General features: G+C 39.0%; 22 protein-coding genes, 4 long non-coding RNA genes and 2 other non-coding genes across 83 annotated transcripts; 17 read left to right on the top strand and 11 right to left on the bottom strand.

Annotated features, from left to right (window-relative positions):
* Window positions 1-4,196: 4,196 nt before the first annotated feature.
* On the bottom strand, window positions 4,197-94,066 carry EVI5 (ecotropic viral integration site 5). Of its 14 annotated transcripts, XM_090146345.1 has the most exons (23): window positions 93,723-93,995; window positions 85,459-85,593; window positions 85,064-85,171; window positions 83,757-83,933; window positions 64,514-64,743; window positions 61,082-61,271; window positions 57,932-58,156; window positions 56,881-56,955; window positions 56,180-56,305; window positions 55,459-55,602; window positions 54,336-54,425; window positions 54,144-54,241; window positions 52,847-52,907; window positions 51,056-51,109; window positions 48,950-48,982; window positions 48,250-48,396; window positions 41,451-41,585; window positions 39,071-39,211; window positions 38,472-38,630; window positions 36,771-36,917; window positions 33,241-33,336; window positions 22,728-22,823; window positions 4,204-5,953 (listed from the first exon to the last, which is right to left on the bottom strand). In XM_090146345.1, exons 1-23 carry the CDS (start codon window positions 93,774-93,776, stop codon window positions 5,648-5,650), a joined length of 3,027 nt encoding a protein of 1,008 aa, XP_090002471.1. In that variant the 5' UTR covers window positions 93,777-93,995; the 3' UTR covers window positions 4,204-5,647. The 14 variants fall into 14 exon arrangements, with proteins under 14 accessions (XP_031470678.1, XP_090002471.1, XP_090002464.1 ...); XM_031614818.2 differs by lacking the exons at window positions 83,757-83,933; window positions 85,064-85,171; window positions 85,459-85,593; window positions 93,723-93,995 and adding an exon at window positions 71,925-71,999 and having other exon boundaries at window positions 4,197-5,953; window positions 36,855-36,917; XM_031614817.2 differs by lacking the exons at window positions 83,757-83,933; window positions 85,064-85,171; window positions 85,459-85,593; window positions 93,723-93,995 and adding an exon at window positions 71,925-71,999 and having other exon boundaries at window positions 4,222-5,953.
* Window positions 72,091-79,734, top strand: RPL5 (ribosomal protein L5). The gene is made up of 9 exons (XM_031614822.2): window positions 72,091-72,126; window positions 72,289-72,762; window positions 73,561-73,630; window positions 73,729-73,844; window positions 75,239-75,373; window positions 75,965-76,167; window positions 77,145-77,322; window positions 78,932-79,020; window positions 79,571-79,734. The coding sequence occupies exons 1-9, from the start codon at window positions 72,091-72,093 to the stop codon at window positions 79,668-79,670; spliced, it is 1,401 nt and encodes a 466-aa protein (XP_031470682.2). The 3' UTR covers window positions 79,671-79,734.
* On the top strand, window positions 76,853-76,948 carry LOC116243571 (small nucleolar RNA SNORD21). The gene has a single exon (XR_004170002.1). It is a non-coding gene; the product is annotated as a small nucleolar RNA SNORD21 (small nucleolar RNA).
* A 130-nt stretch (window positions 94,067-94,196) lies between the features above and the next one.
* MTF2 (metal response element binding transcription factor 2) lies at window positions 94,197-139,210 on the top strand. 6 transcript variants are annotated; one of them, XR_016469235.1, is made up of 16 exons: window positions 109,965-110,105; window positions 121,699-121,897; window positions 122,045-122,126; window positions 123,515-123,610; window positions 123,972-124,072; window positions 124,386-124,534; window positions 125,261-125,356; window positions 126,600-126,668; window positions 127,425-127,548; window positions 129,976-130,043; window positions 130,422-130,592; window positions 131,267-131,375; window positions 131,543-131,601; window positions 131,743-131,847; window positions 133,331-136,821; window positions 138,898-139,210. XR_016469235.1 is itself a non-coding variant. In XM_090146348.1 (15 exons), exons 4-15 carry the CDS (start codon window positions 123,535-123,537, stop codon window positions 133,686-133,688), a joined length of 1,485 nt encoding a protein of 494 aa, XP_090002474.1. In that variant the 5' UTR covers window positions 94,197-94,333; window positions 121,699-121,897; window positions 122,045-122,126; window positions 123,515-123,534; the 3' UTR covers window positions 133,689-134,217. The 6 variants fall into 6 exon arrangements, 5 of the variants coding, with proteins under 5 accessions (XP_090002474.1, XP_031470694.1, XP_090002473.1 ...); XM_090146348.1 differs by lacking the exons at window positions 109,965-110,105; window positions 138,898-139,210 and adding an exon at window positions 94,197-94,333 and having other exon boundaries at window positions 133,331-134,217; XM_031614834.2 differs by lacking the exon at window positions 138,898-139,210 and having other exon boundaries at window positions 133,334-134,217.
* Window positions 94,566-101,082, bottom strand: LOC149916844 (uncharacterized). Its single transcript, XR_016469236.1, has 3 exons — window positions 98,932-101,082; window positions 97,755-97,928; window positions 94,566-96,149 (listed from the first exon to the last, which is right to left on the bottom strand). It is a non-coding gene; the product is annotated as an uncharacterized LOC149916844 (long non-coding RNA).
* A 3,038-nt stretch (window positions 139,211-142,248) lies between the features above and the next one.
* TMED5 (transmembrane p24 trafficking protein 5) lies at window positions 142,249-147,951 on the bottom strand. The gene is made up of 4 exons (XM_031614836.2): window positions 147,702-147,951; window positions 145,866-145,963; window positions 145,025-145,208; window positions 142,249-142,617 (listed from the first exon to the last, which is right to left on the bottom strand). The coding sequence occupies exons 1-4, from the start codon at window positions 147,879-147,881 to the stop codon at window positions 142,399-142,401; spliced, it is 681 nt and encodes a 226-aa protein (XP_031470696.2). The 5' UTR covers window positions 147,882-147,951; the 3' UTR covers window positions 142,249-142,398.
* Window positions 147,952-148,011: 60 nt separating this feature from the next.
* Window positions 148,012-175,433, top strand: CCDC18 (coiled-coil domain containing 18). Of its 7 annotated transcripts, none has more exons than XM_031614850.2 (28): window positions 148,012-148,160; window positions 148,507-148,649; window positions 148,817-148,967; window positions 149,194-149,361; window positions 150,087-150,196; window positions 151,049-151,177; window positions 152,453-152,549; window positions 153,197-153,318; window positions 154,534-154,843; window positions 156,082-156,182; window positions 156,293-156,453; window positions 157,070-157,290; window positions 158,037-158,147; window positions 159,198-159,329; window positions 160,060-160,194; window positions 160,718-160,795; window positions 162,236-162,352; window positions 163,565-163,732; window positions 164,203-164,345; window positions 164,963-165,126; window positions 165,894-166,107; window positions 167,063-167,162; window positions 168,196-168,312; window positions 168,729-168,872; window positions 169,879-170,082; window positions 171,170-171,307; window positions 173,476-173,625; window positions 175,260-175,433. In XM_031614850.2, exons 2-28 carry the CDS (start codon window positions 148,522-148,524, stop codon window positions 175,272-175,274), a joined length of 3,828 nt encoding a protein of 1,275 aa, XP_031470710.2. In that variant the 5' UTR covers window positions 148,012-148,160; window positions 148,507-148,521; the 3' UTR covers window positions 175,275-175,433. The 7 variants fall into 7 exon arrangements, with proteins under 7 accessions (XP_031470710.2, XP_031470711.2, XP_090002461.1 ...); XM_031614847.2 differs by having other exon boundaries at window positions 148,014-148,160; window positions 173,476-173,673; window positions 175,260-175,432; XM_031614848.2 differs by lacking the exon at window positions 148,012-148,160 and adding an exon at window positions 148,167-148,325 and having other exon boundaries at window positions 173,476-173,673.
* A 1,910-nt stretch (window positions 175,434-177,343) lies between these two features.
* On the top strand, window positions 177,344-185,235 carry LOC116243565 (retinol dehydrogenase 8-like). The gene is made up of 6 exons (XM_031614853.2): window positions 177,344-177,987; window positions 178,773-178,934; window positions 180,169-180,348; window positions 181,470-181,563; window positions 183,084-183,267; window positions 184,157-185,235. The coding sequence occupies exons 1-6, from the start codon at window positions 177,891-177,893 to the stop codon at window positions 184,391-184,393; spliced, it is 954 nt and encodes a 317-aa protein (XP_031470713.1). The 5' UTR covers window positions 177,344-177,890; the 3' UTR covers window positions 184,394-185,235.
* A 700-nt stretch (window positions 185,236-185,935) lies between these two features.
* Window positions 185,936-196,891, top strand: DR1 (down-regulator of transcription 1). The gene is made up of 3 exons (XM_031614852.2): window positions 185,936-186,509; window positions 191,340-191,503; window positions 194,761-196,891. The coding sequence occupies exons 1-3, from the start codon at window positions 186,290-186,292 to the stop codon at window positions 194,905-194,907; spliced, it is 531 nt and encodes a 176-aa protein (XP_031470712.1). The 5' UTR covers window positions 185,936-186,289; the 3' UTR covers window positions 194,908-196,891.
* A 9,222-nt stretch (window positions 196,892-206,113) lies between these two features.
* On the top strand, window positions 206,114-258,600 carry FNBP1L (formin binding protein 1 like). 3 transcript variants are annotated; one of them, XM_031614720.2, is made up of 16 exons: window positions 206,114-206,313; window positions 231,194-231,309; window positions 239,043-239,096; window positions 240,567-240,714; window positions 241,108-241,170; window positions 242,263-242,367; window positions 242,885-243,013; window positions 244,720-244,866; window positions 245,486-245,689; window positions 248,062-248,220; window positions 251,297-251,311; window positions 253,237-253,346; window positions 253,635-253,767; window positions 254,197-254,291; window positions 254,777-254,925; window positions 255,294-255,759. In XM_031614720.2, the coding sequence occupies exons 1-16, from the start codon at window positions 206,290-206,292 to the stop codon at window positions 255,470-255,472; spliced, it is 1,830 nt and encodes a 609-aa protein (XP_031470580.1). In that variant the 5' UTR covers window positions 206,114-206,289; the 3' UTR covers window positions 255,473-255,759. The 3 variants fall into 3 exon arrangements, with proteins under 3 accessions (XP_031470580.1, XP_031470579.1, XP_031470578.1); XM_031614719.2 differs by lacking the exons at window positions 248,062-248,220; window positions 251,297-251,311 and adding an exon at window positions 256,511-258,600 and having other exon boundaries at window positions 206,116-206,313; window positions 255,294-255,452; XM_031614718.2 differs by lacking the exons at window positions 248,062-248,220; window positions 251,297-251,311 and having other exon boundaries at window positions 206,116-206,313.
* On the bottom strand, window positions 237,138-341,748 carry BCAR3 (BCAR3 adaptor protein, NSP family member). 9 transcript variants are annotated; one of them, XM_090146328.1, is made up of 14 exons: window positions 340,648-341,748; window positions 328,715-328,831; window positions 300,478-300,805; window positions 291,206-291,245; window positions 269,170-269,298; window positions 267,591-268,033; window positions 267,166-267,266; window positions 265,175-265,815; window positions 263,300-263,415; window positions 262,041-262,212; window positions 261,740-261,851; window positions 260,767-260,976; window positions 259,901-260,067; window positions 237,139-237,638 (listed from the first exon to the last, which is right to left on the bottom strand). In XM_090146328.1, exons 2-14 carry the CDS (start codon window positions 328,785-328,787, stop codon window positions 237,429-237,431), a joined length of 2,742 nt encoding a protein of 913 aa, XP_090002454.1. In that variant the 5' UTR covers window positions 328,788-328,831; window positions 340,648-341,748; the 3' UTR covers window positions 237,139-237,428. The 9 variants fall into 9 exon arrangements, with proteins under 9 accessions (XP_090002460.1, XP_090002454.1, XP_090002455.1 ...); XM_090146329.1 differs by having other exon boundaries at window positions 328,715-328,828; XM_090146332.1 differs by lacking the exon at window positions 237,139-237,638 and adding an exon at window positions 245,770-246,542.
* On the top strand, window positions 340,454-340,539 carry TRNAR-UCU (transfer RNA arginine (anticodon UCU)). The gene is given in 2 exon segments: window positions 340,454-340,490; window positions 340,504-340,539. It is a non-coding gene; the product is annotated as a tRNA-Arg (tRNA).
* A 1,398-nt stretch (window positions 341,749-343,146) lies between the features above and the next one.
* DNTTIP2 (deoxynucleotidyltransferase terminal interacting protein 2) lies at window positions 343,147-352,606 on the bottom strand. The gene is made up of 7 exons (XM_031614767.2): window positions 352,492-352,606; window positions 349,842-351,568; window positions 348,582-348,717; window positions 347,820-347,915; window positions 347,278-347,442; window positions 346,155-346,264; window positions 343,147-344,812 (listed from the first exon to the last, which is right to left on the bottom strand). The coding sequence occupies exons 1-7, from the start codon at window positions 352,576-352,578 to the stop codon at window positions 344,719-344,721; spliced, it is 2,415 nt and encodes an 804-aa protein (XP_031470627.2). The 5' UTR covers window positions 352,579-352,606; the 3' UTR covers window positions 343,147-344,718.
* A 482-nt stretch (window positions 352,607-353,088) lies between these two features.
* GCLM (glutamate-cysteine ligase modifier subunit) lies at window positions 353,089-363,213 on the bottom strand. The gene is made up of 7 exons (XM_031614721.2): window positions 362,939-363,213; window positions 360,401-360,463; window positions 359,715-359,799; window positions 358,980-359,036; window positions 358,224-358,426; window positions 356,942-357,056; window positions 353,089-355,194 (listed from the first exon to the last, which is right to left on the bottom strand). The coding sequence occupies exons 1-7, from the start codon at window positions 363,056-363,058 to the stop codon at window positions 355,025-355,027; spliced, it is 813 nt and encodes a 270-aa protein (XP_031470581.2). The 5' UTR covers window positions 363,059-363,213; the 3' UTR covers window positions 353,089-355,024.
* A 665-nt stretch (window positions 363,214-363,878) lies between these two features.
* LOC116243504 (very-long-chain enoyl-CoA reductase-like) lies at window positions 363,879-385,908 on the top strand. Of its 2 annotated transcripts, none has more exons than XR_016469232.1 (13): window positions 363,879-363,999; window positions 373,194-373,244; window positions 373,679-373,730; window positions 374,129-374,173; window positions 375,457-375,560; window positions 377,507-377,622; window positions 377,738-377,843; window positions 381,806-381,878; window positions 381,967-382,010; window positions 383,374-383,431; window positions 384,172-384,260; window positions 384,862-384,988; window positions 385,096-385,149. XR_016469232.1 is itself a non-coding variant. In XM_031614762.2 (13 exons), the coding sequence occupies exons 1-13, from the start codon at window positions 363,973-363,975 to the stop codon at window positions 385,221-385,223; spliced, it is 939 nt and encodes a 312-aa protein (XP_031470622.1). In that variant the 5' UTR covers window positions 363,879-363,972; the 3' UTR covers window positions 385,224-385,908. The 2 variants fall into 2 exon arrangements, 1 of the variants encoding a protein (XP_031470622.1); XM_031614762.2 differs by having other exon boundaries at window positions 384,943-384,988; window positions 385,096-385,908.
* ABCA4 (ATP binding cassette subfamily A member 4) lies at window positions 383,439-463,303 on the bottom strand. Of its 3 annotated transcripts, XR_016469231.1 has the most exons (51): window positions 459,146-459,232; window positions 456,081-456,174; window positions 452,163-452,256; window positions 451,673-451,814; window positions 449,611-449,750; window positions 447,385-447,512; window positions 442,191-442,388; window positions 439,296-439,385; window positions 438,678-438,915; window positions 437,610-437,749; window positions 436,320-436,436; window positions 435,395-435,592; window positions 431,955-432,160; window positions 431,021-431,197; window positions 429,381-429,603; window positions 428,216-428,437; window positions 426,516-426,720; window positions 423,818-423,916; window positions 419,729-419,953; window positions 417,091-417,268; window positions 415,750-415,881; window positions 414,912-415,051; window positions 413,841-413,978; window positions 413,413-413,600; window positions 412,574-412,664; window positions 411,757-411,962; window positions 411,297-411,345; window positions 410,548-410,786; window positions 410,006-410,130; window positions 409,296-409,394; window positions 408,115-408,304; window positions 406,013-406,107; window positions 405,214-405,246; window positions 404,068-404,173; window positions 403,885-403,959; window positions 403,234-403,403; window positions 402,146-402,323; window positions 400,781-400,896; window positions 398,136-398,283; window positions 396,884-397,007; window positions 396,028-396,157; window positions 395,008-395,134; window positions 394,120-394,182; window positions 393,892-393,998; window positions 392,735-392,876; window positions 391,037-391,171; window positions 389,303-389,406; window positions 389,127-389,219; window positions 388,538-388,787; window positions 387,422-387,596; window positions 383,439-383,578 (listed from the first exon to the last, which is right to left on the bottom strand). XR_016469231.1 is itself a non-coding variant. In XM_090146324.1 (50 exons), exons 2-50 carry the CDS (start codon window positions 456,144-456,146, stop codon window positions 387,474-387,476), a joined length of 7,002 nt encoding a protein of 2,333 aa, XP_090002450.1. In that variant the 5' UTR covers window positions 456,147-456,174; window positions 463,213-463,303; the 3' UTR covers window positions 385,927-387,473. The 3 variants fall into 3 exon arrangements, 2 of the variants coding, with proteins under 2 accessions (XP_090002450.1, XP_031470617.2); XM_090146324.1 differs by lacking the exons at window positions 383,439-383,578; window positions 459,146-459,232 and adding an exon at window positions 463,213-463,303 and having other exon boundaries at window positions 385,927-387,596; XM_031614757.2 differs by lacking the exon at window positions 383,439-383,578 and having other exon boundaries at window positions 385,927-387,596.
* On the top strand, window positions 440,029-442,334 carry LOC149916843 (uncharacterized). Its single transcript, XR_016469233.1, has 3 exons — window positions 440,029-440,113; window positions 442,085-442,164; window positions 442,251-442,334. It is a non-coding gene; the product is annotated as an uncharacterized LOC149916843 (long non-coding RNA).
* An 884-nt stretch (window positions 463,304-464,187) lies between the features above and the next one.
* On the bottom strand, window positions 464,188-538,888 carry ARHGAP29 (Rho GTPase activating protein 29). 3 transcript variants are annotated; one of them, XM_090146325.1, is made up of 25 exons: window positions 538,734-538,888; window positions 538,584-538,638; window positions 512,861-513,205; window positions 491,022-491,165; window positions 481,738-481,834; window positions 481,331-481,403; window positions 477,648-477,708; window positions 477,043-477,180; window positions 476,699-476,763; window positions 476,184-476,294; window positions 475,980-476,060; window positions 475,500-475,688; window positions 475,136-475,273; window positions 474,455-474,645; window positions 472,564-472,730; window positions 471,953-472,081; window positions 471,682-471,780; window positions 470,764-470,927; window positions 470,318-470,506; window positions 470,017-470,154; window positions 467,946-468,178; window positions 467,015-467,321; window positions 466,822-466,930; window positions 466,392-466,511; window positions 465,152-466,050 (listed from the first exon to the last, which is right to left on the bottom strand). In XM_090146325.1, exons 3-25 carry the CDS (start codon window positions 513,120-513,122, stop codon window positions 465,152-465,154), a joined length of 4,104 nt encoding a protein of 1,367 aa, XP_090002451.1. In that variant the 5' UTR covers window positions 513,123-513,205; window positions 538,584-538,638; window positions 538,734-538,888. The 3 variants fall into 3 exon arrangements, with proteins under 3 accessions (XP_031470729.2, XP_090002451.1, XP_090002452.1); XM_031614869.2 differs by lacking the exons at window positions 538,584-538,638; window positions 538,734-538,888 and adding an exon at window positions 515,055-515,189 and having other exon boundaries at window positions 464,188-466,050; XM_090146326.1 differs by lacking the exons at window positions 538,584-538,638; window positions 538,734-538,888 and adding an exon at window positions 514,967-514,996.
* A 179-nt stretch (window positions 538,889-539,067) lies between these two features.
* ABCD3 (ATP binding cassette subfamily D member 3) lies at window positions 539,068-568,268 on the top strand. The gene is made up of 23 exons (XM_031614735.2): window positions 539,068-539,262; window positions 550,264-550,300; window positions 551,015-551,113; window positions 551,333-551,421; window positions 552,595-552,664; window positions 553,523-553,620; window positions 554,273-554,396; window positions 554,804-554,860; window positions 555,791-555,933; window positions 556,250-556,319; window positions 557,626-557,695; window positions 557,807-557,904; window positions 557,983-558,074; window positions 558,564-558,652; window positions 558,729-558,801; window positions 559,710-559,773; window positions 560,182-560,259; window positions 560,351-560,416; window positions 560,513-560,602; window positions 560,816-560,935; window positions 561,348-561,452; window positions 563,095-563,151; window positions 563,877-568,268. Exons 1-23 carry the CDS (start codon window positions 539,147-539,149, stop codon window positions 563,952-563,954), a joined length of 1,983 nt encoding a protein of 660 aa, XP_031470595.1. The 5' UTR covers window positions 539,068-539,146; the 3' UTR covers window positions 563,955-568,268.
* An 8,060-nt stretch (window positions 568,269-576,328) lies between these two features.
* Window positions 576,329-582,617, bottom strand: F3 (coagulation factor III, tissue factor). Its single transcript, XM_031614797.2, has 6 exons — window positions 582,479-582,617; window positions 581,379-581,493; window positions 579,397-579,581; window positions 578,800-578,981; window positions 578,513-578,672; window positions 576,329-577,420 (listed from the first exon to the last, which is right to left on the bottom strand). Exons 1-6 carry the CDS (start codon window positions 582,549-582,551, stop codon window positions 577,281-577,283), a joined length of 855 nt encoding a protein of 284 aa, XP_031470657.1. The 5' UTR covers window positions 582,552-582,617; the 3' UTR covers window positions 576,329-577,280.
* Window positions 582,463-671,848, top strand: SLC44A3 (solute carrier family 44 member 3). Of its 3 annotated transcripts, none has more exons than XM_090146316.1 (16): window positions 582,463-582,594; window positions 633,974-634,081; window positions 636,358-636,500; window positions 637,081-637,217; window positions 638,566-638,659; window positions 640,152-640,321; window positions 640,749-640,838; window positions 641,456-641,580; window positions 643,096-643,282; window positions 650,264-650,429; window positions 656,300-656,456; window positions 658,724-658,807; window positions 668,155-668,292; window positions 668,785-669,021; window positions 670,618-670,710; window positions 671,596-671,848. In XM_090146316.1, the coding sequence occupies exons 3-16, from the start codon at window positions 636,358-636,360 to the stop codon at window positions 671,599-671,601; spliced, it is 1,827 nt and encodes a 608-aa protein (XP_090002442.1). In that variant the 5' UTR covers window positions 582,463-582,594; window positions 633,974-634,081; the 3' UTR covers window positions 671,602-671,848. The 3 variants fall into 3 exon arrangements, with proteins under 3 accessions (XP_090002442.1, XP_031470621.2, XP_090002441.1); XM_031614761.2 differs by lacking the exon at window positions 582,463-582,594 and adding an exon at window positions 633,607-633,763; XM_090146315.1 differs by lacking the exons at window positions 582,463-582,594; window positions 633,974-634,081 and adding an exon at window positions 635,004-635,672.
* A 3,081-nt stretch (window positions 671,849-674,929) lies between these two features.
* CNN3 (calponin 3) lies at window positions 674,930-696,673 on the bottom strand. Its single transcript, XM_031614845.2, has 7 exons — window positions 696,516-696,673; window positions 679,891-680,012; window positions 679,363-679,429; window positions 677,903-678,040; window positions 677,343-677,459; window positions 676,541-676,687; window positions 674,930-676,039 (listed from the first exon to the last, which is right to left on the bottom strand). The coding sequence occupies exons 1-7, from the start codon at window positions 696,570-696,572 to the stop codon at window positions 675,692-675,694; spliced, it is 996 nt and encodes a 331-aa protein (XP_031470705.1). The 5' UTR covers window positions 696,573-696,673; the 3' UTR covers window positions 674,930-675,691.
* Window positions 696,674-707,510: 10,837 nt separating this feature from the next.
* ALG14 (ALG14 UDP-N-acetylglucosaminyltransferase subunit) lies at window positions 707,511-730,668 on the bottom strand. Of its 2 annotated transcripts, none has more exons than XM_090146323.1 (4): window positions 729,694-730,286; window positions 728,760-728,911; window positions 724,508-724,630; window positions 707,511-710,154 (listed from the first exon to the last, which is right to left on the bottom strand). In XM_090146323.1, exons 1-4 carry the CDS (start codon window positions 729,737-729,739, stop codon window positions 709,924-709,926), a joined length of 552 nt encoding a protein of 183 aa, XP_090002449.1. In that variant the 5' UTR covers window positions 729,740-730,286; the 3' UTR covers window positions 707,511-709,923. The 2 variants fall into 2 exon arrangements, with proteins under 2 accessions (XP_090002449.1, XP_031470706.2); XM_031614846.2 differs by lacking the exon at window positions 729,694-730,286 and adding an exon at window positions 730,408-730,668 and having other exon boundaries at window positions 709,613-710,154.
* Window positions 730,654-772,707, top strand: TLCD4 (TLC domain containing 4). 3 transcript variants are annotated; one of them, XM_031614764.2, is made up of 9 exons: window positions 730,654-730,891; window positions 738,452-738,630; window positions 740,285-740,506; window positions 750,988-751,153; window positions 755,188-755,277; window positions 759,195-759,253; window positions 760,971-761,065; window positions 763,165-763,238; window positions 766,635-772,707. In XM_031614764.2, the coding sequence occupies exons 4-9, from the start codon at window positions 750,999-751,001 to the stop codon at window positions 766,948-766,950; spliced, it is 789 nt and encodes a 262-aa protein (XP_031470624.2). In that variant the 5' UTR covers window positions 730,654-730,891; window positions 738,452-738,630; window positions 740,285-740,506; window positions 750,988-750,998; the 3' UTR covers window positions 766,951-772,707. The 3 variants fall into 3 exon arrangements, with proteins under 3 accessions (XP_031470624.2, XP_090002448.1, XP_090002447.1); XM_090146322.1 differs by lacking the exons at window positions 738,452-738,630; window positions 740,285-740,506; XM_090146321.1 differs by lacking the exons at window positions 730,654-730,891; window positions 738,452-738,630; window positions 740,285-740,506 and adding an exon at window positions 745,806-746,350.
* Window positions 772,708-774,432: 1,725 nt separating this feature from the next.
* On the top strand, window positions 774,433-781,774 carry HCCS (holocytochrome c synthase). Of its 4 annotated transcripts, none has more exons than XM_031614777.2 (7): window positions 774,433-774,517; window positions 774,946-775,096; window positions 775,784-775,932; window positions 776,564-776,712; window positions 777,830-777,949; window positions 779,082-779,168; window positions 779,413-781,774. In XM_031614777.2, exons 2-7 carry the CDS (start codon window positions 774,979-774,981, stop codon window positions 779,609-779,611), a joined length of 822 nt encoding a protein of 273 aa, XP_031470637.1. In that variant the 5' UTR covers window positions 774,433-774,517; window positions 774,946-774,978; the 3' UTR covers window positions 779,612-781,774. The 4 variants fall into 4 exon arrangements, with proteins under 4 accessions (XP_031470637.1, XP_031470636.1, XP_031470638.1 ...); XM_031614776.2 differs by having other exon boundaries at window positions 774,511-774,650; XM_031614778.2 differs by having other exon boundaries at window positions 774,511-774,650; window positions 779,082-779,209.
* A 5,067-nt stretch (window positions 781,775-786,841) lies between these two features.
* RWDD3 (RWD domain containing 3) lies at window positions 786,842-792,848 on the top strand. 3 transcript variants are annotated; one of them, XM_090146318.1, is made up of 5 exons: window positions 786,842-787,117; window positions 787,664-787,774; window positions 791,022-791,506; window positions 792,214-792,329; window positions 792,428-792,848. In XM_090146318.1, the coding sequence occupies exons 1-5, from the start codon at window positions 787,033-787,035 to the stop codon at window positions 792,540-792,542; spliced, it is 912 nt and encodes a 303-aa protein (XP_090002444.1). In that variant the 5' UTR covers window positions 786,842-787,032; the 3' UTR covers window positions 792,543-792,848. The 3 variants fall into 3 exon arrangements, with proteins under 3 accessions (XP_090002444.1, XP_031470647.1, XP_090002445.1); XM_090146319.1 differs by having other exon boundaries at window positions 787,051-787,117; window positions 787,664-787,790; XM_031614787.2 differs by lacking the exon at window positions 787,664-787,774 and having other exon boundaries at window positions 786,850-787,117.
* A 19,964-nt stretch (window positions 792,849-812,812) lies between these two features.
* LOC116243558 (uncharacterized) lies at window positions 812,813-931,197 on the top strand. 7 transcript variants are annotated; one of them, XR_016469227.1, is made up of 8 exons: window positions 812,813-813,305; window positions 829,995-830,130; window positions 902,989-903,081; window positions 905,997-906,131; window positions 907,853-908,007; window positions 918,708-918,867; window positions 922,011-922,168; window positions 929,985-930,349. It is a non-coding gene; the product is annotated as an uncharacterized LOC116243558 (long non-coding RNA). The 7 variants fall into 7 exon arrangements; XR_016469225.1 differs by lacking the exons at window positions 812,813-813,305; window positions 829,995-830,130 and adding exons at window positions 861,666-861,754; window positions 931,137-931,197 and having other exon boundaries at window positions 929,985-930,111; XR_016469229.1 differs by lacking the exons at window positions 812,813-813,305; window positions 829,995-830,130 and adding an exon at window positions 841,212-841,333.
* A 15,376-nt stretch (window positions 931,198-946,573) lies between these two features.
* Window positions 946,574-963,378, top strand: LOC149916842 (uncharacterized). The gene is made up of 3 exons (XR_016469230.1): window positions 946,574-946,714; window positions 960,814-960,923; window positions 963,227-963,378. It is a non-coding gene; the product is annotated as an uncharacterized LOC149916842 (long non-coding RNA).
* The last annotated feature ends 34,522 nt before the right edge of the window (window positions 963,379-997,900 follow it).

The raw sequence follows: 997,900 nt of genomic DNA, 5'->3' as shown, positions 1-997,900 counted from the left end.
CGTCGGCCCGCGCGCACCTCAGGCGCGGCGCCCTGCGCGCCGGGCGGCCTCGGGCAGCGCCGCCTCACGGCGCCACGAGGCCGCGGGCAGCGGCACCCGTCAGCGACGACGGCGGGGCAGCGGCCGCTCGGCGCGGCACGTCTGGAAGGATGGCCGCGGCAGGGGCGTCGGAACGTGCGAGGAGAGCACGTGCCAGCGGCCGCGTTCCGCGAAGCGCAGAACCGGCCCGTGCCCAGATCCGCTCCCGGCGGCTCCCGCGGGCCGGCAGCACGCAGCTCTGCCGCCGGGAGCGGGAGCGGCCGGCAGCGCTCCGGGCCGGCGGTGGCCGCCGCGGTGCCGCCACGCGGAGGTGTGCGGGGCCCCGGCCCGGGGCTCGAGTCTGCCGCGTGCCGGCGGCCGCGCGAGGCGGTCGAGGCGGGAAGCGGCCGCGCTCCCTTGAGGGGCCGAGACCCGCAGAGCGCGGGAGGAGAGCGGGTTCGCTGCGAGATGGCTTTACGGGCACGAGCCTAAGAGCGAAGAGCTCCCGGATGTAACGCGTTGCGCTGCTCCCAGCAGCCGCCTGAGATGTCCGTTAAAGCGGAGAAATCAGATAAGGAAGGAAGGGTGATGGGATGCAGATGGGATCTTCGTGGTCAGGAGTGATGAGGCTGTGGCAGGAGGATGCAGCTGAGCGCAGGTGGGGGAGGAGAAGCGTTTTTGTACGTGTGGAAGTCAGGTCCGGGAGCAGCAGCAGTGATTATACGGGGAACTCATGAGTAAGGTGCACGGTTCAGTGTATTGAAAGCTGAGATCTCCATAATCCAGAACGTTTTCACTGGGAGAAGCTGCTAGAACACGCTAACTTGTAGCACTGTGCATTCTCTTGGGAAAGGTGTCATCATTTTTCATATTTCCTGCTGATTGTACTATTTTTGTTTTGTTTTGTTCTCCTAGTGGCTGCTCGAGACCTTTGTGCGTTTCTCCTTGTGGCATATAAATGTGCTGTAAATACATCAGACTTCAATTCATGATTTCAATAGAGACTCACTGGAGAAACAAAAGCAATTTCATCTGCTGCTCTCAGAGTAATGATTTGTGCCAGCACAAACTGGAGACAGAAAGTGGCAGTAGGCCAGCCGGGTTGCTGTTGAAGGTTGAGGTGAAAAACAGCATTCCAGCTTTGTGAGGGAGTAGGCCCAGAACTTACCTGTGCCATTAGATATGAAGAGGATGTTTTTAATGCTGCGTGTGGTGGGACACTGGAGCGGATCGCCCAGAGAAGCAGTGCATGCCCCATCACTGGAATTGTTCAGTTTGGACTTTGACCAACCTGATCCAGTGGTGAAAGATGTCCCAGCCCATGGCAGGGGAGTTGGACCGGGTGGTGTTTAGGAGTCCCAGCCTAACCCATGATTGGATTGGAAGTTGAATCCATGCATTATGGAACATAGACTATGCAAAATTTTCTCAGGAATTTTAGTTCCCAGAGTGGGACAACAGAAATTTCAGTCACTTCTGCAACAGTGTATGTACAACTCTGAGAATGTGCTGCTTTGCTTTTGTATTTCATGATTCTGGAATGAGGTATTGGAGAGACTCTTGGGAGTCTCTTCAGAATCTCTGGTTCTGATGGCTACTCATTCGTTTATTTCATTGATTTATTTTATGTCCTGAACTTGTTTGTAAAAAAATAATAAATAATTTAAAAATTCCTCAGAGAATTTAAAAAATATATCAACATAATTATACTGTTAAGAGTATTTCATAGAACAAAACAGAACTATGAAATCCAGAAATCCATCAGGTTCTACATAGCTTTTCCATTCCATCTCAGCACACACAAATTCATTAGCTGGTGCACACTTGAACCAAACACTGTGATTTTCAGGTGGATTGTACTAACCTCGATATTATAGTTTGTTGGTTGGTGGTTGTTTTTAGCCTCCAGGACTAGCCTACTGACTGTCCTAGGAAATCCGCATTATCCTCTATTCTTTGCCTTCTCTCAAAATGAGCAACACTTCTTTGATATCTCTGCAGGTAAAGGAATTAGCAGCATATCCATGCTAAACTGTGGACATTTTACGCTAACAAATCTTTCGTCCACTTTGGATTTTAAAGTATGGATTTGGAACGAGCATCAAATTTCTCTCAGCATCACTAACATCATCTTTTATTTAGAACAGTGATTACAGAAAATCAAAATAAAAACACGCATCTTCTTCAGTGTTGCTTTTCCACAAAAGAGCTGAACAGTGACTAAGTACAGTATTACATTATTTACGACGTGGTATTGTAAAATTTGTGCTAGTCACTTTTATTGTCTTATAAGAATTTATATTTAGTGAATATAATTAGTGAATATTTAGTGAAAATAATAGAGGAATTTATACTCACAGTTGAAATTTTAATGTAGTGGAAGATAAAATATTTGTCAAAACATAAAATCGTGGGATATCCTGAGTTGGAAGGCACTCGCAAGAATCATCGAGTCCAGCTCCTGGCTACACAGGACCACCCAAAAAGCAGACCGTACGTCTGAGAGCACTGTCCAGACACTCCTTGAACTCGGGCAGCTCGGTGCTGTGCCCGCTGGTGCAGAGTCTGGCCCTCACCCCCAGCTGCCCCTCCACTGACACAGCTCCGTGCCGGTCCCTCGGGTCAGCAGAGCTCAGCGCTGCCCCTCTGCTCCCTGTGAGGAGCTGCACACCAGGAAGCCTCCCCTCAGTCTGCTCTGCTCTGCGCAATCCCTGTGACTGCAGCCAGTCCTCATATGCCTTGCCTCCTAGGCCCTTCTCCATCTTCACTGCCCCCCTTTGGGCACAATAGGACCACGCTATCAGATCCTACAATATTTGTACCTTTAGCCTGAAGGAAAACAAAATCAAAAAAGTAAACATTCAAGCTTTTGTAGCTAATGAAAGTATTTGATTATGAGATGGGGGAAATAACCATTTTTTACTACCAAACATAGAATTTAAATGGAAACTGTGTATGACACTACCTGAATTCAGAATTCTTGAATATGCACATATTGAGGCTAACTTTTCTAACACTCACCCTGGGTTTCTGCAGCCTGAATGTAGCAAAGCAACAAACTAAGAGAGCTATGAAGTTTTTTAGAAGGTCACATAAGTAAGGTCATGATGTGTAGCATAATTAATATGCCTTATTTATTGACCTACTAGTAAATGTACCATCTACACTGTTAATATATTGCCATTATTCTGGTATGTATGCAGATTGTAACACACGTAGGCAAAGAAACTAGCTTCATTTGTAGCAGAATGCCCGAAGAGAAAGTGTGATTATTCTCAACGGCATCCTTTGTGTTTTCCTCTGAGGATGCTCCACATAAAACTTCTGAAACTGCAGCATGTTCAACCACTGACCTTCATCTCTAAAATGTAGTAGTTGAATAAAGCCCTTTACTTTTCCCTTGATATTTTTATATGTGCTGTTATTCAGCGTTTGCAATTATACTATTAGCAATACACAAAAATACAAAAGTTCAGGAAACAACTCCTGTTAACTGATCTTATTTACTAGCACTTGAACAGTAAGGCAGTTAAGGTAAAATTATAGCAGTCAAACAGCATTTATACAGCCCTCCAACTGAATTTTGCTCCTGCCACTTATTATGGAACATTACATTTAAGAGAGGCTAACAGCTGATATTGATGACAGGCAACAAGACCTTATCACCCATCATCTTAGGTAACAATTATTCAGCTGCAAAATATGTCACTGGTTCCTCACTGGAAAGAAAAAAAATGTAACTGTTGCTTGTTAGCAAACAAAAAAGCCATGACTTGTTTTTACACATGAGATTTCTAATAGTGATTAGAATCAAAGTCAAGCTAATCCTCAGAGATGATGATTTCCATGAGCTATACAGCATATGGTGTAGGCAGCAGCAAGATGTGGGAATAGTTTGAAGAAATACTGAGGCAAGGCAGAATTTGCAGAAGTGGGTAACTTAAAATTTTTCACCCTCTTGAGATTTAAATTACATTGCCTAGACAAATAAAGCAGTTGAGAAACCCAAAGGATGCTTCTTCCGTTCAGTCTTCCTTGTTTGTTCTTTGAAATGTTCTTCCTCCTCCCTTTTGCTGTTTTCCTAGGGGCTCATTCAGATGTTATTCAGCACTATGCTTCCACAGTTCCATGATTTTTAATAGCTACACTGCTTCTCACAATAAGACTTAACATACATGCTATTACTAACAACATAGCCCTTCTTTATTCTTAAATAAAATACAGTTGCCAATACTACTTGAAAACAAATTCCAAGAACTGTTTATGTATGTATGATAAGAATATTCTTAATAATGGTGAAAATTGCTAACTAGCTTGTCTCAAAGGGTGTTCATATGACAATATTAGATGAAGTTCTGTTCAAGAACCAAGGCGGGGGCTGTGTTACTGGATCTTAGTTTACAGGAGAGCGTGAAAGCAGAATTGCTCAGCACTCACCACTTTGGCTAACAATAGCTATGCTGGTGACAGGATCTATACTATTTCTCAGGTAACGGCAATATAAAACTGCAAGAAAACTGAACGTAGATATTTTCACTGCACTGATACCTTCATTAGAACTGTTAACTGGAATACGCAAATAATCTTCTTATTCAAAGTACCACTCTAATTCAGAGCCAGAGGGTAACTAAAGGTTGTAGCTTAGAAGTGACTAGACAGTAAATGCTGTAACCTTGTTAAATTGTGAAAAATTTATTTTCATTACATATATATGAAGGTAAAAGATTTCAGTCATAGTGTTTTGAACAAGCATTTCAGTTAGACAGGAATCTGTTAGTGTAGCTACCGAAACTAAATGTAAAGTTAGTGTTTTGCTTTTATTTAGCAATTCATTTCTAGTGTGTATATACAGAATTCATTTTCCAGGTGGAATATGAGAGACGGTCATATAGCAACATTTACATTCCTCGTATAAAATGGTATAATATACATTTTCAGCTTGGTGCAGTTATATAAATATGTACAAAATAAACATTATTGTAGTTAATATATTCAGACCAGGTATTATTTAGCAACATCAAAAGCAGATGCACATAAATCTAAGTGAAAAGGGTGAAAAACACCTTTATGACATTAGTGACCAGTACTTGTATATAGGAAGTAGTAGAGATTATGGCTCCTCTTTCAAGCCTTCTGTGGGCGTTTGGTAACTTTAATAAAACAGAAGTTATTGAGAAGCATAATTATATATATGCCATATGATCAGATGGTTAGAGTCCATCTTAATCACAAATGGATAATGATGTAAAACATACACATTTGTTCAGAGCATAAAATATTGCACAAGAGCAGTTTCTTTTGAGGAAAATAATTCCCAACCTTGTGAACAGCAAAAAGGTTTCTTACACATTTAAAGAAATTATATATTTGCAGTTTCTAAAACAAGGAACATTCAGTAATACTGTCAGAACTGTCATCCATTAACTTCTTCCCAGCCTCTTTCACAGCAATGGTACATCACTAGCAAGATTTGGCAAAGAGAAGGCAGATGGACAGTGCACATGTGTATTTATCACAGGCCAGAACAGATCCAATAGTTACCTAAACCAACTGCTGGATGCCTTCAATTATCTGACAACTTAATCCTTAAATAAACACAGAAGTCCTCAAATGCTAGTCACAGTGATCATTACACAGTAGTAGAGTAAGATTCCATTCTCCTCTGTTTGGAAACCATCTTATCCAAGTTTCCAGTCTGGAGCGTGCTTTCTTCAGTCTCACTGTCACTGCTGTCTACAACTGTGTGATCCAAAGCCATCTGACCAGTCCTCCTGCGTAAATGAAAGTTTACCCCACTCTCCTGTATGGAGTTAGTTATAAAATCTTCATCAGAAGAATGAAATGACTCATCATCTCCTGTGAAATGGTTGACAATGTGGATCCCATCAAAAGTGGGTTGGTCTGAGAAGTCTCTCTGGCCTTTTAAGCATTTGATCTGTTAAAAAAAACACAAACAAGTGGGATTTAAGTTAATCAGAGCTAAAAAGGCCAGCAGCAAAATCAAAACAAAACCACTCATTTCCAATAATCTCTCCTCAACCAATTTAAATTACATGTTAGATGTAGAATATTTCCTAATCACTTCTGGAAGCAGAACAAAATGACTTCTCATTTCTGGCTGTCCAGAGAACTTGAAGGAATGTCTTAAAAGAGTACTTTAAATATTCCAAAATTCTTCTCACACACCTGGACTATTTCAGTTTTAAAGCTTAATAATCAAGGTACCTAGAATCACAAATGACAGATTTCTCCAAGCTACTTGCTGCATTTTTAGCACCCCCATGAGAATGGTTGATTGTTAGTTTTCTAGAGTGGACAATTCATTTTGACAGTGCTTTTGGCCTTCACATATACCTTTGAAGTTTCATTGTTTCCCCATCACTAATTTCTCAACTTGAGAAAAGCCCTTCCCTACTCCTAAGCAGAAGGATCCAGATGTAGTATTGTTAGTTTCATACAGTCACAAAAAAAAAAGCACACAGCAAACACATTCAGTTCTGTCCACACTGCAAAAATCAAGCAACCTTTCATTATCTAGTTCAGAGCTAGTGATATTTCAAGACAATAAGAGAAACTTCTCCATACAGCACAAACAGATCGTAAGTTCAATTTTAAGAAACCAAACAAGAAAAAAAATGATTATTAGGCTGTGGACAGATACAATAACAGTAGTTCAGAATGCAATTTGGAGTTATAAGCTACTTAATCATGTATTCAAGCTACTCGAATGTAAAACCTGAAGCTCTGGCAAATCCCCTGTTCATTAAATCAAAAATAACCATGGCTCCCAGAAGACTTCCCTGAGATAATTTTTCTTTAGAATTTCACTGGTCTTAACTTTTAGTACCAATCGTCTCAGAGTCAGACAACTGTTAAGTATTATTGTAAGAATCCTAAGGAATTACAGAGACATGGAAATGCATTACAGAAACCTCCTAATATCACTCGTCGGCTTAAAAAGGAAGATGCATCAAGTGCTATTTTGTAAGCAACTCTTAACAGTATCAAGATCTGAAAAGTAGAGAGAAAAAGCTTGAGAAGCTACTTGCATCACAGACATATTCCACATTTCAGAAATTTGAAGTGATATTCAGCTTGATAAATAAGAAGAGCATGCAGGTCCTTGCTGCTTATATCAGTAACAGATTTTACTGTTCATTTGGGGAAGAAGGAATTTCTATATTCACACTGGGCTTATGTAAGAGATGCAAGTAAAACCATTCGGAAAAAAGGTTGCAAGAATCACAATCATTCTAGAAACCTCAAATCAAATGTAAATGGTATGCAAAAGCTCCATATATCTGATCACTTTAATGTTTATCAGAATGTTCCTGTTAAGAACATAGGTTCATACTGCAGACCTAAAACTTGGATGCAACTATGTGTACTAACCATATTGGAATGTTCTTGTATGCTTAAGTTGCAGTTGTTTCACAAGGAACTCACTTCTTTAAAGACAAGCAAAACAAGTTTCACACTCACACTGCATAGTTCATGATGCAACATCTCCTTGTTGCTGTCTAATATCTAACACATGGCACATTTGTCAAGAACAAGCAACTCTTACTACTTCATATACCTGGATACTGAGATACTTGCATTAGTTAGAAATATTGTCCCTAAAAATATCTTGCAATATGATTAGCTGCCACATGGTGTTTCCAGCAGTTTTATTAACTAAAAGATTTACCCCAGAAAGACAGAACAGCCCTACAGCTCCTGTCCAACATGATCAAAGGCTCAAAAAAGCTCACTGTACAAGTGACCACAAATTTCACATTTCAGTAAGAAATGAATGCTTCTATGTCTGCACACTTAAGCCATTAGTTCATCTGAATTGTAAAGGTGATATTCAACATCAGTTGAACTCTGAGAGCCAAGTTAGTGACCTTGAATGTTTTCCTGAAAGCTTCAGCATGTGATACCTTTAGATGAACACCTTTAGGAAACACGACAAACATCATGGCTTGGCAGTTTCAAGCAGTAGCCTTTTCAAACACCAAGTATAAACCTAAGAAAAAGGCTCTCTAAGGAAAAAATGGTAGTACTGGCTATGCAAAATCCTAAAGAGTGTGGGAAAACTGTAACACGTATTTTCTCATTAAGGCAACAAAAAGACAATCTGTTGCCCTTAAGAAACACTTCTTTTGGCCTGCAGTTTTACCCTCACCAGCCATCTTTTTCAACTACTCACATTCATAAGGAATTAGATTGCTAGGAAGAAACATGAACATATTGCAGAGAATGTGTGACAAGACTGTGCACAGTCATGTAGTCCTGTGACATCTGTCTGCTTGAAAAATGACTTGCACAGTGAAATACAGAAACATTGTAGCACAGAATTTGTATTATGGGGACAAAACTAACTCTGAATAAGATTTTGTGGGAGCCCTGATACACGATAGGCTCAGAGACAGCAATATCTCCAAGCAGCGAGCAAGGTTAACAGCACAGTACACTGTATGGACAAAAGCACAGCCAGTACATTATAGGTTCTTACTTCATCTGATACACAGACTGCACCCGACTTTGCATTTGTTACCTTAACTACTTCCTCAGCACAAGAAGCTGATGAAAAGACTCACTGGAGATCACCAAAAAGTTAGAAGGCAGAAGCTCATGCCATAAGGTGACTGAAAAGCGTGCTCTTCACTGAAATGTATGATGGGAGAAGACAATGATCGTAACACAGAACAGAAGTTAGTTTGAATATGAAGGGACAATAATCACTATAAGGCTAATTAAGACTTAGAGTAGGTTGCTGAGAGATTGAGCATCTCCATCTTCAGTGGTTTTCAGCAACCGCATGAAAAAGTCCTGAGCAACCTGTTCTGAAATCATTGGCCAACACTGTTCTGAGCAGCTGGTTAAGCAGACTCCCAGGGTCCCTTCCAACTTGGAAAGATTCCAGTTCAGCCATGTGCAAAAAAACCCACCTTGATACTTGCAAAAAAATCACCACACTTGTTAAAGTGTGCATGCTGTCATTCATATAGATTTTTAATTGTAAAACAGAAGTAACATGCTGTTGATACACAGGTTTTTGTGATCATGCACCATAAATTGGAAACAATGAAAATTTCTCAATTGAAATATATATTTAAGACTTGCATCTTAAACTCTTTCAAATATGAATGTTAATAAAATGAGATATTGGAATCAACTAGTAAAACTAGTTTTACTGCTATTCTTATCATTTCATCTAAAGAAAAATAACAGCTTTTTTTCTTGCAGCTGTGTTGAACATAATATGGACTTACACCCCGGGTACACACTCGGATCTGTCACTTATGTTCTCGTTAGTGGAGAGACAATACCACTTTATCCTTTCAGTCCTAGGTCTGACTCTACTTCTCATGAAGGGAACTAGACATGTCTCACCCCAATTACCCCAATTCAGATGAATTTTGGTTATTTCTAATGCTTCAGTTTTGCAACAACCTCAAATCTCATCAAATCTGTAAAACTAGGTCTGGTAAACCCACAGGTCTTGCTTTAATTCTCAAATTCAGGTCATATCATCTAGATGACTGCAGCTTTTAGCCAGTTTTCACTATAACACATGAATATGATCTTCAGAATATTTCAAAGAGTTAATAAAAATATGTAACTAAAATATACTTAACTGTTATTCCTTCAAAAGCCATCTGAACCCAAAACACAACAGTCACAAGTAAATGACTTAGTATTCACATGTACACGTCTTTTTGGGCTTAAAAGATTCAGCATTCTAAAGAAAATCTGCATGTCCTATTGGTCAACGTATTAAAAGACTCATGAATAATGGGGTACTTCCACAAGTACAAAAAAAAAAAATCTCTCAGTATTAGCAGTCAGATGCTTGAACCCCGATAAACTTTCTTACCTGATGCTGACTGCCTCATCGAGCCAGGCATAAGGGAGAGATAGTAAAGAGAAATTCAGAAGTTTTAGTACAAGACAATTTCTTAAACATTAAATGAAAGGTGATTATCAGAAACAATTTGCTTGCAGCTAAGTCCCTTTGTTTTTTTTTAAATATAAATGGTAGGTTGAGGTTTTTACAATTAAAAGTTCTACTTAACCCCTAGGAAATGTTTTTGCTTAACCCCTGAGATTTTCTGTGTTTTTTTTTTTTTAAGCTTGGAATTCATGGATGGAAAGAAGTTGAAGATGCTATTCCCTTCAAGAGGCTTCAGGAATCATTCTTGAGATTCATCCAATTCTGAAAAAATTAAGGATTCTAAGAATGATTGTCAGTACATATTCAATCTACTCACAAGGTAAGTAAACAATACACAAATTAGATCAAAATATGATAAAAACACGACCACTTACGTGGTTGTTACAATGCTGTTATTGGCAGCAGACAGTAAGTTAAGTTTGTTGCACTCCAGTCTAATGCACACACTAGCACATTACTGTTTCTTTTTAAAAGACTCCCAGCAACTTCCTTTGGAAAAATGCTCATATAAAAAAATGAAGCAGTCACAGCTTTTCAGAATGAACAAATGGGAAACGTAACTTGAAAGACAAATATCACTTTATGTCTAGTTGACATATGTTGAAGCATTTCTATACGTACATACAAAAAGAATAAACAACGTTAACAAGCCTTTTCATGCTATATTTTCACTTCCACGAACACTAGCACCTCCTTAAGACATCTTATGCTTTCTGAAACCCATTTTTAAATATGAGTTTGTACATCCACAGTGAGCCACATTCATAGTGAAACCATCGCAACATGAACTCTACACAAATGAAGAAATCATGAGCTAAACTAAACAGATGCAGAAACTAATATTAGCAATCCTTCGTTTAAAAGGATTCTTAGCAAGTTTAATGGCTGTACAGCTACAATGCAAATGCTGGTTGTAAAGTTCCCCAATAAAATCAACTTCCTTATACAAGGACTGCTTGCTATGTACTGCAACAGAACTGCATCAGAGCATTTTAATGAAAACTTGTAATTATTGCTCTCTGACAAGTCAGATTTAAGACAAGCAGAACAACATCGTGCAATAAACAGCTTAATGTAAAAAATATATATTTGAAAGGCATCCTTCATTTTCCTCAGTTATGATGCAGCTTATATAAGGATTGTATGCGAAAGGCAGTAGTTTTGGTTTTTTTGAGACCTTCCTGATAACTCGCACAACCTCCAAGCAAACATGTAAAATAATTCAGCAATGTGTATCACATCAGGTTTTCTTTGTGTTAGAACTTAACAGTTGCTAACAATTTTTAAAATAAACTTTAAATATTTGCTAAGTTAGAATTGCACTGTCAGTATAACCAAGACCAGGCTCAAGGTTGTGGCTTTTATTTCAGCACCAGTGAATTTCCTGTTTCACATTACTGAACATTAAATTCTTTTGCTGTTGTTGTTTGTTTTTGTCCATCACCACTCCCCACCCCCACCCACCCCAAAACCATACTCATAAACACAGCTACCAGCAATGTCAGACACAAGGGTCATTCCTGGAAATTACTGATGATTCAAGAAGCCCAAACCAACCAGGACAGATGCCAAATCCAGGAACTCCCATTCACTCTGCTTACTCAAGTTCACCTGATTGTTGCTGTTCCTCCTGAGGGAGAGGCCTTAATAACACAGACTCATTGTTTAGAAGACAACAGTGGAGAAGGACCTGCATGGGATTCTGTTCAGTGAGATCCATATGAAAAGTTACGGAAATGGCCATCTTTACATCTCTTACAAAAGCCATTTTGGGTTCTCCATTGCTCCATCTACCACTAGATTTAGAAAATGAAGCAGAAAAAAGTACATTTTGCAGACCACAAAATATTTGTGAGAAATACACAAAACCAAGAAAAAAATGAAAAGAAAGAAGTGAAATTGTTTTTTCTTTCACTTTGAGGCAGATATGGAGAGCTGCACAGATATTCTTAGCAGAGGAATTCAGGAAATAGGTTACATCTTCATGTTTTCAGACAGCTTTTATTTGAAGTATTATGACTTAAGCTATAAGACTATTCCAGAACAACTTGGAGTTTTAACGATTTACTTAAGTTCCACTTCAGCTCGAGCTACAACATACCAACATTGTAGTACCACAACAGACAAATATGTTCTTAAATAAGTAGTATTACTAAGATGCCCTATTTACTTCCTCTGAGATTTAATTTCACATTAAAAAAAACAACAAATCAAAATCAGGAAATTGTCGAGATTTTGTTGAAATGCAAATCCTTCAATATGCTCCAGTGTTGTTGAAGAGATAGAAACAGAAACGAGTGAACACATTTGAAAGTGCATTAAGAGACTGCAAAACTATTTCAAGAAAATTTTAACACAGTATTTTAATACATGGACAAAAACCCCATTATTTCTCTTTGTACTGATAATAAAGTTAGCATGAAGTGCAGACGTGAGGGCTTTATATAAATTTGGGTTCTAGCAGATTGAAATCATCATAACATAGCTCTAGGATTCATGTTTTCTTCTTCTCCATACCCTCAAGGCAGGACAAAACTGGAGCATTCAATAAACTAATAGCATAGGAGTTTAGCAGGTCTCTTTGAAATCATGGTGTTAGCCAGTCACTGCAGGAGAATCTAAACCATGCCCAAGCATACTTAGAATTGCCTGGGACTCAGCACATTTGACTAATTGAGACAGAGTTTGGTGTGATTAAAATAGAAACTCTACAAAATTCACAATGGACATTAAAAGTTAGTGATTCTAGATAAAAAAAGTTCAGTGATTTCTGTAAAATAGCACTCCTTTTTATAGGTGTTTCCTGAAGAAAATTAACATTACTTTATATGGATGAGTTCAAGCTGTTATGTGCCTCCTGTTGGGCACTTCCTCAACATTCTATCCCCCAAGAACATTATAATGTATATACAAACAAAAAAATAGCTGACAAGTATAAAAACTAATCTTAGAGAAAAGATTTGATTTGTTAATTTTTTTTCGTGGGTTTGTTTTGGTTTTTTTTTTTTTTTGATAAGCAGAAAGCAGCAGATAGAGAAAATTAATTTTATATTACATTTAGTACGGCATGAGAGTTGAAACATGGCCAATTTGCAGCACAGCTTAATGGTAGAAAGATGCTCTGTTTGCCTCCAGATTCTCATGTGACTGAGCTTCTTGATCCACAGTACCTCAAAAAAGTAAAACTGTTTCTAGAGTTTAGCCTACCAACTGGCTACAGCAATTACAGCAAAACTGCAGTTTTCAAACTGACAGGAAGAGAAATTGAAAGACAAAGCAAATATCAAACACTAGGTTTAGTATTTTATTGTGGGCCCAAACAAGAACAATAGCATTATTTACCAGAAAGGACATGGGCTGCTTTTTGGTTGTACAACTATGGCTGCTGTTCTTAAAAGACAAAAGCCCAAAGATTTTTTTTTTCTAGATTAATCTAGATTATTTGAATTTTAAATTCATTATGTGATTAACTACAAAATTATCCTGTTTAAATAGTTACCTTCGGGTCACCCTTTAACAAAAGAAGGGTTAAAAAACAATTTGTGTGCAAACATGTTGCTTTATTTATCACAAACGAATTTTGCTGACCATACTGCTAAACAGAATTTAAGCCGTTGCTTAATGTGTCACAAGTGCAAAGCAAAACAGCAGCAAGAAATTTCCAAGACTTAGCCATTTCATGCTTTTAAACATATTCTCTTATAGCGCTTAATATGTGGACTCTGTTTTAAATTGCTGGCTTCTGTGAATCATGTTCAGTTTCACTGTAGTGTAGAAGGCTTGATAAAAACCCTACAGATGCCAACAAGGTGAAATAAACTAAGTAGTAGCTTTAATGCATTAAAGCTCATCTCTAGTTGTTTCAATATGCATTCCACATTGCTCTGAATATGAGAGTACATCTTCTGCCTTGTTTAAAATAAAAGATATATTTTTAGTATTTTAATTAAGGAGCTATAGATTCAAAAGGAAATATGGTAAATGTATGTTGTATATCGGTTTTAGTAAAGACAAGATTGCTGTGTTGTAAACGTGACAAAGATTAAAACTAGCAACAAGCATACAGACCAGAAGGTTTCCAGTGAATCAGAACAGGAAACCAATAAACCGATCAATGGGAGGTCATGACTTTTTGATCACTGCACTATATGGTTAAAGACTGTTTTTGATCTGCTGCCACGTAATCAAATTAACCTTTGAAATTCTGTATCAAATACGAAATAAAAAACAGTGCTAAGAAAGTACTTAACTTTTAAACTATGTATATTTTTTAAAATTCAGTCTCTGGTAACTAAGTAATGTTCTTACTGTTGAGGGAGATCTTGACAAATTTGTTGTAATGAGATCATATGCAATTCCAAAAAGTTCTAAACTATGTTAGCCTTGGGAAGTTTCTATAAGTAGCTAGTTGGTAGGTGGAAGGAAAGTTCCCAGAAACTCTTCCCACAAGAAGTTCTAATGAAAGTGTTTATTTGGAGGACATGGCAACAAAAACATTTTAAAACAGCAGCATGATCACATTGAATGTACTGTGATTATCATAGGCTTTTACCCAAGGAGCTACCTAAATCTCACTGCTCCTTTTCCCTAGAGCATGTGTCTATAAATAGAAAAATGACTGAAACCTCAAGCGTTAGCTAGAGCATACTTGGCTGATACAGAGACTGAAAACGTACCCATAATGCATACAGTTACAGGAAATGATCATTTCGCACTTTTACTCTATTCTTTTAAAACAGGGAGTTAACCTCAGCATTTTTAAGCAGACAAAATGACATTTATTTTTGCCTGATACCTGAAATTACTTCTATCTGTGCTGCCTGCCTTTCTGAGAACAATAAAAATTTCGGGAGGGGTAGAAACATGCTAACACACAGTGTTCTTCTCCTGAGCTATTTCTCAAGTAGGAAATAGATGGCACCTGTGTATGGTGGCTAACAATTCTTTCCAAGGAGCAATTACTGTAAGTTCAACCAGTACTTCACTTCTTCCACTTCTGAATTCCTAACAGAACTTGTTTTATAAGCAGAAACACACAACAGATCCTGATAAAGCTCTATGTAGTACAGCAGACAGGTCACACTGCTTAAAAGCAACAACAAAAATGACTCGAGCATTACTGCCTCAATATTAAAAAAATATTACTTATGATCAGTTTACTTCCTTTGACAACCCAGATAAACACCAAACGGGGACTCTGTATAGTTCAGTATAGGTAGGTGCATTCACTTCTATTACTGCAATCAGTAACTAGTATATTTCTCCACAAGACAGATCTGGAGCTTAGATGCGGTAGGATACAATCAGGAAAAAAGAACACATGAAAGGGAAATGTTTCTACAATCACCAAACTTCATTTATTTTATCATCAAATCTGATCTGCCAGTAGTGGCAGTGAAAGCTAAGATTCGTATCTAAAACTGTTGCCCTCATCCTCTAGTCCCACCATAGTGAACAAAGTCATACCTGCTCTGAGAGGAGACTGCATCACTGTTCCTGGTTACACTGTTCATCCATCATTTTGTTCAAGGTGTTACTGAGGAGCGAGTAGTTTGAAATCATTATGAAATCAATCCTACCTTTTTGGACAAGTGTAGCATGTCTGGTCTAGACTACAAATACCTATTCAAAACTAATCAAAATAATCCACCAATTTTCACGAAATAGACACAGCAACAGTGCTTTCACTTGTTCACCGCTTAGTTAAAGCCAGACAGTTTTTAAAGCCAACTCTTTTATGAAGAACAATTTAACTGAACTGGATAAAGTAATGTGAAAGTACTAGGACTCCATTTCTGTTCAGCATCACACTTCTGTAACAATATTGGTATTATCTAGCCAGTGTAACATCTTTTGATTCTCAAGGAGAGGCTGAATTAAAGGAATAAAGCAATTCACTTTTCTAAAGCACACAGTATATATTTAACTATCCTGTGTAGACAAAGCTGCTACATTAGACTTGGTGTTCACAAACCACATGACCTCACAAACGCTATCTTATCACATCACAGGTTCCTCAGACTGACCACAACCACTTAAATCAGACTCCACCAGCACGGAGGCTCTGTATCTTTGACACGTACCAGTAGACCAACTACATTTTTAGCTGTCCAGAAGCTTTGCAAGAACTTCACTTGTGGGGAGGGAAAATCTGATGGTCTCTTGTCCAACTGTGCTTGCAAGATATGGAAGAAGAAAAGCTCTTGATTTATTGTGCTATAGACTTCTACCACAAGTTGAAATGCTTTGTAAATCTGAGGGCTAACATATTTCCTTTCAAAGACAGCATTTCTTATCTAGTAAGAAAACATTTACAGAACCACATATTTTGAAAGCATTCATCCAGTAAAGCAAACTACTAGAAGGTGATAATGTGGTTCTAGGCAGTATTGAGAACTACTTTGCATAATTTAATACAGTATTTCTAGCAAGCATAGTGAAAACTATGAATTAAGAACAGTAAAAATTGACAAATCATAGAAATTAGCTGCTTCTACAAAAGCAAGAACAAAAAAAATGACAGTCACGAAGAGCCCTATGCATATCTGCCAGTACTATGTGAAAAATAAACAGTACGCTTCTTCCAACCTTTCCTGAACCTCATTATCTCCAATAGAAAAGAGGGGAAGTTGACAAGAGACTGAGTAAAGAAGTATTATATTCAATGTAAATATTACATGGGACTTCCCTATCTCTAGTTCTGATGAAATTAGTTATGTCTATTTCCAAGATCTACATGCTGATCCATTTGATTTCCACTTATTAACACATATGATTTGTTACACTACAAGTCACCACCTTATAAATGTCTTCAGTGAAGAACTTTGTTTCTAGTAGTTTGAACTAGAATTCACTTCCTCCAGTTAATCCTTCTATGTTCATTACCCAAATCTACATACAACCCATTCACAGCTACAAATGCCATTTAAAGATGTGCCCACACTGCAGTCATTTATGATAAATGCAGCATAGGCATATCCAAACAGAGTAGCTGAACAACAGTAGTTTAAGCACATAAGAACAAAGTTCAGAATTGCTTTCCCTGCTTCTAATCTAGAGGCATTTCAGAATACAGAGCATCTGATTTGCTAAGCACTGAATCTGACTCAAAGGAGAACTAGTAATAAAATAAAGAGGAAAGACAGAATGCTCCTTGGTAGTATGCCAGCAATATGGAGGAAATAATTTGGCAGTTTTTAAACACAGCTTACTTACCATAGAACTTCACATATTTTAAGACCAAAAGAAATTGTTAACATGGTTTGAACTTCCCTCCTGCGTATTGTAACACATCAAATTTTATTGATTGTTGTATATGTGACCAGTATGGGATTTTTCATCTTTCATGCTGATGGCTATTGCTTACTTTCCCTTCTCCAATCTAGTTTCGGCAGTGAAAGTCTAGAAAGCTACACTAAGTTGCAAAATGTAGCCTTAATTCTTAGCTTTAGCCATATTACCAATTACTCCTTTGGTCGTATCTTATGCATTATCTTCAAAGTAATTACCTAAAGTGTCTTGAATTTTATTACACAAGCAAAATCTTTTAAAAGCATTGTATGTAATCTCCAACTTTTATATCTTTTTTCATTAAGGCAATCTTAAAATGTAAGCTCACCAGAAATGAGATCACACCATGAGATAACATCTATATCAGAATCTTACTGACTGCATTAGTTTCTTACAATGTATTATCAGTTCCATCCCTAGATAGAATTATAGAAGTGGGAAAAGTCAGTAAACTACTAGTCTCTACTTTGAGAACTCATCAAGTTTTTAAATATTAAAAAAAAAAGGGAAAATACTTCAAAAAAAATCCCCTTTTCTTCACTGTCAAGACACAAGAACTTAAATCACCATAATTTCTTTTGAAATCATTATAGTCTTCTAAAAAACCTCAAAAATTTGTTTTGGAAAATAACGCTTCAATCATCTGTCATCTTTTCCACTAGCCATGCTGAAATGTTGCTAATGAGGGCAGTTGGCAGAGGCTTTTCTAATTTTTGAACACTAACATTCATAGCACACTAACATCAGGATTTTTTTTTTTTCATTCTCATACAGAAAACACACGATTTCTGCATTGGAAAGCTTTCTTGTTATTCCCCTCAAAATATGTTAAGCAATTATTTATAAAAAGCATCTCATATAAGAACAGCTACCGCAAAATTAGCTCCACATACTGTCTCTGACATTGGTCAATAGCTGGCACCTCATAAAGACTATAACAAGACAGAAACACTTTAGTAATTCTTCCTAGCTTTCAGTAAGTACTCTTATCAGTGATAAAAATGACATTTGTACATCTGCAGGAATTTATTTCTCCCCCCTTCTCCCATTTCACTTGATCTTAATTCATGCCCTGGAAGAGAAGTGAATAAATGCACAGCAAAGGCAGGTAAGTAGCAACTAGTTGATCTCCCTCCTTAAAGGAACAAGTTATGTTGGCTGCTGAAGGTGACTAGACAGTATAAGAAGTGAAGTGAAGGGCACCAAACAGGTTATATATTCCAAACTTGTATTTTAACTCTTTTCTGAATTTATTATGCTTCCAGAATTAGTTAACAGCCAAGTCCTAATTTAGTCTTTTACAGGGGATACGTGTTCCCGGGGAATGGGAAGTGATGACAGTAAGAGACCATAGCATCTTTTGAAAGCTACAGTCCAAAATGACAGATAAGTTCACAAGTTTCATTGACCCCACAGATGTCTCAAACTTTTTAAATCTGGAACTAATATCTTCTATTTTCCCCTTAAGAACACAGATAAAGATTAGAAACTGAGAATTTTAAACAATATTTTATAGGCCAAAAGTGCCAATGACTTGTCTTACATAAGAACAAAGAAAAAATGCATCATTCTGTTCTGAGTATTCTTTGGCCACATCTGAGCTAACAACTACTAGATCCCTCAAGTATAAGAAAATGTTATTAAAAGCAGAGCTTAAGACAAACAAAACCCTTCCACAACCATCTAAAATGCGTTGAAACTGCATTAAAATGATAGGAAGTGAGCAAAATCAACATCTTAAAAGTGAAATTTTAGATACATCATAGTATCTCACACCAAATGCTAGTTGTTTGAAAACAGGAACTTGATCCCACGTGGACAATACAATTTCCACTTGCACCTAAAAAAATGTAATGATTTCTTCAGTTAGACAAACAGTGCCATTCTTTTCTTCTTGTATACTCTGAATTTTATACTCTTGTCAGTGATTATCAAATATAAAGTGAAAACCTCACATTCAGGGAAGGAAGCACCAAGTTCCTGCATGTTGCTACTCCTGCTTCATGAAACTTCCTAGTTTCCTAATGCAGCTGTAAAAGTACCATTCTACTGCATGTTGAAGAGAACACTCTACAATTTGTCACAGTAGAAACTGCTTGCTTTAGGGTACTTCAACACATACTAGGCCTTTAGCTTACTATGACAATTGTGCTGAGTTTAAAACTGAAGACTACACATTTGAAATAAATCAGCAATAAATAAAAAACTGAAATCTAACAGGAAAACTAACTCTTCAGAACAATTCAAGAGACAAAGTCTATCCAGCAGTATGACAAGGACAAATTTTACAAAGATTTGTTTCAAATACCAACTTAACATTCAGCATTTCAGTCCTAAATCACAAAGTCTTACAGACAGGAAACCACTTGCTTCTGTCTCCAAAGGTGTCTTGTGGTCTGCCAGTGTAGTTTGTGGGTACACAAGTTAATTCTAATCTTTCATACCACTCCTGTAATCTAGGTAATACATACGAGCCTTGCAACATCCAACAGGAAGTAGAGACAGCTGCTGTGTAATATATATACAGTGACTGTATGCACAAAGGGGTAGTATATGAAATGAAGAACTTAACTGTTTGTAAATCATTTAATTTCATTCAGTTTGAATTAAAAGTAAAAAAAAGCAGCAATTACAAAGTACCTCTTCCCCTTTCCTCCCTCCAGTAGTTCATTTCAACAAAAGTGACAAACTTAGTTTATGACAACTGTTTTCCTTAAGCCCTCGAACTTTACTTAATGCAAAATGAGAGCAGCCCAAGCTTTCCACAGCTCTCACCCCTCCCTTCAAGTTAGCTGCTTACTTTAGCACTACTTACTGAAATAAGATGTCTTTTTTCCGTAAGAATTGCTTCCACCTAACAGGTTAGCATCTAATCAATGGGAACTTCTCTGAAGTCCTAGTGCCCAGTGTACAAGTAGTATGCAAGCCGAATAAGAAAGTTTGCAATGCCTGCATACTCCTGTCATTTACATTGTATCAGAGCAGGTTAAAACTGTAAGGTCAAGGGACAGAGTATAGATAGCATCATCAGATCTTACTTCTGTACCAAAGGCAGGTGAGACAAGCTGACAGAATTTACTGACAAGTAACAAAGCTGCTTGACAGCAATTGCAGCCTGTCAGAGCTGTGCAGTATGCAACAGCACTTAAAAATCCACTTAAAAATTACAGGAGGTCAGGAACATTTAGGTAGAGATGTAAGAAAGTACAATGGAAGAACAAAAGTATTGGCTGTGAAGACTAATAAAAATTGCAATAGAACATGAGAACATGCAGAGTCTAGTGGATTTTAAAAGCTCTGAAAAATTAAGGTCATAACTTCCTATCTGCATCTGTGGCAATTCTAAAATTTCAGGTTTTCATGCTAGGGTTTCAGCCTTCAGTGAGAAAGCCATACGACGAGATAAGTGGCTAGCTTTGTGTCTAATAAAACAAAACAATCAGTAAGAAGGGAAGCATAACTCTAACATGACACTAAATATACATGACTTCTCAGATGAATCACTATTGCAAACTACTGCAGTCTGAATGTCCTTTCATCATGCAACAGTTCTTTGAATTTTGATTGGCTGTGTAACACAAAAGATGGCTGTCAACTTTCTCAGGAATCAACACTGATGTGACTGACATATTTACTAAAGTTAAAATTGCAAGTTAATAATAATTGATTCATAGGCACATGAACTCAGTTTGAAAACTGCCTTGAGGAAATTAAAGATGAATGCTGCATTTTACTGAAGACAAAAGAAAGCATTAAACTTGCACTGAGAAGAAAAAGTCATTAACAGTCCCTTCAGGATAAATTTTTCTCCTTAAAGCAAAATATGCGAAGTATCTGGCTTTTTGGGAATTCTACAGGTAGCTTATTTTCTCATAAGAAACAAAGTAAGCTGCTTATTGTCCTTCAATAGAAAATGTCTGGTTATTGATTTTTAAATTTGTTTTTAGTGAGCTTGCTGATTGGTAAAGGTGCTGGATTGAGGGCTCTCGAGACCACCTTCTATCTAGAAGTGAGAGCATTCTGAGATCCTCCGCTCTACTGTAGCTCCCAAAGGACAGATCCTAACAACCTGATGCTACTGGGATTTTACAACACTAAGCACACAAAGAATGAATGTGCTCTAAAAAGAAATATATCAACAAAGCAAACAAAATTAATTACTTGTATTTATTTATAATACACAGTCTGCTCCAGAAGTAATGCCTCCCATTTTATTATGTTGGTCCACAACATTACAGGCACATGTTGGAGATAGGGCAGCAGAGGTTTTGTACCTTCCCTCCAATACTCCATTGCATTCTGTTGTTGTGCAACAGATGGCAGCAGGAGGGCACTCTGACAGAATAGTGTCTGCAGATGAAACAAAGGTGAGTCACTCAATTCCTCCATGTGGGAAGAAAACAGCACACAGTGAAATTCATCAAAGCTTGCTGAACACTTACAGAGACTAAACAGCGGATGTGAGAACAGTGAGAAAGTGGGTGGTGTCAGCAGGGGTGACAACACTGAAGACGAGCCACGTTCCAGATGGTCATACACGTTTATAGAAGCATGGCATGCAAGCTCTTGTTCATCACTGGTAAAAATGCATGGCTACTGGCAGTGAGTATGGTAAACAGTAGTGTTTTGTAGCTGAGAATTCACTCTAACAGCATTATCTGTATATCCATGGAAATAAATAGGAGGCATTACTTTCAGAGTGACTTACTTACTACAGTTTTTTAACTACTACCAGAGCTGAGTTCTACGGGACACATGGAAGCAGACTATAATGAAAAGGTGACCAGACATTTTGCACATAGTGCAGTGATAAGATATTTCTTCATAACGCAGGATGAACTGAAATAAGCCAGTGAGCACAGAGGTTACATAAGCCATCTCGGTTTCAGGACCCTCTGATCTTTTTAACTAACAGTTACTACAACTATTAAAGCAAGGAAGTTTGAAGATAGAAATTTCATAGGTCAAAGGTTTTGGCAGTTAAAAACTGTATCTGTTAAACAGTATTAAGCAAGCATCCTTTTTCTTTTTAAGCAATCCCAGAACACTACCACAAAATTAGTCCTCATAATAGCAAACATCAAAAGAGATCTCTACAGACTCTTCTGCATATGCAAACAGTTTATTTTCTAATTGAATTAACCTTAAGACCTGTACCAAGTGAAAACAAAGGAGCTTGTTTTCACGCTTCCATCTCTGAACACAGCAATGTATGATCAACTCGTGAAATCAACAAGATGGAAGAAATGCCATTCTCAGTAATATCAAATCATATAATTAAGCATGTTTTGGTTTTCTTACACATGAGGTTACAAGGACAATGTGCATATACAAGTATTTGTTTTATTGCATTTATTTCAAATAAATTAGCAAAACCAGGTAATGAAGCTTTAACAGCTAGTAGAAAAGAAAAGCCTGCTATGCTTAAAAGATATGACAAAAGGTACAAGATATCAGGCCGTATTTTACCACTTACCTCATGATGCAGCTCAGCTATCTGATCTTTCAGTTCTCTGATATACTGGTTAGAATCAGATTTATTAAGCTGCCCTTGAATCTTTCCTTCTTCTTTCTGTTTTGGTTAAAAAAAGAATCTTATTCAAATTGTTCACAAATATACAATCTTAAAATGCTATTTTAGTTCTCTGCATATTTTTATCATGCACAGATATTTACACACTTCTCAGCATTTTTCACTTGGATGAAGTTTTCTGCAGGTATCCAGGGGCATTAGCAGCTCAGAACAAGTTGATCCACTAGTGAACACTACGTATGACAAGTTTAGATTTCTCTTGAGAAGTTTTAAAATACAGTGATACTTATTGTGTAGGAATATTACAAAGCAGAAGGGAAGAGAGGAATGTTCCCTGATGTCACTGCTGTAAGAGGTACAACAATAAATTGTACAATGATAAAGAGATGAAGAGGACATTTATTTGTCAAGTAAATGCTGTTATTAACTGCAGATGACTTTATCTTGAAACATTAAGCCTCCAGCACTAACTTTCAGCTTGTCTCTAAATATCACCAAATCCTTGGTAGATCTCAAAAAAGATTCTTTTTTTCCCCCCAGATACATAATTTCTGAAGCAGTCACCAACTGCGGCAGAAATCTTGTAAGTCTTTGCACCAATTGCAAATCACACACAACCAATATAATACAGAAATCCAACTGTACATGGAACACATGGCTTTCTAACAGTAGCTCATTTCGCTGAATTCCTACGTAAGCTTGAAGAAAGTAAACAATGATTTTCAACAAGCAAGCTCAAAGTAATTTGCAAACAGAATTTCAGTAGAATGAGAAGTGTCAACTATTCTTCAAAATACAGAACAAAAAGCTTTAACTGAGAGCTTTCCCTGAAGCGTCCCCAGGACACAACATGTGCCAGGAAGTTAGTGGCAATGCACTGCCTTCCAAACCATTTTACTAAAGAGAAGAGCACTGAGTAGTGTCAGCATTTGCTATTTCAAAGACATTTCTCTTTTAAAGCTGTTTTTTTTTATTGCATCAGAGTACACTAGTTAGTTTGTGATATTTACTATTAACTCACGTAAATTACAATGAAATAGTAGTGCATTATACCACACTGCATTCAGTTCCAAGCCAATCCATGGCTCAAATTCACACACACCAAGTAAGAAGTATCATTATTTTTCCTATGCTAAAGAGGTTAAAAAAATGATGTATATAAAACTCATCTCCCTTCACAAGAATAACTATTAATTAATATTCAGAGTTACAAACAGAAGGAACATAACTTACAGATCAAAAGTGAACAGTTTACACTCATCTACAGAAAAAGCTTCACCAACGCTAAGAATTTAGACAAGAATGATTTCATCTCTTGTGACAGCAGGAGTACATGGAAGAAATGTTCATTTAAGTCCTTCATTTGAAATGGACTTTTCCATTTTAGCATGTTGTTCCTTTGATTCCAAATTACTACATAACCACAAAGCAAGGTGTCAGAAAGCAAATCTGAAGCCAGCTTCTTACACCAAATATAAGACAGGTGCCACAGTTTTTTTTTTTTTTATAGTAAACATCTGAAAGCTGCTACTATATACCATACAGAGTATACATTACTGGGAATAATATATCATTAAACTTAAATGATTTTTATTCTAAATAACACTGTAAGGTTAATATGTATCACAGAACAATTTAATATTAAGTTTGCTCATAGAAAAACAGTCTACCTCCAGTCAGCTTAAACTGAACATCAATACAATCCTGGCTTGCAAGGTCCTTGTCACTAATAAAGATCAAACACAGTTTCAGTTTTCCTTTCATAACTTATATTTTGTAAAGGTGACAGTTCATCAGAATGTGTTTAGCACAGGAACCCTGCAATGTGATTTACTACAACACATTTTTTAAAGAAAATTTCTGCTGCAACCTCCTCTTGCAACATTCAAAACACTAGAGGTCAGAAGACAATCCTTTTACCTAGCTGCAAAAAATTTAGAAAGCCACAAGTATTTCTAAGAAACTGTTTGAGTCCACGTTCTATAAGCTACAAAGCCTACTTTCAGTGGGTAAATTGGAAGGGTGCCACACAAATTTTAGGCAACGTATCAGAATCCTCTTCATAGCCACTATTCATTTCTCAGAGCAGCAAAGACTTTTTTTCTACCTATTTTATTTTTTCCTTCCAAGTTGTTTATGTCATTACTTCTTTAAAAGGCACTCATGCAGGTGCACAAGCAAACCACTGGAAAACATGCAGTTATCACACGTTCTAGAATTAAAATATTTTTCAGCTTTTACAAAAATATTATTTGTTCTATAAATCAGATAAGCAGACAGTTGAAATTCTACACCTGTCAGATAAAAGCAATTTAAAATATTTGTGAATATTTGTGTTCATCTGACAGTGTATGAGCCTTGTTACTCTTCATTATTTAGAACTCTAAGGGACTGATGTTTCTCTTCAATACAAAACTGTTTTTCTTTTCAGACATTTTGTATTTATATTGAGTTCACATTATTTCCTAGCAATTTTCAGCTTCTAGTAAGTATTTGTTAATCAAAGGCAAATTTTAGTTTTTGTTGTAACATTCTTTAACACTAGTTTTTCATTGTGACAATTGATAAGAGATCAAAATCTGATGACAATATGTGCAGTCCCTTTTAATATTCCAGAAAGCAATAGGAATGTCTTCCCCTACTATTATTTTTCTGGTATGTCACAAACACAGAATGCTTTCTCCTAACAATTCTGTAGTTCTAGAGCTCATCTCAACCTACACAAGGTAATATATACAACAGTATCTTGCACTTCCTGACTACTATTAAAATAAAAGAAAAAACACCAAGAACTTTATTAATCAAGGGATCTTGGTAATGACCTGACAGCCTCTTTTCAATGACCACTGTCACTGTGCACATATCTTTAAATAGCAAAAACCACCACTACCTAATATAAACCCCAATTCTGTCCCCCTGCAGGTTAGATTCCCTCCTGTGCATCATAGTTCTAGATTACATTAGATACACTTGGGCCCTAATTTTTATGCCACTGTGACTACTTAGAAGTGCATACAGTAAGCATACTAATGCTTGACACGTTTGTCTCGCACAAGAAAACCACACATGGGACTTGAAGTTCATGCTGAACTTAGTGGCTTATTAAGAAAGGTTTAGCAACTTCAGCTTGGCTTTTTTTCAGCCTCAAATATGGCACTATATTACATAGATAAAATTTTAACCCTTCAAACTGATCTAGCCATGTGGCATAGGGCAATTTGATAGAGCTCCTTGCTCTCAGTTCTACATGTGAATTAAACTTGCCCTGAAAAGAGGGACAGGGAATTAGTTAGGCTGCAAGTGACATGGAAGTGGGAAAGAAAGTGAGAAGTGAAGACAATAACAAGCACTGAAGAGAATTTGAAACAATTCAATACTTCAGGCAGCAATACTGGCGCACTCTTGATGATTACATCCTCAGCATTCACTAGAAAACACCTTTTTTTAAGAATAACTTGAGTTGGGGAACAGAGGACCACCTGCCCAAGAGATCATGGTCCAAGCCCAGCAGCCTACAATCAGAACAGTTTCGATGCATTTCTTCTTAATCAATCCTATTACTATTGCTACTTTCACGTTTCAAGTGTTGAGCCATGCAGATGTGTGCTGGAAGATGTGTGTTTTTAGTATGGATTGATCTGGCAAGTCTTCCACAGGAAAAAAAAAAGAAAATCCTAATCTCATCTGTCTTAAATTGTAAGAGTGCTCAAGCACAAAGGAAATAAAACTTATCTTGTGTAAAACCTCCTAGAAAAAAAAAAGGGGGAGCTAACTGCTCTACTCACGGTCTTCCTTTATTCTAAATCCGGTTTTGACTTTCTTTAATTAAGAAAAGGTGTACCAACAACAAAGTTCTCTGTTTTCATTAAATCACATTTCCATATGCTTTGACTTCCTCATTTGCTAGATGGTCCCACTGACAGAAAAAATAAACTGCTTTCACAAGTTATTGAATGCTTCCTGTTGTACCATTTAGTTCAGTAGGAACCAAGCATTTAACTCAGCTGGTTTTATGTTGTGCTTCAGTAGGTTTGTCTTTCTGAAGAAAACTATCAGATAACTGGACTGGTTCAAAAATGAATGTTAAATTTTAAGTGGTATCTTAACATGTGTTTAAGGTATGGATATCACACCTTCTAAAAGGAAATAACATAAGCAATTAGTACTCTTTCTTCACAAGAGTTTAAAGATCTAATATTGTATGCATAGGATGTGGTTAATTGTTCCTTCGTTGTCTTTTTTTTATTGAGCTAGAACACAATTGCAGAAAATCTGTGGTATTTGGAGAGGTCACAATACAAAAATGCCTGGCCTCCTGACAACTAATAGACACTTTAAGTTCAAAATAATGTTCTTAAAGAAACTAGGTAACATCAATAAGCAAAAAGGATTAAGTAATTGAAATAGCGCAGGAATTAAAGTTAGGCAAATGGAGAATCAAGGACTTCTTGAGTAAAAACCCCCATCACAAGTAAATCAATCTCTACATGAATTTCCACAGTATATTGCTTCTGCACATTGGCAACACTGCAGTGCCCATCTCCCCTTCTCAGGAAGGATTTTAGAAATGTAATACTAGTTGGTGCTGTGTCATTCAAAAACCATCATTCCAATTTTATCCACTCCTTGTCTTACTGTATCTTCAAATGGACCAGCTCCTTCAGCACTGACACAGTTACAAGTCTCTGGGGGGGGGGGGGGAGGGGAGGGAAACAAAACCTAGTGGGCAGGAATCAATTCTGCTCAAGAAAAAAGTACCTGCAACAGATGAAGCAGCCACATGTAGTCCAAACTGACTTGAGAGGCTACATAAGGAGGGAGTAGCACAGGCAGTGGAAAGGCAGGAAATGAGCCCTGAAGACTAAAAAGCAACTGCTAAAATATTTAAGCCCCTTCACTTGTGGCACTCTCACCTCCCTCACTCTGCTCTGAAGTACTAGAGTTACTGCACTTGTCTGCACACCAAGATCTACTACAAGAGCACCTGAGAACGTATCTTTTCCTCAAAGTTTTGCTTCTTAGACTGAGTACAAATTCTGCCCACAAACAAGTATAAATTGAGATACATGGCTGTAGTATCAGACTGAAGTCCTCCTCTGGCTGACTTTTTAAGAGAAAACCATTTTTGTATCTTCCCAAGAAGCAGTAGTCTTTAGCAGCATGTTTACCTGATGTATACAACAACTATTGAGTATATGGAGCATCCAACCTCTGGTCCAAGATACACAGCTGGCAACTCAATAGCATAGAGACAAACTGCTTCAGAGAATGTTAATCTTAAATATCTGAAGCTGTTACTGTATAGTAACCCCACATAAAAATTAAGTATAGTTAGTAGTTATGATAAAATGGAGTTCAAATTAGAAATTCACCAAAAACATCTGAAACACCCTGGAGAACTTATGCCTGCTTTTGCTCTTTAAACTAAGGAATGTTTAAGACAGTCAAAATAATAGAATTCCAGTTGCATTCCCACAGTAGCAGTTTTCCAGTACTCTTGATGACCACAGTATGAAAATAAATGTCAGAAATTACATTATTTAAGTAAGAGAATATCTGGGGATCTTTTTTACTTTAATAATAACTATGAAAAACACAAAAACCAAATCACTGGTTTTACTGGTAGTCAAAAATGAAGAGACACGAGACAGTTGTTCCTCAGATAATAATCTATCAGCTTTACTAAAAATATCTAAGGGGTAGAATATTTCCTCAATACCCTTGATTTTTTCCCCTACCCTTAAAATATTTACTTATTACCAACCTACCTCAGACTCTTTTCAGGGTATGCTTTTAAACTCTTACCTCTGTGGCAAGACAGAGCACTAAGATGTAAATGAAGTTTATTCAGAAGGGTAAATGTGGTAACTAGTGTCCTTTCAGTGACTTTACAGTGACTCATTCTAGACTTTCAAAAAACACATCACTAACATCACATACCACTATTGATAAGAGAAAAAACGTTTCCTGTAATTTGAAAAGATGGAAACAATTTCTTTACTCAAGTCAGTACTTGGAAAACTTATTAAACAGAGGCCATAGAAAGGCTTCATTCTAGTGAAATAGTGCTAAAAGTTTAACTGTGGGAGAGAGAACCAGAACAATCATGGACTTCCTTTACAGTTGTTCTCAAAGCAGCTCTGACATGGTTAAATATGGGTAAATGTGACAATTCTCCGAATCTGCCAGGAAACACACCAAGAAGGAAGTGATGTTACCCCCTGACCAGATCAACCTAACCAACAGAAGAGTTTTCCTACTGAGATTACTCACATGTAAAATTAGTTTTCTATAACAAATGTGCTCTGTATCTCCACATCCCAAACTAGCCATGGACTATTTTAGGATAGCAACAAGTCAGTAGTTTGAATGGAAATGGAGAGAAACAGATCAAAATGCAGAAGAGAGTTCCACAATCTTCCCAGCTCTGTTTCCCCAGTGTTCATGTTTCGCTGGCACCATGATTATCTTGGCCAGCTGACTGACATTAACTGATAACTGCAGCTTAATTTAACCTTGCCTGAATTTCTCCAAAACTTTTTTTTTTCCCTCTCCCTCTCATTTTTAGCCTGTCCTGCCTTCAACTGTTTCAAGGAAAGCTTTAAAAAAAATAGCAAAAAAAAAAAAAAAAACAGCAAAAACCCTACTAGTGTTGAATAACCAACAGGACAAACTATACATGACCAGAAGGAATACCTACTCTTCCAGACCAGAAATTAGTGAGGCTTGCTAGAGATCTTCCTGAGAGCTCTAAGGAAGTATAGAGACAAACCACAAGTAATACTACTTTAAAGGCTGATATTAAGAAGTTAAAACATTTGCTTGTTGCAGTTTGTAGCTATTACACCAGATCAAGTGATAAGAAGGAAGATTTATTCTTTGATGAAGCAAACCCAGGAATTTACTGATGGGCTACAGGCGTAAAGAGCGAATATCCATTCCTTGGTCTTAGCTGCCTATATCTTACAAAAGGATGAAACAAAAGGGGTTTGTACCTCCATACTGGGGATAAGCTGTTCTCTTCATATGATGTTTCACTTTCTCACAAAAGTGAGACCTGCATTCTATAGTTTGGCCAAAACTAGTCAGCTATCAGCCTAGACATCTAGAAATACATCATTTAGTTTTTAAATGATCAAGTAAAGCAGAAGTCTGCTAAGTACTTGATGCCATGCTTGCTTCCTAAGGGTTTTATGACTTGAACTGGTAAGGAAAACAAGAACAGAGGAAAACATAGCTGACAAAGGACACCTTTGCTTATACATAGCTTCAAGGTTTTTTCTCCATCACTTCCATGAATTAGGTATTCCAATTAGGTTATTATCATTACGGAATGTGTCAGACTTTTGAGTAAGAATGCCCGTGGATTATTTTTGTATATCAACACATTTACACAGAAGTCTAACAGGTCAGCATCAAGAGCTCAATGCCTAAGATAAAATGATATTCAAAATACATAAAAATAACTACTTAATATCACAGCAAACTGAGATCTTGCTACAAAGTTACATCTACTATTAAATGATAAAACTACCTCCTTGTCCTTGTCATTATTACTAACCAAAACTAAGAGTGACCTCAAACTGTGATTTAAATCTAGCATTTGTGTATGTCAGAACAGTTTGTATGTGGGAGTAGTGATACTCTGCAGAAGTTAATGCCAATGTCTCACACCTACACCTACACAAACATTTAAAAAGAAAAATGATTTAAGTCAAGCATTGCTATGGACCATGTGGACCTTGCACTGAATCCCTAGGTTTTCCCCTGCTTCTTACCAAGTTTTCCACACACAAAAAATGAAGGTTATGTGGTAAGCTTCATCAGCTTAGAAATAATCACAAGCATATTTATTTACGATGCTTCTTATTCAGCATAATCACTTTGAGACATCTACGCTCCAAGATTAGTTAGAAGCACTTTATATTACATGTTGTATTTCAAGTCATTAAGGCAAGTCTCAATTAAAAGGTCCTCCACTGCTGACATCAGGTCACAGCATTCCAGCAGCAAGCTGAATGGAAAAGAATGAGGCAGCTCTTTCTCTGATGAGAAAAAAGTTATCTAGTACCTCATCCCTATATTGAGACTTGCTGGTTCCTTAAAAAACAGGTTTTGTTGAAGCAGTAGGATCAATAGTTTGTTTTAGCTTGCTAGCTTTGAAAGTAAATACTTCACAACTCCACGAAGTACTTTTGTTGTTGTTGTTGCAGGTGCTTCAGACACCTTTGAGCCTGAGCACCTGAAAGGAACTTTTGATCTTAAGTTTCATATATTTGCTGTCAAAACACCAGTCAAATATCTGTGTAAGGTTCTATAAGCAGAAAGAATCTTTCACAGCACAATGGAAACTTTTCAAGACAAGTCTGCAGTGTGAAAGAAGACATAAAAGGAACTTATTTCTATTAAACCACTGCTGTTTTAAATGTATGTATGAAGTTAACACTCAAAACATGTATTGCACAATTACACAAGCTATATTTCAGACTAATATAAGCTTGAGATCAATCAGTAGTTCAAACTAACATGGAAACTCCTAGTACATACCACAGACACAGAATGACTTCATGCTCTGATTATACACAAAGTACAGTCATTCTCATTTGTACAGAAAACAAAGGATCTTGAGGCTACAGATGAAGAAATCATTAACAGGTGATCATCTGTGGTGACAAAAAAAGACTGGAACTTGAAATGCACTTCAGTAGGAGACAAAAGAAAGCAACATAATTGAGAGAAGTGGAAAAACCTAAAGATTGCATCATGCAAAGAAGTGACTGTGAAAAGGAAGGAGAGAAACAAGTGAACAAGACAGTGAAATATCATGACAAAACAGGGACAGTGAAGTCTTTGCATGTATAAAGCAGACTTAGGAAAGAGTTTACCTTCTAGCACCTACATTCTTTAAATACCCATGATATTATAAAAATTGTGTATAATTTGACACTCATAGCTTAGGCAGAAGCATGGAAAGGGAATAGGAGAGAGCTGTAAGATGATTATGCACTGATGATTTATCAGTCAAACCATAGAAAATAGACTTGTTTACTGAAAAAATTGTAATTCGGTGAGAGAAAAAAAACAGATTGTTGGATTCCCTATTTCATAACACCAGAACTACTACTGTGCTTTCTGGAAAAAGCATTTAAAGCCAGTGTTACAGTAGAAAAAAGCAAAAAAGTGCAGGTGGTTCCTCACCTGCAAAACCAGATAGTTTGAAATGAATATAAACAATTATTTTACAGATAGATTGCTAACATAGAAGCCTGACCTGAACTCAGCTATTCTCTTATTATCTTTCTAGAAGATAACTGAGTCATATGCAATACTAACTTATCTAAGTAGTTCTAATGTACTCATCTCCGCATTATCTAAGCATTATGTGATCAACTGATTGTTTTATCTTTTAATAGATTTGGTGCCCGCTTCAATACAGGAAAAAGTATTCAAAGTGAAAACTCTTTATGCAAACTCCATCAAATTTATTTGTACAGTCATCTACATAAAACAAGACGATCTTATAGAAACAACATGCAACCATGTTACTTGACATGTTCCTCATGCAGTTAGCAAAACGGTAACCAAGAGTTAAGAAACAAGGAACTGTTTTACGAAGCAAGTTCATACCATACATGAAGATTTAAAAAAAAACACAAGTAGTTGAACTTTGACACCATAAAATGAAAGTATCTTGAAGGAGAAATTTCAGAGGGAAATCTGACACTGCATTGCCAGCTTAAGAGAAGAAGAAAGGAAACTAGACAACAAGTAGCTTTGAATCCAGGATTAATAACCAAAAAAACCTTTGCGGACAGACAACAAAATTCAGGTAGGGAAACAGTGTGCGAGTACATGAATGACAGTCTGCAGTAACGCATCAAGACTTCTCCAAGCCAGAAAAATAGAAATCACTTATGGGTCTCTCATTAAGGGAGCAGTGGGCTCAAGACAAAAAAAAAAATGGAACAGTACAAGGAACAGCACAAGGGCTACAGAACGCATCTTCAAATCCTACAGCGATACACAGCATTAAACAGAAGGACTGGTTTAAGTAAATAATGGAGGTACGTTTTACAACAAATCTAACTCTGATCATGGCAGAAAATTACATGCAGACAGGAATGTCTGCTGAAATCAAAACGTGGATTTTTTTGATGGTATGCTTCCAACCTGATATAGCATTGAAAATTACTGATTACAAGTAAAAACAAAGAGAAGTCACATGGTGCTAGTACAGAAACAATTATTAAAAGCTCACCAGTGTGCACAGAAGGTAAATGTAAGACCTTTGCTTATAAAGGAAGCACACTATACAAAGATAGCATTATCCCATTTTGCCAAGTAGTGTCTTGTATTCACAACAGGTTAAAAAAAAAAGAAAGAAAGTGAAGGACAGGAAAAAAGGTACAAGAAGTAGGGAGTATGAAGCCACACATTTAATATCATTATGTATTACCTGGATTTCCAATTCAGCAATGTGCTGCTGGAGTTCAGCCACAGCTGCTATGCGGTCTGCCTCACGGAGCCGCACTGCCATCACTTCTTCTTTACTCTGGAAGGAAGAATAAATTGAAGATAAGCCATAATACCAGTTTCAATTAGCAACTGTGCATTTTTTTTTTTTTACTCAGAACTGCATAAAGAGAACTTACGCTGCTGAAGTATAACCATGCCTACCAATAAAGTATATTCTAAAGAACCCCCAATTTATTTGTTTATTTTTAATTCTATAGTCCATAGAATTCTGTAAACATCTAATACTAATTCCAAACTACAACCACCTAATACCCATGAAAAATATTGCCCACAAAGGTCCAGGTCCAAGAAACAGATACATTTTGTTCCAGAAACACTATAATGTAATTTAAGAAAGAAGCATCAACAATTCTTCAGAGGACCACATTTTTCAGCTTCTCTTCTGTGAACAGACAGCAAAGATACACTAAAGTTACTTATTTCACCTTTATCTAAAAACAAGTAAGAAGAGATATACTCAACCTCATTTATGTTCAGCTATCTTAGTGACGGTATACAACAAAGACCATTTAGGATAAAACTAACGCCTGTAACTAACAAACAGATTCCTGCTGTAAGTTTAACAGTGATTTGCAATTTGAGTTTTGACAAGAGAAGTAAGTTTCCCTACTTTCCGTTTTATGAGATAAGCCCTGAAGACTTGAGAACACAAATCCACCAGTGTTACATTGTCACCAGCTTGGTACAACCGAAGAGAAAAAAGAAATAGATTATGAGTCAATAATACTTCCAGGTAGAGTGCAACTTCTGGAAAAGACAGGTGAGTCCCAGGTATAGCTTTCGTGGCAGAATGGTAGAACTCCACAAAGTATAGTTACTGTAGGTTAGTTCAAGTATCACAGTTATTTTAATGTGTACTTCATTTAATGTGCGTATCTAATTCATAATATTTGCTATTCTTACTTTTTTAGACAATTTGATTGAAACTGAATTTAACTGCCAAAACTTGTCCACAGTAGCAACCTGAAGAGATGCTGTATGTTTTCAAAAAGAGCCCTGTAATGAAACTGCATTTTCTGCAGAATCTAATTAACAGAATTTGTAGCCACCTAATTCCATTTTAGAGAAACCCAAAGTCAAAGCTCAGCCATTATTGCTAAATTCTACTGTGTGATTGCCTGCACGAAGCCAAGCCCACAAGTCTATAGGATCACACGTAGTCAACTGCAAGCTAAGTGACTCTTTGGCTTGGTTTGACTTAAATATCTGAGATGAGTCAACAATGTTGCTCTAGATGGCACTGACACTTTATCACTGAAACAAGGCACATGCTCAATAAGTACCACAGGATTTGATAGGAAAGACAACTGGGGTAAGGACATAGTTCTTCTGTTGTAAGTCCTTTAACACAACTGATTAGAGAGATTATTGCTGTGTTTCAAAAAACTGTTTGAAATGAAGTCCTTGCTGAAATCAGTCCTTGCTGATAGCAATCAGATAAAAAGAAAAAACCAGGAAGTAGTACAGACCAGAGACAGAAAACAGCAACTGCATAGGCATAGGATACAGCTCGCTACACAAGTTTCAATTCCTACTTAACTATAAGATACTGTTTCAAGAGAGACAAGCTCCAGAATATACTAGTAGGGTTTTTTGTTTTACACAAGTGAACTGGGGAGTTGAAGATGTGTTAGAAAGATTTACTTGGATTTTTAAGTATGAATATTGCTACATAGCAAAACCATAGTGACAAACAGCACCAGAGCACAGCTTCAGATGTCTTGAAATAACAGGAAGAAAAATATACTCGAACATCAGCTTCCAGGGAAATCAGGATAAAAGAACTTGGCAAATTTAGGGAAATGCAAGTGTAGCTTAAAATCTTTAGTGCTACATGAGCTTAACATTTGTTTTGCTCCATTATATTATATGAAAGACCACTGAAACTTCAGTTTTGATTATGAAGTTGTTGCATCAGTGACATCTGAATTATTTTAACTATTTTAAGTATTTACAGAGCAAAACTATTTTTTCAACTCAACCAACTCTATATTCTCTATATTTCAAGCCAAATCAAGTCGGTAGCAACACTACTTAGTAGAGTGACACTGAAACTACTTCTGGTAGTACAGTAGGTAAGACAAGTGTTGTTACTGCTGTAGCTTCATTTTCCTTATGGAAAGAACTAAGGGAAAACTAGCAAAAAGTTGCCAATTACAGATTTCACAATATGGCTTTGATTAACGAAGACAAGATGAAATCTTATTACACAACTGAACTGATTACATTGATGCATTACCTTGAAGAGAAAGGCTTACAAGAAGAAATCAAGTTTGTAAGAACAATACATTATAGGAAAATTATGCACAGAGTGCCAATTCCTCTGCAGACTTAACTTTGCGATAAGCCACTCAAGCTACACTCTTGACACTATTTACGTTATCAGCAGAACCTTTAGAGGGGAATACAGCCAGTCCTTAAGTTATATATTGTTAAAATAAAACACATGTACATTGAAAAAAACACCCAGCTGGTAACTGTTGTATATGAGCAAAAAAGAGAAACGAATGTCTGGATACATCATGGACATAACTAAGATGTGATCAACTTACATTATGTAACAGCATCTGCTCTCAAGTTGCTAAATCTGCAACCGCAGTACAATAAGCGGAATTCATTTTGTTACAGGATGAATGTTAACACACTAACAACTCATCTATTTAGAAATTACTGGCCACGCAGCGCCAGGCTGATTTTATAATAACCTCCGCAAACACCTTTTGGAAACAGAGTAAAGTTGAAAGCTGTTTTAATGTCTCCAGTACATTAGGTCTTAATTATAGCAATTTCCAACTAATATTGCACTTTGAGATAAGTATCAATAGTCATTTCAGGAAAAGTTTCATCCAAGCTAAAATAAAACTTTGTTTTCTTTATTGCTTTTCCATATTGCATGCACATGACTGAAAGAGAAATTATTAGGGACCGGTTATGTATTTAGTTATGAAACTAAGTCTGGGATGAAAACATCAGGTAGAGCTCTGGTGCACTGACGTTAATGAACACTTTCTTGCCCGGTATTTTTAGGCTGATCTTTTTTAAGCTGTTTACTATTTAGGTGGTGAATACCCTAATACTCTTCTCTATTCATCTTTCCATTCAAAGAGTTTTTACTGCCATTTCTGAACCCAAGCTAGTTCTGTAGTAATAGCATTGAAGTTGTCTTCTGTCACTAAGACAATCAGAGCACACAGCGATCAGAATCTGTTGAGTAGAAGAGTCTTTTTACTCATTACACACAGACAGCAGTAGAGAGTAGAGCAGAACTACACTTTGAAGTCAAAGTTTATCTTTGTGAGACCACAAAGAAACAGCTCTGTCAAAACCTCAAATGATTCTGAGATGGTAAATTTAAGATGACTTTGTCAAACTGGAAAATAAAGAAAGTAGTGGAAAACACTACAAATTACATATATAAAAGCATGCAAATAGTCTATTCATGTTGTTTACCTTACATTCAATCTCCGCTTGTCTACGTTTTGCTTCATTCAGCTGAGCAAGAAGTCCTTTGTTCTGTGCAGTAAGATACTGTACCTTTTCTTGCAGGCTGGTGACCTCCAGCTCTGCCCTTCGCAAATGGTTATTATTGATCTGACTCTGACATTTATGACAAGAAAAAAAAAGAAAGCACATCAATGAGAGATCTTTCATATTAATTTACCTCCCTAAAGTCTGACAAGACAGACTCAACAGATCATTTACTATAAAAAAAACTTGATGGAAAAACATTCAGAATTTTTAAAATGCAGACAAAAGTTTGCATGATGTTGTTTTGTTTTTTTTTTTACAGCCATGATATTTCAAGGGTTCTTAAATAGAAAATTCATTTTAAGAACAAGAACATAAAGTTGCTATACATGTTTTGACTCATCTTGTACTTATGTAAGTCAAAGACTTTGTAAACTTGCACCCCAATTACAATTACTAGCTGGTGCAACCACAAAACATCAAGTATATCAGAAATACTACATGCACACTTCTCTGACCAGTGAAATTCTGGAAGTAATACAATACAACTAAGATCAGTGCTTTAATACAAGACATTTTTTACATGAGGCCGTGCATAGATCAACACAATCTGAGAACCACTGCGTTTGTTTCAAATGACAGCTCAGCAGCATAAACACATAGACTCGATGTTCAACACTGAAATGAGAGAAACCTAGAGGTCTTGAGGTTATTGCATGTAACCCAGAGTGCAGAATACCTATGCCCCCTACTGACTACAACAAATAGAAAGGAAAAACAAGAAAACATACATAACAGTATTAATGTTTAAATACAAGTTTTAGAAGGCAAGAAAACACTTTTATCCAGTTACTGTAGAATAAAGTGGCGCCTCTACCAGTAGTAAGCTACCACATATTGTGTAGCCATTCTCTCCCTCTTCAGTACCACATCCTGATACATGGGAAGATTTCTCAGAAACCTGTTACAAACTTACCAGTCAACAGCACATTCAATATCACTTCAGTGGAGAGCTCACAAATTAATATGAATGTACCAACTGTAGTGCACTTTCAGATTTGACCGGTTAACTTGCACTAGTTACATAAAAAGGACCTTAGCAGATAAGTTACTTCTTGCCTATTCTGCACATTTCAATAATGCTAAAATATACTTTTTCTTCTTAGCAGGTGAAAGGTAAAGCTTCTGCTGAAAAGTGACAATAGGCTATAGTTATACCAAGATTCCTGCTTAGTAACCATATTCGTGCTTTCAGTAGATGATCTAGTACTGGCAATTTCACAAGAAAAGCAGTTACTTTAAGACTTGAAATTACAATATGTGAATCATCAATTAGGTAAAGGTTTGTGAAGGTGGAAATACCTTAAGCATACTTTTGTTAGCATCCCTGGAACAACTGAACAGATAAGGATTCACATGCATTCAGTTTACCAGTTAATCCAAGTAAGAAATTCTGAAAGCTTAGCCCTGTAAGGGACATTAAAGTATGCTAGATTGATTGTATGCATTTGATTCTCCCTCCTAACCTAAGATATGAAGAAAAAGAGCAGTTTAAAAAAAAAAAAGAGACTGACATTCTAGAACTAAAGTCATCCTTATAAATGGTACAGACCATTAAATGGCATTGGTCATCCGATGCTAGTCTGGCACCATTCAGGTCAATTCATATGCTAAATATCATACCTGTGTTTCCATCTCCATCATTCTTTGTTTGGTTTCTTTCAATTCAGCCTGAGTTTCTGCTTCTCTCAGTCGGACTGTCATCAGCTCATCCTGTAGTTCATTCACTGTATTTTTTCTTGGAGGATCTTTCCACCTCCCAGTGGTGCGAGCTAGGTGACGCTAAAAAAAACCACGTCATTGCTGGTATCTCATCTTTCCCGATGTTCTCTAACTTCATTTAAGTAATCTCCTTTAAAGAACTCCTTGATGTCTCAGCTGTACAATGCAAAGTTGCTAAGAATGCTACTTTTAGGTCTAAAAAATCTAGAAATCTATACAAGTTTTAAGAATAGAGAATTAAAAAGCCAAAGACAGTGACTCCCAACTAGATTAAGTCAGAGGATTTCAAGTACATCTTGAAAAACATCTACCAGGATGGCTGGTTGTTAGTACAGGCCTCTCTGTCATCTGCAACAGCTAGAGAACAACTTCCAATACACTTCTGAAGTCTGTGATATTTCACAATCCACAGTCACTAGATCATAGTTAACATGTCTCAAGATTTTCTTGCCTTGTTATCATCCAAGAAGAAAAAGAGAACAATGTCTTGGTACCCATACCTGCCAGTGTTCCTCCAAGTCTTTGACTTGCTGCCTTAGTTCTTTGAGACCCATCAAAGCTTCTGCTTCTCTTAGTTTTACTGCAATCAGTTCTTCTTGTAGTCTAGCAACGTTTTCCTCATCAGGGAGAGCGCTGTTCCTCTGGAACAAGGAACATCCTCTTAAACATGCATTTGAACAAAATAATGCTTAGCAAGATCCACTCCAAAATACAAATATGAGAACTCCTATTGCTAACCAAAATTTCTTAATAATGCATCTCTTATAAAGTCCCTAAAAAAATATATCTAATGACTACAAGTATGTTTCAACTGCCTATTTCACTGGATATTATCCCTCACAAAGATTATTTACACTACTTTTAGCACATTAAAAAAAGAGGAAAGATTATGAAATAATTGACAAAAATAAAGCAAATGAGAAACAAAAATTACAACTGTAGAGTTACAGCTCTTACTCCTTTTCCTAAATGGAAATTTAGGTTTTGGAAAGTAGATAATTTGCCTTTGAAAAAGAAAAGGTATGTTGACAAAGAAACAATTAATATTTACAAATAATAATCAGTCAAGAAAGCTCTTAAGTGAAAGTTCATGGATGTATACAAAGACATGAAAAAAGTAGAAAGACTGGAAAGAGATAAACAAAACAGCAATCCACACTACAGAAGTAACTTAGGAAAAGTGATGAAAGGATGAAAGTCTGGAGAAAAACAAAAACACTAGAAGGAAAGGAGGACAGTATGCCCAACTAAAGTTTCCTTTTGTTGAATCATTGGTCTCCAAACACTCGAAGTTCAATTGTGCTTCATCACTTTCTACTATACTTCTCAGTAGTAATTTCTAGCAAAATCAAGTATTTTGTAGAGACACAGTGTTGGGAAAGCTTCCAGGTTTTCCTGAGAGTTGAGTGAAATATTTCAACATTAACACAGCAAAACCACCATTTACTAGCATGTTCCAAATCATGGGCTGTAAACATTAGAAACCAAGAAACTGACTGTTTCTTAATGTTTACATTATGGGCAGTATAGCCATTCAGGTCTCAGGCTACCAAGCAGAGTTTTTCCAGACGACTGTTAGTGACATGCCACATAAAGAGTTGTATTTATAGAAATTGAGGGGAGTTAACTTGAGTCACTTTCTCACGTGCCTAAGTTCATTAAGGACTGACTAAAATATTTCTTGACATCCAAAGTTTGCCTGGTACATCAATTTTTTCCCCACAATTCCAATATCTTCATATTTACAGTTTTCAGTATATGCTACTTCCTATAGCTCAAGAGAAGTAGTATTCTCTTTCTAAATTTTTAGAGAATCACAGGTATACAACCTTCTGGCTATCCCAGGCCACAGTGAGTGACTGTCCCAGGCTACAGGGACTGTCTTGGGCAGCATATAAAATAAATACATAACATAGTTTAAATATATCAAGTAACAACACATTTTAAAATGAAATACTAAAACAAAGAGGACAGTAATAACACATTTTAAAATGAAATACTAAAAGAGGACAAAAAAAACTAGCAGATTGGACATGGATGCTAGATTCTGACCTCTTACCAGCGTAACTACAACACTACTATTCTGTCAGATTCCCAGTCAAGCTTTTTAAGTAAAATCTTAACTAGATGAGTCCTGTGAAGTTAATAAGTTTTGTCCACATTCTTGAATATACAGCTTTTTCAAGTTTCCATAGGGAAATAATCTCACAAAACAACATATGATCTGAAGAGTGTGCTTTAAATAAGGTCAACTGTATTTTTCTGTTTTCTGTGAAGAAAAACCTGACAGCAAATAGAATAAAGTGTCTGACAGATTGTTTGAATACAGCTAGGGTTCTGGTGTCAGAAAGCTACAAAATGAACTGGCACCTGAAAAGCAGAAGAGTTTCATGCTAAGGACAGCAGACACACTTTCCTGCCCATAACAGAAAGTGGAAGAGACTCAAGAACTCAAGACTGGGGAATGGCAATTTTGAACTCCTCTTTTGTGTTCACTCCAACTATTCATAGTTCCACATCACTTCAAGGCTTACCACAGGCTTGCTACTCATTGCAGAATATAGTTTTGAAACAGCTGATGTTTGCTGTTAAGATCCTACCAGAATTTGCATTTTCTAACACAGGCACAGGAAAAAGCAATCATAGGCCCTCCTCAATGTAAACATCTTGTTTAGTTTGTATTACTGTTTTTTTGATACTTCTGTTTGGTGTGGCTTATTTTTTGCTGTTTGTTTTTGCTATAATCAACTTCAAAGTTGAAAAGCATCTTGCGACCATGAAAACATATGTCAATATAGAGCGCAGTACCACGAAGAACTACAGGGACCTGCATTCCATCTCTAGCACTATTTTATACCGAAGATCCTGGGCTTGGTTTACCTTTTCCATCTCTAGAACTTTATCTTGCATCTCCTTCAGGGCACAATGGGATTCTGCTTCACTCAGCCTGGCTTGGACCAGCTCTTTTTCCAGCTGTAGCACAAAGTCTTCACTGTATCGTGAACTGCATTTATGCTACAAAGTTTGCAGAAATATATTTAGTATGAAGCACAGATAGCTCAAAATGGGTCTTACGTGTCAGATTTGAAGTGAAAAACATACATTCAAATGCTTAAGATTAGAAATACTTTTTTAAGATACAGAAGGTCTACTAACATGTCTATCCCCGCTGGTATGCGTACAAACTCTATTACTACTCTTCACAAACAACTTCAACCATACAAGACCAAAGGATCAGACTGAGATCCCTCTGAGTACTCATGAGCAATGATTCATGCTTTCTTTTCAATGTTATCCAAACTGAGGAAAAAAAAGAAGGATCTGTGGCTATTTTGTGGCATGTTGAAAAAAGGCTTAAGGTTAGCTATTTACAAGGTTAATCTGAGGATTTCTCTTGATCCCTACTCAAACTTTGATTCAGCAGAAGCCTTCCATAACCTTGGATTTAAAATAAGTCACATATGCTTCAAAGCACTGTTACTTGGGTTTGCCTCTTTATTTCACTCCAACCTTTAGGCTCTCATTTACTCACGCAATATATATTCTTCCTTATAATATATTTTTAGGATAAGCCCTATGGATTTAAGAGGAAAAAAATATAGGACTAAAGTAGTAGTATATCCATTCTAGATGGATGGCATACCAATAGCACAGGTCCAGTCTACATCAGATTGGGTACACACAAAACTTAGTCCAAGTCTATTACTACTCAGCATTACACACTTTAACACAGTACTTCAGTATTAAAATATCAGTTCAGAATTTAAAGCTACTCTTTCTGAACTTTAGGGGAAAGAGAAAAATCTCACAATCGGAGTCAAGTTAATTTATCATTAACTTATTTGATTGATTAGTCAGAGCTTAAAAGTAAGAGCCATCATTACACCTGCTTAAGTACAATTTTGTAAAAATGCGTCTTTCAACAGATAATTTCAACTGAAATCATATTCACTACTTTTTAGTCCAGTCAATAGTTCAAAAACACATTTATTTTCCCCAAGTGACTTTAACATAACTTGAGATTTGCCACCACTGTCAGATCTGCATGACTTGTCATGGCATCCTATATCAGCATTTAAATTACTGTTATCCAGTACTGTTACAATACTAAAACCATAGCTGTCCAGTTACTGATTATGCACAGCTACCCCAAATGTTTATATCAAGAGGAATTAACTGAATACATCTTTGATGCTGTTAACTACACTGTGACAAATTAATACTATACCTGGATTCATAAAGAAAGTTCTATTCAATCTACAAGGCAATTTAAGGAATATTCCATGAATTTCTATAAAGCCATATCTTGCTTTGCTTTTGCCTCAAACAACTTAGTTCTTCATATAAAAAAAAACCTCAATTAACAGAAAAGTTTTCAGTTGTATGCTGCTATTAGGATATAACATTCCCTAACTTTCACTGCACAAACTTCACTAACAGAGCAAAATAGGAATTTATCACACATGATTACGTGGCCACAGAAGTATTTTCTTATTTTTATACTTGTATATGTCAACTACATCTAACCCATATCTACTAATCAAACTTACCTGTTTACTGATACATTTTTATTACATTTCTTAAAATACACAGGATATGAATCCACAGAGTTACAACAGAGGGGTATACACAAAACACTGGAAGACAAGTGTAGCCTATGCAACCAGTTTTCAGCATCACAGAGACTATCCATTTAAAAGTGCTTGACCTACTTAGCTGCACAGTTGAATGCACCAAGAACAATGCACAAAGATATTAACTTTTCCTTACACAACATTGATTTAATACGTACTGTTTTCAATCTGCATATTGTCTTCACACAGCAAGTAGCAGAGGTAGCCCTGAACTGAAACGTCAGGCGAGAATGGATGGACAATGCCAGTGTGTTTCTAGAATCACTGCACATGACAGGAGAGCATATGTAGCGCATGAAACAATATGCAGAGACATAGAATAGGCAACAGCTTTCTTCTTCCTTAGCTGTTTGAACAAGTTTATCAAATGACATAAACAGCAACTTAGATGGAGCGGCGGACTCTCAGTTTCTTGTTCCAGATTCCACAAGCAAAAGAATAGGAAACAAAAACGAACACAGCATGCTTTCTTTGGAGTCCTTCTAGACTTTCCAGGAAATGGAGTGGAAATAATGGATCTGAAGAACTAAATGCATCCTGATTTGGCAACAACAAATGTGAGTAATGTAAACAGCTTTGGGCTCACAGCTTTTTTAAATCTGCCTTCAGACTTGGCCTACTCAAGACACAGTCAAATGCTTCTAACATACCTAGCCACAAAGCAAACATCAAAAACAGCCATGCCACTCCTTTAAACCCAGTCTTGACAGATTGGCAATAAGGTATAACCAAGATCAAAATAAATTCTTAAAAATATTCAGAAGCTCAAAGCTGTGATTTTTAATTTTAAAAACAGAAGGTTAGGTTAAATTACTAAAACCGACAAATTTATAATCAAATTGATGTTAGAAAATCCTACTTTGTTTGCTAAATATCTGTCTTAATAGCCTTTATATGTTTGCCTTAAGCCCTTGTATTAGTGTCAAAGAACACCACAAATCCACATTTCTGAGCACCATTCCAACCTTTTCACTATAGAAACACTTTTTCTTGACATATCTTGAGAAGATGCCTCTATAACCTAGAATACTAAAAACCCAGTTTTACAGTCATTTACCCCTGAATTAAATCCTTGTGCTTAGCCTCACATAACTGATTTATTTTTTTTCCAAATTATTCCTTCATGTGCCACATAGCAAGATTGCCAAACATTCTTAATATGACTTTTGTAATGTATATAAATGTATCTGTTTACAAAACACCTTTCCAGTTTCCTATACTGCCCAATTAACTTACTTATACATTTAAACACTAACTATAGTGCTTCAATGAAGTATTTTTGAAAATTCAGAACGTAAAGTATATTGTAAAATAAAGTGAATGAAAAAGCAAAACCTTTGGTAAGGTTGCAATATTCATTATAAGCTTATTCTCCCTATGTCAGTTACCACGCTCTTCGTTATTAGTAACTCCAGTATGAGTTTCTGAAATGAAACTATTGAGAATGCAGTTGCTGCAACTATAACCAAATATATGGCTAAGTTACCCTGCAAAATGCATATGCTTTCATCAGAATATTTAGTCAATTAAACTTCCGACATTTGTAAAACACCTGGTGGGCTTTCTCAAAATTAAGAAATAAAGCACCTTTAGCTTCCCAAACTGCCTCTTACTCGGTAGATTCAATTCTTAAGCATTCAGACCAATGATCAGGCTGATCACTAAGAATTCAAGTATTGCTAGGAAAGACTGATATTTGTTTTCTGGAGGTATGTTTAATGGCTGAAATCCTTAGATTATTTGTTTTTATATACCCAACAAAAATCTCTTTTTAAAAAAATTTCAGAAAAAAAAACTGCAAAAAAAAATTACCTCCAGGAGCACATTAGAACAGTCTCACTGCCCTCACACCTAATCCCTCAAACACCATTGCCCTCAGCATACCTGAGAACAAGATCTGTCAGGCACAACTTCATCTATAAAGATCACAGTTGACCAGAACTACTGAGAAGAAACAAACTGCGTTCCTCTTAATCTTCCAGTTGCCCTCCACATGGAAAAGTCTGTGGCAGATTTCTCTATTTAAGACCTCACTTGCCACAGCAGCAGATTGGCAATCGTTTTCTTCAGAGGCATTTAGACAAATGAACAGCTGAAGCAGTGAACTCCAATAGTACTTCAGAATGGTGTTTTAGCTTTAAAAATGTTTCTCCTAGGTAGCAATATAAAAAAGTATATGCATTATGCACTATCTTTAAAAACATTACACTGTTAGTTGCTCCACAGAAAGATATAAAAGTAAAATGATACATGAAGTCTCCATCTCAAGCCTTACTATTTTATGCTTCCTTCCCCTCCTTTTCTACTTCTGTTTCCAAATGACCTAAAATATATTCATAAATATGTAGAACATATTTGATGACTCTTAATATGCAATTCATTATATGAACATCAGCACAACTTCCAGGTCATCTGAGATGAGAACTATAGCAGAAATTCCATTACTTACACTTCAAAAAAATGGTAACAAATACCTCTAAATAGATTTAAGACTTCACTGTTTCAACTAAAAAACTCCCTACAAATATTGCAACACAGAAAAAATTAAAGCTGCATGTAATTTGGACTTCAGTTGTTGGAATACAGCCAGAAAGATGTTCTTCTACCCATCTCAATTCCCACCCCTCAGCAAAAGCATCAGAAGGGAGCATTTCTTCAAAGGCACATACATACTCTGTAAGATCTTCAACATTTACCTTTTTTTAATCCACCCACCCATTTTGTGCTCTCACAGCACAGCTATAAATAAGCCCCAGATAATATTTAAACACAAATCATTACTTTTTTTTTTTTAAAGTAAGGATAGGTTAACTTTCTTACAAGTACTGTGGCTTGTACAATGTTCTTGCTACCATGATGAAACAGAACTCATAACTGGAAGAGATTCAGGTTACCAGGTATGAGTGATAGATGCTGCACCTTCAACTGATAGACCAACTATGCAGCCATCTATCAGTACAGTCTGCAATCTTTTTTTTTTTTTTTGCTAACCATAAACAAAATTGAAGTAACTGGAAAAAAAACAATCAAAGCAGCTATGAAGACGATATTGAAAATGCAGACTGCCAGGAGCCTCTGGCATTAGACAGTGGTAAGATTTACTAGGGGATTCTTGAAGCAAATACCAGAATTCAGACAGAATTCGTGGCTTCCCACTAGGTGGTGCCCGAGGTGCAGCCACCTGCCACCCCCCCACACGTAGTTCCCATTGCTTAGGGCAGAAGTTTCACCACCTTAATTCAGTTGCTGTCTTTATCACCACAGTACAGTTTCTTGCACTTCAAAAATGTACCATCTAGTAAGTAAAAACCCCTCTGTAACCCCAGGAATTTGCAGCCTCAGCTCCAAACACACTCAGACTATTTCCTATTGTCACTCTCTCGCTTAAGTGGAGAAAAACAAAGCTGCAAGCACACAGGTTAGGAATTATGGCTTAAATTAGTTGTTCACTCTTGCATTGCTTTCTCTCTATTCCTGCAGTACCTAATCAATATCTTGTACCCACAGATCCAATATAGAAACAATTTTGCAATTCAGTTTCCCATATCTTTTCTCAGATTCCCATGCTCAATCTGCCAGGCTTCCCCATTACTGCCATCCAATAAGGCTTCCCTTTATAACTAAAAGCATTAGCTATCAATGTCACATTATTCATTAACTAGCAGATACAGTTGAATAATTTAACTCTGAAGAGTCACAAACTGAAATTTTACCATGGTCTTTTGGTCTAACTTGTTAATGAGCACAGGAAATAACAGTCACTAGGATTCCTCCACTAATACACACTCCAAGTGTATTATTGTATGCTTCCAAATTACTGTCATAATTAGACAGTAGGAAAAGGAATATTTCTAATCTATAAACATTTGTCATGCTACAATCTTTGAAGTGAAATAAAACTTCCTCAGTCATCATTTTTCCATGCTTTTTCCTGAAGAAAATATAGCTAAAATTAAGTAATCAGCATTACACATTACAGTGTCACAGCTCAATTACAGTGCCCTGCAACTATTCCAGAAGATGCATCATTTGTACAGCTAAATGCATTAAACAGAAATAATAAACTACTGTTGCATCTAAGTTAACAGTAAATCTGTTCTCCACCTCCCAAAAACAAATATAAGTGCCTCCAGAGTTTTGGTGCTGGGTAAAATAAACCATTGTGCTGCCCAATAAGGGAAATCCCTTAAGTAGCTACAGAATGCTTTAGTTCTAAAACATCACATTTCATATACCTGAGGTGTCTAGGGCTCCAAACAAGTACTTTCATACTACTTGTTTGAAGCAGTACAGGTATACTCACACCAACAATGCAAACACACAACGTATCCAGCAAGTGAAGATGGCATAAGCAGCCTCCCTCTATTGAAAGAGGATACCAAACTCCTTGCAAGTGACTTAGGGAAAGTAACTTCAGCCTCACAGTAGCGGTCTAAAGTCCTGCACACTGCACAACCTAAAATGCATAGTACATACAAACACAGTATTTGCTCAATATAGCAGCTAACATGTATTTTCCCGTTCCACCTGCACATAAATCCATACCTTTTAACGAACTCCTGTACTGACTCCAAAGCAAGAGATAGCTACTTCACTAATGTTTTGCAAAAAGAAATGCCAGGAAAATATGCACATATCCAGAAAAAATAACATCAATATTGAAGCACGCAACTTAAATGAGAAGCTAGGAAATGGCATCATCAACTCTCAAGTTTGAGTATTCAGACTGACGTAGTTTGCCATGGCTGGAGTTCTTAGACATGAAAAGGTTGTGTGCTGGTTTTGGTTGTTTTTTTTTTTTTTTTTTGCTGTTTTGTTGTTGTCGATTTTTTTTTTTTAAACTTACATTTATCCAGGGTATGAATTCCATCATCTATCAGTAAGAAGAGATCAAAATAGCATTTAGTCCAATTTGTATACTTCTTAAGAAGGGAAATCACAATACACAAGCATTTGTAAGGACAGCACAGACACCATGTCACAATGAGGAAAAACAAACACGAGTGAATGAAAAACATGAGATGATGTGCTGCCAGGCTCCTTACCCATTGCTGCTGCTGTTGGAGCTCCCTGATGGTACTCTCAGCTTGCTCCAGTTTAGTATTGGCCTCATCACTCTGCTGTTTGATGGTGGCCAGCTCCCGTTTTATGAGGTAGTTTTCCTCAGCCTCCTGGGCCCTGGTCACTTGTCCCTTAGGACATAATTATGTGGGTTTTTTCCCCTCAAAAGCAATTGAGGACAAATCCAAGAAAGACTGCCTTTGCAGTACTCAGGTGCATATTTCAGATTGATTTTGCAAACAGCATGGAATACAATTAGTAGAAATTGTTGGATGATGTAGTACTAAGCAGCTGCTTTAGTACTTTGTTACTAAGCTTGATATCCTTTCAGCAAGCACAATTGTGTACCTGCATTCAATAGAAGTCAATTCATGCAATATTACTCAGTTGTACATGCAAAGATTTAAGTTTGCAATATTCAATTGAAGTGTTAATAACGTTTCAATCCATTTGAAACAAAAATTTCCACCAGAATTACATTAGGTTAGAAAATTATTATAACGTGCAACTACTGGCTTTATATTTTTTAATATATTAAACAACTTTCTAGTAAGAGATTAGCTATATATTTATTCCAAATCAACAAGGCAAGGATAGAGAGCAGCATGCAAGTATGCATGCATTAAAGCAGTCTTTTTTCTGAAAGTAGAAAGAGTCATACAGTAGAAGACTAGAAGACTATACCTGTATCAATCTATCTGCCAAGGAAGCACTTTCCTACAAAGGAAAAATTCAGATAGGAATAAGGAAAAGAAAAAACAAAAGAGTGATAATAGTGACAAAAAAAAAAAGACTAGAGCAGAGAAAGAAAGTGTCCAAATTCTACCCATTTTTCTATACAGGCAACTTGTTTTTACAAAGTTAACAGCTCTTATGTAAGTTAAGGCAACACAGGCTGGAAATTGCAGGAAGCAGCCTTTTACTGCAACAGATGTAATGAGTCAGTCTTTGATACAAGCAGGTACCAAAGCCAGACTTCTGTTATGCTTAGAATTCACTTACAGGAGATTGGTTATTTTTATCTGAACACTACAAAAGGAACAAAGGCAACTCCACTAAGTGCAGAAATATCCATGCAGAACTAATGCTTCCACAAAGATGAAGCAGGGAAATTAAATGGTGCAAACTGAAAGACCTAAGTAGCAAATTTCAACTATGACAGCTAATATTTTGTTCTAATGAGCTTTAGCAATAACTCAAACAGTTCACAGAGTCTTTTCCCTTACCGAAGTACTATAAGAAAAGTGTGCATGCTGACAAGCACTGCATTTCCTTCACCTTGCTATAATTTCATTAAAGACATCTCCACTCTATCACCCTTGCAAGCACCCAATTCTCACAGATTCGATGGCATTCTATTCAGAGATGGTTAAACCAAGAATCTTATAAAAATTCCAAGGACAAAGTTTGAACTGGTTGATAGGAACTACCAGTTAAATGTAGTAAGGTTACATCTTAAGGTGTTTGCCATTACAGTATGCTAAGAAAATCACAAGTAAATCATTTGCGAGGATGAGGAAAGAAATTTTAAAAAGTTCCCAAGAGAAGAATTATATGAAGTTTTTTTTTTCTTTTTTACTTTATGATCTGTTCTTAGATGCTTTGATGACAAGAATTTTGGACGAGGATAATTAATATAAATATTTTTTTTCATTTTGAAACATTTCAATTCCAATCAGACCAGGATATTCTGAAAATGAATCTTGAAATTTAAAACACAGGATTTACAGGCACATGAGTTGTCTGGTGGCTCATCATTGAGTTCTTAGCAAAAAAAAAAGTCAGACTTCGATCCTCTGCAAATCAAGCATAAACCAAGGATATTTACTATTGTAAGTCCACGACAAAAACACTAACATCATCTGCTACAGAATTAAACATATCAGAGTCCATTCCCTTCAGTTAGCTTTACCTACAATTCAAGATCTGAAACAACTAGATTCATAGAATTTTTGGTCACAACTTCTTTTCACAAGATGTCCCTCACACCATGCATTTTTTCCCAAACCACAGTTCATTTGCTGAAAGGCAGCTGTTATTTGCAGTCAAAATTGGTAAGAATGTTCTCATGCTACAGCACACCTTCTTAGATTCAGTCTGTCACACGAAGCATGATATCAACGCAGGAAAGCCAAAGTACAATGCTTGCATGCTATCAGTACATAAGACAACAGTTATCGTGCACACCTGGACATTATATCCAGCTATAAAGAAGCCTAACAAAACCCTATTTTAGACTATATCCATGAGAAATTATTTTCCCCAGCTGCCTGTATCTGTAATTTCTACAAAAATTCCAAATCATTTAAGATGAATTAATAGCTGACAGCAGCAGACTTCTGTACCAAACGTGAATGCTGCAACATCCCTCTGCTATATTCAGTGACAACAATCTTTCACCTTCACCTCTCTGATTATTTTGCTCCTACATAAAAACACCTAGCAACTTCAGATTATCAGAAGTGAAGATTCTCTCACAATAACCTCTTTTCCACCCAGACATTACACTATTCTATGAAATCTTCTGTATTTTGATACTTCCAGTTGAGGAATAAAATGCTACAGAAGTCAGATATACCAAGATGTTCAATTTCAAATAAGACAGACAAACATTTATAAGCACTGACCTTAACAGCTTTGTTATTGCCACGCTTTTGGCTAAGCACTGTTAGTGAACGTTGTAAATCAACCACAAAAAAATAGTAAGTTATGAGACCCATTTCATATAAGATGACTAATCGATATAATGAATATGAACAACAGATTAAATTTGGTCACTAGCTTACTTACTTTTTCTAGTGTTTCAATGCGCTGCTTTAGGAGCCTATTTTCAGTTCGCAACCTCTGAAATGGAAACAGTTCAGAACTTTAATTCTCAGGTTATGGAAGTCTGCTAAGGCCAAGCAGGTTAACTTAAGAAAATGAAAACCAAAACATCTTATCACAGCTGCAAGAAATCAATATGAATACAAACATGAGCAGTGACTCTCATTTTAAACATCCTTTTTATTTGATGTACTAACTCAAAAGGCGAGTTTGTACAGCTTGACAGAACAAAGACAAGAAAGGTATCGTGCAACATGAAAGCAACTGTATTGGTGCCCTATGAAAGTCAGTGAACCAAAAGGCTTAACCACACAACACTATTAGCCTCCTCTTCATAAACAGAGCAGGACACAGTCCTCATGGTAAAGGGATGTGAAAAAGTAATCCCTTCACTAGGACAAGTTAGTGAGATGCTACAGAGGTTCCCCTTCTTTTCTTCTCAATAAAAAATTAATTTTACTTGTTAGAAACTATATGAACAATTATTTACCTCAAAGTAAGAAATAACTGTACTTTTTTTTTTTATCTGATGTATTTCATACAAATCTTAACTTGATAAGCCACCCCAACAGACCCTGATTGCAAGTAAAGAATGCTACCTGTCTTACTATTTGTTTAGAAGGGTAAACTACAAAAGCATGGAAAATTTCTGTACTCTCCGGTGCATGTCACTGAATTTTTCTGAAGAACTGCTGTCTGAAGTTGACATTGAAAGACAAACGACCAGAAATGCATGGCAAGAAGGAAGGATACAACTCACTACCTCTAAAAAGCTTAAATGTGAAAAGAAAACACAACATAAGCTTATTTACATAACAAAAGCAAATAAACGTTGCCATTAAGTATAGGAAGCAGGTCAGTCAGTAAAAGAACCTAAGCCTGTATGAGCAGATCTTAACTTGCAGGTTTTTTGACCAAGATCTCCTGAACCCCACATTATGTATCAAATATTCTGCAATCATTCTGTATTGCAGAATCTCCATAAGGAGAAGTGAATGCAGACAGGACACCTAACCTTATGTGCAAGGCATAAGAGAAAAAATAAAGGAATCTCAAAACCAGTCTTGAAGTAATTGAGAGAACTGTGATAAATTCTTCCTTAAAATGTTTTCCAAGTCTTCCACATGGGATATCCACATCTTAAAACAGCGTTGCGAACCTCATAAATGAGGTTGTCTTGTAAATCATAGTTTAGTAGCAGAAACTAACAAGAACTATGTACAGCAGGTCTCCACTGATCCCCTTCAAATTTGTTCACCAGAATTCTTATAGTCAAGCACCCTTTATGAGCAAACAGTCCAATACAAATGCTGAAAACAACAAAGTGGGAACCTCAATTACATGTTCAGCTACACGTCCTTCCTTCTAGTACTTAAAGAGGATCCACAAGAAAACTAGAGAGGGAATTTCTATCAGAGGCAATAGAAAGAGGATAAAGGGTAATGACTTTAAAGGACAGATTTAGATTAGATATTTGAAATAAATCCTTCATTCAGAGGGTGGTAAGGCACTGAAACAGGTTGTTCTGAGTCACTGTGGATTCTCCATCCCTACAGGTATTCAAGGCTAGACTGGATGGGGCCCTGGGCAACCTGATCTATTGGAAGGTATCTCTGCCTGTCTCAGTGGAGTTGAAGCTAGGTGATCTTCAAGAGGTCCCTTCCAAAACAATTCTAAGATACACAGATCAGACACATAATCCACATCTAAGAACTGAACTTAACTCTATAAGTAAATTTATAGAGGCTCTCTTACTTTAATTTCAACTTGTTCTTCCATTTCTTTTGTTTTTATTGTAGTGTATTCCTTTTCTAACCTAAAAAAATAGAAATAGTAAAGGATAATTAGAAAAGTTACTGACAAATGGTCTAATACCTAACAAGCAACAAGAAAATAGATTAAATTTCCTCCGTTTAAACAACCACTTGAAAGTTGCCAATACAATCCTCCTGTAAATACTTGGACTGGACATTAAAATTAGTTTAAGCACAGAAATACTTCTGCAGACATAAGCAGGCTGGACTACATCTGAAATGTGGGTGCTTGCTCATATAATGTTTATGAGATACAGATCTGAAATGGCAACGATTTGGAACAACAATAACCACTCAATGCAGTTACACAACAATCAATTCAGTATAGTCAGTCAAAGGAACACATTGCTAGGAAGGCTTAGAGGACAGAAGGATGCAAAGAGCTTTGAGGCAAGTCTTTTTGGTCTGTCTCATGCAAGCTCCAAAACTGCCCCAGTGAAAAAAATGGCAACAAGAAAAAACACAAGCTGTGATATTCAGTGCCTCTACAAAATGCAATCAAGTAAGTTTAGCCTGAATTGTAGTGTTTTAAACTGCAAGCTTTTATATTAGTTTTCAGAGAAAGCTTTTGCCCTGCAAGTTTGGGCTCTACTTCTTACTCTGATAGTGGACAGGAGCAGTAAACTTATTTTGAAAGACCCTAGAGACCTTAGCACATCCACTCTCCTTGCACCGCAATATACTACAAGCTGCCTGCCTTAAGAATTGCCCAACTTAACCCTGGAAAAGCACAAGAAGGGTAAATTGATTTATCAGTACGATTTACAGACGGCAGAAAAGTGAAGACATGCAACTAACCTTAAGTAGCAGTATTATACTCAGGATTTCAAACTCAGAATCAGGATTACCCTTACAATTATCCTCCCCTCCCTACTTCACCCTCAAAAAAACAAACAGAAAAAACATCAAAAAGCTACATACTACACACCTAACACCACCCCATCCCACAACAGACTTTCTATTCAAATCCTCCAAAATCCAAATTTTCTGTAACATGCAGCTTCCCTCAGAAGCTTTAGTTTTTAAGTGAGATTTGATTATATTCGAGAACAATAGTAAATACCACTTTAGTAGAATTCTCTTGCAAACAGTACTTCAGTTTTTAACTCTTCACAATATAAAACCCCCAAAAATTTAGACATGGAAAATTCAAGGTGAAGTAATGAGTAACTAGTTTTGAACAAACAAACAATAACTCCAAGCAATAGTATGACCTTTTCTCAAGATGTTATACCTACTTTTTCATCTTTTTTGCATTGTATTTGACTTGGTAAGATGCTTGGATTAATTTGTCTGGACCACTGTCAAACTGATGTGGAATGACCTTTTGAAAGTGCTAAAAGCAATCAGAGCACAAAATTACATATAAGTAACAGCTGCAAATAAACACACACCATACACATCTCTTAAAATATTATAATCTAACTTACCTGTAACATCCCTTCCATGTCAAGTTGCAGTAATTCTGCTTGGTTTGTCTGAAGTAGTGCTAAACCTACTCGAAATACTATCTCTAAACCCTGTAAATAGAAGTTAAAATAATATTCAACAATTAATCATAGTACTGTCAACGCTACAAGATGATTCCATTATTTAAGAACATTGGAAAGCTTACCCAGTTTCCCAAACAAAAGAAAGGGAAATAAAAAAAATCTTTAAACAACAGATTGATCCTGGGTTCCTTGTTTTGTACTGAAGACAAACAGTCAGGCTACTTATCCTAACACCAGATCCTCTTCAGAGTGCTACCACAGAATTAAAAATCTCTTGAATGACAGTTCTTTACATGAGCTTTACCAATAATTTTAAATACATTTGGTACTAATATACAATGAATAAAAAAAGAAACCAGGTACTTACTTCTCAAAAAAGGCATTTTTGTTTCAAACAAGGTATAACACAACTGAACAATTTAAACACATTCAAGGGAATGCTTGACTCAAGAATATCCTAGATACTGTACACAATCTGGAAGGAATCCACTTCTGAGTTAGTGTTTTCTAGAACATTATTGCAGAGGAAAAGCATAAATGGACTAAAAGCTTTGGTTTGTTACTACTTACATTCACCCAAAGCTCTAACCCTAGATACACCTTAGGCATCAGTGATAATTCCACTGAATAACTCCATAAATTCTTTTGGCTACTATCCATCCTCTAAACAGAAGCAGCTCTTCTATACTCCCTCCTCCTCATCTGCTTGTCCCCATGAAGTTTTAACATGGGCCCAAAAGATTTATTTTCCACCCTGAACTACTGAAAAATAGATGCCCCTGTTGCATGATGCTATCATATTACATCCAGAACTTCTGGCAGATATGATAACTCCTCAACAGGTTTAGACTATAAAGTTGCATACAGCATCTATGCTCAAATAAGTAGTTGCTTTTCCTTAAACTACATGTACAGATATCTTCCCCTACCAAACAACTGATAAACATCTACAAAGGAAGGGTATTTGAAATTTGCCCATCAGATCAGTCTTCACAGTACTACTGAAATAGCTGCTCTTAACCATTACTCTTGAAACAGAACATAAGTATTGAGTAGTTACCTCAGACATAAAGATATCAAATATTCTTGTTGCAATTGGTAGTGGAAAAGTTGTAAGAAATATAGTTAAAAACCATGATGATGCATACATAGAAGTGTGGAAACTCTGAGACTGAAAGTGCACATAAAGTTCTGGAAGATGCTCCTGGAGAAAAAGATGAGAAAAAAAATGTGATACATTTTTGCAAATAGTTTTTATTGTGCAAATGGCTCTGATATATGGGGAAAAATAACGGGTATTTGCCACAGCCAGCAGTTACGTAACACACAACTAGAAGAAATATCACTTGATACGGGATATGAAAGTTTATCATTATGAAGAACCAAGCAGCAGACATGGCAGTATAATCTGTAGTATTTCTACACTGCACGGCAGTAATTTAACATTTCCATATCACAAAATTAAGCCTACTTGTTCCTGTCAGCCTAACTTTTCTTCTACTTTAGAAAAAAAATCAGCTATAAATTGAGTACAAAGACATTTCAGTCAAAGTTCTCAGTGCAAGCTTTACAATTCATAGGCACGAAGTACAGCAACAAGTCCTCATGACATTGTCAAAGGTTAAAAAGTACATCGTACAGACACAGACTTTCTCCTGCAGTCTTGAAATCAGCTATTGCCAGATAACAGTCTATTATCAACAGACAAGCCTGCTCTTGAACTGCAATTTCCAATTTCACTATCCTCAGTTACTGAAAAGTTTGACAGATTTTGTATATACCTGTATCATGCACTCAAACTGGTACATACAAAGGCCCAGTTCAGCCATGCTTGGTTTGAAGAGTTCTCGTAGTCTGTAATCTTGCATTAATTTAACAAACACACAAAACGCTTCTTCTTCTGGCATCTATATCAAAAATAAAACAACAGAAACAAAAACTCAGGAAAAGCATAAGGACAGAATGAATGTTTGGGAAGATTTAGTGTTTTGCTTTTTCTCTGTAACTGATGATTGCTATTGTAGTTTTCTTTGTATATGCTGGGTCCTATCAAGTGACTGCTAAACTGAAATGGAGGCCTGAAAACTTCTTATATTATAACCTGGTTTATAAAACTGAATAGTAATACAAAGACACCTTTTAAAATATGACACTTGTGAACTGAGAGGTTTAGTGTAATAGATTTGGAATGACTAATCAATAGCTGAAATAACATGTCCTCGAGTAACTTGCAAGACTGCGATCCCACCTTAGCTTTAAGAAACAAATGCATTCTCTCACTCAGAAAGTTAGTAGCTTCTTGACAAAAGACAGAAACAGAATACTCTCATTTGATTTGCAGAATAAAAGACAGCCCTTCACTATTACATTTTAACAAACAGCAATTAAGAATCGCCACAAAATTCCTTCCAAACCATTGTGACACATTATGCAATCTAGCAGGGATTTTCAAGGTTCATATATTTCTTAATACAGTGTTTACCTGCATAAGTAGTAATCCAACAATAAAAGCACTTCCTTGACAGTATCCAACTTCACGATCCACCAAAGAATAAGCCTACAAAATAACATTTGTAAGACTCCAAACTATTAAATCCTCATTGCTAATAAAAATATATCTTAGCCCATGCTGTTATTTCGATAACAACTTTGTCTTGCTCTTTCAAATCCACAGCAAACAGACACTCCCTACAAAAAATGTGATCAGATATTTAGTTGCTACCTGCAGCTACACAGAGACATGAACTTCGCTCTCTGTTGGCCTTCAGTGCACTAACACACACTTAAAAAGGCTTGCAGTTCACAGGAATTTGCCAGGTCTTAAAAGATAAGGAGGTTTCCATACCAAATGCACAGGATTACTACATCTACAGAAGATCTGACAAAAGAAACAGTCTTTTTCAGAACAATTCAGAGCAGTAGTTTTATTTACAGGTGGTTTCCACACATTCTGCATGTTTCCATGTGTATTTTAGAATTGGAAGTTACTATGATTTAGAAAAGTGCTGACTTCTCTGTTGAAGCTACATATACATATGTTGAAGCTATGTTGAAGCTTACAAATATAAGCTCTAGTAGAATGGGGGCAATACAGTGACATTTTATGGCAATCTCATTTTGTGCTTGTGCACTAACATCTGCATATTAGCTCGCACCTACCATTTTCTTCTACCACGCACAGGCTCACCAACACTTGAAAATGGAATGCTTGTTTTGATTTACTCTGTTGTCATCTGTCAGTATTGTTTATTTCATGGCACACTTTTCTCCATTATGCTATCAGCAGTTACTACGTGAAACTGTTTTAATGCAAGTTTAGTAAGCAAACGTTTTAAATCTCTTATAAAATCATATTAAATAGGAATACAAGATTTGAAAGCTACCTTTGAAATGTAATTTGGAAAGCAGAGTAAGTTTAAAAAAACAGGACACGTGAAACTGACACAACACATTCAGAATGTAAATTATTTTCTAAACCTTTGTGCTTGCTTACCCTCATTAATGTGTTTTCAAGAACAGAAATGCTGACTTACCTTCATTACATTAAATAAAACCTCCTGCCCAAGGCTGTCTTTCTCTTTAAAGAAATCATGCTCTGGATACGTTCTAGCAATGTCCCTTCTTATTAGTTTCTCACAAGGAGATGTCATTTTCAGAAGCTCTGAATACTGATCCTTTATTGGCATGCTTTGAGCACTACACAGAAGCTGCCAAACAATTGCTCTGAAATGATGAGGTATCCCTTTTCGAACAAGTTCCTAAAGCACAAAGAGGGACACAAAATCATTAATATTTCCTGAAAATAATACATTATGTCACAAACCAGTTATGAAGTTCATAAGGTGTAAGCCTCAACTGCAGTCTGATAGATAAGTGGCAGGTAATAAAAATTAATGATTTTTAATTAGCTAATTTAGACAATTAAAATAGTTTTTGTTTTGCTTTAAAGTAAATAACCGTGAAAAAAGCTGAATATTAAGAAAACATTTTTAACAAGAACTTCTCTGGGCCAAAGAGTAATAGTAATTTTTAATATTTCACAAAACGTTATTTAAGAAAGTAATCTTAATTATATTTCTAGTTTAAGATATAAGAAATTATTGCTTAAGAATAACTTTCAAGACAAATAAATGGCAAAAAAATTGAAAAATAAATGGAGCACAGACAGCCAGAAAAAAGTGCACAAGATTTCTATCAGAAGTCATTTGACACACACTTCACAAAAATGTCTAATTTCTCTCTTGTGCCAGTATTTCAGTTTTCTTTCATTTAAAGGAAGTATTTAAATGTGATTTCTGACACCAGACCAAGAATACATTGTTTACATCAACTGAGCTTGCTTCATTTACTTGAAACCCCCTGGAGAGAAAAAAATAAAAATCAGCTAGTTATTATACAACTCAAACCTTCTCAGATCTATTTATCACATTCCAAGTATGTTACCTGTCTTTTCAGAACAGACAAGTAGAAAAAAGCTTTGTTGCTTAACCTGAAAAACTGAAGGGAAAGTATGAGTCAAAGTTAATAGGTTTAGTAGTACTTTCTGCAACTAGAATCTGCCTACAAGACTGTCAATTCAAGACAACAGTGTTCCTTTGTCATTGGCAGGTTTTTTTTGTTTGTGGTGACTTTTTTTGAAGCCTTATGAACTACTATCAAATACTGTCTCCTGCAGGTCAGTTTATTTTATTTTGCTGATATTTACTCTGAGGTCAGAACCATCTTCTATTCTATTCCTATTTGTCCAAGTACCTATCCTACTACTCCAAATATTAATATTTTTATACTAATATTAACTAATCTTTTGAACTTGGTAACATCCATAGACACTCTTGTTTCAAATTATTTGTTAAGCCTGAACTCTACCGCAGGAGTTTTGCAGTACTATCTGTAGCTTTCCAATATACTAAAGATCACCAGCTTTTTCCAGAACCTTTCTGGTAATGTCACTGCAACTATTTGTTCAGATATGACAGTGACATTAAGTTATTTCTCAAAGGATGTCCAACTCCAAACCAACAAGCCTAAGACAGCTTTCTGCATTTATCTCTAGCTATTACATCAACAACGCACTATCAGATTGCAGTTCAGTCACTTAAGGCCTCAAAAAGTCTAAAAGCATAAACAAATCATTAGTTAGTTTCTTGCATTAAGTTATCATGCGCTTGCTTGACCAAAATAACAAGGTTTAATTCCACCAACACTCTTAGAGGAATAGCAGGAAAACACACCTAAGTATCACTAAAGTTATATTATCTTACACAGTATCGGAACTTGCGTCATCTTTCAGGATCTCTTCAGAAACAGGAAGAGTTCCAGAGAGGATCAAGGCACATGGATAGATCATATCACATATCATACAAGGAAAGCACATACAGCCATGACTAACACTTCAAAAACTTGCCAAGTATCTAGTAACTTAAGGCTAGCTTTCATAGTCAATATGAAATGAAATTTAGGCTGCTAAAATCATAACTATTGGCACAACCAACAACAAAGTATGGATGTTCAAGCATTCCAAAGTTTAGCTTGATTTTGGCAAACAAGCAAAAAAAAAATCCACACACCTGAGAATTATTTCACCACTGAAAAACTCACTAAAAGTACACTTAATCGACTAACTTTCAATAAATGTTTATTCTCCAAACAATTCTTGAGCAGCATGACACTTGATTTACAAAGCCCACATGCAAGCAGTTCAGAAAGTGAATTCTATCCAATCTGATCTAGATATTACCAATCTGCTTCTCCTTGCCAGGTTCACGGGTCTTTTTTTTCACAGCTTTTTGGGAACACCTTTCCAGAAACTGTTTTCCCTATGCAAACATAGAGCCTTGAATTCATTTTCATCCCTTGTTTCCGCTCTCAGGTCATGTTCTCTCCCCACAACTGCTTCACATAAAAGACACTTGCTTTAGCCCATTGTTCTGCCTTCCCACAACCTATTCACACACATGAACTTCGAACTATTCAAAAGACCTTGAAATTTGTATTCTGCACATAAAACTACAGACTAAAGCCAATAAAGAACCAAAACAGAATAGGCTACCCACGAATAAAAATCCTACATTTCCAGTACTTTCTACCTCTGAAACACAAATGTTAAATGCCCTAAATACTTTTTAATTTAAATATAAATTATTGTTGAATTCTGTTCCTGCACATGCCCACAACTTAGACTGGACATATACAGGCCAAAATTTCTCTAATCTTCTAAAACAGTTTAGAAACTGTTTTCTTCCACTTGATGTTATCCCAGGGGTCAGCAAACTTGGCCTGAACAATTGAACTTAATTTGTATCAGATCCTCATACGATATAATGATCTGCTCCTCTAATAAGAATGCTTTTAAACAGACTGTTCAGAGGGGGAAAAAAAGATACCACAGCATCCAGCTGCAATATGATCCTAAGCAGGTAACTCCATTTTGAAAACATCAATTACGTGATTAAAGGGAATCTCTCATAATCAGACAGAAAGCTTTGGTATATTCATGATATGCAGCTGGTTTTCAATAAGACATTTGCTAGACAAAACTGAAGTATAATAACAGTTACATAAGAAGCACTAAGGCTTCAGGATTGAAATAGATACAGTTAGAAGCTTCTCTTACTTGCTTATCTTAAAAATTGAGCCAAAAAGCTATCACATTACAAATCCAGCCTACAAATGTGTCCAACTACCTTAACTTGCTTTTCTTTCTTTTTCCGTACATCTTCCCATTCATTCACAATTCTCCCCCACAGGATCCATGAGTCTTCTTCAAGATGGCTGAGATTGCTAGAAGCTGATGAACTAGATACAAGAGAAGATCCACTATTTCTTCTTGACCCATTTACTGATCGCAAGGATTTGCTATCTGTTTCTAGGAGCCTGCAAAGAAACCACGCACAGACACACAAAAACAAGAAGAAACTACATGTTCTTAACATGCTATTGCCACACTATTGTTTTTGTTTTGGTTTTTTTTTTTTTTTTTTTTTTTACAAATTTGTGCTTCCAGCATCATTGCAAAGAACAAGCATAGAGTTCCATCGGTGGAGTTTTTCCAACATCCATCTGTAATAAATTTAAATAGAACTGTTCAATGTTACCATTTATAATCACTCAAGTATTTCTGCAGCCGGAATAGCAGATTACACTGCAGCCTTTTAAGGAACATATAAAAAGTGTCACATTATGCATAAATAACAGAATGTAGATTTTAATCAGCGTCTTACAACCTCCTGAACAAGATCTTAATAAAGTTGGAGAAAGCACAGAAGCATCACAAATCAAACTTCTTCCACACATTTACCAACTGGAGATTAAAAGCTGAACACAGATGGTCAGCAGGTTTCGAGGTATAAATACCAGCAAGAGGGTTTGACCTTACTAGCAACACACACACACAAAAAAATCAAGGGCTTTCTTGCATTGAGTTGACAAAGAGAACACAAACAAACAAGTTAAACATTCTCAACAATCATTCTGAATGTCAATGGTACTGGAAAAGACAGTAATTTTAAAGGAAAGTCAAAAATCTCCCCATTAACACAATACACATTGATAAGTTAAATACAGACATATAATAATGTAAGTTACAGTTCTGTAATGCCTGAATTATGCTGACAACTGTTCAATGTGTTGCTTTTATAATGGATGAGAAAAAACCTCAGTCCTAACAAATGGGAATTGGGCAACAAAAGCTAATGGATGGATAAAGCCCAGCACTTGGATATGAGCACTGGGATTATCAGGTAGAGAGACTTATACAAACATTTCATGAAGTAGAGAGATCTGGATCAGTAATTTTTCATGCACTTGCACAAAATCTAAAAGCCTGGCAACATTTTAGCAAGCTTGTTTTAAGTACTTATTAGATCATAACCCTTTTACACAAGTCTCAGGATACCTGCAGTTTAAGCTCCCAGCTAAGAGATACTTCTATTAGCTTTCCCAGTGCCCAGCTTTCACCTAAGGTTTCTAAACATTAAAAAACAAAATACCAATGCATAATGAAAACTTAACTCAAAATTCCTTCTATCAGTGTGAGTCAGTGTCAAAAGAGCAAAGTAATTACTGATGAAAAACAAGCACAGAAAAAATACCACAATTATAAAAACATATTGATTATAAAAGGCTCTGACTGGTTAATTACCAAAGCTCTTTTTATATAAGTTTCACTAGATTTCAGTAGGTTAACCTTACCTGGATAAATTCATTGTCCTTGGATTTGAAAATGGGAAGTTCTTTACAAAGTAAGTAGTACGCAAGTTCCGCGTGGTTCAACAACTGATTTCCTTCACCTAAAACTTTATAAATGATTTACTAATGCCAAACAGTTACAACAGGACTCTGGACTGAGCTACCTCATTATTTTGAGGAGACTTCCAGTAGAACTGGATTACAGAATGTTTAATACATTCACAGCCTGACATAGTTTGAGTTTTTTCAGTTCCTAGCCTGTTTAAATAATTCACATTGTTCTTGTTCATGTTCAAGTCAAGAACATAAATTAAACCTTTACAACTACCCAGCACCAGCTATTGTACGCTAAACACAGGGAACAATTCCTTCTCACTGTGTTAAAATGCAGATTCAAACTTCCAAAACTACAGTGCACTCTCCATGATAAGAGTACCACATTTTAATTTACTTCAAGTATTGGGTCTCACAAGGAAAGTACATCTGGTGTGAGATATCTGATAGGACAACCTCTAATTACAATTCATATACAAAACTAAATGCGAGAATGAACAACAAATCTGTCTTAAAAAAATTAATCAAATGAAAACAGGTAAGTTAATCTAAATTGTACTAAATCAAGAATGCAAACCTGAAGAAGAAAACCTAACAAGCCCAAGCTCACGTGCTTTGAAAAAGCAAACTAACTTAACTGCAGGGCTTAATATAACTACTCTAGATGAACAAATCTTACGCCCTAACAAAGATAAGCAGTCCAAAGAACAGATTACAGTTTTTCAAATAAAAATGAGACCCTTGGTCATAAACAGAACTGAAAGCTTCAGATTAAATGCAAATTAGCTTTCTTAAAAGCACTCCATTTACCTCCTTTTCTTCTTTCGATAAATTTTAAATGGCTACTAGCACAGCAAAAATCACAACACACCTTCAAATGAAAGATAATCCTATAAACCATAAGGAAAAGAGCATAACGTGGTTAAAAGCTGACCTCCATTCTCAGACATGAACTAGACAGCTACAATTTCCTCGTAAGTTACTTTACTATCAGGCTGCAGAATCAGAACATTGAGAGAAGACATGCCAGGAGACAGTTGGTTTTACTACCTCTTACGGGAGTGTATAAAAAAATTCAGGACAAACAGGAATGACTGATTAAGGATTTCTCCTTCATGAAATTAAGTCATTGCATACCTGTCACTATTAGCATAACTGCAGCACGCATCTATTATTCCTTGCAAATAAAAGATGCTTGAACACTGCTCTATCTGTAAGAATACGCCTCCAGCCATAACACTGAAGAAACTGCAAAGCCTCCTTTATTAGCTGTACCTGTATGAAATGACCCGAGCTGCAGACTAAATTACAGAATATAAACTGAAGAACTCTGCTCAAACTCTTAAACTAAATAGCAGAATAGCAGCTTCTACTTTTCTAGTATTTCCAACAGAAAATCCTGTTCCATGTACATCATCATAGCTAAAAGGGTAACACACTAAAAGGCTACATGTGAGCAGGTTATACCGTGAAAATCAAGAAGGAAAACAAAGGAATTCTGAGGTAGTTCACATTTCAAAAAGCCTATAAAAATACCATTTTTATCTAAGAATGTGAGGAAATTACACAGAGGTCTCATTCCTATGATATTCCATTTCAGTTGGGATACTGAATATCATGTGACTTCAATGTAAATTTCTAGAATAAGCAGCAGTTACAAGCACTTCTTTAAAACCAGAAAGCTAACTCTTTTGAACGTTCTACAAAAACAGATTCTTCAAGAATATACACCTCTAGAACATTAATTCTTAACCTTAAAATTAAGGCATTGCACCATGAACAGCAACCTACTTTAACAGTCTCAATGTTGAAGCTACAATAAACCAATTCAATCTTATTACTATAGTCTGTAGATCGAGAAGTTTTGCATTTACCTGTTCTGCTCCTCAAGTTTAGCCAGTAATTCTAGGTCGTCTGGACTCAGCTGTGCCGGCGAGGATGGTGATAATGCAGGTGTAGACAGAGTGGTAGAGGAGGATGTAGTGTGTAAGGAGGCAGATGGACTTGCCACCTGACTGGCCATCTGACTGACGGTGTGCGATACAGTGTTCTTCACCCATGAGAGAGTAGAGCTCAGCTTGCCTGCAACCTTGTCTGTCGCCACCTGTGACAACAAGAAGAGGCTGCAACAGTTGTGTGTAGTTTTTTTCATCTTTTCAGTCAACCTGCTTCCACTGAACAGGGAAAAGATACAATATGCATAAACTGACATTGGGATTGTTTATTTCCACAGAAGACCCAAAACTGTCAGAAGCAATACAAGCTGTATAGAAATTCAGTATTACAGAAGAAATAACATACAACTATATTGCTAATACACAAGAAAGATACAGAGGAATTTGTTCAACACAACTGGTTTCTGCAATACAGAAACACCACAGGTCAGATCAAACTTCCCACTACAGAAAAAAAATCCACTACTTTTTAAAACATATTGAGAAGATAACAACAGCACAGGACATGCAGAAAGATAGATAAGGAAGCAGTCAACTACTTCATAACTGATAGAGAAGCAGCAGGAATATATCAGCGTAAATCCTAAGCTCCCCTGATTTCTGTTTGCATATAACAGAAATCCTCTACAGTGTGAGGCAGAGGAACAGGTGCACCACAATTCTGATTTACACCAAAGTAAAGGATTCATTAGCATCTGCCAGCACATAGAAAAAAGTTAAGTTCTGTACGCTTAATATTGTCTCTGAAAAGCATAATGGGTTTTGCTAGAAATACTCAGATGCAGGGTTACAAACCACAAGTGTGAACAGTAAGGCCCTGTAATGCCATGTGATAGAACACAGCAGTAACAGGGGGGTGCAAAGCTCCACCCCTCCCAGTCACTCAGGTGCATTGCATGCAGCTGAGCTCCTCTGGGTTGGCCCTGCCTTCCACCAGGTGCTCAACCACTGTTTCAAGCTGTGACTTAACATTTCTGCTACAGACCCCCCAAAAAAGCATCTGAAACGTTCCAGTTGGTTCCTGCACCACTTAGGCTTTCCTATGCAACTCCTTCTGTCCTTTCTAGTATTACAATACTAAAAAAAAAAAAAAATTTTAAAGCTCACTTGGAGATTCACTTTCAAAACTGGTGTTTCAACACCACTTTTTATAACAAAAGAAGATAAGGTACATAGTTCAGACTCAAATTTAATATAGTCATTAATATTTCAGTCTATTGCTATTGAAGCGCAAATTATTCATGTTTCATTTTAAGGAACAGATTTATGATACAGACAACACATGCATGTCACTTGGTGAGAGGACTGAGTATTTTCTCAAAGGTTTTTTACTGCTTCAAACATGACAAGCAACACAACTACTCCAGAAATAAACATTGGCAGAAACAGGAACAATCTTAAGAATACAGCAAACAACTGCCAGAAGTCACACTTCTGTTTTGAGCAGATATCCACATATAAATATTAGAAAAGCATTGTTTTAGAGTTGCACACTGTGACAGAAGCAGGGAGAAGTAAGGAGATACAAATGGATTATATACTACAAAGCAAAGTAATTAAGATGACTTAAGGTGAGAAAGTAAATTCAAGCTGAGTACCACTTACACAAGACTCACACTCTGAGTTCAGGGATCTGAAGGGGATGGGAAGGTAGGAAAAAAACCCTAAAATTTACTTAGCAGCAGAGCACAGGGCATTAAAAAAATCACGTAAAAGTCTGTAGGAATAGATTAGGTGAAGAATACTAAGAGAAGGTACAGTAAAGAAAACAAGACAGCAGTTAAATCAGCATTTTTCAGATGCTGAATTTCAAGTTAAATTTGAAAAGCAGAAAAGATAATCCACTACACCTGGGATGCACACCAAATCTAGAGGACTGTTCAGATGACCAAAACATTACTGATCATCATTATTTCTGCATGAGCAAAACCACAGACTCAATCAACTCTGAGAACACATTTGCTTCCCCAAAGAGGTCTCCCTTAAGAGCCCACCAATTAATCACACTTCAAACACAAACTGAGCTCTCAGCCCGCACCAAGGAACCCCCCAAACCACTTGGCTGGAGTAGATTTTTGAGCACAGCATGCAGGTTCTCGTTCATTGCTGGTTAAAACACACAGCTAACAGTGGCAACTGTGTTGAAAAATAGCGTCACTGTGCCACTGCAGTTTCCATGGAAACAAACAGGAGGCATTACTTTCAGAGCAACCTATATACACACTTCTGCAGACACTGAGTTTGACCAATACTCTGCATTCCCCTGAAAGAAACATGTATTAAAGCTATGGGTGTCTCAATTATCAGAAATGCTGTTTCAACTATTGTTGCTGTACGACAAAGTAAAAATAACTGCAAGCCTTAACAAATACTAACATTTTTATGTCTGCTACATATATCTCATGTGTTCTCTACCCTTTCTGCTCTTCCTAAGGAAACAGAAGTAATTCTCATACTACTCCGTATATAAAGAGGAAGTCTAACACAACTATGGTTGAAGTTATATACACAGTTTTCAAGCAAGCTGTACAGCATTCCACAAACCCAGATCCCTGCTTGCTTCAAGAAGTTAGTAACGTTCTAATACCTGAATAACAAACTGAACCGACTGAGCAAAGGACATACAGAAGCAGCAGCTGGTGAATCAGGCTGTTTTTGTGCCTCCTGACAAGCTAAAATCCTACTTTAGGACTCGAACATGGTTCCACTACAGGCTGCATCTGCATCTTCTATACTCCCAGTTCTTTCACTCAATTCAGATCAAGACTGAGAAGAGTGCTGGTTTGCTCACATATTCTTGATTTTTCTCATATTATCACCTACCAATAGTCAGAAATACCACTGCTAGAGCTCACCAGCTTTCACCTCAATCACCAACTTCCCAAGTCTTTTCAGTAGGACAAGTCCACTAATAAATGGAAAAAACTGCAAGAAAGGTCAACAAAGCAAAGATCATCCTTAGTGCCAGTGAGACAAAAAAACATTATATAAAACTCCCAAGTCTATATGGTGATTGGTATGTACTTTATTACAGAATTTTAACTTGCAGCCATCATTTTGTCTTTAAAAATATCTAGCAATTCTTTGCCCAAATGTCTAAGAAATACTTGCTAAAGCTGGAGCAGAACCCTGAAAGTTCCACCACTAATATGTTCCAAGACAAAATAAAAATTAAAATAACATTAGGAAACACAACTGCTTTGCTCAATGAATTTTAGCTCTGCTGTTTCAGAGGAAATTAAGTTGGAAATTCTTTCACTATGTCTGAAAGTAGTTTTTTACTCGTCTGCCATTCAAACTATATCTAAGTCAAGCACGTCAGAGATGTAAAGCTAAGTTCTTACATACATCACTTTACACAGTGGAAAAAAGCACTTTCCACATGTTTAGTTGTGACTAGCTACTAGTTTTTGATGCCCATTTTAAATGACATACAGTAGTTTTTCCTCTCATAAAGGTAACAGTAAGCTCTTCCCATAACATCTTGCTAGTTACAAGTGCACTGCCAAATTCTGACTAGCAACCCACTAGTAAAAGACAAGCTCCATCTGACAGTCTGAAGAAACCATATTTAAAAAACAAAAACAACCCACACCAGCATTAATGCAGTGTATGATACTGGTGAATCAGAGACCTGTGTCATCGCAATATTAATATTTTCTAAAATTAAAAAAATATATATCAAGAATGCTTTATGATGTCATCAAGCAGGCATTTAATACTATACTACAGAGACAGACAAAATTTGCTCAGACAAAAAATAACACTCGATAGCAGCTTTTGGCTGTTTCCCAAGTTAGGAAGGAATACAAGCAGATTAAGTGTCCACAGTTGCTCTCTAAGCCAACATCTTCGTTTTAGTCCAAATGCCCAACCCCGGTACTGCACTTCAACCCCAAATACACAGTAACTGCCTCAACCCAACTTGGAAGTGTTAGTTTTACAGAAAACTAGCAAGCAAAGTTGACAGTTAATACAGCCTGTAGTAACAGCCACTGCAGTCTCTCTCAACATGACCAAAAGGAACTCATGTTCCTCACCACTCAAATCAGAACAGATATTTCCTATGCTCTTCCCAAAACACTCCTTCCCAGCTAACTCAATAGTTTCCAGAGTTCTTAGGCTGTTAAACAAGTTAACAGCAATCAAGGATAAGTCAGACTTCACTAAATCGCTTCTGCCTCTACCTTGTGGGCATGCAGCTTTTGCTAAGCGTGTATGTAAACAACAGGAATACCTCCCTGCTGAACGTGAGCTGAGCAAAGCTAAGTCCCCCTCCATTATGACTAAGCCACCCTCCCAGATGCCAACCCCCAGTTATCCCAACCACCACTTGCAGCAGAAGGACAAGACACTCTTTAACCAAAGGCAGATGACTACAATGAAGACAGTATTCCCCATTTAAATTAACCAAAAATTTACCAACAGACGATGTTGGTTTTCACAAGGTAAATAAGACATAGGGCTTTAATTCAGCACGCCATCTTAGAACACCATCACATAGTTAAAACCTCAGAGGATTTATTTAACAGATCAAAATTATAAACTTATGTACTGACAGTTTGCTTTTATATTTAAAAACATATTTTAATTATTAAAAAAATTGGGAAAAATACTGAATTCAGAGTATAAAATAGAGGTAAGGAAAAAAGTTGTTTGAGCAAAGAACCACCATGTTTTCTTTTTTCCTTTTACATGACTGTTTATGAGAACACTGAATTAGCAAGATAGAGCCCTGCTTTTTCAAAATCCACTGAGAAGGGACTTCGCTTCCCCCTTTTTTCATTTTTCAAATACTTCTCCCTCAGCCTTATCCAAAGAAGCAGCTGACACTAACTACTTAAGCACTTCACTTTCCCCCACCCCTTCTCCTGCCAACTTTGAAAAGCTTCTCCCACCTCCTCCTCTTCATAAACTCCATTTCACCTATTCCATCACCATTCACCAGCCATCTCCTGCTTACTTTCTCAAAACCCATCGGACAAGCCTACAGAAGGCAATGAAAAAAAAAAAAACACAAAGAATCCAAAACACTGACCTCTGGCTCAGGAAGTGCCTGAGCCTCAGACTGCTCAGAGATCTGAGGAGGAAGCAGATTCTTGTTTTTAGTTGTTCTTCTGCAAACATCTGCTACTCTCAGAGGCACTATTGGGCTGGATGGACCTCAGGGATACTCACCACAGCTGTCCTCATCCCAGCTTAATCAAATTCAGGCAATGCTGATTCATAATAGCTAATGTTTTCCTCCTGATTGTGTCCCCCTTTCATAATCCTCTATTTCCTCTCCTAACCTTACTTGAAATTACGCTTAGCTATCTCAAAATATTCTTAAATATTGACACCTGTATGTAAGTTCAGAGCTGCATAACCATAGAGGCTAGAAGGGAGAATAAATACATGCATTTAAGCAAAATATTCGCCCAGAATCCAATTACCTTATCTTTTAGCCACCAAAAGAATAAAAAAAAAATGTTGGGGGGGAAAAGAGTTTTCTGACAAATGCTTTCAGAGATAAGTAAAACACACTAAATGCTGCCAGATCCTCTCTGTACAGATGTGACTCCTTCCTACACCTCCTGTAGGCCACCTGTTACGAAAAACTGACCCAAGACAATATGAGAATGTTTTAAAATTTGCTGTTTATTTCGGCTCATACTGACAATTCCAAACACCATGCCAACCTCACACAAATTGCTCTCTGATCAGCAACACAGGAAACGAGCAGGAATTCCGCATGACTACAAAACACCTCTGGATACCGAAGTTGAAATGAACCCTAAATAGCCACCACACCAACATCGACTTCTCGCCCTTATTACACAACCGAGTCGGTGCAGATGCAGCACGAGGTGTCACTAAGACAGACCTCTGAAGGACCCTTTGAAAACTCCTCACCAACCACGCACCCGAACGCTCCTGCTTAACAATACCTCCGTAAAAACGTGACCGAGAAAAATCTCCCTTCACAGATAAACCCCCACGAGCGCACCGCAGACCAAAGGCGAGCGCTCCTCCTTCTCACCACCCAGCGCCGCCGGCCCCGCGCAGTCACGCTTTCCCCACTCGCACCGCAGCGCCCACCTTCCCGCCCGGCCGCGCCGAGGCACACGGACCCCGCAGCCCCCGGTCCGGCCGCCCTTCGCAGCGCGCACCCCGCGGCGGAGAGAACCCGACGCCAAGCGGCTCGGGCCGCCGGGGACCGGGAGCGGCGCCGCCCGACCCGACTCTCCGGGATGGGCGCCGCGGCCGGGCCGCCGCACCCCGCCTAGGCCCCGTCGCGCCCCGCCCCCGGCCCCCGCCCCGGCCCCTCAGCGGCGGGGGCGCCCCGCCCGCGCCTCACCTTGGAAGCGTCGCCCGCGGCGGAGAGGTGCGAGCATCGGCGTGCCCCGGAGCCCGCCGCCGACCTCCGCCGAGCCGCCTCCCGCCCCCCCTCCGGCCCGCCTCCCCGCCGTCCCCGTCGTCCCCGGCAGCCGGGCCACGTCCCTGCCAGCGCCGCGCAGGCGCACTCGGCGCGCAGCCGCCGCGACGGGCAGCCCCGCGCCCCCGCAGCGCCGGGCCCGGCCCGCCGGGGCCTCTTTCTCGCGCCGCCGCGGGCACGGGCGCGGCCGGCGCCGGGCTCCCCGCGCGTGGCCGCCGATGACGGGCCGCGCTACTTTCGGCGGCCGGGAGCCGCCCCCGTTCGTTCGCCGCGAAGCCGGGTGGCGGCCGGGTCCGCCGAGCCCTCCCCTCGGCTCCGCGCCACCCCGTCACCGCGGCGGCAAAACGCGACGCGGCCCGGCCCTCCCCTCGGCCCGGCTCTTCCCGCCGCCGGCTCCCGCGTGCCGCCCGCCACACGACGCGCCGCCTCCGTCTCGGCGCTCCGCGCCCGCTCCGTCTCGGTGCCTCCCGGTGCCGATGTAGCGCCCGCCCGGCAGCCGCCACGGTGCCGCCCGCACCGCGGTGACGCTCCCGGCGACCCTGCGGAGCCCGGGGCAGCTCCGGCGCGAGCTCGCCTGCCGCCGCGCTCCCACAGAGAGGCGCGAGCAGCTCCGGGCTGAAGTCGGAGTCCTTGTTTGACAGAACTCCCCTCAAAGCTTAAAACACGGAGCCGCAGAACGCTACCAGCAGACGCGCGGCTACTCCGTGGGACGCGGCTATTCGGGCCCGGGCGGGCAGCGGGTTTCCGAGGGCGCAGCCGCAGGCCCCGCGCCCCGAGCTCACCAGAGCACCGCGCCGCAAACAGCGCGGACTGAGAAACCGCGCTCAGAGAACGCACGCGTACGCTCCTCCTGCTGCTACAAGTCACCTGCAAGAATTACGTCAGCACAACGTCAAAAATCGGAGCTTTTACCTCAGCGAGTCCGGAGCCCTTCCGAACCGCAGCCATGGCTCCGGCCGGCATCGCGGGCGGGAGTGCGAGGCCTCGAATTTGTGAGGGCGGGGCGGGGCGGGGCGTGGGAGCTCGGCGGCCTCCCAGAGCGGGGCGAGCGCCGAGCTGCCGCTGCGGGAGGCGAGCGATGCGAAGCTGCGAGTGCGGGATCGCACCGCTTCCTGTCTGACCGAGGAGAGCTTCCTCCTTCCCTCCTTTCTTCCTTCCCTCCTTTCCGTCGTTCTCCGGCTGCAGCTGTCACGTGCTCTTGGTTTCCTCGACCAAATACCAGCAGCTCTATTTTAGCAATAGCATTTCATTGGTTTTGGTCAGCTTAACGCTCTAGCTATTTGCTGATCGGACAGCCGCGACAACGTTCCCTAGGGAAAAAAAAGTGAATAAAGTACTTACTATTTCTACGACAAAGATTTTTAATGTCAAGACCGTTGCTTTTTATCCTGTGCTGCCACGCGCCCCGTGCCGGCCGCTGCCGAGGCAGGCGGTAGGGAACCGCGGGGCGGCGGGCGGCGCTTCTTCCCGCGCACGCCACACCTGTGGCGCTCGAGGAGCGCTCCCGCCCTCGGGCCTCGCGGCGGTCGGACCCCGTCCCAGGCGGCGGCGCGGTGCGAGCGCCCCTCCAGGCCGGCAGGGGGCGCGCGCCGGGCTCAGGGAAGGCCGTGCGGCGGCGCCCCGCCTCGCCGGGCAGGCTAGGACCTGCGGCTGCGCAGTGGGAGCGGCCTTTTCCCCCCTGCAGTCGTTGCAGTCGTCGTGCGGAGCGGGCCCCGGCCTAGGCCTAGACCGGACAGTACCTGGCACGATGGTCAGTACCGGCCCGTACGGGACCCCCGCGCCGTAGGAGAGCCCCGCCCTCCGCCCCGCGCCCGCCGCGCGACTCCGCTCGCCCGGATGGAGCCCGATTGACCCGGGCCCGCCGCCGGCCGCCGCGGCTCCAGCGTGGCGATGGCCGCCCGCGGCGGCTTCGGCGGAGCCCTGCGGGGTCCGGCACGGTCCGGCTCGTCCCCGCCGTCCCCGTTCCCCTGCAGCCCCTCGCCGCTCGGCCCTGGGCCGCGGCCGTCGCGGCGCTGGGTCGAGCCCGGGCCTCGGGCGCGTGGCGGCGAGCGGGAGCCGCGGGCGGACGGGCGGCAGCTGGGGCCGGGCCCGCTGTGACGCGGGTGGCGCCCGGCTGGGGAGCGGGCGGCTGGCGGGCCGGCCTTGTCCTGCCGCGGGGTGCTGCTCTGAGAGCTGCGGGCGTGGGGGGCGGCTGAGTCGGGGCGGTGCTAGGACAGCTCCTCGGGGTTTTGGCTCGGGGAGTTCGCGTGAAAGGGCCGAGGGACCGGCCCTGGGGGAGTGACCGGCAGAGAGTAGTTGTGGCGGTCTGTGCAGACAAACGTTTCGTTAATAGACACGAATTTTCTTTCTCTCTTGAAAACGTGAAGTCATGGGCGGAAAAGTTTGTGTGAAGGGTAAAAATCCTGCTTTCTCTTCCTTAAGATGGTTTTAATCTCATTGTGTAGGAAAATCACTTTATTTCTGATCCACTGCAGTTTTATTAATAACGATTCATTTAGCTTGGATGGCCTTGGCTTACGTTAGTAACATCTTATTTTTCTTATTGAAGGGGTTTGTGAAAGTTGTCAAGAATAAGGCCTACTTCAAGAGATACCAAGTAAAATTCAGGAGAAGGAGAGGTATGTCTCAATTCCCTATATTGCTGAATTACATTATATTGACAAATATTGTTACTTCTGTTTAACACGTTTTCCAAACTGTACCTGTTGTTTTTCAGAGGGAAAAACGGATTACTATGCTCGCAAGCGTTTGGTAATTCAGGATAAAAACAAGTACAACACCCCAAAGTATAGGATGATTGTGCGTGTTACTAACAGAGACATCATTTGCCAGGTAAGGTCTGTGGTGCTTGCTGCTTATTTGTCAGCCTCCCGGAAATGAACAGAAAAGGGGGATTGATGAGGCACTTGCTGGTTGTTTTGATGCCTAAGCAGTTCTAATATTGCTCTTTGGCTTCTTGGAGAACGATCTTTAAGGTTGACACGGTGTCAGTAATACACCACAGTCACAATACAGAGTAATTTTACTGATGTCAACATTGTAAAATAAGGTTGTGATATGAGATTGCATTCTTCTAATCGTGCTGAAATATGTTGAAGGTTTTAGGGAAAAACTTTTTTATCTTTTCTGCTGTCTTTGAAGTGCTTTGAAAAGAGAGATTTTTTTTTTGTTTGCTTGAGAACTGCTGTGTGACCTGTCAGGTCACTTCTGTTATGTAGTATTTGAAGGTGCCCTCACTTTCAGGACTTCTTACTGTGATATTACGTGGGTCATGTGAAGCACATAGGCCTTAAGATCATTTCACTGAGATTAAAGGAGACTGATAAATAAGAATAGTAAGCACCTTTTTGTGGTACACGGTTGTATGTTGCATCACATAATGCAATTTCTCACTGTGATTCATTTTCCTGGTTCATTTCCAGAATGTTCTAGCATAACACATATTGTTAAGCTTGAAGATGGAAAGTTTTCTTGTTTCTTTCTTCACTAAATAGTTTTATCTATGGAGAATAGTAAAGAAGTGCCGTTTTTAATCAGCTCAGACTAAACTATACGACCTTGATGAGCTTGCTTTATCTTTGAAATTCAAAACAAAAAGTGGTGGCAGGTACCATCGGACCAGTTGTGCCTTTCCAGAGGTGGGAACTCTGGAGAGAGGGGAGCAACTTTTAAAGGCAGAGGAAGAGTGGAAGTCAAACGGAAGTGGTTCTGATATTATCACTGTCTCACAGGAGACCCCCAAGATTACCAGGATCTTATATCTTAATGCAGTCACTCTGGAATGAAGTGTCCTTACAAACACTCATATTTTTGCATTTTTCAGAGATGAGTTGCATTCAGTGTTATTTGAGAACTACGTGCAGAAACTAGGACAGAATCCATCTACATATGTAAAAATTCTTTGAAGTGTTGCTTTTGTTGGCAGTTTCCTGGTCTCTTGTTTTATATGAAGACTTAAATAAAAGTGGTTGCCATCATTTACTTTCTCAAAGCCAAATATGGATTTGAATGCTTCAGTACTTAAGGAGTTAATTACGCCATAAGAAATTTCTGAAAAGAAAAATGAAACAGAGCTCCTTGAGCTCTCAAGAAAAGCAGTTTGCTGGACATTTCTATACAAAGTTCCTATTGGCTTAAGTAGATATCAAAGAAGTGGTAAACTGAGCCCACAGTTTCATTGAGAAAACTAATGGTTGTTTTGTGTTGTTTTTTTTTTACGTTGTCAGATTGCCTATGCCAGGATTGAAGGCGACATGATTGTCTGTGCTGCTTATGCCCATGAGCTGCCAAAATATGGTGTGAAGGTTGGCCTGACCAATTATGCAGCAGCATACTGTACAGGTCTGCTGTTGGCACGCAGGGTAGGTATCTGTCAAATTGTCTGGAAGTAGTTGCTCTGTTTTTCTTAAAAATGGGAAAGCTAGCTCACTGTCTTAAGTGGTATTGGTAATATAGATATCAGATTCTATGGGCTTGTCTCAATGCTAACTTGTACTCTTTACCGTATAGATTTGATGGCCTCTTGTGACTGTCAAATCACAAAGAGAAGTATGACAACATGCAGTTTCAACTCCGGCAGCCCACTTTTAAGTCTCTGCACTTAAGTTTGGTGGAGGGAGGGAGTCAGGACAAAAATGTAAGAAATGTACCTTCAGTAAGAATTTAAATACGTGTGAGCTGTATTCATCCATTTTCCTATGAGCTTGGATAGGTCTGAAGTTTATTAGTGTGCCTGTTGAACAGGAGATTGCAATAAACATGCCTGTTATATTTCAGTTGTTATAAGCATTAATACTAGTATAGAATGCGTAATTTTTGTAAAGAAATTTGTTGAAAGTACAAAGATTCTGTTGCAACTTTTGTGTTTTAATTTGGCGATTCTCCATTTTGGCTTTAAATGGGCAGAATTTCAGAAGTGTTCCTATTGTTTTGGCTTTCATTTTTCCCCACAGCTTCTGAATAAATTTGGTCTTGATAAGATCTATGAAGGCCAAGTTGAAGTGACTGGAGATGAATACAATGTGGAAAGCGTGGATGGAAAGCCTGGTGCTTTCACATGTTACCTTGACGCAGGTCTTGCCAGAACTACTACTGGAAACAAAGTTTTTGGTGCTCTGAAGGGTGCAGTGGATGGTGGTCTGTCCATCCCTCACAGGTAACCATCTCTCTGGAAAAACTACTTTAGAGTTACCTGAGATAATTGTGTGTGTGACAGCCTACTTATAGTGTCACTTTTATGCTGAAATAGCTATTTTTATAATCTGGTAATGATTAGCATGGGTTCTGGATTTTTTTTTTGTTTAGTTGGGCTTTTTTTACTCAAAGTTGCAATTCTAGTAGCACTGCAATGAATCTTGTGACTTTAAAGAGATGCTGTTAAATTTTCAGAGACTAAGGAACCACTTCACTGCTTTCACTTAGAATCATCTGGTGTTTGAATGCACTTCAGTAAATATTCATTAGTTTTCCCATTGTTTCAAGACTTCAGCATTTTGTGTAGGTGTTAATTTTGCTGTGTGTACATATGAGATCCCAAACCAACCACTGGTGTTTCCCACATTTATCGAGACAGTAGCAGCTCTAAGTAGTCCTCCCGCACTTAAAAATTTCCATTTGAGGTTTGGTCATTCTTGTCAGAGGTAACACGTGACTGAATCAAGATTTTTGGCAGTAGCAGTAACACTACACTTGCTTCTTTCAGACAGCAAAGTAGGGAAAAAACATCTGATCTCTGTTGTGGATTTCTATATTCTCTCTTGCTGTCCTGGAGTTGTGTTTTCTTATTTGTGTTTTTGTTTTGTCTTTTTATATGTTTTTACTAATTCTTTTCTGACCTGGCTGCTGTGTGATGATACCCCAATGACTGACCACTCTGTAGTAGGTCCATGGTGTGTAAATGATGGACTGCATGGTTTCAAGACGGGACTGATGGCAGCTGAGATGAACTCCAAAACTTCTGCTTCTTTTTTTTACTTTATATTCATTTTCTTTATCTTTCCATTTTTAATTAGTGTCCTATTTCTCAGTTACCTATAGCAGACTATGATCTCGGTCATTTCTTTGTGGAACCTGTCTTTGAATCAGAGTGTTTGAGGAATATGTGTTACTCAGAATTTAACTGCTCTTTCACAGTACCAAACGTTTCCCTGGTTATGACTCAGAAAGCAAAGAATTCAATGCAGAGGTTCACCGCAAACATATTATGGGCCAAAATGTGGCAGATTATATGCGTTACCTGATGGAGGAGGATGAAGATGCTTACAAAAAACAGTTCTCCCAGTACATAAAGAACAATATTACACCTGATGGGGTAAGATTTATCTGTCTGGCTCTTGTCCATTAGTAGCAATGTAGATCTTCACGTACAGGGTTTCTCTAATAATGCAATTAAGTTCAATTTGTAAAATAGTAATGTGATTATTTTGTATGTTCTCCAGACGGATGAAAATGTTGTTTTTTTTTTCCTTTATTGAGGGCTCTATAGCATATAGTGGATTTTTTGAACATGAGGGCTTCTTTCCTGTTTTGAAGTTTAACATCCTGCTTATTTAGGACTGCATCCTAAAACAGACCGTATATTTTTTTCTGATACAGAAATTAACACTTAAGTTTCTGTGCATGGCTACTCACTTGTTCCTAATCCTGCTCTGCAGCTGTGATTTCTCAGAATCTGCCTTCTGTCAGATCTGTTTTAAACGTGTGACCTTATTGGTAGCTGTAGGCTCCAGGCAAATACAGAAAATCCCAACCTAGTTCTGTTGCAGAACTCACTATCTTAAGAAATACACCTCGTGTTATATGTCTTATGTCAGCATGACTTGAAAATTTTAAAATATCACAGAAAACACTAGAGAATTGGTAAAATTACCATGGTGCTTTTTTAACTTCTTTCAGATGACTTGTCTGCTGTTTGGTTTCTATTATCAGCCACTCTGAAGTTTGGAACATTTTTATGTTGATTTTTTGGGTTGTAAAAAAATAAGTAACATTTTACTGTAAATATCAACTTTGTATATATTACTAAACAAGTATTCAGAGAAGATTTTCCTATTAAGTGTCTAAGTGTCTTAATTAGTCATCAGCAAAGATACTGAAATTGGGGAGAGGCAGAATAGGGTCCTCTGGTAGCTTCAGCTGTTGATCTATGTAACTGGACAGATTGGTTTTCCTGTTCACATGTTAAAGAATTATTTCTGCATACTGACCTACTTCCCAAAGGCCTGTATGTTACAGTACTGTATTAGCTGTCAGAAATGACTGTTTCGATGTAACCTTTGCTAATGTATTTCTGAGGTTGCTAGCAGACTGCTGCTACTGAGGATGATGCAGGATCTCATGTGATTCATTAATTAAAAGCTGCTTTCACACAACTTTTCTTACTAAGCAGCTTTGTAATGTATACTGGGGTAGAATCTTACAGGTGGTAAGATAGCATCTGATGAAAAGGTTCATGTAAAATAATTCTGGTTAAAACTAAGTTTTCAGAGCACTAAGCTGTATAAGGAAAGTAAATTATTTTCTTTTACTCAAGGCAGAAGTAGAATAAGATTCTGTATTGCCTTTCAATTTAAGTGTAAGGAAACTAGACCCTAGGAAGTAAGCTCTTTCTCTGCAAGATGCTAGCCTGTACTTAGGAGACCTGAAAGTTGTCTGTAGTTAAGGATAAAAGTAATTCCTCAGTTTTGTATCCAAGTTGTTATTTTTAATATTTAAATGTTTATATACTTCTTGTGATGGCCAGGAATTCTAGTAGGTTTTAACAGTGATGCACATGAAGAAAGCCTATTAAAGGGAATAATTGTAAGCTGTATTGTGATGATAACTGGCTCCTAGTGCCCTCTTTGCTGAGAATATCTTACAATTTGATACAATCTTGCAATGCACCACTGGATAATTGTAACAACTTTTGCTTTTTCAAGATGGAAGAAATGTATAAGAAAGCCCATGCTGCTATACGGGATAATCCAGTCCATGAAAAGAAACCCAAGAGAGAAGTCAAGAAAAAGAGGTAAACATGAATATAACTTCTCTGAAGAGATTTTAATTAATGATGGCACCAAGTGGACTGATGTCCATGGCACTTGTGTCAAAACTCATTTTTAGGTCAGATTAAGATACAATGATTTATATGTAACTTTGTCAGGAAAGAAAAAGCTTTTAATTGTGCAAAAAAAAAAAAAAAAAACAACAACAAACGAGCAGTAAAGCATGTCTTTGGCCTGAATAGCTGGAATTCTTTCAGTGTGTATTTTAACACTTGAATGTTTTCAGGGGCAAGGCTGACTTATGTGTCAGTACTAAACTATTTCAATTTTTTCAGAAGTGGCACAGATATTGGAATGGACATGATAGTGCCTAGTCACCTAAGAGCTTACCTTCTGAGAAACTGTTTTTTGTGGTGCCTTGACTAAAGAACTTGAGAAATAGAGCATGATACAGAAGTGGTACTATGTTCTAGCACAGAATTCTTAGTCACAGTTCTGCTATCTATCAGCTTCTTTCATCACCACTTGTGCCTCTTTCTGCTTTGGTTAATGTATTGTACTGTGTGTTTGCAGAGTGAACAGTACTAAGATGTCCCTCGCCCAGAAGAAAGATCGTGTTGCTCAGAAGAAGGCTAGCTTCCTCAGGGCCCAGGAGCGTGCAGCTGATAGTTAAGACAACTTCCACAGTTTTCTATGAAGCTTTGGAAAAAGTGGCAATAAATTTATTGACTAAGCAACTGTGTAAGACTGGCTTATTAATACAACTTAAAGATCAGAATATTTTTTATAATCCACGTACTCTGGAGCCTTAAAGTTTTTTGTTTTTTTTAAAATATGAACTCATTCAGTGAAGGTAAGTGGTAAAGACAAAGCTACTACACTAGAATTACTTCCATAGCAAGGGGAAATAATTTTGATTAATTTATAGTGTGACTAGGTGGAATTTGTTCCTTTTAACTAGAGGATGATTTAAATTAAAAATAAATAACCTTTACAGGCACTTGACAATTCTGTACAATTTCAGTGTATGTAATGCTATGAGAGATGTATATATACCTTAAGGAAAACAAACCTCCATTGTAGATAGCCTTAAGCTTACATGAACAGTAGTGCTTCCCAGACTGAAAATGAGTATAGCTGACAGCAGTACACATTCACACATTGAACATTCCTCCACAAAGTGAAATAAGTACTTAAAGGTTCTGGCTGGTACTGAAGCAGGTACTATCTTAAGATGAAATATTTTCTATTATTATTTAGGGATTAAACAAGAGAACTTACTCTGAAGTTGAATGTATTTGCTTAATTATAGAGGTTGTAGCTTGCCTTATTCTACAGCTGTCTGTGACACTGAGATACTAAAATTGCTTGCATACTTTCACGAAGTAGGATACACTGATGAACTCTTAGCTTTATGATACTGATAGATGGGAAGTATAGCTATTGGAAAAAAAAATAGGAAGTCAGTTATTAATTGTAAACAAAAGTATATATATATATATATTTTTTTTTTCAACAAAAGTTCCAGCTTGGTGCAACAGCAATAAAAATTAAGGTTCTGTATAGTAAACTGCACTATTACATGTTTTCCAGTTTTTCCAAGGAGCTGTTCAAAATGCCCACCAGTACTTTGGGTTCTGTAATTTTTTTTTGTCCCAAACATTGTAGCAATTAGTTGTGTTTTCACCAAGAATATCCTGCTTTAGATTTCAGTGCATTGCTAGTTATAAATACTAAATTAGATAATAGTTAACAGTAAGTAATTTTTCAACTAAAAAGCTGATTACAAACAGCACACCCTTAACCCAAGCCACACATTGTTACATATGGTGTGGGGAAATTCCCTGATGTTGGTCAAGGAATGCATTTAGTATGGAACCTTCAAGCAACTACACCATGTTTTAAATAATGAAATGAAGCTCATTTTTACTATGCTGTAACTGATTAAAGGGGCCAGCTACCTGAAGGGATAAGGACAATTGCCATTAAAATCACTAAGGCTTTTTACCTGCTTCATCCCTAAAACACTTACAAACATATGCAGCAAGCACAGCATTAAGGTGTTTTGTTTCATAAGATGAAAATCTGAAGAACAGTAGGGTCGGTGATTGAAGGTGGTGCAGTGGTCACGCTCTGTACAGTGCCTGGATCACAGTGTTTAAGACTTGAGAGTTACAACTCATATATTACCAGGAAAATAAAACAGCAGAACACTGTTATTCCACCTTGCTTCTAACTGTTATGAGTCACAGGGTTCCCATTTAGCAATATTCCTGGGTCCTGAGCAATCCACCTTGTCTCACAGTTATGGTCTAGCTCTGACTTGCATGATTTCTGCAATAATTCAGGAGGATTTAAGTACAAGCATGTAGTTGTATTTCTGTGGGCAGTAATAAGACTTCATCCACAACTGTTATTTCTTTCACTTGTCATAAACGAGCATCCTACTGCGGAGGGTTTTTTTGGTGTTGATTGTTTTTAAAATTTAGGATGATTCTGTTGTCAGTATTCAAAAATAATTTAGCATTAATGTGTTTCTGAAAATGTAAAATACATGTGTTCTAACAAGTAACATTCTAAAAATCCTGGCTCTTAACATGGTGTACTGTATCAGGACTTCTAAAATGTTGAAGCATTCAAGATGAAAGTATGAGGTAACAAGGTGTAAACAGAATTCAATTTAAATCTCATATTACAATCTATCATTTCCAGAATAAAATTTTAATTTTTCCACAGTTTAAAAATGTTTGCTAATGTGCAAATTCTGCCATGCCAAGGTATTAGTAAACAACAATCTCATTTCATTTTATTCATAACAGCAACTTGGACTCAGCCACCATATTTGCAATAGTGGTGGTTCCTCATAAAACTACTGGGCATAGAAATCTTTTGCAGGTATTTCACAAGTGAGCAACAGTTTTCACAGAATTTTAAGATGTTGCATTACTTGATGTGATGGCACAGTGAACACTGTCATCCTGTTCAAGCTCCAACAAAGTGCACAGAGCAGTCAAGCATGCAGGATTGTTTTTGTTTCCAAATAGTGCACTGGAACACCACAAGTGCTTTTGGCTTCTGCCAGGTCACTCGGTGTTAAGTTCATCCTTTCAGAAGCCCTATAATAAGGAACTGACTGAAGGGAAGAGTTGAAGAGCCATTCATGAAATCTGTGTACACGTCTTTACAAAATGCTGCAGACCATTTTTAGCAAACGTGGTAGGCCACCTCGAGTGGCACAGTATCTTCTGCTGGTGGAGAAACTAAGAATCCGTTGTGTGGGAAATTTTCTTCCATAGTAATGTTTTTAAGTTATTGAGTATTAAAGAATGTTCCATTTCCATCTGGTTTGCTGAGACTTTAAGGGCAATACACAAATACAGTTGTTTTTCTAGTTCTTCGTGGATGTCTGAAGGAGCACCACGAAGCAGATAGTCTTTAAGTAGCTGACACACTTTTGCCAAGTTTGGCTGAATAACCTCTGTGGTACACCGCATTTTACTTTGGTCACATAGAGTTCTACAGTCTGTACCATAAACACAGTCCATATCTGATTCACACGGACGATCTTTAATCATTTCCTTTAAATTCATTTCTGGCACAATTTTTCTCATGTCCATCATTTTCAAATCATATTTATCATTATATCCCAAGTTTTTGGCACTTGTATCACACATAAGAAAGTTACCATAAGGTCCATGAAAAATATCTTCCACAAATTCTAAAAGTCCAATAGCTATTTTTGCCTTCCTTGGCCACGATGGAGTAAACCACTGGTCCATGCTTCTCCTGAATCCAGAAGGAATTAGAAGTTCGATGATCCATGGAAGGCTGACTCCGTAGAGAGAGGTATATTCAACTCTTTCGATCACATAGAGATCCCCACAAAAACCCATCAGCTTGGGAGTATGCTCTTTATCCTGCAACATCACCATTAACAGAAACTCATCTAGCTGCAGAAGTGCCCATGCAGACTTTGCCTCAGGCAAAGAAACTCTACCATCTTTGTTTCCATCGGCAAAAGATAGAATGATGTTTACCAGTTCTGAAAGATTTCCCTGTTCACCCAACTTTGCCTAGAAACAAACAAAAAAGATCATATATGATTTCATTAACTACCACCAATCCACCTGTAATTCACCATCTTTTTTATTCTTTTAGTATCAGGGAGTATATCATCTTCTAGTTCTTATTGCTTAGAGATGTCTGATGAGCTTCCTTTCTGTTCTGTTTTCCAAGGCATCTGGTGTATGATCTTAAAGTAACAACATTCTTTGCATTTCATCATGCAAGGACTAGAATTCAAAGACAGTCATTTTCTAAAGGCTGGTCTGATGAAAAACAGAGTAGCTCGTTAAATATTTTCTTACAGTAAGTATGTAGAATTCAGACTGAATTTGGTTTTCAGCTGATTAAGCCTCTCAGTTGCAGAGAAATAACACTATCAACTACACTTCATACAGAGTACCAAGATATTTGGCACAAATCTCAGACTAAATGTACTGAAATACTTTATTCTGCTATTTGATACAACCATTTCCATTGTAACAGTATAATGAAAAAAGCCATTGTTGGAATCAGAAGCATTGTATTTCCTACTTTTACCAATGCATGCAGAAGTCACGCAAACATTTCCTAATTTCTCCTAAAAAACAGTCTAAAAATCTGTTACACACCCAATCTTAGAGACAAAGCCACTTTAACGCGTAAACAACTGTTAAAAGCCCTTCAGTCAGAATAGAATAACTAGGCATATACTTACTTTAAAAAAACCATATACCATTTCCTTGAATTTCTCTACAGTGGTTCCTCTTGTTGGTTTATCAAATAGGATTATTTCTTTTCTTGGTTCTGGATCAGTACCAAAATCAAGCTGAGCAGCTTCTTCCATCTGGCATTTTATAACCCCTTGCAGATTTCCCCAAATTCCTAAATACATCTATGCAAGAAAATAGGGGAAAAGATAAAATCACTGTACAAGTCCTTCACCTAAGTATCATCCAAACTGGTCAAGCAACAGCACAGATTAGAAAACCAAGTCCTGCTAACAGACAGCAAATTCAACAATGGCAGCTTCACATACATTATGCAGGGACTTAGGAGACACTGCCCTATCGAAATATGAAGACAGCTTGAGAAACAGTATACTGGCATTACTATATTCTTTGTTTGGGCAAAGAGGCTGCTGATTTTGTTTGAGAAGCAGGATAGTGCAGAAATGGTATGCTGTACAGAAGTATAGTTACTCTGTCCAAGTGTGCAAGGATCTGATCATCTCCCTGGAAACTGGATTCTGTAACTATGAAATTAAAGAGTCTTGATGGCAATTATAGATTTACTGCTAGTTTAAAATATAGGTCCACGAGGATCCAGTCAGTGGAATATTTCTTTGTTTACAACTAAACAGAAATGATCCATATAACACAATTATCAAATATTTACCTGAATACGTTCATGAAATATATTCAGAGAAAAAGAGCAACTAACAATAACATATCTGTGCTATACTTGGGCTTTGATGTGAAACTGCAGTTAGGTAGCTACAGCAACTTACACAGAGGCTATTGCTATGGCTGCTGGTTCTTGTTCCTGAGTATGTCTTGATATCCTCACATCTCTTTCTGCAACTGCATTATTCACCTCATGAGAAAAGTTGCTACTGCTTAATGCCCCACAAATAAAAGAAAGCCTGCAACACTTCTAATCACATCTGCTGCCTTAGCCAGCTTGTCCAAATCGCAGGGAGGTGGGCCAATGTAGCTATCACCAGCTTCAAACACTCTCAGATTGCAGCACAGTAGTTACCATCCATAAAGCACAGCCACGTTGAAGTCCAAAGAGTGTACTAGGAGCAGAACAGCATTGCTTCTCACTGTGATAGAGCTTCTCTATCTAAGTGCCTATAACGACAACCTGCAGAAGGGAAATGCTACATTACAACCTCTAGCCTCTCAGCCATGCAGTCTGTTTCTCATCGAAGCCAAGAGAAAAAAGCTGGTGCAACACTTGCATACAGGACTCGATTTCAGTAGGAACTGATAAAGCTAGGATGGATGATTAAAGCCTTACCTGGTTACTGGGCTTCGTTGACAAACATTTTCCAAAATACAGTGTCTCTTTTGCACAAAGACTACTACATGCTGATCCATCAATAACTCCCGTCTTGTATTTATCACACTGAAACAAACAAAAATATTTAACAAATCACTCAAGTAAGCAGTAACCACCTCTCTTCCAACATCTCACTCTTGAAATAAAAAAAAAAAAAAAAAAAAAAAGAAGCGGAGCAGGTCAAAGAAAATTTTAATAACTGTATTAAAACTGTGTTAACTGGTGTTATCTGTAATTGAAGGTATGATTTCAGTATGACAGAATAGCAGCATTAGATGAATTTATGCATGGCACTGACCAAAACAGTAGTCAAGGCAAACACTTAAGAAGCAAATTGTGCTAAACATACTTACTATTATTTTCCTACAGTCATGTCCTCTGCATAGTTCTGTGTAGGTAGAGTACTGGACGTACATAACCCAGCTGCCAATAAACACCACTAACCAAGAGATGAAGAGATACTTCATCCGCATATATGAGAAACGTACCTAGGGAACACAAAGAGAAAATATTTTGTTCATTCAGCAGTAGTAAGAACAGTAAAAGCAAATGAGTTTGACTTTCACAGCGATAAAAATAAGCAGAATGCCAGGGGAGTTCGGTTTGACTTAGTTAGGAGGAAGAAAAGACCAGCACCATTTCCATTTGGAAGAGGTAAACAGCTAAAGGGCAGATCCACAACACCCAGAGGTGATGCCAGCCCATGCAGCTGCAGTCCTGCCCACCCCTTTCCTGCATGGTGGCTGTGCACTGCTGTTCCTCCACACACACTCACTTGACTGTAGCCTAAAACTACCTATTTAAAAAAGATTCAACTAACTACTTTTTTTTCCTGGGGATTCATCTTGGCCAGAAAGTTCCTTCAACCAGTTTTTCCTTGAAGGTACGTTATTGGGAGTGTTGTAAGAGAGAAACAACTTAAGCTGTTTTTACCAGAACCACGAAGACCCTACTTGGAGTGACATGTAATTTCCTCTGAAGTTATCCACAACATGGATATGATCTGAACATGGAAGATCTGAACTGGATGAAGTACAAAAGGAGACCAACAATAATGCTGTGTGGTTTACAGCACATTTAGAAACAATTTAGAAAACCTATGAGAAAATGGGCTGGTGAGGACAGAACAGCCAAGAAAAAAAAATACTGGAGGCAAGGGGTTGGAGAGAGTCAAAAAGAAATACCACGCTCCCTTTGAAAGAACACTACTAAAGTGACAGAACTGGAAGATTTTAACATAATTTCCTACCCTAACAATACCACATCTACAAGTTTGCAATATTAAGAATCACAAACCTCGCAAACCACACTACTTGAACAGACTGGTGAGAAGCAATAAGAGCCATCTGAGATGTGAACCAGCAATAACAAGAATGGATACTTTGCCAATGGGTTCAGGAATAATTTCCTCCATACGTAAGAGAACTACAGTATCTGCATTCATGCTCAGCTGAAGCTCAATCTCTTTTGTACTCCAGTCCATTTTCTGTATCATTCACCTATGATTTTCACCTAATATTTTTTTCCTTTTCAACATCAATCTCAAGCTGCTTGCTCAGGCACACACATCTGCTGTTCTTTCTTCCAGCCATTTCCTGTCTATTTCTACACCATCCAACTCTGCAATATTAGCCTCAGGTCCCAATATTACTCAGCACCTAGCCTGCTTCTTCAGTCTTCTCAGCACAACTTGCCTATTGAAAAATTCTTGTCCTGAGCTACTGCCCAGGTACAGAATCGTCCTCAGAATCCCTCTTTCACAGAGCTGGGAAGCCAGCAGAGACAGCACAGCAAAGTCTTCAGGGGCGTCTCGCTCCCTGTTCTCACCTCAGAACCAAATGAAAGCTGTAAGCAGGGCAGATGGATTCTCTGCATAGTTTACTTTTTACAGTCAGGCATGTTATGTTGATACACAAAATAAACCAAAACAACAACACAGATCTATCTTTCCTCAGCAGATCTGCACAGGAAGCCCAGCTTACCAGCTCTGAGGCAATCCTCCAGCAGAGGTCTCTTGAAACACAGGTTTGAATGGAGAGGTGAATGGAACCAGCAGAGCCAAAGCATTCAAGGCACAGCATGGATGGCTGCCTCTTCTGGCTCTGCTGTGCATACACAATCACATTTCTCTCAGACTGTCTGGAGAACACAATGTGTTGGGCTTTCTCTGCCACCTTCATGCTTTCCCCTGGTTGAAGGGCAGACACTACATAGTAGCTGTAGCACTTACACATAAAAACTACCACAGTACAGTCCCGCAAGTTTAAAGACTTATGCAATAATTTACTTTTTTTTTATTTGTCCTTATATCCCACTAAAACCTATGCATTCATAATCTAAAGTTTATTTGTACTGGTTTTAAGCATAGTAATGAGTGCCCATAGAGCAGTTCCCAAAATCACCTAGGTGAGTCTCCTGCTTATTTTTCTTTGGCCTAATGGTTCTGTAACCCAATACAGCACAAACAGAAAGAACAATTTTCCCCTTTGCAAGGACAATGAGATACAGCAGTACCTGAAGAGAGGTACAAAAACTTTTTATAACTAAAGTGTGGTGTTTCATTCGTTTTTTGTACTTCTCTTTTTGGTAGGATTGACTATTCAACTGATTCAACTTACAACTCAGCAATGCTAAAATTACATTTGATAGGAACACGTAATGAATGCCAATGCTTATAAACATGCTGTTAAATGTTCAGTGTTACATTTACTTAGCTTTCTTGGGGCAGCCCATAGACCTATTTCATACAGACTAAGTCCATGACTACACCATACTGCATTCTACAAAGGATTCCAACCATTTCTTCTAAGTTATTATTCAAGTTTTACAAGGAAAATAAGGGGGGAATCACCACTCCCACCATTTCTTTCTGAAATCCATGGGCACAGCAAATTATTTAGAAACAAAACATCTTCACAACCTCCAGTATTCTCCCTAAGGATGGCTAATCCTTTTGTAGAGAATTCAATTTGGTCTAGTTTTGCAGTCCGTCTTTATCTCATTATTCTAACACAAACTTTGAGGATGAAGATTTGTGTCAGTGCAATTTTCTCAGAAGACAGAGATCATGACTTGGTGTAGAGCTGCTTCTGGCTTTTCTCTAAGTGCGAGCCGTCCTGCTCATCTCAGAGCCTAACAGAACCTCCTCTGCTGCGACATCAGCATCCTCACTGAAATGACTGATCTCAGAACCTCTGCTTGATAGTAGTGTTCAGATGAAACAGCTTCACCAACTGCCACTTCACACGCAGGATAGGGAGCAGATTGAAATCCTATTCCTTCAAATGGGAAAGTTTAACTTACTCAGGGCTCATTTTCCTGTTCCCATCATGTTAAACATTTCTTAAAAAAAAACCTCATCTCACTTTTTTGCTATAAAATGGATACTATCCCAAAGCAAAGTAACTGAATAAAGGCAGAAGCTATAGCAAGGCACCTCTTCTGCTGAACATCAGACATTATGGCAGTTCCATGTGCTTTCCCTTAAAAGCAAATTTTAATTTTGTTTGCCCAAGAAGTACAACGTGCCAGAAATGGTTATATTTTGAAAAGCATTCCACATTTAAATCTCCAATATCATGCACAAGAACAGCCCATGATTAAAGCTGCATCAGCACAGGATTTCTGGATGTGTTTACTTCAGATCACCAGCATGTCTTCCTGGGCCTCCAGGCTCAAAGCAGCCCCAGTTTGGATCTTAAACTCCAGTATGCACACTTTCAGAGAATCAAAGTAACACAAGAGCTTCTTGTGTCACATGAAACTGTACCCACAAACAAGAAAGGATACCAACCATTCCATGACGTAGTTTTCAGTGAGTCAAGCAACATATGAGACAGCAGCTCATAAAACTTCTGAAAAAACATGAGTTGCAGATGATTATGAACAAACAACCACAAGGACACAGATGTGATTTACAGATTCTAAATGAAAATGTATAAGGGATCACTGCTCCACAGCTGTGAATGGGATGCTTGGGGCAAAGTTTGAGGAAGAAAAACAGCATTCGACTCCAAAATTGATTTTTGTTTTTAGAAGTAAACATTTCATAAGCGTTTAGTTATGCAGTCCTTAATAAAACACTGCAGAACACCTACAGGGAAAACTGATTTTATCACTTCCTCATTTCTACAGACAATTCTGACAATGTCGTTCCTACAGCCTAAAGGGTCACAAGACCCTTCTCTACCAATTTTTTCTTCTATTAATAGAATTACAAGAAAAATTCTAATAATTTTCTTTATTCCTTCTCTCCTCAAATAACACGAAGTTCCTATGAACCAAGAATCACAACAAGCAAATGCTAGTGATTATCCCCCAACTATATGTAAGAAAAGACAGTGATTTCATTTAGAGAGACAGCCCAGAAGAAAAGCTACTTCTAATAACTCTAATACCCTATGGCAGGGATACAGCACACCAACACAAAGTATTGCAGATAAAATCTCATACAGATTTATTTGAGATAAATTTGATTTTTTTCAGCAAAGCTGTTTCATTTGTAAACAACCACTCCCAGATCTTACTGGGACAACAAACTGCCCCCTTTTCTCAAAGCTTCTTGCTGATTCCTCCTATGCACATTTACAATGCTAAACTTTCCTCCCAAGCACTATTTAAAGCAGTTCTGCACTACAAGCATAGCATTTTGTATAATCTGAGGCTAGCAGCCGTCCACAAGCCTCAGGATCACTGCTGAGTAACAACTGTATTCATAGCACAGGAAATAATCCTCTGTATCTGGGTTTATCCAAATTTGTCCTCCTTCTCAGGAAAACAGAGAATGTATTTGGGATAGAAAACCCTCCCCTAACGCCATCTGACTACATCATAGACTTGGCATGAGGTTCTGGAGGAGCTGTGTTTATTTCAGGCTCAGCACTGTGCCAGTGCAGGCACACAGCTTTTGACTGACGGGTCTCCAGCACTACTCCCCATTACAAGTTACACGCAGCTGCTCACAGAGGACCATGAGGTTCTGCTCTCTTCAGTTCAGAGCGAATTACTTATTATGTCCCTTCCACAAATTCTCTAAAAATTTTGCATTTTCTCCCTAAAATCCATGAACATAGGCTCATCTGAGAAGTGCCAGAACTGATGTGCAGCATTAACGCAAATGAGGACACAGACTCAGTAAGCCTGGTTAGGCCACATATGTGCCAGTACACCCTGAATGCACCATACTTACTGCACACGTCGTGCAGATTTTTTTAGCACATTTCTGAGCACAAAGTCCCAGATGGAAATTAGGGAGCAATTCTTATAGACAAGCTTCATTTGGAATCACAACAAACTCCTAGAAAACTGTTAATAGTTTATTCAGGATGCCAGAAGGACTGAGAGTTCTGAAATAATCAAAAAAGGAAGAAAGTCCAAAACCAGGAAATATAATTTCTCTTTTCTGCTCCACTCTTCCATCAAGACATGAAACACGAGCCAGGGAACACAAGGATAAAGGAAAGCACTTGTAACACTTAAAAGGTTATTACAGCGTCAACTTCATCCATCACTTGTGCATTGCACTGAGTCATGTGCATTGAATAAGAATTAGACATTCATTCCCTGGAACAGAACTGGAAAGCCACTTCTGGCAGAATTCAAGCCTGGATGCACTCCAAAGCATATGGAAAGTAGCAGATCCAGACGCAATGTAACCATTTGCCAATTTTTTGATAAGAGTACTTCTTACTTAAAACATTTTTATAGTGAGGAAGTATGGAAGTGTTCATTTATTTTACACTACAGAGAACTTCATTCAGTCAAGTATTTCATATAACCATAGTTAAGTAATCAACTCCAAACTACTCACACAGTTTGTTCAACATACTAACAATAGGAGAGAACCGAAAAATGGTATGCTGATCATGTTACAAATCTATTTATGTTCAGGTTGATTTATGGTTTATAGCAAGCATTTCAGGTTTCTGAGAGCTTACAATACACACTTCGGATTATACTGTCTTCTTCATTTACTTGTATCCTAAGCAGTCAAGCTGAGCAAACAGCATAGGATGTATCTTTTGAAACAAAGGATAGCAATCAAGAAAGAAAACAGGATGTTTCCACTTAAAAGGTTAAACAACAAGAAGAGAATTAAAAGCTTGGAGGAAGTGACGATGATGATATGTTAAGGGGACCTTTGAAACCTGGGCCTTCAAAGTGTCTTCTACATTACAGGCAGCTACACGACATCCCGAGAGTCTGTAAAAGAGGTCCAGAATCTCTAGTGGCCAGAAAGCTCCCAAGCATAGCAGCGTTCTTTACAACATTACTGATGTGTGCATCCTATTGGCTTGACCTCAGACTCATCATACAGTTATTAACTACAGTTATCAGAACCAGGTTTCCTGAATTTGGGACATTCACATCTTTTCAAGAAGCATTAATCACCACCGCAGAACAGTGTTAGTCTCCCAACTGTAAGATCCAATAAATAATACTGATATTTTTGGGCAGCATTTAGGTGTTTAGAAGTTTGTCAAGTTTGGAGCTTTTTGCTCTAGTTTTATTTTGTTTACTATTATTGCAAGTCTTGCAGACTAAACAGTGGGAAAATTCTGTGTTTCACAGTCACTGCCCATTTTGCAATGAGGTTTCAGCACTGTTTTTTGGACCCCAACCACTAAACTTTGAGCTGAGGCAAGATGTCCTCAGAGTTTGCCCTGCTCACTTTATATGAGCTGAGGCTGTTTGACTGCCTTTAGCTAGAAAGGCTGAGTGATTACCTATGGATAGTGCATACTGCAAGCCAGCTAAAGCGCGTGTCAAATAATAACAATAAATAATAATAGAACACTTGGCACAGAACACTGGTTGCAAACCAACCGACAGCATCTTGCTCCCACTACAGGAGCAGGAAAGCTAGAGGAGGTATAAAGTTCTTAGTCACAGAACTTGATGTTCTCAACTCATTCCACAGCACAATTTTCAAAAAGTATGGAACACCAGCCAACAAAATTTGGAAGTCAGTCAGCAATGCTTTCCATTGTACAACCCTCTTCCCTGGTCTGCCACATTAAATATTGCATAGCAACACCACACAAGTCTTAAAACTTCCATCTCACTCACAGCTACATCTCAGTGAGTTAAGTCTAGCATTTACTTAGAGAGCAGTCGCCTCTTTGGAGGCAAAAACTCAACAGAGCACTCTGTGAGTAATCAGTACAGCTCAACCATGAATGCATTTGCCACGTACCAACAGCAACACGCAGTCACAAAAGTCAATACACTGACAGCCTGCTGCCATTCTGTGGACACATCAACTACCAGCACACATTCAACTGTGTAAGAGAAAAGAAAGGTCATTTTCATAAAGCTCATGTTAGCTTCTCTTCCAGACAAATCTGTAGAATATTCCAATACAGTTTTTAGTGTGAGAAAGCATCAACAGAAATACTTTTTCTACATCTTCAACTGAAACAAATATTTAACTTTCTGACTTGACTAAGAAATGATCTTGGCAGAAATCATACATTTTGCTAAAAATGCCTTTAATGTCGAGAAGAATAAATGAAAATGAACAGTTATCCAATATCACCATATTATGATAAAGTAGGACTTACAGGAAGGTCAACAATTAGCAGAGTCCTAGTTTGGAAGCTGCTACAGGCACAGGGAGCTCATTTTCACTTTATGTGTACCAGAGACTTCCTCCTATGGGAACTGAAAAGTGTCTGCTTTGTTAAGGAGATCAAGGACGACGTTTCCTAGTCTAAAATCAAGTGATGCGTGATCTACATTTGCAGACAGAAATGCTGAGGGGGCTGAGCTTACACCTGTACCTGCACACTGCTCCTCGGCTGTGACATCCCATTCCAGGCACTTCGAAAAAGAGAATGGCATCAGCAAAGCTCCAGATGAGAAGGAATTAAAGCACCCGGGCTTTCACAATGCATAAGGATGAAGTCCACACTTTTTTAATAAACCAATTACTAGAAAGCATTTAGTAATACAGCAATAGGTGACAAACACAAGCAGCGCATGTAGGTAAATATGACATCTACCCCCTCGGCACACTCAGCTGAACCGCAAATGAGTTGAAGCACAGCGCAACAGACAGAAGGAAACCCGGCGAACATCCCTCGGCGTACCACCAGGCCCTCGCTGACGTCTCGCAGCAGAACTTCCTGCTGCACCGCAACCACGGCGCTTTCGGCCAGGGCACCGTTCCGCGCTCATCTGCGTACACCGAGGCAGGAGCGAGGCCGACAACGCGCAGGCGAACGCCGCCAGCGGGCACCGCCGGGCAGCGGAGGCGCGGCGCGGGCACCGGCGCGCTCCGGGCGCGGACAGGACGGCGCTCCCCGACCCTCCGGAGCCGCGCGGCCCCGCGCCCGAGCGCTGAGGGCCGGCTGACGGCTCCCGCCGGCGGGCAGCGCTCCGCGGCGGCGGCACGGGAGGCCCGCGCGCGGCGCCCCGCTCCCGCCCGACACCTGTTCCGCGCCCCTCCGGCCGCGCCGCCGCCGCCCCGGACCGACGGCACGGCGCGGCCGAGCCCCGGCGGAGGGGGGGGAAGGAACGGCGGCCGAGGGACGCGCTGAAGGCGCCCGCCCGTCAGGGGACGCCGCGAGGGAAACCGCCGCCAACCGCCTCCCCGGGCCGCCCGCCGCCGGCCTACCTGCGCGTGGTGGGGTTTCCTGAGCCAGGCTCCCGCGAAGAGCCGCCTCGCCATGGCAATCGCACATCCCCGCGGCGGGCGGCGGGCGGAGGCGGAGCGCTTCCCCGCCCGGCCTGCCTACGGAGCCGCGTCGCCGGCTCGGCCGGGCGCGCTGGCGGCGAAGGGAGGACGAGGAACGCGCGAGACGCGCAGCGCCGAGCCGGCAGCTGTCAGCGTCGGGGACGCGCCGAGCGCCGGCCGCACCACAGGGAGGGGAGGAGAGGAAAGCGGCCGTCCGGGGGCAGAGGGGCGAGGGCGGGAGGGGCGGGGCTTCTTCTATCCCCGCCCCCCGCCTGTGGGGCGGCCGGTGGGCGCCAAGAGGTGCGCGGGGGGCACCATCGCGCGCTGCCCCGCGGCTCCCCGCGTGCGTCCGCCGGAACGCGGGCGGCTCCCGCGGCCGGACAGCGGAGAATCACGAAGCCCGTGAACGAATAACGCGTCCCACTGACTGCGAGCTGGCCGTTGGAACCAGCCGAGAGCCTACTGGAGCCCACAGAGTTAAGGAGGGATCCCCGGCCCTCGGCCGTACCCGGCGGCGGGACAGCGCTCCCCTCAGCCCGCTCTGGAGGCAGGTGCGTACCTTCCTGTCCCCGCGGTACGAACTCGCACCGTGTTCGCTAGCAGCAACAATAGTGGGTTTGCTGCTGGAAGAGAAAAAAGACATGATTACATTTGTCATAGCAACAGCCTCTGACTGTAGGGGCGGGCAGGCCGGGCCGCTGGGGAAGAGTACGGCACACTGGCCCGGCCTCCAGCCTCGCCGCGTGCCCGTGGCAGCGACCTGCAGCGGGGATTCTGGCAGGGAGGAGTCCTAAGGAAAGATGCGTATCTGGAAACCAAATGTGAGGAGGTCACAGAGTATTGAAAATCTGCAAGACGTAAAGAGACTCTAAGATTCAGGAATAGACCATGATGCTTTTTGAATAATAGAATCACTGCCAGGCTCTCACTGAAGAATAAATCAGAAAATTAATTAGTAAGATCTGGCACTCTTGCAAAAGCAATCCTGGCTTTAATAACACTCTTGCAGCGAGTGTTTTCTTCTCTTCCTATTCAGCAGGCCCAGATGGCTGTGCTTTCTGCATCACTTCCCTCTACAGTTCAGTAGTTCGCACAAGCTTAGCAAGATTACGGGCATGCAACGGAAAGGTGACACCAGGAAGATACAGAGCAGACATTTAAATGTTTTGCTGAATAATCAAGTGATTTTACTTCAGCCTGTGCTCTGTATCAATCCTAGGAAGGAGAGGCTGAGAGTAATCATGAAATGTGGTTCTCCCATATGGCAGGCAAGGACATGAATGTTTCATCTCTGTTAAGACTGGATCAAAACAGTTCCTGACATATGTTCATTAGGGGATATATTTTTCACTTAGTGCATGTGATCTTAGTCACGTGTGAGAGCAGCTGCTTTACTCCAGCATTGAAGTGTTTAGCTATTCTTTAAGTACTCTTTGTGTCCAGGCTTTGCTAGATGATAAAAAGGCAATTTCAGCCCATTTTTCAGCTTATCCCTTAAACACCAAATACCCAGTTAAGCTTTGGTAAATGCAAAGCCTGTGACATTCTGCATGTGCAAATGCAAAGGGATATTCTAAAGACTAGGGAGTAGACACAGCAACGCAACAGAGGTAGAGCATAAGTCATACTGACGTTTTTACTGAACCATTTTTCCATTCGCTCATGCCTTTCCATTCTGTAGTTCACACATTATTCATTTTTGTATGACAATACCACATCTCAAACACAAAAGCAGTTGAAGTTATGCTGATTTATTGCTACCTGTTAATACTTGCTTCCTATCCAGCCACGTAAAGATTGGAGAGACAGAAATCCACTGATGATTATATACATGCACTGTTTATCACTCAGTGTTAAAGGTAAGTGTGGCCTTAAAATAACTGCATACCACTACTTTCAATTCTGTGACAACACTCACTGCATACTAAGTATGACTCAGGAAAAAACTAAGAGCTGTTATGTGTATTGAAGCATCCAGGAATTTTGGATAAGCAATACTTGACTAATAAGGATAATAGAGAACTACAGAAAAATCTATAATCAGTACCTTGAAGAATGTAATGTGCATCTTTATGATTATAATACACAATTTTGTCTAAGTTTCTTTGACAGAAGTAGTATCTGTTACTTGATCAAGTAGTACCAGTTTTAACATATTTAAAAGCAAAACATTAATTTGTTGCAATGTAACCAGGCTTGATTCTAGCATGGGAGACTCCATGGGAAATCCTCAGGATTCACACATTTTTTCTCACCATCATATTAATGCAGGAAGCCTCTGGCTAATGTTCATAATTGCAAGACTTCTGATGTTAATAATCACTTCTCTTCCTCACAGCAGCTTTACAAGCTTGCAGTTCATCACAGCTTAAGCACCAGTAGAAATGGAATGTGTTAGTATTTGCCAGTTGCTTTTTTAAGCTAAATTTAATAAATGTATTTACATGGTAGACAATGTGATAATGATTTAAAAAAACTACTTTTCCTAAAATGAAGCCTATAAAAATGTCAAAGTTCCGCTCTTTGCACTGCTCAGCTATCAAGATGCATGCTCAGAGATCTAGCCAGAAATTTGTTTTTATTCTGATTCCATCATCAGGTTTGTATTTGTGGAACAAAACGAAGATCTGAGCACACAATCTTCAGACCTAAACTCTTCCTCATGTTCCTTTCAGAGTGAGATTCTTCTCCTCCTGTAAACTTATCTGAACCCAAATTTAATCAGTAGATAACATTTATTTTATCCTTCAATATTATTTCCTATTGCATTCAAATTCTTACTAATTTTAGTGTTTCCAGTGATAAATAGGTGAAGCCATCTCTCACTCAGAAAGCAAACAAAGCCTGTTAAGGATCCCCTCGTGGCTTATCTTGTTATAAACAAATCATTAACCTATTTGAGGAAGCATCTTCTAGCCAGTGAGTTTCATTTCTAAGGCCATACATATAAATCTAGCCTGCTGCTGCAGCAGCATGCACTTCTCTTGCTGCCTACTTTCATTCTTGGGTTGGCACAGCAATTTCTGTTATTGTGTGAAGAACCAGAACAATAATTTGAACTATGAACTAATTGTACTTCATTTTTTCTCTGGGTTAGGTTAGTGGCAGTCCAATTCCTTTCATCAGTGCCTTGGATTTATGCCAAAATTGAAGTGGCTGTTTCTAACCACTGAAGCTTTTGTCTTAAACATATCTATATCAAAAATCGTGTTTTATTACAGATAAGTGATAAACACATGAGACTCATTACTAGCTCTTCACTGAGATCCTACTATTGTTAAACATTCAGAAATGCTGAATAAGTTGGAATAAAAGCCCTCCAGTCCTTGCTTTGGAAGACAGTGTCTACTAGCTTTTCGGGTATGTTGTTTAAAATTCAAAATATAGTAGAAAACTTAAAATGCTTACAGTAAATAAGTTTTAATAACATGCTTACGGTAAATAGGTTACAGAGAGAATAAAAATCTTTATAAATTTAATTCCTTTATGGATCAGAAGACTGAGAGAACTCCCAAGATACTCCATTCAGAAGATTTGAAAGAAAGCACTACCTTGTTAATGTTCATTCATAAGCAAACACTGAAACAGTTAGCATTTTCCTCATTGTTTGAAAGTCCACAAAAACACAGTTCAGATTCAAGCAATAAAATGAATTTTCTTTTGTATACACAATTTCAAGTTTTCTTCCTCTATTAATTGCTGTCATTATGATATCCAACATTTTTTCCTTAAGATTAATGGGGATTAAGTGTTAAAATGTGTGGTCAGTACACACTAGCATTAATCTTATTCTACTTGAGAAATCATTTTATAATTTTTATAATTTTTTTTGAAAAAGTAATCCATTTGATGCTGGAAAAATGTTGATTAGTTATCCCCATTTCTTTGAATTAACAGTGTAATAAAGCCATAATCTACTGGGAACTTCTGATCTAACTACTTAAAATAAAATACTTCATTTGTTCTGCTTACCTTCTGATTTAAAATCTGAATGTTAGTCTTCAATTCCACAAATTATTATTTGTGGAATTTTCCATAACAGTAAGAAAACAGACTGTTTTAATTCCATGCTGCCATTTTCCAGAATGTCTTACCCTGAACCAGTGCTTCCACTTTCCTCCTTATTCTATAGTGTAGTTTAGCAACCTAGAAAACATCTGAGATTTAGTCCACACTCTTACGGTCTAAATACTAAGTTCCAGTACTGAAATTAGACACTTAAAAACATAAATAACTGGAAGGAGATAACAGCAAAATTCAGTTCAGAAAGATAATATCTATTTGTAACTCCATAGGAAGTTTAGTATTGGAACAAATTATTTAGTGGTAAGGTAAAGTTTAACTTAAGAGCTCTTAAATGCAATGAGAAACAGCTACAACATTTAATACATTGCTACACCCAGCTGTCCTGCCATCCCCTCTGCCCACGGACATTTCCACAACAGAACTGCTTAGTTCACAGTCTAGCATATTTGCTTTCAATTGCCTGTGAAAGTTAGTTCACACCAAAACACTAGACTGTGATCCTCAGATCCACAGCTCTGCCTTCCCTTCTGCCAGTTACAGTATGGAGAAGAAAAATAGGCAGAAAAGCAACTACAGATAACTGAGTTGCTTTGTGAATCCCTTTCCTTGTCCTCTACAGCTTAAACCTCCTCCCATGTGGTTCCCTCTGTTCTGTCATATAACTGGTTTGTGTAGCTGAGTGGTGAACTGTTTGATGAACCCAAACTAAAAATAACCCAGAAAAATAAAAAAGTCATGTTTTCCTCCAGGTTGATTCTGCACACAACTCAAAGGAGTTGCTCCAAGGACTGTGATATCATAAAGGTAGAATAGTTTGACATTTGGATTAAGGAGCTGTACAGTCAACAAATATACAATTAGTAGAGTGGCATGGTTAGGCTGGTATTTTACAGGTCACATAACTAGAAGGAAAGGGGTAATCAAAACTAAATGAAAATGCTCACCCATGTCCTAGACTCACAGAAAAAACTCCAAAGGGGGTGATCTCCAGAAAGAGATCCTTCCCCAGTGGCAGTCAGCCCTTAAATGGGGTCTAGGAGAGGTGCAGCCAGACTCCTCCCCTTCCAGTCACACAGGTAAATTGCCTTCACACCTGTGCTCCCACAGCTGACTCACTGCTTACCTCAGGTGATCAATCAGTGGTTCAGGCCATGATGCAACTGTTTCTATAAAGAAGCAGAACCAATAACTGCTTAAAATGTGATAAGAAAAGCCCTTCAAAGTCTGCCCTTAGAAGGACATCTCCCTAATATACATATATATATCCCAGCTCAGTGATTTGTCAGGCAGTGTGAATGAATCATTGTGTTATGTTGGAATTTGAACTGAAGAAATAATTCCTTCAAGCCTTAACTAGTATATGTCACTCTACTTCAGTTTTTAGTCTTTAACAAAGCTGAGAACTTAGACCTATATGTGGGAATTAATACAATGCACCAGAATTACCTAGCAGCCTTCATGTTATAGGCAGAATAACTCAAAATATAGCACCTCTCTTACTAGTTTTGCTCCATTCAGAATCTTTGTACGTGAAGTGAAGCAGCTCAGTACTGATTGTTAGATGATTCTGAAAGCGCTCTGCAAAAGCACTAATGAAAGCAGAAATACTTAGGAAACTGATGTTTCCTTTTTAAGAATTCTTTAATTGTAAAGATTATACATTTGTTAGGTCTAAATCTTTTTTAACCCTATATTTACTCAGAGTTGGTAATTCTAATGTCACTTTTATTAGAAGAACTTTCTTTAAAAGCTTATCATCATAAGTAGTGTCATCGTCTTTAAATTCTGAGCAGTTAACTAAGTACTAAGTATTCACATTGAATTTCTAGTGTTGGATTTTTTTTTTTTTAATTAGATAAAAGTTTTGATTTCCCTTTAAATTACCAGAACAGCCAGGCAGACACAAAGCACATGCCTTTCATGATCTCTGGAGTAGGCAGTCTATTGATTGTATATTAATTAACTTCCATAGCCTACTTTCTATGAAGCACTGGTGAATTTTTGATAGAAAGTCTCAGTAGGCATAAAGTATCTACTGAAATATTTAAATTTCTACTGCAATTAGGAACAGTTTCAACTATAAACACCATTACTTATAAAGCAAAAAGTATTTTTTCTTAAAATTAAGTTTGTTTAATAGAAACTTTGTGTTAAGCAAAATAAGGAATCACATTCACATATTTTCCTACAACATTAATCACATGGAAGCAAAATAAATTCAGTAGTCTAAGTGATATTGAGTGTGATATTTCTCATTCTGAACAGATATTTTTGTTCCAGCTGTATAAAAATCTAAATGAATAACAACACTGACTACCAGGCATTTCTAAAAGTACTTTTTTTCCCCAGTCATATGGTAGAAAGCGATTTGGAGCAGTAATATTTTGAAGCTATAAATATATGACCAAGCTTATGCTAATATGGTACATGGAATTATTTTTTCATTAAACTGGAACAATAAGAAGGGGTCACAGATTAACTGCAGCACATTGATTGGCATGCTGTAAAAGTATCTTGTCAGAAGAGGCTCATGCCCTGTTTCTGCAAGGCATAAGCCTGGCTCCATACAATGCAGCAGCTCACACTGACCAGTTCTAGAGTGCTAATTTCCAGAAGCTTTTAAGTTCAGATCAGAAGTTGTTTTCCCCAAGGCTTAAATGCTATGCAAGCTTTATTTCATGTGACTTTTTGCCTCTTACATAGATTTAAATCTCAGGGAAATAAAGTTTTTTTTTGTCTGTACAAAGAATAAATTACTTTAGTTAATGAATGCTTTTATTAACTCAGAAAGAACTATTGAAATATAACCTTTATGACTATACTGAACATACTGATTGCTGTCATAGTGAACAGTGCTGCTGCTGTACCTGTCTTGAGATCACTTCATATGCATACTCAAAACCTTCTCTCTAAACAGAGCATTAAATTCTAACACCCTCACACCCAAATAGTAGTTACAACAGATAAAGCATTTCCTCTTGACTTTGCTAGCAATCAAACCTTTTTCTGGATCTTCTATATCACAGAGTAGCTACACAAAATGAGATTTGATTTACAAACCTACATCTCTAACTGTAACATAATAATAATGAAAAACAGCAATAACAGCAAAGCAACAAGGTCCTAGGCCACAGCAAGTAAGGGCTTGCTCAAATACAACAGTCACATACTCAAAAACAAAGAAAGAAGCTGTTTACCTACAGAACACCTCAGATACACGTGGATCTCCAGCAAAATACACTCACCTCCACTGCTAGCCCTTAAATGTGGTCTGGGAAGGGATGGATCTTGGCTCCACCCCTTCCTGTCGCTTAGGGACATTGCATGCAGCTGAGCTCCCCTGGCTTGGCCCTGTCTTCCCACCAGGTGCTCAATCACTGCTTCAGGCTGTGACTTAGCACTTCCGTTGCACCAACCTATAAAAACAAATTGGGCTTAGGAGTATGCCTCCAAAACAGCAAAAATAAAGGAAAAAAAAAAAAAAAAGCTGCAGTGAGCAAGGTAAGACAAATTGCTTTTTATGAGATAAAGGGTCTTTGCAGCACTTTTACATCTTTGATAATGTTGGATTGAAGATGGATTCTAAACAGAAGAAAATGATGTAGTCAAGCAGTGATTAATTCAAACTAAATTTGCAGATTCTGACCTAAGTTTATAGGTTTAGTAAGTAAAGATGCCCTTTTCACCCCAGGCTATCAGCTGGTGCTTAAATCACATCAGTAATCTAATACAGCATTAAATCTGGACTAGTATCACAGCATTGTCACAGGCATCTTAAATTACAGAATCTGCAGTAATTTTAGAAGTCCTTTAGGCTATTGCTACCTGACTGTCAGCTTGTTTGCTGAACTAAACAGAAGAGAAAAAGAATCAGTTCTATTCTCAGTAGTCACCTAACACGTGAACAGAATTTCTTAGAATTTCTTACTAATTCTTGCCTGAATTTCCTTATGTTCTTGGCAAGTATGGCTCTAGAATTGTTCCTGACTGAGAAACTTGAGATAATTTGGTAAAGAGGCAAACTTTCAGCAGTCTATTGTAACATGAACAAAAATTAAACTCTCACAAAATAAATTCTGAATTAGATAATCCTCACCCATAGTTACTGTGCTTTACCTTTTGTGCATTGTCCTCATACAACTAGTTTGCCTCAGCTTTTTAGGGGTGTTTGTTTGCAGGCAGGCCCTTTGAATATGACACTTCTCATCCTGAAGTTGTCCTCGCATCTGTTTATGCCAGGTCTGGATAATCCCTTTGCCATCCTCAGGGGCAGGAGGATGGACTTGGATTTGTTGCAACAGAGAGCTGTCAGCACCCTGCTGCAGGCATCAGTCCTGCCTGCATTGGGAAGGTGCATGGTCTTCAATTCCATGGTCTTCAGTTCAATGCTGAGGTTTCTTGGCATTAATGAATTCACAGGGTCATCTTATTTACTTGGCAGTCCTGCTTGGCAAGCTTCTGCTTTCCTGACTCAGGAAGCAGGCTGCCTGTCCCATGGTGAGAAATATTTCAGTTCTCACCTCAAAATCTGTCTGTGACCATGGAACGTACATTATGCTCCCTGAAGGAGAGATGGCAATCCACAGAAGAAAGCTGGAAGTCAATTTGTATTTCTTTCTTGGCTTGTTCTTGTTGAATGCTCCATTCTGTAACTGCAATGGCAGAAGAAATAAGCCTTTCCTCTTTTCATTTCCATTTTCTAAAACTAATATTTTCATGACCTTTTGTGTTGCCTTGGTTATGTCCTCTTACCTCTATTTATACATATTGACAACTCCATAATAAAGGTAGCACCCCTCAATCCATTTTAAAGCAACAAATTTACTGCAAGATGATATGACTGAAAACAAACACATTCTTATGGATACATATGTGCTCTAAATATGTAAGTGCATAAAAGTAATATTTCTCATCTGGAGCAGCTAACTGATCTAGCCAGTACTGTGGCCACGTGTGTGTGGCACTGGCAGCAGAGCTGACAAGGCAGCTCCCCCTCAGCAGGAGGAAGTGCAACCTTAGATGGCAGCAGCTGTGGGATGTGTTTGGCTGGGACATGAAACTATACCCTCAGCTCCCACTGCAGGAAGAGCCAGGCTCCTCCTTTGGCCCAGCACTTCCACAGGGAGTAAGCTTTGAGTATAACAGGCAGGAAAATCACCAGGGTTTGGGGGTTGGTTTATACTGCTTATGAAGGTTTTCTGTAGCACCAGAGGAGCCCTGCCAGGCACTATCTGGTTGACAGTATGTTTTTGCAGCCCCTTGTAATCAAACATGCTGTTGCTTTGATCTTATACTAATCTTCAGCTAATCTTTTTAACTCACCTCAGGATCACCTAGCACTAAAATTACGGAAATATTAAGGGGGGGAAAAAAAGCTTTCTGTCTTGACAGCCCCAGGTGGAGCCAGGACTATATACATAGGGATACCAATGCCTGTGTGAAGGCTGTCAAAACATTAAAAAGTCATGTCAGATGTAATGGCAGAGAATTAATTTTGACCTGATATTTGATTTTGGTCTTTCTAGCTGAATAGAAATAAGCAGTGCTGATTTAGAACAAAATCAGGACTTTCAAGCTGAGATAACATGGCATGAACAAGGAACGATTACGGTGTAAGCAAGAAAATGTATTATGTTTACACTAGCCAAAACAGTGATACTTAGGTTGCATCTTTCACTTAAACGTATCAAAGTTAACAAATATAACAGTGCCACTATTTTATAAGCAGTGGAAAAATGATGTATGGAATTCATGACTGGACCAATGTGTCAGCCTGGGAACACCAGCTTTTGTCCCACTCAGCCCTCTTGCACTGGCAGCAGCAACAGAAAGGATTACTGCTGTATCTTCACTGCCTGCAGCTGAGTTTACAGGAGTGTGAGCAGCTCTGAGTGTTACAAGGATTCTGTCATTCTGCAACATTCAGAAGCATTTTGTCTTCATCAGACACAGAGCTGCTATTAAAAAAAAAAAAAAAAAAGTGAGGGACTTTCCATCTGAGTGAGACTTGGCAGGTCTGCTGAAAGATTGTGAGAAGGCCCATGCTGCATTCCAGCTGGTGGGAGTGCAGAAGGAATGCTGTACTAATTTTCCCTCTGGCCAGACTGATGTCCAGAACAGACTTTTCACTGCATGCAAAGCAGCAATATTCTGCCATGTAACTTTGTCTTGAGGGGATGTTAAACTTTTTTCTAATTCAGTTTAGAGTTGAGAGGTAGGTCTCATCTGTACTGCTACAAAATTTAACCACGCAAGAACTGGAAATTCTACTCTAGCAGACGTTTTTACAGTATACTTAGAAGCAGACAAAACCCTGCCATTAAACTGTCTGATGCCACAGTTCTCAAGAAGTTATATTATAATCACTGTGAAGTAAAATATTTCAGACTGTAGTTAGATTTGCAACTATGCAGAACAGAGCTGAAGAGAATGATTAAAGGTCTTGCTTAAACTTACACTCTGAAATGCTGACTACGGATTTTTTTTTTTTTTTTTTTTTTTTTTTACTCAAGTCACTAAAGCTTCAGTAGCTGCTTTCAGAGCTGTGCTTAGAGAGCAAGCAGAGGAATGGAATGCATCGCACCGTTGTATGACTGAATTCTCAGAGTCTTTGGGAACCGGAACCTCTTTCAGATCCAGGCAATTTACCAAAATTTCTAGTCTTGGCAGCTGTTGGTTTTCTGAAAGAAGCTGATTATATGACTAGGCAACAAAGCAACAGTGCAGAGAATTAAACCTCTCTTAAATTCCAGCTCTGAGTAATAAGCTCATTTTTATGCACTGGCCTCAGGAAGAAAGATTACTTAGGACTACTCTTGCATCTCTTCACAGAATTCCCACTAGCTAGAACAGTAGGAAGATACGGTTCTCACAGCTATTTTCAGGAGTTAAGACAATGCTACGTACGCTCGTAAGTCATCAATACAGAAAAGGCGCTATTACCAATAAGAACACAGTGACTTGCCCTTAAGCATCCTCAGTGCAGATGCACATATATAGGTGGTACTTTTTCCTTTCACTCACTGTCTTTAGGATAAAAAGAATTATAGTATATCCAAGGTTGATGTCAGAGGCATACTTGCAGGTACGTCATAATGAAAGCCTCTCACTCTTCAGCTAGCACACTCAAATATGTTGTAAGTAACACAGGAATGTTATATGTCAACCCCCCTACTTCAGCTCTGAAACATCTCTACCTACTAAAAGCTTTGTATCTTCCACTGTGTGTGTGTATGTGTGTGTGTACATATATATATATGTAAACTGAGGGACTTCTTGTTCAGCCACTTCCAGCAGGGAGGTTTCAGTAGTGGTAGGCTATGAACTGCAAATTAGGAATAATTAGGTTCTTATATTACAATTATGGGAACATTTAACAGTGTCTAAGTGCTTTGAATTGTGAACTACATAGCAACTGAAGAATCACCCATCACTTACCAAAGACCAAGCAAACAGAGTCCTGATTTAATGTTTTACTAGAAATTTCAGAAAGATTATGCATCTGAAAGCAAATTAAGAATTCAGGTCTTTTAAGATGTCATTTTATTTTTATAAGGCATCTTAGGTGTACTTTGTTACATGCAGAGCTAACATCTATAGGTGTGTCCCAGTTTGTTTTTTGAGTCCTCAGTACTGTATCTGATTGTGTTAGGGAAAGACTTCCGGAACAGATTTATGTTGATAAATATTAGTTTGTAGAAGGTAAATTAGTTCCAGTTCAAGATTAAATGGACTTAGTTCAAAGGCAAATAAAGATTGTGATACAAGCTATACAAATATATACTATCCCACAGGGCAATTGCTGTTCCGTGTGTATGGTGTAGAAGTGCTTTACAGACTTGCCATCTAAAATAGGACTGAAGTACTCTATGGGTATTCTATCAGCAAAAGATGCAGGCAGAAGATTGCTTTAAAAAAAAAAAAAAAATTATATATATATATATATATATATAAGAATGATGTAATATATAAAGAATTACCTAGGAAGCAAACGTGTTACTTTTATGAGACTCAGTGGTCTGTTAGTAAACTATGAGTGTGATAGTGAATATATATTTAAATAAATGTATTCAGTTTAAGATTCGTCAAGCAAAATCCCAACAATAATGAGAAGGTGAGGGAGTAAACGGATTTTTTTCAGGAATTCTTTCCTGCAAAGATGGAAATGATAAAGTGCTTGAACTAGAAAAAAGCGTTTCTATGTGAAGACTCTGAAAGTAATGCTCTGAAAGTAATGATTCCTATTTTATTCTGTTGGCACACGATGTCAGATGTGGATGTTGGTGGTATGGCAGTAGAGCTTGAAGCTTCCCATCAGTATTCCATTACAGTTTGTTGCCATGTGACAGATGGCAGCAGAGGGGCAGCCTGACAGAATGGCATCTGACATGGAATGCGTATGAAGCAAAGGTGTGTCACTGAATTCCTCCACGCAGAAAACATGGCACCCATTGACATTCACTGAATTTGCTGAATGTTTATGGGAACCTAACAGTGGATGTGAGCACGGTGAGGCAGTGGGTGGTGCATTTCAGCAGTGGTGACAGTAACAGTGGGTTACCTCTGGTGCAGATTTGTACAAGCATGGCATCCAGGCTCTCATTTGCTGGCAAAGATGCATAGCTAGTGGTGGTAACTATGCTGAGAAATAGCATTTTGTAGCTGAGAATTTGCTCAAATAGTGTTATTGTGCTCTCTGCATCTGTTATGGTTTCCATAGAAACAAATAGGAGGCATTACTTTCAGAGCAGCCTATATACATCCAGTGACATCAATTTATTTTCCTTGTTATTGCTGTTATATGAAGATGAAAACAATTATTCACATTGTTATCCATCTAGAAAAATATTTACAGGTGTCTATTTTTAAATATTTTCAGTGCTATTTTTGTATCCTTAGTGTAAAGATTGAATAATTGCTGTAATTTTATGATAACAATTGCTACTTGATTGTAAGACAATATAGAGCACTTTATATCTTAAAAAATCACTTGCCTATTCTTCAGATTTGTAAAATGAAGACTCTTTTCTGAGTCAAGCCATAACCAATGCACACAGGTGAACAGTCTCACTAATTATAAAGCTTATGTAAGAACAGACGTGCCATATTTATCTTGATTTAAGATTAGAAGAACCCAGGTGAGCTTTCTCACTGTTCCCATGCTTTAACAATGCAAAGTAAGTGGCCTGGGATCTAATTTTCCCTCCTTATTGAATTGTGGTCATGACAACCGTCTGTACAAGGGTAAACTTTACAGTATTGTCTTGTTCAAGGGTATCATGTCGGTGTTATGCTGTGTGATACAGTGAGCTAATGGAAAATAATACTGTACAGCTGCTTATACCTTTTAGTGCATTTTCCTTTGTTTGCTTGATATTTACGTGGCTGTTGTGGCAAGGAAAGTATATAAACACCACCAGCTCTGAAAAAAACAAGCTAACATTCAAGAGAAGGGCCATTTGCTTAGAAAAATGCCACTGTTTCTGACTCTTCAAATGTGTCCAGTTTTACACACTATATTTATGTTTTGAATACAAGATTATTTTTTTTTTTTCTGCTGTGTTATCAAGCACAGAAAGCCCTTGCTTTTGCTTGACTTTACAGCAAAAGCTTGCCTTACAATATGTGGATAAAAATAAACAAAGGTAAAGTCAGTGACAGGTCATTATTTTTGAGCTCCCTCCTGCAATGGAGCTGTTTGCAAAATGAGATGGTATAACGCTGAACATACCTGTTCAACAGCATCTCATAGGTTATCAAAATCTGGTGTTGTTCCCACCCTCCCCCTCCCCAAAATTTCTACACAAGGAAGCCTTTACTGACATCAGAGGGAAGGTAATTTAATTTGGCTTTGCCTCCTCCGTGGCAAAAACTACATGCATATTATGTCTCAAATTGAAAACACAGCAGTGGAGATTGTATGTTCAAGTACTTTGGAAATATTATGAGAAGATGAAAAAGAAAGGAGGGCAAGAGAGTTCCTTCTGAAGTCATGACATACAGTCTTGCCATATGTTAACAGAAGAAGTAACTGCTTGTTTCACTGCTAGTGCTGGATAGAAAGCAGATGAAGATACTTCCTCTGAGTTGGGTTAACTGTACATGTCTCATAGTACAGTGATGGGGATTGTGTAAGGAGCATCTAGGCTCGTTTGCTTACTATTGCTGCTGATTTCTTTGCCCCACACATACCAGTGATAACAAGGATCCTTCTACTGCTGCAAACTTAGGCTTGCTGATTTGAGTATTTTAACTTTAAATCCATCTGTAAAGGGTCATTTGCCCATTTCTGGTGAGATTTCCAGTCCTGTAATCATCTAGTTGGCCTGGGCAAGGGAACAATGATAGCAACCCTTCAACACAGATCTCTCCTCCTGGTTTATCGGCAGCTGTTGATGTGCACCCCTGTCCTCAGATGGAGCAGGCTGGTGGCAACTGCACAGTCCTTGCTCTAGAAAGGCACTTCCTCTCAGATGGAGGTTCTGTGACCCACTGAGCTGATTATAAAAGGATGTTCTGAGTTAATGAATTGCAGCAGGAGGAGGTGGTGAGGAGTATGTGTGAGGTTTATGCCTTGGAATTCTTCTAGTTCTAAAAGCTGATCTGAAAGCAAAGATGGAGAGTTTTAAATGGCTTTATTTGGGGTTTGGCTATAAGCTCAATTGTTACTTCTTGGATATAATAGAAGAAAATTATTATGTGGAATCTAGGTTGTGGGAAAATATTGATGCATTCTGTTGTGCCCAGTGAAAGAATGAATGGAAGCAACACTGGTCTTGCTAGCATAATTGCTGTAATAGCACACTAATCAACCCTAATTATTCTTCTGTAATACAGGGATTCCTCGTTTCTTTCAGCGCTGCTTTCTGATAACGATAATGCTACAGCAGCAGTAACTTCTGGCTTTGTGGCAAGAGCAGCTTTATGGTGGAACGTGGCCACGCAGCTCTGCAGCCATGCTGGGGTTGAGCGTGTTGGTTTTGAGAACTATTCTCCAGAGAAAGGATAGAGCTGGCATGTGCACGTGTGGTCAGCAACTTGTGTGTGACGGTGATGCTGGTGCCAAAACAGTGTAAATCAGAAAGGAGGGATTTTGAGAAGTTTTTATTGGAGTCATTTCAGAGCCACAGCAGGACGAGAGGCTTTCAGCTGCCCGGTTCTCCGTGAGTTGGCCATGCGCGATCACAGCTGTGGTTGCTGCCTGGGAAGCTGGCTGTTTAACTTCTGCTAAGCACTGCGGCTGACACGTCTGTTGTGATTACAAACTACGCCTTTGCACGCAGGCGCTACTCGCGTTGAGTGCCATTTATTTTCTACTGACCTCCGCCTCCGGCACCAGCGGAGCCCAGCTGCTGCTCTCACGAACGGGCCGTCTGCCTCGTGCAGCTGACTTGGGGCCGGGGTAGAGCCGCTCGCTGGAGCTGGGATTCGGAACGCTCGTGGGCCAGCCGTGCAGAGCACGAGCGCCGGCTCACAACGGCTCACAACGGCACACCCGGGGCGGCCGGACGCCTCAACCGAGGCTGCCCTAGCGCTCCAGCCCGCGGAACGCGAGCTGCTCGCGGCTCGTTACGCCCGGTCGTTCCAGCTACGGGAACAGAAGCCGCGGTCGGGCTCCGCTCCCAAAATGGCAGCGCGCCGCGGTGCCCGACCGAGGCCGCACGCGCCCCGCCCCGCCGCCCAGGCCCGCCGCCGGGCCGCGCTCGGCTCCCGCCCCGCCTGGACCGTTCCCCGCGCGCCCGAACGCCGCGGCGAAGGAGCCCGCGGCCGCGCCGCCCGGCCCGAATCGCCGCCCTCGGCTGCCGGGGAACAATAGGCGGCCGCCGGCGGCGCAGCGCGAGCCCCGGCACTGCCGCAACGAGGCCCGGCCGCGGGCAGCGATACCGCTCGGAACGCGAGCCCGAAGTAGTCCCTCTTTGTTCACCAGCGGCGAAGGTTCGCTTCCACCTGTGTCCTTCCGCCGCCGCGCCGATTCCCCCGCCCCCCGGCCGCGGAGCCGCCTGTCGGCGCAGGCGGGGCCCGCCGGGGCGGGGCCGCGGCTCTTTGTGCTCCCACAATGCACCAGCTTCTCCTCCGCGGGAAACAAAAATGGCGAGGGGCTGCGCCGGAGCCGGGCTGGCCGTGAGGCGGGTCTGACCCCTCCCCCGCCGCCCTTCCTCCGCCGCGCCGCGGGCTCCGCGCTCGGGGGGGGCTCGCCGCGCACCGAGGGCCCGGCCGCAGCGCGGCGCCGGGGGGAAGCTCCCGAGCTCGCCATTTCCCTGCATGAGGCGGTTGGCACCACTGGAGAGACCGAATGAGGTGAGGGGTGGGGGGGGGCGGGGAAGGACGGACGGAAGGAAGGGAGGGAGGGGCGGCGGCGGCTGCGTGGGGGGGGGGTGGGGGCGCGTCCCGCGGCTCGGGCCGCCGGTACCGCATCGCCTCTCCTCGGCCCCGCTCCGCCGCCCGTAGGGCGTGGGGTCCGCTCCGGGCCTCGGCCGAGGGCTCCCCGCGGGCGGCGGGGCCGTTCCGTCACCGACACAAAGGGAGCGGCGCTGCGACGGCCCGGGGGGCTGCGGCGGGGGGTACCGGCCCGAGCCGGCTGCGGTTCGGCCTCGGCTGCGGGTGTTGTTCGAAAAGGCGACGGCCGCTCGGGTGCGCGGGAGCGCGCGAGGCGCCGCCGGGTTCTCTCCTCGCTGGGTTCGTTGGTTCGTTTCAGCGCTTTACCTCGCGGTCTGTCAGAGCGGAGCCATTTGATCGTGTTTTGAAGCTCGCGTTTTAAGTTCGTCTCAGTACGGTGGCTGCGGCCGCCTGAAAGGATGCGCCGCAACGCGTTAGCTCTCCTTTCCTTCTGGGGTTGTAGGAGGGACGGGTTGGTGCCTCTGGTACCCGAAGGGCACGGTGTGGTGCCGCGGCGGTGCTGTGCCCGGGGCAGTGGTGCGGGGCCCGCACAACTCTGGAAGGCCCTACGCACGGCTCTCTTCTGGCTTGCAGCGGGAAGGAAGGCGATCTGCGTGTGGTGCCCAAGCTGTCAGAAGCGTGAAATAAAAGGAAAGTAGCTTGCCTCGTTTTTGTTGTTTGTAATCAGGTTGCTGAAAGCCAACATTCCGGTGTTTGTTCTGAGAGCTCAAGTTACAAAAACTCGGGAGTGTTTGAGGTTAAAAGGAAGGAGGAAAAAAATGTAGTTCAGGAGTATTAGAATACAGGTTAAAATATGTATGCCTTCTTAATTTAAAGACAAAAAAGAATAAGGAGACATACAAATACAAAAAATAAAGTGTGTAGTAAAGTACTGAAAGGAGTGTCTGCAAGGAGCTATGTGGTAGTGTGATGTAGGTCTGAACTGAGGCCATTACATAGCAGTGTTTTCTGAAGTTAACTCGTGCTCAGTAGGATATGGGAAGGAACTTGTTGACGAGCTACAGAGTTGCTCCATGAGAAACTCTTAAGAGAAGTGTTTGTTGCTTCTGAAAGGTTGTCTTTTTGTGGCTGGCTACCAGTTGCTGAGAGGTGTATGTATGCATTTATATAAATGTGTACATATACATAAATACACAGCAGTTGAAGATGATGTCAAGACTTGAGTTGGATGTGTTTGTCCTTCAGTGCAGTAGGAGATGAGGTGAAATGTACAGGAAGGCAGCCATAATATGTATGTTGCAGTTCCTTTACTGTGAAGAGTGGGCGTATGAATTCTGTGGAGATAGATGCAAATGAAGATAGTACAAGAGGCACCTGAAGTTGCTTTAAGGCACGTTTTACACAACAAAATGAGGAATAAAGGAGAAAGCTCAATTGGAAGAAATAAGTGTAACTGAAAGCCAGCAGAAATCGTTACTTAGTTTGGAAATTGACGTTTACTCTCTGTGCAATTGATCTCTGAGCTTACTGCAGAATTGGTTTTGCCATCTTTACAGACCTTCTTTGAAGGAAACAGAGGGAAAGTGTGTCTTTGAGTAACGCACACCAGGAGAACTACGAAACCATGAATAGTGCTGGAGGGTCATTGGCAGAGTGATATGTGTTACTGGAAGTACCGAAACTTGTGTAATTTGTTTTAAACAATCTGCATATCAAGTTGATAGTTTCTTCCTAGAAGATAGAATCTCTTGTGAAATGAAATGAAGAGGCATCATTTGCTCTGTGATACAAAGAGCACAATAACAGTCTTTGATAGAGCAAATTTTCAGCTACAAAAGGCTGTTTTTCACTGTGGTCATCAGAAGCTGTGCATTTTCACCAGCAGTCAGCAAGAGCCTGCATGCTGCATTCGTACAAATCTGCACCAGCAGTTGCCACTGCTGAAATGCAGCACCCACTGCCTCACTACTGCCTCACTGCTGCCTCACTGGTCCCCTATCCATTGTTTGGTCCCCATAAATGGTCAGCAAGTTGTGATGAATGTCAGTGGGTTCAATTTTTTTCATGAAGCTTTTCAGCAACTCACCTTTGCTTCATATGTACTTCCATGTCAGACACCATTTTGTCAGGCTGTCCCTTTGCTGCCATCTGTTGCACAGCAACAACATGTAATGGGATATTGGTGGAAAGGTTCAACCTCTGCATCCATACCTCCAACATTCACCTCTCATGTTGCAGACCAACATAATAAAATAGGAGGCACTACTTTTGGAATGGCCTTCATAATACTTCATTCTTTGTTTTAATTTCATGCAGTGCTCATAAAAATCATGGGTTTTTGTAAAATAAATAAATAAAACCTGTTAAGAAAGAGATTTATCTTCATGAGTTTTGATCACCTCTGATTTTTATTTTATTTTTTTTCCTTTCCAACACAAGTCAGTGCATTGTTTGTAATCTCAGCTGCCTGTACAGGTGCTCATCCCATGCTCTTTTAGCTGTGTTGCTGGGTGTGCTGTGTTTGGATACTGCAAGGAACCAAAAGGCAGTTGTGATCAAGGGGATGCTGCCTGAATATTTAAGGGAAGATCTCAATACGGTTGTTCTCTCCTTAATATTACCTTCTGCCTCTTTTTGTGTGTAAACACATGATCCATCCCAAACAAAGTGCTACCCTGCCCTGTTTCCCTCCGTACTTCACTATGTAGGGAAATATGTTCTGTAATGGTCTTTTGAAGACTAATCTTTTGGCCTTGCATATCAAGTAGAATTTGAAAACTTCCAGTTGTTTCTTGATGGTGGGCTTGAGCAAATAGAACCTGAATCACAAATGATTGTATAGCTAGATAGCCACCAGGATAAGTGTGTTCTTCCCTTTTGTGGTATGAATCAATCCTGTTTCAGAGGGTCATCAGATCAGGAAGTAGAGGTCATAAGGCATCTCAAGAGGTCTTTAGTTCTAAGCAGTGCGTCTTCAACCACCACACGGGGGTGTGATCCAGTCAGCCCTTGAAAGGCTGCAGTGATGGAGGCACCCAGCACCTCAGGGCCTGTTCTACTGCCAAACTGTCCTCATGGGAGAAAAAACACCTACCCCTCCATCTGTCAGAACATATTTATTTAGCTTCTGCCGTGCAGTATTGTGAATTGGCTTGTCCCATGCTGGTAATCCTCTCATAGGTTGCTACTAGACCTCCATAAAGCTATTTCGTGTCTGGTCTGAACAAGCCTAGTTCCCTCAGCTTCCTCTTACAGGACAGGCACTCCAGTGTTTTTCCTGCACTGGGAGACCCACCACACAATACACTATGCACTGTCTGGTGTATTCAGAGTAGAAGGCAATAATCATTTCCCTTCAGTCTTCCTGCTTGACTTCTTTCTAGCGCACAATGTATTCATGAACTTGACTGCTTATCAGCTGGATGAGTTGCTGGTTCTTAGTTCTTATTACTGCTTTAAAAAAAAGAAAAAAAAGTACTGTGTCTATCAGGTAATGTGATATACTTTTGAAAGCGTAGAACTACTAAAAAAAAAACAAAAAAACAGAAATAACAAAAAATCCCCCCTAACAAAGCAACAAAAAAATATTCCGTGGTGAGTGTGCAGTTCTTTAAAGCATCTAACCAGACAGAAAAACTCAGACCAAAATCTTAGCCAAAATGCTAAGTCTCTTTCCAACGATTTAAAAAGAAAACAAACAATCCTATTCAGATAGTAATGTGTTGAATGAAAAAAACTTACTATCATGGCGGATCTATTATGATAGACCTGAATAATAGTGAGAATTTAGTGAGGTGAGAAATTTTAACTTGTTTACAAGGAGCACCTTGTATAGAAAGTGGCTACCCTGAAGTCTCTGATGGTGATTGATAAGTCTTGCTGCCCTAAACAGTATTTAACCTATCTGTGATTGGATCTGTTAAGTGTTGCTTACTTGAACAGCATTTGAACTGGCTTTTGCTGCACAAGTTTAAATGAACATGTGAACTTGACTCATACCAATCCATGGGACCAGACAGGCTCCTTACAGGAGCACTGCAATAACTGTGTAATGTTCTTGTGAGACTGCTCTTTATCATCTTAGGCTGTGGGGAACAGGGGTAATCAGTAATGACTAGAGAATGGCAAGTGTTCAGTGTGTTTTCAGAACTGTCCAAAAGGTCAAGCTAGGGAAACATGGCTGGTTAGGCTCCTGTTGGCCAGTGGAGCAGGGCCCTGGGAGGAGGGTGTGTGACCGCCATCACCGCAGGCCTTCAGGGCTGGCTGGGTAAACCTGCAGCAACCTGGCCTGCTGGCTGAACTGAGCAGAACGAGGGACCTCTGACATCCTTTACAACCTGAATTATTCCATTATCTTCAACATCTGCAAAAACTGAAAGGAAAAAAAAAAAATTAGAATATATATCTACTCCTTAATCTCTACTGTTTGTCTAGGTTGAGTGATGCCTATGTTAATAGATGATATGGCTTAGGTTTTTTATTGTACTAGAATATGAAATAGTATGAAGGTGGGAAGCTCAAATCTATCATATAGATGTTCTGTGTCACTGTAAGTTTGAAGTAGCATGAAAGGATAGGCTATATCCAGACTTACATTGGATCTTCTGCTTAAAAAAAAAATTAATAATGGCGGCTTTTTAATTGTGTGGTAACTGTTGAGTCATGGTCTGAACCACTGATTGAGCACTTGGGGAAAGGACCTGGTCAGCTTTGGCAGCACACAGGTGAACTGCCTTCACCTGTGTGACCGGAAGGGATGGAGCCTGTCTGCACCTCTCTTAGACCTCATTTAAGGCTGACTGCCACTGGGCAAGGATCTCTGGTTGGAGATCCCTGCACCCTTCAGAGATGGGTGAGCACTTTTCCTCTTCCTTTGTAACACTTTTCTGTTCGCACTTGTCTCTTTGTTATTACACCTCGTGTATTGTCATTCAGCCACACTGATCTTTCTGACTGTTGCGCTAATATAATAGACTGCTCCCATATAACTGGAAGAGTGACTTCGGCAATAAATTTGCTGTTAGGACAAAGAAGCAATAACAAGAGAACTTGTTGGGTTTTTGAATCAAACTGGTCCTAAGTTTGGGTTTGGGGCAGTCAGAGGGAAGTTTCCTGCTCAATCTTTTGTCCCTGTTGACCCAGCAGGATCAGTCTGTATGGGGAAGGTGTATTGCTGGCATGGTGAAGGGATATTGTTCAACATGAAATCTGATAAATGAGAGAGATGATACAAGAAAGGGGAGAAGAAACATGGCTGGGATCCAGTATCTCTAGCTGCAAAGAAGGTGCTGGATCCCAATATCAGGCTAGCAGCTGCAGCAGGAGCACAGATTTGGACTTGGGTATGCAGCCCTGGTGCTGGGTAAACAAGTATGCAGTTTGCAGAACAGCTTGGTTCCCCTTTTCTGCCGCCCTCTGGCTGTGGGCTCCTGCTGCCTGTCTGGTATTGGCTTGTCTTGTCACCCAGCCTCTCTGTAAAGTGCCTTGACCTGTTTAAAATACCAGAAAATGAATCCTTATTAAGGGAAAGAAAGGGATAGAAAGCTTATGGAGAAGTCAGCCTATCATTCCAGAGCTGGTGGGAGGGAGTATGAAGTGCCCTCAGCTCTGTGAATTCTGTGTCTTTGTTAGGCTCTCCCCTCCTTCCTCTACTTGTGTTCGCTATGACGTGCTAACAGTACTGCGCTATGAAGAGCAGAACAGGCTGCTGGCATTTTACAACCCTTATTGTGGTTTGGGGTGTTTTTTTTCTTGTTGAGTTTAATAGAAGTATACTTTTCCTGTAACATTAGGCAGGATAATTGAAACTGAAAGGGTGAAGCTACTTCTCATCAGAATAAAATGCTTACCTCTGGTTACTCTAAGTTCATTCTCTAGATCTTCTGTGTAACACCATGTTTGCCAGCTTTGAGATAGCTTTAGGATCTTCGTGAGTTGCCTCAGTAGGATGCAGTGTGTGCATGCATAAAAATAAGTGTTAAAACTTCTCATTTCTGAACTGAATTCATTTCTTCTGAGCCTGCTGGGCTCTCCAGGCTTCGTTGTGCTTCAGTGTGGTTTGTATATTTACTGGGAATAAACTAATGATAAGGTCCTTGTCTTGACTTCTCAGCAGATGAAAATGGTCTCTTAATACATTTTGGGCACTTAGTTGTTAATACTTAATGTTTTTAAATTGACTTTCAATGTCTGCCTGTGCTTTTAGGGTAGCTATCATCTGCAGCTGGTGGAATATTTGTGAGTTGCACAGTCCTCGTGGAAGAGCACTTAGAATGGCACAGTCTGCCAATGAAGGGCTCTGTAGTTCAGTGTGTGCTCTGCAGTGCCAACTGAGAGAGTTCCTGTCCCTGGCTGCTTGTTTGCACTGCGCTGGTGTGCTGACAAGCCATCCTGCGAAACAAGGCAGAGAACTGAGCTGGCTGATGAAATAACTATCAAGGGAGTAGTTCTTAACTGGGAGAGTCTCAGAGCACTTGTTATGACTGAAGGAGTATGGGAATATGAATGACCTATCCTGGCATTCCTGTATTTGGAACAAGATGTTAATCCGCTTGGATAGGAGGAGGTGAATGTTGCTATCCTCTTTACATGCTTTTCTTCCCCAACTTCTCTGCTTCTTTTACAGGACTTTGTGAAGAAACAGGAGTCGGAGATATTATGTGAACAATCAGACTTGCTAATCTCCAATAGAGATATTTGAGACATTCTCACACAAAAATCTAGTTTTGATTTTATTATATACGATGTTGTGCGTAGAGTTTCATGGTTCAGTAATGAGACTGAGACAGGATTTAGTAGCTCGCTTCTGGAGGGAATTTGCCATTCCTGTTGACCGAGTGACAGCTGTCTCCTCCTACTGCAGCGTGTGACTGTAACTTGATTCATCAAGTAGATGAAAGAGTAAAAGGTCCTCTGGTTGTCTTGCTTGAGGATGTATTTGTGCTCTAAGCCCTGAGGTGAAAGAAAAAGAAGTGAGTGTTGTCAGTATTTGATGAGACTACCTTATTAAGGAATGATGAAAGTGTATTTCCATTTTGAAACATATTTCAACGAGCAGACAAATTTTACTGAATCCTCACACTGACTTCTGAAAAATTGCATGGATTCTTAAGTACTTTCTTTGTATTTTAAATGCTTAAATGCGAGCACAGCCACAACATAGACAGTGTTGCATAAAGCACATAAAGCTTTATATGTGGTTAAGTTGGACGTCTTGTGTGATGTGCTGTGTAGCTTAGCTGTACAAGTTACATGAGACAAGGTAGGTTTTTCTATCAGGTGTTTCTTCTTTTTCCTAGAAAGACACTTGTTTAACACTTTGCCTTGAGCAGGGCTGGGAGAGCAATTTTAAGGTGGTGGGTTAAATGTTACTAAATTTATTGATAGTTTTCTAAATGAAATGGTAGGAAGGTACTGTGGAGGTGGCATTAGGCAAGACTTGGGAAGCGAGTTCCTTAAAAAATGCTTATCACTTGGATTAATTTCAAAATTGTTAAACAAGAAATTAACATCAGTTATTTTCATTTAACTTCCTACCAAAATTGTTTTTAATGGTTGGTGTGATTTTTCTGGTAATGGTTTGTTAATTAAAATCAACCCGCTAAAACAGGATTTCTTGCTGCTTCATCTCTTATCAAAGCATGAAGGAGTGTTTTGCTTAGAAGGGTTTCCTGATCCTCATGGAAAGGAGCTGCTGAGCTGGCTGAGATTGTCAGCATACTGCAATAATTAACTCTCTTTATTCAGTCTACACATTATATTAAACTGGAAGCTGCTGGAGCAGAAACTGCTTCGTGAGCCATTGTCATCAGTGCAGCAGTGCTGCTTTTGCCAAAGCACTCAGTGTGGGGGTAGAGAAGTGCCTGCTTTACCGCCTCCCACCTGCATGGTGTGTGAGTCAAAATACTTCAGTAAGTTTCTAAGTCCTTGTAGAGCTCCTCGTGTCAGTGCTTTGTGCCAGAAAAAAATACACAAGGCATTTTTGTTACACTTTGGTTGGTGTTAAGGTTCAAACTTCTGTGTTTAAAAAGTGTTCAAAAGCGTATGATGTTGTTTTCTTAAGTAAAAGTCAAAATATTTTGCTTATTGATTTTTAATTTAAAAAAATAAGAAAATGTGTACTGGATAGTATATTAGTAAATGAATTGATTGCATCTCTTTACTTCGCCCAAGATCTTTCAGATTTTTTTGTGTACTGGGGAAAAAAAAAGTCACCAAGACAGCTTTCCAGCTGCTTTCTCTAGTTTCGTAAATAAAACTGAAAAAAAGCTGGAAAGAACATCTTTGGATGTCTAGAAGAGAATAGTCTGTCAAAACACTCACTGAGGTGTTTCAAGCCTAGTCAACGTACTTTAGATGATTTGAAATGCACACTGCAGTTTGTTGACCAGTTTAATAAGCTAAATTCATAGGTGTAATTTGAATCATAGGCATGGGCATCCACAACCTCCTTGGGAAACCTGTTCCAGTGCTTCACCACCTTCTGAATAAAAACTTCCTCCTAATATCTAAACGAATCTCTTCCTGTCTTAGTTTAAAACCATTCCCCCTTGTCCTATCACTATCCACCCTCCTAAACAGCCATTCCTCCTTCTCTTTATACACTCCTTTCAAGAATTGAAAGGCCACAATGAGATCTCCCTGGAGCCTTCTCTTCTGCAAGCTAAACAATCCCAGTTCCTTCAACCTTTCCTCACAGGAGAGATGCTCCAGCTCTGATCATCTTAGTGGCCCTCCTCTGGACCCGCTTCAAGATTCCACATCTTTCCTGTACTGGGGGCCCCAGGCCTGGATGCAGATGGGGCCTCACAAAAGTCGAGTAGAGGGGGGACAATCACCTCCCTCTCCCTGCTGGCCACTCATTTTTTAATGCAGCCCCAAAACACAGTTGGCCTTCTGTCCTGCAAGCACATGCTGCTGGTTCATGTCCAGCTTCTCATCTACCAGGACCCCCAAGTCCTTCTCCACAGGGCGCTCTCAGGGGAATCTTCCCCCAGTTTGTATAAATATCTGGGATTGCCCCGACCCAAGTGCAGCACCTTGCATTGGCCTTGTTGAACCTCATTGGGTTCTCATGAGTCCACTTCTAGAGCCTGTCCAGACTGAAGTATTCAAATACTTTAATACTTCCTGATGATGATTCCTTTCTAAGAAAATAATTGCCAACAGAGAGCAGGGTATAGTTTCATGGCTGTTTCTAGGCCATTTTGAGGAAAACTTGCCAGCCTTTGAACATCGTGAACATCTCTTTATGCTCGCTGGAGTGTGTACTCAGGTTTGAGGAGCTGATGGAATTTAAAACCTTTCCTTCCTGTGTTCACTGGCTGACTTCAGATGTATTTGTTTATGTGCCTATTTGGTGCTTTTTTTATGAAAACAGTTGTACAGAAAAAAAAAAGAGAAAAAAGGAAGGTGCTTGCTCATGTGTTGAGGGCTGGGGCCTGTTTCAAAGGCTCTTCTGGAACTTAAAAGCACTGCAAAATTTTGCAGTGATGTACAGAATATGGTAAATTTAAAATGTAAAAATGTTCTAAGGATAAGATTCAGAATAGTGCAGAAGGTAGCTGTTCAAACATCAAGAACTTCAAGCTTCTAAGGGGCTTGATAATGAAGGAGATCCAGGTTGGACACTAGGAAAAAATTCTTCTCAGAAGGAAGTGGTAGTGCGCTGGAGCAGACTGCACACTGTTCTTGGAGGTTTCATAAAACGTGTAGATTTGGCATAGAGGGATGTGTTTTAGTGGGCTTGGTGGTGAAGTGTTAGTGGTTGGATGACATCATCTTAGAGGTCTTTTCCAACCTTAATGTTTCTATGAAATGGCAAATGAAATCTGATGTGAATAGAGTACACAGTGGGAAGAGAAGAAGTTGCTATGGGATGCCTGTTTGTAGTTAGAATGAGAATCTGGAGTTTCTAATCAGTCTCTGACATGTTTAATTCAATGCCTCATTGCAGCATTGGGGGAAAAGGCTGCAAGTGTTATTCCTGGGAGAGAGGAGAGAATAAAAAATGATCTGGGCTGCAGGCTTAGCTACAGCTCTTTTGTTGTAAATTTGAATTTGGAATCTACAGCTGTTGTCAGAAGTTGCAACAGGACTTGGGAGAAGCAATGCCAATGTTAAGTAGCTTTCATGTGAAAAGTGGCAGAATTCATGGGATGTTATTTGGCAGATATGTCAGGATGGGTCTAAAAATTACTACTGGGGCATAAAGGGACAAGCTGGAAAATGATGACGGGCATCAAATAAAATTAAGTGGTGCTGGTTGTGACACAAGGCTGAAGTTTTGCTTAAAGTATTGAACAAAACAAGGAAACTTGCATAATAAAATTCCATTAAAAATGTGGAAGAAAAATGAATGACTATTCCTGTTTTATTTGAATATTATAAGTAAATAATGAACTTACGGAGAAAGGATTCCTGTCTCCTTGAAACTTTAATGTCTCTAATGTCTGGGTATAAATTTTCATCAAACTACATGGGACACTGGTTCATTTAGTTTTTCTTGCTGCTCTGTGATTAGTTCTGTTGTTACTGCTGTTTATAATAACATACCTGTGCTAACCTGAGTGAGGTGAAACTTCAGTCTTTCGATAGACTTTATGCCATCTAGCTCCTTCATTTGCTTTTATATCCTTATCATAGTGATAGGTGCACTTTGTTTTGAAAGAGAAAATACGGTTGGATATGGGATTGGTAACTGATTCTGCTTAGTAAGTATGAAGTTTCTTCCACCTGCCTTTTCTGGACCTATTTTATAATTCACTGTATTTTTTTTTATATTTTGCATGGAGTGTACTGTTCAGTTTGAATTTTGCGTCTGAAGAAAGATTAAAAGAACTCATGCTTTCTTTTTTTTTTTTTTCCCTCCCTGACTGATTCTAATAGAGGACAAAACTGTAGTTTACATTAGACATCTAACACATGGGCATTATTCTTGTGCTAGAAACCTTGACAGCTATGTTTAGTAGCAAAGCATGGTGCTGAATTGGATGTGCTTAAATTAACCTAGACCTTTGGGTAGTGCAATGTTGTTTTTTTTCCCTCTTATATATGTTTATGTTTGTTATATTATTCCAAGTAGCTAACTGTTGAGCACTATTTTTACAGTAGACTGAAGCTTTCATTACCAAAGTAATAGGGTTGGCTTGAGACCCTTTCAACTTCCTTGGAATTCTAGAGATCTGTCAATGTCGTGAGTGGTGAATGTTTTGCATATGTAATCCTGCATCAAATGTATATGGTGAGTTCTGGTGACTTCATGAAGAGACTGGTAGCTGGAAGGCTTGTCTCCCCATCTCTGTTTACATTAGTTAGTTTCGCAGAGTATTTCTCTCAGATGTAAACTTGTCTCTTTTTCTCTCTGCATATATTTGAAGAGGTACTACTTATTACTAAAGCTGTTTAAGTCTGAAGACATGACCAGGTTTTTAGTTACCTGAAGTTCTGGAGATTGCTAAGTGAGTTACAGTTGTGAATCATTAATATTGAAAATAGCTGCTTTTTTATTTGATTGTTTTTTACTTTACCTTTTCTCTTGGTTCTCTTGTTTTAGAGACTCTACAGCGGTGGGTAATTCACTGGTCCATAAGCGGTCTCCTTTACGTCGAAGTCATAAGGCATCAGCATCCTCACCCAAACTGTCGTTACGTGATGGACAGAAAGCCAAAAAGCCACTGTGTAAATTTGAAGAAGGTCAGGATGTCCTAGCTAGATGGTCAGATGGCTTGTTTTATCTTGGAACTATCAAAAAGGTAAACATTTGTTCAACTTCACTGCAGTCCTGTAGTATGGTACGTTGGTTAAGTAAGACCACACTATTGTTCCACTTAGTTAAGATTAAATATGTTCTTTTACTTAGACCTTCTACTCATGGATTCCATTGTATTCGTGTTTTCCAGATAAACAAACTGAAACAGAACTGCTTCATTATATTTGAGGACAGTTCCAAGTCTTGGGTTCTCTGGAAGGACATACAAACAGGCAAGAACTTCAGTGAAGTAGTCGTTGTTTGGTATTTTATCTGTTTAGATTACTATATCTGTTAAAATAAATTGTTGCATTGTATTCATTTTTCTAAAAGAGCGATGTAGTTTAAGGTGATGCAAGATAATGCATTAGGCAAATTAATAAACAATTTCTTTTCAAAAACTCTTACTTTGTGTAACTGTGTAGTGGAGAACACTTCTAAAAAATAATTGCATTTGTTTATTTTGATGGTAGTGGAGTGTAATGTTGTCTCAACTGAAAACTCACAGAACCTCATTTGCATTGAATTTGTTCTGTTTTCAATTGAAACAGCTTAGCACAGAAAGAAAGCAAGGATTTGAAAATGCTGAATTTAAATGGAGTTATCATATTTAAAAGTAACACCATAACTGCAACAGAAATCATTACAGATTTGGGGGTATTCATGTACTCTAAAGAAATGCTCAAATATCAAGTGAGATGTCTGTTTTCTATTAACTTCGGTTTTTTGGATGTTTGGAGGAGTAGCAATTATAAACATTTTGTTAGCATTAGATTATTGTAATGACAATTTCAGTGATGGTTTGATTTGAAAATCAGTGAAAACTTGCTTGTCAGATAAAAGTAATGGAAGTAATGGAAGCTCCTTCTGATTCTTGATTTTTAAACAGACATTCTGACTTTTAATGAGAAAAGCTTTGCATTCATAATAAGAAAAAAAAACAAATGCTTCATTTCTGAGAACCTTCTAAAGTATTGCTGTTTGTTCTCTTGTTCTATGGCACTAATGGTCACTAATACATTTATGGTAAGCTGAACATTAGTGCACGAGTATGATAGCACGTAGACTAAATAACTTGTTTTAATTTAGACTGTTATACTGATATGTGGTGTCACTGAAGCAAAACTAGCTTTCCTTTCCAGTCATTTTTTTTCTTTGTGTGTTTGGGCAAACCTATCAAAAAAGTATGCATGAAGTTGTGTATATTATGTATTGAAAAAGAAGAAGCTGCTGCTGCAATGCCAGACATGTCTATCATTTGTCCAGATAGGATTTGTTGATGCAAATTTTTTAGTCTACACTTGCGTTCCTTATTCACAGTTACTTAATTTTTATTGTTGTTGAGGAACCATGAAAGTATAGTAAATAGACAACATCTAACCTATATGAATCTGGTGACCTGTCATAAATGATATAAATGCTTACAACATATGAAGTCCATTCAAAGTGTCTGAGTTAATTTTTTGATTGAGCGTTAGCTCTGTAAAAATCTCTATCTGCAACGCGTGGTTCTGTAACTCATTTTTAAAAACAAAAATCATATGCATGGTAATGGATCTGACTGCAGCTGTAGTCTGGAAATGACAGCGACAAAAGAAAACACACTTCTGTCTTTTTCTAGGAGCCACTGAAAGTGGGGAAATGGTCTGTACAATATGTCAGGAGGAGTATTCAGAAGCACCGAATGAAATGGTTATCTGTGATAAATGTGGGCAAGGTAACTAGATTTTTTCCTATTTCCTGCATTTTAAAAGACTTTTAATTTGTTTTCTGAAGGAAGATGTTGACACGGCTACCACTGACTGCTAAGCTGATCTTAAATTTCATAGCTCTTAGAGGCTATTATAGGTCAGTGAATAATGATAGTCTATGTGACTATCATATATTCCTTATGTAAAGTTACTTGTTTTACAAAGATGATTTAAAAGATCATTTTGTTACTAATCTTTTTGATCAGGTGTTTGGTGCTTGGTCAAGGATAATGCATTGTAGTTGCATTAAAATTATATATAGTTACTTTTCCTTAAGGTTTTCTTTTGCCATTGTTATGACACCTTGGTTAATTATTTCTAATACAGGTTATCATCAGCTGTGTCACACACCAAATATTGATTCCAGCGTGATAGATTCAGATGATAAATGGCTCTGTCGACAGTGTGTTTTTGCGACAACAACGAAGGTGTGTTACTGGAAGTAGCACCTGATACATATTACTTACATAATTGTTTCAGTTTGAAATCAGAAATTCCTCTTCTTAATCTGATGTGAATGGGAAAGTTGTGTATTTTGGAGATAAATATTAATTTTAGAAATAGTTGACATTTGTCTTTGAATTAGGTTTTAAGTAAATATGCTGGTATACTAAAGCATAAGTATGTATGAGAGCATTTAGTTGGATTATAGACAAATTTTGGTAACTGTAAAATTAAAGTATTTGAAAGTTTAAGGAATGTGTTGTTACTTTTGTAAACCAATGTATTTATTTCAAACAGAGAGGTGGTGCGCTTAAGAAAGGACCAAATGCCAAAGCACTGCAAGTCATGAAACAGACTCTACCGTATAATGCAACAGACCTTGAGTGGGATGCGGGTCATAAAACCAATGTCCAGCAGTGTTACTGCTATTGTGGAGGACCTGGAGAGTAAGTAAATAGATGATCTGTGTCAACTTTTCTCCGTAAGGCACCTGCAAACCTCGGTTCTGATCCTGAAGACAAGCACTTCTGAATTTCTTTGAATGTTTTTAGGAAGGCATGCTTATAAAACATAACCTGTTAATTTAAGTTTCTATGGATATAAACAGTGACACTCTGAAAAAGAAATGGGAATATTTTGTTGCTGTGTTATCATTTAGATTTGCACAGGTACTTCACTGTTTGTTCATTTGAATAAAATTATGTTGAGTTGTTCCCTTGTGTTTGAGTCAGGTTTAATATTAAGGATAGTGTTACATAGAATCCTGTCTGTTCTGCAACATTATGCCTTATACTGTAATTATTATGAGGGTGGGGGAAAAAAGTTTCTCTTTCTTGAGAGTAATGTGAGGAAAAAGGACACCCAAATAGGTGGAGCTTGAATACTCTGGTATCTGTACGAGTGAGTGGATGAGTAAAGTAGCACTGAGGGTTTGAAGTCAGGGCAAGTCAGAGTTGTAGAAGAAAGCAAAGTATTAAAATTTCTACTTAATTTATTCCTACTCGTTCTTTACTAGTAATTGTTCACTGTAGAACTAAATGTTGCTGAAATGTTCTTTCAGATAACATTGAAAATTACTTTGTGTCAGAAGATCCCTTGCTATTTAATCTAAGTGTAATGAAGAGCCATTTTGAGTAACTTACAATGCATCTTGTTTTTCTTTGTTGGTGAAGCTGGTATCTAAAGATGTTGCAGTGCTGCAAATGTAAGCAGTGGTTCCACGAGGCTTGTGTGCAGTGCCTCCAAAAGCCAATGCTTTTTGGTGACAGGTAAGAACACTTGTGCTGTACTTTATTGTAGTTTTCATTTTAATTAGGAAGTAGTGTCTCATACTACTTTTTAATACACTTTTTAATAAAGTGTAGTACTCAAGTGTTTTTCAAAAACATTGTGGTGAGTTTAACGTAGAAAATTACAGAAAACAAAATGTGTTCAAGTACCAGGGAGGTGCTTTTTGTTGTTGAAAAAAAGAGAAAAAGAAAATTAGGGTAAGGTAAGCAATCAATCTGATTTCAAACTTATTGTTATTGACTCAACTGTTTGTGGAGGTTTGTTATGCCATAGGCTGCTGGGGGATCGGAAGTGTTAAAGCAGAACACCATAGTGAGCTTATAATATAGATAAGGGTTTTCTAGATCTCACCATGTGGTACATTAGTAACGGCACTTCTTGAGTGAGCTTTGAAGTAGGTTGTTGGTATGTATGTGCAGAAGAGAAGATCTAGCAACTGTATGAAAATGTGCCATTAGTGGAATGTGGTAGATAAAATGTTTTCCTGCTTGTTCCATTGCTTATAATTCATCAGTGCTTCTGTTTCCATCTAACTCATCTAGGTCCCACTAATTGTTTTCCTGCTCACTTGGAACTACTAGTAGAGGGAACTGGAGAATCAGGAGGGATAGTCAGATGACAACTCCGTATATTCTGTGTTCATGTGTGACAAATGGAGCAAAAAGGAAATGAGAAAGGGCATTGGTCTGTGCTTTTGTTTTAGGAAGAGCTTGGAGAGAGAAAACTGGATTAAGGAATCGAGCGTATAATTTGTGATCTGTTGTGGTTTTGTTTCACCCTTTGTTGTGCTGAATGTTTGTATAAAGAAATTAAGATCTAGAAAGTTCTCCTTTTAGATACATACTTGCTTAGGCTTCTACATTTGAATGAAAGGAATAGGGACACTGGGGAGCACAGTCACCAGTCAGGGAAGAAAAGAAGGAAGATGTGGAATGTAAAATTTATGAAGTAGAGATCACTACTGGGTCAGATATAAGACAGTACACAGGAAATTGATAGCAGGTGAAGGGACTCAAATGTCACGTGGCTGGGTTTCTGGCCTACTTGATTTTTCATTTTTCCCCAATACATCCTTGAAAAAAAAACCCACGAAGAGTCCTTTCTGGAATTATGAGGTGACAGTTTGTAATAAGTAGCATGTTAAAACATCGTGTGTGTGTGTATGGACACCCACCGCCTAGTCACACATACATATATACGTGTATTTTTTTTTTTTTTTAGGTTTTATACATTCATTTGCTCAGTTTGCAGTTCTGGACCAGAATACCTCAAACGTTTACCCTTGAGATGGTAAGTGCAATTAAAATAAATAATTGAATATGTGTGCTGCTTTTCTGGTTAGTATTTTGATTAGTCTTGTTAAAAAGAAAATTCACATGCTGTCTTTTGTCATTTCCTGAGTTCTTGTATAAACAGGGGCAGTTTTTCTTTCAGTGTTTATTCATAAATGCACGTGTATTTGCACTTGAGTTCTCTTGGGATTTATTCCTAGAATTGTTCAGTAAAGTTGTGCCTAAGTACTTTGTTGTCTACTTAAAGATTGAGATACCTAAGCAGAATTCCTTTATTCAGGCTTTGTCTCACTGTTAAATTAAGTGAAATGTGTTAAATATAAGAGTAAACAGTTCAACATGCTTTATAGTGGTTTACTTGATGAAATTCCATGTTGTAGTTTGAAGTACATCAACTGCAGCTTGTATTAAAAATACTACCAACTGGGACATATGTGCTCACAAATGTAAGGTAAAAATTACCTTGCTAAATTTTAGTTCACCAGGATACTTACATGAATTCAGAATTGTTTTGGATTTTAAAGGAGCATAATGAGACGTGAGGTGAGACAGACATGCATGTACGATACAAAGCAGCAGCAGCCACATTAGGTAGAGAAATGATAGGAGATAACATAATGTTTCCTGAGTTGAGTGTTTTATGTTGTGCTTTATTTGTCTAACTACATTATGCTATCTTAAAAAAAAAAAAAATTATGTCAAAGAAAAGCAATTGGGGATTTTTTTGGTGATTCTATATATTTCTGAATTCTAGGGTAGATATAGCACATCTATGCCTTTACAACCTAAGTGTTATTCATAAGAAGAAATACTTTGATTCAGAGCTTGAACTCATGGCATACATAAATGAGAACTGGGATAGATTACATCCTGGTGAGGTAAGTAGTTGCAATGTTCTTTCTTCCTCACCTTTCACTATGCATGTGTCAGGGACCTATGAATTGTTTTATCTAGGATATTAAATTTATTACCTTAACACCTGATAACTCCAAATGATAAGGAGATCATCTTCAATTTCCTTGCAGAATTAAAATATTTAAGTTGTGTATATTTTTCTGAACTGTAAAACTTCATTGTATTGTTTGCATGGCAACTTTATTATTTAACTCAACTATTGATTCTGTAGCGTATGTATTCTGTTTTTTTTAACTGTCTGATTGTTGCTTGAATATTTTCATGGATGCAGACTAGTAAACCTATGCGTATAACTGAATGCAGAGTGTATTGAGTATGAAAATACCAAGGTTTCTAAGGTGTAATACGTAACAAATCACTGTACACAAACATTTCCTCTTTGCTCCCTGTTCCAAGCATGAGTGTGAACAGTTTGTCTGTTAGTCTTGAGGATTTTGACTTTTTTCCAGCCACTTGGGCTGCTATCAGGAAAATATGTAGGAAATCCATTTCCCCAAGCAAATTGACTTCATGTTTAATGTAGAGGAATGATGTAGGTAGTCTTTTGGTTCTGCATTTAAGATTGAATGCAAAAATTTTAGTTGAAGTGACATTGACGTACTGCAAGTGGCGTGTGTGCTTCTCTCTTGTGTGAATGTTCAAGTTTTGAAACTTTTAAACGTAGGTAGTATTTAAATAGTTGCAACTTCTCCTAATGTATTCAGTAAATTAATCCATTCATTTTAGCAGATACAACATGAGAATGAAATGTGTTCTTGGTTTAGATGATTGACACGCACTATTACTTCTGCTAAATAATGAAAAATACAATACGTATGTTCAGATCATGAGTGGTCTACATGGGAAAACCCACAAATAAGTAGGTGGGAAGAGAGAAAAAGCCAAAATGAGAAAGCACGCATGCTTACGTGGTACTTGGAATTCCTTAAGCAATATTTCTGTACCTCAAAGAAACTGCTTTTTTTTTTTTTTCCAATCAGGCTACTTGGTTTTTGGTTTTTTGGGTTTTTTTTTGAAGGGCTGTATTTTGAGTAAGCAAATAAATGCTGTGTTGAGGAAATGTTCAAGGTTGTTTATTTTGATAAGTTTCTAAATGTCTCTCATGACACTGGGGAAAGTTGTGTCTTAAAAAAAATAAAGGCAAGTATATTTTACCTTTTCTGATAATCTGTCGTCTTTGAACAGAAACTAGTCACAGAATAACATACAGTACTAATAGTTTGAGTTTTCTGGTAATACTCTTCACTTGCTGCTATGAGGCACAGTACATCTTCCTCTAGATGGTTAGAATTGAATAAGTATTGGTAGAATTGAATTAGTAAGATAGGAGTAAATGGTGGAATTATTAGAGTTCTTAAGCCCATATATTCTAATTATGTTACCATTTGTGATGCGGTTAAATATTGTAGTTTTCTGTAGCTATGTGCTGAAGAATTGCAAAACTTGTGGATAGTAATGGATTGTGTGAAAATATATGAAAAAATACCTTAAAACAGCTGTTACTTTGCAAAAGTTGGTCAGATTTCTCTTGACTTTGGCAATCAAGTGGTTTTACTGAATCTTGCAATGTTAAAAGCTGGGCTTTTTTTTGAGTATGTATTGAGATTTTAGAAGTTGTTAAACGTGTTAGCTTTCTTTTTTAATGAGAATTGTATTATTTACAAGTATCTGAGGGCTTTTTCTTGATCTGCAGTTGTACAGTTTGCTCTGTAGTATCCTTACTAGTATTCGTGCTTTGTGAGCTGTTGGCCAGCTTTATAATTAAAGACCAGTTGACTGCAGATCCAACTAGGTATAAATTCTGGAGCATTTTTGCATAGCAACTGAAAATGTGGTAGCTACACTACCATATTTAAAAATACTCTAAATTCTAATATATAAATGTTGTGTCCACCTCTTGAAAGTTATCAATGCAGACAGAAATGGGAATTAAGCCTTTGAGCAAGATTTCATTAAAGCAATCTCCAATAAAATAACTGAAGTTCTTGTACTCTTCTTGCAGTCTCTTACTTTGGGTGTACTTAATGCTACTGAGGTACTCATGTTAGTGATCCTAGGAAGGCAGACTAGTATCCTTCTTCTATACTAAAACAGTTTGAAATTATTTTTCTTATACTACTTAAACAGAAAACCTAGATTCTTTGACCAGGGCTTGTGCCTAATGTAAATTCTGTGAATGTGAATCACAGAACATATGGGGATTTAAAAAAAAAAAAAAAAAAAAAAAAAAGACTAAAGGACTAACACCTTTTAAGGGTTAGGTAGTTTCTACAGGTAATGTTTTTTTTTAAATGTACTTCACACCCAAATTGATAGTTTTAATGACTCAGTAACTGGAAGCTTTCTATTACTGAAGACGTAGACTGGCTGAATTTCTTAATTCTCCACAGCTGGCAGATACACCAAAATCTGAAAGATATGAGCATGTACTGGAGGCATTAAATGATTACAAGACCATGTAAGTTTTTGGTATTTTTATTCTAAATACTTTCAGATTTGTTATTTGTAGTTGTCTGTCTCCTTTGCTCAGTTTATCTGATAATCACTGTGGCTGTGTTAACGTTGACGTTTTGAATACTGTTTCTGTTTCAGAGTATAACACCCCATACCTATTTGAGTGGATCCCAGATCATGAGAAAAATTGTTTTAATTTCCATCCTCTTCCCAGTTCTCATTCTGTATTTCAGATTGAGGATTGTGTTAGCGGGAAAAGGTGAATAAAATAGCATTAGGATGAGTATTGTAATTTGCATAGATTTGTTTTGCATGAACATTTTATTTTAAAAGCTGCTTTCCCTGGTTTCAGAATGCTAACAGTGTATTTAAAATCATCTAGGTTTATGTCTGGAAAAGAAATAAAGAAAAAGAAGCATTTGTTTGGCTTGAGAATTCGTGTTCCTCCTGTGCCACCAAATGCTGCTTTAAAGGCTGAGAAAGAACCAGAAGGAACTTCTCATGAGTTCAAAATTAAAGGCAGAAAATCATCCAAACCAATCCCTGATGTGAGGTAAAATAATCCCATGATTTTTTAGAAATGTTGTGGTAAATAGGAACTACTTCAAGTACTTCAGTGCCTACAAAAGAAGTCCTGCTCATTGTATAATGTCCATTTCTAAATAACTGTAAAGGTGGACTGTTTGTATGTTTTAAAGATACTTTAAAGTTGTAAACTGATGTAGTTGCATGTTCTCTTTAAAGGTGATTATGAGAGCAGAGTCTTCAAGTTTATTAGTTTCCTATTATGAGCCTTTTGAAAAACAAAACACAAACCATAACAAGCATCGTGACATTTGGCAGTAAGAACAATACAGGCTATCTGAACTTCACTGCCACTGGGGGGGAAAAAAAAAAATTCCTTTCCGGAGCTTTTATGCAATGCTGTTAACTAGGTTTCTAAATAGGAAATATGATATGCAGTTCTAGCTTGCAGTAGATGTGCTGTTTCTTTAACCAACGCTTGTTCATTCCTCTTCAACGTTAAGGAATTGGTAATGTCACTAGAAACAACTTTATCTGTGTGATATTATACAGGCAAATTATTTAGCTTTTACATGACAGCTTCGATTTGCCAGGATCTCGTTTAGCACAATGTGTATTCATTGCCAAAGGAAAGCATTTATTCTTTGAAAATTATCTTCAATAATTTTCTTCAATAAGAAAAAAATATAAATTTTCTTCTAGGGAATTAAGTAATGGTATAGAAAGAAAGGGGAAAAAAAAATCAGTAGGTCGTCCACCTGGTCCCTATACAAGAAAAATGATTCACAAAACTCCAGAGTCGTCTCCTCTGGTAAGGTTTTGGATATGTTTCTTTTATTTTCTCTAACTGGATTATCATTTTTGAAGAAAAATATAATCAGTTAATCTAAATTGTGATATTCCTCTCCCCATTTGCCCTCAAACCAAGCTGAATAAACAATTAAAACTTAATCTGAAGTACTCTTCCTTTTTTCTTAGGATACTGAACCAGTTCCAGTGATAGAGACCCCAGCATTGGAATTACCCTGCTCTGTTGGGTAAATTAAAAACAAACAAAAAAAAACTTAAGCTATTTTAATATAGCATGTCACTTTATTTGTTTGCTTCTGAAATGTCAACTCAATTTTTACTATAAGATTACTTTCATTACATGGCAACCCTGTTATCTTACATATCAGGAAATCCGATGGAACTGCACATTCGTCCAATACCTCAGATGTGGAATCCACAGGTGCTGCCAGTATAAAAGAAACTACCTCATCTAGCATATCCAGACATTATAGGTAACAGTTGAATTACTTTATCTACTATATTGATTAAGGGTTTAATATGTTAATTTTCACAAGATTTTTGAAGGGGGGAGACACAAAGCAGTAGTTCAGCAGTACTTTACCTGCAATAAACAGAAGTTACAGAAATCGTATGGGAATTATCTTGCCAAAGAATTACTTCTAATGTTTTATGCCTAGTTTCTAAAAACCTGAGGTTGTATTAAGCTAATACAAGTGAGTTTGGAGCCTTTCAGCAAACTTCAGCTAAATTTGAGCCAGGTACTTCCAGAGAGATTGTATTTCAACAAGCTTTAAGAAGATTCTGAGAGAGACTCAAAGCAGCAGCTCTTTAAGAGAAGAAAAAGACAAAACAAAAAGGCAATTTTGCAGTCATCTGCAGTCTAGTCACTGCCAGTGATGTGTGATGGGGTTTTTTAATTTGTTTTTGTTTTTGATTGAAGCTTTGGCAAAGCAAAGATAGAAGATAAGGAGACTGATGCAAGTTGTGAGGCGACTATAGTAGATATGAAACAGATAGGAGTATTCCAGAATTTGAAGGAGAATGGACAAGCATTTAAGATGTTGCAGAGGATATGGAATATCTGAGAATATGGGATTTTGCTGGTAATTGTTATAGCGAGCTACTGAGATGTGAAGTAGAGCTGTAAATTGATCGGGAATCTAATGAAATAGAACAGAAGAAAATAATTTCTTCACAGCACGGGTGCTAATTATTGTTCATTGTTAATGTAAAATGCACACTTAAATTAATTTTAACAGGAGACAGGTAAACTCCTTAAACACTTCCTGAGTTTACCTTTCTAACAAAGGTCACAGGAGAGCAGATGTGTACCCTATGTTAATTTTGGCAACTTTAGTTTTGGAAGGTTTGTATATTCATTTTAAGGAATAGTGAGTATGCTGTAGATTTTACAGTCTAAAAGTTTGACTCAGTCTTCATAAATAATTATAATTCACCTTTATGCAAAGGGGTGGTGATCCTTTGCATTAAAAAACAAAACAACAACAACAAAAAACAAAAAGCAACTTCTTCAGATAGTCCTTTTTAATTATAGTCTTCACCAACATAAGATTCCAAACTTTTACAGTTCGGCTTTTTTTTGTAATAGGGGCTTACTGATGTGATAAGGCTGTATTTTTAATTTACTATTCGAGGCACTTCTGGGGCAGAATTATTGAAAAAAATTTTTGAAGTTTGCAGAAGATTGGAATTCGTCTGAGTCGAAACAGTACTCTAGAGATACTTAGGCATAAGCTAATGTCATTTAACCAAATTTTCTGATATGGATTAACTTGTGCAACTTCTATTATGTAAGTCTCTTTTGCAAGTGTCATATTAATCATCTATATACAGGTAACAAGTATTGAAACTGAAAACTAGAACAACAGTAATGAATTGAGTTTTATGTTTTACCATTTCTGTACGTTTTGAGTAAATGTTTCTTGGAGTTAATGCTTGTGTTTATTTTTTTAGTAGTTTATCTGATTCAAGAAAAAGGACTCGTACAGGAAGAACTTGGCCTGCTGCAATACCACATTTGAGAAGAAGAGGTCGCTTTCCACGAAAAGCACTCCAGACTCAAAATTCAGAAATTGTAAAAGATGACGAGAGCAAGGAAGATTACCAGTATGATGAACTCAATACGGAGATACTTAACAATTTAGCAGATCAGGAGTTACAGCTCAATCATCTAAAGAACTCTATTACTAGTTATTTTGGTGCAGCAGGTAGAATAGCTTGTGGTGAAAAGTACCGTGTTTTGGCTCGTCGGGTGACACTTGATGGAAAGGTGCAGTATCTTGTGGAATGGGAAGGAGCAACTGCATCCTGACTGTAGGACTGAATATTATGTTCACTGCACTGTCATCTGTAAGTACAGCTCATAATGCAGAGCCATGAGAGAAGTGTGTCTTTAAATGTTTCTAAAAACAAAACAAAACCAATTTAGCCTTAACATGTAATTGTTATCATTACAGCTCTTGTGATAAAAGACTTATCTTTTTAAAATCTGATCTGAAACTTAAATTTTTTAATCTGAACACTGTTAGATTGTTTTAGGTTGGGATATTTTGGGTTACAATTGCTTAAAAATGTGCATGGTGTTTTAAAAAAAGACGTTTTCTAGAGAACATTCCATGGATACAGTTATTGTGATTTAGAGAAATATTATGTAGATAGCACAAATCTTTGAAATTTTTTTGGTTTGTTTTCTTACCCAAATGTTTGCAGAAATGTATTTCTATTTCAATACTTTCTAGATTTCATAAGTGCAGTGTATATAATGCCTACTGAAGACTGTAAAATACTGAAGTTTTCTTTCAAACAAAGTGTAAAAAAAAAAAAAAAAAAAAAAGGAAAAATATATTGAGCCTGTAAATTGCTCTGTGACCAGACTTCATTGTCTTCTTAATATATTCTGTGTGTGTGCGCATGTGTTTGTGTATATACATATGTATATATGCACACACATACGTGTGTGTGTATATATATGTGTGATTGTGACCTATGCAATACAAATTATGGGATTGGACAGCTTCTGAGTATGCATCCCATAATTCTTTTTTCAGGAATAGTTGCCAGTATTTACACAGCAGCATTTCTTCTCAGGCTTATTGGGTGCTGTTGGTTTCTGTGTACTAAGGAAAATGTCAAACCAGTGCATTGTGTTCTGGCAGTGTGTGCAGTCATTGATGTTCATATGCCTTGGGGTAATATATTCCTTTCTTTTCATGTGACTTAACAGTTTTAAAAAAAAAAAGCGCAGGATTAGAACATTAACGACTAGAAATAACAATTTTAAAGCTATTTTGGCACACTGATTGTAAATTGTGTCCCAGTTATAAACTGAGTTGATGGGAGTTGCACAAGATTCCTACGTATGTGTAGAAACGGTCATATTTTGATAAAGGTAGTATGAGCAAAGTATTATTGCACAGGGTCAACAAAAAATATGTTGCCATTTGAAGTAACATTACTCATTTTAATACAATATTACCTCTTTTGTTTTTATAAAATGTACCAACTTCTAAGCTGATATGTTCATTTTGATTTTTTTTAATCAAAAATGTCTCCTGCCAGTATTACGTGTTCTTTCTGATAACTTTTGAGGGAGGATAGCCAAAGAGTGGATGGAGGAAAAATACTTTTACGCTAGTGGTTATTCAGTGTACAGCATAAGCTTTCTTCTCTTAAGATTACAGTTGACCACCAAAATAAAATTAAATAACGGAAATGACGGAGTGGCTTAAAGTTTACTACCTGAGTTAGTATTTTCTTATCCCGTTACTTATTTGACTCCTTTTTTTTTTTCCTGCTCTCCTTGACAGGATGATTTTTTTTTTTTTTTTTGGTCACCTTACAGCCAAGGGAAGCTTTTAATCCTGTGCTTGGTTTATGACTGGCTGGGTAATACTAGCTTTATAAAATTGCTAACTAAAAGCTGCCGCCTCAGTTTATTTTCACTGAAATGTTTTTTTTTTCCCTCATACCCTCAGCTATTAATTTAATGTTGCCTTGCTTGTAGCTGCAATATTTTGATAACACGACATCTTCATGTTAATTTTTTGAATGTTTATACATTGGGATAATGCAAAATGTAAAGCCTTTGTAACCTTACTCACACCATCTATATTTGTCTATTTCACTTTATTCAAGTCCTTTAATTCTAACTGAACACCAGCAGTATTTTCAGTAAAGCTTCAGCATTTGAAGATAAATATTGGAATGTACTTGGGGACTTTAGCTGGGGGTGTGGGGAGGGGAATATTTGTCAAACTGTCCATAGGCTTAATATTGTGAATGTCATTGTTTCATTTTATTATTATGGTTGAATTGACTCTGATGTTCAGTTTGTAATTTTGGAATTGCTTTTTTCGTAGAATTAAAGTCCAACTTTAAATGTGTGGGATTTTTTTTTTTTTTTTTTTGAAAGAGAGAAGAATGAATTTTGAGTCTGTATTCTCGTGCAATACATACTTGTGATTTCCTCCTGTCCATGGTTCCTCTGCTCTGGCTTGCCTGTTGCTCTCCTAGAAATTCTTGCTGTGCGCATAGATACTAACTGGTCTTCCAGCTGCACTTGAGAGATGCTTTGTTGCAAGGTGTCACGAACTGGAAAATGCTGCAGTGGTGCTGCTGAAGCTATTACTAGAATAATACAAATGGCTTTCTCTCATTTTGTGTGAATCTTATTGTATGGTGATAATGGAGTGGAAAAATACAAATGTTGCTGTATGTAATAATTTTCTTTTAGTTTAACTTGATCATTTTATGTATGCATGTGTGTAAATATATGTAACTCAGCTTTGTTGCAGTCACTGATTTAGAACCTTTCCCTTGTGTACCAAATATGATATTTTTTCCACTTTATATTATTTGTATTACTGTAATATTTAGATAGGAGAACTCTGTTTTGAGGCCACCCTAAAAAATGTAGGCATCAGATAAACAAGAAAACAAAGAAATAATGACATATTGCTGGTCCAAACTGAAATAAACATCATAGCAAACTATTTGTCAAATCCTTGTTCGGAAAAGAAAATTGAAAAGGCATTTTTTTGTCTTTGCCATGAAGAGGAATTTTCTGTGCTTTTCTGTTTATAGCAGGCATTTTGTATGAGTTTACTAAGGAATTTTGAAAGGTCTTTCAGTGTGATAAGTCAGTGTTAATATTTTGTTTTAATACAAGAAACCCAAATGAAATGTTGAAGGTGAAGAAAAGCAGCTTATTGTCTTGCAAGCAGGAGGAAAGATAAGTAGATCAATAGAAAAGTTCCAAGCTTTTGTAACATCTTACTGAAGTGATCTTTAGTGTTGTATTTTAAAAGGAAATTGATGTCTTCAGATGGAACATACCAAGGCTGGAGATGGAGCAGTAGTCAGAACACAATGATAAGAATGAACTGGACAAGAGCATCCATTCTGTGCACTGAGGGACAAGGATGGACCTTGCAAATATTATGCAGGTAACATTTTCAGGCTTTAAACTGTGTCACTTCTCTAGTTCCCAGATATCTACCTGAATGAGAAGTAACTTTGCAGTTAAACATATGATGGCAGAAAACGTTTTCTAGAAATGGAGAAAAGGGTTTAGTGTAGAATTTTGCATTTAGTCAATGTGGAACCTTATGCCTAAGTACCTTTGTGGAGGTGTCAGGTCTGTTCAGATCCTAGTTAGGACAGAAAAAAATGGGAATGAGTGAGGAAAAATGTTCAACCCAAAGTTCACAGGAGAATTGTTTTGGAAATTGGATTAATCACCTGTAGGTAACTATAAGAAGAAAAGGGGACAGAATCCTTCGAAGTTGCTGAAGAAAGTTGAAAGGGGAATGACCATCTTTTGAAAAAGACAGTACAAGGCAATTAGACAAAAAGATGAGTAGAAACAGAAGCTGTGCGTAAGTGAATGAAGTTGGAATTCATTGTTTTTTGGTACCTCCACCTTTCAGCAGTTATGAAGTAGGATTTTGTACTGTCATTTCACTTGAACTTCTATGGTTTTTATCCTGTCATGAATGTGTTGGGTGTAGAGTTGTTTTTGTTTTTGTTTTTTTTTTTTAGTTCCTGTTACATATTTCCATTTCTGCTGTTGTTTTGGGATTGTTCTTGACATACATTGAAACTTTGGTCTTTCATTTGGGGCATAATAGTGATTTGGCCATGACATTTAGAAATGCAGAACTGAAAGCTAGCTCATCTCTGTTGTTTTAAGTTGGTTGGTGAGGTTTTTTTTCCCCCGATTTCCACAGTGATATCCATATACCGTGAGATAAAGTTGTTCTGATTTTTGTTCATATCAACATACTTTGCTTTGCATCTGTGTGCATTGTATGCACATACATACATACATGTGTTTGAATACCCAAGTCCTAGAAACGCGAGAACTTAGTTTGTATTTAATTAAAATGAAAATTTATTATTATTAATGAAGTCTTTAAGTGGGCTATGAAATACTTATTAAAAAGCCGTTGAAGGATTGTTTAAAAAAATAAATATCAATTCAGTTTTTACCTTTCCCTGTTTTTTGTTTTTTGTTTGTGGTAATGAGCCTGGCTGTTGTATATGCTCACATGCCCCAGAGTAGCAGAGATGTGCCCACTGGCACCTCAGTGTGCTTCATCTTCCCAGTCTTGTGCCTGTGTGGAAGGGAAGTTGCTGGGATGAATGCTTTCAGGAGCGATAGCACAAGTGAATAATGATTGAAGCATCATTTTTGTGTGTGTTTGTTATTAACTCTAGTATTTCAAACTAGAAGAAACAGCTGTGTTGTTCTGCAATCTTAAGAGCTGCAAAATCACGACAGTAAGGTTTCAAAGCTTTTTAACTTCCTTAACGTACCGTGGTCATTTTGCATTGGTAACACTACTTAACTTGGCTAGCCCACTTTTAAGTGCTTTCTACCAGCAAATTTCTGCAGTTTGCCTCATCAATTTTTAAAATCTGGTTCATTGATTACTTAATTTAAGCCACTGTGACTTTTCTCAAATGTAAATGTAAGGTTTTTTTTTTTTAAACTGGAAATCTGATTTTTAACCAAGACTATTTTTGTCATCTTTTTCGGAAGACCATCTACAACTGTAATCTTTATGGCTTACCTAGCATTATTTTTTAAAAACACTGTCAAAATTTCTTGTTTCATAGTAATTAAGTGAACAGTAAATTCTTCATCTGTCTCAAGCATTTAGTTGCATTTTGGTTTTTCTTAATTACGGCAGCTGCTAATAGGTGCTGAAGGTCTCACTGCCTGTGTAAGTGGAAGCCATTCAGTTCTGGGTGTATCTGCAGGAGCAATATGGGTACAATTATTTATCAAGGAACAAACTTAAAAAATTAAGACATATATAATGTGCCTTTAGTAACTTCAAAACTAAATGTTTCTGTTGCTAAGATTAGAGGTTTGTGTCAAATTTTGATCTGGTATTTGCACTGATGAAGTTGATTTTGGGTTATGCTGATGAAGAAAAGAATTTGAACAGTGCCTTTATTCATCAGTACGAAGGTTAAAATGACCTGTAAAACAGCATGATGATTGATTCCAACAGCTGATTAAATCAACTGCCTGCTGCCTGTACTTACTCAAGAAGTAAATGAGGAAAAGGAAGGACACTGCTAATTCTAAATGCTAGTCAAGAATATTCGTTTTCAGCTATGCAAGACTGTGATCTGGAGTATTTTTTCAAGTTGTGGCCACCTCATCTTTGAAGGACAGCAGCTGCGGATCAGTACAAAGAGAAGTAAAATTATTTATGGGTTAGAGCAAGAGTTTAGTTTAAGGGAAACTAAAAGAAAAATACCTAACTGGCCTGGAGAAAAATGAGTTACTGAAAGTTTTAAAAAAAAAAAAAAAAACAAAAATCATGAAGGTTGTGGATAAAATGGATACACAACTGTTACTGATCCAGTCTTACAGCACACAAATTGAAGCTAGTAGACTAGTCTAAAATGGAATCTAGGTGTATCAGATGACAAACATGCTAGGCTTGCATGTGCTGTATAACAGCACCTTCTGTTTTTGAGACAGGAGACTGAGCTACATAAAACATTTCCTCTGAACAAGTGGGGCTCTTCAGCCCTTATGGTCCCCTCTGTCTTTTTGGCTATTTGAACAAGAGAACCTGGAGATTTGAACCTGGAGAGGCTGTGGATACCTCATCCCTGCAGGCATTCAGGGTAGAACAGGGCCTGAGGCCCTGGACAGTCTGATCTGCTGGGTGGCAGCCCTGCTCATGGCAGGGGCTTGGAACTAGAGGGTCTTCAAAGTCCCTCTCCATCCAAGGCATTCTGTGACTAAGAAATGCAAAAGCTGCATTATGAAAAGCTAGGTTCCTTTTAGAAAAGCTTAAGTTTTTTGGCTTAGCACATTTGATCTTTTGCAGCTTACTTTCTTGTAAGATGAAGAACGCAAACAGGTTTAAATGTCATTTATTGAAAATCTCAGGGGTTTGCATAATTTCATTCAACATCCGCAAATCTTAAAATTTTGTTTAATTTTGAATACAAATACCATTAAGAAAAAAATTATAGATACACGTCCTTTCTAAATTTTATACAGTCAAAAGCAATCTACTTCTCAAAATCTGAATGAAATGTTATTTCATGACAAGTTTAAATGCCACATCCTTCACCTATAATACACATTCCAGCTGCCACTATCAAAGCAGTTATAGCTTTTTGCTGTATGGTTTTCTAGAGCAAGGCCTGAAGAGGGAGGAAATACAGTAAGCTTTCTTAGTTACAAAATAATTTTATATCAACTCTGCTGACAGTTGTGTTTTCCTTCTACCAGAGACTGCTATCTATATTAAGAGAAAGTGTTGAATTTTGCCTTATCAGAGAGATCTTCATTCATGAGCAGATTAAGGCAATAAACCAGACTGAACAAAGAGAAATGATGTGCCAACACATGGCCTATTTTGCTAATGGATATATAACCTCTATCAGAGAGGCACAGCAGAGTTCCTGGGGAACGTAATCCATTGAAGTGTCTCCAAAATGTGGCAGAGCTTATCTGTTGGAGATCTAAGCTGAAAGCTGGAATCCAGTAGCTTTGATGTAAGAGGTAGATGTCTTGGGTTAGAACTTCACTGAGCTGGTTCAGCATTTTGTAGGTGGTTTGTAGCATCATGCTGTGATGCAAGTGAAGATTCTTTTAGCAAAAGGGACAGACCCCTAAAAATCTTTATTCTTTTACCCTGATGGGACCTGATCAATAGCTCGGAAGTTGACTCCAATGAGCTTTGGCTTATGTCCTAATGCAGCTATGTGTATGTATTGGTGGTGGGAGATGCATGGGGAAACAGCAGTACAATACTATTTGCTACTTCATCAGAAAGAATTAACATTTCTTAGACTTTATTTTGATTGCAGGAATAAACTTTCTAATTCACAGCATTATGGGGAAAGATATGCAGCATGTAAAGAGAAACACACTTATTTTGGACACAGCTTTACCACAGGAAAAGGTAGCTCAATTGGAGTTCTCTAGAAGAAGTTTGGAATGGAATAATACTTCTAGTGATAAAAATTACTTAAAGATATTATTGCTGGGTCCCACTGTCTAAAGCTGAAGTGGCATTGCTATGTACTGTAGCCCTTACTGCTTCATCTGAAGCAAGTGTTTCTTTGTCTAGTGACCCTGTCTTTTCTTCATTAAATCACTTCTATTCACAGGAAGTGTTAAAATTGCAATTTTGCTGTTCATGCCTAGAACCAAGAACAGGCATAATGCTAATACATATACTGTCTTTAACACATTTATACAGGAATTCAGTGATTTGGCACACTGTAAAAATGAGTAAGTTTGAACTCTTTAAAACTAGTTAACTATCACACACCAGGGGTTTTTTGCAGAAATGCTCCATAATCTTACTATGCTTTTTTTTAATCTGGAAACTATACAGTCATTAGAAATTTGAATCCTGTATTTATTGCTCACTTAATGTCTTATCTATATAAACAGCTGGATATGCAAACACTGCTTAATTGATTGAGTGTACTCAGGCATGTAGAAGAGTAGTTAAGGTAAGCAAAAGGAAAATGCATAATTGAACAGCTTTGGTTTTTGAAGCCTATGTAAGTCACTTGATTAACTGCTGAATTAGTCATAGGCATGTAGTAGACAAATAAAAAATAAATTGGCAAATAAAAGGGATTTTGAGACTTCAAAAAGTTTGTTTTCATATACCGTGACCCCTTTCCCTTTATTAAAGGGAAAAGAAATAACAACTGAAATATCTACTTGAAAAAATACTATTACAGGAGGTTACAATTATGTAGAAGTTCATAACCCACACTTCCAGGTGTGTGTGCTTTTTATCTGTATACAATATAGTTGTCTCTCAAATCTCATGTAACAGAGAAAAAAGAAATAGGGCTGTACAACTATAGAGGAGTTTTTCAACAGAAATCACTTATTTTCTCCAGTTCCCTTCAAGATCACTTACACATTGACAGTGCTTCTTTTAAAGTGCTGATGTTAATCATCTATATATTAAAATAATAAAGAAAATCTCATTTTGTTCTCCCAGTGTTAGCCCAGTGTTTCTATGTGACACTTTACCCACAAGCTGAAGATTTTTTAAAACATGTAACTTTGAAAATAAGTGACTGTCACCGGGCTACTCTCATGGGCTACAATTTTTAGGCACCTAGAAATTTGTTCGATGTTAACCAGCAAACCAACTCATATCTAAAGTTACCATTTAAAATTTTATGTGAACATGGAAAAAAAAAACCCCACCAATATTAACAATACTTTGCATATGTACCAAGCATCCTGTGCACTGTCAGTAACAATCATTAACAAATGCTATACGCATAAAAAGTGTTAATAGCAGCTGCAAAAAAAAAAAAAAAGGAAGAACATGGGACAAGGCATTCTCTTCATCTTAAAAAAAAAAAAATAATAATAATAATAATTTGAAAACCTGATGTGGCTACTGCCTGTTCAAAGGACTCTCAAAGAGGTTTCTCTTTTTCTTACGTAAATCAGTTTCTTGCTCTTTCTCCCTTACCATGTTACACTGTTACAATTGTACTGAATGTTAAGTTCTACTTTTCCTCTTATCCTCAAAGAGACTTTTCAACATGTAAACCTGAACAGCTGATACCACCACCATTACTCCCAAGTTGACCATGGACCAAAAATTCACTCTGTCAAAGTTGCTTTCTTGTATATTTCGGTCACGAGCTTCAAATGCTCTGAGTAGGGTCTGAATCTGGACGCTTTTGCTCAATCTGGCTTTGACACTGTTGATGGATTCCTAGTAAGTAACAAAAGAATATTTTTAGAAAATAATTTAAAAAGCACCTTACATTGATAGCTTGCAATTCATACGAAAAATACTGGATTAATACTTTTAATTTCTTGCCAAGAAGTCAGTTAATTTAATATCTGTACTTCTTCAGAGTTTTGATTAATTCATTTTAGACTGTTTATCATAAAATTGAAAGGAATTTCTAAGGGCTAGCTAGTCCAAATCCCCTGCAAGGAACAGGGACATCCAGAGCTTGAGGTGCTCAGATCCCTGTCCAGCCTGGCCTTCAGTGTCTCTCAGGAAGGTCTCCCACTGTCACCTAGAAAGACTTAATTAACATAGCACTAAGGTTATATAGCAATGTCTTCCACCCTTAAAGGTGGAGGGGGAGGTAGAAGGGGAATCAAACCTAATTTTTCATTTTTTATTTTTAATAATCCATTGTATCGGAGGGAAGTGCAATTGCAGGTAGTTAGAAGTAAATTCTTTTTACTTTTCCAAGACAGTAATCTCAAAACAAGCACCTATTCCAGTAATGTTAGAAGTTTAATCTGGAGCCTAAATGCTGATTTCATGAAACTCTGATTTATATTCCTGATACTAAAGGTTACTTGAGAGTCGAGTCCTCCAGTAATGAGTAATGGGTACAGTTGCTACAACAGGATACTTTAAGTCAGTAACACTTTCTCCATGGATTTTTTTCTTTGTTTTGTTGCAAGCTTAACAAATATTTCAAAAGTGTTACTTTTAGATGCCAAGTTATTTTACAATGATACTGAAATTCGTAAGTTACACAATAGTGAATATCAATGCCAGAAAAGTGCTATAAAAACAACCTTTTCCCATTTCCCACAGCAAATACATTGTTTCAGAAGCTACTAAGTATTCTTTTAAGTCCAAAGAACATGGAAACAATGTCATAGTCTGAGTAAACAATAGCATCATGGAAACAATGTCATAGTCTGAGTAAACAATAGCATCAAAACCTAACATTAACTTCACAAAAACTGTAAGATCTGCAAAGCCCTCAAGGACAATTCCTGCATTTCTTCTTCTGGAAGAGATACCTGTATGTATGTGAATAGCAAGTCCATTTAAGTACTTTTTGTGATTACTGTAGGAGGGATTTTCTTCACATTTGCCTATATAATTTTTTCTCCAGTTGTCTGGATTAGTGGCTTAAAGAACATCTGGCTTCTCAGATTCTCACTACTTAAACATCATACTATACATGTAAAAGATTTCACATCTTTAACATTCTGTTCTATTGCTTAAAAATTTTGCATTATTGTTTAAAAATATTACGAGGAATAGAATACCATGTAATGTTTTATACAAGTGTCTTCAGTCTTTGTGGATACTGTTTTGTCTTTTTAAAAATAAGTAAGCAGATCATCTCTGTTGTAAGTTTGCCACCAGCAGAGAAAGTTCTGCATCCTAACAAACATTAAGAACAGTTCTACAGGGAAACCAAACAATTCTCTGCTTCTAGAATAACCTAAAAGCAATCATTCAGTGATGCTTGAAGGAAATAAAAACCTTGGGCAGTAGTCTTCATCCTAGATCAAACAGGACCAGTGTACAGTACAGTTTAAGCAAACATTACCATTCATAATAACTGAAAATCCTAACTGTGGCTGCTGTGATTGCAGACTGGAACTAGCTTGACTTGAGCGTGCTTTCAATGTGAAAAAAAAAAATCAGAAGCAAAGCAGCTAGGAGAGTAGGTTTCATGTTTTCTTGGGGTCATCTGAGAAGTATAAGCTCTTCCCTAAAGCTGCTTGGTGCCTTGGGACATTATGTATAATGTCTGCTACATCAGGAATGTACAGCACCTACTTCTCTCCGTGTACCGCTATGCTCAGCAGTCCTATTAATGCTCTTCTCAAGGTCACCAGAATTGCACAGATTACCTCCTGATGTGTTTATGAATCAGAAAAAATGCAAATAAAATTTGGAAAACCAAACTAGAAGAGAAAAATTAACCCTCCTGCTGGCTTCGGGTATTTCTGGAAAGATGGGAATGAGAAGCTTAGCCAGTACTTTGTTTTTAAACATAGATGAAGAGATCTATGCACATTCCAACTGTGTTGTTCAGATTAAGTAATACTTAAATGGAATACATATCTATTTCTTTGCTACTAGGGAAAAATGTCCAATTTTAGCAATGTTAAGAAAGGAAGCTGAATAGAAAAGGGGATTATTTTGATAGACACATGGACTTTTCTTGCTGATTAAGGATCTGTTTCTAAGGTATTCTCAAATTTCTGTTTGGAAATAAGAGACTTGTGGTGCTGGGCTTCATTTGTAGCAGAACAGTTTCTAGGGTGATGTGCCAGATCAAGGCAGAAAGGCATGTATATTTTTTTCCAATTATTCCTATGTTAAGAAGAACTAAGTATCCAGTACTAACCAGAATGTCTTCTAGTTTCATATCTAGAAGATCTGTGCCAGTAACATACTTCTTCCAGTCCTCTTGATCTTGTCCTTCTTCCCCCATATTGTCCAGGATCAGTTCAAAGAAAATCACCTTTTCAGAAATGGTACTGAACGTATTGTCAAAGCAGAACATGTAATCCCCCTCTTCTGTCTCCACCCTGTGTATAAAAGCATATAATTGAATTAAGTACGCTTTCTGTGCTGGTTCTAAAAGAGCAAGTTTTATAAGCAAGCTTTCCTCTTCAAAACTAAAATTGTGCACTTAAAAAGCTTATTCATTTTTTACATGAACTTAACAACTCTACTGTTAGTTACAGCAAAACCACCCCACTGACTTAAGAGCTTAAAATCATCAAGGTAACAGCTTACTTTCCTCTTCCTTTATTTGAATTTTGAATTGTTAATGATTAAGAAGTATCTGTAATATGAGTAGAATTCTTGTAGTCTATACCAAAATACCAGTAATACGTGCCTTGATAAAAGGACTGGGAAAATGGGGTGCTTTACAGCTTACTGTTCATATGACTATAACAAGGTCTTTTGGTATTAAATGTGATAACCGCACCATTGTTTTTGTTTAATGACCATTAGTATTTATCATTAAAACACAAATATACTTTATTCCATGGTAAAGTCCATATAAAAAGCATTAAGTGTTTATAAATAGGTAATTGATATTCTCAAACTGTTGTAGTAAAAAGCCTGTTAAACTAGTAAGAAATGAACAGTAGTTCATTCAGCCTTGATTTTAGCCATATTTGCTAAAGAAACCAGAGCAGTGCTTTGACATAACACTTCTCTTGAGTTAAACTTACGTGTGAACTCCATCTGATTTTCTTTCATCAAAAACTAAAGTTTCACCTTTTGGAGAAAGTAGATGAAAATCAACATCTAATCCTGCTCCATCTAGAACCTGTGAAACAAACAAACTGTTCACACTGCTGAATGCAACACCTTTAGGGAAGGAACTGACATAGAAAGAATTCTAAATTAGTTAATTAGATACAGATTAAAAACAGTTTCAATCCAAAAGCATTTTAAGTTTTTAAGAATGCATGCAATTTCATTAAGGGACAACCTTGCAACACCAGAAGAATGCTAAAGCCAGCGTTTCTGTGTCGTCATGAGTAAATACCAGTGTTAGTTCAGTGGTGGAAAAAGATTTTATAACAAAGGTTATGTGTAAACTCATGTATATTTGTAAAAGAACACAATCTATGCAGCACCATCCCCAAGATCTGTTGGGTGAGTTAATGGTCAGGACTGGACTTGCTATGCCCATTACAGATACACCACTGACCTAATGAAGATAACAAGGTCTAAATTCTCCCAGGACATTCTCATTTCCCAGAAGTAGTTGGAATTGAAGGCTCATAATAAGCATATACAGTATTACAAAGCTGTGCTGCTTTAACCACTGATGTGGCTACATCCATATCACTGTAGAAGTGCAGTTCTTATGCCATGACTTCACCCATTTACTTTCCAGGAAGCTGTTGGAACACAGCAGCCTGCTCCAGTTGAAGTGGAGAGCAAAGTTTAAACTGGCTGAAAATGATCTGGAGGCTTACCAAAAAGAGAAGGGCAGCAAAGATACATAGCTAACATCTGATCAGAGTTGAAACACAGACAGTGATACACCTTCAGGGCTATGGTACGACCCAAACATTCTGGGACAACACTTCCTACCAACACTGTATTTATGGCATTTTACTGGCAGGTAGCATTAAGCTTTAGCCACTAAAATTTCAGGATAATTAAAAAAAAAACACACACACACACATGCATTTCCAATAATATATGGAGCTTCTTTTCTACACATTCAGATAGAAAAATAAAACATCTCTTTTAACAGTATTGCAGAGAAATTTACGCCTGGCTAAAAGTAAGTTTACTGTTTAAGACTTCTTTTTCCTTTGTGTAATAAGACTTAAGGACTGCTGTAATTACTTTATACTGACATTTTAAAGCAGGATTTTATTATTTTAAACTTGAGCTTTGCTTTGAGCTGCTTTGGAGCTTTGTTCACCCATCGATCTTTGATTCCTGCTCAGTGCTGCACGGAGCAAAAATAATTAGAAAACTTCCGGGATTTTCAGCTTTATGTTTTTAGGCAAGGGGAAAAAAAAGGGGGGGGGGGTGGAGGGTAAGAGCCTGCACGCTGCTGCGATCAGCGGGTATTGCAGCACGAAGGGCACGAGGCCTCACGAGAAGCCCATTTTTTAAGGCTACATCTGGAAAACTTTCGTTGCAGAGATAAAGAGGCTTCCTAGGAGCGCGGAGCGCAGGCAGGCAAGGGGTAGGGCTGCTGCTATGCAAGGTCACAGCAGCTAACGTTCTGCTTTAAAGAATGGCAACCTCAGACCTGACAGCGCACACAAAGGCGCCTATTAGTATAAGACATGAAAGAAGGAGCGCCGTAAGCCTCTCCCTCCCCCGGTGCCGCAGCGGGGTCAGGCCGGCATCCCGGCGCGAAGAGGCGGCTGAAGGGCCGCTCCCCGCGCAGCCCCGGAGCCCCGCGCCAGCCCGCAGCCCTCGCGGGACGCAGCCGGAGGGACTTGGAGGGGCTCGGGGCGGGCGGAGCTGCCCGGAAGGCTGCGGCGGGGTCGCGGCCGGATTCGGAGGGCCCCGCGAGGCCCCGCCCGCCCGACCTGGTACTCGAGCTCCAGCGAGGCCTCCTTGCGCATCGGCTGGTAGAAGCACTCCTTGCGGCCGGCCGGCAGCGTGAAGGTGAAGTCGCTGTCCAGGGACGGGCTGAACTCGGCGGCGCCGGGAGGCGACAGGAGCGGCGCCAGGCAGCCCAGCAGCAGCAGCAGCCGCGGCGGCCCCATGCCGGCAGCGCGGCGCCTCCGGCTTCCCGCCCACGCCTCGCGAGCGGCCGGCCCGCCCCCACGGCGCGCCGCCCCAGCGTGCACCGCGCCGGGAAGCACCGCCCGCCAGCGCGGCTCCGGGATGGAGGCGGCCGCGCGTGCGCCTCGCCGCTCCCGGCAGGGACGGCGGGGGGCGGAGCTGCGCGTGCGCCTTGGGGCTGGCGGAAGGGGCGGGTACTGCGGTAACGGTCCGCGTCGCTCGGAGCGGTGCGCGTCGAGAGCTCGTCGGGGTCTGCTGAGGTACCGTCGTTCGGGATACCGGGAGCCGGCTGCCCGCCCGCCCCTTCCCGCCTTTTTTCCCCTCGCTGTAGGCCGGAGCTCCTGGCTGCGTTTCTGCTCTTCTCAGAAGCGGTAGTTCTGGAGCTGCTCGTGCTTCGTGAACAAACGCGGAGCGCTTTTCCTTTGGTAGGGCTGTGAGTTAAACGCGGCATTTATCTGCTGAGTACCAGAAGCGTATTAAACGTATCTTTGTGTTTGGGAATAAAGTATTTTCTTCTGTTCTTGTTTATTTCATCATCTATAAAACTCTAAAATATCTCTGTAACTGATGTTTGTGTACGCTTAATGATGTTTTAATGTTTTGTAGCCATATGAGGTGCCAATGGAGTGCAGCATGTGGGCTCGTTCTAGAAGTGACGATGAAGAACTGCTCGTAGCTGTGGAGTCGTTACGGAGTCAGCTGAGGAGAACTGAAAAAAGCCTACAGAGCGTAGGGGCAGAGCTTTCCAGGTGCGTGTGCTTGGGTGTGAGAGGGGCTGTCACTTGTACTGTGAGTCCGTTGTATTGAGCGTGATGGATTGCTGCGATTCCTGTTGTGCTGTGCTCTGGGGTGCTCTTCGTGAGCAACTGAAATAACAAAGAAAAGTGGGGTAACAGCTTCTTGTTCCTCCTCCTAGCACGAGGGAACATTCTGACCACTGCTTTGATGAGGCTGCAGACCTCATCCTGGAGGACCTTGTTCAGCTAAACTGCAACAGTCGGTGCTCTTCCAACTGCAAGAAGACTGCTGGTAAAACGTATTGCTGGGATTTTCAAAGAAAATTCAAAGTAAATACTTGTCAACGGCACTTCATAGGCAGTTTTTGCTACTCCTGTCCGTTCTGTATTCTGTATTTATGGAATTTTCTTGCTCTCAGGTCTGTGATACACTTGATTGTTGACTGAATAGTCCTTAAGCCTAATGAGGCTTTATTTATTCCGCAAAGATTCCTGTGATGTACATGTTGTTCCATGTGTGTATGTATGTGGAAATACATATTCATTTTTTGTCTAGCCGGACTTAATGCCTACAGCTTTTGATAAGGCTGTGGAAGAAAATGAATGTCTTAAGGAGAAACTGAATGATCTTCATGAGCGAAATGCATCTTTGGCTTCTCAGAACCATTACCTAAAGAATAGAGTTGAAACAACGAACTTGGAATTGATGGAGTCAAAAACGAGAGTATGTATCTTTAATGTATTTCGTTCTATTAGTCTTTCATATTTAAACTTTAAAGTTTAAATATTCTTTACAGTTTTTTAGTAGTTCTAGGATCATTTCATACTGTTCAGTGATATTTTGGAACAGAAGAGTTTGTAATCAAATTGTTCATGAACAAATCATATACATATTAAGTATAAATTCTATCTATTAATATGTTCCAAAATTAAATTATAAAGCCAGTGAGACAGGTAAGTTGGAATGACCACTTGGTATACTAAGTGATGTGTCAAGGGGGGAAGAAAGCTTTTCTTGCTCCTCACATCATAAATCTTAGTTTACTAGTAAAGAGGTGAAAGAATAAACTAGTTAATTCAGAGATGTAGTTAGTACTGTACGCTCATGTGACTAAGTATAATTTTCACAGTGCAGTTAAGTAGATTAGGGAAGTATTTGCCCGTCTGACTTGGACAGAACAAGTAGAAGGTAAACATTTGGGAAAAAATGAACAAGCTCAAGATGTAAAGCAATCATTCTATAATGCAACATATCAGATGGGAGCGGTGCTAAGGAACTGATGTTAAATTAGCAGAAAGTTGGAGTTCATTTTGTGTGTATGGACACAAGCATCTTCTACAGCAAATTGAAGAGCAGTTTGTCACCCAGTAAGTAGATGGCTCGTGTGTGTCTCATCTAAATGTGTATATGCAAATGTTAATGAAACCATAAATCTGTTTCTTTTTCAGATTTCTTATCTTGAGTCAACTTTAGGTATGCATTTAGTCAACATTCCTAAGTTAGAAGAGCGAATTGTAACTTTGGAAGCAGAAGTTACAGCACAAGATAAAATTCTAAGGTAATAAACGCACTTTTTGGCAGTCATGAGGTCTGTTTGAGAGTTGAGTCTCTTTTTCAAGGTTGTGTAATTTCTGGTTCTCTGTGGGTCATGTAATCTGGGGCTTGAAACTTTCATTTTGGGGCCATGTATAGGAAGAGTGAAGTGTTTATTTTGTACCTATGTCTTTTACATGGAGAATGCACATGAAGAAGCAGAAGAACGTAGTAAAGGTAAAATAAACCAGTTTACAATTTACATTTAAACATGAATGTCCTTATAATGAGATCCACTCAAGACTGATTTTGTCCTATGTGACCGTACGACTTCTGTAATGAACAAACATTTATAGATGTCTGTGTAAAAGAGTTTTTTCTTTATGAATATATTAAGACAAATGATCAAATAAAACTAATGTAACCAGTATCCAGAATGTGTCAGGGGGACACAGCTGGCTGTCAGTTTATCTTAGAACTTCATGCTAATAATATTAAGTAATGCCTCAAAAGTCAGTTCTCACAACACAAATAAAATACCTTAAATATCCCAAGCAGCACTAATATATGTGTTGTCCTGTCAAACCTGTTTTTAGAAAAACAGTGATTTTAGTGTTTAGGTGTTACAGCAATAACCCAGTTGTCTGGCTTCTTGGCATCCACAGCAGCTGATGTCTGCTGATGAGATTTGGACACCGCTCCAGGTTTTTGCTTGGAAGTCTTGAAACTATTGGTGTTCCAAACCTGGTTTTGAGAGCTGCATCATATCTCAAACACGTGAAGAAAAAAAATCCACACCTTTTCACCACAAAGTGGAGATAAATAATTCTTAACCGAAATCCTTCTATTTTTAAATTATACTTTGCTTACTTGCCAGAGATGCAGAAAATAAACTAGAGCAAAGCCAGAAAACAGTAGTGGAAAGAGAAAGCGTGTTGCAAAGATACAAAAAGGACTATGAAGATCTGAAAATTGAGTTAATTGAACGAAACGAGCAAGGAAAAAGGTGACTAAGTGTTCTTAGTATTCCTAATAAAGTGAATATAAAATAGTAATGCTCAAGTGTTTCTTACATGTACTTACTTTATGGAATTAAATCTTCTCTGCTTTATAAATATTCCTTTAAAAAATACATGGAGGGGGGAAGAAGTCTTTCTGTTATGACAGTATTAGCTTTTTTTTTTTTTTTTAAAGTCTAGAAAATTGCTAGTAATTGCAGGTTGATAATATACACTAAAATGTAACTTAGCTACCTATCCAATTTAGTGCCTCTATTTTCTCTCCAGAATAGAGGCACTGCAGTGGAAAGCAGATGTTGGTCCATAATGTATTTTTCCTGAATTATTTTTGACTTTGTTTTGCAAGGATCTACAGTATATACTTTTTGTATTTCAGGTATATTCTGTTGTAATGGACAGAATTAGTCAACAGTACTGAGTGCTTTATTTTTGGTGGGAAGTAATAAAAACACAACTTCCACAAGAGATTTGTGGAATCATAGAATGGTTCCGGTTGGAAGTAACCTTAAAGATCATCTAGTTCCAACCCTTCTGCCATGGGTAGGCAGACCTTCCACTACATGAGGTTGTCTTTGTTATCTTTAATCTTATCTATCTGTATGTTATCTGTGTGTAATTCTTGCATTTCATAACTGCCCCTTCCCCCAACTCCCTCCCTTTCCAACCTCTGAAATGAGTAATGGTGGAAGAAACTAAGAAAGAAGGGTGAGGAGGAACAAGATACACGCATGATCTGAAATAGTCCTTGCTTGCTTCTTTTGAATGCTTGTTTGTGTAATACCATCTCAATCTATTTCTTTTACATATTGATGTTGTCTCTCCAATATCCCCCAAATAATTTATCCTTTGATATGTTTCTATCAGACTTAGCGTAATTCCAGTTACAGGAGCTCCCTTTTGCTCTTTGAATTTTGCTTCCTTATCATGGGTAAGGGCTCAGTCTCTCACAGGGACTTTTACCTGGAGGAAAAGGGGGGGCTAGGAGGATGACTTGAAAAATTAATATTTTTTGAAGAGCATCAGAAGTATTTTTTTTTTTTTTTAGTCCTTAGTATTATTAGAATTTTATTTTAATACACTAAAATGACCTGTAAAATGAATTCATGCCATGTGGCATATTTTTGTCTAGGAGCTTAATTAATTAGGTGGCAAAAGGAAATGACCTGAAGCTGTTAATTCTATTTTTTTTCTGTTTCTGGAGGAAATAGTTACCTAATTACTGAAATCCTGATTTTTTTTAAAGCTGGTATGTTGCATTGCAGAGCAGAACAACAAAGAAATGAAGCTTTATTGAATGCTGAGGAGCTAACAAGAGTTTTCCAAAAGTATAAGGAGAAAATAACTGGAAGGTTTGAAAAGGTCAGATTTTATTTTATTTGTTTTTTTGCTACTCAATGAGGATTTTGTTTCTTTTTTTATGTTGGGCAGCAAACAGCTATGTTACTTATGGATCACTTTTTTTTTCTTGTTAGTGGCAAAATCTGTTTTTAAATTCTTTGCACAGTGTGGTCATGCATTCAAGAAAATGTTTGTTGTCTCTTTCTAGCTGGCAGCCATGCATTTTACAGGTGCATGATCTTTTTTATCAAAGCGTCATCTTTGTAATTTGTCCAAAGAAACATATGCTAGAGAATGGCTAAAATGAATACCCAAATGATAGTCAAAAATGTTTGCTGCTTCATATGAGAATAAGTCTTGAGACCATTGCCTCTGATGGAAAATTTTGATTTGATTTGACTTCTCTTCTTGTGGAATGAGGTTACCAATTTTAAACCAAAGTGACATAACATTCTCTCAAATGATAGGGGAAAAAGACGAAACTTTTCTGCCACTTTTCTTTTTCTCACAACGGCAAGCAATATGTATGTGCTTAGCAGTAGAAAGTAAGGGAAGGAAAAAAAAACAAAAACAAAACAGCATTGTGTTTATAGTAATTTTCTAAGAAGCCTGTTGGCTTTCAAAGTTTAGACTATTTTTATAATGAAAAAAAAAAATACCTTTTTAAGGTTCAAGCTGAAGGAGCACGTTTAGAAAACTATATAATTAATTGTGAAAAGGAAAGAGAGAAGTTGAATGAAAAATGCGTCAGCTACAGAAAGCATCTAGACATCCAAGATGAGCAATTAAGGTAACAAAGTCTTTTTGAAGAAATCTGTACAGTTATTTGTGAAGAAACTTCATATTAATCTGTTAGTAGGAAGCTGCTGCTCAATTCACATAGTTCAAACCAAATCAGGAGGACCAGCATCACTGAACCCTTCAGGATTTCTCTCTGTTGCTTGTAGTGATCCTAGTACTAGGCAGTTAAAAAGTAAACAAATTAAAGGCATAAACCTATACATTTTTAAGTGCTCTTCTGTATCTAATTCTTTAAAGTTTTAATCGCACACACTGCTACATGCTCTCAGTTAAAAGCACACTTCTATGGCATGGGAGCATGATTTACCCTGTTCACACATGGTTTCTGTGGGAAATGTGGGTACTCTGCCCCTTCTTATACCTGATCTTCTGCATTCAGTCAGCTAATGTACATGCTGGTGAAAAAGCACCCTAAGAGGTCATCTGCACTAACCTCCAGGTGAGCACCTATTTGTGCACTATACAGTTAGTCCCTAGTTGGAATGAAGATTTTCATCAGCCTACAGCGAGGAGGCTGCACTCAGATGTGAGGGCCGGCTTTAATGTTGGCTGCAATTTCAAGCAGTGTTTATCTTGCTAGTTTTTGCCCTCTAACATCCTTTTCGGCTGTTGCACACTTTCAGGCTCAGTGACCATTTCTTTTCAAGGTTTTTTTTTCGTTGCTAATTTGTGCTGGAGTTGGCACTCATCAGGACATTTAAGATAATACAGTTTGTTAAGCCAACAGATAGCTAAAAAAGTGAGCAACTTGCCAGTGGTCAGAGTTCTATTCCTTCTCATCACTAGTAATAGAGCATATAAAGAATACTAAATAACCTTGGTATATGACCCTAATTCTTTGTCATTTTAGGTATAGTTTTTTATCCTGTTTTTAAAATTCCTTGGCTTTAGCACATTTAAAGCCTTAATCTATTCCTTACCTTTGTGATGATGCTTAAAACTTTAAGTTGTTTAAGAATAAGGGGTACTTTATTCTCTAATTTTGTTTTCTGGTGGCAGTTTATATTGTGGTCCTTATGAGAAGTGAAGGCTGAGTAAAGCAGTGAAAACTTTCTGTCCTTTGGAGTTGATCCTAGACTTTGAGAGGGAAGAAACTACTTAGCAGTGTTATTACCTTGTTTTCCCCTGGTACTTCTAATGATGAAAATCCTCATCTAATTATCTGTATTGAGCTATACCTGTTGAATAGATACACTTCTTTTAGGCAACTAAGGGAAGAGAATCACAATGCAAAAGAAGAAATTGTAACTCTAGAGGCAAAGAACAGTGAAATGATGTTAACGTTGAATCGGTCTAATCAGAAGATCCTTGAGCTTGAAAAGGAACTTAATGAAAAGAAAAGAGTACTTAAAGAGAAAAATGCTCTTGTCAGTGAAAATGCAGAGTTGAAAGCACTTAATGCACAACAGCATAACAACTTGAAATTATGCCATCAAGAAATGGAGAATTCAAGGCAAGAGCTCAATTTACTAGAAACCATAATTTCCCAGTTGTCTTCAAGTACATCTGAAGAGGTACAGTAACTGATACATTATTCTAAATTGTGTTTTGTATCTTAAATAATTTTAACTGATATTGCATGGAAGTCTTGTGACGTTGTTGAGAAATCATCTGAGTATAATATCTTTTTTTTTTTCCCAAGATGCATGAATAAAATGTTATTTCAGTTGAAATATTTAGCTTTCATCTTTGATTTAAGAACAAGGAACAGGTGCTTTGGAGTTCATTAACTAGCGAGCATTTTAAATTACATTTTCTGTTCCTCTGTTGTACATCCTGATTCTTTGGACAGAAGTATGTACTCCAAAATAGGATGTCCAATTACATGAGACTGTAGTTCTTCTTAGTTGAACATTGTGACATTTCTGTGATGGCAGATACACCGTGTTATGCAGCCAGAGTTTGAGTCAACCTCAGTAATGGAGAAACTAGAGCAGAAGAGAGGTATTTTAGTAGCTTACTTTGCTTGACAAGTGAAGACACATCTTTCTTGACCACAAGTATTTTTTATTTTATCAAGATAAACCTTGGCTTATTAATTTTGCACTAGTGAAGTTTATCAGTAGCCTGAATGTGGTTGTGGATGTCAAAAAAACAAAACAAACAAACAAAAAAACAACATTCAGGGCTGCAGAGAAACATGCAAGGTTAGGAGAGTGGACTGCATCAGTTCTCCTTACTTTCAAAATATGAATGTGAGTAGCAGTATTGAAAACAAAACTAAAAATATTCTTTCTATATGATTGTGGAATTGCCAAAGTGAAGTTGGCCAAAGAATGTAGTAATTTCAAATAAAACATGATGTTTTGGGCTGCTGTGACTGTGGTCGTATATTTGGAAGATCCTCAAAAGTTGTTTAATGGCCTTATTTGGAAAAAAATTTCATTGTAGAGAAAAATTAGAGGCTATTCTGATAATTTAATACAATCACTGGAATTGGAAAGGAAGCACAATGTTAGATGTTCATCAAGTAGAATTTCTGACAGTATCTCAATGTATTTAAATTCTCGTGGCAAAAACGTTCATGTTTCTGTGCTTGTACAGAGATGAAGGGCTGAGGACCTTAATGCCTCTAATTTCTACTAATGTGAGATGAGCCTGCAGTGCTCTGCAAGCACTTAAGAGAATAACTTTAAAGTTACCCAAATTTTTGACATCCTGGTATGTGACTCATAAAATGGTGGTATAGGAAGTGAACTAGTCATACTGTTAGGCAGTAAAAAGTTGATTTTGGTTTTCCTTTAACTTTTAGTTTAATTGGCATAACTTGAAACGTCAGCTATCCAGTTCATCCACCAAAGAAGCTGTCTCTGAATCTTATGAATCAAATAAACCTTTGACTGCAGGCCTAAGGTATAATTTTCTGGTTACTGAATTATGGTAAGAGTGGGCAGATATATAGGTGGTACTTTAATTAGCCTGTACAAAGAGTTACTAAATAGTTATCTCCTTCTGCATAATAGCACTGAATTAGCAACAAAGGAAGCAGAAACTGGAAAGCCTCCCACAAACTTAACTGCCTGTAATACAGTTGAGCATTTATTGAATGATAATGAAAGACAAGAAAAAAGAGGGCTATGTGGCCTGGAAATAGAGCCTGTCAAATTGATCAAAACTCAAGAAGGTAAGCTCAACAAAACATCTGGCAGTTCTGTCTGATTAATCTGCAGACAAGGGATTTTGTTTTTGGTGGAGTTCAAATTGTTTCTTACTGTGTGTGTATTTTTTTGTCTTTCTGTCAACAGATGTATTTTAGTTGAATAGGGAGCACTTTGTCATCTGTAAGTTCTGTAAATTGCCAGATTCTCTAGGCACACTATTCTTTTAGCTCGTTATGTTCTGCAGCAATATACGAGGTACAAGTTGTGTTGAAGCCATGTATGTTTTCTTTTCACGGGTTATGCTAATGTCTCCATGTTATCTTTGATTTGTCTGTGTCTTGCTGCTGGAGAACTTCTCCAGTTGCCTCTGCAATTTGTTAGAGCGGAAGGAAATGACTTTAGGGCAGATATGTAATGACTCTTCTTTGTTTGCTTTTTTTTGTTTGTTTTCCCGTGAGACACAGCTTGTAGTTACATTATAGATAAAAAATAAGTGTTCTTGTTTCTGAATGCGATGTGTTAGTTCAGTATTCTGTCATTAAATTATATTTCTCCTTTTTGGAATGTATCATTATTTCAGTGCTTGTTTGCATGTTTGTTTTTTTTTTTTAAAGCTTGAATTTATTTTTTTACTTTGAGAGAGAAGAAAATGTCAACAGTTGGAACTTGTCAGCAAACAATTTGAAAAGGAGAGACAAAGATTCAAGAAAGAGATGGAAAAATTACGTGTTAAACTGGCAAAACTAGATAATGAGAATTTGTCTTTGAAGACCAGCATGGCCCAGAGAACCAGTCAGTTTCAAAGCATGCAGGAAGAGCTATCAGCGAAGACTTTAAAAACTAATACCTTAAAGCAAGAAGTAAGCTTCTAACAGAAAGGAAAAAGTGCCAGGCTTTGCTTAGTTCAGTCGTTAGAGAGAGTTAAGATAATTGCCGTGGAGAAAATGCAGTTGTCATTCTAATTTTAAAATTTGCCTCTTTTAGAAAAACTTCAAGATGGGGTGACTTTAAGAGAAAGCAGAGAAACTTAAAGATAGATGCCTCGGTTTATTTGTTGTCAGAAATCTCTAGTTTTTAATTAGATGTTTTTAGTGGGCTTTACTTCTGTTTTGCTTTGCTAAATGGAAGAACAGTTAGCAGTATTTTTTCCTCACTAAGTGTCAATACATTTTCCAGGGATTAACATCATTAACGTGAGGAAAGAAATTAATCTTCAGCTAGCTCTTCTCTGATTTAATAAGTTAAAGTTTTAATATTTACGTTCTGATGACAGTGTGTTAGTTACAGCATAATTTTATTTGCCATATTTCCTAATTATGACCATATATATTATAAAATGCAATTAATAATTACAGTGTATGTTACTGATAAAATAATCATGTATTGGACGAATTTGAGGTAAATTGTCCCAAATTCTACAATGATTGATGAAGATCATTAGAGCATATAAAAATAAATGAATGATGCCTAAAATTTAATAAGGAATAAAAGTAGCTAAAACAGAATCTCTCATAAGAAAGCATAGGAAAATACTCGAATTAGCCAATGATATCTTAATGTTTGTTTCTTTGGGTTCTTTTTTTTTTTTTCCCTTATTTAATTCTAGATAGCAAAGAAATCTACTCAGCTTTCTGCACTTAAGAAACAACTGGAAGAAAAAGCTGCTGCTTATTCTGCTGCTGCAGCACGAAGTACTGAATTGGAACAGGAACTCATGGTATGACATGTTCAGTGAAATACTACATTTGTGTGAAATGGCATAAATGAAAATCAAAGTTGAAACTGAAATGGTATTATTGCATGTATTTAAAACAGACTTTGAGATCTGCTAGGTTATCTGCGTGATTTTTAGAGAGCACAGTTTAAAATTATATATGTACATATTGTATCAAATAAGATATACTTTTTCCTTGCTCTTGAGCATGGTAAGTTCTGAATTGACATTTTGCTGTTCCCTTTTGATAACACATACAACAAAAATCTAGTTCTCATGAAATGAATTGTAACACTACTATTTATTCTGAGGAGATCAGAATTTCATCTGTGCTACTAAGAAAAACCTTAAGATTTTCCATCTTTTGAGCTAATTTTTTAAATTAAATATAGAAATTACTATCTTCTCCTCCTCAGTAGAATAAGGCTTTTCCTATAGTAGAGTATACTGTGTTTGGTGGTGTTATCTATTTTTTTCCTAAAGTTCTCAAGGAGCCTTTATGAAATTCTTAAGAAGTAGCAAAGATGGATTCAAAGTGTTATCTGAAGTGTTGGACAAATCACTTTCATTTTCTGCTGTTGTTCTTAAATTGTGAATTCTTAATACGTGTAGACCTGTGAATAAAATTGTCTTGTAAATGGGAACTTGTGAAGAAGGTAATCTGAATCTTCCAGTGCTGGTATTGTCATATAAACTTATTTGATTTCTGGGAAGAGGTCTAACGTTGTTAGTGAAGTAAACAACTTTCAGATGAAAACCCATATTTTAAAAGATTCCATATATCCATATAAAAATACCATTTATTTTTGTTTCTTCCTGGTATGTTCTGATAGTCTGCCTTGGCACGCATCCTGTCTGTGTAGAGGCAGCAGTGGGTGCCATTCTGTGTCTTTATTGTAGGCATGATGTTCTTGGAGAAGAAACATGCTATGTATAACTTAGCATTTCCTAGGTTGTTTATTAATGAAATTTATGAACTTGATTATCTGATAATAACTACTGAATATGAGAAGTAAACATTTTTATTAAGTCCTTGCTGTTGTCATTTCCTAGGGAAAAAACAAACACATTCGTGAGTTGGAAACAACTGTCAGTGAAGAGCATAAGCAACTAACTTCTACTTTTGAAAAAGCAAAATTGATGCATCTTGAGCAGCGCAGAGAGATGGAGAAGCAGATAGAACTAGTAAGGCCTTATTTATATGCTAATATGTATGTGTGATATAGGTGGCAACTTTTCCACATAACGATTTCTTTAATTAGTAGTTCTGATGCCGATACATAATGAGAAATGTTTATTGTCTTCTTCCTACATTTCTGGATTTTAGTTCGTTTTCCATCTAATACTACACAATGTCATGACTTCCATTTGGGTATGGATATCCTTTTTTCTGATCAACTGAAGAAAAACACAGGCTTAGAAAGAATGCTGTGGCTCTTTGCTCCAAACACCTAGCACAAAAAAAAAGTGAAGTTTTAACTTCTAATCAAACTGTTACTTACATTGTGAACATGTGTGTTTAGGGAGAGCTGTCAGGATTTTTTTTTTCATTCTTTATAGAAGAATTCATTTGTTTTATGCCATTAGAAATACAGCTTTGGCTATTTCTAACTGTTAAATTCTAGCTGTTAAATAAATTTGTTATTTTTAATGAAGATGTATGTATGTCTTAGTGCCTTAGCTGATGACAGGCAATTATACTTTACCTTCCCTCATGGTCTTGCTTCTCTTTTTACTTTTAACTATTATGGATTTGGTATTTCTTGATATTTTTGATACTATGCAATATTGCTAATGGCAGAAACGTACTTCTCATTTTTAGTGGTGGGTGAGTAGAATTAAACAGTATGTTTAGATGTATAAGTTCTCTGAAACTGTTTATTAAAATAATAAACTATAAATTATTTATGGGCAGCTTCAGACACAGCTAGATAAGAAACATCAACAATTTGTAGAACAAGAGACAACAATATCTGTTTTGCAACAAGATATTATACATAAACAGCATCACATTGAATCATTGGATGGACTACTGACGGAGAGCGGAGAGGTAAGGCTGGCTTTTGACTTAAGTTCAAATCTGTAGAGTGACTAATGGTGAAAAGCATATCCACAGACACATGGAAAAAGTGAGAAAATGGAAAGATGAACGTATATGTTTCATAGTTCTTGTTTAACTCATTGACTGAATCTGTTGTACTCCCCATACTGTTCTAAATTGTTCAGAACTCTTCGTTATTTACTGTCTCATCATTCCACTTATACTTCTGCTTTGCACCATTAATCAAAGGAAAGGAGTCTGGATAAAGATCTATTGTATCTAGTCTAGATGAGGTCAGCAAATCAGAAAATTATTCTAGGCAATCCATGTTCCTTTAAATAACTAATTTTGCTGCTGAATATGAAGGGATGCCTCTTAGGAACCATATTCACGCAAAAAGAGTATGCAAGCTGTGTACCTAAGTACACTGTATACTTCTTCACCTGTATGATTCTTGCTTGCTAAGATTTTATTATTCCACTCTATTTACTTTTTTCTCTTGGGGTGGGGGCGGTTGGGAATTTACAAACAGGAAATGAAGAAGCAAGTTCTCAAGAAAGATGAGAGACTGAAGATCCTGGAGAGTCAGTTAAATGAGCAAACAATCAAAGTTAGTAAACTCTTTGTAACTTTCAGTTCATAGGTTTTTTTAATTCTTATATGAGTTTTTTTTTGATTCTTAGCCTCTGTGGACAGGCTACATTTAGGCTACTTTACAGAAATCTCTCTCACAGATACTTCAGAAACCTGAAGTCGTCTTAGCATCTTTTCCTTGTTTTTTATTAAAAATTTTGGTGAAACCTGACCTTAGAGATCATGCAGTGCATAATCACATTATGAAATGACTGCAGTTATAAGTAAGGAAGATTTGTACCTGTGCTTCTTGAAAAAAGAATTGTCTAACAAAGAGTGCTATGTAGGGTTTTTACTCCAGTTACTACGTTCTAGGCATGCAATAATGATATTTGTTACCTTTTTATAGCCATCTATACCTCTTATTAGTGTTGGCTTGGTATCTTCCTTGCAGTACTTGCAACAGTAGTGTTATTAAACTTTATCATGTAGTTATTTAACACTATCAGATTTATATGACATTAAATTCTCAGGATGTTGCCAGGATTAGGTACTTAACTGATAGTATGTACTTTCTGAATTTGTGCCAGTTTTCTGTTTGAGTATCTTTCTCGTACTTGGGTTGTTTTTAAAATACTTAAAATTAGGATCTGTAATAGCTTCTTTTCAAAAACCTCTTCGTTTTGGTGAGGAGGGAGGTATACACTCCAGTATCATTTAAGACATCAGTAGCATTGAAAGCATTGTACATAAGCATGTCAACATAATTCATGTTGATGAAAAGTTTCTTAGCATTGAAATCAAATAGTTAAGTTACTATTCCTGATGATCTCTGGAGGTTTGTTCTTTATAACCTTGGGCAGACAACAGTCACAAAATAGTTGTAGGGCATAATTAAAATCCATATTACTAGTCTTACCAGTAAATAGCAAAATAAATTAGCAGTGTTGATACTGTCTCTTTTAAAATAAAACTCTTCCTTTCCATTTTGGTAGAACTTGGGAATTGTCTCTCAAGCTCAGAAAACAAACAAAAGCTTTAGCAGCTTTCTGAGATATATTAAGGTATTACTAAGATATGAATTCTATTTTTGACTTCTGACAACTCAAGTGATATTTCCAAATTTATTTATAGAATTCTGTATGTAAATTTTAATTTGTAATAAAGTATGGGAGTCTTATAATTTGATGTTTTAAATAGGTTCATTTGTAAACTGTGGCTACTGACAAATACTGGACTTTGTTTTTACAACTGATAGTCTTATCCAATTTAAACAATCTAAAATATTGTAACTTAATTTCACAAATGTTCATCTTTGCTTATAATAGGAGTTCTTTGCTTTTTTCTTTTGTGCCTGTTATTGCACTCTTTGTAGTAAAATGTAGCTTTTCAGACAAAGATAATTTAAACATTTTTAAGCTATTAGCAAGTTAACAAGAAATATGTGAATTTAAAGTAATCTGTGACATTCAACTAGGTGAAACAACTTGAGTCAGCACTGGATGTATGTAAGGAAGAACTTGCACTGTATTTGAGTCAGACAGAAGAAAATAAGGAGATGTTTCAAAATCAGCTGAAAAAGAAGTCTAAAGAGGTAAAAGCTTGTTTTGGCAACTTTTCTGTATTACAGAAGAAGTTATTGTTCTGATTGCTTTATCCTGAAATTTTGTGAAATGTGAAACAAAACCTCTGGAGTGTGAGTTGTGACTGTGAATTAAGCTGGGAGGAAATACTATATATTTTGTGATGATCAAGAGGAAAAGCATAACTAAGAAACATTGGATAAACTTAAGGAAATACCAAGAGATTGAATTGTTGAAAGATGTAGCAAAATTGAGATTAAATGGAAGAAATCTTTGCCTTAAAAAATGGGGGGCACGTTGTTGCAATATAAACGTAAATTTACAGAACTGATTTGTGTTGCGAGTATCTTAATGGGGAAGATGTCTGAGCATAATCAGTTAAAACATTCATGTGAGGTTTTTGTCTAGTTCCTTCTCCCTTCTACTCCTTCCCCCCCAAGACAATACTGCCTTACTTAATGATAGACAGGTGTTAGTCAAATGGAGTTTACAAGAATAACTGAGTGGAAATCTGTGTCCTGCATTATGCACAAGCCTGTGATACGTGCTGTTTCTTTCTACATCCTAAAACTTGTTGCTCTTATACTGTGCATGGAGAGACTGACTGCTGTGTGCTATGGAAGGGTAGCAGGTGAGACTTTGGTGATGAATACTTCCACACATAACTGGCAGGGTCATTACCTCCACTTTGGGGTGAGCAGCTGTGTTTCACTTCTCTTAGATGCTGCTTGAAGAATGTGACTTTTTAGATAATTCCTGGCTTTCTTCACTAAGAAATCAGACTCTTCAACACGTGGTGAAGCTAGATACTCAAAGTACATGGCTGTTATTGGAATGACTTGTCATAGAAGCAGGAAGAAATACAGGGAGAGACTGAACTAAATTTAATGGGGAAACAGGAACTTCCTGAGAAATTAAGTAAGAAGAGTGGCAGAAAGAAAAGTAGTTCAGTAATTTATAAATGAGAAATCTTTGTTAACTTTGTTGAATTTGTTCTTAAAATGTTAGCAGTTCAAATGTAGTTAAAAAGATTGATGTTGATAAATGGCTACTTTGCTCATTTTGTAAAGCACAACTGAATGATGTGTTACATATACTAAACTAATGCACAAAATTCACAGTCAAAATCTTACAGATTTTTAATAAATCTGTGATTAAGAACAAAGGATAGATGAGTGTGAATAAAAATGCTTTATAGTGATGGGAAGCAAATGTATTTTCAGGTTTGTTATTTGCAAAAAGAAATAAAACTAAAAGGTCGTAATCTTCAGGACACAAGTGAACAGAACATTCTCCTGCAACAAACTTTGCATCATCAGCAGCAAATGTTGCAGCAAGAAACTATTAGAACTGGGGAACTGGAAGATAATCAAACTAAGCTTGAAGAACAGGTATAGTGCGGTCGGAAGTCTGCATAGGGACAATTGTTTTAATTATTTAATGTGCATTTTTGTAATACCTTTAAAATCAGAATGTTCATAACTGATTTGATTTTCATGATTTCAGATATATCTAAAATAAAGGATTAACAGTTTGATTTGTGTTAAAGCAAGTTCTGTGTTATTAAAAACTTCAGCAATTCAGTGGCTACGTGCTTGGTAAATTAGGCCTTAGACTTTAACTAAGGATAAGTGTATTGAAACTCAAAAGATAAGCCTAATTATATTTACTCAAAACCATTTGTCTTTCAGATGTGACTGCAAAGTCCTAGCCTTAAACTATATGCAATTGGAGACTGTAGGGATAACCGTTTTATTACAAGTTACAGTGTGTGTGTTTGTTACAAGACAAAGATGTATTTTTCTGTGTTGTTTAACTTTAAAAATACTGTTTGTTTGTTTTTTAATACAATCTTAAATAGGTATCTATTTTGGAACAAGAACTTCAGAAACAGAAAGTATATGCAGAAGATGAGTTGAGAAAGGTAGAGGAGAAACTCTGTCTAGCTTGCCAGGAAGCAAATTTATACAGACGAAAGGTGGATGAACTTAATAACATAATCCGGTAAGTTCTGAATAACTGAGAAGAACATTCTGAATATTAAATATCAAGAAGAAGGATTGTACTCTGAAGTGTTATTCAGCTGTGTAGTTAGATCGTTCATTGTTTGTCTGAACAATGGACCGGAAGTTAGACAGAAAGTTTCTAGCTAGTAGCAGTGTGAGGTTCTGTAACAGTCTTCAGATGGAATTAATTTGTGTCCAGGCAACCTATTTAGTTTAAAAATGGTGTCACAATACAAATTCATAAATACACCAAATTGCTTGTAATTCATGGAGGGCTTGGTAAGTTTAAAATAATGCATTGGTTTTATTGCAGAAAAAGCCTTCTTGACTTTTTTTTTTAATGTTGATGCTGACAGGTCTGTTATTTGCATAATTGATGGGAATAATAATATCTCAATAGGATTTTTCCATAACCTATTTTGTTTAACTTTACTGCTTCAAATGAAATTGACAGGATCTGTAGTATACCTGTGACATATCTGCTAACAAAATTCCCCTGGATTCCACAGTATTCACTATTTATGAAAGTATTTGTCTTTTCAGAGCTCAGGGATAAAGATGTGTTGCTTTTGTTGTCACAATGTTAATTTTGTTCTGGCTGCATCTTTTATTTAGACAAAAAACACTGGAGATGGATGAGTGTAAGAATGAACTTACTGGTATGGGAAAAGAAGTAGTGCAATTAAAACAAGACATTGATGACAAAACGATGCAAATAAGTCATTTGGACATCACTTTGAAGGAAGCACGATCAGAGCTCAGTGCAAAGACGAGTGAGGGTAACTTAGCTGTTCTGTTTTTCAGACTTCCTTTAATCGTGCTGTTTTGCATGATTAAAGTGTATTAGCTTTGATGTTTCCCCATTTTATGTACTATTAAGCACAGAAGAGTCAGACTATGATAATTCTGCAAATTTTTCATACTTGCATTTTTTATGTTGGGAATTCCATTAAAAGACAAACAAAATCCCATTGGCTTTTTTTCAGAGGAAATCTGCAAAGCCTCATTATTGTGGGATATACCTTTATCCTGTGTGAAATGACTAAGCAGATTGCCCACAGATGGTGGTAATGCAGATTCTTAATGTGGTAATCAAACAAGAAGCACAATTATAAGAAAGGTATATGCTATTCATGAAAATTCATCTCTTGTTTAAAAAATAAAAATCATGGGAAAGCTTATGGAAATAACAAATTTTCTAACCATCCTTCCCATATTTAATTTTACCTTTCTTTTCAACAATTTTTTGTGTTTTTTTGTAGCACTGTGTATTAAGTTGCTATGTTGTGTATTTTATGATTTACGGTGTTTTAAATATATACTGAAATTTCAGATCAATCACAGGTTGTGGTCTTGATTTTAAAAAAAGAAAACAAATAGTCAAGACTTAGATGGCCACATATTCATGGCAGCTAACTTCAGAAGTCACTGTTTTTCTGGATTTTACTATGAAAACAGTGATACTGAAAACTGATTGAGGCCACCAATGCTAATAGGCAGTGATGTTGTGTAACATTTTGTGATTTGTTTTGTGTGTGTTAAATAGTGACTGCTTTAGAAGATAAACTGCTTCAAAGTGAGACTTGCCACAAGGAGGCATTACAGAAAATAGAGGAGCTAGAATCTGCATTGCAAAATGCCCATGGAGAATTGAAAGTCATTTCGCTGCAGTTTCAGGGGTTGCAAGATGCGTTACAGAATGCGCAGTTGTCTCTGGAGGAGAAGCAGGTTGCTATCATGAATCTAACAGCTGAGCTCAGGTAAGTGAGTATCATTTCAGTCATGAAAATTTACTTATGTTAATGTTTGTTTAGGAATAGTGTGTAGCTTGGATGGTCATCTTAAATCTTAACAGCTGTCTCTGATCTCTAGGTGACTTGTGGTGTGCTTGTTTTATTTGTTTTGGTTTTTTTTGAATTCCAAAGCCATGAAATAATATTAATTATGGGGAATGACTTTCTTATATACTGTAGTTGATCAGAGGACTGGAGCACCTCTCCTGTGAGGAAACGTTGAGGGAACTGCACTTGTTTGGCTTGGAGAAGAGAAGGCTCCAGGGAGACCTCGTGGCCTTCCAGCATTTGAAGGGAGCATAGAAACAGGAGGGGATATGACTGTTTACGTGGGTTGATTGTGACAGGACAAGGGGGACTGGTTTTAAACTAAGACAACGAGGATTAGGTTAGATATTAGGAGGAAGTTTTTCACCCAGAGGGTGGTGAGGCACTGGAACAGGTTGCCCAAGTAGATTATGGATGCCCCATCCCTGGAGGCATTCAAGGCTGGGCTGGATGTGGCTCTGGGCAGCCTGGTTTGGTGGTTGACAACTCCACACATAGCAGGGGGGTTGAAACTACATGATCATTGTGGTCCTTTTCAACCCAGGCCATTCTGTTGTTCTATTCTATGATTCTATGAAATTGTCCAGTTTCCTTTCTGACCCTAAATTAAAGTCTGTTTCTTCTATGCTATTGTTTTTGAACAATGTTAATGAAATCTTGTCTTGGTAATCAATTAAAAACTTGAAATTCTGCAGGTATTTGCAAAAGGAAAATAACCCAGTTATTTCATTTGGGTTTCCTCTTTTACTAAGTTAGTTGAGTTGCATTGTAGGGATACTTGGCTTTAAGTAATAGATGTGATTGTTTTTAAGTTGGATACTTTAAGCGAAATAAATGAATGTGCATTAGGCAGTTAAACATGCGTGGATTTCAGGTATTGCAAGGGAGAAATTGAAGACAAAAAACAAGAGCTGCTTGACATGGACCAGGCATTGAAAGAAAGGAATTGGGAACTGAAACAAAGAGCAGCACAGGTCAGATAACTTTAAGTATGTAACTCACAATTGTTCTTATTATGTATTAAAAAAACTGCTAGATTGAATTGCCTTATCACATCATTCCAGACTACGTTGTTAATTTAGCCACAGTGTCAACCTGAAAACTGGCTCTATGTTCTTGAAGCCTTATGGCAACTGGAAGATCAAATTGTGCCTTCCCTAAGGATACACAGGCTGTTGGTATTGCAAGTCCATCCCATAATTCTAATAGTAGTAAATGTACAGGACATAGGTTGTCATCTTGATGTTTGATAAAAGAGAGTAGTAGTCTTCACTGAAGCGCGCTTTGAGATTTTAGATTCACTTCCTTATTTGTACTGGAGCACTTTTCTTCAGATATAAGGAAATCTCTGAAACAGCATCTTTACTGTGAAGAAATTTTTGTAGCCGACAGGAAGTGTTTTCAGTCTTTTGGTTTGACTTCAGGATTTTGTATCCCTTATGGAGAAACTATTCTTCTGTCAAGTATAAGTTAGAAAACTAAAGGCTAATAACTACTACTTGCAGGGGCTAACAGCTTGTGTATCCAAGAATATTTGAAGGGGTAGAGGGGTGAGGAAAAACATAGGAAGAGCTGAGACTGTAAGGAGGTCAGACCTTCCAATATATTCTTGCCACAGTACTCTGTGAAGTGCTCCAAGAATTCATCGAAGCAACAGGATCTTTTTTTTTATTTTCTGCTCTGGCAAAATTTGTACTTCCTACAATGACAAGTACATATAATGAGCTACTAATTAAATTCAGATTAAACTGAGAATTCGATTATATTTTGTGTATCTAAGCGTTCTGTTATAGACTTCTTTTTCCCTCGTTTTTTCACTCATCTCTTTGTTTACCTCTTTTTTTGTGTGTGCTTTAAAATGAGATTCATTTTTATATTGACTGTTCAGGAGAATATTTTTTCTACACTACAAGAGGTTTAATTAATTTTGCTATATTTTGTAATATTGCTACTTAAATTTTGCATAGTAGCTAAAAATATTTTCTTTTTTCCTTTTTTTATATCTAGATTACACAGTTGGATATGACAGTTCGAGAACATAAAGGAGGAATGGAACAACAAATAATTCAGTTAGAGTGCAATTTAGAGAAATCAGAGTTAGAAGTTAAGGAATGTAATAAACAGGTAATTCTTGCTTTAAAACAGTTTACCTAATAAATGGCAGTTGATTGTATAAGAATATCTGCTCCTGGGACACAGAAGCTGGCCAGGTTAAACTCAGAAGAGTGTAACTGATGCTATATTTAAGGGAAAGGAAGGATACTGTGATATTGTACCAGCAAAAATATTTTATATTTGTCAATATAATTAGATTTATATTTGTCAATTATATTAGAGTTCCTAGTATTAAAATGAAAATTTACTTCTAGTTAATATGATAATTCCCAAACTGCTCATGTAGTATAGAAAAACAATGGCAAAGTGAATCAGAAATCAAAAAAGAACACAAAGTCAGTGTTACTGCAGGATTTGTAAGGTTTCTTAAATTGTTCTGGGTTTAGTAAAATATCTATTCTAATGCAATTGAATTTTCTGTTCAGATTGAGAGCTTAGAGAACAAACTCCAGCATTCTAAGGAGGAACTTCGTGAAAAAGACTTTGAACTGCTCCAGAGAAATCAAGAAATAAATCAGCTGAAGAAAAAAATGGAAAGACAACAACAGAGCCTAGAAGTTCTTGAAAAGGTAAAATGTTTCTTGGATTTCAATCTGTCTTTCCCCTTGCTGTTACTCACAGTGCATTGCACAATTCTTAGTACTGTTGCCTGTGTGACTGTTTAAGAAACAGTGAAGGTTAAATAGCCTTCTCCATAAACAAAATGGCTGGAAACCCTGTGAAACTCTCCTTTTAAATTTGTGGGTAGAATTCATTTAAAAAACATTATCAAATTTTAATGCCATTACTGTAATTGCCTACCAAGAACTGTACAGTGTCTTTTAATCGTGTCATTACTACTCCCCATGTAATTATATTGTATATCCTGGTGTTTATGGGATCTTAATTCTCTAGCCAGTTTAATGATTTTAAAAAGACAAATCTAATGCATACTCTTAATTATTTGCTTTGTGAAGAAATCAAAATATCGACAATATTTAGTAATGTGACGTTCTGGCTATGGAGCTGCTCTCCTTTGAAATGATATTAAAAAAAAATTGCCATATGATGAGAGTTTCTTATGTCTGAGGTATTTATCTTGTGGAAATAATTGCCTCAAAGAACACTGAAAGCTGGCATGCTCATAGAAACTGGAATGGTTGTTCTGTTTGTATTTACATTTTAAATGGGAGCATACAAATAAAGAGGACAGCAAATTTTATTTGATGAATTATACTAACACCTGTTTTCAGACATTAAATCAGTCACTAGTGAATGTGTTAAAAATACACTTTTTATGGATGTTTTTCTCTCTATAAATGTATCTGTCAAGAAATTTTGTTAAAGCTTTATTTTAAATGTCTACACTGGCTGTTGAGAGATACAACACAGAACTTAGATGGACCACAGGTGTAGTGTGACATCTCTGCACTGTTCTAGAGACAATAAAAACAGAAAGTAATGTTGGAGCTTTGTGTTTGGCTTGTGTTTTTTGTTGTTGCTATTGCTTTCTTTTTCCCCTCAGGAAGAGAAGAACGAATGTAAATGGTTTGGTATTTCTGATCTTTGAGGTTTGATGTTATTTACCTGTTACAGACAGTGAAAAATCAGGAGAATTGCATTGGAGACCAGTACAGGGAAGCATTGGATTTGGGTCAGCAACTGAAGCTGGAACGAGAACAGCTGCAGCAGACTCACTCAGAGCTACTGGAGGCTCGTCAAATGCTAGTGCAGTCCCAGAGAGAAGCAGACAAACTCGCATGTGAATTAGAAGAAGTAAACTATCTGTCCCAAGAGAAGGTGACCTAACATTTCAATTCAGAATTGAAATTTGCTCCGTATGTTCATTGTTAATATAACTAATCATTGGAAATATATATATTTTTTGAAAGGATGCATTTACTTTAGTGCTCAAAGTTTATAACATGCATTACAATTCTGTTTGAAATAGTTGACATGGGAATGTCTGAGTTTTGTTTTCCCTTGCCATTTCACACTAAGTAGCAGCTGTTCTGTAAGAAGAAAATTTTAAAATCTCTTCTATGTATTGGGTAATGACAGGCAAAGAAAATGCCCAGATTTAAAAATGCAGTTGCTGCGTTTTTAATTTTTTTAGTAGAGTTAACCAAACCGTTAACCAAAAGATGATATTTCCTTTGATGTATGGAGCAGAAATGGGAAATAGCTGGTGTATTTCCATAACTAAGTATCTGCAGGGAACCTACACTTAATGAGAACTCAGAAAACAGGTATCTTTCTTGTCTTTCTTTTCAGTGCGCAAGTCTTACCCATTTGCTGTTCGTGTTCATTGAAAATTCTCTTTTATTACCAATTATTTAAAAAAAAAAAAAAGTACAGTCAGACAGCACTCTAGGTTAGGAAGGAGCATTCATTTGCACAAATGTAATTTTATCTTTGCCAGTTTTGATTATCTAGAAATATAGTGCTGCAGCTGTACAGTCCTGTGTAAGCTTTAGAAGTGTTCTCATAAAAGGCAGTTGTGGGTGGTTGTTTTTGTTTGTCTAAAAAATACAGGAAAACAACTTAATTACCATCTATTTTCTGTGTGGGTTACTCCTAGGAAATACTTTAAATTATCTAGTTTCCTGCTTGAATGTGTAACCACATTAATGACCAGCAAAATCCTCCCTATTTAAAGGACTCTACCACTGTTACTCAATAACCTTATATTTGACTTAAGACCCTGTTCCACTGCTGATTCCATATGAACAAATAGAAGAAATGGTTAACCTTGTTATGCTTCTTTGCATTAAACTGAGAGAATCTGATTCACTTATCTATAATTTTTCAAAAGTAAATAATGTGTTGCATTTACAGTGTTTTTCAGATACAGATATGACTTATACTATGTCTTTCTGTCCTTCAGGAATCTCGTGCAAACCGTCTGGCAGAAGAACTTGGTGCTGCCAAAGCTCGTGAAGCTCAACTAGAGCTACAAATGCAATCTGAGATAAAGAGGCTTTTTGCAGAAATAAGTTCATTACAAGACACTTGTCAGATAAAGGTATACATCAGAACTGAAACAGCTCCTGCCATTTCCATTATTTTATTTGTCTATTTCTTTTCCTAGATTGAGACACCTGAGAAGTCATATGTGAAGTCACTGAAGGCATTTGATGTCTGTGTGTGCGTGTGGGCGGGGAGGGGGGACCTGCTGTGTCCTAGCTGAATAGCAAGGTTCTTTAAGTGCAGATAAAAGCAGTGTCAGCTTTTCCACATTAACTTCTGTTACGGAGATGATATGGGATAGTCAAGGTCTGGGTAAGAAAAGGACAGTGCCTGCTGCTGTCCTTGAGACGCGTCACTAACATTTCCAGCTTCTTCAGAATCAGCCTCAGAGAGTTAGGTGTTTCCTACCTAGTGCCTATAAGAGCTACTGGCTAGACACATTCTTTCCAGACAAAAAAAGTAGTCTGTTAAAAGAATTAACAGATGTGTTTTTGATTGAGCAGCTGATACAGTTAATCATAACTGCTTTCAATCAACTAGTTATATTCTTTCAATCAACTAGTTATATTTGGACAGGGAGAACGTAACATAACTTAGGAAGCCTTTTATCATTTCTGTGTTTTTATTTATCAGCTGAGATGCCAAAGGTACCTATTAAGTTTATCTGAATTCTCAAGGAGTTACCTAGTTGCCTATGTAGTTCATTCTAAATATCCAAGATGGGCGTTAGTCCAAAAGTAAACTCACCTGTCATTTCATGTCATTAAAGGACTAAGCTTTAAGATAATGAATCCACTATATTACCAGATTCTTCCTTCTCTCACAGTGAGGATGATGTGAATGCACTTAAGCTTATTTTCCTGTGGTATATTCTGTCTTTCACACTGGAGACGTATTCCTGGATAAAACTCTGAGCTGGATGAAGGTTGCATAAATAAAATGTCAGAATTAAAAAGTAAAATCCAATGGAGTAAACTGGATACACAAAATGCTGATGAGATTCTTTGTGATAGGAAATTTTGGGTGTACAGGACAAGGTAGAAGTTTTAGTTCTTGTAGATCTCAATAGTTCACCTAATGGAGGGGGTTTACTGTATCGGTTTAAGGCTTATTAATCACCCTTTGACATCAAGCTTTGTAAAAGCAGTTTTGCATAGGGCATTTGTTTCTAAAATTCTGTCCACTGGAGTGCAAAAACCCTCATACTTTTGAAAATATTAACATGCTTATTTCTAATTAAAAGGAACCTTGGAGATGTCTATGTTACAATACTCCATATTCTGCATTAAAGTAGGGAGTTATTTCATACTTAGATTCAGAATAACTTCTCCTAGCATTCAGAAAATTCCTTTTATTATTTTTGCAAAGGAAAAATGAGGCCCAAGAAAGATATGAAGCTTTGTGAAATATACCTACTCTAGCTGTATTCCTTCAGAGATTTACAATGAAATAAATTAAATTTCAAGTTTGTTTTCATTTTAGTTATGTGGATAGAAAACTAAATTTTAGAACCATTTTGCATAAAAATATGCCAAAGGTTCTAGCTCCATCCTTAATATTATAGGGTTGCCTCCATGTTTGAAAATGTTTTATGTATAAACAGAATGTAAGAAAAACGTTCTGCACTAGTAAAACATTTTTATTGCAGACTGACTGACTAATCTTCCACAGAAACTTTGTGCTAGTTCTAAGAGTTCCCCAGATACATAGGTAACTGAAAGCTATATGGGTGGATGTATTTTGCTGGGGCCTGGTGGTATGGGTGGGTTGTCATCTGTTTTTTTTTTTCCCTTAATATGCTACTTTCCTGATACAGGGGATATATCAGTACAGGTTAGAAAGTCTGTTACCTTCTAAAGTTGATTTCTCTCTTGGTTCATTCTTGTCCTTTTGAGATTCATAAACTAGCAGAATCTCAGATTTCTTCAGTTAAAGTTTTATTTTTTGCTTTAATCTATGGTGAAGATCTTGTTAACTTCAACTTCCCGGAGTGCTTTATTTTACTTTCTTCATTTAAAAGATTAAAAAAAAAAAAAAAGAGAATTTACAATGGCAGAGCACTCTTACTGCAAATCAATCTTCTGTCACCAGAGTTTCTTACTGAAATGAGAAATAAAATTTTATTCGTAATACCAAGAGAAGTACAAAAAAATTAAGGTATGTTTTCCTAAATCAATATTTAATTTTTACAATTGTTTTCTTATATTTCTTAAACTTGAGAAGCTTGCTAATGAGAAAGACCAAGCAAAAAGACAGATATCAACAGAACACCAGAAATTTGATTCTTACCATCTGAGTGAACAGTTGCAGCAGGTGAAGGTAGAGTTAGAAGAGGCTCAAGATAATGTCACTAATCTGCAGTTACAGCTTCAGGTGAGAGATGAAATGGTTCGTGCTGCAAGTGAAACATTGCTTGTTAAGGTAAGCTGACTTACCCACCTGTTATACATAAAACATCTAAGACAAATTCTGTGCACAAAAACAGAGGATCTTTTACCAAGAGAATTGAACAAAGTGACTTTAATCATCCAGTTCCATTTTTATATTTATCTTTTAGTTTGTTTTAAGTAATGATGGAGGAAAGAGGAATAACTACAATACATGTAAACTCAAGTCCTTAAGGTCTAAAGTGTTCATCTCAGCCAACCTCATAGATATGATAGAGGGTTCTTTTTCTTATGTGAAAGACACTGAAGGACTACAGAATGATTCTGTTGTCATCTAAGACTTGGGTGTGTCATTTCAGTCCCATGCAGTGTATGTGCATCGATGTGTTTTATAGCTTACTGTTTAAAAAAACTTTGTTTTTTTTTTTTTTGCAAAAAAAAAGTCTGCATATTTGTGATTCTAAAATGCAGGAAGCAATGGGAAAGATGAGATACATCTAATACATAGTATAAAAATAACTAGAAGTTACTATAATAGTCCTTTATTCATTAGCTATAAGCTTATTACGTACTACTTGAAGATGTGTACTCTGTTTACAGCATTCCCTTTAAAGAATAAGCATCTAGCTAATATTTAATAGATGCAAGGTAATGGCTTTTGTATGCATGATTAACAGGAATCATATTATAATGTGATATTACCAAATATTGGGGTGATCAATACAGTACATGGTATTGACTACTGTAAATGCTGTTGCTATGCATTATATACTGGAGGGATTGTTTTGTTGATCACCTCAGGCTCCTTTTGTTTTACTTTTTTTTTAATAAATCAACTGCCAAATAATTAAGTTTAGAATGCAAAGCTATTTTAAAGGTGGAAAAAAGCCAAACCCTTAAAAGTTAACAACAAAAAAACCCCACCCTGTAATAGACCATATTTCCTGGAATCATAGAATATCCCAAGTTGGAAAGGGACCCTTAAGGTTCATCAAATCCAACTCCTAATTTATTTATTGTATTTATTTTCTGTTTACTTCATAAAATCCAGAATACTCATGAACTGGGTAAAATTTCATTAACATATCGTTACAAATTATAGGCTTTTTTCTTTCACATGACAGAAATACTTCAATACTGTTGATACAGGTTTTGCAAACACTTTCTCTGTTTCCAGAAACTTAAGTTGTTAATAACTTAACAGTCTGGCTCACAGTAAAACCTTAAGCCTTATGTAGAGGATTTATTTCAAGAGACGGTACTCCTTGAAATTGTACAAAATTATTTTTGTGTTAATATTTCCCTTTCAAAATATGCTGTGTAATAATTTCCTACTTAACTCACAGAACTTAACACATTTTGAAAAATTTGTAAGCAGAGTTTATTTTGAAAGGAAATCACTTCTGTTGACAGAACAGTAAAGGAGTGCATTAATAATTTCAGTCTAGAAGACAGAATTTCAGAAAGAAGCCATGGACTTGAGACCTGCAGGTAGTTGGCTTAATTTGTTAAAAGTAATCTTCAAAATGAAAAGTAATATCTTAGTGCAAAAAGATTTAGATATGGTAAACTAAACTCAAACATTTTAAAGAGGCTCTGATCACAGTTCTTTTGTTCTAGGTTAGAGAATTATGAAGGAAGAAACCATTGGACAACACCAACTCTTGAATGCTGTTGCTGGCAACATTATAATGTATTCTAAGAAGAAATTTTAATCCAACATTTGTAAACAGTGAATGTATCTGTGCTGGTGCAAAAGCCAGACTTAATTTTCTAACCATTTTTGTGATTATTGTCTTAATGTATTCACTTATTTATTTTTCAGAAATAAAATTTATTTTTTAAGTATGTTGAGTTGCAAGACCTAATTTCAGGTTTGTTTCTTTTCCCAATGGTTTCAAATGGCATTATTGTGTTACACATCTAATTAAGAGCACAGTGGTATTACCTTATTAACCTTTTAAGATTAACCTTTTACCTTTTAGGATTTTCTTAAGGAATAGATTTCTTTTTGTTAGTTTCTGCAACTTTGTATGTTCAGAACAGTTATTAAAATGGGCCTCTTTGTAAGATGCTTTAGAGCATTTGATCATAAATAGACTGTAGGAAAATATGCTTGCTTTATTCCAGCAGTGTCCTTCACATGTAAAGATGTGTGAGACATGGCTAGAGAATTTTAATGCTTTTTTTTCCAAACTAAAGATCATAGTAAAAATATTATTGATTCAACTATGCATTCCAAAACTTTATTTGCAGGTTTTCCAAAAATGTTGTACTGTATAGCTAGTATAAATGGCTAGTGACTCTCTAACACTGGTAATGGCATAAGCATCAGAAAATGGTTATGAGCCTAAATTGGAGTCAGATTGGTACAAATATGATTTATACACATTAAGATAGGTTTATAATTCGGAAAATCCAGCTAGCAAAGTTATTTGAACTAGTGAGGTACAAAAAATAATGTACTGCAGTTTAGGTCTTAAGCCTAAGTTATGTGTTGATTGTACTAAGAGTGCATCTCAGCCAGGAAAAAAAAAAGGCTGGCTCTGTTATTTCAGGAGCTCTGCAGGTAGAATCATGCTAAACTTCTTGGTAGCAGGTAGATCACTTTAACTAGATGTGCAAACATGCTCCACGAGTCCAACTACTCAATTTCCAGTGATTATACAAAATCTGGTGCACATTTCACAACTGTAGACAAGTTGCACTCATATCTATTCTGTGGCTTCAGGTTATTTTTCCAGTATGAAAATCAGGATGTTGTGTAGTTTTTTTATGGAAATGACTGTATTGTGTGTTTTAAATCAAGTTCTTTACTCCTCTAAATAATAGTAAATGAAGACCAGTAGAATTAATTGGGCCAGTGTAATAATTAAAAAATATATTTTCCTCTTATTAAGCAGATCATTTTGTCCAGAAATTTGTGCATCAAAATTCCAACTGATCTTTTAAAACAAAGAAACATGAAATCCTGGTTTGAGGGACTTAAAAAGAGAAAATAACCTCTCTGTAATTACAGTTGTCACCACGCTAGTGGAATTCCACTAATGTGGTGTTGCATAAAGCCTCACTTGCCCCTCCCACATGCACTAAATATAAATGTGCATGAGCAGCAAAAGCAATTTTCCAAATAGCTGGATCAGCCAAACAGTGTTTGTACATAATTATGTATGTGAATGCTAAAAGCTGTGGTCACACAGTGTGAGAAGCCTGATAAATACAAAGAATCATAATTATATTTTATTACAAACTTTTGGTGCTGTGCTGACTTTCTGTTGGTCTGAGAAATTAATAATTTAACTTGTTGTACTGTCTACATTAATTTCCTCATTTGGAAACTAACATAATTTCAGGTGAACGTTTCTGTGGAGTCCTACTCTTCTTGAGGTACTAACTAGTTTACATCTGCACAAAGCCTGGAAAGTTCATTGTTGTGAACTGTGTTGCACTGACGTGTAGTTACTGTTTCTTGGAAAACTTTATTCTTGAATCTGTGAATCGAAATAGTTCAAAGATGTCAGTGGTTGCAAGAATGTAGTAAAGCTGACGTGCCCAGAGCCTTCCTGGCTGACTGTCACTGCTGGTGTACTTGCTCACTTTCTCTTGTCTTGTATGGGAGCAGTGCCAGAAAGCAATGTGAGGAATGTGTCTAAACAACTTGTCTCCTAAATCCACATCACATTTTTCAATTTACTTTTTTTTTTTTTTTTTTTAAAGCTTGTTAGGACTCTAAGTTACAAATATTTCCATAAGAAGAAGGGAATAAAATGATGTGTTGCTCTATTTCAAAAGAACTGTATGTGCTTTAAACATAGGAAGTCTGAACACCTTTAGCAGAAGGATCATGTTTTGAGCATTTGATATGTGTGGCAGACTCAACTCCAGAAGCTGGTTGTGATTGTGGCAAGGTTTTTCCTTCCAGTGGTGTACAAAATAATTATTCTACTACTTTAAAAAAAAAAAAAAAAAAAAATGTCTTTTGTAGTTTACATGTCTTATAAGACTCATCTTGTTTTGTATTAAATATAGTCCATATTGACAGTGCAGATTATAAACTCATGAAGGAGCATGTGTTTCTGTTTTTGTCTAGTTGGAGATTATCCCTTAATCACACAGGGTCTAGGTGTGCATTTTTGGATTTGCAGACTCAGGAAAGCTTGAGATAGCATTAAAGGCCAATGACACATTCTGCAGCTGCATTTAGGCTGCTGCTCCTCTGAGCAAGAACTCTTGCTTGACCCAGTTGAAAAAATGGCAAGAAGAAATGTCCTTATTACAGGTTGTTCCTCAGGAATTGGATTGGCCTTAGCTATAAAAATGGCAAAAGATGAACAGGAAAGATTTAAAGGTAACAACATTTCTGTTATTTATCTTTGTTAAAAATACATATCTTTCAATGCAATAGTTTTGGTTGTCATTCCCCATTACTTAATAGATTATAGTATTCAATCTGACTCTTTTCTTGTCAGTTTTCCCTTCCTATCATCGAAGAAATACAGTGCAGTGAAAATATACCACTTCTTGTAAGCAAACAGTATTTTAGCTTGAATACCTGCATCAACTGACCAGTCTCTTTCTCTCTTTCTCTAATGCTTGTAGTTAGCTTCATTTCTGGCTATTAAAATTTTGTTGAGTGAAATGTTTATGTCAAAGAAGGCCAAAGAAATTTGTTTAGAAGAAAAAATAATAATCTTGTAATTATTTTCCCTCATCCTTATTCTTATAGCATTTTACTGCAAGGGAACTGGTTGCACATGCATAGTTGTATGGATAATTATGGTACAGTAACAAAACTAGACGATCATTATAGTCCTTTTCAACCTGGGCCATTCTATGATTTAGACTCCAATATTATGTTTGGAATATTAAAAATGACTCAGCAGCATGGCTTGTACTATGCTGTGTGTTTTACTTTGTGCATAGTGGTTTAATTCTTGTTTTTAGTTTTTTGAAGGTTTCAGAACCAGATTCTGGGGAATTAGTGCTATTTTATGTTGAAAATAGGATCTTCCTACTTCAAGATTTTATCTAGATTCTATTACTGACATTTAAGATATAGATGAAAAAATATTCTTTACAGTGCCACGGGAAAGGTTTTAGTTCTGATCGACTACGGCTTCTGATTTGTTGCAGTGTATGCCACAATGCGGAATCTGGCCAAGAAAGATGCACTTGAGGAAGCTGCAGGTCATAATCTGGGCAAAACCTTGGAAATTAAGCAACTGGATGTCTGTGATGAACAGTCCATTAAAACTTGTGTGAATAGTATCCCTGACAGAAGGATTGATGTCCTAGGCAAGTACAGGGTGTGAACAGATAAGTACTGTTTTTCCTCCTCAAATACACTGGAGAAGCTTCATTGGTGCATTTTTTCATGTCATTAAAGTAATAGTCATTGCATAGTTCACTCTGTTCATGGTTCTTTAGGCTTTGTGCAGACATGAATTAAATCTCACCGTGCTTCTGTGAAGTTGGGAAGCTCGTTTTCTTTATTTACAGAGAAGAGACCTGATTGCAGAAAGTGTTGGATAAGATGATGCAGTTCTTTATAATAAAGTGTGAGAAGAGAACTTTTGCCCAAATCTGCATCCTCGTGTACAAGACTTAGTGCCATGTAGATCAACCACAGCCCTGTTACTCCTGTCTAATAAGAAAGCAATAGCATTTGGAAATCAGGAGTAAAATAACAAATGCAAAGTAAGAGTTCTTTAATTAGGTGTGGAGAACTATAGTTCTGCTGTGCAAATAATCCAGCAATTAGTGTTCTTAGACTCTTTTGCTAAAAATAAACACTGATATCTTAGGAAGCACTGGTATCTTAAGATGGCAGATGCTTACACCCTCAGTGAAATCTCTGAGAGAAAATCATGGACTTGCCTTTCTTTTGATAAAGCTTAAACTGTTTAACAAAATACTAATACAAAATTTGTAAACTATATTATAATCTAATTTCTAAAATGTGATAGTTTTATTGTAGAACACCTGCTCTACCAGTCATTCCCAACTTGTAAATATTTGGGAGACAAGAAAAAAAAAACAAAAAACTGTGAGAATATTGAGTGTGTGTGGGTGTTTTAAAGATGTATATATTTCAAACAAACAAGTGAAACCTAAAAGACAGCCTAAAATACCACCTAATCCATCTTCTTTTGGAATACATTGAAGACTTAGCCAATTCCCATAACATGGAGCAGTAGACTCTAATTTTTGCTACTGAATGATGAACAAACATAGATGGTTCTTGACTCATTTTCCTGTAATCCCTTTCTGATTTAAAAAAAAAAAAAGGCTGAAATTAATTGGTTGGAGTGCAAAAGAAAATTGGATTAAAAGTGTAATTAAATAAAAATAAAAGTGTATTTGCACAGCTTGAGTTAACATTTTTTTGTTTTAACCTTTTCTTTAAAGATTATTTAAGGATTGTTCAATGCCTAATCCTTTTACTTTCACTTTTAAATGCTTTTCAGTGAAGATGACAAGTTAATGTGTAGGAAAGTTATTGGTCACTATTGTCTTCCATTTTGTGCAGTTAGCAATGCTGGAATGGGGCTCATCGGACCAATTGAATGTCAGACTATCGATGAAATGAAAACTGTGATGGATACCAACTTCTTCGGACTGGTTCGACTCCTAAAGGAGATTTTGCCTGACATGAAGAAAAGAAAGAGCGGGCATATAGTTATAATAAGCAGTGTTATGGGAATACAAGGCAAAGTGGTGGTTCTTTTTTCTTTATTCTTAGAGTTCAGTATTCAATATCTAGGGCATAACTTTTAGCTGGAAAAAATGCAGGAGCTAGCGTATCTGGCTACTGTGCTCTGTAACACTGAAGTTCCAGCTATTCGATGGACAGCATTTGGATGATGATTTTATGCATTCCAATAGCCTACTACTCTGCACAACTACTCAAGACCTTTAAACAAGAAAATCTGCAGTATTTTTTTTCCATGGGAGTAAGGCTATCAGTTTTAACTCCATTTCTTATTTTGTCATTTTTTATTTATTATTACTAGAGATTATCTGAAAAAAAAAAAAAAAAAAAAAAACCAGGATTTAGTAGTATGAGTTTTTACTGTTGGAAAAGGTTTGATACACTACACCCTGCAGTGTGGTAAAGGAACAAAATTAAATAACATCCTGCACTACGGTACCACCTTTTAGTAAAGTTTCCTCTCATAAACATCTGCAGAGCTAGTTTTAGCAAAGAATAATCATGTTTCTTCTCTTGTGTTTCATCTAGTCTAACTATATATATGTTGCAATTACTAAGACAGTGGCATTATTTATGCCTGGATTGTTCTGGTGAGACGAATCCTAAGCAATAACAACCCTTACAGTTTTCCTTAATACTGTACTTCTCATTCTCCTAAATAGACTGTTACACTTCTTTTTACAAGTCCTCAAGTGCAAGCGGGATCTCTTGCATAATCAAATCTCCCACACTGCTCAGCATCTGTGTTTACTTACTGTCTATTAAAAGTTTTGCTGGTAAATAATGTGAATGGTATTGTGTACATAAGTGCATATTGTATATGCACTTTAATGCATTAGACTACAAAATACTTATGATCCAAAGAGATCACAGCATCAGCTAGGAGGAAGAAGAGTGTTAGTCAGCCATGCTTTCCTAGTATAAGCAATTTGGAGAACATATGCAAATAAACCAATAGTAATTAGTATAGTTAGTGTTGTTTCACTAGACCAATATACACAGGTGATTTTTTAATGTTCTCCCAGCAAGACTACAGAAATTCTGGGAAAATACAAATGTTTGTAAAAGTAAAATAATTGTTGAATACAATTCTCAGGATGTTCTATTTGTACCATCAGGTATCTTATTTAATGATGTTTATGCTGCGTCTAAGTTTGCGGTAGAAGGATTCTGCGAAAGTTTAGCTATACAAGCACTCAAGTTCAAGCTGCAGTAAGTATTGATCCACAGATGTAAACTATTCTTGAGACAGTTTTAGATATGTTCAGAACTACCAAACAGATCCTTAAAGCTTGCTGCTATCTAGGAGAAACAGACTGAGGAACCCATGGAAATTGTACATCATGAAAAGCATAGAGATGTCCACATTCTTCACATGCACAATCAAATAAAGTTTTGATACTAAGATAAACATACTGCCATGGCAATTAAATGCTTTTATCTATGAATAGTACTTTTGAGAACAGATTCTTGCATATACTAAAAATAATATTACAGTAGAAATAATACAAACCTGTATTTTCCTTTTGAAAGGAATCTAGAGATAAAAAAGGTGAAGGACTCAGGGAGACAGAGAAGGGGGAGTATGATGAGGGAGGGGAAAAAGGAAGATCACACAAATTCATCAGAATGGAACACAGGGTGAGATTTCTACTGGGACAGGAGGTTGAAAGGGAAGCAGTAAGAACGAGGTGTAGTATTTCTTACTGTTCAAGGCAGCATTTGAGAGAATGGACCTGTTCATTGTGGTACTTCAGTGTTGGATTTGTCACACATACTCACACTGAAACTATTTTTTGTGTCAAATTCAAGAACTGTTAAGCATTGTTACATCTGTGTGTGCTTGAGTGCTTAGCTCTTGTGCTATGGGAAAAGAGACAACTGCTGACATGGAATTCCAGAGACAAAGCTGCCTCCAAACTTTGATTTTACATAAAGCTCTGAACAGTCTGGAGGGATTTAAAATAAATACCCTAATGAGATTATAAGACTATAATACTGCATTAGTTCTGAAGAAAAGCCTGTCTGAAATTCAACTCTGGAAAGAGATCCTATCCCAAAGAGTGTTTTGGGATTGGTTAATTACTACCTGAGAGCTGAACTAAATAAGAGCTGACCAGTAACTGTATTCCTATGACTTGCTGCAGTTCCTACTGATCAAAATCAGATTTTTTGTATTTGTTAGCAACTAAATCTGTCTGTCAACAGCAAAATTCTCAGTATTTTATGCAGTAATGTAGGGGAATCTATGTAACACTGACAACTTGACAAAAAGTTCACGTTTGGGTAACTCCATTCTCTTTCAGCTACTATCATCATGGGAAAACTATTAACAAAAACAGATCATGTGGAATTTTGTCCAGAAAGTAGAAAGTAATGAATTTTTTATCATCTCTAAATTATTTTTCTTTGTGTTTCTGAAGTGCTTTTGGATAAATAATCATCAGATTCCGCAGTTCCAGATAGCAAGTAGCAACTGCACTTGATTCTGTCATGAGTTAACTTACAGTGCCTTCCTGAAAGATATGCTGTGCAGATTTTTCTGCTCCATGTGGATGGATAGCAGCTTCAGACCAATAATGTGATATGGGCCACCTTGCTAAGACATACTTCCTATTGATTACCAGCTCAAACTCAGATTGCAACTCTTCAGTATACATTTTTAAGAAGCATAGAAAGGTACATTTTACATGGAGAACAGTAACAATCTGTCTACCTTTGCTTTTGGATAGGTTAAGTCTGATTGAGCCGGGTCCAGTGGTTACAGAATTTGAAAGAAAAGTGTTTGAAGATGGAATGAAAATGGATCTTTCAGCTGCAGATGAGGAAACAGCTGACATGTTTACTAATATTTACCTTAAAAATTACAAACAAATTTTTCAGAGCCTTGGACAAAGTGCTGAGGAAGTTGCAGAGGTAACTCATCAACGATTCCTGTTTTTCTTCTTAATTTAAGAATGCACTGGTTCATTGGTTGTTTTTGTTTTTATAATTTTGTTTTATATTTGTTGTTGTTTTGTAAAAATGATAGATTAAATTAAACTGTATTTGTGCGACTTAAAAGAATTTTAAAAACTTAAGAGAATTTCAAGAATTTTAAACAAGACTCACCAGAATGTTAAGGAATATTTTTTTTCCACTTAAAGGCAGTTGCTAACTAATTTAAATACCCTTGTGGACACATTCTTTTACACATCATCTGGTCAAATCTGGCCATTCCTCGTTGTTATATTTGCACAGGGTTTCTGCCTGTTTAAATTCTCTCTCCTCTGTCTCACAAGTGAGGTGTGAAGTTGACTCGACTACTCTAGACCACAAAAGGCACTATATAATATATATAAATACTTGGATGTTGCTTTTGGTGTTCAGGGCTTTCTTTGGGAAGACACTTGGAGGCAAGTTATTGAAAGGGACAACAACTTCAGATGCTGACTGCTAACACACAACACATGCTGACAGTGAAGCTTCCCTTGCTGTGAAGTGCACTGTTCTGATCCTTTTCTAGTAAATTCAGTTTAACTACCTATTGTGAGCATATAGGGATAATTTTGGAGGGCTGTGCAGGATTCTTTGTATAAAGTGCCATCACTGTGGAGTAGAGGAATAGAAATAGGTCTATGAATAAATAAGAAATAATTCTAGCCTTAAATATTTGAAGAAAAAATTCTAATAAAGCTGCATACGGCATTTCACACAATTCTAGCATTTTATTCATCTACTTTTCCTCTACTTAAATGAAAACTAAATTTTTAATTTACTGTTTTAGTAGAGGTCCTTTAACGACTCCAATTCTAATTCTTGGCAGCATACAGTAAAGATAATACTTGCGGAAAATCCACCTTTTCGTCATCAGACAAATACCTTGTATACACCTATGACAACACTGAAATATGCAGATCCAAACGGAGATCTACCAATTGATATATTCTACAAAATGGTTTTTCATCATGACAAAATCTTCAGTGCGAGTCTTAACTTCATCAAGTTGCTGAGGTGGAGAAGCAGAAAAAGCTTTGACCTGGGAAAATCCTCATCACAATAAGTATGAGATTGTACAAGCTGGAATATTAGTTACAGCTACTGCTAACACCATGTTGTTGTTTGTTCTGTAACTGTATAAAGGCATTCAAGATCTCTGAGCTTGCTTAAGATAATTCACCTCAGTATGTTTATCTTTAGTCTGCGAGACCTTGGAATTAAAATCCTCTATCTACAGGTTTAGTTAGCAATTTAGCAATTGCTATTTATTTTGTGCAAAGATAAACATTAAATTCTTAAGTATTTACTATCAACCTGCTTCTCTTCAATTATAACCTAACACACACTGAGATGTGTACTGCATCAGAAGGCTATTAAGAATGTACAAATAATTATATTTGATATGTGAAAAGTTTCGTTGATCTTAAGGTGCAACAACTAGAGTATTTATTATTTCCATTGAAGCTAAGGTATTCTGAACGCTTCCTTCAGATGCTCTGACAAATGTATTACAGTGGAGTGTTGTTTTTTTGTTTTCCTCTGTTTTGTTTTTAACAAATTACCATATTATAACACCTTGCTGTCTTCCTAGTGGTTTGGTAGTTTTGTTTTGTTTGTTTGTTTTTAACAGAAGTAACTATTTTACTGAAAGGAGACAAGGGCTTTTTATTGCTGACAATTTTTACAAGGAAAAAATCAGCAAATTCCTTAGAATTCACCTTTAAAGTAAATAAAAATGCCAGTCAATACAGCCGAAGCAGCTGAAGGTGTAGCACAGACTTTTCTTGCCCAACTTTCCTACTCTGCATTTACTCAGCTGCAGTTCTAATATAAAGAGAGTCTCCTCTCTTCATCCACCAAGGACCTGTGCTTCACCAGGGCTGCCTGCTCCCCAGTTTCACATCATTCCCTGACGTCAGCCCTGCCTGGGACTAGAAGCTCGTGCCCTCAGCAGGAGGCACCCAGCACGTTCACACTGCGGCTGTGCTGTGCCTCGGGCGTTGCCTCCCTCCCTCCGTCAACACTCTCACTCTAATTCTCCTTTCGTGCCCAGACTCGCAGCAGCCCGGCTCCCCACATGTATGGACCGAGCCCGGCGCTCGCCCCGGTGCGGGCAGTGGCTGTGGTAATGCAGTGTCTTTCACATCCAGCCGCGGCCTCCCCGAAGTGCCCGAGCTGCCGGCTGCGCCTGGTTTGGAGGGCTGCGCTGGGAGCCCCACGGGCATCCCGCTCACGCCTGTCTGTCATCACGGGGCCCGGTGGTGCTCAGAGCACGGAACTCTAGAATCATTAACGTTGGAGAAGTCCACCAAGAAGCCGAAGTCCGACCGTGCCGCTAACCACGTCCCTCAGTGCCACATCTGCGCGTCTCCTGCTCGCTGCCAATGCCGGCGGCTGCACCGCGCCCCGCTTCAGGCAGCGCGCGCACCTCGCCGCGCGCACGTGGCACGGCCTCGCGCCCCCAGCACTTCCGCTGCTCGCTGGAGAGCGGGAGGAGCCGGGCGGCGGAAGCGCGTTACGACTTCCGGCGGAAGCGGCGCTCCGCGCAGGTCGAGCCCGTAGAGGGTCCGTTTCCGTCTCGCGGCAGCCTTTACCGGCGCCGCCGCCCGTGAGGAAGGGATCCTGCCACGCCGGTGCCCCGGGGCTCGCCTTCCCTCAGGCCGCTCGTAAGGCGGCGGCGCCGGCGTCCCAGAGGATGTGGCGGAGGCGGCAGTGGCAGGCGCCACGGCCAAGGGAGCCCTGAGCCCGAGCAGCGCTTCCCGGCCCCTCGTCCCGGCGCCTCGCCGGCAGCTGCTTGCCCGTTGCTCTTCGTTCCCCTCGCCCGGCGCCGACCCCGGCCGCGTCGCCTCCCGCTTAACCTCGCCGGTTCTCACACGCTGCAGCTCCGCGCGGGGGCCGAGGACAGCTCGAGAGCGCGGGAGCGGGGCGGGGCGGCCCTCGGGGGCCGGTGGCAGCGAGGATGGCCTCGTCGTCGGGTAACGACGACGACCTCACCATCCCTAGGGCTGCCATCAACAAGATGATCAAGGAGACGCTCCCCAACGTCCGCGTGGCAAACGATGCCCGGGAACTGGTGGTCAACTGCTGCACGGAGTTTATCCACCTCATCTCCTCTGAGGCCAATGAGATCTGCAACAAGTCGGAGAAGAAGACCATATCCCCGGAGCATGTCATACAAGGTGAGCTTCCGGCAGTGCCGTGCCGTGGGCCGCGCCCGTCCCGCTCAGCTTCTCCTTCGTGCTGTGTTCTGACGGTGTGAGAGACAACAGGGGAGCCTTAAGGGCCTTGGGGATGCAACGTGTGGTCCGGCCGGTCGGTGCCTTGCGAGGGAACGGTGTCTTTGGTTTGACGGACGGCTGTGTGCTCAGCACCGGCTCTTGTCTTGTCGTTCAGAGAAGTGTGATGTCTGGAGAGAGGTCTCCGAGTCCAGCAGTCTTTTTCAGGCTTGTGATACGAGGGCTGCTCTTTGCAATGGCAGTACAGCTTTCTCTTACAGCGTGTTTCAAGGTCCTGAGCTTATTGAGTGCCTTTCTAAGGAGACTGACAAAAGGCCCGTGGTTGGGCATGTGGGGCTTAGTCTCCTTGCATGGATTCCATAAAAAGTGAGATACTTTGCCTGAAGTGTCCTTAGAATTCAATCATTTAAAATCAGCTATTCCTATCTGTTGTGGGAAACACGTAATAACGATATATTCCTTTGTGTCGTGCACAGCTGTTGCCTCCTACTTCGCCTTGTTGAATGAAAGCTTTCTCAGTACATCTCGTTTGCTTTTCTTTATGTTCGTTCTACCATGAGTAGGGAGGTTCCTTGCCTCGCGTGTAAGTCTGCAGTAAGCATGTTTTGTCACGAACCATTCACTTTGCTGCTGAAGTAATGGTTGTTCCATAAAAAGTGGACCACTGACTACTGCAAACAAATTGATAACATTGATCCCTAGAGTGCTTCATTCTGTTGTTTGGTAGAGCTCTTGGCAGTAGTATTTGCCGTAGAGGTATTTCCAACATTATAATGGTGTCAAGTTAGTTTAAGAAACAAAACAATAAGATTTTCTGTTGATAAACAGGCAAATTCTTTTTTCTTTCGCTGGTCGCAGCTTGCTCACCAGGAGAGTTGCAATTACTTGACAGGATTACAAACAGCAATTTGGTAACAAATCGAAATCAATATGCGTATACATGGTTGGAGATCAACTGCTAATGTTATACATACAAGTATTTTGCTGAGCTCTGTGTCATTGAGTTTGAAAACTGCTTTTGTATTAGATCTGTCCATTTTAGTCAAATATTGCTGATGAACGCTCTGGAGAGAGATGCTTTTTCTGATACTTTCAGAGGCAGAATGGATTGTTCCTGGATTTACTGCTCTCCTCACCTGCAGGAGTGTGCTTCCTCCAGATGTGTTCTCATCAGCAGATGGTACTCATTTCAAGGGTGACGGTCCAGGCTGTTCATTCTGCAGGCAGAGATGTGTACAGAGGATAGCATATCAACATTTCCATTCGCCTTCAATGTAGATATTTGTATAACACTGTAGATATTTGTTGCTTTAACTGTACCTTAATATAGCTTCATGACCATGATGCTAACAAATTCAGTAGTTGAAATACATGTTTGTTGTGATCATTAAGTTAACCCTGTCCTTTAATGGTTTCACTTAAGTCCCTTAGAAATTATATGGACATAGCATCACAGCTGAACAGGCTGCTGCCAACAGGAATCCTTTTGCATCCTCTCTAGAGCTGGATGTAGCTGTCTCTTCTCTGATACTGGCTTTGTGAAAACTTGGCCGTCAGGGAAGGTAGTTCACTGTCACATGAGGTTGCTGATATGATTGTTCCTGTGAACAAGAGGTTGCTAGGTTAGAAGCAGGGGCTAGGGGAAAAGAGGGGACAAAGGCACCCTTTCAGCTGGTGACATCCTGCCACTGGGCTGTGTCAGAACTAACCTGAAACTGCAGCTTCATTGTTGTAGTTCCGTGTCTGGAGCAGTGGTACAGAGGACACACCACTGCACTAGGAAGAAATGGCTGCGTGGCCACATACTGGGCTGGAATGCTTTCCCTCACACTGCTGGGTTGTTTCAGATGAGTGAAGTCCTTGCAGTGTTCTTTTGTGTGGTAACACAAACACTTGACTGGCACAGTGCCTACGGACAGCATAGGGAAAGAAAAGCAGAGGCTTCCTGCATCCTGAGAGAGATCTGGTGTGATAGATTTACTTGGGCTGAGCCAAGCGCTCACCACTAATGATAAAATGTGCATCTGCTTCCTGGAAAGTGCCCAAAGACTTCAGTGCTGTCATGGTCTGAGTGGAGATGGAGAGCTTTTGCAGCAGTTAGAGATACTGGGACCAGCTGTGGAAACAGAAAATAGGCTCACTTGGTAGCTCTGTAAGTTGTGGTGAGGAGGGCTTTTTGGGAAGCTGGCCTTCTGTTGGATTCTGAACGTGGTGACGTAGGAAAATATTTTTTTAAGCTGACTGCTTGAATTACTTTGTCTATGTGAAGCTGAGATGCGCTAAGGTGGGCTGAGAATTGATGACAAATCCTGTAGCCTGTCTTCATGGGCTGTTAGGATATTGGCACTGTTTAGTTAGTGCTTTAATGTAAAATACTTGAGTTTTCACTTTGGAAGTTTCTTTTTTTTGGAAGGGCTATGAAGATAAACATCTCAGATATGAGTGACCTGATTGTATTAAAAACAAGTGTAGAACTACAAGTGGTTATGCTTAATGGATTAATCGGACATCTTTGTCTTCATGCAGTCTTTAAGGAAGCTGAAGAAAAAGGATAGGTGTGATTTGACATCTGTAAAAGTTTCCTTCTCCTTACCTTTCAAAAGCACGCTATTTTGGGATCCAGCTTTTGAAATTTTGTAGGATTGTTCTAACATCTGTAATATATCAAGCTTTCAGCAATCTGATAGACGTGTAGACTTAACACTCTAGAAATAGAAAGATTCTGGATTTTGGTGAACGGGTAGTTCTGCTCAGGTAGACGTTTATTCAGCATTTGAGTACCATGCTGAACGGTACTCAAAAAGATATATATCTTTCTTTAGAAAGAGAGAGAGGCTTATTCCTTCCATGCATGTGCTCCACAAAGCCACAATATGTTTCAAGAGAGTGAAATTCTGAAGTTGTTTCACTGCCAGTAGCATTTCTTTGCAGTGGGCATAATGTTATTGCTTATTTTGTATTCAGTATGTAACTGTAAGTTCTTTCCATTAATTTCCATTCTCTTAAGTTGCACATACAACTTGCTGTTGATTTGGGCTGCTGTTCATACTCCAGTGCAGCAGATTTCCAAGCCTGATCTATCAGCATTCTTTTGGTGAACATCTGTGCATTCACCATGATAGTTCATCTTAGTGAAATTTGACTTAAAGAGTTCTTAACACCTTAATGCTAAAAAGAAAAAGCTTTGAGTTTGAAATAGTTGAATGAATTTACTGTTTACATTTTAAAATTAAATGAGTTCCTTTATATTAATAGGCTGCTTAGAGAACCAGTTCTGCACCATCAGACGTGTTTGCCTCCTCTCTGCTGAGATTGTATTAAACAGGTTAGAGAAGGCTTTTGGTGATTCTCATAGAAACTGTGGACTAATTTGAAATGGTTCCAGTGTCTGCGTGGGCTGAGGTTGAACTGGCATGCTGTCTAGAGTAATTTAATTATCTCTAAATTGGTTCATCTCTTTCTTAAGAGATAGGTATTATGTAAAGTCATTTGTAAAATGTTTGCCAAATCTCCTAAAAGAATGGCAGTCCCGCTGCAGTGTTCTACTAGATTGAAGGCAGTGTATTAATCATCTCCCTGTATGTGTTGGAAGCCACAAGCTTACAGGGTGGCTTTGTGTTACTGTGATGGCGTGCCCCTCAGTTACGGGTAGGAAAAGAACACTTGGAAACACGTTAGAAAGTAGTCTGGCCTTCTGTAAATCAGAGTTTGTTTATTATGTTGTTCATATTTACTGTTATGTAGTTTATTTTAGTGTGATTTCTTGGAAAGCTTATTATGTAAGGTTGAAATAAAGTAAGATAAATATTAAAACAAGTATCATTCTATAGGGAAAACTCAGACCTGCGTAACTACTGGAAGTGAACTGGCTGTTGAATGAAACTGGGGCTTGTTTCTAAGAAGTTGGTGCCTGTGTAACATTGCTAGCCTGTTCTGTTTTAGGTTCTGCTTGTGGGGTGGTGTGTGTATGTGTGTGGAGGCATATGGTAGCAAGTGGCATATCAAAATATGCCTTTTATCATATGTTCTGCCTGTTTTGCTTTTAACCTTTCTTAACCTTTAAAACCTGTTGCAGAATACAGCTATACTTCAGATCTCCCTGGGCAGGTTAAAATGCTGTTTTAGCTTCTGAACGCATTTTCATGTAGTGATAAATACAAGGATTTCCATTCCAAAACAATAAGGAGTTGTGTGTAACTGTATATGTAAAATACACATCTCTAGCTGGTTGGCATCTGGAAAATGAATTCAGATATTCAGATACAAAGCTAAAGCATATTTCTATGGTTACGTTTATTATTGCTGTCTTAATGAAAATTTTCTCTGTTATTGGTAGCTGATTTAACTTTTTCTGAAGACTTGCAACAAAAATGAAAGATAGAATCACTGAGAGATTAATGGATCACAGTTCAGGTAGGAAGGGCATCTTGGTTCTGTAGTTTTGTATGAATCTGATATGCAGAACATGAAGATAGAGGCCTTCTAAGTGTAATGCCTCTCTAGCAAAATGAATCTGGAAGTCCTGAGTGCTTTGCAAGCCAGGACTTTTTGTACTTCAGTAAACTTTATATTTCTAGTGTGCACTCTGAGAGGGCATAGGAGAAGAGGCAGTGAGAGTAGCTGTCAGATGTTCTCATGAACACAGCTTTTCATCACCAAATGACAAAAATGATCAAACGCTTTCTGTTTTTTAGAAATGTATGTTTAGAATAAATGTATGTTGGTATCTGATATCAAAAGCTTTCTAAAAGATAAATATTTTATTTTTTCTAGCACTAGAAAGTTTGGGCTTTGGCTCCTATATCAGCGAAGTAAAAGAAGTCTTACAAGAATGCAAAACCGTAGCACTAAAGAGAAGAAAGGCCAGTTCACGCTTGGAAAACCTCGGCATTCCAGAAGAAGAGCTTCTAAGGCAGCAACAGGAATTATTTGCAAAAGTAAGTGAAGCAATGCAGCACTTACACAGATGAGGTTGTAATAATTAATGTGGTGGATCTAATGCTGCAAAAACATGTACACACACCTAGAAGTATTCCTTTCCTTGTTGACTGCTGTAGCATCCAAGGTGCTATTGATCTTCTTGTCCCGATTGTGTTACACAAAGTCAGGTCAGTAAGTAAGATACTGTTTGTGGTTACGCCTCCATACAAATTTTATACTCTAGATTTAGAAAGGATTTTTTTCCTTCTCTACTACTGAGACAGGTACTTCCATTGTATTGTAATAATACATAAAGAACTACTTAGTTGAGGAAATAAAAAATGGAGGTGCTATTCTAGGAATTACCATTTTTTAAAATTGCATTTAAAACATGAATATCTCTTCTGTTTGTGGCCATCAGTGCACAAATCAATGAGGCTTTGAAAGAAACAATTAATTGTTAAAAAATTCTAAATTGTCCTTTCTCATCTTTATTTACTTGTGGCAAGATTCTATTTGAGTTAATTCATGCATAAATTTTTAAGGAGGCAGTTGAAGCACAGGAAGAGAATTTGCCTGCAAATACTCCTTCATCCCAGCTTTACCTGATAGTAAACATTTCCATGTTTGAACAACTAAAAGCTAATTTTATTTATCCTTCTACGCTGTGTTTCTGTCTTATTCTTGGTATGACAAGACAGTCTTTCTCTAAACTAAATGATGTGAAAATAATCTTTGCTTTCTGTTTTCTCTTCCCAGTTCTTGAGTCTTGTTTTCTCTATTTACATAATTTTATTTTCTCTGAAAATGCTTGTTCAGTTGTTACTATGCCTGATTACTGTGACCTCCTTTCCCACCAATTAACTATATTTATATCTTGCTGAAACACTTCATAACTGTTGGTTTTGTGGTATAAGGTGCCAACTATGTTAATCTTATTTGCATGATTAATTTTTTTGCCATCTAAAGCTTCAGCATGCATAAGGCTCTTATCAGCATGCATTGAACTAATTAGGACTTCTTTTGATTGTACTACTATTAGAAAGACCAATATGGCTGCTTCTGAGTTAAGGTTTGATTTATATATGTCAGCTTGATTTGTGTTTTTTTTTTTTTTAACTACTGTTCAAAAACTTCGTATGGTCTACAAAATAATGATAGATATATAGAACAACAAAGATAGTTGAGAGGGTACATCCTCCTAAGTAACATAAAACAAGAATGCTAAAACCATTACTACCTTATGTAGGCCACACTTTATATACAGAATTGACCACGTGAAATATGTTTGTGTTTTTTTTAATTCTATAATACTGTGCCTTAAAGCCTAAATTAAAGACAATACATGCAGGTTTAACCAAATTGTGTTAATTTTTATTTGATTTTTAAAAGTATTATGTTACAACGTGGCAAATATTACTTAATAGTATATTAAATTATACTTATTTTACTTAAATTAAGCATAATTGATTTATACATAAGTCTGTACTAGGATGATAGTGAATATTTGAAGTCAGTCTAATGGTTCCTCTGATATTCACACGTCTAAAAGTATTTGTAAGATGAGGTCATCAACAGAAGGGTTTTGTTTTTTTGAGGCTTCCTTACTAAAGATTGCTTATAAAGTTCCTGTGTAAATGGGTTGCTCAATAAATGAGTTCAGTTTACCCCAGGAGCTGATAAGGCTTCTTAGTCAATACAACTCAGTGGAATTTTTCATTGCTTCAGTTTTTGAAAAGCCTTAAGAAAATGATCATGGAATCATAGAATCACCAAGGTTTAAAAAGACCTCCAAGACCATCCAGTCCAACTGTCCACCTGCTGCCAATATTTCCCCTGGTAAACCATGTCCCTCAGTACCACATCTAAGTGGTTCATGAGCACATTCAACAACGATGTCTCCACCACCTCCCTGGGCAGCCTGTTCCTGTGCCTGACCACTCTTTCAGAGAAGAAATTTAAATTTTTCCATATAAATGGAAAATCCATGAATTTTTCCATATAAATGATGTAAATGATAGACACAGACAAAATGATCCATCCAGCGAGAAGTGCCAAGCCTCTGATTGCTGGTGTGCTCCTGTGTATTGCTTCACTGAATGTGCAGTAAACTTAATTGTAGCAAGGTTAGTGGGGAGGGCTATTAGTTCATATGTGATCAATATTTATGCCTCTGCTATGGGTACAGATGCTGCAAATTTACAATGCCTTGTTTTCCTTTTTAACTTGACTACCACTTAGAAATACTGAAAAGTCCTCTTTGAGAAGTGCTGAACAGGCTGAGAAAGTGTGGCACTTCTTACAGTATAGGAAGACTTCTTTTTTTCATGTATACTAAATAGGTAAACTGGTTTTGATCACTGTTTTCTGAAGCACCATCTTTTGGTGTCTTGAAGTCTGGAAAGTTGATTTGTTGATGCTTTGGAAAAAGAAAGGAAAATTTGGTGAGCAAGTAAAGAATACTAAAGGCTTTTAAATTAAAAAACTTTCTTCTAATGTTCATTCAGAACAGAAATCGAAACTTTAACACACTGTTGAAATCAAAAATAGTTACTGAAAAAACAAGAAAAAGCTCTAAATGGGAAAATGGGAATGTACCATGTGAAGTACTTGAAGGATTTGGTTAGAACGTCTTGTACCTTGAAGTACAGATAATGTACCTTTCTGTAACAAAGACATCTCAACCTGCCTGTCGTTATTTAAGAAGAGCTTAGATTGCTCTCTTCTCAAAAGATGGCTTAGCAAAGTAAGATAATGGCTTTCTTCATTTCATGATTATTTTTGTTGTTTTGGGTTGGTTTTTTTTGTTTGTTTTGTTTTTGTAATACTATGTGTTGTGGGGGAGGATGACTTTGTGATTGCAAACTTTCTATTTGTAATCAACAGAGTAGGACTGTTCTCATCTCTGAACGGTGGTTGAATGCTAACAGGCCTTGAAACTGAACCCTGTATTTTTTTGTTGCTCTGTCGTGCTTGATTTTTCCATTAGTAAGAGGTTCAGCACAATCCTTACAATGAAACTAAAGAGGCATGGACTAGTGTACTTGTTCTGGAAAGTATAAATCCTCTAAATGTTGGCCTCTTCAGAGGAAGAGCGAATGTAGCTAGTATGAATAATAAAGGTATTTCTAGACATGTTTTTGTGTGAACAGTTAATAAAAAACTATATAAAAGGAATCTGCAGGTGTGGATAAAACTGCTTTTATAGCTAAGGTGTGCTAGAGATTCTTCACAAGTTATATTATGACCTTAACAATTAAATTCATGTCTTTAGGCTAGACAACAGCAAGCAGAACTGGCACAGCAAGAGTGGCTGCAGATGCAACAAGCAGCTCAACAGGCACAGCTTGCTGCTGCCTCAGCCAGTGCATCCAATCAGGCAGGATCTTCTCAGGATGAAGATGATGAAGATGATATCTGAAATTCACCAGCTGGGTTTCTGTCTTCACTAAGAAATATTTTTCCTGCACAATGAAAACAGTGAAATGAATGCTTACCTGTAAGTTTGTATGCATCATGGACTGGCAGTTGGTATTCTAGGGGTGTCTGCTGTTGTGTGCTGTACATGTATAAACTGTCTTTTTTTGAACTCTTGGAGATTTAAGGTTCAGTATCATATCGACTTTGGATTTTTAATGGTGTATATGGAAATTTTAGATAGCAGTGCGTCACTTATTTGATCAATAAACAGTGTTACAATAAACAACAAGTTTATAAAATATAGTGAGATTTATACAAAAAGCTCTAAATTCACATTTGCATTTCTTCCCTTTTAACTAAACTATGAAATCTTACTTAGAATTTTTAATTGTTTTGGGGGGGAGTGGTACAGTACCGTTAATGGGGAAAAAGTCAAGTTCAGCATAGTACAGTTTTGAATTCTTTGTTCTTTTTAAAATGCGGATATATATGGCAATAAATATTATAAATGCTCAAATACCACACTTGTTACAATTTGAAAACAGTATCTTTCCTAGCTTGGTGAAAATGTATGTTTAATAGGAGTTGTACAAATTGAATCCTTTTTGGTATGGGATGGAAAAAAATAAATCCATGGTTTTATTACTGCATCCTTTGACAGTCAGACCCGACTGAATATTTTACTTGGAAGACTGCCCCTTTTGGGAAACTAACTCTTCTTATTGTTTTGCTCCAATTTAATGTTAACTGTTGATGTTATTGCGTAGTCCAGATATGTTCATATTGTTGAAATATAAAACTGGAACTTGATGAAACAGAATTGTTCTGGTTCCACTGATGTAACTGGGAATGATTCAAGCCTATGAAGGCAAAAGCTGAAGCTAAGAGCATGCTTACAATAAAAGAGGGATTTTATTTAACCTTGATAAGTCATCGTTGTCAGCGTAATGCTAATGTTTTCCACACTAGGTTGCCGCTGGATTACTAAAATACTTTGAAAGATAACATTTGCATCACTCAAATTGGTTTGTAGGTAAGTCCAGGTTTTTGACAAAGTATTCCCCAAAAGTGATCGGTAAGACACGGAACAGAACTGTAGTAGTCCTTTTGATAGTTGATTTGAAAATTCTGTTGATTAATGGATGAGCGGCTGTTCTTTGTGTTGAAATAAAGCACAGTAGTGTCCATTACTGGGTTTTAATGTGTTACTTGAAGTAATACTGGCATATCTCCTGGTACTCTAATCTGAGCAGACTAGAAAAGCCACTTGAATACTGCTGTAGATGATCTCATAGCTCTGTAATAATGCAGTTTGTTTGTTTTAACCTAAGACCTCAGCAGGTTGCTCTAATCACAGATCCTGAGGAGGGCAGCAAGTCTGTGTAAGGATATAAATGGAAAACATCGTGTCCATTTTTACATAATGATCTGAACAAGGTACAATTGGCACATATTCAGGTCTGAGTCCCTTAGTGACTTTTAAGTGTGAGATGCATTAAGTTTCATATAGAGGAAATGTGAACACTTCCTTAAATGCATTCATGCAGTGAAAACTCAGAAACGTATTTTAATATTTAAGTTAAAATGAACGAAAAACCTTTCACAGCTACTATATGATATGTGTTAGGCAAGGTTTGATTAAGGAAGTGGTTTTCTGTGAAGGTTTAAGTACCAAAGGTAGAAAATCTAGTCTAGTGATACAATGTTAATGTGCAGTGTTGGCTTTTCTAATTTGTACTGTAACACCTTCACACCTTTCTATTTTAAATGAGTCTTTTTCTTTTAAATAATATTAGGTATATTTTCACCCCTCTATTTTCTGATGCAGAATTCAGGTTAACATTTTACTGCATCTGGTATGTGTGGTGTAATATGTTTGGATCCTTGTGACCTTTCTTTTGGACATTCTTGTGCTTTTTTCATATGCTGTATTCTTCAAGCAATAAAATTCTGATGTGTTTTTATAAAATTGCTTTTATATTTAATGAATAGTCTGCCTTCTTCATTGCATTTATAAAGAAGAAATTTAAGACTACTTAAGCTCTCCTGTTACTTGACCCACCGAAAACTTTTTGTGACCAAAGACTTTTCAACCTGAGTGCTGCTGGATGGCATTGCTGTTCACTGGGGTTGCTGTGTGCTTGCAGAGAACATTTCTGGGCTTGTTTTGCTCTCTTGGGTATTGCATTTTATGTATATGCATCTTCGTTAGCTAACCTTCATGACTTGGAAAGTTGGCCCCAAGTCCCATAGATCAGTTAACATCCTGTTAAAACTGAAAGTATTTCAAAGGGAAGACCACAGACAGAGGCTGGGGAAATAAGAATGTATGTTAGTTTTCTGTGGAACTGATTTTACGTAGATAGCCTTGCTTTAAAATTTGAGAGCGATTCATTTATTCATGCATTTCAGCTCGGGGATGAAAAGTCAACTAGCAGTGGTAGACGGGAGAATCTTCACTGGTCATTCAGTAAATTTAGGAATTTTGTATTACTTTGCTCTCGTGCTTCCATGCGCTTACTTTTCAGTGAAGATGAGATTTGTGAATTTATGGTACTGCTGAGTTTTGATACTGCAGATATTTATAGCGTAAATTGGATTAGTAAACTGTGTGGTGGCTCTGTCTCAGAAGAAACATGTAATGATGTGTCTTCCTTAAATGTTGAGTTTGTTAGATCATCAGTGGGTTTTCCATAATTATTCTGACAGTCTGTTTCAGAGCGCTTTCACTAACTGACCTCCTTGCAAAGGCTTTATTTTGTTCTTTTAATGAAGTTGTATGTCTACATCACGTTGTGGATGTGTAAATGAGGTAACAAGTATGCTAGGGTGATACACTTCTGTAAAGGAATAGATCCATTAAATGCTTTATTTGGAGGTGATTTTGTTCTGTGCACCTATGCTAGAATGCAACTAAGGTTTTGCAGCAAAATGTTGAGACAATGAATCTAACCAGGTGCAGCAATTTCCATGCATTGATCATTTGTGCATCCAACAGAGCAAAGATTCTCCTGTATTGATATGCCAAATCCTCTACACTTATCAGTCACTGATCCAATAACATGGGTTTTGCTGTACGGATAGTTCCGGTATAAATTTGAATGATATAAAGAAGAAATGCATTTCAGATGATGTTTTGTTTGTTGGGGAAGGGGAAATTTGTTTTTCACTCATGGCAGTGTTTTATTGTAATGTCAACTACAGGAATACAGAATGAAAACTTCTATCCCACAGCCTGAAGCAAATGTTCAGGTAAGAATTGACACTTTTCCCATTTAAAGTAAAGAAAAGAAGTGTAAGAGTTACTATGCCTTATATATGTGGGATTACCATTTATAAGAAGCATATTAAATCAGGTAAAGAATGCATTTAGTTTTAAGGTTGAATATTCATGTGATTAATCTTTATAATAAGTTAGACATGTTTCTTTGTGAGAAAAGAAGAAAGAACTTAAAGTAAAGACAATGAACTCTGTTTTCATTTGGTTCAGAGGCAGAATTCTCACCATGCAAGGTCTGCATTTGATTTATCCCCTCCCCTCCCCTCCTTGGCCGGCAGCTGGAGTAATTAATGCATTTGGAGCCATATTGATGTGTGGTATACCTTACAATGATTTCCATACCCATTTCAGTGGGAATTATTTTACTATCCAGTTTTGGTTTTAGTTCAGTACTGTTACTGGTCAGTTATTGTAAACTTTTATACATGTTCAAAGCATTATATGGGTATTAATTAGGTTTGGGCAATGTCTTGCTGCCCGGTGAAGTAATGTCAGTATCTGAACGGTCCATGCTGTGATTTGAAGGTAATGCTTTCACATGGTACAGAACTAAAAGGTGCTGCACTATGCAGAGGTACAAGATGTTATCATCATGTCAAACTCAAGGAATGGTGACTCATTTAGAGAGAGTAAGTGATAGGAAAGACAAACAGGCTTGTTCTGAAAGTCATTGTCGGAGATGAAAGTATTTATTTGCAATAGCACAGTACTTGCTGATTATGGGGCAGGACTCAGTTTGATTGATGTTGTGTTCAGGTTTCATTCTGTCACCTACAGAGTGAGAACCCACACCTCAATTAGAAATAAATTTCCATGTTCTTTTGTGTACAAATTTAGGTTTTCTGAGGTAGCAGTGTAGTCTGTGAAAGAGTACTAAATTTATGGGGATGCTGACAGCAACGTAAGAAATCTGACGGTATTCACCATCCTGTCCTGCTGTAAAGGAAACCATTTTCAAAATTATTCCAAAATCTGTGTGATGAAGGAGGAATCTGAGCAGGGGAAAAAGGTGTTTTTTCTACTATAATGCAAGCAGCAAATCGATGCAAGATTTCATGCATGAGTGATTATTTTTCAGGCAAGTAAAATTCAGATCTTTTAAATAAAGACACAGGAGTAGTTGATTCTTGCTTTAGAATATATTTACATGTTTAAGAACACATGTTTTCTGTATTCTCTGATTCTGTAAATTACTTGCAGTAATTTAGTTGTCTGGGGCTGCTGAGTGAATTGTATACAGCTGAACTCATTACCCTTAAATTATGAATAACTATTTTTTGCTTACAGTATGTTGGAATGTTGTAAAACTTGAAATTGTGGGAAACATAGTTTTACAGGTTTTTGTTTTTTTTTTTTCCAGTTTTTGAATGGTTATTACATTGTTTTTCAAATACTTAGTTCTAATAAAGTTTAATTAAACCAAGCTAAGGCTTTACAAACAGGAAATTAGTTTAGGTAGTCCTGATTTTTCTTCCCTGAAATTAGTACTGCCTTTCCCACTCATTACTGTTCTGAGGATCTGAAATCTAAGGTAGATGCCCCAAAGTAGTTCATCTAGCCCTTTTCATGAAGACTTTTCTCCTGCTGAGTGCTCTGGCAGCCAGGAATTGACCTCTTCCCAAGCATCTCCTGGATCGTACAGGCCTTCTTGAATGGGAGCAAAAATCTGCAGCTGCTGCCTGAGTTCTCTAAAGCTGTTGTTGCAAAAGGTTGCTTTCCATTGCTGTAGGTTCCATACGTGGTGGTTCATCCCCAGCAGTCTTTCTCGCTTTCTTTCTTTTGATTATTGTGAAGTGTTACATAATATCATTAAAATCAAGGGATACATTTTGGACTAAATGTGGAAAAAAGTACATAATTATATCTCCCTGCAGGATGCGATAATACAGGGCCAAACTGTCTGTAACCGCTGTTGGTGAGTTCATCTTTCTCAAAATGTTGAAAAATTCTGCATTATCTGCTTTGAGTGTTGATGTTCTGAGACCAAAATCACCACTTGAGCTTTTCTTTCAGGAAGATGATGTGCATTTATTACCTGACTTTCAGAGATGAAGTGATGAACTTCTGTACCCAAATGGGTGCAGAACAGCATGAGCACAAATAGAAATGGTCCGTCTCAGCATGTGGCAGAATATATCAGGAACGTACACAGGTAGAAATGTTTACTCTAGCCTCCCTTTATAGATGAAAAGGTTCCAGGACTTGAATCAAACAGCCATGAGGAAGAATTATGATAGCAGTTCTCTTTGGACAAAGACTTTTCATTGTTTTGAGGGGTTTTTCTTTAATCAGGTGAAAAAGGATTGAAAACTGGACATTGTCCTAAAATGAGATCTCCAGTATTGACTGTGGAATGAGAGCACGTTTTAGATCTCTTTAAGTTAGTTAGTTCTCTTTAAGAACTCAGAATAAAACTTCTGAATGCTGAAATATTTTCTTATTCATCTGTGTTCAGGTATACTTTTGTAGCTTCCAATTCCAATTTTGTAACTTACAAATTCCAACCAAGAGAGTCAGGTTAGTTCTCAAATTTTTGACTTGGTAACTTTTTTGTGGACTTGGCTGTTGAAGACTTTGAGTAGCTGTTGAGCTTTATGTATAGGTAGGTCAACAAGCAACAAGGTAAAATGAGTAAAGAATTCTGCATTTGATTTGGTGCTTGCATGATTTTTAGATGCTAGAGAATCAAAAAGACAAATTTTGAAAACGAGACTTGAAGCCCTCTGTAGAGGGCTTTCTCTATAGAGAAAGAGAAAGAGAGAGTTAGTATTAGAGCTAAAGGTCACTGTTTCCAGTACTTTTGAGTTTTCAAAGCTGATTGTGGAATAATGATGCTGTAAATCAGTGGCTAAGGTAGCAAACCTCTTGCAATTTTGATGGTTTTGAATTTAAAAGGAAAAATACAGAGTCCCTAGGGTTTGTTGAGAATGTAGCTTATAGGTTGCTGTGGTATGATTGGGAGGATCCTGTGTGGCCTCTTTCTTGCCAGCTCCCCAGGTGGGAAACTCGTTTGTGAACCTCTTCAACAGGCAGCTTATTTGCCAGGCTAATTGGCAAGAGCTGTGCTGGCCTCCGGCTCTGCTCCAGAGGTTGAGTTGTGTGGGTTTTGGGGCCGTGTGTATGGTCTAATTAGCAAACTATAAAGCCAAATTTATGTGGATAATGTGTTGAAGCCAGACAGAACCTATAATTAAGTTCTGTTCTTAGTTCTTCACTTAACTTAATACTTGATTATTTTTTGTCAAGATTGAGTCTATCACTTCTCTCCTAGTATTTGTATGGGAGAAAACCAATGGTATTTAAGATGAAGGAAAAAGCAACTCTTACCTAGGGCTCAGTTTGCTACCTTTCTATCTAATCTGCATCTCAAGTCCAAAGAGCAGATGTTGGTCTTGAAATTTAGCTAAGTATAGCTCAAAAAATGTAATGTGAAGGAAGAAAAATATTTTTGTGTGTGTGACAAATGGCTTATTTCTCGTTTTGTCTGTTTGGAATCACTTAAATTTAGGCAGACAGATTCTAGTCAGAATCCCACCTTGGAAGAAAGGATGGTGAACAGAGTTGTAGTGTTTAGGGTTTTTTTGGTTTTTTTTTGGTTTTTTTTTAATTAACGTGAGAGAAAGACTTAGGGAGATAATTGCTGCATGGAATAGAAATGTCATTAAGCAAATCAGTGGCAGTGTCGGTTTATTTACATTCCTGTTCTTACAAATGATTAATAGTGGAAAGAAGAGGATGCTCTTGCATATGCAGATTACTCTGAGTTTCCTTCCATATTCTGATACTTTGCCAGTTTTTGCATGCAAATTTGTTATGCAACCTGGACATCCACTTTCTCATGAGAAAAGGAGGTACCACCACGGGCTTACAATAACAAAGGAAAGACCCTTTGACGGCGAGCTGCTGACCGCTGCGGTCCTGCGGAGGAGAGAAGCTGAGGCCTGCAGCGGTGTGCAAGGTAGGGCAGCCGAGGGCTCACTGCCCCCTCTGAGTTTCAAATTAATGCAGCTGATACCGATTCAACGAAACGAGATCTGATGAGCTACAGCAGAAACGGGTCGGTATTGTTCCCCTGCTCGTTCCGTTGGCTGCCGGCAGGTGGCTGTCAGGCTCAGGGAATGGTTTCAGCTGGGAGTCCGGTACTGCTGCTGGTGCGAGGCATGGTACTGATGCAGCTGTGACTTAAAGTTCCTGTAAGGAGACTAACTGCTGACCCGGAATATTGACTGTGATCACATTTTATGCCAGGTTTTGCACAACTGTAAATACATTTTTTCTGAACGCGATTCAGTCAGATGTTAAATATTTTAACAAGCCTAAAGGTATGTGGTGCTGATCTGTAGCTGCTCCTTCCTTCACTCCTCATTTTCCTGCAGCTTGAATTAATACCGTGACAGACTCTCCGTGTTTAGTATTGATCACAGACATTAATCTGTTATGCTCTGCTTGAAAGCAGCTGGCTGACCAATGCAGGTGGAAGTTGCTATGCATGTCTTGGTTTATTATCTTGGCACTAATAATCTTTATGCCTGTAGATAATGTAGTTTGTGAAATAGCTTGTTGATCAGAACTGACCATTCCTATTCACCTAATTCCTCTTGCTAGACACTTAGCTTAATATTCTTTTAGTGTAGGGAGATGTACATGGAGCTGGTAGGAGAATGCAGAAGACTTGTTAGATGGATGGAGGTAGCACAGCCATGGTGGTGACAGTATTCAGGGAGATAATTCAAACATTAACAAGTTCAAAGTAACATTTTAAGATCATGACTTACAGACATTCCCTGATGTTCCTATAATAATTGTCCAGTTTTCAGCTTGGGCTACAGTTGTGTGTTATCAAAAGAAACTGTCAAATTATCATGAGTCTCTCTTCACTGAAAAAAAATCAGAGGATGTTTGTGGTTGGCATGTTGTCAGTTTATGCTGATTGCCACCACTTTCCCTTTGCTACACATGGCTTGGAAAGATGTGCTCTTAGCTTAGGGCAGGCAAATAGAGTGAACACAGGATTTAATAAAAGCAGATGGAAGTTCTTATTTTTCTCCTCCTTACAGCTGGTGCAAGTTGTGTCCTTTTATCCTGTTATCTGATTGCTGGCAGTGCCTTTAGTTTGTTGGCTGGGGAGAAAAAATACACTTCTGCTATCGAAAAACAAAAGAACATTTCAGTATGGTCTGGAAATGATGTAGGAGGAGGGGATGCAGTTCTTCCCACAAAAATTCAGAGGTAGGGGAATATTTAGAATAAGGTCACTAAGCTCTGGCCAAGGCTGTGCTACTGAGTGCAGTCATACTTCTGCCTTAAAGCAAAGGTGGTGTGGTCTAATTCAGCTGTTTTTCTGCTTCAAAATTTTAAAAATTAAAAAAAAAAAAAAAAAAGCTGAGCCTAGTAGATTTGAATATTTTTTTCTTATAGTTGAAAAAGGAACCCAGTGGCAGTAAGCCCCTCATCAAGTGCATAACTATGGATGTGTTGGAAGCTGCTGGGTGCTGTTGACCATTTTGGGGACCATGTGGAGACAGCAGTGCAAGGAAAGGTGTCAGAGTTCCTTGTCTCTGATACTTAGCTGTGAAATAATGATCGTTTGCTCACCACATAGAGGTGTTGTTAATGCTAATATTTTTAGAAATTAGAGCACTAGGAGTACTGATGATGGAGGGAAATGCATGTATAGATAAAGGGATGCAGCTAAATTCTTCTGGTTTCAAAGCAAAAAGAGATGATGAGCTTCTGCAACATTTCTTCATGGAGTAAAAATCCAATTTTGGTATGCCAGAGACTTCTGGTTGGCAGAGAAAAAGATTAGTGGCACCTCACACTGAGAAGGGAGGTATTTGGAAATAATTTGTTGGCCGTGCTGCTTTCTGTGACCATGGGAAGTTGAACTGCTGCTCTGTTAGGATGCATGCCTGTGGGGAGTGCCAGACAGAGCTCTGCTGCTCCAAGTTAATCGTGCCGGTTGCGGCTCTGCCAAGATAACATCCTGTGGTACACTTGTAAACCCAGCTAGCTTCTGCTGAGAGGTGAACAGGATTAATGAAATATATACCAGTTGTAATAAGTAGAATGATGTAGGTTTGGCCTAGACCAAAATTGGGCGGTTTTCTGTTAAAGCCTGTGTAATTACTCAGTGATGGGGAAAACCAGCTAAAGGCAGCAGGGAATTTACTTCATTGTTATCGTGTTCCAGAAAGTGATAATGGTGTACAAGGATATCAGAACAGTGCAATTTGTCATGGAGCCTGTGCTGCATGCTATTTCTTCAATGCGTCCTGAATGTATTTCCTTTCTTGAGTCCATCGGGTGAGACTTTTATGAACTTTTTTTTCTGAATAATCTTGTTTTCAGAGATGCAACTAGGAGGGAAACAATCTGCAGGATAATATTTGTTTGGTTATGTCTAGGGCTACTGCCAATTTCACTTGTGGGAACATCCAAATCCCTGATGACTGACAACAGTGTTTCTGACAGCACCCAGCAGAGATGCAGTGGGTGCTCTGCTCTCCCCTTTCAGTCAGAGAGGGGTGCAGTATGGGCAAGCATCTCTCTGAGCAGGGCTGCACCTGGGACGCTGGCTCCTAGCTGAAGGGGATGTGAATGCACACCTGTGTGCACACCTCAGGTGCACACATGTATCTCTTGGTCAGGAGGAACTGTAGCTTGAAAGCAAGCAAAAATCAAGGACCAGCTGTGAAGTGTTGTTTTTCAATGCAAATACTCATACAGCCTCTCAAGTATGCTTTTAACACATAGGCTTTGCATTTGAATTTCTGGAATCTTGTAGTATGGAAAAAAAAAAACTGCATTAGGTCATAATGAAAGCCTTTATCTTGTGCAGCACAGGGCAAACACTGACTTTTTCGATGTATTAACACAGGGTCCCAATGAGATGGAGAAACATGTTGGCTCCCCAGGAGCGATGGAGGCACCACTCGCTCTCCATTTCCCTGCAGGGCTGCACGTGCCCAGCTCTCCTCCTTCTCTCCCCATTCTGTGGCCCTACATTCCGTGTGGCACAGAGGTTGCTGTAGTAATGCCTGTCCTGTTTTCTTTATCATTCCCATGCAGGAGTGTGAACAGGGAGCACGGCACTGGCCGAGGCGTGCAGTGCTTAAAAGTGATTTGTTCTTCCTGAGCTCCGTGCAACAATACGCGCGTAGCGGTCGGCTCTGTTCAGCAGTGCTGCGTTGCCAGAGCCCTCCGTGCAGCCAGCGCGGTGCTTTCGGATGGCACAACGTGGTTTGGGTTAATCTGCGTGTGCAGCTGAGCGCGCCCAGGTGCGTGGTGCTGAGGGCACTGCCTCAGAGCACCCTGTATGACGAGAAACGATTTCCGAGAGCGGTTGTGGTGGCTATGTCTTTACCTTCTTCCCAACAGCCATCTTGGTGGAAAAAATTTATTCGAGGATTTATCACCCCCTTCTTTTCCAGGTGCCGTCGTGCAACCGCGTGAATCACTGACCCGCTCCGAGGAGGACGGGAAACGCGGGGCTGACCTCACGGGGAACGCAGCGCACCGCGCGGGTTTATCGTTCACCGCTGGGACGCAACGGGCCGCAGGTGCGCGGCGCCGCCCCGCGCCGTGACTCAGCGCCGTGCAGGGGGCGGCGCGAGGCCGCCGCGCGCACAAAGGCCGGGGTTCGCGCTGCCCGCGAGGCGCCCCCCCTCCTCCCGCCGCTCTCCCTGCGCCGACGGGCGGCCGCCGCCCTCGCGCCCCTTCCCGGCGGCGGGCGGCGCCTCGGGCCCCGACCCCCTCTTCCCTCCCCGCCGCCGAGAGGCGCTCCGGGGACCGCGGGGCGTCGCGGGCGGGCGGAGGCCGGGAGGAGCCGGGCGTCGCGCCGGCCGCCGGGCCGCCCTGGGGAGCGGCGCCTCGCCCCGTCCCGCGCCGTCCCCCGCCGCCTGGGCCGGGCCCGCCCCTCTCCCAGCCTCCTCCGCGGCTCTCCTCCCTGAGCCGGGCGGGGCCGCAGCTCGCCGCGACGCCGTCCGCGCTCCGCCGCTTCTCGCCTCTCCCCGCTGACCCGGGGCGCCGCCGCCGCCCGGCGGGACTCTCTCCGGCCGCCTCCGCACGACCCCGATCCCGGCCGCCGCCCGCGGAGCCGCCATGAGCTGGGGCACGGAGCTGTGGGTGAGTCCCGGCTCGTCTCATTGTGTCTGGGATCCGCCGCCTCCCCTCGTCTGCCGCGGCGGTTTCCCCGGGGGCGCGGAGCGGCCGCGAGGCGCTTTGTTCGGCGCCGGGAGCGGGCGGGGCAGGGCCGAGGCGGGCAGGGCGGCCGGGGGGCGCCGGGAAGGGGCGGCGAAGGGGGGGCGGCGGCGGCGGCGGGAGGTGGGGCGGGCGGGCGGCGGGGAGGGGGCGCCGAGGCGGGGCGGGGGGTCGGGGCAGCGCCTCGTCCGGCTCTGCTGCGCGCGCCGCCGGCGCGGCCATGGCGCTCGGGGTGCGGGCCGGGGGCACGCGCCGCTCGGCGGCCGCCCGGGGTCCGAAAGGCCCCTCACGTGGGGCCGCGCCCCCCGCCCGCGCCGAGGGAGGCGGCCGCGTCGTGCCCGGAAAGCACCGAGCGGCTCCGGAGAGTAAATCGCTGCGGGCGGCCCCCTTAATTGGAAGCAGCTCGCGCGGAGCTTTGTCTCTGAGCGCGGCCCGGAACGTTGGTTGACGCCGTATTGTGTTGCCTTTTTTTTTTTTTTTTTTTCCCCCTTGAATTACAATTTGCTCGCGGCACGGGGACGCTGCGCTCGCAGTGCCTGCGCTGCGTTGGCTCCCAGCTCTCCGGCGGGGCGGCCTGGCCGGGAGCTGCGGGGCGGCGCCGCGGGGCCGGTGTCGCCTTCGGGTTCCGGCCGGGGCCGGCGGCGAGAGCTGAAAGGAAGGGGCTAAAAAGGGTGCCGGGGGGCCGTGCTGCCCCGGGTTCAAGGCTGCCGCCCTCCGTGCGTCTGCTCTCGAAGACCGTGAAGCGCGTAAGTGCGCACCCGGGGCGGTTTTACGGCGCCCGAAGTATTGCGGCTTGAGTTCGTTCGGAGCTAGCGGCGATTGCTGGCTGTGAGGCTGCGCCCGCCTGCAGCGTCGCGGAGGAGCAAAGATGTGCCCGGCACCCGGCGTGCCGCCGGCCGTGCTGTGCGGGGCTCCTGTGCACGCTTTGCACGCAGCTGGGCTTTGTGGGTGAGGGGGGAGCTCGGGTAAAACGCGCTCGTGAAATACGGACGGCGGTGCTGCGATAGAACTGAAACGTGAAGCTCGTGTCATTAACTCTAGGGAGTAAAAAGGCTTCTCGTGGGCGGCACAGGTGTGTCTGCCTTTGGTGCCTGTGCGTGCCTCGGGCAGGGGGTCACAGGTTGGTGCTGTGCAGAACGTGGAACGTTTTGCTGTGTGTTGTTGGTCTGCTTTTTCGGTTGCCTCTTTAATTTCTTTGTTCAGCTTTGAGTGACAAAAATCAAGACGTTAGCAATCTTGTAGCCAGTTTTGCAAGAAAACGTTTAAGAAACGCATGCAAAAAGGTTTCAACTTCAGGTTTTATTATAATAGCAGACATTTATTTTAGTGTCAGGGAATTACTTTAATTGTATCTAGTTTTTTTTTTTTTTTTTTTTTTTCCCAAAGTCACTAATTTGAATGTGTTGGTTTGAAGAAAAAATGCTAGCATTTTACCTAAAAATATTACACTATTGCTTTTGTTTCAGTAAAATTTAATACCTCTTTTTCTTGATATTGGGAGATATCTGCATTTCCACCTTAAGAACTATCTGTATACCGAGCTGTCTGTTTGTAAGTGTGTCACTGGCTGCTGACAGCACAGGTTTTTACATCTATGTGCACCTTTTAAATGGGTTTCATTTATTTGAGTTTGATCACGCTGTTTGAAAAATTATATCTTAGAACTATAAAATTATTTCTTAGCTAGAAAACCGGTCACTGTTTCTTGTATCAGTTGAAAAGAATAGGAAAGAATTCTTTTGGTAGTTAGGCAAATACTTTTTTTTTTTTTGCCAGTTTATTAAAAATTAGATTCTGTTGAGTCTAAAAACACAAAGTCAGTGTGCTTGAGCTTTGAAGATGGAGCTGCAAAGGAAGAGTGGCTCAGTGTTAGATGTGCTTGTATTATTACAGCCTTCCCTTTCCCTGTCCCTCTGCTGCCCCACTTGGCAGCGGGCTGCTCGCACCTCTGGGCACTGCAGGTCACCGTGGAGCCTGGAGCTCCCCTTCGTAGTGCCCACACCTGTGCTTATGCAGTTGGTCAGGTTAATGCTGGCATCTAGGTGGCAGTTTTTCTAAGTGTTGCACAAACATTTGCAAACAGGCATATAGGCAAGTAAGCACTGTGGGCTTCGCTTCTATGTTGATGATTTTGCATCGGGCTCTTCTGTATCTCTTCATGTGGATTGTTGGTATTTGGTGCTGATTTGAAGTTCTCATTTGTTTTCGATTTCTTTTTTAGTGGAGTCTCTATGCAACTTCTTATAAAGTAAGAAGTGTATGTGGATATTCAGGGAGAAATTGGTATCCATGAGAAGATTTGGGGGATTAGGAAAAGCAACTTATATCCAGTACTTCCATGGTACTCTTTGATGTCAGAGTGCTGCGTGTGCTACTTATATTTCAACTATATTCCATGGTTGTGTCAGCGACATGGCAATGGGAAGATGTCCTTTGGTTTGCCAGTGTTTCCTAGCTCTTAAATTCCGTAGTTGCTGTTTCGTATGATAGATTATTGGGCTTTTTGCCTTCAAAGCAGCTGTTTTTAGAAGTACACCACTGCTGTCCGACGCAGGTGCGCAGTGGCTGACACTGTTGTGTTCTGCGTAGGCTGAAGCATTGGAGGTGTGTTGTGTTTGCAGCATGTCTTAGCTGAACAGCATCCTGCCTCTCATGTTACTGCTTCCAGGTATGAATGTACTTTGTTTGGTAATGCTGGGTAAAATCATGTGAACCAATAATAATAAAATGAATGTTGATTTGCTTAAGCCATTCTGTTGTTGGAATTCTGTCGCTTTGTTTTACATTTTTTTTCTATGCTGTGTGAAAGATGTTCCCCTTCTGCACCTTTCTTGACACAACAAATTTTGATGAGTTTTGAAAGTACTGTTTCACGGAGAGTTTTATTCTTTTTGGTTCCTTTATCTCTGCGGTCGCTCTGCATCGTGTGCTTTGTGATATGTTCACATTAAATCCAAGATACTTCAGTGGGCTGCCTTGTGTGACAATCTTCTGTTGGTGGTAGGAGACAGTATTGAGAACAAGAAGTTCTTGGCTCTTGGTGTCTGTAATTCGGTTGAAATTATATTTTTCTGAGGCTGGACTGCTGTGCTCTTAAGATTTCCTGTGTGTAATTCTTAATTGTTTCATAGGTGATAATTGTAAAGCAATAATCATCTGATGAAAGTGAGTTCACAATAGCAAAGCATCACATCTGTGTTTTGTTAGTAGTAAAAAATTGCTGCTGTTCTTTAGGTGCACCTTCCAGCATTTTAGCTTTTTAAATCTCCCCCAGTGTGTTGTGCTTACGATTGCCTCATGGGCACGCAGAGGGTGCATGTGTTGCTGGGCAGGATGGTGTGGTGCCCCGGACTGATTTCTGTCCAAGAGCACTGCATTTCAAAGGCAGGAATAGATAAACGGAACTAAAATTGTTTTTAGCAGATTGAAGCTTTCAAAATGGTGAGTTCTGATTCGTTAAAGAATCTCCGCAGCACAAACCTCTGCTCAACGTATGTGTTTCTGTACGTCTGGAGTTGTTCTTGCAATGGGCATGAAGTGTGCCAATAATATTAACGTAGGTTTAACAAAACATATGTGGTTATTGTCATCTTGGGTTTTGGTTCAGTTCAGTTGAACGTCCAGTGCATTTGTTTTGGCACTGAAGGCTCACTGTGCTCTGAGACTGGAGGGTGGTTGGTAATGAAATTCTTGGCTTAATGAGTGGAAGCAAGCAAAACTCAGTGTGTGATTGGCACGTTTGTTATTGGAGTAACTTCCCTGGAAATTAATTAAAGAGGTTAGTGCTGCCGCCTGAAAAATAAAGTAAAAATAAATCAGAAGGGGTGTTTTTCAACTTCTGATGCGCATTCTGTGTTTGGAGCCTCTGTGAACCTCTTAATAGCAGTTGGCAGGAAAAGAGGTTGAATACCATGTCAGAGCATTTCTAGTCTGTAAAACCAGTCTAGCCATCTGTTTCTCACCTCTTGATAAATATTTAAAGCAGGAGTTTTGCTGAGGGCTTTTGTGCCCTTAGATTTTATAAGTTGAAGAAAATAGCTACTGAAGATTTAATGATGCTGTTGCTGTGAGCTCCTTGGGGCCAGAAGCACATCATCTTTTATAATTAAGAAATGACTGGCATCGTAGGGTACTGTTTTAGAAATTAGTTACATTTGACCAAAGAAAGATCAAAGTATATTTGATGATGTGCTCTTTCTAATCATCCCTTAAACTTCATCTATTCCGTGCCTACCACAGAGTTCTATTTACTAAAATAGTGAATTACGTCTGTTGCAGCAGTAGATTTTCAAAGCTGTTATTTTTATTTTTTCTTGTGCTTTCAATGCTCTTGTTTATCAATGATCTATTTGTGTAGAAGAGGTTAAGTTGTATGGTTATGGTGTCTAATCTTAAATGTCACCAAATTACAACATCACAAATTAAATGGAAAACATCAGCAGAATGTAAATAAGAAAAAAATTGACTTCAAAAATAACTGTTATGTTGCATATTTTTGTTCTGATAGTTTCTCTTTGGAAAACTGGTTTTTGATGTAACTGAAGGTTTTAGTTTGTGTTTTAAGAACAATTTGATACTGAGAAGCCTTTCTGTGTGGTTATGTAGTCACTGAGTTGTTAGAACTGCTAATTTGATTTAACAGCTAAAAAGAACCCAGGTCATTGAAAATAATTCTACATTGCAGGCCGTGTTCTATGAGGAAATTCTTTTGTGGTTTTGAATCTTAATGTTTCACAAACTGGTTTTCCAATGCGGAAACTTGTTCTGTGTTTAAGATGATACTCTGTTTAATATGTAGATGCTCATGAGATGAAACTTGTTGCTTTTCTCAGATTTCTTCTTTAACTCAAAGAGTGCAAGCAGTTCTCCTGTCGAATTCAGTGCTCTTGTTCACGTGGTCTGTAAGTGTGTGCAAGGAAAGTGTCTTGTGGCTGAAGTACCAAATGGTGCCATTTTCCAGATGCGTGAGAGGGACGTGCGTCTCCTCTGCCACGCGTGAGGTACTGCGTAACCTCTGTGAGGTGACAGTGTGTTTCACAAGGAGTTGTGCAGCTTATCTCGTTCTTGTGAAGACCTCTGTGATTTCCAAGTGGGAACTTACGTAAGGGTTGAGTGGCTGGTTATTGAATATGTGGTTACCTCAGGCTCTGGAATGAAAACAATTGTATCGAGTTTTAGTTAGAAATAATATTTGTCTTTATTTTTCCAGCAATTGTCTGGTTCCTAAACATCTGACCTTTTTACTGGTTTTTCCAGGAAGGGGTGAGTCACTGTCTTGAGACTTTATCAGTTTGGCTTTCATGTTGAACATGCTTAAATTTAAGGAAGCATACATGTTTGCACCCTCTAGTATCTTTAGATAGCTTTTTTTTTTCACTTTTGAAAACTGTTTATCATCTGATACCTATTAAAGTGGCATGTATTTTTTATTTATGGCCTCATTTCTACATGTACTAAGAGATATAAATGCTCCTCAAGGAAGTGTTTGCAAGCATACTTGGACTTCTTTTTTAGAACCTATGCAGTATCCTTATTCATAGCACAAATTATGAAAGTTGCCTGTATCATAAATCCAAGTGCCGGCAGTTTGATTTCCTCAGTGAGAATGGCAGGAGTTGTTTGAAATTACAAGATTTTTTTGCCTCAGCCAAGCAGAAGATTTCTTTGAAGACTGTACCTGGCAGAACACAGTGCCTGCAACAAGATTGCTTGGAATCACGAGTCTGTCAGAACTTGAGGTGGGCAAAAGCATGAATAGAGACAAGGCTGTTACCAGTGTTTTCGGGTTGCTCTTGGTGAGGAATGACCAGGTGGGTCTGAGTTAGGCTTTGAACAGTTCGCAGATAGATACTCGGAAGCAGAAGGTTTGTATTAATGTTTCTGTAGAGTTGTCAGTGGTGCTACAGACACCGAAATAAAATGTAGTGCCATGGGAAAATGTTGCAAGTTTGTGTATTGAAATTAATTCATATACTGGACCAATCTAGGTGAGACTCTCTTATTAATACTGTGGTTAAGTGCTTCAGTCCTTAAACTTGCTGAGCAGTTTTTTTAGCATGCTTGGTGAAGCCAGTAATTGAGTAATGCAGTAATGGTTTTACGGAGGGAAAGTCTTCAGCACATTTCAGTTTGAGTGTTCGTTGTTTGTAGTGCACATGCATGCTTTTCCAGCAGCTTGAATTCTTTTTGGTAGAAAAAGAATCCCCAAAGTCCAAATGTGATCAGCTTTTTCCTTGTGTTGGTGAACAAATTGTTCAGTGAAAGCTGAAATTCCAATCAGCTTGTTTCATTTTGCCTCTAGTGACTTTACGTACCCCAGTCTCAGAGCTCTCTTGGCAGAACGCTTTATAGGTTCATCCTCAGAAGCATGTCAGTGTTTCAGCTGGATGGAAGGAGAAGGGGAAAAAAAGTATAATAAACCAGGAGGATTTCATTAAAACGCTGACCCTTTACACGGACTTTGTTCATAGAATTACTTACAATAGAATTGTTAGTCTGGGTTGCTTTTTCTTTTCCCACTACAGGCTCTGTTGTAAGAAGAGCAGTAGCTGTATAGTATTTCTTGCTAGGTGAAGGACGGCTTTAATTTCCACTGTAATTATCTTTCTGTTTTTATGTTATTAATACTCTTAGCACTGAAATTTGAAGTACTTGCTCCTTGATATTTTCTTTGGTCAGAACTCATCTTCTGCCCTGCAACTAAAAAGGGCATTAAGCTGCTTTGACTGCTTGCTGGAACTGTGCTTTGCACATTTGTGCAGTGTTGTGTTACGTCTTTCAGAGAAGAAATGTCATCTTGCAGGCTTAAAAAGCCTTTGAAACTTGAATTTTTCTTGGGCTTTAATGTGGACCTCTTGTGGTAGTCTCGGGCAGGTAAACTTATTTTCTATCTGTTAATTCGGTTGTAAAGCTGGAATAAAGTTAGTTTGCATTAAATTATTATTTCATCAATATCTTCATTTATATAATACTTCAAAGTTATTTAATGTGTAAGTAAAAAATAATACAATGTTTTTAAATGTAAGCAAAACCAAAAAGCAGCAAATTCTAGTAAAACTTCCTCCTTGTTCTTATTTGCCAGACTGCCTACGTGAAGTAACCGTTTAAAACTCTTCATTGTAAAGCATAATTCCCTCTTAGCTACCTGGCTAGCTGTTGTCCAAAAAAGCTGTGTCTAAGTTGAAAGAAATGTATTTGCAGTATTTGATCAGACATCACTTGGATGGGTAACACCTGCTGTACACTGACAGGAAAGTTCACCATTGATCATGGTACTTATTTACGTAATGCTTACTCTTGCAAAGTGTTTGCTCAGAAGGCAGGTACTGTGCCTTGTCGTTGGCTGGTACACAAGACGTAGTGCAGCATGCTTTTTTTTTTTTTTTATAGTTCCATGTTAGATAAACAATGTTTTTTCAGCATTGTGCAATGAAATGGCATCCCCTTGATTGGAGTTTAGAGTGTTAACCGTGTGCTGAAGAGCTTCTGAAATACAGCAGCAGTTGCATTGGACGGTCAAGAGGCAGTCTTCGTTTTTGCAATATTTAGGGGAACCAGATATGTGTGAAGGTGATGAGGGAGAGTGTGATGGAGGTGATGACCTGAGAGACCTCTCAGGTCTTTATCCCAGCATTTGATTTTTGGTGTCTTTCTTATACAGTGGGTGCCTGATTTAGGTGAATGTGACAACCTCTCTCTGTAAACTCTGGTTTTGCAAACTGACTGAAGGAGTTTAAATGTGGGGAATATTCTTGCTCATTTATTTTCCCCAGGTGCTTATTTTTTTTTTCCAAAGAAGCTAAAAAAAACTTAATTTTTCCAATAATGTTTTCAAATAGTTATTTGATCTAGGTGGCATTAGGGTGTTTTTGTAGCAAGGAACATGAACATAATTGATATGTGTGAACCAAAGGCATTATCTTTGCTGTGCTGCAGTTTGATTTCTCTGCAGTAGAGGAATATTCAAGTTCAGGAAATTTTAATATCTAATATCCAAGATTTTTTTTCCTGTTATAAATGTATTAGTTGCTCCTGTCTTAGCTGCCAGTTAAGACATTTAATTGTCTTGAATTTTTTTTTTTTTGCTACTTACCTGAAGTCATTCACCCTTAGAGAAATATTTAGGACGTCTGGCATTTTTAATCAGTACTTGAAGTGTGATTAATCTTGTTTGCTTACTTTATAGAATCACAGAAAGGCTAGGGTTGGAAGGGACCTCAAGGATCATGAATCTCCAACCCCCCTGCCACATGCAGGACCACCAACCTCCTCATTTAATGCTAGACCAGACTGCCCAGGGCCCCATCCAACCTGGCCTTGAACACCTCCAGGGACGGGGCATCCACAACCTCTCTGGGCAGCTGTTCCAGTACCTCACCACTCTCTCTGTAAAGAATTTCCCCCTGACATCCAACCTAAATCTCCCTTCCCTCAGCTTAAAACCATTTCCCCTTGTCCTGCAGTTATCTACCCTTTCAAAGAGTTGATTCCCCTCCTTTTTGTAGGCTCCCTTTAGGTACTGAAAGGCTGCAATGAGGTCACCCCACAGCCTTCTTTTCTCCAGGCTGAACAAGCCCAGCTCTTTCAGCCTGTCCTCATAGGGGAGGTGCTCCAGTCCCCTGATCATCTTTGTGGCCCTCCTCTGGACCCTCTCCAACAGCTCCCTGTCTTTTTTGTACTGAGGGCTCCAGACCTGGACACAGTACTCCAGATGGAGCTTCACAAGAGCAGAGTAGAGGGAGACAATCACCTCCCTGTCCCTGCTGGCCACTGCTGTTCTGATGGAGGCCACTCCTCTTCTGATGGAAAGAAGGCATCTTACTTGATGCCTAGAGCCATCAGTGACACAGTGGATTTGAGTTGTGCTGTGTTCCACAGAAGCACAGAGCTTCCCCATCCCCAGTAGGGTTACTGTTGAGTTCCAGCAGAAGATGGTTCAGTTACTGGTCATGCCAAGTGACAGAGCAGGACTAGATGCTGTGCAGCACAGTGGACACTGATCTCAGGATAGAAGGCAGGTGCACAAGTTAACGAGTTAAAGGTTAAGCCCCTACTTTATAAAAGGTAGAATGCAATAAAGTGTAATTGCTGTTAAGAGGTTGTACGTGTTAACTGGATTTTAATAAAACGTGTTTTATCTTAGTTTTTCCCTGAAAATGAGTTCAAATCTGTGATTAGTAAATGAAATGTTCAATGAAGGTCCATTAAGGACTGATTTAAAAAAAAAAAAAAAAAGTAGTTCTGAAGAATCAAGAGTTCCCTCCCCTCCCAAGTCTTGCAGGATCAGTGGAGCACCTGGCTATTTTTGAAAGTAAATAGTGTATATATGGAACTTCTCAGAGCAGGTACTTTTTTAGGAGAGGGGATGATTGGAAAGCTAATGAAACCTGAAGATACTGTAGTGATATTGCAATGATAATGGAGTCTCCCTGGTGATCTTACAGAAGAGTCTTTCATTTTTCCTCTTGCCCAGCCCCCAAAATGTACTGCAATATATTCTGAGCCACCGCTTTGCATCTGAGTTTCTTGGTTCTACCTTTAGGTTGTGGTTATTGCACTGCACCATTTAAATTGACAAAAAATGCTGGTGTTTTATTATTTCTGTTAATTATTGTGAGATCTCATTTCAGACTAATGAGCTTTGATTGTTGGAAGCTGTGATTTAGTAGAACATAGATATAAGTTGGTACTTGGAATTTCTGTGTGATGAAAATTGTACTTTCTAAGTATTCAGAATTAACCTCATTTAATAGTTGTGGTTTTGGTGTTTTTTTTTTTTACTGTCTGGGGCAGTCATTAGACAGTAGGCAGTGACATTTGAGATTCATGCAGTATGATCAAGAAGGTGGTTATCTACTTGGAGGAGAGGAAGAAAAGAGTGAACTTCCTGTTGAAAGGGAAAACAAGAAAAATTAGTTTCTTGAAGAAAAATAGTAACCTAGGAAAATCCAATTGCTTCCTAAATCATGTGAGAGAACCGTATGGTATGTAATAACATGAAACTTCAAATAGAAGTGTCACCATGTGAATCTAGCCAAGGAATTTTATCAAGTGTCCTCAGTCTTCAGTGTGATACTCAAATATTTATTCCTGTAGCCAGAGGTGGGGTGGTCCGATTTAGTCTTTAGGCTGAGACTAAGGAATTAAGGGCTGAGTGTTATTTGTTTTGTTTTGTTTGATTGCTTCTTTGTTTTGTAAAGGTGGTGAGGCTTCTCCTCCCCCTGAAGTACTGCATTCATAGAATTACTGAATTACTTTACCTCCCTGGATTTGAGACACTATTAAGTAGTTTGTTCCTGATGGCGATCTCTAGTAACTTATTTCTAAAATTACTTCTTAAAAAAAGTTTTTCCTTTGCTAGTGGTACTGCGTAGTTTGATGGTCTGTTTCCCAGAACGGTAGTGCAGTTCTTCAGGGCAGCAGCCTAGCACTTGAGAGGCTTCATTCTGCGAGTTGCACTTTTATCTTTTGCATTCCTGAAATGGAAAAAGTGAGATCTGAGTAGCTGTGCATTGTATGAGGCGTTAGTGAGAAGATGTGTCCTAGTGGTGGAGTCCAATAAATCGGTGAATTGGCTCTGTGTGTTAAAAGCCCCACAGGTACAACCAAAAGCAATGGCAGGCCACTGGTGCTTTCTGCTCTCTCTTTTTGTGGCTGGTGGTGCTTTCAGTTACTTTGACTCTCAGGCATTACCATTTGAATGTCACTGAAATTGCAGTAATTGAAGTTATTTTCTTAGAGGTTTAAAATAATTTATTGGCAGTCAGATATTGGTGGTATTTATGCTTAGTGATTGGTAGATAAAATATTTTTTGGTATCTGTCTGGTTTATACTGCAGTTCCGTAATTGTGGGCTGCATAAGGAGTACATCCTGACTTTTAATGAAATGCTTTACCATTTTTGAGAAACTGTATAATCAACGAGGGGTTATAATACTGAATGGACAATATTCATGCTTTCTTTTCAGTAATGAGATGAAATGGATTGCCAATGCTTGAAACACAAGTTTTGATTTTAATTCTGAAAGAACAACTGTTGTTAATTCTCTGAACAGACATAAGGTGGGAGTGATGCTTTTACTTTTATCTATGCTGGATGCTGGGGAACTGAAAACAATCGATTTCTAACAGAGACCCTGCATATAATTATTTCTTCTCATCTTGGTAAACTCTTCCTAGTACTTTGTACTTAGCATTCTAGACGTCTGTCATGGAGGCCGTCAGACGTAAGTCAGACCTGAAGCCTGGGGCTTTCTGACTGCTTTACTTCGTTAGGTCTCTGGAAAAGAGGCTTCATTATTTTTGCTGACTTCTGTTCATCTGTGGAAAGAGGATCATGCTCTTGTATCTCCAGGTTAATCTAACAGTTGTTTGGATGCCATGTGTAATAGTTAGGAACTAGGAGCAGTCATTCTGATAAGAAAACAGTGTAGCTTTTCACTATGCCACTTCTTCCTTCTCTTGCACAATACAGTGCATTCTCAAACTTGATAGTAACGTCAGTAAATACATAGGTAGCTGCCTTATCAGAAATTAATTTTGCCTTATGTCTATTGTGAAATACTTCCTTTTCAGTTTTAAACATGAAGGAGTGATTCATGCATATTTTTAAACCTTCTGTAAAGTTATGGCTTGGTGCCTGTTGGGATGATGAAATACAGAAGGAAAGACAGAGCACTTGTGGGCTTTGTTTGTCCTAAAGCAATCAATGCAAAACAGCTTTCGTATGGTGTCAGGTTTTCTTCTTCCTTAAATACAAGAATTACCCAGTCAGGTATGTGCTCTAAAAATACATAGCAAAAAAGGCTTCTTGCTCTCCAAATCTGTAATTTCAGACAGGATGCGTTTTTCTGAAGTACTTAACCCATTTCTTTCAGTTAGTTACAGTTGATTTCAGTTATCTCAGAATAATAGAGCATGCAGTTAACTGCAGCTTCTCTTGTGTGGTTGTTTTTGAGCTGTATTTTATAGAGACCTGATGAGGGCACATGGAAAGTAAAAGTTTAAGTTTTCGTGTCACACGAGAAAGTTTCAGGAATTTCTTAAGGTTGCATCTTTGGTATATCAGTATTCTGTGCCATAAGATAAGGTAGTGCTGTAGGTTTATGCAAAGAAATGGCACCTAATGTATTCAGTGCTTTTTTTTTTTACTGTGTGTGAAGTTCTGTTCTTTTTCCTGAAAACAATTTCTTTTTGTCTTCATTTGTTAAAAGTACTTAACATTTCATTTGCCATGTTTTTCCCTTTGTTTGTAGCCTGTTTTCCAGGCTATCCTCTTATGCTATTTTCTTTTATAATCTTTTCTGTCTTCAGGGTTACCAATTTTATCTCCTGGTTAGCATTAACTTTTGCTTTATGAGGAAGGTAGAGTGCAACAAAGAGTTAGCCTGACAAGTTAATGATGAAATAGTTCTGTGAAGTTAGGTGTAACAAGGTCTAAATTTGGTGCACAGCATGCTCTCCAGTGTGCAGTTTTCTTTTGGTGTTTGTGTGAGCTGAGGTGTATTTTCTGTATGCTATACCATAAATCATTGTGTTTAAATATCTGTTGCTTCGTAAGGTGTTGCTAGCAGAGACTTTCAGTGTTAACGTTTCAAAGTCTTTCGAAATTAGCAGTTCCAGATGAGGAATGTTTGAGTATCCATTGCTTTTTTTTAAAAAAGTGGAAAGAATGGTAGACATATTCATAAGGTGCTTATGAATTGTATGGTTTATGGATTTACTTTTTTGACTTTAATCCTGGAGTGCAATATATGAAAGACATTCCCATTAATGCTTTAATTAATACTGACACAGAAGGTAGCAGGTCTCATCAGATTACATTCATGTGCCTGGAAACGGTTTACTGTTTCAGCTGCAGGTGGTTTATTTGGATTGTACTTGGTGTGCTGTTACCTTACATCAGTGCATGGAATTCTTCATTATATCCTGAGAAAAGTTAACAGTTCAGTTTATTGTTGAGTTTGGAAAGCTTGACTAGAGATGTTTGCAGTTGTCATGAGTAACAAACTTTGAATCTAAATGCTTCATATAGGCTTAAGATATTCAATTTTTGTATCTCAGCATGGTGTTAAAAGATTGAATGAAAGTAGCCGTGCTGACAGCTGAGAATCATAGCTGTTTAGTTAAATTAGTTTAAAATTATTTTAAACCTCGTTGAGTGTATTTTGATAAGTAATCTTTCAACTATTTTAAATATGTAGTATTTTGATGAGGTTCATGGGCATGATAGTTCCAAATAAAGTACGTAACGGTGTTGTGCTCCTTTGCCAGAATGCTGTGCAGCTGTCTTTGAGCTCTTTTCTTGGGATTTTCTTACTTCCTTTTCAATCCATTCTCTTTGGAAAAAAATGGGTGCCTGGAGACTGTCTTTACAGACTGTCTTTAACTTCCCGTTACATGCTAAAGATGCCCTGAACTCAGGTACTGACACAGATAAGAAAATGTCTAATTCCATCTTATTCTGTTTTTGTTTGTTTCTGAAAAGATAAGCATGGTTTTTATACAATGATTTGTAATGAACTACAAAATAAATCATGTATTAGGGAAAAGTTACTTGCGTTCTTTTTCTGCTACAAATCCTGATGTATTTTTTCATTACAAACTGTCAGGCTTTAATCAGTGGGTTGAAAATGTTTTTGCTAGGATGTAAAATGTTATGGCTCCTCAGGTAACAAAACATCAATTTTCAGTGTTTTTGTTCTTGTCTGTTTGAAACCAAGGTCCTTCAGTAAGGAGTTACCATTTTATAGGAGTCTTTGTTTAGAAGTGCTGTAATTCATAGTGATTGTGTTGATCTGCATTAGAATTATGAGCTATACCTAAAAGATATTGTTGAGCACTGTTCTGTTGTTTTGTTGTATTGTTTCTGATTTGGTAATACTGAAAAGTTATTAGGAGAGAGACCTAATCATTATTTACTACAGGAGCTTTTTTTTTTTTTTTTGTGGATGCTGAACAAGCTTCTTTGCACAAAGTATAGAGTTAACTTCAGTGCTTCAAACGTTGCAATTAGATGGCTTTTTCAAAGTGTGTGCTTTAAAAACCATAGTAGATGAGGGATTTAATCATCTTCTAATCTTATATGTAAAACTTAACCTGAGAATTGATGAGAGGGGAAAAAATGACCAAGGTGCTTGCTTCAGCCACAGGTACAAGTACCTGGATTTGATGCTTATTTATACTTTTTAGTTATCTACTGTATTTCAGTATCAGTATCCTTGTATTTCTCTTAGTTTATGTAGGAAGAGAATAATAGCAGAAGACAGGCTCCTGCTGAAGTACTTTTTAATTTCTACTTTGGCTGGTTTTTTGGTCTTTCAAAAATAAATTGACTCTTCAAAAAGGAATGAACGCTGTCTGGTGTCACTGTTGCCAGATGTGACCCCATCATTCCATGTTTACTTCATAGAACTGTAGAATAACTTGGGTTGGAAGGGACCTTAAAGATCATCTGGTTCCAAGGCCTGCCTTGGGTGGGCTGGCCCTGGGCGCCTGCAGGGCTGTGGCACCCACAGCTCCTCTGGGATGTGCCAGGGCCTCACTGCCTCTGAGTAAAAGATTTCCTCCTAACACTACTCCAGGTCTCCTCTGTTTCTGTGTAAAACCATTGCTTGGAAGTCTCGCTTCTGTCCTGAAAGCAATTGCTTCAGGAAACGTTTGTCTCTTGCACTGATTGTGCTGTAGATTTGCTTACTTTCAGTATTGAACTCCCACAGCTTTGTGGAATATGCTTTACTGATGTAATTGTTATGCTGGGTGACAGAAATGGTATGAAATCAAGATGTTTCCAGTCTGAGTTTTGTATTTATATTAGACTGAGAAATGTAGCTGTGATAGTTTATAAATGTGTGGGGTTTTTTTTTGAGTACCCTGAAGTTTGTGCTCTACTTTTGTGTATGAAACTTCAGTGTCTAAATATGCTGTACTGGAGTTTTTTTCCTGTTTTTAAAACGTGGATCTTCTAACAAAATGCATATGCTTGCAGTTAAATTATGTCACTGATCACATTCCCTGAAATTTAAGGTATATGACAAGAAAAAACAATAGCTTGTTAACCTGGAAGAGGCATAGCATTTGTATTGTTTGATCTCATAAAATACATTGACTTACAGTTTTCTGTGGGTAATCTTAATAATGTATTTTGTGTAATATAGTTTCCTGAAGTCTCTCACAGTGAAGCATGAAAGAATGTTGCAGTATGTTTTCTTGGCTTATATCCTAAAGGCTTGGAGTTAAATTGATATGCAACAGAATCATCTTACGTTGTAACGTTAGTTATCTGAATCGGGAAGCTGAAAAATTCCATGCTTCTAAAGATGCCAGTAGTGACATCTGTTTTTAATTTAAATTCTTTATTCAGTTATGTTAATGTTATGCAAATTTTGCTTTAAAAGCAGTAAGTGCAGTAGCTTCCGTATGAAATAGGATATATATAGGTGGTGGGTTGTTTGTTTTGCAGGGTTTCTCTTTGTCTGAAATAATATTTAAAAGAAGACAGGCTGTAATTTACTTCCCTGTGTATCTCCTGCTAAGTATGTGCATCTGGTTTTAAAGTCAAGTTTGAGAAACACTTCCTGTTGTTTTCAAAGATATTCATGAAGGGAAAAAGGTGTGGCTTCTGTTCTTCCTTTTGAATGCTGGAACATTCACAGGTGATTCTAAAGGGGAAATTCACCTTAGGACAGGGTGTTGAAGAGAAAATTCCCCTTGTCTGTCGAGCTGGCAAGTCAGCAGGCTGGTCTCCTGGTTCTGCCAACTGTTTGCCTCATTTGCCTCACCGGTCCTCCGTGATGTCTGAGCTTCTGAAGTACTGAACTGTGCCTGCTCCCTTGTAAGGGAAGCGGGTCTGCTCCGGGCTGGGTCTGTAGAGATCAATTCTCTTAACGTTTGCAGCCTTTCATAAACAACAAAAGGCTAATAACTGTTAAGAAAAAATTGAAGAAGTGGTCAGAACTGTTAAAGGGGTATCTTACTCTGATTTAGAGGAGCAAAGACTTACTGACTATTTAGTACGCTTGTAATATATGAATATGAGGAGCAGCAAAGGGAAGGTGTATGCTTTCCTCTTTGTGCTGATGCCTACTCATATTGGACTTCCAACACTTTGTATTCTAGTGGTGTTCACTGTGTTACAACGCACCTATGATGGGAATTGTGACATTAGTTGAAACAGTTTACACTGTGCTAACTTAAGAGTTGCTGTCTGGATCTCTTGTACCTGTGTTTGAAAGATTGATGTGTGCCTGAAGGCACAATATTCAGTATGAGGGCTGATCATTTTAATCACATCTCTTGTGAAAAGTGACCTGAAAGTTAATGTCAGGATGGGTTCACTTTGTTTCTGTGTTACAAATTTTATGTTAGGTATTCATAGTTCTTCTACAAACTACTGTTCAGGGGTAGTGCCCTGAAAGGTGCTTAAAGGAATTGGTGAGTCAAGATTAACATTCCAAAGAAGCTGTACCTTTGTTAAAAATCCAGTGTGATAAAACCAAACAATTTATTTCTATTTATTCCACTGAGGTAAGACTTAAATGTTCAACTTCAATTGCAAAGCACATCAGATTGACTGTTCTGCATGGGATTTGTGCACCCTACTTGATAAACACTATCTGTTTTTTATGTCAATTAAAAATTGTATTTTCAGAGCTTTCTAAGTAGCTGAACAGCAAGTAAATGTAAGGAAGTGATACTTGGATTACAGGGAAGTTGATACTCTTTCCCTTTTTTTCCCCCTACCCCAGCTGGCAGAAAGTACTTCCTTGTTCTAAATTTGTATCACTTGTTATCACTGTATTCTTGGCTTCTAGTGACTTCAGAACTATGACTCCAAGTTATATGCAAGGTAGTAGTTACTTTACCCATGTCAAAATTTGAGTTCAGTAGAACTTTCACTAAATAGCATTAACTGGATTTCATGGTAGTACAGTTGAATGAGCATAAATAAATACAGCTTGTGCAGGATTGTGTGTGTATGTGTAAGGGATGAAGCTTCCTTGATAAATAATGAATGTGTCCTGCAACGCAGCGTTAGGCAGCTGCATTGCAACACTGTGAGCAGCAAAGCTGGTGAAGCTTCTTCTGAATTTATGATGTGGGGCACCTGGGTATTTTGTAATAATAATCTCATTACAAAACATATAGCTTGACCCTGTTGTCTCCTCTGTACTTCTCCCCTTGCCTATTTAATTCCAGGGTAATTACCTCCTCCTTTCAGAAAACACTTTCTGTTTGTAACATCTGTACCACTTCTTTCTTTTCTTGAGTACACTGTCCTAAATTCACTCCTTACTGCACTGGGAAAAAAGCAGTAGGTCTCCTTGTTAGATGCTGGGCCAGGATGGCCAGAGCAGGAACTTAGGAACTTCTCTGAGGAAGCTGACAGCTGCTAAGATCTCTTCGCTGCTTCCACAAGACTTTAGAAGACTGATGCTTTTGAATGCAGGATTAGTTCTTTAGGTCACATACACAAGAACTGGAAAGCGTGAGGGTCTGCCTGCTCATTTGGCCTTGTAGGGATATGTTTTTAATAACACTGTTGAAGTATGTATAATTTTTAGAGAGGTATTTGTTAGTTTTAAATTTTAAGTTTTCAATAGTTTCATCAGTAGCGCTTAGGAATATGCTAAAATGTTCATGTTGTACACTGAGGTTAGAACCATGTAACAACCTTTTCTAATTGAGGAACAAAGTGATTTTTTACACAATTTTTGAAAAGTCAGAATCTTGCAGCGTAGTTTTCCAAGTCAGATATTTGCCTATTTTTTCAGGTTGTTTACAGGCTAACATTAATCATGTGGTAGCACACTGGTTTTGTACAGCACTGCTTCACCTGAGACCTTGTGTGGCTGTTGGTCATGTAGGAGGTTTAGAATTGTGCTGCTCCACTGATACAGAGCCACAATGCTTTATAGTCTGTTTTATTCCACTCTTGCTGTAAAGGTGGGATTTTCTCCTGGTCCTTCTTACAATGAGCAACAGCCATCTCTAAGCGTTGTATAAACAGTGATATGTTTTTACTGTGATGTATCATTTCACATTTAGTTAATTTATAGTTAAACTTAGAAGTCTTTCTGGTTCCTGTTACAAGTGACATAACCAGGACTAAAATCTACTTATGCTTCTGTCTACTGGTATCATTCAAGGACTCTGAAGGTGCCTGCTTTCAAGTGGGCCTACTGGTAAGCTCAGAAAGAATTAAGGTGTTCTTCTCTTATGTTTAGATGCTGATATAGTAAGCACATCACTCACTTGATACGAAGATGCCTATGCATTAAATGAAGAACTTGAGATGTGATTCACAAGCTGGACAAACTGCAGTGTTTGTTGAGGAACTCTGGCAGCTTTTCCTTTGTTCTCTTCTATTAATGTTGCTGTTCAGTGTCCCTACTGTGGGCTGGGACAGTCAGTTTGCTATGCTGGCAGAAAACTAATGCTATTAATATCTGATCATTAGTGCAGTGGATGTAGTCAGTGACACAGGTGACTGGGAGTGCATAGCTGTAATCTGTAATGACAAATGGTGTCTTCAACATGGAGTGCTGTGAGATGGCTGAGCTAATTCAACTTTGCTTCTGAAAGAGGTGGTTTGACCCTCTGCAGAAGTACTTCAGTAATTCCTTGGATTCTGTCTTACTCCACCTTGAAATTGGTGTCAGTGCTTGTACTTCCAAACGTGAACAGTCTCTGGTAGTACCATAATACTGTCTGTATTTACCTACTTGTCTTTCAGTTGATCTCCAAATGCAGAACATAGTTTTCTTCCAGTTCTGACTGCTCATTTCAAAAGTAGCCACAGATATTTCTTCTCCTTTTCTGTCTGATAGATGCCTGTCCCATCCTAGAAAGTGGTGGCCAGGAGTACATCATGCATGTGAAGTTGCTAACAGCCAAACAAGGCATCCCCTCCTGGTAGACCTGGCAGGAGAAAGTTCCCAATGCAGTTATTTTGTTGCAGGTCTGAGGAGATCTTTGCAGGGAAAAGCACAGACTTAGACTGCTATCTGAGTCTGTGGGGCCAGGTGACATGCATCACAGGGTCCTGAAGGAGCTGGCTGATGTGGTTGTGAACTCCATCATGTTTGAAAAGACATGGCTGTCAAGTGAAGTCCCCGGTGACTGGGAAAAAAACTGTAACAATGTTTAGTCTTTAAATTTGCTAACAGCCACATTTCTTCCACTCTCTTAACTTCAATGCGTAAATATTTTTAGAGAGGAATGAAGTGTAATTTGCAGGTTAGTCTGTTTGGAAGCTATTGCACAGAACTTGTAAAGAGCAGAAAAGAAAGACACTATATTTTGTTCTGTATATAGAACAGCTCTTTGTTAGTTTTTAGATTTAAAACTAACAGGAAGTTTAAAAAAAATAAACTACTGTTTAGCTGGAAGTAGTTCTACTCTGCCTGATAAAAGGAAGCAGATTGCAGTTGCAAGAAGAAAAGAAGATGAGAAGACCAAATAGATAATTATAAAAGCGGGCAGGAAGAGAAGTGATAATGAGTTCAGCCAGTAAAATAGAAGAGTTGTTATACTGAGAGAAAAGGAAGCAGGAATGTGTAAAGATAGAGACAAAAGGGAAAGGAGAAAAAAAAAAAAGCACGGAAGAGGTTTCAAAGATCAGAAAATCTGAAATGTGTTGTCCAAATTAGATTACTGTCGCATTCTCTCTAACTACAATATAATTTTTTAATCTAATTTGTGCTGAAGACAAGTGGAGAAAGGGACACAAAGCTATATTGGTAACTTGTCATTATTAGGTAATGGTTTCCATAACTTCGAATACAGCAAGGCAGGTAGTTCTTTGCACAAACAATGCAAGTTAAAAAAGAATAAATCAATGATAAATTGACCTTGAGTTATCTCATTGATGTAAAATGTTGACCAGCTTGAACTTAACTCAAGGCCTTCATCTTCATTAAAAATAAAAATAATAAGAAAAGCAAGTGCAGTGTTTCATACAAATACCATCTATTTCAAGGGAGGGGTTTGATAATATGTGATATGTGAAGTAGTTGCTTTGTAATTTAACTTAAAACATGTAACTACTTGAGTACATTTGAGACTCTGTCTTCTGCAGTACTGTGGACGCAGGAAGGAAAGTTCATTTGAGAAACTCTCATGGGTATAAATTCAGTAAACAATATTAGATTGAGTTATATAATCAGCGCCCGTTTCTCAGTTGGATTTCTTTAGACTTGCGGTTTTGTGGATTATTAATTTGTTGCTTTTCCTAAAGCAGTATAAAATAAAGCATTTCTATCTAGAGCTGCACTGGGGATTTTTTTGATACCGAATGGTTTGGGGGCTGTTTGTTTTTTGACCTGAATCTCATTCCATGCTCTGAAACTCTCCTTATGGAATCTCATTGGCCCCTAGTCTGTATTTCCTTATGTTAGACTTGTAGAAGTGCTAAGAATCGTGGTATCTTAATGCAGAATTGAGCTTTTAAGCTCCTGCTGACTGACTTGGAAGTTTAGGCTAGCCATGCTAGACAGCCTGGAGAGCAAAGAACTGGAAAAAAGCCTAATCCTGTGCCAGTGTTCCAAAACTACAAATAAGGTCGCTTATTTGTCACTGCAGAGTAATATTGTGGGTTAGATATTAAGTTATGGAAATGCTGATGTACAGTCATCAAAAAATAAAATGATGGTAGTATACATGTGAAGTGTCGTGATTTTGAATAAGATGTCTTACTACATGTGTTTTTGAGGGATTGTGGATTTACTTATTGTTAGTTGAGGTAGGTTGTCTAAACTTTCAAGTTGATGCAGTTTTGTGTCTGAAATGTTTCCTGAGGCTTAGAACTGAGTTGTCTGGGGATCATCTAAATGGGAATCAGGGAAATAGAAGATAATGCACATTTAGATGTTAATCTAAATTAACTAAATAAATGAGTTTTTTGGAAAGGAATAATTACTAAAATTCTTCTATTTAGCTATTTACTTACTTATTTTACAGAATTTGCTACCACAGTTCTAGCTCTTAATGCATGTATAGCTGCTTTCCAGCACCAGTGGATGTTGGAACGTTAGCTGTTTAAAAATTGCAGACTGGGCTAACATATTTTATTTGAAATTCTTCTTATGTAAGAACAGTGGCCGGACTTCTGGCCGGACTGGCTATAGAGATTGCTTTTGGATGAGGAAAGGTAAGGCTTTTATGCAGTTGCATTCCCTCAGTGTTCATTGCTCCAAACAGAAAGGGTTCCCCCTCCCCCCCTGCCTTATATTTTTTACAACTCTTGAGGTTTGCTTGGGGAAAAAACCAGATGTCCGTAAGAGTTGGAAGAGCAATTCCCACATTCACCCTGAGAAATTACGTTTTTGTTTTTTTGGTGCAAATACTGTTTAGCTCAGCTTTTTGCCTTGATTGTTCACTGCTGTTGTCACGTTCCCTGGTATCTGCAACAATGTGATAAGTTAAGAACCACATAACTAAAAGTAATAGCAGCATTCATCTATTGTTCCAGTAATAATCTGGAAGTAAAAATTAGGGAGGTAACGCTTGTTTTGAAATAATCTTTATTGATCTACTACAGATTTTCTTGAAGTCTTGGATTTGTTTGCAGCAACTTGAACTGCAGTCTGACTTTTGAGTGGGCAGTGCCTCTGGCCGTCATCCATTAGCTGAAGTTAATTAGTTTCATAATAGTCAGCTGCAGTTTTAATTTTGTTTTTTTGTTTTGTTTTGTTTTTTGTTTTTTTACAAAAAAACTACTTGCTCAGCTGTGAAGGGTGGTGGGGTGTTTCTGGACAAGCAGTGATTTGTTTGCTTTGTAATATTGTTGAAAAAATACCTTGCTATCGAAGTAGTAGCTAGCCAGATCTCATAGGATGTATTCTTTTATTCCATAATTTTCCTTTGTTGATCTTTAGTTAATGCTGTTTCCGCATTTCTTCAAAGGAGCAGGATGTGTTAATGCAGTGACATATACATTTATGTATGTATAAAACTGTGTTTATTTATGAAAGATCCAGGCATATATTCTCTTGCATCCATTTGGTTCACTTTCTCCTCTGTACAATGTTGGCTTTTTTTTCTTTTTTTTTTCCCTCCATTCAAGATACTTCTTGGCTTGGTTTGCATGTCAGTGCATAACTTGACTTCCTCTTTAGCAGTATGGAATGTCTTCTGCTTGTGCTCCTGGACAAGAAGGAAGCCTTTGGCTGAATTGAGGCCCAGAGCTTAAACGCGGATGCTACTTGAGAAGGTGGAAGGGCCATGAATAAATTTGTGACTCACATATAGAAGCCTGTCTTTTCAAGACCTGTTTTTTTTCTCTCTGCTAATTCATTGATCTTACCTTTCTTTTTTGCTCGTTTATCTCGTTGTTACTGAGCAGTGTAAGGATTCTATGTGTGCAGACTTTGATTCCCTGGTTTGGAAAAATTGTGAAGCCAGATGTATTCTCTCAACATATTTTTAGACTAGATATTAGGAAGAAATACTGTGAGGGTGGTGAGACACTGGAACAGGTTGGCCAGCAAGGTTGTGAAAGCCCCCTCCCTGGAAGCCTTCAAGGCCAGGCTGGATGGGGCTTTCAGCAACCTGGTCTAAAGGGAGATGTCCCTGCCTGTAGCAGGCGGTTGGAATTAGATGATCTTAAAGGTCCCTTCCAACCCAAACCGTTCTATGATTCTGTGATTATGGCAATCCATGGAGTGGCAACATGTTAACTCCCCACTGAAGAGCAAGCTTAAAATGCCGCCTTCTGCAGCTAAAGTGATGTGTGCTGTTTTTGTAGAATAGGGAAGGAGTGATCCTTCTGGATTTCTTCAAACATGGACGTCAGCTCTGGCTGCTTTCTTGCTGACCAAGCTGGAGGCTTGAACTTCCAGAGTCAGTCCAGAGAAGAAGACAACCTTTCTCTTATAACATGGTAACACCAGCCCTATATTGGTTTGAAGGCCTTGGAACACACTGCCATTCTTAGCTGGACTCTACTACTACACCCAGTATAGTATACTGTAATCCAGTATAGTGCTGTGTGTACTGTACAGTCCAGATTTGACACCTTCTGACTTCATCTGTTTGGATTGATGAAAGATGGGCTGTATGGGCAACATTTCCCTAGCAGTGATGCTGTCATAGCAGCTGTGAAACAGTGGGTCATTTCTGCTGGTGCAGATTTTTAGGAGCGTGGCATGCAGGTTCTTATTCATCACTGGCAAAAAATGCATAGCTAGTGGTGATGGCTATGTTGAAAATTGGTGTTTTGTAGTTGAATGTGCTCTACCAAATAGTGTTGATGGGCTCTTTGTGTTTGTTGTTGTTTCTGTGGAAATAAATAGGAGGCATTACTTTTGGATTGACCTACGCACTTCCTGAAACTATTAATTTTAGGCATCGTATTGTATGCTTGATAATGCATAATATGATAATGCATAATATAATTGGTGGCCAACAAAAGACAGCAAGCAAACTGGCTTTGTGAAGCTGTTTCAGAAGAGAACATACTGGTGCTACCTTTGCCCCTTCCAGCAAAATGTGGACTAATGGCCCACTGAATCAGGGTTTCCATTGCTTATCTACCAGATCATTAATGCATTCATGAGTAATTCTGTAGCCATCAGTAACAGTGGAGGAGCTGCACTAATACAAAGATATATAAAGAGTGGTGAAGATAAGCAATGGGTTTTAAGTTTTGAGCCCTGCGTTAGAGCAACTTCCTTTTTCCCTTCGTTCTCAGTGTCTAATGTATGTCCTGTGTGTGCTCCTCATATTGAGGGGGAACTAATTCTTTCTTCCCTTCAGCGCCAATGGTATAATCCTACAAAATTGTCTTTGCTCAGAGCCTACTGCTTATAGAATTGTCTGAAGGAACAGAGTTGTGGCAGAGTTTGTGGCATTTTGACAGTGATTAAATATTGTGTAAAATGTGATGTGTCAGATGTACTCAGTTCTTCCAGTCCAGTTTCATACTGGTACCTGAGAAGAAATTTTCACCAGTGGAGTCTTTTTTCATTTGAGCAAAATATTTGGAAAGCCGTCGTCCCTGATTGTGTATTGTGAAACTCATTTGTGAAATCAGTTGATCAGTAATGTTAATTACCACAGAAATACAGTGATAAATGAGTTTTGGAGAAAATTTATTAATAATCACCACTTATTTTTTTCAAGTTAAGCTTATTTTTGGTCTTCCTGCTTCCCTTGTGCATTTGCTTTCCTTTAACATTTGTAATAACCATTACAAGGACAGGTTTGCTTTCTTTAGAATCTCTCGCTAGAACTGATGATACACTTTGTGTATAGATTTACTTTAATAAATGCTCATATGATGCCTATGATTAACTTAGTCATGCAGCTATCATTTACGTTATTTTTGTTTCAGTAAACAGTCTTATGAGTAGAATTACTTTCTCATATCAAAATTACTACTGCTTGTGTTTTTCTTTAAAAAAAAAAAAGTATGTCATTTTAGTTGAACAGCAGTCTGTTAGTTACCTAATACTTATCTCCGCTTATGTCTTAGTTGGTGGAAAACTTCCACTTGTGAATGAGAGGATTTTTTGGGGAAATGAGATGTGTTTGCATTGTGGAAATGATGAAAGGCTGTATACAACTTATATGAAAACATCTAGGGCTGTTTTCAGAGAAAGAGCTTGATCAGTACCTGGGCATACAGCTTTCTGTTCCTCTGTGTGGCCAGCGTACGTACACACTTTGGGCTGATTTGTAGTTTTAATGACTCCAGTTCAAACAGCAAGCATTCCCTCGGAGCACAACTCATGAATTACATGTTGTTTCTGGTGTTGGTGCAATTCTTCGCTCACTCTCGGTATTCTTGTTTCCTTTTGTTTTTAAGGATCAGTTCGATAACTTAGACAAGCATACTCAGTGGGGCATTGACTTCTTGGAGAAATATGCAAAATTTGTAAAAGAAAGGATAGAAATTGAGCAAAACTATGCAAAGCAACTGAGGTAAGTTTATTATTATTATTCTTTTTAAAAGGGTCTTACCAGTTACTTAAAATCAGATTATGGGCAACTGTGTAATTTCATGATTAAAGAGTATTTTTTTTCATTTGAAGAGTGAATTAAATCATTAATTCTTTTTATGACAGATGGGATTTTCTTTAGCAACCTAAACCAAAATTATTTTAGGGTGTGTGCTTGTTTCCTTGTTTGTTTTCCTCTCTGTTCTCCTACCCCTCCCACCTACCCTTTGCATCTACATTTTCTTTGTTCGACCACTTCAAGCCTCTACTACTAATTAATTTCTTATGTTGAATTGGCAAGAGCTTCACTACATTTTGTTTAGAAATCTGATTGAAATCATTGAAAAAACTTCAGAAAGCAGCAGATCTTCATGTCCCTAAAAGATGACCTTTCCATAGCGAGTCATCCCTTTTGATTCAGACCCTTTCTTATCTCGTTCACTTCCTGTTGTTGCCAGATGAAACATAATGTAGGTATAACTGGAGTTTCCCCTCCTAGTGAAGGAGATCATACAAGAAGTGTAGTAGCAATTAAATGGCCCAGAATAAAGTGGGATTTTTTTTTTTTTTTACTAAAAGACACATGATACTTGAGGAGCAAGATCTAAATTAAGATACTACTATAAAATTGGCTTTAACTGTTATCCTTGTGTTCCTCTGGGGACTCAGGTGAAGCTGTTGCCAGGCCCTTGACAAATGAAAGCTATACAGCAGCTTCTCTTTGGTGGTGTCTTCTATTATCTCATCATTGTCAAACTAGATTGTCACCGGATACAGAGCTGAGGAATCCTTCCTCATAATCACGTTTAAGAGGTTTACAGCTGAGAGGGTGATGTTGTCTCCTGTTTGATTTCTGTATTAGTTTCTTTTGATTCAGTAGTGTATGTTCACCAAACATAATATCCTCTTACTTTACTGAAGGAGTTTTTTTCCTTAAGGAAATAAATACCACTTTTCCAAAGCTGACATAGAAGAACTTCAGGAGGTAAAGGAAAGTTCGAAGCATGCACAGCACTAATGCACAGTGTAGTTTTGATCTGTTTTGAGTTGTCTGTTTAAAAATGAAAATGTTTTATTTGCATGAGTCTACTCAGTTTCCTTAAATATTATGGAGATGTTGCTTTGCTTTGTTCTATTTAAGAGATCATTTTCCACAGCTAGTGAGATGATATTAGTACTCCAGGATATGCTTAAAAATGAGAAATGTATTCTGTGTAGCGTTTTATTATTTTGGGTGGAACTTTTGATTTTTCTCAAAGCACTTTTGAAAAGCAAGTTATGTCAAGTACTCGTTCTGTCCGATGGCTGGGCTGCTTGTGTACGTGCAGTAAGTATGACAGCTTTGCAAAACACTGGTCTTGCTGCACACTTGTACAGTGCATGCACGCACTTCCTGCCTGCTGCCCACGAGGGTCTGGACAACACACACGAGAAGGTGACTGATTTTCTGCCAGGAGACTGGTTCACTAATCCACTATCAGGTATTCTTGCCTCCCTTTTCCATAGGGGAGAACTGATGGTTAGTTGTGAGTTGTCATGTGATAGCTCCTTGTTTTCAACCGTCATTTCTCTTGAGGACACTCATTGGTGTTAACTGTAAAAGGAAGCAGTCATAAGGCCCCGTGGGAGATTGAGATCCGTGATGTTTTCATCTCCAGAAAAGTTATTCATCCTGAGATTGTGCCTTAGAAGTTCTGAGAGAGAAGATCATAGGGTTAGACTGTGGTTCTGGTGAATTTTAATGCTAGCAGCATGGGGCCTGTAAGCTGGATATCTCTGATAGCAATTTCTGGGTTTTATCTTCATTTTTTTTTCTCTTGTAATGGGTTGCAACCTGACAAACACACTGCTGAGAATCTATATAATGAACTCTGATACTTATTATGCTTACATAGCAGTACATAAACAGTATAAAAAGTGTTGAGCTCTTGGTAGTTCTTTGACTGTACTTGTACTTGGATGGGACGTTGAAAGGAAATTAAAAGTTCAACAGGAGATACAGAGCTTCAGTGCTAGAAATTATAGATTTTCTTTCTGTGTGGTTTTTTTGGTTTTTTTTTGTTTTTTTTTCTGGTGGGCTGTATTTATTGTTGATTGGATCTTATTCTCATAGGCTTAAACCAAGGATGTGAACTTGAGTTACTTTTTCATAAGTTTTCATAAATCAGAGTCTATGTCCTGGCAGAAACTCACGCTCACATAGCATATGCCCTTGCCTAAGGTATTTTTTTGTATTCCATCACAGCTTAGTGATGTTTCCAGGTGGCAACAGCTGTTCCAGATCTTTAAGGAGATGGCAAGCAAGTGATGCATATAGAGCACATAAAGAGGTGTTTGAATGAACTCACTATATTGATGCTGAAACTGATGGTTTATGGTTGCTGGGTAATTGCAGAAATGATAACTTGTGAACTAGGAAACAGTATTTGGCACAGAAGTCTCACAAGTTATTTATTGTTGCTCTCTGATGCACAACTGTTGATATCAAGAAAAAAAAAAAAACTTGCCACCTTTCAAGAAATGTTTCAGGATGGAAAAGAAAAATTGTGAAGTTTGTTTTATCTTTGAAATATTCTTTGTTCTGAAAAAAGGCAACCATAAATTCTTTTTTTTTTTTTTAATCTCAAAGGAAGTATCTTGAGTTTTGTGTAGCTTTGTTCTCAATTAACATATTGTGTTGACACAAGGAATGTAGAGTTTATTATAGGCTGTTACTGATTTACAGAGATGAGAATTAGGGCAAACGTATACAAGACACGTAGATTCATAGATTTAAGTTGGATTATACAGCCACTTTATTTGTTCTACTTTATTACAGGGAAAAAAAGATGTAGTGTTTGCCTAATTACTGGGCACTGGGCTGACTTCTGTAGTTGAATTCTCAGATGCTGCTTTTGATCAGCATTATTGCTGAAGGGGGGTGAGGCAAAATTCTATTTTGTTTACTACCAGATTATCACACAGAAAAGACTTCTGAGGGTTTTATACCCCTTTTGGTTCTGCCTGAAGCATTCCATCATTTGATAAGATGTAGGAGTTCCATATTTTTTAACATTTGGTAACAGTGGTAATCGTTATAAATGAAGCTTCTATGCAGAATAAGGTTTCTGAATTTGGTCAACTTTTATTGCTAGTTTAAGTAAATGGTGTTGGTTGTTCTTGAACTACTGATGTGTTTCTCTTTAAAATTGTTATTTTCCTAATTGATCTGAGCAAATGTATTTTTAATGGGCTTTGTTACTTCCTTCTGCACACCAGTAAGTGGCTGTTTTTCTAAATAAGATATCAGTGTATGCACACGTCTAGTCAAATTGAAAATGAGTTCCTGCACTTCTGTATGTGGAATCTTGAGGTGTGATTTAAAATGTGTGTAAGCTCAAACGTGAATTTGGTGACACAAATTATCACCGTATGTATTTGTTTCTCAGATATTTTCTTTGATTGAAGCTGAGAAATTAGGTTGATGATGATCTAAATATGGATGTGATAGGTTTTTTCTTAATGATTCCAAGGATTTTCAGCTTTGGAAACTCTAATTCTTACTTGGCTGAAAGCTTTTTCTGGTGAGAAGATGTTACTAAATCGAATTCACTGTCATTACTTTAACACAGTCTGTATGTTGATAAGCACTCACAGAAACCTATTTGAAATTAGTGCCTTATGTGTAGATGTGAAATGCCTTTAAGTTCCTACTACAGTGTAAAATTCATGTCTGAAGAAAGAATTGTAAGTTTGCTCCCAGTCACTTGTAGGATGATGTCGGTACTGCAGAAGTTTAATATGAACAGATGTCACAGCTGTTACCTTGGCACAAATTCTGCCCTGTTGATGTTGCTGCACCCATTCTTTACATTGTGTTATTTGAGTGAATAAATCTGAGTTTTGAGTTCATTAGCATGTTTCTGTATAAATGTACAACTGTAGACATCTTATGTACATGCCTATATATAATGTAAATGTATTAATTAGGTGCTTTTTGAAACTTCAGAATGCAGGATTTAAAATGAGTAATAAAGTCCAGGCTGCTTTCTCAGTGGTGTTAACCTGAGACCAACTTATACTGAGAAGAGAGATTTGATAAAATCACACAGCATGCAAAACTGAATGTTGTGCTGTATGAAATCTACTTCCAGATGCGTGTAATTCAGGATGTGATAGAATTCTAAATTTTATTTCCAGAGTATTAAAGTGTCATCCCTCTGCACTTCTCTGAAGAAACACAGAGCAGTTTATCCACTTCAGTTATTTGGTTCAGTTCTCTTTTATTTTGTTTTTAATTTTGAACCTGACAGTACTGTTGCTCAAATGTGTTGCTTGCACTTTCTTTTTTTTTCTTTTCTTTGCTTAAAATGAAAGGAAAAATTGAAGGAAAATGAAGATTCTGCATTTAGTTTGAATTAAATTATAAGATATCTATAATGCTGACTTGGCCCAGTGTATTTGTGAGTTTGTTTGTTGACCTTTGGATTAGATATAAAAAGAGGCATTCTAAGACTGTTATATAAATTGTGCTCTGAGAGAACCAGCTCACGGTATTTCTTCAGAGACCTTCATCATCTCCAACATGTCAACCAAAATTGCTAGGTGAGATTAAAAATTACACCTCGGTTGTTGAGTCTGGGTGTTGATCTGCTCAGGGTAGCTTATCAGAGTCTGCCTGCTGGTCATTTTTTGATCACTGCTAAAAGTGGGATTTATACTTGTGAGCAAGGAACAAAGTTATTCATATTCTAATGGTAGGTCTTTTTTTTTTTGTACAATTATAGTAGAATTAAACAGGACAACTTAGCAGTAGCAAGGATTAGTTGGTGAAGTAAGCAGTTGATTTCTTTTTAAACTCTGATTTATCAACCAGTGCATACATATGTATATGTATTACTCAATATATTTTCTATGTGCTGATACATATACACATATGCACACATAAAAATTAATCTGTGTTATTGGGGAATCAGTACAAATCTGACTGGGAGTGGGGATACATTGTTTGTGGCTTCTCCTGCTCCAAATAGGTTTTGCAGCGACTCCCCTTAGTTTAAGCTGAAACATTGTCAGTCCAGCTGCTCTAGTAAGAATTAGGTGAGTCTGCTAGTTTGGGGCAGGAATGGTCTTCAAGAAGGAATTAGGTGAGTTAAACCCACCTGTGGTCTGGTTCTCTTGTGGAAGAGTCTGAAAACAGGCAAACTAGATTTCTTCTCGGTGAATCTGAATTGTGGGAAGTGAACCTGTTCTGTAAATTCTGGTGGGTGTTTAACTGAGAGAAATCAGCTAGAACTGGACTGGACTAAAACCTCCAGAAACTGGTATGTGAGTGCTGAGCCCTTGGTGCTGTTGTTTTGGTCTCCTTAAAGATGTAAACTACTTTAATTGCTGCTGTAGACATATGTAAGGTTCCCATAGTTTGGAGAAACTGTTCCAGAGCCATGCTTGGATCCTGAGAAACAGGCCTATGTTTAGGTAAAGATAAGATCTTTCTAAATGTTGATACTCACTTGTAAATGAAACAAAAACAAACAAAATCCATTTATGCTTAATTGTTCATGTGAACACTACTTTTTCCTTTAGCTAGAAATTTTGCATTTGCTAGCCACTTTTTATTTATTAACTTTGGTTGTTGTACTTTGTATTGTTTATTGGACCTTGAAGCCCTTCACTTTTGCAGCTCTAAACTCTGTGGTGGTGGATTTTGTTATTTTTTGCTTTTTAAAGTGGCTTACTTTCTCTTTTGTAACACCCCTGAAAATCTTCCCTTGAAAGGACTTGCATGGTTGCTTAGCTACAGCATTGTGTGCTTGAGATGCAGTTCACCTTCTGAATATTAATAAGGTGAATTTCAGGAGTTTGCCAGTCGTTAATAAGCCCTGAGTAGCAATGCAGAAGTGTAAGGAAATGTGAAACATGGGAAAGTTACTTAGCTAAGAAGATTATTAGATGGCTGTTTTTTTTTTAATCTTCTGAATTTTACAATCAGAAAGTCTCCTTTTATTCCTTACCAAGTTGAATTTAACAACAGGCAGTAGATTCTGATGATGGTGAAGAACAATTCTTGTTTTGACTTTAGTGAGAAAGGTGTTACACAATTTGTAGATGCATTTTTAAAAGTCAGTGTTTATTCTTAGTGTACAAATGAATGTGTAAATGGTGTGATGATCTTACAGTAGTTCCTTCTGGCTGTAGACTGAGTGTATGGAAAGAGACAAAGGATACGAGCCTGCTGTTTCCACTGACTCCCAGCTCATATTTTGTTATGTATTTCATGGCTGAATGTGGTCTCACTGCTTGTACCTTAGAGATGCAGGACTTCCAAATAACCTGATGGGAAATTGCAAGAAGGTTATTTTAGATGAAGGCAGGACTAGCACTCTTGTTTTAGTGATGAGATGGTTTATGGTTCATAGCGATGAAGTCACAGGCAGCCAGTGGGAATGGGATACAAAACATACATGCAGGATTTTGTTTCATACAATATTTTGTAGCATTGGAGATGCTGTTTGCTTTTTATCAGAGAATTGCAGAGGTTGGAAGAAACCTCTGGAGATCATCTAATCCAACCCTTCCGTGTGGCTGCTTCCGGGAGAAGGTATTTTGGTTTAGATTAGATTAGTAATGGATTTAGACTACTAATTAGGAATTAGTCTAAGATGTGAAAGGCCAGTTGACTCAATTATTACTGGACAGACAGTTGGAAAAGTTATATTTAACGGCCGTTTAAAATACAGCTGCTATAGCAGTTGTAAGAATTGATATTTCAGACCTGATTTCTTTCTTGGATGGATGTGTAAAATAGTTTAAATACACAATATTGTCCTTTTGCACAAAACAGAAGTTTGAACAAAGTGTATTTTATATCGATTAAAAAACCAGAACCATTATTTGCATAATCCAGATTCATTGCTCAGGAACACACTTGGAAAATGCTTCTTTGACCGACTCAAAGTGGACTTTCTGCTTCTTGAATTTTTTTTTTTAATTGAAGGTATGATTTTATTAGAGATGTATGGTAAAAATTGTCAGCATTCTGTTGCTTCTGTTTATGGGTTGTAAAGCAAATAACTGGCATGCCTTATGGGAAGTTAATTCTCACTTTAAAATATGATGTAGTTAATTTAAAGGAGAGATATTCAGAATGGGCAGTCTGTTCTACAGTTTGAACCTTATTGGCTAGATTTTAATGATCTGGTTCCTATGTTTGGAAAATACGGGAAATTTTGTGAGGGTGGACATTGGTCTTTATGCACTGGTCTATTTAATTAGAGTAGTATGGAAGATTGAGGGGAATTGTGGTTAAAACCACTGATCTGAATGTACACTCAAAAACTTAATTCAGGCATGGAGAAAACCTCCATGGGTTCATGGGTATTGTGTACAGTGTCCAGTATGTGTGTGATTAAACAGTGAACCATTTGTTTGCTTGTTTCTAATTTGTTAGAATTTGTTGTTTTACACATACATATGAAAAACCTGTTAAAGAACACTTTATGTCTAGTCTCTGTGGATTAGAGGTTTTAAAATGCTTATAAATGCATCGTTCAAGGTCAGAGTGATTTAAGACATTGGAAACACTGTAGATTTCTACCCTGTGTTAGGTTAAGGGACCCTTAGATACAAAAATGAGGTAATTGAAAAAGAAATTATTTGTTCATGCACCTCACTCTGTGTTCATCTTGTCAAAACACACTCTAAAATAACATCCTTTTTTTTCTTCTTCCTTAATAGAAATCTGGTTAAGAAGTACTGTCCTAAACGTTCAGCCAAAGATGAGGAACCCAGGTAAAAATGTGCACTTAAAAGTTCTGCATATAAGAAATAAGGGCTGCGGTGTACTTTGTCCATTTTTAAATTTTTATTTCTTCTAAGATAAAATACTTAAATGTTTAAGAGAACAAAAGCTGCTTGGCTTCTCAGTTCTTAACCATGGTACATTAGATTTGTTTCTGTGGTATTTTAAAATAGTAAACGTGGCAGGTTGTACTTGCTGTGTTCCAAAATAATCTTCATCTCACTGAAAGTTTGAAAGCAGAAGTTTGTTCTGTTGGGTTTTTGTTGTTGTTTGTTGGCTTGTTTTTATAATAGGAGAGCAGCGATTTACCACTGGGCTGTGATTTTTCTTAGCATAGTAGACTTTCCTGCAGTGTAGTTAGGTGTTCTGATCTGACACTTGAGTGTAAACCAAAGTGCCTTGACCTTGGCAAGAAGAGCTTATGCCTCTTAAGCTTGCTGTCTTTCTCTGACTCCAGAGACAAAATAAGTCTGAATGACAAATAATCATAAAGTTGTTTAGCATAAACTGCTCCTCTACAGCTGTACAAAGAGAGGAGCTTGTTCTGTGGTCCCTATCCATTACCTTTTTTATTTAGAGAAGTTTCCTTCAGAGATAAACATGAATGAAAGAATGTGGGCTAAGGTTCAGATTGTGACCAGAGCACATGCTGTGCACAGAATTCCTGGAAATCCACACTAGGGTTTCCTCTATCTCTTTTGACTCTATTTAAAGATCCTGGGCTACAGGGAACAGGAATCCTAGTTCTAGGATGGCATTTAAATTGTACAAAGCCAAGCCAATGGAGGTGGCAGTATTCCACAGTTAAAGAGAGAAAGATGTATATTTTAATGTGGTGCCTGTTTTTTTTCTTTCTTCCCTTCCACACACACTTTCTACCCTTTGCCCCTCCTCTTCCCCCCTTTTTAGTGCCAGCCATAGTGGCACCTTACTTCCAGCCAAGAGGTGGGCAGGCATACAGGCAGCTGTCTTCAGAGCTGATAGCAAGCTTGTTCTGTAGATCATCCATCGGGATGCATATGAGTGGTATGATTGGCATGTTCCACCCTCAAGACTACCAAGTACATCATCTCTGCAACAAGTTCAGCCTCCAAGCCTAGGGGCGTATGTATCCGTTCCCAAGCTCAGGCCTCTCAGTTGGCAGCTTAGGAGATACCACTATACTACAGGGCTTTCCAGGTAGTATTCTTCTTCTTTCTTTTCCATCCACAAAAACCTATATTATAAAATGTATTTGAAGAGACGTTGCAACAAGTAGTACGTGCTAGGCTCAATGTAGGCTTTCCCTACTTTCATTTGTTGTAATTCAATCAGCATTAAAACAAGGTTTATTGTAAAATATATCTGATATCTTTTTAATTAGGAGCACAAACTATGTTAAAGGAAATCTATTTAAAAAAAGAAGCAAACACAAAACTGTCTCACTTGTACTTCTGTTGTGTGTATGTTCCCTCTGCCAGGTTTACTTCATGTATTGCCTTTTTTAACATCCTTAACGAGCTGAATGACTATGCAGGACAACGCGAAGTAGTTGCAGAAGAAATGGGACACAGAGTCTATGGAGAATTGATGAGATACTCACATGATCTAAAAACTGAGAGAAAGATGGTAATTCCTATATCTTGATTTTATAATGGGATATGAAATCAGATGTGCCTCTGAATGAACCGATGTATTTCTTTACCCCATTTCATGAACTTGTCAATAAGTAGGTTTTATAATGCATTTATAGAATACGTGTTTAAAGCTGTTGTGGTATTTTTATGTACTGTTAACAGTTACTAAAACCTGAGGATGAAGATCTTGGGATACTGCTTACTGGTAGCTTTTTTGCCAATCTAAGTTTTTTAATGTGGTACTGTTCTTGCACAAAGTCATGTCTTCAAAAGGGTACTGGTAATGTGCTAGAAGCATATATCATAGTGTGCCAACAGAGCACAAACTAGGTAATGGTGTTAGTATTGAATATATGTAAATCAAACTTATTTGTGGCGATTTTAGCATCTTCAGGAAGGACGAAAGGCTCAACAATATCTGGACATGTGCTGGAAACAGATGGATAACGTGAGTTTGTGTTTTGTTTATTATTAATTAGAATTAAGCCTATCTGTAAATGGAACTGTTAAAATCTTCCTTGCTTAGAATTTAGTGTTTAGCTATATTATTAAATGGCCAAATCAGATTTAGCAACACTCAAAATACATTCCAATGTGTTTGTGGTCACTGCTGAAAAGAAAATTAAAAATCTCTTGTAAACAGCCAGTGTGCATACATAAAGCCTTGGTCTTTATCCAGAGTAAAGGAACCTGGTTAAACAGTGGGTTCAGGCTTGAGTGGCTTCTCATTGGGTTAGAGGGTAATTAGTAGGGATGATTTATTTCTGTGAAGGTGAAATCTTAAGTATTTGACTTGAGTTTGTAGTCTGCTGCTGTAGGCTGTTACCCTTCCAGGAGGCAGGATTATACTTTTACAGAGAAATGCAGAAAGTGCATTTCTCTAGAATAAATCACAGACGTTGCTTTTAAGGATTAAAAAATGCAGAACAGTGTGTTCACAATGCATTCTTTGTTCTTTCTGTGTCTTTGAAATTTATTATCTTTGATCCAGATTGTTGTGAAGCAAAACTGGAAAAGTGAATTTCTATTTTGTTGCTGTGTACTCAGATGATTGATGTCTCGGTTCAGTGTCAAGTCACAGAGTTTTAATTCATGGTCAGATGATCAGTAGAAGCAGGTGTAGTAGTTCAAGATGCTGTTACCTTTCAGACAGATAATCCCCAGAGTTCACCACAAACAACCAGTTGTCTTCTGTGTGCTGTATTTTTGTGTGCAGTGAGTCCTTTAAAAGGGACATGTTAACCTCCGTTGCCTGACTCTTCTCTAAAGCAGAAGAGTAGTACTCACAGTGTGTTTCCTGTTCCTCTCTAGAGTTACTAACTTCCCAACCTGCAACGGTTTTTCCTACAAGTTATCTTGAAAGCAGATAGAATTATTGAATGTCAGGTATACTAAATAATGTTAACAGTGTATTTACTTAAATAAAGGTATTTAGGGAATTTAAGGTCTTAAAGGGAAGCTTTGATATTTAAAATTCAGAGTTGCTTTACAAAATTAAAATGGGATAGTAGCTGAAGCAGTAAGTTTGTGGCTTTTGTAGAGTAAAAAGAAATTTGAGAGAGAATGCAGAGAGGCAGAGAAGGCGCAGCAAAGCTATGAAAGACTGGACAATGACACTAATGCAACAAAGGCTGATGTTGAAAAGGTAAGAGCAGTGCCACGTTTGTCTTCTACTCTCCCTTTATTATAAACAAATTATGTTTGTTTATTTATCATACTGGAACAACATCCCTCAAAATTATGTATAAAATATGCTTGCTTATTGTGTGCAAAATGAAAGGGTAAAATGTACACGGAGTCTGCTTCATCATCCTTGTGATGATGCTGAGTCAGTTTTCTTCCTTCCGTTGGCAAACTCACTGGTATTTGGTATTTTATACTATGTATGTAGTCTAGTTCAGTCTCTTTCATGTTTTTTTGCATATGTATTTAAGCAGTGTGGTTGAGGGAGCTTAGATAACCAGTACTCTCTCTCTGTGTAACAAATTATGTCTCTTGGCTGTCTGTATAAATTAAAGCTCACGTTCCTTGTACTGTAAGGATGGAAGTTTTGATGATGATTTTGGTTAGTGTTTTTACATACTGGCAAAATAAATTATAATACTGCTGTGTACCACTGAAAAGCTCAAGACATGTTTGAACCAATAACATTTTCTTACTAGGCTAAGCAACAGTTAAACCTGCGTACACACATGGCTGATGAAAACAAAAATGAATATGCTGCACAACTACAGAATTTTAATGGCGAACAACACAAACACTACTACATTGTCATTCCTCAGATTTATAAGGTAAAATAATTAATGAAGAAAGCATGACTGGTGTTTTTTAAAGGAGAAAGTAGAATTTAAAATGTCAAATTTCTCTTTTATTGTAAAATAGTAGATAATTTTATCAAGAAATTAACAATCTCGCGGATACAGTCGACATTTATTAAAAGTTTTTCAGTAATTATGCTTACACTTGCACTGAAAATACTTTATTTTCTATGAAGGTTTTACATAAGACTTGAAGTATTAATGAAACAGCAGTAAAATAAAAATTTTGGACATCTGCATGAGATCAGATGTTAAAACAATTATTCTAGCAAAGTTTGATCACTAGTTCTCTATTTTTTTCATGCACTGACTTGTAGAGACGTAGGAAAGCACATAGCTAATGGTGACAGTGTGGTTTAACGTGTCTCATGTAGCAGGTTTATACTGGGTAGATCTGGAGGCAGAAGTGCTTCCTGCACACTCAGGTGGTCATTGCTTCAGCAGTATTACAAGCAATGCACAGAACCCCCTAAAATATCACAAATGCATGGAATACATGGAGTGTGGAAATGGAAGTAAAAACGTTGACTTCATTTGAAGGTCTATCAGTTTAAAAACGTTTGATGTTTTCCTGGCTGATTAAGGAATCTTATAATATTTTAACTGGTAAGCAGTACTTAAGTAGATCTGGCATTAACACTGATGGAATAATTGCAATGATGTCCCAGGAGAAAGTTTTGTTTTTGTAGCTCAGTCCAATTTTTCTAGTGTAGAAATGGCTTATGTTTTCTAAAAGTCTCCAGTAAAAGCAAAAAGCCCTGGTCCTACTTTCTCCTGGGACTATGTTTTCTAAATTATTTCCTTGCAAGTGTTTAGTAACTTTGTATGGGAGTGCCTGGGGAGAGGTGTTTAGCAGGTCTAAGGTTGTTGCTTTGTTTCACTGATGAAATTAGACGCTATTTGAGATACCTGCCTTTGTTAGAATAGATACAGGAAAATCCATCTTTTTAACCTGTTTTGATAACCTGTTTATGTATTTATTGCCTATTGTCTTCTTCTCTTTGTCACGTTAATTTAGGTGAAAGGTTCTGGGCTATTACCTTACTAGTATTTCTCTTTAATTTGTTCTTTTCTGTTGGTAATCTTTTTTTTTTTGTTATTTTCTTGCACATTTGTGAAGGAAATGGTTTGTATTTGAAAGAGAAAATTTAAATGCATACATTTTAACTTTAATATTCTGAACCTTTCATACTTTTTGTTAACCATAGGTTTTTATTGGAGAGGATAAAAATAAGCGCAGAGTTAAAGAAGATGAGATTTCAGGTGGCTATACTATTACCAGAGAGGTTGTTTGGAAGGAGGGAGTGAGGAGATGTAGAAATTAATAGAATTTTATCACTATAGTTCCCATTTTTGCCTGAAATATTTTAAACTAAGTAGGAGACTGTAGGCTCTTGACACAGGCTTCAAAAATAAGGAATAGAAAGTTCAGTCCTCCAGACACCGTTTTATAAATTAAAAAATATGAACTCTTCAATTTCTGTTACGGGCATCTCAAATCTATGTCTGACAGGAGGACTTCCTTTTTTTAAAATTTAATTAGGTTCTGTTTTGTTAGGTAAGTAGTAATACTGGGGAGGCACAGAAATTCCATACTACATTGTGGAGACCACAGTAACTACATACATCAGGATCAGGAAAAAATGTCCATAAATATTTATCTTTCTTTGTGCTTGCAGCAACTTCAAGAAATGGATGAAAGAAGGACTATCAAACTTAGTGAATGTTACAAAGGCTTTGCTGACTCTGAGCGCAAGGTTATTCCAATCATCTCTAAATGCTTAGAGGGGATGATCCTTGCAGCAAAATCAGTTGATGAACATAGAGTAAGTAGAATTGAGCTACTTAGTAAATGCATTTGAAGAAAGTGAACTGATGTGTGGAGAGCGGGAGAGAAGAGGAAAATGACTTAATCCTGTACATTTTGAATTATTTGCCATAAAAGTGTTAGTCTAAATGATTGTTTCCAGTATTGCTGGTATTTATTCTCTTCATGTTTTATTGTTTTACTTTGATCTGAAGATGTTTAACATCATATATGATTTTGGATGCACTGTTTTGCATATCCTGAAACATCCAAGAATACCAACATGATTGGTGTCTTCTATGGCACATAGCATTAAATTGGATAAAGTATAAAAAGATGGAATCTAATTTGGGTATAAACCGTTGCCCTGCCTTAAATTCATGAGAACCTGTGGGGACTGTTTGCTGGCTTCTGAATAGCAGTGTATGTATGCTTTGATTTGTGCCACTGGTAACACTGCTGAGAAAAAAAAATAGCATATTTTATCTTCAGTCCAAAAGAATGCATTTTGTGTCCTCTGTGTTTTCCACCTGTGCATCTTTTCACTTAAAGGGAAAACTTATGTCTCCAGGTTTCTCTCCTTTTCTCTCTTGATAACTGCTTGATTTTCTTTTTAAACTCACTCGTGTCCTCTTCAGGACTCCCAGCTAGTGATAGACTGCTTCAAATCTGGTTTTGAACCTCCTGGAGATTTTCCATTTGAAGACTACAGTCAGAATATTTACAGAACTATCTCTGATGGAACCATCAGTACACCAAAGCAGGAAGGAATGAGAATTGATTCAAAAACTACAGTGGGCAAGGCGAAAGGAAAGCTGTGGCTATTTGGAAAAAAGCCAAAGGTAACAATTCTGAAATTACTACTTGGAGAATTAAAATATGAAGATTTGCAATACATAGAAATAGCAATTATTTATTTTAAAAAATAAAATACTCCTTTTACTCCACTGTTTTTTGATGACATAACAGTTTGAGTAAGGTTGGATGTTTTCAGGTTTTTGTGGAAGGAAGTTTTGCAATTCTTCTAGTGATCTGTGTTCTGTAATGTTTTTTGATGTTCTGCATAGGTTGAAATATAGTAAATAAAAGTAGCTTCCAATTTCCCTAATTATTCTGAGTTGCTGTAAAGACTTTCTGTAATTGCATAGAAAAAGTGTTGATTTGAACGTAAAAATAAGCAAAACAAGTCGAGAGGGTGTGTTTTATGCTTTGGAATCAGGCAGGCTTCAGATCTCTTTAATACTACAAAAAGCAACCTTCTTTAAAATGTCACATTTTATATATGTTTATCAATAGGAATAGTACATAGATCTTTTTTTTTCTTTAATTTAGTTTTGAAAATATTAAAACTTACAGCTCCATACAGGTAAATATCCCAGAGGAAATGTAACGGTGAAAAAGGTAAAAATATGCCTGTGCTCAAGAAAAAATTGAAAGCAGGTACAAATTTAAATTTTATGCTAGGATTTTAGCTAGTATTAGAACATGTGAGTCTTTTAAATGATTCCCTCAGAGTTTGGTGAGATTGTTTTAATGTTTCAAATTGGTTCCTGCCACATTGTAGAAAGCTGTTCTTACAGCTCATGAGGGCTGGGATTTATTTTCCAGTTGATAGTATTCCAAGCAAGCAGATCTTTGCAGAAAAGGTCCAGCTGATTCCTTTTCTCCTCCTCACTATGTTATGTGTAACTGCAGCTGTGTTAAAATGAAAACTGATTATTTACCTTTCATGCAGTATAATTAATGACTAGTAAGTAGTCATAGTAAGTAGTTTATCATTTCAACATATTACCATCCTTATTGCATTTGGCTGCAGTCATGACTACCAGTTTGATAATAAGCCCTGTGTCCAAGAGTTTTGTGTGCGCGCGCGCACACACGCATACACACACACACACACACACACACACACACACACACACACACACACACACACACACACCCCCTCCCCCCTTCTTCCCCCCCTCTTCCGCACACAGTAAAGCAGTGACAATCTAAATGCGCTTCTGGATGTTTTCTGTAGATCCAAGTTACTCCATAGCATGATGACAGCTGAAGAAAGCTGTCAGGACTATTTCCCTACTTTTTCCACAGTTTGTTCACTTTAGAGAGGTGACTATGAATGCTACATGCTATTTCCTATATGGAATCACAGACACAAAAATATGTATAAATTCTACATATTTTTCCTTAAGTACCTGGAATAAATGGAAGATTATGCTCAGTTTTTGTTTTTGGAGGGGGAGGGGTGGGAGGGAGGGATTTATGAACACACCTTAAAAAAAAGAAAAAGAAAAGAAAAAGCAGCTGGAAGCAAAATATACATCAGAATATATATATGTGTGTTTGGAATTGTATATATTTTATATAAACAGTATGCTATTTGTAATATTTCCTATAAGAATATAAGTACATAACATTATTAAAGTATTTCAAAACATTAGCTGATAGAAAAACAAAGCAAAAATACTAACTTACTGTATTTGTGAGGTATTTGTGGTGACATTTGGGCCTTCATTTAGCTTGAGCTGTGGCTGGTCTTGACTTCCTTACGTATGTTTACCTATTTTTTGATGTTATCAGACAGAAAAGCCTTTTGGAAAGGGAATGAATTGTGTAGCAGAGAAAGTGGAAATATTGAAATAGGTAAAAGCAGCAAGAACAGGAAAGAGAAACCATCAGAGAAGCAATTTTTTAGAAGTGGAGGAAGAAAGCAGGGGAAATTGTAGTGATGATGTTGATTAGGAACAGTGTGCAGCCATTTTGCAAGTCCAGTTTGATTACAGGAGGTCTCAGTGGACCTCTTTCTCGGTCATTCTCCATGTATGTACGTATTATTTCTAACTTACCAGATCAGGTGCATCAGAACGTAGGAAGAAAATGTAAGCACAGTTGCACAAGTTTCCAGAATGACCATAACTAAAGTTGGAAAAAGCAATATTTCCTGTTCTAAAAGAACAGAGAAACAAGTTTGGAATCTTTTTGAGATCTTACGAAAGTTGAGTCTAGAGCTTGCTTAAATATCCCTCTGTCTCTGAAGATTAATTTGTGGCAGCAACCTCTTAAAACCCATACAGTGATAGCATAAATGTGTCTGTGAAACGTTAAAGGTGATTGTGATAGATGGAAATTTTGCTTTTATAAGACAGAATTTTCATTTTAAAATCACTTTGAACATTTGGCTTATTTGTTGCTTTCTTTATTTCCACATTAGCCACAGTCCCCACCCCTAACCCCTACTAGTTTATACACATCCAGTACTCCTAATGGGTCCCAGTATCCCATATTCTCCATTGAACCAGTGCATTATTGCATGAGTGACATAAAAACAGGGAAGCCCAGAATTCCTTCTTTCAGAAGCCTCAAAAGAGGGGTAAGTTGGATAAAAAGTTGAAATGCATGATGGGCTATGAACAGTGTGTTGTGATGTGGCTTTTCTAATGCTCTTCACCCTCATTATAAGGCTTACTCTTTTTTAAGTAATACTCAGCTATAAGGTCACTTTTAGGTACTGTGGTGGTTGGTTGTGGTTTTTTTTTCATATTATACAGACCATACCACCAGATTAAAATTAAAACAATATAAATACTTGTTATAACATTCCAAATGCTTGTGTCTAAAATAAAGGTGTTATAAAGAGGGTGCTCAGCATGTGTTTGATACCTTTTTTCATTGTTGTTCACATTCACAAATGTTTTCCTACCATCATATACCATATTTTAGCAGTACATCACAAGGTATAAATAGTAACCATAAAAAAAGCATACAGATGATCACTTTATTTGCTGACTTCTAATTGAAATAATAGCAGTTGATGCTGAGACAGAACTAAGAATGGAGAAGTTTCATTTATTTTTTATACATCAAACGTTTCAGCACACAGTGCTTGCAGATTTTGCAATCCTGATTTTCTGAAAAATTACCCTCTTAATTTTATGATTAACAAATTGTTTTTCTTTGTGCAAGGTACTTTTGGGTAATGGTATTGAAAAATTACTACCAAATGCTACTTTGAGATTTATGAATTAATTTATCAATTATTAGTGGCATATTTTGCAAATAGAATTTGTTTGGAAGACAACGGAAGAGAATTGTTAAGTGGTTTCTTAGCAACATTTACAGTACAAGTGATAAATGTATTGCCACTTTCCTGTTATTTCAGTGAAATACAGGCTGCCCAGTTTGTGTGTTTTAAGATGCTTAATGATCTTTATAATGAGATAATTGGATGTATCTGATTATATTTATTTAATTCATGGTTTTCTTGTATTTGAAAACAAAAACCAGCTTGCTATCTCACGTGCATCAGGAATGGCTGGTTACTGTAATGTGGAGATCAAAGTACAATGTAGCAGTGCAGTAAAGTTAATGATTTAGTGGCTCCCTTGCTATCATTCAGAAATGAGTTATGCTTTAATGTACTTTCTTTAAATCATGTTGTGGCATCTTATATCAGACCCCCAGATATTTTGTATGTATTGATGAAGGGAAGCTTTTCCTTTTGCTTTCTGAATGGTATTATAATCTATTTTGGTTGTGAAGATAATATTCCTTCCTTACCTACTCAATGAAGAACTGAATTAGAGTTGCTGAAATAGCAGAGATCTTGATTAACCCCCACCTTTTTGGGTGGATTGGATATATCAACTCCTCACAAATTGACACCTTTAATCTTTATAGATCTAGAATTTGTTACTGAAGCAAAAGATAATTTCCTAACAACTGAAAAATACCCATGGAAAACAGAACAGTATTTTAATTTTTAAGTATTTAATTTTAAGTATTCTTAACAATTTATTGATCATGTTGTAAAATAGAATGAACTTACTTAATACGGAACAGTATTCTGTAAAATGAATAAGGATTGATAGCATCATCCAAATGTGGATGATCTCAGTTATCCGGCAATATCAAATGTTTTGAAATTTCTAAATCTTCCAGATGAATATTTTGTTTTATGTGGTTTGAAATACCTTGCAAACATTTAAAGACCTCACATATCAAATGTCTTTAAATGTATACTGTAATTGTAATAGATTTTATGTCTTTGACAGTTTTATCTTTGAAATACTGTTTGTTCAATTCTTAACAGTTCCTAATACAAAAAGTGCTATGTTTTCCATGGTTTTATCCCTGGAAAACTATGTCCAAGTAGAATTGTCAGGCAGAACTTTCAAATGATATTTTAATTTGCTTTGAGATTTATCCATGAGCAAAGATCAGATAATAAGCATACCAGACATGCTGCTTTTTATGCCCCAGATGTCATTTGAAGCACTAGAGATCACAAAACCAAGCTGCTCTCATTCTGTGCTTCACGCGTTAGGATTTTTCCTGCCATCTGCTGTACAGAGAATGTAGTGTACAGTAGCTGAAGTTCTCTCTCTATACAAAAAAAGTCTCTCACTCGTATTGAAAAAAGTCTTAGCTGTAGCCACGCCTCCCTTTCATTAATACTGTTACTCCATGCAGCTTATTATTTTCAAAATCATCATTTCCATTTACTTATGAGGTCTTTCTTTCCTCACTGCTACTTGATACGTGGATGGTTGTGTTGTGAACAGTGATACATAAACCTTATTTTGCATTTTCTTAGAAGGCTCTTTGTAGAGAGAAAAAGTAGTTTATTCTGTAGCCATTTTATATCTTTGGACTTCATTGAGGTTTCTACCATGGTATATCATTTGTGAAGGATGTTCATTTTCTTTATTGCTAGAAATTCTAATCAGCAACAGTCGTAACAATTGCTGAAGGTCATACAAATGCAGATATGTTTATCTTCTGAGTTTCTTAGCCATTCTCTGGAAAGGCTTGTAAAAGGTCATGGAAAGCATAGTGAATGTTAAAGCAAAGCTGTGCTTTTGTTTATTTACTTCTTCCAGATTGAATAACTAAAACATTTTAGGGTAGCAGTGCTGACCCAAACGTTTGTTTACAAAAGTTAAAATCATTAACTTGAAAAAGGTCTTAGTTTATTGTAGCCTTCAGTGATAATAAGGTGAAAACTACCTTTGTAAAGGAGATAGTAGCGGATTGCTATAAAAAGTTATTTGTATAAGGCTGATCAGTCCTTCATCATCATCAAATTCTGCTATTTTGTGCAGTGTTGGCTGTGTGCGTGTTTCTTCTCCCACAGTAAAAGCTTGTTAAGTGTATTCTTTGAACACTCAAATCTAAAACTAGTTTAAAGAAGTTGTGTGTTATACTTTTGTAAGTTAAACTACCTATTCTCATCTACTGATTTTTTTAAATCGGTAATGCTTAACGCAGAAGTGCATTCCTGATGGTCTTTTGCTGTTCTTGTGCTCGTAGTAAAATACGTTTTTATAATTTAAAATATTAATGTTTAATACTTTAAAGATACATTTTTAGGCATTAATCATTTTTGTAACTGGTCGTTACATGTGAGTAATTTCCCGTTTCTTTCTGTTTTCAAATGAACTGTGCAGTGGTCGGTGAAGACGGTAAGCCCGTGTGCTGATCTGTCTGCTGTACTTCTGCTAAGATAGCATGAAAGTAATCTTCTGAAAGTGTTTCCATATCATAACTGCTTTAAGTCAGGCACTGGAATACATCTTCAGACTTTCCACTCTCATACACGATCATGTTCTTAATCATCCACATGCTTAATGTGAGATAATGAGACTTGTGATCTGTCTGCAATTTATTCTGTGGTTTTGGGATTTTAAGGTTGACCAGTATTCATCAGTTGGTGATGATGGAAATACTTAGTGCTTTCTCTGTATCAGAAATAATTTTTAAAGCAGCGTAAAATAAGAGTATACAAAAAGATTACAAGGCTTGTTTGAAAGAGGAATAGTGAATTTGCAAAATTCGTGCACTTGAATTTAACCTGACGTTTACAGTGGAGATGATCCTTTATGTTTAGGAGTACCAGAAAGCTTTTATATTAAATGAAAAAATGCCCCTTAATCAATATTGTAACTTTGCAGAGTAAAACAGTAAAATTCACATGAATAACTGTGTTCCTCTGAATATTACTCACTGGTTTTAATTAATTGACCTGTAAGGAACAGTGATACAAAGGATGTGTTATCTGTTTTTCTGTAGTGTGTGGAAGCACCTGAAAGCCTTTTTGTTTCCTAAGAAACACTCTTGCTTTGTTTTTGAAACACCATACTTTGATTTCCCCCTTTTTTTTAATGGGGTCATATATTTCCATCTTAAAAAGTGGAGAGATCAGGATTTTAGAAGTGGAGAAGAGCCAAAAATTTGAGGGGCAAGAAGAGCAGTAAAATGGGGGAATCTAGAAACTCAGAATTGCATCTGGACCTAAGGCTGTTTGTGTCAAAATCTTGACAGTAATGTTTATCAGGCTGCTTCTTGTCAAAAGAAATGCTGTCCAGCTCATTTTACATCTGTGGAGGGTCTCTGTAATGGCAAGCAGGTTTTCTTGACCTATAAATACTTGTAAGAAAGTAATGTAACTTTGTCAGTATGTGTACTATATTTCCTCCTTAATAAGCAGTTTAGGTGTCTATCACTCACGGAGGAAAGTTGTTGGCACATCAAATTCACATGATTGGTAAAAATCTCCCATGCTTTATTACATGCCAATTCTACCATACTATTTATAGTCTTAGCACAAGCTTGCAATCAAACCTTTGCAAATTTGGGCTCATAACAATATTTGGCCTTAAGTTAAAAAAAATAATAATAATTAGCAGGTTTTTTTCCCTCCCTTGAAATGTTCTTTTTTTATAATTAAGAAGGTTACTTGGAATATAGGAGCAGGTTTTGTTTGATTGTATAAATTCTATGCTCTGTGAACTGGTTTTACTCTAGGTAAAATGTGTCAGAACTTTGTAAGTCTAATTGAGATTCTTTTAATATGTTTTCTAGCAAGATTGATGAACTTCTGAAAGAGAACTATATTATTAATATTTTGGAACAAAGGTCCAAATGACAGTGTTCTTCTTTTGACAGCATCCAAGTAGCCATTGAAAACATAGTCCATGAAAAGATTCAATTATGTATGTGCTATATATAAGACATGTTAAATTTTTCTTCTGACTGAAATAAACATTCAGTAAGTAATGTTGGTTTTGCTACATCTGCACTGGGGCAGTGGCTAAAATAGGGAGTTTCATGGCTCAGCTTCTTAGACTAATTAGTGCTTAATCTACAAAGTATTAATTGCAACACCAAGCCAGCTGTTACAGAAGGTAGAAAGAACCTTGAATGAGTGACTGCAGGATAGCATCAAAAACATGCATTAATTCTGTTGTGGTCTTTTTAAGAGCTGTGTGTCAAATAGAGTTCTAAGAAGGTCCATCTTGCTTCCAGTGAACACTGTTCATGTGTGGGTATGTCAGTTCAGCTGTCTAGATGTGTGTGTTACTTGTGTAATAGTATTTATTTTTTTCAGGGCCCTGCACTGGAAGACTTCAGCCACCTTCCTCCAGAACAGAGACGCAAGAAACTTCAGCAGAGAATTGATGAACTCAACAGAGAACTACAGAAGGAAACTGACCAAAAGTGAGTGCATCATAGTTAAAGTCCTATGCTTTAGCCAAAAACTTCAAAAATTAGGAGAGAATAAGCTATTCTAAGCTATTTTTAATCAAAGCATTTTTAATCAAAGATTTGCCTTATGTAGATTCTGCTACCATTGCATCCTCCTGCTTCAGTACACTATCTTTGTTTAGTATCTGTGAACTCTAATCACAGGCTAAGATTTCAAACATAAACATTAGTTTTGCTTTAAGGAACCAGTACAAGTATGTATAATTTTTATAATCATTGTGGGGTTTTCTATGTTGTTAGAGATGCCCTCATCAAGATGAGAGATGTTTATGAAAAAAATCCCCAGATGGGTGATCCAAGCAGCTTACAGCCAAAATTAGCTGAGACAATGAGCAACATGGACCGTCTGCGGATGGAAATACACAAGAATGAGGTTAGAATCTAAAACCATTTCTTAGAAAATATGCCTTATGGGTTATGTATCAGCTGTGAAACTACTTGATTAAACCAACATCTCCTAGTACAGTTTTCTGTGGGGTGCTCTATTTTCAGGAGTTAGTCTAGCTGGAATGAAGATGTAAGATGTTGAGAAGAATTTGTGAATGAATTATTCTGCAAGTCTTAGATGGTTACAGATTTTTTTTCTGTTACTTAACACTAGTACAGAGTATAGGCTAAGCAGAGGGGGTTAGGTTCATGCTTCATATAAAATAATTTCAAGATTTCATAGGTGAATACAGTCTCTCTGTGGCTGTACACCAACAACTAAACAGTATGTAGTTAAGTGCATTTTAAAAATTGTAGTTGCTGGTTTAGAATCAGCTTTCATCTTGATACCAATATTTGTCTTCTTTTCTTCAAGGCCTGGCTCTCTGAAGTTGAAGGAAAAGTAGCAGCCAGAACTGACAGGCGACACAGCAGTGATATCAACCACCTTGTAACACAGGGCAGAGAGAGGTCACTATTCTATCTCTACTGCTTTTATATCTATGCTAGAATCAGTATATCTCTCTGATAGTTAATAGAAGGTAATAGTTTGCTCCTTATCCTCTGAAAGTTTATGTCCTTCCGAAGGATAATCTTACTAGCTCTAAATTCTAGAGGTCACTTAGATCATTATGGTAATGTAGAAAAATTGAGAGTTGAACTGTAACACCTGCACGTAGTACCTTTTAATGCTGTCTTCTTCCATTACATTACACTGACCTGTTTTCCATGTTTTGCAAAGACAGGTATGTCAGATTTCTTTGGTTTTGTAAGAGAATTTGGTCCAAACCTTTGTTTTTAGATCAAAATACTTTCAGAAGATCACTTCCAGAACTTTTAACATGCCTTCCCAAAGAAATATCCATGGTCTTGCACTTTCCTATGATGTACATATGTTCAGAGTTTCAGAGCTGAGAACTCTGAAGAATCCTCATGCTGCGATCATTGCATTATAGCCCTGAAGGGAGCTACACAGATGATGCAAATCAGGAAGTCCGAGGCCCACCACAGCAGCATGCGCATCCAAATGAGTTTGACGATGAGTTTGAAGATGATGATCCATTACCAGCTATAGGACATTGCAAGGCAATATATCCTTTTGATGGTAAGGTTAACAACATATACTACGGTTGCTTGACTGAAAAATAATTTGACTGTAGGGTATGGATGTTTTGCTGCAGAGAATTCAGGGTAAAATAATTTAAATTTTTATGAGCAACTATTGCTTATAAGAGCAGTGGAAATAAGTTTGATTCATAAGCACTACTTCTCTGCTGTTTATTCAGTAAAGTTAGCACAGCTTTGGCAAATATTCAGCTACAGAGATTGGATTAAGTTTGTGTCTGTCTCAGCCTGTTTGACCATATGTTTGCTTCACAGATTTTTGATACTTCCTGTTTATATGTAATCTGGAAGCTACATACTGAGAAAAAAAACTTGAAATTCTGTTGTCTTTGCCTTCTGTTTTCCCAGGTCATAATGAAGGCACTCTGGCAATGAAAGAAGGGGAAATTTTGTACATTATTGAGGAGGACAAAGGAGATGGGTGGACAAGAGCTCGAAGACAGAATGGAGAGGAAGGCTATGTACCAACATCTTATATAGATGTAACGCTAGAGAAAAACAGCAAAGGTGCAGTAACCTATATCTAACAGTAAATTGGCAACTTTCAAGTGTACATTTTCCAGGGAAAATAGTGGAAAAATAGTAAGTCAGGCAGGTTCATGGAAAGCAATAGAATAACAGAAGTCAGGAAGGGTCTTTTGTTTGCAATGTGAGTTTGCTGTAGCTTTTCCAGAGATAACAGCATTAAATTGGTCCATAATTCTGGCTAATGCTTTCTGCTTTGTTTCACTGATAAAATGTTCCTGCTCTATGAAGCACTAAATCCAATTCAGCTATAAAATGGAGAAAGACCAGGATTCCTGCTTGTTCTGTACAATACTTTGTCTTTACAGAGAACTGAAAAATTACTTATGTTTTGAAGACCTCTAAGATATGCTGTTCACTTAAAAATTATATGCTTAAAATGAGTGTTTTATCCTCTACTAACTGAATTCAGTTACTGAAAATTATTAATTTCCTCCCTTAACAAATACTTGGCATCTTTCACTTCTTAAACAGGAAGATCTTTCCTGAATCAAAAAGCTCAACAAAATTACTCAGGAAGAAACAGTATGATTAAAAAGGACAGAAGGTCCACTGACCTGCCTCTCCTTCCCTTGCTGTAGTTCTCATGTAGAACGTTGTGTATGGGACACAACTGCATTGTTTTAACTATAGACACCTTGAACCAAAAAAAATCCAACAACAGTAAAAGCCACATTTAATTAATTCTTGGTGTTTCACTCAATTTTAACCTTCATTTGCTCCTGAAAAGGGAATGATTTTAGATTCTTAATCTGTGCCTGTAAGTTGTCTTTGAATTATATCATGTTTAGTTTGAAATCAAGGTTTTTTTTAAAACTAACTCTGTTCCCCTCACTGTTAAATCACTGAGGCTTGGAAACTGCATTGCACTACTTGATTTCATCTAGAATCTATTGCTGGTATTTCTAATGTGAATTTATGAGAGTAATACAAGGCTAGAGTATAGCCACTGAGAATGGCCTGTTAGAACTGAGCACGCTTCTCTGTCTTCTAAAGGCCTTCAGTAACTTTGTTCTTTTCTTTTTCCTCTTGGACTGCAGGTTCCTGAAGCGGGTTTCTGAGAAAATGGGCGAGATCTTGAAGGAGGTTACATGCAGCTGCTTGGGGCGGGGGGTGGGAGGGAGCTGTTAGACTGGGATGCCCATTGAACAAGGGGAAAAGGTAGTTGCATGAATGCATGCAGACATACATTTAGTCACTAACATTCTTAGCATTTTCATACATAATTAAGGATGTATTACAAATTCTTAAATTTGTGCAGGAAAATAGGATTCCATTACCAGAGTAAAAAGGCATCTCTTCCTAAAATTGCATTATTTTCATTGTCATAGGTGATCAGAGAGGCCCAAACTATATTTTAGCTCATGCTACATTCTGGTTGGTTTGGTTATACTCTTTCCTACTCATTTTAAATGGCAGTCATTTAGAACCATGTCAGCTACCAGTCTGCCTGCACCACCTCCATGCTCGCCCTTAACCTCCTCTTGCATGCCTAGGACAGTCAGGCACAGCTGCATAATGCTTGTTTGACATCATTGCTTCTCTTATTTTGTAACAAATCATTTTCTTTAAATACCTTCAGTACTAGAGTTTCATCCAGTATCCATGTATGCTGCTATAACTTTTCCACTACAACCATCATTACATTCCAGTTTTTAGCACAACTGGTAAGAGACCGTAATGTATTTATGTTATGTTGATTCGGGGAAATGATACATCCCAGCTCTAACCTACAATGCAGTCAAGAGAAACTTCTAGACCTGTGGTCCATCTTCAGCACATCAGTAACCTACTGTCAGCACTGAAAACCTGGAACACCGCCAGAGAGATTCACCACTGCGAGCTAATGACTATTTTCAGAAGTCAACCACTTGCCATTCTACTGCTGCCTTAAACTATAGTGCCTAAAGCTGTTGTTGCCAACACTACCACTTACAGTATCTCACAAAGGGCTTTGTGTCTCAGCTCTTTCCACAGTGCTGCAGCTGCTGAGGTAGACATGGTAGGTGTTTTGTAGAGCTCAACTTTACAGGATACATGGTGCATCATGAATTTTATACATTGGGATGTGTATCTCTTAATTTGATTTTAATATTTTTAAAACTATTTTTATGGAAACTGTCTTTTAGTTTTTTGACTATGAAGTTCCAATTTTAATTAAATCACTGCAGTGCTAGTCCATTTCTAGGTGATGCTTCATTGTATGGACCAGTTGAAATTTGAGTGATACTTCGTAATGATCTATGTGCACTTTTACTTGTAAACAATTGAAATTTGGATATGTTTATACGTGTAAATATAGTTGTCTGCAGTGCCCCTGTTGGTTATGTTGTCTTGCCTCCCATTTGTGGTTCTATTAATAAATACATCATATCTGATCTACTAGGGTGATAATAATTAGATTAGAGATTTTGGGCGGGGGGGATATTTGCATCAAACAAAGCTTGTCAACCCAGCCAACTGCTGTTTGGGAAATAATAATCAAAACATCCTGGTTTTGTGGAGTCTGAAGCAATATTTGGATGCAGAAGTGCTGGATTCTTTTTAATTTCAGTGTTATTAGGAACTGTACTACCAGTAAAACTGAATTTGAGTGACTTGTGTAGAGCTTTATTCATTTTATACCATTATTACACAGCTTGACCTAGTGTATTATGGGGGCTATTAAATGCTAAAGTTTAGATTTTTGGAGCTTGTATACAGGGTTATTTATATTATAATGTGACAATACTCAATACTGACAAAACTATTTACGTAGGCTGTCTTTTTTTTTTTTAAATAGTACTTTTTTCATTTTAAAACTAGAGGAAAGGAAGAAATGTGATCTGTGTATTTTCTGCTAAAGGGCCTGTGGTTTGCCTGGCTAACAGCTGTACAGGTCAGTAATAACACTTCCTGGGAAAGGACAAAACGTTCTTTTTACACTACTGTTTGTTTTTCTAAACCCAGGATTTGCTTCCATTGAAGGCAGGTTGCTTTTACTAGGGATAGTGCAACTTGTGGGAGGGTTATTAAGCATAGGAAAAAATACACCTGTCCTTGCATAGCTAGTTATAAATCACTTGTTCTAAAATTCTGAATGTGAGGTGTCTAAAAGACTTGCCTTTTCCAGTAATTTTTAATCTTCTTTTTGTGCACATGTTGATTTCCTAAATGTTAAATGCTTTGTTTAAAGATAGTGTTCTCTGTGGAGAATATTTTCATGGAATAAAAAATCTTTTCATGGTTTAAAAAAAATTAGCTTCAAACCTTTTCTTAACATTGATATAACATTGATAGGGAAACTTGGCAGCATGACAGCGTAAACTGGAGCTCTGTTACTTCGTGGTATGGTTGTAGAACCTCTGCAGTGACTATAGCTAAAGGGGAAGAGATTGCCACCATTCTGGTATTGGTTGGTTTGCTCATTTGCCTGCTTATCTTATTCTAGTACTTTCAAACGCTGTAACATGTTACTCCAGAAACAGACTTACTTACAATGAACAAATGCAACTCTGTAACTACAGTTCTTGCCTAACTATTTATACAGTTTCTGAGAATGCTTATACATCAAGTCTGTACATGTTCATGACAATATAATATTTGCTGCTGAAGCATTCTTTATATTAACATTACGCACTCTGATTATCTATGAAATCTGAAGTAACTCTTCATCCAAGAAAAAAAATGTAAGTACTGCTTATCGTGATTCACCTCAGAATGTGAAGTAAGTTTTAATATATACGTACACCCACCTTTACTCATATATGAAAGCATTTTAATTACCTAGGTTGTTTGTTCTTGCCATTTCATCATTCATTTCCTGGCAGCATAGCTGCCCAGCCTCCAGCAAAAATTAAAGTGCTTCACATGCTGTCTGGAAAAAAAAACTTTCAATTGTCCCAACTCATACACAACTAATTTTCCACTTCCATAGGTAAAGTGAAATTTGAGCCTTCTGTTGCAGTCACAGATCATTTCTTCAACTATAGCGTGCAAATTATTTTGCATAAAGATATACTTTAATTCACAATTCTGTACACAGTGTTTTATACCCAGTTAAGGAGTATTATACAACTGTCACATAGTTAATCTATCACTTTATTTACACTATTTGCTTCATTTAAATATAATTATGATGCAGATGCCCCTATTCTTAGGCATTATCAAAAGATTGTAACCTTAAGGAAATGCAGAAAGCTAAAGTAGTACTTTACAGGGGTGACCTACCTGCATAAAGGATCATTTAATGATGTACTGACACAGTAAATAAATAATTTGTTGTAGAAGTCAGTAGTTTTAAAACAAGTGTGCATTGTGCAATTAGAAGTTCTAAACATCTTGTGAAATGCAAAAAGTAGGTGCAGTATCAAATTACTGAAAGCAAGCTACAGTTATTTCAAGTATATCACTTAATAGTGTTTATAGTCTTAGATACTTAATTGTTCCACCTGCTTCACTGGAGGAGGTTCCAGTTTTCGGGAAAGTGCAGTTAAAATCTGGCTGAACTTCTCATATCTTTCATTCTGATTAACTTGTGCTCCTTTGCTGCCCCAGAGCAATCTCATTTGAAATTCTGTCTTGAAGATTTCACTCATCTCTTCATCTGGCTGGAAACCTAGTAAGTAAAAAGAATCCCACAGTGTCACCATCAAGCAAGTTTTTTACTTGGAAGAATTGCCTTTTAAACTGCATTCCCTGCAAATAAGAGCTTTAGTCTGCTCAGTTTCTTTTGCACAGATGTTTTAACAAGCTAGAAAAACAATGAAAAACTTCAGCGTGTTATATTCTAGTAGCACTAGAATGGGATAAGCTGTCCTTTGCTCAATTCTAATGGTCTAGAATTGTTACACATATAATTGTCAGTACAGTCATTAAAAACTAATTACTGATGCATAATTGCTGTAGAACTACATTTCTTCCCCCTCTCAACTTTTTCACTGCAATCTTAAACTATAAAAGTCACATTACTAACATACTGTTCCTTTCTAGCTGCAAGAAGTCAAGATCTTTGTGTTGCATCTTGGCCTCCTGGTAAAGAATCTTGCTATGATAGATGGCAACTTATTTCCAAAAATCAGAGTGCAGACATTAATTGCACAGGAAGCAGTGAGTTTTCCCTGATTCTTCCTGTACTTAGATTCAGTTACAGAGTTTTCTGCAGGACCTTTGCTTCTATATCAGCTCCCATGAAAGTTGAGAAGAATTTATTGTAGCAACTATTCCTTTCACTTAAGCAGAAATCTTATTCTTACATGGGGGCATAACCCCCATGTTCTGTTAATATGCAGAAGTTTCTCCTGTAGGTGCTCCCTACCTTCCAGCATCCGTTGTGCAGTTAAGCTGTACATTTCTGCATTCTGTGCTATCTGACGAGCTGTGGTCAAGTGCTTGAACATTATTTCACAGCTTTGGTCACTGCTTTCCCACAGATCCATCCCTTCAAAAATGACAGCTTGTCGCTCCATCAAGGTAACAAGAGGCATCAGCAGTGGCAACGTTAGGTTCTGTGGAACACTGACCACCTCTGGAATAGAGAAGAACAAACCATATCAAACATGAAAATGGTAATTGAATCAAATACTGTAAATGCAGTATTTTCTAAGTCAGAAACTGGCATTTGACTTGAATCTTATAAAATTAGCACCTCACTTCTGATATATTCTGTCCTGCCAGTTTCTAGTAAGTTGCTTGGCTTGGGGGAGAGGGCCAAGATGAGATAAACCACAGCAAGAACTGTGGGACTAAAAAGTTCTCTCTCTCTACCTGTTCTCTTAGCCACAGAAGTGTTCAGAGAAACATCCCTCCCCCTTAAAGCCCTATGGAGATCAGAGCTGCTAGGAGCACCTGATGAAGTGATCAAAGGAATTACGTGACTGACCCATTCTTTATATTCCAGAATTCATCCTCTGATCCAGTAGACAAAGCACATGGAAAACAAATCTGCCCAAAATAACTTTCCTTGGAGAGAGAGGGAGATTTTTATCCCATCTTTGAGGCAAGATTTTGCAGTTATTCTTGGTTTCTGCTCCACTGCATTTTCTGCAAAGGAGGAAGGGCTGAGCAGACAATGTTATGTTCTGCATGGATGCATGCACACAATCACATACATACTCATGTTTTGCTTGTGCGCTGTTTATTTCACTGTTTTACTGCTTTAAGTAGCCTTTTTAAATAATGATACACAGCTGTCAAAACAGCAGCTCATCTCCTTCCACAGGCAAGTGGCAGGGGCAGAGTTAAAAAGCTAAACCAAACAGCATCAAATTCATGCTCAGTATTCCACTCACCTTGTCCTTCATGCAAAGCTTTGCTGAATGGCTTCAGCTGTTTTTCATACATGATGGCAGTCTGGGTGTAATGATGTCTTAAAGAAGTCCACGTTTGTTCTAACCTGGTGACCTGTTCAGAAGAAATGAGAGGAATATACACATTTTTCACTCTAGCAAGTCACAGGAAAAATGCTACCACTGCATAAATTAGTTTAAATGAACCAACTAACAACTCTACTTTTTGGAATGTAAAGAGAAATTTGATTATTTTTTTTCTTTTTATTTTTATTTATTTATTTATTTATTTATTTATTTTTACCTGTGGCATTTCCAGTGCTTTCATAATGGCAGAAAATGCATACAAATCTCCCAGTGAATCCTTTAGCTCCACTGCAACTTGGATGATCTTGTTTAATGTTGCAGCTCTGTCTTGCAGATTTCCTGTGCAACCTAAGATATCCACAGCTATTCCTATTGCCATGGTATTGTGCCTGCAAGTGAAACAATTCATATTAGTGGTTACTAATTATTAATACATTATGATGTACATAAGTTCAGAGATCAACTCAGGTATATTTCAGTATCATTTGCTCTTTACAGCATCTTCTTATCAAGAGCTGCAGTGCCATTATATAGAATGTTTTTTTGAGTTTATGTTCTAGTACATTTTCTTCAATGCTATTAATTACTGGTCAGCCAGATCTGTGGTACTCCATTCAAAAAAACCTGGGTAGCGCCCTGTCAGTGTTGTAGAATGTTAGCTGCATTCAACATCAGACACATGGAGCATGACTGCCTCAACCAGCCAAATGAGTTGCTTTTCTGTTTTACTCCACTTGTGAGTAGGACATGAGCTGTCAATAGCTAGAAATCAGAGAGAGATCAGTAATGCCTAATGGCATGCTATCTGGCTGGCTGAATATCCCTAAAGTTTTGAACGCAAAATTTTGCTTGTGCAGTGAGTGACCAAACTTCTTGTGGATAATAGCCCCAGTTCCCATTGTGCTCCTCCTTGAGGCCTTCCCCCTAAATTTCAGCAACCAAATCTGAAGCAGAGAAACTAAATCAGGATAGAAGATCCCAATTACTCCCCCTTAACTTGGACAGTTTTTACAGAAAACTTTGCTGATAAAAAATACTAATAATTAAAAAAAAAAAAAAGAAAGAAAACCAACCACAAAAACATCTCCTCCCCCCCACCTTTGCTAGTTCTTCTTTTGCTCTTTTCTCCATCTGCAAAAGGCAATTACCAGTATTCTTTACCAAAAAAACTGCTTGTGTGGACAGCTGGAATGTAGGTCCTCTGAACTTTCCTTAATAGGAACAATTAAAAGCAAGCTGAAGATTTTCAGCAGTTCTAGGATCCTGCTTTCCATAGCATCCACCTCCCACAGAGTTGTCCTATGACCTCAAGGAATTTACTTTTGCAAAAAGAAGTGACAAACTATCTTCTGTACACATAAATTCAGAAAATGTACAAGAAAGCATTCTTTGAGAAGATGCTGAGTACAAAGTAACAATGCCCTGTTCTTTTCAGGGCCATCTGCCTTGGAAATAAGGACTAATAGGAACATTTACCTTTCAATTAGGTCCAGGCGCAATTGATGTCCATAAGGCAAAGTAATCAGTTCAAGACCGGAGTTCACTCCCATAATCCTCCTCATCTCTTCAGAAACTTCTAGTATCCTTGCCACCTGAGAAATGAAAAATTTGACGATGAATTTTGAAACTACTTAAAAAACCCACAAACTTTCCACGTAGTGGCACTCTAGGTTAGTTCTAGGACATAAACAGGAGCGCATGACAATAGAGTGCAGTAATCCAAGAACAACTCAACTCTCACACAGCCACTGTCTCACACAAAACCGGTAAAAAAACTTTCTGCCAATGATTCTATAATAAGACAGCATAAAAGGTGTGACCAAAATACTTCGTCAAACTACGTCCTCTGCTTCAGAAGGAGATCTATATGCAAGCTCCAGGAAAGGTGCTCCCTTGATCTGATGCTTATCAACATGGTGCTGCTCTTGGGCCTTTAAGATTGCATTTGCTCAGCTTTCCTTATTTCTAAGAGGACAACATTGCTCAGAATGTTTTAGATTACACACAGGGTTCTTTAAGGATTAACCAGTAAAAGGACTTTGGGGAGGACAGAGTGTTGAGTGCCTAATGAAATCAGTGTGTGAAAACTGGCACCTTCACCAATTTGCCCCTGGTTTTTAACCACACTGTATTAGCTAATGGTTATAATCAGCAACAGTTACAAGCAGAGCTAAATTAATATAACGTGAGGTTATCTGCCAGATTAAGGCCTATACATTGACATGTTTACAAACCAATCTGCCTCTTATTTCTAATACATATATCAACAGTCTTTTTTGGTTATGAAAAGACAAAAACAATCTGCCATGCAGCAAGCCTCACTGGTGCAATATCAAGCACCATAGAGAAACTTTTCACTTCTAGAGAAGCAGGAGTGATACAAAGGCCCTGGATGCATGCAGATCACAACTGCTTCACAAAGATTCCTCTCCAACATGCAAGTGGTAGACTCACTCTACCACTTAACGAAGAGGTGCTTCCACAAATGAAAGTTTCTATAGAACTGCAGATGTTATTTAAAGGCAAAACTTCTGATGCCACAAGAAGGCCTATCATCTTCAGCCTTGACACAGATCTCAGTACAAAGATGTATTCTGGCCCAGGTGGCATGCCAGTCTCACTGTAACTTAGCAGTTTTTACCAGTGTAATAGTATCCAGCAAGTTACCCATGAATGACTGTCACTGGCTCTCAACTCCACAAGATGAAGACAACAATACAGAACTTGTCTTTGTGTGCTAGCTAGTCACTGTTCCTGCTCCAATGTACAAAAATCTGAATATTTAAGACACTCCAGCCCCACCTTATTGTACAGGTTCGCATTATTTAGTGTCCTTAGCTGGCTATTTAGTGTCCTTAGCCCCAGTCCAAAGCTTACAGGATTTAAAATAAAGAGGCCATCACTGGAAGAAGGCTTCAAACCATGTGACCTCCCCAGGAAAGCATCCTAGAGAGCTGCTGTCTTGCTCTGAGTTAACATACTTGCCCCTACACCAAGTTTTCCTAAGTAGCCATGTCTCCGTGAAGCCTCACCTAGCAGCAGCCACCACTAAGTGAGAATCAGAGAACACATAGCAACTGATAGCAGATTAAAGAGATGTATGGAACACTGAGAATTTGAGCCTGAAGCCAAGGCTGATAGGAGACACATTTAGTCCAAAGGGATTTGGAATATTTTTGTTCTTCAAATAGGGAAAAAAGTCACCCAAAAATTCCTGGGTGTCAGTACATTTAATATTCTAGCTGCAAATCTACCCATTAATCTTTTCAAATCTAATTCTTTGAAAAAAAAGCCTATACTTGCACAATATAAAGTATAGTGAAATATATATAAAATATTTATTTATTTTACCTTGCAGTCCATTCTAAGAATATGCTGTGCAATAACCTTTGGGTTATTCTTCGTGAAAAGCTCCTTAATTTTTCTTAGCATTGATGTTTCCAAAGGCTTGTTTTCAGAAGGAAGTAGTTTGGATTCAAAATCATTTGGTTTAAAACTAGACAACGTCTCAAAAAGAGGTGCAGAAAATACATTGTTTTCTTCAGCCGTCTCAGTTGAAACATCTAAAGGACCTGCAGAGTTTGTTGTATGGTCATCATCCAGGATCAAATAACTTGTTTCAGAGTTCCTGAACGATTGTGTTCCCCTCTCCTTTTGTGTCAGATGCTCCACGTAGCTGTTTTTCTGGCATAAGTGTTGTTTTGTTGCTGCAGAATCTCTGGCAAGGCTTAGCTCACAATAGTGTCCTTCCGAGCTGTGGGAAGCCGTAGGAGAATCTGGGGTCTTCAGCAGGGTTGCTTTGCTGGGTTTAGGTGGAGGCTTTGGATAAAGCTGGCTGTCTGATCCTCTAAGAGCTTCTCCTACTTGTGAATCACAGGTTACTTTCTGAACAACCGTGGGGCTTAAAGAAGGTTCACTGCCTGTTCGAAACGCAGGAGAGCTTGGGCAGGAGTCAGCATCTGCTTCAGGTAATCGAGAGGAATGTCTTGAACCTGCAGAAGAAAACAAAAAGAAAAAAAAAAATCTATTTTGTTGATACATTAAGTTAGAAGGCCAAAACACACAATTCCTGGTGCCTATATCCCAGGGTCTTTTCTTAACACTATTTCCTGAGGAAATTATTGTCTGAACACACAAATTATTCACTGATTATATGTATATGAAGTTAAATTTTGAGGAGTGAGCTAACCAACAAATTCCATTCAATTGCTGATCCTCCCAAAATCCCAAGTACACAGAACAGCTGCACTGTGTTATTCTGTGGGAATGCTGACAGTAACTCCAGTCCCAGCTGCATACATAGGCTGTAATGTCAGAGCTGGATAGTCTTCATGGCTTGGAATAGGAGGTTTCTTTGTAACCTGATCTATGCTACAAAAACAGAAACTTCCAGCCACACTGCATAACAGATGAGTCATTTCTGAGAATGATAAGTTTGAGATGAAAGAAAAGCTTCCCAAAGTCAAGCCTGAGCACATGCTAAGGTATGGAAGGAATGAATTTCAAGGATGCTAACTTTTTTGGCTGAATAGTAGCTAATTTGAACAGCTGGAGAAATGCATCCAAGCATTTGTGTGTTGAATGCTTACGCCTCATCCTATGTTCATTGTGTATGCAAAACTCAATATCCAATATGGGATTTAAACCTTTGTCAGACATTCCCAATCTGCAATTCTCAGTGCATTTGCTGCTACCTACAGCAAAGTGTTTTTTACTGTTTGTTTCACTTGACTCTCAATTCATGTATGAGTCAACAAAATACGCCCATCACAGCCCATCACCTGTAAGTGCTATGATGTCAGAACCTGCTCAGAGGACCCCATGACAAAATGCACAGAAGTACTTTTTAGATTAATACCAAATTAAAGATTCACAGTACCAAAGTGAAGATTTTGCAGCCATAGATTGGAATAAGATAATCAATTTAATTACAGATGGACAGAAACTTGTTTTCTACATGTCTCTGTCCACCCCACTGTTAAACATGGAAGCACATCCTTTCTATCAAAATACAGTTTCATCATACAAGTACTTAGTATCTTTTTTGTCTCATGTAGTCTTCCCACAATGAGCAGTATAATTTTAAGTTATCATATTCAAAATGACTGGCAGCCTTGAAAGGCAAGCACTAGAATTTGCCCAAATCACAACAGATGCATCACTGGTAACTAAAGAACCTATTCCAATGACTGTACTTAAAGTGCAAGCAGTATAGTAATTCAGCGTATATAGTAGTAACTGTATATACAGTCCTCAGAGTAGTCTCACTTTTGTCTGAAGCATAACAGAAAACTCAGGCACTCGCTGCTTTTATGTGCAAAATGTTTAATCACAAAACGTACCTATCAGCAAATAGCTCTCCGACTGGTGAGTCTTAAGAGGGAATTTCTTGTCCAGAACGTGATCCAAACTAGCTGGCTGGCTACCACTTTTTTCTTTGTTTCTAGGGTAAACAAAAATCCAAGCAAAAACATAAATATACTCCACAATCTTAACACACATATCTGAGAGAACATACTGTAACTAGGGCAAGGATCGTTAGCTTTCTACTCAGGCAGCTTGTATGATTAAAAAGATACTTCATGCCATCATGGGAGCAATGAAATGAGTTACAATATGTGTGAATTTCCAGCATTTAGGATTGCATTTGAATGTTGAGAGTTCTTAATATGACATTGATCTGAACACTGTAATTAGTATCTGTTATCAGCTGGGAGCTGATAGAGCTCCCTCATTTCACCCCATAAGGACAGAGAAAATAAAGTACCTCAAAAGATTTCCTCTAGGTATGCTCTGTTCCTGGGACTGCATGCTGGATATACCAAGACTAAGTCTTTTTGCAATTTCTGTTTTTCCTTCAGGGATACTTTGCTCTTTTTGTCGGTCTGGAGTTATGCCATACTTTTCTTCTAGACACCTGAGAGGCACAGTCCTGTTGATAGGCTGAAAAATAATTGCTCCACTCTGTTTTGATATTGGTGTGCGATTCCCAACATAGTATCTGACTAAGCCAGGGATACTGTCAAAACTTTCAAGTTCAAACTGATATTGAACACGGCAGTAGGCTTCACTTAATCTTAGAACTTTTCTGTTGATTTTAAAATGCTGAGAGGTATTCTTCCACTGACAGGTAAGAACAAAGCTCCCAGGACAGGAAAGAGAATCCCTAATCAGAAAATCTCCATCCCTCTGAACTAGGTCTTCTGCCACCTGTAAGGAAAAAGATTACAAAAAATACTTTTAGAATCAGGGAGCAAATATTCAAATACCAAGTACCACCAAACAACAAAATATTCTTAAACACAGGACTTAATTTGGCTACTCTAGAAGGACAGACAAAATCAGAAAATAGAAAGCAAAGTACAAAGCATGGTAGAAAAATTCTATCTCCAATTCTAAAAATTATGAGGTCATCCCACGGCAAAGATCTGGAGGGACTTCTTGGAAAACACCCAGCAATCAGAAGAATGTATACACTTTTGCATGTATAAATTTCTTCTAGTTTGCTACTAGAAAGCAAAATATGAAAGAAAGTAAATGACTCTTTATTTTACAGTTTAAAGCATCTGAATATACAATCACGCAAACATTTAGAAATAATTACTATAGGACCCCAGAAATTGTGCTTTCATTATTACCTGAAGTGATAGAAGCTTTCATTTTTTATTCTTCATGAATGCTGCATAAAACTAGGAAGGAGTCAGAAAAATCCTGTTTTGCTGTATTAAATTAGTCCTTTCTATATCATAAGCTATGAACATGAAGTCACAAACATGGCTGCTATGTCTGCACTCCTTATTGATGGGTCAGCAGGCAGCCGGTGGCTCCCCTGAGAACCGGGTGCGCAGAGGGGAAGCCTGCAGGGGGAGCTCCAGGCACTCCTGGAAGTTGAGCTCCAATACAACGGCTGTTCTAACACATTTCTAACCGCGGTCATAACGATCAGAATAAATTTATTGAAGAGACTTTGTGCTTTTTTCTTCCCCAAAATCAAAGCACAAGAAAGAAAACAAAGAACATTTAAACTTTAGTTCAGAATACTGAATCAAAGTATCGTCTGAACAATATGTGCAGATACTGTTCTGATAGAAAGTTTAAACTCAATTTCTGCCTTTATTCAGTGAAAAAAAATCCTGAAATCGTTATAATTTCCACCAGGGTCTTCCCGAATCCTTTCTTAACTTCATTTTGCACCAAGCTGTGATAAATACAACTTTCACACTTAAAAAGTCCTATGTTTCTGCTAAATTAATGCAGATATTAGAGGTGTGTGTAATTCTTCAGTGCAATTTTGCCTATGAAAGCTCAATACACTGTTGGCAACAAAAAGATAAAGAATACCATACCTGCCGAGGAATACGTCCGTGGTACCAGGCATGGCTACGCAAATCTTCACTGCTGAGCTGTAGTTCTTCCTCTAGCTCTTTCTTCAGTTTTTCTGGGCTGTTGTCCATAACTTGCCGCTCCTTAGAAAACTGCAATAAAAGATTAAAAGCTTTGAGTGTGCCAAGTTTAGTCATTAACATTTTACCTGGGTAATAACTTCCATCACATGATCTGCACTAACCACTGGAATGCAGGTGCTGCTTTCAGCAGGCTGGCCCGGCTTCTATCTCTTGCTGTATTTGGAAAAATCCAGTGTTTAGTGAACATATTATTGTTATACACTGCACAGAATACAGAGGTGTTCTTTTTCTCCACCAAATCAATACTACTACACCTGCAAAAACACTTCTCTTACTTCCTCTTCCTAGTAAAAATTCTAATTACCCCATAAAGTAGAACTGGATCCACATACCTTGCTCCAATATTCTCCCTCCTCTTTAACATTCCATCTTAAATTTGGATTCTTTGGAGTTCTTGTGCTGTTATTGTTGTAGTTGTTGGTTTTTTATCTAATCCCTTTGGCCCATCCAATTAAAAACATTCCATACTCAATATTTCTGTTGCACTAAACATAAGCTGACTCTACCAAATTAAATTTCTATCCTTAAAGGGTTTGCTTCGAAGGGTCACTAAATCTGTACATCTAGTTTTCTTCCTTCTTGAGGGAAAGCGTTCTTGTTGCCCCTTTGCCCAGAAAGCATGAGATCCTTCTAACACCAAGAAACAACTACTGTAAGATGTTTCTGGAAACTGTCTATCATTTCTTCTTGGAAGACAGTTTCCATGCTGGAACGATCCCACCAGGATTTGTTAGTCCTTCCTGTGAAACTATTAGTAGTATTATAATAACAACACAAGGTGCAGCATTTGCTCTAGCAACATTTCAAGTACTCTTTTGTAAGCATTTAGAGGAGGGAATTTCTTTGGACTTTCTTACACTTCTTACACTCCCCCTTGAAGGAAAGTAATAATAATAATAATAAGATAACTTTAAAGAGAGAGACAACATAGGTCTCCAGCAGTGAAGTAGATTAAAATGAAACATATTCCTCGTGGCATTACTTTCTTTTTTTCTTTGGCTCTGGATATAAGCCAAAGCTTAAAGGTTCCCTTCTCTGACACACTGATGTAAATATGCAATGCATGCATTATTTTAAAAATAACTGGTCACACACAGGTCCTGTTGTTTTCATGAACACTGCTTTCTATAGTATTTTTGTCTTTAAACATTCATGGCACCTGACTGTGGGAGCAGGTGGCACACATTTAGCACTTCTCTCAGCAATCCTCCCAGCAATTTAAAGTAGAATGAGTTACAGCAGACTACTAGACAGCAGATTTCAGGGAGAGTAATGCCAGAAGAGGCAACCTGCTGCCAAGACTTATTTAAACATGCTGAGAGGCCTGAGAAATTCTGAGATAAATTCTCTACTTCTCTGCTCTCGTCAGAGAAAATTATGGATTTATTTATTTATTTATTTGAGATGAGCACAAGTGAGAGTGGTTGCTTAAAGACAAAAAAGAAAAAAACCACAACAGACAAGAACATCCTTGTAAAGGATCACTTCTCATCAGTTTTACTTCTGTGAGCTACAACCGAGTTATATTTGTCTACACAAATGTGGTACAAATTTGACAACCATTTTCAACTCTTTAAACTCTTATACAGTCAAGGCCTTTCACCAATCCTTCACAAGTCTTTTCAGAAGAAAAACTCTGCACAGATACAATCCGCACCACAAAGGCCATCTTCCCTGCATGGACTTTTACATAAAAACATGCCCAGTATGAATAGATGAAGATATGAAGCCCAGAAAGTCACATAAGAGGCTGTGGTGAGGTCTCAAATCTAAAAGTGAATCCAAGTATCAACATGTAGTCAAGTAAGGTCAACAATTCCCCCTCCACTCCAAGGCTCACTGAGCTGTCAGGCTAAAATAGCTGAAATGACCTGTGGGACATGTTTGCCACGTTTGATTTCCCAACTCAAATAGCTGGCTGTGCATTTAAAGCTGACCAGCACTGATTCCAAAATTAACAGCTAGCTATTTCACTGCCACGTTTGACAAAATTGTAAGAAGTATTATAATATTCACAAAAGCTGAGGAAGCAAAGGCAGGGCACACAAATAGAGAGTACAATTTTTCAGGAGCACCCAAGCCACCACATTTTCCATGACTGCACCGGGAAGCAGCTAGAGAGCTTTCAAAGTCCCCTCTCTGATCTAAGCAGGATTCAGTTGCAGTGGTACACACATCTTTTATATTCGCACCTGTGTATCTTGTTGACTTTCTGAAAAAGACTAATACTTTTAGGTGAACTGTACATATCACAAAAACATTTCTGAAAGATATTTTTACTGAGTAACTAGACTAGAGGTATTAAAAAAAAAATCACCAGACTGCTATAGCAAAATGTTATTAATTCTAAAAGCATCTCACTTTGTCTCAGGGGTAGGCAAAGCTATTGTAAACGGAACAGACTACAGCACACAAATACAACAACAGTTTGCTTAGGAGAACTATTCTTAGCCAACAGAAAGAGCTGCAGATCTTCACATATCAACTAATTTCATCCACACTGCTGACATGAATTATCTTAAAAAAACAAACAAACAAAACAAAACAAAAAAAAAACCAACATGGGTTAATCCAAGTTACACTTGCACATGAATTTCAAAAACAGCAGAAAACCCTTGAACTTCCCCCAGTGGTTAAAAGGATATTTCACTACTCAAATGTAATGAGACATTTTGCACTTGAATTACATCTAACACAACAGAAAAACATTTAAGGAATCCAAACCAACTAAATTGTTAACATTCACAGTTATCGATCTCTTATAAATCCACTCCACTGTGGTTTACCACACTGAACATACCTGCCTGCCAGAGGTCAGCCATCTCCCTAGATAAAGCAAACATGCTGAAATAACCCTTATGCAACTCTGAACTCAGTGGAAGATCTTCTGTGGCTAGCAAATATTCCACAATATGCAGGGGACAAACTGCCTAGGTAAGCAAGTTCAGTACTAACATGCCTTCCTGGACAGTTTTTTATTGGCTAAGACATTTCTTATATAACCTGAGTGCACTGAAGGGAAAGTGCAAGAATGGGCTCAAAAAATGAGCCCAGGCACAACATACACAATCACGTTAGTCCGTAATCAAGAGAGAGAATCAGCTAGGAACAGCACAATTAGCTATTTCAATGGACTTGCAGTTAAAAAGATGGCTTATTCCATGCAGCATGACACAGAGACTTCAGCCTCATTTCTGAATACGTCACAGCACCTAAGTATCAATGGACAGCAGCAGTATGCTGCAAACTTGCACCAACTTCATAGTGATAAACTTGCATTTAGCAGTACACTCTCAGTTGGTGTATTTGCCTTACTGGCTCCTGCCCAACTACAAGAAAACTCAATTTCTATGTACAGCTGGAGAGTGAAGTGGATGGTAAAAAGAAATAAACAACAAAAAAAAACAGGGCTAAATTAAATGCTTCATTATATATAGTGCAAAACACATTTGAAGCAAAATGGAAAAGCCTCCAGTTCAGATACATTACAATTTCCAAGTAGTAAAAACTCTTGAAAAATCTTTGGAGTATGTAAACAAATTAAGCCAGCAAGTCTTCTTTCCAAATACAGATGCTTTTATTGACCTACAAAAAGTGATGTGCTTTCCAAAACCTTTTGTTCATGTTTTAGTTGCATTGTTTTCGGTCTAGGTGTTATTTTAAGGCTGATTTTTTTTTTTTTTTAAGCAGGTCTCTATAAGAAAAAATGCCAATCTACCTCTCAACGTATTGTCAACTTCAAGCAAAAGCCCTCAAAATCCTACCTATGCACCTAAAGAAAAATCCAAATGCCAAAAGCTCAGAGAGAGGAAAAGAACGAAAATAGTTAGTACAATTATTTTTGTGCTTTTAATAAATGCCACACCAGTTGATTACATTTCACAAAAAAATTCTGCTTCAAGGCCATTACATCTGTAAGCACAGCTTGCTTTTGGTTTAGCAAGCTACTCTTGTATTACATAAGATTTCACATTTTTCAGGCAAACATTAGCCTAGTGGACTGAAGACTGGGACATAAAGTTTAAGGAAATCAAACCAATTGCCAAAATATAAACTTCTTGCACGTAAATTTAAAAAGGTCTTGCCATTACATGCTGTTCCTAAGGAGCTTGTGAACACATCTTAATGGACACTTCTCACAATAATCTGCTGTTCAGGCATTTGAGACATTATTTTCATTTGAGACTACGGCACTCTCCGAAGGAAACCTGCTATATCAAGCTTATTTCAATCATTCTAGCTGAGTTAATCACACTAGATTAGAATAAATTTTAATTGTGCTGAATAGTCTACTGAGTTTGGTGATTAGAATAAGAGTCCCATAGTTATTTCTGTTTGCTACTCGCAGTGGATTGTTTCTGCAGTTCATATCTGCATCAGCTCCAGTGAAGTACACGTATCAATGGTCTACATATATCCCTGAAGTTCTATCTCATGAATCCTAGCTTTCTTGGCTTACCTCAATTTCTATCCCAAACTGGCATACATAAGCATGATTGAATTGGAGCACTGATCCAAGTTCAGATCTTCTCTTTGTATTTTCTATTATCATATAGAAAACAAAGCAAACTTCTGCTCCTGAGATCCTAATTTAACATGCTATAAGTACAGCAAAAGGCAAGTCTTCAAGCGCTGCACCTTCCTGTGCTTTGAGGGGGCATGACGGTCCCTTGAGATAGCAATGACCATGGTAAGTTCCATCGTGACTGCAATGGCTCTTCAAAACCAAATTAATTTAATTTAGTGTAAGCCTTCAGATTGCCATTACGAAAAATCTAACTAGCCTGCCATCTACACACAGTAGCCATTTTTAATTAGTGAGATATGTGTTTGAAAGAGAGAAAATAAAAAAGACTTTTCATACCAAGTTTAGTCTTATGTCAGCAGAAGGCAATGGAAAAAAATCCACATATTTTCCAGATGTCCACATTCAGAGCTGGGAGGACAGCCTCATTTCTGGAATATGCTCCTGAGAAATCCTGAGTTTAGAGTTAGTCAAATCCTAATCTCCTCACTCAGCAATCCCTGGGATACTGACTACCAAATCTAAGAATTTTAGAAGTTGGTTACTTTTTACTTTTTCTGTTTTCAACTGAGAAAAAAAAAAATAAATATAATACAAAGTCAGATGCAATGCACTGAAGAATATCCCCATAGCAGTGAACAGGAATCCCTTATAGAGCAGCGGTGGAGTTCATACTATCCACACATATGTGAAAGAAAGCATACTGCAATTTAAAAAAAAAATAATCAATTGTGTAAAATTAACATGGGGATTTGAACAATATCATAAGATAAGACTTAAAAAGTCAAACTCTGCATCAAGACAGCAAGGTATCAAAGCCCAGGGAGCTACACAAAATTTCACACAATTTTGGTAGGTTGATCTTTCCCATTTGGGAAAATCTCCCTTCAACATCCACAAACCTAATGTCAACAAGCAGATTCATACAGATGACTTGTAAACTCGTGTTATCAGTCCAACTGCCTCCATATACAAGCCAAAAATGGATACATGAAGCCCAAGGATGCCAGTGAAACAGATTTAGATAATCACATACTGAAGAAATATTAATTAAGATCTACTATGTATAAAAAGTGTTTATAGTTCACCCAAGATAGGAGATGGCACTTGAAATAAGTAGCTGCTTATAAAAGGCTTCTGATCCATGCCACATTCATAGCATTAGTACATAACCCAGTAGTGAGATAAATCAGCATGTTGAAAGTTTTAAAACTTGGCAGCCCTGATGAATTGAGTGGCTTTCCCCTTAAGCACAGCTTCAGCTGAGGGTGAATCATAGTCAAGAATTAAGAATGAAAATACTTGAATGTCAAGCTGACTGTACTAGAAAACTCAAACAAACAAAAAAACAACCATCCTTCACTTTTAGAAACACTATTTTACCATTGATTTATTCTTAACTCCCCAAAAAGGCAAAAATTAAAGAAAAACAAAGTCACAATACATCATTCTCTCTTCACAGTTCTCCCTCACCAACATAAACCCTGTGCCTTAAAGTTTCCCTTTATTTTCCTCAAATGTAGAACATGACCTTTACTCTGAACAGCCATTAGAACCAAATGGGATTTTAAAAGGTACTGACAGGTCATGACTGAAGAATAGGTTGATCCAAGTTCAGATCTTCTCTTTGTATTTTCTATTATCATATAGAAAACATAGCAAACTTCCGCTCTTGAGATCCTAATTTAACATGCTATAAGTACAGCAAAAAGCAAGTCTTCAAGCGCTGCACCTTCCTGTGCTTTGAGAGGGCATGACGGTCCCTTGAGATCAGACACATATTGCTTTTAATTATGTTAGATAATACACTGAACTTATCTTGACATGGGGGGGAGGAGGAGGGGAGAGGAATTGAATTCAGAGGTAGCTGTTGACTTCAGCATCTTTATCATCAATGGTACCTTTATCATCAATTTGGTATTTAAATGCATGATTATTTCCTATTAAAACTAAGAATGAATCCCATCTAATTACACAGACTGATTTTGCTTGAAGTGTTATGTTTCCACAAATTAAGTAAGAAGATGACTTACACCAAGTTGTTCACACAGACCTAGGCACTTTGTCACCAAGTGGAATGTATATCAATTGGCCTCAAGGTGCAGACCTTATTTGCTTTCACAACCAGCTGTTTCTATACCTACAGCCATTTTCTCCAAAACAAATGCACCCCAGTTTCCGACTGTCAGAACTTCTTAAAATAGCAGTTCATCGGATTCAACTAAAGCTAAATCTGCATGATGGAACAAATGTATTCAAATCTATTTTAAATGCTGCAAATCCCTTTAAATAGAACCTTATTTTTGAAAGAGCCCAGCTGTAATTTTTTTCTACATAAAAGGTTTTATTTTTTACCCTCCATACAGCAAACACTATTAATGTTTCAGTTTCTCCAGAGAGTGTATGGATTAGACCAAATGGAAAGTTGCTATGACAACATCACCGTTATTTTAGGTATTAGGAATTCATGCCAAGTTAAACAAAGGGCACACATGGTCAAGAACAACAGCTCTGACATCCAACAAAAAAAGTCCATTTTTCACATTCTAGAATAATAGAATGTTAAGCCCTATATTTAAATTTCCAATGAAGTTCAAGATTACAGTAACAGGACAATATCTTTAGCTCTCCATCCTGATGGTAACTTCTGATAATTGTCACAGTCAGAGAGAGGACAGTCTGATCAGTCACTTTTCCAGCAGCACTTCCTAGAAGACTGAGCCCCACAACCCACTTTCAGAATTTAAAGGGCTGAACCATTAGAGACAAGAGAGGTGAGCAATGACTGTTCCCAAATTTAAGCTCCTGCATCAAAATATGAAAGTCTACAGGCTATGAGATAGCAACCTTCACATCCTTGTTGCAAGTGTGTCAGAAAAACAATACACATTAGACAGTGACTTATATAGCTGGCACTAGATATTCAAAGAACTATCTAACCATAAATCTTAAATAAAAAGATTTTAAAGTTTAGATGCAGTTCGCAGATCCCCATAAGTAACTGGATAACATACCTGATTACAGTTCAATCACCCCTTCTAAAAGTATGGCTCTAAATGTTTATGAAGGCTTGCTCTTTGCAATTAGGACACATTTTCTGAACTTTGTAATTTAAAAAGTTCTAAAATACAAGGTTAAATACTAAATTGTCTAATGTGTTTTCAAAAACTGAGCTTCTGAGCAAAACTGTCTATACCTTCATTAAGCAAGTGAAAAAGTTAGAGAACCAAGTGGTTTGATTTACATTCTGAAAGCTTGAAACTTCGCTAAAATTATTCTCAGCAAGACCAAAATCATTGGCATTTCTTTTAACCCTACTGCTTAAACATGAAGACAGGCAGCTTAAGACTCATAAAACTGAAAGTTGCTTTCTCCTTGAAATGCTAAAGATTTTCTTTAGAACAGAAACACACTGTATCCATCCATCATATAAAAACAAACCCTTCTGAGCAGAAACCAAGAGCATTATCGATTAACATTTTGTTTATTTGGTGTTATTGAAAAAGGACACCTACCTTGACTCTGATAATAGACTTACGGTGATAAAAGCAGCAAAGTGCTGCAATCAGCATTTGAAAAACATTATAATCCTTCGGCATGTTCAGTTCTTCTGTTTGTATGTCCTCAAGACTGAAGATGAATGGTCACTACTACTAGTTTCAGAGATTTAACAAGCTCTTCAGTACGACCACTGTGCCTGCCAGAACTGACACACCCCCCTGCTCACATATCAGACAAGGACACTTTCCACAGCTGAAGCTGATACTATCAATGCAGCAACCACGGGCATCCTTGCTTCCAGTATGCCACACAGAGTATGCCAGAATCCTCATGTGATCTGCCCAACTCACCAGTGAAATTCTAGCTCCTCTATCTTGGTGTCGAGTCAGAGCTGCAATAAGTCACCAGCTCAAGACAAACTTCTCCTGATGAGATACAGAACCCGACTGTCTCCCTGCACTGATAGGAGTTTAAACAGTTGCTTCAGCCCAGTCATGCAGCATTTTCTATCTGCATCATCAATATCTTTCAACATATAGAAGATAAAATCAAAGACGAAAAGCAGTTGATCAGTGCTTGCTGATTGTTGCTTATCACATGTGAACAAGATATACATCTTTAGAGCTTATGTATAAAAGGGAAATTATGAATCTCTTGATTTTTAATTAGGAAATTTCTGGTGATCAGTCCTTGAAGAAAAAAAATGCTACAAAATCAACAATGCCAGCATGGTCAGTGTTAGGGGTGTAACCAGAGTACTATCAGCATTTAAACTATCACTAGACAGTTCTAGCTTGATGATAGTCCCATGGAATAGTGCAAGTTGAAAGAGAAAGAAAAGATGCAATTTTAAAACCTCTGCTTTGACAAAGTAAAAATTTACACCAAGCAAGTTATATTTTTATGCCTGCGATCCTATTTTCTTGGATGCCAAAGTCACACACAGACACTGCCATTGAGACTGTGATAACTAGAATATTTTACCTGCTACTCCACAGCATAGAGAGATTGAAAAAAAGAGAACTAAAAACTGCCTAACAGATTCTTCTATGCCATGCTTTTAATCTTCCTGCCTACAGTCTGCATTCCAGTTTAATTACCACAGTATCATACTCTAAGGATACATCACAAATTGTCTAGAGAATGAGATTGGCACATTTCTGCATTATCTGCTTATGCAGCAGACTTCTCAACCAGATGAAAACTAAATTCTTCAGCTGCGTCTCAGATTTCTTACTACTAGGCAGGTTGCATAGACTTGCCTAGTCCAGAAGTTACAGATAATTCAGATCTCAAATTATGAGTTAGCTCCAAGGACTGTTTAAAAGGAAGAGTTACTTACTTGTCCTTTTATGTCAGCAATATATTCCATAATTAGGAGGATGAATATATTCAATGTTTACAGATGCCCTCAGATAATACTTGAGAAGCAATACTTCCTACCTAATAACAGAGTACCTCCTTCCAACACTGAACAACTGAATGAGGTGAAATGGCCTCAGTGTTCAAATCAAACAATGAAACTTGGCACATAAGCTAAGCAGCAGCACTGAGCAAAGAAAATAGCACAGCACACTAAGGTTTCATTTGATATATCATGAACAGAAACTATCGTAACAAGAACTCAAAACTATACCAGGTGACAAGAAGAGCTATGAGGATGATTAAGCTATTTTGGCAACAGAAACCAATGTGTTTAGCAGTGCAAAATCAAGTGGGACAGTTATTCCAAAAAGCATCAGAAATAAGTTTAGAAAAGGAGAAAAGTTCTTTAAGGCAGAGGGGGAATGGGACAAAATATTTTATGACCGAGCAATGAACAAACATACTTTGGAATTTAGACAAAGGTTCTCAGTCGTAAGACTTTCTCAAGAATTGAGGGCTGGAGCAGCAGATCTAACAAAATTCAGTAATAAGCACTTAACTGAAAGAAAAAAAAAACCAACATCCAAATCCCCATAAGAGCACAGTATGGTACTTTGACAATAGGGAGGATGCAGCACCCTTTATGTACTTGTGCTTTCCTCCCTTACCAAGCTCTAGACTACAAATTCAACCAGCTGTTGCTGTGGTTCATCAGCTAATGCACGTGTATTTCCCCAGGCCTCAGTAACTTCACACGTACATTCATGTCTTACAGAGACCTGCTAGTTTTGCTGCTGTGTGTGTGACTCATTTACCCAGGGAAACTTCCTGGTATAGTTTTAATGGTCTGGTTTGAATGATACAATTCCTGACATGGTTGCTTCACCTGAAGCAACATGTGAAAATACAAGGGACGTATAGAACATCTTCCCAAACATTTTCAACAGGACCTGGATACCTCCTCTAGTCTTTTCCATACCAACAGCATAGAGACTGAACGATGGCATCTTCACCAAACACCCTTCACTGTAGGCACAATCTCTTTACTTCAGTGCACAGCTCAATTGGAAAAATATATTTGGCTTAACATGCACCTATTTTTCATTCGAAAGGCTTATTATTAAGCACGAGTAAAAAAAAAATTTGCAGCTGCAGTTCAACATGAGCAGTACTGTATAAATTACAGATCATAATTGTCAGTTCTCCATTTCCTATTTGTAATGGGATAAGAATCAAAAACTGTGCATGTTTTTGGAATGAGAGAAACAATTACATTTACTCTTAAAAATAATACTGTACAATTTCACAGAGCAGCTGTTGACATTTTTTTTTTTTTAATCAGCATCGTATTGCTGACAGAAAAGAGTGCTTTATCTGGATATTTAGATAGTGCAACAATTCTTTTTTAATATAACAAGATTTTTTTTTTTTTTTTAAATGTAAAGGTAACATGTGCTTTGCACCTACAGTTCAAAGAACAAATGATGCATTCTTAGGAACCAGAGTCAGAACTGAACCTTTGTATGACACTGTGATACAGTACTATGAAAATCAAGACTAGTGGAAGAAATCACAGAGTACACAAGAACTCTCTGCATGACAATATGATAATTCGTGCTCTGATGGCTATCATGGAACTGCTTTCAGCTAGCATGACTAAGGATACCCCTCATGCCACTCCAAATTACACTACATTCATAGCTAGGAAATACTGACTCAGGAGCAAAGGATGGTTTAGACACATTCACTCTTCTGTCCTGCAGCTTTTACTGATACTTTGAGTTCTCACACTCTGTAGAAGAAATAAACTGTCTCATACACAGCAGAAAAATAGTATTTGATATTTCCGAGAAGCCAAGCTATCAATGTGATTCTAATGTTCTCCAACATCAAGAGATCAACTGTATTCCTTTCTTTGTTTTCAAGGATTCTTGGCAAGCATTTTAGCATATCTGATAACATCTTCATTTCTTTCAAAGGATGGCTGGCTAGAGTACTTTTGGTAGCTAAGTTTACTTAGAAAAGATTTCTAAGCTCATAGATCTTAAAATTACGAGATTAAGGACACTTGATCATATAAATGTTCCAAATCAACTTCCTAATATCAAGAAAATAAATTGAGGTGTCTCTGCCAGTCCCATCTGCATTACTACAAAGCCTCTACGATTACTTTAAGCGTTTCATGATCTGATTTAAATTACACTTATTTAGTACCACAGATCAGGACTGTTCTGACACACCTGAACTTCTTCCAGCTCCAATCACAGCACAAGGCATAACGCAAGAGCTTGAAGTGTTCACACTGAATAACGTGTATCTGCTCTGGGGAAATCCTTCTTGGCTGCCTTCATCTTTCTGATTTCTTTTAATCTTTCTCTCTTTTTTTTTGAGACAGAATGTTGTGGGTTTCTTTTTCTCTCATTACAAAAACAAAACAAACAAATAAACAACAGCAAAGAGATTTCTTTGGCTTCAAGGATGCAAATGGCTCAAGTCAGGCAACTGAACTCTGTAAAGATCTGAAGTTATCAAAGTCTGCAGAGCTAAAAGAAGCTATTTTGAACCAAATAGCACCTGTGTTCATGGAAGTGCTTGTAATTCACACAAGGATCTATGATTACCAATTTCACATTACAAAGTACTAAATTCAGACCAGGGCTCATGAGGGGATTGGTGACTTGTAATTATTATCGGGTACTACATTAACAAATCATCAAAGCATTTAAATCAGCTTAACAATATTCAAAGGATCACATGTGATGCTACAGTAGATTTCTTTCCACTAAATGAAAGTAAACAATACACCCAGAAAGTCAACCATAAACCACAGAAGAGATTGTGTACTGTACAAGGATCAGCAGCCTAAATCTGATATAGCACCCAGTCAATTCAAAGCATGCTGCTCACTGTTACTGGACTAATAACACCATAGAAGGTACAGAGCCTCTTGACTGCACAGCGCATATGCACAGACTATCCTGGGTTGTGACCATGAAATGGCACCTGTAAGGTTGTAATAAAGTACAATAGGAATAAAACTTGAAAGAAAAAAAACCCAAAGTATTTGAATTTTAAGTTTGGAACATTATTCTTTTTATATGTATGTTTTTTCTCTATAGCTAATTATTTGTGGTTCTGATGTGAGAAAAAGCCAGAAAATAGTGACATCAGATGACAACTGATAAATTATTTGTTCACAGAAACAGCATTGTCGCAACACCCACTGCCACTTAAGTGCCAGTACTCAGTCCTTAGGACAAGGCCTAGCATCTCTAACTGAAGTTCTGTGGGGAATGCCTCCAAATACTGGTACTTCCTACTGTTCACAGCTGAACAGTTTTTAAAGTGTAAAATACATAGAGAAAAGGGGATGACAACATTGAAAATGCTACTTATTTTTATCTGTCCTTGACTCAACTGTCAGTGGGCACATAATGTCCCACTACCTAGCTCATGTCATACTATTCCTGTGTCATTTCTTACTAGAACTGACTCCTTCAAATACTAACCTCACTTCCTGCAAGCTCTTGTTGGTGCAGTTCCTGATCATAAATCAGAAGACACAGCTGTAGCTGTTATTACACTTGTTTGCACTGCAGGGGTGCGGTATGGGAGAGGTCAGCCAAACTCCTTCCTTCTCTCTGCAACAGTTCCGTGAGGAAAAGTCAGGAAATACTCTGTAATTATTGTACAGGAACAGTAAGAAAACAGATTCCATTTATTCTGCATTCAGTTAAACCTTTGGTAATTGGAGTCATCTAAAAATATAGATTGGAAACTGCAAGAATAGGTGTCCAGCCTTCTTAAGAGCTTCCTGCTAGGTCCTAATGTGAACTTTAGGACATCTAAATACCTTTAAAAAATCTGCTCGTTTATAACTAAAACACTCAAACCTCACAGACAGCTGGTAATAGGCATAGTTTTTCTTATAGCCATTTATTAAGAAGCTACCAGACACTACTATTGATCCTACCAAAACCAAGTCGTCTTATGCTTGAGCTCCATCTACTGTCTGCCACTTTGTGTATAAGCATTAACCTATTTTGTAAGGTCTCATCTGTCTTTCTTTCAACTCATTCCTTATACTGGATAAAATAAGGAAGTGAAAAAGCACACATTTCTTTTTTTTTTTTTTTTTTTTTTTTTAATTTTTTGTTCGGAGTTAGTTCACAACTTCTGGCTCATATTTTCTTCCCTTTTGTGTTGATTTAGCTGTCACTAATCTAACTTCAGTTTTGCTGAACACTGTACAGGAGATCTCTTGCACATAAAAAGGACATACTTATACAATTACTAACTGCAGATTTCTGTTTTTGAAAGTCTCCCCACTCCCATCAAAGTAAAGTGTTTGTCTGAGATCTGCTCCAATTCCAGCTATTTCTTAAAGATGAAAAAATTCATTTACTTCACCAAGGTAACTGAAAGAACCTCAAAATGAACCATTAATCAGAACTCCTGAATACCCTAAAATACTTGCCTTTTATAGAAAGAGATTTTGGATGTATAACACTCAAAAATTAAACCCAAAAGTCACAGGGTTCTGCTGGAGCTCAGTTTTTCATAGCTTTTAGCAGCACATATGAGTTTGAGAAGGCCTATTTTACCCCACATTTCTGCATGATACACTTTCATAAAATTGAGGAATCAAATAAGCAATCTCACATCAACTCACATGCTTCCCTTTACTAACTGAAAGACTTGAGGACAAGGAGGCAAATGATCTCAGAGTATTCTGCACAGCCACTAAAATTGTATTCCCTGTGCTTTGATTCTAATAGCACTTGACACGTAAAACCCACAATCACCAAATTCTGCTCCTTTACGAGTATAAATGTGTAGACGATATCACAACTGAAATGTACTTCCAATACTCCTTCCCTCTCTGCAGGCAGACTCGTATCCAAACAGTATGTTTCCAAAAAGAGGCAGGACGCACAAACACACACAGTATACTTGTCTTATCCTAATTAGAAGCTTCACCTCCACGTGCTTTGTCACTAAGAATTCCTAAAACGTTTATTAATAATTTGACTCAGCTATATACACATTCCCTCTTGCAGTTCATGTATGTATAAGTTTGAAAATCAACTTCAGTAAGGTGCTGCTATATACAAGTTTAATATAAACAATTTCACGTACCAGTAAGCCTTTGCTCTTAGTCCACCTGCAGATTAGAAAGAGAATCTAAACACATAAAACTGTTGTTTTTAAAGCTTAGTTCCCATGGAATACTAATGAAGTCTCAAAATGAAAAGAAGTATTCCACACAAAACCACAGCTCAGCAACTGTTGGGAAAAGATCAACACAAAGGATCGTAAACTGCAGTGAGGCCTCTATTCCATTAATAGTTTAAGAATCTCACATGAAAAGGAATAAAACTGTGTGGCACTCATAGCTTTCATATAGATAGATAGATAGATACATAGATATATATACACACATACACACCTATTTACATAGGTATATAAAAGTCTGCCGTAAGCTGTAAGAATTCCAGCTGATGCCCTCACACAGACAGCAAGACACCTTTTTCTTCCCCTTGTCTTAACCAATGCAGTGTTTTTACAGAAATTGGAAAGAAAAATCAAAGTCAATTTACAACTAGATTAACTTGTACGCACTTACCACTCAAATCTTCAAATCCTTTTCATTATGCATGGGGTTGCTCTTAAGAGTATATTAAATGTACACTGCAAGTGAGGTAGGACAAATTATATGAGCAATACTGTCATTCAGGAACTTTCTTTCTTAGACATAGGCAGTACTTTTTTGGGAAATGGGATACTTTTTTTTTTTTTTTTCCCCCCAAATAAGGCAGCATAAAAGATTGGGTGCAGTATTATACACAAAAGCACTGCTTTTCCAGAAATGATCTCTCACTTCAACAGTCACAACATCTAATAAAATTAGACATTTGCACTAAAAATGAATCACAAATCAAGGAGCACCAAAGCCTAGAAACATGAAAGCTATTTCACACACGAAGTACTGTAAACTCTATTTCAGCATCAGGGAAGGGAAATGCATGAGCTACTGCTATAAGACTTTACAATAAAGGCCAGATTAATTAGAAAGCCACTACCCACTTCACTGAATTCATATGAGGATTATCATTCACAAAGAAAAGGAAAAAAAAGCCCTCTGCTCTCAATATACTTAAAAAAAAAAAAAAGAAGAAGAAGAAGAAGAAAAAAAAAAAAGATGAGACCACCAGATCTTAAAAGCTTAACAGGTCATGCAAGAATGGGGGGTTGGGAGAAAAGCTCTGAACACAGTTACAGGCTAATCTGAGGCTCTCTCTTCTGGGAGACATGCCCTAAGACAGCAGACTGAAAAACGCATCGTCTTGTGCAGCAGCAGAATCGCAGCTCCTACATATTTACTGGAAATATCTGCTTAAATTTTATTCATCACTTCACACCCAAAAGACTATAGAATTGCTGACTTAATCACCTTCCCACAGAGTAGCCTGTTAGCCAAACAAATCTCAACATTACTAATTATTGAAGCTTGGATGTAAGATCCATCACTAATTACGGATAACAGTTCTATCAAATGAAACAAGTTTTCATTAAGTCCAATAAAAGGGGACAAGATTATCATAATGATTTCAGGGAATTATCTATTTAAGAGCTGCTGAATTTCAACTACATATGCAACTCACACAAGCCAGGATGCCATGAAAGACAATGACATCCTGGCCTCTATCAGAAGTAGCATTGCCAGCAGGAGCAGGGAGATGATTTACCCCTGTACTCAGCTCTGGTGAGGCCACACCTCAATTCAGTTCTGTGCCCCTCACTGTAAAAAAGACACTGAGGACCCTGGAGCATATCCAGAGAAAGACAACAAGGCTGGTGAGCAGTTTGGAGCTCAAGTCTTACCAGGAACAGCTGAGGGAACTGGGATTGTTTAGTCTAGAGAACAGGAAGCTCAGGAAAGACCTTATTGTCTTTTATAGTCTTTAACTACCTGAAAGGAGGTTGTGGCAAGGTAGGGGTTGGCTTCTTCTACCGCATAACTAGTGATAAGGCTAGAGGCAATGGCCTCAAGTTGTGCCAGGGGAGGTTAAGTGTGGATATTAGGAAAAACTCCAAAAGGGTGGCCAGGCACTGAAACAGGCTGCATAGGGAGGTGGTTGAGTCACTGTCCCTGGAGAAGTTCAAGAAACATTTAGATGTTGTACTAAGGGATATGGTTTACTGAGGAAATACTGTTAATAGGTAGACAGCCGGTCTAGATGATCTTGGAGGTCTTTTCCAACCTTGATGATTCTATGAACTCCTTAAGTCTTGAATTTTTTCTTGGCTGTTAAATGGATTAGATCAGTGATATCAGTGATATTCAGAAAAAGTTGTATAATTTAAGAGAAAGAGTTGATGGGGAAAAATCTTTCATCTCTATTCTATGTCTCTGAAGAGAAAAAAAAAAGAGGTTACAATGAAGGTTATAATGAAATTATTATGAAAATTTTATTTTTAATAGCAATGACAATTAAAAAAAATTCACAGTAACAATGTTTCTCTCCAGCAGAGGGCGATGTATAACTATCAGCTACTCAGCAAGTCTCAGAAGGAGGACCTTACTTAATTATGAGGTGGATAAGTTTATGCATTTTACATTAGATTAGATCTAGCAGAGTCTTATCTTTATGAATTACACACAATTTATATAGAAGAGGCATCTGCTGTGGGGTGATGTTTGTGACACTAAAGATCCTACTAAGCAGAGGAACATAGAAAACTATAAACATCCCAATAAAACATCATTTAGTTCAATGCCAAGGTCAAGCCAACAATCTTCAAGTTGGATATCAATTCCATAACAACAAAAAGATAGGTAAACTGAAACTCAGATATATGGGTGTACTCTTCATTAAAATACATTCTGTCTGACACTTCTGCTTTCTGTGATGCAAAAGGGAAAAAAATGAAGGAAAAAAGGATCAAAAGGAACCTCATGATCATTTGGTGCCTTAGCGTTAGATAATCTTCTGAGCAAAAACTTAATGTGTAACACAAAACCCAACAAACCTTCTATTCACAAGTCACAACTTGCATCTCAAGAGACAAGTCTGCACAGGAGAATGATACACAGTGGATCATAAACAAGTATACATTGTACTGGCAACTTTTCCAGTGGGCTGGGAATTTCTCTAATATATTTCTATGTCTAAAAAAGTTTCCTTGCAATGAAATCTCAGTGTCATCAGGAAAAACTCTTTCCCAAACTGCTACTACATGTTATGCTGACAAGCTTTTCTTTTTTCTAAACCATGCCTAGTACACATACACACGAACTAACTTCCATTTTGACAGTACTCTTCCCAAATTATCTTCCTGGTACAGCCATTAGAGTGATGAACACCCACACATGTGACTGGTGTCAAGAAGATGAACTTTTTCAATGAATCACACAAGCTGTCCACAAATAAACCTCACTGCTGAATCAAAGTTCCTCCAAGCTAAAAAGCTCGACAGGATCAACACTTCAGCATGACATCAAAATTTTATTTTCCGGTTGCATTCACAAGAGCTGTCATAAATAACAGTAATAACTATGGCAGCCTGTTCTCTAACAAAATCAAGGAGGAATAAAACTAGGGAGAAAATGAACACGGTGGGGTTGACAAAATCTAGTACGCTTCAGGAAATGGAATAATATTTTTCTGCAGCTCTAACTTCCTTGAACCAGTAACTTCTTTTTTCCAAGTCTGAAACTAAATATAAACTTTTTCCCCTCATGATCACACTCAGCAGGCAATCAGTCATAAATTCTGTAATTCTTCCACTAATAAATTAAAACATATCTCTAAAATCTCTGGCTATAGAACTTCTCTGATGAGTATTTTTGCCATTATTAGCACTTTTCTCACAGGAAATGCTTGAAAGATTTCCAGAAAACAGAAACCTGTTTCTCTTCCTTTCCATCCTGATAGAGCTTTAATGATCACAACATAGACTTCTATTGAAAGTTCCCAAAGTATTTACAATGCATAGGAATGAGACAGAAAGCTGTTTTTAGTTCACATGAACCTGATGAAAACGACTCTCAAGTTCTCCAACACTCTAAAGCTGCCAGCACTTGATCCTTTTCTCCCCTGCAGGAGTCTGTCCCCTGGAAGTGCAGACTCTGGGTGTGGGAACAACCTGCTGAGACTACCAATGGTTCTATTATTTGACTCATAAAACTTGTAAAAATCTCACAGAACGTACAACGTGCTATTGTGTTCGTAAATCTCTTTCATGACTTAGTTAGCAGCCTGTCTGAAAGCAGTCTGGCCTGTTTTTGCTGCTACCATAAAAGGATTTTTTGAAAGAGCCATTTAACTGTGACCATGGTTTCAGAAACGCTGAGAAGACAAAGGAAGGGCTGAAGTCATTCAGACACTTCAGTGCTCAGACTCCATCAAATCAGTGTATGTCGTTCCCTCAGAAGGAGCTTATGCATAATTAGCTCTCTTTGTATACTGAATGAACAAATACATCAATATTCAAGACGCATAAAACTGCCACTTGTGAGCTGTAGTTTAGATTTAAGCATTAGAAACCACAGTGCACAACCTATAGAAAGCAGGCTATCAAAGAACACCTTCAGAAGACTGATTTTATAATCACGTACTTTCTGTCTTGTGTCTTGAAAAGAATTAAAAGAAAAATAATGTATTTTGTATTTCCCATAGCCAGAGTATTTTTAAATACAAGCAATTAATATTACTTCTTGTCACCTGCAAGGAAAGAATTGTATAAACAGAAAATTGATAAAAGTGGCTTCTGAGTTTACCATCCCTCTCTGTTCTTTGTAGCAGTGCCTGTGGGTAGTCACTACTGCATGACAAACAGCACAAGATTCTCTGCACTGTGAAGCTGAGTAGAATGAATCAAAAGATATTTTTTTCTCATTCCTGAATGAATTATTCCCGTTCTATGTAAAGGAGATGCTGATAATCTTCCAGCAAGAGCACATACTGAACAAGTATTGATTAAAAAAAAGTATTGATTAAAAAAAAAAAAAAAAAAAACAAGTAAGTCTAGCCAGTCTAAAATTACCTTCCATGGATTAAGTGTGCCCAAACAACCCTACACAGAGCATCAGACATGAGGATGGCACACATTTGATCGTTTCTGATAGATTGTTCAACACAGTCGGCTACTTGCTGCACAATATGGAGCAGCTCCCCAAGGGAAGCGTGGGAAATGAGCTCACCAACAAAGGTGCAGTCCCACATCACCAAGGTACAAGCAAGCTGAAGAGGGTGATGACACTGACATGTGCTGTCACAGACCAGCGAGCCTCAGGCAAGACAGGATAATGGACCAAGACAAAGGTCCATCTAGGGATTCTCACACAACAATTCAGAAATGGGGCTTAGGGGCAGCCACACCTAAGACAACTCAGGAATGGCCTGAAGCCACCAGTCTGAGCTTAAGCAGAAGTTCTGCTCACCAGATGTGGGTAGGGGCCCTGAGTGAGGCCAATTAGTGCCTTCAGGGTACCGAAATAGTAAACTTCATTAAGGACTGTAACTTGGTAGAGACACCAGGAGCCCGACTGCCTGAATACAAATAGACATTTGCAAATGCAAAGTTGCTACAAGCAAAGTGAGATGCTACAAAAAACCTGTTTTAAAGCTTTGTAACTTGAGTACCTTAATTTTCAGCAGTTCATACTTGACTTCATATGGCCTTCACCATCTATTCAATGAGCTGAAAATTCTATAAATCCAGAAAGCATTTTCTTATACTTCTTGAATTTGTGCCTTAAGACTTCTTCTCCAGGATTCCTATTTTAAAACCACTGAACTGTGGACCAAGTTTACAGTTCATTAAACTAAGATATATAGACAGGAAAAACTTTGTTAAAAGGGAGTTGAAGGAAAGGATAGTCCTTGTCTTCTTCCTTGTAAGCCTCTTTTCCCCAGGCTTTTCATCCTGACATCAAAGTTTTAATAAGTAAATTTAGCACCATGGTTTATTGACAAGAATCCAAGACAAGCTTCTACTAGAAAACTGAAAAGATGAGAAACCACATTTATAATATATAAAACTTGTTGCAACAAGACAAGACACATATTGATAAATTGGCACATGATGCATCTGCCTTTCACTTGGCTATATTATTAAAACTGTAACAATGTACACTGTTCAGAACAGTGCAAGATGTACAGCAAATTACATAATACAGTCAACATGTCCACCACTGTTGCCCTTGGCATCCTTTTTTTTTTTTTTTTTTTTTTTTTTTTTTTTTTTTACAGTGCTCTCCAGACAGCTCTTGGCCTCCATCAAAGAACACTACATCATCATATCTCAGCATTAAGCTGTGACTAAGGTCAGGGACCTTGCAACACTGAACTAACTGATGTTTAGAGCAGAATTCTAGCAGCAGTGCTACGAGTCCTTTGGCAGCCCCTTTCCCCTTCTTCTTCCCTTCCCATTCTCTTCATCCCTTTTCTTACTCCAAACCGTAATTCCAGGTTTCACTCCAACCCTCAGCTGAGAGTGTAGCAGAAGACGCCTCTCCACATCACCATTTCTCCTAGTTTACTACTTCTATCAACCTGGACCCTACCCCAGGAACCTCTCAATTATCCTCAACCACGAACACCCAACAAAGGGAACTCTAACATCAGAAATCAACTGACTCTGGAATTTCCTCTTCAGTCTGTTACTATTGGCCCTCCTCAGTCTCTTTGTCACCAGAATTCTAACCTAAAGCAGAAATTCAAGCATCTGAGAAATTTAGACTGTCCACATGAATAGCTACAGACACATCCTATAGTCAAGGATAACCTGCGCTTCTCAAATACTTTCCAGAACATTATAATCTCCTAAAAGACAGAGGAATGGAACACAATAATTAAAGAATGTAATATCTGAGAGAAGTGACTTATACATCAGTTCTTTCAAGGTTCAATAAAAGAATATTCACTCAACCACAAAGGTATCAATTCAGTGGAAACTACAGATGTTATGTACAGCAAGAGGCTCTTGCTAAGGAATCACATTCCTAAGGTTTCTTCCAGAGTTTCTATACTGCCAATTCAGGATTGACTTTTATAAGATTTATGAATGCTTCAGAGTATTTGTGATTTACACTAACATAATACATATTTATGTATTTTTCAGCACTCTGATATGTACAAAAGGAAAACAGGATATACAATTTTGCCAAGATTTCAGCTGCTTTTCAGATCAGAAGTGAATTTTTAACTGTAGCATCAAGTAAGTATAGACCTGACTTTTTGTTGGTTTTTTTGTTTTTGGTTCTTTTAAACTGTTAACAAAGACAAGTTCATGGGTAGTCACCACTTAACTGAAAAGAGGCCCCAGTATCCAAATGAAACACAACACCCAGAAGCGTTTCACCGAACCACAGAGAAAATGGTCTGATATATTTATAATAGTTTCTCTATAGCAAAAGACAGACAGAAGCACCATTTGCCTACAAAAGACTGGAAATACTCGTGAAGTTCAAGTTCCATACTGAATGAAATATTTGAAGGATAAGAACTGGTACCTTACCTTAACATACTCCAAAGTAGGATCTGGAATATTCTGATCTCTAGAACAGAATGGGGCAAGAGGGAGAAGAGAAACAAACAAAAAAAAATGGTGAGTCCAAACATTTCTAGTATTACTGAATAGATCATGTTAAAATTCTTGCTAAAAATTGCCTCTGTAAAGACAGATGGCCTACCCAATCATTTAAGAAATATATTAAACATCAATTCCTTCTGGAAAATCAGTAGAGGGCTACTGTTACTGAATTTTGGAAATAAACATCATTACACAGGTTTAAGTATAATGATGTTTATCTATACAGATTTAAGAACTAAAATTTCAGAGGGCTGAAAATAATCAAGTTACCTAAAACATTTCAAGTAAATTAAAGAGAGAGAACTCTCAAGCTTTTCAGTTTATTCCTTTCTTGTATGTTTTCCCATTTAGGTTACTGGTAATGACAGGATTGAGAGGGCACTCACTGCTAACAGAATAGAAAGTAAAACACAACATTCACTTTTTATATCATCAAAGCAAAGAATTAATGGGTTTGCAAAAGTATAATATTTTACATTTTGAAAAAAAAAAGGTTCTTGTACTCTTTCACAAACTTCACAAAATTATCGTAACTTCAACATTACAATTATTTGAAAGTCAAGTAATCAAGCCATTGCTCTGTCTTAAAAATAAAATCTGTTTTTGCATGTTGTCTATACATGCACATGACAAATATTCCCAAGGGCATAGAACGCTACATTATAAGCCTTGTTATCAATTATAACTCTAGCAATAAATAGGAATAAAAACAAATATTTGTTTTCAAAGGCTTCTGTATATTTGTTTTTGTTTTGGAGTGAGAAGGTTACTAGAATTTGCAACATAGGCTAGGATGATTTCTACAGACTGAGATGACATACACAGCACTAATTTAAACACAAACACACAAACATGCAACAGACACGATGAAAATCTTGCAGACTCATAAAGCCATCAGGAGCCTGTTATGGCAATCCAGTTTGCCACGCTGCCAACACATGCCCAAAAATTTAGAAAGGGAATTCTGTTCAAGTGGAAGTTGCTATGATGTAACACTGGAAATTTCAGCAGGTTCAGACAGGTAGAAAATGGGTTACATTGGAATCAACCATCTCAAAATACTGTTTCAAACTTCACATTCATTTGGAATGTAATTGCTTATCATCAGAAACTAAGCTTTGTTTAATACTCAGTTTTAGGTTGGATTCCCTCACAGCTCTTAATCTAAAAGCAAAACAGAGCCCTTCTGCTTCACAGCCCTGCCTCCAAAGAATATTGCAAAGTTCAGTTGTCCAGGTTGGATTGCATGTTGCTGTTTCTCACTATCCCAGTACTTATCAACAATCAAATTCCATTCCCAGTTAAGTTTAAGAAATAAAAAAACACCAATGATGCCAAATCCAGTGGAAGTAGAATTTGGTCCATTTGAAGTATTTTCTTAGGCAATATCCAAAAGAGAGATATTTGGGCAACCGTACACACACAAAATACATGCAAACATATCAGAGAAAACAGGTGAAACACAGAGGAAAAAGGAAGCTAGTGTAGAAAAAAATAAAAAAGAAAAAAGTTTTCTTTCACAACATTTAGCAATTTAAGTGGGGAAAAAAATCCCATTCTTAATCAGTACAGCAAAGTTCATAAGCATGGCTAAACTTTTCTCATACCCAAATGATCTGTGGAAAGTTCTGACAATTCTGAAAGCTGTGAAAAAAATTAACAATTTATTTTGCAATTTACTCATCCCTTGCCTGTGGAATCGTTCAGAAACAGGATCTAACAGTGCTGTATTTATACTATACTCCTAAACAACGAACCTAAGTGATAAAACTAACTAGTTAACTGCTACTTTAGCAGTGAGAACGGTTTCTTCTGGTATTCACAAACTTTAGTCCTGTACACTGGCCTTGCTATGGACTCTACTGTTCCCACTGTCAAATGCAAAGCAACAGATCTTTAGGACAGATCAAGCCAAAGGAAAATAAATAAAAGAAGTAGAAACACTCCAAGACAAAGCAGTCTGTTTACTGCCATATAAAGCAAAGAAACCAGGACTGAAAGAAAGCGACCTACTTTTCTTTCACTGTTCTTACCATCCACAAGAGAAAAGTGCTTTGAAAATTTTGGGCTTGGGAAAAAGACGCTGCATGGTGCCCTACAAAAGCACCGTAATATTTAATCTGATGAACTGATACACAATAAAACATAGCAAATCCTACAGTGCCCCACTACTACAGCTTATGGAAAGGGATGCTTATGCTGTAAACCCTCCTCATCTCAGCCACGTTCTCCTAACAGATCTTCCCTCTTTTCTCCCTACCTTATGTTGTCTAAGTCTCCATCTCTGTGCAATTTTTTTGAGATTATTTTCAAGGAAGGTAACTTTCACTGATGTGCAATAACTAATAGTAAATATTAATTATTTCATGTTTATATCTTGCAATTCCAGCATAAAGCTGCCACACTAAGCAGTTGGCCAAAACAACTAGGAACTGAGCACAAAACTAACTCCTGAGTCTCAGCTCTCAGTTAGTAGTGACGAAGCACCATTTATGTCACGTGCTCCCAGCAAAGGAAACCTATCCTCTCAAGACCCTCAAGAAAACTAAAAGCTCCTTTTTTTTTTTTTTTTTTTTGGTAAGTCATCTTAATAAAAAGGGCAAATTCACAACCACACTATTTGTATAGGATAGTCTTCAGGAAAAAAACAACACAACATTTTAAGATAAGTACTTGCAGGCTCTGCTACGTCTCAAAATCAATTCAATTGAAGCTTTGTTTTGATAACACCAAACTTTTCCTCTTTTATTAGATTTTACTACATTTCAAGTAATGCTAATGTTTCTCTTCATAATGAGCTTGACCTTACAGCTTTGTTCATTTGCATCCTTACCCACAATATGTACAAATTAGAGTCTGTAAGTCAACCATTACTGTGTGAACTGTGGGTTCACAGGTTGGGTGTTATTACATATTCTGGCTTCCTAATAATCAGATAAGCTCAATTTTCATTCAGCCAAAAAGCCCATTAAATGCAGAAAGAATCTGGAATATTTTCAGAATGCCTCAAAGGAAGGCACTGGGTAAGTGCTCAATAGGTCATACAGAATTGGCTTCATACTCTTTTCATACTCAGACTGTCACAAAATATAATTTAAGATAGAGATGTGAATATGTATTCCCATATCTATTTTGGGTATTCACAACCTTGCCATTTCATTTCAAGAGCTAAAAAACACAGCCTCTCTCCAGAGTGTTTAACCCTTCTCCACATGTACAAATAGCATACATGTACACATGTACAAGTCCTCCACACATCAGTGTTGAAACTGCAGTAGAATAAAATACTCCTCCAGTAACAATTCACCAGTACAAGTAAGCAGTTAATCATCGCACTCTTAACCTCCACCATTCTAAGGCTGTCCTGGCCAGAAGCACATTCTTTCTTGAGCTTCCCTTGATACGTCTGAAAACATCTTTCTCACTGCTGGAGCACAAACCCCACTCTGATCATTCAGCTCAGTGGGTGCAGAATGGCCAGAATTCGCAAGCAGCTTCTCCTTTTCTGCAGACTCTGAGGTTTGTTCAATAATCTTTAAGCAGATATCCTACTATTTTTTTCTATCCATTTTAAGAAAACCTCCATCTTTATACGATTGTATGTTACCTTCCAACCTCTTTGCTGCTGTGAAGAGCCCTACAGCATACAGACCTGCACAGACTAAGCCACGTTAAGCACCTGCTTTCTCTGGTCCTTTGCCACCCTCATAGCCACACTTATCAAGTAACTGTGATAACTTCAATACAATTTAAGTGTGGACATAACACACTTAACACACGTAGTATTATCAGAGATGCCCAAATCCTCATCATCATTCAACTAGATAATAATTCCTACAAGTTATGAAAACTGCTGACAGTCCCTTTGTCAGTACATTACATTACAGTACATTATTTGCGCTACTAAGTGCTTTTATAAATGTTCTTGTGGGGAAAAACATTAGCACACATTGCTACAAGAAAGCATGTTTCTTTGTTTTACAGAGACCATTGCTAGTGACATTTTTTAAAGCAGCTCCTTTCTTCTACATTGAGAAAGCAATGCTGAGAAGAACAAATTTTTCAACAGTGCCAAGGCTGCTGTCTGACAAATCAAAGTGAAGACAGTAGAGGCTCAAAGGAGCCCAATAAACTGAAAAATGCACCAACCTGTTGCATGGTTGGTTAGACAGACAGAACTGCTATAGAGACCAGATAGGATTTAGAAGCCTTCTTCAATTTGCCTCCAAATTCCTTCCATCTACATAGATTTAAGAAATACACAACTACTTAATTTTAAAGGTACAAGTCTGAACACGCTAGACAGGCTGTATTTAAGTATACATACTGCAGATTAATGTTATTTGCACTGTAAACTAGAGTAAAAGATGTGGTGATTTTATCCTTGAGCAGCTTCTGCATAACACACACACTCCTACTACATTCCTAACTTCATTCCTCTCTTCTGTCTACAGCTGCACAAGGCTATGAACATGACTCACCCAAACACCAGTGGAAACAAGTGCAAACTGCTATGTCTAACTGCATAATGACCTACAGTTCACACAAGAACATCAGGGACTATTCAGTAATTAAAACTCAAGAAAAGATAAAACATCCTTTTCTCTGAAATTAAGTAAAATCTTCACTCATTCGTATTTAGCTTCTGCTAATATTATAGCCATTTACTGTCATCACTTCCATCTTCTGCAATCCCTTCACTTGGTCCATTCTACCTATCAGAGCAGAAAATCTACCCTACTTTTATCACCTTTTCCAAGTCAACTTCTAATTTTGAACCACAGACAGTACTGTTCTCTCTACAATTCAAACAAAAGCCCAAAGTAGGAGCTTCCATTATTCTATTTTCCATAACATTTAGAAATCCAAGAGCCAAAGTTTGCTCTTTAAAGCTGTTCTTAAGCATTCTTTTTCCAGGACAGTCACAATGCTGTGAAAGCAGTGGTTGTGCAGCAGAACTATGGCTTATCAAAAACAGGCATGGCTTTTATAAATTTTTCTGCATACGTGCTGCCATCTGTTGATTTATACCTTCGTCTGGCAACTCTGTACAGTCAGTGCCTTGTTTGCTGTAGTTCCTCAGAATTGAGTTATTCAGAAATTTAAAATCATTTTAAATTTATTCAAATAAAGAAAGAAGCACACTCAATAGTATCACAGATTCTACCAAATTATCTGAAGCTCATGTAAATTGAGGTACAAAAATTACTCACAAAGGATGATTATCACCTAGCTGATGTGCTTTCAATGAGTTTGACCTGAAACAAAGGAAAGCTAATTCTTTGATTTGAGGAAAAGTTGTCCTACCTGACTGCTTCTTTAATTCAGTTTAAACTCATTGCATCAGGCACCAGATGTTTGCTCACCAGAGGAGAGCAAGCTATACAATATACTGCCCTATGTGACATTTAACTCTGCTGCATATATTTCACTCAATTTCATTGATTTCCTCCTTACTAACAGATCAGAAATTTATAACCCTACAAAATTGCTTGATTGCTCATCTCCCATCTTCACATCATCCAACTGGGTTGTACTTTGACAAGTTGGTACTAGTGAGTTGCTCAGCACAGAGCTCCAAGAATATGCAATCTCATCATCACGTAATAAACTGTGGCTTCTACAAGTACTTTCAGAAGCCAGTAGGTATCTCACAATCTATCATGAAAATACATATCAGACTGCAACATAAGAAAAATCACAATGCAGAGTACCTTTCACAATGCAGACTATCTTTCACTAATCAACATTTTTTACTAGAAAGTAGAAGTACAGACACACATAGTTTCAGCCAGAGTGTGACAGACAGGTTCACGGCAACAGACATACAATTAATAAAACTTATGATACAGAAATGATCAATCAAAGGTAACCAGAGGTATCGATCCTTCTAATGATCTTGCAAATAGTTTCATATCTGAAGAACTGTACTGCCACATTTAAATTCAACACACACTATTATCATATCAGTCCTTAGAGTTGGAAGGGACCTTTAAGGGTCACCTAGCCCAACTCCCCTGCAATGAACAGGGACATTCTCAGCTAGATCAGGCTGCTCAGAGCCTGGTCCAGCCTGGCCTTGAACATTTACAGTAACGGGGCTTCCACCACCTCTCTAGGCAACCTGTGCCAGTGCCTCACCACCCTCACTGTAAAATACTTTTTCCTTATATGCAATCCAAATCTACCCCCTGTCCTATGACCTCAGATGCTGCTAAAGAGCCCATATCCTTCTTTCCTGTAGCTTCTCTTCAGATACTGAACAGTCAACTCTGAGCCTTCTCTTCTCCAGGTTGAACAGCCTCAGCCCTCTCTGTCCTCACAGGAGAGGTGCTTCATCCCTTGGATCCTTTTTGCAACCCTCCTCTGGACATGCTCCAACAGGTCTACATCTCTCTTGTACAGAGGACCCCACAATCTAGAAGCAGTACTCCAAGTGAGGCCTCACCAGTGCAGGGTAGAGGGGCTGGATCACCTCCCCTGACCTGCTGGTCACACATCTTTTGATGTAGCCCAGGATATGGATGGCTTTCTTGGCTGCGAGGGCACACTGCTAGCTTATGACCTTGTTAGCTTCCAATCCACCAGCACTCCCAAGCTCTTTTTGGCAGGGTTGCACTCAATCCTTTCATCTCCCAGTTTATATTGCAGGTGGGGATTGCCTCGATCCAGGTGCAAGACCTTGCACTTGGCTTTGTTGAACCTCAAGAGGTTCGCCTGGGCCCACTTTCAAGCCTATGTATAGATCCATCCGGATGACATCTTGTTCTTCAGTTGTGCCAACTGTATACCGCAGCTTGGTGTCATCTGAGGATGAACTTGCTGAGGATGCACTTGACCCACACTCAATGTCATTGATGAAGACACTAAAGAGTACTGGTTCTGGCACTGACCCCTTAGGGACACCACTTATCACTGACCTGCATCCAGACACCGGGACACTGACCAATACTTCCTGGGTTTGATCCTGCAGCCAGCTCTTCGTCCATCAAACAGTACATCTACCAAATCCATCTCTCTCCAATTTGGAGAGAAGGGCACTGTGAGGTACTACATCAAGGACCTAACTAAGTCCAGATTGATGACATCAGTGGCTCTTAGGCCGATGGTTGGTCAAGCAGGATTTGCCTTTGGTGAAGTCATGATGGTTCTCTCATATCACCTCCGCCCTGTCTTACATGTGCCTCAGCATAGCTTCCAGAAGAATCTGCTTGATGACCTTTCCCATCATAGAGGTGAGACTGACAGGTCAGTAGTTCCCTGGGTCATCCTTTTTACCGTTTTTAACACAATGGGTGTGATGTTGTCATTTTTTCCAGTCACCAGGCATTTCACCTGACTGTCATCACTTTTCAAATATCATTGAAAGTGGCTTGATGACTACATCAGCCAATTCCATCAGGACTCTGGGATACATCTCACCAGGATCCATAGACTTGTGGATGTTTAGGTTCCTCAGGTGGTCACAAACCTGATCTTCATTCACAGTTGAGGGATGTTGTCCCTTCTTTCTGAACCAGTCATTCAAGGGCTGTGTGATGAGCAGTTATCAGAGAAGACAGAGGCAAAAAAGTTGAGTACCTCATCCTTCACCTTGTCTGTCGTTACCAGTTTGCTGGTGTCACTCACTGGAGGGTACACACTCTTGTCTTTCCTTTCCTGGCTGGGTTATATGTAGAAGGGTATCTTTCTTGTTCTTCTTGGCACCCCTTGCTACGTTTACTTCAAGTTGGGCCTTGGCTTTTTTGACACCATCCCTACGCAGCCTAGCAGCCTCCTTGTAGTCTTCCTACAGTACATGTCCCTGTTTCTACTGCCTGTGTATTTTCTTCTTGTGCTTCAGTTTGATCAGCAGGTCCCAGTTCAGCCATGTCAGTCTCTTGTTTTCCTTTCCTGACTTCCTATCCCTTCCAGGGATGGAGAGCTGTTATGCCCCAAGGAAAGACTCCTTAAAGATGTGCCAGCTCAATTATTTACAAGTTTTTTCCTCCATACAGAGGAGGGAAAAAAAAAACAAAAAAAAAAAACCACAACAACCAAAAACCCTGTAAAACACTTAATTGATACAATTTTATTTTCATCTTAATTTTCAAAGTGTATCCAACAATGTACTTTAACTGCAGACAGAACAGACCTACAAAAAAAACATTCAAACTGAAACTGATCAACAAATAGCATTTATATAATAAATATTATATTATTCATTTTGAATGATTAAAAACGTTATCAATATAATGTTTTTTAAACAAATTATGAAGCTTAAAACAATGACATGCCTGAGTCTCAGTTCAGTATAAGCATATCCATATACACATGAAGCACTGTAATCCTAAAAATGGTTAGTTCTGGCCTACTGATGTCAAACACAACATTACAGTTGAACAGCACACCATGAAGTTTGACTAAATCATTCACACTTCTAACTTTTGTGAGCAGCATGAAAGCAATGAAAGACTGCTTTACTCTTAATTATAATAAACATTATACACATCTCTATAACAGAATCAAAATACTACAAGGCTATTTTGATAAAACACAGATAAGGTAGTGTGGAATTTCCTATACTATAGTATAACTGATGCAATTAACCAACCAAACAATCTGAACGTGAGCCTAAGCATTAGAATATATACCTTAGCCTATATGGCAGAATGTGTACCACAGGAAAATAAGACTTACTCTCTCATTTTTTATTTTTTTTTTAAACAAGCAAAAGGTGCAGAGTCATCACAAGAGGACTCAAGAAGTGTAAACTTGACAGCAAATATGACGAAGACTCAGAAATTGCTACCACAGCATTGTGTGTATTTTAGTAAAGCCCCTGGGAGACCAAACAGAAATAGCACTTGCTGTTATGACTCAAAAGATGTAAATTCTACTAATTGACATTACTGCAAATGGAAAATTATGTGGAAATCTGAAATATTCAGTAAGTTTAAAAAAAAAAAAAAAAAGATTCTTAAAATTCCTGAAATCTATCCATCAGATTCCATCCTACCTCAAATATTGCAAATTTTACACTTTTTTTGTTTGGTTTCCTCTCATCAAGAAGCAAACCAAGTACTAGACAGGAAATCAGCTTCCATTAGCACACAAAGTTATAACAGCTGCACCTGTAACTAGACATTTAGAGGCCTTGGAAAACATCTAACAATCCCTATGCAACAGGCAAATGTAAATTAAGACTTCATAAGTACCTGGTATGGAGTTTGTTGCTCTTCCCATTTTGCAGAGGGTACTCTTCTATGACATCCTGTACAAAAGGTGGCTGTTGCCTTTGTGTTCTGGTGTATGGTGACATTCCCACATGGCTAAACATATCACAAGCCCTAACTTTAACTGTTCCTTTCTTCTTCCTGGGGAGAGTGCCATGGATAGATATGTCTTGAAAGGAGTCTGAGTGATGCTCAGTTAGTGAAGGTTTGGTGGTCAAAAGGTCCATGGACGATGCTAATGAGAACTGATGGTTCACTGAGACATTTCTGGGAAGACTTGCAAATTTCCCTGTGGCTATCATTCTTGATTCTGGAGGAGGGGGAAAAAAAAAAAATCAGTATGAATTAAAGCCCCATTTTAATGGAAATTAAATATCATGATTAACAAAAGCACCTAGAACTGAACTTCACTTTGCATTAATGCAGCTCCTTCAAGGCATAGCCTGTATTACAATCAAGTCACATTCTGCCCAACTGCATATGTCAAGTACATGTGTTTATTAACTTTTACACATTCCACTTTCCACTTTTATGTACCAACTTCTTTTTAATTCTTTACATCCTCTGAGGAGTCAGACACCAAATCAAAATAATTAACAAAAAGCAAAAGTTTTAAGAGCATTTTGACAAAGAATAAGGAACACAACAGATTGGTTTGGAAGAGAACATTTCTAAATCCAGTGAATGGCACACTGTTAGGAAAAATCTTCCTGGACAGTCTTGCTCATGTAATAAATCTAGCAAAGAACCCATCACACATTTCTTACTGGCTGAAAACTAAAGGGCTCTATCCTAGAGATAAAGGCAGGAGCAGATTACTGGAATTCTATTCTGCACCATGCGCAGCCTGTTTGCTCAAATCATTGTTGACAGTAGGGATTTACATAGCTGTCAGTCTCTTTTTCAATCAATTATAGCCTGCTGTACAGTACAGGATTTTCTGTTATCGTGAGCAAAAAACCTTGTGAGACAGACACTTCAGACACACTAATGGATCCCTCTTCATCAAAAGGAAGAAAAAAAAAAAAACACCCAAAAACCCACTCCACCTATCTCATGCTCACTTCACAGTGTTATATTAGAGAAATCAAGATGCCTTATCCTATCCACATATATTAGCCTACAAAAGGCATTCTATGGAATGAACAACACAAGGTCAATCAACCCCACACTATCTGACCCAGATGGTAGCCAACCAGGTGTCTCCTGTGCAAACTGGAAAAACCACACAAGCAGCACAGACTGATAATCAGAAGGCAGGAAAGATTTTCTGAAATAGCTGACTGAGAGAATCTGTTCTGACTTGGTTTTGTTTCGTGTCAGGAAAACAAAACAAAACAGAGTAGTACCTCAAAGGCCTAACAGTCTGGAAGACAGCTTCCAGCTACACAAGAATTCCTCTGGTTCTGGGAAACGCACAGGTGTTGCAGCAGAATCAGAGCTGCGTTGAATAGTCCTGCTGGCTTCTCCAGCCTGAGCACCACAGATACTAGGAAAGTGAGGCTGCACTGATACTATTGTTACTTCTCTCAGAGGTTGTTGTAACAGGCTTAGTTTTACAGTAACAATAAAACTGATCTCAAATTTATTCTGCTATTTTCTTCCAGCTGTGTTGCAGATTCACAGGTTTCCAGAATTCCATCTCAAACTCTATCCCACTTCTCCCATATTGAAAGTCCTACAATAAATACTCAGTTATGATAAATAATACTTAGACTATGATTTTTTTTTATCTTTAATTTGCCAAGGCTTCCAGCACAGCTGCAATATACTCTAGCAGAAAAGCCTCTGGACATAGCAGTTCTGATTATCTGTTTGACTTTGCTCAGGTTTCTTGTTGCAAAGAATAGAAAAAGAGCTGAGAAGTTAAAATGAAATGATTTTGTTAGTTACATAGATCCAAATAATACTCAACACTTGAAAGAAAGAAAGCCACATACTCACAAAAGTCCTTAATAAATTATAATACGGGCCCTCGGTGTGAAATACTGTTATCAAGTGCCTTGAGGGTACAGTTTCTGATTGTTATTATTAATAATATCACATGATCATTTTCAAAATAAAACGAAGTGCTGCAAGGCCTTTGTAAATACAAATATTTGTATTTACTTGTAATATATTTGTATTTATTTGTAATACAAATATCCTAAGCAAAACAACCGGTCCACAGATAAGAAGCTCCATAATGCAAGTGTTTACCACAAAGCTACAGTTTCCTAGCTAGAACAAACTGACAGAGTTCCTTTCCAGTAAAATCAGCTTTATTATTACAGAGGAATAACAACATTGATCTCAAGCAACAAGGGAGTAAAAAAATCAAATTAAATTAAGCTTCTTAGAAGTCACACAATCATTTGAAAACCTCAACCCTTGTGTGCTTAATGTAAGGAAGCAAATATCACTTATAAAGGAACTGAAAAAATGGAGGTCACCTCGCTCATATTTCCAAATGCATTGCTATTTCCTTTTTGGGCTGAGATTCTGTACTTAATAATCATATTTTCTTATTGATTTATTAAAAAACTCACACCTTCAAAACTCTGAATTTTGACTACATAAATGTAGATCATCTAGTCAGAAGGAATTTGCTTAGGCTTTCCTGCAAGATCCCACCATGCTGAAACAAAACATAGTATTTCATATAAATTGGTAGTAAAATTGAGTAGGCATAAGCATAACCAAAGGAAGCTTCAGTTTAATAGTACCAGGTGAGTCCACAATAGGACTTATAATGGCAATACACTCTCAACAACTTTTATGGATCCTGTTCAACGATTCATAAAGATAATTATTCCCTCTCCTAACCCAATCCCAGGATAATTATAGCAATCCAATAGATTTCCAATTCAATATTCACCAAATAAATGATGACTCTCTGAAATCCACCATTTTCCTTTTAATTTCCCCAGAAACCCTTCTTAAAATAGAAAAACCAACTGTACTTCCACCAATTATGTCCTAATCATTGTACCTTTTATAAAACTCACTCCCTCAGTAACATCCTACATTTCTCATATTCAACACCTAATTCCCAAATTCGCATTTCTTAATTTTTTTGAGTAATCAAGTTAAAGTTCCCCACCTAAGAAATATCTAATATCTAAGAACTTCTAGGACACTTTGCCACAATTGTGTGCACACAAGCTTTGAAATGTCAAGCAATACTCTGCTCAAAAAAAACAAAACAAAACACAACAACAACAAAAACAACAAAAAAACAGCCCAGATCTGCTAACTTCTACCCAAAAAATTATCTGCCTATTTGCTGTTTTATGTATTCTTGACAAATGGCAACTGAAATTACAGCAACTAACTTGGTAACAAAAGTCTTGCCAAACTTGCCATACATTTTTTCTTGTATTGAATGTAAACAATGCAAGGAGGGAGCCTCTTCAGCTGAAGAATCTGGAATGTCTCAAATACTTCAGCATATGATTCAAAGAATGTCTGTCTTTGTTCGACTAGAGATAGAGCCCCTTTTAGTTTTACTTCCTAAAAGACACAGCACTTAAAACATCTGCAATCATGCATTCAACAATGGAAATGGTAGAACTAATAGCAGACAGATAGGCCAAAAGTCACTTAGATGAACAAATTCCTATTTGCCAAAATGTAGCATTTAACAAAACAGAGCACTTCATGAGTTGTGCAAGTTCCCTCTAACTATGTACAAACAGTTTATTTCTTGACAGTATACTGTTAAAAAAAAAAAAAAAAAAAAAAAAGCTAGATTTTGGTGGGTTTTTTTGTTTGTTTGTTTGTTTTTGTTTTTTGTTTTTGTTTGTTTTTTAATGGAGAATGGGATTTCCCTTCCTTCATTCCATAACTGAGGGAACTATTAGGGCAGAAGTCAGATTCTAAGTTCAGAAAACTGGAGGGCATGAAGTGTTTCCAGCTAACTTCTAACTTGTCTTTTGGTTATGAGTGGGGAGAAAAGGGAATGAATACAAATTAAGTTATTTTTAAAATCAACATGGCCTTTACAAAACCTTATGAGATTATGCACAGAATGACATACATATCTGGTGGGCAAGATCAAACATGAACAAAGCTTGAACCCAGTGGGATGGGTATCTCTTCATATCATTGCTCCAAACCAAAAAAAAGACATGAACAATGAAAAACTTTGCTTCCTCCAAAATTATACACAAAAATCTATTCATGCCCTCTTGGCTTTGGAATGCAGGTGTATATGCTGCTCTGAAAGTAATTCCTCCTATTTCCAATGAAACTACTACAGATACAAAGAACACAATGACACCACCCTATAAAGAAAATTCTCAGCTACAAAACACTATTTTTCAACACAGTCACCACCACGAGCTATGCATTTTTGCCACTGATGACCAAGAACGTGCACACTGTGCTCATAAAAATCTGCACCAGTGGAGACAGTCCACTTTGCTGACATCACTGCTGAAACCACCACCCACTGCCTCACTGTGCTCACATTCACTTTGTGGTCTCCATCAACGTTCAGCAACAGGCGATGAATGTCAGTGAGTGCCTTTTTTTTTTTTTTTTCCCCACATGGAGTGGAAAAGGTGACACACCTTTGCTTCACATGCACTTCCATGTCAGATCCCATTCTGCCAGACCATCCCTTTGCTGCCATCTGGCCCACAGCAACATATGTAATGGAATATTGGTGGGAAGCTTCAACTTCTACTGCCACAGCACCAACATCCGCCTATGACACCGTGGGCGAACACAATAAAATAGCAGGCATTGCACAGTAACAGCCCTCATACAAACGTTCTGCTTCAGACTTCACAAAAAATTTTGGATGCAATTCATAGGCTGAAGTTTCACTCAGGTTTGACATGGATGCAAAAGTAGGCAGCCTTTCCATCCCACAAGGAAACAAAACCAGTGCCATTGGCCATATCTTGCTTTCATACCTTAGATGAGGGGAAGAGAAGGAAATTTCTAGTTTGGTGTCAGAGATTTGTGAATGGCATAACCAACAGTCCAAGGCTGTATATGGACATGAAATATCATAAAAGGTAACTGAAAAGCAATTTTCAAGCTCTGAATCAGACTCTCAAGGTATATCAAAACTCTGAATTATATCTAAACCAGTTTTAGATATCAAATCAACAATATTCTGAGAGAAGTGTGAATATTCTAACAGGGAGAACTAGCATGACTTCAGACGCTCTGAAGTCTAGACTTGGCGTTATCACATCACCATCAGTCACTTCACTCACTTCTTTATCATTATGTACACTATAAAGCTAAGAGGGCTAGAAAATGGTTTAGTATATCCAATCAAAGGACAACTGCCTTATGTTCTTACGTCTTTAATGAAGACGACTTTTGTAAGAACCCCACTTACTTCTGACACAGCAAGTTTCCTTACAACCGTCTTCCACCTTCCCTCCAACCTTACAAAGCAGTAACAGCAAATACAGAGGGATACAGAACTTCGATCTTACTGTAGTTACCAGGTATGTTTGCACGTGCTACACAGATTTTGTGTTAATCATTTGCTGAGAAGCAATATAGAGTCATCTTCACTAGTATAGAAAGAAACAAGAAAAGACTTTTTCTTCTCTCCAAATGGCTACAACCTGTATTTTTTGGGTTTCTGTTTGTTAAACAAGATAAACTTACGCAGTAGCTGCAAGGGGTCACAGGACTTCGAGAAGAATATGAAGGCTCAAGAACTTCTGATAAGCAGAAATAGATTGAGAAAGCATACACAGTAGTACAAAGGCTTTAAGCTGCTATCAGAAAACATGCAAGTCTGTCAAACATCAGAAACTCCCCACAGGATTAAAGACAGGTCAGTGCTTCCAAAGGGCCCTGGGGAGTTACCAAACTGTTTTTGCTCTCTCCCTGTATATACACACGACTTTCCCCATAGATCCCTGCACTGTAATCTGACAATCTTAGATATGCTTTATAACCAGCATTCTAAAGCAACTGAAAGCACGTAGGCCAGGACATGTTATCTTTGAATTTGATCTGTTTCGAGATGAAACAAACAGATAGAACCCATGCTTTTCTTCCTGAGTTTTCACACTCAATGCCCCCACCTCTATCAAAAAAAAAAAAAAAAAAAAAAAAAAGCCTTAAAAAGCAATCAGTGAAGAGGGTTCAACAAACAAGTAGATCTCATCATTTGCTATAATCTCAAACTTCAATACCCAACCAAAACCAACAGAGTTAGTTCTGTGCTGCTAGAGCCTTAATTTGCACTGAACATTCTAGCTCCATTTTGCTGCAGAAAGCAGAGCTCACCACGGTTACACTCCAATCTAAGTGTCTCTCAGCTAATGCTTCAAAACACAACTTTTGTTCCTCCTCTAGGAAGTAATTTATTATTTTCTTGCTATTGTATTCCCATGATTTTAATAAAAGAAAATCCTACACTAACCGCAAATTAAATACTTCAAAAAATCTTTTTCAGCAGCAAGTACGTGCTTTATGATTTTGAACAACCACCTTATCTACACCGCAGATTTGGACAGAAAGCAGCGCTTTTGTACAAACTCCTCTTTAACGGATCAAAGAAGACGGCAGCAGTATTTCCTTTCTCCCTAGCGAAACACCTCGGTACCCCCAGCTCATCGATTTGTACACCTGCGAGCACCCGCCGCATTTCCGCGGCCGCCGGCTCACGTACGGCACCGGCCCGCGGCACCCGCAGCGCTCCGCCTGCCCACGCGGCCGGGCCGGGGAGCGCCGCGCTCCTTCGGGAGCACGGGCGCACATCAACTCTCGCACAAACCCCGCTCGTCGTTCTCCGCCCCGAAGGAAAACGCCGTCCCAGCAGCCGCCGGTCTGATCGCTCCCGTTCCGGCTCGGCTTCGGCTCCGCTCGCGGCCGGGCGGTCTCCCTTCGGGCCCGCAGGGCGGCCGGGGCGAGGGGGGGCCGGGGCGCCCGCAGTAACCGCCCGGGGCGTTCTCGAAGGGCCCAGGGTTTCGCCCTGCCGCGGTGGAAACCGGAGCGAAGACTTGCGCCAGCCCGCCCCGAAGAAGAGCGGATCGCGATAACTAAAGGTGACTCAACCTCCTGAGCGCCTTATCGCTCGCCCGTCGGCAAGCACAGACGGCGCCCCGGACCCGGTCGCGGACCTCGGTTCCCGGGCTCCGCGACCGCCGCCCTCACCCCAGCGCACAGCCCGACTCCGGGCGCCACTCACCTGCGGGGCTGCGTGGCGCCGCCCGAGCCCGGCCGTGCGGGAGTCCGGCAGCGCGGCGACCGCGGGCGCTGTGAGCAGCGGGGGCGCTGATTTACGACGCCCCGCCCCTCGGAGAGCCGCCGGGACACACGGCCGCGTACGCTCGGTGACCTCGCGCTGCTCCTTTTCCCTCGGCTTTAAGAACTTGGCTTCCGTAATTTCTTCTCTCAAATTAGCACTGCAAAACTAGAATTAAGTTTCCCAAATCCACCCTGCTGACGGACAGTTCAGAGTACGTTGCTTACATGCCATTCACCAATTCCTTACATCGGCAGACTTCCCCCTCGTCCCACCACGTCACAAGCAGTTATCTGGGCAACAGGTTTGGCGGATCGGAACAAAGACTCAAACATCTGTAAGGGGATCAGGCAGAGCAGCTGAAGGCAGCAAACTCACCACCCTCTCTTTCCTCAAAACCAGAAATGCTGAGCTAGTTCCCTCAAGCTACCAAGAACAGCACAATCTGACAGTGCATCCAGACAACCATCCCATTCGCCCCTACATTTTTAACATCACTTCTGAGATACACACTCAAGCCTTACATCTCCTTTCCCCAGATTATTCCATTTATTGCCCGTTTCAATCCAGCCATGGCCTGTGCACATCTGGCATGCTGCTGTTCACCACAGTCTTCCCTGCAACAAACAGTATTGCTTCTTAGAGCCTGACACAGAAGCTAGGCCACCACACGGACTACTTTGCCTTGCCACCCGTCACTGTGAGCCAGCCAGCAGGAAATACCCTTAGCTGTCAATGCCTTTCATTTATGCAATTGGTTGAGCTCTTCACTTTAAAGCCAGAGGCCTTAATATAGACTGGTTGGGAATTCTTTCTTGGCATGAGTAATGGCTGATTACGGTGATTCAGAATAGCTTCTGGAAACACAGGGCTCATAAGGAAAAACTGCTTCATAAGTAGAAGATTCATGTTCAATAATTTTGATAACACTTTCCCTTTTAAGCCAACATTTTGGAAACATCTTCACAGCCAACCTATTAGCATTTACATATCAGAAGCAAATATTTATCTGCCTAACTAAGTATCTTACTGATTTTGACATTAAATACTGGCTGTACAATTCCTCTGTTTTGGGAAATCCCTTGCACGCATTTTCTTCTTTTCACTCTGAAGTCTAATCCTCTCGCTCTCTTCCCCCATCCTTACCAGGACTAGCTTTAATAAGCTTCTAAAGTATCTGCTTCAGGGGCTGACCACACGATATTACTGAAGTTGTGGTCCCTAAGCTGTCTAAATAACTACGAACATTAAGAGGGAGATGATTCATCCGCTACGACCTGTGTATTATCAAAGCACTCATCAAAAATAAAAGGAAGTTTTGATATTCTCAGTCCAAACAATCTGTATCCAGTAGTGACAACAGCAGGATTAAACTGCTAAACACAGTGGTGACTCCCCATAGGTGACATCTCTGGATATTTGGGAGAACTGGGATATCTACCTCTTTGTTATTTGTTGTCATGCAGTGACCAGAATACTGCATCTTGCAATCTGAACTACCCAAAATACCTTACAGAAAAGTGAGATTTAAACAAAAGGAACAATTCAAGACAGAAGGAGCACAGTACCTTCCTTTGAAGCATAGCTGGATCTTAATGAATGTTTAGCTTATCAAGACAAGATTATTTAGCCCTCATGTGTGTTGTACATATTGGGAGAGGAAACTTCTTGGAAAAAAATCTGACAATTTATAGATATGAATAGAATAAATCTCAAATAAGACGGTTAGTATAATATAAGAGAAAGAAAAAAAAAAGAAAGAAAATGTAGAGAGATCTCCAATATACTGCAGAGAAAGAAGATAAAATAAAAGATCAGAAAATTATTAAACTTATCCAACACATCGATGTAAAGGAAGATCACAGTGGCACTTCTGACGTGCTCTCCTGCTCATGACAAACTCACTTTGGTTCCTCTAAAGAAGGCATGAGCAGGAGGAGAATACAATTGATGTATTGCCATACACCTTTTCCAGTAACAACTTCTGTAACAGTTAAGTTCAGGTAAAAAATAAAAGACAGCTGTTTCCCAAAGGGTAAATTCTCTGTTGATAGGACATGACCTGTCACTGGCAGCATGCTGATGGATGCAAACTTCTACACTTGCCTGTCTCTCCCCAGATTACAGGATGTTCTAACATTATACAGACACTGAATAAAACCTTGAAGTTATGATCTGACAGCACTCTGCAATGGTAACTTCTGACATTGCCAGCTGTGCAAAAATCAGGTGAGTGAGCGTCTGAGAATAGATGAAGAGATGTATCATAAATGTTTCAGAAACTGTCAGTTTCCAGAAAGTCATGCCACAAAGAATAACCCTTGGAGATTTTCCATAGGATAATTCAGCATGATCTTTCTTCAAAATAAAACTGGAGAAGGGAGGGGAAGAGCAGGGTAAAGTAAATTAAAACAAAAAGACCACAAACCCATCCTGGACAACAAAATGTCTTGCTATGGCCTGTTCAAGAAAACCAAAATTTGGGCAGAAAACAGAAAAAGAAGTTGAGGCACATGGATTACACTTTTAGTATTGTGAGCCACGTACTTTCTGTACGACCTATACTTTCACTTTTGTAACACATATCACAGTGGTAAATATTTTCACAGGAAAGACCTTGCTTCTCCACAGTTCAGTGAAAAATATCCAAAATCACGCAAACAATTCAGATCAGTTACCACGTAAGATGGTCTCCATTTACGACACTAAAAACTCCAGGAAATTTTCAGGCACTGCCATTATATAGGAAGTAATGTCATGGTTCGTTGTCATGTTTTATGAATAAGACTTAGAAAAGAAGTAGCAATTTCCTTAGTAACATGACTGAGTGCTCAGTAATGGGACTGGTAACTGGGCAGCCCTGCATAAACTGTGATTACTCTCGCATGAGTCATTACATCCTTTTCCTAAGAGTTGACTTTGCCTTCAAATCAAACTGAGAATTGGTCTTCTCCTTTACATACAACACTTTACACAACATGTCCTTGTACATATTTTAAAGATTTATCTGCAACCTATAAGAATGAAGAATTCATAGGACTGCCTATGCTAGCTGCATTATGTTACTGTGAGTTACTACAGAAAGCTACTGAGAGTTAAACTGAATCACGCTAGATTAGAGTCCTTGTTGTCATTTTTGCTGCTTTCACACTGTATTAAATTTATTTCAGAAATGGGTTTATTGAGATGTTGTTAGACCTCTGAAAGCACTAGTGCCCTGAAACAACTACAGCACCTCTGCCAAGCCCTTTCTATCAGTATTCTGACCTGTCATAGCCCTTACTCATCTGTTTATCTACATAGCATCATGTTGTCTGCCCATCACCTTGCTGCAAAACTTCTAGTGGTGAATCACGGTACTTCATGATATCAGATTGGGGAGGCTAAGAAAACAGTGGTGTGCAGAGCATTTTTGGCCACACATCACACATAGCTGTGTCCATGTATGGTCACCATAGACTTCTGCTTTCAGAAGGAAAGGAGTACATACACTTGTTTATGTTCGTATCAATGTCTTTGCATTAGGTGAAAATATACAAGTGGAGGACATAACTGACAATTAAGACAGTCCCAAGAACTGTGCTGCTCTAGGCTGCTTACCTTAACTATGCTAGGAGTTGAGTACTTGCTAGTTCACAAGAGATCATTTACAGAATGTCCTTGGCTCACAGTTAGAAAAAGAGATAATGCAATGAAACAAGGGGATTCACTGGAACTTTTCAGTTTAATCTTAAACATCAGAATTACAGTCCTAAAATAACAGGGAAGAAATCTATCTACTTTAAAAGTGCTGCTGTTTATCTGTAAAGATAGAACCCAAATTAACTACACAAGATGAGTACAGGGGATGCTTAGATTGCTCAGATAGCAGTTCTCATAGATTTTTTAATGAACAAAAGCTAAAGCAAGTTTCTACTCTAGGCTTGTCTTATAAGAGAAACAGTCCAAACAAGCAAAATGTTACATGCCCTCAACTCCCACAGATGCCCCATGGAAAAAATAATGCTCAGCTAAGAAATCAAGTTAATTTGCTGGTGATTTTTAAATTTTAATTTTGAAACTGCAATAGTGCTTTCTAAGATTTGCCCTGGTTGCTAACCGAAATGACCAATTTTAGCCATCATCTCTGCAGACCTCCACGAGAAAGTTACCAACATCCAATTTTGCTGAATGTTCTGTCTTAGGCCTGGAGACATGAGGTCTTCCCAAAACTTCAGAGGGCTATCGGTTACGAGTTAGAGTCAAGAAGCCTTGCAATCTCTAGCCTCAAAACACTTTGCAAACTATCAGCCCCATAAATGATCATCCTAGAAATAATGCTTCAGTAAAAGCAGAAGAGTTTGAGGAGTTACAAAAATCTAAGCTCATTCAGTGACAAACTGAAGCACGAGAATGCTCTGGTTTGTTGCAGTTTCAGGCAACAGCACATTTAATTTTTGCTAACCTAGAAGAACACAAACTGGGTTCATGTAACGCCTGATGCCTGAGCCTCATTCACTACTGGATAAAAACTTCAGCTCTGACACATCAGTATTTTCCAGTAGGAACTGGTTTACTGTTAGACACCTCTAATCTACAGCTCGAGAAAGTGAGTCTTAAATCAGAAAGAAGTTGAAATGTTGGGAAAGATTTTCACTGTGGCTATCAGAAGTTTTTACAGCTGCCCGTTGCTGAATTCTACGTGCCATAAGTCAGCTAATATCAGCCACTCTTTGAAGCAAAAAATAAAAAAATAAAAAATAAAACACAGCCTTTGTCAGAGAAAATAAAAATTGAAAGATTACATATCATATCATAACAGCTACCAATTAGTAAATCCATTCTATGCTACAAAAATAAATTACTGCACATATCTTATGACAGTAACATGTTCACCAGCACCACCTCCAACCTTCAATTCAGTATTGAAAATTACGTTAAACAACTTGTGTTGGTATAGATTAGACAGACCAGTTTCAGAAGTCTGAAGTATACATTTAAAGCTGCATTTAAACCACTTGTTGTTGGCTACTTTTGACAAATGACTAATTAAACTGGAAGAAAGTATTAGAAAAAAAAAGTTACATAAGGTTTTATGAGCTCCTTTTTACTAGAGGGTATATTTTCCTTTTTTGTCCTAGCAGTGAAAAAGCTATTACTGAAGAGATAAGACTTCCTCGTGTGCTTTTATTTTTTTCATGTTTCTGTAAAAAGTCTCAAATACAAGAGAGCTAACAACACCTCTGCATGTGACAAATGTTGAGTTTTGGTTGTTTTTTTTGTTTGCTTGTTTTTTGTTTTTCCCATTTAGAACATAACTGATGTAGAAAACAAGGATAAACAGAAGGCTAGAAAGCAGGCACAGAATTTGGAACTTTCAGTGGATTAAATAATACGGTCAGAGGTTTATAACTTTGTAATAGCTCCTACATTGCTGAGCTCCTAAAACGGAAATGGCAAAACCTTGCAAATCTTTCAGTGAGGGGAAAGCAGACCACACAGGTAGCAACACCACCTTTATTACACAAATGAAAGTTTTCAAAGCATCCTCCTCTCCATCTGTTGGCAGAGCTACTAAAATACTTCAGCACTAGTCTGGAATCTGCCAGGTTAACACTACATACCACTGCCCCAGAGCACTCTGGTTGTGTTTGCACTGAAATAGAAGTAAAAAAGAATGAGCAAAAGAGTTTTATCTGAGTGACAAGAGGCAAGACATCTGTAAACTAGTTGTGGCTTTAATCTAATCATTTTGGCCTTCTAATAAAAGTACATGAGAGACTCTCAGTTATTTTATGATGATTTTGAATACATAGTGTTCTCTATTTATGCTGTCCCTAGCACAAGTAAGCATCTGCACTGCTACTCATCTTCCTTCTCAACATCCTAAGTCTCCCTCTCATTCATGAGACCTAAGATCCGTATGTCAAGAAATTACTCACATTTAAATTTTACACAATTGCAGCTGGGCAAGAAATACAATATATGCAGGAACAGTTATTTAAAAGTCTAAATGAAAAATACCTTTTCCCCACCAAAAATTCAAACTTATTGTGTGTAAATTACATTTACTCTAATTCACATTTTGTGTATTATTTTATACTCACTCACAGTAAATTATGTCAATGTCTATATTTTATTAAATTGCACTAAGGCTGGGCTTTATAAGACAAAATTATTAAAGTTCCAAATACATATCTATTAATAGTGCCATCTGTTTGTAAAGGAAAATCAATATAAGACAAGGAAAGAATATTTATACCATTAGCCTCCCAAAGGAGGATCTCTAAGATGTTAATGAAATCATACCATACGAGCCATACGATGCTATTAATCAGAATCCAGCTCAGTAAGGAGAGATACTGGAAAAAGTATCTAGCTCTTAGAATGCGTCATAAAAATCTTCTTGTCACTTCGCTTTAACGTATATTTCCACTTGTAATACAACCAGTGTACAGAAATATACACCATGAATACTTAGAAGTGACATTTAAAAAGCAAAAAAGAAAAAAAAAAAAACAACCCTATATTTGAACTCACAGATACGAAGGAACCAAGAAATACCTTTTTGTTTTTTTGATGAAGCTATTTCCAGAAAAGGTTATGTTATTTCCTGACTTATTTACAATGCTAAACAAATTACAGAAACATGCTGGATGACAGCTGAGAACATTCACAGCACTGACAGAAGCGCAGTCTATAGTTTGTAATATCTGGGAGTGCTACCCAAATTTTGGGTATGTCTTGATTCCACACTGGGACAAGCCATGGCAAGCAGCAGGCCCCACCCTCTGACTACAATTTCTGGAACAGGAAAACAAAGGTACATCTCCAAAGAGTTACAACCTGCTATGAACACAAAAATGCATGCCAGCTTAGATGGCAGGACACCGCGGTCCAGAACATGCTGTAGAGCACATCAAAACATAAGTCAAGACAAAGATAAGAAGTGTGTGGAAAGAACATTTGTGGCTCTCAGCACTCACACTTTGTTACTTCATTTTTATTAGGTTCTCAGAAAGTATTCTAGAAAAGCATCATTATGGGCCCATGTGCTCCCTTGTGTTTCACTTTCTACTTTGCCACCAACAGATACAGACACTGGACCCAAGTGTAACTATCAGTTCGATTTGGTACACAAGTCATCTTTTTGGTCTTCCATTTACATATCAGCATTAGAAAGTAGGTACATCACCAGTAACATTTTTGCACTTAGGAAGATTGTCTGCAGAAACTGGAAGAATCTTTCCACTTGTGTACTTCAGTTTTCAAGCAAATAAAATACAGTGATAAGCCTCAAGCAAAGATTTAAGACTGTGAAGGATTTAGAAAAGAGGAAACACTTCTTTGACATTTGGAAGGCTACACTTAAAAGAAGAAATTTAACATTCCAGGACAATAGCAGATGTAGCTCTACAATCAACAAAAACAGATACATCTACTGAAAGTAATTCAAAATTCAGAGTGCTCTGAATTATTGCTTGAATTTGTCCGTCTCTTACTAATATCTAGAAGAAGCATAGGGTGACTTGTCTCCCAGTGCAGTGCCCTTGGCTGTGGTTTCACTGTATGAAGCAGGGCTGTTTTGGCAACCAGTGCTCAGCACTTTTTTCTTCTTTGGCCATCCACATTTGTATGAATGATCTTGCAGCTGAATTTTGAATTGGGATTGTGACTTGATCTGGATGAATGAGGTGAAAAAGTTGTTTTCTTCTGTCAGACAAATTTCTTAATTGGGTTCACCACACAGCTGTAGCATAGTTTTACTAACAACTAAAGGGATAATAGAAATGGAAAAAAGCAGCTAAAGAAAAGCTGAAGAGGGCACCAACTGCTTTGTTTGGCATTTCAAAATCTCAGCCTCATTCAAGGTCAGGAATCAATGGCAGAGCAGCCTTTCAGCTCCTAATACAGATAAAGAATACCACAGCCCAAGGATGCAAAGCACTGATTCACTGTAAAACTCATACTGGACTGAAGTGGTTTAACAAGTCTGAATGGTTATTTTTGTACTAATTAGCTATTGCCACTCATATCAAATCATTTATTCTGATCACTTCCCTCCCATTGGCTGGTATAAAGATATTTTAAAGCCTAAAGGTAGCGAACTTTGTATTGTGTACTCTGCTTAATTCAACAGATACGTGATCATGTGCACACATTTGATCCAGGTCAAATGTGCTGCTGGGAATTATGCCAGTGTACAGATTAATTACTGATATTAATTACCATGGAACATGAGCTTGAGTACCTGAAGTTAGATTAGATGAATCCAAATTTCGGTGTACTGAAAAAAGTTCTGTTAAATATGATATCAGATACGATTTTAGAAAGCAGAAAGTGTTTTAACAAGATTTTCCAAAAGTTAATTTCACTATACAAAGAAATGCTTAGTCCTATAAAACTAATCTTGTGAAAGTGCTTGCATATTGAAGTGACTTATCACATGAAGCACTATCTGGAAACTGTTGAGCCAGCAACAAACACCATGCCATTGTTTGAAGTTCAGATTAACAGCAAATAGAATAGCATATCTTTTCCTCTGTACTGGTTTAATATTTATTTAACAGAAAATTTCTTTAAAAATGCATTTTCTAATGCCTGGCTTCAGTGCTGAAAAACAAGCATTGCAGTGCAACTGATTAGGCACTCTGCACCTAGACACAATACTCTGTCAAAAGACAGACACAAAACAAAAACATGCCATAATAGGCTGGAGACTAGATAACAAGTATTAGTCCCTATTGTGAAAACAAAACAGTCTGCAGTTATGTTTGACTGACTGAACTGTTCTGTGGCCTTCCCAGAATTCTTTAATACAACAGGCAAATCCATCTAGCATGTAAACATCCTGGTGTAAACAGAAGTCAGAGATTAACCTGGCACAATTTTTCAAGTGCATAACTCAATTATTCACTTGTTTCATCAGCCAAAATGAGAGGCTGAATGAAAACACTGCTCCCCAAGACACATGTAAGTGCCTAGAAAAAAAAGAAACTGCACTACTTCAATGAAAGCTTCACTTAAAGAACTCAAGTGCTTAACTGCAAATAAACAGACAGCATCAAGCTATCAGCTTGCAAGACACATTTACAGGAATCATAAGATATTCCCTGTATTTTGGGGACTGATTTGATTCAAATACAAATTTATCAAAATTACCAGCAGTACAGTAATGCTAGATCTACCTCAACGCATCTACCTGAAGCTTCACCGTTAGAAGTTGTAGTTATACTAGTAGAATTGGGAACATTCTGGTCAGCTGATCAAACTGTTATGTAGCTATCTATAAATCAATTTGTCAGGTGAAAGGACTGTTCAAATTGTTATTTGCATGAAAAATGTTCCATTGTTGTAACGTCCTCATTCCAGATCCTGAAAAAACTACAAAATGCAATCCCAAAAACAGGTGAAAATATTCAAATTGAAATATGTCCAGTTCCACTGCAGTGATCAACTTGAATCATTTCCTAACCTGCTCACAGTAGCAGTTACAAAAGTCATATTTATATTCATATTTTAATGAAGTTAAACCAATGAATTGTAGAAGCTTATTAAACCTTTTTTTTTTTTTTTTTTTTAACTTCTCAGAAAAGATTGAGAATACACTCATCTACTTGAACACCAATAGTTCAAGATTCTTCTGAAGATTTGCAGTAGCTAAAATCATTTAATGAATATTTGATTTCTACATAGGCTTGAAAAGTCATTACCTTGACAGAGAGATGGAAAAAGCAGAAACATTATCTAAATAAATCAGAATCTTACATTAAATTTATAAAAGCTTCAGTTACTGATCTTAAGAATTATTAGGCAGGCTGCACAATAATTGCATCTTGTTATCTTACTAACTATTCTCCAAATATCCCGTACAGTGAGTCATAGTTGAAGAAAATCTTACTATGTTCTTTCATTCAGAATGTAACACCTTACAGGGCTTGTTCCAGTTCTTACAAATGCAAGCTGAATTTTGATATTGAACTGATAAAAGCATCATAAACGAAAAAGAGACGTAGCAATCAAGTCTTAATTCATGGCAAAGTCCAGAATGGAAAAAGAGGGCAAGGGCTGCCTGCACAAGGGCTTTTGTACTCTGTTCAAAAGGATAAGATGGCACATAACACAAAATTACTTGGTCTTGAACTTTGGCTATGATCTTTCCAAGTGAGGAAGGCAGATTCATTGCTGTTGGAATTGCTGTTGGACCCCTCAAGGGTAAAGAGGCCTTGCAGAAAGATACTGACAAATTAGGGGGCTGGGTAATCACCAACTCATGAAGTTTAACAAGAGCAAGTGCCAGATTCTGTACTTCAGTCCAGGGCAACCCTAGATATATGTACAGACTGGGGGATGAAAGGCTGGAGAGCAGCTCCATTGAAAGGGATCTGGGGTTTCTTCCTGATGGCAAGTTGAACATAAGACAACAGTGTGTGCTGTCAGCCAACAGGGACAATTGTATCCCGGTGTGCATCAGGACCAACACTTCCACCAGGCAAGGGGAAGAGTTGTCACACCCTGCTCTGAGCTGGTGCCTCACTTCGAATACTGTGTGCAGGTTTGGGTGCCACAATATAAGAAGGATATAAAATTATTCAAAAGCATCCAAAGGAATGTTACAAAGATGCTGGAGGATCTAGAGAAGTCGGAGGAGGAGCAGCTTAGGTCTCTTGGTTTGTTCGGCCCAGAGAAGAGGAAACTGAGGGGAGGTCTCATGTCAGCCTACAGCTCCTCACAGGGAGTGTAGGGGCAGCCCTGAACTCTGCTCTCTGTTGACAGCAACAGGACCTGAAAGAATGGCAAGGAGCTGTAACGGAGTGGGTCAGGTTGGGGATTAGGAAAAGGTTCTCTACCAGTGAGTGGTGGACACTGCCTGGGGTAGCAATCACAGCATCAAGCTGCTGGAGTTCAAGAACTAATTTGAACAATTCTCTCAGACTTAGGGTTTTATTTCAGGGCTGTCCTCTGTGCAGCCAGGAGTTGGACTCAATGATCCTTGTGGATGCCTTCCAATTCAGGATATCCTATGATTCCATGAAGGCAGGAGACTCTCAATTTGGATTGGGAGGCACCCACAAGGATCATTGAGTCCAACGCATGTAAGGTATTCCAAACTAATGCCTGACAAATTGAAGTCACCTACCAGGACAACGTCAGCTGATCTATAGGTATCTCTTAAATAATCCTTAAAGAATAATACATCAGTGTCATCATCCTGTTCTGGGCTCCCTAGTACAAAAAAGACAGGGATCTCTTGGAAAGAGTACAGTGGAGGGCCATAAAGATGGGAAAGGGCCTGGAGCACCTCCCCTCTGAAGAAAGGCTAAGTGAACTGGGTCTGTTTAGCCTTGAGAAAAGAAGACTGAGAGGGGACCTGATCCAGATCTATAAATATCTAAGGTGTGGGGGGCAGAGTGGTGAGGCCAGACTGTTTTCAGCAGTGTGTGGAGACAGGACAAGGGGAAACAGCCAGAAACTGCAGCATAGGAAGTTCCGCACAAATGCATGCAAGAACTTCTTCATGTGAGGGTGAAGGAGCACTGGAACAGGCTGCCCAGGGAGGTTGTGGAGTCTCCTTCTCTGGAGATATTCAAGACCCGCCTGGACACCTACTTCTGCAACTTGGTGTAGGGAACCTGCTTTGGCAGAGGGGTTGGACTCGATGATCTCTGGAGGTCCCTTCCAACCCCTACGATTCTGTGATCCTGGCAAGGTCACTTACAATAGATTCCCACAACATCTTTATTTGCTGGTCCCTTAATTCTTACCCAGAAGCTCTCAATCACATCATCACCAACTGAAAGCTCTGGACAGTTCAGCCCCTTCTTCACCCAGTGCAACCACTGTGCCTTGCTTTCCCTGCCTATCCCTTCTGTAGATCCCTACAATCATCCATTGTAGAGTATCAGTCTCTTCCCATCAGGTTTCACTTATGCCAATGAAGGCATAGCTTCTCATGCTGGGTGCACCAGTGTAGAAACATCTCAGAAGTGCTTCACTGTGTCTTGCAACTTGTGGAGGATACTGAAGGATCTCATAAGCAAACAGCGTCTTAGATTTTGCCTAGCTGTCCCATAGCTTATTGATGGCAAGCCTGGTTTTATTCCTTTTTCCCTCTGAAGCCCTCTTGCTTCATTCATCTATCTTAAGAACTGGCTAGAGCAAGAACTCTTGCATCTACTGCCATGAATGTACTACTTAGCTAGGAATAATTTAATTCAAGATGTAGGGTTATCACTCTCCTCAGCAAAATGGATACAATAATCTTATCTTCCACTGCAGAGATTAAAAGAAAAAAACAAACAACAAAACACCATGTAAATAGTTGTCAGTAATTATTTTACAAGTTAGAAAATATCAAAGGCTTAGACTTACAAGAACTTAGAGACTTAGATCAACACAGTTGCTAAGCATATGCCTAACATAAGGCAGGTTAGTAAGTATGTGAAGTCAGAGTAAGTCAGGCATTTGGTGTAATTAAATTTTCAATTCAGGAAAATATTCACTTTGGCAGAGGAACTAAGAAATGATATGATTGTCCATGGAATGAAATTTATAGATATTGCAGAAATGAAATTCTGACTCATGGTCTTGAACTTAAAACAAGTCTACTGTATCCAAAACAAAACAGTAGGCCTATGTCTAATGTAACAGCAAGAACTTTTAAAAGCCAGCTTTGAAGGCTTGGTTAGATATGAACTATTTTTGCTAGGTCTTCTTTTTTTTTTTTTTTTTTTTAAAAATGTTTCTTCTTCAGCTTGTTGGTTGTCAGAACAGCTTTTCCAAGGTTCCATATTAACATCTTCTGAGTTACAATGGTAGTGAGTCACATAAAAGCATTTCCTAATGTGTTTCTAAGTCTTACAGACTGAATCCATTTGGGAAAGTAGAAAATGCAGTTCTTTTCCTTGTTGCTACAACTTATTTGTACTTGAAGAACTCTGGTATATAAGGAGCACTGATATGACACCAACACCAATTTTAATTAAATGAAAATTTGATTAGTGATTCCCAAAAAATTGGTTGAAAACTTGTTTAGAAATTAATCTAAGGATATTTTGAGTTTATGAGAATATTCAGTTAGATTTTTACATTTACTTTCTTAATTAAGAATACAGAGATTTAAAATATATCAAGGTAGCATTTAATAGATGTTATAGTGTGAATAAACGTGTACACTGATGGTAAGAACTGAAATCATAGAATGGACAATAGAGAGATAATTTTGATCAAGTAAGATCTGTGAGAAGGGGGCTTCTAAAGAATTTCTAAATAAGCTTCTAAGGATCTTCAAGATGACTTCTTTAAGGTCTTCCAAAAATGTGGTATTTGATCAATAGTGAAGACTACTTTTAAGCCATATAGAATCCATTTACTTATAAACAGCTTAAGATAGCAATTAACACATTTCTCAAAATTCCTAACTAGATAAAATATAAAGACACTTTTTTGGTTTAACAGTAGAACCAAAAGTTCTATAGAACAAAAATTGTGTGTTCTTGCTCTGGTAAACATACAGCCTGAGGCACCCATGCCCAACACTGGAGAAGCAGCATTAAAAACAATAAAACATTAATTTTATCTAGCTCGTTTGTAAGTGACTCTATTTCACTGTGAACACTATGCAAAAGATACTGGCTTTATTTTCCCCTTTCCTGCATTATCTTGCACTTGTTTCCTTCAACATCATATGATGGAACATAGATTGCCATAGCTGAAATTTTCTCAAGGATTTTATTGAAAAAGCCAGTTCTTACCTCTACACAACTGTATTGTTTAAAGAGCCTGCAATATTCTACAGAACCAAGCTGTGCTAGCCAGTTAGAAGTGAGTAATTGCTTCATTATCTATTCCTTCACCTTACAATGCATTGGACTCTGAAAAACAAAACCTCCACTACAATACTATTGCTCTTGAATATTGATATGACTGAATAACACAGAAAGCACTTGGTAGCATGCAAGTCCTATTCTTATGGTCAAAGAAATTACTAATTTCTTGGTCAAAGTGTATTTGGAAGTTGTATATACATTATTTTTATGATTCTGTGGAGGGTGTTTGTCCAAGATGAGAACACAGTAAAAGTCAACAACTAACAGTGCAACCAAGTATGTCTATGACAAAAGCATATGAGAGACTGCTAGAATTTGGAGATGTTGTTCATATTTAAAAAAAAGTAAAATTCGAAAAAAGTAAAAATATTTGTCACTTTTTCTTAAACTTCTAAAATGAAATAAAAAGACAGTCAATAAAAGACAAGCATGACAAACAGGAAGACAAAAAAACAGGCATAAAACGTTATCCAAACTTCAGTGCTCTGTTTAAGCAGTTATGTAAGATCTACATAAACAAACACTTAAACTTCCAAAAACTGTTGAGTTTGTGAAGAGATTTCTAATTGCAAGTTTGAATGTATGCTAAACAAATTCAAGAACGTCCATATCTAAATCTATAACTTATGTGCTAAACATTTCAATTCAGAGCACTGATGCCAGAAGCAGAAACGGTAATGTTCTGACATGCAGCAACTTCAGTCTTACATTTTTGATACTACTTTGTATTTGAAAAATTTCCTCTCATCCACTGTTCAGGAAAATAACTTGCTCATTAGATCTTTATAAACTAACTGGAAGGATGACTTTCCAGCAACAAACCGCTTGTTCTAACACATGTCTGCTCTGAACATATGAGGAAAAGCTGCCTGATGGCTGATGCGTTACAGTCAGAAAAGAGCCTGCGTTGCTTTGTGTCAGACAGTGAAGCTGTTTAGTCTTTTTGTAAGTCTTGGAACACTGGAAATAAGTTTAAGTTGTTTATATTTTTAAACAAACAAATTATAAGGTCCAAAATACTTGTCCTGCAGAAAGGTAATGCATAACAGAGATATTACCAGTGTTAAAGTATAATATGTACCTAGAAATATTTTAAAAGTGTTTAAATTGGAATAAGTTTTACCGAGTCCCAAACATTATTTGGAAGCCACTATGAATTTCAACTCAATGGTCAACCCTGGAAACGTGTCAAGACTCCGGAAAAATACACATGCATCATTTCACTGCAAAAATTGTTGGAATTTACCCACTTCACAGTTTGTTACAAAACAAACTGGCTAACTCAGATCCTGTTGTGAAATCCCTCAACCTCCACTAGAATACACCAATATACTGCTTCCTCTATTCTAGGCTGTTTTTTTTTAATTGTCAAAATACTGCAGACTATGGATGACAAGTAGTCACCAAGGAAGTATCAAAGTGCATCTCGTGCCATAATATCGATCAGAAAATCTCAGCATGTAATGTGCACACCACAAAAAAATTTCTCTGAGGAATCTTCCAGGCAGAGAAAACATTCTTATGTGAGGAGGGGGAACAAACTCAGGCATTGAAATCTTTCCTTTACTGGTTTGCTTTAAACAGGTACTTTCAGATCACAATATTCTCTGAAAAACATGAAATTCAAAATAAATTGTAACTTCCAGGAAGTGCATTCAGTTTTTGACCTAAATGCAAATGACAAATGTAAGTTTGCTTTTCCACTCTGCAAACTGCATTTCACATTTATATTGATACCATTTAGCAGTAAGTAAAACAATCCAGTCATATACACCCAAACTTCACAGATCTTTCACATCATAATTGTAATTACATTTTCCATAAATATTTTAAATAACTATAGCACAAGCCTGACATTCTTACAGTGCAAACATATGATGACAACTCCTCCTAGCGGAGGCACATCTGATACAGCAACATTCAGAAAAATGTAGTTTTCCTATGTGGAATACCAGGTTTTTGCTGGTACTGGTTAGCTCTTCGTTTTTGTCTTACCCTTGTTACTGCTTTAAACTAGACTCATGCAACTTCTCAGCACTAAGGCCCTTTAAGAAAGATTGAAATGAAAATCACTTTCAAGTATGCTGTTAGGTTTTAACATTATTAAACACTTTTTATTTGCACATACAAACAAGAATCAGGCTTCAAATGAACTTGAAGTAATTTCACTGTAAAACTATGATTCACCACTACCTCCTAACATTTTGGGCCAGACTGATCTGATATAAAGTAATTTACACATATTACAAATAACAAAGCTCTGCTGACTCTTGCTGGCAGTGCAGCCCTCTGTGCCTCCTCTCAGTTTCTTCTTACTCATGCTTTGTATCAACCGTGCCAAGAATGATTTCCATGTGAATGAGTCCCCTGCATTTATCTGAATAGACTGCTCTGTTCAGCCAATTCCATCTCAAAGAGCTCAAACCCTCACGGACATCCAAGTTCAGCCTGAACCTAGAGGAGAGGCCTTTTTTTTTTTTTTTTAAACAATAATAGTTCAGAGCAGACAATAGGAGTATGCAGTACTGTCATTCGCTTATTTTAAACCCGTTCTTCCTTCATGTTTCCTCGTTCAAATTATTGTTTTATCTTTCGGAATCAAAATATTTTTTGGTAAAATTTTGACCAAATGTTGTGAAGAAATTAAGGATATGAATTCTCTGAAATCGTTAGTGTAAATACTGTTGGCAGCCTAGGCTCTAAAGCGACGCTTAAAACCTGAATTTTTAGTTCAGTCTGAATTTGGCAAATCTATTACAGACTATACAGAAAGAAATATAAAACATTACTCGATTTGTTTGTATTATTCTGGCCAATGTTTATGTAAAGATAGAGTCTACAAAATACCAGTAGGGACTTAAAAGCATACTGACTCAGCAACCACACTGCAATTTAAGATCATCATCCATAACTAATTCAACAGCATGCCCCTAACATCTACTCAGACTATTTTGTCAGAATAACTCAATTATATGGAATATATCTATTTGTTTATCTTCTGGTGATACACTTCTGTCTTCCAGACCTTTCACAAATAATGCTACAAGGACTTAGTTGCATCAGATTTCAAAACAGGTATTTTCTGTTGTAGCCAATACCTATCACACAAGAGACAACTTTTTTACCAAGATAGCGCTTCATCATTTTTAACGTAACGCTCATGGAATACACAGACTAACTGTTCCTCATTTATATTCCTTACAAAAGAGAAGTACAACTTTCTCTGTAACAACTGTGTTTTTTCTAAGCAGAAGTCCTAGAACAGAAGCAGCAGTACTGCACACAACTCACGTTCAATGAGGGAATATACTGCCACAGATGCTCTAGGTAGCAAAAGTATAAACAAGCCAATATGCACAGGGGATATACAAGCAAGACAATATGCACAGGGGAAACAAATAAGTAATAGTGGACTATTTGAAATGGAGACATAGAGGCAACAACAATCTCTGAAAACCCTTAAGCCATGAATTACCAAAAGCTGGGGTAGTAATTTCTGTATACGTATGTTGTTACATCATTTTTATAAGCACAAGGTTGTACTGTGAAGACATTGATACACTTTTGGTCTAATTCCACACAGATGCTCTTTGCTCTTGCAGAGTTTAATCAGCTGACTGAACCAGCTACCTCTGTGACTTGAGTTGTTCTTGTACATCCTCCCACAACTAGCCTAAAGTTAACATGAATGTTGTACAGCATATGGTTGTTGATTGACAGAAATGGTAGGTATTCATGCAGATCAGACTTGCCCTAGCAGGTGATCTGACAGCAATCACATGACCAAGTATTAATGAACCCAACATCTCACTAGAAAAGATTAGTCCAAATTTCCAAATTCATTCAGTACATCCATCTTAGCACATAGTTTGAAGTCTAGGACTAATTGTAATATTTATGTAACACGGATTCCAGTTAAATGAATTATTACAACTAAAACCATCAAGCTCTTCAATAGAAAGAGTTAATAACTGCAGCCTAGTTCGTCTTTCCTCTTTATGTCTATCTGTGTAGTCTTCTGTAGGTAGATGAAAATTAATTCCACCTGCACCTGAAGCTAACTAGAAGCAGCCTGACTGCTGATAGTGCCATGCTGAACCTGAGCCAGCATACACTGAGGGAAAGACTGCACAGCTGTTTCTCAGCTTGAACAGTCTGTAATGCACCTAACAGTAACAGGCTGTAAATGCATGTATCACTCACTTAATGAGAAATCTGGTTACAGCTGGCAAGGCTCTCTGTGGAGTGAGGGGCTCAAGAGAAAAATAAAAGAACAGTTGCGATTCCAAGCTACAATTCCACTGTAGATTAAACTAATTTGCAATGTTCCGGCCCTTCTCTTTCCAATTCCTCAGCTATACCAACTCAGAAGTTATTAATCTCCATTGTGCAGAGTCAGTGTTTGATCCATGAAACTGTAGAACAGTGTATGTGACATGGTCCTCTTTTAGAAAACAAAAATCAGTTCCCCTGTCCATAGTGTTCATTTGTTTTCTGATGTTTCACTCAAATAGTCAAAGAAAAAATATATACTATTTAATAATAAATATATTCTTTTCATTTGCTTTCTGGAGCTTCAACTTTTTATGGTAAACTTAGATCTTTCAAGTTGCCCTACAAGAAATGTAACTTTAAATCAGAAATTATCTTGTGATGAATTAACTCTAGGAATTGAGTGCTATCTTATCTAACAAATTAGACTTACGATAAAAATCAAACTGACAGCTGTATAATTAATGAAATAGTGCTCAGGTAAATGTTTGCTAAATTATGGCTACTAGCCAAATATGTACACATTTCACAAGATGTCAATCATTATGTTCCTATGTAGCTGTCTATTGCAGCACAACAGAAGAAAGCTGGATTGTGCTGGCACTCTTCATGCACCTGTGCTAGATCACCCATTTTAGCTTAAGCTGCTGTTAAATGTGGTTTGAACAAACCCAGGTGATTTTGCAGTGAAGTGGATTAGAACAAAATTTGAATTTAGCTTGGTTTCTCTTTTCCTGCAATAGCCAAATAGTTTTTGGCCTCTCCACTCTGCAAACACCCACTGGTCTCATGTACATTTACTCTTACTGCTTAGCTGCTCCAAGCTCCTGAGCTATGTGGTTAGCAATACTCCCTTCCTTCCTTCCCTCTCACTCATCTCCATTAGCCTGGTACCCCAAACTGCAAAGCCATGCCCAGTCCACTTCCCTAAGCCATTTGTACACCAGTTTTGTTGATTTTTGTTATACAATTTTAAGAAGAGACCCTAATGTAAACTTCTTCTATTCATTTAAATAATGGATTAAGCAAAAAAGACACCAGCCAGAAGACTGCGTACTGATTATTCACATAGATAACTCTTCTAGTTACATACCAAAACTCATAAAACCAACAGAATCCTAGTGACAAAATACACCTCATGATAAGACTTAAAAAACATAATATACAAATTTCTACTGAGCCATGGTGTTTTCATTTTAATGTAAAAGGCTTATTTTGTAACTTTTTATAGTACACTGTATTACGTTGATTCCTCTGAAAGTAATGCCTCCTATTTATTTCCAAGGAAACTACAACAGATACGGAAAGCACAATGACACTATCTGTAAAGAAAATTCTCAGCTACAAAACACTATTTTCCAACACAGGCACCATCACTAGCTATGCATTTTTGCCAGCAATGACCAAGAACCTGCATGCCACGCTCATAAAAATCTGCACCAGTGGAGGAGACTCACTGTTGCTGTTGTCACTGCTGAAATGCACCACCCACTGCCTCACTGTGTGATCTCCATCAACATTCAGCAAGAGGCAATTAATGTCAATGGGTGCCATTTTTGCCACATGGAGGAATTCAACAACACACCTTTGCTCCATACACCCTTCTGTGTCAGACACCATTCTGTCAGGCTGTCCCTTCTGCTGCTGTCTGTCACACAGTAACAACATGCAATGGAATACTGGTGGGAACTTCCATACTGACATCACTGCCCAACATAATCAAATGGGAGGAAGCCATCTTACTTTGAAATATTTCTTCCTTGGAGAATACAACAAGCTGAAAAGCTCTTTTCTTAAATAAAAATCCCAACATTATTTCTTATAAAGGTGAAAGGCAGAAAACCTCTGCTGCTCAAGATGCCCAGTCACGTAGCAAAGATAATAAAATGAGAACTATCTAGGAAAAATAATTTAGCTGCAAATGCAATGCCCTTAGAAAGTGAAGTCATTGTCCACTTTTTTTTAATCAACTTCTAATTACATGAGAAAAGGAGCTGAAGATGATCAATAAGCAGGCTTATAAAAATAAATTACAGTGTTCAGTGATCAGTAGAAAGAACACTGGTCACAAGTTGCAATAAATGTAGGCTTACACTAAATTCTGTTTTAATTTTAGATGGAAGTTCTCTCACTCCTATAAATGGAAACAGGACATTTAGGGCTAGAGCTCACCAGAACAGGTTAACTAGCATTGAGAGAGCTAACGGTAAGAAATAATCCTGAGTAACATTAAAGCTTGAGCTAACATCTGCAACAGTTTAAAAGGTGCTTTATGGGAATCTCAGCCATGAAGATATTTGTCAGTCTCAACCATCTTAACAAGTCAATAAGCTTATAAGAGTCAGAGCCTCTACTACTTCCAGCACTGTGCATGCAAAACATAACAAGTTATTTTTCTATTATTATCTCCGGATGCAAATAGCTAGCTAGCTAAGATGTTATTATATTTGGGTTCTCTTTGGAGTAAACATTGAGAATCAGGAATTTCTTTGAATCAACAGAATTTACTTGCAAAAATGCTATCAGTCATATTTTTGTGAACATGAGGCAACTCTAATAAAAAAACAAAGAAAAAACTGTTCATTTTCCTTTTGAAGATACATAAATGCAGGACCAGGATTCCCAAAGCCTTACAGAAAGATAATGCAAATACTAAGCCAGCCTAAACTTGCTATGCCAATTCAAATTTGTTCAAAGTATTTTTAATTACTCTTATGGTAGTAAACTTTTGCCTTATAAAGGGGCTGACTACACAACACACTTCTGCCAGTCTTTCTGCAGATAGCCCAAAGGATATTTTTTTCCCATCCATTTCTGTTTTCCTCCTATATTTTGGTGCATTGTTACTGCATTCAAATTACAATTTCAAAAAACAGAAGCTTCAGGTGTGATTCCATCAATTTCACAATCACCACTGTTAGACTTCCCTTACCTGCTAAGTTCTGTACTGTGGCATGCTCCATAGCAAGCTTCCCTTCATAGTGCCGTGCATTCAGCCTCTTCATCAAAAGCCTTTCCTGCCTTGCCTCACCATATTGTGCAGCATCTGCTGGAGTAGCAGCAGAGATAGAATGATCTCTACCACTGCAATATAGGACATCATCAAGTAGAACTTCAGTTAAGTGTAATATAAAGAAATTCAGGAGTGAACAAAGTTCACTGCGTCAGCCAAGCTCTGCATTTGCTCTAATATATAAATACCTGTTAAGTGGCACAAGTGTATTCTGATTGCACTAAACTCCATGCATTTCAGGTGTAGCACTGGGCTTCTAGCACCTGCACTACTTTGCTCTTGATTACACAACACCTGTAATCTTGCAGTTACCGGACAAACTCCTCATCAGAAATTCTACGTTATATCAAGTAAAACTAAAGGGCTTTTTACTCTTGTCTTTTTTTATTTTCCATGTTACAGGTTCATGGACTCCTCCACTTCTAATGAATTCTTTCTAAAATCTAACTAGATACCTTTCTAGCAGTATTTTTGAAGAGTAGGAAAAAACACCATTGTACAAAGAAAGGTGTAGTGAAATGCAGAAAGCGAAAGAGAAGCTAACAAAAGATGAAAAAGTAATTAAGAAGCTTTTAAGCTGAAGTTGGTAAAGAGTGAAAAAGAAAAAATCTTTGCCAGAAGTAAAGGATGATTACAGGAAAAAATGATGAATGATTAAAATGATGGATGATTAAAATTTTCTTTTTTTTTTTTATTTTTATTTTTATTTTCCCCCACCACAACAGCAGTAGTGCAGTTTTACAAGGGGAAAAGTCTGTAAAGTTGTGGCTAGATAATAATTTCCCTTTTTTTTTTTTAATAAACATATTTTGTCTCAGTTCTTAAAAACAAAAAGAAACTAAACTCACTCCATGCTCAGATTAGATCAAGTTGACTGAATCTCTGAAGTGATGCCTTCATCAAGACAGTTTTAAAATTTAATGTTGTTAGGTCTTAGTAGACAGTTAAGAGCAGAGTTGTGGGTTTTTTTTTCATTTTCTTTTTTTAATTATTTTGTTTTTTAAATCATTAATATTCTGAACAGTTATGATGCTGGATGAGAAAAAGACAGGAAAGTAAATTGCTGAAATACAACCTTGAGGATTCAGACAAGCAAATGGATCACTGATTTCAAAATAACAGATCAGCATCTCAATCCATTCTTGACAGTGAAATTTTGGATTAAAAATCTCCCCACTTTTTAACTTTTAACTGATTAATGAAACATCAAAGTTTCTGCCACTTCACATCCATGGTGCCACAAAACTTCCACTGGATTTTCACCAACAATCCCAAAAAAGCAATCAAAAAGACATCAGTCCTCAAACGTGGGTATATAATACTGCTGAAGGAAAAGCATCAAATGGAGATGTGAATGGAAATGAGGTGATTCTGGATTAAAGACAGATATTAAAAGCCATTTTGGTATTTCTATTTAAACTTTTACTATCCAAAAGTTAAAAATTCTGGATGTCTCTCTCTATAGAAAAGAGGCACTGTTATAGAGACCAGCACAAAAGATCTCCGCTAGAATGGAATATTCAGTTACCAGTTTAGAGGACTGGTGCAGCTATCCTATAATCATTGTTACAGTTCATTAATGACAGCAGCTCTCCCTACAGGTATATGGCAAGGTTTCCACACATTTTTCAGTGCTAACTTCATTGATGCTCTTTCTCTGTGCTCAGATGGAGACAATTACTCCAGCTATCAGTCAATAATGTGAAGTGTAGACACGCACAAGCCAGCTCATACATTTAGCAGGATCTTCAGTGGATAGTTCAGTGGAACTTCAATGATAAAAGGCTTCATGGTAAATAATACGTTTTCTTTAAAGTGACTGGTAATAATTTACTCAAATAAAATCAGTTACGTTGTAATAAGGTGATACAGGTTATTGCCTTGCTATTTCTTGGATAATTAATTCAAGAAAGGTAATCTGTAAAACTTGTTTGTTCTGTCCTTCCAAAAACTGTCTGCACAGTGCATTCTGTAAGTGCACTCACTAACACAGGGTTCCTTTACTTTCTTAGCAAGCTATCCAAATCTAATATGAAGTTAATAAATACAAGGCAGTTCTATGAGATAATCCAGTCACAGATAATTGCACAAAAGATGGCTCTTCCCTATAAAAGAAGTGGCATGTATTCCCACCAGAGAATATTTGAAATGGAGATTGCTTCTTACTCTATTAACAAAATGTGCATCAATTAGGTTTCTACACATATTTCTGAATCTGCAAATTAGTTTCACAGGCAAATCAAAATACATGTATTGTAAATATATACTTAGAACCAGAATCTACATGCAATTTCAATTGTCTTAGTAAAATCACCTTCTCTTGGGTCTAATTACAAACTCAAATTAATTGTTTTAATGGAAAGCCTTTTAATAATTACGTATAAACTCTTATCAGTGCTCTATATGTAGCAAACAAAAGACACCATCACACATTTGGAAATTGGATAGTTTAATGTGGGATAAAAGTATTTTTCTTTTTAAAAAGTATCCGCCTTTTAAAATAATAATAAATAATAAAATAAACAGATAAAAAGAAGGAAGAAAGACCATTTCTCAGTATACTTTACCATTTATATCAGTGTTAAAACAAAGTTTCAGATAGCCCTAATTTCAACTGTGTGAGACAAGGAAAATACAAAAAGAGACCAAGCAAACTAAAAAAGACTATGCTGATGAAATGAAATGTGATGTTTCCTCTCATTCTAAGATACAAAATACTGCTGATGATAGCTTCAAAATCACAGCTATACAATACTCTGTAAATGTTGGCTATTGTTCAAAACCATCAACTTTTACTGACTCTCCAAAAACACTGCTAGTTTCTATAGTTGAAAAAATATTCATGCAACAAGGAGCTCCTGTAGCAACAACGAGGGGACTAGAAAGGAAAGTGAGAGCACTGAACTTTCTTTTCTGGCAAAATAGTTCAAATCCCAAGTGAGATAGCAGGATAAATATGCCAGAGGGGCTTCATTCATTCTCCATCAAACAACACACCACAAAAGATCCATACATTTTGCCAGGAAAATACTGGCATAAAGAATGAGCAGCCTTGGAAACAGAAATTCTTGACTCAAAGTCAGGTTGAAGGTCACTGCTCTAAATGCTGGAAAGTTCACTTGATTTGCATTTGATATATTGATATCTAAATGATTTTCTGAGTTGTTTACGATCTTTTATTTCCTGCAGATGATCCAAGCAGAAGTAAATATTAATCTTTTTGATTTCACAGCCAGATGAAAGAGGTCTAAAAGAAATGCTTCACATTATTGAAGAAGCTAGAGAAAATGTCATCAAACTTTGTTCCAATTCCTGTTAAACCAAACACTACTAAATTAAAAACATGCCTGTATGAAGGAAAACAGACTCAAAGTTTCCAATTTCCACACCAACCATTCCCTATAAATTAATAAGCTTACATCTAATTTGATAGTTCAGATCCTGTTTAACCTCTTCTAAAAATTACTGTTAACAATCAGGGTGATGATGAACTCACATACATTGATTTGCTAAAATAAACAAATAAAAATTGTTTCAAAACAAATCTACGCTGATTTTTTCATTTCATGATGCTTGAATCAAATGAGATTAGATGCAGTTGAGAAAGCAGCACTAATCTGAGGATACTATTTCAATAAATGAAGCAACAGGCCTATTATTAAAAATATAGAGAAAAGTCTCCAGCAGCAAGTAAATTGTTTTCTTCCCTTCCAGAAACCTTTTTATATGACAGAGCTCTTAGCAATACATCTAATTATCATTCCAATCAAATAATCCACTGCAAAGGATTATATAATCTGCACACAATTTGGAGCTGTAACTTCCTGCAGGAGCTAACAGTGCCCTTAGACACCTTTCTTCAACACCAGTCAGGTAGGTAAGAGTCCAAGCATTAAAACTCTTAATTGCAATCTGCTGCTGGGGCAGAAAGAACAAATATTGGCCTGAAATTAATGGTTGCTTTTAAGAATTTTAGTTGTCACAGTTTATTATTTGAACTCAGTTTAACAGTGAGTGTGGCCATAGAGGAAGACACAAAGAAGCATTTGCTCCCTGGCAAGAACTTGATCAAATTTTTGCACACAGGGCACTTTCAGTAGTCCACCCTGGCAATACAGCGAATGTAAGCTGCTGAATAATTTTACGTCACTCAAGTCTGACAAATACTGTGTCAGAGTACTCTTCAGCCAAAGATTGCGTTTTCCTGTGGCTGATTCAAGAACTAAAACCAACTTTAGAAATACACTACTGTTCTTCAGCAGAAAAGACAATGATGTATGGTATTTTTTACCTCTGAAATGAAAAAATAGTAAGAAACAATGTTTATGTAATTCAAAGCATCTTCAATCTTTGGCATTCAAGGAACAAAGGCACAACATCCATTTCCTGAAGTTAAATTTCCAGGCCCCCAAAATGCAAATGCCTCTGTCAGTAATACTTGCACTTTAGTCCCCCTTGTTCAAAGCACACTAGCTGCAAGACTTTGAAGAAATGTGAACAGAGGAATATGGGTGGATCTGACAAAGTCATCACAAAAACAAGTAAATTATAAAATTAATTGCACTATGACGTCTTACTAAGAACGATGAATGCATTTCAAAGTTATTATTACTAACTTCTTTTGCTCGTAAGCATGGCATGTAGAAACAGAAATCCCAGCCTCTGACCTCCTCATCCCCCCCTAACTAAAGACAGAACAAGCAAGGCAAGGACATGACATGAATTGTGGCTGTAGCTAAGCAAAGTTTATCTGCATCCTTGAAAATTTGTCTTGGATGGTGCCAGCTGCTGCTGAGAAGAATGCTTTGCTATCATTACACAAAAATCTCGAATCAGGAACGTTCTGGTACTACACTATAATAGTTGTGTTGTGAACACACAAACAAGAAATGGCTGAGAGGATCAAAACAGTCATGTTTAGAAAAGGTACATTACGTACATAACACTACTAGGAATTTCTGAAGATTGCGTTGCCCTTTGGCACCTCTGGCATCGACTGGTGCTGGGAATTAAAATTCAAAGGAAAAAAAATCCACTCTAACACCACTAGCTGTTGAGATGCTCATAATGTTAAAAAAGAATACAATTCTATTATTCTAACACACCAAATTGTTGCTGCAAATCAAAGAAATACAGAAAACTAGAAGCCAATCCATCTATTATCTACAAAAACCTTTGTATTTTTGACAGGCTGGTTAAAGTTACTTCTTAGCACTTGTCACTTTGCTTAAAAGTAATTATTTACCATTTTGTTGACATCAAGTTATATAATTGTGAAGAAAATAAGATCATTACTGCTGTAACGTTAAGATGAAAAATTGTTTACTATGACTGCCTACATCATCCCTCACCTGGAAGTTGATGCTTGTGCCATATTAGCAACATTTTCCCAAGAGCAGAAACAAGTACAGTCATGCAAAACGACACTGTGACAGACGGCACTTCTTTCAGGCTTTTCCAGTTTATTCCTCTGGATTTCATATCTTAATGGTTGCAAATTGGAGTATGTACAATATTACTCACAAACACATACTGCAATAAAAATAATATTTATTTCCACAGAGAAAAAAAGAAGGCAAAAAAAGAACAGATTGCTATGATTTCCAAATACCAAAGAAACTGGAAGCTTCTTGTTTTGATTTGCTGTAGTAATGACTGGTACACATAACTAATTCAAACAAATAAAGATGAATGCATATATAAGTAGATAGCACTTCCACACACACACACACACACACAAAAAAAAAAAAAGGCAAATTCCAATCAACTCAACACAGACTTTTTTTGATAAGTTGTTAGGTCCATGCTTGCTGTCTGACAGTATTTTTGGAAATAAAATTAAAGCTCCACAAAAGAACAAATGGACATTATTTTATTGCAACACTAGAATTGAGGAAAACTCAGCACTGATTTAGAGTGGCAGAGCTAAGTCTGCACATTCATCACAAAGAAGTCTTTGTGTCTGTGCTGTCAGCACAGAAGAGCCTTTGATGAGCAGCGTTTTGTTTCCTCATACTGTAACTTCTGCAGGGCAATAAGTTGTATTAACTTCAGTGAGTGATTTTATGAGACAAAAATTGGAAGGAAGAAAGGACATGGAACAACCATTAAGCAAGGTTTAGCTATAAATATCACTTGCTAGTTTAACATTCTTTCACTATGGCTGTTAAACCAGAAAAAAAAATAATTCCTGATAGATAGAAGAGCAGAATTTAAAAAAAAAAAGAAAAAGAAAAAGACATTTTCAAAAATTTCATAAGAAAAAAACGCACTTGCCAAACATGATTTTCTTTCCCAATCCACACAGAAAATAGCTAGCTGTAACACAAATAGAAAGTACACCAAAATATGACTGTATGGTAGATGATCCTGGAGAAAAGTGGAGCCACATTCCAGAGAAAATATTAACCAATATGGTTAATATTAACCACATTAACTAATACGTTGTGCACCACTCTCCTGTCAGCCTGAAACTCCTTCACTCTCACTTACTCTTCTTCCAAAGTACCAAAAAGTACTTTCTCATCACCCTATCAGTATGCTGCCCATGCTTCTGCTTCACACCATTTGTCACCTTCACATCCAATTTGTACATAACTTTTAGGAACGTTTTATGCCAAGTGACATAGGATTCAGTCTATTCCTGCTTTTTTCTTGAACTGAAACTTGAACATAAACTATATTAAAATAAATAAACGAACCAGAAGACTTTGCTGGCTAAAAAATAATTTCTGATTTCTACCTGCATAAAGAGAATGCTCATTTTCACAAGAAGAGAAGTTTCTGCATACGCTGCAAAATGGGGCAAGCTTTGTTTGCCATTTGGCAGATCACGTGCAGCAATGCTGCAGACTTAAGGCAGCAGTGATGTCCCTCTGGCAACACCTTTTCATCTGAAGAAGCCGCAGCATCCACAGATAACTCCTTTGTAACACTCAAGCTTTGTCATCTTCCCTGTTGTTTTCTTTGGGGATGTGCCATGAGCTGCCGAGCATCTTCTCTGCCTGTACAGAGCCAGGTGCTCAGCCCTAACTGCAGCACGCTCCATCACTGCCTGCCAGGTGGGGTGAAAGAGTGAGAAGAACATGCATGTAGATTTAGAAGGCTGCAGGCGTTGACTGGGGAGTTGGCCAATTCCTCAGGCAAACCGTGAGCTACGGCTCCTGCAGAACACTGAGCTGGGCACATTCTTCTCTCTTAGCGCAAGAGAATGCAAGCAGCTTGCTGAGCCGTGCCGTAAGCAAAGGACAAGCACAAGAGTAGTGTTTGAGAACTCCTGGCTCCAGGTCCTACGCCACTCCATTACCTCTCATTACACACTGTGAATTTAGCTACCAAAATCAAATTCACAAGTGGTGATACAGCTCAATTAAGGTAAATTTCAAAGAGAAAAGCCTATTTACAAATAAACCTTCAGAATACATTTGCTGGCTCCAAAAATCAACAGCAAGATAACTTTCTGAAAGTTTCCAGTACAGTCAAATCAACGTATATTTGAAACAGATCAAGTAAAAACTTGCTGAGGGAGAGAGAGAAGTGTATCTGTACACAGTTCTGGGTAATGTTTTTAATTAAAGAACTGACAAACGGATATGATTTTTATATGCCATTGTTTCTGCAATTAGACCAGATTCAGTATTCACATATTCTGCTGAGTCAGTCACTTATATTCACAACTGAGTGAAAAGCAAAATTTAATTAAGAATAAAAGCTTTTCATCGTTTTAGAACATGCTTGGCAAGTTTTTTCTAGCAGTAGTGCTGAGCACACACAGCCAATGTTAGGGGCACACTTAGCACCCAGCTGGCAGGACACAGCAATCCAACTCTAGCTTTTAGCTGTCAGGATAAATAGCCCACACAGCCCTCGAGTGAAAAATGTAGGAAACAAAGCAAATGCCATTAATATTAAAGTATTCTCTATCAAAGAAACATGCTGCACTTTATCTTCCTATCTCTATTCATATGGGGTCCAAATCACTAAAGATTAAAAGCATTTTTTTCCCAGAAATAATGGTAATAACAGGACTTAAAGCTTGGGTTTATTAATGAGGGACTTCTCCAAAGAAAAGATTAGCAAAAATTACCCAAAGTGAACACTTTGCCACTCTGTTGGCAACAAAAAGAAAAGAAGCACTACAGGCCAAATTTTACTATCATCAGCATAGCCCTGAAATAACTTCACGAAGCTGATTCAGTATGGTCATATTCAAAGTGCTTCAGATGAAAGCAGAAGTTAACCCAGCATGTTTATTTAAAAAACATTCCCAGTACCTGCACTGCAGCACTGCTTAAACCCTGCACTTGTTGCATACATGCACATCATTCAAAGAGCACGTGAGTGAGGAAGGAGAATAAATAGTGCATTTAAACAGTGTGGCAGAAGGCAAGGATTGGTTCTGATTGTCTCAGAATCAGTATCTTTTAACTCTATTTTCAAACTCTTGTTTTTAATCCTTTATGAACAAAATTTATATATTAAATATTTTGTAATACTACAATAAGTGCAGAAGCTAGAGAAACATGTTCTATTTCTTGAATATTCCTTAAGTCTTGAGACCGAATCTGTACTCTTGCTGGGGGTTTTCTATTTGTTTTGTAAGTAAACTATGTCAGAGACAGCACAATTGGTATCAGTGTGTCAGGTCTATTTAGAACAATACAACTGCATCGTTCTTACAAAGTGAACAATCAAGAAACTGAGTTGAGGAAGCAACAGAATAAACAGGGAACAGGAGAAGCTCCTCCAATAGCATTCATTGAAATCATATGAAAGAGAAGGAAAGGTTGCTGAAAAGCAGCTAAGCTCTCTGGATAGATTCCATCATACATCTTTTGTCACTCAGGTTTGATAAATGGAAACTACCAATAAAATAAGGTATATATAAAATAAGGTATATACAGAAAGGTTTTTCCAGAGGAAGTTTCATCTCAAAATGTTGAAGTTACCTCACAGATGACCAGCTGTGCACAAGAGAAGCTGAACTGCAGTGACGTCTACGAGAAGCTTTAGAGGAACAACTGAATTCTGCAGGTATTCGTTAGCTTGATGTTAATTTACAAATAAAAAATTAAAAATAAAAGCCCAGATAGTTACATCTAGGTTGCAAAACAAAAGGCAGGAACAAAACTTTGTACATCCAGCCTTTTCTTTGGTGATGATTAACTAGGCTTGTTACACTCTTTGGGACTGTTTTGGCCCTTTGGGGCCAATCTGAGGATTCAATTGAGACAAAAATATCTGTTTCTCATCTCTTTGTTCACTCTGAAAATAATGAATAGCAAAAGAGAAGCTAGGTGAAATCTCATGAAACCGAAGAAATAAACTCAAGCAAAGAAGAACAAATGCACACTGAACAATAAGGTAAATGAAATCTAGGATTTCATTATTCAAAGCAAATAAATGAACAAAGCAACAACAACAAACAACAACAACAAAAAACAAGCCAACAAATACAACTAGAAGTTGAACTAGAAATGGAGAGCTGCCAGGCAAACAGAAATCCCAATACACAGAGGCCAAAGACCAACAGGAGCTGGTGTAGTTAGGAACATTCATTACTAATGCCTCACAAGTACTTTGCTCAGTATGCAGCTTGAGGAAAGTGCACAAAAGAACACCGAAAAGAGCCGCATGAGAAAGTTGGGGAAGTGACAAACTTTTGCTTGTTATAAAAACGGAAATGTTAATGCAGAGGGAAAGAACTCTGCCTTTCTAGAATAACCTGGGCAGCTCTCTATCCTTTTGCAAAAGAAATGCAAACGAAAAGCAATGCTCCTGAAATACAGCACCAATATAAGATGAGTGAAATGCTGCAGGACTACACAGCAACACACTCGTAGCTCTTTGTCACAGTGTTAAGCTATGTGAACAAGAAAAAAAAAATCAAAGCAGAAATGGTTTATAAATCAAGCATGAAGTAATTCTATGAAGCAAATACCCACTGGAGAACAGTGCTGAAACCAAAGTTTTTGAAAGTCTCTTGAAGAATTTCATCATTAACATGTGGATTGTTTTATTATCAACATAAAAGTGCCATGGGGCGCTGCTATTTTTAGCCTGCCTTTGATCCACTTGCTTTCTCGTGTCAAAGTATTACTACTGCAGTTTCTTCTTGTATCTAAAATTAGCAAAACAGCACCCAGTTTAGTTCAGTGAAAACTGCCAGTAACTAAAACCAGTGCTGCCAGACTCCTATAAACACCTAAAACTCCCTGAAAAAGAGCATAAATTTGAAGAGAAGCCAAGATGAAAGACAGCTTGCAAGAGAACTGAGCTTCAGCTGGCCACAGGAGAGCTAAAGTCTAAAGGACCCATCCAAGTCAGCAAAGGTTAACTGGTCGCGTTTGCTCAACGTAAGCCATTTCCTTAGCTCATGAACGGTTTCTGATTCAGCAGCTCCATCTGCTGTCCAAAACAAAACGTTGACTTTGCGACTGTATTTACAGCGGGGAGGCTACATCCAACCTCCTGTTCTACACTGTCTAATCATTTAATGATATGTTGTTCAAAGTTGCCATCGTATCAAAGCACGTTGGTGGCGTGTGGACACTCAGTCTGCCCCACAATAAATGCCAGGAGTTTTCAAACTACAGAACATTCACGGCAGTTCATAGTTGCATACGAGTGGTTTATTTCAGTAGAACAGACATGAATTTAAGCTTGTTATTTCAAGGATCGTGTCAATTCTTAAAAGCAAAAGTTCTGTTTCCTTTTTGAAGCACAGGGCCTGAGTCATTACAGTCTGAGGACACAAAAGAAACTTAGTAAAGAAATGAACTGGTGCATTCTTTCATCTGCAAATGCAGAATGTTTCTTTATCAGGAGTAAGCACAACAAGTTCAGTCCAGAATGGAACAGTTGTGGCAAGACTGCACAGACCTAGAGCCTGTAAATCCAGTCAGACCTCCTCTGACTCTTGTACAGCTTTGACTCGTAGATGGTCTGTTGGCTTCTTTGGACCAGATGGCCTTTAAAGGTCCCTTCCAATTCTAAGATTCTACGATTATCAGACTTTATTACCCTGAGGGCTGTAACTCCAACATCGTGCTTCAAAAACCAAGACCTTTCTGTCATCCCCTCACTCCGAGCAGAAGCAGTGTGAAAACCAGCCAGTCCATAACAGCGCTGGCTCACTGCTGCCCGCAGGTACACCGGCTGACTCTAGGGCAGCAGTGGGGCACAGCGCACAGTGCCTCACTGCCTGCATCCCCGTGGTTGTGTTTCACAGGGTACCTCAGCCCTTGATGCTACGGCAAAAGAAGCACGTATCATAATGAGCTTATTCTACACCAATTTCATTTGCTTCCTGGTTCCTCACATGTTAGACACTGAAACTTTTTAATTACTGTTACACAAAATGTGAGATTCAAACAAAAGCGGTGTCCCGCGCAACACCGGCTGAGGTACAATAGAGCAGTTCTGCCTCCAGCCGCGACCCGAGCTCTGTGCCACCCGGGGCCTGGCAGCCTCACTGCCTGGGCAAGGACAGCGCAGCTGGGGCTCCCTGCACAAGAACCATCGCACGAGTACCATCACTACCGCGCGGAACAGAACGCGCCCGAGGCGGGGCGCGCCCAGCCCTGCCGCTCCCTCCGCGCTGCCGCCCGTGCCGCCGCGCGCAGGCTCCATAGGCGGTGCGCGAAGAATCCAACAGGTGGCTCCGTGGCGCAATGGATAGCGCATTGGACTTCTAGAGGGTTGAAGGGATTCAAAGGTTCCGGGTTCGAGTCCCGGCGGAGTCGTAGCTTCTCTTTTCATGCTGCTTTTTCTTTCCTCCCTTTTCCCACCTCAACTTTTCACCTCTCTCCTCCGTCCCTTCCCCCACCCCAGCAGTAACCGGGTGTGCCTACCTGCCGCTGCCCGGCGGACCTTTCCGGGGCCGCCTCCCGACGTGCCTGGCGGAGCGGGGAAGGCTGGGAACGGGCGGAGACAGCGGCGGCAGCCGTCTGGACTCGAGCCTCCGCCGAGGAGCGACGCACTGAAGTGCTTCACCGGCAGCAAACGGAGAGTTGCCGCGCACCGACGCCGCGGCGACCGCCGATCGCCTCCTCCCTCATCCGTTCGTCGGCGGGCGCGCGGCCACCAACGGTCGGCGGCGCGCGACAACGGAGCCGCGAGGCGCGCGGGCAGAAGCAGCGGCCGGCCGTGCAGATGCTGAGGAGAGGCAGCGCGCAGCCCCCCTTGGATTGCTCGTGCAAAGAGCGGGTATGAAAAAAGAAAGTAAAAAGCAAGCCACCAAGCAAACCTCTACATCAGCACCATCTTTGGCAAACCACCGTAAGCTACTACGTTTCCAGAACAGCTTTCAGAAAGCAGTTTTGCACAGCAATCCAAGCACTGCTCGCCCACAGCACTGAACGCCTGAATTAATCAAACCTACACCTACCCTCTAAATAAAGGGCCATTTCAGTAACAGCAGAAAAATGAATGGAAAGCGTGGGCAGGAAACAGCCGACAGCAGCAGCAAACCAACCTTGACTGTATTCGACTGAAATACGCGTACAATGTATTCGTGGCTGATAAAAACATTCGTGATTTGATTCATGTTAGTATATTTGAGAAATATTAAAAATGCATTCCTATCCTGCATATGTGCCTCTGGCCTCTTATTCAAAGTGAAAAGCATGCTATTAATAACATTAACCGTTGCTGATTTACAGCAGACACCGGTTCTGGAATGTTCCCTAGCTACAGAATACATGCAGCCTTTTGCAGAAACATTCGATTTTGCCAGAACCTACAACAAACAGCCATCACCGATCTCCAACATGAATCCCATACCAAGCAGCAACACCAGCGAGACAGCAAAGCCCTCCTCCCTGTTCAGTCACCGCCAGCAAACCTCAATGCTATTCCTGTCCACTTTTCTTATTTAAGGACAGTCTCATCCAACTTGCCCTGTTCCCAGCAAAAAAATGGAAGGTGGAGGCTTTTACATACACACCTTTGCATACTGGAAGCGATATTTAAGTGCCACTACGTGACAAAAGCCTAACAGACAGAACTGCATGCCGAAGAAGCAGGGAGCTCCTGGATATTAGCACACGGGGTAGAGCAGCAGCACAGGGACACGTTCTGCGAGACGTGTGTGCAAAGCGTGCTCTGAGGAATGCTAAGGCAATACACTCACTGTCTGAACGCAGTAAGAGAATCAGTTGGAATACGAGAATTGCAACAAGCAATATAAATGGGACAGACCATTAGAAAGCTTCAGTCCTAAGGAGACTAAGTTGATACACGGAGGTTATCCCAAAGAATGGAAAAGGAAGACACGTGAGCAATGAGCACAGCAAAGAAAAACGGTAAGTTTTACTTCTGCATGCAGACTAAGCATGTCTAGTGGTGGTACCGCACCAATAACAACAGCTCTGTCACCTCAGCCTAAGCCCTCTGGACCCCAGACAGCCCCAGCTGCAGCACCCAGCAGACAGACTGAGCTAGCTGCAGCAGCAACTTCAGCTGCTCTCTGCCCAAGGCCATGGGAAACACAGGCTCAGCCAGGGGAGCGTGAAGCAGAAAGGAATTCTATCCACACACAACATCCCAGTGACATCCAAAACAGCTGTCATTGCATACATAGACCTATAAACATTCCAATTGCTCTTTAATCCCCAGAGAGAATTGTCAGTGACATTTTATATCAATAAAATGCAAGTATTTCTGACAGCAGTTACAAGAAAATACTTGTAATTTGTAAGCAAATAGTTTCTCAAACTACATCAATGTTTCACAATATTTTTTTTTTTTTTTTAGTATTGTCAGAGACATCTGATAAGTTTATGCAATCTTTTTTTTTCCCCAGCAACTTAAAATTTGTCACTTGTAAACAAATTCAATTAAGGGTAGCCTGAAGCATTATGTTCCTATACTTCTACGAAATCAGTAGCTGGGAGACAACACACCACCAACACTCTCCCTGAAAGAGGATGAAGTGCAAGCTGGGGCAACGACTGACAGCAAGCAGGCAACCACTGCACACGCTGGCCAGCTCAACTCACCTCTTGCTCACAGAGAACGCAGGCACATGCTGGGCACAGCACGTGGCACAACAGATGTTAGAACATCTGAAGGAACGGGAAGGATACAGAACATAAAAATCCCTCACTAGCAACGTTGAACATAAATTGTTTTAAGATCTGCAGTAAGCTATTGAGCAGACTGAGCAACAGACACGAAGCTGTTGCTTGCAGTGTACAACCAAAGCTCACTTCTCTTTCTGAAGGTCTTTCAGAGCAGTACATTGCTTTCCTGAAGTTAGGGATGCAACAAAATGACAACTACTGTGGTGGCTTGTTTTCTTTCCTCAGTGTTCAGTATTCCTTATTTTCTTCTTCCATTTCCCATCCAGAGAACAAGACACCATAGTTGTTTTTATTGGTTTATCATTTACAGGTTCAAGACTGTAGCACACATGACTGTATTGAAATATCTATGCATTAGTTAAGACTTGGGGCCAGGTGGTTCTACTTCTTATGTGTTCAACACTTCCAACAAATTCACTTCACTTTGTGCACAATTTATCTCCAGGCAACTAAGGACTTATAAAAATCCAGATTCCCATCTGTGTTTGACAGCATGATTAAGGATTTACGATTAGCTTCAGAGAAATACAAGAAAATCTACACGATCATGGGAAATTTTCTCTCGAACTTCAGCTGGTGATCAATATATGCCAATTTCATCTCTCTCCAGCACAAACTGCTGACTGTTGAACGAACACCCCACCCCCCAACTACTTACTCTGCAGAGTGAAAAATTATATGGTTAAACACTGGTCAAGAACATCCTTCTTGTGTAAAATCTGCAACCTCTGAAATTCATTCTTCTTATAATAAAACAATGAACACTGCTGGACTTTTGATAACCTTGTCTAAGTTTGCCTCACTCAGTTCATCCAAGATAATGCAGCGATAGTTCTCCCTCTTTAGTTTCTGCTATCTAAGGAGAGTAACTGAGTTGTACTAACTGAAACAGCAATGCAAGAACAAGGTCATTAAAAAGCAAACAAACAGCACAACATTTAGCAGTCACAAGAAGTTATGAACTGACACAGAAAAGAAACTGAACTGATACTGTCTTTAGTTCTACCAAACTCACCATATTCATTTTCCTGAAGAACTATTCCAACAGCTATCAGATCAGTCTGGATACTGTACTCTAGAAATGGACCCAACTACTGAATTATTGTCACTAAAATCATTAAACAATCATATGGTAAGGCTTAAGTGATGTAAGACTGGATATTAAATTTTTATGTATGAATACACATTATTTATTGCATATATTTATCAATTTATTAATAAATGTTATTTATTTTATAATTTATATATATTATTTATATATGTGTATGCATGTAAGTATATGCATTTATGCTGAATTCTGGGACATTCTCAGCTCTGCTATGTTCACTGTTGAAATAAACTCTCTACAATGAAATAAACTCTCTACAACCAAGCTAATACTCAACACCCTGTTACAAACTTGGCCAGCAGCATTCTGATAAGATGTGGTAAAATTTTCTGTAATACATAACAGGTGCCAAAGTGAACTACGCACCTATCTTAAAACTAAATTTGCTAATTCATTCATGTTAAGACTGAAAACTGATCAGGCCGTAACCCATAAAGTTGGATGTTGTGCTCAGATTAAACAACATGCTTTCAAATCGTTAACTTTTAAAATAAACATTAATTTTCATCAGTCTTTCATATAAACACAATTTTAGATATCTGATTAATTTGATAAAGCTTCTACCAAATTCCTACTGCAATAAATTCCTTAACTCTCAATTTACATCACCCTTAGTTTTAAAATAAAAAAATAAAAAATAATAAAAAAAAAAATCACACCACAAATCAAAGCAGTCTGAGAAAAGATTTATGACAAATAAGTAGTTCCAGCTTGTTATTTTTCTTCAAGTCTTAATTGTGAAATTTCTTCTTCTTCCGATTCTTCTTCCCTGCTGCATAAGCTGCTTTTTCACTCATGATCTCCTGATACTTCCTTTTATTATATCTGAACAAAATAGACAATTTACTTTTAAGCATGGGAAATCAAAGTTCAGGAAAAGATAATATGGACACTTATGCATAGATCAAAGGATATTGACACTTGGATTACAGATAAATGCAGGTGAATTTGTTTTGGAAATAATTTGATTGAAAACTCAATAACTCTGATATAATCGCTGGTTTTTCATGGCATATATAAATCACATTTTGGACAGCATGCTAAAAAGCTGCTCTTTTTGTGGACAGTTCACAATGGGAAGATTCATCAATTTTGACAATGCAATGGAGAACAAACCCATTTCTCTCAGTGAACTTACTATCAACATTACTCTATTCAAGACCGGAGACGGAGGTGAGACTAACAGAGAACAGGATGTATGTATTGCATACGAGCAGCTAGCTCCTCTAATATAAGGGGTTTTTATGTACCTATCATAATGGATCATTGCACAGTTAGTAGTGCTAACACTTAATTGCAAGAGTAAACTCAAAAAATTTGCACTAACACTAAAATCACTAGTTAAAGCCTTAACTAGTCATAACAGAAATTAATTGATCAAATTTCAGACGCATTCTTTTTTTTTTTTAACACTGCTCCTAATAATTCCTTATGAATCAGTCAAGCCACAAAACTAAAGTTAAGAAGTAGCCATATTAACTTCCGTTAAAAATGAAACTACAAGCCCATTAATGGCCACCTTATTAGACAAATCACGTATTATTTCCAAGAAAACATGTCATTATGGTGAAAATGAGAAATGCACGTTAGCATCATGTAATAACCAATATGCAACTGGACCAACTCAGGGATCGCTTGAAGAAATCTGGCAGTGAGGCAGACATGAATTCATCCAATCATACTGTATAGTTTTAACTCCTGTGACAGCTGGCAGACTGATGTGCTCATGAAATGAAATCCCACCAACAACTCCTACAGAATTATAGCCAGAACTTTTCTACAATTTACACCAAGAACAGTTAATCAGTCTTTAAACAAACAAACAACAAAAATGTTGATGCATATGCATAAAGCACTGGTTCAGGTTTCTGGCACCTGCCTGCATGGACAGTTAATAAGGAAACCAGAACAAGTCTGAGTGTTTTCTTTCCAATGCTGACTATTTTAAGAGAGACTGTCAATAGTGATGATGCCTGAGTTGGATCAAACCCTTTTATGATGATAAAAAATATGTCCCTTCATCTTCTCAATTGCAGTGCTAAAACAGACTACGTTTTTTATTTGAACTTGAAAAACATTTAAGCTGATCAGAAATGATAGGAGAGTTATATAGTTAAAAATACACCTCTCTTACATGTGGTATTAGAATTACAAAAATTTTAAATACCTTCTAAACTCAGAATCCGCAAGCAGCTCTTCAACAATTGTTTTCTTCCTCTGTTTCTTAGGAATTCGACTATGGTAAAAGTCTATGGGAGAATCAAGCACAGTTCCAACCTAGGAAATAAAAATTATGAGCATTCTTACTGTAATAGCAATATGTGGATTTTTTTTTAATCTTTAGTTACAATTCTAAAGACACAGAGAAGATCAAAATGATATTATTAAAAAAAAGCACAAAATATCAGAAAACAAAAACTATGTTTTGCATGCAAAATTGCTTTTTGTCTCACATTTACTGCATACAGGAGAGTCTGAGCTTTAGAACTGCACAATTTTCAACATTAGACTACTGCATCAATTCTTACATTCACTAAAAAAATTCAGTTCTTAAGTTTCAAACATTGTCCCAAGGAGGAAACCCCACGAGCGATGACTGTCTAGTAGTTACACTGCTAGACTCTCAATAACCCAGGTCTAATAAGGACTTCTGGCTATAGAGCCTCCCGTTTCTCCCAGTTTGCATGTTAGCAAGTTCTGATGTAATTTTAATGTCTTATACATGCAATAAAATTCATCCTTTAGCAAGAAGTGGAGATGCAATCAATTATGTCAAGAATACTAACTATTCAAAGACTTAAGTACATACAACCAAATCTACTTCTACAGTTTCTGTAGTAATTTTCTTTGTTTTCCTTCTTCTTGCATGTTTTCTTTATGCAAAGCATTTCAAAGATGAAAGCTACAGTAGCATAAATTCCAGCGGATCACAAAACTAGTCGTCTCCATTCAAACTATATTAGCTAAGAAGAAAATAAATGCTAATTATCTATGCACTTGTTAAAAAAGCTAATACTTTAAAAAACAGTGAACCTCCAGTCACTGAAGGCTCAAAATAGGAATTAAGCCACGCGCTTGTTCAGGCCTGTGAGACCAGCCAAAATAAAAAATAGCATATACACCTACACAATAGAGTTAAGCAGTTGTAAACTCAACTGTACTCAATACACTTACTAATTTAGCTAAGGAAATTAAATCAACAAAAATAGAGACTATCTAGAAAGTAGGTTGAGAGTAATAGTTCAAAATGGCAGAAAGTAGTACAGCGCCTTCTTTTGCTTTTTCCTTACCTGGAAGTATTTGGGCAGACCATCTCTATCATTTTTCTTATAAAAATGTTTGGGGTCCAAAGAAGCTCTCATCTTCAACACCTTAAGATCATTTTTCAGTTCACTTGTGATTTCTGGGGCTTTCATACCAAACCAGCCATCACCTGTTGTCTTCTCTCGCTCTGCCTATCAAGAAAAACAAAGTTGCATTCAGTTACCAGGACAGGATACAGTTGGGATCCCCCCCACTTCTACCTACAAAGGACTGATAAAGCACTTAAAACTTAACTGTGTACATTCAAAAATATTTGATGACTCTTTTAACAAGGTCATCAGCACTATATTAACCACAGATTTGTATAATGTGAGCACATATTATATTGCCCTTCACTGCCCTGATTACTAAAAGGCTGAAAGGATGGCCATAAACAGCACGGCTCAAGGAATAAACTAGACTGTAGTTCATCACTCCATTTCCTGCAAGCCCTGTACGCAGTCCCAGTGTGGGGCTTTCTACTGAGCACCTTCTCTTGTCACCTGAGGCATTATGGCTCTTTACTTACTCTGCGCTGTTTCTTTAGCTGCTGAAGCGACTCCCTGAGGGGTGGGACACATTCCTTTCTTTCAAAATCCGGGGTTATTATACTCTTCTGCAAGAGCTGCAAGAGTTATTTTTTAAACATCAGTCAGAGATATCAGTTTTACCATTCACCTGCATTTACAGAGCATACCAAACGAATGATGCAGAATCTACATAATCATTGTAATAAAATACTTCAGTTCAAACTCCCTCTTTAGTCTCCACCAAAAGAAGCACAGACACTCAAAACGTATAGGCAGAGCAGAACCCTGGCCAGTAACAGTTAATTCTGGAAGAAGCAAGGCAGCAAACGCTCCAGAATAAAGAGGGTTATTGTCGATGTCTAAGAAAACACTCCCAATGAAAACAATGGACTTTCTTTATCTCAAAGGGTATTCTGAAATAAAACTACTATCTCATACTAGTATGGTACAAACCTGTATTTGCTGAAATTCATTCTTGCTATGAACTACAGATCTCATTAGCAGACCTTCAGTTTGTACCATTAGGCAAAATGTATGCACAATTAACTTCTTATTTTACAAGACAACACTCATATACAAGCTGGTTTTCAGTTTCTGAAGTGTCATATGTATTTGAATTCTAACCATTGAAACCAATTGTTAACACATGTTAGCCAAAAAAAGTACAAGTTCTCAGCAAAGCAGAAAATAAGATACTTCTTTAAAATAACAACTCTGTATTACCATAGTTGTAGGCAACTGCAAAACTGTAAACACATTACCTGGTCCTTCTTTTTTTCCTTCAGTTGCTTAATTACACTTGAACTAGCTTTTTGTTTTTTTCCATCAAAGCTAATATATAAACCTCCAAGCTTCCTGATATTCAAACCAGGGTCTATGCTGCTGGAAAGATGCAAACTAAAAAGGGAAACAGTAAATGATTAGAAAATTGTATCAAATCTCATAATGCCCTGTGAGAGGAAAAAACAGAAAAAAATATTTTTCATCTTTTTCCAACTTATGTTCAGCACTATAGAGACTTTTAGGTCTCAATATCTAGAAGAAATACATCATTAAACTGTGACAAGTTCACTGATGCCATTATACCGAGTGAGGACTGGATAAAGAGCAACTCCTGTGCGTTCACTTCCACAGATCCTTCACATTTACTCCAATGCTCTATTCTATCTTAGATATTTTTATCCTCCATAAAATTTAGTTCTTAGTTTGCTTAACCATGCCAAAATAACTTATAACCAGCGTCCTCCTCCTACACATTTAAAAGCTTGCTAGCTGAAGAGGAGGGGTAAAAAAAAAAAAAAAAAAAAAAAAAAAAAAAAAAGAGCCTGAAATTATTTTCAGCTCTTAGTGAAAAATATGAAGGTACCAGAATTCATCAGAGAAACGTTGTCTGGAATGACAAGTAATTGTACAACAGAGCTAGGAACTACGCTATTAAACAATATATGATGGCTGACTCAAAAAGAGCCTTCAAATAAGAAGAACGCATGGCACCTATCAAGTACTATGGAAAAATATGATGATATTTAAACAGGTGTATCAGATAGCTAGAATGCTTAGATAGATAAACTTTCTTTTAAACCATGAACATAAGAGCAACTTTTACGGATTAAAAAGGATGATCTAACTAAGCAATGTGTAAGTCATCTACTGGATTTCTATTATTTACATTTGAACTAAAAGTAATATAAAAATAAAAGATTAGCAAGAAAACTGTGACCCGAGTAAGCAATTAAGTCAGCCTGACCAGTTTAAACCAGTTTCACATTTCATTTTTAAGCTGAATGCATACAAGGCCTCAAGATGCCTACATATTTCAGATATTTCTGTTCTGCTACATGTAAAACTGAAAAAAATAAATGAATTACAATTCTACGTGATAATCAGAACAACGCAATTTTCCAAATCTGTGACAACACTACTCCCTTTTATTCTGTGCCGTTTAGTGTGTAGCATGCATATCTGATGCATATATCTAATGCAATGCATGTTTTTTTAGTTATTCCTGGAAAGATACTTACACATCAATTTTATTTTTCATCAAGTCATCATCTTCATCTTTCTCATCTTCATCTATTAGTTCCTCTTCAGCCTCCTCTAGATCTGAGGATTCTTCAACTTTTTCACTCCCTTCATGCTTACTTTCAATATCACTACCATGGTCTACCTGATCTAGGTAATACTTTTGGCTGGAACCCATGCCAGGCTCAGTATCAATTACAAAAAGCCCTTCAACGTGCAGTGAATTCTTTTCTAAAGATTTGTTCACAGAAGGAGTCCTCTCTTCTGCCTCTGTGTCACTCAGATTCTCTTCTGTCGCATCACAGTTCTCAGATTCACCACTTCCATCTTTGCTCAGTAACAATGCAAAGGAATCATTTTCATCACTGGATCTTTCGCTGCTGCAGGATACAAATTCAGCACGTTCTCTTGTTTGGTTTTCACTGCTGTCTACACTGATTCCAACCATTCTACAGCTACTAACTATGCTATCAGTCATTTGTGCAACAGACACATCCTTCCCTGAGCTGCTCACTGCACTAGACTGTTCACCCTTTCTTAATTCACAGGCATGGGTGGAAGGTCTCTGAACATCTGCTTCAGCATCTAGTCTTCTGTTTCCTGGCACGGCTTCATTTTCATTTGGTGTTATTTTCCCTGGGGATTCTAAAAACAGTTTGGGACTCATGCAGTCCATCAAACAAACATCCATATTCTTCAATGTCACCTTTCTGGGTACTTTACTGCGCTCTTCCTGCATCTGGCCACTTTCTTCCTCTGAATCATCTACCCCAACAACCAGAGTATCTGTTAATGCTTTTTTTACTGGTGATTCAGTAGTACTTTTTTCTTCCATTTTTTTAGGACTACTGGGTGCCATATCATTCAAAAAGTTCTGTTTCACATCTTCACTTGGGATTACATTAGCAGATTTGGGAGAACATTTGCTCTTAGGCGAACCAGATTCTTTATTACACTCAGTGACAAAGGAAGCAACTTCTGTGTTACATTCTGCAGCAGGGCTAGAGTCAGAAATTAGGTCTGACTCAGAATTAACTGTGTCCTCAATTATATTCTCAGGTTTTGAAACAATTTTGTTTACTTTCTCAGCATGCTGAGTATTTTCTGCTTGCAGTTTCATTCGCATGCTCCTAGTAGTTCGTTTGGCAGCAATGGATGGCTCCATATGAAAACAGCATGACTCTGCATCAGAGATATCTTCACTCTGGACTTCACAAACTAGATCTGATTGCAACTTTCTCCTGCTTTGCCTGTTTCTTGTAGTTCTGGTAACACTAGGCATCCGGACATCAGAAACAGCAGAGGAGGAAGACTCAGCTTCAGAAACATCATCTTCATCTACAGTTCTGCTTAACTCGTTTAGAAAAGCAGTCCTGTTATGTCTTTTTTTGGAAGGAGAAGCTGGTTGATAAGGAACTACAATTTGTCGCCTTCTTGTTACTCTTATAAACAGAGGTGTCTGAAGACCAGACACAGCAGAGCAGTTTGATTCTGCCTCTGACACATCTCCATCAGCCTGTGGATCGGCAGATGATTGTGCTGAATGAACAGCTGTATTCTCATTTCTACTAATCTGCATCTCTGTGCTATCAATGACATCTGGTTTTGTTCCTGCATGGTCCACCTCTTCCAGCTGAGATTCCCGAATTACATCAGGTTTACAAACTGCTTTACTCCTTGTGGACATCCTTGTAGATACTGAAGTACCAATTTCAGCAGATACTGTCTAGAAGAGGAAAACAAGATGTGGTATTAAAGGATAAAATAATCACATAAAAGACACAGCACACAAATCCCTGACAATCCTTCTTACACAAACCTTATTGTGCCGATACCATGGTACACATCTCCAAGGAGCCCCATCCATGTGGAAGAAGCATTACTATATCATCCCTTACTTAATTATTTGTTTATTGTCTCTTGTTCAAAATCACAGAATAGAGAAAAACCATAACATCAAGAACATAAAATCGGTACTCTGCCTCAATCCATAAGTTCTGGCAAGCTGTCACAGGAAGCAGGTCCAGAGAAGACATTCAGAAACGTGCACACATTGCTCAGCGATGCGGCGTGTCAGCCCAGCCACAGGCAGGGCACGCCTGAAAGCTCTGCCTGTGCCAGCAGCCATAGGGACGGTGTCTGCACCGCAACTGCAATGCCTGCTTCTCCAGTGCTTGGAAGTGACCCTGCAAAGCGGACCAAGATGGTGGAAACGCTTCCCCTGCTGCAGAAAGAGCATTCTCGGATTGCAAGGTATTTCCTAACGGAATAAAGCCGGATCGACATAAAACCCGTCACCTGAACGCTCCGCGTTCGCACGACTCGCTCCATACCTTGCGAAAAGGCCTCAGAACGGCGCTAACGCAACCGCCGTGCAACGGGAAGAACAAAACCAGCCGACCCGAGGCCGGCTCTCGCCTCCAACCCGAACCGCCACGCGGCCGCTCGGCACACGAGGACCTCGGCGCCGCGGGCGGCGGCACGGCCGGAGCGCGGCGGGACCCCGCGGCCCCGTGCCGGGCCCCGCGCCCGTGCCGCGCAGCTCCCGAGCCGCCCGCGCCGACGCGCGAGAGGGAAGATGGCCGCCGCAGCCCCGCGCCGGCACCCCGCGCTGCAGGCAGCGGCCCGCCCGCTCCCGGCCCCCCTCACCTCCGTCGCGCCGCCGGGCCCGGCGCCCCCGGCCGCCGCCGCCGCCCCCGCCTCCCGCCGCCGCGCCGCCCGCCTGGTGGCCACCATGGTGCGGGCCGCGCCGCCGCCCGCCCCTTCCGCCCGCCCTTCCGGCGGCGCTCCGCGGGGCGGCACCCCCAGCGTCCGGCGGGCCGCGGCGGAGTTCCGGCCCCAGCGCGGAAAGACGGCCGGGAGGGGGGGCGGCGGAGGAAGGAAGGGGAAGGAACGGCGATGGCGCAGCCCGCTCTCTGCCGCCCGCCGCAACGCACGGCGCTTCAGGCGGCCCGAGCTTCCCCGCATTCACATCCCGTTCGTTTTAATGGCTGGTGCGAGCAGGCAGGCCCCGAGAACCAAGTCTGGAGCAAAGGTGAAAGCAGAGAGGGGGAGGAACGCGAACTACGACGCCTCTTGAGTAGCGACAGCGCTCTTTTTTTGTTGTTGTTCTTCCCCTCCCCGTATCGCACCACGCAGCGCGGCGATAAACGCCATTCTACGGTGAGAGCTCAGCTTAAAATACACGTGTTTGCACAAAGCCTCCGATACGGTGGAAAAGGAGGGCAATGAGAATTCATACAACACCTACAAGAACTTCAGTTTTTAATTCGTCTCTGAAAGAAATGCCACCTCTCAGCCTTCTGCACCGAAAGTAACATTGAGAAGCTGATAAATCGTTATGCTATCAGGGACATCACAAAAACAAGATTGTCTTAAAGGGCGTTTTCCTAAAGCAAGAGAGTTTGTTGATAGCTGGAAAGTAAATAATGACACCATACGGGCAACGTGCACATTGTTTTAGCACAGCTCTTATTTTAGGGAATCATTTACAGAACACACATGCAATCAAATAATGGCAGCAATCAGTTCAGAGTGGTTAATCAGCAGCAGCACACAACTCAGAGCCATACACAAGGTACAAAGGAAACACCTCCTTTTCCAGATCTGATGCACACTGACCCAACGTAAAAAAATCCTATATTTTGTTTAGGAGGAAAAAAACCAGAACATTTTATTGATGCATTACTAGTTCAAGTTCTCTGCCTCTTGTTTATCAAAACAACTGAAGCAGTAGTAGAAATCCACATGTTCCTAGGGTTTGCCATATACATGTAAGATAGTAACGAACTCAAAGGTATCTCAAAGAATCATCCTGTAACTCAGTGGAATGGTTCATAGCCAGCTGGTATTTCCACACAGTGCCTACAAGCACACAGATTCCACTCACTGCTAGCACAATAGAATTTAAAAGATGGTGGAAATTTGTTTCCTCGCAGCCCAAAGTGCAAAATAAATATGTACAAATAATGTAACTAGAACTAGTAAGAAGTACTAGCAACTCCCACCTGAAATCTAGAGGAAAATGAGCATTGGAGTTTAGACACTTAGAGCCCCTGCTGAACAGACAGAGCTTTTTTTGCCATCTATTCTGATTTAAATGCCAAGGAAATTTAAAGGCCTTTCCAATAGAGCACATTAAACCAGCCTTAGCTGCAGCCATTTCTCCTTAAGACTTCAAAGCCAGAGCATTAAGCTACTTCCAAGCAGAAAGATATCTAAGTCTAAGACAATTTTTGTCTCCTTTATTTCTGAATGGCACCCAAGCAAGGCTGTTTCCAAGGCAATCCTCAGAATTATCATCCCTTTTACATGATCACACAGTCAGCAGCCTGAACATTTCCCACTGTTTTTGCCATGGCTGATTCAGATTGCATAGCTCCTAAATGTTAGAAGAACAAACACACGCAGCTGAGGACAAACCAAGTCCTATTTGATTTCTGATCAACACATTTATCATCATTCGTTTCCAGTTCTTATTTTAAACACACAATGAAACATTTTCTACTTGAAGTGGCAAAGATGCCATCACTTGTCAAGTACTAAAAGCACACAGGCACAAAAGACAGGAAGAAAGGAATTCAAGTAATTAGCAGTAAAGCAATTTGGAAGATGCATCTTTTCTAAATCAGAGGATTGCTTTTTTGTTTTAAACATGATATTAAAAATAAACCAATTTTTCCCATCCACACAAATTAAACTAATTTGCCTATATACATAGGAAGTAAAGATAGTTTATTTAGAATATTTTTTCCATGAAAGATGACAATTTTCTATAAAAATCAGTCCTTGAATGTTTGAAATCTATGTACCTACCAGATTAGTAAATATTAAAGAGAAATTAAATTTAAAAATATATGTTTCTCTATACTGCCTAGTGGTAGCTAAAATATAATCAGAACTCCTACAGTGAACTGGTCATAAAAAGAAATATTTTAAGCTCTTTCTTTATAGATCATTTCAACAGTAAAACCAAAACATTTTTAATGAACTGCTCAGTACATTAAAAAATATATCATTAGAACACTGCAGATCCTCCTTCTGACATCATACTCAATAATTACAACTTTTGGTCTTTGTTATAAATGATGTAAAAGTCTCTCTATGAAAAAGGCATGTTCCTCCCATCCCCCAGAAATTAAAACAGTAGGCCATTTCAAAGAATAAAAAAAGATGAAGTGTTTTAAGAGGCATTTCTTTTAGCTTGCATGATATAGCCTTTGGACTTGATAATTCCTCTGCTTTTAACAATGACTGAATACCGCAGAATCCATAAAGGAACCCATTCGCGTGCTTTGACGTTCTGGATGCTTTCCTGAAGAACTTCTTGAAAACTTGCTTCACAAAGTAATTCTAAAGTTAAAAAGGAAGATTCAAGCTTTAAATAATGCCAGATAAACAGCTGCAAAAAGCAACACTTAGTAAGAGAATCTTTTGCCTACAGTGAAAACCTTCAGCAGTGTCAGGTACTCCACTCCTTCCAAATACATGCAAAGGAAATTCCATTCAACATTTCAGAAGAAATCTTCAGGACAGTTTTTCCCTTTCAACAAACATTATTTTCCATTGAACCAATAAACAGAGAATTCCACCACATCTAATGGAGCTGATCAGCAGAGCTATTATCAAGAAAAAGCAAAAATTAAAGTCGAGACACTAGCTAGACAAATCAGAGGGCAGTAAAGCATAAGGCTGAAATCAGCAAAGTACTGAGCAGCAGCAGAGTTCCTTTTGCAGCCACAGGAAGCTCAGCCTTTATAGCATCTCCCATAATGGGACTCAGGGGTATAAGCTCAGAAAGCATCAAGGAAAACAGGGATAATTGCTACAAAGCAGGATGAGCAGGAAAATACAAGTTCTCCTAGCTTCCTCTGGAAAGTCAGTCAAAGCAACAGTCTGATGAGGAGCATTCCCAAAAGATAGTCTCAAGACTTTTCAGCTGACCAAGACAGAAAAACCAGGCCTTGCAAATAATGCATAAGAAACTGTCTCTTTGCCTTATTTTCAATCAAAATTCTCTTCATTTCATGGCTCTTGACTGAGATTAGCTATTGAATCACAGGTTGTGTTTTGGACATGGAACTTGCCACATTGAATGGCAATACATCTTGTAGCTTGCTAGGGTGGAACTGATACTCAAGCACTGACATAATTCATTGGTTCTGACGGTGATACTATAAAGCATGGTGATTAGATAGCATTTCATACAGGGCTGGTCTTTTTTTTTTTTTTTTAAACTTAGGGGGGAAAGGGAGAAAAGGAGAAAAAGGAAAAATATGATCACTGTGAGCTGTTGATCATGAAGAAAAAGGAAGGAAGGAATGAACAAAGTATTGTTTAAGACTTCAGGCTTACAGTTCCAGCAAGATATTTAAGGTATCATTACAGCAAAGATCATCTGATGAGTTTTGAGAGAAATGAATTCAATATTCAGGTATATTCTAGTGAGCTAATAGCTCAGAGTTCTAGAGAATACAGAAAGTCTTAAAGTCCTTCAGCCATTTTATAAACTGTTCTAAACAACTGAAGAATTCAAACAGTTACAAAAAGAGTTTGTGAAAGTCATCACAAATGAAAGAATCCATCATGAAGTATAATAAATTTCCTGTTTCTAACATTCTGCAAAGATCAACTGACCATCAACACTCTCACGCAAGATACTCCGCAGAAAGATTCTGGGCAAGTGGACTTCCATTTGTCACTTACTGTCCTTCACCAAGAACAAAACGAGTTTGTGATTTATAGAAATAAGTTATTTTTGAATGAAGCATAGTAAAGAAAAATTCAGTACTTTGTTCTTATATTTACATTGTTTTTGCCAATTAAAACTATTTCAAAAGACTAACCCATGGTGGAAGACTTGATCCCTTTGCACCCTCTCTCCCTCCCTTTTCTGGAAGGGAAAGCAAGAACACAGTACAAATATTTTGTAGAGATGAACTTTCTAAAGTTCTTTGTTCAGGAATTAAATGTAATGAAGTTTGAAGTGCAGAGAAAGATCATTCCTAATTCTGTACTGAATATGGGCATGTAGAAGCCTTTGGCTACAATTACACATCTGAACATTGCAGAACTGTTACGCTGTCTTGCAAAGTCTTACCTTTCGGGTCATTGTGAGTTAGCAGCTGTATGTCAAACTGTTTTGCAAATGCTGTGAGATCAGGCGGCATCACACAACAGGAAGCTAGGTTCACCTGATTGCTACTTGGTTTCACCTGAAAGTAACAGAATGCTTTTTTAAGAAAGAAACATTGTCATTCTTTGCACTTACATCTGCTAATATAATGCTTGGACCAATCTGCCTTGACCACTGTTGTGAGACCTGAGCAAGGACAAAAGTTTCATGTGTCGCTCAACAACCAACTCCAACACCTGCAACTTCCTGCAGCATGGGGCACAAAACAAGCATGGGATCTCACTTTAGGTACTATCACAGTGAGGCACATTCTAACCCATCATGGCTTCCTGTCTATTGTGCTCCCTAAGTACTAGAGCATTTCTACCCCCTCTCTGCAGGGAGAATATTATAGGGGTGTTACTTTGAAAAAGATCTCAAAATTCAGGTTTATTAAGGATATATACTTTGCAGTTTTTCATATATTCAAATAAAAACATATCAAGTTAAAAGGGACTTCCCACTGACTGATCACCACAATCTACATCCCTGATCACCATGCAGATGGTTATCAATTCCCTGAACTGTCTCAATATATAACAGAGCAAGGAGTATAAAACAGGACTCACAGCAGGACTTCTTACACAGATGCAGTATGTTCACATATCACAAAAGAAGTGCAAGAGCAGTGTTCAAAGAACTGATATAGAAACAGTAAATCCCTAAGCTTCCAAAGCATGGTCAGATGCTAGTACAGACCTCTGGCACTCAAGTATGACAAGGCAATTAGTCACACTGAACAAGCAAACATTATGTTGCTTGATTCAGTCTCTCTTCCTCTTTCTGTTTATGTTTAGCATTCAAGAAGCATTTTCCAAAGGGAAACCCCTCCATTCTTTGAAGTCCAACTAGCTATAATCAAAACATCACTACAATAAACTTTAAGGTTTAAGAGTACTTTTTATGGTCCTGTTCGTAAGAATGTTCAAAACTAAGCCCCTGACTTCTTAAAGAATCTACTACTGAACAGACCCATGGCCTACAGTCCTCAGGGACCTGTTTAGAAAAACACTGAACAAGTGACAATCACATCTTGAGCATTCCCCACGTTGAACAATATTATGACAGTCAGTAAGATGCTGAAAATAACTGGAGCCATTTTCTTTTTTTAAACTATTATAACAAATCATATACACTAAATTATTACAACATGGCAATCAACAAAATTCTGCCTTAGAAATGCTGCAATTAGGAAGTTTGTTCTCACCTGTGCCCATACATACAGCTGCTCTAGAAGTGTTTTATCAAGGTCAGAGGTGCCTATGGCAACAATCTTTTTGTTTTCAACTAGAGTTTCAAGTTCTTGCCAATAAGGTTGCAGATACTCCAAGGAGAGGTTAGTTCCATCTTCAATAGGAGGTGGAGCAATAATGACCGAATCTAACTGAGCAACTCCAAGGGAAGAACACGCTGAAAAATAAAGACAGCATTTTTTTTTGTGAGGTAAGAACATAAGCAGCATCACATCTCAAATCCAGCAAAAACACAGCTCCTGCTTCACTGCTTCCAGTTCACCATTTGAGAATTCTCTATCAGAAGCCAAACACAACAACACAATTTCTTTAACCAAGAATCAAACTTACAGATCTAAAATATCAGTTAACAGTGAAATTCATAGTGTTGTTAGTTGCCTTTTTTTTTTAAACTGGTAAAAACTTATCGTATCACTGTTACAAAAACACCACATGCTTCTCACTATTTAATAACATCTGTGTGAAAGAATAAAAACTTCTCTGCGTGGAGCAAAGAATCAGACTCGAGTTTTTACAGGGATGCACATTTGCTAAGTTTACTGACTGAAATAATGCATAAATTATACTTGACTACTTATGCTTCTCTTTAAAAGAACAGAGCATATACTTGTGACAGTCATTAAATACGTCTCCAGTAGAAAAAATGTTCTAATTTTAGATCTAAATACTGAAGTAGAAGAAATAAGAAAGCCTTCAAGTTTCACACTTACCCATGTCAACTGCATCTCTGATTGATGAAGAGTTTGATCCAACAATGAAAAGTTTTGCTGTTTTCAAAGAAACAAATCAATAGCTGAACATACCAGCAATTACTAAATATATAGTGTATACAGCAATAGTAAATAACTATTTAAGACCTCTTGGTAAGAACTTTTAAGAGTATTCATCAGTTCAAAAATTCAAAGAAAATCTGGAACATAACTGCCCAAAAACACTGGTCTCTTAAATTTGAGAGTTGTACAGTCTGAGAATAAGAATTCCTTCAATTAGATGGTGCAGTAAGCTGTAAAGCTAGGACAGCTGTACAAAGATTTCTTCAGAACTTACTGAGCCTTGGGATGTACTAGTGTTACTTTGGACTTCCTCCAAGTTCATCACATTTGACCTGGCACAATAATGCAAATAGAGGTGCTTCCAATGTTTTTTCTTCACTGTAGCATTACCTGTGATAATTTGCTACAGCCAAGTCAAAAATTCACAAAATATTTTTTAAATGTCCCAATGGGATGGAAATTAAAGTAGAAAAATGATGAGCGGCTTTAAAACCTGAAACATGTTTGGGTCTTTCTCAGCTAACTGATGTAAGCATGACAGTGAGCACTGATGACATTTGACTTTGCCATTACAAAACAAGAAGAAAATACATACATATGAAAACTTCCTACTAAAAACAGCATACGAAACCCTTTCATCCAACCAGATTTTTTAAAGATCTGCATTCTTACCTGTTACTTTCAGTTCATCCCTCTCTTCGGGATTCATTTTTTCCACAGCTTGAGCTATGGTACATTCCAGAACCTCTGCCATTTCCTTTAGAAATCACATGAGAAAACTTGTCAATAGGTGACAGTAAGTTTCTGAACAATATTGTTAATTAAAACACAATTCCACAACAAAAATATTACATAAACAGGAGTGGCATGAAAGTGCAGTTACACAAAAAGAAAATAACACAGCACCTCTTAACCTATGTGAAGTCAGAGGAAAATACTGTATGACAAAAAACAAAAAAAAAAAACAAACCAAACCAAACAAAAACCAACCACACACAACATATATATAACTTATTGATATGAATTACTGAAACAACATTTAGAAGTAATTTGCTTTTCGGATGTAAAGAGACACCTATGGCAAACTACCTTCCTAAAGAAAGCAAGCAAAGAAACCCAACAACTTCCTCAGCTGAGAATTCTTATTTCCCCATCAACAGGATTCTTTACTTCAGTGAATCTCAAGAGGCTAAGAAATATCACACGTGAAAACAAACAAAGAAAAAGAACCAAAAAGGATTGAGAAATACTATTTTAAGGCATATGGAGCTGCAGACATTCATAAAATTTCAGTAGATTCATTCATATTTTAAAAGAACATATTTGTGTTCAAATGTAACATGTGCAGTCTCTCCTACCTGATTCTGATCTCCAACCTTTGAGCTCCATTCAGTCAGTGTTTTCTGAATGCAGTCCCGCACCTAAAAAATATTTTGATATTCAGGTGCGTTTATGTTTCAGTTGCATAGAAATACAATGATTCATAGGCATATGGCAGACAGCAGGTAAACTCATGACCCCATTCCTTCAACCACAGATGATTCTTTTTCCATAGTTTCCATATGAAACTTGTTCAAACAAGCTAACTCTAAAAGAACTCCTCTCCTCTTTCAAAGAGTTTTAGCAGTAAGACAAGTACTGTACTTCATTTATTTCTCTGACCAACACCATCCTAAAAGGAATTGTATGCAAGAAATAGAGGCCTACATTGTTTTGTTGTTTTTTTTTTTTTTTTTAATGCACAGATTATTAAGTTGCAAAGTAGACAGATAATAGCATACATGCTGTAACAACATTACAGTCACTTATTATATTCATAGCTTCTTTCCAAGGTGCGACCCTTTTCCACCTGCCTATTCCACTGTACCAAATTTATAGGAGGATCCTTCAGATCCTACCTTCAGTTGCACTTTTCCTTCTTCCATGGATGTGAAATAGATCTGATAACAATTCTGACTATGAATATGAGTAGGTTTGCCTTGCTACACTTGTTAAGTCTTAGTAAGCTAATTAACAAACGGAGTACTGCACTAGTGCTTCAGCTGTACCTGTACCCTTCCCTGTAACACACTGCCCTGCAGACTAAAGCTATGCACCGTCAGACAGTATCTGCTGTGAGAGGAGCACATCAGAAACCCATGTTGCTAAAATGGCATCTTATATCTGTGCAAATACCTTCTTATCTCTCTGAATGGCAGTTTCCTGGGACAACTAACACGAACTCAGAGCCCATCACACCCCACACCATGGCTCTACCACCATCCAGGAATTGGGCACCACAAAGATCAAGACATAATCCTGTAAGAACACTTAAAACGTGAAGAATAAAGTAATTGACTCAAAAGTCAAGAACTGACATCATTAAGCAGCTATCCATGATGCTAGAATTCTTTAACATTACGTTTCCATCAACACAGCCAATCTTCTGTCTGAATAAAAGTACAGGACTGCTCAAGAAGTATATCCCATTTCTACTACTTTGCCACTCCCTATGGCTGCTGCTGGATTGAACAAAGCTCTGTCCCCAGGGCACACAGCGAGGCACACAGCTCTGAGCAGCACAGCGGTTACAGCTCACTATTACCAGCCCTACGGTTCATTCCTCACAACCCTCTGACTTCTGTTCTCACTCTAGGAATCTCACACACTGCCACGCTAAGCAGAATAGATACAAACTCACTTATTTCCAATAAATTATGCTGTTTTTGGAATTCCAGCAATGCCAGCAAGTTGGCAGCCTTGTGTTTAAATGAAAACATCTCTGTAATCAAACGCCCAGAAATACCCTAACAGACCAGCTATGCACACTGCCATTCTTTATTTAATGACCTTCCAGATGGTACCGACACCAGTCGCTGGTGATGCTGCAGCATCCTCTTAGCTGAAAGATCTATTTCGCACAGGCCACAGCTATCAGTAACGGGGCCAAAGAAAAAGCCGTTACTTCACAACAGCCAAACAGAAGTATGAGGAGCTCTTCCTTGGTACTGCACTGCCTTCCCGAATGGTCACCACTCCCATGGTCTGCACGCAGTCAACACACTCAGCCACCTTCTAACACAGCATCATCTCAGTGCGGCCCTAAGCAGCTCTGCTGAGTGCACAGGGGCAATCTTCAGGCACCTGGCCGGACAGCAAAGCAGCAGTTCTGTAGTCCACAGCCACAGGGCGGCCCCAGTTAGCGAGAATGATTGCAGTGATGACACACAGCGCTAGAGGTAATGGGTTTAAAGTACTAATCAAAAGTACATTTTTAAAGACAGCAGATTGCTTTAGTCTTCAAAGAAGACATCAGTGACCGCACTTCACCTACACTTGTCACCGTCACTGAAGCATTAAAATGAATTCTAAGTTGGAAAGGAGAAACCTCACTGCTCGAGTTTGCGTCACGTCATTCTCCTGAACGAAACACGAGGATCCCCCTCGCCTTACAGCCCTGTAACGCCCGATTCCCCGAGACCAAACGCAGACGCGGCTACGTCAGGCACAGCTCCAACAGCACCGCTTACCAGCCCCGGCGCCCTCAAGGCGGACAGCGCTTCACCGGCCGCTCAGCCCGACGCGTTTCCGCCGCCGCCCCAGGCGCACAGGATCGGCCCGGCCCCAGCCCGAACGCCGCCGGGCCGGCCGGCCCGCACCGCGCAGCGGCCGCCGCGGCGTCGGCGTTTCTCGCGGCGGCGGCGGCGAGCCACGGCCTGCCGGCTCGCGTCACCGCCGTAACGGGAGCCGGGCGACGCCTCCGGGCGCCAGGAAGGCGAGCGGACGAAGCCCCGAAGGCCGGCCGGATCGCCGCGGGCGGCCCGCACGCGCCGCCGGAGGGCCCCGAGCGCTTCCTCAGGCGCCGCCCCGCAGCCCCCCGCCGCAGAGCCCTCGCCGGCCCGGGGCCGCCCGCTCACCTCCTCGCTGGGGGTGGCGGGGCACTTCTTGCGGCCGCAGCCCCAGCTCAGCAGGTTGCCGGTCTGCAGGTTGAGGGTGCCCGCTCGCTCCAGCAGAGCGCGGGCGCCTCGCGTCCCCATGGCGAAGCCTCGCGCTGCGGCGGCGCCGGGCGGCGCCGTGACTCAGCAGGCGGAGCGGCGGGCGGCCCGCGCTTTGTAACCGCCCGCGGTCACATGGCGCGAGGACAATGGGCGGCGGGGCGGGGCGGCCCAGCCCGGGAGGCAGCGCGCGCCGAGCGCCGCTCGCTCCGCCGTCGTCGCCTCGCGCGCGCGCCTGCGCGACGCCGACCGGCGCCCTCCGCGCGCCGCCGCGGGGCGAGCAGCGCCCTCTGGGCGCCGGCGGGGCGGAGCGAGCGGTCGAGGCGGGCTGCTCCGCGCCCTGCAGGCGGGGCCCGGCTGCGGCCGCCGCGCCGATGGCTCTCGTTTGGCTCGCTGAAATCACCGCGGCCGTGCGAGGTTCGGTCGCGGCGCCGTGAGTGATGCGTGGGGATCCAGAGAAGGCGAGCAAGAGGCCCTCAGAGGAACCGAGTGCCCGTTTGGTTCTGTCGTGCCTTCTTTCGGACGGCACTTAAAACGCAATGCCGCGACGTCACGGCGGTTCCGCAGCAGCCGTGTCGGCGAGCGCGCCGCTGATTTGCAAAAGCACGGATTTGATTTCCTAAGCCACGAAACCCGCAAGCCACGCGACCCGGGACTGCCTGCCGCCCCCAGGACGGCCCCCGCAAGGAGCGCGCCCCGCAGCACCGCCCCCGAGCGGTACCCAACGTCGCGCTGGCCGCACGGCCGAGCGCGGGAAGCCGCGCGCCGCGGGCCCGGCCACGGAGCCGCCGCCTCGCGCTGCCCGGGGCGGAGCGGGGCGGGGCGGGGCCAGAAGGGGCGGAGCCCGACGGGGCGGGGCCGGGCGCTCCCGCTCGCCGCGGGTCCCCGCCGCGGGGCCGGCGCCGCCCGATCGGCAGCGGCACGAGGCTGGGGACGGCGCCGCGGCGGCCCGCAGGATGGGCGGCAGGGCCGGCTTCTTCGAGGTGGGTGCGGGCGGCGGCCGTGCCGGGCGGTGAGTCCGCAGAGAACAGCCGCCGGCGAGCGGGCGGCCGGGAAGCCGGCGGGCCGGGAGCCGCCTCATCCGCAGTGAGGCGCCGGGAGCCGGAGCCGCCGCTTAGCGGTGCCGCGCGGAGGTTCCGGGCTCCTTGCGGGGTCCCGCGGGACGGATCGCGGGGTCGGCCGGCCGGGCCGCCTCGGGCGGCGATACCCAGCCGCGCCGGGCGGGCCGGAGGCGGCGAGGAACGCTCTCGGCAGCCGACGTCCTCGAGCCTTCCGGCCCGGCTCGGCGCGGGGCTCGGCTGCCGGGAGGCTCCCAGCGCCCCGTTGCGGGGCCGCGTTCGCGCTCTGAGTGGGACGCGCGGGGCCGCCGGCGGGCGCTGCGTCCGTTCGGCCGCTTGTGCGTGCGGGAGGTGCGGGGTGAGACGGACCTGGAGGGTCGGAAGGGAGACGTGCCCGCTCTCCGCTAGGACGAGGCTCGCTAATGCAAAAATCCCTAGCGGTGCCCGTATTACACGGCGAGGCGGTGCTGGCCAAATGCCAGCTGCCCTGTGGTTCTGCGGGCTCGCGCTTCGTGCACTCCGGCACGAGATTCAACTAAAAATGAATGCATTTTTTCCCAGTGCAAAATACACAAAATAACAAAACGGTCGTTACTGTAACGTTAACGGGCTCTAAAACAAGTGAAAAGAACCTGCTTCTGCACAGCCTGAAAGTTGAGATGTTGCTTTTCAAAGGGATAAAAGTTTCTTGGATGTCACGCTCAGCACACTGAGCTGGCTGTAGCTGCAGTGGGAGCGAGGTGGGCGCCCGCTCTCTGCCTTTCCTCTGCAATGCTGACCTCCCCAGTTTTTAGGAAAAGTGCCCAACCTTGTCACCGCCTCCTGCATTTCTACTGCTGTCCCACGGTCTTGAGAAATCCAGATGCAGGAGTAGGCACGCAGCTGATGCCTCTCAAAATCCTTACTGTCTGACCTGCAGGTTTGGTCTCCTGCTCCCATTGTACTGAGCTTCTTTATAACACCCATTACTCTAAAGCGGGGACATTATTGTTTTTACCTCATATTGCAGATGGACAAATGTGAGAAAGTGGAATGATTTGTTCCACTCCACCGGGCAGAGCAGAGCAGCAGAGCCTGCTCTTGGTGTCTAATCAATATCCTCTGTCTAAGCAATGCTAATGTAAATTCGGATGTCTCATGAATTTACATGTCAGCTTTGTGTCTTAGTCCTGTTCTCTCACAGCAGATAATGGGCAAAAGCCGATGTGCCTAAAGTCATGCAGTGTGTCAGAGCAGACCCAAGGTGTGGCATTGGACAGGGCAGCGCGGGGTGCTGTCGCCTATCGCTTCCTGCGCTGTTCTCCTCACTTATTTGCTTTTGCTTACAAGTTCAAGATAGCTCGGTATGCTGAACTGCACTTCCTCAGCAAACATCTGAAACTGAGTTATCAAAAGCAGAAGATGAATGTTCCACCACTCCCAAGACTTCATAAGAGAAAAAAAATCTCTACTGATATCACAAGTGGTAATATCCCCTATTTTGGATTAGTGTGCAATTCTATACGTATCTCTGTATATCTCAAAACCTATTGCCCTTTATTGATTTTCTGTCGTGCCTCCTTGTAAGAATTACAGAGCACTTTGCAAACACCAAACTCTTGCTCTCTGACCTTTTTCTAATACGACGGTTACAAGTTTAGCAGAGATTTATCAGAATTGGAATATTCCTGTTTGGGGGCATTTTATCAAGGCCAATATATAATCAATTTCATATTGAGTATTTGGGAAAGTCCTCTCTCTTACCCATGAATGGACCTACAAAAAGATGGGCAAGAGCATGAGACTACACATGACCAGACACTGGCTGTTCTTTTACGAGAGTATTTCTCACTGCTGCTAAAGACTTCCAAAGTAGGGAATGTATTGGCATGACTTTTAAGAAGCCAGTGGTAGAAAGGTAGATGGAGCTTTGGAATCACCTTCAACTTTTTTCTTCGAGTTGGCTGTGTTCAAAGTTAAGTACCAAGAACTATGAGCAACAACTGAATTAAGCCCAAGTATGCTGGGTCTAATGGATCAGCACAAAAAGTCCAGACTAGCAGAATGATTTGCCTCTACTTACAAGACGTCTGCATTAGAACTGATAGATGGTCAGGTCCCCTGCACTCCTAGACCCACGTCTAGATGACTGCCTGCATGCTTCTTGTTCTGCAGTAATGCTACAGTGGGTCTTGTTTGGGTGCTGGTATGTTTATCATTTCATCTCACAGCTGTTTTATCACTAATAGCTCAGAAGAAAAGTAGCAAGAACAGCTTCTATTCGGAGACATGTGCATGCCTGATGGTACTGGAGAGATTCACTGCCCAGAATGTAGAGATCTATGATAGAGACTGGTATTTAGATAACTGATGTTCTCTGGGAGTGCTCATTTATCTAAATTGATTAGAAAATACCTCTTCTGCCTATTTAAGATGTGTTTCAAAACTTACGATATGGCTGATCCTGAAAGTGCCAGCTTTTCTCCTTTCCCTACAAAGGGTTTATATGAGATGCTCAGACATAAATATCTGTAGCACTGAGCTCTGAAATTAGGCTGATGAATTCTACTCCTTTTTTTTTCTGTTTGACAGGTTTAGGTCTTCAAAAGCATCGCATGTAGGAAAAATAGAATGGTCCTCTGTCTTCCTAGAGGAAATATGCTTAAGCAAATACTGTAGAGAATCAGTGTCATAAGAACTTCAGTTGTAATTTTGCATCCTTAACTGCTTTGGACGGGAAGTGCCTTTTGTAAGCAGTTCTACCCAAAAATGTTTTGGAGTCTTCATTCCCTGAGGATAGACTGAGCTGACATATGCAGTACTGCTAAAAGCAATAATGTACTGCCTCCCTCCTCCCCCCTGTCCTTGCTGGCATTTAAATTTTCTCCCCCTTCTGACTGTGATGAAAACCTTCTGAATGCAGGGGGATGGCTGCTGCCTGGCCAGCATTGCTGAGATGTCGCAGCTCCTGTTACAAAGGCTTCTTCCACTCAGAGCTATGCTGTCTAAAGACATCAAGTAGAGACACTGAGAGCAAGTGCCAAAAGCAGGACTGCAGAAGATTTTAAGATTCTGTATTCTCCAAGAGCTGCCCGAGCAAGACAAGGCTGTGTGTGAGATGTTTGAACAGTCATTTAAAAGGAGACTGCCGAAAATTGCCCTGCCATTTGAAAATGTCATCTGCTTTCACAAGTAACACATACAATTATCATCTCAGAAAGAGATAAGAATATGGGGAAAAACATTCTCCCTTTCTCTTCCTTCATCACTTTTCCATATCCCTAACACTTTGTACAGACAGCTGTGTTGCTTCATTTAAGAGATGGGCAATTTGTTCTTTTTTTTCCATGGAACTTGAGAGAGAAACTCTAAATTTTGTAGAGGGAAATGTGACAATAAAATGTTACTTGGCAGGGCGTACCTGGAGTCATTCAGGGTTTGAAGGCTGCTTTTGAAAGGTAAGGTCTTATTTTAGAGAAAATAATGGACTTCTTTGGAGTATATTTTATAAAGTAGATGTGAGTAAAAAAAGTACAACCCCCCCCCCCCCCTTCAGTCTCTTCAGTTCCATGTTTGAAGTGTACCCTGGATTTACATTTTGACATCCATCCACCAAATGATTCATGAAAAGTAGTAATGGAACTATAGATACTGAAGTTCAATATTGCAAATCACAGTGCTGATTCAAAGAAATGATTGTGTTTTCACAGAGAATTTATAAGCCTCTTCTACCTGAATATTGCCACTGTGGAAAATAATCCCTTTGAACTAGAGCCCTGAGCTATAGATAGTCTCTTTTTCACACATAAAAGGCTATGAAGTGCTGTTGAAAAACCTGGATATCTACTTAGTATTGCATCAAAGCTGACTTAGATTCTCAGATGGAAGCACTCCAGCCTGCTTAATAGTGACAGTGATACTCAGTGAATGATGCGAGTCTTCAGCATGACTGGGAAATTGGCAATGTGCAGCCCTGTGTTAGCCAGGGCAAGAAAATACCCACTGAGTCAGAATTAACTGGTGCAGGTCACTTTCCCATCTTGTGTATCCTCTTGGAACATATCATGGTAACAAAAACTGGAAAGCTTTCATAGGCTTTCAGGAGTCAGAATTCACTGTAATAACATCTAACACAAACCTCTAACAGCTGTTTTTGTTTGTTTGTTTTTTGGAGAGGGGACCAAAATTCAGCCTGCCACTCCCAGGGAATAAACCGTTATTTTCCTTCCTGACTACTCTTACAGACTCTTTCAATCAATTATATAAATGGATTTCTCATTCTGAAGGATGACTGTTTGTAGCCCTACAATTGTTACCACTCACAGGTCCAAATCAAGAAAGCAAACTTGCCATGCAGTCACGTTAGGCACCCAGCTCCAAGAGTGGTTATGACAATTTGCTTAAGCTATCCATCCACGTTTACTTCAACTCCAGCTCTTCACTGGGTGGTATACCAGAAGGCATCAGCCACAGGGAAAGGATGCACAGAATGACAATGGAAGGAAGTGATGCTTAAAGTAATCCAGAAAGATGGGGATTTAGGATTTCTCTTTGGTAGAGATTCTGGCTTTTTACTGGGAAACATTCCTGTCCTTTCCTGTCTGAACTTTTTGGTCTTCTGAATCCTTTATTCCTTGATGGCCCAGATTCTATGAAAGGAGTTGGTAATGGCAGAAGACAGGCCATAGCAGATTTCCACTTCTTGGCCATGTGTCTAACCATTATATATAAAGCATGAAGGACTGCATCACCTCCTTTGCGACGGCTTAGTTTCATTCACAAGTAATTTAAATGCTGTGCTTTGTGCTGACCTTGGAGTGAAGATGCTACTGGATCAAGGTCCTTAAGGATTTACATGCAAGCATGCCTAGCTAACAATCTGAAACAGGTGGAAGAAATAAAAAGATACTGAGTTTCAGTACATACCAGATGATCGTTCCCATGGGCATACATTGGAGCACAATTTAGGAGGCTGAGCAGTAAAACTCCTGGTGTGTGTTTTGTGAACTTGTGCATGTTAGACATCTGCTTTATGAAAGAGAAATTTAACTGTCCAAGTATCACTGCATCTCCTGTTTCAAACTAGGTGAAATAGTAATAAAATGCTAGTTTCATGAAATATGAGCTCTTCAGAGAGGTAAGGCTTTATGTAGTTGGACTACTGACAGAATAATTGTTCTTAATAGATTATGAGGAAATTTGGCTTTGTGATAATGACTAAAAATGATAGCAGTTTCCCCTTGGCTTAACTCTAATGACCTAAAGGAAGTTATTTCCAATATGCCTTAGTGAGAAATCACACTGAGCCATGTCTGCTTCCCTCATAAAAAACACAGTATTCCAGAAAATTCTAAAAGAATAGAGAAAATGACTGATACTATAGGAAAAATAAAATGTTTAGAAAGATATAATTGGGACTGTGGCAACCCCTGATTTTTGTGTGTGTGTGGTTAAATTAAAGGAACCTCACTTATATAAGCAGTCCAATAGTTCAGGGGTTATTAATTCATTTTGCATAGCTTTCTCTTGGGCTGCTTAGTTCCTAGGCTGTAAAATAAGCAGTTTTGGTGGTTTTTTTTTTTTTTTTTCCCTAACTTAAAAATAAACCAATACAATATATGCTTACGTTGGTGTTAAAAAAATCTCTCTAAGCTGAAGCTTGGAGTTTACTGAATCTGCTGAGTGCAAATGACTGCAAATAATGCTTCCAACATGCAGAAACATTATGTGTCAGTATTTCTTTAAAAGTTACTACATCACTTTTGAATATCTGTTGATTAATTTTAAACGGAGAGAATTTGATTTATTGTATTTTTTAATCCTATTAAAGAGACACCATCTTTAAAAAATAAAAATCAAACAGTTTGCTCAGCCATTTTTCCCCTATGGATAAACTTTCTAACCCTCTGAATAAAAGTCTGACACTTGAAAGTAGTTTTCTTGGCTTTTATCATAAATTGATTACTTTGATCTTGGCCTGTACTAAACAGTAATTCCGAATTTTTCTCTGCCTTTCAAGACACTATCAATCTTTGCTCCTTATTCATGAGAACAAATTTGTCTTCTCAACATTGAAAATATGTACCTGTAGTCACTTCTAGAAGTGTTTTAACTAACAGGTATCTTGCACAAATCTGCCTACTGATTAAATTCTATTCAAAACAGTTTTAGAGAAGTGGTAATTCAAAATGCCTTCATAAATTCACCAAGTAAGTGATCTGCAAGTCGCACCATTCTAGTGCAAATCGACTGTCAGTGTCCTATTCTGCTAAGCTCTTTAAGAACACTCCAAAATTAAAATTCCCTGAGACATAGATTTATGTTTAAAAGGGCTGGTACCCATCAGTAAGCGTTCCAAGAACAGATTGCTGGGTATCTAAAGACTGTTGCCAACCAATACATTAACTGACTTGGTGCTGTGCCTGAAGACTGGAAACACTGTGTTCAGTGCTATCTAGGTTCATGTGGCTGGCCATTATGTTCAGAAAAATAACATTTCTTAGTTTGGATCAGTCTTTTCTGTCTGTTTTGCAGGGAACAGCTAACTACTGTGGGGACTTCTTGTCACAGATAAGAGGCATGATAGTTAAAGGAAACAGTTTACCTTGCTTTCACTCTGTTGTCACACAGATTTCTGCAGGCTGGAATGGGATCTACAGCTGTGTTCTTGTGTTCCTCTTTCTGAAAGGGGAAAGCATGTATGATATTTGCTTAGATCCTGAAAGTTAGAAACCAAAATATTTCAAGTTCAGGAAGGACTGACCAAAAATACCTCAACATTGAATAATAGAGGTTGCAAAGGATTCCTGGAAGTCATGTAGTCCAACTGGTGCTCAAAGCAGATGCAGCTAGATCATACTGCACTGGGTCTTGTCCAGCCCAGTTTTAAATACCTTGAAAGACAGAGATACTACATTGCCTCTATGTTACCTGGTCAAATATTGGGCCATTTTCTTTGTATCTGATTGAAATTTCCCATATTGCAGCTGTTGACCATTGCCTCTCCTCACTGACACCACACCATCAAAAAAGTTTGGATCCATCATACAGGCTTCTATTACGTTTTTGAAGAAATGGGCCAATATAGGAGGTATGCCAGTTTGGCACTTCAAAGAGACATCTTGCAATTAAACCAAATAGGAATACAGAAGATCCTGGATTATTTTGTTTTTGTTTATTTGTTTGTTTTTGTTTGTTTTTGTTTTTTCCCATACTGATTCCAATGATTCACAGAAATACCAGAATTTCTGCACAGCTGCCCCCAAGAAAAACACAGAGCAAAAGAAAATGTTTTGTAATTTTCTGTCTGGCCTTGTGCAAAATGAGAGTAAACTAATTAGAAGAGCATAAATTGTTATTGTAAGGCTCTGTAATTGGCCTGGAGAGGACTTCTCTAATATGGACATATTTCCATAATATGGAAAGTCATAGAGTAAAACTGCCTGGGGAGAGAGATTCCAATCCAGTATGCACATGCTGTCTGTGGGTATGGAATGAGGTGGAGGCTTCTAAGCCAGTCACTGCTGTAGTCAGTAGGGCTGCCCAGTGGTGTTCTTTGATACAAAAACTTTGAGATACACCAGAGATTTCAATAAACCTTGTAGCAACTCAGCATTTCAAGGGACAAAAATCAATTTACAGCCCCCACAGTGCCTGTTCTGTGGGTTGTGAGAGCCAGAGTACTGTAGGTCAGTGTTGCAGAATAACACAATTCACTTCGTTTGCTTTCCCACAGGGATCTCCCACAGAGGCAATAACACTTGTAATTTACATTGTTTCAAATATATATTTAAACAACGACAACAACCAACAACAAAGAGAGAAATACATAATATCCCAATGTGGCATATATTCTCTATGAATTGCAAAGGAGGAAAAGTGCTTACCTCCTTTGGCACCTCCTTTGGAACTTACAGGGTGCAGGCAGAAAATACTATTGCATTATCCCTTGTGGGGATCAGATCTGATACTTCTGGCTGGAGCTGAAGTGCTTCATGGCTACACTAACAGAGAAAGAACAATTTGGGACAACTAAAAGGAGGAAACAAGACACTCTAACTGAGTGATCTCTTCAGAGAAACTGTCAGAAAGATACTGGACTGTGCCTCCTATTTTTAGTCAGGAGTCATATTTAAAGCCTACTGTTAATCTGTCCTCTTGGCCAGTTAATACCAAATGTAATTAATGGTAGACATTTATTATAAAAATAAACAAAATCAAAGAGCAAAACCCAAACTGAGTAATGATAGTCACAGTCATTTAGTGTGACAGATAAGCTTTGATCCTTCAATCTTAGCTGTACCATTACTAAGTGTTTGATGAAAACGAGTGTAATTAAAACACAACCAGTGTATTGTAAGAGCCTGCTGCAACTGGACTTTGAAACATCTTGGGACCTTCCTGCTTGGCTGTTGATTAAAATAAAATCTTTTGCCAAAATGTCATTTGATCATCAAAACAGTCTACTCTATCCTCGTCTCAGCTGCTTGGAATATAAAATGCTGATATGCAGTTCGTAATACAGGTGATCTGAGAGGCAAGAATAACACAATATCGCATACAATACTGCATATGATGTGTGACGTCTCCATTTTTAGCTGCATTTGTTCATTATGTCTGCTGATGTTTTTCACTCTCTTCACAATTAACAAATTCTGGGAACAATGCACAGCAATCTTCATGCTATACATATTCAAAATATTTGCTTACATGCACGTATGTGTACATTTACATTTCTTCTCAAATTGTCTTTCTAATTTTACAAATCAGAACAATTCTGAAGACAGATTTGTTCCTTAATGATTTGTGTGAAACTTTTCTTTATTTGTTCCTTTTGTTTTAGCTTAAGAGAACACCCCTGAGTATGCATATTTTGATCAGTAAATTAGCTACTACTGCTTCTGAATTTATCCGTGAAGACAACTTATTTGTCAAGAGTGTTACTTTTTCCACAAATTGAGTTATTTGAGAACCTGCCTGTGATTAAAACTGTCTCTTGAGCACATTAGAATTGCTTCTCACATGTAGATCAGAGAAAAATGGTGTCTCATTCTGAATAGTGATTGTGAATTTGAGAGTCAACTAAGAGTTTAGATATTATGCAGTCAGTAATTAATGATTATTGTTTTGTGTCCTATCAGGTGGAAATCCTTGACTGGAAGACAAAGGAACAGCTATGCTTCCTAGATAAGGTAAAATAAAAACCTGCTCAAAACATTAGGTGACTATTTAAAAATTGCTAACTCTTTTTAAAGCAAAGTTAATGTTTGTGAAAAGTATTTTGATAGCCCTCCTTTGGCATTAAGGAGACAATAACTGTTCACGCTTCACATGCTTCATACTCATACCTCTTTTCACAAAGGAGCTCTTGTGCAAAGAGCACAATTTCACTTGCTTCTCTAAGATGGTGCCAGTTGTCCCTTACTCACTTAGAAGCCATCAAACTGTCACTGCTGCTGTAGTAACACTTTGAGTACTGCCACAATAGCTGCTTCTGAAATCAGGTCCTCCACTTTTCCTGTAAGAAGTGTTATGAATCATTCATACCAATCCTAATAGCTGTCTTTAAAAATATGCATCTTATATACATATGTACATAAATATATATATGTTCTTTTTTGCCTAGGTGGAACCAAATGCTACAATTAGGGAGATAAGATCAATGTTCCATAAATTATGTGAGTATAACTTTTGCAACAGTTTGTATTACATCAGAATATCCAGTATATAAATAAGAAAAAAATTATATAAGGTGAAACGTGATGCATACACACATTAGAGGCTGGAACTAGATGATCTTTACAGCATCTTCCAACACAGGACATTCTATGATTTTATGACAATGTGAGGTAACTTGCACATGAATGTAATCACAGTGAGATTTCAATACAATTTTTGTACTAGCCTGATACACCTTTGCATTTTTCCTGCTGCATAATTTCTCATGGATGTTCATATTAGATTAATATTCCTAAATATCTTCAAATAAGTCTTACTGTGTTGTGTTTCATTCATTGTAACAGTGGATAATCTAAAAGAAACATTGTATATCACAAAATTCTTCACGGTTTTACAGATCCCCAGTGGTATCCAGCAAGACAGTCAATAAAACTTGATCCAAGTAAGTACCTGTGAAGACTAGAGTAATAAAGCTCTGAGCAGTGGCCTCACATGAAAGGTGTACTTTGAATGGGTATTAGCTCTTAAAAATGAGTTTCCAGCTATGTTATGTAGCACTGTGAAGGCTGAAGAGGCTCCAAAACAAATTCAATTCTTTCAAAGTATTGAAAAAAGTTCCATCCATGTGTTTGGCACTTGGTAATTAACTCAGGAACCTGCATATTATTCCAATGCATTTTCTAACTACTGTGAACATTTGCTTTAAGGGCATGTAGCACAGATTCTAGACAATAACTTCCCTTAGCTGCAGTGAAACGATCCCCATAGTGATGCTAAACTGGGAGTAGTAAGGAGTTGCAGATATTAATTCATATAATCCTCTGCTTTCAGGCAGGAATTAAAATTCCTTTGAAGTAAGCAAATACAGAACATACTGACATGAATTTTTGCTGATAAATCTTGATGACAGGTGGTTGACTGGATTAATGTAGTTGCAGGTATCACTGCTGGAAGCCTCACAGTACATGGCCTGGGTGCACAAAAGATAGTCAAATTGACAAATTACATTAAATCATCTTAGCATTCAGTATAAAATGTATCACTTTGTTCTTCTGCTTCTATTAAGCTTAATTTGATTTATACATTTCCTTTAAAATTATGCTGGTGATGATTAGTTCATCATGTAGAATCTGTCCATGGAAAACATATATCAGTGCCTTATTTCCTTCTTCAAAGATCGACCATTTCAGATTCCTCCAAATCCAGGTATTAAAAAACTTGAGCTCCAGCTTAGTTGCTGTGGAATCGTCTCTTGACTGGTTGTTTGGAAAAAACAAACAAACAAACAAACAGGTAGTAAAATCTCTATAGGAGGGCCTTCCCTTTACAGCTTATCCTATCTTGGTGTCTGTTGATGAGCAATGAGAAGCAGGCAAGAGAGAGATGGAGGTGAAGCTGACTAGGTCAGTGAATTATACTAAGGGCAGCGTCCTATCAGCAAATTCTGCTGTAGCAGTGATGAAGCAAGTCTACCAGACTAGGCAGACAGATCAGACTGGGAATTCTTCTGTCTTGGTGTGAACAGAGGACCTAGATTTACATGTGATCCCAGGGATAATTCAAAATTAACTGTAAACTTTCTTAATATTTTTTAAAACTTCGATTCCAATAAACCTATGTCAGGTCAAAGAATCTCATGGACTTCTAAAAGCACAATATGAAGCTAGTTTGCTAGCGTAGTTGATTTGAATTTCACTGAGATGTAATTACCTCTTTCCTTCTCAGAAGGAAAGTCCCTGAGGAATGAGGAAATCCTGCAGCACCTCCCTGTTGGCACAACTGCTACTTTATACTTTAAAGATTTAGGGCCACAGATAGGATGGACTACGGTGAGCTATGCTTCAAATTTGAGCCAATTTAATGGCTGTTTTTTCCATAATTAATCTTTACATCACTTTTTGTCTCACTCCAGTATTTCTGCATGATGCCTGCTCTGACAGTGGATGCAGGCAATGAACCCTCATTGCTTCAGTTCATTTTATCCAGGGAAAGCAGCAAGAAAACATTTTGAATGTCTAGTTCCCTAGGAGGGCAGCAGAGGAAAACTTGCTACCGCGTTAGTTCGGTGGTGCTGAACTAAGGTGCAGGTTCTCAGATGGATTTAGATGTCTCATCACTAGGAACTAGGTATCTAAATTCCTGTGCAACTCTCCTGACAGAGATCAGGATTATATTCCAAGTTTATCCTGCAAAGAGGCATCTGAGAAACTTACCTGTCAGTAATTGAGCTGACTTCAGCAGGGAAATGAATGAAAGTAAAATTAGTTAGTCGTATATGGCTATGTCCCAGGATACTAATGCCAGGCTAATGACAGCTGATCATTTCTGTAATCCATGAAGATCTCATGTTTACTCTCTCAGCTCAAAGACAGGTCCCATCACAACTCACTCAGCAGGTGACACTGCATTCATGTTTACGCAATGAGGAGATCAATGACTTTTGAAGGTTCTTCAGAAAGTCCATAGTGCACATATTAGCACCACTTCTAATGAAACAGCACAGCACGAAGGGAAAAGGTACCCAGTAATTTAAAGACACATTTACTATTTCTTATCTATGAAATATTAATAAAATATTGTGTCAGTGACAGATAGATTCATAGGAGGCAAAAAAACAAACAAAAAGCCCTACAAGTCTGAATCTTTAGATCAGTTCTTTGGATGCTATGCTGATAAGTAAGGAAGCTGATACACAAACCATGAATCAGTAAGAAGAGCAAAACTAATGACAGCGTAGACTCCAAGACACATATACTTGAATATATACCAAAATATCATACACCAGACTTCTTCCAATCCATTATTCTTCTTTTACCCTTTTACCTCTCTCTCCTTCAATCTACTTCATTCAAATGTAAGCCAAGAAATGCTTTGATAAAAATAAAATAAAAAAGACATTCAAATCCTACCTTTGCCACAGAAAATGCTGATTCTGTAACAGAAGTTGATACAAAAACAACTTTTCTCCCAGTCAAAATAACTGAACACATGAGAAAAGTGATGCATTTTGTGCTTTCCTTCAGTTTTCCTTTTTTCTCTAAAAATGAGGTGTTGACCTACCTTCCTCACTTAGAAAAGTTGAAAATTCAACTGTTAATACTTAGTCCAAATACTTAGTCTCAATACAAAATGATCTCATGAGAAATACACACCTTTCTGGAATGAAATTAAGTTAGATAATAGCTTATTTAATTTCCTCCAGTTGTTACTTTATTCTTGGTGGTGTTTGTTTTATTTTTCCAAATGAAAGATTATTTGAGCATAGAATGAATTGTTTTCTGGAATATCTGCTGTGCTAACTGTTCATACACATGGGGTCACCTGAACACTTGCAAATTATGTTTCTAGTTTAAATGAAATTCATTAATTAGAAATAAAGCACATATCTTTCAAGATAAATTCTTCACCTAATTTCATTTTAACCCAAATAAGTAAAAAAAAAAGTAGGTTTTGAGGGCAAGAGGAGGGTGAGAGCTGCATAAATGTAACCTGCATGCCCATTTATCACGATCTCTGGGCTACCATGATTACCTTTTCATACCCATGCTGTGTCAGCTGCATTGGCAATGGCTGTTTGTATGCAGTTGAGGCAAATGCATTGCAAAACATTTATGTGCATGTCTACTGATTTCATAGCTGCTATTCTCCCCGTGCATCTCTAAATGCCATTTTGGGTCAGTGGAAGTATTTATCCCACTGCATCACTTATTACAAAGAAACCAAAGCAGAATCACCATCTAATTCAGCTGTCTAATTATTTTCTCTCTTTTTGCAGGTATTTTTGATAGAATATACAGGTCCATTGTTCATCTATTTTCTGTTTTATTTCCGCATGCCTTTTGTGTATGGACTGGATGAGAGGTTTACATCAAGCCCACATCCAGTAGTTAAGTAAGTCCGTTGCAGGCTTGAGCTGTATTTCTTGTTAGCATTGTAGTCTTATTCCAAATGTCTTGCCACACGTTTTTTTAAGCACTCTTAAATGCTTTTGTCTTGCTGTTTCTAGCTTGGCATGTATCTGCCATTCTTTCCACTACATCAAAAGGTTGATTGAAACAATATTTGTTCATCGGTTCTCCCATGGGACTATGCCTCTGAGGAATATTGTGAAGGTAAATTGTGACAGAATCTATCCATAGCCCCTTACAAATCCAACCTAGCCAACCTATTCTCTGCCTCTGCAGCACAGATTTTTTTGGATGTGGCTTTTTTAGTAATGAGCAGCAAATCTTACCCATGAATCTGTAGTTCCTTCAAAAGATTTCTTAATGTCACTTTGTATAATCCACATGTTGCTGTAGAGTTATTCACATTATAGTTTTCTCATTGCTCTTTTATAATTTGAAACTTTCAGCACTCCCTTTGTTTTACTCAGCTAGCTCCCTGGGTGTGAAGACTTTAGTAACAAAGTTGACATTTAAGGTAGCACAGATAGGTACAACACTGAGAAGTTTGTTGCTTTAAAACCATTTTTAAAAGTCATATTCTTCCTACCCAATACCGTCTTTGTCGATAAGCAACTGTTAATTTACCTTTCATTGTTCCACTGCAAAGTAGCCTGGTTGTTCAGTATTTTCTTCTCACTCAGGAGCATCCCCTGATGTTGTCAGTGCTGCTGTGGCATAAGGCAGCCATCAAGATGCAGATCCCCTATTTCCTAGTAGTCTACAGAGATGCACGCTTATGCATGGGCTGTGGTTTTTCAAAAATGTTAGCAATAGAGTATGAACTGCTATTCAAACATACTCTTTATACTCAAGAGAACAAAAGCACATTGTATAGCATCACCATTTGAGTAATTAATATTTTGTATTTAGACTGTCCCTTGGACTTTGAATTATGGCAGTGATACTCCAGACTGTTTAAACTTTACATTATGGCTAACTTCTTAGAGCTTTGCAGTGGCTCTTGTAGTTCTGGCAATAGCTTCATGCTTTCTACATGGAATGAGAAAGTTGAGCCAGTGGATCCCAGAAAGAATCCTCTTCAGACCAAACAAAATGTCATTTGTATCAGTCATTCTGATCACATTTACTTTTCCTCCTTTTCAGGTTGGTGGTACTTTCTTTCATCTGTAAAGTTGCTCAAAGTTCTTCTCCCTGCTTAACATTGCCTGGATTTGATTTACTTCTGTAATTTCCTTGACTTTGATGGTGTTACTCCAGAATTCCAGTCAATACCAGTCAAAAAAAAAAAAAAATCACATCCTCTTCCCTTCTTTCTCTCACACACAGATGGTAGCCAAAGCTTCTTACTTTAAGTGTATAATCACCCACAAAGCAGATGCTTATTTCCAAAGCAAAACAGAATGCTATGTTTAAAAGGAGACACTCCAGTTTCAATAAGCAGAGACTTGAGACGATATAATTTGTGATTTTCATCCTTTGTCCATCAAATTAAATAAATGATGCAGTAAAATGCAACAAGGGTTCACCACACAAGCAGTTCATGCTATACTTACATAGTATAATTCTAAGATGGTTTTCTAGGCAATGTCAAGATAGAATACCTGCCTTACTTGGATTTAGAAAATGTCTCAGTAAGAGTAAAATAGGGATTAATACAAAAAATGTGTGATAAAAGAACTAACTAAAGGAAAGATGATAATGGTTGTGCCAGAAGAGGTTCAGTCACACCTTCAATAGTAGTTGAGCAGTGGAATTCCTCAAAGGTTAAAAAAAGGGTAAAAAGACAGGATATTTTTGCTTCCTATGATCGTATCTGGAGGAAAGAATATGCTAGAACTAAAGAAATACCATTTAAATCAGCAGACTATATACTGAGACAAACAAAAGAGTACACATTGGCTATGAGTAAACATAGGCAAGACAATAAGAAATAGTTTTGATCATTATAGGAATAATGATAAATTGGAGGGGAGAGAACAAAAATCCTAACTGGAAGTTTTAAAACTTAGGAATAGTTTTTTTTTATGGGATCTTAGCAGTATCTGGACCTGATGGCTTTTTACTTACCTGGAATAAAAAAGATGCACAGAAATAATTCCCTTCTTTCTAATGAATTTATTAAGTCTGCACGTACCGTGCTGTTCCTATCTGAATCTCACTGGAGACTTTTGTATGAGCAGTAAGGCTTCTAGTGACATCTTGTCACGTGCAGTGTTAGTGCTAAGGGTGGAAGACTCCAGTCATCTTTAAAGCTCTTTTTGTTACAATTGAGATATAACTTTTAATTCTTGTGGTAAATCGTGTTCTTTGGATGACTAGTATTTGTTCAGTTTAATTACAGCATGTATTTCTGGGAGCTGAGCCATGATCATTCACTTAATTATACTTCACAAAAAATCCATTGCCATATGACCCATCTTGTGCCAAGCCCGAAGTTATAGAGAGATTTTTCATAAATTGCCACTCCAAGATTACAGGAAAGTGTTTTCACCTAAGTTTGTACAGCAGCTAATACACTGAGGATGATGTCAGAAGAAATTAGCATTGGGAAGGAAGCAGTAGTTTATGGATAGGATACTGAGTAGACTGATCCTCACTGGAGTTGTTTCTCCAGCTCCGCTCCTTTTCCTAGTTAAAAAAAAAGGAAGTAATCACAAGGAAGTTACTTAGTCTCTCCCTTATTGTCCCACCTGATCTGTAATCATTAGTTAATAGTTTGCTCTTTCTGATTAGTTATTTATTAATATATAATCCCAGAGCAAGGAGTAATTTGTTTGTACTACAGCATATCCTGAGGGGTCTCCATTTTGTCTGAGGTCAGTGGTCACTTCAGTGGTTCACTTAATTCTGAAAAGAAACTGGATTGCAACAGAATGTCTGATGAGGATAGGGAGTGGGGTATTATTCCTAGAATGGCAGTTCTACTATTTATAAGATAGAAAGACTGCAAAATTCAAAGCCAGAAAAAGAGTTTAAACTTTCAGGACATGAAAGACTGCAGCCTTGGATAAGAATTTGTCTATGTGAGCAAGAATGGAAAGCTGTGAAGGAAAAAGAAGATCTAGAAATGTCTAAGGTATGTGAACCTATTGAAAGGCCAAGGAAAAAGCATCAGCAGAGCGAGAGGATCATAGTTTTACTCATGAAAGAAGAATATAAACGGGGGAAGAAAAATAAAGGGCTCAATTTTGCTTTTGTAGATGTCTAGGTAATAACCAAACACACCCTAAAACATGAAAAATGGAGGAAATGGGTTTGATAAATGAAAAAAAATCTCAACCAACAGGAGGCAAATGTATGAGTTGTCAAGAATGGCACGTGTAGTTGAAAGCATAGAGGAAAAGGAGGAATAGTACAAGAAAGGCCTTCCCTCCTACCAGCAAATATAGAGAGAGGAAAAAGATAACCCGTCATCAAGAAAGAGCGAGTGTCAGAAGAAAAACCACAGGAAGAAGACTAGGAAAACTAAACAACAGGTAGAGAAGGCAATTTTCAGTAGGGTTTTTTCTTTTTGTTTTTAATGGATAAAGCTGCGGAACAAGCTCTGGAATTGGTCAGGAATGAATCAGTACAGTGAGAGCTGTATGGAAGCTGGATCACAGAAAGCCAGGAAGAGCACCAAAAGGAACAAAGTAAAGACACCACAGTAAAAGGGGCAGAAGGAAAAGTCATGCGTGATTTAAGGAAAGAAAAGTTAAAACACGTGAAGGTGAAAAGCCCTGATGGGACAAAGGAGAAGAAAAATGTCAAGGAATTGGACAATACAAAGAAATAAGCAGAGAAGAGAGCACATAGCCAAAATAAGGTTTTATAAAGGCTGAAGGGTTAATAAAACAAGTCTCCCTTTAACATAAAGTCCATATGGCACATCATCTTTGGACGGCTTGTGAGACAAGAGAAATCTGTTTCCAAAAATAGATTAATATTTTCTAAAATCCTTTATAAACTTAACAGCTCTAAGAATATTTGAGGAAATCTTATCCTATGAGCACTACTTCTTCCCTCTCATTTCCTGTTTGCTCCTGCCTTACCACACCCAGTATCATCACTTCTTGTTGTATTATCAGCAACTTGGAGGATCAGCCCAATTGATTGTTATCTGTGGTCCTCATAGTGAATTCTTTCCAAGATGATACTAAAACAAAGAAAAATTACCTGTTTTTCAGAACTGTTTGTATTACTGGGGATTTGCAGCTTGGCTTGCTTATTACATCAATCATCCTCTTTACACTCCTCCTTGTAAGTAGCATTACAGCTCTCAGTATGATTTAAGTCCTTCACTGGTTGTATTTTATAGCTAATCACATGTAAACATTTTGTTTTATAGCTTATGGGAAAAAACAGATTAATTTTGCTGTGATCATGTTTCTGGTAGGTCTATTGCTCTTTTTATAAAATTCTATAACTTGCTAGTTTATTTATTATCTTGTATAAGTGGCAGAATGGGTAGGATAAACAGATACTTAAAACTAGAATACTTGGGACAAACTAAAGCTGCCCACCTGTATGAAGAGCAGACACATCTGTCACATTTTAATATGATCTTGTATACAAAGGAAGATTCTGATTAAGTATCTATTCTAAGACTAGAATGGGTTATTGATCTGTTGGGATGATCTCCAGTCTCTAAAAGAATCCTGGCATGATCAGTTTGTGACAGTGTTTAAAGCCACTGAGTTTGTCTTGTGAAATATTTATTGAGTGTTAAGAATCAGAAGAGGTCATAAAATTTAGAGAACTGGCCAACTAAAACAGTACATTACTTACTTCTAGGGGAAGATGTTCCTTTAGATGCAACCATTTGCAGCAAATGAAGCAAGGGGAAGTACGTGTTGCAGGGGCATTTTAAGCCTTTTAAGGATTTTTATGAAACAAAATTCTTAAGACACTGTCTGTTCATCCTCACATTTCCTAGGAACATTTCTATGGTTGCATAATGTAGCCAACAAAGATGTACCCATTTTTCCCACTTATGCCTAATTCATTTAAAACATCAGCTGTTCACCTGCTTTGAGAAACTAATGCTCAGTTAGCAGAGGCTCTCAAAGCATCTTCCCAGTATGAAATTTCTGTGAGGTAGTAAACTAGTACCATTTTATAAAGAGACTACATGAATATACACAGAGTTTGTGATAGCACTCAGGAGGTCTGACCACCAGCCATTTGTTTTTAATAGATATGCAGTGCAGATACTGAAGATACGATCCATAATTATATAAATGGGTTATTCCAATACCCTTTCCACATAGTTGATTGAGAAAGCATTATTTAAAACCAGTGGAGAAAGCTGGGTCAATTACATTTCATGATTCATATTGATTATACTCCAGAGAAGAAAACTTCCTTTGAGTCCAATCCTTGGGATGTTGATGACTTTTGAGAAACCAAAACTATCCAAATGAAGTTTTCTGGTGTTTTTAAAGAGACTAACCAAAAGACAAAGCAAGTAGTTCCTGGATTTGCTTTTATGTGGTTCAGTGCCTTTAGATGTCATAGAGACAGCATGAGAAGTAAATTATCTTCTGGATAGTGAGTCCACATTTGTTGGTAAATCTCATATGTAAGATAGCATAATATCTTGGCTATTTGCAACACATTAACTCCCATTTTTCATCATATTTACAACAGACTCTAACTTATTTTATGTTGTTTTTAAGTTCCCCAGGAAATAACAAAAGAGAGAAGAGCATGTAGAAGAGGAGAATGCTTTTAACTGTCATACCTTTTCTTGCAGCTATGTGAAGCTGGAAATTTTTCCATTCATGTTGCACTTAGTGACCTCCGGAGAGATGGTAAAAATTGCATATTTTTTTTTCCTTCTGTGCAGCTATTCAGTACTTCACTTCCACAATTATTCTGCCTCACGAAAGGACTGACTGATCCTGTAGGGTGCTGATATCTACCCTTCTGATTGTGGTGGAAAATCAGGTTGTTCAGCACTGTAAAGATTGGATACTAGGGGAAATCAGACAGTGCAAGAAATCCAAAAAGAGACTGTCAAAGAACACTTATCTCACTGTAATTTTTCTTGGTTACAGCCAGATTGTTCAGGGGTGACCAGATGTATCATTTACACTGGTAGTGCAGAGGGAAATAGTAATGGTGGTATAAATTACGCTTCGGTGAGCAAGGGAAAGTTACTTAACTGACTTCTACAGAGGAGCGAAAGATCTTTATGCAGTCTAAAGCTCCTTGTTCATTAACTAAACAATGGATAACAACTATGACTACTAAAATCTAATCCTGTGACAACAGGAGAACATCTTTAACTTCTAACATAAAACATACTTGAGGTAATTTTATGGGTGTGACTGCAACCCAAAGGATTATGTAAATGTCTTTCTAATGCCCAGAACATTTCCTCAAGTTATCCTATTCCTTCAGGTGGGTCCAGAGAACATATTGTTTTCCCACATCCTGCTTGTCTCCCTGACAGTGATAAGACAGAGGAATAGGCAGGTTTGGCTTGTCTTTGTTGGAGGTGATATGCCCAGAAGTGTAAACATTTTGTGATTTGTTTTCTAATCTATAGGGTCCAAAACTCGTAAGATCCCATATCCAACAAAGAATCCTTTCACATGGCTGTTTTTCTTTGTATCTTGCCCTAACTATACCTATGAGGTACGTATTTTGAAGCAAAATGCTAATATTTTAGCTTTGCTGGATATGTCTTCATTTCTTTTGGAATGTTAAACTCTGAAACAGTTCAGCCTGAGCTTTAGCGTAGCCACTATACAAGATGCAGATGTACTTTGAAGCAGTGAAAATGTTGCAGAGAGGAATAGGGGAATTGACACTGAGGATAAATTGCAGAAAGGAGATTGGGGCATTCAGTGGATTTAAAACATATGTGGGCCCAGGAATATCACAGTGTGCAAGAAAATAGTGCACAGTTAAATAGAAGATACTGTGGTAGAGAAAAAAGGAGAAGCAGGGGTATGAGGCAATACCTGCCAGGTCTTAATCTTCGTTTTCTTTGGTTATACAGTTGACTACACAAAGTTACTGTTTCTAGCATTGATGGATGAATGACAAATGCAAATTAGGTAGGGAAAATGAAAGAAAGCTGTGTTATAATGCTTAAACAATTGTCATATTAACTATGAAAGCAAACATGAAGAATTTGTTTGTGATAACAAAGCATTGTTCACATTTTGGTTAAAAGTTACTAACAATAGAAATTGATATGGCTGACCTTGGCTTTTTTATTTACCTATACTAGGACAAGGTTGTATTTGATCAATAGAGACATAAATGCAAATGCTGTCATCAGAAATATTTTAAATTTCCTTGGCCAAAACAGGTGGGGACATGGATCAGTTTCACTATCATGACTCAATGCGTTCCAGGTGAGCAATGTTTTGGTACTTCTTCCTGAAGTGTTGTCAGCAATTAGAGTTTGTACTTTCTCTGACAATGAAGTGTTTTGTTTTTTTTCTTTTCCCCTTCCTCCTAGTGGGGCTGTTCACCTTGCTTTGCTTCATTCAGATGACAATCTGGGCAAAGGATAAACACTATACCTACCTACGAGAATTCAAGGATTATCCAAGTGTTCGAATGCCAATTATTCCTTTTTTGTTGTAAGAAAAGTTCAGTTTCAAGATTGCATAGAACTTGAAGAAGAAAAAGCTCATGGATTTTTTTATTCATAAATCTCCTGCCAAATAAGTGAATTAATTGAAATGATTCTGGTGTATGCTAAATCTCCACTGCTGAGAGAAACTATACTTCCTTATATTCAAGAATTCTTCAATTCAGAAGCACCTTCAAAAAATAAGGCTTCATTGCAGAGCTGGTAGCCAAAAGCCCCTATAGTTCACTGCATCCTGGTTGACTGAGATTTTCCTGCACTAGTCCATTTAGATTGATACATCAGAGATACTGATAAGCTTGTTCTGAAAAGCAGCTCCAAATTTAGTAGTGGCATTCTGCAAGACTGTGACATAAGTACATTGGAATGAGGACATAGCAGCCAACTACAAGAAAGCTCAACTCATACAGTATGGCCAGCAGGCCTGAAGACAGTTGCATGTTTTGCCTTTTTTGACTTGAAAAAGAGTGTGTTCTGCCTGGAGGCAGGTACTTTGTGACAAACAACATTACCAAAGAATATGAATGGCTCCTGGAATAAAGAATTAGGCAGTCTCTCAAATACCTGCTTTGGGTCTAAGCTATAATTTGCAAATTGGATCTAAAGAAAGAAGAATTTGTGGATATAACATCCATCCTGTGAATATATAAATATATATATATATATTATTTTTTTTTTTGGAGGGTGTTTATTCTGTTTTTTTTTTTTTTTAATATTTTTAATTAGTAAATTGCATACTGATAAATAAGGTTCACAGTATCTGATCTATGCTGTATCCATGATATTTGGCCTGTTTCGTATAACAAATCCTTAATATATTCTAAAAGATACTACAGGACATTTAACCTTGTATTTTTTGTCAGAATTCTCTGAATAATTTCAGTGTACTTTGTGAATACATAAAGTGACTGCTAACATTCAGAATGGTAGCTCCCTTCCTATTTTCAGAGCCAGGGAGAAAAATCCTCTACATTTTGAACTTCCTGTGTTTTCTTTTTCACAGGATGTTCAGTGGGATTTAGTTGGGTTTTGTGCAAATCTGGTAAAATATATATATAAAATTATGACTGCAATATATCTGAATATTATTTTGAAGAAACTGTTTCAGAATATGAAGAAAATGTGTAGATACCGTTTTGTTTCATGATTAATTTATTTATTATAATGGATGTATAGAAAGATTTTGCAACTGTTTGTAAGGGTGAAATCTACAATAAATTCTAGCCTATGTTTTGAATTCAACTGAAATAACTATGGCAAAAGAGGAAGATTACAGCTGGTTGCCAAAATTTCATAATTATTTGTGAAGTACAAAGGAAGAATGTCTTTGCATCAAATAAGATCTATATAAATAGAACAAAAAACTAAAAAAGCAAAATACGTGACCCACCTTTTATTTCTGTATAGCATGTGTTGGAGTTTTTTTTTTAAATGAAATCATTTCTTGGAGAAGTGAAGCAATACATAATTGTGAATCTGTTTGCAATACTGTTATTTTATACTAGTTCACTGGTAAACCAGAGAAAAGAGTTAAATGTCAAATGATTTCCCAAAATGGGGTACAAGCAGGCTGAAACTTTCTGAGCATGGAGAAATCACAATCTATTCATACTTTACACCCACTTAAGGTCCAAGTCATAGGAAAGAAGAAAAGTTTAGTCTTGTTTGGCTGGTTTAGACGTATTATTTTGTTTAAATCCCAATGTGATACTCTGCTTCCATTTCTGAACTTGAAGATCAGTGAGTATTAGGTCATTTTCACTAAGATTTTTCTGCTAAATTTCTTGCCTTGATCTGAGATGGGAATGACTTCTTCCCATTCTTGTTGAGACAAGTTTGTTTCCACTGGCATGAATGAAAAATAAGAGTTAACCAAGAAAATCCTACTGGCTGGAAAGGACTGGCTGGAGAGACTGTTTTTAATTCTCTTTACATGTCAACAGGGAGAAATGAGGCTTCTCTTCTTTTATCTTATAATTAACTTTACATTAGAGAAAGATTTTTTTTCTAGAACAAATACCTGCATTTCTTTACATGCTTTCAGCTTTTCTTTAGATGCTTTCAGCGTGTGTTGTATGTAGCGTTCTTGGTAGGGTAGCAGAAGTTTGCCATTGCTAGGGACTTATAAGCACACTTCTCAGAAAGTTACAGAAAGTCAGAATAATACTGAGCATGGCAGCCTTTCTTTTACCTTTTCACTCTTCTGGTATGGCACACTAAATGCTAGTGACTGTAGGAATAGTCTATGCAACTGCCTGCTGCTGTGAAGCAGGAGACACCTTTGTTTCTCGGTTGGATCCAGCCGCACGAGGATGCAAAGGAATTTCCTCATCCTCCATCTGCTGCTTAGCAAAGTTCACAAAAACCTACGTGAAGAAAGAAGAAAATGACATCAACTGATATTAGTTAGTAGAATGTCTCTATACATTTGTATCTTCTTGGCCTCTGCAGGGAAGAGAGGGAAAGGGGAATCCAAAAATATGTACTGAGAACTGAGACACAGGGCATCAGCAGGGATCATTCATTTCTCCTTTATTTTGATAAACTTCCTTGCAACTTCCTTTCTTTGGATGCAGTGAGTTGCAAGTAAGATCCTATTTTGTCTTCAGCAGGAGATGGTTTACGTGGCCTCGTACAATATAATTGAGCTTGGCAGTGATGAGGAAGGGGGGGACAGTAGATCAGTAGGAAGCTGTAAGGCAGCCAAAATGTCTCTCTAGTACCCTCACCAATGCTAGCTTCGTCTATGTGGATCATTAGCTACTCAGGAAAGCAGGTGATGGGGCAAATATCCTTTAGAGATTGACGGGGTATTGCCAAGAGTCCCAGTGGATTTTTCAGGCTCTATGTATCTAATTGCTTTTGTATAGTAATGTGCAACAGAGAGAAAAAAGTGTTTACCTAAATACCGCCATATCTCTATCAGCATCTCAGACACAACACAACCCAAATCTCTTATACAAAATAAAATTGAAAGAAATATTAGATCATTTCCAGTTCAGCAAGCCTTAGTCTAACTAGCTAATCTTCCTCAGGCTGCTGCTCCTGACAGAATGGATTTGCGTTAACTCTGGCACCTGGGAAATGCTGGCTCAGCAGCTTTCAATTGGCACCTAATTCACAAAGGGATTTATTTACAGATTTCTTATCTGATCCATCCTCCTTGATGAGGGGCCTGGGAATTTTGTCTGTGAAAGAGGTTCAAGACAATTTTCTACTCTAAGCAGTTTGATCCTTCAGTTGTTTGTATACACTGTCATTGCACTGCCTAATAGGCTTTCTCGTGGATGATTTATTTTTTACTCACCTGATCTAATGTTGTTTGAGAGACAGAATATTCTTCAATATACAAGTTTTCCTTATTGGAGATTATTAACCGAAAAATCTTAGCCAGAGAAGAGGAGCAAATTTGATACTGCAGCATGTTGTAGTGTTTCTCTCTCTGTAAACTCCCTGGAAAGTTTATACGTATGAACTGTTCAGCACGACTTGGATCTGGAGGCAGCCCAGTCTTAGGAGCCTTGATTTTCAGTGTGACAATATAGCCATCTCCAAACCTGTGAAGCATGTACGGATTTGGAAATTAGATGAAAAGTTCATTTCATAATTCAGTGAAAAAATCATTTTCAGCAGGTATGAAAACATTACCAATATCTGAAAGATAATGCCTAAGATCTAGCTTGGTAAGAAGCTCTATATTTTCCTTACAGAAGTGACCTGTAGCATAATGGAGTTGAAATGAGATCTGCCTAAATCATCTAAAATACTGCAGAATTGTACCCAGAAATGGGTCTGTTCAAACAACAGCTCTTCAGATTGGTTTGCTCTATTAAGAATGGTTCATGCCATACATATTAGGTTTACCCATTAAAAACACTACAATATATTCAACTTACTTGTATTTTAGCTGCTGAATTGTGCCCAGACATTTGAAGGTACCTTTTACCATGATGGCCAGACGAGTACAGAGAGCTTCACATTCTTCCATACTTTCAAAACAGAGAACAAATATTTGACATAGAAGCCAGCAGACTTGTCAGCTGCCCTGGGTTTCTGAATTCCAACTCTATACCTGTGTGAAGTTAGAACTACAGCTCGTCCATCTCTGAGCACGCTGACAATAGAATCCCATAGGAGGCGCCGGGACTGAGGGTCCATTCCAGTAGTTGGTTCATCCTGGAACGTAAATGTTCAGACAGCCAGATTCAGAGAAGCAATAAAAAAAAAGAAAACAATTAGAAAGGAAATCATTAGAATCAATCTTGCACATTTGGGTTCTAGCTTATCACTGCTTCCCTACTGATATCTGTGCCTTGAGAATGTACGAGCACACCTTGAGAAGTGTATAAGTGAATTGGTAGTAATGTGCTTTTTGACACAAAGCAGTAGGGAAACAAATACAAGAAATCTCTCAGGTAAGAATACAGTGCTGTCTGTACAAGGCCCAGTAAGGGCCTACTCCTTTCCCAACAGGGAAAGGATTGCACTGACCATTATGACAAAGACAGACCAAAGTCCAAGGTCTTAGCTATCAAAAATGTAAGCCTTTATGATACCCTGTTACCAAAAGATTTAGAACCTAAAATAAAAATAAATGGAAGGAGATTCATGATATTAATCACATCAAACTGTGTCAAGTGTGGCTCTAAAGTAACCTTTCTTACAGAAGCACACAGGACATTTTGCAACCCAAGAAACTAGCGAAGCTACCCTGACTTAGCTCAGCAGATGATCTGGTCCTGTATAAATCAGTTAGCACAGTTAGTAGCTAAAAAAGTGAGAATATATGTAAACATATTAAATAGCACAGGGAACCATGCTATTAAGAAGTTATTAACATGTTTCCTTATAGCCTATGAATGAAGGCACTACAGTATATTCTGACGAATTTTTGTAGCAATTGCATTTACAATTACCCTTGAGAAATGCAATTATCATAATTCATATCACTTGATGAGAACTACATTTTACCTTCTGTAAAATCTATTCTAAATTTGTGTAGTTCATTTCAAAGATAATAAAGGTTGTGAAAAGCTAGCTATCTTTCTCTGTTCTGCTGGAAAAAGCAGCAAGGTGTATGTAGTAAGATTGCAGAAGCATAGAATGGCTTGTGTTGGAAGGGGTCTTAAAAACCATCTGGTTCCAACATTTCTGCCACACGTAGGGATGCCACCCACCAGACAAGGCTGCCCAGGACCCCATTCTATCTAACACCTCCACGGATGGAGCATCCAAAACTTCTCTGGGTAACATGTGCCAGTGCCTCAACACCCCGAGTAAAAGATTTCCTCCTAACAACTAACCTAATTCTCCCCTCTTTTACTTTAAAACCATTCCCCTAGTCCTATCACTATCAGACCTTGCAAAAAGTTGTTCTCCCTCCTGTTTAAGCTCCTTTTAAGCTCCTTTAAGCAGTGAAAGGCCACAATGAGGTCTTTCCAATGCCTTCTCTTCTCCAGGCTGAACCAGTCATCATTTACATGATCAGGTACACTCCGACAAGAAAAGACAGGCTGAAACCAATCATGGATTTAAACTCAGAATTTTCTGAATTATATATTTTAATATCAAGCCTTTCCTTATCGAAAATCTCTCTTTTTATAAAAACTTAGATTCCATCTGAAACAGTTATAAATTCTAGTCTACTCCTAATATTTAAGAACTCAAGACTACACTGAAGTAGACATAATTTGAGGCAGAAAGGAGCTTGCAAAGACTATCATAAACATCCCTGTAGCTCTCCAGCATGTCGTTTTATGAGATTTCACACTGAACTATCACAGAGCTATATTACCATGACACTTACAAGCAAGACGAGTGGAGGGCAGCCTATCAGTGCAATGGCAGTGGAGAGCTTGCGCTTGTTGCCACCACTGTAGGTACCAGCCAGCTGGTCAGCATACATAGGAAGTCCCAACTTCTGGATGCCCCATTCAGCAACCTATAAGACAGACCATCTTTCTCACACATCAGCTAACCCACAGCAGCCTGAATTATTGATACATCCCTCTTCTGGCAAAAAATGGGCAAACCCTTCGATTTTAGTGGGTTTTTTTGTTTTGTTTTTAGAACTGGAGCTGTGGTCCAAAAAACTATGATGATGAGGGGAATTCTAAGCTCTTGAAGTAAAGCCACACTCCAGCATCAGCTGTAGAATACTCATCTGTGCAAGAATGTACATTATTTTTCATCTGGAACCTTCTCCATATTTTCTTTCTCATATATGAATAACTTCAAATACAAGAACAAAACAGTAACTGCATCAGTTCTGAGTCATAGCAGTTACATCCTTAGCCTTCCAGAATAGGCTCTGCAGTTTTCCATAGAATCGTAGAATGGCCTGGTTAAAAAGTACCTCAAAGATCACGTAGTTTCAACCCCCTACTATGTGCAGTGTCACCAACCACTAGACCAGGCTGCCCAGAGCCACATCCAGCCTGGCCTTGAATACCTCCAGGGATGGGGTATCCACAACCTCTCTGAGCAACCTGTTCCAGTGTGTCACCACCCTTTGAGTGAAAAACTTCCTCCTAATATCTGACCTAAATCTCCCGTCTTAGTTCAAAACCATTCCCCCTTGCCCAATCACTATCAACCCATGTAAACAGTTGTTCCTTCTTCTGTTTATATCCTCCTGTCAAGTACTGGAAGGATACAATGAGGTCTCCCTGGAGGCTTCTCCAAGCTAAACAAGCCCAGTTCCCTCAACCTTTACTTCATAGGAGAGATGCTCTAGCCCTCTTATCATCTTAGTGGCCCTCCTCTGGACCCCTTCCAATAGCTCTGCATCTTTCTGGCCTGGTCACAGTACTCCAGATGGAGAATATTTCAAGTATTATTAGCCATCTAAGATCCTGGATTTGGTAGCATTCTTGTACTAAATTCACAGAATCACAGAATTGCCAGGGTTGGAAGGAACCTCAAGGATCATGAATCTCCAACCCCCCTGCCACACGCAGGGCCACCAACCATTCCACCTAATGCTAGACCAGACTGCCCAGGGCCCCATCCAATCTGGCCTTGAACACCTCCAGGGACGGGGCATCCACAACCTCTCTGGGCAGCCTGTTCCAGTACCTCACCACTCTCTCCGTAAAGAATTTCCCCCTGACGTCCAACCTAAATCTCCCTTCCCTCAGCTTAAAACCATTTCCCCTTGTCCTGCTGTCACTCACCCTTTCAAAGAGTTGATTCCCCTCCTGTTTGTAGGCTCCCTTTAGGTACTGAAAGGCTGCAATGAGGTCACCCCGCAGCCTTCTTTTCTCCAGGCTGAACAAGCCCAGCTCTTTCAGCCTGTCCTCATAGGGGAGGTGCTCCAGTCCCCTGATCATCTTCGTGGCCCTCCTCTGGACCCTCTCCAACATAAGAACCACTCCCAAGACTTCAACATAAAGAAAGAGAAGCCCAATTTGGAAAATCTGGCCTTTGACATGAGGTGAACTCACCAGAATCATCACAGACATTCACTGTAACCATGTACAGATCAGAAGCAAGAAGGCTTTACCCTCTTGATTTCCTCTGCTGGAACACCCCGCAAACGAGCATATAAATAGAGATGTTCTCGTCCTGTGAGCAGGTCATCAAGGGCATCAAACTGAGGGCAGTATCCCATGTTTTGATGAACATTAGAGATATGAGTCAATACACTGGAGAAATAAAGAAAATAATATTGTATCTATAATACTAGCTTTAAGACATTTTAAATAAAATCTCTTTTTTCTGGGACAAAACACTTCTAAGGGAAATTAATTCTCCCCAGTACAAGATCCTACTAAAAGATGTCTGTACAGTATAGCAAGGAATATATTCTCTTCTAAGTCAGTTAAGTCTTGGTTAAGACTACAAACTCACTTTCTGTTTAAATACAAGCCAACGTAAAGAGAAGTTTTCAATAGATTTTTAATTTTTTTTATTTTTTTTTTATTTTTTTGCAAATGTAGGGTTTTTTTTTTTTTTTTTGAGATTTGAAAATCAGGAATTTTTATCATGGCTTGTAGTCACCAGGAAAAGTCATGCAAGACACAAAGCTATCAATGTTTGCTGGTAGTAGTTGTAGGACAAGATAAGAGAAGTACAGAATCACAGAATAGCCGAGATTAGTGGGAACTTCTGGAGATCACCTTGTCCTTGCAGCCTGCTTAAGCAGGGTCAAATGCAGCAAGTTGTCAAGAACTGGCAACAAAATAGCTATGTGTTCAAATCACATCAATGGATAGTCAAACTCTAGTGACACCTAAGAAACCAAGACATACAACCTAGAAATAAACTGACATAAATAAATATCAAATCTCAAAGTAGTGATTACTTATGGCATTATGCCAGCATTGTGTAAACAAAGCAGTTAAAAACAGCAAAAAGCAGCCAGATAAAATTCCCAAAGCTCAGATAAAATACTCTGTTGGATAGGCTATCTTCTATTTGAGAGCCCCTGCTGTTAGATTTGATTACCTTATCCCATTTCTAGCATTATTACAACTCATCCACAGATTTTACAACACAGTGTTGAAGGTGTTAAAGTGCTGGTGTGGTCTCTTTCAATGTCATACTAAGGAAAGGAGCTGCTGAGTCATTCAGACTATGACTTAACTCTGGTAAGTAGATTGTCACAGGGCTTTTTGTTTTGTTTATTAGTCTTTTGCTTTGTTCATTTAAGATACTTACCTATTGCCAGCCACAATAGCATCTCCAGATGTCACTTCAGTGTCTCCAGTCAGCATTTTGAATGTTGTTGTTTTGCCAGCACCATTCACTCCCAAAAGACCAAAGCACTGAATTATTAAAAAAAAACAAAAAACCACATTATTTAGTGTTTCCAACTTATAAATCAACAGGAGCATGCAATTTGAACTGATCCCTGGATGATTCATCTAGTGATATTGACCAACTTACCTCTCCAGGACGGATGCCAACACAGAGTCTGTCCACTGCTGGCTTATGCCTACCTGCATAAATCTAAATTGACAAAAACAATCAAGATTTTTGCAGCAAAGACAATTTTCTGAATTTTTTAGTTTAATGCTATTGGGGTGAGGCAACTTTGGAATTAATACAAAAGTAAAAGAGCAACTAAATAAAATTTTAAGAAGAAAGAGCAAGCACCAACAAGGTCAGGCATTCCTTTAAATAAATTTATAATAATCCCTAAAAATACAGCTTTTCCTTTCATGAGCCTTTTTACTTCGTAACTTTAGCACTAGGAGATAGACCTGATGCTTTGCTGGTACAAAGTATCTCTGACTTCACACAATACAACACAATAGTTTGAAGAATGACACTTCAATTCTTTATTCACGAGATCTCAACAATGTGTGCAATCTTTGTACTTCTGTAGCTCAGGCTTACATGCATTCTGATAGCATCGATTACCTACCTTTAATGTCTGGAAAGAAGATAAATTAGTGATTACACTAGTCCCCAATATGAAAGCAACTAAATGGTTAACCTGAGATTGAAAATCACCTAAGGAGAAAAAGCACTGTGGAAGAAAAGACTAACAGTAGAAATGCACATTCAGTAGATATGTCAGGATGGATAATGTGAGGTGAAATAACTTAAGCAAGAGAGTTCGCTGTCCTTGCTGGACTTCCCTGAAGTTTGATCTTTATTAAAAGGAAATAGTCAAATAACATATCAAGCCCTGACTTCTAAAACGTTTCTTATTTTCCAGGACACAAGGTTAATTTTGGAAACAATACCATCCAAATCCACAGTTGAAATACATTCTGAACAAATCAACTTACACTGGATTCACTTATTTCATTCTTCTCAAAATAGTACCTTGGTCAGTTCCTGTAATTCTAAGATATTTGTATTTGTTTTGTTCCCCCCATTCAGAATTCTTTTTCTTTCTTCTGCAACATCCTCATCTTCACCAATAATAGGTGATTTGGCAATCTCAACAAACCTGGAAAAGAAAGAATTGATTGCAGAAACAATGAGTTGATCTGAGTATAGCTACGATAGCAGTGTGAAACAAGAGCTATTTGGCTGGCAAAATTCTGTCTGGTGAGAGCAGTGAGATTGAAATTTCATATTGTAACATTGGCCGGAGAATTCCTGCTGCTGGGACAATGCCTGGCCTTTGAACGTTAAGCCCTCAATACTAAAAAGGGATGAAATTGCTTGTTCAAATGAGAATAGCATTGCCAGTCAGTGATATGACACAACCTGCCTCTAAGCCATAGCTTTTGCTATTTGACAGTTCTTCAGTACTTACTAATAGATTTTACATGTATCTTTTGTGTAGACTTCCTTGTAGGACAGTATTTTAAGTACTCTATTGGGAAATCCCAATAGCAGTGAATAATCAACACACACTTGGCGGGCAGCTATTTTCACTGAAACAGAAGCAGATTTGTAAAGCAGATAGGGGAAGCTTGAATAGTACCCTGGCTATGACTGTTCTTGCAATAAACTAGAATTCTAGTCTTGGTATGTCAGGCTAGTACTATGCCAATGATTAGGAAACTACAAGCTTTCCAAGTAATTGTGTAATCTCACCATTAGAATCATGAAATTCACACTGGAGTCTTAGTTCAAGAAAACTCATTTATTTAATAAGCTGTATAAATATACTCTTATTTCTGTTAAAACAATGCAGAAAAATAAGCATAGATAAAGCAAGATAAATAGCAAATATCAACAAATAAGATGAAATCAGATGAATCAACAGAATAAAGCTATAGAAGCTGTAAAAAAAATCAGAGGAAAAGAAAGCAAAGACAATAGAAGTATACAGAACAACGAAGGTGCTCACCCTGCTAATGAAGGAACATTAACACAAACTTTCAGACATACCATCTTGAGGGGAATAATTGGTGCTGCATGAGGAGATTCAGAAAGAAGAATGCAACTCCTTGAACAGCCATGGCAATCAGGTTCTTCCCAACAAAGTCCCACTGAAAAGGATTGGAAACATGCTCCTCACCTTTGGAGAGGTGGAGAACCAGAAAGCAATTAAATACTGCTGAAAAAAACACTGCTCATCAGAACAAAAGTTGTGAACGTATTAGTTTAGGAAGAAAATCTAATTTTTAATCACTATTAGTCAATGTCCACTATGTTTTCATTGCATCAATAAATACAGATTCTTAAGAAAGAACTGCTACATGGGAGTAAAAATGAACATAAGCTCTCTGAATATATATGTATACATATGTATTACATAACATGAAATCTGCATGGATTACAAGAAAAATATTTTTTGGGTGAGGAAAAAAAATTGCTGTATCATTATGTTCTTAATAAAGAAATTGGTATAAGAAAATAGCCACATCCCTAAAGAATGCATTTGAAGAACATCTACTTCAAATATTAACAAGGGCCACTTAAGTATTCAAATGAAATGAAATGATATAGCTTAGATGTGATAATCTAGGGACTTCAGGAGAAGTTATGAAAATACACGAGAGTCTGGCACTGAACAAATAATTTAACTTTCAATACAGACCGTCAGTCAGGCCCTAAAGTTCTGGCAACATTATCAGCTGTAATTCCTTTAGGGAGGCTGAACTTTCATACTAAAACACCTGATCATATGAAAGAGGAGGATTTTAGAAACAACCACTAACGTTCCAAAACACTTCCAGCCATTTCACTCAAAGTCAGGCCATGTACCACTGATACACTTTGTTGGTTATTATGTCTTACTTACCAAACCTGGCATATACTTCACTCACAGCCTGGTTTATGGCCAAGTCGATGAGGCCACGACCCAGGCAAAAGTGTGGGAAGACAATTAGCACATTTTTCAAAGTTTTGTTAAATTTCAGCAAAGTCTATAGGAAACAGAAGCAATATAGTTAGCAATTCAAAGAAGATTTCTTTGAGGAAACATGTAAAAAGTGAAAAGTTCTTTTTTCATGTCAGAGAAATGGTTTGCTCCGCATCTATCAGTGGCAGAACAGAATATATTGTACCAGGCAAGGTGCTTGTGAAAAATTTTCAGTGGGGAGAAAAATTAATCTTTGTAATGAGATATCCTTCTATTTTGCTGAGGCAACATGTAATTCTAGTGTCAGCAATCACAAGCAAGAACTATGAGCAACAAATGTGGTACTTCTGTATCATAAAGCTGTATTTATTGTCATAAACAGGACTCTCATAATCTTGAGAAGCACCAGTGTCTGGACATAACTACACAGTAGACTTTGGTGCAATGTGAAAATACTCAAAACAGTAAAAATACTTGCATCAATCTAACTGCACCATCTCTGAATCCAGACCAGGGCAGTTATCCCTCTGTCATTGTGTCACTGGAGACACAATATCTGCAGTTGGGATGTGTTACCTGAGATAATACTCGCCAACTGTTCCCCAGAGTGATTGGCAGTAGACTGAATCCCATGCTGCCCAGGGACCATGACAGAAAATGCAAAAACAGCAAGGATAGAAAGTATTGTAGAATTGGCCCCTGATACCATGACTCCAATTGAATAAAGATGTGGTTTTTAATTCCTGATAAAAATAATGTTTGATCAGCACATGTATTTGAGAATGCATTATGAATAATGACAGGTAATAGATCTGCAGTCATCTATAGGAAAGATGTCAACCTCAGCAGTAAAAGTATCAGCAGCTATAGAGGCAGTAATAGTGCATAAACTGGTTTCTTCATCTTTCTAAGAACTACTGTGTTCAATCTATCCTTGTACTTTGCTAGCAGAGCTAAGTGCTACTTCAATGTCATTCCTCATGTATGTGGATGGTTGCTAGCCCAAAGTACTGATTGCCCCGAAGCTCACTTCTCTGGGTTATTCTGCTCACCTATTCCTGACATAAGTCAGCAAGTTCCCCATTCATTTATTTAATACCAGAAGAATGATAAGGTTCAGCTAGAGATGGTTATGTTTGGACACCCTTTGAACAGCTTTTTAAAACCATGTCACAACAAAAATATTTCTTACCGGGTTATTTTCAAATAGCTCCAGAATGAATGTAATAGCACTGCTGTTGATCCCCACGAAGAGATTAATGCAAGACAATGCAACATATGCAGTGCTAGGGACACTGAAGAAAGAAGAAGCAGGGTACATCATGGGAATTACTGCCCACCTGCATGCAAAAGATAGAAATACTATGATATCTGCTTCTCAGTATTATGTCAGCTCATCTAATAAAAACAAAATGATGAGCTTTCTTCTCATTTCAAGTGTAGTGAAATGTTATAATCAACCAGAAGTTCTACTACAATATGTTTTCCCTTGCTACTAGACACAAAGCTTTTTCTTCTTGTTTGCTGTTAAAGTGCAAGGCAACGGATTGTTAAAATTGAGAAACAGTTCTAGTAAGGTCATTATCACCCCAAATATCTTTGCATACCTCACTGGACTGTACATTTAGTGGAAGAAACAAGGGAAAAAATGGCAAAGCAGGAGCTTCCTGTACCATTATTTCTGAGACGTAGCAAACACGTATTTAGCAGCACAGGAAGAGTATACCACTGGAATAAAATTACAATTCTCAGCAACAATAATCTGACCGATTTGGTTAATGGGACAACATACACATCATTAGAAAGAATGATCCTAAATTTCCCACTGCAACAATGGCTGGAGACAAAGGCTAATGCAGGACTCTCTGAATTTACTCGCCTTTTTTAGAATTTTATTTTGAATAGTGAATTGTGAAATTTTTACTGAAGTCACCTGCTATGTGATTATATTTTTTCATCTTGATAGATGCTTTATAATATGAGAGGCTAATTCAAGTGTCCACAGGCCCACAAATTACAATATTTAGAAAACAAACACACATACAAAACACATAGCCACATAAAACTTACTAAAGATACTATCACTGCACTTTAAAAAGATATAATGAAGCAAATGAATATTCTAATAGCATTTAACATTGACTGTTTTACAGAGATTGAATAATGCTTTGCAGTTTCTCAGGACTGTTATTCAAAGAATATAAAAACTTCAGAAAATTAAGGTACTGTGTCCAGAAAAGACCTGTGGCCTCTACAGTTTGATTTGTGACATATACAGGAAGATGTGGAAAGTTTAATTTCTTTTTTAGCTCCAGAGATAGATCTGGTGGATTTTTTTTCCCTAATTACCCTACTACAAAGCTAGAAGGGAAATGATCTAATAAAAACATACAATCACTAACTAAATGAGAGGAAGTAAATTCCAGTCAGTCTTATTAAACACCATTTTGATAACAGAAATGCTCCTTTGAAGAAAAAGTTGATGTTTTAGTACCGTTTGCCTTTGGATAAAATACTGGTAAATTTAGTAAAAATTAGTGTTTAGTATTGTTGAAGGAAATAAACATAATGCACATAACAGAAAGGAACAAGATGATGTACCAGGTTTACAACGCAAAGTTTTAGTAGCTGGAGCTGCAGGTTTGGTTCTGTGAACAGAATTCAGCCCCATGTCAGACCAGAGCCAGCTCCAGCCAACTCCAAATTGGATCCACTGCTGGCCAGAACTGAGCCACAGGCAACATTAGGTGTGTCTCTGGAAGAGCAGATTTAAGAAAGGGAAAACTACTGGGCAACAGCAAATGGGAAAAAGGAGTGAGAGAATAAAACAGCCATGCAGTCACCAAGGTCAGTGCAGGAGGACGGCAGGAGGTGCTCCTGGTGTGGAGCAGAAGTTCCCTGGAGCCCAGGATAAACAGGTTGTTGCCAAAAGCCCATGGGCACTACACAGAACTGATCTCCATGTGCAGGCATGGAGAAGCCTCCACTGGATGTGCCCTGAAGTAGGTACAGCCCTCCGACAGCCCCTGCAGGAGCAGCCTGGGGCTGGAACTACAGCCTGGTGGGAGCAGCCAGGGGTGGGGGCAGGAGGGCTGGGGGAGCTGCTGTCTGTGGGGACATGTGCTAGAGCAGCGCGCTCCTGAAGGATGGGCCCCATGGTACAGAGCCATCTTGAAGCAGTGCTTGGAAAGCTGCAGCCTGTGGGAATTCCACACAGGATCAGTTGGAGAAGAATAGCATCCCATGGGAGGGACATCACATGAAGCAAGGGCAGAGACTGACCAGGACAAAGTGTTCAGGGCTGACTGCAGCCCCTATTTCCCATTCCCCCCTGTGCCATTTGGGGGGAGAAGAAAGGACAGCGGGGAGGAGAGGAAGATTCTTTTTGTTTGCTTTAAGTTTTCACTGTTCTATTTTGCCTGTGACACTACTTGGTGAGTGATCCCTATCATTATCTCAGCCCACCAAGCTTTATTCAGCATATTTTCTCCTCCTGTCCTTTTCAGGACAGGGAGTGAAAAAGTGTCATGGTGTTTAGGCTCCTATTGCAGCTAGGTTAAACCACCACAGATGAACAAATTTAGTTTCCTAAAAAGATAACATGAAATCATGAAAAGCTCTGTGAAGCAGTGATGAAACTCCTTTTAAGGCACATGACCAGACAAAGAGTGTAAATAACCTGAATCAGGAACAGAATCCAGGTCTAGCCTATATTGTACAAACTCGATTTTATTTCTCAAAGCTGGATTTCACTAAGTACCAAGTTCAACAACACAAAACCATTTCCATGTGAAAGTTAGGGCTCCATGTGCAAAAAAAAACACCATGAAGACTTACCCATACAGAAGCAGCAAGGCAACAAACACAGGGAGGTTAGTCCGAGAAGTGTATGCTTTCTTCTTGAATCCAATGAATATAACCACAACCAATCCAGCACTCACTGCATAATTCACCTGCCACATCACAGAGTGAATGAAGATCAGTGTGTAAGACCTGAGGAGATTTACAAATGTATCCAGATCCTATAAATTATTCTCAAAGGATTTTGTATTGAGGAAAACTGAAATTAGCAAGATGGATTAGATGCTCAGGCTTGTGGCTTAACAGGCCTCTGGCAGCGCTTTACATTTTCCTGTAATCTTTCTACATCTTTCTACATTTTACATCTTTTATCAGATTGTACATCAAAAATAAAACATGTTATTGTTTCTTAGATTATAACTTTGGAATTGACTGTTTCAAGGTCCTGCTGGCAGGCTGCCCATAGAAAAAGGCAGCGAGTATGCAAGGAGATGTGATTTCTGGTGAGTAAAAGCTGTATAGGAATGAAAAAGCTAGTAACTTGAGCCACATTCTTGGAATGAAGCTAAACTGAACGATGCTTGGCCAATGCTCTGCTCGATTTCTCTGTTCAGCATTAGTAGTGTAGGACTACTGCAATAGACAGAGCTCCCCATGAATGCTGAAAGGTGGCATTTCACAGAACTGCTAACTCCAATAACTTTGCACTATGCTGTCAAGTGCCATGACCAAACAGAATTCCTGACTGAAAGGATATTGCTGTGACCAGCAGGATAAAGAAACTCAGAGACCTGCTTCTTTTCCCTCATTTAATATATTCATGTTTTGCTTTATCTTCTCATCAAAAAACACTTCCTAAGACCCAAAAAGTTCAGGGCATTTCAAAAATTTCTCTTTTCTCCTCCTCTTTTCTTCTCTCCTCTCCTATGTTCATGCTTTTCTTATTGGACAAGCCCTTGGGCTCCATCTTTGTTGAAATACCATAACCATAACACGAGCACTTTGCTATGCCTCTAGCAGGCAAAGAACTCATTCCTTCAAGAGACCTGGGGAATAATAAGAGGATAGCTGAGCCTTGCCTAAGCATGTCTGGGCCTGTGCTCTAAATCTTCTTGAAACAACACAATAAATGTGATTCAATGGCCTAAACAAATACATCCATGTTATTTTAGAGACCGTAGAGTATTTTGCCTGGCTTCCAGCTATTGTTCCAGAAGCTGATCAATCTCCTTAGATATCTTGTATATCTTGAAGCACTAACAGAAGGTAGGGTCTGTGACTATATTCTGGCAAACGCGCTCTCCCCTGCTATGTAAAGTTGCACTTACTTAATTCGGATTAATTTACTGATTATTTCCTTATTAATGTTGCAACTACAAAATGAGACTAGCAGTTACTCACTATGTCCCACATGAAGTTAGTTAGCCAGTAGATAGCAGGGCTAACACCACTAACAAACTGGAGATGCTTGGCTTTTGTCACACGTTCTTGAATCAGGTATAAAACAAAACTAGCTGGAATAAAGGACATGGCAAAAATCACACAGATGGCAACAACAGCATCCACTGAGGTGGTCAGCCTACAACAAAGCACAAGAAGGGACTGTGAGCAAAGGAATGGATGCAACATAACGCTATATTAGGATTTGGGAAAGCTGGCAGAAATTTTAAGATCTGAAAGTATCAAGGTTATTGGATAACTAGAAGATTTTTCCAATTTCAAAATGTGCTAGTGTCTTCCCATACTGCACTGGGGACAGCAGCTAACAAATGTGGATGATGACAACACCATTTCTTTTTTTTTTCTAATTGTCTACATTCACTGGAAAACTTCAGCTCCTACATATATTAGTTTGACAGCCTTTCCTGAATGGTGTGTCTCAAAGTAGACAATAAGGCATAATAACTGGAGTGCTATGGGATCCAGGAGAAAAGGTACTCAAAGAGGTAAACTGCAAAGTGAGATGAAGCACAGATCTTGACTGTGCTAATGCAAAAATTTCCATTTTCATTGACTTCTGAACCTAACAGAAGATGTTGAGAAGGAAGTCATGTCTTAAGGATGCCTTTTTCTATCAACTATGGTCTGTATGTCTGGCACCAAGACAGAGGTTATTATTGCCTACCTGTAGCTACTTAGAAAAAATTTCTGACACCTTTTCTTATGATCTCTACATTTTTCTCTAGGAGATTTATCAGCTCTGAAGCATGAACAAAGACTTCTGAATCTGACCTTTAATCTTTGAAATCAGTAGAAACATGCAATCACGTATAACCAGTGGTCATAGCTCCTATGTTGGATGAAAATAAATATTTAGAGAAAAAAGAACAGATTGCATATCTAATTCTTGGTTAGAGAAAAATTTTGAGTAAATTACTCCATGTTCTATCATCTGAACTATTTCTCCTCAGAGTGTGAGCACACTGTAGGTGGTAAGCTAACAGGAGAGAGAGGGGTAAAAGCCAGTAACAAAACACAGTCAGACTTACACAGTGACTTCAGAGAGCTGTTCCTTAGTGAGGTTCAGAGGATGGTTTACAACAGTGATCCCATATTCCTCAGGGGCTTGGCCAGTCCGCAGATTAGCTCTAAGGATCGCATTATTGGCTATATTTAGGAAACTAACCATAGCATGCCAGCCTTTATTGTTAAACCACACCTAAAAGAGTCAGAAAGCATAGAGTCATTTAAGAAGCTTTCACTAATAACCCTGAGCTACAGGAGAACAGTTGGCTGCCTTTTATTTACTTTGGTGGCAACTGTCAACAGGGAAGACTCTAGCACCAGGACTTGGTAGCTCCTGGGCACAGTCCAGCAGGAGGAGCTCATATACTGTGCTTTTAAGAGAGTGACTGTCATGCGATTGCCAAGTTATTTTGGTGAAATTTTAAAGTTCAGCAGAATGTGTCCTACTCAGAAGTACTCAGAGTAGCAAGAAGTACTAAGAACATGGGTTAAAAAAAAATCATATTAGAAATAACTGCAAATGCATTAAAACTATTATTACTTATAATAAATAGAGTAAGTCAGCTCTTCTTAAATCTGAGAATTCCACCATCAGTATTATGGTGGAATATTCCATCTCATTATTTGAAGTCTATCTCAAGAAAATAAGTTTGCAAATTATTTCCAGCAAATACCTTAATATTATCTTCAGTTTCCATGTATTTAAGGAAATTAGAGAATTCTTTAGCAGCAGCCAGTGAAGTTTGTCCCTAAAATAAAAATGAAAAGGTTAAAGATCAGTTGTCTAGGGGAATTCCAGTGCTGAAGGTTTCCAGCTTTGTAACAATTCTTGGGTAAAGAGACCAAACAAATCTTACTCCTGTGACATTCATCATTCGGCCCAGATTACTTAAAAAATTGACAACTTCTTCTCCAGAAACATGAAGGATGGGAAGCTTTCCTCCTATAGAAATTCCTCCATACCTAATAAAGAGAAACAGCAACATCAGTCATTTGTGTCACCGACCCAAAACTCCGTAGATTGTTGTGGATACTAAAAAGTCCTTCAATGTGTAAGTCTGATTTACATACATGATGCAATTTATGTATAACAATCTCCAATCTTTTTCTAATAACTTGTACAAGATTATCTGAATAATCAGATAGAACACTTTGGAAAAAAAGTCCTGTCTATAGTTCACAATCTCTGGATCAAGATTATTAACACACAATATAACTGCTTGGATAACATGAAGGACTGAGGACAGAATGGACCTCCAGTTAAGATTTCATCTCTCCTGAGAGGAACAGGTATTAACCAATACTGGTGTTAACCAATACTCTGTAATAATAAATATTACTGAATGATACTGATCAAAATTTAATCCCATAGAAAGTAATGTTTGCATATGAGCAAGGAGATAATCCCTGAAGGAAGCTGCTTCTACCCTTGAAGTAAATTCCTACTGCTGATGAAAAACCTATGTTCTTCAAACTAATCAGTCATTTTTCTAAGCTTAGAATCTCCAAGTGTAGACATCACACTGGGTTTAAATGGGCTAATGGAAGCGTGGAGCACTAGGGGAATTTGTATTATAACTACTGCACATGTTCTGAGAGGGAATAAGGAGTTCCATTTCTAATCCTCTGTATTTGGTAGATTGCTGCCTAAGATTGTCATCCTTAGGTCTTTTTTTTTTCCTGCTGCACTTCAAAAGAGGCTCATCAGAACACTCACACAATGAAGTGCTGTAGTAACTTTCATCACTCAAATTCCACTAGTCAGACCTTGTAGATAATAAAATTGTGACAACTCCATTGTGTGCCTCTGGCCTTCACACTTGTGGGGCAGTCCAAACAAATACAACCCACCAACCTATTTCACAGGGCAGTCTTCTCTTTGTTCTATGCTATCTGTCACGATTCCCCTTGTCCATTCAGAGAAACATTGTGAGGCTCCACTGTTAAACAGAAATTCTTTGTTTCTTTATTTTACCATCATGGTCTGTGAATTAGTTTCTTACCTTTGCTCATTGACCCAGTATTTGCTCTTCAAGCTGAAACAGACAAAGAAAATTCTGTCTCTTAATGCACTGAACCATTGATATATTGTCAGGCTTAAATGGAAATTAAAGGTGAACTCCTATGCTTTGCAGATCTTCAGTTTCCCAGTGCAGCGGGGTTTTTTTTGTTTGGTTGGTTTTTTGTTCTTTAAAATCTGCAGATTACATTGAATCATTGGTTGTCAGGACTTTATGGGCTCACTAAAGTGGGCTTATTACTTTCAGCTTTTTTATTTTCTGACATGGTTCATCTCCAGCTCATACAGAGACAAATAGGAGTTCTAAATTCACGCATACTGGCTCTATCCTAAATCTATAGTAAATTGATTTTAAAAGATGCATCTAAAGTAATTCTGACATGCCCAAAGAGGAATCAGTCAAATGCACTTGAGAAGCAAATTATAATTAATTCAGGCAAATGGTCAAACTGGTGTGGCTACAGTTCTTCAGGGACACAAATCAGAAACTGCAATTCACCATTTTGTTCATCACTGACACAGTTGCTGCTAACATGGCATGCCACTGAAATTGAAACTTAGCTCTCTGTCTATAAAGGAGTAATTGGTTATACAAACTGTTCAAATAAAAACCGTTTATTATCTGCTAAAATAGATATCTCCTATTCTTAAGTCAGGAATATGGACATGATGCTCAAGTCTGCACAATGCTGCAACATTGTGTAGACATGCTATGTGTGCATGGTATGTTCACGGACAGCTATAAAATGTCACATGTGAAAAACAGAGCAGTTCATGCCTACCTCCCTTTTATCAAAATGGGATACGTTTTCACTAGAAAATCTGAGATATTTCTGTGAGTCAGATCTTGAAGTATTTCTGTGCTGTGCTGCACTCTCTAAAAAAAAAAAAAAGAGAAAACCCATTCAGCCACATGAAGCTTTGAAGTCTCTAAACCTGTTGTTTGTCAGTAAAACCATAAAAGTAGCTTTATATCAGGGGAATTGTTCAGTTTCATAGCATCACTGAAAACAGAGTGGGTCAATTCATTTTCTAGCCCAAAAGTCTATACAGAGATCAAGATATCACAGAAATTTTCAATGCCTGACACAAAACTGAAACTTGGCCCGAGTTATTTGCAACAAAGGCCAAGGTTGCTCAAAGCTTTCTCTTCACTGTGAAAGAAGGAGCTTTATCAAAAACATTGAGGGCCTAGTGAAAATAAGGTAGTTCATTGTTTTCTACAATGTAGCAAGTTGAAATAAGAATATGAAAATTAGAAATCTACTCAGCTTCGCTAGCACATTACATACTTTGAATACTTTTTTTTTTTTTTTCAATTACATCATCCATTAACTTTAAGCACTTTGATTTCTTCCCAGAGCAGAAAATGCTTATAAAAATTTTAGAGCACAAACCATGCAACTGAAAATGACATTCCCACTTTCTGTGGGAACTTCTCTATGGACATCTTTTTCCAGAAAGTGACAGCACTGGTTTACACAGAAATTTGCATTACAAATCTGTCTGATTCTAGGTAGTTAACAGGAAGATTGGTAGCATACTCATAGTGCCTTCATCAAATGAGGTACTCATGTTTAGACCTACTTCACAATTATTTATGTACAATTGCTTCCTCGTAGAGACTTAAATATGAAATGTATCTTCATGACAAGTTACACAAAATGATCGTATCTTGCAAAATGATTGGGATAATATGTTATTAAAATAATACATGCCCCATCAAGGACTAGGATCTCCATCACCACCTATTTTGTATCCTATTTGCATTAGAAATGTTAAATTACCTTCTCACATATGAGAATTCAATATGCAATTAGCAAAATTCAACTTTAAAATTAATTGGAATTACAAAATACCTTTGGATGCTATTAATAAGATCATGATGTAACTACTTTATTCTTTTTTTTCTCTCTCCCCATACAGAGGAATTCTACAGGACTTTGAAACTTTGGTTTATTATTTTGTGAATAGCAATAGTGAAACAAAAGCAAACTTTGATTCTTTTAATAGAACACACCAAAGACTTGGATTCAGAAATTGATTATCCTTGTGCCATTAGTACAAAAACTGTATTTTAGTAAGTCACTTTGCTAATGTGTGCAAGCCTGGCAAACATGAACATTAAAGCTGAACAGTTTGCACAGTGAGCTATGAGAGTGGTTGCAGTTTTTTTTTTTTAAGTTATTGGAAAAATACATAGAAAACGCAAACAACAGACTATAATTTTCCTTTGTTCATCAAACAATTTTATGTGCTCGTCAAGTACATTTTATAAAGGACATTACTAAGTTTATTTATTGATAGGAACAGGTGGGAATGTAGCTGTCATCTCTATATAGGATCAATGGTTACTAAAGTACTCAACTTCACATACATGCACACAAAATTCATTTCACTTGCTTACTAGTTTCTTTCTACAAAAAGAATTAAAATACATGTAAAAAAACGGGATTGACTTAACATTCATTTTCTTCATTTTCTTTTAAATGAGATGACTCCACTCCACGATTTTCCAAATTATGACATTTTTCCTTCCTTCCTCTCTTTTCTCTTTCCATCTCTTGAGGAAATAGAATCGCTTAAATAGAATTGTTCTTTTGAGGCAAGAATTAAGATTATTTTTTTTAACATCTGATTGATGGTTAATTTTTTTTTGTGATGTTCTGAATGAAATGCTTGCAAGTTGAATGAAAATAGTCATCATATCTCATATGATTTTTATGTGCAAACTCTTCCAATACCTCCAACCGTTCCTGCCCCCTTAAGAACCGTACTCAGTTCTTTCCATGTATATTTCCATGGCAAGATTCTTAACACTAATCCCTTTTCTACCACTTACTGCAAAACTTTTCTAAAAGGACTGATAGTACAGGGACGCTACCTGTGGTGGTGGGAGGCCTCCAGCTCCTGGAGGGCATTCTGGCAGCATGGTGAGTTTCTTGTGAGTGCTGCACTTGCAGGAAGGTGAAGGATTCTCAGAGCTCCACTTCTGACTCAGCAGGAGGTTGCTGAGGTTAGGATGAACAGCAGGTATATTCCAGGCAGTAGGCATATTATTGCATGGGTAGTTCCTGTGTAGAGGAAGAGTCTTTTACTTGTGAGAGATAAACTTTAAAAGCTCAAAAATCTACAAAAATCACAATGTTTTCACTAGACACTTTCAGATCTTGTCTAGTGACTTATGAATAACATCACTTTCTAGTTCCTGATAAACATAAGTACAATCTCCCTCCAAATTTCTGCCAGATTTAATGCCTTCAGGTTACAGATAGGAAACTGAAAAAACAAAGAAACTGACTGATGAATTAGTACATAGAAAAATCACAGTGAGGAGACACCTTTGCAAGGAGACTATCTTTCTCCTTTCTCCATAGTCGTACAGTATCTTTTCTCTCTCCCTCTCTCTTTTTTTTTTTTTTTTTTTTTAAAGTTTCCTCCTGGTTTGTTCTGTACAAAAAGAGGAGAAAATAGCCAGAAAAATCAAGCTGTTGATATCAGGGCTGAGAGATAGGTAGAAGAAAAAGAATGGTAAAGAAGAGTGTCACAGTGATACTTCAAATCAGGGCACACAGGCCTTAACTTAATGTAAATTTAATGTTAAATAAAGAGATCTACTGATGCAATTCTCAACTCAGAGTGAAAAAAACTCTGAATCACAAAGACTGCCCTATTAGTACTTCACTATCCAAGCAACTGCTGAAGATGCTGTTTCCAAATATCATTGGAAACAAGAGGAATCTGAAGGGACTTACACGTGGAAAATGCCAGGGAAGCTGTGAAGATTTGGAATTGATTCCAGTCTCTTACTGTCGCTTAAGTCCTAATACAAGGCCACAAGAGCTTCCAGTTATTCACATGTAGCACTATGACTTTTAATCCAGAGGAAATATTTTCTTGCTGTTTGTTATTTTTGACCCAATACCAGATATTATTCTTGCCTAGAACAAATCTGAAGCGTTGGCTCTAGCAGAACGTCAAGCCAACTAATTCTTTTTCCACTACTCCAGTACAATTGGTAATATGCCACTAGTCTATTCCAATAGATATTAGCTGGCAACTTACAAAAAAGAATGATTCTTCAAGCAGCGATTTCCAAATCCAGGTTTATTTAAGAAAGCATTAGTGAGGGAGACCATCTGCTCACTGCCAGGACGCTCATTGCTAAGGGAATAAGATGAGACTTTCTCCATTGAAAAAAATTAAAATAGTTGAACTAGAATATACATAAGCAATTGGTGAAAGACAGCAATATTTCAGAGTCAACTAGCCAAAGGATGGAGCATAGGCTGAAAAAGCTAAGCACCAGCATTACAAAACCTAAGATTCTCTGCTTTCATCTTGTTTTCAAAGCTGTATTCAAATATGTACTGATTATAAACAATCCTACCACAGGTCAAAAGATAGGCTTGAATCTTGTTCTTTGTAATATAAGATAATGAATAAAGGAGTAGTTCAGTAGCACATGAGAAACAGTTAAATTTCTTACTGTACTGGACCTCCCATTAAGATACTTAAAACTTCTTAAGTGCTGAAGTCATGAACTCGGGTAGGAAAAGAAGAATACAAAATACAGTATTATAATCAAGGACTGCTGGTTAGATATACTAACAGCTGTTCCTCACTTGCACCAGTTTCATGCTATTTGAGATTTGCTGTGGAATTACTCCTTTCTCGTACTACACAGAATTAGGATAGCCTAGTAAGATAGAGCCTCATGATCCTAAATGCTAGTGAGAGTATATGATGTACATTTATTCATTGATTCTTCATACCTGAAGAAAGTAAATTGTTGTCCATAGATCCAAGGGTCTAAAGTTAAGGCAGGATATTCTCCAAATGGAGGAATAATGACTGTAAGCACTAAAGACAGCAACACAAAACTAGCAGGCAGGACAATCTGCAGGGGACATGAAAACATCACACTCAGACATATGCTGTAGAGTGACACAGTACACAACTCATACATAAATGAAGACAGGACAGCAGAATTTGGTTTAACTACCATCCACCAACTATTTCATTTCCAATGATTTCAGTTAAGACTCTGGTTGTTAAAGAACTGTACTGTATTAAAAAGAAAATGCTGGGTTGGTAGTGATTAAATCATGTACTTGGTGAGGATTACAGATTGCAGGCAGAAAGAAAAACAGTAAGAGATAGATCAGCTGGAACCATAAATTAGAACAGCTAGGGACTATTTACTATTTACCTGGGATTACAGTACTGGGATTACAGCCCAGATCATAGCGCTGGGAAAAGCAGTGTTAAGAACACTGTGAGAAAATAGTCAAGGACACCAACAGTGAGACAATACCTGCGTTAGGAAGTCCTTGTAGCTGCGGGAGGCATGGTGGAAGCGTTTGATGAACAGTGCTTTGAACTGCTGATGTACAAGTTGAAAACCTTTATATTGCAGGGACCCTTTGCCTTCATTTTGATCTCCTGGTATGCCTGGCATTCGTGAAGTGTCATTGGTTTCCGCTGGGGTCTGTTCAGCTGTTTTGTTCTCAGTAGAAATTTTGCCAGGAGTAGAATTATTTTCTTGAGTGTCTCCTACATTAAGAAATACACTTAATAATAGGAGTTATCCAGATGAAAAGTTACAGAGAAGATGATTACTTCCATATATGCAAACACAAACATTTCACTGAGCTCCAGATTTTAACACATGCATATATCACATCACCAGATTGCTTCAATTACAGTTGTTGCAGTGCGGTTGTACCCAGCATCATCATACAGCTTAACACTCTTACTTGGCTGGATTAATTAGTTAATCGTGTATGTATTTTATGGACTAATGGTCACCAAAATATTTCTTATAAAAACAATTGATACCTGGGGGCTGAATGTTACATTTTTACTTGCATAGCTAAGGACTTCATCCAATAAAAATAGAAGTATTTCTGCTAACTTCATCTGGTTTCTCATATATCATGTCAAGCCCTAAAAACAGGGGTTCTCTGATCAAATGCATTTTGGTGGGAATTTCTTAATACTTGGTATTTAGAATACAGACCAACCACAAGAAAATTTATTAAATACTGATACATAGATTTATACCTGCTTTTTGCAGTTCAGGGTCAGCTTCTGCTGTGACCTTTAGGAAAACCTGCCACAGACAGACACGTCTGGTTAGGAACAGAACATTAACCTGATCTCTGAAACACAATATACCATCTTCTAACGTGCCATAAAAAAAAATGTTGGTACCTTTTCAGTATTGCTTATTACACAATCAGAGATCTCTCATGAAATATCTCAGAAAATAAAGAAGTGAACAACTTAGCTACAAAGAAAGATTTCAGGCTAATGAGTTGTGCTCCACAAGGCTAACGCATAGTCAGGCTTGGATCCTTTCCTTATGCCTATTCTAATGATTCTCTGAGTGTGCCACAGCACATGTGACTAGGTTTTGAAGGATATTTAGGAATCAGTAAGGTTACTTGTTAAAGAACAGGAACAGTGTCAGAAAACGCTTTGGGAACTTATGGTAAGATCAGCAAATGTTTTAATCTGTTACCTCTTCAAGTGGTGTATCTGAAACTCCAAAACTGCTAAGTCCCAGGTCATCCAATGTTTCCTCCAGTTCTCTGAAGAGACTGGCATAAGATCGCTGTTTAAAGTGTTTATTGGGCAAAAGGTAAACAAGTTCCTGACCAATATTTTCAATTAATTTTGCTTCTGGGATATGATGATGAATTACTTCTGCTAGTTCATTCAAATCTCCTGTGAAAAGTCAAAACAGTGCTCCAAGAACATATAATCACACAAAACATGATTTCAAAAGCTGTTTCTTGTAATATAAAAAAAACCAACCAAAACTGTTCTATGATGTAGCTTAAAGATATCTCAGTTAATTCTGTAGTAGATTGACTGGGCCACGTTGCTAATTATGGTTCGAGAACGATGTAGCGATGAACTACTTCAGGTCTGTAGTAAAACACAACAAGACCTTTAGGAATATCTATTTAATTTCTTTGACATAAAATGTGAAAATGACTTTTTCTGAGAAAACCACTTTTCTTTGCTCTAGACATGCTTCAGTTTTCATTGTCAAATTACATATTTTGGTGCAGAGTTGTTTAAAATTCAGTTGTACTTCCAAAGCACATAAACTTTCAGTTCAGCAGCTGTGTCTGAGACTATATAATCTCTCCCAAAAAGGGGCAGTGGTATGCAAAAGCATGAAAAAACTTTACTGGCTGTTATAATTAAATACAAGTGTTAGACAAGTGCTGGAAAAGTGGACTTCAGCAGCAATGATCTGTAGGGGTGAGACTGCAGCACAACAGGAGACATTGCCACATGCCAGAATGCTAAACCATCCCACATCTTACCACCTAGTTCCTGCTCTTGAGTTCCTTCTTCATCATTGTGTGCACAGCTGGAACAGGAGCAGGAGCACTGAGATCCACAGCTACAAAGTGACTAGCACAGACAAGCAACAGAAGGAAAGATGAAAGTGCTTCAGATACGTGCAAGTAAGATGTAAGGGTTGACCAGTTTGAATCAGTGAAAAGTATGTCATCTGGAACATTGCACTGAAAGTCATTTGAGGATTGAATTCAGCGATACAGAAAACATAAATCCTCCTGCACAAGTTGTGTCTGTCAGTTTTAAATTACATGTAAATGCCTGAGGAAGTGCAAAGAACAGTGGTCATAAGTATACAGATCATGTTGGTATTAAGACTGAAAGTTTGCTACCAACAGCAGAAACAATCCAGATCCATACTTCTCAATTCTCAATCTGATTAAATATGAGTAGATTCTATAAGTAGAATTAAATTTCTACTTGTGTGGTATTTGAGCTAGTTCCAACACTGTTTACAACCAGTGTACTTCAGGCAGAAAGACCAGTATATGCACAGAGGCAACTTGACAGGTAAATGCTTTAACATGCATAACTGAAGAAAGTGAACTACAGACCACTGAAGGCTTCATGTCCACTTAGCTTGCCCTGCTGAATTTATACTTATGAAATCAGATAATATTATTACAGATATTTTCATGCATCCATATAATTTCATGAGGTGTTACCAAACTTTGTCATTGCTTCCTTTATTCTGAACTCAGTTTTACAGTCTCAAGTAGCACTTGATTTCTTTCTACCTTGGTGCAGGGCATGAACATGAACTTTTCAGATTACACGTGCAAGGAGGAAAGCGCATACTTACTACACTCCCTCCAGTTCTGGTGTTCTTCGTCTTGCGAACAAGGGTGAGGTAGAAGCCAGATCCAAAACAGTTCTTGAGGAATACAGGAGAGCCTGAGCAGAATAGTTTCCCTTGGGATATGATGGCTATCCTGTCTCCAAGGATGTCTGCCTCATCCATGTGATGGGTTGAGAAGATGATGGTTCTGCCTTAAAGGAACAAGGACTCTCTCAGGAACTCAACACAGTGCATAATTTTTGGCAGTTAATGCAGGGTTTTTTTTCTGTACCACAGCTTTTACTCATGGTTCACCACATCCACAGTCATCTGCTCAAAAAACCCAATTAGCATATATGCCCTGCACTAATGTTTTAAAAAGCAGGCACTGTGTCTGTACAGTGTCTGTAACATGTTTTAAAAAACTCATTTCTCTCACTCAAACCTCTTACCTGAACGGTACTTCAGCAGAAGATCCCAGATAGATCGCCTAGAATATGGATCAACTCCAGAAGTGGGCTCATCCAAAACCACCACTTTTGCTTCACCAACAAAAGCAATGGCAACAGACAGTTTCCTTTGCATTCCACCTACAAGAGGACAGAGACATTCAGGAATCTGAGATGAACAATGCAGGCGGTAGGGATGTAAATGCCAGAGCTTTTCAGAGTTGGGACAAATTGGAACAAATAAAACAAAATCCATCCTGAAAAAGAAATGCTTCTACAAAGTTGAATCAATGGTCACATTTTTACTGTGAAGTTCAAAGCAGCTTTTTAAACAGAATTTATCACTTCAGTGTGACATTTTCTAATTCTGATCTGAAACAAAAGGATGAAGATTTGAGATTTTTCATGTGAAACTGGCCAACTTTTAAAGTGGCAAGCTGGACAAAGTAGCATAAGAGCTCCTGGCTGTTTATTCAATTCAGCTTTTGAATCTGGAATTAAGTATATTCAAATACACTACATGCACTTTTACTTCTAGAATTAAAGAAGTATTCTGCATTATTTGTATTGACCCAAACAAGGGATCAGGGACCAATTACCTGCGTTCAAGAAACATTTAGATGTAATATTAAGGGACATGGTTTAGTGGGGAAATAGTGGTGGTAGGTGGATGGTTGGACTAGATCATCTTGGAGGCCTTTTCCAACCTTGGTGATTCTATGGTGGTATAATATTTAATTTGCCTTGAAATAATAGACACTGATTTTGCTGTTTATATTTTGCATTTTTTTTTTTCTTACACTGATAGATATATTTTTATATACTCGTTTAAATAGAATAATTTTAAGTATATTTGTCATATATTTAGAAGCAGAAACTTTAAGGAAAGGTAGTGTCAGCTTTACTATTTGTGTAGTTCCATTAAGCAATTTCTTTGAAAGTGAAGACCACCATAGTACACAGTGATGTGGCAAAATACAACCTTAAATATGGAATTCAATACTTGATGAGTTCATCACTCAAAGGCAAGAAAAAGATGGCAGAAAAAGAAACTTCAAAAAATCTGGTGGGCACCTGACAAATTCTGAGCCTCTTCATTCCTTTTATGAGTGAGGCCCATGTCTTCTAGCATCATTTCCAATTCTTGCTCAGCTTCATCCCTGGATCTCCCTTTCAGTTGGGAGTAAAACAAGATGTGCTCTGCTACAGTAAGGCTGTGAAATCAGACAGAAAAGCACCAAGGGAATTTAAACAAATCAGCAGATTTTTTTCCAAATAACAAAAAATAGCCATAGATAGATTTTGCTGAAGGAGGAGAGGCTGCTTTACCCCATATCTGAATCACAGATATTGTTTACTATCAACACACTTCACTTAGATGACGTAGGACCTTCCTCTGTCTTTTCAAAATAGAAACTGCTGCCAGAGGAACAGGCATAGCAGGCATCAAGCTACAAAGTAAGCTAACATGGGCAGCAGCATTGAGGAAGAAAGGCTGCTGCTGGGATGACCGCAAACTGATGGCAGTGAGGCTGCAAATCATTAGGTAGCTAATTGTTGGGTGGTAGTGCAAAATGGGCATAAAAATATCCTGCTGCTGCCCTGTTGGTCCTTCAGAAAAAAAAAAGTGTCCTAAAGTACAGTGCATGAATCACCAAGCTGTACTCCTGCCAATCCATACTACAGCATAAAACAACAATACCAAGAACAGTCATTTTTCTTTGCTTTGTTCCCAGCTAAATGATGCAATAGAATTCTACTGAGGACCAACAACAGCTATCCTACAGGTGCATTAAGAGTTAGTATCTCTCAGATACATCTACTGTCAGCACAGCAAGAGAAACCATACAGGCTTTGGTGATAAGCCACGCATACACCTTAACTCTGAAAGCTAGAATGAAATGATACGTACTGATTAAACAGGATGTTGTACTGAGGGCACATGCCTAGTCTTTGTCGAATGGAATCCATGTGAGTTTGAATATCCAGGCCACCAATCAGCACAGTTCCAGAAGTAGGTGGGAAGAGGCCTGTCAGTATCGACCTGGGAAAAAAAGAAAAAAAGGAAATGCCCACTCACTCATCCTTCTGTTCCAGATTAGGAAGACATCTTCATGATTCCACTAGATGGAGTGTGATGACTTCTTATTATGGGCTTTGACAAAAACTCTAATGAAAAAGCATACATATACATACTCTCACCCTACTATAATGAGAATGTTCCGGATCTGCTAATGTGTTAAACTTCTGATAAACCAGACTGTATGGTTCTGATAAAACAGAACAGTATGGTTCTGTTTCAGAGTAATTTACTAGGCATGTTACACTACTCCTGTGTACAAATGGGTCTAAAATGAAGCCCAGTACAAGCAGTTATATTTTCAGGTCTCTAGCCATGCTGACTGGCACATGCTCTACACCCTTATTTTTTGTGAGATGGATTGGGGCAGAAGATTAGGTTGCAAATGGATGGTATAATGGATTTCTTTTTTTTTGGTTCCCAAAATTTCAATGCAAAAGACATTTTTGTTTTAATCAAGAGAATAAAAAATGTTTACAAAACATTTATAAAATTTTGAAGGCAATTTACAATGCATTTGAAATAAAAGCCTTTTTAAATTAAAAAAACTAGAGAGCATGGTACTGAAGCACTTCAATTCTTTCAACATTTGGTGAACTCATCACAGACTGATTAAATGTTTTGTTCACCAATGAATCCTATTTTGCCAAATACAGCAGTCCTGAAGACTGGCTTCCTGGGACTCCAGTGTTCTAGAACTAAAGGAATATTTTAATCTGGGTGTAATTTTGCATGTACATTTTGTCTAAAGAGGATCTGAATTTATAAACCGTTTAAAAAAACATGACTGACAAAGTCAGACAGAAAAACCAGAGATGTGCAAACTGTAGCAGCTTTCAAATCCTCACCTTTATCAGTCAGAATATCTTTCTCCATTTTTACCTACTGGGAGTTTGGACATGCAAAATGAATGCTGGGGGAAATAATTGCTTCTCACTTTTTATAATTCCACTAATTTTTGTCACTCGCTCACTTGCCTTCCCCTCAGCACTTTGGCTAGTCTGAGATACCTTCCCTTTGTCTAGGGGCAGCATTTTCCTTTCTGGGAAAAACTTGATGTTGTGTCAGTCTAGCTGCAGGGGTGGTGAGAGAAGGGAAGAGTGAAAAGGGAAGGCTGCACCTCAGGACTCAAGAGTACTGCAAGGGATTTGCTGCTTTGAAATACAGACTTACATGGTGGTTGTCTTTCCTGCTCCATTGTGACCAAGAAAGGCTGTGATCTGGCCTTCATAAAAAGTAATATTCATCCTATCTACTGCTGGCTTAGGCTTGTTTGCAAAAATCTTCACCAGGTTCTGAATGCATACTCCTGGAATCAATCCTGTTGGTTCAGGTTCACAGAAGGTATTTACTTGAAAAGAAAAAAAATAAAAAATCAAGAATGAGAAAAGAATACAATAATGTGTTGATCCTTGCTTTGGTGATGACACACCAGTAAGTGCAGAGGCAACAGTACATACCCAGTAAAATATGGCATCACATGCCAAGGCCAGATTCTCCAGTCACACCTGAATCTAACTGAAAAAAATTCTTAACTGCAGTTCAATTTACTTAGATTCATTCAGCTATGAGTGGCAGAAGAAAAGGAGCCCAGGAGTACAATGGTCTGTGGAGAGGTAAACTCACTGAATCAGGTGGAGCTGAACAAGTTTTCTGTTTATATTGTGTAGCAGAAGATTATTTAATACAGTTGTCTACAGATACTTAGATAGGCCAAGAGATTACGCTAAACAAACAGCATGTTGCCTTCTCCAGCCGGGCTGAAATCTGCCATTCAAATCATCTGCCCAGCTGTGCATTCTTTTACCATGATGCTTTTAAAAAACAAGATTTGCCTTTAATCCTGGTAGGTAATTTACCCCCTTGCTGAGGTCAGCTAAACTTAGGCAGTACCTAACATGAGCTGGAACATGGAATGGCTATCTCTCAGGATTAAAAATGCATTATTATAAATAGAACCATCAGATTTTTTATTGCATCGACTTCTAGACAAAACAAATTTCTTTTGAAGTAAATTAAGCCCCTGGGCAATATGAATTATGGGAGCTGAGAAATTTAAATAAAGACACCCCCGCTCCCCTGTCCACTTCTGTTTACACAGAATACTTAAGGCTTTGCAGGAAGGTTTGTTTTGCAATTGCAGCTTACTTAAATCATTCAGTACCCAGCAGGCCTGTGTGGAGAGCAGCCAATACCATCTGGGTGAAACCAGCCCCACCTCCATTAGTGGCTTTTAAGACTCTGTTATTACACACAATGCTTGGGAAAAGTCCCAGATACATCGTACACTAGAAAGCTATATATACTAAGGAGTAGATGAAATAACTCATCTGGATGGGGTTTATTTGAAATAAAATTATGCTTATAAAATACTTTTTCTTCTGCTTTTTGAAGGAATCTAGACTTTTAACTCAGTGGGCCTGGAAGACTAATTGACAAGTTCTGAGGCAAACACAGATGACCTCCCCCAGTAACTGTTCTGCATCGCTTAAAAGGTAGTGAACAAAAGAGAACATTCTTCTGCTCTTATTCTATGTCCTCAAAAAATTCTTGTCAATCTAGGTCTGCTACTAGGCAGCAGAGTTCATAGGGGATGCAGATGGAGGCTTTGTGATATGCTCAAAGTACATCAAGCAGTTAGAACACATTTATACTGTCTGTTGTGCTCTGTTAACTTATGCTAGTACTGGTTTACACCCGAGTCAAGTCATTACAAGTATTTCCCACTCCACTCCTATTACATAAAGCACCAGTGCTATCACGAAGCCATTTTGAAATGCCTTGGACTATACCAGGACTATACCAGGTCCACTCTTGGCATCTCCATCCATCTCTCTCAGTTCCTGTATAGCTGGCTGAAAGGAAAGGAAGGCTTCTTCATGCCTACAGCGATAGGCAAAGCCCTTCCTTTGTGGCCATGTAGCAGCTGGAACCAGGGAGCTGATGAACATACACCACAAAGATAAGGCAGTACTAGGAGAAGATCGACTGGGTAACCTTTGCCCTCTGCCTGTCTTTTTTCTTTTGAAGTCCTGTCCTGTTTCTATTCACCCTGAATGCATGTTCTCAGTGCCTACGTGAGGAGCTTCGATGACCCTACTTTTTATCTCTGTCTGCTCAAGGGAGAGCTGTCTGTAGTGGTTACTTTTGCTACAGAATCCATATGCATTCCTGAGCATCACATGCAGAAAACTCTGGCTCTTCACAAAAGAAAGCACTGGCACTTAAAAAACAAGACAGGTCATTCAGTAATTCTTAGGTGGTGGCTTATGTCAGCATTAGAAAAGGCTAGAGACAGATACACAGCACTTCAGATAAATCCCTTTGAAACCAGCCTTTATCCTCAGATGCAAGACACACCAAAGATAGGCAAAAAAAAAAGGTGGGGGTAAAAGAATATTGTTCCTTCCTGCCTTCCTCTCAGCACAAGTATTTATACTGAAGCTATAGTTCTGTTTAATTCTAGGAGGTAAGTATATGACTCTTGGAGGCTTCCCTCAGCAAGAACGCTTACTTGTTGTAGAGAGAGCCTGTATTTCCATTGTAAAAAAAAAACAAACTACAGAGATTTCTTGAAAGGAAACACTCCTATGAGTGGCAACTACAGTATTCTGAGGGATGTCGAATGTAGAGGAGTCAGGGAGGGAGTAGCTGGGAGAGTTAGCCTCTCTAGTAAGTACCTCTCTTAAGCTTAGCTTTGGTAGTTGCATACTATCCTCTGCAATGACTCCAATGATTTCCATGTCTACTTTGTTATTAAGTACAATGAGTACGGTGTCTGAGAAGTACTCAGATTACTCTCTCTCCTTACTATTCATTTCATCTTTGTCCTGGACATCTGTCTTAGGCTTCCCCTGCTCTCCGAGTTCTTTTTCTCGTTTGTGTTTACATTGTTTGTTTTTACCATCCTTCTTCCCCTGGTTGCCATTCTTTTCTTCTGGCTTTTCAGGTTCTTCAGATTTCTTTGTTCTGCTTTCATGTCTTTCCCCATCCACAGCCTTCTGATCCATACAACCTTCTGATTCTGAAGCTTTTTCTATATAAATAAAAATATCCAACATTTAATCGACTAAAACTTATTTTCCTCTTCAGAGGTACTTTGAGGAAAAAAAGGTAGTAGGTAGTCCTAAAACTTGAGCTCTGCAGGAGCACAAATCATCACAATGATTACTGAAACTATCAACACAGTACTTAAGGCCATCTAGCTTAAAGTCTGCTTCAGTGTCCGGAAAAGACATTCAAGGAAGAAAACTGACAATTCTGCAATTATGGATTCAAGAGTAGAACATTTTATACATTTATACTTTGTCCATGCAGCTCCAGGCTAAATTATTCACCAGACTAAGAGAAAAACCTATACAAATATCTACCAGGTTTATAGAGACTCAGAGGAAAAACAAACAAACAAACAAATTAAAAGGTTAAACGAAAAACAAACTACTACTTAGATTAAGAGACTAGCTGCAGGCCAGAGTGAGTGAGTTGCTGTTATTTTTTGTACAAGAATTTCTGGCTTCCCAACTTGGTCTAATGTCATGCACCCACAAAGTGAACAGTCACACAACATCACTGATGGGGACAGGCTTGAATCATAAAAAAATGTGATGCAAGGACCTCCTGAAGCAACTATTACAAGACAGATTCAAGCTGGTAGCCTGGAATGCAACTAGCATTATAAGATGGACTGAGACTAAATTTTATTATGGAACTTCACCATAACTTTCTGCTTTAAGGAATTATAGTACACAAAGCCATATTGAATTATTAAATGGATACATAAACAAATTTACTTAGTCACCAAAAATGGGAAAATCAGTGAAACAAAGCTTTTGTAGAAGACTTAAAAATTAACCAAATGATATACCAGTTTAGTTTTATTTTCAGCCTTGCATCTTCATTATCTGACATTTTCTTATCCTATTTTGTTTCCAACGTATTAACCAGTTATGACAAAAAAAGAAAACGCGTAGTATTACCCTTGAAAGAAAATATAAGTGTTGAAAGAGGTTTTACGTCTGTTCATGTAAGCTGAGAAACTGAAGAATCTTAGTACTTCAGAGAAATAAGTAAGAATCATATATTTCCTATGTAGGAATTCATCAGACAAAGCTGACCTTTCCAATGTTCCATGTTTGAGAAAATTCAAGGCAATGTTATTTGAAGGACGGAACAGTTTTTAATTATAAGTATCTGCATTCCCTAGTGCTAGATTAGATTAGAGCTCTTAGAGCAGGCTAGCTATCTTGAAGAACGGAGATTTTACAGCCTCTTTGGGCAACCTGTTCCAGTGTTTGACAGTACCTTCACAGTAAAGACTTTTTTTTCTTATATTGAATCAGAATTCCTGTTTCCACCTTACATCCATTGTCTTTCATCCTTCTGCTGGGCACTTCTCAGAAGTCTGTCTCTCTCTTAGCCTTCTCTTTTAAGGCTGAGCATATCCAGATCTCTCAGCACCTCCTCATTTGTAATATGCTGCAGGTTCTAATTAACTTGGTGGCTCTTTGCTTGCTAACGCTCTCCATTAACTAAATGTCTCCCTACCTAAATGGACAACTCAGTATTCCAAGCACAGTCTCACAAACTTTGACTAGATTGCAATGATCGTTTCCATTGAACTACTGTCTACACTACTGCTAATGAAGTTGAGGATGAAGTTGGTCTTCTTGGCTACAGAGACACACTTGATGGCTCATGTTCAACATGTTGTCCATCAGAACCTGCCAGCCGGGTTGTGAACAATCTGTACTGTTGTATGGGGTTCCTCCATCCCAGATACAGTATTACGCATTTACTTTGTTGAACTCTGTAAGGTTTCTGTGAAGACATTTCTACAGCCTGTTTTGGTCCCTCTGTAGTAGTTGTCCTGTGCTCCACTGTTTCCTCCAACTTGGTATCTTCCACAAACTTTCTCCCATCACTCAAATTTGAAGCCATTGAACAGTACTGACCTCAATGTCAGTCCATGAGGACTCTCAGCTAAGTTTTGTACTGCTATTCACACTCCTTTGGGCCCAACAAGTCCAATCAATTTTCTATTCACTTTACTATTCACTCAAGCAGCCTATATCTAACTAAACCATCTGTCAGAATGCTACAAGAATTCACACTAAAGGCATTGCTAAAGGTTTGATGACATCCAATGCTTTTGTTTTCGTCAGTAATTCAGTGCTTTCAACACATAAGAAAATCAGATTGGTTAGGCATGATTTGCTCTTGGTTAATCCATGTTCTTTATTTACTATCACTTTGTCATTTATGTACTTGCCTTTCAAGAAGGATCTACCTTATAACATTAGTAGGTACTGAGGACGGCATCAACAGAAAAAGGATGAGATCTGCAGAAGAGACTACAAGACTGTCATTTTTCTTTCAACAGTGAACTGTCAGGTCAGGTCAGCTATCTGTTATAACTTCACAAAATAAACTCTAGGCTTTACTTAGGCAAAATGGTTTTTTTAAGCAATGTGAAAAATAATATTAAAAACTGGCAATAAAGTGGAGACCACTAGCTTTTCTGTTGTAGACTTACCTGAGCAACTGAATCTTTTGGTATTGTTAAGCCTAAAAAATCATGTGTCTCTCTTGTACTGGAAATACATTAACAACACACAGAACTTATGAGTCATTAAGTTACACAGAAAATTTGTTTTTTTTTTTTACTAAATGTAGGTTAAGCTAAGTAAATAAAAAAATGCTAAAACCCTGCAAGCAACTGTGCTCCAAATTTTAGAAATACAAAGGAGCTCTTGTGCAGGATATGCCCAAATTCCACAGAAAGACAATGAGATGTAGTGACAGACATTTATACCTTGAAAAGTTTGTTACTAATCTATAAACATGACATGTTCCAACTCTTCCTTCAGTTCTTTCCTCCTCCTTCCTACACATATTCTAAACTGGTGGGCAGCAGTTGCAAAGCACAAACAGTTAAAGGACTATAATGATCTAGACAAGCCTCTATCATTCTGAATAGCCTCACAGCAAGTCTAAGGGAAAACTTGCTCACTGTCTCAAAATGTGCAGTAAGACAAAGCCTCTTCAAAGAAAACAATGTTATAGCCTCTCCTGTTCTGACAGAATATGTGAGCTCTGGATGTATTATCATCATATTTACAGATAGGATTAATTCCCTTCTGGTCTAAAAATGTTCACCTGAAATGACTGTTTCACCAGTAGTTTGAATTGATGAAGGATAAAGATAGTAATAAAAAGACTGAAGGAATTATTTCTTCATCTGACATTTTCATTAATTTCACTGTTACTTGTCAGTTTAAGACAGGTTTCAAAATATCACCTTCAGCAAGCCTCTTTTCCAGACATTAATCATTTTTATACATTAGTTCCTATTTTAATACAACCACCCACACAATCTTACCTATTTACTATGTCAGTATCAATGCATAGAAAACAAATGCAAAAGCAGGACTTCAGGACTCACTCAAATTGGTCCAAGGGTGACATCAATTTTGATCTTGCTTACAAATCAAAAGGAAACCAAGTTATATTAGTTTAAATTAGGAAACAATCAGGTTTAGATAGATGTGAGAGTCTCAGTGTAAATAAGATCATCACTGTTTCATTCTGACTAATTTAACAAATGCTATGTTGGGCAATAAGAACTCCTCGAATGTCTCAAAAGGTTTTAGTTAGAGAGTGGGAAGTTGATGATGCTTGTTAACTCATGCCTTACTGGCTCTCAGATGGAACACTGACTCACCTCTCTCAACTCTAATAACAGCAGATCACTAGAAGTTCAAAGGCACCTGTTGAGATTCCCATTACATGGCTGTCCCTAATCTTTGCAGCAATTTGTGTATTGAAAATGTGGTTGTACAAGAACCTCTAGATTAGTGGTTTTCAAGTTATTTCTAAATGCCAAAGTTTTAAAAGAACTCACCATCAGCTGTTGCTGTTTTTTCAGCTTTTGGGTTTTTAGAACCAAGCCAGTAAGACTCCTGTAAAGGGAAATACCAAGGCTGTGGTAGGCCATAGTCACCTGCAAGAAAAATAAGAAGGTGATGTGTACTTTGTAAGCACATTCTTCAATGAGCACAAATTAATCTAGAAAAAATCTGAATTATAATTACAAACACTACCTGCAGTTGCATTAGCAGTTATAGCATTAAATATCAGAAGGCCAAACTGCACAGTAACTACCTGGTAGAACAGATTTTATTTGCCTTTTTTTTTTTTTTTTTTTGAACAGGAGTAAAGAATTCAGAAAAAGTGCGATCTGATTAGCCCTATATTTTATTAAATAAAATGTGGTTTAGTTACAGAACAAAGCTATTCTCTACCTGAGGACAATTTGAAATCTTGCCAACTAGGCAGTAGTTGCCAAGGCACATTCTGATTACTTTAAATGGGATCCCAGACTCACTCAATCATTTTCTTTTAATTTCCCCTCAACACTCAAGAGCTGATGAGCAAAAATCTCAGCGCACTTATGTTTATTACATTGGGCCTGAATTCAACACTGGCAGTGAGAAAAGAGACTCTAGCCACTTTTAGCACACAGCCTTCTGGGAAAAAATGACAACTAAGTAAACCTTTTCTTAAACAGAAATGGACTTTTTCAGTCAAAAGCTTGAAAGAAAGTACAATAACATTATCAGTACTTGTTGGACCAGATTAGAGTTAGTGCTGGTCAATTCTGTGTTCTTAGGTCTTACTGATTCATAGAATATAGGGATCTAAGCTGCTGTGTTTAAAACAGGCATGCTTGTGAACCTACACATTATTGATCTTGTGTTATTTATTTTAAAAAGCAATCAGAATTTTTGATGCTCATTGATAGGTGGTCAGTTTTTCTGTTTATGAAAGCATCTGTATTTTTTTTCTGACATAAAAAATAGCCTTCATGTCAGGCAACCAATTGTACTCCCATTAATACACACAAATACCCCATATCTGCATTCATAAATAGTTTGCCTTGCACTTGTTACAGACTGTAATTATATCCTTTTGAAGCTGGTGGCAAAAACAACTGCTTCTCATTCAGGATGAATGCAAAAAGCCAAGTGAGCTCCATTATGGAGCAGAATCCTTAAATAGCCAAAGGACTAGCTTGTCAACAGGTGGTCATCTGCAGAAAAAAAACTTGAACAGGAGCTGATCCATATGATTCATAGGATTATCCAGGAAATTCATATAGTACACTACAGCATGGATTTGGAAGGGCTACGTGTGTATAAGAGAGAAATGCTAAGCTAAACATTGGAGAAACACAGGAGAAGAAAGATGAGGAGATACTCAAAATAAATACTGGGAGGAACTGAAGCTGCTGGATCAAAATGCAGAGAAATACTATTTTTGTGTAAAGTGGTGACAGAAAAAGATATAATTGGAAAAGTGAAGAAACTTTATCCTAAGTTTCGCTGCGTTCATGGAAATGAGTATTTTTAAGCATTATGCATACTTAAAACACCAGATTTGCAACACAGGCTTGTCCAAAAAAGGACTTTTAGGAAAGTTACTCCATAGCAGCTTTGAAAATCAAAAGATAAATAATAAATTGCATTAAACTATTTTGGGAGGACATGTTCGTTAAAATTCAAAAAGGTATTAATTTGATATAGCATAGCTCACTTAGGAAGGGACATAAAAATAGCAAGATTCAGGCCATATTTTAATCTGAAGCAAAATATTCTCAGATACAGCAATTTTAAAAAATCCATACATTTTCTGATTTGGATTAACTATTTTAAGTGATGTGCTCAGACAAGCACTGTCTTACTGTAGCAATCAATTATTTTTCTTCATAGCTAGAAAATCTGCAAGACCTCAAAGTCTGAGTAGCCACACAAACAAGGAAAAGAGCATCCTGGAGATAGTCATGTGCCAAGAAACACATTCTGGAATAGTAGTTCACATGCAGAGCAGAAAATTAATGAAAATAAAGCTTGCTCACTTGCACAGCATAACAGTCTGCATTTATTGTTGTGTAATAATATTCAGTAAGAGGGAGGACAACCACTTAAGCTACAAGGATAAACCATTTTCTCATAGAGAAATTCCCTAAACTTTGTAGTTGATAACAAAGAAAGTCCTTTTGTGATTTTGCAACTAGAACTAGGATGCCCATTAAGAAAAATATCCACAAAGAAACTTTCACAGCTGTCTAGGAACCAGTACCTCTCAGGAAATAGTACCCTCCTTTAAGAAAGGATTGGCCTAATGTGGCCATAGTATATTTATGAACTAATGTCATTATTTTGGTATTTTTAAAATGTATGGATGAGGATGATAAATTCTCATTAGAAATGGTTAAAACTTCTCAGGAGGGAAATATGCACATAAATTGACTCTGAAGATATTTTTGTTAATTTAATTTCTATTTAAATTTTGACACCAAACCAGGACTTTTACTATCTTTCTTCTTTCCTCCATTTACATTCATTTCAGGAGTAAAATGGGAGAAAGAAAAAAGAGAAAAAAAAGGAGAAGCTCTTAATAAATCAATGGGGCCACAATGGGTAACACTCATGGTCTGGATAGTCAAATATCCTGTTTCTGAAAGAGAAATACTCAGAAACTGATTCGATTAATATAATTTACAACTACCACTATTTTATACGAGTAAGACACTGGCATACCTGGAAAAACGTGATCAAGGTACCAAGAAAGTATTCCATAGAGAAAAGCATCAAAAAGCATCATTTTAATGGAAAACAGAAAACTATATTCATCTCCTTCCAAGGGACTGGTTCTGATGTTACCCCACTGTAGGCCAAGACCTTGCTCTTCGTAGCGTGACAAATATTCTGTACCAAAACCAAAAGCTACTTGAGAAAGCAAACTCTGCAATAAAGAAAAAAATGTTATTAATTCAGACAGAGGAACATTTTTTTAAACACAAACATAAAAAGAGAAGACCTTTAGGGACTGGGCTTCAAAACTTAATACTGCATAAAAATAGTAAAAATAGTAAGAAAAAAAATGTTTTCACTTTATTATCAGACTGGAGTGTCTAATCCCCTGATTATGATGAATGGTGGCAATTCTAAGCTGTAATTAGCTCTACTAGATTGAATTCAATCTTTTCTTTAGTAATATGGGATCTTTCAAAGATTTTTATGTGAATGTCTCCACTCAGAAAATCTGAGATATACATTTTGTACTGAAGAAATAAACTGCCTGGTCGTATGAGATAAGTCCAGTGTCAGGAACAAAACAAAGCACACCAGATGCTTAGAATAATGTTTGGTTTTCAACTACCACTCATTGCTCAATTATTTTACTTGTCCTAAAAAAAATATTTTCCAGACGCTCATCCACACACACAACCCTGCTGTACTCATGGTAATTAGCTGTTCTTCAGAGGCCAGCCTTTTAAGAAAAATATAAGACAACCAAGCATAGCAGGAACAGAAAAAAGCATTCACTGCTTCCAGTTGCAAATATCCCTTCCTTCTTGGTTCTGCCATTCTTCTCTTTTTGGTGAGAAGAGATTTATCTTTATGCTCAGATTGTGCGTAAATTTCAAAATTACTTCTCAAATCAGAACTTGTCATGGGCCAACCTACCTCAGTTCCTGACTTATTGACAGAATTGTTTTGCGTTGTATTACCTTTATTTGTAGAACTTAAACCGGTATACATTCCATCTATATAGATTTCTTAATGTAAGAGTAGAGGACACTACATTTCTTACGTAAGCTGTTAAAATGCTTCACAGAGATGGGGAGACTGCATTTAGTTCCCCTTCCCCTCTTTCTGATTCATTGTGCTGAAGAAAATCAATCTGAATAATTCTGCATACTCATAGTTCTATTTCATAGAAAAGTAAAAAGTTTCCAGCTTCACAGCAAGATATTTGCCAAAGTTTTGATGTCTGTTTTCAAATCCTACCTGTAAGTTCATGTAAAGAAGGAAAGTGAACATGAGATTTTATCAACCTTATATTACTCTTCGACTAGATTAGAGAATACGAAAAAGACAACCCCTTCTGTTAATTGACTTTTTATTCATTAAATATGCCAGAAGTGAAAATTGTTTTGAATTATAGGAATTACTCAAAACTTTTTGAACTGTGCTGATTTCCTAACATTCAGAAAGTAAAATGATATTTATCAAATTTTCTAAAAGCCATAACATTACTTCTTGGTCAGTAGGCCTGCTAAAGAACCTATTCTCTTCCAGTCTTTATTTATTTGAGAGAGGTCTAGAAGTGTCTGTTCCCATGAATGGAAAAAGCTGAGAGGATGAGGTGTGCAGTGCTTTGTTACTCACACATAGATGGCGAGCAGAGCAGCTAAAACTTGAACCCAAAGATATGATATGAGTGAAAGGCTTACTGCTAGGATCTTCAGATTAACAGTCATGCGATCTTGCCAGACAAAGCAGAAAATGTGAGGCAGGTACAAGGTGAAGTACAGGACACCACTGCAGGCAGCTGCCAGATTTGCTTTGGAGAAAAATGTGCTGAACAAGAAACATTGCATTATGGTGGCTGTATTGAACGTCAGTAGAAATAGGAAGAAGAGAAGTGGACTGCTATAATGTAGGACTTGGCCATGCTGTAAGCAAAAGGAAAACAGATTAATTTAAGAGCGTTACTCATGTTCTGAGCTACTAGAAAATGTCAGAATTGCTAATGGCTAATGAGACATAACCTGTAATGAGCAATAAAAGCCATTCTTTCTCACTTTTTTTTTTTTTTTTAAACTCTTCTAGCCAGTAATGTTTCAACACTTGTGGTCGTTACAATAACAACAAAAATCCTTCATCTAAATTTATCCTTGCTTTTGGGTTGTGACTTCAGTCCACTACAGACTGTGAAGTTCATATTTGTATTCAGTGACTGAATTAAGACTGCAGATGATTGAAAACACATTCTATTCTTGTCTTAATATGTAAATGATTCCAAGCAAGGAGTGCCTGTGTGGAAATTCTCTTATTTTAAATGAAACTATCTGAACTGTCATAAGAATTTGTTCACTGATCTCATATCTTCTCCCCAGTTCATTTGTTCAATATGTAGGAAACATTATTTAAGAAAACCTGAAAAAAATACATCTTAAGAAAATATAACAGGAAAATTATAAAGCACTACTTTCTGAACATAAATTATATTCTAATTCTAGAAGGCTATCACTGCTGACAAAAACAACCGCAGTTTCACATAGGTCCCTGTGTACTAAGTAACCCACAGGATATCTTTGACTATTCTTCCTTAGAACTTTTTGTAGATGAAACAATATACAGAGTAATTGATTAGATGCATTGTTTTGTGAGGGTTCTCACAATAAATGTTTCCAGTGAATTTAACTTTCCATCTCTGCTACAGCTACATGCTGTAAGCAGTCCTCTGTACAAGTGCTTCCTGTATGCTATGATCAGAACAAGTCAACAGCTGTTCCCATCTCCCTATGAATGACTACTATACCTTTCCAACAGTAAACTAGCATCAACAGTATAAAAAGGGAGAGTTTTTATGGTTATTCATGTGTTAATTCTTACCATAATCAGTGCCGTGAGGAGAAATGTGCTCACAGCCATCATGAAGAAGCTGTCTAGGAACCAAGTGCACCAAATTACTCCATTAGTGATGCCTCTGTTCTTCATAGCCTCCTTTAGACGCTTTTCCTTCTCCAGCACTATACTCTTCACAGTCATAGAAACAGAATATATCCAGGCTAGCACCATGAAGATGGGAAAGGAGCGATTTAATGTTATCATAAAGCTACAAAAGCAAGAAAAGAGGGATGAAAAAATTTAAGACAGACAGACAAATATGAAGATGAAAAGCAAGAACAAAAAGGAAAAGACTGGGAAAGAATGCATTTATTAAACAAGGGACTGGAAACTCTCAGTCTAAAACTAGGCTACGCATAGTGCAACAGAGCATCACAGGGTTTGCATATCAGCTCTGATATACCTGTGGCTGCTGTAGGCTTCAGAGAGCTTTTGCACAGATGAAGATTCTGTACTGCGCTATTCTCAGAGGGCCTCCCCTCTGAGAGCAGGCTTGCCAGGGCAACTATCTGTAAGGCTAGCAGATAATGGTAGGTCAAATAACCTGTCTGTAATCTGCAGTTATCTGAACTACTAGAATTGCCTGCAAAGAAACACACTGAATGAATCAAAATTATTTCTGAAACAAATTTATTATTTTATTTTATTTTTTGAGTGAGTGAGTGAGATTTATAAGGCAGCAGTAATAGAGAGCAGCATTGGAACAAGCACACTCTAATCAGAAAAGCATGTACCACATCATCTAGAGCACACATTCAGGCAGTGCTAATGGGAAGGTCATAGCAACCACATATTCTCTGAGGACCCTCTGCACCCAAGAGGCTCACTTTCTCACTCTCTGAGCAAAAAAAAATACCTTCCTCCTTCAGGAAAAGAAATTCCTGGAATTTGTTGCTAGATTTGTGTGATATTTTTCTTTAGAAAATGGTTCCTTTTGTATAAAGGTAGATTTTAGAGATATAATTAGGGAAATAGCTTGCTACAGTAGAGGGAATCCTAAATGAGTAACTGAAGGAGGCAGTGTTGGTTCTAAGGCAGGTCAGTGCTTTGCATTTAGTTTTGCTGCAGGTGCTGTTCAGTTTTAGAGTTAGTTAAAAACTTTCAGAAAGATAATGTTTTTATTGGATCCTGTTTAATACCCAGGGATAGATCCAGGACTGACTTTTTTAGGTACCTAAGCATTTTATTTTGGTATCATGCTGACAATGAGCTGTAATTAGTGTTTAATTAGTGTGTGTAATCAGCTGTAATTAGTATGAAAGCTTACTTTATTTTATTACTATTGTCTGGAAACATAAACTGAAAACAAACAAACAAAACCCCAAAGTTGATTAGTTATTTATTCTTGCTATTACGGGGGCAGTGTTTTTTGCTCATTTTTGGTCAGGACACTGGTTGCACGGTTGCAAAGGCTAGACTGGGGTTAGAGGTGGACACTTGGCAAAGGTGGCTTTTGGAGTCTGGGTTATGGAGGGATATGGAAAAGAACGAATTCAGTTATGCTTCAGTTATTGCTCTTGCATATATGCCTTAGGAGTAGAGTTAGAACTGGTGCTTGGGAGTCTTACAGCATCCATCACATCAACTAGTCATCAGAATTGAAACAATAAACTGCTCTTACTCACACATCATCCACAAAACATGGATATGGCATTTGCTGAAGATAAATTCCTTGTGGCACTTCAGTGTTGGTCTGGGTCTTTATAATCCCATGCTCAATCATATCTTGGAGATATGCAAAGCCTCCCCAGATATAACGTAAATCATCCACAGGATCAGCTCTTGGACCAGGATCCCAATACCTTAAAAAAATTTCACATGGAAATCATTTGGGTAAATGTAGCTTTAAGGAAAAAACGTATCTTTAAGGAAAAAAATAAAAAAGGAAAAAAATCTTAGCTACTGAAGTTGTTGGGGGCATTGCTCATAGTTGCCTTTTCCAGTTTGGTTTGTCAGACCACATTGACTGACAAAGTTTATAACCTATAATATTCTTTTGTTTCCTTTAATTTTCTCTATACTTACACAGAATAGTAATTTGTCACAAAAATATGCATAAATAAATCATGTTGCAGAGTAATTGTTTTAGAATAGAAATAACTATTTGTAACATACTATCCTTAGACATTAAGTTGAAACATTTAGATTTCAGTCATCAGACCTCTATGTGGAGGCATTTGAGGAGATACAGCAGAGAAGTTTTGCTGTCCTGGTGGAGGAGAGATGGATCATAATTCATGTGGTTCTGCCTTGTTCACTTTTCTCTGTAATAGTGCTAGTTAACATCTTGCAGCAGATTAACGAACAGATTCTGAACACAGTCATTCCCTTTGCCATATATCCATGCACCTACCCACTATCTGGTCTGATGGCTGCACGAGTGATATACCACTTGTGTTAGAACCTGGTAAGTAGAGATGGATTCTGCTCTGCATTACATACTAAATACTGGTGAATACAATTGAATTTCATGCATGTATCCAAGGCAAGTTTTAATGTCCTTGTATTGCTTATACTCACATGATAAACAGGAATAATCAAGAAGGAATCATTACCTACCTATCTTTGATTTTGTTTGTTTTCTCCACAGCATCTATGTCCATCCGAATCTTGTATTTCACATGCGGTGGAAGAGTTTTTTGTGTAGGGTCTATATCTGGAAAAACCACACCAGCCCAGAATTTGTTTTCCTCTAGTAAATGAAGAGCTTGATGAGTTAGCTGGGTTTCGTCATGATAGCCTTCAAATTTATCCAGAGTCAAGCACTACAAATAACGACAAAGATGACAAATGCATTGGAATAAGCTAGCAAGAGTTATATATTAAAGCAAATATGAGTGGCTGACAATAGAAGAGGTAGATAGTTTCATATGAAGTAGCTGCCATTTTACTGCAAGGGTGGACAAATACTGGAAGAGAATGTCCATAGAGGATGCAAAGTTTCCATCTTTGGAGATATTCAAAACCCATCTGGACATGGTACTGGGCAGCCTATTCTAGTTGACACTGTACTGACAAATAGAGCTGTATTAAATGATCTCAGGAGTCCTTTTCAACCTAAAAAATTGTATCATTATTTGCAAACAACTTGTAAGAGTAAGGATCTTCCTATAAAGAGCAGAGAATGCTAAAATCCCTCCTTTCAATCCCATTTACAATCAAGACATTTCTCTATTTACAGAAGGGTAAGGACTGAGTTTACTCACGCATTATGGCAATAAGTTTCTAAACTCGACATCTCATCTATGACATTTCCTTTACTGCTTTGCAGAGCACCCACAGAGAGAGTTTTGGGAATTAAACGGGGAAGCCTTTTGAAACCAGGGAAGCAGTACAATTAAAAGCAAATGCATTAATAAATCCTCCTAGCATCTCTTGTCTGGTCTGATAATATCTGTCTGATTAACCCAATGTCCTCAACGTACAGTTGAGGAAAAAAACCCAGCCCTCTGGACAAAAAGGATGCTGCCCCCATCCTGTTCTAGTCCTTGCAGGGCTTGAGGGAATCATGAGCAACACACTATTTGGCTTCTTAGGCTAATGAATATCTTATAGGTATATTACTGACTCTACTACAGATACAGTAACAAAACATTGCCTTGCTTAATTAAGCTGTAAATTAGAAAAAAATAATTAAATTTAGCATCAAAAAGGAATCTCTTCTTCGTCTCAAACTGGCTTCTTAGTACTGTTTAGGAGTTTTACTTAACTAATAGCCTGCAAAGACACTAGGCATGGATAATTTCCACTTCTTTCTTACCGTGGAACATAACTACAGGGTCATTCATATGACCTTTCACTGCAGAATGTACAGTGTCTGGACTAGACTGAGAAGCAGTACAGACTCTTACCCAGGTGTCCAGTCAAGGAAGCAGCAAAGATTCAAAAGAGAAAACACAAGTGCTTATGGGTTTTCTTTGTGAGCAGAATGAAAGAAAAACTTGTGCAAGAATACAAGCTGACATACTAGTGTTGCAATAACAGCTCCTTTGAAGTGAAAAGAGATTTTATATTGTAGTCTCCTAGACAAAATCTGGAATTCTTTCCCTTAACATGAATTGCATTCAAAACAAGTGCTGCGTTCTCTAGCTAGGCTTTTTTTTCCCAGTACGTTGCAACAGAGCTTGTGCCTTTAGAAACATTGTTATGTCAAAATTGATTCATCTTCCACTTGTAAAGATTTATTTCCTATCTTAAACCAATAAACATTTAACAATTTTAAATGGCCCAAAAAAGATGGGAAAACCAAAGTTAAATATCAACAACAGGATTAGAAAATTAAAACAGAAATTAGTGTGTATTAAGAGGTGCTTAGTCCTCACAAAGAGTTTGTCTGTTCTGTAGCCTAACGTAATCAAAGGGAGTGACAAGAAATTCTTGGGGTGGTGCGAATAAACAGCTACTGCATAACTTCTAAGATTCTCAGCTGTACCACACGAATCTGGAAACTCCAAGGATAACTTCTGGCAGCACATTACCCTCACTGTATACCCTGGTGAGAGGTAGGCTGAACCTGAAAAGGAGCTATTTGTTCCCATTGTGCTTGGTACAGTGTGAAAACATTTCCAAATGCTAGTAACTTAGTGTAAACAGCAGACTTGAAAGTATTAGCTTGTTACAATGAGCTTAGGACACTAAGATCTACTACCAAGTACAGTAACTGCCCCAGTACTGTGGATATTGCACTACTGATCTGTACTGAAGCAATATATCTCACTCAGTTTAAATAAGAAATACTTTTGCTAATATGATGCTAAACATCATCAGAAGAATTAGCAGAACTTTGTGCAAAAGCTTTATTGCCCTCTATTACAACAGCTTTAAGAAGGCAGACAAACCTTAAGGTCCTGCCTTCTTACATGGGTTCTTTTAGTTTGAACTAGATAGAAATCAACAGGGCTAGGCTTGATCCTGTTGCCTACAATTAGTATCAGCTTTCTTTGTGAGCTTGAGGCTTAGCCATTTAACCATTATTAACTATCCTTTCAGATACTGTATGAGATAATTAAGCTCTTTAAAGACTCCAAACCTCAGATAAGAGGTGCTAAATTTTGTGTATTATGGCCAAGTGCAACAGTGTTTTAAACTTTCAGTGTTAATCCTACAGCATAGCAGGCTCCACTAATTTTGTCTAATTTCTTAAGTTTACAAAGAAGAGTCGGCATTTCTTCTATCTAACTCAGCAGGAATCCATGCCATCTCAGGTCCAGTTCCAAACACGTTTTTACCTAATATCAGAGAGATACAGGAAAAATATAATTCCTTATGTCACTTACCTGGCTCTGGAAAGGAATGGATGCAGTAGTTTGCTCAGTCCTCTAGAAATCTAATTTTTTTAAATCACTTTTATATTTTTATTTTTATAGACTTACTAATCTGAGTTTGACAAACTCATCTGTAAGTTACACTGTCCATGCTAGAGTAGCCTGATAAAAAGTATATTCCAAAGCATTTTCTGAATAGCTACATATTTTCATCTATGTTTTTGGCATTTCCTTATTTACATAATGAAATTTCATGTCACTTTCTGTACTGTGACTCTCAAAAAGCCTATAAAAATGCAGCACTCCTAGAAAATGGATGAAGAGATTCCAGGAAAGAGACAGATGTCTTGTCAGAAGTGGCTACAAAACAAGTAGGAACTCCGTTTGTTTTATCAGGTTCTCAAAATCCTGTACTGGGAATTTCCAAAGAACTATTAGCTTCTCTAGTCCTGTCCTTGCTGAAAATAGCAGTCTGGTAGTCATTAAAAATAAAATTAAAAAAACCAACAACAACAAAACACAACAATGCAGTTTTCCCTAAAGAAAAAAGCACTTTCTGCTTTTCAGCCCCAAAGCACATTCAGACATTCAATTTACACTTTGAATGCAGGATTAAGGGATTGTAAAATTTAAGTTTGCTTTTTTTTGTTCTGCTGTCACAGATCCGAGGTACTGTCTATCCTGCTTCAAGATATTCTCTAGAAGGATTCCCAGCAGACAGAGAGATGCCCTTACCTCCAGATACTGACTGAGCAAACGCAGAGCTTGGTCTGCAGCACCAAATATGTTCCTCCAGTCAAAATCCACCATTCCCTTTTCCCTACTCCCTGGAGGCCCATTGTGGAGAAAGTTGATAATGTATTCAGCAGTTAAGCCTTCAGCACCCAGCTGACTGTTCAGGAAGTCCCTCACTGTAGAGTGCTTCAGAGAGTCCTGAGGAAACATATTGGAACAGCTTCACTTTCACAGCTCTTTCTGAACTGCGAAGTAGTACAAAAGGGTATGTTAAGAAAGGAATTTTATAAATGGGTAAATGTATAGCCAAACTAGAGGTAAGGAATGAAGAATGGATAAGAAGGAATATATCCTTGAATACTAATTGCATTTTTTCCCCTATAAGCAAGAGGATAAATGTAATAAATATCTAATATGATAGGAAAAGAAGTTTGGAAAAACATACATTTTATTTAAAATAAACTGCTTTATGGACTTCAATCACAGATATTACTTGCAGCTGATCAAAATCAGATCTAAGGGAAGAAATAAGCAATTTCCTCAGGCAGTAAAAATTGCTGGGTCTAGGTAAAACATGGTTCTACTGCTTTCTTTCCCTATGTAGAACTCTAGAAAATCAACTTGGGTGTTTTGAAGGACATTTTGCAGAAGCTAGAAAGCAGTAATTACTGTCTTTATTAAGAAATCATTATCATACTGAAAAGAGTGCCTTAATCTGAGGTTGCCAGAGTCTCTGTAATACATTTAGGAGTAGGCTTTAAACCAAGCTCAGCCAGCATCCCAGCAACCTTAAAGGCAACTGATTCCTTGTGCAAAGGCTGTGCTTCCAGACAAACCTTCTGCAATATTTATCTTCTTGCTTAATAAAAATATAGGATGGTGAAAGGCTGCTCTTACTGAAGCTTCCTGCTAAGTTATAACATACACGGATCATATTCATTTGCAGGCTGTTTTGGAAGAAGAACCACAGCTGAGGTCCTACTTCTTCCCAAGCTTTGATCAACAGTCTGAGGCGTTCAAGTTCTTCAAAAGTGGAGTTCGCCTGAAGAGAATCAACAGGAAAGAATGTTTAGAATGCAAGAGAGACAAACACACAGAATTTACAATCCAGGCATTCAGTGACAGTGAAACCTCTAACTTACAAATGTGTACTTAATAAAACAAATATTCCTCAGAAAAGGGAATTTACAAAATCCATTTGGAATCTAAGTCACTTAGGATGTTTCTTGGTTCTTGTAATGAAAAAAAAACAAAACAAACAAACGAGCCCACATTAACCCCACTTATCTTCAATTCCTTTAACTACTCAGGTTTTAGGTTGAATGGATTTCCTCTTTGTTTTTTTTCCCTTAACTATTTCCCTCTATTTTGTAGCTAGAGCCTGGGCTCTGGAACAGAGCTCTTCAGCTGAGACCCTAAAGCTGGGTGAAATTAATTTGAGCATTTATATCAAGGTCACAGCAGAGAGGTAGTCTGACAGAATGGTGTCTGACATGGAAGCCTGTATGAAGAAAAGTGTGTTGCCATGTTGAAAAAGTTGCACCCATTGACATTCATTGCCACTTGCTAAACATTTATGGAAACAAACAGTGGATGTCGGCTCAATAAGGTGTTGTATGGTTCATTTCAGCAGTTGTGACAGTGACATGAAAGACAAGCCATGTTCTGGAAGGCCATTCACAGATGTAACACCAAGAAATGAAAAACATCTCAATCAGCTCAGCTGTGCAAATCAGCTAATGGCAATGACTGTTGAAAAACAGCATTTTGTAGCTGAGAATTTACTCTATTAAACAGTTTTATCGTGCTCTTTGAGTCTGTTGCACTTTCCATGGAAATAAACAGAAGGTACAGAAGGTATTACTTTCAGAGCAATCTACATACATATAAATATTACAATTTTAGTCAATGCAAATATAGGAACATGCCATAAAAAAGGCTACTTGAGCTGGAAAAAGTAGTTTGGGCCAAGGCATGATGAATTAGAGAAGACATGCCTCCTGTTTTTTTTGTTGTTGTTGTTTGTTTGTTGTTGTTGTTGTTGTTGTTTTGTTGTTGTTGTTTTTAATGAAATGTAACCAGTCCTCTTCTAACGATTCTCAGAACAAGAGGAGTTCCTGAAGAAAATATGATTAGGTTGACTGTTTTTCAAAGTATGTTTCTTAGAATGCAATTTTTTTAGAAATACACATGCATATAGTTTTTAATTCCTTACATTTTTAATGATTTGCTGTACAGGAGGTGAATTGGGAGCAAAGAGGATTTTTCCCATCAGCAGGGGCTTCACAGCACTCCAGGCTATTTTGGTTAAAGGGTTTGATTCCAAGTTCTGAATCAACTCATTGCAAAAGGGTGCTAAAAACAGAAAGACAAATAGTCTTTATGTAACTTTCCTTAAATTTTACCATATATAACATCCTGCAGGGCTTTTTGCTGGCAATATGGACAGCTAAATGTATTATGGAACTGAATAGGATAAGCACATTTTGTAATAATAGAACTACAATGTCTATAAAAATGAAGAAGATTGGAAAGTAGATTTTATAGTTGCAAAGTAGACATCAGAGAGTAGAGGATAGCAAACAAATTTCATATTGTTTCACTCCTTACTATGGTAATTGATTCTGATATGGAACTATTTTCTTTCTCCTATCAGTCATTAATTCTTTCACAGAATAAACTTAAGGACTGGAGATTCAGCAGTTCAGAATTTGATCTTGCAATGAACTTAGAACTAAACATTTTTACATAAGCATTTCAATTTTACTTCTGCATTATAAATTATTTTTGCAGTCAGAATGCAACTTCCCTGTTCCCTGGCTAAGGAAATGGAAATACTGGGTCTTCTACTGGTCTTGTGAAACTTCAGACATAAGTATGGTCAAGTATCAACACAGATAGTAGCATTTAGAATTCTCTCAGCTGGTAAAATGCTCACCTCTACTTTGCAACCACACAAACATATCAGTCGTACCAGAAGGAACAGACAAATATAATACAACAAAAAACTTATATATGTAACAAAAATAGTGTGTGATCTCATATAAAAAAAAAGATGAATGGAAAATTAAAGAGGTCAATAAAGAGATAAAATACTGAATAGCAGAAAAAATAAAGTTGGTTCTTCTTTGATTTCTTTTCTATTGCAACTGCAAGTAAAATTATTTTATCTAATTTCTCAAATCAACTGCTTTAAAGCATTATTTTATAAAAGCCATAGTGTTATTCTAACATACACTGCATATGTCCACAGTATCTATCATGGTTTGGTGGAAAAACTTACTGGTTGTATTATCATAAAGATAAATGGATTTCTTTGTGGAATCAATCCCCAGGAAAGCTTTGTAGTTGTTATCTTCATACCAGTTGAAAGAAAGCACTCTGGATCCACCTCCTTCTGGGTAGCCACAGAAGAGATCAGAAAGGGAGCTCACCAAGTGGCCTAAGGATTCTGGTATTCCATCTTGTACAAATGGTTGCAAAACCATTAAAAGGTCCTGAACACTTTGCTTCCTGGCTAGCTGCAGTAAAAAAAGATTTCTTTGTTAATTGCAACCCTCAAAGGAAGAAAGTATTTGGAGAGATCTCCATTGTGCAAAGACTTGTAAAGTCTAGAAGCAGTCAGAATCTGACCATTTCATCTCTGTGCTGTTAACAGGCACCATTTTCAGCTCTTGTTCTTTCATGTCTATTCTGAATAAATCAATATGCTCCAGAATTGCTAATGCTTATGTCCATATTTATTTTGTGATGAGGGAAGAATGAATTTCTAAGAAAGCATCTCTTCCCAAATAATTCTGTTTTCTTTCTGATAAAGCAGGTAATGGGAATTAATAGAATAAAAGATAAAAGACTACACATCACTCAGAAAAGTGATGCCTTCTATTATTAGACCACTTACCTTTTGTACTGCTTGGGAAACATTAGATAGCACCTTCCCCCAAGATCTGAGGTCAGCACCTGGTGAATTTCTGTCCAACACAGTGGGAAGCTGCAAATACATGAGAAATACAGATGTGTTTTGAATAGTTTATAAATGACAACAGCTAATACGGTAAGAGAAGAAAATCCAAATGGCAACTCTAGTTCAGTGAGTTATTTGGAACATTGTCTAGACAGTTTTGTTGGTCCACAAAACCATTACCTTCACATAGACTCCAGGCTGAGTGAGTGGTCTTAGTATCATGAGGCTGAAAAAGTCACAATCCATTGAAAGTATAGCTTGGTATGTTTTGCTTTTCTAATCTCACCACACCAAGAGGTGCAGAAATAAGGAATGATGCAACAGCCATTTATGAGAAGCTTCTTCTCGGACACTATTCATCTACTGTGATGTAAAGACTCTTGTTAGCTTTCTAATTTATCAAGTATTCATTCAGGAGGCCACTGCTTACCATTGAGGAGAATTAGCTGGTAGTACCTGCAAGTGCTCCTGATTTTCAAGACTGGTTCTTACTGTCTGTAAGATCTGGTAGAAACCATTGATTTTCCAGGCTCCTGCAGACTGAGCAAACGGCCTTACTGCCAGGAGTTTACACTTTAATTATCACTAGCTGTCTAAGAAACAGGTGACAACATAGCATGCTGTCATATACTACTTTGCTTACATTGTTGCATCTGTTTCCAGGTGACGGGGATGAGAGACTTCTGGATTTTGGCAGCTCAGCAAGCAGCACAGTCGTAGCCTTTCTCTCTCTCCCATACTGTGTTAATATTGAGGTATTAATTGTCTCTCTGTTAGGATTATCTTACATTCTTTTACCATTTGTAGTAAATGTATTCTTTCCTTATCTTAATTTGCGCTTGAAACCATGACAGTGGTTGATTATGCTTGACAGCTGTAGCCCAAGGGCCAGGAAGTACAGAGAGACTGACAGTATAACAGTGTAGAAAATCATCTAGGATTTTGAATGCACCAATCTATCTAATGCATAAGTTTAAATTAAAAAGCTCTAACAAAACTCATTCTCCCTACAAAACTCAGTACAGATTTACACTTAGTATAATTACATATCAAGTGCACGTACTGATGCTTTCCAAAGCAACTATTTCAGCAACCCGTGTCTCTGCTTAGTTAAGAGCTGCTTATCTCCTCCCAAAATTGCAGTAAAGTATTCAAGAATTTTATTTTTATATGTTTAAGGAGTTTAAAGAAGAAGGGGAAAAAAAACACAAATACATTAAAATTATTTAGCAACTGTAATGATAGGAGTGTCGGAAAGCTTCTAACAACTTGATTTCTCATTGTGCTAGGCATCATGAAAAGATCGACCTTCTCTTTACATTTAAGCACACACTAAAACTGCTGGGAACCAGGCTATGGATAGCCTTTCAATGCTGAGGGGAAGTCTTGGCAGGCAGATCTTGTAGTGACGTATCAGAGCATAAAACAGCACCTGAAGACCCAGCCTTTCACAAGTCCAGATTTTGGCTTTGGGTTTATGTTCCCATTCCCCACATAAGTCTATTTCTGTTTAAACATAGACAACTTCTTCATCAAATCTCATATTTCCATTTTATTTAACATGACAAGAAAATAATTACATTAGCAGCTTAATCCTAAAGCTGGGCAGTGCAGTGTATTTAAGGAAATCCTTAAGTGCTGAAAATGTACCTGGGAAGTATTGTAGGACTAACTCTCTGCTACTTCCAACGAGCATCAGATATGTGAAAATATCTGTGCATATATTTAGAAATGAAAAATAGTCAAAAGTTGACCACGGATTCCTAACAGGACTGGCAAAATCACATAGGCATAATAAATGACCACGAATGCTACAAAAGCAGTCCCTGTTCCCAGTTCTGAATAACACAAAGCTGAATTAAATCCATGCTAAATTAATCATGATACTACTCTGCTGTGACAGCAAGGTCAAATCAATTCTTCAGAATTCTTTAGATTTAGAATCTGCATAATACAAACTACCTGCTGTATACAGCAAGCTGCCAAAGTGGTGATCTCATGATAATAAGTTACATAGTAAAAAACAGCAAAATAAATGTAGTGTTGCAAAATACAAAGTCATAAACCTGGGGAAAACCAACGCTGAATACACACACAGTGACGGACTATCATGGAAAGAGACCTTGGAATCATTACAATTAGTACTCTGAAAGCACCAGGGAATATTAGATTATACAAGAAAAGAACAGAGAGCAATTCCAAATATATATCATTATATCATCATGTATTTATCTCCACGATACATGGATATTGAACTCTGGCTGCAGTTGTGGTTTACTTACAGCAAGGACACAGTAGAAATATGAACAACACAAAGAAGGGCAACAAAAATCAATAGGAGGAAAAGCTTCTGTAGCAAGTGTGATTAAGGCCAGTAGAACTTGTTTAAAAACAAAACAAAAAAAATGATTTGTATAGGTATTGTAATTCAAGTTGCACCATGGCTTTGACCATAATAGTAAAGTTCTGCCATGCTCGATGAAGCAGACAGGATGGAATGGCTGGGGTTATTTCAGATCCCTAATAAGGACTGAGTAGGTTGTGCTGCATTCTGTTCTGTTACACAACCTGGGAAGGTCAGGTTCCAAACACTGATTTTAAAATTTGGTTCTTTTAGTTCTGTGGTATGGAGAATTTCTGTTATCTCCTATAGTATGTTCCAAACTGTCTACTGCTCCTGCTGATGGTAGGCTAGTAATCCTACATTGATAATCACACATTTGCAGTGACAAGTGAACAAAGACCACTGCAACACTGGTGATGCACTATGAAGAAAATTGTCAAAGTTCAGTGAAGTACCACATAGGTGAGGATCATTGTGTTAGTACTTACCAGCTGAAAGAGCTTAAAGAAATCAACATTTGCATATAAGGCATCTTCTACTCTCTGTAGGCCTTCCTGGGAGAGAGCACACATAGCCTTGTGAACAGAAGGGAGGCCTCTTCGGCTGCTGAAGATAATAAAGCGGTCCAAGAGCATCTGACTACAAGCAATGTCCTTCAGCGTCAAGTTCGGTACACCAAAAGCAAACTGCAATCAAAAACAATATATTATTTAATTTCATGAAATCTTCAGACCTGCGCAGGAACAATTAGAGATTTATAAAAAATGGACATTTGATATCAGCACTTACTAATATTTTCATGAATGGCACGAAGATGAGGTCAGAGCAAACACTAATTCTTCAACAGCCTTCATTTTGTGGTATGCTAGATCACCTCACCTTCAGACAGACTTTTCTTTTCACTAGAGATTCCTCCTTTCATTGCATCCTTCTAATGAGTTTTCTTTACTTTCTGGCATATAAGCATGCCTGAGGACATGCCGATGCCACTTATTCTTATGGTTAAGCTTTTGCTTGCTTGAAAGCAAGCAAGCTCCAGGACTAACCAAATGTGCCACACAACCCTACTTTTTGTTTACCCTGGTTATAGTTTTGTTATCATCTGACCTAAAAGAAAAAGGTAATTTCAATAGTTCCTAAGCTTGATTTCCTTCACTTTTCTATTTCAGTTATGATTATTCCCACCCTAATGCTTCCACACAGCATTATTCATTGCCACTGTGTACAGGCATACAGCCAAACTTTACAAAGCCATTTTACATTAAATTAAACCCAACATACTTATTTCAATTTCTAATATAAACATGGAACAGAAAATAAAAAAAATTCTCCAGTGTTTAATGAGTGGGAGTAGTTTATAGTTAAACCAATGTAAATAAAGTGTAACCGCACAGAAATCAGTGTACCTGGAATTTTTATTGTTGTAACAGAATACGCTTGGAAGTTTGACATTAAAATCTGCTTGCTTTATAGTGAACAGAATACATAGTAATATAATAAAATATAGCACTGGGAATTGCCCATAAAAACTAAAGCTCCCATCCTCTGTCCATCTCTTCCATAGTACAAATTGTGAACTTTATTCCTTACAACACCATGATGGCTCTAAGTCTTACCATGAAGACAAACACTTTCAGACTACAAAAAATATACCTGTATTACACACACACTGTGTATAATGACAGTGCAAAAAAAGAGATGCAAATTCCTAGAAATCTGGCAGGTACTGTCCCTATCATCCCTGCATATAAATGTGTATCAGTGTAATCTATTCTACTTACACTAGGGAGTCTGAGCATGAGTACAGCAACAAATCCTTGAAGAGTTCTAACATAATACAATTTTAAAAAACAGGACACCTGAAATCAAGTGCACAGCAGTAATTAAATTAACCTCCATCAATTTCCTCATCCTTTACACCACTGCTTGGTCTTTGCAAATACGTACAGTCTAAATAATCAGTCCAGTCAGCACAGGCTCTTTGCAAGTGAATGTTCTTCCATAAGTAGAAGTACTTGGCACAGCAAGTACTTTATGCTAGTCAGTAAGCGATAGTCTACATACTAGATCATGAATTTTTAAAAATTAAATTACAGATGTGTGTCCTCAGTGTCTTTTCACCACACAGTTTCAGCTACAGGGGAATCTGCAAGTGCAAGCACTGCTAAGAAAGCGAGGCTTGCTTTACAGCAAAGCCAAGACCTGTGAGAAGAGTGACACAAACAGGGCATTCATGCTGCATCATTAACACAAGTTAGAGAGAGGCAGAATGCAAAAAAGCAACTGATAGGTAGAGTCTGGCTTCCAAAAAAATCCTCCAAAACATCTCAATTCTGCCACAAACTTTAACATTTGAATTTAACTGACCTAATGACTGAAGAAATAAAGTCTTTCACTGACATCACAGTTCTGGAAAGGTGCATGTGAAAAGAAAACATTTTTTAACTGTGCATATCTGACTTGGCATAGTCCTTACCATTCAACACAAACTGCAATACAGCTGAGCTGCACAGGGAGGCAACCCGGGAATCTTACTTTGATTTGTGAAATGAGGAAACTGTGACGTTAACATAATTGAAGGAGATTAAACACAGAAAAAAGAAAGGTTATTTACAAACAGTAGCTGCATTTCAAGAATGTTCACAAACAGATGGGTTTAGAAAAACATAAAACCTCCGCCCTTCCAATTTTTCCGGTAGGGTGGGTTGTTGCCAATCTTTCCTGAACTTATTGTGTTTAACATCAGTCTCTTATGCTTATCTTAGAACGACTCAAAAAAACAGGTCCTCAGAGGAAAAACTCAATACATTTTTTTTTTAATCAGTGTGTCACTGTTTGTCTAAAGAAATGAAGTCCAAATTATTATTTCAGCTAGTTGCCTGTTTGATCAGGTTTAGTTTTCAGCTCTGTGTGTCATTTCCTGCATTCCCAGGCAGCTGGGACCTAGATCTGCAGCCAGCTGTTGGCAGCAATCAGGATCTTGTAAACAAGCTCTCAGCTTGCTTTTAGCTCAGTCAGCTCTATTCCATTCCAGCCAAGGAGAAAGGGCATCTAGCAATATGCAGGCAGTGTGGAATGGCATGAAGAACTGGAGATGAGGTATTATGGTAAAGACTAAAGCCAACTACGGATCTGTATTCCAGTCACAGCTCTGAGACTTTGACCGGAACGAACCATGAGCAAGTCACATGGGCTGGTCTTATCAATAAGATCTATAAGAAAATCTGGACATGAGCCAGCAGTGTGCTCCTGCAGCCTGGAATGCCAGTGGTATCCTGGCCTGTGTCAAAAGAGGGGTGGCTAGCAGGGAGAGGGAGGTGACTGAGGCCCCATCTGGAGTACTGTATCCAGGCCCAGGAACCAGCACAAGAAGGATGCAAAGTTGTCAGAGTGAGTCCAGGGGAGGGCCACAAATTCAATCAGAGGACCAGAGCTTTTCTTCTATGATGGAACGTTGAGAGACAATTGTTTACCCTGGGGAAGAGAAAGCTCTGGGGAAAGCTTATTGCCATTTTCTAATACCTAAAAGGAACTTACAAGCAGGGGGGGACTGCCTTTTTACACAGGTAGATCGCAACAGGACAAGGGGGAATGGATTTAAACTGAAAGAGGGGAGATTTAAGCTAGATATCAGGAAGAAATTCATCACTCAGAGAGTGGTGAGGCAGTGGCACAGGCTGCTCAGAGAGGTTGTGGGTGCCCCTTTCCTGCCAGTGTTCAAGGCCAGGCTTGACGGGTTTCTAGGCAGTCTGATCTAGTGGATGGAAACCCTGCCCATGGCAGGGAAGTTGGAACTAGATGATCTTTGAATTGCCTTCCAACCCAGGCCATTCTATGATTTTATGAATTGTGACTTATTTCCCATAGCAGAGTAAGTATTCAATTTCTATTAAAAATAATTCTCTTAGGGTCTTTTGAGAACCATGAGATCAGGTTTTCCTCATTCCATTGCTCTTGGAGAAAGTATTCATGGCACTTTCTTTCCTCACAGCTGTAAATCAGCCTCTTTGAGACAACCTTATACACCTGTGATAACCGTTAACAAGAAAACATCACGCGGAACAATGAAAGTGGTGTTTAATACCAGATTTCTGCCAGCTTCATCTTTAACTGATGTTCATTTTTTTTAAATTCCAAGTATAAAAAGAACAGCATCTCTTTCTACAGCAGCACAGAGAATACAGCAGGACAGTATGTTCCAGCACGCCTTGAGAATACTTCCAGAGATGGTGCTGAAAACACCAGTCCTGCCTACATTAGCAGCTAAAGGATTTTCAACAGCAGATGAATGAAAGCCATTGGGCAGCTAATATAGCACACAACAGCACACAGTTCCCCTGGTGCAGCAGAATTCTTATGTAGAAGAGGAGGGGCAGCAGGGAGGAAAAGGGAAAAAGAAGCCCAACAGTGTGTATCTGTATTTATTCGTCTTGCCAGAAGCTGCAAGGAAACAATTTTCTGCTGTCTTCACGGATACAGAGATGTAAAAGCAAGTTGGATGTATCAACTGACACTGCTGGCTATGGTATGGTCTTGTGGTATTGCTTCATGACCAAGTGAGGAGTGGGGAGGTCTTCTCTTGATACTAATCAAGAATACAGCAGATAAGAAATCTGGCAGCCAGTCAAACTATCTGGAATCTGTGGGGCACAAAAGACACTGAATGCAAGATCATTAATCTCCTCCCTTTTTGGCTGCACAGTTCTAGCATTTGTGTTTTATGTGATGATGAAAAAGAATTGAGTTTTGAGCCTCAGTTATTCACTTGTTTCAACCCACACACTAACACAGTGTAGAAATAGTTCCAGAGTTCTGATTCAGCAACATTCATTCACTAATACAACATTCCCCTCGACTCCCACATACCAGTACACAGAGTTGCAGAGACAGCCTGGACTTGGTCAAACACAATCCACCATTTAGCTGCTACAGGAGTGATCTGACCTGCAGTTTTCACAGTGAATTTTCTGAGTGGGTTTGTTATTTAGCTGGAATCCAAAAAAAATGGGTCTGCTTTTACGTTCCCACCCCTAAGGTCAGCATGCTACTTTCCTGGCACTGGGGCAGAGAATTTAAACATTAAATTAGGAGCCTGAAGATTGTTTTCTGCTGTTAATCATCAGAGGTGTTGTCCCCAAAAAACTGAACAACTACCTTATGCTTTTGAGAAGTCTTAAAGGACATATGCATTACTTGTCAATATCATTTCTTAACATCTAGCTGTTCAGGAGCAATGATGGCATCAAACAAAATACCTCTATTTAATGCATATTCAAAATATCCATAGAATCACAGAATGATTTGGGTTGGAAGGGACCCCAAACATCATCAAGCTCCAGCCTCCATGCTACAGGCAGGATTACCAACTGCTAGATCAAGTACTAGATCAGGTTGCCCATTCAACCTGGCTTTGAACAACTCCAGGGACCACAACCTCTCCAGGCAACCTGTTCCAGCATCTCAGCATCCTCTCAGTGAAAAACTTTCCCTGACATCTAATCTAAACCATCCCTCTTTTAGTTTAAAACAGTCAAGACAAAATGCCTTCTTCTAGGTCCATAAAAAACATGCAGCCACTAAAGCGGATATATAGAGTGAAGTCCCCACTGAAGCTACTTTGCACATACAACTCAAGAGGCTGTATTTTAGGCAGGTAACTGGTAGCTTTTGTACTCCACCCACCTGTTCAGGGCGCACTTGAGCATTAACAAGCTGGAAAACAACTGCATCAGGAAGGCCAAGGTTTTCCAGTAAGAAGGAAGTGAGAGTCTCCCCATCTTTCAGAATGTCTAGAATTCTTATTCCTCTTCCTGGATAAAGAAAAGAGGACAGGGATAAGTGAAATGCCAGATAAAGGAAGTTAAAGGGCATCTCAAATCCTAGTTTAAACCTGAAAAAAAATTATGTATTTTGGCTCACATACTTACCAGTGACTAATGGGGTCCAAAACTACTTTTGAAATTCAAAATAATTTTAATATTTTGGTAGGGAATGCTTATCAGAAAATACTCACTGCTAGAACTCTCCACATCTGATTCTTCAAAGATGCTTCAGAGTAGGACTTCAGAAATAGACGTACTGATAGCATACCTAATTGTGTTTGAAAGTCTCTGCTTTTTCTCTGCTTTATTTCACATGTTCAGATCGAAGCATGCTATTATTGTTAGTGTTACAGTCCCTTCTGCTGGGCCTTGCGTAAATAATTTCAGTCAGTCCTTTACACTTACACTGGTTTATCATTTACTGTTGATAATTTTATCTATTTAACCTGATTCTACAGTTTTTGCAAAAACAGCCCCTTAAAAATCTTTCACAAGCAAAATTTCTTATTTTCCTTTGAGAAGCAATTGCTCTTCCATGTATCCATTCAAGCAGTAAACACTGAAAACATTATCAGATGCCTGTCTCCTGTATTTTCTCTGATGCCCTTCCTGGTACCTGGGCATAGCGGAAGTATAATGTTGCAGGAAGAAGGGGGAGAGTGGGTCAAGAAAGGAGGATTCAAAAGGTGAATCTGGTTTAAGGAATCAAGAGAAGGAGCAGTCTTAATTCTGGCATCCGGTCATTTTTCATTTTTCAGCACTGCAACTGTAATATTCTGTTAAGGATTTTCACAGGCAATAATAGAAAGCAGCGTATACACATACAGAACAGATATTGTTAATTACACAGTACATTCTTCTATACAGATAAAAGTGGCTATTCATATTTCGTTACTTTTGCTCTGGAACCAACTTCTACTTCATAAAACAAAGTAAAAGATTATTTATTTTTTTAAATTTAATTACACACATTAAAAACAGTTTCCAAAACAGCATTAACATTGTATTTCACAGGAACTGGGAGCAATGTGCTCTGTTTTCTGGTTGCTAAGTAGATACAGGATGCAAAGGCAACCCCCCCAAACGATGGGATCTGATCTTTTAGCAAACCCATCACACTTCATGTTTTTCTTCTTCCCTGTACAGGTAGGCTTAGTTTCTATGGCTATGTAAAAACCATGTCTCAGATTATACTCAGGTTCTTGTTTGCATTTTAATATTCCTACTGTTGCTTACAATGACAGACCTTTTCTTACTTCTAATGAGAAAATTCTGATGGGATAGTGGAGCATCTGTATGTGATGATTTATAGGCATCTTATTAAAAATATACGCTGGGTGATAATATTTAATTTTAAATTTATTCCTGTGGTAAAGGACTTGAAAATGGGACAGTTCTCAAAGCCAGTCCATTTTTGTGTCATTATTTCTGCGAGCATATTTTCAAATTATATATTTAAAGAGCATATACTATATTTAAAGCATTAATGGTCCATGTTCTATTTTTTCTTCCCAGGATAGTGTTTTTAGTTTAACATATTGTTTTGAGTACAAATTAATGGAGTCTATAAAGAAAGGGAATTGCAAATAATGTAAATGTGCAGTGTTTTCTCTAATCATATCATCAAAAAAGGCAGAAAGGGCTTTTTAATCACCATCACAAATACGTTTCAAAACAAAAATCTGTTTAAATCACTGGGTTATGCCCCTAATTCAAGCACGTTCCTGGCTTTTCATTCCTCTGCATCTTCCAGTGCCTTTGCCTCTACTATAACAATTAGTTAAACCTCTTCATCCATGTTTTGCTTTGGGTGGTGACACATGCATGTTTTTGCATTCTGAGTTTTGTTTGCAATTACTTAAGGAAGCTGGCTGCAGAAGAAGCCAGATGATTCTCTCTCAAATGTTTTTTTTTTTTTTTTTTTTTTTAAGCCACTAGTTAATGAATTTTAGGTTACCTTTTCAAACAGTAAGAATAGTCACAGTCAAGTATGAAATATATTAAGTTTAGTTCCTGCATAGTAATTACTAGATGGAGTTCAAAAGGCAAAATTCAGTAGTCTAAAGGACACAGAGAAAACAATTACCTGCAATTCTTTCAGGATTTGTTCTCATTGTTTCCATAAACTGAGTCATAATGATCAGTTCTTCCCAAACTCTGCCAAGGTCATGGATTTCAGGGGCTTCCAGTAAGAGCTTCTGAGCATCTTTATATACTCTTGCAAGACTGAAAGAAGAAATAGGCAACCAATGATAATTTAAGACTGATGACTATTATGAACATTTCATATATATATAGTTTCAAATTTTACTTTCTCTGTGGTAGGGATGAGGAGAAAAAGTTAATTTATCTTCATCCTTGAAACTCAAAGCTCAATTTTCTGGTGACAAAAAAGTACTTTCAGTGAATTCAGTTAGACATGGGAATCCACATGGCTCAGAGGGCTACTTGTGTGGCAGAAGGCTGGCCTCTCATACATTTACATTACCACACACTACTGGGGAGACTGAACCTTTCCCATATAGCACTCCATATTTGTGGTGCAGATATGCTCTAGTTATGACTAAAGATCAGCTTTGGCAGTTAAATGGTCCGCTCAGCCCCGCTCAGCTGGATAAGTGACATAAAATCACCAGATAAAGAATCCTCCTCCCTCTCTCAGACCGGACCCTTCTAGTGTGGTAGTAGCTTTTAAGTACTTTCAAAACATTTCTTCTAGGATTAGTGGGAAAATGGCAGTGCCCAGTTTTACCAAAGGTAGCTGTTCTGGGTTAAGACATGCATTTCAAGCTAAGATGCAGTCAGGTCCTGTGTTCATAAACAAGTATGAAAAAAATCTTATTATGAGCAGAGGTGGTTAAGCACATCTAGGAACTGGATGTCACAGGCTTCTTTTCCTTCTGCTATAAAACAGAGATAGAATTTGAACTAATACCTGTTAAGAAGTACTGCATTTCTTTAACAGTATGCTTTCCATATATGGAATGGTAAGTCTCAGTCCACAAGACTTTTTTAGCTTACAGGAAACAGCAAACAGGAAGGACAAAATTCTTTCAGAAAACACAATGTATTTGCTTCCTTTGTAATACACTGAATTTATTCTGACTCACAAAGGGACAGTTCACTCTGCAATAAGCAACTGAGAAAAGCCAGAATATATAACAGAAACTTTTAACTTCACTGTGTGACTGGCTGTACCCTCAAAAAGCTCAGTTGATTATTTTAAATCCCGTTCACTAGGAACAAAACACAAAAATCTAATTTAACATCAAGCCATGAAATTAAATGGTACTGGAGCTTTGATAGCATCGGCATTGCTTACTCGAGAAGTATAATCATTGGATGCTCAAAAGGGAGATTTGGAATTATTTTTTTTCCTAACCAGTTTTCACTCTAAGAGTCTTTGTCCACTATATGCTGTCTTTCACAACTCAGCTACAACCAACAAGGCAATGAAGCATTCCCAAAGCCCTTTTTCATCAACAGTCCAGAAATCTCCCATTCTCCTGTCTTATTAAAAACCTTAGTATCTGAAAGTTACTATGCTGGTTAAAGTCTCTCAAATGTATAGCCAGAACAGGTGCTATATGAGAAGTGGTAGAGCAGATTTTCTCTTGCTACTACTTCATGAAAGCCCTCATTCAGGGGTAACAGCTTAATTCATGAGAAAAGAAAGCTTAGACGTCTTGTACTCAAAAATAGTTATCTTCAAACAGTCAGTGAACAGTAGGCAATAAAAAAGATGATTTTATGGTATGAATATACGTTCTGTAGAGACCAGTGGAACTAAACTTCTTTGAAAAAGACATCAACCTACCACTATGAGCTCCATTCTGACACTGCTGATCACTGTTGGAATGAAACTGACTTGCTAGAACAGGTTTTTTTTTTTTGCCTTTTAGTAGTTGCATCCTGTTGTCCTAAATGCTCCCCTTTCCTTTTTTGCTTGCAACACAGAACAATTCTATAAACTATCCTCAGCACACTGAAAGATCAATCTAGGCAGGATGAAGATACTTCATCCTTTCTCCTCATATCACCCATTAGGTGCCAACAGGTTCAAATAGGTGTCAAGGGCAAGCTATCAGCAATTGCTTAGCAGGCCTGCATTATGGCAACCCCCATTTTAGACACAGAGCTCTGCTTACATGGAATTGTTGTAGTTGGACACAACACCTGGACTCTCTCCATGGGTTGGGCTGCGGAAACAAGGGTTATTCATGTTACAGAAGATGCCTTGTAACCATGGCAGTGTTCCTGCAGATGGCATTGCCTTGTTCGGGAAGTGACCTGGAGTGTGGAAAAAAGAAATTGTGTCTTTTCTGATGCAGTCTGTGTGAACCTTAATACTATTATAGGCTCAATATATTTATCAACAACGAAATTATAACTACCTACAACTTGAAAGAATTTTGAGACCTTATGTTAAATCCAACCATAAAGTATCTCAGGAGAACTCAAGCTTTTATTTCACTCACAATTGATTTTCTCAATACATGGCCATAAATAACTAAAATGCTTGCAGTAGAGCGTGTCTTTTTGCCATTAGAGAATAACACTTAGCAAACAGGCCCAGTGTACCTGTCCAAGATGTCCTAGGCATTATCTAGCACAAGACAGAGTATTAAAATGTCTTACATTCATGTTGGCGATACAGTGGATTAGCTTTCCTCAGCCAGACCAGGGCAAGAAATAATGACAGAGGCCATATAAGCTCCACCAGAATACGAAGCTGGAAAAAAAAAAATCTATTCAAAATAAATTTTACAGATAAATCCTGCAGAGAGTCACTACAGATTAGAGAGCTGAGGCCTTTTTACCATAGTGGCAATGTCCAGTGCATCATGTGCCCATGGTTATTCCTTTCCTATTCCACCACTTTGAAAGGACACCCGGAAACAGCTAGGATTTCATCAGAACCCTGTGAAGCATCACCATCAACTCAGTGGCTTTCTCACATCTACTAAAAAAAGTGTTTAAGAATACTGACTCTAATAAAAAGACATAGGTAGTACTAAGCTGCCAGGCAGACTAAATGTAGATCTGAATAGTTCCTTCACAACATGGATGACTCTATAAAAATACAGTAAAACAAGCTATGATGCAATAGATAAATAGGGATTTTATCCATGTTTTGCATTGTTGTCCTCATTAGTAGGCTTTTGGCACAGTGTACGTACCTACAGGTCAAGACTTTCATAAAAGCCTACATTTCTTAATCCTTACTTTTGCCTCTTTTCAAAACCACTCACTTCAACATTATATTCATTTTCTAGTAGTGGTGGAAATGTATACATTACAAACAAGTGCCTTATTCAACAAATGTGTAAAAGCCCATCCAAGGCCACTTTATTGCCCAGGTCTCTCAATACACGTAGACATCAGTTGGCAGCCACGATGAAAAAGCCAACAGCACTACTTCACTACAGAGTAACATCCTGCCTGGTTTTTCAGACTGTTTCCTCCACTCCTGTTTTTCAGTTCTATTGTCTCTGTGTATTTTGGCAGAGGTTTGAAACTACAATCCTTTGATCTTGTGACACAGGCTTTGGGCTCTGAGAATCAGCTATGGGTTTTTTGTGCGCATTTGCATGGCACTTTTTTCCTCACCCTACAGGAGCCAGGACAAACTCTTTCCAAAACTGGATTGCTGGAAAACCCTCACTGCCTCCTTTCCTTTACTCTCTCTTCCACCATTAGATACAAAATATGCAACAGCAGCAGGATAAAAAAAATGGGTCACGCAGAATGTGGGTTTTGTTGTCGTTTGTTTTTCTCCTTTTTCAGATTGAGCCATGCAGAGCAAAAGGTACTCCACAGAATAACTAAGAACAGGTTTTGAAGCTGTCCTACTTTTTCCACTGTAACTCTAATAGCTTTAAATAAGACCAGCTATGATTCTGGCAAAAAAAAAGTAGAAAGATTTACACCAGGCAACTGTTTCCTATTTCACACTTTGTCTCAAGGTTGTTGTTTGTTTGCTTTTTTTAAACAAACAGAAAAGAAAAACAGAAAAACCCATCACCTAAGAAGTTATGATGCCTCATATTTTTAAAGTCAGACAAAATTTTGCTAGCAGTAAAGGGCAGATGACCAAATTATTAGCCTAGGAAGTCTGCTGCTGCATAGCTGTACAGTGTTGTAAGCTGTTCTCAATACCAAGTGTGTCCACAGGGTCTGATTAGCATCAACTTCCAGCCTGTAAACATGTTGTCTGGGACAAGCACTCTGCAAATCAGCTCAAGAGGTATAAGAACTGGAGAAGATTACTCAGTTGTTTTTGTTGCAGGTAAAACTGAGTTATTGCTCAGAAGGTGGATCTTGGTCCATTCACAGGAAATACAAAATCCTCAGACTTGAATTCACTATTACCTTTTCTCTGAGCTAACTAGGTAGGGAGGGACTGAAGGCTAAAGCAAAAGGAAAGCTTCCATTCAAGTTGGTAAACAATGTGTTGTGTGATGAGAACAGATAAAGAGCTGTTGGCCCTCCGATACTTTCCTGTAGTTCTTTTCTTGAAGTCACACAGCTATCTCAGTACCCACTAGGAAGGCTTAGAGAGCAGTCCATAACCCCACAGAATCATGAGATAGTCATGAGATAAAGAGCAGAAATCCTAGCAATACACACAGAGATATGTAATATCCACATGGACCTGCAATGGATCAAGCTCAATGATATGATTCTATATATCCCACGAGCCTAAATTGGCTGCGGATCATCTGTTAACTGTAAGGAACCCTTTCCTCTTGTGAATTAGAGTAAATGGTGAACTCCCAGTTTATGGTACTGCACAATGGTTGCCAAAAACAAGGCTGATTTTCCCAAAACACATTCTTGTAGCTGCTACTGATGTTACAGATTTTTGTTTTGGTACTTCTTTGTCTGAGTGGACAAATAAGCAAGTAGGTTTGTACAAGCAAAAAGCAGAATAATTTTTACTGACTAAATTTTAAAATTGTTTTGCCCTTCAGAGAAGAGAATGTATGTCTTTTTACTTAAAAGCTAGGAATGATCACCACAGAAAGGGACTCTCTGGCAACACCTAGAAATTATAAAGCTAGCAGTTTTGAAACTTATATAGGAAAAATATAATTAAGAAAAAAAATCCTAAAACACAACTAATAATTCTAAATGAAATGTCTGAATAGGATTGCTAAAATCAAATAATATTTCACACATTGAAAACACTGAGTGCAAAGATCCATTTGGAAATCCACGTGGATTTTCTTTTGTTGGGGTGCATGTTTTTCTGAACTTGAGAATCAAGCTATCACAACTCCTTGGCCATCAGTAATTACAGTCTAGTTTTGCAAAGGTGTCCTTATACCTGGTGTAATTTAGGTTAAGTGTGGATTGGCGAATTTCATACCATATTAAAATACAAGTTGTCAATGTTGCATGCATCAACTCTAACTCGTAATGCAAATTGTGAGAGAAAGTCTGCAGGGAAGATATGAAAGAATGCACATTCAATTTGTCAGTGGAAAAAAAGAATCAGATAACCCTTTGACCCCGTAACTTTTAGCTTGAGTCATTAGGAATGTCTTTCACTGTTATGGAAGCGGACAAAAAAGCTAATGCAGTTTTACACAATAACATTTTCAGTATTTAATATCAATCAAAATCAAGCAAGCAATCACATAAGCATGAACAAGAAAGTGGGTTGGAAAGTGGACTGTCTCGGCTCCATCAGCAAAACAGCTATAACTGTTAGAGGGAGATTCCATCTGGTTTTGACCAAGAACTGAAACACCTCTGACTATATTTTTTGTTATAACTCCCAAAATATGGTCAGCATAAGTAATCATTTCACCTCATCCCCTGGCTCATTTTGACACCGTTGATCTTTGTTATCAAAGCAGAACAATCCCCTTGACTGCTCCAGCTGCACACATGACCAACTGCTCTTCTGTATTAATTTCGGTTTGAAATGGGTGGTCCTTCTCCATAAGAGCTCATAGGAAGCTTTCCCTGCAAATTACCTTAACAGAAGTAGTCATGGTATATTTGAGAATATCAGAGGACACCAAGACCCTTTCTGGAGGTTTTGACTCTAAGAAAATTTGGCTAAGAAAAAGAAGAAAGAATGAAATATGGTAGAAAGTTATAGAAAAATCTGTTCTCTTGTTTCACAAGATCTAGAAGGATTTGAAAGGATTCAAAATACTTCTGACTTTCAATTTATTTATCATGCTATATTAAAAATAAACTGTTTCATGTGAGTGTTAGAATCTAACTAGATTCACATCTAGGAGCAGTGGAGCCTGAGCAGCAAATCTAAAATTAGGAAACAAGTCTCCCAGAGCTGAGCAGTGCCCACAACATTTTCCCAACCTGACAAACCACAACTATTCTCCTTGCATGTTGTTCTATTTAAACAAACATTTCTCTGTGCTTGGTGAGTTAAAAACAGCTTTGTAAACTGTACCAAACAAGATCCCAGACTTATCTGACTGAGGAATTTGTTGTTTTTCTAGGCTGATAGATGTTCCACTAGTCACTTCAACCAAGGGTCTGCATGTCCAAAGCTGAAGTCCAGAAACAAAATTTTACCTTTTGTCTTTTTCGGAGGATCCAGTTCTTCCAGAGCAGAAGTCTGATTTGCCTTAGGAAGCTCATTCTTCTATATCAGCTGTCCGTGGTTAACCTACAATAAAGGACGCATCAACATTTTTTCAGCCAGCACTTCAAACTGAGAAAAATAACCGTTTTCTGTTCTTATTTTAAGACTATGTTATCATATAAATTAATTCCTGTCATTATCCGCTTCACCTAATTTTGCACTTGATACACTATTATACATAAAAAACCCTCTGTCTTTCCATTGTTTGGAGACTGTTTCCTGCAGCACATTTTATCAGCATCAAAAAGCAGGACATAGGAAAAGCATTTCTTTCAAATGAAAAAGTGTCACTAGCATTGATTCCAGGTACTTGCAAGTAATGGAAGCAGTTAGTTGTTGCATTAGTTATCAGATTAAATCAGTGCTTTCAAACTAATTTTTCAAAGAAAAGATGAATTTACAACCGGACATTAGTTTAACATTAAAAATTAGCTATGATAACAGAGTAGAATCAGCCTTTTTATTCAGATACCATGTGTACTGACTAGCACAGCTTGGAATGGATTTTATATAGACAAATTAATTTTAATGCAATTTAAAACAAAGCAATGCAACAAAACCAACAAAAAATATACCCCCATGATCTCAGATTTATGTACCCTCAAATAAAAAAATTCTCAGAATACTTTAACGGGGATTTGACTGAGTTTAAATCATTGTATGATCTGCTTTCTAGGCTCATGCCATATTTTCATCACCACACATTTTACCTTCAAAAGGAAAAAGAAAACTGGACATATAAGTCAAAATAGGCGCCTTTCAAACATAGGGACCTGTTTTAAAACAAAGAAACCATTAAAACTTGCTCTCTATATCAACTTCTTACTCATGGCTGCCTTATGGGATTTAAGTGATTAGACAGTAGTTTCTTCTTGAATGGTTAGTAATTGAGAGTAAGTGAAAAAGGAGATGCAAGTTAGATATTAGAAGACTCTTTGTAATGATAATAATTATGACATAGACCTGATTACTGGAGGTTACCCAAATCTCTATCAAGAACTGCACAGACAAGACTGCTCTAGATTTGATGGTTTGTTGAGACATTCTTGTCACTCTTCTAGAATTTATTTTTAAATACCTATTAAGTGGGAGAGATTTTGTTTGGTTTTAAGAGGCAAGGCTTGGATAGCACATCAGAATATACTGGCCTAATCTTTCAACATAATATTAGTTGCCACAAAAATTGGTAATATTTCTTTGGTGTTTTCAGAAAATCATCTCAAGTTCATGTTTCAGATCACCCATGAAGGAGGAGGACAGCACTGGGGAGAAGAACTGGCATGAATCCTTACTAACCTTTCTGGAAAAGGTTCCAAAAAACATGAAGATCTCATCTGGCATACTGAGAGTGTAAAAGGTCTGGATCAGGATATCTGAGACCTTGCTTAGCTATAGTTGGCTGTGTTGCTTACTGGGGATCAAATAACAAGACATCAAGTCTACAGAAAAGAAAACTAAACATATGCAAAACTGATGGTGACAAAACTTGCAGCATTTTCTATATACCATAGGCTAACCATTTCATGCAGTTTTCAGTGTCACTCCAATTGTAATGATTCAAGTTCCACAGCATTACAGGAAATGAGATTAGTTATACAGCTGCTGTTGCAAAGAGCAAATAGATTAATGCTTGCTGGTTTGAAGACGTACACTTCTTCCCCTGGTGCAGCTTGAGGCCGTTCCCTCTAGTCTTATCACTGGTTATCTGGAAAGAGAGGCTGACTCCCACCTCACCACAGCCTCCTTTCAGGGAGTTGCAGAGAGCAATAAGCTTTCTCCTGAGCCTCCTCTTCTCCAAACTAACCAATCCCAGTTCCCTCAGCTGTTCCTCATAAGACTTGTGCTCCAGACCCCTTTGCCACCTTCCTCAGAGCTGACACTAGGTAATCAATTGAGATCGATCACTTGATTCTTGTGTGTAGACTAGAGATAGAAAAAACTAAAGTTTAGACACTAGCGTTCACCTTTTTTTTTCCTCTTGTACTCATTAATTGAGGAAAAGCACATCATACTCTTCAGACCTTCACCCAGTCCAGAACATTTCTGAGCAATTAACTGTTGGAAGGGCTTAGAGTCCAGGAAAAAAAGATTGACTGAGCTTCAAGACAAGACTCTGGCACTGATGTTGTTTACAGCAGCTCCTGCATCTGAACAGACTGATGCCTTCTAAGAACATTCTCACTTGGAAATGATCCTATATTTGATTGCAGGCAGCTCCAGCAGAGACCACCTTGCTATTGCCATTAAAGTGGCACCTGCAGCTCCTTAGGAGTTCTCACTGAAGTTCTCTTTGCTGAGCTGCAGACTATGGGCAGTCAGACAGCTTCCTGATGCTTTCACATTACACTCAGGACTCTTGAACTTGTTGCTGTTCTCAAGAATGAATCCTACAGTTAAGTAAATGCAACAGTTTTGTTCCAGCTCCTCTTACCCTTCTCTAAACCCCAGACACTCTGCAATCTTTGTACAACTGCTGTGAAAGGAAAGACAAGCCTTCATGTCAAGGCCATAAAATCTGTACTCTGCCAATGGCCTGGCATCTCCACTTCTTCCTCTTGGCTCATTAATTAATTATCCAATATGCTTTTTCTATCTCACTGAGATATTTCCTCACAGTGCAGAATCTGTCAGCTCATGTTCCTATGCTGTTTTTAATGTATAACATACATATATTATCCTCTAACTTCCAGTCTTACAGTTAGCAGAAAGAACAATTGCAATGTAAGGCCATAAATGGGATTAGAATTGCCTGATAGAATGCCTGTTAACACTTGCCCTAGAAAAATCTAGATTTTTTTTCTGATGAACTTCAGATTCTGTAGCAAGACAATAAATAAGGAGTAACTCATTTCCAATCCAGAAATATTCTTTCTTAACTGGGCATCACTCAAGAGGACTAACATAGAAATATATGGTCAGGGTTTAACTCTCCTAATTTATGTAGAATAAAACACTACAGTGAAGTAATGGAGGAGGTCCATGATAAAGATAGTACCTAGAAACAGTGCACTGAGAACTCCACATGGGCTCAGCTTCTGAAGTGATTAGTCATGGTGTAGATGTAACTTCATTCTTAAAGGCAGCAGCATTCTACCCACAAGACCAGTGATGGCTCAAAACAACTGCAATTAGGAACAGTACAGGCATTTAGAAGAAATTCAGTTACAAAAAAAAATGAAGTTTAATAGTAAAGATACTAATGCTCCTCCTAAAACTGGAAAAACTCCCACACTTTTGAACTTATTCAGCTTTTCAGAAGGTAATGCAAATCAAGACTGTTAGTATTTAGAATGGCACACACTTGCTGCCCGAAGATAATAGGTTTAAGGGATGTGATTCATACCCATGGCATATATAAATTTATGTTTTACTAATTCTGCTTTTACAGGAACTGGCTCTCCTTCCTGGGGGCTCAGTGTGGGGATCTACAAAAACAACTTGTTTCCTATCAGCACTGAACTGTAGGAAGATTCTTTCAAATTCCCAAGTGCAGGAAAAAAAAATCCATTTATTCTCTGGCTTCCTTTATTTTTTTTCCTAACAGTTAATATTGTAGAATGCTACAGTATACTACACATTATATTCTATAGTACTCTACCCTATGAAATACTAAGAAGAATGGTTTGTGGCATATATTCAGAAAAAGAGGTACATATACTGTTGACAGAAGTAGAAGATTAGTTATATCAATCTTTGCACTAGTTTTACTACATAGCGCAATAAAGATAAATACCAATTTTAATTCAGTAGAAATAAATTGGATTTAAGTTAATCAAATTTCTCAGAGTCAATCCTGTCTCAAAATCTCTAGAACACCCCTCGAAGAAAGAAGCAAGGGATAAAAACAAATAATAATTAAGTCATAATAAAGGGCCTTTTCTTTCTTCTTTTTCTGACTTTTCAATTCAGCAGGGAAATACAGTGACAACTTTTATAACCTGGGCATTTTTGCTGGATAGCATACATTGTAGTGTTACAGCTGGTACCATGGAAAGGTGTCTGTGTTAGAAATTATTTCCCAGCTGATAATAAAGGAGACAGATGACAGTAATGATGTGAATGAGATACTTCTGTATTGCATCTCATGTTAGGTAAGAGGAAGGCCTAAAAATGAGTCAGTTTCATGTTTCGACTGGCTGCCAACAACAAACAATAGCTCCTTCTGGCTTAACCCTGGAGGTTCCCCAGAACATTCCTTTTCTCCAAGCAGTCAGCAGCAGTTAGCAAAGGGTTCTCTTACTCTACTGATACCATACCAGTCACACCTTACTATCAGAAGCTATCAAGAATTTCTCTTACCTACAGTATGTTCCTGTTTTGGCAGAAAAGTACCCCTGACCTTCAGTGGCACTGATATACCTGACTTGCTTTGGTAACATTACTGTCAAGTTAAGAATAGCTCAATGTGCAATTTATTCTTAAATTGATTAACATGAAAAGCAGGCACTGGCCTCGGTATCTTTTCAAGCAAACTCAAATATTTTAGATCTAAGACTAATACAAGTTATTGTAATAAAATAGTGTTTTTTCTCCTACACAGTACACAGAAACATCTCTAGCAGATTAAACTAATCTTCCCCAATTAGACTTTTACATCACAAAGATAACAGTGGGGTGGATACATATATTTTTTATGTTCAACAAATCAGCAGTGCCTGTGGCCCACTTTTGCTAGAGTGGTGTAATGTGATAACTTTTGGTAGAGTGGGATCTTCAAAAAATAAACACAGAAAGCCGATGTGGGGCCAACCAGTTCATGTTGGAGGAGAAAATGTGGTTCATCTTACAGAACACACCGCACACTTCCTGCATAGCTCTACCTGCAGTTGCTGCTGGCAGCAGCAAAAAAAAGGAGGCATTTGATGTCTGTACCAGAACTTTAAAAAAAGCTGTAAGTGGAAATGCAGATTTGGTGACAGTCTTTGCATGATGCTTACAATGCAAGATAATGCCTGTTTCCTGTATGTGCTGTATGTTTTTGAGCATATACCTGAAAACATATGGTCATGTGGTACACATGTTTTGTTAGAGTAAGTCTGTGATTACACTACTTACAGAAGACAAAAGTACAAATAAGTCATACTGGTTACTGTGAGACATAATTAAGCATGATCATTGCCTCACCTACAAGTGCCATAATTGTAAACAACTATTTTAAATGCTAGTATAGCGTTTTTTCTCCTGACTTATTTCTGACCTTTGATTACTAAGTCAAATTTGGTTGAGTACTGTTTGTGCAGCAAATTATAAAAAACATCCCTAGTAAACACTCCAGTAAAGATTTCTCTTTAAGAGAAGATTTCTCTAAAATTATTAGCAATTACCACAAAAATAGCTTTGAATACATGCACACGTGTACTGGGTCCATTCATGGGACAATACTTTCAATTTTCAGAATGCTCTCCAGTGTCCCAACAATTTCTTAGCTGGTTCTTTCTGCCACATAAGGAGAAGGCTGTTCTCAGGCAGTGCCTCACTAGAAAGGTAACATGATTAATGGCTAACACAACTTAGCTGAGGCAAAACTATATGAGTGTGTGTAAGCGTCTTATACAGAGAAGTGAATAAATAGATGTGTGCACATAGAGAAAACTGCATCTACACAGACAGGATGGAGTCTTCTGAGTTAAGTTCTGCTTAACTCAGAAGGATAACTTAAAGATTCAGTTATCCTAAACTCCTGTGGAAAACCCAAGTGAAAAGTCGCTCAGATTTTTTCCTGATGTGTTTCAGATAAGGCATGACTTGAAGGACAAGAACATGCAGTTGTGTCAAGTAGGTCAATTTCTTGTTATGGCAGCTAGTGAAAGAATTATAGAAAAGAGAGAGAAAGGGAAGTGAGTGGTGACACTTGTATAGATGGCAAAGAACAAGATGCACAGAAATCAGTGTACAGAAACTGGAAGAAACTGTACTGCTCATAAGGTTACAGACAGAATGACTTCAGAAGTACTGGCAAGAAATCAGAGAAAAGCCACTTAAACTTCCTTTTGAAAGACATACATTTCTAAGAATCAAAGTTGATAAGAATCTAACAGGTTCCTCTCTATTTCAAAACAAGCAAATGTGGCACCTTAATAAGTCCTGTGACACGCAGGCTTAGCAGTGGACTAATTACCCCTATCTACGCAAGGTGTATCATGGTTAAACACACAGCATACCAGGCACAAACTCGGAAGGAATGCTTTCTACATCTGCCATAATCCGATTTACTCACGATTTACTCAGCTACCAAGCAGGAGCCGAGGAGGGAGTTTTTTTTCCCCTCACATTCACCCTTCTCAAACACTTTATGTTTTGCAAGTTTGGGGATGGATTTTTCTTCCATCTGTGAGTGAGAATTCCTTTGAGGATTCCATGCATCTCTATTAGAAATTGAACTCATATCCCTTTACAAAGAGGAATGGAAGTGCAGATATAAACTTTAGTTCTAAAGCCTCCTGCTGTGCGATGTATTTCCATATTGACATGTTTAAATAAAATAGCAATAGTTATAAGTATCTCATAAGTTATAAGTTATAAACAGCATAAGTTATAAGAACCTTCCTGCTTTGCTAATGAAAAATAAAAATGACTTGTTCCTTTTTCCCAACACAATTAGTCTGCCTCCACTGACAAGCATGATGGCCTGACAGAAGCACATCTGTAGAGCAGAACAGCGAGAGCTCAGAGCCCAGTGCCCAGACGTGGTGCCTGCACGTAACTTCAGGTGAGCTCCTGAATGCAGAATGAAGGCAATGAACGGCTGCAGCACATGGGGCACTGCCATTGCACATCTCAGTGCAGCCTCATCCCAAACCACTCAGGTTTGCGTGCTCTGGGATCCCTGTGCTGTGAACCATAGTAGCGTGTAGAGGAGTCACTTTAAAAAATAAAAACATGATCTAAACTAAAATACAGCAAACACACACTAGCAGCATGTACAGGACGTTTCTTGTAAGCCTTCGGATGACCCATTCAGGCCTCTACTACAAAAGCCAATTAATTCACGGATTTGCAAGCATAACAAGGACTTCTTAAATACAAGCAACAAAAACTGGGAACTTCACCTCAAAAGCTTACCTCATGTGTGAGCACTGCTGGAAGAGCGAGGTTTCTGAAGGAACGCCCAGCTCTGCTGCAAAGCAAGCCGTGCTGCAGGTGCCCAGTGACACCGCTCGGCATAAGGAGCTTGCCTTAATCCTGCGCTCGGGGCAGGACAGCGCAAGCCAAAACTTTCAGTTCCTGAATAAAAATCCTCCCGCTCTGTTGGAATGAGCGCACCGGCACGACGCCCTGTCTCCTCACAAGCTGATACTCCGCTAGGATTTTTTTCCTCAGATGCAAACAAAACTTGCCTTTGGAAAGATGCCGTCAGAAGGGCAGCTCTGGCGGCTTTAGGGGCCCTGCTAAACAAACAGCTGTCACGACTAATTAGGTCAGGGAATTACGGAGATTGTGCTCTGCCAAAGCTTTAAGAGGGATGAGGCAGTGCGGTACAACTTCAGAAAATCTCATTACCGAGCGAGCGCGGCGCAGAACGGTTCCCGAAGCAGCCGCGGGGTCGCTCGCACCGCGCCCCGCCGACTGAGCCGCCGCCCGGGCAGGCGGGCGGGAAGCAGCAATTAGTCGTGCAGAGACCATTCGAAACAACACCTGGAGAAATTTGCATCAGAACCGAAACGAGCGGGGGGCCATCAGAAACGCTTCCAGTCAGTCGAAAGGAAAGCCGATCCTTCCCGCGAGGCTCACGGCCCTCACGTCCCTCACGCCGCGCGCCCCCTGAGGCGTGCTGCTCGCGGGCGGGAAGCGCCTCACCGCGCCGCCCCGCACAGCCTCACAGCGGGGTCAGCAACTGGCAGAAATCTCGTCTTTAGCAACTACAGCGCTAAAACGCTAGAAACGGTCAGGTTAACGGTAATCCGGTTAAGGGAAGCGTGCCCCGCCCCCGAAGAGGTACAAAGTACTTACCATCGCAAAGGACAACGGTCCGTGTTTCAATGAGTTAGAAGGTACCCAGATAGAGAAACCAGAGTCACCGAACTGTTAACAAGTTAATATATTTCAAAGCAATACAACAGTGTACACGTAAAAACCATTTAATACAAAGTGGAAACCATTAAATGCACCTACTGCTGTAGGTTTTTGGTTATTTTCAGGTCTTTTGCTGAAACTTGGAAGCCATGCTCTTCATTTCAGTCGCGCCAGGTTAAGGTGAAACTGATCTACAGCACACAAACCGCCGCTGTTCCAGTCTGCTGGGAGAGACAGCACCGCAGCTGAGTCCCCCCACAAGGGCACCCCTACAAAAGGACCGTGCACGTTCGTCCCACCCACTAAGCTACACAAGAAACCAGATGTGGCTCAACTGCTGCTTCTGAACGGAGAAGCTCAGTAAGTGCATCCTTGCTGTACAACAAAAAAAAAATATTAAAGTGACAACATAGAGAACCGGCAACAGATAACCACGTCTGCCTAAATATACACATATGATACATAATAATGGGCCGTGCTGGCCAGCATGTAAGTCTGTTCAGGAGCAAAGCCTTAATTGCACAGATTAGAAAACTGAACAAATGCTTTTATAGAGTAAAGCACAAGCTTTGGTTTATGCTTAGACATTGAATACCAGGCCTTCAATTTTTATTAACAACATCTATTATGAAAAATAGGTCATTTCATTGCTACATGTGATAGTCATTCCTCTATAGTTAAGCACTTCATTCCATACAATGAAATGAAGCTCTATATATCTTACTCAAGGAATCCATTTGCTGTATCTAGACTGGGGAAGCAATAAATCTTTATGAAAATCCACTGAATTACAAGAAAAAAATTGACTCATTACCATTACAATTCCACACCCCCTCCCCCCCACTTTTAAAAGGCAACATATATAAAAAATAACTCCCATATGGCACAAAAGTAGGATTCTCAAGGGAAAGCAAAGGATAAAGGGTCAAAGTGAAGCTTTCCCTGGCAAGATCAACACATTGCATTCAGTCCAAGAGGAATTTGCACCCTATACAAAGTGAGCTTCCCTGTGTTCTAGCTCTTGGATCCTTTTTGGCCTTAGTCTCTGGTAAGCAGGCTTTAGATCTGTGGAGTGAGTATCCTCTGAGCCAGTTTTTTGTTCATTTGTGCTCTGTCCAGGATTGCCTGATGGAAGCGCAGAGCTCCTAGCCAGTTTCACAGTATCCTGCTGAAGCACAGAGCTAGCACTGGTTGATGCACAAGCTTTAGCTTGTTCTACTGAGCTCTTTTCACTTTGTTTGGATTTGTTAGGAGGTGGTTTATAAAATGTCCCTGGGGGTGGTTGCAGTGTTCTTGGTGCCCTGAAGGCACCAAGAGGATGGGCATCTGAACTGCTCCCATCTGTTGCTGTCCTTCCTGACCTGACAGAAAGAGAATATGGCTTATTAGGAAGAATGGCATTAGCTGAATTGTTACTACATGATGAAGATAAGGCACCTGCAGTTCCACTCTCAAGTGCTCGGTTCTCCTGGGGCACATTTGTCACAATCATTGCTGTCCTTGCTGTGATATCATACTGCTTATATTGCTTGTCCCAGGTTTTTTGCAGCATCTGAGTGTCACAACAAGAAAGTCTGCAGAATGTATTGACAGCAGGGAGTGCCTTAACCTCTGAAACTTCTTCAATAGTAGGGCTTCTGCCGAGCTTTTCTGGACTTACAGCTCCTGCATTTCGTGAATTTCTCTCATTCAAAACACAAGGAGGAAGTATTCGGTCTACAGGTAAGCTCACGGGGCGAATAGCTGGTTTTGTCCTTGGAACCCGCAATGGAACTTTGGTAATTTGACGATTAGGTTTTGCAGGAAATAAGTTAACTTTACAGCTCTCTTCACCCGCAGAAACAAAAGAATGGCTTTCTTTCCCTGAAGCTGGATTCACAGCATCACCTAGAAACACATAAATAGATGTTACTCAAGTCTTTGGAATTTTTACAAACAGAATGCAAGCTTTGCTAGTGACCCCTTCACAGCTGGTACAGTAATGGGATAACAGCTTTTAGGCATATCCCGTACTCATTACTAAGAGTATCCCACAATAGCCAAACATTAGCATTTCAATAATGTTAAAACAGATAATGTACAGATGTGACGAAGAAGGAAGAAATCAGAGACAGCACACTATTTTTTATATATATATATATATATTTTTTTTTTTTTTGCTAGTGCTTTACTATTCCTATTTATTTTTCATTTTTAAGATTTTAACACTTCCAGATTTTGCACTATACCTGACTCTTTTGGAGCAGAAATATGAATGTCCAAAGTGTTGGAAGCTGATGATTCTAGTGGAGAATTACTCTTTCCAGAGCTCTCTGATTTAGCTCCACCAAGTTGCAGTGACACATGTTCTGGAGGAAACAATAGTCAAAACACATTAATTACTCAATATTGGTTCATAGCATGATAGTAGAATGCAGAAACACAGTCTCCACATGTTTATTTATTTTGTTTGAAGAGAAATCACAACAGCTCACTGTTGTGTTCTCTTAACAATTACTTTAAACTGATTCTTTAAACACTTCCCTTCTTTTTTTTTTTTTTTTTAACTAAAAGCCCTTAAAAAGATGTGATCTGCTTATGAAAAGCAGCAAGCACTATGATCTGAATAAACCAGGACTGCTACTTATTTACCAACTCATTACATAAAAGCCCACTAACCAGTTACAGATGTATCTACTTGTTCTTTTGCATTCTTGCTACTGTTTGATTCCAAAAGCAATGCAGTTGTTTCTGAAGCTCTGTTTTCACCTGGAGCTATTAGAACACCCTGTTAACAGAAGTCAGAGCAAAATTAAATGAGCACAAGGAAAAAGACATTCCTCCCCAGAAAAGTACAAGAGAAGTGACTCACATCCTTTACAGCAACAAATGACTTCCTCTGCTGCTGTGGCTCCCTCTCTTCTGCTGATAAAGCAACTCTGACTGTAATGGCATTTTCTTCAGTCTGTGATGTGCTCAGAAATGGTTGCAATGAAACATCAAATATTTTCTCATAGTATGTTATGAGCAGCTCCACCACCCGGGCCTGATATGGATAATCCACAAGTGATGATAAAGAAACTGTAGCATCTGTTTGGCGTGGCCTGATCAGAGTTGGGCCAAATATTATGCCGAGGTTGCTAGCTGACATTTTATTTTCATCAGACTGTTCTGTAACCCTGCATAAGGAGAGGTGAAAAAAACACAAGAATTAGAGGGTTTTACTACTACAGAAATATTTTAGACACTAATTCTCATTTATATCTGAAGAGGCTAAAAGACAATAAAAAAAACTTAAGGTGGGTTTGGATGGGTAGCAGGCAGAATCATCATTGAAGAAAACACTTAACAGGAACACAGACTAAGCCCCTTCCACACAGGGTGTGGTGTTTTAACACTTTATTTAGCATCACTAATGACTATCTGGAATTTTGAGGAGTTGGGAGGAGGGTGGTGGGAGGAAAGGGAAGGGAGACTGGGAAACAAAGGCTAGAATCTAGTAATGTGATGACTCAAAGATCTACATTTAAGTTTGTTGGGTTTATGCTTAGACAAACTATAACAGTACTTATACTATTTTTGAAGCACCATTACATTCTCTTTCGGCATAAGGATGTAGAATATGACCAAAGAACACAACTGCAGCATGCGCAAAACCACATAACTATTTCTAGGAAAAAACAGTGGCAAGTACACAGAATGCATATTCTACTGTCATTCAAAAGGTACAGGAGTTTCCTCATGCACACTATGCTGCATACATCAACTTTCAGCATCAACTGGCAGTTGAAGTCTTTTCTTACCTGTGAAGGTGGCCAATAAGGTACTGAAGAGTGTTATAGTTTGGTACAGGCAGCTGTTTCAGAAGATCTTTGATTTTAATGATGATTCTATTCAGTTCAATACAGATTGATTGTCTTTTCTTTGACTTGGGGCTAGCTTGTTTAGCATCCAATTCCTCACTGACACTCTGGCTTTCTTTTGCAAGTCCAATGAACTCATTGTAAAGCCGAAATAAAATCAAGGGTTCTGGAAGCTGAAGAAAACAAACATATCAGAAACTACTAAGCCTGAATTTTAACTTTTATTTCTTTCCAGTTTTTCTTTAACCTTGTCTGGTCTAGTGTATTTTTTTTTTTTTTAGAAGATCTTTAATCTTTGTTTAGTAGCTCAAACCACAGTTTATAAGGAAAATCTGGGTAAAGAAACTCCTTCTTATACTTCCTTCCATACATCTTTTGCTAGAACTTTGCTACAAGAGAGCTTCAAGACTGAGCGCTTAACACAGGTTTAGATTTCAAGATGATTGAGGGAAGAGATTACATTGCAGATACAGAACAATACATGATAAAACACAGTATTTATTCATCTTTTCTTTGAGAGTATATTATATGTGATATCCAGTTTGGTGCATATTCCAGTTTTCTAACTGGATTTTATGTTATATAAAGTTATTTTAAAAAAAAGATTGAAGTTTTGTCTCAGTAAAACAGCAATGTACTACAAAGTGAATATTAATAAACTAAAAAGAATTAGAAAGGAAAACAAACTCAAATCTAGACTGGTTATTTGCCTTGTGCCAGCTTAGAAAAAAGCAAAAAAGTAGGAAAAATAGTAAAGCTTAAAATAATCAGCATTAATAATGAGCATCAAATAGTTTTTAAATCAGGATTCTAAAATGTCTTGCAGGTTTCTAGTATTGTTCCTACATTTAAAATGAGCAGGTTTACCTTAAAAAAAAAACAACACCACAAAATAACAGATTACCTACAAAGGAAGTAATAAGACAAGAAAACATGTTAACTATTTTTTAGAGTTAAGCCATATTCAAAATACAGCACAACACCTCTAACTACTCCAGTAAGTCGTATAAAATACACTATCTTTTGATTTGATTAGATAGCCAGTTAATCTTTGTAGCTTTACAAAAGTACTTAATTTAATACTGATCATGGGATTGGAATGCTCCCAAGAGGACTCATTTTTAACAACTAGTGTCAGAGATGGGACCTAACCATGCACCTAGGAAATGTTCCTTTCAGGGTCAACAAGTTTTTTTTGACTGACTCAGTACTCTCACAGGGCAACATCCCAGTCATCAGGTACACCTTGATGGAAAACGTAACCCTAAAGCTTTACATTCTCATTTTGAAAGAAAAAGATGTATAGCCCTTCCATGATAAGGACATCATCAAGGCCATTATGTTTCACTGGATCTTCACCAGCATAAATTAACTGCAAGATCTTAGTATCCATTTGCGTTTTGAAGCAAAAGAGGGGGATGTTTTAATGTACACATGAAACACGCAAATCCAGCAACCGAAAGTTTTAAAAGGTTTGGCTTTACCGCAAACAGATGAATAAAAGCTAATTCTGTAAATGGTTCTGGCATTTAAGACACATCATGCTGTTGTAGTAGGCGTTAATGAGGACTCGGATGTGACACGGTAGGACCTCCCCTGCTCTGTGATGGACGTATGACGTATGCTTAAGGGGGCATAGACGAAGCCAGAGGTGCACTTAAGGAGTCGTCGCGCTATAATAAATGCCATTTGCTGTATCCTCATATTGGTGTCTGTGCTGCAATGGCCCTAGCAAGGGTAGATGGCTAGCCCCCGGCGGAACGCGCCTCTATCGCGGGGACAACATCATGCCCATACAGAATCTAGATTGTAATACCAGCTGTCAGTAATCTCACAGCTTTCTCCGCCCCTATCATATGCTCTATAAAAAAAATTAAGAAACTCTAGAGCAAATACACAAGGCATTCATACAGCCTTTAGTTGCAGGATTGCTAAAAGGACTATTACCTGATTGAACTGAAGACATATGCTATATTACATTGATTTTCCATTTGACCTCTTAAGCACATACCTGGCGAAGATACAGCTTGAGAACATTGCTAATATCATGTGCATAAAGTTCTGAGAGCTCAACCAAATCCTTTCCATTTTCAAAAGCTTGACAAAGCTTTTCAACTCTTGATTTGGCTCCATTCACACGATAGATACCCTGAAATTAAAAGACCAGTACAAATCAATTTTAATTTGATAAGCAAGAGCATAACATAGATAAGATTAACAGTACAAAATTATCATCTTGAAAGGTGACTTCTTTTTGTCCTCTCCCCAAGTATTTCTATATGTTAAGTTTTTATAAACAAACTTGACCATACCTTGACATTCAGTGCTCTGCTTTCAATTTCTGATGTACACTTCTTGATGATGAAAGGAATGCCATCAGGGACACTTTTAGCAGCTTGAGCAAATTCCACTCCAAACAAGTGAAGCCTACCATGAAGTTTTTTGTGTCCACACTGAATAGCTAACGTCTCTAGACATTTCTTATGGCATGCAAGTGAACACTAAGGGGGAGAGAAAAAAAATACATGGTATGACACAATCTAACACCATGAGAAATATCGTTGGTGTTTGCCACCCCACATGAAAGGAAAAACAAAGATTTGTCATTCCCATAAGCAAACAAGATTAGTCAGTGATGTCTTCGATCATGAGAATTTTATGACCCAAACAGTCTGTACTTTTTACATAGAAAAAGGTTTACAAAATTCTCAACTTCACATAAATTCAAAGTAGCAATTTAAAATACTTCTCAACTTACCTCCTCACACTCAGCTCCATGAAATACCACTAAGCTGTCACACTCTCTGCATTTAGACGGAGCTCTCAGCTTTCGTAGTTTGTGTGTTTGTGCTGCTTTGGACATATTTGTGTTTCTAAAAGGTCCTGGAGAACTTGCGGTCTCAGATGTCAGATCATTTAAACCTGGAAATAATTTTGTTTCAGTCACTGTAATATCTATTAACGAGATATGTTTGTTTTTGTTTTTTTGTTTTTTTTTAAAGAACTGTGCCGTAAAATCACAAGGAAGCAAAACATTGTAACAGACTGCATAACAGATTAACTATCATATTGTCTTACACAGAAGTGGAATTAAACAGTTTTTCATTTTTAAGTATGTCAGTTTTCTCCTCTGTCATTAGTATGCGAAAATATTTGGATATTTAATTGGAGTAATGTCACAGATTAGGCAACTATTCATAGAAGTTTCATTCTATCTATTTCAAAATCCTGTATTAGAATAAGAAAGGTGATTACAGTTTGGCTTGTAATGTTTTGGAAGGACTTCATAAATATACATTACAGAAGGTAAGAATACACACTCACAGAAGAACCCATTCCGAACCACAAAAAAAACAACAAATGAATTCTCAATCCTCTATGATAACATTGTAACAATATATAAAGTGTTCTAAAACACAATACCAAATGGTGCTTTTCATGACTGACCCAAGCTATCAGTAACTGAAAAAAAAATCCTTTGTTTTACAGATAAAAATTTAAAGCATATGTTTAACTGCCTTGAAAACTTCTTAAAAGCTCAAACACTGATTAAACAATTGTGCTGGCAATCACAATACATTTAGTGTATTTTTCTCGAGTTCATTAAAGAGAAGAGTCACACTACATGACAACAGCCATCTTTTAGATGGGAATTCAGGTATGGAAACAACATTACCACAGTCTGAAGGAGATGGTGGTTCTCTTTCATCAAGATCATCTGCAGATGACATAGTACCAGTAGAAGGCGTTCGTGGAAGCCGTCTTTTGAAATCCCCTAGAAGATGACAGAAAAATTCAGAAAGCTCAAAATATCACTTTCACCCACCTGCTCATTGTCATTATAGGCACTGTCCAACATTTGCTAAATTAACAACAACATCTTCATTAATTTTAAACACTCCAAAGTAAAGATTTAGAAATTAGTATAGCAGTAACTGTAGCTGTACCTGGGCTAGCAGATGGAGAATCCATAGATCGTGACTCACTGCTTCCCCCTGCACTTTCAGAATCACTGCACATTCCTCCACTCTGGTTTCCAACCGACCACGATCTGAATGGCGGTGGCCCTCTCATCACTTTTAGAAATAAAATCCACCAATTACAAATGTGAAGAACAAAATGACAGTCTTCTTATACAAAAAGTTACATTCAAAATAGGAAAATATTGCTACAGTTACATGAACAGCATACATATCTGTAAAAACTTCAGTATGAAAAAAATGAATTTCAAAGAACTTGATATTTATACTTTTGCAGAATAGCTAAAATCAATATAAAATTTACAAAAAAATATATGATCAAATTGTTTATATTCATTGAGATAATTCAATACATTGAGTTTAACAGAACCTGCTGTTTGAGTTACACCTCACCTTTCTGGTCAGATAATCTAAGCTATGCATACAGTTTTCCATTTTTTTCTGATGCCTGAGAACATAACTGCTTTCAGGCTTCAAACTCTGTCCCCTTTGGTGCTGCTTCTGATGGCGAGTCATCAAGCACCTGTTTTTCGTGGTATTTTTATTTAAAGACTGAACTCTAGCTGAAATAGAGCTACCTTGGATATCTGTGCTGCTGGAAGATCTCTTCTCACCAATCCTTTGGGAACGATGATAGATTGGACTTCCCACATCATCTAACGTTTGGGTTGGAAAGTCTCCTGAACACTGAGATAAGTTACTGTGTGATGTATGGATACTGTTGGCTGACTGCTTACTAAAAACCCTTCAAAAAGAAGAAAATAATTAGAAGCATGAATAATACAGAATTAAATGATTTTTTTTTCCATCCCAACGCACTAAACATCTTTCATTACACTGCTGTTTGTGAACATTTGTATTGGCCTTGTCATTAGTAAAGCCAAAATTAAAAAGCAGTATGGCAATTTATTTTTAATTAAGTATATGTATTTTTTTCTTTCATCTTCCAGATCTCTGCAAGGTTTAAGGGCTTATTTTTCAGATTTTGAAAATACAGCAAATCTGTTTAAAGACCAGAATAATATAGTAGCTACTCCATCCTGTTCTCACACTTTCCTCTGAAAGATTCTCTGCCCAGCCATTACCCACTGTTCACAAATAAACATACAGAGGTTAAAATTTTGCCAGGTACTACTGCAGAAAACCGCCTGAAAAAGAGCAACAATAAGAAAAACACCAAACAAAACAAGAAAAACAGCAAATATGTTGAACTTGAAAGAGATCTAAATCCACTGTAAAAATGTGCTCTCAAGATGTGGACAGGAAACAGTTAAGTCTAACCAATGTAAAGTACCCTGTGAACAAAAAGGCCTACTAGCCAAGTACTGTTGCTTAATGAATTCTACTCTATCCACCAGAAGGAAATAGACTGAAAAAGATTAAAACATGCATTTGCCCAAGCTACTGTCACTTAAATGAATGTAGATCTAAAAAATAAAAATGATCACTTCAAGATCCCAAGGAATCACAAGGCCAGGTCAAAAAAAACAAGGGGAAGGGTGAGGGGAAGAGAAAAATCTTGTATGATTCTTATGCAGTAAGAGGTAGAAGAGTATAAAAAGTCAGAGATTTCATACTTAACAAGCTTTCTTGGGGAGCTGCCTAGTTACATCCCCAGGTTAAAGTTTATGAATACAGTCTAAATCAGTTTTAAAAGGTAGGAAGTTGAGAGACAAGGACAAAGAATCTCTGCTTTAACTTAGCATTTCCTGGCTTTTGTTGGTACAAGTCTGACTCAAGTATTAGGTTTTTGTATTTAGTTCTCTTTTGAAAAGCAATACAACACTTTCCTGCCTAGAACTGTGAAACATACAGATTGGAATGGACACTCTCACACTTTGGTGCCAGGATGACTATTTTACAAGTTCAAGGTAGACAAAGCATTTTGAATGCTGACACAAATCTTTGTCTTGTTTTTATTATTTTATTAGCTATACCTTTAATAGATTAACAATAAAAGCTACCATTTCACTTGGAGGAAATATTTAAAATTTTTATTGCATGAGACAAAAATTCAACATCACTTCCTTCCTGAAATTTTCGAAACCTAAACATTTACAGTAGCAGTAAGGCAGTCAAAAGAAGAGAACAACCTCAGATTTTTCAAAAACTGAGTATCAAATACTACTGCCACACCAGTAAACACCAGAGTTCAGCAGTTGTTCTTTTTTAATGCTAACTAGTGTCTATGTTAAAGCAGTAAGGAGTGAATCCTTACATAGCAATTGTTAACGTTTTTGCAAGTCTTAATGTGCAAAGTGACACTGTTTTGGAATTTAAGTCATATTTCAGTGTCAACATAATACATAGTAGTCAATTACCAAAAATGTGTAAAAGAAAAATACCTTAAAATATGGTAACACACCAGGATTCGTTTTGTTCTTCCAAAAGTTCTGTTTCACTGCTAAACATCTATGCCTTGCATTTAATTCTAAAGCAAACAAATATCACCATTAGTTTGAGACTCACCCATCAATCTGGGAGCTCTGGGTTTCAAAAGAACATGGTTCAATACGAATACCTTCCTTTGGCAAACTTTTCACAAACTCTGAATACTGCTGACCAGGGTCATAAAGTTTGGCACTCTCACAGAGCGACTGGCAGTTCACTGGAAGAGATACAACCTGTGCATGTTGCAGCTGGAACAGGTTAACCGTTACCTGTTAGAAGAAGAAATATTCCAGTATTTGTCTATCACTCACTAGGTATTTCTCAAATGAGCATCAAGACAATTTAAAGAAAACTACTAGAAAATTCTAGGAAATAGTAAAAATTGTAGGAGTGGATTTCGTGCAGGATTCCTGGATGTCTACTGCAGATGCTTTTTATGAGGCAGTATTTCTCTTTTCTTCTCTGGCTTAAGAAACACAGCAAGTAGCAAAGAGTTCCAGTGGTTTCCTACTTTGGATTGAATAGGATAAACAGCATGGTTTATTGCTACCAAAAAGGCAATTTTCACCCTCTGGAGGGAATGTTACAAGGGCTGCTCTGAAAGTTATGTCTCTACCTCATTATGTTTATCCATGATATCAGAGGTGGATGTCGGTGGTATGGCAGTTTTCTTTCACCCTTAAGAATCTGCAGATACCTCTACTTAAAAATTAGGCCAAGTCGCCTTACTGCCAATTGTATTTTAAAAAGCATACTTACAGCTTTAAGAGTTAGATCACACTGGTAAATAAGTTCCCGAAGCTGCGTTAAAACATCGCTTTTAAAACTTTCCAAATCACTTCTTTTTTCTTCAACTTCTGCCATGCTTGCTTTATAGTATTCATTGGCCTCTTCAGCCTAGACAAAACACAAGTAAAAAGGGTTGATGGACTATTTGCTACTAGAAGGGAGAAAAACTATAAGCACACACACAAAGCACAGCCTGTAATGGAAGATTCTCGTTTAGGATAAAAGCCTAAGTGAACATAGCATGATTAAAGTGAAGAATTATGAACAGAACACTTGCTCAGATGATCTCAGTGGGAAAGCATGAGCAAAACCAATAAGTAACAAAAATTTGTACTTTTTGAAGAGCCTCCTCTTCTAGCCTTCGTTTTTTTTCCAGTTGCTTGCTGACATCTTTTGCAAAGCTTCCACTTGAACTAAGATGTTCCTCTTCAGCACGAGCAGTACAGGATTTGGCCTTTTCATATTCATCCTGACGCTGTGTATATAGCAACTTTGCTTTTCTTAGAGAAGCTTCCAGCTCTTGCTGCAGATTGCCACAAAAAAAAGCAAAATAATGATTTAAACTTTTCTTGGTTATTTAATGTTTTAAGATGTTATACACAGATCTGTACTTTGTAGTTTAAACAAAGTCATAGAAAACTAACCTCTTACAAATATGAATATGCTGTAGAATTGGTAGTAACATTCTACAATAACTAAACCCTACAGATTCTAAACGTGAATTGAAGCACGTAACATGAGACAGCCTCGCTTGAAAGAATTAACCTTCTGAAGAATTTGAGATTTAACACTATAAGATATGAAAAATACCAACCATTTTTTTCTGTTCACGCTGCCAAAGCTCCTTGATTTCTTTCCTTTGTCTATCCAACTCATTTTTTCTTCCCAGAAGAGGCTAAATAGGAAACATTGAGTATGTAAAAGACTTAGAAGCAGAAAATTTGTTTTTCAAAAAATCTGTGCTGTTACAAAACTTCTTAGAAATCTGAAAAATAACTGTCATTTTCTGTAGCCTTACCTGCACAAACTTGTTAGACTGGAGAGCAGCAGCTGTTTGTTGCCGAAGTTGATTGTTCTCAATATCATTTTGAAAAGCATTAAGGAATATTGATTGGAATGGCATATAATCCTAAAATGACAGTAAGAAAAAACATTAGTATTTTAGGTAATGCAGAGGTATGCTGACATCATAAATGTCAGTAAAATTGAACTAGACTTCCTCTTGCTTAATGAAGTATTAATGTGTGTGTGGAGGTCATTTAGATACGAACATTGAAAGCGACTGATTTCTCACTTACATTTCATTTTACTAGGAAAATTCAAAGCCTACAAGTCTAAACTACAAAACATAGAAGACATAAGAGGAAAAAAAAACATCTATCCAAATTTTCATCGAGGATGAGAAGAGAAAATACAAGAGACCTTTTACAGTGAGTTGCATTATAAATCAATTTCAATTCTGTATCAAACAAAAAACCAATCTATTCCTCAATGTCCTAGAATCTTGTCTTTTGAGAAAAGCCTCCTACTCACCTGGGGTCCAACTACAGCTTTAGCAGTTTCAGCCATTTTTGCTAAGTTTTTAGCACACTCCACTTCTGTTAAAAAACAAAATAATCACACATTTAACCGTTCACTGTAACGATTACACCACATGCTAAATGCATTTTACATTCTTCCTCCAAGAGATAGGCTAGGACCACCTTCAATTTGCTACAGGCCTTTAATTATAGGAAATGGATAATAGTTCTGTCCATTTCAGTGGAATAGCTTCTAATTTAGAAATCACATTATTGACAGTCTGCAGCACAGGGGCCTGACAACAGATTTAATTCCATCATGACAAAGCTGATTAAATACCAAAAAGAGCCACTCACCCAAGCTAAGCTTTTTTTCTACCCATGCGACTACATCCTTAGTATATTTTGACCACGCTTTAGCATACGACAGAGCTGATTCAATTCCACTGTCATTCCTTAGGAGCATGCTGTCCACCTCCTCTGCTCGAAGATGTCCTGAAAATAAAGCATCAAATGCAAAGGAGTGAATTTTAGACATGACCACACACTGAGTGCAAAGCTAGTATTAGCCAACTGTGAATACTTAAGCAGCTCTCATCCCAAGTTGTTCTTTAATGCCAGTTGACTCTAAACAAGACTGACAGAGGTTTTAGAACAAATTAAAGGGTCATAGTATTCTATCTTTACTAGTCACATGGTCAGCATAACTTTCTTTAAGGAAGAGACCAAACAAAACATTGGCTGTACAATGACATACAGAAGTGCTTTGGGTCTTGTTTTCTTTATTTCTCCCCCCCAAAAAAACATCTCCAAGTGGTTGTTCACAGAAGTATAAAAGCTCTGCAATAGTATTTTTTTTTTTTATGGTGAAGTCCTCTGGAATTAAAGGCATTACAAGCAAAGTGACCAAAATAAACACAATTCTGTATCTGTTTTCATTAAATATTAAAGGAATGACCTACCTTGAATATCATCCCTTTCATGCAGTGAACCCCCAGACTCCACAGAGAGATTCTCAAAAGACTGGTGTACAAGAAATAAAAAGATCAAATTAGAGAAGAAAAGCAGAACAGGTCTTGCTAGAACTAATGGGTTAACAAATTCAGTGACATCACCTGCCCTTTGCCCCTCCCCCATGTTTTTTTTGTTGCAAATCAAGCAAGAAATTCCTGTGATTTCCTCTCATCTAGTATAGGTTTGCATCTAAGCTCCCACAGCTGTTACAGAGACATTACAAATAGCAGAATATCATGACATACCTTTTAACCAACCAACTTGAAAGGTTGTAATGAAAAAGATGATTTAACACACTGGGTTAATATTTAAATGATCAGTAGCTTTTATTGGACTTTTTTGGACATGCAGCTTTGGGTGCCACAAAATGAGGAGGACATGGAACTATTAGAGAACATCCAAAGGAGTGCTACGAAGGGCTCTAGAGGAATGGCTGAGGTCCCTGTGAGTGCTCAGCCCAGAGCAGAGCAGCTTCAGCTCCTCACAGGGAGCGGAGGACTGAGCTCTGCTCTCTGTGACAGCAACAGGGCCTGAGGAAATGGCATGGAACTCTGTCAGGGGAGGGGCAGCTGGGGGTCAGGGAAATGGTTTGCACTAGAGAGCAGTGGGCACAGCTCTAAAACTGTCAGAGTTCAAGGAGCATTTGGACAACACTCTCAGACATAGGGTTTGATTTTTGTCTGGTCGTGCGTAGATTGAGGAATTGGACTCGATGATTCTTGTGGGTCTCTCCCAACATGGGATATTCTGTGATTCCCTACCTATATTTCTGAAAGCATTTTACACAGACCTATTGTAATATACATGTAACAGACCATTCTACAGCCCCTTAGAATCCTGGATTTCTTCCTTACGGGAATAAAGCTATGATTTTTCCTAAATTACTTGCAGGTGTGCACTGTAGGCATGACAGCTGACTAGTAACACTTTCTAACGAAGCACTAATAATCAGTACAACTTAAGAATTTAATCCAATAATAAGCAAATGGAATTTACCTTAGTGTAAGATTTTATCCCTACCTTTGTCCAGATGCAACATTTTGCCACTCCTTTATTTATGCAATCAGGGCTGTGCTATAAAGCAGGCCACTGAGTAAGTGTAAGTGAATGAAGAAGTCTACATACTGAAAACCTCCCCCTGGCATTTAAATATTTATGTATGTTAAAGACCTGCATCACTTTAAATGAATGAATTACTCTGGGAAACTCAGAAGCAGAGAGCAGGCAGAAGATAAAGACAAAGAAATATCTGCAAAGTAGTCTTAAGCTTTAGAAGAACAGTGTGCTTCCATTTTAGATTTTGGTGTTTTTTTTTTTTATTTTCAGACAAAGTTAAAATGGAGAATGGTAGCAATGGTGCAAGAAGGGTTTTTTATTTTTGTCTTTCTATTTAAATGTAAATAGGAACTCATCATAAATAAGAAAAGTCCCTGGACAATCACTGTTTGCTTCACAGCAAAAATAGTTTTTTCATATATCTGAACACGCAAGGTATACACTAGTTGCACTACATTCAATCTAACAGTAGGGTAAAGAACAGCCCAATTCCTAAAGAAGTGGAAGACTTCAAACAGTTGCTGTCTAATTGTAGAGTTTTAGTGAAATTGAATAACATTTTTAAGAATAGGTAGGAAATCCATCCCTAAATTCTGATTTTTTATTTTGTTGATATACAGCTTTGAATGCACCAATATTCCATTATGTAGAAAATGTGAACAATCCACAGTTCTTATTTTGGTGTCAAGCAGTACCGCCTTAAAGTAGCTTCTAAAGTGAGATACACTTGATAGGAAAGAATAAACAAGAAAATAAAACAAAAAAATATATCAACTCAATAGGTACTTAAAAGTTCTGGTCCTAAAAAATTACTTCCCACTCTGTAAGACTAAAATCATTTTAGTCTTGAGGACTCTTCACTCATTTCCAGCAGTTCAGGCACACAGTCTTGTTAGGAGGTCCCCAATTGAACAGGCAACTAAAATCTTTCTCCTTAATTAACCCTCAAGCTATTTACGTGTTAAATTCTACCCGAATGCTATGCTCTAATTTTTTAAAAGTACAGCTAGTTCCTATGTTCAACTACTGACCATATACCTCTACAAAAATGCATAGTTAATATAGCTACTTACATATTCTGCATTTAACTCCTCTTAATTCAACTTCTAGTTGGCCTCCAAATTGCTCTCTGAATAGCAAATCCAAATGAAATGTTTCACGTGTTAAATACTTATTTATTCATCTGAATGCAACGTAGTTATAACAGGACAGATTTCCCAGAAATTGGACTACGTTATCCTACCTGCTCCAAAACTTAAAACTGTTCCCTTCCATGTTAGGAAAAGCAAACAACACTACAAAATGGGGCCTTTAAATATAAGCTGATGACTCCTGGAGCACCTAGACTCGAATTGCTTCTTGATTTCACTGTATACTAAATTCCACTCGATTTTCCCTTACCTCCACATTTAGAATCATGAACATCTTATTCCTTGGGTATGCATTTTTGCATTACAAAGCCTTTACAAGATTAAAAAGAAACCAAATTCATCACCTTCCTTCTTCAGATGAACTGATTATAAATGAAACGATTTGAACAAGTACAAAGTTACTTGAGATGCAGGCTTGTATACTATTTTATCTCATGTTTTGTATCAGCAGCCTAATCCCCTTTGTATGCCTGCCATAACCAGTTTTCTGAGTAGTCTTCTTTCCTCTCTATGCCCTCAGGAAAGATTAATTTTGTAGCAACTACAGTGCTAGAAGACATTTTGTGATCATCCATCTTTCTCTCATGCGTTATCAAGCACAGTGAAAACGTAAATGTCTGTTTCTCAGCTGTAAACTGCACTGTGTTGCTATGATGAAGTTGCACAAAGGAATGGTAAGTCTTCTGTAGTTTTCAGTAAAATCTTTGTAAGACAACAAGGTGATTTTTCACCTTTCTACAGCTTCATTTGTCATATGCACCAATTCTCAATATACTTTCATTCTAAAGTAATTTGAATTATTTACCTGAAAATCTGATTCTAGATTAGCAAAAATTCTGAATATAATTTCATTTTATTTTTTTAAATCTTGCATTCTGAGTGTTTGTTTACAAGGCAGTTTAAAACCCTAATGTTTTCATTTGACTAACTGTAAGCTGACACTGCTATTTTAAGCTTTCTTAGTGAACTGTTGAAACAACTATGGTAGGGACTGGGCTCTGGAAGAACAATAGGTTACTTTGTAAGGAATAATCGCCTTTAATAGCCAGAAAGAGGTCATCAAACCCCAGTTTAACTTCTAGATTAGATATATATAATTCAACTACTCCTGCATGCAAATCATTCATTCATTTAAGTATACTGCATAAACTATTTAGTTCTTAAAAATCTCAAATATGCTTACAAGCAGGTTGTTAATTCTAATATTTCAATGCGAGTCCAGTTGAATCATCATCAACATTTGGAACTTAGAATACATTTCTGTACCTGAAATTCTGAGGACTTCATCTCCCCCCACTGGATTAATTTTAACATTCAGAGGACTCAGAATGTCCCAGGCATACAGTGCACAGAATTTCAGTGAAAATGAAGGTTTCCTTTAAAAGATATGATTTCACACTCCAATAGAAACGTGGTTAGCCTACCCGACTTCTCCGAGATACAGGAAGTCCCAGCGACGAGCCATTGTCTACATCTCCCATAAGGAAGTCTGAAATACTACCAGGAAGACAAAGAACTGTTACTTCATTACTTACCCTAATCTCAGACCAGTGAGAACAAAAATTCAAATAGTCTCTAATACTCTTTGGAAGTTTTGCAAAAACATTTTTGGAAGTAGTTTTGAATTCCTTGCGATTTCATACCATCACTGCTTTCCTTGTAAAGAAGAAATACTAACACCATGGCAGAACAGTAGAAATATTATAGATAAGGTTAATATAAGTTAATGTATCAGATAATATTTGTCTAAAAGAAAATAAAAGGTTTTGTTGTTTAATCTTAATTTGATTCAGCTCCACTGAGCTCTTAAAATTCCTGAATTCCAACTTACACGTTTCCAAATGTGAATGCCAACGTTTCAATGGAAGAAAATACTTCACTGAAAAGTTCTCTTTTGTTTTCTTCATTAACTTCTTTGAAGTTCACCGCTAAGGAAAAAATCAAAACCAAAGGGTGAGAGGTGGAGTCAAGCAAGTTCACCATGCCTGACAACAAATTCATACATAAAGTAACAGAACAGGCAATATTGTATTTTTAATGTATTTTTAAAGATTGTTCAGGAAAAAAACTTAAACGCTACAGGAAAGAAACAAACACCATCCAGATGGCATTTGTGAAACAAACACAATTTCCACAATGCAAACAGATTACTTTCTCACATCCTGCATCTCCCCACTTAAGCAGCAGCTTTTTGTGAAAACACGATGGCAACATCAGGGGAAGAGAAAAACATTTGCTATCAAGCATCAAAGCACAGCAGCAGCAACACCACAGAACAACTCGCAAAAAAAAGGCAAAATATTTGAGCAATTTCTTGTCTCCTTTTCTGGGTAGAAATTTCAGAACAGGAGCAATAGTTCGAAAGTCCCCTTCCCAGTCTGTATGCAGTTCTGTGCATGCCCAGAACACAGGATTTCTGACTTGAGTATCAATAAACAAAAAGCTACCAAAAGGTAATGTCCTTTGCAAAACACTTCAATGGCTGCTTCATCATCTGGCAAAACCCCCTCAGGCTGCTAAAAGTGAGAAGAAAGAAGGCAGAGCTATCACTGTTTCTAAATAGGAAAGGGAAAAATTTTGTACAGACTAAATGAACTGGTGACCAAGAACAGTATTCAGACAATTAAAAGTAACCCTGTAACAGGCTTCCATAACCAACTGGAATAATATGGAGATGAGAAGAGTGATTCATTCAGACTTTCTTTTAACACAACTGCCAGACAAAGGGAAGAAGGAAGAACACAGAAAACAAAAATCATGTATTTATCTAGCTTCCAACTCAATTTCTAAATCATTGGCCACAGGAATTTTTGTACAGAAGTCAAGCATGCCCCTTTGAGCAAAAGCAGAGTCCTCTAGATGGAATTCTGTTTTACTTCAGTACAAAATTCTACATTAGGAGTTATGTTCAAAAGCTTAGTTTTATTTAAGTAACACAATATTCTTCATCATTTGCATACTTAAAGTACAGTAATTATTATCATATTTTTCAGAGATACTACATTGTCACACAAAGCTTTTCATCACTTTTAGTTTTATTCATTCCTACTTCCAAGACTTGTGACTATTAATTTATCCTTTGTACATTTCAAGTACGATTGTGCAAATGATGGATCGTAACGACTTCTAGAAGTAGGAAAAATTTATTTTAAACGTTGGCCATTCTACAGACATTTTCTCAACAAATTTAATTAATAGACTTTAAGATTAAAGAGCATTCAAGCTTCCTGCCAGGTGCCTAAACACTAATGGGTAACAAAGAATGCACAGCAATCTGCCCCCCCATTAGATTTCCTTTGTGAAAGGAAAAGTTTTTAACCAGTGAATTAACAGAATTGAATCCATTTCTTTTTATACAGTATGCCAACAGGCCTGAACAACTTTATAACAACCATTTCAGTACAAAGTTATTACAGAAAATACGTATTTGTCTTTTGGGCTATTTCCGCAACTACTTGCAGATCTGGAAAAATGTGTTATAACAAGCCTACAGCAATACAAAACACATTACAAAAATGTTAACAGTCTTCATAGCCACAGTTCACTGCTACATTAATGCTACCCCACCTCCTCACTGCTCTGCTACACTTTGTGATTACACAGAAGTCCTTGGAAATCTGTTCAAAAAGAGACAAATAAAGCTCCACAGAGAACAATTTCTGGACAACTTTGTAAATACCAGTGGTTTAAAAAAAAAAAATCAGGTTAGTTCAAAGCCTCGACTTTTCAGAGATAACACTGCTAATAAACCTCAACTTCGCATTCCAAGTCAGTAAGCAGCAACCGCTATTATGAGATCTATTGATTAACAGCAACTAATGACTGGAAAAATCATTTGAGTGCCAGCGTGACATGCAAATTGCTTCAAAATTAAAAGGAACTGATAAAAACCAACTGCACAGTCAGAGCACTTACCACTGCAACATTCCTATATCCATTAGCTGCAGAATCTTCAGACAAGAGCAACTCTTTCACTTTGCTAATGAGACATTAATACAGATAAACTCTCCCTAAAGAAATGTCGCCTGTTTCACTCTGCCTTCCTGTTCCAGGAAGCGTTTTGTTAAGCTATACATATTGCCTACCAGAGAAACTCTTTCTTTTCAGGATCCACCACAAAGCAAATTAAAAAACTGAAAATTTTTTCAGAATCACCACATCTCCCCTCCCCCTCCAAAAAATTAGCCCTATCTCCAATTCAATTGAATACAAACAGCTTTCTTCTTGCTTATAACCGCTGGAATGCTGATGTACTTAACATCAACTTTAAACCAAGCACGCTCTTTCCCCAGGACATCCTGACTGCACACAATAGCTACTGACAACAATGAACTATAGTAATACTTCCATGTCTGGAAATGACAACTATCTATCTATAGTTCTACACATTTCAAAGTGGGTATGCAACATAGCAACGCTTTAAAGTAAGACTTCAGATGGCACATGATGAGCTTAGAAAAATTATTGGGTAGCAATACATTAAGAACTGGAAGCCAGTACCTGAAACAAACCTGGTCTGCATTAAAGTGGATCTGTATTTGGAGAACTAGCAAAATCATGTCCAGACTGAGGTATCCTCATCAGAATGCTGTCCAATACTCTGAGTTTTACCTTGTGGGTTTTAACTCACGCCATCAAAGCTTTCTGAATCAATCACAGAATGGGCTGCAGAACCAGCAGTCACCACAGGTCTTCAGGAAGCTGCAATCCCAGGAGATGGCACAGTGCCCAAGGACACCTTCACAAAGCTTTGGAGACTCAGCAAAGATGCTCTTGAGCACTGAGGCTAAAGTGCAGCCAGCCTTTAAGAGACAACTCTTAGAGAACTTTCTGTGATCACAGTGTACAGTGCCCTCCTGTCCCCCTGCTAGTCCAAGGATGACACAGCCCAAGGATCCAGGGGACACAGAGTCAGCAAGAGCTCCCTCACTTCCTCCCCCTCCCCAGAGACTCGTGCAGGTCTGCAAGCAGCATCACTTCCTTGCCAGAGGCGAGCACAGCCAGGACACCTCAAGTACAGAGTGCATAACTTGCTCTCTGCTAGTCGGTTTTCTCACATCTGACAGGCTGATGGGGTGCCACTACCACCATCCACTTCCCCCGACAGGAATATAACTTCAATCCATACTTCACTAGCTGCCTTTTAAGCACAAAGCCAATAAGCTGACTTGTTGGATCTGACCATCTATGCAACCTGTTTTTCTTTCCTTAAACTCCCAAACACTTTCAAGAACCCTTCAGAACTGTTTCAAAAACAAACACCACTCAAATAAAAACAACCAAAACCAGAAAAAAAACACCAAGTGTCCTCCAAAATGGCAAGTATTTTAATGCTTGTTATTATTCTGTACTTTAAAAACAACTTTAAAAACACATAAATAAAAATCAGGAGTAAAGAGCAATAAAACACCAACTGGAAAAAGGAAAATAGGATTCCTGGGATCTCAACAATGGTGCAGGCTGTCCAAGCACCCCAGTCCTATGGTTCTGTGTCATACAATTCCACCAACCTGTACTTACAACCAGAACTGGCAACCTCTCCACTAGCTCACTATAACATAAATTTTAGGAACCGTTTCCTACTCACCCCATAATGAATTTTGTCTTGTATTTACACCACAGATAAACCAAATTGAAATTATTTCACCTTACTGTACATATATAGCAGATGCGGAACTGATACAAGAAAAACATCAGCAGGAATTTCTATTAAGTACAATTTTCAGCCTCAGTAGAAATCTTTTTCTATTCTAGTGATTCAACTAAGTCAAAAGGTGGAACTTAAAGCAAAAGAACACTGCAGCCTTGAATTCAGTATGTGATCATGAGAACCACGCACTTTGTGTTGCTTGTGGCCCTCAACTATTTAAGGATACCAAGTGGGAAAATAACTATGACTGTGTGCCAGACTGGAAAGTAACTTCCAGAAGCAGGAGTCTGAACGGGTTCCAAGTAAGAAGCTTCAGTGCATCTCCGTTATTCCAGATTGAGATGGCATTTAAAGAGACGCTCTTCAGAAAACACACAAGCAAGCATGGATGAGGAGTACAGTCCAAGCAGGGAGACATAGCGAATCAAGTCATGTCCAGCCTGTATTAGCTAAAAGTTTACAGCACCTGGCAGGATTCACCCCACAGTACTGAGAGAGTTAGCAGACATTATAAAGCTGGACCCATCTCAACAATTTACCACACGTCTTAGGAGCCCAGAGAGCACCCTGCTGACTGGAAGTCAGCCAGTGCTACACCAATCTCTACAAGAAGAGCACGAGAGAAGACTCAGGAAACCACAGACTTGTTAGCCTAACCTCTGTCCTTGAGAAGTTAGAGAGATTACTCTGGGTGCTATTGAAAGGCATTTAAATAACTAAGCTGTTATCAGGCATAGTAAACATGGACTGAGAAAAGATAAATCCTGTCTTAGTGATTTGATGTTCTACTACAGCAAGGTTACTTGGTGAATGAAGAGAAGGCAGAGGACGTGATCCTTCTGGATTTTAGTAAGGCCTTTGATATAATCCCTCACAGTAGCCTTCCAGACAAATTGTCCAAACCAGAGATGAACAGGCACAAGCTATGCTGGGAGATCAGGCAGAGCTCAAAGGGTTGTAATGAACAGGGCTATCTCTGGCTGCTGGCAGGTCTCTGGCTGAGTTCCCCATGGCTCAATTCTTGTTCAACAGGCTAGTTCTGTTCAATGTTTTTAATCAATAGCCTGGATACAGCAGTTGAATGTGTCCTTAGCAAGTTCGCTGACAATACTGAACTGGAAAATGCTACTAACTGGAACAAGCTTCCTAGAGAGTGGCTGATGGGCTGCCCCATGCCTGCCAGTATTCAAGAAGCATTTGTATAATGCTCTCAATAACATGCATTAACTTTTTATTAGCCTTGAAGTGATCAGGCAGTTGGACTTATCTTTGCAAGTCCCATCCAACTCTATTATTATATTCAATTAAAGGTATAGTCAGAGAAATCAAGTGGCCTTTTCTCCCTCCATATTTTCCTACAAGCTCACTTTAAAATAGTCATATCTAACATTACTTGTTCTGCCAAACTTCAATCTCTGTATCAAGATTAAGGTAACAAGCTATAGCTAGTTTTTCCTTCAATCTAAAAGAAAAAGCATTAGACAGCAAAAGAACAGAACTGCAAACATAATGAATCAAAGCAGAATCCTGCAACTCCAGCACATTCACGCCATTCCCAGTGGAGCACCTGAGACGTGAATGAGACAGCTTCGAATGAGGAGGCACAAGTACTCTAATTTTTACTAATACTCGAAACATTCCCACTTGCAATAGTTTAAAGGGGGTGGTATCTGCACAGGACACTACATCTAGATCATAGTGCAACTTGTCAGACTTAAGAGAATGCATCACAAGCCAGATCCTCAAGTCTTCTCACAGTCACTGTTTCTAAAGGTACTCATTCAGAGCGAAGGCAGTTACTTGCTAAAATCATCAGCTGACCCCAAATGAAGCTCCAAATACAAACTAGATTTGAAAACCTGACATTCTGCAGAGGTTCTCAGACAAGTTTCTAGAATCTAAAACAGTCATGTTCCTATTTTTGAGAGGGAAAAAAATCTGTGTAAATTCCAGGCCATCACTATTTCATAGTCCCCTAAATAAACATCAGAGATTTTCCACTGCAGGTTAAACTTCCTAGTCATAAATCTGACTCCGGAGTGCTTCCACATCTTTTTATAGTTCTGTCCTCCAGTAACAAGAAGCAGATTATCCAGATGAACTTTTTTCATAACATCACATTAACACAGCCTGAGAAGACACAGGAAAAAGGATACTACTTCTAACCAACTGAGTCTCACATTCTTGTAACTTCCTGTTTATTCAAAAGGAACATTACTTCTAGTGAAATAACCATAGCCGAAAAACCTGTGAACTTGTGTGTTACTGACAGGCCACTGTAAGCAAACGCGAGGTCTGATACAATCACTATTCACCACAACATGCTGTATTTTACTTCCTCAGTTCCAGCAATAGCTTACCTCGTTTTGAATACAAAAATGGAGTAATACAATACTCACAAAAACCAGCTGCAAAAACCAAGCAGGTACTGAAGACAAACTTACATTTACTTGCCACAGATGATGCTATGAGGGAGGCAGTCCTTTTTCATACAGCAAGTTTTGCTGTTCTGAGAGAAGACTGAAGTAACTGATAGAGCTGAAGGCATGTAACTCTCCATTTCTACCACTAGATGTGAGGATATATATATATTTTATATATATATGTATATATAATATATATAAAAATACAATCTCTATCAAAGGCTACAAATACAGAGGCAGGACTGACTGAAACCATGGACTTCAGTTTCCCCTGAAGCTGTTTCCTTGACAATTAACTCAGGAATTCCACAGTGCACGGTCACACAGCACTGAATCAGAAGAATTCACCACAGAGTAAGTTTATGTCTGCTTTAGCCAAAGAATAATCAGACCATTTAAGTCAGCCTCTAAATTTGAGGCCAATTGAATGTACACTGCTTATAAAACAGATGAATAACTCCATGAGAAACTACTTCGAATTCTACTAATAGTAATTTCATACCACAGTGTATTATTTCATCAGATAACACCATATACCTATTTATTTATCTTAAGTGAAAGAACACATTTATGTCAGATTAGCACTGTGCACCATACAATCACTTAGGAGGTATCTCAAAATTAGATTTTCAGCGTCAAATCACTGCCTATGAAAAATTATTCAAAGTAGTAATATAAACAAGGGGAAAACAAGTCAAAACTTGCACTCAATTCCAGCTCAATGACAAAGACCAACTGTAGCAGAAACATCTCCTCATGACCATGAGGTTTGTCATCATACAAGATATCATATTTAAGAAAGCCCAAGTGAGCTAGATCCTGGCCCTGAATGCCTCCAGGGATGGGGCATCCACAACCTCCTTGGGCAACCTGTTCCACTGTGTCACAACCCTCTCTGTGAAAAATTTCCTCCTAATATCTAACCTAAACCTTGTCTATCTCAGTTTAAAACCACGCCCCCTTGTTTTTCAAACAGTAGTTTTTCTTTCCACCTAGGAAATCATGCAGTCCTCCATGACTTAAGCTCCTGACAAACTCAACATATTAACAGTAAGTGAACTCAATAACACAAAATAAATGTTTGTAGCTATTTCTTTATTTGAAGTGTAGAACTTTATCAGCATGAGAAGAAGTGTTTTTAAGTATCTGCGTTGCCAAAAAGCAGCTTAGCAGAAGTTATTTTTTCAACTCATTATCCAGAGAAAAGATTGAATCATAAAATAACTATTCAGGGCAGCCATTCATCAAACCAGGAAGAAATAGATGCACAAAGAACACCAATACATCTAAGCAAGGACCAATGCTATTGAAATTCAGTGATGGAACAGAGTGCGCAAGGATGAGAGAAGAAATGAACAATGCCAGGTTCAGAAGGCTGCAAATACGCTGAAGAAATTGATTAGAATTCAAAACATCTTACATCCAGAACTCAAAATTATGTAATTCAGAATATTAATTCTCCACTTCAGAAGGCAAAGGGTATTGGAAAAAAATACTTAAGATCTTGACAAATGGTTCTGTAGAACTACAGAAAGTAGCCTAGTGCTAAAAACAGACTTAAATACAAAAATTGACAAAAAAAAGTGATATTATTAAAAAGAAGGCCAAAATAATTGAGATCTGTCAACAACATTACTACATGAGACAAGGAAAGTAATCCTACTGCTTTATTCAGCAACAGTAATCATGAGCAGCATAGGCAGCGATCAGTTTGGGGCACTGCATATCAGTAACAATTTGGCAGAGCAAGTAGTCCAGGAAGGATCAATATCAGTGCAAAAGTTGATATACGTGTACCATAGAATTATAGAATGGCTTAGGCTGGAAAGGACTCTAAGGATCATCAAGTTCTAATCCCTGTGCCACAGGCAGGGCCACCAACCTCCAGAACTGGTACAAGACCAGGCTGCCCAGGGCCCCATCCAACCTGGCCCTGAATACCTCCAGGGATGGAGCATCCACAACCTCTCTGGGCAGCCTGTTCCAGCATCTCACCACTCTTCCTGTGAAGAACTTCCCCCTGACATCCAATCTAAATTTTCCCTCCTTGAGCTTAAAACCATTCCCCCTTGAGTCAGTTCTCCTCAAAGTTTCCCAGAATAATAAAGAACAGCTGAACATTCCCTGTGTTCAATGAAATTAGAGTAGTGGAAGACACAGAAGTTAAGCTTGAAAACAGTTTGTCTAAGGTGGCTGTAGAGTAGCGTTCACTGAATCAGCTACAGCAACTGGGAAATGAAGAAACCTAGAACAAGGAGAAAACCTAAACTAGGTTTCTTGTACAAAGGCTAGTCCACATGATTTAAGACAGGAAAAAAGTGTGTACATTTAACCCTTCTCAAAGCATTACCCAAGCCACATGGAAGAAACCATTTGTGCCACAGAAATATACTGGCCTTACTCCAGAAAAGCAAGAACTGCAGTCAAAGGCTACACTAAAAAAGAAACAGCTATGATTTATTGGGCTGGAACAACTATGTGTTTCATCATTTGTATTTGTCTGACATACAAAGACCTGCAGCAATAAAGGCCAGCAACAGAAAATACTTGCATATATGCCTCCAAGCCCTTTTTTGTTTATACCTTAACCATGCTTATGATCTATTTGAAGGAATCTATAAAAAAGCATTAAGACTACTCAGATTTTGATTGCTCACTTGAATATTTCTTCACTTTATATAAATCTAACAGCATCCCTACAAATTCACAGAACTAAGCAAAGACAAAAAAAAAGACAATCTCTAAGTGGATAAACCCAATGTTTGTATTTCTATAATATTATCCTAAGATAGACAGGTAAAGATCTAGATCAAAAGCTTGTGTTTATAGAATTCAGTGCTTTTTCAGCTAGCTTCTTATAAACAGGATTTTGTTACAGCAACGTAAACTTTTCAATATTAAATCTCACTTTGAAAAGGTATGTTGCACTATTGCACTATTACTTTTCCTGTATAAATGGAATCTCCTCCCACAACTTCAAACCACAGCTAGTCAAGTGACTCACTAAAATTTTCCCAAGATTGAAAATAAAAATTTCCTTACCTTTTACTTTTGCAATAACTGTTCCTGCAGCGCTAAGAATATCAACTGAGTTTAGAGTCTGATGTTTGTTTATCACTGCTTTTAAAACACGCAGCAACTCTCCCAAGCGTTCATGTACTACTTGATGCAGTCCATCTTGGTTTTCTGAAGAAATAAAGAAGAAACTACATTAAAAACAGCAAATCAATGACATTAAAAACCACTTTGCTAGTATTCAGCACAACAAAATAGGGCACGTAGAAGCTGGGCCTGCTTAGAACAAGAAAATTTAAAAAAAAAAATGATACTAGCATCTGCCAACAGTTGACATGTACATGACATGCATCATGGCAAGAAGTCATTTTTCCAAATAAGACAAGCAAGAATAACTTAAAAATAAAAAATAAACTCCACAACCTTAGGGATTATACACCAATACTGTCAGGTTTTTGATTAAACCATTTTATGTCATTTTTGTTAATCATCACTTCAATAAATACATAGATTCAGACAAGTAGATCCAAAAGTAGATTTGGATTGCATGTTAGATCTTTCCTAACTTGATACAAAATTCAGTGCCACCTCAGCATATTCATAGAATTAAAGATTTTTGGTAGGTGCTGGTTTTTTTTTTTTTTTGCATTTAGCTCATGTCAATTAAATTTTATGCATTTTTACTATATATGCCTAGATCTCCAAAGGTCTTTCTTTAAACATGTTAATCCAGATTAAAAACAAACAAAAAACACCTTAACACCTAAATAATTCTGTTGAATTAGGTCTAAACTAGAAAAATTTTCATGTAAGCACTCATACAGTGCTACATCCATGCTTTTCTACACCATATTTCTCTTGCTTTGTGCCTCCAAGCTCCTACCCCTCTCAAAAAAAAAAAAAAAAGAATTCTTGCTGCATACATTGCACAGGTTAAGCCACAAACTCTTCCTTTCTGCTGCAGAAGAGGTGTTGGTGCACATAGTTTAAGTTTCACATGCATCAGAGTGCTGTGTTGCAAGTTGTGGTAAAAAGCTTTCAAACTCTAGCTTATGAAAAAGAAAAAGAGGATCTAGTACAAGCTGACTCACTTCCCCATAGAGAAAAAGGAATGGCATTTCTGTGTTGTCTGTGGGCATTATAACAAATAAGTCAATACAGACAATTTAGTATAGTGCCAATAGATCCAGTGTTTTCAGATTTCAGTTTCAATTTTGAGTCATTTTATTCAGACTAAGACATTACTTTTGGATGAAAAGTACCTATTTCTCTCTAAAGAATCAGTGAAGTACAACACGACATGTCAGTATGGTGTGTCACTACTGTCATGTGTGTAGGTGGGAAGACTACAAAGAAATAATACAGCATTATATCCAGTACAAAAGTTCCCAAAAGCAAGTCCCATAAAGACTATTGTGCTCCAGGTTTTATCTCCCTGAATGTCAAATATAAGAAGATTTTTTTTCAACTTGGGATAGCTTACACATTGTCAAAGAAAGAACCTTGACTCAGGAAGTGGACTAAGGCAAAAATATTATCTACCATTCACTGGCACTTTGTGTGCTTTTTCCTGCTGGACAAGAGTAGGAAGTTCCATATCCTTAACAGGATATACAGAAGTCTAGAAAAACCCATCTTATATAACCATAGTTTAAGAAAGCTCTGTGTAATTCATTAAACACAGTAGTAGCTTTAATCTTTATTTACAAGTACACGTTCCATAATTCTTGGCTGACAATACAAACACGACAACAGCAAAAATTGTCAAGAGGCTGGCACTAAATGCGGCTAGAAATCCGTACATACACATAACAGGTAGAGGTAGTTTACAACAAACACACACTGATGCAAAGGCTCAAGGTTTGAAATTTAATGCAGAAAACCAGGCTGTAAACTTCCCGCTGCAAGCCACAGAAGCAGATGCTAAGACTTTGGAAAAGAGATAGGGGGTCTGCAAGAGGTCTGCAAAAATAAATAAAATCAAGAAAGGTGTGAAAACAGTAGGTAAATTCAACTCCTTACCACCTGTCAGTTAAAAATAAACACTTCAGTTAATTAAATGGAGTAAATGCTACATTCAGAACAACAACAACGACAAGGTGATTCTTCACATGAGACACCTATGCAACTTCTCATAAAAACACAACATTGATAGAAAGTTGCATGGAAACAAGGACAGACTAGACAAGCTCTTCTGAGTGCCCCCTCAGGTTACAAGTGAGCTATGCTCTACTGGATCATGCCAGGGTCCAATGAGCCCGTGCCCAATGAAGCAGCGGGTGATGCGGCTCAGGAGACTAGCCAAGACTGGCTGCTTTCTGGAGTACAGCTGCCTCAGATCCCCTGCACCCACAGCTATTGCACCACATTTCCTGGACACTTCAGTAATTGCTTACAGACCTGTTGTCTTCAAATTCGTCAATAGGTTTCTTCTGAACCTATGTCTGCAATCTCATTTTACTCTTCTTCTCCCTTTGCTGAACTACCAAGCATTGTACAGAAACAACATAACCTGCACCAGCTCAAGAACTTCCCTATGAAGAAAGCATTCAGAAGATGACAGAAGTATTATGTATGTCCAACTTTGTTTTGTTGGTTTTTTGTGGTTTTTTTTTTTTTTTTTAATATACTTTTCTCTAGCTATTCACTTTTGGCAGTGGTTGGAGCTCGGACACTGAGTTAAACACAGCTTTAAACACAGTCTGAACCAGCACTGCCACTGTCACCTTCAAATACTTGGAGAACTTCCATGACCATTACAGATAATTATAAAATGGTCTCTTTGGTCTTTAATCCATCAAAGGTTCAATTGTAGTCCCATCAAAGCAACAATAAATGCTGTCTGGAGTATTGAGTAACTCCAGCCAAAGGTAATGAAAAAAGAGAAAAGATAGCAGAACTGTACTGGTGCCTAGAAACCACAACAGGATCCTACAACACAAAAAACATACCTGAAAATTCTAGTAATGTGCTATTTTTAGGTAAGTGGATATTGGATAAAGATAGGCAATTTCATTTAGTTAGTTAAGAAACAAGTACAGTGACTTAAGTTGTCTCTATAGTTAGCATCTCATCTCTTCTTTCAAATCTCTGGATACAGACAAACCTTCCAGAACCCCTCCTCAGTGATTAATAATTTAGATTGGCAGGACTGTGAAAGAAAGGCTAATTTGGAGGCATTTGGAGCTATATACCACAATCCTCCCCAATTACCTGTCTCTATTTAGTTAGAAGGCACACAGTCCTTGCCTGAGGAGCATAAGGTCAGCTGCAGAGACCGTCTGTACTAGTACACTACCCAACCAGAACCAAATCTCTTTTGCAGCCAAGATGGAGGCACCTTTGTCTTCTGATGGGTGTGTGCCCACTTGTGGATGGAGAGAAAACAGTTCCTGATGATGGGATCTGGAATACCCACACATGTATCCCGTAACCAGATCCTCTTGGTGACATGGTGGGCAGACTTCTTGTTCCCTAACAAGTATGGGACGGGGGAAATAAGGTTAGAATGCAGCTGAGCCAACCTACAGTTTGCTGCTTCCAGTCTACCCTCGGGAAGGAACGCATCATGGGCATATGAGAAACTGAACAAGCAGTTCTGCAGAATTCAGTACAATGCATAAATACAGGCTTGTCATTACAGGATAAGAACAGACTCTCAAGGTTCCTTACAGAAAAAAAGTCATACGGCAGACTAGTTAAAATATATCTGATATCAGGATGAAGTTTCTTAGTGTTAACATTTGATATTACCCTGTCAAACAAGTAGAGTTGGGGGAAAACCACAGCCAAAAAAGTGGGGGAGAGAGAAGGTAGAGAGAAAAAAATACCATAAAGGACACACACTGAAATGGAAGCACTCAGTTTCAAATGAAAATGCATGTTGAAAAACAGCTGCTGTCTTGAATTAGATGTCCCAGAGAACACTATCACTAAAATAATGCATTCAAGTATGAGGTTAGTTATTTACTCTCAAAAGCAGAATTCTGGCTACACCCAGCTGAGATTGCTTTGTATTCCATCACTATTTGTTTACAAAGCATCTCAAACACTGTTCCTCTACCTCCCAAAGACAAAAGGACTGCAACACAAGCAGGGAGGGCAGAACCCATCAGGAGCTACAGTGATCCCACATTCAGGAGCTGACACTGACCAAACAGATGCTAACAGAGGGATTTCCTGTTTGTGGCAGATTTATAAGCTTCAGGTACTAGCAGAATCTAAATATACCAGCTTAATAGAAACAGTTTCAATAGGGCTAAGAGACCAAACAAACCCTGGAGCAAAACAGTTCAGTGGGAAGAATGCATGAGGAAAGGAGTCTCCAACAGGCTCCTGCAGCAGTGCACTCTGACTTAAGCAGTCATAGTAAATAAATAAATCAGTATTTACTTTCAGTTTTTCTTTTGTTCCCTCCTGTCGCACTGCATGAGTTCATTTATCTACATGCAGTCAAGCAGGAAATTCCTCTACAATTGATGCTATATCAAATTTAAAATATTTAGCTGTGGTTCTCAAGCTTAGTAACAAAGATTGCAGCACTGTGGAAGGCTAATCGTGCTCTGGACCACAGGAATGTGACTTCCCCAGTGGTTCCTCAGCACAAGAGGACACACAGGTCCAGATGCTTGCTTCAGTTATGAGCCTCTTGGCCTGCAGAAAGAATCAGCCAGCCCTCTCTCCCTTGGAAGAAAATAGCTCCTGAAAGTGGGGAGGGGGAAAAAAGAATAGAAAAAAGGGCTTGAAAGAGCTTAATAGTTTGTCTACAATCCTTCTTTCATCAAGGTTTAAACCATCATTTACTTCAGCAGAAAACAAGCTTACTCAAAAATGTAAAGACAACCAGAAGGAAAGCATGCTATGTAAGAGAAGCAAATAAAGACGACAAAAAAAAATGTTTAAAATTTACATCAAGATCTTAACTCTTCACCTGCAGGGAAAAAAAAAAAAAAAGATGCACAAGAACAATACAGCAAAGCAGCTGACTCACTAAAGCTGGCAGGCTTCCTTCTCAGTGGCACATTGGCCTATCATCAGCATCTCACTGCTCAATGCAGCGGTCAATACGATGTGGTGACTGAAACATCTATTTTTGGTGTAAAAAAAAAAATTGCAAACTACCTTTTTTCTTTCATTTCAGGTATTTCTCAAAGGGAAATCCTTTAAAAACAATACAAAAAAAAAACACAAAACCAAACAAACATGCTAGCAAGCAATAATGGCCTTACAGCTAAGGATTCTGTTCATCCAGAACAAAACAAAAGTTTGCTCATCAAGCTTGTCAGTGCCAGCCACCCCCTCTGCCAAGCCAGGGCTGATTACAACACATGCAGTCAGGAAAAGCTCTGCTGTGTCAGTTGGCTGGTATTCCTTTGTCTGTCCCAACTCATTGTTAGTCCAAACATTTCTGAAGCTGTTTATTTCAACAAATTTTTGCCAAGAAAAGCTGAAATATGGACTAACAATATTTTTCCTCCTGCACAGTCATCATATATACTCTACATAGCTATTTAGACCCACATAGGAGATGCACACACCATTCTGCTTATAACTTACAGACTATAAGACTTATAACTATAGACAGTTGGACTGGATGATCTTATAGGTCGTTTCCAACCTTGTGATTCTATGATTTTGTGAACTTCTTCCCCTTCATAATGCCAGCAAAGTTATCCCCCACCATCCAATATCTACAGTCCATGCTCTATAGGAAGCCAGTTACACTCTGCATCTTCTCTCCTTCAAGAGAAGGTGAAAAAGCCAGACAGAATAGCATTCCAGGATGGTGAAAATAATTATGCGAAGTAGGAAACAACTTCTCCAATATACAAATACCTGGATCTAGAACTTGTTAAAGTTTCATCTTATAGGATGTGAAAAGTCAGCTCCTCGTCTCTTTTGATCTTAGAAAGATTCGGATGGAATCAGCTTGAGTAATCAACATTTCAATCTGCGAGCACAGAACCTTGGCTAAAATTACCAATCTCATTTTTGGCATCAATGATCAAGGTATATTACATTCTGTTTCCATTATGCTTCCGAGGAAGATTAAATAGTATCAGTCGTTATGTTACCAAGGTTGAAAAAAAAAAAATCAGCACTGAAATGAAGCTAAGCCAAAGATAACAACTTTAAATTAGAGCTTCACTGACACCCATACTGTGGGCTACGAAACTGACAGCACTCAGTTCTGAACCAGATCCAAATAATGATGTGACTTTGACTCTGTGATGATAATGAGCATCACAGAGTAAGCAAAACAATCACACTGCAGTTAACTCTGTGGAAGCCACCAAATCCATTCACTTGGGGAGACAGTCTCAGATTTACCTGTTATTTTATCCTTGACCTTCATCCACCACCTTAGCCCCACTAACATAACTGACAGTCTGCCCTATTTGTCTCATCTGACAGAAGTCACTATCAGAGCCCCATAAGAACTAAATTAAAACACATAGTTTAAGAGTGTTTCATACCATGGTTTGATCATACACGTGGCTAACCTTCATCAGTGCTTTTTGGCCCAGTCTCAGGGAAGCTTTTATAAAGCAGTATATGTATGGGCTAAATATGACTTCCATTGATTGTACAAAACAAATCTTATTTATTCGGTAGATATTTTATTGTTGGAAGTCACAGTTTAGGAGAAGATTAACAGTAACCTTAGTTATCATTTATTCCCTCACTTGGTTGTACAAACATGCTGCAGATATGGAAGAATAAAATACTTCAAATAATTGAAAAGCAAACTCAAAGAAGTTCCAGAACAATTTTTTGTATTATTAAAATCTCTAACAGGGCTAGAAGCTGCCAATGGCACTAGTAAAGTCATTACATCTCAGTCTCGTTTATAATGCTTTATTAGAAACTAACTACCTAACACTTCAACACAAAGAAACAGGCCAGGAATTGCAAACAGACAACCCATCTTTGGGTTTTCCAGTAGCAGAAAATGTATTGCCACATGGTACAGAGTGCTGGTCAGTTATCAACTGGACTGAGGTTGTTCAAAATGGCAACGGGTTAATCATTAGACACTGCATGAAGGTACCTTCCTGCCAAATCATCTGTCTGTCTTCTCACAGCTGACACAGACTATTGGTGCAGCTGGCACAAAACCATGAAAGGAGCACAAACTTTGTACTCTGTGCTCTAGCAAGCACAATAAATACTGTCACGCAACCAGACCCACTTGGGCATTTCTCAGCTCATTTAGCCAGCTTAGGTATTATTTATTCTTCTTTCTTATTATTTAAGAAACCACATCTTCTGCAGTAGCGATGCCTCCTTTGTGTTGTGCAAACCAACATCAGAAGTGATAAGATGGACAGCAGCAGCCATTTTACACAGAATGAAACACACGACTCAAAGAGCATAGCTCCAAATCCTTCAAAAGTTAACAAAATCTACAAGAACAAGTTGTAGTGTTAAAGAAGATTAAGCCATCCACACTGTATTTTCTTTCTTCTTTTGTCAGGGCAATTATAAAGGGGCTATTTATTCTTCCTTGCTTTTGAGCCTGCTATATTTCTGCTTTCAAAAAGCAGTCATCTGCTCTGACTACAACCAGTTTATTAAGTTTTAATTGTAAAATGAAACCATTATTACTGCATTGGATATAAGATTAGAGACTGGGTGAATTTAAAAAAAAAAATCTTTAGTTTGTAGTTTCACAAATGTAGGACAAAATGAGAGGTCTAATTTTCATAGCACTGAGTCTCACATTCAAGTCACGGTCACAGTGTATGAAATGTTTTAGCCAAATCCTATACAACAATGATTTTTGCTTTAATAGAAACCTGTAGGCCTGAAGCCAAGAACCACACACCGCTCATTATCTGCATAAAACAGTAGGTAGGATTCTTGATAGGAAGCCACATTAAAACAGCATTAATGTCCATTGCATCCTTGGTATTGCTCAGCCATTTTCTTTTGCTCTGCATACCTAAGGATTTAAAAAAAAAAAAAAAGGAAAGAAAAACACATACCAAAAACCTATCCTTATGAAACTTTCATTATTTAGATGCTTTGCAAGAGTCAAAGATAATCGCCCACTTCTCATCATAAAATAACTACTCACAGATTTTTTAGAGCATTGTATTTATTACAGGTCAACTTCAAGACAAACACGCACAAACTACTGGAAACCCAACACAGAAAATAACTTGCTCTGGAATTTCAGATGAAAAGAGGCCTCTTTTTAGTATTTTCCCAAGAAAAGTGAATGTTAATTACCTCAGCAGAAACTAGCAGTATTAGCTATAGCTAATAAAATGCCCAAAAATGAGATGTTTCCAAGAAACCACTGTAAAAACCTTGGGAGGACACCTCTGCCAACTGAAAACTTGGTAAACATCTTTCCAACTATTCATAATGAGCTCTAACTCTGCAGCTTGATTGGCAATTTTTGTTGCTCTGCATGCTCTCATTTCTTCACAAATTTCTCCATATATTGAAAAGCTGTCTACATCTGAAGATTTGGAAGAACAAATTAAAGCAGCTTTGAAACTGTAATTTGGTTTATATTCTTTTTTCCCCTTGTAGTCAAACCTCTCAAAATATCAAACTGACAAGTACTATCATTTTTGTTGACCAGAATCATAGAAACTTTTGTTGTCTTGGCATCATTAAGAAACACTATGCCAAATTCAAAGTCTTTGGCAACATGTGCTCCAGAATCCACTACAAAAAGTGGCAAATGCGATAATTTATGGAAAATGAACGTATAATCAATTAGTTTAGTGAAGAAGATCTAAGGATATTTGATTAGGAATAAAGAAGAGAAAGGCATGAAAAATAGCCAAAACTACATTTTACATAAAAGCAAAGTTTAGGGGCAGCTTTTTTTTTTTTTTAAATACACAGATCCAATTCATTGAGAATCCATGGATATTTTATGCAGTTAACTTATTGACTACAGTATATTTAAATAAAACAATTATTATACTACAAAGACGTTAGTAGCATATAAGTATTTCATATTTAGCAAATCAGTTCCCTATAAATCACTGAACTATTACATTTCATCTTAAAATCAAGTTACAAATTCAGGTTGCAGTGAAAAAGCACTTAGTATTCGAAATTATTTTAAGGGCATAAGTTTTCTTTAGGTTGGGGTGGAGGGGGAAGAAGCAGCGCAGGCTTAGAATTTTTGCAGGAAATTTGCTCTTGAATAAGAACACAGAACGATGTCTGTTAGTCCAGAGTTTCAAGGAAGAGTTCTTGCATAAAAAGCTGTTGAGTACCATGTTAATATTGATCCAGCTCTTAAAATCTGACATTCACTACTTAGGACCGACCAAAATATATTACTCTAGCCAGACTCTTCTTGACTGAAACACAGTTTCCAGAGAGTTAAATAACTTGCTAAAAAAAAGAGGCAACTTTTTGTTTTTTTTTTTTTTTTTTTTGTTTTTTTTATTTATTTTTTATTTTTTTATGTTTTAAACTCCTTTCCCTTTTGGGGAAAGGAAATACTCATACTGTATTCCAAGCCTCTGAATATCCTCCAATCTCCACTCTTTTTCTTTTTCTTAATAAACTATCTCATTTTAATTATGTCTCAATCCCGTACCTCTGAGAAATCAAAGCTTTTTCATACTTACGTAAGTCCTCACCTATACAAATAAGCAAGACTAATTTTCAGAAATTAAAGCTGTAAAATCTAAAATGACTTAAAATAAATCTTTTCAAGTCAGAATAAATGGTGTACACATGCAAAATACGTATTAATAATCAAAACCTTTTAATTCTGCCTACACTGATAACAGTGTATGTTGATGTGCCAACTGATATCAACAGCATAGCTATTACTCCACATTCATTTCACATTCAAACTCATGGATAAAATTCCCATTTGTGTGTGGGAGAAGTCCTTCAAGAAACCTACCACAATGCAGCTTTTCATTAATCCATTTCAATATGCTGTATGCCACATTCCTCCAACTTTTGTATCCTACCAGCCTTCAGATTCCAATCAACTAACCTAGACACGTTCATCCATGCAGTTTAATCCTTAGAATACACTAATGTTTTATTAACACAATTTAAAAACTAAACAAACTGGAATAAAAATTGCTGAGTTTCCTTATTTACCCATTTCTGACAAACAAGAGTGAACACATTACAGGGCCATTCTAGCAACACTTTCTATCATTTCCCAAAATCTGAAAGTAGCTAAAGAATAAAACCAGGTGAGGATAATGCTTTAACACTTCCAGAACCCATTAAAGTCAGACCTGTAAGTTGTTGAATAGATGTAACACTACATTTTATAACGAACAAATTTGCCCTAAGTCTGGCCAGTGACATTTCACCAAAGTTATATCCATCAATTACTGTCTTCTACAGTTTAGTAGAATAGTTCTTGAGCTTAGCAGTTTACAGTCAAAGGTGCCCATAAAATAAAATGAGGAAAAAAAAAATGTGCCTTAAGAAACTACATTCCTTGTACATTGCTTCAAGTTCTGAAAAAGAATATAACGAAACAGTACTTAATTTCCTCAACACAAATTACTGGAGAATAAAACAAACAAGAAAAGGAATAACTATCCCTAGAAGATTGATCTCACCATCTCAACCTGGTACAGAAGGGATACTATGAAAGTCTTTTCAAATACAAATTCAAAAGAAAATAAATCTAGCCTTTGGTAAGCCATATCAAGAGATTATCAAAAAAACCCTTAGCCTCTAGCTCATTTTACTTTTACTCCAGAATACTGTCTGTTCTACTTAGCTTCTCCTTTTAGCTTGAGTCACTGACTGAAGAAGCTATTTTATTGCTGTCTGCCCACTTAGTTTCAGAAGACCACACACAGTCAGTATTATGAGACTGTATGGTGTTATACAAGAGGTGAATTTTCTTTGTGCATTTTTTTAAAGTATCTTTTAAACACAATTATGGACTGATATAGACGAGGAATACTATCACAGCCTATTTTGTTGACTGTGATGTTTTCTTTCAGAAGTCAAATCATTGCAGACATCACCAGTTAGAAAACTAGATGAACATGAAGAATTAAGTGCTTGACCTTAATCTAGAAAACTGGTGAACATGAAGAATTAAGTGCTTGACCATCCAGCACTGAAGTGCTGCTGAACCAACCACCCAGAGTACAGTCTGGCTTTATGACTTTCACAGGTGAAGGCAAAATGATGAGCTATGTGAACACTGAATACATACTTTCAAGATCTTCCTCTTTCCCAGAATTAGGAACAGCCAATCTCTAGTGCAGTACAGTGTTTTCATATCAAGTATTTCATACTTGCATTATCATTGTAGTTATAACTGATGTCACAGTAGCACTGGTCTGACTCAAAAGACAACAATGACCCACTGCACAGCTTGTTAGGCACATTTAATTGAGCAGTATCTCTTCACAAATAACTTAAAATAGAAAGGTGAAAGATAAACAAGTGGTAGAACGTTTGTGTTTATGATTCTGGATTTACAGAGTTTCCCTCCAGTACCTCTGAAGCTGTCATTCCACCTAGCCAGTGCTAACTGAAAAACAAACAAACCAAAGGATGCACAAGCCAGTAATAGGTACAGAAGTGGAAAATTATAATAAAAACAGGTAGAACTTGGTCAACTACATACACAATAGCCCCATGCATTTCACTTTTCATCCAGGGGCACACAGCATTTGATGTTCCATAGCAAGTTTCTCTCATTACTAAGAAACTGACTTATTTACATACCCCAGCCCTATTACTAACTTCTCAATTAAGTTCTCAGCTCACTTCTCATGCCTAGTTATCAGCTGAAACCAGCTACTAATGGAAGGAGTTTGCCGTTCCCTGCTGAATTTGTTAACTTGCCCTTGTACATGGGTTTAAAGATGAATATCACAGATCCTTCAGTGCGACCACTCTGCAATCTCAACCCTAGTGTTAGTTTCTCCTTCGTAACCACTGCCATATTTATCATGGTCACCTTCTGACTTTCACACTTCCAAGAATCATCTTTGCTCATTTTCAATCATTTACACTACTAAACTTCCAAGTAAGCAACTTATATCTTATCTGATGAAGTATAACACATCTGGAATCATCCATTAAGCACTGCCTCTTTGCCATGCTCGTATTCTGGTAGTAGTTCCTATATTACAACACTCAGATTCAGCTCCAAATGCTAAAAATGTCAAAGACCTTGACCTTAGAGAGCATACACTCATGCTTAAAACACTCATTCCTACAAATATACTCCTTACATATTATTGATCTACAATCCTGCAATTCCTTCAACCAAAGCCAAAAGGATTTTCAATACATCTTAGCTCAAACTTCCTCGCTAGGTCTTCCACATGCTTCAGATTCCTAAGACTAGAAGAGGATTAGGACTTCATTACTAAAGTTATTCTTTCCTTTAAACTTCCCAAAATACACACTTCACTCTTTCTTAAGAACCTTCCTTTCCCTTTAAGGCTCACAGTATATACATGGCCATGTACATGGCATCACAGTCACCCAACGTCTAACAGATAAGTAGTACTAACAGAACTTTTACAGGTGCAGTATAAATATCATGGTAATGTGATGCAACACACTAAAATAATGTACAGCACAAAGAATATCACAAGGCTTCACGTGCTACAAGAATCTAAACCCAGTTATTTGCTATAGCCTCACCTAAGTCAACTTAATCTTCTATTAAAAAGAAACATTCAAGGGAGAAGGATCGAGTTACCACTAAACCTCCATTTTACTGAAAAAGGAGAATCAGCCACCTATGAAAATGGAGGTCCCAGCTCTGCACCAGGTCTGTAATCCCACCATGCAGTTCTGATGCCAATTCATTAATAAGACATTAAAGGCTAACATAATCAAATCATTGCAACCAGCAGAGTACATGAACATTTACTTGAAGTTAAGAAACAAGTCACTTCAGTTCTGAGACATAACTACACAAATAGGAAACACAGTCCCAGAGAAACAGAGACAGGATGGTTTGGTCTATAAAATCTTCATAGACTTCTGGTCACTGAAGCAGCAGTCACAGCCTGCAACTCCATGCTGCCAGGTATGCAGTAATTGCTGGTACTGATACTCTTGATTCATATCGCAACTGGAATAAATTCACACAAAGTAATTATAGAAATGGAGTACATTTGTGGATACACTATAACACTTAAAAAACCCACAGCTGCTCCTACAGGTATACACAAATTGCTGTTAAGAGGAGAAGACTTCGGTGCAAAGGATCACATCTCAGCCTTCAGGTGCTGACGTGGAGTTGTAGGAGTGATGCAGGTTCGTGTCCAAGCATTCCATGCTCCTCCAGCAAGCTGCTAACTGTGTTAGATGATGCTTAGTTGTTAGAAAGCCCAGCTTCACACTGATGCTCAAAAAGGAAAATCTGACTTTTGATCCTCTCCCTCACTGCTTACCTCTCACTGCGCTAATCTCGTCATACCAGCTTCCTTAGTTTGACTGTCACTGTGGAAAGGAGAAGTAACACAAATCTATAGGAAAGTTAAGGTTCTTCAAATAAAGCATTTTGGAATTCTTTGTACGTCAAAATGCAAAGAGGAGAAAGAATGGGACTTTTATTTTGATTACATTTGCACTTCCGAAGCAACGCAAGAATGGAAATGCCGGTGTTCTCCTGCAAAGATGCGGCGTTTTGCTCCGCTAAGCAGCGAGGCCTGACAGCACCCGCCCGCCCCCGGCCCCGCCGGCAACAAGCGCGCGTTGTTCCGAGGAATGCGGGCTATGCGGCGGGGGCAGGGCGCGCCGCGGCGGAACCTCCCGCCGCCAAGTCAAACAGTCACTGCGGGCCGCAGGGCCTGGGACGGGGGAAACTGCCCTCAGCATCCGCCGTCAGCAACCCGCATTTAGCACGTAGCTTTGCTTGGACTCTGCGGGGCGCGGCTTCGCTCGAACTTCGGGGTGTTTCTCCTTCCCTTGTTCTGAGCATTGGAAACGGCAGACTTGTTCCACGCAGATTAATTCAGCAACGTTCTAGCAGCACAAGCCTGCAAAGCAGAAGACGATGCCCAGCTCCCCCGGCTCTCAAAGCCGCGCTGCCGGAACGGCGCAGAGGGAGCAGCGGGGCAGGGGAAGCTCGCTGTCCTGCGCCCGGAGCGCCGCTCCTCGGGAGCAGCGCGGTTTGTAGCTGCTGCTGTCCCCTCTCAGTTCTGCTAAGCAGAGCGGGCTCGCTGCGGGCCTGCCTCCACACTGGTGTCACCAGCTGCTTATGAACCGAGGTCTCTAGAGTACAAACCTCTGTCCTCTCCACAGAAACGGATGGAGTCGAGGAAGCCAGTGCCGTACAGGGGCAGAACTCACAGCCGGGGTACCAGGCTCTGTTCCCCGGGGCCGGAGGAGCACAGCAGTGGAAGGGAATGGAAAGTGGGAGAGCAACTGGTTTCTGGAGCGTTGTGGTCCTCCAAGCTATGCTCAGAAAGGACATTGGCAGGCCTGGCTATTTCTTTTTTCCTACAAGTTACACCACAAAAAAAGCATCAGAGCTGTTAAAATAGGTCACTACTAATGGCATTAAGTTCTTAGAATAATTCCTAACTTGTTAAACAAGAAGTTTAACAAAGTATTTACTTTGCTCTTATCTCTATTTACATCCTTTACATCTCTTACCTTGAAAGTCATTCGCATTTGTCAAAGAACAGTTTCAATTTCAAACTGGCAGAACTAATATCCAGGAGTGATTAGTAGGAAACATATATGAGGGTGTAATAAGAAATCTCCAGGTCAGAATGCCTGGAACTATTTACATTTTCGCATACAGAAAGCAAGTTTCAAAGGCAAGTGTAAATGATGACAGTAAATTCAAATACGCCTGAAGCTCGGAATGAAAACCAACTGACTGACTTGCCACCTACACAGGGCATTTTCTGCTGGCTGTTCTTTCCTCACCACCTTTTTATGCATCTCTGTCAAACGTAACATTCAACAGAGGAGACAAAAAAAACGTTGGTAGAGGGTTTAGCAGCGCACACTGCAAAGCCAGGGTGGAGTGCTATGACTGTCACAGTCCTTTTGCTATTGAAACCTCAGGCCACTTACTCCTTTGCCAGCTGCCTTCTCCCTCTTTTCTGGGCTCCTTTCACTGTACAAGCTTACAGAGGATCTAGTCGAAAATGATTCTGTTCCTTCCTAAGACTAGCATTCAGTCAGATCTGCCCTTTGGAATGTGACACAGGCACCAGAGGATGACTGCCGTGACCAAGAAGCAGGGTGAGATCACAGGAGCTCACACTTTCGAATTTAAGAAGAAATACATTACCTGTTTGGTTTAAAATAGAGCCCTAAAAATAACAAGTTTGATAATGAGATATGAGAACAACAATTTAAAACACATCTTGCATATATTTCACACAAAGAATAGTACCATCATTTCAGCTACTGGTGAGGAAGAAAAATCTGTGATCTCTGCAGGACCACTTTCAGAAGTGAAGTCTCACCTTTGCCCAGCTCCCCCACACCTGCCCCAGTCTGCCCGAATCCCAGCTTCCCTGCTACTGTGCTTCACAGGATCACTTCCACCAACAGCTATGGGAACAATACCATCCAAAACAGTAAATACAAGCTGTCAGAATTCAACTCTTAAGATCTTATTTGTTTCAGCAGCAATCTGAGCCAAGATATTGTGAGCTAGTACATTTAAAACAGGTAATTAGTCTTTGTGAACCAAGTGTAAGCAGAGCTATGACACTGAAAACAACTGCATATTTTAGGAGCAAGTTACAGAATTTAAAGAACTATTCCACAGGTATTATAGGTATATAACACTTGAGTAGATCCTGGAGGTGATCTACATAAAATTTCCATTTTGGACTCTATGTTTGAAAAGCTGTGATTACTATAATAGCATTATTTTCCAGACAGTTTGTCTTCACTTTTTTATGCTATATGGAATAAGATAAACAATACCACACTTCACATAATTCCTCTGCCTTTCCAGAGGATTCTTGAAGGTCACTTAATCAATTCACAAACAGACTGTTTACATACTTGATAATCATTTTGTTCTCACGATCACTGGAAGTCAGCTGCTCTGTCAGCACACAACTTTCCCCCCCCCCCCATGAAGCTTTTCCATTTAGGACACAATACTATCAAGGAGAAAAACAGCCGTTTTCCTCCCCAAAACAGAAAATATCAGTACAACCTCACTCAAAATAAAAGCATACAAACATCTCTTCCAGAGTGCTGCAAAGAAAGGTAAATGCTATTAACCTTGCTCAGAGCACTTTGCCCACCTACCACGCATTTGTACTACAAGTTAAATGTTCAGAATCTGAAGTGTCATTAGGCACTTGAACATCCAGTTTAAGGTGTATCAAAGACAGTAGCTTTCACTGAGAAATAATAAAATTGGAATATAGAACAAACAAAATTACACCTAGTATTGTAAATTATCATAATTTCACTGTTATCTTCATTTTCAAATCTAACAAACTTCAGATTTCCCTAGCAAAGCAGGACAAGTTGACATTCCAAGAAACCACCTCAGAACTTTGCTACAGAGGACTTTAATAGTCTACATTAGAAGACGATAAAGAAATAAAAATCAAGAACTAAGCATGTTCGTATTTTTAGTATGACTAAAAAACTAAAGCAATGTTAGAAAAAGCACACATTATCACAAGCCTGGAAGAAGCGAAGAGTTGTTGTTCATCTTTAACCCTCAGGCCCTATATTCAGCAGACAACTTCTGGCTGTTAAGGTAGCAATACCAATCCCCACAGTGGTTTTGAAATTACTGGAGACTTGCTATGAGGAAGTTCTTTAACCCAACACACCTTTACAGGTGTCCCACTGCGCTGCACATCTGTCTTTCAAGAATAAGCACCTGATAGGTTTCAAGTTAAGCAGCATTCCTGATCCTTTTGAAAGCATCAGTGCTACTGTAAAGAGGATTCAAACGCTCCTGACCACGCCATCGAGCTTCACCTGTATTTTCACTTCTGCTACAATTTCAAAAACGCTCACTGAACTCTAAGACACCAGACTGCAAAATCTGATCCTCAAAGACAGACTTGTGATGAAAGGCAAGGGTTTTGATTTGCTGTTCTGTTTTCCAATGTATCTGGAAAAAAGGGTACATTACCATTTTATAATAAGCTCTGATTTACATTAGTTGAAGACAGACAGGATGAACTTGAGGAACAAAGCTCTTGCTCATGAAAAGGATGCAGAATTACCCACATAAAGCACACAGTATCACACTTTGAAGATTACTTCAAAGTTTGTGATAAAGAAAGCAGTAATACCTAAATATATTCTGCAGTATAGTCACAGATTATATATTAAAGTATAATTATACGAGCACTTTCAGGCCACATGCAAATATCACCCTCACAGCTATTCAAAATGCAGCAGTATTTCCCACAGTCCCAAGGGCAGACCTTACAGCATACACTGAATTCCTTAAAAAAATAAATAGCAGATGTCACCAAACCAGTAGTTAACTATCTTCAGAGGAGGAAAACCGGAACGTTTCCCCCATCCCTGACTTGATACAAATCAAAGCTACTATTTACTGTCCAAAAGTGAAAGAGTAAGTAAAATATTTTAATTAGGAACTCAGACTTCGCCCTAAATATTCTTTTATGTGATCCTTTTAAACCCGAGTAAATGACTCTCATTCGAGCAAAGGCCACACGATGACATCATTTGCTTAAGGCAGTAGTGGAATTTATTAAGGGCAGTAATGAAGCAGACTGTAATGGCACCAATCTCAGGCACAGATACTTATTCTTAAGTAGATTACTAACTTTGCATGTCTATGCAGTAAGCAACACTATATTTGAACTAATAGAACTCCTAACAAACATTTGTTAGAGGCAGATCCTGCATAGTTTGAACCAAGAAGTTGTATAGAAAGCATGTAAGCTACTTCTGTGAGGCATAGACATTCTTATACTTAGAGACGATTGGACAGTATGGACTAATTACTCCATATCTCCTCCCTGCCAGAAGAACATAGTCTGCATGCTGAAGTCACTCAACCGTATGAAATTCAACAGCATTTATTTGCAGGCACAAACCCACGCTTTGGGACAACACTTAACCTTCTCCATGTTACAGGGTTTGGTTGTGGCATTCCCATGCACATCACATTCTGAAGTATTTTCAGTGCTGTGGTCGGGTTGTCAGGCCCTCAGCAGTTCTGCAGGATACAAACAACCATTCTGTTCCTACAACTTTCTCTACCAAGCCACTTTCTCTCCTTGCGTGTCACTACATCCTAAGATTGAAAATAGCTCCAGTCTTTAGACAGTACCTTATTGCATGTCCTACTGTTTGAAAGTAGATGAAGGCAGCAATCTTTTCCTCACACTCCCACTCTGTAGCTGAAAAGCCACTGAACTCAAAACACAAACAGAAACCCATTAGCTTTCAATCTATTACATTTTAACAGCTTCTACTTTAGATGTACACTGAAACAAGAACTAAGCCTGGGGGATAGCAAGAATGCCATCAATAAAACTGAGAGTTCAAATGAACTATCTGAAGAGTGGCACAGACTGCAGCTGACAAAAATAGATTGAGTCTTCTAGGTATTCAGCCAGCATATACTCTCAGGTTTGGCCTGCCAGGCGGGATTCCTGAGGAACTGTTCTCCATTTCTTCTTGCCAGAAAGGAAAGATGACTGATTTATTTTGAGTCTCCTCGATACATTTCAATTATCTTTGACCTCAGAAAGTACTAATACTACAAAATGAGCAGGCTTTTCAGTACAAGCACAAAGACATGATGACAGTATAATCATCCTCTCTAATATCAGCCATATGACACAACTTCATCTGGAACTCATCTAGAAATCTAACTTAAGACCAGGCCAAAAGACTGATCCATTGACATTTTGTGCAGTCCAACCACTACAGGTTCAGACTGTCATCAGATAGAATTAATTTTATTTTTTTGTGAAACAGCACTGAATTCATTGATCTAGGTACAAAAAACAGAGCTCTTTCTTAATGAAGATGTTGGTAAGTACCTTGGTCCTGTGCCTCAAAATGGACTGCTAATAATAGAGCATTACAACCAACAAGTACAATGCCTGGATTCAGAAAGGAAATTGAAATCAAGTGCATGGAACACATGGTATTTCACTCAACACAAGAGGCAACTGCAGCTCCCCTGTGTCCAAAGGGCTGAAAAACATCAATCTGGCAATCCTATTCACAGGGAGGGCTTATTTTTCCCCCCCAAAGGTACAGAGGTGTTGTTTTGCTTAGTTTTCAGTGTCATTGAGAATTAGTTTCTCGTATCTCAAGTTTTTTTTCTTGCAATCACAGCATTTCTACATTTGAAGGTAATACCTATATTTCATTCAGTATTAGTAAAACTGCTGTAAGAAGTTAAATTGCATTATAACAAGTGATACACAGAGAAATGGCAATGAAACTTGCAAGAACGTGGGTGAGAAATTTCTGCTAACACTCTCTCCCTAAATAATATGAAGAAGTTGCTGAGGTCTTTTATCAACTTGATTAGTACCATGCAAAACACAGTACAAGTCTATATCTAAAGGCACTTATGATCTAGTCAAGACATGAATACATATTACAGTCCAAAATAGCTTAAATTTTTCACCCCAGATAATATCACTACATCAGGAGAACGCTAAGTGAGCAGTTAGTGAATAACTGCCAGACACTTCCAGTGCAGCTCAGACACAGCAAGCAGGGACCACGGAGATCCTACTATAGTGTGGAATTCAAGGCCTGCACCCACGGGAGCCAGCCCAACTGCTGGTGCAGGCCCAACCAGCCTGCAGCAAGCTAAGCCACGTGCTCCAGAGGGAGCTTACAACGTACTACAAAGGAATTTTTAGACAGCAATCTGCTTGGCAGATTTGTCTAACAGTAGCTGTGAAAGTTAACTGGGAGAAGCACTAGCTGGAAGCTGAAAACCTTGCACCAGGTTCTAGGAATGCTAGCCAGACAAATACCAGGGCTTGTTAATGCAACCCTGCAGCATCACATAATGTTTGTCACTTCTAAACTAACTGAAGATGCACACAGTAAACACATATCAAAGTAAGAAGTCCGCTGTAGGTAGCAGCATTATTTACTTTTGATCCTTATTTCATAAGCTTCAGAGCAAAGCTTTACTGTTGAACAAAAACTATATCAAGACATTAAATTAAGGCTGCCCCAAAAGGAAGAAACTAATTTTCCATCCCTGTAACTGATTTCACCTTGAAATAAATCGTAACTAATTCCAAAATGGCAGTGAGCTGCAAGTCTTACAAGTCATAATTTTGCATGTAAAATATAAATGCCACCTCAGCATGCATTTGTCACATTTTGCACAAACAACTATAAACATTTCTGAAGATAAGTACGAGGGACTAATGAAATTCAAACTATTCAGCTGCAAAGAGGTCATTTCCAACCAGCAGCAAGTCCAATAGAGGAAAAGAAACACCTCTCCTTCATAAACAATCTTTTTAATGGATAACATTGTTTCACAATTCATGTCCACAATCTGACAATAATAAAACAATACAATAGCTCCTATCTTCCATGTTAGTTTCTTTATACTGACCATTGACTAACAAGCACTGCATGGCAGATGGAATATATTAGCATTTTGATAGACCTTTCCTACTGGATGCCTATTTCAGTGTCAGCAGGCACTAGACACCTGACCTCACAAATAACTCTGCTCATCCTGTGTGCTCAGCAAAAATACTGTTGACACGAGGCAATCGTTAGTATCAAGTTACTGTCCTGGTAAGATTTGTTCACTTTTTGGCAATGCTGTTTCAGCTGCATACAGACTCAAGCCTTTGAAGCTTACAAAGCACTGGATCCAATCACTTCTAGCCTTCTTCTCCTCAAAGAAGAATCAATGCAAGATCTGAACTAAGTGTAATCATTCCTCTCATTCCTTTGCAGGAATATTATCTATAAATAAAAAGGTAATCCTGAGCACAACATTAGAGGTAACAAGCATTGCACTAGCACAAGGGAACACTAGCAAATTCACTGCCTTTGGACTGAGTAAGGACCTTAAAATATCACCTCACTCTTCAGGATCTACATAAATTTGCTTAGTAGCAAATTTGAATTCAATTTCAGAGAAAACAGACGTGGTAACATTAAGGCATGGGGAACAGCAAAAAGAAGCAAGCAACATGAAACACAGAAGTAACTACTAATGTCTTGCACTTGTGATATTTATTAAAAGCTGCTTTCGATGTCAGTTTAACTATTAACATGGGAATATTTCTATAAAAGCTAGATAAAAGCTTTCCTGCTGATGATCAAAATGGACTAATATCCCTATAGAAATCTGAAGGTGCAATAGGGAACGCTCCTTGAAAGCAAAAAAAAAAAAAAAACACCACCCTAAAACTTGCAGATTCCACCCGCTAGCAGAAGAGAGTAACTACTTATTAATTACTTATTGTGTAGAGAGAAATTGCAGAGAAGTTTCGCTCTATCCTAAAACTCTAATTCAAGCTAGTAGCCTCCCATAAAAGCAACCAAAGAAAAATCAGAATCATACCAGTCAAAAAACCAAGAACACTGCCAACAGGATTATTTGGAATTACAAGAACACTCAATGGTTAAAAACTCATCAGTTGATGGCCCTGCTAACTTTTAGTGGCAATCTTAACAGCCTGCTAACAGCCTCTTCTCCCTTGTCCTTTTAAGTACTACATGCTCCAGAGCACTACACTTATGAAAGCAGGCTGCACAGCATTCTGATGAGGAAACATGGAACCCAAAGTAACAGCTACCATTTCCCATAATCACCATGGGGGGGGGGATAAAAGGGAGAAGCAAAGGGGAGGATAATAGCCACAGCAAAAACTAGATAAAATATGAGTAGAGGCATGGGAGTTTCAGGAAACCGAAGAATTTAGGATTAACAACTGCCATACCTTCTGAACAAATGGCTTCCTTCAAGTAGAGTAGCACATCTGCAAATTTTCTGACATCATTCACCAGCTGCATGATGTATTCTGGGTCCACAACAGGATTATCATAGCAGTCAGAGTTGGAGCTAATGCTGCTCAGAGAGCTGCTCTTGGTGCTGCGCCCCATTCCCCAATTTCCCGAATTAGAGATGGTGAAGAAGTTGGAGGTAGACAGCCGGGCCAATCCCAAACCACGTTTGTTACTTCCACCGTTCTGTCGCAACATCCCAGCAGCCGCTGTGCCTATAGAGCTCCCACAGACAGCATTCAGGATCGCCTAATGTCCATTGGCCAGCCAGAGGTGAAGCCCTTTAAAATGGAGGAAGGGAAACGGAAGCGGAGAAGGAAAAGCATTGGTTAGGGCACAAATACACAGAAAGCAGTATTTTTGTACTGAGAAGATCCAAAAATTGTTTTAATATGATGCAGCTTTACATTACATTGCTTAACTGAAGCATTATCAAGGTTCTTGACTGTTTGATGTTCTTTTCTAATATATATATATATATATACACTTTTTTTTTTTTTAAAGATTTGCACAGCAAATACGCATCATTGCACAAAAGCCAATGGTACACAAAATTATTTCTAGAGCTGATTATGATGCATACTTTTTTAACAAAAGAAAGATTGTTCCCTCGCTACTTATTTTGGAAACCTTAAGCACCCCTTTTTTTTTTTTTTTTTTTTTACACTCACCCCCAGACCCATTCTCTACCATGAAATGTTACTACAGCTGACAACAATTGCAAAAACACCCCATGTGATACAGACCACAAGAACCATCCCAGCTTGCATCAGCCACCCAGCTGCTCTCAGCATCCTGCTTTTCAGATAACAGTCAACCTTGATCTGATAGGATGATTTTTTCTTACACGGATTGTGCTGAGCAAGAAACTTTGACCTATACAGCCTGAGAAGGGAAAACATCCTGAAAGTCGGTATGTGGGCTTTTAGGCCTGCTGTCTTGTAATAAAGCCAAAATAAAGATATAGAAAAGTGATTTAGAACATCTCAACACCAAAGTTTACCCACACACCTCAGCAAATCAGCCTGAAGGCTGGTGCTCTGCTTTAGCGTACCTTAAAAGTTCCTCTACAAAAATACGCAGACTTGGGGGCTATCAGATGGGTAAAAGTAAACAGCTATCTGCAGCTTTAGGGAAAACAGAATGCTCTTTCAGAGCTCCCACACCAGGTTAGGCCATTTGTCTGAAGGCAGCCGCTGCAGGTGGCAGAGCCAGGGCTGGCTCCAGCAGCAGCCACAGCCCTGCCATTACACTCAGCACCAGGCCAGTGCTCAGAGCTCACACTACACGGGAAACACAAGAAAAAAACAGAACACGCCAACTAAACGAGTTAGTTGTGGCTGCAGATACTCCACAGCAATTCAACCACTGTTAGTAAAGAAGCATTGCTGTGATTCGAGTAATGAATGCAGCTTGACATGGAAATTGTACATCTCTCTGGAGATGGCCAGGCAAACACAGAACCAGCACCCTTATCGCTTTAACGCTCCCACTCCGTGTCTCACCAGGAGTTACTCTAATGCAGCTCCACTGTTTTTACATTATTTCTGCTTTATTTCTCTTTGCAGCGCGGAGCTGCTCGGTGCTGCCGTCGCACTGAACCCTACAGGGGCCGCGCCGGGAGCCGCGCAGGGGGTGGGGAGGACGACGGCACTTGTGCCGCGTGCCGAAGGCTGCACGGGTAACGCGGGTCATTAAGCGACTCCAAACACCTCGCCTACCTTTGGAACACAAAAGCGCCCACCGAGCTTGCTATAAACGCCTCCAGACCTCTCCGGTTCGAGCGAGCCAGCCCCAACGGAAAGGAAAAAAGCCGAACAGCAGCAGACGTGTCAGCAGCCCGCTCCGCGGCACAGCCCGGCCGGGAGGAGAGCGCGACGCAGCGGGCAGCCGGGGAAGCCGCCGCCGAGGGGCCGCGCCGGGACCCCGCCAGACCCAGCGCGCCGCGGCAGCCCCTCCCGCGCCCCCCCACGCCGCGGGCAGCGCGGCCTCGGAGGACGGAGCCCGGCGCCGAGGAGGGGCGCGGAACACCGCCCGCTCACCGTCGCTCCTCTCGGCGCCGCCGCCCGCACTCCCTCCGTTTCGCCCCGCCCCGCCGAAAGCCCTGCCCGGAACCCCCCCGGACCTTACCGGAGTCGCTACCGGAGAGCGGCGGCGGAGCGCAGGCGGCAGCCGGACGGCCGCAGGCCCTGCACACCGCCCTGCGCCCATGCAGCGCTCTCCTCGCAGCGCGGCCGCGCCGCCGCCGCCGCCCCCTCACGCCCGCGCGACGCCGTTGGCCGCCCGCGCGCGGCGGGGCGGAGACCGAGCACGGCCCGCCCGGGGGCGCGGCCCGGGGCCCCTCGGTGCGAGCGCGCGGTTCCCAGCGGCGGTTACGGCGCAGCCCCCGCCTGGGGTGCGTGTGACAGCGCACGGGAGCGCGGGCAGCGACCCGGCGAGAAGCAGAACCGACCGCGGCCGAGGGAAGGAGCGGTTCTATTGCTCCCCCGCCCTGCGCTCCCGGCCCCGCCGTGGCGCCGCGCCTCGTCCCGCGCTGCACCACGCGCGCAGTCGCCGCTTTCCGCTGCGTTCGCCGCTTCTGCTCCCCGCGGAGCCGCACCGAAGTCGGGGTGTAGCGGTGCCAGAAGGAGCGCCGGGCGGGAGCGCCGTCAGCACCCTGAGAGCCAGCAGCTGGCACTCTTCAGCCTTGGTACGGCTGTACGTGTGCGTACGGACACGCTGTCGGGGTTAAAGAAGAAAATTTGGAAGAGAGATCCTCAAACAACGCCACGCAGAAACTGAAACGGCTCCCAGCGGGTAGCGGGACTCGAGGGCCTCGGCGGACTGGCGGCGGCAGTTCGCTTCCCCGTTTGTAGAGGCAAGGACTGCAGACCCCGAAAAAAACTCACACTGAATAAAATGTAACTCTAAAAACCGAGTGAGTGGTTATAAATCCTTCAAGTCCCCCGAGTTTGGAGAAAAACAAAGAAAGCAATGCCCTGAGCTTCAAAAAGATGCTAGCGATTCAGGTAATTGATTCAGCAGATGTCAAAATCAGGCCAGGGCAAACAGTTGTAAACTAATTTAATGTGCAAGTGGGGGAGTGCAAGGCAAACAGTGCAATCGGCAATCGCATCATCAGAAAAAGAATTAAAGGCTTGGTGTGGAAAAGTCATTGAAATACTGATAAGTGTACAATAGCAATAAAAAAGGTAAACAAGAAATTCCACCTACACTTAACAATATATAGACTACAACGCAATGGATACTATTTGGTCTCCAACCCTTTTTTAGAAAAGAAAGCATACAGCTACAGCAGACTGCTTCAGGAACTCTCTTTTAAAAGAGAATTACCTTCACTTTGCCAAGTCTATACCATTTCCACGCACGTTTTAGAAAATGCAAGGAAGAATAAGCACTGCTGACCCCAGTACCGCTGCACCAAAACACAGTAGTTCAAACTGTAGAGTTATTGCATTTATTTTTACAGGCATCATTCTTTCAGACAGCACATTTTCTTTCACTAGTGCTCGTACTTGCTAGGTAGCCAGGTCAACTTACTCCACCAAGGTGGTCACTCCTTTGCAAAGTCAGCTTGGCTCCTCTGCTGTTACTGAAGCAGGCAGGTTCTGTTGTATCTCTGCCACTCTTTGCATCAGTATTTTCTCCCTCATTCTGGCTCCCTCACAGGCCAACCTGTGACTATTCTAAAATTCATCAATTATTTTGGTGAATCATTTCCTTGAAGAAAAACAAACAAAAAAAAAAAAAAACAAAACACAAAGAAACATTCCCAGAGATGAAATTTAAAGTGACAAAAATTAAAAATCCTACGATTAAATGTCTTTATGCTTATTGCAGGCACATGATCTGAAACGTACAAGTGTTCTATCCTGTGGGAAGCCAAGCTTCAAACATCTTCTGTAAAAATGATTTGAGCCCACATCTGCACACTATATGAATGTCAAGTGAAGCTCTGTGTTTTCTTCAAAGTAAATGTCCCTTTCATTTTGGTTGTTCGGAGCTTTTTTCCTCCCCATTCAGTTCGGCTGCTAAACTGAATGCGGAATTCCCCACATTCCTCTCGAATCAAGACACAGCTCCAGTCACATCCCAGACAGTGCAGCGCTGATTATCTCCAAAGTTGCCTTAGAAAGTGCTGCATGATGGAAACATGGAAGTAACAGACACAGCTTCTAGAAGATACAACTTCAAAAAAGGTCAGGGCTGTGTCCACCATGGCTTGCAGCTTTCGCTGCAGTAGGTCACTGAAAGGATGATTAAAACGTGACTGCTGTGACAACCGCTACATTTTCATCATCCTTTGTCACTTTAAAGAGCCAAGGTTCTTTTTAGCCAAACATAGTCTACAGCATCACTAATGAAGGCTTCAGGAGAGCAACAGAAGTTGAGCATGTGCACAGTTACTCAGTCTCCTTTTTCTGCTCTTCATCCAACTATCATAGTTTGCTTGGAATGAACAACAACCAACAGTTATTAGGCAAATAGTAAAGAGCAGGACAACAGAGATAGTATAGCATCTCAGCAGAGAGCTATCCAAGAAGAGACACAAAAATTCAATTTATTTTCATCAAAAATGCTGAATTTTCCTCTGAGGAAGCACTGAAATCTGACTCAATAGGAGTTGCCTGTGCAACTGTTTTAATATTTTTTCCCCTGCTGGAGCACATGTACACAGTGAAATAATAAAACATACCTCTTTTGAGAGAAATCAATATATGGAGTAAACTTCAAATGTCTGCTTCTCCCTTTTCAGTATTCAATAGGACTTTGCTCATAAAAAGTGCTTTTGAAACCCAAGGGAAAGGTCTGCCTGATGGAAGCTACTCTATATTGCAGACTCCAATTGCTGTTAAGAGGACAAACCTTTCCAGGTAGCACCAGTAATGTAACTAGAACTGCAAAAGTCATATTTGCTAAGAAATCAGTTTCAAAATACTGGCTCTGTGCTTCTACTTATAAGCCAAAGAGACTCATGTTCTAAACTAGCTGGGTGACATCAATTAGTATGTAGAGTAGTATGAGCAATAACAGTTCCCTGCAGAGCCAGACACTTGTTATTGTTAACTGGACACACCAGCAAGGGTGCAACAGCCGAAAGGGACCCACATCACTGAAAGTAAGATTGAGAAGGTTGCGTACAGGGAGAGGTTGGTAGAGGATTCCATGCTCTGTTTACATTCCAGTGAGCAGAATTCTGCTCTGAAGAAGAATTTCCATAAACCATTTCTTTCCAACAACCATTTCTTACACGCAGGCTCCTGCAAAAGGCCAAATTATTTGCATAACAGAAATCAGGTCAGCACTCAGCTACTGTTAAAGGAAATAATGCGACATTTTTTGGTAAATAACTCTTGTCCATAGCTGCATCATAAAATTTAACAGCCATAGAAGAGTCTGCACAAAGCCATCCTACCTGACATTCAGGAAACTCAGAAAACTGTTCCCTTGCTACTACATCTACTACAGGCTTTTATTTTTTTCACACGAGATCCCCATTTAACTGCAGCAAACACCAACTGCTGTGAATCCATGAGCTACCCGTGTCCATCGCTGCTTCCTAGAATGAGGCCTATTCCAGCCTGAGCACCAAACGCCCTCAAGGAACTGACGTGGGTGAAACTGAGGCACCGCTGAGCACTGGGCAACACACAGAGCCGCTGCAGCCCGCAGGGACCTCACCTTCCTCCCCTTGGGCCTGAGCTTCTGCGCAGACCCCAGAGTGCTTCAGGAGAGCAAAGGAAGCAGAAGGCACAGCTTTAGCAAGTTTTAAATAAAACACACGTGTTTTTTGTTTAATGGCTTGTTACAATTCATCTCCAAGATGATCCCTCTGTACTTCTTAACACAGTGAAGGAGGCATCAGTCTTTTTTACCGCTTACCATTCCATCACCTCACCCTTGCTAACAGCCCTCTTCTCCAGTGATCTCTTTTCCACAGTTGCTGTCTTTTTCTCTCAGGTGATAGTTGACACACACATCGGGTTTAACAGAGCCACTGCATTCAGCTCTGTCCTTCCACTGCTTTCATCTTAAACCCAATGCTCCAAGAGTCATTAGTTTTCTTTTCAACTGTATCAGAAGGCCTGACCAAAAACCCTTCTCCCCAGTTTTCCCTCTCTTTACACAACATCCCGCTGTCCTCAGGTTAAGCTATATGCTGCCATAAACTACTCCTCCAAGCTTATGCAAGGCTGAAAGCACAGTGTGGGAGAAGCGCCAGACACAGGGCAGCTCAATGCACTCATCCTCCAGGAAAAGGATCGCCGCTGGTGCAGGCAGCACCCCATTTCCTAAGCTTTAACAAGCAGCTTCTTAAAAAACTTCCACCTTAACTACCAGTTGTCTAGAGGGGCAGTAGGTGGTGAGGAATGAGAGGAAAGGCTGCATGGAGGAAACAACTTCCAGAACCTTCCTAGTTTGCCAAACATACTATTAGCCAACCCTAATTAGAGCCCAAACACCTGCTGCTTTCAGGGCCAGAAGGCCTGGAGCTCAGGCATGGGCACCAGCTGGATTTAAGGCAGAGGAAGCTCTCCAGCCAAGGGCTGGGAGAAGGGCAAGTTGTTTCTGTAGGGAGTGGAGGGCTGGCTGGGGCATGTTTGGAGGTGATACTGGCCTGATGTGCTCTGGGCAATAAGGACTGTTTGTTGTGGTAGTAAAATAAGCTGCTGGGATCATAGTGAAGTATCTGCTGGCCTGAAATTTTATATTTGGAGTCTGCAGTAGATGACAAACGTAAGACACACCGGTGCCCTTGGGCTGTGCTGCAGCATGCTGCAGTCACCGAAACCACTGAGCAGTGTTGCTCTAACAGCAAACAAAACTTCTTTACATACACCTGAAGGCTCTTAGTAGCTTAAGAGTTTGATAAATAAGATGGAAAAACAAACAAACAAATGTATGTTTAGCTAGAGACTTTTTTTTTTAAAACCCATTCTCTATGGTATCGCAAATACTACTAGATAAAAAAGGGAGCTAAGAACAATGCTCTAGGACAGGGCTTGAAGAAAACTTTCAGAGGTAAATTAAGAATGCATCTCTGCAAGACAGAATCGTTTGCTTCACCTTGGGAGAGCAGGTAAGGTCCTTAAAAACAATTAAATGTACTACCTGTGATTAAGTGGTTGCTGTTCCTCACTCCTTGTTTTTAACGCTTCCTTCTCCCACCTCTGATGTTCTCGTATAGTTGTTCTAGTCTTGACAAAATGACCCAGTTTCAAGTAATACCTTATGGTTAGAAGTCTTATAGTCAATAGGATTTTTTTTTAACTAAAAAAGGAAATATGGCTTTCATCACCACTGGTAAATTTAAGTGTAACTATGATAGGGTAGGGAGCCACAGCCTCCAAACCTGCTTGAGGTGAAGCTGGAATATCTTTTCTTGTTTTAGTCCAGTGTTTCCTGGGTTAGTCTCACAGGTTTTTTGCATCCATATGTGTTTCTCCTGTTAGGGATCGTATCTTCATTTTAGATTGTAGACAAGCGTAAGAGAGACTCCCTAAAGATCAGCACTGTTGATTCCTCAGTTTCTGCAGGAAAAAAAAATCATATTCAGCATTTATGCTAATATATGTTTTACATCTGGGGGTGTATGTTTTGTGGTTTGTTTTTATTTCTGCCTACCTCAGGAGGAGAGGGAAAAAAAAGAGAAGCTAAACCAAAACTATTCCTAGCTTGCAATTAGATGTGCGCAAATTGCTATATTTAGTGCACTCACAAAATACATTACTCTTAATATGTTTGTGGGAATCTTGTTTAACAAGTGAAGTAAAAGGCTAGAGGTTGTAGTTATTAGTGAGGAGCGTTGACCCAATGGTGGTGAACTTGTAGCACAGTGACTGTGTGCCAATGTCACACGGTTGGAACTAGGCAAGGATGCAGCTCCTAAACAGGGGCAGTAGGACAGGAGATGGTGATGGACTGAGCTCTGCTGTGTGTGACTAAAGGCCAGCATCTCATACTTCTGAAAAGGGCTGGAAACTAAAGGTTATTCTCGTCATTATGGAGGAAGGTATATCTTATCCTCTCTGTAGCTTCTGGACATCAAACTGATCTATTCTAGCATAGAGACTTCTTAATTCAGTTTTATAACTAAAAACAGAATCTAACTGTAATACTAATGATACTAGAAAAAAAAATAATCCAGTTATAATGTTTAGCTGATCTGCAGTTTTCATTGAATTCCGTATGCTGATCACATGCCACTGAAGAAAGCATTAGTATTTTAATAAGGAACTCATTCAGTGGTTTTCAACCTGAACTGTATAGTGTGAATATTTCAGTCAAGTTCTTTCTAATGTGTTCTTACCAAATCTAGTCATAGGGTTTGCTTTGTGATGTAGTAGTTTTAATCATTTGCATTAGTTTATGTCTTTAAATGTCATCCCACTTTCACTGAACAATGGTGAGCATATGTGCTGGAGGGTTTGATATTGTTTAATGTAGTTGCTGAAGTAATCATGTGTTCATAGGTTTTGAAAGCACAATGCTATTGCCCGAATCTTTTGGTGCTAGTGAATTCAGATTAGCATTCTGAGGCAAACTTGCTCCTGTACTTCCTTCTGTTCTTTTCCAAGTATTGAATCTTCACTCCAGTGATATAATTATGAACAGAGGGGATGAAACCATATGATATGCAGTCAAGAGATACTGAGACATCATCTCCAAGTGAACAGATCTGTCATAAATGTGAGTGGAAAAGATGTGGGTATGGCCTTTACGAGCAAGTTACTAAATACCTCTTAAATATCTTTGCGTACTCTAATCCCTGGTATGATAAAAACTAGTGAAAGCCATTTAGTTGTTGATGAAAGAGTTGTGGGTGCCTGGTTCCAACAGGCAGTTCCTGAGTAGACCTCAGCCAGGAACCTCCCTGCAACCTAGGTGCGGCACTTAAAATTCTGAAGGGTATTTTCTATTGACCTTAATGGCTCATTTCTCAGGGCACAGGTTGTTCAGCTGCTGTTTAATGAGGCTTCTAAATCTTGCTGAGCACAATACAGGTAGTCTAAGTCCTAACACAGGATTCCCTGCAGCCATGGGCTGGGATGCTGTGTTGTAGCCCATCACTCTCACACTGGATTTGGCCCAAAAGTCACTGATCCAAGATCAACAGTGGTTTGGCTGTTTTTTTCCTTCCTGTTGTTGTGTTTACTAGTAACAATGAATCTGATTATCTGAAAGACAGCAGATGCTATTGTAATGTCAGATTTGAATAACAGATGTGAACATGCTCTACCCTTGGTTTAAATGACATATGTTATTTATCATTAAACACTTTCTCGTGCAGTGGAAACCTGGCTTTCTACTCCTTAAGAAACCACTTACTGAACAATATGCATAAAATCAGAACCATTATTTTATGCATATATATGGGAAAATGTCTATCTAATACAGCACTATATTTTGAAATACAGTATTGTTCACAGAGTTTAAATGATAAGGTAGTAGAACTGATATACTTCTATTTTTGAGTTTAGATAGAATTTAGAATGATGCTTATTGGTCATGAGTCAACCAATAAAATGCATAAAGCTCTATTACTTTTGGCTGAGTATATGGCATAAGATTACAGATTACAATTCACTACAGTGAAAACCACAGTATTTTAGCACTTTTATTCTCACAGAAGCCATAATTGGTTTGCACTTATTGCATAAGAGCTTGGTTTCAGTAAAAACTGTCTTGAAGATCTGTAGCCTAGATGAGATCTGAATAATACATAAATCACTATAAAAAGAAAACTGCAATACAAAATAAAAAATAACCGAACTTCTAGCTTGTGTCCAAGTTAACAGCTCTTTTGTACCTTAGTGTGATGGAATTGTGCTTGATAACAAGAAGAATGACAAGTCTGTCTTGGCAAATTTGCAATTCTAGTAAACAGAGGGGCTGCTTATGTCCCCTTAGCTATAGCAGAATGTACTCTGGAGACCCCTCTGGCCTTCTACTGAGTTAACCTGTTTTGGTAGGAACATGTGGATGCAGTTCACCATGAGTACCCCAGCTTTCCCCACGTCTCAGAAAGGTGGTACAATGGGGTGTCTGTAAGCACACTTACCATGTGTTGGGTCTAGGAGACAAGGGCAGCTGTTGAACATGAAGGTTCAGTGACAGGTTCTGTCAGTCTCTTCTCAAGGAGAACATAACAAACTGGAGAAACATAAACTAGCCTCTCAAAAATGAACGCATTTCTTTAGGAATTGAGAGGAGATGCTTGATTAGAAGGTGCCATTTTAAAATCAGAAACCTATTTCCATGAAGGATACATTGAATATCTTTTGGAAGTCACAAGAGAATTCTGGGGGCAGAGATGATGCTGGAGTTTGTACTGTTCTCTAATTGTGATCCGGTATCCCAGTGTGTCAGCAGCTCCCTCTGACTGCAGATGGTTCTTGTGCTTTGGTAGATGCTGCTGGTAGCTGCCCTGGGAACAAAATCTGGAATAGGCACATGTCCATGGGGAAAAAAATTCTGTTCTCCTAGAACCAGAGGTCTGAACTGAGGGAGGCCGCAAACCTAGGCTGCTTCCTTCCTTGCCACCCTAATGCTGTTTTTTGTGGAGTGGTTTGGGAGACCATATTCCTCAAATAACCACCAACTCAAGATTTATCCCGGTAGTAGCATATAAAAGCAACACTGGCAGTCTTCTCTCACATAGGAATGTGACTCCAGTGCTGGCTGAGCATTTGCCATTCAATTTTAATAATTCCTTCAAACCAGTAAAAATGCCTGAGACAGGTTTGACTGCCAAATGTTACTGGCTTTGAAGTTTGCTGGCAGGTAAAAGCTGTATGTCGGTGACCTACAAAAACATCAAACAGTATGTCAGGGAATACTGCTGCAAGAATTGGAAGCCAAAAATCCAAGAGGAAATCCTCAAAGATAATATGAATAGACTGCAAGGGTAGAAGATGCATGGAAAATTGATAACAGCGATCAAGGTCAGAAAAACAAAAAAAATCTGACTAGAATAGAAGCTGGAAAGGAAGTAAGAAGGAGAAATATGCACTGTTTATTTTCTCATGTATACATGTACTGTGTAAGCAATAGCTATCTTGTCTTCTTGATTAATACATCAGTACACCCAGAATATAAATAAATGCAGTTATTTCTTCAAAAGGAGACCAGTGACTTATATCAGTACCTTTTTATTCATGTGTAAACGTAGCACACTACAGGTATTTTAGTAATCTGGTATATAACAGTGTTAAAAATATCTATTAGTAAAAGGCATCATCATTATAGGTCAGATTCTTCATGTAACTTGCCAGAATCCAAGTGTGGAACCTACAATCTTGGTTAGGAAACTTACTGGGATGTGGATTAATCTCACTACTAAGTCTCTTTATCATTTCTGGAACCTTATCTCTCAAGTAAGGAATTCTCAGCAATGAAAGAGAGAAAATAAAATTATGTAGAAGGAACTTTGGAACGGAAGATAACAGGAACATAGGAATGATCAGGCTGGGTATGATCAAGAACTCAGTAAGACCAATATTTTGCATCCCATAATGCCCATAAACAAATGTTTAAGGAAGGTAATCAGGACTGGACAGGAATGTCTACTGTTTTCCCTGAGCTTCAAGCCATTTGCAGCTAAGAAATGTCTAGAGCCAAGCATTATTTCTGCATATTTAGTAATTGTAATGGAATTCTTCTCCTGTGGATTTCTGCAGCCATCTGCTGAAACCATGTAAATTTCTAGAAACACCAAAATCTTAGCTGGGAGCTTCACAGCTTAAAGAAAAAAGTGTTGTTTTTTACTTATTTTGGAGGTGTATGGGTGGGGGAGGAAGGGTATTGTTTTTATTTTGACATTTGAGGATCACAGCTTTATACTGAAATTCAGCCTGGGTGTCTGAATCTGGCTCCTGCTGCAAAACCTGATCTGTGAGTGTAAGCTCTGCCAGAACAAGCTGCAGGAATGGGGCCTCCACCATTGCCAATGCGCAGTGAGTGAAACTAATCAGTAAGGAGAAGAAATTAACAGCAGTGTATGACCTGGCACATCAAAATTACCAATGGAGGACATTTTCAAAATGCAATATAGGACATTTTGAGTGCTCTGTGTGGCTTAGTATGGTGCCACAGGGCTTTAGTTAAAATTCCATTGTTTTTTTGCTTTTGTGAAGTTCTGTTTTCAATTTTCAGAGCATAGCAGTGTTACCAAATATGGGATAATCTGCTGCTGCTCTGGACGTGTGTCACTGTTTCTGCACTGGAGATGAAAACCAGAAACTGATTCTTCCCCTGCCCGGTGGGAAGTACTGATTCCCTGTAGCTTTTGTAGCAGAGATAGAGAAGCTTATAGGCAGGTGTTATGTTAAATCAGAACTTTCCTGGTTTGCACTCATAGAATTTTAAAATAGAAAGATTGAATACAGCATACAGAGCTGGAAAGGGTTAAGCTGTTCAGATTGTCTGCTTTAGGTGGAACATAAAACTTCTTTTTTTCTTGAAGAGGAAAATAAACAATTCACTTATCCCTAGGGTGGTAGCAAGCCCTAACAAGGAAAAGCAGGACACATTCCTTCCTTCCTTCCTTTACAACTAGTCACTGAATTGCTCCCAACACATTCCAGATCTGGTAGGATAGCTTAATTGTCTTCACCTGCAGGCCAGTGCCTGAATTCCTGACAGTTAATATAACACCTATGGAGCAAGGCACCACAATTTCTTTCTGATGAAAGTTTGTTATGCACCCACTCCCATGGTCGTTAGTATTTTCATAGGTTCATTTGCATCTGAAGACTTGGGAGTTTCTTGGGTGGAACTGTGTCTATGAAAGTTGGAGCCTAGTGCTGTCATCAGACAAAATTTCTCACCAAAGACTTAGAACAGATATATGAAAGGAGAATTGTTTGTTGTAATAAGTTGTGGTTAGGAGAGAGATTTTTAATTGCTTCCTTTACAATGAAAGATCTGTATGGAGAAGGGAATGCTGCTGGTTTGCTTTCACTGGTGGTGAAACAGGAACACTTCTGTAATGACTCCTGATCAGGTGTGCCATGTTTTTCCATAAAGCAGGTGAAATTTTGCAAATTTGTTCAGGCAGATTAAGGTAAAATAATTGTTGTCCCAGAATATCCTCAACTTGTGCTCTGGATTACAATGCCACTTTTCTGCAGAATGTCAAGAAGGGTCTCACAGTCCAAATCTCAACGAAACGTAGATCAGTAGCATACCAGGAAGCTTATACCTTTTCCCAAACAAAGGCCTAAGTAATTAAACAAGGAAAATAAAATACTTGAGTGTACAAACTCAAAGCAATTTGTTGCCGTTATGTACTTATTCCATTTCTACCATCACTTCTGTGGCATTTTATCAAATGCTTTGAAACACTGTCTTGGTAAGCAGATGTAAATGTTTCAGATAAAAACTTAGAAGCTGTTTTCAGTGATATTCCATTCTAGAAAACATTTTGATAGTTTTAATGAGGCATCAGGAAGCTCCCCTATGCTTGCACAATAATCAGTGTTAGTTCCAGCACAGAGGAGATGTAGTTTTTTATTTGTAGATCTGAATATAAAGTAAGAGCAGAAGGTCTTTAAGGCTTAAAAATGGTGGTGAAGGTAATTCTGAAAGAAAAAAAAAATGTGCAAGATTGTAACTAGGATGATATTCAAAGGAGTGAGAACATCAGTAATATTATTTTTACATATGTTTACTACTGATAAATCTTATTGAGTGGAATAATGGTTTAACACTACTTCTGTCAACATAATGAAAGAATTGCATTCTTAGGAGACAAGAATAGAGGGAAGTTATGGTGGGGAAAAAAGTTCTGACTACAGAAAGGCACCTGTATTATCCTGATATGCCCTCAGGTGTTAATCCCAATTAGACTGAAAGCCTACATTAATCAGAGCCTTGAGTTCCCATTGATAAACATATCACTTCCCAAAAACTGCATCTAATTTTCACATATTGTATACTCTTGTATATTTTGTGTATCAGTAAGTCTGTATTTTGAGCAGTATTCAGATAATATTGCCAGTTCCTGTAGTTAATTTCAGAATAACTCTGAGACAAAAGAAGGGTCTTAAACATGTGTAGGACTCTTGCTGGAGTGAAATTAATGGTACCATTTTCATCTTAACAAGCTTAACATGTGTGATGGCCAACAAAAAACGTCTGTCAGTAGCAGTCGCTTTAATTTTATGTTACTGTTAATTCTCTGAATAATTAAATGAACTATTTCAATTACATATTCTTTCTCAAGAATGCTTTTGGGGGTATATATAAACAGTTCCAACATACCACAGAAATGCAATAGCAACCTCAGGTGGTCTTTGCTGGTCTCCTAACTGAAACTTTAAAGCAAATCAACAGACTGAGATTGCTTTAAATACGATGAAAAAAGAAGGAATATGCTCTTCAAATGCATGATTAATAAATCAAAGGAAAAAATAAGCCATGTCTAATGTATACATAAGACTTGGGAATGAAGATGAAATGAATACAGACTGAGAAAATAACAAATAACAAATGTGACTTTAGGATTGAAATAATCTGTTAAGATTACAGCGAATTCAAATATTGCCCTCCGTTAATTGTGTAATACTTGTGTTCATTATTCCCTTTGATTTAAGCGGACTGGAGCACCTCCCCTATGAGGGTGGGCTTGTTCGGCCTGGAGAAAAGAAGGCTGCGGGGTGATCTCATTGCAGCATTTCAGTACCTAGAGGGAGCCTACAGAGGGGAGGGGAATCAACTCTTTGAAAGGGTAGATAACTGCAGGATGAGGAGAAATGGTTTTAAGTTGAGGGAGGGGAGATTTAGGTTGGATGTCAGGGGGAAATTCTTTAGAGAGAGTGGTGAGGTGCTGGAACAGGCTGCCCAGAGAGGATGCTCCGTCCCTGGAAGTGTTGAAGACCAGACTGGATGGGGCCCTGGGCAGCCTGGTCTAGCATTAAATGTGGAGGTTATTGGCCCTGCGTGTAGCAGGAGGCTGGAGATTCATGATCCTTGAGGTCCCTTCCAACCCTGGCCATTCTGTGATTTACACACTTAGCATTATGGCGCCATCGTGTGGCACACCTGGTCATTGCATGACTCTTAGCTACTAACAACCAGCTGTGACTTTGCGACCACAAACAAGTTCAGAGGCTACTTCACAGCAAAGGTTTCACGTTTCTCTGGCTTCCACAGTGGCTTCCCTCTCTAAGTTTCGGGTTATTCATGTGAAGATCTTTCGAAGGGGGGGGGGGGGGGGGGGGGAACTTTCTTTATTGTCCTAAAATAGATTTCAATACACTGCTCAACCCATGGTTAGTACAATTAATAGAAACAAGAACATAGGAATAGAATGTGTTTGAAGAAAAACTCACACTGAGTGAGCTGCAAATCTGCAGGATGTGGCGATGGAGAAAACTAGAATATGAAAATTGCTGCATCAGTTCCATGAGAAATATTTCAATGAGTGTGAAGTCAGGGTGGCACACGACAGGAGAACAGGGAATACAGTATCTTACTGCGAAAAGGAGGGAGAGAACAGAAGTTTCTCATGTCTGATAGGTCCTTGAATGTTGTGTGCAATGAGTGAAGGGAATGTTGTAGTTCAGATGTGTGCAATAAGAGTGAAGATGTATAATCAGGTATAAAAGTAGACAAGAGTGTATTGGATTCACAATTATGTTTGGGAGGAAAAAAGCATTTTCTAGGCAAAGGTAGTGTGACACATTACCTAAGTGAATGCTAATTATGCACACTGTGTGATGCTCAGAAATTTTTTAACCAAGCTTACGAAGTTGATAATTTTTATATGGACTATAATATAGGCAAGGAATTGGTTAAAAGTGATAAGGCATTGAATGATTTTTGGGAGGTGAATCCAGGCTAGAAGAAAGCTATCAGACTTTAACGTAGTTATTAGTGACCCTGACATAAATGTTACCAGTGTTCTGTTGACAAAAAAAACTAGAAGGTATCATTAATATGGAGGAGAGATGGGGTGTTATGCACGGGGGGGAAAAAAAGGTTCATCTCAAGAAATGGAGGTATCAAAACAGAATGAAACTCTACAATATAAACTACAGCAACATGTTTCTGAAGAATAAAAACAAAGAAAGTGCTGTAAGACCACAGTATTTGGAAGTAGCAGAACAGGCTGATCTAGTTGATGCATGTAAACATCAAGATTTACTTTATCACATTTTTTACAACCACGTGAAGTATTTTCCAGCAGAAATAGGAGATTAACACTGGTATGAATTCAAAATGGAATGTTCAGTAAGCCCATATGCAGAAATGACTACTGAGGTGACCAAAGGAAGAAAAAGACTGAGATTAGATGTGATATCACCATTACACATAAACGGTAAACACCAAGGATGAAGATTTGCTAAAGCAAAAGGGCAATGATGGTGGAAAAACAAACAAGTAAAAACTGGCCATTTGTAAATTAGCATCAGAATTTAGGAGATCCTAACCTAGAGGAGAGTGTCTCTAGAACAAATATCCAGTTGGAACACAGGAACAAAAACTAGAAAACCTCTGGGGAGAGACCCAGAACAACACACTGCATGCTTTCATGCATAGAACTGCTCTCTATGGAGTCCTACAGAGTTCTCTGGTGGCTTCTCTTCAAGAAATATTGTGTTCTGTAAGCTGCCAGCCCAGCTTTACCTGTGGTGGGTCAGGTATTGCCAAAGACTAGTTGGACATGTTGATTTATTAGAGCTGCCAGGAAGATGCTGAGTGATAGCTTCAAAGCTAAGAACGCAGTTAAGAAAGATATCTGTGCTGGAATGAATATACAGCAAAGAGTCACAAGCATAGAATGATTGTCTATTTTGATGGCACAGGTTGAATGAGAGTTTTGTGCTATTTCAAAGTTCTTGTTTGCATTAATATTGCCTTGGGAAAGCAAACAAACAAAACCTACAAACAAATCAAACGTGTGAAGAGCTAGATTGGGTTCCCAGCCCAATAATTAACTACCATGTATACAATATAGTTCTTTTGAGTTCTTTTTCAGAACTTCTCTTTTTATTAGTTAGTATCTGGGAGGAAAACCCGAGCTACTGTGTTTTGGGTGTTAAAGTATTTCATTCTCTTGGAGGAGACTTTCTAGATTCAAAGTAAACTTCTGAGCATTTGTAACCCCCTATTCTCACATTTGTCTTTTATTTTCTACTATTTCTCTTCCAATTTTTTCGCTGTTATATTTTATCTTGGTGATGGAATTCTGAAAACAGCAAAGAGCACAAGTGGCAATAACACTAAAATATTAGTGCGAGGCTCTCCAGAGGATTGCACTTTGCATTTAAAAGGAAGATGACGAATCTAGAACATTTGGAGATGAACCTTAAAGTTAGTTTAGATTATTATCAAGAAGTTTGAAAGATAAGTTAAATTTTATTGAACCGGTGGAGTATATATTTTATGTAACCACAATTGAATGAACTTGGTATCCATGCCTTGCTCTTGTAACTGGGAGGTCCCATTATCCATCTGGAATTTCTAGGAAATAATGGCTATATTTTAAATTAAAATCGTGGGAACTCCTTCCTTTTCTCTTTCCTCCTTCCCTTGACTTTTATTGCTTGTTTTTAACCCTTCTTGCTCTTCTGAGGTTTCGGTTAATACTTTGTCTCCTTTCTTTATGGAAGGCAGAAGTCACAGTGCACTGCTGCTCATAAAACCTTATTTTATTCACACATTCATTCTTTTCCTCACACACGTTGACTTCCCAGAAGCAATTGCATAGGCAGTGGATGTGCTCTGCTACAAAAGCCTTGTTTCTGTTGTTAACAGAAGCTTCAGATTTTCCTTAATGTGAAAGAAAAAATAAGAGACATGTTTCTGAAGAAGCAAAGGTCCATCAGTAAGTGGAACAACTGCTTCAGTGTGGAACAGCAAAGACAAAGCTGTTGACACCCACTTGAGAAACAGACATTTCAGTGGTGTCTGAAGTAACCTTTGCAAACAGCCTGCAAGGACTGCTCAGAACTTACATGTCTTGATCTAATGCTTGCTTCTAGCAACTTTATTCATCCTCCTCTTCTCAGAACTGAAGAGCTTTTTGGACTGAAAGTTATTTCAACATTACAACCAGGGCAACATAACAGCTGCTGATTTATTCAGATCATCACATAGTCAATCCTGATTTACAATTTCAGATGTTGAAAATCTAATACACTTAAAGATTGACACAGGTGTGCTTGGAGGACAAACATATGGTGCAAAAAAATTAGGAAAAGAACTAGAAGGATAGTTAGTTTCTTTTCGCTTAGTTAACATAGATAATTATTAGAGACTTGGTCCATATCTAGTATTTGCTTACTTTGGCTGCCTGTTTGTGCTATTCCCAAGTTAGCAAGAGATCAACTAGGGTGTGAACATTCAGTGCATTAACTAATATGTGATGATAACATGCAAACTTGCCCTTACATGTGGTAAAAACTCTCACTTCAGATAAGAGGGCAAATTGGCAGATGACATCTGACTTGTAGTGATGTAATTTGGATGATGATTTACTTAATAGTTAAGCTGTGTATTTTCTATTTATATATTCTGCATTAAGATGGAGTTTGTGGGTTCAGTCTTGCTGAGCTGGAGCAAGAATCCTGCCCTACCCTATAAACTCTGCCCTAGCTGGCAGGCAGGAGAGGATGAGCTTTCAGCTGTGGCTGAGGGTGTAGCTCTACGTAGGAAGGAACAGAGAATTTTCTCACGTTGGTTAGACACATAACTTTGTGCCTTAAGGCTGAAGAGTAATATGATTTCTTTCTGTTGGAATAGGATAAAACTTCACTATTTATTTTTTTTGTATGAAAGAGGATTAATTTATTTTCTCTACCAATAGAGAAAGTTTGGCTATATATCTGTGCATATAAAATTTATATACGTGGGCACGTGTGTATTTTTGTCCACAGAAACTTTCAATTTTTTAAACATACGAAGCACCAGCCTATAACGTATGAGGGTAACAGTCCTGATGGGCAATACGTTTGGACAACTTTGTACCTTTTTTTTCAATGATGAATTCAATTTCACATTATAATTTTCTGCGGGCATGAGCTATACTAGAAACCATGTAAGCAGTATCTCCAGCTGCTGAACAAGTTAATGCATGTTGGACTGCAAGCGCTGCCTTGGGCACTAGTAATCTAAATAACTTAATATCTGTTGTTAAATACAGTATCAGTAGCATCACAGAATTATTAGTAGTACCAATATGTAATATTAATAAATTTGTAATAAAGACATTCTTAACATATCTTAGTAGCAATATATTAAATGTTAGTAAGTAGTAGTAATAGTAGTAGTGTTCTACTATTTCTTAGGAATGTGTTTCTTCCTAACTCTTCCATACATCTATGAGGTTCACCATGTTAATAACGTTATTTTCCTTTTCTCTGACCTTTTTCATTCCTCTCTTTCTCTACCATCTTTGCTGAAGTCAATCTTGGATGGTCCTGAAAGTAACTTCCAGTCTTGTTCTTCATGATTTTATTATCTTTAATAAATAATGAAGTCTCTCTTGCTTTCTTCAATCAAAATCAAAGATCTACTACTCATCTACTTTCTATACAATTCACTTGAATTATTTCCTGTCATTTGACAAGTCACCAGTCCTTCACGATTCACACCTTTCTTTGTTGCTTCTTACCCTGTTACTAGTGCATTCCTTTTTAAATTTGAGAATGAATTCAAACACTCAAAAAAGAAAGCAATTAGATCTCATCTATACACTGATTACAGTTCTACACTAGCACCTCAGTTATGACAACTACTGAAAGTCAATGTGAGCTGCAGAGCACTAGAAAGCCCCCGTCTTTTCCCCCGGTCTTGTTTTTTTGTTATTATTATTTTTCCCCCTGGGTTTTTTTCCTGTTTTTTTTTCTTGATTTTTCCTGTTTCCTACTCCCCCCAAAATGTTGCTAATTCAAGTAGTTGGATTCTGCATGTGTGGAGTAATGCTGAATAAATCTGCCACAAAAGTGGTCTAAAACTGCACAAGAATCCTGAATTGATGCTACAGCAGGATGCAGCATTTAATTACATGGCTTCATACATTTTTACCACTCTATTGCCGTCTCATTCAGAGAATAAGCAGTTATTTAGAGTTCATTTGAAAAATTCACTTGTAATCACTATTTAGCTCTAGTCTTAATGAATGCCATCCAAATACTATGTTACATTAAAAAATGTATTATTAAATGCTAATTGATTAAAAAAAACCAACTGTGTGTTAAGCAAGCTCCATTTAAACTGCAACTACTTAGCTGCACAGAACACTTCTGCAAATGCCTCTCTAATACACATGTTCTTAAAAAGGGAAAATACATTTGACGGCCAACTTTGTGTGCGTATCCTGGTGCAGCATTCTGTAGTGATTCTGTAGCATTCACTGATACTTCAGGTCAGGTCACCAGTTAGCTGCCTTAGCTGCAGAACTATCATTTTGCTTCCCACTGTCACCTACCTCATATGTTGTCTCCTAAAATATTTTGTAATATATGACAGAGCAGCCTTGTAGGCAACAGCCTGCTTACCTAGACAGTCCTGATCTACTGACTAGTACAGCTTCATGCAAGAACCGCACGTGAACTTCCTGTCAAGTGCCCTTCCACATCTCTACCAGAAACTGCTAGCTCAGGTGCCACAGATTCCTTGTCCAGACAGTTCCATCTCATATCTTACTAAATGTAAGTACCTTCTTTCAACCTTTCTCCTTTCCAGTCAATTAACTCAAAATCCCTCCTTTCTGTTTACCACCTTAGCTCAGTGTCATCCTACTATTTCGTAATGCACACCTAGTCTAATCTTCTTGCCCAACCATTTGATTCCCTCCCAATACCAGGATCATCATTCAGCCCCTCTAATCTCCTTGTTCAACTAGTCTCCAAACCTTTCTTCCACTGGCTTCCTGATCAGGGTGTCTCAGCCTCCTTCTCTATGTACTCTAGTGCTCAGACACCTCAGTTTATATAGCCTTTCTTCACTGATTTCTTTTCAAGTGATTTGTTTCTCTTCTGGTCTCAGTATTGCCTCATCTTAATATGTTCCTTTCATCCCTTATCTGGTTTTATTCTCCAGTCATTCAGATCAATAGGATTATTCTTAAAGCCAACAACTGTTACCTACGCTCAGTTCCTGTGTCCAGCTGTGTTTTGGTGTGGCACAATCATTACGGGGAAAGCCTTTGAGTCTGTGTAGTACCTGATCCCATTTCTTTGTTCTTGCCCAGTTATCTGGTTAACAGATAACTGACTACTCAGTCCACAGGGAGAAAGGGTGCAGAGACTGAAAAATGTCATCTGTAAGGAAATCTGTTGTGCATGATTACTTTATAGGTTGATACACTTAGCAAGAGCTGAGAGAGATCCAAATGTATTTCACGATGGTGTCTCAAGCCCTGCAGGCAGCTCTGGGCCAAGAACCGTCAGAAAAGGCACAGAAATCTGGTGTTCAAAAGTCAATAATTTGGCAGCGTTAAGCAAAACAGTGAAAAGTTTATTTAATAATATTACAAGGATGTTGTGTATGGATTGTTAGTGTGTAAGCCATTAGGCTCACAGACTATCCAGTATCTCTAACATAGCTAATTAGAAGTGTTGCTATAAAAATTGCCAGCTTGTGAAACAATGGGTGGAGACAGGAATTCAACTTCAGAAACCCACTTCTGTTACCACATTGTTCCTCCATTACCTATCTTGTTTCAGCAAGGTGAGTGTGTAGCAAAACAGTAATTGAGCAGTAACAAATGCTCAACAATAAAAAAAAAAATTAAGAAAAATTCTCCAAAAAGTATTGCATATGGAGGAGAAAATCTAATTATCCAAAAAAAGATCTGAACTATATTGACCCAGAAAACAATGATTAAAAAATGCAGTATTCACCAAGGATGGAAGTTCAGTGTAGGTGACAGCAGTTTTCAGAAATATGACAAGGAGCCGAGTTCAGCAGAGTGTAAAGATTGGACTCTCATTACTGATTTCTTGTAATTAACTAAGGAAATAGAACTACGCATGATGTACTAAAATCTTTCTTGTGTTACATTAGTATCCTTTTACATTACCGATGTTAGAAATAAACTGTAACAATACAGGTTTCATTTAAAAACTGTCTTCTTTTTCACTTTTTGATGGAAAAAAGCATTTTTTTTCTTGCAAATGTTATTCTAAGTATGGTAGAAAATTGAAATGGATTCTTTCTGGCTTTCTATTTTATGTATCTAACAAAACAAAATAGTACAATTTGAGATAAGTTAGAAATAAATGTTGAGCAGTGATATAACACAGCTTTTGCATCTCCAGAAGCTGCCAGGTCAAACTAAGTTCTGATTCACTTTGGAAAAAAATAAGCATGCTGAACAGGAACCATTTCTATATCTACCTCATCCAGTCCAAAGAAGACGGGCAAATTAAGCACAAACAACTAACTGGCGCTTGATAAAAGCAGAGAACTGCATTTTGGAGGAAAAACCTAATTCTACATTTATTTCAAACAAGTTGCCAATGATAGCGATTCATGATAGAAATATCAGCATTCTAAGCATCACTGTGAACAGCACAATGAAGACCTCTTTCCATTGTGATCTCACCACGTTACTCACAGATTTAACTTTCTGTCCAGAATGACTACCTTCCCAATCTTAAATTCCTGGGGCCCTGGGGGAGGTGGGTAGGAAAAGGGCAAGAACAGTACAGAACAAAGAAATGGAAGCCCTTCCTCTCCCTGTTCTGCAGATCAAATAAAGTTTACATCCATTTCAATGCAGAGGCCCCACTCTGCAGAGTAAACTCACAGCATAATTGGCATAATATTTCAGGGAGGTGGAGGTGTGCTTGAAACACCCACACTGGTGTTTCAAGTCATGTGAAGCAACTAAATGTGAAATCGTTCCATCTGGTTGGTATTAGTTATATTGACAAAGTTGTCTTTGGAATAATCCATATCTTTATTCATCATGCATACACTGATAAAAATGAGACGTAGCTCAGCTTCAGATGAATCATTTCCTCCTGTTAAAAGTCACGCAAGAAATTAATACTCTGGCACAGGACTTTAGCAGAACTGGCAAAATCTTATCATTTAACGCTGATGCCTCTATTAGTAGAGTATTCATTGATCTCCCTGCAAACCGTTTCAAATTCTGAAACTATAAACTGAAAGAGGCTGGATGAACATAAAAGAACACAGATTTGACAGAAGACACCATATCAGTCTCTGGAACTGTCCTTGCTCTACTAGTTAGTACAAGTAAGTTTTCAGATATCACAGTAACATCAAACAAGTGAACAATCTTGCTGAATTTATATGAACTTACATATCAGGCAAGTGCAAGTCTACAGAATGGACACCAGTGCTATACAAACTACTTCCAAACTTAACTTGCATCTTACAGCTTACATCAACTTGCATAAATTAATTTCATTCCTCTGCTACCTTTCACAACACTTGCAAATTGCTCTCCCTGCTATTAATGTTACACTGAGCCTACAATAAACAACATGGTTTTCATTTAATTATTAGATATGTTGTTCTCAGAAACTAGCTGGTTGTTGTATGCCAAGTGCCAACAGCAAATAATACAGGTTCTTCCTGTTCAAAGAAAAAAACAAATCAGAGCATCTTCTCATTTGTTAACCCAGAGTCCATTTAAAGTAGATGTATTCACATGGGTTACTAGTTGGACAAAATACTCCATACAAGTTTCTAGTATTCCCATCTTAAAACTATTCCCTAAAACTCAACAGGTTAAAATCAATATTGAGTGAGAATATGATTTCAGAATCTAAACTGTTTAGCAATTTTATCACTGCTTTTTATTAAACAGACATTTAATTTATTGTGAAATTGAAGCACAACATATTTTGCCCAAACAAGTATTTCAGGAGTTGCACTGAAAAAATTGTCAGGGAGTGGATCCAGGTTAAAAATTAAAAGCTTTCAACTTCTATCTGTCCTCCAATGTTCTAAATTATTTCATAATCTGGTTTCATAAACCAGCATAACTGAAAATATGGCACCCTGTATAGAAAACAGCAGCTGGGCCGGGAAGTGCTGAGGTGGGTACTGCTGATTAACTCGTCAGACAACAGACCACAACCTAATTTTGCTGTTATGAGGTATCCTTATTTCAATTACTGGATTTGAGGCTTTAATAGTAAATATGCTTTTTCTATTCCTAGACATTTCAGTCTTCCATAGCACAGTCTCAAGTTTAAATGGCTTTCTCTCTATGAATGTTTTTACATAGCTAATGAGAAGTTTGAACTATACCATTAACCATATCAAAAGCACAGGTCTCAATTTGATCTTGCTTCTTCAGGGAGGCTATGCATGCCATTGTTAACACAGATGACACTCTTGGTAGCTTGCTTTGTTTTCTTCTAAGCTCTGGCTTTTACATTTGAGATACATCTGAACTAATGTTGTCATTATCTGCTGCCTTGAAAAACTTTTCCAGTTGACTTGTACCAAGAATGCTGAGAACACAAAGTGACCACAACATGCGGAGTACTGAAATGCAGCAGATCTCAAATTGCAGAACAAAGAAGGAACTTCTGCCACAAAAGCATTTGATCAGTGTGGGTGATTTTACCACAAATATGCGCACCCATGAGTGCTGTTGGAAACTGATGAACTAATGGATCAATAAAAACCTCGTGTTTTGGACTAAGTGCCCGTTCATCAGTTCCACTGCAAAGTTTTTTTGATAAAAAACAACATTGAAAAAATAAAGACAGTAGATTGAACAGTGAGAGAACTTGATGCATGAGACAAGGTTCCTAGAAGATGACAGGCATTTGTGAAATCACTTAAAGACGAGGTAGAAAATAAACAAAATAGAGGATATGGTACTGGGTAAACTCAAAAAGGGGTAAGGACAGAAGATAAACTTAGTAGAGCACAAGTCGTGCAAACAACAAAGGTCAGCATGGCCTGACTAGATGGACATCGTATGTACACAGTGTTGGGCTATATCTGAAAGATGGCTCAGTGGAAGGGTATGACCAACCTAAGTTTATGGAGGGAAGAGGATCTGTAAAAAGTCTCAACGCTACACTGCTCTTGATCCCAGCACAGAGATGAAAAGTGGCAGAGATGAAAACTGTACCACAAAGAAAATTTCTAGACTTTCATTTTCATAATGATTTGAATGTATGCATTTTTTTTGATGAGGATATTACTGATTTTTAGCTTTTCAGATTTACCTACTACCAAAATATCTAAAACTTCAGAAACAAACAAACAAACAAACAAAAACCCAACAAACACCCACCAAGATAGGACCTTCAACTCTGAGCAATATAGAGAGCAAAATTTTGATGCACAATAACCTTCATCATGTTTTGCGATTCTGATGCATATTTTCCAGGGGATCAGAATACACATGGCATAGTTCACACCAACGTACCGATGCTTTAAAGAGATTACCAAGCCGTCCAAGACGCACAAGTCAGTGCCAGAGAACTAGATCGAACAGCCCTTTCTCCAGTGCTCTGGAACATGCGAACAACTCGTTCTGAGACCCCAGCGTCGGCACCAAGAGACAAACCTGCCCCAGGTGCGACGACAGCGATGCCGGCCCGGGTGTTTGTGCAGGGACTCGTAGGAAAAGCACCTACGAGTAGAACAGGTTCCGCGGGGGCGGGCCGTGCGGCTCTGCCCCGGCAGGGGCGGCTTTTCTATACTCACACTGGCAACATGTTCCTCTCTGCTGAAAGTTAAGCTTGGCGGCTCTCTCAGGGCCCTAAAAGAAAGACAGTATGGCAACACTGACGTGAAAGTCTTCCTGGAAGGGTTATTTCGCGCCGCCTTTACCCGTGTATGACACTGGGGACACACACGGCCGTACAGCTGCGCAACGAGCCGCGCACGCGGTCAGGAGCCGCCAGGCCGAGGTGCCGAGGGAGAAGACGGGAGCCGGGCACGCCGCGCCCTCGCGGCCCCTCAGAGGCGCCCGTCCCCCGGCCCGCCCGTCCCCTTTCGCCCGCTGCTCGCGGGGCGGCGCGGGGGCGCTGCCGCTGCGGGGAGATAGGAGGGAGCGCTGGGCGGGAGCGCCGCCCGTTGCACAAGCCGCCGCCTCTCCGCTCCAGAGGCGAGCCCCGGCGCGGCGCTGACGGCGCGCACCGGCAGACGGACGGCCGCCCCGCGGCCGGCGGAGGCGAGGCCGGCGCGCCCCGCCCCTCGTCCCGGCATTCCCTGCGCCCGCTCGGCACGGCTCGGCTCGGCTGCGGCTCTGCGGCTGCACTCGCGCCATGGCTGCCTACAGCAAGTTCCTCACCGTGCGCCATTCCGCCATCGTCGGCGGCACGGCCGCCGCCTGCGCGCTGCTCTGCCTGCTCAACAAGCGGCGGGCCGCGGCCCAGCACGGGTGAGCCGGGCGGGGGCGCGGAGGGCCGGGGGCGAGCCGCGGTGCTGCGCGGGGACGGAGCGGGGCCCGGAGGCCGGGCCCGGGGCTCTCCCTGCCGCGGGGCTCCTGCCTCCGCCCTCGGGGCCGTGTCCTGGGGAGGAGGCGGCGGCCGCTGCCCCCGTCCGCGGAGCCGCGGCACGCCCCGGCTCCGCTGCTCGAGTTGTATTCGCTTTCTCGGTTTTCCCAGCTCGTGCTGGGAAAGAGTTAAACGCTTAGGTTTGTCCTGCGTGCACAGGTAATAACGGCGCGGGTTATTGTGGTGCCCGCCGACAGCCGTAGCGGAGATAGCGCCTGCTTGGGCTACCCGCGGGGGGTCTCAGCTGTGTGTGCTGGGACGGGAGTCTGCCGCCCTGGGGAGCACTGGGTACCGGGGCGTGAGGTGGGTGGAGAAGATGCTCCAGGCTCAGCCCTTGCGCGGTGCTGGCGGATCTGTGGACCTCAGTCGCCGGCCGTGTGCTGAAGACCTGGCGTGTACAGTTAGATATCGTGTAATTGCTGGAACCCCATCCTGGTGCTAAACAGATGGTGAAATGGACTTACTCAATAGACTTAAGCAATTACATACCTGTAGTTAAGCAACGACCTAGTGTTATTTTACCTAATTCCTTTCATGCAGGTGATATCTTTGAAGCTTTCTGAAGTTAGGTAACTTTGTCATACAACACACATAAAACGTGAGCAACACAGGGCTTCTTGGAATTTGCTATGTTATGTTGTTTGCATGGGAGTGGAAACAAGATCCTGAACTATTGATGATGGTTTGTTCTTCTGTCCAATTCATAGGGAAGGGTGATATTTTCCAGTTATCTCTGCTGAATTTAGTCAAACACCTTCCGTAAAAGGGTGAAAAGCTGTATAGATGGGCTTGAAAGTGGTAAGGTGAGAGGGTTACTGATATGTACTACAAGCCTTTCCTACTTAGTGTATTGTAATGCTGTCTGTAAGAAAGACTGGGTCAGGCAGACATTCTAGGAGAATCTATGTTTGAACTGCAGACTAAAAATATGGTTTTGAAGTGAACCTTTTAATTGTCCACGCTTCCCTTGCTTTCTCTTTGTTGAGGAGTGAACTTAGTGCACAGTTTTGGGTTATGTTTGTTTTGGAGCACGCCTTCAGCTGTAGATTGAGGTCAAATGTAGTTTTGAAGCACACTTAATATACTTCTGAGATACATATAATGTGGGTCCTGGGTTGTACCTGAACTGTCTGTGTTGCAGGTTTCTTGATGTTGATCTGCTGGACTCAACAAGGACAGCCTTGAGAGTGAGAGTTGAGTGTGAACTTAGTGAAACTGAATTCTTGCTTAAATGTTGAAAATTGTATTTGGAATGTATTCCTCCTGTAGGAATCTTATGATTTTGCTACGTACAGTGTTAAAAGTCTGAGTTATTTGTACGTATTAGGTGGACCACACACTACTATGTTACTGTCTGGTGTAAAGTGGAGATGATTCATACATTTAGCAGTTGAATGGAGTTGAGGTGGTCTGACCTGACGTGACCTATACCTTTTTCCTCTTTCTATACTACAGTTATCGTCATACCTCTTTATTACTGCTGTAATCTGCCTCTCTTATGCCATTTTGCTTTCTCAAATCTATCTAGAATTGCAGCTTCTAAAATAAGCACCATGTTGCTAGCTAGTTTGTACCTATGCAACTACTGCTTTAGGCTTTTGAGGTGCTCTGTTGCATAGCTCTTATTATTGCTGCTATGCTGGGGCTGTGAATTACAAACTCTACATCCACTATTCAGTTGTTTCGTAGCCAGCTATGCTGCTCCTTTTCTTGAGGGTGATATTTGCCCAGTGGTCTTCCTTCTTTTCTCCAAATTTTCCTTGTGAGGCAGCCCTTGCCAGGAGCATCATAAAATGCTGCCTATCAAGAAGAGGCAGTAAGCAAGTTACATTGTCTACACCACAAAAGCAACCACATATTACCATTGCCTCATCCTCTTTTAGTCTTGTTAGTTTATGTATCATTCATTTCCTAACGCTTTGTTGCTAATGTAAATTATAGCATACTTTTGGACTGTCACTGTGCCAGATTTTTATATTCCAGCATACTTGTGCTGGTATACAGTACTGACATACAAATAAGTGGTAAGTCTGCATGTAATAATGGTTAAAAATTTCTAAGGCCTAGTGTGCCATCTAATTTTTGTGTCCACTTTAGAAAGATGGAGAAAAGGGGCTGTCTTAAATTTTACTTTTCTGTAAGAAGAATTTTTTTGTCAATCTAGATAATCTAGATTGTGGCATACTTGCAGCTTGAGGCTAACTGAAGTGTGTCAGTAGTGGCAAACTGTAGTGTTATTTATGTGAGTGCCTTTGTTTACCTTAGTATGTAAAGCATGAAAATGTTGTCTTGTGTGTGTCACATGAATTCACATGAATTTCAGCTTCTTGAATTCTGGAAGGTGAAATTGTGTGATGAATATCAATATTGTAGACTTGAATGGAGACCAGCATTTTGCTGTGGAAGTGCAAAATGTATATGTAGAACTTACTGTTAGTATATATCCTTACATGTATTTCTATCTCATACTGATATACTATTATATCATGTTTCCCTGGAATAAATGTCTTTTTTATATTTCTACTGGAATGCTGGTGGTGGTTCTGTATCACTGCTGGCCAAAATTGAGAAGTAAAACAAGATAAAATGCAAATTAAAAAAAGACTACCAAACATAGCAAATCAAATGTTTGTTTGTTGAATGTGTAACACAACAAAACAGACTTACCTTACACAGACTTCTCAGATTGTGTGTGTTAATTTTGATAGGGAATAGTCAGCTACAGAAACTACTGTAGGAAGAAGAGGCAACTCTCATTTCTGCTGTCAGACAGTAGGGGCAAAGTCTGGTACAACTCATATCAAGTAGTAAGGTATGAATAATTAAGCTGGATGTTACGCTAGCCTACCTTAGTAGGTCAAAGATCATGTAATTAGTGTTAGTTGGATTAGTCACAGCTGTCCTTCTGTAGGACCTATTACATTGCTCATCAGTTTTGCAGAACTGAGAGGCTGTATCACTTGCAGTTGACAGTAAATTTCATCTACAAATTTCTAAAATCCTCAAAAAAAGTTCAGTACAAAACTGTTGGCATGTAGTAAGAAGCTCAGTGGTATTCCACATTGCTTTCTGTGCTTTAGTCGAGGCAGTAAAAATGCCCTGTTTTTCCATTTGTGTTGCTTTTCTCCAAATCAAGTCTGTTTCATTAGAAAACCTTTCATTACTTGGGAGGGAGGAAGTTGTTGCATGTAAATGCAATAATAACCCGAGCTGTGGTATTTGGAGTGCTTTTATAATGGAAAAAAATGTTGTCCTGTTTGGGAAACTACATAATTCTGGATATGTAATACAGGAGAAACCAATCATGACTTTAATTTGCCAGGAGCGATTCTTACAATATAAGGGATTTCAGTGCTGATGATTTTTTTGACCACTGAAAAACTCACTTCCGTTTAGGGGAATTACTCATAAAATCTGCATTAAAGACCAGTGATTCTGTTCCCTCCACCCTCACTATTGAGCATTGTAGAAAGATTTGAAGAACAGAAGAAAGAAGGAAGACAAGTGGAGGTCCCATCAAGTAGTCTTTGTACTTTGTCCTCTGTCTGCTAAAACAACAAAACATTTAATGCCCAAGATCTTGTCACTGAGCAAGATCTGAAAAGGCTGGTTTTTGGAGTTGGTGTTTTCTTTTAACTAATAAACAGTACTGAAATAGAACTACTCAAATAATCTGTAGCATTTTCCTAACTGATGATGTGTTCTGGTGCATTACAAGTACTGTTTGGCTGTATGCAAACACAAATAGCAAATATTTCATTTTAGTAGCTGCTGTTACTATGGGATAGCAATTTGTTGCTAAGAATTACTATTTTAATTGAATGCAGATGGCTTCAAATTTACTGACAATGCATGAATGTAGCTTGTAATTCGTATTTTTTGTGACATGAAAGAAACCAACCCAACGAGCGACTGAAACAGCTGAAGCAGTTTGGTTCATGTAAACTTTTTTCTTCTCTAAACACAGACTGTAAGCTCATATTGGATACTGACAGTCAAAAAACTGGTAGATAATGAAATAGGGTTATACACAGTATAGGTCTGACTGTAAAAGGAAGGAAAAAGGAAAACCTATGCTGTGTAATGCTTAAAGTAAGATGAAGTTATTTTTCATTTGCAAAAGTCTAACCCCACGTCCTATGAGCTTTGTCTTACATGTTAGACATCACTGCCTAAAACAAGAAGCTTAAGATTTGATTGCTTTAGAAATAAAACCTTAGTGGGTGGTACATAAATGAGCTGGTTGTTTGTGGTTCTCTCACTCTAGTGGGAATTGTTCCTTAGTCTCTTTGTAGTTGGAAGCAAAGTAATTGCACAAATGACGAGTGTACTTGGATTATTTTCAACAAGTATTGAACACATACAGGTTTCTGCTGGAGAAGGGACCTGAAAGGAGTTGCAGGAAGTACTTTCGTAAAGAGTTTGGAACTACAAGGTTTGGGAAAGAGAATAAGCTGAATATAGTAGGAATTTTTAGTGTATGGAAGGTGAGAAGATGTTTAGAATCTGCTCGTAGACACACTGGCCTTCCCTATCACCCAGTACATCTATTAAAATCCAAGTGGATGCTGGTTTATGGAAGCTTAATTTTGTATACATTAAACTTTTGAAATCCAAGTGATTTCTGCCCCTTCTACGAAGAAAAAAAATGCTTAAAGGAAGAAAAATATTTGCCTGGAGCTTCAGAGATCAGATTGGGCCAAAGTGAGGAGCTGTTGATGCAATGAATATGAAGCAGGCTTTTACACAGGCCATCTTAGGTGATGTGTGACCGCTGCACTTTGCTATCACTGGGCTTCTCAGCCTTCTTCCTCTCAGGGAGTGGAAGCTGATGTTTGTCAGGACTGCCCTTGAACTTGACAGTGATTCATATAAGTAAACTGGAACTGATAAAAACTTGTTCAAACATTACGAAATCTAATACAGAAGTTAAAACCAAGTGAGTGACACCTGTAACTTAAAACAAGTCTTGCTTCTTGTTATTCAATGTTTTTGCACTTAAGATATTATTCTCTTTATTATTCCTTGTTTCTTTAGGCTCTGAAGATGTATGTGTGAGGTCCATACTTGGTACTTTGCACAAAGGGTCCTGTTCCAGTGTGGAGATGCCAAGACTGACTAAAAAGCATTGCAACAGGTGGCTAGGTTGCTTACATGTATGTGGAAGCTTTAAAGAGAACCTGTGCTGCACAATGGAGAGGCTAAAGAAGGTATCAAGAAAGAGTAGGTAGCTACAACATGATGCTCTGAATCAGAACATAAATGTGACCAATCAGTCCATTACTTGCCACTTCTGTGTTAACATGAGAAAAACAACTCGCCAAAATGTACAGATAGGATTACTATCTAAAAACTGACCTTGTAGGGGGGGAAAAAAAAAAAGCCTGCCTGAGGCTCAGAAAAGCTGTCTTCAGCTGGAGGGCAAGGAGACGGGAGGAACTGGGTGACTCAGGCCTTCTCGAGTTCACATTGCCTTTGTTTTGGGCCTGGGTAGTTAATTTGTGGCTTCTCTTTTATTAAGTTGCCAAAAACGGTGTTCTTTAAGACAAGATCTAGTGTATGAGTGTGTGACAGTGTGAAGCAGGTTTTTCTTCATGTTGCAGGAAGAAGAACAAAATCTTTTTCCTCTGGTGTACCTGAGGGAGAGTGACACCTCAGCTTAGGCCAGAGGACAAGCTTATGGAAAAACAACAGCTTTAGCCTTTTTCCTTTGTTTTACTCTGTTACTGAGATGCAGGCTTATATTGAAACTGAGATTTTCCTCTAAAACAGTACTGCTTTGTTGACTTCTGAACTACTTCTAGAAACTTTCTGAGCTTTAGCGGCGCAGCAGTCAGAGCTCAGCTTGCAGTCCCTAGCTGCCTGTGACCTTTCAGTCCCTTTCTGGGTCACCTGAATGCCTTCTCTCACGTTATTTTTGGTTATGCTGCAACTAGTCGCCGATGATCGAGCCAAGAAAATTGTTCCTTTCGTTTCTGTGTGCTCTCAGGGTGCGCTGTATAAATGTGCATACTTTTGGATTGTGCCCATGCTTCGGAGTGAGCCTGCTGCCCTTGACCCAAAATAACTGTGCTGTTACTCTCTTGCTCTGCGCTGGGTGTGCGGTGTGGAGCTGTCTGTCAGTGATTACACTGAGAGGTACTAGTGTTTCTCAATAGAGTTGTTAGTCCCTCCCACCGTAACAGTGTCTGCAATTGTATTCCATCTTTAGTTGTTTGAATTGTATTGTCTTTGCAATGTCAGAGTGCTACTGAAAGTGGATTGTAAATTGCACCTGTATTCATGCAAGGGCTGCAAAAAAACACACACAAGGATTGCTCAGAGGTAACAACTGTTTGAAAAGTTCAGTTTCTCTCTATAATAGAGCCTCTTCCTTTGGACTGTGTTTAGCAGAAGCCAGATATCCTGCCCTATAGAAAGCAGGTAGCATGACCTGAACTTTGTAGCTTCTTTGTAGTTAGTCACAATATACTGTTTTCAATCCCCGATTTCCTCTTCACCTGTCATTAAACTGCAGGACTTGCTTATCTCTGTCTTTGTCTGCAATTTCATGTGGTTACAATTGGCTTACTGCAGATTGCTTCCATGAAACTAATGAACTTTAGTCTAGAAGGAGACTGATATTTCAAGAAACTGTAATTCTTTAACTTTCCTGTTTGCTAACAAATAGCACAGAACTAGTATTGCCAGGTAGTTCCCTTTATGTAACCAGACTTGATGGTCTCTGGAAAGCTTTTCCTAGTGCTTCTGAAATCACTTTCCTCTGCAGTTGTGCTGAGAATGATCCTTTGAGCAGCCATCATTGTTTCATGTTTCTTTAGAGAGGATGTTTTTACTGATAAGGGAATACAGAGGTAGGTAAACCCAAAGACGGAGTTCTGTGCCCAACACTAACTGGGAGACTGAAATTGAGTGATGTTATCAGCTAGTTTTCTGCCTCCCCCATGTTACATTGCTGCCCTCAAAGTAGGATTAGCTGCCACATGCTTGGGCAGTTCTGAAACTGTATCACTTTCTTTAAAACATCTTGTGTTTTTTTTCTTTTTCCTTTTTCCCTGATCATGTTTCTGAATGTTGAGGAGCAGTTTTGTTCTGTTACCTACTATTTATCAGGTACTTATCTATTTACTTATCATTAGTGAGCTACTATTCAGTTACCGTGCACATACAATGTGAAGCTGCATGTAGTCGTGTTAGCCCAGCACAGCCTTTCTTTGATTGCCTTATATACATTTGTTGTAAAAGCTCTGTGCAGTTAAATTACAGAGAGCAGGCTACATCTTGGATGCTGATTTCACTGCAATTTCTTCAGGTCATATGTGTCCCACTGCATCTGTAGTTTTAGGGTTTTTTTTGTTTTTTTTTCTGAAAGTTTGCCTGTCATTTAGTGAAGTCTGCTTGTGCTGACAGGTCTTCTTTTTTAACTAGCTGTCAACTTAGTTTCAGTTAGCATCTTCCATGTGGGAAAGCTCAAAAGCAAGCAGCCCTTGGAGATAAGTTTTATTAAGAAATAATTCTGCTTGAGAAGGATATATTCATCTGGCATAGTGAAGGACAAGGAAAGCTAATGCATTTCTATAGGTTTTATTGTTTAGGAGAAATAAATTGGAAGAGCAGCTCATTATGCAAGTTTTTGTGTAGTTTTGAATAATGTTATGTATTATGTTATGTATTATGTATGTTACTGTACCTCACAACAATCAAATTCAGGGAAGGACAGAGGAAAAACTCCATGCTTTCTGATATAGAAGGAAAAGGTAGAAAATGAATGATGCCTGCACAGTTTAGTCTAGAAGATAAAAAAGGAGCTGAAGTGTGTTCCTTATGGGACTTCTGTCATTTCACTGCTGAATCCAGCATTGCTTCCTTTCAGCTGTCTGGAAATGGCTCTTGCTTCTGTAGTTCTCATTACCCTAGCCATGTCAGCCTCTGTATGTACACTATCAGGATAAAGGTTTCAGTGTCACTGTTGTGGTGAAGTGAGAGCAACTGGGCTAAAGGCTGAAAGTAGAGCTTTTCTGCAGTTAGATAGTGGCTGCCTGAATGGTATTAACACTGAATGGTTGTGAGACAGAGTGCACTAACTTGAATTGTATCCATATCTTTTTCTACCACATCACCAAATCAACCTTCATAGTTCTGGAGTTTTGAAGCCCAGGGATGACAGGTGCACTAACTTGAGTGAAGGGTGCTGTGTAGTGCAAACTGGGGAGTGGTGCATGTGGGTTAAGTAATCTCTCAAATGAACACTGCAGTAAAAAGCAGCCTGTTTCTGTTCCCAGCAGCCCTTACACGTGCTGCTCAGACTAGAGTACACCCCCATACCAGGAAAAGTGCAGTAGAGGAACTGGGCAGCATGTAGCAGTTACCCTTTCCAGCACTAAGGGCTGTGCTGCTCCAGCATTAGGTAAAGTCTGGAATAAAGGGGAGCTGAATCGGCTCATATGTTTGAGCTTTCTGCTGCAACCAGATAGTCTCGCTGTATTCTTGCTGACTAATTGAGGGTGTTATTTAGTCTTTGCATTCAGTGAGAAAGCAACCACAATTCTCACACAAACCTCTCCAATAGGATAATGGATTTTGCAGTAGTGCCAGCAGGTATCGGCCTGAGAAAGTGGGACTTCTGAGAAGGAAAGTGTCTGGAACAGACTGCAGAAGAGTTACAGCGGGGCCTTTTGTTGCAAGCAAAACAGTTTTACTTCTGGAAATGACACTGGACTAATTTTGTTAATGTTGAGAGCAACTTTTTGGACCTCTTGAGCCCTAGCTGTTTGCATCTCAGTAATCTATAGTTAGTCTGCGGTTGCTTTATTTCTTGTTAAGGTATTGGTCTTGTTGGAGCTTGCATGATTTCTTTCCTAGGAAGAACATTGTTACAGCTTCATTTTCATTTACAAGTATGTAGTTTTAATCTTAAACTTTGTTTCTGTGATTCTGTGAATACAAATACAAATTAAATGCAAATTCATAAATATGGCTGCTTCTGAACAGTTTTTCTTTAGTGGATAATCAGTTTCATGTGAATTCAATTACTTCACTTACTGAATTTCTACAATTACGGTAGGAGAAATGTATTAAATACTTCAGGTATTCAGCTCATTTTCTTAATAGTACTATTTTGATATATTAGTATCTGATCACTTTAAAGCAGCAGTAGCTGTATATTGAGTGCTGACTTCAAACTTTCACAGACCTTGAAGTTACAAAGGTAGGAGTTATTGTAGGATATCTTGAAGAGCAGCATGCTTTTATTTTGCACTTCTGCAAGTCATGAATCATGCAGGAAGATAGCCACTTAGCTTGATCAGTTATTAACTCATAAGAGTAATGCTTTTCTATTTCTCCCAAACCAGATGTGGCCGTGCTCCTAAACTGATCCTTACTTTAGGCCTTTTTTCTTAATAGGGCTTTTGATATATTTGAAAAATTAGATATATCGAGAAGGAAAGAAATTTCTGGTGGCAGCAGTAGGTCGCTCCTGCATCAGCAGGGTGTAGTCTCTACCTAAATTATTTCTTAGACTCTGCATGCTGTTACCATTTCCAAATGTTTCCTTTGTGTTACATCTCTTCTGAACTTTTATTATTTCTCACTGGTCTGCCCTCTACTGTGTGTCATGTTCTTTACTCTGTATTTTGCACAAGTAGTAATAGGAGATTTTTATCTTCCCCTTTCGAGCTTGTGCTTCACCATCACCTTTAATTAAGCTCTTTTTGAGCTGGCATCTCTTCCTTCTCACTTCCTGGTCTCCTTTTCTCATGTTCTTCTGCTGCCCTGCCTCTTCTTTCTTTGTAATTAAGTTATTTTTCTTCATTGGTCAATGACATTGAGGTCTTCCTAATCATCATAAATTGAAGTAGACATAGTTTTGTCCTAGGTACCTCCTTTGCAGCACTTGAAAGCACAGGTCTGAGATGATGATACTGATAAAGTTGTGGATAAGTGGTTACAGGACAGTGTCTGCACTTTTTGGGGAGTTGGAGGCAGAAGGAGCAGTGCCTTGCTTGCTTTCTGCTTCCCTGGGATTTCCTACCTACTGGCTTGAAACTGTTATTGTAGTTTGGCCTGCTGTAAATACTTTAAGTATGATGTTGGACAAATGTTACAATTTGATGTGGATAGCTGTCACTTTTAAACTACATAAATGTGTAAACTCTCCCACTGTTTTCATGTGCTTATTTGATGTTCAGAAAGGAAGACAAACTGTAACTGCCTTAAATGTCAGCTTGCTTTTTTAAAGGGCAAAGACAATACTTTTGTGTTCTTGGGTGATTGTTGATAAATGTTTTTCCTCTAACCCCTTTGAAAATGAGGGGAGGAAAGAAAGGACAGAATGAAAACCAGAGCACACCTTTGCAGAGCCTTATTTTCAGAGGATCTTTTTCCCCTGCAGCACAGGCTAATAAGCAAATAATCTTTATGAATAGCATAATCAGTTATTTGAAAGTCAAATACCTTGCAAAACAAATCTGTTTGGCTTGTGTAGACAGTGTGAAATTGAAGTTGGGCTGCTGAGCCTGCATTCAAGTAGTTTCACTTGTGGTCACTGGAGCCTTGTAGCCAGACCTACAAAGTATTTTTTTCAGAGATGTAGAAACAGTGGGAGTTGATGGTGCAAAACACAAAGTGAAGCAAAACTCAAGAGATAACGGGGAGACTTAATCTCCCTATACGAAACCAAATGGTAGAATGGGTAAATTTTATGTAACAGTGTGAAATTAGCAAGTAAGTTTGATATGAAAGGTATTCCTGCTGTGAGGATGCTATGCTGCTTTGTAATAGGTGGTAGTGATGTAATCTACAGCTTTTCTGTTTGTCTCCCATGTGTAGAGATCAAGATAAATGTGTATTAATAAAAAGTAAAATACTTTATTTTTCTTTTACAGTAAAAGAAGTGGAAAACAAGCCTTGCAGAACAATGAGGTAATTATTTTTTCATGTTATATATATTGAATAACTGTAAGTGCTATTGATCCTTTTTTTGATTTCTGTGCTACAATTGCAGCTTTGGTTTGGACAGAATGATGAGTATGATGCAAGTGTAGTTTGAATGACACCTTTAGACTTGTAATGGTGAAGCAAATGGAAGAATCAGAGTAATCTCATATAAGTGAAGTTTTCATTAGTGCTTAATGTGTGCCATATGCTTTTTCATCTCTTTGTGCATCATGAACATTTAAGGACTAGTGCTGTAAGATTGACCATACTTTTAGCAATAAAGAGCTGCCTGTAGAGTTCAAGCAATCAATGGTCTAGAGGAGCAATGGAATGTGTCTTTAGGAATACTGACAGATGATGTCTTCCAGGGACAAGCAGCTTTGAGATGGCAAAATGCTTTATAACTTGTACATTTGTTTTAATGCTTGTATCTTGTATCATGACAACTATTTCCTACTGCACCTTGTTCTGATAGCTTAGCTCTTACTTAAGATTTCTGTTAGCTGTTAATGCATGCAATCCCAATTCCTACGTTTCTTTTAATTTGTGTGAGCAAGTCTTAAAATTGGCAGGAAAAATTGCAAAAACTGCAGAGGGAAGGTAGCTGTAAGTAATGCAGCTAGGGAGAATATCACACCATCTAAACATGCTTTACAGAAAATCTCACTTTTCTTGTTCTGCTTGTTCTATGTGGAGCAGAAAGAGGGAAAGAAGGAGCGAGCGATGGTGGACAGATTGTTTATTGCAAGGATATGTCGAATCCTGAAAATAATGGTCCCTAGAGCACTTTGTAAGGAGGTAAGCATTGCCTTCAGTAACAAAGAAAAATGGGTGTTTTTGGAGTTGTTTTCTCTTGTAATATACCTTGCTAGAATAGGGCAAAATTGTAGTGCGTACTTTAAAATGGCAACAAAACATGAAAGTATAAAAAGCTACATCCACTTTCAGTTATTAGAGTGCTAAAATGTGATGACTTTTATCCATTGTTTAACTATTATATATCCATTTCTGTACTAGACAGGTTACTTGCTGCTTATTGCTGTAATGCTGGTAGTCCGCACATATTGTGATATTTGGATGATTCAAAATGGAACAGTCATTGAAAGGTATCTATTAACTGCTTATTTTAAAATATTGTTGTTACTTTTAGCAGGGGAGGGTGGTTTAATTCAGACATTTTATTGCATATTGATGTGCCTGAATAACTGGTATAGCCATAATTTTGTGGCTCCTATTATTTTGAAAAGGAGAAAAGAATATTTTATTGTTCTGCTCTTGGACACTTTTTAAATCAAATGTACCTCTTGGTAAATGATTTTTCAGACATATTTTGTACGTTGACAACTCTAAGTCTTGTGATGATCTGAACATCCAATGAAGTGCTTTAGAATGGTGATGTGATGGTTCTGTAACAAATGAAGTCAATGTACAGGTGACTGCACAGCAGAATTTGGGGGCGTTAGAACTACAGATGTGTAAAGTAATTTTGAATAGAATCAGAAATATGTAGTTCTGTTAAATTACAGATATTTTGTTCCCATAATACAATTGTAAAGAAAGATAATGGGGGGCTATTCAAGATCATCCTTTAAAACTTACTGCTGCTGTTCTGGTGTTTAAAACCTGCTGCACTTGGTAACATAGGCAGTCACATACTCTGCTAATTTTCCATAGCTGCTGTGATGGTGAAGCAACTGTGCTATGCTGTTGCTATGTTTTTCCTGTTCGCTTCAGAACTGGTGAACTGTTGGTCTTTTTAGTCATTCATCTGCAACACTGCCAAATAAATGTAGCTTTTCATCAGCAACATTTTTTTTTAATTGGTTATAAATCAAGTTGGCTCATCTTTAAGGTGTAATAAAATTCTAATACTGATATGGTTCTATCTTCATATCGCTTTGTCTCTTCAGCTAGAAAATTCAGATTCTATTCTTTTGAAACTGTCAACAGCTAGTAGCAATAATATTTTCTGTCTGTCCGGCTCATCTATTAGCACCTCTGATCTTGTAATGTCAGGAATACGTAAGGAAGTTCAATGGCATTAGTTATATCTTTATATCAGAGGATAATGTTTTTGTTACTGTTGGGAGACGATAAGAATTCTCCTGATGTGTGTTTTACTTGAGTTTGTCATTCTTGATCCTACAGCTACAAACCGCTGGTCTTCGTCATGAGTTTTTTTTTCCTCTGCCATGTGATCCACTGACAGTTTCTCCACTTGAGTACTACCAGATTATTGTTTGTCTTGTAAATAACTCTTAGCTTATGGCTATTTGCAGTGCTATCATTGGTCGCAGCAGAAAAGATTTCAAGAAATACTTGTTCAACTTCATTGCCGCAATGCCTGCTGTAAGTGCTTCTCTTGGATTTAAGATATTTTCTGCTATAAGAATGGCACAAATTAAACATTTATGGAGAAGATTTCAAATGGGTGTCTCAGAGTCTGTGGGAAGTAGTTGCTTTATGTGAAGGTTTGTATTGAACAGATTTAATTTTCTGGCTTCAGTACGTGAGAGACTATTGGCACATTTCTGCATACTTGCTGATTTTGCTGTAATGTTTAATTTTTCAGGTTGGTTTTGTTGGTGGTAGTTTTGGCTAACTGCGTGGTATGACACCTGTAGGACTACCTAGTCTTGTTCTGTGAATTGGGTGATGTTTAGCAATGTAGTTTTAGAATTTTTCGACACAATCCAAAATCTTTTCAGTTTTCTAGCTTTAAATTTCTTACAACTCTTTTTGAAGACTTGGGTTTTTTTCCCATTGACTTTTCCTTCAGCTTTTTGAAAATCTGACCTCCACTAGATTAAAAAAAAAAAAAGATAAGCAACACAATTGTTACTACCTTATAAATAATCTGCCTATTATATGATAGGCATAATAGTGAATCAGTCATTAAGACTATTAAATGGTGGCTCTCTTTTAGTTTAGCAGAAAAGCTAAAGATTTGTTGTCTCAATGTTGGTTAATATTAGATCTTCTGATGTGATGAGTACCACAGAGAACTGGAGTTGTCAAAAATGTAAATGAAAACTTAATCAGTGACTGTGTGGACACCATATATTTGGTTTTAAGTAAGTTAAACAGTATTATTGACTTCCAGAGGACAATTCACCTATTTTAAAGTGTTTGCACAATCTGTGCTGCAAATGAATCGAGTTATATTGGATCTTGTTAGCTAAATATTGAAATACTGTCTCTTTCTAGATCTCTTTAGTAAATAACTTCTTGAAATATGGTCTAAATGAATTGAAACTCTGCTTCCGAGTAAGGCTCACCAAATACCTCTATGAGGAATATCTCAAGTGAGTAACACCTTGTTAACCTAGTGTTTTTAAAAACTGAATTGATCCAAATTGAAGCAAATCAGTTTAAGGCCATAGTAAGAAATTAGCAAAATGCTTGGTAGTTATATTATTTAGAAAAGACTTCTGATTGCATTTAGCTTGAAATGAAGAATGAGTGGTTCATCCAGGTTGTATATGGCAACAGGTGCAAAGATGGCAGAGTTGGCTCAAATGGACAAAAAAAATAGGCTTCTATTAATAGGTGAGCTCTCTAAGTCCTTCAGTTGCTCTAGTTTGGTGCTAATAATGTACTGGCTGGATTGGATGTATGAATTTGAGTAGCTTCTTACATTCTTCTGCACTAAGTTTTGGTTGTCAGGTGTGCTGTTGAGATGATCACAAAGATTTTCTAACTCAAAATGCAGCACCAGAGCACAGAGCAATCTGGGGCTGAGGTTCAGCAAGGGTGATGTTCTGGAGCCTAAACATTTATGGGAGATTTAATGTGGGTCTGTTCTTGCAGAAGCATAAACAATGTTGACTCCATGCAGTCATTTAATGTCTGCATTGTTTTCCCCCTTATTGTATGATGTAAGGAATTTCCAATTATTTGAGATCATATGGTAATGATTTCTCTTTTTTCTGCCTCTTAACCACTGTTTTGTTTCAGGGCTTATACATACTACAAAATGGGAAATCTGGACAACAGAATAGCTAACCCAGATCAACTCCTTACACAGGATGTGGAAAAATTCTGTAACAGTGTAGTGGACCTGTACTCAAACCTTAGCAAGGTAAACTTTTTTATAGAGAACTTTGAGTTATAGCTGTGGTCAAAAATTTGTTTAAGCTATTATGCTAATATTTTTTTTCTCTGCAGTTTCCATAACCTCTGCTAAATTTCTGTGATAAATTGTAAAATTTTTCCTAAATTTTATTTTAAAGAACATAATGCTCTTTTTAAGCAGGTAAGCAGGGATGTGTGTATATTTTCTCAGCTAGTTAGATTTCAGAAGAATAATAATTGCTAATTCATAGTTAAATAGAAATACAATTATGGCTAGGGATGTGTGGCTGAGTGCATCTTCCTTTGTTTCATGTGTAAAACTTCATTTTTTGATGCAATGAAGTAAAATCACAATTATATATTCATATTACATTGATATTCTAATGTTTTGTTTTCTCTATGCTTCTGTTACAGCCCTTCTTGGATATAGTTTTGTATATCTTCAAGCTAACAAGTGCAATAGGAGCTCAGGTAACTTGAGCGTTTTTTACATACGTAAGTTTTTTCCCTTTGGTTCTAGCATTGAATCTGGAATCTGAGGAGAATGTTAGATGTTAACCATAATTCCATTCATTATTTCAAAGGATATACTAAAATATGCTTTAACACTTTTATTCACTTATGTTTATAAGTGTTATGTCTATATGTGTTTTATAAACTTCAGTTCTTTTTGACTTGAGGCAAGCAAGATAAAAAACTCTTAAGCTTAAAGAGGATAGATTTAGGTTAGCCCTGAGCAATCTGATTGATCTGTGCATGTCACTGTTTGTCGCAGAGGAATTGTACTAGATGACCTTTAAGGGTCCCTTCCAATTCTAAGGATTCTATGATTCTGTGATCTATAGTAAAAGCAGAATTTGCAGGCACTCAGCTATCATAAAGTGTAAGTTCTTTGTTTTCTTTTGGCTGTTGCTTGGGAATTCCCTTTGGAACAGTGCCCTTTCTGGTTGCTCTTATCTTGCGTGTCTGTCTTTTAACGGAAAAATTAGTTTTCCTGTTTCTTTGTAACCTGTATAAAGAGAAGCCATTCCTTGGGTGGAAATGAAGGAGAGAAGATAGGAAAGATTTAAGAAACTTAGTGAAACAAGAAAGCAAAACAGGAGATATAGGTTTTTCTCTGGATGATGATAAAAATTTGAGTAGAGAGCTGGGAGGGAGAATTACATCTGTAAACAGGGAATTAGGAGGAAGAAGATCATGTTGGCTGCATGGAGGAGGAGCAGCATGAAAGGAATTGTAAGGGGATGCTAATACAGACACATGGAAAGAGAGAATCAAGGATTTCAAGGATTTAATGCTTTCTATGCATTTTGGATATAGATGTTGCAGTTTCCGTTGGATTGTAGATTTTGGTTGCAAACCATTGGATTGAAAGTTTTTATTCTCTTTTGATATTTACAGGGTCCAGCTAGCATGATGGCATACTTGATTGTGTCAGGGTTTTTCCTTACACGTTTAAGGAGACCAATTGGCAAGATGACTATCATAGAACAAAAATATGAAGGGGAGTACAGATATGTCAACTCACGGCTTATTACAAACAGGTATACATTTACTTGGTTAGTAAGATAGAAATGACAGAATAATTCTGTAGCATAAATTTAGGCTGGATGTTATAAATATAAATAAATAAATATATTCTAAAAGAGACTGTCAGTTCTGAGCCTTCACATCTTTATGCAGATTGTGTAATCACTTCTATTTGCGCTGTATTCCTAATTTGAAAGAAAGGCTGTGTACGTGGTAGTTGGGCACAGATGCCTATTTCAGACAAAAAGAACAGTCTGTGTTTTATAGTTGACTCTTTCAGATTGTCACTTAAAAAAAAAATGAAGTTTCCTTCTTTGTCTTTTTTTAAAGTGAAGAAATTGCTTTCTATAATGGAAATTTGAGAGAAAAACAGACTATTCACAGAACCTTCCGTAAACTGGTAAGACTACTTTAAAACTTTAATTTTCTCATCATGATTCAAGTTTATCTTTTTTTTCCTTGATGTTCTTTTGAACCTTTCTCCAGTTTTATATCATCATAAAAGGGCTTATCTAACACTTCTTCCATTAAGTTCATTTTCTTGAAACAGCTGATTTTTGTACTAGCAATCTTAAAATCAGTTCAATTATTGCCAGCTTTGTGTCGAAGAATTTTTGTATAGAAGTTAGTACTATGATTCCAGCTAAAATAATTATTCTAATATAACTGTTTTGCATAAACTGACTTTAAGATTCTGGTCAGAAGAAAGATATTGTGTAGTACAGAAATGGATAATATCTCGGATTTCTGTAATATATGGTCTCTTGAGAAGTTTTCATAGAGAGATTTCTCCAAGAACATGCTGAATAACTATTAAACAAATGAGCTATATTGAAAGATTTGTTTCTTATTCTGTTCAGTTTAACTGTATGCAGTTGTATATGCAAAAATAGAGTGGAATGAGAATATAAGGAAAAGCTGAGAAATAGAAATGTTCTAAAATGTGTGTATGCAAAAACATTCATTTAAAACTACTCGTAGTTCTTCTGATTAAGTCTTACTCTGCAATTCAAATGTGGTTTAACTCTTTGACGCTGATTTTTGTCTGTTCAGCACATTACAAATGAAACACTTTTCAGGCTTGTCTTCCTTTCTACTTGTGTAGGTCTCAGCCTTCGAATCCTCATGCCTTGTTCAGAAGCCAATTTATTCTGTATACCATCTTTTTCCTTAATTGTTTCTGTTCTTTGTTTTGCCAGCTTTCAACACTTCTGTCCACTTCTCCTCTTCTTCCTGCTGCAGAGTTTCATTTCCTTGCTTATTGTGTTTTGTGTTCTTTAATTTAGAGCTCTTCTAAGTCTTTCCTTTGGTCTGTATATTTGTTTATATTTTTATAAATTAAACTGAGTTGAGTTGGTGTTTATGCTGTTACTATCATCAGATTATAGATCCATTTTTAGAATAAAATCAGGATGTAGTTTTCTGACTGAAAACTTTCTCTTGCTGCTCAAAACCCACCACTGTTGCTGTCCCTTCTCACTGCTTAATTTCAGGTGTAGGTTTCCTTGATCTAGAATGCAGATGTTTGCCAGCAGGGACATTGGTAGTAATTATCACAGTTAGGCTGTAGGCATTGTTAGGGGTATTTGTGATATATGTGACTTACTGAAAAATAACTGTACTTGGAATCAAAAGTCTAAAAAAAAATCATAAAATATAGCAAAACAAGGACTGATAAAGTCTGACTTATTTCTGTAACTTGCCAGGTGGAACACTTACATAACTTCATCCTGTTCCGGTTCTCTATGGGTTTCATTGATACCATCATTGCCAAATGTAAGTGTTCAGTACTAATGGACTGTAATAAATAGCCAGCACTAAACTGTTTTTTTCTTTTTAATTGCTTCAATTAGCATGTGGGTTAATATTTACCCTTAAAAACTGCAGATCTTGCCACTGTGGTTGGTTATCTGGTTGTTAGTCGTCCATTTTTGAACCTGGCTGATCCTCGTCATCAGAATAGTACCCATGCAGAACTTCTGGAGGTAAACAGAACAGAATTAAAACAATATATTGAATTTATGTTTTGTTAGTTCATATAAAGAAACTTTATTCTACTCTAGGATTACTACCAAAGTGGAAGAATGTTACTGAGAATGTCTCAAGCTTTGGGTAGAATAGTCCTAGCAGGTCGTGAAATGACGAGATTGGCTGGGTAAGTATAACAGTACTTGCGTAAGATGATCTTTCTTAAAGTTATGTTTTTGCTGATTCTCATCTCATCTTAAAAAGCAGATAACTGTTGAATTAAAATGAGCTATGTGCTTTGTTCAGAACAGTGTATTCAAAAATTAAAAATATTTTATACTGGAAACACTGTATTTGAAGACACATTTGTTTCCACTGAAAAGTAGCAGTGTACAGTTTGGTTGGTTGAAAGGATGGTGGCAGGTATTTGTGAATCAGTTATGTGTTATTTTACCAAACTGTTTGGGGGTTTTTCACTTACAATAAGTCCTTCGCTAAAATATGGAATATCTGACTGCAGTAGGAAAAGGTTCTTGCAACCTTAGTGCAATTCTAAAGTCTTCATTTCCAATGCTGGTGTAATGAACATTTCATTTTGACTTCTTAATAGAATACTTGCTACTCCTCGCATTGATTTCTGAAACTTGTAAGGATTTATAAGTTTTGTTTTCTTTAGTTTCACAGCTCGAATTACAGAATTAATGCAGGTTCTGAAGGATTTGAATAGTGGCAAATATCAACGTACCATGGTATCGCAAGAAAAAGGTAAATGGGCTGTTTGCTGTGCAATACTAGGTATCTCTTCTTAATGCTCCAGTTTCTAATACATTTTTTCTTTAAGATGCAGATATAAAACAAGCTTTACCTTTGATACCGGGATCTGGTGAAATTATCAACACCGATAACCTTATCAAGTATGTTTTTCAAGTTCCTACACCTTCAGTATTTTTAATGTAGACTGGTTTTTTAGTTTTCTACCACTGTTAATAGGGCTCATACACTTAATAGAGCAATACACTTAATTACAATAAGGAATTCCTGCTGTAGCATAGATAGCTTATAAACAGTTCCCTCTCATTACCATTTAACACTTCTGTTCTGAGAGTCGGTCTTTGTTTTTAAATATTAGCAGGAAACATGCCTGTTGCATTCGCTTAGCCTTCTTGGTGACTTCCTGCTGCCTGACCATGCTTTTTTTTTTTTTAATTAATGCTTCATCAGTCCTTTAGAAAATATTTTGATAGTATGCTTTGTCCTTTGATATAGTTCAGCTGCAAAAATCAGGAAGAAGTCTATATTCATTTTCAAAACACTTGTATACTTTGGTCACTGATGTACTTAAGTAGCAGGTGTTTTTTTTGTTTTTTTTTTGTGGCCTAAAGAACATAAGTTGATGTGCTACTGAAACAAACACGAAGTAAGGCAAGTTAAGACACTAAATAGCTTCAATCTAGTTAGTGTGGAAGTCAAATATGGGAGTAGAGGTGGAGGGCAGGAGAAGGAAGTTGGTGATAAAGCTATTTAAAAAAAGCAAGCTAAATGTAGGTTAATATCCATAGGATGTTTTGGAGACTAAAGATTTAGAAATATTCAGAAAACAGATACTTGAAGAAAACCTTTCAAGAGGTTCAGTAAACATCTAAGAAATAAAAACGGTCTTAATTTTCTTAGCTGCTGATTGTTGGAAACTGAGATAATGTAGTGAATAAAAAACTGCTGAAATCTTCTCTGTTCCTGAAATCTTTTGCCTAAGCATGCAGTGCTTGCTGCCTTTAGGCATCTGCTCTCATTTTGATTTATTTTATTCTTAAAATACAAATAGGTTTGATCATGTTCCGTTGGTGACACCTAATGGTGATGTTTTGATCCAAGACCTGAACTTTGAGGTAAGATTTTAAATATCATCAAAAAATGTATTGTGCTTCATTTAACACTTTAAAGTGAAAGTGGTAAGTGGTCAGAAAAAAAACAAGCAAACAAAAATGTAAAAAGCGATGTTTGTATGATGTGCATATGCAAGAACAAAATTCATGTTTTTTCTTAATTTTGAAAAATAAAGGCAGTAAACTGTTGCAGATGAAGTTTGTTACAAGTATGTTTTTTTTTCTAGCTGCAATTGTTGCCAAACTAGCTGGAGAAAAGAATTAAGTATTGTTGGAAATTCTTCACTGATGTCATCTGCTACTATGTACAAACCTACAAGGACAAGAGTTCGTCTTATTGCTTATAGCAGCTTTCAGCACTTTTCAGTACTTTCTCAATACTGTTTTAATGTTTTGTCTTCACATTTTTAGGTTCGATCTGGTGCAAATGTTCTGATTTGTGGGCCAAATGGATGTGGGAAGAGCTCACTTTTTCGTGTTCTTGGTGAAGTAAGGAAACTTTCAAATAGATTTAGAAGAATCTACAACAGAAACACTATTGTAGAACTTTTTTCCTCAAGTTTAAATCTTTTTCTTGTAGCTGTGGCCTTTGTTTGGTGGACGTTTAACAAAGCCTGTAAGAGGAAAGTTATTCTATGTTCCTCAGGTGAGACAAAGTACTTTAACGAACAAGTCTTCTCTTTCTTCCTTTGATGACTGTTTATAAATATTTGACATAACTTATTGTCTGTAACTGTCTCAGAGACCATATATGACTCTTGGAACACTCAGAGATCAAGTTATATACCCAGATACTTTGGAAGATCAGCGAAAGAAAGGGATTTCTGACCAGGTAACAAGTGATTCATTTGCTCATATTAATTCAAACAAATGGTTATGCTTTAAATTAAAAATACTGATACTATAGAAACAAACTAAATGTAGTGTTTTTAAATGTTTATCATGATTGATGTTACACCTGCATAGTAGGATAACCCTTTATAACTCTTCTAAATATATATATTTTTAAAGTTCACTTAAACTTCGTTACTACTTTTCAAAAAAGGTGCTGAAGGAGTACTTGGATAACGTCCAGCTGGGTCAAATCTTGGAGCGTGAAGGAGGCTGGGACAGTGTTCAGGACTGGATGGATGTACTCAGTGGAGGAGAAAAACAGAGAATGGCTGTATGTCTCAAAAGCATAAGTACTTAAAAAATATATACAGGAAATAAGTTGAAAATGCAATCTGGATTTTAAGCAAATTTTGTGTATTAAATATTGGTATTTTACTTAAAGAAGGAAACCTCAAAAAGTGAAATATCTGAATACAGCAAAAACAGTTGAAGTAACAATTAGTTTTGCTTGAAATGTAGTAAGAATGTTGAGCTTGTACCATCCCTTGTGCTTTGATTATGTGAAAGATGTTTTTAAAATAATGGTTTTGCAAGTAAAAAAAAAAAAAGTCAACGGTGTAACATACAGCTCTCAATTCTCTTGCCACAGTAAATTTTTGGACATTGATTTTAAGTCTAAATTGTCACATGACTGTACTGATTGCAGTCTTGTATCCATGTAATTCCTTTGGTTTGCATTCTAGATGGCAAGACTGTTTTATCATAAGCCCCAGTTTGCAATTCTGGATGAATGTACCAGTGCTGTTAGTGTTGATGTAGAAGGCTACATTTACAGCCACTGCCGAAAGGTAATTCCTTTCCTTTTATTTTTCAGTAAATTGTACAAGAAAGCATTCCTGTACTCTCACGGCTTTTAGTGAGTTTCTAATTTAGAAAGACTGACATTTGGAGATAAAATTGCTAGCTATAGCAGTTGTGCCAGTCCTTATACAGTGAATACATGTATGTTTCATCACTTTAGTGTAATTATTTCTTCCTGCAGTAATGCCTCATGAATCTCTGAAGTAGAAATGGCCCACTGCTATTTCATTTCTTCTCACCTATGCAGTTCTGTGATTTACATAGCAAATAACTTGGTCGTCATCCCAGACATTCTGCATGCTTCTATGGTGCCTTGCAGAAAGATAATCTTTTTTTCTTTATTATTTGAGAGGGCCAGGCTGCATCTTCCAGCTCCAGATAAGTATTCTTTACTACTTTAGAAAAAAACTTATAAGTGCCTAGAATTGTTTCACACCTAGCAAGGGAGCTCAGATATGTGTTGTATATGTACGCAATGAAGTATTCAGGGTGTGCATGAAGATGTTTCTGGAGGAGAGTGCTCAGGGCCTTCATGAATCAGTGCTGCAGAAGAACTTTGGCACTGCCTGCCTTCTCATTTCTTCCTTTCTTGCATTCCTGAGGTTGTATTACTAAGAAAATCTTTTGTTTTTTCCTTAGTATTCATCCACTGTTCTTCATCATGGCTAAGAAAAGCAAAAGAGTTTACTTAGTTTTCAGGAGTTATTTGAAACATGCTCCTGAAAACGCATTTTTTTTCCTCAAATATATCTCTAGAATTATATCTGTGGTTAAGAGGAAACTTGAAAATAGTATAAAGTGGACTGTATCTTATGCCTAGTATAGAATTTATTGAAGGGGGGAAAAAGAAAAGCTTAGGGTATGCAAGGTCTCTCTATGCGTGCTAGGGTTTGATAAGTGTTTTATAGTCTCTTGGTAATTTAGGTGTACATGTGATACTCTGCTTCAGAACTCTCATTAGATGAGGACTGTGGAGTAATAGACATTGTTTCTTGAAGTAATTTTGCCACATAACTGAATACTGTGAAAATTTTGTAAGAACAGTTTTGCATGTTTTATTTCATTAAGACTGGAGTGTCCACTTGTTTTTAGAATTACTGTTGCCAGGTGACTAATGCATATTACTGAGAAACAGAGTTCCTATCTAATCTGTCCTTGCAGAAACTAAGAAAATTACCGTTTTATTATTGGAGCCATTTTGTCTTTTATTTGGTACAGCTGCTGGGAATGCATAGTTAACTGAGTTGCAAGGAAAATTGCCTTTAAGTTGTTGCTTACAAAATTTATAATTAATTGCTTTTGTGGCCTGGGGATTCGTGACTTTTTTTCATGTTTAAGTAGACAGTTTTTAATTATCAGCTATATTTTTGTAACCTGAAACTTTATCTTCCTTGCCCTATTAATTCTACCAAAATATCAGAAGCAAGAGAATGGTGAAATCAATTGGAAAAGTTAGAACTTTTTAAAATTGTAAGATCTTGCATTAAGACTACATATTTACACTACTAGTAGTGGTCTGGAAGCTTGTGTTTATGAATTTAACTTCATCAGCTGTATCAGGCTGAAAAATAAATACTATCCCTCCATGAGAAGAATGAAATTAACTGCCTTATTTCCTTATTCATGTAGGTTGGCATTACGCTCTTCACTGTCTCCCACCGGAAGTCACTCTGGAAACATCATGATGTACGTAATCTATCCTTTTGCTAAGTATATCTGTAGCTGGTTGAGATTTCTTTTGTATTTTTCTATTAAATTCAAGATGTTCACATTTTATTTCCTGGTAGATCATGTTCTGTTTTATTAAAAGGTCATTCTTTCATAATCCTGTTGCAGTATTTGAAATATTCTTGCTCTTCCAATTACGAAAAGTTTTTAGCCTAAAAAAAATGCCCCTGAAAAAATAACCCTAATCCAACTGCAAATCAACTTTAATGAGAGTTCAGTAAAAAGTATGGAGAACTTGCTTTCAGAAGATACCTACCTCCTAAACCTCTACATAAATTTCTCTCTAATACATAGACTTTTTTTTCAAATTTAATACATTACTAGTATTATCACATTTTACCCAAATTGTGTGTAAGATGGAGTGGATGCTGAATTAATATAGAGGGACGAATGTATAATTTTAATATATTGTCACAACAGACAGAAGATCGACATTAAGTCTGGGTGTGACCAGTAGATTGGTGTTTGATAAGAACAAAACCCGTGTGTGTTTATGTACGTTTTGCATACATATACTTTTTTTCTCCCAGAGGTAATTGAATTTAGTGAAGCACAAGGTGGGACCCCCTGGCCAGCTGAATTTAAGATTTTATGTTGAAGCTACTTAAAAATTGTAACTTATTTATGCACTTACAGGGCTGGTAATTTTTAAGGGATTGATAATGTATGTGTTTTTGTTTCAGTTTTACTTGCACATGGATGGCAGGGGAAACTATGAATTCAAGAAGATAACTGAAGACACAGTTGAATTTGGATCTTAAAATTCATAAACTGAACTGCTACAGAGACTGATTACTGGAAATGTGTAGAATGGCAAACCTTGTACAGTAAATTTACTCAGCTTGTTTTTAAACAAATTAACTAGGATAACTTAAAACAAGCTCTTAAGCGTTTACTATTATGTAGGATATTGCTAATTGTGTATATGTTGGTTTAATTATTAATATGTACTAAGAATGTCTTTATTCTTGTGGTTTAAAAACCTGCCTAAATTAAATTGGGCTTAAATCAGTGTAACCTGATTCATCCTGGGATGCAAACCATTTGAAATCAGCTGATTTGACTTTTGTAGACCTTCTTTCCCTTCAGTGAAAAGCCCTGTTTAAATTAGGGTTGCTACCTCTCTCTTGTTCCTGCAAAGCGGTCTTGGATATTTTGCTCTGTTCTATGCATATTTCTGAGTTATCTCACACAATGCAGGACATTATCCCATCTTCAGATCTATGCTCTGGTTGGTTCATGAAAGAGCCTTTTCCTTCACCAAGCCTTGTGATGTAGCCAATACACCCTTGCCGATAAAGAACGGACTGAATCTGAAAGATGAAACTAATTCCTTCTGCTAAGAAAATTAAGCTAGTGCTGTGCTGGGTTTTGGGTTTTCTTTCAATCTTTGTCTGTCCATGCAGTCATCTGCTGCTCACCGATCTCATTCTCTTCTGATTTATTAAGACCTCTTCTATAGCTCCACCTTTTCTGTCAGTGAAACCCTATGGTAACAAAGAGTTGAGAGGAAATTGAGGGAGGAAAGGACTAATCAGAAGGGGAAAAGAAAGATGATGTTTCAGCTGAGAAAGCCAAATAGTTCCCACGAAGCCTGGGAGCAATCATTCTTCTCTTGAAATTGGTAGAAGTTAAAAAAGACTCAGATCATTCCTCTGGAAGATAATTTTAATAGACTGTTGTGTATCCTGTGTGTGTGTGTGCTCAGTTTTGTGATGCAGCAGCTACTTTTCCTTTTCTTCCTCTTCAAAAAATCAGATCTTCTTGTGGTTTTGGCTGCTTTACAGATATGACTTTGAAAGTAAGTGATAATGGTACTCCTTGATAGGCAGATTTTTCTAGTCTGTGAAGCCTAAAATAACACTTTCATCCTTCAAATTTTTCTCTAATTTTGGTTGTGAGGTTTCTTGATTTATGATTTAAAAAATAAAAATAAAAAATTTACCAGCAGTTCTCAGTGCTAAGTATGACTAGTCCCTGCTGGTTTTATTATTCTGGCTGCCAAATCCCTTGACGAATTTAAACTCTTAAATTGTTTACTGTAACCATTTTTCCCCCATACAGATGATGACTCTGGTCATGTGATTTTGACAAACATAGATGCAGCGAGGTGAATTTTGTCATCGGGGAGTAGGAAGGTATAACTCAAACTGAATTACTGTTTAAGCTTTAAAACAAAAAATTGCAATACCTGTTGTACATTGAAGGTCTAATAATTCCTTATTGTTCCACATAAGATATAATATAGGAATGCTTTATATGAAGGCATGCATAAAATATGCAATAAATCTGCTCTGTGCCTCTTTTGTCACAGGCTTAGGTTTAAAAATATCTTTTCATAAAACGGATATGAATTTGGATGTACTGCTGTATGTTGACTTCCTTAATTTCATCATCTTTCATGTTGGGATTGCTACCTGTTAGTATTTTTCCTTTGATCGTAGTTCTTGCCCTTGACTTTCACTGCTAGTATTCTTTGATAGTATTCAAATGCAAACAGCTATCCTAGTCTAAGAATCCACTGATCACAGTAGATTTGTGGTAGGATGCATAGAGGAAAGTCAAAGTGTGTCACATTCAGGAGCATAAGGTGCCAGAATAAATTTTTATGCTCGTTCCACAAATAGAAAACAATAGACAAATTCTGCTCACTCAGATTTGCATATCAGCCTAATTTGTACTGTAGCAGGTAGCAGCATGCGTTAAGTGAGGTTGTAATATTTTTTTGACTGTAACTGTGAAAATATGAATGCCAGATAGCTATTCTTGTGAAAATTGTCAGCACAAATGCAACAACTTCTCTTGGAAGGGTTGATATACTAGCCCCTTTGTGAAACATGAAGAAAAAAAAATCAATTAAAATGAGGAAGTTGCTGTTATGTTTGTGAATAGGGCAGACTTGGGATACTTCAACAAATTTCTAACACTGACAAGTAAAACCATACACGGTACACTGATAAGGAACCCTAGCAACCAGTCCTGTGGTTCCTCACAATTCAATTGGTCACTAATAGAATTTTGTGTAACCTCCAGATTTATTTAATAAACTAAAAAAAGTCCTATTTTATAACCAAGGAAAGTAATTTGACTTTATAGACGACGTGACATTCATTGACATGGAAGATGCTATATTTCGGGTCAGGACCTAGCATTTCTAAATGTACTGAGAGGGAAGAGAAAGTATTCTGTGCTTGATTGCAAACAAGGCTTATGAAATAATACAAGAAATGTTTTAGAATGATATTCTTAAAAGGCCTTATATTGAAGTATTTTGAGATAGGTTTGATATAAATGAATGTTTGTAAAACCTAATGAAAGTGATCAAGTCTCAATTATGTTGCAGAATTGCACTGTGATGCTGTATTTTAGCTCTTAAGTCTTTTTAATAGCACAAGTTGGAATTCTGTAAATTGGAATTCTGATCTATCTTGGTAAGGCAGAGTACTGAACTGTTGATGCTTTGAAGATGGTATTGGTACTGGTCAGGTGGCTGCATTTCAACAGTGGTGGGAAACATTCCTGTATGTAAATACTGTAAAGTGTTTTTGAGGGGAAAATGGCGCTATATAAATGTAAGACATTAAGTGCCTCTGAAATAATAAATCTAAAGACAAAATATGTTTAAGCTTTTGATGTTTCTTGATGTGATTAGGATTTTTGTAACAATACAGAACATGTATTCAGCAAATACTGAATTACTCACTGAGCTACTTGACTTGTGTTCAGCTTATAAAGGTGATGGTACTGCCTGATATTCATCCAGGCATCAGCCAGACAATGCCATGCAGTTGTAGGCTTAACAAAAATATGAACACTACTCAAAGATCTGTAACTCAATTGCTTTGTGTGTATGTGCGTTAATCTGTTTTAAATCTGCTCTGATTTTGACCTCTGTTCTCTCTTTTTCTCTCCTACATCCTTTGTCCACTTCTTATCCCTCAAAATTTGCCTGCATAAGATTAACGTATGTGTTTATGTGGTAATTCTTTTGAATGCTCCCTGTTCCTTGAACTTTGAGGAAGTTACATGTATTGTATTTGTGATTTTTTCTTTTTTTTTTTTTGTTGTGGTAGATCTCCCCCATCAGGATGCTTGAAACTGTGTAATCTAAGAGTGATAGATTTACCTAAATGAATTGATAGCAGGGATGTTATCCTGTCATCAGTGCTTCTAATGTTAGTGGTTTTTTCTTAACTGAGATTAAGAATATCGAACAAACTTGTATATGTAAAGGAATAGAGCTGGCTTTGTAAGGAAGCCTCTCAAATTCAATTGAAAAATCAAGTGTTGTTCAACTTAACCGAAGAGCTGGATGATGTTTTACATTATAGATGTGATATTTAATATTCTAATAATTTGAGCGCTGTAAAGTTTGCTGCTTATAGAATTCTGGCCTTTCTGCTACCCAATTCCTTACAAGTATTTTGTATGCATCAGTACCAGTTCTTCATTATGTAAAGGGAAAATATTGATTTATGGAGCAGTGAAACTGAAATAACAGGGTTACTCTGGGAAAGGTTGGCAGTGTAAACTGCATCCTGGCCTGTAGATGTGTTGGAATGTTTCTTCTCTAAAAGAGGCACAGATGGTTTAGTAGGCACCTGGCTGTTCAGTCCAAATGTAAAACTGAGCACTGTTTGAGGGTGACTTGTACTATGAAGAAAATTGTGGAGGCATTGCCATTTAATTAGCTGTATGCTGTATAGAAGCGATGAACTGGTGGGAATCCAAGCAGCAGTGTGGTTCTCTTTGTGGAACGCCACCATGATGCTTACTGGACAGACATCTTAATTAAGTCATAATTGGAACTGACAAGTGAGTCACTACAACTTAGCAGAATTGGCAGTTTGAGCTATATGTTTCTTAAGCCAGGGGATACTTCTATGTAAATTCAGCACTAGAGTGAGAGAGGAAAAAAAATCACTGAATTGTTGTTGTTGTTCTTGTTTGTTTTTTTGTTTCCCTCTAGGACTCAGCCCTCTGCAGACTGAGTAGGTGCTACTGCATCCTTAATCTTTGGTATCATAAAATGACCCAGAAATGTGGAAAAAAACATTAAGATGTCCTACCATCAAGTTAGGAGATAAAAATCCATCATTAATGATTATATAGCATTATCACAGATACTGTGAGATGTTTGTAGAAACTTTCACAATAATGATCTCCTGAAATTCAACTGTGAAAAACAGTTGGAGACTGTTTCATTTTTTTCCTGTTTAAAAAAAAAAAAATCAGTTTATTTTTGTCAAGTAGATAAGTTTATACAGGTTCAAATTGCTGTTTACCAAGCTGCTGTATATTGTATAATGTATTTCTTCATTACCTTTCTTCATCACCTGATTTACGCCAGTTCTTTTCATGATCACGAAAAGAGGTTTCCTGCCTTGTATAAATCATGATCCCCAGTTGTTTGGGAAAGGGTAAAAGGCTGGTTGATTTTTCACTCCAAGTTGTGGTTCCAGATTCTCACTCATATTAATGCTTGGAGTTTGTGGGGGAAAACTGAACAGGTAGGAAAATCTGAGATTTTATTTCTTAAATGAGACTTCAGGTGTTGATGTCTTAGGCATCTTTTCTTTATAGTAGAACACATTTGTATTGTTCCAAGTAGAACTCCAAAGCAGGTGTTTTTTGACATACATCGTTCAGTCTGAAGTTGTCAACATGGAAGTTGCTCATCTGGATTCTCATCAGTGCTTCCTGTATGAAGTGATAGTAAGTACAAAAAGTAGAGAACTTTGAAGTAGAATGATGCAGGAAGTAGCTTCATCTTGTGCATATGCAAATTGGCTTTTTAACTTTGAAGGTTAACAATTAACAATTGTTACAGATTAGTCTGCCTATTTTTTCCTTGTGTTAGCTTATTATTAATAAATTAGTGGGCATTCTTTTTCCCTGTCTTCGTTGGGGAACAGACTGCCCCATCACCATTCCAGACACCTGCAGTCAGATTTTATTGCAGTGCCTTAAACTCCACCTGAAAGATTAGAATTATTGCCTAGTAAAGGCTTCTACAACACACATGCATTCTGAGAAAACTCAGAATCATTCATATACATTCAAATGCAAGATCCAGTGGTTTTGTCTTCAAGCAGAATTACAGCCAAGCTAGTACGAAAGCAATTTATCTTTGTTAAAACCTTAAAACAACTTTGTTTTAATGTTGCACAGTCATCTTTGAGCTGCTGTATCATTTTCTTTCCCTGTATGCAAAAGCAGAGCCAGACTATAAATAGTCTGGAAGCCCACAGACAGAAGCTATCTTCAGGGAATAGTTTAAAAAAACATGATAAATTTGAAGATTAAATTGAAATCATATGCCTAAATGTCTGGTGCAATTCTGTGGGCGCTGGCTTTGGAAACTGAAGACACATTGCCAGTAATTCTGCGAGGAGTGCAGCAGAGTAATAGTAATCATACAGTCGGCTTTATAAAATGTGAGGGAAGGGGAACTTCTGTGAAATATATCATTCCCAAACCAGCCCCAGCACTCACAGCGTCTTTAACTCTGGTTAGAAACCTTGCTTTTGGTGTCCTTTGTCGAGTCTGTAGTATAAAGATACAGAGGCTTTTACTGGCAAGAGGAGCTGTTGTGCAATAGTGTCCAGCCCTGCTGCCTGTTCTGCTTTTCCATAGACCAACATTTCCCATCTGTCCCTCATTCTGGGAGACATGGCATCCACACATGATGCTATACCAAAATAGAACAGAACTGGAAAAATGAGGTCAAAGCTGTCTATGCAAAACCTAGACTGCTGAGACTAATTTACTTGGGAACTCCACCTCTGTGACAGAGCAGATTTTATGCATTAAAGTATCTTTAGAGTTTGGCACAAATCACGACAATGTTAAAAGAAATCCTGATCATAAAAAGTTTGGAGAATGCTGCTCTGGAAAAGCCACACCACGTATGCGATTGGAGAGATGTTCCTCTACACAACCAAATGTGCCTTTTATTTTCTTAGATGTAAGCATTTATTGCTATCAGATACTAAAACTGCTTACTAGACTGAAAATCTACTTTAATCTTTGTGAAACATGATAAGCTAAGTAGTGTGAAGATGCTTCTCAAAGTAAACTGGCCCTTTATTTATTTACTTTAGCATGGTGTGCTGCCATAGGAGTGCCTTGGCACAAAAGCCACAGAGCTAAAAACAGCTGTCAGAAGCTGCTAATATGCCAGATGTTGTACAGTACTGCAGGATAACCCTCCATAGAGGGACCAATGAACAGAAGTGTTTGAGGAAACAATGGTTAAGGAGAAATAAGTGTGTGTTGAAGGCTTCTTTGAACCCCAATGCAATCTTATATATTGCAACAGGACTTCTCTGGAAAGCTAAGAACCACTGGCAGGTGTTGTGTATTTTTTTTTTTTCTATGAAACAGGGAAGTGGGAACCAAAGTCAATTCTGCATATTGAAATTCTAGCCTTTCTAAACTCACAAATGCTAGGTAGATTATATGAAATCTAATTATAACTTTCTGTTAGGATAGTTGTGTTTATAACAGTCCTAAGAGAGTTTTGGAAGGGCTGCTTGAATTTAATCCTTTGATGTTCACAAAAATCTTAATGATTAGGGTGTATTTGCAAACTTCCTTGCCCTTCTCTGCGGTGTTGGAGTGCATCATATCAGTGGGATACAGGGTCCTTACATGGGTACATTTCAGAGGCAGGTAGCTCCTGTGTACAGCCATGTATTTGTGTTCCCAAGGTTGTGGGTAAGTTATTGGTCCTCATGAGAGAAACTGCACAGACAAGCAGAGTAGTCTCTCACCTGAGACCTGTTCCTCTGGCAACTTCTTGTGCCTGTCACTGCCCCTGGAATGGGGAGAATTCCCCAAAAAGTTTTTTTTGGAAGTTGCTTTGTGAAGCAAGCTTAGTAGAACTCAAGGCATGTGAAGCCCAAAATAGCCACTGTTACAAATCTAGTTGCGTTCCAGCTGGTCTTTCCCTATTTGTGCCTTTTTTTTTTTAACTTGTCACCAGACAGAGAACGTGTTGTTACAGTTCAGTACATACTTGCACTGCAACGTAACCTGCATGGCTTTTACACAGGGCTTTTATACCCTGTGAGGTAGTAACACATTTTTCAGTGCTCCTAAAAGATCATAGCTGCTTCTCAGGGGGTCTCAATCCATTCCTTAATAGTTACAAGGACAGCGACAGGAATCTGTTCTGTGTTTCAGTTATCTTGAATAGGGAAAGCCTCGTAAGAGATTTAATGCTGTATGAATATCTTTTGATAGAATCATGGAATCATTAAGGTTGGAAAAGACCTCTAAGATGACCTAGTCCACCCATCCACCTACCGCTAATGCCGCTAATTTGCCCACTAAACCATGTCCTTAATGCTACATCTACCTTTCCTTAAACACCTCTAGGGATAGTGACTTCACCACCTCCTTGGGCAGCCCGTTCCAGTGCCTCACCACTCTTGGAAAAGAAGCTTTCCCTAATTTCCAGTCTGAACCTCCCCTGGTGCAACTTGGAGCCATTCCCTCTTGTCCTCTCACTAATGATGTTAGAGAATAGGCTGACCCCCACCTTGCCACAACCTCCTTTCAGATATTTCTAGAGGGTGTAAGGTTTCTTCTTAGATGCCTCTTTTCCAAACTGAATGATCTCAGTTCCCTCAGCCTCTCCTCATAAATCTTGTGCTCCAGAACCTTCGCTGGCTTTGTTGCCCTACACTGATACTGAACCACTGAGTTTTCTGAGAGTAAAGGAATTTGGATTTGTGCAAATTTTAACATTGTTAAGCAAAGGGTAAATAAGTACTTGCTGACGGTGGCCTTGTTTTCAACAGTGCTAGAAAGTTGTACAAGATGAGATGTGTTATAACCTGAAGTCCTTGGAGAAGATGGCAGAGTGAAATAAGGATTACATGGAGGAATTCAGGAGGTATCCAGGGAGAGAACTGCTCCTAGATTTCCCATTGGGTCTCATTGAGCTGTTCAAGTTATCCATTGCTCCTCACTAATAGGAAAGAGATCTAATAAATTCAGTATGACCTTTTCCTTCAAGTTCTGGTGAAATCTGGATTCAAACAGGATTGTCATGCTGGTCATTTAAGAAAAAATAGATTGATAATAACATAGTGATTATGCCTCTTTTTTGCCACTTGGGGTCATCTTTTCTTAGTTCTAAGTAGCCTGGAATGTAGTACTGAATGTTCAGTTGCAGGATTAGCATTGTAGAGATGGTTTCTGGAGTATAAAATGCTTATCCAGTGCTGCTATTGTGATCTCACACTATGAAAAGTAAACAAGATGTGTTTATGCTTCTACTCCAATAGAGATAGCTGAAGCAGCAACATATGGTGATATGGTTGCATCTTTGATCTATGGAAGAAAATGGATATTTTATGAATAAAGTGGAAAGATGGAATGTAAGACTATAATCTCTGTGAAGATGTGTTTTGGACATGAATGGTAAAGTACAAAAGCAGCAGAAGGGAAATATTTTATGTTAATCAAGAATATACTCTTTTAATTAAGCTTAAAGATACCACCTTTTTTTTTTTTGGCAGAAATAATGACTGTTTATTGGAGTAGGCTTTAAAATCTCCCTTGTTATTTTAGCTCTTTTATTACATTCAGTTTTTAATTTAGCTTTAGGACCACTGAAGGGCAAATTAAAAATATGATCACACTGGGAGAACATCTATTCAGAGGATGGAGATTTTTAATTAAACTGCTCTTCTGATGAGAAAGTTTTGTGATTATAATAATGTTAGGGTACTTTGCTTTTTAGATATGACCTGAAGTAAGAGGGTAGGAAATGTGAAAACAGAAAGAAAAAGGTGGCATTGAGATTTACTGGAACTGTAAATATTCTTTGAGTTCAGATTATTGACTTCATTGTTAATTAAGTAGTCACTAGAAGTGTACCTTTTTAATGGTAAGTGCGTGCACTGAGATGCTCAAAACAATATTAGGAAATGCTCTGGAAGTTTCTGATCTGATATGGTGAGCAAGGGAAGTTGTAGAGAGTGAAAAATATTGCTATGGTATTAATGTATTCCTGATTGGTGATAAGGAATATACATTTATTCAGATGCTATATTTTCATATAAATGAGATCCTAATGAAATGGTGAGTGCATCTCTGGGGAAGTAGTAGTTATGGAAATGAAGAGGATGGGGTGGGTAGGTGGAATGGAAACATCAGCAGTGGAATTTGGGGAAGTAAGGAGCAGAAGGTTTCTGAGCTGCTTATATGAACAAAAAATTGAACACAAATGAAATTCCATAATATGGAGCACAATTTTCTATAAGAAGAGAAAAAGATGTAATACCTGCAGCTGGATATCCAAGATAGTACCTGGTTATAAGAGCCCTGGTGGCAGTCAATACAATTGTCTTTCAATTGTCTTTTTTTTTTCCCCCCCAAGTATGGGCAGACTTTACTGAAAGAAATTGAACCCAAGGCAAATTTTTCTGTGAAATTGCCTAATTCATTTACAGTTACCTGCTGAGGAATTGCAGGAGGAGATGTAGGTGTTCCTCTGGGCCTTTTTGGAAGATACTGAAATGAGATATTTGGGCTGATTTTAGAGCTCGTGCCAAAAGAAGCAGAAGAGTGTAAGAGTTTCCCATCATAGGGTAGAAGGAAAAAGAGTTTTGCAGTGCATCCGTCCTGTTCATTACACCCTGAGCTTTTTTAAGTGACCTTCTGCGTAACACTGGGGGGCACCTACAGCAGTATATAAGGAAGGGACACCTTTCTGTGAAGATTCTCTGCGTTAAGGATGTGAATGTACTACACAGGAGAGCGGATGGTGTGGTAACACCAGACAGTGGTTTTGGAAAGATCTTCAGATGACCAGTGCCTGTTTCTGCCCTGTCTAGCAGATTGTTCTTTGTGTTTGAGAAAGGAGTTAAAACTCGCACAGAAACCCATCAGCAAAGCTCCAGCACAGGACTTCTCTCTCCTAGAGTGACAAACCTAGGCTAAGGAAGCACTCTTATGTGTAGCAGCTAACCACTGAGGGATTGCAAACTGACGAACTGACTCTTGTCTGGTCCTCTCAAAAGCCCACTTGTTCCTGTGTATCATGGAGTTCTAAAATTGTGCAGCAATCAGTACTAACTTAGAAAATAAGAGGGTAATGTTTCATAGCTGTTTGTTCTTACTCACTAAATGCAGGAACTTAGTCCTGCCACATGAACAGTGATCCAAGTTAAGCTTATAATCGCGTTCTTATTGTTGTGTGCCTCTCAGCAGCACCCTTCTCACACTGAAAAGCTGAGTCTGCTAGGAATAGATTGGCTTAAGCTGTCTGCAGCTGTATCTAAGTCTTGTAAAGCTGTTCATTTGAAGAAATGGCAGTCACTTTATTGTCCACAGTGGTGTTAGGGCTGGCAGAAAGCTAGCATCACATCAGCCTGTGCTGCCTTGCTTGTGTGAAGAAAGATTTGAATTTAAAGCAGTATTACAAACTGATAGTGGCTTCTTACAGTATGCCATGCTACAAGTTCATTGGCACAAATGTTATGTCAAGTAAGTGTGCAAATGTCTTTCTCCTCTTGAAATTGTTGGAGGCAAAGCAGAAGATGGGGAATTAGGAATATCAGTAGTAACCCATGTGGAGGCAGAAATGCGTTTATAAGATAGGCCAGGAAACTAGGAAAAGCCTTCTCACATCAATTCCCTGCCTGGCTGGCTCTGTCCAATATTTGTAGGGCACTGAAGCTGGCCCTGTGTGTGTGCCCTGGATATGACCTAGTATTTTTTTCTAGAGACAGTACTAAGGAATTTAAACCTCTGCATTAGAACAGTCTGCATAGGCTGTATGCACTGATCCACTGAGCTTTGTGGGAGAGGTGGGGGAGGGAAAAAGCCCCATTCTCAAATGTCTTCACAAACAGCCAGAAAACTTTAGAAATGGATCTGTAGGCCTCGTGACTCTGGTTACTGAGCATTGCCAAGGCTATAAAGTACTGTAGCTAGGGAGCAGAAATGCCAAGGGTTTCCAAAACTTGTGCAGCAGTGGGCCGTTCTTACACCGTTTAAGGCACTGTTTGTAATCTGTGGGTGTTCTTTCTTTCTTTTAATAAAAACAACCTTTATATTGAAAGCAAATGAAAAATCTAGCTAACGAAGCATAATTTATAACAATGTTCCATGTAGATAATCAAATGCATGGTATGGTTTAATAAATACTATGCTGTTTCCTGTGGGCTTTTGTTTTCCTATGAACTTTTGCCTTTCCTGAGCTCTACTGTGAATGAAACTAATGAAGTGGAACAGGAGAGTAATGATGACAACTTTGGAATGCTTTTAAGTTTACACCCACACACTCTCATATTTCTGATGGCTGGTGTAAGGTTCTTTTTCCAAAGAAGGCTTTAAGCATTTACTGCTCAATATTAAGTAAAAAGTGTTTTTCTCTCCTTGTAAATAACAGAATTCAAGAATAAATCAAATGTCTGCTGACTACTCAGGCGTGATCACAGGACTCATAATCCATATGAAGCATTATATTTCTGTGCAGTAAGAATAACAAATAGCAAATACAATTCTGTGAAAGTTGATAAGCTGGGATAATCAATTCTTTGTTATCAGTTCTCATAAACGCAGTTGGTATCCTCTTCAGAGGCACATACACAGCCTTGAGGTATACAGCCCATTAGTGTGTAAACTGCTTGATGCTTTTTTTTTTCCCCTTTCTACTTTGGTTCTTATCCCCATTGTTAGTAGCAGCAATAGACAGAACGTTGCAGCAGTTATCAGCTTTGGGCCATGCCCCATACTGCCTTGATTGAACACTAGTATCAAAAGTGGTGCAGGCATCAGTGTGGGGATCCCTAAGCAAACATCCAGATGGGCATCCAAAATACTTTCTATTAGCTTTCCATTAGATTAAGAAGCTGATTCTGAATAATCTCTTAACCAAAAAGAAAGCTGCATAGCAATCTGGGACTCTTCAAAACCTATTGTTAGTTCATGAAGTATGGCTTCTCATATTTTTGTCCTTACAGGTAGTAGGTGCCCTGCTGGTTTATTTCACATGGTCTTGGTTAGATTTCTGAAACTTGTGTAAACTTCAGTTGCAAGATAAGTTTCCTAAGCATATTTTTAACTTGAGTTCCAGAATGAATATTGTACTCCATTTAAAAAAAAAGAGAAAGTCTTGTTTTCCCAGTCACCTTTATTTCGCTAGAAAAGTATAAATTACTATAAATACAGATATCACCAGTATAAAAATTAGATTGTCATCCATAAAATAAATATTAAAACAATCGTAGCAAAAGGTACCTCTGAATCCCGTCACCAAGATGATTTGAATCTATAATACATAAACTATTGATTTACCATTTAATTTTGAATAAAGTTCAAAATGCAGTAACTACTGCTACTTACTCAGTGTTTGCCTGAAGTGAGTTACTATTCCCTCAGACTTGGAACCAACAGGCTACCGTGTCTTTGGAACTGTAGTGTAGTGTAATCCAGATATGCTTTCAGTATGGTTAGCAGCTATCTATTGCAAGAGCATTAATTAGTGGTCACCAATACACTAATTTGTTTGTTTAGCACTGATTGGATATATCCAAAGATAAACAAACCAAGATAGTTTTATCCAAGAAGTGCAGAAATAGCAGTAGCTTCTTCGTACCATCTGAACTAACAGATCATTTCACCAGTTAATAATGTCATAAGAAAGTCAGATAAGTAGAGGTTTGTTTCACAGAAACAGGAAAATGGTCCTTTTCATTAGTAAAGGACATATTTTTCAAATGTAGTGTTTTTTCTCCTCACAAGTACTGTAAGACTTCTGGCTCAGTAAAGCTTATACTTTCGGAGTGCTTGGTCAAATCAGAGATTCAATTGATTCTAGCTGAGAAGAATGTGTGAGGAGGGCAATCATCTTGTAACAGGTCACCAAAATATTCTTCCAGCCTCCGGACACTGGAGACAGGGGCTTCCTGGTAACTGTGGCTTTTTTTTTTTTAATCTGTCACTGTCTAATGGATCTTTGAGTCCACCAAAAGTTTTAGCTTCAAATTTCCTGTACCGGAGAGGCTAAAGGCTCCATCTTTTTTTCTGTCTTTGTATCTTCCACGAGTATCCACAATAGTTTTTCCTTAGACACCGTTAAGTGGTTGTTTTTCTCTTGCAGTTTTTGCTTTCTTGCGTTTACACAGGATCACTGCTAGGATAATGGCGAGAGCAATGACTGCAATTGCTACCACTGCTATGATGATAAAGACTTCTGCTCCATATTCTGTAGAGTTGGGGAAAAAAATCCAAGGTTCAGTTATCAGAAATGACATGTCATACTGCTATAAATTCTTACACTGAACTTAAAAATGTTTTCTGTATTTCATGGTACCACGGAAGTAGAATGATTATCCCAATGTAAACTGAATTTGTTTTAAAATGAATTTTTTGAACTGAGGTAAGCTTTATTTCACGTGGTTCACAGTAGGTTTTAATCTAGATAGTACAACAAAATACCAAGAGTAGGTCAAATCATTCCTCCAGTCTCTGCATTATCTCTCTGAAACTAAGTGGGTATTTTTTTTCCTATGTTAGAAGCTAGAGAGTACCAATAAAAAAGATTCTTATTTAAATTGTAACATAGAATTTAACTATTTTGATATATAAAAGTATATATTCTAGATAATAAAGTTAATTAGAAAGCAAATTTTGTAAGAGGTTCTCTACTTAACGTTCTAGTTGCTTCATCTAATGGAGAGGAAACAAGCATGATAGTACTGTGATATTATTTAATAAATATTCAAGACTTTATACTGAAAAAAGTGTTATTCAGGCTGGAATAAAACTGGCTGATTCACTGTCTGCTCACATATTTATGAGAAGTCAGTCTGTCAGCTGATATGGCAGTGTAACACTAAAGAAAGTCTTAGATTCATCTTCTGCTTTTGAGATGATAAATTTCAGTTCAAATCAGTGGAAATGCTTGTCATTCAGATTTCCAGCACTCCTATGCTTTAGAGATAATCAACCACTTGTACTTGCTATGGGATCACTTGTATTGGGAGGATCTGAGGGAAACAGTGAGGGGAAAAAAAAACAACCACACAAAAAGCCAAACAACAAAAAAAGCAAAGCCAAAATGTAGTGCTGAGACCTGAAACCCTCACGACCAGTCAACAGCTCAGATGCTTTAAAACTGAATCAAGCAGTTTAGCAAAACCCTACAGCCAACTCCAGCTAGCTAAAGATGAACCTACATGAATTCATTTTATAACTTAGGTGTCACACTTTATAGAGTTATAGAATACATTCAAAATTGAAGTGTTGTTCTGTTGGAATGCTGAAGGCAGAACAACACTCTTCACTAGATACGTACCATCTAAAATAGTTCTTTCTACAGTGGTACAGAGCACCATGCTTTCTTGACCATTACGATTTTCTCTGCGAGAGGGAATGATTCCCTGGATGTAGAAGCAATAGTTATTTTTGTTGTCAACGCTTACATCAAACATATGGCTTTTTGTTGTTGCATCTTTCTGTAAAGAAAAAAACATTTCTCATTTCAGGTCCTCTGCAAAAATGCCCATGCTTTTAAGGTAGCAGAAAAATTATATAGCTATTATGTATCTACAGAGTATGTAGAAAAGCAGAGTAAGGCCTTACCTTTCCAGAACTTTGATCTTTCCAGTAATAGAGTTTGTATTCCAGGTCATGTTTGAAAATATCTCGAACACTTTGAAAACTTCCATTAGGAAACATATATGGTGTAAGCGGATCTCGAAACACAACATTCAGTTTGGAATCTTCTTGTGTGTGGTGCTGGATCTCTGGTTTTCCAATAATAGCTAAAAAAGCATTTTTTTGAATTAAAACACTGGCGTTACCTTTTTCCCCAGTCTTGGCTGTTCTGTACTTCTACTGTTTTCTACACAATATGCTCTTTTCCTCCCTTTACTCCTTTCCCTTCTCAAACAGAAGAGTTTACTCAGCCAAGGCAGCACAGGATTATTAACAAGTGTCTGTATCTAGTACACAATGTTAATAAAATGGTGTACAATACAGTGAGAAACAAGTAGTGACTAAAATCTTACACACTGCTCTGAAATAGGGAGAGAGAGCTTTATGCCTGAATGTCATCTTCTAAGATATCCGTAGAGTCTACAGGAGAAAGCTTTAGGCCAAACCCAAACCTTGTTTAAGTCAATGGAAATCATCTTGAAAGGAAGCTAATGAAAAGATTTAACTGTGAATTCTACTTACTCTGATTATAAGGTGTGAATTTTTCAGAGCTCGCAAAAAGTGGTTCTTCAAAGTTATCCTCCACCAAGGATTTTACAGATAACACATGTGCTGTATAGGTCTCCTTTACATTCCGGAGTGCATCAGTAACATCACACTCTGTTTCTGTAGTCATTATGCATTTTTTTTTGGTATCTGATGTCTCCCTGAAAAGAGTAAGAAAGAAGTGTCAACACTTCCCAAGAAGACTTTCACAGGCTACTTATACATGTTAAAAACATTTTTTCCCCTCAAATTGGATAGACTTCCTCAGTCTGTGGAATGGCCTTGCAGGTATAGTAGGCTGAAAAGCAGAAGGGAAAAAAACAAACACGCAAAAACAAACGACAGTTCTGCACAGGTATTTTTCACAACGCATTGTAGAAACAAGTAAAAAAAAAAAAAAATGAGCCATAGTAATTCCTTCAGTTGCTTTATGAAAACAAAACAAAAAAACAGGTATAGAAATCACGGTGAAAATGTTATCCCTGTTCAAAGATGTATCTAAAAATCATTGCCTAAAAAACATGAGTTGTCCTGGGAAGCTCTGCTGCCATGTATAGTAATTGCTTAATGTAACAGTGCCTCCTCATTTGTGTCACTTGTGTTTGCATCTATGCAGGCACAAATGTCACTAAGAACAAGACATTAGTAGCAATTTTATTTGCAGTATTACATTACAGAAGCAAGAAAAAATATTGTCTACCTCTATGAATTTCTCTCGATTTTAAAGAATATTTACTTGAGAAATAATAAATAAGCCATAGGGGAAAAAAAGTTTTAATGGCTGCTTTGCATCCTAATAATGCTTTGAAAAAGGACAGAAGAGATCTGATCTTGGTCATCAAACAAATGTACATGAAAGAGGAAGAAAACATTTTAGTGCAAGTTGTCTATAGGAACATCTTGTCTAAAGAAGTTCCTCCATATCTGAACTATACCTGATTCTATGCTAAACCTTGGGCAAACAGACTTCAATATTTCGTAAGCAAAATAAACTCCAGATTCATAAAACATTTCAACTTGCACGGTGCTAGATAAGGTTCTGTGTCCCACACTTGTCTCTTTGTAAGACTGAACGCTTAAGCTAGGTCGTGCTACTCTGCTAAGAGCGTGCTTTTAAGTCTATTCATTTAATTGCTCCTTTAGCCTAAAGAATAAAAGAGCACATTAGACCATCGCGTTGGTATTTCATCCATTAGTCATGCGACTGCTCTCATTTCTAGGCAACTTTTATACACAGAAGAGACTACAGTACCACATCTTCATTACAAGTGGGAGCGTTGATGATGCAGACTCACACCCCTTCAGGGTATGTTTATTAATGATCTGTGAATTAATGCGGGAGCTAAAAATAGAACAGATTTATTGCTGAACTTCACTGAAGTTTCTGTGCAGCAGAGGTGTCAGACACTTCACACAGGCTGATCGTTTTTATGGCTGTAATATTTCACAGTTTCTATAAAACATGATGACAGAGAAAGTCTTGACAGAGCTAGATGAACAAAGGTAATTTTCAGTATTACCCAGCAAGACTAAACATACATTATGGTGAATCACTGATTAGAAAATTCAGACTCATATTTATCAGACACCTCCTGAGACTAAAGAACAAAGACTGAGTTCAGACATAAAAAGGTGAATGCGTCTAATACATGGCACGTCAGATCAGATGTCAACTTCTTCTCATATGCTGGCACACATCTCTAGTGTAGCTGGAGCCACACCTCACCCCAAGACTGAAATACCAATCTAAAGCTCAGCTTCCCATTTCTGAAGTGGGCAAAGCCAGAAACCTAAAGCAGACATTGTTACGGTTGGATATAAAGAAGTGCTAGCAGTTGGGTTGTCAATTTCCTTAGAAGTGAGCTGTTTTCCCGATACATTCCGTCTCAAAAATAATCAAACACTCCAGACACACTTCCTTTGATTGCCATTGATGTACACACCTCCGCGTCACTTACCCATGTATTTCTACGGTGTAGAAGTAACCCGATGGTTTTGGTTGCCACTTTAGTATGGTTTTAAAATTGACTGAAGACCAGGTTATATTAACTGCTGTTGGTAGTCCTGGGTTGCCTTTAAAAGAGAAAAGAGTGCCATTAGCCACGTTACACGTAACTGCTGGCTGCCTGCACTCATTGTTTAGGTAAAGGCAGCACTGCTGCTAATCACTACTTAGGGCAGTTATTTCAGGCGGAAAGGCCCCGTCCTGCCCTTTGGGCTCACACTGTCTCACCGAAGGAATGTGCCCTGGCAGAAGTGAGAAATATGAGAAGAAAATTATTTTCTTTCACTGTTGTTCTAACTCCGAGCTTGCTGAGGTAACGCCAGATGAGTCCTCACTTTACTTTTGGATCCAACACCCCTTAAGAACTTACAGAATCTTGAAGACCCTTATGAGAATGTCCAAACCCCAAACAGAAGACTCTCACGTGAGAACGTCCGAATCCCAAACAACAGCAGCGCGATTCACAGTCCCTCACTGTCTCTAATGCAGAAGGCATCAACCTCGGTTCCCCTTCGATTTTTTTGGGAAGATAAACTATTCAGACCGCCGTGCTGCCTCGAGCCGAGGTGACACTTCGGGGAACTGCCCCGCAGGAAAGCGCGGTGGAAAAACCCCGCACGGCGGGGCGAGTCGCGACCTCCGCGACTGCCAGCGCTGCGCTAAGCCCTACCCTCGTCGCTTCCTAAATGTGGCCTCCTCTGCCGCTCCGATTAGCTCAGACCTGGCACAAGGGAAGCAAATCTCGCCGCTCGCTCCCGGTGCCGCTGGGAAGCCCCGCAGCCCCCCGGCTGCGGACATCGGGACTCCCGTAGGAACAAACCGCCCGCGGCGACCGAGCGCTCCGCCAGCTGCGCTGAACGACGGAGCCGCGGCTCTCCACGCCCCACAGTGCAGCCGCTGCCCCCCGCCCCAATGGCCACGCGCGAAGTTTCTGGCGGAAAGCGAAGGCCGCCGCGCGTGGCCGCTCTCCCTCGGGGCCGCCCTGTCACGGGAGCCGAGCCCCGCGCCCACCCACCCGCCTCGGCCCGCCGCTCCCTTCCCGCCATCACCCACCGGCGGCGGCGGCACAGCAGCACAGCAGCGCGCCCAGCAGCACGGCTCGCGCTCCGGCGGGGGCACGTGCCATCCTCGGGAAGCGGCTCGGCGACGTCGCGACGGAGATAAACGCGGTGAGCTACCGACGGGACGTCCTTATGTCTGCGGAAAGAGAGGCGGAGACTCCGCGGGCAGCCCGCGGGGCGGGCGGTGGAAGCGGCGGAGCTGGGTCCCGCGCGGGGTCAGGGAGGACGGGAGGGGGGCCGTCCTTCAGCGTTTCGGCATCGCAAGGTTGCGCAAGGCGGGACGGGGGTCTGCGAAGGGACGGCCCGCCGCGGGAAGGGGCCCGAGAGAAGGGGCGGCTCCGTGCCCAGAGCCACCTGGCGCCGTGCTGCTGCGCGTCCCCGTGCCGCGTGCCGAGCCCGGCTCCCGTCCGCTGGCCGCACGGTGGGATGCTGGTGGGCCGCGCGGTGCTCCTGCCGAGCTGGGCCGCCTGGCTCAGGTCTGCACCTTCTGCAGCGCCAAAAGTCCGGCCGGCCTCGGCTCAGCACGCAGAACGCGACTGCTGGGCTCGCTCCTGTCAGATAGACAGTAAATAATCCCCCCCCAAAATCCCCAAACATTGTCTGGGGATTTGTACCTCAGCTTTCCCGTAAACCAGACACCAGATGGTGTCTATCCTGTCTTTTCCTACAGAGCTGTTGGGAAGAGATGTCATTTTCACAGGTAGGAAGGTATCTTGGACAGGTTTGCTGAGTGCTGCCGTCAGTGTCGCAGGCTCTGTGCCCCCCGGTGTTGCCCGTACTCTGTGCCCCCCGCTGTGCCCCCCGTGATCGCCGCAGTGCTGCTTCGCCAGGCGATGAACCCAAGTTTTGGGGTTCGGGGTCTGCTTTCATCTGATGCTCGAGCTCTAGAGGGAGCTGTGTTCGCATTCAGCTCGGGATACTTCTGCTGGGAAGGTGGGAAACAGGCGGTGTGGGTGAATCTTGTACGGATATAAAGGGGATAGGTGCATGCTGACATTTCTTTTTGTATTGATGATGGTTTTTACAAGGTCTTACACTTGGAAAATATGTGTAGGAGAAGACTAATAGGGAAGTTGCATATTTAATTGCCTTTAATTTTCATGCTTGGTGTACACTTAGATGCAAGCAATCAGATCTGTTTCATAACGTAAAATAAACACATATGGATCCAGATACAGTGGCAATTTCAACCAAAGTCTCCACCATATCGAGTGTTTCAAGGTGTGGCCGAATCCTGGATTTTTAAAATTATCAGCATTCCTTCACTGAATCCCAGACAAACACCTTCTGATTTTCCTGCCTTGTTTTTATCAAGTTTCAGCACTGTCTATTTGCAGCTGTATGTCAACATTACCTCAGCGAAAAAGCTTGCATGCTTTCAGCTTTGTGCAGAGTCCTGATCTTGTGTGACTAGATTTTCGAGGTTGTCACCTGGTAAAATCATAGCTGATTTCCAAAGGACATGACAAAGAGTTATGGGACCCATTTATCTAAAAAAAGAAAAAGAAGGTGTTTCTATCAAACCTTAAATCACTTTTAATCTCTGTTTCCAGTTAGATGTCCTTCCATTTCAGTTACAAAAGAAGGGAAGTGGGCCAGCTGTGATATGGAGATAATCTCAACATCCCATCTTTGCTCCCATTTCCTCTGTCATGACCTCTTGTACCAGAGAGAGGTGAGGAACCTTCTAGGCTGTCTGGAATAACCACCTTGACCAGTGTTACCTTATTCCAGCAGCATTTCCCACTGCTCAGCAATGCGAGGCTTTTAGCTGTGCTGTTGGGTGCTGTGGCATGAGGGAAGGAGGCTGCCATTTGCAGCAGGGCCCAAACAGAAGGGTGTGTGTGGATCAGTAGGGGTGATGGGCTAACTTTGCCAAGCTAGCTGTGCTGAGGGAAGGAAATTGAAGGGAAAATTTGATAGCTGGGTGTGGAGGAGCAGTGTGGCTAGATGATGTTCATGAAAGAAGGGGATGACAGACATGGGAGAAGAACTGAGGCAGAGAAAAGCTGCTGCTGCCTCTGCTCTTCTTTCTCCCCTTCCATCAAGCCACGAAGCAGATCTGGCTGAAGGATAAGAACGGCTGTGCTGCCCAACTCCAGGAGCCAAACTGGGAAGTGAGAGGAAGCTGGCGCTGCCTGACAGGGCTGGTGTCTCTGGGCTGGGAGGCTGCTGTGCGGTTGGCCACTGGTTGGTGGCACTCTGGGTCATATTTCCTGGCCACATGAACAGTATTTCAACAGCATGTTTAAGACAGAAAATTTCCCACTTACTTTGACAATATGTTGCTACATGCAGGCAAGCATTATGCTGACTTAGACCTCTGGAAATTTCCCTCAGCATTTAGGATTTGGATCCCATATCGGAATGTCAAAATGTAGTCATCTACTGTGTATATCTCTATAACTTATATAGTCATCCTCTGCTCATGTTACAAGTAGCAGAGAAAAACATCTCCCCTAAGGTGAAATCCATATTTTCCTAGTGCAGACATCTAAAGGAAGTTAGACAAATCCATTAAATATTGAAAAAAAAATGGATAATGCGAGGACTTCAGTGTGACTTTATTGAATGTGTGGGAATCATGCAATAGCAAGAGATTGACTCCCTCCGTGCAGGGAGATGGAGATGACTGTTTCCACTCTGCGTTCCTCTGGTGAGCTTAGAGGAATTCACTATTGGGAAAGTTTGCCAGATTAGGAACAGACCTTACAGATTTTCATTCTTCGATATCATGGAAGCAAACCACACATTGATTATAGGAAAGTTGATGAGAAAAGGGGAACTAAGTCTATGAAACTCTTGGTTTTGGGAAATACATGTATGTATTTAAATCTGTAACATAATGTACTAGATCTCTAAACTGGTTAGCTTTAGAGATAGCTAATACCTTTTTGCTTAGCAAAGCAAATTCAGCATGATATGTTTTCTGTACTATCATATATCATTTGCTTTATATGACATCCATAACAGATCAGTTTCCTTATGCTGATAGTTTCCCAACATTCTAAGGAATGTTTTGTAATACTTACTAATGTTTTGAAATTTTGTAGTGCTACAGAATATTCATCATTCCATGCTGACATAAAAGTCAGCAATGTTGGCATGCCCAACAGTGAAAAATTCACCTATGTAAGATTCAAAATCTCTCAGAGCTTTTTCCAAATTGGAATTGCTCCTAATATTTTTTCCTTTTGTTTGACTTTTAAAGTCTTTCTTTAACGTGTCTCAGTGACTCATATTACTGGGTAATGAATTTACATAAGCAATTAATTATATTTAATTAGATAAAATAGAAGCTTAGGAAGCAATCTCTGATATGGTACTTTCTTCTGCAAGTGTCTTAATGTTTGTCCTGCAGAGCTGCCCTATCAAATACAGTACTAGAAAGGCATACACAGCACAGTTCTTTGTTCTTTTTACCGGTTCCAATCAAGATTCTAAAGGGCAAAGACCATTCAAAATCTTGAAATGACAGTAAGTTTACATCAACATTTTCTGCCTGTGCATGTAAATGTCTCAAACTTATCAACTAACTTAGATTATTTTATTATTGTGAGTTGCTTTACAACTATTTTGTACATAGGGAGGAAACTGTATTTACCCAGCTTTTCTATGGGTATGCTGAAAGTCTGGTATGGTGGAGTCAGAAACATACAATATCATAATTTTCTGTTTTATGACATTATCACAGGATTATGTTTTCCTTTTTTTTTAAGCAAAGAAAAATTCATATCTATTAGAAGTCTCCAGTGAAGATAAAGGAAAAACAGAAAATTGAATTCAATATTTAGATACTTCACATATGTCTAAAAGTTGAGTATCTGATCTGTGAGAATGTTCTGCACCGAGGTGTGGGGTGATTATACTGCTGAACATCAAGCCAGAAAAAGTAAGGAGACTACAAACACATTATAGATTTAGAGTTTATATAAAAATGGCTATACTGACCAAATTTGTATGACCTCTCTTGTAACTAGGAGGATTTATATAACATGGTAGGTTTTGGTATCAAGACCCATTTTTGATGTACAGAAAATGAATTAGTATAATTTTTCTGATGCCTGTGGTAATCAATGTCATTAGATTAGTGGAATGGAATGGAGAAACAACTTGTATACTTAAGAGCAGTGTTGTTTATACACGTAGAGCTGTTTATTCCTGAAATCTCCACACCAATGAAATTCCCAGTAACTTTCTTGTTTATCTCTGGCTTTGTTATTACCTAAACTATGATAAATTATTTTGTGATTCTAAAACTGGTTTGAGATTTTGTTAAATAACACGTAGCAACAGCAAATAACAAAGCTACACTGAGATAGAACTAATTTAAAATTTAAATCCAAATCTTGCAACCAGTTCCTCATCCACCAAACAATTCACTCATCAAACTCATATCCTTCCAATGTGGAGAGAAGAATGTTGGGAGGGACCGTGTCAAAGGCATAACTGAAGCCCAGATCAATGACATCGCTGTCTCTCCCCTTGTCCACTGACGCACCTACACCATCATAGAAGGCCCCTAGGCTGGTTGCTTATCATAGAAGGCCACTCAGAATGATTTTCAGAAGTCCCTTCCAAACCCTGTGACTGTGTGGTTCACTGTGTGATTCTGAAATTGTTTCTTCTGCTTATGTGTATCTCACCCGCAAAGACCATGGGCATTGCTATTGTCAGTCAGCTTCTTAGCTGTCCAGTACACTGGGGTAAGAAACATCCTAGGTCTCCTCCAGAGGCAAATTCTGAAGTGGTTTTCTTGAAAATCTTTACACTGGTCTTTCCAGACATAATCATTGTATTTGAAAGTCATAAACAGTTTTAATTCAGCCAGTTTGAGAACATGATTACAGCATAAACTCATGAGAACCGAGGCGTCGATCACATTCCTATGTGTGGAGCAATCCCGTAAGTGGCCAGCATCCAAATGCATTCCTTCACCATATCAGAGGAGTTAGTAATGCAGGGCTGAGGTGAAACTTCTGGTAACCTGCATTTAGCTAGAAAGTCTCCCTGATTCATAGTAAAGTATTGAACCTCCAAACCCAAAAGTCTCCAGGAATTTAAAACTGTATCTTTATATGTTTTTAATGTACTGGGAGTCAAGTAAGGGTCTTTTGGGGAGCCTGAATTCTGGCATTCGAAAATGTTAACTTTGAAACATTGTTCATTGTTTAGCTGCATTTTGGACCTTTGTCAGTGTGTTTCAATGGAATGTAAAGTATATAGAGGAAAGAAGTTCTTAGGTTGAATGTTTGCTTTAGAAAAAAAGAACTGAAAATGAATAGCTTGTTTATTCTGAAATTACAAAAGATTTTGCTCACAAGAAATGTGTACTTTCAAACAATTCTAATAACAGCTACAGGTAGTCTGCATTTTTCAGTTTGAAAACTTGATGTGGAGTCCAATTCTGATCTTCCTCCACGGTGTTTAATTTCAAAATACCATCAGACCAAGTTTTGTTTCCTGCTATTATTCCTCATCGTGTAAATCACAGTGGGCCATACTGACTCTTGCTGCTACCAGCAGGAAGGTTCGGACATCTCTTCCAGAGCTCCTATCTCCTTGAAGGCACTCCTATTGCTTTCTGTGATAGTGATTTCTTTTTTTTTCTCATGATCAGCCCTGATAAATTTCCTTGAAATGCTTCATTAAAAAGAAGCACAGAATTCTATAGCACCTTTTTCCAATCTTAAGTATTAGCTTCCTTTGTTTTTAATCTGGTTGGAATTTTAAGGCTCCAAGTCTTGTAATTAAAACATAAAATAGAGCTAGGCAAAGTAAATCTGGAACTACATTTTTAAAATATTTCACAGGATCCTTTTCTCCCTCTCTCCTCTTAATCTGAGAGGCATACTTGGCAAAGGCAACACTTGACATGCAGCAGAGTCTTGAGCTGAGTTATATCTCCTTGGAATTTTAAAATCTTGGAAAGAATTCAGCAGTCCTTTGAACCTGAGGTGTTACCTTTTCAAACAAATAGTACTGCCACTCAGACACAGTCATTAAACAGGGGAGGAAAAATTCCAATAAGAGAGGCCAGTTTTTGGCATCCAAACTCTTGACATAGACCTTAAAACCTTGCTGAACAGTGTCCAGACTTCCTTTCTTGTGTCCAATCTGAAACTGTATCCTTAGAATCTTTCATTGCTTGTGGTAGTTTCTATATATTGTAAAGACTGTGATACATCTAGGAGAGAAAGGAACTAGCTCCAAGAACTGGAACACTGACACCTTCTGAATACAAATGTGAGCTGCTTTGCTCATGGTTTGACTAATGATTCAGTCTAACCAGGAATGTGATGAACCAGACTCACAAAAGCTTTTGTATGCTACTTGAAAGAAAGGATGGAGACAGGAACTTTTTTGATCTCAGCCTCGATGGCATAGTTTTAAGAAGAGTATAAAGAGTCTAAAAGAAACAAGGAGAAACAAACAGAAGCACATTTTCTTGCTGCCAAGAAAGAAATAGACAAATTTGGTTCTACCTCTTTGGTTGTTTTGCCAGTGATCAGTGGTGCAAAGTTCCATTCAAGAGAGGCAGACAGAACAGTTTTTATTAGTAATTTCATTCATCTCTCTTTTCTCTGTCACTTGCAGCTTACATTCATAAATTGCCCTAATTTAATCCTGACAGAAAAGGAGTGCTGTGGATCAGAATGGTGCTGCTAAACTGACACACGGCTTAGAATCTATAGCAGCTCTGTATTTTGCCTTCTGTTTGACACATTTCCATAGCTTTTGCTCAGCAATTGATCCCCCTTGTAGCTATATTTTTATTGGCCTTCTACCCAGCAGTGTTCTCCATCTCCATTCAGTTCCAGGTTCTCTCTCTGCCAGTACAGAAATGGAAAACAGCTGATACTGTGCAGTACAGTGGAGAAATTTTAGTTAAATAAAATCAAAACCTTACACATAAAATAACTTTTAAAATGTTGCTATACAAGATAGAATTACTTTTGTACACTTAGCTTCATATATCCTTCAGAACAGCAGGAGAAATTTTTACGTTAGGAGAAATTTTTACAATAACTTGCTTTTAGACTCAAGGATACATGACATTTTTCTTATTAACTACATTTGATTCTAATTTTTTTTTTTTTTCCTGTATATCTTTCTTGTCTTAAGTAAGTGACTTGACCTATAATAGCATAACAGGAATATGCAGACAACCATACACAAAGTCTTTGGCCAGGAAAGTTACACAAGTCTAACTATATTAGCAATAAAATTTCAACATAAATCTAGCTTCACAGACCAAACACTGATCTTCTAGAAACTTTGTGACGTTTTTCATTGTACCACTGAGGCAGATCAGTCCTGAAGAAGCAGAATTTCTCACCGGATTTGAGAGAGGTTATCAGTAGGGTTTTCAATCACAAGCCACGTTTATAATTTGAAGGTATGTGGTTCATAACAAGTTTGAACCTGGGGAACTTGGAACTGAGTTTTAAATCACCTACTTCTAATTCATTAGTATTTATTTGGAAATTTTACATAGTTGTAACTGTTAAAAGGACACATATTCTTGCTTATGCTGGCTGTATGACTTAAGACTTTATGGAATTAATTTCAGCATGGAAAGAAGAAGAAAATCAAGTTCAAGGTATATGAAATTTAGAGTTGCATGTGAGACCTACATCTGTTGGCAGTTGTACTGTTTCATTAGCAAGCTTTAAATGTACGTACCTGAATATTGTTTCCTCCTTAAGAACTGTACCTCTCTACAAAGGAAACAATCATCAGCTAATGATATCTTTTGCCAGACTGCTCAATGTATCCAATGGCAATTCAGGTTTAAAATTCCACAGAAAACTTTCCTACTTACATCCAGAGTTAAATCCTTAGAACATTATAATAATTTCCAGGCATGAAACAACTGTAAGTCATACAGAACTGACTGTGTATTGCAGACTTACCAAGCCTCATGTTGACTAATATATCTCTGTGATGTGGTAAAAATATGTGCACATTTTCACTTTTGCCACTACCAGTAGGTATACTCTGCTGCTGAAAGAATTTTCAATTTATATGTGCCTAACTATGAGTCTGCATTTACTCTGTGGTAGAAACTAGTCCAAGAACCATCTCTTCTCCTGTCCCAGCTGGACGGATGAGCCTTCTGAAAAATGTCCATTTCAAATACTTGGATACTGATAATTTGAAATTCTACAGCACGTATTTTAATGTATATGAAGAACCAAATATCCTGCTTTTTCATTCTCAGACCCCAGATGACATTAGTAATCAGCACCATAATTGCGTGCTAAGTTTTTGTTTCAAGATTCAGTTTTGCTTTCTATTTGTTCTTTTTGTGGGTGGAAATATTGCAGGACATGTTTTCTCATCTGCAGCAGAGAGTGAAAAGTCTGTGAGAGAGACAGAGACTGGATTTTTGAAGAGGCAGATGACACAATATCAGAAAGAGGGAAGTTTAGGGGATGTGGCTTTCCAGTGCACTAAGACAAATCTCTGTCATGCCCTGGAGCTATTCCGGGTCATAATTCAAACTGCTCTGTGTTAAATGCTGGTTTCCATTCTCTCTCATATTCTCCATGCTTTCAGAAAGCACAATGCTTTTGCAAAGTGTTTATCAGTAAGTTTTGAAAATAAAATGTAATATTTTGATTTTGTAGCATCATAAACTCTCTTTTAGCGTGTAGATAACTAAATTAGTAAAAATGTGAATCTAGATAATTCAGTTAGGACTGCTTTTTTTTTTTTTTTTTTTTTTTTTGCTCTTGTCTGAGTAAGCACGAAATACACTTCTTGTATTTGTGAAAGTTGCTTGTTTGCTGCGTGATTTTATTACTTCCTTAGTTCTACTTCTTTTTACAACTACCAGTAAATCTTTTCTTTAAAAGGCAGTTTTTAAAAGGCAAAAAAAGACAACCCCCAGGAATTACATCATGATTCAAATGGGTATTTCCAGACAAAAACACAGACTATTAAATATGAAGGTATATGTTTGCAGGAACATAACCAACAGTGACACAGTCCACATGTGAAGTTAGTGCTAGTTAGCTGAAGACTGCCAAGAATGAATTTCTCATTCTCATTTTTCAGCGTGGATAGATCTCTGTGTTAAACTAAGAGTTTCCTCCCCCATAGCTTACTTATAATGAATTCAGACTAAGAAAATACTCTTAGAGATTACAGTTGATCTCAGTGTATTTATATCACTGCTTTTGTTTTTTAACTCTTCTCCAGTCTTATTCTCCAGCCATACTGCAGCAGTGGCAGCAGATAGTTTTGAGGAAGTAACAATACCAAGGATTGCACAGCTGAAACTATCACCGGGAATTTCCACTAGGAAATTTGCACACACACATCCCCTTTATAGCAATAATACTGGTAAACATGCAACAATTTAAGAGTATAAACAGCTCAAATTATGAGTTATTATCTGCTTTTCAATATTAACTATTTTTAATGATAAGATAAGATTAGGTTGGGCCTTCATTTTTCCACTACAGCAAACATTTGTAGGAAAGTAGACTATATTTAAAATGAACTACATTTCTACATTTTTTGAGAAATAGCATTTAAACTGAATAAAGGGTTAAGGGAGTAGCATACTGCAAATGGACTGGTGTATCTGACCCAGCTGTTGCAGATTTGGTTTATTTTCAGCACTGTAATTTCCTGAAGTCTCTGTCTACAGACTTATTTAGTAAGCAAACTGGAGGTAAACATTCCACTTGCAGGGAAGACAAGGGGTTACATCTGAGCTTGTCAAACTCAGCTGTCCACCATCAAAAGGAAGCTAGGCACATGGGCTCTCTGGCCCAAGATGAGGTCTGTTTTCTGCAGCCCCATAAAAAAGATTGTTTTGGCCTTAAGTCTCAAATTAGCAGCTAGCTTACCTGAGCTTTGGTCAGGGATTACACTAAGTTTTTCCACTGTTTTACTTGAATCCACTCACATTCAAAGCATAATAAGGCCTGTACTGTGCCCTTTTTTTTCCTTTTAACTTTCTCAGTCTCTATTTTCAACAACCTTTCAGTCTGCTTTCTTACAGATGGCTTTTATTTTCCTCCAGATAAAGTTTTTTCAGTCCAAATATTTATTTGAAGTATCCATTTGAGTATATCTCCAGCTTTTCTTCTAAATTTTTGTTTACTAAAGCTTATATAAGTCTACACAACTCAATTATTATTAGTCACCAAGGGGAAAACACTCAACATATATCACTCTAAGGCTCTAATTGTCAAAGTAAATTTTACTTCACAGAAATCAGTATCACTTAGAATTGATAGTGAGTCTCATTTACTTTGCCAATTAATTCCTACTGAATGAACATGCTTCTCTTCTGTAGTTCAGCATTAATGCATAAAGGGAGAGAAGGGAAAAAAAATGTCTTCCTTGCTAAAATGCTTAAGTCTCAGACAGAATTTTACATTCCTTTTACCTCCTACCCATCTCCTTTGTCTTCAAATGATCAGAGAGAGGGTTTATAGCAATTTCCTATGTATGTGCTCAGATTTTGAGGGATCTCGATAACTGGAATTTTGTAGCTGCTTGAGACCTCTCTGCATATCATTTTTTATCACATTTTTTGACTAAATATTTATATTTAGTATTTGGAGTATGTTATTTTCTATTTTTCTATATTACTTAGATAATTTGAAATTTATTGTAGAAGCACGTATTCATTCTTAGTATACAAAAAAAGTGTTTTCATTTGCATTTATATAATCCTCAGTCTTTGTTTATCCATACCATATCAAAAGATCTGCATTGCCAAGATTACCTGCAGTGTGATGATAAAAGCATAGCCCATAACTCCCACTTGGTTTCCTGTTGTGTGCATAATGATTGGATAGTGTTCTTGGCTGAATCCTTAAAAACCACCAAGATATTTGGGGCAAAAAACTTCCAATCCTGAAAATATGTTCAGATCAGCAGAATGTAATCAGACCAGAATGAATTGATCCTTTGCCAAGAAAACTATTCAGCATAGCAAAAGATTTTAGGAAGAATATTTGGATTTTACTAATGAGGTTTCCCAGGAAACTGGAACAAGTGATGTTTACAGCCAAAGGCTTCTCTTCCCAGCAAAGCAGCAGCCAAGAACAATAGCAGCTTTTACACTAAGGCTCACTGTTGCTTTTTCAAAGGATCTGCTTCTGTAACGAAATTTCAGTTATATTTACTAACTGAAAGGAGGTGCCCCAAAACGAGAGTAGAAAACAAGTTGTATGTTTCCAGTTCCAGAAAACAGGCTTGCACCACAGATTTCTACAACCTAACTATATTCTAATATAACCACTGATGCTGAATTATGTTATTTGAACTATTAAAAAAGATGTTCTGCCTTGCCTGACACAGCAGTTCAGTAATCTGCAAGGATTTATAAGTTAAAAGTCTTCTAATGTTGTGGGACTACAAGTGCTTGCTAAATGGTTGCAGTGAGTACTATCAGTGCTACTCTACTATCCTCTCACTGGAAGGCAAATTATTTTATTTACCTAAACCAAAAATTCTTATCAGATGTGCAATAGAATTTTCAGAAATTTCTTTTTTAAAAATAGTGCAGAAATTGTGCATCGGCACTCACCAGACTCACCATGATAAGATTTTGTTATGTTTTAGATATAGTAATTTGTTTCAGAAAAAATATGTTACTAAAAAGCAGTCTTCCTTTAATCAACACTACAAATGACACCAGATGGACAAGCTTCTGAAATTGTGTTGTTGGTCTTTTATGCAGTAAGGGTTTTGCCGATAAAAGCTGGGCCTCTCAGAGGCTGTGGAGGTCAGGTTGGATGAAATATCTTGCTGCTCTGACCTGCCAGGTTTTGAGACGATCAACCTGCAGTCACTGGTGTAGATTAACAAACCACACCTTAGCCAAACATAGGAGGAGAAAAATTCTTTCAAGTTGGAAGAAAGATAATGGCACTGTGGGAAAAGGACCTTCCCTGTCAGCTGTGTTTAGGGCAGCTATGTCTGAAGAGTCTGCAAGACCTGCTAAGGGGAGAAGCTTAATAAATGCTGTTACTGTAACCAAAGATAAGTGAGGGCGTAAGTACTTTTTAATTAGACATCGTATCCTTAATGTTAGCATATTAAACCAGCAGGTAGGATGAGAAAATAGGTGTCCTGTGAGCCTGATAAAGCATGCTAATGGATGAGTAGAAAGTGTGTGCGTCACAAAGGCAGACAGAAACTGTTCTGCTTACCTGTCCCAAGCAGTCACCAAAGATAGAAATCTTTCCATATTTTGTAAGGGCATGGCTTCTAAAAACTCTGAAGGCAGTTAAAAGGGACTGCAGCAGGTTAGACTTCATAATTCATAGCAAACCAGGTCAGTCAGCCAGACTCAATGAGAGTCTGCAGTTCATCTTCTCAGTCATTAGCAGAATCAGGCACTGGCTGGTTGTACTACTGCTCTGCACTTACACTGGAAAAGGGGAGGATGGATTCTGAAATGTGTATTGTTTAAGAAATAACCAGAGATATATCTGATGGCTAATATATGGAAGTGCAGAGTATACTGAAGTATGAGATATAGGGAATATGCTAGATGTCTAAATAACAAGCCAGATTAGTCTGTCCTAGAGTTGTGATGTTGAAGAGAGATGTTTGCTTTCATTCACCACTGCAACTTGTAAAATATTTCTTCACTTGTGTTTAACATTAGGCTTTTGTAAAGCATTGATTTTTCAAAATCCATTCTTTCTTAGTTCAGAACCACTGTAATAGAGCAATCGTGATCTATAAACATTTCAGTCGTGACCAGTATTTTTTTTTATTATTTTGTATCAGAACCATGTGAATCAGAAGGAAAAAGAGGCCTTTTTGTTACTTGTTTATCTTGTTTTCAGCTATCTACTTCATTATTTATGGCTTGTTAGAAGGCCAGAAGATTTTTCCTATTCTTCTCCTACCAAAACTGTATGAAATCACAGATTCTTCTCTACTTTTTGTGTTTATCAGGTCAGGTAGACCATGCCACTACAAAAATATATCTGCTACTGACTGTAAGATTTCATCAGGTAGCTTCTTTAGATGAAAAGATCTTACAGTACTCACCTAGTAATATTTTTCTGCAGTTTCTCTCCTTTATTTATGCTAGTATTTCCTTAGACATCTCCAAATAATCCTACTATCATTTTAGGAATTTATTATCCTTTACTATGTTTTTCTTCAGTCATCACGTTGGCAGTCAGTACTAAGTTTTAATTCTGTCACGTCCATTATGTTTCACCTTGAGATCTATTGTAGTTCCTGAAGGCCCATTTGTTTAACAGCACCAGAGCTGTGGGGGTGCTGGTGGCTGAGCTGTAGACTAAGGAATCTAAACATCTTGTTCCTGGGTAGGGCACGCTGTCAGCTGACTGTTCCTACAGCTAAGGCAGACTGCGCTTCTGTGGCAAATTGCTCTTAGATTGAAATCAGCTCTATTTTTGACTTCTTTTTTCCTTTTTATAGGGCACCTATCCTGTATTCGTCCCGTTTAGGTCTGCTATCACTTTCCCCACCTTCTATTTACAGCTAAAAGTTTAGAGCTGTGTGCTGTCAGTATGAGTTTTGTTGCTTCCCTATGTTAAAAGACACATTTAAATTTAATAACTTCAAACATCCCCCCCTCAACCAATACTGCATTACAGAGCTTCTGCTGACTTCAGGTAAAACTAAATGTTATGCTAGCTAACTTGTACGTTGGTGATATTTGAAACTCTAAGCTTGGAATGTTCATAAGACTGAAAAAAAAAATCCATTGTTATATCAAAAATATGTATTTGCAGTTAGTGAATTGCAGCCAATAACACAGGTGAAATCAAAATAAGATCAAGGAATTTCTGCTCACCTGGAATAAAGTTATAAAATATGAAAGCAGAATGACAGAAGGGTGAGTTTGTACTTCACTGCTGTAACAAGACAAATAGAACAATAGAAAATGTTCCACCTTAGATAAGAGACATTTTTATTTACTTAAAGCCATGCTAGTTGGGATTCATAAACTTGGTGAGACACTTCTGGGTGTGTACTATAATAATAAATACACACCTTCCATTCAGGAGACTAAGAGCTCTTGGAACTAATAAAGAAAATGATCAAGATAGTGAACATATTGCTTAATGACCCTTGTTTGCGTGTGCTGCATCTGCTCATCGGTATTACCTTGTGCTTCAAGTGAAGATTGCAACAGATGCTTACAGGGATGTATCTGGGTGGGTGCATAAACAGAGTTTCTCTCCAGCCTTGTTTCATGACTCACACAAGGCCATATTGCAAAGTGTAATGTGAGAATTCAAACCCTCCTCTTTGCTCTAGTGTGCTAGTTAATGATATATGCTAGAGACTAGGGCTGTTCTGAGCCCACCTGCCCCAGACCTCCATCTTGGGGGCAAGGTGAGAAATAAGGGCTGGTTTCAATGCTGCAAATAGTCTATAAAACTCTAGTAGATGATGTAGTGACAATTGCTTGGTACTATGCAGCTCAGTCACAACCTCAGCACAGGTGGAAACTGCTCTGTCTAACTCAAAAATCTCTAGCTGTGGTTTGCTCACTTTTATTCCCTACTGATTTATTTATTGTGCAGTCCTTTCCATCTCTTTCCCTATTTCTTCAGAATTAGGTATTTTTGTTGCTAGTTTTGGCAGATCTCCATAGTTAGTGGTTTTATTTCTTATCTTAAGTATTGCAATTGCTGGTCATGTGCACACCCTTCCTCAAAACAGTCTCCCATAGGAGCTGGAAAAAATGGAAAAGATAAGAGCCTATTATGACTTCAGAAGCATATCTTCTGTTTTGTTTTGTGCATATAGCCTACTGTATTAGTAATTCACATTACCCATGACATGAGTTTCATAGAGGTACGTAAACATAAGCGATTGTACTTGTCAAATAATGACTCTCTGAGACTTCATGGAATTTTTACAGTCATGGGAGATCGAATATTTGTGGTAAGATATTATTTAGGTATGCATGTATGTATTTATTTATTGGTAATACAACTTTTAGATGAGCCATACAGGACAAAGAGAATTGGTATCCAATTATATCATCCCTTTTAAGGTACTTGAGAGCTCCCATTGCTGTGGTAGATACACATAAAAACAGTGAATCAGATGATTGCTGAATCATTAGAATTACAACAAAGGACTTTTAAAATGTGTAGTCAGAATTTGTCCTGAAACAAACTCCTGCAGCACCAATCCAAAACTTTACCAGGCCAGCTGTCACAAAACAGGACTTAATGTAACCCTGCTGTTGATTTAATTCCTAATTTACACTGTCAGCTTTGTCCTCTGTATCTAGTGAATTATCTTTTGTGTTCAAGAATCCTCCTGTCGAAAGATTATTCAATACCACCCAAGTATGGTCATAGCTCTTAACATGTACCAACTATATACTTTAAAGGCACACATTGGAAGAATTCTAACAAATAAGAATTTGTTGTTATACTGCTTTTTCTGTGATTCTGAATTTCAGTTCAATCCTATGTATTCTTTCTTTAAAGCTTTGACAAAAAGACAACAGTAAGCGTACTCACAGTAGTGGCAGAGATGAATGTGCTGTTATTCTAGAATTAATGTTCTCTTGTACCAGGATGTGTATCAAAAAGTCCAAATCTAGAGCTGAGGGGATTTCTAGCTATTTGCACATGCTGCATCATCTAATTTTTCACAAAACATGTAATATTTTTCCTTTTAGCATAAAACTGTTCTAAAGTACTGTTACTCTAATAGGAATGTTCCTATACAAGATTCAGGTTAAAACTACTGATAGTCATCTTATATTCATGTATATTTACTTACGTTCTTGTGCTCAGGTTTGTTTTTAACCCAAATAGATATTTTTCCTCCTTTTATTTTTCCTCTCTGCCCTTATACACAGAAAACAGATCTTTGGAATCTTATTACTTTAAACAAACTAAGCTTCCTGATTTTTTTCTGACAGGTAGGATCTGTGTTCGCCTATCGAGCTACTAGTCACTCTTTGCACTTAGGGAACCTTGAGTTCTCTTTCCATTAACGTCAGTGACCACTATTTTTCCAGTAACACAGATGAAGATCTTCACAAAGCCACTGATACTTCTCCACAGGAAATAACTTGCCTAATACAACGTAGGGTCACGTATAACTCATTCGTGGTATTTGATAGAGTTGGTGTCTGATAACCATTCTGTGATTAGTTAATATTCCAGGACTCATTTATCCTACTTTTTTTTTTTTCTTTTTTCTCCTGTGTGGCCCTATTTTAGAACAGAGCATTGTGGGGACTTAGTGATGTGGAGTTAATGATATATATTTTCCTGCAGTCTACCCTAAACCTTAAAAAACATTGCAGAAGGACTTAATGGCTCTTACTTGTTAGTTTACCGTTTTACATGAATATGGTGAAACCATTCACCCAGTAAACTTGCAAACATTATTTAAAAAGTGTGAGAGGTGTGGCAATACTTTCTAGTGATACATATTTTTAAAGCTTGTTTATAATACGTTACTTACTCTCAGTTCAAAAGCTCTGTGAGTCAAAAAATAATGTTTCTCATCAAGTAACTGTAACATAAAGAACATAACGCTTACAATCTGATCTGTGTTTCTTTAATAGCTATTGGAATATACTGGCTACTTTGAAAGGAAAATGAGCATGTGTAGAAAATTAAGTGGAACAGAGAGAAGATGAATAGAAGGATGTTCAGATGAACTGTTTTACTACTTCAAACTTTAAATACTGAGATTAACATTTTCAGTTTCACTTCACACCTTTTCAACTAGTGCAGATAGAATAGGTCTTGCTCTGAATGGCCCTTGGAGTAATATAACAAATTTAGTGGTTATATAGAGAGATGACAGAATGCAGCCTTGTAATTTAGGCTTAAGTTAAATGCTAACTAATTTAAATATGCACATGTTGGTTCAGTCCATTTACTAGTACCACAGTACTGACTTGTAATCTAAGGCAGGGCAGACCAGTGGGAATGAGGTATGATTTCTTTTATCTGTATGCTGCTCTCCAAAGCCAGCATGGCCTGTGAGACATGAGAAGAGGGAGTGTGATAATTCTGAAATTTGGTCTTAAACTTTAGATGTCAAAATTCAAATACATTTGTCCTTTATTAAATAGCTGAATCGTATATCTATACGCAGGAAAGAACATCCTCAGGTAAGAGTGAAAGCATTATCACTGTGTAGCCATGTTTTCCTAAATTCCTGAAACTTTCACATCGTTGCAGGTGTTTAAGAGGAGCTGCTCTCCTTATCTTCTCCTAGAACCTCCATAGATTTTACATGGAGAACAGACAAAACACACCTTGAAAAACATTTGAAACCAAAACGGATTCGTTCTTTAATCTTAGAATCTGAAGCTTGCAAACTTTGAAAATTGCATCATTGCTTCAGAATTGTGGGGGAGAGAACAGCTGCAAGAATTTCAGGAAGCTTGCAGGATATACAGGAAGCAGCTCTTGCTTGGTGATGATGTGATGTCATGAGTGTTGTTCTCTTACAAAGGAACTTTTTAAAGTGGGGACTCTGTTCAATTAAGGATGTGAGAAATACATGCTAGAAAGTGATTTCTTTACTAATTATGATAATTATATTTAGTTTATTATTTTGAAAAGCTCTGTGGAAAGATTTATTGAAATTATTGAGGAAGCAGTGTAGGTAGGCTATTGCTACAAGATGCAGTTCGCTATGATGGCAGTGAGATAGAAGGCTGTACTGTAAACTCTTCATTGCCTAATGAAGAGGAGAGAATATGCAGAGAGGACGTAAATTTTCAATGAATCAGTCTTGAAATACAGAAAAAAAAAGGAGGAACAGTGATAAAAACGGTTGAAGCTAAGTAGAAATGGGAAATTGAAAGTGCTTGGTGCATGTTAAGTGGTGTTCCTAATATTGCATGTGACAGGTCACGTGTAGACACTGTCTAACGAGCACAGCAGGTATCGGGCAGAGGAGAAAAAACTAGTGGACTTAATTGCACAAAACTCAGCTCAGTTAGTGATTCTGTGATCCTACAACTCCTACTGGACAATGTTATTTTAGTGACCAAATTTGGTAAATGAAGAGAGCTGTTAAACTTTTTTACTTACAAATTTCAAGATTTTTTTCAAACCATTCTACTGATATTTGAGCATTGGCAAGACCAGCTAAAGAGATTAATGAGCCTGTAATACTGCATTGAAGTGCTAAGTCACAGCCTGAAGCAGTGATTGAGCACCTGGTGGAAGGCAGGGCCAACCCAGGGGAGCTCAGCTGCATGTAATGCCCCTGAGTGACTGGAAGGATTGGAGCCAGGATCCACCCTTTCCCAGACTTCATTTAAGGGTTGACAGGGGGAGGTGAGGGTGTTTTGCTGGAGATCTCTGCATACCTGAAGCCTTCTAAAGGTAAGCTTTTTTTTGTTTTGTTTTGTTTTGTTTCTGCTGCTGCATTTGGTCTTATTCTCTATTGCTGTAGCCTAAGATTTTACAACCCTGGTAGTATTGCTGTAGTGCATTGCATTATAGTGTTACAAATACCTAACATGTTTTTCCTCTATTTAAGAAAAAATCCCCTGAAATATCATAATTTCTTTTCTATATTTTTAAAGAATATGCAAGTGTGTACGTTCTGAAACTTCAACATTGTTTCAGCTGAAAGGAGTAGTATTGCTCAACTGACTTTTTTTTTTGTCTCTGAAAATAGAAAATGAGGTGTAACTAGTGGAAATGGTGCAACCACATATATTAGTACTAAGCCAACAGTAACATTGTCTCTGAGCGCTGAGAGTGTTTCCTCTGTAGTTAGCTTTCCAAGACAAAAGTAAAATGAATAATTTACTTTCCTGGAATGATAATTTCAGAAAACAATGTCATGGGGATTGTTGGGTTGATGAAGTCACATCTCTGAACTGTCAAAGTCTGACTTACAGCTTTCTAAGTGGGAAAATTTGGTTAATTTCCTCAGAAATGGGCAAATATGTCTTTGTTTTAATATCTCTCAGAAGATTAATAATCTTCTATTGTCAGTGTTCTATCACATAAAAGCAGTACCTGTAAAAATATTTTGGAATTTAGAATGTCTTAGTTTCAAAACAGATTTCTTGTTTTTTGAATCCAATAGTGAAGTTATAGAAACTTATTTTCCCATATAATTATTGGTCTTACTCCTCAGTGTTTAATGGCTTTAAATTCTATGTAGTTATGTAGTCCTTTGTAATTCTTGCTGTTAAAGCATTCAATTTTTGATCATCCTTTCTCTTTAGGCCTTTCCAGGCTTGATTATTACAAACACATCTAATTATTCATGCCAATGTACAAGGTATGAATAGGAGAAATAATAATGCAGAATATTGAGATCCAAAAACACTAATCTTTTCAGTAAAAGAAAGCGAAACCAGGCAAATAAAAGCTGGTCTGTCCACCTGTGGATGAACAGGTGGATATTAATTGGAGGAGCTGGAAACCTGTTGTGTTAACAAGATCTTCTAGTTAAGAACTCCTGCTGTCTAGGAGATCTGCCCCATAAATATTTGAGGATAAAGCACATATGATGTAAATTGCTGTGCAAATACTGTAGTATTTTTTTAGTGGATTGTTTGGACCAAAGCTGAGACTTTCATGTTATACATAAATGCTGTGCAGAAAAGCTGCACTATGTGGCATTTTCTTTAGTGGATTGAAACCGATGTTATGCCAGTAAAACATGAATGGCAGCACAGCCTGGTATTGTTTTTGTCTCTGTGATTCATGAAGAGGCTAGCATCTCTTTTCTCTTTTCTGTCCCATTTAAAACAAAATTGCTAACTTCAGCATTGCTGGAGGAGATCCAGCTTCTCCTTGCATCTTGCTTACGTTGTTAGTGGTGGTAGGAGGCAGAGGTAGGAACATGCGGCTGAGTTGGGCCCAACATGCTGCACCATGTGGGATGTTGTAGGATGGGATGAGGAGAGAGGCAATCATGCTATAGGACTGTGGTCTAGAGAGAAGTTAGAAATCTTAGCACAGATCATTTAGTTGAAAGGATGCTCCTGGACATGTGTCTTTGCATCCTGTCTGTGCATATAATGGAACTGGTCTCATGTGCTATATGCAAATAACAAGGCTTCACAAAGTCAAAATGTTGTAGGAAGAGTGATTAAAAAAAAAAACCAAACACAAAAACCTGTGCGTTGAAAGCTTCATGATAAATACTGATATCTTGGAAATTTATTAGTAGTCTGTTTTGTGTAGAACAACTAAGCACAAAAGGCTTAGTCCTGAGCTAACAAGGCTCTACAAGTTAGTGAAGTACAGAGTTGTAATGCCCTACAGTGTACCAGACATCTGTTCTGGAAAATGTATTAATATGGGCTTTATTAATGCTGCTTTTTCCCTGTAGTTTGTTGTCACTATTTGCATATTGATAAATGGCAGTAACTAGATGAGTCTTGTGCAACCTGCATCCCACCATCCAAAGAGGAAAGGCAAGTTGTTGGAAATATTTTCTTCCCTCAATCCAAAGAAAGAAGCCCCACATGCTCTATGCTTCTGTGCCTACTTATAGGTGGGTTGCTTTTGCATAGCTGCTTCTGTTGAACAATCCTTGAGCTCTAACAGGTTTACATTATACATACAGATGTACTCACACTGGTTTATTTTTCAAGGGATTATATGGTTGAGTTGCATTTGAAGTTCAATTTGCTGTATCAGGTTGATATACTGATGACTGATGTATGTACTGACATACTAAATGACGTTTTCCCTTACGAATGTCTTTTTAAACAAGGTTAGGTTTCACATAGTAGGTCAAATAACTTCTTTTTGCGTAATTCCACTATTGAAAATCTATAGAGTGAGTGTGTCATAACATGTCCTGTTCACCACAAACTATTTCAATTATTTCTGCTGAAAACATTCACTTTAACTGTTATTCATATCAGTATGCATCTGCTATGATGAAGTGAACTTAGTTACAGTAAGCAGAAACAGATCTAATTAATGTCTTATAATCCAGTAAAAAGTGGGGGTAAAAAACAACTAATCAATGTATTATCAACAAACTTCTTTGTTACCTACTGAAATATTTAACAGCACAAAGTAAGACTTAAACAAGTGAGCTGAAAAGGACATGAAACTGTACTTCAGGGCAATGTTGTGATAGGTTTAATGGTCGCAATCATTGACTTTTCAATAATTTTGTTTTTTTTAGACAATTTATTATACATTTGAAGTCTGCGATCCAATGCTAATTAAAATATATAATTTTTCATAAAATTATTTTTAAAATTATTTTTATTTGTAAAAGCTGAGTCCCATGAAAAAAATTATATATTTTTTAATCTAAGGATCTTACTGAATTTCATACAGTGTCAACAGAAGAGGGACAAATCGGAATACTTGGAGTTGTAAGCTAACTAAAATTTTTGGTATGGGGATATAGAAGACATTAAGATTTGTTTTAGAACTGGAAAGCAAACTAAGCTCTCTATCTCAATGGGCAAAATTGGGTTTGGAGGTCTGGAGCATAGCAACACCTTTTATATCTTGAGTGAAGTTAAAAGAATGATAGTCTTCAAATGTATGGTGTTTACGTGTGGGTTTCTAGGTGTATCAGTTACTAATGAGAAACTGAACTTTTGATCTGCAGTGCAGTTTGCTTTCTTTAAAAGTGACTCAACGTGTAATTGAATATCATAAAGAAGCAGTCAAGGTTGCTTGACTGTAAAAATGGAATCAGATAAGCACATACTTATTTCAGAACTTTTAAAAAATGTAGTTGTGTTCTGCTAATTAAATAAATTAATCTCATCTTGTTAAGGGAACTGTTTTTCTGTAATTTCTCTGGTGATCAGGTAGAAAAGGTATTTCCCTTTCACTCTGCTTTAAGCTTGTCTTTTAGTACCAGAATTCCTGTTTCTCATTTCCTTCTTGTATCATCACATCGGGAGGTTAACTGCACAAAGAGGTCTGGAATTTATTATTAATATGGAAAATACTTCCTTCATGTTTCTAAATTTAGTACTGCAGTGATCTTGAATATAGTCACGCATGCAACAGCTCACAATTACTGGGGTACTGTTTCTTCAAGTAAGAGGCACAATAACTGTATGTTCTCCAGGTTACAAACAAGTTCACTTACTTTGTTATGGATTTAAATATTATCTTTTCATGAAACTTACTGATTTCATGACGCGTCCTGATAGTTACAGAGAATGCGGTCTAGCAGTCTGAACACCCAAAGTGGTCTCCTTTCAGGTGAAACTAAAACATGAGATTTACCCAGGAGACTCCATGTCTGCCAGCTGCTATGGGGCTTTCAGGCTGCAGGACCTGTCTAGAACTTTTCTGAAGTAGAGTGACCCAATCAGACTGCAGGTATTTGGCCTGCAGGGTCAGCCATGCAGTCCTGCTCCTACCTCCCTTGTTATTGCTGTGGAGTTGCCTTCTACCCATTGTTTGCTGTACTGTCACTAGCTGTGCTCTGTACAGCAGGTCAACTCCCTTCTCCTCATAGGAATCTCCTGGTCTGCAGTTTCCCACTTACGGCCTCCCTTCTGGCTGCTTGAGGCTGTACTCGAGGAGCTTTTCTAGTTTGAGCACAGTCGGTTGCTCTCAGAATGAGGTGTTCAACTTCCCTAGTTGAACAAGTGGTGTTTCTTTATCTAACCACAGCACTTATTTATCAGAATGTGTAATATGCCTCCCTCAGAGAAAATACAGAAACTTATTGTATGCTGATGCTCTTCAGGGACAGTTGGTACTAAAAATGAGGACTAGACAAACTGGAAAAAAAAAATGAAATGCCTGTGGACTGTATAGTTTCTCTAAGCTTCAAAGTTTCTCAGAAAGTAAATCCTAATAATAGTAAATACTGCTGGCCACACACTTTGTTTCCTGACAGGTGAGGGATGAGCTCACAACGTGCATGTGTCACTGCCCCAAAAGCAATAGTAAGTTTTATGGCAGTAGTAGTTCCTGAGCTGGGAAGAGAAACTGATTTTATGTTTACTTGTTTCTGCATATGGCTAAAACAGAAGTAATGGAGCTTTCTTTGCAAAAACATCATGTGGTGGAGAAGTCGTAGGGAGCTATACACTGGACTGTAGCTTCCTAAATTTGGTGTTACTTTAATCTAGCTATGCCACACCCCTGAGCAGAAAAGCAGGAAACTATGCCTAACACCTCTCCCTATAAACAAAGACTGTAAATCAGTCAGCCTGAAAGGTTAGGAGCCACCAGCTGCTTTCTGTTTATTTCCATTATATAACTTTATATCAGGGAACCAATTGCACAACCTATTTGTTTCACTGCACCCAAAGAGATGAGGAAGAAACTGAGAATGAAATGTCTTAAACATTGGATCCTCTAACATGAAGAGTGTATTTAACCCCCTTCAATTATATACCTTTTTGTAAGGTACTACTCTAATTCTTATGTGAAGTCGTGGAATAAAACTGGAACTGGCAAAGAAAATAAGTCATGGGGTATTGAGATTGACCCCACTGAGTCCTTCAGACTCATCTGCATTCTCATCTTAATTTCATTTTCCTCAATGGTGAGTTACTTTCAGTTACTTCTTTGCTGTAATAATAATCCCATTATCCTGCTTTCTCAAATAAATGGAATAATGTGGTTATATTGTGGAGTTTAAAGTTTCAGGACTAAAATGTTTCATAACCCTTTGTAGAGAGCAGGAAGTAGCATGGTACTATAAAAGCTGTGCTGACAATGGCAAAGTGCTCAACTGTTGAAGCAGGCATGGATTTTGTGTATTTTTTTCACATTCAGATGAACCCCTGTCACCTGAAGGGTTATTTCCTGCTTTTCAAATTCCCAGTCAGAGATTGTTCCGTTTACCAGTGGATGTGTCTACTGACACAAGACAGCTTTTCCTCCGTAAATGATGGTCCTGTGTGACTATACTCAAAACTAATCCTGAAAAACATGTAGTCCACTGACATGTCCTTTTTCCTGTTGTCTAGTTTCCAGTTACCTTAAAGAATGTCATTGTGCTTCATTGGAACTGCAGCAAGTGCTGCTGACAATGGGACTGGGGTGTGGAAATGATTATTGAAGTTTCTTTTAGTTCTGTGGTATAAGATAGAATAAAATCTTCCCTCTGGATTATATACGACCAAACATTTTCATGTTAGTTGTCTACAAGTGTTATTAACCAGTATTGTTGTGGGTAACTGAGAAAATAGGCACATACTTCAGTATTAAATTTGGAAATACCAGATTTTTTTTTTAGTGTTTAGAGTTACTGTAATCAGTCATTTAATCAGTCATATTATCATGTAATCCTAGAAGCTGCTTTGTGAATAAAATATTCCTATTAAGAGAGAAATTGAGCAGGTTTTGGGAAAAGCAACTTGTGGGAGAAATCAAAGGCTGTAGGGTACCTTAGAAAGCACAGGTTCTGTGAAAGTATTTATTTTACTTTATATATTTATTGTGCTTTCTAATGTGAACTGGTAACACCTACAACCTGTGCAGCTTTGTTTAGGGGCTGTTCTAGAGTTTAGAGACATCTTTACTCACCTCGCGATCTTCTTACTCTGATTAGAATATCCAGAAAGAAGTGGATTGAAGGTTCCTTCTTAGGAAACTGAGCTCTTGCTCTAGTTATTCTCTGGACTGTTTTTTACTTTAACTAGATGAAAAGATAAAGATTCAGAAAGCTCTCATAACAAAAGAGACTAATCAATATCACTGGTTGGCTATTATTGCATAGTCTGTTTAAAACCCCGCTTCACTTCATCCCTATAAGGCTTTTCCTCATTGAACATCTGCGGGTTTTGGATTACGTAACTTTTTATTTCTTATTGCTCAGGCCAAAAAAACTCATAATAATTTGTTCAAGGCCAAACCAGTGCAATGCTATATAAGGTATTTTCGTACTAGTTCCAACATGTGTCACAGAAAGCATTTGTGTGTACAGCTGTGCTTTCCGCTAATCATCGTCATGTGTGTCAAGTCTGTGATGCCTAGGGAGAGGAGTTATGAAATCAAAAAGGGGTTGAGAGGAACAAGCAATCTTACTTCTGTCTCTCTGAAGATCATTTATCTGGTATCTCTTGCACTTCATTTGTTGCAAAAAAAAATTCAAACCCCTGAAAATTTAAACCAATGCTTAAACACTAGCATAATTTATACAGATATTTTGTTATCTGCTCAGAAAAATATTCTTTCTTCAATAAGTTGAAGGGAAGACTTTATATTAGAGGTTTTTATTTAAACAAATTGAGTACCAAAAATATTATGTTTTGTAATGAAAATTTTTGGTTTAGGCAAACAAAGTTTCAGGATGAATGACACTTAGATTTTATGATTTTTTTGTGGTGAACAGAAAAGACATTGGTAGACTTCACAGGTCACAGGAAGGTGAACTCTTTATCCCTATTTGCTATTGATGCTTGGAGGTGGAAGGCAGTACAGATGATTACATACATGGGAGTCAAATAAGTTTTAACTGCACCGCTCAGACTTTAATGAATACTTCCTCAAAATATGTGGAGAATTTGGGACTGGAATTTAGGTTTGGGCCCCTTTCAAATTTCCCACTCTTTGGAAAAGAAAGGAAGGAATCATTCATGACTGAGTGAAGAGAGAATCTAGGGATTGAAATAATTTTCTGAAGCTGTTTTTAATCTTTTCCCAATGATTTCTTCAGTGAGTTCTAGACCAGATCTGTCCTTTGAGTTTCTTTATGGTTTCTTGGTAAAAGCACAAGTGTGACATCATCAAAGTGGTGACATGCTGAGAATAATAATGAACTAAAGACGGGTAGGAGGAATTCAATTTTCAGCAGAATTGGGAAGACTTCTCTCTGCAGAGCTGAATAACCATTGCCAACAGATTTTTGCGATAAAGAATGTGGCAAATCCCAGAAAGCAGACTATGTGGAAGACCAAAACTTTGACTACTAATTATTACCAGCTCCTTTCTACCATTTCCTCCCACACCAACCACTAACAACTAAACTTCTTTGTGGGAACCAAGGGCAGCAATTTCAAGTATTTTTCTGAGGAAAGTGTCCACATAAATGTTTTGTAATTTTTAACACAGATGATTTTGACTGTTGATGAGTCCAAGCTGTTGCTTTATCATTGAGAGATCTTCATTGGAAAATTTCTCTTGTTGGATGAAGGGGGGGGAAAAAGGAAAGAAAAAAAATAGAAGTAGTTAGACTATTTATAGCTCTAGTGACTAAGCATATGGACTGCACAACTCAAGTAAGAGAAAACTCATGATGTGACTACATCTGGTTCTCCAGGAAAGAGACTGAAAGCAACTCCCAGTGCACATCTGCAGGCAATCAGATCATACGCATCTTTGCCAGGAAAAAAGAAAATGAAAAAAAAAAAAATAAGAGCTCCTCTTACAATAATCACATTCTACTCCTTTTTGAGAGGGAAGTCTTAAAGGTGCAGAAGCAGGCTGTCTCTAAGTGCCTTCAGATGAGCTGGAGGGGAAGAAACCAGAGTGGATGGACTGGGAACTTTTGCTGAAAATCCAGGAGAAGAGAGTCTATGAAGAAAGGGACTGGTTACACAAAGTATGAAGAAGTTGCTAGCATTTGCAGGGAGAAAATTAGGCAAAAGCCCAGCTTGAACTCAACCTGGTCACTAGTAAAAGACAACAATTTTTTTTGCAGATATATTAACAGTAAAAGGATTAAGGAGAATCTCCAGTTCTTAAGGATGTGGTGGGGAACATGACTACTGAGGATAAGGAAAAGGCTGAGGTTCTCAATACCCTCTTTACATCTGTCTTTAACTGTCAGACCAATTATCCTCAATACCTGCTGACCTGCAATTCTGGGATGGGGAGCAGAATAAACCCCCTATGATTCAAGTGGAGACTATTAGAGATCTGCTACTCCACTTGACCTGCCACAAGTCCATAGGCTGGGTGGAATCCACCTGAAGGTGCTGAGGGAGCTGGAGGAGGTGATTGCCAAACAACTTTCCATCATCTATCAGTGTTCCTAGTCAACAGAAGAGGTCTCAAAAAATGGGAAGCTTGCTAGTGTGACTCCATCAACAAGAAGTGTGGGTTCGTGAAAGGTAGCTCCTGCTTGACCAGCCTGGTCTCTTTCTATGACAAGATGACCAGCCTGGTGGATGAGGGAAAGGTTGTTGATATGTCTACCTAGACTTTAGCAAAGCCACTGTCTCTCACAGTATTCTCCTGGGGAAGCTGGCAGCCTGTTTCCAACTCATTCAGCTTCTATGGAGCCCTGGATTTCAGGGCTTCGTGTCTGGAGAACACCTGCTACGTAATTTGTTGCAGAGCTGGAGATCACTGAGTTGCCAAGGAAGGTTGTAATGGTCTTAGTTCCAAGCATTTCTTCTGCAGGTGTGGTTTTAGAGGTGTCTGGGTCTGTGATCTACAGCTAATGTTGCAGTCTACTTTGCTCCATCTTGAAAGCATCATGCATTCTCTAGTATTTCTTCATAGTATTGTTTTGTTTCTTTCAATTAAAGTGACTGCAATGTCACTGAGTGACAATGTTTCGCCCTCTCAAAAATTTGGAGGGAAGGACAGATGTCTTCCTATTTTGTTTCTTATTTTAAGTTTTGAATTCTCAGTGGTGTAAATGATATTCAAATCCAAACTAGTCAGACAAAAATGTATGATGTAATTGATGTTTGTAGGTAAAAGCAGATAGTTTCATTTAAGAAGTTAGAATCTTGGTCTTGATGATATAGAAGTAGTTTTCTCATGTTTGACTTCAGGTAAGCTGAAGATGAGAATTCTGTTGTTCTGAAAAATTTAGAACTTTAAGGAGGACAAAATATGGATGTTACTTCCTAAAGACATGATATTCCACATTTCTTTTTCCTTTGGCATAAGAAAATTTTAAAAACCAGTGACTGGTATTTCATTGCTATGTGAAAACTTAGTTAATTGAAATTCTTTTACGCCTTCATTTCATTTACTAGACATATTGAGTTCTTCTGGATTGTGTGATGGTTTCAAGTGAATGAAAGTCAGATCAAGTAGAAATTACATGTTTTCTAGTTACAAAAAGCAAATGCTTGCTCCATTCAGTTTATTCAATTCAGTTTAGCAGGATTGTGCTTCCTGGTTTTCAGTGCTTTTCTTTAACCACCCTGATTAACATGTCATGCCATGTGGGACCATGCTTTTCCATGCAGCTACAAATGAACTTGGAGCTTGCCTTCCCTGTTTGGTTTTCTAGAACTATAGTAAGAGGAATTTGCAGACACACCAGTGTCATACAAAAACTCTAGTGTTATCATCAAAAATACAAGGTATTTCTTCTCTGAATACCTATCTCAGTCAATATTAGATATATCCTAGATGTTAAACCCCAGCAATAATTGTTGTTGTAACCAAGATAAATTAATGATATCACTTTAGTATTCAGTTATATCTTTATCCTTGAGCTAACTTCATATTTTCTTTATATTTAGATAATACTATTTTTTTTTGCTTAAAACTGACAGAACAGAAGAGTTCATTAAATGCTAATTTTAGTCAAGTTCAGTTAGCAGTGATGGGGTTTGGAATAATTCTGAAAACTAGAACTGCAGCAATATCTGGGGATATCAACTGTGATATTATATTGTATCTCTGTTACTAGAGTTCTAATCTTGCTTTCTCATATTCAGGGAAAATGTAGTGCTTGTTTCATCTGTCTTCAAGATTTATGTTACTAGATTTACCTTCGTAAGTATTATACACTTACGAAACTTTAAAAAAAAAAAAAAAAACCAAAACACTAACAGATACTTAATGCCTGATTGCTGGCTGTATTTTGTGCTCTATCTTGTATTCACTTCATAAAATTCTTGTTAATTTAGCAATTAAAATTAATCCAATTGCTTGCTTTTCTTCCTGATCTTGCTTCCTTGTTTTCCTTGTTGAATATGCAAGGCCATTGAAAGTTACTGTAACATAAAGAGTAAAAAAGTGAACAGAGTGGATTTCACACCATTATTGTAATGGAACAATATTAGTGTGTGTATTGTGTGTGTATGCATAAATATATATATATTTATGTATATATAATATATTACACATAAGAAAGCACTGCAAGACCCAGTGTTTTTTTTTTCTTGCAAAGTTCCTTTCTTATGCAAATTCAGAGTATTTCCAAAAAAAACCAAACCAATTCTAAGAACAGTAGGCTTGGTAAGAAGTTGTGCTAGCAGTGCATTATAGCAAACATTTTGGATATCCTTCTGCAGCGGAGTAGCTTAGTAACTGCTGGTCTAAAGTCTTTAAGTAATGAATTTGAAATTTTAAGTCTTCATTCCAAACAAAATAGTTACAAACAGAAGAGCTAATGAAGGGTTTTTAAGCTTCATGACAGAGCTGCTGTTGATCTGAGTTCATAGCCACAAACATGGTGACTATTGCTGATTTCAAAAGATCTTTTCCAAGCTCTGATTTTTTTTTTTTTCCCATGCCATCATGCATTACATGCTGAGTGGCTCTGAGTGAGTATGGAAATTCCAGAAATTGCCACACTTCTAGTGTGTGAGCCATGGTCAGAGCATGTGCAAAATTCCTTGTGTAACTACAGGAAAGAAGATGTAGAAAGGCTTCAGTTGCTTGGTTAATAGTTGGGCAGTCTGGAGTTATCTACAACCCTCTACCACGTAATGCTTTCAGAAATAGGGTCTGAATTTTGGGTGGTCCAGTGTGGAGCCAGAAACTGGGTTCAGTGTTCCCTTCCAAAGCAGGATATTCCATGAGTGTATGATTTTACATAGATAATAATTTAGTAACTTATTCAGTTTATTACCTAGGCAGAAGTAAAATTTCAGTTCAGGATTAAATCAATCCTTAAGGCTGGTGAAGCAGCTAGACAAAGACCTTATTAAAAAGATATCTCCCTTCTTTATTAAAGTTCCTGTAGCTCACTCACTCTCTCACAAAAAAAAAGTTAATATCATAGAATTGAGCTTTAATTATTATTAGAAGAGCTACTGGTCAGGAATTTATAGTGAGATGTAGGCAGGTATTTATATTCTTACACAGATGAAAAACAACAGGATTGAGTTTGAATTTTGGCATGAACACAATTCTGTATCTTGAAGGGTAATTCAGAAAAAGGTAGAAGTGAAAGTTTCTTTTTGAATTCTTCCTCTGAAGGCTTCTACTTCATGTAGTCCATTCTGCAATGTGAGGGCCACAGTCCTTTGGCATGAGCTGTCCAGGATCTCTGAGCAGCTCTTTGAGGTAGAGCACAATCTTAAAATTAAGTTAAAATTATGTGAACATGGATAACTATAACACAGACTTTTAAAGATCAGACTATATTTCTTTCTTTCTTAGCACATGAAATGGTGTAGAAATTTCTTTATGCGTATGATCATTGTCGCCATTTACCGATTTGCAAGCAACAGACTGAAGGAAAGAGTGTAACGCTCTTCAAAAGCATGCCATGGTTTCATGCAGATCCTGTTTCTGGCCTGTGTGCACCATTCCAAGGAAAATAAAACCTAATTCTGTGTATTCTTTGGAATAACAAACAAAAGTTCACAGTGTGTGTAGTACTGAACTCCACAGTTCAATAGTCAACTGAGTTGATTAATAAACAATATGCCGCTAAAACAAATATGAAAAATTAACTATCTTTTACCTGTAGTAAATAAATCACATTCATCTCTTGAAAGAGTTAAGTACAATTTTATTTTATTTTTTGAGTAAGTTTATACTGGCCATATAACAAAAATATAGCAAAGTTTTGTCAGCCAGTAGATAGGAACCAAAATCACGCGGAAGTAATTTGGGAGCATCCGTTTGTGAAGTAAATTCTAGGATGCATCCCATTTGGCATTTATACAAGCTTCCACAATACTGTATTTTACTCTGCTTTCCTCTTCTTGCAAATCAGCGAATGGGTCTGTGATCACTGGAACCAACCCCAAAATATCTTCTGTTTCTTGCTTAATAACAGGAGTAAGCTTTGTCTTTCCTTAATTTGTAATGAAAAAAGGCCTATTTCTCCAGGCTTCACATCTCATGTTCTCTATTTATGCCTGGCTTGACAACTAGCTGAGTTGAGATGTAGACCCTTGTGAGATGGTTGGTAGAGATATGTACAAGTGTAAACCAGAGCAGTTCCTAAAATTTTATTGGCACTGCGTGTAGCATAATCAGGAGACTCTGAACTTGACAGGTCAAGGTCATGCAGTAAGACACACTGAATTCTGGGGCATAGGCTGTTTGCCAGTGTTGTGCTGGGTATGATTCTATAAAATCATGCCTTCCTAGAGTCTTCTAACATTTTGTTAATCCAAGGCATTGAATAAACATTAGATTTGGGTGCTGCTTTTATTACTGGAGAAAAGCAAATAGAGTAAATGGACTATCTGTTCTTATTTCTGAGAGAAGTAGGACTGCCTTCCATAAAGCCATTCAAACGGTGAAAAGCCCCAAGAACTTGTTTTCTCTTTTCAAGTGCTTTTAATCCCCAGACCTGCCACAGTGTGGTGGATTGTTGCCCCCAGGAAACTTCAAAATAAGGAAGCTGATCAACCATCTGCTGAACAACATGTACAAAACAGAGTTCTTGGGCCATGGACAAAATCTGTATTACCAGAGAATGTCAGCCAGCTGCAGAGGGTCTGTGGGAGCATTCTGCTTCCCAAGGTATTTCACCAGTACTTCTGTACTATACCGCAGTCCAGGACTTTTTTCTCAAGTCCCTCTGGGCTACAGACACCTCCCTGCTGTCTTGGCACTGTTTTCTGCAGGATACTGGCTAGTGATCAGCAAGCATGGGTCAGAAGAAGGACAATATTTTTCCATTAACTATTCAAAAACTGTTTTCGGGAGCAAAGCTCATGTATCTCTCTCTCACGCTGATTTTACTAGGTACCACAGTTGCTGACTAACAGTTAACATCTTTATCTTTCTCTGCATGGGCTAGAAGTGTACATCATTACAGAAATAGCCTGTGTATTTATACCAACATGATGAGCAGCATATTATTAACAGCTGAACATTTGAGTTTTCTCCTTACAGGATGCATCCCTCTTCTAGCTCTTAGCTGATAATCCAGTTCTAGTTTAAAGTAATTTTTTTCAGTTATATTGCCTCTTGTAGCTGAAATGCAAACTGCTGGTGGCACCAAAATCTTTCTGAAGGTTACAGCCAAGTTGTTTTCATTCATCTTGCTCCATACCACCTTTGCAGTATGCCTTAGTTTTCAGCCTCCACATACATATAAATCTCTGCACTATCAAGGTACTGCTCCGAAACAGGATTTCTGGGGCTGGTTTCTATAGATTTAATAACTAATAAGTTTTCTTACTTAGAGCAGTGTTATCCGAGTTCTTTGCATAAACAAATCTGCTCTTTGCCTCGCACCTCATACCCACAGTGTGGCATATCCCAGCAAGACATTGGTCCGTCTGAGTGGCTTCCACCCCTTTGTCAGTAGTTGATCTCAAATATTTTTGCAATGGCTTCTGAGTTAACTGTACCTTGTTTTTAAGAGGACTGCCCTGTTTCCCAGTGCTGTGGCAGGGGTTCACTCTCATGGGTTCACAGAGCAGAAACTGCTGCTCATTCCCTGGCTGGAATTGCTGTTACCATAACTGCAATGTTATGCATGGTGTTGCTATAATTGTTAACAGGACTGGTTTTCCTGTACTTTCTTTTTGGGCTTGCTACTAGTAATTAGTGGGTTTCAGTAATTATTCATAGGCTTCCTTATTAATGGTTACACATTTGTTTCACCAAAATCTACATGTTTTTTTGCTGCTCTTTCCCATTTGCCACATCTTCTGGATCTGTTTTTCCATGACCTTATTGCTCATGTTTGCTGTTACATGTAGGTAACTCAGTCCAGGCAACGTTTGTCACAGCTTCCACAGAAAAGCTTTTTGAATCTTTTGCTAGTCAAACTGAAAGGAATACAGTGATTCAGCTCACTGAATGATAACACAGATCTTTTCAGATCTCTGTGCACCTTTGCCAGTTTGAAGTCTGATAAGAGAATAGCTCCCAGTTCTGCTTCTGTATCCACCTCCTCATATGTGGCTGAAGGTGGCCATCCCTGGGCCCACTTAGCCAGCACTTGGCAGTGTTTGTGCAGCTCCAGTCTCATCAGGCCTCTCTGCCTTATTGCATTTGGAGAGGTTCCACGTGCCCTGCTGCAGTCCTCACAGTTACAGTAACACAATTATTTATTTTTTTTCACATCAGAAGATTTTGAAATATTAATTCTTGGTAAATGCAGGAGAGAACATTCCTGTATAAACATCTGCTTAATAAAAACAGAGCTCCCGTGTAAATAATAAAGGCAAATAACCCATGAATTCAAACATCTAGTGGCAAGAAAGATGATAGTTATCCATATGACTCAATAACAGCAGTATGCTATAGCAGTCCCAAAAATGGAAAAGGGGATTCTTTTCCAAAATAGTTCTGGATTTGTATACAAACTTATAATTAGACAGTAAATACTAGTTTAGTTACATAATGACCACTCTTGTGTTAATATTTACAAATTTTCCATATACGTGCCCAAATATAGAAATATCCAAACTATTCTTTGAAATACAAAGAGGCCCAAGTAATTTTACTATTATTTTAATTGGTTTAATTCACTTGTTACTTGCATAATTTTTTTACATTGCCTTTAAACATATGTAGCAGAGTATATGTTCAGAGAAATACAGCAATTATACAGACTCATGTAGACTTACTGAGTACAATTGGTATATCTTGTTCCCAACAGCTAGCTTTCAGTTTTCCCAGGGCATTGCTGTCTCCTTGCTGAGTGGTTTGGCTGCAGTTTCTAATTGCGTGAGTCAGATGTTCTTCCTTTTCTACAGCCTCCCACTTTGATATCAATTGTTTCCAGATTCATAGAGCAAAGAAATATAAAACACTTGAGAACTGAAAGGCATTCTCAAAGACTAAATTTTAAACTAGCAATATTTTCATTTCTGAAAATGAATTAGTCTATGAAACGAAAGTGTGCAATTACCAAAAAGAAAACATCAGATATTCTGATACCAAGGGATTTTCTTTCCATAGAATGACTTTTAATCTAAGAAACTTCTCAGTCATTTTCTTGGCATTGATTTTTTTTTTTTTTAGTCTTCAATGAGATTTAATTTTTTTCTATTTTCTAGTACACAAAATTCCAGTCTGTTTAAAAAAAAAAAAAATTAAAGCTAATGAATCCATTAAGTAGATGCACTTGGATATAGAGGATCCATATTTGAAAACAGCTGAACTTTCTTTTCCCACACAGTAAAAGGAAAAACTTAATGACAGACAAATTATTAGTGTAGAATGTGTTTCCAGTAGTATATACAATGAGTGATTAAAGGAAAACAGAGTAATCTATTTCTTCTTCGAATAGTGGTAGGGGCCAGCCCTTCAGCTTATTGTTTTCTTAGAAGCCCTGTTTCATGAAGTTGACTCGATCTTTGTTAGCTCAACCACAGTTGCAAGTAGGTAGACCCAGGAATGTGCTGACGTCAGATTCACTTGCAGTAGACAGAAACCAGATAAGGAATGAAGAGATAGTACAGTAGTAGAAACAGTTTTGAAAATTGAAGTTCTTGGCTTCCAGTAATTTTTCAACTTCCTAAAATATTCCATCTGAATTCAACAAAATGGGCTGGCTTCTGACCTGTCATGCTTGTGTCTGATATGGTGAGTGGTCACGGATTTCTATGAACGTTTTTCCATCAATGTTGTGTACAACAAGCTTTTTCTTGGAGTGTGAGATTAGCATCAGCACAATTTTTTCCTTTTTTTTTGTCTTTGTCTTTTGGCTGTTTACTTCTGGCCTACCACATTGGTTACTTATGAGGGGGGAAAAAAAAAAAACAAGGTTGGCTTATTTGACTATGTTGAAGACATAATTTAATAAGAATATGTGAAGTCAGTCTTCTTGATAGAGAAGGCTGCGCAGCCCCTCTGTCTTTAAGCAACTGACTTGATGCTTCTTGATTTGTTACTTTGATTTTTGTGTCCCACTTTCTGGAGCTTACCACTTTAATTTTCATTCTTTTATATGCATAAACCAAAACTACCTTTATGGCTGTGGAATATTGGAGTCATATGGTCATCTGCAGAAAGAAAAAATGAACGTTTTTGTGTTGGTGGAAGAACTCTTAAAGTTATTCATTCAGAGAATGAAAATAGCAGTAACTAGCACTGGAGAGTGTGACACTGACTCAGGAAGCCAAGCCCCACCAACAGGCTGATGGTTGTCATCTGTCTCAAAATAAATAAATGGGCTGGAATGAACAAAAACAGATGTTTTCTTGAAGTCCAAACTCAGACAAACTTTGCCCTTAATATTTGATTACTATGTATCTAGAACTCTGCCAGAGACCTCCCACCCCAGCAGTCTATTCCCGAAGCATACAAAAAAGACATTATTTAATGGATTTTTGATTCTTCCAGATTATTTGGAAATAATCAATTTGAAAACAAAACCTACTGAAAATGTTGCAACGTTTTTAAACAAAGATAAATTATTTCTATTTGTTTATTTGGCAATGTGTAGGAAGCAACTCTCTTCATCCATACTCTACCTTTATGCTGCTTAGCGAGATATGAATCTAAGGCCAAGCAAGCTACGAGCTTAATGAGACCTATATCCTGTAGTCCAGCCAGCTGTATTGCTGAAGATAATCTTGGTATCCATATTTCTGATAAGGCACTTCAGTGTAGAACCAAGTCATGGAGAGGACTTGGGCTGAGTAGTAATATCTACATCCATGCTGCTAACAGAATTATTCTTAGATAGAAGATACTCAAGTCATCTCTTCCTAATATTATCAAGTTCAGCCAGAGCCCATGTATGAGAACAGCCTTGTGTTTAGAAAGTCTGGATGCGCATGTTAGTTTAAATATAAACTCACACTTATAATTCTGCCTATATAGTATTTTATATATCAAGTAGCATAGAATAAACTTGTAGAATAAACTTGTGGGTAAATGATTATATTTAGTAGATACCACACTTCCAGGAGCAGTCAGTATAATTCTCACTAACATTTCCTGTGCATGGAAAAAGTTCATGTCTTCAAAGTCAACAAACCTAGGATTTCTTAGGAAAATCTTTGAGGTGAGAATTCTTTTTATCTATTTATTAAGATCTGTGATGTCAGATGATTCCAAATTTCACAGAACTGCATAAAACAGATGTTTTACGAGAAGTCAGGTCCCAGAACGTCTAGTGTGTTGTGAACCTCAAACATTACCTGAAATAATGCTCAGAAATGAAGAAAAAGAATAAATGCTAGCACTGATTGGTTGTATTATCAGGCATCCAAACGTATTTTTCACTAGCATTACTAAATCACAAACTTTAAAATTTACTTAGTAGTCTAAAAAAATAAGATGCAGTAAATGTACAACCTGAATACTAAGAGGCCATAGAAATTTGCAATGACTGTGGAAATTGTCTGTATTTGTAGTGTTGCTGGCCAAACGTAATGCACAGTAGTTGCTCTCTGATTTGGTGTTCAGGATCTTTTTGCACATTCTGGTCACTGAATAGTTATGCATTATGTTAGCCATAAACGTTCTTCCTGTGTTAAGCTTTAAACTGCTTGTATATGTGATCCAAATCCGATTTTAATCAAGCTCCCAGATGTGAAGATTTTATTCTTCAGAGTACTGTTCTAGTTGCACCAACTCATGAGGAATCTGGTTCACAGAAACTTAAGGGCCTTTGCAAAGCCAGCTGCAAACCTTAGCTCTCATTATTAGATCTTCAGTCCTGCTGACAGCTGTGGTATATTTGCTTATATCTATAAACATGTTAACGTTTATATTTGTTATAAGGATAGTTGCATACTTTTTCCATCTTTGCTTTGCTCAAATATATTTGTGAGAGCTATAATCTTACAGTGTTGTAAAATTACTGTCCTGTGAAGTAATAATAGTATTTGATTGACTGTAAAGACACACATCAAAGGAAGCAGCATACAGTGATTGTGCGCTATCAGCAGAAGTTCTGGGTCAGCGAAGAAAAGTCTTTGGCAAATGGATTGAAATCAACCAATATAGGCTGATGTAGAGATTATTCTAAGTTTCAAAACAAATATATTTCCACTGCTGTGGCTAAAGGCTAAATAACTTCAAAAGGTGATATATTAAAACAGTAAAGTATATTCCCACTTGTCACAGCTGAACGTACCTCAACTCCTAGTTGCTGTTTAATACTCTAGTAGTACAGATTTTCTTGTAATTTTGATCAATGTTACAGAGTTAATTTCATGCTTTATATACCCATCTGTCATTTTTTTGGGGTGTTTAGAGGTTATGTACTCAATAACATACTACCATAGCTTCTACACTTTGTTTTGTGTTTCTGGACAGCTTTAATTATGAAAATATTTAACCAGCAAAACAGATTAATTTACAGATCATCTCAATGTACAGATTCATATTGTTACATTAAGATCAGTTTCAGAGGTAAACTTTGATCTCTCAATACTAATACCCTAAAAGCAGTCACAGTCACATCAATATTTGTTCACAAACCTGTGGTGAGTAAAGATCCCAATTTTCAGTTTACTGTGCTTTACCAACTTTGGTGGGGATTTGGAGTTCACAAGGAATGCAGAAATAAGATGTGGTGAGCTTTCAGGAAGTCTTGTAGGCATTTAACTCTAAAATTTGTCTGTAATGCAGGTTGGTTGAACTGCCTTTTATGTTTAAGAAGTTATGTTTAAGTGATATTTTTGAACAGTAATAGCAATGCAGTACATTGTTATGTATTTAGCAGTATATAAGTGTATTGCTGTACACACAGCTAGACACATGCATGTCATATACTTATGTATGTACAAACATAGGTAGAACCATATAGGAGGGGAAAAAATCTCAATGCTCTTTTCTAAAAGAAGAGTACTTCTCAGTGCTAAGAAATGTAGCAGTGTTCTATTCATAGCAATCTCTGACACAGCATTTAGCATGATCATACAGAGACATCGAGACATAACAAGTGAAATAACTGGAAAAATAAAGCACTACTGCCACAGACATTATGCAATGTGGAGTAGTATGATCTTCTGTTTGTAGAGGATGTGGTCTGAAAGAATAGCAAATAGTCTGCAGGAGTTAGAGCAATTTTTTTTTTTTTAAGGGTAGTATTACTCAGCAAGTTTTATATATGAGTCAACACTTTTCCAGTTCTTTGGGGATTTCAGATGCTCAGTTTTAGTTGGCTCCAGGGTGTATACCATTTATGCATTTTGTTGCTTGTTTTTTTATTTAAACTGATTAAATTTTTTTTCTGAGAGAGGAAAAAAGCAAACTAGCAGTAACAACTAGGTGATGCTTTGAACTATTTGACTTCAGGAGTTTTTAATCATTTAAAAAACTGAAATGTGATTTCTCCCATGGCAGAAATCTTACTGCTCCCTGATAGTAAAGATTCTTTTCTGCTAAGCTGGTGAAGAAGAGAATGGCAAATTGTTCAATCAACTTTGCTGCAAAGAAAAACATAGCATCAGGCTACAGTCTCCTGCCTCGAACACTACCACAGTGAAGCAGTTTTGGTTCCTCAGAAATCCTGTTGTCTCTTGACACAAATGACTTTAGACAGCAGCGTTTTTTGTGCCAAGTCTTTCCAGCAAGGATCAAGGAGTAAAGCATGTTGTCACTTGCTCTGTGATTTTTCTTCCCCCTCTTCTTTATTATTTTATCAGGGCATGCAGCCAAGGTCTGGGCAATTCGATGTTTCATAACCTCTCAGCTGTACTGCTCCTTTTTTCTCACCACACCCAGGTCCCATCTGTGCCTGTCCTAGCCCAACTCATTAGCATCCACTGGGCCTGGCCTGGCAGGCATCCTCTGAGACTGTGAGCCTCAGCATTTGCCCACACTTTAGACACACTGCCAGGGGCTGTCTTTTCTGTAGCTGTGCCAGGGACTTGCTGTACTCCTGGCCCATTCTGGTGGATCTCCTCAGCCCCAAGCCCACACCTCTGTGCCTGTCCCACATCTGAAGTAGTGCCATGAGCTGCACCTCTTCATTATGCTCTGGATTCATTCTCATGGTCCTCCCTTGCCCCAGGTCTCCCTCCTTCATGCCTACCTTACCCCTGGAATGCTGCCCTAATATCTGTCTTCTCACCTCACCTGGTTCCCATCATACTCCCAGCCCCTAAGCTTTACTCCTCTGTATCTGCTCGGACTCCAAAGCAGCACTGTAGCAACAGCTCCTCGTTGCTGCCCTGCCTGTCCTACCACCTCTCTCAGCCCTGAACCTCCACGCTGCAGTCCCACTGGCACCATGCCTCATCCCAGTACTCTGGGCTCTGTGCCTCCTGTCATTTTTGCCATTGCTGGTTAAGTACAGCTTTTCAGAAGCCAACATCACTTTTGTATGGATCCTCGAGCTTCATGTCTCTGAGAACAGCATCCTGCTAATGGCAAAGCAGATGATGATTGTGCTTATCCCTAGTGTAAGATTGAAAAGGGGTCGCATCTTTCGCATCTTATGGCTTTTCTTCCATCTTGCACCATCTCTTACCATGTCGCAGAGCAAGACAGTGAATGAATTTGTTTTTCTTTTTTAATTATTATTGTTAGCAAGCTGAATATATACATGAAATAATTTGATTTCTTTTTTTGTTCGTATCCATTTTGCATGCAGGAACTCTTGCATGTTTCAGTTTAACAAAGCTGAATGTCTAATGAAATTATCTGCTCAACATTTGTTCAAGACATTTTCAGACTCATAATCAGAAATAAACACCTACACTTGCTCACACAGCTGAACCAGACACCAACAAATTGAAAAAAAAAAAAACAAAGAAAAAGGTTGTTGAATAACTTCAATATAAAAAAAAAAAATTGTAAATTAAGAGGGGCTGGATCAGATAAAGAAATCATTATTTAACCAGCTTCACTTTAGGAGGGAAATCTATACATCGTGACTACTGTTGTAGTGCCCCAGAAATTATTATTATACTGTCTGTTCTCTGAGGCCATTGAAGAATGGATAGTATTGGTAAATAACAACCTAGGTATCTAAGCCTAAGTCCCTGCATCGATATACAAAGCTCCCAAAATATTTGTGGCATTCTGACAAAGGTGTCTCTTTGTAGAGGTTCAGGCACGAGATCTGACAGCTACAGAATTAATGTTTGGAAACACCAGGAAAGAAAGCAAATGTCAGCAGACAGCGTATCATCTTTTATATCTTACTTTTGCCTTTACCACCATGAGCAATGATGGAGAAGAGTCATACTGAATGTCAGGTGTTGATTTTGTTCTCAACCCTTACTATTCTTTTGTTTAATATCTTACAATTACTAGAATCCTCCTGAATAGAATGACTGAATTTTATCTGCTGCTATATTTTGCCATTGAAATAATGACAAGCAGCGAAGCTTATGAGATTTCTGAATTCATTATGTCTGTATTGTGGTTAAGATACAGAGAAGGACAGCAAGAGCTCTTCTGAGGATTTGCTGCCCACATTCACAATGCCTGTTTCCTCTCCCATTAATCTTTCCCATTAATTTCTGTTGTAGACCTTTAAAGCTTTTGTTTCTCACCTTGGAATATTGAGACACCAGTTGTCTTGTTTTCTGTATTCCACTAAATTTAGCATATGTCGTGCAATGCATATTAACTGAGTCAAAAGGGGAACAAACAACTGCATGAAGAAAATTTTTCAGTTAGTATTAAAAAGTGCCTTCTCTAGATCTCTAGAAGGAAGGAAGTGAGATTTACACATAAGGATTTCCAAACAATATAAACTTGCAACAAACATGTGTGAGCAATAATACCACTTCCTGCCAGTTATCAAAATTACTGATACTTCCAGAAATCTAGCATTCTAGAGTACTGAGTACCAGCATTGTGTCACAGAAAAGCCTGCTGCAAAAAAAAAAGCAAGCTGCAAGAGGAAAGGCATGATGACTGGTTTGATTTACAAACATATTAACAGGAGAGCTTTCAATCTATGGTACAAAGAAAGAAAGTCCACACTTGCAGCTTAGAATGTTTGGAAAATAAGTATCCCGATGTTTTGAATTTTAAACAAAGGCTTCAGGCGCTCTGTAGTAACAGGACTTGAAATGTGGGGTACAGTTTGTTAATATGCACTAAGAGCTTGCAGCTACTTCCCACAGACCTGACCAGATGTCACTTAACTGCACCTTGTTGTCCGTGGCTGTAGCACTATTTATTTTGGACCACACCTCATGGTTCATAACCCTCCCAGAAGAAGTGCGATAAGTAACGCAGACCACACATGCTAAAATTCTTTAGATTACAGCTGTTGCCCTTTTCAGAGCGTCATAGACACAGTATGTTTCTCTTGGACTGTGTCTTAGTGAGAGTGGAAGTTGCACTGCGCTGTGGAGAGCTGGCATGCAAAACTAGGTTTTTTCATTATTTAAAAAAAAGTACGTTCAAGGAAATCAGGCCCCCACTGTGACTCCCACTGATGTGAATGTTGAAATCTCATTTAGATAGCTGATTCCTCAGCGAAAAATATCACAGTTGAATGTTTTTGTTCAGATTACATTATCTAAAATAAATACATTGTGGTTTGATGCTTCTTTCCATGTACAAAATTGAACATTTTATTTTTATTTTTTAGTTTATCAGCTAGAAATAGGAGAACTGATGTACAGCGGCTGCTATTTTTAGAACTTCAACCATCTTGATACATGAGTGCTATCAGTGTTATAACTTATACATGTTTTTCTCATGTAGTGTGGTATTTATGTTCATTCATAACAGACCACAGTCAAGTTAATGTAATGAACAAAACGGTGTGGCAAAGATAGCTTGCCTTTTATATAGAGATCTGAGGGTGCTTTATAACAGCAGAAAAGCACTGCAACTTCCAGTTTACCAGGGAGTGGGACTGAGGCAAGGAGAGGTAAAGAGATTTCTCTGACAGCAGTTAGTGAGGTATGGAAGAAGAACTGAAAAACTAAATGTTAGGTCCATACACATGACTTCAAGTCAAACAATCATATGGGAGCACGCTGTGAGTTCAAGTTGGTAGCACAACCAAGTGTGCTTCAAAATATTCCACTCTTGGTAGCAGGAGCTAAACCACTGCTTGACCTACAGGTTTTGGTCATTTCAAAGAAAAGTCAGAAACAGAATAGAATCACCTCTTGCCTTGAACTCTCTACTGCTTATAGTTACACGTGTAGAACAGGATCAAATTTTGAATCAGTTTGCTGTGGCATGTTGTTTTCTGAGCCAAGTGTTGACAGATAAGAGCATTACTATTAGCTGCATAACTGATGACGTAAATACAGAAATTTGAAGCATAAAGTTCAAAGGTTAATGGGGTAAAGAGTGGCATTTTGTGTGAATAAGACAGCGTAATTAGCTCATAGATGTTAGTTTTTATGATGCCCACAAATTCCCCTTACTGGTAGACAGGAAGGATCATGGGAATTCCCAGGCACATGCACATCCTTTGCGTTTTATAAGCTTCATCAAAACAGCTAGCATTATCTGTAACTCCATGTTGTGCAAACACGCTACGTGAACAGGAAACCGTACTGTATTGCCATTGCTCAGAGCATTTCAAATTTTAGTCACTAGAAAGGAGGTCAACATCCGATTTTCAAAAAATAGCTTTCCACGACGAAATGTGATGATTGCTGCAAAATGTTGGTTCCATAAATAGCTTCTCAAAAAGATATTTTTATCTTCCATCAAATATCACATATTACCTAACAAGTTTACTCTGCTGTAATGGCACATAGTTGCTAGGAATACTGTAGCTCTTGTAGGAGAAGTAGTAAAATGGCAATTCTGTTTTACTGCATGAAAATTAATGAAGTAGCTATCTCATAACTTTATTGAGAATGTGATGGATTATGGATACTGTTGTTCTGTTGTTTAATCTGTTTAATGTTCCTGGGTTTATGTAAATGTTATAAAAATAATACTGCAACAATGCCTAGACATTAATGTACATCTTTCTTTATATAGATCTGAACATCTTCTACAAAAGTAATACTGTATCTCATTTTATGTAATACCACAGAAACGCTATACACAGTAATACTGCATATTATTATATTGCATATTATTATTATTATTGCAAATAATACTGTATCAGCATCCTGTAATAAGCATTATCACCACAGTGAATTAGTTGTTATTACAGAAGTGTTATTACTTGAAAGGAAATCTTAGAGAGATTTAAACCTAATCTTAGATACGGAACATAATTAACTTCAATACTGTAAGATACGTACTAAGTACACACTGCTATCAGTGGAAACATTGCTGCAAAGTGCTTTAAAATCATATAACACTATATACCAATACCTTAAGTAGCAAGAGGCAAATGGCTGGAGCCCTGAAGAGTATGGCTGATCAATGACTTGGAGCTGCCAGGCTTCTGTTTTTAGCATCCAACTGCTCTAACTAGCTGAATTTCATGAAAATGTGCAGAAAAAGTTGTTTCAAGACAGTCTGACATATAACATGTAATGATATATTTTACTTTATTTTCTTATGATAGGGGAAATTAAAATGTCATGGAAAAGACTTTACGATTCCTGGTTCTTCACTCTGAAATGGTAGCATATAATGTTGGATTGTTAATAGAGTTTGTATTATTTCTTTATCTATACAACATTAAATTCGGGTTTGCAGAACTTGACCATGGTTCTTTGCAAGTATTTTGGCTACCTGACTCATCCTAAAAGCAGCTGTGCCTATAGGGGTTACTACATACTTTCTATGAGTTAGAGGCAGTCATATGTGAGAGTTTCAATCTGTGATACTGGTGCTGATTCAGTGTAACTTTAATGAGTGTGAATAAACTGTATGCGTAATCATGCCATCATACATTCTGTAGCGCTGTCAGATTGCTGGTTCCATGGCTGCCTCCTGCTCATTGTTGATTTTCTTCTCATGAGTAATTAAAGTGAAACTTTTAATTGAGCAGGTAATTTATGAGAAGTCTTGACTTATTACAGTGAAGACTACAAAGTGGACTGATAACTTGTGTAAATTTCATTGCTGGCTGCCTGTGTTGTGTCTGGGAGTGTTAGTTTGGGTAAGTTTGAACAGACTACATGATCTAATGACTTCTCTGTATAAAACCTGTTATTTTTTAGAGGGGAAAAAAATATGGAAATATATGCTGCTGTCTCAGCCTTACTATGCAGTAAAAAGAAATACTTTTAAAAAGACAACCATCAAACACAGAATTGTATATGCTTTTAAAGTTGTGTACAACAAATGTCTAGACAGAGTAAACCCATAAAATTAGTCTGTCTTAGTCACAAACGAAATGAGTGGAAAGCAGTTCCTGAAAGTCCAAAACTAAAATAAACAACAAAATGGCACTCAGGCCACTCAGATGATCCTGTAAACAAAAGGGTGCTCTGTGTCTGGGTTTGTTATCTGGAGTTCACGGTCTTTTCTGTGCTGAAGTCAGAGATCAGGGCTGACTGAGAGTGACATCCTGTGGGGAAAACTGTGGCAGCAGCAGCTGCTGGACTTAGTGGGACTTAACCCATGGGTGTTCTACCTTTTGGCTTGCTGGGCTGCATTGAGTGAAGCGGAATTGTCTTGGGTTGCATATAAATATATAGTATAGATAAGTAGAAAAACTTTTTAATATACTTTTAATCAAAATGTAAAAAACAAAGAGTGACAAAAACATAAAACTAGTGGGATATTTCACTTTGTTTTTGCAAAACTAATGTGTCAATGTCTGGTTCAATGGAAGTGACTGCAATTCTTACTGAACTCCTTATTCCTATTCCCAAATTCCTTTATCAGAATGGAAAGCAAGGTTGCATATTTTTCAGTGTTCACAGGACTGTATTTAGGCAATATGTTTAAATACATGAAATTATTTGCCATAACTTGAGCTTTCCATCATTTAAGATTCATTTTGAATACTACTATGGTTTGCAACATAGCACAGATAAGTTGATTTTCACTTTGAAGATTCATTCATTCATTTAAATGAGTGGTCAAATCCACTAAATCTGTGAGACATTTTTCATCTTCAGTTTCTGGCACAAATTTTCCTTTTGATTCTATAAATGACTTGATTTCATTTTGCAGATCATAAAATCTTTTTAGCATTTTACCCCACCTTAGCCACCTTCCTTCAGAAAAGTAAATGATGTCCCTAAAACCAGCATCCATACTTTTAAGGAGTTCCTGAAATTTGTGATGATTCAGTCACTTGAACTTTATAAAATTCACAGCTTTGATGACAATTTGCATGGCATCATCTGTTTTTAAAGCTTCTGTGCACAACTTTTCTTGAGCTACAATGCAGTGATATTTCATCCAGTGTGAGTTGCTAGTGGCAACTGCATTGTTTTCTATTAATTATACAAGTCCCTCTTGTTTACAAACCACTGCCAAGGTGCCATCAGTAGCTATATAGAAACCATGTTACCTAGACTCCACCCAATTAATGGAATGCTCTCATCATTTTCACTCAGATCTAGACCTGACTACATTGGTCACAAAAATTTCTACAGACTCTACACAGTTCAAACTGATGCCTTTTGATAACTACCTTCCTATTTAGGTTTATCCCAGGTTATTCTGTTTCCTTTGATGCTCTCTAGAAAGCCATCTGTCCTACCTGCCATTCATGTATTTTACAGAACAAAGCAGTCCTTACTTTTTTGATTTCTCTGAGACTCAGCCAGTTCCCTTGGCTTTTGCCAATTGTTGTGAAGAGCAGTGTATGAACTTCTCTTTCTCTGTATGGATGCACACAGGTATGGTGGCACGTCTGCCCTATGGGTTGGAGAGGGACAGTAACAGTCCTGCACAAGAGACATATTTCCAAATTAAGCACTTTCCTCTTATGCCACCTGTGCCATTCACCAGTCAGAACATTTACCAGGTACATGGTAATTCTGACATTTCACAGAGCTGCAGCTCTAGTGCCATTCCTTGTCTGGGCTTGTATATGAAGTACCACCTAGTCCCGAAACAGTTCTCTTGCCCTTGAAATGACTCTGCTCTGAGGTTTATCAGCTACAGCTCAGCAAACATGCTCAAAACTTTCCTAGGGTCAGACTGTACCCTAGCTTGTGTATTGACAATACTGAAAGGGCTTTTTGTGCAGATCTCTGCTTGCTTAGGCGGAAACTGGAACAACTTAACTTTGTGGTGTTATGCTCCTTTCTTGAATGATTCATGTAGTTGGTCAATCACAGCAGGGGTGGTCATTAGTGGCGGCAAGCTAAAGCTATGTAGCTGGGCTATAAGAGAGCCATAATCTGTTCCTCTGAATCCGTGAATAATCTACTTAGTAATCAATATCCTGAAATAGAAATAGAGCAATTGAGATATCCGTGAGAAGCTGGAATGGATGTTCATTGGAAACTGGAAATAATAGAGCATATGCCTTATTGATTAATTATTAGCTTGTTAAATTCATGTGATTATTAAGACAGATATGAAACATTTCCAGAGAGAGGCATTAAATGATGGGGGAAAAAAATGTGTTTAATATTATTTATTTTATCTTTTGTGCATTTTCATTCATGATTATCTGGGTAACATAGAATAGCTTATTTTCCATCTGTAAACATATTCTTTTATAGGTTTGCCAGGGGAGATTTCATAGATGAGGAAACAAAAGCTGACATGGAGCACCATAATGACACTAAATGAAATCCTCAAAAGGGTTGGATTCCCAAATACATACAGAGTGCTCTGCCATCTGATCCAGTGGAGAAACAGCACTAGCAAGTTGATCAGAGACCTGGTAGGGTGATTTGAGCTGTTAGCTGGGCCGGACTGCAACAGGACACTTTCAAGTGAGCATTGTGGAAGTTTGCTGAGAGCAGTGGAAAGGTGATACTCTGGTTGTGAAAGGGAGTGGTATTAACAGACCCAGATTCTTTTACTCTTTTCTCACAATCTTAATCTTTATGCACATTCAGGACTTTTGTTATTGCTTGCTTAATCCCCACATAGTTTTCATACATCTCAGATCTACTCTCATCTTTCCTGTCTAGCTGTACACTTCCCTAACCTACAGCTGACCTCTCTTAGCTTTCAGGGTCCCTTTTTGTCCCAACCTCACCTCTCTTTTTCAGCCATCTCCTCCTGGCTTTCAGACTCATTTCTACCTTTTATCCTGCATGCTGTCCTCTCTCTGACTGTCATTTCCCTGCCATCACTGTCTCCTATTTTGCTGTAAGCCTTCTAGTGTCTTTGCTGAGCTAGTCCTGGCTTTCAGGCAGTCACAGCCACTGGCTAGAGACATAACGACCCACTGTGTAGTTAGATGGTTTAATGAGCTTTACTGATGCTGGCCTTTATGAATCTTATGATCCTTCTCAGAGAACCACTAGGCCCTGATTTCCTTACTCACCAACGTATTCCTTATCTACTGCAAGAGGCCATTTACCACCACCAACTCCTCCTTTTGTTTTCTTTGCATTCATCTCAGAATCTTTCTTGTCTGCTGTGACTGAACACCATCAAGACAATCTCTGAGACAAAAAAAAAAACAGTGAAAGTATGTGGCAGATCAGAAGCAGGTTTCACGGTAGTCCAGTTGTATCCAGCAGAGTCAGAAACATGCAGTGCAGACAATCTTCAGACTGCTTAGCTTCTTTATGGAATTCAGCAAGTTGACTGAGCCTACAGTGTGATATTTCAGTCATTTGGGCAAATGTGGATGCAGTTTCTTAGACATGAGGAGAAGCAAAAAGCACTTCTTATCCACTTGAAATCTCTGGCCCAAATAATGTATAAGAATTTCTTTACTATTACTCAGAAAGGACACTGCATTTATTTAATACAGATACAGATAAAATGTCTGCCTTTCTGCTTTCATTTGTAGAAATGACTGAATAGTTTGGGATGAAACTGGCCAAAAATCTTTAGCATTCACCATAAGAAATTTCAGACAGAGTGGTTGAAGTGAGGAATGGTCATAAATAACATGTTTTAGAGTAGAAATTGTCAGAAAACCTCACAAACAGCTTGAACACAGTAGGTGGCATTACATTCAGTCTTTGAGTGCTTTAGTTCTGGATATTCCATAGCTGTGCAAGAAGAACAGTGTCTGCTTGTTAAACTACTGTACATAAGCACCTTCTCTAATTAGGCAGAAGATGTTTGCTTTCAGGGTTTGCTTTCTCAGTTGCTGTGTCCTGCTGTATTAAAGAGATGGGTCTCTGTGTCCTGTCTGACCCAGAAGGGGATACTGATAGGAGTAGTCATCTCACTTAACCAGTTCAGCCAGGCACTGTCATGCTCTCATTTAAAACCTTCCTCTCCCAGTCCACATTCCTGCCTCAGTTTTAACCAGGTAGGTTTCTTGGTAAGGAAGAGGAGCTTTAAATGTGGGAGGCATCAGGACTCATTCTCTGTGAATAAACATTGCCCTCATAAGGAATAACAAGAACCTTGCGATTAAAGCAGAGGCTTGGAGTCAGGAAGCTGGAGTTTATCTGTTTTACTTCTACATATATTCTAAGTGACTTTGTGACAAATCTTTGAATTAAAATCAGATAGAACTGCCTGTGAGTTTTCAGTGTTTCTCTTGCTGATGTTGATGAACTTGTCTGAAGCTCTTAAAAACTCAGTAGTTTTGAAAATGTAAATGTTAATCTCCTTTCCCTTAGTTGCCCCATCACAGCATACCAAGCAGTTTGAATATTTATTGTTGAAATTCACAAGTAGATCATTGTGAGTTCCTGGATTACATTACCATGTGTGAATTATTAAGATCCTATGTATTTTATGCCTTTACAGGAAGCATTGTTTACACCAGAGAGCAGTGAAGGCTCCTAGGTGAAGGCAAACACACATCATACAAATCTCTCAGCAAAGTGTCTGCAGTAGGATACAGGACTTAAATGTAGTGTATTATAGAGGTCAGTGTCATCTGTGTGTAGACCAGGAGAAGGAGACCAAAGGCTGCAACTTATGCTTCTCACCAGAGGACAAGCCAGTCTAGCCAAGTCATTAGTGCTCTCATAAAAGGAACAATTCTGCTCTCGTAAAGGGACTGTTTTACCCAAACTCCATTATTTTATATTCTTTCTGTTTAGCTTAAACTAGATACATCTCACAAAATCTCAGTTCTAAAACTCCCTACTCCCAACTGAGCGCTCAAACGACTGAGCTGCAGAACCAGGCTCCTTCCTATGCTCTAAAACCAAACATCTCTCTGTCCATAAAAAGGTCAACACAAACAGACCATGGAGTATTCTTTGCCTCAGAGAACATGCTGGACAGAAAAAGACCCTGGACAGAGCCTATTGCTTTCCTGCTCCAGTGCCAGCCATGCAGCTGTTACAAACGTGATGTGCCATCACCATTGGTGCAGATACCTGAAGTGGTGGGACAGAAAATCCAAGCCGTTGCTGGACCTGGGCCATTTGGTCTCCTGCAGGATTGATAAATAACAGTTTTCAGTATTAGATTTTAGACGTGGACTTTTAAACCTCTCTTCATATCTGAGCACTGCTTCCCGGGATTCTCCTCGACTGTAACGTAAAAACCTTCCTTTGCCAGAAAACCTTCCTTTGCCAGGATTCGCTACTGGCAGCGTCAGGTCCTGGGCAGCGCCGCAGCGCTGCACTGACTGCGGAGCGGGGGCACAGCGCCACCTAGCGGCATGTGCTGACATTACCCGCCTGCCGTCCGACAAGAGATGGTTCCTTTGAACGCCATCGAAATTCAGACACAAAAACAAACAAACAATTAAAATATTTTATTTGTGCATTTATTTTTAACCCTGTTCTAATCCAGTTGTATTTTCTATCGTGTATAAGTTTTCCTTGAACTGGTTGAAAGAAAATACAAATCTTGGATCTGCTCAGTAAAAGCAGGCCTTGCTCCCCATTCTGGTGCTCTCCCATGAACTTCAGCTGCTTGGCATCTGCGTGTCATTAAAATCTTTGTTCCTCTTGCTGTTTTCCTTTATGCACACTAAGAATGTAACGCAGAGCTCAAGGAGAATCCTTCAGAAAGGCGCAGGCCAGCAGTGGCAGCCAGTAGCAGCAGCTGGTGACAGCAGGCCATCGACTCCAGCATCAGCCTTCAGCATGGCATTCTTTCAGAGAGATCTTTCTTAATCCTAGGAGGGGGTCACTCCTTGTGCCTGAGCTACAAGTCAGTAACACTTCTGTTGTTTTTCTACTCGTCCCTTCCAGGAAAAAAAGAAAAAAAAGCTTCCCGTAACTTTCACATTTTCATTTTGAGGGAAAATCCCTTCTTTTTTTCATTTGTTTTTAAAGTGCAACAGTGCAAAGTGAAGGAAAAGTTATTTGTCCACTGAGAATCTACAGCCAGAAAATTACTTTTGCAATGTGGTATCATTGCATGTTAATATTTTACTCAAAGTTTCACACAAATTATGAAAACTGTACAAAGTGATGAACGATGAACATTGAAAGGTACAATGCAGATAAAGAAAAGGGCCATAAGCTGGCTGGAAATGGAGAGGTTTGGAAATCCTTTGCAGAATGGAGTTTTTAGAAACCCTTATATGATGTTTTAAAATATAAGTCTGGATTGTACTGAGCTCTGTTAAATTAGAAAAAGTGAATTTAAGAAACGCTGCACGGGTTAACTTGCTTTATGGAAATGTATTTATTTCCAGTTAGCTTAGAAGGAGCCTGCAGTGCTCAGATCTATTCTTTAAACAACCAATCAATCGATCGCTACCTGTTCCTGGTATCGGCACTTCCATCAGCGCCACTTTGCCACCACCATTTCATTCTGCATTTTCACCCAGGCAGTGCAGTTAAGTCTTCTTTTTTCTGGGCAAAGCCAGCCCTGCGTTGTGCTCTCTGAACCAGACACACCACTTCTTCGACGGCTCTCCGTGACAGCTCCGATTTAATTCCATTTTCTTGCAATTGCTGGTTTTCTGTACGTGGAAGAACCCATTTTTCAGCTGACCAACGCGGTGGGGAAGCAACGACGCACCTTTACAACGTGCAATGTCGGCTTTGTCTATTTTACACCGATCCCAAACTTTCATCTCTTTCAGGGTGCAGACGCAGCTCACGCGCACAGGCAGCGCTCCCGCCGCCCGCAGCAGCTCAGCCCCATCCCGCAGCTCCGAGCTCCGCCCGCGCTTCCGCCGCGCGCCCTTCGGACCGAGCCGCGCTCGTGCCGCGGCGACAGAAGATGCCGCCCGCGCGGCTGCGGCGGGACGGGGCGGTGGCGCCCGTCCGCGGCGGCGGGAGGAGCTACCCGAGGTGCCGCTGCCCGGCCGGGGCGCTCCTCCCGGCGGGCCCGGCCCCGAGGCCCGCGCGGCGGCCCGTCGAGCCGTCCCCTAGCGAGCGCCCGTCGCCGTCGCGCCGGCTGCCCACGGGGACCCGGCGCCGCGCAGCCGGGCGGCGGGGAACATGGCGCTGCGAGGGGAGCGGCGGCAGGTGAGTCGCGGCCGGCCGGAGGGGAGCGGCGGGTGAGGGGGGCCGTGCCGCGGGGTCGGGGGCAAAGTGCGGCCGAGCGGCCCCGCTCCTGGGGTCGGGAGCTAGCGGGCGTCTGGCAGTAACCGCGGGGTTGCGCTTGCAGACAGTTTGTGTCGTTCGAAACTTGACTTCGCTTTTACAGGTGTTTCGTTTGTCTTTCTTTCATTTTAGGAATCTGGAGATTGTGTTTCTGAACTAAGGGAATGGAGACCGGTCGTTTCTAGAAAGTGCACAGACCCTCTCTGGCTGCTCCTCTTCTTCCTTTTCTGGGCCGGTTTGGTAAGCGTGCGTTTCCCTGGGAGCCGCGGTTCGCGGAGCTCTGCGTGTGCGAACGGCGCGCGGGGCGCGGTGTGGGGCCGGGCTGCGCCGTAACGAGCCGTACAGGTGCGGGCAGGGCCGGGTGACTGGGAGCTCCCTTGCTGGGAACGAGTTCGGGCTCTGTTTGGACTCTGATTACTTCTTGTCTAACTCTGCAGTCTTTCTCTTGCACCGTCTCTCTCTTCTGGTGAATCAGTTCGCTGTCTGTCCTGTGCCCAGGACAGCGTGCAGGTTTTTAGGAGCAGGTTTTGTGTTTGTAAGCATGAAAGATTTTCATGATGTCTCTGAGCCTACTGAGGAATAAATATGCTATTGATCAGTTTTGGATTGAATTCCTAAGAGCTCTTTTGATGGAAGCTAATGCAGAAGGGTATATGTGCATCCTGAACTCTGTGTAAGCTGAACTTTACAACTGAGGCAAGGATTTTGGATTTGTGTTTTCTCTGAATGTTCTTATTGCTCAGTTTCTGTGAAATAGTTTAGTGCACAGATAGCTTTGTTTTGTTTGATCTGAGTTTTTAAAGATGACGTGAAAAAGGTGGCACTGATTTCTTCCACAGTGGAAAAGAAATGAAGCCACGTGAGTGGTTCTGTGCAAGTGCGTATTGCTGGCGCATGGAGATGGACACACCTCCCAGCAGTCACTCAGCCATCTCTTACTTGGAATACTTATGGTTGCTATCCAGCTTTCTGCACTTAAAAATAACACATGCACGCAGTGTTGCCATACTGATGGCAGTGGACATGCAACTTCCCTCTTTAGAAGGATTGTTAGATTTATTTATTTTTTTGAAAGTCCATTTCAAGTAGAGTTTCAGGTCAGCTCCTTTTTTTCCTTTGAAAACTATTTGATTTTCAACATTTTTTTCAATGTAAATAAATAGGATCTGAAAATAATTTGTTATTATAACTAGCATCACATACACAAGTAGTACGTCAGCTTTAACGATGGCATCTCTGTGAAGATCACCATGTTAAGACAGTGTCAATGTGCAAGCATAATTATAAATAGCATTATTTAAATAATTACACTGTAAACACAGGCACAGATGAGAATACGTTGAGGACCAAGGAAGTACATACTTACTCATGTATGAGACTCAGTTTTTGCCTAGATACTATCTTTAGACACAAGTTAAAAGTAGAATAACAAAGGCACAGACCTTAATTAGTAAAGCTGTTGTGCTGGATCTGATATGTAAAACTTCTCTCCAGAACAGCTAATATTCAACTGCTCTGTGCAGGGTGGTGGTGGTTAATGTGGGCTGAGAAGACTTGCAGCTGCCAGCAATTTGCATGTAGCCACTGAGCCAAGAGCTTTGTCCTTGGTATATGCGAAATGTGGTTTGCTCTCTGGGACAGAGGGGATGATTAAATCACCAAGTTCTCCAATGGGTGGAGTGCTATAAATAAGCTGTGAGGAAAAGTGCTCAAGACTTAACCAGCTTCAGAGAAGAATTACTGCTTCTTGGCTTTAAAAGGGCATTTTGGCCCTGATTACTCGGGCAGAGTTTATGCTGCGTTCCCAGGCAGAGTGCCTTATGCTGACCAAGTGAGTGTTGCTGCAGCTCAGCCAGCAGGGATGCTGCCTCTTAGGTTTACTGGGAGCTCACCTTCGGTGCTGAGGCTTTGGTACTAGAACAGAGTATTTAAAAGCTCAGTGCAGTAACACTCAGGTCCACAGTGTGGCTCTCTTGAGGTTTTTCAAATGCAGTCAAGAATACATATTCCTGAAATTTCAGCTAATCTGCATTTTAACTATACTTGTTTTTAAAGTATACCTTTGGTTAAATTCAATATTTCAGCAGCTCAGTATTTCAGCAGATGTGCAGGTGTGGTTTGAAGGGCACTTTGAAAATTGAGAAGCAGTGACTGCATAAGAAAAGTTGCTGCCTGAGTGACCTTGCCCAGTGACACACAGAAGCTTTGGCAGAAGTGGGGTTTAGTACTTTACTGCTGCTTTCTAAGTATTTTAATCTGATCCTGTCTGTCTTCTTCTGTGATATTCTGCTAAATTGTTTGGGGCGCTTTCTGCAAGACAAGAGGGAAGTCTAAGGAGACAGTAGGACTGAACTCGTCCTCATGATTTGCTCTGGCCTTGTGCAGTGGGGTGAATTTTAGATTTAATGGTTTGCTTTCACAAGACAAAAATAGTCCATTTGAAAGAAATACTTATTTACTGGGAGGGAAAAGCTAACATAGCGTGATTTCACATGAAAAAAACCTGTTTTTAATAGATGTTTGTAACTGGCTATGCTGTGATGGCTGGTGCTGCAGAAAGACTTGTGCTTGGATATGACAGCTTTGGGAACATATGTGGTAGGAAGAATGTTCCTGTAAAAGGGGTGGCCCTTTCTGGAAAGGACATGACTAATAAAAAGTAAGTACCTCAGATAATGTCTAATTAAAGGTACTGTTCTTTAACTGCACCTAACTTCAGGAATATACATCATCTAGTTGTCAATCAGTATGTGCATACTTCAACTAAAAGGCAAATAGAATGGTGTGGGAATGGTGCAAAATGATGAGCAAAATGAAAATTTAAGGCGGAATTTGAAATGCATGACACTGTTCTGCTTTGTGATGATTTCTTCTTAAGTAGGATCTTAGGACTTCTGCCAAACCAGCAGTTGTTGGACAATGTGGACAAATCTTTGTATTTATGGAAGTTAAATGTTGAGGCTACCTGTCATTCTGGAAAATCCCATGCAAGAGAACTAACGCTTGTAGAGGGGCACCCACGTTGGTACCTTCTCATTCCATTAAAGAAATGAAGTTCAAAAATATAGCATGTTCTCAAATTCCTTCTTTTGGCTTCAAAATCCAGTTGTTTCATTGTAAGTGGAAAAAGTTTCATTTGCTTTATAGCACTTTAAAAAGATGGAAAGAAGGCTCAGAATTTAAACCTTTGAAAACCAGGAGGCTTGTTTTTTGAAACGAGGATCTTTCTGTCTTTCCAGGTATGTGTTCTTTCTGAATTCATGCAGCCCGGAAACGCAAAGCCTCAAATTCAGTTCAGTTTCCTTGTGCGTGTCTAGTTGTCCACAAGAACAGCTCAACTCTTTGGAAGACCTCCAGAGTTTTGCAAGGAACAATGGTGTGCAACAGGGAATATGAGTATCTAATGTATCTGTAGAACAGTTGAGAAACTTTCACTTTATTATTCTTATGTTTGCTACGCTAGGGAGTCATTTCTGACCGTCAGTTTCCTGAACAGTCCATAGCAACCAAAAATAAACCCCCATCTCTGCTTTATTTCAAAGCCACTACAATTTACAGTTGTTTCTAGAAATGGTACAGCTCTTATGCAGACTGAAAAATTGTTGATTCATTCCTGGACGAGTCTTGAGATTATCCAGCATAAAGCTGGCTGCTGACAGTGGCACTGGGTGAACAGAGCTCATGTGCTATTTGAGAAACTTGTCTAACTGGTTCTTTTCAATTTGATTAAAGCTGTAGTAGAATTATTAATTCCAGAGATGTACTGGCAGTGTTATCCCTTTTGACATCAGAGCCCAAAGTTTAGTATTCTGTGTAGGACTTTTTTTTATTCTGCAGTTGAAGATGAATACGATGTCAGGTGTAGCTGTTGTGCAAAGGAGGCAGCTCCAGTTTGTTCATTTCCAACAGACAAATGAAGTAACCTGTGGCCTAGCCCTTATTCCATAGTGTACGTGTAAACTGCAGTCTGTACAGATAGCAGTGGCTCTTCTTACTGGATGTCAGAATTTCATTGTTTTTCGTTTTGTTGAATGTTTTGACAAGAGTTTCTATTTAAATGACAACATTTGTTCTAATTTTATTTTAGGATATTTTGTCATTATTTAGTTATGTACAGAAAGCTGTAAACCCCTGTGATATATAAGTAGTTTCAGTGCAACTGAGTAAAATTGCATGAAGTTCCATCCATGTGCTAAAACTGCTTACATGTTTATGTCAAGGGAGAGGGCAGTATTGCATTTTGAATAGCTTGGATGCATACAGCATTTCTTTCCTAGCAGTGTTACATAATGGAGCAGAGTATTGTTAGCAGAGTACCTGGCACTGTTCAGTCCAGAGAGTAGGAAATGTTAAGCTTCTGGATAGATAAATATTCTGCTCTAAATTATGAGGGCCCTATTCCATTGTGGTGTGTGTCAGTTTAGGATTTTGTGTTGTCTTAAGGAATAAAAGTTAAGAGCTGAAGTGTTGTACCATGGAACAAACAATGTGCTCGCCCTCCATGAAGGTCAGTGAATGGTAGTTACAGTTAAGTCTAGAGGACAGAAGATCCCATAGAAGTTGCTATAGATTTACCTGGTAACTAATTTATTTTATGTTCCTACTGGAATATCAGTGACGAATGTGGCCTGGTAAGGGATCAAAGCAGAAGTGTAAACAAAACTTAGTGTGTTTTTCTCCAGAACTGTAACTAATATTAATTTTCCATTTCTTTTATTTCTTAGGATCTTGTCTTTGTGTTTACAACCTGAGCATTTCCAGTTACACGCTAAATCCAAAGGCAGCTGAGCTGTGTCCCACACTACCCGTTCCAGCAAGGTAAGAAGTGCTGGATGCTTTACAACAGCCTGATTTCTGCGTAGCTTATTAAGGATTCTCAGTTCCTCACATTCTATAGATGATGCCATGTAAAATCAGAATGGTTGTGCATTGTTTATTTTTGTACCTATATCCTTACGGGTTTCTGTGTGTGCCTGAGAACACGCCCGTGTCCTGTCCTGGAGAATGAGCAAGGACTGCATTCTCTCAGTTCCTCCACCCTTTAGAGATGTTTTCTCTCCAAATCAGGGGCAGAGCACTCCCCATGAGAAGTGACTTATTTTCTGCACAAAAATTTTGCTCTCTCCCTTAGTGCTAAGAAAAGGAGCTGTGCTCTCAGACCTCTGTTATTATCCTGAACACAGAAATTACTTGTCAGGGTTCTTTCACGGCCAGCTGGCTTGAAGCACGGGTCTGTGGACAGCAGGATCTAATATTTTCCAGTGTGTTAAGTATGGATATATTGACTTAGTTGTATATTTTTATTTATTATGAGTTAGTGAGTCAAAATCCTTAAAACCACTATTTAAAATTCCACTTTATGAAAATACAATAAAGAATTGGAATCTCTACTTTTGCAGAGCTAAGTCATCTACTGCTCCAATGAGAAAATAGAGGGTGAAACACCAGGAGGGAGCAGGAGACATGTGAGGCCATTACCATCACAGTGGATTGAAGGAAGACATGCAAATTGATGAAAAATATGGCATATTTGACTTTTTAGGCCTTTTCTTATTTGGCAAGGAACTCAGCATATTCATGCTGCACAGTAGTATTTCATCATAGAAGCAAAGCTAGTCAGAGAAGTTTTAATGTTTTGATGAACAAAGCTCTCCACTTAGGTATGAATGTGTCTTTGATGCAGTACAGCCAGAGTGGAACAATGAATATATTCAGTAAGCTAGCTGGAAGAAACAAATAGTTTTATATGTAGATATCTGGTGGTGTTACATGTACATTACAAACACTGTTCTGGAGCAGGTTTTAGAATACTTAAATATCCATCAAAATGATGTGAAATGTTCACAGTTTAGAATTACAATGAAATTTACATCCATGCTGTCATGAGTTTCGGTTTTATGTAAAGACATGGGAGCAGAAACAGAATAGGAACTATGTGCTGATGGTGAGTGAGATAGTAATCCACTTTTTTCCCCTTGTTGGTCTTGAATGGATGTTCTCACCCAGCATTGCAGGCATGGTGCCACCAAGAGTTTATTTTGCAGATGAAAAATGACGCCACTGCCTGAGCATTTGTAAGAGACAGCTCCTGTGCCCAGAGCCCTGTCCTGCTGGGTCAGATTCTGTGTGTATGGTGGAGGCAGGGAGGGGGACTGGTGGGTTGCAGGTGGTGGCTGTCAGCTGCTGCAGCACTGTGCTGGGGGGTGCTGCAGAGGCCTCAAAAGGAATGGAGGGCTAAATCTCTGTGGGTTTGAAAATGTTTGTCCAGTAATGAAATCATTTTTCTCTATCTTTGTTTTTAATCTTCCAGTAAATCTTTTCCATTATTTAATCGGTGTGTTCCACAACATGCTGAATGCTATTCCAAATATGCTTCTGTCTTAATAAGTATGGTTAATGAAATGGATGTTTTTCACCGAATTCTGAGTGGAATATTGGCAGGAAGAGATACTGTGATAGGACTGAGTGTTCTTGCACTAGGTAAGGTTGCAAATAAAAAAATGAGGTTGTAAACAGAAAGTGAATAGTAATATTCAATTAAAATGTGAAGTTCAAAATGCTTTTGTTAGTTTCATATTTTTTAATTTAATAATATTGATCTTCAGATTTTTCTGGACAGATTTATTCCTAAAAAAGAATTGGGGGTTTTGTTATGATTAATGTAATAGACTAAAATACAGCGCTAGGAAATATCTGAGGGTGATATGTCTTTTCAGGGAACTGAGAAGCTGTTGATAAAAAGAATAATGCCATTAACATTAATGTTTTGATTTTTAACTTTCATATCCCTCTTTAGAAGTAAAAGCCTGAAATTCTAATAGAATGTTAAACTTACCTGTAAAGTAAGTAATAGTTAAGTTAAATGGGTGGTAACACTCATAATAATCTTGCTTTGTGTATTTTTCAGCTTTCTCTTTTATAGTGGTTTTGACCTTCAGATTCATTCGGATGCTTCTGGTCCATACTCTGATTGCACTGGTTGTGTTTGGGTTGTTATGTAAGTATACCTTTTATGTAAGGTATACCTTATGTAAGTTTACCTTTTAGCATTCACTAAATGGGGCCATCTCACTGATGGAGAGGCAGCTGAACAAACAGCTGCCCCTTTCTTTGAGGCCATCCTTTGTAACTACAGCCATTTCCAAGCAGAGTCCTGCCTACCTTGGGGTGCCAGCATCTGGCTATGCTGTTCTAGCTGCTGAGTGTTGGGATGATTATCAGTTTTAATTCTTTATAGATGGCTGGAAATGACATTTCTTTTGGCTGATGAGTGCAGCTATGGAAATACTGCTGTTTCACAAGAAAGTGTAGTGAAGTTTTAAATTGCCTGCTTCGGAAAGGGAGAACTGTGGGAGTGTGTCCAGTTAAAGCCTGCCATTCTGTAACATCTTCTTATTTCCTCAACAAAATTACATGGCTGAGTTTTAGAATAGCTGCAAGTAAACCAAATCGTCTGCTGGGCTTGTACTTCAGTCGTACAGACCATGATGTGAATTTTCTCTGTGATCACTGACATTGTACCTTTCCTACATGATAGCTCCTGGGCAGAGCTGGGGGTGGGCAGAGGGGCTGTGGGGAGGCACTGCCTGTCTTCATGCTGCTTGTTTGCTGCAGTTGTCTCGGGTGTCCTCTGGTGGCTCTACTACGACTACAGGAATGATCCCAGCATTGAACTGGAAACAGAAAAGGAGAATGTAAAATTTCTATTTGGGTATGCCATCTTCTCTACAACAGTTACAGTAAGTAGCATTTTACAGCAAGCAGTGATTGGGTTGTGGCTTGAAAACTTAAACTGTGATGGTTTTGCGACAATAAGAATAATCCCTTATTTCTTTCAGATTTGAAAAGCAGAATCAATGACTACTTATAGTTTTTTATGTAGTTTTGTATCTTCATTATGAAGCTCCTTGGTCAGTTCTGGGCTCTGCCACACTTCAGCTCTATATAAACAGTATTGTCATCAGTTTTGTAGAAATACAGTTGTGTTCCATCCCTGTTGCCCTGTGTCTCAGCTAGCTGGAGAATTGTGGATGAGCAGAGAGGCACTGGCTCCTTGTGAGCACCACCTGTACTTTCAGCCCACTCTGACAGTTGAAGAGAGGAGGGGCTTTGTTACACAATGGAAGGGGCAGGTGGAGCACAGGCAGCAGTGCCTCTGCCTCACGCTACAGGGTGAAATTCTGCTTTTCTCTCATTACCCTTGTTTTCCAACAGAAAACCTGACTCTGTCTCGCATCTTTTGAAGAGTTTCTCGTTGTGATACAGTGTAAAAGGAGTCATTGCTCAGTCTGAGTGTACAATCTGTAGTTTGTCAAACGTTTGTCAAAAAGATGGCATCTCTGCTTTTTTAAAGCAGAATAGGATCCATAGACTGAGATTCACTGGATGTGAACAGTCTGATGCTTTGTGGGTGAAAATAAAAATGTTATAGATCAGATTTTTTCATATTCTCTATAAGTTATCAACAATGACCTTTTAACCATTGTTAATAAAAGAGTAGGAAGGGTTTCATTTTGGTTGTAGGACTTGAGGAACATCCGCTGCTGCAGGCTGCTCTTTGCAGAGCAGGCAAGAAAACTGGTGGTGAACCAACCAGCTGCCACTGGTTGCATTTGTAATTTTATAAATTCCAGCCTTTTTTTTTTTTTTTTTTTTAAATGCTGTTCACAGCTGTCAAATACAAAAAAAAAAATGTGAGGTTGTGAGTTTTTTGCATCTTTGTGTTGATGGTTGGTTGGTTTTTGCTTTGGGAAGAAAGATTATTTAAATAAGGTTTCATTTTACATCTGCTTTGCCTCCGTGTATGCCCAGCCAATTTGGTTTGGCTACTCCTACCACTGTGAACAGCAGTAAGCTGACTGGAGTGGAAGGAAGTTTACATGTTCATGACATACAGGATATATGAAAGCAGTGTGCTGTGCCTAAACATACCTCTGTGTTCATTGCTGTAAGGAAAAATAGATTGTTTCCATTGCATGAGTTACAGATTTCTGAGTTCCATTTTATTTTAAGGAAACAGTAGTAATGCTTTTATAGAATTAATTTGGTGAAATCAAAGAGTTTAATTCACAGGCTCCTTGAGAATATAGGCAGTGTCTTAGGAAGCATTTCCAGCATGCAGTGTTTGTGAAAAATGCTTTGCTGTCATGTCTTTGTGAAAGCTATATCTCCTGGACCTGCACTTGACAACTTCTCATACTTTTTTTGAGGAAAATAAACCAAACCAACTAATAATTATTTCTTTTCTCTAACAGGTTGTTCTGCTTTCCCTTATACTTGTGCTAAGAAAAAGGCTTCAGTTCATTGTGCAGCTCTTTCAGATTGTTGGTAAAATAATTGGCAGAATCCCTTTCCTTCTGTTCCAACCGCTTTGGACCTTTCTGATTCTGATCATCTTCTGGGTATTTTGGGTTGCTGTGCTGCTTAGCTTAGGAACTGCAGGTAAGTGCATGCTTTGCTTCTTTCTTATGAATGCTGTTTCCTAAGTTCAGTTCTTAAGTATGGGACCACCCTCTGGTCTTATGTGGGCTACCTTGTTATACAACTGTTACCCTTCCCTTCCCTCTTTCTCTTGCTGAAGTCATTGCTAAAGTTCTGTGAGTCACAGCACTACAGAAGAGAGAATTTTTGCTCCTAGATTTGGGCTTTAGTTGTTTTCTTTCTTACTTATTTAGCTTATGATCAAATCATGATGGATATGTGTATACGTTTGATGTATTTAAATGAAGAAAGCCACGTTCTCATTTTGTAACTACACTGAATGTTTTGTCCTCCCTCCTGTTCATCTCTGACTATAAACAATGTTCAGTTGTCATGGAGGCAGTGCTCTGTGAGCAGTACTTTATTGACAACTGCTGTAATTATTTAGACTGGTACAATATTATCTGAATTGATCTAGACACTCTTGAGATTGTAGGAGGTGCTCTATAGAGAAAGTCAATTCTTTATGAAGGATCTGTGAGAAGAGCAGATTATGAGCATAATATAACAAAAAAACTGCTATCAGATCTGTCACTGATTGGACAATGAGTAATTTGGTTGCTGTCCCTTGGCCAAGCATCACTGTGAGGGAGGGGAAGGTTGTCCTTTTGAACGTCATCTGAAGGAAGAAAGCTAGGCTGGTTGTGTGCAACTCTGGGGATGATTCTTCATGCAGATGTCAACTTTTGTCCATAGGAAGCATTGTGATTTGGGTATTAGTTTTGTTTTGTTCTGTTTTGTTTTCATTTTGAATTTCTGTAGCTACTGCTAAGAGTCAGTTGTCCTCTGGATTAGAATTTGTGCAGAACTGGTGCAGGAAGAGACAGCTGTTTGTCATAGAAACTTTACTTATTCAAGAGTTTGTTTTCTTCTGAATCTTTGTGGCACTTCGTGCGTGGAAAAGCAAATGCAGCCAAACTATTCTGATGCTTAAGTCTGATTATTTTGTCTTGTGATTCTACCACTCCTTGAGCCTGTGGTCCTGGCCAGAAAAGCCTCCAGCTTTTCTGCAGTTGAAGCCCTTTTGCAAAACTGGCAGTATTCCTGTCACTGTGGGGCAGAGACCTCACTCCTGCCCCATGGCACTTTCCCTCACACCCACTTCACTTATAGCCAGAGACATCATCTCTTTGCACTGTGCATCAGTCACCTGCTGCTTAGGCTAGAGCAGAATTCATTTTCCTCCAATTTTCACTGGTGAGCTATGCAGGTAAAACAGAATGAATTCTAACAAGTGGATTTGCTAAATATATATTAACAAGTACTACTAGAGAAAGTACTACATGCTAGACTTTAAGCTGAGCTGACACCTTTCCCATAATCTAAACAAGCACATATAAGGATGTGAAGCTTGCCTTTGTTGAACATAAATTTAGACTATACCAACTGAATCTGTCATACTGAAATGTGGCAATCATGAAAAGAATAGAAATGTTTTAGCTTGAGATGATAAGTGCTGAATGGGGAAGCAAGTCAGATACTTCCTTAGATGTTTTTACAGATTTGCAGGAAAACAGTGAGTTGCAGATTCCATGTGTATTCGCAGGGAAATAAATCCCAGTGAAAATTAGCTTTTGGAGGCTTTTTATGATTTTTCCATGTTGTGCCATTTTCCCTTATTGAGCGTATACTTTGTGCTAGACAGTTCCACTCAACTCTTTTTTTCTGCTGGCTTGGGAAGTAGGATTCAAAGTTTGGGAATGGCTGTAACATGCAGAGTGTAACAGACTTCTCCTGGCTCAGAGGTGTTTTACTTTTTCTTCTTTCCCAATCACAGCAGGGATGCTGATATTTCCAGAGAGTGATACACATAAGGCAGCATCATAATGTTGCTGCACTGTAGAGCGGCGATGAAATTTCTAGCATGCTCTGAGTTTTCGGAGAATTGATTTCTTGCAGGTTCAGCATAAAACAGAAGGTCATTTCCAGGCACTTAATTATCAGAATATTTCTCTCATGGGGAGTCTTGTAAAACATATGTTTTGACTGAGATCTTCCCCCAGGAGGTTCTTAGTGGAGGTGTCAATTCTTTAAGAGTTTTCTGTTAGCAGTTAGGGTGTTAATATTTAGAAGGCAATGTGCGTTTGATAAATAACCCATACCAGTTCAAAGTTACAGCCTAAGCATGAATGTGGGTAGAAAAATGCAACTTCACATGTTCAACTGATACTTCTGATTAAAGCTTGATGCCATTCGTTTTATCATTTGTTTGTAATTGAGCTTTTTATTTTGCTTTCTATGTGAAATGATGGCTGTTGTTACCCAACAGGTGTAAACTGAGCTCTTGGCAAAGTCGGAGGGCTGAGATCTCTGTATAAGTGGCATGTAAATGCCCTGCAGCAGCCCTGGTGCCCGCTAGGTGCCGATAAAGTCGTGTGAGAAAGGTTTGTTCTCAATCTCTTCTGTTGTTTACAGCAACTCTGATTACAGAGCAACTCTTGAAAGGAGCTTGAAGACAACAAAGGCAATTTTAGGCTTTTAATGATCTGGGGGGATGATGAAAGATTGTTTTATCTATCCCACAGACTGAGGGATTTTGAAGAAGGTAGGTGACAGAAATATGACAGTTGTTCTGTCCCACACTCTATCCAATAAACCACAGCTTAGATTTTGTTTGTAGCTCAAGATGAGGATAAGTGAACGTATACAGTGCTGTCTGGTTAATAACATGGTGATGGCTGAGCAGCTTTGTATTTTATACTGGTTTTCTCTGATTACTCTGGAGGTGAAGGCCATTTCCTTTTTTTTTTTTTTTTGGGGGGGGGTTGTTTTTTTTTTGTTGTTGTTGTTTTTTGAGTTTGAGTTCTTTTGAGTGGGCTTTTTACATCAGCTGAGAATACTTCTCTGAAGTTTTCCCAAGAGCTGCTCTCTTGGAGCAGTTGTTTTCTGTTGACAGATAGCTACTTAGCAGGCATTCACTTTGTAAAATATAGCTGTTTTTGTCTTGTTTCTGACACTTTGACTTCTCATTAATGTGTTTTCTGAGGCTATGTTTGAAATGCAGATATATTAAGAAAACTGAGAAGCTGAAATGTTTATGAAGACATTTACTCTAATAGTCTTCAGTCTAATGAGATGGGCAAATGAATTTGGCTTGCTGCTGTGCTGCACCTGTTCTTAACATTTTCCTTGAACCTTTGTTAGTTATGTAATATTTAAAGCATCTCTGCATCGTACAGCTCTGGAGCACCTGATCTTTGCTTCAGCTGTGATGCATCTGATCTTTATGCCACCACACAGGCCCTTATTTACATCTTCTCCAACAGTTACTGTAACTGTGAGCAGAGACAGCCTTCTTGGGAACTGTAATAGACGTTTCTTAGAAAGGTACTTATGCACATGACTAACTTGAAACACATGGATAAGCCTATTAAAATCAGTGGGACTACTTAGGCATTTTAAGGTAGGCACCTGCTTAAGTACCTCAGTAATTCAGAATCTGTAAGAGCAGCTGAGAGCAAGTGAATTCCAGACCTGGAAATCTAGGAGAAATGCCAGACTCTATGAGACTGGAGACAGTGCAAACAGTGGCACCAGTTAGAACCATTAGCAGGGTAGGAATGGAATTCATCTGTGCTTTAGAAAAGCTGATAGATCTTAGGGTTATTAAGTCTTATTGTTTGTGAGTTTGTGGTGTATTTCACTGCAGATCTGACTGTCTGGCACAGCAATACATGTCTTTCAGCTTCCTGGTGTGCAGGAGCTGTAGAGTCCACAAAGCATAAATACTGTGTGCGTAATGTAGGATGAGAAAACAGCATAAGGTTTTCCTGTTGTGAAGGTGCATGCTGTAGGCAATGGAGCGATAGAACTGTTGTATCAAGCTTTCAGTAGCTAAACCAACAATCAAGACTTATTTCCTGCAGGATCCTTGACTTTCCAATTACAGTTGACTAGCTTAGCTATAAATAACACTACACGGGAAAAGACTAAATAAAAGAACACAATAAACTCTGTTGGAGGACATATGAAGATGCAGTGTATGCTGCCAGAATCTCTCCTCGCTTAGCAGTGGGAAGTTCATGTTGTATTTTCATGTTAACAGGAACTGATAAACAAGCTCTCAGTATTTTCTGGGCAGTGGTTCTTTATTTCTGATAAGGAAACTGCTAAACTGGACTTCTCAGGAATTTTCATCCCTGGAAGCAGCCTGCTGCTCCAAGCATCAGCAAAAACTTGCAGTGGCTGTTGCCAAGTAAAGCATCTAACACAAGTCTTAAAGGACCGGAGTGCAGCTGGTGGTGCTGTGCATGCGCTGACATTGCTGTGCTGACTGACATAGTGGCACAGCACTGGGCTGCTGAGTCGGGGAGAAACTGTTCTGAATGCTGCTGCAAACACTTACAGCTGTTTGCGTTGTTAACAGCACTGCTTTGAAGTATTTGCAGCAGATCAGCACTTGTACTGATCAGAGGTTTCACATTTGGTGATTCGTCTGGAGGGTCCTCAGTTTTTTTTACGTTCTTTACTGACAGCATCACCACTAAGAGTGCATAGTACACCAGAAAGATTGGTTTTTTGCACACTTTGCTATGATTATTTTCCTCTTATTGGAGGGAAGATATTCTGTTGACAAATGAAAACTGTCTTCCGTGGCTTTGTTCGGAAAGTTTAGCTTGCACTAACAGTTAGATCACAGTGAAGTGATGAAATAGATGCTTTTGTCAACAGGGTATCTTTTAAAGCTTATCCACGCTACTAGGAGTTACATATGACAAATAACATGGTATTTTACAATATGTTACAATAGCATTGTAATTCTGTTGCCAGCACTGTTATGTACTGGGTCACATTAGGCCCATCAGAAGGGGTATCAGTCAGACAGATGTTTACACTGATAAATTTTGTGAGGTTACAAAACTAGTTCACCTCAGCTGAACAGCAGTGATAATGTTGAATTCACAGGTGGATGTGCCTGATTTCTGTGCAGAGCAGTACAGTGCTGTACCTGCTCTCGTGTGTCAGGCTGATCAGAAAGGGCAAAACCATTGCTTATTTTAGAAAGCTGTTAAAAAACAAAAGGAAGTAGTTTACAGTACAGATTATTGTTAATCCTCATGACAAAGCTAGAGGTGCAAAACCTGAAATGTGCCTCGTAAGTGAAAGAAATACCCAGGTGGATTGCATGGTGGAAAACATGGTTAATTCTGTCACCAAATGGCATAATGTCTCTGCACAGAAATGGAAGGTGGGAGACCTTATTGTGCAGTGCTGACCTAGCATTTGCCCAAGTTCCTAAGGAAGGACTATAGGCTGTGGTTAATGAGCATGCTGAGGGCAGGCTCTGGCTGTGTGTGCTGCAGGAAAACAGCAGTCTAGAATCCCTGGATGAAGAAATGGAGATGAAAGCTCCCTTGAATTCAGAACAAGAAATGATATAACACATAGCCTATTTTAATGTAGTGAGGTAGATGAATCTATCCTCAAAAATTCATCTAAAAAGGAAAAACAACTTTTGGATCCAAACTTAAAAACGAGGTGGCAAGGGATGGGGAGGAATGGCTGGAAGTGTGTGATAGGAGATCTTAGATAACAGAATTAGCTTCTTCACAGCAAGTATCTTGCATTTCAGAGTCTTGAAATACATTTGAATATAATAGAAGCAGTGCTATTTCTGTGAATGACCAACTTTACATCACTGTGAAGGGTTTACTATGCAAGTTAAAACTGGTAACTTTTCAGAAAATAAAAAATGTCTGTTTGCACTTCAGCAAAGGTTGCCTTGATGACCAAGTCTGGTACCTACAAGCTCCTCCTGGAGGCCCACTCTAGCATGTTGATGGATGCAAGTCTTGATTTCCAGAGTGCTGAGAATAAGATTGGCTTAGCTCTGGGAAGAGTGCTTAGTTTCTAGGCTATAAATCCATTCATAGATAAATTCTTTTTATTCTTTTTTTTGTCCTTCAATAGCAAATATTTCTTCTCAGAGAATCTAGGATAGATGGGTTTATTTTGCTATTGTTGTAGAAGCTAAATCAAGTTTTTTTTTTAAGCTGACCATATAATAACAATTATATAATCAGGTAGCATTTTTTTGATCCTTTTGAAGCACTTGAAGATAATTTTGCAAAGCAACTATGGGGTGGATTCATATTTTTGTAATTTACAGGCAAATGGACTTAGATTCTGAAGGCTTGCATAGCTTGTCTCAACCTGATGGTGAAAACCAAACCCTTACTGTTTCTTCTTCTAGATATTATTGAGTATGCACTCTTTTAATGTACAAAAATACAAAGGTGGAATTAAGATTACCACTTTGTAGATAGTTTGATGTCTGTGGTATTCTTGAAGATGGTGCACTTCAATACTGGTGTTAGAATGCTGTTCCAGCAGTAAAAGACAATTCTGTGTCTCCCTTTCTTTATTTAGTACAGTTAGAATAGAAAACTGCTCACCTCCAGAGCCCATTTTGTTCTGTGATCTTGAAGGGTAATGAATTAAAGGCCTGGTAAACTTAAAAACAAACAAATAAACCCAAAAATGGGGTGGTGGGCCTAGTGACCTTTCACTAGGAATGAATGTTCCAATGCCATTATCCCCTGACTGGACTTCAAAGTGAAGTGGCATAAATTGGATTGCATAGGGAAAGGTCTGATCACTCAGTTGTCTGAAATACACCTACATTTTGTGAAAAGCCATCTTTTCAGTGTGGAATGAATTCTGTGTTATTAATAGAGGTAGAAACAATTTTATTTAGCTTGAATAAATGCATTTGTCAGTGTTCCTCAATACAGTAGTAACATTGGACAATGTTAAATTGTAAAATTTTATTTTTCAAAATTCTATTTCAATTAAAATTTTGGCTCTCTGGTTTTGTCAGAGAGAATAGAAATAAGAAGCACTTATAATTTCATTGAAGAAAACTTAAGAAAAAGGGTGAAGTTCATTTTTTGTTTGTATCTGGTGATTTAAATTAATATGATGGCATAATCTCAATCCCAGGTACTGCACAGACTACTTCAGAAGGACAAGTGGAATATAGAGCTTTTTCTGGAGTTTGCTACATGGCATGGTATCATTTCGTTGGCCTTATTTGGACTAGTGAATTCATTCTTGCCTGTCAGCAAATGACAATTGCTGGAGCAGTGGTTACTTGTTACTTCAACAGGTAAGTACTGCATTGCCCCCTTGGAGTTTTGGGAATTCACCAGCATTTGCTTACAGCCTCTTTCCAGGCAAGGAAAGGCTCAAGTAGGTTGCAGTTTATACCAGTATCTTGGCTATAAATAGTGTAATATAAAATAGTATTGATTGTTGCAGGATTTTGAGTACGATTTTATAGTGTGTATGCTATTAATATGACTCACCTCTACCTCTAAAGTTATTGGGACAAACTAAGCCTTGATACAAGCCATGAGAAAACTGCTGTCTGAGGAAACTGCCATTCACAGGACACGAGGCTGCATTTGACATCTTTTTAGGTGACTGCATCATCTGCAAATGGAGAAGCAATATATAGCTCTGCAGCCATCCACTGTGTTCTTAGACTGTTTGACTTGTTTCTTAGTGTTTGTCCCTGTTCTGGGTTTTCATTTGTTCTTACTGCATAAATGCCTGGTCTCCTATGCTTTTTTAATTCAGTGCAGATAACTGTAAATGCTTTTACAGCACTGCTAGGAATTTAGAGATGTGTAAACAAACTTCTTTAAATTTTATACTGCCCTGGAAGATAAAGGAAGTGGTAATAAGGGGAAATCCCCACTTACTGGGATTTATACCTGTATATGATATTCTAAAATGAAATTAGCATAGTTTCATGCACTGGCACAGTGCTATCCAGAGCTACCCTGCCACTATGGGGGGAGACTTAAATCTAACAATCCTCTTCTGGGCCTTTTTCACAATAGAGTATCCAGAAAACATTTTTCTTTGTGATTAATTTATGAGCTTTCTTATCCTTATTGCTCTGTTCCTCTACTCCTGGCAATGAGATTTTCTGTGAAAAGCTCTGGCGTTACAAGGGTTTTCTTTGTTTTGTGTTAGAGGAAAATTGTGATAATCTCAGTTTGTTGGAAAACTGCTCAAGAAAGACAACCTGAGGGTGGAGGAAGAGAACCTAGGGAGCCTGGAGCTCCAGCTGCTGCCACCTGGCTGGCAGGGAGGCTGGGAAGGAAGCTTTTGGCACTTCCAGAACCCAGGTGGCATGTTTCTGTTGGTGCTCTTAAGATTGTATTCCTGGTCATTTCAGTTTCTGAGAAAAACCTCTTGCTGAAAGGTTTACTAGTGATCTCTTCTCCTCCACCCAGCAGAGACAGCAGTGCAGGTTCTTGCTTGCAGGAGTGCTCCAGCCACACCAGCCAAGCTGGAAGATGTGGTAACAGCCAGTGGCCCTGTTTTGAGTGATATTGTATCATCCCATTCAGTGATGCATGGGAAAGCAGTGTTTAATTCGTGGATCAGGAGTGCTTCTGTGCAAGGATTCTCAGCACAGCCAACAGCCAGGCTACTGAACTGGGGCTAGTAAGAGTGCAGGCCAACTTAAAATGTTCTTTTTCAAAAGGCTGGGGTCTGCTAAGTGACACTATTATTTTACATGCTATGAAAAGACCAGAAAAAGGAGGAACTCACATTTCATGTATCATCTCCTTTTTCCAGTTGAAGCTCTGAACACAAGTAACCAGCATGTCTGTGGTTCTGTGGGTAGCTGGCTGCTCTTTTCTTCTAAGCAAATTTATGTTCCTCAGGCAGTTGATTCCGCTCTGGCAGCTGAATGCTGAGGCAGTAAGTGTTCATTAAATTGCTTGAGAAAGCAGGGGAGAAAAGTATTGCTGCCTCTTACTGGATTGTGTGCTGCAGTGCACGTTTGTACAATACACTGTCTAAATCCCCAGGGTAAAGACACTGTGCGTATCTTCTTCATGCAGAGCAGGGAAGCAGCTGTAGGAGTTGTTGTGATGACTTCTGCTGCTCTGCCAGGGTCTTCTGCTTTCCAGCTATTTCCTGCTGTTGCAGGAAGTGGCTGTGGAGTACACCCAATTGTATTGAAAACATTTTAGTACAGCTACTTCAGAGCCCTCCTCTTGTTTGCCAGGTAACACGTACTGAGTTGAGAGACTTGTGCTTGGAAAAGGAAATGCAGCTTTTCTGTGGTGCTGATCCCTCTTCCTGGTCTGTAGACTGCCAGCACAGATCTGCAGAGACACAGAGCAGGGGGAGAATGTTGAGAGGATGGTGAGCTACGAGAGCAATGGCAGCATTGAGGGCAGGGGTTATCTCAAGCTGCTCCAGCAATTCTGAGTTTGTCCGCGATGTTTTTTTAATGTATTCCCTGGGGCAGCACCATAAAGGCATGTCACAAGAGTTTATTGATGATACCTCACAGTGAGGCTTTCTTCTTGGGTTGTAAGTGCTCTGAGGAAATGGCATGGCCTTTCCCTGCGGAAATCTCCTTCTACAGCACACGCAGCAATGTGCCGTGCAGCCCGCAGTTGCAGCAAAGCTGCAAGCAGGGAGGGCAGGGTTGTTGCTTTGGTTTTACAAGTAATGTATGTTTGATCTGATGTACCGCTGCCAAAAATGGATTTAGCCTTCTTTTGCTTTAGTTGAAGCATGAATTTGTGAAATAATTTATTAATTTGATCAAAATAAAGAAGATTTATTAATGGTTATTTTTTATGACTTGTGAAAAGGGCTCTATCTAAAAAAAAATTCTGTTAGTATTGCTGTCCTATCTGAGGGTTTATTTTCACCTTGGTGTGCTTAGAGGTTATGCATGTGTTTGCCTTTTTGATGAGGTTTTTCCTCGAGATTAGAGTAAGGTGGTACGGTAACTTGACTCATGTCACAGTGATGACTGTCCTGTCCATGTTTGAACTTATTTGGTAACTAATGCATGGATGTCACTGCACAGTGTTGACACTAAGAAAGTGAGTAAGCCTTTGCAGGACTGGGGTTTTAAAACTTAGATGGTCAGTACTACAGACTTCCAATAGATTCAGTAAAGAGGTGAAATACATCTCCCAGTAAGTCAACAATTCAGCTTTATGGATTTGCACCAAAGTCACTGAGATATTGAGAACTAGGATTGAATTTTAGAAGATTCCTCTCTCCTTTTCAGTATATCTGTAGCGTTTTTGAGTATCCTTTTCCCTGCTGACATACTTGACCCAACTCATGTGAAAGGGCTCTTGGCATGCATGTGGTTGGAATGATTGCTGCCTGGTCTTAAGTACAGGTAAAAGGGCAATTGCAGGTACAGGCTGTGAGTTCAGTTAGCTTAATGGTGTCTCTTCTATTACAGATCTTGTAAATTATTGTTTTTGTTTAAAGCTGAAATTCATATTTACTTGAAGAACATGTGAGTCATTCCTTAAAGATTTTGAAGTATTTTACACTAAATTTCTTTTTAAGCACCCTTTGGAAAAAGATGAGACAGGATTGAAGAAAACTATAAGCGTAGCTTTGAAAAGGATGGGCTTTAAAAAAAAAAAAAGTCATGGTTCTTTCAAATATAGAAGTCTTCTGAGTGTATCTAGATTGCCTTTTTTCTTCACACACACAAACAGTGGATTTAAAATGAAAGCTGAGATGTATGTGTGAACCAAGGATCAAAGGAAGTTAGTGTTAAAAAAATACCAAACATCACAGAGCTCATAAGAAAACAAAGACAATTGGCAGCACTGAGGAAATAAAATAATTAAAAGATGGTGTAGTATTGAGTACAGATGTAAATCCATTGGGATTTACATGAAATAGGAATACCAAAGAAGAAAATCAAGGTAATCAGTCTTGTAACCAGTTTTATCAGGCAGATTCCTGTTTTCTTACAGTACTTTGCATGTGTTTGAAGGCACCATGTCTGCACTATGAGGTCTACATGTGCAGAATTCACTGAACAGTATAAACCTTGCACAAAAACTAATGTATGTCAGATTGCATGTTTGTGCTAAAGTCATTTCAGATTGCAGCCATATAATGTAAAAAGCTGGGTGAAACTTCATCCTTTGAGGTTCTTGGTGTAGGTGGAAGACTGAGCCAGACTTGAGCTTGATTAGAGTCACAGACATCACCTGTTGTTGCATTTAGCTACCACTTCCCTATGCTTCCTTCCCTGAGCATAGAAAATATTATTTCTCCATTCTGTTCTATTTGGAAGCAAAGCAGGAAGCTTTGTCAGATGCTGTTCTTGTGAGAATTCTTTTGCTACGAAAAGAAGGTGTGGAAGAGCTTCCAAGTGTGTCGAAATTTATCTGAACTAAGCTTCAAATTCTGAGATTCTGCTCATTAATCAGACCTGCTAAAATACCAAAGCCTTTTTTCTCATTCTTCTTAGTAGCAAGTAAATTATTAACATGTGAGTAAACTTTGTCCTTTTTGTATTTCTCAACCTTGTTAGCTTTTAACTTGGAGAAATTTAATCTTTTATATTTTGAGATCTGACTGAGGCTGTTATAGGTAAGGCAGTGTAAAAGGGAAAAGGAAACACTCACTATATGGATAGAATAAGGCCTATGTTTTGGTATGGAAACCTGATCACTTTTTTTTAATGAAGAAATATACAGACATATATAGATATGAAGTAGAGAATTCCAGTATCCCTCAAGCAGTTCCCCTAGTGGTGAGACAAAAAAAGAAAAAAAAAGAGCAGCAACTGCTTTGCTGGAATTTCCTATTTAAAATAATGTGGTACATTCATATATTCAAATAGAACTTTTCAGCTGTGAAGTTTTGTCAGTGTTCTGAATGAGCTGCAGTGATACCTTCAGGGTTCTTGCAGAGCTGTGATACCTATCTTCAAGGGGTGTATGTGAAGATTTAATAAAGATGTGTTTGTAGATTTTAGCTTCAGCCAGTCACCATCTCTTATCATTAGTTTCTCCTGCAAACTATTAATTTTTGAAGGTAATAAGCTTTGAAGGAGTTGCTTATGAACACAGGATTTGTGCTGTCTGATTGTAACTGCTGATTCTGCTGCCTGAGGAAATGTTTCAGGGTTGGGCCTGCTGCATACATTTGCCTTTCAGTAAAGTAGTTTATGACTATTATGAGTGCTTTTCTTGAGCCCTCTAACATATATTTTTAGCTATTTAGCTAGTGTTAATTGAATTGTGAGTTTTCTTTTTTCTTACAGCATTTGAAGAGGAGTGAGAGAATGGTTTTAAGTTCATTTCCTGTTCTTCCTTTAAATTCCTGAGAGCTGTGCCACTGTTCTCTGTAAATGATTGACGTAAAGCTGAACCTTATAAAGGAGGCAGGAAAATAAAGCTTATATTTGGGATTCATAAGCTAATTGTATGAGGTTATTATTTTGTCTTTCCATTTCAAATATGAGAGACACATCATTTCCCAAAAATGATAGGGGTTAGATTGCAGTGGAATTACAAGCTTTTTCTGCCAAATCATAATTTTAAACATACAACGTGAAATTTCTTTTTTGCATGTTCCAGTTTAAAACAAAACCTGGTCAGTGGGAAAAAGAAAAAAAAAAAAAGGCATCAGTTATCTGAACAAAGTTTAACACTGAATTTGGTCAAATTACAGCAGTGGAAGTAAACAGCAGATCTCAGTTTTGCATGAGAGACTGTCATATTTATTTTTCTGCTTTTAATTTTACCACTAAAGCAGAAATAGCAGATTCATTCCTTCAGGCTAAAATCTTGCAGAAATAAAAGTCTAACAGAAGACTTTGGAGGATAACAGAAGTAACAGAAACTGGAGAGAGGTGTTGGAGGACACGTTCTCAGATGTTCTCTTCTGATATTTTCCGTAGTAGGTTTTTCTAGATATTTTTCCATTACTGAGTGTGTCAAGGTATTCACTGCTGAAGAGTTAAAGCAATCCAATAAAAGTTTTAAACTTGGCTGCTTTCCTTTGGACTAGGGTTAAAGTTCACATGAAGTCAGAAGGAAAACTGGAGTTGTTTTAAGCGTGAAAGGGTGTACCAGCTTAGGTCTTTTCCAAATACTGAAATGATACCATGCTTATCTCCTTAAATAACAGTTTCCAAAACAATTTTGAATTGTTTATTTTTCTTTCCAGAGACAAAAATAGCCCACCACGTCATCCAGTCCTCTCCTCCATTTCAGTTCTTCTTTGCTATCATCTAGGAACTGTTGTAAAAGGCTCGTTTTTAATCACCATACTGAGAATACCAAGGATTGTTCTCTTGTACCTTTATAATATCCTAAAGCAAAAGGTAAGTATATTTCTGTAACACATAGAAATAGTAGTTAAAAGGTGATGTGCAGGAAAAGAAATGTGAAGAATATACTTAAATTTTATATTTTACTCATTTTCCTCAGGAAGAGAACCTTTTTAAGTGCTTCCTTTTTTTTCTCTCAACTCAGATATTTTTAAGAGGAGAAAATACCTGCATTTAAAAAAAAAAAGGAAGTGTTTAGTTTTTATATGTAGATGTTTTTATCACAGGTAAATGAAAAATCCAGATTTGATAGAATATTTAAAATTTTTGCATCATAATTTTTTTTAAAAAGTAAAGGTAAGTAAGAATTGCACTGTTTAGTATAAAATACCTTTTATAAAAAGATATCACAAGGCAGATGAAGTGTTTGTAGTAGAAAATACGTGAAGCAAGAACTATTCTGAGGATTTATATAGGTTCCAAATTGCATCTTTTACAGCATATAAAAATATATCTTGGTTGTTGTTGCTCAAATTCCTGTCTTTCATCCATCTCTGCATCTCTTACCTTCTGCTGAAAACACACCAGCACGGTTAGTTCTGGCAAATAGAATGGGATCTTACGACTGCACAGCTCTGACATCAGAGGAAGATTTAAGCAAAGATTTTAAATATAGGCACTAGGATTCATTGGTTTTCCTCTAGAATACATATCTTGGCCCTGAAGTATATTATGTATAGCTTTGACAGGATATTTACATTGAATTTTGGGTATAGATGGTGGGTGGGTTGTGTTGTGCTAGAAAGAAAACAGAATTGTTTGTATACAGAGGAGGCAGAAGAAGCGGACTTTTTGGGTACGAGTTTTTATAATCTGAATATGTGTCAAAGAACTACTTTGCAAAGAAAGATTATTTTTCTCAGTGGCTGTGTGCTCTAAGCTCCTTTTGGACCAACTGCCAAGAATCCGGCTAGGATATGACATGATAACTGTTCCTGAAGAGGCCAGCTCACGTCCCTGTTCCACAGAAGAATCCACCACAAACCATCATGGCTCCTTCTCTGGCAGGAAGGATAGTCTGTGGCCACTTTCCTTAGCAGCTCCCTGTGCAGAGGGTGGGAGAAGTAGTACTAGAGGGTGGAGAACAGACGCTGCATTCTTCTAGAGCCTCCAGACTTTGTCACCTTTGCAAAAAAACCTCCTGTTTTCTGAGAAGTCAGGGGTCTGCAAGGTCTGCAGGTAAATTTACTGGTGCTTCCTACACAGCAGTCTTCAAGCCAAATAGCAAAATAGTCCTCTGCTCTATTTCTAATAAACAGTATTAAGCAAGACTAATATAGCTGTAGTAAAATCATCTCTCCGGCAAAGCATAGCAGGATTAAAGTATGTGCAGTTTAAAGGAATTATCCTATGAATATTTTCAAGCAGTCTGTGGGGAAAAAAGTTGGGTGGTTCATGGTTTTATCATGGGAGCTTTGGGACATGAGGATTTCATACTGTAACTGGAAGATCTTTGCTTTCCAAAACAGAAGAATATTCTGGTCTTTGAAAAAATAAGGTCAAAAAGACTCAAATATCACTGAACTGAATTTTCTTTTGGTGAGAAAAACAGCCATTTAAAACTGGAATACTACCAGGGCTACCAAGATGTCTCTGTTGTCTCAGTTCTGAGCTCTTGATGGAGATGTGGGAGGTAGAGCAGACACTGAGCTTTTCTCCTCTGCTCTTGGCATTATATTAATGTAGATCAATGGTCTGTTCGAGGGAATAAAAGTCTTTTCCTCCTGTCCTGAATCATAATGCATGCTTAGTTCAACACACATACTTAAACCCTGCCTATTTTTTTTTTTTACATTTGTCCATTCGTGTGCCAGTCATTTCAGAACTGTGAAGGTTTTTTTTTGATAATCAGCAAAAAAAAAAAGTTTAAAACAACCAAACAAAAGGAAAACAAATTGTCTCACTAATCACTGCCAAGTACTGTAAGGGTTACTGACTTGCCTGCCTGTTTTTTTTCTCTGTGCAGCTGTTAGCTCACCAAGCTGCTTACAGCACTTATTTTCTTTCCTGGAGAGGAATCTTCCATGCACAGGAAGGAAAAAAAAAACCACCAAAAAACCCCCCTAGACTCAACTCATCAGTCATTAATAGTGTAGGATCTGAATTAAAAACAATTCCTGTAATCCAAAAGGAAGTATCTGCTGTGTAAGTGAATACTTTGTTGGAAGAGTCAGTCACCTGCAGAGCACGCCTTTCTGAAACAGCAGTTTTATTTCAGTCTAATTCTGTGGCCAGTAACCAAATGTTTCGTTTTATTGCAGGAAAGTACATGTGCAAAGTGCCTGTTGAAGTGCTGTTTCTGCTGGTTGTGGTGCCAGGAAAGTTGCTTAAGATACGTTAATCAGGTACACTCTGTCATCTCTCTGTCACTCAGCCATCTGCACACCTGTTCTATGAACTGTGTGCGTGCTGGCTTCATTCAGCATGACGAAAGCAACATGTGGTGCATGCAAGCCAAAGCTACCTGCTGGCCACCTAAACAAACCAACAAAGTCCTCAAGTGTTGATAAAGGTTGTTTGTCAGCTTGTTGTCTCCGTGATGCTTTGTGGCATGCAAGGTTGCTGAGGCGTTTAGAAAACTTGTTAATACAGCTTGAGATGACCCCTCATAGGGTCACCTGCTGTTTCTGAAGGTAAGAAGATTAACATCTTGTTGAGTTGTGCCAGGGGGACTGCTGAAACGTCCGGGTGGAAGGAAGCAGTGAAGAAGTAAGAAACCCACCTGGAGATGTGCCCTTAAACTGGACGCAGAATTTTTCACCTGAATGTCCCTATTGAAAAAAATGGAACTCGTGGCTGATTTGTTATCGATATACCTGGGAATATAATCTAAGATGGAAAAAACAGATTATATAATATTCTCTGTATTTGAAAGACATCTTTGTCTTGTTAGCAGTTTTGTTTCAGTAGGGTTTTTATTGGAAATAGATGATTTCTAAAGTGCAGCAGTTTTTCAGACACTTGATTCCTACTCTTTCCTTCCTGATCCTTTTCTGCAAGTGTATATACTTTTCCAACCTCTATATACATCATTGTAAATAGCCAGTTTTTATCAGTCCCCTTTTGTTATCTCTGGTGGCTGTGGTATTATTAATGTGACAAGGAATCAGATGTTCATGCTGATTTGTAACTCCGTATCTGCTGCTTTCTTTGTTCTCATTGCTGAGAACAGTAGTGCAGTAAACAAGACGATGCCGATAAAGGGTCTGACTTCTCATTCTAAAGTAGGTGCATAAATAAAGCCTACTCTTGGACAACCATGAAGAGAACATTTTTCACTTAGTTCAACCTAGATTAAGTAAGTATTTGTGCAGTAAAATCTCTGCTTCCAGCTGATGAATTTTCCAGACTTACATTTTTTAGGTAGATCTTACGGTCACCAAGTTGGTGAGGAATCTCAGAGTTCGTTTTGACTCCAGGCTTTCCATTTATAGTCACCCTTTCCCCTTGGCTTCCTGCCTTCCGGAGAGATAGCCAGCATCATAGCATTTACTTTCTCCAGCTGTTGTATGCAGTGTGTTTGTTACAAGGAGAATTAATTACTGTAACGTACTTTCTTTTGTTTTGGAAAGCTGTATTGTAGCTCTTGTTCCCTTAAAAGATTTCCTGTTTCCTAATCTATTGTAGGCAAATTTCTGTTTTTATACAGGTCGTGATTTTTAGTGTAATAATTATAATACTGTGTTTGCTGTTAGATAATTGTTTGCTTCAATGTCTTTTTGGCAAAGATGATCATGTTTTGTGTGCTGAAAATTGGGCAATTTGAGAGACTAAAAGTGAGAGCATTTTGTAAGATTTTAAGAGAAATTTTATCAGTATGAAGGGGTAATATTATTCTCAAGTTATTGCGTTTCGTAGAGTAATTGGTGGTTTTGTTTTTTCTATAAAGAATTTCCTTAAGCCTGTTTAAATATCTATGTATTGACTAAGAGTGAAGATTTTCGTTTACAGAGGGGAAAAAGCCCAACAACCATGGCTTTAAGAAGCTTAACATATAGCTTGATTAATGGAAGGTGTGAACTTCAGAGCTCTCACTGAGATCAATGACAGCTTGAAATTTCACATAGCTGTTGAATGGGGACGTGAGGGCAGGACTTTTGGGGCTTTTAAAAATTGCTTGTACGCATTTCTAACACGTTGAACATACTTTTAAGTTTGGATTTTGATTTTGTTTGAATTGAAATAATAGAAATTCAGAACAGCTGTTACAAAAGCTGGTCCAAAGCTCAGTGTGTGTATTAGCATTCCTTACTGCGCTTTTGCCTTTTATCCCGCTATTATATTCTCCATTGTAATAAGCATATAATTTCCTTGAAAGGTTTTTGGTGGTGTTTTTTTTCATTGTTGTTGTTTTGTTTTAAGGAAAAGAGAAGCCTTCCTCTTCACTTCTGCAGTATTTTCTTCAACCTGTTGTTAGATTGCTTAGATGATTTCAATTCTTTCTGCTCCTTCATTCACAAATTTAATCAAGATTAAACAGAGCCCCTTGTTTCCCCTCTGGGAAACTTGCAGATGAGAAACAGGTGTTGGGGGAAGTAGCACTGGTGACAGTCTGTGAGCTTCTTCCTTCCCGTGTGTTATCAACCAAGTGCTGCATTATGATGTTGTCAGAGGGACAGTGTGCCATTTTTCAGGTGAGATGTAACACAAACTTTTAATTGAGTCTGAAGCAACTCCTGTCCAGGCTCGGATAGCTTGTGTTCAGCTCCCTTGCAATTAAACTTGAGTGGAGCTGAAGAGGTCTCTGTTGTGATCTTTGTGTTATACAGACATTGCGCTGGATGCTGACCGATACCATGTTTCCAATGGCTGTGGTTGCAGGAGGGGTAATGCGTCCTATTCCGATTGCAGCGTGGGTAATTACATTCTGCCTTCCTAATTTTCTTTTGGATTTGCAACTGGATCCTGTGCTAAACTGTGGTGTCAGGTTGCTATGTGCTGTTAAACAGTTCACTCCTTAAGCTGTTCCATTTCAGTCATGGGCAAAGTGATTCATGTGTGTGTATAATCCATTAGTAGCAATTGTAAAGCACTCTGGGTTCTATCTGGATGAAAAGTGCTTTGTGAATATAAAGTCATTATCCTTACTTGACAGTTCTGTTTGCCAACACTTGTCAGAATTACCACAGATTTTTCATCTTCTGGCTCTGATGGTTTCAGTATGTTCCAGATAAATATATCCAATCATCTCGAGTAAAATCTGGGAGACTGAAACTTCTCTTCCACAAAAAGAATATTCTGTTTTCTTTATGTGGTTTGGGAGCTACAAGGTCTGTCTGTCTCCTGCTCCCTTGAATTGTTGTGGCAAAGGCTTAACTTTCGATACATCAAAGTGGTCACTTTTTTTCTTTACAGCCTTGTTGGAATGAATCTATATATATTTAACAATATATTTCAGGGTGATTCTGCTTTTCTGTGTCTGTTTTGGGTTCATCTGCAGCCAGTTGGCAGGCAGCAGTTCCAAAGTGCAGCACATGGATTTCTGAAGGAGTTGCTGAGCTGTATGTGGTTTCTCTGTTTTCTTCAGTACAATTACTTGCTGTGCAGCCTTCCGGGCCCCGCGGTAGCCGTTACTGATGAACAGTAGTGACAGCCTGCTTTTGCTGGAACTGAGACCTGTCACTGATTCTGAAAGCCAGCAAAAGTCTAGTTTAAAAAAAAAAACAACAAAAAACACCAAAACAAACAACCAGAAGTATATCTGTCTAACAGTCATATAATTATGGCAGCTAATTCTCTTAAACATTGAATGTAAGCCTATTGAGAGGTTGTGTTTAAGTGCCTTCTGGAGAAATGACCTAGATAAAACCAAAATTCAGGCATGCTAATGTAAGTACAATTCTTCTGTGCGCTGCCAAACACATTGTGCCTCACCCCATCAAATACTTTTTTCCTCCCAAAAACAATACCTCATTTTAATATTACTGGCAAAATTTCCTCTAGGTATTAAGCTAAATTTTCAATCATCTTTAAAATATTGACTAAAATTGGCTAAAACATTCATCTTCATGAAATCTTGTTTCAAATATGTTTGTTTTCCCACTAGAAACTTCATGTATGCGGTAACAGGAGATAAATACCATAGGTCTTTACTTTCTCCGTGGAGTGGCCCATGTGGGGGAAGTAGCTGGATGAGAATTACCTGTTTTTGCTTTGATGTCTTGAGTTGAAGTGGAACCCAGGTGCAGCAGTGGGATGCTGCAGGAGGGAACACCCTCCAGGAGAAAGTTGTGTTGGTTGTACCCACTGAAAGACAGCTATGGGGGGAGTACATGACAGAGTAGAAAACAAAGAAAATTGAAAGATGAGATGTTTTTCAGCAAGTCCAAACGGCAAATGTAACATAGAATGTAAATAATGGAAAGTTGGGCTTTCTTGACTATTGGGCGAAATTAAGAGGCTACTGTGTGGTTTCTTATAGATGGTGATTAGCCTAAGAATCAGTATAACCTTTTCTATGTTAGCTTCATGTTTACTGGGGAAGTGATGGAATAGAATATTCAGCGTGTGCTGGTCAAGTACAGGGCAATAGCCCCGTGGCTGCAGAAGTGTCAGATTCAGTCCTAGGGGAGGTATGGGATTAAGTACTGGTACCAGAAAGAGGGATGAATGCCACTGTACAAGTTGCTGGTTATGTAGCCAGACTCATCTCACAAGATGGGACTAGAATATATTGCTGTGTCTACTCTGACAAATAAAGGGTAAGAGCAAGCACATTTGCTGTCTCTCATTGCATCAGGAAGAGAAACAGCAAGTTAGGGTAAAAGCCAAGATGAGATCGGCAGAAGAATGAGTAGTTGTGAACTGTTCATCAGTAAATATTGTCTGGAAATTGGAAGAAGGATCCTGAGGACTAGAGGGATAATGGTCTGGAATAGCTCCAAATGTACGGGCTGGGAGAGGGAACAGCCCTACGTAGTTTAAAGAGGGAATTTTCCACTTAATATAAGAAATCATGTAGCATGATAACCTGAAAAACCAGGGACTGGAGTGGCTGATTGTCCGCTACAGGTTTTCATGTCTTCATCCCTCCAGTGGGGTCTCACAGGCCCACATTGCTCTAACTTCCTTTCTCCATCTGAGAGCCATGATACAGCTGTCTCACTGGCTCACCAATGGCTTGTACAGCAGCCACAAATGTCATTGTCACTTGCTAGCAATAGATTTTGTTTTCTGAGGGGATTCCTACGGCAGCTGTGACATTTGCAGGCTAGGACATGTAAAAGCTGATCTTGAGCTGCATGGCATTGTACTGGCTGTAGGTAGTCAGGGCGGCCCCCAAGAGAGTTGGCAGCAACAAGAAGATTGGATCAGCCTGAAAATATCAGTAGAGCAGAAAAAACTGAAATGGGATGTGAGACCAGCATGTCTCCTGCCTCTTTTTTAAGAGGATTCTGTTGCTATGGCAATCCTGTCTTTCCCCAAGCTCATTTTATTAAAGAAAGTCCTGGAATGGAAGACTGAATTCAGCTGTTACACAAAGTAGCAATTATTTGGAACAATCAGGGAACTTATGGCCTGTATCTAAGCCACAGGGCTTTCTCATGAAGTTGGTGGGTCAGTTTTTCCAAGACCCTTGACATTCTGTGTTATGAAGCACAGAAGGATATATTCTTTAAATAGTTTTTTTTTACATAGTGTGGTATTTGGAAATATGTAAACATTCGCATTCCTTATTTATTCATTCCGACACTGAGAAACCAGTGTCTAGTTCCCAGGCTGCAGGCCAGAAGGGGCTTCTGTTCTTCACAAAGTTGATGATACAGTACCAACTTCCTGGTGCAAGGATGAGGACTGTTATTAACCCATAGTCTCCCACGCTTGCCGATCCATGGTACGCTGTCAGTCCCATTACCACTTGCTTGTCTCTGCAGGAGAAGCTGCCACTCTGAAACAATAGCAGGATTTAGTTATATGACAGTTGCATTGGGCCACACTGAACCTGTGCCTAGCTTGGTGTCCTGTCTCCAACAGTGAGTGGAGTGCAGAGATAAGAGAGTGTTGTTCCCAGTGCAGTTTCTGAATTTGTTTCTGGCCTAGAAACTTTCCGAGCTGAGTGTAGTTTCTGTGTGTTTAAAACCTCTCAGAGATTCCTTTTCTCTGAACTTTCCACCTCTCCCTTGAACTCATGGGAATTACTTGCAGTTAGAGCATCCTTTGGCCAGGAGCTCACATCTTGCAGACTGCAGTGAGAAGAGCTATCATCTTTTTCCAGATTTGGTTCCTGCTGCTTTATGTGGTGCCTGCACTCTGCTCAGTCTGTGTATTAGAAGAAACAATGAGCATCTAATCCCACCTACCCTCTCCATGTTTCTCATGCTTTTGTAGTCCTCTTACCACATCCTTCTTCAGTCATCTCTTTTCCAGACAGCAGAGTCTGGTGTACTCAGTACTTCCCCAGACAGAAGACATTCCATACCTTTTGGATCATTCCTGCTGCCCTTCTCTCAAACATTTCCAATTCCATTAAAGCTCTTGTGCTTGGGGAAAGAGAATACAACAGCAGGGAAAAAAACCAGCACATTTTTAATAGTCTGTTTCTAAATGATAACAGGCTCTTAGCTGATGGTGCTCTGCCACTTTAGCCTTCTCAGCTGTCATTTTTTTGCAAAGAATGGGTTGCTGTACGTGGCCTGCGATACAAAGGCTGCTCTGAAAGTAATGCCTCCTATGTTGTTATGTTGGCTTACGATGTCAGAGATGGATATTGGTGGTACAGCAGTAGAGGCTGAACCTTCCCACCCATATTCCATTATATTTCGTTGCCGTGTGATGAATGGCAGCAGAGGGGCAGTCTGGCAAAATGGGATCTGCTACGAAAGTGCATATGAAGCAAAGGTGTGTCATTGAATTTCTCCATGAGCAAAAAATGGCACCCCTTGACATTCATTGACTTTTGCTGAACATTTACAGAGACCACACAGTGGATGTGAGCACAGTGAGGCAGTGGGTGGTGTGTTTCAGCTGTGGTGGCAGTGACAGTAGGTGCAGATTGTTATGAGCATGGCATGCAGGTTCTTGTTCATCAGTGGTGAAAACACATAGCTAGTGATGGTAAGTAACTATGAGGAAAAATAGTGTTTTGAAGCTGAGAATTTGCTCTGCCAGGTAGTGCTATTGTGTTCTATGTAATTTTCTTGGAAATATGATGCATTACTTTTGGAGCAGCCTACATTGAAAACAAATGGGGTATATAAACTTCTTAGTCCAAAGTACAAAATGATTTGCAAATACCGGGACTAGCTTTTGCATGTTAGTTATTTCTTGGTGGGTTATGATGAGAAATCATTTCTGCTGATTGCTGTGCAACTCTGAGCTTGTAATGGAAATGTATTTTTCCCTTAAAGGCAGAGGTCGCTTAGTTGAATCTTCAGCTTTTACTAGTAACACTCTTATTTCACCCATGCCAGTGTCTAGTTTTGCAGCCTTCAGGTACTTCCTTCATTTCTGTGTGTCTTCTGTAATGCAGGCTTACTACCTGCTCGGCTGTTAGGAGTGATTGAGACGTGTATGATCTGTTGAGGTGGTAATTGTCTTAAATGCCATTTCTTGTTACCTGGTTTGTAAATCACAAATGCCTATGCAGGCAGTATTTGGTCTCCAGAATTGTTTTCCAGTTTTTCCAAGATAACTGTTCTAGTTAATAAATATCAGAAATTCTTTTCGTTGCACATTCCTCAGATACCGAAGTGGCTAATTCCAGAATGCAAACAAGTAGTTATTTATTTAAAGCTTGGAAGCAGTGTTTGTACAAGTGCACATGCATTTTTAGCATTCTTTCTTAATTTTTAAACGTAATTTATTTATTTTTCTATGTATAAAATACAGAATCTCTAATTAATTGGCAGAATGCACGCTGAACTCACTGGATCGGGATCTGTTTTGTGAATTCAGTTCTTATGGGACAGAAACAAACCTACAAAACCCATTTTTCAACTCTTGATTTCCTGTCTGCTAATGGAGGTGCTGCAACAGACTTAATTCAGTGTTATAGGTCTGACCATGCTTGAAAAATGTGGGGACAGCTGCAGACAGACAATGGAGGGGAGCAGCATCAGTGTAAATGGAAGTCAGTGTAGAAAGCAATTTTTTTGTGTTTAGAAAAGAAGTGAAATTGCTTGTTTGGACAGATTTTTATGCAAATATTTGTTTCTGTAGAGCTCAGAGGAATCTTTGTGTTTCTTTTTTATTTTTTTATTTTTTCTCTAGGAGTAGATAAAAAATCTATGGTTCTTATTTGCACTATTTCCATCTATGGGGGCACGAGCTGCCATCCCAGTACAATGTTTACAGAATGTCACTGCTTAATATGCTCTTTGTTTGGCTTACTAATCAGAGGGAAAAAATCCTTTGTTACATATAAAATAAATAATGTTCAAAATGAAGATACAAAGCATCTTTGTGTTTAATTTCTTTGTTTCTCTGTAATATTTTAAGGTACAGTAACGTTAGTATAGCTTTGCTACATTACAGAGTATTACAGAAATTGGGTAAAAGTGGACCCTGCAGAAGTAATTTTCTCTGCCTTGAAATATCTGAAGCTATTTTATATTTTGATTTATAAGTAAGAAAAAAGATATATATATATATATATATATTTTTTTTTAACAATAAGTGTTTTATAGTAGGCCAATGCTCTTTCATCAAACCATTTTTTTCCACTGCCAGTTGAAGCAAAAAATAATCTTAGGACTTCAGTACATGTCAGGGTGCATAAATTCCTTCAGAACCATAATCCCGTGCACGCTGCAGTTCTTAATGACCATACACTGTGGTTCTTACTGACTGTAACTATTCTTTTGTGTTATAATCCACCTTCTAATACTTAAGAGAAAAAGAAAACTATTCCTAAAACATGCTGGCAAAGTCCAGCTAACCTTTTGGGTGTCTCAAGCGCTGTTTTTCCTAGCTCGTATTTTGGATGCTATTTCAAGACCTCATTGAGAAGTTCTGTAAATGGAACAGATACGTCCTGTTATACAGAGCAGGTGCTAAAATAATCCAAGATGGTCACCCCCCGTCTTGGCAATTTTCCTTATAGAATTCCCCATACTAAAAAAACATGAGTGCTCCCCAGTCTGCTGTAATTGTTATTTTTTGTGATGTAAGACTTGCCCAGCTAGTCCATAGTCATTTAACTGCTCTTTTACAGTCATTGTCACAGTTCTTGTTCATGGAATGATTGTATTTTATGGCTGTGGCCATAAGCTTGAATTTCAGTAGTGTGTGGATAGTCTAAAAGGGTCGTGGCTTTAATCAACTTTTGAATGACTTGGTAACTACTTAGCTAGACTCTTCTACTTACGTAGGCTGTCAGCAGTCTTGGGAATAGATTCACAGAGAAGAAGTAAGTTGAGATAGCGTGACTTCTGATAAGTGTTTTGTGGTCATTTTTATTATCAAAAATTAGGGCAGAGAACCTGGGGGTGTTTTAAAATAAATTGGTTAAAGGTAGATTTAGAAACTATTTATTTATGTTCCAGCATTTGCAAATAGTGGAAATGATGTAGAAAAAGAGTTTGAAGTTAGAACTTAGTTACCTGAAATAAAATTGTCATATTATTCAAAATAGCTCTTTGTATTCATAAAGTCAGTATTTCCAAATCATGTTTCAGAGTTTTAATTGTGTTGAAGTAAAGCCTAGATTGAAAGCATCTTTCCTCTCTCATTGCTTTGTCTTCTCTCATTTTAGCATGTGTACACAACTACTGCCATAAATGGGACAAATTTTTGTACTTCAGCAAAGGATGCTGTCTTCATTCTGGCGAAGAGTTCTGCTGAACTTGCATCCCTTAGCTGTTTTGGAAATTTTATCATATTTCTAGGAAAGGTAGGAGTAAAGAAAGTGCTCTTCTGTAAGAACAAAGTGAAAAATCAGGGCCTCATTCCATTTCTGTATATCGGAAGTAAATAAGGTCTGTTTTTGTTGAACTCGGTGTTAATGCTCAAAGCTGAGTTTGGGAGAGAAAGTAATGTTTGAGGAACTTAATCCTTTTTATAGCCCTTACTGCTATTTGTGTGTGCTGTAGTAGTGTCCTTGGCACCACTCTTGTATTTCTATTGCACAGAGCGTTTGGTAAATGTACAGTAAAAAGTTGGCTCTGCCCTATGAAATACACACACTGAATTGAATGCAAAGTGTGATAATTACGTGATGCCAGAACCTGCACAGCCATTTCCCAGATGGATGTACTGTTAAAATATCAGCTGTAATTTGCCTGTTGGTTTTGATAGGCCTTTTTTTTTTCTTATTTGTTGTTTTTCCTTAAAACATTACTATGTGACTAACAAGGCTGTATTTCTTTCTTGATGCCCCTTACAGGTTTTTGTTGTATGTTTTACTGTTTTTGGAGGATTGATGGCATTTAACTACCACCGGGAGCTGCAAGCTTGGGTAGTTCCTCTGTTGCTGGTTGGATTTTTTGCCTATTTGATGTCCCACAGCTTTCTGTCTGTGTTTGAAGTGACACTGGATACCATGTTCCTCTGCTTTGCTATTGATATGGAAACAAATGATGGATCTGCGGAGAAGCCGTACTTTGTGGACCAGGAACTGCTGGTAAACTTCAGTGATGACAGCAAAGATACTTGCTTCTAAGCTTTTGGGGAGTTTGTCTTTCCATGGGGTCTAGTAATCTGACCCTCATCCCATACTATTTCCTTTCCAACACCTTAGATCAGGGTGAACTCAGGGATGCAAATTATATATGAATGTATAAACATAAGTAAATGAACTCCCAGTGGTCCCTCCGTGCTATGATCTGCTGCCTTTTGATTGATGCTGTAGTTTTGAGCAAACTTAATTCAAACTTGAGTCATTCTTCATCCATGCACAGATTCTTATGCCAAAATACCATACTGGATCTCTTGATTACATCCTTCTGCTGTAGGCTGGTTGTTCTGCCTCTTACTGTGATAATTACTGTGGTGTATTACAAGCTTTCCACGGAGAATTATTACAAGCTCATAGTGATGAAGAGCTTTAGTTAACAACTGTATCTGAAGCATTTGAACATACACTTGCCATTATTTTCATATGATGAAAATATTAGAAGAGACAGAAGTTTTTTTTTTCCTTTCAACTGTTTTGGCAGTTGTCTTTTTCTTCATGAACCATGTGACAAAATCTTGGTGATTCATGAAAAATTCCGCAGCCAGAACAGTTCATATGATGTGAGTCTTCTGGATGGATTTCTACAGAAAAGCATTAAAAGAACTGGGTGGTTTTTTTTTGTTGTTGTTTGCTTTTGTTTTTAATGCTGCTCTTAGATTCCTGTAATGTTCCTAGATTTTCGTTTAAAAACAAACAAAAAGGAACCAAAAGGCAGCCTCAAGATATGCTTAACCCTTTTTACAGAGGAAAGCAGATAGATCTTTGGCCTTGATTCAGAACAGTGCTTAAGCAAATGTCCTGAATAGGAATATCTTACTTAATGGAAAACTCTGAAGCCTTGACCTTTGTTCTTCTTCCCTTTCTTTTGCCAAATGCTAGAATTCTTCTTAAGACAATTCTCCTTCATGAAACAGAGGCTTTCCTTTCTCCAAAAAAGTTTTAAACTTTTTGGTAGCTTTTCCTTAACCCTGGTCTGAATTCCCTATAGTTAGCCATGCCCTGGAGTCTGGGGTGAGGAGAAGACTTCCCGCAGGGGTGAACAGCCTTCCCAGCAGGGATGGCAGTATATATAGCCTTGTATGGAAAAACTGGGGGCAGCACGTCCAAACTCCTCCTCATTGCATAATTAGGAGCACGTTGTTCACACAGCCTAGAACTTGGAGTTTCCCAACACATGAAGGCACTGACATGCGACATCTGTGTTTCAGTTGGGTGATAAACATCTGGGGGTGGAAGGGAGGCTCTGCTGGTGGGCGGAGAGCTGGAGAGTGGTTCAGATGAACAAGGAGTCCCTGTTACTGCGGCAGGAGAAGTAGTGGGGATTCTTGATTCATTCTCCTCAGCTGCTTTCACCACCCTTGCTGCCCTGCCCCTGCAGTCCCTCCCAGTATTGCTGTGTCATCCAGCTAGTTGCATAGTCCCAGGTTAATTATCTTCCTTTACAAGATGATTGTGTTTTTTTTTTTTTTTTTTTAAGTAATTATTATTTTTTAAATAATGGTTTGAATTCCCAAATGATCTCACCCTGCTTTCTCTTTGTAGATGTTTGTGAATCAAAACAACAAGCTAACAGACAGGCAAAAACACAGAAGCATGAGACGGGACAGTGAAGATGGGACAGAGCTTCAACCCATGGTGAGGCAGGAGTGCAAGCTGGGAACTTGCCTGCCAGCTGATGTGCTTGTCTTTGTGTCCTGAGAATAGATGTAGACTGTTACACATGTTTTCTGATGCCTCACAGCAGCCATCGTGCTGTATCCCTCTCCCAGTTTTCCTTCTGTTGCTTCCCTCTCTCAGGAAACCCTCTGCCTGGTACATAATGATGGATCAAACGTTTGTACTCATCTGTCTTCCATTCCCACTCAGTGTGCCCAGCAAAGGATGAGAAAAATGAGACAACAGCAAGGGGGTGGGAGGGCAATGCTATTTGGGTAGTCCTTCATGTGTCTGCTGTAAGACAAGCCAAACAGCAGCAGGCCACTTGATTTCATGCTAGGAACGTTCAAGTTCTAGAACTCTAATATTAGAGCTTAAATGGCTTTCCTCCCCAGGACAAGACATGCCACTCGGTCCCCCCACCCCCTTCGTTTTCTAGTAGTGTCTATATTTGTTTCCTCTCTTTTATGCTGGTGTAAAAATAACAAGATGCTAGAAGGGAGCACTGCCCTTCCCCCAGGCTTGGGAAGGTCCTGGGAGTAAAGTTCACTGACATCTGAGAAGCTGCAAATTGCCCAAGCTGAGGAACTGCCCCAACTAGTTCAGAATTTGGGGTGATCTCAGCCTCTCAGTGCTATAGAAAGGGATAGCTGTACTTGTTCTTTTCATTGTTTGGGTCTGTTTTTGCATTCTTCAGTAATACTTTACCAAGCACAGAAACTGGGGAGCTTCTGATCCCTTAAGAGAGGATTGAAGATGTCAGACACAAAAGAACCATAATTATTTTCCCAGTTTACTTTTACAGACATATAAATGAAGTTACAGGACTACACATTACTTGCCTACTTTTTTCTCTCTTTGTAGACTTGAATGGGAAATGCACTGGGAAGTACTAAAGCAGATCAGCAAGAGCAGAAACAGTGGCAGAAAAAAAGTGAATGTTACCAACAACCCAGGACAAAGTAACAGTTCTGTAAATCTCTGCTGTGCCCTCTGCACTGGTGAAATGACAGTCTGTTTGCATGAATGATGCATTTTGTGTCAGCGCATCTGATTTTTTATTAATAGTGTTGTTACAACAGTGTATGAAAGTTGTTAATAAACAAATTTCTTTTAAGTTTCTATGCCATCTAACTTAAGTACAAAATTGACAGGTCTCAGAGCTGCTCTTTTTATCTTCGTGGTGTGTCATTTAATGTGGATTTGTTTTTAAATTTTGTAGTTGGACTGTGTCTATAAACCAATTTTATGGAGTCCACCTTGTTCTGGGCAGGGGGGTTCTAGGCCTTATTCAGTTGAGCATGATTGTATTCTTTCTTCTAAAACTTCTTTAACTGTTGAAGAGAGGGTTGAGGTAGGAAAATTACTTGAACTGGGGATTTCAGCGTAGTGCACATCAGTGTAGGAAGTAAGACACTGCTGCAGGTAAATGACTCATAAATGGTCTATAATGGTCTAGTAACAGAATAGCTTGCTAAACCTTTGATAAGGCACAGCTTGGGAGTGACACACAGAAAAGTAAAGCTCATTGGTGGGCTGAATGCCAGATCTGTTTTCATCTGGATACTTCGTCTGATCTGCTGCTGAAAAGAGTTGCCTGCCAGGAGATGCTCAGTAATACTTGCTTCTGATTCCTCTAATATGAGCCGCTTCAGCAAGTCAAAGGATAAGGGATAGATGATGAGAAGGGAAAAGGAAGATTAATTACTTTCTAGCTGTTAGGTTAAGTTGGATGGGGCCCTGGGCAATCTGAACTAGTACTTCATCTAGGGGCTGGCAGCCCTGCTGGTGCAAGGGGGTTGGAACATGGTGATCCTTGAGGTCAGGCCATTCTATGATTCTGTGATTTTAAACACTTGGGTACTTCTGGTGCTTGTGGATACTGAATGAACAATAACTCTGCATTGTTGAGAAAGCATACAGATATGGTACTACAGAGGGACAACCTTTCTTCTTCCACAGTAAGATTATTTCCAAGTAACGGTGTCTGCACAATGTAAAAATGTTTATCAATATACAAAGCAGATGGGCTTTGAAGCTAGAAAAATCAGTTACTACAGAATGGAGTTTTCTTCTGTTTGTATTTGATGTTATGCTGCATGTTTTAGCTCTTGACTTGGAAATGTGCTGAATGATGGAAGAAAGGAGGGGGACATTTTTAGAAATGTATCTCCATTTATAGATAATCTATATTGTGGATAATCTCTAAATGATTTCCAGTCTCAGAGGTTCTTTGGTTCTATTCATTGCAATTATTGATTCACTATCACTGCCTCCAGTGCAGCCACTGGGTGGAGAAAGGACTTCTAGATGCTTACTAAGTTTGTTTTGCTTTTTAAAGAAGGAAGTTAATGAATTTCCCAGTTAAATTGTATTTGAGTGTATTTCATTTAAGCAGTGTTGTAGCTTAAGTTACAGCTGTGACAATCTCACGTTTTCAGTTGTGGTTTCAGAGGACAGTTCAGAATGCATACCTTTTAACTAAATTAGTCCTTTTAATTAAAATAGCTTTCAGGTGTGACACGAGACTTCCTAATCATACACATTCTGCTAGTAATTATGTCAACAGCCTCCAAATGTAGCATTCCTGCCTGACACAAATCCTCACCTGAGCCAGAAGAATAAATTACCCTTACAGAAACTGGTTGCTGTTCTGCTTCTCTGTAGGATACTATGGTCAGGCAGCTAAAGCAGGCTGGAAGTAGGGCTCCTGTGAATGCCATCAGTACTGATAATTGTACAAGCCATTTTAGACATTTGCAGTGTCTGCCCTGCAGAGCAGTCCAATAGCGTGTGGAGCCTTGGAGTGATCGATGCAGTTTCCTGCAGCTACAGGTGACTGGATTCAGAGGAATTTGAAGGTATGTTTGTTTCCCTTAAAAAAACAGGAGCTGGGGGCTATTTGAATACCGAGAGAAAACTACATTGCAGTAAGTTTTAAGCAAGGCAGTTTGTATTTGTTTGGTGTCTTCTTCAGACTCTCACTTAATTAGGATTACCTTAAGTACCCCTGGTGAGTGACAGAAATGGGCACACTGAGAACTGTGTGTGTGTCTCGTGCCTCCTTTCAGGTACATACACAATGCATGCAAGCAGTTCAAAGTATGTTTTGGCTTCAGGAAGAGCAGGAAGGCTTTCAGAAGAGATCCTGCCTTTATTCAAACTATTGAAGTATTTTGTAGTTAATCATAGTACTGCTTTTCAGCATCTAATTCAGCATCTAACTTACATCCTAGGTGTAAGTTGCTGAATACCAGTTATCTTGAAGGGGATAATTCACAGCTCAAGAAGAGCAGATCTAAACAGACATCTTGGTCACTCCTTCACCTAAGGTGCAGGGCTTGGACTGATGACCACCAGAGCTCCTTTCCAGCTTAAAATTCTATGAAATAAGTAAGCTTAAGTCTTATTCAACAAGTAAGTCATGTGAAAGTCAAATCACCACACCCTAAGATAATATAAAGAAATGGATCAAGATTTCTAGTCTTGAGGGAAGAATCCTTTTCAAGTCCGCTACTTGCAGGTATAAAACATTTTATATCAATATAAATAACTTTAAAATACACAGCAAGTAACTTTACGATACCTTCTATTCAGTGACAGTACTCCCCAACCTCCAGCAGAACCTTGTTTGGTTTTTTTCCTCCTTTTGCAAAGAGCCCAGGTGAATTAGTACAGCCTAGCTGCACACTGGCAAGAAAGAGTTTCCCACTTACGAATAAAGTTCTGCTATTAGCATCTAATGAACTCAGACCACAGACCAGCAGACATGCAGATCTGGGTATCTCATTACATACTATGTCTTGTGAATTCTGCAAATGATGGTATGAAGGTTATAGGCCAAAGGAGAGGCAGTGTTAAATATCTGTGGTTCCTCATTTGCCTTGAGAAAGGGGCAAGGATTTTGTGAACTTTGAAGGATCTCTAGTCATAATCTCACAGTCACGTAGAGGGGAAGTGAACTCTGCTATGAAGGAGCTACATTCCTTTCTTGTTAAGTCATTGTCACTCACTCCCAGGAGATTTTTACTAGGCTGTTAGATTAAATCCTGCGGAAAAGAAAGAACTTGGATTGCAACAGACAGCAGTCCTATATTACCCTTAACACAGGCAATGATGGTGATGATTTGGGAGTAATTTCCGTGCTCTCTCTTCTTTTTATAATGGTAGCATAACAAATGAGACAGGGCCTTCTACATACCTTTAAGAAAAAATATTTATTTATAAAAATACACTGGGATCAGTTTGAGAAGTGTGGCAATAAATACAGTTCAAGGAAGAAAAAGCACTTCTACATGGATATATTATGGCACAATAAAAGGTAAATGCACCATCAGACATGGGACTTCCATTGGCTCAAGACTTTGTACAAGCTCCCTTTTTAGTAAGACAGCTATTTCTAAGAGTTTGGTCAGTGTGAATAATGGAATGAATTTGAAATCACAAATGCACACGTCTAATGCAGGACTTACCATTAGCAAAGAATACTTTAAAAACATAGTAATGAGATTTAAATCACTCATGTGATGCCTTAGGCTTAATTGGCAAAGACCACATTTAACTTTGAGCATTAAATTCTTTGATTTCATCTGGAAAACAGAAAAGCTGTAAATATGTAAAATGAAGGCTTAATGTGGTATGTAAAAACCTACTTAAGTAGATTGTAAAAATGCATAGCTCCTTATTAGAAGACCTGGCTGTACAAGAGCACTCCCCCTTTCACAGTATTCCTTTTTACTTCATATGCAGTTATTGGTTATGCTGTAGACTACAACTGTTACAGCACTAAAGGCAACTAGACAGGGAAAGGGCAGAGAAAGAAAAGAGGAATGTATGTAAGGCAGTATTTCTTTAGGTACATTAAGTATAGTCTGTAGGAAAGACAGGTAACAATTCCACAAGGCTAGTTTCGTTCTTACTGAATAAAATAATGGACTAATACTGAGCTTCAGATGCAAATCTAGTAATCAATGCCTTGGTCACTGTACTGACCATGGTAATCTCTTTGATAGTCATCTTGGTACTCTCCGTGATAGTCATCTGGGTATTCTGCCTGATAATCGCTATCGCTGATTTCTGACCCGTTAGTTCCTGTTCCTTGGCTGCCATTATGAATGACGGGTTCTGTAGGTGCAGCACAGTACTTGGGGTCGTACACTTGCCGTCCAAGCCCATACACACTCATTCCCTTCTGTGAAGCTACTTTGTTGGTGCCCATTTGTAATGAAATAGTCGAGTTATCCACAGGTTGCAATATGTGCTTCTGATCATAGATGTCTCTTCTGGTACCTGGTGCCAGCATACCAGCCTAGTAAAATAGGATTGTAGAGGTTCAGTAAGGTCAGGAGCTGTGATTATGGGGCTTGTTATTACAAGTTGTACAACTCACTGGAAGTGCTAGAAACTACGAATACAAGCACAACTGAACAGCAGCAAGTGTTCGCTAGTAAAAAAGACCCTGCTGAAAGGTCAACTTAATCTCTCTTTAAAAAGAAAATGCTTTGTGGTGGTGCCCAAGATGTGATTATTGTGTTTAGTTAGTGCTGGAAATAAAGCTGTGGTTTTCTCCTGACACAACACAGCCAGATGAAAATTCTGAAAGTACAGTGTCATTTTTATGCCTGAAGTTTTCCAGCACAGAATACAGCAGTTAATGATGAGAAATTTAAGTTCTTCAATTACTGCATAGAAGTACAGCTGAATTGTACTTTCTTGCTGTTGTCAGCAAGACACTGCTGCTGCACTCTCCTCACTTGCCCAGGCTGAGTGCTGAATCTTTTCTGGAAATGTCACACATAATCCTCCTTACCTGACTGGCTCCTTTATTAGTGCCCATCTGTAGGCTGATTGTTGTCTGGTCAAATGGCTTATCAGTTTGCATTTTTGGATCGTAGAGGTGTCTTCTAGTTCCATAAGCAGTCATGCCTGCCTGACTGGCACACTTATTGGTGCCCATCTTTATTGGGAGAAGGAAGAGGTGGACAGAAAAAGTGATTTATCTGTACAACAAGACAGCGTAAGGAAACAAGTACAATTGCTAGCTGTAATAGCTGACAGAAGAAGTAATTGCCACGTGTGTTTTTCTCATCTAGCTTGATCACTACTTGTAATAAGTTACCACTTCTCCATAATGAGCTTCAAAAGGAAAAGTAAAATTAACAGTCATCCCAAGGCATTTCAATGACTGGCATTTGTCCAACGGCATATACAGTAAGAAATAGATGTAGGTATCAAAATACAACCATCAGCTTCTACCCTGGACAGTACAGGCTCAGTGTCACTGCCAGAACTTGTCTGTCACAGGAATTGTACAATTTTGTTCAGCCTCCTTTTAAAGCCACTGTCAAGGACCAAGATGATACTGCTAATATTAGCTAATCTTTTCCTCCTTATTACTCTTAGTGCAGATTTAAAACAAACACAAAAACCTAGGTAGTCACATGAGCATATAAAGCCAATCAGCTGCTTACAGGAATTAAAACACCACACCTCCTTCCACGACAAGAATATACTGTAACAGTGCTGTTTTTGTTTTTCGCATTAAAAATATCGCTGTTAATCAAAACAATGTTGTTCTGAAATGTAACTGCAAACAAGAATTTCACACTAACCTGTAGGCCAATTACACTTTGACCAGCTTTTAGTTTTCCTGCATCAAAACTTCGTGCTTGTTTCTCAGCATATTTGACACCAATATCAATTGTAGTATGAAAACCTTTGGTTTTTGCCTATTTAGGGAGAAGGAAAATAGAGTATTCAGTATTAAGTAGATTTTCTGTGACTGGAACACTTTCTTTATAGTCTGTATGGAGACCTAGGCTGACAGACAAGCTGCCTTTGTATCTGTCCTGGGCTTTCAAGTGATGCCACAAGCAGGATTATCTCATGAGAAAATGTGTCAGGGGTGGGAGGAGAGAACCATTTCTGTCACCGTTTGAACATGCACTCTGAAGCTACCTAAGTATCTTTGTCAGAGTGAGAAGGATAATCTGTAGGGATTAATGATCTCTTGTGAGCCTCCCTAGTTCAGGTCAAAAATCCTAACTCTTAATTCCAAGCCTTTGCTCAAGGAACGACTCAGGAGCAACTTCTGCAGTTTTTCAGACTCACAATACTATATCCCCTCTTGATAGGTTGGACTTCTGCCAGTGCCAGAGGTACAAATACTTACCAGACCTGCTAGTGCCACGAGAGTAGTCTGTACTTGAGTCATATTTCCATTTTCAAAAAGATCATTGGCTTCAAAAATATCATGTGGCTTCATGCCATAGACTTGGATCGCTTTGATAAAATTCCCAATGTTCTCCAGCTAAACAGAAACAAAAGAGCCCTTTTTTTATTCAGTGTTTCAATTTGAAAACTAAGTAATTAGTTTAAAATGGAACTTCTTGGTATTGGCTTTTGTTTTGCTTTTTTACACACATTCTTTGCCTTGTGGCAATGGAACACCTCAGTTGGCATGGTTAAAAGTAACTACCGAAAAAGTTGAGATTACTTTTGTTAGTTTTAATGCGGACTTCAGAAATCAGACTGAGTTTGTTTATCCAGCATCTCCCCATCAGTATCTATTAGAGGGGTGTTTTGATGACAGAATTCAACTGTGTCCATTTCAAGAGAAATCCTAATTCAGAACTTCAAGAATTGATTGTGAGTAAGATAATTAAAACATAGTTATGTGAGTAGTAAGAACATTTACTCTAGTCTGAAGGTGCTGTTTTGCTCACCTATTTGGACAAATTCAGACAAGCTTTTGGCTTTTACTAGCAGTGTATGCTGTAGAAACTGGGAAGTAACATGGAGTATGCGAGTAAGGACAATGTCACCTTTCCTTCAGGAGTCATGAGAGAGATTAAAATCCTCCACTGCATTTATTAGCATTCAAGACAATAAAAACAAAAGACTGACACAGCAGCAGTAAGTTAGACTCAATGATAGCAAAGGCAAAAACCCTTCAAATACATGTTCTAAAGGCATGTTGTTTTTGATAGTCACAAGGGGATTTTAAAAAAGGTGCAAGATAGACTACCCATAAAAATCAAATCTGGATGTACTGAAGTCCAATAGCTAATGGATTTATTTGTTGTTTTCTGAGTTTTGTCACAAAACATTTCCTCAAAGACTGTTCCCCATAACCCCTAGGGGTTTCTCAGGAGGATGCTGCACATAGTGACCTCGTATATCCAGGTACAGGCAAGCTGCTGGCCTTAACAGCCTGCAGAACTGCCCAGATGGAATATGCTAGCTATCTGGTGTTAGTGAGGTGTTCTTGTTCAGTTGTTTGTTTTCATTTTGTTGTATTTTCTTTAAACTTGGAAAAGGCCTTGCTATATGGCTCTGTGTTCTTCCTCCACCTGAAACTTCATTTGTTAGCTGAAGCATTACTGTGAAATATGTATAGTCAGCTGCCATTTGCGAGCCATCTTAGCTATTAGAATTGCTTTCTATTAAATGACGTTCACATACACAGTAACCTCACTCAACTGTTGTGCATGTATCTTGTTACACATATACAAAACTTGATGCTATCAGGACTTAAAGCATAGATATTCACAGGAAATTTGTTAATGGAAAAGAACTGTTTGGGGGTTGGAGGGGTTAGAGGTATAGTTTTGGGTTGTTTTTTTGTTTTACCTGGTGCCAATTTAGTTTTGATTGATTAATTTTCTTCACTGATCCTGGCTGCAGCTTATTTATAAGCCTAGGGAGGTGAAAAAAAGGGAAATTCTTAAACAATATATCTCATCCTTATACCATCTCTGCAGGCATTATATAATATTTTCAGTGATACTTTGTTAGTTGTATTAGTTTAATCAGAATGCTTAGGCTTTTAATTTATATGGAGTGCTTAGCTCGGTCTGACACACCTAACAGACAAGTCACAAGAATTGTTAGAATTGTCGTGTGCCATTTCGTTAGTATAAAAAAAAGTTTCATCATTACATTCAGAAATATTTAGAAATCTTTGCAGAAATATAAAGGAGATTTGAGTTAAATTCTGATTCTTCTCCACAATTTTAAAAAAGCTTGTCTCCCACCCTCTACTGTCAGCTATCTTTGACTCCCATCGTTGATGTGTTTAAAGGGGACTCTTCAGAAAGTCCATCTGCATTCTGCAAATGTAGAAAACTGCTAAAATTAGGTTACTTAATAAATGCTTACTCGCATAAAATGATGCCATCTTTCAGTCCCAGCTGAAAATTTGCACCAATGCTCAGGCCTGTAACCTCTTCTATCCAGTTACGCAGATCTTCTTCTATCTGGGGATCATACTTCAGGGCAATCTGTAACACAAGCAGTCACAAAGTTACTTCACAAGAAAAAAACTGCAACTCTTTCCTTAAGTGTTTCAGAGAGTATGTTCTAGCATCTATCCAGTACTGTATTCCAGGTATCAGGGTACAGTTTTTGTTCCTTTTACTGTAATGGTTATGGCTTTACTAAATGTTTATTTGTAAATACTCCCTTGAAGCAGTTGACAGTGCTCTCTGCTGTAAGATTTGCTAGAGCTTAAGCATAGTCTTTAGACAGCTACAGAGAGATAATAACATTTCTGAAAAAGTATTTTACACGTAAGTTGCACTGCAGCAGCAAGTAAAAACTGAAACAGTGGCTTATAAAAATAAAAATTCTAGATTTCCAAACCATCAGTACTACTGCTCCAATACAGATTTCCAGACGGGAACTAACACATAGTAGGTTTGATGTTATTTATGAGAAATTATAGTGCATTTTCTGCTTTAGCTAGAATATGACTAATGGAGATGGATTGTTAGGTTTTCTCCATCACCACAACATCAGCAATTATCATTCTGGGGACTTAGGTGGTTGTATGTGGTGACAGAGTTTTCTTTTGTTGGTTTGTTGTTGTTTTTCTTAATTTAAGAGTCAGGATCTGTGATGTATCTCTGTTGTTTGGGTTTGCTGGAAGACTCAGATGGAACAAGCAGTGATCTGGTGTCTTAATTGCAAAGTTATTGCAAAGCACTGTTATGTTACAGAGAAAACCTGCAACAATCTTTGGAATTCAAGGCATCAAACAGAGGCCAAGAGTTGTCAGCAAGGTGACTCTAAAAACTCCTTTCCCAGGCACTCAGACCTCACCACTCAGCATGTCAGTTGGTGCTGCATGTGCTGCAAGTCAGTGGGAAGCAGCACGCTCCAACCAGGCCAGCAGGGGCCAAGCTCAGCTCTGCCCTTTGTTTCCTGCTCCACCCAAAGGATGCTGAAAAGCAGCTCAAAGTTCCTTTGGTTTAAATCTGTTACTTCTGCAACGCTCCCAACATGGGCAAGTTGGAGAAAAGGGTTCACATCACTGAAAGCAATCTTAGCCCTATGTAACTTGCTCCTTTTTGTGCAAACAGAACAAATTATCCAAGCACATTTTTATGGCACAACTAACCTCCGCTGGTGCAGAGGTTGACAACGCTTCTCTGTGTGCAATACAGGCTGTCCCACCTGGCACAGCAAGCAAGGCTGGGGACGAACGAGCTGCCCCACCAAGGCTGAGCAGCACCTGCACTGCTCCTTGCTGACAGCCCTGCTGGCCACTGCTTAGTTCCTCATGGGAAACTTGGCTAAAGCATTCACGTGCAGACCTGAAGTTTCACACTTGCTGCAGACGGTCTTAGGCTTGGGCCCAGAAAAGCTAGGTATCAGCAACCATTTTATACTGCAGGAGACTGCAGTTCCAACCTACATGAATTACTTGGATTGAGGCAATTACTACATCTTGGCTAGCATTGCTATCCCCAACTCCAAACTGACCACACTAGAAATCACACAGTGTGTCATTCTCTGCTTTCTTCTAAGGGAATGGAAAATTCCTATATCTCTGGCTTTACTTCAGAAATTTATGTGAGCAATATTTATTTTCCTTTTCCTTGAACTGTTTGTAGCAGTGCTGCTGTGGTGCCTAAGTTACAGGTCAGGAGAATTCCCTTATTGATCACTGTGTAGAACTCTATGAAGCGTTTGGAAAAGCTCTGAGTCCCTCGGTGCTTAGGCCAGTGGTGGTCTGACATCCTTGAGCTCTCGCTTTTCTCATAGCAGAGAAGAAAGCTCAAGTAATAAATACTGCCTCATGTAAGGAAAATGATTTTTTTTTTTTTTAAATATCTTTCTGAAGTTAGAAGGTGAGAAATGGACTAGAAAAGTTAACTGTAAAGTTCACAGCTCCATAGGGAAAGCCTCCACATCTTTGTGTCATCTTTTTTTTTTTTTTTTTTTAAAGTAGTCCTTTTGCCCTTTAGTTTAATGCCAGAAGCAGTGCTACTGTGTTTTTAGTGATTGTAGCAACAGTACAGAGCAGGTAGCCCCTTTTGTAAGGGGCCCCAGCCAGAAAGATTCATTGCCTCGAAAATGGAGATGAGGAAGCTGGTTATTGTCTCTCTCCTTCCTAACCTGGCAGTCAGCTCACAAACTAGTTTCATGGTTATTTTTTCATGGTTATTTTTGTTTCCTATGGAAACACGGTGTGTGTGATCACACCCTGAATCTGTCTTCCCAGAAACATCAGAACAAGCTACTTGAGTTCTGCCAAACTCACAGAGGAGCTGCAGTCGTGGACATAACTCAGGTTTTGTTTCTTTGTTTTTTGAAGTATTTTGGGCAAAGGAAAAAGATCCCCAAAGTCTAAAACATAGCATCATATCATTATTCCACACTGAAGAATAAGGCCAAGTTACATGTCATTCTCTGCTTTCTTCTTTGTACATGTAAACAGGCAAGTTTAGAAAAAGAAAGAACCTGTATGAAGGTCAGAGCATGGTATGCTCTGATATTCCAGTTATCTGAGAGCAGGCAGTTGGGACTGGCTGTGGGGATGGAGGCAGTTTGTGCCACATTAAGAGCACAGTTCTAACATGCACACAGTTCAGAGAGGGACCAGAGCAAGTCTCTTCCTCTGTTCTTCAGTAATAGTTGGAAATGTAATGAATGTTACGTTAGCTGAACATTTGTTTCACTTTGGCTTAAAGACAATGCTAAGTGATAGTTTAGCCATCCTGCAGCTGAACTTGTCATCTTCTCCTCTTTATAAATAAGGAAATAACCAGTGCACAAAACTGATGTTGCAGAAAAGTGGTGATTCCACCAAGGGACATGCTTTAAAGATCACTCGTCTCATCCTTCCCCCAGTTTACAATCAGTGAAAAAGGCAGTCAAACTAGTGTGAGTCCCAGCAGCACTTGTGTGTTTGTGGCTGTCTCTGCAAGTATATAAAAGGAAAAAATGGCAAAAATTTTCCTCATTTAATATCAAGTGCATTCCATATTTGAGATCACAAATGAGATGAACACTAAATAACTACCCCCATTGCTTAAGCTACTTGAAAGGGATCGGATGGAATTTCATCCTGTCTCTTGAAAGATATTTACTTTGTTGGAATACTTTACATGCATTTAAGTCCTCAGTTTCTCAAGAGGTGTTAAAGTATGTTGGGGGTATTGCTACTGTGCTTATCTACAGATGGGGAAAAAAAATCCCATGAGGAAACTTGCATTTTTGGCACCAAAAGCATTACTATTAAGTCTGCTCATTTTCTGAATTGCCTTCAGTAAGGTACAGTTTGATTTAAACATGGCAAGGGCTTTGATGTCTTTAACAGGTGGGCAACGAGGTTACTGAATGTCAGGTGGTGGTGGTAGGTTTTGTGAATTATACTTCATCTATCTGAAAAGATAAAAGACGTGGAAATTTAGAATTCAGGCTAAGCATGTGACAAGAGGGATAAGTTAAGCTGGGCAGGCAACGTCAGTGCTATTGGAGGGGAGGTGTTCTGCTTGCTTTGGGTTCTTAGCTCTGTTTTACTCCCGGTGTCACAGTTAGAAGTTACATAACACTAAACTAGGGAATACTTCATATTTTCCATGTATCTATCAGTTGTTCCAGCCTTTCTTTGATTGCTATCTGTGAGAGGAAAGTTGGAAGCTTTGTTATAAATGAAATACTATGGCTTTTTCCATTACTACTATTCTACATGCCTTCATTTGATCCTTTTTAATGCTGAACTTTCATGGCAGATACTTAAATCTTGTATGTCCACAAAAGAAAACACCTTCTAGTAAAATGAAAGTGGTAGCTAAGCAGCTCATTTCACAGAATTCATCATCTGTGCAATTGGAAAAAGCTGCTGTTTTAGAACTCTGTAGAAAAGATCAAATGAATATAAACATTTTTAAAAACTGGATATAAAAATTTAAAATGTGATTTTAAAACCAGATAGCAGGATGCCAACTGTAAATTTCTTTGTTTTTTCTGACAAATCTTGAAGGATTCATAAAGCTATAAATGCTGCTGCTTTTGTAGACACTTCTGAGGTACAGATGTAGTTGTTAGAAATCTCTCTGAGACTGAAGTCTCTGCAAGTGGTCAAAGCCAGAAATGCTCTGTGGTTGTGGGAAGAAGCAAGCAGGTGTCACTTGCCTGCTAACAAGCTCCTGACTGCTAGGCCACTTTGTAGTGTGAAGAGTTGGCTTCTATTTCAGTACAGAAAAAGCTATGTAAAATTTGGCAATTAACGGAAATACAAGGGTTTTTTTCATTAATTTTAAGTAGAAATGTGAGAGCTTCACAATAGGTAGCCTTCAGAAGACTACCATTATATATTACCTTGCTACTGTAAGTTACAAGAGGCTGCAGAAAAATAAGGCTCAACACTGTCTTTTTGGACTGTGTTCTCTTAATGTACAAAATAAATTTAAAATTACCCACTCATTTTCAACTCAAGCTGTACAAAATACTTCAGTTACATCTCTGCAAAACACTCCCACCGTGTCTGAATTGTTGGGACGGGAGGTTGAAATTTGGAAAATTTCTGCATGCTTCACAAGAACATTCTGAGCTTGACTCTTGCACCAGATGAGATCACAGGCACTACTCTGACTTTTTCCTGAGCTTCACGTACATTTAATAATACATTAAAGTTGTATTAAGAATATAAATTTTAATTTACCAGAAGCTGTTTCAGATGCCTATGTGTTTCTGCTGCTGTAGTGTCTGTCCTGTAGAGCCAGGATAGAAGAGTGCCTCATCAATGATGCAGAGGAACAAACAAAACCCAGATTTACTAATGCAGTATGAAATTAAACTGAAATCTCTTCTGCCATCTTTTATTACAGATAAATTAAAGTAAGCACTTTGCTACCTAAAATTGATGTGCTTCAGTCTTACAGGTGAAAGTCCTTTGGCTTTTGTTTCCTAGATTTGTTTTTTCCTTTGTGGAGTGGAAGGAGGGGAGGGGCAGAGCTGGCTTTAGAACTCAGGACACCAGTAAGTCGGTCTTTCCTGCCTTTTACTAGGCAATTCCTGTTTCCAATGCCAAGTTTCATCTTTGAATGTCACACATAGATAATGCTAAGCAATTTGATACACGTACATTTATGCCAATATCCACATTAGGCTTGAGTCCTTGAGTAAAATCTGATTCCTCTACAGTCTTCACAATTCCTTAGATGTGGGATGAAATATTCCTTGGTGATAGCTTACACTGACGCTTCTTGCAGCATTTGATACTACCCATGCCTTCTTGTAACATGTTTATTTTGGCAAATGGAGAATTCGGGATTCTTGGAACTCTGATCTTCCTGTCTTGTGCTGTGCAGGTAGGACTGCTCTTAAAGTTTAATACAAGACTAGTCATCATCACCTGATTTGTCAAGTGTATGGATTCCTTGTGAAGGTAACTTTGCCTTTGTTTCAAAGTTCAAGGGCCACAGGCAGATCATTAGAATTGCTCAGTGCGCTGTAGCGTGCTGAGTTGGAGAGATGTTAGCCAGTATTTGCACCATAAATGATCTCATATGGACTTTCAGTTGTCCTTTCATACTAATCTTTTCCAAATTACACAGTACACACTGTACATTAAAAGCTACACCTTTGCCAAATCTCCAGTTTAAGAGTTCAGCTATCTTGCTGCTACTCTGGAAAAATACTGTAACACTTTTTCAAGATAAAGTTTAAACACACTCTGCAGCTTTTACAAGTCACATAGGCTAACAAACACAAAACTCAGTAATTAGAAAGCAGTTATAAAGGAGAAAGTCACCTATCACCTTACAACAGCCAGCAACTGGTAGTGCCCACGCTGCAGGGCTCACACGGCCAGCATGTGGCACACATGGCATGTGGCACCCTGCATTCCAGGACCAGGGAGCACCTGAAGAAACTGATTTTTGTTAAGGTTGGAACAATAGAAATGGGTGCTTGCCCAAGTGGGAGTGAGGCAGACTACAGTGCTGATCCCAAATGATTCTCCAGCATTCCAGCTCTTTGCATCTGAGCTCCCTGTTCTGTTCTTTGTTTATTGTTCCGTTGCGCGTTGCCAAATCTCACTCTCTTTTTTTAAAGATTGTCTAAATTTACATTTTTTTTTTTAATTATACACCTGAGTTGCAGTTGAAATTCTGAAGTGTAAATAGGTCACCCTATATACTTAGACTTCAGATTCAAAGGTAAAGAAGTGTAATAATTCTTGTTGGAACCAGTAAGTTTGCCAACACAGAGGTTTAGTCATAGAATATAGAAGAGCATGATCTTTAAACTGAGCCATAGAACCTACAGCACTGGGAAAATACAAAGTTATGATTTTATGGAAAGTGGGGCAGAAGAGGCAGTGAGAGGAACTCGCCATCGAGTGCAGCTTTTTGCCATTTGAGCTCAATGAACCAATTTACCAGCAGCTCAATGAACATTCACCATTAGCAGAAATTAAAATTCCCTATTAATTGCATGTAGATTGATCAGAACTACATGTGAAAATAGATACTGCAGGATTGTGCATAGAAACCCAAAGGTGAAAAGAAATGCAGAAATCCAGATGAAAACTGAAGAGAAACTTGCAAAAATGAAAGCTGCCATTAAGTATGCCTGGCTAGTTGAGCATTTTTCTGTCATTATGGATTGTTTACAGAAAAGCAAGAAATCCACCGTGTTAACACTATTGCCACAGAATCCCACTACTGCACTACCTAGTACAATTTTTTTACAGCTGTATCCATTTTGCTTAATATTAAATGGTAATCTTTCATTATTTGTAGCACAGTTGATAATTCAGCAACATTTCACTGCTTCCTCTGTAAATCAGAACAATCTTTAAGAGAGAGATGGATGAGAATTAATCCAAATTCCCTGGCATTACTTCCACGTGTACCAGCTTAAGCTCTGCAAAGTAGGAGCAAGCCATGCCACACAGTTTCCATTCCTCTCCTGCCCAAGGCACCTGAGGGCACACAGGGCTTCTGTTGCCAGAGCAGCAGGTGGGAAGAATGCAGTGTTCTGCTCCATGGCTGAGCAGGAGGACTCTGTGACTGCTCACAAACCAGTCAAGATGTTCCCATGTCTTCCCTCTACTGCTCTAACAACTCAGATTTGTGCCTGCCCTCGGACTGAACTGGTTCCAGTTGTGCTGTGCTGTTGGATTACTGCAGCTCTCTCTCCCATTCCCATTTGTTTTCAGTTTTTCCACACATTCACATTATCTTGTCACAGTCACATGTCTCTGTGACTCCTTAGCCATCAGCTCTGCTTCCAACTGCAGCAACATCTGCTCCTGTCATCACACATTCTTCTTGATACTGAGTCCCTTTGCTTTGCATTATTTACTCTGTATATTGCTGAATACTTAAATTGTGTCCTGCAAAGAAACTCTGAGTAATATTCACTACTCATTATTTGAAATAATTTGAAATAACGGGTAGATTCAGGTTGGATATTAGGAAGAATTTCAAGTGTTGAAGAAACATTCAGATGTTCTACTAAGGGATATGATGTAGTGGGGAAATGGGGGTGGGAGTTAGAGGGTTGGACTGGATGATTTTGGAGGTCTATCCACCCTTGGTGATTCTATGATTTTATGAAATCACTGCACAATCATTACACAAAAAGCCTAAGAATATGAAGTTTCTTCTCAGCTAGGGCAGCACTGATTCCACACGATGCATAAAGCCCGTTACTTCTCGACAACAGATTCTCCTTGCTTCTGAGCCCTCCCCAATATTACTGAACTGATACAACATAGATCAGAGCACAGAGTGCTATCAGTAACAGGAACAACAACTGTGTGGTTGCTGTTAGGCTGCTGAAATTTAGGTCCAGGCAGCCCCAGCGTGCTTCTGAGTGGGCTCACTGAGGCACCCACAACAAATATTCGTCAGGAAAATGTGTGTTTCTCTACAGTCTGGGACAAAGATCCCAGCAGGTGACAGGCTGGAAACACTGGTCTGAAATGGCTCGTTTACTTCTCTAGAGACAGAAATAATCTTAAATGGAAATTCTCTATTTTATAAAGAAAACTACCCCAAGTATACTTATTTTAATTCATTTGCTTTACTTATTCTTCTGGCATCTATCCAAATTTACATCTCTATCTAAATCCATCTCTACTCACATCATACATACAGAATAAAAAGGTTGGAATCAGCTAAGAATCTAAATGAAGATTAAGCTCGACACATGCTTAATTAATCACGCAAAATTCATGACTACTATACAAGGAAGCATTATAAAGTTAAAGACTACAGTTTTACAGCAGCTGAAGTCCTTATGAAAATACCTACAGATCTGTTTGTATGAGCAAAACACATTCCTTGACTTATTTCTGCAGTTTCTTCCTGGCCAACTGAAGTAAATCTACCGTGAGCAAAGATTTTGCACCAAAACCAGGCAGTTACTGGTCCTTCCCTACCACGTAACAGATTGCATTTTACAGTTACTGTCAGCTTCCTGCTGACTCCTTTTGCCCAGAGTGACTGGCACAGATCATACAACCTCGTTACTGCCACAGGATATCAGCAGTTAGTGCTGCTGGGGGTGGGAGGGATGCACGTATGCTCAGCATCCAGAACTCTGGGTTACCATAACATAAGCTGCGATTTCACCGCACTGAATTCAGGAATACAAGAAGCACAAAGTGCAGGACAATGCTGTATTAAAATGATGTGTAAGAGTGGTCCCAATCCTAAAATATTTAAAGTTCCATCCTTCTTCTGCAGAACAAAATGCTCAGGTACCCTGACTGAACTCTCCCTTTGTTGGTTATGTTTTGCTCTAATTCTTTCCTGTCCATAAGAAAACCAGCTCTGTCTCTGATTTTTAATCTTACTGCTTTTTTATTATTACTGAAACTGCTATGTTCATTCAATATTATTGAAACCATTTCCATGCCATCATTTATTAACAATAAAAGGCTGCTCTTAGGACAGGCTATAAAAAAGGGACAACAATCTTCTAAGAAAGTTGAGCGTACTCTTTGCTTTTGTTTGGAAGTGCTCCCTATGGTAATTCTGCGAGGTGAAGAGACAGTTTCTTGCAAAAATAAGCAGGCATTTGGTGACATAGGTCTGAATTACACATGCTTCACTGGTTTAACGTGTGTGTTATCACCCAACTTCAGGCAGCAGCAGCGTGGCATTACAGGAACCGCGGCAGCTCCTGGCTCTCCAGGCAGCAGGAACCACAGCGTGCAGCCACCTGCCCTGCGTGCTGCAGGGAGGGCTCTGAGCAGCTCCCCGCTCACTGCCAGGGCAGAGCTGCCTCTGACTGAGCACCTGGGAGCAAGCAAATGCTGCCTGCATCCGTTTGTCTTCTGTGCCTTGTCTCTTGCTTGCAAGACTTGCAGCGTTCAGTCAACTGATTGGAGACAACAGGAAAGTACTTTTCAAGGAAGTTAGTCTCATCCAGGCATAACCAGGAATAAATTCAAACTATCTGTCTGTAAATAGGAGGCTGTAGCAGTGGAAATATTGACAGGAAAACAGAGAGAAATCTTTCTCAGCAGGGAAGCCGTGTGAAGCGCTCCTAGGAGCGGTGTCCAAGCTGGGTGAGCTGGGGAGGTTAGTCTGGAATCACGCTGTGCTCCTCCAGCCCTCAGCACAGCAGCTCAGATCCCACCCTCATGAAAGCCTTTCAGAACAGCAAGAAAACTAAGGCAAGGAGATGCCAGAACAGTGTCTGCCTCGGGGGAGAGAAGGCTTTATAAAGGCAGCAGGGAGCTGTCGTTAGGTCTGCTCATAGCTACTCAACTCAGCACTGCTCTAAGAAAAAACAAGAGATTGGCAGAGTTTGGCATTTATCTGTTTGTTCATTTTAAGAAAACAAGAACCCAGAACTGCCTACCTGAAGGAAGTCACAACCACTGAGGAAGAACACTGAGTGATTCAATCCAGCTAAATGGAGACAACATACATTACTGAGGCAATGCTGCAAAACCAAAAATATTTACCAGAAGAGAACGCTGCTGCTGGATCTGGCTATACAAGTTAACAGTTGTTTAGAATCAAAGAGTTACGAAAGGCATTTTTAAGCAAAAGAGTCCCTCTTACAGAGAAAAGAAGGATTTTCACATGATCTCACTTAGAAAAAATCTGTTTCAAATTGCCCTACGTGTCCTGGCCTCAGGCCCACTTTTACTGAAGGCCTTTCCTGTACCATTCCGTAGGGGATGGGAATCTCTAAAAAGTTTTCCTTAAAAGGATGTGTCAGATGCACAGTGTATATGGTGTTACGGAGCTACAGAAGCCAGCAGCTCTGAATACAGAGAAGTTTCTATCCTTTACTCTCCAAGGCAAATCATAGCCCTCCGCATTCCCTCTGAATTAATATTCTGACAGAGGGAGGTGAGGTGAAAAACCCACTGATGTGCCATTGTCCTGAAACAACGCACGCACGCATCCATCTGCCTCCTAACGGTACTGACTGAGCATGGAAAATATAACAGGGTCACTTTCTCCAAATTTCAAACTAGCCCTGAAACCACACAAAAAGAAACCAAAATCATTTGTACATTTTAAACAAGGACGTGTCATTGAAATGCAACTTAAATTTTCTATTTTCTGAGACTGCTAATCCCATTTAATCATCATGACTCCATGCAGATTTGATTTACTGTCCTCAGAGATGTTCCAGCTGTAGAAGGATGCAGAATTTAAACATCAACCACGGCAAGTGTTGTATTTTTCTACCACTAATGAAAATTATACGAAGAAGTTGATGGATCCAGCAGAAATAAGGTTGCTGTACTTCATTCTATAAATGTACAGAGCTGTGACACTGAAGGCACAGCTGAAGTGCTGCCTCAGCTTCAGCAGGATGCAATCTCCCAGCAAGAATCCCTGCTGCTGCTTCCTGCAGCCTGCCCGGCTCCACCTCAGCCCTGCTGCTCCGGAGTAGAACCCCGGCTGCGTGCTGCCAGTCATTGCTTTCCTCCCTGAAATGATGCGGAAAGCCAAGACGTGCTTGTGAAATCACAGCCGTGGCGTGGGGCTTTACTTGCGAAATCACAGCCATGGCGTGGGGCTTTACACCCGACAGCGATACCAGGCTTGTGGCTCAAGAGCTCCTGCTTGAGACCGTTCCAGGCAAGCTGTAAAATATGTCAGGGCTCCAAGAGACAACTGTCAACGTGACGACGACATGCCAAGGATCACTGGGGACTTACACCACTGAGAAGAAGAAAATGACCCTCATGTAATCGTTTACAGCAATCACTGCTGGCCGTCACAAGGCAGCCGCCCGCTGGGCTGTCTGCACAGCCGGCAGCAATGCCACATGCAGGGCGGCTTGGGGGGCAGAGACCAGATGCTGGGAGGCAGGTGCTCACATCCTGGTCAGCTGGCAAGGAAAATGTCTCAGTGGCAAAGCACGTGCTTCTGCTATCAGAAAAAGATGTAAGTATGGAATGACTGTCAGCTACACAGGTGTCACTGCTGTCAGTTTGTGCCTGTTAGCAGGCCTGCTTATTGCTGTGTCAGTGTTAACGCTGCTGGGAGAAACCTTCACTTGATACATGCTCAGGAGAGCAGCGCTGTCTGAGCAGGGGAACAGCCAGTGGGTCAGACACATGGAGACAGAGCCACGGACAGACAGCAAAGGGTGCAAATGAATAGTGAGAGCGCAGTGAAGACTCCCAACTGCTAGAAGGCCTTCCTACTTTAAAACATCTAAACCAAGCACGTACTTATTGATGGGCACTAATCCCACTGTAATTGATGTGAGAACTGTGCACAGCCAGGATGTTCAGATGAGTGAGGGTTTCTGTCCAGAAAGGGGCAAACGTGTGACTTGGAAGTGAAGAAAAGAATGCCATCGTGTATTTTGTGGTACATAGAGCTGTTGTGCCAAACGTGGATTGAAGGCAAGTTTGGCTACCCAACAGCCACAGAACAGCTATGGGTTGTAAACAGTTTTGTGTTGACTTTGTTACCAAAACCACACCATTAAGTGCCATTCTCTTCTTACTTCGAGCGCTTTCGATGTATCTGGTTTACAGATTTCTTCTCTAAATCTGTCATGGAAATGTTCAGTGTTCCTTTTATCTTTGTACATCATAATTGTAAAGGAGGTTTGGGAACAGATATTAAAAAAAAACAACAACAGAGATGCTTGAAGATTAGCACTCTGAGATTTCTGGAAGAAAACCAATAAAAAAGAAAGTTATGAGTAGTGAATTTGAATGGGAGATCTGTTACTAAAGCCTGAAGGCAGCTGGTAAAATTTCACAGTTCTTTGGAAAAACAAGCAGAGATTGGGCACAAAGAGAAACACTGCAGTCCTGCATGGTGAGCCTGATAGCTAGCTAGTAAACATTCACCTCAAGATCCAGAAGCAACTATCAGAAAGCATGAATTAATTGAAACAAAATGGAGTTTGGTGCTTGATCCCTTAAAGCCCTTTTGCTGCTTCCTCATTCTCAGCATATCTATTTCTATTGAAGTATTTCTGAGAGTTAGCATCAAAATACTGGATTTTTCATTTACTCTCCAGGCAACAAATTGTGAATATATATATTATATTTAAAAGTGATATAGTCTGATTTTATTTTAAACTAAACACCTGTATTTAATTCAGAACTTGTACGTTAAAGCTATTATTTAAAAAACATTTAAAAATAAAATAAAAGTCTGACTGTTCCATACAAAAGGACAGGAATGCAGAAACCCTATGCTCTGTTATCACCACCTGTGCGCTGACAGCCAAGTGCTCATTGCCCTGATCCTCATTATTGCCTTTTCCTTCATTTTTATTATGCCATTCTAGATAATGTGAGTAGAAAAACACTTCAGCAGAAGCAAATCTGCTTACAGATGGTTTCTAAAAGAAACTCAGTGAGCAAAACTACAGGTATCCTGAAGGAAAATAGCAAATACAAAGCGTGGAAGGGGAAAAATAAGTGTGCAGTTGAAACAGTTTGTTCTAATGGTTACTTTTTAAGAAGAAAAACAGTATTATTTCTATGTTGAAAGGAAGGCTGTGAAGAGGAAGGAGAGAACCTTGCAGACCAACTACACTCAGCACTTTACCTAGCTATCACAAGAAGGTTGTGGATGCCCCATCTCTGGAGGCATTCAAAGCCAGGCTGGCCGTGGCTCTGAGCAGCCTGCTCTAGTGGTTGGCGACCCTGGCTGTGGCAGGGGTGTTAAAACTATACGATCTTTGAGGTCCTTTTCAACCCAGCTGTTCTATGAGTCTATGATTCTATGAATCACTGAGGTAAAGAACCTGAAAGGTATAGTCATCTGAACCTGGTTCCCAGTCAAATATCTGTTAAAATGTAACTCCTGGACTAAGAAATTAAATGTGGTTTTATTTGTCCTATACCAAGCAAAACACCATAAAAGAATTTTCTCCTCGGCAGTTTCAGGAAGAACAGTCATGCACCTGGGCCTGGCTGGTCTCATGGAGCACAGACATTGCTCTATACCAGACAGCCCCTGTTTGCCCTGAGAAGGCGAGCAGGACGGCATTTTGTTCCCGGGGTTCCCCTGCCTGCTGGCCTCCAATTACAAGGCTGCCCCTTCCCCTCCTGCACTGCCAGCAGGTCACTGCTGCAGTGACTCCCTCAGCTACTTGGCTCATCAAACATGCTGGAAGTGGTCATAACCTGGGCTGATTTCCTGACAGTGCAGAAGAAATGATGGAGACTCTGGAGTCTCCAATTGCCAGGACAAGTTTAACTCCGCACACACTTACTCTGCCTGTGCCCAAACAGTGATGGAGCTGGCAGAGTACCAGAGGTGAGAGGTGAGATAAGCAGTGCCCTGCTGTGTGTTCACAGGAAGGGCAGAGCGGGAGGAAGGAGCTGAGCAACTCCACACCTGCCCCTGTTGTTTGCTCCCAGCCTTGCCCAGCAAGACAATGCCATGAAACCTCCTGCCGCCCCCTCCCCACTTCCACTGTTAGCCATAAGCAGCTAACACAACACCAGCCTGCAGCTCTACTTAACGCTGTTATCATCTCAAGCTATGCTAACCGTGGGGTACTGCAGACACTACCCTGTTTCTTAGTAAGAAAACTATTTATTGCTACTACTATCCATTTAAATCAGCTTAAAAGGCTCCTCGCTGATTATTTGTTTGGGATCAAGTATCCTCTGCGATGTCATGTAAATAAGAAGTCAACTTCAAAGGACTCGCCCTGCTCTGCCCGCTCCTGCAGACAGCTTCCTCCTGGCGGGCTCCCAGTGCAGATCCCATCTGAACGGGTGGAGGGGCAGGAGAGCGGAGCAGGCATCTAGAGTCAGCCCAGGTAAGGAGCAAAACAACAGAGGGAAAAATAAATGCAAAAAAGTCCCGAACACCAAACTGAGCGAGGGTTTGAAGCTCAGAGATGGAATCTGGGGTGTAAATTTTAAAATTTGTCTTACGCAGCATCAGAACGTGTTATATTCATCTATTCAAATACCACACCAAACAAAGGTTTCTCTCAACACCAACACAATGCCAAATGGGAAAACGAAGAACAGAAACTAAAACCAAGACAGCTTTCTGCTCAGCCCAGCTATCAGCATGTCTGTCTTCTGCAGGGGAAACTGCCGGGGCTGGCACCAAATGCTTCTGACATGGGCATCTCATACGGGCAGCGTTCAGCAGGGAGCACTGCAGTTCTGCGCACTGCACCAACACCACCGATAGCAGCACGGTGGTCTCCACCAAGGTCAAGGTTTCAGAAAGCCCAGTAAGACCAATGCAAAAGAGTCCACTGGGAGCTGGAAAATGGACGTCCTTCCAGTGCTTGATTTATGACACTGCAGGAGTTGAAAAATGGAACTTCTGGTCTTCACAGAGCTATTCTTGTCCAGTCCTCTGGACTGGGGGAAACAACAGAGTCGGGCACAGAGCTACACAACTCCAGCTCCAGGAGGGATGTAGTGTATCTGTTCATATCATAATGCTTTGAAATGTGATTTGTTATGGTAAGAACAACATTCTCAAACTTCAAAGCTAATTTTTTATGGATTGTTTTTTAAGGGATGAATTCATGTGTCTTTGGTGTGTGTGAACAACTTTTTGTGGCTGTTCTGCACTGATGTTTCCAGGACTGAAGAAGCCTGCACACCAGAAATGGGAGCTGCCCACAGAGCCTGCCTCCCTACACCTGCGCTGAGTGGTGAAATCCTGCAGTTGACACCCTGCAGGGTGAAGCATGAGGCCCCTCCACCAGTGGCAGAGCGGCTTTGAGCCCTCCATCAGCATCACGCTCCGGGAGCCCCTCTTGGGAGGCCCTACGGAAGCTGCTGACAATAAGAAATTGCAAGGAAAGACAAAGAACTTCCCACCCTGTCTTCCTACAAGCACTGCTGTTAGGCCAACGTGATTCTGTCAGTGCGTTTTCAAAGCAGAACAACATTTCCTTTCTTCCCAACTCAGGGGCAGAAGTGCACAACTTGCTGTCTCTTTGTGCCACACAGGTGTGGTGGGGCAGCACCGCAGGGCTCTCTGGCAGACATTCCCCACACAGCAGCACCCCGCTGTGCAGGCACAGCCCCACAGTGCGCTGGGAATGGCCTCAGCACAGCCACCTGGGCGCTCCGCACACATTTTGACGCTGCAGGTGGTACTTTCTGCTCTCCTCCCACTTCGACTCAGCCACCAGCTGAGCAGGGCCGGGGAGCTGCTGAGGCCTGATGCCAGCAGTGTGGGAGATAAGTGGTTATGGAGCATCACGCTGAGGGGTGCAGCCTAGAGCAGACACGCAGCACCGCTCATCCCGGGATGGCCACGGGTGTCTTTCTTACGGCTTCCCAACGGGCGGCTGTTCAGCGCAAGGCAGCGGTCTGCACGGCCGGGTACTGACATAAGCAGATCCGTAGAACGTGACAGAAACAAATCAAAGCGACTCCGTGCAGCAACGCACAAAGGCGCGCATCTGCGCGCAGAACGGCGGCCAAAGGGCGCACCGACAGGGCGGGCTTTCCGTGATGTTTTTGAAACCACAGCGCTGCCCACGACGCGCCGGGGCCCGGCCCAGCAGACCCTCAGACGGCACGGACCCATCGCCGCCACCCCCGCGCCTTTGTGCCCCGCGGGCGGGGCGGGGCGGGGCGGGGCGGCGCGGGCAGACAATGCGCGATCTGTGCGGCGCCCCGCCGATTGGCCCGCGCCGCCCGTGCCCATGATGTCATGCGGGTGGAATGCGCGGCGCGGGGGGCGGCCCGGCCCAGCGGCACGGCACACGGCTGCGCCCACCGCCCGCTGCCCTCGGCCCGGGTTTGTTCCGAGGGCCGGGGCGCGGCGCTCCGCATCCGCGTCGGGGCACGGGGAGCCGGGGCGGTCGCCCCGTACGCGGCCGCGGCGCGGCCCCGACGACGCTCCGCCGCGCTCCGAGCGACGCGCCGAGGGCGGCGCCGACCCGGTGGCGGCGGGAGCGGCCCTCGTGCCGTGCGGCGGGGTGCCGGGGTGCCGGGCCCGTCCCGCCGCCCGCCATCTCCCCGCGCGCAGCCGCGCGTCGCGCCCCGTCCCGCCGCCGGCGCGGACAAAGGCGGGCTCGCCCCGCGCCGCCGGTGCCGCCCGTACCTTGTTCTTGACCTCGGCGGAGAGCCCGTAGGAGGGCCCCTTGTTGAAGTGGGTCATGTCCGCGGTCTCCCCGCTGCCTGGGGGCGCTGGCGGCGGGCGCTCGCTGCGGCGGGCTGAGGCGAGAGTCCGCCCGCGGCCGCGGAAAGTTCTAGTCCCTCCCTCGCGGCCCGGCCCCCGGCCGCTGGGGCCGCCCGCGCGCCAATCGCGGCGCGAGGCGAGGGAGCCCCTCCCGGGACGGCCGGGGAGGGGGCGCCGGGCCCGCCCCGACACCGACACGCCGCGGGCGGGCGCCGCTCGGGGGGAGCGGGCCGCGAGCGGAGGGGTCGGGAGACGTCAACGGGAAGGAATCCGCCGCCGCCGAGGGCCGCGGCGCGGCCGGTAATGCCTACCACGTGTGGGCCGGGGGCTGCGGTGCGGCCGGGCCGCCGAAGCGGGGCCGCTCCCGGTTAGGGGAAGTGGGGCTCCCCGCGGGGAAAGGAAAAGGACGGGCTGAGGAAAACGGCGGCTCGCGGACGCGCCGTGAAAGCCGATCGGCGTTTAGGCGCTGCCGGGACGGCGCCGTCCCCGCGGCCCCCGAGGCCCCGAGCCTGCGGCCGGCGGGCACGGCGCCGTGGGCTGCAGCTGGAGCCGGGCTGCGGCTCGCGAGCTCCCAGGCGTTCGCCGACGGCGTGCAGCTCCCCAGAAATTACACGTCTTATCCGTTCCGAAATAAAATGTTCCCGGTTAGCAGCAGACAGAAGCGCGGGGTAGTATTTTCTCGTCGGACGATCAGGTTTAAATTACGCGCACGTGAATTGCTCGGACTTTTTACTTTCACCTCATCTGCTCGCGGCACGACTGCCGTTTGGTGCGGTTCTTCCGACAGCCACGGGTCGCCGGGAGAGCTCCCAGCCTCTGCGCGACCGCTGCCGTGCCAGCAGTGAGCGCAAACCCCGCGGGAGGATCAAAAAAGGGAAACCTTTGAGCGCGGTTAGAAGCGCGCTCTGCATGGCATCCCTCTGACCGCACAAAGCCGACGTCAGCGCTCGGCGCGGGACAAAGCAGCTGGGGCGTGCGGGGCAATCCGGCTCATTATGTGTAAATCTCTTATCTTTGCCCTATTTTTCCACATTCTTTATTACCGGGGCTGTTTGTATGGAAAGAGGATTTGTACAAGAATTATTCCCCACCTGAAATCGTAATCCTCTTTGTGACATTGTAATAACTTCTTCAGCAACCACATGTAATATCATAAACGTGTGCTGATGACTTCAGCTGGAAACCGGCAGAAATGAGCCACAAGGAGACACAATCTGTTTTCTTGGAAACATGGACTATAATCTTGCAAACATTCTTGCGCATGAATTATTGTAAGCATATGTGTAGTCCTATTAAACTTCCCAAGCCTAAATTATCCCTTGTGTAATTCCACCATAATCTATGGAATTAATGTGGCTCAATGGAAAACTATCAAATACACATTTCTATTTGCACTCGGCTCAGTGGCAGAGGCCATTAATGGGGCAACTCTGTAACCGGGCCTGGCCTGGGAGGGATCTTCTCTTTCCTACCCATCTGATCCTGATGAAGTGCCTGGGTTTAATTATCAGGCTCAGCTGGGGAGGAGCTGGATGATTTCTCTGAAGGACGGAGGTTGCTGGGTAGAGCCACACAGCATGGAAGAAGTTCATTTGCCAGTTTGGCTCTTCTGGTGGGTTTCATCCTGGGGAGAGCAGAGCCCTTTGCTGGGAGAGGGTGCTGTCAGCCATAGGGCTGGGGGAGAAAGTCCTTGGGAAGAGAGCATGGTTCTATCTGGAGACTACCTGGAGAACTGGGTTCTTCCTGGGTGGGAGTGACCCTGCTTGGGAGCTGCATGGGTTGGGAGTGCTGCAGCAGGAGCTGTGCGCTTTGGTGAAGGCAATAGAGGGCTGTGCTGCTGTACGACTGGTGGAGCTTGCTGATCTGCAGGTAACAGATTGTGAGCTGGCTAAAGAATATTTTCTAGTAACTCAATGCTTTAAGGAAGGGAAGAAACTCCTTAAGATCTCTGAGTCACAACTGTTCCTCTTCGAGCATTGAGGGGAAAAAATACTGAGCGAGTTCTGACCTGGTGAGGCAATGGACAAGGCTGTGCTCCTGCTTCCCTCTGATGTGCTTAATTGAAAAGAAAGGTACTAAGACCAACTGCAGTCCCCCTGAACTTGGTGGCGACTCTCCTGGGCTGTCCTGTCCCCTCTCAGTCCTGGTGTTGTCAAATAGCCTGTCCTGTCCCACAGTGCTGGAGGTGCAGTTGCTTACTGAAATTTTTGCCGGATTAATTGAGGAGGGAGTTTGAAGTTACTAAAAGTGCTGCAGGATAGATACAGCTGGTGACTGCAGCAAGGCTCACATCTTGCTGGTGGATTCCTGTTCACAACAGCATGCAGTGGCAAGCATTAAAAACTGCCCAATAAGAACTCTACAGAACAGGTAGTGGTGAACTCTGTCAGTATCCAGAACTGTCCTTCACCTTTCATTTACAGGATTCCTTTTGAAAACAATCACTGGTAAGTTATATAACATCTGCTGACCTCAAAGATCTATTTAAAACAGTGCTGTATTCATACAGCTGATTGTAACTATTTTGGAGAATCTCAAGGGGCGTGAAGTCCTGACCTCTGTGCTGTAATGAAGCACGGCACACTGTATGGCTGTGTCTGTTTTAACACACTGTTCTCATCCCACCTGGGACTTGTTTGCCTTGTAGAACAATTACAGGTGCTATGAGATGTTTGTAGCCCACTCCTCTTTCCTCTAGAGCAAACTGTGGAAGAAAACATTTTCTTGGTAGTCATTAACTCTACCTAAGAGGCTGGCATTTACAAGCACTCCAAAATCAACAGCAAGAAAATTAAATTTGCTCCCTTCTTGCACGTAGTACAAACTGAAACATGGGGCCAGATCTAGCCTTGACAGAGTTACCATCTGACATCTATGTTCTGTAGTTTGCCTATATTGTTTGAGTAAATTCCCTTATATGGAGATGTCTTCAGTGATGCACGCAATGCCAAAATGTTCTGAGAATTGTAAAGGACCAAACCTAAAATACCACAGTAGAAAAAAGAAATATAAACCAAGGCTCCCCTGAGAGGGTCTGGTGGTGAAAATCCCTGTTTTGGGAAGGTATTTTAACCATGGCTTTTGGAAGTTGTAAGACTGGAACCCTAAGCCTTCTTGATAGGAAAGATTCTCCTCTGTATTTAACTTTTTATAATGTAAATGTTATCCATGTTCACGAGAAAGTAACTTCCTGAAGTGAAAGACTTAGACACGTTTGTACCTGTAGAGATTCAGTTTTCCTTACGGTATTCAGTTTTAACATCTAAATGTTTGGTTCTTAATTCACTGCTTTTTTAATTGAGTCTACTGCTGAAATCCTTTTCTGTCCTCTTATGAAAATATGGTTTTATTTTGCTTTGCATCAGGTGAGGAGAGCTGTTGACCAATAAGCTTAAGGTGGATGTTTGTGCTTTTATTTTTTATTTTGCGATTCCCAACCTTCTCTTAAAATGTAACAGTTGCATTCTTATCAGTAGGAGGATAGCTTAACAGTAGTGTAATGCCATATTACATTCCTGGATAGAGTAATATTAAGAAAAATATATAAAAACAACAGCAACAACCAAACCAAACTTTATCTACAACCCATCTGGTGTTATGGATTTCCTCCCCTCCACCCCACTCCTAAATGTGAATGACAGGCTTGCTTCTTGTGTTGTTCTTTAATTCAATAAAACTAATACACGATTAGAAGGCAAAGGAGGACTTCAGACTGCTTGCTAAGCAAAATCACTGAAATCTCACAGTTTCCTTCTCTAAGGATCACGACAGCCAGTAGGTTTGCTAGCTTACAGCAGATGGATAAGTGAATCTCTGACCTATTTGGCAGCCTTCGTTTCCTGATCAGCAAGACCTAAAGCACTCCTAGACAACCTGTGTCACCAGCATATGTGTACTCAACTGTTTTATTCAATTTGTCAACAAAATAAAGGATAACAAACATCTGCTCTATTTCAGGGGTATTTACCTACAAGAACACTGTAGCAAAGCACACAAAGGAAATGCATGCATGCGTGGATAATATGTAACCATTATTTATCTTTGTGACTTTGTAACAGAGATGAATCTTCCTTTTTCCTTTATGCTTGTGATGGAAAGGACTGCACTTTGACATGTATCCGTAAAGCAGGCTTTGGTAGGCAATGTCTTGGCCCTATCTTCAGGCTCTTGTTATAGAGCGCACTAGACCCATTAAGAAACAGTGTCCATTTTTTCTTAATTATTTTGTTTCTGATAGCTCTTCTGACAACTTCCCATGTGGAGTGTTGTCTCATTTGCTCTGTTGCTCCTTAAACTCAGCAGACAGCTTCCTGACAGCCGTCAGAAGGCCGAGCTCTGTGCACACTGAGCAGCACACACAAGGACCCTTCCTCCCTGTGACAGGGAGCAGAGAATGTGTGCATGCCCAGCAGAGGGAAACATCAGGTAGCTTTGAGATAAATTAATTGATATAATGCTAGTACAGAATGCCTTTGAAAAGTGCTCCTGTGGCTGTGATGCATGTGAAGTGTACAGTGAATGTGTGCGTCTGTAACTTGCTGTAGCCTGGAACTTTCCTTATTTTTCTATTAACAAACTCCTGACTATTTATTTTCATGAGTGAGTTTTCTGTCCAGTTTCCGAGGGGATCATCCTTCTAGGGAGTTAGGGGATATTTTGTGCTTCCATAGTTTTTGGCACTTAGCTACCACTTAAACTTTCCATACATGTAACAAGAGGCAATTGCTGGCTCTTCAGGATGTGGACAGACGTTTCACATTTACTACTTGGCTCCTGCCTGCTCGACATGACCTGAGCTTGATCCGAGCACTTGATCTCCCTCCTCCAAACCCCAATACTTGGTTTCCCTGCCACTTGAGCAATTTGTCCTTACTTTTGTTTGAGTACAGCTCTTACTAGGGTCTGGCGAAGTGGTCAACCAGGTCTTAATTTAACAAATTAAACTATATTGATCTATGAATAGGCTGGTGTTTTAATAGTTGAAATCTTCACATTTGCTTATTGAAAACAAGGCTACACCTGAGCAGTGTTGATATTTTAAGGAGATCTTAAATTACGCAGCAGTGCTTTTGTTTTCTTTGTCAAAATCTGAACGTGGAAAAGAGAAATAGAAAACCTTTTCCTTGTTGTCTAGTTCTGTGACTTCTTTCAATTTTAATTATCTAGGCTGTATTTTCTAGGTGAGACTAATTTCAAATGAGAAGTACTTCCCACCCCTGGCACAGTGCACCTAAAAACTTGAGGAAATCTGCTTTCTTTTAACCTTAGTTCATTATGCTTCTTCAAACTTCTATGGGAAGGCTTTACTTAGCAGAAGTTTGTATAAACAGTACACAAATAATATTCAGAGTCCTTACATAGACTGATGTGGTGCAAAGGAGAAAAGGCTGACGAGTGCTGCACATGACAAGTGAATGGCTGAGACAGAGTGGCATTTAGCCAGGGGCTTACTGCCACAGAGAGGAGACTCAGCTAGCACAATAGTAAGGATCCCAAATCTGTTTGGATAGGAGAGCTTTCAAATAATCAGTGTCACTGTTAATGTACTTCAGTAGATGTCAGAGGATGTGATTCAGACTTTGGGGGAAAAAAGGGAATTTGCAATAGCTGATGGTCAGATAACTGAGACTGTACCGGAATACAGGATCATGAGGTTTTTAGCTGCTTCATCCCAGATCATTAATCTTGTCCATTTTATGCTTGTATTGTATCCCACAAAACTTCAGAATTTCCAGGAGATGTTGAGTGTGGGTGGTTTTTGGATTTGTGTGTGTGTGTGTGTGTGTGTGTGTGTGTGTGTGTGTGTGTGTGTATGTATGTATGTGTGGTGAGGAGAACTCTCTTCTTTCCCAAGCTGTTAGAGAAGCTTAGTATATGAGTACTGAAGTAGTTATCCAACCAAAAGTAGTGAACTTTTAATGAAAGAGGTACTGGGTTTTAAACAATAGGTGATATTAATACCATGTACTTTGTGCTAGGTGTGCTCGCTCAGTAGGAAATGCAGAATTGGAGCCACTTCTGTTCTGTACATGCAGTTCTCCTGTGTGTTTTGCCTGTTGACCTGCCTCCAAAACAAAGTGGGAGGGAAGAGCTGAATGAAGCAGAAAAGATGGGTAGTGTTTATGTGCAAATACAAAGGAAGCTTCTAGTTACGAAGATTAAAAATGTTAAGTAAATAGCTTTATTTTGTATCTTCATTCTGTAATATACTTTCTTTAGAGAAAAAAGCTTGGAAAACAAGCATGATATTCTAGAAGTATGACATCATAGCTAGCACAGCTCAGTGTTACAGACTGGTATAGCCTGCACGGTATGAAAATCTTAATTGCTTTGTGTTACACATCCTGAATTTTTAAAAAAACAAAACTAAGAGAAGTGGGGGGTGGAAGGTGGCAAGATGGCAGTAATAACTTATTTCTCTCTGTAATTATCTGTTAAATCTCCCCTTAAGTAGTTCTTTACATAGAAACTCCTCCCTGTACTTCCTCAAGATTGATATTCCTCCCCTGTTCTTATTAAACCAATGTAAAAGCTAGATGGAGTTTGTCAGGAATTCTCTCCAGTCTGGAGATAAATTAAAAATATGCTCAGCAGAGTGATCTTGTTCTTAGATAATTATCTTAGCAAAGTAATGGAGAACTTCTAAATCTGTGACAGAAAAGCAGAGGATACCCACACCAGTAGTTTATCACAGAATCTGTTAGATACCTAACTACACTGAGAAATCTGACTGGTATCCTTTCACAGACGTTACTTAATGAATTCTTACAAATTTTAATGTAGAGCTGTTAAGACACCACTTAAAGAGCTGCTTTTATAAATATTGCAGCATTATTTCTAGCATCTTGCTTTTCAACATAATTGTAAAAAAAAAAAACATTAACTGTGATTCCCAGCTGCTATGCTTTGTCTTTTTTTTTTTTTTTTTTTTTTTTTTTTTTTTTTTTTTTGTGGTGGTGGTTGCCTGCAAAAACAGACCCTGTTTGCTTCCATAGAACAGTAATCTCTGAGCTTCATCTTGGCAATGAGTGTTAGGGAGGTATCTTTTAAGCCACTGGATTTGAGGTTAGGACATTCATTTCTGTGTCAGCTGATATCCCAAGCTGGATCATAAATGAAAAGCAGTGGAGTTCAATTGCGCTGTATAACAATAAAGCAGGAAACAGTAATTGCCAAACTACTGGCAACACAAACTAGAATTTACAGTAGTGCTAACTGAGCAGATCACACTGATGTAATACTGCAAATAGCCATGCTTTCTGAAATGAAAGAGAGGGTTTTTGTTTTTAAGAATCTACTGTGCACCAAAGCAGGGAAGAGGCAGAATACTGCACAACAGTACAACTAGTTCTAGCTATCTACTCTCTTTAATTACTTCTGAAATTATTTATGACTTTTCCGATGCCTGCAACTTCATAGCTTGGATTAAAATACTTCCAAAATCTTTATCTTGATTAAAAAATAACAATAAAGGAGTAATGCAATGATCTGATGGATAGTGCAAGAACAAATTCATCTATGACTGTTACCTCTTTCTCTCTTTATGAATTAAGTCTATACAAAATCTGCTACAGCACTTGTACAATTAAATCTAAACTAAGTAGTTGAACCCTGTTCCAGAAGACCACTGTGTTGCAATCATGAGTATCTGATCTCTGTGGTTTGAGAAAAATTCAAATGAAATACTCTGGGTGGAACAGTGGCAAGAATATGGCATTCTGGACAGAGAGAACTGGGATGGTTCAGTCTTGAGGAGGCTCAGGGGAGACCTTATCACTCTTTACAGCCCCTGAAAGGAGGCTGTTGCAAGGTGGGGGGTGGCCTTTTTTCCCAGGTGACAGAGACAAGGTGAGAGATGATGGCCGTAAGTTGTGCCAGGGGAGGTTTACATTGGATATTAGAAACTTATTCTTGGAAAGAGTGGTGAGATATTGGAGCAGGCTGCCCAGGAGGTGGTGCAGTCACAGAAAAGGGTAGCTGTGAGGTTTAGTGGGCCTTAATGATTCCGTGATTAGTGTTTGTGCTACTGTTAATAAAGCATTCACTTGCAATAGACTTCTTAAATATGTATATTGTTTAAACTGATGAAGAAGTGGTGCAACTTGTTTGAAACAGGAAACATGCAGAGATCCCCTCACTTTCCCCATTTTTGTCTGTTTAGTACTATTCTTGCTTCAAGTCTCTCCCTGTTTGGATAATAAATGCCAAACATCTCCTTTAGCTTTGTTCCTCGGGTATGAGCAAAGATAGCAAAAGCATGCACAAAACTAATGCTATCAGTCAACAAATAAATCTTTTTAGATAAATGCAAAGTTAAAGCCTATCACTGGTATGACTAAATGTGGAATTGCTTATTTTTGTTACATGCATATTTTGGTCTGGTCCACTAACTGGGCTGCAGAATGTGCTAAACGTTCTTTTATTGAGTATGGAGAGGTAGGAAAAAGAAGGCAAGACATTAATTGTGAAATTTTGCACTGTGAAACATAGAATTTAAATAATCATGTTGACAAAGGCCCATTTTTCAGTATCATATCACGTGACACTTTCTCTTTGTTCTCCATTGTCACTGTAGTGCAAGGTGGAAATGCAGATGAAAAATGCTGTCCAAAGCCATTCCAGTGAAAGCTACTGGTGTGCTAAGCTGTTTTCTGCAAGATGATTTACTTTCTATTGACTTCAACAGTACTGGTCACGAGACTACCATTATGGTATAGGGAAGTCTGGAAGTTGCATCTAAGTTCCAGAAAAGCCTAGGTTCAAATTGTGTTGCAGATAACCAGAATGGCTCGCTGTTTTCTTTTCTGGATCTCCACCTGTCTTCTGGAACAATCATTTATTGGCATCATATCCAACCTCAGCACGGGCCAGCAACAAGAGAGGAGTAGCAAAGTGCAGAATGAGCCAATGTTTCTTCAAACACTTTACATGGTGCTTTCTTGTGCTCTGACCGACCATGGCCAAGTACTAGCAGTGTTCTAAATTCTGTGACCACCAGATGTAGAGTAAGGATATAGCTTAATTTTGTTTAAAGCAAAGCCTTTCACAGTTCTGTTGTAAAATTTCAGGTTTTTTTTTTCCTGTCCCAATATACAGACACTCCCCAGTGCCGTATTCTGCTGACAAATAAGCTTCATTTAAGTTGTCTTTGTGTTCATCACATGTAAGCCATTCTTTGTTCACACAGCATTATTAAATGAACGAAAGCTGGAACGATAACTAAGAACTAATGTCCTAGGGAATGGATATCTTAAACACTATGTTCAACAACCACTTCATAATTACTTTCAGATTAATTTCAGGAAATCAGGTGTAGATTAAATGTTGTACAGTTATTCCTAGAGCTCAGAAGTCTTTAATACATACCTCAATGATCAAAACTCTTGCTTCGTGGCTGGCGATGTCCCTTGTTTGACTGAAAGGGAAGAATGCCTGTGTCCAACTAACAGCAAATACAATACAGCGATGGTTTTAATCTCATTCTGGATTAACTCATTCTGCTCTGATCCTCACAACTCAGAGAGCAGTTCTACAACCAACTGTAGGAAATAGACACGAAAAGAATTGCATTGTTTATCCCTGATATACCGCCTTAGGTTCTTATTTAACATTGGCTATTTTAAATTTCAAATCTGCAAAATAAGTTGTAAAGCAAAGAAACAATCTTTTAAGCTTCTTTTCTAATCTAGAATCAACTCTTCTCCCATATCATTATTTTATTGCAGTCCAACGGGTTCTCCTCTTTTACTTTCCCCTCTTTCTTTCTAAAATAAAACTAATCTGTTTTTAATGCATATACAATATGTGTTCTCCCTTAGGAGACAATCAGGTAAAAAGTGAAACAACTCTGAGTATTTAATGCTTGTCAACTAATGCATATCTAGATAAAACTATCTAATAACTCAAACTCATTTTAAATTTGGCTTCCAGGCTAGGACTGGAAGGAAAGTCAAGGAACTTTTGGATGCCTTCTGTTCTCTTCTGAATTTTTGCCAGTTTTGATGATGATATTTCCATAAAGTCATATTTGTTTTCTTTGAAGAATGTATTTGTTCCCTATTTTGCTTTAGATCCACAAGATACTGCTTTCCTCTTTCAGAAATAGGGAAAGAAGAGATAATAGATTTTACTTCAAACTCTGTCACATACGTAACATGAACGTATTTGTCTCTAAGTTAGTATTTAAGGGAAAAAATGATACACAGCAAAACCTCAGAAGCTAAACATTAGGAATTCAGTCAGAAACTTCTAAGTTTTTGGAGCAGGCCGTCAGATGTTTTTTTTGTGTTTCACTGCTGGGAGCAGGAAGAATGCAGTTTTTCTTCAGAACAATGACAGTTTGACTGTACCCACCTACTACAAACAAAAGATAAGAGCTATTCAATAACAAAAGCATGGCTTACTTGCTCTCCACCGTGCTTTTGCAGAGAACTAGTAGGTACACGAGATGATCTTTTCAAGGAAAAGTTAATCTGGTTGATAACAGACTTTTCTTTTAATTCTTTACCAGAATTAAAGCCAGGAACTCTTTTCTACGTTCTGTCCCCAATAGTTAGAAATGCAGTCTCTTGTTGCAGGCTTTCATCAAAGTTAGGCTTTGATGCATTCAGTTCTGAGCTGTCCTAAGTAGTTCTAGCTGCCTTAACTTTACAAAGTGCTGCACCATTCCTAACACAAGTTCTTACTCCGACTGAATATAACCTGCGGAAGTTTCCTTAACTCAAGTTGGCAACTGATTCTGTAAGGAAAATAGTGACAAATACAAGGAAGTAAGTACTATCCCACTCTCTCATAGTCTCATACATGAGCTGATTATTCAGGTTAAAAACTAGTTTAAATTCTCTATTTTGACTAGAATTTCCAGATTCACCAAACTGAGTAAATAACATGATTTTGGGTGAACACAGGCAGAGATCCTTTTGGCTTTGCTCTCCTAAAGGCTGTCAGTGAAGTTAAGGGAACAATGTCTCCCCAAGGCTGAAGATGAGACAGCTCCACATCACAAGACATGGAGCAGTTCAGTTTTTCAGAAGACACTCTTGTGAAGAAATCAACTGCTACTTTCTGAGCTTTTACAAGGGAGGTAACAAGTCCAAGCAGGCAAGTGATCCTCGAAGTAGTTGCTGTACAGGTGACAGGTGAAAGAAAATCTTTGAAACTCTCTGGTGTTCAATGCCGAACTCATGAAGTTTATGAACCCATGGTTTGAAAGCACACCAAACCCCCAAATCCTGCACCAAGCAGGGGCAGTAGAGCAGCCAGAGATGCTCCCACCCAGGGCTAAATCCAGAGCAGAGTGAAGGATGGGATCTGTTCTGCCCTACTCTAACAGAAGCAGCCTGTGAATGTGGAGCTGCCTGAGCTGGGCCTGTGTTTGTGTGCTTGGCCCGGGAGCCTGCCTTGCTGCCAGGCCAGCAGGCGGCTTGGGGCGGATGTAGAGCATGAATGGGAGCATTCATTGCCTTTCTCTTCTCATGCTTCTCTAAGCCTTGGGGCGTGATGCTGTACCACTGCCCTAACCAGGGATAGAGTAAGGGGCTGCCTCTATCCTCCTTCCCCTCTACTCCAGTTTCCTTGCAAAACTAAAAGCAAGGTTCAGCCCAGAGAGCACTAATCAAAAATAAAGTACCATTAGTCATAATAAAGTCCAGCATATCTCAAATTTACTGAACTATCTGCAACTAGGCAGAAAGTCCTGATAAGACTCTCAGTTTGGGAGAGAAAAAAAGACATTAAGCAGGTCAAAGTCACTTTAGTCAGGTCATTTTCAAGGACCTGAGTATGTACTGCACATAGATTCCTTCCCACGTGTTCTTAAGCTATTAACTGCTCCTTAATGCGAGACACAATCTGGGGTAAAACCCACATAAAGTGTCTGTTCTGAGCTCTCATGTGCCCACATCAATGGACTCTCGTTGTGCCTCTCCCACTGCTAAGGAGCTTGTTGGACAGGTTGTAAGGGCTGGCTTCCCCGCAGGGCCTCGCAATAGCAATTTTCAGCATAATGTCTTCCAAAAAGCAAAATATTCCTATAACTCCTGTTTCCTGACATCAGACCTACATTTTCCCTTCAGCTAAATGCCATTCCCTGCCCAAATAATGGCTGCAACTTTTCTGACATCCGACTGAGATGGGGTTCCTTCCATCTGTGCTGGTGGTGAGGGCCTTGCTACAATGGCCCTGTGAGGCAGCCTTGCTTTTCCCTCAGATTTTTGCTTTGTGTATGTTTCTGTAGCCAGACACATAGCTCTGTGTGTGCACAGATGACAGACGTGTTTATATTGCTTCAGAGGTAGAACGGTGTGTAGAGCTACATTTTGTCAGACTAATGTGAAATATTAAAGTAGGCTTTCACACGCTTAGCTCCAACAAAACATGTTTTAAAAATAGTTCCTATGTATAGTACCATTTGCCATAACAAAATCTTAGGAGCATTTCATACTGATGAAAGTAAGGTGCTTAAAACATGAAAACAGAATATTCTGAAAGACAAATTCACTGTGTGAGGTAAAGGGAAGAGAATCTCTGTTCCTCCTCCTACAACAGACAGTAACACTTTTTTTCCTCTATATATTAGAACCCAAACAGGTTCAATTCTCCCAGTGACAGTTTGTTCTCTGTGATATAAACCTGATAGGGACTTTGTTGTGCAGGCTTTGAAGAAACTGCTTCTTACATCCATAAATGCTGTGCCTGTAGCATGACACTTGTCACCTTTTTATTTAAGGGCTGGGCAAAAAATTTTCAGAAGGTGTGCTACAGATTATAAAGGACAGTTTTGACAGGCCCAGAGGAAAAATGATACTGGTTGAATGCTTTGGGGGGGGGAAAGGGGGGGGCTTGGAAGACTGTAGAGCACAAACTGTCAAGAAGCCAACTTAATATAACTGTTTCCTTTATACTCTAAGGATTCACAAGGGACTTCGCTGCTAGCATACAGGAAATCAAGTCTGTTGTGCTAGAACAAGACTTTGTTTCTTACAATTTAGAAAACTACACAAAGTTTCCTTACAGGAAATGTTACAATTCATACAAATTCCCATATTTATTTGTAGACAAAAATTGCTATTCACATAGCAGGAAAACTAGATGAAAGCAGAAACAGCATAGACTTACTGCCATTATGGGTATTGGTGCACAGACCTTCATGATGGCAATAAATACAACTACACAAAAGTGTACTGTAATGTAGAGATATCTTTATTACCGCCTGTTTTTCCAGTACTGGCCTAATTTTTAACAGGAATCCTTGAAAATAAATTATATTACACTAATGAATTTCTTCAGTGAGGAGCTTTAAGAGTTTATTTTAGGTAAAGCCTGTCCTCTGTTATACTATTCGACCAAGATAAACTGACTTAGGATATTTTTCCTTCAGAGCAGGCCATTGAACAATGAAGTAATCCGAAAAATAGTAAAGAATTTTTCCAGACAGGGATAAAGTTTCCACGCGGCAGATGCTTTCTATGTACACAATGATGGCTCTTTTCATTCCTAGAAGCCCAAGAAGAAGAGCAGATATACAGACAGGAACACATGTTCCTGGTCCATTGCACAATATCTAAAAGAGATGAAACATTTTACAAAGTGAAACATTATTTTTTTCATATGGTCAAGAATTAAAACGCATTCTTGTAATACTATGTTTACACCCCCATCCCCTGTAAAAAAAAATTTAAAAAAATTCCAAAGATATTTAAAATAAACAGAAGAGGCAATTGAATACATTAAAAAAAAAGGGGGGGGAGAAGGGAGGTGCAACCCAAAGGCATTATTTCTAAGTAGCTGCCAAAAAAGATCTTACATTACATGTCAAGGAAGAGGAGAAGAGTTCTGAAATGGTACAGTCTGTTTCTAGGAAGGAAGCAGAAAGAACTCTTGGACTTGGATATACACTTACAGTTTTGTGCTGTATCACTCACGAGATTTGTTCCAGATTAAGGCATAATAAGGCCAAAGAAATTTAATTAAGATTATTAAACCTGGCATTCAGTTATGAACTTCTTGAACTTTGGCTTAAGTCAGCAAAACACTTAAAAGAATTCAGAAAAAAATGTGCTAATAAATTAGGATCTTCATCAAATAGACACAACCAGATTATTTATTTCTTTCTTTTAGCATATGTTAGTATTCACTTATATGCCTTTCTTATGTATACTTACTTCTAGGTATATGTTGCATATTTGTAGCAGAGGATATCAAATTCACTTATAAATATTAACAACAAAAGAAAGTGGTCTTTCAAACTTAGACATTGGTAAACTGACAAAAATCTTGCTTAAAACAAAAAGCTTTAAACCAGGGTATGCATTATGTGCACTACTTGAGAATCAAAATTGATTTCAGGCAAGGAATTTCTTACTAAATTTAACAGCTACCATGTAATCAACACTTTTCTGCACAGCTGGGGGTTATGTGGAAATAAAAAGCTCTTTTACAAATCACGGCCCTATATCCTATGAACTCACATTTTTGTTCCAAGTTCACCAGCTTGTGAAAAATATTATATTAGTAGGGAGGGAAAAGAAAAACATCAAAATTTCTGTATCAGGGCTGTAGCGAATATTTCAGAGCACTTCCTTTCCTGCTTTGTGGCAAGATCCCAGTGACAGGCTGGCTGACAGGACCTTGCCTCAGTGAAATGCAGGCACTTCTGATACTACTGAGTTCCAGACCTGACTGCAAATACTGTCCTTTGCCTGTGAGATGGCCCCAGAAATTTAGCCTAGGGATGTGATGACCATGATGTAATGTTTTCTTATCAGAATCAACAAAACTGAATATTGTATGTGAAGTTATTCTGATTTTATTGTTGCTCTTAACTGAACTATTTATTCACCCAAGACTCACTGAGTTGCCTGGCAGTCCCTGTCTACTGTTTTAATCTTGAAATACTTGTATAAGAAAATCACAAATACTTGCATAAGAAAATTCCAACAGTGTAACTTTTATGTCAACAATTATTTAGCTAAGAATGAATAAGCTGTACACATCCAATTTGCATAAAACATTTTTGAAATGAGAATAATAAACTGGTTTCAAACCTCCTCTGCTGAACTTGCTTTCAAGTAAATCCGTGCTGGAGCTTAAAAGCATACTCTACAATCTAGAGAATGAAAATCTGGGTCTTATATATTTGGCATGGCAAATAAGGACATGAACCAACCACACTCTGCCTTTTAGCATTTCAAAGCAACTGTTCCATACCTGTGAACTAAACCATGCATTTTGCCCTGTTTTTTGCCAAGTTTGATTAATTTGCTCTGATGTTGATCCTGTCACTGGTATACAGCTACTGATATCTAAATTTAAGCATGTTTGGGTAATAGCATTTATTAATAATTGCATTCTTTGGTAATAACATTTGTTACTGTAGACATAGGCACATGAATCAACCTGGAGTGTTTTTGGGAGTTCACAGAGCAAGAAAAAACATCAGGGTTTTTGTTGCAGAACCATGCTGTTTCAGGCAAATATTTAAGAAGCACTGAAACAGTTTAAAAAAAAAAAAAAGTATTTACTGCTTTTTCTTGTAAGTTGAATATTCTGTCTGACTATGTTCAAAATTCTACTTTAAATAGACAGATAAAAATGCATACCACTGCTAAACAGAAAATCCCTTATCCTTTCCTTGAGTAGAGCTACGTGCAGTACCAGCGCTGGCTTGTTCTTGCTGCTGCCCCACACCTTTCCCTGCTGCATTACGCTCCCATCCCCTCCCTTGCCCTTCCCTCACTGTCTGCCATTTCAGCAACTCTGCACTCTGCTCAGCCCATGGAGATGCCTCCACCCATTCTTTCTTCCCTCATCTTTTTGCTTTCCATGCTCTTCTCCCTCTGCAGCCCTGCTTTTAGGAAGACTATCTCCTGGGCTTGCACTGGCTCAACCTGGCTGGCTAAAGCAACAGCAGTTTCCCATTGCTCCTTACTTTCCATTGTCTGACACGAAAAGTAACATGAGGATTCAGGTCTGGTAGAAATCCTAACATTCTCCTTGTCTCAGAAGCTGAGAGCTGTAAAACAGGTTTTATAAAAGCCAAATTATTATAATAATGGTCTTTATCAACATCCTGTGCCATACATTTCACTCTTCTCTAGGCTTTTTGACGTTTGGTATTCTTGTCTTTGGGTGAAAACACAAAACTAAATATTGGAATGAATTCAAACTAAGCATACTCACAAAAAATGGTGTAATGACATAATATTTAAATAAGTCTGTCTGCTAAGATCTATGTAGATCTGTAGACCACACTGAGATGGTGTTTTTGCTGAGGTAAGAGCCAGAAAAAAAAAGATCAAAACGAAAATCACAATGAAACCTCTTTACTGCATATGTTTTTTGATATGACAATTTACATCTCCTACTAGCTGTTAAGAAGTTATAACCTGCTTCTCAGATGCCCTTTGATTCGCAAAAAACTATTTTCACAGGGAAAAGGATCAGGAAAATTATGGAGTTTCTAAAATAATCTGTAATAAAACGTTATCTGACCATAGCTCTTAAGTCCTCTGCTCCTTCCCCTGCAAGCAAACTGTGACAGGATCTCTGCATGCAAAATGTCCATAAGGTACCCCAGCTATGATGCTCACATTCTAAAATTCTCTGTTTTAGGAATCCTCCCCTGAAGGAGGCTGGTATAAACCTGCTGAACTCTGTGGACAAATAGATCCCTATCTGACTTAAGGGTCGTGATCTTAAAGTCAGAACTATGAATCAACCTTTCTCATCATTAAAAATTAACCTTCAGACAACCCTAAGTGCATGTCTAGAGACGTGTCATACTGGAACAATCAGAGTTGCAAACACATAGGAGTGGCAATTCCCTTCCAAAAATCTTGTCTGGCCAGTTCTGCTTACGCCTTCTCACAGTCACCAGGAAGAGCCAACAGCGTTCCCACTGCTTGGAATTCAGCATCAGATGCTCATCAGTAGATACAAGGGGAACTTCTGAGAAAATAGCATGTATGTTCTAAGGAAGAAGAACCACTGCAGATCTGTAAGCTAGAAATGCTGCTGTTCAGCTCATTCCAGTGTACAAAGTTGCAAAGGTGAAAGGAACTGGATCATCTACAGCCTTCCCAAAGCTCATAACAGAAGATGAGCTGTCCTGATAGTGCATTTTGAAACACTGTTCAAAAGTAAATTTTGGAGAATGACTGATGTCTTCCATCTTGAAAAAAACAGGGCTTCTGTTTTTCCTATCCAGCAGAATCTGCTGGGGAATCTGGTAGGAATTATTAGTGTCCTCTGGAGCAGAAGCAGGCGCCTATTGGGCAAGAAAGGAGAAGGGCCTCTCTAAGGTCAATCTGACTATTCAGGGCAAGCGTTTCCCAATATCTATTTACTTTAGTTACAAGGCTGCATGTAGAATATTTGCATTGTATGTCTCTGAAAACATCTCATTTACTTGGTTCAGGCTCCCTCAAAGAGGCGCAGAAAAAGAAGAGAAAAGGGTCAGGCAGTTTTTGTGTGGCTTTTGTGACCTTGAGCTGCAAGAGCCCAAGGACTTCCTTGGTCACTGGCCTACCTCACCTTGTAGCCAACAAGCTGCATGGAATCACTGCAGACGTCAGCAAGGCAGGTCTCTTTACACATTTTGCATTCACCTTTAATGTAAAGAAGTTTCCAGGTAACTCTTAAACAGGCTGCCTGGCGTCACAGCAAGGTCCTTAAGCTAACATCTACATACCACAATCCTCACACAGTTCAACATAAGCAGTCTTCTGAATGATAAACAAATCAATCTGTTTATTAATGGAGGCTTGAAAGTAAAGGGTCAGAATATAACATTTATACTTAGTGACTTGATACAACTGACTTCATATTCCTCACTTTCACGTGAAAATGGAATCGTTCTTGCCTTTGTATTTCAGATATTTTCTACAGCTGCTGAAAGAAAAGAAGCTAAGCTGGCAGGCTGGCACGTGGGGAACTCTGGCACACGGCACCAGTGCAGATAAAAACTTCTTTAGAGCTGGTGAATGCAGCACTGTAGCAGAGTGACATTTACCAGCTAAAACACTGAAACACAGCTTCACTGGGACTAAATGTCAGGCCACTGGTTAAAAACAAAACCAAGAAAAGCAGAAAACTTGCAGTTTTTCCTGTAAAGATGTAAACATATATTTGCTGTATATCCTTAATGGACAAGCATTGGAGTACTGCTTGTACTCCCAAATTAAAATGATCAATTAGACCTCCCTGCTGCCCTGGTAATGCCCTTTCCTAACAGCACTGAGAAGCCTGAGAAAAGGATGTGGTTGGTGAAGACAGAGAGCTACTCAAAGAGGCAAAGGAGAGCAGAATGATACAGAAATCACCCAAACTGGGTTATTGTATTATCTTTGTTTATCTGTGCAATAAAAGAGACCTACTTTTTTTTAACATTAAAAAAAAAAAAATTACAAATAAGAAAAATTAGGTATTTTATGCTCCTTAGAAAGAAACGTGGACTAAAAATGGTTACTTATAAATTCTGTTTTCTTCATATTTTTGCTAGACTGCTAAAACTCATCTTTTGTTGTACATATTTCATTTAAACAGCTTATTAACATTTGGGAACAGAAAGTAACGGTTCAGGCTGTGAAAGGCCAGAAGGTATCTCTGAGGTTTGTCAGAAAGGTCAAGGAAATCTAAACAGCCGTTCCTTATATTTTAAGGAAGGAAAGGGAAAAGGAAAGGGATTTAAAAAAGAAAAGAAAAGAAAAGGACAACAGGGGAGAAAGAGAGGAAGTGGAAAACTAGTTTGAATGACAATTGAAAAGCAGTCGGCACAGAAGACAAAGGAGTTTTAAAACATGACCATACTGCAATGTACTCATAGAACAGATTTGTGAAATAAGCTTTCCTATTTGCAAGTAAGACTTTATTTAAATACAAACAAATAATTAAATTTCTCTCTTGAGAGGAAGGAACATAAATCAATCTTGCTCAGCTCTGAAGAACAGCCTGGACCATCTACAGAAGTGATTAAGCTCTTTGGCCAAGGGTGTTGCCAGCAGACTCCTGATTCGGACCCTGGTTTCTACAAGTTTCCCACTTCACTGTGGAATGCAAATTCTGGCTTTGGAATGGGATTTCAAACATCAGCAAGAAGATGTATCGACTAGGGAAAGCTGCTAAAAGGCATGTCAAGTCATCTGTGCATTTTCATTTTAACTTCATGTTCTTAGTCGATGACAGACACCCAAATGTTGTGCTGTCAATAGTCTGACTTGCATAACAAAAATAAATTATGAAGCGTCTTAGCAAGTTATAATGTATAAAACCTTGGGAAAATCAGCTTTAGAAAATTCTTGAGACAAGGACAGACAAAAAAGCAAGCCTTTCACAAACTCAGTAGAAATAACAATAAACACAATTCAATGAGACACAAATACAGACCTCTAACAGGGGCAGAATGCACTGTCTTGATACAAAGAAATCTCCTGCAGGAAACTGCAAATCTGACCATAGAATAACTTGAAGGATCTCTCAGAAACAAAGGAAATGGAGCAGAAAGAACGGTTACAATGACAGGGAAACTAAACAGTCAGACTTAGTGAAAGCTATGCAAAGGTCCTTGGACTCTGAAGGGAAAACTACAAGAAAAACCATAATAACAAACTTATTTTTATGGATGTGCCAGTGTTGGATATTTAAGGAGTTTATTCCCTGTTATGAATTCAGAGCGTAATAAATGTCTTTGTGGGTGTTTTGCTTGGGGGGGGGGAGGAAACGTTTTCTGTGGCAGAAGTAGAATCTACAATGAATTCATTTGTACTCTGCCATGCAAATTATAGAATATCACAAGCTTACCACCACTTGCTTGTTTTTAGTATCATCTTACTGTATTGAAAAATCCACATATATGTACTGTAAAATAAAGTACTCAGCTGAACAATTTCCTACTTCACCCACAGAAGTACCAAGCAGCTTCTTGGTCTAGGTAGGTAGGTGTAATGCAGCTTCTTGGTCTCAGCTGTGTTACCTTGTCCTGCCTGAAGATCCTCAGGGACTTGATTCAACTCACCTGGAGCCAGTGAGAAACACAACTGAGTGCAGAAGCTGTGCTGCAGCTCTCTCAATATTTGAGACTCTTCTAATGAAAAAGTTAATAAAAAGTATTGGTGAACAAATATTTCAGCTTTCAATTGTAAATATATTTATGTTATAAGCTTAAGATTGAGCTGCAAGCCTGGTGAGCCAAGAAACTTGGGTTGTGCTCATGGCTCTGCTGTGGATTCAGCATGAGATTTAGTATATGACGCTTTCTCTTGCTTTCTCTTGCATTGGTTTTTTATATCTTAACACCAGTTAACCAATCATTTACTTCTCAGAGAGGATGCATCAAAATTCCTGTATATCCCTCTCACTGAAGTTCTCCTGGTATGGTAAGAATTGCTTTTATGTGCATGCATTTGTATGGATGGCTAACACAGAAAAAAACTGTGACTTTTTCATAGCAAGTAACTCTAAAAGGTTTCAAAAAATAAATTGTTGGTGTATGTGGAGGTATTGCAGTTATGACAGCAATCAGATGTTCTGGAAAATGTATGTCTATTTAGTAATCAGAAACTGGAAAAAAATGAAAAATGTTAGAATTTATGGGAGAAAAGAATTTCTACTAAGCTTAATGTAAGTATGGGAGAAGGGGCATCCTTGTTCAGTCTTCTCCTATTTTAGCTGTTTAACGTGTCTGAAAATTCAAGATTTGGACTTCAAGGAATACTACCTTAGTATTTTAAATCTTTTTCAAGTTTTTTTTTTTTTTTTTTTTTTAAAGCAGGATCCTTTTCCAATAATTCCTTGCTATTACTGTTATTTGCAGGGAGTGGGGGGAAGAAAGTCACTTTCCATTAGAATAATATAATGGTCAACGAAAAACCTACTAGTTTATTCCTTTTGAAGAATGAAAATACTACCCTGTTCACCTTCCCCTGCAAACTGTAAAAAAAACAGCTAAAATTTCACACTATTTTCTGTTTAACTGTACCTACAGAACACAGACTAGAACAAAAAATCTACGTGTGTAGTCTGGTGTAAAACAGGCAATTAAAGTAGAATGAATTATACCTGGATACACTTTTATCTTCTATTCTCTCAATCACGTGAATGATCATGAGTACAAAATATAGTTACAGTTCTCTATAGCAAGAGCTTGTGTTCAAGCTAATCAGTGGTTACAGCCTGTAGAACTGCTGGGAAAATATTTATTGTCCACTTCTGGGCATTTTATTGCTGAGTTCCACTGTTATTATCATATAATATCCACAGTAGGTGAGGTACTCTTCAGAACAAGCAGAGACTTGTATTGTTCTGCAAGCAGATTACCTAACTAGGATAAATCAAACCAGTGAATACCAGAATGGGAGAGAGATGTGGAAGAGTAATGACTTAAATTAGAATATGCAGTTGGTTTCCGAATGTGCAGTACCTTTTCTCTGCTTTGATGGAAGTAGCCTTCATCAAAGACTAAAAAAAGGTTGGAGAAAATGAGACAGAAATCCTAGCTGGGATTTTCTCTAGGGGAGAAAAGCAGTAGTTTCATGAAACACTATGGACCAAATCCACAACAGGATTTAATTATGACAGCAGGAGGTATCATCACTTCTGCCTTCTAGGCACTCCAAGTTCTCACCCACTGTATTCAGAAGCAGGGAGCCCAGATGATGCGTTTCATGTTGGTCTCAGTGCATAAAGCAGTGAAAGAAGCTCCCAGTTTCTGGATCTTAGCAAAGCTCAGGAATGTGGCTACTTGACACAGTCAAGATGTAAGCAACTCAAGTCTGTTTCTGGGTGTGCCTAAGGGCTTAACTGTTGGAAAGAAAGATAACTGGGGTCAAGAAAAGCCTCTGGAGTTAGGCACAACAGCCTGGGGAAGAAAATGTTAGAATCAAGATTTAGATGCATGTAGAGATGTGCAAGTTTGACTTTTTTTTTTTAAATGTAGCTAACCTTAAGTTTAACCATCCTGTATTTCAGACCAAAGGTGGCAGGTCCATAACTGGGAAAAAAAGGTTTCTGGAGAAGTAATTTCCATCCATATATGATGCTTCTGTAGATACGTGGAAGCAGAACAGGACATGTGAGCTCAGTGTATTACTCAGCATAGTTGTCATGTATAAAATAAGAATAACAGAACCAATCAGTTGAAAATAATAATGAAGGACAGGTAAGAAAGTTGTACTAATACCCAAACCTGTTAGAATGTTTATATTGGTTATTACAGCTTTAATTCAACACCAAGCCTGTCAATGAGACCAGACAACATCATTATCTCTGTCAGGAGCATGAAGAAACAGTGGCAGAAGTGACTCTCAAAAGAAAAAGAGAGAAGGATAGAAAGTTGCTTAAAAAAGAACAAGATCACAACAGCAGATGCAGACCAGAGAATGAACTCTCTACCTACATTACCATGGAGTGGGTCTGTGGTTTACTGCCACTACTGCTAAATTAATGGGAAGTAAAATTTTGACTTTGCGTAGAAGTTGCTCATAATGTAACTCAGCAAAGAGCTTTTGCCAAGTAAATGAAATAGCAGTTACCAAGCCACACCTTCAGCTACAGTGAGTACTAAGTGTCTTTCAGAAAGCCATTAGTGCTCTAAGCATCGCCTGAGTGTCAGCCTGACAAAGCGCTTGGTCAGAGAGCCGTGAGAGATATTTCTAACCTTTTAGAATCTATTTAAAAGTAAGGGCATAGCTCATCTCCTCATATAAAAAAATACTGCTTATTATAGTAGATTGCTTCTACTTGGAAACAGTTCAAAGATTAGATTCAACCATACATATTGCTAACTGACCTAGCATGAGCCTTTAATTGTAAATATCAGTGTCTTTCATTAGCCAAGCATTCATTTAATATGAACTTGAAGTATGTGTTTTAGGTTAGCTAAAACTATTTTCTGTGCACATTAGTATCTTTGAGGCTACTGCAATATTAACTGCACTTGCTATAGCAAGAATCCACATGAAATACCTGCCTGAAATCTCGATTTTTACTGCTATTGCTATCACCTCTCTGAAATACAGCGTGTATAAGCATGTCCAACTGGCAGTCACAGGAGACAGAGCTACAAGCTGGCTTAAAGTTGGTAACTTGAACGGCTTTAGATGTCTCTGGGTGTTCAGCAGAGGGTAATTCTATATTGTGGCTGCAGGGTAGCTATACACAGCATACATGGTACAAGGTGGAGGGGGAAATTAACTTCATATTCATTAACACCAAGAAGTTAAACAGATTTGGATTGCTCAACTTTGTTTTCTTTTTAGAATATACAGCTTATATCACTGACAGTGTTAATCTGATATTCTTGCTCTTGCCTGCTTTGATTGTTTTGATCTTAGAAGAACAATAGTAGATCAGACAGTGTAAAATCAGTCTGGTCTAAAAGAATTATAAGCAGGGGAGAAGGATTCAGTATACAAAAGAATGTACCAGATAGTCTTAATACTGCACTATACAGAGTTTGCTTGTTATGAAGTGAATAGAGAAAAAAATGCCACCACCCAGATTTTGTAGTTTTCCACCAAGTTCCAATAAGAACCGTGATACACGGGACAATAACTTATTATTCGCCATAGTAATTTGTTGAAGAGCTATGAACTTAAGACATTCTGGGCAGAGCACAAAGAACGGAAAATTTTAGCTAAATGAAATAATGATCTCCTTTCACACAGCGTACTGTGAACACTTCTGTAACAACTTGAGAAACTCGTTGCTGTGAATTTAACCAGTCTGGGGACCAGGCGTGTGTAATGGGATGTGCAGGCCTCACATGAGTCATACAAGAATTGGTAGGCTGCTGGAAGCATAATCAGCTGTGCAGATTTCAGGCTTCTATAAAAGTTTAAAAGGGAGAGTCCCATTCAGCTGACAGCTGGTGGGAGGGAGAGAGCACAGCTTGCTGTACTTGCTGTGCAAATGTAAACTTCTTACTAGAGACTTCCCACGGGAAGGAGGCTCTAAAGTGGAAGGACCGCCTTCTTTGCCTGGATTAACCCCAGCTTTTCCAAATAGCAGTGGGCTGAAAATATCTGCTTATCTCAGGCCCTGCAGAATGCTAAAGCAGCAAATGTAGGATATGCAGTGCAGTAAAGAATGGACCCATGGAGCTTCACATAGCATTTCTACACAATTTCCATACACTGAAGGAGCCAAGCTCTGCCCCAATAAGTAGACCTGCGTCTGAAAATGAGGGCTGGATGCAATCTCTGGACAGCATTCTATCATGTGGTGCACTTGTAGCCTTTGTTTTCAGCTTAAACTTCAGGTATGCCAGAATAACTGGAATGACTGTTAGCCACCCAAAGGGTTAGATCACCTGAAGACCTGCTTTCAGGGCTGGCAAATCTCAGACACAACAATGACAATGGTTCTGTGAGCAACAAGAAAACTGAAGACTAGGACCTTCTGAACTACTGACTGTAAGCATATCATAGTAGGGCTGTAGCATTATCCTCTCTTGGACATCAAATAATCTACACAAGATCCAATAATTTTCTCTGTCTTTGGGGAAATCTCAGTGTGGCTTGTCTACTTTCCTGCAACTGCTTGAGAAGGATTTGCGTCTTTCCCTAGATAGCAGATCTTCTAGCCCTTTACTTTGGTTTTAAGTTTCGTCTCAGCCTTTCTCTCAGTGAAGGCAATAAAAATCAGTCTTCTCTGACCAGCTGCCTGTTTTCGTGGTAGGAGTTTGCAGTCTTTGAGGCTATGACTGCACATTAAATCTGGCTGCGGATGACGGTGTTACGAGTTTTTTGTGGGGGAAAGAAGGTGTAGACAAAGTGTGCTGGCACAAGCCTTGCTTTCCTGGAATTTCAGGCCTCTGCACAGGAAGCCTATGTAAGGTTGACATGTTGTAAAAACTGTCCGGCATAGATGTGCCTGCAAAACATTTTGACACCTGTATTTCTGGAGTGCTGTATTTGGCTTTAAGAACATAAGACAATCATCACTTCTGATATCTTAATTTTGTTACTTGGTTTAATATCTCTAAAGGGATTTAACTTTGCAGAGTGCAGATGCTCATAACTCAGAAATGGGCCTCTTGAAGATGATCTCAAACTGCACAACTAAACTAACTTTTACATTTCTTAAACTCTCTGGAGGCCCATTTTAAGTGTGGGTCAAGTCCTGCAAGACAGTAAAGGTCTCCTGGAAGTTGTTCAGTTCTTTCTGAACTCACTGTCTTGAAGAAGAGTTAGATGAAACTGCTTTCTCATGCAAAGTTAACTAAGAAGCTTTGCCAAGATTTTGAGAGATACAAAGGGGATGTAGTGCTCATATGAACTAACTCCTGTGCGGCCAGGGTCACTGTTTCCCCCTTACAGCTCTTTTGGCTTGATAGATAAGCTTGGGTTGGCATAATTAACGTATCTGTTCCAAATCTCGCCTTCGTGCACTTAAAAGGTTTCAGCTCCTTTTGCAGTACTTCTCTCATCCTGCATTCCTTATGCTGAAACTGCAACACTTATTCTTTTCTCTAGATATTGGGTGTCTGGAGAAGGCTTCATTCAAAGGATTGAGCCTGTATTCTTCAAACTTGCAAACGTTCCTGACAAGCCTAAAAACAAGTGTAAGGATTTGGGGGCCACATATACATACAAATGAATTAGAAGCAATTCAAATGCATCATTTCCTCCTGCAGTTCAAGAAAAAATGGTCTTCTTGACTGAAAATATACAGTACCTGTAAGTTCTGCTGTTTAAAATGATGAAGCTCTCAGCATGATGTAATCATGTGCTTGTTTCTAAACTCAGCATTGATTTCCAGGCCAAAAGTTTTAGATGGATCCTGTAAACTCCACCCTTTCTAGGTCTTTACTAATCATTTACATTCTGCCATCAGTGGGGGGAGAGCATTTTCCTCTAAAGGCGATTAAATATTAAGAGTTGTTTTACATATCATACAGAATCTTTTCACTGGCAATGGTGAAGCATTTCAATTCCTGTATCACTTTACTTTGGTAAGTGTTTAAAAATCTTTATAGTTTTCTGACTTAGTATGTTTTAAAGAATTCCTAAACTATGAGATACATACACAAGCATCTTGTAGTAGAGTATACACATAGTATACAAGCTACTCTGAAGTGGAATAAGATTTGGCATAAAGCTAAAGATGTTTCTGATAGTGGCAGTATCAGCTGCTGTCATGGGCAATGATGGTACCTGGCAAAAAGAATCCTCCCCTTCAGCTCACTTTTAATCCTGGATACAGAATCTTAGGACAGAATTTTGAACGAGTGGTTTCCTTAAAGACTGCAAAGGCCTTAGGTCTTACAGGCCATGATAAAATGTATTCTTAATTCTATGAGGACAAGTGTTTTATGGAAGCGTTTGGCTTTCACTTTAAATTCCTCCCATAAACAAAAGAACCACAGAATTACATTTGTAACTTCCTGCTCTTCTCCTACAATGTATCCTGTGGACACTTTTGATAATACAATAAAGCTACAGAGTGGGATTTTCCAGTCAGTTTCTTTTGCAATATTTAGTTTTAGAAACATATATATTAAATGAAACCAGTGGCATAGCAAAGCAATTCCTAAACATTTTACGCCTTTTAATTATAAACTGTCTGCTTCATGTAAACATCCCCCAACTCTTTCCCCCTGAAAATGAAAATCACTGTAAAAGGAAAAATAACCCATCCCCTCCTCCCTCCCAACTTTTTCTCCAGTTTCCAAAACAGCCTTGGAAAACAAGGACTGGAAAGAAGCTACTTCTGTTGTTTTGCACGTTAAACTGCTCTAAAATCGAGGAAGCAAGGAGTTTTTGATCTGAATGAGCTGACTGATATTACTGAAACTGATGAGATCAAATTATTCACAGCAGCATCTTTAAATTTTCAAAATAGCTCAAATGCATTTGAGCCTCCTTATAAATTGCCATACAGTTCACAGTTGGAGCTAAAACATTCTGTGTACAAACATCCTTTGTGTGTGTATACATATTGCTACCAAATTATGCAAAATAACTTCTAACTGCACAAGTTCATACAGGTTTCACTGAAATATTATATTTGAAAAACACATTAAAACATTCATTTGAAATTCTGTTAAAATCTCTTTTTAACCATGAGTTTGGATATCTGACTCCTTAATATGACAAACTCAGCGGAAGGTCAGCTTTCACTGAATTTTTACTTAAAGAATTGTAGGACTTAAACCTGGGAGTCCAACGTGTGACCTTTTCAGAGCTGCATTAATACAAAACTTTATTGATCAGATATGTCATTTACTTTATTTCTATAATCTGACAGACCTGAATTCTGACCCGATTAAGTGTGTGGAATATTTAAAAATATATTCTGTAATTAGCACGGGATTGCAGTTTTGTGAGCAGCTTGAAAAGATTACCGAAAGTGAGAGGAATCTGGTTGCCACTGCGGCAATGATGTTTTTGTCATCAGATGAGATAATTAATTGTCAGTCAGCCAAAGACTAAGTAAATATGCATGTAGTTGAAAAGTCTAAGCAAACAGAAGAACTGAATCTGTACATATTCCTACTGCTATGAACCTGTCTGTTCCAGACTGGTCATACCATTTCAGGAGTGAAACCAGCTGACAGTATAACCAGGTTTTCAGGCAGAGTTTGTGCTGTTGCAATCCTGAAGAGATATGATCAAGAACCTGCAACCTTGTTTGTGCTAGCTTTGCCAGCATTAACAAGGGGGTGACAAGTTCTCTGGTGTTACCTGAAAACTCTGAGAAGGGAGACTGGTATTTGCTAATCTAATTCACAAACACTGCAACCCATTCTGTTTCTTGGTATATTGCAACTATTCTTTTAGCTTTTAAAATAAAAAAAATGTATGTCCTATAAAATGTACATCTAAGCAAATATATGAGATACAATCTGCAATGTCTTGGTATTCCAAACGCTTCTGTGATTAGATTATTAAGTTCTTAGTAAATTAAAATTTACCTACCAAATCTGGTTTCAGTCTGTACGTCAAAGGAAGGGAATAAAGTATGGAGTACGCAGTTGTTACCACGGAGGAGATCCAAGATTGTCTAACCTCACGGCTTCTGGGAATGCGATCAAGGGTGAACTGGAAGAGAGCACGATAAAGCTGAATTGTTATTTTTCTAAGAATGTTTTTGTTCCTTCTATAGAGTTATTAGACCTGTCTGTGCCAACATTTTTTTAATTTTTAAGTCTAGTATGGAAATGTTTGGGTAGATGCCTTATTCAGTATTGTGCTTAGCACTCCTGGTGATGAGGTTAAACGAAATACTAGAACTATATATCAATTTTTTGAATCGTTTCTAATGTAACTTTAAAACATTCCTAACTTTAAAAACAATTCGGCTGGAGCAATTTGTGTGCTGTACGTTAACTCAGTGCCCCTCCTAGTGGCCACCGAGACACGTTCCCAGGTTTCAGAAGCCAAGGTCCAAATTAGGTGGCTCTTTTCTATTACTTGCTTTGATTCTACGTGGATTTACATTGTAGAAAATATAACAACGTTTCTCAATTAATGTCTGGTGCATGCTGTTAAGAATCTAACAGCAGATATCTCTGTCCTTTAAATGAGTACTCAGTCAGTATTCAGAAGAATATGAAGATGCATACACAAAATGCAAAATATTTGCTTGAAGAAACAAGAATAACATCATTATAGAAAAAATAAGTTTAAGAAGTGTTTTTCCTTTGTTCTTTTTCTAGAAAAAGGTAAAGATCTTTCACTGTGTGTAACGGGTATCAAATTAACAAAATACAGATGTTTTCTGTTTTTCTGAGAACACCGTGCACAAGCTAACTGTAGCCAGGCTAGTCAGGCTTCCTGTGCTCTTCTCAAGTGACATAGAGAAATCCCACTTAAAAATTATTGCTGCAGCAGAGGTCAGTCCTGATGCCAATTAAATTTTTCATTGTTTAGATGAACAATAAATACATAAAGTACAATCCCAGTACACTCCCCAGTGATACTAGTATTGTTTAGGTCTGGACGTGGTCACTAACTCCCTTCACATGGGACACCAGATCACCACTGCTCTGGCAGAACTCATACTGAGAGTGAGAGACTCTAAACATTATTATAAGCACTCTCCATGTAAAACTTCCCATTTAATGCAAATGCAACATTTCTAAGTAGCAGAGCTTAGTCCTGGTGATTTCTGACCAAGAGTGTTACCAATAGCTACACATGAAATACAAACTACATATCAGTCTTGAATAGCAGTAGCTGTGACTTTATTACACACAGTGGAAAGAACTAAACACAAAACCTTACAAAGGCAGAATATTAAATTAACTTTCTTGACTGAAATCTTGTTTCACTGCAATAAAGTTTTTTAATTGTAATAATGGAAGGCATTAACAGATGTTACAGACTGGTTGTTTTGCTCTATTTGCAGGTGTTGAAACTGACTGCATTAGTTTGATGACAAAATACAGAAAAACAAACATGCCCCCTGCTCTCCATTCAACAGGATTCTCTCTTTTTTAAAGGTTTGGAACAGATCAGATGATAAAAAGAAATGCTCTTAAGTGGAGTTTAGACTTTTGTGTGGTATTACATCCTGCAATAAATATGTATGATAAGGTAGTTTTAGGCAGAGTGGAACTATTCAGATGCTCCCTTTCACAGTAAGAATGGTGTTAAATAATGTTTGCCAAAGACCTGTATGTAATTTTCTTCATGATAAGAAACCGATTTCAGCAAAATTTGGAAGGGACCCCAAATAGTATCAAAGTAGCAATTTACATGTAGCATTCAAGTAAACATCAAGCTGATTTCATCTGTATTATTCAAAATATACTTCTGAAACTTTTCATTCTGTGGTCTATATTACATGTTGGAACTTCAGCCCATGTATCAGTCAATTACTGAATATTAAGCTGGGGAAAAAAAAAAACAGAATTTTGTTTAAAAGCTACTGCCAGGTGTTTCTGCAACCCCAGTCTCTCATCTAATGGAACACTGTTAGTATTCTGAACAAAGACCTCTCCTGAATCTTTTGCTGGAAAACTGCAGTGTGTATGCAGTATCAGACATAGACAAGCTGTGCTCCTATCTTCTGTGGTCTCATACTATTGCATTTATTTTTCAGCACTTCTGTAATGGAGTCAGAGACCTTGCTGTTGTTTGAGGACAAACATTCCAGACTGGCAATTCAACAATGGTTGATGGAGTACTGTAATTTTAAAACTAGTAAAGTAGTCTTTACCTAATTAATAGTACTCTTTTGCAAGCATGCAGAGAAAGGTTGATGAAAAATCACCCCTGCTATAAATTATTACAGTATCCTCAACTGAACATTCCACAGACCTTCCAAATAACCTGGCTTTATGCAGTCCTTTTTCATGCTAAGGAACAAGATTTCCTATCATGATAACTTTCATGAAACATGGGAACACCGAGTAGCATAAGTGATCAAATTGCATGAAGGTTAGTGAATCAGGCTCCTCTTCTCAGACATGATGAATGGGAGTATAAGATCCTGTGAAGAATGTGCATTCTTCAGTCAATATACCTAAGTTGTCTTTCTGCTGCTAGACTAGGTCATTGAGAGCTCAAGTATGTTCTCTGTGCTGAGTGCAGGAGGTAACCTGAGTATCAGCTGTGGGGGCAACCAAGTACAACAGCTGTGATTATGGGCTAAAGAGAAGAAAAAGGTAAGTGATAGTGGAACCAGAGATGTCATAAAGAGGCTTTTTTTATTTTCTTTTCCAAAAGATTTAGTGGGTAGAGGTGCAGCATTTTGTTTCTTGTAAGGAAGATGTTGCTTCTGGCTTCCTTTCGCTCTCCTTGAATTCTGTGGCTTTTAGAATTGGGATGAGCCATACATCAAAAAGAAAAATTGGTTATATTTGTGGGTCTTTCACACAGTAATTTGCTAAATGAATACACTGACTTTCTCTTCAATCATCATTATAACCTGTCTTCTGTTCAGTTCTTAGTTCTGGAAAATATACTTCCTGGACAAGAAGAGGAAGAGAATAACTGTAGATTGAAGCTGTCAGAGTCTTCCCCTTTGTAGACTCAAAACTACAAGAAGCCACTAACACATTATTTTTAAATGCATATGATGCATACGTATTCCAGCACTCAGTGCCAAAACATGTCTTGGCTGAGAGCATACTCTGAAAGTTAGCAAATACATGTGATAGGCATGTGACGTTTGCTTTCCAAATTCATCTTCTATTTTTGTTCTGAATGTTTTTCCTCAGTGGAAAAAGAATGGCCAAAATAAAGGGAGCATCTGCTGTGCAGACAGCAAACTCAGATGCGGCCAACTATGTTCCTCTGGCTTTCAGTGCTCAAGGAAAATATAACTACATGATGTGTTAGCAATTGGAGGGAGTCAGAACGTGAAGTTGCTTAGGAAAACTAAGTATACAAGTGGAAAAAATGCATAACCTTTTAAAACTCAAAATATTTTTAAGAAATATAATGACCTAGGTTTGGACATTTTTCAGGTAAGTGAATTGGGAGTTCAGCATTCACTCAGGTGATCAGTCAGAAAGCTACTGGCAGTAAGATGTATTACCTTCTTTTTAAACGCCTCTCTAACTAATGCTCAGTTTTAAAACCATACCAAATCACAGGTCAGAAACACACAAGAGGAATTCCAAGTAAGTTTTTTTTAGATAAAACATTTTAGAAAACACTTGTCTCAAAAATAATTTCACCAAGGGAAAAGGCCAAACTGAAAAACACAAAAAACAGCAAACCACCATATTTCTGTCTCCATACTTTTATAGCTACAAGCAACACGTCTAACTCATTTACAAAACCAAAAGAAACTTATTCTTAGTGTGCTTTTCTTAAGCAGTAGATTCCCTTCTTTCTATAGTTACTTTCATTACAATTACACTTCCCCATTGTTTTTTTATTAATTATAACATTGGCAAGGGGTAAAGATCATTTCAAAACTAAGAAAGGTGGAAGTAAATGGCATTTGTTATTTTCAGGTATTTTGCATTTTCAGGGTCTATCTAGCTCAGCATTAATCAACTGTGTTTATTTGGCTCACTTTTAGCAACATAAGAAATAGTATATACAGAATGGCACTTCAGCTGAACTTTAGTAGCAGTGATTATCAATCACTAGAAAATCAAAAGCACGTGCTGATCTTAAAAATAACCTTTTAAAGAACTGCTTCCAAATTGTCTTGAATTAGAATGTCACATTAAGATCAAATTATTTTACAAGAATATACTTAACAATTTACCTGGGAATTGGAGAACCTTTCAGCCCTTTCTTGTTCGAAAGAACGTATTTTAGCTTCACTCATCTTATCAGAGTCTGCAAGAATATAACATCTAGGAGAGTATGACTCTGACAAACAACTAAGCAACCTCAGGATTTCTGTTGTGTGCCCTCCTGCAAAAACGAAATATGCTGCTGTTAGTAAAAGAAATATTTTGTAATTTTCAATTTTTTAGCTGAATTAGTCACTTTTGCTTTTAAAGCTTATTAGTACTAATAACATTGGTAACACTCTTCTAACATGAGAAGATTCAATTAAAGGATGATTGAGTAACACGAAGGCAATTCAGCTCCCAGTGCAGCTAAACTGATAGAAGTGTTTCAGCTAAATGAGATCACACAGAAATGAGACGTTTAATGTTCTGTACATGATGCAAAATTAATTTGCAGTTGCACTGCAGTCCATATTCAAAAACCACACCCTAGTGCGACTGTCCAAATAAAAATGCATGAGAGCCCACTCGTGGCTGTGCTGTAGAGCAGACACTCTCACTGAGCACAGGCAGAATTCAGGGACTGTGCTATCCCAGCTCGTAATGTTGAAAACATGCTGGCAATGATTTCTGAAGCTAAGCCAGGGTAAAAGCTGGGACACAAACAGTCTGGCCCCAGCCACAGGCTTCACCTACTGCCCTTGAATGGGTGTTGACAACCTTCTAACTGCAAGGTCACTTTGTTCAGGGAGCTGAGCTGGCAGTAAACCAAAGAGAAGGGGAGACCATACTCTTGCTATGGTGTAGGGCTGATCTTATTGTTAGTTTGGTTTCCAGAACTGAAGCCATGTGAATAACCAACCATAACAGTGAAGTGGGGAGGGGGTCACCCAGGGATCAGTTTGGCTGGATCAGAACATCAAGCCCTGAAATATGTGCATGGCCATTTATTGGGTCTGTTACCTTTGATTCTGCTGGAAGCTGCAGACCAAAATAATGAACTGAACATATTCCTGCTATCTCAGATTGTGTTTCATCAGCCTCCTAAGAGACCTTTGCTGTCAGAGACAGGTGTTCTTAGCTGGCAAACATCTGACCAGCACGGAGCCACGCTGCTGGGCTGGCACAGGAATTTGGCACCTTCCTGCGTGATCTATGCAGTGTTTTACAAACACAGGAGGGCTTTTCACTTGACCAACGGCTTACTGAAGCCTTCAATTTCAGCGCAACCTTCCAAGTACTTCCAAGAGCAGGAGACTCTGAGTTCAAAAAAGCCTTGAACGATTGAAGATGACATAATGTTGGTCAGTATTCTGGCAGCAGCACGACGGCAGGGTTCGTTCCTCACCGCCAGTGAAACGCACGCAGTGCTGAGGTGATGAGACGGGGCTGCTCTGGCCACGTCCGCTGCCAGTTTTCAGGGAAGTCTAACCTGTTGGAGGCAACTGTCCAGCTTCCCGGGGGAGGTAATCGAGGAGTACCCGTAGAGCTCAAGAGGCGAAAGCCGGGCCGGGATGGGGTCCGTCGGCCTCTCCTCACAGCGGCGCACCGCGACTACAGCTCCCGGCGTGCACCGCGGCATAACGCCAGCTCCGCGTTGGGCCTCGCGCCGCGCTGCGTGCCGGGAGCCGTAGTTCCCGCGCCCGCCGCGAGCTCCGCGAGCAGCGCCTCACTCACCGGAACCGGCTACCACCAGCAGCCTGAGGGGGGCCGGCCGCCGGCCGCGGCGTCTCCTCGCCAGGAGCGCCCAGGGGACGAGCAGCAAGGGCAGCAGCAGGAGGAGGAAGGCCGCGGTGCCGCCCGGCGGCGTGAACGAAGGCTGCATGGCGCGTCCCGAGCGCCCGCCGCCCCGCGAGGAAGCGCCTCCCGGCAGACGGCGGCCGGCGCGGCCCAAACCTCCCCGCGGCCGCACGAGAGCCGGGGGGCGGCGGGGCGCCGAGGCGGAGCGGAGCCGGGTGCCGGCGGGGGCGGCGCTGTGCGGGCGGCGGGGGCTGACCCGGCGCTGCCGGACAGCGGGAGCGGACAGCGATGCGCGCAGCCCCGCGCCCGTCCTCGGCGTGCGCCGCGCTCTCGCCTGCGTGCATCGGGAGCCACGCACCGCTGCCCGTCCTCTGGCGCCGCACGGAGCGCAGGCCGGCACGCAGGAGCGAGCTCTGCCCAGGTATGTATGCGCGTAGCGATGCGTGGAGTAGGAATAGTGACGCGTTGCTGCCGCTCAGTTCTCGCTTTGATTTGCTCTAATGCTTCAGCCCCGTATTTCTGTACGAAGCCTGCGGCACCAGGTCCGCGTTCTTCCCATCGCTGCAGCGTCCAGCTTTGTGCGGGCGGCTGAGCGCGGCGCTGAGCTCGGGCGAGGGGTGCTGTTTCTGACAGAGCGAGGGTTGCTTGGTGATTAGGGAGGAGGGACCTCCGTCAGAGCTGTCCTTCAGCCTCGCAGGTAGGATCAGCGCGCTCCAGAACTTCTTGGAGCGCTCCGACACCGCGGCTTTGTGGGTGGCGTGTCAGCCACGTGCCGGTAGCTGCTGCGTGCGCCCACCTCGCGTGCACCGACACGGGAGGTCCGACGCTGCAGTTTTAGCCTTGGAAGCTGGACGGTTCTCTGTCACTTGTCACAAAAGCGTGTGCCAGCCGTGGGCTCGAGTAACTGCTGCGTCATTTACAAATAAGGTGTGCGCTTCCCAGCTACCATCCGCCGGCTTAGAAGCCGAGTGAATCCTCCTGATTCACGGCCGGCAGTTCTTCATGTTGTGTGTTGTCCTTTCTTACATCAGCGCAACGTGTAATTAGGCAGTTGACTGAAGCAGACTATTAAAAGTATTGCCGTAGCACGGTCTTTCGCTCAAATGAGTAACTTGCTTGTAGACAGCCTCACAAAAGCAATTGCTACTTAATCATCGCTGACGTTTGGAAACAGCAAGGCTTTAATTAATAGTTCTGTTGAGGATGTATAAATCTCAAAAATTATTTTTTGCTTTCCACTTAATTAGCTTCATAAAACTAATGATTAGGAACAATGGAGATACATGACCTTAAATTACAGAAGAAAGGAAGAAAGCAATGGGGGCCTCTTTTGGAAAACAACTACTATGTTAAAACGAGTTAGCAAGTTGTACAGGCAATTTTAATCCTGTTTTTGTCTGTTTTGGTATCTTTCTCTTATGCTTGTTCAGTGAAAAGCATATAGATAGCAACTGTTTTTATTTAATAATTTCTTTTTCCAGAGCTTTTCTTACAGCTTCCCTTTACTCTATTTTTTTTTTTTCCCTAAGTTCTAAGGAGCTGCCTTTGTTGGGCTTTGTATTCAGAAAAACAATCTTGAACTCTTAGCAGCAGAGAGTAATATGGAAAACTTGAACTTTTTTTCATCTTTTTGTATTATTTCCCCTGTATATGTATACTTCTTTCTATGCTGAATACCTCTGTGTGGATGTTTTGGTGGAATTCATTAAAAAATGTTCTAGGTCTGGTAAAATTGGAAGATTGATTTATTTATTTGGTTGGTTGAGCAAGTTGTTTAGAAACAAGAGGAAAAGGTAAGAGTGATACATACCTGTTCCTTGGACTAGGAAACTGAGGATCTGATGATTGCTTGGATACAAAGCAAAGATGCTGAGTTTCAGGGAGTCTAGAAAGGTAACCATAAGCTCCTAGGACAAGTGCTGAAAGACTTAGTCATTGGGAATTCTGCTTGAATATCAGATATAGCTTTCAAGTAGCATGCACAACCAATTGCAAAGCTTGAGGGAAGAGTAAGAGTTCGGTGAGGCTAGTTAAAATAACTGTTTAAAGACCAAGCAGGCAATCTGCAACCTGTAAACCTAAAGCTTTCAGATGTTTTATTACTTTTATTCTTTTTGAAAGCTGAGTAGAGTGAGCCTGTAAAGATATCATCTGCAGTGTAACACTGCTAATTATGTCTTTTGTTTTTCAGTAGGACTTTTTTTTTTTTTTTCCCAGCGCGTTTGCGTTCTTTCATATTGCAGCAGCTCCCTGCTTACAGTCAGTATCCTGGTGCAGGGAAATAGCAGGCTCAGTCCTATAGGAGTTAAGTAGCTCAATAGATGGAGGGGCAGGTTGCTCTCCATTTGGCTGTGTTGCACACGCAGTCATCACTTCCCACCTGTCCAGATGCCTTGAGGATGCTTTGTCTCAGCATCGGATATGCATGTGAAAGTTAATAACAGAAAGCAGCAGCTCTCCTGAAGATTAGCACGTTGTGGTCACGTTGACTAAATGATGTGAAGTAGGTGAGGTATGGGACTTTTACAAGGAAGACCACAGTTAGTGACAGACAACAGTTTTCAAGTCTGTAAAATGAAAAATGCTGCCACTGAATGCAGAACCTATTTGTGTGAGAGAAGCAGTATCGTCACCCTGAAATAATTAGTTAGAAAGTGATGTCAGTGCAGTAATTGCAAAGGCTCTTTCCGGTACTTCTGATGCATATGCGGAAAGTGCCTTTGAACTTTGTCACTGAAGGAGAAATTATCCACTTTCCTTCTGTGTAACTGATTGCTGTTATCCAAAAGAAAACTTTGAAACTCACAGATAGGAAAAAATAGATTTTAAAATAATGGTATTGCATTTTTTCCCCCTATTTACTATTGTATAAAGAAAAACATGCTGCTGTCCTTTTTGTGTGTGAATATTCTCTGTGGAATATTCTTACTGATCATCTGGTGCATGTCTCCAAGAAACTCTTTTCCTCCAACTAAAGTACACCTTGTGTTCATGCTTTCTTAACTGGCACTTTGATTGCTTCATTTCTCCTTCTAATGATAAGTTCTAGAAGTAGGCATAAAAAGTATAATGAATATAAAATTAATTAAAAAAAATACGAAAACAAGTACTTGTGTTGTTCAGATAATATTTTGCTTTTGGTGCCTTCCTAGATAAATATTTTCTAAATTCCTTGTCCATTTGATGAGGTTTTTTCAGGTTGTTCAGTCTGCGATTTTTACTCCAAAGTAACTTACAGGTAGGATAAGAAGATGAAGTGATTCTGGACAAAATCTCCATACAGCATTCCTAGAGTTTAATGATATTATATTACAACAAAAATTCTTAGACTAGAAGGCTTGTTCAGGAGATTCCTGCCAGTCCCAGGGGATGTGCCCCGCACATACTTCTTGCACTTACTTTCCTAAATGTGGTCATTTTGCTGTGTTTTGACTGAGAATGCAGCTCCACAAACATCTCCAGCAGCACAACTGGAGGGTAAGCTACCAAAACAGCTTGAGGTTGGGTGAGGAAAAGGGCAGGAACCTGTGAGCCAGGCTTTGCCACTGGAAAGATTGCCCTATGGAACAGTTTATGATGTTAAACCTCAGTCATGTTATGTATCTAAATATTCTCCGTTTCTGCAGGATAATTTTGTATGTGAAGGGCTTTGGAAGACAAAATGTTATATAAGCGAACAATTTCTGCAGAAAACTTATTTTTTTTTACGTGCTTCCAGTGTTACTTAGAAACTTGAAGAGAAGTGATATGTTCTCTGTGTTCTCTATGTTCTCTGATTAGAGAAAAAACTTCTGACTGGGTTCCTAATCAATCATTTCTCATGCTAGAACTGTAGAGCTGTGTCTGGAAGATTTTAGAACAATACCAGCGTCATGAATGTTGTGACAAATTCTGCTGTTGGGAACAGAAGGGACTGTTAAGGTTGTGAACTAGGGTGCTGTGCACCAGCTAGGGACAAGGTGGAGCAGGGAGCTGGTCAATGTCCAAGTGAGAGGTGACCTCATGTAATGGCAGCACCAGGGTGTATCAGAGTCAGTCTGGCAAAATACATCCCTTTTAGCTGCAGTTACTTTCAATTACTTTGTTTGGACTAAGTTTACTTTTACTTTTTTTGTGAGTCAGAAACTTATAAAGATGCTATCACTGCAATTATAGTAATGCAATCTTAGGAGCCCTGATTAGTATTTGGGATCAATAACATCTGTAATATTTATGTTTGCATTACAGTTAGTGCTGTGCTTCCTGGCATAACAACATTTCTCATATATATTTAAGATGGTTCTCATTTGTTTAAACACAAAGAAAAAACATATGCAAACACTTGAACAATGCTTGACCCCGCTGCTGAAAAGCTGGAACAAAATCTCTCAAATAATGAGATTAATTCTCTGTTAAAATTGTCTTCTTTCTCCCATTCACATCTGCCATTCTTTCCATTTCAATTTCCAGTAGCATGCTCTGGTGTCTAATGCTGCCGTAGGTGGCGGACAACAAAGTGGTTGTTAGCTTACAGCTAAATAAGGAAGGTATCCTTCTCTCCAGCTGCCTGCAGATCTTACATTTCTTTAGAAATATCCAGATTTCCCTTTCTGGCTGTGACAAGTCTTTGTATGAGGTCTGTGGGAATTGGCGGGGAGGAAAGAGGCTGCTTATGGAAGTCTCTCTGGGCCAAAGTACCACCTATGAATTTGCAATCTAAGTAGCAACTTGTAGGGAAAAGGTTTTTCTGTGCTAGGCACGAGGTATGCTGCTACCAGATGTCCCCTCAGCCCCATCTGACAATGGACCAGTGAGCTGCTCCCATCGTGCCAATGACCCCACATTTGGTAGCTGCGTGGATGTGTTCTGAGTGTGGTTTTAGGAAGCATGAACATTCATGGCATACAGCACCAAAAGTGCATACTGCAGCTTGCCCTGATTACTGGGTAGTACGCTTAGGGAGCGGTCCTGCAACATAATGTAAACTCCTATTCTTTGATCTGTTCCAAGTGTTGGGAGAAAGAGGCTATTGTTTCACGGCTCAGAAGTACTGAGCAGCCTGGAGGTCACTGGGTGCCTCTTGCTGCTCAGCCTGGGTAAATAAGCACCCTCATCCTCCACCCCCCTTTCTTCCTTGTGTATATTTATATTCCTAAAAATAAGTATGGGGTCTGATACTACCTTCCTGGAAATAAATCTTCAAGTCTGCTTATAATGTAAAAAGGAATTTGCAGCATACTCAGTGGTGAGGTTATAGGATTCTCTGCACGTTTCCTGCTTCACTAAAACTGGTGAGTTCCCATGGATCTGTGAGCAGAATTTGGGGCCACACATTTGCTCTGCTTTCTTTGGATCCCTGCTGCCAGGAGAAAATTGGCCATTGCTAATGCTGCTTGTAGAGGGAGACGGCCTTATCCGTGACCTCATCCATCAGCTTGCATCAGCATATTCCTCCTCCTCTCAGAGGTACTTGGAAATTGGTACTTGGGTGACGCTGGTGGCATCTCAGGTCTGTCTGTAGGTTCCAGTACTCTGCCCTCAGCATGGACGGGCTTTAGAAAAATGTTTCTCACCCCTTTATGCTCTCTTCATCCCTGCTTATGAAGATATGAAATGTGATGCCCTCCACAGTAAAGATGAGTTCTGGAGATGAAAGAGGAAACATTTCTGAGCTGTTAAAATTTCTGAAGATCTGGCATTGAATTAGTAAAAATATTGGAGCTGGAAAAAAATGGTCATATAAAGAGGGAAGAGATGATGCGCTCTGGTTTTGTTCTGTGCTCTATTTGGTTCTCATTTCTCTCCCTCCCCTTTTTCTTGTGTCTTTACAGTTATATTTTAAAATGTCATTTATTGACTGTTGTTTTGGGGATGCTGCCAGGTATGGCTGGAGGTCTGGGGATTGGTCCAGACCCTGTTAAAGGCAATTTAGTGTAATCATTCCATGAGCTCTCCATGGAAATTGAATTCTTTGTAGGTTTACAAAGACTGGTCAAGTTACCTCAGTGTTTTAGTTTGTACAAGCCTGTGTATTGATGTTGTAAGACAATATATTAAAAATTTGGAATCTGCCATTCTTTCTTTTGCTATTTTCTGTTTTGTTGCAAACATGTAAGATGTGAAGTCCAGCAAACTATTAATGAAAAGCTCCCACGGTTAACGATCCAAATAGAACAAGATAACTTGCCTTCTGCACTACATTTTAAGTCTTCAATTATGTGATCAATACACCAATTAAAAACAGGTAATCTTTTTTTTTCTTTTTTTTTCATCAACCTCAGATGGTGCATAATGCTGTTCTCTCAATGAATAAATGAATTGGGAAATTATACACAAATTGTATCAACTATTGTGAATTTAATGCATGTGCCATGAGGGTTGGTCTGTTCCTGTTGTTGTGAATTAAACAATGATAATGAGACAATTGCTTAGAGCTAAGAAATTATGTTAAGTATTTTGCTGACTGACTATTAACGTATGACTGAAAAGAAGTAAAACTTATGCTTGTGAAAGCACTCAGGAGATGTCACAGTAGCTCCTGATTTACTAATGCTGGATTAAAGACAAGTTTAAAAAAAAAGAAGTAGAATTTCAAAATAGAGATCTTGCATGTGATTTCATATTATTTTAAACACACTTTGAAGACAAATGATGTTTTCTTTTCTTTTGGACGTTTGTGTCTGAGGTATGATTGTCTGAGGTGTGTCTGGTATGGTTGGAGATCCCAGCAGTTTTTACACAGGAGTTAGCCGTGCCGAGAGTGTGTTCATGCACTGAAATATTTTTGTTTATTTTGCATCTAATTGAGAAACCATCAGGTAAACTGCAATCATCATCTTTTGGAAGTCCTGTCCATGGGAAGAACAGTTTGTTCAAAATGACATGGAGAAGTTCCTGGCTCTGGAATTCCCTTCCTGTGTGTTTGTTTTGGTAGTCAAGATCAGCATCAGGAGAAGCTGTGATCCTTGCAACTTCCACAGCATGGATGGGGAATGTGTTCTCTTCCAGATTATTTTTTATTGTTGCAGTATGCAGGAATTACTGGGACAGGTGCTGTGCAAATGTACGATGTCCCTGTTTTAAGGAGATGTAATTTTTTTTTTAAACAAAGATTAATTATGCGAAGAGCAGTGTATTGCCTGGCTTCTTGTATTTTTTGGGGGGGATAATTTGACAAATAAGCGTTTATTTAGTGCCCAGATTGCCTATATTTATGATGATCAGATGAGCTGAGTTCTGAACATGGTGCACATGCGCTGTGTGTGGCACACTGCACGTGTGGGCCTTGGAGCTGGAACATCCAGGTCCTTGTACGTGTGGCCTGCTGCCTAAGATAGCTTGGATGTGAAGGCTCTTACTGTCAGTGGGATGCTCTTGTTTCTGCTGGGTATAATTTCTATGTGGAAAGAAGAAAGAAGACATTGCCAGAGGAACTCCAGATATAACCTATAACTCCACAAATCAAGTGAACAAGTGCCAAAATGTAGCTTCTTTATGAAATCCAGTAGTATTATTGCAGCATAGTGTGTATGTGAGCAGTAAAACAAGAATAAATGTACAACGCTGAACAGAGAGAGTGGTGTTGTAATTGGTGAATATTAAATTTCCAGAAAAATGGCATGGTGTATTTGTTACAATCCATAGAGACTTTTTGAACTCATTTACAATGTATACATGATATGTTTTTATGTTGACACTTCCACCCTAGCTTTACTCATACGTATTACACAGACAATTATTTTTCCTGTTTTCTTAACTCATTATTTATAATCTTTGTATTTTATATTCAGTTTCTTTCCTAATATTTGTAGATATCTGAGTAAGTCAACCAGAGTGTGTGCTGCTTGTCTGTGAAAACGTTTATGGTGTTTGAATAGTGTCAGTGGAAATGGAGGCCTAAAAATTTTCGGCACTGGGTCTGAAAGAAAGGCTTTAGTTCTGTGTTTCAGCATGAAATGATGTAAATCCAGTCTTTCTTCTCTTTTTATATCTTTCTTACCAGGGCTGTTGTTTAGATAAGAGATTTGCAAGTTACAGGACAGAGCACAGGCTCCTTCACGTGACCAGAACTGCACGGGGACTTGTTTGAAATAATGTGCAGATCAAGGCTGTAGACAGAAGGAAAGACAGAAGGAAAATCTCTAAACCTGCTCATAGCAGTGGAAACTAATTAAACTCTAGGTAAGAAGCTCATAATTGGTAAGAGTGCCAATACAAATTTGTTTTAAATAAATTACAGCATTAACAATTCCACAAGCAGCATTTTTGAAAATAAATAAATAAATACATATATCAGCAAAAAATAAAGAGTAGTACATTCTGGGGTTTTGAAACAGATACGTTTAGGTCATAAAGTATACTTCCTTTAGAAGCAATGCATTATCCCCATTAATATTTATGCCCAAAAAAGAAATTTAAAAGGTTTAATATGTGAGAGATCAATTTAAATATCATGTTGTTTTCTGGTAAGTTTACAGTAACTGTAAATATTTTTCAATATTGTATTAGCAAATCATGTAGAAAATGTTTTTTTTTTGTTTTTGTTTTTAATTTATTCAGGATTTTTAAGATGGGTTGCAGTAGTGTTTAGACATAAATAACGTGTGTGCAGGAGGTTTTGCTATTTCTTTGTGCTGCCAAGTAATTTTCCTTCATTTCTTCAAGATCAGTAAAGGGTGGAAAACTCAGGGAAAATGGTAGATATGCTTTTGTAAAATCTTAAAAATTGACCAAAATACTTGGGAGGAGCTGTATTGCCCAAAGAAACTACATAACATTTTCAGATTAAAGATATTTTAATGTCAGATACATTATAAACCACTCTTTTTTGAACCACGGTACATTGTGAAAGAGGCCTCGTTGGATGCAGGGCAGCTGCTATGGCATGTGCCAAAGCTGAGGCTGATCTATGAGAGGCTTAGAAGCTGTCTTTAGCATGCAGATGAGTGATACTCTCCCAAGTGTGCATTTTCCCTCGTTACCTGATGTACTGCTTCTAAACATCTGATGCTGTCATGTACAGCAGAATACCTAGGGTGAACACGTGGTTTTATTCTCTACTTAAATTATGCTAATTTTAATTAACAGTCTGGCTATTAAAGAGGCATTGCTTTCTGACCCTTTGTATGTTGAATGGCTGGGAAATAATTTGCTTGGTTGTAGTGCTGCTTGGCTCCAATTTCATGCTTTTCAATCACATAGAATCACAAAATACATCTCCCATTTTCTGCTGTTCTGACATCACCAAATTCCAGTCACTACCCCATTCCACAGTGCTCTTGTTGCTAAGAGCCTCAGCTATCACAATGCAGAAGGAAATATATGCATGCAAAGAAAATAGTCTTGAATGATCTTAGGTTTCCTCATGCTGCTTTCAGTGTGCTTCATCTCGTGGATTAGGGAACCAAGAAGTAGCATTAATTTCAGAGCTCTCTAGGTTAAGCCTTTGGGAATTGAATGCTTTCTGCACCCCTAGTCTACTGATCTTAAGGATGCATCCAGGTGCAGCATTGTTTATTAAAGGGCAAAGGGCATAAGTGACAAAGATGCAGCACTGCCTATATTACTTCATTGCTCAGATGTGTCTTTCGGACACATCAGGGGAAAGAAAATGCATGGAGGAGTGTGAGGCCAATAGTGATAGAAGAAAATAGTGTGACAGAAAGGGAAAAGGGGAGAGAAAATAGAGGATAAAGCAGGAAAGACAAAAAGAGGAAGAAAAAAAAAAAAAGAGTTGGTGTAATGCAGTTTGATGTTTTTTCATAATGCTGCCATGATGTGTCAGTGTAGCAGTTTGTCCTGCAGGACAATAAACTCACCATATGCTGTTTTACAGGTTCTCAGTAGCTTCTGGATGATTACACTTGGGACAGTAACACCAGTAGAGAGGGTAATGCTGCAGGTGAGGTGTAACTAGATGAAGGAGGCAGCGTGTGATGAGAGAGAAATGGAGAAGACAGAAAAACTGGAAGAAAAACTGAAGAAGGGTGGCTGAGATACAGGAAGAGGTTAGCAACCAGACAGCTTTCCAGAACAAGCCTTTGTCTGAGCACTGAGAGTAAGTACTGCTGTCAGAAATGCTGTTTCAAATGGGGAGGTGACTGGAGCTAGGAGAGCTGAATAAAGTGATCTGAGATGGAAAAGGGAGAGTGTGTTTAGAGGAAGTAAACCAGTGCAGGGGAAAACTAAGATATTGTTTAATATACTGTTACTCAGCTATGTGACAAGGAATGATATAGTGACCTGTGCTGGAAAGGTAAGATTTACATTCCATAGTACTCAATCTGAGTGTGTATAACACAGAATGCATCAATGTACAAAACATATGTGCTGTTTGGAAAGAGAAGATATTGTACTTTTTTTCATGTAGCTCAGTAACTATTAACTGGGAACATGCAGAGCATATGTGGGGGAAGCATACGGAAACAGTATGTTTTCTCTATGCATTTTTTGTTTTTGGGATGTGGGGGAAGGTGTGGGTAGGAGGAGAGTGTTGTTATTTTTTAAATGGCACCTTTTTTTCTGATTTCCAATCACCATTTCCCTGCCATTTTTCAGCTATTTTAGCTAACATCAAATTTAAATCCCTTCTTTTCAGTGTCTTTTCAGCCATGGGTTGTCTATATTAAATGCTGTAACATTAGCTGCCTACAGTTACTGTGATTACACTCCGGGGGTGGCCTGAGCAATTTTCGGACAATGGAGTTGGCTCTTTTCTCACTCACACCAGTCTAACTGTTGGCTTCAGTGCAGTTGCTCTTGATTCACAACGTGAAAGGAGAATAGTGCTTGCTCTTTCATACATTCCTTCATCTCCACGATGTTTTTGCTTACATGTATAATTGATTCTCTGGGAATATCTCCTGCTGCTGACAGGTAGATTTCCTAAGATGAAAAGAAATTTAAGCTCTTTTTAGGTTACTGAGTTCAATCCGTTGCTGCTACAGCACCATGTTATATAATTTCTTTCATAAACTGATCAGGTTGTGCTTTAAACATTAAGATTCTATTCTTAATTCAGATGGAAAGGTTAGTTATGTCCTAAGTTCAAAGCCAGAACTGAAATAATTTTCAGCTGCTTTGGAAGTATTGTGCTTTCTCACATATGCCTCACTTTTCAGTGTGGTGGCTATGATAAAAGTTTCATACTCTGCAGAGGCAAGCTCAGCTCTGAGACAGCACAGTTCTGAAATAACAGGCATACTTAGGAAGGGCGCCATGGGGTTTTCTATTCATTGTCACCTCTCAAATTTTAGTAGGAGGTACAAGCCATCATCTGACAACAAATTTCTGCCATACCTGGAGTGCCACTCTGTTTGTCAGTTACAGAAGGAGAAGGACAGGTGTGTACAACTTGGCTGAAGATGAGCTGCTTTCTTTGATACCCCATCTTAGCAGATCCACTCCATTTCAGTCAGATTTGTTCCTCATTTGTTGAATTTTTTAGCTAGTTGGCATGAAGGTTAAGATCATCAGTGTAACCAAGAGGTTTTGTTGAAAGGAAGAGTCCATTTTTTTTCCTCTTAGGTAGTATAAATAAGAGGATTCAACTGAAACCAACAGAATGTTGTTACCTACAAATGTTACAGTAGTACCTCCATGTTTTCCTTGCCTTCCCAATGCTCTTTCAGCTTATCTGCACTTTTATGAAGATGGAAAGTGATTTCTTTTTCTTGCCCCCTGTTCCTTTATCTCTATGCTACACCTCAGCTTAGCAACTCTGTTGCCCTTACTTCTTTTCCCAGCTGAAGCTTGGCTCCAGAAGTTACATTTGCTATTGGGGAACCTCTTGACAGTTACTGTTATTGGGACAACCATAAAGGAAGTGATAAATTGCACATAAGGTGTATAGCAGCCAGTTGGCTCTGTCACTACTATGGATACTGTTTATCCCACCCTTTGGGTACTGTATTTCCAATGCAAATAACAGGTGCAGTAGATGCAGCAGCAGGCCTCCTAGCAGGGCTTGGTGCAAATGCTCTGAATGGTTGAGCTGTGAGTTCATCAGTGACTTGGATGCTAGACAGGAAGGTGTACTAAGTAAATTTGTGGATAACACTAGATTGGGAGGAGCTGTTGAATCCCTCAAGAATAGAGAGGCCTTGCAGATAGATCTCAGCAAATTAGGGAGCTGGGCAATCACCAACTGCAGGAAGTTTAAGAAGAGCAAGTACCAGATTCTGCAGCTGGGACAGGGCAACCCTGGATGTGTGTACAGATTGGGGGATGAGAGGCTGGAGAGCAGCTACATAGAAAGGGATCTGGGGTTTCTGGCTGATGGCATGTTGAATATCAGTCAGCAATGTGTGCTGGCAGCCAACCAGTTGTACTCTGGTGTGCATCAGGACCAACACTGCCACGGAGCAAGGGGAGGGGTTGTCTTGTTTTGCTTTGTGCTGTGCAGCCTCACCTCTGTGAGCACTGTGTGCAGGTTTTGATGCCACAAGGTAAGAAGGATGGAAAGCTATTAGAGAGCATCCAGAGAAGGACTACAAAGATGTTGAAGGGACTGGAGGTCAAGGCATGTGTGGAGCAGCTGAGATCCCTGGGTTTGCTCAGCCCAGAGCAGTGGCTGAGGAGGCTTCGTGGTGGCTGCAGCTCCTCTCAGGGAGCAGAGGGGCAGTGCTGAGTTCTGCTGTCTGTGACAGGGCTCGAGGGAATGGCGTGGAGCTGTGCCAGGGGAGGGGCAGATGGGAGTTAGGAACAGGGTCTGCACCAGAGGGCAGTGGGCATGTCTCCAAACCTGCATGAGTTCAGGAAGCTTTTGGCCAGCACTCTCAGACATAAGGGTTTGGGTCCTGTCTGGAGGCAAGGATTGGACTCTGATCCTTCCAACTCAGGATATTCCGTGATTCATGCAACACTTTATGAGAATGTAAAGTTACTCTTTTGATTTTGTTGGAGTTTCCTTGCCCATGCAATACTGGCATAGTGTGTTTGCACGGAATACTTCTTGGGGTTTGCTGGACATAGGACATCCAAGTTGAAGCTGATGAAAATATGCAGTAATATCCAATTGTAAGTGTATAGGCAGTGCTCAGAATCTTCCTGCAGGACATTTCTAGCTGAAAAAGGGGACAGATAACCAGACTAAGTTAGCCTGAGCATAAAGTAGCCATATTTAAACATGTCTACAGCCTTTCCTTCTGCTGCAATGCCTTTGTACCTCCTTAGCCGGTTCTCTTTTATCTGCAAATCCTTTTTGTCAGAAGGATGAGAGAGATCCCACAGGGAGAGCAGTTGCCAGCCAGGAATTCTCAGTGCATCATCGTCTGTCAGCTTTCCAGTCAGCTTTGCTCAACAAAGCACATGTGGCTGTTGAAAGACAGCTTTGCTTCTGGTGTTCAACAGTGCTCACAGTGGGCCAAGGTGAAAGCAGCGAGGCAGGTCAGACGAGTTTCTCCCACACGCTGTGCTGGGCCAAAGGAATTGTTTGGTAAGATGTGTACTACACAGGCCTGATGTAGAGATCTGGGGAGTGTCTGGTTTGTCTTCTAGATGCTTCCTAACTCTGTAGGTGATGAGTTATTTTGAGGCTTACAACTCTGATAGGTGGTCTGGCAGAGTTATCTGGTCAGATTAAGACACTACCATGCACTGCTTTCCCTGCTGCTAGGTACTACCACACTTTGATGGAAGAGCCTCCAGGTCATAAGCTGGTGTATTAAACAATTATCTTCTTTAATTGCTGTGCTCTGCTAGAGCAATCATGACCTCAGGCAGCTGGGAGGAAGAACACCTTAAGACTAGGCTGAGAAATATACCAGAGCTCGTTGGTCAGAGCCTCTGGTTGTGAGCTGTGAGCAGAGAGTCTTTGCCAGAGCCTGCCTCTCCCTGTGTCCCTGCGGGCTTGAGAACAGCCATTGCTGCCTTTGCTGGTGCCACAGATCTTCTGTCACCCCAGAGGCCTACTGCTCATTTGAATGGAAGATGGTTATTGCAGTCATTTTGCTTAGGAAGGACAAGGTATGTACAAAGTACGTACGAAATACGTACAAAGAAGCACATACAGGGTATGTACAAAGAAATTTTAAAATTGGTGATACAGGACTAAGCAAAAATGAGGCCTGCTCATTTGGAAAGTGAATTTTTTAAGAAAATACTCTTCAGACTTTTCTAGTTTGCCATTTTGAAAGTGGTCTATGATCCCACCATACTGTTCTTAGGTTTTATTGGCTCTTCTGTTTCATCAGAAACTCTAGACATTCATAATAGAGGGCAGGTTGAAATATTCCACTCTGTGAAGAATAAATTGATACAACAGAGTAAAATATGAGAGTTCTTTTAATCCCAATTTTCTTAAGAAATTGTGTGTATGTGCTATTGCTGTCTTTGTTTGTCCATCTTTGATTCTGGAAGAAGGTTGGAAGCAGGATTAAGATTTCCTGCCTTACTCAGCTAAGTATGTCATGTGGAATTTTGTTACCAAAATGCTGCTGGAGTGGGTCAGCTGTAGGAACACAAGTCCAGATGAAATCAAGCTTCAGCAGTCCAGATCTTTACTTATCTGGTGGTTGATTTATTTGTTCAGCAATGGATTAAGCTGAACTGGCTTTAAACAACTACAGGTGCTGGGGATGTGCCCTGCCCACCTCCCACAGGTTTCCAGTAAGGCAATGTCAGTTTCGATTCTGTCTTTGAGCTTTTGCATTCCTGCTGTGAGAGACATCTTGCAAGAGAGATTAACAAGCACAGCTGGGATAGATGGTTTCTTGGGCAACGGCAGCTGATCCTGTTGCAATGTACATCTGAATACCTTTAATGTTATGTTTGTTGAGAGAACTTATACATTTTTTATCTTAAAGATGAGACATCCTTGCTGGAAAATGGAAGTTGAAGTGGTTTAGGATGCATTTGATAAAGGTTTCAAAAGGAAACAACTCTGAGTATTTTGTTTCCTTGGTAAGATTTACCATTTCCTGGAAGAAGTTAACCAAGTCCATTAATCTTCATAGTGTTTAATTTTGTTAATGCAATTTTGCTTTGATTTTTTTTTTTTTTAATAAAATGTAACGGCTCAAAGATGCAAAATGAATAATAATTTAAACAAAATCAGAGTATTTGATTTCAAAACCAGCAAGTATCAGCAGTACCTGCACTCTACACAACCGAGGATCACGGGTACTGCACCCTTCGTACGTACGGTGTGGTTGAGGAGCATTTTTCCCATGAAATATTTTCGGCGGTGGGGCTAGAGAAAGGCGCCTGGAATTTTGTTAGAGGATGAAACGCTCTGCGTAGCAGCCCTTTTTCCTCCCTCGACGCGTAAGCCTTTCTCAGCCCCGCGCTTTAGCAGAATTTGGGGTCCAGAGTCCAGCGCGGCGAGCCGGCAGCCCGCGGAGAGGCGGTGAGTGCGTTCGGCGGGGCGGGCGCGGTGCTGTCGGGAAGCCCCAGGGAGGGAGGCAGCGGCTCGGCCGTCCCTCGCGGCTGACAGCGAGCGGTGCGGCCGTTCCGGTTCGCGTCGGATTTTTGGCTCGGCGCGGCAACGCCACCGCGGCGGGGCGGTGCGGCTGGCCCCGCTCCGGGCGCTGCGGTGTGCCCGCACCCTGCCGCTACCGCAGCCGCTGCCGCGCCCCGATCCGACGTGCCCGTCGGCGCCGCCTCCCGCGGGCGCGGTCCGCCGGGGGCTGCGGGGCCGGGGTCGGGGGAGCCGCCCTCCCCTGGCGGAGCCCGGCGGCAGGTGGCGGCTCGGCCGCTTTAAGGCTGCGCCTGCCGTAACCCGAGCATCCCGTGCGGGAAGGGCCGGTCTCGCCGCCGCCGAGAGGCATGGCTGCAGCTCGGCCCCGATAGCCCCGCTTTCAGGTGCGGCGGGCCGGGAAGAGTGGGCGCTCACACCCCTTCTGTCTCCCCTCCCGCCTCCCTTAGCCGGCGAGGACGAGGGGACGGAGGCTGCGAAGCGGAGGTAAAGGCGCAGAGGCGGCGCAGCTCAGCCCCTTCGTCCCCACCCCTGCCGGGCTGCGCGGCGGCTCCCTCCCTCCCTTCCTCCCTTCTCTCTCTCTCTCTCTGTCTCTCTCTCTCTCTCTCTCTCCCTCGGCGACCGCCCCGCACGGGGTCGCCCCCAGCCCGCGGGCCGCAGCCGGCGGCGCTGGGGGCCGCGGTAGCGCGGAGCGCAGCGGACGTCTTCCTCCCGCGGCCGACGGCGGGGTTGCTCTCCGCTCGGCCGGCCCTGTCCCTGCCCTTACACCCGCCCGCGGGGTCCCGCCGCTCCCGGCTGAGCGCACGCCGAGGTAACGCGGCCCCGGGCCGCTACTCGCGCTTTCCTGCGGGGCTCCGGTGCCGCGCCTCGGGACCGCTCGGGCTGCGCTCGCCGTATCTCCGAGAAGTTCTCTGTTTCCTTCCTTCTCTGTTTTCCCCCTTGCTTCCCCGCTGAGAACTTCGTGCAGTGTGTGAGGAGATGGATGTTTCGGATAAATGACATAGCAACACGTAGCTCGCCTCCGTACCAAACTGCGTCGCGTCGGGTCGCTGCCACGGCGCTCCGGAGCATTGCCGTAAGTGGAGCTTGGCGTGTGAATGTTCTTACGTAGAACAGAGAACGTCTTAAGCTATGATTGTTATTGTTTTTCTTTGTGTCTCCATGCTTCTGCTGCGATGTGGTAGGGATATTTCCTGCATTTCCTACGGAGCTGAGATAACAAGTGCAGTCCAAGCTAATCAGGGCAATAGAAACTGTTCAGACCCAACGACGCTCGAGCGTTGCAGCTGGTTTATTATTAGGTTTATTATAAAGTGTGCCAACGGTCAGCAGTACCACAGTGTTCTTTGCAAATTACCATAGTAAGGTTTACAAGGGTCGGGTTGAGCTGTGAGTTTTAACCAGACCAGGAGAGCACGGTGCTGAGCGGGATGCCCTGGTATTGCTCGCAGTTTTACCACGTTATCTTGTTTGGAAAGTGATCCCGTTTGTCTTGCTGTCCAGCCTGGCAGAGGTGAGGACTGTGGGCCTTGTGCCTCACACTGTGCCTCTACACTGGGTCTGTGGCAGAGCAGCGTGTCTTATTGTTCTGATGGGAAAGGCTGATGTGAGCAGAGGAACACCAGGAACACCAATCTGAGCAGGACATAAATGCTGAGTGCCATTGATGGTACAAGTGCTGGGTAACTCTCCTCCTCCTTGCTCTCAGTAAGTGCTGGCTTCTTGCTATCAGAAGTTGCTAATTGTTTCTTACTGGGGGTGAATGAATTCTGAGTTTATATATGTCTATTTAATGGTTTTCTTTTTTCTTTTTTTTTTCCCCCCTGTTTCAAGTAGAAACAGAATGTGGGGAAAAGCACATGATATTAATACCAGATGAAAGGATTGTATTTTCAGCTCTTTCTGAGTACGGCTGAAAAGTGATGTTAATAGCTTTTTCAAAGTAAGTGGGGTTGGCAGAACAGTTTGATACTGTGCTGCTAGAGGTGGTGCCTGACTAACACCTTTCTGACTGTTGTCAGCTTCCAGTGTTTGATAATATTTATTTACCTAAAGTCTACTTTGAAAGATGCAAGAGTGAAGTTGTAATTACCGCCTAACTGAATGATTAAGACAATAATCTGGGTAAGCCAGGAGAAGACTGCTGTTCAATAACTAATGGTGAGGATCCAACAGTGTTACATTACTCTTTTCCTGTGTTGCAAAGTAGTTACACCAAATCTCCCCACTATCAGCTGGCTGAATGGTAATCAATGACTGTGCAGTTTGGAGGATAAAGTGTCTGCTCATATATAATCCTTGCTGTTCTCTGTCCAGGTCAGACTTTGCTGGAATGCCATGAGAAAATACTGGGGCAGAGAGCCACAGCATATTTGAAAGCTGCTTTTGATTTCCTACCTTTGGCTCTTCTCCCTGGGGCAAAGAAACCATATGTAATCAGAAGTGTATTAATATTATTATTATTTTTTTTAAGTTATAAAGTTTAGTTCAGCAAGGTGAATGATTTTTCTTATTTAAAAGAGGGCATGGTAAGCAACAGTTAATTTTCATGCAGAGTGGGACACAGATGAAAACAACTTAGACATATGAGAAAATCTCCATAGCTGATCTGTTGTTCCGTCTCATACAAAACATGGTATTTGCAGGTGGTCCTCGAAGTGAATTAAAACACAGCATTCTTTAATTTGCTGAAGTAAAATATGGAATTATTCCTGGACTTTGGCACTTGAACAGTGTTTTGATAAGGCACGTACGAAATCACCATCTGAAATCAGTATTGCAAAACTCTTCTGAGTATCTGTCAGAGCAACCAGGGGCCGGGTGACTGGTTTCTCCTCTGCTGCCATGGTACCTTCCTCCCTTGCCAGCATCCCAGTTCTGTACTGCTGCTGTAAGTGCTGGGAGGTGTGTATACATCATACTTTCAAAGTCTGAGCACACACTTTCCACACGACTGCTTTTTCCTAAATTCCCCATACGATGTGCATAGAAGAAAGATTAGAAGAAAGGTAAACTCTTTGAAAGTCATTTCTTGCAGTGGATGGTTGGGAGTCTTCTGTTTAATTCCATGATCTCCTGTACTAAGATAACCACCTGCCATGCACTGAAATATCACTTACCTAATGAACTCTTCAGGTGCTGAGGAGTGCTGGTGCTGCAAGAGAAATCTCTTGGACAAAAAAACCCAACATGTTTATGTCAGTGCCTTTGAAAATCAGAGGCATTGGTGTAGCCATTGCAGATGAATACAATTGGTAGCGTGAGAATTGTCATCTTCTAGTTAAAAGGATGTAGGAGATGTGATTGATATTCAGTGGTTTGCTATTCTTCAGAAAAGTTTTGGCTTCTTTCACATGCTTTAGGAATTAGATCAACCCGATTTTTCCTTACGTGGTCCAAGAGAGGACTTGCTACAAATTAAATGATGTGATAACAAAGTTCCAGTCCCAGGAGCGCAGTCTGGAATGGGCACCGTTCAATGCTTCTCAGTGGGTTTGCATTGGAGCCTATAAAATTGAAGTGATTGATTTATTCCTTCAAACTGAGAAGTATTAGAAAATCAGACTTAGCCCCCATAGTCTCCTGTATTAAAAATTGCATAAAACTTATTTGATTTTTTTTGTGTACTCTTTGTCAGTGCAGAAATGTAGGGAGAATGGTATGGAAGTGCTTGAGAGAACATGGAATGTACAGGCTAGTGTTTGAAACCCAAGTTCCAGTACAATGCCCTCAAACATGTTCTAGAGTAATCCACTGCTGAGCTAGAACTGGTCATCAGACAACCAGGGTGCATTGCAGTGTGTATGTTTTCAAATTTTGGTTTGGAATAAAAGTGCTCTTTGTGAACTGAACCTTCTCTCACTTAAGTGCTCACTTAACTATAGTTTGGGTTGGGTTGTGCTGCAGACCTGGAGCATGTAGGCTGGCTTCCTGTGTTAATGTGAAACATATTCCCATATATTCACTCACCATCTACCCTACGTACTTAAATGACTGTACCTATTTTTTTTTTTTTTACAAGTTGCTATTTTAAATAAAGGACTTTTATTCCTTTATTTCCTTTGTTCTCCCTGGTGCTCATTTTTTTCCATCTGCAATGCAGATATAATTCCAAAAATCAAATACACATTCCCTCATTCCACAATGCATGTGAAGTGAATGTGGACAACAGTGCATTATATCATTCTATCAGTCTTTTTCTTAATGTTTTTTTTTTTTTTTTCCTTTTTTACCACTGGGTTGTTGTAGTAATATCAAATTATGCTAACCTGTAAGTCTTCAATTGGTTTTTAGATGTGGCACTAGTTAGCTAAATAACAATCTAAATAGCCATCTGAATAGTTTAAAGCAAACCATTTGGCTTGTGAGTTTTTTCCAATTTGTGTTCAACTTAATACAAATTGACTTTTTTAAGAGTTTGTGGCCTTTGCGAGTCTTGGAATATAAAATACTTCACACACATCAAACCAGAGATGTGTGACAGATGTTTGTGATGTCTGGAAATACCACTCTGCCTTGTGACGTGCTGGAGATGTATGAGAAATGACTGAAACATTTAGCGACTGGTAATTGTGTTTGGAGTTGTTTAGCTATTGATTTAGGCCTCATGAAGTAGCTGAGCGGTCCAGCATCTGAAATCGTTAGTTCTGATGACAGGAAGAACCTTGCTATGTCCAAAGATTAGGCTTTTGTGTGAAGAAGAAGAAAGCCCGAATGGTGTTGCCTGCATGATATTGCAAGGAGAAGCCCTCAGTTAGGCACAAAAGTGCAAATCGAGAAACCCTGTCTCTGTAAAGGGCAGAAATGTACAGCTGCAGCGAGGCTGTTGCTTACTGAAGCCTTCTCAGCTGGCCTGAAAATCTCTGCCATGCTTGTGTGACTTCACTGCCACTTTCTGAAGTGCTGTCGGTAGCACTTTAAAAACAAGCAAAAACACTACATTAAAAAAAAAAAGAAAAAGAAAAAGCTACAACTTTTACATAAAAAAAAAAAAAATAAGTCTGGGGACACTTTTATACTTTTAGTGAATAGTGTTTCCATTGAGAAGTTAGCTGTCAAAGATGCTCTGCTGCTTTAAGTTGAATGGTTGATGGACTGAAATTAACAAATTCTTCTCTTCACAGGCTGAAGAACAATGGCTTCCTTCAGCAACCTGACTATTGGTATCACTCTTGCCAGTTTTACCATATTCCAGCTCCTGTTCCATGTTTTAAGCTCTTGGGTATCCACACGGATAACACCTGGATTTAGCAATCTCAGCCAAAAAAGGAAGATTGAATGGAATTCAAGGTAAAGTGTTCAAAACAAATGGTAGCTAATGTACTACCACCTGTGTGCACATGTATCGAAAACTACAGATAAGGATATTGGTTAAACATGCACAAAGATTAGCAGGGCAGTTCTATGTGCTTAATGAAGTCTGCATGTCAAAGAAGAATCTTCTTGGACTTGGAGTTACAAACACCTGTATATTAAATGCCTCTTTAGATCATGATGCTCAAGTGAAAAAGGAAGTAAAAGAAAATAGTGATTAGTGAGAGGTACTAAGTTAATGTGGATTAATTTTAGATGACTTCTCTATGATGCTTCTAGTTAGAGAATGGGTACAAAATTCCTTTCACCCAGACGTACATGAAAATCATATCTATTTCAATTTATTCTATGATCTTACTGATAGTATTTCTCTGGGTCATGGTTTTGTGTGCAAAGCAAGTTACTCTCATCTCTCACTACTACTACACTGCATCCTGCTTTAGATAGATTTTCCAAGGTATTTGCTAAATTGTCATTGTAGTACTGTGGTGAGGCAGAGTTATACTACAGCTTCAGGACAGCTACATCTGTGTTTTGATGAGGAAGGGGAGGAGGATGCTGTGAGATGTAGGGTAAGTGTTCAGAAAGGAGTTGTGGAAAATTGATCTAAAAACCTGCCTTGCTCCCTTTGTGTCTCTACAGTCCTGCCACTGGGATGTGTTACCTGTGCTACTCCTGCCCCTTGGGCAGGGCATAGGCAGCAGCTTGTGCAACCCTGTAAACCTTTCCCTGGGTGGGTGCTGTCCTCTATTTTAAGCTATAATGGGAGCATAAGTATAGAGTAGTAACTGCAAGCAGGGTAATCGCTGAGGTTTTATTTCAGAATACTACTTTGAAAGATTATGTCTAGTACAAAAGTTTCTTCAACCAGAATGAATTGGTACAGTATAACTTCATGCTCAAGTGGCCTATTAAACTTTTAAAATATTTTTCAGGTGTTTCTCAAATTCTGTGTTGAGAAGTATGTGCTGTATGGCTGTTACTGCACTCAAATAGCCTTATCATTATTGCTCTCCCTCCCCTGTCCTCTTTAAAGGCATTATCAAGTGGATGCTTTTAAAGTTATTTCCTTGTGTGTGCAACATTAGTAACTCAAATAGTTTCATCCTCCATTTGGCAAATGTCTGCCTGCAGTGCTTTTAAAGGCACCGTCTTAATTTCAATCTGATCTTTGAATAACTGTGTATCCACCAAAACATCTTTCTAGATTGCCAGCTCATGATATCAGTGCAAACTGAGTTTTATCTCTGTGTTAGAAATCGACAATAAAGTCCAAGAGGGAAACTAAACTTTTATCATTTTGGAGCTGAACTTTTGTCTCAAAGCCACATCAAGTGACCCCTAAATTGCATAATAAGGTTTCTGAGGACATACCTCATGCCTGGTAGCATTATGGTAAGTTGCAGAGCTTTGCATAACAACACAGAAGTTGTTTCACAGATCACAAGTGTGCTGGAAATAAGCTGCTCTGTAATCTCTGGGCTACTTTGCAGTAAGTTGAAAGAGCACCTCAAGCTGTGCCCTTCTTTTTAACTTCTTTCCACGATTTTTATTAGAGTAGAATGTTGACGCACAGATAAGTTGTGGTTCAGTTCTGGAATTAAGAGGCATGAAACGTGAGGCACAGCTCATCAGCAGTTTGTTGGTTTTGTATCTGAGGAGGGCACGGAGTGAAAGAAGGGCTGATGGTGTTGGTGATTCTGCAAGAGGTTAGCTGTTAACTCTGCTAGCCAAGCTCAGCATTTCACCAACCTGCTTCTTCACTTTAGCGTCTCACTGAACTGAAGAAACGCCCCAAGGAGTATCTTATGTGTTCATAGAATAGAGACAGACACACGTGTACTGTGCATATGGCCGTGCATGGGGAGGAAGTTACTATCTTCTGTTAAAATGAGTTTGATTAGCTTAAATGTTTTAAAAGTAGATGTTTGCTCTTCTGCCTTACATTCAGCTGCTCTAGGGAGGGCTCAGACAAATGGTTCTGTTGGCAGTGCTGAAGGAAACTGGCACAGAGGATGGTCATGCATTTTTATCAGCTCAGCTGGGTCTGGAAGACGGCATCTGCCTGAAATGAGCTGTAGCATTGAAAATATGTTGTTAGTTTTGAGGGTTTTGTGAATCGAACATTTAAGCTGCAGCTCTGGATCATGTTTTCCATATTGTCAATTTGTTTATTCTGACCTTCCAAGAGTTAAGAACCAATAAAGAAACTGATTCTGGGATCCTTAAATATGCGTGTTCTCAAATTGAATTAAAAGTTGCACTTCAACACAGATGTACTGTAAGTTTCTAGTTTGTTATGCAGAAGTTCCTGTCACCTCTTCTATAATATATATTTGTACTATTATTATACAGTTGTGAGAATACATAGATTTGGTAGGAAAAGAATAAGTATACAGTTTACCAGTGCACCTGTTATTTTTTTTCTTTGCAGTTTAATGAGGAGTTAAAGGATGCAGGCTTTGACAGTAATTTCAAAGAAACGTACTGAGCTTGATAGCTTGACCTAGTTTCCATATTAAAATGGAGTATTTCTCTTCTTCTGTGGAGCAACTTCAAAGTCCAGAACTAAGGAAGAAATCTGCTTTTTTCTTTTTTTCCTTTTTTTGTTTTTCCTTTTTTTTTCCCCCCTCTTCAAGTGCTGTGTTTGTATATAGCTTGTAAGCTTATCCGAACTAAGGTTTGAATAAACAGCCACTCCTAAGACAAACTGCAACTGCAAACTAATGAAGTATAAGCTAGGACAAATTTTACTTCTTTCAGTGCTGTGCTCTCCTAAAGTTAAAAAATCCCAGTTATTTCTCAAGCACTAATCTTGCATGCCATGTTTTGTTTTTAAAAGGATGCAAAGTTCCTGGTCTTACGTAGTTCTGTGTTGTGAGAGTTGATGTTTTAACTAAACCACTAGTAACAGAATTTTACTTTGTTTAAAGTTTTATATATATATATAAATCAAACTTTATACTATATACTATATATTATATAGATTTATTTATATAATATACATATATATATATTATATATAAAGCCTGTGCTATTATAGATATTAAATGTTTACACCCAGCCTGTTGCACTTGGATATTCAGACTGTGTTTATCTCCATCCATTTTCTGGCATATGATTGAAAAAGCTGTTGAAAGTAGCACGATGACACTCCTTAAGCAAATGGTAAATAGGGACTTCTTTTATGAGAAGCGATAGAATTTTCTCATACCAATAGAAGATAATACATCCCTTGGAAACAGACTAAATCCCTCTTTATTCAGCAAACCTTCTAGAGAAAAAAAAAAAAAGACAGGACCTGGCCATGCTTGGGGTCTCTCTGCCTCCAGCACAGGGTGTGCTCTGCAAGCACTTGTGGGCCTGGCTGATTGCTGTGACTTCACGTAAGACAGGAGGAATATGAAACAGTGCAAGTGAGGCTGCAAGCTGGTAAGAAGCTGCTGCTGTTACAGCTTGGATATGCAGCTGCAGCTCTTGGTTACACAAGTTTACTCTTTGAGGGCCATAATCTACTTCAAGCGCTCTAGAAATTCTTTCTGAAATTTTCACAAATAGGATTTTCACTTAATGCCCCTCTTTGCAAAACCCAGGCTCAGGAGAATTATTTTTGGGTCACCTTGGTGCCTGAAAGGAGGTACTCACAGGCCAGTCTGAGTATAAAATCAAGGCGTTTTCCTGTAGGTTTTCATTCAAGTGAAGCAATGCAGTATTTGAGAACTGGACGTGGCTTTGTCTTTAAGTATTCGTTAACATATAGGTTAATCTGAAAAACAAAAAATACCTGTAGATCTCAGATACTTTACTTTAAAACCACTCTTTCTCTTCATTGCTCGTCCCCCGTCGCCCTGTCAGAAGATACTTCTTCATGACTGCCTGTCCCACCTGTCACTGTGTAAGCGGTAAAGCAGAGATGCAATGGGGCATGGCTTTGGATGTATCCTACCTGCAGTACAATACAGACAGTTGTGACTGGCAGTATCTCCTTGTGACTGTGATCTGTTTTTCAGGACAGTGTCCACATTCCATGCCTTGGTGGTTGGTGGATTTTGTCTGTATATTTTGTTGTACGATGAAGCTGTTAATGCTGACCATCTCTGGTAAGATGCCTTACTTACATGTTGTGTTTACAGTCAAATGACATAATAGAGCATGGAAAAAATATCCTGCAGTGTACTAATTAGTGTAGTAAATGTTTTATTTCCCCTTAAAATATACAGTTTGATGTATTTACTTTTGTTCGTACTACTTTACAACTCCAGATTATTTTGTCAGTGCTAATGCCCTCAGTGTATTGTCTCTGTGAAGTGGGATAGATACCATGCAGCCAATTGGTTTGTAATTGCATATACTAATCTGTAAGACTGAGAGTCTAACTCAATTGGCAAGACTGAAACTATGCTACTTAGTACAATTATTTTTAAATGAAACTGAAATGCTCTTCCAAGTCATTGGGGAAGGGAGGGGGGGGAAGTGGGGCCTGCTATCTATATAAAATACATATGTAAAAGGTGAGAAGTTAGGATGTTATACTGTAGCCTCCCAGAAGGCTTCTACCAAGAAGTATGAAGGAGTTTTAAGGGATTTTATCTTTATAGGGAATAGAATTTTTTAATCAATAGATTTCAAATGTTTTCTCTATTTATCAAATATTTCATCTTAAGCTTCCTTTTTTATTTTTATTTTTTTTTATGTCTAGATCTATTGAGTTATATTGTTTTGTTTCAGGCTTACTTTTGTGGGGCAGGACATGTCTCTTGCTTTGCTTAATTGGTATTTTGACATTTCATTCATTACCTTCTGGAACTCTCCCTCTGGAAGAGGCCATGTTAGTCCTGAAGAGTAATTAACTACTACAAGTTTCATTTCATATCTCTGCTATTTTTAACTTTGTTGTAGGTCTATAGTATGATTCAGTTTAAACTCGTGTAAATTTAACATATGATTCTTACTTTGCTCTTTTGGTACTGTAAACTAATGACGGTATGGTATGGACTAGACAAGATTGGGTGCTTAAATGAATTCTGATGGTATCTCTGCCACTGATTTCTTATGTAGCTTTCTTAAACGTAACACTGATTCATAATGCAAATATGAACAACGCTGGCCTCTTACTTTCGTAGTGATACATGATTAATTTGTTGCTTTGACTTTTCTTCATTGTTTTCTGGTATCTTTGGAGTGACTATATACAATCTCCAGTATCTTACGAGATTGTTAACTTTGTTTAAAAGCAGTAGGTTATTATAACATGATCTCTGTATGGATTGTGGTAAGCTTTATCATATACAAGCTTTTATCTCGGTTTGCTTGAGTAGACCTTCTTCTAAACAGTACAAAAGAAGTCATGAGTGATAGAAATAAGTATCACTTGCTGATGAATTGTCTGCATGCTTACTAAATTATCCTGGTGTATAAAAAATCAAATTAAATAGAAAACTAAGTTTTCAAAAATTATCTTTAATTCTTAATAAATTTAAGAAAGGCTGTGAGATATTTTTGTGTACTGCTTTGAAAACTTAACCTCGTTTATGGAGCCTTAGCATCCTATACGATGTAAAAAATACCACAGGACAAAATCAATTTTTTTGGGAGGGAAATTATTATGTATTTCTACTATTGCTTCTAAATATTTCTTCTGTTTGGATACACTGATAATGACGATTATAATGAATTAAAACTTTGTGTTGTGCTTCTTCTGTCAGAAACTACCAGTGAAGCCAGAATCACAGGTCAGTTTCCTCAGAAATTGCAGGTGTATATTTTCTTCTAAGGCTGACTTTCATGTTACTCTTTAAAAGGAGATAGCTAGCATTTGTCTCTGCATTTTTCCATATGTTGTGCTGATTCCCTCCCTGTGATGACTGAAGCCCTCACTGACCGTACAGAGCTTTAATCAATTTTCAGTCTGCTTTATGACCTAGATGTACTTTAAATTTTAATCTGTCATTTTTCCATTGATTCATAGTTGAATTCACATAGTTTTGAATTTAACTGGATATGGCTGAAGAGGAAAAAGCAAATTCTAAGGATCTGCTATAAGGCTGTTCTGTCATGGAAATCAAATGCCCTTTTGAAATGAAATGTAGTCATAAGCTGTGGACCTCATATCTTCTGCAGATATGAAAGATGCATGAGTCTTTCATTAGGATTGTTTTACAAACAGTGAAGAAGCACTTGAGTCTAGTTTCAACAGTTTGTGTGTGCCCAGAAATCCTTAATGCTGCTTTTACTCAAGTAGTCTGAAAGCATTACACTGGTGCTCCAAATTTAGACCACTCACTCTTGCCTTCTGTTTATTACCACAATCTTTGTATAGCCATTGACTGTATGATCATGTCCATTTATCCTCTGCAGGATTTGTATCTTTTATATTAGTAATGGAAAGCCATAGGTTCCAGTCTTCAACGTATATCAGCCTTACTTCTGGGCTCATGCAAGGCTTAAATGCATAGTGATGACAATACAGGTAGCTCTCAAAGGGGATCAGCACTCCTACTAAGGCATTGGGTGCAATGGAGAGAGGATGTGGTGTTGCTATCAAGTAGTGCCTGAAACTACGTGCAGTAAATCCTAACAAAAGATGATGAAGACTGGACCATGTGTATGCCACAGAGGCTCATCAGCCTGGTGTTTTTACACCTTTTATGATGGTCTAGGATTTCCCCTAACACTTGCCATATTTTCTATATGTTAAGAGAATAGCTAACTAGCATAAATAATGTAGAAATTGTTTCTGAGGTGATGAGAATAACATAGTAGAAAATGTGTAGGTGGTAGAGATTAGATAAGGAGAGGGAGAAGGTGTGAAGCTGCGACTTCATTCACGTATTTACAAGAGGTCAGGTTTCTTCGTACCACTCTCCACTTTGCAGTCATCAACCTTTTTTAAGTTAAAGTGTTTTTATCTAGTGGACTGTACCTGAAAAATATCTACAAAAAAAGTTTGAAGAAAGTTGACTGGGCATCCTTGTGTTTTATCTCCCTGTGTGTGTTCCTGTAACTCATTTGCTGCACATACCTCCCAAGCAGTCGTAAAGGAGACCTCTTCTGCTTGTTCAGGTCACTCCCTGTTTGTCATTCCTGACACTTGCCTGCGTCAAAACTGTGCTGCAAACACCAGGACTCATAAACTTGACAACACTTCCCATTCAAGCCGATAGATGAGGAAATCCAGAACATTTTAGACTGAATTCTTTATTTTCTGTTAACTGAGATTAATTTGGGATTGTGATGGACTTTTTTATTATTTAAAAAAAATATATATCTTTGGGCAGAGGAAAGGAGAATTGCTTACTTAATTCCTCAAGGTAGAAATGCACAGACAGCAATGGAAGTAAGAACAAATAGTAGATACTTGCTGTAATGTGAATGCTTCTTCTCGAGCGGTGTTCACAAGTCTTGTGATTTTGAACATGCTGGAGGGACTTCATTTTTTTATTTGCTATTAAGAGCTTTGCTGAATCTTTGGCACCAAAAGTGAAGGCACAGATGTGAAACTGCTCTGAAAAACATTTTTGCTGAAAGGTTCTTTGACTTCAAAGAACAGGCAAATAATTCCTTTCGTGTCTCCTCCTATTCTGTATTCATATAAGCATTCGTCCTCTCACAAATATGAAAGGCACTAGCTGAGAGAGATATTTTTGTCATCTGTCACAAAGTTTTAATACTGGCAGAAAGAAAAAATGGAGATGAAGACTGTCAGTCAGAGTGCTGTGATGCTGCCTGGGCTGTTTGCTTCTATTTGCTGTTGTGAGAGAAGCTGGCCCAGGGCAATTGCTGGTTGCAGTTCTGGTGTGTAGCCAGGGGCAGGTCAGGGACAGTTAGCAGATGTCTTATATCTGCCTGGAAAGGAATCCATTTCTCTAACTTTGATCTGTGGCCAAATCTCACGATGTTTGTCCCAACAGTAAGACATTAAGTAACCTCATGGACATGATGATGTTTGATATGTGTATGTCCTCTGCAAATTACCTTGTTTTAAAGGTTTAACTGTGCATTTTTGGTATGTTTACAGGGGTGACCCTTCAATTGTGAAACTGAATATTGCTATTACCACAGGCTACCTCATTTCTGGTAATTATGCAACATCATTTTTATAACGTGCTCAACCTGCTTATTTATACTGAGTCACTATCCTATCTTTTTACATTTATCTTGAGACACTGTTCTGGAGATGTGATGTGTACAAGAATTTTAAAAGCCACAGCAGAGCTGTATTGTAATGGAGTTGTGGGGTTGTGGTGAAATTGCAGGATGTGAAAGATGGGAATGGTGTCTCCCCAGGCAGTAAGGGAATGCCATGGCGTGGCTTTGTGATGGTTTGGTACCCAACCACCAATTCCAGTTCAGATTGTACTTTAGCCACTTCAGAAGGTGTGGAAGTGGCTTACTTCAGAGCACCAGAAACTCAGTATATAACCCTCAATACAAGTTGAGGCATTGGATCTCACTTGCCCACCTTCTAATCTCACTTCAAAGCAAAATTAAATCATATATAAAACTTGAAAATTTAGAATTATTTTTTAATACATTATTAACATTTAAATATATTGATGTTCTGAATTGTTGACTTTTAACTAAAATTGGCATGGGAATTTTGCAAAAAAACCTATTTGGAACTTTTATTTTGTGTGGGGAATTGCTGACTTGCCAAAATGAAAGCTCTTAAGCTTGGACTATTTTCTGGGAAAACTTCCCCTGTTTGAATGGAGTCTTTCACCAGAGACTATGCTGTACACTGAATTGTCTCTTGCAGTTGATTTCTCACTAATGGGATTGGTGATCAGCACATGCGGTTCAAGTCTCTGGTTTGTCTGTAAGAGGAACTTCATCTTCCATGTTTAAATTCATTGGTATCTACTTCTAAATATTTACGCATTAGGCTTTCATTATGAATTAATGAATCTTGGCCTGAACTTGGCCACTCATTCTCCTCCTTATGTAGTTAATGTTTAATTATTAATATGTAGTGGAGCAGCTATATCAGATAATACAGAGCCCTGCCTGAGGACAGCTCATATAAAGAGATCAAGGCACTCACTGCAGATAGGAAAAGCATAATGGTAAGGTCTTTGATTCTGAAACTTGATCACTAGTATTCCATTCAAAGTACCAAGTATTCATTTATTTGGAGAAAGAAGAGGCAGAAATTGCTTATTCCAGTATAGAACAGAAAATTTTCTGAAATCTCAGACAATCACAGGACAAGAAGAACTTTTCTGTCAAAGCTTTCTTTACAGCAGTAACTCAAGTACACTACATTGCTTTTGCAGTAGTTGGGAAGGTCTGATTAAATAAAGTGACTATGCTTCTCATTCCAAGTGTTTCTTGCACAGGGTTAATGGTTCCCTGTTTGCAAGTATAAAGTTCTGACTCACTAGTTCTCCATAGTAGATTCTTGCTTTTATTGTAAGCCTTTGTACATTGGCTATATATTTCCTTTCCCTTCCCACTCCTCTTTTTTTGGTCACTTGTTTCAAATTTGTGGATTTGTAAGTGTGAGGTTTTCACATCAGATTCTGGATCCACCGTTTCCTTCCAGAATACTTCAGCTAAAGGCACTGTCCCCATATTTCTGTTGATTTGGAAGATAATTTATGGCAGCTGTTGGAATAATGCGTGCTTAATATATTGTCAGAACTTTTACTGGAAAAAAATCTTTAGGATAAAGTGTGTTTCTACTGGTAGTGTGCACTGGCATTCATACCTCTAAAAACTAAGAGGAATGCTATTCTCAGGTAAATGGTAGTAGACTAACCAGCTTTTTAACGTTATTTATTTTCTCTCGTAGATTTGTTGCTTATTATTTGCTACTGGAAGGCAATTGGTGACAAGTTTTTTGTAATACATCACTTGGCAGCTCTGTATGCTTATTATTTTGTACTGGTGAGTGCTGTATTCTTTAGTAATGTAACAAGCAGATGAGAATGGAGACAATGCTTTTATGAATCTCATTTCCTTAATGTTAAAAATGTTATTTGCTGGTTGGTATGTTAAATTCATGACAGGCATACTTATGTCTTCAATAAAGAGGTCACAAAATCAGAGTATGAAAACTTAATTGGAAAACCAGGAGAAGATGGTTCAAATGTTTTGCTTGTCACTGTATTTTTAAGATCATTGGTCAGTGATGTTTCATTCTGGGCAGCTGGATGTGGTTCTTCTGTAGATTGTTCTTTTTATTTAAATGCAGCAACAAAAACAAACAAAAAAACAGAAACATTTTGTTTTTGTACACGCTTGTGTCACCCAAACATGAACGCTTTATTATTATGGTAGGTAGGATTATGAAATGTATTTCATTTTTGGTTATTAAGCAGCTGGCATACAGCACATGTTAATATGTAACATAAGTATACTAATCTGAGAAATGAACAATCATATGAAGTTCCCAATTGCAGATGATAAATAAAGTAACTATATCCACTGTTTAGCTTAGACTAACTTTAAGCTTTGTTATAACTGAGATTTCTCAGTAAGTGTATGGTTTTGTTTGTTTGTTTTGTTTTATGAAGGTTGATGCTGACCCTCTGAGACTTTTTCTAAGATTGCTTTGGTGGGGAAGCAGTTGCTGATTAACTGTATATATCTTTCAATATCTGTGGCATATGTACATGCATTGATGATAAAAGGGGAAGAAAAGGATAGTCTTCCAGGGTGAAGACTAACTAAATTACTCTTTGCTGCTGATTTACTGCTGGAATTGCTAAGATGCCTTTGTGATTTGGTAGAAAACCTGCTGACCTCCAGAGTAATGCGGCTAAATCTCTTCTGAAAAGCTCATTCAGTAAATAAAGAAATCCTATAAAATACAATTTACTTAACTTACCATGTCTCTTTCACTAGCTAGTTCATGAATCCCAGGCTTAACATATTAAAAAAATGTGTTGAGATGTCAGATTACTGCCAGATTTAAACCATCTAAAGGGAATGAAGTACACTGACAAGTAAATACTCTGTTTCGGGTTGAAGGTAATTAAATCTACTAATATTGTCATGGATGAAACTGAATTAGAACTGGATATTAGAGAAATGAAAATATCACTACTGAGACTAATCCCCAATGCAGAAAAATCAGTAGTTATTTCTGGAGTAAATCATATAGCGTGAACTTTAAGCTCAATTTATTATTTGGGTCCTACTCTCCCACTGGATGTGTATGTCTGTGCCATGGGTTGTTCAGGAATAAGGCTGAATTTTCTTTATCTCTACACCTGCCAACTGCTGCTTGCCCAGTCCTGGTGGAGTGGGATACTATTTCCAGCACATAACACGACCAAAAGATAAGACAGAGAAGCCTGTGTACTTTGTCACTTAGAGGGAGGTGTTCAGTTACAATGTGTTTTGGTGGAAAAGTTCCATGCTGTTATCTGGATACCAACATGGGGAAGACAAAGTCTTCCAGCTTAGGGGATGTGGCAGGGACTGCAACACAACTGGTGGAAAGGATTTTCCTTTCAGAAGGCAGGAGAGAATTTCAAAGGCTTTGTGTGCCCTTTCTGCTGCCAAATAAGAGCCAATAATTCATCCTGATGTAGGTAAGTTGCATTCTTAAAACAATTCAGGGACATTCTTCGCCTCACTGATTTTGTTTAAGTTTGTTTAAACATGAGAAATCCAGAATATTTACAATCCTCTTAGACAGTAGCAGTACCATCATAGTTATATCCTACCAATTCTTGTGCCAGTCTCCTCTAGCTGGCTTTCCATTTCCTCTTATTCCTGCATCTTTTAAAGATTTATTTAAAAACAAAAAAGTTAACAAAAGCTACTGAATCATGGTATTTAATGGACAACAGCATCTTCTGTGGAAAACTTCATTTTGAAATTTTATGGAAGGTTGCCACAGCTAAGAAACTTGTGTACTGACAATTTTAATCAGGCATTTGGGTCACTGTATCATTCTGTGTACACTTGAAGACTTCAATCAAGGTTAATCTGCTAGATTGTTGATCTCTGTGTCTGCTTTGTCTTTGTCCAACCAGAGCAAAGGTCTGCTGGCTTATTTTGGGAACTTCCGTCTGCTTGCAGAATTCTCCACTCCTTTTGTCAATCAGAGGTAAGTAGCTGTGGAGTTTTTACACAATTCTTTACATTTTTATCTATATTATCCAGGAAGGATGTTGTCACTGAATAGCTGCTAAAAGGGAATTTTCATTTATTTAGAGTTTACTATCTGGAAATCTATTTTGCTATGAAAACATTTAGCTGCTGTTGCTGAGTTCCTTTTTAAAGCAGACCAACTTTTGTATGAAATGCCAGATTTTCATACTTCAGTTATAAAAATAGTTCTGGATTCTGAGCTCTTAAGTTAGAAGAGTAGTAAAGCATCTAAATGCAGCTGTGATAGTTAAGCTTTACACTTGCGATCAGAGAAGAAAGTGGCAGGAGGCTCCTTAGCAGACTTCAGTGACAGTGGAAGACTGCTGTGGCTTCTGGTTGTAGCATCACACTCAAGCTGCTGCTGTGAGAATCAGGGAAGGCATGATAGTGCCAAGGAGAGCAGTCCCTGGAATTTCCCAGAACTCTGGGCTGGGTGCCCTCTACTCGCTCTGCAGCTGCTGTGACCCAGCTGTGGACACTGACCTGCCCCAGGACTTCACCTCGAGAGTGGGACTTCGGTATAGCATGGAGCTGCTGTCATCTCCTCCTCCTCTTCCTCCTCCTTCACGTTTTTCTTTTGTTTGTGGTGTAGGATCAGATCTCACAGTACACTGCATACCCATTCCCATCCTTTTTGGGGTGTTTCTACTTTACTGATCATTCTTGTGTAATGTCTATTTTCCTTTCCAGGTGTCAGATACAGAAAGGGTGAGGGTGATAAGAAAAAGGGTCTGTAAGTCTTCAAACAAGATGTCTGAGTATTACCTATTACTAGATTGTGATTGTCAACTCTGAAAGAGTTTTTGAGACTATAGCGTTCCTCACATTTCTAAGAATATAAAAAACAAAAAGGAAGGATTGTGCTGAGGACCCTCCTGAATGTTGGCAAATTCAACTTAGAGGAGGGCAGGTAACGGAGCTGTGCAGGGCTATTTCCATTTGTCTAAGGGAAGTCAAGTAGGCTGTTGTGGTCTAACTCAGGCTATGCTCTGCTTGCACAGAGAAACCAAGGAGTGAAGAAATACTTCTTCAAGCTTATTTTACATGAGAGTAAGAAAGTGGGAGGTAGTGTATTCTGAAGGTGGTATTATATTCTAGATTTCTCTATTGGTGCTCATGTCCCAGTCATTGCTCTCATAACTGACTTTTATCAAGATAGGATTTCATATTGGAAATGGATGCTTACCTTTCAAATTTATTATATTATATTTTAAATGCCTATGGTGAGACTGTGTCCTTGAAAACCCACATCTACTGCTTTCTGAGAAAAAGAGAAGTCTCTGTGGAGACAATAAAGTCCTTCGCACTGAGAGATGTCATCTCATTAGTGCATGTTTTTTTTCCCATTACATTTGAAAAGAACCAGACACTTAAGGCAGCAAGTGGTGGATAATGATAATGATTTACATTAAACCTCTTGTTTTCATTCTTAGTATTACCAAAAAAGAGCAGTATTAAAATATAAAATGATAGTCTAATCTCAGAACTGAAGTATTTTCTTTGTTTTGGTGTTATTAGGGGTATTTAATTGGAGGTTGTCCCCATGCCAAGCTTTAGATCTTTTTATGTTCATGTCAACATTTATGCAGTTAATTATAAACTGTGTTGGGTAAAATGTTAACAATCACTAGGATTTACTTACTCATAATTTTTGAATTTGCTGGGAGAGGAAAGTCTCTGAGCAGATGTCCAGTCACCCTTTTCTCCAGCAGTTCATTCATCCTGGCACATTGCTGTGGACTTCAGAAACTTTCTTTGATGTTACTTCTGGAATCTGCATTATATATATTGAGGAAAATACAGGCTGTCTCACCAAACATGCCAGGTCTCTATCAGCCCAGCATTTTGGTGGGAAGGTGTCCAGCTTCCTGATCAGGCTATTATCGGGAGAGCCTGGAGTTTGTATCAGCTGCATTCTGAACTGATTCCTGGTGTATTTCTGATCTGGATGTCTGGCAAGTCTTTTTAGTGTATCAGTAATTATGTAGGTTGCAATCTGCAGATAATTAAAGTTGACTTTATTTTTTACGAGTTTTTAACTTGTTATTTTGTTTAATAGCTTTACCCCCATACCTTTTTGAAAACAAATTGGTTATTCCACTTCCTCCTTCCCAATTGCTGTCATGAATACATTGATTCATGTTATTTTCCTGTCTTTTACCTGCCATTGTTGCTCAATTTTTCCTTGCATTTATGTATTATGTGTGAACGTGTCTCACTCCAATTATAGGAGGGAGAGAAGGTTTCTTTAATATATATGTGTACTCAACAGTGAGATTAAGACACCATGGATCAAATGTTAGCCTGGCCAGTTTATTACAAATCCTAGTTGTTTAGGGAGATGGGGAAGGGAAGGCAGGTGAAAAAGCAAGCAGTTTTTATAGAAAGCAAGAGAGATAGTCACTGCCATAGGTCCAGCATGGTTTGTAGTGCACCTGTTGATCCCAAAAGCTCGTCTGGTCACCATGGGGGATGGGAGAAAGACAGGAAGCTTTGCACAGTAGCAACAAGCAGGGCCCAGGAGGGGATTCTTTCCGAACAGGTTTTTTTTCCCTTAGAGAATTCTTCTGCCAAATGTTCCTTCTCTTTGGGAGTTTCTCTCCTCCAAAGGTTTCTTTTCTTTGGAAGTTCTCCAGACTCCTTAGTTTAGTGGGAACCTTTCATCTCCCGCTTTTCAGTTTCTTTTTTTAATTCTTTTCTCTCTGTTAGCATGACACACAGATAAGCCAGCGCGGAGTGGTGCCTCTGTTGCCATGCACAAGCATTATTGCCTTTTGCAGTGGTCAGCTTCTTCAAGCTGCACTCCTGGAAAAGACTGCTTGTCCTGCTTCTGCTTATCTTTACACTCAAAAGCAGAAGTACTGTGGCATGGTGACACCCACCACTCGCCCCCCAAGATCTATGAAATATTACACCTCTATTTTATTACAATGTTTGGATTGCTTTCAGGGGAGAAATATTTTTTAATTGTCTATTGATGCAAATTATAATAAAAAGCAATAAATTTGAATTTACCACCTTAAAAGTTACTTTAAATTATAGTGTAATGGTCATTGGCATACATAGTGGTCTTGAACTGACTTACAATTTGAACTGGGATTTTCTGCATGTTATTCTACATGTAATGTTCTTGATATCACACAGTGTTTAACTGGGGAAAAAAAAAAGAAGCCAAGCAGAAGAATTTGCAAGCTAAGCCAAGAAACTGTGCAATAACATAGAAATACAAGCAATAATTTAGAAATGCAAGGTAGAAGCAATTAAAAAATACATGCTTAATGAAGAGAAATAAGATCTTCGTCAATTAAGTGGGCTTAAGTATGCCTGCCATCTGTGAATACTTCTTTTGCAGGTGGTTTTTTGAAGTACTGGGATATCCCAAATCTTCAAAGGCTAACATGATCAATGGTGTGCTGATGACAGTTGTGTTCTTCGTGGTGAGGATTGCCGTCATGCCTATGTATTACAGCCGCGTATTTTCTTCGTTTGGAACTGAGGGTTTCCAGAGATTAGGATTTGCAGCCCAGAGCGCCTGGATTATCTCAAGTGTTGTCTTGGATGTTATGAACTTGATGTGGATGGTCAAAATTACGAAAGGTTGCTACAAAGTTATTTGTCTTGTTGGACAGGAGGAAGCCAAAACTCATAAAAATGGAAAATCTGACTAGAGATCATATGCATAAACAGAAATTTCTGCTATGAAAATTATTTGGGTTCACTGAACCAGTGCACATTCTGCCATGGAATGCTCTTCTTAAGGAAACAAGGTATTACCTCTGTACTGACCTTACTCTTTCCCTAGCCACACTGCCTGCGCACCCAGGGCCACGCTTTAAGGATCTTCTCCAATGAGGAATAGAAGCAAACGTTCACAGAAATGAATGCTACATGTTCTGAGCACTTAACAAACTACTGAAATGAGGAAGGAGCAGACTGGTTACTTGGCCGTTGTCCACCAGTGTGTTTGAAGTGTTTCACTCAGGTTTTTCAGATTAATGTGTTTTATAAATCTAGTGAATATTGATATCTCTCTTTTATAAAAACATAAACAAAACTCCCCAAACTCATGATATGGTGCAATTTTCCTGGCAAGTTTCTGTATTTTCTTCTAGGAATAACAATCAAGATTTCATTCTTGAGAACTTTTTAATTTTTGCAAGAGATACTAGAAGTCTAGCTCTGATTCTGTGAAGTCTTTTACTGCTTTTTGTTCTGCCTTGTATGAATGCAAACCATTTGGGGAAATTTGTGAAATAATTTTATCTAAAATGCTGTATTATAAGACCATACGAGATATCTTAAGAGTGGTTAAAATTCTCTGATTTTTACAGGAAGGATTCATTTCTGCTTTTTTTAGGTTACATGCAAGAGCACATCTACTAAATCAGCCGTGGAAATGAGTTCATAAGTTAGTATGGTAAATGATGTTAGGGAACAGCATAATTCTTACTGGAGTGCTTTTTTTCCTTTGCTGCTACTGCCTGTGAGAAGTATTGCAACTCTGCTCAGAGTTAACCATTGACTTTTGGGATATGAAGCTTACTTAGAAAAAGATAAAATTATTCTGTATATGTGCCATGGAACTTACAATGAGCCTTTTTTTTTTTTCCCACACAAGTGACCCATTAGGTATGATTGCTGATTTTTATTGTCACGTTTTCCTTGTTAATCACATCTGAGCTGTTGACTGAAGAACATTCTTGAATTAACAGTGCCAAACTTCTTTCAACTTATAACATACAGTGACAGCTCACATCTGTAGGCACAACATTTTATTTTCAGAACCACGTACTTGTCAATAGGCACCCTGTTCCTCCTTCTGCAGACTTAAAACTTGGAGGATGTTGGAGAGAAATCTTGCTGTTTAAGAGGAATGCTCTCAATCCAAATTGTATTATAACTGGAGGAAATTCTGTTTTTGTTTTTTTTTTTAATGATTTAAGAGCAGTATTTGTGTATAGTTTTGGTTTTGTTTTGCTTATTTTTAATCATATCTGAATTGAGGTTGATTAACTTCTGTTTGTTTCTAGATTTTTGTTTAATTATTATTTTTGAACATCGTGTTGTTAGTTATACCTTCTAACAAGGTGTGCTAAATGTACACGTTTTCACTCGGTACTTCAGTACACATATTAAGTATTGTAGCAGACTGTGTGTAAGAAATTTATTTTTAAACAAAGAGATAAATATTTATGGGATATTTTGTTTTCCTTTTCTCCTGTTCCCCTTAACAAAGCTGTGTGGAATCAGCCCTTACCTCTGCAGACCACAGTGTCAGTGCACCAACACTATGAAGCTTTTTGGCGAGAAACAGGGTTTGTTTCCCAGAAATCAGATGTCACTGAGCCCCAGAGAGAACCCCATGGACTGTAGTGCCTTATAGCCAAGGCAGCTGTGTTGAGTTCCCAGTTCCAGGGATGTCAGAGAGTATTGTTTGAGATGCACAATACTGGCTTTTATCTGCTTGGTTTCACTGGGCAGACGTTTTCCAGTATTGTTTCCAATCCTGCCCTCTTGAGGGAGATATCTAAGATTGCTTGTTCAGTTCTACAGTCACCTTCAAATTAAGTAAATTCAAACATTTTGGAGAATATGCTTGTAAGTAGAAGTATCCTTGTATTTTATTCAGGAAGTGCGATGAAAAACTGGTAAGGAAGATGAGTTGAAGCAGCTTTTAGGATGACAACCCATGAAAGCTTCTCAAAGTTCATCTCATCTTCACATTTATCTTTGACATCAGTATCGTTTTGTTTTGCTTTATTTTCAGTGTAGAGCATTCACTAAAGCAGTCAGTTTCCTTTACTTCTAGATAGATTTGTGCATCGTGGGGGGAAGTCGAGCTGTAATAAGGTTGTTTTATAAGTAGATTGGAAATGGAAAAACAAGCCTGCAGAGTACATATCGGGCAACAACCCAAAATAGAAGGGCATTGAGATAATTATTTAGAAGATGCAATGTTTTGGATTGCTGCATGAAATTAATGTAATTAAAACAACATTTTACAATGCTTTCAGTTTCATTTTTCTATTGTGATATTTCAGTGTATTACTGTTCAGACCTGATACATCTACCATGTGTGAGAAGGCAACTGTCTAAGGAAAAGCCATTATTAACACTTACATATTTAGCAAGAACTGTAGTCAGCAGTTTGCAAAATTGTATTGTAATGAATACATTAGGATAGAGCACTCTTACCTGCCACTACAAGCTTATAATACAGCAAATTAGATGGCCTTGGCACCTATTTTTTCAATTACACCTTCTTAATTTAAAAATGATGTTGAAATATTGACTTATTTTGCGTTGCAAGGTTGTCTCTTTGCTTTTTTTATGCAAGAAGTGCATGATTAGTGGGATTTTCATAAATGTTGTCTCCAGAATGTGATATTACTTTAATTGTAGCTTAAAACTTCTATTTTAACACTTGCATTGTAAAGCAGACAGTTGGTATATCACCAGGTGTCTTTGCCGTGGACTTATCGAATGGATGGAATTAGCTTAGTAAAAATGCTCAAAAATCACACATTTTTATATTCTCCAGTAGCACATTACATAAAATTAGTGTGGTGATCATGGGAGCATCAGTACGGCTGTATGTAAGTATGTCAGTTTCTCTTCTCCATGGTTTTACTTTTTCATCAGAAGATGAATAAATACCGCTCTCAGAGCTACTATAGGGGAATGGTAGGTCAAGTTTTGCTTTTATAATTGATTTGTGGAAGCAGTACTTGCAGAGGGGAAAAGTACTTCAAATCCTCATTTTCTTGGTGAGTGTTCCAGCGGATTTCAGTGAAGTCAAGAGTCTTACTGCTACAGAGATGTTTGATGGGTATCTGTACACATACTTAGTGATACGAATTTTATCTCTGAAACCTACTCTACCTCTATAAGTAAATGCTCTTTTGGGTGAGCTCAGCACTTTCTTAATTGCTTAAAAATAGAATCTACTGAATAATGAAAGATATTCTACGAGCAGGAAAAATGAGAGGAGCTGATTGATGTATATAAATTCTTATCAATTCCAAATTTTATGTCAAAGTTTATTAAAAATAAATTAATTACAATGTCTGGAAGATAATTGTTTCCATCTTTACATTAAAAATTATGGTGAAACATTATTCATACTGAAAAATGAATGTTAACCTCTGAGTAAAAGCTTACACAAGTGAGCAGATACATTCAAGCATGTTTAAAGAAGAGAGGTGGAGGAGATGCTGAGTACTGCTGCTGTGGCTGGGACAATGGTAGAATGACAAGCAGCAGAAAGATTATGTATTTCTGTATCTCTGTAACGGTACAATGTGAGACTAAAATTTCTTTTCAAGCTGTACAAAAAGGTTTCTAAGTTGTTGATTGCTGTATGAAGACAACTTGTGTATGTTCAAGTATATGTACATACAAGCTTTCTGTGAAAGGTCTTTTAGTAGAAAAGTTTGTAAAATTGTTTTGTAAAGCTTCCGCTGAGCCATTCAGGGGAAAATAAAGGGCTGACTGAAAATTACTCCAGCTTAAGGTCTACTACGGTGTTCACCATGGGGAAAGCCATGTAGAGAGGAACTAGAATTTTCAGATGAGCAATACAAATGTAGAAGGCTATGAGAAGTATGTGTAGCCCTCTTTCCTATTTATAATAGCCTTCCACAGAACTTCATTAACCAGTTGCAAGGAACTTCACAAGGCAGGACTTGTTCCTGATAGAGTGTCTCTACCCATGGAATGCATTTGACAGCTGGAGAAAGAACAGTACTTTGCTGCTGAGGTCCTGGCACCAGTCAAATGGAAAAAAAATTACTAATATTTACTAACTTTAACATTCATCCAAACCCTGGGTGAAATCTCTTTGCTGGACAGGTGAAGGTCATATGATTTTCGGAATGCAACTTGAAAAGTCTTTTTATGGAGGAAAGAAAGAATGATGTGCTGCTTGGGATGTTTAGAGCTCTGGGATTAAGCATCAAATCAATATTTTTAGGTGATAACACTTATGATTTTTTATCCATTTAAAATCTCTACTAGCTACCTCCTTCGGCATTCTTGCTCTATTTATAATAACCAAGCACTTTATAGCTCAGTAAAGAATGGAAGGTAGCTATGAAGAATAACTTGTATTGTTTGGTATGAGAAATATTTTGTCCAAATTCCTTCTGAGATCAGCTTCATGGTGTGGTGTCCTAAGAGGGCATCTGTTAACAATGTACATAAATTTTTAATCTGCTTGTAATATAAAGCAAATGTCTTTAAGAGAGTGGTTTATGAGGAGTTCAGCATGCCTCGGTATCAACCATATAATGATTCAGTGTGCTATTTATAACTTCTTAGTCATTGAAATTGAAAATATAAAAACAAATAAAATATTCTGTAGTGTATCTTTATTTTTAATCTGTGTGTGGGATGTCAAGAACTGTACTTGTCTTGTGGATGGCACATGCCTTTATGAGCCTATAAATACTTAAGTATATGAGAATCTGCACCCAAGTGGAACATGATGCATGGAAATTGTCTTCTAAGTTTAAAAATTTTGTTATTGAAAAAATTCTGATTGTTTAAATGCGGCATTTAAATATCATCATTAAGCTCCAATACAGAGCACAACACTTTGAATGCAATGCAGGAGATGCTGGTTTTGTTCATTGTAACACTATTCATGTTTGACAAGAGAAATCCATTATATGATAGGGAGAGGGAGGAAAAGGGCTAATCCTGAGCTCTGGTATAATTTGCACACTTAATACACATACATGCAAATATCCTGGATTTGTTTCTAGCATGCTTAAACCAAACAGTGTTTAATGTCTACAGATACCTATATGGGGAGAATGATTTAACATGTAAGCATAGTTATACTGATGCAAAAGCAAATTACAATCTGGTGGGAACAAGTGAGTTATAATTTAGGCATAAATAATAGTCTGTAATTTAAAAATGTTCATGTAATCTTCAAGAGAGACTCAACAAATATGGTATACCTGATCTGGATGCAGAGCAAGGGTGAAAACTGAACGTTCTTCCAGACTGATTTCTGGAAAACCATGACAATCTGGTTTGTGGAGTAAAGACTGAAACTGTCACAGAATGTTAGGATCATATTATTAAGTTCAAATAGTAATGTGGCCTGATTGTAGTAGCAATCCTTATCAATGCACAAGAACTTAAGAACGCAATATAATAATTCTGAAGATTGGTACAACAGTGAACAGGTGTAGTAAGGTGAATGGTTAAATACAATGCGTTTAAATTTTCCTTTTGCTATAAAATTGGAATTGTGTTTGCATTTCAGTATACTGTAGAGCATTTTTGTATTTGGTTTGAACAGTCTAGGGGCTTGCATTATATTGGCTGATTTTTTTCTTTGATATATGCAATAATGTCAATGAGCAATAAATTGCATGATGTATGCAAGGTATTGTTACTTCATAATAAACAAAAAGAACAGAGTTGCTTATTTTGTGAATTTTTCTTTCTTATTGTGGTAATAGCTTATGTACCTATAATAATAAATGCGTCATGAAAGAATGACTTGCTTTGGGTTAAGCTGAGAAACGGTTGGCTTGTTCAATACCTTGATGTTGCTGCACCTTGCTTTATGTGTGGAGAGAGGAAGGGGTCTAAGCCAGGTGTGTAGGGTGGGTGGACTTAGGGTGAAATGCTGTGTAGGACTTCACTGTGGCCAGGAATGTGACTTCAACTATAAATTGTTGTGTATTGTGGAAAAGCTTATGTTGATATTGGATAGTATTAATTATATCATGGTGTGTTATAATACATTTCAGGACATAAGCCAAACACTTCTCTGCAGGCTGTGGATATAAAGAGCTACTGTCATCTGTGTGTTATAGATGCCGTGCATTACACAGTCCTTTCCTGAATACTGAGATATGCAATTAAGTTTCTTAATTCTCAGTTTGACTATGGGCAGAGAATATATGCCTGGGAACCACAAACTGCATGGAGAAGCCTGGTGGTTTCTCTGAGCATGCTCAGAGGAAGTTGCTGCTGTTGAGTATCTTAACTTTGGCAATTGCTTGTATTTCTCTAAGCTTTCGAGTTATGCACTGATTAAATTTCTAGAAGAAAACACAGTGATTTTTACTATTTTTATTTCCTCTCATGTCTTAATGGGAATCTTGTGCTACTTGTAAACGATATTCTTAGGTTACTCATTTTATACTTTCTGTAGAAAACTTGTCAACTGGTCGATCTGTCTGCAGTGACTCAGGCTGGGAATGTCTGGAAGCCTTCCTTAGGGTCAGATGCTATATAGGTCAGATTTCCAACTGCTCGGGAAAGGACAATGAGGCTCGGTGGGACGCTGTTCAGCACCGGATGGCTTTTAGCGCTGAATGGAGGAAAGGAAGGTCTGAAGGTGGCTGGGAACAAGGGATGCTGTTCTGTGAGCCGTTCTCAACCGCACAAATTCAACAAATCTTGTTGAAAGCGTGAGAACCCCTGCCTGAGATGCAGAGGTGGATATACAAAATGCTTCCTGTGTCATTTTCTGGCGCATAGCTCCCCCATTAATATATGGGTGTTTTTTTTGTGAACTTTGTGTTTTTTCTGAAATTTTCCTTTGTTTTTGGTACTTGTATTGGTGCAATAATTCCAAATTAGGGGTTTTGTTTTGCTTGTTGTATGTCTTCACAGTAACAGGGTATCTGTCATTTTCTGAAGGATGGATATTGAGTATGCTCTGGTTTTGCTCGGCTTTTCTGGAGTCCACAGAGGGGGGTGCTTAAGGGCAGTGTGTGCCTCCTTGAGGCTGTCACCCGTTCTTTGCAAGGCTTTACTCTGAGGTAAAAGTATTTGCTGCAGAAACACCGTGATGGACAACGGGAAGATTTATTGAGAACGTGTTCTTAAAAGCACTGAAAGATTTTTTAATTCGGGTGCTCAAAACGACTGTACTCTCACAGACTTGCGTGCTCCAGCCGAACGCCAGCTGCCCTGACCAGCGCACGCTGCCGCCGCCCGCCCGCTACGGCTCCCTGGCGGCGCAGGGGGGCTCAGCCCGCCTTCCCGCTCCGCCCGCAGCGTGGCGCTGTGCCGGACGGGCCGCCTCCTACCGGCGGCAGCCCGCGGCAGAGCCGGCCCGCCGCGCCGCCTGAGGGAACGGCCCGCGCACGGCGGCGCCCCCGCGGTGGGCGGGAGCGGCTGTTGCGCAGGCGCAGGGCGGGGCGGGCCGGCGCTCTCGCGAGGCGCGCTTCTGCGGGGTCGCCGGGGGGCGCGGGCCGGGCAGAGGTGACCGCGGGGGTGGTGAAGCGAAGCGACTCGACGCGGGAAGCGGCGGTAGCAGCGGTGGGGCGCGGGCCGTGGCGCCGGGCCCGGCCCGGCCCCTATTGGCGAAGGGGGGCGGGCCTGACCTTGCCTGCGGGTGAGTGCGGTCGCGGTGCGTGTTACCGCTCGCGGTGCGTGTTACGGGTCGCGGAGCGCTTCCTGCAGCGAGGCGAGGCCCGGGGCCGCCGCTCGGAGCCGGGGAAGGGGCGCGAGCGGAGCGTCCCTCCTGTCCGCCGCTGTGCGCGCTGTGCAGGCCTTGGCCGTGGGTTTTTATGGCTCACAGTGGTTTTTAAGCAGTTTGTGGTTCCGCGGTATAGCTGCATGTGCGTTCGCTGTAGTGAGTAATGAACATAAGTTTGCTTTACAGGCATTTGCTTTTTTCTTTTCTTTAGAAACTTGAACTGAAAAGCCTAATTTCAGCAGCCATGGGTCTGTCTGCATCCGCCCCAGCGGCCACAGCTCAGTCAGCAGCCGAGCCTTCCAAACAGCACCAGGCAGCCTCTCCACCTTCGGAATGCCCCATGCACCGGCAGAAAATGAGAGGTAACTGTGCTCAAAAGCTAGTGAAGTTAGCTCCTTGCACTGAAAGCTCAAAGGTGTTTGTCAGGAAAGAAAAACAACTGCATTAAGAACTTGAGCCTGTCCCCCACCCAGGGTGTCTTGCAGGTAGCAGTTGGTGACAAGAACTCAGCTGTTCCCCTGAGGAGGTGGCTGCTGCAGAACCCGTGGGTGCTCCTGCTCAGCTTTCCCCACAGGGGTCCTGCAGGGCTTTGGGGCACATCCATGTGCGGCCAGATTGGTGCCCATGCCCCTTTGGGGGTGGTCAGTGGGAGCAGATGGCTGTGCATCAGGGTAGGGGCAGCAGAAGGGTGCGATGAGGTCAGTGTCTGGGGAAGGACATGTCAGCTCTTTGTTGGCAGAATGATCACAAGTTGGATTCGCATTGCTTTGGAAATCTTGGTGACAAACAGCTTGGTGTAGCAGCAAGTCATGGAGCAGGGTGTAAGCATTCAGGGGCTGTGTGAGAAGCTTAGGTTTGAGCATGGTGTTGAGTGCTAAAACAGGCAAGACAAAAATATTTACAAAAATTGGAAAGTGTTCTAAAACTCAAAAAGTGAAATAGCATTCTTGTATTTACATTAGTATTTGATGAACTGTTTTCCATCTCTTGTCATGTTTCAGAGACTTCATTTTGTAACAAAACATATAATGCTTTTTCCTATATTTTAGGTTGTCCAATGCACATGAAGACTTCTGACCGTAGGGATGAGAACACAGACAATGTTCCTGCACATCAGGAAAGAGCATATGAATATGTAGCATGTCCTGTGAAGTCTGGGACATCTCAAGCAAATGATGACATAGATCCTAGCAATATGGTAACTTTCACTTGGTTCAGATGTTTTCTTCAGTCTCGTTTCTTCTGAAACACCAAAGATGTAAATACTGATGCTGTGTAAAATGGGAACTCAGTGGCAAATAATGTTCTTTTTTTTCCATTTTAAAACTGCTTTTTCTGATTGTTTATCCAAATATTTTTGGATATTTAATTTTTTAATTTAATTTAAGCTAATGTAAGATTGAAGACTCTCTTCTTCAAAGTTGAATCATTTTTGATAAAAAGTGATTTTACAGTTTGTAAATACTTTATGCCATGTATTTCTGTTTGTTACATACAAGCATGGTTCTTAAGTTACATCAGTGGTTTCTAGGTTCTGTACAATAGTGGTATGGTAAGTTCTCATTCAGGTCTTTCTGACATTTCCTCTGATTACAAGAAGAGTGCAGATTTGAAAGTTGAAGTTTAGACAAAAGGTGTCTTTTGGTCTTTAGCTGACAAACTTACACAAAACATTTTGTTGCAAAAAAGAAAGGTGACCTCAGTGGATTTAATGTGAAGGCTGAACTTCTTGATCTTGGCTGCTTAATTATTGCTTTATTTTTTCTCAACTACTTAATTTCTAGTTTGTTTTTGCTTTTATTGTTCAGGTGATTCTCTGTGTTTTCTAGATGCCTCCTCCTAATCAGTTGCCATCTCCAGATCAACCATTTCCATTGTCGACTGTTAGAGAAGAATCTTCCATTCCTAGGGCACACTCTGACAAGAAATGGGTCTACCCTTCAGAACAGATGTTTTGGAATGCTATGCTAAGAAAAGGGTAAATACACTGAATTTTCAGCTGAAGTCTTCATGAGCCTGGGATTTTTGAAATAGCATCATTAGTTATTATTCATAGATGCTATTTTAGAGTTTCAAGCAGGAAGCAATTAACTTTCATTTGTAAAAAAATACTGCTTTAAAAAAAAACAACCTTTAACATCACGTGTGAGCTGATCTCAGACTGTCCTCCCCCATCATCAGCAAGGTGGCTGAGAATGTCAAGGCAGCTGTTACTAACTCAGAAAATTTTCTTTGAAGTCACTGCACAGGTGCAAAAAGACTTTGTATGACTACCTACCTTCAAATGCAAGAGGCTTCAGTCTAATCCTATAAACTGATAGTAAAAATTCTGTGAATGCAAGGGCGTTCATTTGGCTCTGTAATGCTGCTAAAAATTTGAAAATTAAAATTGTTTGACTTGTAGATGTTTTCTGTCTAAACAGAACTTCAGTGTAGGCAAGATTGAACTGAATGATAGATGATTCATTGGCCTAAAAAAAATCTCTGCTGCTGTTTCTGCATTTCTTTGTATTTATTTGTGTGTCATTCTGAAACATATCAACTTTAAATGCAGTTACTATTAAAACAGTAGTGATTCTTTGATACTACTTTTTGATGCTAGAGTCAATATATCTTGAGCAGTTTATATTGAACACAAATTTTTAACCTGTAAATGCTTTAATGTATTCAATTTTATGCCTGTTGGAAAGGAAGCACAGTCACAGTGCAGAATCAGAGAGATTGAAGGTGTTTCAAAGTGTATGCAAAATGTATTAAGCAGGACTTTTGTGCATTAAGAACGCAAGTGGGATTTTTCCTGAGCATTTTTACAAATACTGTGGATGTGCCATTGTTTGCACATCCTGATAACTTTCTGATCCAGTTAAGCTGTTAATTTAGCTAGCTTTAAGTTGATCTCTGTGATGATAACTTCAAAAACTATCTGTTTATGCAGAAAATAAAGAAAATTCTCAGGATGCTTTAGCAGATGAGCCAGAAGTTTCCATTCTTGCTTTGTGTCTTTGCATAAACACTTAAATCTGTTGATTCAATGTCCATCCAATCGAGTAAGGAATATGGAGGAGTTACACAGTAATACTTGTCTTATTTTTTAGGTGGAGGTGGAAAGATGATGACATAACAAGTGAAGATATGACTAACATCATTAAGATTCACAATCAAAATAATGAGCAAGCTTGGAAGGAGATTTTGAAGTGGGAAGCTCTTCATGCTATGTATGTACACGTGAAATGAGAAGCAAATCGTTTGGTTTAGCATTTGCTTTTGTAATTGTTTCAAAGTAGACTTTGTAGTTTTCATAAAAATATTCTGGTGTTGATACATTTCAAAAGTCATGGTCTTCTATGATCTCCCATTTTGATAATCGGGGAGGAAGATTAAACAGCAGGGATGACTAGAACTGAATAATTACACAGACAAAACGGATCAGCCGTCTAGTGGTGTGGCACATTATGTGGACTTGGAGGAAAAAAACATCTTAGTGTATGTATTTGAAGATTACTTTATTTCCATCTTTGTTATGAAAAAGGAGAGGGACAAATTTTCTTTTAAGAGGAACTTGTGTCACTTTCAGTATAGTCCTTGTTCCTAGAAGACACAGACTAGTTAAAGATGATGTATCTAGAAATCGTCCTCTGAAATTCCATGACCTTTGTTGCAGAGTGGTATCTTTTATGATTTTCTGTTATTTAACTGTTTTCACTTCTGTAACCTGTTACATTTGCAGATAACTTCTTTAGAACAATGCTATTATGGAGCATATCATGGATACCTTATTGTACTGGCAGAAAGTGCTGTCAAAATGGGCACTTTTCAAACCTTTAAAAAAAAAAAAAAAAGCTGTCTTAGATGACTGTAGTTACATTTTTTACTGTTACTATTTCCCCTACTCCATTTCTCTATCAGTAAAACAAATTATTTTAGTGGTGTGTAGGGGAACTTTTAGGTCAGGGCTTGAACTGGTGATTGAGCATCTGATGAAGGGGTGTGGCTGTTCCAGAGAGCACAGGCAAATTGTTTGCAGCTGTGCTCCCTGTGTGACTAGAAGGGGTGGACTTGCTCTGGGCTCACAGAGGGGCCAGCTGCTGAAGGGAGAGCATCTCTTGGTCTTAGGTTGCTTCCTGATACGGAGTGCAGCATAGCCAGAGGGCTTCTTTACCAGTTGGGTGAGGTCAACTCTTCTTTCTTTATGCGACTGCTGGTCTACCTGCAAATACTTTGCTTGGTATCACTAAGAACCTGTCAGAAGCAATTTTCCTTAGCGAGCAGAATGTGGTGTGAACAGTTAAAATTAGACTTTGTTTCAAAAAGTAGAAACTATTATCTCTGTTCTAATTGTGTCTGTAGGGAATGTCCGTGTGGACCGTCCCTGATGCGGTTTGGAGGCAAAGCAAAGGAGTATTCACCAAGAGCCAGAATACGTTCATGGATGGGGTACGTTGGCATGAAAACAGGACTTCTGGTCAAGACGAAAGGTAGAGAGGCATGTCTGGAGATGCAGTGTAGAAGTAATTTAGAGATGATACAAAAGTAGAATTGCAAGTTATAATCACCAGACGATGCACGTAATGGTAGGGAATCTTATTCCCAGAATGTGAATAAATAAATCTTGCTTCCACTCCCTCTCCCAGGTTCATAATACCTATCCGTTAAGTTGCACTGTTATCTATCTTTCCAGATATGAACTTCCCTTTGACAGACATGATTGGATTGTTGACCGATGTGGAAAAGAAGTGCGATATGTTATCGATTACTATGACGGTGGTGCAGTAGATAAGAACTACCAGTTCACTATCCTGGATGTTCGTCCTGCATTTGATTCTCTGTCGGCTGTGTGGGACAGGATGAAGGTAGCCTGGTGGCGTTGGACTTCTTAACTACTCTTGTTATGCGTGATCAAAAAGTAAACCACTTATCTCTGAGGTTTGAGGGTATGTGACAGTAGGACGTGAAATAGAAGTTCAGTAAAACTGTGACTGTTTTCAACACCACGGTTCTTTAGGGGGGGCATGACGAGGGTGAAGAAATGCATTGTGAAGTATACCAATGCTTTATGATGCTATAAATTATATAATAAAAGTACAGAAGCAAAAACATGTATCTTAATTTTCTTAAGACCTGGGAAATCTTTTATTCTGTTACAAATCTTGCATAAGATTTCCTTCTTTCATTTCATGCCTTTGGTGCTCTACCAAATACATTTTGTTGTAGTTTTGAACACTACTTAAAAAATAGTGAAAACTGGAAGTTTCATGAATGGTTGCCCTTGGTTACAGTATTAGCATACACAGATGATAAAGCATAGAAGTTGTGGACTGTTACAAACTGCATGTTTTCCTAAGTATTGAAAACTACATGCTTGTTTTTACATGGGCACTTTACCCGTTTAAATACGTTTCCTCAGAAAATTTCAGTCAAATCTATTCTGTTAAAGAAAAATGAGTATTGTAGTGAGTATTTCTAAAAGTGTGTTCAGTTGGAAATGTGGAGAGTATACTTAAACCTTAATTAGCAGTTTCTCTTTGAACAGAAGAACAGCTGATTGTTAGAGGCAGGAAATGAATGTGTCGGCTTCTCTTAAAACACCACTTCTCAAAGGAAGTAAGGTTGATGTCTAATGAGTATTTATTTAATCATTTAAAAAGTTTGTTTTCTGATGTAAGAAAGTTGTATTCTTTTTGCTGCACTTGCGTGTTTTTTCTGTCTTTATTGTATCTTCTCTTGTATTCAGGACAGAAACTTTTATTTAAAGAATGTGTCTGGCAGTGCATCTGGATTTTCATCATAGTTTCATCACCTGTAGTGTAGTATTTCTTAATTCCTTTTAAAATATATATAACAGTTGCACAGAGGTGTATGACTACATAGTCATAACACGTTCCTTCATAGCAGTAATAGCGAGGTGTGGTACAGAGATACATAACTTGGCTAAAAAGGTATCCAAAGTGCAAGTAAATACTTTGCAAGTAAGTAAGGTTGAGTTGAGTGTTTTTTGAGAGTGATGCTTGTTAATTCTGTGTGGCTGAACTGAGTGATGTTTATGCTTAATATGGAAAATAATTTTTTTTTTTCCTTTTTTTAAAGTCCTACTGTAATAGCTTTAAACTTGCATGGCTTGGTAAATTTCGGTTGCCACATACATGAAATTATGTTCCTCCCTCCCTTTCAGCATACAGTACTGTTGAGGATAAGTCCTCTGTGCAGAAGACTTGAGAAAACTACAATATGGTATTTGGTTATTCTTTCTGTTCTCAAGTCAGAATTTCTTCTTGTAACTTTAACTGGCAGCCAGCTGTACTTTAATTTTCTGAAAGTGGTTATTTTTCACTGATAACAGAAGCTTCTTTTTGTTTTCTCTCAAGGGGAGAACACCTTAGTACTTCAGTAAAGTAACTCTTCTCAATTAAGAAAATAGGCAGGGAATCTTCCGTGATTCTTGGTACTAATGGAGACTAATTACTACCACTTAAAGGCAACTATCTGTAGGGTCAGAATAAAACTTACCCAGAAGTCCAGAATCCTAAGAAATAACTCCTACTTTTACCTGTTTCCAATTTCCTATTACTTTTCCCCTTTTTTCAGCGATTCATACGTGTGTGTGTGTGTGTGTGTGTGTGTGTGTGTGTGTGTGTGTGTTAATGAGAACAGTTTAGAGCAAGAAAACCCAAGCCTCAGTCTGAGTAGATATAAGAAGTGTCTGACAGTAAAAGAGCTACTTCTTCCAGTTCTAATAGAAAAGACAGAAGATTGCTGCTTTTTGAGGTGGGCTTTTTGAGTTTTATGTATGTGTTTGGTAACTTGATCTACGCACAATGAAGAGTGCTTTGGAAAATGACTAGTCTGCACTGTTGGTTTTGGAAACTTGACATTAAGTGTGTTATGAAAACTGTAATTGCTACTAAATCTGGTAGAAGATGTTTCATGCTGCTCCATGAATTTGCTGTATTCTGTTTCATCTTTCCTAGATTCAGAATTGTTCTTTTCTGTGCTGTTTTGTCATTCAAACAAAAAGGAGACTCAAATAAATATACTTTTCTTAACTTTGGTATTTGTGATCACATTTCTAGTTCTAAGAATTGTTAATATGAGCTCTTGCATGGGCCAAATGAGATATCTGTTTCATTGGCCTAAAAAAGTTATCTTTGAATATACGTTACTCATATTTAGGTAAAGACAGAATCAAAAAGTAAGGACTAATTTAAGCGTTAGCCAGCCAAACCTGCAGGTTTCAGAATAAGAACATATGACAACAAATATTTTCATCCTCCGTCCAGCTAACTTCTGCAGAATGGAAGGTTTTAGTTTTTTAAAGTAATCATTAGAAATTAATTAAGTTTATATTCTACAAGCAGTGAGGCTTAAGGAAATCTGCAATTTTCTGGTTTAGGTTGTCTATAGTTCACCTGTGTTCTGCTTTACCATGTCCAAGCTTTCCTTCACCTGTTGTATTTGGTTCTTGCATTTAAAACAGCTGGTCTGCAGTTGAAAATGTGTTCGTCAAAGATACTGTGTTTAGAAACTGCAATCTCTGTGGCTCTTTCATGATCAGTGGAAAAGGACTCTGGCATAGCACTCCAGCTGTAATCAAGTCTTGGGTAATGTGCATGTAGCCAAGAGTAATGTTGATCCTCCTGGAGTATGAGACTGATTCAGCTCCTCTGGCCTCTTGCCATTGCATTGCTTCAGGTGGCTGCCCTGCAGTTAGAGTGCCCGGCACTGTGCTGCCAATCCAGAGGAACACCAAATGTGCCTGCTGGGCCTACTATGCTTTCCCTGCTAAGTGATGGCCTAGTTCTCTGTTTTTCTACGTTGTGTGCTCTTAGCATCTGGTCAACATGAATGCCTTGTTACTAGCATTAATTCACAGCCTTGTGGAGGGATACCTGTAGTTCCTTGATGCATGGAGTCATTGTGATATTTTGCCACTGTGTAGTATTAGGCAGTTTGGAAGAGGGGAGGTATCTCTTATCACCTTTTTCTCCCCCCTCCTCTAGAAATAACTTTCTCCTTTTCAGTATTATGTCGAAAGTCCTAACTCCTTTTCTTCATCCAAGCCCTAGAATTTCTGCCCTGTTTAGCTGTAGAAGAAAGGGATTATATTGCTGATAAAAAGATATGTGTCCATTGTTCATTTCTGATATATATATATATATATATATATATATATATATATATATATATATTTTTACTGCCAAAGCTAAGTGTTCTGGGTTACCATTTTTAAGTTGTCATGTGAAAGAAATATGTTAGTTTAGCGTGAAGGGGGACAGTAATGACAATTATATAATGTATTCACTCTCTGGACTTCAGTGTGCTCTGTAAACAGCTATTGAAAGACAGACTTTAGCCTGTGAATATTGTTATGTCTCCAGAAGGCTTGAGAGTAGCCAAGGATCTTTCAGTGCTCTGAAAATGATCATAGTCTGTCATCTCAAAGAATCTTAATTTCTTTAATGAATGTAACAGCTGCATCTATTTAGTCTTAATCCTTGCACATCAAACTCTACAAAACCTTGCAGAATACTAGTCCTGACTCCAAACTCAGATGTGTTCTCTTGAGCACATGTGCAGAGATGACTTATTTACTGCTCCAAATGGTTGTGCTGGTTCCAGCAGGAGCTGCTCACAAGACATGTTTGCAGCATGTGTGCATATGTTTATAAATAGACTCTGAATGGACCAGATTTTCAAAGAGTAGTATAAATATAAGTGTTGGGATTACTTTTAGGCCTCATGTAAAAAGTCTAACGGAATAGATACTGTTTCCTGTATTGACATTCCAGTTTGGATAATAACCTCTTACATGCTAGAAACCATCACATTTGTTTTCAAAATATCAAGGGAAAAAAAAAAAAACAGCAAGAAAGCATCACGGACTTGGTAGTGATTTTTGCTTTCCAATATTTTGCCAATTTTGTGGTAACCTCATAACATTTTAGCAGTTTTTCTGACATGCTGCTGCTCTTACTTCTTTCTGAAGACCACAACCCCATAGGTCTCCTGTCTGTAGGGATAGCTAATGCTTTAATTGATCATTAGACATTCAAACTGAGTTTCCATCTCTCAAAAGATTGTCTTAGGGAATCGACTTGGAGCAGTTTGATACATGGAGGATAAATATAAGGGCCTTTAAAAAGCACTGCTAGACCGCAAATCCTTGAAAAACTTGCTTCTAAAATACTTAGAAGAAAAAGCAATAGAAAATGTGTTTTTTTCTCTCAAATTAGATAGATATATATGATAGAATATCATATATATATCTATTAGATAGATATGTATGAGAATTCATTAACTTTCAAAAACTAAGGAGTGAAATGCTATGAAAAGGCTGAATTTTACCTTAGAAAAAAATACTACTTTTATCAGTTTTATTTACGGAGTCAAAATTACTTTATTCCAACTAAAAGGAGCTAGAGCCTCCCGCTTTGGGCTCTAACCAAAACATTCACATCAACCAATTTCACTAAGATAGATACCGAGTCAAAGTGGTGTTCGAGTCCAAAGGGTATTTTTAGTATGTTCCCTAATAAATGTTTTTGTTGAGGTAACATTGTTCCAGTGCTTGTTATGATGCTTACTCTGAAGAAATGAAACAGAATCTTCCAAACTGATAATTTCTGGGTGTATGCTGTAAATTGTATCATAGAAGGCTGGATGAGTTAAGGTAATTTTTCTCTTTTTATCCAAAGGTATAAATATAGCATATGTTTAGTATATATTTTACTCTGTCCTGATAACCAACATAAAACATTGTGGAGTAATTCAAAGATGATGTGAATCACTTGAGTATTCTTATTATTCTTGAATTCATGAAGTTGCATTTGATAGGGCTCTAGAAAATGCTGTTATATAATGGAAGTGGCCCTTCAAATTAGCCATGTTTCTCATTTAGAAGATGCCTATATATGTGTGTATCTATGGAGGCAAATAGCTTCCTGAGCTTGTGTGTATGATTTTCTTACCTGTGTAAGCATATTTGGGTAAAATCTCTGTAAGTTCCTGGACCTAGCATCAATTCCTGGGGCTGCATAACTTTCTGTATAAATATCTGTGTTTTAGGACCAGCCTCTATTCCAGGTAAAGAACTGGTGCAAGACTTAGGCATAAACAGGTGAATTGGACCTGATCAGATGAATTCTTAATGAGATCTGCAGAGATGCTGTCCTTCAGCTCTCTCTTTCCCAGCAGCAGCTTAGCCATCACACCTGTGCTGTGGTTATGGGTTTTTCATTATTGTTTGCTCTGTGATTCATGAATGGGCATCTTAGGAGATTTTTAGGCTCTTAGTGGTCCTTTAATGCCTTGTAGAGTACATACTTCAGGACTGCTTATAACTGTGATAGCTGGCACAGCAGGTTGACTAGCATGAAAATGATGGCAAAAATATGTAGATGGATGGTCCAGCTCAATGTTTTTTTCGAATGTCTGTCTTCTCTGTCATTCACAACCTGGTTTAAGGGGAGAGCAGGACTAAATGCATGCTTTTATATGTAATCACTAGTGGTTGTCAGCTGATTGATTGGGAGTCATAATTACAGTGAGTGGAAAGCAAAGGATGCTACTTCTGCAAATAACACTGGGGAGATTAATCTTTCTGATATATGAAAGGTTGTGTTCTGTTTGCCTTGTCAGGCAAAGTGGAAAATACTGATATCATCAGTGGTATATCAATTTATGACAGGGTGCTGGGGGTGTTCTAATACAGAGTAACTCCAAAAAGTGGGTTTTTTGAACTTTATTTGCCATGTGTTGATGGGTAGCAGCCATTTAGAGAAATGAATATAGCTAATGTTTATCTATCAAACACTGCAATGTTTGAAGAAATTAAAAAAAAAAAAAAAAAAAGGGAAAATTGATCTTGAGTTCCAATTTAATAATAATGGAATATGAAGGCCAGATCGTAACTGTAGAAGTTCATTTCAAATTTAAATATTTAGCATTTTCACTAGTCTGTGAATATAAGAAAATTTATTACATTAAGATGGAATTTAGATCTTTGACATGAAGCTGATATTTTCATAGTGTGAAAAATATCAAGCTGACATTATACTGTCTCATTTGATGACTTCCAAATGTCAGAGTGCAGTAAGTTATTCATAGGGACCTCAGTGTCTTGTGATAGTGTCAATTTAGAAGACATTTACATCGACTTTTTTTATTTAAACATGTAAAATGGAATATGCAAAGTGGATGAGGGGAAGGGGGAAAGACCAGGGGCAAGCAAGTTCTCAGTAATAGAATGAAGCACTTCTAAGGCTAATTTTCACTAATTTTCAGCCTTCTGAACAGCTGCATGGACTGCTGCCTGGCAGCACTGATGGCAGCTCCAGGCTTATGTCTGTGCATGTTATTCACTCATTCTCCACTCAGCATTTCTTGGTATTTCAACAGAACTTACGGCATTAAAAATAGTATGATATGCTTTGCTGAATAAATAAGCCACCCATCCCTTGCTTCTAAGTGACTTGTTACAAACTTCAGTGACGCACGCCCACTGCTGTCTAACCTCTCAGCCTCCTGCTGCTTTTCCAGCTGGGGGAAAGCACCGAATGGCACCCCTGAGATAGCTGTATGTGCTGTCATGCCTGTAGCGGGCCTCAGCCAGATGACCACCAGGAGAACCATCCATGCACCATCGCTGACTGCAAGAAGAGCAAAGTCCAGTTCCACCGAGGCTGTGTTGTGCACCGATGCCAACAGCTGGGGCTGACGTGGCTGACTCCTTGCCCACACTGCTGCTGTTACTGATGCCTATGATGTCAGCATCTCTCGGTGCGGTTTGCTCAGCTGTGTGTTTCTGGTATGCCCGCTGCACGCTGCGTTTCCGAGCCGAGCTGCGGCTGTGTCGGGCAGCTCCGTGTTCCTGCGTGCGCCTGGGCGGGCGGTCATCGCACCAAGCGCTCATCGCAAGCGCTGCTGTGCGGTATGGCTCTACGTAGAGCATACCAGAAATTGTCACGCTTACTTTTATACCAAGGAACCTGTTTTAGAAAAGTGCCGGGCGGTGCCGGAGCGGGGGTTCCCGCACCCAGAGCCAGGCCGCGGCCGCAGCCCTCCGCCGACCGCACAGCCCGGGGCTGCCGGACAAAATGGCGGCGGAGCCACGCGGCAGCGGAGGGCTCTGCTCCGCCCCTGGTGCAGCCGGCAGCCGCCTCTGGGCCGGCCCAGTTCCATCGCACCGCTCTGCCCTTCTCGCGGCACTCCGCGCCCGCCTAAGCCGAGGGGTGGCGGAAGGCCTTGCAGTGCCACCGCCCCCAGGCGCAGCTGCAGGCGGGGCCGAGTGCGGGCGGGCGCGGCCATGTCGGAGCAGGCGCTGGAGGAACTCTCGGCCCTCGCCGCCATCTACTGCGAGCCGGGCGCCTGCGAGGTGCTGGCGAGCTCAGGTGAAGGCGGCTGCGGTTCCGGGCGGTCCAGTTCCCGAGCGGCACCCGCTCGACCCGGCGCCGTCCCGCCGCCTCGGCCCCAGCGGCCGCTTCCACGAGGGTGCCGAGCGCTGCAGGGGCGGCGCGCCGCCGTCGGCTGCTGGCCGCCCGCGACGACAGGAGGCGCTGCGGGGCCGCTCCTCGCGCGGGGCCGGGCTGCGGCGCGGCTGCTGGGGCGGCTGTGCCCGCTGGGATGACGGCGGCGTGCGGCTGGTGCTGCGCGTTTGCCGTAGGCTGGAAGGCGAGCAGACCTGCAGCGCTCCGGGGTGCTGCGGGCCGGGAGCGCAGCGGCGCGGGGTGTCTCGGGGTCCCCCTCCCCGGATCCCCGGCCGTGGCCCTGGGCAGCCTGAGCTGGGCTTTGGGCGAGCTGAGCTCGTTGGTCCCCGCCGCTGTGTGAGCAGCCCTTGCTGCTTTGGTGTGCAGTGGCACGGGGCTGCCCTGCATGGCTCGTTGTAAACGGTTACTGAGAAATTCATTGAATAAACCACATTCTTTATTTGAAAATAGCCATCGAAATAGATCCCCGGAGAAGAGTAGGCCGTTATTTGAAAGGAAGACCTGCAGACAGCCTCCGAGGGACGCAGACATCAGTGCATGCATGGGGAGCAATCAGCAGGGGTAGCCTACAAGTGGGGTTGGTTTGCGTCTACATCTGCAGCACACCTCTTGCCCTGGTTCTCTTTTTTTTTCAGTTGGCATTTAGAGGTGTATTTTTAAAATGTAATTGATGAAATGCCTCAACTGAGTTTTGTTTTCTAAAAGACGTTAAGTTCAGATGCATTATTTCAGGCGCTAATTGAAAATACAGTATCTAGGCTTAACAGATACTTGTAACAAATGTATCTGAACATTGTGTATGCGCGGCTGTCTCTCCATCTCTGTGCTTCACATACAGCAAAATGTTTTTGTGTTACTAAATTGCCAGGATGTAAAAGGCTTAGAAGTCTTCCAGGGACATCGTGAAGTGTCATGGATGCTCAGTACAGACAGGCTGGTGTATTTATATTAGTGTTGTGTGACCTTGTGAGGTTGTTCCCATGATATGTTAGGATCATGAATATCTGATTGATTTCCATTGTTTTCAGCTAGAATTGAAAAGGTTCCTTACAGGATTGTTGGAAGTTTTCTTATGTTGTGAATTTTTGTTTTGGAGTTACAAAAGCCTTAAGTTAGTCTAAAGTATGGTTTTACTGTATTTACAAGCTTATATTTGCATAATCTCTTCAAACCATAGAAATTGTCTTTGACAAAACAGTGCACGAGGGTAACTTCAGAGAGGCTGTTAGATTCTGCTCTCTCGTATGTTAAGAGTAATTTGGGTATAGATCTGTTGAATCAGAAAGGAGACTATTGAGACTCTTACTCCTTATGGCTTTGAGGAATGGAAGAAAATGCTTTTGCAGAGCTCTGGGTGTGCTAACAACCTCAGCTTCCCAGAATTTGACAATGAACTATTCAGAATATAAAATATGTTTTTATCCAAACCAACGTGTTGATGAATTTAAGTAAACTAATTACGGCATGTCGTTCTTACCTTCCATCTTTCCTTCTATTTAGAAAGATTAGCATTAGAGATAGAAATCCATAATTTACTTTTAATCTGTTCTTTTCTGGTTTACTCATCCAGTTTGCTATAAAAATATATTTATATATTCCAAGCTCGTACTTTAATAGATGCCATTTTCTGAATATAAAAATAGTCTGCATTTGTTGCACAAAATGCCTTTGGGCAGGAGAGGAGGGGGATATCTGTCTGGCTGTCGTGGAACATAAGAAAAAATCTGAAGTATGCTAGAGCTAAATATGCTGATAAGCGTGCTGCTGTGGGTGAAAATAGGTTAAAATGTATTGAGTTTAGTCGTATTAGCACATTAAATGCCAACAGGGGTCAGACCCAAACCTTTATTTCAGAAATAATCACCATTTTGCTGCGAAGCCAACTCAGACCTTGTACTGTGTGCAAACAAAGGATACATTTCTTCAGAGCCTTGTTACAAAGGATGACAAGTGTCACTCTTTGTTCTGCCGGCAGCCTGCAGTCTGGTGCAGAACATGGGCACCACCATGCTTAAATAAACTTTGCACACCACAGCCCAACACATGTTTTGAACAAGTTCTCCTTTTTGAAAGTGAGTCTGAAGCAGATGTAAATGGACGTGGCCAGGCTCAGAGTAATCTGCTTTGGGACGTGAGGCTGCAGGGCTGCACTGGGACCACTCCATCGTGCAGGGAGAGGTGTGAGGATGTGGCAGGCCTATGGATCCATGCAAGGCAGTGGGAGGTCCTTGCTGAAGGGGCAAGGTTGGCCTGGCTGCTTCTTCAGTTCATCTGTAGGCTATGTGTTTCAAATAGATATAGGCAACATGGTGTAAAATGAAGCGGCTGTTGGGCAGGCATCAGGTGATGCTGATGTTCAGCCAGAGGCTGGGGGCCTGGCAGCCCATGCTATTGTAATGCTGTACTTCAGTTACTGAGTTTGCAGCGTTTGCTCGTTTTATTTTGTGACTGCTCTGCCTTTGAGTATTCTTTGCGTGAACCAGGAAGGAAGTTTGGAAGCAGACCTTTGGTTAAGCTCTCTCAAGTCCATCTCTCTGTCCAAGTCGCTTTTAGTTTCTTTCACTTCACAGTGTTTAAATATAAAGTCACAGAGAGCGCTGAGGTTGGTTAGCGGTGTTGGCAATGCTAATCAGACGTAATTCAGCTGACTGTTATGTGAAGGAAGATAAGGTACGGGGGGAAGGCGGCAAGTCTCTTCAAAAGAGCTCCTCAGAAACTCAACTCAGCTCTCATCTGCCTTTCAAATCTGGCTTCTCCTGCCCTCCTAGAGTGAATCAGCCTGACACTGTAGCAATTTTTGTGAGAATTGGGGTGAAGTGTTTGGAATGCATCAAAAAGGTGAAGCAGAGAACATCTGAGGAAGTTCACCTTTTATCTGATACCCTCTTTTTTGATTGCAGAGGAGGTTAGGTCTTTGTCCCCTCTTTTCACATTATCATGTTTTGTGTTTTTTTTTTTTTTTCTTCTGTGAAACAAGAAGGTGTTTATTGTCCTTTCATATTCATTGATTTAAATTATGTGATTTATCAGGAGAGCGTGGTCTTTTCTCCTGTATGCTTACACTGTATACTTTTCATGTTGAATATAATTCTGTTCTGGAGTAGACTGAGAACATGTTTTGAGTACCTATGCAGGTCTATAAGCATAAACTATGGATATATATGGATATATGTATGGATGTGTGTAGTGTTTTGGATCAAATGTACAACAGAGATATTTTGATTGTCTCAGTCCAACTGTTGAGAATGTGGAGAAGTTGACAAAAGAACTAAATGTAATTTCTCAGAAAGTTGTAGGGGATGAAGAATTTGTGACTTCTTTTCTTTCCTTGTCTCTTTTCTGTGTTGAAGTGCCTTTGAATAGTTAGATCTCCAAAAATACACAAGGCTGTGCTGGTATTGATGGTAAAAGCCCTACTGTTTTTTTCTAGGATCACAGTTACAGCAATGCTCTGTCCCTCCGTCCAGTTGTCCTTGCTGCTGTTACTGAGCTGTAGAAGCTGACTTAAGTTTTTAGGACAATTCTTTGTTACTGGCTTGAGTAGACTTTAAAGGAGCCAAAAGGTGTGAATGCTTTTTGGAATGTGTTAAATAATTTTCCTTCTAGTATGATATGGAAGTGTTTCATTTTAGGATTCTCTGCAAGTGAAGCTACAGTTATTGGTTGCACCTCCACATCCCTCCAAGAAGAACACCACATTTTTAGTACAGAATGACATTAAGTTGAATTGATAAAAGACAATAGCAAAACTTAATAATGTTTTTCAATTTCAAGCAAACTATTAATGTTTATTTTTTGTACTTTCCAGAAACAGATGGAGTCACATTTAGAATTCAAATCAGCGTGAAAGAGCTACTGGATACAGATATACTTTTAAAGCTGCTGTTTCGTTTACCAGTCAATTATCCATCAACTCTACCAGAAATTTCTGTTAGCTCAGACCAGCTTACAAGGGCCCAGTGTATGGACATAAAAGATAAATTACTTGAACAAGCAGAGAAGCATCTTTCTGAACCCATGGTGCATGAGCTGGTTCTTTGGATACAGCAGCATCTTAAATATATCATTAAGCAACCAGCAACAGTTTGCAATGAAAAAAACACTTTGTCAAAAGGAGCAAGTACAGAGGATGCTATCTGGATGCTCCTTTTGCATTTAGATCACATGAGAGCGAAGGCAAAATACGTCAGAACTGTGGAAAAATGGGCTTCAGATCTAAAACTGACTGGAAGACTGATGTTCATGGGCAAGATAATATTGATTCTTCTTCAGGGTGACAAGAGCAACATTAAGGTGCAGGAACAATGAATGTTGACTAGTTCTATTGATTTACTACTGAAACCTGTGTCTGAATATTTTCTGTGTGTTTTTCCAAGATTAGCAATTTTGGAAGCAGATTGATCAATAGGAGAATTTCCTACAACTTGATTCCATGTTTAAGAAAAATGCATTATTCTGTAAGAAAGAAAGCAGGGAAGCCTGTGGCTCATATTCCATTGGATTCCCACTGGAATTCTGCTCTTGCATTCCCTATGTTTCCTGACATATAGTATGCTAGATATTATGTAATACACTAGATTCAGTCTCCTTTGTTTCTGAAACACCCCATAAAATAACCCCAAAGCCAGGAAATTTGTGATCAGAAAGTAATAACAGATACTAGTAGTTCATTCCTAGCTGTCTTCTTCCATGTCACCATGTGGTGCTCCTACTGTACTTTTGAACTTGTGTTTATGTGGTCCTGCTGCACTAGGCAGGCCTTTATGGTGATACTGGAGGAGAACATTTTGATCTTTCAAACTCAACGTTTTCTAGATTATTTAAGACTATGCTCAGCTTCAAGGTGATGCGTTGAAACAGGCATGCATTTTTTGGGATGAACTTTCAAAATGTGATTACTGTGTTCTGAAAAAGATCTTTGTTTCATATGGATTTCAGAGTTTCACTAAACTTCAAAGATGCTGGCTGACATTTAATATTTTGTTCTTTTTGACACTTAGGAGTACTTGATTCTTCAGAAAACTTCTAAGGTAGATGTGGACTCAAGCGGAAAGAAATGCAAAGAGAAAATGATCAGTGTACTGTGTGAGACAAAAGTACAGTCACAGCATAAAAGGTATAATTTAATACTGTTGTGGATAGAAAAGTAACTGAATCGATAATTACATTCTGACAAACCGAGGCATATTCATGAGTTTCTCTTGTACAATGTAGGTTTCAGATGTTTGAAGTCAAAGAATATTCAACGCTGGATGAGCTACAAAAGGAATTTGAAACTGCAGGACTTGCAAATCTCTTCTCTGAGTTTGTGCCTCCTCTCTTAAAATAAAAATAAAGCACTGGACTCTATGACAAAAGTAGTATTTGACTGCAGATTCTTCTGGGAAATAAAGACTATTTTGACAAGGAAACTTATCTACAAAAAAAGAAAAAGAAAAAAAAAAAAAAAGCCAGGAGTTGCAATAAGGAGAAAACAACATATACGTGAAGAATTGATTTTTTGACTTCCATGCATGGTATAACTTTTTCAGTGGAATGTGGAATTAATTATGATATTTGCATGGTAAATATGAGATATTAGGAGAAAATAGTGTTAGAATAATAAGCTTTCAATTAAACTGTTTTACAGTCCTGATTTTCAGTGTTTTGTTTTTTATCTGTTGTGATGGTGGTCTTCCATAATAACTTGCTAGAAATTGTGTCTAATTTCATTTTGGAAGCCTCTGTAAAGGAATTTTTCTAAAAAGCCTAGCAAACAGATTTTAGTATGAGAGGACAGCATATACTTAACAACCTTTAGGTGTTTGTCTAACATTTCTTTCTCTATTTATTTGAATCTATATATACTTGAATGTTGATTTAAAGAAAGAGCTCATGTGACTTTGGATATAAAAATCCTAGAAATGTTTTTCTTAATGTCAGTTTTTATTTTAAAATGTATAAAACCACTGAAGTGGAGAATTTAAATTGATTTAAAAACTGTATGTCAGCTGAGATAAAGCCAACTGTAGTGTTTTCTTTCGTGGATGTATGTCCTCAGCCAGATCTTTAAAATCCTCTGGTGTTCTGGCAATAGAACAGTAAGGTACTTTGTCCCAGCCCATATCAACATCTTGGCTATTTAAGTCTAGCTGGGTGTTATCCAGCTTGCATATAAATCAGCAGAATATTCTTTCTGTTAATTTTGGGAATTGGATGGAATAGTTTTCCTAGACATCTGATCTCAAGTTGTGTATGACTGCAGAGGTAATTGAGGCATACAGTTATGGCCATCCTTCTTGCAAGTGTAGATGCAGACTCTTCTCCAACTTCTTCCTCACTGCTGTAAAAGCTATGACATTTAGCTGCTTTAGAAAACCACTGGTGGGGTAAGCGGCTCCAGACACACTTAGTTGTAACCTCGTGTATTTTCTGGAATGTTACTGTTACCCGATGCCTTCTTGGTTAACTGTTTGGACTGGCTTTTCAAAGAAGCTAGGTGATTTTTGTATTCCAGGAGCCATAGAAAGAAATGTAGAAAACAAAACCACAGTGCCATTATCACTGGTGACTTTGTTACTTACTAACTTACACTGGTCAAATCAACAAGTCTAGTGCAGAAAGGACTGTGGTATTTATGCTTGATTTGATGTGCTTCAGAAGAATTACAAATCTGATCAGCTTGATATTGTTCAGACAGCAAAGAAGAACATGAAAACTGATGTCAGTCTGATTCTGTCAAAGCAAACGTTTTTGCCTACCCGTCAATCAGTCACTTATTTTGAAGGATAGGAGAGATATCTTGTGTTCAGACAAGTAAACAATATTTTTAAAGGTTGTTCTTTTGGAAGAATGTTGCAGCTGTCTGTTAACAGATGGTATGTTTGCATTTACTGGTAAAAGAGATGGGTAAGCCTGTGAGCCCCTGGGGCACAGAAGTCATCGAAATGCATGCTGTGGTGCATGTTCCTTCCTCCAAAGGAAGTGAAGCAGACACAGAAGTACAAAACGCAAAGAAACGAAGCCAAAGCTCCCGAGAATTGTTAAGAGGACATGTCTCAGTGTCTGAAAAGTAAGTGAAATATATATAGTTATTGGAGTAAGACATTGTACTTGCAAAAAAAAAAAAAAAAAAAAAAAAAAAAAAAGGAAAAAAAAAGAAAAAGAAAACTGCAAAGAAAAATGTTTTAACAAATAAAACATATATATTCTTGTGGATATTGCAATATAAACAGTCTTTGAACAGCTTGTTTAGTAAAGTCTTATTTCCTATGGACTTGCTTGTGTCTAAATTGTACGCATGAAACCTTTCCTGTAGGCAAGGCACTCACGACTGCTTTCTCAGGGGATTTCCCTGTGTCTGATACTGGCTACGATCTGCATAAATCATTAAAGGATCAGTAATATTTTTCTTCTCAGTCTGCTACCTGTGTTCATCAAACCTGTTAGAACTTCCTTCAGTTGTTAACCTCACTTTACTTGGAATAAGTTGAATTTAAAACATAAAGAAAAAGTGCAGTAAAAATATGTATGCTTTCTTATGGGCAGCACAGCCATGTAACCATACCTTGCTGTGGAAGTCAGGCTGTAATGAAAACTGTAGCAGTAGGACTGATGGCTTGATAAATCAAGTTTTTTAGGATGAAACTGTGGTTTAATTGGCCTCTATGAATCCCTTGTTTCATTAAGTGTGAAGAAAACAAAAGATGGATTAAGAAAGGTACATTTCATTCATGTGCATTGCATCCAGAGCATCTGTTCTAATCTTGATGAGATGTGCTCTGCTCCACAGAAGGATGTGCTACCTCCAGCCTTGGGTGGGTGCCTGTTACTTCCAGAGTTGTATCTAGATGTCTCAGGCAGTTTTGTTACTATAAGGCATGTTTAGAGGGAGGAGCCAGGATAAAACTCCCTTCTTTCTTTATCATCTTTGAAAACATTATTTGTAATATATATGGACTGTAGTTAAGGGTTGTAATTGGTAGATCTTGAAAAGGAATCTGTATGAGCAGCCAGCCATTCAGGACAGTTTCATGGCAGTGGAAGTAATGCAGAATTCCAGATGAGGGAAGTACTTTTCCTGAGGGGTATCATCATGGGATTTGTGGGAATTTGTCAGTCTTTTTCCCCTCTCCACCTATTCAGTCTCATTTAAGATTATAGTTCCCTCCCTCCTTGCTCCCCATTTGGTTTTGTTATTCCAAGGGAGACGAGACGCTGTAAGATGAAAATCATTGATTAAAAAACTAATTGAAAGTAGATTTGGGTTTTTGTGAATAAGCTAATTTTTGTATTTCTATAGTTTTATGTCATTTTCCCATAACAAGACTGTATCTTATTTCTGTGTGAATGACACACAATATTAGAATGAATTATGCACAAAAGAGCTGTAATGAGCCCCAAATTAAAACAAAACAACAAACAAAACCATGTCATAGTAGAAAAATGTTTTGTTTACATGATTTCTTTTAGAAACAGTTTAATAAAAAACATATATGGATGATTTAAAACCCAGCGTCCCTTGATTTGTTCAGCTTATCTGTGAAAATAGAAACATAGTGGTGTTAGAGTTCATTTGAAGTAAGATGGTGATATGTTGCACATAGTGTATTTCTGTCAGAGTTTAAAACGGAAATGTCTTGTATTATGAAATAGTGCCGTTGCAGGAATCAGCTTTCATATATCTCACAATATTATTAACCATTATTATCCTAGTTTCTTGTTCGTAACACATGAAGTGCTGGCTGCACTCTGTTCTGGTTTTTGTATTTTGTAGGTATACTTTATTTTTTGTTATATAAGATAGTGAATGTTTATGTGCTTAAATATCAGCATAAATGGAGCTTGAAATGTAAATACACTAATAGCATTTTGCAGTTAGTGTTCTGAGCTATTGTCACAGATACGCTTTTACATCAATGTTAGTTCATGTTTTCTAACCCCATAATACTAACCTGAAGCAAAGATAACTTTTCAGTGTGACTGAAGAAATTGCCTAAAAGAGACGTTTTCACATTCATTTAAGAAATTCTTTGTACTCTAAAAATGAATACCTTATATTTTCAGTCGATTAGGAATTCAGATGCTTTAATTTTATTCTATTAAAGTAGCAATCATTACCCTTTTGATTTTCTTTGCATTCTTTAAACAACATAATGCAAGTGATTGGTTTGTATCCTCTATTAGAAAATGGCTAACTGTGGAATTGTGGTAAACATTTTATCAGTATTTCCCATGATATAATAGCTTGGATGGGAAGAGCCATTTTAGGATTAAGCTCGAGACAAAAGATTTCTGCATAAGAACAACGTTTTCTTATTGTCCACTCTGATGTTTCTGAGAATAAGAAATGAGCAATTTATAGTGAAATGATCACTGTTTTCTTAAGCAGACCTTAGCAGGTGATTCCCTGTACTGCTGTAGGTCTGCATAGCTGCTGGCTGAAGGTGGGATGCTCTCTAGGCCCGGGTGAGGCCACTCCTGGTACAGGTGACACTCCTGCTACTCACAAGGAACACTGCAGTGCTAAATCAAGGCCATGATTTTAAGACGGTGCTAAAATCATTTGTGTACATTTGATGTTCTTGGGATGCACTTAGAAAAAAGAAAATGCAAAATATTTTTGTTGGTTTCTTCTTGAGCACTGAACTTGGAGTAGTTTACAGAAGCGGGGAATAGTTTTGTGGAAGTGTATGAAACGAATACCTTTCAGCAAAAATAATAGAGAAAGCAGTTCCTTTTAAAGCAAATGGAGTTAATCGTGAGAGTGCTGCCCTTGTGAGAAGCTGAAGAGAATTGGAGAGATATGGGATAGAGCTTTGTCGGAGGATGGTTTTTATTTGGTAGAAGTGAAGGTATTAGAAAGGAACAGAAAGCAACAAGAACTGGTGATGTGGCTCTCAGAGAAGCCAAAAGAAGGATTATTTTATTTTATTTTATTTTTGATGGATTACTCCCTGGAAAGAGTTTGGGGGATATAAGCAAAGATGTTGCTACTGTATCTAAGCTTCAAATGGAAGTGCTTGAAATAAATGTGTAGCTTTATTGTAATTTTCTCTTTTTTTAGCAGAAACAGCCTGCGCAACTGAGAACAAATAATGGAAGATTTCATGGATATAGAGATGACTAACATAGCTCCAGAGCTGTACGTTGTGCAAAGGAATTGGACAATTCTTAGAAATTTTCCTCAAATGACCAAGGGATGATAGAGGCTTTGTTGAGGCAGTAACCTGAAAAAGTCTTACAAGCTGGGGAAAGCAGGCGTTCCAGGTGGCTGGAAAGATTGGAGAGGTGAGAGGCAGCTTTCAGGAGCTGGTTGCCTGCAGGGCACAGGCATTCTGCAAAGTAAGGATCAGGAGAGTTGGCAAAAGAAATGTCTGCTTGTGTGTGGGATCAGAATACAGGTAAGTGTTTAATTTTTGTGAGAATTTCTGCATAGATGTTATAGAAACCTGGAGTGGAGATACTGCGTTGTCCTTTCTCAACTGTGCAGTGTTTTGGGAGGCTTTTGTGCTTTGGTTCCACATAGATTGCAAAGGCAGTCTCAAATGGTCAGGGTGGTTGGTGATATTACAGGGTTTAACTGCTGCAAACCTGTTATGGGCCAATAATTTCATATGGGTGAGGGGTAAGATCCACCCTCTCAGTATGATTTAGGCATGGCATATCTAGTAAGAACAAGGTGAGAAGGAAAGTAATAGTTTTTTACAAAGGGAAAGTTAATCTCTTACTTATGTAGCTTGTATATTTTTCCTGTAAATTCTTTGCTGAGTTGAAACAAATGACTTGTGGATAATTGTTTAGTGGCAAAAAAGTTTTCCTGCCTTTAGGCAGGAAAGTGTGATTGAGAGTCCTAAGAGGAAACGAACTGTAATGTTTCTTGTGAATCTGAAGTAGGAATGTGCTACAGCTCTCAGAATATTTCTTGCTAACAGCACATCATTAAAAGTGCTGAAGCGAATGTTACAAAATTTCAGGGCCTTTTTAGGAATTGTAACAAGGAGGTCTAAGTTTTTTCTGGGTAGAAATGAGGATTTTTATTCCTGAGCCAGCAGCAAGAGATTATATTTATGCCATGTAGTTGCCACCTCATCATTTTCCAATAGTGCAAAGGAAAAAAGTTTAGGATGTACTTTTGGAAGCACATCTTGAAGGTGTAAAAAAATTTTTAACAGATTTGTAGATCACACTTGTAATTTTTTTTTTTTTTCTTTTTAAAGTATTTTAAAAAGTCTTTTTAAAGGGTTTTGATTCTTTATTCTGAATGAAAAATTTTGTTGTTGTGAAACAGGCTTAGCTTAATGCTGGCTGGCGGCAAGCAGAAGAGAAACCAGAGGCCTGGGGAAGAATTACTTCCATGGCAAAACATAGCTTGTGGCAATCGGAGTTACAACTCTTAGGTCATGCATGGCTGTACTTGAAAGGCTACTGTAAGGGCAAGGGTTTTTTATTATTATTTTTTGCCTAGTAAGGCTGGAGGGGATGCTGGAGCACGCAAAACCTTTGAACAATAACTACTATATGAACAAATAATCTGCAGCAAAGCTCAGGTTTTTGCTCCAAGACAAACATGATGTGAGTTGTTCCAAAATGTGGAACTTTACCTTTGGATACAAAGTGAAAAGGATGAAGTTTTCACTGCCAAACAGAAACCTATGGCTCCTCAGAAACAGGAGAAATAGAGTTGTTGCACAGTCTGGTAAACCCCAGAAATGTTACATACACTACATGGACATTATATGGTTAAATGTCCTGGTTATTACAGGGGTTGTTTCCATGTGAGAGCATTTCCGGCACTGACACTGAAGGCCATCTGAGGGCAGGAAGACCTCACTCCAAAGATCTTGCTATGCTTCACAATCCTGCATTCTTACTGTGAAATAACTTTCCTTTTGCCAAGTGTAAGAAAATGACCAGACACAGAGAGAGAACCGCACAGCCAAACACAGTGTGGGATACAGGCTGCCAATCTGTGAGAAGCCATACGCTGTCGCTTATATAAATGGGTCAATAATTGTTTGCTTCTCTTCAGAAATGCAGTTTATGCAGTCTATATAAAGGCAAATTATTTAATGCGGTGCAAGGAAAATTCTTCTATTTCTATCTGAAAGCAATTTAATGTTACCTGATGAAACCATTAGAAGATACCGAGCCCAGTATGAATCCTTTTGGTGGAATATGCGACGTGGAGGAGTGGCTTATCTCACCAAAGCCTGCCTCCATTTCCAAGGTAATGCTTTTTTTCACTTTTTTTTTTTTTTTTTTTTTCCCACTTTCTTAATAATACAGGAAAAAGAGGGACAGATCTGCTAGAATACTGCCCTTATCTTCTTTTCAGCCTATGCTTATGTGGAGAGGAGTAGCTGGGAGTTGAAAGGGGAAAAATTTAGACTACTGTGCTTTCTGTGAGATAAAGAGTATTCTAGAATCCGTTGTCTCATGCGTGAAACCCAGCAAAAGGGAGTTATATTAACATAAAGAAGAGTTTGGAGGAAAAACGGATCTTAGCCTCAGGAGCCTGCTTTTGACTCGTGATTTGTCTGTGTTTTGAGTGTCTTTGAAAATGAGTGCTGAAAAGGGACTATGAGCCATGTGGGCTCACATTCCTGCAGTGACCGAGAGAGGTGAAAGCACCAGTGGAAAGATCTATTTTAAATGTTTAAGGAATTAATAATTACTGAAAAGTGCAGGTTAAGAGAAGAACAAGCATCTTCTGTGCTGCATTACTGACAGATCCAGCACTCATGGGAGACATTTGTGACAACAGTCTTTCAGTGGGTGACATTTATGTACACGATAAAGAGACAAGACCACTTTATGTAAAATTTACAATGAGCTTTCTAATGTCATCAGTTTTTTTAGGCTTAAAAAATCCCTTGTCTAATAAAATTAACTCCTTGCATGCAGCAATTGGTTGTCCAGATCAAGGAGAACAAGTCCACAGGTGTGTGCAAGGTGGGATATTGCTGCTGGCTGTGACTGCTTCTTTTGGACTGAGAATGGCAAAAGAAATCGAGGGAAACGTGTGCCATTATGTGTTTTTCTGCAAATATGTCTGAGAGCTGGGAAGGGAGGGGTACCTGTTGGCAGTATAGGACCCAGCCACAACTCTACTGAGTTCACAGTGTAGGATTTGATAATACGTTTTAATAGAAGGCCATAAACATTGTGTCTCTTGAAAGCAGCAAGACATTTTGTCTCTTGAAACCTTATAATAAACTGAATCCAGTAATAACTAGAGATGACCAATCTGAATTCAGTCTAGTAAGATAAACCCTTTGCACTCATGTTTTTGCTGGGTGATGAATGGGCGAAGCTTCTCATTCAGCCATCACCTTACCATTCTTAGCTTCAAAAGTGAGTACAGTGTTTTAGGATATCGAAATGTGGGAGTCTGAAGAACAAATCCTGACACTGTCTCTATAGGATGCACATTTCTCTCCCACATTTTGCGTGGAGTAGAGGATAGGAAGAGGCAGGCTGCTCTTTACTCTGTTCACCCCCTGCAATCCTGCAGCAGCATTCACACGAGAAAGCTTTGTGGCAGGAGGTGTGCTCCCACTGCTCCCCTCAAACATTGCCTTCTCACTGAATTTGCAGTGACCTTGATTTAATCCAGAATAAGCTACATTTTGGTAAGAAGTGACTATCCCATTCAGATACTGTCTTAGATCTGGCAGGCTGCAGTGCCTCCGAGTATTTTGATAAGCATCATGTCTCCTTGGAAACTACTACTTAGCAGAAACTTGACGCTCCGTTTGGAGTGTTATGATTAATTTAAGCCTTGCTTCTGCCAAGACACATGGTATGGGCTGCCTCCTACAGAAGTGAGTAGTCTTGTTGAGTTTATCAGGACAGCTCTCTTTGTTCAAATGCGTCCCTGTGGGGCTTAAGAGTTCTTCACCAGCGCTCTTCAGGCTGTGTTTTAAGCTCATTGGTTATAAATCTCAGTTGTTATCTTTAGGTATACTTTTAGGATTCTGATGTCTAATTCAATATCTTAAAAGCATTTCTAAAAATTCTACATCAACAGTTACGAATAAATGTAAAGCTCCTTCTGAGGCCATTAAATAGTATTTTAATTAGGCTGGCAAAATTGCTTTTGGCTTGTCTTTAAAGTCTTTAGAATCTTATTTCTATTAACAAAATGGTAATCAACATTGAATTCTAAAATGTAACCAAAGTAGGTCGTATTTTTATTAACTGAAGATAGATAATGAATGTGCCCTATATAAAGATTTGGATTAAATCATCTGAGATGCTGAGGATAGTATTTTAATTAAAGTAATCCTTATTTGCATCTAACAAACACTATTGCTACTTAGGAATTTAAGAACTTAGTGATGCATATTAGTGCATTACCTCAATGAATCTGATAGAGATTTAATACTTGTATTTGAAGTAGCAATCTGTCATAAATTAAAAGCATTTGCATAATGCATTTAAATCATGTTATTCTTTGCAGAGTTGATATAATTAAGGAATAGATTCAACTGTATTTTAAAAATTTTTTGTAGTGCTAGAAAGGTGTAATTTGTTGTTCAGTTAGTCCTTGTAATATCCTATGATATGCATGTCTGTATGATATGTATGATAAATATCTTACAATATCATACAAAATAAAAATTGCTTGTAATACAGAAAAGCTCAGCTATTACGACAGTCTTACATCTATGGATTAAATTTCTCCCCAACCTCCTCAGGTGGTTCAGAACATTCTGGGGACAGACTGACAGGGTGAGTTGCAGTGCAAGTTCCTCAGGTCTGCAGAGAAACAGGTCTGAGCAGACTATCCCACTGAGTTCTAGAGCAAGGCCATGGTGTCCTAAAAGCTTGAAGGAAAAGTTAACTGCATCACTGACTATTACAGCTCCTGTCTTTGAAGTAGAGACTGCGCCCATGATACTGGCAAAAGGACAGTGCAAAAGTATGGTACAGCCTGGTGGTGCAGATGTGTGCACAAGAGTGGTACCCACATGATTTTAGTGAGAATTGTCTTAGAAGTGTAAGTTATTTTCAAGTTTCCTTTGGTTTCTAGGTTGCATTACTTAATTTTTGAGCCCACAGGAGAGAAAACCGTGAAGATGACAGACACCTTGCTTGTTGCTGTGCTCTGTGCGCTGTGGCTCCTTTGCTCTGTGACACTGGGTCTCACTGGAGTTTAGTAAGAGTTCTTGTAATACCCTTCACTGAGTTAAGAGAAATCCTCGTTTCTGAACCTGGCGAAAGAAATGGCCATCCAGAGACCACAGGGATCCTGCCTGCCGTAGCCCTTGCCCCCTGAGAGCAGCCAGCAAGATGATTCTGGACTGAGTATAAGGAATGGGCATCATCTGCAGGGGGCTCTTCTCTGATTAACCTCCTTGTGCTGTTTGCTTTCATTGGTTTCTCCCAAGGACGCCATTTGACATTTGGGTGATGTATGGAGCCTCTTTAGTCAGGCTTGCTATTTACCATCAGCAGTACCCCACTGGGAGGGAAGGGTGTCACAGCAAATCTGCTGTCTTCCTCCATTAAAAGTGCTTGCTGTTCTGATGTTGCACTTGCTATGCTAGATCTTCCTTCCATTTCACATTTGGGGAAGCACAGAAGAGACCCAAGGCAGCAGTGGGTGTGCTGTGCTGAGCTCCTGTGTGGGCAAGGATTTCCCTACTTTTAATTCTGCTCTTCTCCTTGGGAAAATCTGTACTGATATTTAAAATTTCTTTTTTGTTTTTTGCAATTTAACCCTGCTGCTGTACTGGGAACCATGCTGTGCATGGTTGTGGGGTATTTATGACCATCACAAGCAGTATCTTTCTTGCTCACAAACAAAAAGTGAATCAATGGGAAGATCTTAAACATTATCTTTATTATCTTCCTCCCAGAATAATCCCACAACCATAAAACAAGTGTCCTATAAATTAACATAAAAGAATGCTTCTATTAGGAGTTTCATATGCTATATGTAGCCAAGTAATATTTAATACTTTATTTATGTCCATGTGATTGCACATAACATTCTTGCTGTATGTAGGTGATGATTACAGCAGTTACAGATGAGTCTCTTTTCAGGAATGAATGACTTTGCTGTATTATCTTTGATTTTCTAGCTGTACTTTAGGGAAATTGGGGAGAAGAAGACTATGTAGCACAGTGGGCACATTACTTTGTCATAAATGTCCTTTAAAATGGTAATTGATTTATGAAATTTATACTCATTTGTACTGTTTGCATTTGGCATCATTAGTTATCAAATTACAGTCTTTCCTATATTATATTGTGGTTGCTGGTCGCAGCAATTCTGCCTCTGAGAACTGTTTATTTTAGTATTCCTTAGATTGATGCTGAAAATTACACGTTATTTTTTCTTTGTTCATAAACCTGTGTCACAGACATAAAAAGACCTCAGATATTGAGATCAAAGGTTGCTAAACTTTGCTAGATAGCATGGCATAGAGTTCAGCTGATGAATGGTGCTGGGACTTGAAATAAGAGTAGCAAGTCTAAGAGCATGAGTCACTGTACTAGGTCTTCACGTCTGCAGAAAATTTGTGTGAACTGCTGGCTGAAAGCATTGACAATTCTCCATTAGTAATGAATTACAGTAGTAATTTCATTAATTTCTTCACCTCAGTCAGGATATGTTAGTGTAAGTTGCTTAACCAAGCATCAGAGGAGCCATTGCAGTTAACCTTTAGTCCTTTGCTGTGTAACCAGGACCAGTTAAGAAGTAAATTAGCGTAACACCCCTTTAAAAAAAATTACTTTAGATAAGCAGTGGACATAATTTTTGCCTGTTTTTAATTTAATAGCAGGTTTATGGTTTTATGCAAAACCATTCACATTACATCTGACCCTCTGGGAGCTGGGTTTTTTCGTCTGTGTAATTTGGTGTCTTTAATAATCTGCTGTCTGTTAAATCCAACACAGGCTTGATTAATGAATTGTGATGAACCAATGCATTAATTTACAGGTTTGGTCTAATATCCTAAAAGGCTACATCAGTGCTTCTAGTTATTAATGCTAATAAATTTGAGAGAAAAAGCGATGTGAGGAAGGGTAAGGGAAGGCAATATGCGACAAGTCTTGTCTTTATTCAAGCATTTGTATGCAGCTAGTTTTCTTACAAGAGGGCAGCAAAAGCCTTTTACAACACACAAAATCAAATCAAGAACTGCTTAGTACTGTTCAAAAATATTACAGAATTCCTGAAGCTGTTTGCGCTCCGCAGTCAAATCTTTATTGACTGCTTAAAGTAGTTCAATAGTTTTTCATGCTGTATTTTTAAATACTGTGTAACAGTTTTGAAGTCATTTGCTGTTAAATCTATGGCTGAAACACTACTGTGAATATAAATTTTGCTGAAAAGTCACAGCAGAAGCCTGGTAGATGCTAGGTAGTTATGCACAGAGGTACGTATGTACATGAGAATGGTGGGCATTTGAACCTAGCAAGCAGCTCATTCCTAAGACAATGCTGAGGCTTTTGAGATGATCCTTTTCAAGACTTAAAATAAATGTATGAGCAGAATTATGTATATTTATGTATATATACACATTTTAAAGCCTTAATGTTTCTATTGCTTGTAAAGTTTCAAAAAAGTAGAGTGTATTTTACTGAGTGAGTCTCAAAACGGGAAAGGAAACTGTAATTGATTTATTTATTTTTTATTGAGACAGTAGTGTTTGGGAATGGGATAGCAATATGGCATGACGGTTTTAGGCTGGTGTAAAATGTATGAAATTTTGTCTTTGATGCTGAGCCTTTAGATCTTGAAAACATCTTAAAACAGCATAGAAGTTCAAAGAAGGGTTTTTTTGTCCTCTCTCTGTGGGTATTAGCTCACAATGCTGGAGCTTAGGCAACTTCAAATTATAATTCCAGCCTTGCCTTGTTCTGATAAATATAATTTAACAATTATTATTTTAGACATTGATGTATCCATCTTTCTGTCTATTAAAATATAGCATGACGTTTAAAGCCCATTTTAGCAATCATGCCTCAGGCATTTTCTTTTCTAGTGGGGCACAGGAGTTTTCACTTGTCCTTGAGATAAATGACACTGGTATGGATTTGGCATCTCTAAGTCTTCCTTTCAGCATCTATGGCTCCAAAGCATTGCTGGAAATCTTGGAATGATACAGAGAAACTGACACTGTTTAGATTAAGCCAAATCATTTATCCCTGTTTCTCTTGCTTCTTACACTTCCCTACTGATAGGGAGAGAATAATCTCTGCTTCATCTCAGCTATTTTAATAGGATTCAGAACACATGATCACATTAGATACTGTACCTGAGGCAATCTGTGTTTAGACTGGTGATAATTACATGCAAAAGTCATTCAACAATGAGGCAATTAATGCTGATGAACTTTAATAAAGTCAGCTGTCAGCAATAGATATTGCTGGCAAGTTTCCTAATCCTATATTTATAATGCTTTGAAATTCCCTTATGCTCTGTTCTATAATACGTTTCTGTTTAACAGGATAAAAAACCAAGTAGTTTACTACCAGAAAATATTGCCAGCAACATATTTATATATGACACAAATATGAACGAGGAGGTCAGAAGTCAGCCTAGTTATCAGATTTATTCCAGTGATTGGTGTTTACCAAAGAAGATGATAGACAGAACCAGACAAATCCTCTAACTCTCTCAGCAGAGGAGAAAAAAAGCATTAGATAAGGAAAGCAGGGCTTACACTTTGTCTCATTGTTGATTAACAAGCATTAAATTATGCTTAATGTCAGATGTAGACAGGTCATTGTAATGTGATGTCAGTGTAAATTAGAGGATCAAGTCTGTCTGGGATTTGCAGAATTCTGGAATCGGTACTCTTTGCGACAGATAAATACTTTTGTGAATTTCTTAATTATCCTAATTGGTTGTATGACCAGATTTACTTGCTGGAAAATTCCATTACAAAGCCATTATTCTTTAGAATAGAAAAGGGACAGTGACTCCTCAGCTTCTTTGCCTTTCTTTAGGCAACTGTGGAGTCCCAGTATTTGGCAAGGCGTAGTTTGAAGGGGGAGGAATAATGTCCTCCTTTTTGAAACTGTTGAATATTGGGAAGGCAGTGCAGAGCTGTGGATCCTTCCTGTAGATCCGTTGCTTTAATTCTGTGGGCTACAGCTTAGGAACCACTGCTCTAGCACAAGGGAGGTGAAAAACACAAAAGAAATTAATACAGGACACAGAAGTAATAGCTCATGAAAGAGTACGTATAATTCCGTGAAATGATATATAAGCACTCTGAAATGTGGAAATAGATTTGAAATGGTGGAAATAACAATTGTCTCATTGTTAATCCTGTATAATACATATAAACCATGTATTATAATAGGGATGAAGCTCATTAGGCTTATGGCAGAAGTTTGCCCTGGATCCTGTGGAAGAGCTGTGCTGGCAGGATACCAAACACTGTAGGTTTGGAGAAAGACATATCTCCATATCATATCTTTAACAGTGATGCTTTTCCTTTTCTGTTAAGAATGCAAAGGGAAGCTTCAGTGTTATTTTTCTATTGTGTGTATTTTCTTATTATGTATAAAGGTGTTAAGGCCAGAGATGGCCAGAGAGAATATCGTGTAAATTTATATATTTTTTTCTTCTTTTCCCTTTTGGCCATGGTTTCAGCCCTTGTCTGGCAGTGCTGGTGGCCTAAAATGGTGTGACCCTTCTTTTACCTGCCTGTGGCACAGGCAGTGCTGGTGGTACTGCAGGGTGGTGAGCAGCTGCTAAAGGCACGTTCAGTAGCTGAAACTACATGCCATTTTCTATTTAAGCTGTTGGACTATGTTAATCATGAAAAAACATGCACAGCCGAGGAAATCTGGTTACATCCATTGAAGGAGTGTTGTGGTAAATGTTAAGGTTACAAGTGATGGTTCGTGTGTACAAATCCTTGGTTTCAGATAGAAAAACTCGGGTATTTTGAATGAGGTTAAGTTTCTAGGGTGAAGCTGGAGATGAATCACAGCTGGATTTTGGCTTTTGGCTTTAATGTCTACTAATCTTTTTCTAGCAGCTGACAGAAAGATCATATTGAAGTAGATAAGCTGTACAAAATTCCTGCTGTTTTAACCCGAAATCATATGATAGAAAGGTTGAGAGTTGGAAATGAAAAATGTAATGGAAAATGTTCCTCATGAAGTGCTGGAGGCAACCTGCAGCACAGCCCCAGCAGGAAACAGACGAGAGTCAGGCCTGACTCACCTGGATCTGTATGACCATGGAAAAAAACCTGTTCTGGTCTGGGTTTGACTGCTGCTGTCTATTAGAACTGGAAAGGGAGAGGAGAGGGGGAATGGAAATATGGAGAAATGGGAATAGAAATTCTGGAGAAGTAAAAGGACAATGTGGGGGAAGGCTGTTCTTGTGCTGGGGAGAGCAGGTACAGCCCACAATCCAGCAGCACTCTCAGTGCTGCAGTTTCAAGTGGCAGTTCTGCACCAAAGGGCTGACAGGGATTTTGCAGGGGGCTGCTCTGAACAGACAGAGCTGTGCTGCTCCCCAAGAAGGGAAGAAATTAATGCTGTGAGAGAAAAAATCATGTGTGTGTATGTGGGATCATCTATCCCTGACTGTGCTAAAGCAGGTGATAGTAACTTGGTATGGCTTTCACTTGCTACTGAGGTCTGTAGCATTCTTAAACATCGATTAGATTGTGTAATAACGCCTTAAATTGCTGAGACATTTATGGTATGAGGTAGTGCTGCAAACTGAATAAACAGGCTCATCTCCACTATCAAACGTAGGATGTTTTTGTGGTTTTCTTGCTTTTTTTTCCTGGGATGACAGTATTTCCCTTGGGATCAGTGACTGGGCTGCAGTGACTTCGGCTACATTTTTTTTGTGTGTGTGTGTGGAAGGAAACAAGGAAAATTAGGAAAACAGCTGTAGAATTGAGCCATAGATACCCTTTGAGCCCCTGGAATGAAAAAAAGCAGGTCTTTCCCCAGATGTGGGCTTGAATCATGCATTGTGCTGGGGCAAATGTGCTTTGCCTCATATTTCCAGCTGGTAAAACAGCCTGCAGCTGACTACAGTGGCCCAGCAGCAGAGGCGTGCTACTTGAGATGTCCTGGCCCGGGGATGTGCCTTATTAGCAGCTGTGCCTGGCCCTGTCTGTAGAAGGGAAGTAGTTCAGTGGAGCACATAACAAGTGGTGTGTTGGTTCCCCCCACCAGGAGGCTGCTGCAAGCCAGCAAGCCTGCTCTGAGGTGTCCCCAGTTCCTGAGCAAGACAGGACCCAGTGCTCCACGTTTTGGGAATTATGTGGATGTAGGAAAGAGCATGTGGAGACACTGAGTTCAGGGGCTTAGCAGCAGCCCTCATGCTTCTGAAGGCTCTGTCCCTGTGCCTTGTGGGACCTTTGATATGAGCAAAGCAGCAATTATTAGTCATCAGGGCTGACTTTGTTGGCCCTGTTTGCTTTCCATATGTTCATTCCTCCCTTTACTGTTCAAATAAAGCAACATCTAGGAGAAACTTCCCGAGGAGCTTTTCATCCTCCTCCTATTTCATTCTCTCTCACATCATGTCAAACTGACTTTTGTAACCAGAAAGTATGTCATGTCCTTCATTCCTGTGCATGCAGGCCCTAGCCAGGACCTAGGCTGTAGGCAATTTTTGAACAGGACCGGCTTGTTATTTCTTTTGCGAGTGCCCAAGTGGAAAAAATGAGTAGGAGTGCAGCCCGTCCCCGCCGCGCTTTCAGGACGCCTCTCCTCCCAGGCCGGCCGGTACGAGCAGCCGCCGAGCAGCCGGGCTCGGGCAAACCCTTCCCGGGCTCCGCTAGGGGGTGCTCCAGGACCGTGCCGGGCCCCGGCCGCCGCTCCCCGCCGCGCAGCCCCGAGCCCTGGGCCGGGCCGTCTCCGCGGGCCCCGATCCCCGCCATCACGAGCCGTGCGGGTTTTAATCGGCCCCCTGCCCCCAGCGTGGTATTTTTCTCGAAAACGTTAACGTGATGGTTTAAACGTTCAGTTGAAACCCGATTGCGCGTTGGAAAGGCTCGAGTGTCACTCAGCCTTAGCGATAATCTACTGTCAGCTTATTTATAGGGGATAAGTAAGGTGTCTGCCTTTCTTAAGGCAGCGCTGGGGAGGTTTTCATCCTGAGTGTACACTAAGGAAAGTGTTGCGATGCCTGATTATTTCCCTTCTCGTGTTCTAAGATCATTGGCTTCTTTCTGCTTATTTCCTGCGAAATATTGACTTGAAAAAGTTATCGCTTTAACAATGAAATTCTTGTGAAATGCCCTAAAAATACCTCCAGCAATGTGACTGCTCAAAATGTTGATGCATGACTGAGACAGCAGGCTTTGATTCACTGCCGACGTTTGTGAGATAACATGGCACGGAGTGATGCCATTTCTGTTTTTGCTGCACCAGTCTCCCACTGCTGATGGTTAATGAGTTAACGCCGGAAAGGCAGAGATACGAAAAAGGCAAGGCTATGCGGAGTTCAGTGGAATTCTACAAGGGAGATATGGTGCCAAACCAAAATGCCATTTCATGTCTCACCGAGGTGAACTCCTGGTTGTTACAATGTTTTGATAAAATGTTGCACTTAAGTATCTGGTGTGGTTGTAGGTGTCTTCTGTTTCTATTGCTCCCGAGGTCTTTTTCTTCACGAACTTTTACAAAGGTTGCATTGGGCAGAGCACTATCTAAGGTTTTTTGGGGACAAAGCAGTTAGTTTCTTGCCTGGGTTTTGTTTCACTTCTGAGTATGCTTAAGGAGCTGCTTTAGTAACAGGGCTGGAAACATGTTGGTAACTGTGTAATAATTGTGCACTCCGCTGTCAAAAAGCCTTAGCAAACCCTTATGTGAGTCTAATTAAAGCAGCCTTTGACAATAGCAATAATAAAGGATTACTCTAATTTACACTATAATGAAAGGATTGTCCGACTAACTATTACAGGAAGCAGATAGAAATTGCATGCTGTGGTTTTATGATCTGAGCAAAGTCCAAGCAATCAACTTCCATACAAACAGCAAGAACTTCAGAAATGAAGCAGTTCCTCCCTCTTACGAAGAAGAAAAGGGGGTGGTCCAGTTATCCTGGTTTGTGTTTCTGGCATGTATTACTTCTGTAAACCTTGCTCATATGCACAAATCCAACCATTCTACTGCAGATAGAGCCTAACAGGTTTTGTATTGTCTGAACACCAAGTTTTGGTCTGGAAATATTGTAGATTTGCAGTAGTTTCTTTTTTTCTTTCCTTCCTCCCTCAGATATTTTTTTTTTCTTTTTTCTTTTTTTTCCCCAGCTTTGTTTCTTGGTGCCTTGTACATTAAGTCAGGGCTGTTTCAGAGACATGAAATGACAGCTTCTTTTTCAGAGCATGATGCTAGATACCAATAGGATTGCCCTTCTCAAGTAAACAGGTTGCCAGCCTGTGAAGGATCGCGTGGTACGATAGTCATGTCAGCTGGACATATGGCTTTAAACTGCAGGTTAATCACTAGGGAACCTCATGTCAGTTCTCCATTTTTCTGCTGTGGATTCTGATTTTATTTTTATTTTTATAGATTACTGAATTTTGTATTTCTTTTCATCGGATGCTGGATGAGATTAGAGTTGAACATTCTTAAGAAGGGATGGAAGAGAAAACAAGCAATGTATTATTTTACTTCATAAAGAAAACTAGAGTCCTGAAGTCAAGTTTCCTCTCATTTTCTGAACTTCCAGTATTACAGTGAATGAACATATGAAGTGACTGGAATGTGGTTAATTTGCACATTATACTACTCTGTTTAGATGATAACTGGTAGAAGGGCTAAAAAGCTATATGTTTAAATACTGAGAAACAAGAGCAACATGAGAATCAACAACCTTAGAACAGAATATAAAAGGCTGCTGCTGCCAGGCCTCATACTGATTCTGTATATTATAAAGAAAACACAATAATAATAATAACAATAACAATAACAACAACAACAATAATAATAATAATAATAAAGGACAAGCAACTGAACTGTGGATTCCAGCTTCACATTTTAGTTCTACCTAACTCTTGGTAACTTTACAATGAAAGATTCAGAAATTGCAGCCAATTACCATAATATGTGGTGGTTTGGTGGGAGCATGTTCTACATCAGACAGTTAAAAGGTTTTATTGCTATTAGGAGCTTGTTAATGCCCTTGATAATGTCTCTAGTTGCTTTGTAATGTCTCTTGTTGAAGTATAGAATTCTTTTATCTTCTTATTACATTATGCAGAAACTTGAATTGAAACGATATTTGCAGGAACATTTAAAGTAGTGCATCAATCAGTTTCAAAGAAGAGAAAAATGTTCTCAGAATAGCTTATAAAAGGATAACTGTCAGTTTTATTTTGGAGGAACAAAGAAACCAACGTAAAAAGCACTTTATTGTAAAAGCACAGTGTGCAATTCAATAAATATTCCATATAAATATAAAGGAAAAGAAAGTTCATAATTATCTGATGACTTGAAGGTAATTTAAGTAATACTTTCAGAATATAGTGAGCAGTGAAGCACCTTCTTTCCTGTGTATTCCTTCTCCCATATCAAGCACTCAGTAGGAGATAACTTAAATCATCTCTTTGGTGATATGAATCAATAAGGTATGGTTATAATTTAACATTACCTTGCAGGACTGTGAAACTCACAAACCACATCACTGCATTAGAAAAACAGTGGCAGTGTCATCCCTTGCTTTTTATTTTCTTTCCTTTTTCCTTTTTCCTTCTCCCTCTTCCTTCCTTCCTTCCTTCCTTCCTTCCTTCCTTCCTTCCTTCCTTCCTTCCTTCCTTCCTTCCTTCCTTCCTTCCTTCCTTCTTTAATCTTTCTTTTTTAAATTTTTCTTTCCCCAAACATGATTTTTTGTTATTTGTTTTCCCTCTAGCCTTTCTTACCTGCTTTAGCACAGTTATTTGAGTATTTATACATTTGGATTCCAAACCTTCTATATGACTTGGATATAAAAGACTTTCACATGTTGTTATTATCCAGGAAAACAGTTGCAAATAGGATGCTCCCTGAACCAGTAGTATCTTGCTAGACCACACAAAATATGGCATGTTTCAAATTCCGTCTTGTAACTTGTAAGGCAGAAGCAGCACCCTTTAATTTATTTTCTGGAAAAAAAAAAAAAAAAAAAAAAAGAAGAAGAAGAAGAGAAAATGTTGATGATTTCATATACAGAAAGGTAAATAAAAAGCACAGCAAATGCTTTCCAGAGAAATTTGACTGTGTTTTCTCCTCTGAACCTACAGATTTTTCAGAATCCAGTGTGCATCCCTGGAGTTCAACAGAACAGGTTTCTAGTGTAATAGTGCAATGTTGATTTCTGGAGGGTTTAGTGAGACAAATAAGAATTGACTGTAAATAAACTGATTAATTTTTTTAGTAACTGATTTCTATACACGTGTGATTTGTAGCTTATTATTATTATTATTCTGAAAGGGTGCATAGCTTAAACATGCATTATTAAACTATTTTTCATTGCTAAACCTTTGACAGAAGCATTTGTTTTTATTTAATTATCATTATCACCTTCTTCATGCCTCATCCTCAGCTTCAAACTATGGACATTTTAAAACAAACAGGTGTTTCTAAAAATTACATGTTATTAACAAAACATGGATTTTAAGCACTTACAATAGCAGCTCCAGTACAACCTGGTCCATCAGTTGTACATTCATGGTTTGTTTAAGCTGCAATTCCATTTCTACAATTTTTCTGCAAGGGGCATCCCTTCTGAGCTGGTTTCCATGCCCGTGGGCACACTGCAGGGCTGGAGGCAGCAGTGCCATGCATTCTTTGGCCCATCCTGCCTCCTGCCCTTTCCCTGTGCAGATGTTGCCCTCCTTGTCTGACACAGCACCCTGAAAAAAGCTTGTTTGGCAACACCTTCGATGACTTCTGGGAAGGAGCCTTCGTGAGTAATTGGCAGCAAGCAAGTTGGCGGGCCTACTTGTCAGTGTACTCTGCCTGGGAAGGAAAGGTTGTTGCCATGGCAACTGCAGATGCTATGGCCCATACTTTATGGGTGAGGCTTGGGCGTTGCATGCAGGCCCCTCTGCCCCGTGCTGTGCCACGTGCTGTGCTCAGCATCTGTGCCTGCCTGCCGTGCTGCTGGAAGTGTTACACACCACAGGTGAGGAAACGGTATGGTTTAGACAAGAAACCTTGGTAAGGAGTTATACAAACATAGGGCTGCATAACATTGTTACTAGCTGAACTGGAATGCCTCTCGTGATATGTGGAGCTTCAAACAACTTGGAAAATAAGAAAGGAGGAGGGAATTTGGTGAAGTGATTGATAGAAGGAAACAGCATGGCTCGGGTGCCAATCCTGTGGAGCTGCAGAGAACCTCAACACTGAGGGTTGTTTCTTGTTTTACTGGGATATAACAACAAAAACGCTGAGTGTGTGGGAGCAGCAGCTCAGCACCCAACCAAGAAATAGTGAGATGGGAATCTGCTGCCCAGCACACTGAGGGGGAGAGGGGGAAGGGTGACTTAGGAAGGGAAAGGGACAAACAGAGGATCCTGGTCCTGCTCCTGCTTGTGCCAGCTGCTGACAGTTCTCCTGCAGGTGTGACCCAGCCTCAGCTACAAACCCTCCGGCACAGGTGCTGAGCATTGCACCACCGTGACAGAACTGGGCTCTCTAAATTACAGCAGAGAAGTGATGTCTTAGCAGAGAATTGAGTGGGAAGTGACAGATCTTGCTGTAAAGGAAGTGGAGAGCATATAAGAGTTAAAATAGATTTTTCTCTGAAATGCCCATGTAACTTCAATAGCTCCACAGGAGTTTTAGGATTACAAATGACAGCAAAATTTGTGCCATTCTGCATAATTGTATTCCCTACAAAGAAAGTTTCCTACATCTTTCAGCAAGGATGGTACTTTCCTTAGAAGGAAAATAATTTCCAAATGACATCTTTTTGTGCCAAGGATTAAAAAGGTCTAACAAGGAGTTCTAAAAAATAATGAAGCGTTTACATTGAATTCTTTAGTTTTACAGGTAGAATAATGGCATGAAAATAAGAGAAAATTTTAATTGGTGGAGGGAAGGTGAAACATGTTGGTTCTCGACTTGTCACTACATTCATCCTCTCTCGTAGCTCCCGCCATTTTCGCTGGCAATGTGCAGAGCTATATTTGTCTTTACTGGGGTTTAGTTCAGTTAAAACCAATCCAGTTTTATCATTGCTAACATATGATTTCAGCCTAGCTTAAGGTGGGTCTGTGACAGCCAAGCACGAATCAGAATGTCTTGGCTTGGTGTTGGTTCAATCTCTCTTAATTTTATTAATTTAAATTTAGTCACAGGCAACACACTCATGAAATGGTGTCTCTTTTTGCCCCGTTGCAGCCCAGACTCAGTGATCACTCGGTTGTCATAGCTGGTGAGCACCAGCCCTCTGTGCTGAGCATACAATTCTGCCTGCCATCTATGGGCATTTCTAATTACTTTGGAGGAGCTCCATTTTGTGGCACATGCATAATTAGTTAGTTATTTACATTTTATTTTAGCATTTTTTCTGGCTGGTACACTAATGAAATCCCGTCGTGACATCAGACCTTTCCTGTTGAAGTGGGTCTTCCCTTTGGGGATCAACTACCCTTTTAAATTAATGAGCAGCTTCATAACTGCTTCATAATCTTATGAACAGTGTCTGCAAGGAAATCTATAAATTGCTTGACTCTTTGCCTAGGGTCCAATCCAAAATCTGTTGAAATTAAAGGAAAAAAATATGTTTGTATTACATACTTTGGGCCACCTCTTGCATGGGTATTTGATTTCAGATATTTACAATAACTCAGTAAGGAAAGAGGGTCCTTAAACCTTCACTCTCATGAGCAGAAGTCCAAGTGGGAAGGAAGGGATGGGCACAGGAAAACTGATGAACACTGGAGACCCAAGGTATAGGATGGGCTGTAGGTATGAATTAGTAACATCCTATTAGTACCAAACTTGTTTGTTATTTAAAGACTGAGGAAAATATAGGAAATAAATTGTGCAGATTAGTCTCCTGTAGATCTGAGCTTTTTTTTTAGTCAATATTTTGATAAAAACTAAAAAATGGTGAACCTTATCTTTTTTATTAGAGACTGTGATACCGTTAGTAAAACTTTAAGCGACATCTCTCTGCTCACATCCAACACACCCTGGATTTTTTTAAATGTAATTGAACCACGGGAAAAAAAGGAAAAAAAAAAAAAAAAAAGAGAGAGAGAGAGAGAGAGAGAAAAGGTGTTGCTTAGCAACAGCCTCATTCAAATGATCTGAAATTGGTATACTTGCTGGAATTTGGGAGACATCTCAGGGAGCTTGCCAGGTACACAGGCTAAGAAAGAAGCGAGTGTCCAAAATGGAGAAGATGGAGAAGTAAAACTCTGCTGTGGTCAGTCTAAATAAGTGTACTTGATCCAACTTTGTTAGAAATTCTGTTGTAGGTGTGTGTTAAGCACATTTGGGCTTCCTTTCAGTAATGGAAGAATGGTTTTGTGGCAGGTAAGTGTTGATAGTTTCTTTGTAATGTTTGTAAATGTGTTTATTTCCCATCAATTTTAGATATGCTTCTCTCACTTCACTGTAGTTTGCTTGATGAACACACCTGTCCTGACTACAGAGCTTCCCTTGCTGTTGTGGAAGGAGCTGCAGGGTGACAAATTTGCAGCACTGTCTGTTTCCTTGCCTGAACTCCCCTTTCTGACTGCAACTCAGTGCAAATGAAGAGCATAACCTCAAAGCCTGACTTTGTGTCTGCCTGGGTGAAATAGTATGTGATAAGGAGTAGAGGAGAGGAGGGTTTGGCACTGATTTCTCTGAAAGAAAATTCTGTGTGCCATTTTCTTTTCCTAGGAGAGATCACCCTTCTGCTGCAGGCCTGTGCAAACATTCTTGTGGCTGGGTAGGCACCCACAAGACACAGCAGGGGACTATCTTGTGGGATTCTGGACGTGAGTTCCAGTCCTAGATGTCTTTGTTTTCCATGCAGTGCTATCAGTGCTTTGTGCACTGCCAATCTGATCAGCTCCCTTTTGGGCTGCTGTGAGCTGTTATTTTGTGACTGGGCTTTTTTGTTTTTTCCTTTTTTTCTTGCATTTTGAAGTTTCCCCTCCCCCCCCCACTCCCCCACACTGTCTTTCCATGGTCCTTGAAGAAGGAGAGAGAAGTGACTCAGTAGTTCCTCTCCACGTACTCTTGATTTTCCATTCAGCAGTCAGGAAGGGATTTCCAGTCTTTAGTGACTTTAGGTCAGGAAGGATGAGAAGAACACCTGGGATGGCATTCCTGGGCTCAAGAGTTCAGGAAAGGCATCTGTGGTGGTATGTGTTATCCTGGTGTCACAGGTTAATTAAGTGTCTTCTTTTTCCCCAGTATTTTAGGGAGTTCTTTAAAATCCCAGTAAATTGTATTTGTAAGCCTGCTTGTTTTCCTGCCTGGAATTCAGTGGCTGAATTCCTGTGTGCAGCGAGAGCCAGAGCACATTGCCTCTTTGTGGCAGCATAGCCTTAAGTATAAACACTTACAAGGTACAAGGGAGAAACTGCAGGAATCTGAAACATTGTCTCTATTTTGAAATGGACCATTGCCTTATTCTTGCCAGATTCGTTGATTTTCGGGAACATCTGCTTTTCCCAGCTAATGCACACAGCTCCAAGTAAGAAAACAGGCAGGTGAAAAATGAATATTTTTTTCCCTTGCACGTCACACAGGAAGGAGTTATGAGAGAGAAAAAGTGACCATAGCTTCCAGACAATTAGAATGAAACTAGTTAAAATTCTGCACCTCACTCTCTTGTAGGGGAAGAATTGCATTCCTGTGTGGTTTAACTTGCCAATTCACTTGTAGAATCAATTATAAAATGCAAATATTTATGAATCACTGTATATGTTGTAATCTTATTTTCAAAACAAACATTGCTTTGTACTGAGGCTCTTAAATGTTGTGACTCAAGAGATTTTCTATCGTTTATCCCATTTCAAGTAATAAATTGCAGGGAATAAATGCTGCTGTTCTGATAGAAGGTCTGTGTGGTGACTATTGGAAAACTGTCCTCATTCAACAATTTAAAAAAAAATCACATTAGAGTTAAAATAGTTTTTTTTTTTGTTTGTTTGTTTTTTGTTTTTTGTTTTTTGTTTTTTTTTGGTTATTTAGTTGCATCATAGCTAAGTAGATGGCAATATTCACATTGAATTTGGCTTGTGAGCCTTGGACTGCACATGTCTCTCTGCCTTGAAAGGCAGGAGCCTTCCTGCAGGTTGCTGCTTGTGCTGCTTTACCCCTTCAGTTAAGTGTGGATGGTGAGAAGGGAGAGAAGCAAGGCAGTTTGATGAGAGCTCAAGACAGAAATAACTGAGAAGGTATGGAGGATGGGAAGAAGATGAAAGGGATAATGGAGGTTTAGTTTTCATGGTGAGTGCCCAGAACACGGACATGCCCTGCTAGGAGTGGGTAGGAAATGCTATGCATCCCAGCTGTTTTCAGAAAAGGATGAATGTGCGGTCAGGAGCAATGTGAGGTGTACAGGGAAGATCCCTTCCTGATCTGCAGGCATGATATTGGAGTTGGTTTTCCCCCTGAGTCCTTCTATCCAATGAGTCCTTGACTGGGGACTTGCTCGCGCCCTGTGCATTGCCCCACAGACCCTCGGGCTGTACCAGTGCCTGGTTAATTACAATTAGCAATGGGGAGCTACAGGACTGGGAGAGCTCACTGAGCATTACCCATGAGATGGTGACTAGAATTTGTGTTTTTAGCCAAAGGCCAGCTAGGTTATTCTGAGCAGAGGAGTGTCCTCGTTCTAGGTTGCATTGGAAAACCTTACGAGGAAAATCAGCTGGACTGATTTTGAGAGCAAGCACCTTGTGATCTGCTCTGTTGGGAACTAACAGGGAATAAAGCTGCTGCCATAAAGTTATGCGATTAATATCACTTTGCAAGATGGATTCGGGTGCCTTACCTTGATTATATTTCTCCCTACAGAAGGAAAAAGTGAGCTTTTTTAAAAGGGCAGCCTGGCTGCAGGAAGCAGCTCTGTTTCTGCAACTGATAATGTGGCTATATACAAATACTAATGGCTTGTGTGAAGCCCAAGTATTTCAGGAGCTGGGTTAGGTACAGAGATTCAGACCAGGCCTGATAGACAGGTACAATGTCCTTTATCAAACTATAGCACAATAATAAGGGAGAGTAAATCAAAGTGTGTGGAATAACTGGATTCTTTCATTGTGGAAAACACGTTACACATTAATCATCAACTTCTGTTTGCAGGATAGGCATAAACATGACAGGAATGGTTATTTCCTTCCAAATTATGTGATTTTATAAAGATAATTCATCCCTGTGCAGAAAGCCACTGAAGTAGGTGTTGGCCTCTTGTACAGGGCACTCACAGTATGCAGCTTTAAGCTGAAGATTATTTTGCACTTATTAATTTGTCTGGATTTATAATTAAGCTCATCACATGGAGTTGGAATAAATCACGGTGTAAAGGTATTATTAGAATGTAGTTATATAATATGCATGTGTCTCCAATATTAATCTGCTATATATGTCTGTATATGAGGTCTATAGCTGCATGACACTGTGTTTATTAAGACCTAGCATTTGTATATTCTGGTAATGGCAGATCTTTCCTCAACTGCTTGCGAGCCTGGGGGTATGCAACATCCATTTGTCATTGTACGCTGATGAAATACTGATAAAAATGAAAATGCTGCTAAGAAATGTGGACCTGCAGTAATGTGAGAAGCTACAATTTCAGGGGCTTGTATGCTTCTGTATCTCACAAGCTGACTTATTCCTTTGATTATTTTCCAAAAGCTCTTCTATAAAATAGCAAAGAACATGTAGTCTCTGTTTGCACAGTGAGGTAGAAATAACACAAAAAGCAAAATTGCTGAAATATTCTGTATTTAAGAGAGAAGAAAATAATCTGAAAAAAAAAATGTATTTGGATAATTTGTCTGCTCTGCTTGTACTCTGTACTTTGTAACATTCTTAATAAATGCTGTTTATTTAATTATAAAATGATAGGAATGAAAAAGAGGGAAGTCTGGTGGTGTCTTTAGAATAATAGCTGTAGATGTCTTAGATTGCAGTTCTGAACATACTCACTTTTCATACAGATAAAGCACTTGGAGAGGGAGTAACAAAGAGAGAAAACTTCTCACTTACTTCAGAAGCCCAGAAAACCCCATGGTGCTGGCTAGGTGGAGGATAGCTGAGCAATTATTGTTTAAATCAGTACACAAATCATGTGTGACTAAAAGTCTCCTGTCACATGCTGCCTGCTGTTGCAGAATGCTCTGCACATCTGCATGCATGGAGCTTCGTGGGTCACTGACCCTGACGGTGCTGCGTGCCCTCATCTTGCTCTGGTGCCCATCACTCGGCAGCGCTGCACTTCACGTTGGCTAGCGCTCTGTCTGGAGGAGCTGTGGCAGACTGTCTGGCTTTTTAGGCTGGTTTTGGTGCTCTCATATATTTCCCCAAGCAGTCAGACTGCTTAAGGAATAAATAAAAGTTTGAATTACAAAACCCAGCCGTTATCAGTAAAGATGACAAGGGGCAATAAATTGTTGAAAGTTAGAGAAGTCAGAGCTTTTCAAGCCTTTCCTTTTGTCCTCCTCCTTTTTATTTCTTTGTTTTTCTGGGGAAAGATAAAAATCAACTTGACAAAGGAATATTCTTACTGAATGATTGGGAAGTAGACCACAAAGATATTAGTTAAATGAAACATATTTCTAACAGTTTAGCATTTGGAAAAAGTCTAAACACGTTAAACCTGCCGCTGTTTCGAGCAGCCTTGTAGTGAATTGGTAAACAGAAGAAAGCCACCATCCTTCCCACATTGCAGTAGTCATTGTGTTTCCTGGAAGGTAGAAAAGTCAACAGGCAGAAGCTTGGTTATGAATTATTAGAGGGAATAATCCACATGCAAAATGGAACTAGTATGTGCTTTCTGGAACATGATGGTATTTTTGCTCACTGAGGATTTCAAGTATTGTCAGATATTATAGTTTCCCTTTTCACAGATCCAATGACTTCACAGGTCAGGCTACAAAGACAGACTCAAAAAATGGTCACTTATGTAATACTGAAAATAGAACAATTGCTATGACATAGTCCAAAATTTTGCCAGTCATGTGGTATCTTTTTTTCCCCTCTCTTAAGCCAAACTACTGAATGATGAGAGCTGGGTTTGTGCTTCATCATTTTCTCTCACAGGAGCAGGGAAGCACAATGCGTTTTATTTTATGTTATTAGCTGAGCTATTGCTGGGCTGCTTTGTGATTGCAGGTCTTTTCCTCTTGCTTCATCATTTTCTGTCATAATGGAAAAAGCGCAGTGGTGATGAAGGAAGCAACCAGCCATCGGGATGGGATGTAAAGGCAGTAAATTACTGTTGGGCAAGAGGATCTGTAAAGATCTCTTGCTCCCCCTTTGCAGATATCTCTATTATCCTGCCTCCTTGGAGGTGATATGAGAAGGGAGTAAAATTTTAAATAGAACTGTTGGCTCTTTCAGCACCTGACTGCACATATATGCAAGTGTTCAAATAATTCTATCTCCATGTCAATACTCAGAGCCATATATTACGTTTTTCTTGCAAGCTTTTATGTACCTGTTCAGGAATATTGGAGTAGGCTGCAAGGGATGAAGATTTCCAGGAGCTGCTGTGGTGGTCTATGTTGCAAAGGGATGGCATGAAGTAGGTTTAGTTGGAAAATGCATTTTTCCAGTAAAAAATTCTAGAGAGTCTTAACACTGGTGTAATAATGAATAAAATAGGCAGATTCACCAGCTTTGTATTCTGCATTCAATATCAGATGAGCAAGAATAGAGGTTGTCCCAACATTCATAAGGCTGTTGATTTATGAAAACTGCCTTATGATTGCTTAAGTTCAGCATTTAAGCAAGTGCTTATTTAGATCTTGTCCATAATTATTTTCCTAAAGAAAGCTGCTTTATTGTCAAAGGCAGTGAAGAACAAATTTTGCTGTAACTTTTTCTTCATATTTTTTTAATTTAAAATGCTTTGTTGCTAAAACTTTTCGAAGTTTCATGGTTAAAACAACCAACAGGTATCTTTTCAGGAGTAAGGCTGCCTGAATATATCACTGTTATAAAAGCTAATTTTTGACACGACCTTGTAGAAGGCGAATAATAAACTGAAAATACTGTGCTGCTGTTGCAGTGAGTAGATAATAGTCCTTGGCTTGTGTTGTTATTTTTACAGAGGTGGGCACAGTGAGCTGGGATGGGAGAGAAATCCTAACTAATAACAGAAATACAAAAATTTTGGTCCAAAGGAACATGACCTTAAAAAAAATATTTCCTAATGGAGTTCATAAAACAATTGGTTCTGAACTGATGAAGGGTAAAATATGAGCCTTCATACTTATTTTTCTTGGGGGTAATTGTCACATTAGCTGTGAACTAAAAAGAAGTCTTAGTAACAGCGTAGTTTTGTAACACCCCTCACTGGGATAAAACACCTAATTTTTGCATAAGAGTACAATTATATTGCATGTATCTGGACGTACAGACCTGTAGTGCTGTCAGTAAGAGGTGATGAACTGTTGCTTTTTGGCAGCCTTTGGAGATAAAATGCAGGATGGAAAAGCATATAAAGAGGAAAGGCTCAGCATAGGCCTCAGTGACATGCCATTGACTGAAGGCAAAAGTACGGGAGGTCAATCCCTCTGACAGGACTTCAAGAAAATAATACTCAAGGCCAATCCACAAAGTAGTATTCTTGAGCAGCTGTAATGTAACAATTAAAAGATAAGCTGTTTGAAGATTGAGCAGCCAAGAAAAATCAAACTGAGAAAGAAAGAAATGGTCCAGAACAGCGAAACACGATGAGCCATGATACAGAAATGTTCATTGTTTCTTTGTCATCTTGAAAATGCCAATTCTGAAACATGAGCAAGTTTTAAATGAACACCAAGAGCAAGAACTGCCAATCTGAAAACATATTATTAGAACTTTTTGCCGGCAGCACAAAATACAACATTGTGTAAGCTTTTAAAGAAAATAGCACTGCACTGGATCATAAGCTAAACTAATATTATACTGTATCCTCTGGTGCTAACCTCTTCCGTGCTTGACTTTTGAAACACTTGCAAGTAGTTTCTTAACTTAAGATTTTGTACTCTGAATGGCTGAAATGGCCATCCCATACAAACAAAATAATGTTAATTAGTCCCTAGTTTTTCCATTAATACCCTAAAGAATTCCAAAAGAAACTTTCATTATTATATCCTTGCCTCTCTGTTCTCAGCAGACTTGTTTCGCAAAGAACTGTTTGTTACAGTCAACCCCCCAGACTAATGCTTCTGTGTGTATGGATGGGCAGCCTTTAGGTAGATTTTTGATTTTTTGAGTTTATACCTTATTCCTGCACTGACTAGAACACCTTCTGGGAGAATTTATGGATTTTACCTTAAACCAATCCATAAACCAGTTATCTCTGCATATCCTAATTGTCATAAACATCTGAGCAGTGACATTGTTCTCAAATGATGTACTGTGTTGAGTTTCCCTGCCCTCTTTTAAGTAACTACATCTTTATTTGCACATACTATGGAAATTATTTAAGTGGTTGGCACTGGGAAGAAGCAGAAAGTAGGACACCAATTTTTAGGAATGTTCAAAAGCCAGACTGTGATTCGGACCTTATGGTGAAAATGCATTCTCATCTGTAAGTAGAACATAGCATGTACAAAAGATGGAAAGCTACCCAACAGATTTGCAACAAGAGATTTATTGGTTAGGGTGCCAGAAAGGCAAAAAAGAAATATATCTGAAAAAGTGTCTGAGCATGCCTTAAAAAATTAATCACTTACACCTAAGAGGTATAAGCTCCATTCAAGTTGGTCTTTCTTCTAAAAAGCTGGTGTTGTCTTCACAGCCTTCTAACAGATGTCCAGAACATAATAACCATTCAATGTTATTTTATGCAATGCTCAGCCCCTAAAATTGTATTTATTTGTTTATTTAATAAATGATGCAAAATCTGCCAGTCATCCATCAGTAACTATTCTATAACTATTCTATGACTTGGAGGAGGGATGCTGTCTGTGCTCATCACTGCTGGCACGACTTCCTTGTGTCCAGGTTTTCAAGAAATGCCAAAATCGGAGTCTTGATTCTGTAGACACCATTTCTGTCACTTTTGTTCTTTTCTTACTGTCATTTGTGAGCTCTTTTATGCTAGCTGTTAAACTCTTCATACATGTGGTTACAGCTTGCAGGCTTTTGATGCTTAGGCTCTCTCTATTTTTCTTTATTTACTGTAAGAAGCAAATGCATTCCTAGATTAAAAAAGAGAGATGAGAATAGAGAGGTGGGTGACAAGCAGGGGAAATAGGAAGTGTAACAGCCTTGTTACTCTGAAGCCTTTCTTGCTTCCAGGTAGAAGTCTTTTCCTAATGCAAACATTGAGCACGGTGGTGCTCCTGGTGTGGGGCGGTGTGTGCCCTGCTATGCTGCAGGACCATTCCCCAGTGTGGGCCACGATGGCTGGCACTGGCACTGAGTTGATCTCTGCTCTGCTTGTCTCCCTGCTGTGCTGCTCTCTGGCTTCTCTGCTCAGTGGGGTGCCAAGGGAGTGTCTGGAAGCTGAATGCATGGAATGCCTCCTTTGGGGATTGGAATCTATGTCTGAGTGCAACACTTTTGAGGAAGCAAACAAAATTCATACTGATGCAGCTTGCCTTAATATATTAAATATTGTGTTGTAAGCATGGCTCACAATTGTAATGGCCTTAGAAAAGATAAACAGGCACAGAAGACTAACAGAGATAGAAAATATCCACACAGCTGTAAATCTAGTTTTTCTGTCTGGCATTACCAGGTACTGTAACATCTGAGAGCTAATCTTTTTGTGTAGCTAGCCCATAGAAATATGTGTCACCATAAGCCATTCAGACTCAATTGAAAAACAAACAAACAAAAAACACCCTTTTCTGTTAAAATCATTCTTTAAAGTACAACTTTGAGAATTATGTGTAGCCTGGAGCCAGTCTCGCTCCTTGCTCAGGCTCAGAGAACGCTGGCTGGGGCAGTAAGCTTGGCACAGAAATGGAAAATGATGTTGTGAGTGTTTGGAGTGCCTGCTTCCAGCAGAAAGAGAACATAATTCTGACAGCATAAGGTTTTGCTACCTCTATAGATGCTCATGCTTATTCTGAGGGTGAGAATTAAGAAAGGAGGTAGCATCCTTCCCCCCCACCCCTGCACAAAGAGTGAGAAGGCTGTTTGAAGAAGCAGAGGCTTTAGGTGTGACAGTACAGTCAGTTATGCTAGGAATACTGAGGACTGATTCGATGAAAGTTAATTCTTTTTCTCAAAGCCTGAAGGTTGTATACAAGGGCACCGGAATATATTGAATGGCTTGGATGGATGCGGGGTTTAAGGAGTTTGAGGTGCTTTGTGACACATGTCATTTCTGAAAAAATGAGCCATCCAAAGAAACAGTTTGTCTGCCCTGATGTGCCAAGGAACTTTATGTATTGGCAACAGTGATGGAGTGAGAGTGCAGCAAAAGCTAAGCGTCGCAAAAGACTAGAATTTTCATGAGGGACATGAGCAAAAGACAGTCAACACTTTCAGCAGAAATACATACAACAGAAAGTGGTAATTTAGGGAGCCTAAGAGGTCAGAGTGAGGATAGTAACACAGGTGTACAATAGCCAAATTGAGAATGGTTAGTATCCACTCAATTACTTAAGAGGCCAAGAGAAAGCCAGAGAAGCTGCTTCTTCTGTGTTTCCTTTTTCTTTTTCCAACCAGTTGTTTGATTTCAAAAGCTTCTTTGATTATATTGTAAGGGAAGCATCTTCAAAAGTCCTTAGGAATTGTATAACTTTGTTCCTATTGCAATTAATTATTAACTTCAATGTGATTTCTAGTTGTCTCTTATTGAGAATCCTATCCTATCTATGTTTGAGGGAGTAGAGATGGGAAAAAAAAAATAAATAAAAGAAATATTACATACAGTAACACTGGATGAACTGATGTGAAGAGTGGTGTATTTGTGGAAAAAATATGGGAATCAGAGGGACAGTTCAACCCTGTGTGGTGTTAACATGTGAGCCAGTTGCTGGCTATCAGCTTTCTTGTCCACAGTGTTACTTTTTAAGCAACCAGCCTGGGCAGTTCAGACTGGAGGCACTGCACAGTTCAGCAGGAGAATATTGACACCACACACAGCTTCTGATCTCCCAGAAACCTGTCATCACAAATCGTGAGAGGCCTTCTGTACACATCTCACCTTGCCTCCTGGCTTCACAAAAGTTTAACAGGAATGGTTTTCAAAAACAGAGGTTCTTATTATAATCAGTCTATCATTGTCCTCTAGGAAGATTTGAATTTCAGATAGGGTCTTTCAAAGTGAAACTTTTAAGTTCTGTTATCTGCAGATTTGGGAACCATTTCCACACGATGGAGACTTGGAGTTGCCTCTTCTTTATGGCTGAAATCTCTCCCATCTCCTCAGCACATTAATCATTTAAGGATGCAGTGAAGTTTTCTAGCCACATGTTGTGCGTATCTGAGGAATGGATGGATGAGCTTTCTTCTGTGGAGATTGCTCTTTTGGGATTGCTGCTGATACTTGCATGTGGTATCTGAAGAGGTGAGGGGTTCTTGTGAGGGTGGTAGATCCATTCCTTGAATGACAGGCAAAGCACGTCATCTGGGAGAGGAGAATTTTTTTCTCAAATAATGGATTCCTATTGAAGCTGACAAGGTGAGAACTGAAGTCAGAGTACCTGCAGGGTCTGTGCAAAGTGCGGGATACAGGATGGAGGTGGTAGCAAGGATTTGATTTTTGCAATTGCTTTTTTTTTTTTTTTTTTTTTTTGAGGGAAGAGTATGCATACAGTGAAGCAAAGACAACACAGGAAGAAAATACTGCAGGGGTTAAAGTAGAGCATAAGAAAAGCATAAATGGAAAAAAAACAAACTTCTAGCATCTCAGAAGCTTATGACCAGTTTTCAGCACAGTTTCATAGATCATTTCTTAGCAATGAGTCATTGTAAGTTATCCAGTCCCTTCATTTCCACATGGGCTGACTGAATGCAGCAGTTATAAACATTGTTTTTGATGCCTGTATTTGGGCTCCCTTCCTTTGTGACTCTGATTCTGGGAAATCTGATCTCTGAATTATTCCCTGTTGAGTAGAGGCTTCTATCTTTGAATCTTGCTTCAACATACAACCGATTAAAAGAAAAAAAGGATACTAGCATCTCTCCTGCTATGATGCATATGAAGTATAATTGGACACCACAAAAGGGTGCATATGTCCCCTTCTAAAATGGTACTGCAGGGCTAGAAGGATGTGCGAAATCTGGGCCACAACAGATGACCACCTGGTATTAGAGGTTAAATCTCTAAACGTTTATGATCCATTCCCTACTATGCTATAAAGAATTTACTTCCACTCAGGAAGCAAAATGCAATTTGAAAGTTGATATTCTCAAAGTTCATGTTTTTGGCAATTTTTTTCTTAATACAGGAGTCAATATTCCTTTTATTAAATACGCACAGTGGCTATGCTGTTTTTTTTTTTTGAAGAACAACACATTACTTTTCTGAATATAGAGGTAATCAAAATTCAGTCAAGTGGGATGACTCTGTGAGTTCTGACATCAAAGGGCAATACATTTGATTGATATCAGTCAGATGGCAATATTGTTTGAAGAAATGTAGTCAGAAGACGGGCAATTTAAAGGCTGTAAAAAGTTACTGGAGATGCGAGTGCAGTGTTCCATACTGATATCCCACGTACAAGTCTGTGTATTAGAGAATTGGCAGTAACATGGCAATCTTGTCTCTCAGACACACACATCGTCTGAAAGGACAGAGGAAGAAAATCAAGCTCCTACTTTTCAGACAAGATAGTAAGTAGGGCATTAAAGATACAATAGTAAATATTTTTTTCATTGTGTTTCTTGCAAAGAGAGACTAGGGTTTATGTTTTGCTTGAAATATATAGAGCACATAGTATTACTGAACATTAATAAGCCACAAACAACTTTTTCTTCTTTGTCATATGTTTATTTGTAGAATTGTATTGATTCCACTGTCTGCATGGAGAGAACAACAACTCTGTTATGTCTTTCTGACAAATATCAAACATTAGCTATATAGATACAGTTGGTTTTACTCTATTTCCCTGTCTTGTTTTTTGTCTTTGTTCCTTAACATAAGTAATGCAGCAATGTCCTTTTACTGTAAATGGTTCCTTTGCAGAATATGTCACACAGTCATTACTCCCTGCAGGGTTAAAAACAATGCAAAAAGCTACCTATGGGATTAGAACACTGCCAGCAAAGCCAAGTGAAAAGAAATCATTACAATTACTAGAAAACATTTTCCAGTGCTGGTGAAATGTACAAAAATTGCAGCAAAATGATTATAAAAAATGTTAGTCGTGCAATGAAACATTATAATAAAAACCAGTCTGAATAGCTATAGAATATTGCACAACTTTAATGTTGAGGAAAAAGTCTATATGGCATCAAATAAAGGCTAGATACCATTTGATGTATAGATGTGAAACTGGTCTTAAACACTAATTCAAAATATGCTGGTCTGGGAGGCAGATGGAAGGTAGTGTTGAAGAGATTCAAGGCTTTGTTAGAATGAAGTATCATACCATTGTAGTATGGGTAGGGAAATGCCTAGAAGTTCTGGCTTTCAACTTGGACCTCACTATGGCAGGGGTTGCTCAAATATGAAGTGAAAGGTGGCCTCATTAAAAAAAAAGCAACAAACCACCAAAATATTTTAAAGATGGACGTAGTTGAGCCAGCAGAGGTTCAGCATGGGCTCAGCATGGGTGGTTTCTTCCTTTTTTCTTTTTGAAGGAAGTAAATCAAAGCAGTTTTAAGGAAAGGTAGCTAGAGATATTTATGGGCTGCTGCCACTTGAGCATGAGGAACAGTTAGAATGAAAGCAGTATATCTTCAGAAATGTAACACGTGGAAGATGGGGAGTCTTAAAAATACCTCAGTTTCATATTTTAACTTACCAGTTTTTTTTAATCAGTATTTTTATTTTTTATTTTTTTTTGTATCATGAAAGCTAAGATCAGACTTGGTGTTTAAAGGATGCTGATTTACAGAATCACCAAATCATAGACCACTGAAACTGGAAGGGACGGCCAGAAACCCTCCAGCCCAGCCCCTTATTGACACTGGGCTAGCTGCAGCAGGTTGCTCTGGACCAGTGGGGTGCTGAATATCTCTGTGGGAAAATTTGGGAATTCTATTCCTATAGCCATATTCTTCCTTGCCAAGGAAGGGAAATGTGAGGAAGGTAGTTCAATGGCAAGCTGCAAAACAATCCTCTTTCTTAGTTGCTTTACCCTTTATTGTCTCAATTTCCTCACCTAAGACCCACAGATGGAGGCTGGCATTTTGAACATCAGCATCAGTCATTATAGCACTTCCAGAAGCTCAAACCTGAAATGGTTTGCATTTGAACAGGAGAGGAGAGTCTCTGGGTGCGGAGATAAATACTTTTGACCTAGTATTCATCACTGTTTTACTCCAAATACAAAAGGATCAGAATAACTCCCTGTAGCCCCAGGTTCTCAGGCCAAGATCTTATCCAACCCCAGTGGACAATTTGGGGCTTCACGCTCCAAGTACATGTCACTTTGCGTAACATGCTTATTGCAACAGAGCTGTCAGTAGAACAGAAATAACAGTCTCACAGAATGAAAAACTTCTGAGGCTTTTCAGGGATTGTAGACCGTGTTGTTGCTGTTTAAGAAAAGATAATATTTCTTGAAGGCATGTTACCTTTCATGGCTCTTGAATACTAAGCCGTGCAAACTTCTGTCTCTCCTGTAATTTAGGGATATTTTCATAAGTGAATGGAGATGCTAGCTTGGATTTTCTGTTGGGCAAAATGACCAACATCACTATGGAAAGAGACTTAGGATATGAAAACGAGAAATACATGAAGACTGTAGCACTGTACACCTGATCAGTGGTCTGTCTTTCCAATTAAGCGCTAGTGAGCTTGTTAACCTAGAGTTTTTGTTGTCTCTGTCTCTTTTTTTTTTCTTTCATTTAAGAAAAAAAAAGAGTTTGGAAACTCATTTGGATATCTCAACGCAGTTTTGTTGCCAGCAAGCTGGGGGATGTAGGCTGACATGCATCCTGTTTCTAATAGCACACACACTGTTTCTTTATTTAGAGCCTCTTTACCAGTATCAATTAAACCCCAGTTAAATTTGACACATCTTAACCTTGCGTTGGATCCAATTCATTGCTACAGCAGAACCCATATGGCACTGAGACAGTTGCAGGCATCAATTCATTGCTTATGTAGAGTTACTGGCTCAGTGCCAAGCAGTAATCACTGCTTTTTGTTAATAGACATGTTTGCTTTTGCAGTCTTTTCTATACACAGTGCTCTAGATTAATTAGAACAAAATCTGTCATCCATCTAAGAAACAACCAGAACTCTTGCTTTTTTTTCTTCCCCCATTCCCCCTCCAGATTTAAAGATAAATGAGTACTAGCAACTAAAGGTGGGGGAAGAATTAATTTACTTATTCTAGAGTAACCCATTTTGTGTACTAAACACACATGTATAAATTATTTTACTTAAAAAAAAAAGAGGGAGAAAAATACTGGTAATACAAAACAAACACACAACTTGAGGCAGTAATTGCAGAAAGACTAATAGTGATTTTTAAGTTGACATTTTAGTAAATGCAAGACAACTACTGTTAAAGAAGTCATAATTATGCATGTTTTTCTGCAATTAAATGACTTTTTTTTTTTTTTCCTACAGAGACATTCGAATTATAGAAGTGTATGTGGAGGTGGACTTGAAGAATTATGTAAACATCTCTGAGACTGGGGATATTGAGGACTCCTTTTACTGGTCCCTGCTTACAGCTTGACACAACATCAACTCTAGTAGGCAGGTAAGGAAAATAATAATAATAATACATATATTTTTCTTGCATTAATGGCATTTTAGAGAAACTTTAACTTGTGATTGCATCATTTTTCTTCTCATCCCCACCTTGATGCCCAAATAATTAATACAGTTAGGGGAACTCGTGGCTATGGAAGTTTTCTGGTTAGATCATTAGCATTTTAAGATCACATTACATTATCTCCAGAACTGCTGTTATGATGCATACATAGTAACGTATACATGCTTAGAATGCACTCAAGAATATTGCTCAGCATTGAAATTGTGGAACAGTTTTAAGCTGCTGCACTACGTGTTAGCTACACCATAAGCTTTTTCACTGGAGGTTTGTACCCTGGTGTTTACTGTCATCAAAATAGTACAACAGACCATTCTTTGCATGATATTTAATCAGTTGCATACATTTAAATGTATCCATAAAGACATCTTTGTGGTGTTCTCCTCAGGTTAACTATTTTTGTTTGCACACACTTAAAGAAAACAATTTTGTTAACCTGATTTAGAAGTAAAGCTTTCTGGTTCCCAGTTCTTCCTCTCACAGATATGTCACATAGGTCTGGATTAGAAATCCATTGGGGCTTTCCTTTAGATTCCTCACTGTTTGGATGTTACCCACTGTCCTGATAATTAGTATTGCTTCTGAAAAGACCTCAGACTGCTGCTAGTCATACTAGTGCTTGTTTGGCTAATGCTTGTCAACCCTTTGCAATGTCCCAGTGTTAGAAGGAAGAGATTCACCCTTCAAGGACTCCAGTCTTCATTCAAAGTAGCCATGGTATTTATGAGCTTTGAACTCTTTGTTTACTTGTACCGTACACATTACCAGTGAATCCTGTTGTCACCCTTACCTCTCACTCAGTGTTCGTGATTTATGCTCTGTACATGCTACATAAGAAAGTGTCTATGTGTATAAACAAATGAGGGCTGCTCTGAAAGTAATGCCTCCTATTTTGTGATGTTGGCCCATGATGTCAGAGGCAGGTATTGGTGCTATGGCATAGAGGCTGAACCTTCCCACCAGTATTTCGTTACATTTTGTTGCCATGTGACAGATGGCAGCAGAGGGGCAGTCTGACAAAAGGGTGTGTGACATGGAAGTGCGTATGAAGCAAAGGTGTGTTGCTGAATTCAATTCAGAATTGAATTCATGCAGAAAAAATGACACCCACTGACATTCATCTCCACTTGCTGAATGTTTCTGGAAAACAATCAGTGGATGTGAGCACAATGAGGCTGTGGATGCTGCATTTTAGCAGTGGTGACAGTGACAATGAGTCATGTCCACTGGTGTAGATTTTTACGAGTGCTTCATGCAGCCTCTTGTTCATTACTGAAGAAAATGCACAACTAATGGTGGTGACTATGTTGTGAAATAGTGTTTCATATCTGAGAATTTGCTTTATCTAATAGTGTTATTGTGGTCTTTGTATCTCTTGTAGTTTCCATGGGAATAAATAGGGGGCATTATTTTCATATATATATGATATATATGTTTATGCACACAACTACCTAATTCCTCTTTGGGTGAAAGAACAGTAAAAATACCCATGTTTTCCTACATTTTCTGGAAGTTATAATCTCTCTCAAAACTTTTTCCTAATGTTAAGCTAATGTTTTAGTATTCCAGTGCTGTTGGTCCATTGTTCGGAAGTACAGCTTTATCAGCAGAATGTGTGGCAGATGGTTTACATTTGCATTAGCCTTCTGGAAAAGGAATCAGCTCCCACCAACATAAGCTTCAGCTTTTCTTTTCAAAATTTACAACAAATTCGTCAGAATGGCATTTTTAGAGGAAAAAAACCAACAATCCTACTATCTTTGTATTCAGTTTTTGAAGAGGAAAAATGAGTCCTGTTCTAATGCCCTCATCTGCACATATATCTTCTATCCCCTCCCCCAGTGTTTGTTAAAATGATTTAAGTATTTCATTATGCAAAATGACTTTTATAAAAAGACCTTCCTTTTTGCCCCACAGTCATTCTTAATTTCGTTTGTCACTTGTTATAGACTGGAGTTATGTGAAGCTAGGATATATTATTTGTTCTAGTCTGTATTGGATAATTTATTACATTAAGAAACCAATAATTTTCAAATATAATCAGATTTAAGTTTTTAATAAGATTCATCCTCCCATTCACACTTGCTTAATTTAAGGATATTAAATCTGCTCAGGAATGAGCTGCCTCTCAAAGCCTCATGTGCCTATTAAAGGATTTTATTCCTGATGTGTTAATAGGATTTAATTATATTAGCCCTACAGTCCGGAGACACACCGCAATTGTTAAACTTGATGAACCCGACAAACACATGCTAAAAGAGTGATGACCAGCACCTTAGAAGCAAACAGAAAACAAACAGCAACTACAACAGAATCCAAGATGTTAATATTTTGGTATCTCTGTCATGTCAGTATGTACAAGCATCACACTAAAATTTTAAATCTTGAATGCTTAACATTGAAAATGCTTTTTTTTCCTCAAAAAACCAAAGTTGATGCAAACACTACTAAGGATTTTTAAAATCATACTTTAACCTTGTTTCTTGTTTCTGACTCTCAGATATTAATTTATCTACAGTGATTTTTTTTCTCTTACAGCATCTTGTTGCACGCAGATAAAACTGCAGCAAGCCTATCTCAAAATCTGGTGTATTAAGAACTGTCTTGATTTCTTTGTTTCCTGTGGCTAATGAGGTTAATGGAATAGTGGCAGAAAGAGCAAACAATGGCCTGGGACATTTTACAGGGACAGTGAAAGGGAGAAGGGGAAGAAAAGAGAGGTGCAAACTCCTGTAGCCTATAATTTTTGCCAAGTTCTCCCTCAGCAGCAGTGGCACTGATCAGAAGTGCTGGCTCTCGTCAAGCTCACACGAATACTAAATACACAGAAGTCAGCATTTCTGATGGCTGCAGACAACTCCAGGATGGGGGAAATGACAGGATTTGCATAGAATCACAGAGAAGGAGAAAAAATTAGCAATATGCCATTCGGTTGGACATTTTGCTTCCAAAATTAGATTGACGCATGTTATGGCACATTTCCACCGCTAATCACAGACATTCAGCATGTATTTCAAGGAGATTTAGGCCCGGAGTTTTTTTCTCACTTGCACAGAGCTAGACTTTAGGCCTCTCAAAACACAATGTAGGCTGCGTTTATTTGGAGAAGCTAAACATGTAAAGTAGGCTTTCATTTAAAAAGCACTAACTTTCTGGCACTTTTCCTTGCTATGATAGCCTTGGAAATGTAAACTGCTATAAACTGTTTTTTGGGTTAGGAGGGAAGTAGAAACGATGCTCTGCCCTGCCCAGAAAGAGCTTGGTGATGGTGCCCAGCCTGGGCTGTGACTCACAGAGAGGGGTTGAGCAGCTGTACTCTGAGGTGCCAGACCTGGGGTCGTCTGAATAAAGGTCTTCTTTAATAGCCCAAGGTGGGTTCTAGCTTACATGTGCCTTTGCAACGTCATTCCTAATTTACACAAAGCTGTGTGTATCTTTTTAAGACAACACCGTGGCTTTTGTGTTCGTGGTTTGATAAACTCCTGAAAAATTACTCATTCAGGTTTGCTATCTACTGTTTAAACAGTGTTATCGATCGCCTTGTATTGACTGCATTGGTGTATATAAAATGTTGTGCATATTTATTGAAGAAAAGCTAGACTACTCAAAGATGAGTGGCTGTAAACATGCAACTTGTCACCATTTATACACACATTTACTTTTTCTTTGCCTGCAGTGTTGTGTGAGAAGGTCTTTCCTAATTTAACTTGGGATTTATAGTTCTGTATTACTTTTTTTTTTCCAGTTAGATGCCCATATTTCTTTTCACACAAACCTCCTAGGCAGTTAGAGGGGCATTAGATGCCTTGTGTTGCCACCAGACCCAGAAACTGAAATGGTAGCTGCCAGCAGGGATTAACTGACTGTGCTCTTTTTCTGTATCAGATAACAGGAGCAGGAGAACAGCCTGTCTGCCAGACCTTGGGAGGTAATCACGTAGATCTGCCTCCACAATGCTCCCCTGGTTTTGTCACTCTGTTTATAAATTATGGCTGGGTAGGAAATAGGAATTCAGTCTCTGAGATATAGAATAGTCACCCAGCAAAGCTCATTCTCCCCAGGCTGTGGGGCTCATCAGAGAAACTGAGGCCATTCCTTATGGAGTCAAAGTGCGAGAGAGATGCTCATGTGAAAGAAGAGTCTGAAACTAAATATGAGGGCTGTGACCAATGCTAAGGAATTCTAACATAAAAAATTAATTGCAATGAGAAACAGGAGAGGTGACTGTAGGAGACTGTACCTCATGTAGAGTCTCAACAGTGAACTGATTTACAGTTTGAAAAATAATAGCAGGGCTGAAAATAATCAATGTTATTGGACAGATGCAATGATAGAAATTAGGAAGCATTCTCAACAGAGATGAGCATTAGAATGTTTTATGGGTAGGGATAGATTGCTGTGCACACTGAAGTATAAAAGTAGGATGGATATCATAGCATGAAGTGCAAGTACTCACAGTTCCTGGTAGGAAAAAGAAAGGAGGATTTGTCCAGGGGCTTTTCTGCTGAGACATTTTAGCCCATAAGGAAAAAATGGCTTCATCTTAGAGGGGATAAAGGAAATTTAGAAAAACTCAAACCCCCCACTTGCATAATGTAATATAGCTTGGGAAAACCCAGCATCCTGATGCTCATTGCTGATCTTTAATACAGTTTTGAATTTATTCTGTATTTCCTTTTAACTTGCATTGATTTCTCTCATGCGTAGTTTGGGGGGAGCAACATGAATTTGCAATTGTGATGCCATTGTTTTTCTCATGATCTGTATCACACACGTTAACTCTTGTGTTGTATAGTTGGGATCATTTTACTTGTCTCTCATCCTTTCAGCACTGCCTTTTAACTTGCTTGTCAAGCTTCTGCATGTCTTTATTTCTTTCTAAGTCTCTTTATCCTAACTTATGTGCAGGACATTACCGGAAATTCACATTTCAACTGTGTTTCACTACATCTTTCCTTGCCCCTTCCTGCACCCATCCAAATTGCCCAGCATGTTTCCTAGATGGTGCTGTTATTCATAATTTGTTCTTTTTTTTTTTTTTTTTTTTTCCTGAGTAACTTCAGCTGCTGTCTGGAGTCCTCCTTACCTTCTTCAAAGTGGAGACCATCTGGCACACCAGAGTGTTTGCCAGGGGTTTTGGCAGAGGCAGGAGCAGCAACCAGCCCCACATCCGCCTGCAGACAGCTGCTCAGGGCTGAGTAGCAGTTGCTGTGCCTGCTTCCCCCCCCCCAAGGCCGCATTTGTTGCTGGTGAATCTTGGTGTCTAGGGTGAGTGCTCTTGAATTCTCCGCCTTACTTCTCCTATTCTTGCAGCCTTAAATTGAGGCTGAGAAAAAGATCACATTAATAAGAGAAGTATTAATTTTTGTGCGACCAGAATAGTTCGCTTCAGTGCTACCAGGCACTGTTTCGTCCTGCTTGTGTGGTTCATGAACTACATGCTAATTTTCTTTATATTTAATTACCTTAGAATGTCTCCTGTGCTTCAGGGTACAAGCCATCTTCTAACTAATTAGGGCTTTCTCTCTGAACCTACTATTCCCTATAAGCCTATGAAAGGTTTCTTGTACTTGCTTTGCAGCCTGTGGCAGCTGGCCTGTCAGCAGTGCAGGGCTTGCTGGACAGTCTGCTCCCCAAACTCCTCTGTTATTAAACCCACAAATTTACACAAAGCAAATAATAAGCATAGCTAGTTGAGCTGGCTTGGATCAAATCTTTAGCACACAGCTAGGGAGTGTATACTGGGTGAGCTATTGTGGTTAAAAGGAAATAAAAATAATTTATCTGAAGTCAATTACCCATTATTTAGTGATAATTGTGCACTGTCGACTCCTCCCGACTGTGTTTTTGTCAGGCAAGTCTCCTTTGTAGTTATGCAAAAACCCTGCAGGCATCAGAATTTTACTCTCAGCACTGCTTGGTCAGTGATTAAATAAACCAGTGCATGCTGCATGGCACCACAAACATGCTGAATATTATTATTGATCATGTATACAGCAGTCAATACAAACATATCGTGTTTTGACTGCAAAAATGATCATCTTAATTATCTAATGATTTTTAGCCTGATTTCTCAATGAAATTAGACATTGTGTAAGGACTCTTTCTATCCACTTGTGCTCCCTCTGCCCCATTCTTGACAGTCCTGGACCTCTTGGGCTCAGTCAGTGTCAGTCTGCTTTGGCTGAGGTTGGAGGTTTCAGAGTCATCGAGTCCTTATACATCTCGGTACGTGAGCGAGGGCAGCCCCGTGCTAAACCATATTGGGTGGCAGAGCTGTGGCAGGCACTCACTGTGGGGAGCAGGTGTGCAAGGGAGCGAGATATCTGTGATTCTGTTGCTCACTGGATGATTTACAGGATTTTAGCAAAACGTTCGGTGTTTGTTTTAGAAAGGGATCCCGTGTGTCCTGAGTTCTCTGTTGAGTATCTGAAATGCTGACATCGTGCGAAAAGCTGAGTCATGGTTACCAGTAGCAGAAAAGCCAGGCTTTTTTCTTTCCTATGTAATTCAGGTTATCTATTTCAATAAACAGAAACAAACACTGCTAAAGTCACTCTTTTAAAAAGAAGAGGAGCCCTTTCATGCAGCAAACAGCCTCCAGCTGAAATGACAGAGTCCCTGTTGGGACAGGCAATGCCAGGCTGCCTCAGCCGGCAGCCGTGTTCTACCAGGAACAGCATCTCCAAAGCATTTGTACAGAAATACAACCAACTCATTTTCCAAAGCTGGGTCATGTCCAAGCATATGAGATTCTTCAAGCATGAAATTCCACTTGACCTTATTAAGGCTTTCTCAGCATCAGATATGTACACTGCAGAGTGGATAATGTTCATAACTCATTTCACATTACCCCTGGGTAGTGCCAGTGGAGAAATCCTGTCTCGTCTAATGCAATCAGAATTGTGAACACGAGGAAATTGAAACATCTGGCCAGGCTTCTCTGCTGTGCCCCAGGAGGTGGGACATGAGAGGTTCAGGTCAGAAGGTGAGGGGACAAAGGCTTCTCCCCAGGGCCCTATGTGCACAGGATGTGGTTCCCAGCAAGGTCACCAGCAGCACCAGAGTGTGCTGGCTGGGCAAACCACCTCAGCTAACTTCTTATGCTGCACTAGAGTTCAAAGGGGCAATTGCAGTTCATGTATACTTGTCAGAGTGCTCCTGAGAGCAGGTGATCTGTGCTCACACAGCCACATTGCTGCAGGTTGGTGGAGCTCTGTGCTAGCTGCTTGAATATTAGAATCTTCTCAGATGGTGTGTGTGTGTATGGAGAGGAATAGCTCATCTATGGGGCTAGGCACTGCACATTGAGGTAGACCCAAGGTCAGGGCTCACTCTGTACTCCTGCAACAGCCAGGGGCTCTATAGGGTCACAGCCATGGAAAGCCCTGTGTGGCCAGAGTCTGTGGGGCCTGGCTGATCTTGTAGCTTTGTGCATGCATGTGTGGTTGTGTCAACCTCAGTGCAGACGAAAAGGACATTGCCTTGGGCAGCTATTTTCCTTCTGTGGCAAAACAGCCATGGCCTTCCTCACCTTAACCAAGAGGTAATGGGCTGGCAGCTGCAGGCAGGGACTTCCTAGTGCTTGTCCCCGCTATGGTGTAAAAACAGTTTCACTAACTGGTATTCAAATCAAACCTTCTCCCTCCATTTTAAGCCTTCTTGACATGGTTGGCACAGCCAGGACCCAGCTTCACAGCCAGGGGATGTAAGTTCTAGAACTGTGTGGTAAATTTATTCTTTCAAAATTATTATCTTACAGGCTAAATGTACAAAGCCAGCTGCTAAAGAAGTGTAATTAATCCAACCATAATAATCGGTGAGAAAGCACATGCATGTAAGCAAAAGTCAGCAATGGAATCTAGAACTGTGATGAATACATCTCATAAGGAAATAAAATAAAGCACATGTCTTATTTTCTCCTAAACCTTCTTTGCAGGATGCATTTAATTCAGAATTAGCCTTCCAGTCAGGACCCTCATATGCATACAACTTTTGCATCTCCTCCTAGTCTTGGAATTAGCCTGTACTGCCTCTGCTGCAGATGAAAGTGGCTTAGTGAAATTAGGCTGGTGTAATCCTCGTCTTTCAACATCCTGCTGGGGCTGGGAAGAAGATTCCATGAAGGTACATATAAATCCTTCTAGAAACTATTTCAATTATACTAAAAAATAATGGTTATACTTTTATATAATATCCAAACCCTTAGCTTTGTTTTTGCCAGGTGTTCCCGTGTAGTCTTTGGATTGCTACTACTGATTGTGTTGATTTTGTTTTTTGTGAAGCTGGATTTCAATACGAGGGTCCCCAAGCCTGTTTCCCACTGAATGAAGCAGTTGGGGGAACTGCTCATGTTGGAGGTCTCCAAGACACACCGTCCATGCCCATCAGATATGTTTTTTCAGTGTTTTTGCCTTACTGGACAATTCTGCTCATGCTCTTGTGGATTTTACCCTTTCTGTTTATAAACATTTTCAGCTCATTTGTTTAAAATTGCCATATGCAAAATGCAGGGTATTATTCCTTCATTGTTTTTATTAGAACGCAAGGCATTGCTCTCTGCTCACAAACACTAAAACCTAGAGCAATCTGTTGTTTCCTCCTCCATAATTAGATATTTTTGCTAGAGTTTCAGCTGTTGTGATAAAAACAGTTTTTTTCTGAAACAGATGAGACCTACTGGTGTGCCTTGAAGGGGAAGGGAGAAAGGAGAACGTGGTGATATCAGACTTCAGCTTCTAAAACCAATAAAATTTTTATCAGGTGTCTTAAGCTGAAGCTCCAGCATGGATTGATGACTGGATATTTCCAGCCTTACATTTTCTAACTCAGTGATTTTTGGTACAGAAGAGACCAAAAACATGGTCTCATACAAGAATCACAATGAACAGAGAGAAAGTAAATAGTTTGTAAAACTGTCCTACCTCCAAGTTTCTGAGAATAATTGTTTTACCATTTTTGTTTAGCAGAAATGACAATTGCTTACCTGGATGCAATAGCTTAGTTGTATTTTCTTAATTAAGACAGTCACAATGGTTCTTCAGGAAGTGCCAGTGCACCTGAGCTATGTGTTTGGAAGGTATTAAAGCTAGCTTTCTGGAGGATGCTTTTTCTGTGGAGTGTTTATAATTCACTCTCCAGGTTCACTTCCCAACTGAACATCCAATTTTTTCAGTTATCACTGGCTGTTCACCACAATGGTAGATAACAACATAAAAACAAGTAGTTATTTAACCATTAAAAAAAAATCACTTTCAAAACAAGCCTTGAAGAATTGCTCACTTTGTACAAGCAGGGATGGGACATTGCCAGGCTGTCTGAACTGGAGCTAACCCGCTTCCCTCTGTGACAGAAGGACACTGCTCTTGGGGAAGTTAAGGTTATGTGTTCCTGTCTTCTCAGAGCTACTGCTTTGAATCCGGGCTAAGATGACACCACTTGAAAGCTACCCTCAGGCAGCACATGGGACCATATTTGATGATTTTTGGGTTCAGTCCTACTCTCTTTGGGCATATGGTCATATAACAAAAATATGCTCCCCTTCCCTTTCTTGACAGTTTTTGCTCAGCCAAGAAGTGAAGGATTCTGACTTTGATTTAAGCACATGCTTGATTCTGTCATCCCCAAACCCAGAAATCAGTGTGAGATACCATATATTTAGTTACAAATTAAGGGCAGAATATACTTAATTAGCATATGCTGCAATACTGTCCTGAAAAGGGACACTTAAGGTTGGATGTTGAAAATGGTGAGACAAAATGTGGGAACAGCCTGGGGACTGGGAACAGCAAGATCATCAGTGGGGCACTTCTAGAACCTCTCCTTCATTCTCTGTGCATCTCCTGTGGGATTTCTCTTACTTCCCTCTCCTTAAATTAGCTAGCTGGAGCCTTGTGTACTCTGTGGAAATTTTTTTTCCCTGTTTTTATTTAAAACTGCCAATGTTGACTCTGCATCATTCAAACTCCATTGCTAGAACTACTAAGTCAAGTACCCTGTGGAAGGCTAAGGATATTGCCTTTCTCAGTGAAACTTGTTTTTCCTTAAGAAAGGTAACAACTGCCTGAAGAGATTTTTTTTTCTTTTCCATAAAACCACGTTGCTTGACATTACACCACCTTTCATCACTTTTTTTCAGCCTCATTCTGTACCAGCAGCTTCATTATTTTTCCCTGGATTGATGTCAGGCTGAGAAGTCTATAATTATCTGGGTCATCTCATTTATCCCTGTTAAATATTGACACTAAATATTTAATATTAAATAGTGATACTAATTCATGAAATGTAGGCTTTAGGGATGTACCAGGTTCCTGGCCCTAGAGTTGACCACGCAGAAATGACTCAGACACAGGCCCATGTAAGAGGACTCAGCTCCTTTGTTGCTTGCTGTTAACCATTCTGCACACGCGCCCGCTTTTTGTTTCGACAGGGTCTGAAAACTCCTTAGGAGTCATAACGACAGTGTCATGATTCCCAGCTGAATCCACGGTTGTCTTTGGTGTTTCATGGTTTCAGGCATTTCTACTGAAATTTGGAGCAGAAGGCAGATTCCTTTCTGATCAGCGTCCCTGTGTGATAAATGTAGGGCTATTCATCAGTGGTGTTAGGAGACAGTTCATGACTGAAGCAGCTGTAGTTACATCTATTTGGAAAGTGAAATCAGATCCCATAGGTACTTTGTGTGGATGAAAAATAGCCATAGTGTTTTTTGTAAGATTTTTCTCCTTTTTTATTTCCAGGTGTGAGTGTGAAGTGTCCAACATCACCAAGCAGGTGTTCTTAATTGTCCTGCCCTGTATTTATTAGTATGTTTTTACTGATTGCTCCTTCTGTGATATCCTGCTTGTTAGTCAAATTAAGGCTCTACAGATTCAGAAAGTCTTGTCACCAGGGTGACCTACATCAGCTGGCTGTATTTAATTTCTGCACGTGACCTCTCGCTCTTGCATGGCAGCCTTCTAGTAGGTAGATGTTTTATAGTGCAAAGGTGCTGAGAAAGGAAGAAAAAACAGCCACTCACCTAGAATGCAGATCATAAAAAACTTTCCTGGAGCTGGGTCTATTAGAAGCATTTCTGGTGAAAAGCGAATATGATCTGTGTTGCTGTTTCTAAACAATGCCTCCTTATCTGGTAAGGTTATGTTTTCTTTCAGCTTCCCAAGCAATTCTACTCAGAAAGAAAAGCAAATCAAATGGCATTCTTCTCTTCTTTTTTTGCTTTCATATTATTTTCCTCACTGTTAGAAGAAGGAAAAAAAGCCTATTTTTTTTAACACTTACAAAATAATAATACTAATAGTATTATGTAGAGATATCTTGTCTGTAAATCAGTGGTGAAAGTCAGCCTGGAGTCCACAGAAACAAATGTGCAAGTGGCTTTATTGAAAATCAATGTGGTTTTGTAAGTGAAGAGTGTTTTTAAAATCCTTTGTGCTTATTGCTGCTCTTCTAGTTATGACACTTTATGTTGAATTCTTTGTTTCCAAGAGTTAGTCTGAAAATGTTAGGGCAGGTAAATGCATTTCCTCCCATTTTCTTTTTCCATCTGCACAAGATAGCTTTGTGCTCCAGTAAAAGGAATGCACATAACCAATACCTCTGTAGATGACAGTATTGCCTACAGCACAGGCAAGACAGAGAATGCCCAGCAGTACATTATTTGCCAAACACGACTGGCCACCACATTCCTGTGCCTGGTGACGTATCGCGCTTGTAGAGGGCATAATGTAAAACATGAATGTGGGAGAACCTGGTGCCAAGCTGCTTCAACACGTGCTATGTTTCCATGTATACGACACTTTTGACTCCATGGTGGCAGCAAGTTTGCTGTATGCATAGAAGAAGAATATGCTTGTGCCTCAGCTCATCTAGTGAGAAGTGGTGGAGTTGAAATAGATGCGAAAGGTAGATTTGCACTAAATGGCAGAGCCTAAGGTGAGGCAGTTAAAGCACTAGCTTATGAACTCTGCTCCAATCCTTCTGCAGAGACTGCAGCCTCCCACCAAGCCTGGTAGGAAGCAGGTTGAGGAAAAGACCTGCTAAACTGGTGCAGCTGTGTCCTCAGGGCATGGGTCACAGCCCGCCTGCTGGTACTAGGTGCTGGGAACTATTTAGGAATGGCTCTACTGAGTGGGTCTGGGAAGGTTTGAGGTGTTTGTGGTGCTGCAGCTCCTTGCACTGGGTCTTCTGAGAAAAAGGAAGTCACAATTTTTTTTTCTAATTCAGGTTTATGATTCTGTATTTCATTTGTCTGTTGGATGGTGGCGTTTCAGGAATTTCTGCTTTGTTCTATGTTGATGTGTGGTATCTTACCAAAATGGGGCCTGGCTCTCTGGTACTATGCTGTGGTTCAAATCTGATGGTCTGATTTATGCTTTTTTTTATAGTACATAGTTTCAGGTTCCATCCTATCATGCCCAAAACCTTTTCTTTCCCATTTGCCTTGAGTCTCTCATGAACCAAAGCTACCTTATTTTTAGATCCTGCAAGCTGATGGACTTCCAAGGTTGCTCCTCCTCAGTTAATTTTGTTCCTGTGTAGCTATTCCACTCACATATACACTGTAATCTTTAGCTTCCCTATGTGCATCTGTCAGCAGCATATGCGTGTCTACAGATGTTAAATCACTGAAATACTGTGATCAGGTCTGTGTGCTCTGTGCAGCCTCCAGTGACTAAGCCTTGCTAAGGAGTGTTTTAGGAAAGCAAGTAATAGAAGCTAAAGAAAAAATATTTCATAGGGAGTGTGGTAGTACTCTGTCAAGAAAAAGGAATACTCCAACCTTTCTAAAAGATATGGAAAAGCTGTCCATCTTATGACTGGAGAAAGCTGCTCTGATTTTTGACTGATTATCTGAGAGATTTCACATATACTCACATATACCATACGTCTGTGTTCTTTATGCTTTATATTTTTGTACACAATTTTGCATGTATGTAATATTACCTTACCTGTATTTTTTTCTTTTTAGTCTTTACTATTCTGTATTTGAAGTGTAGTTTAACACACAAATGCGAAATAATATAAAATACCTGTTTAACCACATGAGTTTCAGCATGAGTTATTTTTCGGAAGTCTTAGCTAATATATTTCCTTACATCTTGCTAGAAAGTTCACAGTTCCATGTTGTGCATAGAAATATTTTCTTCAGTTATGACCTGCTGTGATTTGATAAAAAAATAGAGTGAATTAAAAAAAAAAAAGCATAATGGTTGCTATAATTAAATTGACTCATGTTACCCTTGGTCATTTTATCTGAGTAACTTTGCATATAAAATGGCAGTGTTCCTTGTGCACAAAAGTTCCTGTAGAATAATTGAGAAGAAAGGCAAAAAACATCTTCACCTAGTGTGTGAAACATAAAATACATCCTCAAAGCAGGCCATTGTTAATTACATTCAGAATTTACGCAGTGACTGAAAAGGCCCCTATCACCTACTTTGCTGCTTAAAGAAAGCATTTTGGAAGGTGTATTCTTTAGTTTCAGAAATAGTTCTATCAGCAAAGGAAATCACTCTGAAAAGGGAATGAGAGAGAAAACAAAGAGAGATACTCCTTCAAACAATCTGTTGGAATGGTGTTCTAGCTGCTTACAATATATCAGATTTCTAGTAAGGAAAAAATTCAGACAAAGCTTTTCATGGTGTACTCTCAGAGATATCACAGCTCGTTAGCACCTCTCTTCAGAGGAATGCATTAATAAAGGCTGACTTGGATAACACTATGATGGACATGGCATAGAAAAAGCAAGGAAGAAGAAACCTACCAAAACATGGTGAATTTGACTTGTATTATCCTTCATGGCATAGAAAATGAAATAGAGAGCTTCATATAGTCTGAGTATGTTCAGTGTGTGTGAGGAAAAATATTGGTTCTCAGTCCATGTACTGCAATGAGCTGGTGCTAAGGATTTAGCTGATGGTACCACTGCTACCACTTCACTAAATGGCAAACATTGTGACTGAGATAGCGAGCCCCATGTGATAACTGGCAGGACTTCAGATATATCTGTTCTACATGATGCAATTTGTTAAACTAGCTGTGAATTGGGTAGATAAAATATCAGTAATAAGTGAACTGCTTAAAACATGGTGTATGTGGAGATCTACTTAATCTTGCTGGGCAAACAAGAATGGTTCTTCTTTTGTGCAAGTTAGCTTTGTCTAGATGTATCTGTAGCCTCCTCAACCACCTACTACTTCTGAAAGTTTTTCTGCTATGCTTGTCAGTCATTTTATATGCTTTAGAATGCTATGCAATGGCTGTTTAATTATGCAAAGTGAAGGTGTAATTAAATTTCACTGGAACTATAGGGATTTGAATAGGATGAAATAAAATAGGTTTAGTTTTACAAGCTCAGTGTGCCATGGAGGAATTGCAGAGCTTGATTTTCTTTTTTCATATCTATAATTATCTTCGGGGGAATGGTGAGTTTGGGCCCAGTGTTGCTCTCTGTGTTTGTGACAGACAGTGTAGATGTTCACTTGTGAAAGTTGTATGTTGACATATACCACTCTAAGATGAGATTTCTCTTTCTCTAAGAAACGAGCTGCAGAGGGAAGAGGGGTGGAAAATAGAAAGAGGAATAGTGCTACTTTCAGATAACACAGTTATTTCCATACTCTATGTATAGTGACGACTTTGAACTACTGAGAATATTGAAGAGTTATTATATCTTCACAAGGAAAGTCATTTGGTATGTTTAACTTGACAACTACTAGTAGGCAACTACTTCAAGAGCCATCCGGGCTGTGAGCAGGGCTTTCTGCCATTCTGGCACTTCTCTCTGCTGCTTGTTATTCCCACTGGTCTTCCAAAACCTGAATGTGTTGACCTGCAAGTCAGGACAAAAATAAATAAATAAGAATTTATTGTCAACATTCTTACAGTGGGGACAGGAAGAAGCCCTTTTGGGTTCATCTGAATTTCATATTTGGTACTATTGTCCTACTAGTTTCTTTAATACTCAACTTCTGTAAACTTTCCTTCATAACTGCCTTAGGTTTTCATTCTTTATGAGACTATCTTGAATAATAGCAAGAATAACTGCTGAATTGAACATTTTAAATTATTTCTGTCACCTTGCCAGTGAATTCAAAATGCTACCCAGTTCCTTTACCTTTCCAAAAATATGATGTTATCTCATAACTTGAGCTAGCATATATAATGAAACTGATGATATTTTCTGCCATATGATTAAGCTTTGTGAACAAAACTTTTTGGGGCTTGTGTATGCATGAGCTGTAATTCCTGCAGGGAGCTTATGGCCAAGCTTGCAGGTGACTAAATTGATTTGTGTTCAGAAGTGCTGAATGGGTAGATAGCAAGACTTCCCACCTGGTTCTTGCTTGTGTGATTGTTGTTGTTTTATATGCATGTTATTTTTCTCTTGAATTCAGTGCAGATCCTTTTTAATGTTTTAGTCTCTATCTAGGCAAATTCACTGAGGTGACTTTATAAAAATACTCATTTTTCATTTCTGTGAAAAGAGCTTGTCTACCAAAGAGACAACTTGGCTTGAAAAACTGTAATTGTATTTAAATGACACTTTGCAGAAGAATTAAAAAAATACTTAAACAAGAATAAATACAAACTAGTAAACTTAAAACCATAATAAAAATGCTTTGGCTACAACTGATTTCATTCCTGCTGCCCAAATGTGTGTTGCAATGCTGTTTGTCTTTATGCTTGTTCTCTTTACTCACCTGTGTTGTCCCAGCACCCAGGTTTGTGCAACAGCACGTGTAAAGGTGAAAGAAGATTGGTGGTGATGCTGGCTAGGGAGTGATGTGAGAGGAACACTTTCTACTGTACTGGAGAAATCTGTAGGGGTGCAGTGCATCTGAATGGTTCATGTTTTGTGTTAGAAGTGTCTTGTGGGGTGGAAAACAGAATCAGCAGTGGGCAAGGTACTTGCTCTTTCCTGTGTTCTCTGAAGAAGGAGAAAAATCAATGATAAGCTCTGGTACATACACTATGTGAACTGAGATGTTTCATGACATGAAAGCACATCTTTATAAAGTCAGAATGCATTTCTGGTTTGGCTGGTGGTTGCCACTAAAGGCTTTATACTAATGCTGTTATTGGGGGCAGCTGTATTATGGCACTACTTACTTATTTATTCACTGTAGTGACAGTTGCATTTCATGTAGCAGCTGCTGAAGCCAAGACTATTCAGCAAGGGCAAAGTGTGATAAAACTTCAATGAGATTTTCTTGTGCAACATTAAGGTTTTTTTTTTTTTTTTTTTTTTTTTTTTTTTTTTTGTACAGGAACAAATATTTTCCATGGCCATTTTCAAACCTTTCTGTAGTGTTTTCAAAGAATTTCAGTAGCCACTAATCAGGAATATCAAATTTGCTTTCTTTGACTACCCTATGTGTGAATCTATTCTGGCTATATTATATTGCATGCATGTTTGTTCACAGCCAGCTTTATAAATGGTAAATGAGTGAAAGTCACTAATATAATAGAAACAGCCTACTCCGAGTTTGGGACACTTTCAGCTTTACTTCTCTTCAGTGTAATGAGAGCTTGGTCTCTGGGTAGTAGGTGGAGAAAATCCCAGCGTAGTACACAGATGATTGAAGAAACTCTTGACACATACAGAAAATTTTATCTTCTCTGGAAGGCTTATTGATAGCTTCTGAATTTTAACTAAGCATTTGATGGAGAAAGAACAAATTCTGCCTTGGAGGATACCAACGAGATTTTTGGGTTTGTGCAAATGTGACCAGAATGTCTGCAGTTCCAAGGTTTTTATTCTGCTATTATTCATTCAAAGTGGTGTTTTTTTTTTTTTTTTTTTTTTTAGGTGTAGTGACTTCTATTTTATTGGGAACTAGATCAGACTTGAAAAGTTACTTTGTTGTTTGTGAGTTTCTATTGTTATTTTTTATTTCTTCTTCATTTCATTTTTGTGTTGCTGTAAAGGAAAGTCCTGAGCTTTATTCCGTCTGGCAGCTGTATTCTTGTGAGTAGATACAGTGTGTTTAGTCACCAGAGTAAAAATGTCCATGTTCTGCCTGGCTGAGGGGAGCCTGCAGTGAAGTATACAAGCACAAGCTTGTACATGCTTGTGCTGGGTTGTGGTGGCTGGCTTTAGCAACAGCCCTGCTTGAGGCAAAGCCACTGGTGCTGTAGACCATGCTGCTTTTGGGCACAGAGTGCAGGTTAGAGATCAGACAGTTCATCACCTTTTGCCCTTCTGCCATAAGCTGCTACCCAAAATTTTTCAGGCTCGTTTACTGCTGTACGATAGTAGCTCTAAGAGGAAGTGTTTTTAATCCAGGACTCACTGCCTTGGCTCAGAATAAAGGAGGTGGAGTTGATACTTGCATTTTACATGTCAAAGGCCTATGAAAAGCAGTGCTGTTTTGTCTTTACTACAGGTGATGTCCATAGGATGCCACCAAAGGGACAAAAGTAGATAGTATTGTACTATCTCAAAATACTGCCCCCTTGCATTTCAGTTTGCATGAACCATTATGTATGTGGATTGCTCCAAAATTAATGCTTCCAGTTTGTTTTCTTGGAAATGATAACAGTACTTGATAGTGCAAATTCTCAGCTACGTAAGACCATTTTTCAGCATAGTCACTGCAACTGGCTATGCGTTTCCCTCAGCGATGAACAAGAGCCTGCATGCTGCACTTGTAAAAATCTGCACCAGTGGAAATGGCCCACTATCACCAGTGCTGAAATGCATCACTCGCTGCCTCTGTGCACTCACATCCACTGTGTCGTCTCTGTCAACATTCAGCAAGTAGCAATGAATGTCAGTGGGTGCCATTTTTTCCCTGCATGGAGTAATTAGATGACACTCTCTTGCTTCATTCACACTTCTATGTCAGATGCTATTTTGTCAGATTGCCCCTCTGTCGCACAGCAGCAAAATATAATGGAATATTATGGGAAGCTTTAATCTCTATTGCTGTACCACCAACACCCACCTCTGATGTCATGGGCCAACTTAATAAAATGGGAGGCGTTACTTTTGGAGTAGCTCTTATAGCTGTAGTGATGGAAACAAGCTGTGGGACCTGTCCCATTTGGCAGAGCACGCACTTGATCCTGGGGAATCTTGAATATTTGGCTCAGATACATCCCAACAGGGAATGTGGAAACCTTAAATGTCTCCAACAGAACCTGTGTGAGTGTAATCAACCAAATTTTATTAAACTTTTACAAGTGCCAAAACCGTCACTGATCTCTCATCGGCTCTGTGATATAGCCAGCAGTGCTGAACCTTTGCAGTCAGTGTCTCAAAGAACCTAAACACACAGGAGTTTTGGCAAGCTTGTTTCTCTACCTAAAGAGTTCTATGATAAAGGAGTTTGTAAACATCTTGTTTGCAGGGAAGTGGACTAAAAAAGGGGTGGGCTAATTTCCCTCAAGTATATGCATTTACCTTCTATTTTCTAACATGAAAAGCTGGCAGATTGTTTTCCTGTGGAGAAATTTTTTAGAAACAATCTTACCCTGTGTACTCTGAGACAAAATGTTTCTGTGGTGCCACCTTGAGAAGCCTGAACTTGGTGTGGTTGGGCTACCCTAGGTGTTCAGAGAGGGTTTTTTTTCTTCGCTGAATTATGGGGTGGAATTTCTTCTTTCCATGTTTTTGCTGAGATTTCTTTTAGGACTGGCAGCTCCCCTGTGTGATGTCACAGGCTTTTAAAGTAGCTGATAGCTGTTTGGACCCCCATATCTTGGCCATATTCTGTACATCTTCTTGTTCCTACATGGCACAGGTAGAGCAAGCCTCAACAACTCTTTTCTGGCTCCACTGCTTGTTGCAAAAGTTCCAGAAAAATAGTGCTATATTTTCTACCTGTACAGCATCTTTGCTCTCTTCCCTTGCTCTCTTCCCTTGCTCTCTTCCCTTGCTCTCTTCCCTTGCTCTCTTCCCTTGCTCTCTTCCCTTGCTCTCTTCCCTTGCTCTCTTCCCTTGCTCTCTTCCCTTGCTCTCTTCCCTTGCTCTCTTCCCTTGCTCTCTTCCCTTGCTCTCTTCCCTTGCTCTCTTCCCTTGCTCTCTTCCCTTGCTCTCTTCCCTTGCTCTCTTCCCTTGCTCTCTTCCCTTGCTCTCAGCTGTATTTCTTTGAAACTGGGTGATGCTGTTTTCATCATTACCTACATAGGATCTGACTTTGAAACACACATTTTCACTATGATGAAACCATCTGTTACACATGGAGAATTAGCATTACTAGGCATAATGTTTTTTATAGCTATCTAGAAATGTGCCCAAATAGTGCAGTGTAACCAGAAATAATAGGATTTAAATGACTGTTCAATGCGTAGACCTGTAGTAAGGCCCTTTGTACATCATCTTGCATTGGCTTACATTATGTTGTATTGAATTTCATTTTAGGTCTGTTTGCTGCTATAGTATAGGACCTGCTATTGTTATTACCTCAGATGTGTGTGCTTTTAATGATAATATTCTGGGATTCAGATATAGTTCAATTTACATGATCTGGACAACGAATGTGATATAAGCTGCCTTGTATTTACTGCACAATAAAAGCATGCATGTGGGTAGATACTACAAAGCAGTAAATGTGCTGTAAATCCACTTTTAACCTCCCAGGTGGAACCTGTTTGCGAAGCTATATCTAAGTGTTGTCACAACTTAGAATAATAGTACTTATAGTCATTCTTTTCATAAATCCATAGCATTTGTAGGTTTCTGAACATGCTGTATACTTTTTCCACAATTGCCACCTATCTTTAAAGGTTTCTTTTTTCTTTTTCTTGTGCAAACTATATCACATACAAACCAGGATGCATTCTTTTCATACTTGCATGGGCATTGTCAATTTTTTTTTCCTGATAGCTGATATCACTCTGTATTTTCAAGCCCTAGGTCCATTGAAAAATATTAACTATTTCCTAACCCATTGTTTATAGGTAGCTACAATCTGTTATATGCAGAATTTAAAATTGAGGCAGAGAGGTTAATTTGCTGTAAATGTCAGTGATACAGAAATAAGCATGAATTAATCATTGCAAGCATCCTTGTAGAACCGTTAGTGAGGAATCCTGTTAGACATCTAAAGTATGGGATTTCCCAGATCTCTAAGGTGTGTCATTAATCTTCATGCTTTTTCTTTGCTTTTTTTTCCCGTTTTCCCAATGATAACTGTTCACTGAGTGATGTATGTTAAGCTGCTATTTGTGTTTCCAAATTGTCAGAATATAAAAACTACTGATGATGGAAGATATGGGAACAACTTTCCTTTCCTCTCTCCTTCCTTTTTCTGCCAGCCTAGTTGCAAGTTGTCAGTATGGAAAGAAGGGAGAATGAATGACTGAAGAAAACTTCGGATACTGAACAGCAGATGAACTTCTAATGTTTTTTGCTTCTTAGCAGGCTATACGGGACCAGGAATCTGTTTTGAACAGGGTGTTTTTAACTTTATGAACTGATGTTGGCTGAGAAAAGACTGCTGAGGCCAAAATGTTAGTTATAAAATAACTAATCCTCATCACTCTTTTTATTCTGACTATAATGTTAAGAGAAAAAGTAACTATCTGACATGGGTCCTTGGTGTTTTAGGGCAGAATTATAGAGATACCAACTCTATTCTTAGCACACCAGAATGGCAAGCTGTAGCTCACGTCATCACAGAGTAGACCCTCTCTTACCAATGCGTTATTGTATTCTTTAATAGCACTTTGTATATCAGAAGTAATACATTGCAGGGAAGAACACGAAAAAGCCTTTCCCAAATCAGCCTTGGCTCAAGTAAAATAGGTATAGCTGTCCTTGGTTTCTGACTTGTTTTCCTTCCGTAAAATTATGCTCACAATAAAGATCAAATCAGTTTCATTTCTCTTTATATCCCCCCCTCTGCTCCCTACCACAAACATCACAGCTTGTGGTTGAAGCACAATCCTGGGTATAGAGTATTGTGAGCATTCAAGGTTCAGCTGAGCACTGTTCTGAGCAGTTGGACAACATTTCTTTCCACCTTTACAAAGAGACAGATGAAAATGCAAAAACCCAATGGGAATTCATGTTACTTAGAGGAGTGGAAGGGTTTGTAAGTGTTATAGTTGATAACAGCAAGTTATGTATGTCTGCCATTTGAAAAAGCAAGTGAAGTACTCAGGGAAGAAGGATAACTATTGGAAAAGTTCCCACAGTAGTGTATCAAAGTACATGTTGAAAACATTTTTATGTTCAATAGATTGGCCTGCATCAACTTTGTTCTTGTTATTTGAAATCGATAACAAGAATAGCTTTCACTTGGAAGGCTCCTGTGAAAGAATACTTCTTTCTGTAGCTTTGTTATCCTTTGAAACTGCAAAAACACTTTTCTCCTCTCTTCTCCAGATCTTTTAAATACATTTGGGTCTGCATTGGACCTAAGCAATGTGAAGTATTGAGGCTTCACCTTTTGCAAGAAAGTCTATGACTTGCATGTGAAGCATCATTCAGTTCTATTTTGGTTGCCTCTTGGCTGTGAGTGCTACAGCTTGTGAAGGAAGTTTGGGTACTCCAAATGCATTGCTCTCTAGGATTCGCATGGACAGCTTTTTGGTAAGGGAGTGCTGTGAAAGTTTCAAGCCTGTCATAGTTTCAAGTCTGTTTTATGCAAGCTGGTGAAGAGGCATTATGCTTGAATGCTGTTCTGTGACATTCATAATGGTTACCCTGAGATGGGAAGATTTTACCCCATCCTGCCCCTCCCAACAAAATTTCCCTGCCCCATAGTGATCTTCTGCTCTTCTCCCATCCTCTGCTCCTTCAGAGCAGAGCTCCCATGTCTCTGGCTGGTATATGTATGTTGTCTCTTTTTTTGTTTTTTACTCAATTTGTTTTGTTTTAGTTTAGAAAAATGGTTGACCACAAATTTGTTTCATGCTGATTCCTATAAATTGTAATAGTAGCCTGGCTGACCAAAGAGTAACCATGCAGATAGGAAAAAAGTTGCTGCCAAACACATGTGACTGTCACGGAATGCACCAAGAACTCTCTTACTCCTGTGTAGCCCTGCTGACACTGAATGCAGCTAGAGGTAGAGTAGACAAGATGTGAAGAAAAGAACATAATGTTATCCTTGTTGAACAAGATGGATCACTTCTGTTTATTCCTAGAGATATGTAGGATTGCATTTAGGGCTCTTATGAGAAGCAATCACTAATGTCAGCCCTTCTTTCCCCTAGAAAATGGACAGACTGTCTCTTTGTGACAAAGACTCTCTGACAGGTATCAAAGCAAGTGAAGCTTGCTGTGTCACGCTTTGCAGGAAATAAAATTGGACTCATTCTATCAATCTCCTTCTCTAACCTTCTTTGGTTTTTCTTCTGCACACCCCAGAGGATGTGATTGTTATTGGATGTATTTGTTTGCCATGTCAGTCGAGTGAGCAGCTTTACTCTGATAATGCTGCAGCTTGTTCCAAGCCCTGCTCATGCTGTGTCCACTCATGACACAGTCACGAGTGGACACGGTACATCATTCCCAGCCTACAGGTGTGTGTATTCAGATGAAAACCTAGCTGTTACTGCTATGGCATCTCCACGGCAGAATTTCCTTTTTGTGTGTGGTCATTGTGGCTTTTGCTCCTGTTCTGGCCTCCATGGCTGCTTTTGACAGAGCTGCAAAAGCTCTGGTGTTCTGGATAGCACCCAGATAGCTGCAGAGTGGGGCTAGGAGGTGACCAGGTGCCCTGGTTTAAAGCACTAGGCAAAAATTGAAATCTTCAATCACTTGGATGGAAAGAGGATTTTCACTCTTCGTGTTTGTAGATTCCTTGAAATAAACCTAACTCAAATCAATTTTTCAGTTTAAAAAAGTTCATTCAGCCCAGTAACTAGTTATGTAACACTTGCTAGTGCACAAAGTGCATGAATACAATTAGAAGCAATTCTAGCCTTATTAACAAATACATATTATGCAAAGAAAGCCTCTATTCTGAGAATTTTCCCTGAATTTTGCTTTTCTTGTATCCAGTAAGATCCAGACAGATTTCTGGATCCTATTTAAATCAAACTACTTGGCATTTGTCTGTCACTTTGTTAACACAGCTTGTTTTGCATAGTGCCACTTCACAAAATGTCTGTGGCGGTGCTTGGGGCACTTGCTGCTAGTGACAATAAACAACAGCCCAGGTAATGGCACTGATTTGTGTTCAATGAAGAGAAGTGAAGGAGTTAAAACTTCTCAGAAATGGACTGTAGATGGAACTGAGCCGTGCCGATGCTGAGCCTCTGAGATCTATTAGTTTTGACAACCTCAGTTATTCTGGTGCTTCTCATCATCTGTAAAGTTAACAAGGGCTGATAAGAGATGATGAGGCACCACACGGGTTTGTATTTCAGAACTCATAAATATTTCACAATACCATTTTTCTTACAATCAGATACATTAATTTGTCGACTGTAGATGTTGCTGAATATTCACTTGGTGCAGAGGTTTAACAAAGGCACTGCAAGGATAAACATTTTTAAATCAGCAGATAGAAGCCACGGGTTGTGCTGTGTGCTCAGCTGTTACATGTTTTCCAATGCATGTTTTAATTTTACTGAAATTGTTGATTTTTTTGACCTGCTTTCTTCCTTGAAAATATATTATGATTCATAGGCACTCCCCTCCTCCAGCTGTATTTTTATCCCTTTTTGGTGTGACTTAGTAATTTCATAGTAGTGAGGCAGATACCCAAGGGTGAATTTAATTTGAAACAAACCTTACTCTTGGCAGAATGATTTTTTTTGTGAGGGGATCAAACAATGCAACATACAATTTTCTCAGGCTGCACATCACCTGGAGATGCCTGCAACTCAAATTAAGTAAAGGTGCTCTTTGAAGCACAAAACATTTCTGTGAAATATAGTGTGGACAAACTCTCCAAAGTAGCAGTTATTCTTTCTCCTGCTATAATAAGATGGAGCACACAAATATCACTTGATTAACAGCTGCAGTATTAATTTCCCTTTTTGGTTGCTTGACTCACAGCAAGAATCATGTCAATGCAGCAGAGAAGCAATTAAATTGATTTTAATCTTTGTCGGAGAAGATAACATGGCTCTTTCTCTTCTCATTTAAATAATTAAAGTTTCAGCAGGTATTATTTCTGGCTTTAAAGAAATTGGTATCTTAATGTAATAAAATCCTTGTAATTATACACTTAATGGGTCCTAATAAGTTAATCATGGTTTTTCATTTAAAATGTTTTTTTTTTTTTTACTTATTAAACTTTTATTTGCTTTGATGGTTATTCTTTTAAGAGGGTTGAAAATATTGAAAAAATAAAGTTCTGAAGTCTCGTCTCTTTCATATTCCTACATAGCCTTTCAAGTTCACAATCAGTGGAATAGTTACATTTCAATATATGCTTCAAAAATTCTTATCCAGTGAAGGTTTCTGTTATGTTACAGTTAATTATTTTGTTGAAAAAGCTTCACATAATGAGGAAAAACAAATATTCTTTTATGTTCCTGTAGCGCAAACTCCAATTCAGCTGGAGTACAGGGAACATTTTCATCCCCTTTGATCCAAGCTGTTAGGCAGTGTTTGGGGTCCTCCAGGTTATTCCCATTAGGTGGAAAAATGGATGGCAGAGTCAGGTGCACCTTTGATGTGATGCTCTGTTTGCATGGGGTGGATACGCAGTCTCTGTTCCTGCACCCAGAATGAAGGCAGTGTCTTGCCTTACTGAGCTTGGCAGCACTTTACCCCCAGCTCCTTCTTTTGGTGATGACTTGAAATGGTGAACTATTTTTTTTTTATTCTCCTTTTGTTTTGATTTCTCTATTTAGAGCAGGAGTGCCCATCCACCTCATGTTGTTTGTTCTTGTGTTCTGGCTTGGAAAGGCTTAACCCTTGTGGCTGAGAAAACGACTTAGCTGACAGCAGACTGCATTTCTCCTAAGATGGAATTCTTTTGCTTTATAATGATTCGTTTCACCCAGGAAAAGTCATAGCAAAAGGCTTGGTTGATTTTTGGAGAGGGACGCTGGCCTGGGAAGGACTGTCCCCAGGTGATTGCAGCACAGAGACCTGCTAAGGACTGTGTGTTCTTTGAGGGTATCTGTGGACAGTACATCAGGTGGTGCTGGAAGGGGCAGACCCTCCACGAAGTCTCACTGTTTTGCAGAAGTGATGGTCCATATTCTCTGCCATCTCAAGGTCTTTAGTGTGTATTTGCCCAACATAATGGCACAAAGCTGTGTGTGTGTGTTTGTGTCTCACGCTGTAGGGTTGCCAGATCAAGGGGTTGGGGGCAGCTAGTAGTGTGGGCTGGCTTGTGCTTTGAGAGGCTGCGGCCCACCTCTCCCATGTTCCTTTTTCCAGCGGGGTAGTGGTTGGAGAAAGGTAAACATACAAAGGAGAAATTGCTTTATGAGTTTTAATACAAGAAGATTTAGAAATAGTTGAGATACAAATAATGAAGTTTGGTTTCTTGTAAGGTGAATTTGGCCTTGTTCTCTCAAAATTCCAGGTTGCTCAGTTACCTTAATGGAAAATGTTTTGTTAGTGATGGTATTATTCGGCTTTGAGTTTGAGCTGAAATTGAAGTAGGTTTTTTTTAGTACAAATTATGGTAATGATGAGCAACACCACACATAAGCAGCAGGGAGCACACCAGCATCTGATTTATGTCCATGCTCAAGAAGAGCATTATATTTCTCTTATTAATTATTGTATCACTAGGATACTTATGATTTTTTTCTTTGTCTAGAAAAGGACTTCATGTTTGCTTTTTGAATAGGTATAAAATCTTCTCAACTAAAATATCTTGTTAGCACTGCTATGACTTGGAAGCTTTATCAAAGTGATGGATTTCTCTTTCCTCAGATTTCTTTACTGGAAATGCTCAACTCAATTTGGACAGGGGACTAGACTTAACAGACAGTAAAGTTACATGAGTGCTGCTCATGGGGCCTGTGTGTATTACCCCTATATCCCAAGTACTCAAATGGTTTGAAAACAATAGTGAGAGAAGCAGAGAGAAGCACTTGTTCCCAGTATCTCTCAGCCTGGTTCTAATATCTCTGCAAGTAAAATTAATGCAATGTACTTGCTGGATTCAAGATTTACATTTCTTTGTTTGGGAACAATTTTCACTTACTTTCTGAGCTCCAGAAACTGCTGTGTGTGATTGCAGCTATGCACACAACAGTGGTACAAATATGTTTTCATAGAACAAACACGGAAGTGAAGTCTGCAGTTCTCCATCTCCAGTTGAAAAGGAACTGTCAGGCTGAATGAGTGAGGTTATCAAGGAAAGAAAGATCCCCTTTTCTGTGGGCAAACAGCTTATGTGTTCTGTTCCTCTGTTCCTCTGAACCTCCCCTGTTCGGGCAGTGCCTCTGTGTTCTGCATAGGTGCAAAAATGTTCATAATCAGACTGAATCTGTTTCACGGGGTCTAATATGACCAATTAACTTAGTCTCATCTCATTTGTATCATTGTGCCATATGGTGTGTGTGCAGGAAGAGACAGCCCAGACAGGAATTTTATGGGGAAGAATTGCAAATAGGGAAGGGAGAGAGAAACAGGGTTATTAATCAGCAGAGACGGGGTTCTTGATAAATACGTACTGTTTACCCTACGTAGTGAAAAGATACGTAACAGATGCTGAATTCTTTAGCGATTCTTTGGCAGTGTAGCATGCTTGATATCAACAGGAGTATGAACAATGTAAGTGATGTAGTATGTAGGAAAGGCTACTCTTTAAGAACCAAGTAGGAAAGGATATTTCTTGTTGCCTTGCCTACCGAGTCATTACTGTGAACATTACAGGCAGACTGCAGATAAAAGATAATACTGTCTGAATGGACTGACATTAGCGATTATTGTCTATATTTTGCTCTTTGTTTTTCCTCCTTCATAATCTCTGCTCAAAATATGATTGCAATTGCTTTCCTGGTGTAAGTTTTTGTAGGACAAATCTACTGTGCTGTGCATCCTCAATTGCATCTTAAGTTCTTGATCAGAAATACAGAGATATAAACTTCTATTGGAGACGTTATTTTAAGAACAATATCTTTTTGTCACCTGGGACTCTTAAATGGTAGCCAGTGAATATTTACCACTGGCAGCCCAGTGCAGGAATCGTTTAACTTATCTAGGCAGCAGATCTAAATGCTGATCTTCTTGTGATTAACATAAATGAAGGCTTTCAGTGCTATGAGAATTTTGCAGGCTGAGATTTTCCTGTTTTCATAGTTCTATCAGTGCCTCCTTGCATGTCAGATAAATCCAGAAGCCCCAAACCAGGAACCTGAATTTTTGCTTTCACTTAGAATTTGTCTAATATTGACATGAAATTGTTTGTGCAATGGAAATCACATGGTAACAGACATCACTTCTCTGATAGATGGATTTGTCGTATTTGATGACGTTCAATTAGGAACCGATTTGGCAAAAACTCTTTACACTGCATAAGGAGTCGTATAAAATATTACAGTCAGCAGAAATCCATAGCAAATGCCTTTAATGACTGTTCTATATGAAAAGCTATGAACTTACATATCACATATAGCAATACCTCAAATCTTCATCACTGGGTGTATGAGTTGTGTGTTAATAATGCCCTCAGTAACTATGTGTGACGCACACCGTTATCAGAATGCAAAAGATTTTCAATCTTCTTTGTCACTTCACTTATTTGAATATTTTATCTGGAAGTTGGTGATTGAAATCAGCTGGTGTTTGTGTTCAGAATGAAGCTGTATTGCACCTTGCATCTTATCTGTGCTTGAGCTAAACAGCCTCTGCAGACACATTCCTTTTTTTTTTTTTTTTTTCCTCCAGTAGCAAATTCTGATGACCTGGCAGTAGCATAGAACCAAAATCTTTCTTAGATTCTGCAGATCCAATGGCTGCATGTCATAGTTGGCCATACCTTACTTTGTCTTCATCTACCTTTCCAGCTTCTCCTTGATATTTCAGGTGAATTTTACTTTTGGAATCTGCAGGATGCTGGCAGCTTGTGCAAGAGGGAAGGAAACTGGAATTCCTGATCTCCATTGGGCTCATCATGGCATCTTGGGCCCCTGACAGTCCTGAATTCCTTGGTAGAATATGTCACACTAGTGGTACTAACAGCATGAACAGCTGTTTGCAGTTAATTTGTGTGTTCCAGACTGAACATGACCACCTTGCTTTTGCCCTCCTTGTGAAATGGCCCGTTCTCAATGCTATGAATAGAGAGTGTTTAAAGCAGCAGTGGGAGGATGTAATGTGGTAATTACTGTGATGGAGGGCAAGAATCTGTTAAAAAAGGCAGAATTGTGGTTGCAGTGCACAGGCCTTTAGGGCACAGTAGTTACAGTAATGGTAAGATGTGAGACTCTGGGGAAGAAGCAGAGAATAGGTACTGACAGTTAGATTTGCTTCTCTCAGCTTTTATGTATTTGTCTGAAGTTTTACTAACAATCACTGTTTTCTTTGCTTTATTTTAAGGCTTTTTTAAAAATCCTGCAGTGCTTTGGTTGAGTGGTAGATGGAAGTGCTCGGTGGAAAAGGATGTGTTAGTTGCACAAGAGGCTTTTTGTACACAGAGTTGTATACAGGGAGGCTTATGATTCAGCAGAAACACAGAATGCAGTCCACTCACCTGTGTCTTATGTAGTCTGTGTTAGAGCACTGGTTCATTCTGTGGTATTCCTCTTCCTATGAACTTGTTCCTCACCTACGTGTTTGGCTTCTGACATGACCAAATCAGCACCTGCCAGTTCTGGCCCTGCTCTCCTTTTGAAATGTTTAGCTATTCAGATTGGCTCCCATTCCCATATCTTGTGTACACTTGGACTCCAGCAGTCACTTCATATGGGATCTCCAGGAAACATTTAGCAGCAGCTGCTGCTCTTTTCACAAAGGACCCAGCAATTCCATCATTCCATCCTCAAAATAGTCCTAGACTTACTTCTAGTTTGCTGTGAGATCTGACAAGCATACTTGCCTTACAGCTTTGTTTTCTTCTGAAAGAACAGACCAATAAAGCACAGAAAAACTCTTCTTCAAATAATTTTCTCATTCATATAATTCAAATAAGTGAGGGACTTTCAGGCTAGAGGAACTCACAAGATGATAAAAACACCATGTTTTTGGTTGCATCTTCACAAACCTGTACATTTTCTGCTCTTTGCTGCCCTGTAGGGCAATCTTCGTGTACCATATGCTGCTATGTTTGTGCAGTGACAGCCAGCAGAACCATAACTGCATGAGCTGACCAAGAAGTGTGCAGCGGGTGACTCTGCTCTTCCAGTGTGAGAAATAGCCACCGGTACTGGTAATCAGTAAATAAATTATGAATTGGCCACAGATGCAACACACATACTATTGTAGTAACTTCTGCAAACTCACATGTCACTCTTTTTGCTTTTAAATGCATTGCTTTATCATACCAATGAGAACACTGTGTAATACGACATCTTTGAAAAGATAGCTGCATAGATGCACCTGGGTGACCTATCTCATTCCGTTTATTAGTTTGTCATAATGTCATCTTTTGTTCATTGCCTAACTATGCTAACTTTTTCTCTATGTCTTAATTGTTCATTGCAAAGATTTTTTTCCCAAACTGGTAGTGCTTCTTGTTGAACCTCTCTGAACCTATTGTATTTCTACTTAATGTTTTTTTTTTTTCCTCTGAAATAATTGACCATGAAGGAATCCGGTATCAAAATTAGGAATAATGGCAGCTTTAGTCTTATTTTTCTCTTATACAGCTTAATGGCTGTCACTGGTGATAGGATAGTATCTTCACTATTCATGTTTTCTCCAGCAGAAACAGGTAAGAGAAAAGGAAGAAAGTAATAACAGAGGAATAATTTTGATGGAGGCAATATTCTTTCTCACCTTGCTATTTTTTTAGCTAGTAGTGACACACTTGTCTGTTGTTTCCCATCTATGATATTAATATCATGATATTTATCTATGAAATATCTATGATATTTACTAATATCGTAGTAGCTAATTATGTCTCTACTCACATGTAGCTGGGGACCATGAAGTCTAACACTTAGGCTATGTGGTATTTTATGTCACAGATGGTCATTCAGGTGAAGAAAAACTTCTTGCTGTGACCATGCTTAGCTGCTGTATGTGTAATTCCTTTGGGTTTATAACTCATTCCATCACCTGTATGAATTCTAAGTGAACCCACTTCTGAGATTTAGGAGATGGGAGAAAGAAAATGTGGATTAGCTTGAGCCTTGTTGACAGTCTTGCTATCTCCTATAGCCCTCCTTCTTCACCCCAAACTCTCTGCATCTCCAAAACTATTTCTGCTCAGTGTCTGTTAAGGGCAGCCCAATGATCTCCTGTGCAAGGGATGCCGAGGTCTCAACTCCCACTGGCTGCTGCCTGATGGATTTTTGAACAGCAAATCAAATGAATTATTGAGAAACAATTGTGATGTGCCCCAAATAAGAGCATTTTATCTTCCTATAAATATGACTTCAACATTTATAGTTTTGGAAGTCTAATTTAAAAATAATTCAGTGCTTTTCTGTTTAATTCTCTTGTGCTGTTGATCTGGGAGACTTCAAAGCTACAGCAAAAATAAGGTAATAAAAGCAGACAATGGCTATAGTTATGTATTGCGTATCATAAATATTTGTCTCTGACTGGTTGCATTTTAGCTGGCTGAGGAAATGTAGCTCACTGAAGGTGGTTACCTTTGTTTGAAGCCAACTGAGACAGCACCAGCACTCAGTAATTATAGCTGTACAGTTTCCAGGAGACTCCTTCTTCACCAGACCTGTCGTCTCGTGTCCCCATTTGTAACACTGTTCATTATAACCAACCTGCTGCCGTCACTCTGGAGCTTTCAAAAGGTATTCTGTGGGCTATCATGCTGCAGGATGTGGATAATGAAATAGTTAGACGTGACTTGTATTATAATAGTCTCACCTAACTTTCATTTGGCTTGAAAAGTAGACTTAAGAGTGAAAGGTATTTTATGTTTTTAATAAGGAGTCTCATATGGTATTACCTGCTGTTTTTCATTGTGTGCCTCTTCTCATGGTTTCCTTTTGAGGCACCTGATAGAAGAAGAGAAGTGAACATCTCTTAATCTTAGAGCTTTTTGAAAAACTGCAGCGGTAATCAACATTACTGATCAGTAATTTCCAACTGCAGTGAGAGTGACTGAAAGTTTTTACATCTGTATTTTAGCTCTTAAAGAGATAATAGTTTGTTTCTTGGTGAAAATAGTCCTTTCCACACACACACGCGCACACACACGCACAAAACCCTTAAAAAAAATCTATAAATCCCCAAACAAATAATATCTTTAATAATATATTAGTGTATTTATTTACAATATGTGTTTACAACCTTGGAAAAATTAATCTATGTTTGCAGTGTCTTAAGTTAGGCTGTGAAGGCTGCAGTGGAAATGCTAAGTCAGGGCTTGAACCAGTGATTGAGCACTGGTGGGAAGGCAGGGCCAACCCAGGGGAGCTCAAATGCCTCTGAGTGACTAGAAGGGGTGGAGCCAGAATCCACCCTTTCCCAGACTTCATTTCAGGGTTAGCTACGGAGGTGAGGGGATCTTGCTGGTAGTCCCTACATACTTGAGGCCTTCCAAAGGTAAGCAGCTTTTTCCCTTTGTTTCTGTGCTCATGACTATTGTGTTTTGCAAATCCTCACTTGCCACAGTCTAGCACTTTGCTGCTCTGCTGTCATTGCTGCATGTTACAAAGGTGTTGAAGGAATTTGTGCTGTCCTGTGCTCCTTGTAAAGCTTCAGAAATTCTTACAAATGTAATGAATGGAGAAAGTATCAAATTACTTTGATAGAGGTCATCCTTAACATAGCTCCAGTCACATCCTTCCTGCTGCAGACCCAGATTGGCACAGGGCTGAGGGTAGGATAAATTGAGAGTGAGGTTGAGCAGTGGAAATAATCTCCATAGGAAATTGAAAATATAAATATGATTTCTGAAGTTGTGTTAATAACTGTACCAGATCAGTTACAGGGAAGAAAACTCTGTTCCCCCACATGGGCAACTGCACCCTCAGTGGAAGAAAAGTGGTAAACGCAGATACAATTTATGTGATTGGCTGAAATGTGAGCTGGCAGAAAAAAAAACCATCTCTCTCTGGGAAAGTTGGACGTGCCAATGGAGCAAAGCATGTTGAGGAGTGAGCAGCTGGCTGCCTTCCTCCTTGATTAAGGACATCTGCACTTTGATGTGTTCTGCTGCCAACTTGTTTTGAGTGGAAAACCAGGGATACCGCACCAAAAATGCTACTTTTCATGGCATTATTTGGTAATGGTCCTATTTCTTGTAAGCTTTAAACTTTTATTTTTTGCGCTGTCTTCTTCTTAGCATTGCCTGAAAGCTGAAAGTGATGGAGCACTCTAATGCTCAAAATATGAGTTGATCTGAGTAGAAGGTAGCATTACTTCACCACTAGCTTGTTTTGACAGTTCTTGGTGGACTGGTTCAAGTGCTCATGTCAATATTTTGTTATGTAAATTCTCTTCAGCTCTGCAGAAAGTATTCAGGTGATGGCTGGATTTCAAGTTTGTTTACTTGATATGGGAAAGACATATGTATGGGAGAAAAGCATACGCCTGACTATGAAAAGATCTTCATGTTTCTCTGTTTATAAATAACCAGGGAAGGAACTGGAGACATCCGAATGGTGATGGCTTCAGATAAGAGGAAGCCAAAATTATTTAATGAAAGAAATAGTCTACTTATTCGTAGAAACTGAGTGGAGTCCAGTCATTCCTCAACAGCCTTTTAATCACTACTTCTGCCTCAGTGTCTCATTCTAAACTTTGCTATTGGTGCAGTTGCAGCAGATAATGGTTTGTTTTCAATTCCTTTAGCCTGGCAGTACCTATGCAGTATGAAAGGGACCACTGCCTCACTATATTAAACAATTCAACAAAGTATCCTTAACTACAGGAGATTGAGTAAGCTGTAATGTATACTGTGACTAGTGGATGTTACAATATACTTTTTCTGGACCTGAAAATATTCCTATTGAATGTTGTTTTAAGAAAGGTGTCTGCAGTGGGACATAATCAATCCATTCAAGTCAGTGATGAAAATGTTTGAATTCAGTAAGACCAAGGTTCAACCCATAGCTTACAAATCAGATAAACAGCTGTGAAATGATTAGATCATTTACAAGCTACTCTCCAGCATGGTGCTAAAACTTTATGTGACTTAGGCCAACTTGGTAAAGCTGTTACATTAGAGCTGTGATTGGCTGTCCTGAGCTTCACAGCTGTAAGTACTGATGGACCTCTCCTCTGGTGGTGTTCAGTACCTCTTCAGTGTTTTTGCCTGTGTTGAAAAGGCAGGAGTGGTATTAGTCTAAAACCTTGGTCTGTGGGGAAATGACTTGCTGCTCCCTACTCTGTGTAGGAAGACCTCTGGACACTGACATGGATATACTTCACTTTATGTATGGATTTCTCTGAGGTCTGAGATACTTATGGAAGAAATGTTCCTTGGAAATGTCAATCAGAACTTTTCATTTTAATAACATGCCTGGTTGAATTCAAAACTGGCATTTTATATTGACACTGCGCATGAACTGACATGTCATTATACACATGCTAACTGAGATTTATAAAATAATAAAATCACTGTGGTTTAAATTTCCACAAAATATTGATGGAAAAGGTGTTATACACTTATGGGAGTAGCTTACTTGCTAATGTGCTTGCCATTTTTTACTGACCTTATTGTGAATGCAACCTTGCTGCAGGCTCCTGCAAATTGGAACTCTGCTACAGTATTTCTGTTCAGTTAATACCTGCAGAACCACATACTTACAGTAAGAGCACTCTCTTCTTCCTCCCTCACTTCTGGAATACATTAGCCTAATAACCAAAATGACAGTCTGGAATAATACATCTTTATTTATTGATGTATTTCTTGGTTCTGCTCTATGATAAGAGGCATAGTGACTTCATTCAGGCAGTGTACGACATTGACAATTTCTTCCCACCTCGTTGTTCATCTACCTGAAAGAAAAACAGCTTGAATCAAGAAAGAGTTTTCCTTTATTTGTTAAGTTAAAATATAGCTATGTTAAGGGAATGTGAAGGTTCCTGAGGGACAATCTAGAGGAGGACAAAATTCCAGGATTAATGTAATAATGATTCAGGAGCTTCATGCTCCTGACTCTACCTTCTGTTAAAATTTACTTACTATTTCAGGTACACAGCCTAATAATGCTGGTAATGCTATTTCAGTTTGAAATGCTCAAGTGTAAGAAAATTTAGTTCTCTCAGGGGAAACTGAAGACAGAAGTCTGATTTTTGTATCTACTAAGTAGGAGGGGATGGAATGATTGAAGGAAGATGCCAAGGATGTACTCATTTGGGATAAAGTTTTCCTTTGTTTAATTTCTGAAACGTAAGAACCAAAAATGGGAATGAGATCACTTCATAACAGCTGAAAAGCATTGTAAAGTGACTAAAAATTGGAGGAGCATTTCAACAGCTGTTTGGTATTATTGTTCAACTGGAAAAGAAAGAAACAAAAAGGCTGACCTTTACCTGAGGTCTTCTAGTGTGTGTTGTTCTTCAGGTGTTCATTTGACAACGGTATCTGGTGATCCTAGGCTGAGGATATCTGATAGGGTTGAATTACATTTTTGTAGTTGTGGCAAGAATAAGTTACATGGTTTATTCTTTTTTAATCAGTTCACTGAAAACAATCATTCTAAAACTGTATCGGTGACTGGGTATCAAAATCTTGATAATGCACTTAAATAGAAGACCGTGTTTTTAGAGGAAAGTGGACGCTCACAAAATATAACTAAGGACTTTGTGCTGATTCTTCTGCCTCTATTGAACTGTAGTGGTTTGTCCTGGAGATGGTTTCTTTTGTTTTGAATACAGACAACATGAAGGCTGAGAGTTGTGTATATCTCTGTGAACACTTATTTTTAAAAAGAGAGAAATGGTGATGTCTGCAAAAGTAACTTGTAATTTTCTTCTGAATTTTCAGGCTTCGTGTAATTTCTGCGTAAGGAATTTCTACTTGTGTTTCAGTAGAGCAAGGTGAGATGGTAGCTGCAGAAATGATCTAAAAAATTTTTTGTAGAGGTAATTAATTGGCTATTTATGTGGAAGCAACAACTCCAAGAAATATGCCTCTGAAACTGGTAAAGTCAAGTTGCCCTCAACTGATTGTGTTGAACTGAGGGCTGTGAAAAAATACAGATGAGCCAGTCAAAGCCATCCTGGGCAGCAAGTGTCAGGGTCATTAAAGGCATCCTTCAGATACAGTAATGAATTAACTTTCTAAGATAGTAGAGACAGAAAGTGAGAAAGGAACTGAAACTGTGACACTTGTCTTTGAATTTGAAAAGCACACAGAAATTGAGGGAGAGCAGTACTGAGGTGTTAAGGGAGGCACAGGGAGCTTGTAATGATCTTGTCGCTTGTATTCCACGGTAATGTGCAGTTCTTCCCTTCCTGCAGAGATTTCTATTGAAATTACCTATATCTATTCTCTTCTAATAAACCTGCTTGTAATTAGTTGAACCCGAATCGGTTTCTGAGATTTTTTTTTTTGTAAAGAATAACAGAACTAGCTGTTATCAAGAAAAATGAATCTCATACAACTGCAGAGAGGCTGAACTGGAATAAAAGTAGTATTTTGAGGTTTTTTAAGAAAGAATATAGGATGTTTCATTTAACTTTGAAGAAACAGGGGAAAACAACTTGGTGGTTTTCTGTGCTGATGAATAGAAACACTGCAGGTTGTATGAAACAGTGGTTTGTTTCTATTAGAATAGAAAAAGTATGTTGGTGGGTTAGTGATGTGTACTGAGCTTGGAAGCATTAGAATATACCATGGTTTAAAAGTTAAAGTTATTTTGGTTCAATAAGTTGCTTATTAGTAGCTTTGAAACGAAATAATGATGCTTTAGATGCAAACGTTATGCATTTTGAGGACGTAACTTGTAAAATAGTTCAATAGTTTTCACATGATTAACTACTTTGAGCTTGAAACCTAATAGATATTTTCTCCTTCCCTTTTAGAAATGTCAGAGGGGGACGTATTATGAACATTAAAGGAAATAACAAGACAGACTGTGTTCCTCTAATTCTTTCCAGAATTATGTACAATTTTACTAATGTTATTGTTCTCCACTTGCCTGCCCCCTCTTTTTATAGTTGTGCATGGATTAGTGTGCTAAAATGGAAATGTCATTTAGGGTTAAGCAAGCTATTTCCATGGAAATAAAAATATTAGTGATGTCTTTTTGTTTGGGGAATGTTCTAGAAAACACAATCTATCAGCTTTTCTATCAGAAAAATCATGATTCTATCTAGAAAATCACAACCTATCAGTTTAGACACAGACCAGAAATAATGATGATATTTGCAAAGGAATGCTGTGCATAGAGGAACCTTTGTACTGGGATTTTCAGGACTGTAAATAAACAGCTGCTGTTCATATGCGTGTGTATATATGTACACACAGATACCAATGTCCCAGCATTTAGAACTTTTTGTTACCATTTCAGTTTTCCTTTTAAGATAGTAGATGTTCATCAAACCTAAGCATATCTGTGGGCAACTTTCAGTCTGTGAGCTGCTCAATGTCATTTGTAGATTTAACCATATAACTAGTTCCACTCAGCAAGTAAGTACTGGCTGTATAAGTGTATATAATCTTTATGAGACTACTGGCTTCTTTGAGATTATTCACAATTGAAATTCTAAATAAACTTAAATACTTGAAGAGTCAGTGATAAACTAGTATCATTTAAATGTCAAAACTTATTTTTCTGTTTTGTAATGATCTGTGGACATACAGTATTTTTTTTTGATGGGTGCATATTGATGGCTCTAGTGAAGCTGAGAAATTATACTGCATCTTGGCTAAAAGCACGTTAGTATTCAGTTTGCTTTTGCTTTATTCTCTTGAGTGCTTCCAAATGGTAAAACCAGCACAGGAAAAGTAAACGTGCCATAATCTGATATAATCACTTGTCTTTATTTATTGAGAAAAATATTCAAAACTGTCTTCATATGCTACTGTTATTTGCATTGTCTACACTAATGAGTGTAAAACTGCTGTACCAAAAGACCATTGTTAAGCTTTATATTTTTATAAACAGGAGAGAAGGTGAAGCATTCCCTTCAATAGCAGTAGATATAAAACAATATTTACAAAGACTTTATAAATTACAGTTTTTACTGATGAGGCATATTCACATAGCTGCTCAATTTATTTACTCAAGAGACCAATTTATTTTGCTACCTCAGTGCTAACTGCTTCCATTGACATCCAGGTCTGCTCTGACCAAGCAACTGTGACAAGCTGTTTATTGAACTGTAAACAGGCATTGTCTGACTCTAAACAATGGATTTATCTAATTATGAAGCCCCATGCATCATTTTAGTCTTCTATTGCTGGATATACAAACAAGATTTTCATGTTATTAAAAAAATAATTTAAGTCTGGGAACACCTGACAGTTCTGCCCTGCAACTTAATAGACTTGTAACTTGCATCTGAAGAGAACTGAATGTAATGTTCTGACCAAGGTTTGCTAGGCACTGTGAATTCCTGGAAAAGGACAAAAAGAGAATTGTTTTTATAGGAAAATATGAGGGAGATGGAATAGCTGAACAAATTCATTGCTTATACTGTAAATGGATCTTGTGTCATCAAAATGAACTCTTAAAAATTACACCGACAGAAGAAATACAAGCGTGCTTATGGCAAGCAAAACTTGATCCTTGAGAAGTAGTAAACTTTCTGGTTTAGAAGAAACTAGTAACAAAAATTGAATGGACCCACTTGAAAAAAACTTTCCATTCTTACCATTGCTTTGTGTCAGAAGATAATTGAGTGCAATCAATGGTTTTTGTCTTCAGCTGTTGGTAAGTCAGCTTCTCTAGGAGGGCTACAAGCAGTAATGCCAGATAGGATTCAGGGCTTATACTCTTCTGTGTTGACATGACTTTATTTTTTGGCAAGAGAAAACTCGCCCAAGATAAATGAAAAGTTTTGATGCCATGACGTATATATATAAAGAGACAAAAGAGGTAGAACTATGTGTATATTAAGGAATTGATCAACATACTAATATGTTTTATTAAAATATATGTAATGTTTTGAGGGAGGGCAAATCTCCTTCCCAGTGAGAACTTGTACAAGCAGTGCTGTTTGTAAACAAAATTTGCTTAATTCATCTTTATCACTGAAAACTTTTCAGATTTCTTTTCAAGGCATAGCTTAATGATCTTTTATAATTTGTTTCCCACATTAAATCCCTATTGGTAGTTTCACTATGATTTCCTTATGAAATATGAAACTCTTTAAAATTTAATGGTGAATTAATATTAATTTAATCAAGTATGTTAATATTAAAACTATTAATATTTCATTTTCTACATGGCCGTGCAGGTTTTTGAAAACTGATCCAGTGTTTTCTGACAAACTGCTCTGTTATACAAAGGCTATTTTGAAGTCTCTTTGCTCACGTGGTTCCTGAGTGGTAGCCAGACTGCTGGGGTCGCTGCGTATTTTAATTCAGCCTCTGCTGAATGCAGATGAGATGCAGGACACAGGGAAGCTACAGAAAGTTTACCAAGTCTGATAGAGTCTGTCATTTCCATGTGCCTGGCTAGGATGTGCTTAAAAAGGGCCCCGCATGGTTTTGCAGGTTAATCTCTGTTTGCAGCAGGATTTGACTAGAATCAGAGCTGGCACGCTTTGGCTCCTGCGGGCTGTCGCTGACAAGGGGCTGTGAGGAGATGGACTGCCACCGGCCGGCTCTAAATGAGCCAGTTGCATGGAGCTGATAAAACCACAGATTTACTGAAGTAGACAGGTCTGTGCTAGAACGAGCTCCTGTCCCTATTGAAACCCTGCCTGTCACTTCCATCACTCATCTCCTGTTGCTGGCCCTGGCTGAATGCAATAGGGACACGAGGGATGTCTGGCTGTGGTGCCCTACTGCCCCTGGCACCAGGTAGCTGCTTGGCCCGTCTTGATGAGAATGTTTAAGTGGGACTCTCCTCTCCAAGGGGGCGCTTGCCTCCTCCTGTGCCTTAGCGGAGCATTGTTCTTGGGCTGACTGTGCTTTTCTGGCACTTGGAGCTGTCTCCTGGACAAGAAGGTGTCCAGGCAGACTTGAAGACTCTCACCCTGTTGTAAGAGCAGTTATAAGAGTCCTACTTGCTGTAAGAGCCAGACATCTCACTGGGTTCTTCCTATGACACTGGGAATCTTGCAGTAGCTCTGAATTGCTTGTTACAATGAAGTAAAGTAGATGGCAGCATCCCAGTTTTTACTGAAATAAGGGGCGTTCCTCAAGAGCTACCGGTGTCACAGAGATGTGAGTGAGGAGAGAGGCAGAGGGATTTGGTGCTGTACACGACCTTTCGAAGTAACACACAACAGAAAGACCTTATGGAGGTAGCTGACTTTGACTTTTCTCCACTGTCCAATAAAACCTGTCTTCCCATTCAGAGTCGGGCTGTAGCCAAGTATGTTGCAGATCATGTTTTCTTCGGTCATCTCAAGAAGCTGCCCGGGAGAGTCATGAATTTCTACTTTCTTTTTACAAGCCAGTCAAAATGTACACAGTGTGAAGAACACAACTGCACTTTGGTTACACTAACTCCAAGTTTAACTTTTGTACAGCATCCAAACCAGAGGGATTTGGATGGGAGATGAGAAAGTGTCCAGGCAAAACAAAACTCAGAGCATCTTGGATTTGTCTGTGCTCGGTACCAGAGGGAAGGCCATAGGACAGCCTTGTAGGCTGCCCTGGAGCCATCTGGAGCTGCTCACATCTGGTGTCCAGCAAAAATATATGAGAGGTTGTTGCTAGAGAGCTGGCTTGGAACAAGTAAAAGGAAGAAATGGGCTCTCTGTTTTTGGAGAGCAGGAAGATATCTGTGTTAATGGTGAAATGGCAGCAATGAAATGCAGAATTTATGGTTACTCTCAGCAGAAACAGTATGTGGCAGGCCAGGTGAAATATCAACTGATTGCTGGTGTAGTGGGTCACCTGTTGATGGGTTTGCCCTTATGGAATTCAGCTCTTCCACCTTGATTTTTAACCCATATGTAGATGTTGCTTTAAGTGCTAGTCAGAATGCTATAATAATACACCAAAGCAGCAATTGAGTAATGAATCTTGATATAATAAGGAAAACTCCAAGTGGATCTTTTTCTTAATGCAAAATTGGAAAATTCAGTTTCTAGTTCTTCACATTTAGGAATCAAAATCTTTGGGGATACATATAAAATAATGAGAAATTGGGCAAATGTATTCAAAATAGCTTTGACTCTAGAAGCAGACTGTGGCAGGCAGATGTACTGTCCTGGAACAGAAGTAATACACTGAATCATGCAAGGAACATAAAGTTAGCTCAGGCATTAATTAAGCACGGTCATCCTAAAAGAGGAATTCATGCTTCATCTTGGCAAGCTGCCCGTAAGAAAAAGATAGATCTGTCACAGTCTTGCGGACTGCAGTAATTAAGCTTTGAAATACTTCCCAGACTAAAACAAGGATAGCTGAGATGAAGCAAAGGGACGTTCAAACATCCCTTATGAATTGACATAACTCTTTCACTTCAGTCTGACATGCTTTACTATTTTTTTTTCCTATAAGTTTTTTTGCAAAATGTAAAGGAAGAACAGAAATTAGGAAATAATTACCAGAACTTATTTTTAATTGAAGCTGAGAGGCTAGAAAACAATTGCATGGAGTAGTCAGATCATTCTGTTTCTAGGTAGTGGAAAAGGTAGGAAATTAAATTTTATATCTCAGAGTAGTAAGAAAAAAGGTTATCTGTCTGGAGGTTTTGTTCTTTTCTGTCTGTGAAGAAGTTCTGTGGATGTTAATTGGATCCAAGCATCTTAAGACTTCAAGGATTTTAAATTTATTTCCAAATCCTGTCTGTCGGTTCAGATTCGAACCTGTGAGTTCTGCAGGAGAAAGATCTCCATCAGTGTTTCAGTTGAACTGCTTTAAGGTTTGGATTAGCAAGTAAATACAAAACAAAAGGTCAAGTTGATTGCACATGCCTGTGACTTAAATAGGATAAATGCATTGTATGGGTGTGCAGTCTCCAATTATAATTTCGGATAACGTGCTATCTTTTTAGATACATTAGCTCATGCAACCTATTTTTCAGTTAGAAAGCTCAGTCTCATTATAAGGATGCGAGGTTTTCAGGGACCCAAGATCAACCTTTTTGTAGTGCCCTATTATTCTGTGCTGTATTTCTGGTGTAATCCAATACTCGTCTCAGAAAAGTCTGCCCTCTGGCACAGTCCTTCCACTGTCATAAGAGTTTAGTTTTCTGTGATCTCGGTGGTATTTAACAATAAGGTCTGAACTGCATGTTTAGTGGAAGCTGTGGGAACATGGATGTCAAGTCCATTAATCATGGATTTAAAAAAAAAATCTCTCGGCTGGACTGTCAGCCAAGGATTAGCTGTGCCCCCACTGCAGAACCTATTCAAACAACCCACCGATTAGGTCAGCTTGTCCTTCTGCTCAGAGATTTTTTTTTTTAACAGAAACTGGCAGCTACAGCTATAATCCTTACAGTACTCGAAGTTGTGTATAGATATGTGATTGGAAGACTATAGGCTGCTCCTGTACACTGTTTAGTTCCTCGGTGTCAGGTTGACACAATTGCATAAAATCGATACAAAACGGTGTGTTCTGAGAAGCAGATAAATGCATGAGTTGGAATGTTTTCAGGGGTATTTTGATATTGGCTTAAAAGCATGTTGCTGTAACGCAGCAATTAATTTTTTGTCTGTCTTATTTGGAAAGCAAATGTTAACTATATATGCTCATCGGAAGATAAATCAATTGTTATAATGTTTTCTAAATATCATTATATATTGGAAAGATCAAGTTTTTGGTGTGATGATATGTCTAGTTATAAACATGCATGAGATGTACACAAAGAGATCGAGTATGTTCTGCAGACGCTTTGACTGGTTTCACTGCTGTGAACTGGTGGCTATGAGCATGAGCAGTGCCCCCTTTGGTTGCACCCGGTGAATTACTGCTGTCTTTTGAGTGAAATGCTGATGATTTGTGGTGGGCGAGGTGGGGTGAGGTTTTATTATTTATCTGGTTCAAGATGGCTAAAAACATCTCAGTGCTCAGTTGTGGCAGAAAGTTTTATTTTCCTTCACTGCAGCTCTCAATGTGGCTGTTCTGCATGGTTAACAATACAGTTCCAGAATTCTATTACTTTGCGAAGTGATTTCAAATGATTTCACTGCTAAATGCTCAGACTGTTGGATTTCCTGGTTTTCTGGATTTATTGTGAATTCTCAGAACCATTTGGCCCTATCCATTTTTATTTGCAGAATTATCTGTAATGTGGAAATAGGTGTTAATTGTTTCTCTAGCCACTGTTGTCACCTCTAGCCAAATCTGGTGTTTAAATCTGTGCCTTATAATCAATGCTGCTCTGGTGTGTTCCTGTGAGATGTCCCTCTGGCACATTCATTGAGCTGGGCTCCAAGCTCAGTTTGCAGGCAGAGCAGGTGGGGATGTTCTCACCCTACATCGGGCTCAATAGCGTTCTCTCACTGGCTGGCACCTGTCTGGGCTTCAGGGGTTCTGGGGTGCCCATCTTGAGCCATATGGCATGCATTACTTTGTGTCTAGGCCTGGCAGGTTCTGTCCCCTTCACCACCTCCAGCTCGGCAGGAATTTAATCTTGCTGCTGCTGGGAGTGGGCTGCTTGCTCCCAGTGTTGGCTTGGGATCTGGCCCTGGACCTGGCTGGCAGGTAGCAATGTGGGAGGCGTGCCCAAGGAGCTGGCTCTGTGCTGGCTTTTGAATGCACATCGAGAACAGCTTTAGCTTGAGCTCATCCTTGTGGTATGAAATGTTTGTAAGGTGTGCTCTTGGGTTTGTAGTTTGACACATTAAAATTTATATTTAAAATTTAATTATATGTATATTAAAAGGTTGAGGCAGAGGAGGAAAATGTAAAATGGGAATTGAAATTAAATGTCAAACAAAGGTTTTAGGGCTTTAGGGTCTGCAGAATTTGATGCACGTAGAATATAGCTTTAAAATGTATAGCAGCCTTAATGAGTTCTCAATATACCCGTGCTTCTGAAGCTCTTGAGAAAGCAGACTATTTTTTTTTATAATGAATACTAGGCCAAGCAGAGCAAGTTCTGAGATTTGATATTTTTCAAAGAACCATATATATAGTAAAATGATGACAATGGAACTTGTTTATTAAACTAATGCAGTGATTTTATCACTTCATTCTTGGTATCTTGGTACCTGATATGAGACGGCTGGAGTTGCCATGGTGACTGAACACACTGTTCCTTTCGTTTGACCTAAAGTTCAAGCCCCGCTGTTGCAGTAGAAATGCCAAGAACACCTTCACTTTTATTAAAAACAAAACTATCAAATACATGCAAAGAGAAAAATGGGCGAGAAAAAAAGACAATCTGACATTACACTGTGAAGCCAAAAAGGAAAAGAGCCTGTTTTCAATGACAGGACCAAGAAATAAATAACTGTTAGGATGGCTGCTTTTATATTGTGTTCTGTCCTCAAATTTAACTGCACTTGAGTTGATTTTCCACATCACCATTGTATTTGTTATTCAGTGTAGAAGTGACTATCCCCTATACGTTTGCCCTTATTCATTTGCTTTTAGAACCTGTTGGCTTATTCTGACCTGCCCAGCTCCATGCGTTGACCTGCTGCTGAGGCAGGAAGTGGTGGAGAGGTCAGAGGAGACTCCAATCAGAGTCTGGCCAGAGGAGAGCTTTTGCCAGCTGCTGTCTGGGGACTTGTGTGCTTTTTCCATCTGGCTAAGTCACTCCACACGACTTCGGGTCAGTGAATTTTTTTGAGGCTTTGATCCACATCCAAATAAAGCCTGTTTAGTTTTGGATAGAGCCCTGAAAATAGAAAAATTCTGGATATTTCTGGAGGACCTGCCCTCTCCCAAAGCCAGCTGAAGTGGGTGAGCTGGGATCATCTCCTGGAGTGAGGAGATAGCTACCGGTGTAGGGCAGGAGGGGCAGCTCAGCGAGTTCTAGAAGGAGGCCAGGAGATCATCTGAAGTCATGGGGCTAAACAGCAAGGAGGCTTTCCTGGAGGTTGCAAGGGGATGGGGTGGAACTTCCCACAAACTGGAAGTAATTGGAAGGTGCTGGGTCTCAGAACAAGCTAGAAGGCAGAGGCAGAGAGGGCAGACTGGAGGATGCTTTGTTGACTTCTCATGAGCCTTGCTCAGGAATCTGCATTTTCTTTCTGCAGAATAATGGGGTTATAGTTTCCAGAGAAGAAATATGTATTAAATTAGAGCCATGTTGTGACTATATGTAAGAACAGCTTCTGGAATACTCTGCTCTTCCCTTTTGGTCCAAATGAGCCAAGTCTGCTGATGAGAGGGAGGTGGGAAAGAGGACAGGGATTCAAAATACTTGGTTGTGTTCTCTACTGGCACCCTCCTAAATTCTGAAATAAATATATAACCTGATCCTGGCTCACTCGAGTCCCAAACTTTGGGTAAAGTTAATTGAGACGAGGTTGTTAATCCCAGATGCCTTCAGGAAATACTTGGTATCTCTGAAGATTAAGCATGAGCCTTTTACTGTATAAGGAATTGAGTAAATCAGTAAAAACACACAGTATCTAAACAGTGGTGTAGCCAACTTGATTACAAATTTCAATTTTTGTGAGATGGTTCTAATCTGGTCATAAATTAAAGTTAATAAGAAAGCTTGTTTATGAAAATTGGGACTGATTCTTATTCTTCTGACTCCAGATTACAAGTGACACAGCTGACTGTTGTTTCTTAATGTTTCCAACTGTTTGCTCTAGATAGACGTGGTGTGAAAGAGCAGATATTTTTAAGACTCGTACAGTATTTGAAAGAGGAAAAATTAAGGATATGTGGAGAGCAACTAAAGAATGACAAAAAAAGATGTTGCTGGTAACAAGTGTAAAAGGGAATAAGATAAAGATTTATGAGTATAGAGGAAACAAGAAAATAATTAAAAAGTTCAAGTTTGCTGCCTAATGGGGAAGAGAACAAGTAATGTCTGACATGGAAAATGATGGAATACTTAATAGTTACTGTGCTTTCTTTTTCAACTAAAAAAGTATAATAGTTACAGGCTGTTTAATGCAATAAATCAATGAGCAAAGATGAAAAGAAGAACCATCTCAGAACACACTCTGAAAATCTGAGTGGTAGGTCAGTGAAGTTTGCAAACATGCTATGCTGAAGGAAGCATCAATGTTACTGTCATTTTTGGAGATTACTGAGGAAAAAATAAACCTATGATGTAGTAGAAGGGAAAACACTTGGGTCTTTCTGCCTTTGCTTATTTTTTTAATAGAAAATCATCCCTTTCTAAAAGTGAGCTGCAGATCTCATTTGAAAGACATTACATATGAGGGAAATGGTATTCAATTGTTAAAGGCACCTATATTCATATTCAAACAAGAACTCAGAATATTTCAATCTGTTTTTATAGGAAAAACTGTCTGGTTCTGACCTGGATTTTTATTATTTAATTTTATTTTTGTTTTTGTAATATTGGTATTTTGGCCAAAAAGAATACCAGGACTTCTGTGTTTAGGATGTTTTCAATTAAATTTTTATTGACTTTAGTTGTTTCTCTATCCTGTATGTGTAAAGGTGGCAGAGCTGTCTGTGACATCCAATAATAATAATAAGCACTCCCTTCAAAATAGTACACGAAGAAAATTAGAATATTGTCATATTCTAGCAGCATGAAAAGGGCATATCTGTCAGGATATATTTCATATTAACCATCTATTCTTGTTAAAGGTGATCCAGGTTATAGCATGTTGTGCTTAAGTATGTTTTAGTTACCTACTTAGGTAAGTAACTAGTGGAAGAACTTTATAAAAGTAATGATGTTATTAGGAATAACTTGCCTGGTTAAACTTTAAAACACTTTCTTTCTCAGCTCAACTCTTCTGGAGCAAGTAAGGAGGGCACATCTGAGTTTTCATGGCTTCACTGTGAAATCCAGAAAAACTTTTTTGCAACCTAGTTTTAACTCCAGTCCCTGTGTTAGCTTGAATGAAGATTGTCTTGGTACCATGATCACAAATAAATTTTGGAGTGCACAGCAAATACTTTGCAGTGTGCCAGCATTCTATACATCTCTATTAATGGCAAAATTCAATTATTCTTTAAAATGATCCTTCACAACTCTTAATTATTTCCACTGATGTGATGTAAGCCAGCGGTGGTGGCCCTCCAGTGCACTGTGTGTGTGAAAGTGCTCCAGTAGCTCCTTGGGGTGGTGTTGACTGTCAGGAGGGGTGAAGGAAGATTACCAGAAATGTGTCAGTTCTTTCATTTCGTTCTCATCAAGCTATCTGATCACACAGTGGGCTGACAGCATAGCAGGTGATGGACTGGAATAAAATAATTCTGAACCGGTTGGAAACCCTTTCTTGTTTTCTCTGGGTATGGGTCGGGCCCCACTGCAGCCAGCTCCTGGCCCTAGCTGTGGAAGCAGCATGCTCACTGGAGCCTTTTGAAAGGGGAAAGAGTAGGGATTTAATTGAGGAGGGTGATCCCTGCCACAGCTCTTGATTATCGGCGTCCATTGTGCTCCTGTCCTAAAAATAACGAGTAATGGGATGGTGCAGTAGCGGTGGCACATCAGCTGGTGGGTAGCATATTGGACAGGAGTTTCTCTCTGAGCACCATTGTTCATCTTTTCATTGAAATGTGCTTTATTAAGGAATATATTGCAATTTGCTTTCAGCATTGAAGATCCTCTTCAAATCTAGAGAAGCCACTATAAGTTGTGCTGGGAACTTTAGTATAGCTGTTAAAGTCAGTGGCAGCTGTCAGCCTCACAGTTCAGGAACTTTTTTGATGGTGAACAAACCTTGAAAGCATTCTGTGTGCACAGCTCAAAATATTAACTCTGCTCCTAGGAAAGTGTAGACGAGGCCAGTGAAGTTGCCAGCTGTCATTTTATCTTAGTGTGCATTTATTTATTTATTTTTTAAGTTACCCTGTTGTCATCACGCAACTGTAGTGGTGGGTGGAATGGTGGCTCATTTTAGCTACTGATTGGTGTCAGGGCTGCATCTGGAGTTTTAAAGCAGTCCTGGTGCTGACGGAAAGATTTTACCCATCACAACAATCTGACATTCTTTTAAACATGGCTTGTATTTTTTGTCATGTCACATCTGTGAGAACAAATCCTAGTTTATTGTATCACAATTAGGCAGGTGTACTCTAGCCATTAGATTGCCTTTTTAAGATCTTCCATGAGTGTGATGTGGAATTTTTGCTCTTAAGACTGTTTAAAGAAAATGCTTCCCTTATTACCAACAGCATTTGCATTTTCTGTGTCTCAAGCTTCAAGATGAGATTTCTGTAATAAAAATTGAAGGTTAGAGGTTTGGGGAAATGAAGGAAATACTAAAATAACAATGTTATAATGGTAGAGAAGTTAAAAAGCTTTCATTCTTAAGGAAATAGGCTGAGATGATTGTCCTGTTAGTGTCTTAACTTCTTAAGTGTCTGGCCAATTTAGCCAAATTTGATGGATGGAGAGAGATCTCAAAGGTGCTGAGTTTCTGCAAGTTTTGTAGGAATAAGAGTCTGGAGGGAAGAGAGAGATACATTTATACCCCTGCTGTGGGAAGAGCTGCAGGGTGAGCTTGGATAATTATTAGACCTCAGAGAGCTGGCAGAGAGGAGAACTGCCAAGACCAGAGCTGGAGAGATTTTCCCTGACCTTGCTCTTTTATTCATCATCTCTAGGGAATATCCCAACCCAATAGAAGGAGAAGTAGAGAAATGAGGTAGCATGGAAAATACTTTCATTTGGGGACAAAGATGTCCGGTAAGGGGAGAAGACGATATAAGCCAATCCCAAATTCAGGAACACCATGTTAGACTTTAAATATCAGTGATGCATCAATTTTGGAACAATTCTTTGTTTCTGTTCCTTATCTCCATTGGGTCAGATTGGGCAGCACTGAGAGAATTTCCCTGTGATGGAAAACTTTTTTTTGTGGGACTCCTTGCACTGTAACTCATGGTGTTCTGTGTAGCACTGCTGGAAGTGCTAGAGCTGCACTGCCCATCTCTGCCACTGCTCCACCCCAGAGCTGTGGCTCCAAGGGGCTGGATTCAGTCACAGGCTGGTAAGAAAAGTTCAGCTTTCCACTGATGTGTGGAAACCTGTCAGGTAGTGTGCTATTCTTAATTTTCCTCTCTTGCAAAACAATGAAATGACTTCCAGTACATCTCATAAGTCTTGGCTCCTTAATGGATTCCCATGTAATTTTGATACACACCCTCTTGTGTTTGGCAACTGTAAAACAAACAGCTACAGCTTTCACTGTAGCAGCTTTCCTTCAAAATCTGTTCCATAAAATTGCGTGTTAAAGGTCTTCAAATATTTCCTTATTGTTACAGGCTTCCAAGGCACCACCCTGAATTGTTTACTGTACTTCTGCTCTTTCTTACTTTCTTTAAAGAGTATATATATTTTTTTATTAGGTCTTGTTCCTTAAGCACAGAGTCACAGTACGAGGCTTGTTACAAATTTAATGGAGTTTCCTGTCACTTAGTCTTGTACATGGGCCACGGTTCTCCAGGAATCTCTGAAACTTAATGTTATTTAAGAAGTGCCTCCTGCTTCTTCTCTAATTAATTGCAATCAGAAAGGCTAGTTGGTGGACACATGGTGTCGCAGCTTCTGTGAAATACTGCCTGATGGCTATAAACATTGCCATATGTTCTCTGTGAAATATTGCCATAATCACTGGCAACAGGAGCAGCTGATGGGAGGTGAAGGATTAGTTCTTCTCCTTTATCTGCTTTATGTTCAAAGTCTGTGAAGTACCTTCTGATCACCTTGGTGGCTTTTTAGTTGCTGCAGTCGCAATGGGTTTATCATCTTCACAAATATTATTTCAGTGAATTTTTATACTTCTATCTTTCATGTTACAGCTGCCAGCAGCGGCTTTGCATACTATGTCCACTTACTAACACCACTAAGTAATCAAAGGAGGCAGTTAATTTAAAAATATTATTTATGAATTAAGCAGATATTTTGTTAGAAAGCTAAACAGTTAAATTAATAAGAACTCTCAAACTTGACTGCCAATGAGATATAGTTTCTTATCTAATTAGGAAGCTTCTGTTCTTCTCATAGTAACATAGAATGGTAATTTTCAGGCTGAACTCTTAATCAATGCTTTTGATTATGTAAAAGTATAACCTTCAAAGCTGTGATCTTAATGTTGGTTTATTTTGGCCTGTCATTACAAAAGGGATCTGCTGCTGCAGCTTGTGGCAACATCTAACAGCATTAATGCATAAGGTTATTTCCATTGCTTATGCAACTTCTGTAGCAGTAGTCTAGTAAGAAATAATATCTTCCAGTGAAACAGCACATTTCAGATTGTTCATCAGTGTTTCCAAAAGGCTGTCTTTTGTATATTTTGCCTCTGACATGAAGTTTTTAACACTTTGGCCTCCATTACAAGGGGGCCATTCATTAGAAGCAGCAATCCTTCAATTACTACAACACAGCTAGAAGCCTCAAAAGATTGTTTCCACAATGAGTGTGATTCAATAAGAGAAAGGCAGTGCATTAAGCATATAAGCGTTTTTTTCTTCTCTGGTTAGAAGCATAGGGCTCTCATGGAGGTAAGAAAACAGAATTGATTCTGCTCCTTTTATTAGAATTGGTTTTTTTAAGCATTGCTTTTCTGTTTCAAATTACTAATTCTAATAGAGTGCTTGGCTAGCTCTGAGAAAAATTTTGTTTTATTAAAGCAACAAATGGTTTTACATGCCTTTCTATACTTGGGGAGTTGTGGGCTATTGAAGCAAGTTTTGTCTTACACGCAGAGCTCAGGCTATTAAACTGTACACAGGTGATTGATCTCTTTAATAAAACCCTGTTCTTTAGTAAAGAGAGTGTGATAAAGATAAACAAATGTACTTGTTTGTCCAGTGCTTTGGAGATTACGGTAACACGAAGACATCAAGAATGCCATTTTAATGAATAAGGTAGATGAAACACATCAATTTGGACTTCATTTTAGGCATGCCTGGAAACCAATATGCTTTAAGTTAATTTGATTCATGCTTTTCATTCGTTTGTAACACCATGTGCATTTTAACAGAGAACGCTTCATACTTAAGCAAAGGCAAGACCTGGCAGGTAGAAGACTGTCACTTTCTGCATGAGCATTGAGTGATGACTTTGTGAACCTGCTCTCATGCGGCACCAGCCCTGATGTGTGTCGATGGACACACATCACAAGCATGCCTGAGGGGGACTGACTGCAGAGTTGGGTGTGGGAATGGATAGTAAGCTGCCCTGGAAATACAGAGCTACACAGATTGCTGCAGTGCCATCGCCAAAAATGCTCTGCTGTGCGTGTGCTGGGTCTGATTGTTTGTTCATATTGATGTTTCTCAGGAATAACTCTGATGTCAATAATTTCAATAGTTAGATTTTTTTTTTAATAGATAACTGTGAGAGAAGAATCAAGCCCTTATTCTTTTGCTGTTTGCTAAAAAGCATTCTTTCCATGGCAACCTCTGTTTCCATGGTACATGCTGTACTGCCCTTCCGAGAAGCTTTATTAAGGGACACATATACACACACATGCTGTCATGTGAATGTGGTCCCATTTTATAGCACTATAAAGGAAAACTACAGTAAATAGTCTTTTTTTTAAAGTTGTGTTTTTTCGTTATTCAGTGTGATGAAGGATTATTGCTGCCACTGCTTGGCAGTGTCATGGGAATGCAATAAATTGTGATTCTTTTTACTATTGTTAGAGGTATATTCTTCAAACTGCTGTATTTACCAGTACATTAAGATCATTGTTTTCTAAACCCTCTTTGGGTGAAAGTTAGCATATGAAGTAATCAAACTCCTCCTATTACTTGAAAAATTACTATATAATAAAGATTTCTTTTATTGTTAACTTCAATGTGGGAAATAAGAGACCTTGTTTTCAAAAATTGCCCTGAAAGATTCTTGCAAGAAAATCAGAGCAAATCATTTTCTTTGCAGAAGGAAGGAGACTTTCTTGTCCTCTGAGCTTGTAAATGTAGGATAGTAGGATAGTTCTTTCCAGAAACCTTCATGATGTTTGTTTTATTTGGCCACAGGAGTTGTAATTAGTGAAGTAATTTGAGTTCATGTGAAAAAAATATTACACTGAAATGTTTGGAGAGAGAGTCTTGAGGGTTCACCACATGAAAGAAGGAATGTAGCTAAAAGCAGTTCTGATTGCTGGTGAGACTGGGAATGTTGAAGTAAGGTTATGAAATGTCAGGGGCTTATTTTGAGCATCAACATGTTACCTTCGAAGTTCACTTTATTAGTCAGTAGTAGACTGTATACAAATTAGAGGCTTTTATTTTGCTTTCAGATGTGATCATTCTACTTTCATCAGGAACAGAGCCCCTTAGCAGTGGCTTCATTAACAACTGTTAGTGAGATTTACACTTCCAGATAAACTTCTTAAAATACAATTGATAGTGTCATTTCAATGAACAGTTTATTTCCTTCCACATTATGTCCAAACAACTCTGGACTGTTGTTTGTGGAAGTGCTGGAAAACACAGTAGGAGTAAGATAAAATTTTTATTTTTAAATTGCTGAATACATCTGTTGCTCTGCACTCTGCTGTAAGACTGCAACAGTGTGACACACAAATCATAGAATGACTTAGGTTGGAGCAGACATTGAAGACCATTGAGCTCCACCCATGGATCAGGCTGCCCAGGGCATCCCGTCCAACCTGGCCTTGAACACCTCCAGGGATGGGATGTACACAACTTTTCTGGGCAGGCTGTGCCAGGGTCTAACCACTCTCTGAGTACAGAATTTTTTTCCTACTATTTAACCTAATTTTTCCCTCTTTTAGTATAAAGCCCTTGTCATATCACTGTTAGACTGTGAAAACAGTCACTCCCTCATTAGTGTATAGGATCCCTTTATGTACTGGAAGGCTACAGTGAAGTCTTCCCCAGCTAAACAAGCCCAGCTTCCTCAGCCTTTTTCATGGGGAGGTGCTCCTGCCCCTAGTGAGCCGTGGAAGTTGACGATAATGCCCTTAATCATGAAGCTGTGCTAAATTTTCTTTTTGGTTTTATGGAGCCTAGGTTGACTGTCCTAAGTAGATTTTACCAACAGCTCCAGCCTAAGCCTACGTTGAGAGATCTGGAAGCTCTGGCAGGATTTATATAGATGTTGACACTCATTTCTGTCTGGACTCTCTAACATTTGTGCAGACAAATGTCCTGCTCCCTCCAGTCCCTTTCGGCAGGTGGGAGTCTGTCAGGAGTAGAAGCTCTGCATGCATGTCTTTCTGTTCTCCTGTCCTGTGGAGATGGGAAAGGCAGATGCTAAGGCCAGGCCTCCCCTGACCCTGTGCATCCACCTTGCTGTTCCCTGTTGCTTATTTTGATCTCTTGAAGTCTGAACCATGGAGGTTAATAGATAAGAAACAGATCTCACACCTACGTTTTTTGTAGCCGAATAAAATAGAATATGCTTATATGTTGAGGTAAACTTTCACTGGGTAGTTGTGATGTTCCTGAGGACTATAATTACATCCCTGTGCACTGTAATCAAGTAATGTGCGCAGACAGGCAGCTCAGAGCTGTGTGCAGGGGGATGGCTGGAGCCTCCTCACCACTGCCTTTCTGAGGAGAAGCCCAACCCTGCCAGGCAGTGCTCCTCCTGGGCAGCTGGCTGTGTTCTTCACAGCAGAAACATTATGACATCTTTCATAATGATCAATATGTCTTACGTCAGCTGTTGAGAACTAAAGACTTATCACATATACAGAAACTCAAATGTTGGAAATTCTTATAGCCTTGGTCTGGTTGAGAGGGCTTAAGTGAAATTTTAATATTGAAGATCAAAATCAATAGACTGCGCTCTGGTTATTTTTCAGATGTCTGTTGTATGTTTAATAATATGGTATATTTGTATCATAGGCTCTCACTGCTGTAAATCTGAGCTCACTTTCTTGAATAAAAGAAGAGAGAGGCAATTGAATTTGAAAGATACTTTATGCAACAGAAAAGCAATTTGGTTTCTGGTTATCAAAGGGCAAGAAGCAAACTAACAATTGAATGCTCTCTATTTATAACCCTTCAGTTGCTGGTTTGCCCCATGCCTCACAGGAGCTCTGGTTTTGGTCCCACTTTCTCCCTGTGCCAGGGATCCTCACACTGTCCTGTGAGGGCTGACCCTGCCTGATGTGGCTGCTCTGACTGTGCTCACAGAGCATCAGAGCTGCCCATTGTCATATTGGAGCCCAGGGAATGCAAATGTGGCTGGATTTGGCACAGACACTGCATCTGCCTGTAGTACTTTTGCACCTTAGACTTTGTAGTTTTAGGAGACTTGAAAAAAGAGTTAAAGTTACGTGGAAGTGGTGGTTGAGACTGAAGTTGTCTGCTGATCTGGGTTTCTGTGCAGTGGTGTAACTCAGCTGTAGGTGTTGACAGTAGGAGCCAGATGTGCAGACCTTTGTATAGGTCTGGAATAACAGGAGAGGCTGTTCAAGAGGGACCCATCTGAGAGAGAAAATTGTCAGCAACGTAGTTTCACCCAGACAGTGGTCTGCAACGGAGGAAGGTAGATTTTGCTTAAGAACTTGAAAATTTTCTATCTGTCCTTTACACGTGATGTAGTAGTTCTGGGTGTTTTGAGAGACAGTCTCCTACAAAGATGTCTTAAGCCCAGTGGATGACAAGGGCTGTGGTTGGAGCCTGGTTATGCTCACGGTGATAGCCAAGGGGTGCTGTGAATGTCAAATTTTAAACTCTTTTGCTGTAACATTGACTTTTGTTTAGAAGTTTTCTGCTTTGTCACTTTGATTCTGCAAGAGCACTTCCAAAGACTTATCAGCAGTAGTTTCTTTACTGAAAAAAATAAAAATAAAAGCAAAATAAGAAACTAATACTATTTCTAAGAAGTAGAACAGCATTAGACATTTATTTGGGCTTTTTAATGTTAGTGAAAAAATTTCTCTTACCAACTGAGCTCTCAATAAAAGGAGGTGTTCTGCATCAGACTTCTTTTGAATTAAAGGATAGCTTTTAAAGTTATAGCAACAAGTACTACCTATGGCTATTTTATTCACTGTCAGTAAGAATGAATGAAAAATGAGTAATGCAAGTCAAAACTGCCCAGCTGTACTAAGGAATTAGTTGCCTCAATCACATCTCTGATCCCTGTTTTAATATGAAGTAAATATATTATTTCCACAGGGGTGATTACTGTTTAGTTAAAGCTGGTAAATATGGCGATCACATACTTCTTTGTGCAGCCATTTTACACAACACTCGAAACTCAAACTTATCTTATTTTGGGTTGTTCAGTTAGTGGAATTGAACCTGTGCAAATACAATGTTTAATTTGTTTTTGGTCTTTGGAGGCAAATAATAAAAGGTCTCATACATCATTTTCAAAACTCTTAATAGACTTTAGAAAGTACTGGAAGTAAAATAAAATGAAACTTGTAGAAATAAAACTTGGTGTCTAAGAGGAAATTTGAAATTGAGATCCACAAAACTAATGCAACCTGCATATGTACAGTTTAAGTAGTCTGCATAGTGAGATTTCTGTGAGAAGCTTAATTTGATGATTCTATGCATTTCATTGTGATATTATTGCTTCTTTCCAATCTTTATTTTAACACTTCTTGTTAGTATATGAATGTACCCAAACTGTTTTTATGTCAGAGGGCTCTCAGCGTGCATCTGTATTAAAGCATGGAGCTATCATATGCAAACGGTGGTGCTGTAGGAAGTGCTACAGAGATGCAAGTTTGTGTTTGCTAAACAATATTTACTAGTGTTGCCTAAGCTTATAGCTCTAAACTAGTTAACAGGACACATGCCTTCAGTGGCAAAGGTTTGGGGTATTTTTCAAAGAAAATGAATGCACTTTGCTTATCCTTTGTCAATGGTAGTTACAAATAGAACTACAATTTCATGTAATAGCTATAAACCATTACTCTAATGGTTTGACAAATACCTGTGAGGATAGACTGCAATATTTCATCTGAGAAGGGGCTGAATATTAAATAAATGTAACCTCCCATTGGGTCCTTCTTTAACCTCCTACTGGCTTTGGAAAGTGAATTTAAGAGTTGAAAGCATTATAGATTAAATGTTAGGGGAGAGGTTTAGCAAGACCTAGACAGCAGATTAGCACTTGGTGCTCATAATAACAATCCTTTCCCTCTTCCCATTATCTCTTCACACACATCATTGCAAAGTGCTGAATTTAACTTGAATCGGGTGTATGGTTGACTTGTGCTGATTTTCTAATAGTTATGGCTATGAACAATTAATGGTGTCTTTTCCCCTCTTTAATTTTTCTGTACATGTTATGTGTGGAACTAAGAACTGGAATTTCCCCATTAACTGAGTAAACTGAACTCCTGAGTTTAGTCCTTCAGGCCAGTATCTCAGAGAGGATGTTCCCAAGTCATGACGTATTTTCCTTCAGAATCTAGAAATGATAAGATATTTCAAATGTTAAACATGATAAGCTGTTAATGCACCAAAGCAGGGGGCTTTAAACCGTTTAGAGAATCTTTCTCAAACAAGAGGAAACACTTCTTATTCATTCTTTTTACTGAAAAATATTTGTGATGTTAGTTGGTGTCAGTTGGAGGGGATGAGATGGTGCCAACGTGAAATATATTTGCTGCATTATGAAAAGAAGAAACGAATTGTTGACTGCAGTAGAAGTATTATTTATTTTGTTTCTTTTTTAACTATAGTGATGTAGTATGGAAATATTTGCATGCGTATGCAGAGAGACTTTAGAATAATTCCTGGTCATTTCAGTAACAGCAATAGCAAAAGAGCTACTGGCATGACAAGACCTTTAATTACAGGGGGAAAAAATAGAAATATTAGAAGCTGTATATAGTATCTGATTTTGTTCTATATACTTATTTTCTGACAAGACAAAGGTATTTAGAAAGGATTTGATTTTTCAGATTGTAATTATTATAAAAGACAGCCAAGAAAAAGGCAATTTGTCTGTCTTAGAAAAATGATGATTATCAACTGTCATACAGAAAACTTACAAATGTTTTAAAATTGTTCAGGTGTCTTTCTTGCAAGCAAAGTTCAATTAGTAATGAGATAAACCGAACTGATGAGCAAATCTCTACCACTGAAACAAAATTGCTACCTGCTAAAACCTTTGTTTTTCCACTCTTCTGATACACTGCAGCACCTGGCTTGCACCTGTGACATCTTATAAGCTACTTGATACCTAGAATGATAATACCTTTAATGATAGATTAAAAACAGACCGAATGTGCAGACAACATACAAATTATCCTCTATCTCTGGGTGAAAGATGTGTAGCTATAGGAAAGCATGAAGATTTTCTCTCTAAACTTCCCTGGAACTAGAAGGCAGCCAGCTTGTTCTACAGTGTATCAGCAGGCAGACCAGCATGGTTCTGGTGCCTAGGTGTTTGAGTGTGTTTTTGTTCTTCATCTGAGCCAAAAGCCAATCTTTTGTAAGAAATGAAAGTAATAGTGAGTCACTCACAGATGTCTCAAACACAATTAGAAGCTAAATGTCTTCCTATGGCAGCAATAATAACATTGTTTTAAGAGGTAAAGGCCATCAACCCAGTCAAATGAAATTAAAAAATAATCACACCCTTTTTTTTTTTTTGCTTAAATATTATTCATTACTTTGCAGATGTACCCATGATGGGCTAAGTGCTTTCTTGCAGCCATAATATTCTGGTCACAGCAAGAAGTGCCTAATTTGATGGTAGTTGTTTGGTAAGGAGATAGAATACAGATAAGGTCGCACTGAAGAAGTAATGAATCCAAATATTGTGATCAAGTCTGGTTTCAGATAGCCTGACAATTCCATGTTTTGCTTTCTCTGCTCTTCTGGGCTACTTAATTTCAATCTCCTATATTCCCTGTAAGTGAGATAGCTCTGTTGAGCTTTTCTGTGTGGATGTCCTCCAATTTGCTGTGAAGAAGGCACATGAATCTTTTCAGGTTGAAGCCTGATGAAGACTGCACAGATATTGCAGAGGGGTCCCAATTCCTCTCTGATAGATGATGTGCAGCTGAAGATGTAAGTCTTGGGGAAGGAAGCAGCTGTTGCAGAAGAGTAAACTGGCCTCTCACGTGTGTCTGTCTTCATGTCATAGTGTCATCTGGCAGTGAGGTGCATTTGCAGCAGGAGCAACCTTGGGGACAGTAAAGCCAGGAGCTGCAGTGGGAATGTTTGATGTACTTCTGAAAATGGCTGCAAGGCGGAAGCAGGCAGTGTGAGAATTAGGAGTGTCCTATCAGAAGCAACTGCAATGCATTTTAATATAGAGTATGAAGAGATGGGCAAAACTTAAGTGCTTCCCCTCCTGCATTAAGGCCTGAAAATACTACCAGACGAGATTTTTTTGGTATGAAATTATAACTTTGAAGGAACAGGATTAATGGAAGGAGGGGATAATCAGTGTGCTGGGTTGCTGTATCAGCTTTATAGGGGAGCTGAGGAAGGTATACATTCAGGCGAGTGGTGCCATACGTGAAGTATTTTATAAGTATAACAGCATAGAAGTATTACGGGAAAAGAGGACTGTGAAACCCTGTAAGCAGAAACCCTGTTGGGCTGTGTTATCAGCCTCCTGCTCAGAGCCATAATAGTGCTCAGGAAATGTGAAATGGAAGTAGAAAAACCTACAAATTCAGGATAGGCAGCAACAGTGGGAGGCTTCAATAGAGGCTGGGCTGGTGCCTTCTTAGGATGGGAGGCAGAGATGTTGGATCCAGATGTGCAAAGTGGCTGCTCCTCAGTGCACCTGATGCTCAAACCTCAGAGGTGGGAAGGTGCTGTCCTGAATGTGATCTTTCAAGTTCAAATATGTGGTCTGCAGAACAGTGAGGGAATTGGTCAAAATAACCCATAAAATATTGCCCCAAGATTATCGTTGTTTTAAGGTTATTAGAATCTTCCGAATATAACAAAGAAAAGTGAAATCACTCCTGGAAGCCTCCACTACTCAGAATGGGGAAGATGTTGTAGCAAAATGGCTGGCAGCCAGAGAAGGGGAAGCTGGCCTGATCTTATAAGTAGGAGAGGAAATTCTTGAAAACGTGGCAGGTCAAGACCAAAGAGTAACTGAAAAATTTGCATAAGGAATTAGGAAAGTGCCTTACAAGGGATGCTCAAGCCATTGGGAAAATATTGTGAAGAATATCATATTTCAAACCCATGAAATCCATGGGACTGCTTAATGATAGCAGCGTAATTGGGGCTCTTTGGAAAATGTTGGGGTAGAGAAGCTTGTTGAATTTTCTGTGTTGAGCTTTGCTCTGAAGGTGGGTGTTGCCTTGCCTTCAGTGGCAGAACCTGTCTCTACCAAGGAGGTCTACAGAGGATTTTAATTGCAAACACAATGCCATTGTCATCTTCTCCTATTGAGGTTTTTTGAAGTTAAGGATGGGGTCAGAAACTCTGCTTTCGTTCTCTGTAAGAACGAGAATATCAAGGTAGATCTCTGATTTTTTTTTTTTTTTTTTAAAATCACAAATATGTATGTTAATCAGCTAAAAAACAGGAAAACTAACTAAAATTTGCACTACTGTGCCGGCAAGCTTGGGAGAAGTGCACTTTGTGCTGCTTTTCACTTGAAAGATTTCTCAAGAACCAGTATGTCTTAAAATATAAAAATAACAAAAAACCAGCTGTAGTTAATTTCATTTGTTTCAGAAATCAAACTGTTGCAAATGAAAGTAGCTATTTGTGTTGCTTCATTGGGATTATAGGGCACAGGGCGCGTAAACTTAATTGCAGAAATATTGCTATGAAAATAGCATTAAATATTGACCACAAGTATATAAGTTTATTACCAAAAGAGTGTTTTTCATTAATTTGTTTTGTTGAAGTAATTTTCTACCCCTTTCTCCCCTAGGCAGTGATGCAGTTTTGTTTTTAACACCATGTGTGGGTCCCAAAACCATATGGTGGTAAAAGAAAATTTATATTCACTAATTATAAGTTTAACACAGTGAATTTTTTTATTTTTAATTGATGCGAGTATCTCTAAAACCCGCAGGCAAATCACCAATAGAAAGTCTGTAATCTTTCTTGACTGTTCAAATGGGCTTCAGTTCTTTCAGCCTGGGTCTAGCACATTCAGCTGATTCTGAAATGTTGAGGATATCTGTTGAGCCAGTTCTTTCACAGAATCACAGAATCGCCAGGGTTGGAAGGGACCTCAAGGATCATGAATCTCCAACCCCCCTGCCACACGCAGGGCCACCAACCATTCCACCTAATGCTAGACCAGACTGCCCAGGGCCCCATCCAATCTGGCCTTGAACACCTCCAGGGATGGGGCATCCACAACCTCCCTGGGCAGCCTGTTCCAGTACCTCACCACTCTCTCCGTAAAGAATTTCCCCCTGACGTCCAACCTAAATCTCCCTTCCCTCAGCTTAAAACCATTTCCCCTTGTCCTGCTGTCACTCACCCTTTCAAAGAGTTGATTCCCCTCCTGTTTGTATGGTCCCTTTAGGTACTGAAAGGCTGCAATGAGGTCACCCCGCAGCCGCCTTTTCTCCAGGCTGAACAAGCCCAGCTCTTTCAGCCTGTCCTCACAGGGGAGGTGCTCCAGTCCCCTGATCATCTTTGTGGCCCTCCTCTGGACCCTCTCCAACAGCTCCCTGTCTTTCTTGTACTGGGGGCTCCAGACCTGGACGCAGTATTCCAGATTCTTTCATGGTTGTGGTCATAATGTTACATTTTCTCTTGCATGAGATCTTTCTATCATGAGGTAGAAGTCAACATCTTGGCTTTCCTAAAATGAAATTCAAGTTTGAATTAAAAAAAAAAAAAAGCAGTGTTGTTTGTAATGTTTATGATGAGATTAGCTTTTCCACAAAATTGTATTAATCGTGCTTTTGTTAAAGGCATGTGTAAGAAATGGTAAATGAGACTACGTACATTTCTGAATGCTTATGGAACGTTTATTTATTATCTTCAATATTCCAGATAATTTATGGGAAATGTAACTAAAATTGTGTTTTGGTCATGGTTGGTGAGAAACTAAAAGTATGTGTAACACAGGACTAATTGGGTGATGCCTAGGATGGTTGCATTGACATTAGATGCCTGTTGTTAGATACTTTGAAAAAGAGAATGAATTAGTTAATGACTGTATTCCTGAGTTTACAGTCTTTAATTTTCTTTGGTGACTACATCCAGCTTTTCTGTAGCGTGTAGACCATTAAAAGAAAGTTTGATCAATGTTTATTTTTCCATAAATGCATCTACTTATGTAGTATAGCATGAATGTGATTGCTCTGTGCAGAAAACCTTGCAAGATCATGTTGGGAAAAAGAAATTACTCCACAAACAAGAAATCACCTGATTCTCCTCAGCTGAGGGAAGCATGCATACATCTTATATGTCATTTCAACTGCTGAGTTTGTTAAATTAAAGATCTGTTTGAGGTGAAGATAAAGCACTGGATTTTATATACTTCGTACCCATAAGTGATATTTTGACATTGTTACTTCTTGTTAGGCTTCACCTGTCCAGTAGTGATATTAGTTACTTCACCTACTTTGTACTCCTTTTCACCCATTTCTCTTTCTTCCTTTTCCCACGTGGTTAGACTATCTGATCACAAAGTGGGTTTGGGTGGAGATAAGTAGGTGAGGTGGCCTTTTCTCATGTTTTTTAGCTGTGTCTGTGGGTTGTTTAGAGAGAGGCAAAAGCAGCAGAACTGGTGACTAAAATGTACCCAGTTCCTAACTTCTCCATATATCACTGTTAATTTTGTTTGTTGTGTTGAGCACAAAATTGTAGCAAACTTGTGGGATAACCGTGACTAAAGCTACGAGTAATATTTGTTAGTCAAACCCAAATGTCAGAATGTTTTTGTGGAGCCATGCTTGGGAAATAATGGGCCTATCACTGTGCCCAATCTGCCCTTACTGATTCACCTTCTGCTCTTTTCTTTCCCTTCACTTTATGCTCATTTGGTTCTCACATAATCCTCTTGAAAATATGAACTGACAATTCCTTTCGTTGGCTTTTTTTTTTTCATCAATCTTAGTTTTATAATCTTTTGATTTCAGTTTTCTCTTAGTGTTCCTATTGTTAGTGCCATTTACTGGGAGGTAAACAACAGTGGCTGTTTAAACTAATTCATCACTTAAGAATCCATTATGAGATCCAAAGAACATCTACTGTTAATTTCTTGGATTAATTTTATGCCTCTGACAACTATATGTCACTTTAGGAAATAATAAGCTTTAAATCCTGTAGTTCAAACTTAGTTTTTCCTAATTATATTTCATTGAGGAGTATATAGGAGAACAAAAGGTATGAATGCAGATTATTTAGGCAGCTTCTTTATTAGTGTGCTGGAGAATTATCTCACAAAGCTTTCTCCAGTATCCATTTACAGTTTTGGTTCTTCATGAGCAGGGACTCTACTGAACAATGACTTACACTTGATAGCTTCTACTATGCTATCCCTATATTTTCATCGCGATTTTTCACTGTATTTGTCTATTTGGTAGAAAAGTCTTTTCCACTCCCTGAAAAGAGGCTGAACTGGCTCAATCCAAATCCCAGCTCTGCTCTGCAGTGATTATAGGAAGGCAGTTGCTGATTCAAGTTCTCGAGCTTTCCCTCCCAGGAGACGCACAGGAACTTACAAGAAACACTCTGACCTACACATCAGTTTATTAAGTTCTGCTGTTTCTCCTCCCCAAATGCAAAATGTCCTTCAAGAAGCCATTTATTGCTTCCATTTGAGCAACAATCTCGTGTCATTGTACTCATGAATAGTACCTGGTCCTGCTCAGCCTTTGGAAAGAGCTACTTTAAAATCTGTACCTGTTTGTTGCATTCATTTTTCACTTAAGCAGTGACTTTACTTGTACTCCCATCTTCTCCCAGTTTCTTTTTAAAATCTTTGAACTTTACTGTATTTGTTGGAGTAATATCATTCTACCATCTCAAATAATGTAAGATATATCCAGAGATGTAGATGCAGATCAAAACAACTTCCAGCTTGGTGTTTTTTATTTTTACTTATTTTTTTCAGCTCAACACAGGGTTAGCTGATTATCTTGAACAACCTTCTGCTGAGCAGTAGTAAATGTAGCCCGTGTTTGTCCTTCTGCTTGTGTCTTGTCTGTGTATGTTCTCCCCAGTCTGAATTATGCTCAAGATGATAATTTTTGGTAAGTTTGGCAGCCTTGGCTGGTCTGTTTTCATCTGATGAGATTATAAATGGTGCCAATTCTAGAGGAATGAGAGTGCCGAAGACCTGAACTTTGTTTTCCTTTCCACGTATCTTTCTGTAAATCAAAGGATAAGCTTTTTTCATGGAAGTGCGTAAGCAGACAGGACTTCATACATTGGAAGAAAACGTTCAAGTGCATATTGTTTATAAGTAGGCAGTTAAGAAAAGATATAGAGGGAAAGAATATGAGATGATATCTCTGTATGTCTCTTCTCCTGTTAATCTTTATCACTGGCCCTTTAGTCTTTCATTAGGTCTTACTTTGGAAATGAGCAGAGGAGAAAAGTTTCAGTTAACCGTGGCAGGCAGAACTTGGTGTATGTTATACATATAGTGTCTATACACAAAAAGCAAATAGTGTACTTCTCTGCAGAGGACTACTCCTACCATACGAGAAAGTGTGTCTAATTATAGTTAACTTCCTGTGTTATAAGAAATTAAAAAATGAGGGTTTTAAGATTTGCAAGAACTTTCTCTCACAATATAATCCTATGAACAGGCGGAAGAGTTGAGTTACTCTTTTTTTTCCTAATCATTTTCAGGACAAAGAATGCATTAGTTACCAATCTCTGAGCCCAGGACAGAAGGCAGAGCATGACCCCATCCATAGTGGATGATTGATGTAAATGGCTTTGTGCACTCAGTAAGAACAATACCTGAAATACTTAATCATTCACAAATGTTTTTTTTTGGTACACATCTAGTTTTAATGAGATGGGATGAAACTGTTTTTAACCAATAATAATTTCTGTGCCTTTACTTGAATTGAATGGATATAAAGAGGGCATAAGAAGATAGAGTCTAACTGCTTAGGAGTTTATTGATATCCATTTATTAGTGAAGTTAAATAGCCTTTTTCTTTCTTTAGATTAGTTAATAGACCTATGTGTATGAGAATTCAAATCTTTTCCACTGTAGCTTATTTCTTCTATTAATCTTCTGAACTTTGCCACACAGATACAGGGAGTAGAGCTGTAATGACTAATGTAGTTTTTGCTATTTATTTAGGCACAAACAGCATTTAGATGAAATACTCCTCCTTAGCATTACAGGAGTAGATACTGCTGACTTTCTGAGAACTACTTTCTGACAATAGTTAAATGCCTTTACATCTGGTTATTCACTTATTTGGATACATTTTGTCAGAAATTAATAAAACTATAAACAAATACTCAAGTGTATTCTTTTAAGATGCAGTTTTCTTCTTTTGCCATTTTAGAATATTGTTCTAAACACATACGATGCACTTAATACAACTGCATAATTGTGAATCTAAAATTAGTTTTTATGATTTGTGCTAGCTCCAAAGCAAAGAGAAGACTTCTTTCAGGTGATCTTGCTATTGAAACTCTTCACATTGCACCACTATTTGGAGTATAGGCACCAAGACTCAAACTCATGTTTTAACTGCTTTTATTGCTCTATTAGTTCTGGCAATTCAGAGAAGTTGCATGATTCATTTTGTTTTTGATATGCTTCCATTATAATATCCATGCTCACAAACAAACCTTTATGGTGGAACAGATCCTTTTTCTTAAGAGTCCCTTCTTATTCAAAAGTCTGAATCAAAACTGGCTTGGCATACTCACTAAGAGATAAATTTGATGTTGCCTGGTCCATCTTCTTATATAGACACATTTTGACACAGTGTATTTGAGTGCTAATAATGACATTAGAAGATGTTGGAAAGAGATCTAATTCAGCATGCAGAAGTGACTTTGCTGTCATTTTCTATTTTCTGCACAATTGACAGTAGATACTTGGGGCTGAATTTTTCTTTCAGGTCAAATTTTCATGGCATGAGGCTGCCTGTTAGAAACAGATAAGACCAAAACCAATACTAAAGTACTTGTTGGAATTGCCAGCAGTGCTGAGAATTTAAAAAGGATGCTGCAGTTTCTTGTTTAGGACATGGCACAACAACATGTATCTTACTAGCAGTGAAATCCAACCAACTACTCCATGTCAGTTCAAAATTTCTAACTATGAAAACTTTATAAAAGTAGTCTTATTTTTGAAGAATAAAAGTTGTTTCTAACCAATGTAGCTCTTTGTCACACTCTTTAGTCTATATATCCTGAAACTTTTATTGTCAGACAACATAAGTCCATGTTTATATCTCAATTTTAATATTCAAGAGTCTCAAAAAAAATAAAAAAAAAATAAGTTAAAGTCTTCAAAGAATAAAAACTCCAGACCCAAAAATACAGCACCACAAAGTAAGTAAAAAAACAATCCTAGAAAAAATCAACACTTTCCAGTGATGCTGTAGATATTATAAACACAATTCACAAAATCTCCATTTTTGTATTTTCTCTCTCCCTTTCAGGAAAAACAAAACAAAAAAAATCCAAGTAACTTCTAGAGCTCCACTTGTGGATGTTAATGTCAAATTTAGCTGTGGAAAACCTTGCTTGAAAGGCACCTGTGAAGAACAACTTCTAAACATCATATTTCTGTGCAGACACCAAGTGTGGTGCTGCACCATGCTGTTATGATCTGAGACAATCTCATCCAAGCTTATGAGTGCTGAGCAATGCGAGAGCAACTCTGCAAAACTTCCAGCTCCATTCCTGACTTGGTCCTTTCTGCCCTCTGTGGTGCCTTTTGCCTTACGTTTCCCCTAAGATCAACTTCTTCAAGCCATAGCATTGGCTTAGCAGCAGTGTTTTTTCCAATGAAATCTGTACTTTATTATTGTAAATAGGATAAGTGTTGAGGGTGGAGGTTTTTTCAAACATTTTTTTCTAATGACTTAAAACTGAATATATTATAATGCCCCAAATACTGTAATAGTAATATCTATTTGGTCTTGTATTGACTTTCTGGAAATGGATGATATATAAGAAACAGCAAGGAGCCGTTTAGGGTTATAGCAGTACTTCCCTGCTACGTGCTATCCCCTATTCAAGATTTGTAGGTTAGGGCTGCCTCAGCCTGAAAGAACATTTTTACAGGTAATAGTTTTTGATAAATTTTCTTACTCTGACTCTTCTCGGCCTACATAAATCTTTATCACTTAGTTTCTGTAGCAGTCTGTTCCTCAGTTTAATTTTTCAATGGATGAAGCAACATCACTTTTGATATTACCAGTTTCCCTTTTGACCCTGATGCTTGTGTTGGAAGAGAATATGAGTAGTGATTTCTCCATCAATGTTTCTGTCACTTGTTGTTGTCTATGTGTCCATTGCTACTTCCATCACTTTCCCTCAGGCTGAGGCATTGTGATCTATCTCATCATCTTCAGAAAGAATTTGCTTCACAGCTTTTTTTTTTTTTTTTTTTTTTTTCCTGCCTTCTTACCCCTTCTAGCTGAAGTGCAGGGCAAACTTGTGCAGAAGTATTTGAGTGTCAGCATTATATTTTCATAACGGCACATTATACAGCATTCTGTTCTCTGAGTCTTTTGCTAATAACTTTGATCATTGCTTTTTGAATGCTTCTGAAATTTTGGAACAGTCCTGAAATACTGACAGTGTTATGCATTTTAACCCCAAAGTCTCCATCTTGATTGGTGATGGTTGGCTTACATATAACCATTTTCTATGGAAAGTTATTTCTGTGCTCCCACTCCCTACTGCCCCGTGAGTATCACTTCACATTTGTCTTCTTTTGAATTTAATCTGCTGTTGCATCTAGCACCAAGTCACTTTGTATCATAAATTTATTTTGGAGTGTTTTGTTGCTAAGCTACTTGGGGTTATAAGAAAAGGAACACTACAAACAACCATATTCACTTCCATGCTTACTTTTTCCAGGCTATGGAAGTTGTGTTTCGCGCTTCTGAGCGCACATTCCTAAAGCCCTACAGGAGATCTCCCTATAAATCATCATGCTTCATCCTTGGGAAAAAGTTGCAGCAATATCTGTTTTGTCACTTCTGCCTCATGTATACCAAAACACTGCATGTAAATAAAATTGCAAAATTAGAAGAATGTGGGGAAAGTATGTGTTTAAATTGTGCTGTGTGTCAGGTGTAAATTACATTTTGCAAGGTAAGAACATAACCCTGCAGAAAGGATAAGTTCCTGCTGCTGGAAGACGCGGTAGTAACAGGATTTGTACTTTGGCAATATGGCAGGAAATCTCCTAGCTGAAGGATGTGGTTTAATCAGATGTTAGAGATTAATTTCACAACTTGATCTCATGAGACCAACAGTCTGCAAAGTGACCAGTCACAAACTGGAGCAGATGCTGTTGGCAGGAGTTCAGCCTCTATTTCTAGGAATTCATTGTCTGAAGCTAGATCTTTGTTCTCTGGAAAAATAGGATAGGAAAATTCTAATTAGTGTAATTAATCACCCTAATTAATTCAAATTGTTTAATATCAATTCCAATTCTTTGCTTGAAATTGTAGTGAAAATGTTCAAATAGGAATTTTGAAAAGTTTGGAGTGATGAGTGGAAGATTGGCAAGTAAAGAAGGAAGACGTTCTTTTCTAGCTAGTAAATATGTTGGGGAGAAAACTGCAGTTTTGTCACAGTGGGGGAAGACTGGGAATGTTCAGGAGCTGAAACAGGTTTTTTCTCATTTGTTCTTTCCCTGTTTATGAAGGTAATGTTGGGGAGACTTTGAAAAACACTGAAAAGTTTTGAGATTTTAATTAAAAAAAAAAAATCCAGGAAATTAAAGTTTTCATCTTGACAGTTTCAAGATGAGATGTTCTAACTTTCATATCAAAACTCATTTTTCAACTTGAAACAGCTTTTTTTAAGCAACAGGAAACAGTCTTTAGTGCAGAGATGGTTGATCTTAATCCTGGGTCTGATGTCCTGGTGGATTACTGGTGCAGGGGAAGGAGCTCAGCTATTGGCAAGGATACATGTGCTATGTGAAGAAATATGGTTTCTGATTTTGGCTTGTAATGAAGAATTTTTCTATAGTGGCAATAACAAGGGGTTGACAGGAAAAAATAATACAGAGTTAGTATCAGAATAAGCCATCCTGGAAATTACAGACCACAAAGGTCATATCCCTCTCAGCAGGAGGGGTGGAGGGGACTTGTGCCTCACTTTGTGCTCATTAGCAGAGCTCAGTCCCACCTTAGACTGAATGTCTGCTGATGGTTCTCAATCTTGAGATGTGGGTCTGACTACAATATGCACACGAATTTTTATCTGTCTCTAAGTAAAGGTCGTTTGAGCTCTTTTCCTCTAAATGCCATTTTTTTTTGTACTAAATTGTGAAATGATGAGATTGTATACTGTCGAGAATGTAGATCTGGATATACAAGAGCGACATAGCATGTGAACGTCTATTAAAATAGAAAATGTTCTCATAGAAAATACATTTTCCAGCTAGAGGGTAAATATTTGTTATGGGAGCAGTGAGGTAGTTTTTACTAGGCTGGTATTCTGAGCTGGTAAACGATAATCACCCACTCAAATGGCACCAATAGATCAAAGATCGAAATAGCTAATGCCATGCTGGAATATCATTTTACAGCCCTATAAATTTCAAATGTATTATTAGGGCAGAAAGCATAAACAGATTGAATATTTTTCATTCCATGGGAAAGAACAGACATAGTTGGAAAATAGTTTTCTCATAAGCATGGAATGTGACCAGGATACTCCCAGAATAGTTAAAATGAAGTGCAGCGGGTATGGCAAAGATGAGGTAATAAATTGAGAACGCATTTTTAGTATATTTTTGTATGCAATAAAACTTTATTTCTTTTGCAAACATGTATTTACAGTGTTTTTTCTTTTTTTCTATCACCTTGCTTGTAATACATTTTGCACCATGCTGTGCAGATCAAGCAGTAAAACAGCCAGTGATCAGAATTGCAGTAAAAAGAAAGTACTCATAACTTTGAGATTGTGGCGAGCAGAGGGTTACTCATCCCTGCTTGGCCTTTGATCAAGCCCAGAAAAGATCCAAGCAGTGCAGGCATGGGGATGAGCCTGTTCCATAGCCTGGTTTCTTGGGATGCTGAAGAACTGTCTGTTATTTGGTTTGGATCTAAGTGGTTTGTACGGTGCTGGGAGCTAGTGTTCTCTCGATCTGATGTCCTGTGCTGAGCACACTCCTTATTCAGGCCCAAGTTCAGCCTTGCTGCTCCACAACTGTGTCACTGCTCAGGAGCAGTGCAGCCTCTGCTCCTTCCTGGGCTGCCTCTGGCTGACAAATGGCTGCATGCAGTAGTGAAAAAGGTGCCAGAGCTCTGCAGTGATGTCTTGTCCACCACTGTATTTAGATAAGGTTAATCTTGTGGCTATGTGCTTGTCCCTTGTTCTGATACCAGGTTTCAGTAATGAAAGTGAGGTGTATGTGTGTGGGCCTGGCCATCTCAGAGTGCAACTGCTTTTGTAGAGAAACCAGAACTAACCAGGATAATGCTTTTGATCTACAGATGTATTATTACTTTTTAAGACAACAACAAAAAAAGGTCGTCTTGAGCAGAAAAGCCGGATGTTGTGCATGCCTCAGGCAAGAGAAAGAACAGTCATGATGCATCTGTGTGGGGCAGTGCCCGCATTCAGTTCCTCCCTCCTTTCTATGTGAAAGTTCACATCTAGGGAGCAATAAAACTCTTCTATTTAAGCCCTTAAAGCAGCCATTACTTTTTGAAGGTTACCTTCTGTATTACTTAAATTTTAAGTCAGCAAGGGAGCCAAAGCTTGTTCCTGTTTCCTGTACTGGCAGGGTTGTGTTTGTGGGTTTGGTAACTGGCAGATCATTTTCTAATCACAGAAATGTTGGTATCCACTTGCTCTTCTTCTTCTTCTCTGCCTTCTCTGCAATTAAGCTAACGAAGCTTCTTAAGGTATGTGAAGAGTGAATCCAGATGAGTTAAACAGTTTAATTTCTGATTACATGTAGTAAGTGGTGGCTGATTGGGTTAGCTATTGCCCTTCTCTGGGCAATGAACTACACTTCTGTAGTAGCTCACTTTCTGTAGGAGTAGGGGGCTGTGAATATGTCCCTTATTTTTTATTGTCTCCATCTTTCCGTCTTACAGGCTCCTTGCTCCTGGGTGGGAAATGCTGGATGTGTGAAGGGATGTGTTGGGAAGCTGCGATGGCTGTGCTGCTCAGACTTTCCTCTGTAACCTCTATGAGCTTCTGTGGGGACTTACTGCTGGTCTTTGTCCTTCAAGAGTTAGGTGTCTGTTCTGAGGATGCCCTAAACTTTGTCTATAGTAAGACAATTAATTCTTTTGATATTTTGTTTTTTACAAGACTATTATGACTTTGACTTTTTCTCATGAGTCATGAGATGGCAATTGGTAACCTACTAATATTGCTGCCCACAAGGGTTTGTAATTTTAGAAGTAATCACTTTGTGGCTGATGTAAATTTTGTAATGAGAAATACTAGATTTATGACTGCAGGATTTCTCAGAGACTGTTTTATTGCTTAGAGGAATTGCTTTCTCTGTTGGGAAAATCCATCATTAGATGTCTGCCTCAAATGTTTTGTGGAGCGTTTATGCTTGGAGAATGCTAATGCAATCATTGAAACAATAATGATGATTTGAGATAGTGTAATTGTTCCCTTTTTCTTTACTCCAGACACTAAATGAGCTGCCAGTCAAGTTATACACAGATTTGTAAGGGGACTTTGCAGCCAAAACGTGAGCAATTGCAAAGTCTGCTCTTTGGGTTCTTGGCCCACCTGATAGATTCATTCCATACTGCTGAAAAAGACACCTGGTTTCTGCACGTAGTAGCTGAGAAGAGCTGCTTGTAGTACAAGATCTACTGCCTCTGCCACAGTGATGTTAACAATCAATTCTGAAGAGAATTTTTATGGCTGCCTTTTTATGTGGAACCTGTCTAAGTAAAAATGTATTTTGAGCACACCTGTGAGGCCAACCTTCTTAAGCAAGATGTAAGAGGGAGAAAATCCTAATGAGGCTTAGGCCTTGCAAAAATGTGAATTGCTCAGACCTCTGGAGATGAAATATTCCTTGGCATTGGGCTGCATGTGAAAATTTTGGGTTTCATGAGGAAAACTTTAGCATCTCCAGAGCTGGTTGATGAGTGTTCTGAGGTTTAAGGTTAGAGTTTGAAATATGAAATATGGGTACCTAGTGCCTAAATTGGTTGGATGTGTGGCTGTTGTGTTCTATGGGCATGTGATCCTCAGTAGTTTTGCAGCAAGCTTCTGCTGCATGATGCTGGTTGTGGGCACTGGTCAGGGATGCTGGATGTCCTTGCACTGGCTCTTAGCGAAGGGCACATTAGCTTGGCTGAACAGAACTTGGTTTACTCAGCTGCTGCTTCCATTTCTCCCCTGTAAGAATGAACTAGCTTTTTGGACTGGGAGTGCGAGGCAACAACTATGACTACATTGCTTTTATTGCAGCTAAAAAAAAGATGATGTTATGTATGGTTTTATTTTCTTATTCTCTTCTTCACTGAGAGTAGAGTATACGTATGTGTTTAAGTGAAGATAACTTAAGCATTCTATTATTTAATATAAATTTGTCAGCTCTATGCCAATAGCACATCTCAGCAGAGAAAAATGCTGCAGTCAGCAAGGTCTTTCCTTCATGGGTCTGTGTCTATAAAAAGAAACATAATGAGAGAGTGCTCTTAGAAATACCATGCTTTGAAGCACCAGCATGTAACCTCTGGTGCTGGAATTTCTCAAAGATGTTTTTCCTGCAGTGGTGATGCTTCATGGAGTGCTGACCCTGTGGCAGAGAGGGGAGGTAAGAGCCCTCACCTGCGCCAACACCAGCCTAGTCCATTTGTGTCCTGCCTCATCTAGTTTTGGCCCAGTGCTTGCTGTGAAGTACTGGACTGAAACACTTGTTAGTTCTCTGTTCCCATGAAGCTGAATTATTGCGTAGATTAACATTTCATTTTCTCTTTTGTGTGCAACAGGTATATTCTGAGTGGAAACACGTATTACTGAAGAACTGCCTGAAATGTACTGGAGTTTTGAATCTTGCTCTGATTTGGCATATTCTTACTTTTTATTGTAATACACTTCTGTGCTGCTGATCTTATTCCTTATTGAAACAGCCCATTTCTGCATGATTCAAGTTCATTTCTTGAAACTGGTTTCAATAACTTTCATTTACTTAAACTATTAAAATAGTTTAAAATATGGAGAACAGTACTACTCGCTTTCTATTCAAATTGCAGCTCTAACCATTGAAATAAGGTTGAAATAAAGTGTCTTGGGTTCTGCTTGACCTGATTCAATGTAACTGTTAAAATGTAGAATTATAAAAAGATAAAGTCAGATGCATTCCCTATTTGGCTCAAACTATTGAAATGGGAATGGTATGAGTTTGCACAGCTATTAATATGTTATTAATCCTGGATATATTATGTAGTACTTTTAAGCCTTATCTGAAGGACTGGATATTCTTTTGTAATGTGTTCTTTTGCTTTTCTATACTCTGACATTTTGCAGATGAGCCATTGCTCAATATGTAAAGTCTAAATGGCTCCTCTTATTCAATCAAGTGCAATGTCATTGAACGTGTTACAAAGAGACTATATGCTCTGCACATTAAGTTTTGAGTCTGGTGCTTATTGCAAAATTCAGACTTTTGAGATGCTAAATATGTGCTATATCTTGCAAGCTAAAAATGGCAGACTCCTGACAGTTTTGGGTTGTTGAGACTATAAATGATTCTCTTATGTCCATCCTTTTCTCTTTTGTCTACGGCTTCCATGTTAGGCCCCAGTTCTTTGCAATGTTCAGTATCCCTGTAGCTCCATTAGGCTAGAGAGCAGTAATGCCATCCTATTCCTGGTTTTCTGAATTGGGCTTCTGTTATTTTGACTGCCTGTAAAATATCCCTGGAGAAATGATAGCTTTTAACACAGTGATGGCTTATTTTGTCTCTTCAATTTGCTACAGAAGCCTTCTTCACTTATTCTTGTTACTAACTCTATAAGACCTTCACGTTGCTTAATATCACTTCCACTTTTCTTTTTCTGTAGGCAGGTTTTCAGGTATGCAAATAGCAGATCCTAAATCATCTACATGAACAATCATTTCTGTGACAGGCAGTATTCATCAGTGAGACTGAATGCTTTCAATTTAAAGAAAGAATAAATAAAAATAGTTAAACAGAAATGCTTCTACTAGAAGCAACATCAAACCTCGTCTAATCTAAACTGTATCTTAAAAAACAGAGCTCTTGTCTACAAATGAAAATTCGGAGGATCCCTATGGTGTTGCATAGGTGCACTGTCACATAGGCAAGGGTCAAAAAGGTTCCCTTGATTCACAGGTCTTATGAAGGTGTGGAAGCTACTGCTGAACTTCAGCCTTATATTTCCTCTTGCAGCTTCCTTAGCAGCTGCTTGTCTACAGGTTCTGGAGCACGGGTTTGGACAGGAGGAAGGTTTGCTCTGGTCTGGGGGAGCCGTTGGGACGGTCTCCTGATGGGATGGTGCTTTTAAGGTAAAAGCTGCATTGGTGGGATTTTGCTTTTAAGGTAAAAGCTGCATTGGTTAAGACTGTTACGTGCCAAACTCAAAGGCACTTTTCTCTCTGCTCTCTTTCCTTGGGGCAGATGGCACGTGAGCACGCATGGTTATGGCACAGCATGGGCACTGTGAAGCTACAGGATGTCAGACTAAGCACATGCTGCTGCTGCTTAGGAAAGGTGAGCTGCCCTGCAGGTACTCTTGCTTGTTTCTTAGAAGAATTCCAGAATTGGCTTGGCTGTGTGGCCCAGTGCCATGTCATGTAGGGATGCCTGAGTTAGCTCAAGACGACTTTCCTTATTGTTGAAAACTGTCTTTTTAGTTTAATATTATGCTTATACCAATGTATGATGTTTCTCATCACACAAAATGCTTCCAGAAATCCTACAACGAGACAAGTTTTTAAACACTAGCTCCTGTACAATGGCCAGAAACATGCCTACTGCATGCCCCCAAAGCAAATGTCGCATGAAAGCTAGGAAAGCAGCAGTCCCCCATCCCCGAGGCTTATGGCATTTGCACAGAGATGGTATATCAAATGCATCCCTGAGTCCCTGTTGTACCCTCCTGGCACTACTTTCTGTGAGGGGCTGCCAGGTGTGCAGTGTGTGAAGGAGAGAAAAGCAAGTAACTGTGATACTTTTCTTGCTTCTGTTGCTTGATGCCAAATAATGACCATTATGAACAGTGAGTACTGAGTATTAAAAACCTTGGTAGGTAGCTACAGCATCTCCTTGCCTCCATTCAAGCACATAGTTCAAGATTTTTTTCTTAATTTCTTCTGATGATAATCTTGTAAGAAAATTGCAGTGAAACCAAAGAATTTGTCTTATCTGCTTCTATGAATATTGACACCTTCCTCCCCCACCCCCCCTTTCCCCTCATTATTATTTTTTTAATTTATTCTCTTCCTGAGTTATAAATTTGTGTCAACAAACTGCTGATGGAAACTTTATGGTCTAGTAAAAGTGAGATAATTAGAAACAAGAATCCCCACTCCTGCTTTTCTGCATCCAGTTCAGCAAAACACTGGCAGCAGAGGCAATGTCCTTCACCCAACCTGGTGTTCAGTTTGCCATTCATCAAGATTAGGAATAATCAGGGAGCTCACTTATAGAGGGAGGAAGGTATTGATTGTCATTAAGATGTTGGATTGTATTTGAAGAAAGATGTGGATGCTAGGGCTCCAACTCTCATTCTCTTAAAAATGCTTAAAATGTGAAAAGTATACAAATTAAATTAGATTGTTCTCCCCTCCCCCCTCAAAAAACAAACAAACAAACAAAAAAACCCACTAAAATACCCCTAAACCCACCCCACAAAAAACCAAGCAAACAAAAAAACCCACCCAACTGAACAATGTAAAACAGACAAAGCCCAAACTCAACTCAAACCAAAAACCTTTATTAAACACAATTGTCACTTCAATTTTTTTTTGGAGGGGAGAGTGTGCTATGAATAAAATTGCCTGCACATCTACCTATATGGACTTTGCTGGACAAACATGGCAAGTGGGTTGCTGCTTTTCCAGCAACTTTTTGTTCACACACTTCTGCAAGTGTGTGAAAGAGTAGTTATATAAGTCACATCTCAGTTTATATATCGACATGAAAGAGTAAAAGTGTTACAACATAAAATGTACCTGGAACCTGGCTGAAAATTAAACAAACAAAAAACCCTCAATTTACAGAAAATGAGTGATTCAAATGACTAATAGTTTTAAATCATTTCTTACCAGAAGATCTCAACATTTCTTTGGAAAGCATTAATGCCTCAACTATCAGAGCACTCTTTATGAACCTATTCTGCTATCTCCTTGTATAGAGAAGATTTAAGCCATGAGAGGACTGCAGAGCAAGCTTGGGAATGCAGATGGGGCCTCAGCCTAAGTTAGGCCATCCTTTTCTCTTTTGAAACAGCATGTAACTATTGGTTAAGATGTTTTTGGTAATACAGCTGAAATATATAAATATTTTTGCTATCAACCACTTTATCAGCCTTCATTCAGACAATGTAGACTGTTTGCTTTGTTCTTTGCTGCCTAGCAGGAGAGCAGGTGATGTGGAGATGGGGGGGAGGGGGTGGAGAAGTGAGATGAATTCTCAGACTTTGCCTGAAGAAGTGTGTTTCTTGATACACAGGTGATAACCATTTCTGTCCTTTTACTGGCTGCCTCCATCTCCTCTCTCACACTCTCCACCAGCTTTATGAAGGAAGGGGTCTTCAGCATCGCAGCCATGTTTCACAAAGGCAGCAGTTGCCATGATCAGATGCTGACTCTGTTTAAGGCTAAATTGTGCATATTTATCCTCAGATGAAAAGCGTCATTAGATTATGCCCCGTGTTCGTATGAAGGCGATAGTAACACATGCAATGAGCCTGTCCTCTCTTTTATGACATTACAGAATCAAGTATTTTTCTTGTAAATAGGGCAAGATATGAGGCAGAGTGCATACTTCCTTGAGCTGGGAGACATGCACCATAAATCAGGATATGTGTGTGTAATTACAAGATATCAGAACAAGTCCCAGGGGTATTTTTAGCATTGTAAAATGTTAGATAGACCTGCTTTCCTGCAGAACATTATCCTTTTCGTTTCTCCACTCCTAGGTACCAGACAGTTTTGTTGGTTAGATTACTTGACGTGGAAGCAGTGTGATAAATTACAACTGCAGGAGTATACTGTGTTTAATTGCACAATCAGAGTTTAAAACTTCAGATTAAATTGTGCAAAGCCTCTGAACTAATTGTCAGAAAATATCTTCAGGGCTGAGTACTTTCCTAGCAAACAGCTGAATATGAAATCAAAGGCTTGTTTTTTTCTACTGGTGTGGAATATTTGGAGAGGGTAGTTGGACCTGCGTGAATGAGTGGCTTTGGGAAACAGAAAGAACACGGTTACCACGATTGAATATCTGTATTTGTAAGAAGTATATGTGAAGTATTTGGAAGGATTTGACAGGAGAGGGGAAGGACCTGCTTTGAGTTTAAATACTCCTTTATGTTCTTTTCCTTGTGTGTGTAAATATGAATTTGATCATAATTATACCTCTTATGTTCTTAAGGCCATTTTCACTCTTTTCTCTGTTCCCAGGACAGCCTTGGCATCACTGAATTTTGGAGAGACACTGTTATTCTCCATGCACCTTGTCCTTGTGAAAATACTCACTGTTAGCTGTATCTTCTGGGCTGCCACAGTTCGGGATCAACTTATGAAAGCCATCAGCAGGTCTACAAAATGCCACAGATTGTTTGACACAGATCTCTGTCTTGGGCACGGTTCTCATGTTGATGCAATTGTAAAGCAGTGAAAAGTGGACCAAAAGGGAGGGATGGAGGGATGGATAGCAAGGTCCCATCTGTCTGTACTGTCTACCTGGGTTGCTTTAGCTGTGTTGGCAGACTGACAATAAACAACCACTAATAAGAAAAAGGGTGTGACCTCAGCTGTAGGAAGAGCTGTGCCCTATTCGTGTAAGGGAATTTTCTGTACAACTCATGCACAAGTTTCTCTCATGCAGGGCTCACGCTTAGACATGTAGAGCATTTACGCTTAGAGCATTTACATTATCTTTTTTCTTAAGAGCAAACTTTAAAACTGCAGTTCAGTCAACATCAAAGCTAATATCAAACCATAAGGGAGAATTTTTTCCTACATTACTTAGTGTTGAATTTCTAATAAAAACCAAACCAAAAAGCAAACAACTCACAAAGCAAAAATAAACAACAAAACAAAACAAAAATCACAAAAAATAGAACAACAAAAAATCAAAAACAAAAAAAGCAATCAAACAATCCCAAACCAAAACAGTGTGATAGGAGGGGGGGCAAGTATGAGATAATAGGAAGCTCCAATTTCATTCACTTCACAGAAGAGGGTCTATACACAATACTAACTTGCTCTTACTGTGAAATACTCCACTGCTGCTACAACACCTGTAAGCTTTTCAATGAGATTCTAACTATGAATTACTTATCTTTTTTTTTGTCATCTTCTATTTGGAAGATACAAATACAAATGTCTCTTAATGTGCTTCTAAAGTTCAAAAGGAATGACCTCTGTGCAGATTTAATTATCTGAAAGTCTCTTACTCTGCTGTACTTCTAATGTTTGTGGAGCAACTAGATGTCATTTAGCTTGATTTAACCAACTTACTGATACCAGTTAATGGGATAATGAGCCACAGGCAAGCTTTAGGCAGCACACAACTATTTTCCTCTTTTCATCATTTACTATGAGTGAAAATAAAATAAAATTTACCCAAATATTCTGACTCTAACTGCCTATTTTAATCAATTCAAATTTTAATGATTTCATTCATTCTTGCTGTCCTTAATTGTCCTCAAATCAATTGCTAGATGATAGTTTCACCACTCAGGATGTCTGAAAATTTCCACATGTTGCTTAAATGGCATGGCTGGCTCCAGCAGATCTGTGGGTGTTTATCATTAGTAGGTATTTTTAAAGTTAATCATTAATCTACTACATTGTCATTTTAGGAATGATTTCTTTTTTTTTTTTTTCTGGCTTTGTAAGACTCCCAAATGTTCTGAGATAAAAGGTGCTGCACAGACTAATGGGAATATTACCAGTGTGTTTCCAAAACAGACTTTGTCCACTGCTTAAAAATAAATGCAAAGAAAATTCCTTGCAAAGGTATTAAACATTTAATTGCCTTAAAAATGGTTATTTAAATAACTGAGGGGCTCATTTCCTTAATCAAGAAGGCTTTTAGATTAATTTTTGCAAGATTTTAATTACTCTGTTGTATGTAATGGTAATATTCCTCTTCAGATATTCACATATGCTGATCTCAACATCAAAACTGTAAAAGTTAACTTTACAAAGCATTCAGCAAACTTTCTGACAAATCTAATACTTGTAGTTTTGTTGTTGGTTGAATTATTATTTGACCCATATCTGCCTGCTGGCTTTCTGCTCCCATCTAGATATACTGGTGAGTTAAGCCATACTGAGCCCTACTGATTTTGAGAGGAGGATATGGCTTTCAGCAGCAGCCCATGGCTCCTGGACTTCTCATAGTGTGATGGGCTTCCAGAGTTCCTGGTGTTCACACCCTGTGCATCTGAGAGGTATCTTATCTGTGAGTAGATGATGCTGAAATGCATGTGTTACTTCATATACTGCAATCAGTTTTCGGGAGCTGAAATCTCTCAGTCTTATAGCGTAGAAGCACTGGATCTGTGACTTCTGAATCTGTCTACTGCTTTTTCATGTGCAGTTTAAGTACATGCTTAGAGTAATAAAAGGTATGTACTGAAGGTGTTTTTTCAGATTTATAGTACTGTTGCTTATTTCAAAGTATGCAATTTAGACTTGTTCTTATTAGGGAAAATGTAGCAGTGAGAAAGTTTATGTTAGTTCCTAAACTAGATGCTGAAAATAAGGGTGACGCTTTTAAAGTTATAATATGTGTTTTGCAACAACTGGTGTTTTCTCTTTGGAGGGGATTAATGAAACGCTTTAGAGCTGCTTTTTGTGATGTCCTGCAGCGCGTTATTGAGGGTTCATTATCTTGTCAAAGCCTGTAAATATGGACCCTACAGGAGTGATGATGAGGCGCACAGTAAGTTGATAAGGAGTCAGTCCCCTTGCATGGGGCTCGGAGGAAAAATGCTACAATAGATACAAATGGAAAGGAAAATACAAGACCCTCTGAGAATCTACTAGCAGTACTGGTTCTAAATTTGTTTTGGACAAATTGGATTTGTTGCTTTTCAGTTTTCCTTCTGTAAACTCTCCTGTGACTTTATTGTCAGCTGAAGTGTTTATTGACTGAGGAGTGCTTGCATTTTAGTGATGGATATGGTGATCCTGGTAAACACTTTGGGCAATACTGTGATGCAATATGCTGTGTGTTTATGTCACATAATGGAGTGGGCAGACACTTATTTAAATAAAAATTAGAATAGAAATCTCATTGTTTCAGCAGCCATTAGTTTCACTAAAGCTAGTATAAAGATAAGAGTTAAATGATCTGTGGATATATACAAATGTCTTAAAGTAGGAAAGTAACACCAAATTCAGTGCTGTTATTACTGGGAGAAGTGCCAGCATTCTCGTTATTTTTAACGACTTCCAAACTGTGCCCTTAGAGATTGATGAGGTAAGCGATTTCAGATGAGAAACTTGATATCCTCAGTGCTGAAAGGTGTTGAGCACTCTCACTTGTTAGGGAGCATGACCAAGCCTGGGATGCTCTCTGAGGCAGTAGACAAGAACCATAGGTTAAAGACAGCTGTGGCCATTCTTTTAAGTAGGGGAAAGAAGAAATATTGCATGGTGCACTGCAGGAAAGCTGCAGAGTCCAGCTCATGTGACGATGAAATGACTGCTTTGGAAGTTAAAACTACTGGAAAGATGACCTTGTGATAGCAGACCAACTCACAAGTTTGGCATATTTAAAGCAAACACAAAGCAAAAACTATATATACGTTTTTAATGCAATAGATTAGAAGGTGTAGATCACCGTAAGAAATTGCAAACAGATAAATTTGTGAAAGTTGGTTAACTGATGGCTGCTGCAGCTGACATACAGCCCTCAGCTCAGAAGACTCATAAATCACTGGTTGTTCAAATTTGGTGAAATAAACCAGAAGAAAGTGTCTACTGTGCATCTCTCCTGGTTCCTTGGCCTCTCTTACTGACCACTACAGAGACTGGTTGCTCTGTTGTCTTCCCTATGGAGCAACTGCTGTATGGCTGACCCTAAATCCAAAGATTATTTGCAGTTTTTATCTTAGAGCTGTGAAGTTATTATCTTGTCATGTATATTTCAGCTGGGTACGTTGCACTTACCACTAATGTTGATCTCTGGCATCCTGGCTGTGACTTCTCCAGACAAGGTGATGGGCTGGGCTGTGGGTGCAAGGAGGAGCACCTTGGCTATGTGAATGCTGTCAGAGCTTTGGGAAGGGCTATGAAGCCCTGAAAAACCTCTCTTTTGTCTACCTGCAAACAAGGTTGTGGAGAGAGAGGGGGGGAGGGGTATGAGTTGCTGGAAGCACACAAAACAGCTGTGTATTTTAATTTCTGTTCTATGGTGGAAAAACTTCACCTGACCTGCTTTCTTGGGATGTGGATTTGAAAGTCTGCTTTGAAAATGGGACAGAAGAACATGTACAAAGAGACAGGTGTCAGTGAGGAACAAAATACCATTGCTCTGCAGTCTCAGGAGTAGTTTCTACAGTAGGACATGTGCAAGGAGAGCTATAGCTATTGGAAGTATAGGTGAGCAGTCTACTATGTAAATTTTCACTAACCTCAAGTGTAACTTACTTTAGATACAGTAATATCCATAATTAAAATGCTCCCTTGAAGTAAATAATTAAATGAGGATTAAAATTATTAGTCACAAAGTGACACAGGTGACGAGCTTTCCTAAAGTAGGACAATTAAACTGTAAATTAAAATTAAATTTCTCCATGAAATTAGAATATTATGCAAGGTAATTATTTAAGAGTAATAGGTTAGGTCTGTATATTGCAAAAATAAATCCTTTCAGAGATCTCAGGTTTTTAAAAGTATTTCCTAATGGGAACAAAAGACCAAATTAAAACTTCATGATTCTTGAACAAAAAATGATATTTCATGGATGCAATTTTGTTTAAGTAAAGTTTTCCCTTATCAAAATCTTCTATTTTTTTTTATTATTACTTTTTATCCTAGCAGGGATACTGTCCTCTGTGGGCATGTTTGATGCTGGAGAGATGCTCCTGTGCCTGGGCAGGGCTCGTGTTTAGCCCTGTTCAGTGTCAGCAGGAGGAAGCATCATCTTTGAGGCTTCTCCCTTGCTGTGTGAACAATGAACCATTCTTCTTATTGTCACCTTTGTACATGCTCAAAAATTATCTAGTACACAAATTGCTTAATTCATTATTTAAGGTATTTTGCCTTCAATTTTTTTTGTTCAAATTGTTCTTGTGAGAATTAAATGACAAACTTTTCTTATCCTGTTCTAAAAGAATAGATTTCTTTGTCCAGACAAGAAGTGACCATAAATCTTGGCAGTCCCTAGATCAAGGGATTATGGGCTGCTCCAAATATTCTGTAGGTAATAACGAAATATATAGAATAATTTCTTAAATTAACTTTCTGGAGCTCTGTACAGAATTAGGACGTCTGAACAATCCTAGTGGCAACTTCAGAGCTGTTTCTGGAGTTAGAGAAGTCTGGCTTTGTGTCCAAGGTAACGAGGCAGCATGTTATGGAGTGCAGTTAGGGTTACCACTGCATGATAATGTCAAGATTTAGCAAATCCTTACTTGGATTAGTAGTCCTTCCTCAATTATGTGGTCTGACTTATTTCATTGAGTTATTTTTGTGAGAAAGAGCATTCAGAATATGTAAAGGATCTTAGGGGCTTGGCGCCTAACTGATCAGTGGCACATAAGCTTGCTGCTGTAGCCATTACAAAGGTATGCTGGGTTGGGCAGGGCAGTGGCATCTTGGGAAAGATGGGCTGCTTGCTGCCCCACTGGCCTTGCTGGTCTAGAGCTATTTCAGATATTTCTCGGGATATGCAGCATTTTGTTTTATTAAAGTAAACAATCAGAAATTCTGAAAAATAATATGTTATTTTTAATTTTTTAAAAATATTAATTAAAAACATTGAATTAATAATAAATCAAAGTTTTTTGATAATCTGACATAGTGAACTGCATGAGCCTGCTGAATCAGTATCAAAGCATCACAAGTTTTTCTTATTTTACTAAATTCTTCTATGGGGTGTGTTTTTTAATTTCTACTTCTAGTAATACTTTCTATCCAATTCATTAATAAGACAAACAAGAATCAAATTTTGAGAGCTTTTTTACTCCCAGTTCAGAGAAAAAGAGAAGTTTTTTTCCATCTTTGAATATTCAGTCCTGGAACAATTTAAATCACTTTTTAGATACTGTACTCCATTTAGTAAAATATTTAGTGCTATTATGGTAGTGTAAACCATTAGACTGCAATTAGAGTAACACAGAACAGAGAGTAATAGTTCTGCTGGAACACAACGGAGATGCACGATTGCCCTATTAAGATCGGAAGTCTTTTAAGCACAGAGATTATTAAAAAAAATTAATCACTGTTACAGTCTTGATTTTCTTAGATTGTAATAAAAAATACCTTATTTATGAATAGAACTACCACTTTGTCAACCACTTAAGAACTAAAAAAAAAAAAAAATCTTAATAAGAATCCTTTGGGTTATGCTTATATGGTCTTCTGCCTTCTTGCAGTTGCAGATGGGAATTCAGAACTTCATCTGTACTTTCCAGAAGGTCTCAATCAGATGGGTTGTACTGAGGAGTGTTCTCAGGAACTATCCGGGGCTTTGTCATAGGTATTTATGAGAGTAGAGATTTAAAGGACCTCAAAAATTTTCAATTACATTGTTGTCTAAATTTTCTCTTATCCAGGTGTGCACCAAATACATTCGCAGATTTCTAAGGGGTGCAAGTGAAAGGTAGGATTAAGTACTTTTCCTACCTCATTGATTTTGCAAGGTATTTAATATAAACAGAAGCATTTTAAAATAAAACGTAATCTGATTGTAAAAGCAATAAAATTAAAAGCAGGATCAGGAGCTGCATTAACACTGGCAATAACATATAAGTAGCAAAAACCAAAACCAGTTTCAACACAAATTGTTGGCATTTCTCCTGTGCGTGTGGGTGGCAGCAGCATTTCTGCATATGCTTAATATAATCAGAGAAGAGAATTCAAAATGTCTGAACTATTCAGCACTGAGGTAACGGTTGGGGACTGGGAACTTGCAGATATTTGGAGATAATTTTCTAACAATCCATATACTGAAAACTAAAGCAAAAAATAATCGTTATCAGCTGACACGCTCATTTGAGAAACTCACTGAAAAGTTAAGAAAGCATTAATTTCTGGGAATGGAAGGTAAGAAAGATAGTGAAAATTCTGACTTCCCGTGGCTATTAGGCATAGGTAGACAGGGCTGCTTGTACTGGATTGGTTCTTAGTTTGGTTGACTTATCCCTCGCATTCAAAAGTAGTTTGTCAGTGCAAATAAATCTACATTGAATAAACATAGTTTGACTTGCATGTCATCTGCCTGCATCTGTGATTAACCTCACACCTTCACTGATGATAAATATTAATCAAAACCGTAATTTCAACAGGGCTTTAAATAAGTGTGGGCATAACTATTATAACATTTAGTGAAAAAGGCATGCATTGAAATGCAGAATTAGCAAATATGACTCGAGGGTAGGAAGTATTGCTTTAGAGAAATGATACCATTTAAACATGGTACTTGAAAATAACACATTAAAATGTCTTTAATATTATAAATGCTATCAATTATCTGTCCAGCTCTCCAGTGGTATATTAGGAGCTAGTCTGTGTGAGCCACAGTACATGACTACTGGACCTGTGAAAAGGTTGGTCTGGTGTGGGGGTTTCTCTGATGTAATGCAGAAATGAGTGTGAGCCTCTGTTATGCAGGATCACATCACAGCCTGTGTTTGGGGCTGGGACCAGCAGCCGGCTGAATCCACCTATGGGCTTGGACCTGACTTGGCTGCATAGGGACAACCCAATGTGATGGTGATCATCTGCTCCAGTAACACTGCATTCTGAATGTCAGAAGAGCACTGGGTTCTTGACGCTGATGATTCTGACTTAAACAGACACTCCAAGTAGTCTGCATAACGACACGCTCCGCACTGATGTGCACTTTGCCAAGGCTGCAGGGAGGGTGCTGAAGAAATGCTGAAGTGGAAGTGTAGTTTTAGGCAGAGAGTTAGTCACAGCACCCTATGTCTGCTATCAGAAACTGCGTGTGAACAATATCCAATAGCACAACAGACACTGTTTCTCTATATTTTCCTCTTTGTTTTCACCCTGATGATAATCTGCCCTTGGCAGAATTGGCAATTCAAGTGCACTTTTTCAGAAAAGTGCCCTATTTGATCATTTTAACCTTTTTTTTCCTCCTAAATATTAGGGCTTTGCCAATCATGCTATCCCTAATCAATGTATGATTCTCCATTTTTATGACCTCAGTTCCCTCTGGCTCCCTGCTCAAGCCTGGTCCACCCTTGTAGGGCAAATCTGATTGCTTTCCTCCGCCACACAGAATCACTGGTAACAACTTTAAGTGAAGTTTGGACCGAGTCTGTGCTTTGGCAAGAGGCTCTGCTGTCTGTGCCTTGGCTTCTGTCACATCCTCTGGCTGTCATCCGCAGTAGCTTTTGCAAGATTTTGAATCTCTTTTCTTCACTGGCCTGTTACATTTTGCTGCTTAAAATGATCCCTGGCTTTGAACACTGCAGCTTTCAGAAGCTTGATCTTTCAAAAACTGTCTCTTATATAGATTTTAATTTATTTTTATTTTTGACAGGCTTTCTAGGGAAATGAGGCAGATGCAGCCATGCTGTTTACCCAGTCTGTGTCTCCTAAATAACTGCTGAATGCCTTGCTGCGTTTCAACCCTGTTTGATGGTATGGGACAGAGCTTCGAAGGAGCTGCATGCCCCTGCATGCTTTGCTGGTGCCTTGTACTAGCACAGCTAATCTTAGCTCTGCTTTTCTTGACTCCAGTCTAACGCAGTTAGGTTCCTAAAAAAAATTGTAGCTTAACTTGTTTTTTCTCAAACACCAGCTGTCAGAAGCTCACATAGGTCTCATGGAACAGGTGCAGTTTCTGAACTGATTTAGATGAAGAAGGGAGAGACATTTGGTAAATATTAATTGGCAGGCATTCTGAGCAAGGACAGCAGACAAAGTGGAAAGCATGTGAGTTTGGTTCCATACCTGACAAACGGGATCATTTATTATTTATTTATTTTAAGAAAAGGAAAAGAGGATGCAATTAACATTTGATTCTGCTTCTGTGGAGCCCTTCACAAAGGCCATACCCTTTGGCTCATTAAGAGTGCTGCCACATTTTTTAACTAGCTGTGTAGCACCTCACAGGCTTGCTCTGCACCATCAGAATTGCTCTCATTCTTAATTGCTTCCCATGCTTTCTAATATTTGAAAGAAGTAAAAGCATCAACACAGGAAATAAACACAGATATATTTTTCCCCTCAGATAATGCATGGTGCACAAACGATATCTGGGAATTGTTGAGTGTGGAGAGTCCCTATTCACTCTAAGTGCTGCCATGGCTTTTTGACAACTGTATTGCAGTTTCCCAATGAGTGGACCTACCTTACAGCAACTACTTGCAGGTGGGATTTCACATATGAAGGATTGTTTAGCGGAGTGTCACTTTGATCTCTGATGCTGAAAACCTGCAAATACTGTTGCCTGTCTGAACAAACAGGAAAATAGGTAGTTATAATACCTAGTACATTAGTAAAAGTTTTTCAGCATGATGGTTATTACAGACCACAATAGATCTTTGACATTGGAGAGAAGTTGTTCCCAGACAAGATGGATAAGGATTGAATTAGACTTTTTTCCCTGGTGCCTTTTCTTCATCTGCAGACCAAATCCTCATGTATTTGTGTCCTCAGTACTTCATGCAGAGTACTTCAGCACAGCGTGCCTAGTGGGAGCAGGAGGTTCTGCTTCTAACAAGTGTCCTTGAGGTGGAAAAAGTAGGAAGGTGTGTTGCTGTGTATCTACCTCAGCTCATGCAGATAGAGCCCAAGGTAACCTACACAGTTCAAGAAAAACTGTGTAAAGCAGGAAGCTTTACTCTATCTGTTCTGCATAACGATGTCTGTTTTTTTGCTGCACATGGATGCCTGGTAGTCCTGGGATTTTGTGAAGGATGTGGAATACAAGTGGATTTGCTGTACCTATTTCCAGCTGATAGCTTGGAAATGGAGTGAGTCAGAAACAAATGAAGCTTTTTAGATCATTAAAAATCCATTTTCATTAAAAGCAAAGTATTGCTGTGACATACTTATTTATACATTCACCCTCTGTCTGTCTATGCCTTACAGAGTGAGAAGGGAGACTTTACATAAGTTTTAAAGCATTCTATTTACCTTGAATTACTTGCATGGTATCTTTTTTTTTTTTTTTTTTTTTCCCCCACACCTTATTAGATAGCAATTACTCTGCATTCTTTCTTCATAACCAGTTTTTTTTATCCAATATATCTATCATTTGTTTTTATCTATATCTTCCACCTATCTATTTCATCTTTGTGCTTAGAGTTGGTTGCAAATTATATTTGTGATTCACAGAGCTTTCAATCTGCCTGTCTCGATATTATTTTATGCAACCGTGACTACTGTAAGAATTGGTTTTTACTGCCTCTTTTGTGTTATTGATTCAAGCCCATTTCAGAATTAACTTGTTTGAAATGATCAGGCAATGTTATGTGCCCCAGAATCTCTCAGTAAAAATTCATATCTCATAACTAAATGCAATAAAATTTTCAAATATATCTAAACACAGTTATGTTTTGAATTTAGATGAAAACCTCATAGAACCAATCAAATATACAAGACATGCACAATTGTGTTGTTCTGGGCTTACAAGTAGCATTTGCAGAGAAAAGTACTCAAAGGCACATTTTCCTAGAGATCTGTCCTGTTTGTGCACTCTGTGAGACACTTAATCACATCATTTGTGTTTCCGTCCCAAATTAGATGGACATCATTTTGGCATTTTGACTGTAGGACTGTATCTGTAATTTGAGATAATTGACTTAACTTCAGTTAGGGATTTGGTCTTTCAAATCTTAGCGTTGCATTTGTTCTCGTGGTTAGGTAGAAATATTTGTGTGCTGACAGTCAGTGGAAACTGATCTACAGGAAAGAATCTTTACTCTTTAATAGCTTATCTGGTTGATCTGCAACTTTGTGTAATAGAAAAGAATAAGCAGCGAGATTTGCAGTATGAGTTGACTGGGTTTAAAAACCCTAGAGTTGATACATCCGGTCCCAGTCCTGAACATCCTCATCTTAACAATAGAAAGAAGTATAGCCTAAAACGCCCATCTTTGATTAAGTTTCCTTTTGGGTCCCCAAGCATTGGAGTACCCTGTAATTTCAGCCTTTCTACTTCATACATCCAGCCAGCCCTGGGCCCTGATGCCAGCATGAAGGCAGGATCTCCTGAGCTGCAGGGTGCAGGTGTGATGCTGTCCCCTGAGCCTCAGGGATGGGACTGCCTGTCCTCAGCAGGGTGTGAGCAGCACAAGGGCTGCTGATGGCATGGCGCCCACTTGCTGTGCTTTGTGCTGGTGGCATTGTGTGAGTTGGGTGCCCTGGAGCTCAGCTCTGTGTCATCTGCCCTTTAAATGTTCTGGCAGTTGTGGACTTGGAATATAAATTCCTCTTTTTTTTTTTTGTTTCATTTCACAGTTCTTTTCCTTACTGATCTCTCTCAGTTCTTTACTAATCTTTTTATTGTCTTTCAGAGTGCAGAGCCTTTCTTGAGTGTGTTTATTAAATGTAGGGAGAGGAAACATCTACTCAGTGTGAGTACAAAACAGATGCACATATATCCCGAGATGAGTGCATTATGAATAAAGAACCATTATCATTCTTCCCACATCCAAGTTTCCATCTACTTACGAGATAGATACGTGTGCCTTGTTAGCAATGATGTTATAATGCAAAAGCTGAAGTTTTCATATTGGAGGAAACATATATTGTTAAATGAACTGAGAACATTCTCCCAAGGGTTAGCATTTCTCTTGTATGTGTGAAATCCTACAGAAATAAATGGCCCTATTATTTTAATTGGATCTTTTGCTATTAGAACATCTTTCTTTGTACTGCGGTAAAGAACCTTCTTTTCCTTCCTTCCCTGAAAATGTGAAATAAGCAAAAGCAGACGATGCATTTAAACATTTATGATTTCAGTGTAGAAGACTATACACACACATATATATATATGCACATACTCGTATAAAAATTAAATTCATATTTTATGATGTATTTCCCTCTTCTATTTGTATGTTTTCAGGGAGGATTTCTAAAATAGATATATTTAAAATTTTGCCTTGTCCTTTTGACTGATACCTTGCTTAGAATATGAGTGACTCAGGCACTTAAAAATTCACAAACAGCAGTGCTGTTTTTTAACCAGAACATAGTAGAATCTTATTTTTTTACTGGAAAAAAATAGTATCTGTTTAATAAATTAATTAATCCATAGGCTCTAGTGCTCCTAGTAGCTAAGGATAGACTTCAGCGCCTCAGGTACGTGGATTTCGTGCTTAATTTGCCTCAGTGAGTGAGGGTTCACACAGTATAATAAATTAAATGGCTTTGCCCCTTTCTAATCTGTTTTGTAGCAGTAAGTAAGGAACTTGGTTTTCACGTGTTGTGACCAAAAGCACAATAGAGTAGAAAATTTCCCATGAATGTAGGTTTGAAAACTAATTTCTAGGTGTGTTTGTTTCCTCTTTCTTTTCTGCAGCTGTTCAATTATGAAGGGGTAGTGCTGGTAGGAAAACCAAATGTCTATTCTCCAGGGTAGCTACATTGTACTCCAACATTCGAAGATTTGGTTTCTTTTATAATTGGAATGAAATATTGATTTCTTTTTTTTTTTGGAAAGGAATTCTCTGTCTCCTCCATCTGAATACTAGCTGAATATGCTTACATATGTATGGATTGTGTATTTAATGTGACATGTGAATACAGTAAGAATTTAAACCTGAAAACAAAAATTGTAATTACCTAGGGGAAAATAAATTTTGATTGTGCAAAAAAATGTAGAGGAATGACTTGTTATGAGCAACATGAGAAAGTTGTGAGGTTAGATCTTGATGGGTTTACTAGTTTGTTTTTGCCAAGTCTGTTTAAAATTTAGGGGGGCTAATAAGCTCTTGCTATTGAAACTTTCAGGCTTTCAGGGTTCACGTTTGTTGCTGTTTGGCCCGGTGGTGAGTGGAGGCTGTGGAGCCATGCAGTACAAGAGTGTGGGATGAGGCCCTCCGGGCAAGTACTGGCAGATGGACATTGCCTTCAGGTGGCATCATGCACCCATGTAACCAAATGTCTGCTGGTAAGCTGTCTATTGCCTAAAAGAGAAAACATAGCTGCAAGGAGAAACACCAAATTGTCTAGTTATGGAGGCTTCTCCACCTAGTACAGATGATGGATTTTGTTTCCCATCTTTTCATACACTACGATCTGCTTTTTTGGGCTGATAAACAAAGATACCTGGCTGCTTACTAAGGTGACTTGCACCAGTTCTTAGGGCACTGATACTTCCTCCCTGCTCCTTTCTCCACCAACCAGATCTGCTGCCGGGCACAATGCTTGCTGCGTGTGGGTGTTGGAGGTACCCCAAACCCATGCTGGGGCTGCACGTGCACAGTGCTTTGTGACAAATGGCAGCTTGCAGCTGTTTCCATAACAACACACTTGTTGGAAAATAAGTATTTTCTCTGCTTTCAAAATTGTCATTATGCTGACAATTAATTGATATTAATGCCGTCTTCTGTCTTTGTGTTGGAAAGCATTATAGAAATAACGCAGAAATGTTTATGTGGTGGTGAGAGCTGTGCCCTGCTGTGGGTGCAGGCTGAGGATGTCTTTCAAGCTCTTTCTATCATCCCAAATCACTTGGTTACTCCTGTCAGTCATCATAAGATATCTACCAAGTCTGGGGAATGTATTGGGGTTGTCCTGTCACAGTGACTGTATATGCTGAGCTGTATTTTTGTAATTTTAGGGTATTGTGGAAAAGATAGTCATACAAAAAAGTGCAAAAAAGTGAAAAGATAGTCATACAAAAAAGTGCAAAAGAAGGCTTTTTTCTAATACTTCTTGTACTTTCTAATTTGAATGCTTAAAACTGTGAATTCTTATCTTTTAAGAAATCAAATTATTCAAATTTCTGGAGTTTAACCAGTGGTACAATCATTCAGGCTACAAATCTTTTTGGAGATAGTGATTTAGATTCTTAATGGAGGAAAGTTCTCTGGTTGTGGTAATTTTTGGAGTCTCGCTTTCTCTCTGAAGCATAAGCCTGGCTGAACCACGACCTGTAAAAGGGGTCCAGAAGCACAGCAATAGCAGCTGTTGCAACACTGTCATGTGGAGTGTACTTAGCTGACATATATTCCCTTACCTTGAACCATTACTTTCTCTGCTAATAAGATGAGCTACTATTGCACAAAGCCAAATGTGTTTTTCTGCTCTGTTTGGAATATTTATGTTGTGCCCACCCGCATGGTACCATAATATGCCAGAAATACCATAACTTGCATCTGTCGCTTGTCATAACAGGTGAAACTGATGTAAGTAAGGGACCAAACCAAACGCAGCCACCAACATGGGACCTTTTGATAGAGCTGAGTGCCCTGGCAGTTAATTCATCCCATTCAAAGCAGGCATTTCTGAAGTGGTTGAGTCGTTGTTTAACAGTGGCTCATTCCTCAGTGTTATGGAATGTCTCTTATCTATCAACCACTCATCTACAGAGACAAAAGCAGCTCTAGAAAAAGACTTCAGCCCCAAGAGACAGGAATAGCTGAGCTGACTCTTGCTGCTAGTCAGACAGTAGTAAATCACAACTGGTTTAAAGAAAGAAAAATGTAAAACTTGTAAATTGGAGCGAGAATTGGTGATAGTAGAAAATAAGACTTATTTAAAAGAAGTGGATCTTCACAGTCTACATGTTTACATTGAATAGGTGATTTATGTAAAAAGGAAAGGAAAATACTTTTTGCTAAATGTTGGAAGCACTTTTAATGTCTGTGAGTGTCTGTTCTTACTGCAGGACTTTTCATTGAGATATGGTAGATCTTGCAAAAGACAGGAATTAGTGTGGGAGTAGGTCCTCTTAATTGAAAGTCATGACATCCACGCTGCACAGAAGCTTTCTGAGGATGGTCTGAGGCATTCTTGTAATTTGATGTACCCAGAGTTAAGTGAACATTGACCATTTATGGAAAGTGAATGATAAGGACACAGATGAATTCAATAGTTACTAATTTGTTGCTTGATGCTTTTAAAATTTTTCATAGAAATTTTTAATTACTTTGAAGATTGTTGCAAGAATTAGGATAAGAGAAGATATATTTCACTTAATGAATAGAGGCCACCTTTTGCTCCTGTTTATGCATACCATATGTTTTACATGGGCTGACCCTGTAACAAACTTGAGACCTGTGTCTGATCTGGAGGATCTTCTTGTATATGGTTAGAACAAGCCTAAAGAAAGCTATCCAATCAGACTGGTACACCAATATGTTGATATAATATACTGAGTTAACATAATATTAATCTTGCTAGAACTTACATATGGCTTCTTTAGCACTCAATGGCTCTGTCAAGAAGTTGTTTATGTAAAATATATCCTGCTATTTGTATTTCAGTCTAAGCCACTAGAGAGACAAGGCCACATACCTAAGCTACTACATGCTGTTGAGCATTAACTTTAAATATTGATGTAGCTGGAGGTTGGTGGTTCTTTTTTTTTTACTGTGTATTTTTTTCATGTTAGTGTTTAAATTTAACAATGTAGGAGGAGATGAATATTTTGTCATCTCAGTACTGTATGAATGTGAAGCATGGAGTTGAATAGGAGCATCAAGAAAGTGAAATCTGCTTGATAGGCAACAGAATAATGATTGGACCTGAAGGGTAAGTATAATTTACTTTGGAAAATGAAGTGGACAAAGAGTGTAATAAGTTCTTATGATAAAATGTTTTAGTTTTGAAATCACGTTTAACATCTGTTCTGAAAATATGTTCCTTCACCCATGACTGGGCCTTCCTGGGCTTGGGCTGGACAAAAATCTGCTGTTTTCTGGTGGTGTGGAGAGCAGGAGCTTGACAGATGGAAAGAGGTGGTTGTGGTTGGGCACCCACTCTGAGGGGGCAATTAGTGAACAGTAGGACAACAAAGCTGTGTTGTGCTGAGATGATGTGCAAAGAGGGGCCGTGGTTGGGGTGTGTAGAAACTGTACTTTGGACAATGACAGTCTGACTTGGGACTTGGTTTATAGGGGGCTAAATATGGAGTCCTACATAAACATTTTAAAGAGAAATTGTTAAAACATTTCTGTAAAACGTGAAGTTGGCTTGTGTTGTCAATGCAATTTGAAATTTTCCTATTAGGGATCATTTAGTCTGAATATCATCCTTTCTGATCTTTAGTTCTACCCATTTGATTATTGCTTTTTTGTTTTTCTTTAGTCTATTGTCTGAATTGGTCGCACTGGTAAGGAAAAGCTGGGAAGACGAAAAGTGAGATTGCTTTGGCACATACAAGATGACCCTGGGAGTCAAAGCTTTGGAGACATCATGGGATCCATGCGCTGCTGCCACTGAAGTGTAACTGTGGGTCAGGAGAGGTGATTTCACTTGTAGAAATAAATAACTGGTGAATTTATTTGAATTTTTTGAACAGTACTCTGACTGTTTGAACATCTCTTAGAACTATAACAGTTCATTCATTTGTACTCCCTTATTTCAAGTATGCTTTGGAAAGTTAATAGAGAGCAAGGAAAGCAGCAGCTCCCAGACAAAGATTGGAAGAAACAAAGGGCATCATTTAAAGTCAAATGTTAATGCTAACAGTATTTGAAATATGCATTAGATGAATTTACATAATGTGGAAAATGAAAGGTGGTTGTTTTGTTTTTTTTTTTTGTAATTTATCCTCTTGGATCTATGTTTTTGGTTTATTTTCCTTTTAGCTGTCACAGTAATAGATACCTACTTTTCCAATGGGGCCTCTAAAGACTGTTCAGTCTGGGGGTGTCCCAGTTGACTCCAGAAGGAATTTCTGTTCACTTTTGCTGATTCAGATTTCCAAGTATAGGATTATTGGTCTTCCATTATGAAATTTATTCATAGAATCAATCTCTCTAAGAAATGTATTTTTATCCCTAGTATTTGTGCTAAGAAGTACATCACAACCTATAATGAGCATAGTTGATTAAGAGAATAATTTAAGTTTAGTGAGCCAAACTTTCTCCACAGAGGGGGACTACCAGCAGGTCCGTGTTTCTGTGATACACGCATGACCTGTTTTTACCTTGAAAATACCCATTAACAAGAATCCTACATCTTATTACCATTGATTTTGTTCTATTATGCAGTGTCATTTTTTTTTTCTCTTACTTCTTTATGCTAACCCCTTTTTCTCTTCTTCCTCTTCATTTCCTTTGTTCTACACTTTTTTTTTTCCTTTTATATAGATTTCCCACCCCTCTGACATTTTTACCATTTTGAAGCATAAAATAGGGCCTCTCCTTTGCTTCTGCAGCTGTGACCCCCATCCCCTGCTGTACCAAATTGACACTTCTGCAAGCAGCGGCTCCAGCCAGTCACTCAAAGGCTGCTGCTTTCAGAAGTGTTGATTTAGTACAGCAGGGGATGATATGCCAGCTGTAAAACGCAGGCAAAAGTAATAACAATAAAACAACCCTATCAAAAATCTTGTAATGAGCGGGAAAGATAAAACTTGTAGGACTGAGAAGAAGAGAGGGGAAAAGGAGGAAAGGGACAGTGGTCCGTGCAAGCAATGGGATGCTGGCTGCTGATGAAATGGGCAGGAAGCAGCCCCTGAGCAGATGCTTTTCCTCCTCCAACTGTGCTGTGTGCTGGCAGCCCTGGGATTTCTTGGGCAGAGTGGCATCTCTGGGGCTCTTGGGGGTTTTGGGTTTCTCCCAAACTGGGGAGTTATTTTGGGTTAAAAAGTGCGAGTTAGGGATCAAGAGGAACCTGCACTCTAGGGTCACTTAATCTTTGCAAGTGGCACTGTTGGACATCAGCAACTTGGTAATTTCATTCTTACAGTTATATCCTGTATGGTTCATGTGCATGTGCAGGATGAATTTCTTAAAAAATACACAAACAGCCCTTCGGTATTTAAGGCACATAAATGGAGAGTTCCTTCCAAAACAGCTCTCAGTAATGCTGCTAGAGGAAATCACTTACAACTCATTGGCAGAAAAGTATTTAATGAGAAGTTGTGTTTGTGCTGCAGAACTAATAAAGTTCCTTAAAGCTCTAGATGGGCTAGCATTTTCTATTACAGTCTCCAGGTGCTCAGAGTAAAGTCTGTTCATCCCTTTTGATTTGTTCTTGCTTGGTTCCCTAGGTATTTTCATAGGAGAAGCGAAACCCTGGCTTTCTGCTTGCTTCTGCTTTTGTGGTAGCTGCCAGTAATGCCTACTTAGGAATCATATCTGTACAGGTACCAGTGTGGTTACAGCCAGGCACCACTGCAGCCCATCTACAGGGCACAAGGTCTGTGCCCTCCCCCAGCACTGAATGAATGAATGAAATGCAGTAAATGAAATACACTGTGTGCTAAATATTGATGCTAATAGTGACTGAAATTTGTGATAGGATGATCTCAGGATGAAGCTGTAGAACACAATTCACAGACTCTTTCCCAAAGTACTTTTACCATCTTTGTTTATGATGTACAAGTCAATATAACAGACTGTAATATTCATTAACACTGTTCACGGTGTCAGGTTGGTTAGATTAAATAGGAATCACTGCAGAAAGGTGTGCAATTTTGAACAGTTCTGAACTTAGCCTGTCCTTGTCAATGGTGGGTTTGAAAGGTACTAATAAAGGTGCAAAAGGCATTATTTGCTTGTTTAAGTTTGATTACACAAAGCACCTGCCAATGTTGTGTTGAGGATGGGAAACTCTTCCTAGGACTCTTGGAAAATTCTTTTCTTACAGGCATGTTTCAGACCATAGGTTTGGACTGTCTTTGGATTAATGGGAGAAAGAAAGCACGCTTAAAATTAAGCATGTACTTGAAAACAGGATTGAGGTCATATTTGTCAAGTCTTGGGGAAAAACCCTGTTGTCTGAAAAGCACCTGCTTTTCACCATTTAAAGAAATACTTTGTAATAGTCTTTCACAATGACCACCTTTGTAATCTTGTTATCCATCATATTAATTGAATGAGCTCCTTTCTGATAACCTTTGACTGTTTACAACAGGTTAGCAAATCATCAAAGGCTGAAGCAGCATAGAAAGAGAAAAGACAGGATGGCTTATTCAGTCAGTTTTTCTGCCAACGTAGGATTATTTCATAGAGAACATTTTTTAGTCTTCTGTCAACTTTAGTTTTTAAAATCCCGAGTGAAAGCTTCCATATTTCTCCTTGGGAGACTATTTCACAAGGTAATACATCTCACTGTCAGGGAGATTTTCCTGATACTCTATTGAGATTAAGCTTTTTCTTTCCACTATTTCTAGTTATATCCCTTTCCCTTGATGGCTTTACACACTTCAAATATTTATAGATTATTATATTTTTCCCTTAAGAAGTTGTTCTTGAAACTTTCTTCAGCTATCAATATCCTTTTGGTTTTGAAAAACCTACCTAAGACCTTCCAGGCTGAGAATGGCATTTACTATCAGTAAATGTGTACCATAGCATTTTCTTCAGGTCTTTTTTTCTCAGGATCCAACATACACATGAGATTCTAGCTAAGAGAAATCTAATAGGTAGAATACTTTTATCAGTTCTTTGAGAATTGTTCCTTTGCTTTACTTCTGCTTCTTGATGTGCATCTCTTCTGGCCATAGTGGGTGAGGATCCCCTGCTGCTATTCAGTTCTTCTCACATCTTGGTGCCCTGCTGCACAGAAAGCTTGCATCCCTATTAGTATTTGTGCTTCTGGAACTTCCAAAAATTTGCTTCATTCTTGTAAAAGTAACTGCTGTGGTTAGGGCTCAGGATATTTCCAGGGAAAACAGAAGCGAGAGGAAGAGGGTAATACTCTAGTGTAGTCTAAAGTGGCTTCTCTGCATCCCCCTCTGCTGCAGAAGGGAAAATCATCTGCTTTGTGCTGAATTGAAATGCATTCTGTACGCTTGGAGGTGTAACTGTTGTTGATGATATGATTTCTAATTTCCTTTTCCAAAGAAACGCTGTCAGCCTTCTCTAATAATTTTTGAACACAATGGTAATTTGCACAGCTGAGTCTGGTGGTGGCAAAAGTCCCAAAGATAGCAGCACTTGTGGCAGCCCCATGCAGTCTGGGAAGTAGCTGGGTTTGTCTGGAGTCTGGGCTGGTGGCAGTGAGTCAAGGCACATCACAGCTCAGAGCCGTTGGGCTGAGGGTAGCAAGGGGAAGGTGGATGTGGAAGAGAACATAGGCACTTGTGGGTGTCACAGGGCAGGAAGCACTGTTGCTGCTCAAGGAATTTGAACCCTTCCCGGAGATTTTTTAGCCCCTTGAACACCTGACACTGGTCCAATAGTTCTTTACCCAAAATCAAGTTAAACTCTCAGTGATTTCTGCTGACACCATATACGTGTTATTCCAGTTGTATTTCTGAAGTTGAGATCTATCTCTGTGTCTTGCAGAGGACTAGTTGCAACAGCAAATCACACCTTACATAGCTCTGAGTATGGGGTTCCCTGAGAAGTGCACGGCATGGGAGCACCACTGTGGGTGTCACCAAAGTGTTGGTAGGTGCTGCTGGGCTCCTGCTTTTTCCATTCATGTCACAGTGAAAGCCTGTGCCTAGTGTGTTTATTGCCATATCTGCATCTCTTTCTTAATCAGATTGGCATCTTCCTTCTCTCCTCTTCCTTTTGACTATTTCAGAGTGTTTTCCCTAGATGTTTTAGCTGATACTTACCCAAGATAATTTTTAGTTTATTCCTTCTTGAGTGCCCAATTTCTGGAACCTGCTGTGTATGTTTCTTCTTTTCTTATGCTTGCAATATTTTCCAGTTCTACATCTTCCATGACTCTTGACTATGAGATTTACTGCTTAATACAGAGAATTCAGTGCCTTTATTTCTATATTTAATTTTTCAGAGATCTCTTTCAAGTGTATTACTGAAACTGATATAAAGAACAGTGTTTATTAGCAAGTTCTCTTAGCTTCTTTCCATTGAGAAATGGAATAAAAAGAATAATGATGTTGCATATCTGCTGACTACTCCACTTGACTGATTCACAGGGTATTTGCTCTTAACATGTTGCAAGAGTTTAAAAAAAAAAAAGTGTCAAACTTTTTTTTTGGCACCCAGCTACAGTAGATGCTGTTAGAAGAAACATATGGCCTCACACTAACAGTGTTAAAGCACTGCTAAAGTACTGCATGCATGACATTGACAAATTTCCTCCAGGCTTTTTGTTTTCTGTGCTATTAAGCATTCAAAGTCCGGTATTTCATTACCACTGATGATACAGAGAGCCTTATTGACATTCTATCCATCTGTTCATAACATGCATTATTAAATATGAAGCAACTAGTAGGTAGGAGTGCACTTGCCAGCTGTACAATGAATTCTTACCAGTTTAGTGCCCTCTATAAATTTTCTAGTATACTACCAGTTTTTCAACATAACTTACAATGGGATTTTTTTAATTGCTACAGTGCACTGTACATAGAAAAGTTGCTTCAAGATAATTCTTTATTTCATAATCCTTAGTGTGTAATCTTCAGCTATAGTTATATATAAATATAAATACTACATATTGGGCTACATTGAGCTTGATACATCCTCACTAGATAAGGAGGAGGGGAAGGGGTTTCAAAAATCCAGGAGTCCTTAATGTGCAGGGAGTGTCTCTGATATCAGCTCTCACTGACTGCATTATATTTCCCTAGGAGCAAATATACTGCATTACCTAAGAACAGAACAATGGGAACTCAACAAGTCACCCTATTCATGTATTTTTGGAACCCAGAGGACTTGGTTTGACTATTTACAGATTATAACAGTTGGTAGTTGAATGTTTTATTTTCATTCCCAGTTGGTACAATATGTTCACAGCTGATGTTAATGGCTTGCCCATTTGATATCACATATGGTCCACTATTTGGGTCTCCTAAAGCTTTCTTTTGTGGTCAGGCTATCTTAAAGCTATCATATATTTAGGTATATTCTGTCTGCTGGGAAAATGACCATGGAACTCTGTACCTTGTCAGCTGTGGAGAAAATCAGTTATTCTGCTGATAGAGGTGCAAAATATTTGGGTCAAAATGACCAAGAAAGAATATTTTTCATATAGAATTTAATACAATTCTTTTACTAGATCATGTGAAAATTGAATAAAATACTCTTATTTTTCCCCTTATTTTTGAAGCTGTGTTTGAGTATCTTTCAATAAGTTGAATGTTATCAAGACATTTTTTTTGTGGGTGTTTGCACTGGAAAACAATTTGTGCAGAATTTGTATTATTCAAATCATTATGTATATATCTTTATTTTGATTTTAGATTTCTGGTAACATTTTACAAAAGGAGTAGACCTGAAAAACCAAAGTTAATTTTTTTTTTGACTTGTAGAATAAGAGCACAGGAGAAATGAACAGAAATAATATGAGAGCAAAAATTAAAATTACAAGCTTGTCTGTAGTTCCTATCCTGTGATACACAAGTGTTTATACTGACTCTAAAATATAACTGATAAAGCCGCAGTCTCATGAAAAGATTTTTTCCAAAACTATTACATTGCCCTCTGAGAGCAGAAATTCTCATTTATTCATAGGAGTAGATCATAATAGCTCTAATTCCCCGAGAAGTGGGCATTGTATGATAATTGAGCAGGCTAGTACATTAATTGTCCTCCACTTCACCTCTAGACGTTTAACTCCTTATCTGGTCAACCAGTAAACAATAACGCTTGCTTATTTCTGCCTCATAGTTCAAATAATTTTTTGACTGGGTAATTTATGTGAAATAAAGCAGAATAAGTATATTCTTGTGGAGGGGGCATTGAAGTTGTTAGATTAACATATTAAATGCCATTGGTTGGTAAGATAGGGTTTTTAAGGCTGTAGCCTTTCAGTAGTATGATTTTCACAGTAACAACAGATAATCTCTCACGCAGGGCAGATTTAGCAGTTCTTACTGTATGGCTACTGCCTTTTATGGCCTCTGTTACCCCTCACTGCTGCTGGTTAGGAAAGCACCTGTGTGCGTGTTGGATATAACTTATGTGCCTACGATGACCTGCCTGTCTTTGGTAGGCTGAAAGAGGCAACTGGTGGTAGTGGTGAGCTGCTGGCTTGTTTAGCTCAAGGTGATAAGGTAAACTGATCATTTGTAGTTGGCACCTGGAAGGAGGTGGAAATGGAACTAATAGAAGAGGCTTTTTTAAGTAAATAACATCAGAGCTGATCCTGGCACAATATAGAGGGAAAAAACCCACCAATAATAAAGCTAATAGATAAGAAGTAAAATTCTGCCTTCTATTATGAGCAATTTCAATGAAATAGAAAGTGACAGTAACACTTCAGCATGCTAATAGGTTCACCTAACTTGAAATGTCTTATAAGAAAACCAAAAAGAAAAAAAAGAAGACTGAGGAAATCAAATTATTCTCGAATAATCACAGCCAAAGACTGATGATGTGGTACAATGCATTTCTTAGGCAAATCTTGGTCATGAGAGAGCTAACAAAGTTAGCAACGTGTTGCCTCTTACAACTTATTAGATGGCAGTGGAAGATTATGCAGGAAGAATTTGGATTTACTTGGTTTTAAATGGTATTCAAAAAATATAGTATTTCTCATAGATAACCGAACTAAATGTCAAGATCTTGAAACAATGCTGTTGAAACATTATTTTCTTTATCATATTGGTCTTCCTCTGCAACCAAACTCTGTAGGCAGAAGTGGATAGAGATGTGACTGGCCATTGTTTTATGATACATCTATACATTATGCTTTCTACTTCCATGTAAGTCTGTTTTATCCAATAAAAATGAAGTCACCTTGTTCCAGTCAGGCTCCCCTGTTCAACAAATCAAGTCTATCCTCACCATTAAATCACTGGTACTTTGGATAACTCCTCAAATGTTATGTATAATGTTGAAATCCATGCATTCCATCTTACTTTACAGGAAAGGAAAATTTGTCTGGTCCGTTTTTATTTATGGTTGCCTAAATCAGGCTTTGTGGTAGTATCCAGCCTATTTTAGGAACATGCAAGAATAGGATCTTTTCAAGTTAACAGTTGGATAATATTAGATACCCTGGGAGATATATATATATATATATTTTAATATTATATTATTGTAGTCACCCAGAATGTTAGCACAACAGCAGGAGCTTCTTCCTAAAATATTTTCATCTTCTCAGAACCTGCCGCAGGGGTGAGTGGCACTATTGAAAGCAATAAGATTTTTGCAAATCTCCACTAAGTGTACTTTCTCCTTCTTCCAGCAGAGGAAGAGCCTGGGGTCTGCTGAAGCTTTGAGGGCCACGTGGGAGTGATTCGTCCAGCAGCAATTTGTACACTGTGCATAGTCAAGGGTGAGATGGACTTGATGGAGCCCCATTTTGGGAGAAGGTTGGTTAGAAAAATGTCATTGAGTTGTAGCTTCTCATCAGTTCTAGATGTGTTTTGGGGTGTTCCTTCTCCTGATCGAGATTAAATTACATATGGTGCTAATGCAGTCTTCTGCAACAACGTAAATGAGTTGTTAACATGGCACTTCATTGCTGTAATAATTCAAAGCTAGTAGCAGGTTTGATGGTTCTGCAATAAATGCTTTATTATTTAGGAAAAATATACTATACAAGTTGCAATGCGCCATGCTCATTCATGCTGTAAATCAACAAAGATCAGCAGACTGAATAGAAAAATGAAAAGCTTATTTAGGAACTGACACAAGTTTTCAGATGAGCAGGGATGGCTGAAGTTAACTGCATTCATTTTTCTTTGCTTGTCACAGTTGCCACTTGAATTTCACTGCTAAAGATTGTGGGGAGTTTTGCTTTATGAAATTATATCTACAGAAACAGTATTTGCATTTATATAGGCTTACTTATAATAAAGTTAAACATAACACACCCCCTTGCCTGCACAAACAAACAAACTGACCAGCCAACCAGAAACCCCTGTTAAAATAGTATTTATCCCTTGGTTTTTGTAGGTCTGAATAGGATTCTGCTAAATGGATCCTATCAACTGCTTTAAAGGCATGAAACTAGTGAGCAGGTGAAATGCAAGATTGCAGAGCTACAGCCTTCACTGCAGCTTTGCTCTAAGGCTCTGTCCTCACATGGATAAAATCAGAGCTATCAAAAATGCGCTAAGTGAAAGCACTTAAGATAGGATACAAAGTTTGGGAGACTGCAAATTAACATGGTCTTCATGGCATGAGTTAGTGAGTGAGTGACACTGGGTTAGGTGTGATCCACCAACCTCCAGGAGCAGAGGTGAAACCCTGCTGGTAGCACTGGCTGCTGAACTGACGCCATCTCCTGGAGATGGGCAAAACTGGGGCCTGGGCATTGTGCCTTGCTGAGATGGACTTCAAGACCACCTCTGTGAATATTTACCAAATAACCCATTTCCTTGATGCTTTGCAGATAGCATGAGGCTGTCCTTTGCTTATTCTCTGTGCTATCTTACTGATACTAAAGAATACAGAAGGTGAGATTTTTTACTGTTGGAAAGTTTTTTTTGTTTTGTTTTGTTTTTTTTTTTCATATATGTGATGTGTACGAGTTCTTTGGAAGTGACATGTTTTGTTTCCCAAACTATTTGTTTTACTTGATCAACTTCAAAAGTTAAATGCCTTTACTGCTTTGGAAATGTAGCAAGGATTTTGTTTGAGACTATTATCTCAAATAAAAATAGAAAATTGAGAGCTGTCTTACACTTGCATGATAGTGGATAAACTGAAACTTTTGAAATTAGGATCATTAAAAAAACACAAAAGTCAAAGATTCTAAAAAAGTCAGAAGTTGTCCATAATCTACATCTTGAGTTTGTTTCACAGAGGAAAGGCTTTGCTTTTGAGCCAGCTACGTATACGCCAAGGAAAGTCCAATTAAGATGATCGAATTGTTAGTGTCATAAAATAAAGAAAGCAAAGGACATTTAATTATAGCCATGCTGCCAGGCACTAGTATAACAAAAGAAAAAATGTTCTGTTGCACACAGAGCTGCTTAATGCATTTTGGTGTAATAGAAGAAAATATATGGTCCAAACAAATACTTTTAAATAGTTCAAAAAACTCTATCTGCTGATTTTAATGTAGATATTTTCCAATTATCAACACGGTTTAAGAAAAAGTAGTATTTTTTTAATATTAAGACCTTCAACTTTGTTCACAGGTTGAAGAGAGAGCGTCATGCATTAAGACAAAAAGGTTGCCTAAGAAAATGTATCTGTGACCCAGAAGAATGTATAATTGATGTGTGTAGTTGTCTGGATGGTAGAATAACAATAGCAACCATTAGAGATGAGAGCTGGAACAAGTCAGGCAGTGAGGCAGGATGTATTTTATAGGTCATCTGGGCTCCATTCAGATCTACAGGTTGCTATTTCTTCTCCATACTTGAAAGCATTTAATGGATTATTATAAAAGGAAAAGGATGGTATGCAATAATGGTTTAAATTGAAGCTGTGTGTATATATCACCACTGTGCGACTTCTAAATGAATGCTTCATTTTTAAAATTCTCCCATGGCATACTTGAAAGTTTGCCAGAGCATCAAAGAATTAAAACAATGAATTCACCGGCAGCAAGAGTAAAGGACACTTAATAGTGTCATTTTTCTCTTTCATGACATGGACCATTATAAATAAGGAAAGTTCACCAAGAAAGATTTTTCCAAAACTACTGCCCATACTCTTCAAGACAGATGAACTATTTTTGTTCTCTGTTGTTTTATAATATTAAAAAAAAAGAGAGAGTTTTGGAAACAGGCTTAACAGTCAAACAATCAAAGCTGAAAGCACATCACAGTGAGTTCAAAATCAGCATCCCTGCTTGCCTGGAAAATGCTTCTTTCATATCAAAATTGATATAAGTTAAAGGGTGGTGAATTTTTCTGCTTTGTTTCACATGAACATAAAAGTTTTATTCCTGCTTTTAATGGGTAGTATTTTACAAATGTAATGGAACATAATTTTACCAGGCTTCCCTAAGGGGAAGTCATGACATGATTACGCAGGCAGTCCCATCTCATTTAGTATAATGCTTACAATATACATGCAAATATACTTAGGCAACTCAAGTTAGAGGTAGACTGAATGGTGTTCAGATAATCATAGAGTGGTGCAGATGTTGAAGAAAATTTTACAGGAGAAATATGGATTGAATGGCTGCAGACATACATGCCCTCAAGTAATATTTCTTTGTGATGCAGAAGATTCAGGCTGTGCCAGACGGAAGAACTTGGCATGCATACATTCAGCAGTTTAGGATGAACACCTCAGCTTGGTCCTGTTTAAAGACCCACTGACAGCATAGCCCAGCAGAGGATGAGAGGAACAGATCTTGACCCTTTGAGCCACAAAGGTTCTCCTTCTGGGAGAAGGAGCTGTCCCCTTCCAGGGAGATCTCTTTCACTGTTCCTTAGGATAGCTGATTGCAGGATGTTGGGAGGGATGCCAAGGGGCTCTGTAGACATGGAAGGTGTCAGATTGGCTCAGATAAAGGCACAGGGTGACAGAGTTGTGAATTTAAGACTAACGGAGTCTGCTCTCCAGAGAGTCATTGCGTGCAGAATTTTTCAGCTCTACCAAAACCACCTGTTTTTTTTTTTAAAGAAATGAATTAAGGCAATGCAGTTCAAACTGCAGTCCCAGCATGTTGGATCCAGTTGTTGCGGAACTCACAAACAAGGAGGAATCTATGTTACAAAAGCTAGTATGAAAGAACTTATATTTTTGGAGTTCTAGGGGTGCTTTTTCTGGCTTAGCTTGCGCATTAGTGAAGGAGAGCTCTGACAGAAAATGCACCAGAACTGCCTGTTTTCTTGCAACAGGTTTTCCTTGGTGAAGTGTTGTAAGGCTCTGGTCTGCAATAACCTAGATTTGTGTGGAGATGCATGGAGTTAATAGTAACCAGACTAGATCTGAAGTAACAGCAGATTCTACATGATCACGTGGGACTGCTGGCAGCAGACCTCGGAGCTGTGTCTGTACTTGGTATCTGGGTTGCAGGTGTGGGGTCAGCAGTGAGGCTGGCACCTGCAGGCCTCTGTGGGTAGTCACATCCTTACTCTTTGGTTTTGAGAAAGCCAAGGAATAATGAAGGCAAGCAAAGAAATATGAAAAAACAAAGCATAGGAGCTCTGTCTTTGTTAGATTTCTCTTAAACTTTCCCACTATCACTGTTTGTAGTTCAGATCTGTAAGGAGTGCCAATGGATATGTGGGTTCAAAATATATATTACAGATATGTGTCTGCCTGCTATGGAGCAAACTATATGAAGTCAGTGTTTAAAACAATTTTTTTTTTGCATCATTATTAGTGCTCTCTGTTCCCTGAGATGTTTGAAACCAAACTGCTATGTAGCAATCAAAGGGAATATTTGGTTAATATTTTTTTACTTTATTTTCTTTGTATTTATTTGCTACATCTCAGTCACTTGGCATTACGTGGGAACACGAATTGCATCCATTTTCTTTCAGTCATATAAAATTTATCATTCAGATGAACTAACACCTGAGTTGGTAACAGGCTGTGAAAGTGTTTGCTTTTCCTTGTTCATTAGTTAGCATTTCATCTGTGAGCCTGGGATGGGTAAATTTCAGAGTGCATCTTATTTAACCTCTAAAAATGTATCCTCTGCTCAGTGACAAGGGGCACCCAGTGCTGTGCCTGCCCCACTTCTACTTCTCCTACTTCTAGAGGACAAAGTTGCCAGATGCTTCCCATCACAACCTTGTCCAATGAGGCTGCCTTGTTTGCCTGTCTTTTTCTATCTAAAGAGATCCTTTCAGATGGGATGTAAGATTGATTTAAGGTTTTGTTTCTTTGTTTGTTTGCTTTTCAAGATTAGGAAAAGCTTAGTCCAGCACTGCAGTTGGTGATCTGTCAAGTGCCCAAAGCTTGGGGTATGCTGCTGTCATTTTCCTGTACAAAAGGATGTCTCTGTTTCTGCTACTTGCAAAACAGCTTTAGTTGGTTTATTTTTTTATTTTGCACAAGACATTTTTGATCTGAGTAACCAGGTAATTGTAATATCAACCAGAAATATACAAGAGGGGAGATTTTTATTTAACCGAGGATTGTTCCAATTGTAAGAAAATCCAGATGAATGAAAAGTGTGAGGTAAGTACACCAAAGCTAGAGGGCTTTAAGCTGCTGTGTGGATGATCTAATTCTGAAGGAGAATGGCCTCAGTTCATGGTAGCTTAATCCTCTTTTACAGTAAAGTCAGACCACTTCTCAGTGAGAATATCCACATAGGAATTTAATGCATTTTAACTTACATGCATTATTATCGTGGGTTTAGTTGATTTATCTAAACTTTCCTGAATTACTCCTTGTAGGAAAACTGCTAGACATAGATGTATGGTACTAGCTTTATTTAAACTGTAGTCATGCCCTTAACTTGATGTGGGTTTTCATGTAACCATGTGAAGTGATAGATGAAAAGTGGATAATAAGCTGCCCGCCTTCATCCTGGTCCCATGGCGTAGCAAAGATAATTCATTATTTGTGACTACGTTGCCCAGAAACATTTGGAAAGCCTCAGAACAAGTGTTTGGCATTTGTTTACATGATGGGCAACATCAGGGACTTTTCTTTATCCAGAATTCTGAACTCTGAGATTTCGGAGCTTGAGAGTAAACAAAAATAATTTTTGTGATTAGTCTTTGTGTAATGTATCGTGTTCTTTTTATTGAAGGCTAAAGATATAAAATGATACCTATCACTGTAGAGAAACTTTGCCTAGCACGGTGACAATACCAGAGAATCCCAGAAGCATCTCTGAATGCTGTAAGATCTACATCACTGCACAGCCACTGCTGCCATGGTGCTCTGCCTTTCATCTGAGTTCCTTTTGTCATCACACATGAGGTTAAGGAAGCACTAGGAGCAGAGTTCCCTGCTAAAACAGGAGGAGCAACAAATTCTTTGCAGGTCTGTTTAATTTTTTCTTTTTTCTCAGCTTCATTTGAGCAGTTTACTTTATAGCAAGTTTGGCCTGAAGCTTAGGACACTAATAAAGCTGTCAAATGAAAGCATTACTGGTATTTGAAGAATTAAGCCTGTGTTTGAGAAGTTGAAGTTTGCCCTGCATTATTTCTTTATTTCTTATTTCAGCACTGTTTGTGTGAACTTTTTGAGCTGATGCACAACAACTCAAGTCGGCTAAAAGTATATGACATTAATGAAACTGTGAGCCACATAAAAGATGAAATTGCTTTTTCTCTTTCTGTAATTGCCACCACAATAAATGCTGCCTTTACTGTAAAATTTTTCAAGGTTAACCCCTGCAGAGCTCCCAGCTTGATGAAGAAGTAGTGTGATTAGAGGTGTGTATGGGAGGCAGAAGCAGAACAGCTGACTCATTGTAGTTAAGGGTGTTCAAAGGCTGTAGGCAGCAGAAGGCAAAAGTTGCAGCTGTGCTGCCCGGTGCCCGGATGAAGTGCAGCACACTGAATGAGGGTCAGCTGTGGCCCTGCAGCCCAGCAGCTCAGGCAGCCCTGCCCTAATGTGCATCCTTTTCAGTCAGCTTTGCTGAATGCTGTAGAGAGTAGCTGGAAGGGAATGACAGTTTTTGCAATTCAGGAGAAAAGGAGGAAAGAGTTTTTTGTATTCTCTGTGATAGTCACTGTTGTGACCAACAGCCATTAATATTCTAGAGTGAGAAGGCAAATGTAGGCAGTCCCTTTATGCAAGACCTGAAAACAAAGCCCCTCATTTACAACTTCTTTTTTAACTCTAAAATATTCTTACATTTAACTGGCTGCATCCATTCAAGTAATTATGCCACCTTTACACTAATCCTCAATCTAAACAATTCCACTTCCTTAGAGGCATCAGCAATGTGCATTTAAGTATTAAAGCATCCTCAGCATACCGTACTTTGGTAATGTAATACATTGCTGAAAGTTTAAAAGAATCTCTGCCGAAGATACAGGCATTAAACTGGTTTTAAAATCTACTTTTATTTTTAAAATGTAATAAAAAGACTGTATAATTATGATGAGAAGACCATCTCTGGTGAGAGAATGAACACATTCTTGTTAGTGCTCACGTGGTCAGACATAGCAAAATGCGAACAAATACTGGTGATAAATGCTTCCTCTGCTTTCAGTATCCTATATGATTTGTTCTGTGTTTTTCTTTTTTTTTCTTCCTGTTAGAATGGAAAATACATTTAAGAGCCTGGGAATTAGTGGATTTTTAAAATGTCTTGAATACCATTTCATCTGGAAAAAAGGTTTAGAATAAGTAACCTGCCGTGTTAGAAAAGGTTGCTAATTATCTGAATTTCACTGTGGTTTAATTAGCAGCATCTACAGTAGAATGTGGAGGTGGTGCTTGTCACCTGCCAAGGAAAACGTTGTCTTTCAGAGGAGAGTAAATGATGTCTACCAAAATACAGCTTGATTTTAGATCTACAAAAAGAGATCTGCAAAAAAACAAACAAACAAAAAACCCCTTTCTTTTGATGGGTAGAAGTGAGTGGGCCTTAAGCAATAGAGTTCAGAACTGAGGAACCATTGCCCCCAACCATCAGCAGCCCTCATCTGGGGTGAGTCTAAGAGCCACTGGGTCAGTGCTGGCTCTGAAAGCAGACTGCAGATACTGGCAGGGGCATTCAGGGTGCTGCTAGATGGTCTGTGCTGCAGTCAGCATTCCTCATGGTTAGGGGAGAAATTAGCACATGTGAGAGTGTCAGATCATGTGTACCAGACTAATAGTGTGCTCCCTATGAACCAGATGCATGTGAACAGGAGTGAAACATGCGTGATAAAGCATGCCTCATCTTGAAGTTCTGCTTTTTTTGTTGGCCTTGTTAGCTGTTTTAATAAATGCAGTTTGTAATTTGCTTTTAATGTACTTTATAGCTAAGGGAATTGGTTACAGATATTGGCCATTTGTTATGGACAGCTCTGCCCACAGTGGCTGGATGCTTGGAAATGCTGGGATTGTGTTAATGAGGTGATGGGTCAGAGCTGGACGTTGCTGGGGTCAGGAGAAAGGTGACATTTAATGTCTTCTGGATCAAATAAAACGGGCTGGATCCCTGTCACAGACTAGACTTAGTCAAGTTTCTGTAATCCAAGGGGTTATTTTCCTGCCCTCTCTGTGTTTCCAAGCATTTTTATCCTTCCTCCAGATTTGAGATGCAGCAAGTTGGTAGGCACAGCTGAATTAGTGAGTAGTTTGTGTTTAGTGATTATTTCACATTCACAAAGGTGTTCCGAGCTCTTTGTCTGGAAATGGAATCATTCTTATGGCAAGGAGCATACATAATACATCTCTTCTTTGTAACAGAGGAAAGTAAAAGAGGGCATTTATTTCTGTGACCAACAGTATTAAATTTATATGAAACTTTCTCTCTTAATTATTACAGAAGAAATTATTTTTTAAAAAAAGTTACAATCTATTCCATAGGTGTATTGGAATTGACTTTATAACAGTGTCTGTAATGATTTTGAATACATTACGCAAAGCAGAAAAGATCAAACAGTTGATCTGCAGCTCATAGGTAAATTATTTTTCACTAAGGTACAGAAATACCATTATCACAGGATAAACATTTTCAGAAAATAATCTGCCTGCTCTGGCATTCTGGTGCTCAAAGCAGATTTACAAAACAACCAGAAAGAAAACTTGCAAGTGAAGATACTTTATAGCAGGACCCAATAGAGGGGCTGATGACATACTGTCATTTCCACTCCCTTCCTGCTAACTTTTCAATTACATTCAACTGCTGTCTGGTTTCTCTGTCTCTCACTTCTCTGTCCCACTGGAGTGAGTGACCTGCGTGTGGCTCCCTGTGCTCGAGCTGCCTGCTGCTCCAAGGTGCTAGTTGTCCTTTCCTCTCATATCATCTAATTGATAGCATAATAATTTCATCCCAGAGCACATCTTACCAACATGCTTTTACTGCAGTTTGCAACCTCTGTTTCAGACCTGACAATGGCTTATTTGCTTGTCTATTTTTCCCCCAACTCTAATAGCTGGTCTCATAAAGGATATTGCCTCTCCCCATAAACCTCAGCTTTCTACCCTACATACGTGTTCCTTGGGGGGAAGTGAGCAAGGAAATAGCCTCAAGCCTGGAATTTCACTGTGAGACCAAACTGTATCCTTCAGCCATGTCCCCAGAATAGGGCCTGCGTTGCAGGTGGGAGCTGCAGGGGCTTTGGGCAGCTTCTTGCTCATGGGAGTTTCAGGGCCAGGTACTGGATGCCAGCCACTTGTAGGAAGGTGGCTGTGGTCTCACTTGCACGGCTTTGGAAAACCTTCCTGGTGTTTTCTCCTTGAAAAATCACTAAGGTATTTCTTAAATAAGACAATGATTTTAAACTAGAAGAGGAGAGATTTAGACTGGATATAAGGAGAAAGTTTTTTGCAGTGAAGGTGGTGAGGCACTGGCACAGGCTCCCCAGAGAGGTGGTGGGTGCCTGTCCCTGGAGACATTGAAGTCAGGCTGGATGGGGCTCTGAGCAACCTGATTGAGCTTTGGTTGTTTCTGTTTGTTGCAGGGAAGCATGTTGAGCATGATGGCCTTAAAGTGTCCATTCCACCTCAAAAGATTCTATGATTCTGTGATAATGAGACATTTCTGTAAATAAGTGTCCACTATGTTAAGCAATGTTAAAACATAAGATAAACACTCTTCTTCAAGTCAGCAGCCAGCCCTACGATGAAGTTTGTTCTGTGACTTCCTTGCAGGCAGTTTTCTTTGCAGTTTTTTAGCAGTATTTTGGGGGTAGTGGTGTCTCCCAGCGTGAGCCCCCGGAGGCATCAGCAGGAGCGCACAGGGCCGCTCCACAGCAGCTCCACTGCTGCTGTTTATCGCCTTCCTGTATTTCTCTGTTTCGACAACTTCATGGGTGTATTTCGGGGCAGAATCGGCCATCAGGACCACAGATAGCAGCAGTGCCGGCCAAGGCACGCCGACCCAAGCCGCGACGGCCGAACCGCAGGCCAAGACAAAGGGAGAAGCAGGAAAGCTGGCGAGCTGAGACAGCAGGGAGCAGCATGGAGCCGCGCTGGCGGCCGCCCACGCCGCGGGGCCGGGCCTGCGAGGAAATCGCGCAGCGGGTGATGGCGTGAGGGCTGCTGTGTGCGGAGCTGGGCTCGGTGTGAGGGCGGCTTCCTCGCCTGGCAGCGCTGGGTGTGACTGCAGGGCGCACGCGGCCGTGCCGGCCGAGCCCTGCGCAGCGCGTCCTGCTGCCGCTGGCACTGTGGGCTCTGAGAGCTGCAGGGAGGCTTCTGAGCACCCCCCGAAAGGAATGACGTGGCATCGTGCTTTAGGGAACGGCGATGATCTCTTTTGGCATTGTGCTGTTATAAGAAGTGCGTGTGTGTGATTTGTCCTAATTTAAAAAGTACGACAGACTTAAGCCAGAGAAATGTCTGTAGGTGGCACGGTCTGGTCCCGTCTTTGTTTATCGCCACTGTAATGCATTGCTGGCATCCTAAAGCGATGAGCCTGTGTTACTTGATGTCAGCACAGGCTTGGCCAGAGGAATTAAAAGGTGTCCAGTAGTGAAACAGTCTGAGCATTTAGCAAGGGGATCCACAGCTCAGGTTTGCTCTCTCCTTCCTTGCTGCGGTTTGGACTTTATTTTGTTTATTTGTGTAGCAGGAGGAAGGAGATGAAATATAGAAGCCCTTTCTTGCCATGAATGAAAGAATTATCTGCTGCATAAGGCCGCCTCTATGGAATTAACATAGGTCCTTTCCCTATGCGTGTAGAGTAAGTTTTCTGATCAAAGCAGACCTCGGAAGGACTATACACCAGTGCATTAAAGAAAGAAGCTGCAATATTCTGTATCAAAAAGGTTAAACTCGTGGGATTCTATGTAAACACTCATTTTACCCTAGCTAACCTGTAAAGATTTCATTTTGCTTCATTTATCTTTTTCCTTACCGTATGCTATACCATCGCGAGCCTCGATGAAAGAATCATGTCTCCATTCATTTCCTATCTTGCTGAATTGCCTTCGCATTTCCTATCATCTGCACATAATCCTATTCTCTCCATTATTGTCTTAATACCAAGTACAGCACAAGATAATGGATAGGCACTGTAATAACAGTGTGGCCTGTAGGAGCCCCTCGAGGGAAATATCTTTGACGCTGGTAGAATATTAATGCATCCCAGGTCCCTGATCTTCCTCTTTCACTTCATCTCCTGTTTTCTAAACTACATAATGACTTTCATATACATGACAAAAGCATTAGAACAGAAAAAGACTCATTGATGAGCGGCGGAGCTGTGTGATATTAAGAAGCACTATTCTCAGTTCTTTGTACAATTTTTGACCACCATCAGAGACAGTGTGTGCAGGTAATTTCTGATTTGAATAGATATGGGCACAAAGAACCATTATCATACTCTGTTAATCCAAATGCCCATCACAGGCACTGCATGAAAATAAATTAAAATGTAATTCTTCAATAATGCATCTGTCTACAGGATGATTTTCAGCAGATTAAAAACAAACAACTTGATATCACTTAGAAAGGCTAGCGGATTGTTTTTGAGAAGCTTAATCATCAGCAGATTATGGATGGAACAGTAAATCAAAGCAGGGTATGTTAAACAGTGTAAATTGTGTTGTAGCAGCAATTTACTGTACATAATTTTTTAATAAAAGCGAAAAATTGATTTTTGTGAGCGTAAACATTGAATCCTGAGAGAATTTAGGTGCTATTATCAAGAAAGAGAATGTTAGAAATGCTATTCTTGTCACGTGGAAGCAACAACCTTTGGTTTCCTTTACCAGGAAGAGAAGTTTGCTCCTTTCAAGACTGCCTTTGGCACAACTCTTTTTCTTTCTCTTCCCCTCCTCCAAAAATTATCATTTCAGTATTGCAGTTTGCTAATGTATACCAGAACCATTCCCTCCCAAACCCAAGTGTGTGCCCTAACAAGGAAGAGGAGCCCCCAGACCTTCCTTTGTGCCAGTAAGAAGGTGCCCAACCTTCTTGGGTGCTGGAAGGTGGGAATCTGAGTGAGATGTATAAATGTATAAAGAACTGAGGGAGGGGCATTCTGAGGTTCAGAAAGAAACACAAAAATGCTTGAAAATTAATCATACTTTAAAGCAATGATTAAAACTACCTTCCTACCACACAGAGGCACCCAGGAGCACAGCTGTCCTCATACCTCCAGCTACGCAAGTGCTGAGCAGTGCCTCCAGCTTTCCCACATGGCTCCCAGTGCTGCCAGGCCCTGGGAGCCCGGGAAATGTCACAGTGAGAGACTGAAGCTGTGCTGAAGGAAATCTGTCCCAAGAGGGAGTGAGGAGACGGTCTGTCTGTTCCTGGCCTTGCTTTTGTTTTATTTATGCCCTAATTTTATTTTCAGATGATTCATTTGATTTATTTCACTGCTTTTAATGCTGTTTCTTTTCTGTTCTGAGCTTGAATGGTACTGTGAAATAGTCTAATATTAAATTATGGTGATTCTGCATTTTAAAATGAGCTCGGTAGGGTGGAAGAACGCATGTGAAGCTCAGAGACATCATGTTTCATGTTGGAAAGCTGAAGTTGTCCCTTTGAATCCTGGTAAAAACTACGTTAGCAAGTTCTGTTGCTGTCATTATAAATGTAATGCCTTTTCTTTCACATGTGCTTACTTGCCAAGAGAAAAAAATGACATCCTGGGTGACACTGGTAGTGTGGGATCCCAGTCTAAGAGACTGTAAACAAGAGGAGGTGAGAAAGAACTCAGCTCACTACTTTAAGAATTCACTTAAAACTTGCGGTCTAAATTTAGGTCTGGAATAAAAATATTATTGTTCCCCTCCACACCTCCCCAGCACACACACACACTTCCCCTTCAAAAAGGAGTTTGACTTATGGCTCCTCCATAGTTGCACTATGACGCAGTCAGTAACTGATTAAAATAGGGTTCTAGGAAGCAGACCCCCAGACCAGTGCTGTGGGATGCATAGACCCTTTTCTGCTTTACTGGTGTTTGTTGCCTTTACTGGCTCTGCCATGCTGCGTTGGGCTTAGTGTGATACAGCATGGCAGGTATTACTAGTGACATAGTGATAAGAAGAAAATCTGAGACCCTAACAAATGCTAGGAAAAAGGAAATAGTGCATTTTATTATTATTTATCTACAATACTGAAAACTGATGGCCACCACAGTCCTGGCCCTCAGAGCTATACCACTGATCGCCGTTGTCAGAGGGAAGACTCTGAAGGAGTTCACATTGCCTTAGAGGAAGGCTGAGATCAGTGAACCTGCTGTCAGGCTGGGCGTGGGTCAGACCATCCAGGTAGGGCAGGAGCCTGTTGTAGTTGGGAATTTACTGGTGTTTTCATACTGCTTGAATGGATCCTCCTGCCTGGGATCTGGTGATGAGTTGCCACGGCTTTGGTCTTGGGGCTAGGCTTGAAGAAGAATATATCTTGTTTTTCTATTCTATTTCTATTTCAACAAGTGAATAGATTTCAGTTAAAACATTGTTTTAAAAAATATTTGCAGTCATGTATTAATTAGTACCTGTGATGCGTCCCATTTGAGTGTGGTGGGCTCGTGGCTGCCTGCAGTTACTGTCCTCTGCTTATGGGGATTTTGTTAGAGGGAAGCACAGCACATGCACCTTGAACAAGTCTCGAATTTTCTGGACCCTTCTTTGCTGCTTTGACATGCTGACAGGGCTTTTTTTCGCTTAGAATCACATTCAGGATTTTGATGTTGAATGGTTTTATGTTGTTTTATTTTTTTAATGCTAACAATTAGGTTACTGCCATGAGTCTGAAAGTCTGGGAGGAAATACTGTCTTTGCAGGGCTGAAATACAACTTTGATGTCTTTGTATGCTGTGTTCCTCCTGTAACTTTTGGCATACAGCAAAATTATCTTTTAATTGGCTTCTAACAATTAAACTCAATTTTACTATTCAAATACTGTTTTGTGAAACAACAGACTCTGCTTACCAATGTTATATTGGTTATTTTTGAGGGGTAAGAAAAGATTAAATTACTGAATTTTGAAAGATTGAATAATTGAACTTTGCAACTAATAAGAGAAGTGGCACAGATTTTATTTGTCATTTAAATATTGTACCTTGTTCTACAGATTATTGTCTTTCCTCTTTTTTAAAAAGTATATTGCTAGCAAGCAATCTAAATAGACCACACCTTTTCTCTATTCTATGTAGAGGCATTTCCAGTATTGAGAAAAACATGCTTTCCATTAGATTATCTGTGATGTTACTTTATTATTATTTGTATTTTAAAAGATATAGCATGCATTGTGCTTGAAATATACTTGGAAGGATTTTATCTGTGACAGCAACTCATGTTGTTTCTAATCTTAATCCCGACATCAGTAATTTTATGTTTATGAGTAAACATAGTAATAAATGAGAATCCTCCTAGAATGGTAATTGGTGCTGCTCTTTTGTATGCTGGGTTTCAAATCTGCATGTAATTGTCGGTGCCCTGTAGAAATGTTAATTATCTTGGATAATTCTGTTTGCCTCGATCGGTCTAGTGCAGTCCCAGTTAGTAAGAAGGTGTCACCCAGGAAAGTTAGGGAGCAATACAGCATTGAACTGATGCACAAGTGGGGGGAGGTGAGGCTGCACTGGGTGCTGCTGTCTGCAGGACATGCAAGTGCGTGCTCAGCATGTGGGGCATGATGTCAGCCTGGCGTGGTCTCCTGCTCGGAATGGTTGGGATGATACTGTTAGTATGTTTATAATGAAAAATAGAGAAAAATTAAACTGCAGTTTGGCATTTCCATGTTTCAAGTGCTGTGCTGACTTGTACAATTGTGTGGGCCCCTATGCTGACAGGCATTGCCCTGAGAAAACTGCCAGCCATGAAGGAAGGACAGCTACCTCTACGTGTTTGGGCAGCCCCAAAGACATGACCCTGAGTAGTGTGACAAGGAGTGCCCCGCTGTCATTGTGCCCGCATCCCCATGCGTGCTCCTGTGTGGGGCCTAAAGAGGCTATGGCACTGCTGCTGTCCTGTGCCCAGCACACAGACCTGATTCTGCCTCTCTCAGTAGTCCCCTGCCTCGTAAAGGAAACTCCTTATTTTTATATAGACACTGTGTCTTCTGACTATAGCCCTTGTACTGTTGCCATCTCCCAAAGAATATTTCATGTTATCTTATACCGTTTTCTTAGATAACATTTTCTTTTCTTACAAAGTCCGAATATAAATAATCACTAATAGCACATCTCCTGAATCAGTGAGGCTCTGCAGGCAGGAGCTAAGCTTTTATAAAAACGCCATTGTCAGGCAAGGTTTGGTACGGCTCCTACAGTCTAGATGAGGAAAAATTTGAAACTGTGGATAATTTCTTATCTACATATCCCTGATGGCTGAACTGTGCAACTGTAACTGGGAACACTTCTTGTAATGCTGCTTTTAAGTGGGAAAGATACTGAATAAGGCAAAGAAAAAATCAACATATAAAAAATCTTAGCTATAAAATAAGTTGAGTATAGGTTTAGAAGAGGGGATATGTAAAATGCCTAATTAAGAATAAAGAAAACCCCTGTGCTGAAGTTTCAAAACCCAAATGAGCATTGTGTGTGGAGATAAAGCATTCCCAAAGGAAAACACTGCAAGAAAATTATTCTTGGCATTTTCTATTCATTTCTATTACATTGATTTTAAAATCAGCTCTTCTAAAATATGGCACTGTTTTATATACATCTTGAGTAGTATCTGCAGCAAGCTCTGTACAGAGCTATGTTGCACCAGGCTAGGCTGTGTTCAGTTCCAGATGATGTTCTTGGATATCCAGCCAAAAAAAAAGCAGTGACTACAAGTATGTGTTGGAAATGCCCACTCATTGTCTTCTGTTGTGATTCTTTAACTTTCAGAGCATGTTTTGGGCATTGCTGTTACGCAGCCATCTGGTAGCCCCTGGATTACTGGAATCTGCCAGGGGGACATGTGCTGACATTCAAAAGAGAGTAAGAGACTGTTAGCCAAAATATTCCTTTTGTCTTATAGATAATATTTGGCTTGCAGTTGGCACACCAAAAAAATCTGCTTTAGAAGTAAAAAATAATTAAAAAAAGACAAATTCTATAACTAATTAAGCTGTGCTCTTACTACTGCTTGACCTGCTTTTGTATGGATGCTCATACCATCAGATTGAAGCAATCTTTACATGCAATGGTGAAAGCCACGGAGTTCTGCGTAGAATGTCTATACCTATCATCTACTTGCCTTCCTGTATGAAGGCTTTAAACACACCTTGATCAGGTTTTTGTTGGAGTGAACCCCGTAGTGTTGCCCATGGGCAGGACATGTTGTCTTTCATGTATAACTCTCATGTGTAAACAGATGCATTTAGCTTATTATTTTTCTGCTTCTTTTAAGTGGTGCAACTAGGAGAATATAGTTTTCCAGATATGAGACCTCTAAAGCCAAACACTTCACCAGTGACATCAGAATGAATTTGAAATCTCTAATGGAAACACAAGGAGAGCCTTTCCAGGGATAGGCTTCTTCTTTCCTGTAGCTGTTGGTATCTCTTCTGGATAAGCTGTGAAGTCCTCCATTTAGCCCTGAATTATTTTACAGATGTGTGATTGAGTTTGATTTTTCTTAAAACTCCTAGAAAGTAAGTTGCTAATTTTTTAAAGCTAATTTGCTAAAGACTAATAAGAAACATGTGTCAAGCTACCAAACATTATATAGATGCACTATTTACAGATGTCTAATTTGCGTTTGTATGTGTGCTGCAAAAGCTACAGTGCTAACAAAGTGATTTTAATGCTACTGTGGTTTTTAATATCGATGGCAAGAATCAAAACTTCAAAAAACCTATGGCAGTGGACAAGGATCATAGGATCTCACTGCTCAATTTTTGCACAGGCTCATTAGCAGACCTTGCCAACAGCAGATGACACTTCAGCTAACCTGAGAGTAGACTGGAGGCAGTGCAGGAGACACAAGGACCACGCCATGTGCTGAGCCATTTCCCTTTCAGAAGACTTTAACAAGAGCCCCTTGCCTCTGGGTAAGTTGGTCTATGATGTGACCGTGTTATTTTGTGGCAGGGTGATGGAATAAATCACTGCTTTCTGCTAAAAATATCAACTGAACCAACCTGTGTTGGTGGATTTTCCCTTTGTTCTTCCGCTATAGCTGGTGCACCAAAGCCACGTGTGCTGCATCAGCATCTGGAGCACAGCAGCCTCCTCTTTGGAGGACAGGGAGAAGGGAGCTGCCTGCTTGCCAGCCTTGCTGTGTGCGAGGGCAGTGAGCTGGGGTGGATGCACCAAAGCACACGCTTGCAGGCTGTAGCAGGGTAACACAGACTGTATGGCTCTTCCAGCATCTCTTAGTGACCTCCAGTAATTTGTGGGCTGAAGGATACTGCCATGAGATTGTCAGTTTAGATTTAAGATGAGAAAAGAGTAAATAATTAATCTGAGGGTAATAATGGGGTCATGTTAGTGCCCTGGCAGAGTGGCGCTGTGTGAAGATGGGCAATCCCAGGGGCCGTAACACTGTGGGACATGGGGCTGCTGTCAGCAGCTCTTTGTTCCCCCTTACTTTTACACAGTTCCCTACTGCAGTTTGATTTGTGAGTCTGATCATGGAAAAATTTTTGCTTTAAATAACCACTTTGTTCACCATTCATGTTATGTTTTGGTATAAAGTAGGCAAGAAAACTAAGCAGAATGTATAAAAGTAGTGCCTTCTGTTGGGACAGCATGTGTGTAACTGGTAATAGCACCAGGGTCGTCTTGTTCCTCAAGATTACAAACAGAAACTTCTCTCAGGTCTAGTGGTCTTCCAACGGACAGCACGTTTGAACTCACAGCGAGTGCTTTGGAGATGCTGGACTGGCACATCTGATTCGCCACATCTCCATTTCTGAGTTTTAATTCAGATGCATCTTTAATATCCATGGAGACTGATGTTCTCAGCACTCAGTATTAAACAAATACGGAGTTAAAACAAATCTTTGTATCTCTGTAGACAAATACTTGAATTATCCAACAAATGTGCATTTTCCCCCTTTAAAACAAGCTTTTGACCGTATTAGACTAGAGGGAATGGTTTCAAGCTGCGCCAGGGAAGCTTCAGGCTGGATATTAGGAAATACTACTTCTCTGGAAGGGTGGTCAGGCACTGCAATGGGCTGCCCAGGGAGGTGGTGGAGTCACCAACCCTGGAGGTGTTCAAGGAACGTTTGGATGTTGTGTTGAGGGATATGGTTTAGCGAGAACCATTAGTGATAGGTGGATGGTTGGACTGGATGATCCTGTGGGTCTTTTCCAACCTTAGTGATTCTGTGATTCTTTCACTATTTTATTTCTGGAGATCCAATGGTCAGACAGGAATGTGGCTATTAACACCTCCAGCAGCATATTCTAGGTATAATGTGATAACTGGCTCTTGCCAGGACAGGCCACTTAAAACATTCATGCAAAGGGACAGTAGTATTTTATAGTACTATTGTCAAAAAAGCCACTTCATGGTGCATGTTAATATTTCTGCAGCAATTTGGGATGCTAAAAATAAGTAAAAAGAACCCCCACAGAACTATGTCTCGCTGTGTGGAATCACTGCTTTATAGAAACCAAAATTTTTGTATCTGTCTTTGCTGTTAAAATGACAGGGGCACAGGCATTCCTTGTTTTACATATGAGCACAGACATGCCAAAATCTCAAGTGTGTTTGTGGAGCTGTGCAAAGAAGATACCAGCCAGAACCTGAGGAGGAAACTGAGGCTTCCAAATAGCCTTGGGATTTGTTTGCTTTTAGTTCCCCTCTGGGTAACTTGTTGGCAAATCCTACATAGCACTGAAGGCAAAATGACACTTTTTCTCATTCCCAGGAGAGGCAAAACATGAGTTCCGTGACAAAGTGCCCTGTGGCCAAGAATCTGCACGCTCGGGGTGATGCAGCCTGTGACTGCAGGGAAATGGGGCTGAGGTTGTCCAAAAGGAAAGAATCTGTTCTATGACATGCTGCAATCCAAGTGCAGTCTGCAGGTGGAAACGCTGAGACTGCAAAGGGTTGCACAGGATATTACAGACAGAGAGCTGCACAGGCACTGAGGTAGATATGTCTGCTGGAGAAGCTGATGTCATTCCAGCATGTTGTTCAAGGCATAGAATATATTATTTAAAATGTGCTAAAAGTAGATGGCATGCAAGTGAATTGTAATATGTTGAGGTGAAAATGTGATAAACTACTCTTAGCCTTTGACAATTCTCAGTGCCACTTCAATTCTTGGAGAAAATGATAAGCTTTTGATAAAATAATAAGAAAAACAGAAGAAAATGCAACCCTATCTTTCATCTGACTCAATCTCTTTCGTTCACAGGAGTGAATGCTCAATGAGAGCAAAAGGCAGAGGGTAAAGGGGGGACTGAGATGGGAAAGATTGTGATTATACTGAGAATACAGGGTATGACCAAGAAAGATAATAATCAAGATTAAAGAAGAAAGAATACTTTAAATAAAGCTCAGATGGGGAGAACTCTGTATGTCGCAAAACAAGAGAAGAATAACTGATTGTTTGTCTGTGGTATTTCTCCCAGAACTGTATATGTAAAATAGTAATATAAATAAAGTGTGTTCATCTGTCCAACGGGGCTGCAGCAAGACTGTTGCTAAGGGATGAACTGGCAGAATGGTGATGAAGAGTGTTACTATAAATTCTCTTAAAACAAAGAGGAATTTGTTTTGTTTGTAGGAGGGATTGTACTAGTGTGCCGTTTCTAAGGAAGTTTTGAGGATAATTTTTCTTTTAGAGCAATTGTTGCAGGTTACCGTGAGCCTGAGAAGACAGTCAGCAAGCCCTAAGTTGCAGTTAGATGTGAACTGCTGCCAATATTAAGGCTGAGGCTAAGAGCAATACCGATGTAAGCAGAGGAGCATTAACAGTTCCATCTCCCCTGTTCCCAGCTTAAGTGGTAAGGTAGGAAAGAAGGTAGAAGGGCAGGAGAAAGCAGGTTCTAAAGAAATCAGCTAAAACGGTAACTTGGTGGAAATGATAGCAAGAAATGTACAGAATGTGGAAAGACCTGAAGGACTTGTTCCTAATCAATAGTACCTTCAAGGTGTGAACAGTGCAAAAAGACAAAGGAATAATTCATTGTCTGAGCTGGAGACAGGAACAAGGGCCTGAGGCAAATGAAGGAAAAGTTGGGATAAATATTAAGAAAAGTTCTCAAAAACGTGGTTTTCTCCTGAAACTGTTGCTATGCTCTGTAAAGTGCAGTAGTGTGGTAAAATGCAAAATTTACTCTTGAATGCATTTAAAATATAATGTCACAGCTGTACAAAGGTTCTCCGTCATCCTTTGCTCAAATACTGCTTGGAGTCCAAGTATGAGGGTAACGTCCTTCCTCAGAGGGTAAGAGGGAAAGCTGAGCCTTTCCAGTGAAGAGCAGAATCATTCCTGAGAGGTGTAGTTGAGAATGATGTATTAAACACACAGTTCAGGTTTGAAACACTGTGGTTTTATGCAGGGTTTTGGGAACTTTCCTTCTGTGGTGATGAACTTTGTGAAGGTATGGTGCACCTTGTCCCTACTGTAAAGACAGTACTGCACGAAACAAAAAGGTTAACTATCACCTGGAATTTACAGACTTAAAAATCAGATGAGCAGATTGAGTAGAAAGGGAAAGATAATACTGCATTATCTTCAAACCTGTTAATTTCAGCATCTTCACAGAAATGGTTTTCTGAGCTTAGACCGTTCAAACTATTTCATCCATACAACGAATTAGTGATGGTGTGCATGGTGTACAAAGTGGAACAGATTTCTAAGAATTAAAAAAAGCACAACAGATTTTTAGCCCTAATCAGCAGATTCTAACTTGTATTGTGCCACTGTTGTAACCTGCTGCTATGCTCTGTGTTCAGGGTCATTGAACAAAGTTCTGTCCTGGAGAAATCGCTCTCCTCCCTTCCCCCAGTCCCCCATAAAGACAACTGTGAAGAAGTTAGGAAAAACCTGTTGTATTGGTAGGTTTATTTTCTGTTCCTCTCTCCTATAACACCTATTCAGTACTAAGGATGGAAGTCCTGGCAAACTGTTATTGCTGCACATGGAAGGGGGCAGGCAGGCATGTGGGACAGTGGCCATACAGAGAAAAAGTCCTTGAGCAACCTAGCTTTGATTTTGTAGGGCTCTTGTAGCAGCTTTATAAGAGCTCATGTTTACATAGCAGTGTAGAGAGTTGTCAGGAGAAGGGGGGAAAATCAGGAAAATAATGTTTGGTTTATAAAGCAAGCTTGCCCCTTGGGTGAAGAGCATTGGTAGCTGTACCAGGCTTTCAGGCGTGCAAGAAGATTTGTCTGTAGGGCTGTACATCCTTGGTTGTGTGTTAAAGATTAAGGAAAGGCTTCAACACCCTGAGCTGCCAGTCTCCCTGTGTGTGTTCCCACAAGCATTGGCTTGTGCCAGGAGTTTGGGTGATGCTGTTTCATGTTCAACACAGCCATCGGCTTCTTGGAGAATCCATCTTTTCCTCATATCATGATTAAATTGTACAGGGAGAACATGTGTTTCTCAAATCTCCCTGCAGCCTTTGGGTAAGACTGTTTTGAGTTTGACAAGGGGAGCTGAGGGTGCATGTGAAAGTGTGCAGTTCTGAGTTTGTTCTTTTGGCTGCTTTCATATTGCAAAAATCAATTATTTACTTCCTGTCAGGTGAAAGCAGAAGATTAGTTGCATTAATTTTTGAATGCTTGCATAGAGTGTGTGTGTAAATTGATCTCACCTTGCTGAGGTCCTGTTTGCAGCCTAACCAGACATCACTGGCAGGGGAGCTAGAAGTGTGCTAGAAGTGTGTGCAGCTTGTAAAGCACTGCATATGGGTAAGCAGGAGGCAGGGAAGAGAGGGAAACATTGACTGACTTAGAGTTTGATGGGGCTGGGTGCTGGTTTGCTTTAGGCTGCTCATTGGTTTGGATTGACCACCCAAGGCAATGTTGCATCTTCCACAATACTCCCTTTGCTCTTGGTTCAGCTCATCATCTATACATACAGCACAAAGTTTTAGAGTGATTTCTAGGGCTCTCCAGAAAGACAGTTGGCCCCTACAATGGCCAGCGCTCCCTGTAAACAAGAAGGCTGCAGAAATGCTGTGCTCATGTGCTGGCAGGGTAAATATGCAGCAGAACATGGAGTGGGTGCAGCTGCTCATCCTGGCAGCAGTGGCTGTGGCACTACATGGCTCTGCCTTGCTCTACTCCTCTGGTCCTGGCCCCCTCCTGCCCTACTGTCTGCCTCAGGGACATAGTCTCAAGTGCTTGTGACTCCTCCCAGCTGGTTGCCTGTCTGTTTGGGGTTAGTTTACTGGGTCTATATGTTTTTTTTTTCTTTGTTTGATGTACCAAAGCACTGCGGTCACAAAGGAATTTCTGCTGTCCAGTTGCAACACGTTGATGTTCTTACCATGTTCAAATTGCCCTTCTATCCCTCCCTTACCCTGCTCAAGACACGGAAGGGGATTTATTCACCAATTTAATATTTACCCATTGCCTTGCAGGCATGCTGAGCCTGGTTGCAGGCACGTGCTGCAGTGGAGGTGTCTCAAGCCATAGCTTTTGTTCAAAAACTCTTGCTTTTCACAGAGGGCAGCTATCCACCCTGTATCTATGTGTGGTGCTACGCTCACTGTGGGCACATGGCTGAGGGAACACCACCTGCACCCGGCTCCCCGCCAGTGTGCTCCCCGGGCACCACAGAGGTTCCTCAGATGTGTGTTTTGCTCTGTTATCTCTTTGCAAACACTATGCCTGGTGGATATTGCAGTGCTACCTAAAATGTTGCTTACTTACATTATTCTGAAAAAATGCTGGTAATAATCACCTAGCAGCAGGCAGCCTTTTCCTCTGTGTTCAGAGGAATCAATTGCCCGCCGCCGTGCTGCTCTCTTCCACCTCTCAGGAACTGCCTTAGGTTCATTGCAGTGCTCTCTGTGCTACTGTGAATAAATGTAATGCTCTGATCACATCTCTCATTTGTGCATTGATTTCGAACTAATGATGTGTTTATGTGTGCATACCTGGAGAAAAAAAAATGCTCTTTGCTAGAATGCCTCCTCCATTTTGGACTGTGTAGCTCAGGGCTGTCATCGCGGTACTACATGGAACGCTGCTGCTGGGCTTTGGTTTTTATGAAGTCCTTGGAAAGATTTAATTAAAATACCTTCTAGATTTCATCTTCTTTAGGAATGGCCCTTTACAGGTTCTACCCATGGGGTACTGTTTATCCAATTTAAGGCATTTAAACACAAAATGTTATTCTGCTTTATTTATTCTTTGGAAACCTATGGTTTTTTCTTCCCCTCCCTCCCCCAAGCATTTTGCTGTTATGTGAAGCAGATGCAGGCCGTATCCCACTAATCTGCACAGCCATGAGAGATGGGATTGGAGCGATTTTAACTCTTCAGCACTTTGTCAAAAGCCTGCAGGTAACTTGGGCTTCCCATGTATGAACATTTTAGGTATTTCTTATGGTTCTACTGCGGTTCTTCCAAACATAACACTGTCATTTATCTTATTCTGTGTTTAACAAAATACATTTCTCTCCTTGGAGATTTTCTCCACCTCTTTCAATATAGTTCTCTTTGCAAGCTGTTCATTCAACCTCTATTGTGTGTTTGTGGGGTTTGCTTTTGTATTTAATATTGCCATGTTCTCAGGTGTTGACACAAGTACAGCATGAAAACATTTCTCTTGCACTGTCATTGCACTAGCATCAAGATGCCCACATTTCTCAGTGGGAAAGTCACAGTTGAAATTCAGTCTAGCTGTGAAGTTACCTGTCTGTGTCCAAAGAACCCACAGCTTGGGACCCCTGCCTTGGAAACCCCTTTGGCAGACTTGTTTACCTACAGCTCATTTCTCCATACATCTTCATGGGTTTGCAGTTTCCTCAGATTCAGTGAATCTCATTGCAGTCACAATTAGCTTTTCTCACTGAAAACTGAGCAACAGCAAATATCTTACCTGATCAATTCTTTTCACCCACAAGGTATGACTGGCCCTTTTTCTCAGATCCCAGTAAATTCCTCCTCTGTTTGACTTGGTTCTATTTTCTGTCTTATTGTTAAAATTCTAAAATGTATGCATCCAGACCCTTGGGTCATATTTAGCTCTATTGAAATGATCAGGCTTGCACCTCTCCAATGAAGGACGCTTCTAAAGTCAGAAACATTTTCTTTGAATGAAATTCTGTCCTTTTCTTTAGTCATTTTAGACCTCTCTCAGGCACCTGCTGAGTAGGTCTGTACGAGCCTGATTCCATCTCTGCCAGACTCTTCCCACTATTGCCATGCATGGGGCACCTTTACAGAGGCCAGGAGAGAAACAAGCTGTGCTCACCAGGGATGCAGGTAAGGAGCAGAAGCGAGCTGTGGCCCCACTGAAACAGCTCATGATGTGGCTCCCTGGCAGCCATGGTTTTCACTCTTCAGTGAAATAACCAGAGCAATTCCTGATATTTAATTTTGAACTCGTGTGATTTTGAGTTATATTGAAGAAAAACATGCAATAGCTTTTAATGATTGCAGTATAATTTCTTCCTGTTAGTTTTCATTTTCCAGTATGGTGCAAGTTTTATGTTGTTATTCATTTTATGTACTCTTTATCATATTTGTCAGTAAATCTCCAGCAGACAGAAAGCAGTGGGGTGTGTTTGCAGTACTACAGCTACCAGGGCTTGGCAAAATAGCAGTGTAAAAATCATTTGCATTAGAGCTAATAAAGACAGCTGGAATGGACCCCAAAATATGTTCAATAAACCAATAAGACTGACTGCTGATTATACTCCTACTTCAGTAAAAGTAACTGGTTTTCATTCAATGTTTAGAGTACTGTAATTGTGCAGTGTAGTATTTTACCCGCAATTTAAATCTAATATAACGGTCAATGCTTGCCTTTAAATGCTGGCAGTTTGCTAACAATTTCCAGGCTTATGCCTCTTGCATTTTATTTCCTCTATATAAGGGCAGGGTAAATTTCTCACCATGTAGTTTACCATACGTAACTCTTGGTAAATGCTGACTCTTTTACTGTGACCATTATAGACATCGCTTATTATCGCTTAGGGATTAAAGGTGTTTATTTTGTTGTCTTGTGTTGTTCCCCACTCTTCCCCCACTGCCCATGATCCAGATTTTCCAGAAATCTTCTGGAGTTGTTGAGTGATCATACTTGGGAAAAGGAATTACATGAATTAATTAGCTAATAGAATTATTTAAAAATCTAGATGCTAAAATAATGTAGTAGCTCCCCTCTCCGTTTTCCCCTAGAAAGTTTGGCTTCCCTGCTCCATGGAGATGATTTATTTAAAATAGAAATGTCTGACCTTGAGACAATAATATCCTGCCAAACCTGCATGTCTTCAAAATGTGTGCTCACTCTGAAACATGCATATATTGGCGTTGCATAAAAGAATGTGCCTGTTTTCCTTTTTGCTTTATGTACGCAAGCAGTTTTTTTATAAAAAGCTTAACTGATAGACATTCTTAATGGTATTGATAAATAAATAACATCTCTTTCCTGCAGTACTTGCCAATAGAAGGATTCTGCCCGGGATTATTATAGATAAAAATAACAAGCAGGATTTTCTTGTACCCGGTGCCATACATGAAACAACAAATCGGTCCATACCAAGTTCATTCAGCCATATTTTACATCTTCTAGAACTGGAATTGTGTAGCCTACAAAACAATTTATATTTTATCTGTACCATCTAATTAATTAAATGGCCCCGGAGTACCAGACTCACAAATCTCGTTAATAGCTGAATACTGAAATAAAGGCTGTTCACCCCTACTAGAATAATATTTGCATATCTCCACCTGCGATGGGTAATAAGTACCTGCCACAAATCAGAATTATGAATTTTGTACGCCTAACAAAACCGCAGGGGAAATTATACCTCAGACATTCCATAATAATTGCAGCTAAGCTGTTTAGTGCCATCCACTTATTCTGCCTGAAGTGTTTAAAGCAGCAACAGTTGTAAATGAATTCAGGCACACATTCAAGAGAAAATGTTTTAAAAAGTTTTTCTGTCTTGCCATATGTAATTATCTTTATAGAAATGTTCAGTTACAAGTTATAACATGCTCACATTTAAAATTGCAAATTAAAAAGTTCTTCTGATTAAAGAATGTTTTGTAAGAGTGCTTTTTTAAGTGTACTATGATAACATAGAAAGCTGCTAAGGCCATGTTTATCACATTGGTCTCCCAGAATCAATGATCTGCTGTATGAACAACCACAGCGAGGAGTCTGCTTTTGCAGTGCTTCTTTCTCCAGTAATGTTTGGTTCCTGGGGGAGAGTTAACTGCTAAAGGCTTGGACAGAAATACGCTGCGATGCAGATAGTCTTTCGTAGACCAGGGAATTGGGACGTTAAAGTAGGCAGCACAAGCTGCCTCTGGCTTGTTTATTTTCATGACAGGAAAGGAAACTGCATGTAGAGCAGAGCTGGGGAGGAAGAGCTGCGAGATGCTTGTGGTTCAAGCAGCCGGCTGGAATTGAGGATGGATAATAGAGAAGCTAGCATTTAAATGGTGATTTGTGTTCAGTAGGACCTCAAAGCTCATGATAACTACAGGTTCAGCTTTGTCATCCTTGTAAGGATAGCTCTAAGGACTGGACCTGTCCTTTTAAGAAGCTTGTGGGTGATGCTTTTAGGTCTGTGGTTTAACTTTTAGGTTGCCCTGTTTGGAGGCATGAGTTGGACTTAATTATCCTTGTGGGTCCCCTCCCACTCCAGATATTCTGTGATTTCCTTTGGGATTCCAGAGTGCTCTACTGATGTGGTATGAATCCATCCTCTGCGTGTGTACGTGTGTATCACTTCTGACAATATGTGATGGTTCCTGGTTTATCATGAAAAGATAAGAGGCTTCTTTGGCATAAGTCAGAAGGTGGAAGGGGGAGCAAAAAGAAAAAATGTAGTTGTAGGCCATGCTGGTTATGTTACTGAACCCCTGTCCCCTCAGCCTTTGGCTTTGTTAGTATAGCTGAGGCAGTTTGAATGGTATTAGATGGCAAACTAGGAGGAGTCCTGCTGTCTCTTGTGATTTGAATGCATGAATTGTTATGTTAGTGATTTTAGAGGAGGCAACATACCGACAAACATAACGCGTCTATGCCCTGGTTCTCACTGAACATTTTGTTGATTATAAATAGCTAGGTTTCAAGCCTTTGCAGCAGAGAAGAACAGAACCTAAGCTGTAGCCTAAACCAGACACACTCAAAAAAAAATGTTATTTGTGATCACTGGAATGATCCCAGGTTTTAAAGGTTGCCCGCAGGACATTGGCAAATTGATTGTACAGACAACCAACCTCAACTAAGGACTTGGTTTAAGGCATTTGTAACACTGACCGCTGTCCTCCTGCATGATGAGGCTGTAGCCTCACTGTAATGCTTGCTACCCCCCCTCAGAGGACAAGCAGGAGAGGTTAGAAGAGAACTGCTGCTAGGAGGTGGGGGTTTGTGCTGAGTGCCGCTGGGGACACACAGCTCACTGGACAGGAGGGCCTCTGAAATCCTAGCTGTGGTTCCTGTGCACATCCACATTTGTATGCCGCAAGCATAGCAGTCGTTTTGCCAGTGTTCTAGCAAAGGATTAAAAAATAATTAGGATTTATATATGTTCAAAAGGAAGGGGCACGGTGCAGTGAGTCACAAGGAGGTGATTAAGTCAGGATGTCTGACTCCTCTTAGACTGACAGTGGTTAGTCTGAGTGTTTAGAAAAATAACTGATAGCTTATATCATGGTGGGTAGTGTAGCTTAAGACTGTATTTTATACTTTAGAGGACTAACTGACAAAGTCCCTATGGATTTTTTTTCATATTACATAAAATGGCTATAGAAGTTGAACCATAATATCTCACTAACTTACACATTAGCCCAGGGCAATAAAGATGTTTTTATTGGAGGCAGATTTCATGAAAAGTTGTATGGTTTTTATCTTCAAATATTGTACTTTGCTGAAGGCGTTTAAGCGTCCTGCTGGGACGCTCTGTCCTGGAAAGCCGTTACTCTCAAAAGGACAGAGAGGTCATTGGAAAAGCTGCCCGATTTGCAGCATCTTCCCCTTCCCCTCTGCTCCTCTCCCACTCTTTGCCTTTGTTGCAGAGACAAAGCTACAGTTTCAGGCTGCTACCTACAGAAGCTGAAATCCTTGCTCTGATGGACCCGAGAACCCAGCCCAGACAAAAGGGAGACCCTGCTCTTCCTGCTTGCCTCCTCTGGCCTTGCCACATCCTCCTTGTTGTCTGCAGGCAGTGCTAGGAACCTGCCTTTCTCTTGCAAGGTCACAGCCCTCTGACTTTGTGCTGATTCAGAGATCGACAGGCTGGTTCCCTGCCTGATGCTGCCACTTTTGTCCTAACTCCTACCATCTTATCTTGATTTTTCACAACATCCTGTTCTCTAATCTTGATAATCACAGCAATGCCATCCATCCAGACTGCTGCAGCAACCACCCTCTCCCTAGCATCTCGTGCCAGCAACGCTGCCTCTGTGGACGCGTCCTTCCATTGCTACATCCCTTGATATTGCTGATAGCATAGCCTGATGTTAGCCTGTTCTACTTTTCGCTGACCAGCCAGTATCAGCCTACAACCCTCTCTTGGCATCTGCTGTCATTACACAACTCTTAAATTTTCCCATCAAGGACCTCACGCCTTCCCCTCTGATTCTTTCCCTTTCCCTCATTGTGGTTGGCAGCGGTGCCTCATAAATATCCATAAGCCTGACTGCTAGCTGTGATTCAGCACTGCATGTTTGTCTCCATGGCTTGTACACTTGGAAGAGCATTTGCAGTTCAGGGGTACTCTGTGCCCCAGCGGCAGTCCCTGCTCCCCTGCAGGGGATGCTCCCTCTCCACTTGTGTCTCACTTTTCTGTTTGGTTCTTGTAAAAGCTCAACTGTATGCAAAAGGAGAGAAAGCATCTCTCTAAAGCCACAGGCTTTGGGAAGTGGCTAATGACAACAGAAAATAGATTGAAAAAGAACTATTTGTATGGTTTTCACCACAGAGGCTGCCCTTCTTGCACCGCTGTGTAAGTGCTGCAGTGTATGGCATTAGCAACTGAGTTATATGAGTTTATTGCCTTTCCAGCTGTATCTGTATCAGCTTGCTGTTGTCTAGAAGGCAGATGAAAACCTGGCGTTAGTGGTTTCTTTCTATAAACTATTATGCAGAGGATAATCTCTGATTGATGAGGTCGTGCCCTGCTACCTTACAAAGAAACACGTATTTCTCCTAGATTTAAACCTAAGGCTGCACTTGACAATCAGCAGTTTCTCATTGATTATGACTGGCAGGGATTTTTATTATGTTTATTTTTCTTTGTTTTATTTCCTTCATTTATCTAAATCTACCAAATGTTTCTGTTTAATCTTTCAATCTATACAAAGTACAGATTTCATCTTATGCTTCAGATTCTATGATAAAAAGAAAATTTTCCCTTTACCTTGCAATTTCCATTCATATTGTAATTTTTTGTTCAAGCTTAAGCAGTCCACATGTCATTAAAAAAAAACCCCACACTATTCATACTTCTTTCATCCCTATAAGATGGTAAAAGCAATGTTGCTTTGATGAAATTTGGCAGGTAAGAGAATCGAGTTGAATCATCTCAAACCCCTGGAGTTTTGGGCCTCCAGCTATTATAGTAGAGCAGCTATGAGTATTCAAAAATTGGTCCTTTGTTTGCACTGAATTTCCAAGCCATCTGTAGCACACAAAAGCCACAGCTCTCTTTATAGTTCAGAATGAATATTTAAAAGTTCAGTTTTAGATTTTATTTGTAGCACTTCAGATCTATCTATCCCATCTGTCTCATGTCTCAGCGCTGTGGTATTAAGCTGTACTTGGTGAAGTCAGAACTTGGTGTTAGAATTTAAGGTAAATGCTCATTCCTTTATAATTTGTAATATAAAGTATCCACCTGCATAATCAGGGTCTGCACAGAGGACTGATAACCTGGTGTTATTTATTCACGTGCTGCAAATTATTATTAGAATATTAACAAGCTGCTGCAGATAGCAGTTGCTCAGTCTGAGCCTTGCTGTAGGCAACTGCAGGGTGGGCTCCACGTGCTGGTGCTGGGAAGCCAAGCCCAGGCCATGTACGGAATGTCTGCCTGCACAGGTGGCATGATGGTGGTGGGTGCCCCAGGGAGGGGATGTGAGGAGTGTCACAGCGAGCAGGGCCTTGTGCCGCTGGTGTGGAGGTGGGGGAGCTGCTCCTTTCAGACAGAGCATGCATGCATGCTCATATAGATGAGCCTGCCTATTTCATGGAAAATTTAGCTAGCAGCAACAGAGCTTCCTTAAATCATAGGAAAATATCTCTTTATGGTAATTTATTCTGTAGATTAGCATCACCTGCTTGAATGATGATACTAATGCGATGGTATAGGAATCTAGGATTAAATGAAGGTTAATCTGTGAATATCCTGAACCATGTATCTGGATTTAACTGGAGAGCTGGAGCTTGAAAAGCCAACAGTTTACATTCTTAAAGCAATATTATTTATCTTTTTCTCATCAGTTAAAATTAGAAGGGTAAGAATTACTCTGGTTCATATCCAATACAAGCAGCTCTGCCTTAATAGTAATATAAAGTACATTTTTGTAGTTATTTATTTAGGTCCTTACAAACTGATGTGTGCCGGTCTGATGGGGGTATGTTCAGCCTCACTCACCCTTCAGAGGCTAAACTATTGCTTTCTCAAAGACAAACCTTTATTTTAACTTGAGTTAATCCATGCAGATTTCTGTCATTTTAAAAAGCAAGCTGTGTCATTGGAAAAGTAATACATTTTGCCAAATTGATTAAACCACAGATTAAGCAACTGTTTTTTCTACTGCTGCACCTAGGGCTGGCTGCCTTGGCAGTAGTTAATTCCAGACAAGGGGAAAAATCCAGAAAACTTGATCCTCAGGGGTACTTGCTCATGGGGAGAAGGGATGTTTACTTAGTGAAAGTCAGACTTGCCTTCTGGGTTTGCATTTCCTTACATCTTCTTTCTTTATGAGATTTTTTCTTTCTTTTTTTTTGTCTTCCTTTTACTTCAGAATAATGTGATTCTTGTTTCCACAGACTTCTGTCATCTACTGCTAGCTCTCCCTGAAGAATTGACTGTCATGAATGTGACGAGTCCATGCTCTGTCCATGCAACCATTCCCATAGCTTCAAACAAGCAGTCTTATGTGAGTGCAAAAAATTTGACTCCAAATTTTGTTTTTATTATTTTTATTCATGATTTGAGGAATTTTTGTGTGTTACCACTTGATGATAGACTGAAAAACACAGGCAAGTAAAATCATTTAATGTGCCTATATTGCTTCTTGCTACATCTCATTTGACTGCAGCGGTATCACGTGGATGAGAAGAGAATGCAGAGTATGCTTAAGTCCTGAGTGGGGCTGGGATGGAGGCTATCCTAGGAGTGAGGATGGAAATGTCTTCATAAGTACATTTCTTGATGGTAAAATACTTTTGTAAATGGGCATCTGTTCTATAAAAGCTGCACCTCACTGTGCTTTCATATGGAGACTGGGAGTGAACTTTGGGATTTGGATTGTAAAATGCAAGCTAGAAAATGTTTGGAGGTAGGTGAAAAAAGAATAATTGAGCTATTCCTTTTGAAAATTAGTGGGGCAAATGAAAGGATTCAAGAAGGAAGGGATTGAAAGTTCTTCCAGCTGATGGTCTGAGTTAGTTTGCTGAAGACAATTTGTAGAGTGCTGTGTCTGTTAACATAGGGCTAGCCATTGTTAAATGAGTGCCAGAACACTACATAGTTGCAAAAAGCTTCAAGTCAGGGAAATAGTCAAAAGAAAGAAAAATCTCTCTAATTTCCCCACAATGAAATCTCTAGGCAGAAAACATGAGTGAGTCTCAAACCAAAGTCTTACGAAGAAGGCATACAAGCAAAACCGATGGCAACAAAAAGTCTCTCTCTGGGGAGCTCTGTACCCTTCAGTTTCCACCTGCCCTTCCTTGCCCTCTTGCAAAGGCGTGAGCTCCTGGCAAGCAGCCAGGGCTCCGGCAGCATCTGGCAGCCTTTGGTCTGACTAATAATCCTCTGAAGTCTCTGGGGGTCTCTGCAGTTTCAGGAAAAAACAATATATATAGATATATTTCATTTATTCTTTTATAAAACTTTTGTTCCTTGGAGATGCATGACCTCATCCATTGTAAATCTTTGTTTTGTATAATATTTGTAATCTTTTCACTTAGTATATAAAACGCTGCATACTTCCTTTGCTGTGCCTGTCTTTACCCTCAGCAGTGAAGCTCCATCCACACCAGTGGTCGGAGGGCTGGAATCACTGCTCTGTTGGGTTGCAGCCTGCTTGTTTGTGCAGCAGTCCAGGGCTGTTCACTTTTGCTCTTGTTCTGCAGTGCATTTAAATATCAAGATGGGTTTGTTTCTAGTCCAAGATTTCTAAAAATGAGATCCTAAAATTAGATGCATTCAGAAATACTGAATGCACAGCATTTTTGACTGGCCTCAAAAAAAGCTGTCCAACAGCCTAAATTTCTTAAGAAAATGGTTATTTTTTTGTCATGCACTGATGTAAGACCTAGTTTCAGACATCCAGCTTTTGGATCTGGACCTGCACTCCTACAGGTACATAGCAGGACACTGAGCTGCAGTCTGTCTAAGCAGAAAGATGATGGAATAGGGCTTTTTCTCATTCAGGTGCATGTGTGCTCCCTGTCTCCTCATGCACACACTGGGAACAAGCCGACAATACCAGTGTTTTGTATCAGGTTCCTGCTGGCTGATGGTATAATCCAGCTGCTTCAGTGTAAATAAGAAAAGATTCTAAAAATGCACAGGTTTCAAATGCTGACAGAACAAGCATTTAAAAATGTGACAACTGCAAGTTTCCGAGAGAACATCTAATCTGAATGTGTTGTTCAACACAGCCGTGTAATTTGGCATTGTTGTGGTGCAGAAATGAGTCTTTCTCATGCAGATCAAATCTAGGTGTTCCATGGAAGCCGTGGAAGCTTTCCCTGGGCTGGTGATAAGAAAACAGCGCTGCAGCAAGCCTGGTGCTTGCTGTTGGAACAAAAATGAAATAAAAACCATTTTGGCCATTTTTTACCCAATGCAACCCAAAACCTCATGAGGTTGCCGCTCATCCTGCTGTCTTCAGCACTGCTGTGCTGCATCCAGGGCTGCGTGAGGGAGGCAGACCATGCCGTGGTCCCTCAGCAGCCCAGGGCTGTGCACTGTCTCTGTGGAGGAGTGAACACCAGCTGGAGTGACCTGGTGCCCTGGAAGAGAAGAGCCAGGAGCCTGTTTCCAGCTGGGTTGCAGTTACAGAGGAATACTGAGCTCAAATGTTGCTTTTTCAGTGTTTTGTTAGGACAACACGCACTCACCTTGTGTCTGTGATTGTGCAAACCTGAAAAAGTGAAAACAGAGTAAGTGCAGGGACAAATCCCCTTGCTCCAGATTATTGGTGCATTTATTTATTTTACTTTTTCCTTTTAGCTATCAGAATCTGTAGATGGGGAGGACAGGTCAGATGTGACAGCCTCAGCTCTGCCACCGCTCAGCCACCAACCTGCTGGTTGTTAAAGCTGGGAAATTTCCAAGGTCTTCTCACCATGAAGAGAACAAGAAGTATGTGAACAGAGGTGTGTTTGAAGTCCCAGGATTAAGATGCTAAGTAACTAATAGCCTGAGATGCAATCCATGTATTATCATTTTTATTTGCATTCAGCTTATCCTTTTTATAGCAAAACTTGATGCCCTGTAGCCACAGTTTAAATGAATATTAATCTAAATTTTGAAAAAGAATAAATTATAGGCAATGGGGAGTTGTTTGTCCGTGGTTACTGTTACCAGCGGAAACAGGAGTGCGTACCTCAAACCTTGTATGCGGGTTTCATAGGCCAGATTATGAAATTGCAGAGAAGCACATTCAAATATTTATTTGTTGCATAAACCCAGGGATATTTTAATCTGTGTAGTAACTGAACTTCCAGGATTCCATTTGGCCGCATGTGTGCACTTATAAGTCCATAAACTAGCAAGATATCATTAAAACATTCATTTACATAGTCACTGTCTAGTTTAGCTAGACTTTCAACATTACTAATTCAGGTATTTCTGAATTTGCATGCAGCACCTCAGCTACATGGCTTTAATGCTGTTCTCTGTTTTGTTCTGCTGTCAGGTATTCAGCTCCAGTAGAGGAATTTCTATATTACAGCTCTGAATACAGTCTGCTTTGTATGCTCATGAACTAGCTGTAGGACTTGAAAAAAAGCTGTCATATATTCTACATTGGTTAATTTTTCATTTCTCTGGCACCTTGGTGAAAAGTAGTCAACACAGTTAACAATATATGTTGTGCAACAATAAATATTTTATTGGATATATAATCTACACAATTTACAAGTTTGATTTTTCTCTAGGAGTCTGAATAAATCTATAATTTTGAATATTTGGTGAAAACTCATTTTTACAGTATATTACTCTATAATCACTTTGAAACATATGATTGACTTTTTAATAGGAGCTATAGATATTACTTTTGCTTTTTTTCTAACATTCTTATATTCTAATAAAGCTAGTATTTTATGGAAAGGGTGGGCTGAGCAAGAAATATGGGGGTTTCATCCTGTGATCAGTGTGTAATTCATATGCTAGTAAATTTCTTACACAAGATAACTTGAAGTTTTTTTTTTAAATATGTCTCTCAACACATATATCTGTATAATCTATATATGAATTTGATATACAGTTGTTCTATTGTATTTTCTATTTTACTCTGTTGGAATTAATACATTTATTTATTTATGTCTAGTTTGTAGCTATTATTCCTGCTTTAAGCCTATTGTAATGATGGAACAGATTTTACTATCTCTTACTCCATTATTTCCACTCTATGCTTACAGGTTTGTTTTCGTTCATTGTTTCATATATAGGAAAGTATGGCTGGAGATTGTTTGCTTTCTTTATATATTAATAGATTAGGCTTTTACCTAGAAACTCTACTTGATCTGGGAGACAAAAAGATAAATGACTCTGTACTCAGGGTATTGAACTTCTATCGCTATATTGTGATACATTTATTCTTCTTTAATGTATTTATCCTCACTGTGTGCCTGTGAGATAGGGCAGCTAAGTCATACTTATCTCAAAGATGTGGGATTAAGCCACAAAAAAACCCTAAGCAACTTGACTAAGGCTGCTCAGGATGTTGTAGCAGAATAGTGAATGATCATAGCTCTGAGTAGTGATGTTAAGTGTGGGATCATTCATCTTTTGTTTGATGGCTTCAGCTCTTTCTCAGCAGCTTTGCTTTCTTTTTGATTAAATAAAATTTCATATGAAATAAAGCAGCAGTTGTGAAAACAAGTATCATAGTCTGCAAGCCAAGAGGGAAGTTTTAAATACGGTGCTACTTGTTGTGCAATTTCTCATTGTTCTTTTCCTGATGGTTTTACCGTTTTCAAAGGATTGACCAAGTCTTTTGATGGTGCATTAGCTCCTATTTGTACGTAAACAAGATTATGAATAGACGAAGTGGCAGCTGATGATTGTGGATGGGTTTCAAACATGTAGAAAGCAAAACATCCTCATGTCTTCCAAAAGATGAGCTAAAAAGAAGATGGACAGTGCATATTAGAGAAAAGCCCAACAGAGTTGGCAGTATTTGGGCTGTTTCAGAGCGGAAATGAAAGCTCAGGTGCTCAAACAGTTTGAAATTAGACTGTTGAATGTTTTCAGAAAATGATTTGTGATTAAAGCAGGTGTGTGCAGATTCTAATGTTTGTTTCTGTGAGAGAAACTCACTTGTATCTGGTAATGAAAGCATTTGTTCCAAAACTGGTGACCTAAATACCAATGCATGTTTGAAGAATTGTATTAGCTCATGGTTTAGAATTGCCGTGTATCACAGGAGCTATCGGTTATTCCTCCAGATGAAGATGAACGTATTTGTTGTTGACAAAACAGTCGTCTTTATTTTTGTAATGGAGAATTTTAATACTGCTTCTTTTAAATGTCACCCGCCTTCCCACTATTTCTCTTTTCCGGCTTATCTGCTCTCAAAAACTCAGGATGAAGTAACCTTACTGAACACAAACAGTTCTTGAAGTTTCATTAACCTCCTCTTGCCTCTTTGTGTGCGCTTAGTGACTAGGAGATCTTTACAACCACTTTAAAAGTGATTATTGTTCTGACAGTAATCTCTGCGAGGCTTGCTGTCTCGCTGTTGAACTGAATGGGCTGAGCACAAGACATTATCTTGTGTTTTAGCTAGGAACAGTAAGACGGAGATAAAGGAATTCAATCATCTTGCTATGCTAAATAGTACAATTTCTTTGATTTTTAGACCCATGGATCTTCATGTAAAACTACTTTTGTGATTTCTTTTTCCTTTGCTACTGCCTTTTTTTGTCTCCCATCTTCCTTTTCCTCTTCTTTCTTTCCCTTGTTTAAATATATGGCTGTCAGTGAGCTGCCCCTTGCTTATCATCTGTAAGCCCACCTTTCAGAAAGATCTACCTTTTTGCCGTGTCTGAAGTCAGTAGGAGTTAGCCTTGTCATCCTTTATGAGAGCCCCATCATTGACTGTAACCCCATGGTTGACTGCTGTGTTATGCAGAACGAGGCAGGCTGCAAGGATGTCAGATGCAGTATCGAGTCTGTGCTTTGACAATTGGAAAAGACACCGAGAATGAGATTTCACAATCCCAGAAGACCTTCGAGTGATCAATGAATTCTGAGTAAGTGAACTAGTAAGTGAACTTCTGCTTGTATAAGGGCAAAATCAAATTAGATCCATCAGCTGTTTCTGTCCTAGATAGCCACTGTCACCTAGAAATTATACAATAAAGAAGTAACTAAATCTGATGCATGAGACAGAGGATCAATGATGTGTTAGAATAAATGCAATGTAGCAGTAAATCAACCACCTAAAACACAAAACATACTGTAAAAATATTGCCAATAAAGAAACATTTTCTATTTTCAAAATTTGTGAATATTTGCAGTACTCAGCAGACTGTTTGGGGAATAAATTCTGTTCAAAGTTCACTTAGTAAACTACTAATGTTCCCAGTCTGAGCTTTGATGCACTAATATGATACAGGCTCATCACATTACAAGGCAGTGTTCTGATGTGAAAATGCTTGTCTAGTTATTAATAATTGACAGAGCACATGATGTTATTCACTACAGGAGCCTGTTAACTGAGCATTGGCAGCAGAATACAGTTGCAGGGAATAGCCTATTCTTAAACATAAAGCAAAAGTCATCAACTAACCCACATAGTTTCCATTCAGCTCCTGAGGCAGTGTCCCCCTGACCTAGTGGGAGCAGATTGTTGCACTTAGTCTGGAAAACGCCATCTCAAAGTCTCAAGTCAGATCTTGGGGAGCCTCCACTGTACCAGTTTGTTAGAGGGGGGAATTATTGCAGTTAGGACTCAAGTGAAGGCCCTAACAATAACTGCCATTTATTAACTTGTGTTGAGATATTGTAGAGAACACCCGCTTATCCGCACACCGATGTTCACCAGTGTGGTGCTTACTTGTGTGTCTACCTGATGTACCAATGACAGTGGTCACAAAAGAGTCGGCTGAGTAGGATCTGCTGATGGCTATGGTTTGAAAAAGCTGAAATCCTGGTTTGCCACTCAGATCTGAATTATCAGTTTCACCCACATCCTAAGTTATTATATAGAGAGGCGAGAACAAGGCAATTATTTTTTTCTAAGAAAAATGATATTCACAACTTAAAGCTCTTTGGTCCTTAATTGGTTCACAATCAATCTGCAATTGTTCTTGGATCTTCAGGGACAAGAATGTCTAAAATATCCTGGTTTATCATTAAAATTAACAGATTTATAGAGCTAGTATTTTGTAATCAGTATAGCCTGTTCTCCCAAGTGGCAGGCGATATTGATGACATGTCTGCAAAAGGGGGGTTAGATGGTACAAAAACTGCTGTATTGTAGCAACAGTATTGATATCAGTGAAATGGAGAATTTTTTGTAGTAGTAGGGACCTTGGGAAGGGATGTGTTCTTTTTGTTGTCTTTGTGTGTGTGTTCCTCCTTCAGGTTAATCTTATTTAAAAATGATTAACTTTATGTCAACTAACTGGCAAGATGAAATTTTTTCTAATAATAAAACAAGAGACTTGTAGACAGTACTGAGTTGCAGCATCTATGGCATCTCATTATGGTGTGGCAAAAGGTCCCTTGATGCTATAGTATATTCAGACCAAACATGTTCTTCTTCAGTTCTGTTCTTAATTAGCAACAGAAAGATGAACAATTTTGCTGTCATTGCAACACAATAGCAATCTGGGCAAGGCAATGCCCAGTGAGGCTTGCCTTAAATCCTGTAACACTAAATGCTCAAGCAAAAAATGCCCCCACCCTTTATTTTGATTTATTAACTTGAGATAAATGATTTGGCTGTCAAAGTCTGTCAGTGCCGTGCAATGAAAATAAAATCAGTGGCAATGCCCTATGTGTGAGGCCACTCAGGGTATGTAGCCTTAGACATTAACACAGGAGCTCCAATCCTAGCTTTCTCCCCACCCCCATTCATTAGCTTTCTAAATCCTCCAGTCTTTGTGGAATCACTGCAGCAAGTTGAAAATGATATATGTAATGAAAAACCCTGTCTGCCTTGTGCAGAGGGGTGGAGAAAAAGCCTGTGCTTGGCAGTCACTGCTGTGCTGATTCCAGCAATGATTAGTACAGACTTTGTTAGGAAAGCTCACCAAGAGAAGAATATTAAGGCACAAAAGGGAACCTCGTTGTTTCCAGAGATTTTGTGTTTGCCTGCCTGGTTTTGTTTTCTCTTTCAGTGCTGTGACCAAATACACTCAGAGTGGGAAAGAAACGCAGATGTTTTTGATGTTTTGTCATAGTTTGGGGCTATTTTCAATATTATGATACAAATACACCATTATCTTTTCCGTATAGGTACCTGAAGAGCAGAAAACTGTGCAGGTTCTGTTTCAAATGCAGGCAGAAGCAGCAGCACAGCTTTCTGTTTTAATGCAGTTCAACTCGGAAAATGAAGTGTGTGGGAAAATACCAAAGGATAAACATTTCTCAGATTTTGTGAACTATGTGCACACAACAGTAATTTAAAGAAATGTTTTTATACTCTTCTGCATAATACACAAGATTTGATTTTTCAGAAATACTAGATTTCAAAGCACCAAGTCAATGAGAATGTGAACGTTCAGCATCTCTGAGTGCCAAGCTATAATTGTACTTGATAAGCCAGTGTAAGGGACATGGATGATTTACAAATCTTGAGTACAACAGAGGGCTCAAGCAGATTCTGCCTCACTGTGAGAAGCAAAATCTGTCTCATAACTATACAGCGGGTATTTTCTTGGTAGGAATGTAAATTTACTTCAGATACAGCATAAACCATAAAGAGGCCAGCTTTAGAGTTTGAAGCTCTGTGGTCATTTGGTTTCAATGAATCTATATATACAAGATGAGGTTTGGGCACATCAGGTTTAATATATTTACATTCACTCGTACTCTGTTAGACTGTTCCTTCAGGTTTCTGGGCCCAATTTTGTTCATTTCTGAAGATCTTTTGAGTCACTGGACAAAGACAGATGCTATTCTTGACTACTGGATGTTATAATCAGATTGTGTTAGTGAAGAAGCTTTTTAATTGAATTCATATTTGTCCCATATAATGACATACAATAAAATTGTTTATAACCTGATATACCTAGTGGTACAAACGGAGATAAAAGCTTGCTTAATGCCCAACATGCTGGAAACTTGTATTATGAAAAAATCCTTGACCCAAGTGTTATGTAGTTTGAACTGATGTGATGTGAGAAAGTCAGGAGGAAGGATAATGGAAAGCATGGAGAAATGAAATGAATTGCCAAAGTTCTGGCTGTTGGTTTCCAGCTTGTAATCCAGTCCCTGAGCACTGAATCACACTGCTTACCGAAGACCAATTTGTGAAGGAATGAGCTCCTACTGGGAAGCAACAGGCTAGTTCATGCCTATTGACTTTTCTGCCAAATCTTCCCTATCTTGGCTTTGTAGTGTGCTTTACCACTCAGCACAGTGTCCAAAAACAAAACTCAGAGGTGCAACAACCTAGGAAAAAGCTACAGCAGACCCATTTTTTCCATGTCTTCTGAATACATGCATGCAGGCTCGCTGGGAAGGCAGAATATTGATTAATGTCTTTCTCAAAATCCAGCCTCGGGTATTAAAATGATAGGTGTGCGCTAATCAAAATTATACATATTTTTAGGGTATAAGAACCCTGGACAAAATATGCCTTTCAGAATGCCTACTGCCTCTCTTACTCCATTGTATGTTTTACTTCCATAATCTCAGCACTTGATTTCCTGGACCCGAAGGCATTGTGCTTTTGTTAGGGTTTGTTGTCAGATTCTTCAGAAGAGTGAATTGTTTCTCCTTTTGAATTGAGCAAATATGGATATATTTTTGCTTTCAAGTTTTATGTCTTTTAAGCTCTTGTGATGTTACTTGAGATTCTTTTAAAAAGAGTAATTACTGTCAGGGTGGTAAGTGGCAGAATCCACTGTCTGTGCCGTCTGGTGTCCTTATCAATGTGATTACTTCATTACATATATTAGATACTGTAATTTTTTGCTTTGAGTACAAACCTCAGAAATATTCATGCTGAATGCTCTCAAATTCTGACTCCGGTGTTCTATTCTGAAGACTGGAGGATGTTCTACTCTGTTGTCTTTTCCCTTTCTCCCCCTGACAATTATATTACAAAAAAGCTGAGAAGAACAGACCGCCAAATGGGAAGTCCAGATTGCATGGTGTCCCATCCTCCAGCCCTCAGCCTCTTGTACCACCAAAACTCTTTTGCTTTCCCCTTTGATTCACACAAATCTACCTTCAGAATCCTTCAAACATTGCAGTGCATTAAACACTACAGCAGATGGTGCTTTTTGACGATGCCTTTCTACATGAAGTAACATTTTGTAGTGTATGCTGCATTATCAAAAAATCAAACATGTAATTATGCAAATATGTATGCCTTTATAATAATCAAGTTTTATTGTAAATGGTTGATGCACATCAATTTGATCCTGTAGTGCTGCTTTAAGTGCAGTTTAAGTGGCTTTTCAGTGTACCCAGAGGCAACACAAATGCATCTCTGGAATATTAATAAAATTCTGAATCTTTGAGACACCAACTGGTACAGCATTGCTTATACTGATTGAAACTAAATGCTAATCCTTTCCTTTATTTAAAAAAAATCCCCTTTGTTATTTAAAACACTGATATTAGTGCAATATGAAGGGCCATTTTATTTTAAATTGTATTGTAATGTAGGTGTTAAAATAATGCCTAATCATACTACATTCAGATTCCACAATATAAATTTGATATGACACGAATCCAATCATTGTAGAGCCACGAATGCAGGAGTGTTTTTTAATATGTCCAGTTTTTCTAATTCTGTAGATTTATTAAGGAGATATCTGTTTTCAGGTTTCTGTGCTGAATGCTAGAGCTTCCAAGTTACTGATTGCTGAATGCTCACTGGAGACAATTTTGCCTGTGAAATTCAATAAGCTAAATACTCATGAAAAAAAAAAAATCAGCAAGGATTTTGACATCTATAATGAAGTGTAAACTTTATTACTGATCTAATCCTGGCTTTTATCTGTTGGTTAACTTCATTGGTCTAATGACAGCCATCTCTCTGAATGCACACATACGCATTCTGCTGCGGTTCGAGTAAGCAGATGGGCTGTGGCTACAGATAAACCAAGACTGTAAATTACATTTTGCCTTGTTGTTCCTCCTGTTCCGAAAGGCAGGACACAAAAGAAGGAGATTACATTGCTTGAGAGAAGGCCGTAGCTACATGATATCCTTCTTACTAGTTCCAATAGGCTGGATGCTTATTTTTGGGTTGCTAAATAGCACAGCTCTGCTAACATGAACACAGGTTCAGAAGGTAAAGGATGTGTGTGCCTTGTTCCTTGTGATTGCCAGGCTTTCCCCACAGCTAATTTCCTGTGGACTAGGTGGAGTTCTATAGGGAGAGATTTAGCTCTGTAAACATTTTTGCCTTGATTTTGGATCTCTGTTTTTAATTTACTTTCTTTACTGAATCTCTTTCCCTACTGATGTTTCCTCTGACTCTACTCTTTGTCCATTCCCTTCCTCGTTTCACCACAGTTTTTTTTTTTTTTGTCTTCCTCTAGTGTTTGTGCTTCACTGCCTGATTTCTGTGTTTATCTTTTTATTTTATTTAGTTTAAAATATTACAGGAAAAGCTGCTCTTGTGAAATTTCATCCAGACTGCTTGCAAACCAGCTGCTGTCCTGGCATTACCAATGCTGAGACAATCCTGAGCCCAGAGGGTAGGTGGTCCTTAAAGGATCAAAAATCAGCTTCAGAACACACCCGAAATGTTGGCAAGTGGAACGTGGATATAAAGCCACTACCAGCAGCATATGAAACCTTCCCACAGTTCTGTAATGATCTGGTATTTTAAGGGTGTGAGTGATTATTTTCTTCTCCCTTGAAAGAGGGGATTTCTTTATCCTTATTTAGCATCCTTATGATACTAAAGAAAGGGAGAGACATCATGCGTCTTCAGAAGGCACGAAGGCCCCTAAAATTTGCAGTACATTTTTGCATATTTTCTTAACACACATCTCATAAATCCTAATTTTTGAAAAGCTGTTGTGAGAAAATTCTGGGTCAATAAACTGCCTTCTCACACTGAGAGAGCAGCTGGCTTAGAGGAATCAGGGAGGCTGAAAAACAGCTCAGAGATTTTCTGAAGTGAAAAAGCTCTCTGGGAACTTCAAATTAACAGCAGCGTTTTCACAAAATTTCAGAAAATGAAGTATATAAAGAAACTGATCTGTTGAAGTAAATGTGATTACCTTCAAGTGTTGAAACTTTTTTCTCATGTATGCAAACCAGAGAGTAAAATTCATTAGCAACAACAATGAAACTTGCTGACTTGCTGTTTTTATCAGCTATGAACACTGTGAACCTTGTTTGTTTTTTGCACAAGATGCTGTTTCATTTTCTTAAATTAAATTTATGGTAAAGCTACTTGATTTTTAAAAGCATATCTTTTAACCAAATAGTATCTCTTTAAGTATAAATCCTGCGTGTTTGTAGCACTGAACTACAGAAGCTGCCTGAGTAAACTTATTTGATTATTCATAGAAGAAAACATCCAGATTGTTGAAACTCAATGGGCAAATGGTTTTCATCAGTTCCATAAATCTGTTTGTATATGAAAAATCTATAAGTACTATTACCTTTTGATTGCATTTAATATTCAGAAACCAAACAATACCCTGCTCAGCTTCCGATTTTATTTCAGTTCTATGGCATTTCAAGCTTAATTTAAACACAATAATAGCAAAGTCTACATCTAATGCCTTGATTTCAATTGCAAAGTAATTTAGTCCAATGTATGCTTTAAGAAGTGTTTTTCCTTAAAGGTTCTATGTCAGGGTGTGCTTCAGATATGCTTTGTGTAAGTCTTATTTTCAGCGAATCTTTAAATAGAAGTCCATAATACTTTAATGTAATTTTGCGCTATTAAAGAAAGAAATAGAAATCAAAATACGTCTTCATAAATGAGAGTTTTAAATATATAACTAAATATCTGCAAACTTGTAAGAGAAAGTATTTTTTGGAAAAAAATCAGAAATATTTTTAATGCCTGTGATTTGATATATATATTTATATGTATACAACATATATACATGCACACAAACACAAAATATTAAATAATATGCAATATTCTGTCATTAAAGAAAATGTTGAATTTGAGGTCAATTAGTACAGTATTTCATAAAATATTTGAATTGCCAGGCTGCATTGGTCACAAAACAGTGAATAAACCATGAAGTAAATAAAACTCAGTAATTGCCTGGTGTTTTGTTCCATACATGAAAACATCTGATTACGGATGGGTCTAGCAATTTGATGTAAAGTCACATGCAAGCAAAGAAGCTTGGTTCAGGCACAAGGGATTTTAGTTGTAGCCTGTAGGTATATATGGTGTATAGGCTCTCTCTGTCTCTTGTTTTTTGTTGGTTTTTCATTTTTCAGATCTGCTTGCAGCTTTACCCTCTATTCTCCCTGCTCCACTGGTCTGTTCTAGACTGCAATCACTTATGAATAACATGTTTTAGAAAGAATTTAAGCAAGGTTTTAATGTGGTTAGACCTTGCAGAGCCCAGACCCTGAAGAATAATCCTTCCCTGCTTGGCATGGTATAGAACAAGCTCTTAGATTTTTGGAGAGGGCATCCGGGAAAAAAAATAGTAGAGGAAGAAACTGAAGAAGTAGATTCTGGTGAACACTACCAACTCCCATTTTACCATTTCCCTCTTCATTTTTTTTCTGCAGGTAAATTAAAGATAAATACAAATTTTCTCCATGGAGAAATTTAAGTGTGGGAATTCTTTGCTTTGTACTGATTACTTTCACTCTCATTTTATATACGTTTTTTACAGATGCATTATAACAAATCTTTTTGTCACTGAAATGCTGTCTACAAAAATCAATGATAAAACTATTTTCTCCTCTTGCAGTTTTCCAACAAATTCTTCTGCCACAGAACTCCATGTGAAGTCCTCTGCTGCATCATCATCTGACTTGTAGCACGATGGAGGAGTCTGGAGCTGGTTGTAGTTCATGTCCCATGTGGAGGCCATCCTTGCAAGGCAGTGCCAGGCTCAGTGCACCCTTCTCTCTAATCCTGGAGGATCAGCTTGGCTCAGCTGCTGGCAGTGTGAGCAGAAAGTCTTTTCCTTCTCCTATGTAACCTATTATATGAAATAGTTTCTCTGGAGAACAGAATTGAAGCTTGACTTTCAAGCCCATGTACCAGAATGGTCAGCTGCCCATTGGCCCATGTATTGGTGAGTGATGAAGTCAGGCATGGTTCTTTCAACTGCAAATGGATGGCTTTGCAGTAGGAACACTGCTCTCTTCTGCTTTTGATTTAAAATTGGAAAAGAATGAATTTTCTTCAGAATACCACTCTGAAACAAATACTGATATCTCTCTTATGGAGAAACATCTCTGTTTTCAGACTAATCCTGTATTTCAAGTCTTGGGTCTGGTTTTTTTTCTGACCCTAAAATTCTGATGAACTTTCTAAATGTCTTTTTTGCAATGTTCTTAAAACAACAAACAACAACAACAATAAACAGAAGCTGAATTTCAAGAGAATTTTCATTGCTATTTGCTGAGAAAGAATTGTTCTACATGGAATTTTTTTTTTGTAAACTCTCACTTTGCTTCTTTATGAATTTGATAGTAGTGGTTTTTTTTTTACCAGCCCCCCCCCCCCCCCAAAAAAAAAAAAAGATAGCAAGAGAGACCTGTGTGGATGAGCTGATTTTCTTTGTTCCACTCTTCCAGCACCTTCTCTCAAATAACTGTGGAGCTAATTGGTCAATTTTGATCAAGATTTACGCTGCAGTACTGCTCAGGAGCCATTTGGTTGCCTGTGCTTGGGTCACTGCAGTGTAATGGCAGCTGTCTAATGTACTTTAAAGAGGACCAAAGAACATATCTACCTTGGGGTGGCTAAGTTAGCCAGAACTGACAATCAAATGTTGAATAATTAAATTGTTTTAGCTATTAATTGTAAGTGAATGTTGTTTTTAATTGCACTTTAATAATGCCATGCCCTTTATAGCCAAAATTAATGTTTTCTGTCTCTCTGTTTTTGAAGTACATGTCAGTTTAATTAAACTATTAATGGTAGACAGATTTGTAAGTACTTTATATTCTTCATTAAATTGTATCTGTTCAACAAGCATGAGCAGGAAAATAGACTCAGTTACGAGCAGATTCACGTTCTGCCTGATAAATCATTCATCATCAGATAAGATGATGAGGCATGCTTGTTTTTCTGTAGGCTCACAATGATAAACAAATCCACTTTGAAATTATAATATTTATTGAGTTTGTAGCAAAATAAACAAGACTGTTTTTTAATATTAACAACAAGCCTGAAAGCTGTTTTTGTGTTTATGGCTGGTCAGTGAATGGAAAGCAATATCTTGATGGTCTGAGGGTCAGTGTTAGTTCATTTTGCTTGAGGTACTTGTTAGTAGAATATTGCTCTGGTCTAAGATATAGTTTTTGCAGGACCATTCAACTGCAGTAATGATGCATACTTCTGTTATTTCTCCAGTGTAACCTAATTGCACCTGAAAAGAATTAAAATTTCTATTTGGCAGGAATTATATACTTATAAAGCAAACGTTGAAAAAGTTTCAATCCTTATCCTTCCAATCCTTCCAATACAGTAAGAAAACAGCTTTTTGAAGATTGTAGAAGAGTGAAGTTATGGCAAGGTCATTTCTTCTCTGGTGGTAAAGCCTACAAATCATAATGGGCTGTTAATGGGCTAACAGGCAGAAATTTGGAAACAGCGCAGCGACTGCTCATGATACATTCCTGCGCATATTACACAGGCAGACAAAGATGTAACTGGTTATAATAGAGACAACAACGTCCTTCCTTTGTGTGGCAGATCAATCAATAGCCAGGCATGTGATCTTGTTCACTATTATGTTAGTAATGAAACCTTCTTGTGATGTGACAACTGTGGAATAACATTTGGTCACAAAGCTGGTGTTAACAAGCACAACTGGCACTCTGGTAATTAGACTGATTTCTGGTCTACTTTCACAGATTGTCGATAAATGCAGTAAACAACAGGCTGCTTTCTTACAGAACAAGTTATATGAAGTCGTCATCCATTTGGCGGTGTGTACTGTACTCTCCTTCATTTTTTCATCAGACTGTGGTAGGGTGCAGTGTGCATACATTTCTTTATAAAATCATGTTTTACCATAGAAACATTACATGTGTTATTCTATCACTATTACATGTAGTGATCACCTAATTAACCTCAGTTGGTTTTTTTGTCCCTTGGGAAGAACGCTAATTTCTCAGTTACAGGTATGCGTGTTAGTTAGATGGAGATGTTCTTCCTCAAATTTTCAATATTATCCCCTCTAATAAAGCTGTGTCTGTTGTGGACAGCCATTAATATTGTTTAGAGAGAAACTGAAATTTTAGAGGCTATAGATTATCCTTGGTTTTAAAGGTCAAGAAGATAGAATTCATATAAAATTGCGGTATAGTTTGTTGCATTAAACAAAATAACTAAATTCAGCCAAGGATGTGCTAACCAGCTTTTCCATCATCAAGTTAGATCTATTTTGGTAAATATATTTTGGTGTCTTTTGTTTTTCTTTTATACACAAAATACTGCAATGTAGTTTGGTCTTTCTATCTACATGGCAGAGTAAGATGGAGCAAGAACTCCTCCTCTGGGTTTGGTACCTCCTCTAAGCCTGTAGCCTGGCTCTGCACATAGGAAACGGGTGAGTGCTATAGTTCAACCTGTCTCTTTTCCTAAGATGATGAACAATGTGAACAGAGACATGTCAAGGATTGTTTCTGAATTTATTTTGCATGGACTGTAAGGCACAGCTTAAGCTGGAGGCTCTATCACAGGTATGTCATAAACCAGCACAAGTTCCTATGTTTCCTGCCCTTTCGGGTTCTTTCAGGAGCTGGAAACAGTGAGTGAGGGGTGATGAAACAGTGTCAGTGTTGTGGTGTGCCTGGGCACTCTGCTCAGAATCCAGGCTGAAGTCCAGCTCCATGCAGATACTCAAGGATCCTTACTGATACTATTTGACTGGGAGATATTTCTTCCTCATACTGAGCCATGTTTTGACCACTTGCTGTAAGTTCACTTTATAAGATCAAGAGAGCAGTGAGCATGTCATCATGGCTGTTATCAATGGCTGCCAGATCCTAATTCCCTGTAATCAATGGAAAGCGGTAGGGAGGAGCATTTTACAGTAGGTGCCTAAATTTATTCAGGATTGAAGCAGGAAGATGCCTCATTAGCAGTCAGTGAACATAAGAACTAAAGCCACACTTGTAAACCATGGAGGGGATTTTGGACAAGATTACCCTGCAGATATCAATCTGCAGATATCAAGAAGTCAGAGAGAATAAGTAATAGTGAACATGGAATACTAATCTGAATTGATGGAAACAAAGATAAGAGGTGTTTCTTGATCTTCTCTTCAGAAAACTTACTGTTCTGAGAAACCATTAAGAAAGGACTTAAAAGTGGCTTTTTAAGGCCTAAAGATTTGTGTGGCTGAAATGCCTACACTCTCCTAGGGTTACAAAAAATAAAATGGGAAGATATGGGATTTTGTCTGATACAGCAGATCTATGAGTGTACTGAAATCCCATGTGCTCAGGTAATGACAGGTTTAAGAATTGCTTCTCTGACTGGAGACTGCCTGAAGATGGTGGTGTGATTTTTGAGTGAGATTTCATGTTGCACAATTACATGGTAAGTTGGTGGGAAGGGGCTGCAGGAGGGCTCAGGTTGACATCCTGTTCAAAGCTGGCTGGCAGCGAGGCCAGACCAGATTGTTCAGTTTGTTCTGATCTTGTCCTGTGAACCTCCAAGGATGGAGACAACACAAGCTCTCAGATACCCTGCTCCCCTGCTGATCTCCTGCATAGAGATCACATTTTTGAAGTATAAATGTTTCTTTTCACCAGTTTCTTTGGCTCCAGAGTGACTTTGTTTGAAGCCAGTACTTCTTACAGCTGCACAGAGATTTCTATGGTCAAACGTATTGATAAAGGACTGAAACCTTCGGCTGATGCAGCGTGGAGACTACGTTTATCTGTCAATGGGAGTCCATAAGCAATGAATCTTTCTTGCTGCTAGAAGTCAGAGAAGTCTTAGCTGCTAGAAGAGACTGGACTCAAGCACTTCTTGCAGTAGGTAAGAAGTATGGTAGTGCAGTTTAAGAAACATATGTGAAAGTGTCATGTATTTGGAGGAACAAGCCACACACTTGGAAATAGCTGAAAGAACTGGACAAGGAGGGATTTTAACGTTCGTGTAATTTAGGCCCAGCACTTTTGAAGAGGGTTTACAACACAAACAACTGTGGCAAAGAAAGGGAACACTGTTTCCAGCTATGTAGCTAGAAAATCTTACCCATAGCGTTGTATATTGAGATCTCACCAGTGTACTGCCTGTAGAAAAAAGTTTTTGTTTGGGAAAAGAACAGTGTTCTCCCTTCTTAGTGTATATTTCACATACTAAACTGATTTCTTTCATAAAATTGAATAAATTCTATTTCACTAGCTTTGAAAGGAATAGAGTACAGTTAATGACAGTGAAGTTGCTTTGGCATGGAATGCTTATTTGCTATCAGCTGCTTCCATATTAAATTGTTCCATTTACAAGCTACTATAATTTTTTTTTCCTAAGTGTCTGATGCTCTGTCTAGCTGTGGAAAATGAAGCTCAGTTGTTTATGACCTGTGTTGCACTTCATCACTAACCTTCAACAAGTGTACAAGTTCTGGAATGAGAATAAAGCTTCACTGGAGGTGACACAGCATGAGGCAAGATATAATGCATATTGTTGCACAACTATGCTGTCTTTCCCTTGCTTATTTGAGATCAAAGTTTGCCTTGCTAGCAGGCAAAATAGTAGGTACAGCATAAGGAGCCAGTATTCTCTAATTGACATACCTTGATCATATTAATGTTACTGAGCAATATGGACATATACTGGCAAGTGAGTAGACACTTTAGTAAGCACATAACCACAGGAACAAGGGTCATTTTTGTGACTATAACACTGATGCTGTCTGCCACAGTATTCCCCTGGGGAAGCTGGCAGCTCATGGCTGGGACAGGTACACTCTGCTGGATAAAGAACTTGCTGAAGGGCCGCATCCAGAGAGTGGTGGTGAAAAGGAATAATCCATCTGTGGCATACTGTCATGAGTGGTGATCCCCAGGGATCGGTACTGGGGCCCATTCTGTTTAATACCTTTATTTATTGGTGATCTGGATGAGGGGGTTGAGTGCACCCTCAGCAAGTCTGCAGATGACACAAAGTTGGGAGGAAGTAATCTACCTGAAGGTAGGAAGGCCATAGAGCAGGATCTGGACAGACTTGATCACTGGGCTGAGACCATTGGGTTAAAGTTCAACAAGACCAAGTGCTGGGTTCTGCACTTCAACCACAGCAGCCCAAGGCAATGCTGCAGACTTGGGACAGAGTGACTGGAAAACTGTGTGGAGGAAATGGTCCTGGGGGTGCTGGCTGACACTTGTCTGAACATGAGCCAGCAGTGCGCCCAGGTGGCCAAGAAGGCTGATGACATCTTCTATCGGAAATAGTGTTGTCAGCAAGAGCAGGGGAGGTGATTGTCTGTACTCAGCTCTGGTGAGGCCATTCCTTGAGTACTCTGTTCAGTTTTGGGACCCTCACTACAAGAAAGATGTGGAGGCACTGGAGTGTGTTCAGAGAAGGGCAACAAAGCTGGTGAGGGGTCTGGAGCACAAAGCTTATTGGGAGTGGCTGAGGGAACTGGGATGTTTAGTTTGGAGAACAGAAGGCTCAGGGGAGACCTTATTGTCCTCAACAACTACCTGAAAGGAGGTGAGGTGGGGGTTGGTCTCTTCTCCCAGGTAACTAGAGATAGGATGAGAAGGAATGGCCTCAAGTTCCAGGGGAGGTTCAGGTTGGATACTAGGAAAAATTTACTCTCCAAATGAGTGGTCAGTTACTGGGATGAGCTGCCCAGGGTGATGATTGAGTCACTATCCTTGGAGGTGTTCAAGAAATATTTAGATCTGGTAGTAAGGAACATATTGGTGGTAGGCGAATGGTTGGACTAGATGATCTAAGAGGTCTTTTCTAGCCTTGGTGTTCTGTGATTCTATATCTTGAGCAGCTGTATAATTGAACTTCTAGACCCTCTAAATATAAAGAGCGCAAGTGTTTGTATTGTTTAATAGCAGGCAAAAAATCTCATGAGTAAGGCTACGTCTGCTCTTGACCTATGGGAGAACAAGTTGTGAGATTCTCCCCACTCGGTGCTTGTCAGACTTGTCCTCAAACACTTCTTGACACTCTACCTCACTCTTAACAGTTATCTTCCAGCCTTAATCTTTCCTGTGGAAATGATTAGTTAAAAATTTATTAACAAAAAGCTATCTGGAGATCTCAGGTATTTTTTCATCTTTCCAGTCTGGTTTTGATGGCTGTAGATGCGTGAAAGACAGTGGAGGAAGGAGACTCCTGATCATCAGTTTTCTTATTACAATTCTCCACATTTTCCAGCAGCCTTCCAAATAGCACGCCATGCAGTCAGACCTGCTGGCAGAGTAGGTGGACCATGGTGGCTGGACATAAGGGACCAGCTCATGCATTTCAGACCGTGGTGGGAAGTAGCTCGTGGCACCAGGGCCCGTCCCTGGGAAGCTGTTGGTTTGTATTTGTCAGACCCATTTGGGATGCATTCAGAGAGGCAGGTCAAATTCAGCACCTGTGGCATGCCCGTGTTTGTGAGAAGTCCTACTGCTGTTCAGATAGCAGCTGGGAACCGTTTCCAGGGTAATTTAGACATTTTCAAAAGAAATGATGAAGGTGGCAAGTCTTTCAGCACTTAATTAGAGAATTAAACTCTCTTTCTTCAGAGGTACAATATCTGTCCCATTTCCCACAGAGAGTTAAATCCTGAATTTCTAACTTGTCTGGATAAGGCAACTAGCCAGAAGAAATAAGAGATCAGCTGAGGAGGTTTTTAAACTAGGTTTACTGGGGAGCCTCAGGCTCCTTCTGGCTTTTCAGGCTGAAGCAGTAGCCAAGAACATTTATTCCCATTTCCACTTGGCAAAGGTTTTTTTTTCCCCCAGATATGGGCTTCATTGCAGTTACTTCTTTTCTGTCTTTCCCAAATTCAATTACTGAAAAGCTACTTTCTGGATGCCTTTAGCTAATACTCTGTCCATTTCAAACAGATGTACAAAGATTTGATATATAACAGCTTTTTGGCTCAGTGATGAACCTGACCCAGTTCAACCTGAATGAGACAGTTAAAATAGATTTCTTAAAAGTAAGGAAAAAAAAAAGAAAAAAGAAAAAAAGCATTTTATTCTACTTCCAAAGAAAAAGAATTAAGTATTTTTGGATTTTTTTTCCCTCTTGTTTTAGTAAGTATCCTTTTGCATTTTCATTGTTGTATTTAGGAAAAACAAATCACTTTTGTATCTCACTTATAAAGTGCTGAAAAAGGTTTTAACATTCCTCCTGCTCTTTTAGCTCCAGAACAGTAGTGGTCTGTTCTGACAGTGACCATGCCATGGGCTTGGGAAGGGAGGGCCATCTGGTGATGGTCGCTAGTGTAGGCACTGCTGTGAGTGCCATTGGATCCTGCACAGTCCCACATGTGCTGCTGCTTTGCTCCTTGGCCCCTCTAAATTGATTTCTGACACTTCCCATAGTTGGGATGAAGTTCTGTCTATGGAGCTGCTGTGGTTACAGTCTAGGCAGGGCATGATAAAATAAAGAGGTACTTAGGCCCACAATTCCTTTAATGATTTTATTAGACTATGATTTCTTTATCTGAAAATGTATCTGTGGAGGAAACCTTTGCTAATGTAGCAGTCACAGTGGTATCTGCATATGTGTGCAGCCATCTTGGATTGTAGGGGCTGCTGTGGTGAACCTAAGCTGTGCCTGCCGTAGGAAGATGTGCAGCATGAGAGGAGCACACATATATAGTGAAGAGCTTATATATTGCTGAGTGTGTTTTACTTCCTTCCGATCACCTCAGCGTGCTCCTTGGACAGAACACACGTGAGCAGCTGGAGCCCATGAGGGCATTCTTGGGCTGTATCTTCCAGGTTAGTTTCACCTGAAATCCCATTTGTGTGCTCCAAGACTGCTTCTCAGTGTGGGGACAACTGTCCCCTGCTGTGCCTCAGAAGTGTGTCCCCCTCTCCAAACTGGGGCATGAGCATCCCTGCTCACACAGCCTCAGCTGCTTGAGCAGGCACGTCCACCAGAATAAGGAGGTAGTGGACACCTTCATGGCCCCCAGCCACCTGGCAGGCAGACCACAACCTCCATGTGTCCTCTGGGTGCTTCTGCTAGCAGCTGGCATGGGGTCAGTACTGCCAGGGAGGAGCATGCTGAGGTGGAGGCATGCGCTGCTGCTCTCCTGGTTGTCTACTGTTCGTCTGAACCTCTGGTGTGACTGAGGCTTTTCTCTAGAGAAGCCAGATCCTACCTTCCTGTTGCCCAGCTGAGTTTCACCAACTTTTGGGCAAATTGCAAAGCCTAGTTTGTTTGTAGAGTTTCTGTTGGGGGATGGCTTCATGAGACATTAGAGTTCCTGTATCAATTGGAAACACTGAGCCAATTTAGTTAACATTTTAATTTTTCTTGGATTTATAATTGTTCTCATGTGTCAAGGGGTCGGTTTAAATGGCTTGGTTAAGCTGGAAAAGCCAGCAACAAATCCAATCAAGTGAATATCTTTCAGTTTCAATGGCTTTTCCTCTCCTTGTTTCAAGCCCAGAAGGAGGCCTTAAAGTTGATGAGAAGATAAATTCAATTATACTTAAAGCTGACTTTGGCTCTTAGCTCTCATACTACCTTTCCCCATCTTTACCATCCATCCTATCGCAATCGTTTAAATTTGCCCCAATAGTAGTTTGCCTATTAGCTTTGCTAATGAATTTACTAGTGCAAAAGACCACTTGCAGGGCTGTCCTAAACATAATGAATGTAATTATTTAGCACAAAACCAGGGCAGCATCTTTTTCTCTCTTGACAAGAATAATTCTTTATTCTCTCATTAGCTATGTGCCTTGGTCTCAGTAAACTAGTTATTGACCTGCTCATTTAAGGAGCTTCACTCTAAATGCTTCTTCCCTTATTTAACTCAGACAAGTTCCTATAATTTCCCCTCACCATGCAGTGCTAGCCTGTAAAATGTAACCATTGTTCATTTGTTGTGAAGAAAGCTGGAAGACAGGAAGCTATTCTTAGATGGATGCTCAGGCTCCCAAGCCCTGCTTGCTTGTCCCTGGTTATAATGGATACAAAGCTGTATGGGGCTTAGTAGACATCATGTAAACTCTATAGGAAATCTGAGCCAATGAATCATGGAGACAGACCCCTACTGAGTATTGTGTGTCTGAACAGACTGCAAATAGATAGAAAAGCAGCTTAAGCAAGTGGCTTTCATATGACAAGAATGCATAAATTAGAAATGAATTGAGAGTATCTGTTGTTTTAAGGCTGTTGGATTTTTACTTTCAGTGCTATTGCGCTGTTGTAACAAACCACAAATTGCTCTGGCGGCTGATGAAGGGTGTTCTGCACGTGCATGGTTTCCTTCACTCTTTGCATGTTATGTGCAGGATCGAGTGGGCTGATGCCTTAGCCCAGTGGTGTCGTTCCCAACTGCCCTCTTATCATGGACTGACAGCTGGGGCATCCTTGGAGGCTACCGCTTGAAGCATGGCACCTGGAGAAAGCTCACTACAACAATGTCAGAGCTTTCCAGGGACGACTTGCCTCCTAGACAGGGTGCACAGCCCTGCTCTGTAATGGCTGTCCCATGACGGAAGAGTCTATTTTCATCTGGCAGCAGGCTCACATCTCCAGAGTTATTCTAGGTGCTTGTGTCTTCCAGAGCTGGACTGAAGCTGCACCCACCACGGCCTCAGCAGCAGCAGCAGAAATTTTCTGTGCTCTGTGGCTGTGGATGGAGGCAGTCAGGGAATAAAACACCACTGGAGTCAAGGGCTCTGTGCAGTGACTAACCATAGATTTCCTACTCGTTTTTTTTTTTACTATTTTCTGGCTTTTTTTAGCCTCATTTTTGTAAACTTTACCATTTCCTAAGAAGAAATATCCTGTCTATAATTGTTCACAGATTGTGATAATCATCTGTGGGCAGATGGCCCATAGTCTGTGGTCCAGCAATTGTATGAAAGAGACAGACAGCAGCCCTCGGTTATGTTTATAAATACTGGCACTGCAGCATTGCTGTTTCTCATGCCTCAGTGTGGGCTGCATCATGTCCTGCTGCTACCATCTCTGTTCTCCTCTGACTCATTTGTGCCAGAAGCCCATGTGAAGTCCCTGACTGTGTCTTCTCTGAATGTCCCCAGTGTGTTGGTAGCAGCATTGCCTTGCTTGTGTAGGCTGGTGCTGCTTCAGCCCAAATATACAGGGGGCTGTAGGGAAGGGCTGGTGGGGTCCCCAGCTTGCCAGACACCTGACTACGCCCTGCACCTCTGTTGATGTATTGAGAGTTATGCCTACCATTCCCCCAGCCAAAACACATTTCAGCTTCGTGTGAAACGCCCATGAGGTCCTGCAGTGTGCAGGCTCTGAAAGCAGTGGTGGGGAGTATGGACAGCTTGAAGTACATATGACATGTGGTGGCTGCAGTGTGTCTGTGTTATTTCACCTGCAGCAAATCTATGGAAATGGGGCTTGCACAGCATAATGTAAAAAAGCATCAAATTTTGTTTTAGAAGTGCATATAAATTCCAAACCTACTCACGGCAGAAATTCAGTGCAAGTTATTCATACTTAAGAAGGGAAAATAAGGTGCTGTATTTTAGCTGCCTCATTTTCTCAAAATTATTCTTAAAAATCTACTGTTTTTAATAGAAAAGCTTTTAGGGCAAGCATTTGCTATGAGGCAGCTTAGTTGCAAGATGTTTTTCCACTTCTCGTTGGTAGATTCAGAAAATAACTGCTTTATTTTAGCCTAGCGTTTGTCTGTTTGAATGTAATTGTACTGCAAAAACTTAGCAATAAACACCTTCACCTTAGGGAAAGCTGGTTAACAATTTCATTGCATTTTTGTGTTTGAATAATGATGCTTTAATATATCTTTTATTGACTGTAATTTCCACTATCCTTAAAAGAACAACTTAGCTTCACGGTGGGTGAATTCTGAACTAAAAAAGAGACAAATTAAGAAGAAGTCTGTTGGCAGTGGAGAACGGCAGCAGGACAAATTGGTGTTACTTAAAAGTATTGTTCAAAGCAGCAAGGTCTTCAGCCTGAGATTTAGAAGGTTTTGTGGCTTAATTTCGTTCAGAAGCGTTAAATCACAGCTTCCTTGGGTTTTATTGGTGTGTGTAAGGCTCACAGCTGATTGTGTGGATGAGCTCTGGCTTCACGGTCACAGCTCATGGAGTTGCCCTGGGCTGTGTGGCTCTGCGGAAATACGGGAGATGTGCACATGTAAAAAGGGTGCACTGGGCTCTGGATCTGTCTCTGCTGCTCTGGAGGAGCTGAAAAAAACAGAGTCGCTGAGGAAATTGCAGGAAAGCCTCATTACTTCTTGACTTGCTGTTCCTGAAAGGCAGAACTAGTTTTGTGTAGCAGTGTTCTGCTAACGGCACCAAGTTTCAGTTGTAACAGCAGCAGCTGACATGAAGGCAGCATGTATAGAATGCAGTCCCCTCCTGTCCTTGGCTTGATGATCGTGCTTCTGTGGCACCATGCTTTTCTGGCCTGTCCATACTTTTCTAGTTCTGGTAGCTGCTCTTTGCAAATCCTCATTAGTTATGAAATATAGGCAAAGAAAGGAAGCAAGGAGATCACAGCCTGAGTCCTGCCTACAGATCTTTCTTAAGTCACTGTTTCTCTATGAAAAATGATCTGGCAGTGAAATATTATATTGCAAATTGCAAGGGGAAGATTAATATGTCTATTGTCTTGGTGAGTTTTCTTATTATATCATTAGTGTTGAGACCTTACATTTAGCTTGTATTCAGAGATTTGATGTAACTCGAAGAAATATGAGGCTAGTTTGATTTCATGAGTGTGCTCATAGACTGGTCATTAATGTAGGTTTATTACATTTATTTATCTGTATTTTGGCAAAATCAGCCATATATTGAGTGATCATTTATAACATAGTTACTGCACTCTCACAGAAAAGTAATCACTGAAATTAGGAGTAGGACAAAACACCGTGTGTGTTAGGAAACGGTGCTCTTATGAGGTCTGTCAGTGCAAGACAGAAGAGTGATAAAGGCAATAGGAAAATGTATTCCCCGAGCTTTATATTTGAAATTTGAACACAAAAGATGAAGGGCCTGGAATCATTTTTACTTCTAGAGGAAATGTCCTTTTTGAGGGTTAAGGTGCAAGCTGTTTCTTCATCTCTAGCAGTGGGCTTTGCCTCCCACCCACTAAGAGAAGAAAGTACCCTGTGACACTGCGCAGACCTTTGGTGAAGTTGCCTCTTTCAGTTGCACTTCAGGAAGCCTTTTCTTTTTGCAGCTTGTGAGGCTCTCGGGAAGTCTCATTGGAACTGTTATTTCCGCCTCATTGTCCACCTCTGGCATGGTACCTGAGCCAGGACCCTCTGTACAGCAGCAAACACAGGTGTGTGTGTCCCGTTACAGGCACCCCATTACTTAGTGCTGAGTGGAAAGCGAGACAAAAAGCCCTGTAATCACAAAGGCTTATGCTGCATGCTCTGTGATAACTTTGAATCTGTGATTTATTTCCTTTTCTGCAGATACATATTTGTATCTAAGCCTATCCTTTCAAGCTCCTCTCACAAGATTGATCATTTCTTGGCATCCCAGGAGAAGGGGGTCACTGGGGCAAGGAGGAGGAGCCCAAATCACGAGATTATACAATGCATAAACACTTTAAGAGTCAGTAAGTGAACACAATGTGCTTTGCTCCAATACTCATCAAACAGAAAGAGGAATCTGTCTCAGTATGCCGTAGGATGATCATTAATTTTTAATAGTGTTAATGTTTATTAGTGACAGATGATTGACTTTAAGTGCCTTACAAATAATAAATAAATTATGTGGATTTGGGGCATCTGCCTCAGATTTGTATGCAAAGCCAGTGGAGCTAACCTTCACGGTTTTAGAGAAGTGTTGCTTCGATTCCTGAACATATGCCATGGCACAAACTGTATGACTTCTCAGATTTTAGCTCTGATAAGGCCTCTCTGGCCCCTTTCTGAGTCCACATCGATTATTTGGGGGCTCAGGGTGACAGGAAAGCTACTTGCAGTTATTTTGGCTAATGCGGGACCACTGGAAGGTGCATTATTCACTCTGAGACTCTGCAGGATTTCATAACACTTAAACACCTGTGTCCATCAAACAGAACACACAGGATCTCAGCTAGAGCCGTTCTTGACTTTGTAATTTCATTGACTGACAGTTTAATATCTATTTATTTTCACATCTGACTCCAGTAGAGACAGGCTGGTATCCTGAATGTCAGGATATTATGCTGACAACTGTGTTTTTACATTACTATAAGAAAAAAAAAAAAAAAAGAAGATTCTTCATAAGTAAAGAGGTTCTTTTCAAGCACAGAAACAAGCAAAGACACTTCATATAAAACTGGTAGTAACTAGCAATGTGTACATATTTATAGAGGAACAAGGGCACTCTGGTTTTAGACTTCTGTGCAATTTGTCTCGTATGCTGTGAAATGCTATCTAATTATATTGTTTAAATAGCTGGAACGACCGCCTTTAACATGGACTCCCAGAAATAGCACTATTTTTTCTAAGAGGAAATGTTTAAAATTGGACTCATTTTGATCAAATTTTGTTTGCTTTCTAAACAGAAACAAGTGGTTTTTCCCATCCCAATTGTGCAATATTGAAACTCCTTAAGAGAATGTTTCAAGAAAAGAGAAATGTGCATGTTTCACCAATGTTCAGGGAAAAGATCAGAGAACTGCTTCCATGTTGGGCACAGGCCAAGTGCCTGATGACTCTGTAATAATGTTCTCCAGATGTGAGGCAATGAAACCAGACCAAAATGGCTGTTTCTAACTTACTGTCATTCAGTGCATACTATATAATCAGAAAATTTATATTCAATTCCACTTTAGTTCAATGGATTGCGATTAATATTGTAATTATCTTGATTCACAGAACTTTTTAGACCCAACTCTTCTGGGTTTTCTGAGAGCACAGTACTACATATCAGCCCTAATTACACGGTGTATCTGACGGGGAGCTGCTCTGTAATCACACACAGTTGCATTCCCTGAACTACTGGATGTTATGACAGTGGGAAAGGAACACAACAGCATTTGGTAAAGCAGTTCCAGGCACTGAAATTTAATTCCACCTTATCCAGGGGAAAAAAATGCCCCTTTGATGTTGGGAGCGGGTTTCTGCATTGCAGTCTCAAGAATGATTGCCCAAAGTCCATGCTAATTGAAACCTGGGTGCTGCACATCTTTTGGACCTGCCGTGGACTGACTGCGTAGCTTGTGTTGTCTGGGTGCAACCACCTCATTGTCATCAGCCACCCAAGTGTCTTCAAAATCCTCTGGCGGACGTTGGTGTACCTTGCTATCATGGTACTGTGCCAATAAAGACTTACGTGGACTCATCTTGGTGATCAGAGGTAAAGAGAAACATTATGTTGGCACGTTTTTAGGTACGTAACCAGCAGGGTGAGATTTTACAACTTGAAAGCAAAGATTTCTGCACAGCTAATTAAAGGGGCAATATATTAGACACTGGTAAACCTTGGTGCTCTGCTTATATTTACCAGTGTCAAGAGTATAGCAAGGACAAATGGGAATCTCACATGATCCTAATGTTCCTATTTATATACACATAAAATAGAACAGGGTTTTAAAAGCTAATGCAATTTTCTATTATAACGATACCCTTAATAACAATATGGTTTCACTGCAGAGATATAAACAAATATGATAGAAAATGAGTTAATGCTATAAAACAGATGCGTTGTTTTTGGAATTTGAAGGACAGTTGCCAGAAAGCATTTACCAACTTATGCAATCTGCAGCAAATGAAATAAAAACTTAGCTTCTGCTGTTGCCTGGATATAATGTATTTATTGTGCGGTTTTCTTATCGCTGTGGATTTCTAACATAATTAGTTGTTTATGTTGTCTGGTGAACAATGTATGACCTAGAGTTTACTAGAACTTGCTAAACAAATGTAGGAATCAGAAAAAGGATAATACACTTTTTTAATCCATTGAAAGATGCGGCACTGATAAATAATGTGTTTCTAGGGCTACAGCCAGTGTTAGATATGCTGTGATTATCTCATGCTTTTTATTGAAGTCTTCTGTTCTGATTTTGCATATTCTTTGCTGCCAGCTGAATTGAAATGAACTGTAATATCCAATTAAAAATTAAGTTTGTCTGCCTTAGATTACTAATGTTAAAAATATTGCAGATGAAACTAGAATTGACCTGAACCTAAAACACATCCTATGAGCATGTTGTAACTAGAATGTATTTATAGAAAATGTTATGGACTTTATTTATGAAATTAGTCTTTTCTTCTTATTACTTAATCTGTCCTTTCTATCTTTGCTTCTTTAGCTCTAGCTGTAACTGTAGCACACTAGCATTTCCACAAGAGGAGCTGTTTTGGTAGCTTTTGCCTCAGTTCTTTGCTGTCTGTGCAAAGAACTGTTCTACTGTTAACCATTTAGCTGTATTTTGTTGCATAAATGACCGTGTCATTCTATTTTGTTATGAAAGCCTATAAGAAGGGCTATGTAAATGGGTTCCTGGATGGTGTTTACTACTGAGCTTGTCCTTACCATGTCTTCATTTATCTTTATTTTTGATATGTGAGCAGTCTGCACTGGTTTACACGTGTAATGAGCTGCAGCTAGTGCAGAGCATCCCTGTGCCCCTGGGACTATGCTTTCTGGGACTCCCACTTCCCTCCCTCTGCGGCTGTAAGATGCCTGAAGAAAGAGACTCAGTGTATTGCTGAAGGGCAGGCGAATCATCATCAGGTAAGAAAATTAGCGTTGTCCTGGTTTCAACTGGGGCAGCTGATTTTCTTGTGCAATGGAGGATTGCTTGTACATCTTCTGTCATGGCTGACCCCTCCAGCTTCCTGTTCATTTGAAGGTCATCAGACTGTGAACTTCTCTCCTCCTTTCTTGTTCTTTCTTCTGTTCTGCATGGGCCGGTGGGGCATGCTGAGCCTTGCTGCCCTGGTAGATGGCTGCAATAGAGACACGAGAGAAACAGTATGTATATCTGTACTTAAATCCCTCTGCCTTCCTCTCCTTAATGGAATGGACTTTTTTTTTTTTTTTCCCCTGGTGCTCCCAGTTGTCTTAATTTCACAGATTATCAAGGCAATATAGCACAGATGCTCTCCTTATTATAAAAAATGCGGTTAGGTATGTAAAATGTCAGTCTGGTTGCTTCCCTTGCCTGTTTGATGCAGGTTTAAATCTCAGGCAGGGTATGTGATACCAACTTGCCTTGAGTGTAATAAGGAAGTAATTACTCAGCTGTTGGGAAAGGTCCTAATATCCTTACAGATAACCTGAATGTCCAGGCAATATCTGGCTATTACTTGAAATGGTTTCAAATGTTTTTTTTTTTTTCAAATCTCTCATTCAAATCCCATGGAACTAATACGATTTATCATAAAGAGTGATATGAGATAATTCTAAATGTCAGTTTAGCGTATTTTAGCCCATTGGATCTTTAAACAGAGTTGAGTAACATCTTTCATGAAGTAAATGTCTTTTTGGTAAACTGAAAGGGACAATAATATTTAAAGGTCAGTTAATGTGGAGAGTTGATTCTAGTTATTGTTATTAAAGATACAGCTGAATTACCTTTACACAACATTATCCCACAAATCCTGATTAAAATGTTGAGAGCAAACCACATCTTTTCCTCCCTCCCTCCTTCCTGCCATGACTGCAAGATCTTTGGTTTGACTTTCTTTTTTCTAGTAACAATTTCTCTAGTGAATAGTGCAGTATGATCCTCACTCCACTTCTGCCTTGGTGCATCCAAAGGAGTCATACACTATCCTTACTGTCAATGCTTTGAACTAGAAAAAAACCTCTCATTTCTGCCTTACGTTTCAGCCTCCCACGTATGGCATGAGCCACCCTGCAAACAACTGTTTAATAGTTTGAAGCTTCTTAGGAAATGGCAGTTGATTTCAATTTTTTATTTAAAGAAGAAATTGCGGTGTATTGTATAACTGCTACTGCATTTAATTGAAAGCAGGTAGGTTGTCTGCCCATCTGTCTGCCCATCCATCCATGGCCCGTTGGTGTTAATAGCCTGAAAAATGCAACAATTCATGGACACACAAGCACCCCAGCATTAGCCTGCCAAGGATCTGCTGGCAGGGTGTCCCAATGCCATGGTACTGCCTAACGGGGGGTCCGAAGGAAATTGCTGTAGGACTCCTCTGCCCCTAGCTCTGTTAATTTGCCTTGTGCTCAAGTTGTGCTCTGCCCAGGTAGTCTGGCTCCTGCTCCTTAGCCACCTCTTTACAGAAGCTGTTGAATATGGAGGATGGACAGCTGACTGCTTGGACAGAAGATTTGATCTGTGCTGAAGTGTGTGCCTGGATGCTACTCAGTGCTGAACTCAGTCCTCTTGTTATGAGCCGGTCCTGAGCCAAGCAGGGGTGCCAAGTAGTTGGTGCCCTGCATTCTCTGATGGGAAATGCAATGTGTGGTTGGTGAGATAGCTTCCAAGGGCAGACTGCTGGCTGGCTGATTTTTTTTTCCTACGTCACCTCAAAAAGAAGTTATAGTTTCTCTTTACATCAAACCAGAAATATAAAGCAGTGCAGGCAAAATAGCTTTTGTGAGCTGTGGCTTTGGTGGGGCATACCAGTGCTGTTTCGTCACCTCTTGCTACTTGGAGAAGCCAAGGTTTGGTGGGCAGTGCTCTCTGAGGTGGGCTTTTGAAGGGGGAGGCAGTTCCAACATAACAACACTGCCTAAAAACTTCATACTTAGTGTTGTGTTGTACTTGGAGAAAAATGAGTTTGTTGTTAGTTGCCTTTGGATAGGTACTGTTATGGAGTGGAGCAAAATGCTTGCATCTCACCAGGAGAGGGAATACTGCCTCAGACCTGGACCCATGGACATGGCCAGCACCCAGCCCTGCTCATTGGCCTGCTGGTGTGTGCTGGGAGCATGGCAGGCCCTCGGTGCCCGGTGCGGGCTTGGGCACTGCTGAGAGCAGGCAGTGGATGGGGGGCATGGTGCACACTGGGAGCCGCAGGACCTCACTGCTGCTTCTTCCAGGTAAGTGGTCTGCCCCCTGCCCTCTAGATGTGAGGAAGAAAATGAGAATAAAGAGTTGAAATGCTTTTATTTGTGAAATACTAACTTTCTGGAATATATATTCAAAAGCAGGTACTCATTTAAAGGTTATATTTAATATAGTGCCGCAACAGTTTTTCTATTTTATTATTATTTTCTTATACATCTTTCCACTTTCTGAGGCAATGCTCCAGTGACTACTGCAATATAATAGCTGCTTTCTCTCTCAGTACACAATTTGACAGCATTTATTCTTTCCTTCAGTGAACATAATTACTTCACATATGGAACCTGTGATAGCCTACAGGCATCTGAGAGAAACCAGAATCATACAATCTGTCCCCTTTGTGAGCTTAATTTACATTCACAAGTGTCATTTTAATAGTGCTGGCAACATGTAGGATAAAAATTACAGGTCAGCTGCAGCATGTCACGGGGAACTGTGCTTAAGTCAATAACATGGTATTATTACATTCTGGATAATTTTACAAGGTAGATCTCACAGGAGGAATTTGACCCCTATTTCTTTAGTTTTCTGCCTTTTGGTTTCCTCCATAAAGTAATTCATTTAGAAATGGATGTTGCAAAGCTGCAAACATGTTGACGTGGAGGTTAGTGAGTAGTAGGCATTTCCAAATCTGAATGCAACACCTTTCCCTTACAGTAACTTCTAGCAGCAATTACACCATGCATCTGGCATATTTTAAATTTTACACTGTTAATTATTATTATTATTATTTTTATCTGTATAATAAAAATACCAAGAGTCATAGCCTTCTGTTTTTAATTTCATACAGTTAGTAGAAGTTTGGGTTTTCTGCAGTGGATTAGTTTCTAGCCAAGTAATACAGCATCAGGCTAGGTGTTCTATAGAAATTTTACTCGAGAAAAATAAGCGTCACAGAGACATGTTGTGTACAGAGCTATGTAGAACAACTTATTTAAATTATATTTTTATAATGTCTGAAAGTAATATCTAATTACTCATCCTGGCACCTGTAATACAAATACAGATGTGATAAGCAATCTAATAATGCAACAGCTGATTGTTTTTGATAAAAAAATCAGTTTGGGTACAGAGCCAAATCCAAACCAATCTCAATTACCATTACTGATTGCATTTTTTTTCTTAAAAAAAAAACAAAAACAAAAACAAACCCCACAAAAACAAAACAACAAACACACACATTACTACAATTTAAATATACTTTCAATTTGTTTAGAGTTATTGCTCAAAGATTTGCATAGTATGACTATAGTAGTCTGATATTCAAAAAGTCCATATACATACAGACAGGGAAAATACATCTCCAGATGCATCCCTATGTGCAGGCATACCCACACATGCTCACTCTCTGAGTCATGCATTCATTCTCTCCCCTGAAGTTTGCATCCCTTTCTTGCTGTAAGCATTTTTACTCCCTCAAGCAACATGAGGGGAAAATGATCTTTTATTTAATGATGCATTTTGGTATCACCAACAGTGTTGGAATTTGAGTGCAGAACCCTAATTAAAAACCAAGCAAATGAAAAACTCAGAGCATTTTGTTCCTTTGAAGAGGCTAAACAGATCATACTTGGATGTTCATCTATTAAAAAGTGTGACAAACCACCAGCAAGGAATTGGAATGACCTCCGTGTATTTTCTTGGTGAGCTGTTTGCTGAAGTATTCTGTCCAGGCAAAAGATGGTCAAAAATTCAAGTAGGTTCAAAAGAATGGAATAAATGGTTTGAGGTCTGGGGAATGTTTTTCTGTGAGGGCCAGGTCAGTCTATTAACTCGACTATATAAGTACCTATGGACTGTGAAGATGCCTGCTACCTGAAGACTTGGAATATAGCCAAGGATGTGAAAAGTATGAAGTATGTATAGAAAGATCTAATGATTGCACCAGGAAAATTAAAACTGAAATCACACATCATTGAGAGTGGATAATTTGGCAGTGGAAAGGACTTGTACTGGGACTGATGAATTACCTGTCAAAACTTCATGTCTTCTCCCTGATCACCAAGGCCAGGATGCACAGGAATGGCTCAATACTGCCCCTGGAATCAGTCTGCATATTAGGAAAAGTGGTCAGACTCTATAACAGGCTTTCTAGATAATTGGTTGATGCCCTAAATCTTATCAGTGTTCAGGAGGCATTTGGATAATGTCCTTGATAGCATCAACATTTGGTTAGTCCTGAGGTGATCAGGTAGTTGGGTTTGATCATCTTTGTAGGTCTCTTCCAATCAAACTGGTCTAATTCTAAATCTGTTAACCAGTGGCTTGAGGTTGGAAACTAGTGGGCTCTGTTTCATTGCCCGTGTTTTGCTGGTCAGACCAATTGAAATCATTCCTCCAGGCCTTAGTCCCTCAGAAACTCTACAGCCAAACTCTGAAGTATTTGACCAGCCTTTCCTTGGGAAGGAAATGCCATTTGGGGGAGTAGTAGATTTTCCCCTGTGAGGACACACTGTATATTGTGTTCTTCAGATTCTGGAATAGCAAAGTGCTTGCCTTTCAGATACTTTTTACTGTATCAGGAGGTTCCAGTTCTGTTTTCAGCTCTCAACTGGTGCAAGGGTGCAGGCTAGGGAACAAACAGCTACTGGAGGCAGGCTGGAGATACTCATTGATCATCTGGAGCATCCTGCATTCCACACTCCTCACTTAGCAAAACAATCCTGTGACCAAGGTATTAAATATACATATGCATACATGCACAGATATTTTATGTTCCTAATGATCTACACACTGAATTATTCTAGCAGTGAAATACCTGTCAGATAACAACTTTCATACTTTTTGATGATCTTTTATGATCTACAGTTCAGTTGAGGTGTAGTATCTTTTGTTCACCAGTTGCGTGAGAGTGTCTTGTTCTCCTCTCCTTCAGATTTTGTCTTCTCTCCCAGCTGACTTTAAGGTTTATTACTTGTTTGATCAATGGTCACCATATCTAGTTTTCCTGTTTTGGAAAGGAAAAAAATAAAAAGGTTTACAGGTAAGATTTTGCAGACAGGTGAAAACCAACTGTGAGGTGAGGAAGTGGTGGCATACTGGCCTGTGGGCATCACTTGTTGGTGCTGCTTTAGCAAAGTGAGCTGATCATTATGGTTCTGTTGCCAGCACAGGCCACCTCCTGCACTAATAGAACCATGTGCTGGCCTCGGGATGCAGCACCCAGTGGGGTTTGCCAGGCAGCTCTGTCCTGCTGCTAGCTCTGCCCACTGTGACAGGCATGAGAGTCCTGGTTAGTATGGGTGGTCTTTCATATTGTGTTTTCTGAGAGATGGATCAAGAAAACATCTACAGATAATGCATATGCCATTTTAATTTATCAGAGAGGATGAGGCTGAACAGAATTTGAAGTTAATATACATTTTAAAAAGATGATGAGGTGCTTTTTCTCAAAAACTGACATGCAGTCTTACTTCCCTTAGTTCTCCTCCTCCTCCAAAAAAAAAAGCCCTGCCAAGATCTTGTCTCTGATTTGTTCATAAATATAATATCAAACACCTCTTCTGTGCCTCTGATGTACATTAGAGAGTCCACGTGCCACTGTGCTGATTCATCTGGAGGATGCCCTCCTGCAAGTGGCTCGGCACAGTGTGGGACAGGAGAGGAATCCAATAGTGAGAAAGGCAGAGGTGACAGCATAATAATGAAGGAATTTTCCTCCTCACACCGCTTCTGGTTATTTATTCTTCTCTCCATGTTCCCCTTGGTTATTTCTCTTCCTGAAATGAAAATAACCTGGCAAAAAAGCAATGTTTCCACTCCCATTACTTTTTAGGCAAGAAACTAGGCATGTTTTGTTGTTTTTTTTTTTTAAGTGCTAACTGACGGTTGATTATTCACCAATATTTTTTGTAGAAACAAGGCTTGTTAACCATGTTGACATTCTCAGTGATGCCATGATATCCCCATGTCATCACTGCTTGATTTATCAGCGTCTAAAGGATTTTTGCTGAAAAATTTACTATGGTCCTTTGTTTTGAGGCTGACTTTATATATGAATGAGCTTGCTTGTAAATCTGTATGAAAATAAGGATCGCAACTGTTAAGATGCTTCCTCTTTTTGGGGATTTTGACTCTGCGCAATAACACAGGAATTCTAGCCTTGAAGTTCTGCGCTTTAAAGCAATATGCTTCAAAGAGAACTGTTGTAATTAAGAGCAGTTCAGCTACAAACATCCTACACCTTGCATCTATTTACTCCCCTACAGGTTCCTGACTCACTTCTCTCATTTCCATGTTTCTTTCTGCAGTGCAGTTCCTAACAACCTTCCCCTCCCATCATGGATGTATGCTGTGGTCCCCAGCCTGCTGCCCAGCACCCTGCAGCCCTTGCTGCTGCCCAAGACTGTGCCATGAGGCTAACCTTGAACCTGCTGTCACTCAAAGTGTCCCCATAAATGGTGATGCTTGCAGCAACATGCCACCAGTGCCACATCTTGTCCCTTCTACCTAAGTCTTTTGGTCTGGTGAACGTACATTCTGCACACAACCAGCTACACCGTAGAACATTTTTGATCTTACTGCCTTTTGTGTGGCTGTCATGGGTCTGTGAAGGGTTGAAGCCCCACAGAGCGCAGTGGGAGCATTGTATTTGAGTCTGCTGTGTCACCCTGGCCCTGAGGGAAAGGGGCCAGTGGGTATTCCCTGATTTTGATTTAACAAAGGCGTCTGGGGTTGGCAGTCCTGCCCCAGTTCAAAGCTGCTGTGGGTGCTTCTGATTCCCACAGGGCTCTTTGGGAAATGCAAATGCTTTCCAGCATTAAGTCCACAATGAGTATTTTGTAGTGTAAATCCAGCTCGTGAGGATGAAATTGTGTAAATAAAAGGAACAAAGCTCCTTCTTCTGGCTGAGTCCCTCAAATCATGTCATCTCTTGAAAAATCACCTTATCCTGCTATAGTCAGAGGTGGGAAAGCACCTTTTAAGGGTCGATTAGGAGCCCTTTATGTGGCCTGTGGCCATTTAGCCATCAATAAAACTCGAATGCTTGCCATGGCAACCCTGGTGGCACATGGTGCACAGGCTACCTCTGAGGCCACCAGTGCCTGACACAGGCAGAGCCCTACAGGAAACCTCACAAGCAAAGGCAGGCCTGCAGAAGACAATGGCCTGTCTCGGACAAGCATCCGAGTTCCCCCAGCATGGTGTGAGAGGTGCAAGCTGCCAGGCATCACAGTATG

This window comes from Phasianus colchicus, chromosome 9 (genome assembly GCF_987193195.1).
Source record: "Phasianus colchicus chromosome 9, bPhaCol1.hap1.1, whole genome shotgun sequence".
NCBI classification, from domain to species: domain Eukaryota; kingdom Metazoa; phylum Chordata; class Aves; order Galliformes; family Phasianidae; genus Phasianus; species Phasianus colchicus.
The sequence above is the reverse complement of the archived record's forward strand: the minus strand, read 5'-3'. Positions and strand labels throughout refer to the sequence as shown.

Coding starts and splice junctions, on each gene's coding strand:
- RPL5 (XM_031614822.2), top strand. CDS start 72,091: ATGCGAAGCTGCGAGTGCGGGATCGCACCGCTTCCT. Junction 72,763..73,560: donor GGACAGTACCTGGCACGATG/GTCAGTACCGGC, acceptor TTCTTATTGAAG/GGGTTTGTGAAAGTTGTCAA. Junction 79,021..79,570: donor AGAGAAGTCAAGAAAAAGAG/GTAAACATGAAT, acceptor GTGTGTTTGCAG/AGTGAACAGTACTAAGATGT.
- EVI5 (XM_090146345.1), bottom strand. CDS start 93,776: ATGGCGAGGCGGCTCTTCGCGGGAGCCTGGCTCAGGAAACCCCACCAC. Junction 61,272..64,513: donor AAACTTGAGGAGCAGAACAG/GTAAATGCAAAA, acceptor GTTTCTTTGCAG/GCTCCTAGAAACAGATAGCA. Junction 54,242..54,335: donor ACATGGAAGGGATGTTACAG/GTAAGTTAGATT, acceptor GATTGCTTTTAG/CACTTTCAAAAGGTCATTCC.
- MTF2 (XM_031614834.2), top strand. Junction 123,611..123,971: donor CTGTGATAAATGTGGGCAAG/GTAACTAGATTT, acceptor TTTCTAATACAG/GTTATCATCAGCTGTGTCAC. Junction 127,549..129,975: donor ATAGATTACATCCTGGTGAG/GTAAGTAGTTGC, acceptor AATTCTCCACAG/CTGGCAGATACACCAAAATC.
- TMED5 (XM_031614836.2), bottom strand. CDS start 147,881: ATGGGGCCGCCGCGGCTGCTGCTGCTGCTGGGCTGCCTGGCGCCGCTC. Junction 145,964..147,701: donor CGCTGGAGCTCGAGTACCAG/GTCGGGCGGGCG, acceptor TTTGTTTCACAG/GTTCTAGATGGAGCAGGATT. Junction 142,618..145,024: donor TGAAACTAGAAGACATTCTG/GTTAGTACTGGA, acceptor GTTACTTACTAG/GAATCCATCAACAGTGTCAA.
- CCDC18 (XM_031614848.2), top strand. CDS start 148,522: ATGGAGTGCAGCATGTGGGCTCGTTCTAGAAGTGACGATGAAGAACTG. Junction 154,844..156,081: donor CTTCAAGTACATCTGAAGAG/GTACAGTAACTG, acceptor TTTAACTTTTAG/TTTAATTGGCATAACTTGAA. Junction 165,127..165,893: donor CAGTGCAAAGACGAGTGAGG/GTAACTTAGCTG, acceptor TGTGTTAAATAG/TGACTGCTTTAGAAGATAAA.
- LOC116243565 (XM_031614853.2), top strand. CDS start 177,891: ATGGCAAGAAGAAATGTCCTTATTACAGGTTGTTCCTCAGGAATTGGA. Junction 177,988..178,772: donor TGAACAGGAAAGATTTAAAG/GTAACAACATTT, acceptor GATTTGTTGCAG/TGTATGCCACAATGCGGAAT. Junction 181,564..183,083: donor GCACTCAAGTTCAAGCTGCA/GTAAGTATTGAT, acceptor GCTTTTGGATAG/GTTAAGTCTGATTGAGCCGG.
- DR1 (XM_031614852.2), top strand. CDS start 186,290: ATGGCCTCGTCGTCGGGTAACGACGACGACCTCACCATCCCTAGGGCT. Junction 186,510..191,339: donor CCCGGAGCATGTCATACAAG/GTGAGCTTCCGG, acceptor TATTTTTTCTAG/CACTAGAAAGTTTGGGCTTT. Junction 191,504..194,760: donor AACAGGAATTATTTGCAAAA/GTAAGTGAAGCA, acceptor TCATGTCTTTAG/GCTAGACAACAGCAAGCAGA.
- FNBP1L (XM_031614720.2), top strand. CDS start 206,290: ATGAGCTGGGGCACGGAGCTGTGG. Junction 253,768..254,196: donor TGGAAATACACAAGAATGAG/GTTAGAATCTAA, acceptor CTTTTCTTCAAG/GCCTGGCTCTCTGAAGTTGA. Junction 254,926..255,293: donor GGCAATATATCCTTTTGATG/GTAAGGTTAACA, acceptor CTGTTTTCCCAG/GTCATAATGAAGGCACTCTG.
- BCAR3 (XM_090146328.1), bottom strand. CDS start 328,787: ATGAAGAGGCTGAATGCACGGCACTATGAAGGGAAGCTTGCTATGGAG. Junction 265,816..267,165: donor GGAGAGCTATTTGCTGATAG/GTACGTTTTGTG, acceptor TTTCTTCTGCAG/GTTCAAGACATTCCTCTCGA. Junction 262,213..263,299: donor CGCCTGGACCTAATTGAAAG/GTAAATGTTCCT, acceptor TTTCACTTGCAG/GCACAATACCATGGCAATAG.
- DNTTIP2 (XM_031614767.2), bottom strand. CDS start 352,578: ATGGTGGCCACCAGGCGGGCGGCGCGGCGGCGGGAGGCGGGGGCGGCG. Junction 351,569..352,491: donor GGCCCGGCGGCGCGACGGAG/GTGAGGGGGGCC, acceptor TTCCTCTTCTAG/ACAGTATCTGCTGAAATTGG. Junction 347,916..348,581: donor AGGAAAAAAAGAAGGACCAG/GTAATGTGTTTA, acceptor TAACTCTTGCAG/CTCTTGCAGAAGAGTATAAT.
- GCLM (XM_031614721.2), bottom strand. CDS start 363,058: ATGGGGACGCGAGGCGCCCGCGCTCTGCTGGAGCGAGCGGGCACCCTC. Junction 360,464..362,938: donor CCGCCACCCCCAGCGAGGAG/GTGAGCGGGCGG, acceptor AATATTTTTTAG/GTGCGGGACTGCATTCAGAA. Junction 359,800..360,400: donor AGGTTGGAGATCAGAATCAG/GTAGGAGAGACT, acceptor TGATTTCTAAAG/GAAATGGCAGAGGTTCTGGA.
- LOC116243504 (XM_031614762.2), top strand. CDS start 363,973: ATGGGCGGCAGGGCCGGCTTCTTCGAG. Junction 373,245..373,678: donor AGCTATGCTTCCTAGATAAG/GTAAAATAAAAA, acceptor TTTTTTGCCTAG/GTGGAACCAAATGCTACAAT. Junction 375,561..377,506: donor CACAGATAGGATGGACTACG/GTGAGCTATGCT, acceptor CTCTTTTTGCAG/GTATTTTTGATAGAATATAC.
- ABCA4 (XM_090146324.1), bottom strand. CDS start 456,146: ATGAGCTTCCTAAGGCAAATCAGACTTCTGCTCTGGAAGAACTGGATC. Junction 415,052..415,749: donor TACAACATCCTGTTTAATCA/GTACGTATCATT, acceptor CTGATTTCACAG/CCTTACTGTAGCAGAGCACA. Junction 403,960..404,067: donor GAATGATGAATGTCACAGGA/GTAAGATTTGTT, acceptor TTTTTATTTTAG/GGACAAACTTCACTGGCTGC.
- ARHGAP29 (XM_090146325.1), bottom strand. CDS start 513,122: ATGTTGCGACAGAACGGTGGAAGTAACAAACGTGGTTTGGGATTGGCC. Junction 475,274..475,499: donor AAGAGGAGGCTCTTCAAAAA/GTACAAATTTTT, acceptor TGTTTTGTCTAG/GCTGAAGAGGCCAATGAATA. Junction 470,928..471,681: donor ACCATCTCCTTCAGACTGTG/GTAATGTTGTTT, acceptor AATTATTTCCAG/GTTTAAATGATCTGACATCT.
- ABCD3 (XM_031614735.2), top strand. CDS start 539,147: ATGGCTGCCTACAGCAAGTTCCTCACCGTGCGCCATTCCGCCATCGTC. Junction 551,422..552,594: donor AATGGAACAGTCATTGAAAG/GTATCTATTAAC, acceptor GGCTATTTGCAG/TGCTATCATTGGTCGCAGCA. Junction 561,453..563,094: donor TTTACAGCCACTGCCGAAAG/GTAATTCCTTTC, acceptor TTATTCATGTAG/GTTGGCATTACGCTCTTCAC.
- F3 (XM_031614797.2), bottom strand. CDS start 582,551: ATGGCACGTGCCCCCGCCGGAGCGCGAGCCGTGCTGCTGGGCGCGCTG. Junction 578,673..578,799: donor AAGATCAAAGTTCTGGAAAG/GTAAGGCCTTAC, acceptor TTTTCTTTACAG/AAAGATGCAACAACAAAAAG. Junction 577,421..578,512: donor AGAAAGAACTATTTTAGATG/GTACGTATCTAG, acceptor CCAACTCTACAG/AATATGGAGCAGAAGTCTTT.
- SLC44A3 (XM_031614761.2), top strand. CDS start 633,737: ATGGCGCTGCGAGGGGAGCGGCGGCAG. Junction 640,322..640,748: donor ACTGAGTGTTCTTGCACTAG/GTAAGGTTGCAA, acceptor TGTATTTTTCAG/CTTTCTCTTTTATAGTGGTT. Junction 656,457..658,723: donor ATAATATCCTAAAGCAAAAG/GTAAGTATATTT, acceptor GTTTTATTGCAG/GAAAGTACATGTGCAAAGTG.
- CNN3 (XM_031614845.2), bottom strand. CDS start 696,572: ATGACCCACTTCAACAAGGGGCCCTCCTACGGGCTCTCCGCCGAGGTC. Junction 678,041..679,362: donor CAAAACTAAATTGGCACCAG/GTAAAACAAAAA, acceptor GTTTCTGTTTAG/CTGGAGAACATTGGGAATTT. Junction 677,460..677,902: donor TCGTGGCACTAGCAGGTCTG/GTAAGTATTTGT, acceptor CTCCCTAAATAG/GCAAAAACCAAAGGTTTTCA.
- ALG14 (XM_031614846.2), bottom strand. CDS start 730,555: ATGCAGCCTTCGTTCACGCCGCCGGGCGGCACCGCGGCCTTCCTCCTC. Junction 728,912..730,407: donor GCTGGTGGTAGCCGGTTCCG/GTGAGTGAGGCG, acceptor TCGTTTTTGCAG/GAGGGCACACAACAGAAATC. Junction 724,631..728,759: donor AAAGGTTCTCCAATTCCCAG/GTAAATTGTTAA, acceptor GCTCTCTTCCAG/TTCACCCTTGATCGCATTCC.
- TLCD4 (XM_090146322.1), top strand. CDS start 750,999: ATGGCTTCCTTCAGCAACCTGACTATTGGTATCACTCTTGCCAGTTTT. Junction 755,278..759,194: donor GTTAATGCTGACCATCTCTG/GTAAGATGCCTT, acceptor GTATGTTTACAG/GGGTGACCCTTCAATTGTGA. Junction 761,066..763,164: donor ATGCTTATTATTTTGTACTG/GTGAGTGCTGTA, acceptor TTGTCCAACCAG/AGCAAAGGTCTGCTGGCTTA.
- HCCS (XM_031614777.2), top strand. CDS start 774,979: ATGGGTCTGTCTGCATCCGCCCCAGCGGCCACAGCTCAGTCAGCAGCC. Junction 775,097..775,783: donor GCACCGGCAGAAAATGAGAG/GTAACTGTGCTC, acceptor CCTATATTTTAG/GTTGTCCAATGCACATGAAG. Junction 776,713..777,829: donor AATGCTATGCTAAGAAAAGG/GTAAATACACTG, acceptor CTTATTTTTTAG/GTGGAGGTGGAAAGATGATG.
- RWDD3 (XM_090146318.1), top strand. CDS start 787,033: ATGTCGGAGCAGGCGCTGGAGGAACTCTCGGCCCTCGCCGCCATCTAC. Junction 787,118..787,663: donor CGAGGTGCTGGCGAGCTCAG/GTGAAGGCGGCT, acceptor ATTTGAAAATAG/CCATCGAAATAGATCCCCGG. Junction 787,775..791,021: donor ATGGGGAGCAATCAGCAGGG/GTAGCCTACAAG, acceptor TGTACTTTCCAG/AAACAGATGGAGTCACATTT.